At 46.9% G+C, this 1,153,433-nt stretch overlaps 1 protein-coding gene and 1 long non-coding RNA gene across 4 annotated transcripts; both read right to left on the minus strand.

Annotated features, from left to right (window-relative positions):
- Positions 1–39,912: 39,912 nt before the first annotated feature.
- LOC138473658 (uncharacterized) lies at positions 39,913–41,140 on the minus strand. Its single transcript, XR_011268833.1, has 4 exons — positions 41,077–41,140; positions 40,527–40,642; positions 40,366–40,442; positions 39,913–40,282 (listed from the first exon to the last, which is right to left on the minus strand). It is a non-coding gene; the product is annotated as an uncharacterized lncRNA (long non-coding RNA).
- A 159,917-nt stretch (positions 41,141–201,057) lies between these two features.
- On the minus strand, positions 201,058–921,210 carry P4HA1 (prolyl 4-hydroxylase subunit alpha 1). 3 transcript variants are annotated; one of them, XM_069610530.1, is made up of 15 exons: positions 921,018–921,210; positions 862,403–862,502; positions 861,595–861,691; positions 816,043–816,194; positions 775,644–775,781; positions 663,461–663,700; positions 610,518–610,720; positions 551,174–551,350; positions 547,451–547,521; positions 432,581–432,680; positions 387,019–387,072; positions 281,688–281,753; positions 273,906–273,974; positions 214,749–214,845; positions 201,058–204,502 (listed from the first exon to the last, which is right to left on the minus strand). In XM_069610530.1, exons 2-15 carry the CDS (start codon positions 862,479–862,481, stop codon positions 204,435–204,437), a joined length of 1,611 nt encoding a protein of 536 aa, XP_069466631.1. In that variant the 5' UTR covers positions 862,482–862,502; positions 921,018–921,210; the 3' UTR covers positions 201,058–204,434. The 3 variants fall into 3 exon arrangements, with proteins under 3 accessions (XP_069466631.1, XP_069466632.1, XP_069466633.1); XM_069610531.1 differs by lacking the exon at positions 387,019–387,072 and adding an exon at positions 386,908–386,961 and having other exon boundaries at positions 203,239–204,502; positions 921,018–921,151; XM_069610532.1 differs by lacking the exons at positions 861,595–861,691; positions 921,018–921,210 and having other exon boundaries at positions 204,296–204,502.
- Between the last annotated feature and the right edge of the window lie 232,223 nt (positions 921,211–1,153,433).

Here is a 1,153,433-nt window from a genome sequence, read left to right on the forward strand (position 1 = left end):
ATAATATTTACAAACACAAGTTGTGTCCAAGTAAGCGCACAATTGCTACCTGCTGTGGACAGTTGGCATAATGGTGGCGTTCCCACTACGAATCATTGAAATGACTTATAAAGACATGGATTGCAGGACGTAGGAGGGCCCATGCCTGTTAAATGCAATGGAGCCATTTGTCAGAATGGTCACGTGTTAGACCAGGTGATGAGTTCAGGATGTGGTGCTCTTTGGTTTAAATAAAGCCAAGAGTGTGAAACTGATCAATTCACATGATACTCACAAATGATCTTGGGACAGGGGCTGTGGTGGTGCACTGGGTTGTGCTAAAATAGGCGGATCACTTAGGAATCGATAGGTTTTTCACAAACCTTAAAAAGTCATGATGGTGCTGGAGCATGCCATCCTTGCAGGGACCTCCACCAAAAACATAAATAAGTACAGCTAATCCAAAATAACGCCCTCAAGGCAGCCTGGAGTTTGAAACGGTCCTACCATATCTCGCTAGTAAGACGCGAACCAAACTGGTTACCAATTAAGGTGCAAATCGAGTTCAAAATTGCTGTCTCCATAATACTGCCCCCTCTCACCTCGCCCACCGAATTGCAAAGAAACACAACCCTTGCTTCCTGCGATCCTCCTCTTCCACCTCCCTGATCAGCCCGAGATATACCAGAAAAAGAGCTGGAGGTACCAGCTTCACCGTCGTCGCCCCACTCTCTGGAATACTCTCCCTCCCTGTACCCAAGACGAACCCTCCTATCTGATCTTCCAGAAAAAAGTAGAAACTGCACTATTCAACAAATATGCCTAACTACTATTACTATGCACTGTTTACAATGAAATGTCGCCTCCATGTCTCCACATCTGTCTCCTCACTGCTACAATGTCTATTCTTAACTGACCTGCTCTGCGACTTAATGTAACCTTGTTTGTTACTAAGCTGTTACAAATACTCTCCTGACCGTGACCGCACTGTAACCCCACTGTCACAATGCATTTTCTGTAATGTTTTCACCATTAGTGCCATGATACCTCTGGGTTTGGGCACTATGAACAAATTAAATAAATAAAAATAAATAACAATGGCTGCAGGCCGTGCTCTGAACAAAGTGGTCTCGGGCCATGTCCACAAGCCAAACCCAGTGGCCACACGGAGTGACTAGTGAGTGCCCAGGCATGGCTTGCAGACGAAATGTGGGCAAAATGTCCACTTTGGTTGATTTGGTGGTGCCAAGACCACAGTTGCAGGCCATGCCATTACCAGAGAATACATAAAAGGGCTTGGAGGTGCCAGGGGTCTAGGTGGTATCTGGGACATAGCTAAAGGGCACGTCCCAGGCAAAACAGCAACTGGTCATGACCATTGGGCACACAGAGCCTAGGAGGTACATTGGGCATGGCTGAAGGCTGTGCCTCAGGCAAAGTGTCCACTGGGTATAGTCGCCGGCAGTGCCCACTCGTTAAACTGGAGATCTGAGTAGAGACTGTGGCATGGTTGAAGTCTGTACCCCGGTCCCAGTGGAAACAATGGATGGTAGGAGGCCATGCCCACCTGGAATATTAGTGATTTTGCAGGAACCCAGAACATGGACAAAGGCCATATCCCTCACAAATTGGCAAGCAATACCTTGTGGGCACATTGGGTGTATAGGAGTCGCATGGTCAAGACTGTAGGCCATTCTCCATACACAGTGTCTACTGGGCACGACCACAAGCCATGCCCAGTGGCCACTTTTGGGCCTTGTGGAAAACCAAAGGCCTGGCTAAAGTTCATGCCAAAGCACCACCGACCATACACACTGGGCACATGAGCTGTCCAGGCATGCCCTACAGCATGGGCAAACGTCATTTCTCCAGCATTGCATGAAAGTGGCAGGGCCATTGTCCATGCCCACTGGACAGAATGGGTAGCTAGGCGCATTGCTTTTGCCGTTGCTGCAGGCAAAGATACAAATGGGCATGGCGAAGGCCATGTTGGGTGACTAGGAGGTGCCTGGGTGAATGTCATGCACCAATCAAAATGGCCCTTGAGCATATAATCGCCCAAGGAAAAGTGCCCACTTGGCACCATGATAGCTAACATAATTAAAAAAAATAAATTAAGTGATACAAACTTTGGTTAAAGGAAAGTTAAGGTTGCACTGCAAAACAAAACAATCCTCAAATGTGTTCCACTTATGGGTCCTAAAGTACCATAAATGGGTCGCTGCTCATGATGCCACACATTACGACAGCCAAAATGGCAGCGGGAACTCTAGGAAACCTAGACTGATTATGCTCGCTGTGAATTGAGTGAGTGCCCAAATGCGCGGCATAGATTATTTTCCCTGTCAGTGAGCGCAACGTGATACGTCATGCGCAGTGCACGGGGAAGGCCGAATAATGCCCACTTGAGGAGCAGAGACTCTAAGTACAATTAACACCATTCAACGTTTCTGAAATATATAAAAACATGATCAAATAAGAGCACCAAGTGCCTCAACCTAACACATAAATGCCTCAATCAGGCCGCCCCACTGTACCTTTCCGAGAGAATTGTCAAAAGATCCTCAACAAGACCTACTAGGACGGCCTCTCTGTCTAGTAGTGCCTAGATACAAACTTAAAAAAAGCAGGGGGGGGGGCAGTTTCCCCATTATGGCGGCACAGTACTGGAATGCCCTCCCTCCCTCCCTGAGATCAGACCAGGCCTTCTCTAACTTTAGACGAAATACTATGGGCCTCATTACGACCCTGGCGGTAAGGGGTTTACGCCAGCGTTAGCTGCGCCGACCCCTTACCGCCAATTACGAGGTCCCTTAGCGCCATGGCGCTTTTAACACCTGCTTTTAGCAGGTGTTAAAATCCATGGCGCTAAGGGACCATGGAGTTAATTACGCCACCGTAATTTACGGTGGCGTAATTAACGCCTTCCCCACTCCCATTATGCCCTATGGGGCAAAAATGGGAATGGGGAAGGGTAAATGGGACATGGGGATTTACCGCCCCGCCAAGGTCGGAATGGGGCGGTAAATCCCCATTCCGCCATGGCGTAAACATAGTTTACGCCATGGCGGTAAAGTCACAACCCAGGCGGTAACTTACCGCCTGGGTCGTAATGAGGCCCTATAAGTTGCCTTTAAAAGAAGGACCAATGAGATGCTCAGGATAGACTGACTCGTAGTCCTATGTCTTTATCCTCGGCTCCTGGGCCCCTTATCTATTGCAAATGGCTGTCAAATATGTTCATTCTGTATTTTAGTGTTTTATCATCCGCCTTATTCTGTATATATTGTCTGTAAATATTGTAACTCGTGCGAATGTATATTTGTAACACGCCCAGATACCTTCGGGTTTGGTACGCTATATAAATCAATACACAAACTAAGTGAAAGAGAAGGAAGTACATATGTGCACTACTGCATGTGTAGGCATGCATGACCTTAGTTTCAACTCTCTGAAGCACGTTCCCCCATGGGCCTTCCAGAAAATTCTTAATTTCCGGTCAATCCATCCAGTTTCCATCCCAACATATTCGACAAGAGAAGGCACTGCTTTAAGACAAATGACCAAGAAAACGTGTGCATATCTTCGGAGGATGAGATTTTCCGGACGGAGCCTGCAATCCTCAACAGTTTTCATTGCGATAAATGGTCTTATCACTCTGCAGGTTGGTGCAACAGATACCGAGTTCAACAGTCACGTCTTCCCGGTTTTATCTGCAGGAAGCAAACCACCTGTCAGCGTATAGTTCTTCGGAGCAAAGTACTGGTGGCACAGCACAATACCGCTGTATCTGTTCATTGGTGACGTGACAACCAACCTGAAAGGGGGAGGGCACTGGTATCCCCCTTTTTTCTTTTTCTACTACTTCTTTGTATTAATGTCTGTTATTAAAAGAGGGTACATGAAAAACGTTACCTTTACACTACTGTAAAGACATGCTATGAGGTGTCACTATACTCCTGACAGAGGAACAACTCTGTTGACGTGTTATCAGTGTGTTAAGGCGTGACAATGCCTATTCCCTTTATAAAGCTGCTGATCCTAAACAAAGGTGTTTGGATTGGGGGCCTGCTCACATGTAAATAGTGGCATAGCACCACCGTGGTGTGTCCCGACTGTGGTGAATGTGCTGTACGGGCTGAACCCCTATTCTGAATGTTCAGTTGGTCGGTGGTCACTGGCTCTAGTGTGGGGCTCACCGTCATCATTTCATGTGTTGCTGATGCATTTACATATATGAGTTGTGGTTGCTTCTGAAAATGTGCCAGGCATGGTGTAACTACTATGCCAGGATAGGACCTTTCTGCCAATGCATATGTGGCAGCACTGGTGTGTATGAGGGATTTATGATGCCAAGGTCACAAGGCTGGTGGATTTGTCATGAGCATCATCACTCCTCTCTCACGCGAAGATGTTTGTTAAGAGCAAGGGATTCTCCCCTGGCTTACACCCACACCAATTGTACTCTTGGGGCATGTTCAAAGACAGCTCCCAGTCAAATGCTGGGTGGACTAGGGGGGAGGGGGGGTCAAACAATGAAGGTCACACCTTCTCAGCTATTCGTCTGCAGCAACTCCTGGATCCCATATGTGTCAAAGACCACAACTCTCAGCAACCAGGGTAACAATGCAAGATTAGTCGGCAGCCATCTTAATTTAATTGAGCTGTTATTTAAATCTTTCCGAACATTACAGCACACTCGTTAATCCTAGCGATTCATCAGAGAGGTCACCTCATTGTCCAGGCTCTTCAATCTGGAGTTCAAGTAAGGCACAGTGTAGTGCCACCTGAGGGTAACCTCTGATTCAGTGGGGCTTTACACTTAACAATTGTTTAGTGCAGTACATTCCAAAGGGTTTCTTATGTGGGCATGCTGGCCTATCTGGGCATGCTGGCCTACATTAGTGCCATCAATACCATTATTACGCATTTCTTCTAGGCGGGGGGAGGAAACCCCCCCCCCCCCCCGAAACCCCCATTTGCTGGTTAGAATTATTTCAATAGCCTCAGTGGCTCGTGCATATTCATGACAAATGTTAACCCCTCCCACCCTCACAATTAAGAAAATTCACCAGCCACCACTGGGAAAGGCATGGTTAACTGCTGCCGCAGGTGGTTCATGGGGGCATTGGTCGTCATAGCTGCTCAGGTTTGGAAATCCTGCCAGATGTAGCATACATACCACCTACAGCCAGACAACACACACCTGCCACCTGGCATGGCAACCAGGGTCCCCAACCCAGGTCACTGTACCCATAAGGTGAGGCAGGGTTCACTCTTCCTCCTAAATGCGAAGCCGCAAAATAAGAGAATTTACTGACTGCCTGTGTAGGAATGGCGGAAAAGCCATGAAGAACCTCCTAATTTGCAAATGTATTCGGATTCCCAAAAGTGACAGCCCAGGAAATAAGCTCACATTGAATGACATCGCCATCTTGGATACTCAGAGGCATCATGGAAGGTGACATTACAAGAAGTTAAATCACCACAAGGGACAGCAGTAAAAGGGGTGAAAATGTCTTACAAGCTAACATTTCAAGTTAAATATGTTTTCAGTGCGTAAACATGATCCACAAAAATCACATTTATTATCAAGAACAGGTGCGGATAAAGGTGGCCGCCTGTTGTGGGCTGCCTCCGGTCTCCGGGGCAGCCCACAGATGTTGTCGGGATCACCCGACAAGATAGGCGCACCAGGGAACAGCCGGCGAACCTGGAGTAGGGGAGCACCCTATGGCGCCCGGTGTCACCGGGCGCAAGCCTCACAGTGTGGGGGTGTCACCCCCAGTCTCCCACCGCCGCGGCTCTGAGGGCACTCGGGCCGCGCTGCACAAGAGGCCACGACCACGTGGCAGGCCCACAACCCACAAATGCACAGACACGAGTTTCCACTTCCTGGGGCTCTGCCCTTGCGGTGCCAGCAGAGCCCCTTATTATTATTATTACAGCGTCATGACGCAGTCATGAAACGCACGCAGTGGGGACCACTAGACCAACACACACACAACGCCGCCTAAGTACGACGCTCCCGGCTCGTGTGGTTATACGGAGCTCCGCTGTTGTCGCAATAACCTGGGCATTTGTTTATCCTTGTGTCTATCCATGTGCCAACATACTTGCTCATTCTTTTTAGCCCCTTTTGCTAGCCCTCACCCAGAAAGGTGTAGAATGAGACATGTCATCTTTGTTGGCGGGCATTTTCCTGACTGTTGGGCCTTCCTGCCCCTCAGCCTTCTTACCTGCCCTACACAGGGGGCAGAGAGAAGAGGACCATGCCCACGTTATCAGGGCACCTCCTCCATTCTTACGTCGACACCTCCAGGACTACGGATGACCCGTTTTCGGGGGTGGAATACCCCTGAAGTACGTGGGCACCAGCTGGGTGAGCCCACTTATCCGCTATGTCTCAGTGACAATAAGGCCAGGCGTGGACTCGTCGGGACGCTGCAGGATATCAGGGTGAGGCAGGCCAGTGAAGCAGGCATTTTCGCTGTAAGCCCCAAACCCACAGCGGTTTTAAGATCTGGGCACTGCTGGTTAGAGTGGCCGTGAAGTAGACGTGAGGCTGCGAAGTGAATTCGGTGGAGACAGACGAACTGATGACCGGAACTCAGCTCAGGTGTGAAACGCGCATACCTGCTCCCGGTGGGCTGTGCAGCCTCTATAAGGGTGAGGCCTAGGGAGATTAGGGACACCAGGGAATTCTGTGCCTCCTCTACAGCATGAGGGTGCCGGTGCTGGCGTGGAGGTGAAATGTACGTAGTGGCTGGCCTTAAAGACTGGCCTATGCCCAGAACATGGCATGCTCGCTCCCTGGGAAAACTTGGCCTGCCTAACCCTGACCCTCACGATTCTGGCCACATTCTGGATGTCCACTCAGACCTGGTATTATGGTGAGGTGTGATTTGACTGCTGGAGGGGCACAAGGGATGGCTAGGGCATGGGTTGGTGTAGAAGGCATGGAAGAAAGCAGATGATTGGCTGGCTGTTTATTGTACTAGTTGCAGACGCCTTGGCATTCCCTTATTGAGGTTGGTGGAGGAGACGGCTCGCCAGGAAAATCTCAGCTAACGGGAGGAACGGCCCACCCTTACCTGCCAGGGGAGGTTGAGCAGTGGTTTGTAGCAGGGCCTGCCGGACTTCTGTCTGCCTTCTGAGGTTCACAGGTGGTGTCCCAGGTTAGATGACATGACACAGACGCAGTCCCGCCAAATGGGGGAAGAGTTGGCAGGTCTCCAGATGGACACTCACAGTGTATTATCGGAAATAAAGGCCTTCAGAACGGAGGAGCACAATACCATCTCTGTGAGTAAGGAGATAGTGGAGAAGGTGGAGGACAGGGTGGACACTTTAAAACATAAACAGCTTTCGTCAGAGGTCCTGGAAGTAAAGATAGAGACAAGGTTGAAGGAACTCAAAAGCAGGGAGAAGCAAGCTGGTTGATGCGGAGAATAGAGAATGGAGGAATAACATATTCTTATGGGACCTCCCTCTGAAAGACGAGGAAATAACCTCTGATCTCGAGAGACGGGGTAAAGGATTTGATAAAAAGCTTGTTAGGTTTAGAAGATTCCAGGACTGATGTTCAACAGGATTCATAGAGATGCAGGATCAGGGCCCAGATCGGTTGTGGCCAAATGCCACTACTTCAGGATAAAGAAGCCATTCTCAGGAAGGTGTGGCCCCTAGGAACGTTTGAGTGGGGCGGTGTCTCGATCAAGTTGTTTCAAGATCTGTCAGCATACCCTGGGTCAAAGGTGACAATGTAGGCCATTAACATCTTGGCTACAAACAGAGAGGGTTAGGCACAGATGGAAATACCTCTTTGCGCTATCCTTTGAGTTCAGTGAAGAAAATTACAAAATGAAGTGAAGAGGAAGTGTCGAGTATCGCCCCCACTCCAGTTACCCCCCTCCCATTGCCTATTGAGTTCACACCAAAGTATGTGACGTATGAAGAACAGTTAAATCAGCAGAGAGCAGCACATGGGCTCTGCCTAGTACCTATCAGTGTAACAGCACCTATTAATATACAGACACCTACGAAAACCTGGACAGTAAGGTATCCATTGAAAAAGCCATATCTACATCCTAGACAATATGATGGTTGTTTGAATGAAATACCCGAAGAAGCAAAGAAGATAATGAAGGAAGATGAATGGTGATCTCATAAGAAATCTGACTAACGCACATACAGAAGATATAATGACCTAAGAATACTGAAAAGAGACATAATGTAAAGGAGATACCACGGATAAGTGACAGCTTGGCTCAAGATGAAGAAACCTATGCCACATACATGATGAAGATATTTAGATAGTTTAAACATGTACAGATGCAAGTAACTGCAAAGGCAAACAAATCGTGAAGCTAGCTTATGCTTAATAGTCAAATTGCGGCAAGCACCACCAAGTTTATAACTCAAGAAGCACTTTATGTATGAATGCAAGTCCACTACCCATATGAGCAGAATTGAACAAAGGTTACGAAAGGCTTCAAATGGAGTGTGTCAATGCAATAAAAATCGAGAATCGAGACAGAGCAAAACTCAGCTAAGGATGATCATGCCAAGAAGCCATGGTCTTATCTGGCTGGAATGGGCTGACATTGGATACAATTAAGGAGAAAAGAGAACAGAGGATCCTGTTCAGAAAGGTCACGATAAGCCACAGACGTCAGAGAACTGGTAGAATGAAATCAAATATACGAAAAGACACAGAGAAAATCGATTTCACAGTGTCCAGTCACGTGACAAAGACAGGCTAGAAGAGTGAGACTTTCACACCTATGCATGGATCTCTGCCATGCCCATACTCCTTAAAAGTTCTCAGAGCACAGAGCAGACTCAAGGCCAAACTACAATGAAGTAATTGACACATGACTACTGAGGTGATGATTGTAGCATAATTGGTGGGAAGCTGGGGTGCAGACGAGCTTCTCTGAACCTGGATGTTCTTTCTGCATGCTGCTAGATGTAGTTGGAAAAGTATGAGTGGGGTTGATGGCAACCCATTCATAGTGTACCATGTAATCTAGGGTCCTATAGTGAGTAGAGCCATTGGGATGTCGTACTTTTACTGACGTTCATAGTGGCATTTTGAAGGGAGGGCTTAGTTGCCCCACCTGAATTTGATTATCCAATCCCCTCTTCCCGTTACCATATATAGATATAGTACCTATATTAAGTTACCTTCCTATAACCAATCACATTGCATCTTAGGTTTTTAAGGTTGCCTCGTAGAATGATGTTAGTACGTGCGCCGGTTGTACGTCAGCAATGACGAGTTTCTGCTATAAATATTGTGCTTTTTCTGAAAGTAAAGAGAGCGAGAAGATCGAGAGTTTGCTGATGTTTGTTGTACTCCCCGTTTTATGAACTTGTCATTAAACAGACTCAATTTGCCAAACTATTGAGTTGTCTTGATTATTTGATGCATGAGTATGAATCTGCATCCCCATCTATCTCGGGGGTACTGCTACCCATCTTAAAGGGCTGTTTGGAGATCATCCATTTTACTTGGTAGCAGAGTTAGATGGTTAGATTAGATAAAGATACCCATCGACCGTTGACGTAAGTAACTTCGGGTCCTCTGCAATATTACACTTCCTTTGCCGATCCGGCTGATAGAACGCGAAGCTCCCTGTAGATAGTGGATAGATTAATTGAAAAAACCTGCAGGTTAGGTGCGACGGGCGCCTTGCTTTCTCCCAAAATCCCCTCCCACATCTATGAGTAGTGGATCGGAAGAGCGGCACAGAGGCGGTAATGAAGCCGGTGATCCAGAGCTCCGTAGATGAAAAACATGCGAACAGTGAGTAAAAAAGCCTGAATGTTTTGGCAAAGCATGCATGCTTAAAAAACAAGTAAGGGAAGGTAAACGAGGAAGGTGGGATAAAATATAACATCAGAAAAAGAGTGTCATGAATATATATGGGGAAAGATATTGACTCGACTGTGGCTGAGCAATATAAAGAGTTATCGTGAGTGTGGCCACGATAAGAGAATACGCCCAGTTCCAAGTTTTTAAAGAATGCTAGCAGAAGCCCTTATCTAAAGTCCTGTAAATAGGATGACGTTTGAGACCAGATTGATTAAAGACAATCCGAAAGAGATGGGCTTAAGTTCCATGTCAGAACAGACATTAGGGGTAAGATGCGTCAGAGAGCAGACGGCATAAGATTTATGTGGCTGGCCAGAGTTCGTCTGTTTGTTTTATATGTTTGAGTAAAATTGTGACATCTTAGTCGAAAACAGTCTTTATGTGAAAAAAGGTATGAAAATTGCACGATTGTGGAAGGAAATTATAGCATGACATGGATTGATGGTTGTTTTTTTAGCAAGATTAAAGTACAAAATATTGTTGAAAAAATGGGATTGGAGCTTGCGACGATTGGTACTCACTCATATTGTTAATTTTTGAGACGCAATTTTAATAAAGTGTGAAGTGAAAAAATAAGCAAGTGTTATATGAATAGGGGGTAAACGAGTCAAGCATGGAAGACGTCACTCTGTTAATACACCTGTGCAAACAGTTGCCGAAACATGCACCTAAGCTTAAACAGGACAGTGCGGAATAGGTTAGAGGGGCCACGGAAAAAATGTTTATGCCGTGGCCCCAAGGCGGATCGCTATCCAAAACGGTCCTGCCACACATGACGACATATTTACATACCACATACAATGGCAAAAAGTTAGACAAGCGCCTGGCTAGTTTAGAACTTTGAAAGATGTACCAGGAAGAAAGGGGGGAGGAGGAGGAGCTGTCGTTAGATTGAATACTTAATATATACAAAGAGGGGGGCGAAGAGCCTTCTGCCCCACCCGCCCCATCTGAAATAAAAAACGAAGCTAGTGAAGACGAAGTATTGTACCGACTGAGGAAACTTTAAGCAACAATGGGATTAGCAACCTGTCATATGAGTCACCTACGCAAAGTAGTGACGAGAGCCCAGAGAAGGACAGTGAAATAAATATTACCTCCAAAGTCCTGAGGGCCAAAGAGAGACACAAAAAGGAAAAAGGTGATCAAGCACAAGCAAGTACATCTCTAGGTACAGGAAGAGAGGTAAAGAGATGGAAAGGAGATGAGGATAGAACTGATGAGATGGCACTCACACAGAACGAATGGATGGGAGGTCAGTTTTATTGAAACTCGGTGGTAAAGGCATTGAGGACATGAGACAAAGAGGAGAACGAGACGAATCAGAAAGAAGAGATAAGGAAAAAAAAAGGACGATTAAGAGAGGAAGGGGTAAGAAAAAAGGATAGGCAGAAACTAGAGCAGTGATATAATGATTAACAGGTCAGAAAACAGGAAAAGGCAGAAGAACAAAGAAAATGCGACAATAAGCAGAGAACCGCTGATGATCAGGAAAGAATAAAACATAGGAGAAAAGAAGAAGAAGAGCAAAAGATACAAGAGAAGAGAATAAAAAGACGGAGAGATGAGGAAATACGAAGGGCAAATGAACGAAGAGATACGAGGAAAAAAGAGGAATACAGGGTTAGAGAGGAAGCGAGGAAGCGTAGAGAATTTGATAACGACATAGAACGCAAGCAAAGACAAGGAACGGGTGATCTCGAGTATCTAGAAAGGGAGGTTAGAAAACCCGATCCAGTGGTTGAATGGGAACATGTAGAAGGATTCTTTCCCGAGTACGATTCAGTACCAGGCACGTCTAGAGTAAATCTAGAAAATGACTTTGACACCAGAAGTATCGGAGAGGCAATCGATAGAATATATTATGAGATGGGACTAGAAAAGGTACCCCAAGGAAAGGGAAAGGATGAGCGCCTTGAAAGCACTCAGTTATACGATACTGAGGACGTTTGACGCAGCAGCAGACAAGGAGCTGTCGTTAGACACTGAATAATAATGATGATGATGAGAGTAGCTGCATGAGTTGGGCACAAGCAATATCAGACGAAGAAACTGAAGCCTGTGAAATAGAAGAAAGAGAAGAAAGACACCGAGCGAGGTTGCGAGAGACGTCTCTCTATGGGTAAGGGAATAAGATGGTTGAATTGACCGTGTCTGCATCTAAAGTACCAGAATCAGTGACACAGTCAGATAGGCATGAAGGACTGCCACACGGTTAGAGGGGGATGTCTCCCACGCCATATGTAAGCAGGTTAAGGACATTGCCAGGCAGACAGCGATGTGGGAATATTACCCATGCGGTAGACAGACAAATGATGAAAGAAGAAAAGGAGTTTAGTGTGTCACAGCTTCCCTTATTAGAAAAGGGAGGGACAAGGCCACAGTATATACCATGGCCAGAGATGGATAAAGAGAATCTAAAAGACAAGCTCCCAATGTTGACATTTGGAGCTGGGAAATGGATACACGAGTTAGAAAAAATGACGGGAGGTAATACGTTGGCTATAGGGGATATCAAGGGTCTTTTGATCGCCATACTTGGTGATAGCGCCGACCATGTTTGGACACGTGCAGGTTACCCTGGTGTGACTACAGTTAACACTGCGCATGACGGAGCGCCATTTAACAATTGCAGAACTGCGGTATGGAAAGCGCTTCGAGTGCTATACCCGGACACTTCTGACATGGGAGCTATAATGACGTGTAAGATGGAAGAGGGAGATGATCCATTGCTTTACATTCAGACGTTTCAAGACGCATGGGTTGGAAACTCGTGAATCTTGGGGGAAATCTATACCCGTGTTTTACCATATATTATGTCAAGGGCTGCCAGAACAGGTGCAAAAGCAGCTCAAGAAGTTGGTAGGAATCATAGCTAAGCCATGGTCAGAAGTACAACTGACCATTGCGCATTAGTGCAGGCTGCTGCAAGAGACAAATCGCAAGAAGAATGAGCAAGGAAAGACGAAGAGGCCAAATTAGTGCAGAAAAAATTGTCAAAATATATCATTGAAGGGGCAATGTTAACTAGCACAGATAGATCCAATGCGCAGCAGGTCAATAACTAAAGGCAGTTCGATCAAAGTAATAATGGTTTAGCCCAAGAGGAAGAGGCTCCAGAGGAAGGGGATGGCAAAATAATCAGGGAGGCTTTCAGAATATGCAAGGCGGAAATCAGAATATGCAAAATGGGCAAATGATCAGACTTCTGCCAACGTGTTGGACGTGTGGGATGACAGGGCATCTAACGCGTATGTGCAGGAGTCAAGGGATGGTGCAAAATTACCAATTTACAAAAGAGGGATGATGAATCTACCTGTGTTTTCGCAGCAGGGTGGAGATGGATTTGTGCAGAATCAAACTGTACAGCATCAAGCACCGAGAGTGCAGCAAAGCTTACAGCCACAGCAAACTGTGACCAATTTCCTGCAAGGGCAGTCTCAACAGTCCCCGATGCAACTTCAACGGACTACAGGCACAGGACAGGTATTGAACTCTAGAGCAGGAAATGCTACTAGTGATGGAGGGAATCCATTCACTAACTATGGGACACGATTATAAACGGACTAGGACAGTTCACTGGGAGACCTGATGTGTTCCATTCTATCAGTGACACCAAACACTCATGAGGAACCAAGGGTAGATGTTACTATAGGGCAGTGGTCTTCAAACTTTTTTGGCCGGGCCCCCCTGAACAAAATTTGGGCAGGTCGGGACCCCCCAGAAATGCCAAATGGACAGTATATATTGCGCTACGTCACCTGCTCCCATCACAGTCCCTGGGCTCCCTCATCCCACTCCTACCCAGTCCCTGGTCTCTCCACACCCCATCACACACCCTGGGCTCTCCCCACTCTGCTCCCACCACTATCCCATGGTTCCCGCCCATTGTGCTCCCACCATAGTACCTGGGTTCCCCCATCCCGTTTCCAACATAGTCTGAGTGCCAGTGGCGGCTGGTGATTTTTTTAAGTGGAGGGGCATAACTATTTCCCCCAAAAATGCCATAGTGAGGGAGCCAGAACCAATAAAATGGGGTTTGGGGGGGGTTTCCCCCGTGAATGTTTTTTAAATAATGGGTTAAAATGTTGCATTGTAGAGCATACTTTTAACAATAAAATGAGTAAATAGCCAAACAGTTTGCAATTGGTACTCGGGGCCCAGGGGGCAGGCATGACATTTTTTACTGGACATCTATAATAGATGTCCAGTAAAAAGATACCATCCCTATCCCCTGGGCCCCACTGGGCCTAACACAATCAACATGATTATGTGTGTACGCAAGGCGCTGCACATTTATACAGCAATCACTCTATCATTCACACGAGCATCCATCACCATACATTCACTCATAACATAAGCATACACACATCCATACACATGTTTAAATAAAAACAATTAACATAAATGTACCTTCTGCATTGGCTTGCATGTGGGTGCTGAAATGCCCTGCTCCAGGCTGCTCTGTCCGTATGTACGAGGAGGCACAGGAGCTCCTTCGTGGACATACAGACGTGCAGTGCCCCAGCTAGCATTTTCAATGAGCTATGCAATTCTGGTGAATCAAAACGCCTCAGCACTTGTATGGCTCAGCGAGCATTTACTTACATTTTAACACAAAGCACCCCCTTGGGTAATATTGAAACAGTGGGCCTCATTACAACCCTGGTGGTAGTTGTGCCGGTAAAACCGGCACGGCTGCCGCCGGAGTTGCATCCGGGTCTGGCACCTGCGAATGGGCAATTACCGGGTCATGCCGAGTTAGGCGGACCTGATAATTGCCCCTTTCGCGGGTGCCGGTACCAGTAGATCCCCATTCGAGCCCCATAGGGCTCAATGGGAATGGGGAGCTCGGTGCCAGTGCATCTGACGAGCTGTGCACAACTTTTACTATGGCGGTACAGTAGCAACGGTGTCGGTAGTCTACCGGCACCGTTGTTACCGTACTGCCATAGTTGTAATGAGGCCCAGTCTGTGACTAAAGGAATGAATATCCATTTACAACTGCGGGCCACTTTTTCATTGTTGCCTGAGTCAGTTTCATGCTTCAGCCCGACCATGTGAGCCACTCTGCCCACCCATTGCTTCCAATCTAAAAAAAAAAAAATATATGTATATATATATATATACATATATATATATTTTTTTTTTTTAGATTTTATGGTGAGCTCTCAGGGCCCCCCAGTGATGCACCCACGAACCCATGGGGGGTCGCGCCCCACAGTTTGAATACCACTGCTATAGAGGGGTAAGGAACATTCATTTTTAGTTGACACAGGTGCGACACGTTTGTGTTTACCTGAAGGCAAGTTCTCTTTGTCTGGCGATGCCATGAATACTCAAGGTTTTACAGAAGCTACAAGTTGTGTTCCTTTTACAAAAGAACTTCCAGTTTCTATAGGAGAATGTGACATGAAGGTGCCACTGCTGTATTCGAGACAGATGCCTGTCAATATATTGGGATGCAATTTGATGACAAAGTTAAATATGACAATCTCGTTCACTGAGGAAGGAATAGTGTGTTCAACTCCAGGAATGCACTAGTTAAACATATGCAAAATGATCAGAGCATACGCAGGACGAACGGCTATGAGAGCTATTCCATTAGAACCTGAGATATTTGCATATGGAGTGCGCATATTAATGTCGTGGCTACCAAGCCTGGCAGACAGAACAATGAGAACCCCAGATGAGTTTCTGTTCAGACCAAGAATACCTATGCATGAGGAAAAGGGACAAGTGTTTCCCTTAGCAATACAAGCAGCCATAGTGTGAGGAGAGATGGCTTTGCTTGATGGTTGTGATGATGAAGGCAGACAATGATGCGCAATAATCGCCATTGGGGAAGGTTACAGATTGACTGACGTCACTGATGACGATCTGTTTAAAGAACGACTAGGTGAGGATGAGATGACATTTGAGGTAAACCTCATTTGTTGGGTAAAAATGATTAAAAGAGAGATGCCCCAGAAAATGATGCTGGCACAAAAACGTCCTGAATATTTTGATGACAACATGGTAAAGGTGCCTGTGTCAGCATGGTCTACAGGCCCTTATGACGTAGGCTTACTGAAAGGAGTCGGAGAAGTGAAGATTAAATTGAAACCAGAGGCAATTTTACCGAGAGCATGACAATATCCCATGTCTAAGGAGGCAGATGAAGGGATTTTTAAGACAATTTCTGCCATGATGGATCAGGGCATCTTAGCGACATCAGTGTCCCCATGTAGCATTGTACCCCGTGAAAAAAGGTAAGGGGGGTCTTGGAGGCTAATACAAGATTTGAGGGTGATCAACCAGATAGTAGAGGCTGAGTTCCCTCTAGTCCCTGGCCCGTCTACAATTCTGTGTAACATACCAGTTGAGGCACGTTATTTCACAGTGATTGGTTTGAAAAATTAATTTTTCTCAATCCCATTGCACAAAGATTTGCAGGATTTGACATCTTTTACGTTCAGACAAGTTCGTCTGAAAAGCACAAGGCTGCCTCAAGGGTATTGTGAGTCCCCTATGATTCTCAATAGAGTCCTGCAGATGGACTTGAGTAGCGTTGCATTAGAGAGTGTTGTTTTGCAATATGTGGATGACATTCTAGTTTGCAGCACAACAGAGGAAGAGTGCTGACGCGATTCCATTGAGTTATTGACTATACTTGCTGAGAAAGGATATAAAGTTGACAAGGAGAAGTTATAGTATTGTCAACAAGAGGTGTTGTACATAGGCCAACTAATTTCACATGAAGGAAAGAAGGTTACCCCTGAGAGAGCTGAAGCTATTTTGAAAACAGCTAAACTTCACACGATAAAACAGATGCAGAGGTTTCTAGGATTATGCAATTATGTCAGGGCAGGGGTCTTTGACTACAGCTCTTATTCCAGGCCCTTATTACAAGCCTTAAAGAAAGCACAGGCAACGAAAGAAAAAATCGTGTGGACTAAGGCCATGGAGAAAGGGTTTGATGAACTAAAAAATGCCATTTGCACGGCACCAGTTTTAGGGATTCCCAATTATGCAGAGGAATTCTATCTGTTTTCACACACAGATGGTACTGTTATGACAGCAGTTCTTACACAGAAAACCACATTGGGGTACAAGCCCCTGGCATACTACCGTGGGATTTTAGACCCAGTGATGAGAGGCCATTTCCTGTGCAAACAAAGTTTGGCTACCGCTGTGTTCGCCAAAGGGAAAGCTACAACCATTGTAATGGGGTGCCCAATTACGTTATTCGTTGAGCACGCATTATTTGCTATTTTAGAGAAACCGAAAGGTACATTGACATCACAAAGAGCTTCTGCTTATGAAGTGGTCATATCAAATACAGCAATTAAAATAGTTCAATGCAGAATAGGGAACCCAGCTATGTTCATAGCAGAGCCAGTTACTGAAGGAGAGCCAATACATAATTCTGCGAACTATGAAGAATTCTGTGATGAGATCCCCAAAGTAAAAGAAAATGCATTGGCAGAAGGAGAAATCGTCGTCTTCATTGACGGTTCTTCTAGGATCGATCAAAATGATGGACAGAGATATGCAGGTGCCGCTGTGGTGAAGTACACGGCAAATGAAGAATTTTGAGTACTTATTAGTGCACGTTTACCCTCTGATTATGCAGCACAGCCTGCAGAACTATTGGCGTTGATACTCGCGCTTGAGAATCACGCAGACCAGGAAGTAACGGTGTACAGTGACACTGCCTATGTGACGTCGACAGTGCATGCAAGCTTAGCATGCTGAAAAAGGAGGGGCTACCTCTGAGTGGACGACACACAAGTACAGTACACTGCCTTATTAGACAGGCTCATTAAGGCACAATTCCCAGTGGGCATAGCAGTCGTGAAGTGTGCAGCCCACACGAAAGGGACAGATTTTATCTTGCATGGAAATCAAGCAGCAGACGCTGAAGCCATGCGTGTGGCAACTGAAGATGAAATAATGATGGATGAGGAAATATCTGATGTGCATGAGAAAATGATTATTGTGAGGAATGAGCTAGAAGGCTACAGTAATATGTCAAATACCCAGTTAATGGAGCTCCAAGGGGAGGCAACGGAGGAAGAAAAGAACCTTTGGAAGCAAAGAGGGTGTTCTTTAATCCTCTCTGAGGCTTTGCGGTGACAAGACAGCAATGTAAGTGCACGCTCTAAGTAGCGCTGTTTGCTGAAACTCCACTCTGTCCTGGACTTTATTGGTGGCACCGCCCCCCTCCACCCGGAAGTCCTCTTAATCGCTGTGCCATGCGCTTTTGCGCGCACGCATTAGGTACGCGCTCTAAGTAGCACTGTTTGTTGGAACTCCACTCTGCCCTGCAAGCTGTCACTGGATTTCATTGGATACCTATTGGACTCTTGGACTTTATTGGTGGCCCTGCCCCCTCCACCCGGAAGTCCTCTTAATCCCTGTGGTGCACGCATTTGCGCACGCGCATTAAGTACACGCTCTGAGTAGCGCTGTTTGCTGTTCGCTGGCTCGCTGAGAGAGCGGCATTCTACATTCTTTCCCCGTCCCTTATCCTTGTATTTCCAATCTAAACTACGCCTCCAAACTGAACATACCCGTATACTGCCTTATATTGAAAGTAAGCATCAATGTTTTCTCTTTACTGCTTACCCAGCAGCTTACTTAGCATTTTCCAACAGACTTCTGACGCCGCTCTAGTCCTTGGCTAACCATAAGTAGAGATAGCGGAGGCTAATTCATTTACTTTATACCACTCAATAATAATTTCAAATGGAGCAAACCTGTGTGCTGCCTCACAGTGAAAGTAAGCACTAAGGTCTGCTTCACTGTTTATTTAAGACTCCAAATTGCTTTCTGACGCCGTGCGAACTCTTCATTATCAACAAGCACAGGCATTGGAGGTTAACTGAGTTACTTTATACCATTCAATAATTGAAAGTAAGCACTAAGGTCTGTTGTACTGTGCATATTCCTAATTGCTTTCTGACGCCGTACAAACTCTGCATTATCAACAAGCACAGGCATCGGAGGTTAACTGTGTTACTTTAAACCATTCAATAATTGAAAGTAAGCACTAAGGTCTGTTGTACTGTTTGTTTAATACTATTAATTGCTTTCTGACGCCGTGCAAACTCTTCATTATCAACAAGCACAGGCATCGGAGATTAACTGAGTTACTTTACACCATTCAATAACGATTTCAAACCGAGCACACCTAAGTGCTGCTTCACATTTAAAGTAAGCACTAAGGTCTGCCTTACTGTTTGTCTAACACTCCTCATTACGTTCGGACACTGTGAGAACTTTTTATTAATAACAAGCACAGTCATTGGAAGTTAACTAATTTACTTCATACCGTTCAATAACGATTTCAAAACTGAGCACATCCGTGTGCTGCTTCACTCTGAAAGTGAACAGTAGTGTTTCTCGTAGTATTTGTTCAGCATTACTTAATTGTTTTCTGACAGCGTGCTGACTCTCTAGTAATCATAAGCACAGACCTCAGAGGCTAACACATTTTTTCAATACAACCCCTCAGAGATTACATTTGATTTCACAACTGTATGGCGACTGGGCTGCGCAGTCGTAAGATGGACATAACAGCTCCACCAATTACAAGCTTGAGTATTGATTCAATGCTTTGTGCAGGAAAATCCTGCTTCGTCGAGCCGGTTCAACCTGCACCTCCTCTATTAGATTTAGTGACCCCTTCTAGTCACCTACCCTCTAGGCATACTGCTCAAATACACACAGAACCCGCTCTAAAAACTAATGTTGAAATTGAGGGAAAAAACAAAGCGCGAATTAGAGACTCATTTAAAGATAGAGCAAGTAAAATGGCAATTCTCATGCAAAGGTGAGAAAATCAATTGGGATGTTTACCCCTTTAGTACCACTCTCCCCGGAACAGAGACAGTACCCTAGTAAGCAACTATTTAAGCAACTATGTAAGCAACTATTTAAGACTCCAGTTGAGTCTAGTCATACATACGAGGATACTGATATAAATAAGGAATCACTTCCCATAGATGCTGAGCTCTCCAATGAGTCCAGTCACCCCCAAAAGATCCACTTTGACTCCGAAAACTCCATGCACTCTTCTCAACAGGACATTATCGAGGGGAGAGCACCACACACATTTCCAGTTATAATCAAAATACTTGATCTCTTGGACAAGGGACATGATCTCTCTCATTTAGAACTACGCAAAATAAAATCTACGATGAGACAGATGTGTTCTAAAATGGATCTGATTGAAGGTTTCATACTGGGCTGGGAAATAATGATGATGAAAAGCAAATGCACACTAATAATCGATCCAGTGAGCATAAGGCATCACAATGTAATTTCCTAAGAGGGGAAACTGGTACAATTATGCCATTCGCAGCTCCAACTACTTTAATCCCACCTTCTAAGAAATCGAACTCTTGTGAGTGTCCGGTCATGGTGGAGTTGGAAAATCTGAGAATGGCCATAGATGAGTTAAAAGTGGTCTTCAATGCAACCACCTTGTCTTCCCAAAACGATGCTGACCCTCCAAACAGTCCCTCAATTCTATTAAAAGCTATGGAAAATCAAAAAAATGAGGAGCAGACTCTTTGTGAACCTGAAGAAAAGAATGGGCTTCTCTCGAGACGTGCCAAAAAAACTAATCTACGTGCTGTAAAACGCTACGCAAAAAGGCGAAAGGTGGCCCTTCAGAATAAAAATACAGCTCACTCTGAAAATAAAATACCAAGTGATGCCAAAACTACTCCTTCAGGGGTTCCTGTTAATGACACTGAAGTCATAACGATTGAGGACGACCTTATTGATGTTGAACAGCTCTGTAAAGAGAATCAGGACATGTTACTCCCAGCAAAATGCACTCCTATCGTATAGCCCTCTATAAATAACTCAATCTCCTTTAAAAAACATTCAAGTATAGGAACAATTTCATTAGAACAACCTAGCTCTATACAAACCCACAAATCGTTTTCTAGAATCAAACAACCCAAAACTGACTTGTGTGAATTACCGCTAAAAGCAATAAAATCGAACTTAAGTGCCTACTTCCCAGTAAGTGGAAGAAGCTGCACTTCACATGACTCAACGAAATGATTTGAGTTTGAAACTTCCACCACCTATAGTGCCTGTGGCAACATCAGCTCAAAGTCCGCAAGCCAAGAAAACATATAGTGCAGCTTGCACTACCAACCTAAAGAAGAGTATAATACCTCCTCTAACTGCAAAGCCTGCTTCAATGGACATTAATGGAAGTAAAGTCCAATGTTTACCAGATGAAGTGCTGAGGTTGAAAACGGTGGTGGAAAAAGCAAACTCTAATATCTCAACCTTATGTCCAACTACTGTGAATACACCTTCCTTGCTTTCGCATGGGACTAGTTTTTCAAGGTCACTTACACTGATGGAAACAACATGTCCAAAGAATTATGTTGGCGAATCAATTCTAGTATCCCTGAGAAAAGCAAATGAAAATGAGGAAATCACTTCTGAGGTGATTGCAAAGCTCATACCATCTAAAAATCCTTTGCAACCTTCAGCAGTTATTTCCCCACCCACCTCTTCATATTCTGAGTCACAAATAAATAATACTTCGACCTTGAGAGAGGAACTCTTGATGGCACTGAGTAAAGTTATTCAAGATGGAGAAACGGCTACTGGCACAACTAGTCAGCCTCTTTCTTTGAAAATTTCTCCACAGCCGATCCCCGTAGCTGGCTCTTCCATGACTCCGAAAAATAACACCCGACCCCATGATGCTTCTTATAGGAAAGGAGAACTTTCTCAATCCCCACATCAAGTGGCCCAATCTCGCGAGGATATGTATCATATTATCGGCTTTGAGCCATTTATTAATGACCCACGATCACCCCCTTTAAATCGTTGTAATTTGCTGGGACTATTCGCTCATATTCTCCAACTAAGAAACTTGAAATCTGATGATATTCTCAGGGTCTCGTTGGCAAAGGCAAATAACAATCGTTCAATCTGTTACTTGTCTTCCGAACACATACTCAAATTTATTTGGTAATGCAGAGCAGAAATCAGAGATCACGGCCTTATCCTTTCTACCTTCCCGAACGAACTTAGTGCCCAAGACTACCTCGCCTATATTCCCCCAGATAACAGGAAAGACGCAGAATCCAATTATGCAGTGAATGTAGCTCATGTTGCTAAACAATTTCTCACTGATGACTTCTTGACCCTTTTAGGCAAAAATAAACATATTGCATGGCTGGAACCCATGCTAAAGTCACTCTTAACTACACAACTAAACACCAACCAACAATAGCCACCGAAAACAGGTAACCTAAAAATACTATCCTGGAATTCATGTGGCTTTCACAATTTTTTCACTTGGTTTAGCACTTTGCCTCCTGCAGAGTATCCTACTATAATTATTCTCCAAGAAACAATGAAAGTAGAGCCTTTTTTTTATAGAGGCCTTCACTACATATTGCTCCCTACCAAAACGTTCAACATTGGTACTTCCAATTGGAGGTTTAGCAATCATAATAAACAATGCATATGGAATTGACTCGAAATTATTATGGGAAACATCGAATATCTTAGCGATTGCTCTGACATTTTCTAAAAAGAAATTCAAATCGATCTTAGCTATAAACATATACTGGAACCCTGCAAATACTCTGCAGGAAACCATGTTTAATGAGTTAGATCAATGTTTCGAGACTACCATGATAAAATTAGGTGATTGTGATATTCTATTAGCTTTAATTCAGACTGTCGCATTGGTCTGAAAGAAAAATTCAAAAAAGGTAAAGATTTTATGAGAAAGAGCGGTTCCCTTTGGAACTTATATTTTGAAGGTTGGGACATTGATGTGATGCAAGGCGCTGATAGTGGTGACCGCCCAACCTGGAGTAGAGGAGACATCTCCTCAATGATTGATTATATATTCCTTTCCCATTCCACTATGCAGCTAGAATCACCGTTGGACACTAGCCCAATCATCTATGGCGATCATGCTCAGTTATCGCTCTCACTCAAGCTGGATTGCACCCTTTTACCGTTAGACTTATCTATAGTTCACTTAGAGATGGACCGCCCTTTGATATCCCTCAGATGGAATGCAAATTTATGCCACCAATTTTCTGCATGTGTATCGACGCACATAGAAGATATCACAAAAGATCAGATCATATTGCCTGTTAATATAGAGACAATCTGCTCTGAGATAGTCTATTCTACATTACAACACTTTCATACCAAGAGCAAGGCCAAATCCCATACCCATCGTTCTGATCCGATTATTAAATCTTTAAAACGTGATAAAAACAAAGAATTGAGAATTCTAAGGAAAGGGGGCCTCAGCTCAATTAACTATCAGAAATTGCACAAACAAATAATATCAAAATATAAAAATAATCTTAGACATCTGAGAATTCTAAGCTACAATAGAGTGAATTGTAACCTAATAAAAGCCATATGCAGACATGACATGAGACAAATCTGGCAAACTATAAAAAGCAAAGACAATGCTGTGATATCTCCTATGATCAATTGTATCTCTGAAGACACTTGGTGTAACTATATCACACGCAAATTTGAATTGCCAGAAACATTTAGGAATTTTCCTAATACATTGTTCTGTTATAAAGTCCTTACTCAATATCAATGGTAAAACGCTGATATATCATGGGCAATAACCAAACTATCCTATACAAAATCTGCTGGACCAGATGGATTACCACCATGTGTCTATAAGACTGACGTAAACTTATGGACCTTAATTTTAAAAAATAAGTTCAAGAACATCACTAATACTGGACAGATTCCGCAATCATGGACCACCTCTATTATTATTCCAATATTCAAAAAGGGCGACCCCTCACTTCCAGAAAACTATCGTCCCATCTCGCTCATCAACACAGAAGCCAATATCTTTGCAAAATTACTCCTGTTTGAACTAGAAAAAGAAATGAAGAATTTGGATCTGTATTCTAAATTTCAAACAGGTTTTCGCAAAGAAACGAGCACCATTCTAAATGCCACAATAATGGCCCATATAAAAGCAGGTACAAAACTTAAGAACTCTTATCCGGTTTATATGGCCATGATCGATATGTCCGCAGCCTTTGATAGTGTAGTATGTAACCTGCTGTGGTCGAAAATGTTAAAAATAGGTATCTCTCCTGGCCTAATATACTGGTTTATAAAACTCCATACAGACACATCATATAGGATACGTATATCAGCAGAAAGGAGAACAACTGCTCCGATAAAAACCTCACTAGGCTTGAAACAAGGCTGTAATTTAGCTGCCTGTTTTTTCAATCTATGTATTGCAGATATGGATGAATCTTGGTATCAAAGAAGTCTCTTCTCAGTAAAATTAGGCACATTACGTCTGCAATGGCTCGCCTTTGCAGATGATATAATCATTTTTGATCCAACTCCAAGTGGTTTACAAAGCAAACTTCATCTTTTTGGGAATTTTGCACGAGAGCACAATCTATCCACCAACCCAGCAAAAACAGCTATCATGAAATTTGGAACAAAACATAAAATCAAAAATCAAACATTTCAGATGGTATTTACAGCAAACTACTCTACCACTACTGGAGGATACTACATATCTGGGTTATAATATAAATGAGGCGAACTCAATGGAATATTGGTCAGCTTTATTAAAACTTAAAAGCTGCCATTGCTCTCGCAGATGATGTTAATCTATGCAAAGTACTGTAAATATTCATTAATTCCGATAATAGACTTCTGGACCTTGAAAATTGAAAGTGTTCTTCTGTATACATTGGATAATTGTCTGATGTTGATGGATTAGTGCCTAGACAGCCTTCAAGGGTCTTTGCTAAAATCTGCACTGAACCTTCCACTAAGTCTTCCTAATTGCGTTATAAGACATGAATGAGGTCTTATAGCACTGTCATCAAGAAGGAAATGGCGTCAACTATGTAACTACTCCAAAATGTGCTTCTCTCAACCTAACTCTTTATACTATGATTTTAAAATTAATATTCAACTATTGAACACGCCTTCGATCAATACCTTTCATCGTCAAATGCAACATTGTCTCAATGAACTCAATATAACAATTGAAGATCTATCCCTTAGGCCAGCCTACGTTAAGAAGACACTGTTTGAAATTGACTGGTGTAAAACTATCAGTGCAATGAGAAAGCACAAAATGTACTTGGAGTACTGTAAATATACTAGGAAACGGGACCCTAGACAATCTTATATTGAGACTTTCTCTTATCAACACTACAGAAAGAAGTATATACGGTTTAAATTAAATGTGCTTCATACAAGAGAAAGGAGAAAACACTGGAATAAGGAAAGCGAGCATGAAGGGATTGAAGAATGTTGTTTTTTCCCATGTTTAGAACAATCAAACGTTGAAACATCTGCTTTTATACTGTCCCTATCTTACTAATATGAGATCTAATTTATTATCAAAATTTTGTAATATAAATTTTGAGCATTGTGAAGAAACACTTAGGGCAAGAATGATGACTGGGGAACACAAACCACTAATATATGCCCTTGTCCAACTATGTGATTATATTGAAAGTGAAATAAGCAGACATGAGACCAAATGATACCTCCTTTATTTTTATAAATGGGATTTTAGGATTTTAATTTGATGTTTTAACCACAAACAGTATGATGTGCCTGAGTTAGAATCAGGTTCAAGCATGCCTGTCAGTATTTTAAAACTCCCAAAAGAACAAAAATGGCAAATTTATTTAGACGAACACATGAACTAATTGAATGAAATGTTTTTATTGTTTTATCTATGTGTTGTGTATGTGTAACAATTGTAACAATTGTCTTTTTCCTTTTTTTTTGGAAAGGTCCAAGTTTTCTTGAACCAAACACAAATAAATATATATTTTTTTAAAATGCCTTTAGCCCTATTGAAAATAGCACTGGAGCAGTTACACTATCCAGTGCATGTAACAAGAGAAATTCTAGGAGCAACCATTGCCGAAGACTGGTTTGTACCAAACCTAGCAGAGCATGTTGCATTTTTTTATGATAAATTGCATAGTCTGTCAGAAATGTATGGGTGGGCATACACTACGTGTGATCAGAGGAATCATCTCAAGGCCTAATGGTCCTTTTCAGCACTTACATATCGACTATGTCGATATGATTCAAGTATGTAAAGGGTACAGGTATCTAATTGTTGTGGTGTGTCCATTCTCTAGATGGACATAGGCAGGTCCATGTACACACCCATACTCTACATGTGTGGTCAAATTCTTGGTGAGGGAAGTGTTTCCCAGATGGGGAGTTTGTGAAGTGATGGTCAGATAACGGTCCTCATTTTGTTAATGCAGTATATTGAACAGATCAGCTTGTTGCTTGGTATAAAGCACAGGTTTTTGTCAGCGTATCATCCGCAAGGAAATGGCATATGTGAGAATCTCAATGGCTTGTTAAAAGGGAAGGATAGCCAAATTGAAGCTTACTCTGAAGAAAGGATGGTTGCACTGCCTTTCACTGGCATTGTATGCACTCAGAAACCAGTCTGGTTCTGACCATCATCTTACGCCACACGAAACTGTGACTGGCAGAAGAATGTGGTTGCCTTTAATGCCTCAAACCAGAGTTAGACGTGAAGCTCAGCCAACAGGATTAGTGTTAGGATTGGAAACGCAAAACTACTTAAACTGCATGACATCTAGTTTTTCTGTAATTTCAGGACAGCTGCAGCCACGAGGAGGGTGTAGGGCAGTACAGAACACAGAAGGAGATACTACAACAGACAAGGTTCCGGAGTTACGTGTACCTCAACTATACCCTGGAGGTACCATCTTAGTTCGGAATCACACAAGGAAAAGGTGGGACAAGCCAAGGTTCCATGGCCCTTTTATTGCGGAAGACATAACGCCATCTGCAGTTAGGTTACAAGGAAAAAGAGCTTGGATCTTCCTTAGTGATATCAAGCCATATACCGGAGAGACCCCTCTGCACACACCCCAACCCGAAGAGACTACAGACAACGGGGAAGAACCACAGCACGTGCAGACAAGATCTATGACGAGGAAGAAGGACACATGACTAGTCAAGTGAAAAAGCAAGGAACTTTTGTGTTAGGTTGTGGCTCAGTTTTAGACATTCCCCTTGAGCAAAATAAGGGAAGAAAGGACAAAAATACTCTATGCATCCTAGTTGCACAGTAAAAGAATAGAAGTGCATTCATTGGGCCACAAGCAGCTTGTTGACTTTGGACTGAGGCACGCTAAAGCCTTGATAATAAAAGCTATGCCGAATTTTGATTGAGGATATATAAACTGGAAGAGAATACAGTATCACGGAGTCATTCAATACAGAGTCTTTGTTTGGATTTACTTACGGTGTCACACAGAACATTTGAGCGTGATCCTGAACAGCATCATTATTCAGGTTACACTTCAAGCTCACCAAAATCACAGAAACGTGTAGAGACTCTCATTCGAGGGACAGAGTGTGGAAGTGTGGACAAGAAATACACTTTTATATGCTGACAGGGAAGCAACATGTCATCTGGAGTGAAGCAGATCTGCGGTATAGACTGGGATCTAGTCTATATGGAACACGTATTATAGACTCACCAAGGTCATTGTTCATTGTTGGAACATTACATTGCAAAACAGAACTGTTTCCAGAGACAGTCCATTATCCAGACTCAGAGGACAACTGGTCCAGAACTATTGATCCGTGAAGCAGAGACAACAGAACCCAGAAGGAAGTGATAATAATGAAAACGTATTAAAGAAACAGTTTTTGCTTCCTTAGATGATCAAGATGGGCAGTTAAAGCAGTAGCATTGTTCTCCCTCAGGAGGAGAGACAGCCATATTGGCCAAGAAACAAATGCTGTAAAATGACATAGATGTATTATCTATGCATGCATTATATTCATAATCATAATGCTGTCATTGACGATTAGAACCACATTTTTTATAGGTGCACTAAGTGTTATTCCCGTGCACCCACCTGAGGATGTACGCCTGATACCTACATTAGCGCCCAGACCTTATATAGTCATTCCTGTTCCGAGAAAGAATGATAGAGTGACAGAGCTTGACATGGACGTGGTAAGCAATGGCACACACACAACACTTGTTTTAGCAAATGAGTTGAAACGCCAGAGACAGGGTCAGCAAAGCAAACCCGATAAGGGATTGATGAAAGTTACATATACACAGATAATGAGTACAAACATACCTGGTCTAGTATCAATGATTTCAGAATCACATTCCAGAGAATGGGGGGAGTTTGGACAAATAATAATGAGAAGTTTTGTGCCAAAAGAAGTTGAGAGACAAATGGAGAAAGTTGAACTGTTAACGAAACAAAAGACTTTAGAGAATAAACAAACAGCGACAACACCTGCAAGCACACCTGATGCTGTGAGACATGATATGAAGGCAGTGCCTGGAAGGAAAACACGGACAGACATTTTGAGAGACATTTTGATGCCTAGTTGGTATGTTGAAACAATGAAGCTTACTGCACTTTCTCGAACTCGAAAAGTACAAATGGAAACGCCCGGATCATCGATGGAGATGCCTGAGAATCCTCCAGCAAGAAGGAGCCATACAGAAGTACTGTGTGACATGCTTGTGGAAGCTCATATCAAAAGAATAAGAGCCAGAAGAAGCACACAAGAAGACAATAACAAATTCCATGATTATCTGGATAGCACAACACATTTGGGAAACAATATATGGTACCAACATATGAAGGAAGTTGGAAGGCAAACTTCGGATGAGGAATGCTTTGTATGTGCACTTCTGCCCTACAGCATGGGGAAGTCAATAATCTTTGTAGCTATCGGGATATATGTTCAGACAACACACTGTCACACATAACAATGTGTAAGACCAGAGGTCAGTTCATGGGAAGTGATACTTCTCTCAAATGGCCAAATGAAAAAACAGATCCAAATGAAGATGACTATGTTCAAGACATAAAGACAAGAAACAATGCCAAAACAAAGAATATTGTGATCATATACGAGAAACCTGGAGTAAAAGGAGCAGAGATCAGAAGAGAAGTGAACAAGAAATTGGAGACTGCAGGAAAAACTTCAGAAGAATCTCACAGATGGAAGAACAGAGGTCAAATGCAAATCTGGGGAACAGTGCTTTCACCAGACGGATGGGAGAAACGAGTAGTTATCAGCAGAGCATGGATAATCATTGGTCGTTACCAGGCTACCATTGACATAGTGCAGAATGGATGCAAGCCATTATGGTCGAAGCTTGCTAAACCACTGACATGGATTGAGGACACAGGAGGACCCTTGCAGATAGAACCATTGGAGAGCCCTAAATTCTGTTTCAGAAATAATGGCACAAGAAAAACAGGAGAGAATCACGATTGTGGCCGAGTGTTTGATGCTCCAGGAATGATGCATGGTACTGCAGTAATCATGTATCACTATTAGGCGTGTGGATACCAGGCTTACATGAGATTGCCGGGAAATTGGGGAGGAATATGAACATTGGTGCATGTTCATGTTCCAGCGTTGGTGATTCCAAAAAGTGATGTGAACATTGACAGTTTCCCGAAAGTAAATGCTCACCTGAAGAAAAAGAGATCTTTGGAGCTTATGAAGAGAACAAGGAGGGAACATTATTTCTCTGCAAAATCCATAGAAGCTTTCGATGCTATCCCATATGAACACAGACTGTTCAGTCAGACCTCTTCAGTATTCACCTTGATCCTAATGCCAAGAATTCAGGTTGGAATGGTTTATAGTCCTCCCATCGACAGCCAAACCATCTAATGCCATACCATCTAAAATAAAAGCATCTAAAAAAAGCATCTAATGCATTATTTCTTTTTTTTTAATGGGGGTCCCCCTTCATCCCTTCATCCCCTTCATTTTTAGTCAACTAAACCCTTTACCATCTAAAAGAAATGCATTAGATGCTTTTTTTTTAGATGGGTTGGCTGTCGATGCTTTGGTTTTCAATGCAATGACCGGCTACCGTTGGATCAAATACTAAATGGTTGCAGATAACCAGATGGGAGTTACTGCAGACCATCAATACAACCACAAAAGGATTCAATGCAATCAGAGAAGAGTTGAGAGCAAACAGACTGATGACACTCCAGAACAGATATGTTTTGGACATGATCACAGCTATGGATGGAGGTGTTTGTGCAAAAATCGGAGAATCATGTTGCACATTTATACCTTCACATGACAACGAGAATGGGACCTTAACAGAGGCCATAGATATGCTGAAAAAACGACAGAATCAGATGATTGATGAAGTTGACGAAGTTGATGATGACAGTTGGTTTGGAGCACTGTTTTCATGGGTTCCGCAATGGATGGCAAATGCATTCAAGTTCTTAGGAGCCCTTTTGGTGATGATATTACTTAGATTCTGTGTGATCAAATTAATAATCAGAAGACTGCTAAGAAAGCAATAGGGATGAAGATCATGATTGATGTCGAGTCAGGATGGAAGACCTGACTGATGAAGAAATAAGAGACTTTGTGAAGGCCAGCATTTATGCACCAGAGGGAAATATGTGGGAAGATGGATCTATTGCAGTCCAAGTGGAGAATGCCAACTGATGACATGGAACAAGGATGAGCACAGGAGAACAGCCGGATGCTTGAAGGGAGTCATAAAGATATGCACCCCAAGGAAGGATTTCTTCAGACCAGAATCTCTGGATCCAGAGGACGAAATAAAAGTGAAGGATGAAGAAAAAGTGCATGCAAAGAAAGAAGTACGAATGGTTGATGACTCGCCCTGAGGGGGGAGTGAAGAGGAAGTGGTGAGTATCGCCCCACTCCAGTTACTCCCTCCCAATGCCTATTGAGTTAACACCAAAGTATGTGACGTATGAAGAACAGTTAAATCAGCAGAGAGCAGCACATGGGCTCTGCCCAGTACCTATCAGTGTAACAGCACCTATTAATATACCGACACCTAAGAAAACCTGGACAGTAAGGTATCCGTTGAGAAAGCCAGATGTACATCCTAGACAATATGGTGGTTGTTTGAATGAAATACCCAAAGAAGCAAAGAAGATAATGAAGGAAGATGAATGGTGACATCATAAGAAATCGGACTGACGCACATATAGAAGAAATAATGACCTAAGAATACTGAAAAGAAACAAAATGTAAAGGAGATACCATGGATAAGTGACAGCTTGGGCCCAAGATGAAGAAACCTCTGCCACATACATGATGACGATATTTAGATAGTTTAAACGAGTACAGATGCAAGTAACTGCAACAGGCAAAGAAATCGTGAAGCTAGCTTATGCTTAATAGTCAATAAATTGCGGCAAGCGCCAACGTTTACAAGTATATACCTCAAGAAGCACTTTATGTATGAATGCAAGTCCACTACACATATGAGAAGAATTGGACAAAGGTTACAAAAGGTCTCAAACGGAGTGTGTCGCAGCAAGAATCGAGACAGAGCAAAACTCAGCTAAGGGTGACCATGCCAAGAAGCCAAGGTCTTATCTGGCTGGAGAATGGGCTGACATTGGATACAATTAAGGAGAAAAGCAAACAGAGGATTCTGTTCAGAAAGGTCAAGATAAGCCACATACGTCAGAGAACTGGCAGAATTAAATCAAATATACGAAAAGACTCAGAGAAAAGCCAATTTCACATTGTCCAGTCACGTGACAAAGACAGGCTGGAAGAGTGAGACTTTCACACCTACGCATGGATCCCTGCCATGCCCATACTCCTTAAAAGTTCTCAGAGCACAGAACAGACTCAAGGCCAAACTACAAAGAAGTAATTGACACATGACTACTGAGGTGATGATTGATTGTAGCATAATTGGTGGGAAGCTGGGGTGCAGACGAGCTTCTCTGCACCTGGATGTTCTTTCTGCGTGCTGCTAGACGTAGGTGGAAATGTATGAGTGGGGTTGATGCCAACCCAATCATAGCGGACCATGTAACCTAGGATCCTATAGTGAGTACAGCCAATGGGACGTTGTACCTTTAGTGACGCTCATAGTGGCCATTTCGAAGGGGGGGGGGGCTTAGTTACCACACCTGACATTGATTATCCAATCCCCTCTCCCCGTTACCGTATATAGATATAGTAACTATATTAAGTTACCTTCCTATAACCAATCACGTTGCATGTTAGGTTTTTAAGGTTGCCACGTAGAATGACGTTGCTACGTGTGCAGGTTGTACGTCAGCAATCATGAGTTTGCTATAAATATTGTGTTTTTTCTGAAAGTAAAGAGAGAGAGAGAGACGATCGAGCGATTGCTGATGTTCATTGTACTCCCCGTTTTATGAACTTGTCATGAAACGGACTCACCAAACTATTGAGTTGTCTTGATTATTTGATGCATGAGTATGAATCTGCATCGCCATCTATCACGAGGGTACAGCCACTCATATTAAAGAGCTGTTTGGAGATCATCCAGTTCAGAAGGAACAGAATATGGCTGAACAACATCTGCATGAACTATTGAACTACATGGTGCCAGGAATCACTCTGGGCAGGAAGGGAAATTACAGATGAGGGAGAGATTTGTGAACGCCTTTGCACAACCTGGAGTGAGAAAAAAAGTGACTGCTACAAGAAAGTTCAGAAAGATGAATCTCTCCACCTTCCCAAAAACTGCATCATAGATTTGTCTATTATAATAGGAAATGTTGGTTACATTTAACTCAGTATTTATGAGGATGGTCATCAGACATCGGGGAGGAGGGAATGCTGATGAAAAGGGATGCGGCAGAGTGACAGGCACATGTTGGGGGAAGTGTGATGTGGGTGGCGAGCTGCACTCCTAGTGGCCCAGGGTTATCTGGGCATCTCTGGGGTCAAGTTACTGTTTGATTTTGACATGTGGTTTATACATTTGTTTTGGTTCTTGCATTTGGGATATGGAGGGGGGGATCTGGGTGGAGGGGGGAACCTGGGGAAGAGATTGTTCTTTCTAGGTACAGTGGTGGAACCCAATTCTTGGGGTGGTTGTGAGGTTGGTAAAAATTGACAAATTGTTCAGGCGATATGGGTAATACCAAGGTCACAACATTGAGTGTGAAGAGGCTCAACTTGCCATCATAATCGCTCCCTCCTGCCGAGGGAGTTTAGACAGCTCTGCTTGGGGTTTCTGTTTATTCAGGAGACATACTTTAGAAGTGGATATGAGTCCCACCTAAGAGCCACGACAGTAGGATAGTCATTTTGGGTTTCGGAAGGGGAAAGGAAAAAGGTGGAGTGAGCATTATTCTGGCAAAATCCCTGATACTGAAAGACGCCCATGTGAAGAGGGGGTTTGATGGGAGGTTACTCATGGTTATGGTGTTCTTGGGAGAGAAGAGGATTTCGTGGAACTCGCTTTATGCAACCAATGTAGGTCAGTTACCTTTTATTAGAATGGCCTTCGCTGCCAAGCAACAATGGTCGGAGGGATTGACAATAGTGGTTGGAGATTTCAATACGATCTAGGACCGCAAGTTGTACTGGAAATCAGGGAGGCCTGGTGCTCATAGAGAGTTTAGCAGGGAGAATGGGGAGTACACAAGCCTTATTGGGGGACACTTTCTACAAGACATTTGGAGATCTCGGAACGGCCTGCTGGCGGGGGGTACACCTTCAATTCTCATGAGTGTATTATGTTGTGGAAAGAAGATGTTCTTCTCTTATCAAGGGAACACAGATGATCCATTAAAAAAGCTGAGGTTGAGACTATAGCTTGGTCTGACCATGACATGGCAGTGCTCACACTATCCTTGGAGGTCAGGGCCACAGGGGGCGTTGTAAGAAAGGATAGCTCTGGGGCAATGCGTTTGTTTTGGAAGCACAGGTTCGAATCCCGATCCCACGCTTAGAAACCTTGTTGGTATTAAGCGCTTTATAAGTGAACAATTATAATGAATTAATCATAATAATTATGACTCACTCCTCCGAGACACAGTCTTTAGAGAATTCATGGAGAGGGACATTTTTAAGAATTTCAAACAAACGACACGGGAGAGATCTCGCGGCAACATATTTGGGTGGCAGTGAAGGCTACTTTCAGGAGTCTCCTTATTGCTGAAGGGGCAAGGAAAAAAAGAGAACGAGGCTTGGTTGAGAGGTGGTTAAGCAAAGACATTGTCCAAATGAGGGTCAATCTAAGGGGGGGATCAGGGAGTGGTTGAGGCAGGGTTGCAATCAGGGAGAAGAGGCAGGAGTTGCATTCCTTGCTTTTTGGAGAGGTCAGCAGAACTATGAATTTAACGAAACAAAGGTACTATGAGAAAATAAGAATCGGTGGGGTCCATTTTTGCCCATAGGCTTTGAGCTTCCAGGGACAAGAGAGGGCTAGAGCTGATACAGGATGAGGCAGGAAACTATGCTCGGGATCCTCGGGGGATTCTCAGTAGATTAGCTGAATTGCGGAAGCCCTGTACAGTAGTGAAGAGACCTGCCTCAGAATCCAGTTCAGACCCTATTGTTTGTGATCAATGAAGATGGTTGTAGATATTTAGGACTTCAGATACCCATGAGTTGTTCGATGAGAATAATTTACTCCAATGGGCCAGAAGTAGACAGGATCTGGGAAGGTGTGGTAAAATGCAATTATCTTGGATGCTAAGCTCATCATTCCTAGGGAGAAAGGTGGGGTGGGATACCCCTACATATCATGGTACTACAGGGTGGCGTAGCTTCGAGTGATGGTGGACCATCTCAACCTGCTCACGCTTAAGCAATGGGTTGCCCAAAAAATGCTGTTCTAGCCCCAGTTTCCTTACAATAGAATGGTCAAGAATGTTCTGGAACATCCGGTACTTAAAGTACTTGTATGGAAGGAGGAGAGACATGCATGTTGGCTCACATCATCGCCCTCCCCATTGAGCTGCATATGAACCCATTCACTGCGAGATCCGATCAATGAACGGCTGGGGTTCCAAAGGTGGTTTGAGGCTGGGTTGGAGAAAGCGGGATAGTTGTGGGATGGAGGACAGTTTCTTTCTATCAGACTCTTGAAGGAATACCTACTGACTGGTGATCTTTTGATATTTCAGTACATAAAATCGAAGGGTGCGCTCCATGACCCGAGGTGGGAAGATAAACTTTGTAGTGAGGTGACCTGCATTTAAAAAATCCTTCTGCGAAGGGGGGAAACAAAGGTCCTGGTGTCCGGTATTTAAAGAGAGTTGCTCTTGGCTGAGATGTAGGATGATGCAAAGACTAGGGTAGGGTATGCGGGACAGACCTGGGTAGGGACATTTCAGATCCGCTATAGGCAAACATGCGCTGGAAGGTTTGCCAGGACACTGTTTCCATGCAGCATAGATGGAAGGCGACTAAACGTTTACATAGGTGGCATTTCCTTCCTAATAAGTTAGCAGAGATGTACCACAGAGTAAACCTAATTGTTGGAAGTGTCATTATAAAGGGACAGACGTTTGGCACATGTGCTGGGAGCGTGAGAAGATGCAGGAGGTCTGGGTGAAGGTTATGCTATCGGTGAGAGAATTGGATGGAATTCAGAGGACTTTCTCCCCCTTGCTGATATTGCTTGGGGTGGGTAAGTACGGGGAGGAGGAAGTAAATTGGAATCATAGGTCTCATACCCTGTTAATATCTGCCAGGAGTTGCCTTGCGCAGCAATGGAAAAGGGCTGTGATCCCCACGAAGAGAGGGTGGCTTCGGAAGACAAGGGATATATGTTCCATGGGGTAGCCCATGTACTTATTTCATGAACCCAGGTGGAATATAGGGGAGAGGTGAATTCCTGTCTTTAACACATACGGGAAGACTTCCGGATAAAGGACACTGTTCAGCCTTTTGTTAAGACACTGGGCCTCATTACGACCCAGGCAGTAGAGGGTTAACGGCGCCGGTAGAGCTGCCGGCACTGTTAACCCTCTACCGCCTCATTACGAGGTCTGCTCGTGGGTCCCGCTAAGGACGTCTGGCAAAATCAGGCGTCCATATCGGGACCCCGCTAGCAGACCAGGATGCTATTAACGGGCCCATTGTTAGCATCCTCCCCATTCCCATTGAGCCCAATGGGGGCTCAAATGGGAATGGGGACGTACCTGTCCGGGTCCCGGGAAAGGGAATTACTGGGCCCTCCAAGGTCAGAATGGCCTGGTAATTTCTTATTCCAGGAACCCGGACCCAGTACCCGGTATGGGGGTAGCCATGCCGCTAAAAGCGGCATGGCTACCTCCATACTCGTAATGATGCCCACTGTAACTAGATGGGGGAGGAGGGGAAGGAAGACAGAGGGAGAGGTTGGGTGTGTCCGAGGGAAAGAGGTGGGATTACTGAGAAGTTGTTAACAGTGTATTATTGTATTATCTGTGAATCGCCCGTTTCTTTTCACCCCCCCAAAAAATGAATAAAGATGTAATTTTGAAAAGAAATCAAAAATATCTCAAACAATAAATAGAAAACATCTCTAACTTATACAAACAAATACAATTATTTAAAACCCTGCAATTACACAATAATTACCAACACAGTTATTGTTGTGGTTATGTAGTACATTCGTGTCACAAGACAAAGTGCTAGTGCTTACACATCACAGGAAAGACCACACATATAATCAAGATCAGGTGTCGTTTCTGGATATTTTAATAAAAACGTCTGAAGGACCTTTAGCAGTGACATTATGTCAGAAACCCACAGATGGAAATACATTCACGTTTCGAGTCAACGTTCTGCTAGTCTACATAAAACTGTTACATTTAATCAATTTGTCCAAACTAGAAGAAACTGCACTGTACTGTCTGATTTTCTTTTATTCAAGCAGAGATTATTAAACTCAGCAGAGCAGACTAGGAAACGTTTAAAACTGTCCCTCAAAAGGGGATGATTTTATGACAGAGAAAGTCTGTGGTTATGAAGTGCATTCAAGAGTATTTAATCCTACAATCAGAAGGGCCATAGGTATGCACCAGGTACCATCACATCCTGAGTTCCTTTCATTAAAGGGCTTTTTTAAATTCCCAAATAAGCCTGATAACGGATACATGGAATTAGACAAAGGAAAGGTCTACGGGATTCTTATGTGGTTGCTGTATTTTAGTTAAGTTGTAAAATGTTATTGGGCATCTAGAATTTTAGAATTTGTTTTATTCCACTTATTAATACAAAATGCATTCTTATGCTGACCCAATGGCTTTGGACACCAACAGCTTTGTTAGCCGAGGGACTCTGCCACAGAGAGGTGGTGATAGTTGCTCCAAGTTTCGATCCGCCTAGATGACTAAAAGCTGAGGGCTTTTAGGAGATATATATATATATATATATAGATATATACACATGTACACTAACCATCTGTTTACAAACAATAGCACATATTTTAATCAATCCATGTGTTTCAATTTTAAGTCATAAAAGTGTACATACAAATATGTACCAACCGTGAGGTTTCATCACAGCTCCTATGACTACTCCCTTTTTCAAATTGCCTATTCAAACCTATATACTACTGATGATGTGGCTATGTATTTCATACAAGTATATATATAAGTTAGCGCACAGGATGGTACTGTACTACGTATCTGGCGCTATCCACTTACTGCATGAGGTTGCCCGACAATTGGAGGATGAAGAAGCAGCGATGGGAGCTGATTAGAAGCCACATGCTGATCCTTAGCAGGTGGTGTCTGGCAGTGATTCCAGCATGGAGCCTGCTCTTGGTCTAGATTGTGATGGGAATAACCGTTTACAGTCTGCTGGTCAACCTGACACTCTCTTCATGATTCAATGTTCATGGGAACCATATATTATATACGGTGCTCTGCTCGCTATACCTTGCCTTAGAAAAGGAACGTATATGGTGAGACTTTAGGGGCCGCTGGGATCCTCTGCAGTGTGAAGATGGGCACAGAGGCACTGCACCGGGGATCTCCAAGCCTACCACTCACCTATGTTATTATAGAGAGCAACCCTTACTTATTTTCCTACCAGTAAGGCCCACTTCCCTGGAGCAGGATATCGCTGGTAGGGACTATATAATTATATTCGAGACCAAGAAAGGGACTATTTGTTGTTAACCGTGGCAGATGAAAATCACAGAATGATCTTCCACGTAGGAACTGTCCTCAGAAGATGCCTCAGGGAGCTGCAGAGAACAAGGAAATGTGCAAGTGAGTCCCCTGATGGAGCACAGCAAACATCTGGAACCACATCTGTGAGTGTGAGCTTACCTCACCCTCAGACTTTCACATACAAGACAGCAGACGCACCAGAACTAGTTACATGGAGTTGTAGAACCTGTCTGCGCGCCATTGCAGCAACAAAAGAGATCCAAGATGATGGACGGGGCGGATATCCTCTCTGTCTGTGGTTCCACACAAAGCTGAAGACAACTGTTGGTACTATTCATGAGAGTCGACGCCAAATCAGAATACCAATCCTGCACTCAGCTAATAATGAGGCCTAGCTAAGCGTGCTTATTTGGAGCAGGGTCCCAGGCAGTGCCAACCTACTACAGGAAGCGTCTGTCAAATTGGGAGTCAGGAGTTGGTGAGTAGTGTGTGGGGCATGTGGTAGAGTGGTGAGGAGGCCAGTGGAAGGAGTGGAGAAACGTTTGAGGATAAGGAGTGGAGAGGAGCTAGTGGAGGTAGGGAGGAGTGAAGAAGAGCTGGTGGAGGAGGAAAGCAGTGGAGTAGAACTGCTGGAGGAGGGAAGAAGTGGAGAAGAGCTGTGGAGGAGAAACGGATGACAGAGGAGCTGTGGAAGGAGAGTAAAGAGAAAAAAGTAGGAGAGATGTTGGAGGAGGGAATCTGTCAAGACTAAACTTGGTACTGGTCCACTAACCAGTGGTGAAACCAACGTAAAGCAAAGAACTGGTGTGAAACATGTATCCTATGTAAAGCAGAAACCCACTGGACAAACACGTTTTAGCAGATGTCACATCTGCTTCCATTGTAGGTGCTGCAATAAGCTGGGGAGGCTGAACTACATTACAAATCAGGTTAAAAGGTTGGGCACAAACTCCTGCAACAGGCTGGGACACACCCAAGACACACCAGATCCATCACGCATCCGCACGCAACTGTGAGAAGCTCTTGCTCACGCTACTGACTGACCGCCTAAACAGATGCCCCTCTGGAGAGATCCCGGCAAGCAAGCCGATCGCTGGGCCAAGCCCACGCCTGAGAACACTAGTTCCTGTGCATCGCACAGGTAAGTAACGCAGTCCTGCCGCTTCATGATTCTTTATGCTTACGACTTCAAGCGTCATTTTTATACTCAGCGTTCAGACCTGTCGCATAATTAACTTGGAAGACTTCTTCTCAACAGTGCTCGCAAGATCATAGCGAAACCCACTGCATAATACCTCAGATCATTAACTTGGTGGCATAGGCAGAAGCCAATGTTGATCAGAGCTTTTGTTTTCATAGTTTTTGGCCGTGCAGCAGAAGCTGCACACTGAACATGGCTTGTTCAATGCTCAGCAGCGGCACACAGAAGATGGTGGCACCAGCACAGAGTGGACAACTCTGATCTTCTACGAGCCAGAGCTAAGTAGCATTGTCTCTCACTGTTGATATATGCATGTAAACTCACCAGCACATCGAAGTGCCTTGCATGAAGAAATGCAAGGTTCAGTCCATGATTCGCTTTGATAGGTTCTACTGAAACTGTGAATGCTCATAGCTCTGTACCTTGCATAGGGTAGTGCAAGGATAACTCGGTGTATGAGCATGAGTAAGCTAGGACCTGCTGTTGTTTAACACCAAAGTATATTGCATGAGGTAACGCAATCCTGGCAAATTTCCCAATGCTCAATGTAATTGTGTGAGGTAATGCAAGGTTCTCAACGGACAATGTATCTTGCATGAGGCAATGCAAATTTCTCTCTGACACTCAATGTATCTTGCATGAGTCAATGCACATTTCTCTCTGACACTCAATGTATATTGCATGAAGTAATGCAAGAAGAACAAGAAAAAATGGGGCAAGGTGAAGCCTTCTTTTTTGTTGGAGGGGAGCTTGACTCAAGAAGGCACTATTAAGTGGTAAGGAAGAGAAGAGTCAACATCTACCCCTTTCACAACCGTGCAGTAGTGGTAGGCTAGAAGGAGGCAGATAGCTAGTTTACACAAATACTAGCTGATGTAGGTCACGCATTGATTACGAGATGATTTTATGGTGATTCAATTTAATCATAGATTGAGACACATATATAAAAACTGTAGGTTCGTACAGAAAGAAAAACAATAGTTGAACCTTTTTAAAAAATTCACATTTAAGTCTAGATTAGGCTCACAGAAGAAATTGCAAACTGTTATAACATCACAGTTCCGTGAGTGAGGGTTAGTAGTACAAATATATGGTGCAAAAATCAATACTACTTGTGAAATAGTAGTATATTAATCTTGTCGACACATGATTATGTTTCTGGTTCGGTTTCTGGTCCGGAAAGAAGTCAGCCTTCACTTGTGTAGACCTGTTCGCAGGTCAAGGGTCCGAACTGTCATCAGGACGTGGTTCAAAGAAGGGGGTGAGCGCCTAAAGGGATAGATGACACGTGAGTGGGGGTGACCAAACAGACAGATACAGATCTGTGCATGGACTGCATGCTAGAAGCCTACCTTGGTAGTGTCAGCGGTTGGACTTGAAATTATTCGGTGCCTGCGCTGGTTTCTGGCAGGTCGTCAGTAGCTACAGTCTACAAAAAGGGGTAACAGTAAGTTACCTGGGTAATATGGTAAATCATAAGAACTCAGAGTAGAATCAGAAAACAGAGGCATACCTTGCGGGGACGGTAAGTCAGCTTCAAGTGTAGATGCCGAAGGGTTCACGGGTGCACAGGTTGAATGCCGCGGTGACAGGAACCAGAATCAGTTGGTAGGTGACTATTTGCGGTCACTGAAAAGCGCGAGATAAATTGCAAGTGAGTATTTAATAATATTGGCAGAAGGCCAAAGAACCAAAGAAAAGTAGTGAATGCACTTGGGTTGTGGTTGGAAATGCTGGTCTGGCTTATAGAGGCGGAAGGTGCATTTTAGCATGAGGTGCCTGGAGTCATTAAGGCAAGGAGATGCCATTTGTCTTGTGATTATCCTAGAACACTAGGGAGACAGGAAATGCAACTAAACGTGGAGGTGCCTTGGGTGATTGAGGCAGGGAAATTCAAAAACCCACTAATGGGAGCCATTGTTTAAAGTGAAAAAATTATTGAATATTAAATAACTAACGTGCATCTAGGAGGACGTTTTCGCTTAGTAGATATAAAGGAATAACGGTATGCAACCGGTGGTGGTATAAATTATGAAAAGCCACGAACGTGCTGAGTTTCTTACCTTATTCGCGTAGTGATTTGGAACGAGCTGTGCGATCGGGGAAAGAGCTGTGGCTACAATGGGTAATGTAGCAGAGTCATGAAGTACGCGCATGCCTCGATCGGAAAAAGTTGGATACCACACATGCGTAGTGCGATGTGAACGGAGACACTATTCAGAAGAAAAGCATGCATGCGTGGCTAGGCAGCCTTGATGGCTAATGCGGGCACTCAATGGGAATTATCATAAGTTCAGAGGCATCAGAAATGTTAGTTTACAGACAGAGAAAGCACACTAAACTAAATTGCCAGAGATTGGCCTGAAGTGCATGTATTGTTTTGCGTTCTGTAAAGAGATTATTTTAACAGAATTTAAAGTAGCATTTATTAAGTGTGAGGTGAAATTGAGGCATCAGGGTGGTATAAATGGTAGATTTTGTCTTAGGATGCAAAAGGGGGGGGGGGGCGTCAGACGGAGCAACCACAATGGTGCATTACCAAAGATACGTTCTGTTTGATGTAAACAGAAGTACAAAATTATATAAGGCAGCATATATTTCATATTAGGGTAAAGAGATGGAAGGTATTGTCTCAAATGCATAAAGGGAGCGGGTTCCATGTAATGTGGCTTCGGAGGAAGACGGGTGACTTACAGATATCGTTTATCATTGTGGGTGAATAGAGATGCGTTTACACTTCCGCGTATTGGTTGGTTTAGAACAACACTTTAGTAAAACAGAACTAGTTTTTGGCAGAGTAATGCATCGAATAGACATGCCTGAGGCAAAACAAATCCTTAAGGAAAAACATAGCTTGTGGAAAAAAACTGTGAAACAGAGGCACTTGTTGCAAATTTGTTTTGCAGAATCGTGACTTTAGAGGAAACAGGGAAGTAATCAGTCGGCAGTGTGGTGCTTATCATAATGTACTTAGAGAAAGACTAGAGCACTCTAGGGACTATTGGTTATCAGCTGTAAATGACAAATTAGATGATTACTAGTAGATGGGCTTAGAGGGGAGGCAGAATGTACTTTTTTAAGGAAGGGTTCTTATTTAAAAAAGAGATTCCATTCAATTGCCACATTTAGACCTTGTTTTACTGAGTTAAGGCGGTAGATCCATCGTTGCTCCAGTTTGCGAGTAGTAGTGGTAGGCTAGGAGGCAGATAGCTAGTTTACACAAATACTAGCTGATGTAGGTCACGCATTGATTACGAGATGATTTTATGGTGTAAGAAAGCTTGATGTGCCACGCATGGCAAGAAGGTTGGATTGACGACGATGAGAAACTGTTTTTGATAAACCGCAACCCTATCCTACCAGCCTTCTACCTTTTACCTAAAACTCATAAAAAAGCCACTAACTCGCCCGGCTGACTCATAGTGGCGGGCATAGGTTCAGTCCTCAAACCACTAACCATCTTTTAGTTACCCTCGACGTGGAATCCTTATACACCATCATCCCCCAACGCGAATGCATCAATGTCCTAGCCACATACCTTGACCAAAGAACCAATCTAGAACCACCTACTGCCTTTCTCCTTGAATGCATTCGGATTGCCCTTACGGAAAATTATTTTATTTTCGAAAAAAATCTTTTTATCAACAATGTCACGGCACCTCCATGGGAGCTACATTTGCTCCAGCTATAGCAAATCTCTATATGGACTCTTTTTAAGCCAGATCCATCTATGATACCAACAACCCTTTAAAAAAAACAGATAGACTTCTGGATCCGTTACATCGACGATGTACTCATGACATGGAAAGGCAACCAAATGGAACTACAAGAATTCTTCAAATGGCTCAACAATAAAAATACCTGCATTAAGTTCACCATACAGTCAGACAAATTCTCAATCCCATTTCTAGATCTAACCATCTACAAAACACCTGCCAATACTTTGGCCACCACTCTACATCGCAAACCTACAGCCAAAAACACCCTCCTGGAGTTTCCACCCGGCAGCCCTCAAAGAAAATCTACCCTTTGGCCAATTTTTACGCCTCAGGCATAACTGTACCGCACGTGAAGACTACGACACAACCAGTAAAGACCTCTCAACAAGACTCAAAGAAAGAGGATATCCTAATCATATCATCCGCCGTGCTAGAAAAAGAGCCAAAAAACAGGAGTAGAGAATCATGCCTCTCACCAACACCACAGGAAGTCTGCAAAGATTAATTTACCTGTGTGACCACTTTCTCTCCCTTGAGCAACCAAATCAAGAAAAGCGTCCTACGTCACTGGAACATTCTCCACACGGAAACATTAAAACCAACCAAACCACAGTTTGCCTTTTAAACGCAGCAGGAATCTGAAAGATCGTCTAGTCAACACCTACACCGAACCTGCCAAACCTTCTTAACGACAGAATACCTTGTGGAATCTTCCACCCTTTAAAGGCCACCACAAATGTGGGTCCTGCTCAGTGTGTTGTCTAGCCAAACATATGCAATCCATTGAGTTGAGTGGCAAGACCTGGAATTTCAACACATTCCCCAATTTCCAAAGCAAATGGACAGTATATGCAATTCAATGCTCGTGCAAGCTATTGTACATCGGAAAAAGCAAGAGAGAAATACGACAACGCATCGTTCATGCATAAAAAAGGCATCCCAGACAAGCCAATGGTGGCACATTTCAAAGAGAAAAAATACACCCATAATGACATCTTTTGGTTCATTCTGCAAACATCTAGAAATCCATTCAGAGGGGGAGATATAGACCTATCACTTTGCAAACTGGAGCAACGATGGATCTACCACCTTAACTCAGTAAAACAAGGTCTAAATGTGGCAATTGAATGGAATCTCTTTTTAAATAAGAACCCTTCCTTAAAAAAGTACATTCTGCCTCCCCTCTAAGCCCATCTACTAGTAATCATCTAATTTGTCATTTACAGCTGATAACCAATAGTCCCTAGAGTGCTCTAGTCTTTCTCTAAGTATATTATGATAAGCACCACACTGCCGACCGATTACTTCCCTGTTTCCTCTAAAGTCACGATTCTGCAAAACATATTTGCAACAAGTGCCTCTGTTTCAAAGTTTTTTCCACAAACCATGTTTTTCCTTAACCCATGTTTTGTCTCAGGCATGTCTGTTCAATGTATTACTCTGCCAAAAACTAGTTCTGTTTTACTGAATTATTGTTCTAAACCGACCAATACGCGGAAGTGCAACCGCATTTGTATTCACCCACAATGATACACGATATCTATAAGTCACCCTTCTTCCTCCGAAGCCACATTACATGGAACCTCCCTTTATGCATTTGAGACAATACCTTCCATCTCTTTACCCTAATATGCAATATATGCTGCCTTATTTAATTTTGTACTTCAGTTTACATCAAACAGACCGTATCTTTGATAATGCACCCTGTGGTTTCTCCGTCTGACGCCCCCCTCTTTTGCATCCTAAGACAAAATCTACCATTTATACCACCCTCATGCCTCATTTTCACCTCACACGTAATAAATGCTACTTTAAATTCTGTTAACATAATCTCTTTACAGAACGCAAAACAATACATGCACTTCCGGCCAATCTCTGCCAATTTTGTTTAGTGTGCTTTCTCTGTCTGTAAACTAACATTCCTGATGCCTCCAAACTTAGGATAATTCCCATTGAGTGCCCGCATTAGCTATCAAGGCTGCCAAGCCACGCATGCGTGCTTTTCTTCTAAATAGTGTCTCCGTTCACATCTGTAAAGGACCGGAGGGGGTGTCTGTACTTCTGCTCTCTATATAGTAGAGGAGAGGCACAGAGGACCCCAGTCAAGATTCTCTATTACGGTAGCAATGGACGAGCAATCAAGGCCTAGCTTCTCAGGAGGTGATGCAGGCTGGTTCTTAAGTACAGTGTAGTCCCCAAGCCCCCACAAAGGAATGTCCACACACTGTATTACTGAAAACACAGTCTTTATATAATTAATATTCAAAGGTATGTACACTATCACAATAATGCACTTTGTACTCAGAAATCAAAAATGGTAAAGATATACAATTCTAAAGTGGCACCACCAATATTATCAGATCTCATTAAAGTGCAGCAACTATACTGTTAGAATGTCACACAGATAGATCAATAACAAGGAGACCAGCAATAGAGATAGGAAGGAAAGCAAGATGGTTGACACAATTGGCAGAATACTGGCCCTGTTACCTAGACACAGTTCTGTGTGGAGTTCCTCCCCATCTGGGCAACCTGTAAAATAAAGATATAGCACAAGCCCAGTCCATATATTGCGCAATATTCTTGTCTCTCCTATAATGTTTTTACCCCCCCAATGTACCTGGTGGAGTAGAGTTCTTCGAAGAAGCGTCGACGGATCCTTCTTGAGTGACTCCCTTTAAAGCAGGAGCCACGGATCGTCGAGAGGTGTCGAATAAGTTGAACTTGGCGTCGATGACGTTGATGAGAAGTTCGAGGGTGCCGAGACCAAGACGTCGATCCAGGCGGTGCTCGTCGGCGACGTCCTGCGAGGATGAGGTGTGCGGGGCACCTCGGCGATTTATTGTTCAGAACCGCAAAGAGTTTCTGAAGAACTGTGGCACAGCAAGGGCGTCGAGTCGTCGAAGTCTTTGTGGCCTTCAGGTGGTGGGAAACCCCCCGGCGGATTCTCCTCTGTGCGTCGGCGGCCTTGACTTTCTCCGGCAGGACAAAGCGGTCGACGTTGCGGACAAGGGAGCCCTTCGATTCAAATGTTCTTAGGCAAAGGAGCGGGCGGCTCCAGTCGGCGGCGGCACAGCATCAAGCTGTCCCCTCTTCTGGGGCAACACAACTTCGACGGGCCTCCAGCAGTTACATAAACCTGCGAACCCTGGTCGACAGCAATGGACTTCGACAGCGGCGAAGTCCGGGTGCTTCACTTCGTTCTCCTCAGCGGTCCCAGTCTCCGGTCGACAGCCTTTCGAGGGTCTGACTTCCAGGGAGCTTCGTTGAAGGTTAGCGGTGCTCGATGGTCCCTCGGAGCACGGGAAGAGGGCGCCTTACCAGGTCCTCTCTCGGATCAGTCTTCGACAAATTCGGCAGCTTTCGGATCAGGTCGAAGCAAATGCAACATCAAGTCTTCTTCTTCCAGCTGGGCATCGTGAATCAGCAGTTCCAGTTACTCTTCAAGTGTAGACACAGCATCTGAACAATTTCCAGTGGTGAGAGGTCCCCAGATATACTATCCCGTCTCTCATCCACACTGCTGGGTCACACTCAGCAGCCAACCATACAGAAGAGCATTCATGCAGTCAGCCAATCAGGCATACAGTGCATTCAGGCCATCCTCCTCCCTCTCAGACACTCACAACAAGGAATGTGGATTGGGACAAGTACCCAGCCATTCAACACTACACACTGCATTCAGGCCAGTTTCGGGCAGGGCTGTCTCAGTCTTTGTCTCTCATACCAGAAACCAGACAGCCACAACAAGAAGTGAATATTGGTCACACACTCCATTCACCCAGGTCCCACCCACAGGGTGTACCCACAACATACAGTCACTGAGAAGGCTCCAGCCAGTCTGGACTGGACTTCACAACAACACCATATAGGGAACTTCCACCCTACAGTCAGTCAGGGGGAAGGGACAGAGTCAGGGCTTCCCAGGACTTTGGGAAAACAAGGTAACAGGCAATAGAAAGCAAGAGGCCACAGGGGCCATCTTGTTTTCTATCAGGAATCAACTTATTCCAATGGCAGGCCCTGGGTATCCCAAAATGGAGGATACTCGGAGCACCCGTGAATTCAGCATGGAGCAGCCACCAGCCCATACCCTGCTCTGCAGGCCACCCACAGGTGCCCAAAAACATACACTAGGGGCACAGGGTTGTACCCCCACCCATGGGTGCCATAAGGGTATCCCATGGGTCTGTACACCAAACCAAAAACAGGAAGAGCTGCACTTCCAGGAGTCCCACATGAACTCCTGCACGGAAAACACAACAGAACACACGATAAAAAGGCAGTAAAGGACAAGGATATGGAGGCCCTGTCTCTCCAATGCATTTCCAGCATCACAACATCGCACTACGCCTGCGCGGTATCCAACTTTTTCCGATCCAGGCATTCACGTACTTCATGACTCTGTTACATTACCCAGTGTAGCCACAGCTCTTTCCCCATTCGCACAGCTCGTTCCGGATCACTATGTGAATAAGGTAAGAAACTCAGCACGTTCGTGACTTTTCGTAATTTATACCACCACCGGTTGCATACCGTTATTCCTTTATATCCACTAAGCGAAAACGTCTTCCTAGATGCACGTTAGTTATTTGTTTTTCAATCATTTTTCACTTTAAATAAATTCTTGCTGGCTCCCATTAGTGGGTTTTTGAATTTACCTGCCTCAATCACCCAAGGCACCTCCACGTTTAGTTGCATTTCCTGTCTCCCTAGTTTTCTAGGATAATCACAAGACAAATGGCATCTCCTTGCCTTAATGACTCCAGGCACCTCATGCTAAAATGCACCCTCTGCCTCTATAAGCCAGACCAGCGTTTACAGCCACAACCCTAGTGCATTCACCACTTTTATTTGGTTCTTTGGCCTTCTGCCAATATTATTAAATACTCACCTGCAATTTATCGCGCGCTTTCCAGTGACCGCAAATAGTCACCTACCATGGTCCTTGTCACCACGGCATTCAACCCGTGCACCCATGAACCCTTCGGCATCTACACTTGAACCTGACATACCGTCCCCGCAAGGTATGCCTCTGTTTTCAGATTCTACTCTGAGTTCATATGAATTACCATATTACCCAGGTAACTTACTGTTACCCCTTTTTGTAGACTGTAGCTACTGACGACCTGCCAGAAACCAGCGCAGGCAGCAAATAATTTCAAGTCCAACCGCTGACACTACCAAGGTAGGCTTCTAGCCCGCAGTCCATGCACAGATCTGTATCTGTCCGTTAGGTCACCCCCACTCACGTGTTATCTATCCCTTTAGGCGCTCACCCCCTTCTTTGAACCACGTCCTGATGACAGTTCGGACCCTTCACCTGCGAACAGGTCTACACAAGTGAAGGCTGACTCCTTCCGGAGCCAGAAACATAATCATGTGTCGACAAGATTAATATACTACTATTTCACAAGTAGTATTGATTTTTGCACAATATATTTGTACTACTAACCCTCACTCACGGAACTGTGATGTTATAACAGTTTGCAATTTCTTCTGTGAGCCTGATCTAGACTTAAATGTGAGTTTTTTTAAAAGGTTCAACTATTGTTTTTCTTTCTTTACGAACCTACAGTTTTTATATATGTGTCTCAATCTATGATTAAATTGAATCACCATAAAATCATCTCGTAATCAATGCGTGACCTACATCAGCTAGTATTTGTGTAAACTAGCTATCTGCCTCCTTCTAGCCTACCACGACTGCACGGTTGTGAAAGGGGTAGATGCTGACTCTTCTCTTCCTTACCATGAAGTGATGCAAGACCTTGTTCTCACAATTGTATGGGTTATGAATGGCACTTAGTGCAGCAACTGAGTGAATGTGATGTGCCCAGTTCATACCCTCACCGGCACAGAGGCTCATCAACAATCATTGGAGAAGTGGAAGGAGCCAAGAATAATTTTCCCCCATTTCTCTCTTCCCATCCACAACCTCTCCCTAACCCTCTTTCTGGTCACCCTACTCCCCCGTACCTATGTAATCCAGTGGACCCTAACCCTCTTCCCCCAATAGGTTGTGGTGGCCTGTGTACTTCAATAGTGCAGGTGCCAAGACCCTACAGGGAGGGAGGAGTTTGTGCTGCCCCAGCGCCAAAACCAGAGGAGCTCTGGCAGAATGGGAGAGAAGGAGTGGCAAGGCACAGAGAGGAAAGGAGAAGAGGGCAATTGGAGGTGTGAGAGGAGTCACACGTGGACTTCACCAGGCAGAAGATGATGGCAAATGAATCAAGTTAAATTATACATAAGTGTCTGTGTCATATAAAGCGACTTTTTACAGGTCACGCACGTAATCCTGGAACTGAATCTCACCAGCTTTGCTCCAGAGGCGAAGAGAGTCTAGTGGCTTGGCCACCTCCAGAGCAGGTGGCTGAATGGTGACACTATAATACCAGAACACGGCCGATGGCATGACTTCAACTTTATTTATTAATAATTCACTGCTAGGACCTCGCTTAGTTGTTACGCTGCCAGCCAATGAGTGAAGTCATCTTATCACTGCACAACATGAAGTAAGCATGTTGAGCCCTGCCAGTGATGGGTCAGGTGCCCACCCAAGAACAAAGTGCTGCAGGCCCCTTTTCCCCTTCACCTCAGCGTTCCCAGTATGAAATTTACACAAGTGTGGGGGCCCTTCTACCGAGGACGTACATGGTTCAAGGAACCTGTTCCATGGCGTTTAACCCACTCAGGAGGGTTTACAAACAGTTTAGCTCTCAATATGCCCTTTTTCCTTCCCTTCATCTCTTGTCTTTACCTTTATCTTAAATTGCTTAAAGGGCAGTCCAGCACCGAAATGCTATACAATTCTCCTCTGAACAAAAGTACCATCAGCAACCCCAGACTGTGTTTCGGCCTTGTTGGGCCTCCTCAGTGAGGTGAAACTGAGCCTCTCTAAGGCACAGTGACCAAAGGCTCCACGTTTGGATTACCCCTGGTGACCTAGGGTAAAACCCCAAGTTGTACAACATTTACACAAGTGTGGGGGCGCATCTACCACGGACGAACATGGCTCAAATAATCTGTTCCATGGGGTTTAACCCACTCAGGAGGGTCTACAAACACGGGTCAGCTCTCAGTATGCCCTTTTACTTCCCTTCATTCTCTTGTCTTTACCTTCATCTTAAATTTCTTAAAGAAAGATTTCATAGACAGTAAACAAAAAACGTGTATTGTATGTCACATGTAAATACAACACATTCCAGCATGTGAATTGCGTATTTTGCTTTGCTACGGTAAGGCATTGCTAAGCATGGAACACAACCCAAGGGTGTGGTTTTAATTAGGGTGGATTTGTGTTGTACACCTGTATTACAAGAAAAACGCAATGCAGCTTTAAATTGTGTGTATACTGTATTCCAAGATGGCAGCCGGCGCAGGTGGACGTGCCTGAGTGTCTCTCCCCACCGGGCCGTGTAATATAAGCTCATCAGAAATGCGTTTCGGGCAAGTCAGGGCCCATAAAACTGGATATTGATCAGCGTGACTACAACAACGACATTGGGGAGCACGAGAACCATCTTAACAACGGAGCACAGCTCTGGATGGAAAAGCTGCAGTGAGCGAACGAGTGGCGCAGCAACATAGCAACATAGCCCATGGCGTGGGCCGACAGCACCAGCAGAGCAGGAGGTGGGGGAGCCAACACCGCAGTTAGGACCGCCGGAATAAAGAAGCGCCTAACATGAGGGCATGAAGAGATGCCAACGGAGGTATCCGACCCGGAGGCTGCTGTGTCCATCAAGCGAGCCCCTGACCTCGGCATTGAGAACACCAGGGGAGGCTGGCAGAGTATGCGGCGGGTGCCCGTAGCTACCCTAGCCCTGCAACAGACCTCAGTGGGGCGGCGGAGCACCCCCAGCCCGACCACCCACCCACGCCAGGATAGAGAACACAGCAGCCCGGCGAGGGCCAGAGTAAGCGCCGGCAGTGCCCCGACATTTCCGAAGACACTGACTCAAGCGTACGCCAGGGCTGGGGGCACAGCGGCCCAGCGAGGGGCGGAGAACACAAGAGCAAACCGGTTCTGCGAGGGCCAAAGCAGGCGGCAACAGCCCACCACCAATACCGTAGACGCTCATAACCCCACGCCGGGGGAGAGAAAACAAACCGGCCCGGCAGGGGCCGAAGAAAGAGGCAACAGCACCCCAGCGACACAGAGGTAGCACCTAGTCGGCCTCACGCTGTGGACGGACGGCCCTAACCCCCTTGGCCACCCGCCATCCACAGCAAAGGGCTCCAGAGAACGCCGGAACTAAAGAAATCTCTACGAAAAGGTGCACACCTTCCAGAGCCGCCCCTGAAACAGAATGGCAGCAGAGGCTGCTAAAGTTGGCAGCGCCCGGCCCAGTGTACAATCCTGAGGTGAGAACAATTAACAGCATAAATCATCCGTAGGCCACAAGGTGGGGGGAGAACTTCATAGCCAGCATACAACCAGCCGTCACAAGACAGTGTAAAAGCCATGTCAAGGTACCTGGAGACCCATTCTCCACTACATGTTTCAGCCACAGCAGGCGTACATGCACAGCGGGTACCACATCCAGGAGCAAATCAGATAACCCTCCGAGAAGGTCTACAGTCTACACATGGAACTATCTACACAGAATAGAAACGCCATAGTGAAAGCGCTCCTATAAATAAACCACCAAAAACCACCAAAAAGGCGGGTTCATAGGGAATCCTCCACAACAAAGGGATGCACCGGCCCCCGCATACCCCTCTACCCAGCTGTCAGGCTCCGCGCTATGCATTAATGTCCAAATCAAGAGCGAAGACTCCCGCACAGCCCCCCTTCACTCCCCCCCCCCCCCCCAAGAAAACAAAATAGAAATCTTAGGCAACTCAGGGGTGCACAAGAAAATTCCAGCTCCAAGGCAGAGGAGTTCCCCCGATCAGCCACAGCCCATCCCAGAACCTCATGGACGAGGGCATGATGAGTAAGGAGGACATGCAGATTTGTTTCAAGGAGCTACAGACCCAGCTAATCAGCTCAATGCAGGAACTATCAAAATCCTCAGGGAAGAAATGAAACAGTCCATCCAGGAAATCAAACAGGATGTGGCCATACTAGAGGAAAGGACTGATACCACAGAGCGAAAGCTCCAACAGGTGGAGGAGGACTCCCAGAAATCGGATGAAACACTGGACCGGATTGCCCAAACAACCATGTACCTGGAGCAGCAGTGCGAGGATTTAGAAAATAGGTCAAAAAGATCTAATATTAGGATTAAGAATCTTCCTGAATCCATAGAGGACACAGACCTAATGATGACAGTGACGCAGCTATTCGCAGAAATATTGGCTGGCGACGCAGAATCACGGGTGGCAATCGACAGACTCCACAGGGTGGGCTCCAAAAGGGCTGCGGACCAGGAGTGAGACCCCGATATGTCCTCGTCGCAGTAACCTCCTATGCACAAAAAGAACAGATACCCCGGAAGGCCAGATATGCGACCCCTACGCGAGTAAATGGCCAAGAGGTACACCTGTATCAAGACTTAGCCCAGTACACCCTTCTCAAGAGGCGAAAGATGGGCCCATTGGTCTGCCATCTGGCATCAAACCAGGTGAAGTATAAGTGGACGTTTCCGTTTGGCCACCTGTTCACCTGGGAAGGGGTGCAACATAGGATTACGACCTGTGAAGAAGGTGCATAGATCCTGGGGCTACCAAGCGGAGCGGAGACCATGCAACCCATGCCTCAAAGGAGAATTCGGGGCCCGAATCGACAGGACAGCTGGACCACAGTGCAAAAGAAAGGCAGAGAGAGGAGGAACAAATAAAACCCATGGCAACTCGAGACTCCCCCGAAATAGGATCATGTAAAACATGCATGCATCAAAGAAGGAATGATAAGAAGAAGGGCGATAGACCCGCCAGAATGGCCAATAGCAGGCAGGGGAGAAATGATAGGGACACAAATGGAATCTACAGTGGGGTTTAGGACTCCCCACAATGGGTTTATGAGGAGAAGAAGGGACCGGGAGCACTGGACAATTCGTACCAGGGCAGGTAGCAACCCGGCTACACCCTCAAGGGGTCAAGTGGGAGGGAAATGGGAGGGAGTAGGGGGAAGGAACTGTAAGACGGCATATATGCAGAATCATGAAAATAACTAAAGGAAGCGAGGACGACATAGGGCAGCCAGAAAATAGATTGAAAGTGGATATGTTGAATATGGCACTAGTGACGGTGCTATCGCAGAACGTCAGAGGTATGAACACCCTGACGAAGAGGGCCAAACTGGAGAGACGAGCCTGGAAATTGAGTGAGAAGTCCCAGATCAAATTAAAAGAGCTCAAGAACATCTTTCAATCAAACGCAGAGGGAAAGAGGGCGGGGGTCCTTATTGCTGTGAGAGACACGTTGAATATACAGATCCAGGAAGACAAAGCCGACAAGGAACGGAGATACGTATTCTTGAACGCTACGCTAGAAGGGAGACGTGTAACCCTAGCATCCGTACACACTCGGAATGTGGGAGAAGAATCCTTCATACTTAGCATGCTGAGAGTGCTAGAGGAGTTCACAACAGGAGACATTATATTAGGAGGAGATCTGAATATATCAAGTGTGCATTAGGACCCGAGCCGGCACACAGAGCTGGGGGTTGCCCAACAGCACTTTAAGATGAGGCAGCACCCATGTGATGGATGGGGATGCAGATTAATACTCTCGCATCAAATCAATAATGACAACTCAATAGTTTGGCAAAGGGAGTCCGTTTAATGACGAGTACAAAAAACGGGGAGTTCATGAATATCAGCATTCGCTCGATCTTCCTTCTCACTTCAACTCCAATTAATTTCAGAAAAAACACATCATTTATATCAAAAACTCGTCATCACTTACGTGTAATGCTTAAAATTCGGTATGTAATTCTGTTGGTTCTAGGAAGGTAACTTTCATATAGTTACTATATCTGTATATGGTGTCGGAGTGAGGGGATTGGACAAACACTGTCAAGTGGGGCATCTAAGCCCCACCTTCAAAAATGGCTACTGTACACGTCACTAAAAGTACAACGTCTCATTGGTTTTACTAACTATAGGACCCTAGATTACTTGGTCCACTATGATTGGGTTGGCAACAGCCCCACTCATACGTTTCCACTTGCCTGGTAGCGTGCAGAATAGCCGGTCAGGTGCAGGGAGCTCGTCTGCACCCCCAGCTTCCCTCCAATTATTGCTACAATCAATCATCACCTTAGTGGTCATGTGTCAATTATTTCTTTGTGGTTGGCCTCGAGACTGCTTCTTGGTCTGGAAAAATTAAGAATCTGTGCATGGCACAAGGCTTTGCGTAGGTGTGAAAGTTTCATCCCTTCTCGCTTGGCTGGGCACGTGATTCAGACACCGTGAAATCGTCTTATTCTTCATGTAATTTGTGTATTTGATTTAATTCTGCCAGCCATCTGCCTTCTGTGGTTTACCTTGACCTTTCTGAACAGGATACTCTGTTCTTCTTTCATAAGTTGTATCCATTGTTGGTCTATTTCAGCCGATATGACCTTGGCTTCCTGGCATGATTTGCATGCGTCTGAGTTTCTCTCTCTTTCATTTTCGATTTGTTTGCTGCAAAGCTCTCCTCTTGAGACCTTTAGTAACCTTTGGTTGATTCTGCTCTTGTGCATAGTAGAAGTATACTTATATAAAGTGCTCCTTTTTGAGGTAGGTATGTATAGGTGGTGCTTGCTGCAATCTATTTTACTACTAAGCATAAGCAAGCCTCACAAATTCTTGCTTCTTGCGGTTCCTTGCATATGTACACGTGTAAACTAACTGAATATCTTCATTGCGCACGTGGCATAATTCCTGACATCTTTGACATTGACTATTTCACTTTAGGTTCAGGATGTCACTTATCCACTGTGTTTCGTCTCTTTTCATCATTCTCAGGTCATTATATCTTCTATATGTGAGTCATTCCAGGTTTGTGTGATGTCACCATTCATCTTCCTTCAGTATGTTTTTAGCTTCTTCAGGGACTGCATTCTGACAATCTTCATTCTGTCTCATTTGTCAATATGGTTTTCTCAATGGGTACCTTACTGTCCAGGTTTTCTTAGGTGTTGGTACCTCAACAGGTCCTGTTCTTCTGATAGGTACTGGACAGAGCCCAACTGCAGCTCTCTGCTGGTTTATTTGCTCATCATATGTCACATATTTCTGCTTGAACGTTCCTGCTACTTCATAATGGACGGTTGGAGTGTGAATCATGCTTGGGACCTCTTCTACAAGCACCAAAACTAGCAGTGACTCAAAACCCCCCTGCGGGGCTCTGAGGAAGGCTTTCAAGACCCTCTCCCTCTACGACACATAGTGGGTGAAGAACAGGAAGAGGCAGGGCTTCACGCACTACTCCCACATATATAATACGCTCTCAAGAATAGACTATATATGGGCATGCACAGATCTGATCGGAAGAATCCAAGAGGTGGACGTAGGCCCAATTTCCATCTCGCATCATGCCCCAATTGTACCCATAGCCCTCAGGAACCGGGGAGGACGAATGTGGTCCTGGAGATTTCCGACTGACCTACTGAATGACAAAACAATGATCAAGGAAATTCAGGGCAAAATAGATACCTACTTTACCGAGAACGACACAGGAGAGACCCCACACGGGATGGTGTGGGATGCCTTCAAGGCGGTCCTGAGAGGGGAACTGATAGCACTGAAAGCAAGGAGGGACAAAAGAAATGCACAATGGGAACAGGACTGGAGCATGAATTGCGAGAAGCACGGAAAGAGGCGGTTAACAAACCGAGTAGAACCATGAAGCGGGCCCTACAGCACGTCCAGGGTCAACTGGAACTCCTCCAGACGAGAAAAGCAGAAACGGCACTGCTGAGGACAAAGCAAAGGTATTACATACTAGCCACCAAGGTGGACAAGTTGCTTGCTCACCAACTTCGAGAGAAAGGACACAAGAGGACAATTCTAGCACTAAAGGACTCCAACGGTAATCTCAAAACTATGAATGAAGAAATGGGGGAGATAATGAGAAACTTATCAAGACTTATACTGCACAGGAAACCCAAATGAGGGAGATCAGAAGACATATCTTCAGAATTTAACACTACCCCAACTGTCGGGGGAAGCCCGTGAGACCCTAGATCAAGACATACAACCGGAGGAAGTATTGAAGGCCATCAAGCAACTTCTGAAGAACAAGGCGACGAGACCGGACAGCTACACTGAGGCATTCTGTAAAAAATGTCAAACCTTGCTAATCCCAACACTCACAACGCTATTCAATGGCTTTAATTTACAGGGAAACATCACGCCCTCCGTGAATGAGACAACGTTAGTAATATTCCCCAAGCCAGGAAAAGACCCAGCCCCTCCGGGATCGTACCGACCAATCGCCCTAATAAATCTGGATGCAAAACTCTTCACTAAGATTCTTGCTAACAGACTGTCCGTGCACCTAACGACCCTAGTTGATGCAGACCAGACAGGTTTCATCCCAACAAGACAAACAGCGAATAACACAAGGAGAGTAAGCCACCTAATAGAAAAGGCAGAACGCTCAAACATCAAAGCAATATTAGTTGCACTAGACGCCGAAAAACCGTTCGACAGAGTCGAATGGACAGAGCTCTTCCATACGATGGAGCACATGAGATTTGGGAGGTCTTTCATCCAGATGATTAAGGCCAACTACAATAACCCTACTATGAGAATCTCAATAAACTGCCTCTTATCACGAACTGTTACCCAGACGAGGGGATGCCCACTATCCCCCCCTTCTTTATGCCCTATTCCTGGAACCCCTTCGAGCGAGAATACGATTACAACACCAGATCAAGGGAATCCCGATGGGGTGGAGCATAAAAGAGTATTATCAGAGAGTATGGTACACCCTCTTCTACAACACTAACTATACATGCATCCACCCATATAAACACATATATGCAGTCTAGCCTCACCAAATGCATGTGGAGTGATTTTTTCATAATTAATAAAATAAGGGCAAACAAAAGAAAGACCTGCTCCAAGGGTCTTTCCAAATCTAACTGTTATCCCTTGCAACGCACACAAGTGTGCGCAGGGGTTGACTGGCGTGGCCGGGGTTAGAAGAAGGGAGACGCAGCGGTCTGAGGTAAATGTTTTGGTGTGTGAGAGTGTGACTGCGTGTCTTTGTGTGTCTGTGAGGGAAGCAGGGGGAATGTTTGTGGCATGTGGAAGGGAGAGGGAGCGGGTAAAAGCGAGTGTTGTGGGATGCGTTCAACAGGGCCCACATGTCAACATCATGACAGAGATGCAGATCACTGTGGCCTCGGCTCCACCGCCGTACTGCCACACGTGCCGGCGCAACTCCCTTTTATTTGGACATCATCATGATGTTATCGTGACAACGATTCTTAAAGGGGACATTAACACACTCCTCATTTTTCATAACTATGAACAAACAGGAAATGTAAAGTTAATAAACATGGGTAGTAACAAAACAGCAGGTGCATTCAAGTCCTTACCTGCTTACACTTAACCATCTAACACATAGGGCTTCATTACAAATCTGCAACAAAATTTAATGGCAGACTCGCCTTAGTGGCATCTGATATCTTGGTGTTACCGGAATATTCCAGGTGCTGGCAATGGCAGTAAGTTTCCATTCCATGGAGTGCCGTAGGACTCCATGGGATGGGAACTACTGAAGCACCGGCACTGTTGATAACGGTGCCGGTGCTTCAGTGATTACTCTGCCGGTAGGGGCCTGTACTCCTGGCAGGTCAGTCCTGCCGGGAGTTCACTGCCCCTACCGGCAGACTCGGAGTATGCCGGTCTGGGCAAAATGCTGGAGCTGGTAGTACTGGCCGTTTTACTGAATTTGTCCCAGACCGGTTTACGCCTAATTACCCTCATTAGTCCTGCAAGTACTCTGGACGTCCTTGTGATTCTCTGGTGGGATACTTTTGTTGTATCAAAATGTCATTGCACCACCTATTTCCTCAGGATGAGTCGAGACCAGCTCTCCCTCTGCAGCCTCAGAGCTGTCATTCAGTTCTTACTTAGTTTCTTCTCTCTCCTCGCCTCATAGGGCTCATATTGGTGAGCTCTCCAATTGTCCCTCTTCTAAGGCACAATACCTTTTGAAGAAACATGAGTTCCTTGTCACAGTGCTGCGCCCATCGGATGCTGTCACCATCGACTCCTTCAGATCTACCACGTGTAGTGGATCAGGCTTATAGGTTAGCGCCAACTTCCCTACAGCGTTGCTTGACTTCACCAGTACTGCATCTCCAATTACCAGCTGGTATTCATGCAGTTTTCTCCTCACATTGTCGCCTTCATTGGCCCTCAGTCGCTCATGGTCAACTTTGCCATTGTCATTCATGTTAGGGTTCTGGTCCCTTCCGTTTGGGATCAGGCTTCAAGGGCACCTTTGGAATAATGCCAATGCGGGTTGCACTCCATTTCAGCAATGCAGATGTGGTGCGGTATTCCATGAGGAACTGGTATAAGGCCCGCTTGAGACATGTCCATTGGTCGTGAGCTATTCAAGACACTTTATTTAGTGTTTTCATAAGCGTTGCTGTTAGATCATGGCCACACTGGTGTGATCTTCCTGTGGCAGATCCCAAAATCCTGCATAAGTGCTGCGAAGCCTTCGCTCTGAAACAGAGTCCCGGTATCTGAGCAAATCACCTCTGGCAGACCATGGTTGGCCAATATCTTTTCTACTACCAGGATAACATCTGATAGAACCATTGAGGGTACAAACTCCACTTCCGTAAACTGGGACCACTGGTCGACCATGACAAGGAAGCTGTCGTCCCAGCTCGTGGAGCCGAAATCAATATGAACGACTTGCCAAGGTGTGCTTCCTTGGCATGGATTCAATGATGGGCTCTCTCTGTGCTGGGGCTGTCGCCTGACACTATACCCATCCTGGGATTAATTAGTCCACTTTGTCCTCCAACCCAGGGAACCACACTTTTTATACGTAGGTGAGCTTTTGTCTTCACTAAATCTTGGTGTCCCTGGTGAGCCAGTGCTATGAGGACAAGCTTAATGGGGATAACAATCTGGGACCCTCTTAATAGTAACCCTTCATCCATGATGTCAGCTCACTTTGGACACACAGCAGCTGTTCCAGTGATTTCTTGGCGCTTTCTGTGCGCCTGCCTAGCTTCTTCAGCGTACACTTCGATTCTTCTCCGGTGATTGCTTCACGCATCATCTGAAAACCTTCATCCTCGGATGAAGCAAGTTATATTTCATCAATGGACGTGGAGTTGAGGACATTACTTTCAGACACCATGCTGATGAAATCCTCCATAAATCCTTCCTCACATTTGGCTTGATTGTCCATAGGGACAGGGTGCCGGGATAGGTAGTCAGCAGCATTGTCTGACCCAGGCCGATATATTAGGCTGATGTTGTATTCCCGCAATGCTAACATCCATCCCTCAATGAAGGCTGGCAGTTTGGCCGAAGATCCTGCTCGGATCGGGATTCATGGTTTGTGGTCCATAACAACTGTCACCGACTTCCCGAAAATGTACAGGTGGAAGTGCCTGCAACTCCATAGAACAGCCAATGCCTGATGCTCTATCTAGGAATGGCACTGTTCAGTTTCTGAGAGCGCCCTGCTGGCATAGGCGATTGGTCTCACTTCACCTTGGATGTTATGCTGGGTGAGCACCCAGACCAAACTAACTCGCATCCACGACGAGCTCAGACAACACTCCAGGGTCAAAAAACACCATTGCGGTGTCTGCTGTCAATGCATCCTTCATTTTGTCAAAAGCGGCCTGTCCCAGGGGTGTCCATTGCGATGTTGTATCTTTTTTTGTAAGATTCCGGAGGGGTCCCAACAGGGAGGCCAGGCCTCTGATGAACCTTCTGCAGTATGTGATCATACCTAAAAAGCTGTAAACTTCATATATTTATTCTAGCAGTCTAACAACCTTTATATCCCGGACCTTGGCAGGATCTGCCGATACGCCACTCGCATGGAAGATAAAGCTGAAAAACTCAACCTTCTGTTGCAGAAAACGGCACTTTTCTGAGAAGTGCGAGACCCAGTTGTTGTATTTTGGGCAGGACCTTCTCCAGGCAGTCCAAGTGCTCAGCTTCTGACCGTGCGAAGACTAGTATGTCGAGGCAGATGTTGAGCACCCATTGTAAATCGGCCATTATACCCCGAACCACGTTCTGAAAATACTTCAGTGGCAGAGGAAATGCCAAAGTTGAACCACTTATAGCGGTATAGACCCTTGAGTGTTGTAAAGGTGATTATATAGCGGTAGTCTGGATGCAATACCAACTTGTGGTACCCAGCCCTCAGGTCTAGGTTTGAAAGAATACTGCACCCTGCAAGTTCACCACAATGTCATCAATTGTCAGCGTTAGGTGGTGCGCCCGTCGTGTGGCCGTCTTGGGCAGGCGCATATCCAGGCAGATGCACACAGCATCAGGTTGCTTTGGTTTCCTCGCTATTACAATAGGAGAGACCCATGGGGTGTGTCCCTACACAGGTTCGATAATATCTAGTTGGGCAAGTTTCTCTAGGTCCCACTCTACTTGATCCCTGACATGAAATGGGATGTGTCGATGTTTCAGTGGAATGGGCTGGATAGTCCTGTCAATGTGGAGGCGTACTGGGTAACCTTTCATCTGTCCAATACCCTTCAATATGTCATGGAAAGTCTCGATGAGTGACTACATGCCCTCTGTATAGACCCAAAATGCAAAGTTCACTATGTGCAGGGCTTCTGCTGCGGCACATTCAAGAACCGCTATTTCACTCATTTTGGTCACGAAAAAACACGCTTTAATTCTTTCCTATTCATGATGTATGTCAGTCACAAACACACCTTCCAGAGGTAGAGGAGTCCTTCTGCCAAATGTGAAGCTGCGCACAGTCGTCTTCCACAGAGCATGAGGGTCGTTCAGCTCCTCGTAGTGGGCGAATGCCATAACATCTACAGAAGCCCCAGGGTCATTGAGGATGGGGATATCTTTTCCGGCCACTTGTACAATGCATTTTGGCTGACGCTTGCGTTTACTTCCCACCTCCAGCACAGTGGATATGAAGACAGCGACTTCTTTGTCCACTTCAACAACATTGTTTTCCACTCTCAGTAGGTGCTATTTGGACGACTGTCTGTTTTGATAGTCGATTGTCGACCGTCTCCTTCGCATGGCCCCTGGATGGAGTAGCCAGCACAGGGGCTCTGCATATTCTTGTGACGTGATTAAGTACTCTGCATCTGCCGCATGTGTGACCATTGGTGGGACAGTCATTGACATGAGGTAAATGGTAACCGCATCATGGGCAATGTGGTTAGCGCTCAGTTCGATTGTCCTTCAGCCATGGACCTTTGCAGACAAACCTATTTGGTTGTTTCCCAACTGCACATACTTCCTTGAGTTTCACTGTCCTCACGGTGGTGTCCACAGCAGATGCTCTCACATTGGCGAGTGCGTGGGGTCGGCCAAGTTCCAGGATTCTGGCCAATGTAATTCCTGGTTCCCTTGGTATCTGTCTCCTCATTTCTGCTGATTGGCACCCTTGGATGATCTGCTGCCTGACCTCTTCATTTCCCAGGGCACATGACATCGCTAGGTGTTTTAACCTCCCATGGAAGGCATCTAGTGACTCGTCCTTTTTTTGCTTCGCCAACCTCATAACAAACCGTTCGTAGTCAATGTTTACCATAAGCATTAAATATTGTCGTGACACAGCAGTGGCTGCACTGTATGAATTGTCTACCGGGCAAAGGGTCTTGAACACTCCGTGGACAGCAGTCCCTGAAGAGTATAACAACGTGGATCTTTTCGCGTGTTCTTCCATTTCACCCACTGCATTGAAATACATCTCCAGACGCTCTATCCATAATGTCCATCAAGATCCCAGACTTGACACGGAGCCAGAGATGTCAAATTCCAATAGTGGCGCCAGTGCACCCTGCTGAGGAGGTATTCTGGGAACAGCTGGGACTTCATCATCATCATCATTTGCCATGATTATATCATGGAAAGGTCCTGGGGTAACTGTAGACCTTGTGGTGGGCACCCAGGGGAAATGTGGGCTTCAAATAGTGCTGATGCACTGTGAAAGCAGTCAAAACTCCTGGCTCTCCCCCACACCACGTGATACACTTGGTGTTGGGTAGTTACAATCACCACACTGTGGCCCTAGCATGTGGGCCCCAGAGGAGCACATTCCTCAGGGCGCACAAGCGCTTCTTATCGGAGCCACAGCTCCTGTAGGGACCTCTAGGGGTACCTGATGTGGTGGCCGATGCCAGAGGCGATCAAGGGAGCTGGCATCTGCTTACCATGCTGCTCCAAATGTAATTGCCGACTGTAGTGCACCGCAGTGCGAAAAGCAGTCAGAAGGGTGCCACCAAACAGGAAGGTGGGAGACAACGCTGACGGGCCCGCATGCTGGGGAGCCCGCTAACTGTGCTCGACCCGAGCTGCAACAGGCAGTGGATGCTCCGCACCCTCTGATTGGTGGATGAATTGGCAAGCCAGGATCGAGTAGCACGGGCTACTGGAACCACTTTGTCGCCACTGTTGTGTGTGTTGTGAAATGTGCTCACACAGGATCCACACGTACCATTCATGACACAGATCACTGTGGTCTCGGGTCCATCGCCGTACTGCCACACATGCCAGCGGGACTCCCTTTTATTGGGACACAGTCATGCGTCATGACAGTGATTCTTAAAGGGGACATCACCACAAGTGTCTGTGTGTGGGTCTGTTTGAGGGGAAGGGGGGGGGGACTGCTTCCAGATGGTTTGGGATGAATACCCCTCCACCCCGTAGTGTGCTATTTCCACTTTTAAAGGCCGCCTTACACAAAACGACCGAGATAAATTGCCCTTTTTGATGTGCAGCCTTTATAAAGCAGAAATATCACATAGAACCACTAAATGATATTCGTTGGATCGCCCTCAGTGGATGATGGGTTGTTCCTGATGGGGAGATTCTAACCTGTGACTTGCAGGTTGAAAACAGGTTTTAGGAGAGTTCTCAACTCACGGTTTATTTCAACCTGCATTAAAACACTATTCACTTGCTCTCAAAACCCAACAAAGTCACTAACTTTAATTCTTTTGTGCATGTGCACTCGCAACAAACCGAACTCCAACTGTTCTTCAGTTTTGTAATAATGAATGGGGTGAGGAGGTTGGGGGGGGGGGGGGTAGGTCATTTCTGATTGGCTATTGCTGCACGCCTGACACAAAACTGCCCTTCTGCTTGTTTACTTTTGATTTCAGAATATAAATATTTGGAGAAAGGCACTTCATTGCTTCAGCCCGGGAAACTGCTGCCAGTTGCCAAATACACAATCTGATATGAGCTGACAGAACCTTGCAACTTTCCCAGATTTTAACATGAAACAGTGTTTTGAGGGGCTACTGTCAGCAGTTTTGCTATAAGGCGCAGCCACATACTGTAGAGCACGACCAAAGCATTTCTCTCCCGTCTTCTGCAAGCAGTATTCATTCTTTAAGTACTTAGTAAACTGCTAAGTAAATGTTCACAAAATGCTTAGTGTGCTAATTTACATCTCACGAGCCCTTTACATGCTTGCGTAGGACTTGGTAAAAGCTTTATTAATGCGTTTTCAAAGAATTTTGCTGGCTTAGTCAATGCTGAAGTAATGCCTTTCATTTTGATTAGGGTAATTACCAGACAAGGAGTCATAGAAATATCACTTTACACGCGGCTGCAGAATTCTATGCATCTCCCCTGATTTGGACCGAAAACGTTTATCGCTTGACTTAATTATTTTCAGTATTCTTCAGTTGATCCCAGAAATATTGTTCCGTAATCGCAGTTCCAAAGTTGTTAGCAAAAATAAGCTTCCACCTGTGTGTGACTAGCACTGAAATGCTGCCAGTCCTGCCTCCAGTTGCCTTAATTCCGGTCTAGGGTATTGTAAATGTGGCTTAAAAATACGTTTTCAGTGGACCAAAAATGTGTCCTCTATTTTGTAAGTCTGGTCAGAAAAAGCATACATCCGAATTGAAAAAGCTGAAATGTATCAAGCATAAAATAAATGTATAACACCCCCAAAATTATTTCACAAAGATTGCTGGAGAAACGCTGAGTACAACACGTAGGCAAATGCATACACACTGTGGTGAAGAGGGAAGTGTAAGGGGGTGTCATGACATGTCATGACACAGCGATAGGAATAAAAGGCCAAGGATAAGGCCCTGTTTTGCCCCTGTTGTGCGCCTGGGTGCGCAATACTGCGATCTATAACCTTCCTCCATCCCGCAGCTCATAAGTCCCTGATCTGCAAAGGGCAGGAGCCCCCCCTCTTCTGGCCGATGTTCTGCCCAGAGGAGTCTCTGAATCGACACCAACACGATGGCCGTACATTTAGAAGCACCCGCTTGTGTCTCCTTGTTACCGCATCCAAGTAAGCAAAGCCTAATTTAAAAGGCATCCGCATCCGACGCCATTGAAAATAACTCTGCCATTTCTATGCCAAAATGGCCACCGTGTCTGCCCGAGCCCACTAATAGCCCTGCCTGATCCCAGCCGTAAGCTGATTGGATTGCTGTAGTATAATTGTTGTAAGGATGACAGGAGGCGTCTTGGTAATAGTGATGTCCTTTATTCAGCATACGACATCATTCAGCATATATTGATAAGCAGGTGGAAAATCCACTTGGGCAACTTGCCTCTAATGTAAGGGGTTGCAGGTGGGAGGCTGTAATGTCTTCTACTAGGCCAGGGGCCTAATTCTCGGAGGAGCTGGGAGAGGACGTCTTCCCGCGTCCTCTACTGCTCCCGTAATGCGCGCCGAGCGCGCGGGGGCGGCCCTAGTGGCCGCGGCCGAGATCTCGCGAGAGTTGCGGCTCTCGCGATATCTCTACACACCTCCCCCTGATAATGCAAAGGCAGTTCATTGCAATACATAGTCATTGTATCTCACCAGTCTTCTGTGTTCTCTTCTTGGCCGGTCACCTTTCTCGCTGTGGGCATCCTGGTGTTCCAGTTCTCGTTCTGCTGTGGGTGCATCCGGTTCCATCTCTGTTTCCTCCCTTTCTCCGTCATCATTCTCTGGCTCACATTCTTCTTCTCTCTCGCAGTCCATTCCTCCTTCTGCTTCTGATCTCTCCGGGGTCCTTGCTCTCTCTTGTCTCTTCTGGAAAAGGGCCACTCTTTCCAGGTTCCAAGTGCGCCCGTCTTCGGTGCGGACGTGGTTGGTTCCTCTGTGGATAACTTTTATTGGTCTGCTGTATCGAGAGCCCGTGATTTGATCCTTTGTCGGTAGTCGTATTTTGATCCAATCTCCCTCTGTAATGTCGGACACTTGTTTGGTCCTTCTTCTTCTGTCACTCCACGTTTTCATGCGTGTTTTACTGTTTTCAATTCTCCACACCACCTCTGACATGTCTACTTCTTCATCTTCTCTTACTTTGGTCAGCCATGGTGGTATAAGCGTCGAAGCTGCTCTTCTTCCTCTTAACATTCGAAACTGAGATATTTGAGTGATCCCGTTGGGAGTAAGTCTGTGGGCCGCTATGGCCTCTTTGGTTGTTTTGAGCGGGTCCATACCGGACGCGGTTGCTAGCTGGATAGCACCTTTTATAAACCTGTTGGCTCTCTCTACCAGTCCATTGGCTTGAGGATGATACAACGCTGCTTTCTTCTGGTGTATGTGGTGCTTCCTCAGGAATTGTTCCATGTCCCTTGAGACTAGTTGTACCCCATTGTCCGTTACCACTTCGTTGGGGAGTCCTTCCCTTTGAAAAATTTCGGTGAGGACTTCAATTACTGTTGCTGTGGTGATGTTTGGGACAAACTCAGCCTCAACCCACTTTGATAAGTAGTCCACTAGTACTATGTCATAGCGATGTTCGGGCGGCATCTCCTCCAAGGGTCCTATAAAGTCTATACCTACTTTTGACCACACCGCTTCTGGTACTTCTGTGGGAATCAGCGGCGCCTGTCTGACCTTTAAGCGCTTGTCGCTGTTGAGCCATTCATGATATCTCTCTATCATGGTGCGAATCTCTTGATCCATGGACGGCCACCAATAGACCTCTCTCACTCTGCGACGGGTCATTGTGTTTCCTAGGTGGCCCGCATGGGCTCTGCAGAGAATGGTCCTTCTCATGCCTACGGGTGGGATTATCTGGTTCGTTGTCAATATTATTCCATCTGTTTCTGATATCTCATCTGCCACCTTCCAATAGGGCCTCATGCCTTCTGGCATCGCTTTTTCATTCGGCCACCCTTCCCTGATCCACTCTCGTATTCTCGCCATGGTTGGGTCCTTTCCGTCTTCTTCCAACCAATGCTTCTCACTGAGTTCCAAGTAGTCCGGTGCTTTGAGATCTGTGATGGATGCCACGATGCATTCCTCTTGCAAAAACGTGGTGGCCTTGTCTTTACCCTCAGGTAATCTTGACATGCAGTCTGCCTGCGAATTCTTCCATCCTGAGATCTGCTGTACTTCAAATGTGTACTCCTGCAGTTTGGCTGCTATGCGTGCCAACCGGGGTGTTGACGCTTTGGTGCCTCCTGGGCTGAGCATGTGGATGAGGGGTTTATGGTCGGTTACCAACCTAAATTTTGTGCCCCAAACGTATGTTCTGAAATGTTCTACCGCCCATGCACACGCTAACATTTCCTTTTCTATGGTGGAGTAATTCTGTTTGGCCGAGGATAAGGCTTTCGAGGCAAAGGCTACTACATGTTCCGTGTCACCTTTCTTCTGCGTTAGGACAGCTCCTAATCCGTACGCACTGGCGTCTGTGGTGATGAATGTACCCCACTCGGGGTTAAATGGTTGAAGACACGGCGCTTCCATTATGTGGCGTTTTATGCTTTCTACAGCTTTCTTTTGGGGTTCTTGCCACGAGTACTCCGACCCTTTTTTGAGGAGTTCGCGGAGGGGTGCTGAGGTTTCCGAGAACTTAGGGATAAACTTTGCGTAGTACTCCGCCAGTCCGAGGAATGACCTTACTTCTTCTTTGCTGGTGGGTTCCGGTGCTTTAATTATGGCCTGCATTAAATTTTGTTTGGGGCTTGCTCGGATATTTTGTACCCTAAGTACTCAACTTCTTTCGCCTTGAATACGCATTTCTCATAGCGTAACCTCACCCCCGCTTCTTGCAGCTTGGTTAGGACTGTTCTCAATGTGGCATTGTGTGTCTGTTCGTCCCTTGCATAGACAAGGATGTCATCCTGAAAATATGCCACATTTTTGACTTTCCGTAGTAGGACATCCATCATTCGTTGAAAAGCTGATGCAGCCGAAGATAAGCCGAATGGCATCTTGGTGAATTGATAGGTCCCAAACGGAGTGATGAATGCTGTGAGGGGCTTGGATTCCTTGTGTAATTGTATTTGGTGGTATGCGTTTCTCATATCCAGTTTTGAGAATATTTTGGCTTCTTTCATCATAAGAATCAGTTCATTTATGCTCGGTAGTGGGTAACTGTTCGTAATGACTTCCAAGTTTACGCTGCGAAGGTCGATGCAAACCCTTAGCTCTTGTGAGTTGGGTTTCTTTATGAGCACGACTGGGCTCAGCCACTCTGAAGCTTCAATTTCTTCAATGACGCCATCCATCCTCATTTTGTCCAATTGACTCCTGAGTGTCTCTCTCGTGGTTGCTGGTACTGGCCTCACGCGATGTTTGACTGGGACCGCATTCCTTTTAAGCATTATTTTGTGGACAAAGCCTTTGATATGCCCCGGCTCCTCCGAGAAGAGTTTGGGATAATCACTTTTGACTATTGGTACGCTCCTCCCGCAGACAGAGAGTACTTGATCTTCCTTGCTGGGATCCAGTTTGATTTTCAATTTATCTTGGTCGTCCCATCCTAATACTGCTGGGCCCTCTTGGCTGAAATATACTCTGGTGGTGGTTTCCCTTCCTTTAAACTCCACCTTCCCATTGATGTAGCCCAGTAGGTCAACCGACGCACCTCCAAAAACCGTGGGTTTGTGCCGTGTGGTGAGCACTCGAACCTTTTCCATCCCCAACATTTCTTTGTATGTGCGTAGGGGGATTATGGTGAGGTCAGAACCTGAGTCCGCCATGACTTTTGTTTCCATCCCGTCGATTTTGATTATGCAATGGGGTTTTTCTCTCCTGGCCCGTGTGCTGTTCACCATGATGACGGTGGATCTTCCTTCATCTTCCGAGGACGACTCTCTTTCCGTGTTGCGACTCATGTTGACGTTTGTGACTTTCTTGTTTCTCCACGGACACACAATCGAGAAATGGCCAATACGTTTGCAGATAGAGCACTCCTTATCTCTGGCTGGGCACTCCCTGTCAAACGCCAAATGTTTCGTGCTGGTACACCTGTGACATTTCAGTGGTTCTCTCGTGCTCCCTTTTTCTTCTTTCGTGTTCGATACTTGTCTCCCTTTCTTCGGGCGAAACGCCACTGCTTGTATTTCAGTGGAGCTATGGCTTCCCGTGAGTTCTTTTCGTCTCCCAGCTGTTTCTTCGACTGGTCTGGCTATCTCCATTGCTTTCTCTAGCAGCAGTTCCTTCTCCATAATGAATTTATCTTGCACTTTCCTGCTGTTGGTGTGAACTACCAGCATGTCGCAGATGAGGCTCTCTGCATTGTTGCCAAAGTTGCACAGCGCCGCCAATTCCCGTAGCTTTGTGACGTAGTCGTCAACGGGTTCTGAGGCTTCTTGTCTGCGGCTATAGAAATGTATTCTGTGCAGCACCGTGTTCTCTTTACTGGCAAATCTTTTTACGATTCTTCTTACCGCTTCCTTGAATACGTCATCGTTGTCACCAACCACCTGGCCCGGGGTGAGACTTTCAAACACCCTCTGTCCTTCTACCCCTAGGGCGTTAAGTAACATTGCCCTGCGCCGCGCTGCCGAGAATCCTGCGCCGCCCACTGCCTCCACGTATGTCGTAAATAAAGGTTGCCATTGCAGCCACGGGATGGCAGGTTTACCTGGAGTTTGTAGGAAGGGCGGAGGTGGTGTCGTGCCTTGCATGGTTCACGTGGGTTGTAGTGGTGATCCTCGTCGCCAATTTATGTAGTATAATTGTTGTAAGGATGACAGGAGGCGTCTTGGTAATAGTTATGTCCTTTATTCAGCATAAACATCATTCAGCATATATTGATAAGCAGGTGGAAAATCCACTTGGGCAACTTGCCTCTAATGTAAGAGGTTGCAGCTGGGAGGCTGTAATGTCTTCTACTAGGCCAGGGGCCTAATTCTCAGAGGAGCTGGGAGAGGACGTCTTCCCGCGTCCTCTGCTGCTCCCGTAATGCGCGCCGAGCGCGCGGGGGCGGCCCTAGTGGCCGCGGCCGAGATCTCGCGAGAGTTGCGGCTCTCGCGATATCTCTACAACTGCACTTTTCCATTCACCCGCAACTGCGACCGGAGGGAGGCCCGCCCGATCCAAAGGGCACCGTCACAAGGGCCTGTCTGCAGCTGTCCGCAGCAGAACGCATGCACCCTAAACAAATCTCCCTTCTTTCATCAGTGACCTACGACGTCAGCACCTAAGAGTAAGTCGTCAGCCCGACGCCGCTTCCTGAACTGCCATATTGCTTGCCATAACATTGCCCATCCTCGAGAGTAATGCCAACTCACACCCCCCCAAACCAAGCCCAAACTGTTCTTTAGCATGCAAACTAATAGCCTTGTAACTTTATTTGCTAAAATGGCTCATGTTATTGACAACAAAGTAGATTGCCTGAAATCTGCTTGAGTTCCAACTGCATATACATGCATTCTATTGCAAAATTGCCGCATTTCAATTCAGATGATTTCCCTTGCATCCCTGCTAAATTGCACTATTCCGAAACCTAGGTGTCTACCTATGCATTTTTGCTAAATTGCTCTGTTCTGAATCTAGGTGTCTACCTATGCATTTTTGCTAAATTGCTCTGTTCTGAATCTAGGTGTCTACCTATGCATTTTTGCTGAATTGCTTTGTTATGAATCTAGGTGTCTACTTATGCATTTTTGCTAAATTGCTCTATTCTGAATCTAGGTGTCTACCTATGCATTTCTGCTAAATTGCTCTGTTCTGAATCTAGGTGTATACCTATGCATTTTGCTAAATTACTATGCTCTGAGTCTAGGTGTCTACCTATGCATTTTTGCTAAATTGCCCTATTCTGAATCTAGGTGCTTACCAATGCATTCTGACCAAATTGCATCATTCTGAAATTAGGTGTTTACCCACGTAGTCAGACTACCTACCACTCTTCAAAGCCACCACCTAGCATGTGTCCTTTTACCTCTAACCTACTAGCCTATATATTGATTAGCGTTACTACTACATCACTGGCCAAGATGGCTCCACAATTACCCAATATGCCAGACCTATCTAGACCCAACAACCAAGCACCATACTTAGTAATAAACGACCTTTATGCATTGCCACCTCCCAGTCATCCTGGCATCACCACAGAAAGAAACCTAGGGCTCAGAGCCAGACTAGCCAAAATCCATGAACCCCTGGCCCGCTCATTGCCTCTCACACAAAACTCTAGAACGTGGCCATTCCAGCCTAACCCATCCACACAAACCTGTAATTCACCACAAAAACTCAACTCCACACCCCTCTATGACTCAGGGCACTCCTGAACCCACACAGGACAAGCGCCATACTACCTCCTCTAAACAGTCAACCATTCCTCCTAAAAACATAGCTAGTCCTATAATCAAGGGAGCCCTGATCAACGCTAGATCACTGGTAGACCATGCTATAGAAATTGCAGACTTAATCCTCACAGAAGACCTAGACCTCCTCGCCATCACAGAGATTTGGTTACACCCAGCAGCAGGCCCTATGCTCATGCTGGCAGTCCCTAAAAACTACTCCATCTTGAGACATGACCGCCCCAACTCAAGAGGTGGCTGTGTTGCCATTATCCACAAGTGCAGTCTCACCATGAGACTAGTCACCTCCATAGACGCCCTCCCGTGCGAACTTCTAGCAGTCAAAATACCCCTCACCAACACCCAAACTCTCAACATCTATTTGATCTACCGCCCGCCAGGTCCCATTGGCACTTTCGATGAAGACCTTAATTCTATCCTATCTAGCAACCTTAAAAGTTCCACACAAGTACTCACTTTAGGAGACTTCAACCTGGGCTATAACGACCCGGAAGACCACCCTGCTAGCACTACAGCCAACACTCTCACTGAACTAGGTTTCGCGCAAAGATGCACGTCACCAACACACTCGAAAGGCAGAACACTTGATTGGGTGGCTGACTACAATTGCCTAGCAAATATCACTAATATCTCAACCCTAGCCTGGACGGACCACCACTTGGTATCATTCACGCTATCCACCGACAGACCTCCACCTCCGGCCTACCATTAAGGCCCCACCCACTCTCACCAGAAATAAGAAAAATATGACAGCAGAAAGACTTATCCCAAATTTACTCCCCACCCTCAATAAACTGCCTGACAACCTGGACCCGGAGTCCCTGGTTGAAGAATACAACAAGATTATGGCCACATCGTTGGACCGCATCGCCCCCCTCAAACTTAGATCCAGCAAACCGAAAATGCACCTCAACAAATGGTACACACCATTCCTCAAAAATCTAAGGCAACAAAAAAGAAACTGCGAGGCCACGTGGAAAAAATCCCTGTCAGACTCAAACAAACTCAAACTTTCCAAACTAGCTGCACTCTACAAAAAAGAAATCTACCTGGCCAAACAAACCTCATTTGACTCTCGCATATCCCAAGCTAAATCCAACATAAAATAACTTTTCTTATTCCTCAAAGAAATAGAAACCCCCATAGCACCCCTTGACATGTGCACTAAAGATAAAAACTGGTGCTCAGAAATTCAAACTGCTCTGGCAAATAAGATTGTAACTCTTCAAAGTAAAATCTCCAGCAAAACAGCTTCCTTGAATAACACCCTTAACTCACAAACTCCAGACAACCTCCTGCCCACTGCTCTAGCCCGGTTCCAATTCTCCAAAGTCAACACATTGGAAGTTGAAAAAATCATCTTATCTCTGAAACCGTCCAATTGTCAAGGAGATCTGTGCCCCGCACTGCTCATTAAGGACGCTGCCCGCGACCTCTCCCCTTTCATCACAAAATTGATCAATGCCTCCTTCGCTACTGGATCTATCCCTGCTAACCTAAAACAATCCTGGGTACTCCCATTACTGAAAAAAACACACTCTCAACCCAGCCATACCCACTAATTACCGACCTATAACAACGGTTCCCTTTCTTCTAAAAGCCTCCTAGCGGGCACCACAGCTCTCAACATCCAACTACGCAGATGATACCCAGATCCTCCTTCCGCTTTCTGGAGATTATGGAAAAGATTTGGGCTTGTTAAATAGGGTGTACATCATCATCCAGGCATGTATGGCCACTCACGGACTATAATGATAAAACAGAACTTATCATCCTAGTTACTACACACAGCATAAAGAAACTCGTCCCGGCCTATACTTCCTTCAGGATTGACGGAAATAACATCAAAGTTGGACAGGAGGTCAAAACATTGGGATTCTATCTGGACTCTAATTTCTCCTTCAAAGGACAAGTGAGCTCCCTTGCATCCTCCACGGCTTATACGTGCAAACTAATCCGCGCAGCTAAACCCTTCCTGTCGGACTCTAGCTGCCTAACACTCGCCAGAGCTCTTATTTTGTCTCGTCTCGACTACTGCAATGCCCTTTACATGGGATCCACTAAGGCTACCACCAGCAAAATTGCAAACCCTTCAGAACAATGCTCTCAGAGCAGCCCTGGGCATTTCCAGGAGAGAACACATTACATGTCTCAGCCAACAGAACAACCGGCTCTCCACTAGAGACAAAATTCTATTAAAAACGGCATCACTTACACACAAGTCCCTTAACAAGGCCGCCCCAACTTACCCGATCAACAGATTTCACCGACAGCCGTCACTAAGACCCACCAGATCTGCATACCAAAACTGTCTATCTGTTCCTAACTACAAACGGGCTACCATTGGGGGCAATAGTTTCCAGGTAAAAGCTGCCAAGTTGTGGAATTCCATGCCTCCAAACCTTAGAGTAGACATGCCCTAATGGAACTTCCGTTCCCTGGTAGTCTCATGGCTGAAATTGGAGACCTGCTAAGTCCATGAAGTGCCTAGCGATACCTGCACAAATTGTAATTTGTGTGCTTCCTGCTTACCTGTATATAATGGCCTATTGGCCTACCTCTGATTTGTATATAACACTGCTGTACTTTTATTATTGTATTATGTATATTCTTGTAACCAAGCTTCGAATATTCCTGTAAAGGCTGCGCCCTGATGCCCCCGGGTACCCTTGCGCATTATAAATAAACTGAAATTCTCATTGTGGCATCTAAAAACACTAGGGTGAAACTAGATCCCGATTATGCTAGCTTCCATATTGCTGATAACACCATTCTCGTTCAGAAGAAGGTTAAGACATTGGGAGTTGTTCTTGACGAAGATCTCTCAATGAAATTTCACGTCTCCAGCATCAACTCAAGCTGTGGTCTCATAAATAAGAGAATTGGGTACATTCGCCCATTCATATCACAAGAGAACTGTGCTCTTATTTCCACCGCACTAATTAATTCCAGATTGGATTACTGTAACAGCCTCCTAGCGGGCACCACAGCTCTCAACATCCAATCGTTACAAGTGGCTCAGAATAATGCTGTGCGCAATATCTTCATTCATTCCCGTCGCACACACATTTCCACCTTCAGGAAAAAACTTCATTGGCTTCCCATTAAACATAGGATAACCCATAAAATGCTAACCATGACTCATAAATGCCTCTGTCTCAGCAGTCCCACCTTCCTGTCAGACCGTATAAGCACTAAGCCAAACATTAGGAACCTTCGGTCATCCTTGGCCATCATTCTCAAACAGCCCAAAATTAGGACAGCTAAATTTGGAGGCACAACTCTTGATGCACAGGGACCCCTACTCTGGAACAAACTTCCAGCCCAGATGCGGCAGACTCCGTATTCAAATGCACCGTAAAAACCCATTTTTTCAACATGGAATAACTCCTTGACCTTGCTCCTTCTCTGCTGTATACAAGCTACTCTATATGTTTGTCTGTCCTGATAAGTTTCTATGTGCGCCCTGAGGCCTATGGGCATGTTGGCGCTTTATAAGAATAAATAAAAAATAAAAAAAATAAAAATAATAATAATAATAAAACAAACAAACAAAAGAGGCACGGCTCGCCAAAATGGAACCTGTGCCAGTAACACAGTTGAGGAGCATGCATGTCTTCATTCGGTGGTGCGGCCGGCCATGCTTAGGCCCGGAACACTGCCACATCACACTGGCGACAAGGCGGTCGCGCAACCCACGCCTTCCAAAAACACACACAGCCAACAGCTGCCATGTGTAACAGATCAGTGGGACCTCTGGCCCTAGCGGTGAGAGAGACAGCGACGCACCAGCTGCCCTCGCAACGGCGTTCGCTGCTGCACAGGGCATGCTGGCAAAATAACACCTGGGGAAGTCATGCACTTCATCCAGAAGACAAAAAGAAAATATATACAACATCCAGAACACCGCCGTATGGCACAAACCACCCACCCAGTGCAGAGTAGGTGAGTCTGCACATGGCTCCTCCCACACCACATCAATTGTTGCTGGGCGCTGCGCCCAATCGCAGGAACAGGGGAGAGCAAATTAACGGTGGACATGCCCTTTTCCTCAGCGCAGTAGTGCCAGAAAATAAAACCAGCATACACAACCATCGTCCTGCACATTTGTTTATTTGAATTCTTATTACGCGCCACATGCCCGTAGGCCTCAGGGTGCACAAAAAACAAAGACAAGACACACAACATGACCAGTAGAAAGGGATTGAGGCCGTGGAGGGTTACTCCAGATTGAAAAGGTGAATCTTTATGCCTTGCTTAAACACAGAATAGTTTTGGATCGGTTGTATCCCAGCTGGTAGGTCATTCCAGAGAAGGGGGCCCTGGACGCCAAGAGAGGTGCCCCCAAATTTAGCTGTCTTAAATCCGGGGTGATGAAGGACAGTAGCAGTGGAAGAACGAAGGTTTCTTCCATTGGACTTGATGCTAATACGTTCAGACAGATAGGTGGGATTGCTGGGACAAGCACTTGTGTGTTGTCGTTAGCACTTTGTGGGTTATGCAATGTTTCACAGGAAGCCGGTGTAGCTTCTTCCTGAAGGTGGAGATATGAGTGCGACAAGATTGATTGAAGATGGTGCGCACGGCGTTGTTCTGAGACACCTGTAGAGACTGAATGTTGGCGACAGTAGTGCCAGACAAAAAGACTGTTACAATAGTTAAGTCTGGAGTTTATCAATGCTGTGGACAAGAGAGCACAGTTTTCCGCTGTAATGAAAGGGCGACTATAGCTGATTCATTCGTTAATCAATCCGCAACTCAACCTGATGTTGGAGACATGAGACTTCATAGATAGCTCCTCATCCAGAACAACTCCCAAGGTCTTAACTATCCTTTGGACAGTGATGGTATTGTCTGCAATAAGGAATTTGGCACAGTCAGAATCAAGTTTGTTCCGGGTGTTCTTAGAGGACACTATCATGAGCTCAGTTTTTTTGTTGTTCAGAGCTAGGGAGTTGCAGGCCATCCAGTCCTGTATGGCTTTGTAGATGCTGTTGATAGTTTCAACATTGTTCTTATACAAGCCACTTGGTTGTATGATGAACTGAGTGTCGTCTGCGTAGTTTGTATATTGAACTCCAAGCTTACTAAGAACATCAAGGAGGGGACGGATATACAAATTAAAAAGCAGTGGCGACAGACAATAACGCTGTGGGACTCCACAAGTTTGAGAGATGGGAGTGGATTGATTGCTTCCCATGCATACACTTACCATTCGAGGGCCCAAGAAGGAGGCTATCCATCTTGATGCTAGCATGGAGCAATTTGCGACCTCTCCAAGCCTTGTCACTAGTAAACTGTGATCAACCAGATCGAAGGCTACAGAGAGGTCAAGTAGCATCAGCAACGCAGCTTGATTTTTGTCCGCTATGCCCACAAGTGTGGGCTTTAAGTCGAGCATGGCCGTCTCGGTCCCGTGACGAGCCCTGTAGCCTGACTGTCGAGTGCCAAGGATGTTGTGTTCTTCGACATGAGCCTGCAATTGCATATAAGCTAGTTTATCCAATATCTTCAGAATGAAGGGCACATTGGTTATTGGCCTGTAGTTATCTTTATTAGTGGGATCCAATTTTTCTTTTTTTATCAAAGGGGTTATCCAGGCAGATTTGAGCGCATTAGGTACCACACCTTCATCAAAAGATAGGTTTATCAGCTTGGTGATCCAAGGGACCAGTACGTCAGTAGATTCCTTGAAGATGATTGTGGGAGACTCGTCTGCTGGGCAGGATGTAGCCTTAAGATCTTGTATTACTTTAAGTACCTCCTTTTCAGAGTAATGAGTGAAGGATAATTGAGGAATTCTACTATCGGAGTTGTTGAGAGGGGTTGTTCTTTTTGTAGGTGACCTAGGTGCCACGTTTCTAAGGGCAACTTTGATTTTTTCCTTGTGGGAATCAATTTTAGATAAAAATGCATCGTGGATGTCTTGGCACCATTTGGAAACATTGGTCATATCATTGGATGGTGGTGGCTGATCCTGAAATTCAGCTAGAATTTTAAACAGCTCAGCAACATTAGATTGGGCGTTTATGATCCTTTTGTTGCAGTGTGTGGCTTTGGCATTAATGTTAAGTTTCTTGTATGCCAATGAGGATTTTTTATAGGCAGCTATAGTATCATCATTGTGGTCCCTTCTCCAGGATCTTTCTAGAGCTCTTTTGTTTTGTCTGGCCGTGACAATATCTTCTGAGAAGCATGTGTTCTTTGTGGCTTCAGACTTGATTACCTTCAATTTCAAAGGAGCAAGGGCTTCTTTGATGATGAGAGTCAAGTGGTTAACTAAGGCAGAAGAGTCAGCAAAGTTGGATAAGGGTTATAGCTTAGATGATAGCAACGAAGATAGTTTGGGGGCTATTATGTTTTTCAAATTATGAGTGATCTTTCGTAGACGTGGGTGGGTGTTAAATTTGGGCAGAGAATTAGGTAAGGCAATCTTGGCCTGGGAAAGGGAATGGTCAGACCATATACATGGTATGACCGTAATGTCTGAGATGTTAGTATTTTGCGATATGAGCCAATTGAGAGTGTGCCCACTTTTTTGTGTGGGAGATTTGATCCATTGTGTGAATCTGACTGAAGTAATGGAATCCATAAGGTTAAGGCCCACTTTGTCAAGTTGGTCGTTGGCCCAGTGATTAAGATCACCCATGATGACCAAAGGGCTTTTAGTAGTGCAGACTTGAGCCAAAAGATCAATAAACTGCTCTTCAAAAAGGGGCATGTCCTTGGGTGGTCGGTAGATAGTAAGTACGTTAAGAGTTGTGTGTGGGGAGGTTTTAATTTTCATCCAAAGTGATTCACAGCCATCAGGTGAAATATGTGATACCGCTTGACTGTTGCGGCTGGACTTGCACATAAGTGCAACTCCGCCACCTTTGCCTTGAGAACGGTCAGCTCTGAATAGAGTATATTCATCAGGGGTGGAGACTGTGGCTTGGGTGGGCAGATTGGAATTAAGCCATGTTTCGGTGATCCCAGAGAAATCTGGCTTGCCGTCATTAACAAGGCCGGCAATTTCGACACCATGTTTGTATAGTGAGCATGTGTTGAGTAAGGAGAGCGATAGGACTAACAGCAGTGCAATGTTAGAACCTATTTCATTGTTCCCCCGCATTGTTTTGTCCAAACACATGATATCTACTTAGTTGTATAATGAGTTGCTATCTTACTTGAGAGTATATCCAGGAAGCAGACACTGAACAGTCTGGAGAGCACTGGTGAGCAGAAGCCTAATGGGAGACAGGAGCCAGTGAGCCGGTGAGCTGCGGTGATGACCGGTACGTCCCAGAAGCGCCGGCGCTGAGGTGCCTGGACTACCAAGATAAACCTGGTGGTGATGGGAAATGTAGTCTGGGAGGACCAAGTACAAACACACAGGCACACATGTAGTCACAAAAAGAATAGCAGCCGTACGTAAGAGTTCTTTGCTCTCTGACAAGCACACCAAGTGATTTGCAAAATAAACAACACTAGCAGAGTTATAGTGCATTAACAACACGACACGGAGCATGCCATCATGTGCGTACCAATCTCATCCACAGCACTCCGGGGTGCAGGGAGAAGCATGGAGACATCCCCGTGGCAGGAGGCAGTAGGGAAACCCCTACGGCCGTGACAGAAGATCATGTGACCATCACGGTGGATGTGCCCTCCCCCCCGCTTCAAACACCAAACCTGAGGCTGCCCCGATCTGGGCACAAAGATTAATAAGCCTGTGGCTAGTCCCCACCAACGCCCACGCAGTTCTGACCCCACAAGTCAGCAAGGGCGGTAAAGGGGAAGACAACGCAGGATGCACTTACCACTAGCAACCCCCATCAAAGGCGCAGACTGGAGCACCAGTGACCCACATCCAAAAGGGTACAAAAGGTGCATCATGGCTGCAGGCAGCATGTCGGACGAGCAACAGGCAAGACTTGTCAGAAGGCTTGGTGGTGAAGCCCTTTGACACATACACAGAGTGAGCCACTCTACAATGGGAGCTGTGGTTGCATCAGTCAGAGTTACACCTCAAGCCAAAGAAAATTGTGGCAGCAGAAAATAAAACGCCCATTTGTCATGCTGTACCTGGGAACACTAGCCCTGCAGCTATTTAATGTCCTGCCCAACAGGGTGCCCGGAAGATGACTTCCAAGCGGCCAAACTGCTCAACAAATAATTCAGGCCCCAACTGAAACCAGAGTACAAGAGAGACAGCGGCCCTAGGAGAAAATAAACGATTTTTACACAAGAGGGCAGTCATTGGGATGCACATTCCCTGGAGAGGAGTTCTCTGTGTGCAACAAATCATCCATGGTATCTCTTCCAAAAGAAATCAGGAGCGCTTTCCTATCGGAGAAAAATCTTTCCCTTGAACGAATTCTGGAGATCGGACAGCAGAGAGAAAGGACAGATCAGGTAGCGGCCATGGAGGCAGCCATGAGTTCATTGCCAATTGATACAGACAAGCCCTCCACGAACATTGCCGCAATTGACTCGAGGGGAAATGACAGAGGAAGAGCCCTGATTTTACCAAAGCACCATCCACGGACACAGCAGTCGTGCAAATGGTGAAGAAGTGCCTGGCACAAAGAAGAGCCATGCACAGCCATTGGAGCAAGAAGCGCAAATATGTTAAAATAGATAATTTTGCCTCAGTCTGCTGCAGCGCCAAGTTCCAGCGAGAGCCTCGCATGTCACACTCGGGAGACACCCAGATGTCGAAAGCAGGCTACCAAAAGAATTGGTAAGGGAAAGCAAGAATGGTGCGGCGAGACCAAAGTCTCAGCGACAGAGACAGCAAAGGCAGCAAACGATCAGAGAGGTAATCGTCTCCAGAGTGACGCACAACCCACCGGAAGAGATGGAGTGAGAGGGTGCACATTATATTGGCAGTGGAACCAGAAGAACAAAATGTAGGTCCCAGATGACATGCACAGTACTCATAAACAGCATGCCAGCAAGAATGGTCATTGACACCGGGGCTACATTGAATGTTATGCCTCTAAACAAGTTCAAGACATTACCAGAAAGCCCCCAACTAAACCACAAAATGGTCCAGCTCTACACATATTGCAGCAAAACGCCTCTCCCAGTGAAAGAATTTTTCAATGCTGAAGGGGTCTACAACAGAGAAGCGTGTCGAAGCCAGGATATATGTTTTTGACGCAGGCAGAGAGACACTGCTTAACTGCAGAACAGCAGAAAAACTTAAGCTCATTCACTCCACTTTTCATCTGCAAAAGCCTGTAATCAACAGATTAGAAAAACATGCAAAACTGCTTAAAACGATCGGCTGTCTGAAAAACCAGACCATCCCGCTCCACATAGATCCCAATGTAGAGCCAAAAGCAGTTTGACACAGGGGAGTTCCTTTACATATGCGGGCGGCCGTGGAGGCAGAGCTAAAGAAGTTGAAAGACGAACATTATTAAGAAGTAGTCAGGGCCTACCTCGTGGGTGTCCCCGATGGTAGTCACCAAGAAACAACATGAGGCTCCCCAAACTCGCAATTGGACATGAACGACACACCACTCCCACAGTAAATTAACTGATTGTCGACTTAACTGTAGCCACAGTCTTCATTCAGATAACTGGATCTCCGGTCTGGCTACCATGAAATCAAGTTGGCCAGGGAGTCGAGGTACATCGCGACCGTCTCCTCGCATCTGGTGCTCTGAAGCTATTGTTGAATCAACTCTGGCATTTCATCAGCCACCAAGGTCTTCCAAAACGAGATCTGCAAGGTGTGGCAGGACCTGCCTGGGGCCACGAATGTCAGTGATGACATCTTAGTGTATGGTACCTAGGAGGAAGAGCATAACACGTTGTTAGCAGCTGTATTGCAATGGCTAGAAGAGTCGGAATTGTCCTTACAGGCTGAAAAATGAGAATTTTGAAAAAGGGAGCTGGAATTTTTTGGATGTGTTTTTAACACAAATGGTGTATCCCCTCACCTGACCAAGGTAGTGAACGTCAAGAGTGCAAAGCAGTCGATCACCGCAACAGTCTGTAGCTTTATGGGTATATCATACCGGACCCAGCGATGGTTGCGGCACCTCTACAAGATCTCACCAGGAAAGTTGCACCGTGGACATGGGGAAAGGAGCATGTCACTGCATTTCAGCAAATAAAAGACCCACTAACGACCAATACCACAATGGCATTCTTTAATATGTCCTGGAAAACAGACCTACTGACAAAGAATGAACGAAACTATGCACACATCGAGCAAGAGGCACTCGCCATCCTGTGGGGGTGCCGGCATTTTCAAGTGCATCTCCTGGGACATCATGTCAAAATCTATATGGACCAAAAGCTGCTCATGCCTATCTTCAAGTGGACAGCCCCACACCGGCCGGCCGGCGAGTCTTGAACGCTGTATGGTCCAGCTACAACCATTCGATATTGATGTAATATACCGATCCGGTGGAGACAACCTGGCTGACTGCTTTGTCGGCATCCACCGGCAGCAACACCGGCGGAACAAGAAGCGACACAGGAGACGGATGAGCATGTCCAACATGTGGTGGTGTCCACCTGACCCAAGCAAATGCAACCAAAGGAGATCATCAGCGAAACTGCACGAGACACTTGCCTTCAGCTCGTAAAATAATCCATCGTGTTGGGTGGCTGGAGAAACTTTCTGGCAGCAACAATGCATCGCACTCCGGGAGCCCAAGGATTGCTGGAAGGCCCTCTTTGGAGTGTGCCATGAACTCTCGCCGTCTGGCACACACTGCGACATGATTTCAGAGACGATAAGCAGGCTTTGTTACTTTAGTCACACATCTCCAGGATAACACAAGGGGCCCATGCAGGGAGACAAGCATAGTCTGGGGCTGCAGGCGATCCCAAACGCTGACAGATGGAAACTGTAGATAAGACTCTGGGAGCATGTCTGTGTTGTCTTCTTTTTTCTTACAAGTAAAGCCAGCCCGAAGTAAATATTCGGTGGGCTGCTTCCAGGATATGACTACATTAATTACTCCTTCTCTTAACTGTCTTTCCTCTCCGCTCCTCGCATTTTTCTCTTTCATTGCACTTTCGCTATTGTCACCCTTTCTTGCTTTTCTACCCATCTGTGCTCGCTTTTTTCTCTCCTACATCCCTACCTCTGATCCCTTTAACTTCCCCTTCTTTCATCTGTTCCTATCTCACACTTTGTTTCCTCTACATCTATTCCCTGCCCACCTTTCCTGAGCTCTTCATGCTGTTCAGGCAGTGGTCTTGGAAGTGATAGGCTCTTATGTGTGCATGTAAAATGCTATTGTCTGCATGCATGTGAAAGGCTGTGGAAAGCAGTGGTTTGCATGCATGTGAAAAGCTATAAGTGTACATATGGGTGTGTGTGTGTGTATGTGAGGTATGTGAGGTATGTGTGAGAGAGAGAGAGAGAGAGAGAGAGAGAGAGAGAGAGAGAGAGAGAGAAGCTGAGGAACTTGTTTGTGTGAAAGTCTGCATTGCTCCCGGTATGTGATACTGCAATGGTTGTACATGCCAAGGCAATGAAGACAGCAACATCGAAGATTGTGGTTAACCCTGCTATTGCCAGATGTTAGTCAGGACCATACGTGCAGCGCATACAGTAGTCTTCTTTTAATGTATGTTAATGCGTATTGGGGAAACTCAATAGGCAATTAGCATGTAGACCTCGGAACTTAAGTTCAAAACTGAAATTTGATTTCGGTTGAAAGCAGGGGCAGGTTTTTGGTGTGCATAGCGCCGTGTGACAAAGTACATACAGGCTCCTCCGATTGCCTAAGTATCGACATCACTGGAAGTGACAAGGAAAATGACATGATGGGTAGTATTTCACACTTAAAGAGGATCATGGTAATTTACATTACATATAGCAAATGTCACTGCCGTTATTACCAATGAAGCAGTAACTTGTGGTTAGGCCTTTTTGTATAGTGTACAAATGTCATCTGAAGGTCTTGTGTTGTGGGGACTTTGAATTTAGGCACATAACACAAAGCGAAATAAAACAATTTGCCCAGGATCACACACTTCAGTAATTTGGGAAGCTGGGATTGGATACCAATCTGCAACCTAAGCATAACCACACATCATCCCACCCTTGAGAGGAATACGTGTTTGGTTTTCTGGGCTAATCTGTTTTGGAGTAATGACTTGAAAATTACAAAAAAAATCATAAACAAACCTGACAAATATGCAAATGCACATAGAAAAAAGTTAAAGACAAAGTGTTGTATCTTTCCTTTCCCATTTTCCGAATGGAAAACTACAGGTTCCAGAATGCAAATAAATATCATCTGAGTTTTGTAAATGTTCATTAAAGACTTACAACACAACAAAATGTGCTGCACGATAGGTCACCTATTTCTAATCAATGTTTGACACTGTTATTACATATTATGTGAAGGAGATGTGAAGAGAACACTTATCAGAAAAAATGGTTTCCCCAATGGGCTATCCCTAACAAGGAGTATTCATTTGAAATGCTCTACCGATAGCTTGATAGCTTAGAGGGTGTTAAGTATTTCCAAGGCCCGAGTGGGAAGCCCTGAATTTGCCAGGGTAGCAGTGTTCAGTTGCATGCCACACTAAGGCGTCCTCTCATCACAGCTCCAGCTCTAGTATTGAGGCAAGGCTACATGGGTCCTAGACCATGTACTGTCGCAAGGGGACACATGTATTGTACTGGTTTGAAAGAAAGTAATGACAGACATTTGCTACTCATATCTGTTGGATTGCTAATCAAAGCAAAATTATTTAGCAATTTTGACTAATCAATTTTGAAACACTAATGTATGCCTTGCTGCATGAAACTGATCAGCGAACTGTGAGCTGAATGTTTGTCTTATTATCCAAGTTGGGGCGGGTGCGGTCTACAGGAAAGTGTAAGGAGGCGTCATGACGTGATACGTCATGATGCGGTGATAGAAATAAAAGAGGCACAGCCCACCAAACCGGGACCAGTGCCAGTAACAAAGTTGAGGAGCGTGTGTGTCTTATTTTGTGGTGTAGCCAGCACTGCTCAGGCCAGGGCAAAGTATCGCAATGACATAGCCTTTGAAAGGTCCAGAGGCATTATTGTTTGAGGGAACAAGCAACGCCATGTTTACTTCAGTGGAAGCAATGTTTTTTTTCTCCCAGAGCCAGCATGCTAAAATCCCACCGCAAACATCTTGTGTATGGCACAGCCACACGTGTCCCTTTCCCACGCAATGTAACCAACTTACACTATGCATCTTCTGGTGTAAGTCGTGAATCTTCTTTGCCTCATGCAATACTTTTGTGAGTAGTGTGACGAAGGATCAACAGAGCACTCAGACTTTGATAGTGAAGTTATTCTGTTTTATAGTGTTAAGCTATTGACACGGATCTGCCGGAGACCTGGAAGAGGTCTCAAGGGCAATATTTGCCCAGTTTGCACCCCCACACCCTGTTGAGGTATTCGGGGCCATTAGCATCCAGGGCTCCCACTAGGGTGCTAAAATTATATACATATTTTTTAATAGCCATTCAGATCCGCACCTACAGACCTAGCTTGATATCCTTTAAAAGAGAACTATGAAACAAAAAGGCAGACCCATAAAATAAAAAAAGAGCATTAAAATACCACGAATTTGGTCTCCTGGGCTCCCTATATGGGACCAGCTAACAAATATGAATACTAGCGACATGCACTTAGCACAAGATCATTTTTTTTTCTATCTTCAGTTTCTAGAACAATCCATTTGACATATCAGTCTTGAGCACCCTATACGTGTTTCGACACATCTTTATCAAGGCTGCCAGTTAGTGCAACTGTTGGCACAATCCAAATAAATAATATAATCATGAATTGGTCCTTGAATAATGAGAAAATCCAATTACACAAATTTGGTTACATTTAGAAATATATACATAAACATTTCATCCGGTAGAAACATCAATAGCACATATCAGAGAAAAGATGGGTATGCAGGAAGTTAACAGACGGAACATGGAGAAATAAAATTAATTGTTATGGTAAATCATATCCTGATTCCGGTTAAACATTATACAAATGATACAATCCTTATAGTTAAACTAGTGCGTTCCTTGTACTGCATTTTGTGTAACGTGCTCATATGTGCACTGTTGCTAGAGTGCACATATGAAATACCCAAATGCCAGTACATGCGAGGATTTCAATTGACCGTTGTGAATGTTGTTGCCTTTAGTGATACATCGACCACCTCCAGGAAAATGTTGTTGGGGAAATTCCCAAACTAATGAAATGCGTGCAAAGAGGAGGAGCTAATTTGGTCCAAGTACCAGAAAAACTCACCAGAAGGCGAAACCATATTAACCTGTAGTACACGTTGAATCGATTCAAGATTATATTAATGACATGCCATTCTAAGTGATCAGAGTATCCTGTGAGAGCCGAGGACTTCAATATTGTTTTAGATTGTCTTACCCCATAGTGTGGGTTAGTCCGGCATGCCACACACTGATTTGAAATTAGATTGCTGTTGGGACAATTAATATTCATGTATAATTTAATACTATTGTTTACCCACCTTTGTAGTTCCCTATATGTGACCGTCATGGCGGGCACATCAGTTAAGTTTGTCACTTCACCAGCCTGGAGACACCCATCTGACCTCCGCGCCCGCCCGCATGATGTCTTTCAACTATGATGCTGACCACTTTCGTGGCTTCTGTGCAAGGGTAGTTTGAGATGTCGATTGTCCAAACAAAGGGAAACGCTGCATTTTCTGAAGGCACTCAAACAGATTTCTCCATCACTGCGCAGTGCGCCACTGCCATGTTCTTAAAGCTCAACCACTGTTGCTGGTGGTGATAGAAAGTGTCATTTCGGGTGAGTAAGGTATTGCGACAACAGTGCCCATCAGTCTTGCTTCCATAGCCCTCAGGTCTGTTCTGTTATGCTATGGTGGGGTGTAGTATCACTGGGGGCATGCAGCTCACTGGCACACTTTATTTGGGTAACATGCACGTTTGGATTTTGCTTTCCAAGGAATATTTCATTATAAATTGTTGGGTTTAAAAAGTTATTGGCAATTCTCTCTCTGGTTATTTTTCCGGAGTTGATGAATTCTTTTAAAGGCCGATGCACATTTGGCTTTTGCAGTTTCTTCTAAGGGGAAACGTCAATTGAACTAAATTTGTATATTTCATTTTTAAGATATGTTCACTTATTGTTCATTTATTTATAGGTGCCAGGTTTTGATTTTTGCTAAGGGAGCAGAGATTCCCACACTGAGTGTACCCATTCCCAGGTCAAAACAACACATTTTACAGCACATTTTGCAGTAGGAATAGGAAAAAAAACCATGTGATTTACAGGAAGATCTAAACATATAACATCTCAGCAAAAAACACCTAACCTTCTGAGTTGTCTTTGCAGCATTCCTCTATAGGGGCCCCCTGCTACTCCTGCACCCACAAAACAGATTTGGCATGCCGACCGCCTCCAATCAAGGGTCAAGTGGTCATTAAAAAGCCTCTCTTGCCATTTTGAAGTGAGCAGAAATAGGTACAGTATAGCCTCATATGTCTATTTGCTGGTGTCACATGCCAAGCATGGCCTCAAATGCCCAAGAAATGCCCGTTTATCAGGGAGCACTGGAGGAAGAGGCAGGCAAGAGGGGCGAGGAAGACAAAAAAGGCAAGAATGATGAGACATGGACTGATGTAGGGGGGAGAGTAAAGGTGTGACAAAGAAAGAGAAAGACATCAATGGGGAGACAGATGGGAGGGACATAAGCAAAAGTGCAGAGAAAGAAAACAGCTAAAGAAGCAGGTGAGAGGAGCTGAGCTCTAGAGACAACTAAGGGTTAAGTAGAATAATAGGGGCAAAAGAAAACAGTGGGTAAGGAAGTGTCCTCATTCCTTCCAAGGTATCTCTCTCAAGTAAGTTACAATTCCCTCTTTAGCTCAATCCCATGACTTGCTCAACAAACAAGCACAAACCTCAAACCTCGCAGAGACATTTTGATTCAACCCACTGTCCTTCCATGAGACCGGGTTTCTCCCTTCCCACCACACTGACATATGTGAGGGTCAGAAATGCAAGATGGACACAAAGGTATAGTTTTCTCAATGTTTGCAATTTATTAAATGAAAAGGGGTGAGATAAACGCCTATCTTTCTCTATCCTAACAAGGATGTCCCTACCTAGCAAACTAAAACTAAAGAAAGATGACCTAGTGTCCAAAAAGTCTCTGACCCTTACGCTAATACGTACTACAAATTTATACAAGGAATATATGTCCATCTTCATTTCAACAAAACAATATAACAGTTAAAACATATAGGTTTTAGAAAGTATATTTTTATTTTTTTACTTTTGTAAAGTGTACTAAACCCGTAGGCATCTAGGCGCTGGTTCCATTGAGAAGGTGATACATCAAAACGTAAAGAACATAGCTTGTAAATTAGTGGTTACATAGTTAGGCCAGGAGGCTGACCTAGATTACATTATGACCGGGAAGAATACTTACGGTTCAGCAGAGACATGGGTAAGAGTTCGGCAGAAGGTTGAGGAGAAAGTTGCTTCAAGGTTACAAGTCCTGATTGAAAAGCCATATGTTTAGATGCTTGCGGAAAGCCCAGTAAGAGTTCTCCACACTCAGTGCTGGAGGGAGGGTCGTTCCAGTTCTGTGCCGCTATAACCGGGTAGCTGAGACCTCCAGATCTTTGTAGTTTAAATCTCGGGGTGGTAAGGCAGTGTATATAGGTGGAGCGGGTAGGTCTGGTAGATTGAACTTTGTTGATTTTACAAGATAAATATCTTGGGGAAGTTTCTGAAAGACACTTATGCGTGATGACAAGAGTTTTAAATAGAATACACTCGCGAATAGGCAACCAGTGCGCTTTTTTCCTTGCTGCAGTGATGTGGTCTTTTTTTGGGATATTTCAGAAATACCCTTGGTAAAGTTCTGATTCAACAAAGCTCTGTTCAGTCTAACACAAAGGTTGTTTACATCCACTGCGTCCTTACACGTGATAAAGTAAATGTCTCTTTCTCAAACACTTGTTCAAAAATCAAAACAATTATTTCCCACAATATCCTTTGTGGTAAGGCAAATGTCTCTCTCTCAAAACACTATTTCATAAACCAAGGCGTTCTCCTCAAGATGTAAAGCAATTATTAGCATATCACACTTATTCTTCCAATGGAATACTTTTGTCAGGATAGCACAGCAACTACCTTTGGTAATGCAACAGTTTGTCAAAATGATAATAGAGTTAACAAGTTCTTTCCACCACACCTTTTTTTACCACAAACACACTTCTTCAAATCGTCTTCTTCAGGTATACTTGCCTGCTAGGACTAACTACTATGATCCCAGTCCTGTTGTACTCACCTGCCAGGAAGAAAACTCCTACAACTACAATAGATCTTAGTGGCAATATTTGTTCCAAGAATCTCTACACAATATCCCTTGTGAGGAGGGCTGAACAATGGCTTCCTCTGTTTGTAGTCTCTTGATTCTTGGCAATGTGGATTCTAGGCTTTCCCCAACTGAAAACTCAAGAAAAGAGAATTGTGCCCTTGTTGCCTCTCTACTGCTTCTTTACGGCCTGTTGGCTGTTGACAACATGGGTTCCCCCAATTGGTATCCCATCAAAGGGGAGTTGCGCCCTTCTCACTTCTGTACTGTTTCCTTACAGCCTCTTGGCTGTGGGTAATGCGGGTTACAGGGTTCCCCTACTTGGTATCCCATAAAAGAGGAATTGTGTCCTTGTTGCCTCTGCACTTTATTTGTTCGGTATTCAAAATTATTTTTTACCTTCAATTGTCCTGTTCGAGAGTGCCCTAGGGGGGCCTTTTGTCTGCTGCTGCGGCGGACCTCCTGCATCCTGCCCGCTCTGTTACCAGCTCCCGCGTTACTTTGGCGGACTGCCTAGCTCTTCCCTGGAGCTCTGACAGCTCTGCTGATCCTTCGTGACATCTTGCACACCTAGGTGCCACTCACTGGGTTGGGAACATGTCTCGCCCTCGGCTGGGCTTCTCTTCCAGATGCTGCTTCCTGCTGCGTGCACTCTGCAATGTTGCACGTCTTCCCTTTTCGTGGCGGCATCAGCTGGCATTCTTCCTTCTGCAGCAATCACAGCACTCCGGACTGCCTCTGCTAGTCCTCCTGCATCTCTCCTTTCCAGTTGCAACTCATTCCTAGGTTTAAATGTCCCACTCAGGTTGCTTGCTCTGCAATGACTAGATCGCACATTCTGTTCAATAGCACCTTTAATCCTTATTAACTCTGGGCCCTTCTTCCTTGTCCCAGTACCACAGGCATTATGGGTCTTGAAGTCCATAGTGTTTTTGGTCCTTTGACATTTAGTTCATTTTAATTTCTTTGTGAACTGAGAGTTGTTAGAGTTAGGGGACTTTATGAGAAAGGTTTGTGATTTAACATTGGGGTTAGGAACACTACCTACAACAGAATCATAACAATTAAAGGATGTCACATCCAATTCCTGAACTCCAAAGGTGCCAACCTTATTCTGTTTAGATGGCTTTTCATAGCCTTTTCTTTGGAGAGTGTCATGTAAGGGACTTGTGCAATGACAGCATGCCATTAGATATTCGGGAAATATAGGACTCTCATCCTCACAAGAGGATGAATACTGCGTCCCTCCCAAAGAGTCACCACTCCCCCCTGACAGTCATCTCCTCCCATGTGATCCTCCCTCATGTTACCACCCCCCGTTTTAAGATCACTTAGAGGGTGCCTTCCCCTGGCCACATGGCTGGGGTTTAGTGTTGACTCCATAGTTTCATCACACATATTAAATGTGAAGCCCTTCCCTACACCCTCTACATTATTTTCTGCCATGGGTGTGCATGGGGAGAATCCCAGACATAGTGGCCTCCCTCAGACGAGTGGCGAAGATAGCTTATGGAGCAATTTATCATGGGGAGGCTCGATCTCATACAACACTGGCAAAGTGCATTCATTAAGACCTACTTCTGAATGTATACGTGATTTAGCGTGCACGTTACAGGGAGTGCTTGTTGTCCCCATCATCCTGGTGCCTAGTCCTTGACCATTAACATCTCTTCTCACCCTCCTGCAGCAATAAGGCAGGTTGCAGGCTTTCTTGGCTATACTCTGCACGCAGAGATCACCTCCCTGCCACCTGGACTCACTGCAGCTTCCTTTAACAACCTGGGCGACATGCTTCCTGCATGATCTCTGGCCTTATTCCTCGGTATGCCCCAAACCCCCCCTCCACCCACGCCCCAACTGCCTTATCCAGTTTTTAGGAGGAAGCGTGCCCAGCATAACTATTTTGCAGGTATATCTCATGTTGTTCATTGCCACCAGATGGGCTGGGTGGGAGAAGTGGACAGTGGTGTGACCAGGAGTTATATTTGGGAGGCGACTTACAGTTGCTGATGGATAGATATATAGACACACACACTCCACTTCAGACAGGCCAGTACAAAATAAGATTCACACATCTCAAGAAAACAAACACATTCTTTTCAAAGCGACACTAATTTAAGACTGTTTATTCTGTGCCTATGCTTGTATGTATTGATGCTAACATTTAGGCTTTTAAAGTAATCAATTACTTATATAGCGCTTTGCCCAAAGCACTTTACATAAAACACACTTATATAAAGAAATATATATTATTACCCGGCTGAAATTAATACTCATTTTTTCGACCCCAGAAAGATAAAAGGTTGAGTAGAGTTGGCTAGGATTCAAATCTGTGACCGGCAGTTCATACAAATCCCAGCAGTGATCACCTAACCCTCTGAGCTATCTTGCCAGCCATTTCTGCTTATTAGAACCCTGGAAGGGTGAATAACCCGTCCCCATTGTTCAATTTGCAGGCTATATGAGCCGGTATATGCTCTGAGTATTCTTATAGCCAAGAGTTTTTCTTTTAGCCTGCAAATTTGGCCTTTGCTTTTTTGTAGGTTGGAAAGTCGAGCACTAACAGTGCTTCACCCCCCTCTAGTGGCCTTCTTTAAAATACCATTTGCCTACAAATGCTTTTTCGTGTTTGTCTGATGGCTGGAGGCCGCAGTGAAGTCCGAGAGGGACCCCTTTACCTGTCCCTCACCTCCTCCCCATTCCGTGAGCCAAGCACTCACCTCAGGCTGTGCTTCTACACTTACCTTCCCTGTGACCCCTCCCTCCTCACTGTGCACTCACTCACCCCCTCAACTATTCTTTCTCTGCTATCCCTCACTCTTCTGTGGTCCTCGCTTGCCTTCCCTGTACTCCGTTCACCCCCTCTCTTTGCTCTGTCGCACACTCACACCTGCTAACTCCTCCCTCTGAAAGCATGTTTCTAACCCCTCCTACTGAGCACCTTCACTGACCCTATGTGTTCCCACTCACTACTCACTGAGTATTACTCTATCACCTGATTCGCTTCTTCGGTAACTCACTCCTCTCTGTGCCCACCCACTCCTCACTCTGTATCCCCACTCCCAACACCTCACTCACCTCTTTCTGTGGCCTCTTAATCCCCACTTAATCCCCACTGTCCCCCCTCACTCCCTCTCTCTTTCGCCCTCCCACCTCTCGTGAGCTCCAGGATGAATGAAACAAATAATTTACTATGAATACAAATTGAAGTCCCCAAAAAACAATATAATCGTAAAAAAACTTTTTTTTTAAATTAACTTTTCTCTTTAGCCTTTTGTCATGTTGTTTTTCATGGGTTTTATAAACTTAAATATTCAACGTGGAATATTTAAGCTCCCCCCAAAAAAGAAATGTAAAAAATATATATATTTTTACATAAACATTTTGTGTGTTTGCCCATGGGTTCTAATAGAGAGCTCGCCCTCGGGCCATACCTTCGTTATGGGCCCTCATACCTCGTTAAAGGCCCTCGCTTCACTCGGGCCATTAACTCAATCTTCAGGGCCCATAACGCCCGGTACTGCCCTCGATGCAGGTCTATAAAGCTATAATACGACACTTATGATTACAGTGCTTAGAAGCAAGAACAATCAAGCTGCTTGTCTGGAGGAACTGCAGAGGGCGTTGATGGATTGGCGGATCTCTTGCTAGCGGCCACAGCTAGAACTGAGTAAGGGCCAGGCTGTGCGCGCAGACATTTTGGGGCATTATCCAGTGCCCTGTATTTTCTATTTATACAGTCCTTTTTTAGTGGGCAATGATGAGACTTTTCATGGCTTTTAGCCCATTTTCCCAAATCTCACTTAAGAATGAAATGGACATCATTGTCCTTCGCAGCAGTTCTCTCTATTGGTAAAGGAAGGTAGAATAGAAAGCTCAGATTGCATCTGGAAGTAGCTCTCTTGGCAGAAGTGTATCAAGCTCTACATCAGCAAGCACCAGATTATCAATCTCGTCAGTGCACGCTGAGTGGAAGCCGATTGCCAGGATGATCTGGATCTGGGGAAGAGTCTGAAGAGACTTCTATGGGTTGGTGCACAGTTGGTGGTTACTCTGGTGGAGGCGGTTGTGGAATGTGGTGGGGTCGAGCCCAAGGCTGGGGAAGCATTGCAGGTGTTGGGTACTATCTTGGCTGAACCCTTGTCTGCAAGATGCTCAAAATGTCTGCAGCTGAGGTGGGCGATGTTGCGCTTGATGGAGACGGTCGCCTGAGCGCGCAGCTCAGACCGGGAGAAGATTCTGATAAATATTCTACCTGACTGGTGCTACGATCAACCTTCAGACTTTGCGTATTGACCTGGCCGGCGAGCTAAATCTGAACCAGCACAGTTGCTGAGTTAACGGCTGCAGGCCGAGGACCCGCTAAATCTTCTGTGCTTCCTGTGTCGCGCTTCCATAGTGCCCGGCCCCCTGGGAACGCAAGAGTCGGGGGAGGGGCGCTCAGACCTCTCAACTATGCGCCCTTGGGAGCTCGGAGCAGCGCTGCGGAGGGAGACGCTGCTGAACCCCTGATCTCCCCTCCTGTTTGGTACTTTGCATCCTGCAGACGATTGCCGCCGCCGAACAAATCCCCGCCGGATATACCCAGGTGGGTATACCGGTTCCGACGGTAGACTCCTCTACGCACCTCCTGAGACCACCAGCCCTTTCACACAGGCAGGGGTCCTCTGCAATTATTCCCTGCCCATTGTCTTGGACACAGAGGGGAACTCCTGGTAGGAGACCGCCCAGGCGAAGTGGGGGTGCCTGATCCCGCCTCGTCCTTACCTGCGGGGCATAGAACCTCGGCGCATCACAACTAGGGGCCTGGACACGGATCCACAGCAGACCCATTGGACTCACAGAACGAAATACTGGGGGATTTCCCCGCAGTGAACAATCGCTCTTGTGGCCTATCTAGGCATCCAGATATCAACCCGCCACCTAAGTGCTGCCATACCAAGACGGGCAAACACCCACTGGCCACCGTTCGCCCACATCGACCTGCAGAAACTCCCACCTCAGGGCAACTGCTGGCCCCCCACACGACCCGTATGGGCTCAGAGACAAACCTTTAACCAATCTCCCACACTAACCAGCGCCACTCCGTCTATCGTGCCGATCCGACTCCTTTACTCGGATCCAGACAGACAGGGGTCAACGCCTTGGGATGGCGCGATCTGTGCTGCATCATTGATTGGCCCCACAAACTATGCTGCGGAGACTCCGGAAAGACAGTGGGGGCTGCCCTGCAGCCCCCTCCATGACATGGTAGGTGGGCAGACCAACACAGACGCCCTCATAGCATATTTTGTACCTCCTCTGGGTGCTGCGTATATAAATAGATCACCAGTGCCGCAGGGCCGCTGAATGCATCTGCCCCTCTGCTTGAGGCGTTGCACAACTCCCTTGATGATGGAGCCTTCACTAAAAGCCTGCACAGTCATCACAGTTGCTGCAACCAAGAGGGACCCTGCTAGGAGGGCGACATCCTGTTGATCTACACACACTGTATGAACCCCTAAAACTCTCCCAGACCACAAGTTGACCATCGCACATCCTCCCCTCCCCTCTCATACGTTGGAGGCCACAGTCCACTGGGAAACGGCAGAGTGCTCTTCTGTTCGCGGCACCCACTTTTCACGGTCTTGCTGAGATCCGCACTACTCTGGTCTGGTGGGGTCTGAGGAACATCGCCTTTCCCCTCTGCCACTGTGGCGCCCATTGCGGGTGTCGGTTCACCCTCTCCGTCCTGAGGCCCCAAACACATTTCCTGCTGATCCTCTGGCTCAAATTCCTGCGACGGCCGTGTCCATACTAGATCGGCTCAGCTCGATGACACTCTGAGAATTACACCCCCCTGGAATTAGGTGGCCTGGTGCAGACAAGATTAGATACCAACACCCGGCTACGTCTTACACGTAAACTCCCTCTCACCTGGTACAGGGGACGTGGTACGTCTCTACCTCTACCTCTCGAGTGGCCCAAGATACCATGACCAAAGGTACTGGCAAGAAGCAGAGTTCAATCAATATTTATACTAAAACACAGAAGGTGAACGATCCTCAACCAGAACTAGGCACGTCTTTGGCGTCGACCCTGGAACCCTCAGAGTCACAGTCAGTTATGTAATACATGCAGGAAGGGTTCACCGCCCTTCATTCCAAGCTGGACTATATGAGTGGGGCCATATGCTCGATTAAGGCCCACATAGAAAGAACAGAGGTGGAGACCAGAGTTGGGACAGCCGAGGATGACATCGTGGCTCTTCGAGCTAAAGTGAACACCCTGTCTGGACGGGTCCGAGAGATCAGCAAATAGGCGCAATAACATACGCATTATTGGGGTCCCGGAGGACGGCATAGAGGGTGCCATGGAGGACTATGTAGAGCACATGCTGCTCTCTCCATCAGACTATTCAAAACTTTCCCCACAGCTTGCCATTGAGAGAGCACACCGATCGCTGCTGTCGAAGCCAAAGCCTGGGGCCCCTCTCCTTACCCTATTATAGCTAGAGTCTTGAATTATCGCGACAGGGATGCTCTGCTCCGGGCGGCAAGAGCCAAGGGCGACCCTCTGCTGGGTTCCTCCAGCATCCATCTCTACCCGGACTTCTCCACGGCCATCCAGCAGGAACGGTAGACCTTCCTAGCCGTCAAGAAAAGAACAAGTTACTTCTTACCTTGTAACGTTCTTTCGACGGGATGTTCCTCCGACGTATTCCTCATCTTAGATATATCCTTCCAGCTCTGCTGGCCTCGGAAAATTTTTTCTCTAGAGGGCGCTGCGCGTCGACGTCCCTCGAGTCGATGTCCTTCGACAGCCGCCGTATCGACGCTCGACGTCATCCTGCCTATAAAGGCCGCGCGCAGCGTCCGTTGCTCAGTTCCGTTTTGTAGCCCACAGTATTCCTGTCTGGACTAGACTAATCACCCTGAAGGAGCGTAAGCTGCAACAACAAGGGAAGTAGAACTGCGGGGATGGATGGGAGGGTCGATGAGGAATACGTCGGAGGAACAGCCCGTCGAAAGAACGTTACAAGGTAAGAAGTAACTTGTTCTTCGAAGGGATTGTGTCCTCCGACGTATTCCTCATCTTAGAGAGGCTCCCATAGCAGTATTCTATATTCGGAGGAGGGAGTACTGACTTCACGCTGTCTTCTATTGATGAATAGAATGCAGTACAGCCCTTCCAAACCTAGTCTCTTGACTAGAGGAGGAATCCAGATTGTAAAAACGTGTAAAGGTATGGACAGACGACCATGTAGCGGCCGCACATATGTCTTTAACCGGCACGCCTCTTTTGAGGGCCGATGAAGCTGCAATACCTCTGGTCGAATGAGCCCTAAGGTTTTGAGGGGGCTCTTTCCCTGCCAGTTTATAACATTCCAGAATGGCTAGAATGATCCATCTGGAAATGGTCTGCTTAGTTATTGGTAACCCCAGCTTGTGACCTGCGTAACCTACAAACAGCTGGTCTGCCTGTCTTATCCTGGCTAGTCTACTAATGTAAAAACTTAAAACCCTCCTAGGGTCTAGTCTGTGTAACCTCTCTTCCTCTTTCCCCGGGTGAGGAGGAGGATAGAAAGATGGTAGGGTAATCTTCTGAGAGATATGGAATTCAGAAACTACCTTTGGGAGGAAATTAGGCTTCACTTGCAGGACAACTTTGTCTTTGTGAAAGATTGTATGAGGGGGTTTACAAGAAAGAGCTTGTAATTCGCTCACCCTTCTAGCAGATGTAAGTGCTATTAATAAAACAGTTTTAAGGGTAAGGAATCTTAACGAACAAGAATGGAGAGGTTTGAAAGGTGTACCCATCAGGAAAGTTAGTACTAAGTTTAAATCCCATAGGGGAACTTGGAATGGTCTTGGGGGATAAACATTGGTTAACCCCTTTAGAAACTGTATTACCAAGGGTAATTTGAAATAGGATGGTTCTTCCGCAGTACGCTTAAAGATAGATAGCGCTGCGAGATAGCCCTTAATGGTGCCAACTTGAAGGCCTGAATTTGCCAAATATAGTAGGAAGGACAAAACCATTGGTGTACCACATGAAAATGGGTCGATATTCTGTTCTCTACACCAGCTGCAAAATCTGTTCCAACGGCAGCGGTATAAAGACTTTGTTGCTGGCCTCCTTGCCGAAAGCAACACCTCCATATCATCATCAGGGAGGTCACAATCCTTGTACCTCAGCCGTTCAGAAGCCAAGCGTGAAGGTTGAGGGTTTTGATGTCTGGATGGAGAACCTGACCTCCCTTCTGTGAGAGTAGATTCTCTCTGAGAGGAAGTCGAATTGGAGGGCAGATGGACAAGTCTAGAAGGTCCGGGTACCACGCTCTCCTGGCCCAATCCGGGGCAATTAGGATCATGGTTCGCCGGAATCTTCTCAACCTCCTGATCATTTGAGGAATGACGGGGACCGGTGGGAACGCGTACAGAAGCGGAAACTCCCAGTCCACTATGAATGCGTCTCCCAGAGCTCCTCTCGGAGGAAATTCCCTTGAGCAGAACAGGTCGCATTTCCTGTTTAGGCTGGTGGCGAACAGATCTACCTGAGGGGTCCCCCAAAGGGCGAAGATCTCTTGAAGGACTTCCTGAGCTAGCTCCCACTCGTGGGAGACTGTGTTCTGCCTGCTCAGAGCGTCCGCTGTCAAGTTCTTCTCTCCGGCTAGGTGAACTGCCGAAAGAGAGATTCCTTCTTGGATTGCCCAAAACCAGAGCTGCATCGCCTCTCTGCACATGGGTAGTGATCCTACGCCTCCTCTTTTGTTGAGGTAATGCATGGCCACCGTGTTGTCCGTCATTATCAGGACGTTCTTCCCTTGTACAGCTGGCAGGAAAGCCTTCAACGCAAGTCTGATGGCTCTCAGCTCTAACAGGTTGATGTGTAGTCTGGACTCCGATGGAGACCAACGACCGCTGATGGTCAAGTCGTTGGCGTGGGCTCCCCACCCCGTGAGTGAGGCATCCGTGACTACTGTTATCTCCGGCCAGGGTTGTCAAAACTGTTCTCCTTTCAGAATGTTCTCCTGACAGGCCCACCACTGAAGGTCTCGAGCCACCCTGCAGGGAACCTGAAGAAGATCTGTCATTCTCCCTGAGAATTGTGACCACTGAGTCCTCAGTGCCCACTGGAGGGATCTCATTCTCAGGGGAGCCTCTGGCACAAGGAAAATGCAGGATGCCATGAGGCCTAGCAACCTCAAAAAGTCGAAGGCTGGGAGACGTTGGGCATGTTGGAACTTGATAACCATCTGTAGAATATCTTGAGCCCTCACCTCTGGTGGCGAGGCTTTTCCCAGGGAAGTATCCAGGATCGCTCCTATGAACTGGAGTCTCTGCGATGGTATCATTTGAGACTTCTTTAAATTGAGGGAGAAGCCCAGTTTGTGAAGGGAGTAGCACACGTGATTTAGCTGGATCTGAGCTTGCTCCGGAGAAACAGCCCTGATTAGCCAATCGTCCAGGTAGGGGTAGACGTGAATCCCTTCCCTCCTTAGACTTGCAGCCACTACCGACATTAACTTGGTGAAGACCCTCGGGGCGGAGGTCAGCCCAAATGGCAGTACTCGAAATTGATAGTGAGAGTTGCCAATTGCGAACCTCAGGTATTTCCTGTGTTTGAGATGGATAGGCACATGGAAATAAGCGTCCTGAAGGTCCAGAGATACCAACCAGTCCTGAAACTGAAGGGCCTGGAGGATCTGAGAAAGAGTGACCATCTTGAATTTGTCTTTCCTGAGGAATTTGTTCAATTCTCGCAAGTCCAAGATGGGTCTCAGTCCTCCGTCTTTCTTCGGAATGAGAAAGTAAGGGGAGTACCAGCCCTTGTTCCTCTCCGCTACAGGTACCGGTTCTATGGCACCTTTCTCTAGCAGGTCCAAAATTTCCTGCAAGAGGAGCGGATCTGGAGCTTTCTGAGAGCTGATCCCCGGTGGATGACTCTGAGGTATACGTAGGAAAGGCAGGCAGTAACCTTGGGCGACTGTTTCCAATGCCCAAGCATCTGACGTGATAGCCTGCCTTACCGTCAGATGTTGAGTCAACCTGCCTCCTACAGGTGTCCTGTGAGGGGAGTCCTCAGAGTGGTTTTGGGGCGGCTGATGCAGATGCCGATGGTAAAGAGGCACCTGCTGTTGCTGCGGCTTTAGAATATCTACCCCGTCCACCTCGGGTAGTTCTTCTTTGACCCCTTTGAGCCGGTCGTCCTCTACCTCTTCCGAATGCGGAGTAGAAGCGAAAGGACTTGCCCCTCGCAGAGGTTCCTGTGGGACGAAAAGGAGTCTGACGGATTGCAGCTCCTAGGGATTTTGCTGCAGCTTTTGAAGTTTGCAGTTTCTCTAAACTGTCATCCGCCTTTTTCCCGAACAAAGAAGAGCCATCGAATGGCATGTTCAAGAGCCTGGCTTGCACATCTGGGGCAAAACCCGACTTTCTCAACCAAGCGAATCTCCTGGTTGATGTACTTGCCGCCATTGCTCTGCTGATACTGTCAGCCGAATCAATGCCCGTCTGGAGGGATTCGCACATAGCGTCTTTACCGTCCTGTATAATATTCAGGAACGCATCCCTTTCTTCTCCCTCCGGGATGCAGTCAGCCGCTGTAGAAGCACACTCCCAAAGTGTATGGCTGAACCTAGCAAGGGTGCACGTAGCATTAACCGACTTTAGCGCCATGCTACATGCTGAAAAGACTTTCTTTGCCATAGCATCATATTTTTTACCGTCCCTGTCCTGTGGGACTGTAGGATAAGCCGTCTTGACATCGGTAGAGGATGCTGCTTGTACCACCAGACTTTCTGGGGATGGATGTTTAGACAAAAACTCTGGGTCTGTGGAAGATACCCTGTACTTTGCAGACAGTTTTTTATTTACTGCTGGTATTACATCTGGGGTTTCCCAGTTTGTCATGATCTTTCTCTGAAGAGCTTTATGAAAGGGCACCACCGGATCCTCTTGTGGGCCTTTGTCAAGAATATCCGTGAGGTCATCTTGCTGGAAAGATTGTGAAGGTGCAGACCACCCCATGAACTCTGTAATCCTAGCCATTAAGGCTCTGTAGGGGGTTTCAGCATGCTCCCCTGGTTCTGGCTTAGCAAAATCCACCTCAGGGGAAGTGTCTAATCCACTTGCCTCATGTAAAGAATCATGAAGATCCTTTAATCTGCGCTCTTCAGAGGAAAATTCCTCTCTAACTGGGGTTACAGGTCCCTGTAACTCAAATGTGTCTTGTTCAGACAAATCACCCTCTTCTAAAATTGAGGATATAGTTCTCAATTGTTCTGAACTCATAAAGGGAGTAAATCCCATTTCCAAGGCAGAGGGTGCCGAACTTGTCATTATTGGCCTCAAAAACGTCGATGTCGTCGACGCCGACGTCGAAGGCTTCGAGCGTGGCGTCGAAAACAGAGGTGGAGGCCTCGAGGACCTCGACAGAATTGGAATTCTACTCGACAATATCGACGCCATCGACGTCGAGGGCCTGGGGATAGTCACTGGATGTGTGGTCACCGTGACTTTTCTTGGCGTCGACGCCGGTGTCGAGGCCGGCGTCGAGTCGACAGACCCGTGTGTCGAAGGTCCCTTCGACAACGGCGTCGAAGACATCGACCTCGACGGAACCTTCGTCGACGGCGTCGACGGAACCTTCGAGGAAGGTTTGGAGGTCATAGTCCTGCTCGAGGGTTCGAGACGCGCTCGAGAGGTTTCTTTCGCCGGGTACTGCGACTCGCGGCGTTTTTTACCTTCAGGTCTTTCGACCAGAGCATCGCTCTCGGCAGTCTTCGAGGGGGTCGAGGCCGCTTTCTCGAAGACGCTCATCATATTTTTTCGGAATTCCTCCCATTCAGCCCGGGAACTATGTTTCGTGGGGCAAGGGATTCTTTTTGGCGAAACAGAGGAAGAGGAAGACGGAGAAGGGGATCTTCGACGTCTCCTCTTCGAGTGCTTCGATCTCGAGGAGTGATGAGACCCACTCCGAGACCTGGAGCGCGAATGGTGACGAGGAGACGAATGTCTCGACTTCGTCGACGAAGAAGAAGCTTTAAAAGTCTTACCTTTCTCCAGCTTCCCCCTACGCTCCTTCAGGGCCTTAGCTGTCATGGACATACAGTCCTCGCATTCCGAACAATGGTGTTCAGCTCCCAAGCACCACAGACAATTTCTGTGAGGATCGGTCAACGACATCTTTTTCCCACAATCTCGACATTTTTTGAAGCCAGATCGAGGAGTTGTCGGTTCCGACGAGGAAGCCATCGAGTACGGATCGAATAACCCGAGGTAAATAGGATTAATCTGACTAAGAACTGAGCAACGGTATTCCGAGGCACTGAGTAAGCGCGGAAAAACGGAACTGAGCAACGGACGCTGCGCGCGGCCTTTATAGGCAGGATGACGTCGAGCGTCGATACGGCGGCTGTCGAAGGACATCGACTCGAGGGACGTCGACGCGCAGCGCCCTCTAGAGAAAAAAATGTCCGAGGCCAGCAGAGCTGGAAGGATATATCTAAGATGAGGAATACGTCAGAGGACACAATCCCTTTGAAAAACTGTGAGACCTAGGTGTCAAATACTGTATGTTATATCCCGCCAAACTTAGTATCGAACACTCAAACCAAACTTATTTCTTCACCATCCCAGAAGAAGCCTCTAAGTTCATTGAAGATCATTTTGCTGGTTGAGCGATGCATCTGACTCCCGCCATAAACAGCTGGATTCTCGATCATTGTTAAATGCTAGAAACTGCTAATGCCGGGAGAGTTCGGACAATTGATTGCCCAGTCGACCGATGCGTTCATTGGACCACCCGGACCTGGCTCACAAGTCCAATATCATTTTCACTGTTCTGTATTGTCAGTATACTAGGCACCACACTATACCTAGTCAACATTCCCCCCTCAGTTGTTTTGCCGTTCATGTCCGGCACAATGCCCCCTGGGCAATGTTGCACCGGTTGTGAATGGGGTTCTCTTGGTTGGGGTTATCACCTCTCTGATTAGGGGAGGGGTGGGTAATGGAGGTGAGGGAGTTATTGTTATTGGTAAAAGAATGCTTGACATGCAACCGGTGACCCGAGCCTCTGTATCCACTCTGATGGAACTTACTAGACTGCAGCCTCATCACCCACGGCTGAGACGGAGTGCCACAGCACATGGTCGGAATAACATCGGTACATGGTCAGATGTCCAACACAATGGCAGAGGATGATATTATATGCATGAGTTGGAACGTTAGGGGTCTGGGCAACCACACCAAAATGCGGAAAATGCAACTATACGTTGAACGCCATAAGGTCAAAATACTTTTTTTCCAAGAAACTCATGCTAAACATGGGGGCTGCAAGGGGTTTGTGAGATCCTGGGGTCCCCAACGCTACACCACCTACTCCACCCAAAACCGTGGGGTCATGACCCTCATCCACAAAAGCCTCCATTTCCATCAGAAGGCGACCCACATAGAACCACTGGGACGTTGTGTTACTGGATGTGTTACTGAAAGGTAAAGACGTTATTTTGTTGTACATATATGGTCCCAATATCAATGATCCTGAGTTTTACACGCACCTGTCTTCCCTACTTTCAGCCTTCCCTCTCATCCCCATTCTATGGGGCGGAGATTTTAACACCATCCTAGATGTTAACTACAATAGATCTGGCTCTAGGCCTCATCAGCTTGCCAGAGCTGCCAGAACCATCATTGACTTGCAGGCCCACCTTGACATTGTCGATGTATGGCAACTACTTAACCCCAATTCCCGAATGGTCTCCTTCTACTCCATTGTACATGACTCCCATTCACGCATAGATAGATGGCTGATCTCGGACAAACTAATCGGAATCATTACCCTTGTATCTATCCTACCTAGGACATTCTCCGATCATTCCCCCTTGTTGATTTCCCTGAGATGGAATAATGAAGACCCCAAGACTCGTTCTTGGAGATTGATGCCTCACTCCCTGTGAGAGATCGCCTTCAAAACTGAAATGGGAACCAGCATCTATGGGAGGCATTTAAGGCTTATATCAGGGGCAGTGGTCGAAGTGAGCGGGAGCGGTCGGGAGCGGTGCTCCTATACTTTTTTTAAATTGCCTTGTAAAGCTCCTATACTTTTATTTTAAAAAGAAACCGTTCCGGAATGGTTTTGTTTTAAAATAAAAGTGTGGGAAGAAGTTGAAACCTTCACTTTCAGTGCACTGCACTGAACTTTCCCTTAAACAGCAGGTGCAAGTGATTGGGGGGGGGGGGTGTACTGTGTGTGGGAGGGGATGTGGCAATGGGGTTTGTGGGGAGCAGGGGCAGGCCAGCAGGGAACATAGTTCCACTACTTCTTTTCGTACACTTCGAACACTGATCAGGGGCATACTATTTCCAAAGAGGCTGGGTTCCTCAAGGTGATACGGAGGGACATTGCTCCGAGTGAATCTAAACTCTCCTCCCTGGAGACTCAGTATGCTTCATCGCAGCGGACCGACACTCTTGCCGAAATAGGCACCGAAATAGATAAGTTCCGAAGCCCATGCTCAGCGGGAATGGAAATTCCTCGATGAACGCTGGGTGGCGCAGAGATATGGCGAGCGGGAGCCCCGGGTCAGGCTCTACTTGAAAGCGGGACATCGCACACTCAGCTCATAGAGAGGTCCGATGGCTCGTTGGCACCATCCTCACACGATGTCAGGTCCAAATTCTGCCTTTTTTTACAAATCCCTTTACTCCAACAAAGACAGGCACACCATAGCCGACAGACATTCCTGGACAGTCTTCTGCTCTCTGTCCTCTCCACAGAGACTAGGGAGGCTTTAGACACCCCAATCACCCCTGAAGAGATTTCCAATGCGATAGATTCATTATCCTCTGGTAAAGCCCCTGGCTCCGACGGCCTACCAATTGAATTTTATAAACACTACAAGTCCTACCTTGTTCCACAATTATCGGCCCTATAGAGCGAGGCCTGCAACATCGGTATCCTTCCCCCATCTCTCTGTGAAGCAATAATAACGGTATTACTTAAACCAGGCAAACCCCCCCTTACAATCATACCTATTCTGAAGAAACCTTCTGCTGATCCCATTCTTACCTCTAACTTCTGTCCAATCTCTCTTCTCCCATTCCTCTCTAAACTATTTGAACGCCTCGCCTATTCCCAGCTCTCCACCTTTGTAACCAATCTTTCTCTCCTGCCCCTCTCTCAATCTGGCTTCTGACCTAAACACTCTCCTAAAACTGCCCTCACTTATATCCTTAACTCCCTCCTCTCCGCTCGATACTATAAGCAATCCTCTGTCCTTATTCTCCTTGACCTTTCTGCTGCTTTCGACACTGTTGATCACCCCCTACTTCTCAACACTCTTTCTTCCTTTGGTTTCAAAGGCTCTGTTCTTAACTGGCTCTCTTACCTCTCCTCCGTTCATTCGCTGTCTCCTGGGGGCGGACGTTCCTCGCGTACCCTCCCTTTGGAGTACGGCGTACCCCAAGGTTTGGTTCTTGGCTCTTTCCTATTCTCTCTCTACACCTCTCTCCTTGCCCCGTTATCTCTTCATTCGGTATTTCTCACCATTTCTATGCTGATGACACCCAACTCTTCCTTTCTTTCTCTTTCTTCTCCTCCGACCTCCACCTTAAACTCTCTTCCTGTCTTACTGCCATTAAAAACTGGATGTCATCCCACTTTCTTTCCCTCAATACTGATAAGACTGAAGTCTTATTTTTCCCCTCCAACTCTCTTCCCCCTCCGTCTCCTCCACCTTTCATTCACTTTCCCCCGTCTAATCTTCCTATCTCTGCCCACGCTCGCAATCTAGGCATTCACTTTGACTCCTCCCTCTCCTTTTCCCACCATATTTCTCTTACCTCTCGCGCCTGTCGCTACCACCTCTTCAATATTCGCAAAGTCTGCTCCTCTCTCACCTTCCATGCTACTTAACTTGTACTCTTTGCCCTTATCTTTCTTTGCCTCTTCTACTGCTCCTCTTTACTCTTTGGACTACCTGCTTCTCATCTTGCCCCCCTCAAATCTATCTACCACCCAGCCGTCTGTACCCTCTGTCTCCTTGCCTCCCAAGACACCATTTCTTCCTCGCTTTGTTTCCTTGGCTGGATTCCCTTTCACTCCCAACTTAAATTTAATTTCCTCTGTCTAGTCTTTAAATCTTTAAATCTCTACATGTTCTTGCTCCCCCTTATCTTTCCTCTCTTTCTACACTCCTTCCCACTCCCTTCGTTCAGCTGACCACTTCCTTCTCACTGCCCCTCCTTCCCCGTGTGCCTCCTCCCATTTCCGCTCCTTTCAGCTCCTAGCCCCCCTGCACTGGAACTCCTTAGCTCTCTCAATCCGCTCTATACCTACCTTTTCCTCCTTCCGCACTTCCCTGAAATCTCTCCTTCTCCATTCCCCGCCATGAAACCTTCCCTCCTCTCATTCTCTTTCCCTCGAATCTTCCCTATGATCCTCTACCCTCCCCCTACCCTCCCTCATTCTCACCCTTATACCCCTTCTGTTTCCCTCCCTCACCCCTTCCCTCTTCCCTCACAGTTTAATTGCTCTACTTACTGTTTTGTTGGTTTGATTCATGATTGTAAATTGCTTCTACTTTTATAATGTTCTATGTATTCTGTTGTTATAATGTAAAGCGCTTTGGATTAAAGCGCTATATAAACACAATAAATATAAATACAAATACAATGTGGCTCCTACTGCCCCCTTTCACTTATTAACTGCAATGTCAAAATTTATGCTAAAATATTGGCCTGAAAGATTGGCCCGTTGTATGCAATACATCATACATCCGGACCAGTCTGGCTTTATCCCGGGTCGATCTACTTCCCTCAATCTACGGCGATTCTTCAACATCCTTGCTCGTATCGACCCGAGCACACAGGCCGTAGCGGCAACTCTGGACATGCAGAAGGCCTTTGACTCTGTTTCATGGAGATTCCTATGGCAGGTACTTGAGAAATGCAATTTCGGCCCTAACTTTAGATTCTGGGTAAGACTCCTACATTCCTCTCCTGTTGCCAGGGTTCGCACCAACGGCTTGTCCTCGCCTCAGTTCTTGATAGCCAGAGGTACGAGGCAAGGCTACCCCTTCTCACCCTTAATCTTTGCACTAGCTATTGAACCATTGGTGGACAGGATACGTCAGCTGCACGCACATAGAGGCATACGGTTGGTTGGGACCCCCAAGGTTAGCTCCCTATACGTGGATGACGCTGTCCTTTACATCCGATCTCCTGAACATAACCTGGCTCCAGTTCTAGATGACATCATACACTTTGGCGTGTTATCGGGTCTCCAACTAAATTGCTCCAAATCTGTACTATTCTTACTGACTGAGATCACCCCACCCCTCGAACCTGCTGGGCTTCGAATGGGCACAATCCGAGATCACGTACCTGGGCTTGATAATCTCGAGACATCAAAACACCCTATATGAGGCAAACCTTGGAAAGTACTTGGTCGTCCTCGCCAAGAAATGCATGGGTTGGGCCAGATTACTGATCTCCCTGGCTGGTACGGATTGTCATCCTTAAAATCTCCCTGGCTGGTACGGATTGTCATCCTTAAAATGGTAGTACTACCCCAACTTCTTTACAAATTTCTAACTGTCCCTATATGGCCAGGCCGAGAATTTTTTGCCACACTGTCTCGAACTGTCAATACTTTCCTATGGCATTCCGGAGCGGTCTGACTGAAATTGGCAACACTCACTACTCCAGCGTCGAGGTGCGGGTTCGGCGCCCCTAACTTCGAAAGGTACTGGATGACCGCCCAAGCCCACTTTGCATCATTCTGGTTTAATACCTCCAACACCCCCCTTCATGTTAAACTCGAGCGCCTCGCTACGGATGGCCTCGACAAACGCTTGATGGGCCTCCCCTCCTGTCAACCGAAACCTGAACTACTTGACCCGGTTAGAGCTACAGTCCCTGGGTAAAATGTGGAAACTGACTGGTACCCTCGCACCTCTTCCATGAGGACCTTCTCCTCTGGAATTTCTTTACGGATTCTCCCCGAGTTGATACCGCAACAACACATCATTGGGCGGTGGACGGACTGCTTTCTGTCCGAGACGCGTTTGAACAGGGCATTTTCACTGAATGGTCGGACCTTCCGGAGTCCCTACGGAATAGACCCCCTCACTGGCTGCATTATGCGGGCCTGTGCCGATCTCTTAAGAACAGACTCTCGAACTTACCCTCCATTTCCCCAGACAACCCACTACTGGCTGAAATCCTAAATACTGCGACTTTCAAGTGAAAGGTCTCCAGACTATACACTACCCTCCGGAACACAATCGTCACCCCATTTACCAAGCTTAGAGACTCCTGAAGCAAAGATCTGGACGTCGAAATGACAGACCAGCATTGGGACCGCATGTGCGCCCGCATCCACAAGATTTCATTTAACTCCCAGTTCAAACTGATCCAGTTTAAGATACTACACAGGTTCCATCATACCCCAATCAGATTGCACCATATGTCACAGGGCCACCCACCCACATGCCTGAGATGTAACTCTGACAATGCAAACTATATACACATGGTATGTTCGTGCCCACGATTGACCCTGTTTTGGGAAGTGGTGTGTGCATCCTTATCGGATATCACGTACTGCATCATTACCTCGTCCCCATTGACATGTCTTTTTCATGAGCTCCCCCGGATGAGCTGGGATTCTAGGAAACTGGAGGGCCTGTGTCTACTTCTTGCAATCCACTGTGTTCTATTGCTCTGGCTACATCCTAGACGCACAGTGGCTCTGGGCGGTCACCTGGGCCTCAGACACCAAAGAACACTGGATACATCTACAACCCATAGTATCTAGACCAAGAAACATCTGGGCGCCCTTCCGTTTATACATATCCTCCTTATCCACAGACACCGAAGATGAGACTGATGACTGATGAGGAGGCAAGGAAGGTTTCATAGTCCTTGACAAAGTGGTTGACTATGTTTTTGACAGCTTGTGCTTCATGGACCAAAGGGTTTTGATCATAGATTGAGTCACTGATGATAGAGTAGTGGTGTGGTTCGAGACAGAACCAGCATCCAGGATTACATAGATGGAGTCAGGTTTTTAAAATGTCCACTTGGATGGACTTTGTTGGATGGTTTGTGTGATGAGGAAGATGACACTTCAGGTATGGAAGGTCTATCTTCGTTCTGATTCAAATTCCATTCTTCATGCTAGTCATTGTAAATTCTCTATTCTTGTTCTGCTGGACCTTAGTGCAGCCTTTGACATGGTGGATCACTATTATCCTCTCTACACTTTAATCGCTAGGAATTTCTGAGACTGCTCTTTAGTGGCTTCTTTCATATCTTTCCAACCGCTCAGTCACAGTTTCTTAGGAGGAATCTACATCCAAGTCGTATTCTTTTTCCTGCAGTGTCCCTCAGGGTTCAGTTCTAGATCCTCTTCTAGTTTCTCGATATACAATTCCTTTGTCTACTCTGAATCTTGATTTTTGGCCTCCATCTACATATATATGCTGACGCACATTCCTTTTCTTCATTCGATGACTATCCATCACCGTCTTTCTTCCACTCTCTTCACTGTTGAATCAGAGATGTCCTCTCAGTTTGTCGATCAATCCCAAAAGAAAAAAGGCATGTTCTTTCCAGCTACTTCTTCTATTCATCCTCCTTTGACCATTTATTTTCCCCCATCCAGCTTCCTGTTGGTCATTAAGCTCATAATCCTAGATTTATTTTTGGTCCTTCATTTTCCCTGCAAGCGCAAATTGGTTGTTGTATAATTGTGTTGGTTTCATCTTTTAAATATACTGCTCCAAACAATCATCTTATTTTTCCTTTGTTATTGCTGTTCTCTTTAATTTCTCTTTGAAGTTGGTCTTCCTAACTATGCTATTCTTCCTTTGCATTCAATTCTACATTCTGCAGTACGAACATTGTTTTCGGTACCCTGGTCAGCTAGTATTTCTTACTATTTACTCATCTTCATTGGCTTCCAATTAAATAATGGTTTGAGTTCTGTTGTGATCTCATGTCTGCAAGGGGTGAGTAGAGTGGAATCTCAATATGGTTGCATTCTGGAATTAGGGAGTAGAAAGAGAGAAAAGTTGGTTGAGGAAAGAGGAGGAGGCTATAGCTGTCATCTGTATGCAACCTGAATCGATAAACCTACAAGTTGACAAACACAGAAGACTCAAGGAGAATTATTAAGGAAAGACGTACTTCCAATATGTGGTGACAAGCTCGACCCTCCTGACAGCTATGGCCTGATCTGCAGATCCAATGGCATCCTTTCACTCATTAGGACAGTCGTGCTCCAGGAATTCTATGCATGCTGCTACAGGCAAGTCTTATATGTTGTTACCCACTTAATTCGGCTGCTGCAAAATAGGTCTTTGGAATACGATACAGTGGCATTTGTTTACTTACAAAGGCATTAACATTTGTCGCACACAAAGTTAATGCACATAATAAATAAAGGCACCCTCCAACATGATATGACATACATTGCCATACCGCGGCCATTCCACACGAAAATACTAAAAAGAAAAGGAGTGTGCAGGATGGATCCCAGCCGGCCCATAGGACTGGGGGTTTCCAAACATCACTTTAAAATGAGTAGCAGCACCCTTGAGATGGATGGGTATGCAGATTTGTACTCTTGCACCAAATCAATAATGACACCTCAATAGTTTGGCAAAGGGAGTCCGTTTAATGACGAGTACAAAAAAGGGGGAGTTCAATGGAAATCAGCAATCGCTCGATCTTCCTTCTCGCTTCAACTCCAATTAATTTCAGAAAAAACATAACATTTATACCAAAAACTCGTCATCACTGACGTGTAACTCTTAAAACTTAGCATGCAACTTGATTGGTTGTAGGAAGGTAACCTTAATATAGGTACGATATCTGTATATGGTAATGGGGAGAGGGGATTGGATAAACAATGTCAGGTGGGACAAATAAACCCTTCCTTCAAAATGACTACTGTAAACGTCACTAAATGTACGTCGTCTCATTGGTTATACTAACTATAGGACCCTCGATTACACGGTCCACAATGATTGGGTTGGCATCAACCCCATTCACACTTTTCCACTTACGCTTAGCAGTGTGCAGAATAGCCGGCCAGGTGCAGGGAGTTCATCTGCACCCCAGCTTACCTCCAATTATTGTTACAATCAATCAACAACTCAGTGGTCATGTGTCAATTATTTCTTTGTGGTTGGCCTCAAGTCTGCTTCTTGGTCTGGCAAAGTTAAGGTGTCTGGGCATGGCACACTTGTGTATAGGCGCGTTATAAATGCCATATCATATATCATGCATAGGTGTGAAAATTTCATCCCTTCCTGCTTGTCTGGTCACGTAATTCCAACAACTTGAATCGGCCTTTCCTTCATGCAATTTCATGTATTTGCTTAAATTCTAACATTTGTCTGCCATCTGTGGCTTATCTTGACCTTCCCTGAACAGGATACTCTGTGCTTCTATTTAATTGTATCCACTGTTGGCCTATTCCAGCTGATATGACCATGGCATCTTGGCATGGTTCCCTTCGTCTGAGCGTTTCTCCATCTTTAATTCTCGATTTGTTTGCTGCAAAACTCTCCTTTTGAGACCTTTAGTAACCTTTGGTTGATTCTGCTTTTGTGCATAGAGGAAGTATATTTATATAAAGTGCTTTTTGAGGTAGATATATGTACAAGTGGTGCTTGCCGCAATCTATCTTACTACTAAGCATAAGCAAGCCTCATGATTTCTTGGCTTCTTGCGGTTTCTTGCATATGTACACGTTTAAACTAATTGAATATCTTCATCGTGCATATGGCATAAGTTTCTTACATCTTGACATCAATTGTTTCACTTTTGGCTCAGGATTTCACATGAGAGTCAGTCCGGGTTCTCATGACATAATTTGTTTACCTTCAATAACTTCTTAGCTTCTTCAGGTATTACATTCTGACATTCATCATTCTGTCTCACTTGTTGATATGGGTTTCTCAATGGGTATGTTACTGTCCAGGTTTTCTTAGGTGTTGGTACTTGAATAGGTTCTGTTATTCTGATAGGTACTGGACAGAGCCCAATTGCGGATCTCTGCTGGTTTATTTGCTCATCATACGTCAAATATTTCGGTGTGAACTTTCCTGGTACTTCAAAAGGGGTGGCTGGTGTGCAAATCGTGCTTGACATTTCCTCTTCATTCCCCCCTCTGGCCGATTCATCAACCACTCTCACTTCTTCCTTTTAATCTACCTTTATTTCATCCTCTGGATCCAAACATAGAGGTCTGAAGAAATATCTCTTTGGGGTCCATATCTTTATGACTCCCTTCAAGCTTCCTGCTATTGTTACGTGCTCATCTTTGTTCCATGTCATTAATTGACATTCTCCACTTGGATTGCAATAGATCCATCTTCTCACATAATGTCTGTGTTTCCTTGGATACCGGAACTTTGTTCCTTCTGGTGCATAAATGCTGGCTTTCACAAAGTCTCTTATTTCTTCATCAGTCAGGTCCTTGGACTTCCATTCTGACTCGACATCAATCATGATCTTCATCCCTATGGACCTTTTTTGCAGTTTTATGTCACTGGGATATTATTCTCAATTGGCTATTCAGGGAGATCCTTGCTAGAAGGCAATTGTCCCCCTCCTGGGGCTCTGCCACCATAATTCCTTTGTTCAAGGGGGAAGATAGGATGGTGTTAGAAAACTACTATCCTATTGCCCTCTTGGGCATAGATAGTAAGATATTCATGAACATTCTGTTGGGAGAGTTGGAGACCTGGGAAGGAAAGAGAAGTAAAGATCCTATCAAGATGCCAGACGGGCTTTAGGAGGGGGCCTTTCGACCACACTAAATGGCATAGTGTTAAATTTACTAAGTAAGAAAACTCAAAAGAGTGGTGAAGAACAAGTGTATGGGGCGTGGGTGGACTTCTCTAAAATCTTCGATCAAGTGGATAGGGGAAGGCTCTGGCAGAAATTGAGGGCAAAAGCAATTCAAGACGGAATGTTGAATATGTTGATGGAATTACATAGAGAGAATGACATCAGAGTCCGGCTGGACGAGGAGGGCCATTTGTCAGAACCAGTGAGGGTGAACTGGGGGGTGAGAGAGGGTTGCTTGCGGGCACCATTCTTCTTCAATCTTTATACAGCTGACATGGTGGATTTCTTGGAGTCCTACGCATTGGCAAGTCCAGTATTGAATAGGGTAAAACTCCACTGGCTTGCCTACGCAGACGACGTGGTAGTTTTAGATAGAACAGCAATGGGATTATGATGACTTCTAAATGGACTCCATCAATATGCAAGTAAAAATGGGCTTTCATTAAATCCTACCAAATCAAAAATACTAGTCTTCAGGCAGAAAAACACACATCACATCAATGGTCAATGGGGGGAGAAAAAATAATAAGAGTAGAAGAACTAGTTTATCTCGGTTTCAAAATATATGCTAATCCAGCAGTATATAAAATGGAGCTAGTCATTTCTATCAAATTAAAACCCTTGGCGGCACAAATGAAATATACTCGGGAGGTATGGAAAATGTTCCATTATCCCAGCAATAAGATGTTATCAAGCAAAAGTAGTGCCCATCTTACTTTATGGGTTGAAGGCAAAACCTCAGCTGTGGAACACACAATGGCAAAAATGGGAAGGCCTTCTCTGGAAACGTGCACTAGGGTTGCCACTGAGTTTATCAATGGACAACCTTAGGTTTGAATTGGGCCTTAGGTCCCTCAAGTCTCAGGCAGGGTGGAAATCGATATCACTCCGGCAAAAGATCATCACTGCACAGGAAGACTCATTATACTTAGTCATTAAAGCTCATATGGAATTAGGCAAATCGACTTTATTGAATAATTTAAATCTTCTTGTGGAAAAATTACTGTTGAATGCCAACATAGAAAATAAATTACTAATAGAAGATCCGACGTAAGCCAAAACGAAATGGGATGAAATAGATTGGATCCATACAATTGAGAAAATAAGATCAGGAGCCAACCCAAATCCCTTTCAGGTTGTAGATCGGAAATTGGGCTTTCTGAGTAAATATTTGGTAAAGTTTCCTGATTGGAGAATCAGGAACACATTTTTAAGGTGAAGGTTGAATGTCACCAAAACAGGAGAGGTCTTGACAAAAAGAGGGATGGGTGATCTGGCACTAAAGTTGTGCCAGATCTGTGAAAATCCAGAACAGCAATCTATCAAACATTTATTGTTAGCCTGTAATGGCACAATGGAGGCCAGGCAGAACTTGTTCAGCAAATTCACACATCCTGAATTATATGATACACAAGAATATTTGCTGGAAAGGTTGACTGGTGGGCAATCACAAGAAAGGACAATAGCATTGATACAAATGTTAGAGTGTTGTAAAATCGAGCTCTAGATGTGATTTAGGATGATTTACCCATTCCCACTCTAGATAGGTGGAGTTGCTATCGAGAAATGGAGAGTTTATCTCATCAACACTGTGGTTGTCAGGTTCTGCCCACACTGTAAAGAGGCTGTGTGTTTTTGTTAAGGTTTTGATTTCTCTTGTTTTGGGATGGAACAGATATTTTATTTGAAGCTTAATTTTATGTATGATTTTATTAGGTTTAAAATGATAGATGTTAGTTTTATTTATAAAAGTTTGAAATTATTGTGAATTTGTAAAAGGTTAATGGTAACCATATACAATAAAAAAATTAAAAAAATGTTTTACAAAAAATATAACACAGAATTCAAGCAATATCATCACTAGCAGGGCTCCTAGGAATTTGAATGCATCTGCCATCGATTGTGGAACCCATGAGAACAGTGATCCAAACAAACTGTCGTCCTCAACTTCGTCTATCATCTGATTCTGTAGGTTTGGCAGCATACCTATGGCTTCTGTTGAAGTCCCATTTTCGTCATCGTGCGAAGGTATGAAAGTGCAACATGATTCTCCAATTTCTGCACAAACCCCCCCATCTATAGCTGTGATCAAGTCAAGGACATATCTGTTCTGCAGAGTCATTAACCGAATCGCCCTTGACTTTTCCTTGATTGCATTGAATCCTTTTATGGTCGTGTTGATGGCCTGCAGTAACTCCCATCTGGTTATCTGCAACCATTTAGTTTTTGCTCCAATTTGAATCGTTGGCATCCGAATTGTTGTGAACACTGATGAGGTTAGGCTGAACAACCTGTGTTCATATGGGATCACATGAAAGGCGTCTTCTGATTTGGCAGAAAAGTAATTCTCTCTCTTCATTCGGCTCATCAGTTCCACAGATCTCTTCTTTCTCAGGTGAGCATCTACTTTCGGGAAACTGTCAATATTCAGATCACTTTTTGGAATCACCAACGCTGGAACATGGACATTTACTAATGTGCATATACCTCCTCAATTCTTTAGTAGTCTGATATATGCTTTGGATCCACATGCCCAATAATGATCCATAATATTGTCAGCGCTAGTAGGATTTGACCCTCCTTCCTGATCCAGCCCTTCCACCCACTCCTCACCTGGTATCACAGTGTCCGTGGGTTGTTGGAGTCTTTTCTTCCATAGGGCCTTTTTCTTCTGAGGTGGATAGTGTCTGCCTCGGTAGGAAGCCACCCTGACCTAAATTAAAGAGGTCAAGGGGGGCCCCTCTACCGGAACAAACTATCGGGGGAAAAAGCCTTACGGCATAAAAAACCCCCTCAGTGTGAAGTGCGTGGGAGCCTTGGTAATGCAGCCTGGAGGTGAGCCTGGAGATGCAGCCTGGAGGTGAGCCTGGAGCTGCCGCCTGGGGGAGAGCCTTGAGAAGCCGTCTGGAGGTGAGCCTAGCGACGTAGTAGCACAGAGGGGAAGCCACGAACACAGGTAAGAAGCCCAGGGAAAGAGCCGGAAAGCAGACAACCCGAGTGGGAGAAGGGCGTACGAGACAGGTAAGCAGAATAATGGCCGGCAGGGCCAGGGGAGAAAGAAGAAAGCACGAGGGAAAAAACAGAACGGAGGAAAACTGCGGAGCGTCTCACCCGAAAGCCTAGCGTGAAGGGTTGCAACGCGCAGGCTTTCGGGTGGAAGCGAAGGAAATAGGCGATTGGAGGCAGGGCCGCCAAGACTAGAGCGCTGCATAGCAGTGAGAGGAGAAACGTGGCGGGGCGATTCAATGGCCGCTTAAGCACCATTGAACCCACTTAGCCACGGACTACGGAGTGTGACAGTATGCCCCCCTCTATACCTCACACCTCCCGGCTTGCCCGGATGGGTACGGTGGAACCTTCTAGTGATTACTGGGGCGTGGATGTAGGAATCAGGTTCCCATGAGTCCTCCGATTGGGGATAACCCTTCCAGGATACCAGGTATTCAAGACGTCCTCTTCTATATCTGGAATCTCGGATGTGTGAAACCTCATATTCAGCAGAACTGGGTTCGGAACAGGCAGGTAAGATGGGTTTCTTATTACCAGTAATACTTGGATCTACAGAGCGTAGCAAAGAAGCATGGAAAACCGGGTGTATGCGACTCATCTTCTTGGGAAGCTCGAGTCTAAATGCTACTGGGTTTATCTTATGGGTGATCTTAAAAGGCCCCACGTAGCGAAAGGACAACTTAGTTGGACGTAACCAACGGGGAAGGAACTTGGTGGAAAGCCCAACCCTGTCACCCTTCTTCCACTGGGGGCAAGGTAGGCGATGGGAATCGGCCTGGGCCTTGTACCTTGTCTTGGCTGCAGACAAACTAAGTTGAGCTGTTCTATGTGCGGTTTTAATTTCGCTCAAAGTGGACTCGATGGTAGGCACATTAGAGGGGGAATGGAGAATTGGTAATACCCCACGTGGGTAAATCCCATAAGTACAATAAAAAGGGCTAAGTTTGGTAGCAGAGTGAACAGTGTTATTATATGCAAACTCGGCGGTGGAAATAAGAGACACCCAATTGTCTTGGTGACGGTTTATGTAGCATCGGAGGTACTGCTCCAGAGTGGCGTTAAGGCGCTCTGTCTGGCCATTAGTCTGGGGATGAAACCCTGAAGATAGTGCTCTGTCAATGCCAAGACGTTTACACAGGGCTCCCCAGAACCGTGATGTGAATTGACTCCCTCGATCAGAGATGATCTTATCGGGTAGTCCATGTAAACGAAAAATGTCCTTGAGGAATACCTCAGCCATCTTGGAAAATGATGGGACACCTGCTAGCGGGGAGAAGTGTGCCAATTTGGTGAAGGAATCCACCGTACCAGGAGGCAGGTAGAGCCTTGGGAGGCCGGTAGATCCACAATAAAATCCATAGAAATTTGGGACCAAGGTCTAGAAGGTATCTCCAGTTGTTCCAATAGCCCCAAGGGTTTACTAGTGGGAGTCTTACTCTGAGCACAGATGGAACAGGCCTTGCAGTAATCCTTAACATCCTTGTTAGTGTAGCCCAAAAAAAAGGAACGAGTGATCAATTCCATTGTGCCTCTTTGACCTTGATGTCCCGCTGTGGCATGATCATGACACCATTCCAGTATTTTCAACTGTAAGGCTCTAGTGGGTACAAAAAGTCTTCGGTTCACTAGCAGCAAGCCTTCTGCCCATTGCACACCCCGTAAATCCCTCTGAGGGATTGCCTCCGCTAGATCTGGCGTAGAGGCAGACCTTATGTCTTGAAGGAAGGTTGAGATGGCACCAACAATCCTATTGCGTGGAAACAAATACTCGGAAGGAGGGGTGACATGTGTAGCAGATGTATCTCTTCGGGACAGAGCATCAGCTAGACCATTCTGAGTCCCTGGTATGTATGTAATGGTGAAGTCATATTGACTGAAAAAATAAGCCCAGCGTGCTTGCCTGGAGTTAACGCATTACATCCCACGAAGGATCTTCAGGTTCTTATGATCAGTGCACAGAACAAATGGATTTACGGACCCTTGTAATAGGTGTCTCCATTCCTCGCAGGCCGACTTGAGGGCGAGTAGTTCCTTTTCAATCACTGAATAATTCCTTTGACTAGCGGACAGGGTTTTAGACAGATAGGCTATTGGGTGTTCCACACCCCTACATTCCTGAAGCACCACAGCCCCCAATGCCTCGGCAGAGGCGTCTGCCTCAACCACAAAAGGTTTACCTTGATCCGGTTGGCACAAAATAGGTGCAGAGCAAAACAACTTCTTCAACTGGACAAAAGTGGTGTTGGCCTGTTCAGTCCAAAGAAAAGGTTTAGCCTCCTTCTTGAGCAGAGCGGTACTGGGCAAGACAGCTTGCGAAAAATGGTCTATACATTTTCGATAGAAGTTGGCTAAGCCTAAAATGTGTTGGACTTCCTTCAGAGTAGTGGGTATAGGCCACTCTAAAATGGCGGCGACCTTCCTTGGTTCCATCGTTACTCCTTCTTTAGAAAGGATATATCGTAAATATGGAACGGAATCAGCCATGAAGACACATTTTTCGGGCTTCACCAACAGACCATTGGACTGAAGACGTTGTAATACCGTTCTGAGATGTAAAAGATGTTCTTGGGGGGGAGCGAGAATATACCAAAATGTCATCCAAATAGACTATGGTATTGATGAATAAGACATCAGAGAAAAGGCGATCCATGAAGCGTTGGAATATTGCTGGTGCATTAACAAGTCCAAAGGGCATTACCCTATATTCGTAAAGACCAAAAGGGGTCCGGAAAGCCGTCTTCCATTCATCTCCCTTGAGGATTCGGAGGAGGTGGTAAGCACTCCGTAAATCCAACTTCGAAAAAATAGAGGAGCCTTGTACTGCTTCTAAGATGTCATTAATGAGGGGCATGGGATATCGGTCCCGAACCGTGACCTTATTGAGGCCACGATAATCTATACAAGGCCTTAATTCTGATGAATCACGTTTGGGAATGAAGAACAATGATGCGCCCGCCAGGGATTTTGACGGTTCTATCAAACCATTGGCTAGATGGGAATCCAAATATGACCGTAAGGCCTTCTTTTCAATGAGTGATAAAGGAAACATCCTCCCAAACGGTACCAAAGCTTCAGGTACCAGGTCGATGGCGCAATCTTCGGGTCTATGCGGGGGCAACTCAAGGACAGCTCTGTCTCTAAAGACCTCTCGGAATTCAGACAGTTCAGATGGAACACAACATATTTCGCTTGTAGTAGCTACTCCTGAAGGAATTATCTGGAAATGTTCGGGAGATTGAAGAGGTAAACAGTGCTCCTGGCAAAACTCTGAATCAAATGTCATCAAATTTCTGGCCCAGTCAGTGTGTGGATTATGTTTCCTCAACCAAGGAATACCCAGAATCACAGGGAAATGGGCGGCTCGAATGAGGTCGAACATTAAGAGTTCCGAGTGCTGCTGTATAATGATCGTCATCTGTTCGGTGGTGTGAATTATGGGTCCGGAAGATAATGGGGATCCATCCACGCCCTCTACCTTCTGAGCTTCCTTTCGCGGCACCAAAGGGAGTCCCTTCTGACCTGCCCATTCGGTATCCATGAAGACCCCAGCAGCTCCACAATCAATTAGGGCCAAAGTGGAAAGTTGACTTTGTGGAGTTTGCAGCTGAATGGATACCACCATGAGACGAGAATCCAAAGGTATTAGGAGGGGGTGCTACTGTCAGAGTAACATAGGGACTAGAGCTACAACCTCGGAACCCTGTCCCTTCTAGTTCCGAGGTTTGTCGTTTCCCGACCGCCGAGGAGGGACTTCCGGACAGTTACAAAGGAGATGAGAATTCGAACCGCAATACATGAATAGGCCTGCATCCAGACGTCTCTTTCGCTCTTCTGGAGTCAAAGGAGCTCGGGCGGATCCGATCTGCATGGGTTCTTCCTTGCTCCGGCCCAGTGGCTGTGATGAAACAAGAGGAGTAGTGGAGGCTGGAAGGACTGGATTGTGATGTTTCCTCCTTTCAAGCCGTCGTTCGCTCAGGCGATACTCTATCTGGAGTGTGATGGATATCAGGTCTGAAAGGGTGGTGGGTCGAGCTATATAGAGCCAATTCATCCTTCAGCTCTTCCTTTAATCCTCGGCGAAAGAGAGTGTACTGGACGTGTTCTGGCCATCCGGCATCAGCAGCCAGGCGTTTGAACGAAGAGATATAGGTGTGTAAGTCATTGTTCCCTTGTTGAACATCGAGCAGTTCTTCGGCGGCTGCATGGGTAATCTCTTCTTGTTCAAAAGTCTGCCTTAATAAGGTCAAAAAGGCTCTGTGGTCTTGCACCACTGGATTATTCTCTATTACCAGTGGGGATGCCCAAGCCAGGGCATTACCGGTCATATAAGATATCATAAATCCCACCTTGGAATGACCACTGGCGAAAGAGTGGGGGCGAAAGGCAAAATAAATGGCACAAGATTCCAAAAACTCCTTGAGTCGTTTTGGTGTACCATCAAATTTTCCGGAAGACAAGGTCATAGGAGGGAGATCCAACTCCCTGGGTTCCCGTGCGGAAACCAGCTGCCTTAGAGCTGTATTTTCCACCTTAATGTTCTGCAATTCGACACTCATCCTTTGAACCGCCGTAACAAGCTCCTGAAATTGTTCAGGGGAAGCCATGATCCTTTCTGGGCATTGCAAACTGTCAGCGCTAGTAGGATTCGACCCTCCTTCCTGATCCAGCCCTTCCACCCACTCCTCACCTGGTATCACAGTGTCCGTGGGTTGTTGGAGTCTTTTCTTCCATAGGGCCTTTTTCTTCTGAGGCGGATAGGGTCTTCCTCGGTAGGAAGCCACCCTGACCTAAATTAAAGAGGTCAAGGGGGGCCCCTCTACCGGAACAAACTATCGGGGGAAAAAGCCTTACGGCATTAAAAAAACCCTCAGAGTGAAGTGCGTGGGAGCCTTGGTAATGCAGCTTGGAGGTGAGCCTGGAGATGCAGCCTGGAGGTGAGCCTGGAGATGCAATACTCCAATGGAGCTATGTTGCCACGAAATGTGTACGGGATTGGATGATCCTTATTATTGACAGGGCCAATGAAATGTCTGAGAAGATTCTGATAGAATTAACAGCACTAGAGGAAGAAATAAAGAAAGCTATTCCTCTGGATCTGTATAAAAAACAAGCCAACACCCTCATTGCAGAGATGTCCGCTTTTAAGGACAATACTCTAAAGGACCGAGTCAGAAGATTGAATAAGGACATCCATAACTTTACCCACGAAAAAGCGTTCCGTTATACTGGAGACGATTACAAACCCAACGATCCATCCAATTTGGGTGTCTCCAGTAGTAAGAAACGAGTGACTTTCCGTGACACTTCTTTTAGCTCGAGTGATGGGAGTAACTATGGAGATACCAGCAACAACCGCGGTGGCCTGAAACGTGGCCAAGGTAATAGACGGAATAACCACCGTGGAAGAAATGCTGGTAATCGAGGCACACGTGGGAATAGAGGCGCAATGGCACAACAACCTATTTTTTTAGACCAGGACCAAATAGAATGGGAACCCGAGGCTCGAATAACAAGTAGCATGCAAGCCTTGTGGTGAACCTGTCTTCCCATATTCTAACTCAAGACGAGACCAAGGTTCTTGAGAAGGGGATGGGCTTTGTCTCTACTAATCTAAATAACAACTTCTTGTTTCGACAAGAATTCCATGCTTTTATGAGGAAGGTGCACCTTAAACAGTTCTTTCAAGATAAGGAGTTGGGAGTGGATGAAGCTGATACGGGGCTACACAATAAATCAACTTTTTGCGTACCAGCTAGCGAAAGAACAGCAGAGGCATTAGTATTCGAGAGAAGAGTACTGTCTGATCTTAAGAAATTGGAAGCACATAGTACTAATGAGTCTGTCTTTCATAACACTAGTAAGTGTGAAAAGGCAGCAATTAAGGGCCTCCTTGATAACAAGTCTATTGTTATTCGCAAAGCCGATAAGGGTGGCGCGATTGTAATCCAAGATCGTGAGGCCTATGTTCTCGAATGCAATAGACAACTTTTAGATCTTAGTTGCTATATACCCCTTGTGGCAGATCCCACTTTATCTTTACAACAACGGATTACTACCAAAGTAACCAAAGCGAAAGAACGCGGCTGGATTTCTGCTAAAGAAGCCGATTTTCTATGTGCCCAAAAACCTCAGATTCCCCAGTTCTATACTCTACCTAAAATCCACAAGGATATGGCACATCCACCAGGCAGACCCATTGTGTCTGGTGTAAATTCGGTGCTGGAACCACTGTCTCGATTTACAGATTTTTTCCTTCAACCTCTGGTGCATAAAATGGAATCATATGTACAAGATACCATCCAGATGATTAATCAAGTTGAAGGTTTGATTTTTGATCCTAATACCGAACTGCTGGTGGGATTAGATGTTGTTGCCCTATATACTAGTATACCTCAAAAAGCCTCCCTCAAAATGCTTGAAGAGCGTCTTCTTTCTGAACATCCAAACTCTTCGACCCCCATGTCTTTTGTACTCTGGTGTGCCGAAATGGCACTCACAGAGAGTTACTTCCATTTTAATGGTGAGTATTATAGACAAATACAGGGTACCGCAATGGGTGCTACTTTAGCACCCAGCGTAGCTAACCTATACATGGAGTATTTTGAAGTTAATAAGATCTTATCAGTAAACAATCCATTTAAGTCAAACATCCGCACATGGAAACGGTATATTGATGATATATTGGTTATATGGTCAGGCAACTTACGAGAACTAAAACAATTTTTTGACTGGTTGAATTTACAAGATCGGTTCCTGAAATTCACTCTTACCCAGAGTAACCGCGAACTGAATTTTCTAGACATTACGATCATGTCTAATCCCACTGACAACAAGCTTAGCGTGAGGCCATTTCATAAAAACACAGATAGGAATTCCCTATTACATTACGAGAGTTTTCATCCTCGTCACGTTCGGGACAATCTTCCTCTGGGACAGTTTTTACGCCTGAAACACAATAGCACGACAACACAGGACTTTAAGAAGGAAGCCGAGACCTTGAGTACCAGACTGCTCGAGAGGGGGTATCCTAAAAAATTAATTCTCTCCGCGAAGAAACGCGCCCAGAATAACAATAGACAGGCTCTCCTAGAATACTCAACCGACTCTAAGAAGGATGAAGATGACAACCTTGTATTCGTCAACACCTTTAGTCATTTGTCTAATAAAATCAAAACCATGATGCTCAAAAATTGAAACATCTTACAACAAGGCCCCAAACCACTTACCAAACCGATTGTTGCCTTTAAAAGGAGCCACAATTTGAAAGAACTGATCTCACGAAATGACGCGAGTCTAAGACCTAACAGACAGACCACGTTGCCCGAAAAATGGGGTATCCCTAAACTGACTGGTCATTCTGCGTGTGGACATTGTTCTTGCTGTAACTCCATTTTTAGGAGTACTGAATTGGATTTGGGCCTCCCGACATCATGGCGCCAACATCAGTTTAGTAATTGTAATTCCAACATGCTTATCTACGTGATTTGGTGCCCGTGCAATCGCATGTATGTTGGTAAAACCGAACGTAAGATCAAGACAAGGATTGGGGAACATAAGAGTTGTATTCGTAATAGGACTCTTAATGCCCCCCTAGTTGAGTATTGGATTGAATACATTCAAAAAGTGGAAGACCTGCAATGGAACGTGATTTTGAGAATTAACTCCACTGGTGATAGCAATCGAGATAAAATCAAGCTACTCCAGAAAGAACAACATTTGATATTCCTGACCCGCAGTGCTGAGATCGGGCTTAATGAAAAAATCGAGTGGGGAGTGTGAACATGTGTTGGCCCCCCCCCCACTTCGAGATGGTGTTGTGCCGCTTGGTGTTCGGGAGGTGGGGGTTTCCTCGAGCTGATAGCCGGGTCGATTAGCGTGTTTTTCAAGGGAGGAAAGAAAACGTTTGTTTTATTTTTTTGAAAATACACGCGATGTGCGTTGTTGCGCATCTTTTTATGGGTCTTTACCCAATGGGGTTTAGAGACCTTTTGGAATTGTTTTTTGATGCGACTCTTTTTCCCGTGTCAGTCTACGGCCACCAGCTCGCTAGTAGAGCTGGTGAGCCAGGGACTCCATCTACCAGCAGGACCAGCGACAAACCACGCACCTGCAAAGTATCAACTTGCCCCTGATGTTGACAGGCGAGCGTGGACGTAGCCGTGCTGCCGATTGGCTAGTACCCATTTAAAAACACCTTTCCCGGGTAGCATTCTTGAGGATATCCTGCTTTTCTCAGGACTTGAGCGCCGACATGAACCGAGAACCTTAATACAACGAGGAGAGCGCAGCTACTTCGCCCTGAGGACTTTTTCAACTCCCAACAATAGGTAATTGTTGGACCGAATTGTTGCTTGAGGATAGTTGTTAGTTTTCACCTTTTTCTTAAAGCAGCATTGTGATTTATTTACTAACACTTTATTTCATCCAGCGTCTTGCTGGGTTGATTGAGTATGAGACACCTGTCTAGACCTTTTGTCTTTCTATTCTATACAGGTTTTGCTGTTCAAACATTACCCAGATTTGCCCTCGGTGCTATTTACCGCCATTGAACGACGGTTGGACGTTTAAGTGTTTTGACCTAACCCAGTTAAATTCAGGGTGCATCTTTTTTCAACTGACCGACCAAATATCGTACAGGTACGATTTTAAAATGATTTTTCGTACACTGTACTAATATGGAGTGGGGGGTGAGTTAGATTGAGAAAGTGATGATGTTTTAATAAATGACCAACCTAACTCCAATGATGTGGAACAGTGTCTTTCTCTTTTCTTCCCCCCTCCCCATTTGCTTCTACGGTGGGTTTTTTCTGTTTTGTTGTGCTTTTTCACGACTATGGGTAGAAGACTTCTAAATTTTTAATCCAGCTATGATAATGGCACCAGATTCACAATGTGTTATAGGGATTGGAGCTCTTTTATTGATGTTAAGTTTACTCCACAGAATTGTAGTTGTCAAACATTCTGGTGGGACTAGAGTCCATTTGTTGAGACCCTTATTTACCCACACCCAATTATTTGATTGTTTACAGGTGGCAAGCATCTTCCTTTGGCCGGTTCAGTAATCGAGGAGATGGTGATAAGAGCAATTAAACTGTATCTACCATCCCAGTTCACCCCTGAACCGTGGAAGCACAACAACAGTGCACATTGGCAGCTAGCCCTGGACGATGCCAGGAGGTTCTGCCTAGCCAACTTTCATAAACATAATGGCCTTTGAGCCGTCTTGCTTTAGCTTCTAAAGTTATACAAATTACTGTTTTTTTGTGAATGGTGTCTGTCCTTGAATATGAGCCCGTGATGAATTTCCCTCGACTCTGGTTGATGAATGTGTATGAGGAATGAAACATGTTGGGTTGTTTGGGTATGATGCAGTGCGAGTACCTTTGTGCAATTTAGTGTGGAGCACAGTGTGGGAGAATTAGTTGACCCTAGGTTGCTCCGTTTTATATAACTAAATATTTCTCTGTGACGTTAGATTTCTTTCTGTACGCTGTAGGGTGGAACCCGATTATTGTCGGTTCCCTTTTATGCCACTGCAATTCATATAGTATTTGTTTGAGGTTGTCTGGTGCACTGTTTACATCTTTTTATTGTACTGTGTTTATGAAATACGAACTGCTTCTCTGAAGAATTCTCTGCTTTTAATTATTGTTAATTGATTGAATAAAACATTTTTATACTGTGATAAGATTTTCTTTTTGAAAGTTCAATGAGTAGCACTAACCAGCTCATGTGTTTCTATACTCCGCTGTGGAGAATATTATGCCATTGATGTGTAGTGTAGGAGACCTGATCTGGCCTTAGATAGATGCATCACCTAAACAACACACTGTTCACCGAACCTTTTGTATTTTTTAAAGGGTTGTTTCCCTAGTTTGGAGGGGTGTTTGGTGTAGCAGTATAAATACCCTCCTACCTCCCCTTGTGTCAGTTGAGCCTGGAGATGCCGCCTGGGGGAGAGCCTTGAGAAGCCGTCTGGAGGTGAGCCTAGCGACGTAGTAGCACAGAGTGGAAGCCACGAACACAGGTAAGAAGCCCAGGGAAAGAGCCGGAAAGAAGACAAGCCAAGTGGGAGAAGGGCGTACGGGTAAGCAGAATAATGGCCGGCAGGGCCAGGGGAGAAAGAAGAAGAAAGCACGAGGGAAAAAACAGAACGGAGGAAAACTGCAGAGCGTCTCACCCGAAAGCCTAGCGCGAAGGGTTGCAAAGCGCAGGCTTTCGGGTGGAAGCGAAGGAAATAGGCGATTGGAGGCGGGGCCGCCAAGACTAGAGCACTGCATAGCAGTGAGAGGAGAAACGTGGCGGGGCGATTCAATGGCCGCTTAAGCGCCATTGAACCCACTTACGCCACGGACTACGGAGTGTGACAAATATGCAGTTACATGTACCATTCCTGGAGCATCAAAGATGCGTCCACAGTTCTGATAATCTCCCATTTTTCGTGTACCATTGTTTCTGAAGCACAATTTGGAATTCTCCAATGGCACTATCGGTAAGGGTCCTCCTCTTTCTTTGACCCATGTTAGCAGTCTTGCAAGTCTCGGCCATAATGGCTTGCATATCCTCTGTACATTTTCAATTGCTTCTTTGTAGGGTCCAAAGACCATCCATGCTCTGTAGATCACTACTCCTTTCTTCCATCCGTCTGGTGAAAGCACTGTTCCCCAGATATGCATTTGACCTCTGTTCTACCAACTCCAAGCTTCTTCTGGAGTTTTTCCTTGAACGTTCAGTCTTTGGTTTGTCTGTCTTCTGATTTCTGCTTCTTTAACTCCAGGCTTCTCATATCTGATCACAATGTTGTTTGTTTTTCCATTGTTTCTGTCTTTATGTCCTGGATATAATCGTCTTAATTTGGATCAGTTTCTTCAGTGGCCCATTTGAGTGAAGCATCACTTCCCATGAACTGGCCTCTGGTCTTGCACATTGCTATGTGTGATACAGTGCGCTGACTTCCCCATGCTGTATGGTAAGAGTGCACAAACAAAGCATTCTTCCTCTGAAGTTCGTCTTCCAACTTCTTTCATATGTTGGTACCATATGTTATTTCCCAAGTGTGCTGTGCTGTCCAGGTAGTCATTTAGTTTGTTACTGTCTTCATTGGGTGATTCAACTGATTCTTATGGCTTTTCTGTAGTTTGCTATATGCACATCTTTAAACGCATCATTACAGCTTTTTCTTACTGGAGGAGTCTCCGGTATCTCCATCCATGATCCAGGCATTTTCATCTATACCATTTGAGTAGGAGAAAGTCTGGTAATTCTTTCCTTGTCCTCGTGTATCTTTTTTGCTCTGGTTATGAATGTCCATATTGACTCTGCTATTGTTACAGCATGTGGCTGTATTGTAGGACTCGTACTTGCCCCTTTCATTGCTGGATTAGGGGTGCTTATCAATGCTGTCTCTGTTCCTTTATTCTCTAACTCCCTTTATTTCTTTAAAAGTTCAGCATTCTCCATTTGTCTTTTGGCTTCACTTGGCGTGGAACTTCTCATCGTAGGTTGTCCAAACTTCTCCCATTCTTTGGAATGTGGTTCTGCAGTTGTTGACACTAGACCAGGTGTATCTGCACTCATCATTTGCGTGTGTGTGTCTTTCATTAACTCCTTCTCATGTTTGCTTTGCCGACCCTGTCTCCGGCGGTTCAATTTATTTGTTACCACAAGTGTGTGTGTGTGTTATTGCTAATCACATCCATCTCAAGTTCACTCATTCCTCTATCAGACCTTCTAGGGACTGGAATGACTATGTAAGGTCTGGGCACCTTTGTGGGTTTCATGCGTACATCATTAGGTGGGTGCACTGGAATCTGAACGCTTTGTGCACCAATAAAAAATGCAGTTTGAATCGTCAGTGACAATAATACAATAATGAACACTATGCATAGGTAAATGATTCATCTGTAGGTCAATTTACAACACTTATTTCTGGGCCAATACGAGCGTCTCTCCTCCTGAGGGAGGACAAGATTACTACTTTGGTTGGCCATCTCGATCATCTAAGGAAATAAGACTAACTCTTTAATACATTCTAAGAAACGTTGTTATATCCGGGTTCTGCTGTTTCTGCTTGTAGGTTGCAGATACTGGACCAATTATTCTCTTTGCCTGAATAATAGATTGTCTCTGGAAACAGTTTTCTTTTTCCTATACAAAAATGTCAAATAAAGCAATAAGTTCAGCAAGTCTTTAATTTGCGTGTTGAAAATAAACAAGCTCCCAGTCGATGCCTCTTATTTGTTTCAATCCAGACGACATGTCGTTTCCTTGTCAGCATAAGCAGGAGTGAAGTGTTCTGGCAACACTTTCATGATCTGTCCCTGGACGGAAAGTTTTACAATCTTCTCCGGAAATTCTGATGATTAGAAAGTTCAACCTGCATCACAATTCCATGCAGGAGCATGCTCATCTGTGTAGAGTTCACTGTGTCTCTGATGAAAGTGAGGACATCGACACTGGCAGGTCTCCCCACAAACTCTGGAAAATCCTCGATTAGGTGAAAAAACACATTGCTTGCTTGTCCATCTTCTGGTAACAGGGACATTTGCCTCATCTTCCCTGTACTCTGGAAGCAAAAGGAAATGCTCAGCAATCACGATGAGCAACCTCCTTATTGTCTTTTGGTTTTCAGGATCTTGAAGAAATTTGGTGATGTTAGTGAGCCTTCCCACTAACGACGTGCATGACCTCAATACTAACTCAAAATAGATCAACAGGTCCTTAGTGATGTCACTACTGCGTGATACCATAAGTAAGTCCCAATAAGGCTTCTGTGTTAAAAGAGTCAGGATACTGTATTTTCTTCCAATGTATGTGTCCTTGATCGTAATTTGGCATATCTTTTCTTATCAAGGCTTCAGTGTGCCTCAATCCAAAGTTCAAAGTCAACAGAATATGTTGTGGCTTATACGTGCAATTTTCCTCTTCGTCCTGCCACTAGGATGCACAGAGTGTCAGTGTTTGTCCTTATCCCCTTATTTTGCTCAGAGGAAATGTTCAAAATGAAGCCACAACTTTTGCACAAAAGTTCTTTACCTTTGCTTTACTGGTCATGCGTCCTTCCGCATCATGGATCTCGTCTCCACGTGCTGTGGTTCTTCCCCTTTGTCTGTAGTCTCGACGCATTGGGGTGAGGGCAGAGGGTCTTCTCCGTAGTATAGCTTGATGTTATCCAAAAAGATCCAAGCTCCTCTTCCCTGTAACTTCACTGCAGAGGAAGTGACATCCTCCACTCTGAAGGGACCGTTGAACCTTGGCTCGTCCCACTTTTTTCTCATATGGTTTCTCACCAGGACTGTGTCCCCAGGGAACAATTGTGGTACACATAAACCCTGAACTTGGTTTGTTGCAATATCTCCTTCTGTGTTCTTTGCTGCCCTGCACCCTTCTTGTCGTCGCTGCAGCTGTCCTGAAATTACAGTAAGACAAGATGTCATGCAATTCAAGTAATTTTGCATTTCGGACCCTAACACTTCCCCTGTCGGCTGAGCATCACATCTAGCTCTATCTCAGGATGTTAGTGGCGTGTGCATCCTTCTGCCTGTCACGATTTTATGCGCGTGAGATGGTGGTCAGAACCAGGCTGGTTTCTGAGCACATACAGTGCCAGTGGAAGGCAGTGTAGCCATCCCTTCTTTAGAGTAAGCTTCAACTTGGCTAACCTTTCCTTTAACAAGCTGTTGAGCTTCTCGCATATACCATTTCCTTGAGGATGATACACCGAAGAAAACGTGTGCTTTATACCAAGCAACAACTGATCTGTTCAAATACTGCATTAACAAAATGAGGTCCATTGTCTGACCTCATGACCTCACATACTCCCCATCTAGGAAATACCTTTCTCACCAGAAATTTGTTCGCACAGGTAGAGGTTGGGTGTGTACATGGACCTGCTTCTATCCACCTAGAGAATGACACACCACAACAATTAGGAACCTGTACCCGTTACATACTTGAATCATATTGACATAATCGACATGCAAGTGCTGAAAAGGACCATTGGGCCTTGGGATGACTCCTCTAATTACACGTAGTGTATGCCCAGCTGCAAACTGTTGGCAGATTATACAGTTCACTATAAAAAAAATACAATGTGCTCTACCAAGTTCGGTATAAACCAGTCTTCGGCAATGGTCGCTGCTGGATACTCTTGTCATCTGTGCTGGATAGTGTAACCGTTCCAGTGCCTTTTTCAATAGGGCTATAGGCATCACCGGTGTACCAGTGCTGTCTTGTCGCCACAAGCTCTCGGAGGGGTTTAAAGAACACCATTGTCGCTTCCAGAGGCTTTTCTCGTCCTGTGGTATCTCCCCTTGGAGCTCCATTAACTGGGTTTTCTCCTTATTGCTGTAAGCGTCAGCTCATCAGTTATTGCCACATTCATTATTATTTCGTCTTTGGTCACCACATGTTTGGCTTCCGTGTCTGATGCTCGATTTCCACGTGAGATAAAATCTGTCCCTTCCGTGTGGGTGGCGCATTTCACGGCCGCTATGCCCACTGTGAGTTCTAGTGCCTTAATGAGTGTGTCTAATAAGGCTGCATGCTGCACTGGCGTGCCATCCACTCTGAGGTAGCTCCTCCTTTTCCAGCGTGCTAGGCCTGCATGCACTGTTGATGTCACATAAGCGTTGTCACTGTACACTGCCACTTCCTGGTCTGCGTGATTCTCGAGTGCGAGTATCAACGCCAATAATTCTGCAGCTTGTGCTGAATAATGAGATGGTAATTGTGCACTAAGGAGTACTCGAAATTCTCCATTTGCTGTGTGTTTCATCACAGCGTTGCCTGTATACCTCTGCCCAGCATCGCACTATGGCTGCGTGTATTGCCAAGGGAAACACTCATCCCTTTTCCTTATGCATAGGTATTCTTGGCCTAAATAGAAACTCATCTGGGGTTCTCATTGGTTTGTCTGTAAGGCCTGGTAGCCATGACATTAATATGCGCAATCCATATGTGAATATTTCTGGCTCAAATGGAACAGCTCTCATAGCCATTTGTCCTGCGTATGCTCTAATCATTTCGCATACGTTCAAATAATGCATTCCTGGAGTTCAACATACTATGCCCTTCTCCGTGAACGAGACTGTCACGTTTAACTGTCATGATGCCTACCCCCGGGGACCCAGACCAAGTCCAGCAACCCCGGAAGCATGCACCAAGTTATCCCAAGCAAGCCCAACAACCCCTGCTAGGGGCTATTTGGGTCCAGTCCTGGCGCCATAGCCACCAGGATCTTAGATTAAAACTTACCTGATGCAGACCATGCTGCAAACTTACCTGATGCAGACTATGCTGCAAGAGTTCCAAGCCAAAAGAGGCTTGGAAGGGACTACTTTACTTAGGGACTATTTTTTTACTCGGGCGGGGCTGGGGAGGAATACTTACCTGGGACTACTTTGGAGGCTATTTAAACCACGCCCGAAGAGCAGCACACACTTGGCGTTATTCTGCATCCAGCAGCGTAACGCTCACTGTGCCTGCAAGTCTGCATCCAGCCTTCTGCCACGCTCGCCTCGAGTTTGGAGCTCCTAGAAAAAGGGAGAAAGAAGGAGAAAAGGTTAGAACAAGAGCAATACCTTTGATCCTTACCTGAATTCCCGATCCATCGCGCCTTCGAGCTGGAAGAAAGAAGCTATTTATGCGCATCGCCTCACCTGCTGCAGCGCCACGCTGAACTCACCGGCCTTCGCAGCATCTTCACATTCCACCCCATCCTCCTGCATGTTCCCGCCGCACTCCGGCACCTAAGGAGAAAACAAGAACAGCAAGGTGAGCCAAGGGAATACACAGAGGAATATTAGTTTACCCCCCCCCCCCATAGACCTAACTGATTTTACCCCCAGGGGTACTATTCCTCTTCTCGGGTCGGCGCACCTTCCATTGCATCTTCGCCGAACCCCGGCCCCTAAGGGGAAACAAAAGGACAGTAAGGGGAAACAAAAGGACAGCAAGGTGAAACAAAGGGACTAACAAGGGGAACCCTCCTCACCACAATAGACTTACCTGATTTTACCGCCGGAGGCATTATTCCCAGAGACTTCATACTTTCTCTCAGCGCCTGAATAAGGGAGAAAGCAACAGGTTACATATGGACATTATTTTATCGAACTGTGTTGGATAATACAAATCCTTACCAGAGTTTTACCGGTTGCCACGAGGAACTCTTCACTAGGGTCAAGCTGCAACCTGCAAGGAATCGGACAAGAGTGAAAGTCAGGCATTTGTACTCTTACGAACTACATTCTTACGGCGTCTTGCTGGGAATCTCGGAGTCAATATTGTTCTGGAACTCACCAATTCCTTCGAGCCAGTGAAGCAACTGGTTATCTACGCGCCCCTGCGCTCAATGCAGGATGGAGAGCTCATCTTTTCAAACCATCAGGTGAGACTACAAGAGGGGACATCAAAGGTGATCAGTGGGGAGAACAGCGGGGGTGGGGGAATTTACGCTCAACTCCATGGGTGGTTAATTCCCTTTCTCCATTTGCAGAAGAATATTCCTACGGGCCAAGCAAACGAAGTTAGGTGGGCCAGTCCAGTCCGTCATCTCGGCCCTACGTGTCACATTGGTGGAGACCGCAGCTGTCCAGTTTAGATCGACGCCTCTGTGGGAGCCAGGTGAGCGTAACAGAACGCGAAGCCTACCTACAAATACCCACCCGGGCGTTATGGATACCTCAGAAACTGACCAATTGGCCCAATTACTAGGGGAACTGAGGGCTGAAGTGCATTCCGCCCGCCAAGAAACCAATGCTCTTAGGAGAGAACTGATTTTGTCAAAGGAGTGAACTGATGAGCTTGCTAGGCAACTATTGCAAAGCCAGGCTGCACAAGCACCCCTACCTGGTTCCGGGGGAAATCCAGCTCCTGTGTTATCAAGTAACTCTGCAAATAAACCTACCAGGAAATATTCCATTAGCTCCACCCGAACGCTTTGCCGGAGATCCCAAAATGTTCGCAGTGTTTATGAACCAATGCCGCTTGCACTTTTTTATGCAGACCTGGAGCCTTCCCAAACTATCAAGCCAAGGTAGCCTTTGTATTGTCATATCTCAGCGGCAGTGCAGCTGATTGGTCAAGTCCACTAGTTACTCAGGATGACCCAATTCTTCAAGATTTTCAGGGCTTTCAAATGAGCATGGAAAGACTATTTCCCCGGCACTCCCAAGGATAACAAACTTTTGTCCCTACGAAAGGGTAACCAGGACCTCCTATCCTACATTGCGACCTTCAGTAGGTTGATAGTGGAAACCGGATGGCCTGAGGTAAAACAGATCACGTTATTTCATCGAGGGCTTCGAGGAGAACTCAAGGATGTCTTGGTTCAAGTCGTGAACCCACCTCAAGACTGCGCTGAATATATAGACTTAGTGGTCCAGTTAGATCACAGACTTCAGAACAAAAAGGCTGATCAAGCCAAGTTTGAGAATCGGGTTTTGGTCAAAACCCACGCTAACCCCAAAGGAGCAGATGCTTCAGAACCCATGCAAATTGGAGGGGTTAAAGGACCCTTAACCCAGAAGGAAAGAGCAAGGAGACGGCAAATGCAATTGTGTCTATATTGTGGAACTTCGGGACATTTTCTACGGGATTGCCCTCTAAAACCACCCAAGAAGGTGGTAGGAGCTGCTGATAAAAGCCATATGGAGTCAGACTCGGGAAACGACCACGCCTGACAAGCGTAGAGGTCCGCTTGCCGAGCTTGAAGGAGGATACTTAGACCTCGCATTTCATCATACCAATGGTCCTCATAGATCCAGGGCAGCCATTGCGTATTCACGCAGTAAGGGCATACATTGATAGCGGGGCCATAGGAAACTATGCGGACTACGAATTGGCTTCCAGGATGAATCTACCTCTCTGCCGAAAAACAACCTCAGATGTCATCACCACAGTCGATGGAACTGAAATTGCCTCTGGGCATGTAACTCATTCCACCACAGAGATGACACTATTGGGTCAGGATGGGCATCGAGAGACTATTTTATTTGATCTAATCAAAGCCCCACAGTTCCAAATAATACTGGGGATACCTTTGTTGGAAACACCTAATCCTTGTATTGATTGGCGAGAGAAGAGAATAACTTTCCAGGATTGTGCACAAACCTGTTACCCAAAGAAAAATCTGAACGCAGGCCTGGACACAGTAACCACAGCAGTCATGCAACTACCTCCTGAATACCAAGAATTCCAGGATGTCTTCCAAAAAGAACAGGCAAACACCTTACCTCCTCACAGATCGTACGATTGTCAGATTGATCTCATACCCGGTGCACAACCCCCTTGTAGCAGGATCTATGCCCTTACGGAACCAGAGAACCTTCACCTACGACAATACTTAGACCAGTACCTTGCCAATGGCTTTATTCGCCCATCCAAGTCCCCTGCATCTTCAGCTTTGTTCTTCGTGCCCAAAAAGGAAGGTGACCTCAGAACGTGCATAGACTACCGTGCATTGAACCAGATAACTTAAGAACCGATACCCATTGCCTCTGATCCCTGAATTACTAGACCAAGTGAAGGACGCTTGCATATACACTAAATTAGATCTCCGGGGGGCATACCATCTGGTACGTGTAAAAGAGGGCGACGAATGGAAGACTGCTTTCCGCACTAAGTATGGGTTATTCGAATACCAGGTGATGCCTTTCGGGTTATGCAATGCACCAGCATCCTTCCAATACTTCATGAACGATGTCCTTCGTGAACTCATTGACGTTTGTGTTGTCATATATGATAATATTCTAGTATACTCCTCTTCAGAATCTGACCATGTGAAGCACGTCCGAGCAGTCCTTGAGAAATTGCACCAGCACAAACTATATGAAAAGCTGGAAAAATGCGTTTTTCATGCCACAGAAGTCGAATTCCTTGGGTTTATCCTGACCCCAAAGGGAGTCCGAATGGAGTTACGAAAGGTGGACGCAATCCTTAAGTGGCCATCACCAAGTTCAGTTAGAGTACAAAGCATGCTCGGCTTTGCCAATTTCTACCGCAGGTTCATCCCGGATTTTTCACATGTTGTACATCCCATCACAGCACTCTTGCGAAAAAATAAACGCTTTATGTGGAGTGAAGAAGCTGAAAAAGCCTTTTAAGAACTGAAAGCGAAATTCACGTCTGCACCTGTATTAAAGCACCCGCGCCATGAACTTCCATACATAGTGGAAACTGATGCATCCAGTCTACCCATGGGAGCTGTCCTGTCTCAAAAGGACCCTGAAACTGGCCAGCTTCACCCAGTAGCATTTTTGTCCCGAAAGTTCTCGGCACCCGAGTTAAACTATGCAGTTACCGAGTTATTAGCCATTAAATCCGCCTTAAAGGCATGGTGGCACTATCTTCTCGGTGCCAGGCATACCATTACTGTGATCACTGGACCTTACAGTATTTAAAGACAGCCAAGGCCCAATCGTCACGTCAAATCCGATGGGCATTGTTCTTTGCCGAGTTCGATTTCGTGATAACCTATCGACCAGGTTGTAAGAATGGTAAGGCAGACGCCTTGTCCCGCATAGGGATGGGAGAGGCAGAAGTGAACCCAGAACCAGTAGCTATAATTTCCAAACAAAGGATTCTTGGCATGAGTACTCTACAGATACTAGAGGACATTCAAGTAAAGATCCAGCAACTCTTTGATCCTACAGCCCTGCAGGACTGGGTAAAGAAAGGCCCGGAGTACTCTGTCATCAATGATCTGCCTTATTACCAAGGGCGGCTATTTCTGCCACACAAGGAACTACAAGAGCTAGTCATTTCCCGTTATCATGATACCCTAATGGAGGGGCACCCAGGTATTGCAAAAACCGAAGCTAAGATTAAAAGAATTCTGGTGGCCCACCTGGCGAAAGGATATTAAATCATTTGTGATGTCTTGTGGCATTTGCGCCCAAAACAAAAGTCAAAAGAAAAAACCAGCTGGACTCTTACAACCTTTAGACATTCCGCCTACACCATGGCACACCTTATCGTTAGACTATTACTGATCTACCCCCATGCAATGGATTTAACACCATTCTAGTTATTGTGGATATTTTTTCCAAGATGGCCCACTTTATTCCTTTAAAGGGATTACCTTCAGCTTCAATCCTGGCCAAGGAGTTCCTCGAAAACATTGTTCGCATACACAGATTTCCGTCCGTATTGGTCTCTGGCGCAAATCGATGTGAGGTTATCGACCAGTCACCACCCCCAGACCGATGGTCAAACGGAGAGGACCAACCAGACTCTCGAACAATACCTGCGTTGTATGTTACATCAGACAGAGTAATTGGAAAGACATTCTTTGGATCGCTGAATATGCATACAATAATTCAGTACACTCTGGAACTGGACAAAGCCCCTTTTATACCTTATAGAGGCACCATCCTAGAACCTCAGACCTTGACTCACCCAAACACTTAGAAATGCCCACAGTGGACCATCTGCATGCTACGATTACACAAGCCTTTAAGGAAGCAACTACACATTTAAAACAGGCGAAAAAAAATTACAAGAAAGATGCTGATCGGCATAGAAGTGATGCTCCACAATACCAGATAGGGGACCAAGTATGGTTAGCCACAAAACATATACCTCTAAAGGTAACACAAACCTTTAACCCCAGATATTTGGGACCTTACTCTATTAAGACCATTATCAACCCGGTGGCTGTCAAGTTGGACTTACCTGTTAATATGTGAATTCACCCCATCTTTCATGTGTCACTTTTGAAGCCAGTGCAACCAGGGACAAGAATAACCAAGCCACCAGACCCCATCCTTGTAGACGGAGAACCCAAATCTGAAGTTAAGAACATCCCGGACCTCCAAGCTGATAAAGTCAAAACGTTTTTATTTAATCGACTGGAAAGGTTACGGACCACAGGAAAGGTCATGGGAACCTAGTGACCATGTTCATGCACCCAGATTGGTGAAAAAATTCCACCAAAATTTCCCAGACAAACCGAAACCACAGGGAAGAATGACTTTAGGAGGGGCCTTGGGGGGGAGTGCTGTCATGATGCCTACCCCCGGGGACCCAGACCAAGACCAGCAACCCCAGAAGCAGGCATCAAGTTATCCCAAGCAAGCCCAACAACCCCTGCTAGGGGCTATTTGGGTCCAGTCCTGGCACCTATGGCGCCAGGCTCATATGGAGAGTCAGTCCTGGTGCCATAGGCGCCAGGCTCATAGATTAAAACTTACCTGATGCAGACCATGCTGCAAACTTACCTGATGCAGACCATGCTGCAAGAGCTCCAAGCCAAAAGAGGCTTGGAAGGGACTACTTTACTTAGGGACTATTTTTTTTACTCGGGTGGGGCTGGGGAGGAATACTTACCTGGGACTACTTTGGAGGCTATTTAAACCACACCCGAAGAGCAGCACACGCTTCGCGTTATTCTGCATCCAGCAGCGTAACGCTCACCGTGCCTGCAAGTCTGCATCCAGCCTTCTGCCACGCCCGCCACGAGTTTGGAGCTCCTAGAAAAAGGGAGAAAGAAGGAGAAAAGGTTATAACAAGAGCAATACCTTTGATCCTTACCTGAATTCCCGATCCATCGCGCCTTCGAGCTGGAAGAACAAAGCTATTTATGAGCGTCGCCTCGCCTGCTGCAGCGCCGTGCTGAACTCACCGGCCTTCGCAGCATCTTCATATTCCACCCCATCCTCCTTCATGTTCCTGCCGTACTCCGGCACCTAAGGAGAAGACAAGAACAGCAAGGTGAGCCAAGGGAATACACAGAGGAATATTAGTTACCCCCCCATAGACTTACATGATTTTACCACCGGGGGTACTACTCCTCTTCTCGGGTCGGCGCAGCTTCCACTGCATCTTCGCTGAACCCCGGCCCCTAAGGGGAAACAAAAGGACAGCAAGGTGAAACAAAGGGACTAACAAGGGGAACCCTCCTCACCACAATAGACTTATCTGATTTTACCGCCGGAGGCATTATTCCCCGAGACTTTATACTTTCTCTCAGCGCCTGAATAAGGGAGAAAGCAACAGGTTACATATTGACATTTTATCGAACTGTATTGGATAATACAAATCCTTAACAGAGTTTTACCGGTTGCCACGAGGAACTCTTCACTAGGGTCAAGCTGCAACCTGCAAGGAATCGGACAAGAGTGAAAGTCAGGCATTTGTACTCTTACAAACTATATTCCTACGGCATCTTGCTGGGAATCTCGGAGTCAATATTGTTCTGGAACTCACCAATTCCTTCCAGCCAGTGAAGCAACTGGTTATCTACGCGCCCCTGCGCTCAATGCAGGATGGAGAGCTCATCTTTTCAAACCATCAGGTGAGACTATAAGAGGGGACATCAAAGGTGATCAGTGGGGAGAACAGCGGGTGTGGGGGGATTTACGCTCAACTCCACGGGTGGTTAATTCCCTTTCTCCATTTGCAGAAGAATATTCCTACGGGCGAAGCAAATGAAGTTAGGTGGGCCAGTCCAGTCCGTCATCTCGGCCCTACGCGTCACATTGGTGGAGACCGCAGCTGTCCAGTTCAGATCGACGCCTCTGTGGGAGCCAGGTGAGCGTAACATTAACTTTGTCATTAGGTCTCGTCCTAATATATGTTCTGGGGTTTGCCTTGAATACACCAGTGGCACATTCATTTTTTTTTTTTTTTTTTTTTTTTTTTTAACTTCTTTTTATTGGTTTTACAACATAAAAGGGATGGGAGAGAACAAACAAAAAACAGAAACGAAAGTCCCTCTCCCATTGTCTTTCCCCCCTCCCTCCCCCCTCCCTCTCCCTAAAGGCAGCCGCATTATGTTCTTGGTCCTTTGCCGCCTCGGGGCCGGCGCCGGTCGTTGTCAAGTTCGTGGCTGAGGGGCCAGTCTCCCAGTGGCCTTTCTCCTTTCCTCGGAAATTTCCCTTGGCCTTGTCTTTGCGTGTGTTTGCTGGTCTTTCCCAGTTGGAGTTGCACTGTTCAGAGTCCGCACAGGTCACAACCTCTTCTTTTCCTTCCCCTTAGTTCTCTCCATTGTGAGTCATGTAGTGCCTCCCGACGTGGGCGGTTCAATTTCGTCGTTTTCTGTGTCCCCTGGATCGCTACTGTCAGTCGTATCGTCATCGCCTCCACTGCCAAGCAGGTCTTGCACCAGGGAGTTCCATGCTTGTAATCTGGCTCCGCTGTTGCTCTCTCCCTTTTGTGTAGCTCTCGCCCAGACTGCCGTCTCCGCTATTGCCCATTTTTGTAGGTCGGCCCACCATCCTTCCTTCGAAGGGCCTTCTCTCTTGTTCCATGCCATCGCTATGCGGCGTTTCGCTAGTATCGTCATTAAATCTTTCATTTTTGCCACATGCGTCATCTGCCGGTGCCCTCTTGGGAACAGGCCCAATAGGTATGCTGCTGGCGTTCTTGCTGGCATCTGTATGTCTGCTGTCAACGCTTTTTCTCTCACCGTGTTCCAGAAGTCTGCTATTTGCGGGCACGACCAGAACATGTGCACCATGTCGGCCTGTTCGTCTCCGCACCGCGGACAGCTCCGGGATTGTCCTTCTCCTATCTTTGACATTCTCTTGGGGGTTAGATATGCTCTATGTACTATGTATATCTGCAGTTGTCTGAACCTGGCGTTTCTGGACACCTTTTTTGTGTACATGAGGACTTTGTTCCATTCCTCGTCTTCGAAGGGTTGTTGCAGTTCCTCTTCCCATCTCATCCGTGCTGTTAGTGTCTTTTTGTTGGTGTGTCCCAGTATTTGCTCGTAGAGTCTGGACACCGTGTGACCTCCTTCGGATATATCGTACCATGCCTCTAATTCTCCTTCGGTGTCCTCGGGTTCTGGCATAGCGCTCCACCTCTTTTTTATTGTCTGGACTAGGCTATTGTGTAGGATGAATTGGCCCCTGTGTACATCCTGTTCATCCATCAGGGTCTGGAAGTCCACCCACTGTCCGTCACGCCACAGGTCCCCAATTTGGGCCACGCCTTTGTCTTCCCATTGTGCCCTGTACGTGGTCAGGCTGGCCACTCGGGTGTCCACCAGCCCCGCCAGTGGGATGTGTCTTGAGCAGGGGTCTCGTATGCCCTGTGTCTTCCAGGCTCTTTTCCATAGTATTCGGCCTAGTTGGGCTATTTTGGGCAGTTCTTTGGCTTGGGCGGCGTTGACCCATAATAGCTCTCTCAGGTGATACTTCCGGAGTGCTGGCCCCATAATTATTGCGTCTATTGAGGTCTCTTCGCCCAGCCATCGCACCACAAATTGGAGTTGTGCTGCCAAATAGTAATACTCGAAATCTGGGAGTTTGATGCCCCCCCACTCATAGCTTCTTTGTAGTGTGCTTAGTGCTACCCTGTTCCGTCCCCCTCCCCATAGGAAGGTTCTCGCTATGGTGTGTAGGCGCTTGAAAAAGGGCTTTGGTATGTTGTATGGGATGTTCGTGAAGTAATATAGGAGTCGGGGTAGGACTGTCATTTTTAGTAGTGCCGCCCGGCCTATCATGCCTAACGGCAGCGTCTGCCAGAATTTCATAGCCTTTTCAATTTTGTCTAAAGCTTTTTGTGTGTTACCTGCGTGTGTTTCCATGGTGTCATGATAGATCTCCACTCCCAGGTATTTGAAGGTGTTCGGGGCCCACGTGATGCCCAGAGGTGGTAATTGATCTGTCGGCACTGCGCGTAGGTCTGCCAGGGGAAACAGCACTGATTTTTCCCTGTTGACCACTATTCCAGATAACCTCCCGAATGCGCGCAGCGCCTCCAGCAGGTCCTGCAGGTGGGTGCGTGGGTTCTGTATGTAAAGGAGTATGTCGTCTGCGTATATGGATATCTGGTGTGTTTCCCCGTCTATCTCTATGCCTGTGTCTTTATAATCCGTTCTTAGGAATACTGCGAATGGCTCCAGGGCTAGGATATATAACATTGGGGACAGGGGGCATCCCTGCTTTGTGCCTCGCTCTATGCTCCATTCTCTAGAGATTTGTCTACCCGTCTTGACTCTCGCTCTCGGGTCTCTGTAAAGTAGTTCTATCCATCTTGTGAACCCTTGGCCAATCCCATAGTGGGTGAGCGTCCCCAGGAGCCAGTCCCATCCCACCGAATCGAATGCTTTAATTGCATCCAGTGAAGCTACAGCACACTCCCCACCTTCTTGGTTTGTCTTTTCTATAACGTAATGGAGTCTACGCAGGTTCCAGGACGTGTTTCTTTCTGGCACGTACCCTGTCTGGTCCGTGTGGATCAGGGTGGGTAGCACTCTTTTCAGGCGGTTGGCTAGTGCCGCCGTCAGGATCTTGGAGTCCTGGTTTATTAGGGAAATCGGTCTGTAGGAACCGCATTCGAGGGGGGGCTTGCCCGGTTTAAGGATCGGGACTATTATGGATTCTGACATACTGCTCGGGAGTCTTCCCATCTCGTATGCTTCTTCTAATGTTTCTAGTAGTCTTGGGGCTATATCATTTTTGTATTGTTTGTAAAATTCCCCCGGGAGCCCATCTGGCCCCGGAGATTTCCCTGTCGGGAGCTGGGCGATAACCTCCGTTAGTTCCTCCACAGTGAGAGGGGCATCTAATGTTTGGGCCTGCTCCTCCGTCAATTGTGGGAGTTTGATTTCCGCGAGGGCTTCCCTCAGGTCCCCCTCCTCTGCCTCCTGGACCCTGGAGTATAAGTCCTCGTAGAACTGCGAGAACACCTCGTTTATTCCCTCTTGGGACCTTATCACCTCTCCTTCCCTGTTCTGAATTTCGTTAATTGGCTCCCGCTTAGTCTCCTGCTTAGTTAGCCAGGCTAGGAGTCTGCTAGGCTTATCCCCCTCAGCATGTAGTTTTTGTATATATTTCCCGTAGTCTAGGCGTCCCAATCTTTCCCAGGTCTCCACGCACTGTTGTCGCAGGGTGGTGAGGTTCTCTTGTTCCGCCCCCTTTTCCCCCGCTTGTCTCTCCGCTTTCTCAATTTTCCTTTCTATCTCATCTAGTTGTGCTAGGGTTTCTCGTCGGAGACCTCCCATTTTCCCCATCGCCTCTCCTCTGACTACCACTTTGAAGGCTTCCCATACCGTTCCTGTGCTCTCCACACTACCCTCATTATGTTCAAAATAGTCTTCTATCACGCTTTGGATGTGTTCCTGGAAGCCCGTGTCCAGTAAAGCCTCTGCCCTCAATCTCCATGTTGGTATTGGGGCTCTCCTGTGTGTGTGCGCCCATGTGATCGTCTGGGGGGCGTGGTCAGATAGGGTTCGCGCGTGTATGTATGCCTCAGTGAATTCTCCCAGTGTCTCCCTGCCCGTGAACAGGTAGTCAATCCGTGTGAATGTTCTATGTGGGGCACTGTAATGTGTGTATCCCCTCTCTTCCCCATGTACCTTCCTCCAGACGTCCTCGAGTCCGAGCTGGTCTAGTATCTGTTGTAGTGCTCTCGCTGGCGGTGCCGCTCTCTTGTACTTATCGTCCGACCTGTCCAGCCGGGGATCCAGTGTGCAATTATGGTCACCTGCCCAAATCATCGTTGCATTCCTGTACGGGGCCAGCCGGGGCGGGAGCGTTCTGAAGAAGGCTGTAGCGTCGTGATTAGGGGCATAGGTATTTACGAGGCATATCTCCCGGTTTTCTAGCATCCCATGGACTACCAGGATTCTCCCTTCTGTGTCTTTCTCTTGGTTGATGAGCTGGAATGGGACGCCCGGGGCGACCCAGGTTATGACTCCTCTGGCATAGTTGGAATACGTTGCACTATACATCTGGCCTCCCCATTTTTTCTTTATTTTGGCCTGTTTTTCCGCCGTCAGGTGCGTCTCCTGCAGCAGTGCAATGTGAGTCCTTGTTTTGTTTAGCCAGGTAAAGATCCTTAGCCTCTTGACGTATGCGTTCATCCCCCTGACATTCCACGTGACAATTCTTAAGGCATCCTGGTCTTTGTGGGGACTGGCGCCTGCGGCCTGCTCTTTCCCATGGGCTCGCTCGGTGTCTCATTCTCACGGTGCGTTCCTGCCGGGGATCTGTGTCCCTTCTTCTGGCAGTTGAGTTTTTTGTCTCGTGCCTCCCGCCATCTTTTTGTTTGCGGGTACTGTCCCCTGAATTTGTTTTCCTTGCTGATTCTTTGTGTGTGACAACTATTATTTCTTGTTCTGCTCTCCTCCTCTCTTTGTGGGCTTTGCCTTAACTTCCCAACTGTTATAACTGTTAACCTAAATGACGTCAACAAACGCCCAGCCTCCTCTCCTCTGCTCGGGCTCCGTCGCTTTCCAGGTGCCGTTTTCTCCTCCTCGGCCTTGCCTGTCGCGGCGTAGTGTCTTGAAACTGACACTATGAACATTGTTTCTGCTGGGGCCTCTCTGTGGGTCTTGGCGGTTCCCCTTCTCCAAGTCTCGTGCTCCCGTTGTGAGTCTCTTTGCTATGGGCTTTTCAACTTGGTGGCTGTCGGTTGCTTTTTTCATAACTTCCCGGTAGGGCATCTCTACCGTCTCGTTCTTGCTCCCGTAGCGTTAGGTATGTTTGTTGTGCTCGATTCTAATCTCTGTTTTGCTGGGGGTGGTTTCTGTTTCGCTCGTTCCTCTCTGCCGGCTGTGGAATCCCACACTGATCCATCCACTCCTGGGCATCGGTCGCTGTCTCGAAGATCTGTGTTTTCCCGTCATGCAGTATTTTTAGTTTGGCTGGATACAGCAGCATGAATTTCACCCCTGCCGCCCGGAGGCGCTCTTTAGTCTGCCAGAACTGGGCCCTCTGCTTTTGCACCAGTACCGTATAGTCTGGATATATTGTTATCCTGGCCCCGTTCCTTGTGATGTTCCCTCCTTCTCTCGAGAAAGTCAGGATTTTCTCCCTATCTTTAAAGTTCATAATTTTTGCTATCATTGGTCTTGGTGGTGCTCCTGGGCGCGGTCTTCTAGTCAGCGCTCGGTGTGCCCTTTCTACTACGAAGCCCTGGGACAGGGTCCCTGCCCCTACTTCTTGGATCAGGAGGTTCTCTATGTAGTCCGTGGGGTCCCTTCCTTCCTCTCCCTCCGGCAGCCCCACTATTCGTACGTTGTTGCGTCGGGCCCTGCCTTCTGCGTCTTCCACTCTGCGTTCTAGTATATTAATTCTTTCCAGTGCTTCCGACATTTGTGTTCGCGAGGCGGACACTTCCACTGAGTTACTCTGTGCTTGTTGTTCTACTGTTGTCATCCTTTCCGCCAGATTTCTCGTGTCTTGTCTAAGAAGTCCCACATCTACCATCACTGCATCTAGCTTTCCTTCTATCGACGTCTTTAACGCCCCTATGGCTTCCAGTATACTGCTTTCCACTTGCCTGATCTCTCCTTGCGTGGCATATGACTCCGGCATGTCTTTCTCCTCAGCCCCCGGCTGCTGGCCGTCGTTCTTCCGGGTGTATGTCTCCATGACTGTTTGTTTCCCTCTGCCGCTTTTAGGCTTGTCTGGCATGTTAATGCCCACTGCTCTTGGCCTGTAGTTGGGTCCTGTTCAGTTTGGCTCCGTTTGCGCTGCAGTGGGTCCCTTTTCAGTTCCCCCACTCGTTTCTGCTCTTCCTGTGTGTGTTACCTTGTTATTAAGCGATATCTCCCTGTGACTTTACCCCTTCTGTCCGTTTGCCGTGTCTCTTTCCGGTGTTCTCTTCCCCCTCTCTTTGGGTATTTAGAGTTGGGTCTCGGCTTCCCTGACCCGCTCTGCGGTATGTTTCTTGTTCCCTGGGCCTGGTTCCTGTGTCTCTTCGCTGCCTCTCCTCTCAGGATCAGCTAGTCACCTCTGCGACAGGGAAGGGCTCTTCTTCGGTCCGATCTGTGGGCTGCTTCCTGACCGTAGGTCTCGACGCCTTCCCCCTTCCTCGTTCGATGTCGCGCCGTTTCCGTGGTGCTGTCTCGGGCTTTCCCTCCCGTTGCTGCCGTCAGTGCCTCCTCTCGCTGTCGGTCGGGTGACGCCTCGATCCTGCTTATGCCGGGCGTTGATCTGCTGTCCCCCTCGGTTCCGCTCCGGACTGGCAGGTAAGGGCTCCTCTTCGGCACTCCAATCTGTCGTTGCTGCTCTCTTACGCGTCGGTCGGGGGAAGCTCTTCTATGGTCTGGCCGTTGTGGGTTCCCTCGTTGCTCCGCTGTCCCGCTGTCGCTGTCGCTCACCTCCGTTTCAACGCGAGGGAATCTGCCTCGGTTCGGTCTGTGGGCCGCTTTCCATCCGTTCTGCCTCGCTTTCCGATTCTCCGATTGTTCAGCTGGGCCTCCGCCGCTTCTGCATCAAGGGGGGGCTCTCTCGGTCCGGTCTTCGGGTCGATTCCCGGTCTTCACCACCTCGTCTCTCGGGGTCCCACGTCGCCCTGTTGACTCTCCGCCGTTATCTCTCACCTTCGCTCTTCTGGGGTTCGATCTGTGGGTCGCCCCTCGCCTCGCCTTCGCTTCTTCTCCGCTCAGGTTCTTCGTAGTACCGCCGGGATCCTGCTGCCGCTGCCGCTGCTGCTCGTCTCCGCTTCGGCTGGGAAAAGCTGTTCTCCAGCTCCGGTCCGCGGGCCTCTCCCCGTTCTCGAGCCGTGCCGTCTTCACCTCCTCCGGGTCGGTATTACGCGGCAATCCCTGCAGTCGGCGTCTCGGGTTTCTGCCACTCCGGTGGTGTTTCGGTCTTGCCTGCGCTGGACTTCGATCAGTTGTCTCGTCCGGTTCTGCTCTTGCTCTTCGGCCCTCTTCGTGCTTCGGGACGAGGTTCTCTTTTCAACGCTGCGCGTCCGCCATTTTGTTGGTGGTGCCGCGCGCTTCTCTCCCTTCTCGTTCTCACCCTTCTGGTCTCCGTTTTTCCTCGGGTCTTCTCCCGTGTGTGCCTTGGATCTTCCGACGCCTTTTCCTCGCGTTTGTTGTCTTTTTATTTACTGAAATACGCCTTTCTCAGGATCTCTGGTCGGATCTGGTGGGAGCTCCTCGGAGTCTGCTCACTCTCGCATGGCCGCCAAGCCACGCCCCACCAGTGGCACATTCATGTTGCACTCTCCTATGGAAACTGAAAGTTCTTTTGTAAAAGGAACACAACTTGTTGCTCCTGTGAAGCCCTGAGTATTTATGGCATCTCCGGACAAAGGAAACTTGCCTTCATGTATACACAAGCATGTTGCACCTGTGTCAACTAAGAAAGAATACTCTTTATCCCCTATAAGGACATCTACCCTTGGTTCCTCGTGAGGGTTTGATGTCACTGATAGGATAGAACACATCAGGTTTCCCAGTGAGCTATCCTAGTCCATATATAGTCCATAACTTTGACCCATGTGGAGTGAATGGACTTCCTACATCACCAGTGTTATTTCTTATTCCAGAATTCGGTACCTGCCCTGTACTTGTTGGTTGCATCAGTGACTGTTGAGACTGTCCTTGCAGAAAATGTGTCATATTCTGAGGTTGCAAATTTGGCTGTGCTCCCGGCACTTGCTGCTGCACTACGTGATTTTGTGCAACTCCATTTCCACCTTGCTGTAAAAACACAGGTGGATTCACCATCCCTACTCTGAAACACTTGTGTACGAGCGTGATAGAAATAAAATATCAATCAATACTCTTGTACCTTGGTCATTTTGCACCATGCCTCGACTTCTGCATGTGCATTCTAGATACCCTGTTATCCCACACATCCAACATATTGGCAGTGGTCTGATTATTTGCCTGTTTGACAGATCCTGATTGCCGTTTTGCATGTTTTGGAAACCTTCTTGATTACCTTGGAAACCTCCCTGATTACTCTGCCATCCTCTTCCTCGAAAGCCTCTCCCTCTTAGGTAAAACCCGTTATTGCCTTGATCAACCTGCCTTTGATTATTGACCAGCTGCATGTTCGATCCGTCTGTGTTAGTGATCATTGCCCCTTGAATGGCATATTTTGACAATTTTTTCTGCACTAATTTTGCTTCTTCACCTTTTTGTGCAGCCTCTTTTTTGAGATATTTCTCTTGCAGCAGCCTGCAATAGTGTGCTATGGTCAACTGTATTTCAGACCACGGCTTGGCCTCTATTCCTACCAATTTCTTGAGCTGCCTCTGTACTTCATCTGGCAGCCCTTATTAATATATGGTAAAACACGGGTATGGATTTCCCCCAAGATTCACGAGTTTCCAGCACCCATGCATCTTGGAAATTCTGGATGTAAAGCAAAGGATCCTCTGACTCCTTCATTTTATGTGTCAATATAGCTCCCATGTCTGAAGTATCCGGGTATAACTATTGTAATGCTTTCCATACCGTGGTTCTGCAATTGTTAAATGGCGCTCCATCGTGCGCAATATTAACTGTAGTCACACCAGGGTAACCTGCATGTGTCCACACATTGTCAGCTCTATCACCAAGTATGGTGATTAAAAGACCCTTAATATCCCTGATAGCTAACGTGTTCTCTCCCGCCATCTTTTCTAACTCATGTGTCCATTTTCTGGGTCCCGATGTCAACATTGGAAGCTTATTTTTCAGGTTTTCTCGATCCATGTGTGACCATGGAATATATTGTGGTCTCGTTCCTCCTTTTAGTAACGGGAATTGTGACACATGGCACTCCTTTTCCTCTCTCATCATTTTTCTATCTACTGCAGGGGTAATATTCCCGCACCGCCATCTACCTGGCAATGTCCTTAGTCTGCTCACATAGGGTGGTGAAGACACCCCCTCTGACCGCAAGATACTCCTTTGGGTCTATCTGATTGTGTGGCTGACTCTGATGTCTATGGTGCAGATCCACTAGAATCTCACCTTCTTATTCCCTTTCCTCTAGAGAAGCATTTTTCATGTCTTCTCTCATCTTCTCTTTCCTCACATTCCTCTCTTTCGGCGTCCAATATGGTCTGTGCCCAACTCGTGCAACTTCTCTCATCCTCATCGTTTCTGGTTAGCGTCAACCTAGCTAGGGCCAGCTCTCTATTTCTACTACTTCGGGAGGCATCCTCAGTGTCGTACAACTGAGTGCTCTTCAGACGCTCGTCCTCTCCTTTCCCTTGGGGTACCTGTTCTAACCCCATTTCCTCATATATTCTATCGATCGTCTCTCTGATGCTTCTGGTATCGAAGTCATCTTCCATATTTGCCCTAGATGTGCCTGGTACTAAATCGTACTCAGGAAAGAAATCTATGTCTTCCCACTCTACTACTGGATCTGGTTTTCTAACCTCTCTTTCCAGATATTCAAGATCCTGTGCTCTCTGTCTTCGCTTACGTTCTACGTCATCATCTAATTCTCTGCACTTCCTCGCTTCCTCTCTGACCCTACCTTCTTCTTGGTTCCTCACATCTCTTCTTTCATTTGTCCTTTGTATTTCCTCATCCCTTCGTCTTTTTATTCTTTTCTCCCTTATCTTTTGTTCTTCTTCTATTCTCATTTGTTCCTGTCTGTCCTGATCATCAGCTGTTCTTTGCTTATGATCACGTTTTCTTTCTTGCTCCTCACGATATAAATGCTCTCGTTTCTGTCTATCTTTGTTCTTAGTTCCTTCGTCTCGCAATCGTTTTTCCTTTTCCTTTGTGAATCGTCTGGCTCTCCCTTTTGTCTCATGTCCTCTATGCCTTTACCATCGAGTTTCAATAAAATCTGACATCCCATCCATTCGTTCTGTGTGAATGCCATCTCATCAGTTCTGCCCTCATTTCCTTTCCATCTCTTTCCTTCTCTACTCGTATCTAGAGATGTACTTGTTTGTGCTTGATCTCCTTTTTCTTTTTCGCATCTCTCCCTGTCCCTCAGGACTTTGGAGGCAATATCTCTTTCTCTGCTTTTCTCTGGGCTTTCGTCGCTACTTTGCGTAGGTGACTCATATGATGGGTTGCTATATCCTGGCTGCTTTAAGTTCCCTCAACGGGTATAATCCTTCGTCTTTACTGGCTTCGCTTTTTGGTTCAGACGGGGCGGTTGGCGCAGAAGGTGTTTCACCCCCCTCTGTGCATATGTTGAGTATCCAGTCTACCGGCGGCTCCTCCTTTTCCTATTGTTACATCTTCCAAAGCTCTAAACTAGCCAGGCGTTTGTCTAACTTTTTGCCAGTATACGTGGCTTGCAAATATGCCGTCATGTGTTGCAGGACCATTTTAGATAGCGATCTGCCTTGGGGCCACGGCAACTTTTGTTTGCGGTTCCTTTAATCCATTCTGCACTGTACTGCTTCAACTTAGGTGCATGTTTTGGCAACTGTTTGCACAAGTGTAATAATGGGGTAATGTCTTTCATGCTTAACCCTGTGTATCCTCTCCTTATCTAACACTTTGTTATGCTTTACGTTTCACAAGCAAGCTGTCTATTCAATCGCATAATTTTCATGCTCTTTCCACAAAAATGTTCTTACCTCGTGAGGTCAGAAAAAAAACCACAAAACTAATAAGACAGACTAGACAGACTCCGGCCGGCTACGTAAATCTCATGCCATCCGTTTCTGAGATGCATTTCTGCCCCTATAGTTATTCCGACATGGAATGTAAGCCCATTTCTTTCATATCGCCTTTAATCGATTCTGGTCGCCTATATCGTCCTATTAATTCAAAAGCTTAAATGAAGGCTTCTTATAGCGCTATATTAAAACCTAGGTATCTGGGCGTATACTCCTCTTCTACCTTGGTTACTCCCGGTATCTCTCTCTTTTGCTCAGCCACCCTCGAGTCAATATTTTCCCCTTTTTTTTGCATTATACTCTTACCCTGACTTCATTTTAATCCCTTCTCCCTCGGTTACCTTCCTTTTACTTGTTCTAAGGCATGCAACTTTTTTGTCAAAGCATTCAGTCTTTTTCACTCACCGTTTGCATTTTTTTTTCTCTCTGGCCACTCGGGATCACCGCCTTCGTTACCCCATCTCCGTGCCGTTCATTTGATCAGTTGCTCGTAGAAGTGGGAAGGGGTTTATGGGAGAAAGCAAAGGTTCCTTCAGACCTAACTTGCAGGGTTTTTACTTGGACAAACCACTATCTATGGGGAGCTTCTCGTTCTACTAAGCTGGATGGCAAAGGACTTGTGATATTGCCAAGGACCCAGAGTTACTTATGTCGACGGCCAATGGGTGTCTTATCTAATCGATTCTAATCGAAACCATCATTCTCTGCTACCAAGTGTGTAGGATGGACCCCAGCCGGCCCCTAGGACTGGGGGTTTCCAAACAGCACTTTAAGATGAGTAGCAGCATCCTTGAGATGGATGGGGATGCAGATTCGTACTCTTGCACCAAATCAATAATGACAACTCAATAGTTTGGCAAAGGGAGTCCGTTTAATGACAAATACCAAAAAAACGGGGAGTTCAATGGATATCAGCAATCGCTCGATCTTCCTTCTCGCTTCAATTCCAATTAATTTCAGAAAAAACATAACATTTATACCAAAAACTCGTCATCACTGACGTGTAATTCTTAAAGTTTAGCATACAACTTGATTGGTTATAGGAAGGTAACTTTAGTATAGGTACTATATCTGTATATGGTGACAGGGAAAGGGGATTGGATAAACAATGTCAGGTGGGGCAACTAAGCCCTTCCTTCAAAATGACTACTGTAAACATCATTAAAAGTATGAGGTCTCATTGGTTCTACTATAGGACCCTCGATTACATGGTGCACTGATTGGGTTGGCATTCATACCTTTCCACTTGCGCTTAGCAGCATGCAGAATAGCCGGCCAGGTGCAGGGAGTTCGTCTGCACCCCAGCTTCCCTCCAATTATTGCTACAATCAATCATCACCTCAGTGGTCAAGTGTCAATTATTTATTTGTGGTTGGCCTCGAGTCTGCATCGTCTGGTAAAGTTAAGGTGTCTGGGCATGGCAAAGGTCCATGCATATGTGTGATCACTGGTCACGTGATTCCGACACCTTGCAATCGACCTTTCCTTCATGCAATTTCATGTATTTGATTTAATTCTGCCAGTCGTCTGCAATCTGTGGCTTATCTTGACCTTCCCTGAACAGGATACTCTGTTCTTCTATTTAATTGTATCCACTGTTTGCCTATTCCAGCTGATACGACCTTGGCTTCTTGGCATGGTTACCTTCGTCCGAGTTTCTCTCCGTCTTTAATTCTCAATTTGTTTGCTGCGAAACTCTCGAGACCTTTAGTAACCTTTGGTTGATTCTGCTCTTGTGCGTAGTGGAAGTATACTTATATAAAGTGCTTTTTGAGGTAGATATATGTACAAGTGGAACCTGCCGCAATCCATCTTACTACTAAGCATAAGCAAGTCTCACGATTTCTTGCATATGTAAACGTTTAAACTAACCGAATATCTTCATCTTGCATATGGTATAAGTTTCTTACATCTGGACATCAATTGTTTCACTTTTAGCTCAGGATGTCACTTATCCATGGTGTTTCGTATCTTTTGTCATCATTCTCAGGTCGTTAGATCTTCTATATGTGAGTCAGTCTGGGTTCCCATGACGTCATCATTCGTCTTCCTTCACCATCTTCTTAGCTTCTTCAGGTATTACATTCTGACAATCATCTGTCTGTCTCACTTGTCGATATGGTTTTCTCAATGGGTACCTTACTGTGCAGGTATTCTTAGGTGTCGGTACTTCAATAGTTGCTGTTATTCTGATAGATACTGGACAGAGCCCAACTGCGGCTCTCTGCTGGTTTATTTGCTCATCATATGTCACATATTTCGGTGTGAACTTTCCTGGTACTTTAAAAGGGGTGGCTGGAGTGTGAATCGTGCTTGACGCTTCCTCTTCAAGAGGATTACATAAAGTAATAAGTTATAAAGGACACAATACAGAACAGTACAAAGAAATTACAAGGAATCACACTACATATTTCCACTAGGGCTAAACCAATAAAGCAAAATGTACACACAGACTGGGACACAGAACATGTTATTATGCAACACCTTGACCCGCAACCCACATTTCTTCAAAATTCTGGTCGGTCCCCGATTCCATGGCACAGATGAAAGGCAGAATTTGACACATATTTAGAGTCCATAGATGGGAACAGACTTTCCGCCGCTAGAAAATATGCAATCTTCATGCACAACTTGGGGTCAGCAGGACAAGAGATGTGTAGAACCCTACCGTCAAATTGTAAAGGCCATGACGGAGATGGTTTGAATGTCTATGATGAAGTGGTCACCAGGATGGAAGAGCAATACAAGAAGCAGGACAATGTTATCCTAAAGAGATACACATTCAACACGAGGGGTCACCTGAGGCATTGCAGATCGATGCAATTTTGGAAATTTCTCAACAAATGTTTGAGGGATCAACAAATGGTACATACCACCAATGATCAGATCAGAGAAAGGATATGAGAAGAGCCATAACCATCCATGAAGTCATTCAGATAGTAAAGCGCATAGAGGGATCCTGTGAAGCGTGTATAAAATAAATAAGATTGCTTAAGAAAAACCTTCCAGATCATGGTCAGATATATGTTGTTGATGCTAGGCAGGATAAAAAAAAAAACAATATGAAGTACCAAGATACACTGCCACTGAAGTGTCTAGCAAGCATAGCAACATCAGATGTTACAGATGGGGAGCTACGGATCACAATTACCTCGAAGTCATGACAAGCAATAAATAAAATATGCAATGTGTGGGGAAGAATAGGACACATAGCCAATGCATGTAGAAATAGAAATCCAAGATGTTTCTCCACAAGAGATCACAAGGAGTTTGCAAGACATTTCCCAGTCAATTGGGTAGACTACAGTTGAAGGGAGATTTGAATCTTTTCACTGGAAGAACGTACTAATGGTGTGGGATCCAGATGACGATTCCACAGAATTTACAAACATCACGAGACCAACCTCTATGATCGAGATTGCAGGACTGGAAATTGATCCGATGGCAGACTCAGAATCATTACATACAATAATACTTCAAAAGATTGTAATTGTGTATTTATAATGCACCTAATACCCAGAGGTTTCTAAGCACGGACCCAGCGTTCGAACCTTTGTTGCTCCAAGTCGTCTGGCTTCCAAGGCAAGTGTTTTGCCCCTGAGCTATCCCCCCGGCCAGGTCTTCACGTCTTCCTGTCTGCATTGGTGGACTAGTGGTCTGACGCAGCTACCAAGGCCTGACATCATCCCATCCACCCGGAAATGCGGAAACTAGGACAGTGCGTAGAGCACTTGGTGCTCACTTTCACCATTGCCACAAGGACCATTGACCCAGGTGAGACTTGACAAAAACATGTCCTACCCACTCTGAACCCTCTGCATCCTCAATTATGTTTTGCTTAACCATGTTGTGTAACAGCACTTGAAAAGGCCCCATCAGCATTCTAGGTACCTTCCTGGCCCTCCCTTTGAATGTCTTAGCACCTTCTATTAACCTGATGCAGTGCTGATAGCCCGTTAGAATTCCGATATCCTTCACGTCTTCCTGTCTGCATTGGCGGTCAAGGGGGCTGCCTCAGCTACCGAGGCCTGATGTCCTCGCATCCACCCGAAAATGCTGGAGCTGTCAAAGGAAATCAAGAAGTCCCGGACATATTGCTACTCTCGTGAGTATATTCTCCTGTGTTCTGTAAGGGAGGCATGGTATCACAAGTTTGGCACTAACACAAGAGTGTCATACACGTCAGGTTTTGCAGCGACCTTCTGGTTGTCACTGAATCCAAGATCCATTTCCTGCTGACCTGTATCTTCTGAAGAGGTCGCGTGTGGTTTCCCTTTCCTTCTTCGACTTCAATGTTTTTTTGTGAAGAGGTAGGGCCGCCCTCAGGTAGAAGCCACTCTGCCGCAGTTTCCAAATTGGCAGGCTGAGGACCCCTTCCCGAGAGCGCCAGCAAGAGGATAAAGCCTGGGGCAGAAAAAACATCTCAAATAGACGGTTTGGCACGGCAGGAAGGTAGTAGAATGATGTTGAAGTGTCCACTAGGAGGTACCAATGTGGGAAGCCGAATGACTGGTAAGTAGGCAGAAAAGAAATGTCCAGGTCTGCGCGTCACCAAAGGAAAGGTGAACCTTAAGGATACTGGAGGTATCGGCGTCTGGGAAAGCAGTGAAATGCTGGTAATCCACCACTGGAGGACAGGAAGGATCAGGCGGTCAGGAGAGAGCACAGGACCGGGACCGAAAAGGAAAAGACAGATACAACGAAAATCAGCAAAGGGGCGTGGCAGCAGGAAAGCGACAGAACGCGAGGACAAGAAAGCGGATGGTAGAAAAAAGGTAAGACTGGGAAGGATCCCAGCGGATAGGAAAGATGGGGAAAACAGTAATAGACAAAGCGGGACGAAACCCGGAAGTGGAGAGGAGGGAACCGTGACCGGAGGCAAACGAAAACTCTAAGCCACGAGTCACGGGAAAACAAAAAGGCACAGAAGGTGGTTGGTAGAAGAGAGCCCAAAGAGTAGATAACCGAGGTAGCAAATAGTTCAGAACCGAGGGTAAATTCAGTAGAAAGCACAAGCAAAAGTACAGTGCGTAAACCCAGAAACAAAGCAAAGTGTTGCAATGCACCGCGGAAAACACGGGCATGGTTATAAAGGAAAACGAAACACCAGAGGGAGAAAAGGTTAGACCCACAACCCGGAAACGTGCTAGAAAAAGCGGCACATTCTAATGTCGTTGCAGCCTCCATGCGTTCCACAAGCGCGACGGAGGAAGCGTGACAAAGAGTTACATGTTTCAAAACCTTTATTCATTTCCCAGTGTTTGGAAAATCTCCTACTTTACAATATAGCTATAATAGGAGTAGTCTCTACCATCAAATAATAAATAAAACACTGTCCAAGTCAGTCTATGTCAAATCAAAATGGCCCATACTAACACAACCTAATGCCTGCCCTATCTCGAATACAAAAAGTGTGTAAATGGGAATGTGTATGCAAGGGAAAGTCAGTGTTCTAACATAAAACACCAAAGCAGGGCTGAGACAGCTCTCCTCCCCACGTTGGACAGCACGGAGAAAGGCAGGCCTGTAGACAGGATGACACACTCTGGCTCAGCTTCTCAAAACAAAGGCAGTTCAAAATGTGGGCCGAGGCCCACTTGGCCTTCTACGTTAAAAGTCACTTATTCCAGTTCTCCAAAAGTTGATTCACAATTCAACAAATGTTCACATAGGTGTCCATCGGTCGAGCTCTGACCTTTTAACACAAAAATTACCTGATTCAACATCACGAAGGTCTCCTTTAGTCGGGTTTGGACCTCGCAATCACAGCACTTGCAGGGGTTCCTTACCCAATCTTTATTCACATTTGTTAGGGGTTCCCTTCCTCTAACTTATTTCATAGTCCAGGTCTCCCTCAGTCGGGCTCAGACCTTTCACTGATGTCGATGACTTTCGAATGTGCAAGGCTTATTCGATAGACCTCTGCAGGACCACTTTGACTTTCACTTTATCTTTTCCTTCTGTAATTTGCCCCAGTGTCTCTTGGTCTCGGTTGTTCAATAACAAGATCATCAAAGTTCAAAGAGATGTTTTCTCCTAAAGCAATCGCCCTTTTAACTTTCCCTTTTGACAGGCTTAATCTTGACCATTGCGCACTTCGTTTTTTCACTTTATCGCTTTTCAACAAGATATCACACATTTCTCAGAGACTTTCGAGTGAGCTACTCAAGGTTGATACCACAGGCTTGCCCTCGCCTCCCCACCTCTGCCGCTCACCCAAGAGGGTCGCTGGTGTCCTTGAAACACAAAGCAGGCTTCTGCTCATCTGGGATTTGGCCTTCTCCGTTTGTCATTCACGGTTTCCCGGAGGCAACAATCTCATGCAAGGATCTTCAGGGTCTCTCTATCCCTCACTCTCGTCCCACGATCGGTCGTCCTGCTCCAGTGGGTTCGCTTTCACTGCAGAAGACCTGCTCCTTCTTGTGTCTCACCTTGGCCAGAGAGTGTCTCTATGTTCTGCCTTTTATCTGTGAGGGGGAGCTAATGGGTATCAGATGTATGGGATGAAGGCCAAGTGCCTGACTTTGCCTGACCTGATTAACGGGACATGTCCAATGAGATATGTAAGGGTTAGCCTCTTTACTCTCAGTCATCCTCCTCCTCGGCCCAGTGTTTGTGTAGAAAGGGGGGGGTTGGGACATCAGAGAATCCTAAAAAAGGATGGGGTATGGGGACTGATAAGGGGGGGGGAATAGCCCATCTCACCATCGGTTGTATCACCCCCACTCCTCGAAGACCACTCACCCAGGTGATCCTCCTGCACTGGTCCAACCCCAGGGTCTGGATCCAAATGTGATGGCATGCCCTAGCCACCTGAGAGAGATCACTGGGGACTAGCAAGTGAGACACCCTTTGGTTTCTCACAGTTCCCTGTCATAGACTTTCTATCATTCCCCTCCCTCACTCTAATTTCTGTGTTCTCTGTATTTCTGTGGTGAGGCAGTTATTGACTAGCGAGCATGTTCACGCTCTGCCCCCCTTCCTTCCTAAGAAAAAAAAGAAGTTACAAGGTAAGAAAGAACACATTTTTTAAATTTGTTTATAGTTTTTAAAACCTTTACATTTTTTTCATATAAATGTCTTTTCATAGCCACATAATATACAAATCAAAACAAACAAGTACATAATTCTTTAAAAAGAGAAATAGCTACTAATTCATAAAACCAAATGTTCGACCAAATTCTAATAAAATATCAGATATTTACCCAATTGTTAAAAAGGAAACAACAATTTTTAGAAAAGGAAACAATCAGTTAAAAAGTCAAGATATACAATAGATAAAAATAAAAGGCTAAAACTAGAAGGCTAGATAATCCAGAAACATATTCCATCGATAGCTAACCACAACCAAAAACCTTTAAAATAATACGTTTCAAATTAGCTTTTCCATTTAGTGCAAAAGGTCATAACTTCCAGTTGGCATGTCAATGTGCTCATATATACAATTGAAAATAAATCATTGTTTATAGAGATCCAATTGCAGTTCCAAATTACTAAGGAAATTGGCTAAGGCAAAGATTAGAGGTTTGTGAGTGCCTGTCATCATTCTAATCCATAGATGTTCCAAACAATCTTCGAAAAAATGATTAACAAACTTCTTAAATAATTCAGTACGAAGTCCTTTAAAATGGATACATTCTAAGACTAAATATTTAAGCGATTCCTTTTTCTCATAGCACTTTGGAAATCTGCAATGAATCAGAGATCTGACTTCTATCACATTCGTCCAGTTCGAAACCCGTTCACGGGTAGGCAATTGGTTCAATTTGAATCTTAAGTAAGATCCCTGCACAACCTTGCTCAGAAACGAGATAATGTATGAAAGATGTAAAGACCGGTTCCTTAGGTATTTTGCGAAATCCGTGTAGGATTTATAATGCGGGAGTGATTCTATAGTAGAGATCCAATCTTTATCATATAATCTCATTTTTACATATGCAGGGCGAAGTACTAAGTCTACTTGCGAAACTCCTAAATCCATCAGTATGGCATTTATCTGATTAGAATAAGAGCTAAGAGATTTGCAGGAATTGTTAGGTACCATAGACTTTAGATCCATATATGAAGAATGTTTTGCCGGTTCAAGGATTTTCGCATAGGAGCATAGAGATCTCCATTTGTACCGACTAGCTAAGGAAATGAACTCAAATTCATGTCGAATAACCATATTGGGTATTGACAATGCCAAGCGCAGAGCTGTTTTCAACAGCCTTCCTTGTATCATGTTCAGGCATGCATGTATATCACATAGGCACATGTCTGTACAATACAAAATAACTGGTTTGACTTTTTTGTGAGAACTTCTAATAAAGGCAATAAAGAATATTTACAGAATTTTTTTTAAATATCACCTTCATTTGCGAAAGTAGCAGGCAAGCCTTTTCGTTGAGAATGTCTGACCAGTGTTTTAAAGAAGAGTAATTACTCAGGGTCTACCCAAGGTAAATCAAAGTCGATAACTGTTTAATTGGTACTTCATTTATCTCCCATTTAAACGGTTTCAATTTCTTTTCAGCGGTAAAAATAAACATCACAGATTTTTCTACATTTGGACTAAGATTATGTGCTTCCGCAAAAATGTGCAAAGTTATGCAATTTATTTTGTACACCATGTGGCGTAGCATCGAAAAGGATGATATCATTGGCGAATGCGAGCCAATGTAACCGCATAGTCCCCAGGCGAGCCGCATAAGAATCTGAGGCAGCCCATAGCATATCCAAATCACCCAGAGGTTAAAAAGGGTCGCTGCTAATGTACACCCCTGTTTCAAACCAACAAACATGGGGATTTTAGCAGTAGTTGCCCCTTCTTTGGTTATCCTTACCTGACCAAATAAGATGTACGTGTATGAAGTTTTAAGATCCATAGGATGAGTTCTCTAGGAAAATCAAGACCGTCAATTTTCCTCCATAGGGCATTTCTGATCACAGTGTCAAATGCTGCTGTCAAATCTATGGAGGCCATATAGACCGAAGACGAGCCTGCATTTGTAGTGTTTGCTAAGAGATGTGAATTGACGGTTGCATTGGGAGAAGTGCCCATTCTTTTTTCGAAATCCGACCTGAGATCTAGAAAAAACATAATTTCCAAAGATATGTTTTTCCAGTTGAAATAGTAATAAAATCGAAAATACCTTAGCAGCTGTGTCAGTTAACACTATGGGGCGGTAGATCTCAGGTCGCATGGGATCGCCCTTTTTATGAATAGGTACGATGATTGCGTTCGTCCAAGACTCCGAGATGGTAAGAGTTGAAAAGATAAGATTGTATTTTATTTTTTAATATAATATCCCAAAGAGCAGGGTTGGATTTGAAAACACAAGGGGGAATACCATCTGGGCTGGCAGCTCTAGATAGATTAAGTTTTCCTATGGCCCATACTATATCTGGAATTAGAAACTGCAATGATGGTAAGTGGGCAGCACCTGGAATGAAGTAACTTAAATCCTTAAATGTTGTTGGTAAACTAAACTGATTTTTTATATGTTCCACCCAGACTTGCGCAGAAATACAAGATTCTCCCATAATCTTTTGTGGCTGAGTTTGTTTCAGGAGCTTCCAGATATCTCTAGCATTTTGGGCACATATAATTCTAAGCATTTTAATGTTACCTTGGTTGTGGGCATCAATCCGGAGCCATTTAAGATTATTCTTATAGACTTGAAGTATTGCCTTTTTATTGTTCAAATAAACAAAGGGCAAGTTAGACTGCTTTTTTAATTTTCTCATTTCCCTATTTTTTGAGCATTTCAAAGTTTTGATCTCCATATCAAATGACTGATGATGTGATACTTCATTTTTTCTTTATATCATGTGTAACCCCTTAATTAAATCATCAAAAAGTCATGTAGTCACAGCTTCATAACAGATCATGCAGGTTAGATCTTGATTAATAAAATGCTCAAGCTTGAGATGTTGGGAAAACATTTTTTAAATTTTACTACACAGAGATCGATTCCAGCGCAGCAACAGATTTGCTTTGTCCGTCCTCAAAAGTCATATTTGGGAATTAGATGGTTTCAAGGGAACAGAATGTGTCAAATTAAGTTGAATAATTGCATGGTCACTGCTATCCATAGTGTGGATCATGATGTTAGATGCCAGATGCTGAAAAGATTTTGAGACCCAGAAAAAAAATCTATCATTGAGCTTGAGCCACCTCGTTTCCATGTATATAAAGGACCATCATTTTCAAAAGGCACCAGCACTAAGTCCCAATTACAAAAGAAGGTAACCCATCGAGATCCACTGTAACATGATGTCTAATTGTGTATAGAGTGCACAACCCTGGTCCAGAAGTGGTATTAGAATTACAACAGGAATTGAAATCTCCTCCAATTACAATATCACATTCAGAATGGTAAACAGTGGCATTTTCCAGTATTGAATCCAAGTCATTAAATATTGTATCTTGTAAGACTTTGTCGGGATTCCAATAGATGTTCATCAAAAGAACAGGCCAAGGGCGAATATTGTGAAACTTCAATGAAATTATCATTATAAGAGGCTCCACCCAGGACCAGTCTTTAATAGAGCCTGCCATAGACAAAAAATTTGCAATGTTCGCAGAAACTGCACTTTGAACTCGCCTGGAAATGCAGCTGTCATAAAAAGTAGTTAGTTGGTGCTACACAAGTAGAGATCAGATAAGGCATTAGCTTGCACAATTTGTGTGTTTTAAAATATAATAGATTAGGTGACAGGAAGGCATATACAAATGATAGGGTGTTACTACACAAGTAGGGCAGACAATTGTAGGTAGATAAGGTTGCTGCATACACACGGGGAGGGAAATAATGGGACAGACATGCACGTGGAATCGGTAGATAGCAAAGCAAATGTGTACTGCAGAGAATGAAATGTGACAGCAGTTGCCATTTTAAAACTGCAGAAGCACAGCAGAGAATAAAGTTATGTAGCTTTAACAGACCCTCACAGCAACGCACACTATTGAAATAAATAGTTAATTCAGAAAAATGTGCACTGGCTGGGCATAGCTGCCTCAAAGCAATGTCCAAAGCCGAGGACACTGGAGGAAAGGTTTACATAATGGAATAAGATATCAGTGTCTAGGCAGCACGCGTTCAACCATTAAGGTAAATCAGTTTCGACAACACAGCAGACTAATTGAAGTCCATGGGATGAACAGAGCTTCTCAGGAAATCTCCTAGTAGCTGACAGATTAAAGTTTCACCAGTCAGCTAGGTGTGACAGAGAAGCACAAATGCAGCTAAAAAGACACATAATTGCGACAACAAAAATATCAAACATGGTGGAAGAAGCATGACTCATGACAATAGTTATTCATAATGTGTCGAGGCAGGATGGGGCATCCATTGAGGTGAGGTCAAACTCTTTGAAACTCGGAAGCATCATGGCAGAGATAACATGGGATGTTTTATTTAAGAACGGAAAGCGACACGCTTGGTCTACTCCCCCATCTGCATCCATAATTCTTTATACCTCCGGCAGTTCAATGACATTGTCACTGCATGTTAACTGATGAGCATATGTCCTTTTCACCGCAGAAGTAATTTAGAGTTTACCAATAATATTCAAGCATGAGGGGGCGTACATTTTATGGGATGTGTTATGGGTGGGACCTTAGATAGAGAGTTACCCAATCAGTAGGGTGGGACATATATATACTATATGTAGCTTAGTAATTAGGACCAATGAGCAATAGAGATACATTTTGAAAACTCAGTGATCTTGATGACATCAGAATGACTCATTTGTATTATATAAACTGCTGTTAACTGTTCAAATGTTGGAGAATTTGAGAGAGAGAGCTTGGCTGTTAATTTCGTTTTTCCCCCAAGCTTTGCATATTTTCAATAAAGCTAGGTTACCTTGCATTTGCATACTACATCACCTCTGTGTTGTCTCTTATTAGAAAATACCAGATAGAGGGCTGTACTGTTTTTGGGCCCCTGCTTCATCTGGTAGCAGAGAACGGTTTGTTTTTAGGATTTTGTGGACTGTTGAGTGAGCCATGCGCTGCCCCTCCTTTTTGGACAGTGGATCGGTTTGGAGAGCGGAATGTTTTGTGCACAACTTAACAGTGAAATCCTGCTCGGCCTTCCACTGCCCGCTGGAAGCAGAGGAGGAGCTGGCAGGTTGAGGGGACGCCAATGCACAGAATCTTCAGAAATCCACAGATGTGAGTATGCTATGTGCAGGGTAACTTTTGGGGTGGGGAAATATATTGTATGGTATTTATGAAACAAAGAAGTTGATAAAGGCTATCCCTTGACAAGGTCTTGGAAGGCTGCGTAATAGGGCCCCTGAGGACCAGCCCTTCTTTTGAGGGTACAGTAAAAGAGATAGAGAGAAGAATACCTGGGGCAAAAAAACGGACGACCACTATATTTTGTTGTGTTGTATTGTGTTTAAATTGATTAAATTGTTGATTGCCGGCATTGTGTTGTATTATGAAATAGGTCCTGTAGAGGTGTTTTTCCTTTTGTGTTGTGAGAGTAGCAGATAGTATTGTTTGATAGAAGTTGATGGGGTAAGTATAAGCCTTTAGATTGTGAGCAGATTTTCTTGTTGTGCCCCAAAGATAGGATTTGGACATTGGGGCATGGCCCCAGACAATGAAAATTGTTTTAATGGTGGTGTATTTTTGAAGTGGGGAGGAGGTGTGAGTAAGGGAAAAGTCTGAGAGAATTGTGAAGAATATTTTTGTTCTGATTATTGGTAAGCTCAACAGTATGTGTATTGTTTATTCTGTGTAAGTGCCAAGCTGTGTGCTGCTTGAAAGTTGTCACAATGTCAGATACCCCAATAATACACCTATGTCATGGCCACAAAAAGGCCCTCACTCAAAAGATGTACTTCTACATATGTGCACATACTTACTTACATACCATACACAAGGGCAAAAAGCTTAAGAACAGGCTAGGTATATTAGAGTTCTGGAAGGCCTTTGAGGAAGAGACAGAAGGGCCTAAGAAAGAATGGATGCTTAATGTGTGAGAGGGGGAGAGCGAGCAGCCCACAGCGCCGCCACCACCTCCCTCTGAGGGGAGCGCTGGCACAGAGCCACTGCCCAGCCATCACCAGCTGAGGCAGGTGTCTACACAGTCCTCAGTACTTCCTCAGTATGAGGAGAGCGCACCAGCCCCAACCATCCCAGGAATATACCCACTACAAGCAGCAGCTGTGGGGTATAGTAATCCCAGATATGAATCCCCTGATGAGGAAAGTGATGATCGTAGGAGGAGAGCGAAATTTGTAAAAGGAAAGGCGCCATCAGTGCCAATGGATAATGAAGCACGGCACAGCTCAGAGACACAGTTAAGGGATGGGGAAGAGTATAGAGGGCTACATAGCTTAGAAAAGCAGCTAAGAGCAGCTAAGGAAGAGCTCCAGGGAGTGAGAGGCATGCAGATAGATGTCCAAGGGGTGAGAAGCAGCATACCCATAGGTGATGGAGATAGTGGACAGACAATGATGGAACCAGAGTAATGGGTAGGAGAAAACATATTGTTGAAACTCGATGGGAAAGGCACAGAAAATAATTATGTGAAGGAAGTGGAGTATGAAGAAATGAAGTAAGCAGCCAGGGAGGTATTCAGGAGGGAGACACAGGAAAGGATAGATCAAAATGCACAGTGGGAGAAAGAAAGGGAAAGGAGAGAGAAGAACAGGAAAGGCAAAGAAGGAAAAGGGAGGTAAGAGAAAGGGATGAGCATGTAAAGAGGCTAAATGAGAAGAACAGGAGAATGGCAAGAGAAAAGGAAGACATTGAAAAAATGAGGAAGAAGATGACCCAAAAGGTGAGCAGAAATATGATGGTATAGATGTGGGGAGAAGGGAGTGGGACAATAACACCAGAAACGAGGGGCAGAGATGGGTTGCCAGAGATAATGAGTGGAGCATATGTAAGTGAACCTGTTAAGGGAGTGAGTTTTGATCTCATATTTGAGGATGACAAGAGTGGAGGAAGTGACAGAGAGACAAATTGGGTAGACATTGAAGATAAAGAGAGGTAGGAGGCCCCACAAATGGATACCACAGGACCAGCCATAGGAGAGATAGCAGATTTGCTGTGGCCACACTTAAGCCTATATCCACCCCTCACATCACTACTCCCCATAAATGAAGACCAAAGATCACCATATTTCCTATGAAACGTGCCAGAACGACAGCGACACCGTGTAGCTGAGACAGTGAAAAGGAGAAATCGCGTAGCATCACCTTCGTGCAAGGTGACATGAAAAGCCTATTTACATCCATATCGGGTGACCAGGCATAGGACGTGTGGAACCGAGCAGGCTATTTTGCAGTGACAGAACATAAGACCACCAAATATGATGGGTCAGCATTTTATAATTGTAGAGCTAATGTATGGAAGGCACTGAGGGTGCTTTTTCTGACATGAGCGCCATCATGACTAGGAAGATGGGGATTACTGAGTAGTCTGCTGCCTTTGTTCAAGAAACTAAAGAACGTTGGCGTTTGGAAACTAAAGACCATTGGGATAAAAATATACCAGTTTTTAATCATTTTTTATGTCAGGGACTACCTGAAGAAGTACATAGACAGTTAAAAAAAGATTGCAGGGATTGAAATAAAACCATGGGTGCGTGGCTGAATGCAGATGCAAGCGGCAGCCTGACCTGTACCCTCCCGCTTTGGTAATATCTTTATATCATTTATGAATATAATTAAATTTTTATCTATGCACAACTAACCTTTAATAAGGTTCCGCAATCAATATATACATCCCTGCTGGTCCGTGGCGTCTCTACGAGGTGCTTGGTCAACTCGCCCCTCACTTCCGAAGACTTCCGTTCCTTGGGCAAGGCCTATGACGGCAGAGTCCTGTGATTAATGTAGCCGATGTCTTCTGACAGCTGGTCAGCTGAGGTACTGCGATGGAGACGCTGACTTGATGGTAACACGTTTTTTGCATAACACATGTCTTTTTTTCATAGGAAATGCATTTCAAACATACGTGCATGGAACTTTCACATCTTATATTAACCTAAAAGCTTATTTTTTGAAGCTTTTAGCGCTGTAGCTCAAATATACTCAATTTTGCACCTCATTTACCAGAAGACTTTCATTTACACAATCTTCACAGAAATTGAGGAACTTTGTATAAATATATCTTATAATAAATTATCCAATTTCCATATTATTGTGAGACATTTTGTTACATATTGTGTGCTTGGGGCAAAGAGGAATTGCCTAACTTCAGTACCACATATTACTTTTGTGGCCTGTATACTTCACTCTGTCAGTGCTAATTATCCTACGTACCTAAATACAATGCCATCTAATAAGGGCACACAGAAAGAGGTACCAGCATCCTGTTTTAATAATCTTAAGAGGCAGAAGAGTGAGTCAGAACGGCCCAAAGAAGAATCCATGGACCTGGTAATGCAAACCATTCTCAGTGAAATCAGGGCATTGAAACCCTTTATGGAGGATACAAATATTATATTGCAGCAGCTCAATAAGTGGCCCGCCTTTGACTCAAGAATCACAGAGGTTGAGAGACGGGTTGGTAATGCGGAAGATGTCACCGCCAAAGTGCAAATGTTAGAAAGCTCTGTTAACTTCTTGCAAAAACAGCCAGAAAATCTCAAAAACCGCAATAGGAGAAACAATCTTCGTATTATCGGCCTTTTGGAAGGCACTGAAGGAGATAACACAAGCGCAGTCCTAAATACGATGCTTATTACACTTCTCGATCTGCCAATATCGACAACTCAATATTCAAAGAGCTCATCAGATTGGTCCTATCAATAACATCCAGCCCTCCAACAATCCCCCCAGAAGTCTGATTTTTGCATTGCTAGACTACATACATGTAACACTTATAATGGAGAAAGTTAAGCTACTAAAGCAGCTCTTCTGGAATGGCAGGAAAATATTCATCTCTCAAGATGTGTCAAATGCTACAGCCGCAAGGAGGAAACAACTGCTTACTTTTAGACCAGCATTAAAACTTAATGCCAGATATGGCATCCTACATCCAGCTACTCTTAAGGTCACCCTCAATGGTCATCCGTCCAACGTTCAGGATCCAGCTGACTTAAGGCACTTTGTTCAAAACTATAAAAAGGATAAAATAGACACTTCAAGAGCACCTACTTGACTATTTCAACTGATAAGATTACTACGATGGCAACATGTAACTTCTTCACTTCACCAGAGTGGGTTGCGAGGGATGTTGTCTATGGCCCTCTAACCCCCCATCTTTTATCCATTTTTCTTCAACATGGTGTGCTGTGGCTGTTTTTGGTTTGCCACATATTTTTTCAAGGTTTGTTATATTTTATATATATCCATGTTGATTTTGTTCATCTCCCCACACACCTCTTATATCTTCTCCTTCATGTTCTTACCCTATGCGTAGTTCTATCAATTTCCATTTATGGATGGTTCACTGATAATTATTCCAGTTGTTGCTGCACTGACGGTTCTTACCAAATTGATAATTTGTACTATGCTATACTATTACTATACGTATATCATTTTGCTCTGAATCATGACTCTTGATATAACATCTTGGAATGTCAAAGGATTACATAATCCTGTTAAGAGACAGAAAATTCTGTCACACCTCAATAGAAATAAACCGTTAATAGCCTGTATCCAAGAGACTCATTTATCACAAACAGAAGCTGCCAAACTCAAACGGTATTGGGTTGGGCAAGTTTTCTCCAGTGCAGTCGATGGTAAGAAAAAATGGGTTGGCGATACTTGTGAATAAGAGATTTAAGTGTAGGGTTGTTGCTAATGAATCTGATGATCTTAAAGATGGGTGCTTGTTAAATTGCTTATTGAATCTGTTGAACATACTATTTTAAATGTATCCAGTCCTACATTACCAAATCCCCAATTTTGGACATACCTTAGAAATCCTTCTGCAATCTAACCCAAACAACTTAATTATTTATGGAGACTAACGAAATTGTCGACCCATTTCTTGATAGAAAATCCAATGTTACTTTTATCTCTAACCCTCACAAAACTTTCTCTAGACTTGATTATATATGTATATCAAAATCCATGACTAGTTCCCTACTGCAACCCAATATTGAGTGCATTATGTTTTCTGATTCTGCTCCGGTTAACATCCAACACACTTCACCGCAGACTCAATGTAAATCCATTAGATGGAGGTTCAATTCATCTTTTAATGGATGATTCGTTCACACCCTATATAACCCAACAACATAATCAATTCTTTGCAGAAAATATAACCCAAGATACTTCCGTAACCAACAATTGGGATTGCAATAAAGCTTTTCTTCGTGGCTCCATTATATCATTTGCTGCACGAAAGAAAAGATTACTTAAACAAGAATTGGACAATATCCTTAAACAACTCAAAAATCATATGCACGTACCAACTCAGAAGCTATTCTAAACAATATTATCAAACTCGGAATACAATACAATAAACTTGCCACAGAATATTCTTGTGCAAATCTCCTAAAATACAAAGCGAAAATATATCAATTTTCAAATAGATCTAGTAAGTCTCTCACATCATACTTCAAATTTAAAAGGGAAAAGGCTAGAATTGCGGTAGTTAAAGATCCAGCTGGCAATAGGGTCTTCTCAGACAAGGATATCAAAATATTTACTGAATTCTCTCAAAAGTTATATACATCAAAAGCAGCTCCCAATAACGCTCATATAGAAGAATTTCTTCAGCGCATACCTCACCCTACCTATCCAAAAACAGACAAGCAGATGCTTAGTAATCCTATATCCCTTGAGATGATTAATAAGGCCATAAATGATCTCAAAAATTGACAAGCACCTGGGCCGAATGGCTTTTCTATCAACTTTTTTGCAAACTTTAAACAACTTTTGGTGCCCAAACTCAATGAGCTTTTTTCTCATTTCATTCTAAATAATGAAGCAAAAGGCTCCTTTTTGTCAACTATGCTTATTGCCTTCCCAAAACCTAATGAAGATCCGTAGCTACCTCAAAGTTACAGGCCTATATCTCTCGTCAATACAGATTGCAAGATCTTTGCTAACATTTTAGCGAATAGACTTCTTCCCCTATTACCTAAACTAGTTAAACATGATCAAGTGGGTTATATTAAGGGTAGGCTCCCTTCCTCAAATATTAGCCTTTTCCTGAACATACTAGATCATATACATACATCCAATGACCCATTTGCTGCAATCTCTTGATGCAGAAAAGCATTTGATCTAGTGGAGTGGAGTTACATGTTTGAAGCCCTTAAGCAGCATGGTTTTGATTCTAGTTTTATTTCCCTTATAGGAATACTCTATTCCAAACCCAGACCCACCATTTTCATTAATGGACAATTGTCCCCTCACTTTCCTCTCTTCAGAGGTACGCGTCAGGGCTGTCCACTTGCCCCACTTTTATTCATTTTAGCTCTAGAACCATTTCTAGAAAGTATTAGGCAAGATGAAAACAAAGGTGTCGATTCATGGAATTAAAGTGCGCCGAAAATTCCCGCGCAGAGGTGCCAAAACGTGCGATTCGCAGTAAAAGTGCGAAAATCGCAGTGCAAGTGCGAAAATCGCAGGGAAACCAGCGCACACCGATTCATGGAAGTCCGTGCGCGAGAAAAACATTGAATGTGCGCTGAAAAAGTGCGCAGCGCATGCCAGCGCACAGGTCATCCAACAGCGTGCGCCACGGCCACTGCGAAATCGCACATAGCGCGGCGCACATCACAAAAGTAGGCGGAACACGGGCGTAACACTCGGAATGGGGAACAACGCGTGACAATATAGGCGTCACGGGGGAAGTACAGGAGGCAAGTGCGCGGAACGCCCACACGCTCGCTTACAACCCGTATTCATGGAATCGAATAGGGCAAACCAGCGCACGGTGAAAGACGCGCACAGGGCCAAACAAGTACGCCACAAGAAAGCAGGCGGTAGCGTCCCTGCGCCTGAAATAAATGTGCGCCAAAATGTGCGCTAACAAAAAGCACCCATATACAGCCATGATGAATGGTCCATACAGTGGCCCTCTAGGACAAATGAGGTGCAAAGGGGTACCGACAAACACGGACACCCGCTGTGTGAAAAATAGCATGTACGTGTGTTTCTGGGTGCGCGGGAAGTTCCACACGCGATTGGCCTGGGTACGTGTACTTTGGGGTGCGCGGGAAGTTCCACACACGATTGGCCTGGGTACGTGTACTTTGGGGTGCGCGGGAAGTTCCACATGCGATTGGCCTGGGTACGTGTACTTCGGGTGCGCAGGAAGTTCCACACGCGATTGGCCTGGGTACGTGTACTTCGGGGTGCTCGGGAAGTCCCACACGCGATTTCAGCAGGGTACGTGTATTCCGAGGTGCGTGGGAAGATTCACACGTGATTTCAGCAGGGTACGTGTATTTCGGTGGTGCCGGGGAATGCTACATGTGATTTGGCTGTGTGGGTCCACCCAGGTGTTCCCTCTACACCCTCCACGGCCCCTGCAGGCAGCCTACACCACAGGGGACTACCCTGCACCCCTGCTCATGTCCCACAGGCAACCCATCCACCATGGCCATGCCCCCCCAGCCAACCCACATGTCACCTTGCACTACTGATCACCAACACATGTCTCCCAGCACCCCCAGCACTGTGGGGCATCCTCCACCAGGCCCCCACTCATGTCTCCCTGCACCCCCACCAGTCAGGGGCACCCTCCACCAGGCCCCCACTCATGTCTCCCAGCACCCCCACCCCCCAGCACTGTGGGGCATCCTCTACCAGGCCCCCACTCATGTCTCCCTGCACCCCCACCCCCCACCAGTCAGGGGCACCCTCCACCAGGCCCCCACTCATGTCCTCCTGCACCCCCACCCCCCAGCATCCAGGGGTACCCCTCCACCAGGCCCCCACTCATGTCCCCCTGCACCTCCACCCCCCAGCACTGTGGGGCACCCTCCACCAGGTCCCCACTCATGTCTCCCAGCACCCCCAGCACTGTGGGGCACCCTCCACAAGGCCCCCACTCATGTCTCCCTGCACCCCCACCCCCCACCAGTCAGGGGCACCCTCCACCAGGCTCCCACTCATGTCCCCCTGCACCCCCACCCCCAGCATCCAGGGGCACCCTCCACCAGGCCCCCACTCATGTCTCCCATCACCCCCACACCCCAGCAGTGCAGGACACCCTCAACCAGGCCCCCACTCATGTCCAACTCATGTCTCCCATCACCCCCACACCCCAGCAGTGCAGGACACCCTCAACCAGGCCCCCACTCATGTCTCCCAGCACCCCCACCCCCAGCAGTGCAGGGCACCCTCCACCAGGCCCCCACTCCTGTCTCCCAGCACCCACACCCCCCAGCCGTTCAATTTGCCTGGGTATGTGTATTCCTGGGGTGCGCGGGTAGTCTCACATGCGATACCATCAGGGTACGTGTATTATGGGTCCGCGTGAACTTCCACACGCGATACCAGCACGCTACGTGTATTACGGGGTTCGCGGGAAGTTCCACACGCGATTTTGCAGGGTATGTGTATTTCGGTGTGCGCGTGAAGATTCACACGCGATTTCAGCAGGGTACGTGTATTTCGGTGGTGCTGGGGAATGCTACACGTGATTTAGCCGTGTGGGTCCACCCAGGTGTTCCCTCTACACCCTCCACGGCCCCTGCAGGCAGCCCACACCACAGGGGACTACCCTGCACCCCTGCTAATGTCCCACAGGCAACCCATCCACCATGGCCATGCTCCCCAGCCAACCCACATGTCACCTTGCACTACTGATCACCAACACATGTCTCCCAGCACCCACACCCCCCAGCACTGTGGGGCACCCTCCACCAGGCCCCCACTCATGTCTCCCTGCACCCCCAGCCCCCACCAGTCAGGGGCACCCTCCTCCAGCCCCCCACTCATGTCTCCCAGCACCCCCACCAGTCAGGGGCACCCTCCACCAGGCCCCCACTCATGTCTCCTAGCACCCCCACCCCCCAGCACTGTGGGGCACCCTCCACCAGGCCCCCACTCATGTCTCCCTGCACCCCCACCAGTCAGGGGCACCCTCCACCAGGCCCCCACTCATGTCTCCTAGCACCCCCACCCCCCAGCACTGTGGGGCACCCTCCACCAGGCCCCCACTCATGTCTCCTAGCACCCCCACCCCCCAGCACTGTGGGGCACCCTCCACCAGGCCCCCACTCATGTCTCCCTGCACCCCCACCAGTCAGGGGCACCCTCCACCAGGCCCCCACTCATGTCCTCCTGTACCCCCACCCCCCCCAGCATCCAGGGGCACCCTCCACCAGGTCCACACACATGTCCCCCTGCACCCCCATCCCCCAGCACTGTGGGGCACCCTCCACCAGGCCCCCACTCATGTCCCCCTGCACTCCCACCCACCAGCATCCAGGGGCACCCTCCACCAGGCCCCAACTCATGTCCCCCTGCACCCCCACCCCCCAGCATCCAGGGGCACCCTCCACCAGGCCCCCACTCATGTCCAACTCATGTCTCCCATCACACCCACTCCCCAGCAGTGCAGGGCACCCTCCACCAGGCCCCCACTCATGTCTCTCAGCACCCTCACACCCCAGCAGTGCAGAGCACCCTCCACCAGGCCCCCACTCCTGTCTCCCAGCACCCCCACCCCACAGCCGTGCGATTTGCCTGGGTACGTGTATTCCTGGGGTGCGCGGGTAGTCTCACATGCGATACCATCAGGGTAAGTGTATTATGGGTCCGCGTGAACTTCCACACGCGATACCAGCAGGCTACGTGTATTACGGGGTTCACGGGAAGTTCCACACGCGATTGCCCTGGGTATGTGTATTTCGGGGTGCGTGTGAAGTTTCACACGCGATTTTGCAGGGTACGTGTATTTCGGTGTGCGCGTGAAGTTCCACACGCGACTGGGCCTGTGAGAGTGGGGTACGTGTATTCCAGGGGTGGGCGGGAATATTTACTCGCGACTGGGCCTGGGAGAGCGTGTTACGTGTATTCCTGGGGTGGGCGGGAAGATTCACACGGTCGCCTACAACACGCCAAAAAATAAATGGTCCAATCCTGAAACATGTACGCCAGCATGAAGCAGGCGTACGTCGACCCGCGGAGCATAAAAGTGCGCGCAAGCAACAAACAAGCTCAGACGCCAGGATGAATATACCGTTCCTAGCAGCAGTGGCCATGGGTTACCAAAGGAGGAGGAGGAGGATAGTGAGGGCCCGAATTTTCACTCCCAGAACCAGCCTTTTTAGGATGCCTGATGACCAGGTGTATGGGAGGTACAGGTTTCCACCACACATAATACTGGACCTGGTCAGTGAGTGGAAGGATGACCTCACATCAGCCACCCTGTGCTCCCAAGCACTCAGCCCCCTGGAGAAGGTCCTTAATGTACCGCACTTCTTGGCCACTGGATCATTTCAGTGGACAAGTGCCATAGTGGGTGGTGTGTCACAGGCCACGCAGTCACGCTGCCTACACCAGGTCTTGAATATCATCACTGCACGCCCATCAGTCCGCAGGCACATATACCTGCCCAGGACACCTGCAGAAAGGCAGGCTGCCGCCCTGGATTTCTACGGTGTGGCACAATTCCCCAAAGTGCTAGGGGCCATTGACTGCACCCATGTGGTACTACGTCCCCCCCAGGGCATCTGAGCACATCTATAGGAACCGCAAGCACTGGCATTCCATCAACGTGCAGGTAGTATGTAATGCCAAGGGAATCATCACCTCAGTATATGCCAACTATCCAGGGTCCACCCACGACAGCTTCATTTACCGAATGTCTACCCTAAGCCGGGACCTAGAAGCTGGGCAGCATGGCGATACATGGCTGCTTGGTGAGTATGAATGCCACTGCACATGCATGCATGTCAGATGCAGAGTTATGTCACTACCCCACTAATGATACCCATCACCTCCCCACCAGGGGACAGTGCCTACACTCTGAGCACCCACATGATGACGCCAATTCGGAACCCCATCACGCCTCCCGAGGTAAGATACAACACAGCCCATATTGCAACCCGGGGCATAGCGGAGCGCACATTCGGAGTGCTCAAGTCACGCTTTCGCTCCCTTGACCGTTCTGGCGGGCAGCTGTTATATGCGCCCCCAGTAGTGTGCAGGATCATAGTGGCAGCATGTGTCCTGCACAATGTTGCAACACGCCGGGGCCTGGCTGTGGACATGGTGGTGGCCCCACATCCCCAACCACATGCACGCCCGCTGCGCATGGGAGGGGAAAGGGCATGAGGTGAGGCAGCCCGTACGCAGCTGGTGGCTAATTACTTCACATAGAAATCACACCCCTGTGGAGTGCACACAGCCCTGGCACATACCATCTGATAAGCAATGATGACTCGACCTGACAATTATGACGAACAAAGGGACAGTCAACTGTCAGAACCATAGCAGCCTGAGATTGTTCATGTGGAAGTGTCAGAATGTGTGCATCCCTACCTACACAAACACCACCAATGCAGTGTCATCAAAAGACACTTCCATGCTGCAGAAATGAATACCCACTTTCAAAATACTACATGATTACAGTGCCATGTCACCCACCCGCTCCCTGGCACGGCCACACAACACACCATGGCATGTCATGCAATGTGAGAGCAAACAAATTAATCCCCACAACATGCCCCAAGTGTCACCAACTACAGTGTCCCTAATGGAAACTGGCCACACATGAAATGCTCACAGTAATGCAGGACCTACAACACACATTACCAAATACTTACCAAGAATACCAATCACCTACACAACCTCCAACCTACCTTAAACATGACATTACAGACTTAAAAAATTGGTAGCCTCACTACCTGATAATGCCAGCACTTCGAACACTTCCAAGTATACAGTGTTAGCGCCACACAAGAGTGTAGGTGCACTGCTTACAACATGGACTCCAGTTCCAAGGTAGACCGCCTTGTGAAGATATGAGAAATGGACCTGCAAATTAGGAGGATGAGATGGATGCAGAGGCACATATCAATACACCATGCAGTGTACAATACAACAACAATATGCACTATGAATGTATACACAGTATTGACTACAGATTGCCCACACATCAAATGGGAGTCCAACGTCACCATGTACGTCAATGTCACTTGGGCACACCCTTTGCGAGCCCATGGAAACGGGAAGCAGGAGGGGTGTGTGTCACACAAACCCAAGCATCTGACCCAAATTCATGACAAGCCTGCATGTGCCCAGCCACAATACAGCGTATGCCCACGGGAGCCACACAAGGCAACACACTGTCCAAAATAAATAAATAAATTAAAAAACTATATATCAAAAATGCCCATTAATAGGCCCGGAGGGAGGGGGGGTGGGGGAGGCCACCCAGGAGGTCCGAGGACAGGGTGCACACCAAAATCCACCTGTGTGGATCTTGCGAAAAAAAACACCTCCATGGGCTCATGGCCTGCATGGCTACCCTATTGTGAGAGAATCACTGCTGTCGCTCTCCTCACCCTCTGCAGCTGCATCAGGAGGTGGTGGCACTATGGGAGGCAGCCCACGCAAAGCCCTAGTCTGGTCCTCCATGGCAGCAAGCATGCGGGTGTGGAAGGTCTCGTTCTGGAGGATAATTGTGCGTAGGTCCCCATGCAACAACTCACGGGATGCCCGGACCGCCGCCCTAGTTGCCTGCATCTCAGCTGAGAGCGTACGTGTGAGACGCTCCAGCTGCTGTTCTGTCCTTCTGTTTGTTGAAGCCTCAAGCTCAACAAGAGTCGTCCTGAGGTGAAGGAGTTCCACCCTCAGGGCTTCCCTGTGGCCCTGGGACTCTATGGAAATGGCTTCCCGCAGAGTCGCCAGTGCCGCCCGCCTGTCCCTGTCAGACACCAACATGTCCTCCCTGTGCGACTGGCAGATTGGGTCTGTTGCCTGCTGTAGTCGCTCCATCAGCCTTTCGGGGGGGACAATGGAAGTAGCCACCCTATCCATGGCCTGAGCCATCATCTCTGATGATGCTGCCTGTTGGGTTGCCATACCGTATATGGATTGCTCCCATGCGGTATTGCCAGGTGGCGTACGGCCACCACGTCGGCGGGCACCACACCTGTCTGGGGCAAGGCGAACTGCGCCTTGCTGTGCCGGCACTGCCTGAGGCTGCAGGACTGCATTCCCCCTCTGATCTGCTGGCCCAGGAACAGGATCAGATGTTGCAGAGTGTGACCCTGCATCCGTAACCACCAAAGGCAAATCTGCCAACACAGACATCCCCATTGAGGGTTCTAACCCTGGTGCAGGTGGGTCGGACAGAACAGAATCCCTCCCAGGAACACTCACCTGCGACGGCACATAGGTCTCATCATCCGAATCGACACCTGAATACAGCTTGGGGGAGGTGCAGCCAGAGACACCCCTTGAGAACACGACCTGCAGCAGTTGTGGGTTCTCACCCACCACCACACCACGTCCCTCACTGGTGGTTGATCGGGCCTGAGAACCCTCCTGGGTCTGCACCATCTCCACAACCCCAGCAGTATCAAGTGCGTCATCCCCTGCAAAGACATAAAAGAAAACAAATGGAAACAGGCATTAGCACTATGGCACACAATTAGGGCTGAGAAGCTACAGAAACAGTACTTGATTGACACATGTCCCACATGACTAAAACCCTCTCATGCATGCACCGTCACTGCATGTGAAGGGGAGGCAGATGGCACACATTGATGACACCAAGATGGAAGATGAACACATTTGCTGCATGCTGCCTAGCAGTGGCATCACACATTGGGCTGTGATTGGCAGGTCAAATACACATGCCATCACACAGATGGCATGTACCCTAGCCATAAAGTGAAGAGGGAGAGGAGGGCACCAATTGTTCATTCAGTCTAGTTTGCTCATGAAATTGATTTTTTCATTGAAATGGTTCAAATGTTTAACCTGGAGCTGCCAGTCCAAAATGGTCCTATAGCACAGGGACATGTCTAAACAAACCATATCCAGGAAACAAAGCCAGTCCACTGTACCATAGCCATGTCAGACATGTGACAATAGGACAGAGAAATGCCTAGTAAAAGTGGTGGTATGCAAACAATCTGCCTGAATAAACAGAGGAAAATAAGCAACAATGTTGTGGCAAGATGACACTTCAAGGGCAACTGGCGTGGTGTTGGGCTAGATGTCTAATGTTGGCAGAAGGGATACTGCTATACCCAAATGCTGGTGTGCAGAATGTATTGGATGAGGCACATGGGTGACCCAAACCACTCAGGCGCACACACCCTCACCTGCCACCCAAACAGAAGCCCTCACACACACACCATGCACATGGATGACACACACATGCATGTGCACTCACCGGACAATGCCTCGTAATCTGCCAGTTCTCCCACGCCTTGGATCTGTTCCTCCTCGACGTAGGTCCCAGCAACATGCTCATGTGGAGTGAGTTCTATGTCCTCTGCTGGAGACCCACCTCCAGTCACTAGAGTAGCGGCATGACTTGAGGCCAGCTTATTCTTTGCCCTGCGCTTCAGGTCATTCCAGCACTTGTAGCATTCATTAGCTGTGCGCCTCACGATTCCAAGGGCACTTATAAGGTCCGCGATGGTCTGCCAGTGTGCCAGACATTGTGCAGGTGTGGTCTTGGATCCTGCAACAATCACCATTTCGCGGTCATGTGCGGACACATACTCTACAAGTGCATTCAGTTCGGCCTCATTGAAGCTGGGCTTCCTTGACAGGCCGGACTGTGTAGCCGTGTCTGGGGCATCAGCCTCTACTGGACGAGCACTCTTCCTCTTCCGCTTGGAAGGTGGTGGGGATCCTGAGTGTCCTACACCGCTCTGGACACTAGGGGCAGGAGCCCCGGTGGACTCTGTACTAGGAGTGTGGGATTGCACACTCAGCATGGGAGTTGGTGCAGGCATTAGCTCAATTGTGATGGTGTCAGGGGTAATGTCAGCAGGATGGACTTGGACCGACACTGTCCTGGCTGGGTGTGTGAGAGGTGGGGTGGATGGAGCCGCAGCTGCCCCTGCAGCCTCCCCAGCCTGCCTACACGGGGCAGCAGATGACCTAGCTGCCCCTGATCCACGTGGCCTGATAACACCAACGTGCACTGGCGCACGTGGCCTAGACCTGCTGACCTGGAAGTCAGCCATGGAGTCACCCTGTGCCAGGTCTGGTTCCACAGTGGGCTGGTCCAACAAGGGCTGAGCATGGATGGTGTCAGCCACGTTACCCTCAACCAGGGGGGGGGCATGGGTGTCCCTGACTGCTCCTCCACACATGGGGGGCTAGGGGCACCCTGCAGGTCACGGCCACGTCCCCTACCGGATCCACCACGGCCACCACTTGGGGCTCAGCCACCTTTGCCACCCTTACGGCTTGTTCGCCTCCCAGCCATGGCACTGATGTCATTGTGCGTATGGGAGCGCTGTGAACTATTGTCCTGGGCAATTGGGGGTCAAAGGGGTTGGGTACCAGATGGTAATCGTACCCTAGTGCTCTAGCAAGGCTGTATGTCACCCCTGGGGAAAGATGACGGGTCACGCAATGCACAGGCACCCCAAAAAAGGGAAGTAAGGTGCACGCAACCCCTCCTAGATCACGTGTGTGGAAAAATAAACCTGCACTACGCTGTAGCACCCAGAAACACAATAATGAACCTATGCGTGTCACACGCAGCCTAGAATGACCTCTGAAGGGGTATGCGACACACGGGGCAAGCACAGATGTTAAATACGTGCGCGACTCACCGTCTGCCAGGAACAAAAGCGTGAAAAAAATGCGCGTGTGCGCGTTGGCAACACCCCCGCCAAAAGAAGAATTGTACGCTGTCTGAGGAGACAGGACAACAGTAGAAGGGAACGCTTTTTGAGGAAACAGGCCCAGGAAAAAGAGGAAAAGAGAAAAAGCTGTCAGAGGTAACAGGGAGTACGAACTTGAAACACCGTGAAGTAAATCGCGTGTGAACCGACAAGAAGTACAGATTTCACCCATTCCCTCTCCACGAAAAGCACGTACAAGGAAATGGCGTTCTACACGTACCTTTTATATCCACGTCACAGACGCGCATACGCGATGAGGCCATTTCCACCAATTACACGCTTTGACACTTGGACGTGTATCTTTTTTTTTTTTTTTACACACGCCATTCTCTACGGACATGCGCGTGAAGTCATAGATGCGCATGGGGGCCTTTGGGCCAATGAATTAACGTACGTGGGCTGACGCGCTTACGCGCTAAGGGCCTTTCCTTGAATTACACGCAGACGTGCAGGATTTTCACATGCCAAATAACTCCGTATCAAGCTGGCCACGCGTAAGCACACGGAAGACCACGCTCCTGCCCAGAAAGCCGATTTACTGCCCCCCAGAGCCCCGAGCATGCTCCCACCTGCCATCTGCTGCTGCCTGACTGCCTGCTGCCCACGTGCCCTGCCATTTGCTGCCTGCACATCAGCCAGGGGTGCTGTTGCTGTGACCACCCCTGCTGGAACCGAAGACTCCCGACTGGGATTCCATCGCTCCACAGCCCAGCCCCAGGACCCAGTTGCCCACCCACTCCTGCCTCTGGGGTTGTCATGTCGGGCACTGCAACATCTGGCACCACTGACAACCCCCGGCCAGAGAGGCAAAGGGGCACCAGCTTCACTGCCACCGAAGTTGGTGTCCTGGTGGAGCAAGTCCTGGGGCAGTATGATGCCCTCTTCGGAAGTGTGCGCGCCGACAAGGAAGGACGGACTCGGATCTGGACGGACATCGTGACTGCCATCAACGAGGAGGGGGTGGCAGTCCGCGACTTCCAACATGTCAAGAAGCGCTGGGAGGACTTCAGGTCCAGGACCCTCAACAAGGCCCGGCGCCTCTTGAAGGCAGCGGATGCTAAGGGGCGCCGGGGCCACTTGTCGGAAGATCAGATGAGGGTCCTGGAACGCATATCCACAGCGCTCCACGTCCAGGTCCTTGAGAGGCAGACCCGTCTTGATTCGAGCGGTAAGTGTACATGCATCATGATTGTAAGCTGTGCGTGTGGTGATGTGCCAGTAGTGTGCAGGTTGCACATCTGTTTGTATGGGGCCAAGTATGGGTGGGGGTGTACAGGGCCATGAGGGTAACACATGCGAGGGCTGTCATGTGTGAGACATGGATGGTGCTTGTGTGTGTAGGCTTGCATGCCAAATGCAGTTGTGTGAGCACACATGTTTGGATGAATGTGTATGTAAGTAGGCATGTTCGTGATGTCACGCATGTATGTTGTTTTCAGCTGCATGTATCAGCACTATGTGCATGTGTGTGTATTTGACAAGGGTGCAACAGTGATGCAACATGGATGCATGTGATAGCGGGATGTGGAAGTCTGATTGGCAGATGTGACATGGATGCCCATCTGAACACTGCGACAGTTGGCTGAGGTGTACACATGCATGCAAGTGTGGTGGTGTGCGTGCATGTGTAGTGCACTCCCTGTGTTGCATGTGATGTCTGGCTCACCTTTGCCTGCTCATGCTGTTGTATGTGTATGGATGGTGCTGGCAGTTACGATATGGCTGTGGTATGGCTCATGTGTGCAAGTTGAAATGACATGTGTGTTGCCGATTGTGATGCCATGTCTGAGTTTTGCCAATGCCACTCATGTACAACTGTCATGTGTGTATGTGTCCATTGTACAGTGCCCTGATGCCTGTGTTTTATTTCTCCCTGTTTTCAGCGTCAACTGATGAAGTGGGCGGAGAAGGTGCTGTGGAGCACAGCGGCGGGGATCGCACCGCCAGTCGGAGACGCAAGGCCCGGCTCCCCTCCCAGGTTGTGATCTCGTCGGGGAGTGAGGAGTCCGGTGCCGCGTCCCAGGCCGCAGCTGCCGGGGGGAAGTACAAGAGGGGGAGGTCGGAGTTGGACTCCTCGGCAGCAGAAGGGGCAGCTGGGACCCCGCAGGGCCCAACGGGGGAAGATGGCACCGAGTCATCCAGGTTGGTGGGGGGTTTGGGGGAGGAGGAGGAGGCAGTGCAAGCAACAGAGACGGCGTCTGGAGGTGGGGATTCCACTGGTGCTAGTGGTGCAGTGCAGGACCAGGGGCAGGAGGCAGCACAGGTCGCCGCGGAGGTGCCTGTGTGCACTCCTGTCCCTGATCCTGTCACTGCATCAACTTGCACCAGCAGGGATGCCTACGTCCAGACCCGTTTTCAGGCAGGGGATGAGCTCACGACAACTGGCCTTCCTGTGCCTGCGGACGTGGCTATCCGGGTCCGGGTTGAGCCTGTCCTGACTGGTGTGGCGTTGCGTCAACGGGCCATGCGAGGTGACCTGCAGTCTTTTCATGAGGAGACTGCACGTCATCTCGAATGGCTCGTTGACCGCGTCGGCCTACTGGGACAGGTCACCCAGGCCGGATTCCTCTGTTTGATGGGGCTTGCTCCGACCCCCTCCTCAACTGAACCCCCTATGCGCCAGTCGTCCTCCGTGCCATCTTCCCACCCATTAGTCACCTGGGTGCCCTGTGGAGCTGCCTCCGACGGTGCGGCCAGGCTGGTGGAGGAGGCATCCCTGCCACAGTCGGGAGTCGGACGTCCAGCAGGGGTGGCCACATCAACGACTGCACTCCAGCCAGCGGAGGATGTGCAGGCAGCAGAAGGCAGTGCACGGGCAGAGGCACAGCAGCAGCAGCAACGTGGTGGGAGCTATGATGGCTCGGGGCCTTCGACATCGGAGGGGCAGGCATCGGCCGGAGGGCAGGAGGACCCAGGACGGGAAGTGTCTTCCATGTGGGAGCGGTTGGGCCATGCCATAGATGCGGAGCGGCAGCGGGCGGAAGAGGCACGGCTCACGATGGTCAGGGTGGAGAACTCCATGCGGAGGGCCCTGAGTCGGGCCGAGTGCCTCGAGGCAATCCGCAGGAAGTTGGGGGTGAACATGTCGACGGCCCTGCGGACCCTCCGGGCCATGGAGGAGGACCGCCTCCGGGACATTGAGCAGGAGTTCGATGATGCCCTGGCCCGGAACATCCCGAAGTGAGCCGTCGGGCTAGCCCGCTGCCCTTGTAAATAGTTCTGTAGTTAGTGTTAGGTTTCCTTTGGTTTTGCATTTTTTTGGGACCTTTTGGACAATGGGCCACATTTTTGTATATAGTTTTTTTTTTTAGGTAGTGTTATTAGATAGGTTTCATTTCTTCTGTTGGGATTATGGACCCTGGATTGTTTATCTGTATATAGTTGACTGTTGGATTTTCATTTTTTTTTATGATTTATCCATGGAGCAATGGTTTTCGATTTTAATTTTCCATTGGATTTACTTTTGTGGACTGTGACTTTGGACACCTTTCCTTTGGATTATGATTTGTGGTTTTGCATTATTTCACTGACATGCTGGTTTTTTTTTTTAATTTCCATTATTGTTTGTTTATTTTTGATTCAATTTATGTTGCTTTTAATACATATTTTTTCTTCAAACTTCAATGTGTAGTATCATCTCATTGGTTTCATGCATATCATGATATGGGTTTTGACATTCACTGACACCCATTGGGTGTATGTGAGGGACATGTGTTCATTTCCAAACTTGCAATTGGGGTTCTATCATGTTATTGCCATTTCTAAGTGGGTGGATGCAATACTCGGGTGGGTGTTTGGCATTTGGAGGCTGACCATAAGGGCCATGGATCTAGATTGTGATGACATGTTGGCTGGGGGACATGAGTGGGGGCCTGGTGGAGGGTGCCCTGCACTGCTGGGGGGTGGGGGTGCTGGGAGACATGAGTTGGACATGAGTGGGGGCCTGGTGGAGGGTGCCCCTGGATGCTGGGGGGTGGGGGTGATGGGAGACATGAGTGGGGGCCTGGTGGAGGGTGCCCTGCACTGCTGGGGGGTGGGGGTGGTGGGAGACATGAGTGGGAGCCTGGTGGAGGGTGCCCCTGGATGCTGGGGGGTGGGGGTGATGGGAGACATAAGTGGGGGGCTGGTGGAGGGTGCCCTTGTATGCTGGGGGGTGGAGGTGATGGGAGACATGAGTGGGGGTCTGGTGGCGGGTGCCCTGCACTGCTGGGGGTGCTGGAAGACATGTGTGGGGGCTTGGTGGAGTGTGCCCTGCACTGCTGGGGGGTGGGGGTGCTGGGAGACATGAGTTGGACATGAGTGGGGGCCTGGTGGAGGGTGCCCTGCATTGCTGGGGGTGGGGGTTCTGGGAGACATGTGTTGGACATGAGTGGGGGCCTGGTGGAGGTTGCCCCTGACTGCTGGGGGGTGGGGGTGATGGGAGACATGAGTGGGGGCCTGGTGGAGGGTCCCCCTAGATGCTGGGGGTGCAGGGGGACATGCGTTGGTGGGCAGTAGTGCAAGGTGACATGTGGGTTGGCTGGGGGGCATGGGCATGGTGGATGGGCTGCCTGCGGGACATGTGCAGGGTAGGCCCCTGTGGTGTGGGCCGTCTGCAGGGGCCGTGGAGGGTGAAGAGGGTACACCTGGGAGGACCCAAACGTGCAATTCACATGTGGTGCTCCCTGCGCACCCCTGGAATACACGTACCCTGATGGAATCCCGTGTGATACTTCCTGCGCACCCCTGAAATACACGTACCCTGCTGCTTTTGCGTGTGATACTTCCCGCGCACCCCTGGAATACACGTACCCTGCTGCTTTTGCGTGTGATACTTCCCACGCACCCCTGGAATACATGTACCCTGATGGAATCGCGTGTGATACTTCCCACGCACCCCTGATGTACACGTACCCAGGACAATCGCGTGTGAAACTTCCCGAGAACCACTGAAATACACGTTCCCCGCTTGGCAGCCCTTTGAACTGGTCCTGGGTTAGCGCAGCCCTTTACGATGATTTGGGAATTTTGAAGGCTTTTCCTTGCGTGAGGGCGTTCTTGGGGGCGTAACTAGCACTGCTGCAGGTTCGCTGCGCCACGGCTGGTTTCGGAGGCTAAAATCCATGAATACGCTGTGCGATGAAAAGGATTTTTTCGCACGCAGCTGACGCAGTGTATCGCACGGGGACACTGTGCGCCAGACGCGTGTGCCACTTTTGTGCGAATTTCTATGAATTACCCTGATAATGGCAATACAATGTGGTAACATACAAATTATTATTAAAAATCCCTTATCTCTCCATACCTTATCTTTTGAACAACATCTCAGTATTCTCCCTAGTATCAGGATATACATTGAATGCAGACAAATCAGAAATGCTACTCCTAAATGTACACTGTACTAAGCATCATACCCTTGCATCAGGAATGAAATAGACCCCAAATGGTTTAAAATATCTAGCAATCCACATTTATAATTCTATCAAGGAGATCATAAAACGCAATACCACATCTATATTGTCAAACATTAAAGAGCTCACAAACTCCTGGTTGCCCCTATTTCTGTCTTGGTGGAGTAGATTGGAATCTATTGAAATGATGGTAACTCCTATTATTATGTATCTACTGTACATGCTACCACTACCCCTTCCATCCTCATTTTTCAAATCCATAGACTCATGTCTGACAAAGTTTCTCTGGGGTGCTAAAAAACATAGAATTTCTATATGTAAGCTTTAGTATCCACGAACATGGCGGAGTCAAGTTTCCAGATTTTAGGAAATACCACATGGTGGAGTCAAGTTTCCAGATTTTAGGAAATACCATATGGCCTTTATCCTGAAGCAAATTCAACTGTGGTTTACACATGTGGTTTACACATGACCAATCTATTGGCGTACCTCATTGGCTATGTCTGGAGAGAGCACTGGCACCTCCTCTTTCTTTGGTAGATTGCTATCTTATTAAAAAAGAACACAATTATTAAATGTACAAGTACTATTTTGTCATCTCGTTACCTTCGAATGTATTTGTACCATCATACTCCAAATCCTGCCAAATTTATTTCATCATATCTTTGATTAATTTGTGGATTCAAATAAAAAGAATGTTCCCTCTTTTGGGGGCAATGGCTCTTTAAGCATCAAATATCTTAATCACATTTTTGCATATGTGCTCCAGTTACTTTTAAAGAACTTGTCATGAAATGGCATATCCCGACCTTATTTATTCGACAATACCTACTAATAATTGATGCAATTAAGGATAACTATGAATCTCTCACGTGTAATAATATAGCTGCAGATGCCGATAGACTAAAATCAGTCCATAGTTCACTCGTGACTGCCTCACTTTTGTCAAATTCTTTTAGGAACCCCTTCAATTGTCACTATGCAAAACTGTTTTCAAGCTTGGCAACAAGACTGCTATTCCAGATGATGAACTACAATGGCCTCCAATATGGAAACATATTGAGAGTTACTTCCTCAGCAAGCCTATTACAAACCTCATTCTTCCTTCATCATAGATCTTTAATCACTCTGTTGTTACTCGTCAAGTGTGGTGTCTCACTGGATGACAACTGTTGGAGTTGCCTTCAACCTTCAGGAACCTTTAAGCATATGATATCTGAATGCAAATATGTTAAACCTTTCTGGCTCAATGTGTGGAATGTACTCAAGAAAATATTTAATTTGCAATCTAATTTTTGTCCCCAAGTTCTCTTTATTGGTAATTCTTACTCTGCACTTACACACACTTTGCACAAAGGTAATGTGAACAAACCTATTCATGTTGATAGCCATCAAAATAATAACATCCAACTGGAAGAATTTAGACAAACTCCATCTCAAGATATGGTGGAATAAAATATGTAATGTACACAGATTAGAAAAATGTAATGCTTATACCCCCTCATTACTACTAAAATATGAATTAAAATGGATACCCTTTATAGAATTTTTAGCCATTGCCACCTCTGATTAACAAACATCCATTTAGTCCAATCTTTACACATTATTCGTATACATCCTTTCCTTTCTTTCCCCACCCATCTTTATTGCATCTGTTTGTTATGTCCTGTCTTGTTTGTGATGTATGTCTTAATTCCATCCTCCCCACATATCAAAATGCTTTGGGTTTATTAACCCCTTTAGTCCTATATCTATACAGATTTTCTACTTATCTTAACTGGTCATTTTACATTTTTTCATTGTTAACTCATATGTTCTAATCAGTTGATGCACTCTATCATTATTCTGTTTTATGCGTTGTATGGTCTTTGTTAATAAAAACCTTTTAAACAAAAACAAAAAAAGAAATGAGATCATGGCCAGAGATACAATTGACTATTGTCCATCACTACAGGTTAAAGCAGGAGAAGGATCAAAAGAAAATAGAGGAAAGGCAAAAGGAACAAGCAAAATTGGTGCCGAAGAAATTATCCAAAATGGCAGTAGGAGTAGTGGTATTGACAAATACAGGAGATAGGATTAATGGACAGGGGGCGGTCATGCCACAGCAGGGCATGGGTTGTTATTTTGCAGGAAGAGGGCAGAGTAGTTCTTACCCCAGAGGAGGAAGAGGATTTGGAGCGCCACAAGGAGGGTTTGGTGGGGTCAGCCCCACTTCGGGGGACATGGGGGCACTGGAGCAGTATGTTGGACATGTGGGAAAGTAGGACACATTTCACGAGTGTGTAGAAGTAGAGGAGCAATGCAGCAAGGTTCAAGAGGGGGTATGGCCTATCCAGCACCATAGGGTGCACCACGCAAGACTATGGTCATTATGACTACATACAATATTCACCAGATCAGACACAAGCACAGCAGGTGCAGCAACCACAATGGCCACAGATAAAGACACAGATAGCACCACAACAACCACAGCAGACGTTGACACAACAGCAACCACAGAATGCAGCGCAATCACAAGCAGTGACACAGTGGGATACAAACATTTTGCCACAGATACCCCAGATAGGAGGAGTGACAGCGGTCGGTGGAACCCTTTTACAGGGACAGGACTGAGCATGTATCCTCAATAGGATAGCCCACAGAATATCTTGATGTACACCATCCTTTAACTAACCTCAGACCCTGAACAGGAACCAAGGGTGGAGGTATCTATAGGCGACCAGACTCTTTCCTTCTTAGTTGACACTGCAGCAACAAAATCCTGTGTCAGAGAGGGCTGATTTCCAATGTCAGGAATGTTCAGGGACACCCAAAGCTTTTCTAGGGCTACAAATATGGTTCCTTTCACTGACAACTTGCCTGTGACAGTAGGAGAGCAGACGGTAGCGATCCCATTCCTGTATTCCAGGTAGACAACTTTTAACATATTGGGAAGAGATCTTATGGCCAAACTCAATATGTCAATATCATTCACAGAGGACAACATAATATGCTCTACACCAGGCATACATTTCCAGACAGCAAAGGAATACATACAAGCCTTTCATGGGAAGAAAGTACAGAGTGGAGTACCAGTGGATCCTGAAGTATTTTTCTATGGAGTGCAAGTGATGTTACCATGGCTTCCCCACATTACAGAACAGCTATTTAGACTACCAACATAATTTTTATTCAGAACACAGATACCAACAGATGTAACTGAAGGGAAACTGATTACAATTGAGCTAGAGATGACTGTAGTGAGGGAGGACAGAGTGATTTTACACAGCACTGTTGCGGAAGGGGTGAGTTGGCACACATTAATAGCATTTGAAGGATCACACAGACTGACCCAGCTGACAGATGAGTTGTTTGACTAAAGTGACTCTGATGATGAGGTATTGTTTGAGATAAGTATACCATGTCAATTGAGAATAGAGTGTACAGAAGTGCCACAACAAATAATGCTAGCTAAAAAAAGTACCATCATTTATGGAAAAAGATTTGGCAAAGGTACCCGGCACACTTTGGACGGCCCATGTAGGGTTGTTTAAAGGGATTGGACCATTAAAAATAAAATTGAAGACTGGGGCAATTTTACCTCGAGTGAAACAGTTTCCATTGTCTAAAGAAGTAGATGAGGGAACTTATGAAACAATAAATGCGCTCATGAAGCAGGGAGTGATAGTGCCATCAGAATCTCCCTGCAACACTGCTATATACATAGTGAAAGTATCTCAGGGAGGGCAGTGGATATTTATTCATTTATTTTACATTTACAAAGCACACAAATCTTTTGAGCATCATGGGTTTACACGGTAAGCAAGATTGCGTGACACGCTGTATAAGGACTTCCTTATGGCTCTTTTTGCCCTGCGTAATCAGCAAGGCTCAGACGACCACATGACTCGTCATGAGTTGGTGACGGGTCGCAGGATGCATGTGCCCGTTACCCCACCCATGCGTGCGTAGACAGATGCCTAAAGCACTCCGACTGTGTTAGGAAATGAGTTACATGACTATTTGATGGCCATGGCTAAATACCGCTCTTTCATTTGTTGACAGGAAAGGGAAAGGCAGGGAGGTACCGCAAAAGGCACAGAAAAAGACGAAATAGAATTGAATACTACTGCAGTTGTCAACTTTTTCCTGTTGGTCACCATAGCCAACATACGATGATACAAGAGCGCCACCTGCCTGCCCAGCTACCAGGATTGTGAGGGAGAATGGAACGAAAACAGACCCAGGACAAGAGCCCAAGTGCGTGCTGAGAAAGAAGATACAAAGAATAAGGAACTTGTGAATAAAGGAGTTATGAATTACCTTGCACTACCTGAGGAACACTGATGCTGAACTACCACTGGAACAGTAAGAAAGGAGTTGATGCCGAGGACCTTTTGAATACATCAACAGCACAGTATTAAGGAATATTTTTCACATATCATACATATATAAAGGACAATTTTTATACTTTTCTATATTTACATTTTTATTGGGACTATTTGTTATCTTCCAAATTTTTATATTTTTATGTTTTTTTTTATCAGCACGGTTTTTTACATTTTTACATTCTTTATCAATGAACCACATAACAGTGGAAGTGGTTTGAAAAACAAATCAATGAACTCTTATTATTGCCATTATCATTGATTGCAAGTGCTTTGAAAAAGGTATATACAGCTTGCCTCACTCACCATTGCAAAATAATAACTTACTATTGCCCAGTACTAAGTAAACTGTACGAATGTTCTCATATCTTTATGTTCCTGATTTCTTCATAATACCCCGATCAATATGCCGTAGGACACATCTTCAAATGACTGACATTATGGCTATTGCAGTCCTTCTGTTTTCCTTTCTCTTTTGTTGTTTTTATTTCTTATTTTAGCTCACAATACATTTGACTGATTATCATAAGATAAAGGTGTCCCTAGGGCATAACTTTAGTGAACAAGTTAAAAAACAGATTTCCAGTTAGATCAGGAAATTCAGTTCTGCCCAATTGAGGACACAGTAAGGGCTAAGAGAAGTATTGCAGAGGACGAATCTTACATGAAAACGTATTTTGACAATTCCATAAATATTGAACGAAACACATGGTATAGGTCAATGGAGAAGGTGGGAAGAGAGAGAGATCAAGGGGAAGCTGCTTTGTTTGCTCACTTATCCCCTATGCCATGACAGCCTCTCGAGTATTTATACCTCAAGAAGAACTTGCGTCCAGAGTACAATGCTTGGTACATCTCGCAGTATGCCAAACCAGAGGACAATCGCCATGATAAAGTATTTCACAGGATCAGAAATCCCATACGTAGATGACTATGTGAAAGAGGCATGATGGCGAGTATGAGAATGAAAAGTAAGGTGCTCAAGTACACACTATCAGATCCAAATAGAAGAGATGTCAAAGTAGTGGATCACCAGATATTAAGGTGTACAGATGCCCAGTTTAATTTGATACCTTAATGTGCCGACAGACCACAATTGCAAATAAAATTAAAAGTATATTCCTCGGGAGGATGGATTGATGGAATAATGGGATATAAAGCAGAAGTAGTGCAGACTGTGCCAATACAAGTGATAAAAAACGCAGACAGAGTTTGCCGTGAGGAATGGCAACAAACTGTAAAATGTTTCACATGGGATTAAGATGAAGTAGGACCACTACCCATAACCAAATTACAAGCACCAACGTTATGCTTTAGAAATAATGGTTCAGTAAAGCTTAGTAACAATGAAGGGTGCAAAAGCATTATGGATTTACCAGGTACAAAAGTTGGTACCGCTGTACTCATGGACCATTACTGGGCCTGCGGTGTAAGAGATTATATGCAGCTTCCACCCAACTGGGGTGGCATATGTACAATAGTAGTACTGCATGCACCAGCATTGGTAATACCACAAAGTGAAGTTGACATTGGGACTTTTCCAGGCACTGTGTGACGAAACTGAAAAAGGTTGGACATGGCTGAAAGGTTTCCTCCATACTCAGGGGGTAGAAACAAAGTGAAGTACTGAGATTGCATGTTGGAACACCAGGGGCCATGTGCATCTACTGGGGAAGTCAGGTTCTCTCAATATTCCCATAAAACATGACACCTTTATTTGAGACTCGGCTGACTTCTTCAGTAGCTGCTGACACATTCCAACTATACAAAGTACTGGCAAAAAAAAGATGTTTACAAATTCGTACCATGGGATTTTGTTGTACAAGGCTAGACTAAAAGTCCTCCTCATCCATAAAGGCCTTTTCCAATAAATGGTTGAGTTTAGGGCTAGCAGAAGATGTCGGCTGTTTATGTGGTTCTTATGAGACCCCACCTTGTATAAATCTTCCCACTCTATGTAGATCGCAGAAACCGCTACGTGACTTTCTCGGGGAAAGCAGAATAAGACAGTTTACACCCACCTGTCTATTGCTTTTGTGTTTATCTGATGTAAAGTCTGCTTTCAAGCCTGCATGTTAACTGCAATTTTCTTGGAAATGCAGACTCTTACTCCTCACATTGGTCTCATAACATTCTATAGATTGTGTCTACCATTTTTAGCAATTGCTTGCTGGTCAGACATTACTATATGGGTATTAACATGCATTGATATGTTTTTTACTGTTTTATTTTATTCTGTGGGAGCTATATTGTGTATCTAGGATTTCTGTATTATTTATGTAGTGTTACTGTATTTTCTATGCAATGTGTTTTATGGATTATGTAAATCCTAAATAAACAATTTTGATGATGATGAACTGTAGTTGAGTTTATTCTACATGGGTCGGTACTAGCATCTGATCGATATGTATGGTGCTCAGCTTGAAGTAAGTTACCATCTGCAATCACTGAGAAAACAAGCCCTCAATTAGACTCCAATGTTGTTCTGTGGTGACCAACCTGGGAATTAATCTTTGCTACTCTGTAGCATCTATTACAAAGTAACATGAATAGATTGATGACTGCAAGCCTGGCATTGTTCGGGTAAGGCTCCTTCCTGTCTGAATGGAAACAGTATAGGGCCAAATTGTCAACAATAGACCTGAAATGGTTATTCGTGACTAGTTTTATTTTAGGGATCCATGCACATCTAGAAAGCAAGAGCAAACTCTTTCGGAATATCAGTTTCTACTGAGTAGTGCAGTGGTACTACACGGTATGCACTTCCTTTCAGATAGAAAGTAGTCATCATTTATTGGTAAGTAGTGAACCTCCAGAAAGCAATGCAGTTAGCACTCCATGTGTCTCAATACGAAATAGAAACCTTGGTTGATCTTACTCCAGATGAATTTGAGGATCGGTTGAAGTGGTTAGCAGACGTAGTGGAGCCGTTAAGGGTAACCATATTGCAGTCTCAGAGAAAAGGAACTTGAACACTTTTGATGTCTTGATTTGAGGTGTAAAACGAAAGTTACGAAGGACATTAAGAAGTATTAGGCAGTCTAAGCAAACTGTGCAGGAGAAATTAGTTAGGGTAAGAAAGGGAAAAAACAGCTACCGAAATTGGCTCAGACACTGGAGATTCTCTATTAACAATGCCCAATAGCAGCTAATGTTGGGGATGCTTAGATCCAGGAACGCCCGCACCATATGGCAAATCTTATCCCAAGCCAAGGGGGAAAAGGGTTAAGACTATTGTAAATCCAATAAAAGGAGAAGGTTGGGAGGGGCACTTAAAATCAGTGTAAGAACCACAAGGCTCCTCATGTATATTAGCAGATCCAAATCCCAAACAACTGTGGCCTGTGAAATTCATATATGGCCTTATGGTTGGGGCTATTGAGAAATGTAAAAGCTCAAGAGCCCCTGGTCCAAGTGGGCTGGCTAATTTGGTGTTAAGATAACTCCCCTCTCCCCCCCAAAGCCTGGGAAAACAAATCCTTTTAATATTGTTTAGAAAAATCTGTGTTGAGCATTATTCAACATCCTCATGGCAGCAATCTGTGTTGGTCCCAATTTGTAAGAAAGGTGACAGACGTGCTGGACAACTACAGACTGCTGTCCATGTTGGATGTAATAGAAAATGTGTTTGGAACCTTCCTATTAAAGGAACTGCAAAGCTGCGTAGAGATATCACAAGTTCTTTATAAATATCAAACTGGTATTCGACATGGCACAGCCACAACCCATAATATAAGGATGTTGGACGGGCGTTTGAGGGAGACAGTTGGCAAAGATAGGCCATCTTTATATGTGACTTATGTCGATTTCAAAGCTGCTTTTGATCGGGTGGACCGTGCGATGTTGTGGCAAAAATTACCGAAGATGTGATGCCCTGATTGGTTGGTGTATGCTGTACAGCTTCTGCATAAGAACACTCAGGCTAGAGTGCAATTGGACAACGAAGGTGGGATGTCAGAGCTGATAAGTATCATTAGGGGAGTAAAGCAAGGATGCTGGCTCCACTGCTGTTTAACCTTTACCTGACAGGCCTACGTTTGCTAGCAAAGTCCAACTGCCCACTTAAATTGGGTAACAAACACATTGGAAACATGCTATATGCAGATGACTTAATGTTTGATCATAAATATAGAGGTATGAGAAATATGTTAAACGAGTTCTGTGATTATGCATACGAAAATAAACATCACTAAAACAAAAAGCATGCTGCTAATGGGAAAAAAGGTTCATAAGTTGGATATGATTACCAAACTGGGCAGTATCGACTACTTTGAAAGCTACACCTACATGGAAATTTACAATGACTACAATTACTCATGTATAAGAGAGGCTCAAATAAGGAAGGCACAGCAACTTGCGATTCTCCATCAAGGGTTTGCAATGAGGACAGCGGGATATATGATTGAGGGCATATACAGGCTTGAGGCATTATCTATGAAGGATCTGGGTTGGTTGAATCGCCCAGATGGCATATTTTGGCACAGGGATTTAAATGTGCTGACCACAACTCCCATGGAGTATTTAAGACTTAAGTTGGGGATTGTCTCATTAAATACCCAATTACTTAAGAAGAGGGGGGCCCTTTACATGAAATCTAGACTAACCCCGGTGTGCCCACTATTGAAAGAGCTGGGGAAAAACTCTGAATCTGAAGTGAGGCGCAGTGGAAAAATTGCGAAGACCTAAACTAGATTTCTTCAGAACCATTAATTGGACACTGACCTGAATCTTGGGTCAATATCAATCTAATGAAGGCCTCCCTCTAAATTAAAGCAAACCTCTGGGATTGGACTAAAAACTACACCCATTTGTCCAATGTATGTAATTACAATGCTGTGGCACTGGTGGCACACCGACATATGAAAACACAGGTATACCTGCTCCAAAGTCTGAGCTCTGCTGTACTAAACTTTATGCTGATACTTAGAACTAACCAGCTTTCACTATTAACACTTAGAGGGTCGCAGTTTGGAATTCCGCATGAGAGGAGGGTCTGTCAATTATGTAAATGACCTAATTATTTGGAATCTGCAAAGCATGTTTTGACTGAGTGTAAGGAACTGGGCCTGATATATATGAGCTTTTTTAGGAGAGGGAGTGTACAGCTACGACACAATCAAATCCGAGTCCTTTCGGTTGTATTTTTGGTTGGTATTTCGTAGTATAGTGGTAAGCCTAACTTTAGAGTACCGTCTGATAATTGTTCTTATACCGGGATCACTAATGGTAAGTAAATACTGGACTTAGTACACTCTAAACAATGAATTTATCCCCTTGCTGTATTTTATTTACAATAGGCCCTTTTGGCTTGCATCTCAGAATACATTTACAATGTAAATCAAATATAAACATTCACACACACATAGCCCTTCTGAAACCCAGTGGAAATATTACCAGTTTTGCTGTCATGTCACATGTGGCAAAGTGAAATGACCACAGGCGTTAAATCACTATTAATTATTCCCAGTGCCCCGTGTTAAAATCAGAAATCATACATGTAATACATATTCTGAGATGATTCAACTTTTGAATTGTTATTCTTTATCAGAGGTTAGAAATAGGCACGATAATGTTACGCTGACCTGGTATCCACGGGGACGCCACCCAGCCAGTTGGTTGCTGGTATCCTTCTCGGTGCTTCTCTGGTGTGGTTCTCGGTGGAAGTTCCGCCTGGAAATACAAGAGGACTGTGTTTAGGACTGGCCGACCAAGGCAAGTTTCCCCCACCTCCCGTATGACTTCAGCCCCTCTGGGCCCTCTTCTCACCTTGTTTTAGAGGTTGGCAAGCTCTCCGTCCTGCTCTCTGGGCAGGGGCGTGTTGTCTTTCGTGGGCGTGCGTGGTCCAGTTACTTCACTGACAGCGGCCCAAGTAATGTCTTTCAGGTAGGTCTTATTGCTGTTTATGTGTTATTTTTGCATGCCTTTTCTCTGTTTGTTAATGTCTCTTTGTCTTCCTTAGATGTGCGGAGCGTCCGCGTGGTGAGCTGGCTAAGGTGGCCTGACCGGTAAATGATGGCACCCCATAAGCGATATGATGCGGTAAGTAAGCGCTTTTTGTGCAACGCTGTGATGTCTCATCTTCGCTGATCTGTGTTTTCTCCCTTTTTCGTAGGTCGCGGTGTGTTCCCAGATCGTGTGGATTTCCGGAGCGAAGCCGGCCGAGAGGCGATCAGCCAGGTAAGTCTTTTAGCTATTCGTGGTTGAAATGTCTCCAATACCGCCTCTGATGTCTTGTCTTCCTTTTCAGGTCCTCGGGTCCGGGCGGCGCGCAGATCCAACGGAGCTTCCCAGGAGCTGCGAGCAGTGAAGGATGGAGATTGCAGGTAAGATGCTGCTGCTAACTATGTCTTTTTGTCTTTCTGCAGGTCCTGATTTCCCAGGCTTGTGAATAAGCTGGACACAGTGAGCGTCACGTTGCTAGCTGCAGAGTAACGTGAAGCGTATTATCTTGTTCGGGTGTGGTTTAAATAGCCTCTACAAAGTAGTCCAGGTAAAGTAGACCCTAAGCCACCACACCCAAAACACTATACCGCATAGCTTGGTTCTTAAGAATCAAGCTATGTGGATGCCTCCATGTTAGCTGAAAGCCTGAATAAAGTAGTTCCCTGAGCTGATGTCTTTCACAGTGCATGAGCCTGGCACCAAAGGAGAGAGGTGGATGCCAGGCCTTATTTGAGACCCGAGTCCTGATTCCACCTGGCCAACGGGTCGTGACAGATAAAGACTTAACATACAATCCAAAATAAAAATTTCTAAGTGCAATTCACTTGTGGTTATTTTTCTAGGCGATGAAAGGGCCTTGCTATGCCAGATATCAAAGTGTTCTTTTTTGTTATGAATTAGCCTTCTGGACAGTGTGTTTTGGCAACTAGCCAGCGCTCTAAGCACTGAAACCTGTCCATGTATCTGAATTCTTCTCTTTGTGGTCTGGGTAGGTAATGATAAAATTTGCTGCGATTAGCCCTGTTATTGTATCTTTTAGGAGATTGAATTCTCTTTGTATTATCCCTGAATTCATGCGACAGGAGGTGGGGAACGTGGAATCACCATCCTTTGACCAGGGTCAACCTGTGGTGGGGACTGATTATATTGGCGAGGTACATTATTCATATTTTGTCTTTCATTTGGTGGGAACTGTTTCCTATGCTGATTTCCACTTTCAATGAATGTATCCATATATATAGGTCTTTCTTGGTGGCCATTCACCATTGTGTCTAGGTCAAATCTACTGTGTGCCCCTAATGTCTGGTATGGGCCATTGTACATTTGATTTTGATTGTTATTTAGGCCGGCATATCATGGCGAAACCCCACTCTCGGTGAATCAAAAAGGTATCTAGGACTAATGTAAGAAGTTCTGTCACTGGGAACAATGGATTGGAACATAGGAGTCTGAGGTGAGGTCTTCTGTGAAGCCACACCCCTTTGATTAGATGTCATATTGTTCTTTGCCTGAGTTTGGGCTGATTCTAGTGGCATCTTTACAGATTTTACCCCCAAAATCGCTAATGTGAATTCCTTAGCCATTGGTTTTGCCTCTTTATTCCTAGGCCCCTCCTCTTTCTGACCAAATATGACCTCATACAGTTTGGCTGCCTATTCAATTATCCATTCTAATGGTTTTTCCCTGTAGAAATTCATTGATTAATTGGTATACAATTTCTTCTTCAGACCATAAAAATGCACAGCTTTAAATTCTACTGGTTTTAAGGTTAAAAGTCACATCAGAGCATGAGAATGCTATTTTTAGGTTTTGAAAGAACTGGCGAGGGAATTCATTTTGTTGTGCCGCTATGCTATAAGCAGCTTTCTTGGCTTGCTGTATAGATTGATAGGGCGAGAATTGCCATCTAATCTCTTTCTCAAAGTCTGCCCATGATCAATGTTCATGTTCATTGAGACCCTGGATGATACTAGCAGAAACTGTATCTAGAGTGAGGTGAAAATACCATCCATATTGTTCCCTAGGAATCTGAAGGGTCTTGAATATATCATGGACCACCTCCAAATGATCTTCTATACAACAATCTCCTCCCTTTTTGAATGGTCTAATCAAGGTCATGATAGATTTCACAATTTTTAATGGACCTTTGCTTTGTTAAACAGCATACAGTTGATATTTAGGTCACATGTCACTATTACATGTACAAAAGATGGTTCACTACTAATCAGATCTAACATTTGTATAACTCTCAATAAAAACAAATGATCTGCTATGCCAGCATGGTTCCAATAGAGGTTAAGAAGTGTCATGTCTACATGAGGAGTTTTCAACTTAACAAGGTGAGTGAATACATTGGGGGATGCCCATGGCTCCTATGTAAATGGCAAACTAGATTTCACAGCTACCACAAGGCCAGCTGCGGGATGGCACACGGCCCGTTCGATTGCAGGTAATAAAGTTAAAAAATGACCTTCCGACACTGGGGGCGGGGGGGTTCTAGGAGCCTGGTTTCCTGAAGCATGGCATGGGAATATCACAGATTTTAAAAGTATCACATTTATTAAATAAGAGATGTTTAAATCCTCGTGTTCCTCCAACAAGCTGTAGACCCTGGGCATATTTTCATTGGATTATCTTTCACCAACATCTGGACCAATACCAGAATCCCTTTTAAGGTTCACGTTTATCCATGGGTGCGCAGTCATCAATTTCACCTGTCTAACTTGTTCAAATGCCCCTTGTGTACAAGGGACTTTTAGCAATGGATTACGATTACTTTCTTTTGCAACAGAATAGTTGGCATTTTGTATATCCTCACATTGCTAGTTAGGGTCAATTTCTCCTCTCACACTTATTTGGTTCTGGCTGTAGTCTTCGGTTAAGGTAAAGCCCAATTGATATAACTTTTCTATTTTGCCAAATTATATTTCAGATTACTCCAGATTGAATCCATAATCTCACTAATCCAGGAATGTCTTCTACAAACTCAACCTGTGATAAGTCACTAGATTTTATATCTTCTAAAATATGAACATCACCAAACACATTAAGAATACTTGACCCATTTAGTACATATTGCAGGCATGGAGCAGGTCTGCATTGTAAAATTAAGGTATGGCAATTTTTTAAAGGTGATTTCTGCAGTCGGCATTCTTATAAGATTTGCAGTTACTCTGTTCACCTGCTGAATAAGGTTTCTTTTTATTATTACCACTGTTTAAGCTAGATGTGTCAATATGAGTTTATCTGTGCAGCATTTAGAAAATTCTATCTGGAGGTTCTGTGCAGGTTTAATATAGGTTTTCCCCAGCTCTCTCCTTCTCTGTTCGTGTTAAAAAGTTTGCTTTATTATGCCACAATTTAAGAGTATTCGTCACGGTATCATTATTAAGTCAATGTTTAATACTGAGTTGAGTGGTGTCAGCGGCTTGAATTTGCAGAGATTCCGAGTTCACAGCAATCGACTGATTGAATCAGATCATCCAGAGGCTTAAAAATCTCGGTTTCACCATCCGGAAGTAATCGCTCCAAAGCAGAGTTTTCTTAACGCTTCTCTGCAATCTCACTATTTAAATTATTTTTTTTATTGTTCTTGCATTAGACTGGAATCTGTTTATCGGGAGTTAAAATTCATATACATTTTCTTAAAGAAACAACTTGGAACCCCTTAGGTAAAGCTTTTTGATTCTTAGACTTTTTTTCATGTATGGGTTTTACGTTCTTTTTTTGCCCTTTGAAAATTTCAAAGGTAGGTTTTACTAAATGCAACATTGGTTCAGGAGGTACCTCATCAATTAAGATACATGACTATTACTTTAGAAAGTTCAGTTACAGGAAATCAACAGGGCCGAACATGAGGTAATTCGTATTTTCTCATTACACAATTAGTTTCCAATTCGTTGCACAGCTATAACCTTACGAGAATCTTTAACAAATGCTCATGAAGTCCATTTATCAATTCTGTTTGAACAGTGAATTTGTCAAGCGTCTCATAATTTAGCTATTGACATTAAAGCAGTGTTCATAGGTCCCAGTGTAACTTCTACCAAGGAAACCGTCTCCTTCTTACATTTCCCCCGGCCTCCGAGGAGTTGGATTAACATAAGAGGATGACGAACATGTCGAGGAGTCTAAGGATTCCTACACAATATAAGGGATTGAGATACAATAAGACGATTAAATGAGGAAACAGGTCCCCGTAAATCTGACAATTGCTTATCTGGAACTAGGATTGCTTCTGTATCGGGCCACTCGGGCGGAACATTATTAACAACTGTTTCCTCTTCATGCCCTAATATAATTGTTTTATTTGGTGTTTCAGGTGACACAGGAGCAGGATTAAGGTTGATCCTGAGGACGTCCGCACTAACACTCACATCGTCTGGGCTACAATTCCTGGGTGTTTGATCACTTATGTGAATTTGGGCTCTAGTAATATTCGGGATGGGGGTACTCAAAGGCGTTCCTAAGTGAACATCAGTCACGCTCACTTTTGCTGACGGCGGCTTAATGGATTCACTTTGTAATGTTAAGGCAGTGGGTTCTTGTTCCAAGGATCACAAGGCATTCGTCAACAGGGTGTCAGATATCTCACTAAAATCTATTAGTAATGTCTTACTTTCCATACCACCCAGCACCAGCGGTCCCACATGCAAGGCGTTTCTGGCCATACTCACCTTTTCAGCACCTTTAGCACTACAAAAATTCCTAATATCCGATGTAAAGGATTTTGCTTGTTTCTGCTTTTCAATCGTGGGGTGCAAAATATCATCTTTCTTGCTCCCACTTGGCGCATTAGCTGGTGCAGCCGCTGATCTAACAAACTTCAATTTACTTGGCATTGCTGTTTTTAGAGTGTAGGCATAGCTCATAATGGCAAATTAAAAAAAGACAAACGCTAGTAGCACGCTCCCAGCCCAACTGCGTAACTGCACTAGCCAAGCCACTAAGTTCGCGCGCGAGGAGTTGCACGCAGCCGGCTGCCTTTGTAGTCAGCTTCAGTGGGCGGAGCAATGTAGTTAAATAACCAAAAACATTGTTACAGTGTCCAGAGGTATAATACTTTTTGACTTGAGTGTGAAAAGAGAACAAAGTGTATTAGGATAATGGTAGGTGCATCCACTATTGAGAAGCAGGGACGTCCACCACAGTCTTGCCTCGTAACTGCACTCACCAAAAGGCACTCCTCAATGTGCTTCTTTATCCGATGCAAGTTCTGGGCCAATACTCGCCAGTACAGGTAATTTATTTTCTACAGCAGTAAAAATCTGAACAACGGAGGCGATGAACATAACTTAGGATATCTCTAGGTGTTGTTACATTTATTAACTAAATGTATAGCTTCAGGATAGCTCTTCAGTGTTGCCAGATGAGTATAATGTAATGTCCAATCCCATCTCTCTAATTTGGCAACACAGTTATTTTGCAGTATTTGGAAGTCCCCAATCAGGACTCCAATCTATAGCTCCAAAAGTCATGTTGACCAATTTGGCATATTTTCTGGTCCAGTCTACACTGGCTTCATCTACCAACAATTCTAATAATGGGCACCTTGCCGTAGATTTTATATATAACAAGCACCTTCTTTTGAATGCCTTGGCTGGAAGAGATATTAAGCCTATTTCCAGTCTTAGGAGTTCAATTGGTACACTCGGGACAAGTCCCAAGATCTTCTTTCAAAACTTTCCTTCTATTACTTTCAACTAAGTTATGTCACAAATACACAGAGCCTCTAAGTCATGTAACATGGAGGCGCAAAAGCACAATTTGTACAGCAATAATATGCCAGTATCTCCGGCAAAGTTTGCGATCATTGCTGTTATCACTACAGCTTTTCTTTCTTCCTCTGCTATAATCTCTAAATAAATCACCTTTAGTAGTTCGCTTTATACCCAAGTATTTATATCTCTTCACAGTCTCAATGTGATTTCCCACTATCCTAACATTGGGTATACTTGGTTCCCTATGTGCATCACCTGTTTTTTCATAATTTATTCTCAGACCGTTTATATTCACATACCTATGTAATTTCAACAATGATCTTTTAAGGGCCGAGAATTAGCAATTGCATAGTAGCAAATCATTGGTGCATGATATGCATATCACCTTTTCACTATCAATCTTAAGAGGGCAATTGTTCATTGTCCCCAACACAACCGGGAGATCTGCAGTGTATAGGTTTAGCAGCAGGGCCGCCAGCACACATCCCTGCTTTACCCCTATACGGGTTATCCAGTGCGTGATGGCGCTGCTGCTGTCCAGCCTTACCTGCACCAATGTGTTCTCACAGAAGCCACGCACTGCTCATAATATGCCATCCGAACAACCATAGGATCCCAATTTCAGCCACAGCTTGTCTCATGCCACAGTGTCAATGGCTGCTCGAAAGTCAATCATGGACACATTGTAATAGGGATTACTTTCAGTCAGACTGCATTACAAGATTTATCCACCGAGTCATCCCACTATCCTTTCTGCTTCTATATAGAGTACCAATCCTCCTTGTATCCCTGCTCCTTCATCCTCGTTTGAAACAATGATTTTTCATTATCTCCTCCACATCTCCAAAACATTTCGCCCTACTTCTGTGTCTTTCCCGCTCCTGTGCTCTACTTTTCTCCTTCCCCTGATGTATGCACTCCTTAACTAGCCATTCAACCACCTTTTCCCTACTTCACTGTATTCGTTCGTCTTTCTCGATTTCCCTCATTCTCTACTTTGCTTCCTTCCATCCTGCCCTTTCCTCCTTTTGCTTCTTCAACCTTTCCCAGTCTTCTCTCTCCTTTTTCCTTTCTGCCTCTTCCCTTCTCCTTTCTCTCCTGCTACTCTACTTCCTTCAGTAACTATTCCCATTCTCTCTACTTCTGCCTTCCTTCTTCGCCTCAGTTTCCTCCCTTTCCGGTCTCCCTCTAGTCACCTCTTCGGTGTCCTTGGAATCATCTACAGTCCTTCCATCTAACTTAAGCAATATCTGTCCTCTCACCCACTCATTTGGTGTAATGACACTCTACCGGTAATCCTGCCTAGTTTTCTGCTTGTGTCCCTTCCTCATTGTGTTAACTTTGACTGCAGCACTCCTTGTATTCATCACGCACAGACTGACTTCTTGGCTCCATTTATTGTGTCTTTACTACTATACACTGGGGCGCGTATATGGGTTGGCATATCCTGTCGCTATTGGTTTTAATTATTTCAAGTGGTAAAATCCCTGTCTCTCAGTTAGTGGAGTGTTATGGGGAGGCACAGTCATAGGGGCTTCGCCCCACTTCATGCTCATTAAGCATTCACTCCCTCACAAATGGGTCTTCTACCTCGTTGCCAAACATCTTCCATAGCTCTAGGATTGCTAAGCTATTGCGTAACTTTATTCCCTTGTATGCAGCATGTAAATACGTGGTCATGTGTTGCAGCACAGATTTCAAAAGACTGCACTCCTGGAGTGAATCTTTAACCCTTTTCCCTACTGTTTTGTGAGCCCATTCTGCTTTATACTTGCATATGTCAGACTTATACCGTAGAAGGGACTTGCGCACAAGTGCATAAGGGGGGTGTCTCCCATGATTGCAAGTCACACTTCCGATACTTACCCGACTGTAACAAGTTATCCACACTCAATATTTTTCACTCCATCTTCAGAATATTCTCATCTGCAATATGCCCTTCAGTTTTCACCACTTTTGAAATCTTCTATCAAGTCTTTCTGGCTTCAACACCACAAATTTGGGCGCGCACTGAAAACATCCTCCATACCAAAAGTCTGCCTATTGGGCCCAAACCAAAAACTTCCCATGCTGCTAATACACAGACCATATTAACAAAACCCCATGCTCACAGTTGCAAACTAACTTCTCACCTTTCCACCGTCAACCCACAGTGCCAATAACCATAGGTTCTACTATCAATGCGCCACAATTTCCCCTCACCGCCTCCTACTGGCGCCAGTAATTTCTACACAAATAGACACCAGGGTGCACCCTCAAGACAATAGGACCAAACAAAACCCCACTGCCGTCATCCTGCTTTGACGACGACAAGGTATTATTATTAAATCTTCCTGTCCTGACTGACATGGTCATCTCCACAAATACTTTCCCTGTCCTGACTGTGACAAGGTAATATTCATAAATAAATAATAGGGTTGTCTCAGTGAATAGAGTCTCTTGCACCTGCGGTATGGGGCAGGGAATAGTCAGATGCTATAAGTGATGTGCATCTTCTGTATCTGTAGCAACGAGACTGGGGAGGAGCAGACATAATGAATGATATTCATTTGCCCATTTTCAGTGTTATGTCACAGTGTAGAACACAAGGGTGGGTGAAAGGTTGCAGTGAAAAGGGAATTGGGGCACCCCTTCAAGATGCTGAGGATGGATTGTCAGAGTAGGCAAAACAAGTAATAGTCCAGGCTGTGATACAGGTGGAAAGACTGCATAACCTTAATAACATCCACAAAGGACCTCATGGCGGGGTTCTCAGCTCGGGTCTTAACTTCTGAGAGAGTCTTCTTACTGAGGAAAGTGTCCTCCCTATTGAGAGCGCATGGTCTTTGGAAATAAGTACACAGAACAAGCCAAAGAGACCCTGCGGTCTGGTGATCTATGCCAAACGGAAGGGTGTACTGAAGCTTTCCTTTCCCAAATGAATGAGGCACAGACCAGTCATTACATGGGAAATCTAGTGTTGTGGGAAGGCATTGAAGGAACAAGCGGAAGAGCCGTAGTCTACTTTGAGCTAGAAGGCGCTGCTACTGATGCAGGTATGGGGATTACCAATGGAACCAATGAGCCCCGATGAGGTCTTGAGGTGGGAGGGCTGTGACATAAAACACCAGGTAACTTAGGATACATGAGGCTTCGTATGGTGTGGTCTCTCCTGTTGGTCTGTGCCAATCTCTATGTATAGGTCCAGAGACCCTCAGGGGTCTGCAACCTTTGGCTCCCAGATGTGTTTGGACTACCATTCCCATCCGGCCTGTACAGCATAGTCAATGTCAGGAGATCATGGGAGTTGTAGTCCGAAACATCTGGAGAGCCACAGGTTGCAGACCCCTGCAGGAGTCCAGGTGAACCGGGTCTGAAGCATGTGGTAGAGGACAGGACCCAGACTGTCTATCCCCGATCTAGGAGTTATGTCACCAAGGCAGGATTTGTATGCAAAATCTGAATTTCTAAAGGCAGAGACTGATAAAGACCCCACCCATTATCGTGGGCCTTGATAAATTCACCCAACATGCAAATCCAGCACAGTGCAAAAGGCAGTCAAAAATGATCAGGCCCAATACACTCCAGGCAAAAAAAGGCGGTGCAGGCTGTTCTCGGGGACAGGCATCCGACACTGCACACACCTTCAGAAAGCTTTGCAATGAAGCATAAATCTAAAGACAAACTGAAGTGCTAAAGAAGCAAAGTGACACATTGGAAAAAAGTGCAGCTGCATGTGGCGGTCCTGGTCCCTGCGATGCAACGAAAATGACTGCCGGATGGGGCAAACTTGTGCACGGGGAGTAGCACATGCTCACCAGTGCATTACCGGTTTTCTTCTTGCAAAATGCTGCTCTGCAGCCTCTTCTGGTTCCTTCAGTTGAAATATTAACCCCATAAATATAGAGGAAAGGGGACAAGACGTAGGAATAAGTCTCACATTTTTCGTATTCTGTTAGAATTATTTTTATACAACTAAAAACTGGTTTTAATATTAATCAATATAATGTGCTTTGGTCTATAATGACCGGGAGAAAATATTCACAGTTAGGAATATGGGGAGCATCAATTGCAGGATATATACAAAAATAATTTGGCAATGCTGTATGTAGTATACTGTAAAATACATTACAAACTGTTGAACGCCAATAACTTGCAAAAACGTGTTTTATACATCTTTTCAAATAGAACAGAGCTTCAGTTGAAAACCTGCGCTTAAAAGCTTATTACAAATGAAAGTTAGAGCTCAAAACTTTTCTCATGAGTACATAGGATTTGGAAGTACTTTGCTTGAGGACAAATCTAGTTGTGATAGTGACTAATAAGTACAGGCTTTGTGTTTTAAGGGTAGCTAGGCCATGGTCTTGCACAGCACTAGTTACCTTTTAGCCTTTGGCAGTCTGCGTGCGCTGAGGTTTCATAATTTGTAAAGTGCACACTGCAAACTCTGCCTATGTTGGCGTAGGATGTTTTAAAAACACCTTCAGTTAGCCTTTTGTTACTCCTGCAGAATTTTGCGATACAAGTGAAGCGCAAATGAGTTTAAGCAAGATACAGGGCTGCGTTTTTGGGTTTAAAACAGTTCTTGCGTTGGTGACTTAACAGTGGTGTGGATGGGGATGCATTAAGAACTCCATGGGACGAGTAGGTGGTCCTGCCGATCGCAGAGGAGCACAAGTGTGTTGTAAGTGCAATTCGGAATTAAGTGCAGGTGAGTCGACAGTCACCTGCATTTTAAGTTTGAGACTACTAGCAGATGTGTACTGATCGATCTTGGGAATTAGGTGGTAGCTGGACATTTTATGGGTATTTAGGGCCATCCCATTTAGGTTTTTGACCAGCAGAGCATGTTGATGTGATACCAGGAGATACTGTGAAGGTAGAAGTAGGACTCTTAGCTGGACTGGCAGTACAGCTAGAGGTCTCCTGAGGTAGACAGCCAGCCAGAGGCACTGTGCACCTTCTGGGGCCTCTGAGGTTTTGCCTAGAAAAACACTAAGTTCTAAAACTATCAAAGTACTGACACAAACGGAAGAAAGATAGTAACCAGTTTCACACCCAAATCATGACACGCACAAAATGATTCATCAGGAAGGATTTCACTACAAAAAGCAGTGTTTTAATGTTAAGCCTGATTGCACATTAAGAAAGTTTTTTTATTACAAAGTGTTTTGAAAAAATACAGTAAAAGGTAATTCTGACAATCACTTTATGAGCCAAAAGGTTTTGGCATTTAGATTTCACATAATAAAAGTGCCACATTTACACAGGAGCTGATGTTTCATTTGAAATGGGTTTTAACAAGACCAGTGATAAGAGCATCAAGCTTTACATAGATTGTCTCATATTATACATTAAAAATCTTCATCTTGCAGGTTACTGGCCAAAATGCCAGTAGGTTTTGTAATATCACTTATGAGATACTGCTAGAAAAAGAAGTGTATTCTTTGGAAGAAAGGGTTTAAAATAGCAATTTACTGCATACACGACCCTCGTCATTCGGCAAAAATAAAATCACCATCTCCAAGTTTGTGTGTGTTTGACAATACATCAAGGATGCTCAGCTCAAGTGAATCAAAACATCTGCATTTAAATGGCCATTAACGTCAAACCCTTTGGATTTCCTATTATCATAAACAACTTTAAAACGAGCAGCAGAACCTAAAGTGTACAATAAACAAATAAAATGGATATTTATATTTTACCTGCATGGATTCTCATTAGTCTTGTAGAAATGGAGAAAAACCATTACAGCTATAAAGGGTGCTAAATGTTTACAATCCAGATGAGGATCTCAAGAAAAGAGAAGGTTGTCTCTAGTTTGACATGATTTACTCTGGCTGATGGTCCACTGAACAAAAAGTGGGTATAATCTTGGAAGTTTGATAATGCTGCCTACATCCACCAGATCTATAATGAAATATCTACAGAAAACGCTACGGAACATTGAACAGCGAAAAGACCATGGTTATCCTTGATAGGAACCTTTGAAGCAGCACAGAGAAGTAACTAATCTGTGTGGTAGATTACATTGTATAATCAAATCCTGAATATCTAACAGTCAGAAAAATGTTGCTTTATTTAAACCCACTTTGTGCGTGCCTCTCGTACACAGCTGTCTGGGTCAGTCTAATGGGCGAGAAGGTTGATCAGGGGAGCGTGGGTCTTAATTTATTTTATTGGTGGCCTTTAACTGCAAATATCCTTATTTACGTAGGATCAAAACTTGTTAAGTAAGGAGGCTCTCCCAATTAGTTAGGTGCCATGTAGATGCCAACACACAATATCTCTACTGTGCTAAATTCATTTTAGACTACCTAGTTTGTTTCATTTGTAACCCTAAAGCTAAAATACTAAAAAGCGAGGCTGAGGGGCCAAGGCTATCCTAGGTCTGAAACTGAAACGCATATTTTTCAGTCAAAGGGTTTTGTTGTCAAATTAGCATGACATTTTCTTTAGTTGGTGGCAAAAGATTATATCTTCGTGAACACCTTATTTCTGGGTTTCTTCTTTGGAAGTCTCGGCAGAAAAAAATCTATTGAAGAAACAGCTATTTTGAAGACCAAACGTTAATATTCTAGAAACGAAAAGGCCGATGCATCCCACCTCAAAGTGTGCGTTCAAAGGAAACACAAACCATTGTGTTTAGTGTGTCACAATTACCGAACGTGGTGTTGCTCTTTGAGCAAACGGCAGTCTGGTTCCATATAATTAGCATGCTCAATGATCAGGGATCTTTTAGCAAAGGGTATCTATGGAAATGATGTTTTTGCTGAGTAATTACTAAAGAAAATAGTAAAAAATGTGTGGGCATGCACAGCATTATTTCTTGATGTTTTGAAAGGAAAAACAAAAGCTTGCATTTAGAAAAATACAAAAAAACAGAAAAATATTACTTCCTGTGTAAAAGCAGCACCAATTTGGTTGAAGCTCTTCACTCCTTAGGAGTGTACTCAAAATGTGACAAACCTCCCCATTTGCAACACTTAACACTTATACAAAAATGTAAAAAGCACTTCAAATATAAACAATGACGTGATTATAAATAGTTTTTTTCGCCACAAAATACATTTTGAAATCAACAGGAAAAAAGTTTCGGTTTTTATCAAAGCCTCTGAGAAGTTTGAGAACTCTCGCCTTTCAAGCCAGGCTTTGCATTTGGCTTTTCAATAACCCAAGGCACCATGGTTCATTCAAATCTTAAATTGTCAACATATCCACATCAATTACTGCTATTTTGAATACTATTAATACTACAAACGAATCATTTTTTGAATTTTATTTAAAAGGGCATTAATGAATTAAAATACTGCATAGGTGTATGACAGCACTGTAGTAACACTGCTGTTTTCGGTGCCAAGGAATGAGGGGAGCATCTGGCAAAAAACATCAGCCAAGTTAAGATGCCATTTCTCAATCGCATTCTGTCTGCAGGCATACAAAGGAAGACAGATTACAAGTCAGGCTTTGCCTTTTCTTTCATTTGCACTATGAAAAGGAGGTTAAATCCATAAACGCTGCTGTACAAACCACAATAGCATTTTGGGGTTAAGTAGACCCCTGAAAGTTTGAGAAACCGTCACTCAACAAAGCAAGAATAGGATTATTGTGAGACTAGCTGCTGGTCTGTGCAAATGTCCACTTCAGCAGCATATTCAAGTCTAAGTTTTGCTGAACGGCAAACCTAATGTTGAACATATTTATGGAAAGGTCAGGTAGAAACTTAAAAATGTGTCAATCTGCTTTTGTGTACCCAGCATTTTGTTCTTTCTCCACTTCATGACGAGAATTCAAAGGACGAAAAAAAGGACGTGCAAGTGGCCGGCCTGTACTTAACCAGCATAAACGGTTATGTGAAAGGCTGACTTTACTACTAAGTATTTTGCTATAAAAATGACAGCATCCCAAAAGCAGACATTAGAATTTAGTAACCTTTGAGATGAATGCCAAATTGACAACTGTACAAGTCCTCACCCTGTTCAAGTGATAACCAAAATGCACAAACATAAGTGCAAATACGCACAAAATGATCACTATATTTTTGTTTTTTCGTACAGTTTGTTTTTAAATTGACCATGTCCAACATAGGATGAAAGGTTAAAGGCTTTTGATGCATAATTATTTGTCAGATGTTCATTTATGCATACTTTGCAAGCAAGTGGCTAGCAACAATTCACAACAGGTAGCATGTTCAAATGTTGTCTGATCACATACCTACAATTCCTTCATTGGACCTGTACTATGTCTTCATATTTGTAAAACCTATTCCTTGTACATTTAAAAGTGAGCTCAGAGGTGTAAAATGGCGTTTTCTCTTCCACAGGGTCACCTGGTTGAAGATTACAACAGAACTGGAGTGTGTTTACATCAGTCTATTACACATTATATACCACTACAATTGAAGTTTTCAGTTGAGCTTTGGAGAGGTTGACAAAAGAGGGCAGTTGTAAAGTGGATCTGCTACAATTCTGACAAGTTGCACGGTCGTCTAAATTCCTGCCCGCGTTCATGAATCCATTTATTGGAGACTGGAAGAAGAAAACAGGCAAAACATTACAATAAATAGCAAATCATGTGTTAGAGATTAAGGGTCGTCATACAAGAAAATGAAGCAAAGATCAACAATTCATTAAAGTAATCGGAAAAACATGATTTTAAAACTAGCCCAGAATGGACCACAAGTCGAAATTTCAAATTCCGATCTCAAAAAGGGAGCAGATTTTTGCAAAACTATATTCCTCCACCTGTATGTACACCCAGCCATTGTAAATATTTCCGGTTGGGGCAAATCTACATTTTAAAGTATACCACAATGATACAGAATCTCAATTTCTAGGGTTGGCTGAAAACAGTTTAACTCAATTTACAAACTTTTTGATTGTAGTTGCATTCAGCAGTCCAACCCTAATTAACATAAGGATTAGTTTTCATGGGCACACCAGAGGAAGTTCGCGGGGAGGGGGCTTCACCACACAGTAACTGCCCAAGGAAGTTAACAAGGTCTCTGGAACAGTTAGTTACCGGGCGGTGAAGAAAGCTTCCAACAGAGAATAATAGATCTCTTACCGCCCAGACATGTTGTCAAGTATGCAATAGCTTTTAAGCTCTGAAACAAAGCAGCTATTTCACAAGTTAAAATAATTACACAACACAATGGTTGCAAGGAATAAGGAGACAGGAATAACTCAGTCCCTTCTCCCTTTTCCAGGGTGGCCTGAGGGGTTGGAGGAGTCGACGGAGATGTTGCAAAGTGAGTGGGGTGAGTGTGGTGGCAAAGAAGTAGTCGGGTTGAGCTGGGTGGTGGGTGAGGAAAAGTGCAGCAGCAGGAGCAGGGCAAAGGGAGGCAGGAGAACGTGAACTGAGATGGCAGTGTCGCATTCCTCAATGAACTTTAATTACAAGCCCATGCCATGAGTTAAGGCCAGCACGCCGTACTCCAAGATTGTCGGTGTTCGATCCATGTAATCTCCAAGTGCCTATTCAGTAAATATGGTCTTTGGAATATTATGTCGGTTAAATGTTTTTGCTGAAAAAAAATCCATAGGGCAGATCTAGTGGTGGCATCAGTACACTATAATGCAGCCGCAATTGATTAGAGGTAGCAAGTCATACAAATCAAAGTTGCGGGCAAAGTAGGGAGATATTAAGGGTTGGATTTCTTCTTATACAGCTAGTGATAAGGTTTCAGTCATAGAAACCATCACTAGAGTTGAGATTGAGGAGTCTGGGCATTGGTTGATGCAGACAGTTAGTGCCCATCAATATATGTGAATGGTATAGTTGAGAGAGATTGCTTCAAAATCAACTCTACATACCTCCATTTTGTATTCAAGAATAGTTTACTTTTTTGTGATACAAGGTTTATAAGTGAGTGACTATTTTATCTTAGAACCGTTGGTAATTAGCAGCCTAAACTTCTGCATTGAATTTGTGTGTAATGCAAATGGAGAAAGGGCACCATAAAATGGAATGATATCACTACCACATATCTAATAACCATTATTGGCACAGTGGGTGCTTTGAGAACCTAAAAGGACAGAAATGAGATTTGCACTGTAAGAATCCAGAATTATTAAATAAAATGGAGGTGCATTGTGAACACCAAAATAGAAACTAGGGAATAGTGTGGTTAAACAAATAGGAGGGCAGGATTCAAAATTTAGGGGAGCTGGGAGGCATTTATCTCCTGCTTACAGCCTACAAGAGCCGGATTAGCTTGAAACCAACAGAAACGAAGAACTTCTTTTTGTTCCCCAGGCCAACTGATGCAACAACAAAAAAATAACCAAAAACAAAAAAACAAAAAAAAAACAGACCCATGTGAATTTTACTCGGGGTGTTGGGACAATCTATAAATAAAATTGAGGACACAGTTATACGACATCTAAAGCTTAAAGGGTAATGAACAGTGGACAAAATGATATATTTGTATCTTATGTTAAAGTTAGATTTGTGGGGTGCCATGTACCAGCTCTTGGTTAATAGTTAAAGCGGGATACCCAGCACCTTTTCTTTAATTTCGAAACCCTGGTAGGGTAACAACAAAAGTCCACAAAAGCACCTTAAAAATGTCATTTGTATATTAATACTTGTCGGAAACAAAAACAAGGAAGACTATTCCCCACACAATTGTGTGGAACCATGTTGAAATTCTGACATGCAGATGTTTTAGTTACTTACCTGTAACTGTATTTCTCCAGCATTGGTATCTTTCATATAAATTCAGATGCTTGAATATTCCCTGTCGTCAGACTGGGAATCCTCCGATTTAAATTATTAAAAAATTAAATATATATACATTATTTCCATAGAAATACAATGTAGATTGCCCATTATGGCCTATGAGCCAGTCACTTGTATAGTCCCTCCACCTCACTTTGGTCCTTTATGGCCCTAACCAATGAAGGTGGCAGGGTTTAAGCTCCGCCCCAGGCAGCCATCTTCAGATTTTGAACCGTAGAAGACTACATGAATTGATGGCTGCTGGGAGAGGGAGCAGCCTCTCGGGGGAGACAGGCAGGCGCATGTGAATCTATGAAAGATACCAATGCTGGAGAAATACAGTTATAGGTAAGTAACTAAAAGTTCTCCAGGATTGGAGCTTTCATAGATTCAGATGGTTGAATAGAATACCAAGCAGTTAGGCCATGCCCATACCTCATGTACATTCTGCAGATCCTTCTGCTCGCCTTACTATACAGCAAGTAACTGTTTACATTACCAGGGATGGTGGGAAAAGAAGGCTGCTCCTACCTTACGCAAAGAGATGGAGGAGAACCACTTGACCCACTACTGCCTCTTTGCTGGTATCTTCTGCCAGGCAGTAATGTTTGGCGAAAGTATGCAGGGTGCTCCAGGTTGCGGCTCTGCAGAGGGTCTTTCAATGGTACTCCAGCGTGAAATGCGGCCGAATTTGCCCTCCCTCTGTTGGAGTGGGCTGAAGGAGGACTGGCGAGTGGATCGCCTTTAGACTGGTAACAGTGACTGATACCCTTGCAACATCGAGCGAGTGCAAGGATCTTTCTGCATCAGATGAGTGATTCATGAAGAAGGTTGGAGTACGATGCGCTCGGTGAGCATTTCTGACAGCACCTTGGGTAAGAATTTCAGATGAGTCCTTAGTATGATGCGGTCTCTACCGTGATGGCTACTAAGAAAACTGCTTACCAGGATAAAAATGTTATGTCACACCTGTGAATTGGCTCATATAGTGGCTTCATGAGCGCTTCTAGGACCGTGATCAGGCTCCCTGCAGGAACTGGTGTAGAAGTTGGTGGGAAAGTACGCATGAACCCTTTTAAGAATATTTTGATAGTCGGTGTGGTGAGCAAGGATTGCTGACCTGGGTTAGTCATGTATGCTGATATGGCGGACAAATGCACCTTGATGGATGAAAGGGAGAGTCCTGGCTTCGCTAGGTGCAACAGGTACTGTAGTGTTGGTTCGATGGAAGCAGAGAGGAGATTCACTGAAGATGTTTCGCACCACTTGGTAAAGCGAGTCCATTTCCGAATGCAAGTTGTTCATGTAGAAAGGGCCTTCGAGGCCTTGAATATGTCCAAGCATTCTGCAGGAAGATTCAGGTTAATTAACTTTCGCTGCTCAGGAACCAAGCATGCAGTGACAGGCTCGCTGGATCGTGGTGGAGCACCTTCCGACCCTTTGCATTAAGAGGCTCTGATGAACTTTGAGGCGAATCGGAGGCCATAGAGACGGGTGATGCATGGTTGGGTACCAAACCTGGAGAGCCCAATCCGGCACTATGAGGATCATCGAGCAGGTCCGTTCTTTCAGTCTGCGTAATACTGTCACTATGAGTGGGATCGGAGGCAAGGCATAAAGGAGCTTGCCTGTCCAGTCCACTGAGAAGGCGTTGAAGTGTTCCGGATACCTGGAGGCGAACCTGTGACATTTTTTGTTGGCAAAAACGTTGATCTGTGGATGTCCCCACCTGTAAAAAATCTGCTGGGCTTCTGCCTCGTCTGCTCTCATTCTTGGGATGCTGAATAATCTCTGCTTAACTTGTCTGCCAGGACATTGTCCCGGGGTAGGTGTTCTGCCTTGATGTGGACCTTGTGATGTAAAGCCCAGGTCCATAGCTTCTGGGCTTCTTGAGACAACAACTCCGACCTTGTTCCCCCTTGCTTGTTCGTGTAGTTCATCAAGGCTGTGTTGTCCGTTTGGACACTCAAAGCCAGCCCTGCCAGTAATGGTAAGACAGCCTTCAGCGCCCACCAAATTGTCCTGAGCTCTAGCACATTTATGTGCAATTGAGATTCTTGGGTGGACCGAGTGCCCTATGTAGATCTGCCAAGTGTGCTCCGCAGCCCAACGGTGAAGCATCCGTCCTGAGAAGGGTTGAAGTTGGAGCTTGGAAAGGCATTCCTTGTAGCAGGTTTTGAGATATGCCCCACCATCGGAGGGGCTTCTGAAAAGTTGCTGATAGTTGTATGGTATCCTCCCATTACCAGAGTGCCTGATTCCATTGGCGGTCCAGGGTCTCTTGGATTGGCCTCATGTGAAGAGGACTATGCATGAAGACATCATGCCCAAAAGAGATTTGAGGGAGTGGACCGTGGTCGTCCCGTTGCTTTGCAACTATGAAGTCAGATGAGTTGGTGTAGATTCTGTCTGCTGACGGTCTTACTCTGGGGTATGTGGGTGTTGAGTTCTGCTCCCAGAAAAAGCACAGTCTTGCTGGGAACGGGGCAGGATGTCTCCTAGTTTAACAAGAAACCTAACTCTTTCAAGAGTTTTACTGTTCTCCCCACTGCGATGCTCGCCAGTTTGAATGAGCTTGCCCTTATGAGCCAATCATCTAAATACGGGAAGACTTCAGTTCTCAATATTCTGAGGTATGCTTCCACCGGTGCCAGGCACTTGGTAAATACTCTTGGTGCTGATTTGGACACGAAATTGAAATGTGACTCCCCCCTGGCGAACCTAAGGAATTGTCTGTGGGCAGGAGGAATGGGAATGTGGAAATAAGCATCCTCCAAGTCGAGGGTGGCTAGGAAGTCGTGTTGGTTGAGCCATGGGAGACCGTTCTGAAGGGATGTCATTTTGAATTTGATGAGCTTGATAAACTTGTTGAGAGCTCTCAAATCCAGAATAGGTCGCCACTGACCGTTTTCTTCGTTACAAAAAAAAAACGAAAAACGGGAGTAGAAGCCTCTTCCCATTTGCTGGTATGGTACCGGCTCTGTAGCTGCCTTTAGGAGTAGCTTGTGAACCTCCAGCATGACCGGTTTCAAATGATGCACCTTGCGTGGAACGGGGGCAAGAAATGGAGGTTGGCCCAGGAATTCGATGGTATGACCTTCGCACACCACCTGTAGCACCCACTTGTCTGATGTTATTCTAACCAAAGTTGGTAAAACCGGCTTATTCTCCCTCCCACCGGGGTGCGTAGTGAGAGAGGAGGAGGATTGTCAAATTTGCTTGCTCTGGGTCTTGGCGTGGTTAGAGCCACTTTTACCCCTATGGGTGTACCTGCTTGTTGACTGATGGTATCTGTCTTGAAAGGTACTACTCAGCGTTTTTTGATTGTAGGAGGGGTGGTTGAAACCCCTGTATTTTAAAGACACTCCTCGAAAGGATCTACGATCTTTGTCTTTGCCCTTAAGGGAACTGATGGCTCGCGCCGTATCAGTGTCAGCCTTTATACCCTTGAGATGGTCGTCAATCTTTTTTCCAAAGAGGTCTTGCCCATCGAAGGGCATATCTAATATCTGAGCCTGAACCTCTGGCCTTAATTTCGTAGCCTTCATCCAGGCTTGCCTCCTCAAGACTATACCATGGGCCATGTGTCTGAAGCCTGACTCCGCTATGTCAACAGCCATGTCCATCATATGGTCGGAGGTTGCTTCACCATACAATGTGATTGCGTTGGTCTCCTCTTGCAGATCAGACATACAGAGCCACAGCTCACAGTCCAGCCGTGCCGTCATGGCAAGAGCGTTTCCAGCCCTAATGGTGAGAGAGGCCGACGTTGATACCTTCAGTTAGGGAGAAATCTCCAGAATGGTTAATTTCCCTTACCTGTTGAGTCCCCCAGCAGCTTTGCTGGATTTCTAGAGTTAAATTTTTTTCACCTGGTAAGAGTGTGAGCCTTTTTTTCCCCACTCTTACATGTGTTGTACATTATTTGTGCTCATGGATTATGGAGTCTCACCCACTCCATAGGCATCATCTTTTTACTGTGCCACAGGGTTGTCTTTTTAGACTTCCCACTTTAAACTCCATTTTCTGGGACTGACTACTGTCTCCCAGAACATGTAAAGTTGCCATTGACTTTACTAGTCTTTTTAATTTACAGACCCAGTACAACCTATCTTCCAATAGAGTACTGGAAGGGTTAATAGTTATCCCTTTTTGTCTGATTCTCATGGAATATTATTTTGTTCCCCTTTCTCTAAGATTTGGCTGGTGGCAGTGGTATGTACCCTTTTTATTTTACCGCGGGCTATGAACATAGCCTCGGTAACGTTAGAGGCTATGGTGGTAGTCTCAAACGCTAAGCCGCTGGACCACTTATTTTTATTCAGTTCTGGTTGGGTTTATTCGCCATTTCTTTTTGTAAAGGTCTTTCTCGTGTTTTACTCTGCGCGCCAAACCAGGTTTGGTTCCTCTGTTCGCCATCCTCTGGAAGGGCTTCTGCACAGAAGCCCTCCTTAGGCGCCTGAGTGTCTGGGTGGGCAGGATGTGAGGGATGGGTCTGGAGACCCAAGTCGCACTCTAGTTTGATTGGCTAGGTGACTGTCCTGCTAGGACAGCCACCCTGCTGTGTGATTGACAGTCAGGCTGAGTGAATGGGGGAAACTGCTTAAAAGCAGGTCTCTGGGACTTGGAAGGCAGACTGGATCGAGAGAGCCAACGAGAAGCTGAAGGAAGACAACTTCTGCAACTACTGGACACCCAGTGAAGCCCTGCTGCAGGTCCGAATCGCCTGAAACTTTGACGACAGAGGAGATCCGCAAGGAGTCTTCTCCCCTTGAGCCTGGTGGGACCAACCAGCTCACAAAGCCCCTGGACCTCCTCTTCAGCCTGGTCGAATTTGCTGTGCTACAGGAAACCGGAAAGTGAGAGTCCATTTGTGCTTTTAAGGAGTGCACCTTTTATTCAACGCTTTGCTCTGCTGCTGGCTTCTTTCCTGGGCAGTGCAGGACCCTCCAATCTTCTTCCTTGTCACCACAAAAGTCGCTTCAGGAATCGTGAGCCTGCAGGAACTGCCAGGGACAACCGCCTTAGCTACAGCATTCTTGTTCATTTAAGGTATTGTGCAAATCCGGTCGTTCATTCCGTCCGACCACAGTGAAAGTGTTTCAAATCTTTCGGCTCTCTGAAGGCTTGTCCTTCTCTTCTAAATAACTTTTCCTCCGACCAACTTCGGTTTGAACTCTTGGCAAAGACTTAACCGCAAACTACTCAGAACTGTGTGATCCTCTACAAAGACTCTGAACCATTAACATCGGCCCAGGCCTATTGATTTGAATCCTAGTTGTAGTAAGCCTTTTGTAGATTGCCCTGCCCATCACTTGTTGGTATTGTTGATTGCGGATAACCTTGTCTTTTCCTCCCTTTTAAATTGCTGGAGTGCCATTTTGCTCACACTTCATTTTTTAGTTTAACTTGTCCAGAATTGATTGGGGGGGGGGGGGTCATTGTAGTGTGTTAGGATTGTGATTTTCTGCTGGTTTATAATAGTGAACTGTTTTATAACTGATGGTGTAAATAAATGTATATTCTTTTACTCAGAAACCTTGAATCAGTGTTTGCTTGAATCATAGTAATTGTTGTCCTTTGTGTAACTTCTAATACTGCTCACTTTATTCTTGAGATAAGTCTGGCTGCTCAGCCATTGCTACCACTTTACTGTGTAGCACAGGCTTGTACCAAAGGTGAAATTGTACTTTCACTTGTAGTCTTAATTGTATGTGGTGTTCCCAAAGGGTACTGCATATGATTCTGCCTAGCATCTTCCGGCCCATTGCTTCCAATTTACGCCCTTCTTTATCAGGTGGAGCTGAAAGAGGCGATGATGTATTAGCCAACCTTTTCGAGTCCGGTTTGGTATGCCCATTGGTAATTGCATGTATGCGCTAAATTGTTTTATAAAATTGACAAATCAATTATTGAACTAAAAGAGGAAAATGAGGAAACGTGGTTGTGAACTCTATTTCAGTCTATATCTAATAGACACTATACCTTAGATATGAGCCAAAAACTGAAAAGGTACAGAGCTACGTACTTAAGTTTGATACAAGCTAGGTATATCTTATGTATTCATTGTAATAATTGTGGTTTTCACTGAACTTAAATGTTTAAGAATTCCAAAAAGTAGAAAGCATTGTTTAAGGGAATGTTTGCATGTTTTTACATTGTTTTAATAATTCTAATAAAATGTGACTAAATATTCACGTTTTTTTTAAGTGGCTTTCAAAATTAAAGTATTCAAAATCAGAAGATTAACATTTTCTTAAATTGTTTCCTACATTGACTAGCAGCAGGAGAAGGGATTGTTTTATCTGCAGTGATAAATGTACATTTTAATAAGGCACTTTAAGGTGAGACAGGGTCAAGGACCTGACCCTTTGAAGACAGGATGCGGACTCCGCTCTGGGACCCACCACAGGGTTTCCTCAGAGCCAGTCCTCTGAGCCCCATTCTGTCCCTTTTACCTGTGCGTGTCTAAGTGACCCAAGCACCACCTTTTCTTGCCCCATACCTTTTATGCATAATACTGGACAGTTTTTCTGCTCATCACATAGGAATACACTGCCAAGAAGCCATGTGGTGGAGGAAGGAGCAACCCATCAACTGAAGGGAGAAAGCAAGGAACTGACAGACGATGGAGCAATCTGCACATCAAACTGTAAATCGAGACACGGACATGGACATTGAACATGCCTTGAGCAGGACTGCGGAATGGACCACATATCAAATTGGCAAAACAGACGCGTCATGTATTCTTGATACAAACTCTGGGACTGACTACATCTTAAGCGAGCTGCTTTTGTTGAGCGGAAACAAACCTACGAACTCTGAAATTGACTATGCTTTTGAGCGTGCTGCCATTTCCAAACACTAGCAGACCCACATACAAAAAGGGATTAAGCCTAAAGCCCATTATATCTGCTTGTACACTTTGAACCCAGTCCCGGAGGAAGCCAGTGCTTGGCCCGGGGAACCTACTGAGGGAAGAGAACCAATGGAAGGGGAGGAAGAGGGCATTAAAGGGGATTTGGAAGCCCTGGCAGTGTGGGGTGTTTGGGTGAGGTCAAGGTAGGAGGAAGAGGAGAAGGAGGACCAAAAGACCAAGCAGAGGAAGGATGGTGTAGAGGAATGTGAAGGAGGATTACTTAAAGTGTGTGCAATGCGAGGTACTGAAAGGTGGGAGAAAGTGTGTGCAAGGTGAGCGATTGAAACGAACAGACAAAAGAGCAGGTGAATGAGAAAGAATGGGATAGTGACTAGGAGAGTGAAAGGAGACTGTGGGGAGAGTTTAGTAGTAGACAGCGGAACAGTAGTACCATCAGAGGGACAAAAAATAGTGAGGGGAGGAAAGGAGTGCGAGGAAGAGCAAGGAGTAGCGTGTAAGGACAAAGGAGCAGAAGGGTAAAACATCATTGTGAGGAGTACAAGCGAATGCAAGGAAGACCGAGTGAGACCTGTGTGACTGGGAGGCACCCATTCTTAAAACGTTCACATTTTGGGGAAACCCGGTTAGGCGCCACCTGGACGTCCCAGTGGGAAAGGAACCAAGCATTTGACTTTAGGCCATCACAACCAGCCAGTCACTTATTGTCTCTAGTGACCAACTTGGGATTTAGGGGGACCTCATCTCCCCTGGAACCACCCAGGGGAGATGAGACGGCCCATAGTGAGCCCCTATTCAATCATTTCAAACAAAAACTGTCTATACAGGACACAATTTGCTTAGTCATAGATGGCCTCACAAACACACAATCACTGAAAAACGGTCTTCAGAGATTGTGTGTTTGTGAGGCCATCTATGACAAAGCAAATTGTGTCCTGTATAGGAACACCAAAGACTCCTACTTCAGAAAGGACACTGGTTTTCTGGGTTAGAATGGTCCAAATATTTTCGAGCATGTCCCTCCACACATTTTAGCAAAGTCAAATTGAGGGCAGCACAATCATTACCATACCCCTAGCCACTGTACCATGCCATGCCAGGTGATTAAACATATTTGAACTGGAAGTTTATTATAGAAAATATTTGAAAAACTGCTGCGAGCCAACAATACTTACCCCATTTGTTCCCAACTAACACCGGGCATGCAGCGTGTCGTGTACTGTAATCACCTTCACCGCTTGCAAAGAGATTATACCAAAAGACAGCTGTGCCCTGTTTAAAGAAAATAAAAAAATGACATAAGAGGACGCACCAAAATAGGAAATGGGTCAGATAAAAGCCAATGATGCATTTATATACCACTTGCTATCCGTTGATAGCATGCATAGGGTTCACAGATTTACTATACTCTTCACTGAACAAAAGAAACGTCCTTTTGAAGCGGTCCAAATATAAAAACATTCCTAAGCACCAGAAAGCTTTTTCCCCAGTATTTGTGGCTGCAGCTCTTAAGTCACGTTTTCATTTTTGATAAGCACACACAAGGCTCTAAAAAGTAAACAAATCTTTTAAGACCGTATAGGGTTAAGACGTTTAGGAGATGAATGCTGGGTTGACATAGGGTAGAGGCTACAACTATTACACTATAGACATCCGGAATTTAGTACTCAACATATAACATGTCTGTCATTCTGGCTAATACTTTGGGCTCGAGGCAGATCAATTCTAAGATTGAAAGCAATACGATTGCAGTAGAAGTGATCTTTCACAATAAGAGTTCCAAGGGATCATTTCTACTTGTGAGCCTGTATAATCCACCTGGGGTGCGGTGCAAAGCGAGCAATTGCAAGATTCTCTCCATGACCTATTGGCAAATGGGTTGATCATATCTGGTAACAGGGATAATAGTTGTTGGTGACTTTAACGGCCATATTACTGGGCATGGGGGTAAATCTCAGAATCCTAAATTAAAAGAGAAGGGAGCCATTGATCACACTGAAAAAGACCTCGAGGGTGGAGCACAGGAATATCTATTTGAGTCCTGTGATATGGAAATGCTAAACGGGAGAACTAGTGATCATCCTGGTCATCATACATGGTCAAATGGTAGCTCTTATAGTACGTTGGATTATATATTTGTGTGCCCTAAGATCCAACTACAGGTGGAGGACATGACAGTCATCCCTAATGAATGGAGTGACCATGCTGCCCTGAAATGTGAGATCAACATTCCTAGAGATGAGCCCCTGTCCAGCAATACGTATAATATGAAAATTAATAAAGCTGGTACCAGGATTTCCTGGTCGGATAACATTATAACATGCCATTGAAGCCCTGGGGGTGGTAGGATCAAATCAGCTCCCTAATTTTAACGAGATGACAATCGACTCTATAGAGGACTGGATCTATGCCTTTGCAAAGCATGCGGCTGAACCTATGGGGGTTATGATAGGACACGAGGGGAAAAAACTGCCCTATGATAAGACGATAAGAGATGAGAAAAGGAATCTCAGAGCTGAGCTTCGCAATGCCAAGAAATCAATGGCCCCCCGGGAGGTATATTATGCAAATGTTAGGGGGATCAAAAACCGATATAGATCTGCCATTTAGGCGAAAAGAAGGGCTGATAAGATTCTTTCCTGGCAAAGATTGGTGAAGACCATATGGGAAGGAAAGACTCGTAACATTTGTTCCCTTTTGGGCGATGCTCGAGGTGTCAAGAAAGGGGCACTAGCAAATCCCATTGAAGCTAGAGTGTGGACAAAATTCCTGGAAAATCGTAACACTAAACGCTTCCACTTGTGCTTGTAGCAAGCAAGCGTAGAGGCGTCCTGGCCTTTACTAGAATGCTCCTGCATTTCAAAGGCAGTGAGTAGTGTCCACATTCTAAGGCTGCAGGAGCCAGTTCGTGAGGCTCAGATGCTGGGTCGTGGCGCAGGATTGACCCTCCTTCTCAGAAGAGCAGGTCTGAATGTGGAGGCAGTTTGATGGCTGGAACCACTCGTAGACGGAGAGAGTCTGAGTAGCAGATCTGCCTTGGCCACGCTGGTTCAATGATCATCTTGCAGTGGCAATGTCCGAGCGTGTTGATCACTCGTAGCAACAAAGGAACCGGCAGGAATGCATACAGGAAGATGCCTTCCCACGGGTATGAGTCGTCGTCCTCCTGACCCCTAGACTGAGGTTATCAGCTGGCAAACTTCCCACACTTGTAACTGTCGCAAAGAGGTCGATTTGAGGGAAACCCCACTCGTTGAAGATGAGATGCTTACGCTTGCTGAAGCCCCCATTCACGGCCGGACTGCAACTCGCTGCACAGAGAGTCCGCAATGGTATTCTGAACGCCTGCCAGGTGAAATGGGGCGAGAAAAATCATTTGAGCAATGGCCCAGTGCCACAGATTATGCACCTTTCCGGATGTAAAACATGGTGGTGGTGTTGTCCGTGAAGAGCCGCACCACCTTCCCCTGGAGCCGAGGCTGAAAAGAAAATCGCCCTCAGTTCCGGGACGTTGATGTGCAACTCCTTCTCTTCTGGGAACCAGAGCCCTATGATGCAAGAACGTCCTATGCGGGATCCTCAACCCTCTGAGGAGGAGTCAGTTGTGACTACCGCCTGATACGCTGGGATCTGAAAGGGAGCACCCTACATGAGATGCAGGCGAATTGACCACTATTGCAGTCCCTTACAGAATGTTCGCTTGAGGACGATCTTGTTGTTTGCTGCGCCAGTGACTTGCTGCCATCTGACATCCAGAAACTCGTGAAGGGGTCTCATCTGTAGTCTACAAAAGGGGACTGGATGGAGGCAGTAGGATATCATCCCCAGCAAGGACTTGGATTGAACTGTTTCAACGGAAGCCGTCAATAGCCATTGGACCTTTCCCAGGATGGCCTTCACTCTTGAGAATGTGTTGAGGCGGGAAACCCAGGAATAGTGCGTTCTGAGATGGTTCTCCGCAGGAGTTTTGATAATTTACAAAGAATCCCAGAGAAGTTAGGGTCAGGATGGTCCACACGGTGTGTCGTATTGCCATCGCGTGCAAGCGGGATTGGATTAGCCAATCATCTAGGTAAGGATAGACGTGGATTCCCTTGCGATGTGGGTGCGCTGCCAGTGGAGTCAAGCACTTGTTGAACAACCACAGGCAGATTTCAGGCCGAATGGCAGGGTTTTGAATGGGTAAGGTCTTCCCTGAATGACAAAACGCAGGAACTTCAGATGTTTGCTATGAATGGGGATGTGGAAGTAAGTATCCTCCAAGTCTAGCACGTTCTGCAACATGACCATCCTGAATTATTATGATTTGAGGAATTTGTAGGGGAGTAGCAAGTCTAGAATGGGTCTCCCCTTCCTGACTTCTTTTTTTTACCAGAAAGTATCTGTAGTACACCCCAGAGGCGCTGAGGGTCTGGCTCTATCACCCCTTTGTTTAGCATGGCTTGAACCTACTTCAGTAGATGTGCTACATGTTCTTGTCTTGGGACCGAAAGAATGGAAGGGTATTTGTCCTGAAATTCTAGAGAGTGACCCTCTTTGAAGGATATCGAGCACCCAATTGTCTGGAGATCTTGCGCCACTGGTCGACAAATTGTGACAACGGCCGCCTACTGGGGGAGTTAAGGCCTGCTTTGGACGCCACGTCCTGGGCGGAGGGCAACAACGACGGTGGTTACCACTTCCGTAGGCCTGGGAACATCCCCTATTGGCTGCCTTGGTGGTTGAATGGGAAGGCTGGCAATGGGGTGAAGTGAATCCTTTGGAGGACCAAGACTTTACCTTTAGAGGAGTGAAAAGATGGCTTCCTCTGCTCGAGTGCCCAAAGAACGCGCTGTCAATTTTTATGGCTTGCAGGGTGTCAACTGACTTCCCAAATAGGTTGTCATCATCAAATGGCATGTATACCACCTTTGTTTGCACAGCTGTGTAGAAGTTAGTGGCTTTGATCCAACCTTGGCGGCAGATGGCTACTCCATTGTCCATCTGCCAAAAACCTGAGTCAGCGACATCCAAGGCGACGGTAATGGCATGGTCAGAGGCTACTACTCCTTTATGGAAGAAAGCCAGTGCTTCAGCCTTTGTGCCTTCCGGAGGAAGTCAAGGATGGGCCCAAACTTAACCTAAAGTTCTCTGTCATACCTTGAGAGAATGAATGGCTAAGGCGTTGGCGGCCTCGATTGTAAACACTGCTGTTGTGATGATACGCTTCCCAGTTGCATCCAACAGCTTACCTTCCTGATCTGAAGGAACCATAGAAAAGGAAGAGGGATTAGAACACCTCTTCCTAGCCGCAGTCGAAAAAACCACAGAGTCTGGTAACGTTTGAGATCTGAGACACTGTGGGTACGGGCCTGGGGCCCGGTATCTTTTCTCCAAACTACCCCTTTCGGAGTCAAGACTCCTATCCAGCTGTGAGACCTTCAAAGAAAACGCAGACTCCACGGAAGGAGGCCTGGCTAGCAACTTCTGCTGCTGTCCTGGAGGAGCCCTGTCTTGCTGCCAATGTTTAGCAGTCCTGCGAAGGAGCTGCGATCCTGGGAGTGGAGGGTACATCCATTCCTGACATCCACTCAGTACCCTGCAAAGAAGAGCCTTCAGAAGTGCCCCAGGACCGTCCTGTGGCTGACCAGCTTAAAGTGCTGCCAACGTTCCGAGTTTCGACCTGGAACTTTGGGGCTCCTCAGCTGGCCCCACAAGACTCACCTTTGTGAAATGTCGGCATCCTAGCATCAAGAGGCTCGCGAGGATAGCTCAGTGCCAACGTGCTCGCCTTGGAAGCAAGACGGCACGGAGCAACACAGGTTCGATCCCCGGGTCCGTGCTTAGAAACCTCTGGTTATTAAGCGCGTTATAAATAACCTATCATATCATATTAAGAGGACCTGAGATAGGAGGAAAGTGACTGCACCAGTTGAGTCCCTTTGCGTCCCTGTGCTGCTGTGACCACAGTCCGAAATGGCTTTGTCAAAATGGCGCAGTCTTCATTTTTCACCATTTTCTGTTTGTGTGAGTCTTTCTTAGGTTTTACTCTGTGCACCAAGCAAGGTTTGAGCCCTTTGTTCATTTTGCCTTTGGCGGGCTACAGTCCTGAAACCCACCTCTGGCTCCAGTGTGTCTGGCAGGGCAGGAAGCGAGGGAGATGCCGAAACTCCCTGTCCTTAGTCTCGTTGGTTACCCGAATGCTCCCCGTTAGGCAGAAACCTGTGCAGTTCCCTTGGGGACCACTGCAAAAGGTTTAGGACTACAGGTGTTGGCAGTAAACCCACTTGGTAGCCGTCTGTACCACCCAGATTTACCTGGTAGCTGTGGCTGAGCAGGCCGACTTCCCTCAAGAAGAGTTAGGCAGTATATAAAGTATACACAATAGGCACTCAGACACAATGGCACAAGCAAACACTGACCAGAGCTTTGGTATTAAGGTATATAATTATTTATTTAAAAACACTTATTGAAACACTCCAGCACTATAATTGTAAATCACTCCAAACACAGTTACTATCATTATATATACATCCCTTATTCCTTATCAGACAAGTCTTAGTTAACACCACTTATTTCCAGACAGAGGTGAGTGCTTAACTATAGATGGCACTCCAATAAGTTAACGAAAAAGGGAGGGAAAAAGGCAGAATGTAGGAAAATACACCACAGTAATACTTAGGAACTCTAAAGCAAGGCAGGAAAGTCAAAAGTTACTTTTGAGCCAAAGTCCATAGGCCGGGCCCACTCTTGGAGAGCAGGGCACAAATGCATCCAAGATCACACAATGACAACAGGCTTAAAAAGTCTTGCACGGCGTTCAGAAAGGTTTTAGTTAGGCTCAGAAAAGTTTAGCCAGGGTGTCCCAGGCTAACCCAGGGTCGAAAGCCGGGGGCTAAATATACCCCGTACAGTCGGTTGCAAGGGAAGTCAGGCGGAACACGGTACCTTAGGTGGAAAGGATCCTCCAGCGGGGGCAGTTCTTCCTGGCAGCGGGTGCAAGTCGCGGCTTCGTCCAGAGGAAGAGAAGATCTCGACGTGGAGGAAAGATGAAGGTCGTTGCACTGCCAGGGAAGAAACCAGCCGCGGAGTTTTCCGGTTAAAGGTACTACCCTTTGATTTGCGGTAGTGGTAAACCGTGGTATCCCGGTTGCCGGGGTGCTTGGCACAGGCAAGGCGGCCACGAGATGCTCCAGGAAGCGAAAAAGGAAGCAGACTGGTTATCCCCACCAGTCGAAGGAAGAAGACTCTCCGGGCTGGAGATCTCCTCTGTCGTTGGGAAAAGTGGTGCGACGATTCAGCAGGGCTCCACCGGTGGTGTCGTCGTAGCAGGTCGGCTCAGCTTCTCCCTCGTCGTATTCTTAGGTCCTGTGGTGACTTCTAAAGTTCCAGTCCCCAAAGCCCTGCTTTTATGCAGAAAACCCCCATTCACTCAGCCTAGCTGTCACTCAAACATGCTAAGTGGTGAGCCACTTGGGCTAATCAGGACGGAGTGCGACTTGAGTTGCCTAGTCAACTCAGTCCAGGGTGCCTAAATCCCCCTCCACCCCTTTTAAATACCCCAGACAGAGTGGCACCACTTTGGAGGGCTTCTGTGGAGAAGCCCGCCAAAAAAGTGGAACAAAGGGCTCACCTGGGGTTGGAGTCACAGAAGCGAACACAAACGCCAATTTAGAACCGAGTTCTGGCAAAAAATACCAACCGGAGAATTAATATTAAATAAATAAACCAGCGGTATGTTCGAGGCTATAGGAATTAAATAATTAAAGTTGGTAGCCTCGAACAATGGGAAATCCCATAAAGATATATTTGCGGTCGAATATAAAAAGTAGTATCCACTGCCACCAGCCAAAACTCGATCAGGGGGGACGGAGACGTGCCCCCTCGACTAACAGACCCCGGGGCAATCGAATTGCCCCGGCCAGTACGTCCACAATATGATGGTTTGTACTGGTTCTGTTCAGAATTTGAGACTAGTAAAGTCAATGATGACTTTACATGCCCTGGGAGACAGTAGTCAGTCCCAGGGTATGGAGTCTACCTTGGGGGGTCACTATGACACCCCTGTGTTACTGCACTGAGGGTGCTGTGTAACACACATCACAAAAACACATGAAGCCCTATGGAGTAAAAGACCCCATAGCCCATTAAACACATCTAGAGTCAAAGAAACACACTCAAATCATGGCCAAGAGTGAGGGTAAAAGTCTCACTCTTGGCAGGAGAAAAAAATAAACCCCAAAAATCCAGCAACGCTGCCGGGGGACTCACTAGGTTAGGAAATACAGCCTAAACAGAGAATTCTCCCTTACACTCCCACTCGTGATTGGCTGGCTGTCCTTTCAGGACATCCACCCTGCTGTGTGACAGCTAGGCTGTGCATGAATCGGAGAAATCTACATAAAAGGCAAGGTCTCTTGAACAGAAGGCAGAGTCGACCACTGGAAGAAACCTCAGACAAAAGAAACGGGAAGAGAAGCTTTCTGTACCCTCCTGGACCGTTGTACTTGCCGGTGAAGCCCTACTGCAGTGCTGAAGCTCCAATTCCATATCGACCAGAGAAGCCCAGAACGGATGACTTCTTCCCTTGGGTTAGTGGGACCAACTGACCCCAAGACGAACTTTGCTGGAGCCCCTCTCCCTGCTGGCTGTACTTCCTTGCTGCTGCTGGAACAGAGTGCCAGGGGTCAGAAAACCCAGAAACGAGTGCAACGTCATGATCTTCCTGGAGCTCGGGTCCGGCTTCAAGTGGATCCTCCCGAAGCAGGACAACCCAAGCCTGAGCCACCTCAAAACAGTGCTGGACCCCAGAAGTAAGGGGAGACCATCAAGTGAACATTACAAATATCCGGGCAGGGAGTATAGCAACGTCACTGTACTCTAGCAGCCCTGCCACTCTACTTGCCCTCATAACATATCAGGCCAGGATGTTACCACTAAGCAGCTTAGACAGGACTGTGAATGCCAGCCAGTGCCTCACTTCTAGTTACCCCCCTCTGATTATATCTCACACCAATAGTGTGGACACAGGCCGCAGGCACGGCCAAGCATCCATGCACGATAGAATACGGCTATGCACATCCAGTCTAGCATCACACGTAGCCGTCCAGACAAACGCCTGACGTACCTCTGCCACTAGCACACAGTGACTACCACCTGAAAGAAACCCGGTATAGCTGGCCTCACAGACTCAACAATAGCAATCTATCTCAAATCCTCAACAGCACCCACCCATGGGTCTGACCTCTCCTGGGGCTGCTTAGTTGAGCCTTGCCAGCCACCAAAGTCCTAGAACGGCAATATCCACACATGTATCTCCTATGCTAAATGCCATAGAATTGCCCACCACATTGACTATGGTCACCAAGGGCGTTCCAACCAAGAAAAAAAGCGCATTGAGGCCACACAAGTGGGGAAAGAGCACCATATTAATAACCAAATATAATACCTGACCAGAGTCCAGTCCTGAGAAGGGTCCTGCATCAAGTTTTGCTGCTTTTTTCATTCGAGAGTCCTCGCACCAGTGAAATACACCAACCAGAGATCAGGCCAATAAATAATAATTGTATTTTTATACATCTGTGTAAGTGGAATCTGATTCCCATGGTGTGAACTCATTATGAACCCTTTACAAGCTCACCACCTCTGAACAACATAGCCTAGACTGCCTGTTACTTTAACTGTTTTGGCTACAGCTCCCCAGAGTTGTCCCAGTCACAATATAGGTTGGCCTTCTGTACATTTGTCCTCCAGGCCAGAGTATAGAAAATCAGTCCAAACAAATAGGTATACAGCTGTGGGATGACCCTCTCCACATAACATCTGGGCGTTTTGTGAAAAGGATCTGTATTGGGTACCACAGTGTAGAGGACTGGTGGTGTGTTCGCAGAATACTTAAACAGAACACTATAATTTTTGATTGCCTTGTAGTAACAGTCAACTACTGTAATAGATAACATGGAAGCAATCACTTTCACCACTTTAAGTTCCTCCAAAGTGGATCAATTGAAAATGTTGTGTTGATAGGGGCTTGACAGTCTCTGGCACTAAAGCAGAGTTAATTGTAAAACTTCTTGATTTTGAAAAGAATAAGGTTGTGCCTATACTAACAAATGGTCCAGATATTGGAGCTCGGGCTGGACCCAGCACCAGTAATGGAATTGCTGCCACTGCAGTGGCTAATGTTAAAGGAGGAGGCGGAAGAAAGTGCATCCTTTGGAGTTCTGTCTGTAACCACCTCAAGAGGCGGAGGCATTTTTTGATTTGAAAAAGGAAAAAAACTCAGGCTTGAACAAAAAAAGAGCTTGAGTTCAATGTGGCCAAAATATAATTTGACAGGGACCAGCAGCTGGAGATTGCCAAAATGCAGGCTTCACAAGGTTCTTCCAGAGTATCGGAAATTGTTCTGGGTTCTCTTCACATCCTAGATTTCCAAAAGATCGTCCAAGTATGTATGGCTATAAGAATGATATAATCGATTGGCTTGTGATTTTTGAGTATGCATATGAGGTGCAAGGAGTGAGTGATGCTGATAGAATTGCATGGTTGATCAGCAGACTGCCCGATTCTGGCTGCAGTGCCATTATGGAAATGTCTAACTTAAGCAAACTCTATCCTCAAGTTTGGAAAGACTCCTGCCCAATACGAGGAGGTTTAAAGAGTATATAAGAAAAGAATGTATGACATATGTGAATTTTGTTGCAGATTCCTTCAGAAATGTGTGTGGCTGGGTAGAGGGCCATCAAGTAACCACCTTTGAGGGTATGATCAATTTGGTCATGCTTGAGCATATTTTTGCCTCCTGTTCCCCAGTGCTCAAGCAACATATGGCTGACTCAAGGAGTTAAATCCAAAGAGGCTAGCCATTGCTGCCGACTAGTGGGTGTCACAGAGTGTCCCATAAGGACAAGCCTTCTTCAGGTAAGCAGGAGGAGGGAAATCGGCAGAAAGAGGGTGGGGATACAGATAAACTTATGTCTAAGAAGGCCAACAAAAGGTTAATGAAGGGGAAATCAGAGTGAGGTCACGGTAGAGGAACTAACCATCCAAAGCATACAAGTGGTTTCTCTAAACCTCCCTGTGTGCCAAGTTCCAGTGTGGCCTGTTACACTTGTGGAGGAAGTGACCACAGGAAGGGGGGACCCCGCCAAATGTAAGGGTAAGACCTTGGGCGTCCACTCTGCCAGTCTGGCCTTCTCTCAGTATGAGGAAGAAGAGGTGGCAGGGGTGTCCTTCCCTTTAGATTGCTTCCCCACAGAGGTAAATAGTGCTGGAGCATTAGCTCCCATCCCAGTCCTGTTGCATAATGTTAAAGGATATTTGTACCGTGCACTATCACCAACGGAGTGGTCCCCTGGCGCTCTGGCGGCTCTGGAAAAAAAAGGGAAGAGGGGTGGGGTGAGTTAGCGGGGATAAGCTGGAAAAGTTGGCTAGTAGGCCATCTTGCCATGTTCCAGTAGCACCTGCCATTCAAGCTGTGAATAGAGAAATGGTCAGGGAATCTGTCAATTGAGGGGAGTGGTTCCTAGAAGAGTTCTGGGTGAGCAGAGTCTTCAAGACACTAGGTCTCAGAATCAGGCTGTTTTAGCCAAGCTTAAGAGAAAGCCTAGGCCTAAGAGAAACCCATGGCTAAAGGGGTCAGAGGCAGAGGGAAGGAGAATCTCCCTCTCTCTCACATAGAACATCTGTTGAGGTAGTTGAAGAGTCCCTATTCCACTTTTGGAAGGACCCCCAGAAAACCTTGAACCTTATGGGCCTCCTCAGCTGCCTAGTATACAGGTAGGGGAGAGTCCCAGGAGAGAGGAGTAAGGTCCAACAGAAAGGAAAAACATCATGGTTAGGCCTATGGAGAAAGGCCTGCTTCCAATGGGAGGGCTTCCCACCAGAGAAGCAAAGGACTCAAAAGGAAGGTGGGTTACTGCAATATAAGCCCACAGAACCCACCAGAGAAAACCTTGCAAGGTTGGAGGTTACTCAGGTTGTGAGGCCCTTCCTCCTACAGTTGGTGTGTGACATTCCCCTGGTGATGCATCCTAGTGTCAGGGTAGCATGAGTGTGGTCTAACACATTTTTGCTCGTCCAGGATGGGGGTCCCAGAAGTAAACCACTGTAGAAGTCTCACCGTCACAGGTTGACAGGGGTGAGACAGGAATTCAATTACTCCCGAGTTCACTTTTAGGAGTAAACTCATTGCTACCAGAGACAAGGTCTAATTTGATTAGCCCTTTGGCTCTGGAGACCTCATGCAATAGGTTGCAATTGGTGATTGCTGATCACAATCCCATATGCCCTTGTGCCACCCCACACGGTCATTCACAAGTCAGTCATTGACACCCTTCTGGTAGCGCCTCTGCTGTGCCTAGTATGGTCAGACCCAGTGGAGGGATGGTGAAGTGACCTGTCAAGTGTCACTGAGCTGTCATCCACAGGAGGATGGTCAGAGAGAGAGCTGTCCGTTCTCTCCTAAGTTTCATTGGAGCCTTAAATGTGTTCCAGAGAAAGAGGTGGGACCTTCTCCTGTCAGACAATCTGTAAATCTCAGAACAGTCGGCAGTGGACTGGGCCTTGCCAGGTTCCACAACTTGGCCAAGGTACACTATTCTCAAGGCTTTGATGGACCTGGACAGGTTGCCATACAGTTTCCTAGGAATGGTGTGGAGGATTTTATCTTGCTTATGGCTATAGAATGGGAGACTGAGAAATCTGTGCGTCTCCCTGCCCTGTGCCAAAGCTTCAGTGAGGGTGACTTAGTGTCTCGTCACATGCCCCCCCAGCCCACATCAGCAGGGTAAGCTGGAGATTTTGCTGAGGCAGTCACCCTCCCTTGTCACCAACACCACTTATCACAAATTAGTGTAAACCAGACTGTATTCTGGGAGTGATTGAATCCACCAAGTTTGGGTATTGTGGTGACTCAGAACAAAGAAGAAGTTCAGACGGTTGTGAGATTCCTCCTGTGCTGGATCATGGAGTGCTTGAGCTCTCTAGATGTCAGGAGTCCAGTTCTGATGATCTGGGAAGACATACAGGTAAAGCCAGTTTGTGATTCTGTATGGGCACTAGAGCTCAGTATTCTGTCCCCAAGACAGATACACACGCTCCATCAGGAGGTGACAACTTGGTGGCTCAACTCTGTAGTGAGAAGAACAGTAGCAGCTTTGATCTCTCTGCAGGGTATGGAAACATATCCCTGTCAGTATATGCTAAGAAGGAGACAGAAGTTTTGGCCTTTTCAGATCCTTATTTAAATGTATGGGCTTCTGAATTGGCAGCTGCAACTGACACCTGTCAAATAAGTTTAGGTCCTGTTCTGAATGGGGAAAAAGGATCTCAGCAATACATGTCTGGACGACATGCCAGATTCAATCCCCGCTTGGAAGGAACTGGGAATGACTCAACAGACTGGGTGTTAGGATATTCATCAGGCTAACTTGTTCTGAGAGGCAACCAAGTGTCAAACTGAACAAGAATAATTGACCTGGGGTGCGTGGCTTGCAGCCGATGCAGGAGGTCAGCTTCTGTAAAGGTACCCGCTTGATCCTGGAACATCCATCGCATAAACAAGTGGCAAGCAGGAATTATAGCGCACAAATGTAGGATTCCGTGAGTTAACATGCCAGGCTCACCCGACTGAAAAGTTGAGGGTGGAGACTAGCGGCATGCAGAGATACGGGATCCGAAACACAGGCTGTCAAAGGCACCCAGATCCAAAATGGTGCCTGTATAACGCTATGGACAAAGGAATCTAGCAGAGAGCCCGAAGGACCTGTTCAGCTGGTGGAGCCTGGGCGGGGAAGTGACTAGCAGACGAGAGTTGAGAGAGAGTGGCAGTGTGTGCCAGGATCGAACGAGAAGGGAGAAAGCAACCAAAACCCAGGTGCGCCCAGAGCAGACAGAGATCGAAATGAGGGACAACGGCGCGTTCCATACCAAGCTGGTATGGCGGGGTGAGGAGGCAGGTGTTGCACGTGCCCCCGCAAAAGCGCATTCCCCCCACACCACCAAACCGAGATAACAGCAAGCCATACTGCAGTGCACACCCGGCAGGCACAAAGCATAATAGCCCACTGCAATGACACTTCCGTATTATGCAGTGCAGTTGAAAGAGCTGGTAAATACACTGCCTTATCCTGCAGAGGCTCTGGTCAGGTAAGGGATGAGGAGCAGGCAGAGTAAATAGACAGAGGAACCCAGGCTGGACGGTTGTAGTGAGTAATGATAATGAGTTATTTATATAGCGCCAGAATCCAAAGCGCTTTACAGAGCACATATTTACATACAATATCACCCAACCAAAATTGGTACTCATTTATCGACCTCGGAAGGATGAACGGCTGAGATGGCCTTGCCGGGATACGAACCTGCGACTTACAGATCACGCTCAGATCGCAGCAGCGAGCGCTCAACCTGCTGAGCTATCTTGCCGGACCAGTAGCTGGCCCATTTCAAGGAATCAGTGCCGGTTGCACAATAAGGCAGTAAGCTACCTATACATAAACACTCCGAAGAGGGTGGTCACAAGAACCTGGGCTGCAAGGTGAAACCACGTAGGGGGCCCATACTAGCCTAAAACATGAGGCGTCCTAGCATCAAGGGGACCCGAGATAGGAAGGAAAGTCTGACCACATCAGTGGAGTCCCTTTGTGTTACTGTGCTGCAGTGACCACCATCCGAAATTGTGTATCTGACCCAAGTCCAGTCCTGAGACTGGTCCTGCATCGGGTTTTGCTGCATTCTTCATTCGAGAGTCCTTGCATCAATGAAAGACACCAACCGGAGATCAGGTAGAACCTGAAACCCCTGTGAATTGAGGACTGCGGCTAACTGCGGGAAAAGCAACCTCAGACCTTCTTCTAACGACTTGCCAAGTCTTCAGACGAATCGGAGGACGGGGGGTAAGTTACAGTGGTTCTTACCTACCCCTAGGCTCCCATTATAAGTCTATGGGCTTATAATAAACTTTATTCTAACACTATTGGCTTTGCCATTGCTTGCACAAGACCTTTGAAAGTTGGGGCTACTTCGGTTAGCTAGTTTAACATGTACTCCGACTATCAGAACCCTTCACTGGACCCCAGAGACCCTACCTGCATTTTTCCTGCCTCAAAGAATCTGTGAAAGTTTACCTGAACTATTGGTGAAAAGGCCCCAGACAACTTAGGGCTGGACATTTTTAAGTTAGGGGTCATTCTCTGTGGACCCAAAGTACATAATATAACCCTACCTTTCCTCTGCAGGAGTTTGTGGAGTATATTATGCACTCTAAGTGAATGTATATATGTAATCAATTTTGCTAGTGTTGTGTGATAACTGTCTGCCAGTTTGTGTGTTTGGCCAATAAATAATTGTATTCTTATACATCCTGTCTAAGTATAATCTGCAATTCCCATTGTGTGAACTCTGTGTGGACCCTTTACAAGCTCACCACCTCTGGAGAACTTCGCCTAGACTGCCTGTCACTGCTACCTGAACTGGTTTGGCTACTGCTCCCCAGAGTTGTCCCGTCACAATATAGGTTGGCCTTCTATACATCTGTCCACCAGGCCAAAGCATAGAAAATCATTCTTAATATTTACGAAGAAGCCGGGGCATGAGAGGACTTAGCCATATTAGGCATCTTCCCCCCAGGAAGTGTCCTCAAAGGATCTCAACCTCTTTGTCAGAGGGAGCATGCTCTTTGGGCCAGCCAACCCCGACAGAGGCATGAATGTGCACAGAGACCTTCCTTAAGCCATGCCACCAGCCTCATATGGTAGTCCTGAGTTTTGGAGAAGGACTGGCATATGGAACATCCGTCAGCATCGTGGCCAAGGTGTAGAAAGTAGATGGACTTGAAGTGCCGATCTTTGAGGATGTTTTTTTCAGGCCACAATGGTCGCAGTCCTTGAAGTAGCTCTTCCTCGTGGCGTCCGCCATGTTGAGAAGGCCCAAGCCTGGGCCTGCAGCTGCACACCGTCAACAATGGGTCCCCGCCGCCGGAAGCAACGTGACCGAAGAAGATGGAGACTGTAGCCCGCAAAAAAAAATTCATATTTTGAGGAGCGCACACGAGATGCAGTGAAATCCTAAGATGGCCACCAAAGGTGGAGCTTAGGTGCACAAATGTCATTGGCTGGGGCACTATGACCCAACGTGACAGCAATAGGCTATAGAAGAGACAAGCAGTTTTAGCTTTAAAGCAAAACTGCTTTAATATTACTGCAAATTCCCAGTCTGACCTGGAATATTCATGAGCATGTGAATCCATGTAAGACCTCATGCTGAAGAAACATGATCATCCTTTAGAAGAAATGTTACAGGGGATCTCAAAACCAGCCCTTTGAGAGGGTTCAGAGAGCCAAACAAAGGAGATAAACAAGGGTTTTTCACACTTGGTCTTACAAAACTCTCGCGGGCAGCGTAGGCTGAATAATAAGGCAGACTTAAGAGATCAGAGGTTTGGATGCAACTATAGTTTCCAACTCTTTGACAGTCAAATAATAAGAGTGTTTACACAAATGTTTAAAAATATATCAGGCTCAAACACAAAGGCAAGGATAATGTAAACTACAGCACACAATTATATACATGTTATGTTGATTTATACTGTGCACTGCTGCCATTTGCATGGTCTCCAGGCACTCAGGTGGCTCTGTAAGAAAGTGGGTTGGTTATTGAGGGATTAGAGCGATAAAAAGAGGTTGTGCTCTTCTGTTGATGCTCGAAGAGACTGGGTCTGTGTGTGATTTATGGTGTGCACTGGGTTGTGTCCGGAGGGGTAAATGTCATGTGTCTGGGTTTCTTATTCTTTGTGGTTGTATGTTCTTGTGGTGGGAGTGTGGCTTGTGTGTTACAGTGTAGTATGGCTGGCCCTTTTTAGCATTTGTAGTAAGTAGGAAGTATGCAGGAGAGGAAGAAAGCGGGTGCGGTGGTTAGTCGGTTTGGCTCACGGTGTGTGATCATTTTATTGTCGATTCCATGATCCGTGCTCTCCGATGTCTGCCTTGGCTCCAGGGTATGATTTGTGGGGATGGCAGTTTTTATGCTCGTCTCAATGAATTGAATAGCCAGGTTTTTAGTTGTTTCTGAAGTTGGGGGATTTTCCATAGTTCTCAGTTCCTTCGGTTTGAAGTTCCATTGTTTGGCTATCAAACAGGAGATTGTGGTTCCTCCAAATTTCCTTTTCTCTTAGTGTTTCATTTTGGATGTTGTTGGTCGATATTAGGTTTCTTCCTGGTTGGTAGTGGTTGATTTTGTATTGGAGAAATGTGGCTCCTTGACCGTGTAGTGTTTTGTGGGCATTGCATAAGGCTTTAAAGTTAATGCTTTTTTATTGGAAGCCAGGTTAGGCTTTCCGGGCTGCTGTCATGTGGTCTCTTCGGTTTAGTCTCAGGAGTAGTTTTGCTGCAGTATTTTGGCTGCGTCAGAGTTTTTTGGAAGGTGTTCTGGAATTCCATGGTGGAGGATATTTGCGTAGGCACTGATTCACATCAGGCAAGGTGAGTGGCATTCTCCACAGCCGTTAAAATGAAGAAAACGTCAGAATGCACAAGATGTTCGTTTGCAGGGAAAAAAAAAAGTTTTTCTTTATTGCAAATTACAACTCAGCAAACAAAATTTACAAGCCATCAAAATATGGCACTCCCATGGAGCCGAAAAGATTTGCGTTTGGGGTGTTAACGTGTTTCGCAGCAAAACTCGCCGCTTGTTCACAAATACAAGCCCCTAACAACCAGTGGATATTTAAACAGATGTACAACGCGGGAGAGCAGCAGGCGAGTATTTTGGCCACAATAAAGAAAGGACTGCCCAAGTTAATCCATACCCTTGATAGCAAAAGCACGGTGGTCATCTTTTAGTATGAAAAAGGTAATGCTGCTGAACCTTGAATGCAAGTATCTCTTGTGCGGCCAGAACTATTATGTCATTTTGGACCCCAATGTTATAGTGGCTCCGTGTATTTCTATACCACAATGTGTACTGTTGCATTGTCTCGTAATGCATGTGTGCCCAAATTGCAGCAGAAGTGTATTGCCTTCCAATACAAAGTGCATAATACAAATCACAGGCACAGTGTTTTTGTCTAAGAGTGCTTAGTACAGATATCCACCATATTCATCAGCAGCAAATCATCTCCCCCATCTTGACCATTTGTTGGCAATACCGTTTTTCTATACCAGAAGTGATCAATTCATCAATAAGCCTGGGCATCAGTTTAACAACAAATCTGGGCATCACATTACGGTTGATAATTGTAAACACGGTATTCTACCCAAAAAGTGCATAGTGCACTAGCAATATTATAGGTGGTCAATCCGTGGTGCACAAATAACTACCAATGATTTCCACTCATCAACATGGTATTGCCATCTCAAATGCTCTGAATTTTGTAAAGCGCATGGTGCAGTAGCAGCAATATCAGTCAGCAGTACAATATGTCCCAGCCTAAACATTCCATTTGCAGCACAGTTTTCCTTGTGCAGAGTACATTGAAATTCTAGGGTGCATAGGTATTAATGCAATGCATAATGCAATAGCAGCAAATCTGATAATGTTGCTCTCTCGAATGCTCTCAATTCCATAAAGTGCATAATGCAGAAGCAACAATCTCCGTCAGCAGCACAATCTGTCCCAGCCCAGAACTTTCAGTTAGCAGCATGATATTTCTTGTGCAAAGTACATTGGAAACCTAAAGTGCATAAGTGTCGATGAAATGCATAGTTTGATAGCAGCAATTCTAATGGTGTTCCTATCTCAAATGCTATGAATTCCATAAAGCGCATAGAGCAGTAGCAGCAATATCGGTCATCATCACAATGTGTCACAGCTAAAGCTTACAGTTAGCAGCATAATTGGTCTTGTACATTAGAATCAAAAAGTGCATAGGTATCAATAAAGTGCATCGTGCAATAGCAGCAATTCTAATAAGATGCATACTGGTTCCATGTATACATTTTTGAATTTCAGCTGCATTGTGCGTTTCGCGAATGCATCCAATATGCCTACCAAGCCAAAACCCTATTCATGCGATTCTTTACTAGGTTACACCTTTAGCAATTTCATCCACTAGATTCCTTTTGGGTCCTAAAACTCCCCCAGCCCCCAAGCTGTCCACACCACATGTTAATCAACCATCCCACGTGTATATAAAACCAGAGAAACAATCACCAAAAATTCAGAAAAAAAAATAAATCTGAAAAAATGTTAAAATATTGATATCCAAATACGACTCATACAAAATAAGCACATTACAATTTGACATATTCTGGCAGAAAGTGAAACAATCTATCTTCTTTCCTGTGTTTGTTAAAACCAAGGAGAGGGAGAAAGAGACAAGAGGTACAGATTTCATGGTCCTAAAAATGTATAAAGTTCCTCGCCGATATTGTGTCCATTCGGAAATTTACTCTCAAAGTCCAGAATGCAATGAGTCTTTTTGTCATAGAAGTTTTTCTTTGTTGTCTCCTCTGGGTCCTGTTTCGATTTTATGAATCCCAAAGAAACCAAAACGTCCCATATTTTTTTTGTGGCAGTCTGCAAAGTGCTTGGCCATCGGGTAATTTACATCACGATCGATGATGGCCCGTACGTGTTGTTGAATGCGTGTTTTTAATTTACATTTCGTACTGTCTAGGTACCATTTTTCACAGGCACATGTGAGAACATAAACAACATTCAGTTTCACATGTGATTTTATCCGATATCAGAATTGTTTGGCTTGTGATAGGATGTTTAAAAGAGCCACAGGTTTTAGCATACTTGCAGATACTGCATCGGCTACATTTAGATAACCCTTCTTTGCATTTGATAACCAACTTGTCTTGTTGCGGTCTTCTTTGGTCATGTAGCTTTGAACCAGAGTATCTTTAATGGATCGATTCCTTCTGAAAGTTATTTGAGGGCTGGTTTTGAGATTTGTGTGAAGATCTTGGACCACCATCAGGATGTGCAAATGTTTATTTAAAATTCGCCTAAATCGAAGGTGCCTCAGTGTTGAAGGTTAAAATCAGGCAAGTACTGTCTTTTTCTGTTTTCATAGTGTCCTTCTTATCAGATCCTGCTATAAGGCTTAATTGCTCTTTAGATCTGGCTTTAAGATACGCTCTCTCGATCACTCTCTTGGGATACACATTTGTCTTGCAAAGCCATGAGCCGTAATTTTTCTCTGTCATAAGATTCCAGTGTGCTGTTTCTTCTCAACCGTATGAATTCTCCGTAAGGGACACTCCAAATTAGGTTCTTAGGGTGTCCGCCATTTGTATGCAGTGGTGTGTTCGACCCTGTGATTTTTCTATGCATCTCACAAGTTATCTTCTCATTCACAATTCTTATGTTGACATCCAGAAAGGCGATTAGTGTGCGGCTGAGTTTCCATGAATCGGAGATTGTTTTTGTTGAGGTTCAAACGGATGACAAAATCCACCCAACCCTGCTCTGTTACCTTCCAGATAATGAAGAGATCATCAATATATCTTAGCCATAAAATTACATTGTCCGTGAATTCGCGATTATCGTCTGTCCAGACAGAGTTCCTCCCATGCGCCCATCATTAGGTTTGCGTACGATGGCGCAAAGGAGGTGCCCATAGCAGTTCCCTGCAACTGTTTGAAGTACTCATTATTGAAAAGGAAAACATTATTTGTGGGGCATAGTTTAATCATTGAGAGTACCATTTTGGTGTGTTCCAAATAGTTCAGGGATCTGGTATGCAGATAATGTTGGCACGCCTGTTTGCCATTCTCGTGGCCAATAGATGTGTAAAGCGAGACCACATCTATACTGGCCAACAGATATTCTTTTGTCCCATGGTATGTCCTCAATTCTTGATAGGAAATCCGTCATGTCTCTCAAGTAAGATGGAAGCGCAGAGACAAAAAGGAATGAACGTCATCTATATACATATTTTCCAGAGCCGAACCTATCAAACAAACAATAGGTCTTCCTGGTGGTTTTCTCATATTCTTATGTACCTTGGGAAGAAAATAAATTGTCGGTGTAATTGAATTTGTAGTCGATAAGAACTTGCAACTCTCTTCGGTCAATAAGCCATTATCTTCCCATTCTGCAAGGAACATCTTTCTTTCCAGTTCTTCAATGGGATTGGTTTTGATCCTCATGTAGCATTTGTTGTCATTGAGCCGCTTGTATGCTTCTCTTATATAGTCCGTTCTATTCTGTATGACTGTATTGCGCCCTTTGTCGGATGGTTTAATGATGCAGTTTTTTTAGTTCACATAGCTCTTCTAATGCTTGTCTGTCTTGGGCCGACATTGTACTTCAAGATTTTCTTCTGTTCTTTCCTTCGTAGTTTTTTTAGGTCTTCAACTACTAGGCTCTGAAATGCCTCAATATTGTTCCCAAGGTTTGCCATCGGATTGAACCTTGATTTCAGTTTGTTCGCTTTTAACTGTCCAGTCCGTTCTGAAGTTGAGTTCATCAAAACCTATGGGTTCGCCTTCTTCCCGCCTCATTTTTCTTAAAGAGCCTTTTCTCCTCCACCCATATATATATATATATATACATATATATATATATATATATATTTAAAGTGCATTTGGTTAAGAGAATAGACTTTTGCACTATACAAAAAAACATTCAAAAGTACACATGCATGTATACCATAAAAGCAAATATCAACATAAAATACAGAAGGCATATACAACAAGATGTACATTGCTTGAGATGTATATACTATAACTGCCCAACTAATTAACCAATCCACTTAAACATCCATTTCAACATCGAAATGTGCCAAGTTCCACTTTGAGTACTAACGGATCCCTCCATACAAATTAAGCTGCAGCCACAACCACCAAGGGGTCTGCGCCAAATATGGTGCTCCAGAATTGATCAGACTCAATGCCTTCCTCACTAGTTACAAATTGCATGTAACCTTTCAGATATTTAGGACGCAACACTGGTCACTGTGTCAAGAAATGACTATATATTTCAGTGTCCTGTTGACATAATATGCATGTTTTTTCTTTAGATGCAATACCACTTCAAGCCCCTAGATATTCATAGGTGGGAAGAATATTAAAACAGATAGGTAAAAAATCTCCCTAAATTGTGGTGGGGGCATATTTTCATTAAGTTGGAGAAAGGGATGCTTCCCTTGAAGCTCTGATTTCGGTATTCTACATACCGTTTTTAACTTTGGAGGGCATCCAGACTTGAACAATCCCAAACCTTAGTTTTGTTTATCAAAGTGGCATATATATTGGGAAGGCTTAGTGCACTGCCCAAGGTTAGGGCTATCATGGTTAGGTGGTCAAGTGCTACATTTTGCAGTTAGCAAACAAACCGATTTGGTGTGCCCACAACAAGGTGCAGCGTCATCGGGCACAGCAGGAAATCTCCCGCGTTACCAGACCAGAGAAGTTTAACATAACATTTTGTACGCTGGCAAAGCCATAGGGATATGAGATATTATAGCTCCAGCTCTAGTCCCAATGCTGCCACAGGGACAGCATTAGAGACCCCCAATGTAGAGTGGAACAGTTTGCCGTCTACAGCTTCCAATCAGGTCGAATGAGTGAAGGATATTGCCTCAAGGCCGGGTATTATGCTTTTACTGTAGATGGTAATAAGCCCTTCAATATTGAAACGTCCCTTGCTGGCAATATCATTTTTTGATGACATTCCACTTCCTTGTGGCACGTGGCATAATGTACTTGCCATAATATTGGCAAGACGTATAAGATTTTATTGGATAGCCAAGGTAGATATAGCAATCTACAACTTCCAGTGTCCACTTTGCCAATTGCCAAGAGAAAGAGGGCGTACTCCTTGACCCTGCCCCCAATATCCAGATCTTTGACGAGCCGCGTTGACTTTCATATTATTAGCAATAGTGAATTAATTAAGGGCATTGTTATGTTATGTTATTTTGCATTTATATAGCGCCTTATATACCATTGGTATGGTCTGAAGGCGCTGGTAGGTTGAACGCCCTCGGGAACCGAAGTTCGGGTCAGTAGAGAGAGAGGAGAGAGTCAAAAGTGCGTGTGTGCACCAGGTATGTGTGCAGCTGATGCTGAATTCAGGTGGTAGCTGCTTCTTAGCGGTAGGTGTGGTGGTTGAGAGATCAGGAGTATGTGTTCGCTCTGGCTGGCTTTATCCAGGACGAATGTGGCTGCGTTAGGCCTGAGGAGAACGCCTGGCTGGGGGGGTGTGAAACCAGCAGTGTTTACTTAGAGTGTTGTGGAGTGAGCGGGAGATGTAGATATGAGAACAGTTATACCGAATGGTGTCATAGTATCTCTGTGTTCTAGTTGAGTGGTGATGTAAGGGAGAGTAGGCGTGAGGTGTGTTATGATAAGTACTCTTTCAAATGTTCACTGCATTCCAAAACATATTATGTATGTCACGCAGTTCCGAGCGGGCAGGTCCGTTCTATTCATTTTGTTCATTTCAGGCGTTCGGGATTGTACTACACATTCATGCTTGCTTGACCTATTCTTCTCCAGTGTGCCTCACGCATGCTCTCATGTGTTCCATAAGTGTGCACTCCTGTCTTTCTTGTGCATGCATTCCAGTCTGCCCAGCGCATGAACTCCTGTCTGCCTACGCACTCATCCGCTTTGTATACTCAAACGCTTTCTATACACTCATCCGCACCCCACACTCATCCGCCCTCCACATTTCTCCGCTCCCCAACACTCATCCGCTCCCCAACACTCATCCGCTCTCCACATTCAGTCGCTCTCCACCCTCATCCCCTCTCCACCCTCATCCCCTCTCCACCCTCATCCCCTCTCCACCCTCATCCCCTCTCCACCCTCATCCCCTCTCCACCCTCATCCCCTCTCCACCCTCATCCCCTCTCCACACTCATCCCCTCTCCACACTCATCCCCTCTCCACACTCATCCCCTCTCATCCCCTCTCCACACTCATCCCCTCTCATCCCCTCTCCACACTCATCCCCTCTCCACACTCATCCCCTCTCCACGCTTATCTGCTTTCCACGTTTCCCACCCATCCGTTCTCCATACTCAATCGATTTCCACGCTCGTCCACTCTCCATGCTCATCCGTTCTCGGCGTTCATCCGCCCTCCTCGCTCGTCTTTTCAACATGCTCGTTCACTCTTACACTTTCGTCTGGTTAAACGTCGTCCGCTCCGCACATTCGTCCGGTCCGCACATTCGTCCCGTCTACATACTCGTCCTGTCTATACATTTCTCCCGTTTACATAGTCATCCCGTGCACACACTCGTCCCGTCTAGACACTCGTACAGTCTTGATACTCGATTACCCGGACCACCCACACATCGGCAAAACATACTACTCGTTGGCCTGATAATATTACTTGTCTGTTCTGCGTGACTATCCGTTCCAGACACTCATCCGCACTGTGTATTTGTTCGCTCTACACATTCATATGTTTCACAACTTTCATCCGCGCCAAACATTCATCCACTTCACACACTCGTCCGCTCCACACATTCGTCCGTTCAGCACACTCGTCCGCTCCACACTATTCGTCCGCACCAAAACGCTCATCCATTCCACACACAACATCCATTTCACACACTCACCCGACACCACACATTCATCTTTTCGCTCATTCGTCCGCTCTATCAGCTCATCTGCGCCGCTCGTACGTCTGCTCCACGTATTCGTTTGTTTCGGGACACTCATCCTCTCTCCAAACTCATCTGCTCTCTACACTCATCCGCTCTCACACTCATCCGCTCTCCACCGCCATCCGCTCTCCACCGCCATCCGCTCTCCACCGCCATCCGCTCTCCACCGCCATCCGCTCTCCACCGCCATCCGCTCTCCAGGCTCAACTGCATCCTACGCTTCTGCGCTCTTCACTCAGTCGTTCTCCACACTCGCTCTGTGCTTTCTTCACTCAGTCGTTCTCCACACTCGCTCTGTGCTTTCTACATTCAGTCGCTCTCCACGCTACTGCGCTTCTCACACTCATCCGCTCTCCTCACTCATCCGCTCTCCTCACTCATCCGCTCTCCTCACTCATCCGCTCTCCTCACTCATCCGCTCTCCACACTCATCCGCTCTCCACACTCATCCGCTCTCCACACTCATCCGCTCTCCACACTCATCCGCTCTCCACACTCATCCGCTCTCCACACTCATCCGCTCTCCACACTCATCCGCTCTCCACACTCATCCGCTCTCCACACTCATCCGCTCTCCACACTCATCCGCTCTCCACACTCATCCGCTCTCGCGGCTCAACTGTATCTTACGCTTCTGCGCTCTCCGCTCAGTCGTTTTCCACATTCGCTCTGTGCTTTTCGACATTCAGTCGTTATCCACGCTCCTCCACTCTTCATGCTCCTCCGTTCTTCAATATTCATCCGCTCTCCACACTCATCCGCTCTCCACACTCATCCGCTCTCCACACTCATCCGCTCTCCACACTCATCCGTTCTCCACGCTCGTCCGTTCTCCATGTTCGTCCGTTCTTGACGTTCATCCGCCCTCTTCGCTCGTCACTTCTAGATTCTCATTCACTCTAACACTTTCGTCTGGTCAAGCATCCATCTAGATCTCCTAGTTTTCTGATGATTTATTCATATTATCCACTTCACTGTTTTGATCTACATTATTCGTTTGGTATTGTTTGTCTTATGGTTTACATTCGATTTTATTTATTTATTTATTCATATTTTTTTTTTTTTTTTTTTTTTTTTTTTTTTAGTTGTACATTTCTTGCTTCCGGTCAAATTGCTGGTTAGTTTTAGGGGAAGAGCCAGGTTTTCAGTAGTTTGCGGAAGGCCGTTAAGTCTTCAGTTAGGCGGATGTGGGGTGGGAGCGAGTTCCATAGGGTTGGGGCTAGCGTTGAGAATGATGATCCGCCTAACCTGGTTGAGTTTGTTTTAGGGATTACTAGGAGGCCGGCTGAGCTTGATCTTAGGGTGCGAGTGGGGTGATAAGGTATTAGCTTGTCTTGAAGATATTGCGGTCCGGTTTTATGTAGTGCTCGATGGGAGAGGCATAAGGTTTTGAAAGCTACCCTACGGGCTACTGGAAGCCAGTGCAGTGTCTTAAGGGCTGGGGATACGTGGTCTCTTGGACCGAGCGCGAGTAGCATTTTGGCTGCCGCGTTTTGTGCTCTTTGGAGTTTGTTTAGTTGGTAGGCATGAATTCCGAGGTATAGGGAGTTTCCGTAGTCCAGTCTTGATATGACAATTGATTGGACCGCGGAGACTCTGTTGGGAAATTAGAGATATGGAAGGATGCGCCTAAGATTTTTGAGGTGGTAGTGGCAGGATTTTGAGACATTGTTGACTTGGCGCGAGAGTGTTAGGTCGGAGTCTAAGGTGCATCCAAGATTTTTCACTGTGTTGGAGGGTGTCAGTGAGTTGCCCATGGCGGGTGGCCAGGGTAGTGGGTGCGGAAGAAGATCGAGCTTGCCGCAAATCATGATTTCTGTTTTGGAGGGGTTTAACAGGAGGTGGCTTTGGGTCATCCAGAGTTCTATGTTAAGGAGGCAGGATGCCAGGTAGGGTCGGGATTCGGGTTTCGAGTTCAGGATTTTTAGAATTAGTTGAGTGTCGCCGGCGTAGTTGTAACACAGGATGTTGTGTGAACGAATTATTGGTGGGAGGGTGATCAGGTAAAGATTGAACAGGAGGGCGGATAGACATGCTCCCTGAGGGACTCCGGTGTCGACAGGTCAGGGTTGTGAGGTAAAGCTGGAGAGTGTCGTTATTTGGTGCCGGTCTTTGAGGAATGAAGCTATCCATTTAAGGGCGGTTCCGCGGATTCCTATGGAGTGGAGTCGGTCTAGGAGGATTGAGTGATTGATCCTGTCAAAGGCGGCCGATAGGTCGAGGAGGATTAGTGCGGCGCATCCGGCGGAGTCTGCTGTCATTTTAAGGTCATCCCAGATCGAGGTTAGGGTGGTTTCAGTTCCGTGGCGTGATCTGAAGCCTGATTGGGCTGGGTCTAGGAGGTTGTTGGTTTCGACAAAGGAGTTTAGTTGGGAGTAGGCGGTTCGGTCAATGAGTTTGGCAAGGAACCTAGTGTTTGAGATTGGCCGGTAGTTTTTGGGCTCGAGTGGGTCGAGCAATGGTTTTTTAATTAGAGGTTTGACGTGCACCGTTTTGAATGCGTCGGGAAAGATACCGGAGGAGAGGGAGGAATTTATGATAGATCTTGCGTATTCTCCTGCGCAGGTTGAGGCAAAAATTTCTTTAAGGGTTGTGGCTGGGCAGGGGTCCAGTGGTGAACCAGAAGGTTTGCGGGCAGATAGCAGTTTGAGAAACTGTTCTGGCGATATTGGACTAAAGGATTCAAACGTTGGTTGCGGGGAGGGAGGTTACGGTTGCAGGGCTGGGCGGTATGGGCGGAGGATTGCTCGGTGGCTGAAGTTGAGCCATCTTAGTGTTTAGAGTTTTTGTTCTTTCGATAGCCGTGTTGTGAAAGTGGAGGGAGAGTGAGTCGCACAGTGATTGTGTGGCGGTCGGGCTGGTTGTATTGCAAGCAGGATTGGTGAATTCTGAGATGATTTTGTGGAGTTCTTTGCTTGGGTTTTTGCAGTTTAGGATTCGGGTGTTGTAGTGGGCTTTTTTTGCTTTCCGGATTTCGGACTTATATTGATAGAGGTGACGGGCCAAGGTGGTCCTGTTTTCGTGGGTTTTCTCTTTCTGCCATTTGCGTTCTAGGTATTTGTAAAGTCGTTTAGTGGTCTTCAACTCAGGAGTGAACCATCTGGGGAAAGGGGCGCAGCGGGTTGATGGTTTGCATGGCGGGGTGAGTCGTAAAAGAGGTGCGTTGAGCCATGAGTCAAAGGCCTCAGGGGTTAATTTGTTGTCGGGAGGGCAGGTGGGTGGTGGAGATTGGAGGAGTGCCTCGGCTAGGTCCGGGGTGATCGTTAATTTTTTCCAGCATTTGCGTAAAATCGGAGGTTCGGATGCAAGTACGGGAAGGGGGTCAGGTGAGTGGATGGCGAACGAGAGAATGAAGTGATCTGACCAGATGATTGGGGTGGGGGGCTTTAAATGAATCAGGGTGTTGGAGCTAAAGATGGCATCGAGAGTGTGTCCTTTGTAATGAGTCGGGCCGTTTATGTGGGGTTGGAGATTAATTGCATCTAAACCATCAACCAGGGAGTGTGTCATAGGGTTGGTGGGGATGTCGAGCCATATGTTGAAGTCACCAAGGAGGGTGAGGTTGGAATGGTTTAGTTGCATGGTGGCGATTGAGTCGCAAAGGTTGTTTGCGAATTGTCTATCGTAACCAGGGGGCCTGTAGATTATTAAGAAACTGAGAGAGCGATGGGGAGAGGGAAAGTTTAACGAGGAGAGATTCGCAGGAAGGGATGGAGGGTTGGTTGTCGATGATCGAGGCGCGGAAGAGAGATTTGAAGACGAATGCTACCCCACCTCCTCTGGATGGACGGTTCAGTGGGATGAGGGAGTAGTCGGGGGGAAAGGCTTCACTAGCGATTGGGTTGAAGTCATTGGAGAACCAGGTTTCGGTGATGAAAACTAGGTCTGGTTTGACAGAGTTGAGGAGGTCATAGATGCAATGTCTGTTTTTTGCTACGGAACGGGCGTTAAATAGGATACAGTTCATATCGGCAGGCAAGTTAGGTGTAGGTGCTGGACCGGGGTGTGGCGGTGGCGGAGAGAGCTGAGGAGGGGGGTTAAGGTCGGTGATGCTAGAAGGGAATAGTGGGCGGGCTGAAAATTTGGCAGGTTCCTGGCGGGGCTGGGTGGCTTGGTGTGATAGGATGATTGGATTTAGGTTGGATGATTTGAGGGAGGGGTGTGGGCGGGGGGGAGTTTCAGTTGCAGTTGATGAGAAGTCGAGGGAGAGGGGTTTCAGGAAGGGGGAGGCCACGGGCGAAGGCGGAGAATGCGGGAGAGAGGGGGTGGGTCGGGACAGGGGAGGCGAGGAGTGCTGAGAGATTGAGGGGGACCAGGCGCGTTTCCTCTTTAGTTTCTTTGCTGCGACTGGTGTGTGGGAGAGGTTAAGGGGTTCAGAGGGGGAGAGGGAGGCAGCTTCGGTTCGTGCTAGGGCTCGGCGCGCAGTTTTTAGGGAGGGGAAAGAGTGCGGTCGGGGGGGGGAAGGTGGCAGGGGTATGAGGGCAGGGTGGTGGGTGGGTGATTTCCGGGTGTGGTGTGCTAGGTCTGATGGAGGGGAGCGGGTGTGGGCAATGCTGGCGGGTCGGAGGTGGAGTTCAGGGGATGAGTGGTTTTAGGGTGAGTGCTTCGCCATCGTGCTCCTCTGGCTTGGTGTTTGGAGAGGGGAGTGGCTGCTTGTGTGGAGGGGGGTGGGGTGATATGGGAGGGAGGGGTCGGGAGGGAAGGTAGATCGGAGAGTGGGGGTGGTCCCCTGCGGTCGTTTCTGGCAGGCTCAGGTGGAGTGGGTGCGCTCATGATTGGTGCTGGCGTTCGGTTGATTTAGGAGGGTTTCTGATTGTAGTTCTAGGATCTGGGGTGTCACGCCTTTAGGCGCACTTCTGGGTTTGATGATATTAGACTATTTGGTGCTCTCTAGGTACAATAGTCGGCCTAGGATCGGGGGTGTCACGCCTTTAGGCGCACTTCTAGGTTTGACAATATTAGACTATTTGGTGCTCTCTAGGTATAATAGTCGGCAGATGATTATTAGTTTATTAGGTACGTTTCTGAGTTCTCCTGTACACAGGAGAAGGTGTTCGGTCAGTCACTAGATTCAATTTACTTGGAGGGGGTGTTAGATTATTTGTCACTGCTATTGGAAATGCTTTCCAAGTTCACCAAGAGATATATGGGACATTTTAGTGGAGCTTTGGACGGGTTATTTGGGCGTGTCACTAAATTCAACTTTCCAGACAGGCTATTGGTAGCATTTTAATTGGTCGACTTGCAATTGGGAACACTTCTAGAGAGGCTATTGGGCGAAAATTCTAAGTCCAGTTGGGAACATTTCTATAATCAACTTTTCTCAGCGAGGCTATTGGGTGTAACTTCAAATGCAATTGGGAACACTTCTAAAATCAACTTTCTCAGAGAGGCTATTGGGTGCAACTTCAAATGCAATTGAGAACACTTCTAAAATCAAACTTTCCTCAGAGAGGCTATTGGGTGCAACTTCAAATGCAATTGGGAACACTTCTAAAATCGACTTTCTCAGAGAGGTTATTGGGTGCAACTTCAAATGCAATTGAGAACACTTCTAAAATCAACTTTCCTCAGGGAGGCTATTGGGTGCAACTTCAAATGCAATTGGGAACACTTCTAAAATCAACTTTCCTCAGAGAGGCTATTGGGCGCAACTTCAAATGCAATTGGGAACACTTCTAGAATCAACTTTTCTCAGGGAGGCTATTGGGCGCAACTTCAAATGCAATTGGGAACACTTCTAGAATCAACTTTTCTCAGGGAGGCTATTGGGCGCAACTTCTAAATGCAATTGGGAACACTTCTTAAATCAACTTTCTCAGAGAGGCTATTGGGTGCAACTTCAAATGTAATTGGGAACACTTCTAAAATCAACTTTGTCAGAGAGGGTGCAACTTTTCTTAGAGATGCTATTGGGCGCAACTTCAAAATGCAGTTTGGAACACTTCTGGAATTAACTTTTCATAGAGCGGCTATTGGGTTCAATTTCAAATGCAATTGGGAACACTTCTAGAATCAACTTTGTCAGAGAGGCTATTGGGTGCAACTTCAAATGTAATTGGGAACACTTCTAAAATCAACTTTGTCAGAGAGGGTGCAACTTTTCTTAGAGATGCTATTGGGCGCAACTTCCAAATGCAGTTTGGAAGACTTCTCGAATTAACTTTTCATGGAGCGGCTATTGGGTTCAACTTGAAATGTAAATGGGAAATACTTCTAGGATCAACTTTTCTCAGGGAGGCTATTGGGCGCAACTTCTTAATGTAGTTGGGAACACTTCAAGGTGCAATTGGGAACACTTCTAAAATCAGCTTTTCTCAGAGAGGCTGTTGGGCGCAGCTTCTAAATGCAATTGGGAACACTTCTAAGATCAACTTTTCTTAGAGCGGCTATTGGGTTCAACTTCAAATGCAATTGGGAATACTTCTAAAATCAACTTTGTCAGAGAGGGCGCAACTTTTCTTAGAGATGCTATTGGGCGCAACTTCAAATGTAATTGGGAACACTTCTAGGTGCAATTGGGGACACTTCTAAAATCAACTTTGTCGGAGAGGCTATTGGGCGCAACTTCAAATGCAATTGGGAACACTTCTAAAATCAACTTTTCTCAGAGAGGCTATTGGGCGCAACTTCTAAATGCAATTGGGAACACTTCTAAAATCAACTTTGTCGGAGATGCTATTGGGCGCAACTTCAAATGTAATTGGGAACGCTTCTAGGTGCAATTGGGGACACTTCTAAAATCAACTTTGTCGGAGAGGCTATTGGGTGCAACTTCAAATGCAATTGGGAACACTTCTAAAATCAACTTTTCTCAGGGAGGCTATTGGGCGCAACTTCTAAGTGCAGTTGGGGACACTTCTAAAATCAACTTTCCTCAGAGAGGCTATTGGGTGCAACTTCAAATGCAATTGGGAACACTTCTAAAATCAACTTTCCTCAGAGAGGCTATTGGGCGCAACTTCAAATGCAATTGGGAACACTTCTAAAATCAACTTTCCTCAGAGAGGCTATTGGGCGCAACTTCAAATGCAATTGGGAACACTTCTAAAATCAACTTTCCTCAGAGAGGCTATTGGGTGCAACTTCAAATGCAATTGGGAACACTTCTAGAATCAACTTTTCTCAGGAAGGCTATTGGGCGCAACTTCTAAATGCAATTGGGAACACTTCTTAAATCAACTTTCTCAGAGAGGCTATTGGGCGCAACTTCTAAATGCAACTTTCAATGAGCGGCTATTGGGGACACACCCGAAAAGTTGAAAGATTGAGTGGTAGGGTAGTATGGCGAGAAGTAGTTGTTTCTGTCTCCGCCCTTGCCACCCTTACTTGTCGGTGTCTTCTTGCTTCTCCTGCGGATACCTGCAGATACGCCTTGGAGCCGTCACTGTAGGAGCCCTTTGCCTTGGGTCCTTAGCCGAGGGGCTGCCGGGCAGAGGGCTGCCCAGGAGGGACTGTGAATGAATGCTCGATCTTCAGACAGGACCAACCAGGGCGCAGGGGAGGGTCGGGAGGCGGGATTGGGAGGCTCCAGGAAGCGGGAGGAAGCGAGGGTTGCGGGGGGGGGGGGGGGAATTCGGGGCCTGGGGCTGGAAAGATGGCGTTTTCAGTGCGGATGCACTTGAATTTACAAATGCTCAGGCACAAATGGGGGCAAACTCACCTACAGGCCGCAGCAGCACTTTCATAAATTGTTGATGGCAATAAGGGCAAGGAGCATTGTATCATCTGCATATGCCAACCATGCAGGGCTCTGTGGCAAGCTTAGGAGGAATATTGAGGCATCTCGAATGCCTTGCCCATAGATGTGAAATAGCAAGGGTGCCAATACACACCCCTGCTTCAGACCTTGATTTGTCTGGATAGGGCAGACAATATCGCCAGCCTTACACATCCCAACTGTGACTGTTGTCAAGAGTGGAGCAGCTTGAGAAGGTGTAACATTCATGGGTCCAGGCTCCATCCTTCCAACTTGCTCCACTAGATAGAGCGGGAAATGCAGTCAAAAGCTTTAGAATAGTCAATGAAACATGGGCATAATTTAGGAAACAAAGGTATAATTTTAGTGTCAGGCCGATCGGTTTCCTTCGCAATGCACTGTAAGTCACATAGTTTATGAGCTGTGCTATGGCCACATATGAATCCCGACTCATATTTCTTAAAGAGCCTTTTCTCCCCCACCCATCTTTTCAATTTCCTTAATAGGGGAGAGGAAAACATTTTGGCACTAGAGCCCAACATTGCCAACAGGCAATAATTGGAGGGGCCCATCTTGTCTCCCTTCTTTTTTTTTAAACTTTATTTTTAAACTGGCATTATACAAATAAGAAATTAAAAAAGAGCATCTTGCTTTCAGCATTGGATGTTTGTGACAAGAATAATTCAAATCAGGCTTGCACAGACATCATTAAAAAAAACTTAAGCATTACAGGAGAGGAGGGGGGAGAGAAAAAGGGATAGGTGTATATAACACTTCAGATTCAATTCTAAACAGTTTATTCGTCGTGTGCTTCTTCTACGCATTGTAGGTATTACCTGAGAGGGGCCTAAATGTCTTTCGGTCTGGAGTTGGATCTGTCTCCCTTCTTAAGAACCAGGACATGGATGGATCCCCTCCAGCTGTTAGGGATAACTCCCAATAAGATAATGTTGTCAAACATCAACAGGGCTGCCCAATATAAAGAGTTTGCTTTGATCACATCATTTGAATCCTGTCAGGGCCCGGGGCACGTGAGGCCTTTCATTTGGCAATAACCTCCAAAATATCTTCTACCTCGAATCCATCAATATTTATACCAGATATTTGTAAATTAGAGGTACAGGACCCTTTAATGGCTTGATCAAAATAAAGCTCCAAAATGTGTGCAAGCCAAACTGGTACAGGGATGGGGTTACATTCAAGAGACCTGCCTATAGCCCGCCCAGAATCTTTTACTGTCGTTCCCCCGAAGAAGGGAGAACATAAGCTTCCTTAGCGTTGATTAGTTTGCTCTTGTGTTGCCTAATCCAGTTTTTATACCAGATTGACAGCAATGCCTGTTTGGCCTTCCTACCCTCACAGGTCAGTGGGTGGCAGGTTTTAATATCAGCAACAGCCTTGTGGTAGGCCTTCTTTCTCAGATGTATAGCCAAGACAAATACCTCCATGCATATATGTAATCTATTTTGCTAGTGTTGTGACTTGGGATGGCAAATACGAGATTGATAAAGGTTTAGCTTGTTTGCAAATTGAGCATGATTGAATGTAAATTCCACTGGTGCAAAGCCAACAGGTGAGTCGGATCAAGGTCCCTCTCAGATGTATGTACGGTGATCGTTTTGATGTTTCGGGCACACCAAATAATCCAATTACCCTGGGCTTTCACATATGGATTAATGCATGAACTAGAACTCCCACAAGGTTCTGGCAGGAGCTGGGACCAGATTAGCGGAGCATGGTAACTGACTGCTGTAAAAGCAATGTGTAAGGGACTCTACTATTCCCAATGTGTGGCATTGATTGACAGTCTATACAGTTAGCATTCTTTCCATTTGTCCATGTCTCAGCCAGATCAGTGGCGTCATGCCCCTTCTCATTGAGACATTTAAGATTGTACACTTCCAGTAACGAAGACCACCCGTGATCTCCCCTATTACTCAGTGGTTCTCTGCTATGACGGGTAGCATAGAATGGGCGGTCATGTTTAACATTACCAGGGAGGGAATGACAGTTAGTGTTAAAAGTCGCCAGCGATTATCACCTTTTTTCACGGCCATAGGTGTAACCACTGCTGCAATAACTTTTCGATCCTGTGTTATGACTGACCACAGACTTTCCCTTCCGTGGGAGGGGGGCATTCAGGAGGAGGGGGTTGTACAAGTTGATAATCAGACACTTGTTTCCAGGGAAAGAGGGGTCATCAAGTACAGCAGACAGAACCTGAGGGGAAGTGGGTCCACTGTGTATTCCTTTAAAGAAAATTCTGATCCAGCACGTTACCCCCCCCTCACCCCCCCCCCCATCGGACGACCCCTCTCCTTAGAGGATGCACCTCAGCACAGTACACAATATCCATCAATCATAAAGCTCCAAGTCACCCACGTTTCCTGTACCAAAAAAAAATGTCGCTTGATGATAAATAGAACACCCCATTGGTTTTAACAAAAAGGAGCTATATCCTCAGGTGTTCCAGGAAAGGCTGTGGATTTTTTTTTACCCAGGTCTCCAAGCTTCAGTGATGGGTGATCCCCGGGTGTTCCGGGATCCAACAATCAATTACATGTTGCCTAAGGCCAGGTTTCTCCACAATTTAGGGTGGAAAACAGTATTTCAGTACAGTGTGCTTTTCAGGGCAAACATCCCTCCAATTTAGCAGGAGGTATCCGATGCGTAACAGATTAACTTTCCACAGGCTGTTTGCGGCATATAGTTAGTTGGAAACATAGCGACATCAAGTCTGTGTGGCTAGATTGCAAGAGAGCAAACACAATGGGCGAAACAGATTTAATGACCACCCTGTTTTGCTCGCTTTCAGCCTCTAGGAGCTCGATATACAAAGTGTAATCCGAAGTGATGGCTCCAAGGACGAGGTATTTTCTGGAATAATTCCAGGAGAGGACTACAATTTAAGAAAGGGCTGGTTGCCAACAGACATTTCTTCGATTCTGGTCCATTTACCACCATTGAGGGCAGATTTAATTCAGCAACAGCCTGCGTCTTCTGGGGAGGTCGGAGTGGGGCCAATGCGTCAGTAGAAGGACAATATGATTGGCTAGAACAGGGACCTTATTTCTTTGCTTGTTGGAAAAGCTAACAAGAACCTTGGGCCCATGGGTTTGCAGGCAAATGATCAGTCATTGGGCCATAATAATGCCAGAGAGCAGAGCTCAGCAAAAGAAGGGACCAAAGATGGCAAAACAAATGGGAAGCTGCATCACTGGGTTCTTCATTTGTACTGCCTACTATCAACAAGTGGATTCATAGCCGTCATAACAGTAGGTTGCCCACCACTGGGGCTAGGCCCATTTCCCAAACTTTGATACTGTGTGTTTTCCATTATGATGCTAGGTATCAGAGCAGGTGTAGAAATTGGGGCTTCCCGGCCAGTGACCACTTTATCCATAGGGCCACGCATTGACACCTGCCGCATAGTGCCACCAGAGAGTCAGTAATAATGGAATTTCTCGGAGTTAAAGATTTGTTTTTCGTGGCACACTGGTACTTTCCTGTTCCAGCACCAAGCAGGAAAGGAATAAGTTAATTGCCTGTAACCCCAGTACTGGTATCTTTCATAGATTAACATGCGTTGACTATTTCCAGTCAGGCTGGGAATCCTCGGTAACGTAGAGCAGTTTATATTTAAACTGAAAAACTTCAGTGCTCTACTATAGTACAGTCATTTTGGGTCTTACTGCCCAAAGCCAATAGCATTGCCGGAGCACAGGATCCCCCATACTGTCGTTAAAGTGTAAGATTTATTGCAAAAACTGAAGAAAACTTCGACATTCTTAGGGCAGATAATACCGAGGACCAATGTTCCCTGTAAGGTGCGCGCCTTTGCGGGGAGCTGTGCATACTGCTTATTTTACAGCGCACTTGCTCCCATTATCATTTTGTTGCAAATCTTTTTTTTATTCTTTTTTTTTTATGAACCACATTTATTTTTTGGGGACCCGTTGGCTGGGCTGGTAATGTGCCGAACTAGGGTCTGACTAGGGACCGACTAGGAGGAGGACGGCCCTGTCAGCACTCGGCATGAGTCTGCTTTGGTTTCTAGGGCTTCAGGAGGTGGAGTTTGCCTGGGCCCAGCGTGGACTGGGCTGCTTCACCATGCTTGGAGGAGGTGGAGTTTTCAGCTTGGAGGAGGTGGAGTTTGCCCGGGCCTGCCAGACTGGAACATTCCAGAATCGATTGTTCCCAAAGCACGTGTAACCTCACTGTCACCGACAGTTGAGCAGCACTCCATTCGCACACCATATAAAACCCTGTTGCCAGTGCCACGGATTTTAAAGGTGAGTGAGCAGCCCACACACAGGACCGCTATACTGTTTTTCTTCTTCCCTTCCCTCCCGTTCCTTCTTTCCCTCTGTCCGACTCTGTTCTGTCCCGCTTCCCCCTTCGGGTACTTACTCTGCTCTGGTGTGGCGAGCATTGCAGATAGTAAAACCCTGACCCCAGAAAGCGTTGTGGACTATGCAGAGTTTCCACTCTTCTCTTGTGTTTTCCACCTCTTCCTTGAACCCTTTGTAGCCACTGGCGGACCATCACATCCCCTCTTTTCTCTTCTTGCTAGTAGAAAATAGATCAGAACAATTGTGATTTGTATCTAGGTACCAGACGAGGGAGGGTGCAGGTCCGACGCCCGATTCCTGCATTGGTGGTCCTGTTTTCTTATTGGGATACTTCGATCAGAAATCCAATGTTCATTTTCCGTATTGTTCCATTCTGTTTTGTTACAGCTTGTTGAATGTGTTATACATAGCGTAGTATATATCGCGAACAGGACGGTACTACATATCTTAGAGCAGACAATGAGGACCATATGATTGCATGTCTTGCGGGCCATGGCAGGCACCCATTCGGGAGGTGGCATGGTTTGGGGCACATCTTGCCTACAATAATTAAATTGACAAGGACATGAGCCAACCTTAAACAAGGTTTCTTGCTGTGATCTTGAGTTTGGACATCTGGCGTAAGATCAACACTAGGTCGGTGTTCAGCCCAGATGTTCATTTTCTCGAGGAAGAGGGCACATTACGAGATGTAAATGCTTAATTGGGCGAGGTTGGCAATGCCAGACACGAAGGACATATTTGATTAAAAGCGCTGCACAACCATTGAGCACGGAGCCTTGTCTCTCCTTGTGCCGAGCCTTCAGAATATTGCGGCATCGATTTCCAAATTTTGCAGCCAAAAATTGAAATATTGTGGCACAAACATTTACATATTGCAGCATTTATGCTCAATTAAAATCGTCGTCGGTACTAGATTCCAAGTCCCAATGTTCTATTTAGCTTCCAAATTGGAAGCAATCTCTCACAGAGAGGTTTTAAGGGCACTGTTTCTCATGCAAAAATATAGAAGGCACGACAAGGCCTTTGTAAGTGTGTCCTAGTGATTATCTTGTCTGGTACCTGCACTAACACCTGTGCACCTTTTTGTCTGCAGCTAAAGAACTAAAACTTGTTATTTAGCCCGAAAAATTGCAGTTTCATATTATCTAAATATACGATATCCCTTGATAGAAATCTTGTGTTTTCGGCCCCATCTAAAGCCACTGGTAATTGTTATGTTGCATTTTGTTTCACAGGATATTTTTAAAGTGCACCATTTCCATGACATTGTGACTTTAAGGACTGCTTTGCTTGATTTCATTTGAATTGGGCAGTGTTAGAATTGCTATGGTTTGGGTTTTGATGGGAGTGAGTGGTCTTGGTGGGAGTGAGTAGTCCTGGTGGGAGTGGTCCTGGTGAGCGGAGCAAGGTTGACTGGGTGGATATGCATCTTTGGTGTTTGAGAAGTGAGTAACCGTGGCAGGGAAGTCTGTTTCCCTGTGCATCACTTACCTGGTGTGTTTATTGCAGTGATAAATAACCCTGCAAATCCTGAATGGTGCTGTCTGAAGTGAATGATGATGCACTGGCTTGCACACAGCATTTTATGGTATAAGATTGTGGAGTAGGGTCTGTGTGCTATCTTGCCTGCCTGTCTCTGGTGTATTCAGGTGCGGTATGAATGCCTGTGCAATACCCGACTATCATACTGCGATTGTTGGTGATGGGTTCTCAGGAGAAACCCATTGAGTAAGGAAGGGGTGGGATTTGACGAGGAGCAAGGTGATAATACGGTATCACAATCTAATTGATATGGTGTCAGCAACAGTTATCACCTTAAATATACAGGGGCTGGGAAAGCCGATTAAAATGTGCAATTATTGGACAGTATGAGGGATCTCCAGATGATTGATGTTAGAGCTCGGTGATTGGAAGGATGGTAAATTTGTCAAGGGAATAAACAGAACAGGAGGCCGAGTGAGGCGGATGAAGACATTGCTAACATTCCCTTCATCTTTCATTTGGAAAATGCTCATCAAGTCGCGTTTTCAGTTTTGGTTATTAGGCAGCACTTTAGCGACACTGTTGGAAAGCCCCTAGACCTTCACACCAGAAAAAATACAACCCCAGATTGGGGCTAAACACGTTTTGTGCCTTTGTCTAGTAGGCAAGCAGCAGATTGATTCTAACTTTGCACTGTCCGAAATCTAAGCATGCTGGTTTACTGAACTGTACCCTGGCCCTCTTCAGGGCATATAGCGATCTACAAGGAGGCAGGTGTGCACCTAAGTCAAAATGTTGGTGGGAGGAGGTCTAACCCTTTAAATATAGGAGAGGTGCCTACTTCATAGATTGTGGGGTCAGAGCAAACTTACTTGTGTGGGGTCCTCCAACTTCACACATTCTAATGAGACTATTCTAGTGCAACTTCAATGTTACTAGCAGTTAACTCTCTCCTTCACATCTGAAACCACACAGTAAAGGAGTGCTGTGAGAATGAGCCGTCTCCTGCCCCTTATTACCCTTGTAATCACTCTTAGTCCCTGCCCTGACATGCAAGTACTAACCCCATCAATTGCCTAAAAACGTATGCATATGAATGGGGTTGCTAACAATGAAACCCTTTACATTAGTAATTGCAGAGCCTTTGTTAACTGTGCAGCTGCGGCGAGCATGGTTTTTTGTCTGTGCCCTGCCTGCTAAAGGGTCTGTAGTGTACGTCAGGCAGGTAATGTCAACAGATGCAACATAACCCAACATAGACAACAGAGCACCCAAATGTCCCTTGAAGTAGAGCTTGTTGTGCCACAAATTCGTATTCCTTGCTTCGCTTGCACACTGGAATCGGATCACTAAACCTTGTTCACTGGTGGGGCGCTGGGCCAGCGCTGCCGCACCAACTAACCCCGGTCTGGCATCACTCAGTTGCGCACATAAATGAAAAACAGCCGGCACACAGTTATTCTTTGGCGCACACAGCCCAAAGAAATTAGAGGGAACATTGCTGAGGACTACCAACACGAAATGTGTGGAAATAAATTTGAAGATCGTCTCCAGGGGTGGATTTAAGGGACCCCCCTGCTATCGTCTCCGTGCAGTATGATCCAAAACGACTGTACTAGAGCACTAAAGTGACTGAAGTTTTTCAATTTAAAATTAAACTGCTCTACAGTACTGTTAGGGAGAATTCTCATTTCTATGCTAATTCCCTCCTACCTTAAAGACCCCAAGCTCTTTTGATGGACTTTAGGACTTTACATTTTTATCCTGGAGTGAGCAAGACCCTTATTCTCACTTTCATATTTTTTCTGATTTGGACTGTTTCTTTTGGTTTTGGAGTCTGACAAACTACATAGGTATCATCTTTTTGTATTTTGACTTGCAGCATCTTCAGTGCAGTGGCACTGAAAAGTCCTTTGGATTTTGCATAAGGTTTAAATAGCTTCTCTTGGATAAACAACTGCAGTAAGTGAAATTTACTTTCCTTTCATTTTTCTTTTTGTAGACCCAGCATACATCGTCTTATGTGGAGTGGTGGGGGGATACTTAGTATCCCATTTGTCTACTTTCTCATAACATTTTTATGTTACCCTCACAACAATTAATGGCTGGTGGCAGTGGTTTAATTTTCATACCATTGAGCGTTTTTACCGCAGGCTGAATCCTCAGCTGCAGTATTGCACCCATGGGTGCCCATTTTTTCAAAATGGCCCTGTCTTTTTTCACCATTTCTTGTTTGTGGGGTTCTTCTTGGGTTTTCCCCGCGTGTCAAACCAGGTTTGGTCCATTTGTTCTTTTGGCTGGATTCATAGGTAAAGCCCGCCTCCAGCTCCAGCGTGTCTGGCAGGGCAGGAAGCAAGGCAGGTTCCCAAAACTCCCTGTGCTTAGTCTCCTTGGTTGCAGGAATGCACACAAAGGTGATTGGCTGGCTGGCTGTCCTTCGATGACAATCACTCTGCTGTCTGAGTGACAGCTAGGCTGTGAATGGGAGAAACTTGCATAAAAAGGCAAGGTATTTTACAAGGAAGGCAGAGTCGACCACCGGGTGAAGGAACCGAAGAAGTAATTTAGAGAAGCTTGCGGCACCCTCCTGGACCGTTGGTTTGCCCGGTGAAGCCCTGCTGCAGTGCTGAAGCTCCAATTTTCACATTGTCTAGAGAAGCCTGGAACGGAAGCCTTCTTCCCTTGGGTTGGTGGGACAAACTGACCCCAAGACGAACTTGACTGGAACCCCCCTCGCCCTGCTGGCTGAACTACTTCACTGCGGTTGGCACAGAGTGCCAGGGGACAGGAAAACCAGGAACGAGTGCATCTTTAAGCTGGACCCGAGCTCCAGGAAGATCCCGAGGACCGTCCCGAAGCAGGGTGACCCACGCCTGAGCCACCTCAACAGAGTGTTGGACCCCAGAAGCAAGGGGAGCCCACAAGGTGTCCAGGAACCGCAGTGGTGCTATTTGACGGTAGCTGAAACCGCACCGAGGCCCAGGAACAGAGGATCTGCATGACTGCAACATGAACAGAAGCCAGCTGGACCCCTTTCTTCAGTGCTTGCAGTTTGCTTTTCACAAGGCTCCCTGCTTGTGGCCCAACAGTGATTCTTTTTTTACAAAACTCTCTTTCACAATGTGCAAGACGTTTGTGCTATCCTCAAGAAGTGCCTCAGTTCCCCTGGACTTTGTTCAATTGACATTGGCTGTCGGGGAGGGGGGAGGGGTGTCGGTCTGTGTCTCTGTGTGTGTCCGTCTGTGTGTGTCTGTGTCCGCCTGTGTGTGTCCGTCCGTGTGTGTGTGTGCGTCCGTCCGTGTGTGTGTGTGTGTGTCCGTCCGTGTGTGTGTGTGTGTGTGTGTGTGTGTCCGTCTATGTGTCTGTGTGTCCCCGTCTGTCTGTGTGTCCGTTTGTGTGTGTGTGTGTGTGTGTGTGTGTGTGTGTCCGTCCGTGCGTGTGTGTGTGTGTGTCCGTCCGTGTGTATCTCCGTCTGTGTGTCCGTCTGTGTGTGTGTGTGTATGCGTGTCCGTGTGTGTGTGTGTGTGTGTGTGTGTGTGTGTGTGCGTGTCCGTCCATCTGTGCGCGTGTCCGTCCGTGTGTGTGTCATCCCAAAAGGGCATCTACTAAACTGAAGGAGTATTTTATTGTTGCAACTGCCCATTCTGAAGAAGGCTTATCCTAAACTGGACTGTTTAACAAATAATTATTTTAACAAGAAACCTTGAGTATAAGTGTTATTTGAATACATGCCACTGTCAAACTCTATGTTGCACCTCCACAGCTCACATTGACCCATCCTGAGATAAATCTGGCTGCTCAGTTACTCTACCAACTTGTGTAGTACAGACCTACACCAAAGGTTGGGTTCCCTATTGCCAAGAGGACAAGACTGGTGTAGTCTCCCACAGGGTTACTACATACAATCTTGCCTAACAAATACAGAGGATTCCCAGCCTGATGACGGGGGAACATTCACAGCATGTGAATCTATGAGAGACCCCAATGCTGGATAATGTACACCACCTGCAGGCATAAACTGACTGTTGCAGGTCTCCAATCTCACAGGAGTACATCAAGGACATCATTCGACAAGTCCCACTCCCTGTATTTCAGCCTCTTAGTAGCAAAGCAAAACAGGTTCAGGATGCTGAGGTTTCGGTGGAGGACCTGCGCCTCAGATTGGGAGAGCAAGTCCACTCTCTTCAGAAGACACCATGGAGGGTAGATGGACATGTTCAGCAACTCCGGGTGACGTTCTCCGGGCCCAGACCGTAGCTATCAGAATCAATGTGGAGCTGAACAGGAGCAATCTCCTGGGAAGCAGCAGAATGACTGGGATCGACGGGAATGCATAAAGGAGGTTGAATGTTAATTTGCCCGTCGGTGCGTTCCACCAGAGCTCCCCAATGAGGAAATTTCCTGGAGCAGAACAACTTGCACTTCCTGTGCACACCAAGATCAATTTGAGGAGTAACACTAAGGTCTCTTCCAGATCTTCCTGGCATAGCTCCCACTTGTGGGAGGCAGAAATGTTTCTGTGCAAGGCATCCGCAGTGACATTCTTTGTTCCGGCAAGATGGGCAGCAAATGGAGACCCTGTTCTCCAGAGCCAAGAACCACAACCAATGTTGCATTACTTCTCAGCATAGCAGCAGGGACCCCACACCACAGCTTGTGGAAGTAGTGCATGGCTACTGTGTTATCTGTCAAGATAGGCGCAGTGTAGAAGGGAAAAAGGGAACCAGGGCTAGCCTGATTGCTCTGAACTCCAGTAAGTTGATATGTTCCCAAGACTCAGATGGAGACCACAGTCTGCTCACTGTCAGTTCTGGCAGGTGAGCGCCCCAACCTTTCAGCGATGCATCAGTCACCACCATCACTTGGGACCAGGGTTGACAAAACGCGCAACAGTGAATCTACTGAAGCAATCTCATGCCTAGCTGAGCCTCCAGAACCACTAGAATGCAGGAAGCCATAATGCCTAGTAGGCAAAGAAAGGCTGACACAGGGACCCGTCTTTGTGACTGGAAGACATTGACTATCCGAGATGTTTGCCACCGTGTCCTCGGGCGGGAATGCCCTGTCCAGGCGAATGTCCAAGACCGCCCCAATAAATCGGAGGGACTGGGATGGCAAAACCGGATACTTTTTGAAGTTCAGGGAAAAGCCCAAGCTGTGCAACACTGCATGGACAGAGCAGGTGTTCCAACGCTAGGTCCGGGGAGCGAGCTCAGACACGCCAGTCATCCATGTAGGGAAAGACATGAATGGGGAAGAGAAGGAAAGGTGGATGATTTCAGGTTTACAGTTGCGGCCTACACTCTTAAGCTTTCAGGAAAGGCTTGAGTGGATAAAGACGGGATGCAAGCGGGCAGGACGGTGCTTCCCAGCCAGCTACCTGTCCACTGCAGGCACAAAGGCTGGCTTTTCCTACAGCAGGATTTTTCGTTTGGGGTCTTCATCTAGGATGTCAACTTTAAATGCATTTTGGGCCTAGATGGAGCAGACAGCCCTAGAGTAACAGCCACCTTAGTGATCCAGATAAGATGTTTAAGTGGGAGTATTTTACTTCCTATATTTTAAAGTTGGGAGCAAAAAAATGTTTTAGGGAGTTAAAAGCAAGTTCCATTGCCAGTCAGAGTAAAAATGTTTAATCCGTAAAACAAATGTTTTGTAAGGAATATTTTTCTGCACCAAGTTATACATGCACATTAAAAATGTTCACTTTTTCCTCTTCAGACCAGGCAGTAATAATAGTAGAAGTTATTTCTGTGGCCTTAGGTTTACTGCTGGTCCAAACATACTGAAGGAGCTGTGTGGATGAAAGAAGGAGGGCATGCTCGATGCGTCTGTTTCCCATTATTGTTGAGAGTATTTGTACTCCCCATTTGTATTTTAGGGGAGTATTTGCCTATTTTAGGGAGTAAAAGTGGCTGATACAGCCCTTATGTGTGGGCTGGCCACCTTATCCATCACGCTCTGAAAAGATACCAGAAGCTTACCAGGGGTGGGGTCTGAAAAAATGTCCAGCTCATGGCAGGTGTCCAGCCCACCGGCCTACTGAAGATCTGAGGCCAGCCTTTCACTATTCTCACCCTCAAAACTCTACTAGGAAGTACCTCTCTTCTCTGGAGACCATTGGTTCCAACACAAAGGGCACCTGGTCACCCTCTTCATTGTAGAGGTCATACTTTGCAGAGGATCCCCGGCGCCCACAACGCTGATCGTAGCAGACCATATTGAGGACGAAGTCGGAGCTGAGATATCAGTGCCTGCAGGTGAGCTGGATGATGCTGGGAGACTTAGTTCTTCTTTGGAGTCAGACCAGAGCACACAGTCATGCGGAAGTGATCCCCTGCCAGTCCCAAAAGATGTGGTGGATCTCCTCTGCAACGTTGCCTGAGCCATCAGTGAAAAAAGCTGCAGGATCTTGGCGAAGAGGGCAAGCACCTCGAGGCAAAATTGTTCCCATTCCCTCCAGGGTGGAGAATTGGGTCGGACAAGGTACCAGAGCCACCTTCTCTGGGAATTCCCTGGAGTGGTGGAGATTCTTAGAAGGTTGGTGCAAAGAGCCACTCTGAGAACAGTACCTCTTGCAGTGCTTCTCATCCTTTTCCTTGCGTGGGTGCAACCTCTCCTCGGATTGACGTTCCATGTTGCCTTATCTCAAATGGGATTGCGCAACCTCACCTTGCAGACATAGGTAAGTATCTTTGCCGCCTATTCCCAGTGGGCCTTCGGGTGCATGGACTGGCACAACCCGCAATCCTGGCTCTGATGTCTTCACCCAGGCATTAAAGGCAAATCCTATGCAGATCCAATAAAAACATCGGTCGGCCGCAATCTGTTCAAGGTTCGGAACCCAAAGCCATTGCAGGATTGGGCATGACAAAATCATTTTAAAAAGGCTTAATGAGCGTGTTCCTGATGCGAACAGAAAAAAGGAACTAAGGTCTTAGACCCTCAATATATATTGGCCTGAGTTAATTTTCAGCGTGAGGCACGTCAGTCGCTGCAGAGCTGAGCAGCATCACCTAGTGGCGGAACAGTTTCTGAAGAACAGCTGCAGTGTGGATAGGATATCATAGAAGAGGAGTCTGTGGGAAGAAGGAATCCATTGGAAACAGACATACACTATGCCTTTTAACCTAACCAGTATAGTATTTCCCAAACAGTACAAAGAGTTCAAGTCACAGATAAGCAAGTACCCCTGCAAAAGCTTTGGCCCCGCCAACAGGTAGGTAGAATGCAATTTAAAAGCACACTTAAGAATTAATTAAAAAAGTTGGTATAGGGCAGAAGAAAGGTACACTCCTAATTCCATGGAAGGAAGGAAGGGAGGGCCTAGTGCTCAGGAGTGTACTTTATGCCCATGCAATCCTTCTTGAAGGGGAAGGGGGCGTGGGAGGCAACATGCATGGTATGTAAACACACCCTGAACTTAGATTTCCAAAGTAATACCCCCAGGGGTCTTTGGAATTGCTGGAGTCACTTTTAGTGTTGGTCCCATTTCAGGAAGTCATGGGTGCAGTGACTAAAGTAGGTGGTTCAAGCTGTTGTCTAACCGGACCTAAAGCCATCTCAAGTGCAGATGCTGTTCCAGAAAACTTGCAGCAGAAAACCTGCGGCCGTGACCGACTCCCACGATGAGGCTGGACCTTCCCCCGCCCCTGGGATACAGCAGACAAAGGACCGATCAAGAAAACCTGCTATGGGGTTGGATCAAGGCTGCTACAAAAAAAGGCTCCTCTTCTAGATGGAGAGCAGCTGATCCAAGTCATAATGTTTCAGGGCCACATGTGGAAGAACTGACGAGTCCCAAGCTCCAATACAGGAAGGTGTCCAGCAGGAGACAGGCCTGGTCTGTGAAAGGTCAGCCCACATTAATGTCCGACGCTCCCGAACTCAATTGACGATATGAAAATGATGCAGGACTCGGGAATAGTTGATCTCATCATTCCAGGGGAGAAAGGCAAAGATGAAGCTCTTCCCTGATTCCAGCAGAGGAAGCAGAGGTTCGTCAGTGATTGACTTTGCCAATTCTGGATGCTTCTGCTGCAGTCTTCTGGGCCTTTGGTGCTGGGCTTCTACACTTTGGATTGATGGCACCAGTCTGCAACCTCTGAATAGCTCCAGGCACGCTCATCTTACCCGAAATCCAGGCTGGAGCATGCCACAGTTCCCCAATGGCAAGAATCTGCATCATTCAAACAGTAAGGGCTTACCCAATCATGGACTCACAACTACCCCCACATCTCCTCAACAACAGACATGCCATAGGAGGAATATGAATTGTATTAAAACGGACCCAATCCCAGTTTCAACCATTTCCAGTCGCATAAAGTAAATGCCAGCGAGTCCCGATCATGACCATTCAAAAGTGCATGCCCTTATTTGAAGGTTTCCAGCATGAAAGGACAAGAACATGGCAAAAAAGCAAGATGACCAAAGGATAGATCTTAAAACATATGGGTATTGATTGTTGCAGAAAAAAAGAAGATGGTGCACAGCAGTGCACCAGACAAAGTTGTAAAACACAGCTCACTGCCACAAGCCGCTCCTAAGCCCATCGCAAAATGTTGCCAGAAAAACTCCACTTGTAAGACTCCACTTAAGGTTGTATGCGCTACAAAATGAAAATACAGTAAAACCTGAATGGGACAAACAGTTTTCCCAAACGTATTCCCAAACCTACAGATATGCTGGGGGCCCCATTGAAATCAATGGAGAGAAAAATGCAGAAAGAACAAATCGCCTTACACAAACCAATGTCCATTTTTCTGTGCCATTTCTGATGGTTCAGGAAGTGTATCCTTCCCTGCTTGTTGATGTAAAACATTGTGGAGGTTGTCCGTCTTGACTAAAAAGGATTTCCCCTTAAGTGCATGCTGGATTGCCAGCCTCTCTAAAATAGTGATGTATAGCGTTAGTTTCTCCTGCCTGTATATACCCTAAACGTTATGGGATTGAAGAGTTACCGTTCCTGGTCAGTGGCTTATCAATGGTTAAATTCACTTACAGATTGGGCCCAGCAAAAGTGGTCCTATTAATGTTGACCTTATCGCAACATTTCAGCGATTGTAGGACCTTGCCTGTTACAACCTTGAGAACTTTCCAGTCCGCTTATGAGGATTATGCACATTTCTGCACGCGTCTTGCATGTAATCGTGGCTTTGACACTACATTAATATTTGAAGTCTTCATATCCGGAGGCTTCATGTCTGTTCTGTCTGACACAGACGTCTGGTATAGGGGCACCTACTACCATAATGGCTTATCCCCCATCTTGTGAGGGAAATGCAACGTCCGCTTTGAACTTAGCAGTGCTCCCAGATATGCCACCTACTTTGTGCGTACCATGCCAGATTCCTCCCACAGGCAGTGAACCCTAAATGGTAAATTGATTGCAATGTGGTGTTGGTACGTTGCATTGCATGGCATGGAATGTTCCCCATTATGAGCCGTCTAGGTATGGGTATACATGCAATGCTAGTCAGCGTAGATGTGCTTCCACTACCAAAAGCACCTTTGTGAATACCATTGGGTGCTGATGTTATTCCAAAATATAAAACCTTGAACTGACCCATTTATTGCAGTTACTTTCTTGGTTTATGATGGAGCTGAGGTTTCTCTGTGTGCCCAGAGGAGCGCATGCACGTTAGTGCTCCTTCCTCTGAACCAGTGCTGATCTACCTCTGTCTGTTAGGTAAGATTTTCACGGAACTGGTAAATCTTCCTGACCTGGGTCAACCCCAGAACCTTTTGCTTTACTAGTGGGATATTTTAATTAATACCTTAGTGAGTGGAAACCTTTTTCCACACTGACAGAATCTTTTACTCTTGTTATGGGTGTATTTTTTTTTTAACTCTCTATAAGTGCCTTTTGTTGCCGGGTTGCCCTAGCGGCTCCCCTTTTAACTTTCTTTTGATAAACCTTGAGAACTACAGTTCCAAAGGGTAGAAAGGATCTTTAGAGCCCTTTTACATTTTATTTTGTGAAACCAGCACACCCCACCTTATGTGGAGTGCTGGGGAGAAACAATGTATCCCCTTTCACACTAAAACTAACAATTCTGTTACAGCGAAAAGCTTACCTTCAATGGCTGGTGGCAGTGATACCTTGTATTAATTTGGTGCACCTTTACTGCGGGCTGTGTTTACAGCTGCAGTAAAGGCACCTAAGGGTGCTCATTCTACCAAAATGTCCCCCCTCCCTGTCTCCTTTTTTTGCTATTTTAGTGTTTCTTGTCCCTTCTCCTGACATCCAAGGCTGCAAATTCCTTTGTGCGATTTTTTTTTTATCTTCGGCTGGAGTCCCCTGGACTCTCTGCCCAGGCTCCAGTCTGTGAGGGCAGTAAGCGAGGGCGGAGTCCAAAAGTCCACAGCCCTTTGTCTTCCTCCTTGCCTGAATGGGGACAAATCCCTGCGGTGGGGGGGGGGCGGCTTTGGGTGCTTTGGCTGTCCTGATTGGATAACCAGACCGTCCCTTCTTGTAAAATGCAGGGAGAGAATGCAGAAGTCGTGCTGTAGTTCCTGTTTAATACTGCAAACCTGGAAGCTTAAGACAAGTCGACCACCGAAACGGATGAAGGAAAAGCGGCAGAAACGATTTCCAGCGATCGGAGAGCATGTGAGTAACCAAAGCCTGCGGGTAGCCCTTCCTTCCAATCGACCTGGAGACTCTGAAAAAGACGACCCTGACCCAGAGCCTGGTGAGACCCACTAGACTCAAGACCTGCATTTTAAGCCATCCCTCGCATTGCTGCGACTTTGCGTTGCTGCTAACTTGCTAAAACTTCGTGGGCATCCCGTTGGATCTCTAGAGACACGAAACAAGTCCGAAAAGTCCCCTTCAACAGAGTGCTGGACCTTTGTAACGACGCAAATTCAACCGCGATTTTGACGTTTTCTGTGCTCCTTGATAAGACGCCAGATCTGCAGAACCGCGTTCAGCTGCAAGGAAAACCTTGCCTAGAGCCTTCATCATCGATGCCTGCTGCAAAGTTCCTTCGAAAATCTTCTTCAATGCTGAGGTTCTTTGTTGACTTGGGTATGTAATTACCTTAAGTATGTTAGGATTTCTGTGTAGCTGTGGGGTGTTTTCAGAGATGGTGAGGCCTCTCATCCAGTGCACGCAGTCCTACTGCTAGAATCCTGGTAGGGCGTCTTCTGTAAAGCCCCTGGACCCTCTTCTTACTCTAGAAGTAAAATACTCACCTGTTTGCCCATTCTTCCTAAGGAACACTGACCTTTTCTACTTGAGAACCTATCCTGACACTGCCTGGTGGACACTAGATCCTAGTGACCCCTCTATGGCCACTGAGAACACTCATGCTCCAAGAATAAGGGAAGGACTTAAGGGATTGGACCTTTTGCCTAGAAAAAATGTGTTTAAAAGTTACTTACTTGTGAAAGAGTTGGTTGGTAACTAACTCTGAGTGAACAGTTACAAAAGTTTCCTTGGATGTGTGATGTACTATTCTTAAAAGTATGGTGAACATCTTTTCTTTCCTTAGAAACTGTTGGCCATTCTAACAGAAAGTAGATGTGAATGTATATTACTCTCCTGTGATTATCGTGTGCCTCTTCCCAAAAGTAATGTGTTGGTTTCACCAGATTAGTCCCGTTAGGATAATTGTATGAGTGCCCCCAACTGGGTCTTGCTTACCCCTACTTGCTGTTAGCCTGTCCAGAATAAGTCCGCATTAGGTTGTTGGCTACATAGAATAACCAAGTCATTCGGTTATTCTATGTAGCCTCAGGACCTCCCCCCCTCCCGCCTCTGAAGCACTCCCTTGTGCATCCTCTTCTCAAGAAACCCACAGCTGATCCTTCCTGTCCGGCAAACTATCGCCCAATTTCAATTACCCCCTTTCTGGGCAAACTCCCGGAAAAGCTGGCCATCTCTCAGCTTAACCTTCATTCAGATTCTGTTGGTTGTCTCCATGACCACCAGTCTGGCTTCAGAGCGGCCAGAAGCACGGAAACTGCTCTCCTCAATATCCGTGAAGATCTGCTCTCCAACCTTGATTCTAACATTCCCTCTGTCCTCGTCCTTCTTGATCTCTCTTCTGCCTTCGACACAGTAACCCACACCATCCTGCTCAACCGTCTCCTTGATAATCTGGGTATCACTGACCAGGATCTGGCCTGGCTGACCTCTTTCCTCTCTGATCGACCCTCCCAGGTCCAACTGTGGTCTTTCCCATCATCTATCTTCCTCTGCACCTGTGGGGTTCCCCAGGGGTCTAACCTCTCACCCTGGCTTTTCAACCAATACCTGGCAACTCTCGCTCACTGCATTGCCATTTTCTGCTCAAATTTCCAGTGCTACGCTGATGACAACTCATTTTCCGGCTGCCCTCGGCCACCTCCTCTCCCTCTCTCATCTCCGACTGCCTAACTGCCATTCAAAATTGGTGTGCCGCCAATGATCTTTGTCTGAATGCCAGCAAGACGGAGATCCTCCTCATCGGCACACCATCTCCATCCTTTTCCCCTCACTCTCTGGCCGACCTCCCTTGGCCCTCCTCCTACCCCTACCTGCGAGGCTAAGAACCTTGGCGTCATCTTTGACTCCACACTTTCCTTCTTGGCCCATATCTCCGATGTCTCTAAAAAGTCAAATTTCCGACTGCACTTCCTCAGAGGTATTCTGCCTTTCCTCCCCTTCCCCCAGAAGCTCATGGTATCCCAAGCTCTGGTTCTCTCTAGCTTGGACTATTGTAACAGCCTCTTTCTAAATCTACCTACACCTACTCTCCGCCCTCTACAACTTATCCAGAACAGGACTGCAATACTTGTCCTTGGCCTCAATCCCTGGGATCGTATCTCTCCAACTTTGAAACCTCTCCATTGGCTCCCAGTGGATGCAAGGATTAACTTCAAAACCCTCTGCATTGCCCACAAGGCTTTCTGGGGCCTGGGTCCAAAATACCTTCAGCTATCCCTCTGCAAATACCTCCCCTCTCGAGCTTTTTGCTCCTCTACCTCTAACTCCCTCAGGGTCAGTCGTTTTTCAAAGAAACAAGCTGGGGGTAGATCTCTATCTTCGGCTGGGGCCTCCCTCTGGAACAGCCTCCCTGCCACTCTAAAACTTGGAGAACCATCTCCGCTTCCGGAAGCACCTCAAAACCTTCCCCTTTGCTTCTGCATTCGCTCCCCTTCTCCCCTGCTGATGTGCTCTCTTGGCACTGTGCACCTGGCCACCCTCTGTCCCCTGGGCCCAGGTACCTGCTCACCCTGCCACCTTCCTTCACTGCCTCCTGGCCACCCCTTGCACTGGGGTCTGTATCTGTACCCATACAGCCCCACCCCCCATTTTTCTTCTTTTTCTGCACTTATTCAGACTTACCCAGTCTGCTGCCTTAAACACAGCACTTGTCGCTTGCTGGCTGCACTACCACAGTTTGCCTCAATTTTCTATTTATTCTTTTTATCTGCGCTCCTCGGCTTCTGCACTTTCCACTCTCCCCCTTCCATGCACTTTTTTCCCTTTTCCCTTTCCCATGCACTTGCGCGTTCTCAATGTCACTGGGCCTAGTAAGATCGTTTTTATGTTGTGCTGTGTTCTCCCTTGTTCCCCTCCCTTGCCTAGTCACGCTCTGAAACACTTCTGTACGAGCACGATACAAATAAAATACCATATCATTCAGCAAAGTGTAACATTAGGGTTTACTTTCAATGTGCTATCTAACCCAGAGTCTGTGGTTCTAACCGTCCCTTATAAGTCCCACATCAGTCACTTGTGTAGTTGGGAAAGATCTAACCTGGACTCCTTGTGAGATTAAAACAGTATACGGGTTTTACTTACCTTGAGTTAGCTGTGTGAGATCCAAAAATAAGTGGGAGTTACTGCTTATCTCAATCTGTGTTCCACTGATCTCAAAAGCACCTATAATTTAATATTACATCCTTAGGTTTTACTCATCTAGTATAAAATCAATTATGGGATTTGTATGGAGATTCACTGTGCAACTGGTAGGGTCTACTGCCCTTGCATTGCTGAATGTAATTTTGAAAGCAACCATTGGTTTTTACTCCCCAAGAATAGGTGTGACCTATACTGAATGTGTATGTAAGGTTTTGACTTCCCTAAAACTACAGTTAGGTGTTCCAAATAAGGTTTATACTTTGGTCTGTTTACTTCAAGCATAGTATTGTTTTGATAATTGTGATTACATATAATGTATGATATTACTTATTTACCCTAAGATTTATCTGGGCCCACCTGTATTTAAATAAATCCTTTATTTTCACATACAGACATAGTGTTTCTTGGGACCATTTGTATTACAATTTCGTGTGTACCGATTCTACAGCCCTACCCCCCTCCTAAGATAAGCCTGGCTGCTCTGTCTGCGCTACCCTGAACTCAGGTGGTACAGCCTTATACTAAGAGTGAAGTCTTGTACTGCCTCAGTTGAATGGTTTTACTAAGCACTTAGATGAACTTCAGAAAAACTGTCCTAACACCATCCTAGCCAGATCTCTTTCTATTGTTTCATAAAATACAATGACCAGCATGCACCTGATCCATCACAAACCTGCCATGGAACCCAACAGCACCATTTTGAGGAAAACTGGTCTGCAAGTACTACAATGGGCCTGGGCCCAACAGACACGACCAGGCCTGGAGCAGGAGAAACAGACTATCTAAATGGGAATATACTCAGGTTTAATGTTTAGAAACAGAATGGAGACCAAACACCCACTCGACAACCGGCAGACTGTCTACAGATTAGCAGCAGCAGAAAAACTGGAACTGGCTAACGACTACTTCAGAATAGGGGAGATCCAGGAACACTCTCCAAACGCTGATTCACAAATGACCACAGAGGAACAGAGAACAAATGACCCCTCTGACCACACGGCTGATTGGAGAAAAATGGAAACTGAAAGGGGGGTGGGCCAATCCACTTTGCAGCTAAGTGTTCGTAACTATGATTATTGTCTGTATACTTTGCAATTACTTTTCCCAATGATTATTGTCTGTAACCTTTGCAATGTCTTTCTCTCCCCCAATAGGTGTAAATTTGGCCACGCAGTGTTGCAGTGTTGGAAGCGGGTCCAAACGGTGCTAAAGGGGAATTGAGCGGGCCACACTCGAAGGTAAGTAGGGTTTTATAGTTCACGCAAGGCTTATGTGTTGCACGGACAAGCGTAAAATGTTCATGCAGATGGAGAGCGGCGATCAGAGGACCTGTTTGCGGGTGCCAGATGGATGGATCAGAGAGGATGCTGGAACAGGGGAGGATGCTGCCAGACTCCGATGGTTCCGGGAATCGGGTAAGAAGCTACATGCTGCAGGCGATGGGTTTGCAGAGTTCGGTAAGATGCAGAGTTGTTCTCAGGTAAGCTGCGTTCGAGCGATGGTATAGCCGGAGTCAGGTAAGATGTGCACTGAAGATACAGAGTTGGAATCAGGTAAGCTGTGCTCGAGTAATGGTATGGCTGGAGTCAGGTAAAATGCGCGCTGAAGATAATGTTCCAGAAACTGATCAGGAGCATTCTGAGCTGGAAACAGGTAAGAGCTTCAGACGGCGGTAAGCGTTACGCTGCACACAGCAGACTATCGCGAAGCACCTGCATGTGGGTTGGGCTGGCTTAAATAGCCTGGCACCAGCCACTCCACTTTAGCCCCGCCTTGTGGCTCCACCTCGTCACTCCCACAGACTTCTGCACGTGTCTACCAATGCTTTCCAATGGCCACACCCGGCCTGGAAGCACGTGCCTTGCCAATAAAGTATGCAGAGCACACTTTATGAGCCTGGCGCCAAAGGCGCCAGGAATGGGTTTATTTGGCCCCTTTTGAGTATATTGGTAGTGGCCCTTGACCAGTGGCCATGACAATATCCTAGTCTTTAAGCTCACAGCTCAGATAGAAAATGGCCTAGGGAAGCAGCTGACTAGGATTTCTTAGGCAGGAAGGGGTGGGCCATAAAAAGCCACCAGATACAGTTACAAGTGAAAGTGATGTTGGAAGAAGAGGAGGTGGACGAAGAACTAACACGACAGAACCAATGTGGGTGTATGTGAGTGAGTAACTGGAGGGAAAGAAGGGACGGAGTAGTGTTGGGAGCAGGGTGTTTTGGAGAAGGGAAAATCAGTTGAAGGGTAGAGACAGGGGAGGGGAGAGATCAGTTGAAGGAAGAGGACGAGGAGAGAAAGAGGAAGAGAAAGGAGGAGAGAAAAAAAGACATGAAAGTGAGGGTAAGGTTCAGAGATGACCACTGGGGGAAGGGCAACATGGTAACTGGAGTACCCAGCTAGGGCTGCAGAAGTCCCTGAGGGAGTCGAATGAAACCATGGCCTTTAGCCTCCACAGGGCAAAGAGTGAATTGGACCTTGGCTTTAGTGAACCTATCTTGGAACAAGCTGTGGTGGAATAGGGAGCCTGGGCTGAGGGGTGGGTGAAAGCGCTGCAAGGTTGTGACAGAGTACAGGGACCCCCGCCCTAGACTGGAAACCACAATTGCTTTGTACATCTATTTAAGAATACAAGATTAAAGTTGTTGTCTTGTGACTCATTGACCACTTTCCCACATTATCTATGATTGGAAAACCTCCAAGTTCGATTGGTGTAGACTCCTATATATGGACTGGAATCACCCCATGCCCACATTTTGTATACCTTGTGGAGTCAATTCCTCAGTTGACCACACTAGTATTCCAATCTGAAGCATCAAGAGAATCCTGAAGGATGCCAGGGCTAGTGCTAAAACAGACCTAAGGCAAAGCTATAGTTATTTCAACCGGAGAAGTCTACCACAGATGTCTCCTTCAGTTGCGCCAGCAGGAACAACTGGCTCTTAGTATTGCTTTTGGTTTGGTGCAATACTGTCTTGTATAACCCGCAGATCAGCTCTAGTCCAGGAGGAGAACACATTGCGAGAGGAGACCCTGTGGGCAATCATTTTGTGGCTCTGCTGGTATTTCGTGGCCTCCAGTTTGTATGCCCATTGGAGTGATGCCCTTTGTTCACTCCTTGTCAGGAAGGTACCTGCTCACTGCCAGTTGCATGGTTTGCTCATATCCATCTCGAGGTACATCTGCAATGGCTTTCTCCCCGCAGACAAAGCTACACCTATGATCGCAAACCCTAAAACAAGAGTGGAAAGGCTGCTTGCCAGACCCATTGCAGCACCAAATACTCACCTCTGCAATCTCAATACCCCTGGGCCTTCCATACAGCAAGCAATGGTGTGACTAGTCTTCTGCAGATCTTTTGAATTACCTGGAGTTGCTGGTCGACCTCGTGGTATGTCTCCTTCCAGCTCGTACAAGCGTTTAATATCCTGACATCAGTGCGGTCAGCCTCCACAGAATAGGCCAAAGTTTCTCTTTTCTAGTCCCTTGTCTTAAACATTTTAAAGGACTGGCATCAACATACGTTATGTTCCCTAAGCAAAGACCTAATACAGACCTTTTTTGACGTCACATGGAAACCAAGGATTGCACTTTGGGCAACATTTAAAAGGGAGTCCTTTTCATAAGCCTCAACAACTGACATTTGTGAATCCCCAAAATGTAGTCAATGTACCCGCCATTCTCATATGACCTATCCCATGAGCAGTCGCTAATAGACCCCATCTCGATCATAGCCTCCAAAGACCAGATTATTTCACTGCTTTTTCTGCTCACTTCACAACCAAACAGCTTGTGGACGAAAATCAATCTGCAGGGTATCAACTGGTAGAATCATTGTCGAAGGCACTAACACATTAGTTGGCATTCCCCATTTCCGCCTAATCTTTCAGTTAATAAACAAGCAGCTTTCCAAATATGTTCACATTGATTTCCCATATTCAAATTTTGATCTCACCTACAGAGCTGACCAGCGGGATTGACTCTAGCAAAACCTTCCAGAGCAGCACACATTTGGCACAAATACATCCAGGTGTTCAACCCAAGTGGATGAAACCAATTAGCTATACCCAGATTTGCATGGAACATTCCCCAGAAATACGTGCTGCAAGGTGGCCAACTGACTTGCTATCTTGGATCCACAGAACAATCTCTAGAGGGTTAAAACCAAGGCCCCACAGACCTAGCAGGATCAACTAGATTAGCATTCTGGCCGGTTGCCCCCATTTATTTGGGGTTAAGGGGCCATTGTGGCCTACACATTTTTAGCAGGGTCCACCTGGACGCCACATTGCAAAAGAATTTGAAAAGAAGGTCTGTTGTAGCTCTCTTGGGATTCCCCAACAAGTTAGGGTGATGAGAAACCTAGATGAATAGAATACTTCAAAATTCACACACATTCAGCCAAAGGGTACTGTACAGATCCACATTGCTCTGAACAGGTCAGTGGGCCACATCTGCATCGCAACCCAAGGATTCAACTCCTGGACAAGAGGGGTGGCCCGCAGGCCCCCCAACACAGTCAATGAGGCCCAGTTGCCACTTTGATTTAATGTATTGCTGAGGCATGGCTTTTGAGGGCCATTTGGGATTCATTCTGGTGGCTTGGAGGGTCAGGCGTGCGGTCAAAACAATTATCCCATCCAAACAGCCCAATGGGTATGTCCGCAGACCTTGTTTGCGGAGGGCTTGGGGATGCCCTGGGCAAAGTGCCCACTGCGCATGGTGGAAGGCCATATCCAATGGGCTTTCTTCAGTAGGATACTGTGCATTATTAAAAACCAACACAATTCTCTGAAACAACTTCATACAGGACTTAATGAACAAAAACACCCCAAAAACAAATAACCCAAAAATGGTTCCTATAGGATTGGATGTGAGGGACAACACCAAAACATTTTTAAAAGGTAGCAACTTTAAAAAAGTTTGAAGATCCGATTTCTAATGTAAATTAGCATGGATAAGTCATGGGCACTGCATAGTAGTAACAGTTGTCTTACAATGACAGTGGTGTAGGTATGGTTGCTTTAGAAACCTTAACTGGCAAAATATGGGGATGGTTTTGTTTTATGCTGCAACCATTCCTGGCCCCCTTACTCTTTTCTTCGTATACGTTCCTGCATTTCTATTATAAAGTAGTTTGTTTTTTATTGTTTGTGCTACTCCGACTGATTTCATTCTCTTTCTCAGATGCATGCTATTTTTCCCTTTCTGACTGTTGGCTGTCAAGGTTTGAATGTTCTCTAATTCAGTTCACCTGCAATCCCCAACTCATCTCTGGCCCCTTTTCATAATTGTTCTGATCCCATTTCTTTTTACTCAGATTCTTTCCCTTATATGCTCGCAACCTAGGAGTCCTCTCTGACCCATCTCTTTACTTTCCTCATAACATTTCTTCTCCACCGGTTCCCTTTGCTACAAGATTCTCAGGATTTCAACTTTTCTAGCCTTTTTGGCTGCAAAAAGGTTTATTCTCATCTTGGTATTGTTGCATCTTAAATACTGCTCCTCTTATTGTTGGTGGTCTACTTGAATATGCTCTTCTCCTCTCCAGTCCTTTTATGTCTGCTGTTCACCTACTCTGCTTGCTTCCAATCATGTTCTCATATCTCTGTCCCTGGCTTTACTTCACCTGCTTCCTTTTGTCACCAGCATCCAATTTCGTGTTTGTGTATCCTTTTAAAGTGCATCCACTCTTGCAGAACCCACCCCACTCCTCTTTGGTATCTGTCAATGGACCTACACCTACACTTCTACCCTCTGTTCACTGCCCCTTGTAGTATGTATGGCCAAGTGATGATTCAAGTGAGTAATGGAAATTACTTTTATTAGGTATACCAAGGTTGGAGAAACACCAGTAGTTTTTATTGAATGAACTACTAACAGGGATTCTCCAAACTCAAGACAGTGCAGAGGATGTCTAAACATAAAGGGGGATGTTCCTAGTGGCATCTAATACCTTCAATATTCCGGACACAAAGTTCCCGAACTATTGAGAGCTCTTCTCACCTTCAGACACCATTTCCTATAAAGTCACAAAAGGATGAATTGTTCAAACATCTATTCTTTTCAAGTACTTAGAGTAGCCGCTATGCTAAGTTAATAACTCAAATGTTCCAAAATATGCCCGCCTGCAGGGATCCTCAATTTTATTACAGTTTGCAACAGGTCTTTTACAGACTTTGGTTTGCCATGGACCCTGCATTCTTCAGACTGCACAACTGGTCCCTCTTGGACCTTGGGTTTTTCCTGTTTCACATGTCTCTCGCTGCTCACAGGTACTCCTCTGTCATTAAGTGGTACTTTATGATTTTAGCTTTTTCAGGTTCAATAATGGTCGCTCTGGAACCTTAGAGACTTTGCTGTCTGACAAGGACCCCAATGATACAGTTGGTAAACCCAGCCAACTACAATCCCCTCCTGCCATGGGTCAGGCTTGGCTTTCAATTAACATGGAATGCTAATGCATAGGATCCGGCTTCGACCTTCCAAATCCCTCAAGGCAACAGAATAATCCTTCAAGTACCCTGGTACATAGCGAGTTCCATGGTGTCAAGACAGCCCAATCCCTGGTGGCTCGCTTCTTCCAACTACAAAGATGGTGTTCAGAAAACATACCACACCTCCTTGTGCCCAATCTTGTGCCAATGGCTCCTTCCCAGTACACCTCAAGAAATTCCTTGTGCACCGTGTCCTCAAAAAGCCTTCTGCAGACTCCTTCTGCCCGGCTAACTAACGCCCTATCCCCAGTTGACCACCTTCCTCTGGCCGACCCTCCATGGACCCCCTCACCTTGTAAGTCTCTCAGTGTCCATCTCACAGTGTCCGTCTCACAGTGTCCGACTCTCTCGAAGGCCCAATTCCAGCTGCACCGCCTCAGACACATTCTCCCTTTCCTGACCTCCCCCCCCCACCCGAAACTGGACTACTGCAACAGCCTCTTCTTCAATCTGCCTAAATCCTCCCTTAACCCCTTCAACTAATCCAGAATAGTACTGCGTGACTTAACTGTGGCATCAAGCCCAGGACCGAATCTCTCCAGTGGCTCCTGCTTGTTGCGAGGATCAAGTTTAACACCCGCTGCATCACCCACAAGGCTTTCTGGGGCCTGGGAACCCTCTACATCGAAATATGTCCCTAAATACCTCACCGCTAGAGCATTTTGGTCTTCTAGCTCCAACTCTCTGCAGAGCAGATGCTTTTCCAAGCAGGGCGTGGGGGGAGATCTCGCTTACAAAGAAGCCCCCCTCTGGAATGCCTCCCTGCCCCTCTGAGGCTTGAACCGGATCTCCTTAAATTCTGGAAGCTTCTCAAGACCCTCCCTTTTCTCTTCTTTCTTCCATCTCCCCTGCTAATGTCCACCTCTGCTGCATTTTGACTGGCTGCCTGGTTCCTTCTGAGGCCCCCCCTTGCCCAGTCTACCCCAACACCTCCGTCTCCCTCCCCCTGTACTAGTCTGGTGGGGCCTTCACTCATACTGATCCCGGTTCTTGCACTTAGCATGTGGACCTTCATTCTCTGCACTCCATGCATTCCCCTGGCACTTGTTCACCTGGCCTCCCCTTAGCACTCGCCTAGTCCAGGAAACCTCTTAACCACACCATTCTGCCCCCCTTCCCCTCCTACACCCACCCTGCCCCCAAGCACTGGCACCTTCTCCACTCCGACTTGCACTTCCCTTCCCACCTTACATTATCGCATTCCACTCAGACCGGCACCACCCCATTCCCCTGCACTTGTTATTGCACTTGCACGAACTGAATGACAAAAAGCCTGGTAGGACAGTTTTTGTTATTCTTCATTCCTGTTTCCCCTCCTCTTTTTTGTCTTGTGGCACCTTAAAACACCATTTGCTGTATAGACGCATTATAAACACCCAATAAATAAAATATCTTTTTTGGAGGGTTTGTGGCGCAAACTATTTTGAATTCCCTTCCCTTACCTGTACATTCTGCACTTATTCCCGCTTTTCCATAATGCTCTTGAAGCTCATCCTCTTCTAGATTAACACGATGTGCACTTCATGTTGGTCATTTTGTAATTAATTCAATTTAACTGTTTACAGAGCTTTGGTGAAAACACTTTATAAAGCTAAACCATATCATTTCTTGAAGAACATTTTCCTTGTTAACTTATGTTTGTGATATTTTGGCATACGCAAAACTACTTGCACTTTAAGCAGAATTTAAATTTGATCTGTACCTAGTTTTCAATTAATGTGAATATTAATCTGAACATAAAAAGGTAGCCATTGGGCACTCCTGCTTCAACACCAAACCATATCTTAGTAGTTTGAAGAGACTTCTTTATTCTAGTTTGATGCTGGCACCTGCATTCAATTTACCAGTCAATAGCATTAATAAAAAGTATTGTTAATGGAAATTAAAATGCAAAGTATTTACCTTTTTAGGCCAAACAGCTGCACCTACTTCAGGGAAGACAGTAGCACCCCCTGCAGCTACGTCGCTCATCTGAAAAGTGATCATGTGAAACATCAGAAACTGATGTAGGTAAGTAAAATAAATTGTTATTTGTGTATAGTGCAGAAGGAATTACTTATTGTACACCACCTTTTAATCTGTGCAACTATGATTTGATTTTTGCAAGACAAAGAAAATGAATATGGACAACATACTTAATGGCGAAGTGGCAACCACAATTTACAATGCTAAGCCGAATTATAGTGGCAGTAATATTGACAGGCATTGGCTACTTGCATTTAACAAAGAAGAATCTTTTAGACAGCCTGAAAATACATTTTAAAGGATTTGAAAAATCTGATTATCTCTAGATTCACTCTCTCAACCAGCCCTTGTTAAATCAATGTAGCAAATTGCAACAACTTGTTTATGAGAAACTAAATCAGCCAGGGCTTTCTAACACTTCCACTGGGCCCCGGGTGGGGTCACCGCTTTCCCAATCTCCCAACCCTCTCTCTTTGAAAGCATGCACTACTATTGAAAGCCCAAGGGACGGGAACCCACACCAAACTCCACTTCCGCCTTCCAGGAATGTGTAAGATAGCACAGGGAGTTGAAGCATTCCACTGCATTAATCTTTGTGTGCAGACTTTCGAACAAAGATTAAAATCATGTTAGTTCTTACTCGGCTTTTCATCCTTCCAAAAGAAGAGCAATTCAGTGGTCTATCAGTAACATCACTTTACAACACTATAAAACTAGTAGCAAGTTCTAAAACACAGACCTCAAGCTAAAGTAAATAGATCACAAAGCAGTGGAAATTGATGGATGAACTTAGCTAAAAAGGGGAAAAACATGGAATGGCCAGTTCAAATTTGATACCTGCCCTCAAACTGCAATGCAGATTTGCAAAGATTAAGATGGAACATTCTTCGGAAAACTTTTGTAATCGGTTATGTCCGGCTCGTTCTACTTCTAGTGCCATTTTAGCCACATGGAATCAGGTAACAAAGGGAGATGGTATGTTATGCAAGGCAAGGTGGCACAATGCCCTTTGTATAGGCATCAAAAGTAATAACGTTTGGTCTTGAACAGTCTTGATTGAGAATATGAGAACCTCCATTCTCATATTGTTTCCATTCAAACTGTAAGTACTGGACCCTTCATATAATAAAGAAGATAATTAAAGAGCTGCACCAATGTGTAAAAAGACCTGCGCAGCGTCCCCAAAAAAAATGATGTGGTGCATCTGTGATCCATGGGCAAGCTTGTTGCCTTAACCCTTTTAGTTAGTGGTAGAAGGCCTGATCTTGCATGGACTGTTGAGAGATGCAAACTTATCTTTGTGCAAACCTTTTACATGGAGATAAACAATTTTTACCATGTTTTTACTAAATTATGTTTATGGGGCTGTTCACAGACAGACATGGGAACATCGAAGTACGTGAATTCATTAAACTGGAGAAGAAAATGAGCTAAAAATGGGATTAAAGAGTTTCTTTGCAAGAGAGGAAAATGCTGTCCTTCAGCCTGCAAGGCACAGGGTTCCTTGCTGACATCTTCTGAGACCCAGACATCCCATTGCCATCGCATGGGAAGAAGGGGTTAAAGGTCTTATTTTAATCTATACTTTGACAGTCAAAATCCTTCAAAAATCTTGTTTCCCCTTCGGGAATTTAGTTTAGAAAAGGTGTTTAGTGCTTGGTTGGCTGAAATAGAACAGAGGTGTAAATTGATGTAAACACTTATGGTGCTTTGTTAAGGCAGCTTTTTCTTGGACATGAACGCACAGTGACTAATGAGAAACTGGTTTGAGGTAATGTACGGATCCAGTAACCAGTCACGGTCCCAATAAAGATGGATAAAAAATGTAAATAGGCAACTCTGGTAAACCACAAGCCTGAGGAGCTCTGTGGACTCAACCATCCCCCAGACTCATAAACGAACTACCAACGCACTAGGTCGGAGCATTACTATAGGTTTGTAAGCAAACAGGGATTCTGGCTCTCATTGAAACATTTTCCAATTTGAATTGCATGACCCAGCCACCTTGTGATTCAAATAGATTCCAAAGACAAATGCCAATGAAATGTCTAGAATCCCCTGAATGGGATTTATAATCTATGCAATCTAAGGAGATGAGAAATCGTCCACCGTTCTGCTCTACATGACATGTTTCTTGTTCAGGGCCTTTAAAGTGCCCCAAAATCATCGAAAACCAGATACTGACACGCAACTGGCAGTTTTGGTTCGGTCCTTCATTTGTGTTTCTTTAGATTCTAGAGGTATTCTGATTTCTTTGCCTCACAGTGAATTCTCTCAAGGAACCCCATCTCCAGCAGCAAATAACCAATAATGTGCTTGTTATAACCTCAATCACAAATGTGCCAAGATATTCTTCTAGTTAGTTTTATTTATAACAACAAAATACAGGATTTACCTATATGAAGTCTTAGTGGGCTTCCCTTTCAATGAGGCACCTTTAATGTATTGTAACAGGGTCTGTATCAATCACCCGTTGGGACAAACATTTATCTTCTTCAGTCTCAGAAATGCTTAGTCGGACATCTCTTGTCCAAATACTCTCAACAAGGTTACAAGTTTACACTCACCATTTAGGAGCCGGTAAAACAAAAGAATTACGTTGTATCCACTCATGCATGTTCTATCCCAGAATCACCTATTAGGAGTCTTACAAAAATGTGCTTGACTTGTCGGTAGAGTGCTAGTGTCTAATTAACACTTAAAGATGCTTGTTGGGTTATCCACCTCAGCTGTGGGTCTGAATGTCCTAAAATGACTCCCACTTCTTTCACTAGGTACATATTCGTCTTGATATTGGACCACAGAGGTTGCCTGTAGTGATATTTAAAAATAAAGCGGATAGCGTGAAACACCGTTTGGCATCACTTCACATGATCTAGTTAGCCAATAAAGACTACTACATTGGCAGTTTCTGAATCCTTACTTGTGCCTGACGTTAATTCGCTGCAGTGTGCTTCTGGATGCATAAAGTTGTGCAAGCTCAAACTGTTTCTCCCGTAGGAGTTCAATGAATTACGGCTAAACATGAGCGCAGGCTCTCGGCCTTATGTTAAGGAAATGTGTGTTCTACCAGAGGTGCCATTTCTGAACTGATTTTGATTCATCACACAAAGTATGGGTTGGTCTCTGAAACGGACCTTGTGGAGTGTTCTGCCATGCTATAGAATGTCTGATAGTTACAAACTAAGAAGTTGTCACAGCCACTAATACGCTCATAAAAAAGCAAACTTTGAGAAATTAGTCTGGTTAATGCATAAACTCCTATAGTTTCAGCAAACATTTCCTAGGAATTAATCAACAGAGACATAGCTCACTTCTTATATCAGTTTATACCATCCAATGGCCTCTATAAGACCCGCTCTGTGACTAAGTGGCAAATATGAGTTATTGCTCTCCTGTGTAATTTCTTGTCCCTTAAATATTTTATGTGGCCAGTTACTTGGTGCACCACTGTCCACAGGGAATTATCCCAATGGTGTCCTTACTCTACAAAGGACTTGACCAAAGGCACTTTTTCAATTTTATTTTGAGACAACCTCGATGTCCAAAGATTCTCCTTTTTACAGTCTTAACCAAGTATTGCAGACCACAGACAGGTGATCATGTGTACGACAGATTCAGAATTGCAATTAGCAAATCTACGCTTATTCTAGGGTTTGTCCAATTCTGTGTCGATCTCTTCTATTTTAGAAGTCATTTTACAACACCACACATCCCACAGGGGTGATGCCCTGTAATCATGCTCATCACCCATGTCTCTACGAGTGTTGGTTGCCTCTCTGTTGCTTGACAGTATTTTTACTGACAATATTTCCAATCGTAGTTGTCTTTTTAAATGCAAACACTGGTCTGGTGACTATCTGTTCTAGGGAACGTTTTCCAATGTTTTGAGATTATACTTTTGATTTGTAAAATCAAATTCGTAAACGTCATGACACATACCTTTTGAATGTCATCATTTAGTCTATTGTTCCACCAAGAGAGCATCTCTATTGTTATTAAAGGCTCTTTTTGCTGTCTTCTTGACTAGTCTTTTGGGATATCCTCTGTTAATGAGCTTGTCTGTTTGCATGTGTGCTTCTTTCTAAACATTTCTTTTTTAGTGCTGCTTCTTTTCAGCCTCAAAAACTGGCCTAACAGGATAGCTGGTGTAATGTAAAATTTTATTTTTATCAGTTGGTTTATGAAAGTGTTTGACGAGTCTGCCATCATTGTGGTAAATAGTAATATCAAGAACATTTATTTCCATGTTGTTCACGGAATAAGTGAATTTGAGGTGCAGATACTAGGTGTTAAGCAATTCACAAAAGTTAATTGCTAACTCTTTCGGCCCTTCCTATATCATTAGAACATGTAACAGGACCAAGATTGTATACAAGTTCTGAATGGATTACCCTCCGAGTAAACCATTGCATTTTCAAAACTCACAACATAAAGATTAGCCAGGCTAGAGGCCATGGCCGTTTCCAATTCAGTTCCCTCTTTCCGGTGGTAACATTTTCTGAAAAATTCAAAATAATTCTGTGCGAGTGCCAGTTCTACGCACCACATTAGGAAAGAATTGGTAACAGGAACTTCATCCTTTCACCTCAAAAGTGTTTCCTTTTTTCTCCATAGTGGCTTGTTTGTATAAAGGGACACTATGTCTAATCCAATTAGTAGATGTGTTGTTGGATTAAACTCAGGTTTTCAAAATGATTAATGGCTGCTCGTGTCCTTCGGGTAAGATTGCATATTAATCATAACACCTTTTAGGTAATGATCAAAAAATTGAGATAAAGGCTCTAAGACAGAGTCAATACAAGATACAATTGGACTGCCTGGGGGCTTTAATATGTTTTTATAACTTTTTGGTAAACAGTAAAACTTGGGCCCTCTTGGTTCCTCACTAATCAACAAGTCTAATTCTGGTTATCCACTTCCTTCTGCCTTCCTAACTTTATTTATTATGAAACTCGTAGTGGAGACACAGTTTGAGCTTGCACAACTTTATGGGTCAGTAAGAATTCAGAAACTGCCCTTGTAGCAGTCTTTATGGGCTAACTAGATCTGGTGCAGTGATGTCAAACAGAGTTTCAACCGAGTCGCTTTCTTTTTGAAAATCACTACAGGCAACCTCTGGAGGTACAATATCAAGACAAATACATACCTAGTGGAAGAAGTACAAGCTATTTTAGAACATACAGACCCACAGGTGAGATGTTAAACCCCACAAGCATCTTTGCGTTAATTAGACACCACCACTCAACAGACATGACAAGGAAATTTGTACACAACTCCAAATAGGTGCTTCCGGGATAGTAAATGCATGAGTGATATCCCAAAGTGGATACAATGGAATTCTTTCATTTTACCAGCTCCTAAATGGTGAGTGTAAACAGGTGACCTTGTTCAGAGTATTTGGAGAAAGACATGTCCAACTAACAATTTCTGAAACTGAAGGGGATAAATGTTTGTGTCCCAACAGGTGATCAATCCAGACACTGTTACAATACATTAGAGGAGCTTCATTGAAAATAAGCCCACTAATACTTTATACAGGCAAATCCTGTATTTGATGTTGTTCTAAATAAAGCTAACCAGAAGAATTTCTTGGCACATTTGTGATTGAGGTTACAACAAGTACATTATTGGTTCTTTGCAGGGCAGGGGGTTCCTTGAGAGAATTTACAGTGAGGCAAATAAACCAGAATATCTCTAGGATCTAGAGAAACACAAATGAAGGCTAGAAGCAAAACTGCCAATTGCATGATAGTATCTGGCTGTTGATGATTTTGGGCCACTTTAAAGGGCCTGAACAAGAAACATGCATTGTAGAGCAGAAAAGCGGACGATTTCTCACTGCCTTAGATTGTGTAGCTTTTTAAAAAATATATCCCATTCTGAAGATTCTAGACATTTAGGGGCTGATTAATGGAATTATTTGCGCTGAAAACCGGGGATTTGCGGGCAGAATTGCGCACACATCCCCGTTTTTCGGTGCAAATAATTCCATGAATCAGCCCCTAAATTGGCATTTGTCTTTGGAATCTATTATACAAGTTTGAATCACAAAGTGGCTGGGTCACACACTTAGAGGGCCGGTGAAGTAATGTTTCTAATTGTCTTACATCTCAGTATTTTTTCATACTCGTGTCTTTTTGAAAAAAATGTATACATTACAATATTAAGACATTTTTCAATGAGAGTGATTCCCTCTTTGCTTATGAACCAATAGTAACTCTCAGACCAAGTGCGTTGGCATTCCCCACTTATTTATGGCCTTACACAAACTTTCTATGCATGGATTTCCTAAAAATAAAACACCACATAAAAACAAGATATTGGAAATTAACTTGAACAGCAGAATAAACACTGCCTTAACTGTATCTGCACTTCTGCAGAGCAAGAACACTATTTAGGAGTCCAAAACATCGACAAAGGCCACTAAATTGTGTGCATTCAGAAAATGCTACAAACGGAACTCATGCGTTGGTTTATTTAAATCTTGAAATCAACAGTCAAAGATTTTAGTTTTGTAAATTAAATCCAGGTCTCACAAATATTTGCCTTTCAATTTCAACACATTGCTTCTTACACAGATCAGATTTTGTCGGTTGTCATGCAATATAATTGCCAACAACAAATCCTTTACCATTTTTTAGAATGTTATTTAACAAAGAAACATCAATGGAGGGAGTGGCAGCAAAACGTCAATTAAAGGAGAAACATTTCTATTTTTTATCTGTGTACAACATTTTTTCAAATGGATAGTTTGATCTAATATGTAAAAAAAAAGAAATCTTGCTAGCTTGCATGATTCAGAGGCTTACTTTAAAACATGTTTGAACGTGCTATCAAGCCGACCTTCATGTGTATGGTGAAGGAGGGTAACACATTTGCACTTGGGGAAGTGTGCTCAGCAAATCGGGGCTGGAAACAAGGGCGAGAACTGTCAGTGTACCGACCGTGTTATTCAAACCACCAGATTCTTTTACCCTGGTGGTGTCATTTCTTTTTCATGCCTCAGCACTTTGGCCACCAGCCCATTTTCAGTCCTCTCTCCCCCCATCTGAGCGGCACATCATCCCCCGATCCCACCCCCCACACTCCACTTAACCGCTGAGGCTCTCGTCTTTCTCCTCCCGCTGACATAGAAAAGGGACTGAGTGCATTTTATCTTTTCTTTGGCAGTGGGCATCTTTTTTTTCCACTAGAGATTGGGCTCGTACAATATGCGCAGAGCCTGTGCCAAGTACAAAAACAAATGACGCATCCCAGGGTGCGAATAGCCATCATCGTTGCACTGAGGCTCGGACTGGCAGGCCATTGCCCGCTAGGTATGTCCCCCGAGGCAGGGGTGATTGCTACAATAAAAACAATCTTCACATTGTTCAAAGTTTACCGGTTTCACAGTAGCAGATACTGAAAATGTAGCTATACATCAAAAGAGAAACATGCAAGCAAAAATGTAATTGAAAAGGCTCAGACTAGCACTGCTGACTTAGTTACTGCAAGGACATGGAGTGCAGTCCTTAGCAATCCACAGAAAATGTTGCGAAAGTAGGCATTCCGGCTCATCGCAAAAACAAGGTTAAACTAGACCAGACAAGGATACAACCAAGAGAGAACTATGTTGGAATACCTAGACACCACACAATTGCTCTATATATAGCTTTACCCCATCAATCTTAAATATCCCCCAAATATCCTGCAGCTACATCCCAAAGAAATACTTACATAAAACAGCCATGTAGCAATTCGGTTGCCAGTGCCCAACTCCTTAAATGCATCTGGTTCATCTTTCTGTGAAAGAGCAAAAACACATTTTTTCAGCCAACAAAAGTAAATCATAGAAAAGATGTGATCACCAATGCACAAAACAAATACTGAAATCTTACTTAAATTGCCTCTCTAATATACTTCTTTAAAGCTATGCTTCAACATAATCTTTTCAGTTATGCCTTTCAACCTTCCCTCCCACCCCAATGCACTCCCACACACTCAGTCTGAGATCATTTGCCCAGTCCATATTTTTAATAACCGATTTATTTTATGTTTTATAGTCACGTTTAAATCAGTAGTTCAAGTCAGTAAAATGGAAAGTATACTGTGGATTCTCTAGGAAATCCTATTTGTACCCTCCATTCAAAGAGGTTTGGCTAACATTACTGTGGGTGAGCAGCATCCATCCCTAGAGCTCTTAACAGTTAAATATTACAAACAAAATATTTTATTGTCAACTTTATGATTTAATAAAAATAGCAAGAAATTAGGAACACAATTTATCCTAAACAAAATAGGCTGGAATGGCGGGTTTAAAAGCATGCTCTTTTTTTGTTTTATGGAACACCACATAATAAACACTGAGCTCAGCATCTTTTGATCTGTTCATTCCAGGCTGACACAGATTGGCTCAGGTGTAAGATTGTGAAGAATACACTTGTTGTGAACAACTAGGTTATTTGCATATGTGATTGCAAATAAACCAAGATGTGTAAGATTAACTTAAAACATCTTTAATGTAAAGATCTGGATTCCAGTGTGAGAATGTGTTCATCCAAGACAAAATAAGCCTAAATTAATATACATTTCTTTTTTTACTTGATTTAATTGTTTTTAAAACGAAACAATTTTTACATGAATGTTCCCGAGTGTGATAAAATAAAGTAAAGGTCCGAATCTTGCCAGCCTCTGCTGTTTTTGAGAAGGGAAGTTAAATGGAAAGGATTGAGTGGAGATGCAGCTTTTATTTCTTCGCAGCGTCAACTCCTCTAGTTGTGTTGCTTACTTTGTCCTGGCAATTCAAAAGGCCAAGACTTTGTAAAACCCCACCACTGCGATTGTCCATTTGGTGTTCTCACCACTCCGGTTATTCCATCTCCCCTCGTCATCCACAAAGTCAAATTTGCCAAATAAGTGCCCCAGATGACGAGAACGAGTTTCGTCTACCCCTCTACATGTTAGGAGTAGGTGCTTCAAGGTTTCAATTGAATCTGGTTCGCAGCAAAATCGGCAGAGGCTGGAGTTGGCTTGTTTTCGCCTCTCTAGTATCTCATTTGTATATGCGATGTTAAGGCGGTTCCACATAAAATTATCACACAGCTTCTTAGAAGGGCACTTCAATAGATAAGTTCTCGTTTGGTTAATTTTCACTGGATTGTTTGGGCTGTTTTTCATTGATTTTACTAACTGGACTTCATCTATGGTTTGTATCCAGTCTCTCCATCACTCTTTTTTTTTACTTTTCCCGGGATATGGATAAGGTCCTCTAAAGAGCAGCCTGCCCAATCAAGACGGGAGATGATTTTCTCCTCCCATTGTCGAAGAGTCTTATACTTCCCAGCTCTCATTTCTTGTTCAACTGCTTTAAGTATCACCGAGGAGTTGGGTAAGAGCATTTTGCGGTATAGCATCAGTTTCCTTCCGTGCTATGATGGAGTTTAGTGACTGTAAAGAAAGTTTGTTCCCGATTACTCCCACAGGTGTTGATTGTGGTAAGTTGAGGACCTTGCGCCAGTAACATCCTTCTACTTTCTGCCAGAAATTTGATGTAATGTAAGGCATAGCTTCCACCCCATACGTTAAGGTGGGGATGACTTTCATCCTGTAGAATGTCAGCACTGGGGCGAGTGAAAAACGGCTGTACTTTCTGGAGAGCATTTTAGTCTGTGTTATTAGCAGACAGAGCTTTTTCAGAATGGTCTCACACATCAGATTTTCTTTGATGCTTTTATTGAGTGTTATGCCGAGGTATTTGAAGTCCTCAACCGTTTCCAGTGTTTCTTCCCGTACTTTCCATGTGAATTTCTTATTTTTGCTCATGCATTTTCTCAGAATCATGATTTTAGTTTTTTCTTGATTCATTTGGAGCTGGTTTGCCTGCAGATAACAGTACAAGTTCGTCAGTTGCCTTTGGAGGCCTATAGGCGTTTGGTCCAACAGAATGATGTCATCTGCGTACAGCATTCTCGATATTTGCTCTACGTCTATTCTTGGGGGGAAGGATCGTGCCTTTGCCTCTTGGTCTTTGTAGGTGTATGCGTTGTAAAGGGCTGGAGCTAATGGACAGCCCTGCTTTACTCCTCGTTCGATTTTTATCCAGGGTGACAGTAGGCCTTGTTGATTTAGGCGTACGCACATCGACGTGTTGGTGTACAACTCCTTGATGGGTTCAAAATTTCGGATGGACAATTGCTGTTTTCAAGTTTGTCCTAGAGCAAGGATCTATCGACGCAGTCAAATGCCTTTGTTAGATCGATAAAGGCCATGTACATTTTGGGGTGTCCTTCCATTACTTTGGCCTTCAAGGTACTTAGGCCTAAGATGTTGTCTGTCGTTCCTGAATTTTTTACAAAGCCTGTTTGTAGCAGGTCCGTCAAGTTTCTGAGAGCTACCCAACTTTTGAAGCTTTCTAAAATAAATGCCGCAAAAAGTTTGCCTATCGAATCTAGTAGTGATATAGGCCGGTAGTTACTCGGGTTGCATCTTGCACCTTTCTTGAAGATGGGCACCACGATCGCCTTTTTCCAAGATGGAGGAATAGTTGAGGCTGTGTTGCAGTTTCTGAAAATTTCTCCCATGAACTTGGACCAGCTTTTAGCCTTTTGTTTAAGGTCGAAGTTGGTGATGCCGTCTGGTCCTGCTGCACGTGAGCCATTAAGTTTTTTGATTTTATTGAAAATTGACTCTTGGTCTGTTGGAACTTTCCATTTTACTTAGTCCTCAGTGGGTGTGCGTGTTGGGAGTTTCTTGGGTGCTTTATAGAGTTGTTCAAAGGGTGTCACCCAGCTCAATTCGCCCACTGCGTTGGTTAACGGCTGGATTTCTCCCTTTATTTTTCCGTTGATCAGAGACCAGAGGTCCTTTGTTTTTTTGGTGCAGGTGGTTGTCTGCCTCAGTTCTGCATCCTCTTGGTTTCTCTGATATCTATTGGCTCTGAGCCACTGTTGGTAGTTTTTGGTAGCTTTATCTGAATCTTTTATGTCAAGGTCTGAGCCTGATTTATTTGTTCGTCTTTTTAGTTTTCTGACCCGCTTCCTCCTTTCCACCAGTTGTTGGCTGAAGGCGTGGGTTATCGTTACTGGCCATTTGAAGTCTTTTTTTGTGGACTATCAGAGCAGAAGAGTAGTCCGTTATGTTTTCTACCGGGTGGTCGCCATAGTTGGAGCGCTCAGAATAGTCTCTCGTCAGGGCGCTGATTGCGTTATCGGATAAACGAATGCGAATTCCCTGCGAGTCCGCTTCCAAAGGCAACGTCGTTTTTCGTTCTTTTCTTTAACTTGTCTGCCACTGATGAAGTAGCAAATTATGGTTGCTGTTGTCAGTTCTTCTGACCTCGAAGGACGCAAAGTATTTTAGAAGACTTCTGGACACGTGAATGTAGTCAATGACCGCCTCTTTTACCTCTCTCTCCCATGTTGAAGTGAGGGTTTCTTCTGTGCTGTTTAACAGGTGGAGCTTGTGCAGGTCTCTGGATTTCATAAGACTTGACCACAGAGCAGCTCTTCCACATGGATTTTTCTTGTTGGCTAGTAAATTGATGTTCAGGTCTCCGGCAATTATTATATGTTTGACGTCATCTTCTATTAGGGCTGAGTCAATTGTCCATTCCACTTGCATCATAAGTTGTTCGTTTGAGATTCTCAGAGGGTTCCAGGAGATAATAAGGACCAGGATCTTCTCTAGCATCTGAGTTTTGATTGGGCTTTTGATCGCGTTTGACCATGAGATTATTGATGCCAAGATGAATTCCGATTTCTTCAAGACCTTGGTCAAAGATAAAGAACTTCCTGACTTGACCGCTGTTATTAGACCCGATAGTGGTCTGCCTTTTTTGTCTTTTTGTGCCTGGGAGTGGGCTAGCTCAAACCCGTCTAAGCTGGGTTTCTTGATAAGCCAAGTCTCCTGAAGGCAGAGCACATCGAAATCAGACAGTTGCACATCTGATCTCACAGTCAAATGGGCGAAACCCCTGGTATTCCAAGATGTCAATGATAGTATAGATGTGTTGTTTGATCCTTGGTGAGGCCAAGATGAATTGCAGGTGGCTTTGTGTAGTGGCTACTTTGTCCTTAGCCGATTTACTTGCTTCGCAAACCAATCTCTGTTTTCGTCGGTGTTGAGGGGAGCTTTCTCTCCAAGGTTCCACTCTTGTTTGGTGTCAGTACGTGAAGCTATTTTTTTCTTTGGTGGACATTCTTTGGGAATGCGCTGTGTCGTTGCTCCTCTTTCCCCTGCTGTCTTTCTGATAGACTAGGTGAGTTGTCTTGTCTGTTTTCGCAACTGTGTGAGATCGTAGCTCCTCTGCAAGGCTCTAGTTGTTTTTTCCCCTCTCAACTCTCTAACGTTAGTTACTCTCTCTGGGGCGGCCTGTGATTGTCTAATGTAGGGGAGTCTCCTACTAGGCGAATTATGATTTCGTGTAGTTCTTACAAGTCTTTCTTTAGACTGACCTCTAGGGTTTTTTGTCGATTTCTCTTCCATCGTTCTGTCTGCTTGGTTCAGTGTCGCATTCATTGCTAGAGTAAGCTCTAGCCCCAAATGTTTTAATTCGTCCTTGACACCTAGCCTAAATTAATTAGCAACTACTAATGGCAGTATGTTATACTGCCAAAAGTCTCTAGTCTTGGCCTTTGAGGAATGATAAGTACCAGATGCTCCACAGATAGGAAAAAGTCGAGTCTGGGAAGCCTGTAACCTTACATGCTCCGGTATGCTCCAGATACAACCCCCCCCACCCCCTGCACCGAAAATATAAATTATAAATAATCTAAAAAAGAAGCTAGCCCCACCAGAGTTAATGAAAGGTTCTCAGTGGTAGTGGAAGTGCTGCAAAGCAATATCTATTTCACTGTCCAGCCAGTAGTGATGGCGCTACCACTGGCTATCCTATTGAGTTAATCACTAAAGGGGCAGACAGAGTAGAAGAGTAAAGTGAACTTGTGTTTGCCAACCCGGAAAATGTCTAATTATCCAGAAGACTAAACCTTCAGATTTGATCTATGGCGTTGTGATGGGAAACTCACAAGACTGCAAAGAGAATGGGAAAACTGGAAACTATGAACAATTGTAAAGAAATAACCAAGGAATTAAGTGCATGCAAAAGCATTGGGCCATTAAGAAATGGCTTATGGAATAAACAGCTGGGAAGAGTACCATTTCTGAGTATTAAAAGCACCGACCAATACAGATCAATCTGACCACCTCGAGTGACAGTAGGAGGCCACTGTGATATAAGCAAGAAAACCGCATTCTGACAAACCGTACGTTTTTCTGAAGAGGCCAAACAGGGAAATACCTAAAAGCTTTCAAGTACTTTAACAATGGTGTAATACCCGTGAAAGGGAGTAAAGAGATGAGGGCTACTAAAATGGAGAGTATGAAACCAAAGATCCATGGAGGCAAACTAACAAAAGACTGATTGACAAAAAGAGAAATATGATTATCAGAAATATTAAAGTTACTCACCGTAGTGACTACTTTAATCCTAGTCCTCCATAGTCCCCCTTCCTCCATATTTTTGGCACATTCCGTCCTGTGTGACGGGACCGGAGCACTTTGTAAAAAAAAGCATAAAACTGAAAAATGTGTCCTTCTCATTTTACGCAGGGCACCGCACGCAGCCGTAACCTCGCCCTCCTTAGCTCTGCCCAGCGCATCGCCCTTCAGTCCTTTTGTATCGCCAGGTCTGAGACCATTTAAGCAATAATAGAGGATACTTATTAGAGCGGACGGCGGGCGGGCGTATGGAGGAAAGGGGACTATGGACTAGGAGTAAGGTAGTTACTGCAGTAAGTAACATTATTATACTCCTATGTCCCGTCCCCTTTCCTCCATACTTTTGGGAGATTACCAAGTACTCCTTACAGGATAACTGGTGGATAGAACTCCTTTACTGAAAAAAGTTTTTAAGAACAGCTTGTCCGAAATGAGCATCAGCCCTGGAGCTCAGGTCTAAGCAGTAATGTTTCACAAAAGCTTACGGGGAAGCCTACTTGGCTGCCTTGGCAATGGTTTCCCAGGGAACATATTTTTGGAAGGCAATGGCAGCTGCCTTGCCCGCACAAGATGGCCATGAATTCCCTTTGGAGGTTTAAGGCCCTGAATGGAATACGCTTCAGAGATACAGGAAGCAATCCATTGGAATATAGTCGCTTTCAAAGCTGGCTTTCCTTTTGGGTCCCCGAAGGTCACCAAGAGCTAGGAAGAGCTCAGAAGATTAGATGTTCTGTCCAAACATAATTTAAGAGCTTGCCTTACATCCAAATTATGCAGAGCCCTCTCAGCATCTGAAGCCAGTTCTGGGAAGGAAACTGGTAAGGAAATAAGACTGGTTCAGATGAAAATCAGATACCACCTTTGGAAGGAAAGAAGGATTGGTCCGGAGGACAACCTTATACTTGTGAAAGGTGAGGAATGGATGTTGTACCGACAAGGCCTGAAGCTCGCTTACACGCCTTGCCGAAGTTACAACAATCAGAAAGGCCATTTTCCATTAAAGGAATTTCAAGTCTGCCGTAGCCCTGGGGTCTAAGGGTTTATGATATAAAGCAGTGAGGACCACAATTCAGATCCCACTTACGATGTGGGCTGAGCACAGGTGGATACAGATGCAATAGACCTGCAAAGTGCCTTTTAATGACAGGGTTTGTCAAAGAAAAAGAGCAAGAGTCCGTGGACAGGTAGGCAGCAATAGCCGACAAATAGGTCCTACAAGACAAAACATGCATGTCTGAAGCTGCCAGATGAGAAATGAAAGACAGCAACACGTCAATAGCAGCTTCTCCAGGGTCCAGCTTTTTTGCTAAACACCAGTGACAGAAACTGAGCCATTTGCTCCTATACAGAGACCTGGTCGAAGGTTTTCTAGCCGCTTGGATAATACGCATATTATCCGCAGACAAATTGAAACTCTTTGGTTTTGAACTCCGGCACCAGGCTGCCAAGCTGAATGATTTTGGGAGGGGTGCCACATCTGCTGATTGTTCTGGTGAAGCAGGTCGGGAATCAGTGAAAGTCTGATCGGTGAGTAGACCGACAGATGCTGAAGCTCCGAAAACCAGAATCTGGCTGGCCACCACGGTGCTATGAACAAGAGAGTGCAATTCGACGTGTTCCTGAGCTTGCATAGCGCCCGGTGAATCAGAGGAAGAGGTGGGAAGGCGTAGGCCCTCATGTTGTGCCACGGAATCTCGAGAGCATCCCCCAGGGTAGAAGCTCCTAGCCCGTTCCTGGAAGCATAATGAGGAAGTTTCCTGTTCAATGACATCGCAAAGAGGTCCACTTCTGGAGTGCCCCAATGGCGAAAAAGTTCGGAGGATCTCTGTGTTCAGCTCCCACTCATAGCTGACGACCGCTTGACGGCTGAGAGAGTCTGCCGTTACATTCAGCTGGCCCAGAATGTGTACCGCCAACAGCCAAACACTGTGCTGAATGGCCCATTCCCAAATCTGAAAAGCTAGATCTACAAGGGGAGGTGACCCGGTACCCCCCTGCTTGTTGACGTAAAACATGGATATCGCATTGTCCGTGCGGATGCGGACCACCTTGTTCACAATCCCGGGTCTGAAAGTTTTGAGCGCCAAGAAAAATCGCCAGAAGCTCCAGATAAATCTATGTGAAATTGTCTATCCTGCGGCAACCACAGGTCGAAAACCTGAAGATGATCCATCGTCACGCCCCACCCGATAAGGGAGGAGTCCGTCGTAATGGTCACCTGAGGGGAAGGCTCCTGAAAGGGCGCACCCACCGACAGATCTCTGGAAGAAGACCACCCAAGGAGATCTGTCATCATATAGGGTGGAACTGGGAGCATTATGGTGTCCGGTCCACCGCCTGGAGCCAGAAGCTCCGAAGAGCCAACCGCGTAAGTCGCATCGTGAGACGCACCAGGGGAACGAGCAAGCATGCACGAGGCCATGAGGCCCAGAAGCCTCTGGAACTACCAGGCAGACATGCTCTCCGACTGAATGAAGACTTGACACATTAACAGATCCGCCATCCTGTCCACCGTCAAGTACACCATGAAGTTGATTGTGTTCCAACAGAAACCCAGGAATATCAGGTCCTGAGAGATCGTCAAGGAGGATTTCTGACAGTTCACCGACAGCCCAAGACTGAACAGGAGCTAAAGGAGAGACTGAAGATTGTTCGAGGCTTTCACCAGACAGGCACTGCGAAGAAGCCAGTTGTCCGAATATGGATACACATGAATACCCTGTAGCCTTGAAAAAGATGCAATGACTGACATCTTTGTGTGAAGACGCGCGGCGCAGAGCTGAGACCAAAAGGGACCACTCGAAACGGATAGTGCTCCTCTCCCACGGAGAACCTCGGATATTTCCGATGCGGGCTCCAGATCAGGATATGCCTATAAGCACCCTGAAGGTCCACAACGATGAGCCAGTCGCCCTTTTGAAGAGAAGACTTTGTTTGGCAGGGCGTAATCATCTTGAATTTCTCTTGGGGAAGAGAAAGGTTGAACTGGGAAAGGTCTACAATGGTGCGCAGGCCAGTCTGTTTGGGTTTTGGCACCATAAAGAGACTAGAGTAGAAGCCCTCCCCTTTTTCCACTAGGGGAACGGGTTCTATAGCCCTGAGATCTAGAAGCTTCTGGACCTCTGCTCTGAGCGAGGGTGTTCCTGAGGGCTGAAAGGGAGGATTGAAGGGTAGGGTATGGGGGAGGGGCAAGCGGAAGCCTGCCCGATGGACAAAACCCACCGGTCGTCGGTGACGCTTTGCCACGCCTCCAGATGAGACGAGATTCGTCCTCCCACTGGAGTCTCGCGTGAGTGCCAAAAAATATTATTTTGCAATTTTTCGGCAGAGAGACTACCTGCCCCTGAAGAAGAGGTTGACGACCGAGAGTAGAAACGGCCACGTGGCTGCCTCCGGCGGGAGTTACCCAGCAGAGGATCAGTCCTGCATGACCTGCAATCTTGGAACCCTCTAAAGCCTGAAGAGGATCGAGATAGGGACCCCGATCTCTGACCTTTGACTGGGGCCTTCAGGAGCAGCGACAGACTTGGCAGTTTGCGTGCTCGCCTTAGTCTTGGTGAGCTCGTCATCCGTTGAAGAATAAAAAAACTCTTTGCCATCAAAAGGCAGGTCCAGAACTTTATCTTGGACCTCCTTCAAAAACTGTTGCATGAAGGCAAGCCTGACGAGGGGTGTCCACCCCCAGAATTAGGCCACGAGCCGAGGTGTCAACATAATGCGCAGTAGCCTCCAGCATATCCTGCGCCAACACTCTAGCATCTAACAAGCCGGCTTTAAAGTCTAACCTGTCGACAGGAATGAACTCCTGGAAGTCAGCCAAATCTCTCCACAGTTTTATATTCGGCACCGCCAGGATGAGCTCTGTGTTGGTCTGATGCAATTGCAGCACCGAATTGGCAAAAATCTTCTTGCACAAGGAACCGAGCAATGTGTCCTCCTTGGCCAAAACTTAAGCCGCAGCTGCAGAAGTCGCAGAGGCTGGCTTAAATTGAAGAGTGGCGGACGCTACCACAGTCGAGGACGGGAGCGGGCATGATGCAAAGGCTACTTCCTCGGAGGTGTGAAGCCTATAACGGATTTATGTTATGCCCAGTGTGGGGTTTATCCAAGACCTTGCAGGCCTCGGCCAAAGGACGTCCCTCTGAAGGAACAGGCCAGTGCGCTCCTGTGGAGACAGGGTTAGCGCCCCCGAAAACATCCCTTCCTGCAGAGCCGGTGCCTCAGGCACTGTTATGTCAAGGAGTGACATGCCGGTGCCTCAGGCACTGGTATGTCAAGGAGTGACATGTCCAGTACCCGGTCGTGAAATGCTTGTACAGAGCGGGGGCTGTCCTCACTGTCCTGATCTGCCAAAGAGTCGTCCAGAGCATCCGGATCCACCGATTGCGACAGGCGTCAGATTGACATCACGATCTGCTAAAGACTTGTCCACCGGTGACAAGGGAGGCAAAGGCGGAAGAGCCGGATGAGGGCTGGGCGGCAGAGGAGGTGCTACCGCCGGGCGACAGGCGCCATGACAGGAATTATCGAGGCAGGCAACCAGTCTGAGGGCAGATTTCCCTAAAGAGGCTGTTATGGTACCTCATATGTTGATTAAGTCATTTGAATGCATTTTAAGAACCAATTGTGAATGTATGGCATACATCATTTACTGTAATTGTATTTCTGATGCTTGTATCCACTTAAATTCACATGCTGTGCATAGGGCGACATCTAGTAGTAGGTGCAAGTATTTCATTATTTTTTTTTCAGGTTTTGAAAAGGAACGTCACCTGGGCGTGCTTGTAATACTATCCCTAGTGTGACGTGTATTGTACCTATGATCCTTCAAGCGCTGAGGTCCCTCCGATAGTTTTGTTTATGACAAGTGGGAGCATGAAGTGGTGCGGGAGTACAGAAAATAAAGGTGTAAGACGTCTATGTACCTGCAACTGCAAGAGGGGAGGTAGGGCAGGCACATGTTAATCTAAGCAGATACAAGCATCAGAAATATGATTACGGTAAAGAACGCATGCCTTCTGAAGCTTTTGGATCGGCTTAGAATCCCATGCTGTGCAAAGACTAGTGAGCAGTACCAGGAGATGGTGGTGTGAGGTTAGAAGGTACAGCTGCAAAGAGATGTCTTAACACTGCCTGACCCACCTGTGAATCAATCTTAGAATGTGAATCTAAGCTGTAATGCTGTGTAAAGGTGTGAATAGAAACTCCAGGTAGCTGCTTTGCAAATGGCATCTAAGGGTACAATTGCAATGAAAGCTAAAAAGTAGCCCCTGTGCCTAGAGTAGTGCACGCTCTGGGCGTAAAAAATGTAAAGTTCTCTTTGCAAGAGAATCACACATATGGATGCATGTCACAATCCATTTTGAAATAGCCGACTTTTAGACAGGATCCCCATCTCCTATGGTAACAAAGAACTGATCTGTTTTGCGTAGTGATTTTAGTTTTATTGAGGTAGTACATTACAGCTCTTCTGACATGTATTGAGGCTTCTCTCTGCTGAATTTGTAGGGTTTTGGAAGAAAGACGGAAGTTATGTAGACTGATTGACGTGGAACTTGGAGATTAATTTAGGAGAGACGCCTGAATGTGTGCGTAAATCCGCTTAGTCGATATTAACAGTAACAGCAGTGCCCAGTATTAGGTTTGCGTGCCTTTTTAAGAATATCCATACATCTTTGAGGCAGATTTAAATGCCCAAATTATGAATTCAGGAGCCAAACTGCTAAATTTAGTGTTTGAGGACATGGATGCAGTGTTGATCCCTGATCTTGGGACATCATGTTGAACGGGAATGGAAGTTTGACTGGATGACAAAGACATCTTCATTAGGTCTGAGACCCATGTCAGCAGGGATCTTGTGGACTAGCCTGTTGTGGAGAGGAGTTACGGGGGAGTACACCTGGAGGCGAAGTCTGAACATAGCACGTTCTCCAGTGTTTTGTGAAGAGGTTGATATTTGGATGACCCTATTCTGTGAAGACGTGTAAAACGGTATTAGCGTTCGGTTAAATAGGAAAAGGTTAATTATTTTCGGTCAAACAGACCTAAACCATGTAAAATGTCAGCCTTCAACTGCCATTCGTGCTCTACGGGAAGTTGAACATTTCTGAGGACATCTGCTAGAAGATTGTATTCCTTTGGAACATATTTGGACAGAAGGAACATGTACTCTGTGCCCAACTCTATATGTTCTGGGCAAGTTTGGACAGACCTGGAGAGTGTGTCCCGTCCGGATTGTTTACATAAAACATGGCTGTAGTGCCGTCTGTTAGGACTACAAATGTCTTCTATTGTAACCGGTCTAGAATGGCTTTGAGAGCTTTGAACACTGCTAGATGCTCCAACAAGTTGATGTGCTTTTTTGCTAGTATGAGTCCACGCGCCGTGCATTGTATGATGTAGATTTTCTGCGCCCCATCCAGATAGTGTAGCGTCTGTGTTAAGAGTGGCCTCTATTGCTGGTGTGGTGAATGATTTCCCCTTCGGAAGGTTTTCCCTTGACCACCACTGCAGAGACAGAAGTAGAGATTGAGACAACAATTAGATCATTCCACTGACCGCTTGCCTAAGACCATTGTCTTGCATACCACTCTGTCATCTGACACAGTCGGGAATGAGGCACTAGGTAAATGCAGGAAGCCATCATTCCAAGCCAGTGCATGGTCTTGCGCAGCTTATCCTACGACCACTAAATTGTGGAATAGCACGTTTAGGAACCTCTCGTTGGAGGGGAAGACCAGACATGTTTTCTGCCCGAATCAAAGCTCCCACAAATTGTTTCACTTGACTGGGCACAAGACTATTTTTTTCTTGTTCATTGAGAACCCTAGCTGGAACAGTAGGTTGACAGTATCTTGGGTGTTTTTGAGAAAAGCTTGAGGTGTGCCTCCTGTAATTAGCCACTTGTCTAGATAAGGATAGACTGGAATGGATGTTCTGCAAAGGTGGGCCGCAACCAAAGCTAGAAGCTTGGTGAACACCCTTGTCGCCGAGGCTATGGCGAATGGTAGTACTTTGAACTGATAATCAGTGTTCCCCACTTTGAACCTTAGGAACTTTGTGCGCTGGCAACATTGAAATACAAAAGTATGCATCTTTCATGTCCAAAGTTGCCATGTAGTTCCCCTGTTTGGGAAAGAGGGATTACCTCCTGCAGTGCAGCCATCCTGAACTTTTGTGGCTTGACATAACTTGTTGGCAGGATGGAGATATAATACAGGATGCATGGTCAAGTCCTTTATTGGGTATAAGGAAGTGCACTGAATAAATACCCTGGTTTACCTCTAGAAAGGGGACAAGTTCTATGGCTCCTTTCTAAAGTAACGTCTCCACTTCCGCTTGCAGGCGGAGCGGATGTTCTTGCGACAGCCTTCTGTTCTTTTTTAGTAGAAATTCAACAGAGAATCAGTCTGCAACGTTAGTCAACACACACTTATCTGAGGTTATCTCCTCCCAATCGAGGGTATTTAAAATATTATGGGTAACCTGCCTACCCTCTTTAATGAGGTTTAGTAGTTGTGATTTGGTTGGCTCACAGACGACCGTTAAGTTATTTTGGAGCAACCCCCACTGGACATCGCTGTAGCTTGCCAACAGCGTACTATTACTGGCAATTCGCGCCGAGTAGGCGGCTGGAGCAGTTTTGCCTAAAGCAGAGAGCTTTTTACATTCTTTGTCTGGAGGTATGCCTCAGAATTGGATAGTGGCACTCCAGCACACTTCCTAGTGGTAGTGACTACCAGCGAGTCACGTGTTACATGACCCTCAACATATAAAGGGCCAGTTGGTGCCAAGCTTGAACATTTTCTCCACTTGTGGGTTTACTGCCTGTGTGACACTGAGAAAGGAAGGCGCAATTCTCTTTTTAATAGGATAGACTGGCTAATAGCCTTTTTCTCCTTTAAGATGTCTTCCACAAAGTCAGGATCAGAAATAGTTTCCCAGAGTCTGGATTTGAAAATGCTCTGCTCTTTTAAGCAGATGATTCAAAATGAGTTGATCGTCAATGGCAGACGAGTCTCTAGGCTGCTCTAGAGGATCAATATCACGGCCAAAAACAACATCTGGCTCATCTAGGGTATCATGAGTGGGAGTTGCAGGCCAAGTACCTTGATCAGCATCCCTTTGCCAAAGATTTCGATCTTAATCCCCTTGTTCGTGGATAAAATATAAATCATCTGATCGTCTTCAACGTCTTGGAAAATGTTAGAAGTGTCTTCAGGAGGCATGTGGTGGAGAGTGATTGAGTCTGGGAGACTTGAGGGGTGGCTCACCCTCATGGAACAGGGTTTTCTGCTAAATGGGGCATTTTTCCATAAAGGTTTACAAATTCAGAGACCTTGTCCATGGTAATGAATGAAAAGATTGAATCTCAAATGCTGAATGCACGTTTAGTAGGTTAGATCTTGTGCACATAGTACCGAATAGAGCAGCGGGGGTCCCTCAGACCCCCAGTTAGGCATTATGGGCTGAAGTAGGGTCCCCTGTATACACAAAAGGCAGTGTGGGAGCTCAAATTACAAAATACAGGCAAGTGGGCTCCGTGATTTTGTAATTCGATCTTTGGGTTAGGTTTTTAACACACATCCCTTGTCCATAGTCTTTTCAAATTTTTCTTTTGTACATGTACCCGTGCTTGGAACTTCAGGAAGGTGAAACAACTTCCTCTGGATCTACAGATTATTTACCTTGCAGGGACTTGGACAAAGTGTCAGAAGCTGTATTATAAGCAGAGGAGGTTACTGATGTAGCAGTAGGGGACCTAGACGGCTGTGTAGGTGCCTGTGGTGTTGGTTTGGCGTGTTTTTCCAGTGGCTTCTGTCATCATCTGTGCCATCCTTTACTAAGGTATATCACATAGCCAGTGATGGTCAATGGCTTAGAAGGTGGAGAAGCATCCAGGCCTTCTTTAATCGGGGACAAGGGGCCTCTGACCTGATAACCAAAGAGAAGCTCAAATGAGCTAAAGTCCACTGTAGCTTGAGGTACTTCTTTATACGCAAAGAGTGCCTGGTGTTAGGGAGATTTATAATTTTTATGCTACATCCCCTCTCCCAGTGAGACCACCAGCACTTTTTGCTGGACTTCTGGACCCTTTTCATTAATCCTGAATGAGTGGAGCCTTTGTCCACTCATTCATTCTTATGGGCTCTGTCTTTTGGAACTCTGATCTCTGTGTTTTACCCGTATTTGTATTTTGTTTATTTGTAAAGCGCACCAAGCCCTTAGGCATCTGGGCACATTTCTTGAGTTAACAGAGTTACATATTTACATTACAAAATAATTACAAGTTTCACTGATTTTTCAATGGTTAACACGTTACATACTACAATGCAGAATTTTATATATACTTTACATATTAATTTACAAAATACAACAGATTTTCAATGGGCAGTTGAGCGGGTTCCGAAATCTGGTACAGGTGGTTTGATATTAACCTGAGTTCTGGTTCAAACATGGATTTTGTGTATGCTAGGCAAAAGCGTCTAGGGTGGGTGTGCTAATGTTGAGTGAGTAGCCAGATTTTGACTTTGCTTCTGAAGGAGTGATAGGACCGTTCAGATCACAGTAAGAATGGTAATTTATTCCACAATTTAGCGGCGAGCACTCGGAAACTATTACCGCCCGCCTTCTGGAGCTTGAACCTCAGGATCTTGAGGCAGTGAGCTTGTGCCGCCCTAATGTGCCAGTCAGATTTTGCGAGAGAATAGCTTGCATAGGTAGGTCGTTGCACGGTTCACGAGGCAGTTGTGCGTGAGGGACAATGGGCCTCATAACGACCCTGCCGGTCTAGAAAGAACGGTGGTGGTAAAACCGCTGCCACCGTTCATTCTGGACAGCTGATTAAGAGTCCTGCAGGCGGGAGGTGTAACTCCTGCCAGGTCTGATCTGGCGGGTTTAACACCACCCGCCTGCAGGCGGACATGGAAACACTGGCTCTGTCATAGACAGAACCAGTGTTTCCATTGTCCCCATCCCCATGGAGTCCTATGGGGCTCCATGGGAATGGGGACTTGCACAATTCCGCCTCCGGAATTCCCAGGTCACCAGGGTCATAATGCCCCGGTGATTCCGGGAATCACGGAGGCGGAATGGTAATACGGGTCCGGTGGTAACCTGCCGGTTTTTCTGGCTCGGTTACCGCTGGACTTGTAATGAGGCCCAGTGATTTAAAGGCAATTCTTTGAATGACCGATAGCCAGTTGAGTTTGTGTCTGTTTCTCAAATATATGATGGGTTTTGGGAATATTCATGGCAGCCCTGATGGCATTGTTTTGTAGTACTTGTAACTTGTTATTATTTCGACAGCCGGTTCCTAAATAGAACACATCGCAATAGTCGAGTTTTGACAGTACTAAAGCTCTAGCTATGGTGGTGCAATTTTTTGTATTGAGAAATGGTCTGCATGCAGTGATTAATTTGCACGTGTAGGCTGTTGAAGATGTAAATGCATTTGTCTGCCTAAGGATAGATTAGAATCCAAATAGATGCCGAGAGTTTTTACATCTTTGGAGACCTTGATGGAGTCGGAGCTGGAATCTAACTTACTGAGTCTGTGTTGTGATCCGAGGAGGAGTAGCTCTGTCTTATCGTTAAGACAGAGCCCATGTTGCGCCATCCATGCTCGAATGACAATGTAAATAGTCAAGGTCATCGAAAAGGAGCTTTGTAAACCCATAGAGGGTGGGGGACACACATGAGCCTTGGGGGACTCTGCATGTGACAGGAGCCGGTTCAGCTGAAGCAGATGGCGAGAAGACCCTCATTGATCTATTCTCTAGAAATGAATGTATCCAGGTGTTAGCTTTGGCTGAGAATGTGCTGCCGAGATAAGATGGTTGCAAAGGACTTGGTGATTGACCAAATCGAATGCAGTCGACAAATCAAGCAGTAGGAGGAGGGCGAGTTTTCCAGTTCAATTTGGGTTTTCAGATCAGAGCTGTCTCAGTCCCGTACCTTGGTCTAAAGCCTGATTGTCTAAGGCTGAGGAGGCGATTTGTTTTTAGGTGCTCCTGCATGTGCAGGTAGGCTGCTCTAGCCAGGATTTTCAGGAGAAAAAAGGGACAGTGGTAATGGGTCTATAATTGGTGGGGATACTGGGACCTAATGATGGTTTCGAAAGTAGAGGGAGAACCCAGGCATCTTTTAAGTTGTTGGGGACTGTGCTTGTATTAAATGAGGCATTGATAATAGACATAATGAATGAAGGGAGCCAGTTCTTTTGTCGCCTCCTTGATAATGGGGGCTGGGCAGGTATCTCCCTGGCAGTTGGAGAGTTTCAGTTTGAGTATTAGGTTATCTACATCTTGAACTGAGAGTGGGCAGAAGTTAAATAACTTTCTGGTATTCTGGGATGTAGCTTGTAGGGTGATAGGTGGTGAGGCGAGTGAGCGGCTCGTTTTTTTAGACACCCTTTTTTTCTTGGAGCATAGTGATTTTCCCTAAGAGTCCTTTTTGAATGTTGGAGCACCATGTGATGTGTTTGGCGCAGGTGTCAGGGGGAGCTGATGGGTATTCCAATTCTTTGAGTATATTGAAGAGTTCTTTAGTACTTGACTTGGCTAGGGTGATCCGGTTATTGTATGCATCTTTTTTGGCCTGTATGATTGCCTCTTTGGAATCGGGGGAAGCGATCAGAAGTCTGTCCTTGTTAGTTGCTAGGAGGAGGCTCGCCCAAAGGGCCTCTGCATTTCTTTTTTTCTTACGTAAGGCTCTGATGTGTAGCGTAAACCAAGAGTTAACATGCGTGCAGGGTTTTGGCTTGCGCAATTTAAGAGGGGCAATAGTATTGATGGCCTTGGGGGGAGAGGGGTGGGAGGTGGTGGGGGTAGGCTTGGTTAGGTCTGTGTGTGATTCGGTGGCGTTGTTGAAGATGGGTAGAATGAGTGGAAGCAGTTTCTCTAGTGTTTTGTCCTTGTTCCTTGTGCGTGTGGGTGGAGAGAGGTTTTGCTTGGGGCGCTAGTTGTCATGTTTGATAGTGAACAAGATTAGATGGTGGTCTGACAAGGCATAAGGCGTATTAGTTAGGACGTTGCTGTTGCAATTTAGGTCTGCCAACCAATCAATAGTTCTGCCTTTGATGTGGGTGGGTTCAAGTATGCGATGAGTGAAACCCAGTGCTGTATCGTGTTGCCGATGTCTAGTGCTTTAGCATCCTTAGTGTCTTGGAAGCCGAAGTGGAGGTCGCCCAATAAAATGATCTGAGAGCTTAACTTGGTTTTTGCGGAGAGAAGAGTGGTAATGTCTTCTTCAAAATTGGATAATGGCACAGGTGGCCTGTAAATGAGTTGCATAGTGATAGATTGCGTGACTCAGACCGTTCTATTCTTTGCTCCATATCTCTTTAAAGCATCTGTATTTTACTATTACAGCACAGAGCTCCTTATGGGCAGTGTTGCTGGGAACCCTTTGGGTTCTCCTTTGAGATTATTTTCTTTATCCTAGAGTAACTACAGTTCTTAAGGATAGAGGGATACTTTGGATCTCTCCTAGAACTTTATATTCTGAGAGATTGGCACACCTTATGTGGAGTGCCAAGGGGATACCTAGTATACCCCTTCTCTGTGCTCCTGTGACTGTCACAGACAACCTTCTAGTTTTGGCTTGTGGCAGTAGACGTGTTCTACCAACTATTGTGTAATTTTCTAATGCAGCCCCGGTTATGTACAAAAGGGTCACTTAAGTACTAACTCGGTGGCTCCTTTATTTGCCGTTTCAAGCCGGTTTGTTCTTTGTGTGCGTCTCTGTGCGTCTGTTGCCTTTGCTGGGAACCCTTGGGTGCCCCCGCATAGGCTCCAGTGTGTCTGGGCAGGCAGGACGTTTTTTCACTGCCCTGCGCTTTGTCTGCCTGAGCGCCAGAATGGAACCAGCTCCACTGGGGGTCTGGCTTTCCCGATTGGACAGCTGCCCGGCCTCTTTCTGTAAGCTGCTGAGAGAGTTTGCAGAGGAGTGTGCTGAAACTGAATAAAAGGTGAGGTTCATGAAGTGAAACGCAAGTCGACAACTGGAAGCTGAAGTAACTGAAGAAGACTACCAGAGACGCCTGCAGACCCTTTGCAACACTGAAGCAAACACTGCTGTCCTGACTGTTTTCCATGCGACAGAGGAACTCCGAAGAGGACTCCTTCCATTTGACTGGTGTGACCAACCAGTCCCAAGACTATGTTTAATCAAAGCCATCTCCCGAGGTCCTGTGACTTTCCAGAGCTGCGGAACCCCAATACCAGGAGACCTCCGACCCAATTGAAGTGCACCGTCCTGGTAAGGCCTAATCCGTCCAAGCTTTGTCTCTGGAGGTTCACCTGGAGCTCAGCACAATCCGACCATCCAAGTGCCCTCAGCAGAGTGCAGGACTTTAGGGACCGAAGAAGATTGACTGGGTGCATCAAGTCGTTGGTTGGTGCTGCAGAAAAGGCAGCAAAACTGCACAGTGACCAGAGAAGTTGCTGAAATCTGTGCCACAGGTCCTCCCTAGAGACTGCTGCTGAGAGATCCCCATCCATTATTCTGCCTTTTCGTCACCAGACCAAGGAATTGGGAGGTCAGGTCCAGCGCTGCCACCAAGGAGAATCCAGCCACTAACCTTTCTTCAAACCAAAGGTACTGAGGGTAAAAAGGTATTGCTTACCTTAATCTGAAAAGTCGATCCAGAGCACTGGAGTGCACGTAGAGGTGTCCAGGGTAACCCCCTCTTACCCGACCCAAGCTGTTGCTTGGGTCCCATTAGCGAGACCTTTAATAGGGTCTCAAACATTGGCTGTATCCTCTTACATCTTGAAGACTAGAAAATATCCAAAGGAGTGTGTTCTGCAGCTTGTCAAGCTCTCCGAATTGTCTTTAGCTAGGTTTGCGTTTTGGACCTTGAAAGCCAGCTGTGCAAAGAAACTGCCTGTATATCCTTAAGCCCTGCCAGTGTTACACTAACCAACTGTTTTCCGTCCTAAAAGTCATTATCTTATGTGGTTTTGCAGACTAAATGTACTTAGTGCATTTCTCCTAAGTTTTGCGAGTGCGTGTTACAACCGATAAAATAGAAGGCCCATCATTACTGTCAAAAGCTGTAACAATTGTAACCGGAAGCAACTACAAACTAAGCAGTGGCCTTTGAAAAGTATTCCTAAGTGTTTTGTTTAATTGTACGAAGTAGCTTAAAGCATATCTTGTGTGAATATAATAAATATATATTCTAACATAAGTGCATGCGTAAGTGTTTCTTTGATGTACATTATTAACTAGGTTCAGTGTACTTATTTACAGCTCACATCTTCCTCTTAGGATAAGCCTGACTGCTCTGACACTCTACCAAGGTTCCATGAGTAGTACAGACAGATACTAAGAGTTGGGGGAATCTACAAACAATTGGGATAGTTTTATGAAGTCTACCTAAAAAGTGGACTTTAGGAAAACTCCCCCAACACATGGCAGTAGAAGTTCCCACTTTCAGGAGGTGAGGCTTTGCCAATTTGTGCACCCACTTCAATTATTTCTACTTTTGCCAGCCTTACGCTGTGCTTTATCAGTGCACTTTGCACTTCATGTATCCCCCCACCCTCTGTACATCTTGTTACAGCACTTGCACACTCCAAATAGCTCAAGGACTAGTAGGACCGTTTTTGTTAGTCCCCCCACCCCCACCTTTGTGTCTTGATGATCCTTGAAACACCATTTGCTGTATACATGCATTATAAATACCCAATAAATAAAAATAAATAAAAGGTTAGCAAAAGTGACCACCAGATCGTCCCACAGGCCGCTTGCCTGAGACCATTGTTTCGCTAACCACTCTTGCACTGGGCGCATGCACAGCCGCACGTGTGGAACCAGATAAATGCATGAGGCCATCATCCCAAGCAGACGCATTGCCTTGCGCACAGTTATCTGGCAACCGGCTATATATTGAGGTACTTGAAACAGCATGTTTGGTACTCACTCGTTTGAGGTGAAGACTAGCTCGTCTTGAGTCTTTATAATTGCCCCCATGAATTGTTTTACTTGACTGGGGACGAGACTATTTTTTCTCGTTGATGGGAAAACCCCAATTGTAACAGATTGAGTGTTCTTTGTGTGTTGAGTTTGCATATTTGGTGTTTCCCCGGTTATTAGCCTGTGATTGGTTCTCAGCATATGTGCGCCATCACTACCGCTAGTACTTTTGTGAACACCATTGGAGCTGATCTGCCGAAGGGGAGTACCTTAAATTGGTAATGTTTGCCTGCTATTTTGAAGCGAAGATATTTTCTGTGCGCTGGGAACATTGAAATATGAAAGTATGCATCTTTCATATTCAATGTTGCCAAGCAATCCCCCCTTTTCAACAGAGTTATTACCTGTTGTAGCGTTGTCATGCAAAACCTTAGTGGTTTGACATATGCGTTTGCTGGCGCAAGTCGAGTACAGGACGCATAGTTAAGTCTTTCTTTGGTGCAAGTAAGTACATTGATTAGATACCTTTGTTTTATCTTGTTTGCTGGGGCTCTCTCTTTTGGGTATTTTTCCAATATGGACTTTACTTCTTGCAGTGTCATTTTCTGATGTTTTGGCAGTTGATTCAGTGGTTTCGGCAGAAGCTCGATGCAGTATCCCCCTGCCACGGTGGACAACACCAAGTTTTCGGGCGGTATTGCATGGGTGAATTGAGAAAGGAGACCTCCGACTGGAGTGTATGCCAGGAAACCAGAATCGGGGTGTCATTGCTTAAAGGCAGAGGAGCCTCTAGTGGTAGAGGCTCTACATCTACTTCTTGACCTCCTTTTGAACCATCTTTGAAAATTCCCAGATGACCGACGCCATTTGTTACCACAGGATGGGGATTGGCTTCCTTGGTTATAATCCGTGGAACGTTGTGAACCTTGTCAATGAAAAAACACACCTGGTTTTAAACGCCCCTCCCTGGACAAACGACTTATTATTTGGCCTAGTGATTTTAGAGTTTCATGCTCTTCTTGTGTACTCTTTAGTAGTGCATCCTTCACTGCTTTGCCAAATAATGCATTTGGTTCAATTGGCATATTTAGAAGTGTGGCTTGCGTCTCAAGTTTGAAGCCTAACTGTCTTAATCAGGCATGCAGTTTAAGGTGCCCTTCACTATAATGCTTCCAGCTGATAATGGCAGATTATTTTGATAAGAAGTTTGCAACCGGTTTACCTTCGGTGATGGTTTTAGCGAGCTGGGACTTAAGGGGCACAGCGACCGTATTGATTTTCTATTGTAGTGAATCCCACACATAGCAGCTATAACTGGCTACTAGTGTGGTGTCATTAGCAATTCTTGTTTAATAAGCAGCAGAGGATGCAACTTTTTAGATGACCTCTACTGTAAAGCGGGTCTGTTGGTGCTGGCTTGAAAATGTTTTTGATGCAGGGGTTAACTGCCCGTGAGGTGAGGCATCAGAGAGGGCTGGATGAGTCTCTGCACCGACAGGAGAATAGGGATAAATTGGGTTACTGATATTTTGTCCCTCAGCTTGTCGTCCATAAAGTTGTCTATTTAAAATGTTGTGCAGCTTTCAGTAGTAGCTCATTGTAGTAGACTTGAGCCGGATTTTCTTAAGTTTTAGAAGCTCAAGACCTTCCTTTGCTCTTCTTCATCCCCCCTTCCATGCTATAGTCCCCCTTCTGCCTGAGACTGGCGGCCTGGTTCACTCAGTCCTACAGGGCACCAGGTCCCCCCTTGCCCATTCTACCTCTGCACTTACCTACCCCCTCCCAATTTGCAGCCTGCACTTGCCTGGCTGCCACCCCTTGTTTCCATCCAGGCTCCTTAGCCTGCACTTATTTGTGGGCCCCCTTCACCTGTTGTCTCCCCTGGCCCTGCCCAGCCAGCCTCCCCCGGCACTTCCCTCTCTTGTGCCCTTCCACTCAGCTCCTGCACTTCCTCACCTCCCCTCCCACTTTCAGTTCTCTTTACTGCACTTAAACAATCCGAAGGTTGCATGGCCTATTAGGATCACTACCGGCCACTGTCCCTCAACCCTGCACCCCCCCCCCCATGCCGTGCTGCACACTGAAACACTTGTGCATAGGCACATTACAAATTACCAGTAAATAAATAAATATATTGGAGCTGGTTGTCTGTGGGACAGTCAGCCACAGACTGATCTTGGCCGTCTGGGGACGGCATGATAGGGTGGTCATCATAATATTAATCTTGACCTTCATTGTACTGGTCATCCTGTGATCCTGGATCTTGTAAGTTTTAAGGATCAAAAATGTATAGATCCTAAGAGGGGTTTCGACTATGTGTAGCGAAGACTGTTTGGGTGTAAGTGCTGGGTTGAGAGCGGTCTAAGCCTAACACCTTTGAAGGTGTTCCCCACTAGTTCCACCTTCATCCTGTGCAATACCTTGAGGCTGTCTAAACTCCTCCGGATGGCGATCCATGAAATCTACAAAGCAAGACATTCTTCTCATTAGCCTGTTGAAACTTTCAGGTGTCCATTCCGTGGACTTTGGGAAAGGAGATCGGGTAGTGGGAGAGGGTTCCTGAAAGGGAGTCTGCCTTTTAGGTTGTAGACCCCACTGACAGTGTATCTTCAGAGGGTGTATAGCCAGTCTCCTGTGTTGAGTGACTTTGGTGGTGTGTGTGTGTGCGCATCGAAAGAATAGTGGATTTCAATGCTTTGGCTTTAAGCAGCATTTTTAGGATATTTTTAATTAGTTGCTGCCTTTTCGACGTGCTTGAAGAGTGCAAACAATTTTCTTTTGATACGAGTTCCTCAGCGTGCGAAAGGAGGGCCTTTTTGGGCACTGTACCAGAAACGGGCCTACTCTGCGCCCGTCTACGAGATCCATCGTGAGGAGAAGGCTTTCTCCTTGGACACACCGTGCCCGTGAACAGTTGGTGATGTGGTCGGCGTTCGGCCAGGCGTTGGGAGTTTCGTTTTTTTTTTTTAAATGTGTGTGCTTTTGCTGCCGGGTTTCTTCTCAGTGGCAGGGCCACTGGCCTGCTTATTAGAGTCGAGGGCTCGCACCTGTGGTTCTATTGTACATCGATAGTCTTTGGTGGATTCACCCGCCACGTCTATGGCCGCCCAACCTTTAGTACAATGATTTTTTAGGGTCTTGGGTCTGAAAAGCATGCAGGACTTGCATGCTTTTCAATGTGATCCTGTGGAAGACAAAGGTTGCACACACGGTGCGAGTCCTTCCAGGGATATTTTCGCAAGAAGGACAACATTTAAAAGGTGTATTTTCCATAGTGGAGGATAAAAGGCAGCACTATATGGCCTCACCCCGCTCTCCCTACTGTACACGGCCGAGTATAGCGAGGCCGGTGTAGGCCACAGTCACTGTGTCGAACAAGGGCTTTGTCCGTCGAGCGCCTTCGAAGAACTTCTTAGAGGCGGAAGACGAAGGGCGATGAAAATGAAATATATTAAACCTATAGTAATTAAGGTGTTTAGCCAAGAGATCTCTGGCACGCGCTACTGTTAAGATGGATTTCTGAACTGGGACCTGGAGGGGCAGGGGTTCAGAAGGCCAGCCTAGTTTCTTGGAACAGGGTAACCTCTGGACAAGCCAGACCAATCAGGGTAGCGATGGCGGCGGTCAAGACTAAGTCTCAAGAGGGGTGAGGGTGACTGAAAGACCACCTCAATGAGCACACAAAGCAAGGACACTTACAAATTACTCCAGACAGGTGTTATATTAAAAATATAGACACATTTATTACAAGGCCTTTGTAACATCGACCATAGCAAAGAATCACAAGAATACTATAGTAAACCAACACATCACAATCAATACAATATATATATATATATACAAGACCGAGGGGTCTAAGGAGTTATGAGCACGTAATATGTAGACCACCTAGAGGGGGAGGAAAACAGGCAGTGCAAGTAATCATTAGACCCAGTTCGACATCAGGAATACACCTAACTAGGAGGAAGTCTGAGCCCTACGAAGAGAGGAGCCTTATGCTCAAAAGTACCTGCACACGCTGGTTTCAATGGATAAAATAGGGTCTCTTCAAGGGTCTCAGGCAGTTCAGGAAGGTGAATGAAGCGATGAAGAACAAGTCCCCACTACTCAAGCAAGGCCTCCACTTGTGGACAGAGGCAGGGTGAGTGCGGGATAGAGCCGCTATTTCGCAACAGCGGTAGAAAAGAAACTGGCTCCTGCGCGAGGGGCCACTGGTTGGGGTATGGACTACTCACCGGTCCCCGACGCAGGCAGACCCAGACTTCTCCAGTTCAGTTCACGTTGCTGGCAGGTTCAGATGCGATAATCAGGACTACTCGACACCTTGTAGATTCCGTGTAGCAGGATGCAGGGTCGAGGGTGTCCCAAATGCAGAGAACGTGCACAGGGTGTTACCACAGCAGGGCAACAAGGCAACCGCGTTTACTCTGGTCCGGGCGCACTCGTCTCACTTCAGACCTGGGAATGCCAAGTGTATGAAATTCAGTGTGAGGGTGCCGTGGACGCAGAGCAAGCAGTAGACCAAGTTTCGAGGGCTTCCCCGAAACGGTGGCGGTGACAGAGCAAAACATCCTGCGCAAGCTGGTCAGCCCACTGGTTGGCCCAGGGACACTTCCGAAGAGGCTTACTTGCAGGGTTTGATGAAGGTGCCAGGAATAGTTGAATAGGAATAGTTGATCCCACTATTCCAATGGGTCGAAGTGCCTTTGCAGACCTTCTAGGACGATCATCTGGAGAGGACCCAATGGAAGATCTGCTCACAAACACTCACACCATACGTGGACCTATCACGGACCACGGTGATCCCAGGCATTCAGGACACTCCAGACTCTCTGGCACCCAGGATGTGTATTGGGAACACATCCTGGAGGCACACACAAAGCAAGCAGAAGCCCGCGATAGCGTTGGGTTTTGCAGGAAAGTGCATGACCAAATAAGGACAGACCCGGGTCGGCTCGACCTGGGGCTCGACCTGGGGAAGGTGAAGGGGCAAGACGGTCAGAGGACAGGACAAAGAACCTCGTGGCATGGCCATTTTGGGGCCAGGCCGCTCATTTGTGCCAAACGCGGTAAGCGCGGATAACATGGCGAAAAAGGGTTCAAACCACAAGAGAAACGATAGCTGCCACGAGTCCTGTCCGTGACGCACTTGCACAGTTCATAATAAGTCCAGCGAGAGTTTCTAGGGCCTTTCGAATGACTAGACACCCAACAGCGCGGTAAAGTAAGTTACAATGCACTCTTGCTTCATGTTGCACAAAAGCTGCAACATGAGGAAATGACTAAGGGAAACGAAATCTCTGACTGTCTTAAGGGCATGTCACTTTCCGCATAAGAATTGAGCGAAAGCCCAGGAGTGTGGCAGAAGGCTGCGCTTCTCTGGCAAAGTCTAGATCAGGGTGTAAAACAGCAGCAAAAAGTTTGGGGGTTGACACATGGTGGAAAAATTACATACAATATGAAATCTTTCCTAACACTCACCCCTCCCAGACTGAGGACAGGGGGAACTAATCCACCCCTGGATGAGTTTCTTGTTCAGGTTGGTTAAACATTCTGGACAACCCATCAGCATTGCTATGTTGGACACCTGGCCTATGCTCGATAGTGAAGTCAAAGCCTTGTAGACTTATGGACCACCTAAACAACTTTGGATTCTCTCCCTTCATGTTCATGTCCACTTTAAGGGCTTATGGTCAATTTGCACAGTGAAGTGGGTCCCATAGAGGTAGGGCCTCAGCTTCCGTAGGGCCCACACAACAGAGAAACATTCTTGCTCTACTGTGGACCATCTGAGCTCTGTCCTTAAGCTGGCGACTAATGAAACCAATAGGGTGTTCTTTACCCTTCTCATCTACTTGTGATAGTACAGCTCCCATCCCAGTGTCAGAGGCATCTGTCTGCACAATAAAATGTCTTTGGTAATCAGGGGCCCTGAGACCAGGGGCCTGGCACAAGGAGTCTTAAGCTATTAAAGGCCTTTTCACACTCGTCGGTCCAAGTTACCTTCTTGGGTTTCTTTGGGGTGGGCAAGAGCAGAGGGGCAGCTATGGTACCATAGTCTGCCATGAAGGTTCGGTAATACCCAGTGAGTCCTAAGAAGGCTCTCACTTGGGTCTGTGTAGTGGGGGTAGGCCAGTCTTGTACTGCTTGTACTTTACTGGGTAGAGGCTGTATCTTCCCTCCACCTACTTCATGTCCAAGGTAAACCACTGAGCCTTGTCCAATCTGGCATTTACTGGCCTTTATGGTCAAGTGGGCTTTCTGAAGAGCCCGTAACACAATCCCAAGGTGTTTCACATGGTCTTCCCAGGTGGCACTGAAAACTGCTATATCATCCAGATATGCAAGACAGAATTCATCCAATCCATTCAACACATGATTCACAAGCCTCTGGAAAGTGGCAGGTGCATTCTTTAACCCAAAAGGCATTACCCTGAACTGGTAAAGACCTTCCGGAGTTGAGAATGCTGTCTTCTCCTTGGCATGTTCTGCAAGGGCTATTTGCCAATAGCCTGCAGTGAGGTCAAACGTGCTGAGGTACTTGGAGGCACCCAAGGTATCCACCAGCTCATCTGTTCGAGGCAAGGGGTGTGCATCTGTCGTGGTGACAGCATTCAGATCCCTGTAATCCACGCAGAACCTCAATTCAGAAGTACCTGCTTTTGGAACCAAAACCACAGGGCTGGACCAAGGACTACTAGAGGGTTCAATCACCGCAAGATCTAACATTTTGTTGATCTCCGTCTTAATGCAAGACAGTACTTTGTCTGACATCCTCTAACCCCTACTTTTGGTAGGTACACTGTCTGCTGTGTCTATGCTATGTTTGCACCAAAGTGTCAACCAGGGGACTGTGAAAACAGGGGGGAAAACTGCCTAAGCAAACTCTTCACCTCAGCCTGCTGATCAGAAGTCAGGTGAGGGGCTACTCGGACACCCTCAAAGGAGATATCTGAAGGACTGCTTTGAAACAGGTAAGGGAGAGGTTCAGATTCCTCTTCCTCAACATCTGAAGCCAATAGCAGTGCTGCGATTTCAACTCTTGGATGAAAGCCTTCAGCCTATTTACATGGAACACTTTTGGAGCCTGTCCAGGCCTTCCAAGGTCCACTAAATAGTTGACCTCACCCAGGGGCTCCACCACTGTGTAAGGGCCTGACCACTTATCCTGTAAAGTTCTAGGCCTTATGGGATTCATGATCAGGACTTGCTGACCAGTGTGAAGTTGATGAGGGAAGCTTTCTGGTCATTCCAATGTTTCACCAGGGCTTGTCCTGCCTTCAATTTATCACTAGCCCGACCCATCAGGAGAACCATCCTTTGGTAGTAATAGGAGGAGTGGGCATCTCCCATCCCTCCTTGACTATGGCTAAGGGTCCCCGCACAGGGTGACCAAACAGGACATGTGAAGGATCATTGGTCCAGTACACTTCACACTAGGGATAGTGTAACTAACACGCCCAGTCGGCATCCCTTACAGTTACGAAAATAAATCATGCAATACTCTACGACTACCACGAGATGTCAGCCTATGCATAGCATGTGATCTAAGCAGATCCAATAGCCTCAGAAACATATATAGAGTAAGGCTTTCACAGGCGTAACTCAATTTAGTGGTAAACCTTAAGCTGGAATGCAGGTAAGTGAAAGTTTCTTCTGGTTACCAAAAGTACTATCAACCAGCAATCATAACTGATAAAACTTGTAAGTAAATTAACTTGTTACATACTTGTGAGTAAGTTGGCAGCAATTCAAGGTAAGTAAAGCACTTGCCAAATAATACTTCACTGTTTCAATGAAGAACACAATGAATCAAAGTCAACACCTAGCAGGTAAGACTTGCATTTAAGTTTCACAGAGGCCTTAGAAGATGTTCCCTATCCAAGTATGAGTATCAGAGTCAGATTGGAGGGCAAATTAGATGAGGCACAAGCTGTAGACTGTCAAGAGTTCCAGGAGAAGACTTGTAGCAAGCAAGTACAGTTCTTTGTTGGGGAAAAGGGTTAGGGGATTTTGTAGAAGGCTCCCTGTAGGCACACAAGCATTGGGTCTGGGCGAACGTCTATGGGTAAACTATCAAACATACACATCGGTACAGGCGCAACACAGGAAACCTAGGTAAGTTCTACCAAGAGTCTCACAGTACCTTAAGCAAGAAGAGCTTGCAGCACAAAGCTTCCACGATGTAGCAGCAGTAGACCCAGTGACCAGATTCCTGGTCAGGCAGACTGAAGAAGGGACTCTGGATGGATCTTTGCAGCAGCAGTCCAGTGGAGAGGTTTCAGACAAAAGATTCTTTGCGGTTATATGCTTTTGGCACCGTTTTCATAGTACCAGTGAAGAACAGTTAGAGCCTGGTCGACTCAGCTTGCTCTTTTGGCCCAGCCTTCGGATTACAGGACTTCAAGGAGCGGCCTCTTGCCTCAGGAGGTCCGGAAGGAGTCCACCAAAGTTTTGGTGGCATTCGTTCTTCAGAAGCTGATCCACTGCACACAAGTCCCAGGGTATTGGCGGTTTGCAGCCCGTGAAGGTCACAGCTCGTCATGGGATGGCTTGAAATGCAGGTCGTCTTCAGACTGGTTGGTCCCACCAGTACAAGGGCGGAAGTCGCCGGATTGGGGCTTCCCTGTCACCAGGGAAAGAGGGCTGGAGCAGCAGCGGTCACTCAGATGGCTAACGGTTTCTGCAGACGTCCTCTTCGGAATGGTTCTTGGAGTGGTCGACCCTCGCCTTTTATGCAGGAACCCAGTCATTTAACATATAGGATGTCATTCAAACTTGGGGTGGGGGCAGGACAGACATCCTCCCAGTGAGAACTGGCTCTAAACATGCATACTGGAGGACAAAGACCTGTGGAGTTGGAGTCCTCACGGCTGCCTGTCCTCCCAGATACACTGGCGCCTTCAGGCGGGCTTCACAAAGGGATCCCGGCAAAGACAAAAGAAACAAAAGGACCTCCACCACCCAGCAATGCAGAAGGACCAAGAAATAAACCATTGTGAGCTGGCGAAAAAATACCGGAACCATTTTGGATCAATGGTGTCCCATGCAAGTCTTACCACAGCTGTGAATGCAGCCCGCATTTTAAGTTTGACAAAATTGTTAGAAAAAGTATCCACTGCCACCAGCCACTCAGATGGAATTGTTACTGTAACAAAAAGGTACAGGAAAAAGGGAAAAAGTGACACAATGTGTTCCCTCAGCACTCCACAAAAGGTGGTGGGTACTGGGCTTACAAGAAAAGTATCAGTAGGATACAAAGTACCCTCTAATCCTTGCAAGGAATACAAATAAACCAAAGAGAGAAGCTCAAGGAACTCCCAGTAACACTGCACATAGGGTGCAAGGTGCTACAATATGGTGCAATGTGCTACAATAGGGAATTACTGATGCCACTGAAAAAGTTGAAGGAAGGCGACCATCAAAATAAACCCAAAAAGGGGTGGCCAGTGTACAAAAACAAGAATGGATTACTGAGGAAAGGATTCTCACTCATGAGTGTCAGAAAAACCCAATAGTCGAGTAAAAAGTGCTGGAGGACTCACCAGGTAAGGAGAATATCACACAAGATGGACATTCTACCCATTTATTTATTATGCGCCGTAGCCCGCAGGCATCAGGGCACACAAAAAAAAAAAATAAATAATAAAACTACACCACACTGGGAAAAAAAGGTGTCCAATATTTCAGTTAAACAATCTAGTACTTGCAAAAGGTTAACAAGCTCTCTTCCCGCCTCAAGTCCACTCGCAGCTTATTCCAGGGCAGAGCTGCTGGAACCAGGAACAAGCAACCGTTTCCACTCACACGCTTGGTTCTTGGGCAACTTCGGTGCATGATATTGCTTGACCGAGTAACTTGTGCCGGTTGGTATTGCACAAGTCTCTCACATAGGTAAAACGGGCCAACCCAGGAAGGAATTTGTGAGTGAATAGGTCAACATTAAAGAAAATCCTATCTGCACCCAGCAGCCAGTGAAGGTCCCACCTATGTGTATAGATATGTTCTCTTCTAGGTAAATTTTTAATGATACGAACAGCATCGTTATGCAATGTTTGTAATTATTGGATCCAATTTTTACTGGCACCGCTCAAAAGAGCGCTGCAGTAATCAATCGGAGGCATTATTGTAGCTATTACCAGAGTTTTGCAATTTTTAGTGAAGACATGGCTTGACCAACTGTAATAACCATAAATTATAGAGATTTTTTTTTTAACCAGGTTGTCCACCAAGCAAGGGTTCAAAAAGGACTCCATGGGTTTTGACCTTGTCAGACACGTTAATATGATGGTCATCAGTGGTAAACCAAGAGTACTGAGTCTTCAACTTGGCTCTTGCCTGAGAAGATCCAATTATAAGAAACTCAGTCTTTGTGCAGTTAAGGCAAAGCCAGTCGGTTGAAATGCAGGCTTGAATTGCCTCAGATGCGGGAGATCTTTTCAGAATCCCTAGCATAGTGCCCACTGAGCTCAATTATGAGCCGAGTGTCGTTGGCACAGTTGGTAAATTAGGTTCCCATGTTCTCAAGTAGGTCACAGAGGGAGCGAATGTAAACATTTATTCTACCTATTTATTATGCGCCGTAGCCCGCAGGCATCAGGGCACAAAAAGAAAAAGACAATGCACCATACTGGGAAAAAAAGTTGTCCAATATTTCAGTTAAACAATCTAGTACTTGCAAAAGGTTAACAAGCTCTCTTCCCGCCTCAAGTCCACTCGCAGCTTATTCCAGGGCAGAGCTGCTGGAACCAGGAACAAGCAACCGTTTCCACTCACACGCTTGGTTCTTGGGCAACTTCGGTGCATGATATTGCTTGACCGAGTAACTTGTGCCGGTTGGTATTGCACAAGTCTCTCACATAGGTAAAACGGGCCAACCCAGGAAGGAATTTGTGAGTGAATAGGTCAACATTAAAGAAAATCCTATCTGCACCCAGCAGCCAGTGAAGGTCCCACCTATGTGTATAGATATGTTCTCTTCTAGGTAAATTTTTAATGATACGAACAGCATCGTTATGCAATGTTTGTAATTATTGGATCCAATTTTTACTGGCACCGCTCAAAAGAGCGCTGCAGTAATCAATCGGAGGCATTATTGTAGCTATTACCAGAGTTTTGCAATTTTTAGTGAAGACATGGCTTGACCAACTGTAATAACCATAAATTATAGAGATTTTTTTTTTAACCAGGTTGTCCACCAAGCAAGGGTTCAAAAAGGACTCCATGGGTTTTGACCTTGTCAGACACGTTAATATGATGGTCATCAGTGGTAAACCAAGAGTACTGAGTCTTCAACTTGGCTCTTGCCTGAGAAGATCCAATTATAAGAAACTCAGTCTTTGTGCAGTTAAGGCAAAGCCAGTCGGTTGAAATGCAGGCTTGAATTGCCTCAGATGCGGGAGATCTTTTCAGAATCCCTAGCATAGTGCCCACTGAGCTCAATTATGAGCCGAGTGTCGTTGGCACAGTTGGTAAATTAGGTTCCCATGTTCTCAAGTAGGTCACAGAGGGAGCGAATGTAAACATTTATTCTACCTATTTATTATGCGCCGTAGCCCGCAGGCATCAGGGCACAAAAAGAAAAAGACAATGCACCATACTGGGAAAAAAAGTTGTCCAATATTTCAGTTAAACAATATAGTACTTGCAAAAGGTTAACAAGCTCTCTTCCCGCCTCAAGTCCACCCACAGCTTATTCTAGGCCAGAGCTGCCGGCCCCAGGAACGAGCAACCGTTTCCACTCACACGCTTAGTTCTTGGGCAACTTAGGTGCATGATATTGCTTGACCGAGTAACTCGTGCCGGTTGGTATTGCATAAATCTCACATAGGTAAAAAGGGCCAACCCAGGAAGGCATTTTTGAGTTAATATATCAACATTAAAGAAAATCCTATCTGCAAATGGCAGCCAGTGAAGGTCCCTCTATGTGTAGAGATATGTTCTCTTCTAGGTAGATTTAAAAAGTGCCAGCGAGAGGCACGCGCCCTGGGGGACAACACATGTAATCAATAGTGGTTCTGAAGCAGCATCCTCCAGCAGATTTTAGACTTCTATTCACAAGGAATGACCTAATCCATTCAATGGCTTCTCCCGAGCAGCATGCAGTGTCAGAGAAGTGAGCTTATGGTCCACTAGGTCGAAGGCTGCTGATAAATCCAATATCAGCAACCCCGACTTGCTCTTATCCACAATATTCAACATATGGGTTAGTAGGTCCTCCATTTCCCATGTGGGGAGGAAGGATGGGCACATGCAAGCCTAAATAGAAACAAGCCATATAAATACTATTCACAGGATAACGTATGCCGTCTGGAGTTTGCATGGACTAGCAAACAGTTGAGGAGATGAAGATGGAGGTGGGTGAGCTGGATGAACAGGTGCAAATGTTTCAATATAGCCTTGTCCACCTGTGAATATGCCCATGTTTGTGCATCTACACAAAAGTGCCATCTGAAAGTGTGTACTGAGCTTCATAGGCGGGGGATTAGAAGAGGAGGGATATCCAAATTGCATCTAAAGCGGTGTTTGCAATGAAAACAAATGCTGCCCCAGTACCCCTTGTGGAATGAGCTTTTGGTGTGAATGGTAGAGTTTGTGTGCTAGTTTATAGTAATCTTGAATTCAGCATACAATCAACTGTGCAATGGTAGATTTAGTGACGGGTTACCCTTTCTGCTCGGTTATAAAAGACACAAAGAACAGCCCTGTCTTGCACCGTGACTTTGTTCTGTTCAAACAGACCAGGACTGCTCTTGGCACATCACGTGTATGTAGTGCTCTCCCAGCTAGAGCATCAGGATCTTCAAGAAGTTTGATAACTTTGATGGACTGGAAACATTTGGAAATCTATTTTGGTGAAAAAAGTGGGTGTGTTCTGAATACCATTTTATTTTATGTTTGGCCTATTAGGCGGCGTTTGCAACACCTACAAGCCTAAACTATGCAATAGAGTACAAATAGGGAGGAATAGCATATAAGGAGTGACACACTGGAATGATGTATGAGGAGAGACACACAATATATAGGTGTTTGGTTATGAGCCCACCCTTCGACTACCCATGGCATGCTAATCCCTATGGCCATTCGCACCCATTCCTGCCTCTACCCGCCAAAAATCCTCCTCATGGGAAATCTTTCAGCTCGGTTTCATCAAGCCTTACCATCAGAAATTGCATTCCAAGTGCCTGCCAGGGTTTTTCAAAGCAGCCTTCTGAGAGCTAATGACTTAATTGGAGTTGTAAACATGCTGCTGGTGTAATAAAAATATATTATTTTTATTGTTTGCTTGTTTCTCATTAGGCCTGTCTTCAGCCACTCTATTTGTAAGCCCTCTGTGTCCTTCACTGAAGTCCTGTTAAAAAGCCCAAACTAACCAGGGCTGGACAAGCATCTGGCTGTATGGAATGGAAGTTCCACAGGGAAGTTCAGCCTCCAATATCCCCACCACCATTTTTCGGGCCATTCTTAGGCGTTGTGCATGGGGTAGGGGGTATCCGAAAACGATGGCTGGGGACCCCTTACCTACACAGCTGTGAAAACCTGCATGTATATGTTCATAATAAAAAGTCATTGAACTGGTCTAGATTTAAAATGAGAAAGGGCCGTTGAAAAATGGTAAAAACTTTTTTGGAGCACAAGCAGTTTCAATTGATATTTTCTTTTAAAAATACAATCCCAGGAGCACATATCTGATCACAAAATCCATGTATCGTAAGGAATGGGAAGATAATTCAGTGCAACCTAGGTAAAGGACTTTTGTTAGGGGAGGCAACTATGGGGTGCATAGATCATAATAGGAGAATGAGTTAACTATTGCAAATTGAATGAGTGATTTCCTTGGATTTAGCTTAGGTTAGATAGCTTGAGGAGTTCCACTGTTGAGCTTTATTAATTTCCCAGCATGGATACCCCACTCCAAAGACCTAGAAGGGTGAAACATGTCCGATTAGTGAACAGTTTTTGAAAAGGTCGGTCTTTGGTCAACAGTGCACAATTAAAGTGCACCAGCCTTAAATTTGTGAGGACTCATTTATTGAGGGCATATGTGCATACCTTCTGCTCCACCCCTAGAACTTCCCCCTTTGGCAAATTCTAGATGTAGCAATAGAGAGAAGGGTACAACTACAGATGATCACATGACATGTATAATGGCCTCTGCATAGCAAAACAAAGCAAGGCAGCCAGCAGGGAAGTGTTAACCCCCAAATGATGGCTTAAGAAAATCTATTAAGCTTTCTTGCCAAATTTGAAAGGGGGGGCCACGAACAGCAAAGTACCATTCTAACTAAGTCGCTTGAAAGGCCCTTGACACCTGGCCTGATTCTGAATCGCCTTATCCCATTTTGTAATCTTCAGACTCAGATTTCCAGAGTCCAACAATTCATGAGGCACGGACCCAGAATGGGTCAGAGTCATGCCTCATTATCACCATGCAAGTAACATCACCAGGCTGGTTGCTTGGTGACTGAGCAAAACTGGTTTCTAGAATTAATTTCTTTGGAGTACAGTTGTGGCTGTTGCTGGTGCAGTGGTGCCCCTGGGAAGAGATTCTGTCAGGTGAAATGTGTGCACACTGCATTTAATGCAGGCGGCAGATTGACAGTCGCACCACAATTCCCCATTCCAGGAACCTTCATTTCACAGACGTTTTGGCTTCCTTTCAGTGGCTTGTGTGCTTTTTTTCCACAAGGGTACAGGTAGAGTAGAGTTTGTCTATTTAGGGCAGGCAGAATGGATGCTCCATTTCAAGAGCTTCTTAAGTGGAACCAGCTTCACTGTTTTATCTTTCTATGGCCTATCATTTTGAGCATGCTAAAATATTCCTTTTTGAGGCTTCTTTGGTCTAGAGTTTCCCTAATGCTACGAGAATATTATATTGTGCATGTATAGCGCTTCATGCTTGAACCCTACCACTTCTAAGTGCTGTAATGTCGTGGTTTATTACACAATCACACCCAACTCAGTGAGTTCCTTTCCCCACAATGAATGTGGCGCACAAAAAAGCACTTTTAGTTTTGGTTAACTTTCATTATGGGGAAAGGAACTCCATGAGTTGGGTGCGACCGCGTAATAAACCGCGACAAAACTGAGGGCTCGTACCGTGATTGGTAGAGAGTTGCCACTTGTGACGGCGCAGTAGCAGCAGACTATTCATTAAGGTGCAATTGCATTTCAGTGGATGTAAAGTTGTGTTGCATTGTGAAGGCGCCATTCAGACCTGTACCCGGGGTTTCAGGGAAATGTGTAGGTAAGTCATTTGATTGTCATAAAGTACAAACTAAGCAGGAACTTAGTTTTAACTTAGCAGTTGAGACTTTGCCCTTGCATGGAGAGCATATTCGGTGCAAAACACATTTTATATTGGGTACTGTCGAAATCAATATGGCCAGGAAGCACTTTCTATCCAAATTGTTTATTAAGGGTGAATTGGTAGAACATGAGCATGAAATGTGGCAATCTAGAATGATGCAGGAGGTTACCTCTGTAAATGTGGATATGTGGCAGGATAATTGGCTGTTACATCAGGCCCTGACAGACTTTCATATGGCACAGACCACCAGAGATGAGCAAATTAAAATGGCTCAGCTCACAGCATATATGTACTTCCATATGATGATCATGGAAGAAAGATACCAGGTTACTATAGCCTCTATGCAAAACCAATCTCAGCGTTTGGAGAAAGCATAGAGAGAATTGACACAATTAGAGGCAAGCGCAATAGAGCCAAGATTCAGCTAAAAGGAGTTTGTGAGACAGCAGCGAGCGTGAGGCCCAATTTTCTGCACTGAGAGAGAAGGATCAAGAAGGTGTGGAAAATCAGGAGTCAACAAAAATTAAGCGAGCAAGTTGTGCACAATAGAGCCTGTTTAGAGGACATATTTGCATTTCAAACGCAGATTAACAAACTGAAAGATGAGAAAAGTCAGTTGATCATTAGGGAGGTCAATTCACAGGCGGAATTCGATCAGGAACGTCAAAATCTGAATGCTCTGAAACGACAGAGAACACCTCAGGGAAGAGAATAGCAAATTGTGTCAGGAGAAAAGTGCCCTGTGTCAGGAAGTGTGTCAGTTAAAGACAGACATGGAGAACAAGTTACTTACCAACGGGTAATGTTCTTTTAACTGGATGTTCCACCAACGCATGCCTCATCTTTGATATTTAATGTCCAGCTTTGGAAAAAAAAAAAAAAAATAATATATATATTGGCAGAGGGCGCCCTACATCGATGGCGTTGAGTCAATGTCCCTCGAAGGCCTCCGTCGAGGGCGACATCATCCGATGTTAAGTAGCGTGCACAGCACCTGTTGGCCTCATTTCTGTTTTTCCCCTCTCTTCGAGCACCAGAAGTGCCCATAAGCACGGGCAGGATGGTACTCGGCCTTGTTGGAACGAAAGCTGTAATAGCATAGGAAATTCAAAAGAGGGGTAGGCTGGGAGGGCGATGAGAAATAAGTTGTAGGAACATCCAGTCCAAAGAAAGTTACCAGTTGGTAAGTAACTTGTCCTTTGAATGGATTGTTTCCTCCAACATATTCCTCATCTTTAACAGACTCCCAAAGCAGTATCCTTAGTAGGAGGAGGGTGCAGAATTGAAACATGTAGAATTTTCAAAGGGCAGAATAAAGGACTGCCTTGCCAAAAGAGATATCCTGAGCGTGGGAAGTATCCAGAGAGTAATGCCTGGTAAACGTGGTTACGGATTACCACGTTGCATCACAGATGTTCTTAATAGGGACACCTCTCCGCAGGGCGTCAAAGTCGCCATGCCTCTGGTGGAATGAGCATGTAAACCCTCGAGAGAGTCCTTTCCTGCCAGTCTATAGCATTCTGAAATAGCTAGGATGATCCACCTAGAGAAGGTCTGTTTGGAAACAGCTTGGCCTAGCCTGTGTCCTGTATACCCCAAAAAGAGTTGGTTGTCCAATCTCAATTTGGAGATCCTGGAAATACAGAAGCTTAATGCTCTCCTAGGATCCAACCGATGTAGCCTTTCCTCATCCTTACCAGAATACGAAAGAGGATAGAACGCCCGAGGCACAATTTTCTGCCATAGGCAAAAAGGAGGGCTTTACCCTCAACACAATCCTGTCCTTGTGGAAGATAGTAAAGGGTGGATTGGAAGATAGCGCTTGGAATTCGCTCACTCTTCTCGCAGATGTAAGAGCAACCAACAGGATTGTCTTCAAGGTTAACAACCTCAAAGGACATGAGTGCAATGATTCAAAAGTAGTACCCATTAGAGAAGTGGGAGGACAAGTGGTCCTTGGTGGTTCCCTCGAGTCCTTTTTCTGTGCGAGTGGAATTTTGGAGGCGGAGCCCAGCAGTAGCAGTCAGCAGCAACAACGCTACTTAAACCCATTCCCAGCGCGGAGCGCGTGCGGAGAAGTGGGAGGACAAGTGGTCCTTGGTGGTTCCCTCGAGTCCTTTTTCTGTGCGAGTGGAATTTTGGAGGCGGAGCCCAGCAGTAGCAGTCAGCAGCAACAACGCTACTTAAACCCATTCCCAGCGCGGAGCGCGCGCGGAGAAGTGGGAGGACAAGTGGTCCTTGGTGGTTCCCTCGAGTCCTTTTTCTGTGCGAGTGGAATTTTGGAGGCGGAGCCCAGCAGTAGCAGTCAGCAGCAACAACGCTACTTAAACCCATTCCCAGCGCGGAGCGCGCGCGGAGAAGTGGGAGGACAAGTGGTCCTTGGTGGTCACTGGTGGCTCGCGGTGGAAGTGGCCGAGAAAATTAACCTTCCGTGGATCACCATATAACGCTGAACGAGCGGTAAGGATTATATCTACTGTGTAAGTGTGCTGAACAAACCGGAAGTCTGTGGAGGGTTTTCCATCCTTGATCCCTCATTGATACTGATATTACGGTGTGTTGTGTGTCGCACACTGGGCATACGTATATAATACCTCGATCTTTGAAGCAGCCTCTTGTGGTGGGTGTGCGAGCAGGGATTTACAGCAATGACTAAACCTAAAGGAGCGAACGCCCGGTACAACCTACGCAAAGGAAACCAGGACAAACCGGCTAAGGGTGTCAAAAAGACACCGAGTAAAGAGGTGCAGGAATTACCCATAAAGGGCACTATCCCTGCAATGTTTGGAAATAACATCTCTACAAGGAACAAGGGTTTGGATAATGCAGAGTCAGGAAAGGAGAACTGTCCATCCCCACAAAATATCAACGATGTTATGGACTCTACTAACTACACTGATATTGATAATAATTCATTACTGGACCTCTGTCTATCCATCCAAAAGTCAATGGCTACCTTAAATGGACCCGCCCCTCCTGTTGTAAAAAGCCCAATGGTGGTAGAAGTACAGGTGTTGAATCCGGCTCAGAGTGAACAGCTGGGTGATAGCATGATCCCTAGCTCTAGACATACTGTAGGATCGATCTCCGACTTATCGGGCATACTTTCCATTCAACCCACTCCTAGCGCCACAGCAATGCCTACACTGGGGCGTTTATCAGCATCTCCTAGTCTTTTCAATGAGCAGGAAGAACTGGAGCATAGAGAGGTGGGGAATAGCGGAATAAACGAAGATACCTACGGGCCTGCTATAGTGGAGCTGCAGGCCTCTATGGCTTCTGTTCAGTTTGCAATGAAAATCCTATTAAAACTGTGCGGAAGAATCCACACCAACACCATCATTCAGATGGGCTTACCGCCTCCGAAAGGTGCCATGACACCTTTACCATCTTTACCAGTGACGGAAGAGGCCTTGATAAACCCTATGGTGCCATCGGATGAGGCCAATCCTGGAAAAAGGGTGGTGCCGGAGATGGCAGTGCCACTAACAAAAAAAAAAAACAGGTTGAGGTCCCATACCGGAACCTGAAATGTAGAAGGTGGGAACCCATTTGTGAGTCCCTTAGGAAATTGAGTGAGCAGAGGTATCTTAAAATAGGAACACTCCTCGGCAGCAACCTGTAGACCATTATGAGCCAAAGAAAGCAGAAAGGATAGAACATTCAGTGTTGTACACTGAAAAGGATCAACATTCCGATCTCTGCACCAGCCACAAAACATATTCCAATGGCAACGGTACAGAGACTTTGTTGCTGGCCGTTTAGCCGAAAGCAACACCAATTACGCCATCCGGAAGGTCCCAATGCTTGTACCTCAACCTTTCAGAAACCAAGCGTGAAGGTTGAGCGTACCGACCTCTGGATGGAGAACCTGACCCTCCTCTCGTGAGAGAAGATCCTCCCTTAGCAGAAGACGTATCTGAGGACAGATGGACAAATCTAGAAGGTTCTAGAAACAATAGCCCATGGCTACTGCCTTCCCTTTTTCAAGAAGCCTTGGGTGAATCCACCAGGGAATCACAGCCTGCCCCACCACTGGTCACTGAAGCCTTCAGAGCAGTTTTGAAGCGGCTGTTGCAGAGGCCGATGGTACAGAAGCTGCTTCTGGAGCCTACTTGGCACCTCTACCTCGTCCACCACGAGGGAACTTAGGTTGGCCCCTTTGACTGACCATTCCTCTCGCCTTTCTAAATGAGGAGTAATAACGAAACGATATACCCCTCCATGGGTGTCCACTAGCACGAAAAAGCTGAGGCTGCCCAACGGCAGCAACTAAAGATTTTGTGGCCACCTTAGATGTCTGCAGCTTCTCAAGGCTCTAGTCAGCCTTGCTGCCAAAAAGGTGAGACCCATCAAATGGCATGTTGAGAAGACAAGCCTGCACATTGGGTGCAAAACCAAACCTCTGCAACCACGCAAATCTGCGTATCACTGTGCTTGTGGCCATGGATCAGCTGATACCATCCGCAGAATCCAATCCAGACAGGAGGGACTCACACATGGCCTCCTTGCAGTCCTTAACAATAGCCAGGAAGCTGTCTCTCATCCCCTTCTGGAATATGCACCGCCGCCATGGAGATGCACTCCCACACAGTGTACAAAAATTTAGCAAGCGCACAGGTGGAGTTGGCCGATTTTAACACCATACTCACCGCCGAAAATAACTTCTGCACCCATCCATCTACGCGCTTATCGTTCCCATCAGGAGGGATGGTATGTATGCGGCCTGCTTAGAGGTAGCCATAGCTGCCTGGACCACCAGACTCTCAGGAGTGGGGTGTTGTGACAGATAGCCGGGGGTCGCTACTGGAGGGGCTGTATTTTCTTATCAAAGATTTGTCCACTGCCGGACTAGTCTCCGGGCGTCTCCCAATTTCTGTCCACCTTTTTCTGAAGAGCCACATGGAACGGTAACACAGGATCCGTAGGCGGACCCCAGTCCAAAATATCAGTAAGATCATCCTGATCATAAGGGGCAGACGGTCTGAACCAGCCCAATTACTCCACCACCTTTGACATGGCGCCGATACGAAGAGTCAGCATGATTCCCAGGTTCAGGCCTGCCACACTCCACTCAGGAGATGCATTGATCGCACTTGCGTTATGCAAGGTGTCGCACAGGTCTTGCATCCTCCTCTCCTCCGAAATGAGGCACTCCAGCACATTAGGTGTCCCATACTGGAGCCCAAAGGGGACCTCTTCCTCCTCTGAATGTTCCTCCTCCTCAAAAATAGAAGTGAGGTTCCTAAAAAAAAGATCCTTTCTAGGAAGATGGACAAAGGCTCTCTCAGGCAAAGAGCCCGGAGGCTTCGAAAGAGTCGAAGGTGTCAACTTGGATTTAGCCAAAACCTTTCTAGGCGGGTCAACAGGGTCCGGTAAAGCAGGCACCACTGGCGCCGACTGCTTTGGCGTGGACAATGGCGCTGACAGTACGGACAGGTGTCGAAGATGCAACCGGCACCAACAACAGCGTCGGGGGCTTCAAAGTCTTCCAAGGCCTCGACGAAGTCTGAGATCGTGACCTTTCTCTCCGCTTCGAGTGCTCCTTCGATCCCTTGTCCCAAGGCCTTGAGGGCTCTTGATGGGGATCACGCCGAGTACCCGGGCTCGTGGGCGCGCGAATATCGGGACAAAACCACTCCTTGCCGGCTTCCTCAGAAGGGGCATGGAGCCTTGCCCTGTCTCTCAAAGTTCTTAAGCTTCTCCATCCAGAAAGCTTCCCACTCTGTCGGAGTCGATGACTTGAACGGGCATGTCACTCTCTCAGGGGTACCGCCTGATGAAGACGACCGGTGGTGCCTCTGCTTCGACGAGGAGTGGCAGGAACCACTAAGAGACCGTGAGCGCTTGGACTTCTTCCGATGAGGAAAGTCGCAGGTCCAAGCCCCCGGCTGGTTGGGATTTACAAGGCATTGCCGACCTGCAATTTCCCCTTTCGTTCCCACAAGGCCTTCCCTGTCACAGCATGACATTTTGAACAAGTATCCGTCTCGTGGCCCTCGCACAGGCACCACAGACAGACGCGATGCAGATCTGTGATCCACATCTTGGAGCTGCACTCCTTACATTTCTTTAACCCAGAAACAAGAAATCGTCGGGTGGAAGACGAAGACATTGTCGAAGAAATTCGAAATAACAGTACTTCAGAAGTACGAGGTGTGCTGAGTTGCACGAAGAAAAAACATTTGCGGAAAAACAGAACTGAGGCCAACGGATGCCGTGTGTGCTACTATAATCGGACGTCACCCTTGGAGGCCTTCGAGGGATACTGACTCAACACCATCGACGCAGGGTGCCCTAAGCCGAATTCTTTTTCCGAACCAGGACATTACATGTCAAAGACGAGGAATACGTTGGAGGACACAATCCATTCAAAAAGTGAGTTATGTTCTCAGGACCTGACTGACATGAGGATAGAAAATGAAAAATGAGGCAAGCAGAAGTTGACAGAGCAGGCAACACAGGCCAAAAGTGCACAGATGGAGGAGATTAGTCTTGTGCAAAAGAAGGTCTGAATATTCCCAGACAATACAAGCCTCACACAAGGAAAAGCCCTTTGTGAGGAGAACAAGGTACTCAGTAACCAAGTAGTGGCACAAAACTAAGTATGTGAAGCTCCTCAAGCCCTGATATCAGAGCTGAAAACTCAGGCCTCTATATATCACCAAGAGATGGTGTTGAGAAAAACAAATGAGAGATTGGAAAAGGAGATGGCCAAATACAAGCAGGCTTTGAGGCACCCTGGACAGTTAAGAGTATGGAAAGGCACCCTCCGATGACTGAGTGATGACCGCTTTACCAGGGACCTCAAGCCAACTCACTACATTATATGCACAGGGTGCAGCTAACTTCATGCCTGCCAGTTTGCAAGAACAGGGAAACCTGAGGCAGCTGGAACCAGGCCTAGTCCAACTAAGCCCAAAGGCCAGTCCTTAGCAGACATTGACGGGTATGCATATCTACCCAGATTTAAAAATACCTTAGATACTTCTGACCAGGAGGGCTCCTATGATGAGAAGATCGGGTAGTTAGACTGGCAGGAACAAAAATTACAAAGGGGCCACCTGGTTGGCTTTGCAGATAAAGACCAGAGTCCAGGCCTCAAAAAACCTTCACACATCAAGGGAGGTGGGGGAATTCTCCACCATACCAGGAAAAAGATATGCGAAAAGGGGAGGGACCCAGAGAGCCCACAGCACCACAAGGGAGAAGAGACCAGACCCTGTCATTCTGGGAGGAATTACCAGTTTCAGAGGTAGGGAGCACCTAGAGGACAGGGAGTGGACCACCAATAGTAGCAGCTATGAGTCAGAGGGTGAGTGGACTCAGGTGCAGCGGAAAAGGAAGGCTGCCAACCAGAAGAGGGGTCTTGTGAAAGATCCAATTCGGCAAATAAAGGCCATAAAGAGCTTTATGACCTCCTATTCTAAGAATGTCAAATACTCTGTATGGGAGCATCTAGAACTGTATTACCAAATGATGACGTCATTTGGCATCAAAAATGATCAAAATTCCATGGAGTTAGTCAAATGGACATTCTCCCCTGAATACTCCAGTTTCTTTGCAGGGCTGGAGGATCAAGATCACCAACGATGGTCCACCTATAAGGCCGCTATCTTAAAGCATTTCTCTGTTCACAGGAAACCTGAGGAGGCCCGCAAGGCAGCCTACAACCTGCAGTGTGGAGAAGACCAAGCACCTAGAGAGTTTGTGCAAGAGCTGAAGCGGGCATTTGCCCAGACCTCCCGACAGGTGCGCACAAATAGCTGGGAGTTCATTAATACTTATTTACATGCACTCCAAAATGCATAATGACCCAACTGGTAAGGGACTTCCATGAGCGTAGGACTCTGGATTTGGGTGATAGAACAGGCCACCCGGATTAATGAAATACAAAAGCCATCTGAGAACAAAAATAAACCCAAAAATCAGAAACCGTCCAACACACCCACTGCTGCAAAGTTGGTGGAGGTGAAAAATACCCCCATTTTGTACTTGGAAATGGGGGTGGCTAAAAATACTCCTACTAATAAGCAGAATGAGGCGCAGAGGAGGCCTGATCCAACACAATCAGGTGGTAGTCAGGCATGGTTTCCAACCAACTTTCCCCCTCCCCTGCCACCTATATCAGCCCGAGATACAAGAGTAATAGACCCATTTTGGGGTATGTACGACTCCCCCGGCACAAGGAGGGGTCTAATCAGGTAATTACCGCCCCAGGAAACCTCCCTCAGAACTAAGAAATATTCCACCCCCAAGCCTAAGTTTTTCCCTGATACCCTTCATACCCCAATTTCCAGAACAGTCCTCTCTCCCCCCGCTTTCAGGACAATAGATTCCAATTCAGGGAGAAGGGAGACCAAGGATGGAGGGTTATCAGGGAAACTCTTAATACCCAAGCTACTCGGAGAATGGAGAGCTACCCTTTCCGGGTGCAGCAAAGGTATGAATCCAGACAGACCCCCATACCAACCAGAAAGGATGTCTCAACTGGAGCGCTAGGTCCAACAACAGCAGAGCCCTCAAATGGAAATTGCTGCCCAGAACAACTCAACACCCGGGTCTGGTGCCCCAGAGCAATGACAGGAAGAAAAGCCTGACAACCCACAGGTTCCAGAGGAGGTGGTCTGGGGGTAAGGAGGATGCAAAGCCCTTGAGGAAGCTTCCTTTCCCACCAGAGCAAAACCCCTAGAAACCTCTGAACCTGAAGACCAATCTCATACCCCTGAAAAGCTGGAACCTAGAGAACAGAGGGTAAGTAGGAGAAATCAAGAGCGAACGAAAACCCACTTTGTGGAAGAAGTCTGTATCATCCCATTGAAGGGGAAGAATCCCTGCAGGATTCGGGGAAAAAAATAATTTATTTCAGGGATGGACGGATCCCTCACAAGGAACAATGGGTTACGAGAGACCCCGAATTACACTGTGCAAGACATTCTCAAACCCCAACAAGTCACCCAGAGGACCCTGAAAGCAATGAGGGATCCTCCCCACCAACAGGTTCGGGCAACCGTCTCCAGAAAAAGGGGGACAGCAAAGAATCTGTGGGAAAAAGGTGACTTCCCCAGCCCGTTTCTTGCTGGGTGCTAAATTTTCTTTACAGATTCCTGGACTCCGATAAAGAAAACTGTCCAAGATCACAGTGTCGGAGCTCAACTGCCAAGTTGGCACAAAATGCACATTCTTTGGCCCCTTGAAGGGAGATTGTATGCCTCTGTTAAGGTACAGGGTCAATGTGCATCATCAGCGCTGGTGGATACAGGATCCCAAGCCACCCTCCTGTCTAAAAAGGCTTTTGACCAAATTAACTCAGTAAGGGGTTTCGGGGGGAGGGAGGGCAGGGGGGGGTTGAGAGCCACCAAACTCTTACACCTCTTCCTGGACGACTCAAAACTTGGGAAATAAATTATATTTCTGTCGAAGGGGTTGCGGATCTGGAGATCAAAATTGGGTGACCTATGGTGAAAAACCCGGTGATAGTCACTCCAGAGGGCACACCTTGTCTACTGCCAAGTACAAGCTGTACAAGAATGGGCCACCTGTACTATTCCCCAAGAAGGTTGGGTGGAATGATGAGTGCACTAAGGCTTTTGAAGGACTAAAATCTCTTTGTGAAGCTCCAGTCCCGAGAGCTCCTGACTCCAACAAATCCTTCATTGTACAGACAGATGCTTCTAATAGGGATAGGTGCAGTTTTGAGTCAACTGGATGAGAAACCCTATCTGCTTCATCAGTAGGAAACTGAAGGACTGTGAGACAAGGTGGACAACTATTGAACTTCAGTGTTTTGCCATTGCGTGGTCTCTGAAGAAGTTTAGACCATACTTGTATGGATCTACTTTTGACAGACCAGAAGGGGGAGAATCCTAAATGGTTAAAATGGTCAATCAGCCTCCAAGGGTTTGATTTCACCATAGAACATAGGTCAGGGTGTAATCACCAAAATGCTGATGTCTCTCCAGAAAGTATGACCGACTGGATTAGGAGATTCATCAAGGAGTGGATTAAATCCTCCTGTCCCTTAGTCTGGGGGTACAAGTGCTAGGGAGAATTCTCATTTCTGTGCTAATTCCCTTCAACCTTAGAGACTTGCAGCTCTTTTGCTGGACGTTAGGACTTTTAATTTTGAGCCTGGAGTGAGTGAGACCTTTTTCTCTCTCGCTCATGTATTTTTTATCTGATTTGGACTCTGTTTCTTTGGTTTTGTGAGTCTGAAACTCCATAGGCACAAAGCACCTTCAGTAATACACACGAGTGAGAAAAAGGTCTCACTCACTCCAGGATAAAGAATAAAAGTCCTAAAGTCCAGCAGAAGAGATGGGGGGTCTCTAAGGTTGAAGGGAATTAGCAGAGAAGAACAAGTTACTTACCAACTGTAACGTTCTTTCGATTGGATGTTCCTCCCACGTATTCCTCATCTTAGATATATCCTTACCTTTAGGTTTCGTCTTGGAAAATTTTTCCTCTCTCCAGCAGAGGTCGCTCCACTCGAGGCGGTGACGTTGATGTCCCTCGGTGGCCTCCGTCGAGTGACGTCATCAGTAGTATAATTGCCTCGAGCGCGCCCGTTGGCTTCAGTTCTGTTTTTTCGTGTATCAGAGCCCATGTATTATAAACAAAGGCGTGCCTCCTATTGACCCAAGCCCTAAAAGAATTTAGAGTGTAAACCACGTAAACTGTACTGTGGGGTAGGATGGGAGGGTCGATGAGGAATACGTGAGAGGAACATCCAATCGAAAGAACATTACAGTTGGTAAGTAACTTGTTCTTCGAATGGATTGTGTCCTCCCACGTATTCCTTATCTTAGATAGACTCCCAAAGCAGTTTTCTATTGGAGGCGGGAGTACAGGTGTCTTTTTAGTCATGTACCGAATGTAGTACAGATTTGGCAAATAGACCTCCCTGAGAGGTAGTTGAGTCCAAAGCATAATGTTTGAGGAAAGTATGCATGGATGACCATGTGACTGCTGCACACATTTCTTGTACAGGGACACCCCTTTTAAGTGCTGTTGAAGTTGCTATGCCCCTAGTTGAATGAGCTCTTAAACCCTCAGGGGGATCTTTTCCAGCTAGCCTATAACACTCTGGTATGCCTAAGATTATCCATCTTGATAATGTTTGTTTGGTTACAGCAGGTCCTAATTTACAACCAGTGTATCCCACAAATAGTTTTTCACACTGACATATTTTTGACAATCTTGAGATGTAAAAGATAAGAGCCCTTCTGGGATCTAGCCTATGCAGTCTTTCCTCTTCCTTACTTGTGTGAGGAGGAGGGTAGAACACAAGTAGAATTAGTTTCTGTGACAGATGAAAGTCTGAAACTATTTTTGGCAGAAAAGAGGGTTTGACTCGAAGGACAACTTTGTCTTTATGAAAGATGGTGTGAGGAGGACCACTCGAAAGTGCCTGCAACTCACTTACTCTGCGGACTGATGTCAATGCAATTATAAGTATAGTTTTTAACGTAAGAAGCCTTAACGGGCAAGAATGTAAAGGCTCAAATGGTGCGCATGTCAGAATTTTAAGTAGCAAATTTAAATCCCACACAGGAACTGGAAAAGGTATTGGTGGAAAAACGTATTTAAACCTTTTAGAAATTGTATTATTAAAAGGTATCTTAAAATAAGATTTTTCTTCTGAAGAGCGCTTGAAGATAGATAGCGCTGCTACGTATCCTTTTATGGTCTTAACCTGGAGCCCCAGATTAGCTAAATGTAACAGGAAAGATAATACCATTGGAATATCACATTCAAAAGGGATCAACATTCTTATCCCTGGACCAGATACTGAACTTGTTCCAATGACACCGGTACAAAGATTTTGTTGCTGGCCTTCTGGCCGAAAGCAAAATCTCCATATCATCCGGAAGGTCCCAATCCTTGTATCTCAACCTCTCAGAAGTCATGCATGAAGGTTGAGTGTGTTGACCTCTGGATGGAGAACGTGACCTCCCTCTTGCGAGAGAAGATCCTCTTTTTGGAAGACGTATTGGAGGGCAGATGGACATGTCGAGAAGGTCCGGGTACCACGTTCTCCTGGCCCAATCCGGGGCAATTAGGATCATGGTTTTCCTGAACTTTCTCAACCTCCTGATTACCTGAGGGATCACAGGGACTGGAGGGAACGCATATAGAAGAGGAAACACCCACTCCACTACAAATGCATCTCCTAGAGCTCCTCTCGGGGGAAATTCCCTTGAGCAGTACAGTTCACACTTCCTGTTGGCAATGGTCGCGAACAGATCCACTTGAGGGGTTCCCCAAAGGGTGAAGATCTCTTGAAGGACTTCCTGAGCTAGTTCCCACTCGTGTGAGACTGAGCTCTGCCTGCTCAGAGCGTCTGCCGGTGTGTTTTGCTCTCCTGCTAGGTGAATGGCAGATAGAGATCCCTTCTTGTATTGCCCAGAACCAGAGCTGCATTGCCTCTCTGCACAGTGGCAATGACCCTACTCCTCTCTTGTTGAGGTTGTACATGGCCACTGCGTTGTCAGTCATTATCAGGACATTCTTTCCCCGTACAGAGGGCAGGAAGGCCTTCAGAGCTAGTCTGATCGCCCTCAGCTCTAACAGGTTGATGTGTAGTCTCGACTCCGATGGAGACCAACGACCGCTGATTGTCAACTCGCTGGTGTGAGCTCCCCACCCTGTGAGTGAGGCATCCGTTACTACTGTGATCTCCGGCCATGGTTGCCAAAAAGATTCTCCCTTGAGGATATGTTTCTTGTAAGCCCACCATTGTAGATCCTGCGCTACCCTGGTTGGAACTTGTAAAAGATCTGTCATTTCCCCTGAAAATTGGGACCATTGAGTCCTGAGGGCCCATTGAAGGGATCTCATCCTCAATCTGGCTTCTGGCACCAGAGAAATGCAGGATGCCATGAGGCCGAGAAACCTGAGAAAATCGAAGGCCGGTAGATACTGGGCATTCTGGAATTTTGTCACCATCTGCAGATTGTGGCAAGCTCTCTCTTTGGGAGGCGAGGCTTTGCCCGAACAAGTATCCAAGACTGCTCCTGTAAACTGAAGCTTCTGTGATGGTATCATGTTTGACTTTTTTAAATTCAGAGAAAACCCTAGTTTGTTAAGGAAGTGGCAAGTCTTGGATAGATGATCCTGGGCTTGTTCTGGAGAACGTGCCCTGATCATCCAATCGTCCAAATATGGGTAGACGTGAATCCCCCCTCTTCTGAGACTCGCTGCTACTACCGCCATCAACTTGGTGAAAACTCTTGGGGCGGAGGTCAACCCCGAATGGCAGAACTCAAAACTGATAGTGAGAGTTGCCAATCGAGAACCTCAGGTACTTTCGGTGCTTGAGATGGATTGGCACATGAAAGTAAGCATCCTAAAAGGTCCAATGATACCAACCAGTCTTGAAGTTGGAGAGCTTGAAGGATCTGAGAAAGAGTGACCATCTTGGACTTGTCCTTCCTGAGGAACTTGTTCAAGTTTCTCAAGTCCAAGATGGGTCTCAGTCCTCCGTCCTTCTTTGGAATGAGGAAGTACGGAGAATACCAACCCTTGTTCCTTTCCGCTACAGGTACATGTTCTACTGCACCTTTTTGTAGCAGGGTCAAAACTTCCTGCAACTGGAACGGATCTGGGTTTTTGGTAGGGTTGTATTCCGGTGGGTGATTCTGAGGTTTCTTTAGAAAGGGAAGGCAGTAACCTTGGGATACTGTTTCCAGTGCCAGCATCTGAAGTAATGCCTCGCCATTCTTTTAAATGTGGTGAGATCCTGCCTCCCACTGCGGTCTTGTGAGTCAAAACCTCAGTGGTTTTGCGGCAGCTCCAGCAGCGGGTAAAGGGACAGATTCCGCTACCGGGCGGATCTAGCACCTCCTCCTCGTCCCCGAGGAAATTTCCTTTGCCCTCTTTGACTGGCCTGTCCCCTTCCTTTTCCAATTGAGGAATAATAACGAAAAGGACGACCCCTCCAGGAAGATGAGCCTGTGTAGGGGCGTTGCTGAGGTTGTTTTATAGCGGCACTGAGTGACTTTGCCGCTGCCTTGGAGGTCTGCAGCTTCTCCAAACTTTCATCCGCTTTGCTGCGAAACAACCTCGAGCCGTCAGATGGCTTATTAAGAAGTCTAGATTGAACATCTGGTGGAAAACCTGACTTCCTTAGCCACGCAAATCTACGTAGCACTGCGCTAGGCGCCATGGACCTGCCGATACTGTCAGCAGTGTCCAAACCTGCTTGAAGGCATTCTCCCGAAGCCTCCTTACCATCCTTAATTATGGACAGAAAACCATCACGTTCCTCTCCTTCCGGGATGTGTTAAGCTGCTGCTGACATGCAGTCCCACAGAGTATAATTAAATCTAGCCAGCGTACAAGATACATTGGTGGACTTTAGAGCCATGCTCCCTGATGTAAAGACCTTTTTCGACCATGTATCTATCTTCTTGTCAACCCTATCAGGGGGAATTGTAGGGTATGCAGCTTTTTTGGTTGATGTGGCTGCCTGCACTACCAGACTCTCAGGAGAAGGATGCTTACTCAAATACTCGATCAGAGTTACAAGGTCTGTATTTTGCAACATATTTTTTATTCACTGCTGGAATAGATTCCGGTCTTTCCCAAGCAGCATTTACTCTCCTTTGCAGGGCAATTTGAAAGGGAAGTATGGGATCTGGTTGAGGACATCCTGACAAAATATCTGTCATATCATCATCCTGATATACAGGTGAATTCCTACCCCATCCCATAAACTCTTACTTTATTCATAAGTTTTCTGTAACCCAAATCGCATGTTCTGCTGGATCTGGTCTTTCAAATTCGTTTTCAGGGGACGTATCTAGCCCACTTGCAGACTGTAAACATTCATACAAGTCCTGCATTTTTGATTGATGATTGATTAATTCCTCAGGAACTTCTCTTGTACCATATTTTACTCCTGCTGATGAAACTTCAGGTTCATGATCTTCATCCTCCTCATTTTCTGAGGACATTTCTCCATATACAGCTGACATAGTTTGGAAAAAATCATGTCTGCTTTATGGGTGAAATAATTTCTCAGGAATAGGTTTCAACTCTGTAATTGGTGTCGACGTCGACAGAAGCGACGATGGCGTCGAAGTCGTGGCCGTTACCTTCGATGTTATCCAGGTATTCTTCGATGTTTTCGAAGGCACTACGAACGTTGTCGAAGGAGCCTTCGAAACACTCAACGCCGTCGAAGTCTTCGAGGTCATCGATAAAGCACTCAACATGACTTTTCTGCTGGGTCGTCGACCCTTTATACTCGACAGCCTTCGACAGAGGCTTCGAAGATGTTTTCGTCGAGGTCTTTAAAGACGTATCAACATCTAGAGTCTTTTACTTAAGGTCTGTCTTTTTAGGTGTCTGGGAAGAGTCCCTAGAAGACACCCTTGACAATTTGTCAGATTTTCTAATTTTAGACCTTCTTCTGTCACTTCTTTTGTGAATAGAGACATGACCTTCAACAGACATTTTAGAGGGGGTCTGGGCAGCGTTCTCAAAATTTTTTATCATCGACTCTCTAAATGCTTCCCATTTTCTAGGGGAGTCATGTTTAGTTGGACAAGAAATAACTTCCTCCGAAGTCGAGGTAGATCGGTGTCGTCTCTTCTTCACCTTTTTTGGACGAAGAAGAGGACTTCCTTGATCAACTCCTCGATCTGGATTTTTTATGGCATTTTGCCGAAGACTCATCCGAGTCTTTCTTCCCTCTCGAAGAAAACTTCGAGGATTCCTCCCCCACAGCCAGTTTACCTCGTCTTTCTTTCAAGGCCTTATGGGTCATAGATTGGCACGAACCGCAGTCGTCGATCTGATGTTCGGACCCGAGGCACCAGAGACAGTTACGTTGAGGGTCGGTCAGCGACATTTTTCTTCCGCACCTAAGACATTTCTTAAACCCGTTTCCAGAGTAGACGGGTTCGAAGAAGACGACATAATTCGCCGTGACGGAAGCGCCATTTTATTTCGATCCGAAGGGAAGCTAACGGAAAAACAGAACTGAAGCCAACGGGCGCGCTCGAGGCAATTATACTACAGATGACGCCGTCACTCGACGGAGGCCGCCAAGGGACATCGACGTCACTGCCTCGAGTGGAGCGCCTTCTGCTGGAGAGAGGAAACATTTTCTGAGGAGAAACCTAAACATAAGGATATATCTAAGATGAGGAATACATGGGAGGACACAATCCATTCGAAATGGGAATTCTCCCCAACATTCTGGAGTCAGACCAACGTTTAAATGACACATGCCACGTAATTGGACAACGGTCTGACCAAATAGAATTTCACTTTAGGAACAATCAAGTCCCAGATATCACTGTCATCTCTGTAGGAGAACAAACTGATGATGGGAACCCTTCTCCCTTTTTGAAAATGAACCTTCCTCCCAGTTTTAAGTGGCATTCCACACGGGATGGAAATACTCTGAAATTTCATACCGATCCACAATCAGAAGAATACCCAAATCCATGACAAAAGGTGATGTAAAACCAGCTCAAATTTTGACCGGCATCCAGAAAAAGGGTGAACAGCTGTTTTTCCCCATTCAGGTAAATGAGGGGGAGCCTGTACTCGCCAGAGTATGCCTGAATAACAGAAGAAGCTTCATCAGCAGAGCATTATTCAGGAAACTCCCTGAAGATCAAACCATTCCCACGTTTAAATTGATTGATAAGGGAGAAATAGGCCTGGAAACGCAAATTCCAAACATCTCCTGCCTAGCAGGTGCATGCTAAAAATGTCCATTGACGACAAAAGCATAGAACATAATTGTTGGGTTGTGAGAGATGTCCCCTCCGCCTTTTACTTAGGCAGTGACATTCTCAATCGATTCGCAATTATTTTGGACCCAATTAATTACAAAGCCTGGTCCCGACTGTGGGGTAGCCCTATGGGCTTTGACAACACTGAGAAAACATTTGGGCCAGCTCAATTGCTGCCATATCCGGTTGAAGTTCAAACGGGAGAAGAGGTTACCATCCCAGGACAGGTACGAAAATTCACAATTCCCCTAAAAAGTAAGCGAGGACAGAACCTCAAAAACAAGGACGCCTATTTAATTTGAATTATAACCTCCAACAGCAAGGTCTGTTTCTACATCCGACACCACTAGTTGACCTTCAACAGGACACCATTCCAATATTGGTGGATATCAGCAACCCTAGAATATCACTCTGGGCGCAGACACCTTTATTGGAATGGCAGTTGATGCCTAACATTATTCTTTGGAATTAGGTAATGAGATCAGACCAATTCCCAGTGACTGTTATAGCGATATCCCTCCGGAAAAGATTTTTTACCCAGCAAGGGGGGACATTATTGGTGTATTCCTCCTGCCCTTATGGTGGGGAAGCAACATCAGGAAGGATGAGGCAGTATTTCAAGTCAACAGCAACTACCTCCATCCTTGAAACCTCATGTCCAGGCCAACACCATAACAAGAGATCGCTCCACCCAACTGGAGGATACTGCCAAAATTGCAAAACCCAAGGTAATTCCAGGATTTAAGCAGATGGTTGAAGAACAAATGAATCTCGCTGATGCCTGTGAGAAAGGAGCAAAAGCAGAAGCGGAAACTGGTGTTTTTGGATTTTCAGGATATCTTTGCTGTGGATTTGTACGACTGGGCGCACAGAGATACATTCATCTTCCATACCAACGGACCCCGAGATGGCTCCCGTTTTTGTGAAGCAATACTGGTTGCTTCTCGCTTCTATAGAGAGTCAGGGTTCCGTTCAGTTCTTCCTCATCATGTCTTGAACCAGGTACACACAAGAGGAAACACTCCCCTGCCTCCAGCAAATCTGCCTGTATTCCTAAGAATTTGGGACTCAAACTAAGCCCTCAGAAAACTCGTTCACCCAGAAGCACGCGTTCCTTTAGAGAACGCTATGGGCTGCCATGGAAAAGTTTGCTTCCATTGCATACGCGTATGCCTTCGAGATTAAGGCGGCGCGTTGTGCGTGCAGTCAGCTGTTCGTAATATAAACCCTGCCCAATCTGCATGGCACTGCTTCTGAATTTGTTCTGAAAGCTCTACGTCTAGTCACTCATGGAGATTATTAAAAACGTAGAATCCCGTGGGATAATATGTCCAGTCCACAGTACTTTTAATAACCTGGTACTGGGGATGCTCAAACCCAATGGCCAATGGAGACTGTGCGCAAACCTTTGGGAATTTAATTAAACTGGTCAAGATGGCCCCTTCCCTACATCGATGGACTGGCCCAGATCCAGGGGTCAAAAGTGTATACCACCAATGACCTGACCAATGGTTCCTGGACCGTACCCGTGAGTAGGGAACACCAATACAAGCTTGCCTTTACCTTCGTGGGGCAGCAGTACACGTGGACCCCAACCCCTGTTTAGGCAAAGTTTGTATGTAGTACCCTTTGGGACCACTACACACAAGTAGGACTACAGGTGTAAGCAAAGCCAACCTTTGGTATAAATCTGTACTACACAGTTTTTGGTAGCGGAGCTGAGCAGCCAGGCTTATTTCAAGAGGGGAAATGTGAGCAGTAATGATGTTACACAGAGGTCTACAATCACAATTGTGTCATGATCCTGCCCCTCATGTCCCCAGCCCTCCAAGATGTCAGGCTGGAGCCAGGCCACAATCACCTACATGGCCCTCAAGGGCCACTCCATCCCTCCAAAGACCCACTTGGAGTCAGACTTGGCGCTTGTGGCACCAGACTCACTCACTCCCATAGGATAACATTGGGGATTGGACTTGTAGTGCATTGATGGAGACAAGATGGATGCCCCCACATATTTCGGTTCTCAGAATTCCATGTGCAGTCTAGTCTTTTGGGTGTGGTTCAGCCCAGAGACACCTGTGATACCCAGAGACTATTTAAGCCACGCCCAGACTGAGAAACCTGCTTTGTGTTTTCTGCCCCTGCAGCGTGACACTCACCGTGTTCGGATCGGTCTCCAGTAGGCCTGCATCTTTCTTCTGCGCTCAGCTCCTGCAAGAACAAGAACACCGTTAGGAACAGCCTTACCTTGCGGCGCTTCTGCCCATCATTCATCGCTCCTTCTGTTCTGCGGGCATCTTCGGCGGTGTCATTCCCATCCCGGCACGCCGCTTCCTAAGGAAAAGGGAAAAGAACAGAAAAAAGGTATTAGTAAGCATGCAGCAAATCTTTCCTTATTTTTAAAGTCTGTACGAGCTTCAAACGCTTACCTGAATCCCAGCCGCTCTGGGGGAACTCTGTCTCCGGAACTTCTCATCCATCTGCAAGATGGAAAAGACACTCCAGGTTAGAGTGGAAACATCTAGAGGCGCCGCATACCGCGCTTACTCACCCCATTTCTTCTTCATAACCGGCATACATGCTGAAAACGTTGTGGCACCTAAAAGACACAGAAAAAGAACTTGGTTCAATACAAATACGAAAGAGTCACATCGCACATCGCGCTCACTCACCTTCAGCGCTACTCATCTCAGCAGCACGTCACCATCCCCGGACGCCGGCCATCATCTAAGGAAGGAAAGGAACGAAGTTAGAGAACTGTTCAAAAGACTCATACTTACCTGTCGGACTCTTGCCAGTGAAGTAGCTAGGCAGCAACGAGCCCGCATCAATCAACGCACCCCTGTGCTGAAAGCAGGACGGAGAGCACACTTTCCAAGAAAACAAGGTGAGCTGTGGATCGAAGGGAATGGTTGGACCTCGGGGAAGAAGGGGTACAAGCACACAGAGACAATAGGGAGTTAAACTCTACCAATCCTGCGTTTCAGGCCCAGTCTCCAGTTGAGTAGACTCCAGGGAAGGGTTCAAGGTCGTAAGAGGTCAGAACAGGCCGAGTGACGTCCCCGTGGATACCAGGTGAGCGTTACAAAGTGTTCAAGTAAACTTACACTCAAGGTTTCTTTGTTAAATGCATATTAATTTATTTAACTGTCAGTTATAAAATATTCACTAGAAGGAGGCAGTTAAATATACACACATATACTTCAGTACTATACACTTAAGTTTCTGAGGCATTCAGAATACTTTGGAGGAGCAAAAAGGCATAGGTTATCAGAACATAAAAAGACTACAATTATTTCTTAGACAGTGCAAATATTTTGAGTTCACCAGAAGAGTCAATTCAATTCAATAGGCTAGGCTAAAGTCAATGGGCTAAAGTCTTGGATAGGATAATGCAGTTCTGATAAGTAAACAGAAAGAAAATCTCTGCCAAAGCTCTCAGAAGTAGTTTGTAAAAAGAAGAATCATATGTTGGGTCACAAGCTGATTAGGCCTGCGAGTAGTAAAAGTTACAAGCACTTTCACTGTGAGAGGTAAGTACCGTCAGTCTAATTTCACAGTACCTTACAAATGAAGAAAAAGATGCAGCTGAAGACTTCTGTTCCTCGCAGTTCCTGCAGATCTTGCTGTTCTTGGACTTCAGTCGTGGGGACAAGAGGGAGGATGTCGGGGGACTCCTGCACTGAGACACTCAAAGGCTGGCACTTGGCAAACATCTATTTCGGTTCCTGTGAGGAAAGCACAGAAACTGGTGTCCCTCTCCCTGGTTATACGGTTTCCTGCAGCACTCTGAAGAAATTCACCCAGCTCCGAGATAAGGTGTCCAGGTGGCTTATTGTTGAGTTGATTGGTCCCACCAACTCAAAAGGGAGAAGTCGTCCTTGAAGGGGCTTCTCTGTCGAGGTGAACTTGGCGATTCGGACCTGCAGCAGGGCTTCACCGGGCAAACCAATGGTCCAGGAGTTGCAGCAGCCGTCCTCTTCAAGCTCATTTCCGGTTCTTTCGTTCCAGTGGTCGACTCTGCCTTCCAAGCCAAGAGACTCGCCTTTTATTGTGTTCTCTTCCCATTCATTCCAGCCTAGCTGTCACTCACCCAGCAGGGTGGCTGTCCTTGCCGCACAGTCAGCCAGCCAATCACCACAGAGTGCATTTGTGCCTCCTAGGAGACTAAGCACAGGGAGTTTTGGGCACCTCCCTCACTGCCTGCCCAACCCAGACAGACACTCAGGCGCCAGATGCGGATAAACAAAGGAACCAAACCTGGTTTGGCGTGCAGAGCAAAACTCTAGAAGGACCTTGCCACAAAGACATGGCAAAAAAAGAAGACCAGGACCTGTTTTTACAGATGGGGCTCAGACGATTTAACGCTACCAGTGTTCGCGGTCAGGAAAAATCATGGTAGTTTGTTGTAAAACCACTGCCACCAGTCATTTCGAGAGGAAAGTGTAGCATTGCACTGCTACATGAGTATCTAGACACAGGGGATACTAATTAGGGGGTCTAGGAATTTAAAAAAACTAGTAAAGTCAATTTCACTTTACTTACTCTGGGAAACAGTAGTTTATCCCAGAGAAGATATTTAAACCTTGGGAAAGCCTGGAAAGGTTTCCCTGTGCCACTGCACTGAGGGTGCTGTGTGACACAAATGAAAAAGATGATGCCTATGGAATTGGTTAGACTCCATAACCAGAAGAAAAACACAGAAAACAATTAGAATTAAAAGTACAAAGTCCCAAAGTTCAGCAAAAGAGCTGGGGGTCTCTAAGGTAGAGAGGAATTAGCACATTTATGAGAATTCTTCCTAACACCCCCTTTGGTACATAAACTCTGGCAACAAATTTAACATCTTCCTACATAAGGCCATGCCCGACTTGGGCGAAAGGGGAAACCTAGCCTATGTAGGTGGTGTCTTAATCAAGAGCTCAACTGTGGAGGAACACATAGCTGAAATATGCTATGTTCTGACCCAGTTGCAGAAAGCCAGAGCAAAACTGTCCTTGCAGAAGGCACAGTGGTGTAGGACCTGTGTGAACTTCTTAGGGCATGAAATCACCCGAGGGTCTCAGTCCCCAGGTGAAAAAGGTGGAAGCATTATTGAAATTGAAAGACCCTACTACACTGCAAGAACTAAGAAGCCTTCTTGGACTCACTATTTAAAGTAGGAAGTTCATAGAAGACTACAAAGAGGTCACACGACCCTTGGTCCATTTATTAAACATCGTGGTTAGTGTGAGTGGGGTCCAGAGCAAGCAGAGGCAGTAAAACTAAAGAGAAGCCTTTACCAAGCACCTTGTTTGGTTTACAACATAAAGAAAAAGGAATTGTTCTCGGAGACAGGATTCTCAATACTGGTTTAACAGCAGTATTATACCAAAATCACAACGAGGTCAACAAAGTAATCTCGTACACAACAAAGACTTTGTCCTCTATGGAGGAAAAATTCAACGATTGCAAAAAGGCACTCCTGTCAATGGTGTGGGCTTTGAAGAATTACCACCCCTTCATCCAGCGGGAGCACATTGTCGAGCCTCCTCACCTGCCCTTGCAATATCCCCAAAGTGACAGAATCTGAACAGGTAATGCAAGTAATTCCAGAATTACTTCCTGGATTCTGTCCATGCAAGGCTTTCCTGTGGAGGTCAGATATGGCCAAAACAAAAAGAGTCCCATAGTGCAAGGTTTGGCCGTCTAGCATGACTGCTCAAGAAAACTGTCTCGAGGACGAAAGTCTAAAGACACAAAGTCTATGAGGAAGACACGTGCCAGGGGATACCCACAGTTTATGGATGGGTGCTCCTACCATGTTGATAATCACTGGGAAAAGGAACTAGTTGCTGGCATTGGGAACGCCTCGGTGAATGATGCCCCAGAGCCCTCTGCTGGGTACAAAATAGTTCTCCGAAGTAGTTAGGTGGCAGAGTTGATGGCGGTACATCAAGCCATCCTCACTGCCGTGCAACACCAAATCAAACAACTGGTCATAATCACGGATTCAGATTAGGTCAGGAATAGGTTCGTGGAGCACCTGATAAATTGGGAAAAATCGAGGCATGCTGTTTGCAAATAAACCGCTGAAGCATGGGAAATTAATCCAATCCTTTGATCTGGTCACCTCTAAAGAGATGACCATCTAGTGGAAAAAGATCAAAGGTCACTCCAGAATAGAGGGACCAGACAAAACTGGAAATTACTTGGCTGACCAGTTGGCAGAAACCGGAGCCATCCACAGGGATCTCACAAAAACAGACTCCCTGTTGTGGGAAATCCAGGTCACTGCGGTCACCAGGTCCCAAACACATGCCCAAGATGAACTCTCAACTATCCAGTGGAAATTTTATAAACATATTGGAAGACCCCGTGATTTTTCCTCTCACCGAATCTGAATATATCGGAAAAGAGGATCTCCGGGTGTTGATTAAGTTTTCCAAAAGGTTTAGAATCCAAGATGATTTGTTGGTGCGGAGATCTATATCTGGATGTGACCAGTGGGTGGTACCTACCTCTTTCCGTAACCTGATGTTAAGTCATGCCCATGAGGCGGGCGACTGCCGGTCATAGAGGGCTTCATACAACTCAAACTTTTGCGAGAGGTTGCATACTGGCCTCACATGGGTCAGGACCTCGACCTATACTTGAAGGGGTGTCTTGTGTGTGCTCAGTTTCAGCCAAGTTCTCTCGCGCACAGAGATCCCCTACAGAAAAGGGGAATGACACTGCCTTGGTCGGACTTGCAAGTCTATCTAATCGGGCCCGTGATTCGCTCCTCTAGGGGAAACAAGTACATGTTGACCGTGACATGCCTTTTTAACAAGTGGGTGGAATGTCTTCCAGCACCAAATGGCAAGGCAGAAACAGCTGCCGCCCTAATAATCAATCACATCTTCTCGTGTTTCGCCTTTACCAAAGGATTGAGTCGGACCAAGGAAGTCATTTTACCAGTGAGGTGATAAAGATGTGGGAGCTACTCGCGGTAAAGAGAAAACTCCACATTGCCTACCACCCAGCCTCTAGCGGGGGGGGGAGTTGAGAGATACGAAAATGATTGTGGGCATCTTGAAGTGTGTGGGGGATTCTGGACCCAGCTCGGACATTCGATTACTGCTTGTCCTGATGACCATCAGGTCTACACAGTCTTCTGCGACAAAAAGGTCACCATTCGAGCTCATGACTGGATGAAAAATGGTGCAACCTCAGCATCTGCTCTACAGAACTCAAGAGCAGACCCTGATCAACGTGTCCACGACCCATGAGTACATTGAGAATTTACGAAAACACCTTCAGCATGTGTTTGCTTGCGCTCAGCGAAATTTGGAAAAGTCAGAGGGGATGAAAACCCACTACGACTTAAAGACCACCAAGACAGATATGAAGTAGGAGATAGGTTCTAACTGTACAATTTTCAAAGAAACAAGACCAAAGAATGGAAGTTCCTCCCCTCCTGGAGCGGTGCTTTTGTAATTGTAGATAAAATCTCACCTCTTGCCTATAAGTTCTGCAGACGGAAGAGAAATAGGTTCATATCAATCAGTTGAAAAGCTGTTATCCCAGGCAGCACTTGCAACTGATTAAAGAACCCAGTAAGGGTAGTGCCCAGGAGCCATCTGAAGAATAAAGGTCAAGAATGGCACTTACAGGGAGTATAACAACTTATACTTATTCTGCAGTTTTTAAGAATAATTGTCATGTTCAAAATTGTGATGCAATGGAATGTGATATGCAACTCATTTGTTGTCAATTCACACATTCACATCATACCGGGAAATTAGTACTGTATGAAATACCAAACTCCTCTTATTCTCGGCAGATTAAATAACTCTTTGCCTCTACAGGCTGGAGGTGGAGCTACCGGAAAGGGAGGAGTCCAGGACCAAAACCGAAAACCAGAAAAGAGTAGAGTGCAGACCAGAGTGCCACACTCTCAGGACCAGGAACAGAGCAGACGCGCTCCCACAGAAATACCTGGAATGAACTCAGGCCACAAGGAAACGGACACCCCACGCTCTCCTTGCTCTTCTTTGTCTCATTGGAATCAAAGAGCCAGGATGGGGGGTAGGGGGGCAAATCTGTGGGTTGAAATATAGCCTCTGAAGGACAGAAATAAAGAGGCCAGAGTCATTTGTAAATGCTCACCGAAAGATAAGGCCTGCACAGAAACTAAGTGTCAGACATAAGGCCTACTGAACCTCAATTAAAAGTGCGAAGATGTGCGCAATCCATTTCAGGAAGGACAGGAAGGAAAGGGAAGACATGTGGCTGACAATCCATGGAGAGCTGCATTGACAAAGAAACAGCAGTGCACAGTATCTTCAAATGGGACACCAGATTGTGCTCCAAGCAGCTAAAGTGAAACAGAGCATTGCATGTAAAATAAATAAAAATCATTTTCATGTTTCCCTCATCCAAATTGACAGTATGCTCAGAGAAATGCTCAGACTTTCAAAGTGTGAACAAGGTGTTGTCATACAACTGCCTTATAAATATGTACAATTTAGAAGTGACACTCATGTATGTTGAAACTGTGAAAGCCTTATAAAATGCTGTCTAAAATTGCAATTATGTGCGAGTTTAAAGGCTATTTGCTGGAGGGTCCATGGACGGTCATTTCTCCCTGTATGAAACTAAGCTCCAGGTCCTCCCCTCTGCTGCCCTGAAGACACAGGCCTGCTCATCATCAATCAAAGCCGTTACATAAAAATACAAGAAAGAAAAAGAATTTACTTACCGCTAGTAACATTCTTTCGACTGGGTATTCCTCCCACGTATTCCCGATCTTTGGCAATTGTTATCCAGCTTCAGCTGCTTTGGAAAAACATTTTTGGCAGAGGGCGCTGTGTGTCGAGTCGATTTCCCTCGAAGGCATCCATCGAGGATGATGTCATTTAAGGCATATATAGCATGTGTAGTGCCCGTTGGCCTCAGTTTTTCCTCCTCTTGCAGCAGAGATACCCGTAAACACAGGGGTGACCGTGCTCAGCGTTGATGAAATGGAAGCTGTAATAGCACAGGAAATTGTACCGAGGGGTAGGATGGGAGGGCGATGAGGAATATGTGGGAGGAACATCCAGTCGAAAGAAGGTTACCAGGAGTAAGCAACTTGTTCTTTGAATGGATTGTGTCCTCCCACGTATTCCTCATCTTTGAAAGACTCCCAAAGCAGTATTAGGTTTGGAGGATTGAGTAGAATTGGAATTTATAAATTATCATGGACAGAGTGAAGGAATGCCTTGCCAAAAGAACCATCTTGACCGAGGGAAGAAACCAGGGAATAATGCTTAGTGAACGTGTGGATGGAAGATCACATTGCCTCTTCACAAATGTTTCTAATTGGTATGCCCCTTTGAAGGGCTGTAGATGTAGCCATGCCCCTAGTGGAATGAGCTTTTAAACCTTCAGGAGGGTCTTTTCCTGCCAGCCTTTAACATTCTGATATTGCCAGAATTATCCCTCTAGACAAAGTCTGCTTGGTAACAGCCTGACCTAGCTTGTGTCCTGTATATTCGATGAGTTGGTCATCAATTCGCAACCTAGACATTCTTGAATTGTAAAAGCTTAACGCTCTCAGAGGGTCTAACCTATGTAGTCTTTTCACCTCCTTAATCGGATGAGGTGGGGGATAGAAAGAAGGTATAACAATGTTCTGACCTATAGGAAAAATCAGATAAGATTTTGGGCAAAAAAAGAAGGTTTGACCCTTAAAACAAACCTAACCTTGTGAAAGATGGTAAAGGGTGGCTATGGATGATGCCTGCAACTCGCTCACTCTACAGGCTGATGTCAGAGCTACCAATAGGATGGTTTTGAAGGTTAATAACCTTAAAGGACACGAGTGCAGAGGTTCAAATGGTGCCCACATTAGGAATTTTAAAACCAGATTAAGGTCCCAAACCGGAACATGGAAAGGAGATGGAGGGAACACATTAATGAGCCCCTTTAGAAATTGAGTCACCAGTGGAATTTTGAAATAGGAACATTCCTCTGATGAGCTCTTAAAAATGGACAGCGCGGCCAAGTAGCCTTTAATGGTACCAATTTGGAGACCCAGATTATCTAAGGATAGAAGAAAGGATAACACATCCAGTGTTTTACATAGAAAAGGATCTACATTCTTTTCCTTGCACCAGCTGCAAAATGTATGCCAGCGACAGCGTTACAAAGACTTTGTTGATGGACTTTCAGCCGAAAGCAACACCTCTGTTACATCATCTGGGAGGTCCCAATCCTTATATCTCAGCCTTTCAGAAACAAAGCGCGAAGGTTGAGAGTCTTGACGTCTGGATCGAGAACCAGACCCTCCTCTTGCGAGAGAATGTCCTCTCTTTGTGGAAGACGCATCGGAGGACAGATGGACATGTCCAGGTACCATGCCCTCCTGGCCCAATCCGGGGCAATTACGATCATGTTTCCCGAACCATCTCAACCTCCGGATTACATGAGGAATGACGGTGACCGGAGGAAACTCGTACAGGAGTGGAAACTCCCAGTCCACCATGAACGTGTCTCCTAGAGCTCACCTTGGTGGAAATTCACTTGAGCAATATCTTTCACACTTCTGGCTGACCTCAGTAACGAACAGATCTACTTGAGGGGTTCCCCAAAGGGTGAAGATCTCTTGAAGGACTTCCTGAGCTAGTTCCTATTCGTGAGAGACTGCTCTGCATGCTCCGAGCATCTGCCACGGTGTTCTCCTCTCCAGCTAGGTGAACTGCTGACAGGGAGATACCTTCTTGAATTGCCCAGTACCATAGCTGCATTGCCTTTCTGCACAGTGGTAGTGACCCTATGCCTCCTCTTGTTGAGGTAGTACATGGCCACTGTATTGTCGATCATTATCAGGACATTCTTTCCCCGTACGGAGGGCAGAAATGCCTTCAGTGCTAGTGTGACTGCCCTCAGCTCCAAAAGATTGATATGTAGTTTGGACTCCGATGGAGACCAATGACCGCCGACTGTCAGATCGTTGGCATGCGCTCTCCACCCCGTGAGTGAGACGTCCGTCACTACTGTAATCTCTGTCCATGGTTGCCAAAAGGGTTTTCTCTTCAGAATAATTGTCCATGCAGGCCCACCACAGAAGATCCTGTGAGACCCTGGTTGGAATTTGTCCAACATCTTTCCTGAGAACTGGGAGCATTGCATCTTAGAGCCCATTGATGGGATCTCATTCTCAAGCGAGCCTCTGGCACCAGAAAAATGCTGGATGCCTTGGATGCCTTGACGAGCAACCTCATAAAATCGAAGGCCTGTAGACTGGGCATTCTGGAGCTTGGTCACCATCTGAAGAAGGTCTTGAGCCCTCACCTCGGGTGGCAAGCTCTTTCCCAAGGATGTATTTAGCACCGCTCCGATGTACTGGAGCTTTTGGAAAGGTGTCAGATGGGACTTATTGTAATTGAGGGAGAAGCCCAGTCTGTGAAGAGCATGGCAGGTGATGTTGAGATGATCCAGAACTTGTGCAGGAGAACGTGCCCTGATCAGCCAATCGTCCAGGTATGGGGACGTGAATCTCACCCTCTCCTGAGACTCGCTGCCATCACCGCCATCAGTTTGGTGAAAACCCCAGGGGCGGAGGTCAGCCCAAATGGCAGAACTCGAAACCAATAATGAGAAATGCCAATTGGGAACCTCAGGTATTTTCTGTGCTCGAGATAGATTGGCACATGAAAATAAGCATCCTGAAGGTCCAATAACACCAACCAATCCTGGAGTTGGAGGGCCTGAAGGATCTGAGAGAGTGTGACCATCTTGAACTTGTCCTTCCTGAGGAACTTGTTCAAGTATCTCAAGTCCAAGATGGGTCTCAGTCCTCCGTCCTTCTTGGGTATCAAGAAATATGGGGAGTACCATCCATTGTTCCACTCTGCTAGAGGCACAGGTTCTATAGTACCTTTCTCTAGCTGGGTTAAAATTTCCTGCACAAGGGGTGGCTCTGGAATCCTCAAAGAGCGATTCCCCGGTGGATTGTTCTGAGGTCTCTTTATAAACCGAAGGCAGTAACCGTGGGTTTCAGTTTCCAGAGCCAAAGCATCCGAAGTAATGTCTCGCCATTCCTCCAGATGCTGAGATGGTCTGCCCCCCACTGGTGAGCTGTGACTGAAGACCTCCGAGGTTTTGTGGCGGTTGATGCAGAGGCCGAGGGTAAGGAGGCTGCTGCTTGAGCTGGCTTAGCACCACTATCTCGTCCACCACAAGGACATTTTCTCTTGCCTCTTTGACTGGCCATTCCCATCGCCCTTCCAGTAGTAGCAAAAAGATCTACCCCTCCAAGGTTGTCCACTAGGACAAAAAGCCTGAGGTTGCCTAAAGGCGGAGCCTAAAGATTTGGCTGCCGACTCAGATGTCTAACTTATCAAGGCTCTCGTCAGCCTTGTTGCCAAAAAGATGAGACCCGTCAAAAGGCATGTTGAGAAGTCTAGATTGCACATCAGGTGCCAAACCAGATTTCCTCAACCACGTAAATCTGAGCTGAACAGTGCTGGTATCCATGGATCTGCTGATGCTATCGGCAAAATCCAAACCTGATTGAAGAGACTCGCACATGGCCTCCTTTGCCGTCTCTAACAATAGCTAAGACGCCGTCTCTTCCATCCCCTTCGGGAATGTGCTCTGCCACCATAGAAATCCAATACCATAGAGTATACAAAAACATTGCGAGGGCACAAATGGAGTTGGCAGATTTAAGTACCATGCTCCCTGCAGAAAATCCCTTCCTCGCCCATCCATCTAAGCGTTTGTCATCCCTATCAGGAAGGATGGTAGGGTATGCTGCTTGCTTGGAAGTAGCTGCCTGCCCCACCAGACTCTCTGGAGTGGGGTTTTTGACAGGTTGTAGGGGTCATTACTGGAAGGGCAGTATTTTTTGTCAAGTTCTTGTCAACTGCTGGATTGGACTCCGGCGTCTCCCAGTTCCTAGCCACCCTTTTCTGCAATGCCATATGAAAAGGCAAAATAGGATCAGATTGTGAACCCTTGTCCAGAACGTCAGTGAAGTTGTCTTGCTCATAAGGCAATGGAGGCCTACTCCATGTATTTCACCACTTTTGACATGAGCTGCCTTTAGGATGCATCCGCATGCTCCCCCAGCTTCTGGTTTTCCAAATTAAAGTTTGGTCGAGGCATCTACCCCACTTGCTTTTTCAAAGTTGCCATACAGGTCCTTCATTCTGGACTCTACAGAGATAAAACTCTCTGGTACATTGGGAGTACCGTACTGTAAGCCAAATGGGGCTTTGTCATCCCCAGAATGCTCCTCTTCTTCAACTGAAGAGATTTAAAGAACTCTTTTAGGAAGTGGAGCATAAATCTTGTCTGACATTGACAACTTCGACGTCGAAGCCTACTATTACAATGTTTTCTTTATCGGTGCCGACTTGGGAGGGGCACTCGGCACCTACGACACAGCTGGCAAGTGTGGTGCGGCTGGCATCGAAGGATTCAGCGTCAATGTCAAGGGCCTGGCGGGCTTTGAAGGCACCGCCGGTGTCGATGGCGTTGATGATCGCGACTTTTCCTTCTGTCTTGTATGATCCTTTGATGGTATATCTGATTGAGGCCTTTAAGGCTCAAGATGAGGACCAGGCCTTTTTCTCGAGCTCGACGGCGCGTGGGATTTCTGATGAGACATTTCCTTTCCGGCTTCTTTCGAAGGCTCGGTAGGTGCATGGCTTTTTTGGTTTAAAAAAAATCTTTAACAACTCAACCTCTGAAGGCTTCCTACTCGACCGGAGTTGATTTCTTAGTAGGGCAAGCAACACTATTTGGGGAAACGTCCGACAAAGACAACCTACAGTGCTTTCTCGATTTCTTAGACGAAGAAGAGTGGTGTGAGCCACTCCTCTACCTCGATCGCTTGGCAATCTTCCTCTGAGGAGAGTCACCTCTCGACTCGTCGGTCAAAGGTTTCACAGATCAGGTAGAAGATTCTTTTAGGGATTTTTTTCTACCTTTAGTTTCCCCTTCTATTCCCTCAAGGCTTTTCCTGTCATGAACTGGCATTTTGAACAGTCAGAGGTGTCGTGATCCGCTCCGAGGCACCACAAACAGATATGGTGCGGGTCAGTGATTGACATTTTTGACCCACAATACCAGCACTTCTTGAAACCAGACTTAAGAGTCGTTGTGTCGATGAAGACATTATCGAGAGGAGATTTGTAACCAAGACGTCACAAGATGATGCATGCTGAATTTCACTTGAAGCCATCGCTGTAGCGGAAAAACTGAACTGAGGCCAACGGGCGCTGCGCGTGCTATATATGCCTTTGATGATATCCTCGACAGAGGCCTTCGAAGGACATTGACTCAACCCCATCGAAGCACAGTGCCCAATGCGGAAAAAATAAAATACGAAGTAGCTGAAGAGGGACAACAAGTGTCAAAGATAAGGAATACATAGTAGGACATAATCCATTCGAAATACACATTTTAGTTCGAAAACACAGTGAAGACCAGATAAACCATGTCTTTTCTTGCAGCAGGAGTGACTTTGATGTCACAAGTCCCATAAAGTGTCCATTAGGAGCGGTTATCAGGCCCTCACATGCCTTGAAGGGGTAACCTAACAAACCTGAGCCAGGCGCTGCCTAGTCACATACCTAAAAGAGAAATGACAAGGTGGGGACAGGAGTGAAAGAGGCCTGAGGTACTGCAGTATGTTTAATGGAAATAATTAAATATTGCATTCAAAGGGCTGCGTGCATGTCACAACGGTCATTCCAGACTTTTATTAAAGGTACCAGTCACCCCCTTTTAACCATGTTAAAAAGATTTTGGGGTGATAAACATAACTAAAGTTATTATTGAAAATTAGATTTGGGTCTTCTCTTGAATCTGAGAGATGTGAAAGTTGGTATGAGCGTGAGGGAGATAAGTAACATTAAAACTGTAAAATGGAATATTTTTCACTGATATGGCTGAGTAAATGAAGAAAACTATCTCTGCATAGGAGGTGCATGCCGATTTCAGACTAGACTTATCTGATTTGCCAAATTCATGATACTTGCCATGTTGATTTTGAGTTTGAGTTTAAAACATGACCGAGCCCATCTGTCAAAGTGAGATGAAGGATTCTCCTCCCACAGCTGTCCCAAATCACTCCCCCATCCCTTTGTCTTATTAGCACACAGGTGAGAGGTGGGTAGCGATAATCAACCAATCCTTTTAGCGAGAATCATGACAAGTTTGTGATGGCATTTGCCCCATAATTAGATTAGTTTGCATTATAACTGACATTTCCACTTATTCCTGCTGCTAAAATCTGGCGAGAAACATCCCAGCAGAGACGCCTAACCTTGCATTGGAGACAGGAACCAGGAGACATAGAAGCTGATTGGGATCCCTTGAGGAATCAGAGGAGATCCTTGACTGACCCCTCTTGATGTCCCAGCGGTGCCCTGATGTTCCCTGATGTCATGTAAGGCCTCTCCTTTAAGTAAGACCACCCCAAAGCCATAGATTGTGTAGGCCCTGCATTTTTCCAGCACTGTTTTAGTTAGGTCCCCATAGAAACATATCCTGTTTTTCTGTGTAGATCCCTAGCATATTTAAAGTAAATTCATTCCCCGATAGAAATCACGGGTGGCTTTTGTTGGCATTCGAAAGTAACAAACTCTTCCCAGTGTGTTGTGAGCCAGTATAGACAAAGATTTGCCAAAAGAATTAACCCCAAAGCCCGGCTTCCACGTGTGCGCGCAGGGTGTAAAAATGACATGCCCCATTGATCCCCTTCATTTTAAATCAGAAGTGGGAAGCCTGGTAGTGCCTTTGTATATACAAGGTGCAAAACGAAATTGCCCCTATTATCCATTTTGCTCTGACCAAAACCCCAAAGCCCTGCCTGTTCTTTTTAGGTGTGGCAAAACGAATTTCCCCCTTTGCTTTTCTTTCTCACATTGCATCTGCGCTAAAAATCCCCAAACCGATTTTCCCACTTGCTCCGACCAAAACCCCAAAGCCCTGCCGGTTCTTGTTAGGTGTAGCAAAATGAATTTCCCATTGCTTTTCTGTCTCCCATATTGTTTGTGACTGAATGTCCCAAACCAATTTTCCCAAAGGTATCATAACATTGTGTTTGTTTTACATCAGAAATCATTGTGTCTTGAATTGTTCTTCTGTATTGCTGGGTGATTTAAAAGGAAACAATTGTGACTGTGTATCTTTGTGTTGGTGCCCGTACGGAAGTCATTTGTTCTTGTGTTGCCACAGTATTGGTGGCTGATGTTAATCTATTTGTGAAATTTGATTGAAATAAAGTAATAAACATATATTTGGAATACACACCGGCCTGGTTCCTAGTCCACTGTGGCACCAGGTACTTGTTGGGGTTGGGTCCGAGACAGGTTGGAGGCCTTACCCACAGAGAACCTTTACAAAAACTGAAAAGGCTTTATTGTGCGCCACACTCATTGTAGGAGAAAGGAACTGCCCGAGTTGGGTGTGACCGTGTATTAAACCTCGACAGCAACAATGGTGGAATTACTACCAAATGTAATGGTACCCAATGTATCTACCTCAGAAGGTAGACGGGATGATCGGCACTGCCAAGATTTTTACTTGGAAAGCGCAGACAAGAACATGTCACAGTCGAGCATTTAACTTGCAGAGCTTAGTGCAGATAACAAACATTTATCATATTTGCCGCAAACCCTCTCCCCTCATGTCCCTTTTCAATACAAAATAGAACATTAATATTGCATTCATAGTAAGTGTGAAATTACATTTGTACTGCTTCGAACCACTAATAAAAAGTGAAATAGGCGTTACTTTAATAAGAAATATTATCCCCCACACTCAAAGCATTACCACATGTTGTGGGTATACATGTCAGGAGAAATGCCTAAATGTTAGCATCAATAATTCCATACAAGGGCTCAGAATGAGGTCAGTCTTAAATCAGTGTTGTCAGTTTTTATATAAGTGTGACTGCTGTGATTCTTACTACACTTCAAATATGCCCCAAAAAAAAAAAAGCATATCCCAAGCAGTTTATGCTTCCATGAGATATCTACTTATCTAATTAGTTAAGCTATTAGGTGGCCCTTGTGCTACCTATAAACTGAAACTATTGCATTCGAGTACAGATACAGAGAATTGCATACAAGGATGTCGCACAGCTTGAAGGTGTGGTTATATGCCCACCCATTAAGTGCCCATTGGCCATGCTAATCCCTATGGCCATTCCCATGCAGTTCCTGCTCCTCACAGGGACTCTGTGCTCGCTTTAATCAAGCCTTACCATTAAACTATGCACTTAAAGTACCGGCCAGAGTTTTTCCAAAGAAATCTTCTGAGAGTTAATGACGTAACTGGGGCTGTAAATACGCTATTGGTGTAATAGAAATGTCATAACCAGGTCTGCCTTCAGCCATTCAATTTATAAGCACTATGCGTGCCCTTCACTGAATTCCTGTTAAAAACCAGCATTGGCAAAGGCAACAATTGTTGGCCTGTGTATAAGTAATAGGCATATGCCAGGCACAGCTATTAAATGTCCAGGTACTTGGAACATTTTGCAACTGCTCCAATCAATGGCCAGTTAATACAACTATGGCAGTGCCATTCCAATGCCTACACAAAAGCCCAGACTGTTGGTATTGCCAATGCTTGTTCTGCATTGCAATAAAGGTTTTATCTAATGAAAGGGCTTGAAGATCACACTTATACTAGACATAAGAACCATTAGAAAAACCACTTTGTGAGTTGGGGTTTTAAAGAATGCCTTTGGTATGCACTCAAAAGCGGGGGGGGGGGGGTGCATGCGCCTATACACTGTGTTGAGTGTATCAGTTTGGAGCCAAATGCACCAAAGGTAGATGCAAGCATTTTGTAAGCATTTTGCCACCATCCACCGCATGAAGGTTTTAACCATAGATACCTTCCACCTGGACACTATGTCGAGAGGTGGTGTAACAATATAGTAAAGAGTATATCGTTTTCGGTAGATCAGTGCAATGTCCCCATTTGTTTCATCTATTGCGACGAAATGTACCCGTCCAACAACATTCACCTCTAGTGAAGCCAACGTGCCTGGTCATTCACAAACACCTTTTGTTCTAGCTTTTCATAGTAACCCGGTCTTGCCCCCAAGATGGATGGTTTCACATCTTTCCAGAACGCTGTTGAAAAATAAACAGAGGGTAAACCACCACACGTATTTCCTTCTGATAGGGTGATGGGCTTCAATTGTCTGAAGAAAGCTGCTCTACCTTTCCTCGGGAGTTGAGGTCCGATTCTTATAGGTTTAGCTTGGTGTCTTCCACTAGTGCTTCAATTTTCTCTAGGCTAGTGTTTTTCAGCTTCTCCTGGCAATGGCAGCTGGCTGTTTGCTAAACAGGAGCCTGCAAGTTCGCACATTGATGACCCAAAGATATCATCAGGTGCTCATTTGCCAGAACATAGGTAGGGGCTGTAGAAAAGACTTTGGTATGTTCCGGCACCAAGTATGCCCAGCAGAATGTGTTGCTCCCCTTACCATTTGTTTAAGTTGCATGTTGGCAATGTAGGACCTTCGATTTGGCAGAGGCTTTGTTTTCCTCAAATCAAATACTGTATCGGAGAGAATCTGCAAAGGTGGGACTGTAGGAAGGCAGTCAGTAAATGAGCTGGAAGAAAATGTTAGTTTGATGGTAGAGGTTAATGTGCAGTACATATGTAATGTACAAAGGTGGCACTGGTGAGATTCTGAGGTGTTCCGTTTTGCTCCTTTTACCAACCAAGTTTTTCTGAAGGAGTTTGCAAACTTTCAGGAGAGTTGTGAGCAGTCACCTTAGAGTAGTCAGATAAGCATGTTCCTGTGATTAAAATGTAGGTGCTTCCTTCGCTGAGGAGCATGCTGATTTATGTACTTGGACAGAGGATGCACTGATCAGATTATAATTTGTGTGTTGCTCCTGGGCCCCATTTTGATGTCTGGGCCCCTGTTTTGGTCCTGCGTTCAGTTATCGTTTTATCCTCCGTGATGCGAGATGCCAATATTCTGCTCCAAGGTGTTTTGATTCTCTGTCCAGGAGTACCGGTGTAACGACAAGATGGCTGGAGTCTGCTGTAGTAGCCTATACCACCATTTTCTGGCGAGTCAAGTGTGAGGGCAAACAAAGGCTCCTAAATAATCTATGCAATGTTTCTGGGCAATGCCTTTAATGGATGGCAAGGAAGCCGGTATACACCATAAGGTAATCACTGGTTCTTGTAATCACCTCACTGAACAGAATCAGGGTCACTTCAGATACTTTGGACTGCAAGATGGTCAAACCCACATACACATTCGCCACAGAGTGGACCAGCAAGCCAAGCATGCGGACTACACTGGCAATAAAGTTCCTAAAGGCCCCAAAGGTCAGGCACGAACCGACATCAGGGTTGTGTTGATCTCATTTAAGCGTCATGTGAAGCCCACTGGCATCACCTCAGACCCTCTGCAAGGTCCACTAGGACTGCGTCAAATAACTCGCCAACAAGTTACACTGGCATGGAAAAAATTGCTAGTCTGCCAGATAGTTGATGGTCAAATGGAATCAGATAATCTTCCTCCACCTCTTCTCCAAAAATGTCCTGCTAGCTCAAGATAAAAGTGTAGAGAAAATGAAAAGCTCCTTCGCTTTAGGCACCCACCTCAGGACCGAGCTCTTAGGATATTGTGGTTACCTTTGGAATTGCTTGAGGAGCAGCTGAGAGTGCTGCAGGATCCGAGAAGAGGGAGCCTGATCGAACATTTTCAACATGGCAACCCTCAATGCCTCCCACTTCTCTTGGGGAAGAAGCTAATGTATGGAAGGTCTGTAGTTTCGTAAATGTGGATGAGTAGGAGAGTGTGAATGACCAAACATAGCATTCTAGGCCCTAAACAATCAGGTTTTCGGAGCGTGCACAGAGTCCACACTGTTGGATTGGAAACCCAACATCTTATAGTCTTTGGACAAGGTGTTAGGCAGAAACCTGTGCAGTTCCCTTAGGGACCACTGCAAAAAGCTTAAGACTACAGGTGTTAGCAGTAAACCCAATTGGTAGCAGTCTGTTCCACCCAGATTTACCTGGTAGCTGAGCAGTCAGACTTCTCTCAAGAAGAGTTGGGCAGTATATAGAGTATACACATTAGGTACAAAATACAGTAGCACAAGCAAACACTGACCAGAGCTTTGGTATAAAAGTATATAATTATTTATTTAAAAACACACTTGTAAAAATACACTGGCACTAATATGTCAAGCAAGTTCAAACAGTCACTAGAAATATATACACCTCCCTGATTAATTATTCGACAAGTCTTAGGAAAAGAACACCACTTATTATCAACACAGAGGTGAGCGCTTAACCAAGATGGCACTCCAATAATTATTTAAAAAGAAAGAAGGCAGAAATCGTAAAGCACACAATACCAACACTTTTAACAGAACCACAGCAAGTCAAGAAAGGCAGGGTCTACTCTAGAGCAAAAAGTTCATAGACCAGGCCCACTCTTGGAGAGCAAGGCGGAATGTGCCCAAGATCACACAGTTGAAGTACTCTTTAAAAGTCTTTGCAGATAGTTGAAAAAGGAGTTAGATCAGTTCAGAAAAGTTAGTTAACAGGTCCCAGGTCACCCCAGGATAGAGAGTCAAGGATTTACGGGACACCTTGAACAGTCTGTTGCAAGGGAGACCAGGCGGGAGACAGTACCTGAAATGGTGAGAAAGCTCCAGCGGGGGCAGTTGTTCCTGGCAGCGGGTGCAAGTCGGTGCTTCGTCCAGGGGAAGAGAAGATCTCGACGTGGAGGAAAGCTGGAGGTCATTGCACTGCCAGGGAAGAAACCAGCCGCGAAGTTTCCCGGTTAAAAGGTACTACACTTTTATTCGCGGTAGTGGTGAAGCGTGGCTATCTGGCTGCCGGGGTGCTTGGCACGGGCGATTCGACCATGAGACGATCCAGGAAGGCGAAAAGAGGGCGAACTGGTTAACCCCACCAGCTCAAAGGAAGAAGACTCTCCTGGAAGAAGATCTTCTCTGTCGTTGGGAAGTGGCGAGTCAGATCAGCAGGGCTCCACCGGTGGTGTCGTCGTTGCAGGTCGGCTCACGTTCTCCCTCTTAGGATTCTTTAGGTCCTGTGGCGACTTCTCAAGTTCCAGTCCCCAAAACTCTGCTTTTATGCAGAAAACCCCCATTCACCAGTCCTAGCTGTCACTCAAACATGCTAAGTGGTGAGCCGGGCGGCTCACCACTGGGCCCATCACACAAGAGTGAGACTTGAGTTGCCGAGGCAACTCAGTCCAGGGTGCCTATCCCCCCCCCCCCCACACATCCTGTAGACCCAGACAGAGTGGCACCACTTTTGGAGGCTTCTGTGCAGAAGCCCGTCAAAAGTGGAACAAAGGGCTCGATTTGGGTTGGAGTTACAGAGGCGTACGCAAACGCCATTTTAAAACCGGGTCCTGGCAAAAAGACTCAACCGGGGAATAAATCTTAAATAACCCGGCGGTATCTTTAACATTGCACCAAAAAAGTGGTGCGTTTAAAATGAATAGGAAAATCCCATAGGAAATATTCTGGTGGAATATTTAGCGTGGTAACCACTGCCACCAGCCAGAAACTCGACAAGGGGGGACTGCACAGTGCCCCCTCGGAAAACAGATCCAGGGGCAATCTAATTACCCCTACCAGTACCTTCCACAATATGGTGGTTTGTACTGGTTCTGTTCACAATTTAAGACTAGTAAAGTCAATGGTGACTTTACATGCCCTGGGATGGTATGGAGTCTATGTTTGGGTGTCACTATGACACCCCTGTGTTACTGCACTGAAGGTGCTGTGTAACACTTATTAAAAACACATGAAGCCCTATGTAGTAAAAGACCCCATAGCCCATAAAACACATTACAACGTCAAAGGACATTCTCAAATCATGCCTAAGAGTGGGAGAAAAAGAGTCTCACTCTTAGCAGGAGAAAGAAATAAACCCCAAAAATCCAGCAAAACTGCTGGGGGACTCCCTAGGTTTGGGAAATTAGCCTTTACAGAGAATTCTCCCTAACACAAGGGTAAAACATTGTTGATGCTTCTAGATCTAATGGCTGCATTTGACTTGGTTTATCAATCCATCTGAGCCAGCAGACTGTGTGAAAGGGCCTCCTTCTCAAAGGAAGCAGTAAGCGGGGTGCTTTCATCTGTCACAACGGACGGCCAAGGTATTCGATTGAGACTCTACGTCAGAGGGTCTTACGTTACAATGCGCTGTACCTCAGGGTTCATGTTTCTCCTACCTGGTTTAATTTATTTAGGCTTACTGTTTGATCAACTGGATGCTGATGGCACCTGCTAAGCCAACTACGCTGATACTCAATGTCTTTTCCCGCTCTCAGGCGACTACACTAAACACACTGAGATTATCAAGGCTGCCTATAACCAAATTCACAGTAGGATGGCATACAATGGACTGGCTTTGAAGAACTCCAAAACTGAGATTATAATCTGGGGCACTAGCCCTAAATTGCGCCTTCTAGATCAGGGCTACTCATACACCCAAACTACAGACTGCCTCCACCCCACCCTGAAAAAAGTAAAGACCTTAGGAGTCAAAAGTGACCAAGCGCTCTCAATGAAGCCCCACATCAGCTTTCTGGTGTCAAGTGCTATTTACTACATCAAACTTCTGGCACAAGTCACGCCATACCTTGATGTATCCAGCTGTGCCACCTTAGCCACGGCTATCATTGGTAGCCGACTGAATTACTGTGCCAGCAGTCTGTTAGGTGTGGATAAAGGAGAACTCAATCGCCTGAAAGTTTTACAGAACAAAGCAATGAGGGCTGTAATGGGTCTCCATAAAACGGATCATGTGTCAACTGCTCGGAGAGTGTTGCACTGGCTTCCCATAGCAAAGAGAATCTTGTTTCGTACTCTTTGTATTGCACACTCTTGCATGTATGGCAAGAGTCCGTCCTACCTGGCCGCACAGCTGAAATGGCTTCCGTACCGACACAGCCTGAGATCTAACACTGGTCTACTTTGGGGGCCAAAGTCCAAACTGGTGGTGGTACAGAAGGGTTGCTTCCCAATCTCAACTCCTCAACTCGTTTGTGGAGCGCCCTCCTGCTTGATCTGAGGCTCTGCCCCAGGCTTCCTTTTTTCAAACCAAACCTGAAAACCTTTCTTTTTGAATAAAATATCTTCTTCAGCGAGTCCTTTCCCTGGTTCTCTTTCCAGTCCCTCTCGGATTTACTTGTTCTTTGTTATGTATTTTGTTAGCGCTCTTAGGCCTCTGGGCTTGTCTCAGCGCTCTAGAAATAAAAAAGTTTGCGCTATAGAGTGCATAATTATTACAGTAGGATTCCATTTTGGGGGTTCTGGTAGTCCATTTTAATGGGACCCCTATACCTTACCCAGCCTTCACCCAAGCACCACCATCATGTTTTGCTTTCATTTTATAGTGACTTTTACGGTAAACCTTTTTACCCGGCTGTTTTACGATAGCCCATATGGTTTCCAGGACAGGGGCATTACTTTGGCCTTATGGTGATTATATCAACCTACACTACTGCTGTGGAGTATGCGTGTGGGACCTGTATTTTAGTTTTAGCATCACAAGAATGGCAGTTTATTTTACCACATTAATAGACAAATGTATGAATGAGAATGCCATTGGGGACCAATGCACATTTTTAAGTGCTTCTCGCGACAATTTTGTTTTGGGGCATCCCTTATTTTGGGGAGCTGACCGACAGCCTGTGCACAGCTTTTACGACCTAAGGTCCCTTCCTCTAACCAGAAACCCTTTGTTTCGGAAACCCTTGGATTGTGACACGCTTGTTTGGTCTTCCTTCTCCAGGCTGAGCACCTCTCCCCTATGTGTACCGGTGGAAGTTGGATGGTCTTCCTGAGACACCTCGCCTGCTACGGTGAGAATGGATTGAGTGAGGGGTAAAGGGAGTCTCTCTTGAAGTTCGAGAGGCGGGACATTTTCTAGGCAAACATGAGTCATATAGGCTGAAACATCTCAGGCTTGGCCGTGAACAGAACTGAGTCCCTTTCAGAGTCGTAGGCAGTGCTGCAGGATTACTGCCTTGTTAGTCGAACAGCCTGTTTTTTTAGGTGCTTGTCTGAAGACAATTGGGGGTTTCAGGCTCTTTTGGTTGGATTTATTGAGGGAGCAGAATAGCCAGGTAGCAGTGAGGATTGCCCATGTGTTGTAGGCACCCCTTCTACCTGCTTAATATGTTCACCACTAGAGCTCAAGTTAAGAAAATGCCTATACCCATGATAACTGCACCTTTAGGTAGATCTCCTCTGCCGGATAACCACTGCTTAGTGGAAGTACTAGTTTTAAGTGCCTGGAGGAATCGGCATGTACAAAACAGAGGATCTTGTGCTCTGGACAATGAGGACGACTTGGGCTATTTTGCCAATCACATCACCTACAATCGAGCAATCATTGGTTCTGAATGTTCCTAATGCGCCGGTTATCAACAATGGAATAATCTGTTGGTTAACAACACTGGATAAAGTTCAGTTAGCTTTTACAGAACCTCCCCGGCAGCCCCTTTTGGGATTACCAGAACAGAAAGACATTCATTTGGCTCATGTTAGCCCAGTGCAATGGCTACAGATGAAAGAAAGAATAATTGGACAATTGAATTTATGCCAACACCTCTGACTTTACCTGGTTAGATAGGATAGATAATATTGGTGGGCAATTTGGTCCAGATAAAAAATGAATAGTGACTCACCGTAGTGACTAACATACTCTTAGTCCATAGTCCCCTTTCCTCCATACTGTATGGTCGTCCCTCGCTAGGAATGGAAGACGGAACCTTTCTCACCAGAAAAAAAACAATTCCCCCTTAAATTTAGATGCGTGCGCCCCTGGGAGCATGCCCTACCCAGACTCTACCTACTGGCACCACACCTCAGTCGCCATTGTTGCGTCGACAATATCATTGCCTAATGACACCAACATTGTTAGGGGGGGAAGGGAGTATGATGGTGGGACATATGAAGGAAAGGGGACTATGGACTAAGAGTACGTTAGTCACTATGGTGAATAACTTAATTACTCTTACGTCCCGTCCCCTTTCCTCCATACTGTATGGGTAATTACAACTTAATATAGAACCAGGGTGGAGAGGTGACCCTGTAAGAAAATAAGTTCCTTAGAACCACCTGTCCGAAAGCCGCGTCTGACCGAGAGCCGGCATCCAAACAGTAGTGCTTACAGAAAGCTGAAGGGGTGGCCCAGGTAGCCACCATGCTGATGACCTGCCACAGAACCAGTCTCTGCCATGAGATGGCCATGGCCTTGGCTCTGACAGCATGGGCAAGCATGTTCGCTGGAAGTGGTTTGTTCTGCCCCTCATAGGCCTCCTTGATGGCCGAAACCATCCACCTTGCTATAGAGGCCTTGGATGCCTGATACCCGGGCCTTTACCCCCCCCCCCCAATAACCCCGAAGGTGACAAAAAGAGCGTCCAACTTGCAGAATTTCTTTGTCATGCCCAGATAGAATTTCAGAGTGTGTCTGACATCGACAGTGCAAGACCCTTTGAGCCTTGTCCTTAGGATTGGCAAAAAACATAGGTAACACCATCTCCTCATTTAGATGGAAGGCAGAGACTACTTTAGGTAGGAACGCAGGGTGTGTTCTCAGGACCACCTTATCCTTGTGAAAAAAGTAGTACGAGTTCTGAAGCCACCAGTGCCTGAATCTCGCTGACTCTATGAGCCGAGGTGAGACTCACCAACAAAGCTGTTTTAATGGTAACCAGTCTGATGTCCGCGGACGGCACTGGTTCGAAATGCTTGTGCGCCAGAGCGCCTAACACTATATTGAGATCCCACACAAGTTGTTTCTTGATGGGTGGGTAGAGCCTGGTGAGGCCCGCCAGATGTCGTTTAACCACCGGGTTGGCAGAGAAGATCTCCTCCGAATTCCTGTAGGCCGCTATGGCTGCCAAATAGGTGCGGCATGTGTCCACTTGCACTCGAGTGAGCGAGGTGTGCAGAGAAGGAGCGCACATTGTCAAATGTGCATGTAACGGCTCAATCTCCTAGAGTCCGCCCACTGACAGAACCTAGTCCATTTACTCTTGTACTGGCTCCTGGTAGCCTTGCTCCTAGCGCCCTGAATGATGTCTAGGTCAGCCTGTGACAGGCTGAGATGCTTCAATGTGACCTGCTCAGGAAACGCTCTGCAAGGGCTAATTTCAGCGGGGTGGGCTGAGTTGAAGGACCCTGACCCCATGCCGTGCAAGATGATGAGCTGGGCCCAGCAACAGGTGAATGGGTGGCCTGTCCGAGAGGCTGAGGGCTCAGAGAACCATGGTCTCGCCGGTCACCAAGGAGCTATCAGAATGATGTGAATGTGACAAGATTCTCTTATCTTGCAGATCACCCTGTGGACCAGGGGTGTGGGAGGGAAGGCATACCCGGTCATGCCGTCCCACTGTATCTGGAATGCGTCGCCCAGGGAGCCAGGGCCCTGCCAGGACGCAAACTGCTGGTGCTCCTTGTTGGCCCAGGGGGCAAAAATATCCACCTGCGGGTTCTCCCATCTCCTGAAGATCCCGAGAAGGACTTGATCGTTCAATTGACATTCATAATTGTCCGCTCCCAGTCTGCTGAGCCTGTCCGCTTCCAGGTTGGACTCCCCCGGGAGGTGGATGGCCATCAGGTAAATGTTGTTCTCCAGGGCCCATTCCCACATGCTGATTGCTGGGGGAACTGGAATCGCCCTGCTTTTTGACATAGTACATGCTGGTGGAGTTGTCCATCTAGATGAGGACGACCTTGCCCCCAATGAGCAGAAGGAAAGCTTTGAGAGCTAGCCAGATGGCCTTCAGCTCCAGCCAGTTGATATGAGACTCCTGCTCCTGAAGGGTCCAGACTCCATGGACACTGGTTGTCCAGAGTGGCCCCTCAGCCTTTCAGGGAGGAATCCATGGTGAAGGCGACCTGCAGGGCCTGCTGCTGGAAGGGCTTGCCCGTCCGCAGGTTGCAGTCCCTGGTCCACCATGTGAGGTCTGGGTGGAGGGGTGAAGTGAAGGAGTAATACTGCAGATTCCTTGAGTCTCTTGTGAGGTACGGCCAGTAGGACCGCTGCCATGATACCGAAGTAGTGATTTTCTTGATGGCCACAATCTTGTCCTCCGAGGGGAAAACTCTCCCAGAGCATGTGTCCCAGATGAGACCCAGACAGTGCAGCCTCTGCGTAGGCTGTAGCTGAGACTTCTTGAGGTTGATTGAAAAGCCCAGCTCGTGGAGTGTGAGCATAAGGGCGGATGAAGTGTGCTGAACCTCCTCTGCAGATATCACCCTGACAAGCCAGTCATCCAGGTACAAGTAGAGGTGGTGGCCCGAGGAGGGCTGCCACTGCATTCATCAGTCTGGTAAATACCCTGGGGGCTGAGTTGAGGCTGAAGGTTAGCACCTTGTATTGGAAATGGCAGCCCATGATCCTGAACCGCAGGAAGGAGGGCTGAGGCTGCCAAATGGGGACTTGTAGATCAGCGTCCATCAGATCCAGGAAGCACATCCAGTCTCCCCTGCATAGTGTCTCTGCAATGAGTGCTGGCGTAACCATCTTGACTTTTTGAAGAGGAAGGGAGAGGTTGAGGGTGGAGAGGACCAACACAACTCTCAGGCCAGCATGGTTGCTCTTTTGTATGGTGAAAATCCTGGATTAGAAGCCCAAGCCTCGGTGGGAGGCTGGGACCTTTCACTGCCTGGTTCGCAACGAGCGTCCACAATTCCTCCAACACAGTTGCTGTCCCAATCTGTGGGAGAGGAGGGGAGGAGGAAGGAGAGAGAGGAATAGGTAGGCGGTAGCCCGTGGATACTACGGATAGAATCCAGGGGTCGATGAACCTCTGATGGCAAAACTGTGCGTGAAGAGCAAGCCTGCCCCCCCACCGGAGACACGTGGACCCGAAGGGGCGCGTAATGCTTTTTCACCCTCTGAGGCTTTTGCGGAGGAGGGTGGACTGGAAAAAAGCCCCCCCCCCTTGTGTTGTTTGCGCCGGTGCAGACTCTGAAAATGGTCAGGCTTTCTGGACCTCCATTCTTGGAAGCCCCGGAAACCGCCGAACGCCTGCCCCTTGTCGAAGCGTTGATGCGACTGGGTGTACGCCTTGTGCGTGGCCTTCGTAAGGATAAAGACTTCGTAGTTTGTGAACTGTTTTACTTTATCTAGCTCCTCATTGGTGGAGTGAAAGAGGTCACCACCCTCGAATGAAAGGTCCAATGTGTTCCTGGACGTCTGCGTTGAATTTAGTAGCCTGAAGCCAGGCAGTCCTCATGTCTGTGGTGATGCAAATGGCCCGGCCAGAGGAATCTATGTGGGCCACGGTGCGCTCCATCATGTCCTGCTCCACTAATTTAGCCTCCGGCTGTCCCGCCTTGAAACGTACCTGGCTCTGTAGTGAAAATTATGGGAGGAAGTTGGCTATTTCCCACCAAAGCCTCTGGTTAACAGCTGCCAGCATGGCATCCGCATTGGATCGATGAAGATGCAGCGAAGCGTTGAAATAAAGCTTCTTCCCAGTACGTCACCAAGATCTTCTCCTTGCCTAGCAGCGTCGAGGACGAGGTGGCAGAGGACAACTGAGGCTTTGAGTAGAGTGACGCTGCAGCGATCACCTAAGATTGCGGTTGAGGGTGTGCCGACAGCAACAGTGGATCACCCTCCATTTGCCTATACTTGGCGCTGAGGCACCAATCGACAGGCTGGGTTGTGTTGGGGTTTGAGCCACTCCTTTTTGGTCAGGGGACAACGTGCTTCTGCATCGGGATCCCCCTTCTAGCCATGGGGCGTAGAGTGAGGACCTCAGCAAAGACCCCAGCCTCTGGTTGTTTGACCGCGGGTTGAGCAAGGCCCAAGTACTCTGCCAGACTTGCGAGCCGTTCATGGAAGGCCTTGGCTGATGGTCTGTCCGGATCTTCATCCTCATCTTTGTTCACCAGGGTGTCCAGCCGGTCCGGAGCGGGTGGAGGAGTGCTCTGTGCCGAGGGCTGCGGTGTGGAGCCCGGAGGCTGGTGTGGTACCGCCTGAACTGTGGGAGGCAGGGGAGCTGGAATCGAAGGAGCCGGGGAAGGCAGCAGGGGCTTCGCCGGGGCCTGCAGCGCTGGAGCGATAGGATGAATGACAGGCGTAGGGACGGAGGGAGCATGTCCCTGATCATATCCCAGAGGATGGCCCCCATCTGAGGAGATCTCATAAGAGTGAGGAACTTTTCAAAGAACCCGTCCTCACAGGCCGGTGGGGTGGCAGGTGATGTTGACAGGGTAGCGGGCGGCTGCTGGGGCTGGTGCGTTCTGTCTAACTGGATTTGTGGTGCTTGGCTCGCTGAGTCCGGCCTCCTACAGGACTCTTGGTGATGGAGCAGGAGATCTACACTGCACCTCGGGATGGGGCCTGGTAGGCGTGTTGCCCTCAGCAGTATTGCCGGTAATGCTGCATGCAGGCGCCCCCTCGGACATCTGGCTGGTACTACGGTGCAGCCCCTTGGACGTATACCCGGTCAAAGAACCTTGTGGTCCCTCAGCACCGTCTCCGGAAGTATCTAATGACCACCTCAGCCTGGCGGCCGGTAACTGAACTAGCCCCGGTACTGGTGGGAGAACCTGAAAGGTTTCTCCCGCTCTGGCGTTTCCTTGGGAAAGAGTTGCCCTTGTGGGGTGCGATGGAAAAAAGTGGGCTTACCTTGGACCTGGACTCATGTCTGACGAAGTCCAAGTCCTCTGGAGGCGACATCTCAAAGAGCGCTCACCACGAGCTAGCCGGTTTGTTCTTCATGCATGCGGTGTAAGCACGTCGCACACGGTACAACCCTCCCAGCTGTGGTTAGGGCCAAGGCAGCAGAAGCAAAGAGCGTGGGAATCTGACATAGGGAAGAGCCCCTCGCAAGCTGACACCTGCTGGAGCCCACTGAAGTCGACATGTGCCGGGGAGGAGCATGGCGCCAGAGGACAGAGTACCTGATTGATAAAAGACGACAAAAAGACAGAAGAAAGTATCCAGGGAAGAGCGCGTGGTATTACATAGCCTAAGCCAAACCCAGGAGCGCTGGTGAAACCGGGCCGTTCCCGTTGACATGGAAAAGGGGATGGAGGTGTAGCACCGGTGGGCGGAGTCAGGGGAGCACATGCTCCCAGGGCCACGCCCGCCTCTAAATTTAAAGGGGAAGAATGATTTTTCTTGTGAAAAAGGTTCTGTCTCCCGTCCCTAGCGAGAGACGCCCATGCTGTATGGAGGAAATGGGACAGGACGTAAGAGTATGGACAAATTCTGTCAATGTAAACAGTCCACTGATGCAAAAAAATCTGAGCTCCCGAAGTGTAAACCTTCAGAGATCCCAAACAACTCAATGTGATTTGAGCGGCACCTCCCATTTGGTATTCAAGCAACTACCTCTGGAAAAGAAGAGCATAACATCAGGAGACATCAGGGCGACTGCCTGCCGGATGGTCTCTGGGTTACGCACTACATCACAGCCCCTAATGGACGTATTTTTGAAACTTCAAAAATTGTCATTCAACGTGCAAGTCATTTCAACTACTCACTGTACTCCCTCCAGCATCGATGAATCCGCAAGCACATTTGCCTACATCTATGTCCCCCGTCATTTCAGGAGAGTCAACTCAGGTATTGGCATACACCCTTTAAGAGGGATAGTCTAATTCTACCCCTGCTCTCCCTCCCACAAGACACGGGCCGGATGAAGAACTGAAGGCACTATGATCGCTCGTACCATTTCGGACCGATTCCTAGTGCTCCTATAATAGACGAGAATGTCCAAAGGTACCCACTAAGCTAACCCTGCAGGCCAGGAGCAGTGCCAGGGTGGATGAGGAGCCCCAGGATGCAACTAAGGACACTTCCGTTGACCGTCTCGACTAAAGCGCCAAGAAACCATGCATGACGTCATTCGAGACACCACAACTAACCAGGTTACTCACCGTAGTGACCACCTTACTCCTAGTCCATAGTCCCCTTTCCTCCATACTTATGGACATCTCTCCATCCGGACGGGCCCGGAGAACTTTGTAAAAAGCATCCAAAAAAGGTTTTCAAAAGTGGGTCCTTCCTCTCTTTCTTGTGTGGGGCCCGGCACGCGGCCGTAACCCCGCCCACCTTGGCTCCGCCCCGCGCATCGCCCATCAGTCCTTTTCTATCGCCAGGTCAGAGACCTATTAGCAATAACAGAGGAACCTTATCAGAGGGGACTGCAGGCGGCGTATGGAGGAAAGGGGACTATGAACTAGGAGTAAGGTGGTCACTACGGTGAGTAACCTGGTTATACTCCTACGTCCCGTCCCCTTTCCTCCATACTTATGGGAGATTCCCAAGCACTCCTAACAGGAACTACGGGTGGAAGGAAATACCCCTTACTGAAAAAGGTTCTTCAGCACGGCCTGGCCAAACTGAGCATCAGCTCTTGAGCTCATGGCAAGACAATAATGCTTACAAAAAGCAGATGGGGAGGCCCAAGTAGCTGCCCTAGCGATGGACTCCCAGGGGACATATTTCTGAAAAACAACCGCAGCTGCCTTGCCCTGCACCATGTTTGCATGAATACCCTTAGCATGCTTCAGCTCTTGGACGGTGAAAGACTCCGTAATGCAGGCGGCGATCCACCGAGAAATAGTCGCCTTAGATGCCTGCTTACCCTGAGGTCACAAACAGTTGAGAACTCCTAAGCTCTGAAGTTCTGTCCAGATAGAAGTTAAGAGCCCTTCTGACATCAAGACAATGCAGAACCCTTTCTGCCTCTGAGGTAGGGTTCGGAAAAAAGACTGTCAGGGAGATCGACTGATTCAGATGGAATTCAGTTACCACCTTCGGCAGGAAAGCAGAATTCGTCCTTAGGACTACCTTATCCTTGTGAAAGACCAAAAAGGGATGCTCCACTGACAAGGCTTGGAGCTCACCCGCCTTGCTGACGTAACGGCGACCAAAAAGGACACTTTCCAGGATAGGTACTTGAGGTCTACCGTGGCCATTGGCTTGAAAGGTTATGACAACGCCTCAGGACTACATTTAGATCCCCCAACGGGTGCGATCTACGAATTGGAGGATAGAGGCGTGTCAAGCCTGCAAAATGCCTCTTAACCACTCGGTTACTCAGAGAAAGGTAAGTTCTGCACGACAGAACATGGACACCGGACTCTGCTAAGAAGGATACAAAGGACAAAACCGTGTCAACTGTAGCCCCCCTTGGGTCCAACTGCCTGTTTAAACACCAATGACAGAACCTGAGCCATTTGCTTCTGTACTGGCACCTAGTCGAGGATTTTCTGGCTGCCTGGATAATACGCATGTTATCCGCAGACAAGTTAAGATGTTCTAAAGACTTGAACTCAGGCACCATGCCGCCAAGCTGAGCGATTGTGGGGAGGGGTGCCACATCTGCTGTTCCCCCGGATGAAGAAGATCGGGGGGTCACTGGTAACCTGATCGGCGGATACACCGACAGGTGTTGAAGATCTGAGAACCAAAACCTGGCCAGCCACCACGGGGCTATGAGTAGAAGTGAACAGTTCACAGAGTTCTTCAGCTTCCAAATTGCTGGATGGACTAGAGGCAGAGGCGGGAATGCGAAAGCTCTCATGTTGTGCCATGGAATCTCGAGAGCATCCCCCAGAGAGGAGGCTCCCAGCCCCTCTCTGGAGGCATACTGAGGAAGCTTTTTGTTTACCGCCGTAGCGAAGAGGTCCACCTCCGGTGTGCCCCAATGCAAGAAAATCCATGAGAGGACCTCCGCCTTCAACTCCCACTCGTAGCTGACCACTTTCCGCCGGCTGAGGGCATCCGCTGTGACATTCAGCTGGCCCGGGATGTGCACTGCAAGCAGCCAAACACCATGAAGCACAGCCCACTCCCAAATTTGGATGGACAGGTCCACGAGAGGGGGAGACTTGGTTCCCCCTTGCTTGTTGATGTAATACATCGACACCGCATTGTCCGTGCGTATGCGGGCCACCTTGTTGGCTATGATCGGTCTGAACGCCCTGAGCGCTAGGAAGATCGCCAGAAGCTCTAAATGATTTATGTGGAGGAGCTTGTCCTGAGGTGACCAGAGATCTGAGACCTGAAGACGACCTAACGTCGCACCCCACCCCTGGAGGGACGATTCCGTCGTGATCGTCACCGTAGGGGCTGGGTCCTGAAACCCCACACCCACCGACAGGTTGCTGAGAGATGACCACCATTCCAGGTCCTCTCATGGAAGCCGGAATCATTATCAGCTTGGAATACGGGTCCACGGCCTGACGCCAAGAACTCCAAAGAGCCATCCGAGTCCACCTCATCTTGAGACGAGCAAGATGAAGAGCCAACACGCACGAGGCCATGAGGCCCAGAAGCATCTGGAACCAAAAGGCTGACATGCTCTCCGACTGCGCAAACATCCGACGCGTGGCTAACAGATCCGCCATTCTGTCTCCGGTCAGGAACACTCTGCAGTCGATCGTGTTCCAGCAAAAACCCATGAAAATCAAGTCCTGCAAGACTGTCATGGAAGATTTCCGCCAGTTCACCGACAGCCCAAGATGGAACAGGAGCTGAAGGAGAGACTGAAGATTGCCCGCTGCTTTCAGCGGGCAAGGACTGCGTAAGAGCCAGTCGTCCAAATACGGATACACATGGATACCCTGCAGACGAAGCTAGGCCGCAATCACTGACATCTTCGTGAAGGCACGCGGCGCAGAGCTGAGGGTGAAAGGAAGCACTCGAAACTGGAAGTGCTCCTCTCCCAAAGAGAAACAGAGGTATCTCCTGTGTGGATTCCAAATCAGAATATGCAATTACGCATCTTGAAGATCCACCACGATGAACCAATCGCCCGTCCGCAAGGAGGACCGTATCTGGCCGGGCGTGATCATCTTGAATTTCTCTTGGGGTAGGAAAAGATTGAACTGGGAAAGGTCTAGGATGGTGCGCAGGCCAGCCTGGTTGTGTCTGGGCAACTTAAACACCCAGGAGTAGAAGCGCTCCCCTCGCTCCCCAAGGGAAACGGGTTCTATAGCTCTGAGGTCCAGAGTTTCTGAACCTCGGCTTTGAGGGAGGGCGAGCCCGACAGCTGAAAAGGAGAGTTGAAAGGTGGGGTAGGGGTAAGCGGAAGCCCGCCCGAGCGACTGACAAGACCCATCTGTCTTCGGTGATGGTCTGCCACGCCGCCCAATGAGATGCAATGCGTCCTCCCACCGGGGTCTCGTGCGAGCGCGGAGAACCCTCATTTTGTAGGTTTCTCGGTGGTGTTGCCACCTGAACTTGAGGAGGAGGCTGAGGAGCTGGAGAAAAACCGAGTCCATTGTTGCCTCCGGCAGTTATTCCCCGAAGAGGTATACACTCTGCAAGATTTCCGGTCTAGGAAGCCCCTAAAGCCAGAGGAGGGTCGGCTTTGCGACAACAGTCTCTGGGTTTTGAAAGGGGCTTTAACAAGGACCGACAAGGACTTAGCTGTCTGAATGCTATCCTTCGTCTTGGTCAGCTCTACATCTGTTGCAGAATGAAAGAGTTCCTTACCATCAAACGGAAGCTCTAACACCTTGTCCTGCACTTCTTTTGAGAATTTGGTAACATGCAGCCACGCCTGCCGCGAGTTACCAACCCCCAGCATAAGGCCCCGAGCCGAGTTGAGCCACAGCCTCCAGGAGATCCTGGGCCAAGACCCTGGCGTCAAATAATCTCGCTTTGAAGTCTTCCAGCTTCTCGACCAGAACGAAGTCTGCAAACTCCGACAGACCTTTCCACATCCGCATATTAGCCCCCGCTAACACCAGTTCAGCATTGGCCTGCCTGAGCTGCAAGACCGAGTTGGCGAAATCTTTCTCCCAAGGGAGTCAAGGAGCTTATCCTCCTTTCCCAGAACCTGAATAGCCATTGTGGAAGAGGATGCTGCAGACCTGGATTGCAAAGTGGCCGCAGCCACCACTGTGGAGGAGGGGGGCGGACAAGACGACACGGCCACCTCTTCCGAAGAATGCAGCCTGTATCGTGCGTCAATTTTCTTATTGACAAAAAGTCCAGAGTGTGGCTTTTCCCAGACCCTGCGGACCTCGGCTAGAACGTCCTTCTGCAAAACAGGCAGTTACGCTCCAAAAGAAACAGGGTGAATGCCCCAGAAAGCACGCCCTCCTGCGGAGTGGGTGCCTCGGGCACCGGAATATCCAAGCACATCATGTCCAGTATCCAGTCATGAAAAGCTCTGATAGAGCAGGGCAGGTCCTCGTTGTCCTGATCGCCTTGCGTGTCATCCAACAGGTCAGGATCCTGCTGAACCGTGACGGGCGCTGCCTTGTCCACGGGGGAAAAAAGGGGCAAAGGCGGAAGAGTCGGGGAAGGCACCGTAGGCAAGGGAGGCGCCGGCGGAACCACCGGAGGTACGGGTGGCGCCGGAGGCACAGGCGGACATATCTTCCTAAATATTCCCTCATGGGGTCGGTACGCATGAGCGTTTGAAATTTGGTGAAAAAGGTGTCCTCAGGGACTGTTTTGGAACCAGAGGAGGCCTCTCATGAGGGGAATAATTCCAGGGACGTAACGGAGAAGGGTGCCACACCGGCCCCTCCACCGACGTATCCAGATAAATCAAGGGTGCCGACCCAGCAGGCAAAGAAACATTGTGCGGAGCGGGCATCTGGGCATTCCAATCAAACTGGCCGATAAGGATGCGCACAAGGAACTCTATTTGCACCCAGAGAACCAAGCCCTACACCTGAGGCTGATGGCGTAGTTGTAGGGGTAGCACTCAAAATGGCCGCCGCGGTCGTGGCGGGAACCATTTTGTCATTGCCCGAGGGGAACTGCGGCACGTGAGGAAGTGAGGCAGGGGTCCCCGTGGATGGATCAGGGGTCTTAACTTTAGCCTTGACACAAGGAACCTCGGCAGAGCCAGTACTATGAGGCCTGGAATGTTTCTGCGACATACCAACCGCCAAAATAGCCTTCCCAGGAAGGACCTCGGCACTGCCGTTAAAAGAATAATTTTCCTTCTTTGCCCCCTCAACAGATCTGTTATCGCTGCAAGAGCGGGAACGGTGAGAAAAAACCTTCACCAATAAGGCCTTGTCAGGCCTCTCAGAAATGTTGGTAGCTTTAGCCTCTGTGCGAGGGACCTCGGACCCAGGTCCGGTAACAGCCTTATTCGAGCGGGCCTCGAACATCCGTTCGGTGACAACAAGCCCCACCAAGGCCTCGGGGTGCACCCCAGTCTTATTTTTGAGGGAAGCCAATAGAGAGGCCTCAGAGCTAGCTCCAGTACCCCACGACTCAGTAGAACTGGGCCTACATGAAGCGCCCACAGGAGGGGCATAGGAGCGTGCTCCGGTATCCACAGGCCCCTTACGGAGACCCTCAGAGAAAACTCTGGTACAATTATTAGGCCCAACAGGCACCTCACGGCAATCCCCGGTGACAGAGCGATCAACGCCCCTCCCGGCCCGGGAGGAACCCAGAAAGGTATACCCCGGCCAGGGTGCTCTGAAAAGTAAAGAACTTACCGGGCGTTTCTTCTTTTCGTCAATGAACGCCTGAAAATGCGAAGGAGGAGTTTGTCAAAACATCTCCTCCCACCGCTCCAACCGACGTTGAAGAGCCCGGACCGAAAGGGAATTGCAGTAAAAACAGTAGTCCCAACGGTGATCCGGACCCAAACACTCCAAACAAAGAGGATGGGCATCCACCCTTGCGAAGTGTCGGTGACACGATGAACAATCTGTAAAGTCTAGTTCGAACGACAGACTAGTACACGATCGCTAGCGAGAGCCACAGAGGAAAAAAGGGAAGAAAATCTCCTGCGGATGCAAGTGTGTCCAGTCCCGAATGAGCGGAGAAAAGGACTGATGGGCGATGCGGAGCCAAGGTGGGCAGGGTTACGGCCGCATTCCGGGCCCCGTGCAAGAAAGAGAGGAAGGACACATTTTTGAGAAACAAATGTGGATGCTTTTTACAAAGTGCTCCGGTCCCGTCCCACAGGATGGAGAGATGTCCATAAGTATGGAGGAAAGGGGACGGGATGTAGGAGTAATAGCAACATTAGACATGAAGCACACGTGCCATCCATATATCGGGACACAATAACACACCCGAATACATGAAGAACACATGCGTTCAATTCTATAAGCTAGAGGACAGATACACCGATATACTGTGTTTGCCTTTATTTTGCCATTAGCGTGACCACAGTGACGCAGAAACTGCAAGATGCAAGAGATCCTTAACAAGCTTGCAGATGCTTGTATGCAATTAACCTTATGAAACTGCAGGAGCACTTATGTGACCTGACACAGCCATACATGACTAACATATGGAGGATACAGAATAGCACAATGTAGAAGCCATGTTATGACTTTGGGAAATCACAACAGGCCACAGAACCTTGGCAGGAACTGAGCCGAGTGAATTCAGGTTACACAGAGAAATGAACGTGAGAGACGGGGCCTGATGCCAAAGACACTGAGATACAAGTGACATTCCATTCCATGAACTACAGTAACACCAGCTGCTGTAAATGCAAATAATTCGACTTAATTGAGAGCTGCAGCACTCGAAAACACGGTCTCTGAACACATAATTCAGGCCAACTCGAGCGATGAATCAAAACCGGTGTTGGGAACAAGAGGCAATCGCACACCGCCGGACCGAAGCTTGCAACAAAGTTGTTACAGGAGAAGCCAAGTGTTGCATGATATGGACAGGCACTCTCAGACTTTAATGGTGCACACATGTTACAAAGGAGACACATAGTTGTTTTTATTACCCTGAGGAGGTACACCTAGAGCTGAGAACCGATTCTAGTCCCAGGCCTGGGGACCCCAGCTCTAGCCAATCACAGTTCAGGACCCTAGGGGTGGGTACCAATGGGCAGGAACCAATGATCAGACTCTCACACCGACCCACACAGACCATCACACTGCAACATTGTTTAGATGTAGTAATATTGGGATGGGGCATGCCTGACATCTGACATGAGAGAACCAGTGAACTAACTTGTATATGAGAGATCAGAGATCACCGAGATGTTCCAGGAGCTTTACCTTATACAGATCCCACAGTTTTTTTTTCACCAGAATAAATCTTCTCCTTTAAATTTAGAGGCGTGCAGGGGTGCGGCCCTGGGAGCATGAGCTCCCCTGACTCCGCCCACCAGCGCCACTCCTCAGTCCCCTTTGACGCGTCAACAATATTACCATTACCTACTGACACCATTTTTATTAAGGGGGAGGATGATGGGACGTACGGAGGAAACGGGACTATAGGCTAGGAGTACTTTGGTCACTATGGTGAGTAACTTACAATTACTCCTACGTCCCGTCCCCTTTCCTCCATACTGTATGGGCGATTACAACTGAATGCAGCCCCAGGGTGGAGAGGTGAGCCTCCCAAGAAAACAAGTTCCTTAAAACTGCCTGACCAAATGCTTCATCCGACCTGGAGCTGGCATCCAAGCAATAGTGCTAGCAGAAGGCCGAAGGCGTAGCCCAAGTAGCCGCATTACTGATGACCTGCTGAGGAACATGCCTCTGGAAAGCCACAGCCTTAGCCTCGGCCCAGATAGCGTGGGCGTGCAAATTTGACAGAAGTGGTTTATGCTGCCCCTCATAAGCCTCCTTGATGGCCGCAACCATACATCTTGCTATGGAGGCCTTGGAAGCTTCATAGCCTGGCCTTGACACCCGAAGGTGACAGAGAGCCTCCAACTTGCGGAAGCTCTTGGTTCTGTCCAGCTAGAATTTTAGCGTACGCCTTACATCCTGACAATGCTGGACCCTCTGTGCATCGTCTTTGGGGTCAGCAAAGAAAGTAGATAGCACTATCTCCTCATTGAGGTGAAACGAGGAGACTACCTTTGGTAGGAATGCTGTGTGTGTTCCAAGGACCTGGATTTCACTGATCCTGGGTGCTGGCGTGAGTCCCCACCAAGAGGGCTGTCTTAATGGTGACCACGGACGCCATTGGCTCAAATAATGTATGCGCCAAGACGCCCAAAACTACACTGAGTTACCGCTTGATAAGTGGGTAGAGCCTGGTGAGGCCCACCAAATGCATCTTGACCATCATGTTGGAGGTGGAAAAGACCTCCTCCTCAGAGATCCAATAGACTCTGATGGCCGCTACATAGGTTTGATTATGCTTTTTTTTATTGATTGTTTATTTGTATAGTGCCTATACACAACATGTTTCAAAGTGCTTCAAGGAGGGAGGGAACATGGGAGAATGCAGTTACATTCTTACAGGTGCTTGAAGCAATTAAGAATGTGAAGAAAAAAAAACAATCAGCCTGCCGACATTTCAAATAGTGCAAGGAACAATTAAGGAGAAGAGGGGAAACGTGAGACAAAACAAGCAGTAACATTACTAAGCCTGATGTAGTGCATGAGTATACAAGAGGGGTGCGGGGGAGGAGAGAGGGAGAAGGAGATGAACAAAACAAGCTAATATTATAAATGGTCAATGACAATTCAGAATAGTGCGAGGAGGGTAAGTGGGGGGAGAGGACAAAGAGGGAAGGGGGGAGACAGACAAGCTACTATCAAGGTCACAGGACAAATGATAGAGAAAGTGCTAATGGACATAAAACAAGGCAGTGGTGGGCTGGAGGTTGCGGAAGACTCGTGGCTACAATTACTATGCCTGACGGCAATTGAGGTAGTGCCAGCCTTTAGCAGGACAGAGGAAGGGGAAAAGGGAGGAGAGGGCAAGTGGATGTGACAGACAGGCGGCTTCTATTACTATGCCTAAAGGCAATTGGGGTAGTGCCAGACTAACAAGAAAAGGGGAAAAGAGGTGAGGGAGGAGAGGGCAGGAGCCTATCAAAGACAGGTGACTATGATTACTATGCCCAATGGCAAGTGAGGTAGTGCCAGAGATTAAACAGGAGGAGGGAAGGGGTGAAGAGGAGGGGAGGGGGGAGCAGAGTAGGAAAGGAGGGAAAGGGAGGCCGAAGGGGACAAGGAGGAGGGGGCACAGGGCATGAAGGTGGGTAGGGGGCACAAAGGATGGTCAAGGGGGGAGGAGGACAAGAGTCAGGAAGAGGGTGAGAGGGGGAAATTAAACAAGGGGAGTTTGGGGGTCAGAGGGGGGCACAGCAGTAACTGAGCTGCGCCATGTGTCTACTTGTACCCCTGAGTGTGCAAGGTGTGCTGAGGAGGATAGCACGCCGTCCAGCATGCAAGTCAAAGGATCCATTTCCTTCGATTCTGTCCAGTGACAAAACCTAGACCACTTGCTCTTGTACTGGCTCATAACAGCGTCGCTTCTAGCACCCTGTATGATGTCTAGGCCAGGCTGTGACAGATGCAGATGCTTTAGTGTAACCTGTTCAGGAACCACGCTGCAAGGGCAAACCTCTGGGGGGTGGGGTGGATGAGCGTGCCACCCTGCTGTGAGCGTAGGTGAGCTGGACTCAGTGGAAGGTGTACTGGGGCCTGTTCTGACAGGGAGAGCAGTTCCAAGAACCATGGCCCCGCAGGCCACCACAGAGCTATCAGGATGACAGAGGCACCGGGTCTACCTGATCTTGCAGACTACCCTGTGGACCAGTGGAGTGGGAGGGAAGGCATGCCTGTTCATGTTGACCCACTGCATCTACATTGCGTCTCCCATAGAGCCCCAGTCCTGTTCCTGCCAGGACGCGAACAGGGGCACCTCTTGTTGGCCCAGGTGGCAAAGAGGTCTACCTGCGAGTGGCCCCATCTGTTGAAGGTCCGGTGAAGGACTTGCTCATTCTTAGTTGTCTGCTCACAGGCTGCTGAGCCTGTCCGCCTCCAGGTTGGACTCCCCCAGGAGGTGGACTGCCCTCAAGTGCATGTTGTTTTGCAGGGCCCAGTCCCACATGCTGACTGCCAAGGCGCATAGGGAAGGCGACCTGGTGCCACCCTGCTTGTTGAATACATGCTGGTGGAATTGTTCATCTGGATAAGGATCGTCCTGCCAATGATCATTGGAAGGAAGGCTTTGAGGGCCAGCCAGATAGCCTTGAGATCTAGCCAATTGATATGGGCCCCCTGTTCCTTCAGAATCCAAACTCCATGGACGTTGTGGCTGTCCAGGGTGGCTCCACCACCCCGCCAAGGAAGAGTCTGTGGTGATGGTAACCTGCGGTGCTGGTTGCCTGAAGGGTCTGCCTATCCTCAAGTTGCAGCCCGTGTTCCACAAGACATGGTCCTGGTGGAGAAAAGGAGGAATGCTTATGAGTTGCATGTGGGAACCCCGCTCCCGACTCCATGCTGCTGAAAAGTGCAGCTGCAAACGTCTCATTTTGAGCCTTAAGTATGGCACTGCCAGGAGATATGCAGCCATGATACCCAAGAGGTGCTGGTACCACCATGCGGAGGTCGCTGCTCTGCTGAGAAAATTACCTGTGGACCTCTTGATGGCCGTGATCTTGTCCTCAGTGGGAAAAAAGTTCTCGGAGCTTGTGTCCCAGATAAGGCCCAGGAACGTTAGATTCTTTGTAGGCTCCAGCTGTCACTTGAGATTGATGGTAAATCCCAACTTGTGACAAGTACTCATGAGGACAGAGGAGGTGTGAAGGACCGCCTCTGGGGATCTAGGTATGGCTAGACATGTTGCCCCTGGGACCTGAGAAGGGCTTCCAATGCATTCATAAGTCTGGTAAAGACCGTGGGGGCTGAGTTGAGGCCAAAGGGTAGAACCTTGTACTGGAAATGAAAGCCCATGATCCTGAACCAGAGGAAGGACCGATGAGGCTGCCAAATCGGGACGTGTAGGTATGCGTCTCCAGATCCAGGGAGCACATCCAGTCTCCCTTGCATAGTGTCTCCACAAAAAGCACTGGGGTAACCATCTTGAACTTTTGAAGAGGGAGGGAAAGGTTAAAAGGTGGAAAGGTCCAACACAATTCTCAGGCCAGCCTGGTGGTTCTTGCGTATTGCGAAAATCCTGGAGAATACCCCTCTGGGAGGATGCAACTTCTTCCACTGCCTGACTCTCTACGAGAGATCGAATTTCCGTCAACAGAGTTGTTGTCCCTATCTGTGGGACCGGAGCAGAGGAGGGAGGGAGGGACCACACGGTGGTATCCCGTGAAGACCACAGAGCATCCAAGGGGCGGCGATCCTTGGACGCCAATAATGCGCATGAAGGGCAAGCCTGCCCCGCCACCCCCCCACTGTAGACACGTGGACCCGGACAGCCATCTCATGCTTCCTTTCCCTCTGAGGCTGGGGCGGACTGAAAGAAGCCCTTGCTCCCCGCCTTGTGCCATTTACGCCGGTGCTGACTTGGAGACCGGTCCGGCTGTCTTGGCCTCCATTCCTGGAAACCCCAGAACCCCCCTGAAGGCCTGCCCCTTGTCGGAAGGCTGATGCGTCTGGCTATATTTCTTGGGCGTGTACTTCGCGAGGATAGATAAGGACTTTGCAGTCTGGGAACTGTTTTTCTTCTTATCTAGCTCCTCATCGGTGTTGGAATGAAAGAAGGTGCCACTCTCGAATGGAAGGTCCAATATGCATTCCTGGACATCTGGGTTGAATTTGGAAGCCCGTAGGCCAGGCAGTAGTCCTCATGTCCGTGGCGATGCAGATGGCACGGCCTGAGGTGTCTGTGCACAACAGTGGAATCCATGATGTCCTGAGCCACCATTTTAGCTTCTGACAGCCCTGCCTTGAAACATGCCTGACTGTGCACCGGGAATTCCGTAAGGAAGTCAGATATTTCCCGCCAAAGCATCTGATTAACGGCTGAGAGCATGGTGTCTGCATTTGACAGACGAAGGTGCAGTGAGGCATTGGAATAGACCTTTCCATATGCCTCCAAGATCTGCTCCTACTTGCCTAGAAGCATGATGACTGAGGCTTGGAGTAGAGTGATGCCGCAGCAATCACTGAAGAGTGCGGCTGAGGGTGTGCAGACAGCAAGCATGGATCCCCCTCCAATTGCCTGTACTTGGTGTTGAGGCGCCGTTGGTAGGCTGTGCCGAATGGGGTTTAAGCTAGCCCTTTTTGGCCAAGGCAACAACGTCCTTCTACATCGGGATCCCTGTTCTAGCTGCAGGGTGTAGAGTGAGGACCCCGGCCAGGACCCACGCCTCCGGTTGTTTCACCTCGGGTTGTGGAAGACCCAGGTACTCGGCCAAACCTGAGAGTGGTTCATGGAAGGCCTTGGCATACGATGACGTGTCAGGGTCCTCCTCATCGGTGTCCACTAGGGTGTTTGGCTGTTCCGGAACAGGTGGAGGAGTGCTGGGCGCGGAGGTGTGGGGACCGGAGCCAAAGGATACTGTGGAGGCTTGTGTGGAACCGCCTGAACTGTAGGAGGCAGGGAAGGTGGAATCGAAGGGCCCGGCGTGGGCAGCTGGGGCTTCACAGGGGCCTGAGGCACTAGAGCCACAGGAGGAATTTCTATAGGTGCAGGAGGTGGAACTGGTGGCAGCATGTCCCTGATCAAATCCCGAAGGATGGCACTCATCTGAGGGGACCTCATCAGAGTGAGGAACTTCTCAAAAAACCTGACCTTGCATGCTGGTGGGGTGGTAGGTGATATTGACAGAGTAGCATGCGGCTGCCGGGGCCTGGCATACTCTGCCTTGCTGGTTGTGGGGTGTATCTGCCCTGCAATGGTAAAAGATAAGCTGTAGGCAACGTGCCCAGCAAAGACAGGTCCCACCTGGACACCCGATCTACCTGCTCCCCGAACGGGGATGGTGTCAGACGAGCGCCCATTTTGTAGGGCTGCATGCCGTGTGCCTGTGTCGTGGTGCTCCACTCGCTGAGCCGGGCCTCCCCCAGAACTCTTGGCGGTGGAGCTTGAGGCCTAACCTGCACCTCAGGACGAGGACGGTTGGGCGTAGTGCCCTCAGCTGTGTTGCCGGTAGTGCTGCTTACAGGCGCCCCTCAGACATTCGTCTGGTAGAGGGCGTAGCCCCTCGGGTGGACACCCGGTAAAATAACCTTGCGGTCACTCGGCAGTCTCCGGAAGGATCTATGACCCCCTCGGCCTGGCGGCCTGTAGCTGAATCAGCCTCGGTACCTGTGCCGGTGTGAGAACCTGAACGGTCACTCCTGCTCAGGCGTTTCCTTGGGAAGGAATCACCCTTGCGTGGTGGTATGGAAAAAAGCGGCCCTACCTTGTGGCTTGACTTGTGTCTGACGAAGTTCTTCAAGTCCTCCAGAGAAGACTTCTGGAAGAGCTCCCTCCACCGGGCTAATCTGTTCTTCAGAACGTGCGGTGTGAGCACGTCACACGCGGTACAACCCTTTCAGTCATGATCGGGGCCAAGGCAGCAGAGGCAAAGAGCATGGGGGTCAGAAGTAGGAAAGAGCCCCTCGCAGGCTGAACACCTGATGAAGCCCGCTGAGATCGACATGCGCCAGGGAGGAGCGTGGCACCAGAGGACCGAGTACCCGATTAAGACCAAAAAACAGAAGACAAGACAGTATGCGGGGAAGAGGGCATGGAATTACAAGGCCAAAGCCAAACCCAGAAGTACAGGTGAAAGCGGTCCGTTCCCTTTGACACGGAAAAGGGGACTGGGGAGTGGCGCCAGTGGGCCGAGTCAGGGGAGCGCATGCTCCCAGGGCCGCGCCCCCACACGCCTCTAAATTTAAAGGGGAGGAAGATTTTCTTGAGTGAAAAAGGTTCTGTCTCCCATCCCTAGCGAGGGACGCCCATACAGTATGGAGGAAAGGGGACGGGACGTAGGGGTAAGAGCATAATGGACCCCAGAAATATGGTGATTACCAATGTGAAGCCTCCAGCCTGCTATGAACTCCTGGATGCCATGAGGAACAAGGTATTGGCTTGGCTTCACCAGTAAACTGGACCTAGTGTGGTCTGAATGTGTGACCATAAGTTTATCAGAAGGATTAAGATCGAACAGTGATGTGTCTGGCAGGGACTGAATTTTGGTTGCGTGTGGTTAAAGTAATCTCTCGTCCTTCCTTTCCCTTAGTAATGTTTCTTGTAGTGCTACCTCGGACATGAACTTCGTTGTTGATCCTGTTCCTTCACAAAAACATTGATTCGGGCGTGGATGACTATTGTTTTTGCCTTCTTTACTGTCAAGCACATCACGTTGTTGGTGCGATAGCTTCTGAAATCATGTTTCATACTTGATATCAGCCCAAATCGAATAACAGCTTGTCCTTGTTTTTTTGTCTATAAGATGTATAGAACATATGTATAGGTTTATATGGTTTTAGGTTTTCGTTCTTGTAGGGCCCTTATGCGTGCAGGCTCTGGCGCAATCTAAACAAATAAACTGTGCGCCAGGCCCTGCACCCTCTGTAGTTTGGGGTGGTTCATACTGGCCCTTTGTCCTAGATAGCCCGAATACACAAGCTTTATGAGTGCTGGTGTAGGCCAGGCAATGAGTAAATGTGAATCAAGGGGAGATTCTGGGCATTCTAAAAGGTATGTTGGGATTCCGCTGGTTTACTTACCTGCATTGCTGGAGAATGTTCCCATGAAACCTCATTGTTGGGGAGATTTATCAGTTTTATGCTCAATCCCCTCTATTGAAACCCCCAGCTGTTTTTGCTTGACATCTGGACCTTTCCATTTCCCTCCTGAATGAAGTGAGCACTTTTCCCCTCATTCATTGTTATTTGCTCTGACTTTTGGCAACACTGTTCTTTTGTTTTACCTTATGGAGTCTTGCTTTCCTCCAGATCTCTTAAACAAATCTGTGTTGCACGTTTGCAGCACACAGCACTCTGTGCAGTGTTGCTGGGGACCCTTTGGGATCTCCTTTATATATTCTTTCATTTTCCCCAAGAACTACTGTTCTTACAGAACGAGGAATACTTTTTATCCTTCCTAAAACTTAACTTGAGAGATTAGCACACACCACCTTATGTGGAGTGCTAAGGGGATACCTAGTAGCCCCCATCTAGCTGCTCCTGTGACATTTGGGTTAATGTTGATGCCGCTGCACGCCCGCTCCCTGTGCCATTTTCCAGCTTCGCATCAGGTGAGCGGGCGCACTCTTGACCCCCAGGCCTCCCTCAGATCCATCATGGCGGTGGCAGGCCCTGTGGAGCCCCTGCGGGCTTCCGGGCCGCACTGGAGCCTTCTCTCCCCTCATCCCGCCTCTCTGTGCCTCCCCCTGCCCTGATTGGCCAGCTGCCATCCATTGGGTTACTGAGGATGCCGCTGCACGCCCACTCCCTGTGCCATTTTCCAGCTTGGCATCAGGTGAGCGGGCGCACTCTTGACCCTCAGGCCTCCCTCGGAACCATCATGGCGGTGGCAGGCCCTGTGGAGCCCTCGCAGGCTTCTGGACCGCACTGGAGCCTTCTCCCCCCTAATCCCTCCTCTCTGTGCCTCCCCCCCTGCCCTGATTAGCCAGCTCCTCCCTTTTCTGAGCCAAACCTGGGCAGCCCTCTGCCCGCCAGCCCCTGTGGCTAAGGGCCCCAAGGCAAAGGACAGCCAACAGAGGCGGCCCCAAGATGTGTCTGCAGGTGTCCGCAAAGGAAGCCAGCAGCCAACAGACACCAACAAAGCTGTAAGTGTGGCATGGGGGGGGGTAGAGCAATCACTCTACTCCAGAAAGCCCCCACCACTCTTCCTTGCCTCTCCATGATGTTGACTGCCATAGAATTACAACATGCATACTAAAGTGATTAGTGACCACCAACTGAAATACATTCTTGGCTGGACTATAAATGTTGCACTGCACTACGCATTGACATACTGTTATGTTATGCTACTTGCCATTTGTGTAGCACATTATATATCATTGGTAGGTCCGCAAAGCCAATGTTAACTAGTGCCATTGTTAACATATAGAAAGAACGATCAAGATTAGCCTATGTCACCTTAGACAGGTGTAATAATCATTGGCATGCATAATATCTAGATCGAATTGTGAATGTTAGCATATGCCGCACTTAGATGGACTCCTCAACCTAGCCTGCGTCGCATCTAGACAGTCATAAATCAATGATTGTTATACGACTCTCCTGCAAAGCCTGGACCAAGCATGCAATCATGAATCAATAACTAACCCACTAACAATTTCAATCCTCTGAATACACCTCAAACCAAACAACCACATGCCTTAAACGCAGCAAGCCGCACAAACTTCACTACACTGCAACAAAACAAACCCCACATAGACAAAACAACAGCACATAACGTCTACCGACTGTTAATCACCCCAAGCTCTGCCGAGGGACCCACCGGGCTGAAGCTGCCAACAGCACATCTCTGCTATCTTGCACTTTTCCAGCTCATTCCCACTAACTCACCCCCCCCCTCACTTTTTTTTCAGAGCCGGCAGAGCGCCAGGGGACCACTCCGGTGGTGATAGTGGGCGGTACAAATATCCTTTAACATTTACACTTGTGTATGAGCGCGATATAAATAAAATATCAATCTTCAAAACCCTATAGTTATGGCCGGTGGCAGTGGACGAGTTCTACCAACTTTTATGCTATTTTCTATTGCAGACTATATTCACAGTCTCGGTTATGCACAAAAGCATCACCAATGTTCCAACATGGTGGCTCCTTTCATTTTTTGCCATTTCTTGCGTGTTTGTCCTTTTGTGAGCCCTTCTGCCATTCTGGGAATGAGAGGTCTGTATGCAAGTTTTGCCTTTGGCAGGAACCCTTGGGTGTCCCCGTCTAGGCTCCAGTGTGTCTGTAAAGGGAGGAAGCAGGGGAGGAGTTTCACACACCCCTGTCCTTTGTCTGCCAGAGTGCCTGAATGGAACCAGTTGCCACTGGGGGGCTGGCTGTCCTGATTGGACAGCCACCCACCCCTTTCTGGAAGCTACTGGGAGAGTTTGCAGAGAAGTGAATGAGCATCCGAATAAAGGTGAGGTTCCTGAGGCAGAGTCGACCACTGGAACAGAAGATCTGAAGCTGAAGACTACCAGAGATGCCTGCTGACCCTTCCAGTAATGGTGAAGAGACCACTGCTGTCCTAACCCGGTTTTCTTACTGACAGAGGAGCTATGAAGAGGACAACTCCTTCCCTTTGGCTGCTGAGACCAACCAGCTCCAAGACTAACTGCAGATCGCGCCATCCCTGTGGGGCTGTGACATTCTTGTTTTGCAGCTTTGGAAGACCAAAGGACCTCCAACCCATTTGCAGTGCAATATCTTCGTGCAGACGAATTCGCCCATTACTTTGGTGAGCTCAAGAGGCAGAATCCCACTCAACCAAGTCCCCTCACCAGAGTGCAGGACTTAAGAACAAAGGAAGATCGACCGACCGATAACCGTCCTTTGTTTCAGCGGATGAAAATGCGTAAAAACTGCAGACCTACGTGGGAGAACGAAGAAATCCTTGCTGGGGGTCGTTTGGAGCGACTGCTGCTGTGACACTACATTCAAAATCCTTACTTTCGTCACCGGACCAACAAATCATGAGACCGGGTCTGTCGCTGCTGCACAGGAACAAATCCAGCTGCATTTGCTTCTTCTAACCCAAGGAACTGAGGGGCTCAAGGTAGATCTATCCTCAAGTCGAATAGACGCTCTAGTGTGACTGGAGTGCATTGCAAGGTGTTTGGGTGTCCGCCCATACCTCTGGCTCAGGCTTCCCAGCTTGTGTACTATTAGGGTGTCCTTTGCAGGCTCCCTATACCTGGTGTTATCTTGCTAAAGTATTTTATTTAAGTAACTAAAGTATCCAGAGGATCCTTACCTTTTCTACTGCTACATAAAACTTTGGTTCCACTCTCACACTGACTTTAACGAACTCTTGAATAGTTAGGGAATGGACTTGCAAAGCATTGTATCTTACTGCTAATAGTATTAAAGAACCCTTCATTTCCATCGTACAGACTGTGTGACTTTATAAATGAAAACCTAGCATTTCTCTGTAACAAATGCAGATGCACGGCACTACAAGGACTAAGGTAGAACTGGGATTAGTGTAATTTTCGGTAACAATTGAAAGCGCGAGCAACTACTATTGAAGCAGTCACCATTGAAAAGTATTGTTGATATTTCCTATTAGAATTGGTTAGTCTAAAAGAGCATTTACTTACCTGTAATGTGTATATAAAATAAATGTATATTTTATTACAGTTTTCAGTGTGCAAGAGTTTCTTCGGGCCATTGTATTGACTGGGTTCAGTGTACTTTTCGGTAGTTCACATCCTCCTCAGAAGATGAGCCCGGCTGCTCTGCCATTCTAGCAGATCCTTAGAGTAGTACAGACTTCTACTAAGAGTTGGGGACCTGTACACCAAGGGATAGTTTTATAGAGTCTTACCTCCAAGTGGACTTCAGGAAAACTCCACTTACACTCAATGACCTGGCATATACTAGTTGGGCCCCAGAGTCCTTGGTCTCTTGCTCCGGTGTTCTTTTTGGCTGCTGGACAGCCTTACTGGGCTGTTTTTAGTTCTCATGGACCTCCTAACTGGATAGGCTGGACGTCCTATGCTGGGTAGTTTTTCTGCTGTCTTCCCATTCTATCTTCCTGATCTTAGCGCCTCAAGGCAGGACATCATCCTACAGAAGTGAGGTGGAACACCACTATCCCACCTCTGCTCTTCATCTGGGGTGATTAGGGTCACCTCAGCTGTTGCCCCCATTGCGGAATTACTTTTTTGCTCATTGGCTACTCAGTGTTGAAGTTTGAGATGTCTGGGTCCACTTAGTTGGATTCCTTCTCCTGCCTGATGCCTGCAGCATGGATCCTGGCTGGTGGGTCACCCTCCAGTCAAGGCAAATTATTTTGGGTAATCTTAGTATTCACTGATCAAGCATGCAAGTCCCTGTGTAATGAACCCTGTAACTAGATCTGTGGAAGAAGCTTTTGTACATACCAGGTCTTTTCCCATTCCTGAGCCGGTTCTCTGAATCTGGAACCATGGCTTCTTACACCTGGGGTCCAGGGCTATTGGGTTATTCGTCAGATTCCCCGCTGCTTCGGTTCCTCCTGCTTCAGGAACGTTTCAAGAGGGTCTTCTCTGGCATCCCCAAATGTTGATTGCAGCCTTTTCTGCACCAATGTGGTGGAGCAAAGACATACGTCCGTTTCCCCCATAACAGCAGCTTTGCATATTGAATTTGACCCGTAATTTCATACATGGAACCAATTTGTAAAACTCCACTAAAATGACTCGACTAGTGTGCTTAGCTGAAAACTCATTTTTACTCGGTCCACACTTGGGTCCCTGGAGTTTTCTGCAAGAGACTGGGATTTTAGGCTATGCCACTGATTTAATCACTGCATTACATTCCTACTTACTGAAATGTACCAAAGTCACACTCTCACTTCCGCTTACTTTTGCATATAATTTCTAGGAGTGTGACGAAACTACATTGATCTGGTACTGGGAGCCTTACTGTATCCTAGCCTTGTATGGCCCCCAGGCATAGTTGGCAAAGTGATAGCACCTAGTTGGAGAAAAGAGGGTTATGTTCTATCTGGTGTACACTTCTATCCTTAGTTCTGCAATGTACTAAAGGTGTTGGCATTCTGGGTCCTAATCTGGACCCTGTAAGTGTTTACTGCCCATTTAGGGCCCCCTTTTCATTGCTAACCCTTGCCCTTACATGTACTGTGCTTACCACCAAGTAGCGGACATACATTTAGCTTAGGAGTAACAGGGTCTCATATGGCCTTTACTCTTTATAGATGGGCTTTGTTTCTATGCGTCATGTTTAACACAAAGTATCTATTTGATCTTATAGCTACACCTTATGTAATTTAATGAAGTGTAAAACTGAGTATACAAGCTCATAATGCACTGGTAAATACACTGTCGTTTGAGATAATGAAACTGTTTTGGTCTGGTAGAGTATCGGCCTACCCAGCAACAGCTAATGTTGCCCTAGGTGAACATGTCGGGGTCCCTTGTACCTCTTCTGGAGGGGACAACTAAATTAAGGTTATTAGGTGTAAAGAGCCTGTTTCCATAGGGTCTGTTCAGATCTTTAAGAAAAAAACTAGATGCTGAAACAGTCCACTTGTTCAGGATTGTGGTCATGTGGAGGTCAGATGTGTCTGATGTGTGTAGGAACTAACACATCCAATGGTGCTTTCACACATTATTGGCCAAATGCAGAAGGCAATAAAAATAAAAAACCACCCCAGTAGATTAGGCAAGCAGTAGATGTGGCTATAATTTCCCTACTTAGTGCCTTCATTAAAAAAAAGGTACCCATTGCCAATTACGATCTGTCTCAGGCAGTGTAAAATAAAGTATGCTGAAAAGGCAGAGAATGAGGCCAGAAAAACATGGACAGAGCATGCACCTGTGGCCATCTTAAAATTCAAGCAGTTTCTGTACCATCATTAGATGGATGAGTTTCTATACATAAGCAATGAAGAGACTGACGAATACCAATATTGGCACAGATGTCAACCTAAAACACCAACAAACGTGGGTAGGCTGAATTCCTCTTTAAAATTAACAAATGTGGAGGAAGAAATCTTTATCTGAGGGGAAACACATTCTAAATAGGCAAACCACATGCCAACTCTGAAACGCTTACCATTGCCCATAATTGGAATGAAGCAGATAACCCCCTTAATGCACACATGGTGGGCGAGAATATGGTACATATGTGCAATGTAAACAATTACCATCACTCAGATACTCTAATCATATATATATTCTGCACAATCACATTCTGAATGCTCACAAGGCAGAGTAGGATTGCCTCTCTTTCTTCATTCTTACTATAATTTGACTTTCATTCCCTGTTGCCCTGTGAGCGCTTAGGAACACAATACACTTTATGTATAAGCACCTTATAAATGCACAATAAATAAAATACATTGATTTGGGATCCATTCATAACATATCAACTTCAACTTTTATTGTTCTAGGATAATTTGGTTTTGGTAATACATTGTTTAACCATTTGACTCGCCTTAATTGTTCCCTTGTTATAGATTATGTTATGATGAAACTACCTGAGGTTCTTGTAACTCTAACTATCTTTAAAGAAATCATTAAAAAAATAAATGAAACGTTTAACTGTTCCATGTAATGTCCATAAGTTCCAGTCTGCATACAAATGTGATACTGCAAAGAAGATAACTGATCATTTACAATTTAATTTATTCTATATTTGTTGGCTATATTGGCAGTAAATGAGGAAAAAAAAAATGACCAAAGGTTGATTCAGGCTATTCAATAAAGACAATGTTAAAAACAAGACAATCATCTTGCACCATTTAAAAACACAAAATGGCCAGTAAAACACCAGCTCTGATTAATTCAAGGCCCAACGAAATATAAATGTATATTTGGACCAGAATTTATAACAATTGAGAAAGTGGTCAAAGGTTTAGAAATTAAGCGATTCATTCTAGTGTCCAAAGGAGTCCATCAAATTTGGCCACAGACAAAATGATTTTCGATGCTCTCACGCCATTATGGGCAATATGGCAAGCAGTTACTGAAGTTGGCTTATAAACTGTCTAGCTCCAATATTTAACCCATACATTTTTAGCTGGTGTTTTATTGGACAAAATCCATAGTCTAATTAGAACATACATACAAGAGACTTTGGATTTTCCAAGACAAGCAAGACAGAATAAAAGCCTAAACCGAGAGGTTATTTTTCCTCTCAAATACTTTACTTGCCCGTGCAAAGTCATAGTGAGGCTCATACTGTCCTCCCATACCATAATTTGCCACCTGCAATGAGAAAAAAACAATGCATGGGAATAGAAAAAATTAAGCAGTTGGACTTACCCTTCCGAAATCAAAATGAGGCTCATATTGGCCTCCGACACCATAATTGGCGACCTACAGTGACACGAAAAGCAAAACATACAGTGAAGTGCAATATGCAAGAAACTCTGGGTACACAATTTCTCTATGTCACACAGACCATCAGAGGTATAATCTAGTCATAAGTATAGATTTTGTAGCTACACATAGTATTAAAACTCTACTTTAAAATCAGATAGGCATGACAGTAATGAAGAGTTTTTTTGCATCCAAACCTGTTTGACTCAAAGTCACTAAATGCATTTTTCATCTGTCACCGAAGCAGAGAAACTGTAAAATAAAAAAGGTTTTGCAGCTACCTGAACAGCCAATTTAGGGGTTTTATTTACTATAGATTTTTCCCTGGACACAAATGGCACAAACCACGTTTTCAATAAAGCAGTAGGTGCCTCTCACAAATTGGTTACTGGAGAAGAAAATCCAAAGACATTTTAAAAGTATGGAACTTAAGCAGAGGACCCAAATCCAACTCTTGCAATTCTTTGTTAAAACAAGACGAAAGACGCACCATGAAACGTTCATCCATGCAAATGGGTAGCAACACTCGCGACAGAAACAAGTCCTTTTCCCACTTCAAACGCTTGGACAACACACCAAACTTCGCTGATTCGGGATACTAGCAAACACAGAACTCAAACGAAACTCAGTGCGTCTTCCTATCTTGGAACACAAGAGGTTTTAATCATCTTTTTAATAATGCTTGGGTAGAAACAGACACGCCCTTCGTCATCAGTCTACAGGAGACTTGGTTGAGTGAAGTACCCTCATGTGATGGATATGTAACGCTTTTGAATCCAGCCATAAAGAATCCCACAGGCAGACCATCCTCTGGCCTACTAATGTTGATAAAAATTACTCCATGGTGGTCCATAACTGAGTCCTTCTGCCCGAACCCCTTCGTCCAAGGTGTTATTCTACAGACCGCAGATATCAACATTCAGACGAGGAAACATCTTCTCATTTTAAACGGATATTGGAATCCGACACAAATCAGCAGCAAGAAATTTGTAAACTCTGTCATTACTCAAATCGACAATGCTCAACAAATATATACAAATCTCTCCATCATATTCAGTGGAGACCTGAACTGCTCTTGGTTCAAGCTAGAACAACCTTCAAAGACATTTACACCTATATCCAACGACGATGAACCAGTGAGAAGTCATATGTGGAGAAGTGCCTTGAATATTCGTGGCTGCCAAATGGTAAATGGAAGGGTGAAAGGTGATCAACCGCCCCGTCATACCTGGGCCAACAACAAATCACGATCAATCATCGACTACTATTGGGTTTCCCAAAACTTGTTTGAAAATGATCCTTCCTTAGAAATTTGTGAAATGAAATACAGCGACCACGATCTTCTCCGATTCTCATGTAGGTGTGAATGGTCAAAACAAACAAATAACTACTCAATTCCATTGACAGTAAATACAGGAGGAAACCGAATACGAATAAATGGCTCCCAAGTCAATTCTTTGACTAAACAACTAGAAAACTCAAGCAAGTCTTTGACGGTCGATTATGTGCCATTGTTATCAAATTTTCGATCATCTAAATTTAGTCATAAAGCTGCAAATAATTCTCACAAACATTACACCACCATGCTCATTACAGATGCAAAGAAACAGATGCACAGAGATATTAGAGCTTTGAAAAGGTCCCCTCTCCCGATCTGTGGTGGAAAGCCCCTAAAAGTGGCAATCCGTTTGAGAAGGCAAACATATCGTAATTGGCTTCGATCTCAGAAAACAATAATTGATCAAGACAGAGCGGAATCACTCATGAAACATCTAATTACACTAAACACCTATGAGACTTGGAAAATACTAAATTCAGGAAACCAGCAATGCCATTCTTTAATAACACATGAAATCGACGCTGCAACGTGGGAAGCACATTTTTCAAACATGTCCTGTAAACTAACAATGGAACCAATACCAATTCCACATGGTTCTGTGCCAAACTGGGACCTACAAATCACGTCAACTGATATAGAAGAAGCTATACATGGACTAAAAAATTCTAATGCAATGGGTCCTGACATGATTTCAAACGTGATGCTAAAAAGAAACGCTCCTGAATGGGCAGTCTTCATCGAGACGCTCTTTCTGCAATTGTCCAACAAAATGGTGATTCCGAAATCTTGGCAAAACGCTATTGTAGTGCCGATACACAAAAAAGGCAGTAGGGCGGACCCAGACAACTATCGTCCAATTGCTCTTTTGGACACGATTGGTAAAATTTTTGCTTCTTTCCTACGTCTAAAATTGTCAAACTGGGCTACGAGAAACCAAATCATCGACATTCGTCAAACAGGATTTACAAAAGGAGTCGGAGTCGAGGTAAACCTCATGATATTAAACATCCTAAAACTAGAAACCTTAAAAGCAAAGAAAAAAATCCATATTGCCTTTATTGACTTACGAGGAGCGTTTGACAATGTAAATCGTGACCTGTTATGGAAGAAGTTGTTTGCCTGGAACTGTCCTCAAGAGCTGACCGCTCCAATAATTGCGTTACATTCTGATACCTCAATTAGAGTGCGGCTGAACACCCAGGGCGAATTGTCAAAACCTGTATGCACCAATAAAGGTGTAAAACAGGGGTGTCCATTAGCAGCGGAACTTTTCAAACTGTTTATTTCCGATCTCCCCAAACACTTATCGTCAGCACGTTCCTTCGCTCCGAAAATTAATGACACACAAATTCAATGCGTTGTGTATGCAGACGATGTTGTTTTGATAGATTCAACTGAGATCGGGTTGCAAAGACTCTTAAACAAGTTACAAGAGTACTTGGATTTGAACGATCTACATCTGAACTCTGGAAAAACCAAAATAATGACCATCGGAGCGGCTGGCTCTAAAAAGCAAAAGCAATTCAAGTGGTACATAAATGGGATCACCTTGAACACCACAAACTCCATAAAATATTTAGGAATTATGTTTAATTCTTCAATAAACGAACAGCATTGGAAATCGGATCTTCTTAACAAGATGACCCAACTGAGTATTCAAGCAAGCAAAATCTATAACTCATTTGGTAAATTTAGCCTAAAACCAATTCTAATGTTCTACCTCCAAAAAGTGGTTCCAGTAATCACTTTTGGTTCTGAGGCTGGGTGGAACCTTGACGCGAAGATTTGGCAGAAGCTAGAGGGCTTATTTTGGTGTCGTGTGCTGAAACTTCCATCTTACATTTCAATGATCCAACTAAATTACGAGCTGTCACTAATCCCCTTGTACACACATGTCATGTGGAAGTCACTAATGACCTTGCGTAAAATGAACCTGACCCCAAGGGCCCCTGCGTACAATCTTTTCGAAGTAAGCCCTGACCAATCACAATCTGGACTTCTACAAGAATGGAGACAATTGTTGGCCAAACTACTGACTCGAGCAAGCATCTCGCAAGAAGATCTGATTCTACGTCCTCAATGGGCCAAAAAGAAATTTGAGCAATGGAGTTGGATCGAGAATTATGATCAACGTGCGTTAATGCCAACCACGCTGAAATCTGATCTAGTAGTTCATAAATTAAATGTTCCTAGTCGATACTTGACCAAATGTCCATCTAGACATCATCGTGCTCAGTTCTTGCGACTTCGGTTGAACGCCCTTCCGACTAAAGCAATGCAAGCATGTCGTCACATGAGAGAAATGACCGACAACCTCTGTCGATTCTGCAAGCTTGAGATCGAAACTACAGAACATCTACTGTCGGGGTGTACGGCGTTGGTTGAACGGAGGACACAACATTTAAGTGGTTTTACCCCCGAGACCTCAAACAACCACCATTGGTGGCAATATGCAGCATCTGGACATAACGTCAAACTGACATATGGGGTAGTGAACTTTCTAGATTCCTTGAAACTACATGAAAACTAAAGGATTACCTTAAGTTTAGTCTTAACTACTAGGAAGAGTGACTGACTGGTATAGTGCCTTTCCTACTCCAACAGATGAAATGTAATAAAAGCACGGAGACTGTCTGTTTACACACAGGTTTATCGAGCTGAAATTATAAAAAAAAAAAAAAAAAGTATGGATCTTTGGTGTAGAGGAAAAACTACTTTTCTAAACCTAGTTTTAAATCACAGCTCAATTGCAGTATCTTATCTTTTTAAGGAGAGGATTGATTTGCAAAGTGCTCATCTGTTTGTAGTGGCAGGCTATGGAGTTGGGGCTGTTTCAGAGTGCACAGGCCTGGGTCTGCCAGACAGTGGAAAGTTAATGTATAACCAATGACATTTTGAATTGTAGATGGCTGCAGTTACACAGTCATCAACATAACAGTATAATCAATTGCATAACATAGCAGTGGCATGGAAATCTAATCGACCAGCAAGTAATTTTGCAGACTCAAATGTGCATTGCTGCTGGGTGGCAATGTGGTTGGCTATATCAATTGATGCTTTAGTATGTGCAGTCAGAGTTATTAGGAAAACTTTCTTTCTGCAGCTTTCCCTCTATAATTTTCTATGGATCCTCATTCTTTTTGCCGTTTTTAATCCTGTCCTTACTTTTTTGATCACTTGTTATGGAGAAAAAGACTAGTCCTTCAGACAATCAGTACTGAGAAACTTTGTTTTCCTTTTGAGTTCTTGTATTTTTACATTTCACAGCACCTTACAGTACAGTGCAGTGCGGTTACATTTGTATCCCCCTATCTTTTTACACATGGGATTTTTGGTTACTTTTATATGTCCCTAAAGGCACGCTGGTGGCAGCAGTTACATTATTTCTGTTTACGCATTATTTTATGGCTACTAAACACGGCTAGTGTCCTAAAAGGGCCATGTCACACGATATTTTCTAGTTCTTTGACCATATTGTAGTTTGGTCTTCTTCCTGCCGTCTCAGGTCAGGAAAGTCCTTATAAGGTCATGCACTTGCCCAGGAAAGCTGCTTCTTTCACAGGCTAGTGAATCTGTGTGTATGTGACTAGTAGGGGGCTAGGACGGCCAGTCCCTGTCCACATCACTGGTGCCAGAAAGTCTGCTACTGGGGCGGATGTGAAACAAGTAGTTAGCCTTGACTGGTCAACTACTGTCTGTTTGGATGGTGCAGATTCTTACCATTGGTGGGCTTGCGCTTGCCTTCAGCTCGGAATTTCGATAAGAGGAGGTCTCCCGCAGCCGTTCTTCAGATCAAGGTTAGAGCCAACAATCCTTCAGAGAAGAGCTGCCCATTGAGGACCCGTGGACTACTTCTGGAGTGACCCAGCATCCCCTCCAGAAACTGGCCTGGTGAAGCCCTGCTCCTCTGCCTGATCTCAAAAGAACCGTGTAAGCGCTTTAGTCATTGGACTAGTGGGATCAACTAGTCTAGACACATTCCCGAAGATGCAGCCCTTAAGAGCATTCAGAAGTATACCTGGACTGCCCAGCTCCCTTGTGGGCTACCTCACCTCAAGAGTCGCCATTCACGTTCAAGCCTGGAACCTTTGCCAGCTGGCCCATCATGATCACTGGGGAAAGTGAGAGTCTGGGAGGAGAGGTTGGGGGCATGGGGGTGGGGATGAGTAAGCATACCTGTGCCTCCCCCATTCCCAGATTGTCCTCCATTGGATAACATTGGGAACAAAGACCTTTGTCTCCCATCTCCCTCTTACTTAACTTTGGTTGTTGGACCTAGGTCATGTCTCTTGCCACTGGGTTAGCCTTGGTCTAGAAGACAGGGGAGGGCTTACCTGTCTTCTGATAAATTGTTGCTGAACTTCTAAATAGTTTGAAACTATTCTGAATCACTACCACAAGTTCATTTCATCCCTTTAGAGAACACATACCTGTGACTTTTGGGCACCAGGACCCACACATCTCAGTGTTGAACTTCTAAAGAATAAATAATTGAACTTGTGACTGGCTATCATTTGAACTGCTCCTGTATTACCCGTTTTACAAAGGGAGTCTTTTGATGATGTATTGTGAATGAACATACTGGTGATTGTATAGATTTGTGCTAAATTACTACCTGCTAGGTTTTTTCAGTGTGTTCTAAAGGCCTAAATAAATAACCATTTTGATAACTAACTGTATACGCTGAATTGTGTGCTATTCTGTTTGCACTCATTGTGGGCCCCCAATCCACACTCAAGACTAATCCTGGACTGCTCTCCATTGCTACCTTGATTGGGTTTTGGCTAAATTTTCAGAGCTCCCCGTTCACCATATCCACCAGGGCGATTTTAGAAAGCCATCTAAACAGTGAAACAGTGGAAAACTACAGGACTCTGTGGTTCAAGTGGGTAAATTGCTGTGTGTGGTGGTAAGGATGCCCTTGTATAATGGAGTAGAACTATGGCACATGTATTTGTAGGTTTGTCTATGTTAATTTGGCAGTACAGCCAGGATACTATAGGCCTAAGTGGGATAGCAGCTGTGATACATGCATAGGTGGACTTGAGGACATGTCAATTAGAAGGATAGAATAAGAGTGCATGAGGTAACAATGGTATATACAATGTTGGAGGTATAGCTCCCCCCATGACATGTGGACATGCGAGGGAGATTAAACAGCAGAGGTAGATTCTAGTCATTGGGAAGGCATATGACATTAAACCACAAGGAGTAACTATCCTGAGCAGAAGCCAATACTCTCATATTAAGTGCAGTAGTAGGTGGGGCAGAGGGATTCCAGAGTTAACTGGTCTTGGGGGGGACCAATGATGCCTTAGGTGCCAGGACCAAAGAGGTTGCATTAAGAGGGAAGCCCCTAAACCTTTAATAGGGTGGTGTGGCATGTGTTTTTCGTCATTCTGTTACTGGAGGTAGAGCAGGAACGTTGACTGAAAATCCAGTGGCAGTGCTACATACTTACCCGCGTGTGCAAGTATAGGAGCGTGAGGCAAGACAGCTAGCTTATCTTTAGGACGGTCTTATGGTAAGCGTATGATTAGATTGAGCGACCAGATGAGGGCGAGTTGGGAGGCCATGTTTCAGAAAACGTACAGGACAAAGAGGGCCTTGTGCACCGGTTGGGCAAGATTGTTTCAGTACCCTTTCGGCATACTACAATAACCTTGACCTCCTGGCAATAGGGACCCAACCTTTGGTATAAGTCTGAACTACACAGGTTGGTAGTGTGGCTGAGCAGCCAGGCTTATCTCAAGAGGGGTCAATGTGAGCAGTAATGTTGCGACAGTTTCACAGCAGCAGTTATTCAAATAAACACTTACACTCAAGGTTTCTTGATAAAACAATTATTAATTTATTTCACAGTCAGTTGAATAAGCCTTCTTTAGAAGGGAGCAATATATGCAACAATTAAAATACACTTCAAAACACAATTAGTTTCTCCAAATCAGATGATACCCATTGGGGATGGCACACAGACACTTCCTACACCCTCAGGTGACTTAAATAGCTAGGACACCGTGTACATTGTTTAATCACTGGTACATCTAGAGCAATACGGATTCTGGTGTAAAAGATAGAATAGAGGAATAAGGCAATGGTTAACAAATAATTCATAAACAGGTTATTACTTTTGAAACCTTCCAATGTTCAGTAAATTAACCCTTTCCTGGGGAAAAGATAAACCACAGAGTCAGAGGTAAGAAGAGTCACTCAGGGAGCCAAGCCAGCCAATGTTAATTGCACAATGTCTAGGGGAGCTGAAGATCTTCTTTGCAGGTAGGTAAAAAGTCTTGCACAATGTTTTTGAAAATGCTTGTAGAAAATAGATCACTTGAAGGGCCACAAGCTCAAAGAGCTTTAGCAGCTCTGCAAGGTAAAAAAGACAGTTCTCAAATCACAGCAAGTAAGGCTACACAACAAGTGGTAAATTCTTACACTTTACAGTACCTCTGGTTAGAAGAAATGGTTCCAGCTGGCTTCTGTTCCTGTACAGCTCTGCAGATCCTGTTGTTCCTGAGCCTCAGTCGAGGGGACGAGAGGGAGGGAGTCTGGAGACTCCTGCTCTGCAATGGGAAGGTCAGTGACAGCAATGGGCAAACTTCGATTCAGCGGTTCTTCAGTGTTTCAGCTCCCTGCGTTCGACAGAAAATAGCAACACTGCAGTTCTCGGATAACACTCTCGACTTTCCTCGCATCTGGGGTCCAGCACTCTGTTGAGGGGGCTCAGGCTTGGTCAGTCCTGCACCAGGGCAGTCCGGCAGATCTTCCTATCGCTCAGAGCCGACTTAAAAGCAACACACAATTCTGGTGTTCCTCTCTGGCACTTTGGTTCCAGCAGCAGTGAAAATACAGCCAGCTCCGAGAGGATGTCCAGACGGGCTTACTTTTGAGTTGATTGGTCCCACCAACTCAAAAGGGAGAAGTCGTCCTTGCAGGGCTTCTCTAGTCGAGGCGAATTCGGAGCTTCAGCACAGCAGCAGGGCTTCACCGGGCAAACCAATGGTCCAGGAGTTGCAGCAGACGTCTCTTCCAAGTTCTTCTTCGTAATTCCTTCAACAAGTGGTCGACTCTGCCTTCCAAGCCAAAAAGCTTTGCCTTTTATGCTGGTTTCTCCCATTCATTCCAGCCTAGCTGTCAATCACACAGCAGGGTGGCTGTCCTTTCCGGTCAGCCAGCCGGCCAATCACCTTTGGCCACCTCCCTCACTTCCTGCCCCAGCCAGACATATTGGAGCAATGCGCAGGCTTCACTTGTGAATCCCGCCAAAGACAAAACGAACAAAGGGACCAACCCTGGTTTGGCCCTCAGAGTAAATTTCAAGAGGGACCTTTCCAACAAGAAATGTCGAAAAAAAGAAGACCAGGGCCATTTTGACGAAATGGGCATCCATGGGTGCTTTACTGCAGCTGCAAACACAGCCCGCAGTAAAGACACAATGGTAGTACAAAGTAAACCAGTGCCACCAGCCATTAATTGTAGAAAGGGTAACAAAAATGCTACATGAGAAACTAGACAAAGGGGATACTAAGTAACCCCTCCAGCACCCTATGGTAAGATACTGTGTGCTGGGTCTAGAAAGTTACAAAATATAAGTAAAGTCAATTTCACTGCTCTTAGAAACAGTAGTTTCACCAAGAGAAGGTATTTAAACCTTTGGGAAATATAAGAGACTTCCCTGTGCCACTGCACTGAAGGTGCTGTGTGACAATGTGAAGATGATGCCTGTGGAGTTTTTCAGACTCCAAAGTCAAAAGGAAACACAGAAAAAAAGTCACATTAAAATTACATGAGATAAAAAGTCCTAAAGTCCAGCAAAAAGAGCTGGCTGTCTAAGGTAGAAGGGAATTAACACATTTTTGAGGAATCTCCCCAACAGCACCACATACTGTACATGAGACAGAATCCAAAGATTAAGTACTGGACAGGACAAATACACAAACAATCACAGATTGCCTACACATACTCCATTTAAAATGATGCACGACAGACTATATAATTCCATATTTCACCCGTAAATATAGATTTTCCACACCAACGTGAAGGAAAGTCAGGATTCTATTAAAGACAGAGGCAAAGGATTATGCTCAACTCTATTTCTCTAGCAGCACATAAAAACAACTTCAAGTGACAGCACAAGAAAAAAATGACACTCCCAGTAAAAACAGTATTTTTCGTAGCCTGAACTTGAATTGCTGTAAGCTTTCCGATGTGATTCTTCCTCCACCAATCCCAGTCCTGATCAATCTTTAACCTCATGTCCCTCTCCATTTCATTTTCTTTAGCTGCTTTAATGTTACATTCAAACACTGTGTCCCCAACCTGTAAACGCCCCAATCCAATCTCCAACAGGACCTGACTCATGAACCTGCCAGTTTGGTCTCAGTGTCTGCAGAGGAGACACAAGATAGCTTGAATCATAAAAGTTCCTGGGTAGGCAATCGTAATTAACTAGCTGCCGTACTCCCAATCAGTCGCTGCTCAAGCATCCATCTTATGCGCTCACCTCTCTCTGTAGTGATTGCGTGGTGGGATGACTCTTTGCCTTCAAGTCTATTAATCATGACTTTCCTTCATGTTAGTTCTTTATTCGAAGTCCAGACCGCAGGCTCGGATTATCCTTGTTTGAAGCTTACTCAACACTAACGAGGAAACTTGGCCGATTGGCTAAAAGTAAAAAAAAAAAAAAAAAAAAGGACTTGTTCGACCAATCTGCAGGTTTAAAAATATCCTCTCGGCACACTCTGACACTAAAGACTTTAGATGCCATTGTGCCTCTCGCTGAAGGCGCTCCGAATGCACAGATATTCATTCTCGCTTGCTGCATACTCCTTGAATCCCATCCGTTCTAGCGGGATTAAGGCCTGCGCCATGCACCAGCTCTGCCATTTGGACCAAGCTGCTCTGTAAGATCTTTTTCCAGACACCTAAGACTCTGCGATGAAGCGTTCAGCCTCTCTTGAAAGGAATGGCTTGCACCAGGTACCCATAAAATTGACCATACCATGAGGCTCAGACTCCCTAGCAGGACCATGGTATGTGCCTCGCCTGCTGGGCCTTGGAGAATCGACTGGTGTTGAAGGAGCAGTATGTGGCTCTTGAGGACATCTTCCAGTAGACCTGGTAACCATGCGTGTCCTCTCCAAGCCGGTGTCAGGACTAGATTTGGACACTACTTCCTGGATTGTGCTAATATTGTCGTTATCGGAAATGCATATTCTGCTGCAGGCCCACATACCTGCAGAAAGGCATCTGTCGCCACTGCCTCTGGGTTCAGCCTCCAACTGTAAAACCAAAGTTGCCTGTTCAGCCTGGATGTGAAGAAGTCAGCCCAGCAAGGGCCTAGTCTACTCATCATCTCATGGAACACTGCTGTGTCCAGTTGCCAATTGCTGGAGTCTAGGAGATCACTCTATTCCAGTCAGCCACCTGGCTGTCTAGGCCTGGAAGGTATTCCACTGTCAGGCTGATGTTTCTCTGTAAACAGAAATGCCAAAAATCCTTTGCTTGCTCCAACATTCTGGATCTCGTGACGCCTAGTCGGTTGATGCACCAGACTGCCGAGATGTTGTCCATCTTGAGAAGGAAGCAGTACTTTGCTTTCTCTTGCATCCAACATCTCACAGCGAAAATGCACACTAGCAACTCCAGGCAGTTGATGTGCAGGATGCGCTCCGTCAGACCATCTCTCTCCGGTCGTCATCTCCATGCGTCTGATTCAATCACTGTTAGAACAGTTTTTCTGAAGTCCAACTAAGGGCTTAGTAAAACCATTCAGCTGAGACAGTACAAGACTCCACTCTTAGTATAAGGCTGTACCACCCGAGAATATGGTAGCCAGGCTTATCTTATGAGGGAGAGAAGGCTGTAGAATCAGAACAAAGAAATTGTAGTACGCATTTGGTCCAAAGAAACACAAATCCTATGTAAAGTACAAATATTTTGTTTATTTAAATACAAGTAGGCCCAGATACATCTTAATACTGCTTTAAAGTACACCGACCAAAGCATATACCTTATTTAAAAAACGAACAGTATTTCTAGGTAAGTCAGACCTTAACACATTTAGTATAGGGCACACCTATTCATGGGGAGTAAAACCATTACTTTAAGATTACTTTACAATAATTCAAGGGTACGAGACCCTGTTGGTTATGCAGCGACACTCAGTTAAGGAATCACATAACCAATCCTGTTACCAGGATACGTTTCTGAATAGTGGAACACTCATTCAAGGTACAGTGTATACCTATAACTACATTTATGATAACACACAGTTATACTAGGCAAGACCTTTTGTGTAATCTACAATTACAGTTGCTTTTTGGCTCAGTGGAACACAGTCTAAGATGAGCAAGAACTCTTTATACTAATTTAGGCTGCATAAGGCAGACCAAGTTCAGCTACATCTAAAGAACACTTTTCAAGAATGGCACACAGCTATTCTAGGCAGGTAAAACCTAAAGTTGTAATATACTATTAGAGTTGCTTTTCAGATCAGTGTAACACAGACTGAGGTATGCAATAACTGACTTATTTTGGGTTGGAACACAGCTAACTCAAGGTAAGTAAAACCTATATACTTTTAAAAGGAAGCTATCAGCAACTTGAAGATATGTATAGACCTAAGACTGTTTCAGCATCTGTATAAAACAGACCAGGGAAAGCAAACCCCAATGTTACACTTTAAGAATTTGTCAATGTTATTCCAGGTTGGTAAAACCTAAGGCAGACTTATTCTAAACAAGCTATACAGCAAGTTAGGGGAAGAAAGACCCAGTTGGGGAACTTCTACACCTATTCTCTGAAAGAAATAGTTAGTGAAGCCAACAGCATTACTTTTGGGAAAAGAGGCACAGACAATTCACAGGTGAGTAAACTAACCTTATATGTACACTTTTCAGAATGGCACAACACATTCAAGCGAAGACCATTTTAACTATCCACTCTCAGAGTTGCTGTTACCAACTAAATCTTCTTAAAGGATAGTTCCGGGACTTTTTTTTTTATTGTCCCTACGGTTCGGCCATGTGTTTTTAAGCATAAATCGGTAGATCGTAGAAAACTTTCCTATGGACCTTACCCGACTTTTCGTCCATTAACGCACTCGAAATCAGCCGCCATTTTCTGATAATCCTATCATTTCCCCCCATCGACCTGGCTCACCTGCGTTTGCGGCACTAAATCAAATTCCCCGCCCCTGAGCCTGACATCAGCAGACGCGTCCCGCCCATTTCCCAACGCCAAAGCACGTTTCGTGTCAACAATCGCTGCGCCTCAGCTAATGAAGTGTCGCCATGGAAATGGCAGGACGCCTCTTTCCTCAATAAGTATAAACACACAGTTTCACAACACACAGCAGCAGATTTTCAATTCCATTACTCTCTCTGTGTTACTTTGAGTATTCTGTGACTCGTTTCTGTGCTCTGGTCAGCTACCTTCGCCGCTTCTAGGCCTTGTGAACACCTGTACCATCTCTGTAACTTATTTTACTTTCTTTACCACACAATGGCTACAATAATGCCGTATATGTATGAGCCCGAGTACACCGAGGAGGAACTACTGGAAAGGCAAGCACGCGAAAACGATGGGGATTCGGACGGCAGTTGGGAGGACCAGTCAACGGATGAAGAGCTTGGACCATGTCGCATGGACGGCGTCTCCACCTGGTGCACGTGCAATCGGTGCGAGCTAATGCCAACTGAGGAGGAGAACTGCTGCTGCCGTGAAAATTCCGGGTGCTTGGCCTACATTTCGGAAGGCGAACGAAGTCCGCAATGCATCACCGAGCTGCCAGAGTTCAGGGAAGCCTGCCTCTCACGGACCGTGTTGAGGATGATGATGGTGCTTATGCACGTACTTCGCGGCACTGTTCGTCCGCGTAATCCGAGTAACGAGTAAGTATACTCTGGTTGTGATGTCAGTGATGCCACTACTATTTCATGGTCGTCTCCCACATATAAAATTACATCTACATATCATGTAAATTGGTTCCATATTGTGCATTTTCTAGATAGAATTTTTTTCAAAGCAGAATGACATTTTTTACCTGAATCGACAGTGATAAGAAAGTTTTGTCATTTTAATACAGTTTGCATCTTTCATTTTCACAGGTGGTACAGGCTGGTGGCCTATCGTTGCTTCACTTGGTGGCTTCACGGGAGGCTCGGACACCGCGTTCGGAGAGTAATACCTGCCTGTGCGGTACTTGCCATTAGACAACATTTCCCCAGCGACAGTGGACAATACCGCGGATTTTCCCTGGATGTGCTGCAACCGGAACTTTACAATGTGTAATGTTTATTATTTATGTTCAATTGAAATCAAGATCTAAAATAAAACCCAACATATATTTTAACAATTGTTGTTTTGATTTTTTAAATGAATCTAGTGTGTCTCCATTGAATAGTCTTCCTGTGCCTTGTCTTGTCACACCACATGTCTCCGGCCAGCATCCTCCCTCACGCTGGCCGCCCACCTTCAATCCACATAACCGTTGAACCCATATGCAGCAGACATACATATGTTATTTTGCGGGTTGGCATCAAGCCTCCCGGCCTTGCCTCCTCCCCCAAAAATACTTACCACACCACTTTGTTCAAGCGTTGGCAATAAAAGGCCGTTGGATTTTATTGATACAAAACATGGTTATAGGTAAATAATCAATATGGTTGATCATAATAAATCATCCTTTTGGGCACCGGGTACAGAGATGACCCCCTCTGGCCTGTGCCGCCTTGCCACCACAGGCCAGCCTGCTGCTGACTAACTGCCTAGGCATCCAGGGTCTCCAGGGTGAACTGCACCCATATATTCTCCTGGGAGGGTGAGGTATTTATAAACTCACCCCCCTGCCTTCCATGTACTAGATCCTGCAGCCTGCCTCTTACATGCAGTTAGATGGCCTCTCCTTGGTGAGGCCCTGCGGCAAACGAGTCTCGTCTGCACGACCACCGCCCCAATCCACCCCCCACCCTATCAAAGGCAGTTCGCACCGGGGCACTTGCGCTGGCAAGTGGAGCTGTCAGGGAGCGATAAAGGCCAATAGGTGCCAAAGACCATGTACACTTCAAAGTGGTCTATAGAGCATGGGTTGTTGTTCCCATGTCTACCTCCAGACCCCGTGTCTCCTGCCAAGCATCCCCCCTCACGCTGGACGCCCCCCTGCAAACCGCATAATGCCACGACATATACACGTCATTCATTCACAAACACACCCCTGTTTCGAATTCTTTATAACCCACTTCATATTTCTAATGAGAACTTCTTTGCGCTTTGCTAGTCATCCCGTGAAGGTGCTGGTTATCTGCTCTTCGTCTCTGTGAACTTCCGTGACCACTTCGAGCAAACTCGTCAGTTTGCAACCTGTGAACTGCTCCCTGTTCTACGACAAGAAACTACTCTGATCCCTGCATCTCAAGGTAAGGTATGTACCATAATCATTTTGCGTCCAATTTCTTTTCGTTCAAGACAGTACATGCAAGGAACTAGTCACATGTTCTGAGTTTAGTCAAATTATTTTTCTATTTTTTAAAGTTATTCAAATACTTATCCGCATGTGAATAACGTGTATAGTTCCAAGAACCAAAACGAACCTTGCATTGAACCTTTTATGTGTCATTTAATTTTTTAACACATTGGTATTCATAGAAAATTGTTGATCTTTACTTTTCAGAACTTTCCACAATGCCTGCCTGTTCCATTGGCGGTTGCGCTTCGAAGACCCATAAAAAATCTGAAGGTACTATAATGCATGTTTTCCCTAAGACAATAGATCAGATAAGAGAATGGGTCCGATATTGCGGATATCCACCGTCTGAGCTTGAAAGTAGAGTCCTAGAAGTCTTTGCGGACAAGAGGGGTGATCGATACCGCATCTGCAGCAGGCACTTTAGCTCAGACATGTACTCCACATCATTGCTAATAAAGAAGAACACACCGCGAGCGAAGCGAAAATTGCTCTCAACCGCTATTCCCACTCTATTCGTCCACATCCCTCCACTGGTGAGTCAAGTTTACGTATTTAGCTCTCGGCCTTGCGGTAGTGTGTAGCATTAGCTAACAATTTCCCCATTTATGTATCCACTCAATATGAAGGCGGAAGATTCTCCATCCGTGTCGTTATTGCAGTCATCAGCCACTTCAAGCGCCTATCGGGTAATCTTACTTAGCTATTCTGCCACTGACTTGTTTTAGGCATGTAAATCAATAGTTTTAATTTATCGTGTAATTATTTTACCTAATGGTACACCCTTGTACTCGTCCTCTAGTCTTTGTTTTCAGTTATAATTATTGTTATCCAAAATAATGCAAGTACTGTCTTTCAGGGAGATGCTCAGGAGTCCAACGCATTGACGACAACCGTTGATGTCACTCAGATGCTCGAGGTACGTTTCCGGACAGTTCCATCGATGGAGATCATCAGATCTTGCATTCTTGTAGCGTGATTGTTACACACAATGTTTCTTTCTTTTTTAGCCATTGATATGTCCTTCTGTCGTCGCCCTCCTATGTGTCTTCTTTTTTCAATATCTTGTTCATTACTAATGAAAGTCCTATGTTTCAGGGAGTCGATGGAGCATTAGTCCAAGAAGAAGGGGGAGCATGCAGTTACCGGTCGGCGCAACAGCTTGCAGAAGTGTGCACCGCAGTTACAGCGTCCCTTGATGTTCTTATGCATTTCGAGGTATGGATACTGACAGTTCGATCAAGCGAAATCATATGACGTGATTACATCCGCTATACTTCCTTCTTTATTAACGCAAGTACTATGTTTCAGGGAGATGACGGAGCTTCTTCTACAAGAACATCACCCCTAGTAGTTGATGCAGATCTCTGGGTGGTGACACTTCCAACGATCGAGCAAATCGAATCATATTTAGATATCCAATATTTATTTTAGACAACTGATCATTTGTGCAGGTCTATTTAGATGAGCCGTTGACGCCTGCACAAAGTTTATGTTCTTTTTAAAAAAATAGAAAACCATACTAATGCAATTACTGTGTTTCAGGGAGTTGCTGAAGCGTCATCTTCAATAATATCATCAATGGAAGTCTATGAGGAGCCCGAGGTATGGATCTTGACAGTTCCATCTAACTAGATCAACAATGCATGAATAATTGTCGTTTGAATGTTCTACACAAAGCGTTCATTCGTGTTTTGCTATTGAGATGTACGTGGGTATTGGTCCCCAAGTACATTTTGTGTTTTCAATATTATTATACATACTAATGAAAGTTCTATGTTTCAGGGAGTCGATGGAGCGTCAGTGCGTGATGGATGTGCTTATCATGAAAATATAGTCGTTGCAGCGCAAGAGGAAGTGGAGACATGCACACACGAGTCGGAGCAACAGCGTCCTGATGTTGAAGTTCGAGGCAAGAAAGTTTCAAAGAAAAGAAAGCAAAAGAAGGTTAGTGTCCTGGTCACTATATTATGTTGTTTTTCACTGTTAATAGTTCAATACTGTAAGTTGTGTTTAAACTGAACATCCCTTTTCCAATCTGTCCTCTAGTTGCAAGTGGGTGTACGAACTAGATCTACACAGACAGTGAAGCGAACGAGAGATGTTGCTTGTCAAACCTTTTTGCAGGGACTTGAGACTGGAGATGCATCGTGCCAATGGGAAGAATATGAAGTGATTGACAACGGAGCTATACCACCACCAGCCATTGATAGTGAATGTCCTCCTGGTAGTTCGTATGCAGTGGAGATCAATTCACAGAATCCACACCCGCAAAAACTAAGACCGCGAGAAAGTTGAAGAAATTGTTTTATTCACCCATCGCCGGAGAAGGAACAGATGTTGCAATGGAAGAGAATGAAGTGGACGACAATGAAACACCATCAATATCACTGAACATAGCGGAAGACGATATCAGAGATTCTACCTTTCATGTGAGTGACATGTCCTCAACGTTACAGGCCGAACCAGCTGGGATGCAGAGTGACAGTATAAGGAAAGAGGCCAAATTCATTGTATTCGATAGTTGTTTGATTGATATTATTATTAGGATGAAATGTGGGCATTCGGTTGGTGGGGAAGTATGTGGGGAGCCATTGATTAATGTGACTCGTGCAATTCGAGGCACTAACCTTAAAATACATGCCACCTGTACAAAATATCATCCTTTCTCATGGTCTGCACAACCCATGCTGGGGCAACTGCCAGCAGGCAATCTACTTTGTGCAGCGGCCGCACTTTTTAGTGGTTCAAGTTTTAAAAAGTTAGAGTCTTTCTTTCAGTTTGTGGGAATCCATTTCATTGCGAAAACTCAGTTCTACAAATACCAAACCGATTATCTATTTCCAGCCATTAGCGAAGCTTGGAGAATGGAAAAAATGTCTATTGATAGTACATTCGCGGGCAAACCGTTCAGGCTAGCCGGTGATGGACAGTGCGACAGCCCAGGATTTTCAGCCAAGTACTGCACCTACCACTTTCAGGACATGGAAAGTAAGAAAATTGTGAGTTCGGTGGTCGTGCAGGTGTCACAAAGTACATCCTCAGTGGCCATGGAGAAAGTTGGCTTTGTAGCATCATTGCAAGAACTACAATCGCGGGGAATGGTGATCGACCTGATAGCCACGGACAGACACGTTTCATTTGCCAAGACAATGAGAGAAGAGTACAAAAATATAAATCACCAATTTGACGTATGGCATCTTGCAAAAACAATCAATAAAAAAATGTCGGCTGCAGGTAAAAAAAAAGATATGCAAGGTATTTCACAGTGGTCCAAGTCAATCAGCAACCATCTTTGGTGGAGCTCAAAAACATGTGGAGGGTCGTTGGAAATTCTACTGGAAAAATGGCGGTCAGTAATGCTACACTGTAGCAATGTTCACCGCTGGACCACAAACCAACATTTCCACAATTGTGAACATGGCCATTTGTCCACAGAGGAGGCACGGAAGAAGAAGTGGTTGATTCCTTCGTCACCCACTCACAAAGCCATTGAAAAGATTGTATTTGATAAAACTATAACAAGAGATTTGAGGGGACTCACGGAATTCTGCCACACAGGAGATTTGGAGGTGTTCCACAATATGTGCCTAAAGTACAGGCCAAAGCGATTGCATTTTGGCATGGAGGGCATGATAAATCGGACTCTTCTAGCGGTCTTGGCACATAACCATAATGTTGGCCGTCAACAAAGTAGGACGACCGGAACTTTAGGGACGCTTCGCTACAATAAGGCCTTCACTAAAAGAAGTAAACAATGGGTGATCAAACCAGTGTTTGAGGATATGCAATATGAGTTTATTGAGAGACTTATTGTTGATGTCCTAGATAGGCACATACATGGAGTTGTGAACGAACCTGTGCAGGGGACAACTGCATTGCCACCCAACATTGCCTCTGTTCCATGTCCACCTAAAGCAGAGCTGTTTGAGAAATACACATCACGGTTTAAATGATTGTAATTTGATTGTCTGTTCTCTCGAGTCTCCTCATGTCGCAGGCCCATTGAATATGTGTAGCTATGTATTGTGTAAATAAAAGTGATTGCTCAGTGTACATGCAATGTGTCTCTCCACCCTTGTTCATTTGCGCATTAAATCAAACCAAACAGTAATATAAATCATTTTTCAAAAAATATAGAATGTCTCCGTATTTATGGTTCGCTGGGACTGCAAATGCACGCAGACAAAATGCAAAGATGGAGTGTAAATTTCAAGTCCTGTGAGATGGCCTTACACTGAATGTAGCTAACTAGGAATGTGTGCTCGTTCAAAGTGAAGGTCAGCTGCTTTGATTTTTTGCTCGGGTGCCGGAATGGCCCACGACTCAGTATAAGGTTCTATTGTTATTTGACCTTGACAGGCCGGGACCATCCCGAAAGACTTCTTTTTGGGGGTGTGGTGCAATAACGTAAGAAACGATAATGAATATAATTTCAGAAACGAAAGCCATTTAATGTTTGTTCATTAGAAGAAATAACGTCGGCATAGAAGGAGTGGTATTTCGGGGCTGCCCTACGCACAGACACAATGGAAAATGCAAATATAATGTAAGTAACTCTTTAGATGAGTTTATACTGCAATTTAATTACTATACAGTAGCTTTAAAGACGGGTTAAGTTGTACTTGTTCGTTCTATGTGGCATATTGTTTTGTACCGCGCACTATCTTGAGGAGAACCATCTCCTTTTACGGAAGCACCTCAAAACCTTCCTCTTTGCTTCTGCTTTCTCTCTCCCTTGCTACAACTCGTCCACTATCTGCGACCTCGGTCCTGGGCCCTTCCACTCTCCACCTGCACTGCCTCCCTGTCAACCCCTGCACTGGGGGACTGTCTCAGTATCCTACAGCCCCCCCTTGACGTATAATACCCAGTTGCACTGTCCTAGCTATGAAATAATTTCCCGACCTAATTTATAAAATGAATAATGTTAATAAAGATCTGATGGTGAGACTAATTTCATTTTTTATGTTTTTAAAACAGGTACATCCTTCATTATTGTATGTGTCACGAGTACCAGACACCGGCGGATGGCTTTTACAACCGCCAGTTGCTTCTCCGCGTGAACAACGTTACCACCCTGACCGTTTTATGGGACGATCGCCAAGTACAAGTATGCCCTTACGCGGTACTAACGGCTAGATGCAACATACAGACCGTTGTGGTGGCCTAATGCCTCGTTGTTGGAACAGCCATGCGATTATCAGTGCGACCGAAGAGCTTATTTTATCGTAAACCAACACCCTGTGTACTTTGGATCGAGAGCAAAGAAAAATGCAAATCGCTGAATATTCTCTAAACATTTGATGTCAAATAAATGTACTTTACCAAATTTACAATCTTGCGGTTTGATTTAAAAGTACAGTTTCATATTCCGAATTGTGGCGCGCTGTGTTGTGAGCTGATCTGTGTTGGTTTCCGGGTTCTGTGTGGAGTCGCGTAGAAGACGCCTGGGCGCGTTTGCCTACGCAGCACAGTCACGTCACGGATAGAGACGGGGAATATGAATGTTTTGATAAAGTCTGTTTCAGGGGCGGGCGATATGATTTAGTGCCGCAAACGCAGGTGAGCCAGGTCGATTGGGGGGAAATGATAGGATTATCAGAAAATGGCGGCTGATTTAGAGTGTGTTAATGGACGAAAAGTCGGGTAAGGTCCATAGGAAAGTTTTCTACGATCTACCGATTTATGCTTAAAAACACATGGCCGAACCGTAGGGACAATAAAAAAAAGTCCCGGAACTATCCTTTAAGTACTTTTAAACACTAATTATTCTTTTCAAGACAGAATCCTTTACTTACGCAGTCCTTCCCTAGTCAATTGCATGGGTTCACTCAGGCAGAAGAGGCACCCTAGTGGTCTAGGTGCCAGCGGTAGGCAGGGCGAGATAGGCTTCTGTTGCAAGCAAAAGGCAGAGTTCCAGCGGAAGACTGTTCAAACAAGTAAGTAGTTCACTTTAAAGTTCGTTAGGGTCCAGGGACTTCAGAGAAGCCACCCTAGGAGGATTCCAAGGGTGGGTAGGGGTGAACTGAATGAGAGGACTCACATAGAACACCCCCAAAGCTTTACAGAAATGACACATGTAAGTAATACCCTAGCCAACAGTACCTCATTACAGAAGAAGAGTTGCAGCAGGAAGACTTCAGGCAGCCAAAAACCTGGTTGATGGATTCCTTTGTCATGAAGACGGAAGACAGGACTTTGCAGCAGGGATCAATGGAGAAGGCTCCAGGCAAGTGTGTCTTCATGACTGGAATGCGGCTCTGTGGTTTTGGGGCCTTTTACAGGAGCCAGAAGAAAACTGAATATCGCTTGTTGGATTCTCGTTGTTTGCAAGGTGCTGAACTCTGAGGGGACTTTTAGGACTCTGTTCCAGAAGGATGCCAAAGTTTCAGTTCGATTTGAAATTCGGAAGACTGTGCACCGCACAATGGCCCGAGGTCACAGGCTTTTGCAGCGCCGCAAGGTCGCAGCACGACGCGTGATGGCTCAAAATTCAGGTCTTCAAGTCTAGTGAATCTCACCAGGCTCTGGGTTATGCGCTTCGGGATCCCAGGTCGATTAGACGGAAGAGTTAAAGCAGGCTCTGTTTACACAGCAGGCTCTCTGTCACTGGAAATCGCTACAGCCTTCATTTCTACATCTTCCTCTTTGGTTTCAGCTCCAGTGGTCGACCTGTCAGCAGCTTCCAGATTCTGAATTCTTATCAGGAACTACATACAGCGCAACCTCTGCATTCTCTCCCCGCATTTTAGAGCACGGGCCAGTTTGGCTGTCCAATCAGGACAGCTGGCCCCCCTCTGGGAGTTGTTCCCTTTCAGACAAGGTGGAAGACAAAGGGCTGCATAGTTTGGAATCCTCCCTCGCTTCCTGCCTTTCCAGACACACTGGAGCTTGGCGGGAATGCACAAAAAAGGGTGAAAAAAGAAGTAGCTCCATAATTTTAGCAAAATGGCGGCCCTTCTGTGCATTACCAAGGCTGAATTAACAGCCTGTGAGTAATAAAGACTAAAAGTCAAAGGTAAAACCACTGCCAACAGCCATTCATGTAAAACTTGCAATTGTAAAATGTTACTAGGTAAGAAAAAACAGGACACATTGTATCCCCCCCCCCCAACCCCTCCAGCACTCCACATAAGGTGGGGTGTGCTGGCTCACTATATCAAATGTAAAGGGGGATGAAAATCCCTTTTTACTACTTGGGAACTGTAGTTCACTCAAGTACATGAAAGAGAAATTAAGAGGAGAGTCCAAAGGGGCAACCCGGCCTAAACCCAAAAGTTGTAGGAAATTATAACCAACGATACACAATGGAGAGAAATAAAATGGTCACCCATAAATAGAGTAAAATACTAGGTGAAAAGAATAAAGATTCCCCTTCACCTCGGGACAATGTAAAATAATGACCTAGTCAAAGCAAAAAGTTCTGGGGGTGACACAGGTCAGAAAAATGTATCATTGATAGGAAAATCTTACCTAACAATCACCAGTTCTGGGGAGGACCTGAAGATCGCTCCCCCATTTTTGCATCCATGTGCTAGAACCACCAAGACAATTCGGTCTTTGCTTCCAGGGCAGGAGGTAGCCTCTGTTCGTACGAGATGTTGAATCTTGAGGCGCTGAAGCACATGATAGTGCAGTAGTCCTGGGAAAATTGCTTGGATCGATTAAGCAAGCCGACCTACCAGTCTTGCTAGTTTCCTAGCAATATTAACTCTGTTGCCATGACCGTCCTGATCGGGTTCACTTTTGCCAGAGGAAGACTGAGCATTCATTGGGCTGCACGACAGATCCCAGGACCTCCAGCGACTGGGATGAGAGGTGTAGGATTTCTCCCAATTGACTAGAAATCCCAGCTTGGTAAGGAGCATGATCATTTGATCGACCTGATTCTGCAACTAATGCCTGTCTTGGCACATAATGCAGATGTCTACTCGACTATAAACCTGACCCTTGAGTGTGCAGTTTGTTAGTTAAGATTATCATAGTAATGATAAATCTTCCAGACCTGTGTCAACACCAGTACATTTTGCTTTTAATGGTGGATTCTTTTTCCTTATACCTTTTCCCACACTCAGAGAATCTTTAACTCTTTTTATGGGTGTCATTTTTAAGACTCTCCATAATGTCTTTTAAAAGTTATCCTCTTTGACAACTTTTTGGCAATAAGTGCCTGTTGGTACTGGGTTGCCCTAGAGGTTCCTCTTTTAACTCTCTCTAGCTAACCTTATGAGAACTACAGTTCCCAACGGTAGAAAGGAACTTTGGATCCCTTTTACATGTTTCAGGAGAGACCAGCACCTCCCCTCCCCCCCTTATGTCGAGTGCTGGGGAGATCATGAGTATCCCCTTTCTCATTTTAAATGTAATGTGTATGTTACAAGGACAAACTTATCTTTAATTGCTGGTGGCAGAGAACCTTTTTATTAATTTGGTGCACCTTTACCGGGGCTGTGCAAAAAGCTAGCGGTAAAGGCATCCGTGGGTGCTCATTTTACCAAATGGCCCGTCTTGTATTTTCCCCATTTTAGTGTTCCTGGTCCTTTCATGTTCCTTCCCCTAACATCCAGAGTGGGAAATTCCTTTGTGTGATTTTTTTTTTAATCTTCGCTTGGAGTCCTGGCCCCCAGAGTGTCTGAAGGCAGGAAGCAAGGGAGAAGTCCAAAACTCTGCAGACCTTTGTCTTCCAGCCGGAGTGCAAGATTCCAATTAAAACTGGGAGGCTGGCTGTCCAGAAAGGATTGCCAACACCACCCCACCCCAAGTTTGAATGTGGCAAGGCTGTTTGGCTGAGTTCCTGCATAAAAGTCAGGACCTGGAAGTTGAAGAGGGAGTCGACCACTGGAACCAAAACCGAAGCGGAGGATAAAGAATTTGTGGCTGAAAAAATTTCCAGCAAACGCAGAGACTGCTGTGTAGCTGGAGCCTGCTGTAGTCCTTCCTTTGAACCAATCTGGGGACTCGAAAAACGATGACCCAGAGCCTGGTGAGACCCACTAGACTCAAGACCTGCATTTTGAGCCATCACACGTCGTGCTGCCACCTTGCAGGGCTGCAATACCCCAATATCCTGGGACTCCGAGTCAATGTGCGGTGCACAGTCTTCCGAATTACGAATCTCGCTGAATCTTCGTGGGCATCCTGCTGGATCACCAGAGGCACGATTACAGCCCGAAAAGTCCCCACACCAGAGTGCTGGACCTAGCAAACGACATGAATCCGACCAGCAATATTCTGTCTTCTTGGATGCTCCTGAAACGGCACCAAATCCACAGAGCTGTATCCTGCCGTGAGGAAAACCTTGTCTAGAGCATTCCCTGTGATCCTTGCTGCAAAAGTCCTTCTAGTTTTCCGTCTTCTGGGTAAAGGAACTCAATGACCAGGTTTTTGGCTGCAGATTCTGAAGCCCTCCTGCTGCAAAATTGTCTGATGAGGTACTGTGCTGGCTTGGGTATTTACTTACCTTAAGTGTCTTGTTATTCCGGTGTAGTTTTGGGGTGCTTTCTGCGGTTGGGAGTCCTCCCGTCCAGTGCACACGGGCCCTTGCTGGAATCCTCCTAGTGTGTTTTCTGTGAAGTCCCTGGACCCTCAACTAACTCTTAAGGAAAGTACTTAATTGTTCTAACAGTCTTCCTTAGGAACTCTGACATTTGCTGCTAAAGAACCTATCCTGACCTGCCTGTTGGACACTAGACCCTAGAGACCCCACCTTCTACCACTGATAACACTCATGCTTCATGTATAAGGGAAAGACTAAGGATTGGGCCTTTTTCATAGAAAAGAGAATGATATGCATTACTTACCGTAAAAGCATTTCTGATGGTTGTATCTGCTTATATTCACATGCTGTGCATAGTCCGACATCCAGTGGTCACCGCGGAGTATTGCACCTTGTTTTTCGAAAGTCGAAAAGGGAATTCGACATAAGCATGTCTGTAACACTATCCCTATAGTGACGTGTAGTGTACCCACAATCCCTCACGCGCCAAGGTCCCTCCAATTGTATTTTTTCTGCCATGAGGGAGCCTTATGACTAACGTGAGCAAGTACAGAAAAGAGAGAAAGTAATAAGATGTCTATGTTCCTTCCATCCGAGCGGGGAGGAAGGGTGGGCGCATGCGAATCTAAGCAGATACACCATCAGAAATGCTTTTACGGTAAGTAATGCATATCTTCTGATGTTTGTTAATCTGCTTAGAATCACATGCTGTGCATAGACTAGCGAGCAGTACCCGGAGTTGGAGATGGGTTGTGAGAAGGAACAGTAGAGAAAATATGTCTTAGTACTGCTTGTCCCACCTGGGAATCAGATCTAGAATGAGCAGCTAGACAATAGTGTTTTGTAAAGGTGTGTACAGAACTCCAGGTTTCCGCTTTGCAAATGGACTCAAGGGGGACATTTGCTATGGATGCCCCAGTGCCTATGGTAGAGTGCGCTCTAGGCTTGAAGGGCAGTTCTCTCTAAGCAAGAGTGTAACAGAGAGTTATGTTAAGTTAAAGGTACTTATATAGCGCACCGTCACCAACGGAATTGGTCCCCAGGCGCTCTGGCGGATCTGTTAACACGGAGGGCGGGTAGGGTTAGTCAGGAGGAGGGGAGTAGGATGCACTGGACAAGCCATCTAGATATAGTGGATTTGGAATTGCATCTCCTTCTCTTCCTGCCGCCACTGAGACAAAGAACTGATAAGTCTTTCTTAGTGGACAAGTTCTTTCCATATTAAACATGACCGCCCTGCGCACATCAAGTGTGTGCAGGCTCTTCTCCCCCGAGTTTGAGGGGTTTTGAAAGAACGTTGGTAGTTCTATAGATTGGTTGACATGAAACTTTGAAATGAATTTCGGTGCAAACCTCGGGTGTGTGCGTAGAACCACCTTATCCTTGTGAACTGTTACAAAGGGGTCTAAGATACAGAGCGTTTGTTGTTCACTCACTCTCCTGATGGAGGTGACAGCCATTAAGAAAGCAGTATTAAGAGTGAGATCTTTAAGGCTTGCTCTATGAATGGGCTCGAAGGGGGGGCCCATAAGCCTGGTTAACAGGACGTTCAGGTCCCACCCAGGAGCTGGGTTTGAAATAGGAGGGCGAATCCTCTTGACTCCCTCCATAAAATCTTTAATAACTGGAACTTTCCACCATGACACCTTATGTTGTGACATAGTTTAGGCGGAGAGTGGAACTTTAATGGAATTAAAGACTAGACCTGAGTCCAGTAAATGAGTCAGGTATAGGACAATATGAGTGGGAGAGCAGTCAACAGGGTTGATGCTCTTTGAGTTATACCAGATGAAAAACCGCTTCCACTTACTGGAGTAGCAGTAACTAGTGTTAGGTTTTCGCGCCTCTCTGAGAATGTCCATGCATCTCTGAGGGAGCTGTAAATGTCCAAATTCTATGATCTCAGGAGCCAGGCTGCCAAATTCAGGGTCTGCCGGCATGGGTGCAATGTCAGGCCCTTGTCTTGTGACAACATGTATGGGCATGGTAGTTTCACCGGAGGAGATACTGACATTTCCATCAGGTGAGCGAACCAGGGTTGGCAGGCCCACATGGGCGCTACCAGTATCCTTGTGACTGGTTCCTGGTGCATCTTGTGCACTATCTTGTTCAGAAGGGGAGTCGGGGGTGGGCGGGTGGTGGTTTGGTGGAGCGTAAACAAATTTCCCTGACCATGTTATTCAGAGATCGTTTCCCTTGGAGCGGTTCTGGGGGTACCTGGAGGGCGTAATCTTGGCATTGGGTGTTTTCCTTAGTTGCAAACAAGTCGATCTCTGGCAAACCCCATTCTGCGAACACGTTGGAGACGATGTCTCTGTGTAAGTGCCATTCGTACTCTGCGGGTAGAGGGAAGTCTCTGCTGAGTTCGTCTGCCAGAAGATTGAGTTCCCCTGGCACATGTTGTGCTAACAGGAACATGTGTTTGAGAGCCCACTTCCAGATGCTCTGGGACAGATTGGACAGTCCTGGAAAAGGAGTGCCCCCCTGCTTGTTCAGGTAGTACATGGCCGTGGTGCTGTCCGTGAGGATCAGTACTGTCTACCCTTGCAGGTGTGTCTGGAAGGCTTTTAGTGCTTTGAAGACTGCCAACAATTCCAGCAAATTTAAATGGTTGGACGCCACACTTGACGACAAAACTCTGTGTGCAGTCCAATGGGATAGGTGAGCCCCCCATCCTGTGAGGGATGAGTCTGTGGTTAGGGTGGCTTCCACTGCAGGGGTGGTGAAGGACTTCCCCTTCACAAGGTTCTCCCTTGACCACCACCGCAGTGAGAGAATCAGGGCTTGCGAGACAACCACTAAATCATCCCATTGTCCGCTGGCCTGACACCACTGGCTGTTGAGCCACTCTTGCATTGGGCGCATGCGGAACCAAGTAAATACATGACACCATCATTCCTAGCAACCACATGGCTTTGCGTACTATCACCTCTCAACCGACCACATATTGAGGGATCTGAAACAGCATGTTTTGGACCCTCTCGTTGGAGGTGAAGACGAGGCTGTCTTTTGTTCGAATTAGACCCCCTAGGAACTGTTCGATTTAGCTGGAGTCTAGACTGGACTTCTCGTTGATGGAGAAGCCCAGGTGGAACAGGAGGTCTATAGTCTTTTGGGTATTTAAGAGGCATGTTTCGTAAGAATCCCCTGTTATGAGCCAGTCATCGAGGATAAACTGGAATGGATAACCTGTGCAGATGTGCTGCTGCCACTGCCAGTACCTTCGTGAAAACCCTTGGTGCTGAAGCTATACCGAAAGGTAGCACTTTGAACCGATTGTGTTTGCCTTCTATCATGAACCTGAGGTATTTTCTGTGCGCTGGCAACATTGAAATATGAAAGTATGCATCTTTCATGTCCAGTGTTGCCATGAAATCCTCCTGGGTTAGCAGGGGCATTACCTCCTGCAAAGTCAACATACAAAATTTTTGAGGTTTTACACATTTGTTTGCTGGGCGCAGATCTAATACAGGGCGCATGGTTAGATCCTTTTATGGCTCCTTTTTGCAGCAGCGATTCCACTTCATGAAGAAGGATGAGAAGGTGTTCTGGTGTGAGACGTCTTCCCTTTGGAGGTATGAATTCGGGGACCGGCTGAATTCGATGCAGTAACCGTGGGCTATTGCTGACAGTACCAAACGGTCTGTGGTAATCCCCTCCCATGCCTGGAGAAAAGATGTCAACTGGCCCTCAACCGGGGATGCATGGGAGGGGACCAGAATTTTCGGGTCATTTAGTGGCGGTGGCCGGGGAGCCTCTAGGAGTAGGGCCCCGACCCCTTCCTTTGCCACAACATTGGCCTCTTTGAGCATTCTGTGTGTTGTAACCACTGGTTCCCTGAGGTGAGGACCAGTTGCTGAGTTTCTAAGCCATGCATGTCTTAAGGAGTACTCCCTGGAATAAAGAATGGCTAGCGGTTTCCGCAGCATCTAAAGTATTCTTGATGCTGCTTTGGTTCACTTGAATGCTTTCTGTAACGGTGGCCAATAAGCAAAGAGGCTCAGGGACTTCTTGTAGACCTTCAGGCCCCATTGGGCATCAGCGTAACTAGCCAACAGAGTTGTATTGTTGGCAATACGCATGGCGAATGCAGCCGAGGATGTAATCCTTTTCCCTAGAGCAGAGAGCTTTTTTCCCTCCTCTTTATCGGGAGGTGCTTCACTGGTGGACAGCGCAACCCCAACCCTTTTTCTCGTGGTGGTCACCACCAGAGAATCTGGTATTGAATGACCCCTAATATATAAGGGATCTGAGGGTGAGGGGCTAAAAAGCTTTTCAATCCGTGGATTAACACCCCTAACTAATGCTGGTGTAGATAAAGAGGGAATGAGGCGTCTCTTGATGGAGGCGAAGAGCGGTATGGCCTGGCTAGCAGGTGGCTTTTCTTTATTCTTTCAACAAAATCGACTTCTGGGGTAGTCGCCCCTGTATCGATTTGAAAGTGTGCCGCCGCCTTGCTTAGCATGGCATTAAATGTGGGTTGATTGTCCACAGGTGTCATGATTCCTGCCCCTCATGTCCCCAGCCCTCCAAGATGTCATTCTGGAGCCAGGCCACAATCACCTACATGGCCCTCAAGGGCCTCTCCATCCCTCCAAAGACCCACTTGGAGTCAGACTTGGCGCTTGTGGCACCAGACTCACTCACTCCCATAGGATAACATTGGGGATTGGACTTGTAGTGCATTGATGGGGACAAGATGGATGCCCCCACATATTTCGGTTCCCAGAACTGCATGTGCGGTCTAGTCTTTTGGGTGTGGTTCAGCCCAGAGACACCTAGGATACCCAGAGACTATTTAAGCCACACCCAGGCTGAGAAACATGCTTTGTGTTTTCTGCACCTGCAGCGTGACACTCACCGTGTTCGGATCGGTCTCCAGTAGGCCTGCATCTTTCTTCTGCGCTCAGCTCCTGCAAGAACACCACCACCGTTAGGAACAGCCTTACCTTGCTGCGCTTCTGCCCATCATTCATCGCTCCTTCTGTTCTGCGGGCATCTTCGGCGGTGTCATTCCCATCCCAGCACGCCGCTTCCTAAGGAAAAGGGAAAAGAACAGAAAAAAGGCATTAGTAAGCATTCTGCAAATCTTCGCTTATTTTTAAATGCTGTACGAGCTTCAAACGCTTACCTGAATCCCAGCCGCTCTGGGGGAACTCTGTCTCCGGAACTTCTCATCCATCTCCAAGAGGGAAAAGACACTCCAGGTTAGCGTGGAAACATCTAGAGGCGCCGTATACCGCGTTTACCCACCGCATTTGATCTTCATAACCGGCATCCACACTGAAAACGTCGCGGCACCTAAAAGACACAGAAAAAGAACTCCGTTCAATGCAAATACGAAAGGGATGCATTGCGCTGTCACTCACCTTCAGCGCTACTCATCTCAGCAGCACGCCGGCCATCATCTAAGGAAGGAAAGGAACGAAGTTAGAGAACTGTTCAAAAGACTCATACTTACCTGTCGGACTCTTGCCAGTGAAGTAACTAGGCAGCAACGAGCCCGCATCAATCAACGCGCCCCTGCGCTGAAAGCAGGACGGAGAGCACACTTCCCAAGAAAACAAGGTGAGCTGTGGATCAAAGGGATCAAAGGGAAGGGTTGGACCCCGGGGAAGAAGGGGTTCAAGCACACAGACAATAGGGAGTTTAACTCTACCAATCCTGTGTTTCAGGCCCAGTCTACAGTTTAATAGCCTCCAGGGAAGTGTTCGAGGTCAGAACAGGCTGAGCGACGTCCCCATGGATACCAGGTGAGCGTTACAACAGGTGGAGGATCTCTGACAGGTGTAGTCTGTGGAGAGGCCAAGTTCAAAGCATCAGGGTCCGTTGACGCCCCTGGGGACTGCCAAGGCTGTGGCTCACACGTGTCGAGGTCTTCTTCAAAGTCCCCTACAGGGTCTTTGACAATCCTCAGTATTTATGAATTCATCCTCTTACTCAAAGTGGGGATCCCTTTCAGTGAGGTCATATGTGTCTAGTTCTTCCTCATGGGGGTCGAAACGTCTTGGGACTTTGGCTATAGGGGCTTGAGGGAATACCTCCCTTGGTCTTTTAGGTGTAGTGTGCTCAGAAGTGGACACAAACCTATCCAGCCTGTTCATACAGGACTTAAATCTCTCCCTAGTCCAGTGGGACGACCCAGAACGTCTAGTGGAGGAAAGGCTTGCTCCTCCGCCTCTAGGCGTCGAGATCTTTCCCATAAAGTGGAGGAAATAAACCCCCCCCCCCCGTCGCCCTCTGAGAAACCTTATTGTGGGCCCGATGGTGGAGAAGTACCTCTGGGTTTCTCCTTCGACCTAGGGGGAGGTTCCGGTGTTTTCGACGCACCTTCACTAGGTCTCGGCATCTCCTGGACCTTCTGAGCAGGCTTCAGTGATTCCTTCACCAGCCGTTTCTGAGAGTCTTGGGAGACTATCCGTGCTATGCTTTCCACGACCATCCTCTTAGCCGGGGGCTGGTCGTGAGTAGTTTTCAGCAGAGCCGGAACCTTGCCCTCGACAGACACCTTCTTCCGAGGCGTTTTGACGGATGATGTTTTAGTGGTAGCGCCCTTTGTATTAGACCGCCCAGCCGCTAGGTGCGCATTCGGCTGCAGGGAGGGCTGCCGACTCTTACCGTTGGTGGAGGCAGCTGGCTGTGTCGGCGTCTCCATTGGCGCAGAGGCCTTCTTGGATTTTCTTGACGAATGGCCGTGGGTTGTGTGCTTAGTGACTTGTTTGTGTCCGTCAGTGTCGCCGGGGTGTACATCCCCAAAAGCAGGGCCGGAGCCGTGCCTGTCGGGGCCAGGGACAAACGCCACAGAGCGAGAGAGCTCCGATGGGGGGTCAACAACCTCTGTTACGGAGATAGAGTTATCACTATCTCCCTCGTCACACTAGGAGGCGGCAGCAGCGGGCGAGGAATCAGCCTTAGACATCCCCTTGGCTGGCCACCTTTTAACCCTACGTTCCGTCAGTTTTTGGTCGAAGGAGCTTGCAGGCCGCGCAACCGGCCTCGTTGTGTTCGAGGGGTAAGAGGCGGTTGCACCGCTTGTGCTCGTCCTTCCACAGAAATTTGCCTTTACAAACTGGGCAAAATCTAAAAGGAGTCCTTTGCATAGCTGAGGACGTAATAAGTGATAACGACCCAAAAGGAAAGGGGGGAGGAAAGGAAAGGCATTCTAGAAGAAGCAGAAATGTCAGCCTTGACCCCCCCACTCTCCCTACTGTGTAGGCCGGCGAGGCCGGGCCATGTGGGCGGCAGCGCCGATAGGATCACCGTCTGTCGAAAACCACCGTCCGTCGAAGATCTGGTCTCGGCGGTGTGGAAGGCTGTCGACGAGGCTGGGGGTGATGATAGTTAACGATATTAACAAAAAAACAACAAAAGGTCGAATAATGGCAATGTCTCTTATGAGCTCCGCTTAAGGCGACCAGATACTGGGCAGAAAAAAATAATCTGAGGGACCTTGATGCGTGAGGGATTGTGGGTACACTAATGTCACTATAGGGATAGTGTTAAACAAGATGCAATACTCAAGATGTCGGACTATGCACAGCATGTGATTCTAAGCCGATTAACAAACATGAGAAAAGTGTTTACAAGTTACTTGCAAAATAAGTTGGTTGGTAACTAACTCAGAGTGAACAGTTACAAACAGTATTAATTAACTTAGAAATGTTTTTCCATTCTGAAAAGTATATGTAACATCTTTCTTTCCTTAGAAACTGTTTCACAATTCTAACAGAAAGTAGATGTAAGGTTATATTACTCACCTGTGATTTGGTTGTGCCTCTTCTCAAAATGAATGCTTTTGGTTTCACTTCACTACTCCTCTTAGGATACATTTACAAGTGTCCCCCAACTGAATCTTGCTTCCCCCGACTTGCTGTTAGCCTGTCCAGAATAAATCTGTTTTAGGTTTTACCTACCTAGAATAGTCATTCATAAAGTAACACTGGGTTTTGCTTTCCCTGGTCTGCTTTAGACACAAAAACAGTCTTAGGGTCATACCTGCCTTTAAGTTGATGTTAGCTCCTGTAAAAAGTGTATAGGTTTTACTTACCTTGAGTATAAATTATCCTAAAATAGAGTTATTGCTTCCCCTAGTTTGAACTTAAAAGCAACTGTAATTGAATATTACACACTAAGGTCCAACTCCCCTAGAGTAACAGTTATCCTGAATCAGAGTTTTAGGTTTATACTGTTCGTAGAATTTGTGTTTCACTAGATCAGAAAAGTATATTGTCCAGTTGACTTACTAGGTGATTTATTGCTGAGCGTCACCGTACCACTAACAGGGTCTATTACCCTGGAATTAATGTAAAGTAATCTGAAAGTAACTTATGGTTTTACTCCCCAAGAATAGGTGTGACCTTTACTGAATGTGCTGGATAAGGTCTGACTTATCTAGAAATACTGTTCATGTTCTAAATAAGTTTTATGCTTTGGTCTGTGTACTTTAAAGCATAGTGCTGTGTTTTTATAATTGTGGGCATATTTATTTTGAATTATTTGCATTTGTAAAGCGCCCGAGGGCATCAGGGCGCTGTTTCAGACCCGTTACATTAATCTTGGCAGCAAAGGACAAACCATTAGGGGAGGGGGGCCTAACAGGTTAAGGGATGAGGGCCTGGCGGCTTAGCGAGATAGGGTGAGGGGGAGGACTATGGGAGGTTTAGGAGTGAGGCTCGACAGATCATGGTTCCAGGAGGTGTGAGCCAATTGGCTTTTTATCTCACGGCTGAGAGGTAATCTCTTTTAGAGATGTTCAAGGCTGCTCGTACCCATTTGCCCCAAGATTGATCCGGTCCTACTTGTATTTAAATAAACCATTTATTTTTTACAATACATAGTGTTTCTTCGGACCACCTGCATTACAATTTCTTTGTACTGATTGTGCAGCCCTCTCTCCCTCGTAAAATAGGCCTGGCTGCTCTGTGTTAGGCAAGATCATATGTAGTAACCCTGTGGGAGACTACACCAGCCTTGTCCTCTTGGCAATAGGTAACCCAACCTTTGGTATAGGCCTGTCCTACACAAGTTGGTAGAGTGACTGAGCAGCCAGGCTCATCTCAAGAGGGGTCAATGTGAGCTGCAGGGTTGTAACAGATTCACAGTGACATGTAGTCAAATAACATACTCAAGGTTTATTGATTAAATAATCATTTATTCATTTAACAGTCAGTTTTAAAGAACAAGTTACTAACCAACTGGTAATGTTCTTTTCACTGGATGTTCTTGCCCGTAAATCCAACATTCAGTAATGGTGAGGATAATCCACCTCGACAAGGTAGGTTTGTTAACAGCCTGGCCCAATCGTTGTCCAGCATACCCCACAAAGTTGATCGTCCACTCTGACCCTGGACATCCTAGAAATATGAAAGCTCAGAGCTCTCCTAGGGTTCAACCTAGGGTTCAACCTCTTCTTTACCAGGATGAGGAGGAGGATAGAAAGAATGAAGTACCACTTTCTGGCTTAAATTAAACTCAGACACTACCTTAGGTAGAAAGCAAGGACGTACCCCCCAGTACAACCCTATCCTTGTGGAACACAGTAAAGGGCGGCTTAGATGAAAGTGCCTGCAATTCATTCACTTTGCGAGCTGATGTAACCGCAACCAAGAGCACAGTCTTGAAAGACAACAGTCTCAAAGGACAAGAGTGCAAAGGTTCAAATGGAGCACCCATTAGGCATTTCAAGACCAAATTCAGATCCCAAACCGGCACCTGAAACGGAGACGGCAGGAACACATTAGTGAGCCCTTTAAGAAATTGGGAAATCAAAGGAATCTTAAAATAAGAACATTCTTTGGACGAGCGCTTGAAGATAGAAAGCGCAGCCAGGTAATCTTTAATAGTACCGACTTGAAGGCCCCTGTGGGCCAAAGAAAGCAAGAAAGATAGAAGCATGGGAACGGAACACTGAAAAGGATCGACATTGTGTCCTCTGCACCAGTTGCAAAACTTACACTGATATAGAGATAACTTACACGTACAGAGATTTGGTTGACCAATCCACGACAAATGCGTCTAAGGCTCCTCTGAGGAAATTCCCTGGAGCAGAATCTCTCGCATCTTCCGGTTGGCACTGGTCACAAAGAGATCCACTTGTGGGGTTCCCCAAAGGGCAAAGATCTCCAGAAGGACATTGTGAGCCAACTCCCACTATTGAGAGACAGTGCTCTACCTGCTCAGAGCGCTGGCCGCCGCATTCTCCTCTCAGGCCAGATGAACTGCCATGAGTGATATTCCCTGCTGGATTGCCCAAAACTAGAGCTGCATTGCCTCTCTGCACAACGGGAGTGACCCTACCCCCCCCCCCTTTTTTTGTTAAGGTAATGCATGGCCACTGTGTTGTCTGCCATGATCAGGTCACTCTTCCCCCGCACAGACAGCACACAAGCCTTCAGGGCCAGCCTGATGGCCCTCAGCTCTAACAGGTTGACATGGAGTTTGGACGCCGACGGAGACCAACGACCGCTGGCGGTCAAATCGTCACCATGAGCTCCCCATCCTGTGAGGGAAGTGTTCGCAACTACAGTCACCTCCAGCCACGGTTGCCAAAACGGCTCGCCCATCATCAGGATCCCGTCGCTGGCCCACCATGGAAGATCCTGTGAGACCGAGAGTAGAATCAGAATTGGATCCGACATCTTGCCTGAGCATTGTGACCACTGCATCTTGAGGACCCGTTGCAGGGATCTCATCCTCAGCCTGGCCTCTGGCACCAGAAAAATGAGGGATGCCATGGGGCTGAGCAACCTTAAGAATTTGAAAGCCGGGAGACGCTGGGCATGTTGAAACTTGTCCACCATCTGCACAATGTGACGAGCCCTCACCTTGGGAGGCGAGCACTTCCCCAAGGGCGTGTCCTCCAACACAGCCCCAATGTACTGGAGCTGGTGGGGTGTCAGATGAGACTTCTTGAAATTGAGGGAGAAGCCCAGCTTTGGAGGGAGCGACAGTTGAGACCGAGATGATCCGTCGCTTGCTCGGGAGAACGCGCACCGATTATCCAGTCTTCCAGATAGGGGTAGACGTGAACCCCCCCCACCCTCACCTGAGATACGCTGCCACCACCACCATTAGCTTGGAGAAGACCCACGGGGCAGAGGTCAATCCAAACAGCAGGACCCAAAACTGAAAGTGCAAGCTGCCAGTCGCAAACCTCAGGTACTTTCTGTGCTTTGAGAGACACCAACCAATCCGGACGTCGAAGGGCCTGGAGGACCTGAGAAAGTGTGACCATTTTGAACTTGTCCTTCCTGAGAAGTTTGTTCAACCAACGCAAGTCCAAGATGGGTCTCAATCCGAGTCTTTCTTTGGAATAAAAAAATATGGGGAATACCAACCCTTGTTCCTCTCCGCTACAGGCACCAGTTCTATAGTGCCTTTCTCCAGCAGGGTCAAGATTTCCTGCACAAGGAGCGGATCTGGAAGCTTCAAAGAGAGTCCACGGTGGATTGTCGTGAGGTCGCTTTAGGAAGGGGAGGCAGTAGCTGTGGGCGATTGCATCCAGAACCCACGCTTCCGAAGTAATAGCTCGCCATTCTTCGAGATGCTGAGACAGTCTGCCCATAACCAGCGAACAATGGAACATGGCCTCATGACTGTCTTGGAGCGGCTGCGGCAGCGCCTTAAGACAAAGAGGCAGTTGCCTGAGCGGCTTTAGCACCCCTATTTCCCCGACCACCATGGATACTTTTTCGCTGGCCCCTTTGACGGGCAACTCCTCTCGTCCTAACAAAAAAGTAGCAGTAAATAAAAGGAACATTCTCACTACTGCTGTCCCCTAGGACGAAAAGGCAGAGGTTGATGCACAGCTGTGCTCAAAGATTTAACCGCGGCTTTTGAGGCCTGCAACCTCTCAAGGCTCTCGTCAGCCTTGCTGCCAAACAAATGCGTGCCATCAAAGGGCATGGTCAAAAGACGGGCTTGCACATTCGGAGCAAAACCTGACTTCCGCAACCACGCAAATCTGCGTGTATCGGTGCTCGCAACCATGGACCGGCTAACACTGTCGGCCGTTTCCAATCCCGACTGAAGAGAGTCATACATGGCATCCTTGCCATCTTGCACGAGAGCAAGGAACACCTCCCTGTCTTCCCCTTCGGGAAAATGCTCAGCCGCTAGAAAAACAATCCCACAGAGTGTGTGAAAATCTTGCTAAGGCACAAGTTGATTTGGCCGACTTCAGCACCATACTCCCCGCAGAAAACACCTTGCGTGCCGATCCATCGAAGCGTTTGTCATCCCTATCAGGAGAGATGGTAGGGTACGCCGCCTGCCTCGAGGTGGCTGTAGCCGCCTGAACCACCAAATTCTCGGGAGTGAGGTGAGATGAAAGGTAGCTGGGGACGCTAGTGGAGGGGCGGTATTTTTTAGTTAACGGTTTGTTAACCACCGGAAAAGATTCCGGTGACTGCCAAGCCGCCGCCACCCTTTTCTGCAATGTCAAATGGAAAGGTAACACCGGGTCAGAGGACGGACCTTGATCCAAAATATCAGTTAAGTCATCCTGAACAAAAGCGTCCAGAGGACTAGACGAATCAAGATACTCAGTGACCCTAGCCATCAGTCTCCTGTAGGATGACTCTGCATGAGCCTCAGGCTCAAGTCTGCCAAACTCAACCTCAGGAGAAGTGTCCAAGCCACTGGCATCATGAAGAGATTGACGTAACTCTTCAAACTGACTGTCCCCGGAAAAGACAGGAGCCACATCAGGCTCAACAGGGTCAAATTCCAAATCTGACCTCTCCTCAGCCTCGTAGATATCATCCAGAGGGAGAAAAAACTCCTGCCTCAGGACAGAAGAGAGTCTTTGAATCCTTAACAGGCCTCACAGACTTGGAAGTAGCCTTCCTTGGAGGATCCACAGTACCAGGGACCTCCATCTGCAAATTCCAGCCAAAAGGCCCGACTGCGCCCAGCGCTGGTGTGAAGGCAAAGCTTCGACATCCGTATCCGATAGACACGGCGCCAGAGTCGACGCCGACCTCGAGCCTTTGCCAGATTTCTGCGGTCTCGCCGGGGACGAAGACCGAGATCTTGAAGCAAGTCTCTGGCGATCAACCTCAACCTTGTACAAACAGGACCTCGAAGGTTCCCGATGAGAATTGCGCCGAGGACCCGAGCCCGAAGGCACACGAGCCACGGACTGAGACAGTTCCCTGCCTGCTTCTTCCGAAGGCACGGACAGAACTGTGCCCTGGGATTGAAGAAATCGCCAGCATCTGCTCCCTGAAAACTGCCCATTCCTCCGGAGTCGAGGACTTCGTAGGACAAGCCACTTTCCTTGCAGTGCCATCCTCCGAGGACGACGGGGAAGGCGACCAGTGACGGCGCTTCTGGGAATGCAGAGGCGAGGACGACCAATGGTGGGAACCACTCCGGGACCGAGATCCCCAGGACTCCTTCCGACGAGGAGAGTTGCCCCTCGAATCGTCGGTGGACATCCCCTTAGCAGCTTTATGAGACTTACTGGGTTTGGAACCCCTACCTACCTGTAACTTCCCCTTCCACAAGGCCTTAGCAGTCAGCGACTGGCATTTGGAACAGTCGTCAGTGTCACGACTCTCGCCCAGACACCACAAACAAATGCGAGGCGGGTCCGTAATCGACATCTTAGACTTGCAGTCCCGGTAAGTCTTAAAGCCAGAGGGGTCGAAGAAGAGATATTGATGAGGAATACACAAGGCGCGCCGAGTCTCCGAAGCAAACACATTTGAGGAAGAAACAAAACTGAGGCAACGGGCGCCGTGCGTCCTATTTATAACATCCGGTGAGATCGCCCTCGACAGAGGCCTTCGAGGGACATCGACTCGACGCCATCTACGCAGGACGTTCTCCTCTGAAAAAAATTCCGAAGTACACAGCTGTGGACATTACATGCCAAAGATGTGGAATACGTTGGAGTACACAATCCATTTGAAATAAGCCTTCTTTAGAAGGGAGCAATATGCAACATTTAAAATATACTTCAACAATACACTCCTTCAGTTAAGTAAGTAGATACCCTTTTGGGATGACACAGACTTCCTACACCCTCAGGTGACTTCAATAGCTAGGAGACTGGACATTAATATATTACTTTTCACACTTAAATGGTAATACTGAATTTGGGACAAAAAGGAAAAGGTTAGGGAAGGAAACAATGGTTAACAGTTTCTGAAACAGGTAAGCACTTTAGAATTCCCCAATGCAATATGGATTAACCATTTCCCAGCTATACAGGTAAGGTATGTATGACTTGCATGGATAGTTAAACAAAGTCAGATGGTAAGATGAGTCATCGGGGAGCCAGGACAGGCAATGTCAATTGAGCAAAGTCCAAAGGAGCTGAAGCACTTCGTGAAAATAGGAAAAGTCTTGCACAATGTTAAAGAGAGTTTTGTTGTAAAAAGAAATCACTGTTGGGCCACAAGCTGGGAGGCTTGTGAGGAAAGCTGCAAGCAACTCTGCAAAATGCAGCAAATGCAAGTCTCAAGTGAGAGCAAGCAAGCTACAGATAAGAGTTAAGTACCCCTAGTTACACAGTACCTCGAGCCTGAAGAAAAGGTTTCAGCTGGCTTCTGTTCCTGTTGTAGTCCTGCAGATCCTGTTGTTCCTGTTGTTCCTGGGCCTCAGTCGTGAGGACAAGAGGGAGGACTTCTGGGAACTCATGCACTATGGTTTGAAGGTCGGCAGCAGCAATGGACACTATATAGACCAGCGGCACTTTGCGGTTTCAGCTACTTGCAAATAGCACCACCGCGGTTCTTGGACACCTTGTGGACTCTTTGCTTCTGGGGTCCAGTACTCTGTTGAGGTGGCTCAGGCTTGGTTAGTCCTGCTTTGAGGGAGTCTTGAAGATCTGCCTGGAGCTTGTGTCCTGCTTAAAAACAATGCACTCTATTCTGGTGTTCTTGTCACTTGGCACTCGGTTCCTGCAGCAGCAATGGAAATACAGCCAGCAGAGGTGTTCCAGTCGAGTTAGTCTTTGGGTCGATTGGTCCCACCAACCCAAGGGAAGAAGTAGTCTTTCCAGGCTTCTCTAGTTGATGTCAAAAATGGAGCTTCAGCACTGCAGCAGGGCTTTACCGGGAAAATCAACGGTCCATTAGGTGCAACAAGCTTCTCTTTCAGTTTCTTTCTTCAGTTCCTTCGTCCAGTGGTCGACTCTGCCTTCCTTGCAAAAGACTGCGCCTTTTATGCAATTCTCTCACATTCATTCACAACCTAGCTCTCAGTCACACAGCAGGGTGGCTGTCCTCCAAGGACAGCCAGCCGGCCAATCACCTTTGGGTGCATACCTGTAACCAAGGAGACTAAGCACAGGGAGTTTCAGGAACCTTCCTTGCTTTCGGCCCTGGAAAACACACTGGAGCCAGAGGCGGGCTTCACCAGTGAATCCCGCCAAAGACAAAAGGAACAAAGAGACCAAACCTGGTTTGGCATGCAGAGCAAATTTCGAAGGACCTTTCAAACAAGAAATGGCGAAAAAAGAAGACCGGGCCCATTTTGACAAAGTGGGCACCTATGGGTGCAATACCGCAGCTGAGGATTCAGCCTGCGGTAAAAACGCACAATGGTAGGAAAAGGTAAACCACTGCCACCGGCAATTAATTTTTAGAAAGGGTAACAACATTTTTTTTACACGAGAAAGTAAACAGAAGGGGATACCAAGTAACCCCCATCACTATCCAAGAAAGTGTGTGCTGGATCTAAGAGAAAAGGGGAAGTAAAGTCAATTTCACGTTACTACTCGTGGAGACAGTACTTTATCCAAGAGAAGGTATTTAAACCTTAGATGAATCGAAAGGACTTCTCTGTGACACTGTACTGAGAGCGCTGTGTGTCACAATACAAAAGGAGGAAGACTATGGAGTTTGTCAGACTCCAAAACCAAAAACAGTTCAAATGAAACAAAAACGCGTGAGTGGGGGGAAAAAGGTCTCCCTCTCTCTCTACAGGATAAAAACTTAAAGTCCTAAAGTCTAGCAAAAGAGCTGGGGGTATCTAACGTAGAAGGGAATTAGCACATTTCTGAGAATTCTCCCCAACACTGTCTACACTACCATGAACACAGATGGTACAGCCTTATACTAAGAGTGGACTCTTCTCTTGTACTGTCTCAGTTGAATGGTTTTACTTAGCCCTTAGTTGGACTTCAGAAAAACTGTCCCAGCACAGTTTGTTCACCACTGGCTTACGTAACTTGCGTAAGCACCATGGTGCCAACGCTAGGCCAAATGACAGGCAGAAACATTTCCATTGCTGTCCCTGCCAAAGGAACTGCACAAAACAATATCGTCGCAAGATCGCAACTGCCAGATAAGCATCCCTGTGTTCGATTCGAGCAAGACAATCTCCCTTCGGCAAGAATCCTGCAGCAGGAGAATGCCCTCCATTTTGAAGTGACGTACACTAAGAACGTGTTCAATGCTCAGATTGATGACTGGCCTCAATTTCAGCTTTCTTTTGACCAGAAATATGTTGCTTACAAAACTCTTGGGAGTGCGGGGGGTTGGTCTGCTTTCGCTGGCACAATCGCGCCTTCACTGAAGTTTGGCAAACCTTCTCCCAACAAGCGCTCGTCCACCCGAGAAAAAAGTATCAGGCCAGGGACCTTGAATGGGATTCTGTTAAAACTAAACAAAAGCCTTTAATTGTCTTCAGGACCCAAGCGTCTCTGGTGATTTCTTGCCACCTCCCGGCATACTGTGCAAGTCTTCCCCCTCGTTTGCATGCAGAGCGGTGCTGCTGTGCTCTCTCCCGAGGTATAACTTTGCTGCGTGTTACCAGACTGCCAGCCTCTGGGTAAGCCTTCTCTCCCCCGTGAAGGAAAGAAGGGATTCGGCTTGCGGTCGTCTTGCTCCCACAGACGGCTCGGTTATTGGTGGACCTATCCAACAAAGAACAAACCATTCCTCTGCTAGCCATTCCAAAAAGCATTGTCCCAAAGACGCTTGACACATGCTTGTGCTTTGTCCAAATCCGAATAGGTGCTGGCGAACTTGGCTATATCTTAAATAAAGGAGATACCGAATAGCTTCCCTTTGGCGGTGGCTGCTGCTTCTGATTGGGACCAGTGCTTCTAATTTTGGGTCAATCTTAACCAGAGCACTTTTGCTATGGCGCAGTTAGCACCCCCCCAGCAGATGGATCGCCTCTTCAGCCATCTAAATAAACGTTGCCAGTGGCTCCACATCTAGCATCTTGTCCTGGCAGGACTTCCACGTTCTAACTATGCCTTTTTTAATGTCTCTGCCGTACCGCCCCTGGTCATCTTTCTCGGGTGTCCCCGCCACCTTATCCTGAACTCTAGGACACTCCGCTCTTGTTTACTTCTGACCTTGTCAAGCAGAGGGCAAGGTGCGTCTTGAGATTTGACGCAACTTTGGCTGGCGGCTTCTTGGATGAATTATGGCTTCTGGGTCGAATTTGTCCCCCGCTTTAGCCATTCCCTACACCTCTTCCTACTTTTCTTTGCAGCTTTCGACACCCTGCTCGCACTTGAAGAGGTGTCTTCACTTTTTTTGTCTCCACTGTATTCGGAGGACTCAGAACAGGTTACATCCTCCTGTTCTAATAACCTCTGTATAACAAAAGCACTCCATTTTTCAAAAACCTTATTTTTTAAGTAATTTTTAAAGAAATGTTAAAGAGCTTCATCGTTTCTCAAAGTCAGGGACAATTCACACTGTTAATACATTGAGTACTTCTTTATTTTGTTTTCCTGTTGCGGTCAATGATTTTTCACATGATTCTGCTTTTGCAGTTTTTTTAATGTTCATTTTATGACATTCTAAATAGCAACCAGGGCATGCACATGTTTCAATCATCCTCGATCGTCTTCAGGTGGCTTAAAGAAATCAAAACAGATCTCAACTGATTACATGCAAAATGAAGCTCAAATGCTAGTCCTAAAATTAACATGAACATTAAGAAAAGCTGCAAAAGCAGAATATTCTGACACATCAATGACCAAAATAAAGAAGCAGAAAATGCATTAAAGCAGTGTGAATCGAGTCTCACATTAGGGTGTCGGAACTGAAGTAAAATTGTCTCATCGATCAGCAGATCAATTCCGCTGTCACTTTAATGCATTTTTCCCACTCCTCAGAGCTCAGGGAAACGTAGTTGCTGTTCCCCTGGCTTGTGGATGGCGCTGGGTCCACCTTATCCCAGGTCCTCGCTCATTTAGCGCTCCTGTGCACCATTTGCGGCGAGCCCGTGGGGCACAGGTGGCAGGTTATAGGCGCTGTGCGTCTTTTGGCTTCCTTCTATCCCTGTAATCTGATGGAACTGGAGGCTTCTGGTTCTCCTGGATCACTCCCTTTTAGTTCCCTCAGGTGTTGTGAGAAGGCTATGCAATCTTCGAACACGCTCAATTGTTTGCTGAACAGCCCCATATCTGTACACACCACCTTCTGGACAATGTGTCTGATGCTGGACCTCTTGTGGCTCATCAGAATCCCCTATGGAATCCCTGGCCTCCCTCCTACTCATGGTTCCATAGATTAGCGTAGGGACTGTGCATAGAGCTGGAGGTTAACTCTGGCCAATCAGGGGCTGTGGAAGGCAGGCAGGATAACTTAGGGCGTGCATCCGTCAAAGTTGGGCTGTGAGCGGGGCAGTGGCCTGCTACCTTGTATGGCAGAACAAGTTGACTCGAGACTATGCCCGTTGAGCCCTAAGCAGGGTCTGCTATTTGTATGTGTTTCTGCACTTGGGCTACAGGTGGCGTGGTCTATGAGAGGTCGGTGCACTGGAGCTAGCGTGTTAAGCATCCTGCTGTCTGTGTGAGAATCAAAGTCAGGGCCCTCAGATTATGTGCCCGACGCATTGCCTACGGTCTTAGTGAGGTTCTTGACCACAATAGCGCACGCCGAGGGGGCACCGGAACTCTGGGAGTACTGTCATGCCCCACTGGTCACTTCCTGTCAGGATTCCATGGTTTAGTTTTAGAATTTCAAAAGCACATACTTACAAAAGCACCCCATGGTACATTTCTAGAATTCTAAAAGCACTTACTTAAAGAAAGCACTCACTAAAAAGGAACATGTAAAAATTCACTTTTAGATTGATCATTTAAACATTTTTAATGAAAACGTTTGCAAAGTGATGTTTGGGGTTATGTTTTGGATAAGATATAGACTATGTAAATGTTCCTTAATGAAACTAGCAGGAGGCCTTTGTTTCCCCAGAGCAAGATGGTGTTTCCATTCAGCAACAATGATTGGAGGAGATGAATGGTGAGGTAGTTTGGAATTCTGACTAGAGTTCTAAACTGCCTTTCAATCGAGTTTCACTAAAGACAGGTCGCAGTTTCTGTAGCTCTGAATATTTGTTAATTAAAGTAACCCAGTAAGTTAAGAACCAGAGACAAACCTTATGAGGAGACAATCTCAAAAGATTAAATGACACTTAGGTCATATTGTGAAGCTGAATAAGAATTACAGATGAAGCAACCCAAGTTGCTAAGTTTCTTTTAACTGAACTTAAAAATACTAGTTCTAAGTAGTTTTAAAAAAGTTCTGAACGTTTAGAAAGAAAATTCTTGAAGGAAAAGACTAAGTGCAAGATTCCTTTATTGAAAAGTACTGTGTGAGCAATTTTGAAAGCTGCAAGCGTAAGCACGCATTTTTGGAACTGAAATCGTAATGCTGAGAGCGCGTGTAAATGATTTAACAATTGCACAAGTAAACATCTAAGCAGAAGCGCGTGCCTCAGCCCATATGCACTACCACAATAGAGGGAAAATAAATGTACGGAGAGGGACATGAGAGGTTAAAGTGTGATCAGGACCGGGATTGGTGGAGGAAGGATCACATGGGAAAGCGTACAGCCTTTCAAGTTCAGACTATGAAAGACTGTTTGTACTGGGAGGAGTTGTTTATCACTTGTGCTTTCACTTGAAGTTATGTTTTTGTTATGTGCTGCTCGAGAAGTAAAGGGTAGAGTAATCCGGTCTGGACATAGAATCAAATATTGCACAGGACACACACCATACATGACATGTTCTGTTTGTCAGCATTTGTATTACGCAACAGTCAGCAATTGCATGGCCTCTTAGCACGGTTGGCTCCTTTGTGGGGAACAAGTCTGACTAGAGCAGGACACTCAGCTAACATCCCAAGAAGAGTGGGCATGGTGATGGCAGGGATGGTCTGGCTTTGAGGCCTTTTTTGACACCCGAGTGTTTTTTTTCATTTGTTTTAAATTATTATCAGTGTGGTAGGTGAGTAGACTGTTCAATCAGGGTAGTCGGGTTCTGTGGCCTTCTTCTGCCCTTGGGTGCAAGTGGCCACTAGTTCTCAGTAGACCCATAACAAGGTTTTGGTTAGCATAATTAAAAAGATAAACACAACAAGCCTAAGAATTTAAAAGATTTCTCAAACATGCCTCTGAGCATCAATGCATAGACTCTTATTGGCTTTGAAAATATATTACCCAAGCTGGACAGCCTTGACGACCCTAAATTCAATAGATTATATCCCAATTCAAAGCCTTGTTGTTTGACTTAAGTGATGGGTTCTCCGGTCAGTGGGAATGTGGCAAGTGTACAGGAAGCACAATTAATTACCAGAGTTTATAGACACCTCAATTGGATAAACGTTGGGTCTGGACTGATTTTCTGGCGAGATACTGTGTTATGGGAGCGACAATTGAGCCAAAATAGTGCAGCATTTTCGTTCATGTCCTTAAATATGCATCAGCAAAGCAATACAATATTTTTTAATGCATCCTATGCTGCACTTATTTGGCAATTTACAACCTGTTATTTAAAACAAAAACAAAGTCTTGGGGAAACTTTGGTTCAAAATTAAATGGAGTACAAACAAGATTGTTACTTTATAAACATATGCACGAAAAAGAGTAAAAGCAATACTACATTGTACAGTGCATAATCAGACCTTTAATTGCCTGCAGGACCTCTAGTTCCACCCAGTTCATTTTAAGGAACAGACAGATGTGGTAAAAAGGTACCTTGAGTTTTAGTGTAAATTAGGTTTCTGAAAAGTGCGCGTAAGCAGGCGAGGTAAAAGCTAGTAAGTGCTTTCTCTTCATCCCCCACGAGTGTTCCCAGTTAATTGCTAAATGTTCCTCAATGATATCAATCAAGTAATATCAAAAAGGAAACTAAAGCATTAGTTTCCAGTTTAGTACGATTTATATGAAGGTTTCAAAATTTATGGTTTCAAAACCATTTCACAAAAGGCCATTGTTAATGTACCTGAAGCTCTTCTGCTGTAGACACATCAAGCCCTGTGATATCTTGTATTCTCTTATTTATGTGTTCCACCACAGGGTCTTCATATCCGGAGAGCCAAGCACTGTGAAATGAGGATAAAACTTAGTTCCTGTTGCAGAGAATTGTTTTCTAACAGATTATACCATTTCACTGAAAACCATCGGCTAACAATTGAATACTTCATTTCAATTAATCCAATCATATGGTTGCATGGCTCTTGCTACATATGTTACAATATGTAAGCATAGTACTGACTGCTTTACAGGGTTAAAGTTAGCACCACTGGAAACATTAAAAATTAAAATCGAACACAATTTTATAATTTTTGTCCAACATGTCATGTCTTTGCGGTAGACTCATTTGCTAAAATGCTTGCAGATGCTAAAAGTATGCTAGAAAAATTGCAATTACAGGCAAGAGAACCTGCGCAACAAGATAAGGGGTTGTGTAAAAATCAGAAACATGCCCATGTATTGGGGGCGCAGATTATATTTGAGAGGGGAGGCAAGGGGTCTAATTTTTAAGAACCTACACAAAATATTGTATTTATTTAGCAACAGACTGACATAAAATATTAAAATCCTGAAGCACAAGTTTCGAGAGAAGGAAAAAGACCTTCCAAGAAGAATATATTTAACTGCATACAGGACTCTATGTAAGATATTGAATTGAGTGTATTTCACCCAATGGGGGTCTTTTTTTTTTTAGGCGATTAAAAATATATACTTACTCTAGAAAAGATTACCTTTTTGTAATCCGTACTTAATTGCATTTAGTTATCCAAGATTGAAAAGATGTATTTTTACCATACACTTCTCTTCAGATCAGGCAATAATAGAACTTTGTGGCACTGCTCTGTTGGTACCACTGACCTGAACGTATTCGTGGAGCTCTGCAGGAGGGGAGCAAGTTCGCACGCATCAGTTACTTTTAGTTGGGAGTATTTTCCCACCATTAAATTGGGAATAAATGCCTTTTCTAGAGAGTAAAAAGTGGAAAGTAAACTGCTCATCTATAGAACCGACAACAAAGATCAAGCACAGAAAACAGACGGCAATTTATGAGACTAACATACTAAAGCACGGAGTTCCAGCCAGGGCATCCAAGGCTCTTGATCTTTTTCCCCTCCAAATATTCTACAATCCTGTATTTTTAGCAGCTGCCATAATTTTGTCCAATTTGTTTTGATCTCGTTTTTTCTTTGCTGCAAGTTGTTTAAAACGTTCCGAGATATTGAGAGCACAACTCCTTGCTGATACTACCTGGCTGCAAGCTTGGTTTTCTGCTGACGTCATAGAATTGACAAAAACTCAAACCACCACTCCACCCCCAGGCTCACCTCGCCAACTATTTTAGCTAGGTCAATGTTAAACTTGCTCAGATCATCACTTTACAAACCATCAAATATAAAAGAAAAAGGAAATCCTGAAGATATAATTCTCTAAGCATTGAGGAGTAGGCATGCCCTTTCCTGTCATACGCACACAAATACTTTCACCACTTGGCTTCCATCTGCAGTTCCTTACATTCTAAAATTCTGCAAGACTGCCAAACTTGGCCCCATCCACATTGTTTCCGGAAACTAACAGCAACGTGGTACTGATGTTTGTCATTTTACCCCATCAAAGTCATGAGGCTGTCTGAGTGATTACATAGGATGAGATCTGAAAAATGAAATTGGCACCAGACCTAGTGTGCAATATGAACTTATTGATTCAAGCATACAGCTCTGAGATATTTTTCAAAATGTAAAAATCTATGGTCATTCTTATGTTGCCATTCTTTAATTTTAAGTAAAGCATCCAATAACGGCTGGGGTGGCTCTGGCAAACATAAATCATATCACAACGCTCGCCCACAGAGAGATGGGATGAGAGGGGGTAGCAGGAGAGAGAAAAGGAGTGGGAGGAAAACCGGGAAAAGGAGGGGGAGTGGTACATAAAATACATGAGGTACAGCTGCAAGAAAAGTCTTCATGAGATCAAACAATCCTTTCTCGAAAAACAATCTATAATTTGTCACCGAGTGAACTAGTTGCCTCCTTGTTACACAGGACACACCCATTATGTTGATTGATCTCCACAAGCAAAGGGTTCAATTATTTATGAAATAAAATATCCCTGGAATAATCCCTACACCAAAACGTTGGTGTTTGCAACTTTCTTTTATGGAGGCGGGCAAGTCAAGGAAAAGGGGCCAAATGGCAGCATGCAAAAGACACAAGAGTACTTGTAAACAAACTACAGTCATTAAATGTCCTAGAACGGCTTTAAGTCATCCTTTACATTTAGACATCACCTCTAAGAAGAATATTACCCTTGCATCAATAAAATGTCCTTACCTTGTACTTCCTCTAGCCAGCCTACATTATTTTCCAGTTAAGCTTCCATCCCACCACCTTCTCCCAACACTTGGCATTGCAGGGACTGAGTAGGTGTGCAATCCCCCTTCACTGATCTATGATTCTCATGCCTCCCACTCACCCCCCACCACCACTGGCAGTTCTGGTCATCGCAGAGACTTGGATTACACCTCTTTACTCCATTACTCATGCTGCTGTTCGTTAAGTAAGATTTTCATAGACATTTAAAATCTTCCTGACCTGGGTCAACCCCAGAACGTTTTGCTTTTATACCTCTGAGTGGGAACCTTTTTCCACACCCAGAGAATCTTTTTTTATGGGTGACAATTTTTGGACTCTCTATAGTGTCTATTTAAAGTTATCCTCTTTTACAACTTTTTGGCAATAAGTGCCCGTTTGTGCTGGGTTGCCCTAGGGGCTCCCCTTGTAAATTTTCTCGTGCTAACCTTGAGAGAACTACAGTTCCCAAGGGTAGAAAGGATGAAATGCATTACTTGCCGTAATAGCATTTTCTGATGATTGTATCCGTTTAGATTCACAGGCTCTGCATATAGTTCGACATCCAGTGGTAACAGTGGAGTATTGCATGTTGTCTTTCGAGGATTGAAAGGGAACGTCGACATGGGTGCGCAAGTAACACTATCCCCAACGTGACGTGTAGTGTACCCAAAATCCCTCACGTGTCGAGATCCCTCCGATTGTATTTTTTCCGCCTTGAGGGAGCCTTATGACTAGTGTGAGTGAGTACAGAAAGAGAGAGAGAGTAAAATGTCTATGTTCCTTCCATCCGAGCATGGAGGAAGCAGATACAATCATCAGAAATGCTATTACAGCAAGTAATGCAGGTCTTCTGATGCTTGTGAATTTGCTTAGAATCACATGCTGTACATAGACTAGCGAGCAGTACCCGGAGTTGGTGGTGGGATGTGAGAAGGAAACGTAGTGAAAAGGTGTCTTAGTACTGCTTGTCCTACCTGAGAATCGAACCTAGAGTGAGCGTCTAGGCAATAGTGTTTTGTAAAGGTGTGTACAAAACTCCAGGTTGCCACTTTGCAAATGGACTCGAGAGGAACATTTGCAATGAATGCTATGGATGGCCCAGTTCCCCCAGTAGAGTGTGCTGTAGGCTTGAAGGGCAGATCTCTTGGCAAGAGTGTAGCAGAGTGTGATGCAATTGACAATCCACCTTGAGATGGCTGATTTAGAGACAGGGTCTCCTGCTCTACCAGCCGCCACTGAAACGAAAAACTGGTTTGTTTTTCTAAGTGGTTTAGTTCTTTCCAGATAGTACATGACTGCCCTGGGCACATTAAGTGTGTGTAAGGCTTATTTCTGCCATGTTAGTGGGGTCCTGAACGAATGTGGGTAGTTCTATTGATTGGTTCACATGGAACTTTGAAATTAATTTGGGCGCAAACAATGGGTGAGTGCGCAGAAAAACCTTATCTCTGAATTGTGACAGAAGAGCCTAGAATAGAAAGGGTCTGTAGTTCAACGACACTTCTTATAGAAGTGACTGGCACTAGGAAAGCGGTTTTGTAGGTGAGAGCCTTGAGGCTTGCCTTGTGCATAGGTTCAAAAGGAGACCCCATAAGTCTGGTTAATACCACATTTAGGTCCCATCCGGGTGCCGTGTTAGAAATAGGGGGATGAATTCTTTTAACCCGTCCTTGAAAGCTTTAGTTACTGGGATCTTCCACCACGACACCTTCTGCTGGCACGTGGCATAGGCTAAAGGTGAAGCTAAGTGGACCTTCAGGGAATTAAAAACTAGACCCGAGTCTAGTAGGCAAGTCGGGTATAATAGTACAATATGAGTGGAAGAGCAGCAGATGGGATTGATGCGCTTAGAATTGCACCAGATGACGAAGCGTTCCACTTATTGGAGTACCAATGTCTGGTGTTAGGTTGTCTTGCTTCTCAAATTATATCCATGCATCTCCGAGGAAGTTGGAGACGCCCGAACTCTATGAGCTCAGGAGCCAGGCCGCTAAGTTGAGAGACTGCGGGCATGGATGAAGTGTTTCCCCCCCCCTTGTCCTGAGATAGCATGTTGTATGGGCAAGGCAGTTTCATCGGAGGAGACATCTCCATCAGATTGGAGAACCAGGGTCGACCGGAGCACCCGCCGGCAAAGTCTGCTCTTTCGCCATCTTCGGCGGTAGTTGAGAAGTAATCGAAGTGGGGGCGAATAATGTATAAACGAGCGGAAGTCGGGAAAGAATGTAATTTTGCAATTTGTAAGAGCTCTGCATAAGGCGACCAGCTAGCTGGGTGGAAAAAAACAATCTGAGGGACCTCGACGCGTGAGGGATTTTGGGTACACTACACGTCACGTTAGGGATAGTGTTACAGGCACACCCACACCCATGTCGACATCCATTTTCGATCCTCGAAAGACAAGATGCAATACTCAGCGGTTACCACTAGATGTCTGACTATATGCACAGCATGTGATTCCAAGCAGATTCACAAGCATCATAACTTTGGATCCCTTTTACATTTTGTTAGGTTGTTCGGTGAAACCAGCATACTCCACTTTATGTGGAGTGCTGGGGAGATCCAATGTATCCCATCACCCTAAAACTAACAATTTGGTTACAGGGACAAGCTTTCCTTCAATGACTGGTGGCAGTGATACCTTGAATCAATTTGGTGCACCTTTACCGCGTGCTGTGTTCACAGCTGCAGTAAAGGCACCTATGGGTGCTCATTTTAGTGATTCCTGTCCTTTTTTGTTTCTTCCTCCGACATCCAGGGCGGGAAATTTGTTTGTGTGATTTTTATCTTCGGCGGGAGTCCCCTCGACTCCCAGCCAGGGCTCCAGTCTGTCTGTGGAGGCAGGAAGTGAGAGAGGAGTCCAAAACTCCACAGCCCGTTGGCTTCCTCCTTGCCTGGCGGTCGCGATTCCTGCCCCTCATGTCCCCAGCCCTCCAAGATGTCAGGCTGGAGCCAGGCCACAATCACCTACATGGCCCTCAAGGGCCTCTCCATCCCTCCAAAGACCCACTTGGAGTCAGACTTGGAGCTTGTGGCACCAGACTCACTCACTCACTCCCATAGGATAACATTGGGGATTGGACTTGTAGTGCATTGATGGGGACAAGATGGATGCTCCCGCATATTTCGGTTCCCAGAACTGCATGTGCAGTCTAGTCTTTTGGGTGTGGTTCAGCCCAGACACACCTGAGATACGCAGAGACTATTTAAGCCACGCCCAGGCTGAGAAACATGCTTTGTATTTTCTGCACCTGCAGCGTGACACTCAACGTGTTCGGATCGGTCTCCAGTAGGCCTGCATCTTTCTTCTGCGCTCAGCTCCTGCAAGAACAAGAACACCGTTAGGAACAGCCTTACCTTGCGGCACTTCTGCCCATCATTCATCGCTTCTTCTGTTCTGCGGGCATCTTCGGTGGTGTCATTCCCATCCCGGCACGCTGCTTCCTAAGGAAAAGGGAAAAGAACAGAAAAAAGGCATTAGTAAGCATTCAGCAAATCTTCGCTTATTTTTAAAGACTGTACGAGCTTCAACCGCTTACCTGAATCCCAGCCGCTCTGAGGGAACTCTGTCTCCGGAACTTCTCATCCATCTGCAAGAGGGAAAAGACACTCCAGGTTAGCGTGGAAACATCTAGAGGTGCCGCATACCGCGCTTACTCACCGCATTTCTTCGTCATAACCGGCATCCACTCTGAAAACATCGCGACACCTAAAAGACACAGAAAAAGAACTCAGTTCAATACAAATACGAAAGGGTCGCATTGCGCTCTCACTCACCTTCAGCGCTACTCATCTCAGCGGCACGTCGCCATCCCCGGACGCCGGCCATCATCTAAGGAAGGAAAGGAACGAAGTTAGAGAACTGTTCAAAAGACTCATACTTACCTGTCGGACTCTTGCCAGTGAAGTAACTAGGCAGCAACGAGCCTGCATCAATCAACGCGCCCCTGCGCTGAAAGCAAGACGGAGAGCACACTTTCCAAGAAAACAAGGTGAGCTGTGGATCAAAGGGATCAAAGGGAAGGGTTGGACCCCGGGGAAGAAGGGGTTCAAGCACACAGACAATAGGGAGTTAAACTCTATCAATCCTGTGTTTCAGGCCTCAGTCGAGTAGACTCCAGGGAAGGGTTTGAGGTCGTAAGAGGTCAGAACAGGCTGAGTGACGTCCCCGTGGATACCAGGTGAGCGTTACACTGAATGGGGACAAATCCCAGTGGGGTGTGTTCTGGCTGTCCTGATTGGACAACAAGACCGCCCCTTGTAAAATGCAGGGAGAGAATGCAGAAGTCATGCTGCAGTTCCTGTTAAATACTGGGAAGCTGAAGACAAGTTGACCACTGGAACCGAAACTAAAGAGGATGAAGGAAAAGCAGCTAAAAGATTTTCAGCGACCGGAGAGCTTGCTGTGTAACCAGAGCCTGCTGTAGCCCTTCCTTCCAATCGACCTGGGGACTCTAATAATGAGGACCCTGACCCAGACCCTGGTGAGACCAACTAGACTCAAGAAGACCTGCATTTTGAGCCATCCCACGGGTTGCTGCAACCTTGCGGGCTGCAATATCCCAATACCCTGGGTCTTCGAGCCATTGGTTGGTGCATGGTCTTCTGAATCTCGCTGAAACTTAGTGGCATACTGGTGGCTCTCCAGACACGAATTGAGTCTGAAAAGTCCCAACCGAGTGCTGGACATTTCTAACAACGAGAATTCAACCACGATTTTCTGTCTTCTGTGCTCCTGTAAAAGGCGCCAAATCCGCAGAACTGCATTCAGCCGCAAGGAAAACCTAGCCTTTTTCATTGATCCGTGCTGCAAAGTTCCTTCTGAAATGTTGTTTTCAGTCACCACAACAAGTAATCCACTGACCAGATATTTGGCAGCAGATCCTGAAGTCCTCCTGCTGCAAAATCTTCAATGCGGAGGTATGTCTCTTAGGATTTCTGTGTAGCTGTGGTGGTGTTTTCTGTGATGGGGAGGCCTCTCAACCAGTGTACCCAGTTCCACTGCTAGACTCCTGCTAGGGTGTCTTCTGTGAAGCCCCACCCTCTTCTAACACTAGAAGTAAAGCACTCACCCATTTGTCCAGTCTTCCTAAGGAACTCTGACTTTAGCTACTTAAGAACATATTCTGACACTATCTGTTGGTCACTAGTCCCTAGAAACCCTCTTTCCGCCACTGAGAACACTCATGCTTCAAGAACCAGGCAAAGACTTTAAGGATTGGGCCTTTTGCCTAAATAAAATAAGTGTTTAAAAGTTATTTACTTATAAAGAGTTAGTTGGTAACTAACTCTAAGAGTGAACAGTTACAAAAGTTCTTACCTTGGATCTGCGTGATGCACTAAAGTAAGTAATTCTCAAAAGTATGGTTAACATCTTTCAGTCCTTATAAACCATTTTGCCATTCTAATAGAAAGTAGATGTGAAGGTATATTACTCTCCTGTGATTTGGTTGTACCTCTTCCCAAAAGTATTGTGATGGTTTCATCAGATTATTCCTGCCGGATAATTGTATTAGTGCCCTCCAACTGGGTCTTGCTTACCCAGACTTGCTGTTAGCCTGTCCAGAATAAGTCTGCATTAGGTTGTTGCCTACCTAGAATAACTGGGTCATTCAGTAAAGTGTAACATTGGGTTTTGCTTTCCCTGTGCTGTTTGCCATCCAACAATGAGTTACCAGAGTTACTGCATACCTCAATCTGTGTTCCACTGATCTCAAAAGCACCAGCAATTGAATATTACATCCTTAGGTTTTACTCGCCTAGTATAACTGTTAGTACAAAAGTAGTTATAGGTTTTTACTCCCCAAGAATAGGTGTGACCTATACTGAATGTGTATGAAACGTTTTTACTTCCCTAGAACTACTGTTAGGTGTTCCAAATAAGGTTTATACTTTGGTCTGTGTACCTTAAAGTATAGTGTTGTGATTTTAAAATTGTGATTACGTATAATGTTTGATAGTACTTATTTAACCCTAGAATTATCTGGGTCTACCTCTATTTAAATAAATCATTAACATACATTGTGTTTCTTGGGGCCATTTGTATTACAATTTCATTTATACCGATTCTACAACCCTCTCCCCTCCCAAGATAAACCTGGCTGCTCTGTCTACGCTACCATGAATCCATGTGGTACAGAGTCTTGCACTGCCTCAGTTGAATGGTTTTTACTAAGCCCTTAGTTAGACTTCAGAAAAACTGTTGCAAAACTGATCACGCAGACTGCCAACGTTTCTCACTAATACCACTCTTCCAAGGGGAGGTAGTGGGGATAGCCTGGTGTTATGTTGTGTTTATTTTGTAGAGCTTGCATCATCCATGGGTGGCACCTTGGTGCCAAAAGCCCATTAAGGAAGAGTTTTTCTTTAGATTTTTCTTAAAATACTGAAGCTATGGAGCATTGGGGGTTGCATTCCATAGTCTGTGCTAGAAAGTGGTAAGCAATGTTCGAGACTGGCAGCAGTGATGGGTCTTTAAACGAAGCGCTGAGGAGGAACCAAGAGCCCTTTAAGGGATTTCATGTTTTAAAAAGATACCTAATAAAAGGTAGGTCCCCGACGGTCAAAGATTCATGTCAAACCTAATGCCAACACCACACCCCAAAGCCTATAACCCACCCCTCACCATCATCATGAATTACTGTGCCCCTGATACTCTCAACCCCCTTGTTTGATCAATACCTCCTCCTTCCCTCCATTCTCACGAATGTTCCTCCCAACCCCCTCCCAACCCATCATACTCACAGGCGGTTTCAACTAGCCCAAAATCTTTACCAACCGGCACTCGATTTCGTTCTCAGACCAGTCATCTCACTTCAATCTACCCACTCACTCTCGGAATTTCTTGACTTGGTCTCTCAAGCTGACCTAACCTCACTATTGATCCGTCCACTCTACTTCAATATGGCTGTCCGGCCCCACCATATTGTCACTGCTTCTTCTATGCAATCGCTAGATGAAAATTCAAAGATGACTCAGCTAGCCAAAGAAGGGTCCTCAACCAACCCTCTTGGCTGCTCTCCTGGCCTCCTATTAAGAAGGTTCATCTATGGCCTCCTTCCTTCAAGTCCCGGATTGGCGCTCGGATCTGCTTCTTTAAAGCAAACATGCAGCCCCACCACCTTCAGAAAAGGTGTACATTCTGGACCCTCGCTCCTCCCAAAACATCCTCCACTTCACCAAGGCGCTGGAGTCTGCCAAATCAAACTACTCAAATATGTTTACAGACGCCCTCCCACCCCCCTCTCAGTCTCATGGCCGTAAACTGCTTCACACTACAAGCTATATGCTTTGGCCCGCCTTTGTACCATCTCTTCTTCCCAATCAGCCAACAAACTGCTCACTACTTCTCAAAAACATGCAACTCGTCACCATCCTATCCCATTCTCCCAGTCCCCCTATAGACACTACTTCCTCTGGGCTTCTTAGTTCCTCTGTCCTGGATGGGTGCTAATTCCCATGAATTAAAGGCAAACCCTACTGCACCCCTACTGACTAGTTTGGACCCCTCCAACGCATTAGTTAAGGTGCGCCCACAAATTAACTACCTGATCTCCCCCCTCTTCAAACTCTTTCCTCTAGAGTCTTTCCAGCCTGTTGAATAATGCAGCAACAGTCCTACCAACCCTCAAGAAGTAACCTGCTGACCCCAAAACTACTGCGAAATATTATCCCGATTCACTCCTATCCCCATTAAAAAAATCCTCAAAGCACCTCTTCAATATGATTTCCTGCTACCTGCACTCAACTACATCCACAATGCTCTCAAATCACAATTTTGATGCTAGCATTCTACCTATTCTGCCCTTAACCACGTCTCGGATTTTTCTTTACAATCAATTTCTTTACAGCCTATGATTATAGCAGGTGACTCTTCTGACCCTCACAGACATCAAAATCCAATACATTGAATTTGCATCAGTAGTCCCTGGCCTTCATCATTGGTCTTTTTCCATCTCTTATAGCATTGCCATCTCGGATTCAACCCCTCTCTATGTTGGCTTACACCAAAGGATCAGTTTTTAGGCCCCAGTTTTCCACTTCAAATCTCCTCCCTTGGCAAATAGATGTCCTCTTTTGTGATCTCATCTCACTTCTTGGAAAATGGCATCTTATCCTTACCTACTTTTACTCCTGCCCACTTATTTGGCTGTTTCTCTGCTATAAGCCACTGAAATGGCACATAGTAGCCCTATGCCCAACTTCGCAAAAACTGGAGTAAATCCACCTTCCTGCCTCCACTGCCCCCCCCCCTTCTTCCTTCTCATGTTGCCTCCTGTCAAAAGATCCACAAGGTTGCAGCAAGAGAACTTAAACTTCAGTACTAGATTGCCTTAACCTCGACTGTGGCAAGGATTAACCTGCTAATCAGTGAATTCTGCCCAGTCTTCACTTATAACTACACTAGCAGCATTGAGTACTCGGTCGGCTTAACTACTGAGCTAGCCTCAAAGGCATACTCATCCGTTCCTACTCCCCTTTAGGCAAAGTAGTATCCTTTGCTACTCGTACCCTATACAATGTTCCCAGTTCAACAACTCCATACACTGCCCCCATGGCAGATGGCTTTCCACGAAATGTCATGAGCTTCAATCCAAAGGGTCCCCGGAAGGGCTCACAAATGGGACAGACTGCAGATTTGGTGTGGACTTGGGGGAGCTAAAAGACATACAAGCTACCCCATTTACCCTCTGTGCCAGCACCAGGAGCAGCCAGTGACACGAAACCCAGAGACGTTGGGCCACTACAGTTCCCAAGGAGGTAGCGCAGCACTACAACAGGGGCAGAGGGATCTGCCCGATGAATACATGCATGGGCGTACCTAACGCAGGCACGTTGCTTGCCCGTGAGACACTGTCCGGAGCAGCGCCCCTCCTGAAAACCCTCCTGAGCTGTGCTCAACCAAAGATAAGTACTGCTGCTTGAGAGTCACTTGCCAACCTGTCTGATCTCAAAATGCCAGATGCGGCACAAAAAACTAGGCTCTTTTCGCTCCGTTGCCTAGCAACTGAAGACTACAACAGCCAGTTACTTCCGCCGGCAGGCGGAAGCGCCGGACAATGCAGAAACCAGTAAAAGGCCCCGTTAGCCCTGCATCACACAGAAGCGGGACCTCGAGGTGGAGAGGACAGGAGCCCCCACCATCACCCGTAGCCATGGCCTACTTTGCTGTGTGATCGCTGCTGCCTGCAGCCCCTCCCGCACCAGACACTGCTTGCCGTGCTGACCTTAATAAGGGTGAGGCTTTTGAGAACTTTGTGGCCCCCTGTATGCTTACAGAGGCTTGCTTGCCTCTTCTCATCCATTTCCAGCTCCCAGCATGCAGAGTTGTGCCTGCAATTTAATTTTTGCCAAACTGCCCGATCTCAAAATGCCGGGCGCGACAGCACCAAAACGGGGCTGTTTTTCGCTCCGTCGCCTAGCTACTGAAGCCAACAATAGCCAGTTAGTTCTGCCGGCAGGCAGAAGCGCAGGCCAACGTAGAAGGCCAGTAAAAGGTCCCGTTTGCCCCTGTTCGCCTCGGAACGGAGAGGCTATTAAAGAACACATCCCTGGTCCACCGTAGCACCTGCTACACACACCGTGCACATAAGGTACTTACCGCCGCCACATCACTTGCCATAACTTGACTGCATCTTCCCCATACGCGGCCAATCCCATTCTGGTGCAATGTGACTTTTTTGGTTTGCCTCGCTCATTTTGTCAAGACCTCGCGAAGCCCTTGGTTCTGCTCCCAACACCTTAGCCCTACAGGACCCACAATATTGTTATGAGTCACCCCATATGCAGAATGCTGCCTATTGGGGGACACTATTATTTTTGAACCAGCCTAGCCAGACGGTAATCACTGCACTGTATCAAACCTGCCTAATTTGTAGCGATCGGTCCATTTCCTAAACTGTACTGCACTGTTTTTGCCCATCTTGATGTAACCTATTAACACTTGGGGTCATTACGAGGTTGGCGGTAATGGAAAAACGATGCCTGTAAAGGATTACCGGCATCGCATACCGCTCCGGGCTATTCTGACCTAAGAACCCGGTATTAGAGGCACCGCTAATAACAGTGCCTCTAGTAGCGGCAAGGGCGCGGGCACGCAAGCATTCAGGCCGGCAATACCGGGATGCCGCTAACAAGAGGACATCACAATTCGGGCAGACATGCAAATACCGGCATCATGAAGGCGCTAATAGGGGATGCCGGCAATACCGGCATCGCGAAGCACCTGTAAACTGCTATGTGCAGTGTTCCCAACTGCCACAGGTGCACACAATCAGCACAGGTGGAGGCAATGGAGTCTGGGCCAGCACAAACAGGAGCACACCCACACACCACACCCCTTCCCACCCCAAAATGATTCCACTAGTAGTAGCAATATTGGGGATGGAGGACATGCTTGCATTGCTACACCAGCAACAACAACAGCAACAACAACAGCAACAGGCACCACAGAGGAGACGCAGGAGGAGAAGGAATGTGAGACAGGCCCAGCATGCCCCACCAGTGCAGCCAGTGGTACCACGCAGGCAGCCCCCAATCCCTTGCATCAGAGCCTGTCCATTCAACCTAACCCCTGAGCAGATCCACACCCTGTACCGTCTGGACCGGGACACCATCACCACCATCGAGGACATGATACACAACGACATGGTCAGCCTCATAGAAATACGCACCGCCATCCCCCCTCTACTGTAGGTAGTGTTGGTGCTCCACTAAGTTGCCACAGGCACCTACCAGCACACAGTGGAGCACATGCATGGCATATCACAACCCTTATTTTCTCGCATGCTGAACCAAGTGCCGGATGCCCTCCTGAAGCACACAAGGGCCCACATATCCCTACCACGGACTCCCCAGGAGATTTTTGACACAAAAGTTGGCTTCCATGCACTGGCAGGCATGCCTAATTGTATAGGTACCCTCGACTGCACACATGTGGAGTTGGTGGTCCCGCATGCCATGGAGGTGGCGTACCGTAACCGCAAGCAATACCACTCCATCAATGTGCAGATGGTATGTGACGCCAGCAAGATCACACATTGCTGTGCCCGATATCCACGATCAACACATGATTCAATGGTCCAGCGGAACTCTACGCTACCAGGCTACATGGAGCGACATGCAGCACAACGTGCCTGGCTGCTTAGTAAATTGCATGACAGGCACATGGCAGTGAAATGGGGGGATAGATGCACACACCACCATGGGGTCATTGTTGATGTGACAGCACGATGTGCACATCACAAAATACTGTGCCTCAAAGCATCCATAACTGAACATGACAAAATCCCATAGCAATGAAGTAAGCTGGACACCTATCACAACATGCCAAACTTAAAACACCCCACATCCCACAACACATCCACCACCCATCATCGTATCTCATCCTCTAACACAATCCTGGAACATGCTGTGAATATTCACTGTGTAAATGACTGCAGCAAATCACTACACAGGACAAGCATCCATGGGAGTTCACTGAACAAAATCACCAAGGGAATCCACTGCTTGATACAGGGCCGCCACCACCACAGAAGTGCAGCATGTCACTATCGTAATAATCAGCGCTGAATGCCTAATATTGCAGAGCCTACTGCCAACGCTGCCAGTTAGAAAATCAGACAGAACACTACACATCACAAATTTGACACAAACACTGCGGTATGCGTCCACAATGCATGAGCAACATTAAGGCAGTGTACACCGTGTATCAACTTGGAGATGCAACCCACACCATAAGTCCATGGCACAGAACACATTGAGGGCATGAAAATTGTGTGCATACAACCAGGGACATGTGCATGTGACCAACGATAATCTGTAGGCATGTGTGACTACTACAGCTGTCCATCATGAATCAACTGACGTATACCTTTTATTGCCTCTCATGCAGGTGATGGTGGCTATCCCTTGAAGCCGTGGCTCATCACCCCTGTCTGAAACCCACAGAACAGGCACGAGGAGGACTACAATAGTTCCCATACCCATGTGGTCATCGAGCAGACCTTTGGCCTGTTGAAGGCATGGTTTTGCTGCCTTATCCGGTCCGATGGGGCACTCCTCTACAGGCATGAGAAAGTGGCCAAGATCATCATGGTATGTGTCATGCTGCACAACATGTGTATCCGACGGAATGTGCCCCTGCCCCCCAACATTGAACTGCAACCACCTGGTGATGATGAAGATGTGGCTGCACATCATCGCGGTGCCAATGCACAGCAGGGACGTGCTGTGCGTCAGTCAATGATTGCACAATATTTCTAACACATGGGTGCAGAGGCGGACATGAAAGTTGGACAAAGGGCACTGGGTGTGGGAGTACATGTACACTACACTGTATGTAAATAAATAACATATGCAATGAGGAATGTCTACTCAAGATATTTTTTTCACACAACGGGTGTATTTAACTGTCCAATAAAGATTAAAGTGCTCTAACCCTCCACCACACACACCCTCTCCCCCTCAACTCCCCCACACCCTCGACACCCCCCCCCCCCCAACTCCCCCACACACCCTCACTCCCCTCCCTCTCCCCCCCACATCCTCACCCCCCTCATCCTTCCCCCACGACTCACCCACACAGGGTGTCCAAGCAATTGTCTATTGCCTTCATCAGGCTGCCCCATCTACATCCTGCCACTCCCTGCACCAGGTGGCAGCATGTCCGAGCAGCGCAGGGTGCGCGCCGACCTGCGTAGGGGGTGGTTTGCATGGAGGTTGAGGAAGATTGGGTGGCCGCCTGCTCCATTCTGGGGGCTTGACGCTCAGCCTCCATTGAATCAGCAATGCGCCTGAAGTCCTGCCTCAGGGCAGTCACCTCCTCACACAATTTATTTGCGCCTTCCACGATGATCTGCCTCAGGGAGGCGGTGTTGTTGCGCCCCTCCTGCCTTGCTTGGGCACTGTCCGACTAATCATCTCACGAGGGTAGTGAGTTCCTCCTGCCTGTCCTGCCTGCTGCACCCCTGCCGGTTCACCAGTGGAGGTGGAGGGTGCATGTGTTACATAGGCAACTGCATTTGGGTCCTCTACGGGACTCATGCTCCCTTGTATGGACTGCCCCCCCCCCCAGACTGCTACAGGGTGCTGTCGTGGTATGAGTCGACAGGTGTGAGCTGGGGGGATAGGGCTGGACTTGGTGTAGCAGGTAGGTCGGAGTCATCGTCCTTGACAGGCACACACACCTGTCCCTGCACGTCATCTGTGAGGGGTGCTGTAGCTCTGCAGATTGTGGCCCTTCGACTGTCTCCTCTGCAGGTGCCACAGGTGTTGTGGGTACTGTCGTGATGGGCCTTGGCGGCACCAGTGCCGTGGCATCCAAGGCTGGTTTGGTCTTTGGTGCCTGCCGTGGCTTGTGTGGGGCTTTGGAAGTGGAAGGCCTGTTGCCTTCATCCCTGGCCCTTTTCTGGGGTGTATTCGCCTGTGGCGGTGAGTTCCGGGCCTCGCTGTCAGGATCTGAGCCTGTGGGGGACGAAGAGAGGGACGGCATGAGTGATGGCTTGACAAGCATCCTGCTAACGTGTATTATTGCTCATCTACACATTAGAGGGGAATAGGCAGTGGAGTTTTGATGTTCAAGTTGCTTGCTATATGGGTGGATCATGCAGGCATCCGTCGGGGTCACTCATGTTGGGTCGGACGTATGCTATGTGACATGCATTTCTGTTGTGGCCTGCGTGCAGTGTGACTTATGCCATTTTCATATTTGTGTGGTGTGTGTCAGGTATGGTATTGCCATGCTGCAGGCATGTGCCTGTGTCTGTGCTGCAGACGACAACTAGGCTGGGAATGTGTATGTATTGAGCCATGCCTTGCCTCTTTAGACAGACAAATTGGTGGAATGTCATCAGATTTTGCATTACGGTGTTTTCTTAGGCAACTCACCTCCTTCCGCCGAGGACGTGGCGCCACGCTCCAAATCGCCCATGCCTTAGATGGCCTCTATGCCAATCGTGCTGGCACAGATCTCCTCCCACCGGCTCAGCTTTATTTGTGAGCGTGGTCCTCCACCAGTAGCCATGGCCTGGCTCCTGTCTGCGGACAGGATGTTCCTGACTCGCAGGCGCAGGTCATCCCATCTCTTATGGACATCCTTTGTGGTGCAGGGGTGGGGGTGGGGGGGGGTTGCCTACCGCGCTGACCCTTTGGGCGACTAGTTCCCAGATTTCCTTTTTCTTGAGGACTGCCTCCCTCTTAGGCTGTTTGCAAATACGACATCGGCATTGTCAGCCAGGGTCTCAGCCAACATGGTGAGCTCATCCTCGTTAAAGCGCTCCTTGCGCTGGTGGGAGGTGCCTTTTTTTAACTGCCTTGAGCATTATATAGTTGTCGGAGGTTGATCTATGTACTCAGCAATATGCCCCAGGTCCTGGGTGCTGAGGATGGAAATGGATTGTGTTTTTAAAGATGGCCGCCGTGCTCTTTCCCATTCCTGTGCGATGACGCTACTTCTGGTTCCGCTTATTTATGGTGACCGCTAATAACGGTGACCTGCATGGCGCAAAGCTTGTGCACGTGTACTCTTAATGGCCCTCTATTAGCGGGCTCTTTACTGCACGGACACAGTATTTGCTCCATGCCAGTAAGGACAGTTACTTACCTCCAAACTCGTAATGAGGCCCACTTTATTGTATTGATTGCTCCCATTTTGTTGATATCTACCCATCACCAAACGGTACAGCATCGATTTTGTATATCTTGGTGTTATTTTGTTGACTAAAATATCGCTGTGCACCGTCGCTAGCCGCCCATTACTAAACTGCATAGTTTTGAATGTGCTACATGCGCAGTATAACACTGTACGGCTTTGATTGTGCCCACTTCAATGATTTCTGCCCACTGGTAAACTGTATTACTTAGATTTTTCATTGCCTTCTTTCTGCACCTAATGCACGTAACCTGTACTCGGTTACCCTGCGTTTACCCGGCTGAAATCTTAGTACTTGGTCACCCAGTGTTTACTTGCGACTGTCTATGCCTCCATCAGAAATGTAGTTCTGATTAGCCTTCTCACCCTTGGCGCTATCATAAGTGTTAGCATCATCCCACCCAAAACCCATTCCACTAGTGTCCACACGCATACCCTTACGCCCAGGAGCCACATCACCATGGCCAAGCAACCTAATTCTGATTGCTACATTAAACCTACCAATTTCCTTCCACCTTCGGGTCTTCCAGCAATGTTTAAACCTACTCCATTCCTTCCCCCCTTTGAAGCCTACGCACACCTCGCTACTTTCTAGAGCCTCCACACTGTCCACAGTAATCTCCCGCAGTAACCAACTTCCCACATGACAAACCACAAGCAATCAAGACCAGCAGTCCTGACACCACTCTCGAACCCCTGGCTATTCCCACCTTACTGCTCACTAATCATCCATGCCACATAACTAGCAGAAATGCCATGCTTGACACCAGACTCGGCAAATCACACAAGATATCGCCTGACCGATTGCCCTCCATTACCAGTCCTCCACACACCTCCCCAAAAAAAAACCTAAAAATGTAAAGACCAGATTGGTCTGCCACTCCCGAACTCTCTGCCCACAGCAACAGTTCTACTGTTACCATGGGACATTGATCAATGCCAGGCCCCTGGTCGCCGATACAGCATCGCAGATCTAATTTTAGTAAAAAATCTAGACTTCCTTGCAATTACCGAGACCTTGTTGCATGCAGCTGCAGGACCCTCCCTCCTTTTAGCAACCCCTGACAACTACATGGTCCTCAGATCGGATAGATAATCCTCTAGAGGAAGCCGAGTGGCTTTCATAGCCAAAACTACATTGGGACTCAATAGTCTCACACACTCCTACCAAATCCTGTGAATTTATGACTGTGAAACTTCCCCCCTCACGAATTCACGCACTATAACAATGCATCTCATGTATAGACCACCTGGACCTTTGGGTTCCTTCGAAGAAGAAATCAATACACTTCTATCCACCAACACGAAACCTTCACAAATCCTCACACTAGTCGATTTTAACATAGCTTTCAATTACCCCACAGACCAATTTGCAGTGTCCTTAGTCAATTCCCTGGCTGAACTTGGCCTCACTCAAAGAGTCTTACTCCCTACGCATGACAAGGGAAGAATCCTTGACTGGGTAGCGGACCTTAACTCCAACACAACTATCACCTCAATTGAGCCACAACTTTGGACTGACCACTCCCTACTGTCATTTAATCTTCAAGACTGTACACTTCCTAATAAAGAATCTTATTGATCCACCCATTCCAACCAGGAACAAAAATAATATTACAGTTGCCTTTTCTCCAACCCTTACTTAGACCTTCCCTAGCCTCTTCCGACTCAGCATAACTGGTGGACCTTTATAACAAAACCTTGAGCACAGCTCTAGATAGCATTGCCCCTTTATAAATGCGTAAAAGCAACCCTAAAGCACACCTGAACACGTGGTTCACTCCCAAACTTAAAGCCATAAGAAATTAAACAAGAAAATGTGAGACAATTTGGAAAAATAACCCCTCCACAGTCAACAAAGACATCCTGCTCAGAATTTCAGCTAGCTACAAAGAAGAAATTCTGCTAGTAGGGATACCTACAATAACATGATTGAGAAAGAGTTAAAGTTCCTGAAAACTATTCACTATTCTAAGAACTTGAATCCCCCATCCCCACAGCAGACAACTGCATCAAGGACAAAATCTGGTGCACCGAAATTCAAGAAGCTCTAACCAACAAAATCACGCTGCTCCCAAAGAAAATAGCTGCCAAAAAACAGAAACTGCTATCTCAGCCTAATACACCCAAACACGTCCCTACTCCCCTGAAACCACCTCAGCGCTTCAAATTCACCTCAGTATCCACCCAAGAAATAATGAACATTATAGCTTCACTCAAACCCTCCAATTGCCAAGGTGATCACTGCCTAGCATTTGTCAATAAAGATGCTGCCAAAGAACTTGCCCCCTTTATCACCACAATTATCAATGCCTCCTTTCGCACATGCACCGTTCCAACCAACCTGAAGAATTCATGGGTACTCCCACTTCTAAAAAAAACCCTCTTTAGACCCTCGCATCCCCACCAACTTCAGACCCATTAATACTGTCCCTTTTCCTCTTAAAATCATTGACAAGGCTGCATACAACCAGATTCAAACGTACCTGGAGTCGAACGAGCTACTTGGACTCCGCCAATCTAGCTTCAGACCCCAACACTGGACAGAAACTGCCCTAATTGACTTGAAGATCCCGATTGATGACTTGAAGGACAAAGGGAAACCAGCTCTCTAGCTCCTGTTGGATTTGCCAGCTGCCTTTGATCTACAGGGTGCTATGCAGACAACTATCCACTGCGGCCCACTTTTCAACAGAAGCAACGGCTAGGATCCAAATCTTCTTAAATAATAGATTCATGAGAGTCTTTTCAGCCTCTGCAACGGCTGATCCCATTTCCTGTGGTGTCCCACAAGGTTCATGCGTATCACCTACCATGTACAAGATGTTCACCAAACCCTTGTTTGATGATCTGGACCAACTGGGTGTCACCTACACTAACTATGCACATGACACCCAGATCCTCTTACCCCTGACAGACGCCTGACAAGGATCTTGCTCTAAACAATGAAATCTACCTCCTCATTCAGGCCTTGATGGCCACTCACGGCCTGTGCCCAAATGATGAGAAGACAGAGTTGCTACTTCTGGCCTCTCCTGCCCACATGAAAAAACTGAGCAACCGATACCTATCCTTCAACATTGATGAAAATGACAAAGGTGGCTAATGAAGTAAAAACTCTGGGTTTTTACCTAGACTCTTCCTTGAGTCTGCACAAACAGGTCAGTGCAACAGCCTCGGCGACAGCAAGCTTATTCATTCCTGCAAACCCCTTCCCTCCTCGAAAAGCTGCATCACCCTCGCTCGAGCACTAGCATTATCTAAAATCGACTACTGCAATGCACTATACCTAGGTGCCAGTAAACACATCACCAACAAACTTCAGATCCTGCAGAACAATGCCCTCAGAACTTCCCTGGGCATTTCCAGACGGCAACACATTTCAGCAACTAGGCGCAACAACTGGATCTCTATCCAAGAGAGAATTCAGCTCAAAACAGCCTCCCTGACTCAAATGCCTCAATGACGCAGCCCTCAATACCTTGCAGAAAAATTCACCAAAAACAACCCCATTGGACCCACCAGAATGTCCGATTCTGGCTGCCTAAGAGTGCCTAGGTACAAACTAAAAAACGTAGGGGGAGCAGGTTCCCAGTTATGGCTGCCCAATTATGGAACTCCCTACCACCGACACTACGAACGGACCAATCCTTCTACAAATTCAGAAAAGACAACAAACTTCGGATTATTACCAAAGACGCAAAGCAGCAGACCCCCAACTCTAACCATGTATAGTCACACTATACCTGGCAACACCCACCTCCCCGTCTGCACGGAATGACTGCATTGACCCTTTGCTACGTATTGTATATATTCCTTACTGAGTAATCCCCTTATCTCCCACTTCCCTAATCCCTTTCTGTATTCCCCTATGTGCACCTACATGTATCACTCTCTCTCCAGATAATGTGCACCTAAATGTATATACAATGCCTTTTCTGTAATTACTGTGTATATTGCCCTTTCTGTAACCATGAACATGCATATTCTTGTAATGTGCCCAGATACCTCTGGGTTTGGTGCGCACTATAAATAATAAACATAAAAATAAGCTATGTGAAACGGTTCGGACCAAGTCTGTAAGGAGATGCTGCGTAAAGGTAGTGTATTAGGATTCTGGGGAAGAGCAGCCTTTAATATACCAGACTCTTTACTTTTCTATTCATAGACTACCCACCTCCACAACATTTCAATCAGGAGCACCGACCAGAGCATCTGAGCTGTTCTGCACGGACCACCGAGAGCAAGCTAAGTAGCTGTGATTCAGTGCTTGTCATTATTTGTCTTAACCGCATAAAGTTAATGCATGTCTGTTACTATTGCAGCACATGAAGTTATACATGCACTTTGAAACTATTACTATGCATGAACCTAATGCGTGGCATCTTATTTTCATAACGCATGCAGTAAATGCATTATCATATCCCTAATATGCATGAGTTTCGGTGCTACAGTGTCTTATAATTACCACAGGGCACCAATTTAAGTTTGTATGTGTAGTCTGATCTACAAACCTATGCTGGTGTGAGGTGCAAGCAAGATGGGTGCAGTGCATGCCAAAAAAAACATTTGCAAAGGAGCCTAGGAGCATCCTCCCTAAAATTCCCCTGCCCATCCATCACCTCTACTAATCTTGAAGCCCTGAACCCATCCAATCAACGTTACCCAACCCTCTTTTTCCAGAGGGGCATGGAGGGACCAGGGGTGGGTGGCGAGGGGGGTGGGGGTTCGAGACTGGTGGCTCCCTGTGTACATATATGAGCACAGGTGCCGAAACCTTTAAGGGGAGGAAGGAGTTCATGCAACCTCAGCGCTAAACAGCAGCAGCAGCTTCCAAACCAGGTCAGTTACAAATCCCACCATGGGACTTCACCAACCTACTAGCTAACATGATCTCCCATCTATCTTCACATCTCTAAATTCACTTCCTAATCTCTGCCCACCTTATACCTCCACTCCCTTCTTGCACTGCATCACTGGAACACTCACCCATGCCATGTGGGAAATACTACTACTATTCACACCTTCAAAGATGTGCTAAAACTCCACCACCTCACGCTCTACATACTTCCACAATGCTCCACTTCGACTAAATTGAACCTACCTCCATGGAGCTGTGTAACCCATATATAGCCATGCTTCTCTGACTAATCAGTAATGTCTTTTCTGTCTCTGATATAAGAGACACTTATTCCCCCATCAGCCTCCACTCAGTCACCGTGCTTATGTACGGTCTCTGGCTGAAGACTGCCCTGTTAGATGCATCTAGGGAAACCAGTGCTTCACCGAGAAACACTTACAAAGCAAATCCAAATATTGAAATATCCATACAATCCAAAGGAATGTCTTTCAGATTCACCATGTAATTCTGAAACATTTATCCATAAACAAGAACTTGGCAAACAAATCATGGTAACACATCCAGAAAGCACCCTATACTGCCACAAAAGCCCAATTAAAACACATGTAATCAGTCAAAAATAACCTTTAAACATCTGAAGATGTTTGAAATGCACAATCTGAGGATCCTGCCTACAACACCCAGGAGTCTGTGCAAGTGTGAAAGCCATCTGGACACAGGGACATATGACACTGCCTCCTTATTCAGTGCTCCTTGGGCATACATCCCAAGCATCTGCAGCAAAGAACAGCTCCCAGTTGTATCCAGAAAGCACCTAGGGCAAGAACCCTTTACCAAACTTCTGCTACCATGCATAAGGATCCTTCCAGCCATTGACTATCCATTCCACGCAGAGCTTCCGTTTTCTCACTGGACCAGGGGCATTTCTGTTTTGGGTCTGCTAATTGTTGGTATTCTCACTCTGGCATTCTCACTCTCTCCCTCATTCTCTCTCCCCGTCAGCCCCTTCCCCCCGTTTCCACCACTCATTCTCCATCTCCCCCTCCCCTCCCCTCATTGTCCCTCTCCCCCTCCCCTCGTTCTCCCTCTCCCTCTCCCCTCCTTGTCCCTCTCCTCCTCCCCTCGTTGTCCCTCTCCCCCTCCCCTAGTTCTCCCTCTCCCCCTCCCCTCGTTCTCCCTCTCCCCCTTGACTGATCAACCCTCAACCTATACTTGCAACTCACAGAAACCTGGACCTTCTGCAGGATTGCCGGGCCCAGGCTTCCCAGGTGAGTTTGCGCACCCTTAGGACCCTCTCTTAGGCTGCGTTCATATGGCAAAAGAACAAGTTACTTCCCAAATGTAACGCTCTTTCCATTGGATGTTCCTCCCACGTATTCCTCATCTTAGATATATCCTTACCTTCAGCATGCTGCTTCGGAAAAAATGTTCTCCTTTCCACCAGAGGGCGCTCCTCTCGAGGCCACGGCGTCGATGTCGCTCGGCGGCACCCGTCGAACACCAACGTCATCGCCTGTATAAGAGCCTCGAGCGTGCCCGCTGGCTTCAGTTATGTTTTTTCGTATATTGTAGTCCATTGATTTTGATTAATGACATGCCTCTTTTGACCAAAGCCTTAAAAGAACTTAAGAGTGTAATACACGTAAACTGTACTGTGGGGTTGGTTGGGAGGGTCAATGAGGAATACATGGGCGGAACATCCAATCGAAAGAACGTTACAGTTGGTAAGTAACTTGTTCTTCGAATGGATTGTGTCCTCCCACGTATTCCTCATCTTAGATAGAGTCCCAAAGCAGTTTTGTCTCGGAGGTGGGAGTACAGAATTGTTCTAATCGTGTACAGAATGGAGTACAGATTTAGCAAACAGACTTCCTTGAGAAGAAGTAGAGTCCAGAGCATAATGTTTTACAAAGGTATGCATGGATGACCATGTGGCTGCTGCACAAATGTCTTGTACAGGGACACCCCTTTTTAGTGCTGTCGAAGTTGCCATGCCCCTCGTTGAATGAGCTCTCAACCCATCAGGTGGTTCTTTCCCAGCCAATTTAGAACATTCTGTTATAGCCAAAATTATCCATCTAGGTTCTAACAACAAAATAACTTTTGCGTTAATATCATTCCTGAAAGAAATGGATAAAAAACTTGTATAACAGGAAAGATGAAGATAACTGCTAGAAATTACTCTGATCTGAGCAAGAAGACAAGGATGGAAATATGAACCCTTGCTTGGAAAATTGTTTCTCTGTTTTTAAAAGTTTTGCAAGAAACTAAATACAATAACAAATAAATAATAAATACATAAATTCAGAGAAAACCCTAGTTTGTGAAGGAAGTGACAAGTCTTGGACAGATGATCCTGGGCTTGCTCCGGGGAACGTTCTGATGTTAGGGAGAATTCTCTTATAAGGCTAATTTCCCAAACCTAGTGAGTCCCCCAGCAGCTTTGCTGGATTTTTGGGGTTTGTTTTTTTCTCCTGCTAAGAGTGAGACTCTTTTACTCCCACTCTTAGACATGATTTGAGGTATGTCTTTGACTTGTTATGTGCTTATGGGCTAAGGGTTTCTTTTTACTCCACAGGGTATCATCTGTTTTTCTGTATGTGTGGTGGTACACAGCACCCTCAGTGCAGTACCACAGGGGTGTCACAGTGACCCCCAAACATAGACTCCATACCCTGGGTCTGACTACTGTCTCCCAGGGCATGTAAAGTCACCATTGGCTTTACTAGTCCAAAATTGTGAACAGAACCAGTACAAACCATCATACTGTGGAAGTACTGGTAAGGGGTAATTCGATTACCCCTGGGTCTGTTTTCAAGGGGGCACTGTCCCGTCCCCCCCTTGTCGAGTTTCTGGCTGGTGGCAGTGGTTACCACACAACATATTCCACGGGAATATTCTCTATGGGATTTTCCCATTGATTTTAAACGCACCACTTTTTGGTGCAATGTTAAAGATATCGCTGGTTTATTTATTTAATATTAAATCATCGGTTGGGTCTTTTTGCCAGAACTCGATTCTAAAATGGCGTTTGTGTCCGTCTCTGTAACTCTGACCAAGGTCGAGCCCTTTGTTCCATTATTTTGGCGGGCTTCTCCACAGAAGCCATCCAAATGGTGCCACTCTGTCTGGGTTCCATAGGAAGGGTGGAGGGGGGAATTGGCACCCTGTACTGCGTTGCCTTAGCAACCCAAGTCGCACTCTACTCTTATTGGCCCAGTGGTGAGCCGCCCGGCTCACCACTTAGCATGTGTGATTGACAGCTAGGCTGATGAATGGGGGTTTTTCTGCATAAAAGCAAGGCCTTTGGGACTGGAACTTCAGAAGTCGCCACAGGACCCAAGAATCTGAAGAGGGAACAAGCTGAGCCATCTGCAACGATGCCACCGGTGAAGCCCTGCTGCAACTACCTCACCACTTTCCCGACGACAAGAGAAGATCTTCTGCTGGACGGGTCTTCTTCCACTGAGCTGGTGGGATCAACCAGTTCTCTCTTTTCGCCTTCCAAAGACGTCTCTTGGTCGAATCGCCCGTGCCAAGCACCCCGGCGGCCGGATAGCCAAGCTCGCCACTTTTGACGGCGAATAAAAGGACCGCACCTTTTAATCGCTAACTCCCCGGCTGGTTTCATCCCTGTGCAGTGCAACGACTCCACGGTCCCTCCTCGACGAGATCTTCTCTTCCCTGGTCGGAACTACGAACGTCAACCACTGCCAGGAACAACTGCCCCCGCTGAAGCTTCCTTTCTCTTTAAGGTACTGTGTCCTGCCTGGCCTCCCTTTCTACAGATTGCTAAAGGCGACCCTTAAATCCTTGGCTTCTAAACTGGGTTGGCTCCTGGCCTTCTAACTATATCTTTTGAATCACCCCAACCAATGTTCCCTCTAATTATTTTTCTCTATGTGCGGAACTGGTTTGCTGTTGTGCACACATTATTTTCCATGTGCGCAACTGACTAATGAGGTAAGCCACTTAGTGAGCATGTGTATTTAGTGAACTACTGTCGCAGAAGAGAGTTTGGAAAGGAATTTACTCTTCCCAGCCACGGCAATTCTTGACACAACTTGCAACACTTTTTCCAAACACATAGGCTAAAATAGAATATGTCATATGTGATTAAACAGAAAACTCATCAACCAGTCCAAGACTTCAGCATCTGCCAGAGTACCTTGAAAACGTTTTATGCCACTGGAAAATTACTCATGTGTAATACACAACACAAATATTACTTGTCATAAACTGATGTGGTTGTCAAAAAATTCAGACAGAATACAACATTTGCCGATGGATTAAAAAGTAATGTGTCAAAAAACATGCGGATAGGCGTTCAAGTGCCACATTAATGAAGTAATTCAAGGGCCAGGAGAACATGCTTCTAATAATTTTTGTAGGGATGATAATTGCATCAGAATAACTGCACCTCAGAATGTGATAATCAAATATTCATGTGCCTCTGCTTACTATCCACGTTACATTGTACTTTGGGTAGTGATAACACCATACTTACAGCTAAGAGACATATGCACCATCCATTTTTACTCTCTAAAAAAATGAAAATGTGCCCAACAAAATGAAAAACAGCTCCACTGATATTTCTTTGAATTGGTGACCAGTGGAGCAGTGGCATAGGAAGGAACTCTAATAATACTAATGTCTGATCTCAAAAGGAATTTTTAGGGGAAGAACATCTTTTAATAAGCAGAAGGTATACCTATTGGTAAAGCTAATTACTTTTTTACTCCCTGAAAAATCATTTGACTCCAAGTAGGGAGCAAAATCTGATTAGCACAATGCTTATACCCCTGACATAGGAAGTTAAATGACAGGGCACATAATAAAGTCTATAGTTTTGCCCACTCGTCCGCACCACAGCCTAGATAAAATTAACTAAGAGCTTTACTGAGGTTTGTTATGGAGCCCTGCTGAAGAAAATAACATATATATGCCTTTTAAGTTAATATCATCAATTCATCAGAGATAAAACTGATTGAGTGCCTTCCTCTGTAACTATGAATTCCTCTTCTGTAATTCTTTGTTATCAATTCAATAAGATGCAGGGGGATGCTATAGATGAAACGCACAGAACACATGGTTATATTGAAAAGCCCTCAGCAGCTGCGCATAGAAAGAAAAAGAAGGTGCTGTTGTCTAGACGGGTACTACAATTTCCTATCCTTTAGCAGACAAGCAACACATTTCCTTCAGTGTACTGCTGAAACGTCTGACTTGGTTTTTGAAATGATCTGCTTTGTTCATCACCCGCAAGGAGTGATGACCTGTGCACTTTCGCCCATACCCTTCCTCAGCCACTGTGCTAGCCTCCAATACTAGTAGATAGAGCACTGTAAAAAAGTGAGGGATTGTAGCAGTAAACACTCACTGGGATATTTGCAGATCCACAATACTTTGCGAGCAAGGCATATTTAATGCCTCAACATATGTGCATTTTAAGAATGTCATGACTCTGCATGTAAGCAATTCTTTTGCAGCGCATACAAGATTGTTTGCAACATACCCCACTCTTATATCATTGTGTAAGATTACACAGTGCTCAGTTAAACCGTTTTTGCATTGCAGCGAGTTAACATATAATGTGTGATGGTCTATGCCCAAAGGAACTCTGATCACTTGGAAACAAGGCAGATTGTGTGAAAAGCATTCTCCGGTCTTAATATCCGGTGCCCTGATACTATGGACGAGTAATCCCAGACATAGACCATACCCATTATCCCTTGTATTCAAAGTAAATAATATTGCAGTGTTGGTCTCCACTTATAGGGTAATGTTAGTAATGCTAAAGTAGGAGATACTGAGCATCACATTTGTCTTAAAAACCTTACAAGGCAAATTAATATTTGAGTTTTATAATGCGTTAACTTGCAATGGGGCCGCTTCAAAGCACTTGCGTGACATATGCACAAAGAAGAGGAATTATGGGATAAGGTTACACATCCATGTAGGCAACTTACTTACAGTCAGTATCCAATATTTTAGCTGGTAGTTCGATAGTATCGTGTGAGTGACGCTTTCGGTAAGGCACAATGAGTAACAAAAATTCTGGTACGTGAATGCTATTCATATTATTCATATAACAACAAACATATAACAAGTGGATGTAGGCACACATCTGCTAACCTTTCGCAGAGCCAAGAGAGGAAGAGTCATCGTTGTCCGGTGCTACCTTAGTGTGTTCTGGGGCAGAAGTTAGTCATGAGGTAAAAGTGTGGTAGAATCAAGCTTAGGAGTCATGGGTGGGGAGGGAACATTATTTGGTTAATGTGTGCAAGCATATCTTTGTTAGATTCTTCTGTTCATGGAGCCCGTTTTTCATATTAGTTTTTAACCTCTTATGTTTGTATTTTGCTGTTAGGAGTTTTAGGTGTTTACGGTCACCCTTGCATAGTAGTTTAATGCAAATTAGCAGAATATCAAGACTAGTTGCTTATTTTAAGAGAAAGCAAATTTCAATTAATTCCTGTGACTTGTGCCTTATTAAATATTTTTTAATAGTTGAGAATTGGCTGTGTGCGCTGCTACAAATCTTCTGAGCGGCACCCAGAAGGATGCTGGGCAAGCGCACATGCGCACAGCTTAGAGGGAACACTGACCCCAACCTCTTTTGAACACTCTGCAAAGACTTTCAGTGCACTTTAAACCGTGTGATCCTGGGCACATTTCACTTTGCTCCATTGAAAGTGGGCCTGGCTTATGAACTTTGGCTGTACAGTATAACCTGCCTTTCTCCCCTTGCTCTGAAGTGTTGGGAACAGTTTTATTCTTATGCTCTGCCCGTTTCTCTCCCTTTAACTACATTATCAGAGTGCCATCTTGGTTAAGCGCTCACATCTGTTCTAACAAATAGTAGTGTTTTAACCCTGACTTGTCTGATAACTATTGAGGGAGGTGTGTATACTTGACCTGACTGTGTTTTAACTTACTTTTGATTGAGAGTGCTAGTGTATGCCATAAAGTGTGTTTTAAATAAATCATTATATACTTTTTATACAAAGCTCTGGTCAGTGTTTGTTTGCTCTACTCTGTTTTGGCCCTATTGTGTATACTCTGCATACTGCCCTACTCTTCTTGAGAGAAGTCTGACTGCTCAGCAACAGCTACCAGGTAAATCTGGGTGGTGCAGACTGCTACCAATTGGGTTTACCGCTTACTCCTCTAGTCTTAATCTTTTTGCAGTGTTCCCCAAGGGAACTGCACAGGATTTTGTCTAACATCTGATCAACCAATCGTCCAGATAGGGGTAGACATGAATCCCCCCTCTCCTGAGACTCGCTGCCACTACCGCCATCAACTTGGTGAAAACTCTTGGGGAGGAGGTTAACCTGAATGGCAGAACTCGAAACTGATAGTGAGACTTGCCAATCGCAAACCTTAGGTACTTTCTTTGCTTGAGATGGATTGGCACATGAAAGTAAGCATCCTGAAGGTCCAATGATACCAACTAATCCTGGAGTTGGAGAGCCTGAAGGATCTGAGAAAGTGTGACCATCTTGAATTGTCCTTCCTTAGGAACTTGTTCAAGTTTCTCAAGTCCATGATGGGTGTCAGTCCTCCGTCCTTCTTTGGGATGAGGAAATATGGGGAATACCAACCAGTGTTCCTCTCCGCTACAGGTACATGTTCTATTGCACCTTTCTGTAGCAGGGTTAGAACTTCCTGCAACAGGAGCGGATCTGGATGTTTGATAGTTGTATCCCGGGGGTGATTCTGAGGTTTCTTTGGAAAAGGAAGGCAGTAACCTTGGGATACTGTTTCCAGTGCCCAAGCATCTGAAGTAATGCCCTGCCATTCTTCTAGATGGTGTGAGATTCTGCCTCCCACCGGGGTCTTGTGGGTCAAAACCTCAGAGTGGTTTTACGGCAGCTGCAGCAGCGGCTGAAGGGACAGATGTCACTGCTGGGCTGGTCTAGCACCTTTTCTTCGCCCTCCGAGGACATTTTCTTTGACCTCTATGAATGGCCTGTTCTCTTCCTTTTCCAATTGAGGAATAATAACGAAAAGGACGACCCCTCCAGGAAGATGAGCCTGTGTAGGGGCGTTGCTGAGGTTGTCTTATAGCGGCACAGAGATTTAGCTGCTGCTTTGGAGGTCTGCAGCTTCTCCAAACTGTCATCCGCCTTGCTGCCAAACAACCTTGAGCCGTCAAAAGGCATATTAAGAAGTCTGGATTGCACATCCGGTGCAAAACCAGACTTTCTTAGCCACGCAAATCTACGTAGCACCGTGCTAGTTTCCATGGACCTACTGATACTGTCATCTGTGTCCAAACCTGATTGAAGACATTCTCCCGAAGCCTCCTTTCCATCCCTTATTATGGCTAGAAAGCCATCACGCTCTTCACCTTCTGCGATGTGTTCAGCTGCGCCGCCATGCAGTCCCACAGGGGTGAACCTTGCCAAGGTACAGGTTACATTAGTAGACTTCAAAGCCATACTCGCTGATGTAAAAATCTTCCTAGACCATGCATCCACCTTTTTATCGTCCCTATCTGGAGAGATTGTAGGGTATGTAGCATTTCTTGTGGAAGTGGCTGCTTGTACTACCAGACTTTCTGGAGTTGGATGTTTACTCAGGTATTCTGGATCAGAATGGCAAGGTCTATATTTAGACACACATTTTTTATTAACTGCCGGGATGCCTTCAGGGTGTTCCCATGCAGAACTAACCCTCCTCTGCAAGGCAATGTGAAAAGGGAGAATGGGGTCTTGTTGAGGAGTACCTGATAGTATATCAGTCATGTCATCATTTTGACATATTGGTGAACTTCTACCTCACCCCATAAATTCTGTAACTTTATTCATGAGTTTTCTGTAACCCGCATCAGCCTGCTCTGATGGGTCTGGCCTGTCAAATTCGTACTCTGGAGAAGTGTCCAGACCACTTAGTCTGTAAACATTCTTGTAGATCTTCAATTTTTAATTGAGGATTAATTAATTCCTCTGGAACAGATCTTGTGCCAAATTTAACACCAGCAGAGGTGACTTCTTCCTCTTCGGATTCTCCCAAAGATACATGACATGGTCCTGAAAAAGTCATGTTTATTCTCAGGTTGAAATACCTTTTTCTGGTAATGTGGGTTTTTCCCTTATAAAAGGCTTGGGCGTGGAAGGAAACGTCAATGGCGCCAATGTCATAACCACATCCTTCGTCGTCGTCGAGGGAACCTTCGATGACCTCGATGTAATCGTCAAGGGGGTTGCGGAAACTGTCGAAGGAGCTTTCGAAGTTATCGAATGTGGACTCGACGTAATTTCCTTCGAAGGAATTTTCGACTCGAGGCCCTTCGAAGCCTTCGATGGCGTATGATGTTTCGACGCCATTTTGTTTGCCTGTACCTTCGATTTATGCACCGAAGGGTCTTTTTCATGAGGTGATCGAGAAGAGTCCCTCAATGACACCCTCAACGACTTTTTATCAGCTTTTCTTGTTTTGGACCTCCCTCTGTCACGTTTTTCGTGAGTAAGGGCATGGTTTTCTTTAGCTTTTTTTGAGGGGGTCTCGGCCGTTTAGCATGGAAACTCGAAAGGCTTCCCATTTACTCGGGGATTCATGCTTTGATGGGCATGCTATCACCTCCTCCGAAGACATCGAGGAGGATGAGGGAGATTGATGCCGTCTTTTCTTTGTCTTTTTTGGATGACGAAGATGACTTTCTCGATCTACTCCTCGACCTATGCTTTTTATGATACTTTTTCGAAGACTCGGCCGAGTCTTTCCCTTTCGAAGTAGACTTCGATGAACCCTCCCCCATCGCCAGTTTACCTCTGCTTTCTTTCAAGGCTTTATGGGTCATCGACTGGCACGAAACAGTCTTCAATTCGGTGGTCGGAACCGATGCTCCAAAGACAATTTTTGTGTGGATCAGTCAGAGACATTTTCTTTCCACACTTCAGACATTTTTTAAATCCGATCTTCGGCGTGGAAGGGTTCGAAGAAGACGACAGCTTTTTCTTCACAAAAGATTGAAGCGCTGTTTGTAACGATCCGAAGCGAACGGAAAAACGGAACTGAAGCCAGTAGGCGCGCTCGAGGCTCTTATACAGGCGATGACGTCGGTGTTCGAAGGGTGCCGCCGAGGGACAGACGCCGCAGCCTTGAGGGGAGCGCCCTCTGCTGGAAAGGAGAAAACATTTTCCGAAGCAGCAAGCTGAAGGTAAGGATATATCTAAGATGAGGAACACGTGAGAGGACACAATCCATTCAAAATATAAATATTTGAGCCCCCACCTAGCCGTGTGTAGCACGCACCTTGCATGCCCTCTCCGTTGCTCCATTGTCCCTCCTACCTCCCCTGATTGGTCAATACCCTACTAATAATTGACCCTCCCAGGGCAGCCCTCTGCCTGTGCAGCTCCAGCAGCTAAGAGCCCAAGGCAGAGGGTGGCTCTAACAGAATCAGCTCCAAACTGTCTGCAGGTGTCAGCGGGCGAAGCCAGTGGCCAGCCGTCAACCAGCAACAACTCCCAAAGTAAGTGTGGCATGGGTGGGGAGTAGAGCAATCACTGTACTCCAGAAAGCCCTGCCACTGAACATTACCTTACCTCAGAACACAGCTTACTAGGCGAACTGTGAACTTTAGCCTGCGTCACATCCAGATAGGATTGTGAATGTTAGCAATGTGCCACATTTAGAGAGAATTGTGAACATTAGCCTATGCCAGACCCATATGGAATGGTGAATGTTAGCACTGCCACACTTAGCTAGAGTTGTGAACATTAGCCTGCATCACATCTAAACCTGATAGTAAAATGTCGGCAAGTGCCACACTTAGAAGAACTAATATTATCAGTAACTTCAACCTAGAAATTGCTCCTGCTGCATTGGCTCATAATCCCACGCAAACACTCCAATCCCATATCATTACGCTTACTCTACTCTACACCATCACATTTAGAATGCAGCTATACCCCTGATCAATTCGGCCTAGCTGGTCACATGCGAAAATTACCCAATGAACACCTCATCACTCTAATAAAACGCAGCTATCCCGTGACATTCCGGCCAAGCTGCTCACATAAGCGTCCTACATGCCTAACGCACCCAGAACCCAGTCTGAGTGTCCACCCACCAGACTGCATACATTCAACGGATATCTTCTCCACCCAACGCTAGGATGCAGCTACCATATGGCAATTACATCAGCTGCACACATAACTGGTGCACCCACGCACCCTTCAACACTTTCTCTCCCTCTCTACTGACCTGGACTCCGTCCCTGAGGGCGTTCAACCTACCAGCGCTTTGAGGTCCTACCAATGATATATAGAGCGCTATATAGATGTCAAACATAACTAGCAGCTCTCCACACTGGCTCTGCTACCTTCTCCCAATCTCACCAACCTGTTGGAAAGAGTGGTGTGGGGTTCCATATCAATAAAGCCCCCCCCCGCAGTGTCCTACATATGCACCCGAAATCAACCCATCCTCTCTTGAATATGCCACTATTCAACTCCTCCCTCATACTCTTCTCACTGTACCCCTGATAAACCCCATATCTGGCCCTTCTCCTCAAGCCACTCCCCAAACTTTAACCTTCCAATGCTCTCTGCAGCCACCTGCTTTAACTTAAATTTCTCCTATCTGACAACTCCCTCCACAATCAGCCTAACTACCCTGGGAGGAACACTTGGACCGGTCTCCCTCTCCAATTCACTCTCCTCCGACCTCTCCATTGACCCCACATCCTCGGATCACTCAATTTTTCACATCCCAGTCCCTCCACCTTCTACTCCTCATATGCCCCTCTTCAATGACAGGACTTTCGTCCCTTACCTCAATGATATGCGGACCTCTTCTACTGTCTCTTTTCCCTATCCATGCCTCTTTCATCAACTACTTTCTCCAACTTCAATATGCACTTAAGACTCCTTTTTGCTAACACTATCCTGCTCACACATTCACACCTTCCAGTCGCCATTAGAACACCTCTGAAATTCAGACCCTGAAAACAAACCTGCTCTGTGACCTACGACTCTGCCGCAAATTAGACACCTTGACTGCTCTGAACCTACAATTACCTTGCTGCCCTAACCTTTGCACTGGACTGCCTAAATCCTCCCACTTTACAAACCTAATCTCCTCCCTTCGCAATCAGCCCTGCAAACTTTCATTTACCCTCCAATCTTTGCTCTCACCTCCCAAGCCAATATCAATCGCCCCCTCCCTTTCTGCTAATGAAGAATCAATCTCTCCCTCTCCCTCTCCCCCTCTAACACAATACTCAAGTTAGCTACCCACACCCTCTACAACAGACTAATTTTGACCTACCAACATCATGCTCATAGGATCTCCTTGCAAAACCATCTTTTCAAGTTCCTTCTCCTAGTCTAAAAAGCTATTCTTTGCCTTGCTCTTCAGTACCTGTCTGACAGTATCTTGGTTTACTAACCATCACTTTCCCTCCAATCTTCTTCTGCACTCAACCTCACTGTCCCATACATTCCCTGTCCTCTTGCTTTTGCTGTCTCCCTACTCTCCCTCTCCAAAGGGACTCACTGCCCATATCAACGCCAGCCCAACTGTGGATCTCTTCAAAGATGCATTTGAACGTCACTTACTGGCAAAAGAGGGAGCCCCCCCCCCCTCTGTTTCGTCCCCCAACCCCCATCGTACCCACCACTGCCTCCAGTGAAGTTTAATAATCTAATTCTGTATATTTAATTAGTGCTCCCATTTAGTTTAAAGCGCATACACACTTGGGTTAAAGTTACCTTTGCAAGTAACCTGCTTTCTTATGGTATCTGGTCTTTCCATCTAATACCTATTCATCAAAATGTATTAATTGAATTGCTTTTCCATCGAAAAGCATATTCGTTAGAGTAGCATTGAAATGCTATCTTTTACATTTAAAAGTACAAACCCATTCATTGGAAAAGTTTCGATGGATATGTACTTTTAATGTAAAATAGACTTTTGATGCATTTATTTCCATAGTGACAAATCCAGGGAATTTGTCCCCTCCCCCAGAGTAGGAGCTACCCCTTTGTGACTAAGGAAGGGAGCTTGCTAAGCTTAGCACCCCCTAGGGGACAGGGCAAGGGGGGATCACTACTGGACGTGACTCCCCTTGGTTGACAAGAATCTCCAGAAAGGGATTTTATTTATCTCCCCCATGTGAAACGTCCTTTGTGTTTATTGGCTATATGGGGCTTAACCACTGTAATTGTATGCATGACCCTTTAGAAATAGCTGGTGTGGTTTCTGCCCCTTTCGGAAGACCCTCATTTTGAGAAGCACACAATCAACTGATTGTCCAATCTCATTTCAGCCTGAAAGATAAAGATGCTGTACGAGCGACACCAAGAGGTAAGGCAAAAGGAAGTCCTGCTGACTGAGCTGCAATAGGAGAGGTCCTCCTTGGAGGCAAAAGCAGCTTGACGCAGAAACATGTTGAGGAGGAGCAGAGGAGCCTGTTGAACACTGTTCTCTAATAGACAATTTCTGGAACCTGCCATGTTCGACCGAACTAGCAGAGAAGTCTTGGCCATGCCAAAAGAGGCTGACCTGCAGCCACAGTCCACATTGTTGACAAACCAGCAAGCATTGCGCGACAGCCAAGGAGACTGCCTCCTCAAAAGATGCCCCCATTATAGACAAGGTACTCGGTTGTACCATGGAGCAAGGAAGAGGGCAGAGAGACCCGGCCAGACGCCAAGACTGGATGAGAGACCCGATACCCCTAGCTGGGGTGAAAGTCAAAGAACCCCAGCTTGGGGTAAGATATCAGGAACCATCCAGTGGGGTGAGAGACCAGAGTCCTTGGCAGGGTGAGAGCCAACTGACCCCAAGGCAGGGAGATACAATAGCCCACGATGGGGCAAGAGTGTCCAGACCCAAATACGGAGTGGGAGAAACAAAATCCCCAAGGTGAGAGAAGCAGTACCCCAAGGTGGAGAGAGTCCGATACACGACCCAAAGGTTGCTTGACAAACTATATTCCAGAGCTGAGTGACGGATACACAACCTCAAGCTGGGGTGAGAAACTATAATCCAGGGCGGAGTGATGCCTGCTCAACTGTAAGAGTCAAAGACTGCCATACAAGAAGACTAGTAGGAATAAAGACTTTAGACTTGAATTATACAACCAGGCATGGGACCTGGAAACAGAATTGTCTGGGAGTCAGCAGCTACGCACCATTTTAGAGGTTAAGAACCAGCACCTTCAGAGACCAGTTCTGACCGAATTAATGTTAATCCTTTTTATTAATTAGTGGTTTGGTCAGAGCTTAGGATAGATTAGGCTTTGGAACAGAGGACTGTTTGGTTTGTAAGATTTACTGATGAGCAGCCTTTATTCTTTTCTTTTAGATAGAGTCAAGATCCACGTTTGACGTAGGGAGAGAATGGGCCTTCTCTTTGTTTTAATAAAACTCAAAATGTGCCGTGTCCTCAGTACTACAGATAAGATTTTGAAGTGGGAATCTGACTCCCCATTTTCGAAAGTTGGGAGTAAAATCATGAGCCCTGTTCCCAATGGGAGTATCTTTTTACCAAGTAAAAAATATGCTCATCTGTAAAACAGAAATGTTTTTGCAAGAAATACTCCTTTGCACCAAGGTATTCATGCATATTAAAAGACAAATTTGACCTCTTCCATAATTAAAGTAATTTCTTCCTATGTACTACATGAACTACTGGTCCAAACACATCCATGGGACTGTTTCAATGAAAGCAGCACACAAGCTCCTATGCCTCTATTTCCCATTTTTATTGGGAGTATTTTTACTCCCCAATTTAATTTTTTGGGAGTATTTGCACCAATACACCCTTCATCTGTAGGGCTGGGTGTCCTCTTCTCCACCTCCAGAGTCTGACCTACCACACCATTTTGGTTGTTCTGTCCCTGGCTAGCTACTGGTTCTCATCTTTATGCTATTGTACAGGCACCCTTTGTGGGAATGCTTCAAATCCTCCAAGGATAATAAACATGTTTCCAAAAGCATGTTTGCACCATTTAAAAATGAAATGTTTGGGTTTTACATGTACACACTTCTACTGTGTCTACGGCTGAACTTTTCTAGATAAATTTCAACATGCATAAATCAATGTAGTGAACACATTTGATGTAAAAACTTCAACAGCAAAAAAAGGTCTGGAAGCTGCTCTACCGAGAACGAGTATGGCCAAATAACCTGTTCTCTGGGAAAGTGCCCACTCCGGAGGGTCTACAACCACGTTTTAGCTCTGTGCCTTTCAAAGAGGATACACATCCATTTGCACATCTGTCTGGTGATGATTAGACCAGGAGTGTCAGTATCGAGGAAATCGACAGGGTCCACTGGGCTTATTATTAGCCTATTGAGGTCTGCGTGACAACAGCGGAAGTCTCGCTACGGTCACGGCATCTCTTCATTCCTGAACAGAATAATATATTAGAATAATATATTATCGAGAGGATATATTATCCAACCAAGTATATGTACAACTTTGGGAGGGGGCAGAGACCCTGTATGAAAAGATGTCCTGGCAGGAGAGTATGTCAGCCAACTACAAGTGTGTAGATACAAAAAGTCCTGAGAAGAAATATCAGGACTGTGTTGATCAGAGAAGGAGCAAAGAAGTATACCAGGAATCAAAAGAGACAGAATTACAAAGCCAAACAGTTATGTGTCAGCTCGTAAAGAATGAACACCACCAAAAGGGAAAGTCTAACTGTTTGGCCAGCACATCAGGAGTCAATCCTGATTCCATCCAGGAGTGCTTCTGGACCATAGACGCCATCATAATGGCCTGGCCAACGCAGTCTGCTGTGTGCAGACCAGTCTTTTCCCCCCTTTTCTAGAAGATGGGTTCCTGCCTCATATCACTTTCAGAGGGCATGGGAATTCTTAGGTAAGGCACAGGATGCAGTGATGGCTGGGCTCCACCGTCTGCTCCAAAGATATTCCCACAGCCCCCCAAAGGCGTCAAGCTTCTTACACTCAGACCAGGCAAGCAAGGGTAAAGTAAATGACAAAGGGGGTCATCATAAATCTAGAACAGGATCGACCTACTGCCAAATGAAATGACAAACCAGTTTCCTTTTTTGGGCCCCGAGTCAAGGATGTCTGTTAGGACGTACGGTTGGGTGGGCCTGGACTGTGATCCCAGTCCTAGCACACCAACAACTTTCAATATTGTTTGTCGGAAGGCCACAATTGGGTGATCGCATGGAGGAATCTCAATGTGTCGAAGTCGGGTAAACAATCAAGGCCACTAGTGTCCGAAGTCAGTACCTACCTCTGAAAGGTCCGTTTTAGCAGTATTAACCACTTTGGGCACCTGATCAACTCATCTGCAGCGGCTCGAAAGTAAAGGGTAGAAGATCTGCAGCATCATGAACCACCTACATTATCTGGAAGACACGCCCCTTTGAGGCAGGAATATAACATTAAATGCCCTTCGACAAGGAAATCCGCTGTGCATTGCATCTAGGGAGGACTTCCAAGCCTTGCAGTGTAGGGGTGCCTTTTTTTCCAGGATGCTGGCAGCGTCAAGCTGTTTTGGAAAATAGGTTTAGCATTTTGTCTCAACTCCTCCAATTCTTTGGCCAAAGAGGCAATGGGGTAATTTTACATTTTTCCACAAGGATAACAAGTTTTCCTCACTCTCATAAGAGTGGAGTTCAGGGCTTCCTTTTTTCTAATGCCCTGAAGAGGACAAGGAGGAACAAGAGCCATTACTCAAGTCGGACCTCTTTCACTGGTTTTTGTGAGTTCTTTTTTGGCTCTCCCATGTCTTTCAGGTGTGGGATGATCGGCCACCCTTGTGCTCCTCCAAAGACTAACTTTGCATGATTTCGCCAGGGTGAGGCGGACTAGTGGCTGGGCAGCCTGACCAACACCACCTTTGCCACTAACAACTCATTTCTAATTCATAGCTTAGCAGAACCCACATTCAAGACTTGGTGGCTGACCCTCAAAGACAAACATTATTGGCATCCATTAGACATCTTATATGCACAGTAACCACACCACTTTAATCCATAGGTCTTCAAAGAACATGGCATAGTAGAAACTAGAAAGGACACAGAAAACTGTGGTTAGGAGTGTGTTCCCGCGATAGGGAGTGCAGGGCATGGTGCTGCCCATATACAAGGCTGGACGCTCACTTCCAGAGCCAACAAGTGGCCCAAAGAGGATTGGCATTGAGGGACACCTCATCCCCCGATGGTTTACCAGCAGTAGCTGCCTACGATATATTTAAGATGAGGAAGACGAGGGGTGACAATCCATTAGAAATATTCTTTGATTTTGTAAAGGGTTTGCAGTTAAAGCGATGTCTCCAGCATAAGATGCCGGATACTGCATAGAAGGGGAAGGGCCCTAGGTGCATGTACAGTATCAAAATCCATCTGAATACAGCACCACATGCACGTCTAAGGCAAGACATAGCGCTCCATCACTTGAGCGTAGCTGCAACTGTGGTACTGTGGTGCCTTCCAGTGAAAGCATTACAGTTGGCAGAATCCCCAGTTTGCTTAGACACTTGCAGTGGTCTTCAAACTGGGCTGGTGACATATCAGGGGATGAATCCCACAGCATTAATGGCTCTCTACAGCTGCTACAGTTCACCAATGCATGCTACGTGTGATGGGGTCCCCTGGATTAGCATTTTACAACAAAAAAAAACCAAAGACGCAAGGCATGCTTCTACATTTGAAATATGCCTCCAATTGAGGCAAGGGAAACCAGTCAGTTACAGTACTCCCCTCTTCTTGTGGAGAAGTAATTTCAGTCTGCAGGATGGGTAATTGTTAAGATGGATTTCTGAACTCTGACCTGGAGGGGCAGAGGTTCAGAAGGCCAGCCTAGTTTCTTGCAACAGGGTAACCTCTGGACAAGCCAGACCAATCAGGGTAGCTATGGCAGGCGGTCAAGACTAAGTCTCAGGTGGGGTGAGGGTGACGCAAGGACCTCAATGAGCACACAGAGCATGGACACTTACAAATTACTCCAGACAGGTGTTATATCAAAAATATAGACATTTATTACAAGGCCTTTGCAACAGACCATAGCAGAAGAATCACAGTAACACTAAGTAAACCAACACAACTATCAATAAAATGTATATACAAGACCATTGGGGTCTAAAGGGTTAAATGTACGAAATATGTCGACAACCTAGTAGGGAAGGAAACAGGCAGTGTAGATAGTCTTTAGGCCCAGTTCGGCATCAATAAAACACCCAAGAGGCAGTTCAAGCCTTAAGAAGAGAGGATCCTTGTGCTCAATAGTACATACAATGCCAGCGCACGCGGTTGTTCCAATGGGCAAAATGGGGTCTCTTCACGGGTCTCTAGCATCTCGGGAAGGTGGATGAGGCGATGCAGAACAAGTTCCCACTATTCAAGAAGGACCTCCACTTGAAGGCAGAGGTAGTTCGAGAGTTAAGGATGGAGTCGCTATTTCACAATAGCAGTGGAAAGGAGCGGGGCCCCCAGGGGCTCCTCGTGCGTAAAAATTGGCCCTTGCGCTAGGGGCCACTGGTTTGGGTATGAGTACTCACCAGTCCCCGACGCAAGCAGACCCAAACTTCGCCAGGTCAGTCCACTTCGCTTGCAGGTTCGAATGCGGCGAAAAGGACATCTCGGCACCCTTCAGTTCCCGTGTTACAGCGATGATTCCCAAACAGGACAGTGGTGATTTCTCCGCTCCGGGTGGATGAATCGACCCAGTTTCACTGCGGCAGGCTTGAGCGGCAAGAGGGTCGCAAATGCAGCTGACTTGCAAAAGACATTGCCGCAGCAGGGCAACACAGTAACCGTGTTCATTCCGGTGCTGGCGCACTCGTCTTATTTCAGACCTGGGAATGCCAAGTGTACGTAATTTGGTGTGAGGGTGCCGAGGGCACAGAGCTAGCAGTAGGACATGCATTACTTACCGTAAGAGCATTTCTGATGGTTGTATCTGCTTAGATTCACATGCTGTGCATAGTCCGACATCCAGTGGTAACTGCGGAGTATTGCATCTTGTCTTTCGAGAATCGAAAGGGGACATCGACATGGGCGTGCATGTAACACTATCCCTATGTGATGTGTAGTGTACCCAAGATGCCTCACGCGTCGAGGTCCCTCCAATTGTATTTTTTCTACTGAGAGGGAGCCTTATGACTATAGTGAGCGAGTACAGAAAAGAGAGAAAGTAGTAAGACGTCTATGTTCCTTCCATCCGAGCGGGGAGGAAGGGTGGGTACATGTGAATCTAAGCAGATACAACCATCAGAAATGCTTTTACGGCAAGTAATGCATGTCTTCTGATGTTTGTCAATCTGCTTAGAATCACATGCTGTGCATAGACTAGCAAGCAGTACCCGGAGTTGGAGGGGGGTCGTGAGAAGGAACAGTAGTGAAAAGATGTCTTGGTACTGCCTGTCCAACCTGAGAATCAGACCTAGAATGAGTGTCTAGGCAATAGTGTTTTGTAAAGGTGTACACAGAACTCCAGGTTGCCGCTTTGCAAATGGATTCAAGGGGAACATTTGCAATGAATGCTATGGATGCCCCAGTGCCTCGAGTGGAATGTGCTCTATGCTTGAAGGGCAGTTCTCTCTTCGCAAGATGGTAGCAGAGTGTAATGCAATTGACAATCCATTTAGAAATAGTGGACTTGGAGACTGCATCTCCTTTTCCTGTGGCGACTGACACGAATAAATGATTAGTCTTCCTTAGTGGACAAGTTCTTTCCATATAGAACATGACAGCTCTGCGTACATCCAGTGTGTGCAGGGTTCTTTCTCCCAGGCTTGAGGGATTTTGAAAGAACGTTGGTAGTTCTATTGACTGGTTCACATGGAACGTGGCAATTAATTCAGGCGCAAATCTAGGGTGAGTGCGCAAAACCACCTTGTCTTTGTGAACTGTTACGAATGGATCTAGATTAGAGAGTGCCTGCAGTTCACTTACCCTCCTAATGGAGGTGATTGCTATTAATAAAAGCAGTTTTGAGGGTGAGATTCTTAAGACTTGCTTTGTGCATGGGCTCGAAAGGAGCTCCCATAAGCCTAGTTAATACCACATTTAGGTCCCATCCGGGAGCCAGGTTAGAAATGGGAGGGTGAATTATTTTTACTCCTTCCATGAAAGCCTTAATCACTGGTATCTTCCACCATGACACTTTCTGTTGTGATGTTGTATATACTGAAAGTGCCGCTAGCTGTACCTTTATTGAGTTGAAGACTAGGCCTAAGTCAAGTAAGTGAGTTAGGTATAGGACAATGTGAGTGGGAGAGAAGTCGATAGGGTTGATGCTCTTTTGAGTTACGCACTATAACAAACCGTTTCCATTTACTAGAATAGCAATATCTAGTGTTAGGTTTCCTTGCCTCCCTGAGGATGTCCATACATCTTTGAGGGAGCTGCAGGTGTCCAAATTCTATGACCTCAGGAGCCAGGCTGCTAAGTTCAATGTCTGCGGGCATGGGTGAAGAGTCTCCCCTTTGTCTTGCGACAACATGTTGTACGGGCAAGGCAGTTTGACTGGAGGAGATAAGGACATCTCCATCAGGTGAGCGAACCAGAGTTGGCGGGCCTACATGGGGGCCACCAATATCATTGTGACTGGTTCCTGGTCCTTTTTGTGCACGATCTTGTTGAGAATGGGAGTTGGGAGGGAAAAGCATAGACACATTTCCCTGACCATGTTATCCAGAGTCTGTTCCCCTTGGATCAGTTCTGGGGGTACCTGGAGGCGTAATCTTGGCATTGGGCGTTTTCTAGGGTCGAACAGATCGATCTCTGGAAAATCCCATTGTGCGAAAACATTGGGGACAATGTCTCCCTGTAATCGCCATTCGTACTCCCTGGGCAACGGAAAGTCTCTGCTGAGTACGTCTGCCACAAGATTGAGTTCCCCTGGAACATGTTTGTTTTATTATTTATAATGCGTGTCAGACCCAGGGGTATCAGGGCGCAGCAGTACATAAATATGTGAAGCTTGGTTCCAGGAATTCGGCAAGGTAAAAAGGTAACTTTGTACAAAGTAATATTTGCAGACATGGTAATATACATATAATTACAGATAAAGCAGGAAGGTACAAATATTTACAGATATTACCTACGATGTTTGAGAGAATAGTGGTTAGCATCATAGAGGTACCCAACAGTGAGCTATGAGGCGAGGTGAGAATCCTTTAGGCAAAGTGTTGTTTTTACCATTGTCAGGGAGACATTGATGGTTGTAGTACAGGATTCTTGAGGTACATTTAGTGGTTGTTGGATTTCAGCCACGCAGTAATATTAGTTCTAAAGTGTTTATATGGTTGGTCAATTCTCAGTGTGGAGGGCAGGGAGTTCCATAATTTGGCTACCTTCACAGGGAAGCTATTACCTCCAATTGTGGATAGTTTGAATCTAGGGATGGACAGTCGATCCCCATTTGCAGATCTGGTTGGTCTGGAGGATGTCCGTTTGTGGAATCTGTCAGCTAGATAGATGGGGCCGATTTATTAAGGGATTTGTGAGTGAGCAACAAGGTTTTCAGGAGGATTTTGTCATTAGTCTGGAGCCAGTTGTTCTGGCGCCTACTCTCAGAGATGTGTTCTCTTCTGGAGATGCCCAACGCTGCTCAAAGGGCATTTTTTTGTAGAGTTTGGATTCTTCTGATGGTTGACTTGGGAGAACCTAGGTAGAGGACATTGCAGTAGTCCAGACGGGACAGGATTAGGGCTCAAGCCAGAATAATGCAACTGCTGTTGGAGAGGAATGGCTTAACCGTTCTGATAAATTTGCACGTGCAGGCCGTGGTAGATGCTAGTGAATAAACCCGTTTGGTAAAGGAGAGAGTCTAGTCAAGATAGACGCCTAGTGTTTTTACCTCCTTTCCTACCTGGATACAGTTGCAGTCGATTATGAATGAAGAGCAGTCGGCTCCTAATTATTTTAGATTAGTGGGGGTGCCCAGGATGACGAGTTCTGTTTTATCATCATTCATGCATAGACTGTGCAAGGCCATCCATGCCGGGATGATGTACACTCTGTTCACCAAGGCCAAATCCGTGTCATAATCCCCTGAAAGCGGGTGGAGGATCTGGGTATCATCTGCATAGTTAGTGTAGGCGATACCGAGATGATCCAGATCATAGAAAAGGCTCTTGGTAAAAATATTGTATAGAGTGGGCGAGACACGAGCCCTGGCACACTCCGCAGGTGAAGGGTATGGGGTCTGCTGCTGCTGTGGGCGAGAAGACCTTCATTGGTCTGCCACTTAGGAATGATTTAATCCAGGTTATGTCATCCTTGGAGAAGTGATCTGCTGTGTCAAGGTGGTTGCAAGAATTGTATGATCAACCAGGTCAAACGAAGCTGAGAGGTCTAACATCAGGAGCAGGGCTGATTTGCCATTGTCTCGAAGCCCGTGGATTTGAGTCTTAAGATCTAGGAGGGCCGTCTCCGTTCCATGTTGTGGGCAGAAGCCTGACTGTCTAGCTCCTAGTAATTCCAAATATTTTTGTATTTGCATATAGGCCACCTTTGTCCAGAATTTTCAGCTTGAAATGGCACTGTTGTAATCGGCCTATAGTTGGTGGGTGTCGCTGGGTCTAGGGTGGGTTTTTTAAAAGTGGGAGTACCCAGGATTAAGGTTGGCAGGGATGATGCCTGTGGCAAAGGATGCATTAATAAGTTTGGTAATGAAGGGTGAGAGGTCTCGAGCCGCATCCTTCATAAGCTGTGCAGGGCAGAGATCTCCCCGACAGTTGGAGGGTTTGAGGGAGAGAATGATTCTTTCCACTTCGAGAATGGATACTTTGGAGAAGTTGAATCAGCTAGGTTGGATTTCAATGGTGTTCTCAGCTATTACCGGAGGTGGTGGGTCCTTTAGAGAGGCTTTTTTGTTAGCTATTTTATTTTGAAGAGTGGAGATTTTTTTTGTTGGCTAGTGCAAATTGGATGTCTGAGCACCATTTTTTATCTTTAGACCAGGTATCTGGTATTTCTATTGGGGTCTCCATTTCTTTAAGGATGGTGAATAGTTCCTTCATATTGGACTTGGCTTGGGATATGCGAGTATCGTAAGATATTCGTTTAGCTAAACATATTTCTTTCTTATATAGGGATTATAGTTTGGACAACTTGAGTTTGTTGGCTTTGGATGGTAGTCTCCACGCAGCCTCGCTGTTTCTTTTTTGTTGTCTTAGGTTTTTTAGTAAAGGTGTGAACCATTTGTTCAGGTGTGTTTTTGGGTCAATCTGGTCCAAGGAGGAGACCATAATTGTATTATATTCATTGACCAGGTTCTCAGGGTCAGTGCTGTCGGGCAATGAGTTAAGGGTGGGAAGTATGGCAGGGATAAGCCGGTCAACTGTAATACACTTTGTTTCTAGTTAGTGTGGGTGGAGCCCTGGGGGTGGGTGGAGGAGAGGGCCGGTTGGTAGAGAGCAAGAAAGAGTAAGTAGTGGTCAGTCCAAGCTAACGGTAGAATGGAGAGCATGTTGCCGTGACAGTTGTAGTCAGCCACCCAGTCTAGTATTCTACCCTTATTATGGGTAGCTGTTTGGCTTCTCTGGGTGAAACCAAGTTCTAATAGGATATTCACATTTCTAGGGCAGGCTGGTCCGCAAGGTCATTGAAGTTCAAGTTGAAGTCTCCAAGTAGAAGTACTTGCGTGGAGCTTTTAAGATTACTAGATAGAATAGAGTTGATATCATCCTCAAATGTCCCTCTTGGGCCTGTGGGGCGATATATTAGATGGATATTGAGAGTTTGGGCATTAGTCAGGGGTACATTTACCGATAATACTTCACACGAATGAGTGACAATCGGGGTGGCTAATCTCATGGCGAGGCTGTATTTGCTGATGATGGCGATCCCACCATCTCTGGACCCTCGTCTGTCTTGTCTCAGGATGGTTTAACCGTCAGGGACTGCTAGCATGAGCATAGGACCTGCTGCAGTATGTAACCAAGTCTGTGATAGCAAGGAAGTCTAGGTTATCCCTTTGGATCAGGTCGGCAATTTCCATGGCATGTGCTACTAAGGATCTGGCGTTTAGTAAGGCTCCTTTAAGAGGATGACTGCTGGTATTAAATCGTGTTCGGGTGGGGAGCTTGGTTGGCTTTAGGTTTACAGTTCAGGACTGTACGTTTTTTTTTGTCCTAGAGGGGCAGCTGTAAGCCGAGTTAGTACTTGCAGGTGTGAGGCTAGGCAAGGTTTTAGGAGTCTTGTTTATTGTCAAGGTGGAGAGTGAGCTGATAGGCTGCTCGAATATTTTAGCCAATCTAGCTCTGAGATGGGTATTCCTGGCCTGAGTAGTGCAGGGGTTACTCAGAATTGGATATTGACAGTCATTAGTATCTGTGGGAAGTTTAGAAGTATGATTGCTGGTCAAGTCAGAGGGCGTCATGGTTGGTATATTACCAAAGGGTGGTATAGCAGGTGTCATGAGGAAGAGCATGATAAACTGCATGAGGAAAGCGATGCCGACAGTCAAGCTGGAGGCAGAGCTGGGCATGCTAGTAATAGGTGGGAATGGCTTTCTAAAAGAGCTGGAGCCGGTGGACCCAGGAGAGCTAACATATGTGGTATAGTTAGTGGTGTGAGGCAGCTCTTGGGTGAGGGTGGCCGTACTTCAGCATAGTACGGTATTTAACTGGAGGCAACATTAGCATACGTCGCGGCACCAATGTAATGTGGCAATTAGCGCTAGTCAGCAGCGCAATCTATGATAGCATTCAATCTGGCACACTGAAGTGATGTAACAGTTCAGCAGCCTTGGCTCAGTATAGCAAATCAAATAGGCAGCAATGCAGGGTAGGACTACAGTTTAGGGTATCAATGCAGTAGTTCAGCCGCCGTGGCTCAGTATAGAAAATCAAAAAGGCAGCAATGCAGGGTAGGACTATAGTTCAAAATATCAATAATGTGCGGTAACAGATCAGAGAGGGGTGGCAAAGGGAGAAGGGCAGTAGTTCAACACAGTGTATCAACACAGTGAGACAGCCGCTCAGAATGGGGAAATAGTTCGGCGTGGTGCAGCAGCAAAGTAGCTTAATGGGAGCAGCTGTATCGCAACAGTTTAGAGTAGGGCGGTGCAGCAAGTGGAGGTGCTGGCCTCAGCACTAGTGGGGAGTCGCTACAGGGCTGCAGCGGTGGTTGGAGGCAGATAATTCAGGAGCTAGAACTTACATGACGGTTAAAGTTTAAGCGGTGCTGGTGCCTATAGTACGAAGCAACGAGCGGTCGGACATCAAGCGTGAGGCTTGGATCTGTAGTGAGGCTGCAGCTATGCGCCGGCAAGAGGATCAACAGATTTGGATGGCGTCTGTAGATGCAGGGATTAGATCTAGTACTGGAGACGTAGGGGGTATTGGGAGTTAGGCGGCTAGATGTTAGCTCACCTTGAAGAAGCGGGTTGACCTTCTGTAGAGGAGGGAGATACAGACGTTGGAGCTCTGCAGAGCTCGGTCAGGCTCAGTCAGGTAGAGAGCCTTTCTAGGTTGCCTTCGTTGGGGCTGGCTTTCGCCTGCCGGTGCCCCACGATTGGCTAACTAGGCTAACTAGCAGGGTGGCCCAATCACAGTGCGTGTGATGCAAAGGATTTTGAAATGAACCCAGACTACGGCGATAAATCGTTATCTCCAGCTTCGCTGCTTCGGAAAAAAAAAATTCTCGGCTGTGCTCGAGGTCGTGGTGTCGATTGTCCTTCGGCGTACTCCGTACTCTGTCGACGTCACCAATGGTATAAGTAGCTCGAGCCGCGCCCGTTGCTTCAGTTCTGTTTTTTCGATGAAATATATATAGGAGGAACACCCAGGCGTGTCCCATGACCGATACCTTCTTCGTGAGAGGAAAGTGTAAGAAAACAAACTGTACTGTGGGGTAGGATGGGAGGGTCGATGAGGAATACGTGGGAGGAACATCCAGTCGAAAGAACGTTACAGTTGGTAAGTAACTTGTTCTTCGAATGGATTGTGTCCTCCCACGTATTCCTCATCTTGCGATAGGCTCCCATAGCAGTATCAATTTTTGGAAGTGGGAGTACCATTTCAGTTTTCGTGGACAGAATGCAGAACTGCCTTTGCAAATAAACCCTCGTTAGAGGAGGCAGTGTCCAAACAATAATGTTTAACAAAGGTATGTATTGTTTTCCAGGTTGCAGCTGCACAAATGTCTGCTGCCGGGACTCCCCTCTTTAGAGCCGCAGAAGTAGCCATTCCCCTTGTAGAATGGGCACGAAGCCCATCTGGTGGTTCTTTTCCCGCTAATCTGTAGCATTCAACAATGGCTAATATGATCCAGCGGGAAATGGTCTGTTTTGTAACAGAGAAGCCTAATTTTTGACCAGTGTAACCCACAAACAGTTGGTCATCTTCTCTCAATTTAGCCATCCTAGAGATGTAAAAACTAAGAGCCCTCTTGGGATCTAATCTATGTAATCTCTCCTCTTCTTTGCCCAGGTGAGGAGGATAAAACGTTGGAAGTACTATTTTTTTTGACAAATGGAAGTCCGAGACTACTTTTGGCAAAAATGTGAAGGTTTAACCTTAAGGACTACCTTATCTTTATAAAAAATAGTATATGGTGGTTTGCATGAGAGAGCCTGAAGTTCGCTAACCCTGCGGGCTGATGATAGGGCCACAAGGAGGACAGTTTTTAGAGTTAAAAGCCTCAATGGACATGAGTGCAGAGGCTCAAAAGGTATGCAAGTCAAGAATTTTAATACTAAATTTAAGTCCCAGATTGGTACATGAAAAGGTACTGGAGGGTATACATTAGTGAGCCCCTTTAAGAATTGAATTATTAACGGTATTTTGAAGTATGAAACCTCTTCCGAGGAGCGCTTGAAAATGGACAGCGCAGCAAGGTATCCTTTTATTGTTCTTATCTGGAGCCCCAGATTAGCTAGATGTAGCAGAAAAGAAAGCACAATTGGGGTGCCACACTGAAAAAGGTCCACATCCTTGTCTTTGCACCAGTTAAACCTATTCCAGCGACATCGGTACAAAGACTTTGTTGCTGGTCTTCTGGCCGAAAGCAAGATTTCCATTACGTCATCCGGAAGATCCCAATCCATGTATCTCAACCTCTCAGAAACCATGCATGAAGGTTGAGTGTCTTGACCTCTGGATGGAGAGCCCGACCTTCCTCTTGCGAGAGAAGATCCTCTATTTGCAGAAGACGTATTGGAGGGCAGATGGACATGTCTAGAAGGTCCGGGTACCACGTCTTCCTGGCCCAATCCGGGGCAATTAGGATCATGGTTTTCCTGAACTTTCTAAACCTCCTGATTACTTGACGAATCACGGGGACTGGGGGAAACGCGTACAGCAGTGGAAACTTCCACTGCACTACGAATGCGTCTCCCAGAGCTCCTCTTTGAGGAAATTCCCTTGAGCAGTACTGATCGCAATTCCGGTTGATCGCAGTGGCAAACTGATCCACTTGAGGGGTTCCCCAAAGGGCGAAGATCTCCAGAAGGACTTCCTGAGCCAGCTCCCACTCGTGAGAGACCGTGCTCTGCCTGCTCAGAGCGTCTGCCGCCGTGGTGTTCTCTCCGGCTAGGTGAATTGCCGACAGATTCCTTCTCGTATTGCCCAGAACCAGAGCTGCATTGCCTCCCTGCACAGTGGCAGTGACCCTACACCTCCTCTCTTGTTGAGATAGTACATGGCCACTGTGTTGTCCGTCATTATCAGAACATTCTTTCCCTGTACAGAGGGCAGAAAGGCCTTCAGAGCTAGTCTGATTGCCCTCAGCTCTAATAGGTTGATGTGTAGTTTGTACTCCGATGGAGACCAACGACTGCTGATTGTCAGATCGTTGGTGTGTGCTCCCCACCCAATGAGTGAGGCGTCCGTCACTACCGTTATCTCCGGCCATGGTTGCCAAAAAGACTCTCCCTTGAGAATGTTGTCGTTGCAAGCCCACCATAGAAGATCCTGAGCAACTGCGCTCGGGACTTGCAGAAGATCCGACATATTCCCTGAGAAATGGGACCACTGAGTTCTGAGTGCCCATTGAAGGGATCTCATTCTCAACCTGGCCTCTGGTACTAGAAAAATGCAGGATGCCATGAGGCCGAGCAACCTGAGAAAATCGAAGGCCGGTAGACGTTGGGCATTCTGGAATTTTGTTACCATCTGCTGGATGTGGAGAGCTCTCACTTCATCGGGAAAAGCCTCGCCTCCCGAAGTGTCCAAGACTGCTCCGATTAACTGGAGTTTCTGGGCTGGTATCATGTGGGACTTCTTGAAATTGAGGGAGAAGCCCAGTTTGTGGAGGAAGTGGCAGGTGATCGAAAGATGTTCCTGAGCTTGTTCTGGAGAACTTGCTCTGATCAACCAGTCGTCCAGGCAGGGATATATGTGAATACCTCCTTTTCTGAGACTTGCTGCCACAACCGCCAACAGTTTGGTGATAACCCTCGGGGCGGAGGTCAACCCAAATGGCAGAACTCGAAACTGATCATGAGAATTGCCAATCGCGAACCTCAGGTACTATGTGTGCTTTGGATGGATTGGCACATGAAAGTAAGCATCCTGAAGGTCCAATGATACCAACCAATCTTGGAGTTGGAGAGCCTGAAGGATCTGAGAAAGTCAACATCTTGAACTTGTCCTTCCTGAGGAACTTGTTCAAGTTTCTCAAGTCCAAGATGGATCTCAGTCCTCTGTCCTTTTTTGGAATGAGAAAATATGAGGAGTACCAACCCCTGTTCCTCTCCGCTACAGGTACCAGTTCTATGGCACCTTTCTCTAGCAGGGTTAAAATTTCCTGCAACAGGAGCGGATACGGAATTTTGACGGAGTTGGCTCCCGGTGGATGATTCTGAGGCCTTTTTAGAAAGGGGAGACAGTAACCTTGGGCTACTGTTTCCAGTGCCCAAGCATCTGAGGTAATGCCCCGCCATTCCTTCAGATGTTGAGATCCTGCCTCCCACTGGTGTTTTGTGTAACAAGGTCTCAGAGGGATTTGGAGGCGGCTGCAGGAGTGGCTGAGGGTACAGATGCCGCTCCTGAGGCTGATTTTGCACCTCTTCCCTGTGTTCCACGAGGGAAGTTCCTTTTGCCCCTTTGAGAGGCCTGTCCTCTTCCTCTACCAAAAGAGTAGTATCGAAAAGAACGACCCCTCCAGGAAGATGAGCCGGAATAAGGTTTTAGAGGCTGGCGCAAAGAGGCGCTAAGTGATTTAGCTGCCGCTTTCGAGGTCTGAAGTTTTTCAAGGCTTTCATCAGCCTTTCTGCCAAAGAGCCTCGAGCCATCAAAGGGCATGTTGAGGAGTCTAGCTTGCATGTCCGGTGCAAATCCAGACTTCCTCAACCACGCAAATCGGCGTAGCACAACGCTTGCAGCCATGGATCTGCTGATACTATCAGCAGTATCCAGTCCAGACTGGAGGCATTCCCCCATTGCCTCCTTCCCGTCTTTGACTATATTCAGGAAGCCTTCCCTTTCCTCGCCTTCCGGAATATGATCAGCCGCCGCCGAAATACAGTCCCACAGGGTATGGGTAAACCTGGTAGGGTACAGGTGACATTTGCCGACTTAAGTGCCATACTGCCTGACGTGAAAACTTTATGTGCCCAGGCGTCAATCTTTTTATCCTCTCTATCTGGAGGGATAGTTGGATAAGCAGTTTCTTTTGAAGTGGATGCTGCTTGAATGACTAAACTCTCTGGAGTCGGATGTTTATTCAAATATTCAGGATCCGATCCAACCGGTCTATATTTTCTTGGAAAAGTGCTGTCTGCAGCAGCAATGGTTTCTGGTTTCTCCCAGTTTTTCTCCACAGTCCTTTGAAGGGCCCTGTGAAAAGGGAGAACAGGATCCTTGCGAGGTCCCTTGACGATAATATCCGTCATGTCATCTTGTTCAAAAATGGGTGAAGTATTACCCCAACCCATGTATTCAACTACCCTGGTCATAAGACCCCTGTACCCAGCATCTGCATGCTCTGCAGGATCAGGTTTGGCGAACTCTAATTCTGGGGATGTGTCAACTCCACTGGCAGAATGTAGAGTATCACTCAGGTCTCTCATTCTAGATTCCTGGTCAATAAGTTCTTCAGGAACTTGTCTTGTACCATAAGTAACTCCCAAAGAAGTAACTTGGTCTTCTTCTGAAGCAGACTCTTCATAGATTGCAGACATAGATTTGAAAAAGTCTGATCAGGGCAAAGGAGTGAACCTCCTTTCTTCCTCTTCCAACTGCTTCGAAGGAAATGGCAAATCCCTCGAAGTTTGAGGGTGTCTTCGAAGTTTTCGAAGATGACTTCGATAATGGCGTCGATGACGCATTTGGCTTTGGTGTCGAAATTATCAACGTCGAGGGCGTTGACGAAGTTGTCGAAGTCTTCGACGATTTGTGTTTCTTGGCCGGCACTGGAGAGGTGCTCGACTCGAAGTTTCTTCGACGGTTTTACGTCGACTTGAGGTTTTTTGTATTCCTCGACGCTACTGGTCTTAGCCATAGTAGCCTTGGACTTCCCTTTGTCGTCCAATGGAGCGACCTTAGGGGTATGGCTTTTTCGAGGTTCTTTCGAGGGCGTCGAGGCCGCATTCTCGAAAACCTCCATCATCTTTTTGCGGAATTCGTCCCACTTACTGGGAGAATCTAATTTAGTCGGACAACAAATTTCTTCAGTCGACTCTGAAGAAGAAGATGAGGGAGATTTATGTCTCCTCTTCATTTTTTTCGATGACGAAGAATGTCTCGATCTACTTCTAGATCGAGATCTCTTCGACTGCCTATAGCGATCCGATCCCTTAGAATCAGTCGCTTTATGTTTTTTTGACGAAACCTTTTTTGAGGCCTCCCTCCCCACCGACAGTTTACCTCTCCTCTCACGAAGAGCTTTTTCGGTCATCGATTGGCAGGAGCCGCCGTCGTCGGTTCGGTGACTGGAACGAGACACCAGAGACAAATCCGGTGGGGATCGGTAATCGACATCTTAGACCCACAATCTGCACACTTTTTAAACCCAGTTCTGGGTGTCGAAGGTGTCGAAGATGATGACATTTTCTTCACAGAAAATAGAAGCGCGCCGTTCTCGATAGCGAAGCGATCCGAAAAACGGAACTGAAGCAACGGGGTGGCTCGAGCTACTTATACCATCGGTGACGTCGACAGAGTACGGAGTACGGCGAGGGACAATCGACGACATGACCTCGAGCACAGCGCCCTCTGCCGAGAATTTTTTTTTCCGAAGCAACGAAGCTGGAGATAACGATTTATCACAAGATGAGGAATACGTGGGAGGACACAATCCATTCGAAGAACAAGTTACTTTCTTACCTGGTAACATTCTTTCGATGGGATGTTCCTCCGATGTATTCCACATCTTTGACAGTTAATTACCACAGCTGTGCTGCTTCGGAAACTTTTTCTGCGTACACGTCCTGCATCGACGACGTCGATACACTCCCTCGAGGACCTCTTCTGACGGTCGACGTCACCGGATGTTATAAGTAGGACGCACGACGTCCTTAGCCTCAGTTGTAGTCTTTCCCCCCAGAACGTGTGGCACCAATCTTCGGCCAGTATGACTACAGAAAGCCTTGCAATCGCATAAGAAATTCTGTAGCGGGGCAGGTAGGGAGGGTACGATGTGGAATACGTCAGAGGAACATCCCATCGAAAGAACCTTACCAGGTAAGAAAGTAACTTGTTCTTCGAGGGGATTGTGTCCTACGATGTATTCCACATCTTTGACAGACTCCGAAAGCAGTACCAACGTAAGGAGGTGGGAAAAGGATTTAGAGAATTTAGAATGCCCGATCAAATTGCACAATTGAGGACACAGCCTTGCCAAAGGCCAAATCTTGCCCATGGATAGAGTCCAGGGAATAATGTCTTACAAAAGTATGGACAGAGGCCCAAGTGGCTGCTTCGCAAATATTACGAATCGGAACACACCTCTGTAGTGCAGTGGAGGCAGCCATACCCCTAATAGAATGGAGACATAAACCTACAGGAGGGTCCTTCCTCGCCTAACGATAACATTCAGAGATCTTCAAAATGATGCATCTACACAAGGTCTGCTTAGAAACAGCCTGACCTAAACGCCTTCCAGCGTAACCAATAAAAGAGCTGATCGTCCACCCTGACCCGGGACATCCGTGAGAGATAGAAACTCAAAGTTCTCCTAGGATCCAACCTATGGAGCCTCTCCTCTTCCTTACCAGGATGCGGAGGAGGATAGAATGCCGGAAGAATTACCTTCTGGCTCAGATGGAATTCCGACACAACCTTTGGAAGAACGGAAGGCCGTACCCTCAGGACAACCCTGTCCTTATGGAACACAGTGAAGGGTGGTTTGGTGGAAAGAGCCTGCAACTCACTCACTTTGCGTGCGGAAGTAACCGCAACTAAAAATACAGTCTTAAAGGACAACAGTCTCAACGGACAAGAATCAGGAACTTTAGAACCACATTCAAATCCCAGCCTGGCACCTGGAAAGGCGACGGTGGAAATACATGAGTTAGCCCTTTTAGAAACTGAAAAATCAAAAAGGGATTTTAAAATAATAACATTCCTCAGATCAGCGCTTAAATAAGGAGAGCACTACCAGGTAACCCTTAATGGTACCAATGTGCAGGCCCTTGTGGGCCAAAGAAAGCAAAAAAGACAAAACCAAAGGAATGGAACATTGGAAAGGATCCACATTCTGTACCCTGCACCAGTCGCAGAACTTCTTCCAACGGCAACGGTACAGGGCTTTTGTTGCAGGCCTTCGGGCCGAAAGCAACACCTCCATCACGTCCTCAGGGAGGTCCCAATCCTTATGTATCAGCCTTTCAGATACCAAGCATGAAGGCTGAGAGACTTGACCTGTGGATGGAGAACTTGACCCCCTTCCCGTGAGAGCAGATCGTCTCGGTAGGGAAGATGACGTGGAGGGCAGATGGATATGTCTAGAAGATCCACTTGCATGGAGGGATAAGCGACCCGCCGACGGGCGGAGTCCTCGGAAGAGGACGGGGAAGGCGACCTATGCCGGCGCTTCCGGGAATGCCTCGAAGAGGCGGAGGAGTGGCGAGACCGACTCCTGGAAGGAGACCCACTGGACTTCCGACGACGCGGAGTCGCCCCTCGATTCATCCGTCGAAAGCCCCGCAGACCTCGACTTCCGGGCTTAGACACCCGGCCTAGCAACAGCAGCTTCTTGCGTTCCCGCAAGGCCTTTGCCGTGAGCGACTGGCAGTCGACACAGTCGTCCGTATCGTGGGCCTCCCCGAGGCACCAGAGGCAGGCGTCGTGCGAGTCCGTGACCGACATCTTGGACCCACAGTCCCCGCATTTCTTGAAGCCCAGACGCGGGGTTGAAGACGAAGAAGACATCGCCACAAACAGGTCTTCACAACAAACCGAACAGGTTCAACGAACCGAGAATTGAAAACAGCGAACTCCAACGAGTCGAGGCGTACCGAGATTCACGAAGCGGACACGTTCGCGGAAAAAACGGAACTGAGGCTATGGGCGTCGTGCGTCCTACTTATCACAACGGGTGACGTCGGCCGTCGGAGGAGGTCCTCGGGGACGGCGCATCGACGTCATCGACGCAGGACGCAGACGCCAAAGATTTTCCGAATCAGCACAGCTGTGGACATTACCTGTCATAGATATGGAATACGTCGGAGGACCCAATCCCCTCGAAAGATGGTTTACATGAAAGATCCCCATGATCACTGTATATACTGTCTATATCCTCAGGACTTCCAGAAATGTCACATTTGCAAGTCTTTTTCAACTAAGACCCTACAAGACGGACTTCTTCTGCATTTGGAAGCCAAGGGACTTTCTTCTGACGAGGAATCTGCAAAGTGTTCACTCCAGCAAATCATCTGAGAGGCAAACTTCTAAAAGAAGGTCTTCAGTGGAAAGGAGTTCCTCTCCCACTCCCAAAACTAAAAGGAAGCTGGAAATTATACCTTTGCTACTTCCCCTGGATTCTCCAAGTCATAAGATGAAGCATTCTACAGCAAAAACTACCTCCAAAGGTAAGGAGGAGTTTGCAAAAAACCAGGGGAGGGGGGTATGGGGGGGGGGGGCAGTCGTCCACGGAGAAGGGAATATGAAAGATCCAATGCTGGAGAAATCCAGGTAAGGCCATTTCTTTCCACAGGGTCAAGAAGAAAGCAATCGACCCCAGGGACAACAGTGGAGACCCAGAAGAATCGATCCAGTGGAGGGTTCGAGACCCAGCATGCCCAGGAGCAGAAAATCACAGCAGGATTCAACCCCCAAGGTTATTCAATGGCAAAAAACAATAGAAGTAGGCCTGCAGAACCAGAACCCAACAACCACAGACCATGGCGACCCCCAGAGAGAGTATCTGGAATAACCCACCAACCCAGGGTCCAGAAGTACTTACAGTGGTTGCCTCCAGAAATTCTGTTCCCAGAAGGCGAAAATACATTTTTTTTTTTTAAGGGCAAAACAAAGGATCTGGTCACCCAGGGATGGGTGACCCAAGTCAATGAGGACCCCAATGGGCCAAAAGAAGAACAATCGTCCTTCAGAGTAGGACCCATATTCCAGAAGTGGAATCTACAACTGAGATGGCTCTAGGAAGATGGCTGAACCTACACACGGCAGACCCCGGTGACTTAGGAGGGAAACGCGTTCAAGACACCAACAAAAACAGCCCCAGCACCAGGAGAACGGTGATGGCGATCAGAGACGAGACAGGCAAGCGGATTTGGTGAGTTTGTTGAGTCCCAACGCCATTCCAGGTGGCAGCAGCTTCCAAAATCAATGCGGTATGCCTTGACCAGAATCAGCAGAAAAATGCTTACAAACAGCCTGGAAAACAACCCTAGAAACGATTGCCTGGGCACACCAGATTAGCAGGATGAGGAAGTCTAAGGCAGTGCACCCAACTGCAGAGGATCCAAAAAGGAGCTATGTCTAGGTCACAGCATCCAGCAAGTATGGCCAAAAGAGGGACTAAAAATGCAACATTGTCAGGAAACAGCCGAAAATCCTCAAGCAGGTAAGCAGACCTGCTCATCCTATACATATGACAATGCATTACTTACTGTAAAAGCATTTCTGATGGTTGTGTCTGCTTAGATTCACATGCTGTGCATAGTCCGACATCCAGTGGTCACTGCGGAGTATTGCATTTGGTTTTTCGTAGTCGAAAAGGGGACGTTGCCAAGGCGTGTCTGTAACACTATCTCTATAGTGACGTGCAGTGTACCCACAATCCCTCACGCGTCGAGGTCCCTCGGTTTGTATTTTTTCTGCACTGAGGGAGCCTTCTAGACGTGAGTGAGTACAGAAAAGAGATATAAAAAGATGTCTATGTTCCTTCCATCCGAGCGGGGAGGAAGGGTGGGCGCAAGTGAATCTAAGCAGATACAACCATCAGAAATGCATTTACGTTAAGTAATGCATTGCCTTCTGATGTTTGTTAATCTGCTTAGAATCACATGCTGTGCATAGACTAGCGAGCAGTACCCGGAGTTGGGAGGTGGATTGTGAGAAGGAACAGTAGAGAAAAGATGTCTTATTACTGCCTGTCCCACCTGGAAATCAGATCTAGAGTGGGCATCTAGACAGTAGTGTTTTGTAAAGGTGTCTACAGAACTCCAGGTTGCCGCTTTGCAAATGGACTCAAGGGGAACATTTGCAATGAATGCTATGGATGCCCCAGTGCCTCGAGTAGAGTGTGCTCTTGGCTTGAAGGGTAGTTCTCTCTTAGCAAGAGTGTAACAGAGAGTGATGCATTGAACAATCCATCTAGATATAGTGGACTTTGAGACTGCACCTCTGCCTCTTCCTGCTGCCACCGAGACAAAGAACTGATTAGTCTTTCTCAGTGGTCTAGTTCTTTCCATATAAAACATGACAGCTTTGCGCACATCAAGTGTATGCAGGCTTTTTTCTCCCAAATTTGAAGGGTTTTGAAAGAACGTTGGTAGCTCTATTGACTGGTTAACATGGAATTTCGAGATGACTTTCGGTGCAAACCTCGGGTGTGTGCGTAGAACCACCTTATCTTTGTGAACCGTTACAAAGGGGTCTAGAACAGAAAGAGCCAGTAGTTCACTTACTCTCCTAATGGAGGCGATAGCTATTAGGAAGACAGTTTTAAGAGTGAGGGCTTCAAGAGTTGCCTTGTGCATGGGTTCAAAGGGTGAGCCCATGAGCATGGTAAGTACCACATTTAGGTCCCAGCCGGGAGCTGGGTTTGCTATCAGAGGGTGTATTCTCTTTACCCCCTCCATAAAGGCTTTAATAACTGGGAGTTTCCACCATGACACTTTAAGTTGGGAAGTGGTGTATGCAGAAAGTGCCGCTAGGTGGACTTTAATAGAATTGAATACTAGACCTGAGTCCAGTAAATGGGTCAGTTATAGAACAATTTGTGTGGGAGAGCAGTCAACAGGGTTGATGTTTCTTCCTCTACACCAGATGACAAATCCCTTCCATTTGCTAGAATAACGGTAGCGAGTGTTAGGCTTTCTAGCCTCCCCGAGGATGTCCATGCATCTCTGCGGGTGTTGTAAATGTCCAAATTCTATGATCTCAGGAGCCAGGCTGCTAAGTTCATGGTCTGGGTGCATGGATGCAGTGTCCTGCCCTTGTCCTGTGACAGCATGTTGTACGGGCAGGGGATTTTTCACTGGAGGAGATAGAGAGATCTCCATCAGGTGAGCGAACCATGGCTGCCGGGCCCACATAGGGGCCACTAGTATCATGGTAACTTGTTCCTGGTGCATCTTGTGCACAATCTTGTTGAGAAGGGGAGTCGGGGGAAAAGCGTAAACACATTTCCCTGACCATGGAATCGATAGACCGTTCCCCTTGGATTGGTTCTGGGGGTACCTGGAGGCGTAATCTTGGCATTGTGAGTTCTCCAGAGTTGCGAACAGGTCTATTTCTGGGAATCCCCATTGTGTGAAAACGTCGAAGACGATGTCTTCGTGTAAACGCCATTCGTACTCTGAGGGCAGAGGGAAGTTTCTGCTGAGTTCGTCTGCTAGCAGATTGAGTTCCCCTGGTACATGTTGTGACAGTAGGAACATGTGTCTGAGAGCCCACTTCAGATGTTCTGGGACAGCTTGGACAGTCCTGGAGAGTGAGTGCCCCTTTATTTGTTGAGGTAGTACATGGCTGTAGTGCTGTCCGTGAGGACCATCACGGTCTTCCCTTGTAGGTGTGCCTGGAAGGCTTTTAGTGCCTTGAACACAGCCAGTAGCTCCAGTAAGTTTATGTGCTTGGATGCTACGCTCGGAGTCCAAACTACGTGAGCAGTCTGATGGGATAGGTGAGCCCCCCCATCCTGTGAGGGATGCGTCTGTGGTTAGAGTGGCTTCCACTGCAGGGGTGGCGAATGGTTTTCCTATTACCAGGTTTTCCTTCAACCACCACCGTAGCGAGAGAACCAAGGCCTGCGAGACCACCACTAGATCGTCCCATTGTCCGCTGGCCTGACACCACTGGCTGTTGAGCCACTTTTGCATTGGGCGCATGGGCAGGCGCGCGTGGGGTACCAAATAAATACATGACACCATCATTCCTAGCAAGCGCATTGCTTTGCGTGCCGTCACCTCTCGACCTGCCACATATTGAGGGATCTGAAACAGCATGTTTTGGACTCTCTCGTTGGAGGGGAAGACGAGGCTGTCCTTTGTTCGAATTAGAGCCCCTAGGAATTGTTTGACTTGGCTGGGGTCTAGGCTGGACTTCCTCGTTGATGGAGAAGCCCAGTTGGAACAAAAGGTCTACAGTCTTTTGGGTATTTGAGAAGCATGTTTCGTAAGAATCCCCCGTTATGAGCCAATCGTCGAGGTAAGAGTATACTGGGATGGACAACCTGCGCAGGTGGGCCGCCGCCACTGCCAGTACTTTCGTGAATACCCTCGGTGCTGATGCTATCCCGAAGGGTAGCACTCTGAACTGGTAGTGTTTGCCCTCTATCATGAACCTGAGGTATTTTCTGTGCGCTGGCAACATTAAAATATGAAAGTATGCATCTTTCATGTCCAGTGTTGTCATGCAATCTCCTTGTGATAGCAGGGGGATCACTTCCTGTAAGGTCACCATACGAAACTTGAGGTTTGACAAATTTGTTCGCTGGGCGCAGATCTAATACATGGTGCATGGTTAAGTCCTTTTTGGGTACAAGGAAGTACACTGAATAAATACCTTCTGTTACCCTGAGATAGAGGCACGACCTCTATAGCTCCTTTTTCCAGTAGCCGGTCCACTTCTTGCAGAAGGATGGCGAGGTGTTCTGGTGTCATGCGTCGTCCCCTTGGGGGTCTGTACGTTGGGGAACTGTTGAATTCTATACAGTAGCGGCGGGCTATGGTTGATAGTACCCAGCGGTCTGATGTTATTCCCTCCCATGCTGGAAGAAAGGATGTTAACCGGCCCCCGACCGGCGATGCATGGCAGGGGACCCGAATCTTCGAGCCATTTGGTGTTGGTGGCTTGGGAACCTCTAGGGGGTGGAACCCCAACCTCTCCCTTTGCCACGGCGTTGTCCTCTCTGGTTGTATTGCCCACTGGTGCCTTGGTTAGAGGACCAGTTGTTTGCAGAGTATTGCTGCTGCTGATTTTGCTGCTGGCCTTGGCCTCGAAAAAAACGCCTATTGCCATAGCCATGTTTGTTAGGCGGCCTAGAAATCTGGTCTAGGGTTTTGATGGTGTCAAACTCTTTCTTTGCCGTTTCTAGTGCCTCATCAACCACCTTTCCAAAGAGGTTGGCATCTTCTATAGTCTTGTTGATTAGAGATGCTTGTGTTTCAGGTTTAAACCCCGAATTACGCAGCCAGACATGGCGTTTGAGGAGTATTCCTTGGACTAGGGAACGGCCAGCCGTTTCTGCAGCATCCAGAGTGTTTTCCATGATGCTTTGGTTGACTAGGGTCCCTTCAGTAATCGTGGCCAGAAGCCGTGTACATAGGGGTTCTGGTACCTCCTTGGCGTCCTTATGTAGCTTGCTCCATTGTGCATCTGCGTAACTTGCTAGCAAGGAGGAGTTGTTTGCAATCCTTGTGGAAAAAGCAGCGGAGGCTGTGATCCTCTTCCCTAGGGCATACAATTTTTTACCCTCTTTATCTGGTGGTGCTTCGCTGGTAGACAGCGGGACCCCTGCTCTTTTCCTTGTATTTGTCACCACTAGGGAGTCTGGTACAGAGTGGCCCCTGACGTGCAACGGGTCTGAAGGAGAGGGACTGAATAGTTTTTCTATCCTTGGGTTGACCCCACCCTGACCAACGCGGGTGTAGATAGTGAAGGGATAATTTGTCTCCTGACTGAGGCGAGGAGGGGAATGGTTTGGCTGACAGGGTTTCTCCTTGATTAACTTTTCCACAAAGTCAATGTCAGGAGAAATCGCCCCAGTGTCTATTTCGAAATGCGCTGCTGCCTTGCGTAGTAGTGCATTAAATGTAGGATGATCGTCTATAGGTGACGTGTTCCTATTAGGTGAGTCCTCGGGAGGGGACAGGTTTAGTGCCTCAGGGTCTGAAAATGCTGATGGGGACTGCCAGGGCTGTGAAGCACCTTCCTCTGGGTCTTCTCCGAAGCCCCCCCCACCTATATCTGGATTATCTTCGAAACCCTCCACCTCTAGGTTTTGTTCCTCTTCGTTGCCTAAAAATTCGTCGTCCTCCTGAAAGTGGAGGTCCTCTTCAGTGGTCATATAAATCTACATCCACTTGGGAGGGATTAAACAGCCTAGGGAATTTAGCCCTGGGGTCCACCTGAGGTCCCTCTCTTGCCCTTTTGGGTGGTGGTAGGTTTTGAGTCTCCATAAACCTCTCCAACTTCTCCATACAGAACTGGAGTCTCTCCAGGGTCTCAAGAGGTACCCCTGAGCGGTCTGGTGGGGAAAAAAATATGGTTTTCGGCCTGAAAACGCTTTGACCTCTCCCATAACATTGAAGAAAGGTTTCCGTCGCCGTCTGAAAAGCCTTCTGGCAGGCTAGGAGTCCCTTTAGATGAAGGGGGCAGTTCCTGCCTTCCTTCCGGCCTTTTCAGCATTTCTCTAGACTTCTGAGCGGTATTCAACGTATCTTTCGCCGTTCGCCTCCGGCTATTGGCGGAAACAATCCTTGCCAGGCTCTCGACGACTAATCTGTCTGTGGAGGGCTCTGGTATTGACGTTACGGGCGTCGCGTGTTCTACGGCGACGGGCGCTCTCTGACGGAGCGCTTCGTCTGGCGGTTTGGGGGTAGCGCCCTTATCTGGGGGAAGCCCAGTCGCTGGTCGCGTCTGCGGTTGCGAGGGGGGCTTAAGACTCTTACGGTCTGAGGAAGACGCCGGTGGAACCTGCGTCTCCATTGGCGCTGATGGTTTGTCTTCGACGAAGAAGAGCCGTGGGTTATGTGTTTATGGGGGTGTTTTTTGTGTGTGTCAGTGTTGCCGGGGTGTTCATCCCCATAAGCAGGGCGTGAGCCGAGCTTGTCGGGGCCGGGGACAGACGACGAGGAACGCGAGCGCTCCTTAGAGCGGTCTACGACTTCCGAAACGGATGTCGGGTTATCACATTCCTCGTCACTTTCTGCGGCGGCGGCGGGTGAGGAATCGGACCTCGACATGGCGTAGGCCGCCCACCTTTTGACCCTGCGGTCCTTTAAAGTCTTATGCTTAAGAAGCTGACAAGCTGCGCAGCCGTCTTCCTTGTGGTCGAGGGGCAAGCAACAGTTACACCCTTTATGCTGGTCTTTCCAGGTGAACTTGCCCTTGCAACGCGGGCAAAACCTAAAGGGTGTCCTCTCCATAGCTGAGGAAATATTTCACTGTGATAACAACCCCGAGGGAAAGGGGGGGTAAAAGGAAAGGCATTCTCAGAGAGAAACAAGAAATGTCCCACCGCCCCACTCTCCCTACTGTCTTTTGGCTGGCGAGGCCAGGCCACGTGTTCGGCAGCGCCGAAGGATCTCCTCCGTCTCGTCCCCGCCGTCGAAGTTCTTACTCGGCGGAGAAACAGCTACGCAGCTACGTCGAGGGAGGGATCTATGTAATAGAGATTAATAAGTAACGACCAAAGGTAGAGTAAATGAATTTGCAATGTCTCTCGAGGAGCTCCGCGTAAAGGCAGACAATATCTGGGCGGAAAAAAACAATCTGAGGGACCTCGACGCGTGAGGGATTGTGGGTACACCGCACGTCACTATAGGGATAGTGTGACAGACATGCCTTGTCGTCGTCCCCTTTTCGACTACGAAAAACAAAATGCAATACTCTGCAGTGACCACTGGATGTCGGACTATGCACAGCATGTGATTCTAAGCAGATTAACAAACATCAGAAATATATATATATATATACACACACACATACATTTTCCCTATACATTCCTTCGCACAAATGGGCAAACTTCTTTCTACCAGCCCTCCAATCCCCTTAGGGGATGTAAAAACAAAGGTTTTGGGCTGCCAGCCAATCAGGTTGGCTTCACAAACCACCAAACACTCTGACCCACCCCCACAGTAAGTGTAGTGGCCTGCCCAGGACAAGGAACAGGTCCAAACCATCATGGAGGCTGCTACCTTGGGCTCACAAAGAGGGTGCGTGGCCAGTCATTTTAAGGCCTGCCTCGTGGCTTCCCCAAACAAAGGAAGCCGCCTCAACAAAATTGTTGACAGTAGGACTTTAAAAGAGCCATTATTACCCCAATGACTACCATAAAGGCACTTTGGGCTACTAATGCAGTAAATCTGCATGCACCTCTGGTGAAGCCAAAACTAAATATTAACCGCCACCAGTCTACACCCTGAAACCAATGTAGGGTGATAAAATCAAACTAGGGCAGAAATGGGAAGCCTGAAGGGCAGCTAAGGGCCTTTAAGGACGACCCAATACCACATACCTTAAATATATGCATAGTGAGTGGCAAGGGGACTTCAGAACAAGCTCCTCAGATCACCAAAGTAAATTAAAAACCTGAATAAATAAAGCAGGAAAAAGCATAAAGAGTAGTGTCCCGTAAAAGGGCACTGCAGAACCAAAAAAATGGAAATCTGCCCCAACAAGGGATAATGAAAAAAACATACAGATGGCAAAGTTTTGGCAAGCCTACCATTTGGCTGTCTACAAATTAAAATATTGGTGCGCTCCAACTTCTGGATATACACCACCTGGCTGGTGACATTTAAAAAGCATACATATGTACCTAAAACTACTACAAGAAGAATCACAGTTATTCCTGTGTTTGGCAACTATGATTTTCATGCAGTCCAGGACAGGGGGGTAATGCTATGAGCATGGCTTGAGACGGTGCACAATTATAACTAGAGGCACTAACCTGAGGACTACACACAATACACTGCACTATTGGGAACCCTGTTGCACCATCTTGCTGGGCAACTGAGGGCCAACTCGGGCAACAAGTTGGAACCGGGCCAATCAGCCTTCGCCTTGTAGGACACTTCCCAATTCACCCCCAAACCCTCTTGGGTCTCATTGTAGTATGGTTATTTCTTGATGCAGCAGCATTTGAAGTGACAAGGGCACTGGCATTAGACCAGTCTTATGTTAGGAAAGATTTCTCTTTACAGCACCTTGCCCTCCATTTTTATGGACCCCCCAGCCCCTCCAAAACCTTTTGCTTTAATTTTCTTTATCTGCCATGAATGTTTTTTTTCCCCAAATCACTGTTTAATTAGCATTTTCAACACTTCAACAAATGTATGTTTCTTCCATTGTTTGGCCTGTTGCCTGTTGCCCCTCTCCCCGTTTGGTGTATGAATATATTTCCCCCACTATACGTAATATCTTGCTGCAGTACACATTTGTTGGTCTATCCTCCTTTGGTTTCCATAGTACCTCCTCTAAGTTCTCCCCTACTACCGCTTCATCCATTGCCCTCCATACCTTATCCCGATCATTCCTCAGCCAATCTCTAATCACTCTCGTTTGAGCCGCTAAGAAGCTCCCCCATTCCACCACTGTTCCTTGGCATCCTCATTACCCTCTTCGCTATCCTCAGTCTTTTATAATTCCAAATTAATCTCCTTGTGTTTTTGGAGAAGGAGTTAGGAACTTTTATTGGTAGGGTTGTGAAATAGTACAGTAGTTTGGGAAGGATAACCATCTTCAAGACAGCGAGTCTGCCTATCCACATTATCATTAACAGACCACAGTTTATCCTTTTGTTCTTTATGGCCTCTTGCAGAGGCGGGTAGTTTGCCAGAAAAAGCTCCTCCATAATTTCCGTTAGCTTCACTCCTAGGTATGTTATGGCCTTCTCAACCCATCTATACAGGAGTGTTTTTTTTAATTCCACTTTCTATTTCTCATGGTGTATTGAGGGTCAGGATTTCTGGCTTATGGTTGTTTATTTGTAGCACTGCTACTGCAAATTCATGCATTTCTTTCTCCCTGGCTTGAAGGGAAACTTCAGGCTCTGTTCCAGTTACTAGCATGTCATCTGTCAAGTCAGTGATTTTGTGATCTCTTCCCCCCCAAATGGTATCCCCACTATTACCCAGTTTCTCCTTCACCGGGCCACTAGGGGCTCGAGGTGAATTGCATAAAGTAATGGCGAGAGGGGGCATCCCTGTTTTGTACTCCTCTGCACTCTGATTGCATCCGATAGTTGGCCATTGCATGCTAATCGTAATGATGGATGTTGGTAGTTGGCTCTTATCAAGAATCCCCCCCCCACCAATATTCATGGTGAGGAGCAAAAATTTCCACTCTACCCTGCCGAAAGGCTTTTTGGCATCTAGAGCCGAGGGTAGGAATATTCTTATTATCTTTCTATAAGATGCGCTATCCTTCGTGTATTGTCACTCGTCTGCATACCCCTAATGAAACCCGATTGATATGTGCTAATGATACTTGGTAGGAGTCTATCTAAACTGTTTGCTAGGACCGTCGTATATATCTTGGCGTCAACGTTATTTAGGGCAATCCGCCTATACAAGCCGCACATGGTTAGGTCTTTGCCCCCTTTCGGGAGGGCTACTTTTGCCTCTTCCATGGATGGAGTGATTTACCCACGCTCTCCCAAATTTGTTGAAGAGTGGTACCGGGTATGGTATTAAGATTTCCCTGAAGGATCTATAAAACTCTGAAGTAAAATCATCTGGACCTGAAGACTTAAGGGGTAGTGATATTATGGCCACACGCACCTCTTCCGACGTGATGTCTTGTTCTAGGGCCTTGGTCTCTGCTTGGTTAATCCTTTTAATGCACAGTTGTCTCTGTATTCCTCACATCTTTGCTCAGATAGATTTTCAGAGCTATATAGGTCAGTGCAATATCTAGCAAATGCTTGACAAATGTCAGCTGCCTCCGTACTCATATCCCCCCCCTCCCGACCCCTTCCAGTTTTATTTTTAATATAGTTTTGGCCTTCTTTCCTTCTCAACATCCTAGGTAGAAGCCAGTCTGACTTTTTGGCTTTAATATAGTATTTTTGTTTGAGGAATAGTAGGGACCTTTCTGCCGCCCAAGCCTGTATTATTTCCAATTGACCCTTATGGTCCTATATTCCTTTCTTATACAAATGCTTGCTCCCACTCCCATCCTGGCCATTAACTTCAATTTATCCTCCAGATCTCCTTATAGATCACCCTCCTGAGGCTTGCACTCTGTTTAGCCCCTTTTCCCTCTTAGTTCTTTTCAGCAGATTGTGCTCTTTGCCTGTAGGTTCCCGCTCTTCTTCTGTTTTCAAAGTGCCAGACCTTTCAGTTGAGGCTGGTATCCTCCCTGCTTACTTCTTTTAGGTTTCGCAGTTGACCACTCCCACGTCTTGACTTTGTTCAGATCTTTCGATAGGACATCCCTTAGGCCCTGCTCCTCATCTTCAATTCCCAGAATGTGTGCGCCCTCTTCATAGGACCCAATATGCTGGTTCCTACCTTGCCACTCAAAGACCAACCCAAATAGAAAAGTCCAGCGGTATAGATGGTCCTGGATTTAAAGCACCACCAGGACTGGGGCCATTTTCCTGCTTTTAGAGAGTTATCTGGGACAGGTCCTGAAAGAGCAGTATGTCTGTTCCATTGTAGGTTATCCGTTTTGCCTTCCTCAAAGAGAATAGAATCTTTTCCTTCGTAGTGTAGTCATGCAGGGCTGCTAAGTCATCCCTTGGCCTTGCCCCCACTCTATGGACTTTCAATTCTTAGATCTGATTGATCTCCTGCTTCCAAGAGATCCATAAAAATGCTTTTAACTGCTGCCTCCAGATATTTATCTAGTACCTCCTCGGGGAGGCACTTTATTCTAATGTTCGATCTTCGAGATCTGTTTTCTAGGTCTTCTGCCTGCAAGTTGTAGGTTGCGTTTGCCAGTTGTTCCATAACGTTATGTCTTCCTTGAATATTCCGTCAGTTCTTGAATTGCTCATTAATATCCAGCCTTTCTTCCATTTTGTTCATATCCCACTTTATGTCCTGCAAGGTCTCTGCCAAATCTCCCCTCATTTTGTCCATTCGTCTTTGGACTGTGTCTGCGATTTTGTCAAAGCAACTGAAGTACTGCTTCAGTAGCGACTCACTGTTTGGTCTTTATTTTCTTGAGATTTGGGTCCCCCATTGTCAGATTTTTCCTGGGTCTGTTGCGTCACTTGGGGGGGTGGAGTAGGCGTCTTTAGCCCACATCTTCTGCAAGTTACTCTCCTGGGGTTTCCTGGCCCCCTTAGAGGTGACTGGAGGTTCCTTTCACTTAGTTTTGGACATTTATTTCCCTCCTGCTCTCGTTGCGAGTGCCTTCCCTCACCGGTAACCCACTCCTTGGTGATGGACTCCTCTTCTCACCCTTTCCTTCTGCTGTGCACGGTATTCTTTTCAGTTCTCCTTATGTTGCGGGATTGGTGGGCACGTTCCTGCTCTGCAGTGGCCTGATTGACTTTTCAACTGTTACTTTCCTTGTTGATATTCCTGTCTCTGGACGTCCTCCGGAATGAGGCCCACTTCACTTGTTGGGGCCAACTATTATATTTCCTCTCCCCTCGGGCAGCTGTGGGCCAGTGTATGTCGCTCCGTTTGGCTGTGTGCGGAATGGGAGAGGCCGATCCCGCTGCAGCCCTCAACTTCCTACAAATGCTGCAGGCGCCCTTCTACACCTTTTGTATGATCTCCATTCCCCTTGTCGCACCCTCCACTAATGGGCCGGGTCGCTTGTTTCCCAGGGATGCACCTTGCTCTGCTTCTGGTTCTTGGGACTGGGGCTAGGGCTAGGGCACTTGTCTTCCTCCTTCCTCCCCTTGGTCGCTCAGTTAAGTCCAGCGCTTCTCCCACCTCCTCTGCTGCTGGGGGAAGGGGAGGGGGGAGCCACTGGAGCCATAGTTCTCCCTTTGTACTTCACAGGCACCGGAGTCGCGACTGACCTCTCCATCCTTCCTCTGCCGCTGCTTCTTCTGGTCTCACTGGACCGCCATGTGTGTCTGCTCCGCAGGGACCCCGCTCCAATTCGCTTCGCACCGCCACTCACAAAGACTTGTCTGTTGGAGAACTGTGTGAGTTCTGGCGTGTCCTACGTTGGTATAGTCTTCGATGGGAGAGAATGCAAGTCTCCACCTATTCTTCCCTTAATTCTGCTACTTAAAATGCCTGGGGAGGGTGTTTACTGTGCTCTCCTTCGAGCATCCATCTTAGAATCCTGGCCTGAACTTCTTACAGTGCAGTGAAGCCTTAAGCTTCACTACACTGGCTTTTGCTCATTTGTCATGGGAAAATGGACATGTCCTTAAGGCTGTCAGTACTGGGAAATAGTGTTTACCTTAGTCTTGTTACTTTGTTGCCACTTTGAGTAACTTTTTATCATTGTACAATTCATTTTATAATGGGGTACACTTTGTTGTGCCCTATATTAAAACTCTGAATTTTTGATTACTTTAGGTTTGCCTAAGGGACAAGCTGGTGGCGGCAGTTACTTTTTGCACATTTTCTGGTGTATTTTACTTTAGCTTTACCGTGTTTGGCTACCTACTGTGGGCATTGTCCAAACATGGCCGTGCCACAAGGTTTTTCAGTTTGTCCCCTCGCCATGTTTTCTCTAACCCTTCATTCTGACCGGTGAGGACAGGAAAATCCTTATATGATTTCCAGTGCCCGGGAAAGCTGAGGCTTTTCGCAGGCTACTGCCGGGTCATGTGTGTTAGCTGCCAGGAAGCGGGTTGGGACGGTCTGGTCCCAATCCACAAACTGGTTTCAATGTGTGTGAGTGGTATGCATGAGCTGTGCGGGGGGGCGGGAGGGCTGCGCAGATCTTTGGCTGGTAACCAGGGGATTCAGATCTTACCTGCTTTTGAGAGATCCTGGAAGAAACACGAAGGAGCCAAGTATCCTGTCCCACTTCAAGACTTGTAACGAGACAGTGGACCTGTTGGAAGGCCTGGCAACCAACTTCTGCCGCTGTCTTGGAAGAGCCCTGTCTTGTAGGCGATCTCCAGAAGACCTGCAAAGGAGCTTCAACCCTTGGAGTGGAGGGAACATTCATGCTCGACGTCAGATCGGAGTCCTGCGAAGAAGAGCCTTCGGAAGTGCCCCTGGATCACCCAGTAGCTGCCCAGCTCAGAGTTTGGGCTCCTTTCTGCCAAATGTAGTGGTGTCAGCATTAAGGGGATACGAGATGGGGGCAAAGTCTGAACGTGACAAGTGTGCCCCCCCCCCCCAGCGTCGCTGTACAATGGTGACCGGCGTCCAAAACAGCTTTCCTACATCTAGGCCTGTGCTGAGAGTGGCCCTGCATAGAGTTTATCTGCATTCCCCCTCCTCAAGACCTTGCACCAGCATTTGTCGCCGACCGGAAAAGTTCTTACCTGCAAGCCCTCGGCATCAAGGCCTGGCGGTGAAGGCAGTAAAAAGCGACCTTAGACCCTCTTCAGAAGACCTGCCAAGTCCCAAGAAGAATCGCAGTACAGGGGGTGAGTTGTAACAGTACTTACCTGAACCCCAACTCCCTTTTAAAGGTTTGATAACTTTTAGAAACTTTTATAACAGTTTGGCTTTGCCATTGCTTGCTTGTGCAAGCATTCCAAAAGTGGGGGACACTTACTAGCTAGGATAATTTGTCCTCTCTACCCTTTGGAACTCTTAATTGGACCCCAGAAGCCCTACACTAACTTTTACCCGTCTCACAAAACTGTGGAACTTTGGTTAACCTTTGGGCACAAGGCCCCATACATCTTAGGGATGTACTTTTGAAGTTAGTACTGTATCTCTGTGGAACTGTAGTGCTGCATACTAATACTCACCTTCCTTTGTTGGGGTTTATGTATTTGCCCTACTCCAGGGTTGTATATATGTAGCTCTTATTTAGTCTTGCTTGATGATTTTACGATAGTCATTTTTATAGTTTTCTATGACCATAAATAAATATTTGTATAACTGTCTAAGTGTGTTCCTTGACTTTTCACTGTGTGTACGCATTGAGGACACCTTACCAGGCTCCCCCCTCCTGAGACTTGGCCTTGACCACTTACATTGCTACCTTCAACTGGTTTGGCAACAGCTCCCAGAGTTGTCCCCATCACTAAACAAGGATGGCCTTCTGTACATCTGTCCTCCAGGCCAGAGTATAGAAAAATCAGTCCTAACATAAATCAATTTGAGGTAGCTGTAATGTTTAACTTATTTTATAAATTGTGTTTGAATAACCTGATAAAGGTTTATGAATCCAAAAAAGTCCCAATTTCAGCTTTCTGGTCACATTGCCAACCTTGACAATACCAAAAGGAAGGCCCCAACCCACTGGCACACGAAAAGAAAAAAGGATAATCCATAGGCCAAGTGTTAGGAGGGATGTTCAGAACCAACACTAGGGGAGCACAAGGACGTTTCACACTTGGTCTTACTAAAGTCTCGGCTTATGGAGTAACACGTGCCTAGATGGAGCTCCCGTCTAGATTCTGACAGTGATCCTTGAAACTCAAGGCAATGGTGGAGTACAACCATAAAACTCACATCCACTTGCAGAAGAGGCGCTCCTGCTGATATCCGCACGAATCCTAATGAAAATCAGTGTTTTCTGACTGAATCCCGAGGTTTTAAATAGGTACCCCCCCTTACCGGCAAGATGGCGGACGGAGCCGTGACCCAGTGGTGTAGTGGGGGGCGGGGGAGAGGTGGCTTCTCGCACTGCGCCTCAACACACTTACGGAGTAACAAAGCTCATGATCGCACTGGCCCGCTGGTAACACAGGACCAGTAGTCTGTGTAAAGCCCGGGGCCGGTACCTGCCTGCCAGCGAAGCGGCTTGGTGGTGCTGCAACGAAGAAACTGCGGCTACATCTGCAGACAGAGATCCTGGTCGGCTCTTGAACGAGCTCGGGGCGGGCGGCCCTTGCAGAGGAAGCAGCAGCGCTGAGGTGCAAGGGGTGAGGACTGTGGGGAAATGAGGCTGCCTCATGGACAAATGACACTGGGAAACAGATCTTTGAGGTGTGTAGGAGACAGCACAACCAAAGCTAGAACACTCTCGGCTATCCCACAGAGGGCTCTGCAGCGGGCCCAAAACTCGGAAAGTAAACGCATCGGAACAGATGGTGAAAGGAGCAGAGTGCCCCAGAGGCAGAGCCCTACACACCATGCGACGGAGACCCTGATGATCCCTAGCCCAAACATAGCCTGGCAGCATCAAATAGCACAGATTGGGGATCCACCCGAGACAGCAGAAGCAGACAACACACTGAAGAGTCAACGGGACCCCCGAAGTACAGAGAGTGAGGTGCTGGACAATACACCTCTACAGCATATCCAAGGGCACTTGCAGGCCTGACAGGAGGCTGAGGAGATGTGATCCTCTTCGGGCCGTAGCACTGAAGAGCTTGAGCTGATCCATGAGAAACAAGACTACAAGGGGTGAAGTGCCGCACCGTAGTGCCTATGGGCGAAGTGAATAGCGCTGGGGCAACGGTCGGACTCTGAGTGCCCCCCCCCCCACCCCCGGTCCGCAAGCACTTACACTACCGAGTTAAATAGGCGTGGATCGAAGCGTGGGGCTAGCCGCTGGGGGCTGAGTGAGGATCTGACAAAAGGAGCCTGTGCTGGCCGGCGAAGCCATTGAGGTGGCAGGTGCTGCCCCCTCTCCTCTAACCCATAACGTAGTCTAATAGAGGGCAGGGACACACTATGGAGCTCAGCGGAGAGCCGGTGGGCATGAGGCGTGCTGCCATCCAGCGCTCCTGAGCATCGGGTGTGGACAGGTAGGTGGCGCACTTCTAGCCACGGGTCCACCCCACCAAAGGACACTGTCCATTTGACTGGCTATTTATTGTGCCACACCGAGGCGCTGTGAGGCGGATGTGAGGAGCTATTGGCCTGACAACTACTGGATCCTAGCTGAAAGAAAAGACCAAAGCGCAAAAAAGGGCACAAAAAAACAAGCCACAAGCCTCAAGCTAGGGACACACGCCGACACTGAACAAATATACTTCAATAAGCATACAAAGGAAAGGTGAGGGCCAAAACCTGAGAGAATACTCCAGCTGGGAAAAAACCAGTACAGCTAGGAGAGACTGCGCCACAACGCAGCATTGCCGAGCGGGCCTTGAACGATTGGCTTCTTGCGAGTGGTCTTGTCCCCAACCAAGGGGAAACCCAAATCCACAATAATGGAATCCTTCACGACTGCCAAACCGAGAGAACAGAGGCAGAGTAACAATGGTGCCAGCGAGGAAAAGGCGTCCACTGCTGAACCTAATAAGGACACACAAGTGCTGGGGGCCATTGCAGGACTGCGGTCCTTTAACACCAAAATCAAGGAGATTAAAACAGACATGCAATTGATGCGCCAAGACATGCGCAATTTGGTGGAGCGCGTAACGGTCACGGAAACAGGACTCAAGGACACAGTAGAGATGCTGAAAGATATCCAGTCCAGGGTGCAAGACTTGGAGAGGAGAAACAAAGTTCTGCAAGAAAGGGCTAAGTATGCAGAAGGGCGGTCCCGACGCAACGTGCCCCTACTAGGGATCCCAGAGGGAATGGAGGGATACAACCCCACGAACTTTGTGGAAACCCTGCTACAATAGGAGATAGGGGCTGGCCGACTCTCGCAAGGGTTCGCAGTTGAACGGGCCCACAGAACCAAGCAGAAAAAGCCACTGCCTGGATCGCACCCTCGCCCAGTAATAGCAAGGATCATAAGTGTCCAGGACAGAGCGATCATATTGCGCTACTCGAGAGAAGGGGGAGAAATAAGAGACCATGCTAAAATCGCCATCTACACAGACAACACCCCAGCGGTACAGAGCCAGAATTCCTTTGTTCCGGTCAAGGCTAGGCTACGGCAGCTGAATCCTTAGTACATGCTGATGTACCCGTCACGATTCAACAAGGGCCGAGCTATCTTTCTGGAGACCCCGGCGGCGGCCAACGTGTGGCGGGAACACAACAACATGGCTGAGGGGGAAGAAACCGGGATGCAGTCTGAACCACTGTAGATGGGGGGTGGTGTGGGGGAGGGGGGGCACTTGCTGTTTGCAATGCTTAGATGAATGCTTTATGAAGAACGCCTCACTGGAAACTCATACCCATCGAAGCAAGGAACCCGATCCTGATGGACAGGGGAGCGGTTGGGCTAACTGAGCTGAGCCAGCAGGTGCAACCCCGCGAAGGGACTGGAACCTGCCTGTTGCTGACCCCACGTGACCTGCACACGAAGATCCAGATGGGCCAAGACAGTGCGGGAGCACCCGAGCGTTGTCTGACCAGTACAACTGCTAGGTGCAGTTGGTTGAAATGTTATAACGTCTTCAGAATGATTATCATTATGAACGGATGGGTGCTTAGTTGGGAGTTAATGCAAAACGAGGACGAGCGGGGTGCGGGGGGCTTGAGGCAACAAGGAGGTGAAGGGGCACAGAAAGGGACCAGCTCACAATGCAATGGCGGCTGAGATAAGAATTTTGACATGGAACGTCAGGGGCATGGGCATGCGAAGGAACCGCATTAAGTCTTTGAGGAGGAAAAGGGTTTCGAGCACACTACTGCGGGAGACTCACCTCACTGCTGAAAGCAGCAGCAAGATATTTGTGTATAGGGGTAGACAAGGTTTTGGCGCACAGTACTCCAAGTATGCGAGGGGAGTGTACACGTGGATGAATGCAAATGTACCCTTCCACCTCCTGTCGAAGGAAGCAGATGCTGAGGGGAGATACCGGATACTCAAGGGCAGCATTGAGCAGGTAGAGATTTGCATATTTAACTCCTACCTCCCGAACTGTGGAACCCAGACATACCAGAGTACGCTGAGCAGGAAACTAGCCCCTTACTGCGACTGCTTTTTCATTTGGGGGCGGGGGGAAACTTTGATTGTGTTCGGGGCCTCAACCTAGACAGATCCAACCCGCTGAAAGAGGTGGGGAGGAAGCGGCCAACTCAGTCAACATTAAATAAAGTACTAGCAGATCTAGACCTAGCTGATGTGTGGAGGGACCCACACCCAGAGAGCAGGGAATTTTCCTACCACTCGGTGCCCCATGTGCTATACACTAGAATTGACGATCTACCGATAGACAAAATACACCTGCCCCAAGTTGAGTCAGCAAACTACCTGGGAACATCAATATCAGACCACTCGCCACTGATGGTGGAATGGAAACGACGAGGCCCTAGACCACCAAAACCGATGTGGCGCATGCCAGTGGACGCGCTGACAGACTGTGCCTTCAGGGAGGGGCTCCGAGATAGGCTAGTGGAGTACACTAAACAGAACGTGGGCAGTGTAGAGAACTGGAGCACAATTTGGAAGGCACTGAAAGTGGTGGTGGGGGGGATCATTGCCAGTGCTGGGGGCATCAGAAGGTCGCTGGGGAAGGAATTAGAGGTGGGAGAGGAGGAGATTAGACAAGTGGAAGCCAGTGCGCAATAAACCAAAGAAGTGGAGCAAGAACTATCCGCAGCCAGGGCCTTCTGTAGGGATGACTGGGCCAGAATAAGTTTGATTACATTGCCAAGTCCACCAGAACACATTCATAGGGCGACAAGCCAAGTAGGTTGCTTTCATGGCTGTGCAAACGGGAAAGTCTGAAACACTCAATTACCGGAATAAAGGACGATATAGGTATGGCTCAGACTTCGCAACTGTCAATCAATGACACCTTTAGGAAATTCTACACACAGCTGTACAGCCACGACACACCATTACCACCGGAAAACATATCTGATACATTAGAAGAAATTGGCCTCCCCACACTAGATAGAACACAGCAAGATATGCTGGACAGGGAGCTAACGGCAGAGGACATAGGTGAGGCGATCATGTCACTATCTACTAGCGGGTCCCCCGTGGGGGTGCGTTACCCCTGAATTCTACAAAGAATATAGCTCAGAACTAGTCCCAATCCTACACAAGGTATTTACAGAGGCATACACTAGGAAGGTACTACCTGCGAGCATGAGGGAAACGCTAGTGATCCCGATATCCAAACCCACTACAGAGTGTGGCTCATAGACCACTGGCAATGATGAACTACAACGTAAGAATACTGACTACCATACTAGCCAAACGGCTATCGAAGGTCAAAGGGACACTAGTACACAGACCAAAATGGCTTCATACCAGGCCGCAGTACGGCTATAAATCTGAGGCAAGTACAGCACATCATGGCCCGATCTACAGGGCTGCAGGCACAATATGCTATTGTATTGCTGGACGCTATAAAAGCGCTCAACTATATACTAGGAATGGTTGATGGCTGTCCTGAGAGCGTTTGGGCTCGGTGAGCAATTTATTGGTTGGATCAAGCTACTCTACAAAGCGCCAGTGGCTAGGGTGAAGACAGGAGAGACGCGTCAGCGACCTGGGATAGGGGCACCAGGCAAGGCTGCCCACTATCGCCAATGCTTTACATGCTGGGACTAGAACCGATTGCGATATACCTAAGGAAGCAATTCTTTGATGCAGGAATCAGAATCGGCGGAGCATATCACATTGTCTCATATGCCGACGATGTACTGCTGTACTTCAGGGACCCGCACCTCAATGTGCCGGTAATCTTAGACATACTGGAGCGCTTTGCACAGGTGTCGGGGATCTCATTTAGCAAAGAGAAATCTTGTATATTCCCACTGGCGGGCCTGGCTGGGGAAAATAGAAGAGGACCTCCCGAGCATGGCATCAGATGGCAGCTGATCTTGTTAAGGTACCTAGGGGTCAATGTATGGCACACTCCGGAATTAATGCATGCGGGAGACACTTGGTAGCAGTGCAGGGAATATGGAGGTCAATGTTTTGGTCCAAACTACCGCTGTCGATGATGGGGAGGGTTGCCATAACCAAAATGATAGTACTGCCTAGGTCTTTATATTTCTTCCACAATGTTCACCGTTACAATCCGGCCACTTTCTTTCACTTACTGGAAAACCTGCTAAGGGAGCTACTATGGGGTCCCACCAGATACAGACTATCATTAGGCTTGCTTATGCTGCCATATAAGGCTGGGGGGGTCCAGCTGCCAAATCTTGAGAAATACCATCTGGTGGCACAACTCAAGCTTCGTGGCCAAATGGCTAGCGAATGAGGTCAGATCGGAAAAAAAGCTGATTGAACAACTGGTGGCGCCCTCGCGGCTAAAGGAGATACTGTGGATCCCACTGGCTTGCCTGGGGAACACCCCGATGATTGTGATATTAGGCAGAAAAATCTGGAGCAGTGCCCAGAAAAGGAGCGGTCGGGAACACTCCTACTCCCCCGAGACAGAGATTGCAGTTGGCTTTTGCACTACCAGGGCAGACCTGGCAGTCCTGAGAAAATGGGAAAGATACGGCATATACAAATGGTGAGACATGTATGAGGAAGGGCTATTCAGGGAATTTGAATCAATGGGAGAGAGAGAAGGTCTGCCCAACGGCCAGTTCCTATGGTACCAAAAGATTGGAGAAGTAGCAAAGAAACAGTGAAAAGAATGGCCTGAGGAACCAGAAGCTGACCCAGTCTCAACTCTGCTGCACAATATGGGAGACGGATGGAAGCCAGTGTCTAGAATTTACAGTCAGTTATCGGACAAGCCTAACCCCAAAAGTGACAGACTAAAACAAGGGTGGGAATCAGAACTGGGAACTGAAATCTCAGGAAGAGAATGAGAACGGATCCTAATGTACCCCCGGGAGGTGTCCAGGAACGCCCGATTCAGAATGATCCAACTAAATGTGTTGTATGGGACCTACATGACAACAAATAGAATAGAAACATTTTGTAAGGGCACACGCCCGTTGTGCCCTTGGTGTGGGTCAGAGGAACCAGCTATGGCACACATGTTCTGGAGGTGCCCGTAGGTACAGCGTTTCTGGACAATGGTTGAAAAGACTTGCAGAACAGCGGGGTTGCAGCGGTATGAATGGATGCCGAAAGAATGCCTCCTGGGAGCCTACACGAGAATAGGTAAGGTCAGACATGTGGTCAAATTAATGGACATGGCATGTGTACTAGCCAAAAGGTCCATTGTAATGGCGTGGAAGAAAGCAAGCGGCCCACAATACACTAGATGCTATAGCGAACTGGAACATTGGTCTGAGGCAGAAACTAAGGTGACTGTCTTTCTAAAGCAGGGGGGTGAACCCAGCCCTGCATACGAGGCCTGGAAAGCACTGATCTGGGAAGTGATTCATCCATCAGATGATAATCCCCCGTGAAGGTTTGAATCTAGCAATTGAGTTGCTTGTGACGCATGTTGAATCAGCCCTACACCATAAACGTGGAACAAGTTACTTACCTGTAACTGTTGTTCTCCAGCATGGGTCTGGCATGGATTCACATGCTCATGAATATTCCCCGTCAGGCTGGGAATCCTCGGTAAAGAAAAAATCAGTATCAGTTTCGTTTCTGATCTGTCTTTCTTAGTAGTAACCAATCATTGGTCTCTGGGTCATAGTGCCCCCAGCCAATGACTGCCCTCTCCCTAAGCCCCTCCCCTGGCAGCCATCCTCAGATTTGGTAGCACGTAAAGTGGCAGTATGACCAAGTGAGGAGCCGCAGAGGGGAAGGAGGGAGGGTTCGCATGTGAATCCATGCCAGACCCATGCAGGAGAACAACAGTTACAGGTAAGTAACTTGTTCCTTCTCCAGCATGGGGTCTGGCATGGATTCACATGCTCATGAATATAAGAATGCATAGCAGTACACACATGCACAACCAACGGGAGGTGGCAAAAGGCTCAACATTAAGCATTACATAAACTCAACATTAAGCAACTCTTACCTCCTCACGAGGCCCACCTTCAGGCGAACAGGTTGCGCAGCACTGCCTGGCCGACTGTGGACCCCTCCTTGGAATCCCGGTCGACAAAGTAGAATCTGGTGAAGGTGTGCGTCGACCTCCACGTAGCAACCCTGCAGATGTCCAGCAGGGGCACACCAGACAAGAACGCCATAGTAGCAGCGATCGCTCTGGTCGAATGGGCTCTCTGACGACCGGGCAACGGTCGGTTGGCCAACCAATGACAGTGCATGATGCAGCCGGAGAGCCATTTGGAAATGGAAGCCTTCGAGAGAGCCTTCCCTTGGTTCACAGGTCCAACGTTCACAGACAACTGTGATGTCTTCCGAAAAATCTTTGTTCAGTCCACGTAGAACTTAAGTGCTCTAGCTACATCCAGCGTGTGCAAAGACCTCTCGGCCGGCGACATAGGCGACGGAAAGAAAACTGGCAACACCAAGGGCTCTTTAAGATGGAAGTCCGACGGCACCTTGGGCATGAAAGAGGTTGCGCCCTCAGCACCACCCTCGTATTGTGAAAAGTCAAGTATGGAGGCTTGCAGGATAGGGCCTGAATCTCTCCCACGCATCGCACGGAGGTGATGGCCACAAGGAACGCTGTCTTCCACGACAGGAACTTCAACGGAGCCGAATGCAAGGGCTCGAATAGCAGCCCCATGAGCCTGGTCAGCACCACGTTGAGCTCCCACGCCGGGGCTGGAGCCTTCACCGGCAGGAACGATCAGAAAAGTCCCTTCATAAATTCCTTCAACAGTTGATGAGACCACAAGGACGGCCGTCCTGCAGTTCTGGTGCATCGGGAGATCGCTACCAGATGTATCTTGATGGAAGCGTGAGCTAGTCCAGCTTTGGCCAGCGACAGTAGGTATGGTAGCACTTGAGGTGCCGTAATCCGTAGAGGGTTGATCTTCTGTGCACGGCACCAGACAGAGAACCTCTTCCACTTATGTCCGTAGCACTTGAGAGTTGAGGACGCCCTGGCCTTTGCAAGAACCTCTCTGCAGTCAGCCGGTATATCATACCCTCCAAACCCTAGTGCTGCAGGAGCCAGGCCTGCAAGTTCAGCGACTCCGGGTCGTGATGAAGAATGGCACCTCCCTCTCTGGAGAGAAGATATGCGTCCGTCGACAGCTTGACTGGTGGGGACGCTAAGAGGTCCAGAAGGTCCGGGAACCAGATCTGTCTCGGCCACGCTGGTGCAACGAGGATCATCCTGCACTGGGACCTCTTGAGCTGGCTGATGAGTCGAAGCAGCAGCGGCAGCAACGGAGGAAACGCATACAGGAACAGGCCGTCCCAGGGGAACGAGAAAGCATCGCCCATGCTCCTCGGCTGGGGAAACCTGCTGGCGAACCTCTGGCACTTGCAGTTCATCGCTGTCGCGAACAGGTCGATCTGGGGTTTGCCCCATCGTTGGAAGAGCCGATCCACTTGATCCTGGCGTAGTTCCCACTCGTGGCACGAGCGCAGCTCCCTGCTGAGTGAGTCAACAATGGTGTTTTTTATTCCTGCCAGATGGAAGGGAACCAGAAACATCCCCTGGGCGACGGCCCAGTGCCACAGATCCTGGGCCTCCTTGGATAGGGCTGGGGATCTGGTGCCTCGTTGCTTCCGGATGTAGAACATCGTGGTGGTGTTGTCGGTGAAGATCCTCATGACCTTGCCCTTGAGGGATGGGAGGAACGACTTTAGCGCCAGAACACGGCGTGGAGCTCCAAGATGTTGATGTGGAGAGACCTCTCCTACGGGAGCCAAGGGCCTCTTGCGTGGAGATCTCCGGTATGCGCACCCCATCCCTCCAGGGAGGCGTCCGTCGTCACCGTCTCCTGATGTGCCGGGGTATGGAAGTCCGTGCCCGCCATGAGGTGTGCACGGGTGCCCCACCACTGAATCGCTCCACGGAAAACCTTGTTGAGCGGGATCTTGTCTTCGAAGCTGCCCGCCGCTTGCATCCAGCGGGCGTCGAGGAACTCCTGTACAGGACGCATCCGTAGCCTGCATAGGCGCACTAAATAGATGCATGAGGACATCATTCCGAGGAGGGACTTGATGGATCTCACCCTAGCCACGTCCGTGGCTAGCAGGCGCTGCACCTTGCCAAAGATGGCCTTCGTCCTTTCCTCCGACGGAGACGCCAATCGTTCCACTGTATCGAGCTTCGCTCCCAGAAACAATGCCACCTGCGACGGAACCAAATGGGATTTCGGGTGGTTGATGGAGAAACCCAGCTCTGAGAGTAAGCGGACGGTCTTCGCTGTGTGCTCGACGGAGAGTTCTCGTCCTTGCACGGATGAGCCAGTCGTCCAGGTAGGGGTAGACGTGGATCCCCTGCAGGCGCAGCTGCGCCGCCACTGGTGCTAGGCACTTGGTGAACACCCTGGGTGCCGACTTCAATCCGAATGGCAGAGCTCTGAATTGGTAGTGGCGTCCTTGGACTACGAATCTGAGGAACTTTCGGTGTCCTTTTAGGATGGGGATGTGGAAGTAAGCATCCTCCAAGTCCAACGACGATAGGAAGTCGCCCTCCTTCAGCTGTCCCAGCACGTGCTGGAGAGTGACCATCCTTAACTTCTGTGCCTTGATGTATTTGTTCAACCGACGTAGGTCCAGGATGGGGCGCCAACGGCCCATCTTCTTTCTGACGAGGAAGTATCTTGAGTATACTCCGGAGCCCCAGAGCCTCCTGGGGACGAGCTCGATGGCCCCTTTCTTGAGCATCGCCTTTACCTCCAACAGCAGTTGAGGGATGTGATTTTCCTTCCAGGCCACGGGAGGAATGCGGGGACACTTCTTTTGGAATTCGAGAGTGTGCCAGTGGGCAAGGGCATCCAGCACCCAACGGTCGGTGGAGATGGACTCCCGCACGCTGACGAACTTCGCCAGCCGGCCTCCCACCGGGGTGCTTCGGTGGGGGCCCGACGCTACGGCCGGTTCAATCTTGCTTGGAGGCGGCCTTGCCGCCTTGGCGACGATGCCGAGATCCTCCTTGCTTGCTGCAACCTCTATAAGCCTCCTGGGACGAGGAGCGGGCCGCCTGGCGGTAGGTAGAGGAGCCACCGCCTGATCCCTTGGAGGCCCCCTGTCTGCCTCCGGCGCTCCTAAAGGGCCGTCGTTGCAGAAGGACTCCCAGGGCTCGGGCCGTCTCAGTGTCGGCCTTGATGGCCTACAGCGACTCATCCACCGTTTTCCCAAACAGGTTGTTGCTGTTGGAACGGCATGTCCAAAACCCTGGTCTGCACGTCCTGACGGAAGTCTGTCGCCTTGAGCCAGCCACGTCGTCGCAGGCAAACACTGTTGCCTAACTGGCGAAACATGGTGTCAGCAATGTCTGTTGCCACCGTTATGGCGTGGTCCGACGACACCTCACCTTCCTGCAGAATCTCCAAGGCCTCCGCCCTCTTGTCGTCTGGTAGGAAGTCCAGTAGGGGAGCTATCTTCGACCATAGCTCCCTGTCGTAATGGGCCACAATCGCTAAGGCGTTGGCCGCCTTAATTGTCGCCGCCGACGAGATGACCCGTCGCCCCATGGCGTTCAATTTCTTACCCTCGCTGTCAGGTGGGGAAGTAGAGGTTGAGGCTGTCCCCCCCGCCGCCTTCTTCCTGGCCGCCGCTGAGACGACCGAATCCGGCGTAGGTTGAGCCCTGAGGCACAAGGGGGCGGCGTCAGGGACCCTGTACTTCTCGTACCTGTCCCTCTTGGCAGGCGTCGTGGACGGGTTCTTCAGTCCCTCGACCCAGATATCATCGAGTAACGGTACCACGAGGACCGTCTTTCTCTTGGCCTCTCGCCATTGATAGAGGAAACCCTCCTCCTTCTGTTCCTCGGGGCAGAGCTGGAAGAGCTCGGATGCCCTGGCGATCATGGCGTGAAAGGAGCCAATTTCGTCGGGCGGGGAGGCCCGAGGGAGTGGTGATGGAAGGTCTGTCCCGTCGTCACCACCGTCGTCATCCGTCCCAGTCGTCGTATCCATCGCTGTGTCATCCCTGGGGTCCGGTGAGGGGGATGAGGGCTCAACGGTCATGAGGGGCAGGGGGGATGAACTCTCCTCCGCTTGTTCAGAGGGCTTACCAATGGGACCGGTTCTGATTCGTCCGCCGGGGTTCGTGGTAATCTCGTCCTTATCTCCGTGCATAAGGTTTGGATTGCCATCAAAATGGCCGCCGAGTTGTCCTGAGGCTCGGCCAATGGCTGCGACGGGAGGGATGACTGCTCCTCCACTGGGGCCTCGTCTGCGCCACCATCGCTTTCTTCGACCACCTCTTCGGGATCCCTCCCGTGGGATCGTACCTTCTCGAACCTCTCGTTGAGGTTCTTCAGTTTCCACCAGCTCCTCCTCAGAGGCTGAATCCGTGCCTGTAATGGCCACCGCCCCCCCTCTTTTTCCACCGGGATCTTCACGGGGGTCTTGTCGATGGGCTGTAAAGAGGATTCCCTCCGCGGTGGCAGGGAAACTCTGGGCCCTGAGATCGCCTCCACTGGTGCAGCCTCCCCAGGCTTCGCCAGGGCCGCCGCGACTCCCTCGATAGAGGCCTTAGCCGGGTGAATCAAGGCCTTCGCTACCTTGGGCGTGCTTAAGGCCTTCACCTTGGGGGGAGGGTCACTGCCTCGCTCCCCCTCGGCCGAATCCTTCCAGGTCGACCGGGGCCTCTCCAGAAGCTTCCCCGGGTTCTCTGATTTCCTCTTCCCTGAACCAGAGCGGTGGCTCATGGTGGATTGTGTCGGGGAAGGCGCGCCCTGCCTGGCATCCGAAGAGCCCGACAGTTTGGCGCTCCCGGTGCCCGCAGACTCGCAGTGCTTAGCCTTCTGTTGGGCCCCTGTCGCCGGGGCGCCCTCACAGGACTTAGAAGACCGCTCAGACCTTTTCTTCTTCTACTCACCTGCTGGGCCCTTCTCCAGCCAGCTGGCGAGGCAGGAACAACGATCCCTCATGGTCCGTTCCGATAGGTTCTTGCAGAACGCACAGTCCTTCTCCACGTGCGTCTTGTCCTCATGAAGGCAGTAGAGACATCTCGAATGCTCGTCCTCCTTGAAAACATTCTGTAACCCGCATCCAGGGCAGTTCCTGAACAGCTTGGATCCGGGCGTCGAGCTTCCCTTGTCCTGGGCCATGTCCATGGTAGGCCTCAGATCTTCTGGAATCCTCCAAGAAGCGTAACTCGACGAAAACTTCACCCTTGAAGGGCGTAGAAAATTCTGAAACGGGTTCCTGTTGATCGGAAGTAGAACGGTGGAGCTTGAGGCTCGATTTAACCGAAAAATGAGAAAATCTCTTTGAAAAAAGCGTGAAAACGCAGTAAAAGCTCGAGAGCTAGAGCACGAGGACTCCCAACACTTGAACGTGCGGTAGAAATCTGAGGATGGCTGCCAGGGGAGGGGCATAGGGAGAGGGCAGTCATTGGCTGGGGGCAGAATGACCCAGAGACCAGCGATAGGTTACTACTAAGAAAGACAGATCAGAAACGAAACTGATACTGATTTTTTCTTTACCAAGGATTCCCAGCCTGACGGGGAATATTCATGAGCATGTGAATCCATGCCAGACCCCATGCTGGAGAACCACATTTTTTTTGCTGCATGACTTTACATGGATATGCCTGCTCTCAGAAAACTGGCGAGTACGCAAAGTAAACAGCTGAAGCGCCCTCATGTATAGTTATAACAGCGAAGACTGTTAGTGTTCTAAGTTTTCTGTTCTACAGTCCGAGCATCCGAACTGTCTCTCTACTGCTCTGTGCAAATGATGGTGCTTCTCACACGGGCGCAGAATTCCCTGCAAACTATAGCTTATGGTAATTTTAGGACCTTGAGGAAAGGTTAGCGAATTGTGATTGAATCACAGGTTATGCAAACTGGGGAAAATGCCCAAAGATGTTAGAAGTAATACTTTAAGGGTGGTAGTTTCCAGAGTTACTGAATTTGAGTTAGGTTTTTGCAAGCTGACATTGCATCTCTTAAAAAGAAATTATATAACTAACCAATACTGCTCATGTGCGGAATCTTGATATTTTCCTAAGGGTCCAGGAGGAGTTGTAGAATCTGTTTTCAATGTTTATATTGCGAAATTGGTGTTGCCTCCATTTATATTTTTAAAATTAGGGGCACTGTTGGTAGTCATCTATTGCAAAAACATAAGATTACTTAAAATAATATTGGGTCTACCATCGTCCATGGCACCGGAGTGAGTCTAAACAGAGTTGGGTGCTTGCCATCTGAAAGATGAAATTATATTAACTCCGGACAACTTGTCGAGGCTATTTAATCTAATCAGGCCACCCATTTTACTCACAACAGATGACTCGCTCCTTGGTCATATTATCAGGCTGTCAAATATTTGACAAAGTTGTTAAAGATGAGCTGCCTAAGACTTGCTGTGGCCTTCTTTTTAAGACAGGAAGGAATAAGACTGGGTGTCTGGTTTTTATTGTATATGGATAAACAAAATGTTTTACCTTTTACAATACATAAACCAATATAAATTCATTCATTTGCACTACTTAATAAAATATTCATAAACACATTATACACTTCTAATAAAATTCAACCAATCAGACACATTTAAAACCAAGAAGGTACAAAGTATACAAGCAGAGGACTAAGTTCATTCCCACTACACCCATTGAATCAGTCAAATTCAATCTTTTTAAGAGACCCAAAACTGCACAGGACACAAAAGTCGGGTAGCCACTTTATAAACGCTGCCAGAGATTCTCAGAATCATTAAAATCAATATTATACAAAGGGTCCTTAAGTGCAAGCAAGGCGGGACAGGATATCTACAAATGCCTCAAGCTTTCAATTTCATTATCACTACTAATACAAAATAACAGTTCAGGAGGTAACACTTGCATATCATTAAAATGTCTCTTGTAGAAAGCAGATGTAGCCTGAGTCTGAAAAACTAATTACGTGCCTGGCTATTAGTCAAGTGCAGTGCTACAGACTCCAATTGCTTGGTTCATATTTCAAATGAGCAAGAGACCCATTCATATGTACAGTATCCATCATAGTGCACCACTCTGAATAGTATAACATCTGTTTAATTTTACCGGGATTCTGCCCTAGTTCAATTGGGTGCACTAGAATTTCATCCAGCATCTTATTTATTAGATTTTAAAATAGATTCAAATCCATGTACAGCAAATCTTTAGATGACTCTAATAATAATAAATATCTGCAACGCTAATGGATTTTAGCCACCGTTCATAGGGAATAATTGCAGCAACTACTGCACACTGTGGAAGCCGTAACACCCCGTGCCAGATCAATCCCTCCAAGGAGGAGTTTGTGCAAAGCTCAGAGTTGCAAAATCTCAATCCCATAAATTTAGGGATGACCCTGACTTCATATAATTTAAGCAACGGAACCACTTCGACTTGCGAGCATTATGTCTCAGAAATTCAGTCAATTTCCCAGGTTTATTTAAAATTGGCAAACCAAGGTAGAATATATTGTCAACACTATCAAGCTTAATGGTGCCATGTAATAATGTCCCCGCAAAAAGTCACTTTTTTTGCGGAGACATTACATTGAACATGCAGGGGACACAGCCGTAAACTCCAAATTATGTATGGGTACCTTATTACCAGATACCATCTTAATGTCATCAATGGCCCACAACATTTTGACAGACTTTTCCTAGATGTTAAATGCATGATTTTGATTCTCTCTGGATTAATCTTCAGAGAATTACAATAGAATAAGTTAGAAAAGCTTTGACCAGTCTTTGACGGTTGATAGGGGTGCAATCAAACATTAAAATGTAAACCCATCAATTTTCAGAGAAACAAAGGAAACCTTATTCAAGTACTCGACATCTGAAACAAAGATTAAACAAGCAGGGATCAAGAATGCATTCCTGCCTCAGCCCAGTTCTTGTGGAAATTTTCTTTGACAAAGTACTGTACTCTCAGTCTAGTCCGACCTGTATTTTACAATTTTCATGTAAGGCCATGACTAAATTCAACAGAAATTTCCGATTTGTACAGTTTCATCCATAAGTGACTTATTTATTTGTTTATATGGCGCTTACACAACAAGACAGCGTTTCAAAGTGCCACAAGGCAAAAGGAAGGGAGCAAGGGAACAAAAAGTGGAAGAGACAATGAATAAATAATAAGAAACAGCTGTCCTACTAGGCATTGTGACATTTGGAGAGTGCAAGGGCAGAGAAAGAAGGGGTGGGGGCAGGGGTATACGTGTTAAAAGGGTCCCCCAGTGAGGGTGGAGTGCCAGATGCAACAGGTAAGTGCATGTGCCGTATTAGGGCGAATTTTCATTTCTGTGCCAATTCCCTTCAACCTTAGAGACCCCCAGCTCTTTTGCTGGACTTGGGACTTAAATTTGCACCCTGGAGTGAGTGAGACTTTCTCACTCGCTCACATACTCACTCTCTCATGTGGTTTTACCTGATTTGGATTGTGTGTTTTCACTGTTTTTGGAGTCTGCCAAACTCCATAGGTATCTGCTTTTTGTATGGTGAGACACAGCACTTTCAGTGCAGTGTCACAGAGAAATCCTTTATATTTCTCATAAGGTTTAAATACCTTTTCTTGTGTGTACTACAGTTCCCAAGAATAGTAAAGTGCAATTAAATGTCCTTACCTTTTCTTTTTGTAGGTCCAGCAAACCATCTTATGTGGAGTGCTGGTGGGTTACTTAGTAGCTCCTACATTCTCATGTAACATATTTATGTTACCCCGCCTTACTTTAAATGGCTAGTGGCAGTGGTTTACTTTATCCTACCATGGTGCTTTTCCACCGCAGGCTGAAGCCTCAGCTGCAGTACAGCACCCATGGTGACCATTTTGCAAAAATAGCCCCAGTCCTTTTTTTTTCAATTTTCAGTTTGTGAGGTCCTTCTTGGGTTTTACTCTGTGCATCGAGACAGGTTTGAGCCCTTCGTTTGTCTTGCCTTGCTTGGCGGGCTTAAGCCCTGAAGCCCGCCTCTGGGTCCAGTGTGTCTGGAAGGACAGTATGTGAGGGAGGGTCCCAAAACTCCCCTCCTTTGTCTCTATGAATACCAGAATGCAACTAGTCGTGATTGGCTGGTTGGCTGTCCGTTCGTTCGTTCCGGACAGCCACCCTGATGTGCGATGGACAGCCTAGGCTGTGCATGAACGGGAGAAACCTGCTTAAAAGGCGAGAGTTTTGGGACTACAGGCAGAGTCTACCACTGAGAGAAACACACAGAGAAACCGTGAACAGAGCTTGCTGCAACCTCCTGGACCTTTGAATTGCCTGGTGAAGCCCTACTGCTGTGCGGACCTCCTTTTTCACCTCGACAGAGAAGCTGCGGACAGAACTTCTCCCCTTGGGATAGTGGGACCAACTAACCCCAAGACTAACTCCACTGGACCACCATTCCAGACTTGCTGTGCTCCTCCATTGCTGGGAGAGCCCAATACCAGGGGTCGAGTGTCCATAGTAGAGTGCAACGTCTGCCGTGGAACAAATCCGGCCAGAGCTCCAGGAGACTTCTAAGGACTATCCTGAAGCAGGACCTCCAGATCCAGAGTCCCCACACCACAGTGCAGGACCGAGGAAGTAAAGAGAGTCCAACCGGTGTCCAAGATCTGCATCGGTGCCAAGCACTGAAATTGCGAACTGCTGCTGAATCAAAAAGGGCCCGTAGCTGCCAACGACCTTCCAAGTAACGACCTCCCTCTTGTACCCACGACTGAGGCTCAGGAACCAGGGTCTGCACTGCTGTAGCAAGACTGAATCCAGCTGGACCACTCTTCTTCCAACCAGAGGTGTTGTTTAGGCTTGGGGTACTAACCTTAACGCCTTTAGCTGCGCTCTTCTAACTTGGGAATTGCATTGGCTTACCTTTGAGTTGATTTTAACTCCCTTCTCCCAAGTTTAACGGCTTGTGGCCCTACAAGTGATTTTACTGACCTCAAGAAGTGCATCAGATCCATAGACTGTTCCAAATGACTTTGGCTGTCCTAGCTCCCTAAAAGTACTCTTCTAAATCCATTGACTTTCATATTGTTTGTCTCTCATAGGTGGTAGCGTCTTGTGTGTACTGGTACTGCTGGGAAAAGCTCGTCTAGACTTCATTGGAGGATCTAGTTGTCCTCACATTTACTGAGAAACTGTTCTAACATTCTTACTTTCCTAACCCTTTCCTATCTGCAAAGCAGAATAGGGTGGTATATAAATGCCATTACTATCCTTGTGACTGAAGTCACCTCAGGGTGTAGGAATTGTGTATGAAGCATATCCATAAATTATCAACTAACTTGTTCTGATTCCGAAAGGTAATTTTATAGTATTTTTGAATTGTTACAGCATATTGCCTTATTAAAGAATGCTTATTTAAAACTGACATTAAATAAATATCTATTTATAACTGAAACATTGAGTGTAAGAGTTACTTGCCTACTTGTTATTTACGGATTGTATTTGTACAGCTTTACAGCTCACATTTACTCCTCTTGAGATAGGCCTGGCTGCTGTCAAACTACCAACTTGTGTAGTACAGACCTATTCCAAAAGGTGGGTTACCTAATAACAAGCAGATAAGTGCTGTGTAGTCTCACACAGTGTGACTGCACCAATTCATACACAACACTGGTGGCAGGTGGTGCAATTGGCATAGAGTGGCTACATTGCCCAACTAAACCAGGCACAAGGCTAAGCTCCACCAATAAGATCAACAATCTGTAACATGCCAAATATGGATAACTTTAATGAATCAGCCCTCAATAGCCTGACTCTATATCAACTGAAAGATCTGTGTAAAGCTAGGGGTCCGACTCTGAAAGGAAAAAAATGGGAATTAATTTAAAGTTTGTTAAATCACCAAAGCATGGGTAGTAGGCCTGTAACACCTACTAACCAAAATGATGCGGAAGATGAGGATGCTTGTTTAGAGCTAAGCTTCAATCAGTGAGAAGAGTCAGAATAGGGATACAAGTCTCCAGAAGGGAGCCACCCTATTGCACAGCCTGCCCATGTACCCTAGTCACTTCCTATCATGACCCCCACAAGGTCCAAATCTAAGACCAGAATATATTTAATTTGAGACTAAGATTGGAATTTAAAAAAAACTGGATGTACAATTGAACATAATCAAGAGGGAAACAGAGAGAGAAATGCAGCATGAAATTGAAAGGAGACTGTCCCTTGATTCCGCTTCCCTTTCAGGGTCTTCTAGGTCTACTAGTACCAAGAGGCCTTGCCTGCCTAGAGAGGCAGCGAGTATGTATGAACCTAAACGTCATGTGTTGGATTGGTCAAGTACGTTTGAATATACTTGTAGTCTACAAGGAATTAGTGGGAATGATTTGATTCCATGGCTCATGTCTAGGCTCCCCCAGAATGGTTGTGATGCTGTTATGGAGTTCTTGTGCCAGTGAAAGAAAAGATTATGAGTCAGTTAAGCTGGCATTAATAGCCATATTTGGGAAGACTCTTTCCCAGTACCTTAAGAGGTTTAGGTTCCTCAAAAAGACTGATGGTATCCCTTGGGCTATCTGGGTATGTGAATGTTTGAAGAACTTAGATGGTTGGGTTAAGGGGTACAGAGTAAACTCCTTTGAAGGAATGAAACATCCTTTTTGCTTGAATCCATTTTTGATGCCTGCTCTCCTGAGCTGAGACAGCACTTGGCTGACTAAGGAAACAGATCCAAAAAAGCGAGCACAAGCTGCTGATTTATGGGTAGCCAACAGGGGCACTCAGAAGGATTCTGGAGCTACTCACAAGAAGGAAGAAGGGAAGCTGCACAAGAAAGAGGGTAAAGAGAATTTGTATTTCAACAATCCAAAAGAGAACCACAAACATAACATTGGGTAAATCTCCTGGTGCCAAACCAGAAGGAGGTGAACAGAACCCCCCCATTCCTGAGAACATTTGGAAAATGCTTTGTATGTGGGTCTGTAGACCATGTGAAAGGGGATCCCAGATGTAAGGGTAAACCTTCAGGGGTCGACATTGCCTCAGCCTTCATCCCCAGGGTAGAAGCACAAATGGCAAATGCACACTTTCAACTACTGGCTGAAGACCCCATTGGAGTTCAAGCCAGTGTATCTTTAGTGTCACTGGGTCTGTGGGAACAACAGAATGTGGATGTTTGTAACACCATTCCAGATAACACCAAAGATTAATATAAGGACAGTGTTCTTGTAAATGGTCAGGAGACACCAGCCATAAGAGACACTGCGGCAAGCATAACAGTGGTCTATGAGTTTTTTCAAACCTGAGGATTTAGCTAATGCGCCAAAAGGTCCCACTAAACTTGAAGGAGGCCCTAGCCAAATGGTTCATATTCTGCAAGCTCTCATCCAGTGCAATACCATGACTTTTAGGATCCCTGTTAGTGTACAGAATAAAGCGTGAGAGAATCTTGTTGGGGAATGACTTGAAGGCTCTTGGAGTAGCGTCTATTACCCCCAGGCCTCCCAGCAAAAAGAAGCAGTAGCAAACAAGATTGGCCAGAGAGGCAAGCTTGAGAGACTCGTAGTTTGAGGTTAATGAGATTTCCAATACCTCCAGCCCACAGGAAGGCTGCCCTTCAACTTCCAGGAAAAGAGACTAAGGAGAAATCCAGGGTCTCTGGAAATAAGAAAGGTCTGAAACCTAAACCTGTGCACAAAATAATGACATCCCAGAGAAAACTGTCCCAGGGCACCCCAATGATCCCTTCCCCAGCTGATGCCGAGTGAGAGGGCCAACCAAATTCTGTGGAAACAGCTACTGGTGACAGAGCTGGATGAAAACCTTCCCTGCATTGGAGATCTGGATCATCCTGAACTGCAGACTTTACTTGCAGAAGGTGGACCCTCTAGGGCAAACTTCAGAAAAGGACAAAGTGTCCCTCTCTAGAAGGTCTGCGTCAGACAACTTCCCAGCTGGAAGGGCAAGAGCCGGGGAAGCATAGGTTTTACTGTAGGGTGGCCTCCTCTGCAGTGAACCTACCGCAGGGGACTGCACAAGACTGGTAGTGCCGCAGGAGGGGAGATAAAAGTTCCTAAAGTTGGCACATGAGATCCCTCCGACTGGTCACTTGAGTTTCAAGAGGACCAAAGAGGCTATCTCTGTACTTCTACTGGCCCAAGATGGGTGCAGATGTAAATAATTTCTGCAGGAGCTGTCAAACTTGTCAGACCTCTGGCAAAAGTGGACCCAAGAATGTGGCACCTTTAGTGCCCCTCGCTGTGGTGGGAGCACCTTTTGAGAAGGTGGGAATTGACATTGTTGGTCCCCTAGACCTTCCAACCTACTCAGGCAACCAATTTACATTGGTTGTGGTAGACCATGCTACCAGATACCCTGAGGCAATACCTATGAGAGTGGTTACTGCTCAGGCAGTGGCTAAGGCCCTACTTGGTATTTTTACCAGGGTACATTTTCCGAAGGATGTCGTCTCCGACAGGGGATCAAACTTTATGTCCCACTACAAGCCGACTATGTGGAAAAACTGTGGAGTGACTTACAAGTTCTCAACTGCCTACCATCACCAAACCAATGGGTTGGTGGAGAGGTTTAACAATACTACGAAGAGCATGATAGGTGCTTTAGACTAACCCCCTAGGAGAAAGTGGTACCTACTACTGCCATGTCTTCTCTTTGCTTATAGAAGTCCCTCACGCAGGGGTGGGTTTCAGCCCCTTTGAACTTCTTCATGGTCATCCAGTCAGAGGCCTTTGACCCTGATCAAGGAATGGTTGCAGAGTGCCCCTTCCCTACAGCCAGTGAGTCACTGACTATGTGCTAGGCCTCAGGAAGAGGATGGCACTTATGATGACAGAAGCTTCTGAAAACCTGAAAGCTGGTCAGGCTCTGGTCAAGCATTGGCACAACCAGAAGGCCAACATGGTGGAGTTCACTCTAGACCAGTTAGTATTGGCTATGGTGCCTACAAGGAAGAGGGCCTTATAGGACAAGTGGATTGGACCCATCAAGGTGGTAGGCAAGTTTGCAGCGGTCCATTATTTAGTGGACTTGAGCAACCCAAAGGAGGCCGCTAGGGTCTATCACACTAACAATCTGAAAGCTTATGTTTCCAGACCAGAACTAGGAGCTATGCTCTTAGCCTCTGATCAATAGGAGGAGGAGAGTGAGTCTCTCCCTGATCTCCTCAGGGGTCAACCTTCAGGTGAGACAATTGAAGGAGTGAAACTCTTCAGATTTGACTCTGCAGCAACAGGAGGAATGCAAGGCTCTGTTAAATCATTTTGCCTCCCTGTTTTCTCTGACACCAGGCTGGACTCCTTGGAGCCAGCATGATATTCTCACTGGTGACAGTCTCCCTGTCAAAGGCAGGGGCTACAGAATGTCAGAACACACAAAGGAAGCAGTCAAGAAGATGCTCGACCTTGGGGTTTTGAGCCATCTACCAGTCCATGGGCTAGTACAGTTGTACTAGTACAAAACGCAGGAACCGAGGAGTTACGATCCTGCATGGACTATAGGGCTCTTAATGCAGTCACCATTACTGATGCCCAACAGGCAAAATTGCATGCAGTACCCTCTGGGAGCACCACATACAATTAGGACTACACGTGCAAGTCAAACCAACCTTTGGTATAAGTCTGTACCAGACAGTTTTTGGTAGCGAGCCGAGCAGACAGGCTTATCTCAAGAGTGAATGTGAGTAGTACAAGAGGTTAAACCGAGGTCTTTCAATCACAGTAGTTCAAGTAGACACTTCTATACTCAAGGTTTCTTGGTAAAACACTTATTAATGTATTACACAATCATTTAGAAAACACTTCACTAGAAGGAGGCAACTAAATATTATATACCAATACGCTTCAATACAAAACTAATATTTTGACACAGTTTGTGAAGTACGAGCAAAATAGCAGTTCAGTTACTTAGAAGTTGGCAAAAGGGACAAGGTAAGTAGAATAGATCACATATACTTGTTAGACAGTGCAAATAGTTTCAGTTGACCAGAAGAGTAGTTCAATTCAAGTCAATAGGCCTAGGCCAAAGTCAATGGGCTAGTGTTCTGGATAGGAAAGAGCAGTTCTGGCATCAAACAGTAAAGTCTTTGCAAAAGTTCTCAGAAGTAGTTTAAGCGAAAGAATCATATGTTGGGTCACAAGCTGATCAGGCCTGCAAGTTGGGAAAGTTTCACAAACTTTTACCACGAGAGTGGCATTCTCTCAATCGGGTTGGCACAGTACCTTAGTATGAAGAAACAAATGCAGCTGAAGTTATTGGTTCCTGTAGATCTCACTGTTCCTGAGCCTCAGTCGTGGGGACAAGAGACAGGATGTCGGGGTACTCCTGCACTGGATCGTCGAAAAAGCAAGCAATATGGAGTCACTTCAGTTCCAGTAGCTGTAGATTCAAGCAGACAAGCTGGTGTCCCTCTCCCTGGTTAATCCTAACCAGCCTTGAGAATGGTATCCAGGTGGCTTAAGAGTTGATTGATCCCACCAACTCAAAGGAAGAAGTCATCCTTGAAGGGGCTTCTCTGTCGAGATGAACTTGGCAATTTGGACCTGCAGCAGGGCTTCACCAGACAAACCAACGGTCCAGGAGTTGCAGCAGGCGTCCTCTTTCAGCTTTTTGGTTCTTTCGTTCCAGTGTTCGTCTCTGCTTTCGCCTTTTAAACAGTTCTCTCCCTTTCATTCCAGCCTAGCTCTCAATCACCCAGCAGGTTGGCTGTCCTTGCCAGACAGTCAGCCAGCCAGCCAGCCAGCCAGCCAGCCAATCATGCAAGAGTGCATTTGGGTCTCCTAGGAGACTAAGCACAGGGAGTTTCGGGCACATCCCTCACTTCCTGTCCACCCCAGACACTCAGCCCCCAGAGGCGGTCTTCACTCCTGAAGCCCGCCAAAAGGCACACGAAAAAAAGGGACCAAACTTGGTTTGGCACGCAGAGACAAACACTAGAAGGACCTTTCCAAAAAGAAACTGCGAAAAAAAGACCAGGACCTGTTTAAACAAAGGGGCTTAAGGTGCCATCTTGAAAAACATGGCTCCCGTGATTTTTAGCTACCAGTGTTCGCGGTCGGGAAAAATCATGGTAGTTCATTGTAAAACCACTGCCACCAGCCTTTTCAATAGGAAAGAGTAGCATTTGACTGCTACATGAGTATTTAGACACAGGGGATACTAGATAACCCCTCCAGCACCCCATTGTAAGATGGTGTGTACTGGGTCTATGAATTTGGAAAGAATAGTAAAGTCAATTTCACTTTACATTCTCTGGGAAACAGTAGTTTATCCCAGAGAAGGTATTTTAACCTTTGGGAAGTCTAAAAGACATCACTGTGTCACTGCACTGAAGGTGCTGTGTAACACACATGAAAAGATGATGCCTATTGAGTTACCTAAAACCCCATATTCAAAAAACAAGTGTAAAACACACATCAAAACACACGAAAGAGTGGGAAAAAAGGCTCACACTCTTTCCAGGTAAAAAAATCAAGTCCTCAAAATCAAGCAAAGTTGCTGGGGGTCTCTAAGGGGAATGGAATAAGCACATTAATGAGAATTCTCCCTAACAATGCCTATCCTTTACCCAGGACAGATGAACTGGTGGACAAACTTGGTTCAGCCAAGTTCTTCAGTACATTTGACCCAACCTCAGGCTATTGGCAAATCGCTCTGAAGGACCATGCAAAGGAGAAAACTGCATTCTCCACCCCAGGAGGCGTATACCATTGTAAAGTTATGCCTTTTGGACTTAACAAATGCACCTGCTACATTTCAGAGGATGGTGAATCAAATTCTGCATGGGTTAGAGAATTTCTGCATGGCATACTTGCATGACATTGCAGTGTTCAGCCCCACTTGGGAAGAGCATCTTCACCACCTAGAATATATTTTGCAGGCCCTGGAACAGGCCCATCTGACCATAAAGGCTAGTAAATGTCGAATTGGTCAGAGTAAAGTGGGCTACCTTGGGCATGATGTAGGAGGAGGTGAAATTAGGCCATTGCTTAGCAAAGTACAATCTGTACAAGACTGGGCCACCCCTACTACTCAAACCCAAGTGAGAGCCTTCCTAGGTCTCACTGGGTACTACAGGAATTTCATAATGAACTATGCGACCCTAGCGTCTCACTTAAATGTAATCTCAGCCAAATTCCCCAAGGAGGTCAGGTGGAATGAGGAATACAATAAGGCCTTTGAAGAGCTGAAGAAAGCCCTTTGTCCAGCGCCAATCTTGAGAGCTCATGGTTATAACCAATCCTTCACTGTACAGACAGATGCTTCTAATACAGGGATAGGTGCAGTTTTGAGCCAAATGGATGAGAAAGGTAGGGAACACCCTATCTGCTTCATCAGCAGAACGCTGAAGGACCGTGAAACAAGGTGGGGAACTATAGAACGTGAATGTTTTGCCATTGTGTGGTGTCTGAAGAAGTTTAGGCCATACTTTGATGGTTCTACTTTCATTATTCAGACTGACCACCAACCCTTGAGATGGTTAATGCAGATAAAGGGGGAGAAACCAAAATTGTTGAGGACAATCAGCCTCCAAGGGTTTGATTTTTACTATAGAGCATATGTCATGGTTGAATCACCAAAATGCTGATGGTCTCTCCAGTAAGTATGACTGACTGGAATAAGATTCATCCAGGAGTGGATTAAATCATCCTGTCCCTTAGTCTGGGTGAGGGGAGAAGGGGAAGGTGAAGGAGGGGGGAGGAGGAAGAAGCGGAGGGGAAGAGTGTTAAGGGATAATGTTAATTTCTGTGCTAACTCCCTTCAACCTTAGAGACCCCCAGCTCTTTTTCTGCATTTAGGACTTTTAATTTTGAACCCCAGACTGAGTGAGACTTTCTCACTCTCTCGTATGTTTTTACCTGATTTGGATTGTGTGTTTTCACTGTTTTTGGAGACTGGCAAACTCCATAGGCATTCGCTTTGTGTATAGTGACAGCGCCTTCAGTGCAGTGTCATTGAGAAATCCTTTGGATTTCTCATAAGGTTTAAATAGCTTTTCTTGTGTGAACTACAGTTCCCAAGAATAGTAAAGTGAAATTGACTTTACTTAACTTTCCCTTTGTTGGTCAAGCACACAACATTTTATGTGGCTTGCTGCGGTTACTTAGTAGCTCCTTATCCTACATGCTCATGTAACATTTTTATGTTGCCCTCCCTACTTTAAATGGCTGGTGGCAGTGGTTTACTTTTTCCTACCATTGTGCTTTTCTACCGCAGGCTGAACCCTCAAGCTTCAGTACAGCACCCATGGGTGACCATTTCGTCAAAATGGCCCCAGTCTTCTTTTTTAGCCATTTTCTGTTTGTGAGGACTTTCTTGGGTTTTACTCGGTGCGTTCACAGGTTTGGGCCCTGAAGCCCACCCGTGGCTCTGGTGTGTCCAGAAGGATAGGATGTGAGGGAGGGTCCTGAAACTCCCGTCCTTAGTCTCTAGGAATGCCAAAAGGCAACTAGTCCTGATTGGCTGGTTGGCTGGGCTTTTAGGAAAACCACCCTGCTATGTGATTGACAGCCTAGGCTGACCATGAACGGGAGAAAGCTGCTTTAAAGGCGAGTGTTTTGAGGCTACAAGCAGAGTCGACCACTGGGAGTAACACCCAATGAAGAAACCGTGAACGAAGTTTGACGCAACTGTGCTGACCTCCTTTTTCACCTCGACAGAGAAGCTCCGGAGGGAACACGTTCTCCCCTTGGGTTAGCGAGACCAACTCCACTGGACCACCATCCCTGACTTGCTGTGCTTCTCCGTAACTGTGAGAGTCCAATACCAGGTGTCGAGTGTCCGTAGTCTAGTGCAACATCTGCAGTGGAATGAATCCGGCCAGAAGCTCCAGGCGACTCCGAAGGATCATCCAGAAGCAGGGCCTCCAGATCCAGAGTCCCCTCACCACAGTGCAGCACCGAGGGAGCAAAGGGAGTCCAACTGGTGTCCGAGATCCGCATCAGTGCTTTTTGTTAAGCGCTGACACCACAAAGTGCCGCTGAATCGAAAAGAGCCCGTAGCTGCCGATGTCCTCCCAAGTATCGCCGCAGGAGCCCTCCAGACGTCCTCCCTCTTGTCCCCACGACAGACTCCGGAACCAGGGTCTGCACCGCTGTAGCAAGACAGAATCCAGCTGGACCACTCTTCTAACCAGAGATACTGTTTAGGCTTGGGGTACTTCCCTTATCGCCTTTAGCCACGCTCTTCTAACTTGGGAATTGCATTGGCTTACCTTTGAGTTGATTTCAACTCCCTTCTCACAAGTTTAACGGCTTGTGGCCCTACAAGTGATTTTACTGAACTCTCCAACTTTGTGCAAGACATTGATCCAAGAAGTGCATCAGATCCATAGACTGTGTTCCAAATGACTTTGGCTGTCCTGGCTTGAAGGCACTCTAAATCCATTGACTTTGATGTAGTCTGTCCCTCATAGGTGGTAGCTTGTGGTGTTCTGGTACTGATGGGAAAGGCTCATCTAGACTTCATTGGAAGATTTAGTTGTCCTCACATTTGCTGAGAAACTGATCTAACCTTTTTACTTCCCTAACCTTTTTCTTTCTGCAACCTCAGAATCTGCAAAGTATACTAGTGTGATATATACATGCCATTACTGTCCTTGTGACTGAAGTCACCTCAGAGTGTAGGAATTGTGTATGAAGCATATCCAAAGATTATCCACCAGCTGGTTTTGATTCTGAAAAGTAATTTTAAAGTATATTTGAATTCTTACAACAAATTGCCTTTTTAAAAGGCAGACCTTAAATAAATAACTATTTATAACTGAAACATTGAGTGTAAGGGTTACTTGGCTACTTGTATTTACGGATTTTATTTGTACAGCTCTACAGCTCACATTTACCCCTCTTGAGATAGGCCTGGCTGCTCAGTCACACTACAAACTTGTGTAGTACAGGCCTTTACCAAAAGGTGAGTTCCTTAATAACAAGCAGATAAGTGTTGTATAGTCTCACACAGTGTGACTGCACCAATTCTTACCAGTGGCCGAAGTGGGCGGGAGCGGCGCTCCTCTACTTTTTTAAATTAAGTCTTACTGTTCCTATGCTTTTATTTTTAAAAGAAACTGTTCCGGAATGGTTTCATTTTAAAATAAAAGTGTAGGAAGAAGTTGAAACTTGCACTTCAGTGCACTGCACTGAACATTCCCTTAAACAGCAGGTGCATTTGTTTAGGTGTTTGTATGGCGCGTGGGAGGCGGCGTGCAATTTTCTTTGTGGGGAGCGAGTACAGTCCAGTAGGCAACAGTTCCCCTACTTCTTTTCGTACACTTCGACCACTGATTCTTACCCAACAGGCCGAGACATCACAAGCCAGAGAGGGAGGTATAAAGACCATCAATTAAGTACAGGGCTGAGTCAAACCACCCAACTGGTAGGTGGGGCCCAGAGGGCAGTGCAAGGGGGTTGGATGCTGGTAACGAATGGGCAGATGGCCAGGACCCTCATGGACTTGAGGGACCAGGCCGCCAATCTCAGCAGCTGTGGGGATGGTTAGTATGGGAGGGAGAGCGGGGAGAAGGAGAGGAGGAGAAAGGTCTTCAGTTGTAAACGGAAATTGGTGGTCCGGTTCAAGACAGAGGGAGAGAGGGAGGGAGACTGTTCCAGAGGGAGCCAGCAGAGGAGATCGATCTGCCCCCAGCTCTTTGCTTGGAGAAGCGTTTGACCAGCAGAGATTTGGAGCAAGAAGATCAAAAGGGATCTGGAGGGAGAGTATTTAGTGAGAGAGAGTTGCAATGATGGATGATGCAAAGGGTCTTGAATTTGATATTTGAAGCGACAGCGAGCAAGCAGAGAGATTTTAGGGCTGGAGAGATATGGCCCCTGAGCTTGTGGCCAATGGTAAGTCTGGCAGCCCTATTCTGGATTAGTTGAAGAGGGTGGAGGAAAGAAAGAGGTAGGTTGAGAAAGGACAAGAGCTCTAAATACATTGCCTTTCCTCCCCTTCCCCCAAAAGCTCAGAGTGCTTCGAAGGAGGTGAAGTTGAAAGTGGGCCTTCTTGGCAAGGTCCAAGATGTGAGGAATGAAAGAGGGGTAAAAGATGACCCCAACGTTTCTGGCTTCAGGGAAAAGAGGAAAGCCCATAGATGGGGGCCAGAGTGCAGAAGGGAAACAGGGAACCAGTGTCCCGATAGGAAGAATCTCAGTCTTATTGGCATGAACACAGATCGTTGCAGGTGCACTAGGACTAGCTAGCAGAGAGGCAGTCCGGGATGATCGAGGGGGGAGGATGAGGAGGAGGAGGAGGGGGAGGGGGAGCTTGAAGAGTTGTGTCGTCTGCATAGCACTGGAAATGAAGCGAGAAGGCGGAGATCAGGTGAGCAAGTGCTGAAAGGTAGTTATTGAAAAGCCAGGGGGAGAGGATAGAGCTCTGGGGAACACTGTGTATAGAGAGAGGTGGTGGAGGAGGAGGTGAAGGATACCAGTAGCACCTAGGAGGGGTGGTCAGAGAGGAAGGTCAAACAATCTAGTGACCGGTCTGAGATACCAAGGGTATCCTGAGGCTGCTTTATGGGAATAGAGTGGCTGACCGTGTCAAAGGCGGAAGAGAGGTCAAGGAGAATGAGAACAGCAGGACTTCTTGGCAATGTCTTGAGTGTGAAGGAGGAAGGAAAGAGGAGTCTAAGATGACTCCAATGTTTCTGGCTTCAGTTGAAGGCGCCAGGGGGAGCCCAAGGAAGAAGGCCAGAGTGAAGGGAAGGAGGATGGAGCAGTGGCCCAATGGGAAGGATCTCAGTTTTACAGGCGTTGAGGCAGAGATCATCTGAGGCGCACCAGGACTGGATGGCAGTCAGGGATGATGGAAGGTGCATCATCAGGGAGTCTGAAGAGCTGTGCGTCGTCTGCGTTACACTAGAAGTTGGAGGAGAAAGAGGAGATAAGGCATGCAAGGAGTACAAGGTAGATGTTAAAGAGCCAGGAGGAGAGTATAGAGCCCTGAGGGACACCACAAGTAGAGATGGAAGTACGAGAGGCGAAGGGGACCAGGATGACTTGGGAGGAGCGGTTAGAGGAAAGAGGACAGACAATCCAGTGCCTGTTCCGAGATACCAAGTGTATCATGGAGGCTTTGTATGAGGATGGAATGGTTAACTCTGTCAAAAGCAGAGGAGAGGTCGACAAGGATAAGGACAGCTGGGGAGTTGGAGTCCAGAGATGTGACTTCAGGGGTGTTCGAAAGAGCAGTTTCCGTGCCTCTGGATGCTCGGAATCCAGATCGATGGTCTTCGAGGCCTCCAAAAAGTTCAGTGCGAGTTAAGCTGGGGCAAGGCCAGCTTCTCAAGTAGCTTTACCAAGAAGGGGTGATGGAAATAGGGCGATAGCTGGCAGGGCAGTTAGGGTCAAAGGATGTTTTTTTCAGGAGTGGGCGCACAGCTGAGTGCTTGAGGGGGGAGGGGAAGATCCAATGATAAAGGAGTGATTGCAGAAATCAGCGAGAGCAGGGGCAAGAGAGCCAATGTTATCCTTGATGGTCCTGGATGAGCAAGGGGAGACCTGTTTAGAAGACTTTCATGGAGCGGACACTTCTGGTAACTTCTTCAGGTGACCTGGGGAGTTGAGAGGATTGTAAAAAATGCAGCAAACAAACATTATTACGCAACAAAAAACTAAAAAAACAAGCAGCTTTGCCAATCAGCTCTAACCGGAGTATGAATCACGAACCAAGACAGTCCGTGAATTGATTATTTGGGAAAGGATACAAGTACCTTCTTTGAGCAAACCTCTTTAAGAAAGTGAATTTCTATAGAAAGCCGTTTAAGACATATGTAAAAAAAAAATAATAAACATATATAGATATTTTCATTCGCAACGCCCTTTTTTTCAAACATATTTCTACAGTGTAACATAACAGGGACGTGGTATTGGCTGGCTCCTATCAACTGCGGGAGATCAACCAAAGCAGGTTTGCAGCACTGGCAAAAAGGACTGTCATCTCTAGAGAATGTGCAATGGCTAGGACTTTCAGATATTAGGTGTGGCATACCCAAGTGTCTGTTTTGCACAGCATTCAATGGGAACATGACACTAAAGCGACTGGTTCCGACACAAACTGGACTACATAAAGTTGGTCTATAAAGATCTGGTGTTGAAAGTTGATAACCTGGGCTTATTCACAGACTACTATTGAGTCATGTGTTTTCATATTGTATTTGTTCAACCATAAAAAGGCACATGTTCTGGGTCATGAATTTATGGTTAAAAGCAGCTGGTGATTTGATAATTATCACAATAGCTAAATTGATAAACCAGATCCAACAGATTAAACAAACTATCACCTAAAGAACTTTCGGCCATTACATACCATTGCCTGTTTGTGCAGAGTTGCTCATCAATAGCAACTTGTATGCTTAGTCATTTATTATGGAGGGATGGATGTAAAACGGACTCCAAACACTTTGATTTACTAATACCTGTGATTGCACCTTCTTTAGCAACCGTTGGACTTTATAGTTCAGATGAATCTAAACCTAAAAAGGACAACTTCTCTTGTTTGCGGATAACCCATTTTAATCTAAACTAGTCAGTGACCCTTACCTTTTAGAGACTCTGTACTGTGCAGTAGTCAACTTTCCAGTCACTGGGTCATGAACTGTAGCACGTCTCAGCTACAAAAAGAAAAAAGGACTATGGTTTTAAAGTAGCATTTGTTTCTTTTCCAAGCCAAAGAGATCAGAAGGTTTCTGATTGGTCTGGATGAAATGCGAAAATTTTCCATCAGTGGTAAGATTAAAAGGGTGCAAGTTGAAGCTGCTGCACACCGGTTTCACTTTTTTAATTTACTACCGAGTTTCACATGAGTTTCCAATGTCTTCAAAAGAAAACTGCTTGCATCCCACCAAGTTAAAAAAAAAATAATAAATAAATGCCGACCGATATTGTAATGCCTTGTTTGAGCAACTGAAAATAAAAAGATTACAACGAAGAAAAAATAACTTTCTTCACATTTTGAAAAAAGGCAAAAAAAATCCAAGCACAGCCTAGCGCATAAACATACTTTGTAAATAATACAATTATTTCCTTCTGCAAAAAATCTCACCGTTTCCAACCAGTAGTTATTTTTCTGATTAAAACAATAAATGGCACAGTCCACCTAATTATTTGGATAAGGAAAGAGACCCATCTATGATTTCCAATAAAGGAAGGACTAGTTATTAATTCTTGTGGTCAGTTCTTGCTTTTTCTCTGAGACGACTTCTGAAAGTTACTCATTGTATCGACTAATGCTCTTATCTGCTCCTTCTGTATTTGCAGAACCTAGTACCCACAGAGCCAAAACTAAAGCACTTTTCCACAGAATGTTTTTACCATGCACCTAGGTTTCCCAGATCTATAGCCTAGTTTGGCATGTTTGGCCATATCTAGGTAAGCTCATATGGAAGAATAAGTACAGTAGTGGGTAACACGAGTAAAGTCCTTATACTTCTACAACCAATATTTTCCCCTCCATAATTTCCAGCAGATTGATCCAACAATCTTTTCCATAAAGGGTCCTTGGAACTTGCCTAACCAAACTGGCTCCTGGTTCATGTGACAAGCATGCAAATATCAAAAGGCAAGCACCTCCCGAGATGAGCTACAGTTTGCTTTGTCCTCCCACTTTGTAAGCATTAATGCCTTCAAGCACTGAAAGACACCAACATAAAATACATGCTAATGTGCTACTCTGTTTCAAGAGTTAGTACTGGGCCCATCACCAACATAGTTATTCATATAACAGCATAGACACTTATTAGGAGAGAAGCGCACAGTGGCTCTGCCAGGCTTATACAGACCTTGTCAGTGAGACTAGAAAAGGGCAAATGGGGAGCATGATTAAATACATATGGGCGATTTGTAGAAAGGCAATAAGGGGTTGCAAAGTTGTTTGTTATGGTTTACATGTCTGTATATAATGATTAAAGGGTAGCACAGATCAGAAAAGGGAACGCATTAGTGCAAAGCGAACATACACCCATGTGGGCACTTTCTAGTACTTCAAGCAAAAATGTTATAATTGAGTGTTTGCAGGATGTGCCTGCATTGACAAGCTCCTTCCAATGGGGGCCTCCCTAGTGTCCCTGCAGAAAAGCCTACTAGGTGGCAAAAAGCAAGACTGAGTAGGGACTCTTCCAACCTGCCCAGATTGCTTCAGATGATGGATTTTAGGCAAAAAGGTCAGACATTTTTCTTGATAAACGGGAAAGTCGGACAACACATTATGGTGCATCTCTAGCACTTCTTTGAGGGTTCAACTGGGCTGTGAGCAACACAGGGCTCGTCACAACAGCACCAGAGCTACCCATACCATCTGCCAGAGGCTGCTTGCAGAGGCAGCCCGAGTCCCCCACCGGTCTCTGATATTAATCCTAGAGCGAAAACCTCCATCCAGCCCACTCTCCTCAGCCACTTGCACCACGATCAAGCGATTAACAGGGTGGTTGGGACAAGACTCATCTCCAGGCCTGCCCTGTAGCCGCAGGCTGGTGGTCCCGCCTCTCCATCCCACCATTGGATGCCCCTCACCACTTTACTTGCCTCCTTGCTTTGGGCAAACTCTGCGGTTTGCCCTTTGTTGGGTCACCTGGAGCCAAGACATCCTCTAGCCTATTCACCTTTGAGCTATTGCTTTGTGTTCAGCTACTTGCTTGCGAGTAACAAATATGTATTTTCTCAGCCCTGCCCTCACCATAAGCTCTTCTCATTAGTTCTTCCTTTCTCTTCTACTTTCCTTATTCTCCTTTGCTCAAAACCATTTTAACTCTTCCTATCCCCGATATCTCTTTTCTTCTGCACCCCTCTTCTCGCTCAACTACCTGTCAATTACAAAACCTCCAATCCCAACTTTCCTCACACTTCTTGAATGTATCCCCAAGCACCTCTCTACTTCGCAAACATAATATGCTTCTACATCTCATATCACTTTTCATATTATTCTTTAGAATGCACAATCTGTCTTTAACGAGACTTCCTTTACCTCACACTACCTTCTTTCCCATTCTTCCTCTCTGGACCCCATTACCCTTACAGAAACATGGATTTCTCTTTGACTCTGACAAACTACAGTAAATAGTAAACCCACCAAGACTGAAGTGCTCTACTTCCGATCCAAACAGTCCATCTCTTCCTCTCCCCCTCTCCTCTTCTCCGACTGTTCCCTGCTGTGCTTCTGGCAACAACCTTGGCATCTTCAACCCATCTCACAACTTCGCGCTCTTCACCTCCAAATCTGCCGCTGCAGCCAGACTATCTCATCAACATAAGAAAAATAAGACATTTTCCCCTCAACACTGCCAAACACATCAGCTCCTCTTTAGTGCTCTCTCGATGTGACTGCTGTGCCAGTCTATACTATGGCCTTCCAATGCAATAGGTTAGGTCAAAGTCAATGGGCTAAAGTCTTGCATACGATAAAACGGTTCTGTTAAACGGAAAAGTCTTGGCCAAAGTATTCAGAAGTAGTTTGTAAAAGAAAGATTCAGATGTTGGGCCACAAGCTGACAAGGCATGCAAGTTGCCAAAGTTTCAAGCACTTTCGCAGTTAGAGGTAAGTTCTCTCGTTCAGGTTTTCACAGTACCTTAATATGAAGAAAAAGATGCAGCTGAAGACCTCTGCAGGAACTGCCAGGAACAGATCTCACTGTTCCGGAGCATCAGTCGTGGGGACAAGAGGGAGGACGTCGGGGGACTCTTGCACTGCACAAGGACTGGTAAAAAAAACTGGCAAATGGCACCCTAGCAATCCAGCGGATTATAGGCCTATTACAACGGTGCCCTTTCTTTTTAAAATTCTTGACCGTGCAGCTTATCTTCAAATTCAGGACTTCCTAGAATCGGCCTTAGGCAATCAGGCTTCTGACCCAGGCACGGCAATGAAACTGCATAGATTGACCTAATAACACAAATCCAAGACATAAAAGACAAGGGCAAATTAGCCCTCTTACTTCTGCTTGATCCATCAGCGGCTTTTGACTTGGTCAACCACCAAACGCTCTGCCACCACCTAAAAATAGCTGCTCACTTTTCAGATGAAGCTACATCTTGGATCAAATCATTCCTGGCAAACAGAACTAGGAGGGTTTTCTCACCCTCTGCTTCTGCTGAACCTTCACCTGTCCTCTGCGGGGTCCCGCAAGGGTCGTGTGTCTCCCCCATGCTATATAATGTATTTTTATGAAGCCGCTCTTCGACATTCTCGACTATCTGGGTGTCACGTATACATACTATGCGGACGACACCCAGATACTCATTCCTATCACTGGCGACTATGCAACGAACACAAAAGCCCTGAATGAAATCTACTCTGTCATTCAAGCCTGGATGGCGCATCATGGGCTTTGTCTAAATGACGATAAAACAGAGTTATCCGTGGCTCACACAGATTCAACAAATTGGACTCTACCTTCAAATCCGTCATTATCGATGGCAACACTATCAAGGTATCCAACACTAAAACATTGGGTATCTACCTTGATGACACTGTCGTTCACTCGACAAACTAATGCTGTGGTAGCAGCTTCAACTCACACATGCAAACTAATTACTGCATGTAGCCCCTTCCTTACTGTACCTAACTGTATCACCCTTGCTAGAACCCTCGTCAAAATCAAAAATCGATTATTGCAATGCCCTTTATCTAGGGACTAGCCAAAGAAATATTAACAAATTACAAGTAACACAGAACAATGCCATCAGAGCCGCCCTTAATATCTCAAGGAAACTCCACATATCTGACACAAGACACAACCTTCATTGGCTGTCTGTAGATCACAGAATCTCCCTTAAAACCCTTCCATTGACACACAAAGCCCAGGCAAACCTTGCCACGGGGATACCTCACCAACCGGTTCTCTGCACACACATCCACGCGACAATTAAGATCTGCACAAGCTCAGTCCCTATCCATCCCTAGATTTAAGCTCCAAAAAGCTGGTGGTTCCAGCTTTCCGGTTATGGAAGCCAAACCCTGGAACACTACCTTCCTCTCAGATCTGAACCTTCTTACCACCTATTTAAGAGTAAAACCAAATGTTGGCTTCACGAGCTTCACCGCGACAGCCCACATACATAAGGTACTACCACTCTGACCTGTGATCTGGAGGCCCACCACGTCACCACCTTACTGCATCTACCTCTCCCGTCAATTTATCTTATGTACCTGCTCAACATGCCACACCTGTATAGATTTGCTTTTACCTCGTCCCTGTTGAACTACACTATGTATCTGTTGAATAATCCTTAGGTATGTATACTTGTTCAACCTAGCATCCGTTCAATACTTTGTATTGACCTGCTATCACTATGTAACTTATGAATAATCCTTTGCATCCTCATGTAACCTTATGCACTCCGTCTAAGTCATGCGCCCAGATGCCCCAGGGCAAGGTGTGCTATACAAATAAAATACAAATCTTCAATTCCGGTAGCTGTAGTCAAGCACACAAACTGGTGTCCTTCTCCCTGGTTATTCGGTTTCCTACAGCAGTCTGAGGAAAATTCAACCAGTTCCGAAAATGGTGTCCAGGTGGCTTACGAGTTGATTGGTCCCACCAACTCAAAAGGGAGAAGTCGTCCTTGTGGGGGCTTGTCTATCATGGTGAACTTGCTGATTCAGACCTGTAGCAGGGCTTCACCGGGCAAAACAGTCCAGGAGTTGCAGCAGCTGTCCTCTTCATGCTCGTCTTCGGTTTGTTACAGTGGTCGACTGCCTTCCAAGCCAAGAGGCCCGCCTTTTATCCAGTTTCCTCCCATTAATTCCAGCCTAGCTGCCACTCACCCAGCAGGGTGGCTGTTCTTGCCGGACAGTCAGCCAGCCAATCACTCCAGAGTGCATTTGGGTCTCTGAGGAGACTAAGCACAGCGAGTTTCTGGCACCTCCCTCACTTCCTGCCCACCCCAGACACTCGGGTGCCAGAAGCGGTCTTCAGTCCTGAAGCCCGCCAAAAGCCCAGGAACAAAGGGACCAAACCTTGTTTGGTGCACAGAGACAAACTCTAGAAGGGCCTTTCCACAAAGAAACGGCAAAAAAAGAAGACCGGGACATGTTTTTACAGAGAGGGCTCAGACGCCATCTTGAAAAACATGGCTCCTGCGATTTAACGCACCCCTTGTTCGCGGTTGAGAAAAATCATGTTAGTTCATTGTAAAACCACTGCCACCAGCCATTTCGATAGGAAAGGGTAGCATTTGACTGCAACACGAGTTTCTAGACATAGGGGATACTAGGTAACCCCTCCAGCACTCTATTGTAAGATAGGGTGTGCTGGGCAATGTTCCCGCTAATTATTTTTCCCTAAATGCATAAATGGTTAGCTTTCAGGCGCACATTATTTTTCATGTGCGCAACAGAATAATGAGGTAAGCCACTTTGTTGGCATGTGTATTTCGTGAGCTACGATCTCCGAAGAGTTTGGAAGAGAATTTCCCTTCCTAACCAATGCAATTCTTTACAAATCTTTGTAAAAAAGGTACATCATGCAACACTTTTTCCAAACACAGAGGCTAAAAGAAAATATTTTATATGCAATTTATCCAAGACTATTTTATATGTGAAGTCCAAAACTTCAATAAATGCCATACTTACCTTAGCAGAGAAAAACAAGCTTTGTATGCTCAGGTTAAACAATAGGTTTATTTGTGGCTATTCATTTGTTGACACTGCTCAGAGACCATGCAGAAAATGCCATTGGAAAAAAACACGTCTGTTTATTACAACATACAAATATCGCTTATCATTGATGTGGCCGTTCGAAAATTCAGACAGGATTACATTTTTCCAAATAGAATAATGGCAACTAAAATGGGCGTGCCAGAAAACTTTCCAATAGGTACCAGTCTTCTGAAATTCAATGCTATCAGTTACACAAGATGCATGGGGATGCTAGAGGTAATAAACGCAAATACATGATTATATTGCAAATTCCTCAGCAGCTGAGCATAGAAAGAAACAGAAGGTTCACTTTCCTAGACTGTTACTAGAGTTTCCTATCATTTAGCCCAAAAAAAATAAAAAACACATTTCTCTCACTGTACTATCAAAACGTCTGATTTGATTTTTGAAAGTTGATGATTTGTTCTTCAACCCAAAGGAGTCTTCTCCTATGCCCTTTCACCCGTACCCCTCACCAACTCCTGTGTTAACCTCCAATACCAGTTGACAGGGCTCTATAAAAAGTGAGGGATTGTAGCAATAAAACACTCACTTGGATATTTGCAGACCCACAATACTTTGCAAGCAAACAATATTTAAAGCCTCACCATGATATGTGCAGTTTAAGAAAATGTCATGAATTTGCACGTGCACAATTATTATGAAGTGAATACAAGATTGTTTGCAACATACTCCACCTTTAAGTTGCTGGGTAGGATTATGTCATTATGTCAGTGCTCAGTGAACCCGTTTTTGTATAGCAACGAGTTACCGTAAAATTTGTCAAGGTCACTGAAAACTCTGAATGGTTGCAGATTGTGTATAAAGCATTCTAGTTATCTGAGTATCCGTTGAGCCAATACTATACAAGTAATGCCAGGCACAGCCCATGCCCATTATCCCGTGCAGGCCAACTTAATGATATTGCAATGCTGCTTTCCACCTATAGGGTAATGTTAGCTATGCTAAAGTAGAAGATGCTAAGCATGACCTTTGCCTGCTCAAAAACCAAATTACGGAAATATTTGAGTTTTATAATGTGTTAACTTTCAAGGGGCCACTACAAAGTGCATGTGTGACATATGTACAAAGAATAGGACGCAGGGGATACGCATACACAATCAAGTAGCCTTCTTACTTGCAGTCAGTATCAGATATTTGAGCAGACAGTTGGGTTACATAGTCTGGGTGATGCTTTTGCAAAGGCACCATGAGTAACAGAAATTCTTGTGCTTCAACGTCATTCATATTATAACATAAATAAAGGAAGTGGGTGTAGGTACAAGTCTGGTAACCTTTCGCAGAATCAAGGTTGCCTGGTAATATCTGAATGGGACCTGGGGTGGAAGTTTGAGTCATAAGGTATAAGTGTGGTAGAGTCCAGTATAGGAGTCATGGGTTGGAAGATAATTTGGTTAATGTGTGCAGGCATATCTTCTGTTCATGGAGCCACTTTTTCATATTAGTTTGTAACCTCGTATGGGTGTAATCTATTTTTAGGTTTTTCGTTTAGCCATTTTTCGTTTGTTGGTTTAGCCATTATTTGATATAGATCTTTAGGCACAAGAATACAAATCAACTCAATTATACATCATGAATTGTAAAATGAAATAGAATATAAAACCTTGACACGCCTAAAAAAACCATTCAGTTGAAAACATACATATCTTAGCAATTCCTTAGGACAACTGATTTGTACAAAATTTTCAAAATTTGTTGCAGATTGCCTGCCAAAGTTTAAGGAAAATTCCCATTTTTAGCAATAACCTTTTTGGGCTCAACCATGCCAGATGGATACATTTTGCCACTCAATATACCATTTCTAATTTGGTAGATTTACAAAAATGGTTGGCCTCCCAAGATGGTACAAATGTGACAAACATGCGTCCTAAATACATTCTTCTCCGGTCTCCCAGTTGTCGCACAGCAAGAGGCAATGAGAAACAGATTCTTCTAAATTGCTGGAGAAAGGGTATATTCCTGTGTGGGCCTCATCCCAAGACTTCACAAAGGATGCAACCTTCAGAATAGCCAGTCTGTACTTTAGATATAAAGTTTTTGCAAATGGAAGTATTGTACATACCCAAAGTCTGGTTTGTTCTCTAAATGGCCCATTCCCAAGAGTAACCTTGAGAATGAGTTCACGAGCTTCCTTCTAGACACCAACAGTGCAAACCGTTTTATTAGTACTGGAGAGGCTCTGTTAATAGTTCATGGACTCCCACAAACTGATTAAATTTAGATCTTTTAAACTGCTCTTCACATGGACCACCCACGGAAGACCTTTACCACTTCAAGTGATAAAACATGCTCCAAAGCATCTCTGTATTTTGCGAGAGCGGGTATTGCCCACCGCCTAGCCCAATAGATGACAGATCTTAACTTAACCTCGTCCCCCATTGGGCGAATGTCAACCTCCGTATGAAGCAAGGTATTGGGAGACCCCATGTGTAGAGACAATACATTTTTCTAAAATGTAGTTTCTGCAATTTGAAAGGCCTGGGGATTAGTAGATCCCCAGATATCCGCCCGTAAAGGACCAAGGCTTTTGGCTGTGCCTTGTAAAGTACCAAAGCAGGGGAGATTGCACCCTTCCCATGCTTTACAAAAAATGTTCTAATGCCACCACTATGTTTCTCTTGGTTGGACTTTGATTTTTCAATCTGGAATGATCATAGACCAGTGTCAGAAAACCGAAAACCCAGATATTCGAAGACCTTCACTTGTTCCAGTTTAGGTTTTTAAGGTCAAGCTGGCATAGTATGGCAATGTAAATAGGCTAGACCAAAATCTCAAGACTAGTTAGTATAATTTAGATTCATTTTTAGAGAAAGCAAATATGTGGTACCTGCTATGGCCTGTTCCTTGTTATATCCTTTTGAATAGGTGGGAATTGTCTTTGCGCACTGCTAAAATTCTTCTGAGCGGCACCCAGAAGGAAGTTGGGCAAGCGCACATGCGCACAGCTTACAGGGAACATTGGTGCTCGGTCTAGGAATTTTGAAAAGACTAGTAAAGTCAATTTCACTTTACTTTCTCTGGGAAACAGTAGTTTATCCCAGAGAAGGTAGTCAACCTAAAAGGCTTCCCTGTGTCACTGCACTAGGGTGCTTTGTGACAAATGAAAAGATGATGCCTAGGGAGTTGTCTAAAACTCCATAATCAAAGAACACAAGAGTAAAACACACATCAAAATGGGTGGGAAAAAAGACTCACTCCAGGTAAAAAAAAATTAAGTCCTCAAAATCCAACAAAGTTGCTGGGTGTCGCCAAGGTGAAGGGAATTAGCATATTTATGAGAATTCTCCCCAACAGCGACGTGTCAATGCCACTGGCAGTGTGAAGGGTGTCGCACAGGTCTCTCATTCTTGACTCAGGGGCAATCAATTCCTTTGGCACATTTCTAGAGCCAACTTTTACTCCAAATGGAGACATTTCTTCCTCTAAGGCACTTTCTTCCTCATAAATAGAGGACATGGACTTTAAAAAGTCTGATTTTGGGTAAAGGTGTATACATTTCTTTCTGTTCCGGAATTTGCCTCGAGGGAATCGAAGGATTCTTTGAAATCGTTGATGACAACTTCGATAAAGGACCCAATATCTCCATCGGCTTCGAGGTAGTCGGCGCCGATTAACTCGTTGAGTGCTTCGACTATTTATGCTTTCTAGACGATACTGGGGAAATCACTCGAATCTCAAGGAACCTTCAATGTTTTAACATTGGGTCGAGATAGTCGAGTTTCCTCCTTACTACTGGACTTGGCTTTAGTAGTTTCTGATTTTCCTGCATCGTCCAAGGGAGGTACTGGGATCTGGCTCTTATGAGGTTTCTTTGAGGGGGTCGGGCCGCATTCTCAAAGACCTTCATCATTTGTTTTCTAAACTCTTTCCATTTCCTAGGGGAATCCGACTTAGTCGGACATCTTACCATCTCAGGAGATGTGTCCGACGAAGAGGAAGGAGATCTAGGTCTCCTCTTCGTCTTCTTAGAAGACGAACGTCTCGATCTACTCCTAGATCGAGATCTCTGAGTGTTTATGCCTATCGGAGTCTCGACGCACTGAACTTTCTATGCTTCTTAGAAGTGGTCTTCGAAGAGGCCCTCCAACCTTCCCGCCCCACCGCTAGTTTACCTTTTAGTTTGCGAAGAGCTTTCTCGTCATCGATTGACAGGAGCCAAAGTTGCCAGTCTGAACCCAAGCACCAAAGGCAGACATGGTGAGGGTCATTGATCGACATTTTGGAACCAGTCAACACTTTTTAAACCCCGTTTTAGGAGTGAAAGTGGTCGAAGAAGCCGACATTTTCTCTGAGGAAAATACGAAGCTATCGGAAAAAAATCAAACTGAAGCCAAAGGACGCGGCACAAGCTATTAATACGACTGGTGACATCGATGCCACGACCTCGTGCACAGCCCCCTCTGCCGAATATTTTTTTCCAAAACAGCAAAGCACAGCGAAGGTGGTGAGATCCGAATATCATAGATGAGGAATACATAGTAGCACACAATCCATTAGAAAGTCCCTTACTGCAGTTGAGACAGGACCTGTTGCAATGTAGCCATATGAAATGTTTTACTTTGAGGAACTTGTGGCATACCCTTTGATGTAAGATGATCCTCCAACCCCGAGACTTCTTGCGCAATGCATTTTTAAATGACCAGGAAATAACATGACTAGACTCTGGACGTTAGGTCTGGCTTTGGCACCTCCCCCCCCCCCCCATTTCCCCCCTGGCCACCAACAGTCGCACCTCTTGTAGTAGCAGATGGTGGCGCTTTTCCGGTTTGCTTATGGGTGAAAAGTCTGGCGGCATGCTTATGAACTCCAGCAAGTGGCACTGCTGGAGAAGGGAGAGCACCCAATCGTCGGATGTGATAGGCTTCCGAGTTCAAACACTTTTATTTAATCAAAGTTGTCCTTTTTGTGGGCGCTGAAGAATGGTGTGCCACGGTCACAAGGCCATCCTACCAGATATCTTTAAGGAGGGGGATGGACATCATGGACTTCCTCTGATGTTCTCTTTTGAAATAGGAGGCTGTCCCCTCTAGAGCGAAGCAAACATCTTGGCCACTCTAACCATGAGCACGTGGAATTAATCATCCTCGATTCAGGGTAAGAGTCTTTAGCTGGGACTTAATCTGGTGGGCCATCTGCTGAGATGAACTCATCAAATTCATCGTTGACAGATGTATGAGTGGAAGCTACATCGTCCTGTTGGTAAGGATCAGTGTCAGACAATTGTAGATGCCTTGTTATCCGCCATTCCTCCCTGGAGGGGCGGGTAGGACCAGGAATGCCTCAAGAGCATTGAAGGCACGGGTCTGAGGCTGGTGAAGGATCTGGCAGTCTTTATTGAAGTGTGGACACAAGTGTAGGTGGAGTGGTAAGGTCGATCGAAATATCCCTTGCAGGGGTTGGTACAACTGGCGGTAGTGCGGGTGCCTTAAAGAGCTTGACCTCCTACGTGGTGGGTCGCGTCTTGATGGTGGTCGACTGGGCTCTTGAACAGGAGAACTGAGAGGAGACATGATACCCTCCCTCAGCTCCTTCCTCTGAAGAAGGAAGGAGTGGATCCACCACTATCGTTGGCTGTACTGGCACCCAAATCTCTGGTAGAGAGTATCATGGGCGAGGGTGTGCTAAAAGCGTAGACAACGTAATAGTCGTCGATGAGGTAGTACGAGCTCCTGATAGATTTTATCGTTGACATTAGTCGCCGGTTTTGTTACCGAAAAAGTAGTTGTTGACCTTTGTATTGATCGCGTTGTTGACTGTCGTCATTGATGGAGTTGTCGACGGTGTCTTAATAGATTTAGTGGTCGCTAACAATTTAGTCGATGGAGTAGAAGGTAGGTAAGAAGTCGACGAGGTAGACAATTTAGCAGTGGATGGTGGAGCCACCTTGGTAAACTGTTGTCGGTGGTAGTAAACATGTTGGTGTGGGATCTGCTGATGTCAGCCAAGGGGACGACCGGCTGGCATCCCCTTATCATTGCTGCGGATAAAAGCACTGACCTTAGGTGAAGATCCTTCTGCCAAATTCCGAGACTTCTCGGCCTGTCTCTGGATGCCTTTGAGAGCTTTTACCTGCTGCTGCAAGGCTCCTCGTGTGACCTTGACCTCGTACTAAAGGTGGTTCGCTGGGCTAGCCTACCCTGCTGAAGTGAGGCATGACTCGTACTGAATCAGAGTCAGACGCCCCACCAGTGTCATTGAGCCACACAACCAGTCTGTCGGTTGCAACGTGTCTTATTTGAGAAAGACTGACAAATGTTGCATTCTTCAATGACATGAAGCAGATACAGACAGTACAAGCAGTCATCATGAAGGTCATCGAAATAGACGTTCTTTAGGCTGCAGTTCGCGCAAGCCTTGAAAAGGCTCTCCCTCCCAGCCATGGGGTGGGCCCCCAAAATCGAAGATGACCTTTGTTGAAAGATGGTTTTGTAGGAAAAGCAGATATATTTTAAGACATTCTTAAATAGTAGAGGGAAGATTTTGGAGGACTCCCAACACGAACATGCAGTAATAAATCTAAAGATACCCGACAGGGGAGGGGCTAAGGGAGCTGTTCCTATTTGCCGTGGGCAATGACCCAAAAGGGACTATAGTAGAGTACAAAAGTGACAGACGTATTCGGTTTTCTGAGCATTTCCAGCCGGATGTTGGGGAATATTCACAGTATGTGAATCTATGACCGATCCAATGCTGGAGAAACAAAGCATTACTCAAAGTGCAAATCGGAGATTACTCACATCCATGAACCTTAAGTGCTAGATTTCAACATCTAAATGGCAACATTCGTGTATTGTATTTGTATTGTTCTCCCCACTCGCCTGTTACCACCTCTGACTTTCCCCGTTTCTCTCCCTATCCTTATGTTACTTGCAGTTTGGCAGGGTATTTAAGCATCCCTGGAGAAACTGCATGGTGATGAATGTACAATATATGTGGGACCCAAAAGGGGAATTCTACCACTAGATCCACTGACAATGCAATGTGGTACATTGAGGTAAAGTATGATTTGTGTGTGCAGAAAGTCAATTACCTGCAATATTAGCAATAGAGAAAAATATTTCTGCATGATCTGGATGGGATATTCAAGGGGTGTGGCGGTCTATAGAAATACAATAAAAACTTTCACCTATTTGCATAACACACCTTCCATCAGAATAAATGCATCATGTACATACAATATTAAAGCAGAATTTCAGTTACAAAGGAAATCTGTGAAACCCGGCAGCAACAGCTACATCACTTACTGATAAACAAAGACAAGAAACTTAACTTTATTACCCTTCTGAGCATGCAGACTGTCAGAAGAAACACCCAAGCAAAGGGATGCAACTGCAGAAGTTGATGTTTTCCCTTACCTTTTGCTAATTCTGTAGTGTGCCGTCTCCAAAACGCCCGTTATGGGATTTGAAATGGTGGCTCGCCTCAGCTGTAAAGCCAACCAATCAGAACAATTGTATTACATAAAAAATAAACTTTGCATTCAATTCATCCGACCAATCAGAACCCTCCAAAGAGGGGGATGGGAGTCTGGGAGAGGCATGCACCATACATTGTGTAACATAATTGGTTGCAAATTTAACAAAACATTTCAAAGATTTGATGGAGAAAAATGGAAGGCCCAACCTCCCTTCCCTCATGTACAACCTACCTGTTAACTTTATATGGCAGCCCAAGGAAAGAGTACTTCAACTCAAAGTTGGCAAAGTGTGTCTCCATGCCAATTTATTGGCTGTGCATCAGACCCTCCTCTAGTCTGACTGATGTGTACTAGACTAGAGCATCCGCCTTGTGAAGTATGAGACCGGTGAGCCTGGGCAAGGGAGAGCACCATTTTACACAGTATGCTGTACTACCCTTCCCACCAGTGACATTGGGTTTGTGACACTCAACTCACCTTTGCTCAGGACAGAGGAAAATTACTTCAGCTTCATGCTGCAATGAACCAACATTATAGGTGGTTAGCCATTATATAAGGGGCCTGGCAAGAAATACTCTTCTGGAGCTGAAGACCACCAAAGGGCTCTGAGCTCATGTTTAAATTGCAGACAAACTCTTCTTTTACTTTTGTTTCTCAATGTAGGGCCCTCTTTTGTGGCTTGCTTATTTACTTCGCATCAGGAGAACTGTCCAACATTTATTTATTTTTAGAATGCTATAATGAGTGAGTTAAGCGACAGTGGCAAGGTTCCCTGTGAAAGGTAGAGCAGCATGTGTGACTAGAAAGGATAAACTCCCTGGGGAACCAGTATTCAAGTCTGAAGCACACTATAATCTGCACATCAACACATCTTTGAAAAGAGTATCAATAAGTGACAGTCATTAGTCTCGCTTAACAAGATGCAATGGTGAAACTCTGAAGGAGTAGTCAAATGTATATTGAGAAACTTTCATTAGTATAAAAAGGCCAAAGGAATAAGATTGTGTAGGATGAATAAACTATTTTTTTGGCAACACGCGCAAGGTGTTCCAGTTGGAACGATTCCTGGGATTGGCTCAAGGAAGTCTTACTGCATGACAGACATTCCTTTTTACCAGTTCAACAAAATCACACTAAGGAAAGGAAGTAACATTGAGCTCCAGGGGTTAGACAGACAGGTCCTTCAGATGTACTTTCAGCTTTCGCATCTCAATAGAATCTGCACAGGGCTATCCTAAAATCATATGGAGTACAACAGGAGCAGGCTATAGGTAAAGTACAGACTAAGTTGAAGATGCACTTGGGCCAAATACAATAGATAGAATGTAAATGATGCATATTTCCCTAAACAATATCTGGAGGGAAGGTCTGGCAAAGGCCATTCCCCTAGATGCATAATGATGCATCCCAGCTAGTTCAGATTAGGACCAACTAATCAGACGTGGGGAAATGTCCCCTTTTTACAACTCTTGCCACACTTTGCGAGGTACAGAATCTTGTGCTGACCGCTGCAATGCCTGCGATTTCGTTTTATGAAAATTAGGTTCTTCTAACCCTCACTTATTGTTATAGGGAGGTTTTCCCCTAGGCCATTAGTTAGGTGGTCCTGACTGAAGGGTATCCGCAATTCCTTCAAGCTCCTCAGGCTCTCTAGTAGTGTAGTAGAGCAGCCCAAGCCCAACTCAAGAGGTGGAGTGGACTGGTTAACAGATACAGAACACACTTTCCACAAATACCAAAATGAGGGAATGTCCCCACATCATTTTCTTAAAATGTTATTGTCAAATACAGGTAAGAATAATTTCATAAAACAAATGTGCAACACTAGCAGATAAGTATAAACATTTACTCTTTATTGAACCCTTTGGAATGCATTTAAAGTAAAACACTACGCAAGAACGTTTTGAGAAGAGACAAAGGGAGACTTGCAGTGCAGATTTGGGCTGGCCTTTGCCAAAAGGTTACACGCCACCTTTTGTTCCAGTGCATCTCTGAGTGGAGCAATCTCAAATAATAAGTAGGTGCCTGCAAAAACCTAGGAAAATCAAAGCGGCCAATTGTGAGGTACTTGGGCCAAAAAATAAAATAATCCCATGGAAAACCCCATGTTAAAAGCTGTTCAAAACGAGATCAAAGGAAACATTTTTTAACCATGAAGCCGTTAACATAGAAATCTGAAATTTGGCATGCATAGGCGGCTGCCTCGAAAAAGTACTCGAATATTTTCTGATTTTTTAATTCAAGCATTCGAAAGTGAAGAAATATAATTTTCTGAAACACCACAGAGACATGTGAACCTTAACTATGACTTGTGCTAGTGCGAAGGGATAATATATACACGCATACACCATATTGCAGTGAACTCCAGAGTAAAGCTGGAGACAGCTGTGTGAAAATTATTCTTTTAAATAAACTTTCATTTTTGAATACCTCACTGTTCTTTGCCCGAATTGGTGTGATTGTATAAGCGGGAACATTACATTGGCAGGTGATATCTGTGCGACCCAATATTAAAACATACAAAAACACCAAACACTGTATTTGAAATGTAACATCCTCCACAGGGTTAGAGGCAAGCAGGATCTTAACGGGGGAGACTCCCCCTGTGGGCACAAGGACTCCCGGTCCTGTGAGGAAGTTACTTAAGAACAGCCCAACATTACCTCTTTAGGTATACCCGGCAAAGACTTCTATGAAGAAATAATAAATATGTGCTGTTGTGTAAGAAACTGAGTATCCCTTTAAATGGAAAACTACAATTAACAGATGAGGAGTATGGGCCAACAAGAAGAGTGTTGCAGCAGGCAAAGAAGGAGAGACACTGAGGTATGCCAGGGAAGGCCCAGAGCTACATAATCTCCGAGTGGGGAGGAGACTGAATTCGAAAAAGCACACGAGTTGTCAAAACTGCTCGCTGACCGAAACCCAACAGATGGGGTCCTGTAGGATGGAGAGAGGAATGAAGAGAGGTAGTGTGACCACGAAGATCTAGTGACGGACCAGCGGTCCCAGAAACTATGCCGAAACCACTACGCGGTTGGAATCGTGCAACGTCAGTATCTAAAAATACTGGATGGTCATCCTAAAGGGAAGATTCGGAGTAAACAGCATTGATGGGATAAAGGAAGCTAAACAGGTGGCGAAGACCAATCCCGAATGGAGAGAAACTCCAGTGAAGTTACCCCTGAAAGTATCAGGTAATGGGCAAAACGGGAGACCCGGGAGGGGGACAGAATCATTAGGGGGCTACTCATACTCATCCCAGTCAAATCCAAGAAAGCATAACCAAGAAGGAAAGCAAAAATATAAGAAGGGCCTGAAGAGAATAAACTGATATAAAAAAATATAAAAAACCTGAATTATTCACTTAGGATTTTTAACTTTCTTAGCAATAAAGCAATGCTAAAATTCATCTTCAAATTATTTTTGAAAGTTCTCTAATGGTCATACAAATATCACAGAAGCTCAATATTTTATTTGACTTTACTTTGAAAGTTAAAAAGAACTGAGTTTAATATTTTCAAAGTTACATAAAGCATATCGTAAAAAGTAGAAAATGGGCAATTTCATGAGAGCAATTTCATGCGACCAATTTCAATTTTGCACAGGACTAATAGGTCCTTTGTTTCTGAGAGAAAACCGGCACTAAACCACCACTCACCCTTGGCATTGCCAGCGCCTTAACTTTTTCAATTTCTTCATCAGAGATAATATTGTGGAAGCGAACAATGCGAGGTCTGTCCCACTCATCCTCTTGCTTAGTTGGAGCAAGGATGTATTTTGGATTTCCATTTGCATTATAGTATCGGCAAAAAAGCTTCTTCTGTCGACGAGGAGTCTAGCAAACAAGCAGAGGCATACTTTTAGAGAGGTACAAGATCAGGTATGCAAGCAGTCCGATAGTTCTACATAAAGTCACGATATAGATATTTCAACTTATAATACACAATTAAAAACAAAGGGCAGACAGCACAATTAAAAAGCATCAAATGAGCGTGCCCTTAAATTTGGATGTCTTTAGTTATGGCACTTGGACTGTATCTTATGCAAGCTTCTTACGGCACACTTGCAAAAAGCCAAAAGGCTATCACTACTAGAATATTGAAGACAGACTAATTAGTCGCATTTAACAGATTTCTCCATGCTAAAAATGTATTCAGGATTAAAGTGGTTATATTGTTGACTGAACTATTAGTCACATATCTACAAAATACTCCACATGAAGACCATTGCACACAGGAATGTCTTCTTGTTATTCAATAATATGGAATCATGGCTCAAAACTAGTAACCATAGAAGGACCATGGCTTTACAAAATTGAGGTGAAGACCACAGTCCTCTTCAGAGCATGCACCTAGAAAAAGCATCATATTATGGATAATGCTCTTCTTTCTGCTGGCGAGGACACGATCAGAAATCGAAGAATGGTCTTTGATATGCTTTTTTGTCATAACAATTGGTCTCTAAGCACTTGTTTTATGATACAGAACCAATACAAACCAATTAATTCTTCCAGACTTGAGGTACTCAAATGCCTGCCAACAATCACACTCTTCCACAACAGGATCACTAAGTGCCTTAAGGATAATGGCCTTTGAGATCTACTTCAATCCGGCTACAGTAGTAAACATTCCACTGAGACTGCACTCATGAATGTCTCCAACTTTCTCTAAAGCTCACCACGCCAAAGAATAAGTTACTTTCTTACCTGGTAACGTTCTTTCGATGGGATGGTCCGACGACGTATTCCATATCTATGACATGTAATCGGAAACTTTTTTCGGCGTCTGCGTCCTGCGTCGATGACGTTGATGTGCCGTCGTCGAGGACCTCCTCCGACGTCCGACGTCATCCGATGTGATAAGTAGGACGCACGACGCCCGTAGCCTCAGTTGTAGTTTTTTCACCCAGAACGTGTGACATTAGTCAACTGCCAGTCAGACACAAAGCCTTGCGGAACGTAAGCTGCAATCGCAAAAGAAATTCTGCAGCGGGGAAGGCAGGGAGGGAGCGATATGGAATACGTCGGACCATCCCATCGAAAGAACGTTACCAGGTAAGAAAGTAACTTGTTCTTCGAGGGGATTGGGTCCTCCAACGTATTCCATATCTATGACAGACTCCCAAAGCGGTACCAGAGCAAGGAGGAGGGAAAGAATTTAGAATCAAAATTTAGAATTGCCAATCAAATAGAGTAAAGGACCGCCTTGCCAAAGGCCAGATCCTGTCCTCGGATGGAATCGAGGGAATAGTGACGTACAAATGTATGTACTGAAGCCCAGGTGGCTGCATCACAGATGTTGCGAATAGGAACACCCCTCTGCAGGGTAATAGATGCAGCCATACCCCTGGTAGAATGGGCCCGCAAGCCAACCGGTGGGTCCTTACCCGCCAAGCGGTAACACTCGGAGATGGCCAAAATAATCCAGCGAGACAAAGTCTGTTTCGTCACAGCTTGCCCCAAACGCTTTCCAGCGTAACCAATGAAGAGTTGATCGTCCACTCTGACCCGGGACATGCGTGAAACATAAAAGCTTAAAGCTCTCCTAGGATCAAGCCTATGGAGCCTCTCCTCTCCCTTACCAGGATGCGGAGGAGGATAGAATGCCGGAAGAACAACCTTCTGGGCCAAATGAAATTCCGTCGCTACCTTCGGGAGAAAAGAAGGACGAACTCTAAGGACAACCCTGTCCTTGTGAAATACAGTGAAGGGTGGCTTTACTGAAAGTGCCTGTAACTCACTCACTCTTCGAGCGGCTTCGAGCGGAAGTAACCGCAACTAAAAACACAGTTTTCAGAGTTAACAGCCTGAAAGGGCAAGAATGTAAAGGCTCAAACGGAGCACACATAAGAAGGGAATAGTTTCTTACCTGTAACTCCATTTCTCCAGCATTGGTATCTTTCATGGATTCACATGCTTAGAATATTCCCCATCGTCAGACTGGGACCCCTCGGTACACATATATAGCCTTTTCCAATAGGAAATCTTCCGACACTTTTGTGTCCTATCTACGTCCTTTTAGGACCCGCCTACGCATGCTCCGTAGGATGTCCCCGTATAAGAGGCCCACCCCCGCGGTTCCCCTTCAGATTTCGGCCCCTCCAAAGTAGGAAGGGTTAAATTTATCAATTAAATACATTACATTCCGGGGAGGTGGGCGGGCGCATGTGAATCCATGAAAGATACCAATGCTGGAGAAATGGAGTTACAGGTAAGAAACTATTCCCTTCTCCAGCATTGGATCTTTCATGGATTCACATTCTTAGAATAGATTGTATAGCAGTAACACTTGAGACGGCGGTGAGAATGTAATGTAATATACCCTCAACATACTACACAATGCCAATGTACAGTAGGAATAAGTTACCTCATATAACCTTACCCACATAAAATAAACTGTCATTAAAAAGGTAGACAACAGATTCTCCACAGCGTGGAGCTTACCTTACTGAAACAGATGGCGCAGGACAGCTCTTCCCATCTGCACCTCGTCCGCATGCTGCCTGGCAAGGCAGTAGTGGCGGGTAAACGTGTGGGGCACTGACCATGCCGCAGCTTGGCATATGTCCGTCAGCGGAATTCCTGCCCATAAAGCTGTTGAGGACATCGATCTTGTAGAATGGGCTCTAGGATGTCCTTGCAGTGGCCTTCCGGCCTTAGAGTGACAAAACGCAATCGATGAGACCCATCGAGCCAATCCTTGTTTAGAGATTGCTTTTCCTCTCGTCGACGGACCATATGCGACGAACAGTTGTCTAGTAGACCTGAGTTCCTGTGTACGATGTAGGTAAAATTTCAGAGCCCTCTTAACATCCAGGGTATGAAGAGCTTTTTCTGCTGCCGATGATGGTGTGGCGAAGAAAGTAGGGAGAACAATGGACGAGTGTTTGTGATACACTGTCGGAACTTTTGGGACGAACATAGGATTAGTTGCCAGGACTACTTTGTCCTTAAAGAATCTTAGGTATGGCGGGTTTACGACCAGCGCTTGCAGTTCCGAGATTCTTCTAGCTGATGTGATAGCAATCAAGAATGCCAACTTCCACGAAATGAATTTTATGGCGGACGTGGCCATAGGCTCAAAAGGCGGTTTCATTAAGCCTGCCAACACTGTATTGAGACTCCAAGTCGGGGGGAAACTTTTTTCCGGAGGAAAAGCTCGAAATAAACCCCTCATGAAGTGTTTTACAAGTCTGTTGCTAAATAGAGGAGATGACTGCCTTTTCCTCGTGAACCTCGAGATGGCGGCCAGGTGCACCTTTATCGATGTGAAGGATAATCCCCTCTCCGCCAAGAGGAGCAGGTAAGGTAGAACTTGTTCCGGCGTCACCGACAACGGTTGTAGGCCCTGTTGTCCCCTACACCATTCACAGAACCTCCGGCACTTATAGGAGTAGGATTTGTTTGTAGAAGGGGCTCTAGCCGCCTGCAGAATTTTTTGACAATCCTCCGAAATGTCTAAAGCACCGAACTCCGAAAAGTCAGGAGCCAGGCTGTAAGGTTGAGACTGTCCGGGTCGTGATGCCACACCGTGCCTTCGTCCCGGGATAGTAGGTTCGGGGCTTTCGGAAACCCTATGGGATGTTCCAGCGACAGGTGAAGCAGGTCGGAGAACCACGGTTGCCTTGGCCAGTATGGTGTCACTAGAATTACCCGGCAATTGTATCTGCGTATCCACTGTATTGCCCTCCGTATGAGGGGGAACGGGGGAAAAGCATAGAGGAACATGTCCGTCCATGGGAAAGAGAATGCCTCCCCCCTGGAGCCCTCTTGAGGCCATCTGCTTGCGAATTGCTCGCATTTCTTGTTGTCTTTGGTCGCGAAGGCGTCGAGAGGGGGGTGACCCCATTTCTCGAACACTTTCATCAGGTGAACTGTGTCCATTTCCCACTCGTGTATCTGGGCCATGCTTCTGCTGAGGGAGTCTGCTTGGGAGTTCCTCACTCCTGGAAAGTGATGAGCCACGATGGAAATTTCGCGCTTTAATGCCCAATGCCATGTTTTCTGGGCTTCTATGGAAAGAGTTCTTGATCGCGTCCCTCCTTGTTTCCTCAGATAAAACATGGCCGTTGTATTGTCGGTCAGTATTCGTACTCTTGCGAGCCCTTGGTGTGTGGTAGGAATGCCTTCAAGGCCCATCGTACTGCTCTGAGCTCTAAAACGTTTATGTGTAGGAGTGACTCCATTGGAGACCAGCGACCTTGCGTTTGGAGAGCACCCATGTGAGCTCCCCATCAGGTTAGGGACGCATCCGTGACTATGGTTCGCTGAAACTCCGGCTCCTGTAGGGGTACGCCGTTGTTCAGATTGTGGAAACTCTGCCACCACTGAAGGGTCCGAAGCAGCTTGCCGTCGTCGATGGTTATCTTGTCTGACCACGATCCTTGAGCCTGCGTCCATCGGTCCGCGAGGAATTCCTGGACTGGCCTCATGAATAGGCGACAGCTTTCCACCAGATCGATGCAGGATGCCATGGCCCCTAGGACCGAAACGTATTTTCTCACTGAGATCTTGGTGTTTCGCCGTAGTCGGCATGCTTGTTGATTGAGTCTTGAGGTTCTGTCGAGAGAAGGTTTCACTGGCCCTAACTGGGTCTCGAACTGTGCCCCCAGGAATACCAGCGATCTCGATGGCTGCAGAGAGGATTTTTCGAAGTTTATGGCGAATCCCAGCTGTTGTAGAAGCTGCATGGTGGCTTGTAAACTTGTGTTGGTCGACGCTGGGGAGGATCCCCTTACCAGCCAGTCGTCGAGGTATGGGTATACATGGTGGCCTTGCTTCCTTAGCCAGGCCGCTACTGGAGCCAGGCATTTCGTGAACGTTCTGGGGGAGGTCTTGAGCCCAAAAGGAAGAACCGTGAATTGGTAGTGAGTCCGCCCTATTACAAATCTTAGGAATTTCCTGTGTTTCCGACACATTGGAATATGGAAATACGCGTCCTGTAAATCCAGGGACGCTAGAAAATCCCCCTCTTGAACGGCGCGGATCACTTCCTGCAGAGTGAGCATCTTGAATTTTAGGCTCTTTAAAGACTTGTTGAGATCGGGTAAGTCTAAAATGGGACGCCATTTGCCGTTCGGCTTTTTTACGACGAAATATCTTGAGCAGACTCCTTGACCTCTCTGTGATGTTGGAACTAATTCTATCGCGCCCTTTGCTAACATGAGTGTTACCTCTTGTTGCAGTATCTTCAGATGGGAATGAGTGGTGAACGCAGGTGGAATTTGCGGAGGGCTGTGTTTGAATTGTAGAGAGTGTCCGTTTCTTATAGTATCCAGCACCCATTGATCCGTCGTTATTCGTTCCCATTCGTCGACATATGCTGAAACTCTTCCCCCCAGAACGTTGTATGATCTTTATTTTGCTTGTCTCTCGACGACGACGGATATGATGGTCTCTTCCTGGAAGTCTGGAAGTTCCGGCGACGGTTTGCCGTTTGGGAGGCACGTCTGTATCCCTGGGAGGGGTAAGCTGATCTGCCAAAGGATCTGTCTCCAGATGCAGAGAATCTTGAATTACCTGAAGCCCCTCTAAAGGGACGAAAAGACTTGTAGTTTCTGCCACTCTGGAGGGCACCCAATGAACGTGCAGTGTCCGAGTCCTCTTTCATTCCCTTTAGGGCTTCGTCCACCTTCTCACCGAAAAGAAGGTCTCCCTCAAAGGGCATATCTAAAACTTTGTATTGTACTTCTGGCCTGAAGTAGGTACACTTAAGCCATGACTGTCGACGTAATACGACCCCATTATTGACTTGCTTGAAGCCTGACTCAGCGAGGTCCACCGCGATGTTTATTGCGTGATTTGATGCTTCCTCACCTTCTCGGACGAGTAACATCGCTGCCTTCCTATGCTCTTCCGGAAGATGATCAAGCAACGGAGCTAGCCTGTGCCACATCTCCCTATCGTATCTGGCAACAATTGCCAGAGAATTTGCGGCCTTTACTGTGGTCGCTCCCACGGATAGCACTTTTTTGCCAAAGGCATCTTGGCGTCTCGCTTCGTTCTCAGGGGGAGTCGTGCACTTGTGCTGGGCCTTCGCCTTCCTCGCCGCTGCCGCCGACACCACCGAGTCTGGCGTTGGTTGGGAGGATAAACACTTGGGGGTAGACTCTGGAGCCTTAAACTTTTTTTCCAGGCGTCCTTTCACTGCCGGCTCTGAAAACGGGTGACGCATTGTCTGCAACCCCTCCTTCCATACATGGTCTAGTATTGGTATCGAGAACACCGACCTCCTTCTCTTACCCATGTGGTCGAACAAAAAACAGTCCTTTTTCTGTTCTTCCTGGGACAAACCAAATTCTTTGCATGCCTTCTCCATTATAGAATGGAATGACGCAATGTCGTCCGGAGGGGACGGGTGAGCTGGGCTTCTAGGGGTTTCCAACTCCACCTCTGACTCCCAGGTTGGATCCCTGGAGGGGGATGATGAGATATCCGACATGGCTCCCCTGTCAGACTCCGAATCTGGCAGCTCACCTTCCTCTTGTGCCAGTGCTGAGATTGGCGTGCGTAGGTCGACGGGACGGGCCCGGCTCGTCGACGGGTGACTGTGGCAGGTTTGCCTGAGGTAGTCTCTGGTCCAACGACTAACAACGATTGAAGCGTGGACAGAATTTCCAACGACAAAACAGATTGAGGATTGAGAAGAGGGGCAGATACCGGTATAACGGATCCCCTCGTCGACGACTTGTCAGCCACTCGTAGCCCTAGGTCTGCTGGGCCAGCTATTCTCTCATTCTCATCCTCCGAGGACAGCAACAGCCTGTTCTTGTAGTAAAGTATCCGGGGGGGATCGGATCAAAAACTTCAGGCCTCCAGGCCGCCTGTAGAACCCCCGTTGACGAGGCCATCGTCGACGTCGTTGTCAGTGGGACGGTGGATGCCACCTGCGTAAGTGGCAGGGTGGAGGCCGATGACTGGGCCGCCGTCGACGACGGTGACTTAGCAGGTGGTTTTGGCGGTCCCGCCTTTTCCACACTTGGCTTGCTTTTACTCGACTCTCGACTCGTGGTCGATCTATGATGATCGCCCGAGGAGGATTTCCTTTCCTTTTCATGCTTTTTTGAAGATGATTTCTTTGACGAGGAGTCTCTAGTTGAGTGACTTCCAGACGACTCTTTTTCCGTCGGTCGAGATTTCTTCGCCGGTGGTTCCGACGAGGTAGCGCGGCGTGATGTTTTCGCCGATTGTGTGGAGCCCACCTCCGAAGGGGGGTGTGCCCCCGCTCCATCATTCAGCCATGCCACCAGTCGTCGACTGCGGTCTTTGAGGGTTTTTTGAGAAAACCCTTTGCATATGTCGCAGTTATCCGCCGAATGATGAGGGTGGAGGCAATATATACAATCCATATGTCCGTCCCCCTCGTAAACTTTTTGAAGCCGCACGTCGCGCATGGGCGGAACAGCGCTTTTCCTGACACGGAGGACATTTTCTGTACTCAAATTCCAGTAATGCAACCTTGTACAAAATAGTAAGACAACGCGAGGAGATCCCACTACTTTGGAGACGGTTGAAATCTGAAGGGGAACCGCGGGGGCGGGCCTCTTATACGGGGACGTCCTACGGAGCATGCGTAGGCGGGTCCTAAAAGGACGTAGATAGGACACAAAAGTGTCGGAAGTTTTCCTATTTCAAAAGGCTATATATGTGTACCGAGGGGTCCCAGTCTGACGACGGGGAATATTCTAAGCATGTGAATCCGTGAAAGATCCAATGCTGGAGAAACTTAAGAACAAGGTTTAAATCCCAACCGGGCACCAGGAAAGTTGACGGAGGGAACACATTAGTGAGCCCTTTCAGAAACTGTGAAATTAAAGGGATTTTAAAGTAAGAACACTCTTCAGATGAGCGCTTAAAGATGGACAGCGCCGCCAGGTAACCTTTAATGGTACCCACTTGCAAGCCCCTGTGGGCCAAAGAAAGTAAAAATGACAGAACCATGGGGATGTCACATGCAAAAGGATCCACATTCTGAACTCGGCACCAGTCGCAGAACTTACGCCAATGGTACAGAGACTTTGTTGCTGGCCTTCGGGCCGAGAGCAACACCTCCATTACGTCTTCAGGGAGGTCCCAATCCTTATAACTCAACCTTTCAGAAGCCAAGCGTGAAGGTTGAGGGATCTGACCTCTGGATGGAGAACCTGACCCCCCTCCCGTGAGAGCAGATCGTCTCGGTAGGGAAGACGACGTGGAGGGCAGATGGACAAGTCGAGAAGGTCCGGGTACCACATCCTCCGAGCCCACGCCGTAGCATGGAGGACCATCCGGGAACCGAACTTCCGTAACCTCCGCAGCACTTGCGGGATGACGGGGACTGGAGGAAACGCGTACAGCAGCGGGAATGACCACTCCACCACGAACGCGTCTCCTAAGGCTCCTTTTGGAGGAAATTCCCGAGAGCAAAACCTTTCGCACTTCCGGTTGACACTGGAGGCGAAGAGATCCACTTGAGGGGTCCCCCAAAGGGCAAAGATCTCCAGGAGAATCTCCTGAGCCAACTCCCACTCGTGAGAGATCGTGCTCTGCCTGCTCAGAGCGTCCGCCGTCCCGTTTTCGTCTCCGGCCAGATGAACTGCCGAGATCGAAACTTCCTGCTGGATGGCCCAGAACTCGAGCTGCATCGCCTCCCTGCACAGAGGAAGTGACCCTGCGCCCCCCCTTTTTGTTGAGGTAGTGCATGGCCACTGTGTTGTCCGTCAGGATCAGGACATTCTTTCCTCGCACAGTCGGCAGAAAAGCCTTCAGGGCTAGCCTGACGGCCCTCAGCTCCAACAGATTGATATGGAGTCTGGACTCCGACGATGACCAACAACCGCTGACTGTCAGCCCGTTGGCATGAGCTCCCCATCACGTGAGGGATGCATCCGTCACGATCGTCACCTCCGGCCAGGGAAGCCAAAATGGAGCCCCCTTCATCAAGTTGCCTTCGACGGCCCACCACAGAAGGTCCCGGGCGACCGAGGGCGGCACCTGAACCGGGTCTGACATCCTGCCGGAGGACTGCGACCATTGCATCTTGAGTGCCCACTGCAAAGATCTCATCTGCAGGCGAGCCTCTGGCACCAGAAGAATGCAGGATGCCATGAGGCCGAGCAACCTCAAGAGCTCGAACGCTGGGAGCGTCTGGGCATGCTGAAACTTGTGCACCATCTGCTGAATGTGAAGAGCCCTCACCTGGGGAGGAAAACACTGCCCCAGGGAAGTGTCGAGCACTGCTCCGATGCACTGGAGCCGCTGTGTTGGCGTCAAATGGGACTTCTTTAAATTGAGGGAGAAGCCCAGCCTGTGAAGGGAGTGGCAGGTGACGGACAGATGATCCAGGACTTGCTCGGGAGAGCTCCCCCTGATCAACCAATCAGGTAGGGGTAGACGTGAATCCCCCCCTTGCCTGAGATGTGCTGCCACCACCACCATGAGCTTGGTGAAAACCCTCGGGGCGGAGGTCAATCCGAACGGCAGGACCCGAAACAAAGTGCGAGTCTCCAACCGCGAACCTCAGGTACTTATTGTGCTTGGGATGGATCGGCACATGGAAGTAAGCATCCTTGAGGTCGAGGCACACCAACCAGTCCTGAAGCTGAAGGGCCTGGAGGACTTGAGAGAGAGTAACCATCTTGAACTTGTCCTTCCTGAGGAGTTTGTTCAAACCGCGCAAGTCCATGATGGGTCTCAATCCCCCGTCTTTCTTCAAAATCAAAAAATAAGGGGAATACCATCCCTTGTTCCTCTCCGCTACAGGCACCAGTTCTATGGCGCCTTTCTCCAGCAGGGCTTGAATTTCCTGCGCCAGGAGCGGATCCGGACTCTGCAACGAGAGGTTCCCCGGTGGATTGTCGCGAGGCCTGTGCCGAAAGGGAAGACAGTAGCCGTGGGTTATGATCTCCAGAACCCACACATCTGAAGTAATGGGTTGCCACTCTACAAGATGCTGCGCCAGCCTTCCCCCAACCGGCGAACCATAGGACATGGCCTCATGACTGAGTGGTAGCGGCTGCAGCGTTACCTGAGGGCAAAGAGGCAACTGCCCGAGTGGCCTTGGCACCACGGGTACCCTGTCGTCCACCTCTGGTACCCCTGCGTTGGCCTCTTTGACTGCCAGCTCCTCTCGCTTTACTGAAGGACGAGTAATAGCGAAAGGAACCACCCCTCGATTGCTGTCCCCTAGGACGAAAAGGCGGAGGTTGGCGAACTGCAGCGCCCAACGACTTCGCTGCAGCCTTTGAGGACTGCAACCTCTCAAGGCTCTCGTCAGCCTTGCTGCCAAAAAGGTGTTCACCGTCAAAGGGCATGTTGAGGAGCCGGGACTGCACATCAGGAGCAAACCCAGACTTCCGCAACCACGCAAACCTGCGTATCACGGTGCTCGCCGCCTTGGACCTGCTGACGCATTCAGCCAAGTCCAAACCCGACTGAACGGATTCACATATGGCATCCTTACCATCCTGGACCATAGCAAGGAAACCATCCCGTTCGTCCCCTTCGGGAATATGTTCAGCCGCTAACGCAACACAGTTCCACAGAGTGTGTGTGAAACGAGACAAGGCACAAATGGAGTTGGCCGTCTGAAGCGCCATACCACCAGAAGAAAACACTTTCTTCGCCCAGCCATCAAAACGTTTGTCGTCCCTATCAGGAGGGATGGTAGGGTACGACGCCTGCTTTGCCTGGGCCGTGGCCGCCTGCACCACCAAACTCTCCGGAGTGGGGTGCCTGGTCAAGTAGCAGGGGTCGCTACTGGCTGGACGGTATTTTCGCGACAAGGACCTGCCCACCGCCGGGAGACTCTCCGGAGCAGTCCAAGCCGCCGCCACCCTTCTCTGTAAAGCCATATGGAACGGCAGTACCGGGTCAGTTGGGGGACCAACATCAAGGATGTCCGTGAGATCATCCTGCACAAACTCCCCTGGGGGAGCAGACCATCCCAAGTACTCAGAAACCCTAGTCATAAGGCGTTGGTACGAGGAATTGGCATGAGAGCCAGGCTCAGGCCTACAAAACTCCACCTCCGGAGAGGTGTCCAGTCCACTGGCATCATGCAGTGACTGCCTCAAATCGTCAAACTGACTATGGCCCGAGACAATTTAATCTGGAACCTGACTAGGAACCAGGCCATCAGAATCCTCATCCGCCTCTGAAATATATTCCAGGTGGCGAAAAGAAGGCACCCGAGAGTGCTTGCTCTTAACCAGAGCCTTCCTAGGGGGTTCCCCCGTGCCACGGGGTACCTCCAACACCCCGGCCTCGAAAGGCGTCGAGTGAATCGGCGCCGGCGTCGAGAGTACAGGCATCGGCGCCGAGAGGATCGGCGTCGAGTAAATCAGCGTCGACGTCAGATGCAGCGCCGCCAGCATCGGCGGCGTCGACACAGTCCTCGAAGCCGGAGCTCCGAGCGTGTCCTTCGACGACCTGAGCGTCGACGGCTTTGACGACTTCCTCGGTGCCTCGAGAAATCCTGTCGACGCCCTCGACGCCTCAGACGTTGATGTCTTCCTCGAAGACATCACAGGTGCACACGGTCTCGAACGCGTCGAGGACCGGGACCTGGAACGGGTACGTCGAGAACGAGTCCCCTTGTCCGAACGGGACCTTTCCCGGGACTCGTGCCGACCACTCTTGCGAGCGGTGTCTCGACCTCTCACGACCGACCCCACTCGGGGGCGCGGACGGCTTAGTACCCTGCGACTCGAGAATCGCCAGCATTTTCTTCCCGAAGGAAGCCCATTCCTCCGGCGTCGCATGGCTGGTGGGGTAAGAGACGTGCCGGGCAGAGTCCTCCGAAGAGGACCTGGAAGACGACCGGTGTCGACGCTTCCGAGAATGCCTCGAAGAGGCTGAGGAGTGGCGAGACCGACTCCTAGAAGGAGACCCACGAGACTTCCGACGATGACGCGGAGCGTCTCCTCTCGAATCATCCGTCGAAATCCCCGCAGACTTCGACTTCCGGGGCTTGGACACCCGACCTACCGACAACTTCTTCTTACGTTCACGTAAGGCTTTGGACATGAGCGACTGGCAGTCGATACAGTCATCCGTGTTGTGGGCCTCCCCGAGCCACCAGAGGCAGGCGTCGTGCGAGTCCGTCACCGACATCTTGGACCCACACTCCCCGCACTTCTTGAAGCCCGGACGCGGGGTCGAAGATGAAGTAGAAGACATCTTCACAGGAAGGATTTTCACAAAAACGAACCGGTTCGAAGAACCTAGAAGAACAGAACTCCAAAGAGTCGAGGCGTTAACCGAAATTCACGAAACACGTTCACGGAAAAAAACCGAACTGAGGCTACGGGCGTCCTACTTATCACATCGGATGATGTCGGAGGAGGTCCTCGACGACGGCGCATCGACGCAGGACGCAGAAAAAAGTTTCAGAAGCAGCACAGCTGTGGTGATTACATGTCATAGATATGGAATACGTCAGAGGACCCAATCCCCTCGAACTCTTATATACTTATCCTTTCAGACCAGTCTGCTGCTGTCGACACTGGACAACTACTCTCTTCTCACTCCAAGACCTTGGATTTCGCAAATCTGCTCTTGCCAGGATCGCTTCCTACCTGAAAGGTCGGGCTGCTAAAATCTATTGGAATTTGCACACCTCTGACCCCACTGACCCCTCCCCCCCACCATCTGTGTACCCAAAGGATCAGTCCTTGGACCTCTGATATTAACCCTCTATACCTCTGCTCTAGGAAGAAGTCTCATCCTTTGACTTTCAGCATCACCTTTTGCGGATGACAGTCCAATATTTTTCACCTTTCCTTCCTTTACCCCAGCCATCTTGAAACAGATTACGAACTGTCCCACTGCAATGTGTTCCAGGTTGGCTTTTCACTGCCTCATGCAGAACTCTACATAAATGGAAGTCATCTTTCACCCGCTTCCAATATCATCCCTCCCTCCCTCCCTCCCTCCCTCCCTTCTGCCATCTCCTTCCTGTCTGATCTTGCTCCCTCACCCAAGGCTCGCAATCTTGGGGTCCTCTGATAGCGGCCTACGACTGCAACAATTCATCACTCCCTCTGCTGCTCATTAACATTGTAAACATTCATAAAATGTGCCCTTCTCTTGCTAACCACTGCAAGATAACTTGGATCTCAATTCTTGTGGTCAGCCAACTGGACTATTGCTCAAGCCCACTTCTTGCCCTTCCACTCTACTCCTCCTTCCCTCTAAAGTCCTCAACTTTGCTACCCCTCAGCATTCTCTACAATCAGATCCTACCCCACTTCAAGCTACCTCTGCATGCAGAATCACTCTAGTTCCTTCTCCTAGTCTACAAAGCTATCAATGCTCTTGCACCTCAGTACCTGTCTGATTTGATCAGGCCTGTCAGATATCACTTAAAAACCCTTAAACTGTCTTTGTTGGTGTGTTCATTAGATACATCAATAAGAACCATCACTCTCCCTAGTCAAGAGCCAGTTCCCTCCATATCCAAAGCATCCCTCAACCACAAGCACTACGGTCTAAAATTCGGTCTACCTGGTAGTGACGGCCTAAGGACTAACACCCTTTCTAACCATCTCCGACGAGAGTGTCCGAAACACATTCTCCAATTCAAGGATAGGTGCCTTTCAGACACTTGGCACCACTTTGCCCTTCGGTTTCATACCCTTTTACTCTTCGTCCTGAGGTTCGATCTACCCTTTACCTTGCTTCTACTCTTCCCCCTTCTTCCTCCCACTCTTTGCCTCTCTCTCCCCATCACTCTTCCCGTCTCTGCCTTTGATGTTCTCCATCTACTCCCTGCATCTCTGCTACCAACCCTCTCCACACTACTCCCACTGCTCTTCCCCTCTCCACGCACCCACAGCTCAGCTTGTCGTCACCCTCTCAATGCACCCACTGCTCTTACCTCCCCTCCACACCTCCCCCTGCTCTTAACCCTCTCCACTGGCCCACTGCTCTTACCCCCCCTCTCCACTGGCCCACTGCTCTTACCCCCCCTCTCCACACCTCCCGCTGTTCTACCCCTCTCCATGGGCCCACTGCTCTCCCCCTCCTCGCCACACCTCCCACTGCTGCTCCCCCTCCTCGCCACACCTCCCACTGCTTCTCCCCCATCCTCGCCACACCTCCCACTGCTCTCCCCCTCCTCGCCACACCTCCCACTGCTTCTCCCCCATTCTCGCCACACCTCCAACTGCTCTTCCCTCCTCGTCACACCTCCCACTGCTCTTCCCTCCTCGCCACACCTCCCACTGCTCTTCCCTCCTCGCCACACCTCCCACTGCTCTTCCCTCCTCGCCACACCTCCCACTGCTCTTCCCTCCTCGCCACACCTCCCACTGCTCTTCCCTCCTCGCCACACCTCCCACTGCTCTTCCCTCCTCGCCACACCTCCCACTGCTCTTCCCTCCTCGCCACACCTCCCACTGCTCTTCCCTCCTCGCCACACCTCCCACTGCTCTTCCCTCCACCCATACCTTCTCCCACAGCCACTCTCCTTTCACCTTCTCATTCACTCCGTACTGTACTAGTCTCACCTTTACTCCTTGCATGCCGTTACATCAAAGTATCACTGTCTCGTACCAACCAATACCTCACCTTGCACACTCCTTCAGCAATACTTCGTAACCATCCTCTCCACCCTCCTTCCTCTACAGTCTGTTGGTTCCTCCTTTGACCTCCGCATATAACCCCATTCTGGTTTGTTGTGCCCCTTTTTAATCTTCTGGTTACCACTACATTGACATGCTCCCTCCCCTGGCCACCCTGGCCAACCGCTGTCTTTCCTTTCCCCCCAATGGGAGGCGTTACAAGGAAGCATGCACAAAGTGGGTGTTTAAGCCCCACCCCCGTCTTGTACACCCATCCGCCTGCATTTGGAAATGGCAGCCCACTATCATCACTTTCAATGTTCGTTTGTGTTAGAGCTGTATGTGAGCAGGTCACACATCTAGGAGGCACCTTCAAAGAGGCTCTGTTGGGTGAGCACAGCCCTTCCGTTTCAGGAACCAGAGCAATCCGCTACCTCTTTTTGTTTTGCTTCAAGGGGGGCAGGTGTTCTGCTCCAGGCCATCCTATGGGTGAAAGACTATGTGGAGCGTGTGACGCCGAACCAGGGGTCTGCAGCCTTTGACTCTACAGAGGGTTTGGGCTGCAACTCCCATCATCCCTAACCAGCATAAAAAATAGCTAGATATCATGGGAGTTCTAGTCCGAATAGTCTGGGGAGGCAGGGATGGTGACCCCCCCCCCCCCATCCCCCTGGATAACAAAAATAGTATTCTGAAGCTTGTAAGTAAAATTTGTCATATTGGGCATTTAAAACCCTCTAGACATTGTGGCAGGTCAGAATAAGGATACAATATTTTATTACCTAAAATAGGAGCAACTCAACTTTCCCTAGTTTAAAGGACTTCCCTACCCAATGAAACTAACTAGGGTGCTCTTCAGTGAGAGTCCAAATAAAGTTCAGTCCACTGTCCAAAAACTAACCTACTCTGACCCCAACACCATTTAGAATAACTAAAGAACAGGATAATGACTCCCTTCTCCAGTTATATGGATCTTCCACCAAACAGTTCAATCAGATATTTTCCAACAGTTCTTGGCAATTCTTTTCATCAAATTGCACGTTTCAAGGACTCAACCTTCTCAGTAGTTTTTTATTCCTCCTTTCACTTTTGTTTTCCGCTTGTTAAATTCTACACTGGGGCGCTGTTGTGCGCCGACTAAGATGGCCGCCAAGGTCCTGAGCAGCACTGCAATCATAATCCTAGAGATAAAATCCTGCGGATCAGCGCTTTCCATGTGGTCTGAGCAAGCAGAACCTTGAATCGGAACATTGGCGTAGTTGATGGTGCTTTTCCCCCTGAGTGAAAACCCTGCACGGATCACGGAGGAAGGCAAACCGGAACATTGCGTGCCTTCGAGGCATTAACGGCCCATAATACGAACACCAACAACCCTCGTAGCCTGCCCATCCTCAGCTGTGACACAACCTGGCATGTGCTCTGGCCAGACAGAGCAGAAAGGTGTGGACCCCCATGCAGCGCAGGACTGCCAGACACTGCGCCGTGCAAGGAAGCCACTGAGCAGACGCCGGTACGGAAGCGGCAGCAACGGTCCTCAGCACAAGTCAGCACAAGAGATAGGTGCTGGGCACAACACACTGGGACTCGCAGCCAGCTCTTGAGCAGACATCCACATGCCTGCAGCGTCTTTTGTGGGCTGGGGAACAAGCTGCACACAACAAACTAGGTACGGAGCGGTGGGGGGGTGGGGAGGAAGGGAGAGGCAGCATGTAGCCCTGTGAACCCTCCGCAGACCTCCGGCAAAGTGTGGGTCAAATATACAGCCGCACGAGCAGCAAGATATTAGAAGAACCTGCATCGCAAAAAACATTTGCCTCCTCCCCCCACTTGCGCCTAAAGGACAGACAGCACCGGCACCAGCACAAAATCCGGATAGTTGCTAGGAAACTCCTGGGTGCGCACAACCCTCCTCATACTTGGGTTAAAACCACCACGTCCACAGGACTAAGAGGGGAGCGGCGCCCACCACTAAATTGGAGCCGAACTGGGGCTTTCCTCCCCCCCTCCACTGTTACAGGACAGCACCTGGGCTCACATATAAGATCCAGTGGACACCAGAACATTCTCCTATAACGTGCCTAGACATGAATCACAAACAAGCCCAGAATCCTTGGGTCAATAATAAATCATTAGTCGGGCCATCACCAGGACAGTAGACGGTGCCACCACTGGATACGGCAGACAGGGAGGGGGGGGGTGGTTACCAAAATATCAAAGGTCCATACAACAAAACCCCACATCTACCGGAATACAAGGGACCAATCACTCTGGGATCAACTACCTCAACAGGACTGCAACAAATTGCAGACAGAAAACGCCAGGCTGCTGCACTTACAGCCAAAGTCACCTGGTGCAGACATGATGCTGGGTGCCAAAAGGGTCAGGAAGGGCCCCATGGATACCTACACAAGCGCGAACCTAGGGGAGGAGGCAACGAGATCACCACAATCATGCCCGTCACCCAAACAAACTCAAGCAGAGGACCAACCAGACCCATATATGACGGCGCTGCAGGTCGGTTTTGCGGCAGTAAACAGCAGACTGGACGAAATAGGAAACAACATCTCCATTAGAGCAGACCTACAAAAGGTGAACACTAGAATCACTGATGCGGAGACAAGAGTGAGCACTCTAGAGGACAACACCATAACCCATGGCAAAGACATTAAGAGTGTCAAGACAAGAAAAGCCTGAAAGTGATACAGTCCGATTGCGAGTACTTGGAATCCTGGTCCCGCCGCAACAACATCCGGTCGGTGAGCCTGGAAGAGAAACCCCTGAACACAACAATGGATGTTTTTCTGGAGGAGGCAATCCGCTCAATGCTACCGATAGCCCAGTTTTCACAGCAATTCTAAATAGAAAGAGCCCATAGATCTCTGACACCAGCACCCAAACATGGCGCCCCGCCACGCACAATTAGAGCCCGCCTGCTGAACTATAGAGACCGAGACCAGATCCTCTGCCTCTCCCGAGAGAAGGGCACATTAACTTACGACTATGAGGATCCACATTTACCAAGACTTTTCAAACGGGGTGCAGGCGACTAGACGCACCTTCGACCATGTTAAGAAGGCACTCGTAACAAGATCCAACCCATACGCCATGCTGTTCCCGGGAAAGCTACGCCTGCAACATGCCGGAAGAGCCCACTTCTTCGAGACTCCTGAAGAGGCCATGGCATACATCTAGCAAAATATCCCAGCACCATAGAGCCAAAACGGTCCCACGCCCCGAGACGAAATATGACCACAACCGGAGGGCAACAATTCTACAGGGAAAACTTTCAAAAATTGCAGCGACTCTCGAAGCGCAACCCGTAACATAACAGAGTTCTGGCCACACAGTGCCACCCACAGTTGCAAGTTGAGCACACAAGTTATGGGAATACACTGTCCTGTTGTGGGGGGTGGTGAGGGTGGGGAGACCCTGGAGGGGGAGGCCTGTTGCCTAAAAGAGTAAGCAGAGAGTTTAAGGGGGTTGTTTGGTTACCAAGTAAAACAGTTGGTTACATAAGGCTCAAGTTATGCGGACAGGAACACAGAACGTAAAAGAAAAAGGACACGGACACACCATGTCTACACAACAGCTGAGTCTGGGGATTGGACTCCCGACATGGAATATCAGGGGGCTGGCAAATCCTAAAAAAGCTAGGAAACTTCTGGCCTACGCCAAAAGACATAGTATCGACATCCTCCTATTGGAGGAGACACATGCTGTAAAAGAAAAGTTAGAGTCATTTGCCCGGGACTGGGGCCCGATTTGAATTGGAACCAACTACTCATAGCAAGCTAGAGGAGTCCTATCCATTGTACACCAACGCACTGGGTTCCAGATCAGTAAATCAATGGTGGATGCAGAAGGCAGATATGTAATCATAGGGGGGACAATGTATAACCAAGAACTGATACTGGTATGATCTATGGCATTTATAACGCGCCTATACACAAGTGTTTCAAGGCGCAATGAGGCAAGGCAGGGGGAACAGAGGGAAGACAGACAACGATCCTAGTAAGCCCGATGTCAATCAGATTGCGCAAGTGCATGGGAAGGGGAAAGTGCAGTACATGGGATAAAGAAATAAATAACAATAAGTAAAGTACGGCCAGCAGGTGGCAAGTGCAAGGGCAAGTGCAGACATCAGGTGTCAAGTGCTTGTAGTGGGGCTGTAGGGATACAGAAACAGTCCAAGTGCGGGCGTTGCCAGGAAGGCAATGCAGGTGTGCAACTGGCCGGGGAGGGGACCTGTGCCCGAGAACAGAAGGTGGCCAGGTAACCAGTGCAGTATCAGATTCAGTCAGGAAGTCAGCAGGGGAGAGGAGGAGAAAAAGCAGAAGCAATGAGAAAGGTTGTGAGGCGCCGCCAGAACCGGAGATGATTCTCCTCAAGTTTCAGGCAGGGAGGCTGTTCCCGAGGGAGGCCCCAGCCGAAGAAAGATCTACCACCAAATCATTGCTTGGAGAAGCGACTGACCCTGAGGGAGTTGAAGGCGGATGAACGAAGAGCTCAAGAAGGAATATATTTTAGAAGAGCGAGTTGAAGGTATTGAGCCCCCAGGCCTCAGAAGGCCTTGTAGACAATGCAGAGGCTTTTGAACTTAATGCTCGCAGCCACTGGGAGCCAGTGCAGAGATTTCAGTCCTGGAGAGATCCGATCCCTGGGCTTGAGGCCAAGGACAAGTCTCGCAGTCCTCTCCTGGATGAGTTGCAGAGGGCAGAGAGAAGAAGCAGGCAGATTTAGAAAGAGGCTGTTGCAGTTGTTGCAGTAATCCAGCCTAGAGAGAACCAGAGCTCTGGAGACAGTCAGCTTCAGGGGGAAGGAGCGGAAAGGAAGAATGCCTCAGAGGAGGTGCAGCTGGTAGTGTGACTTCTTGGAGACGTCAGATGTGAGGAGAGAAGGAGAGTGTGGAGTTGAAGATGACCCCGAGGTTTTTAGCCTCACATGTGGGAGCAGGAAGAGCGCCAAGAGAGGCTGGCCCAGGAGTGACAGGAAAGGAGGGAGAGGGTGTGCCGATGAGGAGAAGCTCGGTTTTACTGGCATTAAGGCAGAGATCATTGGCGGCACACCACTACTGGTCAACACCTACGGCCCAAACTTGGACTCCCCAGAGTTCTACCTACAGATTGGCTCACTGATCTCGCCACGAGGGGAAGCCAAGATAATATGGAGGGGTTTTGGGGGTGTGGGAGAGGGGGACCTGAACACAATACTGGACCCATCAAAGGACAGAACATCCAGGAATCACAGGTCACACACCAAGGCAGCACTGATCATACAACAGGCCTGTCCACAATACCCCTTGCAGATGCATGGAGAGTAACGCACCCCGTTCAAGAGGAATGCATGTTTCATTCACACGTGCATGGCTCTAGCTCCCGAATAGATTACTGGCTGTGTTCCCCCGATTTATGTTTATGTTTATTGTGTTTATATAGCGCGTTACGCCAAAGCGCTGTACATTATAACAAGAATACAATAACAGTAGAAGCAATTACAAAATATGAGTCAAACCAGCAATACAGCAACTAGAACAATTTTCCAGTGGAGATAAATGAGGGAAGAAGGGGTGGAGAGGGAAAGGGAGTGGGGAACAGGAAGTGAGATAAGTTGAAGGGGAGAGGAGGAGAGGGGACATAAGATGAGACAAGGCAAGGGGAGAGAGGTAAGGTGAGGAGGATAAAAGAGGGGGGAGAGGGGACGGCGGAGGAGGATATGAGTATCAGGGAGGGGAGTGGAGAAGAAGATATTTTAAGGAGACACGAAAGAAGGAATAAGTGGGGATGGAATTTAGAGAGGAATGGAAGAGAGGGTAAGGGAGTTCCAGTGGAGGGGGGCAAGGAGCTGAAAGGAGCGAAAACGAGAGGAGGCACATGGGGACCGGGGAACAAAGAGAAGGAAATGATCTGCAGATCTGAGGGAACGGGAGGGAGTGTAGAATGAGATGAGAGAGGAGATATATGGGGGAGCAGGATCATGAAGCGATTTAAAGAAAACAGAGGAAGTGGAATTTGAGTTGGGAATAAAAGGAAAGCCAGCCAAGCTGTGAGAGCGAGGAGGAGATGGAGTTGTGAGGAGAGAGAAGACAGATGGTGCAAATGGCAGAGTTGTAGAGGGATTTGAGGGTGGCAAGATGGGAAGCATGGAGTCCGAAGAGGAGAGAACAGAAGAAAAGACGAGAGAAGAAAAGGGAGGAGATTAAATGTTTAGGGGCGTGGAAGGTTAGAGAGGAGCGTACTTTGCGATTATTGAAAAGATGGTAGCGACATGCGCGGGAAGGGAGAGAAAAATGGTGGGTGAAGGAAAGGGAGGAGTCAAAGTAAATGCCTAGATTACGAGCATGGGCAGAAAGAGGAAGATTAACGGGAGGAAATTGAATAGAAGGGAGGGGGAGAAGGAGGAGGAATAGTGTTGGAGGGAAAGAATAAGACTTCAGTCTTGTCTGTATTGAGAGAGAGAAAGTCGGATGACATCCAGTTTTTAATTGCAGTAAGACAAGAAGAGAGCTTAAGATGGAGGTCAGGAGTGACGGAAGAGAATGAGAGGAAAAGCTGGGTGTCATCAGCGTAGAAGTGGTGAGAAATACCAAAGGAAGAGATGATCAGGGCGAGAAGGGAGGTATAAAGAGAGAAAAGAAAAGGGCCAAGGACAGAGCCTTGGGGTACACCATAGTCCAAGGGGAGCATAGAAGAGGTACGACCACCCCAGGAGGCGGTGGGAGGGTTAAGAAGAGAGCCGGTTGAGGACGGAGCCTTTGAAACCTAAAGAGGAAAGTGTGTTGAGCAGTAAGGGGTGATCACTGTGTCAAAGGCTGCAGAGAGATCAAGGAGGATAAGGACAGAGGATTGCTTAGAGTAGCGAGCAGTGAGGTGGGAGTTGAGGACCTGGGTGAGGGCAGTCTCAGGGGAGTGTTTAGGGGGAAAGCCAGATTGAAAGGGGGAAGGAGAGAAAAGCTGGTGAAAAACGCAGAGAGTAGACAGAGCGGAGAGTAGAAAATGTGTTCAAGTAATTTAGAGAGGAATGGAAGAAGAGAGATTGGACGGAAGTTGGATACAAGATGAGGATTAGCAGAAGGTTTCTTCAGAATAGGGATGATAGTAGCATTCTTGAAGGCAGAGGGGAAGGTAGCAGAAGAGAGACAAATATTGAAGAAGGAGGTTAGGTAAGGAATGAGGAGAGGGTAGATCTTGGGAATAAGGAGGGTAGGGAGTGGATCAGAAGGGGCAGCAGTGGGATGAGATTTGGACAGGAGAATGGAAACTTCAGACGGAGTGACAGGAGAGAAGTCAGTCATACAGGTAGGGGGGAACTGGGGGAAAATGGGGGGATCGTTGCAGAAAGAGAAGGAAGTGATGTTTTGGCAAAGAGAGAATCTTGGAGGAGAAGAAGTCAGAGAAGTCAGAAGGGGATAAGGGAGAGGAGGTTGAGGGGTCATGAGTAGGTGGGGAGAGGAGGCGAGAGAGGGTTTGAAAGATACGACAAGGATGAGAGGCTTGAGAGTGTAGAAGGTTAGAGTAGTAAGAGTCTTTAGCAGATCTGAGGCTGGAGTCATATAGAGAGTGGTAAGAGAAGTAGGAAGTCTGGTTAGATAGAGGGGAATTTGAGCCAGCGACGCTCGAGGCGGCGTAGGAGACTACGCATAGACAAGAGGTGGGAGGAAAGCCAAGGTTGAGAAGGCTTACAAGTAAGGCGGAAGGATGAGAGAGGATAGAGTTGATCAAGACTGGAAGAGATTGATGAAGACAGAGGATAGGGCTTAATTTCATCCCATTGGTGAAAGAATGCGCCATACTTCCAGGCACAATGTCAGACCACTCGCCAGTCCCATTAGAACTAAAGTCAGACTCAGACCAAAATATGCAGTGCTGGCGCATGCCACTGGCACAACTAAAGGATGACGTAGTGATAAAACCTTTGCGGATAGAAATAATTGACTTCTTCGACCGAAACGTGAGCTCAGTGGGTTTGATGTCCTCGGTCTGGGAAACCTTTAAGATATGGCCGAGAGGACATCTAATGTCACTTACGCTAGGCTCATTACAAGAAATAAGGAGAGATCTAAACCAAGCAGTAAGCACGCAGAAGGTCCTAGAGAATGCATACTTCCCTGGAACCTGGGTTAGATGCACTTAAGCCATTACAAGCAGAACTCACAAAATTTAGAACCCTAGCAGACCGGGAGGTACTATACATTAGACAGCCAATAAAGGCCAGGAAATACAGGTAGGTGAATAAAGCGAGTAGATCACATGCCAATCTTATCAAATCAGAACAAGGGGCAGGACCTATCACAGAGATCATGGATACGGACAACAGTACACGCAGAAGCCAAAAGGGTCAATGAAGTGTTCAAAGTTTTACTTAAGAGTTATATGCAAACACATACATTGCGAATTGGAACAGTACTTGGCCTCCTTCCGACTACCCCAACTAGAAATAGACGAGAGACACATTAGATCTCCCTCTTACTTTGGAGGCAATCGGCCAGACAATCAAGGATTTGGCTCCCGGCAAAGTGCCAGGCCCACACGGAATCCCGGTATGGTAAGGATTAGCTGGCCCAAACTATGCGAACAGTATGACACATGCTATACTACCATGCCGCTCAGGCCCCCTTTGTAAAATATTGGTCCCAAGACACGGAGCAATACGCCCATATACAGGCAGAGAAGTTCGCATCAGCCCCCACGAACCTACAATCCATGATTTTTGCAAATGCAAGCAAAAACATGGACGAGATAGACCCCTAACCTGCACAACACGAACCTGGGCAACACTCTTCTGTAGGGTGGGATGCTCAGAACCATATTGGCCACACTCTCCCCTTTGGCACTATCCATTCATGCCGCCCACTTTTGACACGACACTGCAGAAAAGCTGGGACTCGGGTCAAGAAATGCTCCCAATAGATCTCTTCCTCGAAGAGGGGTTTGTCCTACTAGAAGTACAGGGGAAGGTCGAGACTGGACTAAACAAGGCGCTGCAGTATAACCGCCTGAGGGCAACATGCCGAAACAAGTGGTCGTCATTCCGTGCAGCTCCAACCCCACACCCATTCTTGATCAGTACCCTCTTGCAAGGTGTTGGGGAGAATTCTCTGTTTAGGCTGAATTTCCTAACCTAGTGAGTCCCCCAGCAGCTTTGCTGGATTTCTGGAGTTTGTTTTTTTCTCCTGCCAAGAGTGAGTCTCTTTTCCTCACACTCTTGGACATGATTTGAGGGGTTCCTTTGACTGTTAATGTGTTTTATGGGCTATGGGGTCTTTTACTCCATAGGGTCTCATGTGTTTTTACTATGTGTGTTACACAGCACCCTCAGTGCAGTGACACAGGGGTGTCATAGTGACACCCCACCATAGACTCCATACCCTGGGACTGACTACTGTCTCCCAGGGCATGTAAAGTCACCATTGGCTTTACTAGTCCCAAATTATGAACAGAAACAAGTACAAACCATCATATTGTGGACGTACTGGTCGGGGTAATTCGATTCCCCTGGGGTCCGTTATTCGAGGGGGCACGTCTCCGTCCCCCCTGATCGAGTTTTGGCTGGTGGCAATGGATACTACTTTTTATATTCGACCGCAAATATATCTCTATGGGATTTTCCCATTGTTCGAGGCTACCAACTTTAATTATTTAATTCTCATAGCCTCGAACATACCGCCGGTTTATTTATTTAATATTAATTCGCCGGTTGGTACTTTTTGCCAGAACTCGATTCGAGAATGGCGTTTGTGTTCTCTTCTGTGACTCCAACCCAAGTCGAGCCCTTTGTTCCACTTTTTGGCGGGCTTCCCCACAGAAGCCTCCAAAAGTGGTGCCCCTCTGTCTGGGTACCACAGGGGGTGTGGGAGGGGGTTTAGGCACCCTGGACTAGTTACCTTGGTAACTCAAGTCGCACACTTGCGTGATTGGCCCAAGTGGTGAGCCGGCCGGCTCACCACTTAGCATGTTTGACAGCTAGGCTGAGTGAATGCGGGGTGTGCTGCATAAAAGCAGGGCTTTTGGGACTGGAACTTTAGAAGTCGCCACAGGACCTGAAAATCCGACGAGGGAGAAGCTGAGCCGATCTGCTACGACGACACCACCGGTGGAGCCCTGTGGAACCGACTCACCACTTCCCGACGACAGAGAAGATCTCCCGGCTGGAGAGTCTTCTTCCCCTGACTGGTGGGCACAACCAGTTTACCTTCTTTTTCTCGCATCCCAGGACGTCTTGTGGTCGAATTGCCCGTGCCAAGCACCCCGGCAACCGGATACACTTACCACTGGACCGCGAATAAAAGGACCGCTCCTTTTAACTGAGAACTCTGCGGCTGGTTTCTTCCCTGGCAGTGCAACGACTCCTGTCTTCCTACCCGACGAGATCCTCTTCCTCCGGACGAAGCACCGACTTGCATCCGCTGCCAGGAACAACTGCCCCCACTGGAGTATTCTCACCACTTTAAGGTACCGTGTCCGCCAGGCCTCCCTTTCTAAAGATTGCTACAAGGTAATAATCCCTTAACCTTCTGGACTGGGCTGGCCGCCTTGACCATCTAATTGGTCCCTTTCTTTTGGTCCAACTCTTTGTGAACTGATTGCGAGACTTTTGGGCACTTTGAACCGTTTGACCTTGGACACATTTTGACCGGAGCCTCTTAAAGTGGGTCCGGCCTTGTTAACTTTGACTTTACGGTTTTAACCTGCCTTCTTCTCCAACTGTGTTCTTCAGAAAGTGTTGGGATCTGTTTCTATTTTTGCTCTGCCTTTCTATCCCTTTTAAACCGATTGATTAGAGTGCCATCTTCGTTAAGCGCTCACCGCTGTCTGAAAATAAATGTTGCTTTACTTAAGACGTGTCTAACTAATCGTTGAAGGGAGTGTATATCTTTTAGTGACCGTGTTTTTGAACTGCTTGATATTAGTGCCAGTGTGTTTTATTAGATGTGGTTTTAAATAAATAATTATATCTCTTTTACACCAAGCTCTGGTCAGAGTTTGCTTGTTCTACTGTGTTCTTTTGACCTATCGTGAATACTCTGATTACTGCCTAACTCTTCTTGAGGGAAGTCTGACTGCTCAGCCACAGCTACCAAGTGAATCTGTGTGGTACAGACTGCTACCAAGTGGGTTTACTGCCAAACACCTGTAGTCTTAAATCTTTTGCAGTGGTCCCAGAGGGAACTGCACAGGTTTCTGCCTAACACAAGGCAGGTTCAAAGGCAGCATCTCCACGCTATACAAGGCGGTTCAGACACACCCTCAAAGAACAAAATTAAGTCAAAGTGGGAGACGGACCAAAATATAACCATAGAAGACACAGTGGGCAAAATACTGTCACTACACTAAGTCCATTTCCTCCTGCACCAACTTTAGACTGATACAATTCAAAATACTGAACCACTTGCACATAACCCCCAGCAAGATAAGTAAATTTGACCGATCCATACAGACACGATGTCCTAAATGCAACTCTCCTGATGCTAATTCGTTGCATATGTACTGGGAATGTCCCCCGGTCAGACAGTTCTGGGAGGAAGTGGCCATCATACTCCGTGACATTCTGGACATACAGATCCTGGCCACCCCACTGAAATACGTACCGGGTGATATAGGTAAGGTGTCAGTAAAAACATGCAGACTTCGCAGTGGCAGGGGCTGTGGCTAAACGGAATCCTGAAGAACTGCAAGGCAAAGGTGGCACAAACAACTCAGACATGGCTTAAGGACCTGATAACTGTACACAAGTGCGAAGAGACCTATGTCAAAAGGATAGATTCCACATGCAGACCCAAAGACATCTGGGCTCTGCTTTGCCGATACCTAGCCGACACTCAAAACGACATAGCAAGTGTGGCGGAAACACTAAGTCCCGTGTGACATGTACCAAATGCCCGTAATATAATGTTACTGTCAAATGTGATCAGAAAATGCATATTGGTGATATATATAACGGAAATGTAATGTAACCATGAGTTTGTTTAAAATGAAAAATCAAGGTATAAAACAAAAAAATAAAACGAAATCTACACAAATTGGTCCTTGTCTCATTCAATGCATTTTCCTCTCTTTTCTTAAACTTAAGGTTTCCTCTTTACTTACTGTCCACTCTTTAGCTTGACTAGAACAAATCTGGGAGTTCCAGTATTAACTTAGTATTTTCATATTCTCTTGACACTATCGTCACTAGGAAAAGTAGAGACGTTCCAGTAACGATTTCCACCCATTTGGTATTTTGAATACTTTAACCTGGCTGTGAGCGTTCCAATAAAGATTCTCACTTTCTTTATGTACTCGCAATACTTTATCTGCACTGAGATGAGTAGGAGTCTAGGTCCAACCTCCAGGTGTTCAGTCTCCCCCGCCCGCACCCTTCCTGTTACCTCGATTCTTCTGGGATAACATCACTGTAGCTTGCATGGAACTGGGACCACTTCCCCTCAGGCTGGCTTTCAGTTTCTCTCAGTATTTCAAAAGGTCTCTCAGTTCCCTTGTCTGATTGGATGCGAGCCGCTTCGCTGGCAATGGTATTGGTGTGGGCCACTGCATTGCATTAGCAGTCACTCCACCACTCCCTTTTGGCTCGGGACACCCCGTTCTGCTCGGTCTGTCGCTTCCCTTGTCTTCCATTACGCCAAGCGTTGGGCTCCGTACCCAAGCACTGCTCCAGCATCGGATGCTGTGAATCCAGTCTCTCCTCTGCAACTCTTGAGCAGCTGATTTGAATTGCCCGGTTCATCTCCATGTCTCAGACTCTTGGTTTTATGACGCTGCCATGGGGCTTCCCCGGCACACTGTCAAAGTCCTTCTCTGTTTGTCTCAGACTCTGTATTGCTCCCTGGGTTTTCTTCCTCCTCATAATATACAAGTCTTCCTTTGCAGATATCATTAATGGACTCCAATGACAATAGTAGACTGAGCAAGTCTCCAGCATGTTCTTCAGAAGATGTCAGCAAGGGAGGGGCAATGATGTATGTTATAGGGAGTTCTTTACTAGAACAGGAGACCTTGTCCACAGAGGGGGGGATTTGGAGTGGGGGGTAGTCTCTCTCTGGGAGGTCCTGATTGCCTCTAGGAAGGGCATTGTGTAGTGGATTAACCTCCCTAGCCTCACAGGGAAAGGCCACCCACTGGGGAGAAGTGACAGGATCCCACCTTCGCCACAAAAGGCAAAATCTAAGGTAATGATCCCTAAAACAATGGTATGTTTATGTATCAATTTATCTGGCAGTTCATAGGAGGGGTGCACTCTTGTTCTCCTTTGTCTTGCCTTAGATTTTGTGGGAGGCATCCCCATTTGTGGCACTTATCAGTCAAGGACAGACTAGAGTCAATGTGTAGCTCAATTCCCCTCTCCAAAAGTCTAAATCGACGGCGGGCAGTCAGCAGGTACATCCTGTAGCTCTAGTCTCAGAGTGATCTTTGGAATATCTAGCATGCTGATGAGGGAGCTGTTGCAGTGCTGCGCCATTCGTGTGGGAACAGTAAGGGAGGCAGGACCCAGAACTATCCCTTCTGGACACCGGTGTCCGCACAATAAGGTCTAATTGCTAAATTTGTATCCCTATGGTGCCAACTTTGGTTAATACAGGAAAGGTCCTAACACTGCGGGTGTGACCTCACCTGTTCTCTCAATTCACTCTGTGAGCAGTAACTGAAAGGATTTTTAGGCCGCAAACAGACTCAATTTGTTTCGAGGCCAGTCTGTGTAGCTGTTGAGATGGGTTTTAAGAATCAGCCCCAAGGGAGGGTTCCGAAAGGCCACCCTAAGCCTAGCCAAACCTAAAGGTTGGTTGTTGAGCAGTATGGCTTAGACTTGGAGATATGGGGGTGGTGTAACTGTACAATGAGACACTGTGCACTCAGATCTAATTAGACATGAAATACAACAATACCCAATTTATTAGGCCTGCACATGCCCCAAGCAACGAAATAACTATCCATTCATGCTAAGCTTCTACTACAAGCAAGTAGAAACAAGCAAGGAATGCAAAATCAACTGAAATTCAAAATATGTAATCTGTAAAGTCTGATTGTTATAAGCAGTTTGCTTGTCTGCTCTCCACTCAGGAGACTGTGCACCCAAAATGATCCTCAAGTATGCACTGCATTGTCACACACTAATATTCAGATTGAAAGGAATCTAAAGAAACTTCAGGTTTCCTTTCACATCAGACTTTGCGATTCACTGAATTCACTAGGACTGTCCTTCAGGCCCTCCTCTTCCAGAAGCAAAACTCCCATCAATCTGTCACCCAACATCGATCACCGGCAGAAATGTAGTTGACTTGGTGCATTTATATTGCCATTTGTGATTTGTTTGAGCACACCCGAGGATCTACCCGATGGATGAACATGCATTACAATATGGCACAAACACGACTGCCAAGTTTACAAGTTGATTGCATTTGGTCTCTGTTGCAGCTGCCTGAGGTTCGGCTTGTGGTGTTGCAAGTAATATTGCAGGATCCAAAGGAGACAAAAATACTTTGCTGAAATTCCCACTTTCCAAGGATCAGGGACTCAGAACTCTTCCAGGTAGGGAAATGGGACATTCAGGGGACTGAGGTGGGTGGGCCAACAGGGTGGGGGAGAGGGCAGCAGGGGGGGTGGGGGGAGCTGATGGAGGGTAGCAAGAGTTTTTTTACCTAGAGGGCCAGGTGTCCTGGAGACTGGCGATGGCATTGACAAATAGGTTGGTATTTTTCCCAAAACGGACTATGTATTATGTTTGCATCCACTATAATACACACTTTACTGCAATGATGAGATGGTACAGACAAGATGACATTTGCTTATTGTATCGGTCTTATCTGACAAATGTGCATGCAATTGGCATGTGACTACATGTTAGTCATTGCACATGTGTTCCACATGTAAAGACTAGCAGCACCTTCAAATGTAGACAGTTTCCCTATGGATCAATAGACTGTTTAGAAAACCCATGCCCCCTCTTGCTCTGCAACCCACAGACTTCAGCGGATCCCCAGAAAACATTCTGTCCAACTGTCACATAGTTGGACTTAACAGTCTTTCCTGAGCCTGTGCAATATGTGCGGCACAATTTAAAAATGTTTTAACTTGGTAATCTCTGTTAATCACTGAATTCCAATTACTGTTGGCATGAATTGTATTGCTCCTTTTATATACATGCTTGCACAGACAACATAACAATAGCAGTAGGTGCTATACAAATAACCTTTCATCCCCGTATGCCACACATCCTGCAGGTCTGGGTGTTGCTCTGGCTGGGACCAGGGCTGTCGTGGTCAAGAGTAACATTCTCAGAATAACTCTTGGATGCATGCAACCTCTGAATCAGGGTTTGGATGATCCTACAATACCACATGTCCAGGATGGCCTCAAGAACACCACCCTCAAAGACAGTTCAAGAGATTTTAGAAGTGAAATTGAAAAAGGGGGCTTGAAAAAGGCTGTCCCTCACTCCCTCATCTAAATTGGGAAGTGTATCCCCTAGCCCAGGTGCCCCTTAACCCTAGGATGGCCTATAGCAATCAGTAACCCCTACTTTGAAATTCTGCCTACTGGTGATGGCCTAAGACAATACGCCATTTCCAACCATCTCCCTCTGGGAACAATCCAAGTGGTCCTGAACCTAGATTCCCCAATGCAAACCCATCTAAGGAAAGGTGCCTTTTTCCCCTCCAGAGACTCAGGTCTCACTTGGTCCTGCCCTTTCACACCCTTTTACTCCTGCTCTGATGTTCTAGTCTTCCTTCTACTCACCTCCCACGCCTTTGCTCTTCCAGTCTCTCTCTCTCTGTGTTTTTGAGCACTCTCCCCACTACCATCAACCTCCCCACTACTACCACTCGACCTTCACCTTCTCTCAGTCACTGTGACCATCTCATTTACTCCCCTACTCTACTAGCCTCAGTCCTAGTCCTGCCATACATATACAACCCCCCCACCCAAGAACCACTTTAAATCAATACCTCACCTGGCACACATCTTCCGCAATCTTCTTCACACTCCTCTGCAGTGTCCTTCCTCTGCCTGGCCTGATGGTGGTCCTTCCTTGACTTCACCTGAATAACCCACACCTTCCAGTTTCCTGTGCCCCATTTTATCCTCCCTCCTCCCCCTTCCATTGTCTCGCTTCCTCACCTGGTTCCCCGAACACTACAGCTCCTAGTTTTCCCTTCCCCCACGGGAGGCGTTCGATGTAAGCAAACAGAGTTTAAGCGATGCCCCCTTCTCATTTGCAGGCCTACGAGCATTTGAAAATGGTGGCTACCTATCATCAGAGTCAATGCCCAGTTTGTGTTCGGGCTTGCAGTAGAATTTGGAATGCCTTTTTGACCTGGGGACCGCTCTGTGGCACTTTTGCAAGTAAGGGAGCTGGGTTTTTAGTTATTAAATCGAAATGTCGAAAGTCAAAAAATAGAAAAAATAATGTCGAAAAAAAAAGTCACATTTCTTTTTTATTACGTTTTTTTATTCGAAATGTGGGGATCCCCCCCGAACCCCCTTTTTTGTAATTTTTTATTTTACCCCTTTTTTTTACTTACTAAACCAAAAAAATACATATAAATAAAAAAATAAAACATTCGACTTTGTTTCGACTTTTTGACTGCACACCAGGGAGTTGTATATGTGGGTATTGCATAGAGCACTAGGATTGCTGGTTTTCTCGCTCAGACCACTCTTCATGCTCAGCTGTGAAGTTGCTTTCCTCACATGTTGCAGTGTTTGGCCTGCTGGTCTTCCGTGCAGATTGTTCCTTGACACAGCATTTCTATGCAGTCTCTCACCCGCTCATGCTGCTCGCTCGTTCTGCTGCCACTAGGCATGTTGACATTCCACAGGCCAAGAAAGACGGGCCAGCATTGTGCAGTACAGCCAGGGAGCAAGAAAATGTGGTACTCATTTTAAACATGCAGGCCCAAGTGAAAGAAACAGGGACTGTGGCACTAACATACCCCACCTTTGGGGCAAGACTGGTTATGTTGAAAAACCTGGTAGGCCTCCCACCCCAGGTAAAGAGGGGACCTCATCCCAGTTTGTCCGGATCAGGTCCATGACCCTTTTACACATCACATTGGTGTAACTTTGTAGGAAATGTCAAATTCTAGCAAAGCAAGGTGACCTATAGTCTATGGCTATTAAGGGAAAGTTGTGGGGGAAGAGAGGGAGATGTAGAGGGATTAGGATAAGAAATGGAAAGGTAATGCAGATCTGTAACCCTATCTGGGACTAAGTAAGCAAATGTGCTTCATTTCAGATATACTGAAAGATAAAAGCCAAGTTCAGGATGGCATACATTACTTACCGTAATCGTATTTCTGATGCTTGTATCTGCTTATATTCACATGCTGTGCACAGGCCGACATCTATTTAGTTGTTGAAGTATGGCTTCTTTTCGAAATTAAAAAAAGGGGCGTTGACTGGGAAAGTTTGTAATATCTCGTGTGGCATGTAGTGTACCCATGGCCTTTCATGCGTCGAGGTTTCTCACATTGTTTTGTTTTTTGGGCAGGACGGAGCATGAAGTGTTTGCACGAGTACAGTAAACTCAAGGTAGAAAAAAAATAAAAGTGAAAGACATCTATGCATCTTCAACTCCAAGAGGGGAGGAAGGGTGGGCGCATGTGACTAAGCAGATACAAGCTTCAGAAATACGATCACTGTAAGTATTGTGTGCCTTTGGAGGCTTGTGGATCTGCTTAGAATCACATAATACGAGTAATTTATAACGCACCTGTACACAAGTATTTCTAGGCCGACAAGGAGGGGGAGAAGAAGGCGAACAAAACAATCTGACTAGGCCTTGTGTCATTCAGATTGCACAAGTGCACGGAAGAGGGAGGGGAGAAGTGCCAGTGTGTTTGCAGGTACTCAATAAGTGCTGCCGGAGGGTGGCTCTTAAGTACAGAAACAAAATGGACTGTAGGGTTGCAGATACAGACCCTAAGTGCTGGGGGAGCCCGGAGGCAGGGTGAGGGTAACTGGACATGGAGCAGCCTGGTTCCGAGTTCAGTGGGTGGCCAGGTAACCAGTGAGCAGAGCAGTCAGGGACATCAGCAGGGGAAGAGGAAGAGAGAAAGCGGGAGCGAAAAGGAATGTCTTGCGTTGCTTCCGGAACCTGGGGTAGGTCTCCTCAAGTTTGAGAGAGGCAGGGAGGCTGTTCCAGAGGGAGGCCCCAGCCGAGGAAAGAGAGCTGCTCCCCCCCCAATCCCCAATCTCTGCTTGGAGAAGCATCTGACCCTCAGAGTTGGAGGTGAATAAGCGGAGAGCTCAAGAAGGAAGATGTTCAAGAAGAGAAAGTTGGAGGTAGTGCAGTCCCAGGCCCCAGGCCCCAGAAAGCCTTGTGGAGGATCCAAAGGGTCTTGAATTTGATCCCTTCAGCCACAGGGAGCCAGTAAAGAGATTTATGAGCAGGAAAGATATGATCCCTCGGCCTGAGGCCAAGGACAAGTCTTGCAGTCCTGTTCTGGATAAGTTGTAAAGGTCGAAGAGTAAAGACAGGCAGTTTTAGGAAGAGGCTGTTGCAATAGTCGAGCCTGGAGACAGAAAGCTTCTAGGGAAAGTGAGAAAAGGCAGAATACCTCTGAGGAGGTGCAACTAATAGTGCGACTTCTTAGAGATGTCACAGATGTGATGAGAGAAAGAGAGGGTGGAGTTGAAGATGACACCAAGGTTCTTAACCTCGCAGGAAGGAGCAGGAAAAGGGCCCAGGGTGGGCGGCCAGAGAGGAAAAGAGGGAGCAGATGTCCCGATGAGGAGGATCTCAGTCTTGCTGACATTAAGGCATAGATCACTAGCTGCACAACATTCCTGAATTGCGGGCAGACAGCTGGGTGTGAGAGAAGGAGCAGAGGTGGCCGAGGGGAGCCTGAAGGAGAGCTGGTCGTCATGCACATTACACTGCAAGTTAGAGCAGAATGTAGCTATGCAGTGGACAAGAGGTGCCTGATAGTGGTTGAAAAGCCAGGGAGAAAAGGTATAACCCTGGGGAATGACACAAGTAGAGAGCTAGAAGAGAGGAAAGACCCTAACTGGACCTGGGAAGATCCGAAGTGGACCTGGGAGGGTCAGTCAGTGAGAAAGGAGGTCAACTAGGCCAGGGCCCGGCCAGTGATACCCAGGTTGTCACTGAGGTGATTGAGCAGGATGGCATGGTTCACTGTGTCAAAAGCAGAGGATAGATGGAGAAGAATGAGGAAAAAAGATAGTAGAAGTGGGTGCACAAGGGAGTGCTTAAGGGAGGAGGGGAAGGTTCCAGTGGCAAAAAAGCAATTGCAGAATTTGGCCAAGGTTGGAGCAAGGGTGTTATGTGGTCCTTGGTGATTCTGGATGAGCAGGGGAGAACCTGCTTTGACAAGACTTTCACAGATCAGACTAGTCTAGAAACATCGTCATGGGTGAACAGGCGAAAGGAGGAAAAGAAACGGGTTAAGGTTGGGTTGGTAGAGGAGGAGGAAGAACGTCCTGAGTTTTATTGGTGAAATGAGAAAACAGGGCCGTGCAGAGAGCCCGGAGGGAACAGGAGAGGTCAAGACTGCAACAGGAGTGGCCAGCTTCCTGAAGGTTTTTAAAAGTTCATCCGAGTTGTTAGATGCCATAGAGACTGTGGGTTTGGTTGCAGACTCTCTTCTTAGAGAGGACAGTCTCTGCTGCCTTTGGAGCAGGCCAGTTTGCCGGGGGTGCGCCCGATGTCCTTCCTATCGGCCACAATCGAGTTGCATTTAAGGCTGGCAAGGTATGAATCGTATCATGGGTTGCACTTGGATGTGGGCTTCAAAACGGATCCTCATGATGGGGCAAGGATGTCAAGAGTGTTAGAGACGGAGAGATGATGGTTAGAGAGGGATGTGTCGGAGTGTGAGTCAACCAAAGGTGTAGGAGAAGATAAAGTAGCAGCAAAAGTCTCAAATGACATGCTTCATGGGCCGGATGACCGAGAAGGTAGCTGGCAGTGCTGGGGTCGGTTTGACATGAGGGGTGGAGAGATAGGTAGGAGGATAGGAGAAACTAGTCGCTCCAAGAGAGGCGCTGAGAGGGTTGGAGGGGAGGTCTGAGGGATCAGAACATCCAGGGTGTGCCCTGCTGAGGGAGTAGGGCCACAGGGAAGAATAGAGAGTCTCAGAGGTTGCAAAAGAGCCCCAAAGACATGCTGTGCATAGATTAGTGAGCACTACCTGCAGAATGAGGTGGGATGTTTGAAGGTACAGTACAAATGGATGTCTTAATACCGCTTGACCCAGAGTTTACAAGTTTAAGATTGATAAGTGACTTGCACCAATTGACAAATCAGTTCGATTTGTAAATATAACTGTCTTGTGTTGGGTTTGTGTGCCTCTTTTAGGATGTCCATGCACAATGTCTATCCAAACTAGGACTTCAGGAGCCAGGCTGCCAAGTTCACAGTTTGAGGATATGGATAGAATGCCGTCCCCTTGTGTTGTGACAGCATGTTGAGGATATGGATAGAATGCTTTCCCCTTGTGCTGTGATAGCATGTTGTATGAGCACAGAAGTTTGATAGGTTTGCATACAAACCGTTGGAGTAGGTGTGGAAAGCCTGCTCCTCCCCGCCTGCCTTAAATGGAGAGGAAGAGCACCGGCAGGCGAAGGCCAGGAGAAAAGGCCAATCTGCCTCTCTGCAGCTCTGCTGCGAGAGCTACATCAGCTGACTCCCAGAACAGCTGAGCCGATGGGGAAACAAGCAGCTGAGCCTTCCCGAGACCTCTCTGCTTTCTGCACCCCACACGGTTCACACAGCACCCAAAATGGCCATCTCGGTTGCCACAACAACCGTAAACACCGATTGCCCAAGAAGCAGAACCGCTGGAGGCCCGAGTCTGGATTGGCTCACCCTCCATGCCTGCTCCTCCGCTTCTGCCTTAAATGGAGGGGAAGAGCACCGGCAGGCGAAGTCGAGGGGCGAATGCCAGGAGAAAAGGCCAATCTGCCTCTCTGCAGTTCAACTGCTCGCGGCTGCTGTATGCAGCTAATCAACTCCTCAGCCCGTCCACACAAGGTAAGGGTCATACAGCATCAAAAATGAACGCCCCCAAGTACCCCAGGGCTGCTACTAAAGTATGATGAAGGTAATGTAGTGAGGTGTCTGTTTTGAGTGGCCTGCACTGGAGGGTTGCAAAAGTGTTTCCATTTCAACATTGCCTCTGGACCACCAGTGTAGCGCCTGTACAAAGGGCTGCGAAACGACCATTAGATTGTCCTACCGACAGCTTGCTTGAGGCCATTGTTTCGCTAGCCACTCTTGCACAGGACGCACGTGCAGCCGCGTGTGCGCGACCAGGTATATGCAAGAAGCCATCTTTCAGAGAAGGCGCATTGCCTTGCACACAGTTATCAGACGACCCGAGAGATTTGAAACAGCATATTTTGGACTCTCGTTTGATCGAAAGACTAAGCCTTCTTGAGTCTTTATCAATGCTCCCAGGAATTGCTTTACTTGACTAGGGACGAGACTTTACTTTTCACGTTGATAGAGAACACCAATTGGAACAATAGATTAGTTGTTGCTGGAGTGTTTCGACACATTTGTGGCGTGTCTACTGTTATGAGCCAGTCATCCAGGTAAGGGTACACTTGGATGGATAGCCTTCGCAAGTGCGCTGCTAGAACTTTGGTGAACACCCTTGGCACTGATGAAATGCTAAATGGGAGCACTTTGAGCTGATAGTGGGTATGTCCTATTTGGAAGAGCAGGTATTTTCTGTGAGCTGGCAAAATTGAAATTTCAAAGTAAGCATCTTTCATATCCAATGTTGCCATGTAATCCCCTTGTTTTCAGAGGGGAATTATTTCTTGAAGTGTCATACGGAACGTTTGCAGTTTCACATATGTGTTGACTGGATGCAGGCTCAACACAGGTCGCATAGTTAAATCCTTTTTTGGCACTAGAAAGTACACTGAATACATACCCTTATTTACCTCGTGAGATGGAACCAACTCTATCGCGCCTTTTTGTAGGGGAGACTATTTATTCAGCAGGGTTTCTTAATGTTGTGGAGACGTCATCCTGTGTCACAGTGGATGATGTTGGGTGTTCTCTAGACACTCAATGGAGTAGCCCTTTGCCACTGTTGATAGAACCCACTGATCTGATGCGATTCCTCTCATTCGTGGGCGAATAGGCAAATACACCCTCCCACTGGGGAAACAAGGGAGCGAAACTGGACAGGAATGTTATTGCTTAGAGGCTGCAGTGCCTCTAGCATTGGCAGCTCTACCTCTAGTTCTTCTGTAGCCCCTTTGTAAACTAGACTGATAAGGGGTGGATCGACTGAGCGGTAAACCAAGAAGAGGAATGTCCCCAATTGTATCCTGCCTAGCATGGGAATCCCTGCCCGCACGAGGAATGGTGTGTGTTAAATACCCCCCGTTGTATATATGTTTCGATGATATCTGCCCTAACCTCATTAGGGTCCCGTGCTCCTCGTTAGCACGGTCTACAGCTTTGCCGAAGAGAATATTGGGTTCAATGGGCACGTTTAATAAAGCAGCACAGGTTTTAATGTTTTTTCAATTCTTGGGTTTTAAAGCTCTGGTTAAGGAGAGAGTTAGCAAAGAGGGGTGAATGGGCCTTTGAACCGATTGTAGCAATGTTATAAACCGGGTTATTGATCTTATGTCTCCCAAAATATCAACAAAGTCTTTAAAAAGCTCTGCTGCTTTATAGAGGTAGTGTTATATTGCAGCTAGTCATGCATAGGAAAATCAGCAATGGGTTGATCCTGATCTTCAAGCAACAGTAAAACAAATCTCTGATCATCGTCATAGTATTGATCCAGAGTACACTATCGTCCTGAGGTTACTGATCACTATGCTGGTGTTGGTCATCAACAATGTAGAGATCCCCGATTAGCTTTGATCATCAGGATGGGCAGTTTGTGCAGAAGAAGTGTCATAGGGGTGTACGGAAAGCAACCTTAGGGCCTTAGCAGGAGGTCCTTCCTCTCCCCTCCTTGTGGGTCACAACCCTTGTGCCTCTATAAACTGGTCAGGATGTCAGTCCATAAAATCAACAAAACATGAAATGCTTTCCGCGTCAGTAGTTACCTTGCTCTGCGCTTGCTTTTGGTGTTTGTCATGCAGCGATTGAGTAGGCGAGGGCCAAGAGGACAAAGGACACTTAGAGCCTGAAAGGGTTTTACCACTTTGCGACACCGCGTGGCAGTGTTTGTCCGATTGTTTAGTCGACGTACGGCTTGAGGTTGTGTACTTAGTGCAGTGCAAATGTGTATCTTTGGCACTGAGTGTGTGGCTCCCTCTTATGAAAACCCTCTGCTGACCCTTCCTGCCCAGCTAACTATGGTCCAATCACCATCACTCCTTTCCAGGGCAAACTCCTGGAAAAGCTGGCCATCGCCCAGCTGAATCTTCACACTGAATCTGTTGGTTGTCTCCATGAGCATCAGTCTCACTTCAGAGCTGCCAGAAGCATGGAAACTGCTCTCCTGAACATTTGTGAAGACCTGCTCTCCAACCTTGATTCCAACACCCCCTGTGTCCTCATCTTACTCTATCTTTCTTCTGCCTTTGACACAGTCAACCATGCTATCCTGCTTAACCGTCTGATGACCTGGGTATCACCGATCAGGCCCTGGCTTGGCTGACCTCCTTCCTCTCCAATTGACCGCTCCCAGGTCCAACTTGGGTCCTTCCTCTCCTCCATCTCTACCTGTGGTGTTCCCCAGGGGTCTAACCTCTCTCCCTGGCTGTTCAACCAATACCTGGCTCTTCTTGCCCACCGCATTGTCGCTCTCTGCCCCCACCTTTCAGTGCTATGCGGATGACAACTCATTTTCAGGCTCCCTTCCGTCACCTCTTCTCTGATCTGACTGTCCGCCATCCACGAGTGGTGTTCCGCCAATTATCTCTGCTTTAATGCCAGTAAGACCAAGATTCTTCTCATCGGCACATCTGCTCCCTCCTTTCCGGTCGCTCTCTGGCAAGCCTCTCTTGGCCCTCTTCCTTCACCCACCTGTGAGGCAAAAAACCTTCGGGTCATCTTCGACTCCACACATCTCCGACGTCTCTAATAAGTCACACTACCAGCTGCGCCTCCTCATTCCCCCAGAAGCTCACTGTCTCCAGAGCTCTGGATTTCTCTCCAGGCTGGACTACTGCAACAGCCTCTTTCTAAATCTGCCTGCCTCTACTCTGACCTCTGCAACTCATCGAAAACAGGACTCGGGATCGTATCTCTCCAGGACTGAAATCTATGCACTGGCTCCCAGTGGCGGCAAGGGGAGGATTAAGTTCAAAACCCTCTGCATTGTCCACAAGGCCTTCTGGGGCCTCAATACCTTCAACTCTCTCTTCCTAAATATCTTCCTTCTCGATCTCTTCGCTCATCCACCTCCAACGGTATTACCCAAATTGTTCACAATTGTTCGAATTAACAATTCACCGATTTTAAAGGGTCACAATTGAGATATGACAATGCATTACTTACCGTAAAAGCATTTCTGATGATTGTATCTGCTTAGATTCACATGCTGTGCATAGGTCCGACATCCAGTGGTCACTGCAGAGTATTGCATTTTGTTTTTCGTAGTCGAAAAGGGACGTCGACAAGGCGTGTCTGAAATACTATCCCTATAGTGACGTGTGTTGTACCCACAATCCCACACGCGTCGAGGTCCCTCCGTTTGTATTTTTCTGCCCTGAGGGAGCCTTCTCGACGTGAGCGAGTACAGAAAAGAGAGATATAAAAGGAAGTCTATGTTCCTTCCATCCGAGCGGGAGGAAGGGTGGGCGCATGTGAATCTAAGCAGATACAATCATCAGAAATGCTTTTACGGTAAGTAATGCATTGTCTTCTGATGCTTGTTAATCTGCTTAGAATCACATGCTGTGCATAGACTAGCGAGCAGTACCCGGAGTTAGCGGTGGGTTATGAGAAGGAACAGTAGAGAAAAGATGTCTTAATACTACCTGACCCACCTGGGAGTCATATATCGAGTGTGCATCTAGACAGTAGTGTTTTGTAAAGGTGTGCACAGAACTCCAGGTAGCCGCTTTGCAGATGGACTCAAGGGGAACATTTGCAATGAATGCTATGGACGCCCCGTGCCTCGAGTAGAGTGTGCTCTAGGCTTAAAGGGCAGTTCTCTCTTAGCAAGAGTATAGCAGAGAGTGATGCATTGAACAATCCATCTAGAAATAGTGGACTTTGAAACTGCATCCCCTTCTCTTCCTGCTGCCACCGAGACGAAGAACTGATTAGTCTTCCTCAGTGGTCTGGTTCTTTCCATGTAGAACATGACCGCTCTGCGCACATCTAGAGTGTGCAGAGTTTTTTCTCCCAAGTTGGAAGGATTTTGAAAGAACGTTGGCAGTTCTATAGAGTGGTTTACGTGGAATTTCGATATGAACTTCGGAGCAAACCTTGGGTGCGTGTGTAGAACCACCTTATCTTTGTGAACTGTAACAAAGGGGTCTAGAACAGAAAGAGCCTGTAGTTCACTTACCCTCCTGATGGAGGTGATGGCTATTAAAAAAGCAGTCTTAAGAGTGAGGTCTTTAAGAGATGCTTTGTGCATGGTTCGAAAGGTGAGCCCATGAGTCTGGTAAGTACCACGTTAAGGTCCCATCCGGGAGCTGGGTCAGCTATCGGGGGGTGTATTCTCTTTATTCCCTCCATGAAGGCCTTTTTAACAGGGATCTTCCACCACGACACCTTGAGTTGGGAAGTGGTGTATGCAGAAAGTGCCGCTAGGTGGACTTTAATGGAATTGAACACTAGACCTGAATCCAATAACTGGGTCAGGTATAGAACAATATGTGTGGGAGAGCAGTCAATTGGGTTGATGCCTTTCCCTCTGCACCAGATGACAAATCTCTTCCACTTGCTAGAGTAGCAGTGGCGAGTGTTAGGTTTTCTGGCTTCCCTGAGAATGTCCATACATCTCTGCGGAAGCAGTAGATGTCCGAATTCTATGATCTCAGGAGCCAAGCTGCTAAGTTCATGTTCTGGGGGCATGGATGCAGAGTCCTGCCCTTGTCTTGTGACAGCATGTTGTACGGGCAGGGGAGTTTCACTGGGGGAAATAGAGACATCTCCATCAAGTGAGCGAACCATGGCTGTCGGGCCCACATTGGGGCCACCAGTATCATGGTTACTTGTTCCTGGTGCATCTTGTGCACCACCTTGTTGAGAAGAGGAGTCGGGGGGGGTGGGGGGGGGAGCGTAAACAAATTTCCCTGACCATTGCATCGACAGACCGTTCCCCTTGGATTGGTTCTGGGGGTACCTGGAGGCTTAACTTAGGCATTGTGAGTTCTCCAGGGTTGCGAATAGGTCTATTTCTGGGAATCCCCATTGTGTGAAGACGTCGAAGACGATGTCTTCGTGCAGTCGCCATTCGTACTCTTCGGGCAGGGGGAAATCTCTGCTGAGTTTGTCTGCCAGCAGATTGAGTTCCCCTGGTACATGTTCTGACAGAAGGAACATGTTCTGTTTGAGAGCCCACTTCCATATATTTTGGGCCAGTTTGGACAGTCCTGGAGAGTGGGTGCCCCCCTGCTTGTTGATGTAGTACATGGCTGTGGTGCTGTCTGTAAGGACCAACACAGTTTTGCCTTGTAGGTGTTCCTGGAAGGCTTTTAGCGCCTTGAACACAGCTAGTAGCTCTAGTAGATTTATGTGTTTGGATGCTACGTTCGGAGTCCACACTCCGTGAGCAGTCTGATGGGATAGGTGAGCCCCCCATCCTGTTAGGGATGCGTCTGTGGTTAGAGTGGCTTCCGCCGCGGGTGTGGCAAAGGGTTTCCCTTTTTCCAGGTTTTCCTTTGTCCACCATCGTAGCGAGAGAACCAAGGCCTGCGAGACCACCACTGGATCGTCCCATAATCCGCTGGCCTGACACCACTGGCTGTTGAGCCACTCTTGCATAGGGCGCATGCGCAGGAGCGCGTGAGGTACCAAATAAATACACGACGCCATCATGCCTAGCAAGCGCATTGCTTTGCGTACCGTCACCTCTCGACCGGTCACATATTGAGGGATCTGAAACAGCATGTTTTGGACCCTCTCGTTGGAGGGGAAGACGAGGCCGTCCTTTGTTTGAATTAGAGCCCCTAGGAATTGTTTGATTTGGCTGGGGTCTAGGCTGGACTTCTTTTCGTTGATGGAGAAGCCCAACTGGAACAAAAGGTCTACAGTCTTTTGGGTATTGGAGAAGCATGTTTCGTAAGAATCCCCTGTTATGAGCCAGTCGTCGAGGTAAGGGTAAACTGGGATGGACAACCTGCGCAGGTCGGCCGCTGCCACTGCCAGTACCTTCGTGAATACCCTTGGTGCTGATGCTATGCCGAAGGGTAGGACTCTGAACTGGTAGTGTTTGCCCTCTATCATGAACCTGAGGTATCTTCTGTGCGCTGGCAACATTAAAATATGAAAGTATGCATCTTTCATGTCCAATGTTGTCATGTAATCTCCCTGTGATAGCAGTGGGATCACTTCCTGTAAGGTCACCATACGAAACTTCTGGGGTTTGATAAACTTGTTTGCTGGGCGCAGATCTAATACAGGGCGCATGGTTAGATCTTTTTTGGGTACAAGGAAGTACACTGAATAAATACCTTCCGTTACCTGAGATAGAGGCACAACCTCTATGGCTCCTTTTTCCAGCAGTTGCTGTACTTCTTGGAGAAGGATGGCAAGGTGTTCCGGTGTCATGCGTCGTCCCCTCGGGGGTCTGTATGTTGGGGAACTGTTGAATTCGATGCAGTATCCGTGGGCTACGGTGGAAAGTACCCAGCGGTCTGACGTTATTCCCTCCCATGCTGGAAGAAAGGATGTTATCCGGCCCCCGACCGGTGTTGCATGGGAGGGGACACGAATCTTCGCGTCACTTGGTGTTGTTGGGAGCCTCTGGGGGTGGACCCCGACCTCTCCCTTTGCCCCTGCGCTGGCCTCTTTGGCTGTACTGCCCACTATTGGTCTGGTAACTGGTGGCAGGGTACTGTTGCAGCTGATTCTGCTGTTGGCGTTGGCCACGAAAAAAGCGTTTGTTGCCATAGCCGCGTCTGGTAGTGGGCTTAGAGATCTGGTCAAGAGTTTTGATAGTATCGTACTCTTTTTTTAGCCATTTCCAGAGCCTCATCCACCGCTTTCCCGAAGAGGTTTGAGTCTTCAACAGGTTTATTTATTAAAGACGCCTGTGTCTCCGGTTTGAACCCTGAGTTGCGCAGCCATACATGGCGTTTTAGGAGTATTCCCTGAACCAGGGAACGTCCCGCTGTCTCAGCAGCATCCAGAGAATTCTTTACAATACTCTGGTTGACCTGGGTTCCTTCGCCAATAGTTGATAGCAGGCGTGTACGTAGTGGTTCCGCCGCTTCTTCGGCGTCCTTGCGCAGTTTGGCCCACTGCGCGTCCGCGTAGCTAGCTAGCAAAGAATTGTTGTTCGCAATTCTTGCCGAAAAGGCAGCCGAGGATGTGACTCTTTTAGCAAGGGCATATAACCTCTTGCCCTCCTTGTCAGGTGGACAGCGGCACCCCTGCCCTCTTCCTTGTATTAGTTACTACAAGGGAATCTGGAATGGAATGTCCCCTGATGTACAGCGGGTCTGAGGGTGAAGGAGTGAAAAGTTTTTCAATCCTTGGATTAACTCCTCTGATTAGTGCGGGTGTGGATAGCGAAGGGATGATTCTTCTCTTCACTGAAGCGAGGAGGGGAATGGTCTGGCTGACTGGGGGTTTCTCCTTAATTACTCTTTCCACAAAGTCTATTTCCGGAGAGATCTCCCCAGTGTCCAGTTCGAAATGTGCTGCTGCTCTGCGCAACAGGGCATTGAATGTGGGCTGATCGTCAATGGGAGACGTGTTTCTAACAGGTGAATTGTCAGGAGGATTTAGGTTCAGGACATCAGTGTCCGAATATACTGATGGGGATTGCCAGGGATGAGAAGGTCCTTCTTCTGGATTTTCTCCGAAGCCTTCTCCTACCATGTCTGGGCTGTCTTCCAGACCTTCCTCTTGGTTCTGTCCCTCTTCATTGTCCAGAAAATCATCCTCCTCTTCCAAGTATTGTTCCTCACCAGTGAGGTCATACACGTTATGGAAGTCTAGGGCTGTGTCCTGCCTTGGGTATTTGGCCCTGGGGTCCTCCTGAGGCCCTTCTCTTGTTCTCTTGGGAGTGGGAGGGTTCTGGGTGTTCATAAACCTCTCCATTCTCTCCATGCAGAGATGGAGCCTTTCATGGGGTACCCCTGAGCGGTCTAGCGGGGGGAAATTAGTTTCATCTTGCTGAAAACGGCTCGACCTCTCCCACAACGTCGCGGAAAGTGTCCCGTCGCCTTCCGAAAAGCCTTCCGGTGTGCTGGGGGTCCCCCTCGACTGAAGGGGGTAGACCCTGTCTTTCTTCGGGCTTTTTCGGCGTGTCTTTCGACCTTTGCGTAGCGCTCGACGTGTCTTTCGGCGTACGCTTCTGGGCGTCGGCTACAACGATCCTCGCCAAGCTCTCTGTGACTCGTTTGTCAGCGGAGGGCTGTGGTTTCGACGTTACGGGTGTCGAGCGTTGTACGGCGGCGTGCGCTTCTCTGCTGGTGCGCGTCGGCCGATGGTTTGGGGGCGGCATAGCGGAGGTCGTGTTATCACGTTCCTCGTCACTGTCGGTGGTAGCAGCGGCGGGTGAAGACCCGGCCTTCGACATCGCGTAGGCCGCCCACCTCTTGACCCTACGGTCTTTTAGAGTCTTTGGCTTTAGAAGCCGACAAGCCGAGCAACCGTCCTCTTTGTGATCGAGGGGCAAGCAGCGGTTACACCGTGAATGCTTGTCCTTCCAAGTAAACTTCCCCTGCAAAGTGGGCAAAACCTAAAGGGTGTCCTCTCCATAGCCGAGGCAATAAACTGTGATAACTACCCCAAGGGAAAGGAAGGGGAAAAGGAAAGGCATTCTCAGAAAAAGAATCAGAGATGTCCCACGACCCCACTCTCCCTACTGTATTAGGCCTGCGAGGCCAGGCCACGTGTTCGGCAACGCCGAAGGATCTCCTCCGCTCGTCCCCTCCGTCGAAGATCTTGCTCGGCGGAGATAGCTTCACAACTGCGTTGAGGGAGGGATCGATATATTAAATCTTTAAACAGGAAAAAACGACCAAAGGTCGAGGAGATGGAATCTGCAATGTCTCTCGAGGAGCTCCGCGTAAAGGCGACCAGTAGCTGGGCGGAAAAAAACAATCTGAGGGACCTCGACGCGTGAGGGATTGTGGGTACAACACACGTCACTATAGGGATAGTATTTCAGACACGCCTTGTCGACGTCCCTTTTTGTCTACGAAAAACAAAATGCAATACTCCGCAGTGACCACTGGATGTCGGACCTATGCACAGCATGTGATTCTAAGCAGATTAACAAGCATCAGAAATATATATATAGTTTTGGGGGGGTTGGGGGGGGTGTTGCGGGGGGTTCCCCCCCGCATATATGTTACAATTGACTTTCACAATTCGGTCAATTGTGAAAAGGCCAATTGTAATTCGAGCAATTGTAAAACAAACAATTTGTATACAACCCCTCCAACTCCCTCAGGGTCAGTCGCTTCTCCAAGCAGCTAGTTGGTGGTTGATCTCTTTCTTCTGCTGGAGCCTCCCTGCCTCTCTGAAACTTGAGGGGAAACATCTCTGGTCCCGGAAGCACCTCAAGACCTTCCTCTTCACTTCCGCTTTCTCTCCTCCTCTCCCCTGCTGATCCCCTGGCTGAATCTAATACTGCACTGGTTCCTGGCTACCCTTAGTTCTTGGGCCCAGGCCCCCCCCCCCCCGCCAGTTCCACACCTGGACTGCCTCCCTGGCAACCCTGCATTCGGGGACTGTTTCTGTATCCCTACAGCCCCTACTAGCACTTGACGCCTGAAGTCTGCACTTACCCTTGCAATTGCCACCAGCTGGCTGCTTATTTATTGTCTTTATTTATTTTACTGTCATCCTATGTACTGCACTGCCCCCGCCCCTTCCCTTACTTTGCCCCTACACTCCCCCCCCCCCGCCCCGCTACACTGCACTTGCGCAATCTCAATGTCACCTGGCCTAGTAGGATCGTGTTCTCGGTCTTCCTCTGTTTCCCCTCCCTTGCCTCGTCGCGCCTTGAAACACTTGTTTATAGGCGCATTATAAGTGCCTTATAGCATATCTCCATCACAGGACCGCCGGCCTGCTCATCTGAGGCAGGGACTGGCACTAGCGATTCTGAAGAACCCATAACGTCTTTGGTGTCACTCTGTGTGCCGTAGCTGTCTTGTTCCTAATCAGACTCTAAGGCGCACGTTGAGATATCAATAAAAGTCTCGCCCTGCATTGAGTGGGCTGTCTGACGCTTTGTACGCCAGTCCTTTAATGTCTTGGGTTTAAACAATTTACAGGATATACAATGTTTTTCTGAATGATCCCTGGGGAGGCAACAATTACACACCTGGTATGTGACCTTGCAGGTGTATTTACGAATTCAGGACGGGCAAAATTAAAAAGGCGTATTTTCCATTATCTGTGTAAAAGGCAGTGTAGCAAGTGTAAAGGGGAGAGGCAACAGAAGACCTTCTCTGTGCAAATCAGTATGTGAAAACCCCCACTATACCCACTGTAAAAGGCAGAGGCGAGGAGCGGTCACTGAATGCTTCGGGTGTGTAGATGTTGGTCGAAAGTCACCGAATGATGGTTGCTGAAACGATAAAAACACTTGAAGCAAACTAAATATAAGTATAACTATTAGCCAAGGAATTCTGAAAATATCCACAGACTACGGTGGTGGTAAAAAAACAATCTGAGGGACCTCAACACATGACAGACCATGAGTTCATTACATGTCACTAAAGGGATAGTATTACAAATACGCCCAGTCAACGTCCCTTTTCAAATATCGAAAACAAGTCCTGCAATACTCTGCAACTACCCCTATGTCGGCCTACGCATAGCATGTGATTATACGCAGCTCCATAAGCCTAAACAAATATTACAAATTGCACCATCACAATTCCTCATGATCAACAGTGCCCCAAAATCTTCCTTTCCGTGGTCAGGGGTGCATCCCAGGAAATGAAGAAAGCAAGGGAACAAAGCCTCTGTAGTTGAGGGAAACTGGGTGCACAGAGAAAATATCAGCCTCCAATCACAGATGAGCATTTATTCAAACTATTGACAGCCACTCAATCACTTGGGGCTGCCATTATCAAACATGGCAAGTCTGTTCACAGGCTTTAGGCTGGGCTGTGTTCCAGCCTGAGCCCCAAACATGCACAAATTCCAGCAATAGCGAGTCCGATCCAGCACACTCCCTGCATATTGGCACAGACAGAAAAGAACAATGTAAGTTTCACATTCATTTCATGCAAGCAGGGCTGTCTCCTTGGCTACGTGTCAACAGGTGAGGCCAGGAAGATCAGCTTCTGCCATCTGTCATGTTTTCAATTACGCAGGCATTTTCCTTCTCAGTCTACAAAGACAAATTGTCTTACCCCCCCTCCACCCCGAGAACCTGGCTGACTATCCACTTAGTCACCCATCTTCTTCTGCACTTAATCTCACAGTACACCCCCTCCTGCGCATCGTCTTTCTCTCTACTTGCCCTGTTGTATTGGAACCCATTGCCCATCACAAGCAAAGATAGCCTGACCGTGGATCTCTTCAAAGCTGGACTTAAACTTCACCTATTACAGGGTTCGAAATTAGCTTCTGCTTCTAGACTAGAAGAGCCCGGTTAGCGTACAGCCAACAGCTACCAGGAGCTACTTTTGGCTCCCCAGGCTGGTTGGTGTCTTACAAACATGCATATGTGACATTATATGCATTGTCAAATACTCCAAATTAAAGAATTAGGACACATCTAAAACGCATCTAACCATAATGAATCATACAAAAAGGGACACAAAGTTAAAGTGTGCATCTCATGTGGAAGTGAGATTTGTGGTGCGCTGGGTACTTGCTCCTGGTTCCCCACCAGTAGCTCCTGCCTACTGGGTGATGCGCGACACCAAGCAGCTGGTTTTATCTCCTGCTCATAGAATCTTAATTTCCAACCGTGCTACTGCCAAAGAGGCACCCCCCTCCCAATCCTTACCGGACCAACCCATTCTCTCCAGTGCTGCATAATATACTTTTATACTGTACAGTACTCCGCTTTAGTTTGAAGTACTTGCAACATTGGTAAGTCACATTGTTCATGAACTATATCCCACTTGGTTTATACCCTCAAACTGGCCCATCACTAATCATCTTGATGCTATTGTACAGGCACATTTGTTGGGAATGCCTCAGCCCTCTATAAATGCACCACTGTAAATTATTTCGGATCAAAAGGGACATTTCTGTTCTAACAAACACAAACATGTCAGACACAGGACCGGTGCAAGTACACTACACTGGATATTAGCGGGATGCTCTGTTGAGCCATTCCTAGAGGGCAGTCCATACTTCAAACTTCTCAAGTCTGGTAACCTCCAGCAGCCAGTTAGGTACTTAGCATGCAGTAGTGACAGCAGTCACATTGGGCAAAACCCAGAGTACATGTGTACCTTTGTCCAGACCCACCTGGCCTCTCAGCAGAATTATTGGCAAATCACCATCATTGGGCAGCCCTCAGATTACATCTCACAAAAGAAAAGTAGAGTTTGTCATGCAGAGGCAAAGAAAAAATGACCAAGTCGCCTCCTCAAATGCAGTAGGAACGTTTGCCCTTACAAGAGGAGGATGGGCAGGGTTAATAGAAATGTTACTAGAGACCGGTATGATGACGCAGGATCTAAGGTGTACAAACGAGGTAAGCTTTACTGTCTGGTGGCATGGCAGACACACTGAAGGCAAGTTGTAAGTTAAGTATCTTAAGGACAACCAGTAGCCCAACTACACAGCCAGCATTCAGATCAACAGTTGCCAACAGAATATTCACTCAACTTACTCAGAGGCATTCCAAGACAACACTCCAGTACAGGCCTTGTATGCATCAGCCCAGCAGAAGTACGTTTCAACAGCATCACTCCCCAATTATACAACCAGCGATCATGAAGGCCCCACAGGAGGAACTACTACAGCCAACACCGGATAACCAGGAAGCTTTCAACATAGCCAACTATGGGAGACAAGAGGCATGGCCTGAGCTCATGCGGTGAGGACATTACTTGCCCAAGCTCCCACTTCGATCCTATATGATCCTGTAACCGGCACAAAATAAACAATTGAGAAGTTCTGCTGGTATGCCCTGTGAGCAGACTGCTGGGTCCGTGATTGGGCTTTAATCTGAAGGAAATCAGTGCTTGTGTAGCCGTAACGGGGGTGCTGGTAAAAAACAGAGTGTGGCGCTCTAGGTAGCAGTGGACATGGTCTCGTAATATTGCAGGGCCCACCTACCGCACAGTAGCAGCATCTACATACTGACCCGGCTCCTCTGACAACGCTGCGGGAGGGCTCGGCAAGGCACACAGGAGTGCTTCCGGGCTTGTAAAAGTCTGCCGGTCGAACCGGTCCCCTCGCTTGATGCACAGCTTCTGACGCGGGAGGAGGGGGAAGCAGAGGCAGACTGGCGCGGCTCCCCATTGGAACAGGGTGGAGAGAGGTGCCCCCTGGGTGGAGGAGGCACGGGTGCCCTCGATGGCAACAAACACAAACACACAGCTGGGTTGCAGCCTGCAGCAGCAGGGGCACACCCATCCCGCTGCTCCAGCACGTTGCTGGTGAGACTCCCCCCTTCCGCCTCCTGCCCATTAGAAGATGCAAATAGCCCTGCAGACAAGATGTACTGAGCTTTCACGCCTGCCACTCCACGGCTGGCACCGCGTAGGGACATGCTCGCCCTATACAAACTATTGCAGTTTACAGACCCCACAGATCATAAGCCTGGGAGGTGGCCACCGGGGGAAACTATATTTGTCTGGAGGCTGTGGGAGAGAGGTCAGTATAACCACTTGAGGACTGTGCGCTGCAGGTGGTGAGTCCTCAGATGCTGCCAGAGTTGTCCTTTGCTAGAGGGGAGGAGGGACCAGGCCAGACACCTGCATAAAGACACTCGAGGTGGAGTAAGTGCTTATGTTGGTACAAGCCTGGGTGCCCTTGGACGAGCACATCGCTAGCCCGGAAGGCACCGGACCTGAGCCACGAAGGAGCGGGGACTGCTGCAGGTCTGGTGGGTAAGCCAGGATTCCGCCTGTCTGGCACGCTAAACACTATGCTGGGATCCTGGTCCAGTGAACTGCGAGCAGGATTGAGGCGCATGGCCTAAAGCTGAGCAATATTAAAAGGTGCAGCCGACGGCAGGGAGGTCAGAGGGAAGCTCAGGTAAGACATGGGGTTGCCCCAATATACAACTGGAGGACTGCAGTAGCGCCTGAAATGTTGGTACTTTTTAAGCACTGCTGGGACGAAAGGGCTGAAGCTGGGCCCTGACATGCTGCGAGGGTAAAGCAAAGGGGCGGTTGGCTGAACCTGGTAAAATGAGGTTGAGGTAAGGCGTGCCTGGCCCCGGAAGGAGGTGATACGTGTGGAGGAAAACCACACAGAGCGACAGGCCTGACCGACAGCTGAACAGGACTGGGTGGCCTCTTGGGAGACACCGCAAGGCGGGGAACAGACTACTGGACCGCTGCTCAATACGCAAGCCTGATACAGGCCCTGCTCCAGATGCCAGATAAGTGTCACAAAAGGAAGACTAGGCAGACCGATATGGAGGCCTTTGCGCAGAAGGAAGAGGCCCTTTCGCTGCTGAGTGAGCAGTCGGTGGCGGATGTGGCCATGCAAGACGGAGGACTGATACTGGCGGCCATAGCAGAGTGGAAAACAGCACTAGAATATAAAAGCGACGCAGTTATTGTGGACGTAGGTTTGCTCTGCCAAGACGTGCGTTCAACGGCAGACCGACTGGGTATGGCAGAACAGTAAGTGTGAGACAACACAGAAAACATTGCTAGTGCATGGACTCAAGTGGCTGACCTGCTGGATAGAGTGAAGATCCGAGAACACGAGCGGAAGATGCAGAGGGGAAAGCCCGTAGGAACAACGTCAGGCTTCTGGGACTTCCTGAAAGCGTAGAGGAAAGGGACCCTACGGTTTACGTTGAAAACGTGCTGCTGCAGGTGGTGAGCTTTGGCACGCTGAATCAGAGATTCACTGTCGAGAGAGCGCACAGGTCGCTGATGAAGAAATCACTGCCAGGCGCCCCACTGAGGGCACCGATAGCAAACATTCTAAATTATAAAGGACAGAGAACGGATCCTGAGCTTCTCTAGAGAAGTGGCAACCATCACGAAAGGATTCTTGAAATTGACAATGTATCCCGACATGATAATCTGGTCTAACAGTGAAGGGCACCGTTTGGACCAACTAATGAACGACTACGAAGAGTGAATTTACGCTATATGTTGATGTAGCTAAGGTGAAGATTCTACATAGCGGGAGGTCACACTTCTTTGAAAACACAGCAGAAGCACAATCCTGGATGGATGCAGAAGGAATACTGCAGCTCCCAGGCAGGAACAATGACGGTCCCTAACATGATGGCATTGGCATAGACCACTAATTTTACAGGGCTTATACCCGTACAGGCGCCAGGAACATTCATTGGACATAAGCGGGAGCCCATGGGAGCAGGGCGCAGTCGTAGGAGAGGCCTTTGAGTGGCAGCTGCAATGGACAATGGTTGTAACTCCAGATGCCAGTTTTAAGGCATCAAGCTGCTGCACATTACCCGGGAGTGGGAAAGGCAGGTGTGAGAGAAGCAGCTGGGCCAGAGAGGAGGACTTGCCGCTGGGCCACTGTTTAGTTGTGTGGAATAGTATACAGTTGCGATTTTGGTTGTTTGGAGAGGGAAGGTGGGAAGGACGGTCAAGCAAGGGTTTAGGTGGGGGGGGTCATGTTGGTTGACAGGTCAAACTATGACAAATGGAAAGAGGGTGAGCATCACACGAAAACAGGTAGGCGTAGAATTTTGAGTGTGCAGGGAGGGAGGGCACGCAAACATGGGCAGGCCTGAAACGGCGGCTGGGAAACAGTGGCCTCAGCAGCCGCTGGGGAACTGGCAGAGGATTGAGACACTGGGCAACTTGAAGGCAGTGGGAGCCAACGGCCTGACTTTATTTCTATGTGAAGGCGTGAGGAAGAAAAGGACTGTGCACATAAATCAGCTCAGTTGAGCTGCTACAAGGAAAACTAGCAAAAGACTACATTTACCATGAAGCCTGTGGCAGTTGGAGCAGGTTTGGCAATTATGAGGGTTCTTAAGACCCTGCCCGGCCTGCTTGTTGGTGTTTGCGGTATGTAGGCACGGGTCGGAGGAGGAAGGCTTTTTTGATGTTGCTGGAAACTGGAGGAACCTGGGCCCAGCGTTGACTTAGCAGCTCTCTATCCCTTGTGAGGGATTGGGGCAGCTTACACTTCTGTGCAGGCGGAACAGGCGGTGAAGACGCTTCCAGAGCGCTCTGCCCTCCCAGGGCAACGGCACACATGCAGCAGCGAGGCCGCCAACGCTGGATACTACATTGCCTGGGGAGGTGCTGGCAAGCCCCCCCAGGCATCAGTTAAGTGTGCCTATGCTTTAACAAGTTTCGAGTGGATAGGTTAATTATTGTTTGGGTGCGGATGCACCGTTTCTTCATTTTGCATAAACACTCCCTCACGTTCCGAAGGAAGGTTGCGGAGAGACGCACGTGTATGTTCTGGATCAGGGGTTTATGAAAACACACTGGTGCAGAGAGACGCACGTGCATTTTCTGGATTATGGTGGGTTTTTGAACACACATGGCATGCCACGACTCACAGAGCGAGCGCGCTCGAACTGTGAATGCAAAAAGACAGTTAGGCAACGCATGGACTTGCTGGGTTTGTGGCTGCTTGCTTCTTGCCACAATGGCTCAGGAGTAATATTGTTGTTTGTGCTTCATGTTGCATCGTGTGTTGTTGCTGCACATTATTTATGTTCCATGTGCTTATGTTTGTTACTAATTCAAGGGGTAATTAGGCATACATGAGTCAGATCAGATCCTAATTAAGAAGGGTCCTCATGAGGTTTAGTTCTGAGAGGTACAGGTTGGTTCAGGCTATAGGTACATGTAATGTCTCCCCCCCCCCCACCCCATGTTCCCTTTACCCATCCTCATGCAATATTCCTAATCATTCTGGTGCCCCAACACCCCCTACCCATCCACAACCTTTCCCTAACCCTCTTGCCCCCTTTGGCTGCCTTGTGGTGCCTGTGTATATCACGATCAGGACCCCTGTGCCAACCAAGATGGGAGGGGTCAACTGCATTTGGCTTCCGTGGCTAGGGAGGAGTTGTGTGATACTTCAGGGGTGTGACAGAAGGAATAGGGGTTTGAGTATCACCTGGAAAGTGCGGGGTCTCAATAACTATGAAAAGGCTGCGAATACATACTTGGTCAGGAAGGGTGTACAGGTGGCAATGCTACAAGAGACGCATCTAACAGCTGACCGACAAGCTACCGTACCCAAGAAATGGGGAGGGACCTTGCCTGCCCAAGATGCGCACAGGGAGGAGCAGACATGATGCACATGTTTTGGGCATGTCTAGTCATCGGGAAGTTCTGGTGGAAAGTGGCAGAGACGGTGGCAAGAGGGGGTATTCAGATGCAGGCTTGACTCTCGGAGTTCTACTTACTGGGGCTGTTCCGGATGGGGGAGGAGGTGAGCTGCACACCTCTCTAAAATGAAGGATCTGATCTCTATACTGGCGAAATGCAGAATAGCGATGGCATGGAAAAGGCCCAATGGTTCCAATCTCGAGGAATGCATGAAATAATAAAACATTAAACCAAATAAAAATATAGGAGACAAAGGGGCACCCTGAAAAATCAGACCCAACAGCCACACATACATGCTTCCATGCACACCCAATTATCAGGAGAACCACACCAACAATCAAGAAAACACTTACAGAACAAAGACCATCATGCTGCCTTCTTACCGAACCAAAACCAGACATCAGATTTTCACAGAACCGGTAAAACTTCCTGACCTGGTTCAACCCCAGAACCTTTTACTTTACTAGTGGGATATTTTTCCTTAATACCCGAGTGCGAACCTTTTTCCACTCACAGAATCTTTTACTCTTTTTATGGGTGTCATTTTTAAGACTCTCCATCGTGGCTTTTTAAAGTTATCCTCTTATTGGCAATAAGAGTATGTTGTTGCTGGGTTGCCCTAGCGGCTCCCCTTTTAACTTTCTTTTGTTAAACCTTGAGAGAACTACAGTTCCCAAGGGTAGAAAGGATCTTTTGGATCCTTTTACATTTTATTCTGTGAAGCCAGCACACCCCACCTTATGTGGAGTGCTGTGGAGATACAATGTATCCCCTTTCACACTGAAACTAACAATTCTGCTGCAGGGTAAGCTTACCTTCAATGGCTGGTGGCAGTGATACCTTGTATTCATTTGGTGCGCCTTTACCGCGGGATGTGTGCACAGCTGCAGTAAAGGCAACGAAGGGTGCTCATTTTACCAAAATGGCACCAGTCTTTTTTCGCCATTTTAGCGTTCCTTGTTCCTTCCCCTGAAAACTAGGGCAGGAAATTCCATTTTATCTTCGGCGGCAGTCCCCAGGCTCCAGTCTGTGAGCAGGAAGCGAGGGATGAGTCCAAACTCCACAGCCCTTTGTCTTCCTCCTTGCCTGAATGGGGACAAATCCCAGTGGGGGGGCTGGCTGTCCTGATTGGACAACCAGACTGCCTTTTCTTGTAAAATGCAGGGAGAGAATGCATAGGTTGTGCTGTAGTTCTGGGTAAATACAGCGAACCTGGAAGCTAAAGAGAAGTCAACCACTAGAACCAAAATTGAAGCGGATGATTAAGGAAAAACGACAAACGATTTCCAGCGTTCGGAGAGCATGCTGTGTAACCTGAGCCTGCTGTAACCCTTCCATCCAATCGACCTGGGGAATCCGAAAACGACGACCCCGACCCGGAGCCTGGCGAGACCCACTAGACTCAAGAAGACCTGCATTTTGAGACATCCCACACGTTGCTGCAAACATGAGTTGCTGCACTTCCCCAATACCCTGGGAGCTCAAGCCACTGTGCTGTGCACAGTCTTCCGAATCTCGCGGACATTTCGTGGGCATCCTGGTGATCTCCATAGACACTAATCGAGTCTGAAAAGTCCCAATAGAGTGCTGGACCTTTGAAACGACGCGAATTCAACCACGATTTTCTGTCTTCTTATGTGCTCCTTGAAAAGGCGCCAAATCCGCAGAACCACATTCAGCTGCAAGGAACACTTTGCCTAGAGCCTTCTTCATCAATCCCTGCTGCAAAGTTCCTTCTGAGGTCTTGTTTTCTGTCACCACGAGAAGGAATCCACTTACTGGGTATTTGGCTGCAGATCCTGAAGTGCTCCTGCTGCAGAATCTTCTTCAATGCTGAGGTACTGTGTCGGCTTGGGTATGTACTTACCTTAAGTCCGTTAGGATTTCTGTTTAGCTGTGGGGCGTTTTCTATGATGCGGAGGCCTAGGTTTTACTCACCTAGTATAACTGTATGTTACCACAAAAGTAGTTCTAGGTTTTTACTGTACCTAGAATAAGTGTTCTATTAATTACAAAAAGTATATTGTCCAGTTGACTGATTATGTGATTTGTACTGAGAGGCACTGTATAACTGGTAGGGTCTACTGCCCTTGCATTACTGAATGTAATTGTGAAAGTAACCATTGTGTATGGAAAGGTTTTGACTTCCCTAGAACTACTGTTAGGTGTTCCAAATAAGGTTTATACTAGGATCTGTGTACCTTAAAGTATAGTGTTGTGTTTTTATAATTGTGATTTCATATAATGTGTTCGTATTTATTTCCCCTAGATTTATCTGGGCCTACTTGCATTTAAATAAATAATTTATTTTTACATACATAGTGTTTGAGTTTCTTTGGACCATTTACATTACAATTTCATTTGTACCGATTCTACAGCCCCCTCTCCTAAGGTAAGCCTTGCTGCTGTCTCTATGCTACCATGTACTCAGGTAGTACAGCCTTATACTAAGAGTGGAGTCTTGTACTGCCTCAGTTGAATGGTTTTGATGAAGTCAGTAGCACTTCAGAAAAACTGTCCTAATAATTACCAAACCTCAGAAGTGGCAAAAACGAAAGTTTAGAGGACCATAACCACACTAGGGGAAAAAAAAATAATGGCACCCCAAACTATTTGGGGTCACATTCAACCCTCACACACCAGCAAAAGAGCAAATCATTAACCTGTTGCCACGTAATAAGGGAAACAAACCAACCAGAAGCAAAATAAAAACGTGCAGTGTGATGTAAACAACCAGATGATATGCCGCATTCACACCAACCACAATCATCAATGCTTATATAGGCCACATCCACAACACCTTTCAGCACACCACAACAGACGGGTCCAAGGAGCCAACAGCCTCAACCAAAACCCTGCTGCACACCGCTGCTGGTGATCCATGGAGCAAAACTGGAACAACCAACTCTTGCAGCACATAACTGCATATGTATTTCAGGCAAGTAGGCACATCCAGCCATGTAAGACACCACCCCACCCAGTAGAAAGGAAAAACATTTCTGAGATCCAACTAGCCATTCAGAGGATGACTGCACTTCAGCACATGAAATGCCCCTCAACCCCCCCGCCCCAAATCAAAGAATTGCCTTTTGAAGAAAATGTACTTTTTCCTGCTGGGATCAACCAGCCAAACAGAGCGAGTGGCATTACTAAAACCAGATACCCTTCCACTCTCTATCCAGCAGAACATTGAAGGCACTCCAGTCCTGGAACCCGGCACTCCTCATAGTACATCTGAAGATCAGGACACATTTCACCATCATGACATTACACTACAAGTCCCAAAATGTCCAAAAATGCACCCAACCGTTTCCCAGGACAGACCACACCAGACAAAACATAACAAAATGCATTCCAGCTTTAACCCAAAGTCTCAATTAACAAGGTCTCTACAACAATAGGCCCAAATGGACAACCCTGCACCCACAAGTCCGGGATTAACATCATTCACCACCATAGAATAGGGACAACTGACCCAAGAGACGAAAAGGGAACCTAAGCCTGTACACAAGTCAACCACAAAAGTCCTCAATTTGTATTGCGCAGGCCACCCAGAACTAAATATTAACCCTTTCTGCCCATCTAAAGTGACAGGGAATTCTTACCCAGACTTCACGAGGCCACCGCACAAAAACAACTTTCTCGCCACAGCCGAAGAAAACCTAATCACTAGTTAGGAAACCAGGGTCTGTTCTGACACGATCCAGGTGCATCATATAAGGAAAGAACTGTCCACCAGACACATTAAAGGTAATTACATGGGTTAAGTATATGCAGGACAACCACTGGTCCATCCACATCCAACTGTCACTAACAGAACAATCACTCCACACACTCAGGAATTCTGAGACAACATTCCACTATGATCAAATGATAAACGAAGACTTGCCAAACAGGACCGGTGCAAGTACACTACACTGGATCTCACAGGCCCAGCATGCAAGGCAGCAGCAGTACATCTTTGAAGTTCCTCAGTTCTGCTATGATGTCCAACCTAATCTACAACTTTTGCTTTGTCCAATCACCTGGCACTGTGCTTTCAGAGCTGTATCTGAAACTGGCACAGCAACCAAAAGAAAATTGTGTGTTTGAACACTCCTCTGCATCCATGGTTTCTATATTTCAGATGCCTTCCAGCACCCTTGGCCACTTCCTGGGGGTTTCGGGACATCTATTCTGTCTTCCGTGGCCGAGAGTGGTAACTGCAGACCATATTCCCAGACCCCTTGACCACAAAATCCACTGCATCTGGAACGTATGTCCAATACTGCAATCTTCCTTCCAATGGCCTTTGAAAGGTACTTTGTTCTAGATATCCTCTAGAGTGGACAACAATGCCACTAGAAAACTGATTTCTCTGCACTCTAATAATACATTCCCTGAGTTTCCCTACAAGCAGGAACAGACCAACTTTGCCCGGTTAAAGTCTTTCAAAAAACTTGTAATATACACAAGCACAGAAAGTAATCTCCAAACAGTACAGGTTGTACTTTACTATCACCCCTGCCCCAAAGGGAGAACATTAACAGCACTGCCACAGATTAATAACTTAAGGGGAACTAAAGGTCGATCATCCTAAGGCTGAACCAGAGGACATTAGGAAAATCTTCCAGTTTGGTTTTGTAAATTAACTAGAATGAAATTCATATGAAGTAATTGGAGAATAGGGAGGCAGGAACAGTGGTACAGAAGGACAAAGGTAAGAGAATGCTCTGAGGTAGATGGTTGTACAGAAGGGAGAAATAAATTAGTGTGTCATATTGCAGATAAAGTATTAAAAAAAAGCAAGAGTAGTAGGAGAGATAGTTGTAAAGAGAAGGTTAAGCAATGTAAATGAGATTGTGGAGGTATGACCAGGACTGTAATAAACCCTACCACAATGCATTAATTCCATTGAGGAATAAAACATGATTACGAGGCGCTGATCCAAAGCTGAGCAAGTGTAAAGGGCATCCATCAGGTCTGAGCACAGAGCTGGAGCAGATCTGCAATCCAGAGCCGTCCCCAAAGAGTTGGTCTCAAACGTGCCCAAGAGTTATGGCAGAAAAGATATCAGAGAGGCCAACCCATGAGTACAAAGATTTGGAGAAGTGAGAGGGTCATATGAGAAAATACAGGTGAGAAAGGCGGCTCAAGGGCAAGCGCGATTTGGAGCTGCAGTAGCCTACTGCATCCTCATCCTTTAGAAGAGCTGCAGGAAACTTCCTTATGAAGCACACCTGTGCAGATGGCATGGCATGGAAGGGGATGTCCACTAAAGGAAACCGGGGTGCTCTGGATAACGAGCAGGAGCAGTAGCTGCGGGGCTAGTATGATGGCAAGGTGTAGACAAAGTCCACTGAAAGGCTCAGTGAGGCCTCAACCCCTCAAGCATGTGGTAAGCAGATGGATAGATGTTGGCGATGTGAGGGGCAATTAAGGTGCTTCAGAGCAATAGTGGTAGTAGCAGGTGAGGAGTGCTCATTAGGTACAATGCAGAAAGCATATTACAAAATTGCTGTAGTGCATAATACGCTGGCGAGATCGTTTGGGCCAGTAGTAGGGATTCTACAAAGACGAAAATGTACATGTCGTACTAGCATACACATTGCACTTCCCCTTCCCTCTCCCTGGCACTTCTCCCCTACCACCTGCACTTTTTAGCCGTCACACTTGCACGATCAAAATGACACAAGGCCTAGTAAAATCATGTGTCTGGTCCTCCCTCTGTCCCGTACCCTGTCTTGTCTAGAAACACTTGTGTACAGGCGCGTTATAAATGACATCATTATCATGCATACATTGGCATTTCAGAACACCACTGACAAAATCAGTTGTTTTTAAGTTTTAATGCACTTACCAAGCAATTTTCTAATTGCTTGCAAGTCAACCAGCAATAATGCATTTTTAAATTAACATTTTGTACTTGGTCACCAAGTAAAACACCTGATTATGGAAGCTACGAATATATTCTACTAGTACCATTTTTATTCCTTCACCACGGCACAGCATCTCATACTTCTTTCTTTCTGGTAAGTAGTCATCTGGGCGGCCCTTCTTCTTAGTCTTGTTACTTTGCTCAGTCTCATTGTCGGACGTGCTCGTCGATATATTACTATCTTTCTCTTTCGTCATGATGTACTCAAAATATTTTAAGTTTCCATTTGCTCTCTGATGTTCAGGATCTTAAACATAGAAGAAGAAAAAATAGTTACCATCTCCATACTTTCCTACTAGAAATCAAACTGTTTACAACCTTGAGAGTAATAGGCCAATAAACCATAACCCCAGAGTAATGCTAGAAGCAGTGTATGTAGTAGAACTCCAAATCTTCCATTATCCAACGGTGGCCTCCTCGTGTGATGAGTGCCTCTAGAGGCACAGACTTCGATCTCCTGCTGCCTTCTTTACCCATTTCAGTGGATTAAGTCTTGGGATCTCTGCCAGGTGCGGCATGTCCTGGTTTCCCTTCTCTTGCACAGCAAGCCCTTCTTCCTGCTCTCCTTCTCTCCCTCCCTCCCTACAGCTCGCAAAGATCTGTGATTGGTTCCCTCCTCCCTCTTAAGTCATTTCCCTAGGGCAACCCCACTGGCTAAGGACCCTGAAGCGAAGGACAGCACCCACAGTTGCGGCTCCAGAGGGTGTTTGCCGTGGGAGCACACAGCAGTCAACCAGCAATGACTGTCAAGCTAACAAATGTGCGCAGGGGGAACAGCAATTACTGCTCCCCATCTAACTGTTCCTCCTCTCTTATTACTTCTAGGTAATTTGTGCAGCCTGCTGCTCATCACAGTGCTGTTATATATATCTGCATTAGGTGAACGGTCCTAATTAACCCGGTGCCCTTTCCCCCCTTTCGAGGAAAGTTGAATCTGGGTGTTTTTACATTGCTGCTGTGTTTTAAAACAAGGCCCTTTTCACCCCTCTTTCTAGGAAAGTTGAATCTGGTTATTTTGCAAAGCGCATATTTCAAAAACACCTGTTTTTAACTTGCTCCGTCTCTGCACACCCTACTGCTGACTATGGTTGGCTACTGTTAGGTTTATTGGTTACTGCTGTGGCCACTGGCACTCCCTCCCCCCTTACCCACTCTTGGCCGTTGATCACTGTTGCTGCCCCCCACCCAGTCTTCCATCCACACTGTTTCCTGTGTTCCCCTTGTGGTGTGTTACTTGCTTGTGCTTCCTGTGAGCCTCCTACTGTGTGAACCCTCCCTCCGGTGCATCATGCGTTGCAGGCTCTGGGCTGTGCTTTTTCCTCCCCCTTTCCTACTCACACCACTATGGCGCACTGAATTTCTCCCATCTTCTCAAACTACTACTCTATCTCCTATCCTATCCCTCTCACAAAGTCTGGTAGGAAAAAGTTCAAGGATATTCTGCTCTCCAACCCAGGCCTGCCCATCGCCGCTACCTACATCAGCGCTTCCTCTAGACAGACTTCCAGTAACATCCTCGTCATTCTGTGCAGACTTATGGAACCCTCAAATAGCATGTTCTCTTTCTCCTCCTTTCCCATTAATGGTGGCACCTGATTGGAAGTCCTCTTGGCCTCCTTCCACTCCACCATAGCCATCATTAATGTCTATCAAAATGGTACCATCATGGTGCAGGGCTCTCGGCACAATCTCCTCCTGGATATGAGTCTTCTCAACTTCCTCCTTCTCCTGCCACTTCTACCTCCTCTCCAGCCACTATGCCACCTTTGGCTACTGCCTCCGACATTCTGCCGGACGCACCTTGGATGTTCTCATCTCCTCTGACATGCCCCTCCCAGTACTCTTCTCTTAGAGTGACCACCTTATACTCTCCTCCCACCTGAAGCTTCCTGCCCCCCAGGCAAAGCTCACCCCAGCACTGCCACCTTCCTTCTTGGTCATTCGGCCCATGAAGCGAGTGACAGTTGCTGCCTTTGCCTCCACTTTTTCTGCTCCTCCTGCGGCTGACTCCCACTCTGACACAGCCCTCGCCAACCCGCATCTTTCCATCTCAAACACTCTGGACATCCTTGCCTCCGTCATGAGGAAGAGGAGGGCATTGGGGGGCTTCCTCTGGAAAACTGGCCTGCCACCTGCTGCAAAAGGCAATAAAGACACTCCGTCCTCCCCAAGATCAGGGTCCACATTCAAGCCCACTTCCCTGCGGCCTCTAACACCACAGTGGAACTCTTTCTAATCTGTAAGGAGTTGGCCAATTCTACTGCAGTCTCCACCTCTCCTATTCCCTCCTGGCTCTGGCTTCTCATTTCTGCATTAAAACTCAGGACATCCTGTCCTCACGCTCCTCTGTCCCTCCCTCCCTCCCGCCCTCCCTCCCTTCCTCCCTTCCTCCCTCCATCCATCCATCCATCTCTAGAGCCCTTCACTCAGCTACCTCAACATGAGGGTAAGGCATTTCTCCAAGCTGAGTGTGGGGGGTAGATCACTCCTCTGCAGGTACCTCCCTCTGAAACAGCTTCCTTGCCACTCTGAAACTTCACCCGGACCACATGAAGTTCCGAAAGCTGCTCAAGACCTTCCTTTTCTCCTATGCCTTCTCTCTCTCTTTGCTAGCCCGCTATCCTGTCTGCCTACCCTGACTGGTTGCTGGGTAACCTCAGAGTCTCACAAGATACCAGGCCCCTCCATGACCAGTCTTCCTGCACTGCCCCTGGGCCTACTGCGCACTTAGGGGCCGTAACCTACTCCTACTATCCCCTGGCTTCCATGCACTTACCCAGAGCTGCACTGCCCTGGCTGCACTTACTCAGAGCCTTGAAGTCATGACTGCACCGTCCCCTTCCCTCTCCCCTGCACTTCCCACTCTCCCTTTCCCCCTGCACTTTTCTTGTCACACTTGCACGATCCGAATGACACAAGGCCTAGTAGGATAGTTTGTCCTATCTTCACTCTCCCCCCGCACCTTCCTCGTCTTGTGGCGCCAGAAACACTTGTGTACAGGCGTGTCATTAATACCAAATCATATATCATAATACCTGCAAAGCTTCAACAGTTACTTCACTAATGGTGAATTTGAAATAACTGTACGTTTTATTTCCCCCAGATTAACATTCTATTTTGTAAAATCTTGTTTAGCATACATCAACTAGGAAATTGCAACCACTGGATTTGAGAACTCCAACAGACAAATGATTAACCTTTAAGACGTTCTAAACAAACTTCTTTTCAAAATGAATGCACAAGTAATAAAATCTCTAGTCCCTAAAAAGAAGAAAGTGGGAGATACATTGTCACAAAAATCATGCGATCAGGTGTACCCTTTTTCTTCCCACAGTTCCTGCCAGGCACATAATACACTGTCTGGACATACTTCACTGCAAATGCTGCTAACCTATACTAATGGTATAAGGTCTGTACCCACACCCAGCAATCTCAATGGTTTTTGGCTCAGTTAACCCCCAGCTAATTTTTTTTTTACATCAAGTTAATATATAGTTGATCATTGTAGTGCTCCTACCTAGGCTTTGTTTGAAGGCTGAAAAGCTTAGGGTAAAAAACAATGTTTGCACAAACAAGACATCTACAGGGGTAATAAGCACGGTTCGTTTACCATTTTATTTAATGTATTTTAGAATTACAACTTAAATGTATTCATCTAGGACCAACAATGGCAAAGTTTTTAAAGAAATTTGCACCCAATTTATGCACACAGTACTCTTGCACCCAGATGGATTAAGCAAAAATAGAATTTAAAAAAAGGTTCTGTGGCAGAAACACTGTACAGCCTAAACAGATTTTCCCACAGAACAATCCTGGAAGGGTGGTGATCATGTCTAGCACACTGTGCTCTCCTTAACCAAGTCTGTGTACTCTGGGTGTCAGCATTCCAGATCAAACAAAGAAGACTGCTTTTTTTAATCATTGTTTTATGGAATCATTTTATTCCAAATAAACTAATGGATATATAGATATATGTGTGTTATTTTTGTACTTACAATTCATCTTTGTTCACAGTTGAAGTACAAATATTCTGTTATTAGAATTAATACAATGCTAAAAATCTTCAGTTCCATGATTATTATTAGGAATAGAACACAATACCCAAAGTCCGACCAGCCTGTTTTATACAGGCGAGCAATGGCTATGGTATTAAAAGAGTTTCAGCACCGGGGAAGGTACAGAACTAAATTGTGCAAAACCTTTAGCTCTTAAAACATGTATTAAGATCCTAAGTTCTAAGATCTGAATATACAGAGCTAAAAAAAATAATGAAATTCGATAGGTCTTCTTTTCCAGCATTGCACATTATACATTTCTGGAGTTGCATATTGTCTGATCTTTTGGCCAGAACTGAACCCAGCTGTAAGCAATTGAAGCGGCCCCTTGCAATTGGTACTCTTTGCACAGAACTCTTTCTACAAAGGAGGTAATCTTGCATTTTATTAGTTGAAATAATCATGTGTTTTCTATTGGAGGGTATATTCAGTTCCAATGATTCTCTATTGCCATGACCCGTAAATTTGAGCTGTACAATTAAATTGTTGCGTACCATTGGTGTTAAATGCGTCAAATTAGTGTAATGATAGTCAGCGTTGATTTCATGCATTGATGATTTCACTTGTTCAAACCTTTATTCCCCCATCACCCCGCCTGCTCTTATTAATCATTGCAGATTAAATGTTGTGCGAGGAATCTATGTGATGTTTTGGAAAAATGTTATACCGAAAACATTAACAAAACCTAAACATTGATTGTTTTTTTTATTGCGCCCCCATCCAATCCCCCTGTGTCCCCTATGTCAATATCCCCACCCCAAACCCTTCCATACCCTTTTTACTCCATTACCCCACCCCATATATATTTTTCTTTTACAAAATTCAGTGTTTTTTCAGTATTTTTTTTATTTACTTGTGTGTAATCAAAGAAAAATAATGATTTTTACAAGAAGGAAGTCATGAAATGTACAAGTCTTTGTTTCCAGAGTTTCAAGTTTGCAGGATTACACCTTGCAGTAAACGATTAGTGAATTGAGGCAAATCAGTGGCACGACACGTGGGAGTCTTTGATGGATTTCCATGCCAGTCGTCAGTCGTCGCCTATTAGGGGGGTGTCTGCAAACGACTGCACCCATGAGATGAACAAGGCCACCCAGACAGGGTTTGGCCCTGTCAATATGGGGTACGATTAAATTGAAGATTCAGTGACGGTGGGTTGATGCCCGTTGGCATTGATTTTGGTAAAGGCTGCTTCCATTCATTTAGACGTGGCTTCAGCCCAGCAAGATTTTTTTCCCCCGAAATAAGGCGACACCACCATGTGTCTTCTTCTACCAACACGGAATCAACCCATAGAGGTGCCAGAAAAGCTGTGCGTTCTTGGTTTAGTGAAGGACAGTTTAACAAGAGGTGACGAACTGCCTGAATTGAATCTGGGATTTTGTACAGTCGGCAAGTTTTTGTAGTGAATTGACTTCTTATCTCCAGGATTTCTCTGGTGTGGAGCAGATTGAATCGTGCTCTTAAGAATATGCTGTGTAACCTTTTATCCGGAAATGTTGTGCAGTACGCCAAAGGAGTTTTTAGCTTATTGTACGTGGGTGGCAAGTGTTTCAAAAACTTGATCGCTGCTGTTTGTTCGGTAGTGGTTATCCAGTCTTCACTTTTCAATTTTTCAGTTACTCTTTGTGGGTTGGTAATTAGGTCATCCGTTAAACATACTAGGTCTTGCAGTTTGTTTTTTTGATGGTGTATCCAGTTCTGAAGTACCTTGCAATTAGTTGAAGCCAGCTCCTGACCGATGTTAAAAATTGGGAGGCCGTCTTGCATGAGAGTCTACCAGAAGAGGGCCAATGAGGACGCGCCGACGGTGGAGTTCAGTGACAGAAGCCCCAGCATTCTTCTGACAGCCGCAATGGGGATGGAGTTCGAAAGGCCTAGGACTGTTTTCCAAATGTATCCCTCCAATTTCTGCCAAAACAAGTTTGGCATGGTGATGGTGGCATCCATGCATAAGTTAAAGCAGGTACCATTTTGCTCTTGTAGAAATTGACAGCTGGAATCAGCAAATAATTTCCAAACTTACGATCAATCGTTCTCAGCTAAATTGTTGCATTTTAGACTCTTGAGGCATCCCGTCGATGATAACTCTGAGGTATTTGAAGTGAGAAACAACTTCAATTCCGGAGAGCTGGTGTTTTTCAGGGACAGTCAGTTTTTGGAGAAGAGCATGATTTTGGTTTTGGTCTTATTTATGCGTAGGTTATTGGTATCCATATACTCTGCCAAATTGTCCAGCTGACATAAGCCAATGGGCGCCGGTCAAGAAGGATCATATCGTCGGCATAAAGAATGCGGGACAGCTCAGTATTTCCAAACTTCAGGGGAAAGCATCAAACGGTGGCTTCCGAGTTTTTAAAGTCCCCCAGAAAGGCAACAAAGAGTGCGGGGGCCAGCGGACAGCCTTGCTTGACTCCTCTATCTGCTTGGATTTCCTTGGAAAGAGTCCCTTGCCTGTTAAACCGGACACTGAGCGTGGTGTTGGTGTGTAGTGCAAGTATGGGATTTAGAATAGCATCCGGGCAACTCCAGTGTTTCAGCTTTCCCCATAAAAGCATTCTGTCAACTTTGTCGAACGCCTGCGAGAGGTCAACAAACGCTGCGCAGACTGTCGGAGCGCCCCGTTTTATTTTTGCCTTTAAGATACTGAGTATGAAAATGTTCACCATATTGCTACCATTCTTCTTGAAGGCCAGCTGGAAGGGGTCACTGCAGGGGGCCAATTTCACCCAACGTTGAAAGTGATACAGGAGGAGGGTTGCGAACAGTTTGCCCATAATGTCCAGAAGAGCTATTGGGCGATAATTGCCCAAGTCTTCTCTGTTTCCTTTCTTGAAGATTGGAATAACAGTAGCTTTAGACTATGATGATGATGGGATCTGTCTGGTAGCTCTACAGTGTTCGAACAAGAGGCTGATAAAGGCTGTCGTTGATATGTTTTTTTAGATCGATATTGGTAAAGCCATCAGGGCCCGGAGGTCTTGATGGTTTTAGCTTCCGAATGGCTGAACTTCTTATCAACCCAGGGCGCTTGCGTAATCTCCAGACGAAAGTTCGTGGATGCTCTCAGACTGGCGAAGAGGTCTGAAATATTTCGACCCAGACTGATTCCGTAACTGAATTAATCATGTTTGTACCTGTGTTGCCTTGGGAGTTGTTTATCAAGGACCAGAAGTCGGCTGTTTTTTTTTAGTCGTGAGGGCTCTCAACATAGTTTCGGCATCGTTTTGGTATAAAGCCGCCCTTCGCGATCCAATCAATGATTTATAGTTTATTTTCTTTTTTTCCACAGTTCCCACGCCACTTGGGTATTTTCAGCTTTTGTACTGCGTTTTTGTTTTCTTGGCGCCTTTTTTTTTAATCTGCTATCAATTTGTCATAATTGTGGTTGTAAGTAGTAGGAATAACCTTTCCAGTTGTCTGATGTTTCTTGTATTTGATCAACAGAGGCATGTAGTTCGGTCTCGATGCCGTGTCAGAAGTCGGCAGAACATCAGCTTCTGCAGCGTACTGCTGGGTCATTGTTCTAACACTGGCTGCTGTCAGACGGAGCCAAGTTTGTTGGGGATTGGTCTCGACCAAGGGGGAGTAGCTATTGGTCTCCTGGGCAGTAGAGGACCATGCTAGTGTTAGAATGTTGTGGTCACTCGCTGTTGTTTTGACCACCAGGTAATGTTCAATTTATGAGCACATAGCGTGTGAAGCGAAGATGTAATCAAGGGTGGCAGCTGACTGACCTCTTTCCCAGGTCGGAATGTGTGGTTGCCCATCCAAAATCCATGCAGCATTGTGTAGCTTTCTTGTTGACATTAGATTCATCCAGGCTTGTCCTCTAAGTTCAGATTGCATGGACAGGATCTTTCGGATGAATACACTTTGCGTTGAGGTCTCCGCAAATTATTACAAACGGGGTGTTCCATTTGATAAGGATGGCGTCAATGGTTTCGGCCATAGTTTGGCAGAAGTCTGTTGTCGTCGTTCTTTGAGGGTTCCAGTATGTGGTGATCAGCGCGAGAGGAGGCGTTGAACGTGGCTTTGTGCGTGACTTTGTATTTTCAACAGAACGGTTCCACTCAATGAGAACAGCTAGCACCCCATAGGATCTAGCCGTTGTCTTGATTTTTAGGTTCTGACCTGACCGCACAGCGATGAGAAGGCCTGCAGAGGGTCGGCCTAGCAGACCTTTGGCGGCTGGAGAGATCACAATTTCAAAGCCGTCCATAGACGGTTTCTCCTGAAGCCAAGTCTCTTGAAGACAGAAAATGTCAAACCGACCCAGATCCACACTGTTGGGGTAGGCTAGGTGGGCGTGTCCTCTAGTGTTCCATGAGGCCAACGTCAGAGTCTTTTGATAATAGGGTTCGTTGGCTTCTGTTGGTGATTGCTACCTGGTTCGGTTTGAGCTTAGGGCTCCTTTTATCCAGTGCCACGGTCCACCCGAGGACATAGCTTTTTTTAGAGCAGCCGCTGTATCCGAGGGTTTCGTAATAGGCGAGTCCTGGCCGGTAGGCTCTGTAGTTGTGTGGTCTTCTCTGAGGGGAGTGGTCTCTCAGACTGTCTTCTTTTGTATGGAGGATGCCTGTCCGTAGTTTGCTTAGCCGGACTGTACCCGCTTGTCTCTGGTCGGCCTCGAGTGGGGAGTGCGTCCGATGAGTCGGCTGCATTGGTGCAATCGTATTTGTCTGTAGGACGTCCCGAGTCAAGGTCGCAAACTGCGGTTCGAGTGGGGTACTGGTCTGATCCACGACATTCCTTGTTCTTCTATAATGGGTCTGTAAAGTGGGCCTTCAGCTCTTATCTTCGAGCAGTGTGTCGGTGTGGGGGACCACGACCATGGTTTCTTCCATTTGTGGGGTGTTCTTCCCAAATGTGACTTGTGTACTTTACTTTTTATTTCAGACAGAAGAAGACCTGATAGTTTTAATTCTTCTCCAGCTTCTCGGCACAGATCTTGTATTTCGGTTGCGTAGATGTGCAGGTAGGCTTTAGCCTTACTGTCACTGTGATATGGCTCGATCCGCTTGAAATTATCAGATTTCAAGTTCTTTAGGTCAGTTATAGAGCATGTTATTTTCAACACTGTTCTTCGGTTCCAGATCATATGTTTGTCTTTGCTGGAGATCTGCTCAATTTTAAAAAGGCGGGTGGATTTGTCCATGTTAAAATCTGCCTTTCTATTTTCAGTTGATTTATACGGAGTGTGGCGCCGAGTAGGAGGAGATCCGTTTGAATAGGTTCTAGCAAGAGGTTTGCGCCGTGGGTCTGGCGATGATCTTAAAGGTGTTGTCGGAAGTTCGTCCAGCCGAGGTCTTTGACGTGTTGGTCCAGCCGTTGGATGGGCTGAAATGTGAGGTATGGCTACTGGCTTATTGGAACAGTTGGGAGTTTTCTGCGTTTCGTTAGAATTACTACCTTTAGCAGGTGACTCTCGATCAATGTGGAGAGATATGGTAGATAGAAGGCTCGAGTCCATAAATTCGGCCGTTGATTTGGGTGACTGAGTTAAGTCAGTCATGGAGACCGCTGGGTTGATCACTGAGTCTGAGTTAATAGTGGGTTTGTGCGACTGAGATGCCAGCGTGGTCAAATCGGGTTCACGGTGTGGAATGATGGGTAGGGAGCTCCGGTTGGTCCTTCATGGCCAGTTTTAATACCTTTTTTTCCTCTGTCTCAGGTGTTGATTCTGTCCGGCACTATTTGAAAGTACTGGGTTAGTGTTCAATTTTGTCATGCTTACAGTTATTGCTGATTTGGATTTGTTAAGGAATAATGAAGCAATTTCGTTGATCTGTTTGGTCAGAGGAGTCTGTGTTGATTTGTGCTCCGCTGTCTCGGGTGGCATGTCTTTGCGACAAGTGCAAGCCGAAGGATTTTCCACAATTGGTTCCGACGGGTCCCTTTTTCTTTGTGGGATATCGTATTTCAGATCTATGGCGGTTATATAGCCTTCCAAAAAGGTTAACTTGGACTGGATGATTGCTAAAGTTGCTGTGTTGTCTCTGGAGGCGTCATCTAGTGTTTCATAGAGTTTGCAGAAGGGAGCCATTGCAATGGTTATAGCTGACATGATCGTGGTCATGTCTTTCCCGTTTGGTGACTCTTTATGGACAGGTGAAGGAAAGTCATTGGGTCTTCCGTTCTTCAGGGGTGTAGCCCCGTACTCTGAATGTGGGGTTTGCGACTGAGTGCCGGCGCCTGGCGCTAATTCCGCCCACCTCCAGTGTGTTAAATGGCCTTGGGGAGGAGATGCGTGAACCTGTGTCGGAGCCTCCTAAAAGGAGCGGGTGTATTGAAGACTCTTGCGATATGGAGGCGGGTTTCGAAGTAGTTAAGTGGACCTGGTTGGGTGCTCATTCCTCTTTGGGCCGGATAAGCTTTTGGCTGCAATAGATCCAGAATGTCCAAGACTCCATGATGGTTCATCCGGGCATCAATAGTTGGGGATTGCATTAAGCTGGCCACCGACCTCGGGTCTGGCGATCACACTTTCCCCGCATGCAGGTCTGTTGGATGTCTTAGATTAGTGTTGTCTGAGCACTGAGGTTCCAATTGGGGAGAGACCACTGTGTCTATGGAAATTCCATGACGGGGCAGCACTTGAATGGCGTCTCTCCCAACTACAAGTGGTTGAGCCTCTTGGGCAGCGATAGTTTTTCTGCTTTTGGATACAGGTGGAGTCTCTTCCAGAGCTTCTAAAATTTCTGCGTCAGAAAGTTCGGAGTCGTTCGATAATTTCCTTTTTCCTTGGGTCTTGAAAAAAATTCAGTAAAGCGTTTGAAAGGAGCAGGGTTGGTAAAGAGGTTTCCCCTGGGCCCCGTTTTTTGAATACTGATTGAATGCCAGTGTTTTTGGACTGTGTGATGTCTTTTTCATTAAGTTCCTCTTTATTTTGTTGTTTTTTTTTTGTAGTGGAAAGTCTGCTGTTTGGACCTTGGGTCGAGGGGATGTTGGGTTTGGGCTTGCCTTTTTTTGTACAATGTTCTTTTCTTGATTGTGTGGAGATTTGATTTTTGGTTGCAGTTGTCCGAGGTTATGGAATGGTGATCGAAATCTGACTCAGAGTCTGACTCTGAGGTGGGTTTTGAAGGTACACTTTGGTTTTGAAGTAACAGGTGAGGGTCAGAGCCCAGATTCTCCTCTGGGGCTAAATCCGAGTGTGGAGTCGGCGTTGTAGAAACGACAACATGGTGTGGTGTTGTCCATGACGAGAGCTCACTAGGTGTAGGAGCTGCTGCGGGTGAGACTAGTTAGTTGTCTGAGAATATGATTTTGTCTGCGTCGATGTGCTTTGCGGTTGTGTCCTCCGGAACGCATCGCATCATAGCCATGATGGTCCGTTGAGCGGGTCTCTCCTGAGGGTCTAGGTGCGATTCTCTGCCGTTGGACTGATTGATGCGCTGACCTTGGGACAGAACCTCCAGATGGGGGTGTGCCACTGAAGTCGTCGCCAATGAGTTTGAAAGGGCAGGTGGAGTCCGGATATCTCGAATGTCATGCGTGGGAACAGAGATGATGGCTGTTGAGACGGCGGGACGACTCTGGTCGCCTGCGCCTCCACCCTCAGACCCCCCTGTCGGGGACCCTCCGATCCCCGCGCAGGACGGGCCACTCGCCGAAGCGGTGACGGGGCGGTTGGCGTTGGCTAGCGGGTCCGATCGCAATCCAGCAGCAGATCCAGAGACTCCACCTCCCAAGCCCGATGGGTCAGCCAGCGGTTTGCAGGACGGGGCCGTTGGCAGCGATGGAAGTGGCTCCTTGGTACCGCCTGAAGCCAGTGAGTGATTTAAGTTCTTTTGTGCAGTTACGGCAGGCAGGGAGGGGAGCGGAGTTGTGTCCCTTGCTGGCGATTTTCTGCGGGTCCACTGGAACACCTCGGGAGGGGGCAGGATCAAGCAAAACCAGTGGACTTCTCATCGTGGCTGTGGGGGAAGAGGTGTTTGGGCTGAGGAGTGAGTTTGAAGGCAGAAAGTTGTTTTTTCACGTGGCTTCTTAAAAGACGTTGGTCAGAGTCTTCCTCCATGAGACACGGGGGACGGGACACGGGAAGTATGCGGGGGGGAGGAAGGGATTCTGTGACGGAGGTCAGTGTGGCTCGTATTGATCGTGTTGCTCAAGTTGGTCAAGTGTACGGGCCAAATGTTCGACAAAGTTCACAAAGTTCGAGCCCCAGGTAGCAATAAGAGCTTGCCGCCTACCTAAGTATCGGGAGACGACTGAGCAAACCTCCGGACGAAAGCCTCCGCTCCCCACCTCCTGCCGCGGACTGGTGCAGACTGGTACTCTGCTCGGTACTCTGCGCACGCTCTGCGCTGAAGGAGTTTTTAAAGGTAGTGGGTCTTGTACTTCTTAAAGCTGCACACCACTCAGTATTTTTGTTTAGTTGAAAATGGATTTTTGATATTTTCTATTCGAAAATATCACTGGATACAGTGTTAGGGTGTCATGGGCCCTCCCCATACATTCAGCCAAAGCAGACCAGGTCACAAAAAAAAAAAAACGTAATCCGATATACATGTATATTTGGTGGCAATTTTGGTAAACCCAGAAACAGGAAATGGTTTTCCGCTATTTGCAAATCTTGCTCATTTGTAAATCCCCATAGGGGAGCAGCATGTTTTACAGGAGCTCTAGATTTTAGCGTGTCTATCAGGCTTACTATAGTCATGGGTCTGATATTAGCTTTTTTTTAAAATAAATTTGAATATCACCCCCGTTTGTCTCATCCTAACATTTATTTTTCCCAGTGAGGCTTCAGATATCAAGAACTGGAAAACCGAATTCCCAAGTAGTCCAACTTCAATACTTTTGGAATAGGGCTAACATTGCTGTCATAACTTGAAGTTTTTGATTTTTTTTTTTTTTTTAAACGTCCTTCCTTTTGAACACACCAATATTGCAGATTTGGCCATGTTCACTTTCATGTCCATTAAATTCACACATGTGGTGTACCTATTTATTAATTGATGAGATCTACAGTATAGATATGATTAAAAGTGCATCATCCACTTATGCAAACGGTGGTATGAGCATGTCACAAGTCTTTGGGAGTCTACATTGAAATCTAATACTTCATTGATGTAAATTGAAAATAGCAGGGGAGCCAACACACACCAGCCTCACACCAGATTGTATTGGGATCGATGGGGTGCAATTGCCATCCTGCTCTGCTTCTAACATACACGTCACTATTTTCATGAAGTGCCACAAGAATATCCATCACTGATCGGGGGCAACTCATTGACCCGAGCACTTTTCAGAGTTTGTCTTGGATTACATTGTCAAAGGCCGTGTTCAGGTCCATGAAGGCTAAATAAATGTGTTCCTTTTTAATGTGCAGCGAATGAGTAACTACTAGATCTAAATTTAACAACTTGTTTAAGTGTCCCTAAAGTGGGACGAAATCCCAAATGTGTTAGCTTTCATCAAGGAGGTAGAGGTCTATAAATTGTCTGAGCACTTTGGTTTCCTTTTTTGAAGATGGGCATCAGGGTAGCCATTCTCCATGAAACAGGAACTGCTAGGGTGTGTAAAATCATGTTGAACTAAGATAGTTAGTACCAGGGCCCAGACATCCATTAGATCTTGGTAAAGATAAGCCGGAATTCAGTCCGTCCCACTGACCAGTTGTGTGCCTGTAACTAAATTGTTTGCGTTACCTCCTTAATGGAAAAACTCAGCTGCTAGTATAAAGCAAGGTCATCTGGACTTTCAGCATTTGGGGCTCTGTTTGGAGGTGTCCATGGCACACTCTTGGTCAACGAGAGGTGGATTATAGAAGGATTTGAAATGATCCAGACACATTTTATTTGGGATCATTACTTCTAGACCTGTGAGCTTTTGTACACAGAGGCCCAAGCTAAGCTCTCAAAGAATATTTGGGAATTACACTCCATAGATGCTGCTTCTAGTTGGAGCCATCTTTGGGTGTCTAGTTCTGCTTTTATTTTTGAAATTACATTCTTGTATTCGTTCCTGGTGACTTGTACCAGATGTTTACACGGTTCCAAGAATTTTAGGGATTGCAGGTTTTTCTTGGCCTTTCTGCAGTTATCATTGAACCAGCCCTTGTTTAGATATGTTCTGTCGGTTGTGTTTGTAGTTAGACCAAAACATTTGTCATTTTTGGAATTAAAACAGAAAAGTGGATAGGATGGAAGATGAATCAGTATTATCCTCAGGCAATGCCATAAATAAACAGAGATTAGGACCTTATACTTGTTGATTTATTGTAGAGGCCCATTTAAGCCATTTGATAGAGTTTCTAGTTATTTCCAAGTCCATCAAAAGGAGGAAACCTACTCTTACTGTCATCCCTTACTTGTCCAAGTACCATCTTAAAAGCAAGGTGGTCGCTAAATGCATCAGGTAATACCCAGAACTGATCTTGTCTAGGCCAGTGATGCATGGATATGATGCTTTGAAATACCCACCCAATTCAGACTCCACAGGACCATGCAATTGGGTCCCTGCCCATTCATTTCAAGCATACATTTCTAAGGACAGCCTGTGTCTAGACATCCCATTAATTTACTTTGCAAGGTACAAGGAATCAAATTCTCTTTTGATAAATTTTTCAAGGGGCCTTTCACTTTATTTTAATTTCCAACTATGGTCAGTCACCGCTAACCAGTGTCCGGTTGTTGGAGTTTCCAAAGACTAATCTCCTCCTAACCCAATCAGAACACAAATTCAAGACTGTATTGAGTCTGACCTTTCAGACCACTCATGCTCCATCTTCGTGAAACATGAACACCTCAGATCCCACCCTTTTACCAGTGGGAACTGTCCTACAACTTTATCTTCTACATCTCTTGTGAAGCTCTTTGCCTCCATTGGGTTTTCAAACCCTCACCCCACCATCCCCCATAAGCTGTAAATAACCATACATCTCCTTTCCTACCTTTAGGCTATATTCTGCTCAACTCCTTTCAGAGAAAATTCATCTACCTCCTTGTTCATGGTTAGCCCTGCAATCCTTTCAACAGATATTTTCACACTCGCACCCTTTACCTTGCCCAAGGAATAGTCTGACAGATTCCTAAAATTCCTTCAATGTATCACTGCCAATGCAAGTCTGAACCTGCTAAACACCAAGTTAAGGGTATGCAGTGATTTGATCTAAGAAAAACATGCAAATTAAATAATACCTAATAAACTATGAAAAATAAATGTATAGGGGTGGGGTTAAAAGCGTAGGGAAACATGGTGTTTGGGGTGGCCTGCCCGGCCACCCCCCCCCCCCATTTTTTCAGCATTTCATTTTTATGATTCGTTAAAATCACATGTAACAAGGTAAAGCTCTCATTCACATCTACCGTTCCATGCTTGTACAGAGTTGTGTCAACTACTGCTCTAGCCTTCTTGTGGGCCTCCAGCTCTACTCCTGTGCCCCCTTAAAATTCTTGTCTTTGGATTCCAAGATGGAACCCGCTGGAGTGAGGCCTTGAAGATCGAGCTCCATCCTCAAGGCCTCCCATAATGTTCGGACCGACCCATCAGGAAACAGTCTCGCCAATGAATGAGTGGCAATAGGTTCTGGATGTAAACCAGTCCTGCAATCACAGGCAATTGAGAAGCTGCTGAATACCACTGTGAGAGCAGTTGGGGATCCGGACGAAGTGCGTACATCTCTGTGCGCGTTGAAAGGCTGTGGACCGTCTGAGACTCGGCGGGCCGAATAGGAAGAAAAAGACTGAAGCATAGCAGGCAGAGACAGTGGGGGCCGTCCAGACTCCCAGGGATGTGATCCAGCCTAGCGGGTAAAGTCTGTGCTCCTCTAGTAAGTGTAACTGCCAATGGAGGGACCGTGATGTGAGGGGAAGACTAGGGGACCTTGAGAGGCCGCTGAATGCAGCAGATGGGCCACTGACTATCTACAAGAATGGCAAAGAAGAAATGCGCTGAAGTGTAGGTGAACCGGGAAGCATGCCTCAGTGAAGTCAGATCTCTATATAAAACTCTGCTAATGGGGCCAATGGTGCACTACACAGTATGGGCTACTACTGAACCCGATACAAGAGGCCAACTGTGAGCAGAGAGGGGTGGGGGGTGTCTACCCTCCAGGCCACTGCCAAGATGACAACAGCAGTAACGGAAACTGTAAAGAAATGAACCACCCTCTCCCCAATGGAGAAATGCCAGGGCGAAATGGAAAGACACCCGGTGTGTCCTAAGCCACAGCGCATCCCAGCAGACAGGGGACCTAAAACACTGCTGGCGACAGGGGACCCCACCCCCCATAGTGGACAATCTGGGGGAGAAACCGAAGGACGGGCATACACTACAAATGGTGGTAAATAAAAAACTGATCCAATGCCTCCAGGACTTCCAGGAAAAGATCACAGCATCATTTCAGAAATGGTTCACCTCGAAGGAAGAACTGACAATCCATAAAAGGAAGAAATCAAACTAGAAGAGCGAATAGACATGAATGAACGTGCCTTGTCAGAAGTGGCAGAAGACACTAAAAATTATGAGCTACTGGAACAAATGTGAAAGAAAAAGGAATCCTAATTCAGGAAACCTGCGTCCCCTGCACACTATTAACTGGCCAAAGCCTGAAGTAATTTTTATCGGGTACAGTCTACTAACAAGAGTCCCCATCGGAGACAGGAAAAATTGAATAGGCTGACCTGTACTTAAAGAGCAATAAAGGGTTTTCATCCACTCTGAATTATAGAAAACATGATCAATCTTTATTTGTTGTGGTAGTCATATTTTAGCACTAAAATGACTATTTGCAAAATGTGTTTTGAATACAGTCAATATCTAATGGACATATACAATGTTTTTTCTCATAGAAAATTGAATGGAAATGAAAAATATTTTTTTGTGCCCCCCCCCCCCCCATGAAGTGATTTTTACTCGAAACGCGTTGGGCCAACCACAACAAATAAAGATTGATTTTGATTTCTATAATTCAGAGTGGTCAAATGATATATTGCTTATATTCAAAATGTATGTTATAAGGTGACAACAAACCAGTGGATGAAAACGCTTTATTGCTCTATAAGTACAGGACAGCCTATTCAGTTTTTCCCTTATCCGATGGGGACTGTTAGTAGACTGTACCCGATTAAAATTACTCTAGGCTTTGGCCAGTTAAGTGTGCAGGGGACGCAGGTTTCCTAAATTAGGATTCCTTTTTCTTTCAGATTTCTCTCCAGCCTACATACCAAGGCTGAGCACTTCTCCCCTGCACCTTAAAATATCTTGAGTCTTCTAATTAAACCATTTAGTACCATAATTGTCATCTACTACACTCCTAAAGAGGTGTGCTTGGTGTTCTCCCTTCTCTTTCTACTGGAGCAAATGTCAAGACTCTCCCAAAATCTAGTGCTTCAGTGCAAGGACCTAGAAAACAGGTCGAGAAGGTGCAACATTTGCCTCAAAGGATTACAGGAAAATGTTAGTGCTAAAGACCTGAAGGACATGATACAGCATTTTTTCTCATAGGAGGCATACCCCCATCAGACATAGATAGCATTCATCGTGTTGGCCCCAAAAGAATAGAACAGGACACAAGGCCGCAAGATGTTTTAGTGGCAATGGCCTCATATGGTCAAAAAGAAACTATCCTAAGGGCAGCACGCTCAGGCAGAAAAATAACGATCAACGGGGCAGAAGTACAGGTATATCGTGCCTCGCACAATCATCCCAACAAAAGTGGAGGGCCATGGGCCTTGTGGTGAAGGTCTTAAATCAGAAGCAAATTAAGTGCAAATGGACGTTCCCTTTTGGTGTGATCTTTACGTGGGAAGGCAAGCAACAGCGCATTACTACATAAAAAGAAGGCCTGAGCATTGTACAGATCAGGGAAGGAGATGTGGGGTGCAGCCTATCCAGCAACATGGCCCGACCGGAAAACGATCATGAGATTTGACATCAGTGTCACAGAAGGGTATAAGTAGTGGAGACCACCCAGGAGGACTCAGTGATGACCAATCCTAAAGAAAGAGGTTGCGTGGCCCGCACAGGAGCAGAAAGATATGAAGAGGCTACATAAGATCTGGCAGAAGGAGAAGCATTTCATTTGGCATCAAGGAAGGGAGGTCTGGAAAGAGACTCCAGTGACACTGACATACATGGGAATCAAGAGGGTGGTTCTAGAATACCCCCAAAGGTTTCACTCAGGCTTTGATTTTGCATCATTGCCAGAGGCTCTTCACCTTGGAAGTAATTAGGAACTTTGGCCCAACCAAGGGAGTAGTTCTGTTAGTTTGGGATTTGGGTGGGGCAGGGGGGGAAAATCGAGGGGGACAGAGGGGAGAGGTGCAAGGGGAGGCGGGGGAATCCAGAGAAACACGTTGGAAGGAGAATATATTGAAAGCACGGAAGGGAATTCAGAAACCAGGGTCTTTTATAGGATATACATTAAAAGTAGCGACATAATATCAAGGGCCTGAATTCCCCTGTAAAGAGGAAGAAAGTCGCAACATATCTCAGGACGGAGAAACCCTGACATAGTAGCAATGCCGGAGACCCAGGTTAGGAAGATTAATTAAAAGTTAAGTTACACACGGATTCTCAGATTTACCAAGCCATACGTTTTACTCTCACCTTCACCAATCTCTTTCCGGTACAGATTATATCGGAGTCTCAGCATGATTGATTGGTAGGGTAGTAGACAATGATGTAGGTTCCATTGCTTTGTCGGATCATGCTCCCATTTGACGAAGATAGATATCCCAAGGAATGGTAGTGGTGTATGGAAACGGGTGTTCCAAGATGCAATAATGAAAAAAAGGTCCTGTTAGAATCGATGGTGGGGGTGGGGGAGGGGGGCCTTGGGGTTTACTTTCCACCCAGGGGTCACCTTGGACCCATTGTGGGATGCATTTAAGGTGATGATTAGGGGAGAGCCAATTGCAATGAAAGCGCAGAGAGAAACTAGGACAATTGTAAAGGGGCCTAGAGGACTAATTGAAGGATAGAATGCAGGTCATGAGAATACAACCTACAAAGACAGTTCTAAAGTCTTCTAGAAGTATCAGAGGACAACTTGAACTATCACGCACCAGGAGAGCTGAAAAGGCTGTACCAAATGTGAAACAGATATATGAAAGCTAATAATGCGGACCACTTCTCACATGACAACTTGGGGGAACAGTCAGCAGCTCGAACAAGTCTAAAAATGTATGCATTTTCACAGAGCGCTCCACAAACCAAATGGCCTTATATTTAAAAAAAAATGGGACAGGGTATTGGGCTATACCATACCACAGGAATGGTGGTATCACATATGGAGAAAGATACCGAAATTAACAAGAGCCATACAACTCTGGGAAATGTGGTATAAGGTAATGATGCAGTGGCATCCCACCCCAGATACATTACACAAAATGTACCCCAAAACATCACAGCTTTGCTGGAGGGGCTACACAGTGAAAGGAGATTGGGTCCATGTCTGGTGGGATTGACCGATGATTACTCCCTCCCAGTGGGGCCAAATCACTAAATTGGAGGAGCAGTTCGCCATAAAACAAAAGATGGGCATGAACGAATGCCTATGCTGGTTGTGACACCCAGAGCAGGGGCTATCCTCAAACGCTCAAAGGAAGGCACATATGGTTCCTATCACAGCATGATTAGGATTGGTGCAAACAAAAGCAAGTTCAAGGAAAAACAGGTGTATAGTAACAAGGGCCATTCGTAGACAGCTGAAAAGCATCTGAAGTTGGTAATGCCAGGATTTAAATCCCACTTGATCGCCTGCACATGCAAGGAGCAATGGATAATTGAGTCCTGTTCTGTTTGGTCTGTCAGCGATGCGCCATGGAAGCCGCCAGGAATGAAGAGTCTTCTTGGTATGCCGCAGGAGCAAGTTCAGTTTAGTGTGCGTGACACTACTCTTCCTCCTTCTCCCATGTCTTCTCCCATGCCTCCTTGTCCTACTCCTCCACCTCCTGCCTCCTCCCACTCTACTCTTATCCTCCTTCCTTCTTCCCTCCCAACACCCCTCCCTCCCTCCTCTTCCTGCCTCTCCCCATCTTCGCCCTCCCCTGTCCACTTCGCCCCCCCTCTCCAGTCCGTTACTTGGATGTTAGTCCATCTAGCGTCTACTCCTACCTTCAACTCTCCCCTCTAAACTATGCACCAACCCTCCTCCTCTCACACTCACTTCTGCCAGTCACCATTTACTCTGTCTCAATCACTCGCACTGCCTGGTCTCGTCACCCTACTTGCCCCTTGACCACAACCGCACCCACACGCCCGATTCTGCTAGTTTCTTTTTATCCTCTCCTACTACATCCCTTGGTTCTCATGCTCACTTGGTTCCCCATGCCAACCTCTGCCTTGCTCTACCCCAGCCGCAGGGTTACACGGGGTGAAGCCATAAAGGGTCCTTTAAGCCCTCCTTTTCAGATGCAGTCTGCCATTCTGTGATGGAGGGCCAGTACACAGCTGCCAATTCCAAAGTTTGCGGTATGGTGTAATTGATGGTCCAAATTAACGGTCTATAGAAAGTATTATGCTGTAGTCTCTCGGATCGCTGCTGCATCGCTCACCAGATAGCTGAATGTTTCTCCTTTCGCCGCATGAAACTATGGGTTTGGCGGTTCTGAAATGTAACACCGGCAGGCATGGGATAATTCTTCATCGGGTTGTTCTTCCCAGTGGCCGACTGTCTTCAGTCCAAGAAGCCTCGCCTTTTATGCAGGTTTCTCCCATTCATGCAGAGCCTAGCTGTCACTCCCAGCGGGGTGGCTGTCCTTGCAGGACAGCCAGCCTATCGGGACTGGGTGCATTCAGGTTCCCCTAGAGACAAAAGGCAGGGGAGTTTCGGGCACCTCCCTGCCCTTCCAGACACAATTAAGCCAGAGGTGGGTTTCAGTACTGAAGCCCGCCAAAGGCAAAACGAACATAGGGTTCAAACCTGCTTTGGCAAGCAGAGTAAAACACAAGGAAGACCTTACAAAAAAAAAAGAAATGGCAAAAAAGACAACCAGGGCCATTTTGACAAAATGGGCACCCATGGGTGCTATACTGCAGCTGCGGATATAGCCTGCGATAGAAACGCACAATGGTAGGAACATTAAACCACTGCCACCAGCCATTTAAAGTAGTGAGGGTAACAAAAAATGTTACATGAGTAAGTAGGAAAAAGGGGCTAAGTAACCCCCCCAGCACTCCACATAAAATGAGGTGTGCTGGATCTACAAAGAGAAAAGGTAAGTAAAGTCAATTTCACTTTACTATTCTTGGGAACTGTAGTTCACCCAAGAAAAGGTATTTAAACATTCAGAAAAATCTAAGGGATTTCTCTGCGACACTGCACTGAAGGTGCTGTGTGTTACCATACAAAAAGTAGATGCCTATGGAGTTTGTCAGACTCCAAAAACAAAGGAAACACATAATCCAAATCAGGTCAAGACACATGAGTGTGAGAAAGGGCTCACTCGATTCAGGGTTAACATTAAAAAGTCCTAAAGTCCAGCAACAGAGGTGGGCGTCTCTAAAGTTGAAGGGAATTGGCACAGAAGAACAAGTTACTTCTTACCTCGTAACGTTCTTTCGACGGGATGTTCCTCCGACGTATTCCCTATCTTTGATAATACGTTTCCAGCTTGCTGGACTCGGAAGTTTTTTCTGTAGAGGGCGCTGCGCGTCGACGTCCGCCGAGTCGATGTCCTTCGACGGCCACCGTATCGGCGCCGACGTCACCATGCCCATAAATAGCCACGCGCTGCGTCCGTTGCTCAGTTCCGTTTTGTAGCATAAGAAAAGTCATGCCTAAATTGGTTATTGACCTTGAAGGAGCGTAAGCTGCAACCACAAGGGAAGTTATCACTGTGGGGATGGTTGGGAGGGGCGATAAGGAATACGTCGGAGGAACATCCCGTTGAAAGAACGTTACCAGGTAAGAAGTAACTTGTTCTTCGAAGGGATTGTGTCCTCCGACGTATTCCTTACCTTTGATAGACTCCCATAGCAGTGGCATGTAATTGGAGGTGGGAGTGAGAGTGTTATGTATCCCTTTAGGGATGGACCGAATGTAATACAGCCTTGCCAAATCTGGTCTCTGGAGCAGTGGAGGAATCCAGATTGTAAAATTTTGTGAATGTATGTGCGGACGACCATATGGCAGCCGCACATATGTCCCGGACCGGTACCCCTCTTTGGAGAGCCGAAGAGGCTGTGATACCCCTGGTTGAATGAGCCCTGAGATTTTGGGGTGGCTCTTTCCCTGCTAGTCTATAACATTCCAGGATGGCCAAAATAATCCACCTGGAGATGGTTTGTTTTATTATATGTAGTCCCAACTTGTGACCTGAGTATCCTACAAACAGTTGGTCTGCTTGCCTGATCCTAGCTATTCTGCTGATGTAAAAGCTGAGAGCTCGCCTAGGGTCCAGCCTATTTAGCCTTTCCTCCTCTTTCCCCGGATGGGGAGGAGGGTAGAACGAAGGTAAGGTAATTTTTTGAGTAATATGAAATTCAGAAACCACCTTTGGGAGGAAATTAGGCTTCATCTGTAGGACAACTTTGTCCTTGTAGAAGATTGTATGTGGGGGTTTACAGGAGAGAGCTTGTAGCTCGCTCACCCTCCTAGCAGATGTTAGTGCTACCAATAGGACAGTTTTAAGCGTGAGAAATCTCAGCGCGCAAGAATAAAGTGGTTCGAATGGAGTGCCCATTAAGAGGTTTAAGACTAAATTTAAGTCCCATAAGGGAACCTGGAATGGTTTTGGAGGGTAAACAGTTAGTCCCTTGAGAAATTGTACCACTAGAGGAAGTTTGAAATACCATGGTTCCTCCGCAGTGCGCTTGAAGATAGAAAGCGCTGAGAGATAGCCTTTTACAGTGCCCACTTGAAAGCCTGAGTTTGCCAAGTAAAGTAGAAGCGATAACACTGTTGGTGTACCACATGAAAAAGGGTCGATATTCTCTTCCCTACACCAGCTGCAAAATGTGTTCTAACGGCAGCGGTATAAAGACTTTGTTGCCGGTCTTCTGGCCGAAAGCAACACCTCCATGACGTCATCAGGGAGATCCCAATCCTTGTACCTCAACCTTTCAGAAGCCAAGCGTGAAGGTTAAGGGTTCTGGTGTCTGGATGGAGAACCTGACCTCCCTTCTGCGAGAGAAGATTCTCTTTGAGTGGAAGACGGATTGGAGGACAGATGGACATATCTAGAAGGTCCGGGTACCACGTTCTCCTGGCCCAATGCGGGGCAATTAGGATCATGGTCTTCCGGAATCTTCTCAACCTCCTGATCATTTCAGGAATAACAGTGACTGGAGGGAACGTGTAAAGGAGTGGAAACTCCCAGTCCACTACGAACGCATCTCCTAGAGCTCCTCTCGGGGGAAATTCCCTTGAACAGAACAGATCGCACTTCTTGTTGGTGCTTGTGGCGAACAGATGCACCTGAGGGGTTCCCCAAAGGGTGAAGATCTCTTGAAGGACTTCCTGAGCTAGCTCCCACTCGTCGGAGACTGTGCTCTGCCTGCTCAGAGCGTCCGCTGTCAAGTTCTTCTCTCCGGCTAGGTGGACAGCCGATAGAGAGATTCCTTCTTGGATTGCCCAAAACCAGAGCTGCATCGCCTCTCTGCACAGTGGCAGTGATCCTACGCCTCCTCTTTTGTTGAGGTAGTGCATGGCCACCGTGTTGTCCGTCATTATCAGGACATTTCTCCCCTGTACTGATGGCAGGAAAGCTTTCAGCGCTAGTCTGATTGCTCTCAGCTCTAATAGGTTGAAGGGTAGTCTGGACTCCGATGGAGACCAACGACCGCTGATGGTCAAGTCGTTGGCATGGGCTCCCCACCCCGTGAGTGAGGCGTCTGACTACCGTTATCTCCGGCCATGGTTGCCAAAACAGTTCTCCTTTCAAGATGTTCTCTGGATAGGCCCACCATTGAAGGTCGTGGGCTACCTTGTCTGGAATCCGGAGGAGATCTGTCATTCTCCCTGAGAATTGCGACCACTGACTTCTCAGTGCTCACTGAAGAGATCTCATTCTCAGGCGAGCCTCTGGCACAAGGAAGATGCAGGACGCCATGAGGCCTAGCAACCTCAAAAAGTCGAAGGCTGGGAGACATTGGGCATTTTAAAACTTGGTGACCATCTGTAGAATGTCTTGAGCCCTCACCTCTGGTGGCGAGGCTTTTCCCAGGGAAGTGTCCAGGACCGCTCCAATGAACTGGAGTCTCTGTGATGGTATCGTCTGTGACTTCTTTAAATTGAGGGAGAAGCCCAGTCTGTGAAGGAAGTGGCAGGCATAATCTAGCTGGGTCTGGGCCTGTTCCGAAGATACAGCCCTTATCAGCCAGTCGTCCAGGTAGGGGTAGACGTGGATCCCTTCCCTCCTTAGACTCGCCGCCACTACCGACATCAGCTTGGTGAAGACCCTCGGGGCAGAGGTCAGCCCAAATGGCAGAACTCGAAATTGATAATGAGAGTCGCCAATTGCGAACCTCAGGTCTTTCCTGTGTTTGAGATGGATTGGCACATGAAAATAAGCATCCTGAAGGTCCAGAGATACCAGCCTGTCCTGGAGCTGGAGGGCCTGAAGGATATGAGAGCGAGTTACCATCTTGAACTTGTACTTCCTGAGGAACTTGTTCAATTCTCCTAAGTCCAGGATGGGTCTCAGTCCTCCGTCCTTCTTTGGTATGAGAAAGTAGGGGGGAGTACCAACCCTTGTTCCTGTCCGCTACAGGTACCGGTTCTATGGCACCTTTCTCTAGCAGGTCTATAATTTCCTGCAAGAGGAGCAGATCTGGAACTTTTAGAGAGCTGTTCCCCGTTGGATGACTCTGAGGAATGTGTAGAAAGGGTAGGCAGTAACCTTGGGCAACTGTTTCCAATGCCCAAGCATCTGACGTTATAGCCTGCCATTCCGTCAGATGGTGAGAAAACCTGCCCCCTACAGGTGTATTGTGTGGAAAGGCCTCAGAGTGGTTTGGGGGTGTCTGATTCAGATGCCGAGGGTAAAGAGGCACCTGCTGCTGCTGCGGCCTTAGTACTTTTGACCCGTCCACCTCGGGTGGATCTCCTTTGGCCTCTTTGAGCCGGCTGGCCTCTGCCTTTCCCGAATGCGGAATAGCGAAAGGACTTTCCTCTTCCAGAGGTTCCTGAGGGGCGAAAAGAAGGTTGGCGGATAGCGGCTCCTAAAGATTTTGCTGCTGCTTTAGAAGTCTCTAACTTTTCCAGACTGTCATCAGCATTTTTCCCGAATAATGAAGGCCGTCAAAGGGCATATTCAAAAGTCTGGCCTGTACATCTGGAGCAAAGCCAGACTTTCGCAACCACGCATGCCTGCGGATTGTTGTACTTGCCGCCATGGCCCTGCTGATATTGTCAGCGGAATCGATGCCAGTTTGAAGTGATTCCCACATGTTATCCTTGCCATCTTTAATAATGTTAAGGAAGGCTTCCTTTTCCTCTCCTTCGGGTATGCAGTCAGCCGCTGATGAAGCACACTCCCATAGTGTGCGACTGAACCTGGCGAGCGTACAGGTGGCGTTGATTGACTTCAACGCCATACTACAGGCAGAGAAAACTTTCTTCGCCATAGAGTCGTACCTTTTGTCATCTCTATCCTGTGGGACAGTAGGGTAAGCGGTCCTACTGCTAGATGAAGTTGCCGCTTGAACCACCAGGCTCTCTGGAGTCGGGTGTTTTGATAAGTATTCAGGGTCAGCAGCCGCTACCCTATACTTGGTTGACAATCTTTTACTGACTGCAGGGATAACCTCGGGAGTTTCCCAATTAGATGCAATTTTCCTTTGTAAGGCTGCATGGAAGGGGACCACCGGGTCCTCCTCTGGGCCTTTGTCTAATATATCTGTTAGGTCACCCTGTTGAAAAACAGGTGACGGCGCAGACCAACCCATAAATTCAATAATTCTTGCCTCAGGGTTCTATAGGGTGTTTCGGCATGTTCCCCTGGGTCTGGCTTAACAAATTCCACTTCTGGGGAAGTGTCCAGCCCACTTGCCTCATGTAGTGACTCCTGTAGGTCCTTCAGTCTTCTTTGTTCAGAGGTGAAATCCTCTGAAATAGGCAGTGTGGTCCTCTGTAACCGAAATGTTTCCTGGTCAGAATCTTCCCCCTCTTCATAAATTGAAGAAAGTCCAGGGTACTCTGACCTCTGAAATGGAGTAAAACCCATCTCTAAGACAGAAGGAGCCAAACTCGTCGTTATTGGACGAGAAAACGTCGATGTCGTCGACGCCGATATAACAGGCTTCGAAGGCCTCGAAAACGGCATCGAAAAAACTGGAAGGGGTCTCGAAGAACTCGAGAGGATCAGATCCTACTCAAGGGCATCGACGACTGTCTCAGCGTCGTGCCGGAGGCCCTTGAAATCACCGTTGGCTGTGGAGTGGCCTTGGTCCTCTCTTTCATCGGTGTTGACGTCGACGATGGCGTCGAGTCGATCGACCGATGCGTCGAGGAACCCTTCGACAACGGCGTCGACGGTGCCGATCCGTGCGTTACCGGTTCTACAATTAATGACTGGTGGCAGTGGTTTACATTTTACTACCATTGTGTATTTTTACCGTGGGCTGCGTTCACAGTCACAGTAAGGCACCTATGGGTGGCCATTTTGTCAAAATGACCCTGGTCGTCCTTTTGCCATCGATTGTCAGAAAGGTCCTTCTTGAGATTTACCAGGTTTGGCCCCTTTGTTCGTTTTGCCTTTGGCGGAATGCATGAGTGAAGCCCACCTGCGGCTCCAGTATGTCTGGCAAGGGAAGTGAGGGAGGTGCCCAAAACTCCCTGTGCTTAATCCCCTTGGTTACAGGAATGCACCCAAAGGTGACTGGCCGGCTGGCTGTCAGGCAATGACAGCCTCCCTGCTGTGTGATTGACAGCTAGGCTGGAATGAATGGGAGAAACCTGCTTAAAAGGCAAGGCTTTTGGCTTGGAAGGCAGAGTCGACCACTGGACGAAGGAATCCAAAGAAGAACTTGAAAATGACGCCTGCTGCAACTCCTGAACCATTGGTTTGCCTGGTGAAGCCATGCTGCTGTGCTGAAGTTCCGAATTCGTTTTGACTAGAAGCCCTGCAAGGACGACTCCTCGTCTTGAGTTGGTGGGACCAATCAACTCCAAAGTGAGCTCATTTGGACATCCTCTCAGAGCTGGCTGTACTTCCACTGCTGCTGGAACCAAAGTACCAGGGAGAGGAACACCAAATCGATTGGATTGCTTTTAAGTCGGACCCGAGCGCCAGGAAGATCCTCCGGACTTTCCTGAAGCAGGACGGACCAAGCCTGAGCCACCTCAGAGTGCTGGCCCCACAAGCAGGGAAAGTCTGAAGTGGTATCCGAGAACCGCAGTGTTGCTATTTGCTGTCGGATGCGAGGAGCTGAAACCGCAAAGTGCCGCTGAATTGAAGTGTGCCCATTGCTGCCGCTGACCTTCCCCGTTGCAGTGCAGGAGTCCCCAGGCATCCTCCCTCTTGTCCCCAATACCGAGGCCCAGGAACACAAGGATCTGCAGAACTGTACAGGAACAGAAGCCAGCTGGAACCATTTCTTCTAACCAAATGTACTGTAAACCTAAGAGGACTTACCTCTTGGTGTGTAGCCTTACTTGTTCTCAGTTGAGACTGCTCTTGGTTGCCCTGGCAGAGTTGCCCAAGTTGTTCAAGTGACTCTTACTTCTACAAACATTTAGTGTGCAAGACTTACTTACCTGCAAAGAATATCTTCAGCCCCCCCTAGACTTTGCTCAACTAACATTGGCTGTCCTGGCTCCCTGAAAGACACTTCTTACTCTATGCCTTTACCTTCCCCCAGGAAAGGGCTGACTTGACGTTGGAAGGTTTAAAAAGTACTTACCCGTTTATGAATTATTTGTTAACCTTTGTTTTATTCCTATATATAACCTTTGAACCAAACTCAGTATTGCTCTAAATGTACCAATGATAAAATCAATGTCCACAGTGTCCTAGCTATTTAAGTCACCTGAGGGTGTAGGGAGTGTCTGTGTGCCATCCCCAATTGGTATCATCTGATTTAGAGAAACTAAGTGTTTTGAAGTGCATTATAATTGTTACATGTTTTGCTCCCTTCTGAAGAAGGCATATATAAAACTGACTGTTAAATTAATTGTTTAATCAGGAAACCTTGTGTGTTTATTTGAATAACTGTCACTGTGAAAGTGTTACAACCCTACTGCTCACATTGACCCCTCTTGAGATAAGCCTGGCTGCTCAGCCACACTACCAACCTGTGTAGTACAGACCTATACCAAAGGTTGGGTTCCTATTGCCAGGAGGTCAAGTTTGTTGTAGTCTTCCAGAGGATACTGCACAAAATCGTGCCCAACACGCCCCCATCCTCCATAGTGTTACATAGACATAGGTTCTGTCCCTAAGCTCTTTCCTGACCTAGATCAGCAGAGGTCTGGACAAGGAACCCCTCCTGAACCTACTCTAGTGTAGTAGGATCGAGTTACTGACCTGAACTTACCCTAACTTTTTGGAACTCTGTCACAGCCACTAGCATTGTCCAATCACATAGTAAACCCATCAAAAACAAGCAAGTAGTTTCTTACCTGCAACTCCATTTCTCCAGCGCTGGTATCTCATGGATTTACATGCTGTGAATATTCCCCATCATCAGGCTGGGAAACCCTGGTTACTTTAACTTATTAGTTTCCCTATAGAAAACCTTTGACAGCTTGAGTGACCCATCAACATCGTTGTCTGTGCTTTTGGCAGCGCCAATGGGACGTTGCGTGTATAGCTCCGCCCCAGCAGCTTCCTCTCAGATTTTAACCTCTCCAGATGGAGGCTGTCCTATACGTGACGTTTGCCTGAGGGGGGAGGCTGGAGGCTGAGCACCAACGGTGGAGAAATGGAGTTACAGGTAAGAAACTACTCCCTTCTCCAGCATTGGATCTTTCATGGATTCACATGCTGTGAATACATTTTGTAGCAGTATACATGCTTGGAGGTGTAAACCAAGCAAGCACAAGATAGACCTTAAGCAGCCATGTACATTAAAGCAAAAGCATAGATCTGTGAGGTAGAAAACAGGAACAACCCCAGAAGCTGTGGGGCTTACCTTACTGGAACAGTCGTTGAAGGACTGCCCGTTCCCTTTGCACATCTTCGCCATGTTGCTGGTGTAGGCAGTAGTGCCTGGAGAAAGTGTGGGGCACTGCCAGTGTTGACGCTTGGCAAATGTCTCTGATGGCTACATCCGACCAGAAAGCCGCTGAGGCGCTGCTTGAATGTGCTCTGGGGGTTGATTGGAACGGCCTGTTGGCCTTTGCGTGGCAGAAAGATATTGTAGATGCCACTCATCTTGAGATGCCCCATTTCGAAATCGGTCTCCCTTTGTTGGATGGGCCAAAGGCTACGAAGAGTTGTTAGAGAATCTAAACGATCTTGTGCGATCCAAGTAATATTTCAATGCCCTTTTGACATCTAGTGAGTGCAGTGTCTTTTCTGCTGGTGAAGAGGCATTTGGAAAAAAAATTGGTAGAATTATTGTTGCATTTTCATGAAATACAGATGATACCTTAGGAATGAAATGCTGGTTCCTGGAGAGCACCACCTTGTCTCTCATGAACCAAAGACAGAGAGGATCAATAACTAAGGCTTGGAGCTCTTAAACCCATCCATAAGATGCAATTGCCACCAACAAAGCCACCTTCCAAGTGAGAAACTTTATGTGGGTTGTTGACATGGATTCAAATGGGGGTTTCAGAAGGCCTGCCAGAACCAGGTTGAGGCTCCATACAGGTGGAATCCTTTTCTTTGGAGGAAAGGTTTGAAAGAGGCCCTTCAAGAAATGTTTAATTAGCCTGTCACTGTAGAGCAGAGATGATCTTTTACATGTAAATCTGGAGATCGCTGACAAGTGCACCTTGATGGAAGAGATAGCTAGACCTTCTGTAGCAAATAACAATAGATAAGGAGCCGATGAGGTGTTATAGCTAGCGGCTGCAGATTAGGTTGTTCACACCTTGCACAAAATCTTTTCCACTTTCGGCCATATGAGATGCTGGTGGATGGGGCTCTTGCTGCTGCCAGGAAGTGACAGCAGTCCTGGGGAATATTCAGATTTCTGAATTCGGAGTGGTCAGGAGCCATGCCGTCAATTTGAGGGAGCCTGAATTGTGATGAGATCATCCCGTTGTTCTGGCCTGGAATCCTAAATGAATCGCATCGTCGACTGCCAGCTGAAGCAGGTCTGAGAACCAGGTCTACCTGGGCCAGAACGGGCCCACCAGGATTATCCTGCAAGGAGCCTTACAAATCATTTGTATGGTCTTCCTTATGAGAGGAAAGGGGGGAACGTGTAGGCGAACACCCCGTTCCAAGGGAAGGAGAATGCATCCCCTCGGGAGTCCGGATGTGGAATCCTGCTGGAGAACTGTTGGCATTGCTTGTTGTCAGGCGGTCGAAGAGACCCGGAGGGGGAAGGTCCCATTTGAGAATATTCTGGCTATCTGGATGCTGTGCAGTTGCCACTCGTACGTCTGAGGAGTCCCTGCTGAGGGTATCTGCTCGCTTGTTCTACATCCCTGGTCGGTGGTAGGTATGGATCTGAAGGTTGTGCCGGGTGGTCCAGTGCCAGATGGTTTGTGCTTCCTGGGATAAGGAGTCTGAACGCGTCCCACCTTGCTTCCGTAGATAAAACATTGGGGTTGTGTTGTCGGTGAGGACACGTACCACAGAGTTCTCGATAAGGGGGAGAAGGATTTGAGAGCCCAGTGAACTCTAGAACATTGATATGCATTAAGGTTTCTACGGGTGACCAGAGGCCTTTAAACTGGTGGTGGTCTAAATGAGCATCCCATTCCACTTGGGAGGCATCAGTCACAATGGCGTGCTGGAAGTTTGGCTCCAACAGTGGCATTCCTTTTGTGCTGTTGAAGGGGTGTGAGCACCATTAAGATAAATGATATTTTATTTATATCGCGCTCATACACAGGCGTTTCAGTCCTCTCATTTCAGAGTGTCTGACAGCAACCGGGAGATGATTTACCTGTCTGACCAGGAACCCTGGATTTGGGACCATCTGGTTGCGAGGAATTTATGCACTGGTCGCATGTGAAGGAGACAGGGGGAAGTGGAATGCAAGAGGACATGGTTCCCAGAAGAGTCATGTATGAGCGGACTGTAACTAGCTTGTTTGGTGTAAATGAGCCTGCTAGAGGAAGTAATCTTTTCACTCTTTCTGCAGAGGGTTTTACCAGATTGTGATTAGTAAGGAATTGTGCTCCATGTAAATACAAGTTCTTTGAGGGAATTGTGCAGGATTTCTTGTAGTTGATGGTAAAGACGCAATTGTTGGAGCAGTATCTTGTTTTGATGAGACGATGAGGCCTGTTGGTACGGCGATCCCCCAAATTAACCAATCGTCCAAGTACAGGTAAACGTTATGGCCCTTCCTTCCAGAGGAAGGCTGCTACTGGCGCCAAAAACTTGGTGAATGTCCTGGGTGCCGATTTTAGGCAGAATGGTAGAACCCGAAATTGGTAATGACTTTTGCCCACTACGAACCTGAGGTATTTCTAGTGTATTGGTACATGAAAGTATGCGCCACATGCCATCTGGTTTGACCACAAAGTACCTTGAGTACACACCCTTTCCTCTTGCTGAGAGAGGCACCTTCTTGATGGCTCTTTTTCTTAGCATGTGACGTATCTCACGCCGTAAGACGTGAAGGTGCAAGTGAGACACCTTTATTGGGGGGGATTGGGAACTGTTGAGGCTTGAACTCCAACAAGTGGCTGTACCGGATTGCATCTAGCACCCATCTGTCCGTAGTTCTAGATTTGCACTCTATGTGGAACGCCACATTTCCTCCCGCAGTCATTGCTGTGTTTTACTCTGCTGACCTCTCTGGGAGGAGGAAGATACACGCTTCCTTTGTCCCTGGTAATCTCTTTTGCGCTCGGTAGATTGGAATTTGCGCTTGTAGCCCTGTGAATATTATGCAGATCCACTGTAGCCCTTGTTGTTCCTAGAGCCTAAGAATTTTCAGTTACCCGAGACTCCTCGAAAGGGGCGAAAAGACCTGCTGTTTTGCAGAGGTGCCTGTTCACCAGGCATTGTTGCTCCAATGGTAAGCACTTACCAAAGGCATCCAATTTTCGATTGTCATTGTCAGGGGGAGTGGCACACTTATGTTGTGTGTGGGCTTTTCAGCTAGCTGCAGCCAAGACGACTGACTCTGGCATTGGTTGTGAAGTAAGGCATTTTGGAGTGGAATCAGGAGCCTTACATTTCTTTTCCAACTGCCCTTTCACCGCTGGCTCCGTAAAAGGGATGCTTCATAGTACGGAGGCCTTCTTGCCACACATGATCGTGAATGGAAAAACCTGATTTCCTTCTTTTACCCATATGATCAAAGAGGAATCAATCCTTTTTTTCTTCCTCCTGAATAAGGCCAAACTCTTAGCAGGCTTTCGCCATCATGAGTGAAATGCTCCGGTGTCGTCCGGGGGAGAAGGTTGATCAGTGTCCCATGTGTCAGCTCTCCTTGGAGAGGAGGAGGCGGCGGCAGCGGCGTAAATCGTGTCTTGCAGATCAGTGTCTGGGTCAGTGTCGACCAATTCACCTGCTTCTTGTTCTCTCCGTCGTGGACTAAAGAGAAGGTGGAGGAGGTTTAGGAAGAGACTGCCTTCAAGGGTGTGAGCCCTGGTCTTGAAAAAGGGTAAGAGGCCTCCTTTTGTAGAGGTATAACCTGTGGGTCTCCATAAGAATGAAGTGTTGTAGCCTGGGGCAGAGGAAGTCTGGCGTCCAGCTGACCCAGCAGAGATTGAAGTGTGGATAGGACCTGCATGGATAGCAAGGATGGAGGGTTTATGAGAGAGCATATCTCCTATGTCTGCAGATGTAGACCGTAGAGAAGGTGTTTGAAATCTTTGCAGTAGGTCCAACCCGGTGGACGGATCTTGAACTGGAATCTGCGACCCTCCTTCCTCAGGATCTGATTCAAACACTGTTTGGCATTCATATGGAGGGGCCTCAAAATCTGACATGATCTTGTGCTGACAGTTGCAGACATTTCCAAGGGAGGCTGGTCGTGTACCGTGGGCCCAGATGTGGATTTTAATATAGCTCTCGGTAACAATACATCAGTTTCCATTCCTGAAAACTCCGGCACGGTAGACGATTTACACATTGGCTTCTTTTTTTCTTTGTGGTTGACGGGCTGGTAGTCGTCAAGGTGGTGGTCAATGAATAGTCATCATTGAGGAAGTCTTCGCCGGGAGTCGAGACGTAGACCGTGACAAAATTGTCATCGATTCCATCGTAGGTGAAGTTGACGGCTGTTTGGACGACGATTTGGTCATCGAGTGATGTCTTGAGGAGGACTTGTGTCCGGAGGAAGATCTGTGTGATCCCGATGACGAGTGATGTTTCTTGCTGCTCGAAGATTATCTTTTTCGCTGACGAGGTTGAGGAGGATGTCATAGTCGGCCTAGATTTATGCTAGTCAGTCGATGACTGAGATTTCCAGGACGAGTCGGTGAATTTTGAAGATGGGTGCAAGCCGTTCTCTTTTGGTTTGTCTGACGGCAACTTTAACGCAGTACTCTTAGAAGAGTGCTTGGAGACTACGTGGGACTTTTCACCACTAGGTAGTGCTTTAAGAGGCCATGAGTGCTTGGCCTTGTCATGGCCATAAGAGGACTTCGCCTCACCTGTCCTCTGCTTTTTCGCAGCTGGCATCTTGGACTTGGATCTCTGACGTGAAGGCAACCTCTTGTCAGAGGGAGTGGTTGTTCTCCCACTTCGTGACAAGCCGACCGACGCCGCTTGGGCCCCTTCACTGAGCCAACAGATGAGGCGTCTATTTCTGTCTCTCGGTTGGATCCGTCAGGCCGAATGGTTTGGGTAAAGACACTCCGAATGCCCGTCTCCCTCATACACGTTCTTCAGGCCACAGGTCTCACATGGCCTGAACAAAGATTTTTCGATCCTGAAGCTTCCATAATGGAGCTGGAAACTGAAGCTTTTTCAGCATCGAAAAACCGAAATCCGAATATTGAGGAAAAAAGTTGTCTTGAAGAAATGTAAATATTCTTAGGAGAGAAACGTTAAGAATCCAAACAGCTTGGAAGACGGTTGAAATCTGAGGGGGAAGCTGCTGGGGTATAATCTCAACATCCCATTGGTGCTGCCAAAAGCACCCTCAACGACATCGATGGGACACTCAGGGCGTCAACGTTTTTCCATAGGAAAATTATTAAGTTAACGGGGAACTGACTGGGAATATTCACAGCATGTGAATCCATGAAAGATCCAGTGCTGGAGAACTGGACTTACTAAGTGCTAGGGAACCAGTCTAGTGTTGCTCTAAAGGGTTTCTACTTTATGCAGCCGAGTACTTACCTGTATTGCACTGCATATGCTTTACTATATTCTACAGTAAGTGTGTGGCAATATGGTTTCATTGCTTAGTGTGCATTTTGAAAGCCTAATAAATTATTGCATATTTTTGTACTTCCAGGTTTAACTGGAATTATCGTCTCGCTCTGTCACTGACTCATCATAGCCCTAGACCACTCTAACCACCAATCCCCCCCCTAACCCCTGTGCCTCCCCTAGCCTGCGTCTAAGCCTTACCGCTGCTACCTACACTGATTGGATTAGACAAAACTTCAGTGTCTTTCCTGTCACCATAATAGAGATTGGCCTCTATAGATCTATTCTCTGGGTTGATATCGGAAATCCATCTCAACAGTACACTAAGGTTATGATCTCTCGTGTGTGGTTTTAGCACTGCATGCCACTTTTCTCCGTTAGGAGCTAGTCATCTACACTGGGGTAGTTGTATGCCTTTCCAGAGCACATGCTCAGCAACCACATAGAGTGCCTTAGTCAATATACATAGTTCCCACACTATCCCAAAAGTTAGCACCTTAAGCTGATAATGGTATTCCCCCATCTTGAACCTTAGATATTTGTGGTGCTTGCAGAAGAGTGTATGGAGAAAAGGCAAGTCACTCTTCTATGACCACAGCTGTCAAGGGGGAAGTCAGCCTGGATATAGTCCCAGCATGGAAGGACTGTCCAAGTCAGGGAGCCAGTAGGAAGATGGAGGTTCTCTCGGGATGATGTCCAGCAGCTGGAAAGTGATGAGATGAGCCCAGGGTTCAGGCAGTAGGCAGTATTGAGAGATTGGATCCTAAAAATACAGCAACGTCTCAAAGAGTGTTAAGGCTCCAGCAGGCAAGTAACTACCAACTGTGTCTCCTGTGAAAATACAAACATAATTCAGTGTAGACAGACACCCCTAGGCCAGGTCAGTAATCGAACTAGAGGGCTAAAAGCAAAGGGTTAAGCAGCCAGTCAATCCAGTTGGCCCTTAATTCTACCAACCACAAAAAGAGGTCCTGCTCAGGGCCAGGATCTGGTGTAGAGCAGTTCAAACGACTATAGAGTGTGCACCGCTGGTCTCACGAAATGTTCACACCAGTCATTCTAGGCATACCTTAGGGTTTCCCTGAATAAAGGAAGCCTGAATCCAAAATAGACTAGGACAGAACATTAAAACACTAATACACAGATTTCCAATGACTACCACAAAGAAATATTGGGCTACCAATGCAGTACATTTGCTTGCACCCCTAGTGACACCAAAACTAAAATTACAGCTGCCACCAGTCTATTCACAATGTAGGGTGCCATCACCCCTCAAAAGCATGGTAAAGAAGCAACCCAGAATAATTTACACTAAGTGAGTCAAAAGGGCTTGCAATGTCAGGGGTGTTCAGTAGAAGTCCCTCTGGCCACCCAAAGTAGCCAGTAGCACAACATAAGAGAAAGGTGAAAAAAGCAGTTACATGAGTTTCCCTCAATGATGAAATACTGGAGGCATGTTGCTATGACCGAACCCTATGGATGCCAGAGCTAGGCTTTGAGGCGGAGACCTATTTCCAGAGGGTTTGTGCTTCGGTGTGTAGGATACAAGATCTGCCCCCCCCCCCCCTTGGCTCTGACGTAAAACACTGGTAGTGTTGTCTGTCTGTACACTTGCACTACCTTTTCCCTGAATCTCAGGCAGGAAGGACTTGTGGGCCCAGAACACTGCTCCGAGTTCCAGCACATTGCCATGTAAAGTCTTTTCTGTGGGCCTGAAGGCGCTGGCATGGACATCTGCAGTTTGGGCTCCCCAGCCCTCCGTGGCGTCAGTCACCTGGTGACATGGGGCTTTGAAGGGTTCTCCACTGGTGTGGTTATTGCAATCTTTCCGCCAAAGAAGAGCTATGGTAAGTGCTTGTCAGCCTCACCTCGTCCTCTTAGTGGGGTGAACTTGGTTCTAATGGGCATCCAGAAACTCCTTCAAGGGGCACATGTGAAGCCTGCAGTTGTGGATCAGTGGCTTACACAATGACATGTCAAAGAGAAAACTGGTACTCTGTACTTAAGGTACCAGGGACAATGTTTGCATCTTGGACAAGATTGTACGCACTCTCTCAAATTGACAGGGTCACATTGAGGTATTCAGTGCTGCTCCCAGGAACACCATATGTTGTAATGAGTCCGGAATGACTATGGTAATTTATGGAGAAGCAAAATGTAATTTAATCAGTCTTTTGTGGCCTTTGTGTGTAGTAGGCCTTGATCAATGATGGGTGCTTGGACTAACCAATCATCCAGATAACGATAGACATGGGTACCTTATTTTCTGAGATGTGCTGCTGTCAATGCAAGTATTTTCATAAAGACTGTTGGGGCAGACTGCCTACCTTTTGGCCGGACCCTGAATTGGACGGGACTGCCTGCTACCATGAAGCCAAAGGATTTGTGGTCACTGCAGTGATTGGGGACGTGGAAATCGGGTTCTTTTTTTTTATTTTTTTTTTTATTTTGTTTTTGATGCTCACGCATCATTACAAATTTAGATCACATTCAAAAATACAGTAAAACTTTTTACAGTGAATTTACTTCAATTTTAAAATAAATAAATAACACATGGTTACTAGACAGCAAAACGTTAAAGACATAACGAATAGATGCGCGTTCACTTATATCGACTATTCACAATACACAAACGACTTTCACAATTTAGGCAGACTACAAAGTTCATAACCAAGTGCAAACAAAATCGTACGATTAGGCGAGCAGTTATTCATGAATAAGCCTTTCCACAATCTGAAGGATATATACGTTAGCAAAGCACAAATTCAATGCAATACATCAATTTTTTTCTGGGTTTGAAGTCTCAGGCTGTCGAGAAATTGCTGCATCTAAGATTTTAATCAAACGTACCGTTGCCAAAATTATTGCCTTTGAAGCACCCCACATACAGCACGACCAAATTAGCTCTCTTCCAAGTTGGGTATTACTGGAACTAAAAGCAGAAAGAATTTTTTGTCTATCTGCTTCAAAAACTGGACAAATCAAAAAAAGATGTTTTAAGGTTTCGCTATATTCTGCCAGTTTGCAAAATCTGCAAGTAGTGTCAGCAGAGATATGTTCATTGTAGGACCAAAATTGAGTTCTTGATTTAGTATGAATAAGGTCAAATCGAAATTGCATGTAGATTTCCCGGGTCTCAGCACTAGGACACAGCATAAGATAAGATAGGCGAGGAACCTGTGCGTGTCTATAAGATGCATATTCCGCAAATGATACATATTGAGATATCTGTAGGCAAGTTGCCGCCCAGTCGTTGTTGAAAAGCCGTTTATAGGCAATATTTAATTTGAACTCTAAATCTTCCGCAGGAAGATTGATCCCAGCTAGAATGTTAAGCATTTGCTGACGAAAGAGTGTAATCGACCTAGGCTGCGATTCTCTCAACATGATATGGAAATCTTCATAAAGCGAATTTTCCAGGGGGAAATTCATTTTGAGGTAAAGTTTCAAAAGCCGCCACTGATGTCGAGATGCCAAAGAATTTAGGCCTAATTCATGGCGTACAAGTGCATTTGGCAAAGAGGTAGGGAGGCAAAGAGTCACTTTCCACAATTTTGCTTGTATTTTGTTTAAGAAGATCGACAAATCTACCAGGCATGTATCCAGACCATATAGTATAATAGCCTCCACCTTTTTGGAATAGAACTCAAACAAGGGCGCTAAAGTAAATTTACAGTATTTACGATAAATTATGCGCATTTGATTTTGTAGCGGTAAGATTTTTTCAACTATTGCTCTTTTCCAAAAATTGGTGGAAGCATTATTTGCCAGGTTGTAACCAAGATAAGTCACTTGATTAACGATTTGAAGGTATCTGGAATCGATTTGCCACTTAAATTTGCGAATTTTATTTTTAGAGCATAATATGAGAATGTTTGATTTAGCAGCATTAATGGAGAGATTGTTTTCTCTACAAAAAGAGGAAAAGGTATCTAGTTTGCTCTGAAGCCCAGAATGTGTGCTATCAAATAGAAGTACATCATCAGCATAGGCAAGCCAAGATAGGTGAAGCTTGCCAAGACGGACCGAATTAGATTTAGAGCAATCCCAGATACCCTCAATGTCCGACAGGTATAAATTGAATAGGACTGCTGCAAGATTGCAGCCCTGCTTCACACCAGTAGCTATGGGAATAGAATGATTCAAAAGGCCATTGTTTGCAATCCGTACCCGGAATGAAGTATTATGATGTAAAAGAGCAATAAGTGCTACTAAGTCAGGGGGGAAGTCAAGAAGCAACATTTTAGCCCACAGTCTGCTGCGAATTACAGAGTCAAAAGCAGATAAGTCCAGGGAAGCAATAAAAATTGGTCCGTTTGCAGGTTCATGGGATTTAGCAATCAAATGTGCAAGAATAGTGGCGTTTAATTGGGTCCCCATATATTTTCTGAAGCCAGTCTGTACTTTATTAAGGATCTTCCTTTCTAAGGTATATTTTTCAATATCTTTTAGAAGCAATAAGGCGAAAATTTTTGCGGCCACATCAATAAGCGCAATTGGCCTAAAATTAAGTGAATTATTTAAGGGGCCTGATTTGTGCAAAGGAATAATAATAGAACAGGTCCAGGACGAGGGAATGCTTTTTGATTTAAATACTGATTGAAATGTCTTCAAGAGCACATTGGTCCAGAATAAAGGATCATCTTTTATCACATAGGGCGGCAGACCATCAGGGCCTGCACACCTTGAGGATTTTAGCTTTGCAATTGCTAGAAGAATATCATCTATATCCCATGGACAAGTCTCTGGTATATGTTTAGTTAAATCTGATAAATTTACTTTATGAAAACGCGTAGGCAATGAATATTTGTGTTCGAAGAAATTAAACCAAGAGACTCCGTCGATTGCTGATTCCATATGAGGATGGTCCAATTTGGACGAGGCTCTAAGAATTTTCCAAATGTCCCTGATGTTTTTTTTGCAGATTAGGCGAATCATATTTTGATTGCCAATTAGATGAAAATTGGCACGGGCAGATTTAATTTGCATTTTAAAATTTCTTTGAAGAGTATTTTTAGCTTTTATATAGCAAGAAGAACTCATATTCCACAGATTTTTCCCAAGAAGACGAAGTGCAAAGTTTTTTTCCTTTTTTATATTAGCAAGACTAGCAGCTAAATTTGGCGTTAGATTAGAAGTATTAGATTGCTTAGGAGAAGATTCCGCTATGTCTCTAAGATGGTTCTGTATCATCTGAGTATTCCAGGATAATAACGCTTGAGGGGAACTGTCATCAATAAGCGGATCCGGCAACCAATCACGATTGACTAAAAAAGTCAGTCGTCGACATGTGGAGTGATTCCAGCATATTGAAAGAAAGGGCCTATCATTTTGAACTAAAGCCAGCACAGGTGACTTAATAAATAAGTCAGTTTGGGCCGAAAAAGTGCTCACTAAGATAGCATGATCACCATACTGTGTAAAGAAGGGAATGATTGGCGAAAGTAGGCCTGACAAGAACTTCGAAGTGATTATGTAGTCAATAATAGAATTAGCCTTCCCCCTATGCCAGGTACATGGGGAGCTTGAACAGTGTGTTTTAATTACACAGAGGTCCCAGCCCGCAAGAAAGTTGGTCCATTTAACACCATTTTCATAGGAGTTTTTGGCATGTTGTGAAGCAGCATGAAAAGGAATATCAGAAAAGGCTGCATATAAGTGTGCATTGAAATCACCACCAATTAAAATCTCTGCAGGAGGATGACAATGATGGATATCCATGAATGCATCGTTAAGCAAGGCAAGCGCATCAACAATGGGGAGAGTGGAGGGATTCCAATACAGTGATATAAGCACCACTCTCTTTATCCCATGAATATTAATATTAACATCGATCAAGAACAATTGAGTAACGACTTGGTTATTAATTGTGAATCGTAACTCATTATTGAGTAGTATGGAAATGCCTCCCACTGGGCGCCCTATTGATGGTTGAGTAGCTACATGATGGAATGCTGTAAAGCCATCCAAAGAAAAATTGTTGGAACACATAGTTTCCTGCAGAAACATAATAGTGGGGAGTGAGCTTGCAGCCTTATTTTGAAACCAATTTAAAAGGTTCTTAAAGCCACAACAATTCCAGGATTGGAGAATGAAGTTTTTACATTATGAGTTTATAACTGCAGAAGAAATAGATGGTGCCGGTATATTAAGGAGGAAGTAAAGTAGTTAAGGTCCCCAAAAAAACATTTAGAGCTGAGGTCAAGGAAGCCAATTGTGTTAAAATTTTAGCATTTTCTGATGTGTCAGACAAAGAATCTTTCAAAATATTAGAATTTTTTGCCAGCTGGGGAGGAATGAATTCTAGAAATTGCGTCGCCTTTTCCAGAGCAGAGAAAGCCTGCAAATCCAGTCCCAAAAATAGCAAGTCGTTTTTGTGTTCCCAAATAAGTTTTGCAACAATCGGAGAAAAGACTTTGCAGAGCATCCGATTGTTGTTAGTCAAAGGCAGCTTTATCCAATCAACATCTTGTGAAATAAGGTTGCGTAATGAGGGAATTTTATACAACGTGTTCATCAAGAAGGAACGGTTAATAGGTGCCATGCCATTAATCAGGGGATTGCTAGACCAGCCAATCAGTGTTTGAGTTTCCTCAGGAATATCATTGAAGGCAACTAGGCTACTGTTGAATATTGTAGGTGTTGGAGTAGAGGGACCGACTGGCAAGGCTAAAGCCGACCCCTCGTGTCTCTCAACACAGGTGGAAGCTGGCAGCGTAGAACCAGAACATGTGGAAGTTACAATGGGCACAGCTTGTGCAATGGTAGATTTTGACTCAGCTGACAACAGAGTAGAACTTTGTGCAGGCACATCAGAAGATAAAAGTTGAAGAGTACTATTCTGTAAAGAGGAGGTTGTGGGTTCTATCTGCGAGACTCAGAGAGGGTAGATGGGTTATCACTGGAGCAGAGGGCAGATTATCCACAACATCAAACTTAGAGTTAGCCACACTAATTGAGCATGAATTTTTTTTATTCTCCCTAGTAGGAAAAAACATGCCCAAATTAGCTTGACAGGGGGCAACAGGCGGCACATTGCCTCCACCACATACAGCACCTACTACTGCCTTTTGGTCCTCAAGAAAATTTCCAACAATAGGTTGGAGATATGTAGACAGTATAAGTTTCTTTTTACCTTTTTGTGTTTTTTTAACCGATTTCAGTTGTAAGGCAATTTGACTTTCTTCATTTAATTGACTCGAATTTAGTTGTAAATCTTCAGATTCCAACTGCGAGATGTTCATTGAAGCATCAAATGTTTCGCAAGTAGCAGCAGAGCCTTGTCGAAAGGGAGCTGCGAAATCAGTAGAAGATGAAGAGTTTTTGTTTGCCTTTGATTTATTTCTACGTTTCAACGCTCTCTGGTATGCCTTTTTCATTCTGCGTGACGGATGGTATAGATTTGCTGGTCTGTCGGAGGCGTACAATGACTCACCGGAGTCATCACCATCTAAAAGGTTTGTAAGAGCAGATGGACTATCTGGAGAAGGAAGGGTTTTATCATGAGGAGCAATCAGAGGCGGAGGTACCGCAGTTCCAATAGCTTCCAAATCAAACAGTTTTGAATTGATCATAATTTGTTCTATTTGGAAAATTCTATCGTGTTGGAGTTTAGCTATTTCGGCTAATTCAGTGGAAGAAAAGATGGAATTTGTGCAATCCACTGATGCCGATTGTGCTACTGCATTTGCAAAAGAAGTAGGCATACCATTGAGCAGAAGGGGAGCATCTAATGTTTGAGTGCTCTGAGAAATGCAAACTTGCATAGCAGGGATAACCGGCGCACTCTGTCCCACTGAGTCAGCCAGACGTTGAGGGCAAGCTGCATGACAGTTATAACGAGCTTCTTGATTCAAGATAAAGCCCTCGAGTTTAGCAAGTTGCAACGAGTTAGATGAAATAGAATTTCTTAAGTCCTTTAAAAGTTCATGAGTAAATTCATGACCTTTGTCAAGTAAATTAAGAATACGAGACAGGACTGGGAAAGAGTGTAACTCTTGTTCAATCAGATGGGAAGAATTCACATCGGTCGGTATGGGAGACATTAGGTATGGAGTATACCTGAGCAGTGGTAAAGTCTTGAGATAAGTGTTTAAGAGTAGAGTCATGGCTGAGAGGATCTTCAAAAAGCAAATTTCTATTTGAAGGAAAAGTGCTACGAGGCGAACTTCCCAATGTTTTCGGGTCAAGGCACTCTTGCGCAATTTTGTTGGATCGAGGTGAGTCTGGGAGTAAAATAGGATGGAAGTGTACTTGCTCACGTAAACCACAAGAGGCTGCAGCTGGCGTAGAGGGTCCCAAAGAGAGGCTAATACGGCGCTCTAGGGCAGATATCACCCCAGGCGCCAGCATCGAGGTATCAGAGATGGCAAGGGGTGATTTACCAAGTTCCCCCGAAAAAACATCGGACATGGTGTCCACATCATTTGCTGTTTTTAATGAAAAGGGAGTATTTAGTTTGTCAATAAACAAAGTATCAGGCAACTGAGGAGCGTCTAACAAGGAGACAGGAAGTCGAAATGGAGACATTGTTTCTATGTCATGTGAGTTGACAGTTTGAAAGGCACTAAAAGAAGGCGATTGTTTCGAGACTTCCCTCAATTGATCAACCTCCGCATTTGATTTACGGGGCTTGAATGACTGTGGGATTTTTGCCACTTCTTTTAGGCATTTGCCATTCCTAAGGGTCGCAAGTGAGGAGTCCATGGAAATAGTTATCTACAACTGAGCAAAGAAAGAAAATACAGTGCACACCAAATTATAAATCACCAGACCAAACTATGTGAAATATAGAATAAATATGTCTGATAACAAGAGGCAAAGTAGATATAAATCCCGACTGACACGCAATGCCTACCACAAAAACCGGGGCAATCCACGCCACGCGCCGCGCACCGCGAACAGCCAACAGTCCTTCGCGGTGCGCGGCGCGGGTGCGCCGGAGAGCCGAGGATAAGGGGAGGCGTAAGGGGCGTCGCCAGGCGCGAGCCAATCACAGCGTACCTTTAAAGTAAAATGAAAAAAAAAACAAAATTAGTGGGATGCTAAACATATATTTTTTAAGATAGCACCTCCCACAGTCCAAGAACACACAGTTCTTTCTCCCTTCTCCAATGCCGTGAGGAAGTGCAAAGAGAAAAAGAGCTCAATCACCTGGAACTGACGAAAGTCAGGCACTGCAAGGAGTTACAAAGAAAGTCGTCCTCCTTGTAAAACGGCAGCGCAAGTGTGAACACTGTGGCAGATTCACAGACAAGTTTTTCTCCAGGCGGCACACAAGCAGCCAGCAGCTCAGTCCAGGACAGCCAACAGTCCTTTGCGGTACTTCGCGGGTTCTTTCAAAAGAAAGACAGGATATCTCCCTTGTGAAGTTGACTGTGGACTTTGTAGGATATTCATCTGGAACAATTGGAAGCAGAGGAATTATTGGGGTATCGAAGGTAGAGGATGGATTGTGTCCTCCAACGTATTCCTCATCTTAGATATAGACTCCCAAAGCAGTGTAGAAAGCTCTCTGGAGGAGGGAGTAGATTTTTAATATTATATAGCCGAATATAACACTGCTTTACCAAAAGCAAGCTCTTTAGAGTAGGAAGCATCCAGACTATAGAATTTAGAAAAAGTGTGCAGCAATGACCAAGTTGCTGCTTCACAAATAGATTTTATGGGAACACCTCTTTGAAGGGCTGTCTAAGAGGCTATGCCTCTGCTAGAATGGGCCCTCAAGCCTTCTGGTGGATCTTTTCCTGCCAATCTGTAGCATTCTGAAATGAAAAGGACAATCCAAAGTGATGGGGTTTGTTTTCACACCGACTGACCCAATTTCCTTCTGGTGTAGCCAATGAAAAGTTGATTATCCACTCTAAGCTTGGGGAGCCTAGAAATATAAAAGCTTAGAGGTCTTCTCGGTTCCAGCCTGTGCAATCTTTCTTCCTGCTTACTGGGATGAGGTGGAGGATAGTTTGCGGGCAGAATAATTCTGATTTCAATGGAAATTAGACACAACTTTAGGTAAGAATGAGGGTTTAACCCTCAATACAACTTTGTCCCTGTGGAACACAGTATAGGGTGGCCTAGAAGACAGTGCCTGCAATTCGCTCACTCTACATGCAGATCTTAAAGCAACCAAGAAAATGTTTTTCAACTTTAGTAATCTCTATTGACAAGTGTGCAAAGGTTCAAAAGGGGCACACATAAAAAACTTTAGAACCAGATTAAGGTCCCAAACTGTGACTTGGTAAGAAGGAGGGAACACATTGGTGAGTCCCTTTAAGAATTGTATTATCAAAGGAATTCTAAAGTAGGAACATTCTTCTGAAGAGCGCTTGAAAATGGAAAGCACTGCAAGATAACCTTTAATGGTCCCAACATTGAGGCCTCTATGTGCCAGAGACGAGAGTAAAGACAACACTTCTGGGATAAAACGCAGAAAAGGATCAACATTCTTTTCCCTGTACCAATTGCAAAACTTCTTCCAGCGGCAACAGTACAGAGATTTTGTTGCTGGCCTTCTTGCCGAAAGCAACACCTCCATGACGTCATGTGGACGGTCCCAATCCTTGTATCTCAGCCTTTCAGATACCAACCATGAAGGTTAAGAGTCCTGACCTCTGGATGGCGAACCAGGCCCTCCATTTGTGAGAGAAGGTCCTCTCTGAAGACGGCGTAACGGAGGGCAGATGGACATGTCTAGAAGGTCCGGGTACCACGTTCTCCTGGCCCAATCCGGGGCAATTAGGATCATGCGCTTTCCAAACCGTCTCAATCTCCTGATTGTTTGAGGATTGACGGGAATCAGAGGGAACGCGTATAGTAGTGGAAAGTTCCACTCCACCACAAACGCGTCCCCTAGGGCTCCTCTCGGGGGAAATTCTGTTAAGCAATACTTTTCGCACTTCCGGTTGATTCCAGTCGCAAACAAGTCTACTTGAGGGGTTCCCCAAAGGGTGCAGATCTCCTGAAGGACTTCCTGAGCCAGTTCCCACTCATGGAACACTGTACTCTGCCTGCTCAGAGCGGCCGCCATCATATTCTCCTCCCCGGCTAGATGAATGGGCGTTAAGGATTTTTTTTTTTGGAAGGGACCCTACTACACCTTTTTAGATAATGACGGACAACACAGTGGCCATGCATTATCAGGTCATTTTTTCCCCTTACAGATGGCAGAAAAGCCTTCAGCGCTAGTCTGATTGCTCTCAGCTCTAAAAGGTTGATGTGTAGTTTGAGCTCCTCACCCCATTAGTGAGGCGTCCATCACTACTGTAATCTCCGGCCATGGTTGCCAAAAATGTTCTCCTTTTAGGATGTTCTCTGTGCAAGTCCACCACAGAAGATCCTGCCGAACCTTGTTTTGAATCTGAAGGAGATCCGTCATTTGACCTGAGAACTGGGACCATTGAGTCTTTAGAGCCCATTGAAGGTATCTCATCCTCAGGCGTGCTTCTGGCACTAGGAAAATGCAGCATGCCATGAGGCCAAGCAACCTCAAGAAGTCGTAGGCGTGGAGATTGAGCATTTTGGAATTTGGAATTCATCTGAAGAATGTCTTGAGCTCTCGACTTGGGAGGCAAGCTCTTTCCCAAGGATGTGTCTAATGCAGCCCCTATGTACTGGAGCTGTTGGGAAGGTGTTATTTGTGACTTCTTGAAATTGAGAGAGAAGCCCAGTCTGTGGAGGAAGTGGCAGGCGACTTTCAGATGATCCAGGGCTTGTTCGGCAGAACGTGCCCTGATGAACCAATCATCTAGGTAGGGGTAGATGTGAATCTCACCCCCCCTCTTCTGAGGTGCGCTGCCACCACTACCATTAACTTGGTGAAGACCCTCAGAGAGGAGGTCAACCGGAATGGCAGAACTCGAAACTGATAGTGCGAGTCGCCAACTACAAACCTCAGGTATTTTCTGTGCTTTAGATGGATTGGCACATGAAAATAGGCATCCTGGAGATCCATTGACACCAACCAATCCTAAAGTTGAAGGGCCTGAAGGATCTGAGAAAGAGTGACCATCTTGAACTTGTCCTTCCTGAGGAGCTTGTTCCAGCCTCTTAAGTCCAAGATGGGTCTCCGTTCTCCATCCTTTTTGGGAATCCAAAAATATAGGGAGTACCATCCCTTGTTCCTCTCCGCTACAGGTACTGGTTCTATAGCACCTTTCTCCAGCAGGGTTAAGATTTCATGCTGTAGGAGCGGGTCTGAAAACTTCAAAGAGTCTCCCTGGTGGACTGCTTTGAGGTTGCGTTAGAAAAGGGAGGCAGTAACCTTGGGCTATTATTTCTAGAGCCCAAACATCTGAAGTGATGGCTCGCCATTCTTGCAGATGCTGCGACAGCCTGCCTCCCACAGATGTCTTGTGATGCAAGTCCTCAAAGTGGTTTTGTGGCGGTTGCTGCGGCCGCTAATGCTAAAGAGGCTGCAGCTGGGGCTGGCTTTGCACGTTTTCCTCAACCACCACGAGTGGCTTTTTTCTGGCCTCTTTGACTGGCCATTCATCTCGCCTTTCCACATGAGGAGGAGTAACGATTGGATCGTCCCCTCCAAGATTGTCCTGATGCACGAAAAGGCAGAGGTTGCCGAATAGCAGCTCCTAAAGATTTGGCAGCCACTTTTGAGGTCTGCAACCTCTCAAGGCTCTCGTCAGCCTTGTTGCCAAAAAGGTGAGACCCGTCAGGGCATGTTCAAAAGACTTTTGCACGTCTGGTGCGAAACCAGACTTTTGTAACCACGCAAATCTGTGCATTACCGTGGTAGTGGCCACAGACCTGCTCACACTGTCGGCAGTGTCCAATCCAGACTGAAGGGATTCCTGCATGGCCTCCTTTCCATCTCCAACAATGGCTAGGAATCCTTTCCTTTCTTCCCCTTCTGGTATGTGCTCTGCCGCCATTGCAATGCACTCCCACAGAGTGTATGAAAATTTTGATAAGGCACATGTGGAGTTGCCCGATTTTAACGCCATACTCCCAGCTGAAAATACCTTACGTGCCCAACCATCCACACGCTTGTCGTCCCTATCCAGAGGAATGGAAGGGTACGCCACCTTATTTGAAGCTGTGGCTGCCTGGACCACCAGACTCTCAGGAGTAGGGTGTTTAGACAGATAGCCAGGGTCGCTACTAGAAGGGCGGTATTTTGAATTGAGGGACTTATTCACAGGAGGAATGGAGTCCGGGGTCTCACCATTTTTGGCCACCCTATTTTGTAACGCTACATGCAAGGGTAAAAATCGGATCTTCGGTGGGGCCATGATCCAATATATCAGTCAGATCATCCTGGATGAACTGAGTTGGTGGGCTAGCACTTCCTAAATAATCGACCACCTTTGTCATCAGCTGCCTGTATGCGGGACTGGCATGTTCCCCTGGTTCTGGCCTGCCAAAATCTGTCTTGTGTCAATTCCACTTGCATTATGCAAGGTTTCCACCAGATCTGTCATTCAGCTTTCCTCAGAAATCAGGCATTCTGAGACGTTCGGGGTGCCATAATCTAGGCCAAAAGGAACATTCCCCCCCCCCCCTCCTCCTCCGACCACTCTTGTTCTTCAAAAATTGAAGTTAAGGACTTAAAATATTCTTTCCTTAGTAGAGGTTTATACATTTTTTCTGGAGGATGTGTTGGTCGAGACTGAAGGCTTTACAGTCTTTGCAGCTTTTTCTTTTGCTGCTATTTTGACAGTTTCTGGCTGAATTGGAGCATTTGAAACATTCGGCGCTTAGGGCTTTGGGGTCGACGTAGACAAGGGCATTGATGGCGCCAACGAAATAGTAGTCGACGGAGCTGGCTTCGAGGGCGTCGATGCGCTCTTCAAAAGCTCGCCCTTCGAGGTGTGTCGGGTTCTGGCCAGCGGTGGTTACCTCGAGCGGTCGACTTGACTGATCTTTTTCGCTCGGGTTCCTGATCTTTTCTGCTTCGATCACCCGGGCTCGAGGGCGCACGCGAGTGTCGGAACGGTAACGCGCCTGGCTGGCTTCCGAGGAAGGTGTGGACCGAGGCTTAGCCTTTTCAAAAACCTCCATCATTTTAATTCTCAATGCTTCCCATTCTTCGGAGGAAGAATGTTTTGTGGGGCATTTCATTCTCTTGGGGGTTTCGTCCGAGGACGAGGTGGAAGGGGACTGGGGGCATCTTTTTTTTTTTTACTTTTCCGTTGAAGACTAAGGGCCTCATTACACGGTAGGCGGTAAGGGTTTACCGGTACTGGTATTTTACCGATAAACCCTTACCGCCTTACTACGAGGTCCCTTTGCGGGTTGGAGAATTTAACGCCTGCATTTTGCAGGCGTTAAAAACCAACCCGCAAAGGGACCAGGGAGCTAATTACGGTACCGCAATTTGCGGTGCCGTAATTAGCACCTTCCCCATTCCTATTATGCCCTATGGGGCAAAAATGGGAATGGGGAAGGGCAATGGGGGAAGGGGGAATTACCGCCCCACCAACCTTGGAATAGGGTGGTAATTCCCCTTTCCACCAAGGCGGTGCCGGTATTTTACCGGCATGGACCAAGGTGCCAACAGCACCTTGGTCCACCGCCGTCCGTGTAATGAGGCCCTAAGAGTGGTGTGAACCACTTCGGGACCTAGACCGATGTTTTTGCCTTTCGCGTCGAGGAGATTTCTCCTCATGGGACAGCGACTCGACGCTTGAGGCTTTTCGGTCTGGTTTTCGACCTACCAGTAGTTTTCCCTTCCTCTCTCGCAAAGGCCTTCCCCGTCATTGCCCCACACTTCGTACAGGCCTCCATGTCGTGGCCTTCACCGAGACACCACAGACGTTCTCGGTGCAGATCCGTGATGGTACAGCATGTGGACTACATTTGCTTGGACATCTTGCCTAAAGTTTGTGGTCTTCAGTCAGCCTTGGTGTCAAAGAACTGCCCCGTTGCCAATTCGGCAGAAATGTGCATCAGTGATAGACCGTCACAGAGATAGCGCAGTCCGAATAGGACTCCGTTCACAAAGCAGTGCAAGGCCGGTTGTCCGGAAGGAAATCTAAAATGGGGCCAATCTTAAGCCAGAGCTCCCAATCATATCTCGCCAGGGTGGCCAAAGAGTTTGCAGCTTTAAATGATGGCCTGTCATGATTTCCCAACGAGTTCCCTGATTTAACCCATTTTTCTGTAGGTTATTATTATTATTACTCTGTCATTTGAGAGAAGGTATTGTTTCCATTCAGATCCATATAGTAAGTCATGGGAAATTGGGATTCCAAGATGGCCACCTAGTGGTGTACCCAGGAACTAATCTGTAGGCCTAGTCTTTTGCGACCTCTGTTATAAGTACTCAATTTCTGAGGAGACTCGCGCTTAGCGTTGCTGACTGCCTTGCAGTACGGACGCTCACCGCGGTCTCCGTCGAATTCCAGTCAGAGTTTCCCCGCTCTTCATATTTCCAGTCAGAATTTCCTCGTCCTGTCCCATAGTCTCCTTCACTGCCCACAGTCAGTAGTTTCTTCCTTATTTGATGTCCCCTTGTTACCGCGCTCTCAGTTCCAGTCCGAAGTTTCTCCTGTCAGAGTTTACGCAAGTACCAGTGCCTAGTTGTTTCTCTGTTACGAGTGTTTTTAGCAACGGATTAGTCATAGTGCATTTTCACATTTTTGGTTTATACTATACATAGTTGTTCCTTGTGCCAGTGTTTGAATCTCATTTGCTGTGTCAGGGTGTTGTCACACTGCCCAATATGTGCCAAGTTGGGTAGCTGTTGTAGCTAGTAGAACATCCTTTTGCATATCATTCTGCATTACACTTTGCTGATAGTTATTTAGTCAGTTCCCGATAGGACGGCGCTATACCTCTCATGTCATCTATATTTTCCACTATTGCCCTCCAGTTTAGATTGTACTAAGGTCTTCTCACAGCTACATTCATATATGACTATTACTAAATAGGCATTATTTTCCCCTTGTCACGAGTCTCCTTTATTCCTTATATAAGAATTCTATTGGCATCTATACATACACTGTTTTCTTCAGGACATGCGCCCCTGTATGAATGCAGGATGGAGGGCTCACAAAAAAAGCACTTAGGGTGAGTTTTCCTGATGTTGGTTATCATTCAATTTTCAGTACTGGAGAGTTTTCTCAGAACAGGGTAGGAACATTATTAAGGAGGGTTGTTATCTTGTCATCCTTTCTACAGTGATTACTGAAGTTCCAGGGAGTTCTTCTGGCGTTCCCGCAGATTGACAGGTGAGTGTTACATGGCCAATGCTGTGGAGCTCCCTAGTTTACCAAAAACATCCAGCGGGCTGCCTTACTGGTCTGGAAAAACATTGCAGAATGACAAACGATTAGCAGACCTCTTTGCAGTCACTGAAATCGGAGTCAGGGTTTGTTTGAGTTTGCATTAATTTCAGGGGGTATTGTCGGGTGCTCTGTTTAAAAAAAAAAAAAATCCATCATTTGCTGGTTCAGTGAAAGGATTCTTCATAGCTACCAGACCATGTCCAAAATTTGAATGGACCAGATAGGTTTTTATGACCTCTCTCACCAGCGGTAAAGAAACGTTCTTTGCTCTAGTCCTTCTGAACATCAAACATTTTTGCAGCCTAGGTTTGATCTCATCTGGAGGAGAAACTCTTTTGGGAAAGTTCTTCTGACTCTCAATCGGCAGGCACCAGGTCATCAAAATTAGTCAGCGAATGTGGGGTGTATGGAGGCTGTATCCTGAAATAAGTCAGCCTGAGAATCAGAGGATGCATTCATAGGTTTATGTAGACTGGGTTGCTCCTGCGTTGGCGGCAGACTTGCATGCCAGCAGGACCGAGCCCCTGGTTGGGGATGGGATGGGATGGGATGGCGCTTTAGTTACAGGATCAGGTCTTGGGCGAATTGTTGAAACCCTGGTTTGAAGTTCAAACACCAATGTGTGCAAGGTGCTTCAAGTGTCCATAGACCGATAATGCCCTTACGGCTCTGGTGCAGGCCTTTAGGGACCAGGCTGCTCAATTGGTTGCAGTGGGGTCTTTGAGAGTGTTAGAGTAGGAAGGGCTTATGACTGATGGTCATCGACAGACAGGACTGCAAAGGTTTTGATACCGTAGTGGTCAACGACATGATTGACTTATGGATGTTCTGTTTTGTGGAAAAAGGAGTCAATGGCTTGCTAGTCGGCATGCCAACAGACATGTGAGAAGCCGTTTGGCTTGAGGACTGAGCGGCTGTTGATTATTTTATGGTCTAATCCTTTGATGAAGCGGATAGCTTGTGTGGCTTAACCTTGAGGAGGAAGAGGAAGGCTCTCTGGGCATTGAGGGCTTATCAGAACACTTATCAGCCAGGATGGAATCATCGATCTGCAGCCTTTCCTCTGGTAACTTGGTGGGATATCGTTTGCTTAGAACAGATGCTTGTCTCGGGCCCTGCTAAGATACAGTGAGGCACAACTTCTCGCTGAAGCAGAATCTGAGGCCACAGTGCCTTCAGCAAACCAGGCAATCAGCCTTCAGTGACTATCCTTCAAAGTCCTATTGGAAAATTGCTGACAAATGGAGCAAGAATCCAGTTCATAGTAAAGGCAGTAAAGACTCCTCATGCCATTCATCAACATATATATTTTCTAATATACAAGCAGAGCACATTTGAAAAAATTACTCTTTCTGGGTTTAGTATCAGTCATGTTGGAGAGAGCGAACTAACAGAGTAAACGTGTGCTCCCCTTATGAATCTAGTGATTGCAGTGACTCCCAAACACCACAAACTGGAAAATACTTCTATCTTTTCAAAGCTACAGATAAGATTTGAAAATGTAGATTGAAGATTCTTATGAAAGAACATTGAATAATGTGAGCACTTTCGAGAGGATTCCCAACTCTGAACAAGCAATAGAGAATCTGAGGATAGCCTCCAATGGTGGAGCCAAGTGAGGCACTACCTATTGGCTATAGGGTAAATTACCCAAAAGCTACTCCAGTAGAATACAATAGTGATTGCAGTCTTGTATTCCTTTCAAAATGCCTGATTGTTATCAAGGATTCCCAGCCTGAAAAGAGGGAATATTAAACATCAGGTGAATCTATGAAAGCTCCAATGCTGGAGAATTGTGTAATCTCCGTAGCCACCATGTCGACATCAGACATGGCTTCTATTTAGATATTAATCTGCCACCAGGATGCTCAGGTACAAGTTCAACATATTTTTAACAAGGAGGTGCATACACTTAAAGCCACCTTCGTCTGTTGCAACTATATTTTCAAGCAGCTGGGTTTAAGAATGCATGGGACCTATGAACATGCCTTGGTGCGGCTGCATGGCAGCTGCTGAGAATGTCATACAGTGACAGGATAGTACATGTGCGCATTATGCCTTGGAGCATTATGAAAGTGTGGTCTGATTAACAAACATCACTTTCGGAAACACCATTTGTTTTAAAAAAAATTAAAAATGTCAGGCTACTTCACCCTCGCAGATGCCATTCCAAAACAGTAACCAATGAGCCCCACCTCTAAGCACATGCCTTAAAAGAAAGACCAATACAATAACATTATCATTGAACCAGACAAGGAAAGATCACAAATGTTCATCAAACCCTTCTTTTGCTCATTGAATTGTAGATGGCCTTTGCTCTACAGAAATTGCCACTTACCTATTTTAAGGAGTCGTTTGGTGAGCATGAGTGCTGTGTCCAAGTCTCCTTGCTGATAGACTGCATAGCTAAGATAGTCCAAGATTGAGACGGCATCAACAGTAGACAATTCTCCGTCATCCAACTGACGAAGAGCCTGCGTCATCCAAAGCTCTGTGTGATAATAATCGGCCTCGGAATAGGCAATTTTACCAAGCTCAAAGCAATCTTCAACTGTCAAAAACGATTTGTGCTTTACACCTATGAAGAGTGAGAAAAATGTTTAAATGTCAGAGCTTTCACTCTCTGGATAAGTGTAAATTGAATATTTCAGCCTACAGACAGTGCTTTAAGTGAGATAGGAAATAGCGGGCAGTTCTCGAAGAGTCACCCAAAAATATTGTGCAGAGAATTGGTAGTGTCTGATGCAGTCTAATAACCATAAGTAGCTGAGGAAACTAAGGTCAACTGAACTGAAGGGGTGCTCCAACAGTCAGGTTTTAACACCTTGCATGAAAGGAAGCAAAACATATTGATAGTAGTGATCTTCAGAACTACCACTGATGGGGGTTTTGGAAGGGCCAACCTAATCGATAATCATGGTTAAAAAACATTTTTTTTTTAAAGTTAAAAACTTCCTTTTTTTTAGACAAACAGTAACAAAAACACTGTACATATTATCCCAACAAACCCCCCCTCCCTATCCCTCCCTCCCGGCTCATTACAGTTCCAGTGTTGTAGTTGTCCATTTTGTACCAATTCCACTATACCTTGTGAATTTCAGCTTGTGCACAATTTATTGCGTCCCTCCTTGGCAGTGATCTTAGGCAGTGTTTTCCTGGGACCATTCTCCCACTATATCTAACAATAGTCAGAGTTCATTTTCACAGGGCGCACCTAGCAAACACCCGTGCTTCATCTACCACCTGTATCGCTCAATTGGCATTGGTAAGGGGTTCCCCCGTGTTAGGGTATCAATGTTTGACCTTTATGGGGTGGTTTCCGGTAAAAGTGCACTCTGATGTAACTCGGTGTAGTATTGACGGAATGGGAGCCAGTAATCGAATGGTGTATTGTTTGTTGGAAGTGTGGAGGCATATCTGGTTTTCCACTCCTGGCAGGTGTGCATGGTTTCCACCATCTCATAAAGGAAGGGGGTGTTTGTTCCCCTGTACCTTGCCACGGATGTGGCCATACCCAATAGTTTTTCTGTGCGAGACCCGTCTGTAATCAATGCTAGGAGCCACAGTTCTGGTGTTTAGTGCCTTGTTGTGGACAGCATCTCAGTCATTGCTCCCTCTATCTTCCCCGAATAGGGTCCGATAAGCGGGCAGGACCAAGCTACATGGTAGAAGTCTGCAGGCTCTAGGGCGCATCTTTTACATGAGGGTGTTCTTTCGGGAGTATCTTATTCAGTTTGAGGGGGGGAGAGTAGTATACTTGGTGTAGGAACTTTTAGCTTACAAGTCTATATCGATCATTCAGAGTTAGGGTACGAGTTTGTGTACAATTTTCGACTGTTCCTCGCTCATTGTTGTTCCCAGTGCATCTTCCCAGTTCTTTTTATAGGGCCGTACTCTCACCAGCTTCCCTCCCCGATCAGTTTATAGATAGTATAGACTAGTTTTTTTGCAGATAATGGGTTTAGTGTATAGATAGTTGTGCAGGGTGTGGTGTAGGAGCCAGAGGGAAGTCGGGTCATTTAGTTTTCAGCAGTTCCCAGAAACGATAGTATAAGAGTAAGGTCACTGCATTGTGTTCCCCCTTCTGTTTTAGTTCATCCCACTTGATGAATTGGCCTCTTACTACCATGTCTCCTAGGGTCTTGACTCCCAGCGCCTGAAAGTGTGTCTGAAAGGACCTCTCATGTGTAAGGGGTAACCCCACGATTCTATATACCGGGAGGTCGGGAAGATAACGGGAGTCTAGCCCCAGGAGCTGACCCATTCGTTCCAGGCTTTGGAAGTATTTCGTGCTGGAGGGTGGGCCGCTTCTCTGTTCCCCCAGGTCATCCCCACCAAGTCATCCGGTTTGCTGATCGCGCTAGCCAGAAGGGACCCTGCTATATGTTGGACTTGCGCCTCAAGGTAATATTAGGTACATATCGGCATACTCCAGTCCGCCTTGTTTATATGTCCGAGTAAGGGTGTCGTAGACTATTATGGCCTGTCTGCCCGCCCATACCAGCCGCCTCATAAGACTTTTGCACGGGTCCAATAGTGCGCGATTGGTCATATGGGTATGTTATTCAAAATATATAGTCGTTTGGGGAGGATGACCATCTTGGCCACGGCAATACGGGCGGCTTGAGTTATTGGTAACAGGATCCAGGATTCCACTTTGTGTTCTAGTGTGTCCAGTGCCTTCAAGTAGTTGTCCTTGTACAAGTCATTCACATTTGGGACCCCGCTGAAATTCGGTACCCACATCAGACTGTTGAACCTCCGATGTTCGGGGAAGTACCTCGGATTTGGACCAATACATTTTTAATCCTGAGAATTCTCCAAATCTGACCATTTCTTGGGTTGGGGGGGGAAGATTCTGCCTAGGGTATTTAACAGAGCAGAATATCGTCTGCATACAACGACACGATAAAGATGCAAATTTACCCGAATTCCTCGGTGTGCATGCAATTCACGGATATGGCATGCCAGGGGTTCCACTGCGAGGGCGAATAGAATTGGTGAAAAAGGGGATCCCTGGTGCGTGCCTTCGGGAGGGGTAAATATACTCTGATACCACCCCATTTGTGCAAAATGCCACTCTGGGGGCCGTATATAATAGTCTCACACACTTGATATATGTGTAGCTGAATCCTGAAAGCTGCAGGACCTCGAAGAGGAAAGGCCCTTCGACAGAGTCAAAGGCCTTCTGTGTGTCAAGGGCCGCGACTGCCATCGGTATGTCTCGGTTCACGTTGTAACGCTCACCTGGTTCCCCCGGAGGCGCAGGTCTTGATCTGGCGAGGATACTGTCTTCAGTGTTAGGCGCAGGGTTCGTTTTGCTCCCGGACTGGGCCCCCTTCCCACCGACAGTTTAAGCTGAAGAGTGAGATGTCTGCAAGGGTAAACCAAGGTATTAGTGTTTGGAAGGTTCGGAAAGTTCCTAGCCCCTCTCTCCCTTTCTTTCCCTGTGGAACTGGGTTGATATTGCGCTTACCTTATGTAGGTAAATGCCAGGCTCTCCATCCTGCGTCTTGTGCAGGGGCGCTGGGTCCAGTTGCTTCACTGGATGCGAGCTCTGCCTCTTGATAGCAGAGGATTTGCTGAGAGCGAAGACGCCGTTAATGCACGAGCATGCCTTGTAAGTATTAAAGTTCCTTTTGCATTGTTCTCTTCTCTTTCAAAAGTCTTAAGTCTGTAAAGTCTATGGGCCTCATTACACGGTAGGCGCTAAAAAACGGGATTTACCGGCATGGCGCTATTAGCGTGTCCGCCCTCACAGGAGACCGCCAAAAGCGCACCATTACGAGTAAGCGGACACGCGCATAGCGCCATGCCGGAAAATGACCCTACCGCCATGGCGCAAAAGCACCTTACCGTGCCCGCCCAAAGTGCTGATAGCACCTCCGCCCTCACTGTACATGCTATTTGCGGTCACCGCTATTAGCGATGACCGCTATTAGCATCGACCGTTAAATAGCGGAAGCGGAAATAGCGTCATCGCACCGGAACGGGAAAGAGCACGGCGGCCATCTTTAAAAACACAATCCATTGCCATCCTCTGCCCCCTGGACCATATTGGAGTAGTGAGCTGTGTGAAATCGACCGTGACACCTGCATCATGCCCAAGGCCCTGAAGAAAACATGTGACAGGCAGCGGAAGGAAAGTACACCAACGAGGAACTGGTCATGTTGACGCAGACCCTTGCAGAGCATGCAGAGGTCGTCTTTGCAAATGATATGCGCCGTGCCACCTTGCTCAAGAAGAAAGCCATCTGGGAGGAGGTGGCGGTCAAAGTCAGTGCCATGGGCACCAGCACGCGCACTGTGCGTGAATGCAGGAAGAGGTGGGACGACCTCAGGCTGCGGGTGAGGGGCATCCTGGCGGAGAACCACCGCATTGCCACTGCTGGCGGAGATGGCTCCCCAATACACCTGAAGGAATGGGAGGAGACATGCGCCAACATGATAGCCACCGAGAGCATTGAGGGAGTGGGCAGCATGGAGGTCGGCGTGGCTACCACTTCTGATGCAGGTGAGTGTACACATGACAGGATGCGGTGTGAAAGCACAGTCACCCCCATATGTGAGCCCAGACCCCACTCATGCATGGACACACATCCACACATGCACCCATCCATCACCATGTCAGTGTCAGACCCAAAAACACACACATATGCACACATCACCAGAGACAAGTCCCAAACTCAAACATGCATGGATGAGGCACTGAACTGGCACATCACCTGCATCCATAACTGCTAAGTCCCAATGTCCACAACTGCATGAACCCTGTGATTTACATTGAGTATATTGAAACGCAACCAATGCCATCCCCCTTCTCGTCCCTGACAGGCTCACATACAGATGGGGAGGATGCTGCTGATGCATCAAAGGCACCACCTACATCAAAGAGGCCAAGGGCACAGGAGCCGGAGGAAACCCTTGCAACATCCAGGGGCAAGGGTGGAAGGCCACACCTGAAGAGTGGCAGCCAACGTCACAGTGCCACTGCCAGGGCAGCAGTAGCTGCACCACCAACTGTGGGCCCACCACCGGAGGCAATCACACTGGCAACAATGCCAGACACCCAGGGCCCACCATCAGCTGCGGCAAGCTCTGCTGGTGAGGCAGCCGCCACTGGCCCCCAGTCCGATCCAGAGGACACCCTACTCCAGCAAATGGAGATGCACACCCCAAGCCCCCCAGGAAGCCCAGAGCCCATGGCATCCCAGACCCCTGGTTCTGATGGGACTTACGAGGACACCAACCCTGCAATAATGTCACCCATGCTACCATCACCAGTTGCATTGGAGCCATCTGTGGGCACGGCATCCAATGCACGGTCACCCGGCACTGATCAGCAATTCACCGCCATCCTGCAGCGCCAACAGGAGCTGACCGTGCTGGTTGGGCAGCATGTCGCTGAGGCAGCAAATCTCACCGAGAAGATAGTCCAGACGGCGAGGCACTCCACTGAGCGCATGGACGCCAACACGGACAGGATCTGCAATGAAATTGCAAGTCTTAGGGAGGTGCTTGTCCGCATGGCAGACACAATGGACCGCCACTTTCACCCACAAGGCCAGTCTGCCCCATCCTCGACTTCCGGGTCGACTCAAACAAGCCCCCTCAGGCGCTCGATGAGAACCACCAGGCGCACGTCTGGCAACCCTCAAGACCCTTCCAAGGACAATTGCAATTAGGGGGCTAATGGGGATACCCCGGTGTGCATTGGCCATGGCAGAAATGGCAGAGACATGAGGGACTGTTGTGGGGGGGGGTGGGAAGGGTGTTATGGGTCTGTTGGGGGGGGGAGGGTGTTATGGGTCTGTTGGGAGGGAAGGGTGTTGGGATCTTGTGGGGGGGGGTGGGAAGGGTGTTATGGGTCTGTTGGGGGGAAGGGTGTTGGGATGTTGTGGGGGGGGTGGGAAGGGTGTTATGGGTCTTTTGGGGGGGGAAGGGTGGTGGGATGTTTTTGGGCTTGCACTACTACACCTTCATGTCACTCAATACACTGGTTTCTGAACAAAACACAGGCTTGGACATCTTCATTGTGTGTGTGTACTTTATTGGCAACAGGGTCCATTGCGTGCTTCAAAACATACACCAGTGCATTACCCCCCCCATATCCATGTGACAGTACGGAAACATGTTTCTCAGAATATTTGGTGGATCAGATGCCGTCTCACAGCACGTCCCTCCTGGCCATCCCCTCTTGCAACACCTGCATCCCCTTCACCTCCGTCCTCATCACCATCATCATCCTCATCAGGTACTTCTATTTCTACGTCAGGGGGCAGTGGCACATTCCGTCTGATACACATATTGTGCAGCATGACACATGCCATGGTGATCTTGGACACCTTCTCATGTCCATACAGGAGAGCACCACCAGACCTGCTAATGCACCTGAAACGTGACTTCAATAGTCCAAAAGTCTGCTCGATCACGATGCGGGTACGGGTATGTGCACGATTGTATTCCTCCTCGTGCCTGTTCTGTGGGTTCCGTACAGGTGTGAGGAGCCAGGGCTTCAGGGGATAGCCCGCATCACCTGTATGGGGGAATGAACGGGGTCCTGTTACTGTTCACCTCAAAATCGGCCTGTTCACATCACACAAATTGACATTGCATTGTGATTCAGGTACTAAATTGACAGCATTCATGCAGATGGTCTGTGTGACAGCAACGTGCAAGGGGGAGGTCGACCCTGCAAGTAGAAATGCCACATTCATGCCTCCAACAGTAATTGACATGTCATGGGTGAGGCCAGGTCTTAGGTGTCCCTGGCCCATACAAATTAGGTAACACACTGCTAGTGTACTGACATCCTGACACCGATGTTGCCATGCTGTGAAGCATCACTTCAGTGGTGCCATAGGTGTGTGGTTCAGTGCTATGTCTAGGGGTGATCCCTTTGCATGCATTCAAGGGCGCGTTGCTGGATTGATGTTGTGCTGCACTGATTCTGTATTACGGTCTTGACACCATGTTGCAGGTTTGTGTAATATGTGGCGTGGCATGATGTGCAATGTGGATGGATGTGTGATATTTTGCAACCTGCATTGTTCTCAATGTTCTGCACCTTCGAATTGCATGTGGGTTCCTCTCAAGTACATCGTGGCCTTCCCTGAAGGACATTGGCGTACATCTGTATGTCCATTTCCCCTACGGACGCCAGTCAACACCCAGTTGGAGTATGTATCTCTCCCCCCCCATTCCCCCATTAACACCCAGTTGGAGTATGTATCCCCCCCCCCCCAAATCACGCAGCCATGTGCTTGCCCTGCTACTCACCAAGTAGCCACGAACGTTGTCCGGTGTGTCGCTCCATGTAGCGTGGGATAGTTGAGTTCCGCAGAACCATGGAATCATGTGTTGATCCTGGGAATCTGGCACAGCAATTTGTGATTATCTTGTTGGCGTCACATACCATTTGGACATTGATAGAGTGGAATTGCTTCCTGTTTCGGTACACTACTTCATTGTGATGTGGGACCACCAATTCCACATGGGTAAAGTCGATGGCCCCGATGCAACTTGGAATGCCTGCCAGTGAATAGAAGCCAACTTTTGTGTTTGCAATCTCCTGGGCAGTCTGTGGCATGGATATGTGTTCAGGTGCATGCTTCAGGAGTGCATCGAGTACCTGGTTCAGCGTGCGTGAGAATACTGGTTGTGAGATGCCATGCATCTGTCCCACTGTATGCTGATAGGTGCCTGTGGCCAGGAAGTGGAGCACACTCACCACCTTCAGTAGCGGGGGGATGGCAGTTCTGATGTCTATGAGGCTCACAATGTCGTCGTGGATCATGTCCACGATGCTGGTGATGGTAGCCCTGTCCAGACGGTACAGGGTGTGTATCTGCTCAGGGGTCAGGTTGAATGGACTGGCTCTGATCCTGGGTATTGGTGGGTGTCTCTGTGGTATGATTAGGTGGCGTTGTGGTGCCTGCTGTGCCTGTTTTGCCCTCCTCCTCCTCCTCCTGCGTCTCCTTTGTGCTGCCTGTTGTTGTAGCAGCTGCGCTGCAATGAGGTCCTCCAGGCCATGTAATGCTGCCAGTATTGGAACCATCTTGGTGTGGGGAGGGGTGTGGGAAGGGGTGTGGTGTGCTCCTTTTGAGCTGCCACAGTCTCCATTGCCTTTACCTGTGCTGATTTGGTGCACCTGTGGTAGGTGGGAACACTGCTCATTTCCCTTAACGGGTGGTCCGCGATGCCGGTATTTGCACCATGGCGGTAAGGGGTTTGGGGGGATTTACCATGCCGCTATTAGCATGTGCACTGGCCTTGTGATGCTGTGCTAATAGCGGCATGGCGTAATTAACGGGATGGAGGGTCGCGCGCACGCGGACTGCCCGCTATTAGTGGCACCGTAATTAGCGGTGCCGCTAATAGCGGTGTGCCAGGTCGTGATCCACATGGGGATTTAACGGTACCGGTAATACATTACCGGTAACGTTAAATTCCTACCGCCATCCGTGTAATGAGGCCCCTATGTCTTTCCCTTTTCAGATGCTGTGACGATGAAGATTATCCTAATGGCACGTGAGTAGAAAGACTGCACTAGCGCTGGAGAATGCTCCATAATGTCTCTTTTGTCTTTGCAGGTACTGAGGTGCAGCGCGAACAGTTTGAAAGCGAACGTAACACAGGTAAGCAGTCTTGTAACTAAGCGTTACTAACCGATGTATCTTGCCTTGCAGGTGCCGGAATGCAGCGCGAGCTGAGTTGGAACAGGCGTAACACAGGTAAGCAGAACTTGTAGTTGAATATTACTGATCGATGTTCTCTCTCTTTGCAGATGTCGGATGCCGGAAGAGAAAGGCAGAAAAAGGCGCCTTGGATGCTGCCGTTGGATTAGGTAAGTAGATTCACTGCCTTTACTTTGCCTAACCTGTGCCTTTGTTTTGCAGGAGCTGCAGAAGACTGAAGAAGACTGAAGATTGGATTCCAGCAGGTTATTTCGTGTTCACAGGATCTGGAGCTGGAGGTTTCCTGGAGCTGACACGGTGAGCGTCCTGCTGCAGATGCAGAATAACGCGAAGCACGTGAAACCAATCGGGTGTGGTTTAAATAGCCTTCTGTAGTGCTTAGGCGTCTCCTTCCACGGCCTCACCCAGGTAAGAAAAGAGTTCCAGATTTCTAGAAGAGTTCCTGTGTTCTGCTTCCAGGGAGTGGCTCCTGCTCCACCCAGACAGAAAAAGTAGTTCCAGGCAGAGAAGGATCAGGAGACCAGTTAGCTGGTAAGTAAGCAGCATGGTCTGCTACAGGTAGGTCCACCAAGCACTCTTATCTAATATGAGCCCGGCGCTTCCTGTGCCGGGACCAGTCATCATCATGAGCCTGGCGCCACTGGCGCCAGGACAAGGTCCAGAGGGTCCCTATAGGGACTGGCTGGTTCCTGGGATCAGAGTCATGGGCCTGCTTCCAAGGTCGTGGGGCAAGTCCTGACCCCTTGGAAGCAGGGATCATGACAGCACCCCCCCTCAAGGCCCCTCCCAAGGTTGACTTCTCCGGAGGTCTTGGTTTGTTAGGAAATGTCCGATGAAATTTCTTGATTAGTCGGGGTGCGTGTACATGTTCTGCAGGTTCCCAAGATCTTTCTTGGGGGCCGTAGCCTTTCCAGTCAATCAGGTAGTGTAGTTTTGATTTGGAGATCTTGGAATCCAGGATATTTTTGATTTCAAACTCAAGTTCTCCGTCAACTAGGATAGGTTCAGGAGATTTAGTCAATCGGGTTTCTAGTTGAACAGGTTTTAGTAGTGAGACATGGAAGACTGGGTGCATTTTCATGCGAGGGGGTAACTCCAACTTGACCGCTACTGGATTTATTATGGCAGTAACAGAGTAGGGTCCCAGGTATCTTGGGTTAAAGGTGCGTGGTCCCTTTAGGGGTAAATATTTGGTGGATAACCAGACTTGATCTCCTATTTGGTATTGAGGGGCTTCCTTTCGATGTTGATCTGCTCCTTTCTTGTATTGTTCCTTGGCCCTTTGAAGGTGGGTAGTAGCTTCCTTGAAGGCTTGGGTGATGGTTGAATGTAGGTGGTCAACTGCTGGTGTTCCAAGATCCTGAGGTGGATCTAGGTTAGAGGTTCGAGGATGATTACCATACAAAAGAAAAAACGGGGTCTTTCCGGTTCCAGAGTGGACTGAGTTATTGTAAGCGTACTCTGCTATCCAAAGGATGTCCTTCCAAGTTCCTCCTGTCTGTTGCAGCATGCAGCGTAGGTACTGTTCCAAAGTCTGATTGGTCCTTTCGGTCTGACCATCTGTTTGTGGGTGGTGACTGGTGGAAAGCCTCACATCAATTTGAGCTAACCGACAGCAACTCCGCCAGAAGTGGGAGATGAATTGACTTCCTCTGTCTGAGATTAAAACTGAAGGAAAGCCGTGCAACCGAACGATGTTTTCAAGAAATTCTCGAGCCAGGATTGCTGCTGACGGTAACCCCTTTAGTGGGATGAAATGTGCCATTTTTGAAAATAAGTCTACGATTACCAGGATTGTATTGTATCCGGAACAGGGAGGTAAGTCAGTGATAAAGTCCATGGAAATGGTATGTCAGGGATGAGGTGGGATTTCAAGTGGTTGTAAGAGGCCTGCTGGTTTTTCCTTAGGACTCTTGTTCTGGGCGCACACTCCACAGGACATGACAAAGTTCCTGATGTCTTTTCTCCAAGATGGCCACCAAAAGTGACGCTTGACCTTTTCCGAGGTCTTGGCCATACCCGGGTGTCCTTCCATTAAGGAGTCGTGATAACAAGAGATGACTTGATTTTGTAAGCTGGTACAGGGTAGATAAAGTCGTTCCTTGAAGTATAATAAGTCGTTCTTTACTGTGAAGTCTTCCCCCTGAAGCTGCCATTTTTGTATGTCCGTTGGAGTTACAAGTTGTTTAACCTGGGTTTCAATTTCTTCAATGGATTGCATGCTGATCAAACCCAGGATTCTTTGTTCAGGAATAATAGGTACGAGCTCAGGGTTAACCATGTGTTCCTCTACTCTGATTCGAGAGAGGGCATCCGCTTTACCATTCTTATTGCCTGGTCGGTAGGTGATTATAAAATCAAATTCGGCAAAAAATAATGCCCAGCGAAGTTGTCTGGAGGATTGAGCTTTGGCTGATTTAAGATACTGTAGATTACGATGGTCAGTAATGACAGTGACTGTGTGTCGGGCTCCTAAGAGATAATGCCGCCAGGCCTTAAAGGCGGACTTAATAGCCAACAGTTCCTTATCGGTAATGGTGTAATTGATTTCTGGGGCTGATAATTTGCGAGACCAAAACGCCACGGGGTGCAACTGGTTGGTTTCTGGATCTCTTTGTGAAATCACTGCTCCCATAGCAAGGCTGGAGGCATCGGTCTCGATGATGTAAGGTAGTTCCGGGCGGGGATGTTTTAAAATCGGGGCGGAGGTAAATTTAGTCTTTAGCTCCTGAAAGGCTTGTTCTGCCTCGGTAGACCATTCAAAACGTTTGTTTTTTCTGAGGAGAGCTGTAATGGGTTGGACTACCCGAGAAAAGTCTGGAATAAACCTGCGATAGAAGTTGGCGAAGCCCAACATACTTTGAACCGCTTTTACAGGTGATGGTGAGGGCCACTTGATTAGTGCATCTACTTTCCTCGAGTCCATGTGAACTCCGTTAGGTGACAAAATAAATCCCAGAAATTCGACCTCAGTAACATGAAAGACGCACTTCTCTAATTTTGCAAAAAGTTTGTGTTTGCGGAGCCTCTCCAGTACTGCGGTTACATGTTTTCGGTGTTCTGCCTCAGAGGACGAATAAACCAGAATGTCGTCAATGTATACAACTACACACACATCAATAAGTTCACGGAGCACGTCATTCATAAAGAACTGGAATGCGGCCGGTGCGTTACACAACCCGAAGGGCATCACTTGATACTCGAACAGTCCATACTTGGTACGAAAGGCCGTCTTCCATTCATCGCCCTCCTTTATTCGCACCAAATGGTAGGCTCCTCTGAGGTCTAACTTAGTATATATGCAGGCGTTTTTGACTTGGTCAAGTAGTTCTGGGATCAATGGCAATGGATACCTGTTCTTAATTGTAATCTGGTTCAGGGCACGGTAGTCTATACACGTTCTTAAGTCTCCCTCCTTTTTTGGCACGAAGAACAGAGCTGAGGAGGCCGGGGACTTCGAAGGACGGATGAATCCGTTAGCCAGGAACTGGTCCAAATATTGCCTTAGGTGGAGATTTTCAGGTTCAGTAAGGGCATAAATCCGACTGCACGGAGGAGTGGATCCGGGAATCAGGTCTATCTGACAGTCTATGATCTGTGGGGAGGCAAAGAATTAGCTTGGTCTTTCCGAAAGACATCTTGGAATTCCTGGTATTCAGGAGGCAGTTGCGGACTCTCAGAAACAGTTGCAGCTAGTTTGGTGGAGAGCTGAGGGTAGCAGGTAGAAGCGCATTCTGGAAACCGGATTGTCTTTGCTCGCCAATCAATTTGAGGATTGTGTTTCTCCAACCAAGGAACTCCCAAGATGACTTGAAACTGAGGGGCCTTGATCACATCAAACACGATCTTCTCTTGATGCCCATCTTGGCTTACTAACGTTACTTCCATGGTGGTGTGAGTTACGGGTCTGGAAGCTATTTCCGTCCCATCCACGGTGGTAATGACGTCTTTCACCGTCTTTGGACAAAGAGATAGATTCATCCTGGCGGCCAGCTCACAGTCCAAGTAATTCCCGATTGCGCCACTATCAATGTATGCTTTAATGGCATGCATACGATTAGGTTGTTCAGGACACACGAGGACCATGGGCATGATGAAATGCGAGGTCAAAGAACTGGTTTTAACGCTCGGCAAGCGGACCTCTACACTTGCCGGGCGAGGTGGTTTCCCGGCTCAGAATTCTCGGTACCTTTATCAGACGCCCCTACTATCTTCTTCTTGGGCTTCACTGGACAATCTCGAAGAAAGTGCCCTGAGTTTCCGCAATAGAGGCATAATTGCAGTTGTCTCCTTTCCCTCTCCTTTTGGGTTAAAGGTCCTTTTACACCCCCTATTTGCATGGGTTCCACGGAATCAGTTCCTTTCGTAGAACTTTGTGGCCTTGAAAAAAGTCGGGTTTCAAATCTGGATCGATCGGCTTTCCGATTCTGTAGTCGATGATCCAATTGCACTACCAGATCGATATATTCGGAACAGTCTTGTGGAGGATTTACCACTTGAGCCAGAACGTCTTTTAATTCCCCACGCAGACCTCTGTAAAACATTGTGATCCTCTTATCCTCCGGCCATCCGGTTTCCACCACTAGTCTGTTAAATGATGCAATATAAGTCAGAAGATCTTGATTGCCCTGTCGTAGTGAAAGAAGTTCATTGTCCAAGGCCTGTCCCTGATAGTGCCTTGCGAACAGTTTCTCCATACTGGCTTGGAAGTCCTGGAAGTTATGGAGAATGGGGTCATCTTGAGACACTAAAGGAACAGACCAATCTGCGGCACTGCCACTGAGATAAGAGAGCACGAAGGCCACTTTGGCCTGGTCCGTTGGAAAAGCGGCGGGTCTGCACAAAAAGTGCAAGCGACATTGATTGAAGAACACAGCAAACCTTTTTGGATCACCTGAAAAGCGTTCGGGCGGAGCCAAAGGTATATTTCCTGGTAGATTGATTTGTACCGGATTCGAGGAAGCTGGAGGAGCGTGGCCCCCACTTGGGGTTGGTAGAGGAGTTTGTCCAGCTTGGGCTTGCAGCAATTGTCTAGCCAAATCGTCTGTTCGCTCTTTGGAGACCACTAACTCCCTCCTTAGGGAATTTGTTTCCTGACGTGCAGCGTGTACTTCCGCCCTCAACTCCCCGAGTAATTGGGCCAACTGGTCTGTGTCTGAGGTTTCCATTGCGCCTGGGCGGGAATTTTGTGGTAAGGCTTCGCGTTCTGTAACGCTCACTTGGTTCCCCCGGAGGCGCAGGTCTTGATCTGGCGAGGATACGGTCTTCAGTGTTAGGCGCAGGGTTCGTTTTGCTCCCGGACTGGGCCCCCTTCCCACCGACAGTTTAAGCTGAAGAGTGAGATGTCTGCAAGGGTAAACCAAGGTATTAGTGTTTGGAAGGTTCGGAAAGTTCCTAGCCCCTCCCTCCCTTTCTTTCCCCGTGGAACTGGGTTGATATTGCGCTTACCTTATGTAGGTAAATGCCGGGCTCTCCATCCTGCGTCTTGTGCAGGGGCGCTGGGTCCAGTTGCTTCACTGGATGCGAGCTCTGCCTCTTGATAGCAGAGGATTTGCTGAGAGCGAAGACGCCGTTAATGCACGAGCGTGCCTTGTAAGTATTAAAGTTCCTTTTGCATTGTTCTCTTCTCTTTCAAAAGTCTTAAGTCTGTAAAGTCTATGTCTTTCCCTTTTCAGATGCTGTGACGATGAAGATTATCCTTCTAATGGCACGTGAGTAGAAAGACTGCACTAGCGCTGGAGAATGCTCCGTAAGATCTCTTTTGTCTTTGCAGGTACTGAGGTGCAGCGCGAACAGATTGAAAGCGAACGTAACACAGGTAAGCAGTCTTGTAACTAAGCGTTACTAACCGATGTATCTTGCCTTGCAGGTGCCGGAATGCAGCGCGAGCTGAGTTGGAACGGGCGTAACACAGGTAAGCAGAACTTGTAGTTGAATATTACTGACCGATGTTCTCTCTCTTTGCAGATGTCGGATGCCGGAAGAGAAAGGCAGAAAAAGGCGCCTTGGATGCTGCCGTTGGATTAGGTAAGTAGATTCACTGCCTTTACTTTGCCTAACCTGTGCCTTTGTTTTGCAGGAGCTGCAGAAGACTGAAGAAGACTGAAGATTGATTCCAGCAGGTTATTTTGTGTTCACAGGATCTGGAGCTGGAGGTTTCCTGGAGCTGACACGGTGAGCGTCCTGCTGCAGATGCAGAATAACGCGAAGCACGTGAAACCAATCGGGTGTGGTTTAAATAGCCTTCTGTAGTGCTTAGGCGTCTCCTTCCACGGCCTCACCCAGGTAAGAAAGAGTTCCAGATTTCTAGAAGAGTTCCTGTGTTCTGCTTCCAGGGAGTGGCTCCTGCTCCACCCAGACAGAAAAAGTAGTTCCAGGCAGAGAAGGATCAGGAGACCAGTTAGCTGGTAAGTAAGCAGCATGGTCTGCTACAGGTAGGTCCACCAAGCACTCTTATCTAATATGAGCCCGGCGCTTCCTGTGCCGGGACCAGTCATCATCATGAGCCTGGCGCCACTGGCGCCAGGACAAGGTCCAGAGGGTCCCTATAGGGACTGGCTGGTTCCTGGGATCAGAGTCATGGGCCTGCTTCCAAGGTCGTGGGGCAAGTCCTGACCCCTTGGAAGCAGGGATCATGACACACGTTGTGCATTAGGGTAAATAAACGTCCCCGGTTATTTTGGGTTGAATGGCCTGGAATAAACCCAGCTTGTTCAGGGAGAACCAATACTGGCATGTGCAGGAGTATGCAGTCCTCAAGTATCTTGGCCAATATTTTATTGTCCATGTTAATTAACAACATTGGTCTGTAAGTGGATCGCTGTCGGGGGTTCTTTTCCTGTTTTAAAAGTACGGTCACTAACGCTGTTCTAGTAGATTCCGTGAGGGAGCCAGATGACAGTGCGCTTTCGTACATTCTCAGGAGATTGGAGGTTAGTAGGTCTACATAGGTTTTGTAGATTTCAGCGGTTATACCGTCCAAACCGGGGGCCTTACCACTGGGGAGAGACAGCATCACTTTACGGATCTCTTCTTCGGTTATTGGAACATTTAATTCTCCCCCCTGTTCTTGGTCTAGCCAGCCCAGTGCAATCTCATTCAGGTATCACACAAGCGAATCATGACCTGAACAGGACCGTGATGCGTACAGTAGCCCATAGTAGTCTAGCAAAGCGCTATTAATCCCATCTAGGTCTTTAATGGAGTTCCTGTTCTGGTTTTCCACCTCTGTTATGGAGTGGTTTGATGTTCTCGCCTAATGGCCCATGCTTTACTTGGGCAATCTCCCTCCCCGTATCTTGCAGCAACTATTGGTCTCCCAGGAACCTCTCCTCTGCTAGCAAGTTGTAGGAGTTCTGCTCTGGGGGCCTTCATGGCGCTACGCAGCTCGGGTGTATCCCGGGCCCCCTGGTCATTCTCAAGTGTCCGAATGGATACCTCCAGTGACCTCATGGATCCTCTTGGAGCCTTCAGCACCCCCACCTTCTTTGGAGATGCAACAGCCACCAACATAGACCTTAAATGCCTCTCATTCTGTGCCGGGATCTGGATCCGATCATATATTTGCCTCAAAGTAGATCTGTATGTCCTGCTCCATTTCTGTGCGAAAGGCCACGTCTTCTAGAGCTGTGGCCCTAAACCACCAGCGTAATTGGCTAGGGGATGCATAAGGTTAGTAATGCAGACCAGTACAACCAGTACAGTGGTTGGATAATGTCCTGGGAAGTATTGTGGCTTCCGAAACCTTCCTAGTAAATCGCTGGTATGGCCATAATATAATCTATCCTGGATGAGCTGTTGTGAACCCCAGAGAAAAGGGTATATTCTCACCTTTGAGTGTGGGTTCCACCCCATATGTCGTTTAACTGATGGTAGTCAGCGATGGCCACCCAAGCTTTGACTGCTTGGGGGAGAGAATGTTGCGAGGTAATGGACCTATCCAACTCCAGTGTGAGGGCCATTTTGAAGTCCCCAGCCCATATGATTTCGTAGCCTAGAAATTTGTGGATATGCTTAGCGCACTGGTGAAAGAAGTCCGGGGAATACGTGTTGAGTGCATAGATGTTTACAAGTAGGAATGTTGTACCGTGTACCTCCCCTGCCAGCATGATGTACCGCCCCTCTTCATCCTTAATCTGTTTGTGCAATTTGTACTGTACAGAGCAGGGACTATAAATTGTTACCCCGCGTGAGTGCATGGTGAAGGAGTCGTATCTATGGATGCCCCATCCCGCCAGTTTGCGGGGGGGGGGCGGCGTCCTAACTAGCTGAGTCTCCTGTAGGCATAGTATATTAACCCTGTGATTTCGACTTTAGTATGCTATTAGACGGGATTTTTTATGATCAATAAAGCCTTGTATGTTCCAGGAGAGGATTGACAGTGCCCCATCCGATTTCCCCCTTATGATAGCTGTACCCATTTTGTGCACTTTGTGTTTGACTTCATGCCATTATTAGGGACGACCGATCGTGGTTGGTAGATGGGCAATTGCAGTGTGCAATAAGTATCTGAGTGGATGAGTTGTATACTGCGTGTGAGCCCCCCCCCCCCCATGTCCCTTTGAAATGCCCCTGAAACTGGTGACGTTGGTGTGACCCACCTGCATCGTGCACCCAAACCCACCCTCATCCTCCCATGCCAGAGACAAAAGCCTACCAGCTCCCCTTCGCTCCCTTTATTCCAAAGTCTAAACATTAACTATACTTAATACTGCAGTGGCTGCGGGCAGTGGAGCGTTAAGGGCATCCACATCGCTCCATTTAGCCGCAGCAGAGTTGTATCGCACCGCGGCTCGGCTCATCACCTCTGGAACCATTGCCGAGTTGGTCTTGTGACCCTTATCTCTGTCTTGTGACACCAGCTCAGGGCCGGCGTGGAGAATGACTCGGTGATCCCGCCTCCACCCACCCTCCCATGGGTCAGGAAGGAACCTTGCAAAGCGTTCTGCCAACTCCGGTGAGGTGAAAAAAGCAGTTGTACCATTGTGCTCCACTCAAGAGTTTGGCCGGATAGATCATTGCCTACTGCATTTCATTTCTGCACAACATTTTCTGGGTGGCTTGAAAGGTCTTTCGTTGCTCCCGCACCGTTGGGCTGAAGTCTGGGAATAATCAGAGTTTTGAGGATCCCCATCGCAAATTAGCTGCTCATAACAGGATATCCCAGGCACTATAGCTGAATATTTTAGCTATAATCGGAGGCTCTGGGGGCCCCGGTAGGTAGCGATTGGTGAACTCGTTCTACCATAAACATAGGTGTGGTCGGGGAGGTTGTGGGGGCGGGGAGGTTTGTCCAGTACTTTTAACAGTAGAGTTTCAACAACTTTCTCCATATTGTCGATCGGAGTTGATTCTGGAACACCCAGTATTCGAATATTGTTCTGTCTCGATCGCCCTTTTAGGTCTTCATTCTTGGCAATCACTTTTTGGACTGAATGGTGCAGCTCTGTCACCTCCCGCTGCAGGGTGGCCACCGAGTCCTCTCCTTCTCCTATTCGTTGTTCGACTGGTCATTCGTCCGCACAACTTATCTATTTGTATAGCTGATATTTATTTTATTTTTATTTTTTTGCATTTTTAAAGCGCTCACACAGCCCGCCGGCACCGAGGAGCTGTTCCAGGAATTGTTCGTTTTTTAGTTGCACAATTTTTTTTTTTTTATAACACGCTTAAATACCCAGAGGTTTCTAAGTTCGGACCCAGGGAACGAACCTGTGTTGCTTCGTGTCCTCTTGCTTCCAAGGCGAACACGTCGCCGCTGAGCTATCCTCCCGGGCTATGTCCACCTTACACGTCAGGGCATCGATCTTGGCCCCCCAAATTGTTGGAACGGCTCTTCAGGACTATAAGTGTCTTATTCAGCATAGTAAAGTCTATTTGAGGGGATGTTTGGGCCTGTTCCAAAGGTGTGGTCAGCTGCAGCTGTTCCGAACGAGTGAACTGATCAAATTTACCTTGTTTTTTTCCAGGTTTACCATGGTAGTGCTGACTTTTGGATGGCCTCTTCCAACGAGTCTTTGTTGCTGGTTATGTGTATCCAATATCGTGGATGTTCAGGAAATCTTAGCCTGCTGTGTGGCTTGCGTAGTAGTGTCAACCGTATGATGATCGTGGAAGGGCCGGGGCACAGACACCTTATTGCTTTTATTTTGTTTTCGGGCTGGTTCGATACAGTGAGTACCTCTTCCCAAATATATTGGGCCTCTTCCCCTGTATATAGGATCGTAGCAACAAAGTTGCCTGCAGTTGTGGGGTGTGCCCGTTGGTCTGGTTTTGGTATCCGATATTGCAGTGTCCAGTTCCTGATGTGGTAGCGTCTGCCCGTGTAGTCACAGTTCTCCTCACACCGCGACAAGGGGCACGACGCAACCTGCTGGCCATGTAGGAGAGGCCCGCAGGTGATGCAAGAGGGCACGACTTCCCATTTCATTCCTGTTTGTTCCCGGGTCTCCCAGCAGCATTGCTTATGTCAGTTGGTCAGTCCACAATTATCTCAGGGAGGGGAGGGGGCCCGCTTCAGCTGTGTTGGAGGCCTGCTGGGTGAGTGCTCAAAGATGTGTGGCAGCTGCTGTTTTATACTGCGCCACTTTTGTTAGGTCAGGTCAGGGGGCCACACTCCCAGACTATTCAAGGGGTGCAGGGTGAGGGGTGTCTGGAATATTAGTGTCAGCTGAGGGTGGGGCAGGTATGCGACCCATGGAGTCCTCCCCTCTTGTAGATATCTTTTCAATGTTTCAAAAGGCTATGTTTCCGAGCCGTTACAGTCTTGGCTCCGATAGCTGTGTTGTGTTGCACCACTATTCCATCCCACATGGAGTCTTGTTTTATGTGGCGCTCGTCCGTGGACTGCTTTTCATCAGCTCTTTCCAGGTATTTGTTGTGGGGATTCACTTTACTTGGAGAGCGAAGTTCCGTTCCTCCCTCAGGCGCACGTGCGTACATTCTCAGTATGTTCTGAAGGGGCCTGTGTCGAATGTTCGTTTCCGGGGTCTGCAAGCCGTCTGCAGTTCCGGACCCCCCACCTGCCATAGTGTGTATTAATGTATATTTATGCCACCCGTGTCCCCCTTGGGTAGAGGCTTCATGACAAGGGGCGTTTTCAGCAACTGGGGCCGAGGGAACCGTATCGCCCGCAGCTCACGAGCCCCGTAGTGGGACAGCAATGTTAGTCGCGGGGATCGTGGCTGGCAGGGGTGAAGCGCCTGAGATTACCTTCAGGGTGCATGGACACTCCTGGTCACAGGTCTTGCCTTGGTCTTCAGGGGGTGCATGTTCGAATTTCAATACCAGTGTTCTGTACCCTCCAGATAAAGACCCTCTTGCAGCATCAGTAATGTTGCAAGTATTGTTGGTGCCAAGGTTGCTTTTAATCCATCTGAGGGAACGCCTCAGAATTCAGCCCCTGTCCGGTGGTATTACGGATGTCGCGCAGCCGAGGGCTAGCCTCGTCCCCCATCCTTCAGGTCCCCTGTCAGGGCGTGAGCAGTTGAGGCGCGCATAATTAAGGCCGCTCGCCTACCGAGGATCTCGGGCGGGGAGACAGTCTCACTCTCCAAGAGCACCGGTGCAGGGGCAGTGCATCCGCAGGATTCTCCGTCTGTACGCCACTGGACGCAGGCTGCTCCTCCCCCATCCGGTCCACAGGCACTTGTCCAGGCCACAGCAGCGAAGCGTTACATACCAGACTTGTGTTTGTCAGCCCTGGCAATTGTTTGGTTCACGGGGGGCACAGCAAGTTCATGCACACATGGTGAGGTTCCAGGGGGGGTGAACGAGGCCTTGGAGCTCAGGATATTGCGAAGGATAACAATGCTGTTGCCGGAGCTTTTCAGGCAGCGGCCACACTGTCGCGCAACAGCGCCCCCACATCAATAATACTGGCTTAAAAAAAAATAATGTAACATTTGGTCCAACCAAACTCTGGTCAACGTTGGCGGAGGAATAAGGTTTTGACTTCAGTGATCAAGGGTTTGCAATGTAGGTACAAATGTCAAAACAGGCATTTAGAGGTCCTCACAGTTATATCTAAAAGCAATGCAACGAGTAGACCAAAATGCATGCTTGTAAATCTCCCTTTCCACAGAAAGGAATTCCTGACCAGATGCCCACGGTGAGGTATGGGTAGTGTTGTAGGTTGGACTCTGCCAACTGAATCCCTATCGGACCGAATGGAGCAACAAAAGTGGTAAGTACACTTGACCCCAGCAATTCACAATTACCTGGGTAAGGTAGTTTTGTAAAGCAGAGTTCTGGGGTGAACTATTTACCTTTGGTTTGCTTGCCTGTAATCCAGGGATCGCAGGTGCAGCGGTCAGTGTTGGGGTTGGGTCCAACGAGAGGTAGTTCTGGTATCTTGAAGCAGATCTCATCCCAGAAGTTTACCAGCTCAATTGGACAGACTACCTTGAAGGACCACCAATTCCCACAACAAATGACGATTTCCTGCCCAACCCCAAGACACTGCAGGCAGGCGTTGGTCTTGACAGTGCTGAAACACAGGCAGGCCCCTCTTTTAAAGTGAATGCATCTGCTGCAGATCAGGTTCCTTGGCTACAAATCGAGGATCTACAAACTGTCTGGCTTCTACAAGAGACCGTTTGGTGCAGTGTTGATGTCCCATCAGTGGATAGTCAGCCCCCAGGGGCACTTCCAAAGTATACTGTCAGCAGAATAGCTGCAGGACAAAATACTAGTAAGACCCCACCAGTCTAAGATCACTGGTGACTGACATTCCCAATGCCTGGTCCATCAGCATAATTTCTTCAGTTTATCCCTGGGTCTTCAGAATCTTGTTTCAAGTGGACGACTTCTAGAAAGGCTTTAGACACGCTTCATTTATTCAAAATCCAGGCAAGGGGCTGCACCAGCCCACTATTGGTAAGGATCTGCACTATTCAAACCAAAAGTGGCTGCCCAATCATAGGCAACCAGCTGCTTCACATCTGCCCAGCAACAGTCATCCCATTGGTCAATTTCCAATTGGGACCAGAAAGTTCCAATCCCAGTTTCAGTCAGTTCCATTTCACAAAGTACTGACCGGGACTCCAAAGCCAGATCCTGCAAAGCATTATTATCCTACGTGGTAGTTTTCAATATCAGAATGCAGCAAGATTGACAAAAAGCAGGCTGGCACAAAAAAACTGCACTGTACCTTGAGGAGGAGGCATTTTTGAGTAACAATCAGTGAAAACGACCTTTGTTGGGGTGTGGTCATGAAGGTTCCCCCATCATTACGAAGGGTTCATGCTGCATGCTCCATATTGATGACTGGGGGTGGGGTGAACTTAGCCCAATGCTGCAATTTCATATGTATAGAGTGTACAAAATTGCGGATGGGATCGGTTAGTTTTAGTGTTACTTTTTGTTCAGAAACGATAAACATTAGATTGCAGGCGTGCAGAAAAACACATTATTAAACCCACCAAATGTAAAAACATACATACACATATATACGTGGGGAATTCATGAATCTCAATATAAATGACCTTTTCACAATGAATCATAACACGCTGGTTAGGGCTTTCTTTCAAAATGCACTTTGACTTCTACACAGGTTTTCAGATGACAGAAAAGCAGGTGAATGAGTGACTTCAGGGTCAGCAGCTGCAGAAATAGCCTTTGGTTTCTATGGTCCGATAAGTCTTGTAAATCGATGTAATCTCCTGTTTGTAAGCGGGACCAAGGGAGTTTGGTTATTTATTTTGGCCAGTAGTAAAATAAGGGGTAAACTGTTGCCTAAAGCCATTTAGGGGTTTCAATTGAACAGCGACCTGGGAAATGAGATAGCATCACGAACTAAGACAAATTCACCCAGCCTCCTCATATAGTGGAAAATATCCATATGAGCTATGTGCAAATCAAGAGTTAGGGTTTAAACAGCTTAGGCCAATTATTGCTAGATATGAATTATGTTTGATACCAATGTCGTCATCACCTACTATGGACAAATCAGAAGAACAAGTTACTTACCAACTGTAACTTTCTTTCGATTGGATGTTCCTCCCACGTATTCCTCATCTTATGATAATCGTATCCCAGCTTCAGCTGCTTCAGAAATCTTTTTCTCCAGGGGGCTCTGTGTTTGAGATCGCAGAGTCGATGTCCCTCGAGGGCTGCCGTCGGGAGTCGACGTCATCCGCTGTATAAAGGGCTCGAGCAGCACCCCTTACCTCAGTTCTGTTTTTACGGTGCTCATGGTCGCATCAAATGATCAGGCTTAAAGTCTTTAGGCTCTTAAGGAAGTTAGAGTGCAATTGGCGTAAACTGTACAGAGGGGTAGGATGGGAGGGTCGATGAGGAATACTTGGGAGGAACATCCAATCGAAAGAACGTTACAGTTGGTAAGTAACTTGTTCTTCGAATAGATTGTATCCTCCCACGTATTCCTCATCTTATGATAGACCCCCATAGCAGTAGTAATTTTGGAGGAGGGAGTACCAGAACATTTTTAATTATAGACCGAATGAAGGACAGCTTTTGCGAATAGTCCTCCTTGGTAGGAAGTAGAGTCCAAGCAGTAGTGCTTTACAAAGATGTGCATTGATGACCAGGTGGCCGCAGCACAAATATTCTGCACAGGGACACCCCTCTGAAGGGCTGTGGAAGTTGCCATGCCTCTGGTTAAATGAGCTCTTGATCCATCCGGAGGCTCTTTTCCAGCCAATGTATAGCACTCCGAGATGGCTAAAATTATCCATCTGGATAGACTGTGTTTAGTTACTGCAAGGCCCATTTTGTGCCCAGTGTATCCAACGAATAGTTGGTCACATTGTCAGAGATTTGTCAATCTGGAAATATAGAAGCTGAGAGCCCTTTTTGGGCCCAGTCTATGTAATCTTTCCTCTTCCTTACTAGCGTGAGGAGGAGGATAAAAGGAAGGGAGAACAATCTTTTGTGACAGATGAAAATCAGACACTATCTTAGGTAAGAAGGGCGGTTCGACTTTTAAAATGACCTTGTCCCTATGGAAAATGGTGCGAGGAGGCTTATAAGATAGTGCCTGCAACTCACTTACCCTGCGGGCGGATGTTATAGGCACTAACAGAATCGTTTTAAGAGTGAGCTGTCTTAATGGGCAAGAGTGTAAGGGCTCGAAAGGAGCACACATGAGAAATTCTAAGACTAGATTTAAGTCCCAGATGGGCACCTGAAAAGGTGTTGGAGGGTATACATTTGTCAACCCTTTCAAGAATTGAAAGACTAATGGCATTTTAAAATCGGGCACCTCTTCCGAGGATCGCTTAAAGATCGATAGCGCTGCCAAATAACCTTTTATCGTACCAACTTGGAGCCCCAAATTGGCTAAGTGCAAGAGAAAAGAAATTACTGTTGGAGTATTACAAAGAAATGGATCCACATTCTTGTTCCTGCACCAGTCACTGAATTTATTCCAACGACACCAGTACAGCAATTTTGTTGCTGGCCTTCTGGCTGAAAGCAAACTCTCCATTACATCATCTGGGAGGTCCCAATCCTTATATCTCAGCCTCTCAGAAACCATGCGTGAAGGCGGAGTGTCTTGACCTCTGGATCGAGAACTCGACCTTTCTCTTGCGAAAGAAGATCCTCTCTTTGTGGAAGACGTATTGAAGGGCAGATGGACATGTCCAGAAGGTCCGGGTACCACGTCCTCCTGGCCCAATCCAGGGCAATTAGGATCATGGTTTTCCTGAACTTTCTCAACCTCCCGATTACATGAGGAAACACGTAAAGGAGTGGAAATACCCAGTCCACTACGAATGCATCCCCTAGAGCTCCGCTCGGGGGAAATTCCCTTGAGCAATACAGTTCGCACTTTAGGTTTGTCCCGGTCGCGAACAGATCTACTTGAGGGTTTTCCCAAAGGGCGAAGATCTCTTGAAGGACTTCCTGACCTAGCTCCCATTCATGGGAGACTGTGCTCTGCCTGCTCAGAGTGTCTGCCGCCGTGTTTAACTCTCCGGCTAGGTGAACTGCTGATAGAGAGATTCCGTCTTGCATTGCCCAGAACCAGAGCTGCATTGCCTCTCTGCACAGTGGAAGTGATCCTACGCCTCCTCTTTTGTTGAGGTGGTACATGGCCACTGTGTTGTCCGTCATTATCAGGAAATTCTTTCCTTGTACAGAGGGCAGTAAAGCATTCAGCGCTAGTCTGATTGCTCTCAGCTCCAAAAGGTTAATGTGTAGTTTGGACTCCGATGGAGTGCAACGACCGCCGATTGTCAGATCGTTAGTGTGGGCTCCCCACCGCGTGAGTGAGGCGTCCATCACTACCGTTATTTCTGGCCATGGTTGCCAAAAAGGTTCCCCCTGGAGGATATTCTCCTTGCAAGCCCACCATAGAATATCTTGAGCCACTTTGGTTGTGACTTGTAGAAGATGACATCTCCCCCGAAAACTATGACCATTGAGTCCTGAGGGCCCACTGAAGGGATCTCATCCCCAGTCGAGCCTCTGGCACCAGAAAAATGCAGGATGCCATGAGGCTTAGCAACCTTAGGAAGCCGAACGCCGGTAGATTTTGGGCATTCTGAAAATTTGTTACCATCTGCAGAATGTGGCGAGCTCTTTCCTCGGAAGGCGAGGCTTTCCCTGAGGTGGTGTCCAGGACCGCTCAGACGAATTGGAGTGTTTGGCCCGGAATCATTTGTGACTTCTTGTAATTGAGGGAGGAGCCAAATTTGTGTAGGAAGTGACAGGTCATGGCCAGATGTCTCTGGGCCAGTTCGGGTGAACTTGCCCTGATTACCGCCATTAGTTTGGTGAAGATCCTAGGGCGGAAGTCAGCCCAAATGGTAGAACTCGAAACTGATAATGAGAACCACCAATTACAAACCTCAGGTATTTTCCATGCTTGAGATGGATTGGCACATGAAAATAAGCATCCTGAAGGTCCAATGAAACCAGCCAGTGCTGAAGTTGAAGAGCCTGAAGGATTTGAGAAAGGGTCACCATCTTGAACTTGTCCTTCCTGAGGAACTTGTTCAAGCTTCTCAAGTCCAAGATGGATCTCAATCCTCCGTCTTTTTTGGGGATGAGAAAACAGGGGGGGCGTACCAACCCTTGTTCCTCTCCGCTACAGGAACATGCTCTATTGCACCTTTCTCTAGCAGGGTTAAAATTTCCTGCACAAGGAGCGTGTCTGGAATTTTTACAGAGTTGGCTCCCGGTGGATGATCTTGAGGTCTTTGATGAAAAGGAAGACAGTAACCATGGGTCACTATCTCTAGTGCCCAAGCATCTGACATAATACCCCGCCATTCGTCCAGATAATGAGCGATTCTGCCTCCCACCAGGGTTTTGTGGGTTAAGACCTCAAAGTGGCTTTGCAGCGGCTGCAGCAGTGGCTGAGGAGGTAGTAGCCGCTGCTGTGGCTGATCTAGCACCTCGCCCTTTTCCACCACGAAAGGGTTTTTTCTGTTGGGCTCTGTGACTGGCCTGCCCTCTCCCTTTCCCAAAAGAGGAATAGAAGCGAAAAGGGCGACTCTTCCAGGAAGATGACCCTGCGTAATAGTGCTGTTGAGGTTGCCTTATAGCAGCGCTGAGTGATTTTGCTGCCGCTTTCGAGGTCTGCAGCTTCTCCAAGCTCTCGTCCGGCTTGCTGCCTAACAACCTCAAGCCGTCAAAGGGCATATTAGTCTAGACTGTACATCAGGTGCAAATCCAGATTTTCTTAGCCATGCGAATCTGCGCAAGACTGTGCTAGAAGCCATGGACCTGCTTATACTATCCATAGTGTCCAATCCTGACTGAAGGCATTCCTCCATAGCCTCCTTACCATCCTTCACTATAGCCAGGAAACCATCCTGTTCCTCACCTTCCGGGATGCGTTCAGCCGCTGAGGACATACAGTCCCACAGGGTAAAAGTAAATCTTGCTAATGTGCAAGTTACATTAGTTGATTTCAGGGCTATGCTGGCCCAAGTAAAAGCTTTTTGGGCCCAAGCCTCAACTTTTTTATCGTCCCTATCTGGTGGTATTGAAGGGTTAGCTGATTGCCTAGTGGCAGTTGCAGCTTGAACTACAAGGCTTTCGGGAGAGGGATGCTTGGACAAATACTCTGGGTCTGATAAGGCTGGTCTATATTTTGGCACCAGTTTTTTTTTGTTTATTTACTGCTAGAATCGAATCTGGGTTATTCCAGTTTGCCATTACCCTTTTTTGTAAAGCCTTATGGAATGATAAAACAGGATCTTTTAAGGGACCCTCACTCAGTATTTAAGTCATGTCATCCTGGTCAAAATCTGGGGAAGCTGCTTTCCATCCCATAAAATCTATAACCCTTCCCATAAGATTTCTATAGCTGGGATCAGCATGGTCGGTAGGGTCTGGCCTCTCAAAATCCACTTCAGGGGAAGTGTGCAAGCCCCTTGCATTTTGTAGGCAATCATACAAGTCTGTTATTCTTGACTGTGGGTCCACTAGTTCTTCAGGGACCTCTCTGGTCCCAAGTCGAACTCCAGCTGGAGTGACAACCTCTTCAGAGGAATGCTCCTCATATATAGAATACATGAAGTAAATAATTCTTGTCTAGATTGAGGGTGAAAAGCCTTTTCAGGCAAAGAAGGTGGAACTTGTCTAGTCATAGAAAATGGTGGCAACTTGGGCCTTGGAATTAGCGATGGCCTCAATAAAGGCGTAGAAGGCATCGATAAGTTAAGACGTTGGCTTTGATGCCGTCGAAGAGGGCTTCGATGCTGTCAAAGACAACTTCGATGCTATCGAAGCTACAGGCGTCACGCCATTTTTGTAATCTATTTTCGACGCTATGGTCTTCGATAATGTCGAGTCAGATTTAGTCTTCGACGCCGATGCAGATTCCTTTTGCCTCGATTTGTGCACCGTAGGCTTAGATTTAGAGTGAGGCGTTGGGGAACTTTCCTGTGAAGACGCTCTTGACTTCTTTTCAACCCTTGCATGTTTGGACCTTGATTTTCCTCTGTCACTTTTAGAGTGAGTAGAGGCATGATCACCACGCCGCAACTTCGAGGGGGTCTGGGCCGCTTTCTCGATTATATTTTCATCGAAGCCCTGAAGGCCTCCCATTTTTCTGGGGAATCGTGTTTTGAAAGGTAGGTTACTCTCCTCTCTGAAGAGAACGAGGAGGAAGAAGACCTACGGCGTCACTTTCTCGACTTTTTCATCGAAGACGAGGAAGACTTACCTGAGGCTTTCCGATCTTGACCTCGACTCCTGACAAGATTTTCTAATGGATCATCTGAATACTTTTGTCTTTTCGAAGACTTGTACTTTTCCTCCTCCACCGCCAGCTTACCTCTGTGTTCCCTAAGAGCCTTATTTGACATGACCTGACAGGACCCGCACTCATCAACCGATGGTCTGGGCTGAGGCACCAGAGGCAATTCCGATGGGGGTCGGTAATAGACATCTTCCTGCCACACTTTAGACATTTTTTGAATCCTGTCTTGGGTGTGGAGGGAGTTGAAGACATCGAAGATATTTTAGATGCGCCATTCGTGACACGAACCAGTTGCGTCGGAAAAACGGAACTGAGGTAACTGGCGCTGCTCGAGCCATTTATGCAGCGGATGATGTCGATGCCTGACAGCAGCCCTCGAAGGACATCGACTCTGCGGTCTCAAACACAGCGCCTCCTGGTGAAAAAACGTTCCGAAGCAGCTGAAGCTGGGATACGATTATCATAAAATGAGGAATACGTGGGAGGTCACAATCCATTCGAAGAGGTGTATTATGAATATAATCTTTAGATAATTGAGACACACCTGGTCAATGAAAATGTTGGAATTGGGAAAAGTTGGATTTCTTTGAAAAGGGTTGTGTTCAATAATGTCAGGGGGTTAAAGTATTTTGGGAGGGTTTTAACTGTTGCAAAAATGTATATAAAATAAGTTAACTTATGTGGTACTGTTGAGACTTGGGTTAGTTTGGTCTTGCAAAACCATCTAAACATTTCCCGTAACATTGTACAATGAACTTGCTTTATGTACAAACATGTACTCACTTAAGTGGTGGGCCTGTTTGGGTTATGGTGATTGAATGCCCACCTGCACATCTGGCAAGCCAGGGTAGCAGCCCAGGCATTACAAGACGTAGGGGGTCTTCTGTCCAAACCTCTCAGCTGAGGCACCTCACAACGGGGACCAGTCTTCCATGCATGGTGAAATGAGGTCTGCGGGCGCCATTGTGTTTAAAGGTCCGTCTGCTTCCCAGGGAAATGGTGCTGTGGCCTAGCTGTGTAGGACGACGGATGAAGCACCACATCGGAGCGCCCGAGGTTGGTTACAAACATGTACACGTTTGTGGGTGTAAAGCAAGGGGCAGCAGGGCAAAAAAAAGGGGTGGTTTCTTTGATTTAAGGTGTTTTTGGTAAGGTTAGATTTGGAGTGTGGGCGTGAAACTAGTTGAGGTTGTGGGGATTGGGAAAGTGGTTATTTTTGATAGAGTGGTTGAACTGTTCTGTGTTGCAAGTCCCCTATATACATTTCTCTCCTAGTTTGCTATTGTAGAAGTTGGAAGGGGGTGCCTTACACCAAACGCCCAGTGTGAGGGCTGCCTAGATACCTTTTAGTTTGGTTGAGCCCTCACCTGAAGGTGGGTGGTAATTTTGATAGGATATGCGATTTATAATGCGCTTAATACCCAGAGGTTTCTTAGCGTGGACCCAGGGATCGAACCTGCGTTGCTCTGTGTCATCTTGCTTCCAAGGCGAGCATGTTGCCCCTGAGCTATCCTCCCGAGACAAGGGTAAGCTCAATCATAGATACCTTTCTGAAGTAGGGCTCCACATTCCTTTGTTTTTGCCGTGCAGGCAGAGCCCCTCACCTTGATTTTCTTGGTTAGTTGAAGTAGTGAAGGGAAACTTCCTATAGTCATGGAATAACAGTTTTGTAGCAGAGAAAATCATACTCGTGATCGAGCGAGAGCAGCAGTGCTGTAGTGAAATGCACTGCACCCCCTCCTTTGCTTGAGTGGTGTGGATATCTCAGATATTGGCCGGCGCCATGTTTCTTTTAAGAAGATGCTATCTTCCGAGTAAGAGTGAGAAGTAGAATTGAAATAAATAGTGAAGTGAATCAATTGTTGTATAAACGTGTACAGTGAATGAGTGTGAAGGAATTGGGTATGGGTAAAAAGGGAGTTATTGGGTGAAAGTCTTGTTGTGCCGTATCAGATTTTTTGTGAAACTATTTTTTTTATAACTTGGGTTGGAGTATGATGACTGTTTAATTATTTGTGTAATGTGTTGCCCAGCTATAACGCAAACATTTTAAAATAACAGAATGGTTGTGGGAGAGCAAGGGGAAAAATTATACATTCTTGGCCTATTGAGGGATCCTATGATACAGGGATATTGGAGAAGGAACACGTTACTTACCTGTAAATTGTGTTCTCCAGAATGGGTCTGGCATGGATTCACATGCTCATGAATATTCCCTGTGGTCAGGCCTGGAATTCTCAATAAAAAAGAAAACAGTTTCACTTTTACTTACAAACTATTTCTCCTTTAAACCAATCACTGTCCTCTGGGTAATACTGCCCACCATCCAATGACGGTCCTCTTCCCTAAGCCCCTCCTCTGGCAGCCATCTTCAGATTTGGTAAGCATGTAAAGTGGCAATTTGACCAAGAGCCGCAGAGTGGTCAGAGGGAGGGTTTGCACGTGAATCTATGCCAGACCCATCCTGGAGAACAATAGTTCTAGGTAAATAACTTGTTCCTTCGCCAGCATGAGGTCTGGCAAGGATTCACATGCTTGTGAATAACGAATACACAGCAGTACAACATTACACAATCACGAGAGGTGGCAAGGCTCAACAGAAGCAATTAACTCTTACCTCTGGAACACACTCACCTCAAGCAAACGGGTTAAGTAGCACTGCTTGGCCGACTCTGGAATCCTCCCTGGAATCCCTGTCGATGCAGTAGAACTTTGTGAAAGTGTGCGTGGACCGCCAAGTAGCAGCCCTGCAGATGTCCAGCAGGTGCACACCAGACAGGAACACAGTCATCACAGCGATCGCTATGGTAGAGTGGGCTCTTGGACGGACTGAAAGAGGTCGATTTGCCAACCGATGATAGTGCATGATGCAGCCGGAAAGCCAACTTGAGATGTAAGCTTTTGACGAGGAACTTCCCATGGTTCACAGGACCCAAGTTCACAAACAGTTGGGAAGTCTTCCGAAAATAATTCTTGCGCGTCACGTAGAACTTCAGAGCACGAGCAACGTCCAGTGAGTGCAAGGCCCTTTCAGCCGGTGACTAAGGCTTCGGGAAAACAACAAGTAACACCAAAGGCTCTTCGAGGTGGGATTCCGACAGAACCTTCGGCATGAAATAGGTGTGTGTCCGCAACACCACCCTCGATTCGTGGAAATTCATATATGGCTGCTTGCAGGATAGGGCCTGGATGTCACCCACTCTCGTGGCAGAGGTCAGGGCCACAAGAAAAGCAGTTTTCCACGAGAGAAACAAGAGGTGTCTGATGCAAAGGCTCGAAGCAAGCCCCCCCCCCTTCGTCAGCACCACATTGAGATCCCACGCCGGGGCAGGAGCCCTCACCTGCGGGAAAGAACCAGTTCTTTGGTGTCATCGACTCGTCAAAGAGTTCTTCAAAGTAAAGATCTTCCTGGAGATCAAGTTTAGCGTGAGTCAGGAGACGTGTGCCAGTACGGCCTTGGTCGAGTATAACGAGAATGGAAGAGTCTGCGGGGTCGTCAACCACAGGAGTAATCTGCCGAGACCAGCACCACGTCGCAAAACACTTCCATTTATGGCCGCAGCATGTCAACAATGGCCTGGCCTTGGCAAGGACCTCCCTAAAGTCAGCCGGCAGCTCATAACCTCCAAGCTCTTAGGCTGCAGGAGCCAAGCCCTCAGGTTCAGTGATCCTGGGTCGTGCTGAAGGATTGCACCTTCTTCTCTGGTGAAAAGATCCAGAACCACTGGCAGCTTGACCGGAGGCGACGCCGACAGGCTGCGATGGTCTGGGTACCAAATCTGCCTAGCCCACACCAGGGCGATGAGTATCATCCTGCATCGGCACAAGTGCATTGATAACTCGTAGCAGGAGAGGCAACGCGTACAGAAACAGGCCTTCCCACATGAATGAGAATGTGTCCCCCAGGCTCCACGGTTGGTGGAATCTGATGGCAAACTTCTGGCATTAGGAGTTAGCCGCTGTCGCAAACTGGGGCCTGCTCCATGTGAAGATGCGGTCCACCTGGTCCTGCTGCAGTTCCCACTCGTGGCAGGAGCACAATTTGCAGGAGTCTGCAATGGTGTTCTTGACTCCCGCCAGGTGAAGAGGCACATCGTCTGACAGCCCAGTGCCTTAAATCCTGCGCCTCTTTGGAGAGCGCTGGGGATTGAATGCCCCCCCCTGCTTCCTGATGTAGAACATTGTGGTAGTGTTGTCCGTGAAGATAGTCACCACTTTGCCCTTCAGAGATGGAAGGAACGATTTAAGGGCCCAGAACACTGCTTGTAGCTTTTGGTTATTTTTATGTAGATCCTACTCCTCCGGCAACCACCGTCCTCTAGCATGCAGACGTCTGGCGTGGGCTCCTCAGCCTTCCAGGGAAGCATCCATGGTGACCGTCTCCTGTTGTGGGAGATTTTGAAACCCTGTGCCTCTGGCGATGTTGGAGTAAACGCCCCCACTACAATATCGCTTGATGGAACTATCTTCTCTGTGAAGCTTCCGGACACCTGTATCACGAACTCCTGAAGAGGTTGCATCTGCAACCTGCAAAGCTGGATAAGGTAGATACAAGACTACATGTCAGGCAGCGACTTGATGGTCCGCACCGTGGTGGTCTTGGACAACAGTCATTGCACTTTCCCCTGAATGGCCGCTACTCTCGCCCCAGAGGGCGACGCCATCAGGAGACTGTTGAGTCTGGCTCCTAGGAACAGCGCAATCTGCGATGGTGTCAAGCAGAACTTTGGATCATTGACAGAATCCCAGATCCATCAGCAGCTGGACAGTCGTCTCCGTGTGTCCGACGGCTAAATCTCGCGAGTGGGCCCGGATGAGCCAGTCTAGGTACGGGTACACGTGTATCCGCTGTAGACACAGATGGGCCGCCACCATTGCCAGGTACTTTGTGAATACCCTGGGAGTCGTAAGGAAGGGCCTTGAGCTGGTAGTGCTGTCCCTGCACTATGAAGCGTGGAAACATTCAAGGTTTCTTGCGAATGAGGATGTGGAAGTAGGTGTCCACCAGGTCCAGCCACATCAAGTAGTCTCCTTTTTCTAGTTTGCCGAGTATGCGCTGCAACGCGACCATCCTCAACTTCTGGGACTGCAGGTACTTGTTCAGACGCTGCAGGCCTAGAATGGGCCTCCAGCCCCCAGTCTTATTAAAACGTATCTGGAATAGACTCCTCCCCCAATGCCTCCTGACATCCTGGCCGGTTCAGGCCTGTTTCAGCACCCTGCCTTGCGGGCAACAGCAGCACTGGCCTCCACCATAGGCCTGGGAACTGCCTCTGTAGGCTTCCCGAGTCGTGGACCTGGAAGGCTGACTGTACGAGGAAAAACCTTTTGACGACATGCTCGACTTCCCTCCGGAGGAGTGAAAGGAAGAGCAGTGCTGCTGGAGTATACACCCAGGGAACAGGCAGTCTCCGTATCTGCCTTGATTGCCTGTAGGGACTCGTCGACTACTTTCCCAAAAAGGTTATCTCCGTCTACAGACATATCCAGTACCCTCGCCTGGACCTCCTGGCAGAAATTCGTGGCCTTTCACCAGCCTTGACGACTAAGGCAGACACTGTCCCCCATCTGCTGGAACTCAACCTTGGCAATGTCCAATGACAGTGATGGCATCATCGGACGCTACATCTCCCTTCTGGATGAGTGCGATCGCCTCCATCCTCTTGTCGTTGGGGAGGAACTCCAGAATCCGGCCCAGCTTGTACCACATCTCCCTGTCATACCTGGCTAGGATCGCCAGTGCGTTGGCCGGCCTTGATGGTGGACGCTGCGGTGTAAATGACCGTCCTTCCCATGGTGGCCATTTTCCCCTCGCTGTCTGGAGAGACCAAAGACTACGGGTTAGCAGACAGTTTCCTCGCGACCACCGAAACCACCGAAACCACCGAATTCGGCGATGGTTGCGAACTGGGGCACCTGGGTACAGATTCCGGCACCCAGTACTTCTCCAGCCTATCCTGTTTGGCCGGAGCCGTGCAAGGGTTCTTCAAGAGGGCCAGGCCCTCACACACGTCGTCCAGAAAGGGCAGCACCATAAAAGTCTTCCTCTTGGCCTTTCGCCTCTGGTACAGGAAACTCTCCTTCTTGGTTTCCTCGGCACAAGATGGAAAAGCTGGGAGGCTCTGGTGACCATGGAATGGAGCAAACCCACCTCGTCGGTGGGGATGCCCTCGGCTGCGGAGACATGCAGCGACAACCCGCTGTGATGATATTGCCGTCTTCTGTTGTTGCCGTGGCCGTATCCGTCCCAGTGTCCGGGTCCAATGGAGGAAAAGGGCACCCAACGCAGACGTGGAGGCTGAAACGGGGGCGTCAGATGACGCTTCCTCTTTGCCGGAGGCTGATCAGGGTCCTCGGGGGCTGTAGGAACCGGGCTCTGCGGCATCCGCTTCTGGCTCTCCGATACCAAAGTGTGTTGGGTCGACAGGATGTCCAGAGATACATCCCTCGGCTGAGCTGCCGTTAACGGAACACTAGGCCATGCACAGCCGGTGTCACCCTCCTCCACATCCTGGTGGACCATGTGTAAGGACTCCAGGTCCTCGCCGTTCATGGACAAAGCTTCCATGGCCTGGGGCTGGGCCAGGGCCTCCTTGCCGCCCCCTGCCCCCTTTTTTCCACGCTTAGGGGTCGGAGCCAGGCTCCGATGGCATCCTCTTCTCTGGCGTGCCAGCAGACTTTGCCAAAGTCACTGCAGCAGTTGCTCGCCTCGGAGGCAGGGACACCTTCTGCACTGTGGGGGCTACCCTTACAGGGTCAGCCCCTTTTGCCTTCGTGAGAGCAGCCACCACCAGCTCTATCATCGACGAAGACTCCTCCTGAGCCGATTGGGATTTCTTGGGCAGTTCAGCAGTCTTCTCCTCCGTCCTTGGCTTCTCCCGCAGCTTAGCCAGGTTTTACGATTTTCTCTTTGAGGGGGAGCTTGATTGCTGACTCACAGTTAAGGCGGATGGAGAGGTCGATCGCGCCCTGTCCATCGCGGTACCCACTTGCTCGGTGGCCCTGGACTTGCGGTGCTTGGTCTCGTCTTGGTCCACAGAGGAGGCATCCTCAAAAGACTTAGAAGCCCGCTCCTCTGACCAGCCAGTCCTGAGTGAGGCATGACCCTGCTCGGAGCACGGGGCAGAGTCCTTGGCGTTCAGCCACGCCGCCAGTCTACCGTGTTTACCCTTCGTCGTCTTCTTGGAGAAGCTGAAGAAGATCTCGCACTCTCATTCCTTGTGGTCTGGATGAAGACCGAGGCATTGCAAGTGTTTGCCCTCCACAAACACGTTCCGTAGCCCGCACTTGGTGCAGGGCTTGAAGAGAGATCTTCCTTCCTTCTCCTGCGTCATGGTCGGACGGCGCAAAGTAGGCCTGATGAAACTTTGACGATCTTCATCCTTGAGCGGTGCTGAAATTCACCAACAACATATCCCCGCTGTCGGCATATGGAGAAAAGAGTACACAGGCTCTTTCAGAACAAAAATAGACATTTTTTTCCACGAAAAACCCGGAAAAACATAAATGTAGCTTGAGGGAAACACTGAAGCGTGCAGTAAAAATCTGAAGATGGCTGCCAGAGGAGGGGCTTAGGGAGAAGACGGTCATTGGATGGGGGCAATATTACCCAGAGGACAGTGATTGGTTTAAAGGAGAAATAGTTTGTAAGTGAAAGTGAAACCGTTTTTTCTTTTACTGAGGATTCCCGGCCTGACGACGGGGAATATTCATGAGCATGATTTTCATGTCATGCATCAATTAAGGTTCTGCATTATTGCTCCCAAACTTCTGCGAGAATCAGTCTGTTAGGGAGAATTCTCAGAAATGTTCCAATTCCCTTCTACCTTAGAGACCCCCAGCTCTTTTGATGGACTTCAGGACTTAATTTTTTATCCTGGAGAGAGAGACCTTTTTCCCACTCATGCATTTTTCTGAGATTTGAACACTGTTTCTTTTGGTTTTGGAGTCTGACAATCTCCATAGGCATCATCTTTTTACATTGTGACACACATCACCTTCAGTGCAGTGACACTTAGAAATCCGTTGGATTTCTGCTAAGGTTTAAACACCTTCTCTTGAATAACTGTTTAAAGTGAAATTGACTTTACTTATTTTTAACTCTTTGTAACCCCCTCCAGCACCCTTTTGTAAGATAGTTTGTGCTTGGTCTACATAGTATCCCATTTGTCCATCTTCTCATGTAACATTTTTATGATACCCTTTCTACAATTAATGGCTGGTGGCAGTGGTTTACTTTTTACTACGATCGATTATTTCTACCGCGGACCGCAATTGAAACTGCAGTAAAGCACCGATGGGAGCCCATTTTGTCAAAATGGCCCGTTCTTTTTCCCCCATTTCTTGTTGGAAAGGTCCTGCTTGAGATTTACTCTACCCGCCAAACCAGGTTTGGTCCCTTTGTTTTGTCTTTGGTGGGATTCACAGGTGAAGCCCGCTCTGGCTCCAGCGTGTCTGGTAGGGCAGGAAGCGAGGGAGGTGCCCGAAACTCACTGTGCTTAGTCTCCTTGGTTACAGGAATGCACCTAAAGGTGATTGGCTGGCTGTCCTTGCAGGACAGCCACCCTACTGTACAATTGACAGGTGGCTGCAAATGAATGGGAGAAACCTGCATAAAAAGGTGAGGTATTTTGCTTGGAATGTAGAGTCGACCACTGGATGAAGGAATCCGAAGAAGAACTTGGAAGAGATGCTTGCTGCAACTACTGGACCGTTGGTTTGCCCAGTGAAGACCTGCCGCAGTGATGAAGCTCCGAATTCGTCTCAACTAGAGAAGCCCTGCAAAGGACAACTTCTCCCCTTGGGTTGGTGGGACCAATCGACCCCAAGACCAACTCATCTGGAAATCCTCTTGGAGCTGGCCGTTTTCCCGTTGCTGCTGCAGAAACCGATTGCCAGGGAGAGGAACACCAGAATACAGTGTCATATCTTTAACTCAGACCCAAGCTCCGGGAAGATCCTCCGAACTCCCATGAAGCAGGACTGACCAAGCCTGAGCCACCTCAACAGTGTGCTGGACCCCAAATGTGAGAAAAGTCCATAAGCTATCCGAGGAACCGCAGTGGTGCTATTTGCGAGAAGCTGAAACCGTGAAGTGCCGCTGACCTGAAATTTGCCCATTGCTGCCACCAACCATCAATTCATAGTGCAGGAGGCCCCAGACGTCCTCCCTCTTGTCGCCACAACTGAGATCCAGGAACAAAAAGATCTGCAGCCCTACAACAGGAACAGAAGCCAGCTGGAACCAATTTCGTCAGATCTAAGGTACTGTAAAACTAAGGCGTACTTACCTCTTGGTATGCAACCATGCTAGCTCTGGGTTGAGGCTTGTCTTGGTTGCTTTTGCAGAGTAGCTTGCAGCTTTGCCCATCACAAGCCTTCCAGCTTATGGCTCAACAGTGATATAATTTTCTACAAAGATTTCTAAAACATTGTGCAAGACTTTTTACTTACTTTCAAGAAGTGCTTCAGCTCACCTAGACTTTTTACTCAATTGACAATGGGTGTCTTGACACCCTGAAAGACTCTTCTAATCTCTGACTTTGTGCATTAACTATCCCTCAACAAAAGTCACATTCTATAACTTGTGTAGCTGGGAAATGATTAATTTACTTTGCGCTGGGGGTTTAAAAAAGGAACTCATCTGCTTAAGAATATTTGTTAACCATTGTTTTATTACCTAACTTTTTCCTTTTGACACCAAATTCAGTATTGCTCTAAATGTATGTCCACAGTGTCCTAGTTATTTAAGTCACCTCCGGGTGTACGAAGTGTCTGTGTACCATTCCAAATGGGCATCTACCGATTTATCGAAACTGAGAGTGTGTATTTCTGAAGTATATTTTAAGTGTTATATAATTGCTCTCTTCTAAGGAAGGCTTATTCAACTGACTGTTAAATTAATAAATAAGTGTTTAATCAAAAAACCTTGAGTGCAAGTGTTCATTTGGCTACTGTCACTGAAACTATATTAAAACCCTACAGCTCACATTGACCCCTCTTGAGATAAGCCTGCCTGTGCAGTCACTCTACCAACTTGTGTAGTACATGCTTATACCAAAGGTTAGGTTAACTATTAACAAGAGGACAAGGCTGGTGCAGTCGCCCACAGGGTACTGCATACAATCTTGCCTAACAGTCAAAGATCCATGCAAATGCTTTCGTCATAGAAATCCAAGACCATGAATAGCGAATCAACCTTGTAAACCAACACAACAGAACCCCATTGTGTTGGAACATTACTATGGCGTTAATCTCCTGTTCCAATGGCAGCTCAGGTTATCTCTGTAGTTGGACCGCCCCAAACCTTCACACCACCATGCCACCATCAGGCCATCTTCCAAGCTTGGGCTAATGTCATGCGGGCAGCAGCCAATAAGTGTGTGAGTAGTGTCGCGTTGGCTCCACTAGCAACATAAAAGTCCTCTGCAATAACATCAAACTAAATCACTACCGGGGAAGCAGATGTCACCCCCGTAATGTCTTTGAAACGCCCCAATATTTAGTTCAAAAGAACTTGGCTTTGGGAAAGTCCACCACATGTGGCCAAGGTCGTCCGTGGTGGCACACTTTCCCTAAATGGATTTTTTTAAATCAAAACTTCAAAAACGAGCATATACAAAGGGTAGTTTACCAATCTGTTTTGCCTGCACAAACGCTTTTGACGGTCAATAGATACCTATTGTGGAAAAAATTACAATCTTGGGAGTTGGCAATAGGCCTATTTTTGCATTGTTACATAATGAAAATAATATATACAAGTCAAGTTAAATATCAATGGTCTATTTTCAAACAAAGTTAGAATTTACCTGGGCTAAGACAAGGGTGTGTACTTGCCCCAACCCTATTTAATCTCTACATCTCCGATTTGGGTGACTACCTTAGGCCAGCACATTTTCGTTCCACTGATTGGTCATCAACAGCTGCTTTGGTTAAGTTGTGCAGATTGTAATCTGATCAGGGTGGAGTCAAAAGTGATTAAGAGATCACTGAATAAACTAATTTTCTGTCATGCCATGATGTGTTGTCAAATGCTACAAAAAACACAATGTCCTTTACTTTGATAAAAAAAAAAAAGGTCAAATTGTATCTGGTACCTGGACGGTGTACCATTAGAAACAAATGACCATCTCATTTATCTAGGGATTCCTCTTTACAAATGACCAGATTTAACAGCTGTGAAAGAGCATTTAAGACCAAAGGCCCCAAACTTTATCTCACAAATGATGAAAATACATAATAGATATCGGATATTTTACGTACATAAGAAGGTGATTCTAGGCATATTATATGGCCTGGAATCCATTCTGCATATAGATGGGACATTTCTAAATCCAATAGAGGGAATGATATGGAGGAGAGTTTGGTTTCTTCCATTACAGGTCCTGGTATCAATCATTACATACAAACTTGGTTTAGTATCACTGCCAACGTATTTAAGTTGCCAATCATTGATGTTCTACTCAAAAATATTAGTACAAGAAAAGCTAGCAGGTGCCCCTCACTAGATAGAACATTGCATGATAACCTGTTCTGTGGTTATTTTCCCCCACCGCGAGAATCTGCAGCCATTGCTTTTTGCTCACTGAACTTTTCACAAAAGAGTCATACCCATTTGCATATCAGTCTTTGTCTACCCAAAAGGGCAGTCCAGCACCGAAATGCCAGGCATACCCTCCTTTGAACAGGAGTACCAACAGCACAAACATATTAGTGACAGCTAAAAAAATACCTTGTAGTGGAATTAGTGCCCTCAGTGCAGCCCTCGAGGCAAGCTTGCTGAAGTGTTAGGACAGTCTTTCTGAAGTCCAACTAAGGACTTAGTAACACCATTCAAATGAGACAGTACACGACTGCACTCTTAGCATAAGGCTGTAAGACCAGAGTTCATGGTAGGTGGTTTTAGGAGGGAGAGAGGGCTGTAGAATCAGTAATGAAATTGTAATATAAATGGTCAAAGAAACACTATGTATTGTAAAAATACATGGTTTATTTAAATACGTGTAGGCCCAAATAATTCTTGGGGGAAATAAGTACCATCACAGATCAGATAAACACAAAAAAACACTAGACTATACTTGCAGGTACACAGACCAAAGCATATAACTTTATTTGGAACACCTACAGTAGTTCTAGGGAAGTCAAAACCAATACAGTAATCCAAGATAGTAGACCCTAGCAGTTGTACCGTGATGCTCAGCAAGAAACCACATAGTAACTCAACTAACATACGTTTTAGAATAGTGGAAAACCCATTGCAGGAACAGTACAAACCTATAACTCTGATTTAGGATAACAGTTATTCTACGGTAGTTGGACCTATAATCTAAGGCAGACTTATTCTGGACAGCCTAACAGCAATTCGGGGGAGGCAAGACCCAATTGGGGAGACTTATACAATTATCCTAACAGCAATAATAAAGTAAAACCAACAGAATTACTTTTGGGAAGAGGAGAACCCAATTCACAGGTAAGTTAACCCATCTACTTTCTATTACAATGGAGAGACAGTTGCAAAGGAAAGTAAGACTGAGAATATAGATTTAAGAAGGGACATAATTTACTCAAGGTAAGTAAACCCTAAATATACTTTTCAAAATGACAGAACATATCTAATTTAAGTATTAACTCTTTGAATGGATTGTGTCCTCCAACGTATTCCTAATCGTATGATATTATCCTCCAGCTTTAGCTGCTTCTGAATTTTTTTGGACAGAGGGTGCTGTGTGCAGTGTCGTCGAGTCGATGTCCATCGAGGGCCTCCGTTCGACGGTCAACATCATCATCATCATCAGTATAAGTAGCGCGCACACAGTGCCCGTTGGCTTCAGTTCCATTTTCCGAGCTAGCGCTTCAAGTGAATTACGGCGCACGTCAGTGAAATAGGGATTTTTGTTGGCAAAAGTCTTCGCCGACTCCAGCGAGGCCCAAGTGAGGCTTTAAAACGTGCCAGGACTGCGGGTGGAAAATGTCGATCACTGATCCCCACAGCGTATATGTCTGTGGTGTCTGGGCTCCAGGCACTGTACCGCTGACTGTGGCTCTTGTCAGGCGATGACTGAGCAGGCTCTCAGGGAGCATAAAGGTAAACTGGCGGTGGGGAGTTATCGTCGAAGTCACCTTAGAAGAGGGCAAAAAAGACTGACGAGTCGAGGGATTCTATCTGATGCAAAAATCAAAAAAGGTCTTGATCGAGAAGTAGACCGTGCCATTCTTCAAAGAAGGCCAAGAAGAGGCATCAAAGGTCACATTCGACCTCCAGGGATTCCTCGATGGAGGTAATCAGGTGTCCTACGAAATCCAATTCCCCTTCTAAATGAGACACATTTCGAAGTGAAATGCTGCAAATCTTCGAGAATGCGGCCTCAACCCCCTCAAACGACAAGCAGAAAAGCCATGCCCCAGTCGCTCTGCATAAGGACAAGGGGAAGTCGAAGACATCCTTCGAAACCGAGCTTAAAGCCAGTTTTACATCGAGAAAGTTCTCGATCCCACGAATAATCATTCAGGGCTTTACAAGTCGGGAACCTAGCCCATCTGGGGTTCCATCGAAGAAGCACAAGACTTCGAAAACTTTGACGCTTTCGTGGACCCAGTCGGCATCGTCGCCACCGAAACCGAAGTAGATGCCCACTAAACTGGCACAGATTTCGAAACCATCGTCGACTAGGACTTTGTCGAAGCCATTAGTAGTCCAAGACAAGGTTTGCAAGCCTTTACCTGAAGAAAAAAGAAAGAAAAAAAAAAAGTCCCGTCAGCCATATATGAGGCAGAACCTCCTGATGACAATACACCACCTTTTGGTCTACAGTTTGGCACCCCCAATGTGCCAGAAGAACGAATATCTGAGGAGTTCAGGCTAAGAGGTTTATATGATAATCTCCAGTCAGCCAGTGGGTTGGATACCTCGCCAGAGTTAGAGTTTGGCAGGCCAGACCTCACTGAGCGTGCTGACTCAGACAGGAAACGTATGTGAAAGGTTATTGAATTTATAGGATGGAGCATGCCTACTCCATCTTTTGAGCAAGATGATATGATGGACATGACCAGGGTCCTCAGAAAGACCCAATTTTACCTTTTCACATGGCGTTACAGAAAAAGGTCTCCACAAATTGGGAGACCCCAGAAACTGCAACTGCAGTAAATAAAAACATTGCAAAGAAGTACAGGCCATCCAGCAGTGACCCGGAGTATCTCACCAAGCATCCCACACCAGAAAGTTTAGTGGTTCAGGCGGCTACTTCTACCAGGCAGTCAGTTTACCCATTCATCCCTCCTGACAGGGATGATAAAAGTGGATCCCTGGGCGTGAAAAGTTTTAACTGCAGGTAGTATGGCTTTGAAAGAGACTAATGTGACTTGCACATTATCTAGATTTACGTTTACCCTGTGGGACTGTGTTGCTATGGCGGCTGACCACATTCCGGAAGGAGAAGAAAGACGGCTTCCTGGCAATCATTAAGGTTGGTAAGGAGGCAATGGGTGAATGTCTCCAGTCAGGTTTGGATACTGCAGATGGCATAAGCAGATCCATGGCGGCTAGCACAGTGTTACACAGATTTGCATGGTTGAGTAAGTCCGGCTTTTCACCAGCTGTGCAAGCCAGACTACTCAACATGCCCTTTGATGGCTCGAGGCTGTTTGGCACCAAGGCGGAAGAGAGTTAGGAAAAGCTGCAGACCTCAAAAGGCAGCTAAATCCCCTAGCACCGCCATTAGAGAGCCTCAACAACCTGATTCAGGCTCATCTTCCTGGAGGGATAAGTCCTTTCTTTTCTACTCTTCAATTGGAAGAGGAAAAGGACAAGCAGGTCAGATAAGATTCCCTTGTGTTGAAAGTGGGAGAGGTGCCAAGTCAGCACAAGCAGCTGCAACCTTACCTTCAGCTGCTGCTTCAGCCGCCTCTAAACCACTCTGAGGCCTTGACTCACAAGACCTCAGTGGGAGGCAGACTTTCAGAGTGTCTGAACGAATAGCGGGGCATTAATTCAGATGCTTGGGCATTGGAAACTGTGGCCCAAGGTAACCGCCTTCCTTCTCAAAAAAGACCTCAGGATCATCCACCGGTGAACAACTCTCAAAATTCAAGATCCGCTCCTTGTGCAGGAAATGTTCACCCTGCTAGAGAAAGGTGCAATAGAACATGTACCTGTAGCAGAAAGGAATAAGGGTTGGTATTCCCCATACTTCCTGATCCCAAAAAAGGAAATAGGATGGAGACCCATCTTGGACTTACGGAACTTGAACAAGTTCCTCAGGAAGGACAAGTTCAACATGGTTAACCTTTCTCAGATATTTCAGGCTCTTCAACTCCAAGACTGGTTGGTATCACTGGACCTTAAGGTTGCTTACTTTCATGTGCCAATCCATCTCAAGCACAGAAAATACCTGAGGTTCCAGTTGGCAGTTCACACGATCAATTTAGAGTTCTGCCATTCGGGCTGACCTCCGCCCTGACGGTTTTCACCAAGTTGATGGCCGTGGTGGCAGCAAGTCTCATGAAGGAGGGGCCCTGGGGGGATGGCAGGGGAATTCACATCTACCCCTACCTGGACGATTGGCTGATCAGGTCTCGCTCACCCGAGCTGGCCCGGGAACATCTCAGTGCAACCTGCCACTCGCTCCACAGACTAGGCTTCTCCCTCAAAAACAATAAGTCGCACATGATACCATCCCAAAGACTCAGTTTATTGGAGCAGTCCCGGATACTTCCTTGGGAAAAACCTTGCCACCCAAGGTGAGAGCTCAACACATTCTGCAGATAGTTAAATTCCAGAGTGCCCAGCATCTTCCGGCCTTAGATTTTCTGAGGTTGCACAGTCTCATGGTATCCTGCATTTATCTGGTGCCAGAGGCTCGCCCGAGATTGAGATGCTTTCAATGGGGTCTCAGGACTCAGTGGTCCCAGTTTTCAGGCATAATGTCATACCACCTGCAAGTTCCGATCAGAGTTGCTCAGGACCTTCTGTGGTGGACTTGCAAAGACAACATTCACATGGGAGAATCTTTTGTGCAGCCATGGCTGGAGAGAACGGTAGTGACAAACGCCTCAATCATGAGGTGGGGAGCCCACACCAAAGATCTGACAATCAGCGGTCGTTGGTCTCCATCGGAGTCCAAACTACAGATCAACCTTTTGGAGCTGAGGGCAATCAGACTGGCGCTGAAGGCCTTCCTGCCATCTGTACGGGGAAAGAATGTCCTGATAATGACGGACAACACAGTGGCCATGTACTACCTCAACAAGAGAAGAGGGGTATGGTCACTACCACTGTACAGAGAGGCAATGCAGCTCTGGTTCTGGGCAACACAAGAAGGAATCTCTGTCGGCAGTTCACCTAGCCGGAGAGCAGAGCCTGGCGGCGGACGCCCTGAGCAGGCAGAGCAGACTCACGAGTGGGAACTAGCTCAGGAAGTCTTTCAAGAGATCTTCACCCTTTCGGGAACCCCTCACGTGCATCTGTTCGTGACCAGTGTCAACCGAAAGAGCGAGCTGTACTGCTGTAGGGAGAATTTCCCCCAAGAGGAGCTCTATGATAGGATATTTTATTTGTATCGCGCTCGTACACAAGGGTTTCAGAGCGCGACAAGGCAAGGGGGGGTAGGGGAGGGGAACAGGGTAGAACTAAACAACGATCTTACTAGGCCGAGTGACATTGAGAATGTGCAAGTGCGTGGGAAAGAGAAAGGGGAAAAGTGCATAGAATGGGGAGAGTGGGAAGAGTGAACCAAAGGAGAACAGATAAATAATAAATACAAATCAATAGATAATGGAGCAGTAGTGCAATCAGCAATGATCTTGGTCTGAATGCCAGCAAGACGGAGATCCTCCTCATCGGCACACCTTCACCATCCTTTCCCCTCACTCTCTGGCCGGCCTCCCTTGGCCCTCCTCCTACCCCCACCTGCGAGGCTAAGAACCTCAGGGTCATCTTTGACTCTACCCTTTCCTTCTCCGCCCACATCTGAGGTCTCTAAAAAGTCAAATTTCCGCCTGCAACTCCTCAGAGGTACTTGGCCTTTCCTCCCCTTCCCCCAGAAACTCATGGTATCCCAAGCTCTGGTTCTCTCTAGCTTGGACTATTCTAACAGCCTCTTTCTAAATCTACCTGCCTCTACTCTCCGCCCTCTGCAACTAATCCAGAACAGGACTGCGAGACTTGTCCTTGGCTTCAAGCCCTGGGATCGTATCTCTCCAACTTTGAAATCTCTTCACTGGCTCCCAGTGGATGCAAGGATTAAATTTAAAACCCTCTGCATTGTCCACAAGGCTTTCTGGGGACTGGGTCCAAAGTATATTCAGCTATCCCTCCACAAACACCTCCCCTCTCAAGCTCTTCGCTCCTCTACCTCCAACTCACTCAGGGTCAGTCGTTTTTCTAAGAAACGAGCTGGGGGTAGATCTCTGTCTTTGGCTGCGGCCTCCCTCTGGAACAGCCTCCCTTCCACTCTAAAACTTGAGAACCATCTCCGGTTCCGGAAGCACCTCAAGACCTTCCTCTTTTCTTCTGCCTTCGCTCCCCCTCTCCCCTGCTGATCTGTTCTCTCTTGGCATCGTGCACCTGGCCACCCTCTGTCTTTTGGGCCCAGGTACCTGCTCATCCCGTCCTGCCTCCGGGCCACCCCTTGCACTGGGGTCTGTATCTGTACCCATACAGCCCCCCCTTTTTCTTCCTGCACTTATCGGACCTACCCTGTCTGCTGCCTTAAACCTAGCGCTTGCAAATTGCTGGCTGCATTACCACTGTTTGTTGCCTTTATTATTTATTGTTATTTATCTGTTTCTCCTCTGCTTCGCACTTTCCACCTCTCCCCCCTTCCATGCACTTTTCCCCTCCCCCATGTACTTGCGCGTTCTCAATGTCACTGGGCCTAGTAAGATCGATGTTTTGTTCTCCCCTGTTCCCCTCCCTTGCCTTGTCGCACTCTGAAACACTTGTGTACGAGCACGATAGAAATACAATATCAATAAAAAAGCAAGTGGCAAGTGCTGTGTTTACGGCAGTAGAACTGGGTAAAGTCTGATAAGTGCACAAAAAGAAGAAAATGGGGCGTGTAGGGGACTGTATGGGTACAGATGCAGTCCCTAGTGCAAGGGGTGGCAGGGAGGCAGTGCAGAAAGGTGGGAGAGTGAGCAGGTACCTGGGCCCAGGGGACAGAGGGTGGCCATGTGCACAGTGCCAAGAGAGCAGATCAGCAGGGGACAAGGGGAGCAAAGGCAGATGCAAAGAAGTAGGTCTTGAGGTGCTTCCGGAACCGGAGATAGTTCTCCTCAAGTTTTAGAGTGGCAGGGAGGCTGTTCCAGAGGGAGGCCCCAGCCGAAGACAGACGCGTTCATAGTGGACGGCAAGTTTCCACTCCTTTAGGTGTTTCCTCAAGTCCCCGTCGTTCCACATGTGATCAGAAGGTTGAAATAGTTTGGGAAATCCATGATCCCAATTGCTCCGGATTGGGCAAGGAGGACGTGGTACCCAGACTTTCTGGACATGTCCATCTGCCCTCCAATACTTCTTCCAGAAAGCAGATCTTCTCTCGCAAGAGGATGATCGGGTTCGCCATCCAGAGGTCAAGACACTCGGCCTTCACATGTGGTTTCTGAGAGGCTACGATACAAGGATTGGGACCTCAGAGATGACGCAATGGAGATTTTGCTTTCGGCCAGCAACTAAATCTTTGCACTGTTGCAACAACCAAGAACAAGCTGGTGCCCGGGAACATGCCCACAAAAATCACTGTTGCAGACCCGGCTGCTGTTAGGCTTCCTCAGCCTGCCTGCTCCTCCCCTCCTGCCTTAAAGCGAGAGGGATGAGGCCAGGGGAAAAGGCCATTCTCCCTCTCTGCTGCTCGACGCTGTGGAACACTGAAGCCCGTTCCCCTGGACACGGTAAGGATCATGTTGCTAATATAGGCATCATCTGATCCTAAAACCAGGGAGCCGTCCTCATCTCCGCCCCCTGCGATGCCGTAAACCCAAGCATCTCCTTGCCGGCCCCACTTGCCATGAGAAATAAGTGCCTCAGTGTGCACAAACTGTGCCCCCCCTCCTCCACCCTACTCCCCGCCCCCTTACCCATTCTCCCTCTCCCCACCAAAGATTCATCCATCTTGGGGCCAGGATCACAGCTTTGCCAAAGCTGCATGACGTTGCTTTAAACGCGAGGCCGGCCACGAAAAAAAATGCCTCACCGCCGAAATGTCAACTGCATTTATGTCATGATACATTGCCACCCGTTCCCCACATATATCCAGAAGCTTTGTCTACTCTAAATAATAGTAGCAAATCTTATGAGATCTGCTCCCCCATATCTTGCCTTAACATGCCTGTCCATGCGCCATTCACCACATTAAGGAGATCACCAGCTAAAATATCCCCAAGATTGACCATAGTAGGATACACCCGACTGCCAACTGACACTGCCATAGGAGCACATTGGCCCGTAACTCCCTGGACTGCCCCATTGTACTCTGCAGTGGCACCAGTGACTAACATGACTGCATATAGTAAGCTAAATGTGAACCTCATTGCACAGAGTAGTCCTACTTACCCTGCCGACATGTGCTAATGTGTATGATTTCCATCCTGCTAACTCTGCTATGGAGGGCATGCCTACTCCATTATCCATTAACTGATCTGCATTTACCAAGCACTGTTGCTACTGACCCCACTATGCCCAGTACTGTTGCTACTGAACCCACTATGCGAACCCCACCTACATGTGATTTGTATTCACCTAGTACTGTTGCTGCTGATCCCACTATGCCAATGCCATCTAAGTATGATTTGCATTTGACTAGTACTGAAGTTGCCGATTCACCTATGCCAGTGCCTAAAACTGGTGACCTGCCTAATATTATTACGTATAGACCTTAAACACCAAGGGTGGTCCACCTGCTAGACCATATCAATGCCACACCAACTGACCCCATAACCTTTAAATGTGCCTTAATCAATGCCCGTTCCCTCCCAGCCCATGCCCTGGACGTTCACAACTTCATTATTAATAGTAACATTGACCTACTGATATTGAGTGAAACCTGGCTGAGTGACACATCGGGCCCTGTCCTTGCTCTACCCATCCCAGTAGGCTACATCATCTTTAGGTAAGACCGCACCCTCGAGAAAGGAGGAGGGGTGGCCTCATTGCTAAAGAGGCAATTTCAATCAGAAGGCTTGAAGGTGAATTGAGTTGTAATTGTGGCTACCCTTTTCTCAAAGTGAACCCTTCCCCAAACTGAACTGTCACTCTCCATGTAGTCCATCATCCACCAGGGTCAGCCCTGGACTTCCAAGAAGCAATGATTCATACTCTTCAGATAATCTGAAACCAGTCACCAGATCCATGCTATTGAGTGATCTCAATCTAGGCCTGCATGACCCTAATGACCCTCAAGCAACAGCCCTTAAAGCCCTTTCAACGCTAGGGTTCACTCAGTCCATCTCTGAGCCAACCCACATTAAAGGTTGCACCCATGACTGGGTGGCCCATCATAACTGCTCTGTCCTGGTAACAGATATATCTCCTATTCCATGGTCAGACCATCACTCCATTCGATTTGACCTGAACATCACTAACAGCCCGCCGAAACACGTGATCCCGTTCCCATCGGTACTCTCCAGAAGCTCTCGTCAGCTTACAAAAGAGAAGCTGACTCCATACCGGCCTGCCCTTCAGCCTCCCTTTTCCAAGGACCCTGACGTTCTTGCTAGTACATTCAAATCTGTCATCACTCAAGCGGTTGATGCCATTGTTCCCCTCACGCTCAGAAAAGCTAAGCGGTCTAAGCACTCCAATGCAATGTACTGCCAGGAGCTCCTTGAGCTTCGGGCCAAGAAGAGGTCAGCACTGTCCACCTGGAAAGCTAAACCGACTGTTGCCTCCAAGTTGGCTTTTAAAAATATCTATGGAATATAAAGCAGCCATCATTAAAGCCAAAGCCACCTCATTTAATACAAGGATTGCAAATGCTAAATCGGGGACTAAAGAAATCTTTGCCATCTTTAGGGAGTTGGAATCCCCCACCAACCCCCCAGAGGACTCTCCTTAAAGATGTAAATTGGTGCAATGTTATTGAAGCTCCCTTGCTTGATAAACTTGACACCTTAAAAAGTAAAATTCTCGCACATCAACAGGCTCTCAGCCACCAAATTGCTAATCTACATAGCAGCAAGTCTGTTGAACTTGGATCTGAGGGACCCCCGTCATTCGACTTCAAGGAAATTAGTGAACCTGAAGTCCTGGCCCGCAAATCCATTAAGACTTCTTACTGCAAATGAGATGCCTGCCCTGCGCAGCTCAAAGATTGTGCCCCCACCCTGGCCCCTTTTATCACAGCTGAAGTGTGGACAATGATTACAGTAGATGAGGTAAACTTTGGGTGAAGTATTTATTAGTAGAAGTATAACTTGTAGAGTCATTAAAATGGGAAAAGGAGATGTTATGCTGAGCCCCACCAACTGGCAGCTGTTATTTGAATGGCTCGCATTCCCCAGTCGCGAGCACGTCTCCTGCATTCCAGAGCTGGCTCTCGTGCAGCCTCATCTCGTGACTGGCTTGTTGGCAGCACAGCGAAGTATTCACATTTTGTGCATACTACACATCTCCCCTCCTTAAACTCCTTCGAACAGTAAGTAATCTACATTGCAGTCTTTCTGCATGTTCCACGTTCCCACACAAAGTCCTTCATGAGGTGAGGATTGTAAATGATTCTTCCTCTCTTTGATATGCGCGAAGAATCTGATTTGGGTTTTGGCAAGGAAATCTTTGACAAGCTTTTCCCATGCTTCACATCTCTGCCACGCTCTTCACCATCTCCAACACCCTCACCGCTACCCATCTCTTTGGGATCTCCATGACCATGATGTTTTAACATACTCACTCCAAGTGGTTTCACCACACATACTCTCTCCATATTCCAGATTCTTCCATCCTCAACCCTCACTGCATGTCTAAAGACTTCAACCACGCCAACAGGTTTGGACCATTTGCACGGACCATCCCTCAAAACAGTTGGAAGTTTGATCCTCACAAATCCTCCAACTGTTGGTTGTACTCCCTGAACGTTACCATTTGTAGATTTGTCGTAAGCTCTTTTGTTCTTTAACTGCATTGCCCTAATGTTCTCACAAGCATCCCCAAAATCTTTCTTTACAACAGTCATTCTCTTCATCCACGAAGGAGTTAACTTGGTGTTAGCCTTGCGACCTCTGCTCATTTCAAAAGGGGATAACCCTGTTGTGCAATGTGTTGTGAAACGGTGAGCATTTATTTTCTGCTTGACTGCTTCTTCCCATTTCAACCCATTTGCCCATGCCCATCTTATGGCATCTTTCAGTACTCTGTTGAAACGCTCAACTACCCCATTGGTCTGTGGGTGATATATGGCACTTTTCTTATTTATAATGGAATTCTCTGCGCAGAATTTCTGCATTTCCTTTGAACGGAATTGAACCCCATTATCCGTCAATATACTCTTCGGTAAACCTTCCCTTCCACAAATTTCAGATAGAAATTCAACAACCATTTTAGCAGTCATACATGGTTTAATCATAACCTCCACCCACCTTGTTAAAAGATCAATAATTACTAAGCAATAGTGTTGCTTACCATCACTGTAAATCGGACCCAATATATCCATACCAAGATCATCCCATATATTTCCTGGAATATCTGTGACCACCAAAGGATATTTCACATTCACACAACCTCTATCACTCTCCTTGCAAAGGATACAATCTCGTACAACTCTCTCGATCTGCAGATCACATCCTGGCCACCAGAATTCGTCACGTATCCTTTGCTTCGTCTTCACTATTCCTTGGTGGCCCTCATGGCCCAACTCGATGATTCTTTGGCGCAGACTTGCAGGTGGAATAATTCTGTCGCTCCTCATAACTCTATTGTTTTCTGCTTTGAGTTCACTAGCAACCTTCCAATATTCTGTAAGTTCATTCTCCTCATATTTGATCTTCATTAGGGAACTTCCATTCAGAATGATCTGTTTCAAAGGTGTTAAAATGCTGTCTGACTCTTCTGCTTCCTCCCATTCTTTCTCCGATATGGAAAAGGCATCAATATTCAGCACAACTTCAGACTCTATATCATCATCATCTATCTCGGAGACATTGGTAAGTCGTGAAAGACAGACAGCAGCTCGATTCCTTGTACCTGGCACATATCTCACTACACAGTTATATTCTTGCAGGAGCATGACCCATCTTTTTATACGATTTGAGACATTATCTAGACCTTTGTTCATAATGACATGGACCAACGGTTTGTGGTCTGTACGAAATTCTACTTCCGCACCCCAGGTAAAGTTTCGGAACTTCTGTGCGTCCCACTTGATGGCCAATGTCTCTTTTTCGATGGCATCATATGATTTTTCTGCCCCTTTCAAAAGTCTAGATGCAAAGGCGATCAGCCTCTCGTTGCCATCAATCTCCTGCGTGACTACTGCTCCAAGACCCACATTACTGGCATCTGTCGTGACCACGGTTTTCTCGCCACTCTTGAAATTTCTCAAAGATGGTGCCTTATTCAATTCACGCTTTATCCACATAAATTCTTCTTCACATTCCATGTCCCATGCAAATGTTTTCCTTTTTAACAGTTCCCGTAGGGGAATAGTGTGCGTGGCAAAGTCTCGCATGAATTTTGAGTAATATTCAGCCATGCCAATGAAGGTACGCACTTCTTCTTTAGATTTAGGTCTTGGCATATTCTCTATAGTATCCAGTAGTTGTTTCTTTGGCCGTACACCTTCAGCTGATATTGTATGTCCCAGGTACTCAATTTCACGACAATCAATTTTGCATTTCTCTCTACTTAAAGTCATGCCTGCCTCATATAATTTGCCGCACACATATTGCAGTCTTTCATCATGTGTTCTCTGATCAACGGCATGCACCAAGATGTCATCTTGGAAACAGATGATGCCCTGGTCTTCTTCAAACAATGTATGCATAATCTTCTGAAAGACGGAGGCGGCAGATATAAGTCCAAAAGGTAATCTTTTATATTGGTACAGCCCATCTGGCGTAATGAACGCCGTCATAATCCTAGATTCCTTATGTAACTTCACTTGGTGGTACGCTGAGGTTAAATCGAGGGTGGAGAAATGTTTAGAAGGACCAATAGTAGACACTATCTCCTGGATATTAGGGAGCGGGTGTCTGTCTGGGATCACACACTTATTGAGCTCCCGCATGTCAACACATTCTTAATTTCCCAGATTTCTTCCTTAGGACAACTAGAGGAGATACCCATTCACTGGCGTCAATACTCTCTATGACACCCTGTTCTTCTAAATTCTTTATCTCCTTTTTTACTTCCTCCCTCATAGAGAGGGGAATATTTCGCAATTTCTGTGCCACTTGAACATATCCCGGTTTCATTTTGATTTTATGTACAAAACCACGCAGACACCCAATTTCATCCTTGAAAACGCCTTTCATTATTTCCTCGATTTTCTCTGCGCCCTTTTTTTTCATCTGGGGTCTTGTGTTATTACTTTCAATATTCATTACTGACTCATCGGCACTGGCATCCAATTTTACTTTAAGCTTACTTTGATGCGTCCAACTCAACAGAGGCATCCTTCCAGCTCTCGTGATGTATATTTTGCCATTTGCTCTCCTATCTTTGAATTTTAGAGTGCCCCAAAACCAGCCGATGACATCTATTTTAACTCCACCATAGGCCCTGGGCCTTATGTCGGGTTCATGTAGGTACTCATGTTTTCTTTTGTCCCACATATTTTGCGGTACAAGAGTGTATTTGGCACCTGAGTCAATCATCATGCGTATATTGACTCCATCTACACATACTGTAGCTTTCGGACTCTCCATTTCTTCTTCATGTTCCTCATCAGATATTACAAATACACATTCGTCCTCATCACCATTACTGTGGTTGTCATCGCCAATCCAATTCGCAGAGGTAGTCTGCACTCTACAACATCTGGCGTAGTGTCCCTTGCCCTTGCATTTGCCACATATAATTTTCAAAGCCGGACATTCAGGATTATCCGCCCAATGGTCTGTGCCGTCACATCTAAAGCATCTGCCAGTGTTCCTCCTTCTTGGACTGTTTCTTTGCTTGCGCGGGCTCCTCTTCCTTACGTATGTCCTGGATAATCCTCTGCCTCTCCTGTCTTCAATCCATGTCGATCTGCGAGTTTTCTCCAACTTGTTCTTGCCGCCCGTCATATCTGTCACTTGGGCTATTGATTCATTACTCTTGTTTGCATTCATTATGGCGTTGCTTTTCGGCACTTCATGCTTAATTTCAACAGATTTCACTCTGTTCTCCAATTCTTGGACGCATTTTTCAGTGTGTTCGACCTCTTTGGCTATCCGCAAGACTGTGTCAAGGGGCGGATCATCCTCGGTCCACAATTTCTCTCTCACCTTGCTGCTCCTGCATTCTAACATGAATTGGTCGCGCAGTCTCTCATCCAACTGTGCATTAAAATTACAGGTTCTGGCCAATTTCCTCAAACCAGTTATGTACACTGTTCTACACTCTCGCCTTCTTCCTGAACTCTTTTCCCAAATTTATAACGTTCAAGGATAGTGCTTAGCTTCTTCTCGTAATGTTTGCTCATCTTCTTTACTGAGCATTCATATTCATTCAAGTCTGCACTCTCCTCAGGAGATAATTCAGGTAAATCTTCAAATTTCTCTTGCCCGGCTGGGCCAAGACAGTGCAACAAAAGTGATTTTCTCTTTTCCACACTACAATTTTGACCACATACCACTCCTGAATAATGTTCAAAGGCTTTAATCCACTTCTTCCACGGGATAGCTGGCTCCCCCACATCTGACAGGAAAAACATGGGAGGCGGAACGCCACTAAAAGACATGATGGATATGTCGTTGTTGATTTTTTTTCAACGTACCAAAACACTTATGCAGATTGATTTACAATGTGAAGTTATCTGATTCCGCTGGTCACACCCTCATGCATGTGTGTGCATTGAAAAGTATTGGTAATGGCATTGGAGATGATGATACGGCACAACAGTCATTAATGTGTGTTAGATTGCTGTGTTTGATTGGCCTGCTGTACTTCCCAGCGTTATTTTCGCTCATACGTTATTATATAGTCCTTGTTAGTGTAATAACATTGCAGTATATTACTCTTTAAAGTGCATAAGTCCTTTCACATTTTAATATATAATTATAATTGCCTCCTCTAAACTGCACGTTCCTGTTGCTGCACATATAATATTATAACATTTTTTTTTTCCACTGCTGGAAAGCCTTTCTCCCTTTCCACTGACATACGGTAGACTGTGTGCATCTATACCATATTATACGGTACTCAGGAAGACTAATTTGCTGGGGCCACGGCAAGACTGAAAGCCGGAAAACAGAGTCAACATTAATCAATACGGCTCTGACTTACTTTACTTTGCGTCCGTTGCGGCCACTGCTACGTTCGCATGAACAGAGCCGCCAGGTGCTCCCAAACCATTGAGGGAACAGCTCAGAGCAGAGGAGCAGCGTAAGGTCGGCTTGCCGGAGTCACGATGAAAGGAGCAGGAGGAGGATAAGGAGGTGGTGGGGCCCGAAACCTTCCTCGTCGCCACTTGAAGTGTGGGCAATGATTACAGTAGATGAGGTAAACTTTGGGTGAAGTATTTATTAGTAGAAGTATAACTTGTAGAGTCATTAAAATGGGAAAAGGAGATGTTATGCTGAGCCCTACCAACTGGCAGCTGTTGTTATTTGAATGGCTCGCATTCCCCAGTCACGAGCACGTCTCCTGCATTCCAGAGCTGGCTCTCGTGCAGCCTCATCTCGTGACTGGCTTGTTGGCAGCACAGCGAAGTATTCACATTTTGTGCATACTACAACAGCCTTCATTAATGCATCCTTCCCAACTGGCCTTAAAGAAGCCTGGGTACGCCCTCTCCTCAAGAAACCCTTGCTTGACCTCGAGGTCCCAGGGAACTATAAACCTATTACTACAGTTCCATTCCTTTTAAAAATCCTGGATAAGGCAGCCTATCTGCAAATCCAAAAATTCCTTGAAGCCAACCATCTTCTTGGCCTTCGGCAGTCTGGTTTCCGACCAGAACACGGAACCGAAACCGCACTCAAGACCTAAAAAATCAAATGGATGACTTCCGTGATGCAGCCAAACATGCGCTCCTGTTGCTCCTTGATTTATCTGCAGCATTTGACTTGGTGGATCATAATACACTCTGCCACCATCTCTCCTCTGTGGCACACTTCTCCCCCAAGGCTTGTGCTTGCATCACCTTGTTTCCTATGAACACCAAGAATCCTGCATCTCGCCTACCTTATGCCACTGTTCAGCATTCTGGACGCCCAGGCATCTCATGCACTAATCATGCGGATGATACTCAGGTGCTTATCCCCCTTACTCGTGATTACAAGTCTGACATGAACACCCTCAACTCCTTTTACTCAACTATTCAAACTTGGATGCCAGAAAACTGGCTCTGCCTCAATACTGAGAAAACCGAACTTCTGCTTTTTGGATCCCTTGCCACTATCGGAAGACTGGGCAAAACAATATAGTTCCCTTCTGATTGATAACACACCAATCAAGGTTTTCCTGGTTGTCAAAACCATGGGTGTATTTCTGCACTCCTTCCTTACTATGGACAGACAGGTAATGGCCATTGCTTGTACCTCAGCATTGCATTCCAAATTGCTTAATGCAGCGGGACCCTTCCTCTCAAAACAGAACTGTCTCACCATTGCAAGAGCAATAATAGGATCCTGATTGGACTATCGTAATGCCCTCTTTACAGGGACCTCTAAAAAATATGTAAGCTCAAAATAGTACAAAACAATGCTCTTGGGGCCCCAACAGGTATCTCCAAAAGGGAGCATATCTCTGAGACCAGGAAACAGGTCCACAGGCTTCCCGTCAAAGAAAGAATCATCTCTAAAACTCTTGCCCTTACTCAGCAAGCGTCCATAATCTAGCTCCTCTCTACCTGGCACAAAGAATTGCTAAGCCACGCTCAGCCAGACTCATCAGAGCGACCTACACACACAGAATTGCCATTCCCAAGACTCAGTTAGAGCTGGAGGCACAAGCTTCCCTACCATGGCCGCAACCCACTGGAATATCCTTCCACATCACATGAGAAAGATTGACTCACACTCAGCCTTTCGTAAAGCGATTAAAATGATGTAATTTGTATAACTTAGCAACCCTTCTTTGGCCTATTCCAAGGTTGGATCTAATATCTAATGCATTTGTTCCTTGACTAAACCCCTCAGAGGAAATGTGATGTAACAACTATTTTATGCTCTATGTAACCTTTGAGCAACTACCATGAACCAAGTATTCTTTAGTAATAAAGACAATATCATGCAATAGCGCCTCGATGCCTTTGAGCTGTAGTGCGCTATACAAATAAAAAAAAATAAAAAAATAACAAGGTCTGCAAATGGTACAAGGATAAGAATGTGGATTCATTTCTAAGTGACACTGTTAGTCAAGATTGTATGCGGCACCCTTTGGATGCACTACAATAACCTTGACCTCCTGGCAATAGGGACCAAACCTTGGTACAAGTCTGAACTACAGAGGTTGGTAGTGTGGCTGAGCAGCCAGGCTCATCTCAAGAGGGGTCAATGTGAGCAGTAATGTTGCGACAGTTTCACAGTAGCAGTTACTCAAATAAACACTTATACTGAAGGTTTCTTGATAATAACAAATTTTAAGTCCGTTGTATAAGCCTTCTTCAGAAAGGATCAATATATATAACAATTATGATACACTGCAAAACACACTCTGTTTCCCTAAATCAGATGATACCCATTGGGGATGGCACACAGACAATTCCTTCACTCTCAGGTGACTTAAAATAGCTAAGACACTGTGGACATTGATTTATCTCTCGTACATTTAGAGCAATACTGAGTTTAGTGTAAAAGATAGAACAGAGGAATAAAACAAAGTTTAAAAAATAATTCATGAACAGGCAAGTACTTTTGATACTTTCCAATGCAGAGTAAAACTAGCCCTTTCCTGTGGGGTGGGGGTGGGGGAGTCCAAAGCACAATGTCAGAGGTAAAGAGGAGTCTTTCAGGGAGCCAGGACAGCCAATGTTAATTGGGGAGCTGAGGATCTTCTTTGCAGGTAGGTACAAAGTCTTGCAAAGTATTTAGAAATGTTTGCTGAAAATGGAACACTTTAAGGGCCACAATCTGGGAGGCTTGTGAGAGGCAAAGCTTTAGCAACTCTGCAAAGTAACCAAGACAGGTCTCAACTGAGAGCAAGTAAGGCTACACAACAAGAGGCAAGTTCTTAGACTTTACAGTAGCTCTAGTTAGAAGAATTGGTTTCAGCTGGCTTCTGTTCCTCTACAGCTCTGCAGATCCTGTTGTTCCTGGGGCCTCAGTCGTGGGTATAAGAGGGAGGACGTCTGGGGACTATAGTTCTGCAATGGGAAGGTCAGTGGCAGCAATGGGAAAACTTCAATTCAGCGGTTCTTCAGTTTTTCAGCTCCTCGCGTCTGACAGCAAATAGCAACACTGAGGTTCTCGGATACCACTTCAGACTTTCCTCGCATATAGGGTCCAGCACTCTGTTGAGGTGGATCAGGCATGGTCAGTCCTGCATCAGGGAAGTCCAGAGGATCTTCCTAGCACTCTGGTCCAACTTAACAGCAACGCACGCAATCTGGTGTTCCTCTCCCTGGCACTTAGGTTCCACCAGCAGAAGTACAGCCAGCACCAAGAGGATGTCCAGACGGGCTTAGTTTGGAGTTGTTTGGTCCCACTAACCCAAAGGACGAAGTCATCCTTGCAGGGCTTCTCTAGTCGAGGCAAATTCTGAGCTTCAGCACAGCAGCAGGGCTTCGCCGGGAAAGCCAACGGTCCATGAGTTGCAGCAGGCGTCCCTTCCAAGTTCTTCGGATTCCTTCGTCCAGCAGTCGCCTCTGCCTTCCAAGACAAAAAGCCTCGCCTTTTATGCAGGTTTCTCCCATTCATTCCAGCCTAGATGTCAGTCACCATGCAGGGTGGCTGTCCTTGCCTGACAGCCAGCCGGCCACTCTCCTTTGGGTACATTCCTGTTACCAAAGGGGATTAAGCACAGGGAGTGTTAGGCACCGCCCTCACTTCCTGCCCCTGCCAGACATACTGGAGCCAGAGGCGGGCTTCACTCGTGAACCCCGCCAAAGACAAAACTAACAAAGGGACCAAACGTGGTTTGGTGCGCAGAGTGAATCAAGAAGGACCTTTCCGGACGTGGCTAACAGCGCGATGAGACGGACACAAGCTCTCTGCTCCCGGGGCCGCAGCTAGTGTCCTGTGTTTATCGCCTGTCTACCTAATCCTGCAGATATCCTGAACACCTCTAATGAAAACAGACACCATGGGGCACAAACAGACCGAGTAGCAGAGAAAATCGCCCATGCTAGGTGGAGCTGAGGCGTGTGAAAACCAGCGAGGAATGGACATCTGCGCGCCCAAGATGGCTGCGAGCTCTGCCTGACGAAAAGCGGCATACACATTGCGATCAGAGTCTGGCGACGGGGAGGGCCACTATCCAGAATACCAGTAGGGCATACCCCGGCCCCTGCAGCAGTGCCCCAATAAGACACCAGCATCAACGGAGACCCAGAGGGACGCCTAACTTGAACTCGGCAGCACCCCTGGCAGGAGGCATGGCCTGTGGGGCTCGGAGCGAGTGCCTCAGCAGCGATCAGGATCCGAGCGGCGCCACAGCAGGGCTCACGGAGGGCCGGTGTTCGGACCGGGACCCCACCCGGCAGTGCTTTGCCCCACGCCCTCCTAATCGCGGAGCGTTGGGAGGTGGCCCCGGAGACGAGGAGCCAGCAAAATAACGTGAAGTGGAGGAGGCAACATACGGCTGCCCAACCGGCCCTAACGGTGAGTGCATTCCCGGGCCCCAGCAACGCAGACCCCCGGCCTGGATATCACAGGATCGCAGAAGCCCCTAGCCACACACCGGCCTAACCTACGGGCAAAACACAGCTATACACCCATCCCCGAATTGGAAGTACTGTTATTACGAAAAGGGTAAAAGAACCCCAGCTGGCAAGTCGCGGTGGTCAAGACCAACACCCCCGCAAAGCACTGTGGTACCAGCACCTGCGACACACACGTAAAGGGGTACGAACCAAAGGCCAGTGCTATCCACAAGACAGAACTTTTCCACTCAGCCAATAAACAAAGCAGCGTGTCAAGCAAGGGCACAGACCTGGGGACATGAATTGGCATCTGGCGCTGGCCATAGTTAGCGACAACTCGGACCACAGCGCTAGGCGCAGCTGAGTGTGCCCAATGGATCATATCTGGGAACAACCTGGAGCTGATCACCAGTATGCAACTACTTTCGCTGTGCAAGGCCATGGAAAAAACGGTTAAACAGATCCAATATATAAAGAACAAACTTTAAAACACAGCCCAGACCTACCGGGGAACCGCAACAGCCCCAATGGACAATAGGAAAACCTCAAGGTGGGAACAACTGTACAGCATTAGCTCTGTAAACACTGAGTCACACGCTGATACAAGGCGGACCGCCTCCCATACGCACTATTGAACAGAACTCTCACTGCCAAGCACAACGGGATTACCTCACGAGGTTCTGCAGGCCATAGGAAAGACAACGCCATACACGAGACGGGGAACAACATACGAGTGCTGCGCTTGAGCAAGTGCAACAACCAGGTAGCAAGTATGGGAAAGGACAAACTAAAGAAACAATCTACACAAAACAGAATTGATCAGTACACAACGCCCTCCATGCAAGCTCACAATCCCCAGGCCTTGCCTTCCGTGGCAACGGAGCCAGAGCACACGCTATCCCTAAAAGACGTCATGGCTGCAATAGCGGACTCCCGCTCATCAATGGAGCAAAAGATGGATGGGATAAGCATGGATGTCTCCCTCCTCAGAAATGACCTGCAGAAACTAACCGTGCGCATGGGAGCGGCAGAACAACGCATCTCTGACGCAGACGGACTGCACAACATACAACAACAACTGCATGGCGTCTCAACCAAACTTAACACTGGAGGAAAGAATTGAAGGAGAAGGGAGATCAAGATGCAACAATGTATGTATATTCGGCATACCCAAAAAAGCAGAGGGCCCCAGAGTGGAACTCTTTCTCGAACAATGGCTCACAGACCTGTTCAAACCGGACACCTTCTCCAAGTTCTCCATTGAAAGAGCACACTGCATGCCGACAGGAAGACCAGTGCCCGGCGCTCCACTGCGCACCATAATAGCGAAGCTCTGGATTTATAGGGACCGTGACACGCTGTTGCCAAGGGCACGATTAACTTGAATGTCTCCAAGAGTGCCTTCTTCCCCGATTATAAGAGGGAGGTACAGAAAGCCAGGCAATCGTTCGACTCGCTGAAAAGGCATCTCCACACGCTGGGTGTCAAATATGGGCTGCTCTTCCCCACCCAGCTCAAAACATACCATAAAGGATGAACGGTCCATTTCAACGACCCCAAGGAGGCATGGCGCTGGGCAAATTGATGGAGACTGGTTGAAACATCGAAGCAACAGGAACAGAAACCCTACGGCGCCTGCCGACCAGCAGCCAATACCACCACAGTCGCAGAGACAGGACCCACCGGAAGACGTCAGGGGCTGAGCACCAACATAAACCCCGGCAGGACCCTTCACACACGGCAGTAAGTGATGAACTGTAAACTCCATTTCTCCCTGCAGACCCGACATCCCACTTTGGGTGAATCATGCTACCACATTGAGGCCATGGGAGAGAGAGATTCCCCCTCCCCTCTCCATTGGAGAAAGACAGCACCCCCAAACCAGTTACGCTAGGGGGAGTCAGATTAGATTAAGTTATAGTTTACTGCATGTGAGTTGTCCAGTTGACAACTAAGACGTTTGTATGTTCGGGCGACTGATGCTAGCGGTTGGGAGGAGTATAGGGTGGGGGGTTGAGGGTTTGTTTAGTTAGTAAACAGATCCATCAAGCACAGCACGCACCCAAGTAGGTCAAGAAGACAGCAACATACAAACGTAGCCCAAGTAGGACCCTCCTGGCACGTACCACGGCATACATTATCCCTGCCACCAGTGGTCATGGCAACACGTACCACCTCCAGGACCATCCAAATCATGACTTGGAATGTCAGTGGCCTCGGTAATGGGATCAAACGATGACGAGTCGTCAAATTCCTAAATAGACACCAGACAGTGTTCCTGACAAACTCATTTAGCAGGCACAAACTGCACCCTATTCAAAACGCATATATTACAGACTAGCGATACATGCAGGCTTTACTATGGGCTCTCGCGGCGTATTGATACTAAGACATAAGAGACTCCCCTTTCACTTGAACACTGTCACCCAGGACACAGGTACACGTACGTAACAGGGTCGCTCTGGGAACAATCTATTGCATAGATAGCGGTCTACGCACCACCTACTCTACTGTCATCGCTGCTTACCGATATCTCCCCCTTAATCACAGAGGACACATCTGATGTCATGATTGTGGGTGGCGACTTTAAAGAGGTCATGGACGTGGGACTAGACCATACACATCTACGTAATAGGGATCCCACCGCGAAAACCAAACTGGCAACATTTGCGAATGCCCTGGGTATGCCGGATGCATGGCAAGACCTACCACTCTGGGGCACATGCCTCGCTTTCAAGATTAGATTACTTTTTGCTCCCATCAACAGACATACATGAAGCACACAAGACATATCTACTCCCCAGAGGAGTCTCTGATCACTCTCCACTAGTACTAGAACTCAATACCTCCAGACCGATCGCCACCCCCTCCCGCCCCCAGCTGGCACTTAAACTACTACCTGGGCTTTCAAAAGCTAATAGACAAAATCCAAGACACAACTAAATCTTACTTCGAATTAAACACAGGGACCGCTGCTAACCCCAGGATACTATGGGAGGCTTATAAAGCAGTTCTGGGAGGCTAAATCATCTCCTGGACCACCACACTTAAAAATAAATACCTTTCTAAGATACACTAGGCGGAACAGGTAAAACACGCGGAAGAAACCCACTTAGCCCAGGATACACCAGATATGCCCACTGTGTAACTATTAGCACAAAAACGCATGCAGAATGTGGCTCTGGACAATTTGAGGCAAGCACACAGGGCGATGCGAGCTAGGGTGTACGAAACAGGGGACAAAGCCAGTAAGATGTTGGCATGGTTGGAACGCAGGGAGGAGTGACACAGCCAAGTCCTGCAGCTAAATACAGGAGACTCGAACCCACTAGTAACAGACCAAGACATAGCAGGGGGATTTGCAGCCTATTATGCTAACTTGTATAGGACATCTATCACCCCCATTGATGACAAGATCATAAAAGAATTCACCCTCCCCACCCTTAGCACGATACAACAACCTACTGGAGAAGGAAATAACAGAGGAAGAGGTGCTGGCAGCCATGTCCGAACTCCAATCCAGGAAATCTCCAGGCCCGAACGGCTTCCCAGTGGAGCTATGGCAGAAAGAGGGAGCAAATGTAATCGCTCCACACCTGCTACGCATGTACCAGAATGCACAAGATCAGGGCTCCCTATCCCTGGACTTAAGGGAGGCTACAATAATAGTACTACCTAAGGCGGATAAGTCCCCTGAGCTCTGTATCTCGTACAGACCTATTTCCCTCAAATAGTGAAACAAAGATCTTAGCCAAGGTATTAGCGGACCGACTACAACAGGTCATCCCATCGCTGATTCACCCAGACCAATGCGGGTTTATGCCCCAGAGATCAACCCACATGAACCTCTATAGACTGCACTCAGCTTTGGAAAGAGCTGATGGTCTTCAAAGTCCGTTGGCACTACTTGCAATCGACTTTGAGAAAGCCTTCAATTCGGTGCATTGGGAGGCCATCTGGGAAATAATGCGCTGCATGAGTTTCAGACAGCAATTTACGAGCTGAGTGAGACTCCTACATAGTTGCCCAAGTGCTAAGATTAAAGTCAATGGCTAGCAATCGGACCCTTTTGTCTTGGGAAGAGGCACGTGGCAAGGTTGCCCCCTGTCTGCCATGATCTTCGCAATTGCCATAGTACCCCTTGCTATACTTCTGAGGGATACAGCACTCTGGGAAGGTTTCTGATGGTCAGATACGAGGGAAGACAATCTCACTGTATGCAGACGATCTGCTGATTTACTTAAAGACCCGACTAACTCCTGCCAAATAGTCACGCACATGCTAGAGAGATACAGGGCCTTCAGTGGGTTACGTGTCAACTGGTCTAAATCTACACTATTCCAGATAGGAGAGGCAAATGTCACAATACCAATAAACTGCCCTTACCGTATCGAAAAGGAACAATTTAAGTACCTACGGGTACAAATCACGAAAAACCTTAAAGACTACATACGCAGGAATCTACACCCAATCGTAGCAAGATTCGCAGAGACACCCACCACTGGGTCTCCCTACCATTAACGCTGTTGGGTAGAGCAGCCCTCTTTAAAATTATTGCCCTCCCTCGTTTCTTATACAATCTGCAAAATGCCCCACTACAGATCCCAGAGCATGATTTTTTAAAAATTGACCGGTTCCTCCAGAAACTATTGTGGAGCGGAGGACATCCATGTATAGTGCTTTCTACGCTTCAAAGGTCCATCTGGGAGGGGTGGAGGGTAGGGGTACGGGGGGAGAGGGGGAAATCGGACTGCCCAGAATACAAACATATTACTGGGCCAGTCAGACAGCAGTAGTGAATGACATGCTACACGGGGGATGTGACTTTGCCACACATTAGAGGAATAAACTCTAATAGCACAACACCGCCCCTGGCGCTCTTGAGCCGCGATTTGGGCAAGACAACACCCCCCCTCCATGACATCACAGATAACACAAACCAGGGCAGAAATGCATAAATACATGGGATGGGACATCAAATTGACACCCATACAACCGTTGTGGAGCAATAGCTACCTCCCAGAAATAAGTAAGCTTCCCAGATGGCCGGCCTGGAAAGTACAAGGAATAAAGATCGGAGATGTTGTGCAGGAGGGCAAGATGGTCCCATTTGAAACACTGCAGTCTACCTTCTCCCTCCCACTGACAGAACAATTTCACTATACTCAAATGAAACACGCACTGCAACCCAAACTTCAGAACATGAGTGATATGCCCGAATGTACCCCGGTGGAACGTAACATAGTTCTGGAACAAATTAAACAGTCACTTCAACCATGTACAATGCGATCACATCCTTTGCCACACCGAAACTAGTCAGCCTAATGGGAGCGGGACGTGGGACCACTACAACCAGAGGACTGGATAGCCGCATTGATGTACCCCCGCAAGGTAACCATATCGTCCAAGCTCAGACTAGTCCAGCTCAAGATCCTACACCGCACTCATTATCTGAGGGTGGCACTCTTTAGATGGGGTAGAGTTTCAGACCCACAATGCTTGCGTTGCAAACGTGAAGGTACCTCCTTCCATATATTATGGGAGTGTGTCAACATACAACAGTACTGGCAGAGGTGCTGCGATGAGTTGTCAAAAGTCATGGGCAAACCACTCTCGAGGGAACCAAAACAACTGTTACTAGGGTGGACGTTGAAAGCGACCTGTCATGATACAAGAAGTAATTCTTGTCAACTGCCACAGCGATAATTAGGAGGAACATTGCACAGTTATGGGGATCGGAGACAATACCCAGCTACGAACAATGGGCTACGGATGTGGACATATGCGCTAAAATGGAACACAGTATATATTGCAAAAGGGCGCCCTGAGAAGGCGCCCAAAATTTAGCGAAAATGGGAGGACGCCCATTGACTGATTTAAAGCCCCCCTTTCATACTATACCCCCAAGAGAAATTGGAAATCACACATATGTCAGATGTTCAAACCAATGTTGCTAGTAGTTTTGTTTTTTATCAACTCCTTTCAGTGCTTGATGTTCCAAGAGGCTGCGGTCCACCTTTCTTTTCTTTTGTTTAGTAGCAAATGTGTTGTGCGTTCTTATATAAAACTCGTTTGATTTAATCAAAAAATAAAAATAAAAAAAAGGACCTTTCCAGCAAGAAATGGCGAAAAAAGAACATGCTCCACTGTAGCTGTGAACGCAGCCCGTGGTAAAAACTCACAATAGTAGTAAAAAGTAAACCACTGCCACAAACCATTAATTGTAGAAAGGTTAACAAATATGTTACATGAGAAACTAGACAAAGGTGATACTAAGTAACCCCTCCAGCACCCTTTGGTAAGATAGTGTGTGCTGTGTCTAGAAAGTTACAAAATGCAAGTAAAGTCAATTTCACTTTACTGCTCTCGGAAACAATAATTTCACCAAGAGAAAGTATTTAAACCTTTGGGAAATCTAAGAGACTTCCCTGTGCCACTGCAGTGAAGGTGCTGTGTGCCACAATGTAAAAGATGATGCCTATGGCATTTGTCAGACTCCAAGGTTAAAAGAAACAGCCTAAATCACAATAAAAAAAATACACGAGAGTGAGAAAAAGGGCTCACTCTCTCAAGGTTAGAAATTAAAAGTCCTCAAGTCCGCAAAAGAGCTGGGGGTCTCTAAGGTAGAAGGGAATTAGCACATTTTTGAGAATTCTCCCTAACAGACACCTACGGTGCTTTCTTTTGTTACATTTAGCAAATCTGGGGCTCCAGATTGGAACAATTAAGGGTTACCTAGCAGCGCTTTCCATTTGCAAGCGCTCTTCAGAGGAGGATTCATATTTTAAGATCCCTCAGATTGTCCAATTCTTGAAAGGCCTTACGAATGTATATCCACCCGTCCCATTAAATAGCCCTGTATGGGACCTCAATCTAAAGTTTTTAACATACATTCCCTTTGAACCTTTACACGCATGCCCTTTAAGGCTCTTGACATTACAAACCGTTTTGCTTATTGCAAGAACGTCAGCCCAAAGGTTAAGCGAGTTACAGGCCCTTTCTTGCAGACCTCCCCATATGGTTTTTCCATAAGGAAAAGGTCATTCTCAAGGTAAAGCCTTTTTTACCGAAGGTAGTCTCTGACTTCCACTTGTCACAAATAATTACCTTACCAACCTTCTATCCAGCTCCACATCCAGGAAAGGAGGAGAGGCTGCATAGACTGGACCTAAAAAGGGTCCTCAGTTTTTATATATCCAGAATGGCCAAATTTTGCCAAGATGACAATTATCCATTGGCTATACTGGTCCCAAATTGGGTCTTACGGTTACTAAACAAACCATATCTAGAGTTTATTGGCGAATGCTACAGATTAGCGGGCAAGGACCCGCTGGATGGTCTAAGGGCACATTGTTAGGGAGAATTCTCATTTCTACCCCAACTCTTTTACTGGACTTTAGCACTTTTTACCCTGGAGTCAGCCCTTTTTCTCACCCACTCATGAGTTTTGACACTATTTGGATTATGTGTTTGCTTTGATTTTGGAGTCTGACAAACTCTATAGGCATCTACTTTTTGTATGGTGAGACAGCACTTTCAGTGCAGTGTCACAAATAAATCCTTTAGATTTCACATAAGGTTTAAATTCCTTTTCTTGGGTGAACTACTGTTCCCAAGAATAGTAAAGTGAAATTGACTTTACTTACCTTTTCTCTTTATAGGTCCAGCACACACCATCTTATGTGGAGTGCTGGGGGGTTACTTAGTAGCCCCTTTTTCCAACCTACTCAAGTCAAATGTGTTATGTTACCCTCACTACTTTAAATGGCTGGTCTCAGTGGTTTACTTTTCCTACCATTGTGCTTTTATACAGCAGGCTGAATCCTCAGCTGCAGTATAGCACCCATGGGTGACCATTTTGTCAAAATGGCCCCAGTCTTTTTGCCATTTTCTGTTTGTGAGGTCTCTCTTGAGTTTTACTCTGCGCGGCAAGCCAGTTTTGAGCCCTTGGTAAGTTTTGCCTTTTGCGGGCTTCAGTACTCTGGCTCCAGTGTGTCTGGAAAGGCAGGAAGTGAGGGAGGTTCCTGAAACTCCCCTGTCCTTTGTCCTTCATCTTTAGAAATGCCTGAATGCACCCAGTCCTGACTGGATGGCTGGTTGTCCTTACAGGACACCCACCCTGATGTTTGAGGGACAGCTGGACTGTGCATGAATGGGAGACACCTGCATAAAAGCCGAGGGTTTTGGGACTGGAGGCAGAGTTGACCACTGGGAAGAACACCCGACAAAGAAACAGTGAACGAAGCTTGCTGCATCCTTCTGGACCTTTGAATTGCCCGGTGAAGCCCTGCTGCTGCGCTGAAACTCTTTCTGATCGACAAAAGAAGCTCTGGAAGGGACGACCTCTTCCCTTGGGTTAGTGGGACCAACTAACCTTGTGCCTAACTCCACTGGACCATCTTCCCCGACTGGCTGTACTACTTTGCTGCTGCAGGAACAGAGTGCCAGGGGTTAAGAAATCCATAGTCTAGTGCAACGTCTGCAATCTGACCAGAAGCTCCAGGAGTCTAAGGACCCTCCAGAAGCAGAACGACCAGAGCTCGAGTCCCCTCACCAGAGTGCAGGACTCAAGGAGTGAAGGAAGACCAACCAGTGTCTAAGATCTGCAGTGGTGCTTCCGAGCGGTGAAATCACAAAGTGCTGCTGATCTGAAAAGTGCCCGCAGCTGCTGCCGACCTCCAAATTGCTGCCGCAGGAGTCCTCCAGACGTCCTCCCTCTTGTCCCCACGACTGTCGCACAGGAACCCAGGATCTGCATCGCTGCAACCAGACAGAAGATGGCTGGACCATTCTTCTAACCAAAGGTACTGTTCCGATGTGGGGTACTTACCTCAGCGTCTTTAGCTTTGCTCTTCTTGGTTGAGACTTGCAGTAGCTACTTTGCTATAGTTGTTTCTGTTCTACCCTTCACAAGTAGAACACCTTGTGACACTACAGTGATTTTTCTTTAACAAACTCTTTGTGCAAGACTTTATTATCTAGGAAGTGCCTCAGCTCCATAGAATGTGCTCCAATTGACTGGCTGTCCTGGCTCCCTGCAGACTCTTCTAGTCCACTTGACTTTTATATTTACTGTCCCTCAGAGGTGAAAACTTGGTTTTAAACTATTATTGCTAGGAAAGGTTTTTGTCTAGACTTCATTGGAAGATTTAAGTGCTCACATGCAACGGTTTAACTGTTTTCCTTCCCTTAACATTTCCTTTCTACAAACCTCAGAATCTACAAAGTGTCTAGTGATATATAAATGCCATTACTGTCCTAATTAGTTAAGTCACCTCAGGCTGTAGGAAGTGTGTTAAAAACATCTCTATAGAGTATCTACTAGCTTTGTGTTGATTCTGGAAAGGTATTTTGAAGTATATTTGATGGTTACATATATTGCCCCTTTTAAAGAATGCTGGTTTAAAAAAATGTTAAATAACTATTTATAACTAAAACCGTGAGTGTAAGTATTACTTGGTTACTTGTATTTGTGAATTTCATTGCTACAGCTCCAATTACCCCTCTTGAGATGGATCTGCGTGGTATTTCTGCGGTGGAAAAATTTGCGACTGAAATGTTTGCATGGGAAATGTACACACTACAAATGTCCAATACAAAATCATACATACATGCATGCATATACCCCCACCCACACCACATCCCCAACATACACCCATCACCCTACTTACCTTTCCTTCCTTCGTGCTGTGTCCCTGCAGCGCTGGTTCCCTTTCACTTCCGTGATTGGGAACTGGCCCCACAGGGTCCTTTTATTTTTTGGGCAGCTGCAGGGGTGTCCCCCGCAACCACCGCTCACTATACTGTACAGTCTAGTAAGCGGGTGTTGCGGGGGACACACCCGCAGCCTTTAAAACTTTTTTTTTTTAAATTGATTTTTTTTAAACAACCTCACCAAAAGACCTCAACACACCACGAAAAGTTCGAACTTTTGGTAGTTCAAACTTTTCGTGGTGTTTGTTTTAGGTCTTTTGATGAGGTCAGACATTTTGTCCTATTCCCTTGAGATAAGCCTGGCTGCTCAGTCACACTACCAACTTGTGTAGTACAGGCCAATACCAAAAGGTGGGTTACCTAATACCAAGAGGACAAGGGTCTACTGCTATGGGAGTCTATCATAAAATGAGGAATACGTGGGAGGATACAATCTATTCAAAGAACAAGTAATATACCAACTGTTACGTTCTTTCGATTTGATGTTCCTCCCACGTATTCCTCATCGCCCCTCCCAGCTTACACCACTGTACAATTTACGTGTTATTACACTTTATCCTTTCTGTGGTACGCCTGATGATTCCTCTTCAGGAGGGGCGAAAAACAGAACTGAAGCCTATGGGTACTACTGCGTGTGCTACTTATACGTATGACCTTGACCGTCGAACGGAGGCCCTCAAGGGACATCGACCTGTCGAAAATTATTTCCGAAGCAAAGCAGCGGAAGCTGGAGGAGAATATTACAAGATGAGGAATACGTGGGGGGAACATCCAATCGAAAGAACGTTACCAGGGGTAAGTACCTTATTCTTTGTAACTATTCACTCAGAGTGTAAACTAATTTATAAGTAAAGTAAGTAAACTTCAACACTTGTTTTACTTTTCAAGGCAGACCCCCCCCCCTTAAAGTATCCAGCACTTCCCAATACATGAGCTCCCTCAGAGGCAGAAGAGGGACCCCAGTGGTCTAGAAGTCAACTGTAGGCAGGGTGAGACAGGTCTCAATTGCAGGCAAAATCAGAGTTCCTGAGGAAGCCTGTTAAAAGTATTTTACTTTAGAGTTAGTTGAGGGTCCAGGGACATCTAAGAATACAAACTAGAAAGATTCCAACAGTGGGCCTAGGTTAACTGGATGAGAGACCTCCCAATCACAGAAAACACCCCAACACTACACAACAATCACAAGAGACATACGGTAAGTAAATACCCAAGTCAGCACAGAGGAGTTCACAGCAGGACGACTTGAGGATCTGCAGCCAAAAACACAGGCACTGCATTCCTTATTATGAAGACAGGACCCTGGATTGGCTTTTACAGCAGAGATCCACACAGGAGACTTCAGGTAAGGGTTTCTTCACAGCTGGATGCAACTCTTTGGATTTGGTGGCTTTTCAGGAGCACATAAAACAGAATATCACTGGTCGAATTCTAGTTTACAAGGTCCAGCACTCTGGTGAGAGGACTTTCTGGACTCTATTCACGTCTCTGGAGATCCAGCAGGATGCCCACAAAGTTTTTGCAAGATTAGGAAGACTGCACCACACAATGGCTCAAGGTACCAGGGTAAGAGGGTATTGCAGCCCCGCAAAGTGGCAGCCCAACCTGGGATGGCTCAAAATGGTGGTGGTCCTGAGTCTAGTGGGTCCCACCAGGCTCTGGATGGAGTCGTCCGTTTCAGGATCCCCAGGTCGATTAGAAGGAAGGTTAACAGCAGGCTGTGGTTACACAGCAGGCTCTCCGGTCACTGGAAATCGCTACAGACCGTTTCTTCACCCTCCTCTTCCATTTCAGCTCCAGTGGTCGACTACCTCTTCAGCTTCCAGGATCGCACTTCTATGCAGGAATCCAGCCAATCAAACAGCCATGAAACATTCAAACGTGTGGGAGTTGGCAGGTGTTATGCCCCGCTTCCCCACTTCCTGGCTCATCCGTGTAGATTCATCCTGTGTGGCTGCGATGTCATAGAATGCACAGCACATGCTGATGCAGCAGCCTGGAATGTTATGCCTTGAGCTTGGTTCCGCTCAGAGTTAGAGAAGACATGAAGCCTGGGTGGGGTGAACCAGTAAGCTCTCTGTAATACTTAAGACCCTGCTACCATCTCCGGTGCCTGATGTCATACCTGTATCTTATGTGCATGCAACTTAATAAAATAACCGAAGGACTTACCATGCTGCCACCTGAATATACAATATTTAATACTGGTGACGAGGATGGGATGGTGGTACCTGTTGCCGGGCTGACCAAGCACAAAAACAAAGGGATGCAACGAGCAGAGCCGTTGATCAGCACAAAATACTGAGAAAATCAATGCATGAGGGAGATGGGGGCAGGGGATGGTAAACTACATTGCTATCCATGACCGTGTACCGAACGTCCGATCCCCAACAGCTCACAGGTGCCAGCAAATGCTTCCCTTACCATTGAAAACGACAGTGAACCAGCGAACTGCTCAATTCCCATGCGAGATGACCGTGGACTACACGTATGAGAACTCAACTCAACGCAGAGAAGTGAAGCCTGCATTTTGCTGACGTGTTGGATGGTACACCTGAATAATGAGTACATGCATTGATGCTCTTGCATTTGGTTGTGGAAGGAAACAATGCTTACCTTTAAAGTTATAAAATCAAAGGAATGCTAATTTGATATATGCATTTAGTTATAACAAGCTTAACACACTTTTATGTTATGTTGCATGGAAGCAACCAGGACTAGTAGGTTTGAACATTTAGTAATTTCAAGGCATTGATGAAATCCAGGGCCTCAACATATTGTTAAGTTGCAAGGTAGGCTCTGACCTCAAGTACACAAACCAGATGTGGAGCCACGTAATTTAGTCCAGGAAGCTTTATTGTACATATGTACATTTGTATAGGTTCCAGTTACTTGCCGTGTGTACATCACAGGTTCAGGTAGACAGAAGTCGACATTATGGGAACAGACCCACCGGCCATCCTTTCACTCCCAGCTCAGCCCCGCATCTGACATCCATAGAACACTCGCACACACATTTCACTCAACATTCTCCTGAGCTGTCTATCATACATACATCAACATTCCATCAGCATGTACTTCTGGCCAGTGATACAATACAAGACTGACTTACATTACAACATCTCCCTTACATAACCAGTCATACCACAACACATTGAGGAATTTTCAGTGTTAGGCTGCACACCTATCCCTTTAGGTTGTCTAACGGAAGGATGTGTGTTATATCCTGCTTCCCCACCACCAGGCTCATCTGTGTGGATTCATCCTGTGTAGTTATGTCATAGAATGCACAGCACATCCTGATGCAGCAGCCTGCAATGTTATGCCTTGAGCTTGGTTCCGCCCAGAGAGAGTTTGAGAGCCATGAAGCCTGGGTTGTGGGAGCCAGTGAGCTCTCCCTGTAATTCTTAAGATCCTACTACCATCTCCTGTACCGGATGTCATACCTGTATCTTCTGTGCGTGCCACTTAATAAAGTAACCCAAAGACTTGCCATGCTGCCTCCTGAACATACAATATAATACCAGTCCTTTCAGGACAGCCAGCCTCCCGGTTTGAGCTGGATTTCCGCAGTCAGGCTGAAAGACAAAAGGGCTGCAGAGTTTTAGGTCTCCCGCCGAACATAGTTAACACAAAAGATTTTGCCACCCTGGATGTCAGGGGAAGGAACAAGAAAGGACAAGGAATGCTGAAATGGTGAAAGAGAAGATGGGGGCCATTCCTTTACCAGGGCTTTGGAAACAGCTGTGGTAAAGGTGCACCGAATTAATAAAAAGGTTCACTGCCCCAGCCATTAAAGATAAGTTTGTCCCTGTAACATAAATGAGAAAAAGATTATGCCCAGTAAACCCTCCCCCCAGCACTCCACATAAGGTGGGGTGTGCTGATTTCACCTAATAAAATGTAAAAGGGATCCAAATATTTGTTCTACCCTTTGCGAACTGTAGTCCTCACGAGGTTAGCCAGAGAAAGTTAAAAGGGGAGCCCCAAGGGCAACCCAGCAACAATAGGCAGTATGTGCCAAAAGTTGTCAAAGAGGATCAAATTAAAAAGACTATGGAGAGTCTTAAAAAGGACACCCATAAAAAGGGTAAAAGCCAGTGCGGAAAAAGGTTCCCACTCACTCCGGTAGAGGGAAAAACAATCCACCAGTAGAGCAAAAGGTTCTAGGGTTGACACATGTCAGGAAAATGCATCATTGCTATGAAAATCTTACCTAGCACTAGGGTTAAGTGCCCCCTGGCTCCAGTGAACCCCATTCTCCCAATGCATTTTTTACTTTTTATTTTGTAAAAATGAAGCGCTCCAATGTGCTCTAGTCCCACTCCCTGCTCCCTTGGAGTGCATGTCCCCCTTCTCCCTTCCCGCCCACCACCCTCTGATAGGTCAGAGGCCATTTTTAAGACACCTACTCTGGGCAGCCTCTCGGCTAAGGGCCACAAGGCAAAGGGCATCTCCCAAAGAAGCTGCTCTAGTCCGTGTTTGCACATGTTCGCCTGGGAACCCTGCCAGTCAATGAGCAGCAACTGATAAGGCAAGTGTGGTCTGGGTGAGGAGTAAGACATTACTGTACTCAGGTAAAGCCCAACCACTCTTAAAGGCATGGTCTAGTAAAAATTGTTATTGTCCCTACGGGTCGGCCATGTTTTTTTAAGCCTAAATGGCTCGATTTTAGAAAACTTTCCTATGGACCTTACCCGAGTTTTCGTCCATTAAATGCATGCGAAAACAGGCACCAGGGAGCCGCCATTTTGTGAAAATACTATCACTTGCCGCATCGCCCTGGCTGACCTGCTTCTGCGGCACTAAATCAATTCCCCCGCCCCTGAGCCTGTCATCAGCAGACTCGTACCGCCCATTTCCCAACGCCAAAGCACGTCTTGTGTCAACATTTGCTGCGCTTCAGCTAATGACGTGTCGCCATGGAAATGGCAGGACGCCTCTTTCCTCAATAAGTATAAACAGACCGTTTCACAACACACAGCAGCAGATTTGATTCCATTCCTCTCTCTGTGTTACTTAGAGTATTTTGTGACTCGTTTCTGTGCTCTGGTCAGCTACCTTCGCCGCTTGTAGCCCGTGTGAAACCTGTACCATCTCATGTCCTACATGTACGAGCCCGAGTATACCGAGGAGGAACTACTGGAAAGGGAAGCACGCGAAAACGATGGGGATTCGGACGGCAGTTGGCAGGACGAATCAACAGATGAAAAGCCTGGGCCTAGTCGCATGGACGGCGTCTCCTCCTGGTGCAGATGCAATCGGTGCGAGCTAATGCCAACCGAGGAGGAGAACTGCTGCTGCCGAGAAAACTCGGGATGCCTGGCCTACATTTCGGAAGGCGAGCCACGACCGCAATGCATCACCGAGCTGCCAGACTTCAGGGCAGCCTGCCTCACACAGGCCGTGTTGAGAATAATGATGGTGCTTATGCACGAACTTCGCGCAACTGTTCGTCTTCGTAATCCAAGTAACGAGTAAGTATACTCTGCTTGTCATGCCACTCCTATTTCATGTTCTTCTACTATATCCAAAATTACATCTACATATCATTGTAACGCATGTAAGTCGTTCAATAGTGTGCATTGTCTAGATAGCATTTGTCCGTGCAGAATGCCATTAGTTACAAGAATTGTCATTGACAACAAATGTTTATTAAACTTATCTTGGTCATTTAAAACAGTTTGTTTCATTCCTTTTCACAGGTGGTACAGGCTGGTGGCGTTTCGTTCCTTTACATGGTGGCTCCACGGGAGGCTTGGACACCGCGTTGGAAGAGTGATACCCGCCGGTGCCGTTCGTGCCATAAGAGAAACGTTCCCGAGTGACAGCGGTCAGTACAGGGGATTTTCGCTTGCTGTGCTGTAACCAGACATGTATAATCTTTAAAGTCTTGTATTTTTGTGTCATGAAAATAAGATACAAAATAAAACACCACATATTTTAACAACGGTTGTTTCGATTTTTTTAAATGAATCAAGTGTGTCTCCATTCAAGGATGGACGTCAGACATCTGTCCTCCGAATGGATGAAGGTCTGGTCGCTGTGAAGCAGGGTGGTCACTATCTATCTAAGCTTACATAACATTCTCGATAATGCATGCACTAAATAACACTTGTTCAAAGTCTTTCAGTAGGTTATGTCTCTATAGAAGTCACAGATATATCTATACTAACAATTACCATTGGATTATACAGGCCTTAGGGTCTTGACCACTATAATACACCGGTTGAAGTGTGGGTCTGTGCTCACAAGAATCTCCGGTATGTGGCATTTGTTCTTGATAAGCAACAATATACTATCAAAGGCGGTTCGCGCCAGTGGATGAGCGCTGGCATGGGGGGCTGTCAGGGGCGCGAAAGGCCAAGGTGCCAAACTGCATGTACACTTCAAAAGGTATCCCACGCCAAGGGGCCATCGGTCACATGGTCTCCTCAGACCCCGTGTCTCCAGCCAGGCCTCCCCTTGAAGCAGGCCGCCCCCCTAATACCACGACATACATACGTCATTCATTCACAAACACACCCCTGTTTCTAATACTTTATAAACCACTTGATGTGTCATGGGAACATCTTTGTGCTTTGCAAGTCAACTCCTGAACGTGCTACCTGGCAACCACTGAGATCTACGCTAATCTGCTCGTCGATGTGCTATCCGTGAACTTCTGTGACCGCTTAGAGCAAACCCATCAGTGTGCTACCTGTGGCCACCCACCTATTCTCCTGCAACATACTGCTCTGCTTGCTGAATCCAACTGTTTGTTGGTCAAGGTAAGGCCATGTATCCTAGTCATATTTCGCAGATTTTTAAATTTCTATCTATTTGCGAGTAGAGTACACAATAGTGCTATGTTCATTGGTCTCATTGCTATTGACTTGAGTTTCCATTGCTATGCTATCAATAGATGTATTTATTTTCATCTGTGTCTATTGTCATCGAATTGCATCCTTCAGGGGTCCAGTCTATAATGTAAGCATGTTTCCTTCACATGCAAGACAGAACATCCAAGGGACGAGTCACATGTTCAGATTTTAGTCACATCATTTATACATTTCTGCAACTTGTGCAAATACTAAGCCGCACATAATGAACTGGTATAGTTCCTGCGACCAAAACAAACCTTGCATTGATCATTGTATGATTCATTTACTTTTGTATCAAATCTTTATTCTTGAAGATTGTATAATAATGTCGATATTTACTTTTCAGATTTATCAACAATGCCTGCCTGTTCGATTAGCGTTTGCCCTTCGAAGACCCATGCGAAATCTGAAGGCACTACAATGCATGTATTCCCGAAAACTGTTGATCGAATAAGAGAATGGGTCAGACATTGCGGATATCCACTGGATGAGCTGGAAAGTAGAGTCCAACAAGTCTTACAGGACAAGAGGGGTGATCGATACTGCATCTGCAGCCGGCACTTTTCCTTGGACATGTACACAACATCTTGGGTAACAAAGAATAAACGGCGAACGACACGGAAATTGCTCGAAAACGCTATTCCCACTCTATTCGTCCACATTCCGCCACCGGTGAGTCAAGTGTCCGGATTTAGCTTTAGGCCTTGCGGTAGTGTGTAGGTAGCCGAATGGATTAATTCATATTGTAGGTCCCTTGTAATAATTTCGATATTGATATGAGTATAGTTTTTTGAATAATGACATTTATCAATATATTCTTTTTCGATTTCATAACCCACAAACGCAATGTATATATATGGGAACAGGGAACTGTGCTGTATTGAGCATTTTTCAAGTATTCTGTCGCCTTACAAGGCTATTTTTAATATTGGCATTTCACTATCAATCATTAATTTACCTTTACAACTTCTTGACTATCCCTTGAATCTGAAGCAAGAACATTCTACATCCTTGACGTGGTCGCAGTTATCAACCACTTCTAGCGCGTATCAGGTAATCTTACTAGGCTAATCCGCTACAGACTTGTTTTATGCATGGCAAGTAATAGTTTTATTCTATCGTGTAATTATTTTACTGAATGTTTGGTTAGTGCTTTCCAATTGATATACACCTTAGTTATCGTCCACTGGTGTTTGTTTTCAGTTATAATTAGTGTTATCCATACTAATGCAAGTACTGTCTTTCAGGGAAATGCTGAAGCGTCCGCCGCATCTACAACATTTCTAGATGTTCTTCACCAGCAGGAGGTATGGATACTGACAGCTCCATTGAGCGTCATCATCAGAGCTGGAATTCTTGTCGTTTGATTGTTCTACACAATGTTTCATTTGTGGTTAGCCGTTGATATGTACCTGTGCTGTCGACCCGAGGTGTGTGTTATGTTTTCCCTATTGTAATCCTCACTAATGCAAGTACTATGTTTCAGGCAGTTGATGGAGCGTCAACCCCTGCACTTGATGCGGAGCCTGACATTCAAGTAATTTCAGGGGAAGTGGAAGCGGGACCATGCGTATACGAATCGGCGCAACAGCTTTCGGAAGTGCACGCTACATTTACAACATCCATAGATATTCTTCAGCAGCACGAGGTATGGATACTTACAGCTCCATCATGCGTGATCATATAACGTGATTCCATTTGCTATACTTTCTTCCCTATTAACGCAAGTGCTGTGTTTCAGGGAGACGACGGAGCTTCCACTACAATCACAACATCCCATTTAGATGATGCAGATGTAAATAAATCAGAGAAAAAAGTCGATGAAATGTGATCATATTTAGATTTTCCTTGATTATTTTAGACAATGCATCATTTGTGGTTATCTCTTTATATGTACCTGTGCCGTCGACCCCAAGTGTGTGTTATGTTTCCAATATTGAAAACCATACTAATGCAAGTACTGTGTTCCAGGGAGATGCTGATGCCGTCTCTCCAATACAACCATTCATGGCAGTCCATGCAGAGCCAGAGGTATCGATACTGACAGCTCCATCGAAATAGATCATCACTGGTCGAATACTTGTCGTTGGATTGTTGCACACAATGTTTAAATCGTGTTTGGCTATTGAGATGTACCTGTGTGTTCGTCCTCACGTGTGTTTTATGCTAACAATATTTTGATACATAGTAATGAAAGTACTATGTTTCAGGGAGACGATGGAGCCTCATTCCGTACTGTCTATGCGGATACAGAAAATATAGTCGTTGCAGCGCAAGAGGAAGGGAGGACATGCGGAAACGAATCGGAGCTACAGCGTGCAGATGTTGAAGGTCGAGTCAAAAAAGTTGCAAAGAAAAAAAACCAAAAAACGGTTAGTTATAAACAGTTCATAACTTTAAAAAAATGTTTGTGCTGGGGACTATTATGTTTTTTTCCAGTCAATTGGGCTACACTTTATCTTGTGTTTAAACTGAACATCCCTTTTCCAATCTCTCCTCCAGTTACCCGTGGGTGTCAGAACTATACATACACAGACAGTGAAGCGAATGAGAGATGTTGCTTGCTAGACCATGTACACTATGGAGGAACTATTAATTGAGGCGAGGCGTGTTCAGGCTCGAGATGCTCATGTCCAATGGCCAGAACATTATTTAACTGTTTGGAGAATACCGCAAAGTTGCATTGGTCCATTGCTAAAGTGCGACCGCACCACCACAAGAAGATATTGAATGTATTGAAGATAGCTCTGAAGTAGTTGCAGATCAATTCACACAATCTACACCCGCCAAAAATTTGCCACCCAAAAACATGTCGACATTGTTGTGTTCTCCCATCAATGTTGAAGTAATAGATGTTGAAATGACAGAATGAACCAGCCGCAGCATCCATAGACGCATCAGAACTTGATATCAGCGATATTACTTTCCAATGTGTTGAAATTTCCACAACGTCACAGGCCGAAACAACGTTGACGCAGGATGACAGTCTAATGAAAGAGAGCAAATACATTGTATTCGACAGTTGTTTGATGGAAATTTTAAGTATGCTGAAATGTGTGCATTCCGTTAGAGGGAAAGTATGTGGGAAGCCATTGATTAATGTGACTCGTCAAATAAAAGGCAGTAACGTCAAAATAAATGCCGCCTTTAGATTAAATCATAGGTTCTCATGGTCTGCACAAACGATGCTGGGGAAAATGCCAGCAGGCAATCTACTGTTTGCAGCTGCATCACTTTTTAGTGGCTCCAGTTCTAAATCGCTGTACTACATATACCAACGTGATTATCTGTTTCCGGCCATTAGTGATGCTTGGAAAATTGAACAATTGTCTCTAGTAAGTACATTCGAAGGGAAACGTTTCAGGCTAGCCGGCGATGGACAGTGTGTCACGATGCCCGCTCCCGGGGAGCCAGCTCAGGCCCTGCGTCCCCGAAAGCGGACATCAAGTCCCCGGGGAAGGTCCCAGCAACCCCTCATAGGGGCCCTTTGGACAGCGTCCTGGCGCCTATGGCGCCAGCCTCATAGAAAATGTCAGTCCTGGCGCCATAGGCGCCAGGCTCATTATGAAAGTGTTTGGGTGCACTTACCTGATGCAGACCATGCTGCAGAACCCCGGCCTCCTTGAGGCCTGAAAGGAACTACTTTACCTGTGGGACTCATTTACCACCCGGGCGTGGTCGGGGAAGGATACGTACCTGATTGGAGGAAGGACACATTCTAGGAACTTCTTCCAAGGCTATTTAAACCTCACCCGATCAGCCACACGTGCTTCGCGTTGTTCTGCATCTAGCAGCTGGACGCTCACCGTGTCTGCTCCTTTTCATTTCGGGTCCGCGCCGCATCCAGGCATTTTCGGACCCCGGCCCCTAAGGGGAAAAAGACATCAGCGTTAATGAGTGAATGAAAAGACATTACCAAAACACTCATTAAAGACTTCCCTGATTTCCACAAGAATTTCACCGCTCACCTCGGGTCGGTGCCTGTTCCCCGGCATTCCGTACCCCGGCCCCTATGGGGAAAAAGACACTAGCATTAGAACATTAATGTATGGACACAAGGGGAACCACTTATAGAAAAACTTACCTGGAAGCCAAGCAAGTTTGGTTCTCACCCATCCGAAAATCCAATGACGTAACTGGATACCAACGCGCCCCTGCATCAGAAGCAGGATGGAGAGCTCGTCCTTCCAGACCCTAAGGTGAGACGCTACGGGGAAGCACAGAAGGGTTTTGAGGAGGGTGAGAGGGGTAAGTGGGAGGCCGATTGCATTACCCCGCAGACAGTTAACCCCCTATTCTCACCTACAGAAGGATACTTCTGCGAGTCAGACAAGCCAGATCTGGGGCCCGGTCCAGTCCGTCTTCCGAACCCTGCGCATCACCTTAGACGAGGTCACAGCAGCGCGAACCAGGCCAGCGCCCCCGTGGGAGTCAGGTGAGCGTTACACAGTGCGACAGCCCTGGATTTTCTGCCAAGTACTGCACCTACCACTTCCAGGACACGGATAGTAAGAAAATTGTGAGTTCGAGTTCGGTGGTCGTGCACGTAACACAATGTACATCTTCAGTGGCCATGGAGAAACTAGGATTTATAAAATCAGTGGAATATCTACAATCAAGGGGAATGCACATCGACCTCATAGCCATGGACAGACACGTTTCAATTGCCAAGACAATGAGAGAGCAGTTCCCACATATTAATCATCAATTTGACGTATGGCATCTTGCTAAATCAATCAGTAAGAAAATTTCGGCTGCAGGAAAAAAAAAGGTTTTGAAAGTATTTTGCAGTGGTCCCATTCTATCACCAACCATCTTTGGTGGAGCTCAAAAACTTGTGAAGGGTCAGTGGAAATACTACTTGAAAAATGGCGGTCACTGATGCACCACTGTACCAACGTTCACCGCTGGACAGAAAATCAACATTTCCACCAATGTGAACATGGCCCTTTGTCCCCAGAGGAGGCACGGAAGAAGAAGAAGTGGTCGATTCCATCTTCACTGACACACAAAGCCATTGAGAAGATTGTTTGACAAAACTATCAAGAGATTTGAGAGGACTGACAGAATTCTGTCACACAGGAGATTTGGAGGTGTTCCACAATATGTGCCTAAAGTACAGGCCAAAGCGCTTGCATTTTAGCTTTCGGGGCATGAAACATCGCACTCTACTAGCGGTCTTGGCACATAACAGCAATGTCGGACGTGAACAATCTAGGACTAGGGGTAAAGTAAGGATGCCTCGCTACACTAAGGTGTTTTCAAAATGAAGTAAGAAATGGGTGATCAAACCAGTCTATGATGAAATGCAGTTCGACTTTGTGAAAGGCCTTATTGTTGCTGTGTTAGAGAAGCACAGATATGGAATTTTGGACGTTCCTGTGCAGAGCAGTGATCCATTGCCACCGAACATTGCAACTGTGCCATGTCCACCAGAAGCACAGCTGGTTGTGAAGTACAAATCCCGGTTTAAATAATTGCAATACAAATGTCTTTTTGTAAATAAATGTTATTGTACAGTGTACCTGTAACCCTAACCCCTATCTTCACCATCATGGGTGGCGAACAAGCTGGGTGTCATCTTTGAATTCTCTCTATTCACCTCATATATGTGTATGTATATATTTTTCTCATGTCTCATCTCATGTAAATGTAAATGCTGCGCACTGTTAGCGGAGGGGAGGCTTGCGTATTGCAAATAATAAAAACAAACAAACAATAAATCTCACTTTTAACTCAACTCCTGTGGTACTTTATACTTTCCCTGACCTTCTGCCAAAAATTGAATGTCTCCATAGTAATGATTTTTGGGGCTGCAAAGCTCGCAGACAACGGGGACAAAATTGGGGGCCTTAGAACACGCCAAGCGGGCCGTGGCATTTGGGAGAGAAGCCAGTTTGCATTTGCACATTGAGGCGCACTACATAGAGGGATTCTAAACTTCAAGTTCCCACAGATGCCTTTACTACGTGATGTTCAAATAAAGAATGCGAAGGACAGCTGCTTTGATTTTCAGCTCGCGCCCAGAAGAGGCCCACAAGTGGCACTGTAAGTATAAGGGTCTATTGTTTTTTTACCTTGAGACAGGGACCATGCCGAAAGAACTACATTTGAAGGGGGTGCGCAATAACGTAAGGGACGATAAGGCAGAAAATTCAGAAACTAGACCGAGTTTCATTTTAGTTCAGTATACAAAAAATCATTGTCAAGAGCACGGTCCGTTTTACAGACTGCATTACGAAGAGACACAATGGAAATTTCAAATATAATGTGAGTAAATCTTTAGACGCTTTTATACCGGAATGAAAAATTAATGAATGGATGCATGAAGAAAGAGCTAGGAAAAGCAAGGAAAACATGTTCGTAGTGGGCACATGGGCATGCAGGTCCACTGGTCTCACCGATCTCGGTCCTTGGCCCAGCCACTTTTCCCTGCACTGCACTACGGGACTGTCTCTGTATCCTTCAGCCCCTTCTCCCGGCATTTACCTTGCACTTGCCACCAGCTGGCCCTATTATTTATCTTGTATTCGACTAACCATGTACAGCACTTTTAACCCCCTCCCCCCTTCCCCATGCGCGACCTGAAAGACACCTGGCCTAGTAGGATCGTTGTCTGTCTGCCCTTGTTCCCCCCCCCTGCCTCGTCGCGCCTTGAAACACTTGTGTATAGGCGCGTTACAAATGCCATATCATATATCATATCATTCCACACGCATGTAGACTAACTGTCGTTTATCATTGTGTGTTGGCCTCGATTTATTTCGTTACTTTTCGCATTGATTTTAGAGCCGAAGATACTCCATTGAACTATCCTTGCAAGCAAATAGTTTCGGATCGGCTGTAATAAATAAAATGAGTAATATTAATGAAGATCGGCTGGCGAGACTAATTATAATTTTTTTTGTTTTCATAACAGGTATTTGTTCCCCTTCTGCTACTGTCATCGGTTTCAGACACCGGCAGACGGATTCTTCGTGAGACACCTGCAGCTTCGTGTGAACAACTGGAGCACACTGACAATTTTGTGGGACGATCACCAAGGGCCCACATGCCCTTACGCTGTACTAGTGGCTAGAAGCAACATATCAACCCTTACGATGGACTAGTGCCTAGTTGATGGAACAGCCTTGCGGTTCACCGTGCTTCCAAAGTGCTTCTTTTAACGAAAAGCAACACCCTGTGTACCATTGCGGATACAGATAAAAGAAAATAAATGGCTTTTGGAGTTCATATGGCAATTGCTGAATATTCTCTAAACATTTAATGTCAAATAAATGTACTTTACCAAATGTACCGTGTTGCGGTTTGATTTTAAAGTACAGTTTCATATTCCGAATTGTGGCGCGCTGTGTTGTGAGATGGTCTGTGGTGGTTTCCGGGTTCTGTGTGGATTCGCGTAGAAGACGACTGGGCGCGTTTGCCTACGCAGCACAGTAACGTCACGGAGAGAGGCGGGGAATATGAATGTTTTGATAATGTCAGGCTCAGGGGCGGGGAAATTGATTTAGTGCCGCAGAAGCAGTTCAGCCAGGGCGATGCGGCAAGTGATAGGATTATCACAAAATGGCGGCTCCCTGGTGCCCGTTTTCGCGTGCGTTTAATGGAAGAAAACTCGGGTAAGGTCCATAGGAAAGTTTTCTAAAATCGAGCCACTTAGGCTTAAAAAAACATGGCCGAACCGTAGGGACAATAAAATGTTTTACTAGACCATGCCTTTAATACCTACTAGAACATAAATCATTGCGGTCAGTTGGTCATTAAAGCATTTAGCCCATCTGTGTTGGTGAGCCGCATCTAGCCTATCTGTGTTGGTGAGCCATATCCTGCATCTAGCCCATCTGTGTTGGTGAGCCATATCCTGCATCTAGCCCACCTGTGTCGGTGAGCCATATCCTGCATCTAGCCCACCTGTGTCGGTGAGCCATATCCTGCATCTAGCCCAATTCTCACACAGACGGACCACAGGGAACACATCACCCCGGGAAGAATATATAAGTGTGATAATGGCTGCACACCGGAATGTACAACAGGGGAAGGGATATGGGCTGCAGTTAGAACAGCGGGGATAGGAAAGGTACTGCCACCAATCCTCCTAAAAAAACTCACCCGTCTGCATACACCTTCTCAAACTCTAAACACAATCATACCTCTACAGCACAACAAACCACAAGCAACGACGACGAAACAAACCACACATGGCGGCTACCAACCGAAAAGCACGGCTCCGCTCAGTGAACGGCGTCACCGAACTGAAGCTGCCAACAGCACATCACAGCTCTCTTGCTCTTTTTTTCCCCGCTCAGTCCTACTAACTTACCTGCCTCCCCCCTTGCTTTAAAGATCAGCCAGAGTGCCAAGAGACCACACAGGTGGCAACAGTGCACGGTATAAGAACCTTTAACATTATTGAAGAGTTTGAACACAAATCTAAAGGTATTCTGAAAGATGGGTGCGGATGAAAATGATCTGGGAAACCTGCAGGAAACAAAAAGTCTTATGGAACTGGGACCAGATAACCACATATGTACTAGCCCAATTACCAAGTACAAGTCATTCCAAAGAATTGCGAAATAAAAGGAAAAGTTAGGATCTTTGCCAAGTATATGATAAAGTTACCATGACACAAATGTAAAGCTACATACATGATAATAGATTCAAATTCTGCCCAACGCTAAACATAGTGGGACAAAGAAATTGTTGCAGCCGCAATATTTGTATTTGTAGAATGCCTGGAATAGTTGAGATGCTAGACCATCTTTTATGCTAGGTGAATGCACCATTTTAGCCATTTTGAATGCTGACCAGTTTCCAGAGACTTTCTTGGACAGAATCTTGTTCGGTAATGAAATCGCTATGACCAGCTGTCGTAAGATTTGTACATGAAATATTGCCAACGGTAAACAATTTGAACAGGGGCTAAGACAATGAATTCATTAATAATCAATTTAAATTTATTTTAGACATTTTATATTTGACAAATGCTCGTTATTTTCAATTGTTATATGCAAGCGATTGTGAAAGTTTGATTTGTAACCAAAACACAATAAACAAACAATATAATCTAGTTTGTTTCTTTTGTTTGCTGGCCAGGATGCCAAGATAACTTCACTAATAAAAGGATTCTTAAACTCAGGCATGTCGCTGCGTCTGAACTATTACAATGCCTTAATCGGTCTGGTGGCACGTTGTAAAATTCAAGCCATGCCGGTGGTGGTATGGGGACTACTAATATCACAAAATATACAACCATAGCAATTTGACTTACAACTAGCGTCAGTTCTGAACAGGACCCAGTTATACCAGAACTGATGTTTTAGTCGTCAGGCCCGACTGTCTCCACAGCCGCTATGTGGAATAGCCAGGATGCTGCATCGGATTCTGCTGCACGAAATGCCTTCCCATTGGGAATAAGAACTTACCCCAAAAGGTCTCCTGGGAACCAGTGCTTCAAAAAAGAAATCAAGACTCGCGCCAGGATGCGGAGTACAGAGTCCATTATGAAGTCAGCAGGCATGAGAAAAGGGCAGAGTTTGGTAAGTGAGAAAGGAGAGGTAAGCCAGGAGACGGGTCCCAACATCTTGGTTTCTGTTAGGGCGCTCTTCTTTTTCCTATCCCACTCCATTTCCTGCAGGCATTTTACTGTGGGTGGTATGTCATAAGGCAGCAGGCTTGCAATCACTTGTGGTATTTTGCCTTTAAAAAGGAGAACCTCATTCTTGGATTCATCTCTAAACCATCAAAAGAAAGAGCATACGCTTTTGGACTCCTGTTGGAGTGCAATCCATTCCAAAGTTATCTGCCATACACGTGAAGACCAAAGGCATCCCAGGCAGAGTAGAGCTCTATCTCCTAATCCTCCCCAAAGACAAGTGGGGGTGATTGCTGTTGGACAAAGGCCCTACTGCTGGCTATAATGGAAGCATGATTCTGTCACTGGAGATGAAGGATCATCTGTAGGTGCCAGCCAGGCTTACCAGAAGGGGAGTGCAACAGAAAGACTCAACTTGTCCTAAAGTCCCTGGTTGGGGGCTCCCAGCAACCACAGAACCAAGATGTGGCTCCCATGCATTTGTTTGGGTACCTTCAACACTGTTTCAGCTTCTGCAAGGGAATAGCTGGAGTCGTCATTGACGGCGCTTAACTGACTCTGCATTTCAGATCTCACTTGGCGTGGGTTTGAGTTGTTGTAAAGGAAGTGATTGCAGCAGAAAGTACTGTACATGATTTTACCGAACATACGTTTTGTTCATTAATATACTTAAAATATAATTACTAATGGGATCATCATCGGCCTTGATATGCAGATTAAATGATCGCTCAGATACCTGAGGGTTCGTAGCACTATATAAATGCCAAATTATGTGCAAGAGAATAAGTAAAACCTACTTACTTCATATGGAAGTAAAGGATCAGCGGGAAGAGGAATATACGGCCGAAATCTCGCGAGAGTTGCATATCGGAAAGTGACATGTTGGCTAGCTTACAGAAAAAATGGTTGCTCACAACCGAAAGAAAAATATGAAAGAGACACCACGTACACGTTATGCAGGGAAAACTTGCAAAAGTGGTAATTAGAACGTGATGAAAGAAGGAATGCAATTTCGAATGTAAAGATAAAGGTTTGCAGCATACGACAGGTGGCCAGGAATGAGAGTGGATGATGTATTAGTAAGAAAAGTGTACAACAAGTGGCAAACAAGCAGGAAAGAAAGATGGATTAGAATATAAAGAAAAGGGTCAACGGCATGCGGCAAAAGGGCAAGAATGCAGCAAACGGGCAGGAAAGTAAGAAGGTATAGTAAAATAGAAAGGAAAAATAGGGCAAGTGGTGTAGAAATAGGAAAGAAAGTGGCAAGAATAATAGAGCAACACAATTATAAATAAATGAACGGTAAAATAAGGTTTCTATTTTTTTGAAAGTACGAGATTTTTGGCCATACGGTATACTAATACAGCCAAAAATCGGTCTAATGTATGATTTAAAAAAAAAAGATTGATCATTTTGGATATTTCACTTGGCGACAAAGTGACCAAGGGGTCCACGTCTAGATTCCCCTGGTAATTCTGGGTGAGCCCCAAAGTTACTTAATATACAAAATAGGGTGGGTGTTCTGGGAGTCTCTCTACCGGCACGAACACCGACCATTGACCTGTTCTTGGGTGGATGGCCCCCGGGAGAGGCTCAACCAAGTCTTTAGCTCACTGTCCCTTTCACAGGAGAAGCAATATCCCTGCATGTCAGTCTTTGTCCTGCCCAGGGCCAGTCCAGCAGTGAAATGCTAGGCAATTCTCCTCTGATTAAGCGTACCAACAGCAACCACAGACACGTTCGGCCTCGTCGGGCATCAGTGAGGTGGTGCTGCAGCTCTCTTAAGAACAGTGGGCGAAGGGTCCACGTCAAGATTCCTCTGTGAAAGAACATTGAACTAAAGACTCTCTCACAGGGTCTACAGGTCAATGGGCCATGTTCGTGCCGGTAGAGGGACTCCCAGAATCCCGTTGTTTTTCATTGTATTGTTTGATTAAAAAGTCTACCAAATTATTATTTTTTTTATTTTTGTATTGTTTATGGTGAAGTAACCTTTTTATTTAAATTGTTTTGGTTGCTACAGTTATCAGCTCACAATCCTCCTAAAAGAAAAAAATAGCCTAAATGCCAAATGAGGCATATCTGTTGGGCTGTGCCCATTCCACCTTTATGAATGTGCCCACAGATGGTTTAGTAGTGTGGGGTCGAGTAGCCACTACTCACTTCTTTACTCCTGCACAGTAGAAATAATTTTGTCAATGCCATCTTCACAAATTATACACAAGCTCCTTTGCAGCCTTTGTTGGGAGTTGAACATTCTCCTCCAGCAGAATGGCACCCAGGGGCTGGCAGAGCAGTGGGTTGGGAGCTTGTCTGGGGGATGGTGGAGAAGGGGAGTGTTAGGGAGAATTCTCTGTTTAGGCTGAATTTCCTAACCTAGTGAGTCCCCCAGCAGCTTTGCTGGATTTTTTGGGGTTTATTTTTTTTCTCCTGCCAAGAGTGAGACTTTTACCCTCACTCTTGGACATGATTTGAATGTGTTCCTTTGACTCTAGATGTGCTTAATGGGCTATGGGGCCTTTTACTCCATAGGGCTTCATGCGTTTTTGTGATGTGTGTTACACAGCACCCTCCGTGCAGTAACACAGGGGTGTCATAGTGACTCCCCAGTATAGACTCCATACCCTGGGACTGACTACTGTCTCCCAGGGCATGTAAAGTCACCATTGACTTTACTAGTCTTAAATTCTGAACAGAACCAGTACAAACCATCATATTGTGGACGTACTGACTGGGGCAATTCAATTGCCCCGGGGTCTGTTACTCGAGGGGGCATGTCTCCGTCTCCCCTGATCGAGTTTTGGCTGGTGACAGTGGATACTACTTTTTATATTCAACCGCAAATATTTCTCTATGGGATTTTCCCATTGTTCGAGGCTACTATCTTTATTTAATTACGATAGCCTCGAACATACCGCCGGTTTATTTAATTATTATTAATTCTCCGGTTGGTATTTTTTGCCAAAACTCGGTTCTAAAATGGCGTTGGTGTTCTCTTCTGTGACTCCAACCCAAATCGAGCCCTTTGTTCCACTTTTTGGCGGGCTTCTCCACAGAAGCCCTCCAAAGTGGTGCCACTCTGTCTGGGGTACTTAGGAGGGGTGAAGGGGGATTTAGCCACCCTGGACTGAGTTGCCTAGGCAACTCAAGTCGCACTCCGTCCTGATTGGCCCAAGTGGTGAGCCGGCCGGCTCACCACTTAGCATGTTTGAGTGACAGCTAGGCTGAGTGAATGGGGGTTTTCTGCATAAAAGCAGCGCTTTGGGGACTGGAACTTCAGAAGTCGCCACAGGACCCAAGAATCCGACGAGGGAGAAGCTGAGCCGACCTGCCACGACGACACCACCGGTGGAGCCCTGCTGGACCGTCTCACCACTTTTCCCCAAAGACAGAGGAGATCTCCCGCCGGAGAGTCTTCTTCCTTTGACTGGTGGGGATAACCAGTTTCACCATCTTTTCGCCTTCCCGACGTATCTCGTGGCCGCCTTGCCTGTGCCAAGCACCCCGGCAACCGGGATACCACGTTTTACCACTACCGCGAAATAAAGGGTAATACCTTAACCGGAAAACTCTGCGGCTGGTTTCTTCCCTGGCAGTGCAACGACCTTCAGCTTTCCTCCAAGTCGAGATCTTCTCTTCCCCTGGACGACGCCGAGACTTGCACCCGCTGCCAGGAACAACTGCCACCACTGGAGGATCCTTCCCACTTAAGGTACTGTGTTCCGCCTGGCTTCCCTTGCCACCGACTGTACGGGGTAGATTTAGCCCCCGGCTTTCGAACCTGGGTTAGCCTGGGACACCCTGGCTAAACTTTTTTGAGCCTCTCTAAAGACTTTTTGAACTCTCTGCAAGACTTTCTAAGCCTAGTGTAACTGTGTGATCCTGGGCGCATTTGTGCTCTGCTCTCTCTAAGAGTGGGCCCAGCCTATGGACTTTGGCTCACAAGTGACTTTTGCTCTTCTGCCTTGCTAATAGTTTTCCTAAATCTTAGAGTGGTGTATCTTTCCATATTCTGTCTTTTTCCCTCCCTTCTTCATGAACTTATTGGAGTGCCATCTATAGTTAAGCGCTCACCTCTGTCTGGAAATAAGTGGTGTTAACTAAGACTTATCTGATAAAGAATAAGGGTTGTATATATTATAATAGTAACTGTGTTTAGAGTGTTTTACAATAAGAGTGCTGGAGTGTTTCAAACAGTGTGTTTTTAAATAAATAATTATATACTTTGATGCCAAAGCTCTGGTCAGTGTTTGCTTGTATTATTGAATCCGAGTGCCTATTGTGTATACTTTGCATACTGCCTAACTCTTCTTGAGGGAAGTCTGACTGTTCAGCCACAGCTACCAGGTAAATCTGGGTGGTAAAGACTGCTACCAAGTGGGTTTACTGCCAAACATCTGTAGTCTTAAATCTTTTGCAGTGGTCCCAGAGGGAACTGCACAGGTTTCTGCCTAACAGCTGGGGAAACCTGCTGGCGAACCTCTGGCACTTGGAGTTTGTTGCCGTCGCGAACAGGTGGATCTGGGGTTTGCCCCATCGTTGAAAGAGCCGATCCACTTGATCCTGGCGTAGTTCCCACTCGTGGCACAAGCGCAGTTCCCTGCTGAGTGAGTCGGCAATGGTGTTTTTTATTCCTGCCAGATGGAAGGGAACCAGAAACATCCCCTAGGCGACGGCCCAGTGCCACAGATCCTGGGCCTCCTTGGATAGGGCTGGGGATCTGGTGCCTCCCTGCTTCTGGATGTAGAACATCGTGGTGGTGTTGTCGGTGAAGATCCTCACGACCTTGCCCTTGAGGGACGGGAGGAATGACTTGAGCGCCCAGTACACGGCGGGGAGCTCCAAGATGTTGATGTGGAGAGACCTCTCCTCCGGGAGCCAAAGGCCTCTTGCGTGGAGATCTCCGGTGTGCGCACCCCATCCCTCCAGGGAGGCGTCCGTCATCACCGTCTCCTGATGTGCCGGGGTCTGGAAGTCCGTGCCCGCCGTGCGGTGTGCACGGGTGCCCCACCACTGAATCGCCCGACGGAAAACCTTGTTGAACGGGATCTTGTCTTCGAAGCTGCCCGCCGCTTGCATCCAGCGGGCGTCGAGGAACTCCTGTAGAGGACACATCCGTAGCCTGCACAGGCGCACTAGATAGATGTATGAGGACATCATTCCGAGGAGGGACTTGATGGATCTCGCCCTGGCCACGTCCGTGGCTAGCAGACGCTGCACCTTGCCTAAGATGGCCTTCGTCCTTTCCTCCGACGGAGACGCCAATCGTTCCACTGTATCGAGCTTCGCTCCCAGAAACAGTGCCACCTGTAACGGAACCAAATGGGATTTCGGGTAGTTGATGAGGAACCCAGCTCCGTGAGTAAGCGGACGGTCTTCGCCGTGTGCTCGACGGCGAGTTCTCTTGTCCTTGCACGAATGAGCCAGTCGTCCAGGTAGGGATAGATGTGGATCCCCTGCAGACGCAGCCACTGGTGCTAGGCACTTGGTGAACACCCTGGGTGCCGACTTCAATCCGAATGGCAGAGCTCTGAATTGGTAGTGGCGTCCTTGGACTACCAATCTGAGGAACTTTCGGTGTCCTTTTAGGATGGGGATGTGAAAGTAAGCATCCTCCAAGTCCAATGACAATAGGAAGTCGCCCTCCTCCAGCTGTCCCAGCAAGTGCTGGAGAGGGACCATCCTGAACTTCTGTGCCTTATGTATTTGTTCAACCGACGTAGGTCCAGGATGGGGCGCCAACCGCCTGTCTTCTTTCTGACGAGGAAGTATCTTGAGTGTACTCCGGAGCCTCTTGGGGACGAGCTCGATGGCCCCTTTCTTGAGCATCGCCTTTACCTCCAACAGCAGTTGAGGGACGTGATTTTCCTTCCTGGCCACGGGAGGAATGCGGAGACACTTCTTTTGGAATTCGAGAGTGTGCCTGTGGGCCAGGGCATCCAGCACCCAACGGTCGGTGGAGATGGACTCCCACACGCTGATGATCTTCGCCAGCCAGCCTCCCACCGGGTGCTTTCGTGGCGGCCCGATGCTATGGCCGGTTCAATCTTGCTTGGAGGCAGCCTTGCCGCCTTGGTGACGACGCCGAGATCCTCCTTGCTTCCCGCGACCTCTGTAAGCCTCCTGGGACGAGGAGCGGGCCGCCTGGCGGTACGTAGAGGAGCCACCGCCTGATCCTTTGGAGGCCCCATCTGCCTCTGGCGCTCCGAAAGGGCCGTCGCTGCTGAAGGACTCCCAGGGCTCGGGCCGTCTCAGTGTCTGCTTTGATGGCCTGCAGTGACTCATCCACCGTTTTCCCAAACAGGTTGTTGCCGTCAAACGGCATGTCCAAAACCCTGGTCTGTACGTCCTGACGGAAGTCTGTCTCCTTGAGCAGCCACGTCGTCGAAGGCAAACACCGTTGCCTAACTGGCGAAACCCGGTGTTGGCAATGTCCGTTGCCACCGTTATGCTGTGGTCCAACACCACCTCACCTTCCTGCAGAATCTCCAGGGCCTCCGCCCTCTTGTCGTCTGGTAGTAAGTCCAGTAGGGGAGCTATCTTGTACCATAGCTCCCTGTCGTAATGGGCCTCAATTGCTAAGGCGTTGGCCGCCTTAATTGTCGTCGCCGCCGACATGACCCGTCACCCCATGGCATCCAATTTCTTACCCTCGCCGTCAGGTGGGGAAGTAGAGGTTGAGGCTGTCGCCCCCGCCGCCTTCTTGGCCGCTGCTGAGATGACCGAATCCGGCGTAGGTTGAGCCCTGAGGCACAAGAGGGCGGCGTCGGGGACCCGGTACTTCTCGTACCTGTCCCTCTTGGCAGGCGTCGTGGACGGGTTGGTCAGGATCGCAAGTCCCTCGTCCCAGATATGATATGGTATTTAGAACGCGCCTATACACATAGTGTGATATCGTTGAGTAACGGTACCGCAAGGACCGTCTTTCTCTTGGCCTCTCGCCACTGATAGAGGAAACCCTCCTGTTCCTCGGGGCAGAGCTGGAAGAGCTCGGATGCCCTGGCGATCATGGCATGAAAGGCGCGCACACGGGCAAAGTACCGGCTAAAGTACTGCTTTCCAGCTTGTACTCGTGCAACGTTAAGCTGTTGGATTGTGCTTCACTAATCATCAAGGAAAGTTTTAATTTCAGCGTTTTTAACGTTGCATTTAAAGTGTTTGACACTTCTTCCTCAGTAATCCCGCCTCACTTTTGCAGGGATTGGCTGCCATTGCTAGCATATCGTAGCTTGTAGCTACATATTGCTTGCACACAGCGCGCGCGCACACGGGCAACGTACCGGCTTAAGTACTGCTTTCCCGCTTGTACTCCTGCAACGTTAAGCTGTTGGATTGTGCTTCACTAATCATCAAGGAAAGGTGAACTCTTGTGACTTCGACCATCTTGTACTTGGCACAGTTCCAGTGAATGTTACTGACACTGCCTTTCCTTCTTATTTCAGCGTTCATTTCAGCGTTTTCAGTGTTGCATTTAAAGTGATTGACATTTCTTCCTCAGTAATCCCGCCTCACTTTTGCAGGGATTGGCTGCCGTTGCTAGCCTATCGTAGCTACATATTGCTTGCGCACAGCGCGCGCACACACGGGCGCACACACGGGCAAAGTACCGGCTAAAGTACCGCTTTCCCGCGGTCTGCGTTTGCAGATCTGATTGAAATTATTTACTCGGTATTTACTGTTTTCCTTTTATGTAACTTTCTGGTTTATATATTTATATTATTTGCATTTCTGCTCTCTGACTCTCTCTCTCTGTTTTAGCCTTCCTCCTCCTGTTTTCGCTTTATTGGGTCTTTGGCATAATTTACATTACTCTCTTTCTGTTTTTCCATCTCTTTCTGCTTTCTTTTTTACTTTTGTCATTTGTCTAACGAGGAAAAAAGAGGAAACAATTTTATTGTTGCTTTTAGTCTTTATTGTTATTTTTATCGTTCTTTTTAATTTTATCATTCTTTTTTAATACTACAAATTGGTTTTGTGCATGATAAATCATTGAATGGTGTTTAATTTTTACAAACTTACGACAAACATGCCTAACAATGCTTGCGCTCTCCTCAATCTTACCATTGTCATCAAGTGCTAGTTCAATCCCCTAGATTTTTCTCAGCCATCGCGCCGACTCCCTTCTTAGCTCCTCGCAGCACTGGCCCAATATTGCCTGCAAAGTTTCCCTTTCCGCCAGCCCCCAGCGAAACACCTCAAACGCCACACTTGAGACACGCTCTAAACTCAATGAACCCCATACCCAATGCCCTTTCTTCTACTGTCAACAATTCTCCAGTTGCTCATCAATCTCCCCTGGCGCGTACGAATACTCATCCATTGTCTGACATTACTATGCTTAGCTCAGTTAACCCTCACTCCCACCCCCCATCCAAGGGCACGGCTCTCTCTCCCATCAAGTTCCCATCCTTGCAGCCTGATGCTTCAGATATTTCTATTCATGCTTCTTCAAGTCCGACATCTATTTCATCAAATATCAAAGCTCCTCATGAAGAAATCTCTGCTGAGATTACCATCCACTCCTCAGTCACCCGTTAATCTGCGCCCATTGACTCTTTTGCCATGCCTACTCCCAGAGTCCCACAAACACCCTCTTCTACTGCTTTGCCTCAACAACTTGCATTTATTCATGCTGCCCTCACCTCTATTAATCTTGCTATCTCCACTATGAGTAACCTCTATGACAACATAGACCATAAACTCTCCAATCAATCTGCCTTGTTCGAAGAGCTAGCGAAATGGCTGCAGGCTCACGGTTCTCTTCCTCCTACTAATCCTCCTCTCAACCACTTGCCAACACATTCCATTTACCAATCTAATCCTATTGTTGAGAATGTGCAGGAACCCAACCCACCACCTTCAGATTGTTTCATCGTTCCTGTTACAAGTCATCGTCCTCCCATTCCGGGGATAATCAGACCTATTACTGTTCTTGTTTGTTTGTTTTATTTGTAATGCGCGCCAGACCCAAGGGTAACCGGGCGCAGCACAGAGAATATGCAAAGCTTACAAAGTTACAGGGAATTACAGTGTTACATAATTTAAAATGATAGGAGTTAAAGGATGGTACATACTTAACAATAATGCAGATAGTTTATGGCACTAGTATCAGATGAGGTAGTGAATCATATACAGTGTTAATATGGTCATTTACATTTATGATATAAATCTAATGATACATATATACAATCCAGATAAACTAGCATACCTGAGGTATCTAGCGGTGCCTTACCCATTATTGGCATTGATGTGTTTATTAAGATTCTTCCTGAAGTATGAAAAGGGTTGGTCTGACCTCAGGTTGTGTGGCAAGGCATTCCACCATTTAGCAGCTAGCACTGGGAAACTAGTACCGCCAATTTTGGCAAGTTTAAATCTGGGTACTAACAGGCAGTTGGAGTTGAAGGTTCTTGTCGGTCTACTAGAGGTTTTTCTTTTTATTTTATCCATCAAGTAGCTGGGAGCAGCATTATTGAGAGCTTTGTGTGTCAGGGAGATCATTTTTAAGTGGATTTTATTGTCAGTAGAGAGCCATTTATATTGATGTCTAATGGCGGAGATATGTTCCCTTTTATTTATGCCAAGAGCAGCTCTTAGGGCATTATTTTGTAAGATTTGTAACCTTTTGGTGATAGCTTTGTTGGCACCACTGTAAAGGGCGTTGCAGTAGTCCAGTCGGGATAATATTAGGGCTCTTGCCAGGATCATACAGCTATCATTGTATAGTAAGGGCTTGCCTGCTCTTATTAATTGACAGGTGTATGCCGTGGTGGAGGCTAGAGAGTTAACCTGTTTGGTGAAAGACATGGTAGAATCAAGATAAAACCCTAGTATTTTTACTTCCCTGGAGACCTTGATACTATTACCGTCTATGTTGAACATGGAATAGTTTGTGCCTAACTTGTTGATATTGGCCTGCGAACCCAGGATAATCAACTCTGTCTTATCATTCAGGCAGAGGCCATGGGATGCCATCCATGCCTGAATAATGAGATACACCCTATTCACCAACTCCCTGTCCTCGCTGTGATCCCCAGAAAGTGGGAGGAGAATCTGTGCATCATCTGCATAATTAATGTAGGCGATACCTAGAAGGTCCAGATCATCGAAGAGTGGTTTGGTGAATACGTTGTACAAAGTTGGTGAGACGCAAGAGCCTTGAGGGACTCCACATGTAATTGGCGTGGGGTCCGCTGCTGCTGAAGGGGAGAAAACTCTCATTGTTCTCTCACTCAAGAATGATTCAATCCATTTGATGGCATGGGTGGAAAAGTGGGCTGCAGAGTCCAAATGTCTACAGAGGACCTTGTGGTCCACGAGATCGAAGGCAGCTGAGGGATCAAGTAGAAGGAGGAGTGCTGTCTTAACTTGATCTCTCAATTTGTCTATTTGGGTCTTAAGATCAATGAGGGCAGTTTCAGTTCCAAGTGGGCGGAAGCCAGATTGTCTAGCTCCCAGTAGTTTGTGTAATTAAAGGTGTCTTTGAATTTGTGTATAAGCAACTTTGTCTAGTATCTTCAGTAAGAAAGGTACCGTAGTAATGGGCCGGTAGTTGGTGGGGATGAGGGGGTCTAAGGTCTGCTTCTTGAGAAGTGGGAGCACCCATGTTTGTTTTAGATTAGCCGGGATGTTACCTGTAGTGAAGGAGGCATTAATAAGTTTGGAGATGAAGGGTGATAAGTCTCTGGCTGCGTCTTATTATTTGAGCTGGGCAGATAGCACCTTTGCAATTAGAAGGTTTGAGAGCGAGGATAATTTTCTCTACCTCTATAGTAGTGGTTTTTGTAAAGCAGAATTTATTGGTGGGTTCGTTGATGGTGTCATTAAGCAGCGGCTTATTTGGGAGGTTTAAAGATTCTTTTTTTAGTTGGATTTTGTTTTGCAGCATGGTAATTTTATTTGCTAAGGCATTTTGGATATATGCGCACCAGGTCTGATCCTTAATACAGGTATCTGGTGTGGCAATGGGAGACTCAAGTTCTTTCAGAATAGTGAAGAGTTCCTTCATACTTGAATTAGAGTTGGCGATACGATCATTGTAGGAATTACGCTTTTCCAGGCAGATTTCGTTTTTAATAGTGCCGAGAAATATTGGTTAGATTAGCCTTGTTCTCCTCGATTGGACATCATTTCCAATCCAATTCGCATTTTCTTTTTGTTAGGCGTAAGGCTTTGAGTTCTGGCGTGAACCATTTGTTTAAATGTGCCTTGGGTTTACTTGTTCGCATTTTGAGTGGGGCGACTTTGTCCATAGTGGCACGCATGATACTGTTGTATTCATGAACTAGTGCACTAGGGTCAAGGTTGTCTGGCAGTGTATTTAAGGTTGGAAGGATGGCAGGAATGATATTATCCACTGTCATATTCTTTTTATTTCTGGTTGGGCAGGATGGAGCCGTATGTAGGGCTGGCGCGAATGGTCTGGTGGTTAGTAAGTTAAAGGACACCAGTGAATGGTCAGTCCAAGATAGAGGCGTAATAGAGGAGACTGTGCAGTTAGAGTCAGAAATCCAGTCAAGTATTCTACCCTTCACATGGGTAGGGGTATTAACTTTTTGGGATAGTCCTAAAGTGTTAAGGGTGTTGGCAATAGTTGATGCACGAGCATCTACTTGGTCATTGAAGCCAAGATAGTACCAGCAGTTGTGATGTGGTTTTGACATTGTTGGTCAGTAGTTTGTGCAGATCCTCCTCTAAGGTTCCAAGTGGACCCGGAGGTCTGTAGATTAGGTGAATGGTTAAAGATTGAGTATTGTTTATGAGGATTTTCGCAATGAGGGCTTAACAGGATTGCATATTTGTGACAGGGCAAGTCTTAGCGATAGGTTAGTTTTGGATATAATAGCGATCCCTCCTCCACGGGCGCCTGCTCGGTCTTGCCTAGATATGGTATAACCGTTGGGGATGGCCAACATAAGTGATGGTCCTGCCGCATTGTGTAACCAAGTCTCGGTATTGCAATGAAATCTAAAATTAGCTTCTGTGATTAAGTCAGCTAGATCGGTGGGATGTGCCACTAAAGATCTTACATTAAGGAGCGCTCCCTTACAGGAATGTCCTCCAGAATCCATTTTAATTTGGATGGTTTTTGATGATGTGTTGACAATTGTCTTAGAGTTGCAAGTTTGGGAGTTTATAATGGTTGGTAGGACATGAGGGGAATTGGGCACCTTATATATCCTGGTATGATGGCCTTTCGTTGTGCGCTTTATTGCGGAAAGGAGTCTTCTAGGCGGCTCATATAGTTTATTGAGTCTGGCTCGTAGTTTAAGGTTTCTGTCGTGAGTTGTGTTAGGCCGAGAGGCGTAGCCTGGTAGGTCAGGTATGAGCATAGGGCTAATGTGTCCAGAGTAGTTAAGTACCATTGGTGAGATGGGTGTGAGAAGGGGAGCAAGAGCTAGTTTGCACGGGGGGACTTCAAAGTGGCAATTCTGAGTACTGGAGACATAGAATGTGGACATCACTATTGTAAAATAGATACTAAGTAGTCTTGACATAGTGCAAGGCTAGCACTAGCGACTAATACAAGCGACTAACAGTACCACTTAGGGATGTGATAGGCTGAGATTTCAGGCAATCTAGATGCAGTTTACTAGTAATAGTCCTAATGTGGTGAGGGCTTGGTCAATCTAGATGTGGTTGTGGTGTAGAAGTGGTAAAAGTGTGCAGGAAACTGGATGCAGTATGCTAGATAGCTAAAGTAGTCCTGGTAGACAGATTGTTTAGTCATTCATTCTAAATACGAATTGGCTGATATTGCAGAGATAGTTGGGTTCACCACAATTGAAATGTAATTTGCCTATATAGTCTAGCAAATTTGGTAAGGTACCTAGCAGTCTGAGAACACTGTACTACCTTAGTCCATGTGCTCTAAGCGTAAGAGAACTATGTGGTAAAAGCGAGCAAGTTAAACAAGCATGAAAAATAGTCTACGTACATTTTAGCAGCAAGTGTGTTGTATGCTAATCAGTCCAGATACCGTTTACTCAGCACCAGTGTCTAATTCTCAGGATGCACCCAGCGAGCCAATCCAACCCATTGTTGCTCCCGAGTCCTTCCTTCCTGCTTTGTCCTCACTTCCTCACACCTGTACCTACACCTGCCCTTGTCTTGCCTCCTGAACCAGTCCTCATTCCCTCACTAAACCCAACCTCACATACTCTCTCAACCGCCCTCTTGGTCTTCCAACTCCAAACAATTTGTCTGTTTCTTCTCCTGCATCCACTATGGGTACAAATGTTAATCCCATTGTTAAGCCTCTCAACCGAAGACTTCGTTTGGCTGCAAAAAACAAAACAAAAATCTGCCTGCCTCAAAGCACTCCAAACAGACCCTTACGGCTTTTTTTTTTTTAAAGCCGTAGGGCAGTCTCCTCAGTAACCACTGTATCTCCCATCAACCCTTCTGTGGTTCCTCACCTGCATTCTTCTTTTGCGCCTCCTACTGCAAGTTCAGTTGCGGCGATTTCAGTATCTCATCCAGATTCCCTTTCCCCACTTAGTGAGCTAGTTCAATCAATTGAACATCATGAGCCACCTCACCAGTCGGCTGTTTTGCCCCCACCGTCACAATCTCAAATCTGCCTATCCCAGTCCTTTTCCAACCCACCAATTGATCCTACTCCCATCTTCCATGGAAACTCGCTTTGATTATAAAGCAAGCATTGACGCTTATTTGGCCTCACGATTGTGTAATCTGGGGTTGCCTTCAGATCCTTTACCTCTAGAATCCTCCAGGATGCTTGGCTCAACTCCAATTATGCAATCTCAAATGATAAGCGTACAGACTGCTCCTCTGATCAGTAAGCATGTCACTTTTCAAAAACCTTCTGTCTCAATTGTATCACCACACTTCTATTCCTTCTGCTTCTGCATTATCTAACCTAAAAGCCAGTGTTGATGCATATCAAGCTTCGCGATTAAACATCTCGCAACCGGGGCATGAATCCTCTGAGCTGCCCACAAAATGCCCGACCGTACTCACCATGCAAGAGGAAGAAAGCATCTTACGCTCATGTCTCAGACCAGTTCCAGTGGCTCCATCGCCAAAATGGCCTACTCAAAGCTCGACAATCAAGTCCTTCTCTAAATCATTACCTTTACGACCCCCTTTTCACTCTTTCATTCTCAAATGTCGAGATGGCAACTTTCCCACATACGATCTAAACCGTGCAAGTGTCCTGAACATATTTGGAGACATCGAGGACCTGAATGCCATTACCACCCACGATATAGATCAGATAGAATTTGTTTCTGACACTTGCTTTTCTGTGGTCAGGCTTCACATTCCTTCGGCTGTTGTGTGGAACACAATCTGGCGCTGCAAAATGCAACTGTTAGAGTTGGGTTTTCTTTTAGCGCTGGATCCTGAATCATCTTCGCATTCCACTTTACCATCAAAGCCGAAAGTGAACATCTATCAAGGGCTGGGGAACAAATTCCCTAACTGTTCGACATCTTCCTTGATCTGTGCGTCCTAACCACCAACTACTGTATCCTCCTCTTCCTTGAATCTTGCCAGTTGGAATACTCGAGGCCATGCTCATTTACACACTTCCATGTCCACCCTTTCTCTTACTCATCACATCATAGCTTTGCAGGAAACCTGGCTGTTAATTCCCCTGTTTGGGATGATTTGACCTTACTCTACTCCCGGCTCTTCCAACCAAAAGCCAACCTTCTTCCGGCCTGCTAGTTGCAGTCAAATCACAGCTGGGCCTATGTTCTCCCTTAGGCATCAGTGCAAGCCCACATCCAATTAGTGAAGATTGTACATCGCACCTTCACTATTGCGCTTGTCAATATCTAGCGTAATCCTCTTGCACAAACCGATGAAGCGTTTTATGATGGTCTGGCTTCCATCCTCGATATGGTCTCACAAACTCCTCACATTTTACATACAATCATTCTCGGTGACATCAAACTTGATTGTTGGAACCAAGCCCGTTCAAATCAAGCGACATCCATGTGGTCCTCGTTTATGATGCATTGCAATTTCCACATGGTAAATGGGGCTGTTCCGGGCGATCTCCCGCCTCAAAGCACATGGAATCACGGAACTAATTCAAGTATCATTGATTACATCTACGTGAATGCCAAACTGTTTCAACACAGACAGCCTCTTCATCACTACTCTCCCAAATAGTGATCACAATTTACTCTCTCTGAAGATTTTGACCTGCCCTTGCGGAAGTAACACACCAGCTCTCCATTGAACTATTTAATTGAGTTGGATCTCGAGTGCGCTGGAACCTTTCATCTTTGCTATCATTTGGTAATAGTGTGGACTATTATGCTCAGTTGCCCCACCACTCACATTATTCTGACTTATTGTGCCCATTTGCCAATACCTTGACCACTTCGAAAAGGTTAACTAGTCGCCATACACATGCTTTTGATCCGGACATTCAAACTGCCACTGCAGACTAGCGAAGAGCTCGAAGAGCTATTCTACGATCAAATTCTCTCTCAGCTCAGATCTATATATGCTTAAATGCAGATATAAGAATTGGATCAGAAGCAAAGAAGCTCTACTATACCAACAAGACAGTGAAATGATGTTTAGGGCCATGAAGAACAAAAATTCTAGCACTATGTGGCAGCTACTCCATAACTTGACTTCCAATTCGCAAGGTGCCCTCCAGATCAATGGGGTATCAGACCTAGCTTGGATAACTCATTTTTCATCCTTGTACGCTGACCCAGAATTCTCCAATAATAGCCTTCCATTCCTTACCTCTGGCCCTTGGAGAGTCGAGTTTACCATCTCTGACATCCGAGAACAAATTATGAAAGCAAGCTCATCTCGAGCTGCGGGCCCCGATGGCCTAACATGATTCTCAAGGCCTTTCGTCTGAATGGGCCAATATATTACACACCATTTTCCTTAATATTCTAAGGCACAAATCCATTCCTCCTTCTTGAAAGACCTCACTAATCATTCCAATTTTCAAAAAGGGCGATCACAGCTTACCATCCAATTACCGCCCCATCGCCCTCCTGGATGCCCCGGGTAAATTATTCTGTAAATTCATTCTACGGGACTTCAACCATTGGACCAAAAATTCTTATCTGCGTGACCCTCAGCAATCAGGTTTTGTTACAGGCTTAGGCACCTCGTTCAATTTAATTTGTCTAAATGCCCTTAAAGCACAGTGCCAAACAGCACATTTTTTTTGCTTTTGTAGACCTGCATGCCATGTTCGATTCTGTCAGCAGACCGCTTCTTTTTGCCAAATGACTCCATGATCATTGTCCACCAACTCTGACATAATCTCATCTTTACATACCAATACTTAACCATCCCTCCAGCTCGCGGTCTAAAACAAGGCTGCCTCTTAGCCTCAGCGGTTTTTAATTACTTTATTCAAGACGTGAGACGTGCCTTCGAAAATGTCATCTCAGATTCACCCAAATTCAATAATCACCAACTCAAAGCATTAATGTATGCTGATGATTTGTTGCTTATTTCCAAAACACATTCTGGTTTACAGAATCTCTTAGATGCCTTTCACAATTACATTCATTGCAATGAATTACGAGTTAATACCAACAAAACTCAAATTGTCTCATTCTGTCCACAAAACCACAGGCCATTATTCCATCTCTGGCACATCAATCAGATCCCTCTCTCTGTGGTCTCTCAATATACTTATCTTGGGATGATTTCCGAGTGCAAGGCTCACGCCCCCAATCACATTGTTCATGTAGGTAACAAATTGAAGACTGCTATTTCAAAGACCTCTCTTATAATGTTTAAGTATGGAAAATTCTCGATCACTCCGGCTCTCCAATTTTGGAACTTGAAAGTCACTCGAACTTTACTTTATGGCCTGGGGGCGTGGCTACGAGAGCCATGTAGGAGGACGCGTTCTGGAGGAGCTCCCGAGATCCTACAACGATCCCGGCAAATATGTGCGGTACGACGGATCACTGACCACCGACGATACACATGCTGGTGTGTGAAGGTGTTGGCCACGCACTGTGAACCTCTGGAGAGTACAGGATTAACGGCGACGGAGATCGGGGACTACGAGTTAAAAGACGCCGCGAACAAAGGGCGACTCAAAATGGCCGACCAGGGCCCGGGACCGGAATAGAAGCGAGCTGCACGGTGGCCCGGCTGTGAAGGTGCACTGTATTCCCTGAGCCATGTCGAGCAGGCCGGTGTGACCGAAGGTGAAACAGCCTACCCTAGACGACTTCACTAGAACGTCCCCGAGCCAGGACACTACTAAAAGTAAGGATGCGCTGGCTGTGAGTGGCGCAACGTCTTCGTGCACCAACCAAGAAATCCTGGCGGCGATTGTGGAACTGAGGGCGGCCTGGGAATCAAAGCTGGAACTGGCCGTCACTGAACTAAAGACTGCGCTGGACCGCAAGGTTGGAGAGGTCCAAGAGGACATTAATCTGCTACGACAGGATGTCAGGGCCCTGGCGGAGCGCACGGAGTCCCTCGAAAAAGAAGTTGGCCCGAATACAGCAGATGCGCCACTCATAAGGCCGAATTGCATGCCCTGACACAAAGGGTGGGCAACCTGGAGAGCAGAGCGGAGGAGGCAGAGGGACGAGCCCGTCGCAACAACATCCGTATCGTGGGCCTACCGGAGGGGATGGAGGGCCGTGACCCTACGGATTTCATCGAATCCATGTTCTTACAAGAGATACCTGGAGGGGCCCTATCTCAAGGATTTGCAGTAGAAAGAGCACACAGAGCCCTAACGAGGAGGCCGCCTCCGGGGAACCCGCCTAGGCCTATGATCGCCAAAATCCTCAACTACCGCGACCGGGAGAGGATACTGGAATACTTCCGTAAAGGAGGGACGATCACTAGAGGAGCGGCAAACATCACGGCTTATCCAGATTATACTTTGACTGTACAGCGTAGTCGCATGAATTTTGGGTCTGTAAAGCGGAGGCTGAGAGAAGCGGGCCACAAATATATGTTACTTTATCCTGCAAAATTGAAGGTCATTCATGCACATAAAACCTTGTTTTTTGAAACCCCGGAGGATGCTATGGGATGGCTCGATGCGCAAGGATGCCCCCAGGAATCAGAAGTTCAGCCCAGAAAGGGCTCGGAAGAGATACGGGAAGCGTAAAATGGCGTCGCAAGATGGCGTGGTTCGTGGGACTTGAATATAGTCGGTGTGACACCTTCGGTAAAGAAGGTCAGATGATTGCACTATTTGTCAAGACACTGTGAATGTTTATTTGATCGGGAGCCTTACAGGGCGATACTCTTTACCCCACAATAGTTTTAGTTGGGTGGCCATTAGGGTGACCTCACCCTACTGGGCTCCGTGCACCGACCGGTGCTTGCGGAGCTAGATGTGGGGGTGCCTGAGCTCTGAAGCTGAAGCTGGGCAGCAGTTGGGGTGTGTGATGTTGGGGAAGGTACGGGTGGGGGGAGGGGAGGGAAGTTGGGGTTTTGTTGTGTATATAGTTAAAGGGAGTTTGAGCTTATATGAGGAGTTACTGGACCGAAACGCTATCTGTGTCATGTGGGCGGTTGGGAATCGCTACATGGGAGGCAGGGAGAAACGCACTTGCCATGGGAGACCTTAAGATTGTCACCTGGAATGTCAGGGGACCTAATAGTTATTTAAAGAGGAACAAAGTCATGTTGTACCTCAAAAGATAGAGGATTGACATTGCACTATTGCAAGAAACACACCTGACCCGGCACAAGTTGGAACTGGTTGGGAAAAAGTGGAGTGGCACGGTGGTGGGCTCCCCGTACTCTGCCTATGCCAGGGGAGTGCTAATCTGGGTAGCACCGCACGTTCCGCTCAGAGTCACGTGGCAGGAGGTGGACACGGAGGGCAGGCTGGTCATGCTCAGAGCCCTGGTAGAGGATAGAGAGGTTTGCATTATTAACACATACGCTCCCAACCAGAATGCTGCTACATACTTCAGGACCCTATGCACCCGTTTGGGCACATGTGTGGGGGGAGCGATCATTTGGGGAGGGGACTTTAACTGTGTCCTCGACCCAAGGGCGGATAGGTCCGATGATAGGATTGATCGGCCCACCCCGGCGGCCAGAGTATTACAGACATTGCTGGGCGACTTTGGGCTGGCGGATGTTTGGAGACTGAAATACCCTGATACCTCGCAGTATTCTCACTACTCTGCCCCACAGCACCTACACACGAGATTGGATTACTTCTTTGCCACGTCAGAGGTGGTGATGGCGACCACTCAAATAGAATATAAAGCGAGGGTCCTGTCGGACCACTCGCCCTTGGTGTTGACCTGGCAGTATGGCCGCCCTCGTGCGCGGATACCTACATGGCGCCTCCATGCGGAGGCGCTTAGGGACACGGTCTTTAGGGAGGACATCAGGGAAGCGATCCAGCGGTACTTTGAGGTTAACACGGGCAGTGTAGATTCGGCTGGTACACTTTGGGAGGCATTCAAGGTTGTGTTACGAGGGGACGCCATTTCCAAGTCAAGGGGCCTGCAGGGTGGGGTTCTGATAGAGCTAGAGAAGGCGGAGAGACAACTGGAGTGCGAATGCAGCAAGGCAGGAGGGGACGCAGATTTAGTACTTGAGCTGCAGCAACGTTGTTCGGAGCTTTGGGAGAGGCTCTGTAACCTTAACTATAGGAAATATGTTGAGAGGCAGCATGCGGGTGGAGACAAAAGTGGCCGCCTACTGGCATGGCTATATAAGAGAGAAACCCCTAGGCCCCCGATCAGGATGATAGTTAGAGAGGACGGGGAGGAGGTAGACACCCAAGAAGGAATTAATGCAGCCTTCCTTGATTATTATAGAGCACTGTATGAGGACAAATGGGGAGAAAATCAGGCAGAGATCAGAAACACATTGGAAGACCTAGAGCTGCCCAGGATTAGTGATGAAGAAAGGGAGGAGCTGGACGCACCTATTACACTGGAGGATCTAGAGGAGGTAGTGAAAAGATTGCCCACTTGTAAGACCCCGGGCACAGACGGACTCCCGAGTGAGTTTTATAAAGTGTATGGGGCAGAGATACTCCCCCGGATGCTAGAGATGTTCAATGAATCTTTTGAGAAGGGTCGGTTACCGGAAACGCTCAGAGAAGCGCCGATAGTCCCGCTCCCCAAGCCTAATAAACCCAGACAAAGCTGTGGATCGTATAGGCCGCTGTCGATGTTGAACCAGGACAGCAAGATCCTGACGGCGGTCCTGGCCAATAGGCTACGAAGGGTCATCAGTAAACTGATACACCCGGATCAGACAGGCTATGTCCCCAATAGAAACATAACTCATAATCATAGGCGACTCCACCGGGTGATTGAAGAGGGGAACAGAAGTGATGAAGAGATGGTGGTAGTGTCCCTAGATGCAGTTAAGGCATTTGATTCAGTGAGGTGGCCGTGGTTGCTGGCGGCCTTGGAGAGGTACGGGTTTGGGCCTAGCTACGTGAGGTGGGCGAAACTGCTGTACAGCGAGCCACTGGCCAGGGTGCGCACGGGATCTGTGATATCCAAAAGGTGGCGACTTAGTAGAGGCACCAGACAGGGATGCCCCTGGTCTCCGATGTTGTACATATTGGCCCTGGAGCCCCTGGCGGTGTACCTTAGACAACAGTATGACTTGGTTGGCATCGAGGTGGGAGGAGAGAACCATTTGATATCCCTATATGCTGATGATCTGTTATTGTACCTGAAGTATACGGAGGAAAACCTCCAGTACATTTTAGAGGTCATGGAAAAGTATGCGGAGTTGTCCGGCATAGCGGTTAATCCCGGTAAATCGAGCATGTTCCCGTTGGGGAGCTTCATTGGAGTCCCTCTGGAACGGTTGCCGGTGTTGCCCGTGCCCTGGGCAACTGAGTCTTTCCGCTACCTCGGAATTGATGTATATCATACTGTGAAGGAAGAACACTTGCACAATACCGAGGCGGCGGTGAAGAAAATCCGCGAGAGCATGCGGTTTTGGGAGAAGCTGCCGCTGGCAATGGTGGGCCGGGGGGCGATGCTTAAAATGGTGGTCCTGCCCAGGCTTTTGCACTTTTTCAGTAACATACCATACTTGATACCCAGGAAGTTCTTTGTCAAACTTGATAGTGTATGCAGGGACTTCCTGTGGCACGGTATTCGCAACAGGGTGGCCCTGTGGAAACTGCAAAATTTCCACGATAGAGGAGGCATCAAGCTGCCGAACTTTGAGGCCTATTATGTGGCCAGCCAGCTGCAATACGTGACTAAATGGCTCTCTGATGAGGAAACTCCTGAGTCTAGGCTGGTTGGGAGGGACTGCACCCCGTTTTATCTAAAGGAGGTCGTCTGGGTCCCTAGGTCGGACTTGCATGGACGCCCAAGTATGTTGCTGCTGGGGTGGAGAATTTGGCGCAGAGCGTGCCAGTTGATTGAGAGCCCGTGCCCGTGTTCCCCACATGTGCCACTGGTCGCCCTAACTATGGGGGACAGCCAACTCAGGAAAATTATCAGGACATACTGGGAATCGGTTGGGCTGGCCACATTGGGAGACATATGGCAGGATGGGGCCATTAGGGAATTTGTAGACCTGGGAGAAGAAACAGGGCTGCACGGGGGCCAATATGTTACGTATCTAAGGCTGGTACAGATCATCCGTAAGACTTGGCCGGAGACGGTGCTAGCGGAAGATTCGGACGCATTGATCGGAACGATATATGATATATCAGAGGGCGGGCATGAGATCTCTAGATTATATGAGGTGGTGATGACCCGGGTGGGGAAGGATTTGATGGATTTGAGGCTGGATTGGGAAGCGGAAGTGGGGGCACAGATGACTGATGGGATGTGGGAACGGGCCATGGGATACCATAAGAAAGTGTCCAGGAATGCTAGATTGCAGCAAATACAGCTATACATCACGCACAGAGCATATATGACCCCAAAGAAAATAGCCAAGTTTGCGACCGCAGGTAGGCAAGCATGCCCGAAATGCGATGAAGACGACGCAGACATGACACATATGTTCTAGTCCTGCCCAGTGATTGAAAGCTTTTGGGGGGAAGTCGCACAGAAATTAGCAGATAAGGGGGTCCTGCTACGCATTGACACGGCCTGGGCCTGCCTCCTGGGAGGGTTCCCCAGACCATGGAACACCAAACATCTCGGGAAACTGAGAGACCTGGCGTATGTACTTGCTAAGAGAATGATAGCCATGAGTTGGAAGCAACGCCATGGGCCAAGAATAGAGATATGGTGGCGGGACCTGCAGAAGTGGGCAGAGGCTGAAACAGTGGTATGGCAGGAAGCATGTGGCAATTGTGGGGAGGAAGATGTGGGCAACCTAGCGGCTTGGAGGATGTTAATCACGGGACTGTTTGGCACGGAAATGGACCCTGCTGCTTCTGAGAGGGGCGACGCCCGGCCACACCAAGTGCACACAGAACAGTAAGGTTGATAAGCTCTTGGGGGCGGGGGGGGTTTGAAGTGCAGTAACATGGCATTAATTGATGTTTACAGTTGTAATGTATAATGCTGCAAGTTTGGTTTGTATTGTTTTATTTTGAAAATAAAAAATATTTAAAAAAAAAAAAAAAAAACACTTTACTTTATGGCCTGGAAACCCTTCATGATGATCGATCACCGCTGTTTACACTCTGGGAGGCCAGATTTTGGAGAAAAGTGTTACACTTACCACAATGCACTCCTTGCCCATGGATCAGATTTGAGTTGGGCCTTGTTTCTTTACAAGCTCTCCATAATTGCCGTATTTGCGCACTACTCAGAAATGTTTGCTTTCTACTCCTCACACCTCTTTACTGAAATTGCTGTCTGATTAGATTTCCTCTGTTAACCATGTATGTATGAAAACATGTGAAACAAAAGCTTACCATATTCTTATATTTGCAGAGGTCTCAATTGATACTTTATTAACAAACCCTGACAGAGCCAAATTCAAAATCTATCAATCTGATTGGCTTCTGACCAGGGATTTATGCCTGCAGTATAAAGATGGGGATGGCCTAAGTTTCCCTCATAAAAGAATTTGCACAGTTGCACCATATTTGTTATCGCCTTCCCCGAAATACCACCTTGGCATTCTACGCTTAAGATTTAACCTATGCCTCACAAGAGACATACAAGTCAGATGCAAACTTCTGCCTCCATCAAGCAATATTTGCCGATTTTGTAGGACACCAGATACTCATGAAACTCTCATTCATTTGATTACTGAATGTGTGCCTCTCTGTGGTAAAAGAGACACACTTTTCAAAATACTGCCATTACCTAGATCTTCTAGACCCGCAAGACTGTTGGGCTGTAATCTTAAACTATTCGTGCACAGCAATACAAATCGCTACTGTTAATTTCTTGAATTGTTTGTTGCTAGATTCTGTGCACTGTTAGCCCTTTGTTATCTGTTTATTTGTTCATTTGTTTATTTATTTTATATTTGCATTCGTTGTGAATTGTATTTTTGTGACCTTTTGTTTTTTACTCCTTTCAAACTTGTTGTTGCTTAAATTTTTATTCATGAATGTTTTATATTTGAAAGGTTGATTAATTTCAACCAACCAAATAAAATAAAAAAAAGAAAGGAGCCAATTTCATCGGGTGGGGAGGCCCTAGAGAGTGGTGATGGAAAGTCCGTCCTGTCGTCGTCATCCGTCCCCGTCGTCGTATCAGTCGCCACGTCATCCCTGGGGTCCGGTGAGGGGGATGAGGGCTCCACGGATCCTGAGGGCATGAAGGGCGGGTGGGGATGAACTCTCCTCCGCTTGTTCGGAGGGCTACCTGACGGGCCTGGTTCTGGATCGTCCGCCAGGGTTCGTGGTAATCTCATCCTTATCACTGTGCATAAGGTTTGGATTGCCATCAAAATGGCCACCGAGTTGTCCTGAGGCTCGGCCATTGGCTGCAACGGGAGGGATGGCTGCTCCTCCACTAGCGCCTTGTCGGCGCCGTCGCTTTCTTCGACCACCTCTTCTGGATCCCTCCCGTGGGATCGTACCTTCTCGAACCTCTCGTTGAGGTTCGTCACGGTTCCCACCAGCTCTTCGTCAGAGGCTGAATCCGTGTCCGTAATGGCCACCGCCCCCCCCCCTCTTTTTCCACCGGGGTCTTCACGGGGATCTTGTCGATGGGCTTGAAAGAGGATTCCCTCCGTGGTGGCAGGGAAACTCTGGGCCCCGAGATCACCGCCACAGGTGCAGCCTCCCCAGGCTTCGCCAGGGCTGCCGCGAATCCCCCGATAGAGGCCTTAGCTTGGTGAATCAAGGCCTTCGCCACCTTGGGCGCGCTTGAGGCCTTCACCTTGGGGAGGGGGGGGGTCACCTTTGAGATCGACCGGGGCCTCTCCGGAAGCTTACCCGTGTTCTCGGATTTCCTCTTCCCCGAACCAGAGTGTTGGCTCGTGGTTGATGGTGCCGGGGAAGGCGCGCCCTGCCCGGCAGCCGAATAGCCAGACCGTTCGGCGCTCCCGGGGCCTGCGGATGGCGCTCCCAGTGCCCGCTGATTCGCAGTGCTTAGCCTTCTGTTGGGCCCCCGTCGCCGGGGCGCCCTCACAGGACTTAGAAGACCGCTCTGACCTTTTCTTCTGCTCACCTGCTGGGCCCTTCTCCAGCCAGCTGGCGAGGCGGGAACGACGATCCCTCATGGTCCGTTCCGATAGGTTCTTGCAGAACGCACAGTCCTTCTCCACATGCGTCTTGTCCTCATGAAGGCAGTAGACACATCTCGAATGCTCCTCCTCCTTGAAAACATTCTGTAACCCGCATCCAGGGCAGTTTCTGAACAGCTTGGATCCGGGCGTCGAGCTTCCCTTGTCCTGGGCCATGTCCATGGAAGGCCTCAGATCTTATGGAATCCTCCAAGAAGCGTAACTCGACGAAAACTTCACCCTTGAGGGGCGTAGAAAATTCCGAAACGGGTCCCCATTGATCGGAAATAGAACGGTGGAGCTTGAGGCTCGATTTAACCGAAAAATGAGAAAATCTCTTTGAAAAAAGCGCGAAAATGCAGTAAAAGCTCGAGAGCTATAGCACGAGGACTCCCAACACTTGAACGTGCGGTAAAAATCTGAGGATGGCTGCCAGGGGAGGGGCTTAGGGAGAGGGCAGTCATTGGCTGGGGGCAGTATGACCCAGAGACCAGTGATTGGTTGCTACTAAGAAAAACAGATCAGAAACGAAACTGATACTGATTTTTTCTTTACCGAGTATTCCCAGCCTGACGACGGGAAATATTCATGAGCATGCGAATCCATGCCAGACCCCATGCTGGAGAATGTAGCCAACATGGGCCCTACAGTAGAAGTCTAGACATCCAAATTCCCAGGCAACAGATGCCCAATAATCCGTGTAAAAGAAAAAAAAAAGCAAACTGGTTTCTCATGTCCAACGGGTTGAATGGAAGGAGATACTGGGTAGGACCCTGCTCCAAAAACATCCATAAGGTTGCTTTGCCTTGACTACACAGGTAGCAGGGATCTGTAGGCAATCTACACCCTTGGCAATCATGCATTAGAAAAGCATACTGACCTGGGCTGAGTCATAGGTTCCAGTTTATTAGAGATGTTGAGGGCAAAAAGGTCAGACACCAAGGCAGTCTGGCCCCAATCCTGCTCAAGGAACTCCACGGGGAAGACTCAAAGTTGACCCTTGTGAAACGACTAGGCCAAAAAGAGTGAGTTGGGATCAGATCCTCCTCAACAATCTGGCCAAACATACCCAGGCACTGGTCCTGGAGGTTCTCGAGCGCCTCCGGAGGTCTGCAATGCCAGAACAGGAATGTCCTGCATGGAGGGGTGAGGGCAATCACCTCCATTTTAGAGAACAGGGCCGAGCCACTAGGTGTGTAGTTACAGGCAAAGGAGGTCCTCAAAGGGCCTTTTGAGTTACAGGTGGCATGTTTTCCAACACAGTTGCCAAGGACTAAGCCACCATCATCCTAGTGAAGATGTCTACCATTCTTTGACAGAACACCTCCCACTGTTTCAGTACAGCAGCTTGGTGGGGAATGTTGTCTGTACCAACACAGATGGGGATTATGAGGCAGGAGTTCTGGCATAATTTGAGGAAGATTAATTCTGGGAATAAGACCTCTGGTGCATCTGTGTCCTTCATCTCCACTTCCTTCCGCGGCTGGGTGTTCAAGCTCCTTTAAAGTGGACCAAGGCTGCTCTTTCCTTAGAAGCTGTGGCTCCAATAGAGCCAGGGACTTGATGTTCCCACTCTTGCTTTTTGCAGCTTTTATTGGATTTTAAATGGACCCCTAGCATTAACTTCCTAGATGTAATTCTGGCTCACTTTTGAGGCAAGTAAAGCCTTTTTATCCTCACTGCTCTATACAATGCCTTTATGTTGGGGCACTGATCATTCCCACAATGCTACCAGTGCAGGGAGACCATTTTTCCCCCATTTAGGTTTCTTAAGTTTGTTTAGTAAAACAGACCACCTTACGTGGAGTGTTACAGGAGTAATGTCCATGCCTTTTTTCCTTTTTTGTCAAAATGGTTTCAAGGTTATGGACTGAACCACTCCCTTACTTAACCTGCCTCTGCCCCGACCCCCACCCATCCCTGTACCTCCCCTGCCATTCACTCAACTCCCAAGGACACACACTGTGGTAGCCATTATACGAAACCAGATTTACCAGTTTGCATTATTCTTGGTACCTGTAGAAACAATCGACAACCCCAAATGGCCAAAAGAAGAACCATCATCCTTCAGTGGAATGGCACCCCATCACCCAGAGGTTTCGTAGGCTGGCAGCCCTGTGGCATAGTCTATGACCGCGGTGTTTTTTTTTTCTCAAAGTTTTGGATTATCACTCCAGATATCAGTTAAGTTCAAGGACCCCTCTGGTGGGATCCCACTCCATCCACACCCAGGATGGCATATTGGGTAGCAGCAGGAACCACCCAGTCCCTTGAAAAGGTACACCCTCATACATGAGTTCTACCCACTAACCAGTAAACCGAGAATGTCATTTATAAGAAAGTATCAGTGACATTTCAGAATTCTAATGTTTGTAATGGAATTCTAATATAATGAAAAACAGAACAGAACAGAACAGGAGACTAAATAGGCAACACTGTTGCAACAAGCTGACAAATGAACAAACTCTAGGTATAGCAATGCATCACCAAGTATAGAACATATTTCTCAGACTTGCTTGCTGCCTTCCACCGCCGCATGGTTTACTAGATTCTTTCACAGAGATGCTCTTGGCTTCCTAAAAATGCTTCACTTACACAGCTTACTTTTACACGGAGCATTGTATAGACAGGATACTGAAAAGCAAGTGCTTAGGGGAGTATAGCATTGTTCATTATTTCCATCATCAGACAGCAAGAAACTTCTACAGCCAGGCGCAAGAAGGAGCTGACTTATAACATTTGCTGACCCGACTGAATCTTGTTGCACTCAAATGTTACCTAAAGTACTGCAAAGCATGCTAAGGTCTGCTGACTGGTATTTGCATCTTAAAAACTAAGTGGCAGCAAGTATCACTGAATAGGTTTAGCAAGGATCACATTTCGAAACTAATCAAATATCTATTAAAATTTGATTTTTTATAGTCTATTGTATTTTTAATATGAGCACCCAAAGGGCTGTGGCACACAAACCTGGAAGGTTTCCCCTGGATATGGTGTCTGTGTCCAAGTTGTAGGTGTCCTGGAGACGAAGAAGAGCTTTTGCAGCTCCGGTCTGATCTTCATCGTTCGGGAAATGCTGACGTTGAACAGTCAAGTTGGAAATAAATCCTAAAATTAGAGATATGAAACTAGTCAAACATCATTGAAATGAGTTTTAACATTCACCAATTTGTGTTGACCGTTAGGATGATCACTTTCTGATTTGGGGTTTAAAGTCAGCGTGCAATGAAAGTGCTGCCTAGAGTGCAACAATGCAAATACTGCAACACTATACTTTTGCCGGACTTGGATAAGATCCAAGCTTGTGGCACCCTCCCATCATACGACACCCTCTCCAGTGCCAAGGAGGAGGTCTCATTCAAACCCCTGGGCCCTGCACTAGTAACAGGATTTCCATGAAGAACATTCCATCCACACCTACAGTACAGTTTTCAGTTCACTTCAGCAAGGTAACCAGTGCTGCTGGCCACCGCTGGGGATTGGGGAGGGTATTCTAGCATGCATCCCTTTCTATACAGTCCTCCAGCACAGGAAAGAGCAAATTAGTAACCTACACTATTCTCTGGGAACATTGCCAACCGGGAGGTGGATAAGGTTTGCAGAAAGGACATGGACCAATCATCATCAAGATTCATCTTATTAAGTTATGTGTGTTTAATTGGGGTTAGTTACAACAAAAGGGGGTCAAAGTAAAACGAATTGAAGATTAGGGTGAAGAATGTAAATGAAAAGAATAGAGACTATAAACATAAAATAGTCAGTAGAACCATCAATCCTTTTCCTTAGGGCTTCTACCACAAAACTCAATTTTCCCATTTACTCAAGCGCGTCCCCTTAGTTTCCATAACAGAAGAAAGGTCTTAAGGTTGTTCGGTATATTTTCCATAGTTTTCCAGTGAGGGATGTGAAACATCCATCCTAAAGTAAAACACTGACCCAACCAAAAGATAAACCATCTACATATAGTAGTAGCTGTGGCAGAGCAGTTGGGCTTCGCTCTGGGGAGGAAGGAAGGCTAATAGTGAAGTACAGTTAATCCCCAGCTACCCTCAAAGAATATACCACACACTGGTATATGAAATAAAAACAATACAAAATTATAGATAGAATCTTACGTACTTTGGAGTAAACATAACACAGTAACGACAGTATGTTAAACAGAAATGGCCAACTAAGGGCCAGCTCACACTAAAACTACATGTGGTATCCTCTGGTGATGGGGACAATACAAGGATAATATGTGGGAAGTAAAGGGAACCCTCGTGATAGAAAACATACATTAATATACCCATGATCAGGAACCAATGTAAATACAGAACATAGAGACCATAATTTCTAACCCTCTAGCACATAGTGATATATGTACTGTCTGGTGTGCCTGTCTCTTCATGTATAACATCTAGGAGGGGGGAATAAAAAGGGTTAAGTACTTTAGAAAACAGGCTAAGGTCATCAAGAGTCAGGAAAATAGTAGACTAATAGTACCAGACCGATAAGGTTACATCACACTCCTTGAAAAGCAAAGATATAGTAGCAAGGCATTCCCATAGGCAGGAGTGTATGTAATGCAAGACCAACAAAATTGAAAATAATCTTAAAAATGAGCAGTACATGCTAAAATTCTCATCTTGTGCCTAAAGCTCCCTGGAAACAAGGGGGAATACAGGAAAAATGTCAAGGTACAGGTAAGTATGAGTTTAGTCATGAGAGTTTCAGGTAAGTTCAAAAGGTCCCTATAGGAATAAACAGGAGTCCGTAGATACAGCTGAAGTTGTGGAAAAGGGAGCCAAGTATTTTCAGTTGTGCATTTTTTAACTGAATCAGAAATGACAGAGGGAGAAAAAAAAAACCAATAGTCATTTGAATGAAAATGCCTTTCAGTTTTCTCTCCCGCCGACATTTTTGGTAATCCGCACCCTCCACCCCCTTACTTACCTTATGGCGGCACACTTTGCTGTGTGCTGCTGACTCCTTTATCCCTCTGAAATGCCGGTTCCCTTCACTTATGTGCATGGGAACCGGTGCTGCAGGGTCTTTTTTTTAAACCTTTGTTTAGGTCGGGGGGACACTCTCCCAACCCCTGTTACAATTATAGTGAACAAGGGTGCAGGGACACCCCCGCAACCCCTGCTCCCCCTTTTCACTACAATCGAACCGAATGTGATATTTAAGCGACATTTACGGCTGTTCGTATTTTTTTTATTCAGCAGAAATTCAAATGAATATCCCATTCAGTTTTATTTTTTTTCAGTAATTTCTACTGATTCCAGTATCCAGTATTGCCCCCACACGTGCAGATAAGATTCCAGGGGATGTCAGAGGAGACCAGAGTTAAAGTCTCAGGTTGGAGGCCCAGGAGAGAAGTAAGCACAGAAGGTTTCGACCCAATGCAAGTTCGCAAAATGTGGTTCAAGTGCCTTGTGGAAACATTAGATTACTGGGACCCATGAGGATAAATATCTTGAATAATCCACCAACCGAGGGTGCAGAGGTTAGTACTTGCTGTGCAGTTCTCAAAACTACATCTCTGGAATGATGAAACGGCCCAGTGAGTGCAAGATCTTTTCTAGGGCAGTTTACAGGACCATAGGACTTCCAGACCAACGATAACCAGATGACCAGAAATAAGACTACGCCTTCTTTGGAGCAGAAACCACCAGCCAAGAATAGCAACACATCGTCTCATGAAGGTGGAGAATGAGCAAGCAGATTTCAAGATGGCTTGAGGGGGAGCAAGCCAGCAAAAAGAAAAAAACAATCCCACAAATAAACACAATGGTGCAGGCAGCCCAGACAAGCAGAAGAGGTGGGGCAGGATTGTCCATAACCCTCCTGTATGACTGTCACTTTCTACCACTAGGGTCACGATCAAGGGTTAATTCGGGAAGACTGTAGTAAAACCACCTAGTAATTATTCGACACCTACAACCTAGCCCATCCAGTGTAGAGGATGAGCAAATGGGAAAGGCACAAGACCAAGCCTGTATGGCCAGTGCCGTTCACAAAATTGCTGAAGCAGCTTTGTGGCAAAATCCTTCAGCAGGTTAAATAAACGTGCGTAATTCCAAGAAAAAGTCAGCAGATTGGAGACTGGGTTAGGATCTCTCCAAGATATACCCATACACTCATGGGCAGGCTTAAGGCAGTCCTCCAATCGCACACAGGGGCACTCATATTTTCGCTGCAAGCCAATCCGGCTGGCTACCCCACCTTCCCCCCAGCCCCAAGAAAAGACACCAAAAACCAACCAAAAAAATTGACCAAAGTCCACCCACACATTAGGGGTTTATTGGCCTGTATAAGGCTAGCGACTGGTCTAAAAGTGCAGAGCTGTGCTCAGAGTGAGCCCACATTTGCACAACAGCTATTTTAGGCCTGCCTTGTGGGTTCACATGCAAATAAGAGGCACAAAGGCAAAATGGGTGCAAGCAAGATTTAAATAAATGAATAAGTACCCCAATAGCTACCAACAAATGTACATGTACTAATGAAGTACATAGGCTTGCACCCCAGGTGAAGCCAAAACTAAATTACTGATGCCACCAGCATACCCTCTAAAAACATAGGATAGGATCATCATAGAGCCAAAATAGGGTGTTTCAAAAGCAGCCCTCTCCTATGGTCCACATGGGCTACCAATGGACCATGTACGCGCACACACACAAAAAATAAATAAATAACTGGCCATGGTGGTTTGAGGTGGCAGGAGGATTTTAATGGAAGTCTCTAGCCACAAATCAGTTGTCAGAAATCCTGAAACCCAAAGAGAAAAAACAAAGTTTAGAGAGAAGACCCCTCCCTCCCTCAACAACGGACCAATCCAGAAAACCAAAAAAAAAAATAAAAATAAAAAGTTTTCCAGAGTTTCAATATTCTCAAAATCCAGGCTCCACCAGTCCTCCGGGAAGGATGGGGGAGTTTCAGTCTGGGTCTTCAAGTATCCCCTGCACTTTTCAACATTACCCAGCAGTTGCCTTCACCCTCGACAGGATCAGATTCCACGGCCTGCACAATGTTGCTGTCCAAATTTGAACTACCACTTGAACGAGGAAGGGGCGGGTGTTGGCAAGCTTAAGGCCCAAGGACTTCTGCTCGTCTGAGTCTAGCTGGGCTTGAGCGAGGGCCTTGCAGCCTAGGGGTTAAGCCCAACTCACAAGGTACGCTCTCCATCATGGCCAAACAGTGTTCCTTAGCGACCATCCCTGGTTCGGTTATCTTCTCTACTACTGTACTTTTCCTCAAACTGAACTCCTGTAATTGCCTACTAACCTTGCTTTTACCTCCACAATAGTCCACCGGACTGGTATTGTGTCTGGGATATACACCTCTGGCTCTTCCGTCACCTAGTCCTGTTCCAGATTATGTTTTGCTCCTTTCTCTCACCACCCTTCTGAGTGCCTCACTATGCTTACCTTCTGGTCTTCCACTACCTCCCCTGATCGTTATCTACCTCTAGATGTCACCTCATTCCCCATTCTCATCAACCACTTCTGATTCTTTTGGATGTCTCTCGTCCCGAGGACTTCCCTCCAGTTTCACTTTTTCTCCCGCCTTTGCTGCCACCTCCTTGTCAACCTGCCGTTTCCCCGATCACCTGCTATCTGCTCTCCAGATCGCCTCTTGTCCTCCAACCTCTTCCAAACCAGTTTCTTCCTCTGTTCCGCACACCTCTGCTCTCTCATGGCTCCCACCTCTCGTTGCCAAACCCACACTCCTTCATGGGGCCCAAGGCCCCTCCCCAGGACATCCCTCATCAAGATCCATTGTGTGCTGGATAATAGTTTGTTAAATGGAATTTGTATTTGCAAGTGGCACTATTGTGTTACACATGCACTGTCTGCTCCATGGAATAATAGGTTTGACTTGGAGAGCGCCAGTTCTCGCAACTAGATTTTACTGCACACAGAGTTCCCGAACTTTGATTTGGTGAGCATTCGGTTGCATGGTTTCTCCCTGTGGTGTGTTCAAAAGTAGCAGTTCAGTGTTCTCCCAGCAGCCCAAGACGGATTACATCTTCAAAGGGCTCTTAAAGGAGTCCACACATGTTGGTGCAAGGTGGTAAGTCCCTACTACGCTGCAGTAACCGCTTCCGTTACCACTAGCCTGATGGAATGTCCAAAACATATCAGAAATGTCATTTTCTGTTGCAGAGATGCTCGAGTCCATTGCGTGGAAGAGCCCCTCATCAACAAATCTTAGAAATAGGGAAAGATGCGTCCTTGCCTCTGAAGACGTGCTGCTAATGGTGCAAGGCACTTCATAAATACATTGAGAGCAGATTTAAGGCCAAAGAGCAGCAACTGGATTTGAAAATGTACATAGGAGGGATTGTCTGCGTTTTGGGTGAATTGGCGTCCAAATCTATGTATGCTAGGGTATGTTTTTTCAACAGCGGAATGATGCTCTGCATAGTTTCCAGCTTTTTGTTTTATTGGTCACTTATATTGTGATTAATACTTGCCTCATCCAGCTTTTCAGCATGCAACTCGCTACCTTTATGCTATTATTTTAAATCAGACTTGACAGTAGTGAAGTCTTTTTGCTTTATGCACTTTGCTGATCTCAGTTTGTAGGCACCGATCAGTATTGAAATCATACTGCACAGCATGTCCAACAATAGGTAAACGGTCTTTAGGTCCACTTGTGAACATGAAATTGCATGGTTTTTACTGTTGCGCTGGGGGCACTCTTGAAAGCCCACTTTTGGTGAGAAGGCAGCACATCTCCACCTTCAACTCTGACAGGATTGTGGGCAGGGTTGACATGGCATGTTGGGGGCTTCCCTGTGAACTCTAAACAATGCCCTTAAGTGGAGCTCAAACCCATTTGACTGTTGTGCATACTCAGTGTTCCTGAACATTGGAGAGTCTCCTCTACTGTGGTGATAAACCCGACCCAATCATTCAGCTTACCACCTCAATGCCCTTCACTGTCACTTGGCCTGTATAATAGGCTTAAGCCTTCTAGGTGATCAGAGAGTTTCCCCTCGGGGTATCTTGGATATTCCTGGTTAGATGCCAGATTCCAGTTCATGATGGATCTTTGTAGAGTACCCGAGAAGCATGCAATCTCAATATTTATCTTGAAAGCTTGGTGGGCATCACCACATTTGTCAGCAATGCTTCTCTTGCCATCTGCTTAAAATCAGTGCAATCAGTGTATGTAGCATCAATGGCTAGATGGATTGCTGCTTCCCGTCAGAGGTAAAGTTCCTTCTTTCGCAAGGACCGGGGGAACCATCAGATTCCACATCGCACAGTTAGCTTCCAAGAAAAGCCGACTAATCAGCAACATTAAGAGTTGCAGCCATGTGGTGAACACTTCTTTTACTTTCTAAATGCATAGTCCCAGGTTCCCAGGCTGGGGGACTAGAGCATTAAGCAGGTGGAATTCCAGAATGGCTGCTAGCAGCAGCCGAGAGAACCAATTCCAGATTTGATTGACCGAAAGGAGGCATTAAATTGCATCCTCAGGAGGCCTACACTTCATTCCAGTCCACTTTTAGGAGCAGTGGTAGAGAAGGGTTTCTTCATGGTCAACACGCCTTCTTTCCCAATATTTTGTAGGCTCTGAATGGAATGTGGCTACTATAACTAATCAGAGGATATTGACCCCCGCCGGAGGGGGGGCCTTCCCCATGGGGGCAGGAGGGTGCGTCCACTGAATAGTCCCCATGGGGGTGGTGCACTGAGGGAGGATCACATAGGGAAGGAAGACCCCTATGGGATTGGGAACGACTATTATGTGGTATGCTCCCGCTTAACTATATCCATACCCTTCTCAAATGCTAAATCCTCCGACCCCCAGTCAGTCAACCCAACATACTTGGCAAAACTAAAATATCAAAGAATACAATAAATACTCTGAAGAGGAAGATGACGAGCATCACTCTGCAGAACCAGAGTGAGCGGGCTAGGCTGACGGGATGTGGTTAACCCAAACGAATACAGCAATCCAGTACAGAAGTTCAAAAGGAGATCAGCTCTGAAGCTAGAGGAGAACGGTCCACCGAGGAGGAACTGCAGGAGCCATGCACCTGGTGAGGGTATCCAGTCATTTATTCGAAAACATAGTTTCGAATGACAAAGGTTTCGAAAGAAAAGCAACAAAAAAATGAATTTTTTTGTAGGTAAAGTTTTTTTTTTAACTAAAATGGGTGTTAAGGGGTAAAAACAAGTGTTGGGGGGCTTCCCCCCCAACCATTAATAAAAAAAATTAAAATGCATTTTTTCAATGCATTTTAATTCGGAACTTTGCCATCCAAAGCTATGGCATTCAAAAATATCACTATAAACCCCTGGTGAGCAGATGAGAGCCGTAAGGGAAGCCTTGAACGGAGAACCCGAAAGTGGTCCAGGACGGAAGGGCTACTCTGGCTGCTGCCAAGATGAACCTCTGGACACCCCAGCCCCCGGCAAAGTGCCCGAGGGAGAAAACACGCAGCTGGGCAGAGTCAGACGCCTGCAGACCCCGCTGGTCTCCCGAACACTACCGGAGCCTCGAGAAGCAATGCAGCTGCTCAGGAAACGCTGGTACCTGCAAGTAAGAAACCAACAGGTACGCAGGTTATCCAAGAGGCGTTAGAGGCCTGGGAACGAAGGGGGCGAAGGCAGAAGCTGGCACAACAGGGTCTGGGACCCTGATTGTAAAATAAGCAAATAAGGAAGAGCTGTATGCTTGGAAGTGAAATAAACCAAGCAGAGGATACTTTACATTGCAAGCTTGGGACCCGCACCCATGTGAAAGGCAAAAGCCTAAAGTAACGAGGAATAAGGTGGTCTGGGACCCTGTGAGGTCCATTAGAGGACAATTGCTTGTCAGAGACTAAATTGAGCCGTGCAGAATATTAAGAGTCTGGGACCTGCACCCACAGGCGAGGTTGAGAATAAGAGGGTCAAGAACCCTGGAAATGAAAAGAACCAATGAGAAGGAATGCTACACTTGTTAGGGAAATGTGACACGTTGGTGGGATGAATAACTGTGAACCTGAGTAGTATATCCTTGTGAATTGACAGTGCCATTAACCTAAAAGGATACAAGGCTCAGAGGCCCAAAAGGAAGGAAAGTAGAATAAGTGGAAGTCTAGAGAAAAGGAGCACAACCCTAACCTCCTATTTGTGAACATTTGTTAATTGCATCAGTTCTTGATTACCCAGGAGACTGGGAACTTTTCTGTTGGTTGAACTACCATGAACAAGTCCTCTCTATGAGCATCTCCGCCAAACAGGTGCTCACCTGCTACTCCAGAACTATCAAGGACAACATTGCCTCCCTTGCTCCAAGCCTTGGCCGATTTGTGTAATTGCTGGTTTGCCACAGGCGCCTTCCCATCACCCCCCACCCCTCGCACCCCAAAGCAAAGGTAACAAAGGCTGAGCAGCCAGGCTAAGTCTACGAGGGAGTAGGGCTGTAGGAAGGTACACAGGACTCACAGCATTCAAGATGGTTCAAAGAAACACAGACCCACTAATAGTTGATATAATAACATAATATATACACACTATGGTTTAAGGCTGTTGAGCAATGAAAGTACTTTCTACAGTAAGATCCCAGTAGAACAAAAGGTTGTATACTTAAATCAAAACGTAATAAAAGCAATGTTGAAACTCTAATAACAAGGAAGCAAACAAATTATCCCCCGCTTAACTAGGCTTCAGAAGTCCTTGTGCACCTTCTCCTCAAAAAAGCCTTGTGCCGACTCCTGCTGCTTAACTACCGCCCTAGCTCCATTGACCCCTTCCTGAGCAAACCCTTGGAGAAGCTGGTCATCTCCCAGCTGATCCACCACATGATTTTGTTGGCTGTTTCCACAACCACCAGTGTGGCTTCAGAGCAGCCAGAGGCACGCAAAAACTGCACTCCTGATTACCCATGAAGACTTGCTCTCAAATCTCGATTCCAACTCTCCACCCGTTCCCATACTTCTGGATCATTCCTCCACCTTCGAGATGGTCTATCATGCTACCCTTATAAATCCTGCGACACCCTTGGCATCATGGTACTGGCAGTGTACTGGTTGACCTCGTTCCACTCTAATCGACCTTCCCAGGTTCAGCTGGGCCCTTTACTCTCCTCTATCACACTCTCCACCTGCGGCATCCCTCAAAGCTCTATCAGTGGATCTTCAACATCTACCACGCTCTTCTGGAACACCTGATCTCTGCCTGCTCTCCTCACTTGCAGTGTTATGCAGATGACACGCTGCTCTCTTCAAACTTCCCTCCACTGACTCCTCTGCCTCCTCTCTCATCCCAGACTGTCTGACTGCTATTCAGGCATGGTGTGCTGCCAGTGATCTCTGCTTTAATGCCAGTAAGACTGATCTTTCTCATTGGGACCCTGAGCTCCCCCATTCCCTCCTGCCCTCCATGGTCACCTTCCCTCACATACTTGAGGCAAAAACCCTTGGTGTCACCTCCTCAGAGGCATTATCTCCCTTTCCGCACCTTCACACAGAAACTTAATGTCTCCAGAGCTCTGGTCCTCTCTAGGCTAGACTACTGCAACAGCATCTTCTTCAATCTGCCTTTATCCCCCCCTTTGCCCACTTCAACTAATCCAGAATAGGACTGCAAAACTTCTCATTGGCCTCAAGCCCAGGTATCTCTCCAGACCTAACATCTCTCCACTGGTTCCCGGGTTCTGCAAGGATCAAGTTCAAGACTCTCTGCATCATCCACAAGGCTTTCTGGTGCCTGGGACCCCCTGCTACATCAAACTCTCTCTCCCTAATCACCCTGCTAGAACCCTTTAGTCTTCAAGCTCCAACTCTCTGCAGATCAGATGCTTTTCCAAACAAAGTAGGGTCGGGGTGGGAATCTCGCTCCTGAGAAAGCCTCCCTCTTGAATGGGCTCCCTGACCCTCACAGGCTTGAGCCGGATCTCAGTTCAAGAAGCTCCTCAAGGCCCTCCATCTCTCTCTTCTTCCTTCCCTCTCCCCTGCTAAATGCCCCCTGTCTGCCGCACTGACTGGCTCCCTCAGTCCTACAGGCACAAGGCCCTCCCTGCCCAGTCCACCCCTGTCCTCGCACTTAGCATGTGGAGCTTTACTACCTGCACTCCATGCATTCCCTAGCACCTGTCCATCGGCCTCCCCTTAGCACTCGCCAACCCCTTGGGCCCTCTTACCACATCACTTTTCACTTGCTCCTCTCGCCCTGCACTTCTCTTCCCTTCCCTTCCCTTCCCACCGACCGGCACTCCCCCCTCCCCCTTGCACTTCTCGTTACTGCACTTGCACAATCAAAATGACCAGGCCTAGTAGGGCTGTTACTGTTATTTTCTCCCATGTCCCCCCCCACCCTTATTTGTCTTGTGGCGCCTTGAAACACCATTATTGTATAGGCGCTTTATAAATACCCAATACATAAAATAAAACGCTTTACTTTGGGAAGAGATCCTCCTTGCACAGTTAGTTTATGTTATTACTGTTCGGGATAGAGGTAGGCCTTTCAGACACAGCAGTGACAGATTTAGTTTTGGACATTCTGACAATTTCACTAGTTTTCTTTGAGGCAGAGAATCCCCTCTTAGCTTTAGGGATAGAGAGGCATTATTCCAACCCCTTATTCATCAATAAAGGTTTATAGGCAAAAATATGCCCAAAAATATGCAACCATTCTGTCTGAGTCTTATTTCTGCACCCTAACAGTTAACTCCAAAGGGTACATCAATTAAATAAAAAGGGAACAGTCCTCCTCCCCTCTAGTGACATATGCAATCACCATGGTTATGCCATGCTAGCCAGACAGACACCCAACGTGACTGTACAAAATTCAAAAATACTTAACTATCCTTACAATGCAGTTAAACTGGGAATATTAGGCGCACAACTATTTAGCCCAAACTGACAGTGAGTGACCCCCAACCCCACTTGTCACTTTAGCAGGAGATGTGAAAGTGGAGCCCATGTTGACTGACGATGGAGAAGTGGAACAGCTGAGAATCTAACTTTCCTGGCCCACTGCAGATGCACTGTGACAGAGGGACGGGGCTCACCTATGGTGACTGGTCGATCATTTTGTGCTGCCCTGCTGCTGGGTCTGGCACCATTCTGCATGTGAGGCGGGCACTGCAAGGCTTCAGGGGAGTTTGGCCATGACAGAGGAGACAATGGTGAGGTTGGAGGTGGGTGGAGTGTCAGATCATCACTGCTGCCTAGTTAGCTCAATTCCTGTGCCAGAGGGCCTTCCCAACAGGATCACCACCTGCTGCAGATCTGAAAAATAACAGCAAGGAAGGGGGCGGCAATCCTCTTCATGAGGTCCTGGTGAGTCGCTAAGGGAGGACAGCACTCACCAAGCGCCTTACTGGCAAACCTTCATGTGGTTGCCAGACACCTGGGTAAACGTCCTCTTCCAGTGAACACCTGTGACCACACTGGATACTACCCGCCCACCCCCAAAACAGATGCTGAAATCATTGAGGAAAATATATGATATAGTGAGAGGGAGAGCATAAGGTGGCATAGTACTGCAGCCTCCACTTGCAGACATCCCTGCTGGCTGGCACACATACACATGAACTAGAGAAGACTCAAATATGTACAAGTAAAGAGGACGACAAACAGATGCACACAAGTCTCAATCGTAAGACTTTAAAGAGGCATCTTTATATTTTGATCAATGAATTTGAATTTAATTGTTTTTGTTACAAATCCCTCCTGATGAGCCAATGGATTTGGTGAAACACGTGTTGAGGGCACTAAGAGGGCACTATAACATATCAATAACGTTTGGAGGATCACTTTGAATTAAAAAAAAAACACCTCATGTTAAAATAAAAATGACTTTTGGAATATCTTTCAATCTGTAGCCACTTTCAACTGCAGGTGCACTATAAGGTGACCAGAAACTTCCATTTTAAATTATTGTATCACACTCAGCAGTCTGAGTGTTACTGGTCACCACCAAGCAGCACCCCAATATCTTTATCAAAACTAAACAAGTTCAACTAAAGACCAATTCGCTATCAACTGTTTTTGGAGACTGCAAAGGTACCATTATCTCAAATATGTACAGGTTTCCCATTCTTAGATTTGGCCTGAACTACCAAAAAGGTTTGGTAGCAAAGGCTGAGCAGCCAGGCTTAATCTAGGAAGGAAGAGGGCTGTATATGATATGCCATTTTACTTGTATGGCACTCGTACACAAGTGTTTCAGGAAGGTACACAGGGCTCGGCGCATACAAGATGATTCAAAGAAACATGGACGCACTAATAGTTTATATGATAACATATACACACTAGGGTTTAAGGCTGTTGCACAATAAAAGTACAATCACAGTAAAATAAAAGGTTTTATCCTTAAATCAAAATGTAATAAAAGCAATGTTAAAACTCTAGTACTAGGTAAGCAAACAAATAATTCTATTAACTTAAATTAACCCCTGCTTAACTAGGCTTCAGAAGTCCAAACCTATACTAGATACTGTACAGAGTCAAGGAGGCACTGGAGGTCCTGTGACCAAGTTTGAGGAGGAAGGAAGCAGGTGGGTAGTAGGTAGAGCAGAGATTCTATAAAATAGTGTTCTTATTTGCAGGTAAGAAGAACAGTTTTAGTAAACTAGGCCCGATGGGTTGTTTACACCAAGGGGGATCTAGGGTTCCCTTGCGAGAGGTTCATGTAACAGCTTAACTGCCGCCCTCTCGGTGCACTAAATTACACAGCAAGACCAAGGTAAGTACCAACTGGAGAATGTGCTGCAACAGATTGGGCCACCAGATGTCCCAGTTTCAGGTTTCATGGCCTGGAAGGCTGAAGGTCTTTTGGAGGGAGCAGCTGGATGCACTCTAGCAGTGGGACACCGAGCAGTGGATTTCTGAGGCAGTGGTGTGTTGGAAGTGTTCACAGGCTCTGGATGCTAATTGGTTATCGTGCGTAGGAGTTTGTGCCCTTTCTCGGTCCTCATCTTGGTTGAGGGGACTTTCAGGAGCGGGATGCAGTCACTGGCGGTCCAGAAGGATGCCTACCAAGCTACAGATGAAACAGACCTTTGGCAAACGTTGCACCGGTAAAATGGAACAGGACACTAGGTATTCGTGAATTGCAGGCCATGGATTTCACAGCTCGTCCAGGGATGGCTCCAATTGAAGGTTGCCTTGGGGCTGGTTGATCCCCACCAGTCCAGAGGAGTAAATAGTCCTTTTCAGGTCTTCCTGTTAACAGTTACACAGCTGGCACTGGGGTCGCTGGAAGTAGCTGCAGGCATCGTCCTGCTTCGGAACTTCAATCCAGTGGTCGACTCTGGGGTTTAGTTCCAAGGCCCTTGCCTTATGTTGAAGAACTGGCTAAGCCCACCAATCATACCACAAGCCTTTCGTGCAAATCTGAGAGGTGGGCTGTCCAGGAGGACAGCCAGCCTCGCAGTCAGACTGCTTCCAAACAGGCACACTGTAGAACAAAGACCAGGAGAGTTTTGGTCTCCTCCCCCCACTTCCTGTCGTTTCAGGCACTCCGAGCCTTGTCAGGCTTTCCCAGGGAAACTTGCCAAAGACAAAATACTCCTCAATACCACCCCCACCCAGCTAGGTAGAAGGCAGCCTCACAAAGGACAGGCCCCAATACCTTCAACTCTCTTCCTAAATATCTTCCTTCTCGTGCTCTTCGCTCTTCCGCCTCCAACTACCTCAGGGTCAGTCACTTCTCCAAGCAACGAGTTGGGGGTAGATCTTTCTTCAGCTGGGGCCTCCCTCTGGAACAGCCTCCCTGAAACTTGAGGAGAATCATCTTCGGTTCCAGAAGCACCTCAAAACCTTGCTCTTTGCTTCTGCTTTTTCTCCTTCTCTCCCCTGCTGACTTCCTGGCTGAAACTGCAATGGTTACCTGGCCACCCTCTGATCTCGGGCCCAGGTCCCCTCCCTGCCAGTCGCTCACCTGCACTGCCTTCCTGGCAACCCCCGCACTTGGGGACTGTTTTCTATATCCCTACAGCCCCACTACCAGCGCTTGACACCTGATGTCTGCACTTGCCACCTGCTGGCCTTACTTTTTACTTATTATTTATTCTATTATCCCATGTACTGCACTGTCCCCGAATACACCCCCCGCACTTTACCCCTTCGCCCTTCCAATGCACTTGCGCGATCTGAATGACACCTGGCCTAGTGGGATAGTTGTCCGTCTTCCCTCTGTTTCCCCATCCCTTGACTCATCGCGCCTTGAAACACTTGTGTATAGGCGCGCTATAAATGCCATATCATATCTTAAAGAAATAGCAAGAAAAAATTACAGCCACCGTTTTTAAAGGGAATGGTGTACCCAGTGTTCCCTGTTGCAGCTGTGAAGACAGCCTACAACACCAGTTCACAAAAGATGGTAGAAAAATATCCACTGCCACCAGCCACTCCAATAACTTGCCACTGTAACTAGAAAGTTAGAAAGTGAAAAGGGGATCCATTGTGGCCTCTCAGTACTACACATGAGGTGGGGTGTGCCGATTCCAGTAAATGGAGTTCTGGGTGGATGAAAAGGATCTCATTCCCTGATAAAAAAGAATGTTAGCAGAGAAGTAAAAAGGAAAGCTCAAGGGTGCCATGAAGTTGGCGGAAAGCGCAACTCCAAAATAGAGTATCCAAAAGAGATACAAAAGGTTCCCAAATACAGAGTAAAAGCCTGTGTGGAAAAAGGAGTACCACACACAAGAGTTAGAATAAATCATTTATTTTTTTAGAAAAAAAACAACAAAAAAAAAAAACAGTCCAGCAAAAAGAGCTGTGGGACTCGCAGGGGAGGAGAATTTCACATAAAAAGGATTTCTACTCTACCAGGGGGGTGAGGGAGGGTGGTGGAAGAAGGGCAGGCACCCAGCACACATGTGCTCCAACCACAGAATTGAACCATATCTACCAATTTGGGAGGTCCCACCCCCAAAACCCCACTCAGTGGGACTGGGGGCTTGCAGACAGAGTGCCATCCAGTACCGGAGAAGGAACAAATGCTCAACTTTGGGCCCAGGGCCCTTATTAAGGGTGCAGCACTTTCCAAAGCATCATGTAAGTTAACAGCTGTGAGGAGTTGCCATTTGGCAAGGGTGTAAAAGACCTGGCTTTTTTTATTATAAATTTTTAAAATGATGCAGGTAATTCCATTTCAAGAAGGGAAATCTGCTGATCAGATTTCCACTTCATTAAGCTCTATGCCAAAACCATTGTGCACACTTGTGCTGCATCAGTAGCCTGGTCTGCAGCTCCTGATCTCCAGGGGCACAGAGCAGGTCCGGAGGTCACAGGTGTAAAAGTGCATTTCTAAACTCTGGCCTGGTGGACAGATGTTTATGAGGCCAACCCAGTTCTAGCTTAGGAAAACCAATCAAGGTAGCATGGAGAGTGGTCAATGCCAAGTTGCAGGGAAGGAGAGTGTGGTAAGGGGTCCACAATGAGCAATGAAGGATTACACTTGAACAGGCAAGTACCTAAACTCTATTACAGGCCAGAAACACACTATGAAAAAGGAATAACAATATCACACAATACTAAATATAATTCATATATACTAATCACAGGAGCCAGTGCCAAATAATCAATTCACCCATTCCTGAAAGAGAAGGCAGGAAATTAGTATTTGCACCGAGTCCACAGGACTAACAATGCTCACTTACGATGTCCAACCCTACCTAAGTTGTATGGGCCCTGTGCCCAAAAGTTCAAGTTTTCCAAAAGTTTTAGGAGCTGGGTAAAAATGAGGGAGAGGGTCCTGTGGATGTGAACAAGGGTCTAAAAATCAAGACTGCGTATACTGGTGAGTAAGACTGTTCCTAGCTTTTGGAGGGCTATTGCCAAAGCCAAACAGTTGTAAAACTATTTAAAAGTTAGCTAACTTTTAAAGTGTGGAGATAGGGGAGCAGCCCCCACCCTACCAGTAATCAGAATTTTCTCCAGACTTGGAGGGTCGCCCGAGGTAGGTTTTCCCGCCGTTGGTTCTTGTTGAAGCCCGGGAACTGCAGGTGTAATAAGAGTTCCAGTCCTGCCCAGGAGGTGTATGCAACCTCTTGTGGACAATGCAGCAGGCACTGGTGCAGGACTCTTTAGGATCTTCGACTAGATGTGGGAAAGCCTACGGTCACCGACACATGGCGACAGCCAGGGGGCACAGATTTTGTGGTCGAAGTCGGTCCTCTATCTCTGGCCCCATCCATGCTAGGACGCCGAAATATTGCAGGAAGGACTCTTGGAGGACAAGCCGACAACCCCTTGAGTGCTGAGCCGAAACACAGAATGACGCCTCTCCTACCACAGTAGCCCAAATTGGAGTTGGTCAGTCCACTGGATGGCCCAGGAACGCTTCCGAAGACTCCAAGTAGACAGGCACCAAGAAGTCAAGAATGATTGCTCCCACCACGGCTACAACTCGAAGCACCAATGAAGATCTTCCAAGATCACTAGCCAGATAGGGCGCCACTAGGACTGAAGCAAAAAGGTTGATCACCAGGCCTTCTCAGGACCAGTCCACGGGTCTTCCGAAGTCTTCACAGCTATGTGGGATACTTGGCTCCTCACAGGATCCGAGGAAGGCTGCAGGACTCCCGTTAGGGAGAATTCTCAAAAATGTGCCAATTCCCCCTTTTACCTTAGAGACCCCCAGCTCTTGATGGACTTTTATCCACTCTCTAATGCATTTTTACTCCGATTTGAACCCTGTGCTTCTTTTGGTTTTGGAGTCTGACAAACTCCATAGGCATCTTTTTGTACTGCGACAGCACCCTCAGTGCACCCTGCAGTGTCACAAAAAGTCATTTGGATATCTCCAAGGTTTAAATGCCTTCTCTTGGACAAACTACTGTTTGCAAGAGTAGTAAAGTGAAAAGGACTTTGCTTACCTTTTCTCTTTGTAGACCCAGCACACACTATCTTACATAAGAGTGCTGGGGGGATACTTCGTATCCCCTTCTGTCTACTTTCTCATGTAACATTTTTATGTTACCCTTTCTACAATTAATGGCTGGTGGCAGTGGTTTACTTTTTCCTACCATTGTGTGTTTTTATCGCAGGCCGAGTCCTCAGCTGCAATATTGCACCCATGGGTGCCCATTTTGACAAAATGGCCCTGGTCTTTTTTCACCATCTCTTGTTGGAAAGTTCCTTCTTGAGACATACTCTGCGTGCCAACCCAGGTTTGGTCCCTTTGTACGATTTGTCTTTGGCTCCAGCGTGTCTCGCAAGGCAGGAAGCAAGGGAGGTTCCCGAAACTCCCTGTGCTTAGTCTCCTTGGTTGCAGGAATGTCCTTGGAGGAAAGCCACCCTGCTGTGTGAGTTACATTACTGTACTATACTGACCCTGTCAGGATATGCGCCCGGTTGCCCTTGGGCCTGGCTGTGCTATATAAATAAAATACAAATAGAGCTAGGCTGCAAATGAATAGGAGAGAATTACAAAAAAGGTGAGGTCTTTTTCAAGGAAGTTAGAGTCGACCACTGGATGAAGGAACCGAAGAAAGAAACAGGAAGAGAAGCTTGATGCACCTCCTGGACCGTTGGTTTTCCCGGTGAAGCCCTGCTGCAGTGCTGAAGCTCCAATTTCAACATTGACTAGAGAAGCCCAGAAAAGACAACTTCTCCCCCCCTCCCCCCCTTGGATTGGTGGGACCAATCGACCCCAAGACGAACGCAACTGGAACCCCTCTCTCTACTGGCTGTACTTCATTTGCTGCTGCAGGAACCGAGTACCAGTGGATGGTACACCAGAATCGAGTGCATCGTTTTTAAACCGGACCAGAGCTCCAGGAAGATCTTCAAGACTCCCTCGAAGCAGGACTAACCAAGCCTGAGCCACCACAGCGTGCTGGACCCCAGAAGCAAGGAAGGTCCACATAGTGTCCAAGAACCGCGGTGGTGCAATTTGTGAGTAGTTGAAACCGCAAAGTGCTGCTGATCCGGAGTGTGCTCATTGCTGCCGCTGACCTTCAAACCATAGTGCAGGAGTCCCCAGACGTCCTCCCTCTTGTCCCCACAACTGAGGCCCAGGAACAACAGGATCTGCAGGACTACAACAGTAATAGAAGCCAGCTGGAACCTTTTCTTCAGACCTCTGCCTTTTGCAGAGTTACTTGCAGCTTTTCCCTTCACATGCCTCCCAGCTTGTGGCCCAACAGTGATTTCTTTTTACAACAAAGCATTTTGGAAGACCTTTGCCTATCTTCAAGAAGTGCCTCAGCTTCCCTAAACTTTGCTCAATTGGCATTCATTAGCTGTCCTGGCTCCCTGAAGACTCTTCTTACCCTCCGACGTGTTTAACTATCCTTCCAAAAGTCATACATACCTTACTTGTATAGCTGGGGAAGGGGTTCTAAAGTGCTTACCTGTAAGAGAAACTTGTTAACCATTGTTTCCTTCCCTAACCTTTTCCTTTTTGCCACAAATTCAGGATGACCATTTAAGTGTGAAAATTGTTATATTAATGTCCACAGTGTCCTGGCAATTGAAGTCACCTGAGGGTGTAGGAAGTGTGTGCACCCATAAACGGTATCCACTTAGCTGAAGGTGTGCATTGTTGAAGTATATTTTAAATGTTGCATATTGCTCCCTTCTAAAGAAGGCTTATTTTAAAACTGTTAAATTATTTAATTAAGAAACCTTGAGTAGGAGTGTTATTTGAATACATGTCGCTGTGAACCTCTAGGTTACAACCTTACAGCTCACATCGACCCTTCTTGAGATAAGCCTGGCTATTTAGTCACTCTACTAACTTGTGTAGTACATGCCTATACCAAAGGGTACCTAAGAGGACAAAGCTGGTGTAGTCTCCCACAGGGTTACTACATACAATCTTGCCTAACAACTTTTCTTATGGAAAGAAATCTCAGATGAGCACAGAAAGTGAGGCCAACCAATGAAGACTACACCCACACAAGACCACACACACACACAACCACAAAAGTCCATCAGAGGGACCACTGTTGGTAAAACGCATGCATACACTGTATACATACAGAAAACAGTTTGTGTATTGGGTCCAGCCAGTCCCAACCCACTTCCTTGCTTCCAAACACATATGACATGCACTAGCCTGCGAAAAGTAAGGCTTTCCCAGGCAGATACATGACCATACAAGGGTTTTCCTGACCTGAGAAGGTAGGAAAAGGGCAAAAAGACAAAAGGGCCAACGAACAAGCAGAAGAGCTTGTGGCACAGGGTTTACCCAAACAGACAAAGTCAAAAGCCTAAGAAACAGTTTCCCAGTACTGACAGTATGAACGACTAATCAGTTTCCCCATAAAATATGAGCAAAAAGGCCAGAGGGTTGAAGCTGAAGGCTTCACTTCGAAAGGTTAGGACAAAGTACAAAAAGTAAAAGGTTTGTGGGTCCATAGAATATGGAGGAAAGGTTGCTCAAGATAAAACTTTCTCAACAAGTGACCATTTGACAGCTTCAGCGTGCCTAGCTTCTGCAGGGCAGGGGCTACATTTAAGATGAGCAACTCTCCTCCAAACACAACAATACAGATTTCCGACAGCACACACAACACTAAAAACTAAGCCATACCTGAGTTGAGGGTATCGGGCCCAGCATCTCTCAGTTATTCAAGCCACATGACCTTGATAACCCACTCTTTTACTCAGTGAGCACAGTTCAGGTATGGAAGGGTTTTGTGCATTTTCCGTCAGATAGACCATCTCCGATGTTGCTAGCAAGAGTGTAGCCTTGGAGGTTGCCTCTTATGTGAGGGCAGGTAACACTGTTCTGGGAGCAGGAATTACAGGGCACATCCATCCTCAAAAAAGAGAAGCCTCACACCCAGATGCTGCATATCAAAAGGCCCTTGATTCTATTGAGAAGGGATGGGGCTATTATTTATTCATTTAGATTTATAACATGCCAACAACCCGTAGACAAAGTGGTGCACAAAAAAAGATAAGGCCACTCAAAGCCAAGGTTCAACATCACATTGTGAATCCCGCCAGATAAAGAGCCACGGTCGGTAAGAAAATGAGTCTTGAGGGCCCTTTTGAAAAGCAACGGGCTTATAGAGTTCTCTTTACAGCTGGAGGACGCTTCCAACATTTTTTTCTCTCTGCTTCCTTCCTTCCTCTCAAGCACTTGGCTGTGATATCAGAAGCAGGGAATCGGACCCCTAAAGCAGGCCACCCTTAGTCAAATCAGCTGAGGGCTTTTGCTTTTAAAAGAAGCGGACTCCCACCACTTCTTTAAATCATCTGTGGACTTCCAACATTTAAGAAGATTTAATTGGACCCTGTTGGGAGAGTTTTCCAAAGTCCTCCAGTTATGAGGTGAAGGCAGGTGTTTCAAGGCAGAGGCAAGCTCGATCCCCCCCCCAAACCATTCCCAGTGACCATTGTGGGTGAAGTGCTGCTGGCCAGAATGCTTCATGCGACCTCATATTGAAAGACCCCTGGAAGGTGTGTGCCACCATCCAGAGGATTTGAGAGCCAGAGGAAAGGATTAATCTAGTAGCAGAGACCCTGAAGCGAGACATGCCACTCCAGAGAGCCAGGACAGACATGATTCCTACCATTTCACCATCCAACCACTGCGAGCCATGATTAAAAGGAGTGATCGATACAGCTCAAACTACCAGGACCCCCGGAGCCGCCTTTGGAACTCACTGCACTCATAACTGTTGTTCCACATGTAGACGCATTTGATGCTGCACCGCACATTTGAAAGCACATGTTGCCTCAGATTTAATTAAGTACTGCTGCATATGTACTGCTCGAACCGCTGTTCAGACCTTCAGCTTCTTCCTCGCTGAACAAGTCACCAATTGCACAGATCCTGGTGTTCTTCATGAACCCCGCACCGAACTGCCGGCACATTGTCAGTCGAATCTAAACTGCTGAACGGGACCTCCACGAGCCGCATTGCTTGATTTAACGTTTCCAACCAAAGCCTTCTTCAGTTTGAACCCGCTTCAACATCTGCTTTCCATTGGATCTCTGCAACTTCTGCATTTGACCAGCACCCAGAATCCTGGTTTTCGTTGTCGAACCACCAAGACACCGCAAGGTATTATTGGCATACATCTGCCTCCCTGTTCTGTTCGGGGCCGTAGAGACTGGCTAGGTCAAATGAATCCTTTTTGCAACTCAAGAACATATCCTTTATTTGCCCCCTCCCCCGTAAATCACTACCCCCTCTTCACCCCACCCACCAGTGCTACACTTCCTATTCCCGCCGCTCCCGATCATGTTGTATACTCTTTATTCAACAGGGGTGGGTTTTCCAGAAGGCCAGTTTCTGATTTGGTTTAATGTGAGCGTTTCATGACGCAGATTTTCTTTTTACATTCCTTTATTTTGGACTGCTTTTTGGGTTGCTACTGACCCGCATATGCACACCCCTCCAGAGTATAGCCTCCCCTCGGCCCATATTACCACAAAAGGCAACGGATGTACATCTCTTAACTGTGCAAGTTTTACATTCATGATTATGTTGGTTCTTAGTTTGTAGATGTGTGAGGGCTGAGTAGGCACTTTAGCTTCGGATCATCCTTGTACTCCTGCAGGGCAGAATTTCGTCACAACTGCTGCTAATCCAACCCTCTGGCACAAATTGTTTGACTGGGCAGAGCAATGCAAGTTGAGGTACCGGTTAGGTAGAATTTCAATTTCATGCAATATTCTTCCCACTTGTGGTTCCCCGAGCACTTTTTGCTGGACTCTTGGATTTTTTGATAGTTCTTTTGTCTTGCCGGGCTTCATTGTGAAAGCCTGCCAAGGTTCTCTGAATGCCTGAAAGGACAGGACGTGGGGGAGGTGACCAAAACTCCCCTGGTCTTTGTCATGCAGTGTGGCTGCGTGGATCCAGTTCAAACTGGGAGGCTGGCTATCCTTTTGGACAAGCTAGCCCCCAAATTTGCATGTATGGCTTGAATGGTGATTAGATGTCCCAGCCGTTTTTCCTGCATACAAGCCTAGGGCCCTGGAGCAGTAAAGGTGAGTCACCCCATGGAAGAAAGAATCCGAGGAAGGACATCTGCAGTCGCCGCCAGTGATTGCCAAGCACTACTGAGTGACTGCAACAGCACCAGCCTCCTCTTCTGATCGACAGGGAAACTCCAGACGACTTCCTCACCTGAACTGGTGGGACCAACCAGTCTCGAGACAACCTGCATTTTGAGCCGTCCCTCGAAGAGCTGAGACCGTCCTGGGCTGCAATACCCTGGGACCTACACCAATTTGCTGTGCATAGTCTCCTGCAGCGCGCTTTTGGCTGGAACTTCACGGGCCTCTTGTTGGACCTCCAGTGACAATTTCTCGCTGAGAGAAGTCTCTCCTCTCCAGAAAAGATACTGTCCTGCTCCCAAGTACTTGCCTGGGTGCTTGCTGTGTTGAATCCAACTCCTCCTGAGCTTTCTGAGACACATTGTGGTGGTCAACACAACTGTTCTCCCAGACCTAAGGACATTGGTCTACAATCCCGGGGGGGGGGGGGGATCTACCTGACCACCCTGAACCACCTTTTGACTAAACATTTACATAACTGCAACACAGAGGAAACCTATTTTGACAACTTTGACGGGGTCGGCTTTCCCGTGTTTTACCATCTAGGAGCCTTGGTCCCCAAGTGCCTCTTCTGACGCAGACTCTTAACCCCAGATAGGGTAGGACTTTTTAAAGAGAAGACTGCCTTAAAGTACTTACCAGCATCTCTTTTGGGTTACTTAATGTTGGTTACAAGAATTGTTAACTGACTGCTACTCTGAGTACTGTTAGTATATTGCCTTGAGTAAAGCTTACACATCTTACTGTATAAACGTCAATAGGTTTACTTACTTGTGATTCCAATATTGTGTTAGTTCCCTTGGTATTTATAATAGAGTTATTTTTATAAATGTACTGTGTTTAAGTGTATTCTTGACTATTGGTGTGCCCAGAGTGCTTTGTACTAACCTACAGCCCATCTCCCTCCTAGACTAAGCCTGGATGCTCGTCCATTGCTACCAAACCTTTTGGTTAGTTCAGGCCAAACATAACAATTGGAGACCTGTACACCCGAGTGTGAGTCTTCTCTAGTCCTACCATAGGTGGACCTAGTAAAACTCCCTAACATTACTTAGTCCACATGAGAAAGTGCACACTTTGTACTATAAAGTATCAATTTACAAATTTGAATAGTTATGCAGTCATCTGAAAAAGGCCAAAAAGTGCACTGGTGACACCAAAGTTGGGGTTTGAAATCTTGAGGGTGAGATGGTAGTCATCCAGAAAGAACTGTCCCACTTAAAGGTTGTGATGAATTCACAGTGCCTACATTGTTTCCAGCCTCTGGTCCGCCCAAGGACTGACAGGACAAGCCTTGAATTATAATCTCCCCTTGTTCCTCCCTGAGAGCTGTGGTTAGGAATGGCCAGACCCCAAAGAAACAGGATATTCGGGACTGCATATCCCAGGATACATCAGGTTTAGAAATCCTAACCCTGGAGCAGACTCAAGTAGGTCTTTCAGCGATTCAGAAAAGGATATGCTATGGGAAATACTAGCACATCCAGAGACACCCCTTTGTTAACGGGTGCGGATGCTCGAAGGAAAAACATATTTATCCCAACACTTATTCCTATCCCTTCAAATGGCCTTTCAACACCACAAACCCACAAAAAAACTCCTGTGAAGGGGTACAGCCAGGAGGCGAGGCAGGAGCCAATTAACCAATCAATTAGAAAGTTTGCCTCAGGTAATGGGAGGCCGGTGAAGGTTTATAAACTGAGACAAAGAAGGACAGTGTCTCTGCACTAGGAGCAGAGGAGAGTAGTTTATTTTGCATTTATAGGCACCTATACAATAGAATGTTGTTTCGAGGCGCCACAAGGCAAAGTGGGGAGGGAACAGGGTAGTAAATAACAGTGGCAAAAAACAGAAAAATACAATCATGATCCTATTAAGTGAAAGAGAAAAACCAGGATGAGACTGCGCCCAGTTTTTCTAAACGTGGTTTAATATGTAAATTTTCCACAAAGTGCCATTTCAGATCACACGTGTTTCGGTCCCCTTTGAGACCTTCTTCAAATCAGGGCTATTTGATTATATCACCAAAGAAATATATTTCCAGACATATTCCATCAACAAAAAAATGGTGTGTTAAGTCACATATTTTCACCCATTGTACAAATTGATTTGAAAATAAACAATAAAAAATAAAAAGCCAGACAAAAATAGGGTTGGAGATTGGGAGGGATTAGGAGGGTCAAGAGATAGACAAAGATACCCTATTTAGTAAGTGCTTAATATAGGGTCACATTATCATTTAAAAAATGTAGTAAATGTTTATGTTTTACCTTGTATTTCTCTAGAGCCCCTATTAGGTTTATCAGAAAGTATCCATTCTGCAAATATCGGGTTAGATCCCTTAAAAAACATAAGTGGATCATAATGTCACCTTTAGCATTGGTACGGAATCACGTATGATTCTAGTATTCGTTTTAATAAAAACGTTCCATCCTCAGCCAAGAATTGTATTTGTTAAATTACAGAGGTAATGTTGTCTGATGCGCGTTAAACTTGCATCATAGACCCTGGTATTCATTTTATTTAATTTAAAGCATTCTATCCTCAGCAAAGATTGCATTTGATCATTACAATACTGTTTTTGAGGTGCATTGTAAACTTGTATGAATGGTCCAAAGTACGGGTGCTCTTTCCCCATCTTTGAAAATATAGACAAATCGTCTATTTCAAAGCGAAAGGATTGCGTGCGATTAAAATTCCCATGTTCCAAGATGAACCGTCGGGTAAGTAATGTTCTGAAAAGAAACATTGTGCGTGCAAATAAAAGCCGCCTTGAGCATAAGCAGAGTATTGTGTGAGCTATTCTCTTGTGCGCACACGGATGTGCGGCATTACATTATTAAAAGAAAAAGTGTTACGCACTTCTTAGACGGTCTCTTACCTAGAATCAGTGGTCTTGCGTTCTATCGCGTGCTTCCTAATGTCCGAAGGGGGCATCAGTAGGCGTCCTCTCTCTTGTTATTCTGTTCCTCAGTCACCATGACAACGGACCCATGAAGAAGTCCGTTTTCCATCGCAAATATAACTATTCTACTGTGTATTGTGGCAGCCATTTTAAGGTGGTGACACTAACCATTCTATGCACTGCACTGTCCTATGTAATTGTCTAATTTATCTTCATTGCCAGGTATTGCAGATCAACGATTATAGTTACTGACCGTCTGCAAGAAGATGCAGATACGGAGGAGATTCATTTGCATATTTGAGCAACCTAAGAATAAATGTTGTCAGTACCCTTCTGGTGGATGCCAGATGGCATCCTCTGTGTGCATTAACAAAAGCAGTTGTCCGAGGCCACAATGGGTCCTTGATGTCAACTAATGTGCCCAAATGAGGTCGGTCATCATTGTAATATGGTGATATGCACATTCCGCCGTGCTGTCAGCGCGCCATTCAGATGGCCCCGAGTAATATACTGTCAGATGCAGGGGATGCGTTCTATCCCAAATAAAGATGCAGCGTTGCTATATTATTAATCACAGATTTCAAAAAGCAGATGATTTTGTCAGAATACCATGATAATTGGAAAGTGAAAGGTTGATGAGTACCCAAAACATTACAAATAAAATTTAATTGTTACCAATAGCTTATTAAGGTATAAAACGTCCTGTGACCTATACAGAGTATACATTGTGCGTTTTATTAAGAGAAACATCTTGTAGTGTTAGTTCGGTTGCCTGACTATTTACACAGACCCGTTCCCTGGTTATGAGACAGGCTACACTAATCCAAAACATGCAAGATCCCTTTAAAGAAAAAAAAACACCATTTCATCGTCTGTGTTCAAGCCGAGGACTGTAGAGTTGAGTTTGCAGATTATTCTCACCTCAGCTTGTCTCAATTTCTATTCTTTGTTCCCCCCTCGTCTGCCTAGTGTGACTCTCTGGAGGCCAATGAATTTTATGTCCACCTTATTGTCCATTTGATGTTTCTCTTGCCAATGGCATGCAAGTGGTAGTCTTGGGTCTTGACTCCCGATTTTGGCTAAGTGTTCTCTGACACAAATCCTTAATTATCCAATCGTGCTGCCAATATAGACCAGGTTGCAAACACATAATTCCATAGACTCCATGCTTTGACCTGCAGTTGATTGCTTGTAAAATTTTTAGAGTTTCATTATTGGCGCCGGAAAATGAGTCCGTTTTGTTATGCGCATATTTGCACATTGTGCACGACCCACATTTTCTGAATCCATTTGTTGTTGCTTTTAACCAATTTGATGGCTCCTCCATTATTGGTCTTGTAGGTTAGAAGGACTTAGTTTATTCTTCAACGTTTGTGACTTTCTGTAGATGATCCTTGGTTTGTCGTCCATATTGTTCGCAATGTTCTCATCCAGTTTAAGAAAGTACCAATGTTTGGATAAGATTTTGTGCAGGGTTCTATAGTCACTACTGTATTTAGTGATAAAACCAATCGTGGGTTGTCCGTCATTTTATTCTTGGGTATTACAATTTGTTCTTGTGTTATTGCTAAGCTTTTGTCCAAGGCTCTTGACACATTGCTCTGTGTAGCCTCTTGCCAGAAATCTTGATGTTAATAGCGTGCATTCTTTCTCAAAGTGGTCCATTGACTGACAGTTTCTCCTAGCTCTAAGGAACTCCGCTAAAGGTATATTGAGAAGGGTGGGTCGGTCCTACTAAGGCTTGTGGCATTTGGACGTGCAATTTCAGTGAAGAGAAGTGCGGGGAATAGGGAAGGGGTGGGGGAGGAAGCAGGGTATGGACAAGTGCTGGAGGAAGCCCAGGAGGGCAATGCCAAGGGGAGCCAAGGGTGGAGGACATTGGCTAAATGCTAGACCAGAGGAATCCCATGGGTGGGATGAACAGCTGCCAGGCACGGGGCCCACAGTGTCAGTGCTGAAAGGGGTTGGGGTCCTGGTGTTGACAGGGTAGAGGGCCTGGTAACCTGTGAGATTCATTAAAGACCAGGCCGTCAGTCTCAGCAGCAGTAGGTGGATGATTAGCAGGGAAAGGTCAGAAGGAAATAGGTGGAGAAAAGCAGTTTTGAAAAGTTTCCGGAACTTAAGGAAGTCCGGCTGAAGTCTGAGAAGCGCAGGGAGGCTGTTCCAAAGAGGCACCAGCCAAAGTGAAACCTGCACCCCACTCTCTGCTTGGAGAAGCGTTTGACAAGCAAAGAGCTGGAGTTAGATGAGCAACAGGTTCTAGCAGGGAAGTATTTATGGAGGGAAATGAGGACAAAGCATGGTCTCAGGCCCCAGAAAGCCTTGTGGATGATGCAGAGGGTCTTGAATGTGATCATTGTGGCCACTGGGAGCCAGTGGAGAGAGTTTAAGGCTGGAGAGAAACAGTCCCTGGGCTTGAGGCCAAGGATAAATCTTGCAGCCCTATTCTGGATTAGCTGTAGGGGCGTAAGGAGGAAAGGGGGAGATTGAGGAAGAGGCTGTTGTAGTAGTCCCACCTAGACAGGATCAGAGCTCTGGAGACATTGAGCTTCTGGGGAAAGATGAGGAAAGGGAGAATGCTTCCAAGGAAGTGAAGCTGCAATTGGGCCTTCTTGGCAAGGTCCAAGATGTGAGGGGTGAAGGAGAGAGTGGAATCAAAGAGGACTCCAAGGTTTTTGGCCTCACAGGATGGTGATGGTAGAGGGCACAAGGAGGGCTGCCAGAGGGTATGAGGGGAAACTGGGTGCAGCTAACCCAATGATAAGGATCTCCGTCTCGCTGGCATTAATAGAGAGATTAGCCGCACACCATTTCTGGATGGCAGTCAATCGGGATGGAGCAAGGAGGAGGAAGTAGTAGAGTGAAGTTTGATGGGAAGCGGTGTGTCATCAGCATAACACTGAAAATGAGGAGGAGATTAGGAGAGCAAGAGGTGAGATAGATATTGAAGAGCCACGGCGATCGGATAGAACCCTGTGGATGCGGCAGATAGAGAGTGAGGTGGAGGTGAAAGGGCCCAATTGCAGGTTGGGAATGCGGATTAGTGAGGAAAGAAGTCAGCTAGTACAGTGCCCGATCTGTGATGCAGAGGCTATCGCAGAGCTGTTTTATGAGAATAGAATGGTTGACCAGGTCAAAAGGCAGAAGAGAGATCGAGGAGAATGAGAAAAGCAGGAGAGTTGGGAGGTCAAGATTTGTGAGCAGGTCTTCACGGGTGTTCAGGAGAGCAGTCTCCGTGCCTCTGGATGCCCAAAATCTAGATTGATGTCATGGAGGCAGCCAACAAGTTCAGTATGAAGGTTAAGTTGGGGAGGACCAATTTCTCCAGGAGTTTACCCAGGAAGGGGTTAGTGGAGAGGGGTCAGCAGACAGCTTTTTAAGGAGATGCTGCACAAGGGAGTGCTTGAGGGAAAGAACCAGTGGCGAGGAAGCAATTACAAAAATCGGTAAGGGCCAGGGCGAGAGAGGAGATGTTCTTAGAGTGGACAACTTTAGAGACCTAATCACCGGAGGAAGGAATTTGCAGGTGGTGTGGGTGGGTCAGGGGGGAGCCAAGGGAGGCTGGTGAGGTGGGGGTGGTGGAGAGTGAGGAGAGGATGTCCTGAATTTGAGATGAGAAGGTGGAGGCCAGGGCAGTGCATAGAGTCTGGGAAGGAAGGAAGAGGCCGAGACTGGATGGATTTGCGAGTTTGTAAATGTCAGCCGTGTTGTTAGTGGCTCCAGAGATGCAGGCCCTCTTCTTGGAGCGGATGGAAGAACGATAGAGCAGGCAACAGGGCAGTTTGTCAGAGGATGAACCCGAGGTCTGCCACTTCTGTTCAGCAACTCTACCCTTACGTTTCAGGGATGCTAGATCAGAGTCATACCAGCTGTTGCACTTGGATGCAGGCTTCAGGCATATCCTCATGACAGGGGCAAAGATGTGATGGAGAGGTGAAGGTTAGCAAGGACAGTCTCAGAGGGCCAGTCAGAAGCAGGGGAGGAGGGGGGGGACATAAAAGCAAAGGCAGCGACTGACACGTCCTCATCGGTCGAATGACGGCGAAGAAGGCTGGCAGTGCAGGGGGAGGTTCAGACAGTAGGCCAAGGGGCTCCAAACAGGAGAGGAGAGAGTGGTTCGTGCCAGGAGGGCTGAGTGGGACGGACAGGAAGGAAGAATAGTGATAGGTCACAGAACTGTGAGGTGGCTGATTCAGGGGGAGTTGAGGTGGATACTGAAGTCCAGGAAGAGGAGTTTGGAAGAAGGTCAAGAGAGGAGTTGTGGTCAGCCAATTCAGATAGGAAGAGATGGGGCTGTGCTGCCTGTAGATGGTAGCGAAGGTGAGAGTAGGAGAGACCCAGAGCCTGCAGATCAGGCATTCAAAGGAAGAGCAAGAGTGAGTAGGTATATAGAGGCAGCAACCAGATCAGGGCCACTCCACCTCTGGACCAGTAGGGCCTGGGTTTGGAGAGGATTTTGAAGCCCTCAGGAAGAGGAGTGCCAGGAGCAGTGACAGAGCTGGCATTGAACCACGTCTCAGTAAGGGCACGGATGCAGAGATCAAAGTCTTCAAGAAGGAGACCATGTCAGAGGAGTGTTTGACAGCAGAACGAGCGATCAGGGTAGCCAAGTGAAGCAGATTTCCACCTTTGAAAGTTTTCAGAGGAGGGGTAATGTGGCATGGTACTCCAGTCGGTGGTGGTGTAGAAATGAGAGGAAAGAGGTGTAGAAGGATAAGGGAGGAAATTAATGAGAGAGGGCAGGCAATCTAGGAGAAGAGTAGGTTGAGAGCCTTAAACAATGATTGTGCCATTGTGATAGACATTCATGATGCACCTAGATGATGAGAAGTATGCCAAGTGAACTTCCCATCTAGTACCCCCATTAATGGGTGAGGAGGGGATAGGGTGGAGACCAAATGGGGAGTCCTTAGGTCGGGGGGGGACGGGACAGAAAAGAGGATGTCAGTAATAGTATGCCTGGAATTAGCATCAACGTAGGTGTCAGCAATAGGTAGGCCTGGGTTGGAGGCCAGTATGGCTTTAAGCTTTTTTTCTTCTAGACTTCATGAGGGAGTTAGGATAGGTGATAGAGTAGCAGTTAGAGGAGATAGAGTGCCGTGGGATTAGCAGAGGAGAGAAAGACAGGGGAGATGTGCAGTCCACAAATAACTCACTAGGTGGCCTATCAGCCAGCTATGCAAAGATGAGTGAGGTGCTTGAAGCATAAAGAGAACAGGGTAGTCACATTGGGCAAATGGGCACTAAAATGCAGCGGAAAACGATCAATGAACAAGTTTACAAGCACACCAAAGTCTGACTTTTAAGCAAAGCTCTAAATTGTTGAGAAAGCTAGGGAGCACCAGAGAAGGGGGAACCCCTTGAGCCCAGAAGAGAGGTGTGCTCTAAGGAGGGGGAGAGGAGCCCCCTAAACCCAGAAGAGGGGTGTGCTCCCTGCAAGGAGGGGCAGGAGAGCTTATGCAACCCCAGACGAGGGGTGTGCTCCTGTGGGAAAGCAGCCAGCCCTTGGAACCCCAGAAGAGGGGTGTGCTCCAGAGAGGAGATCCCATTGAGCTCTGAAAAGGGGGGGGGGGTGCTCCAGTTAGGGAGGGGGGGAGGGGAAGTAGAGACCCTTGAGTTCAGAAGAGACCCCTGACCCAAGAGAAGGGGGTGTGAAGTAGTGAGCGGCTTTGGGCTGAAGAAGAGCAAATGTGTAACACAAGGAGAGCCCCTTGGACCTCAGTGGAGGGATCAGCTCTAGTGAAGGGAGGTGGCCCCGTATCCGCACAGAAAAGGGTTGGGCTCCAATAAAGAGAGTGACTGATCTGCAGGAGGGGAGAGCCATTTGACTTCAGAAGAGGGTAGTGTGTAACAAAAAGAAATTCCCAATAACAGGAGGGAATTCGGTACACTTAAAAAAAGGAGGAAGCCCTAAAATCCCAAGAGAGACAGAGACCTTGTGGATACAGATGAAAGGATAGGAACCAAGCTCTCGAAATCTCCAAGCAAGAGACTTCCAGTCTGAAACTTTCAGTATGTTTTTTTTCCTCCATCCTTCATATGTAATCCTGCTTTCATGGACTAGGTTTCTCCCAAGAGCCTTTATGTCACAGCCATCCTGAAACAATATTCATGCAAATGTACTGTTTTACTTTTGCTTAATAAAACCCTCATTTTATCCAATGTCATTAGTTGCGCAGTTCCATCAACCATGTGACAAGGTGAGCAATGCAAACCTAACATAGCATTGTGCGCATAATGTAAAAGTCGATAGATGGAACAATTGCACTGTTACGATTCTGGGTCCTCTGGGTTCCCACTCCCGTTTGCATCCCTCATTGTCAGTCACTCATTTTTAAAACAATTTTCATTTTTTATTTTTTTTACAACACGCCAAACTTAACCAACACATCGGACATTTCCGTTTGCTAGCGTCTTAGTTTACATTTACATGTTACACATTGCAGTCCTCCCCTCTCTTCCCCATTAACTCGAGCATCTACTTCAATGCCTCAAATTTCGTTTCTCCTTCACTATTCCCAGACGTTTCATCTTCACTGGGTTCGACATGGGAGAGTCCCGACATCGTGGCCATCATTTGTCTCCATGCTATCAGGGGTCCCGCTTCCTCCTCCCCTCCCCTACCAACTGCTTCGTACCATGCCGCCTGCCCACTTCAAGAGATCATTCCACCACACCTCTGATCTGGGTCTTTGAGCTGCTTTCCAGCCCATAGCAATTCTCCGTTTGGCCAAGATGTAGGGCAGATCTTTGTTTACTAATGTTCTTTAGGTTGCGTGGTCTGGTAAATCCCCCCCAACGTGCATGCCCATATTGATTCCACCTCTTAACTTGATCCCTTTTGGGACAGGCGTGGTTTAACTTCCACCCAAAATCTTCTCACCTCCGGGCACGCCCAGAAAATGTGTATCATCCGAGCGCCCTCCTCCTCGCACTTGGGGCATTTCTGTGTCACTGTACTTCCAAACCTAGCGACTTTACTGGGGGTCATATATGTCCTCTGGGTAACAACTGGATTTGCTGCAGCCTCGCATTACGGGACATCTTCTCATGATATCTCTGGTCTCTTTCCCAGTGCCCATCCTGCATAGGTTCTCCTGCCTCCTCCTCCCAATCCCGCCTCAGTTGGAGCAACTCCCTACCCACTCTAGACATCGATAGTTCGTAAATTCAGAATATTTCAAGCCCGCCCTCCGAGATATCGTACATCGTTTCAATGACAGTATTGGGTTGTTCTGCTTTTACTGCCTCGGGCCATTTTTCTCCCACTCGTTTAATGATTCTAGTATATGTAATGTATTGTCCCTTGTGTACTCCGGTTTCCTTCATTATCTTTTGGAAGTCTAGTGCCTCCCCTCTTGCCATATATCTCCTAGGGTCGCGAGGCCCACCGGTTCCCAGAATTTAGAGATCCCCTTCATCATTTGCTCGTCCTCTCCGCATAGCGCCACGAGTGGCACCTGCGGGGAGCATGGGGTTGGGTTCCCAACTACTTGGCATGCTTTGCGCCATGTTATCCAGCCTAGTTCCAGTAATCTCGCTAGCCCTTACATATCTAGTTTAGGTAGCCATATCAGTTATTTTAAGAAGAATGGGTCACAGTCATTCCTTAGTAATCTGGCTTCTGCCGTCTCGTCTTCGGACAACCATCTGACTACGTATTGAAGCTGCCCCGCCAGGTGGTATATCTTGAAATTCGGCAGGTGTATGCCCCCTCTATCATACGGATTCTGCAATTTCCATAGGGCCACCCCGTTTCTAGTGTTATGCCATATAAAGCCCCTGCATAAGCTATGGAGTTTCGTGAAGAAACATTTGGGAAGCATGTATGGGATATTCGTGAAGAGGTGTAGCAGCCTGGGCAGGACCACCATCTTGAGCAAGGCCGCCCTACGCACCATGGCAAGGGGGAGTTTCGCCCAGAACCCCATGCTGTTCTTGATGCCTTCCACCGCCCTTTCCGTGTTATATTTGTATTAGTCTACAATCGAATGGTATACATTGATCCCCAGATATCTAATTGTACTGGTCTGCCAGGGTATCTGGAGGATAGGTAGGTTCCCCTGTGGGACTCACCGATATCTCCCCAGGGGGAACATGCATGACTTTTTGGGGTTTACTGCGATGCCCGAAAGGGTCGCATGGCGCTCCATCATTCCAGGACATACTGCAAGTTTTCCTCTGGGAAGTGCAGGTATAGCAGCATATCATCCGTGTATAATGATATCAAGTGTGGTCCTCCCTTTGTATGGACCCCCATCTCTCTGTACTGCTGTCTGAGACAGATCGCTAATGGTTGTAATGCAAGGATATATAGCATGGGGGACCAGGGGCAGCCCTTTTTTTTTTGCCCCTGCTAAGTTGCCATTTGTCTGAAATTATCGCTCCCGTTTTGACCCTAGCTGTTGGGGAGCTATATACCATCTTCACCCAAGTCAAATACCCTGGTCCCATCCCGTATTCTTTCAAAGCCGCCATCATCCAAGGCCATCTCAGAGTCAAAGGCTTTTATTGTATCCAGCGAGACCATTGCCATTTCGCTAAGGTCGTCCTCGGTCTGTTCTATGATATGGTGGAGTCTCCTGTGATTGTCGGATATATTCCTGCATGGGACATAACCAGTTTGATCAGGGTGTAGGAGTATCTTTATTACCCTTTTAAGTCGGTTCGCCAACACTGCCGTGAGAATTTTGCTATCTTGGTTTAACATGGATAGGGGTCTGTACGACCCGCATTCCGTGCTTGGTTTACCGGGTTTGAGAAGCGGAATAATCACTGCCTCCCTCAGGGATTCCAGCAATCTTCCCCTCTCGAACGCCTCATTTAGCATAGCCAGCAGCAGGGGGAGCACTTCTTGTCTGCATGTTTTATAAATTTCGCTAGGGAGCCCATCTGACCCCGGGGCTTTGCTCATGGGTAGGTGCAGTACCCCTGTCTCTAGTTCCTCTATTGTAATTGGGGCCTCCAGGTTCTCCCTCCTTTAGTTTAGGTAATCCTGCGTCTTGCAGTGTCTCTAGAGTCTCCCGTTCTGCAATCTCCCCTGTGTCTTCATAGAGGCGTTTGTAGAATCTCAGGAACCCTTCATTCAGCCCCTCCTGGGTGTTCCAGATCTGGCCTTCTCCCATTATCTCCCCGACTACTGGTCTTGGGGTCTTGTTTTTATATAGCCAAGCTAGCAGCCTCCCTGGTTTATCCCCCCTGCATGTTGCCTTTCAATATATTTTTTATAGTTCAGATTGCATTGCCTTTCCCAAAGCCCCTCGCTTGCTTGTTGTAGTTGGCTCACTTGTTCGGCGGCATCCTGTAAGGTACCTTCCCTGTTCATTATTTCTTCTAGTTTCTTCTCTGTCTCTTGTAGCTCGCGCTCTATGCCCCCTTGGAGCCCTTTGGATATGGCCGCTCCTCTCACTACCACCTTAAACGCCTCCCATAAGGTTCCTTCTGACTCCACGCTTCCTGTGTTAGCATTGAAATACCCAATGATCTCCTCCCTTAGGTCCTCTCGGAATGCAGAGTCCTGCAGGGCCTCAGCTCTAAGCCTCCATGTCGGAATTCTTGCTCTGGGGGCTGATGTCTCCACTCCAGGCCCAGAGGGGAGTGGTCCGATAGTATTCTTGCTTTATGTTCTGAGCCCATCATTTCCCCTACAAGTTCCGAGGCGACAAACATAGTCCAGTCTAGTATAAAGGTTATGCGGGGCAGCGTAGTGTGAGTAGTGCCCATCACTCGGGTGTTGCTGCCTCCAGATACCCTCTAGTCCGAAGTCTCTCAACAGGGCCTGCTGTGCTTTCGCGCAGGGGAGGGTTTATCTAGTTTCATATCTGACCTATCCATTGTAGGGTGTAACGTGCAGTCTAAGCCCCCTCCTCATATAATCGTGCCTCCCATATGGGGGCTGATTTTGCTATATAGTGTCCTGAAGTAGGCCACCGTATCTTGGTTGGGGGCGTGGGTATTTATGACACTCAATTCTCTATTCTCCAACAACCCCCGCATCACTATCATCCTCCCATCTGGCTCCACTGTGACCTGGAGCATCTGGAATGGCACATGTGGTGCCACCCAGGTAACCACCCCCCCATGCGTAAGCAGAGTATGTTGCTCCCATGGTGATCCCTTTCCACTTTTTCCTGACCACCTCTAGTTTCTCTTTGGTAAGGTGGGTTTCTGGCAGTAATGCTATGTCCACTTTTTGCCTTCTCAAATACATCAATACTTTGTTCCTCTTCAGGTAACTGTTAAGGCCGCTCACATTCCAAGTTACAATTCTAAGACCTCCCATTGTCATCCATATGTTATTCCCCCCCCCCCCACCCTTCCCCTCCCTCTTTGTTACTCTCCCCGACTTTGTTTGGCATGAATGTGGGCTCGTTCCCTGTCTATTTTTAACATGAACTCCCCATCTAACCCCCCATAACTATGTTCACTACACACGTTCCCTCACCTCCCTCCTCCCTACCTGTCCCCAACTGTTGCCCAGCTCCATCCCTGGATCTCAGACTCCCCCGCATTTGGTCCCATCTCGGTGTGCCGAAATCAGGAACCCAGCAGGGTGTTACCGATCTATCGTTAACCTAACTAGTCTATTCTCGGGGGTGTGAGAGCGAATCCCATGAGACTCCTGCAGTTTTGCGCTACATCGTTGTGTTTGAGCATTCGTTATCCAACCCGTGTTGCGCATATCCCAACTGTCTTTACCCCGTTTTATATTCTAGTCCCAGTGTCTGATTCTGCAGCACCATGGGTACCGCAGTCTCCATTTTACTTATCTGCACCGTCTTATTTTCGGTTACCAGTTTCCAATGGGCAGTCTGCGTGTCTAGCCACTCTGACGCATCCTCTGGGGTGTTGAAGAACAGTGCTCTATTTTTGTCATACACCTTCAGTTTGGCCGGGTATATTAAAATGCATTTGTAGCCGGTTTCCCGCAATCTTCTTTTCACTGCCCCATAGTTCGTATAACATCTCTGCACAAACAGTGTGTAGTCCAGGTATGCCGTGATTTTCGCCGATGCCCTTTGTATCGTGCCTGCCTTCCAGAAGTGTTCTACGATTTTTTCCCTGTCTCAATAGTTCAAGATTTTAGCAATTATTTTGGGGCCACTTCCTTTTCCAGTTCACCTGTATGTTCCGCTAGTGTTCTAACATCTTGCCTGAGGAGATTCACCTCCTCCTGTACTGCGCCAACTTTAAGTTCCAGTGCCGCCTTCAGTTCAACCATTGCCGATTCCAGTTTAGTTTCCCACGCTAGTTTCAGGTCCGCAATTGCTTCCAGGATGGATCTGCTGGTCTTTGCTCACCATGGCGGGATCCGTGGCGGGGGGTCTTCTACTTGCTCCTAGCCCCTTCGGCCATTTGCGGTTTTCTTGCAAATTCTTCCAGAGTGGGTTGTTTGCCCTTTGCCTTGGTCTGTTTTTTCGCCATCTCAGTGTTGCCGTATGCTTCACTTTGGGCTCTTGGGAGTGTGGTCTCCAGCGCCTCGGGGCTAGTCCGTACCAAACTATGATGCTTGAGGGAAGCTGTGGTGGACGTCCTCGTATTCAGTTCACGTTGTTTCACGAGTGGGTTGTGACCTCCCACGTCCCTGGCCGCTGATCGCAGTCTTCCACTTTGCGCGGTGTCCCAGACCTCATTAATTCTGGGTGGCTACCCCGCGTGTCACCTAGGATCCCTTTTCGCTGAATTGCCCAGCTTCGTGTAGTTTGCGGTGCGGTTTCCTCCTGGCCCCCCCCCCCCACTGCTCAGTTCGGATTGCTCACCTGTGGTCAGAAGTTTGTGTTAGCTCATATAGGTATCAAGTAAGTCATGCGTTCCCTTTGCTTACATCATCATTGCTGGTGAGCTCTCAGCTTGCAGCCACCCCTCGAGCCCAAAGCTCGCACCTGAATGTGCGGCCCAACAATGTGTCTTCAGCCACTCTCTGGGGTGAGGGCTCCGATTACCGCATGTGCATTCTCCTGCTTGCGCTGTCAGGCATGTGTGCTACGCTGTCCGGCGTGACTCCCCCCCGGTGCGTGCTTACACTCTGGATCTGTTTGTCAGCGGGGGCATGCTCTACTCCAATTTTCTTCTAGTCCCCCTCACTTTCAGGCAATTTCTGTCGGTGTGACATCACTCAGCAGCTGGAGCTCCCTATATGTAGGGTCTGCGGTGGTGCTTTTCACAGGGAGTGCCTCGCGCATCTTCCTTTCGCCTCACCATGGACTTGTGGGTGCATCCCTTGTGGTGCTCCTTTTTACTCTCCTCCCCCCCCCCCCCACCTTGTCCGCCATTTTAGATCCGGCTTCACTGAGTCCCCAGATCTCAAACATGCCCAGGGCTATGATTCCAGCGTTTCTCGTGGGCTCGGGACAGTCTTAAGAGGCTGCTGGCATTCTTATGCTCTAGACCGCCGAGTCTCAGTTAGATCCACTAACCTTGTGAGGGGCAGCCACTGCTGCGTGTGTTACGGTCAAACTTCTAGCCACCAATCTACTTTGTGCTTTTATGTAGCCAGCAGCGCTTCTGAGAATTGCCTGCAGCACACGGCGTCTCCAGTGCCTTCTGAGCCCCTTCTGCTGCAGCACTTTTCGTGTGCGCTCACCTCGAGTCGCCGCCCCGCGTCCAGCCCTCGCGTCAGGATATGCGGCGCAACAATGCATCTTCAGCCGCTCCTCGGGTAGTGGCTGTGATTGTCGCGCTTTTGTTTTTCTGCCTGCGCTGTCAGGCAATTTTGCTGTTCTGTCCTTGAGGCATTCCCCAGTGCATGCATATAGTTCGGCCCCATCTGTCAGCTGGGGCATGCACCGCTCCGGTCCATTTCTGGTCTGCCTCGCTTTCGAGCGATCGCCATCTATTTAATATCACTCGGCAGCGGGTGCTCACTGCCTGTGGGGTTCGCAGTGGCGCTTCCCGCCAGGTGTGCTTCGCACAACTTTGTTTCGGCGCATCATGGGCTTCCAGCTGGTCCCTCCGTAGGGCTCCTTTGTTCTCCTTACATGTCTGCCATTTTGGTTGCGGGCATCCCCGAGTCCCGCAATCTCCATTATGCCCGGGGCAGTGTCGCCAGCGCTTCTCATGGGCTCCGGATAGTCTTTGAAGAGGCTCCATATATTCATATGCGTGTACCTTTATTTTCTCACGCAGCAAGCATCTGTGTATGCACTTTTATAACGGATTAATGCAGGCTCGCCCGGAGCTCCTCTGAAGACACGTCTCTCTACATGGCCCTGCAGCCACGCCCCCCCCATTGTCAGGCACTCCTAATTTACGATGTCACCTGGCTGCCCCATTCTTGCAGCGGTGGCTATTACCATGGAAACGAACCACGGTGTCCGTCCGTAAACGAAAAGCCATTCCTTTGGTTTCCACTCAGACGGCATGTCATGCGACCACGGCTGCTACTCGCCCTCGCAGGCTCCGCCCCAGTAAACATACATAAATGCTGCGTCTTCCAAACATGCACTGCTTCCGCTTGTAGCGTTACCTCACAAATTGATTTTGAATATTTACTTCCTGTTACGACCCTTGCTTTGTTTTTGGACTCTACTCGCCTGACGTCTGGTACCTGCTGACTCACTGTTACCGAACCCAGTCTGCCTACCGATCTGCCTTGCCCGACGTCCAGTGCCTTTCCGACCTGCTGTTATCGAGCCCGGTCTGCTCTACGGATTCCCTTGACCAACGTTCGGTTTCCTCTGGTCTTCGCCGTTGCCAACTTCGGAATGCCTTCCGGATTCCATGTGCTCTCCCAGGTACACGTTTAGACCTCTGTACCGATTTAGTCCTCTCACTGACTTAATGATTCCGGTTTTGTAGTGGGGTTCACAAACCTCACATCGTTGCACATCTGAATACAGAGCTCCCTACAATATTACTTACCTTTCACCTACCTTTGAACACCTTCCATTCCTGAATCAAGTGCATACCTTCAACTGAACTCCCCTTTGGACTCCACAAAGAGACTCTGGACTGCCTGTCAGGAGTAAGTGCACTGAGAGACGCTCTGCAGTTACTGCGTACTGACCCGGCTCAAGTGCGACCCTCATGCTGCCCGGGTACTTACCTTACTAACTTCCCTCTGTTATTTTCTCCTGTCGTCACCTGAACTCATACACCCTACAGTTACTCGTTCGTTTCTGAAGTGGCAAGATTGTCTTTTTTCTGTTGAACCAAACCCCTCTTCCTAGTGCAAGGGATTAATTCTGGTTATCAATTGTCCCTTTAGGAGATCCGAACTCCTCCAAGCCCCGCCTTATTGAATCCAGTGGGAATAAGGTACCAACGGGGTAAATAGTAAAAGGAAGTAGACGGCAACTGCCCATTGTTGGACCGGCTTGTTTTCATTCATTACAGCTTGGTCTCTGCCGGTGCGCGCGTTCCCCGCTCTTTTATTTGATTTACTCCTCTGTCTGTTTTTACTACCACAGCAGAAGGGCGTATCATAGAAAAGAGTTCCCTCAAGTTGAGGAGGCCTTAGTTTAGGAAAACCTCTGCTCACTGACCCGATACCAAGGAACGTCGGTTTTCATCACTCCATCCTTTCGGGCTAGTGAGTAACATGCACAAAAAGATGCTCCTGATGGGTGACTATTGTTACACCAATTCCTGGTGGAAAGATCCACCTCTCACCAAGCCATAAGCTTGCGCCAACTAGGTTGGTCTCTCACAACCCTCCACCTAGGACTGGTTATGAAAATCCTGCCAATCGCTCATCAACAAATCTGGTTACACTCCTAGCCAACCTTCTTCCAATTATTACTTTCCCAAATATTCTTGTTTGTCAGACCCCAGGCTGTGCGAGGATTCTGAAAAGCCAACTTAGTTGATCAGCGACAGCTTTCCACACTGCCTTACCAAACTTTATTCTAGATTAAACTTTCACAGGTTCCCTACAAGGGCCAGAAGACCATCAAAAGGTTATAAAAGAAAATGCATTCTGATCATTGAAAACTGGAAAGACATTTTCACAAAAAGTGTAAAATCAAATTAAAGTAAATCATAAATTGATAACCCCATTCCGCACGGGGTGCAGTTAAAATCGTAAAATGAGTTGCATAGCATATAAGTGATGGATTTTTAGGGTTAACTGCTAGTAAATAATGACATAGGATCCTCCAGTCTAGAAGAGAAAATTCCAAAGCTGGAAAAAAAATACAAATACTATTTTTGGGTATAGACTAGGTCTAAAGCATATCCCAACAGCATAAGACCAGCCCCACCCACCGTCCAAACTTTTCACATTTCTTTTTTTTTAACGTAACATTTGTGTATTTTAAGTACTAAACAAACAAGTGCTTAGTTTATAAATTATATATGTCCAAGTGTGGGGGGCCTATTTGGCTTTCACACTCTTGAATCGCAGGTTCAAATCATGTAGACCTTAAGCAATCACTGAAAGCGGGCATATTTTTGAAATAATTCTGTAACACTGAACGAAGTAACAGAGAAAGTCATGAAACAGATTTATTTTTACGTTAATGGCTGGCACAAATGCAAGCTGAAAAAGCAGACATACAAAAACGTACCATCCGACATGTCCTTCAAAACCAAGCTTTCAAGCTGACCCCACTCTGTGTTAAGCCGCTTCATCAATTTGTAAGCATTGACAGGGTGCCCCAAAAATTCCTCTGGGTCCTTTACAGCTGTGTTTGTAAGATGTTCTAGTTTCTCTGCCCATCTGCAGATATAACATTAAAACAAGAAAATTACAAAAAACATACTATACGCATTCAAAGAAAAATAATGTGCTTTAAACCAAGGGTCAGGATGTATTGTAAAGGATTACACCAATGCAGTGTTTTTAATTAAATATGTAGAGCGGATCCAGTTGGGAATGGTTCCAGAGAGGCCAACCCATAGTTCAGGCCTTACAAATACTAAAAATCCAACTAGACCTGCAGGGCGAGTACTTCAGTTTGAAAATTTGACCTAAAAGAAAGTTCTACGATCCATGGTGACGGGTGAACAAATTATTACCAGTGCTTTCTGTAAAATGGTGCATGTCTACATAAGTACACTTCATATTTCGTGCGATGCCGTCACCCAATGGCCAACCATAAACAGGTCAACGTATTTGCCACTGCAAACTGCAAATTCCGTAAGAACCAAGCATGTGGCACTTGTGGCCACTCAAGTGACATACATGGAAAAATACAGAATACTCACAGCAAACTCAAGTGACATGTCCAACACAAGTGAAGGCTGCCATGGGTCCATACGTTGAGACTGACATTTTCACAAGCAGGAAACGACAATAAATAAATAAAACCTGTTGAAGAGCTAACAAACTCAAACCGAGAAGGTCTAGCCATACATCTGTACATCAGAATCTCACTGGGACCACGTGAGTGAACAACAGTGACTTGTACAAACGCTGGGGGCAAGAGGGTTGGATAAGAAGGATAAGGTTCTGAAAGTTCAATATGTTTTATAGTTGGCTTTCATGAACAGACTTCGTCTTTGGTCAGACTACGATCTGGAGGATGGTACTCTAGTATCCCTAACCCGATGGGAGTGATGAGGGGATGTGCGGGGGGTGGAGGGGGCAGAAGGTGAAAAGGGAAAGGCAAGAGGGCAATTGCACCAGGTCTGACAAGATTAATGGAAAGGGGACAGGTCTCTTATTTTGGGTATGTGCAAAGGTTTGAAAAGAAGACTGGTTTGGATCAGGAGAGGGGAAAGTGCCTGTCCCAGGAGGATGGCTAGAATCACGAGTAATGGCTATATGTAAAGAGATTACAGTAAAGGTAGGAATGATAAGGGATGATCCTGGTAGAATAGGCTCATGCAATGTAAAAGAAATTAACTCCCTGCACAAGAAAGCCATGGTATCTAGCATTCAAACAATGAAACCTAGATGTCTTTGTTGCAAGATACGATATACAGGTTATGAGAGGAATACCAATTAAGGAGACCTCATTTAGGAGGGCCTCAATTAAAAGCCAGTAAGGCAGAGTTCGTATAATCACCCAGAAATCTCTAGGTCTAGCAGTAGTTAGACATCAAAATCACCATGCAAGGTCGATTCGTAGCAATAAAAAGGGAGAATATGGGACATAGGAGTGACGCAATGCAGCTTGTATGCCCAGAATCAAAACCTATTGTGTCATGGCTTTTGATCCGCTAACGTAATATGAGTGCTCCCAGATATGCGGAGGGGACTTTAACATGGTTGCTGACTCTAGGAGAGACTTGTTCTCTGCAAAAGGCAGCAGCGAGGGATAGGGATAAGGAGGAGGACAGGCTTGCTCAGTACCTGAGAAATCATCATTCACGACACCTGCAGGGAGAGTCATCCAAAACCTTAGACAATACACCTTCTACACACCCACACAGAACATGCACACGCATAAACGTGTTGATAGAAGGGGGCAGGGAGCACAGCGCTAAAGAGGCCACAATACAGATAGTGGGTGGTCGGATCACGATATGCCCAGAACAGTGCTTGAACTTGGATCCCATTCCAGCAGAGAAGTACGTTCGACCTGCCATAATAGCCTCTTCAAAGACCCACCGTTTAGGGATAAAATGTGGTATGAAATTAGATTTTTTTTTTTTAAACCAACGATACAAGAGAAGCATCACTGTCTGAGATGAAGGCTGAAAAGGCTACATTTAGGGGCGTCAACAGATTACAGACTGAATGGCTAAAAGGGAAGGAATGATGCTTGAAACTAGATTAAAAGGAAACCAAAGCTAAAGGAGAGATGTCGAGAAGGGGCTGCGTGGACAAAGCTGCCATCCGCCAAGATATTAGAAGGCAAGAACTCAAGGACCTGGGTATGGAGAAGGCATTGAACCAATTGAGATTATTGAAGCAAAAATACTACGAGAAAGGGGTCCAGGCTCACACCCTCCTGGCAATAACAAGCAGGGAATGGCACTGAAGCAACCAGAGGAAATAGCCCAAGAGTATCCCAAGAGTGGCGTCGGGGGTGGTGGAAGATAGTGTATTTCTTTCACTCATCTTCCTAGCTTTTTCTTCTGAAGACACGAAGGGGGAGCTAGGTCCTTCCCCCGATGACCACTCAAAAGTTAGGTAATAGAAACTGAAGTTGGGAGACATATTGGAATATCTGCCCATGCTTGTTCCTGTAATGAATACATTCTTTTTCCTTCTCCAGTCTGCAGCCCTATCTTCAGTCTATTGCATTCCATGTGGAAAAGTTTCAATAAAGTTTCATTGGGGATAAAAAGCCAGAACAATTAGATTACAATTTAATTCAGACATTGGAAACACAAAAACCAAGCACCCTCCATGTAACATACAACATTTAAGACTAACTTCTGAATTTACTGATCTCAAATAACCTAAAACCAATCCAGGTATTCTGATTTGCTCCCTCTAAAAGGTGGTGCAAAATCCACTTTGCTCTGCATTTTCTATATAGATAGTGCTGAGGAGCACAAAATGTGTAATGGATTCAGGGACAATTCTCCAAATTGGGCAGTTCTTTTCGCAACATTGATAACATTTTGCAGTTAAGGTAACTAATGGGAGCATATTCAGCCCAGATGTTATAAATAATGTTATCTTCTGTGGCTCTATTGCCCATTTCAATTAATCCTTCTACTGGAACAGAATCGCCAACGCCCCCAACACCAGCAGGGAACACCATAAGATCATTCTTGAGAGGAAATTGAGGACTTCCTGTTCATCCTCTGACAAACTGGCCTGTCGCCTGCTACAAAGGCAATACCGACTCTCTGTCCTCACCAAGAAGAGAGTCCACATTCAAGCTCGTGTCTCTGCGGCATCTAACAACTCAGCCGAACTTTTTAAAATCTGCAAGGAGTTGGCCAACCCTGCTGCAGTCTCTACCCCGCCTGTTGCCTCCCAGGCTCTTTCCAATGCCCTTGCCTCTCACTTCATTTCAAAAACCCAGGACATCCTGTCCACCCTCTTCACCCACACACCCCCCTTCTCTCCTCCCCATCTGTGCTTGCTGACCCTCCTTTAGCCATCCTTCCACCATCCTTCTCGAACTTTCCTCTTTTTCTCCCCAGACGAGGTAGCTAGACAAGTCCGATCTATGAAAGCCTCGTCAAAACACATTCCTCCATGTTCCTCTAAAACAATCAAGGACCATATTGACACCCTCGCTCTGGCCCTTGCTGATTTTTGCAACCACTCCTTTGCCTCGGGATCCTTCCCCTCCCCTCTGAAGCACTCTTTTGTGCATCCTCTTCAAGAAACCCACAGCTGATCCTTCTTGTCCAGCTAACTATCGCCCAATTCCATTACTCCCTTTCTTGGCAAACTCCTGGAAAAGTGGCCCATCTCTAAGCTTAACCTTCATTCTAATTCTTTTGGCTTTCTCCATGACCACCAGTCTGGCTTCAGAGCTCAGAGCAGCTGCCAGAAGCACGGAAACTGCTCCCCTGAACATCCGTGAAGATCTGCTCTCCAACCTTGACTCCAACATTCCCTCTGTCCTCATCCTCCTCGATCTCTCTTCTGCCTTCGACACGGTCAACCATAACATCCTGCTCAACCGTCTCTGTGAAAACCTGGGTGTCACTGATCAGGCTCTGGCCTGGCCGACATCTTTCCTCTCAGATCGACCCTCCCAGGTCCAACTTGGGTCCTTCCTATCATCTATCTTCCTCTCTACCTGTGGTGTTCCCCAGGGGTTTAACCTCTCGTCCTGGCTTTTCAACCAATACCTGGCAACTCTCGCCCGCTGCATTGCCACTTTTTGTTCAAATTTCCAGTGCTACGCTGACGACAATCGACTCATGCCATCTCCTCTCCCTCTCTCATCTCCGATTGCCTAACTGCCATTCCAGATTGGTGTGCCGCCAATCTTTGTCTGAATGCCAGCAAGATGGAGATCCTCCTCATCGGCACACCTTCAACATCCTTTCCCCTCACTCTCTGGCCGGCCTCCCTTGGCCCTCCTCCTACCACCACCTGCGAGGCTAAGAACCTCTGGGCCATCTTTGACTCCACCCTTTCCTTCTCCGCCCACATCTGCGAGGTCTCTAAAAAGTCACATTTCCGACTGCACCTCCTCTGAGGTACTCTGCCTTTCCTCTCCTTCCCCCAGAAACTCATGGTATCCCAAGCTCTGGTTCTCTCTAGCTTGGACTATTCGAACAGCCTCTTTCTAAATCTACCTGCCTCTACTCTCCGCCCTCTGCAACTAATCCAGAACAGGACTGCGAGACTTGTCCTTGGCCTCAAGCCCTGGGATCTTATCTCTCCAGCTCTGAAATCTCTCCATTGGCTCCCAGTGGATGCAAGGATTAAATTCAAAACCCTCTGCATTGTCCACAAGGCTTTCTGGGGCCTGGGTCCAAAATACCTTCAGCTATCCCTCCGCAAATACCTCCCCTCTCGAGCTCTTCCCTCCTCTACTTCCAACTCCCTCAGGGTCAGTCGTTTTTCAAAGAAACGAGCTGGGGGTAGTTCTGTCTTCGGCTGGGGCCTCCCTCTGGACCAGCCTCCCTGCCACTCTAAAACTTGAGGAGAACCATCTCCGGTTCTGGAAGCACCTCAAGACCTTCCTCTTTTCTTCTGCCTTCGCTCCCCTTCTCCCTTGCTGATCTGTTCTCTCTTGGCATTGTGCACCTGGCCACCCTCTGTCCTCCGGGCCCAGGTACCTGCTCACCCTGCCACCCTCCCGCACTGCCTCCGGGCCACCCCTTGGACTGGGGCCTGTATCTGTACCCATACAGCCCCCCCTTTTTCTTCCTGCACTCATCAGACCTACCTCGTCTGCTGCCTTAAACCTAGCACTTGCAAATTGCTGGCTGCACTAAAACGGTTTGTTGCCTTTATTATTTATTGTTATTTGTCTGTTTCTCCTCTGCTTCGCACTTTCCACTTCTCCCCCCTTCCATGCACTTTTCCCCTCCCCCATGCACTTGCGCATTCTCAAGGTCACTGGACCTAGTAAGATCGCCGTTTTGTTCTCCCCCGTTCCCCTCCCTTGTCGCATTCTGAAACACTTGTGTACGAGCACGATAGAAATAAAATATATCATTCAACATTCAAGGCCCCTCTTTGCATATCTTCCCCCCCATACCACACCAAAGCACCCGGACGCCATCTAACAACTTCTATGACATTGCCATGGATAGAAACAGAACCATTGGCTCTAAATTAGCAGTGCTGCCACTCCACCCCCTTGCATGCTCGTCCGGGCTCACAGAGCCGAAGCCCACCCCCCCAGACTTGCTCTTCTCCACCTTCTCTCCCATCCTGACTTCCTTAAGCTTCTAGCAAACAGCTGTCTGTCAGGACCTCCTGAGGTCCCTGCCCTCCTCTCCGAAAAGATAGCCTTTCATCAACCTGTAGCAGCAGCTTTATCATGAACAGTTACCTCACGTCAAGTACATTTCCAGCAAATTTAAAGTCATCCCACATCAAACCCCTACTCAAAAAGTCCCTCCTATAGCCCCTTATACCGTCCAACTAGAGACCCATCTCGAACGATTCATAGCCAAACTAAATCGACCGATCAGTCTACTCCAAGCTATGCCCATTAAATGAATCAAACCTGCTCCTCGACTCCGCCCAGTCTGGCTTCAGACTCCTACAAGGAACTGAATGTTCCCTAGACTCCCATCTGGGATGAGACACCAGAAGAACCTCAGACCTGGAAGACTGTCGCACTTATGCTTCCCTACCTCTCAGCGGCCTTTGACACCATTGACCACCACACCCTCACAGAGACTCCACTCTCTAGCAGGCCTCGACTAGCCCACCAGGACACTGGGAGTTTCCCAGTAAGCCACACGTTCAGGGTCTCTTGTCTAGGGGGAATGACACATGGATGGGATGAATGGGTGCATTTCTTTTTGTGCTTTAGCTTCTGATTAGCAAAGGCTGCAGGCACATGCTCCTTCCACCTCAGCACAGTTTGTGCGCAGAAGACTCCCTCACCCGCAGACAGTCAGCCATCACCTCCTCAGCAGGTCACCATGAACAGCAGCACCTGCCTGGCTCTCCTCACGCTGCTCTCAACGGCCACATTCCCCTCCCGAGGTAAGAACGGAAACTATAGACTTGGCCCTAGCGTTACCACAGTCTTTAGTTTAGAACAAACAGCACTGTAGCTTGGGATGTGCCCACCCATTGCCCTGTTTGCAGCAGCCCCTAACCTAACAAAATCTTGAACGCGCTTGTGTGGCAATGTGCAAAGACTAACCCAGTCACCAGCAAAAAAAATTAAATAAAAAAAAATAGTAAAAAAGAAAATGACACCCCTCTTGCAGACTGGGATTCCGGAAAGAATCCTTTCAATTGCTTATTAGTCCAGAGGATGCCACGTGCTATATAAATATGTTGCAAGTGTGCTTAACCTCTTGAGGATAGCCCGTCCTTTTTGGCGTTTAGTTTTGGTCGATCCCTGCATTGCAGGGATCGCACAAAACTGAAATCCAACCCCTGGGCTACGTGAGGAGAAGGTTCCTTTCTTAATGCACGCCGACATGAAACTGACAGTAATTTTCACTGCAGCAGTCATTGTCAGCTGCCGCTGTGAAAATGAAAGGCGATTCTCCACCTTTCTCCCCCTCAATCTGCAACACTATTGTGCCGTTCAGAACGAGGGAGGCGTCATTGGAAAGGGGAGACTCTCCCCTTTCAAACACCTTTTTTGAAGCATTGCTGGGCATGGATCAGGCACAGAGCGCTCAAGCCGAGTCCAGCAATGCCACTAGACAACCAGGGATCTGTTTGTGACATGGGGGGGTGGTGGAGGGGGAGAGAAGGGACTTCTTACAATGTGAGCAGCCCTCTCCCTCCGGCCCCACTAGATCACCAGGCCACATGGGTGACAGGTGCCCAAGTCCTGGGACGTCACCCTGACCATCCTTAAGCTCTGGCTGGGTTGCGTTACACCTTCCTCTGGGAAAGGACGAGGAGCCCACCAAGGCTCCCTGAAAACGCCGCTGGACCTGTGGACAGTCAACCCACATGAGGGACAACCACTCAAGGCCAGGGACATCACCCCCGACCATCCTGGAGCTCTGGCTAGGCAGCATTACAGAATTTCCCTAGAGGAAAGGTTGGGGACCCTGCCGGTGCTCCCTGGGACTGCAGTAGAACTTGTGGACGGCCAACACTTTTTTTCCACCCAGGTAGGTGCACCCATACATGTGAGGTACCATTTTCCTCGGGACACCTGTGGGAACGTGGGACAGTAGGACATGTGTTGTTGGCAGTGTGTTTCGGTGGGTGGGCAGAGTGCAATGTCCGAAAATGGATTTTTTTCCACCAGATTTCAGACTTTGCCTGGGATTGTGGGTAATAAATTCTGGGGCGATTCACGCAAGTCAGACCTCTGGATTCCCACGGGTGGCTTCTCATCAGAAATGCGTGGGGTTCCCCATTTTCCTTAGTGACTTCGAACCCTAGGCCCAAATCTGTAGGTTGTCCACATGAGCAAAATCCTGCAAAAACTGCTCTGCCGAAAGACTTGGGGTTACCAATGGTTTAGCCTTTTCCCTTTGCGCCCAGGTAGGTGCACCCACACATGTGAGGTACCGTTTTGTCGGGACACCTGTGGGAACACAGGATGGTACGACATTTGTGTTTGCGTGGTTTTCATAACGTTGTCACATTTGCTGCTGCACTTTGTCACACAACCCTTTAATTTCCCAAATGAAACCTACATTTAGTCGCTGCTTTAGGCACTATACCCTTTTGTAACCTGCACAAGTCACCTACCCTTCAAAATGTCTGCCCGTGCTCTTTCGAAAAATGTATTCGTGCCCTTCCTCACCACATTTGTTTTCTTTACTTACATGTGCTAAATACATCTGTTTAGGCCATAAGCATAGAAAATCTGTGTACCATGGCTCAGTTTTTGGCTTGCAGTATTGCTTGCTTTGTGAAACATTACAACAAAATGTGTGATTTCCTAACTGGAAGAGTCGGAGGAATGCAGCAGAGTATTGCTTTTCTCAGAAGACATTGCCTTACCAGGCCAAACATGTCCACGACATACTTTTTTTTTTTGTCATTTTCCCCAAATCCCCCCCCCCCCCAAACTATGGAATTTTTCCCTACATAGTTGTTGCCCGACATGCGCAAATCACCCCTTCCTAAACTTGGAATTTTGCCTACTTTTCAGAAGCGTATGCCTTTCTGTCCTCCCATTCAGCTTTCCTACCCTTCTCTTCCATTTCATCCACGCTATTGGAAAAAAAGGCCAAAATCGCCTACCTCAAAAATGGCTGGTAACAATAGCAAAATATGTTTTTTTGGTTTCCACTCAACCTGTTCTTGAAAGCCTGGAAAATGGCGAATTTAGCACAGCAGACCATTTGTTCCTAGCTCTTACAAGAAAAAAAATAAAAAATAAATAAAAAAAAACCACAGGCTTCTTTGTACATCATTTTATTGGCATTTCTGAAAAAACAGAAAGGTTCTCCCTTTTTGCTTCTCCAACCCTCCTCCCCCCCACAGCGAACTAGGATTCATTGGTGGCGTTACGACCGCCTATATGTGGGCAAATTTGGCCGAGATATCATGTAACAAAAAATGTTACAATGGATTGAATGGCGACATACCGAAATCACCAAAAAAGGCCTTGGCACAGTGGTCAGAGGGGGGGGGGGGGGGGGGGGCGCACGGGGGGCCTTGGCAGTTAAGGGGTTAAAGAGTAAGCACTAGAGTGATGGTTGGAGAGTGCCCGTTTTTTTCCCCAAATCTAATATGTAAAGTGTTTGTAACTTGTGGTGCTTCACTTTACACTTCTGCACTTCGTATTTCGGTGATCGGTTTCGCACTGTGGTAACTTTACAGATATAGGTTTATTTTAGCTCTGGGAGCAGATAAAAAAAAATGCACAATAATTTTGACACTACGTTTTTTTGTATCGCTACATTCTATACCCCCCACTCCCTACTCCCCTCCTGCTTATAGGCGCTGGTACAACTGGTCTTATTTTCAGATCTAATTGTACACTGATTTTGGAGCCCACAGTGCTACGAAACATATCAAATAAAGATTCATCAGTCTGACTGGTAAATAATTGACTATTATTAAACGGTCTGGGATTGGTTATCTAAACAACTTGTCTCAAGTGAAACATCTGCACCAGAGCAATTGTATGAATTAATATGCACTGTCGTGCACTGTCCTGGACAACCCATTTGCATTTTGGATTTTTGCACGGGTGCAGTGCAATTTTGAACCATGTGCATTGTCCATACATAATGTCCTCACGCAGTAGAATGCAATAGTGCCACGATTAGGACCAGTCTTCAATAGTGATACAAGAGCTCAGAGAGGCATAAGCACACCGCAATGCACAAAGGGGTGACTGGGGAGCTCAACCGCTCCTACTGCGCTCATTTCTGTCAAAGATCACCACGCCTGCTCATGAAAGGAATGACAATGCATTACTTACCGTAAAAGCATTTCTGATGGTTGTATCTGCTTAGATTCACATGCTGTGCATAGGTCCGACATCCAGTGGTCACTGCGGAGTATTGCATTTTGTTTTTCGTAGTCGAAAAGGGACGTCGACAAGGCGTGTCTGAAACACTATCCCTATAGTGACGTGCGTTGTACCCACAATCCCTCACGCGTCGAGGTCCCTCTGTTTGTATTTTTCTGCCCTGAGGGAGCATTCTAGACGTGAGCGAGTACAGAAAAGAGAGATATAAAAGGAAGTCTATGTTCCTTCCATCCGAGCGGGGAGGAAGGGTGGGCGCATGTGAATCTAAGCAGATACAACCATCAGAAATGCTTTTACGGTAAGTAATGCATTGTCTTCTGATGTTTGTTAATCTGCTTAGAATCACATGCTGTGCATAGACTAGCGAGCAGTACCCGGAGTTGGCGGTGGGTTATGAGAAGGAACAGTAGAGAAAAGATGTCTTATTACTGCCTGTCCCACCTGGGAGTCAGATCTAGAGTGTGCATCTAGACAGTAGTGTTTTGTAAAGGTGTGCACAGAACTCCAGGTAGCCGCTTTGCAGATGGACTCAAGGGGAACATTTGCAATGAATGCTATGGACGCCCCCGTGCCTCGAGTGGAATGTGCTCTTGGCCTAAAGGGCAGTTCTCTCTTAGCAAGAGTATAGCAGAGAGTGATGCATTGAACAATCCATCTAGAAATAGTGGAGTTTGAAACTGCATCCCCTTCTCTTCCTGCTGCCACCGAGACGAAGAACTGATTAGTCTTCCTCAGTGGTCTGGTTCTTTCCATGTAGAACATGACCGCTCTGCGGACATCTAGTGTGTGCAGAGTCCTTTCTCCCAAGTTGGAAGGATTTTGAAAGAACGCTGGTAGTTCTATAGACTGGTTTACGTGGAATTTTGAGATGAATTTCGGAGCAAACCTTGGGTGAGTGCGTAGAACCATCTTATCTCTGTGAACTGTAACAAAGGGGTCTAGAACAGAAAGAGCCTGTAGTTCACTTACTCTCCTGATGGAGGTGATAGCTATTAGAAAAGCAGTCTTAAGAGTGAGGTCTTTAAGAGATGCTTTGTGCATGGGTTCAAATGGTGAGCCCATGAGTCTGGTAAGTACCACGTTAAGGTCCCATCCGGGAGCTGGGTCAGCTATCGGGGGGTGTATTCTTTTTACTCCCTCCATTAAGGCCTTTATAACAGGGATCTTCCACCACGACACTTTGAGTTGGGAAGTGGTGTATGCAGAAAGTGCCGCTAGGTGGACTTTAATGGAATTGAACACTAGACCTGAATCCAATAAATGGGTCAGGTATAGAACAATATGTGTGGGAGAGCAGTCAATCGGGTTGATGCTCTTTCCTCTGCACCAGATGACAAATCTCTTCCATTTGCTAGAATAGCAGTGGCGAGTGTTAGGTTTTCTGGCTTCCCTGAGGATGTCCATGCATCTCTGCGGGAGCTGTAGATGTCCAAATTCTATGATCTCAGGAGCCAGGCTGCTAAATTCATGTTCTGGGGGCATGGATGCAGAGTCCTGCCCTTGTCTTGTGACAGCATGTTGTACGGGCAGGGGAGTTTCACTGGGGGAGATAGAGACATCTCCATCAAGTGAGTGACCCATGGCTGTCAGGCCCACATTGGGGCCACCAGTATCATGGTCACTTGTTCCTGGTGCATCTTGTGCACCACCTTGTTGAGAAGGGGAGTCGGGGGAAAATCGTAAACAAATTTCCCTGACCATTGAATCGACAGACCGTTCCCCTTGGATTGGTTCTGGGGGTACCTGGAGGCGTAACTTAGGCATTGTGAGTTTTCCAGGGTTGCGAACAGGTCTATTTCTGGGAATCCCCATTGCGTGAAGACGTCGAAGACGATGTCTTCGTGCAGTCGCCATTCATACTCTTCGGGCAGGGGGAAATCTCTGCTGAGTTTGTCTGCCAGCAGATTGAGTTCCCCTGGTACATGTTGTGACAGTAGGAACATCTTTTGTTTGAGAGCCCACTTCCATATATTTTGGGCCAGTTTGGACAGTCCTGGAGAGTGGGTTCCCCCCTGCTTGTTGATGTAATACATGGCTGTGGTGCTGTCTGTAAGGACCATCACTGTCCTGCCTTGTAGGTGTTCCTGGAAGGCTTTTAGCGCCTTGAACACCGCTAGTAGCTCCAGAAGATTGATGTGCTTGGATGCTACGTTCGGAGTCCACACTCCGTGAGCAGTCTGATGGGATAGGTGAGCCCCCCCATCCTGTGAGGGATGCGTCTGGTTAGAGTGGCTTCCGCCGCGGGTGTGGCAAAGGGTTTCCCTTTTCCCAGGTTTTCCTTTGTCCACCACCGTAGCGAGAGAACTGAGGCCTGCGAGACCACCACTAGATCGTCCCATAGTCCGCTGGCCTGACACCACTGGCTGTTGAGCCACTCTTGCATTGGGCGCATGCGCAGGCGCGCGTGAGGTACCAAATAAATACACGACGCCATCATGCCTAGCAAGCGCATTGCTTTGCGTACCGTCACCTCTCGACTGGTCACATATTGAGGGATCTGAAACAGCATGTTTTGGACCCTCTCTTTGGAGGGGAAGACGAGGCCGTCCTTTGTTTGAATTAGAGCCCCTAGGAATTGTTTGATTTGGCTGGGGTCTAGGCTGGACTTCTTTTCGTTGATGGAGAAGCCCAACTGGAACAAAAGGTCTACAGTCTTTTGGGTATTGGAGAAGCATGTTTCGTAAGAATCCCCTGTTATGAGCCAGTCGTCGAGGTAAGGGTAAACTGGGATGGACAACCTGCGCAGGTCGGCCGCTGCCACTGCCAGCACCTTTGTGAATACCCTTGGTGCTGATGCTATGCCGAAGGGTAGCACTCTGAACTGGTAGTGTTTGCCCTCTATCATGAACCGGAGGTATTTTCTGTGCGCTGGCAACATTAAAATATGAAAGTATGCATCTTTCATGTCCAATGTTGTCATGTAATCTCCCTGTGATAGCAGTGGGATCACTTCTTGTAAGGTCACCATACGAAACTTTTGGGGTTTGATAAACTTGTTCGCTGGGCGCAGATCTAATACAGGGCGCATGGTTAGATCCTTTTTGGGTACAAGGAAGTACACTGAATAAATACCTTCCGTTACCTGAGATAGAGGTACGACCTCTATGGCTCCTTTTTCCAGCAGTTGTTGTACTTCTTGGAGAAGGATGGCAAGATGTTCTGGTGTCATGCGACGTCCCCTCGGGGGTTTGTATGTTGGGGAACTGTTGAATTCGATGCAGTATCCGTGGGCTACGGTGGAAAGTACCCAGCGGTCTGACGTTATACCTTCCCATGCTGGAAGAAAGGATGTTATCCGGCCCCCGACCGGTGTTGCATGGGAGGGGACGCGAATCTTCGCGTCACTTGGTGTTGTTGGGGGCTTGGGAGCCTCTGGGGGTGGACCCCCGGCCTCTTCCTTTGCCCCGGCGCTGGCCTCTTTGGCTGTACTGGCCACTATTGGTCTGGAAAATGGTGGCAGGGTACTGTTGCTGCTGGTTTTGTTGTTGGCGTTGGCCACGAAAAAAGCGTTTGTTGCCATAGCCGCGCCTGGTAGAGGGCTTAGAGATTTGGTCAAGAGTTTTGATAGTATCGAACTCTTTTTTAGCCATCTCCAGAGCCTCATCCACCGCTTTCCCGAAGAGATTTGAGTCTTCAACAGGTTTATTTATTAAAGACGCCTGTGTCTCCGGTTTGAACCCTGAGTTGCACAGCCATACGTGGCGTTTTAGGATTATTCCCTGAACCAGGGAACGTCCCGCTGTTTCTGGAGCATCCAGAGAGTTCTTTACAATACTCTGGTTGACCTGGGTTCCTTCGCCAATAGTTGTAAGCAGGCGTGTACGTAATGGTTCCGGCGCTTCTTCGGCGTCTGCGCAGTTTGGCCCACTGCGCGTCCGCATAGCTAGCGAGCAAAGAATTGTTGTTTGCAATTCTTGCCGAAAAGGCAGCCGAGGATGTAACTCTTTTTGCAAGGGCATATAACCGCTTGCCCTCCTTGTCAGGTGGTGCCTCACTGGTGGAAAGTGGTACCCCTGCCCTCTTTCTTGTGTTGGTTACTACCAGGGAATCCGGAATGGAATGTCCCCTGATGTACAGCGGGTCTGAGGGTGAAGGAGTGAAAAGTTTTTCAATTCTAGGATTGACCCCTCTGATTAGTGCGGGTGTGGACAGCGAAGGGATGATTCTTCTCTTCACCGAAGCGAGGAGGGGAATGGTCTGACTGACCGGGGGTTTCTCCTTAATTACTCTTTCCACAAAGTCTAATTCAGGAGAGAGTTCCCCAGTGTCCAGTTCGAAATGTGCTGCTGCTCTGCGCAACAGGGCATTAAATGTGGGCTGATCGTCAATGGGAGACGTGTTTCTAATAGGTGAATTGTCCGCAGGATTTAGGTTCAGGACATCAGTGTCGGAATATATTGATGGGGATTGCCAGGGGTGAGAAGGTCCTTCTTCTGGATTTTCTCCGAAGCCTTCTCCTACCAAGTCTGGGCTGTCTTCCAGACCTTCCTCCTGGTTCCGTCCCTCTTCCTCGTCCATAAAATCATCCTCTTCCTCAAAATAATGTTCTTCCCCAGTGAGGTCATACACACTCTGGAAGTATGAGGCTGTGTCCTGGTGGGGATTGACTAGTCTCGGAATTTTGGCCCTGGGGTCCTCCTGAGGCCCTTCTCTTATTCTCTTGGGAGTGGGAGGGTTCTTGGTATTCATAAACCTCTCCATTCTTTCCATGCAGAGATGGAGCCTTTCCATGGTTTCATGGGGTACCCCTGAGCGGTCTAGCGGGGGAAAAATAGTGTCTTGTAGCTGAAAACGGCTCGACCTCTCCCACAACGTCGAGGAAAGTGTCCCGTCGCCCTCCGAAAAGCCTTCAGGTGTGTTGGGAATCCCCTCGACCAAAGGAGATAGTCCCTGCCTTTCTTCGGGCTTTTTCGGCGTGTCTTTCGACCTCTGCGTAGCGCTCGACGTGTCTTTCGGCGACGCTTGTGGGCGTCGGCTACCACGATCCTCGCCAAGCTCTCAGCGACTCGTTTGTCAGCAGAGGGCTATGGTTTCGACGTTATGGGTGTCGATCGCTCTACGGCGGCATGCGCTTTCTGCTGATGCGCGCCGGCCGATGATTTGGGGGCGGCGCCCTTATTTGCCGAAAGCCCAGTCGCTGGTCGCGGCTGCGGTTGCGAGAGGGGCTTCGAACCCGAACGGTCCGAGGAGGCCGCCGGTGGAACCTGCGTCTCCTTGGGCGCTGATGCTCTCTTCGCCTTCGACGAAGAAGAGCCATGGGTTGTGTGCTTATGTGTGGTCTTGTGTGCGTCAATGTCGCCGGGGTGTTCATCCCCATAAGCAGGGCGTGAGCCGAGCCCGTAGGGGCCGGGGACAGACGACGAAGCGCGTGTGCGCTCTTTAGGGGGGTTTTCGACTTCCGTAGCGGAGGTCGTGGTATCACGTTCCTCGTCACTGTCGGTGGTAGCAACGGTGGGTGAAGCGTCGGCCTTCGAGATGTCCCACGACCCCACTCTCCCTACTGTATATGGCCTGCGAGGCCAGGCCACGTGTTCGGCAACGCCAAAGGATCTCCTCCGCTCGTCCCCTCCGTCGAAGATCTTGCTCGGCGGAGACAGCTTCACAACAGCGTCGAGGGGGGGGATCGATATGTTCTATATTAATATAGGAAAACGACCAAAGGTCGAGGAGATGAAATCTGCAATGTCTCTCGAGGAGCTCCGCGTAAAGGCGACCAGTAGCTGGGCGTAAAAAAACAATCTGAGGGACCTCGACGCGTGAGGGATTGTGGGTACAACGCACGTCACTATAGGGATAGTGTTTCAGACACGCCTTGTCGACGTCCCTTTTCGACTACGAAAAACAAAATGCAATACTCCGCAGTGACCACTGGATGTCGGACCTATGCACAGCATGTGATTCTAAGCAGATTAACAAACATCAGAAATTTTTATTTCAATAATTATATATAGTAAATGATTGAAGTTCTCTTCACACTTAATGGAGCCATGTTATTGAACATACCAAGGGGATTTTTCATAACCTAAAAAAAAAAAAGGAATTTTTTTTGCGATTGCATGGTTCTGCAGCATATTGGAATTCGGGTTCGTTAGAATTTTGACAATTACGTACATTTTCAGTCACTTTCATGGTGAAACCCAATGCTACCATGTCTGCACAGTACACAACACTACCTCACGGAAGCGCATGCGGCCTGATCCCTGCATTGAGCAGAAAGGCGTACTTCAAACTGCATTAGTGCTGTCATGATTTAAGTTCAATGCCAATGTGGAGGCCGCCTTTCAGTGTGAAGATGTACTTGTAGAGGTCTCAATAAGCTTTTGCATGGTGGGCTACTTTGTCCTCGAAGGCTTGTGGGGACAACATTTCTGAAAATATCAATAAAGTGGTCTACCAGGGTCTCTCCCATTGATGCCTATATGCACAGGGCAGACTGCAGCTTGAGCTTCTTGTGTGGTAACGCATTTTATTTTCAATGTTTTCATAGAAAAAAGGGTTGGGCATGCTGAAACTAATGTGGGGCCACTTTCAAAATTATTTCCAGGGCCTCTTAGTTCCCAGTCCACCCCTGCTCTGGGATGCAGCATTGAAGTGGCTATCCTCCTTTCTCTCCAACAGATCCCAAATGTCACACATTCCTCCCTTCTCCTTGACCGATCACCAACGATTACCACAGGGCTCCTCTCTATCACCCCTGCTCTTTAACCTCTGCCTGAGCCGCCTCCCTGCTCTCATCCGTTCGCACGACCGGTCTTGCTACAACTACGCAGTTGACACCCAAGTCATTTTCAAGATCCCAAATGACACTTCCAACCACTTCCCCGACCTCGCTTCATGCGTCGCAGAAATCAATCACTGGATTGGAGCCAACCACCTTCTTCTCAACCCCGGAAAACTGAAATCATGATCTGCAGGAAGACAGAGGCCCCCCCGCCCATCTCAACACAGTTAAGAACCTCGGAGTGTACATTATCATATCAACTGTCAAAATCATGTTATATACACCTACGTATTCTTGGATGCATCTTCCCCACCTAATCTACCCCCCCCACAGAGTGACCGCTATCACGATCATCGTCCTCTCGCCTTGTCTACGCCAACTCCCTATACCTGGGCACACCATCATCTCAGCTTCGAAAACTCCAACAAGTCCAAAACATTGCAACAAGGGTCCTCTTAGCCCTCGAGAGCACAGCACACTTACCGTCCGTGTCTGGCATCGACTCCTTGTCAGTCGTCGCTCCACCTTCAAAGCGAAGGCATCCTCATGGTCTGGCTTGCCAAATTGCATCTCAAGTGAAGTGTCGACCCCGCTAGCCAACTGCAAATTTGCCTATACATCCTTTAGCCTGGTTTCTTCTGAAACAAGGCTTTCTGGGGTGTTGGATGTGCAGAATCCCAATCCAAATGGTGAGTTTCATGGTCTGGTTTGTAATCCTCAAAGATTTAAAGAAATCCTTCCTTGGTAAAGGCTTGTAAGATTTGAGTTTTTTTTGGGTTTAGAAGGTAAAGGTGTCGATTGTCGCCAAAGGAGTCGATTGACACCATCAGAGTCGACAACTTGGTCAAAGGCATCGACGTCCTTGATGACTTTTCTATCAATCCTGTCTTCGATGGAGCCCTTGAAGGGCTTGACCAACTCAAAAGAGTGACGATTTCTCAAAGGATCTCAAGGGGTCTTCGACTAGAGGGCACATAGGAGGTAGCATTAGGCCTTTCCTTGTCTGCCTTAGGCAGATGGACAGGAGCATGACTTTTTACCTTCTGCTTCGAGGGGATCAGAGCCTCTAAGATGTTCAACATTTCCTGTGAAATTTTCCCCCCAGCTGGAGTAGAGGATTTAGTAGAACAGGTTATACTTCGCTACAGAGAGAAATCAGATGAACTCGAAGAGGACGACTTATACTGCCTTTTCTTCGACATCCTCAAAGATGACTAGGAATGGTGGGATCCGATCCTGGAGTGTGAGCGTTTTTTTACATTTTCCTTCGACTTGTGGTATGATCGCTTCTGAAAGGGGTATTTAGTAGGGGGCCTACCCGCCGCTAGATTCCATTTATGCTCTTAGCATCAGACTGACAGGATTCACAGTCGGCCGTCCTATGTTCGACACCAAGGCACCACAGACACACCCGATGGGGGTCCATGAGGGACATCTTGGCACCACAGCTGTAGCACTTTTTGAGCCGGTCTTCAGGTGCTGAAGACGAGGCCATTGTACACGAACAAAGTTTTCACAACGAAGCACACCGTCATTCTCCGAAGCGTAGCTATCACAGAAAAACGGAACTGAAGCCAACGGGCACTGCGCACGCTTTATATACAGACAATGACGTCAACCCAAGATGGAGGCCCTCGAGGGTCATCAAGTCGACCGCACCAACGCACAGCAACCTCTGCCAAATGTTTTTTCCAAAGCAGCTTAAGCTGGAAGGGGAATATATACTAACATGAGGAATACATAGGAGGACACAATCCATTTGAAAATTAATGTGCTTTAGAAAATTAATATGGATTTTGTAACGAAAGATTGTTTTGCAACATTACCACCATCGATTTCTATGGGAGACCTTTTTGATTTTCTTGTTTTGAAACTGCAGCATTTTGGATGCAAGCCTACTGCTCTACTTCCCTTGCCTGTTTTGCTCATTCTTATGGGGAAACTGACTAGAACCTAAAACAGTCTGTCTCAGTGTGAATTCTTGCATTGTTACAATTGCGCACGTCATCTTCCAGTGATCCTTTATATACTTTTTGGTTAACTTTATAATGTGGCCAAGACAAGATGATGGCAGCTGCGATATTTTTACAGTTTGTGATTTTTACTTGTGCACATTTACCGCAAATGGCTACTAAAACAAAGGACTACTAAAAAGGTTGTTCAAAAGATGGCTAGCAACCCAAGATGGCCGTGCCACAAGGTTTTTTGCTTGCTCTTTGGCCTTCTTAGGTTGTCGGGAAATGCCTTACACTAGGAAAGCTGTGGCTTTTGCAGTGTGTATGTATGTCAGAGAAGAGGGCTGGGACTGTATAGTCCCAATTCACTTCTCTGGTGCCTGCTGCGCAGATGTGGCTATCCATGATTGGACAGCCACTGGCTGATTGAATGGTACAGATCAATACTGATAGGCTGGGGCTTGCTCCCAGCCTGAATATTGGATAAAAAGCAGGCGCCTGCAATGGTTCATCAGATCACTGTTGGAGCAAAGACTTCTACGAAGAAGAGTAGCCTGTAGACAACACCTGCAGCTGACCAGCATCAACTAGTGTTGTCATAGTGAAGCCCTGGTCTGTCCATATCTCACGATCTTCGTTGGCACTTTGACCCCCTGGGCCTGTGGGTGCAACCAGTCTAGACCCCCGCTCGAGTCATGCGACACCTTTAAGCCTTTGGAAGTGTTCATGAACAAACCTAGGGACTGACCAGTTCACCTCACTGCTGCCGTTGCCATTCCAAGCAGAGCCTTGCAAATTTTCAGCTTGCTCATGCATTTACAGCCATCTCATTCCAATGGAAGCTGTGTTGGGTCTGTGTTCGCCGCTGTACGGTCACCTGCCGGCCCTTCAACGTAGTGACCTTCAATGAATTTGGTCATCTTCCTGTTACCGAGGTGTCCAGTGGCCATCTGTCCCACAGCGAAGTGGCCAAATTATGGGAGGAGGTCGTAGCTACTCTTTCAGAGATGTTAAGGGTGGAGGTTGGCCACAATATCAAACGTGTTTATTGGGATGTGTTATAGCAGTGCCCAGGAAATACCAAAGACTAGCATGTGTAGCTCTAATTTTGGCGAAGCATCAAGTGCCCGTTAACTGGTGGTCGTCCAACTCACCAAAAACACAAATAGTTCCAAATAAAAATGCCATAGTGCAACAATCGAAGTCTAAAGGGAGTGTGCCTCCAGGCATAGTCAACCTAAATACTACTGTGGTGCCTTTTGATCATACCTACAGATTGTCACGTCAGACAAACAAGGCACCACTTATGCGGCCTCCTGAGAGGTCACTACCTGGCTGAATTGTGTTGCATTATACAAGGGAGCTCTGCAGAACTTCGTAGTGGCAATTCCGTACCAGTCTTATCCCAGGATTCAGCTTGGGGTGCCTCTCTTGGGTGCAGCACACTTTCTAAACAGATGTACTGTGCAATAGGGGCAGGCTGTTCAATACTGGGATGTATGTGCCATTAGAACCACTGGTTGTACATGGTTTATATATGATCCTAGAAATAATTTAAGGGTTTTAAAAAAAAAATAATCAGAACAGGTTAAAATCCTCCCCCGCCTCCTCTATGTGGTAAGCTCATTGCCAGTGCCAATACCACCAGCCAAGATCCGAGAACTGCGATATTCAAATTTATATGGCATAATAAGAAACCTAGAATTCAGAAACGAATCCTAATGCGCTCCCCTCATCTGGGCGGTCTGGTAGTTCCAGAAATGGACAGATACATTATGGCGGCACAACTAGCACCAATGCTGCGATGGGCGACACCAGAGGATCATAAAGGTTGGTGCAGAATCGAACAATCAGTCTCATTCGTCCCCCTAATAGCCCTCTTGAGCCTGAGCAAAGAAAACCGAAACAGAGAAGCTCTACTAGAAATGACGAAATGGTCTTTACTAAGCTGGGACAAAGCCCGGAAAAAGAAGCGCATTCCTGGTGGAATGAGTCCATATACGCCACTGATGGGCAATCCAGACTTCACACCGGGTCTCCGGCGGGGATACTGGGTGGGCTGGTCAGGGGCAGAAACAATGCAACTGAAAGACATGTACAAAGACGGCGTTCCACTGCTCTTCACAGATTGCCAGTTAAAATACAACATAGGGGAAAACGAACGCTATAGATATGCGCAAATCAGGCACTGGATTACACACCCAACGGTGAAGAAAGCGGGCACAAGGACGCCATCAGGCCTAGAACTGTCGCTTCAAGAAGGCAATACTGCGAAAGGGGTCTCTAGACTCTACAAACTCCTCTCCAATGACCTGCCAACTGATCATCTCGCATACAAAACAAATTGGGAGAGAGATATGCAAGAGTCACTAACGGAGGAGGAATGGTACCAAATATGGGCACGTGCAAACAGCACTTCCAGATTCACCACAATAAAGGAATCTGCTTACAAACTGTGCCTCAGATGGTATATGTCCCCAAACCGCATCCAGAAAATTGCAGTCTTACTCACCAAACTGTTGGCGTAACTGCGGTGAGAAGGGAGACCTGTTCCACATGTGGTGGACGTGCCCTAAAGCAGTTGCCTACTGGAAGGAAATACTAAGCTACATAAAAGACATCTCAGGGGTGGATCTACCGAGATCTCCGAAGACAATCCTCTTAGGAGTCCCTATAGAAGGGAAATACGCGATGTCAGGAGCAACAGCTAAACTCATCACCCATCTACTATCAGGAGCTAGAATGACTCTTGCACAAAATTGGAAAAACAAAGAAGGTCCAATCTCAGCATGCTGGTGGGTTAAGATCTGGGGGGTGATGGCTATGGAGAAGATATGCGCCATCAGCACCGGCAAATACCTAAGATTCCTAACTATATGGAATCCATTTCATGAACGCGTACGGGACAGAGAAGCCCATTTCTTTAAACCCCGCCTGTTCCGAAACACACATGTAACCTGAACTCTCAAAAATAAAGATAGAGACGCTTTGGTTAAGAAAACGGTAAAAGCCTGGAATCTGAAATATAAAATACTTGTAGGGGGGGGGTTGAGGATTGTATAGAGGTGGGGGAATAAAAATAAATGGGGGGGTAAGAGAGGAGGGATGAGGGAGGGAAGGAGAGAATTGGGGAATCTCAGGAGGTAATGTGAACTATAACGTTCCGTAAGACAAGAACATGAGTAAAATGTAGAACATAAGAGTTCAAGGTGCTCAAAAGCTATGCTGTAACAGCTTATATCCCCTGGAACCAAAAATAGACATGGAAGCTAGACCGAAATGGTAATGTCGGACTGAAAAACAGCCTTAGAATGGACTGTCACTAAGACACAACTCAATCCTATATAACGTATGCAAGTGAAATTGATTTTGTACATATAAAGCTGGTTAAAAGCACAATTTCTTTTCGAAACAATACCAAAAGAGCATGGCCTAAGCACTGGTGGTAATTAATTGAGTTTAACAGAGTTGTCATTTACAATGCCTTCAGAGGTAGTCCAAATGTATTAACGCTCCAGTAAAACATTGACGGGGAGACGAAGCAGGGAAAGCAATGTATTGCAAAGTTTCACAACAGGAACCTTAAGTTAGAATCCATTGTTACGGGCAAAATACTTCCCAAATGTACCCCTATATGTTGCATATTCGATCTGAAGCCAAATCGGACTATGTAATAAGGTTGCTAAGTGTAGTGGGGAGGATAATCGATTTTTGTTTATTAACTGTTCAATGGCTTTAAGAGATGACCTACTGTTGCGCTTATTCTTGTTGAATATACTTAGGAAGAACGCTATCAAACTGTTTTATCATCACTACTCTGTTATAAATTGAAAATATAATAAAATATTTGTTTAAAAAAAAAAAAGCAATATGATTGGGGTCAATAGAAACTATGGAAGGAAAGTTGGCAAAAGAGTATCTTTGCTAACATGTTAGCTACAAAGCATCCCTTTCAGTGCTCGCAGATAACCGTATAAAAACACACACTAGAATATATAAACATTAAAATGTATTTGAAGACTCATCTGTAGATGGTGGACCCACATTAAAGTAGTGAGAAGGTGTAGGAGGTGGGTACCAGGCGTTCTCCTTGTGCCTGCACAAAATAGAATGCATTGTCCAAAAACAACCCACTCTTATTTTAGAATTCCACTACCTGGCAGTAGACGCATAGCAACGGGAAGGGAACAAGACATTTTAAAAAATATCATCAGTCATACAGCCCACTAATGGAATACCAACAACAGACATTTTCTGGAAGTCTGGCACATAGTATTTGTAAAATCCAAATGCACACATCAGTTAAAAGCAGCGCTAGAGGGTTGAAAGGAATTCTGAAATGCAGCCAACAAAAATCCTGGCACATTTTAGACTATTGTCATTGCCACTCACTTCTGGGAGAAAATAGTAACCAAAATGAGATACTGGCCCTCATTACGACCCTGGCGGAATTCGGAAAACGATGGCGGAAATGCAATACCGCCATCGAATAGCGCTCGGTGCGACTATGACCCGTCACCGCAAAGTACGAAGCCATTAGCGACACCGTAGTGAACGTCAACGCTAACTGCACCAAGCACGCGCGCGCGCCATGCCAAACCGTAAACACCACCATGGCGCAAGGGTACGCTAATTCCGACCCTAGCGGACATGTACCTAACGCCATCAAGCATGGCGGAATGAACCATTCCGCCATGGTGAGAAGTACGGCATCGCGAATCAACCGTAAACGGCCCCACTGAGTGCCTGTACACCGCTCCCTGCCCACAAAGTACAACTCCCCGTAGGTGCAATGAAGTCACAATGCAACCATTGAAATGTACAAGTCACCCATGCATGCCAACGAACAAATGAAACACAAGAGGGGCCAATGGGAGCTGCAGGGCACAGATGGCACGAATACAGAAGCCATCCCAATGGACATGACCACAGTCCCCCACCAAGAAACGCACGCAAACACAGGCACCTGTGACCAGCAATATTCCGAAAATCACATCATTCCACCAGTCCACCTGGCTGACCGGCATCTGTTACACAAAACCCAATCCCCCGCCCCTGAGCATGACAACATTCAAACAGTCATATTGGCAGCCCCCATCCCTGACCTCACGGGCTTCGTAGGCAAACGCGTCCAGTACAGTACCACGCAACTAAACTCCGAAGCTGGAACCCAATGCAGATCTCCTCACAATACATCGCTCCCCAAATAGGAATATGCCACATCACTTGCAAAGAAGAACGCTACACGGGCCAAATCAGAATAGAAATTTAATGCACAACAAAATCACCAAGCCCATACAGCCATCAGGCCATGAACTCCAAAACACATTTCACCATTGTGGGCTGCATCCGCAAGAAATGACCAGCCACTACTTGTGTGACGCCCTGTTCCATCATGGTACACAGAGCCACATTCACGTACGAAAAGGCAACATGGAAGCGCACACAACCGCAGGGCCGTCCCAATGGGGAGGCACTAGTCCAGCTGAAAGGCCAAAATGTTGCTCCGAGCCACCAGTACTGCGTAAGGGCATGTGGCCCATTGGCGATCGTCCCATAAGATCGTAATGCTGCTCCACTGATTAACACGAAGCAGCAGGTGTCGGGAGTAAAACCCATCTGCAGGAGTGGCATACAGATGGCAGTGGCAAAAGGGGAGGAGATACCTGTCAACCAAAAGAAAAGAAAAAGAACAGAATGGCCATCAGAACTACATTCGAACAACTCACTTCAATGATCACACTAAATCCACAGCCATATGCATGCTAGCCCACTCCAAAGGTTCATCACCACCCAAAAACCACTTGCGACTCATAACTATCTATATCGAGGTGTAAACACCATCACAAACGAGTGTACCTGTGCATGCGTCTGTCAAAACAGAATCCATCAGATGGGATTGGTAACGTGCATGGACACAAGTGTCTGAGGGCGCGTCGAGACAGGGAGGGCTCAACAAGGCCAGATAGACGATGGTCCCACTATGGCAGCCCTGCATCACATAGCGTAGGGGAGGCGGATAGATTCCAAGAAGCCCTGTACATGGCAAACTCTGTATCAAATCACCTGCCCATGCATCCATTCATCATTCCCTCATCCCGGGATTAAAACGCCTGAATATTTACTCACATAACATTAGAAATATCCATTGAGTCTGTGCGTTATGCAGCCTGCAAAATCCACAGTGCCCCAGCCCGTAATTCCAGTGTTGTGAAGTAACATGTATTTGGGAACGTCCGGCCTCATCGCCCACGTCGCTATTGCGCATCCCAAACCATTCATATCAATCATTGCATCCTCGCCATGGCCCCTGTCCCAAGGACATTGAACAATAGTACGTTATATTTGCAGTCAGACCTGTGGGCATTTCCTCGCCGCTAGCTGAAAACCGAAAGCGCCGCCCTTCGAATTCCTCATTTGCAACATCACGTCGAAGAGGCATCTGTGGCCGTTTGAAATCACTAATTAATCCATCTAGTGCGGCTGTGTGTGAAAATGGCAACTGCCTTCACCCACAAATGGGACGCCCCCCCCATCGTTGCAACTCGGTACAGTGATGCATGAGGGCCCACCGTTACTCGAGTACTACGTACCACTGACCCTTCACAAGTCTGTTCGCGACTGCACAGATAGTATGTGAAACAATGGGACCACAGCAGAATGAACATATCAACCAATGTTACACGGCCATCGGGTACAAATACATGATTGCAATAGCAAGATGCCATTCCCCGAATTGCAGCGTTGTGTGCGGGACGTGCTCGGCCAAAGGGGAGAGCAGTTTGCACAGGTGGAATGAATCACCACAGGTGGAGGCCATACAGCCTGAAAACACATAAATTGCACAGCCAGTCTCCTCCCACAACCACACCGAAATGCTACCGGCAGGACTCGCGATGTTGGCCCTGGGGGACCTGATAGAACTGCAAGTACTCCAACTCCAGGAAGAAGACGAACACCAACTACAACCGGCCGCACGGAGGAGACGCAGGAGGAGGAGGAGGGCAAGGCAGGGCCAGCAAGGGCCGCCAGCACAGCCACTACCACCACGCAGGCAGCCCGCAATCCCACGCCTCCGAGCACATCCGTTCAACCTCACTGATGAGCAGATCCACACCCTCTACCGTCTGGACCGGGACACCATAGCCGCCATTGTGGACATGACACAGGCTGACCTTGTCAGCATGATAGATAGCCCAACCGCCATCCCACCCCTACTGAAGGTGGTGTCTGTACTCCACTTCCTGGCCACAGGCACCTACCAGCACACAGTCGGACAGTTGCATGGCATTTCTCAGCCACTGTTCTCACGGACACTATTGCAAGTGCTCGATGCCCTCCTGCAGCACGCAGACGACTACATCTCCCTACCACGCTCGGAGCAGGAAATTACCAACACAAAAGTGGGATTCCATGCACTTGCCGGCATACCGGGTTGCATTGGTGCCATCGACTGCACCCATGTGGAATTGGTCGTCCCACATGCCATGGAGGCCCAGTACCGCAACCGAAAACAATTTCATTCTCTGAATGTACAAATGGTGTGTGACTCCAACAGGATCATTACACATTGTTGTGCCAGATTCCCTGGATCAACCCATGATTCTATGGTCTTGAGGAACTCTACAATACCACGCTACATGGAGCGACACGCAGGGAACAGATCCTGGCTACTCAGTGAGTCTCATTACATGCATGATAATGTGGGGTATGTGATTCGGCAATGACCTGGCAGGAAGGGGGGGGGGGGGTGTGCGTACATAGCAATGGCATTCCACATCATACGTTTCTCGTCCACATACAGGTGATGCTGGATATCCACTGAAGAGATGGCTCCTCACACCAGTCCGGAACCCACGGGACCAGCATGAGGAGGACTACAACCATGCCCACTCACGTACCCGTGTAGTCATTGAACAGGCATTCGGCCTACTGAAGGGTCGTTTCCGCTGCCTCAGCAGGTCTGGCGGGGCACTCCTGTACCGCCATGTGAAGGTTGCAAAGATGGTGATGGCATGTGTCATGCTCCACAACATGTGCGTACGTAGAAATGTGCCCATGCCCCCTGACGCAGAACTGCAAGCACCTGATGATGGTCATGATGAGGGTGGGGATGTGGCAGCACCTCAAGGAGTCTGCGAGGCACCGGAGGGCCGTGACATTCGTCAGCATCTCATTGATGTATGCTTCTAGCACTCACGCCTGGTGGCTGATACATGGACACGGGACTCGTGCGTCTGTGTCTGGGACATGCACAATATGGACTGTACGCCTATGATGGCCTAGTACACAAAGATCAATGTCCACACATCTCATTGGTTGATCGTGCACTGTTTATGGCATATGTGATATCATGTTGTACACCCTATCGACCCGCCACCCAAGTGAGCCCAACACACCCCCTCCACCCTCCTACCTCCCCCCCGAACACCAGTGTCCACAGATGCTCGTTGTCAGTGGGCAGTCGCTATTGCAAGCCCCCTCTGCGGGTATCAGGGGCACCCCTGCCTGTGGAGCGCAGGTTCCTCCCAGATCTACGTTGGGGGCTGCCCTGGACGGAACTTGCAACGGATGATGTCTCTGCCTGCTCACGTCCATGCATGTCCCTAAGGGTTTGCGAGAGCTCAGTGAGCACACGCCGCACTGCGGCAAGTTCGGCACATACGTCCTTGGACGTCGCATGCAGTTCCCCCCTCAGGCTCTCGGTGCTTCTCTCCATTTGGACTCCCAGGCTCTCGGTGCTTCTCTCCATGTGTGCCCTTAGTGTCTCTGTACCTCTCTCCATTTCTGCCCTGAGTGTCTCAGTTGATGTTTCTATGTCTGCCTTAGTGCCCCCACATTCATCGGCATGGTCCTTGAGGAGCGTGGCCAGTTGCTGCTGTTGCACGATTAACTGGTCGAGGGACTGTTGCCTCTGCTGGGCCATGGCCATTTGCGGGGGTGTCAGAGGGGCTGTTGACCTCATGTTGCCTTGCCACAGGGCTTGTGGGGGATGGCCAGTCGTCGTCTTGTGGGTGCCCCTGCGTGGTATCCTCATGTTGTACGGGATGGGACAGACAGGGGGATTGGGACAGGTCATGGATGGATCTGTCTTCGACATCCCCGTCTTCTGTGTCGGAGCATGCTGCCATCAATGGGGTGTCACCTATGGTGCTGCTGCCACCAGAGGCAGTGCCTTCTGTGGCATCCGTTGGGGGGACCTGTGGTGGTGGTGGTGTGGGCATGCTGGCTGCTGGGGTGCCTGTTGATGTTCCCTCCTCTGTGCTGCCACCTGATTTGTGCTGCTGCCGTGTCTTGATGCGTGCAGCTGAGGTGGAGGGTCTTTGGCCGTTGGTCTTGGCCCTCTTTGCAGGTGTGCTGGTAGGGGTGTCCTGAAGCTCGTCGTTTGGATCGGACCCTGTGGTGGAGTAAAGGAGGGCAAGGGTTATTGATGGGTCTGTGGGAATTGGAATGGCATTGTATCACATGCATTGGGGTGGTACCTGAGGGTGATTTGGGTCGGGGCCTTGGAGGTGCTTTCATTTGTGTGTGGAGTGAGGGTGCAGTTGTTTGGCAGCCTGCAGTTAGGGTGTACCTGCTGCACGTGTAGTGCGTGTTTTAGGGGTTTTTAATTATTTCTGTATTTATTGTGGGTTTTAACGTGCGCTATCAGGCCGATGTGTGTGGACGTTCTCCTGGACATGTGTTTCTGTTGCACTATGTGGACACATGGTACTTCACATGATTGGACTTTGTGGATTTGGCATTGTTTTATCTGGCCCACCTACCTGAATCTTCGGATGTCTGCACTCCTTTCTCCATCCCTCCGACTCCCTCTATGCTCTCCATTCCGATGGTGGAGGCACAGATTTCTTCCCAGGGGGTCAACTTGATGGGTGATTCAGGACCTCCCCCGGTGGCTGTGGCAATGTTGCGGTTGGCAGAGAGTATGCTGCGGACGCGTATCCGCAGGTCGTCCCATCGCTTTCGGCATTGCTGTGGGGTGCGGGGTGCGGTCCCCACCGCACTTACCCGCTGTGCCACCAGAGCCCATATGGCCTTCTTGTTTGCAAGTGCCGTCCTGGTCATTTGTGTGCAGAAGACGACGGCAGCATTCTCCTGGAGGGTCTCTGTTAGCACGGTGAGTTCCTCACGGGAGAAGTGGACCTGCCGCTTGCGGTCGCACGCTTTCTTCGCTACTTTTCCCATTTTTCTTGGTTTCGCTAGGGTGGATGACGGGTTGGGGTGTGTCTCAGGGTAGTGTTTTTAGTGGTTGTGTGGTTTTATAGGTGTACGGCGGGATGTTTCCCGTTCCGGGCCCATGTTTTTACTTCCGTTTCCGTATATTTCCGGTCACCGTACTTTCCGGTAGGCGCACACTGCGGTGTCCGCTGTGATGGGTGGCGGTATTGCACCTAGGGCGCCGTACTGCGGCGGTGTGGGCCGTTTTGGGGTCATTTCCGCCATCGCGGACTTTGCACTTCCGCCATGCCGTGGTGCTCGTGCCCGATGGGTCGGAATGGGCCGCACTTTGCTCCTTCGTGCAATGGCGGAAACGCTATTTACGCTGTGGCGGTCCGGTCAGTCACTTTCCGCCAGGGTCGTAATGAGGGCCACTGTGTACATCTACATTCTCAGTAAAAGAAGTGGAGAGCAGGACCTTAAAAAATACATATCAAATCACAGGTAAGCGCTTACAATCTAGTTCTTGGTCTAGAACGCCCCGAATCCCAAGAGCTCAGAACAATGTATCCAAAAGGCAGGTAAATACCCACCACTCCTACAAAGTCAATTGAAAGTATTCCAAGGCAAGTAGAAACTTGCATTATAGTTAAATGGGACAGTCAGTAGGCCAGCCGATTAGTTTCTTTCACCTCACAGGTGCAGATTCGGCAGGAAAGTACCACAGGGTGGACTAAAGGAGATCCCAATAAAGTGATCCTGTGGTCAGTTCAAGAACAAGATACCGTAGGAGAGGATGCAGCAAAGCAGGAACACCCTCAATGTTATTAAATGGAAAATGTGGTAAAGGCCCAATTCCAAAAAGCATTTACCCATGACAAGAGGGACATCTGAGGGAGAGCGTCTTAAATAAGTGTCCACTCCAGGACCCACAGGCTAGTGCTCACTGAGGTAGTTTCAAAGAAAACCGTTCCAGCAGCACGACAAGCTGATCAGTACAAGGCTTCTTCCTAGGTGCAAATTACAATCAGCTGATGCCCAGGTGCTTGAATCCTGAGCCAATGAAGACCGGACAATCAGTAAGAAGAATAAACAGTCTTCCCACAGTGGTGCCCCTCATGCCAGCAGCAAAAATGCCAGTAAGAGAAGGAAACCCTGGTCAAAAGGAGGATGGCCTTGCAATGGAAGATGGTACCATGGCAGAAACAGATCATGTGGGATGGTGGTGTCCCACCTCCCTTCCAGGCAACAGCAACGACCAAAGCAGAAGAAACTGCCTGGAAACGGTCCCTGCATGGAAAGCCCGACGCACTACCTAAGTGGAGTCAGCAGAACTACGCAGGAACCCCAGCACGGAATTCTAGCAGCAGAAATCCCCAATCAGGATGTCCCCAAGTACTGCATCCAGCCAGTACAGCCAGAGAAGGACCTACACAATCCAGCAATGGCTGGAAAACTGCAGGAAATCTACCAGCAGTTAAATAAACATGCTTCTTCCAAAAACAGCAATGTCAGAGAGAGCAGGGTCTAGGTTTCCCCTTCAGTAGCACTACGGATTGGTGTGCTGGCTTTGGTCAGGCCTTAAGAAATGAGGGGATCAGGGGCCTATGGACAAAGTGGTCAGGAGGCTTACCAATCTGGTTTGTCCTGAGCACTGCCACTGAGCCTAGGTCACCCCCACAAGAGGAGAGGCAGAACTCAGGACCTACTGTTCTAATCCAGTAAATAACAAATATGGGGGCTGCCATGTGGACTCACAAAGGACCTATGTGTGCAAAAGAGACATTTAAAATACGGCCACATGGTTTTCCATAACAAATGAAGCCCAAAACTACAAAATGTCAGAGCAGGATTAAAATAAAAAAATTAAAAAGTGTACCCCAATTGCTACCAAAAAAAAGGTACATCGGAATTCCAATGTGGTAAAATGGCTTGCACCCCTTGTGAAGCAAGTATAGCTGCCACCACTCTACTCCCTTAAACCGGTATCCCTAAAAAATATCCCCAGCAAAAATATCACTGTTTGTTTCGCCATAAGTGATCATTTGTGGGAGCAGGGGTTGCGGAGGTGTCCCCCGCACATTTTAAAATAACGCAGGGGTTGCAGGGGTGTTCACCGCAAGGTCCATGGGTCAATATCGCCGCAAAACTATGGCAATATTTTTGTATTGCGCTATTTTTGCGGGGATATTAACACATGGAACCCTTAAACCAATGTAGGGCGATCGAATCATAGGGCGCAAATTGGGTGCATAGTGAGCACCCCCAAGACTGGAAGCCTTATGGGCGATCTAGGACAATATACTCTAAAATAGTGACAAAGGGTTGCAATAGCAGGGCGACTTCAGTAGACATCCCTCTGGCTATCAATAGGTTAGCAATCCAAAATCGTAAATGAGAAAATCAAAAAGGATTGGGACCCTAAAAATGTGCCCTAGTATCACCAAAATAGGAATAAAGTCATCTTAACACATGGGAGGGTGCAGTAATTCCTAACACTGTGTGCATGATGCAAAGGTTTTAGTTTATAGTACAACTCCTGAAAAACAAATTTCTATCACCTTAGCAGAAAGCAAGAGCACTGATGTACAAGTGGTATCACCACTTCTTTCCCAGGGATGACCTCCATGTGGCCAGGGGATGGCAGCCTCTACCTGATCCTGACCCTGACCCTGACCCTGTGGCGGTTATATGAGGATCACACTGGGGAGGTAGCCTCCGGGAGAGGGTTGTTTTATCATCGGGTGAGATATGCTATGCCCCTTTCCTTCCTGAAGATAGATCCCCGATTCCACATGTCCTAACAGCTTATTGTACACATTCCCTCTTCCACCCGTGGAGAGTAGTAAGAATCTTGTTACACCCCAAAGGACAACTCTCAAAATCTAATTGCCTTCTAAAATTATGAAAGACTTTTTTCCAATTCCATATACTCTTCTTTGAAACCTAGTTTACCTTGCATAATCCCCCACCACACTGGGATGAGGAAGAGGGGCAGATGAATGCAGAGCGCAGGAATGCCCAAGCGGCACTCTAGTGGCAGCTAGCGCACCCCTGTGAAGGGGACAGTTAAATCACAGAAACCGGGAACATGAGGAAGCTGCTGGCAGGAGCGTGTTGCTCCTTTCCGTGCAAAGGAGCATCTGGGAGGAAGTCGGTGGAGCCAACCTGGCTCGGGAACCTGAAGGGGAGAAGGCTGCCGACACACGGCGAGAACACCGGGAACGGTAGTCGAGGGATCCCGGGAGTTCGCCAGGGTCCGAGAACAAACCTTTGCTCACTGGAGTCCCATGTGAAGCAGACAAGCATAGGAGAATTCTCACGAAGCAGGTAAACTGGAGAAACGGTTGCAAAGCAGTCACCGGCGGGCTGCAGAGGAAAGGAGTAATGCCATCAAGAACCGGAAGGTCCATGGAGGGACCAGATGAAACACCGGGGCGTATTGACAGCCACACCAAACTGAAATAATTACACATAGTGAAACCAAGAGAGAGAAAAGGAATGGTTTAATAAACTGGAGAAAAATTGCAGAGGAGAGACTCCATTCTGTCAATGAATGTTGCAACCATACAAGAGAGACTAAATAGACCATATATATGAAACCAAGTATATTGGGCAGTGGGGCTAAAAAGACGAACATCAAAAGGTGGAACAGTGAGCAGGAGCTCACATATGAAAGAAGTCCTGGCGGCAAGAGTGCAGCAGAAAACTATAAGTGTGTACATTTGAAAGAAGTCTGGCAGGAGAGTAACCAGGTAGTTGCAGATGGGTAAATAAAAACAAATTTACATTTTTTTTTAAAAAAAAAAGGAAATCCTGTTATGGAAATACACCAGGCAAGTTGTAAGTAAATGCAACACAAGAACTAGCCAGCAGGCTGTGTTGGTTTAAGAGACATGTGAACAAAAACCCTGCCAGGAGAGTATACCAGGTATCTGACTGCACATAAAAAGAAAGACCATCAGTTTGAAGATTCCGTTTGTTGTTGACCCAAGATCACGTCAATAACTTTCATTTGTAATCCAAGAAATCAACAAAGAATCGAGGGGAAGGGAATGACTCTCTGAAGCAAAGATAGCCATCCTTGGTAGATTTCGTTTTGACATTTTTCCTTTATTTCGTACATTTACAAAGCAATCAAGGCCAAGGCATTATCCTTTTCACAACAGAAGTAATTTGTTTAGAGTGAGCGTCCGACTAGTAACTGGACACAGCGCGGTTTCTTTTTGGACATTGAAACTGCCAGATCTTAGTTTTGAGTTTAGGTAGAGGAAACTCTGCTAGTGCAAGGACAGCGTGGCCTTTTCCCAACCCCTTTTATGGTCCATTGAAAGTATTTTGCCAACCCCATGTCCAACTTGTGTCGAGCATCATCCCGACTCCTCACGCTGCTTTTGGGGACACTAAAGCTTCAGACGGTGAATGGGCGCTTCGACTTATTAGGCTTCAACATGGAGTCCTTGGAAGTCATTCCAATCTCTCTTCGGGAATGAATAAACACACACACACACACACACACACACACACACACACACACACAGTGTGTTTTACATATGGTCCCACTGCGTTTATATGGAGATGTTTTTTTCCACACAGGTTTCAAGGACTGCGCTGTAACAGTTCATGTTTTTGGTTTCGACATCTTATATATTGTGTTAGCCTGCAACATAATGGGCTTAAAAATGAATATATAGGGGGCGTGGCTGGCTGGTGTGCTCCAGGTGAGCTCCGTACTTCGATACCCGCTGGCCCCCTCCAACATATCGGATATATGTGAATTGGGCTCCCTGTGGGGAAAAGTGTTTCCGAAGGTGGGGGGCCGCCATAGGGGAAATGGCAGCCACGGCAGATGCGTGCTGACCAGGATGGACCAGTCCGGGCTGCAGGCCGCGTGGTGGTGGAGGCGGACGCCGCAACGTGGCGCCGGAAAATGGTAACCCCATGGTGGAGGGTGCAACAGCCAACTGAAGCGAGCCAGCACCAACAGAGGGTCACGAAGGATCGAAGCGGATGTCAGCTTGAGCTCCACAGCACTTGTTGCCTTGGATTGGTGTATCTGGCGCAACATACGGCTGCTGGCAGCTTCCCTGATCTACCCCGGCACACATCCCTAACAACCACCCCCCCCCCCCCAATCCGCCCGGTGCAGACAACCCGGTTGGTGGATGGTGCATATCTTGGGACTGCAGGAGCTCGCAGGAACACAGTGACACTGCAGCGGCAACGACCGGCATGAGGAGCAGGGCTGAAGACAGTGGCTGCACTTTCCGACTCCGAGTGGGTGCCGATGGAAGAGGAGGATTGAGCCCCCACCCAGCAGGGGCAGATATATTTAGCAGGAAAATGGTGGGGCAGGGGAAGGGAACCCCCTCTTCCAGTAAAGCATCACACCTGATCACAGCCTACCCCAAGAGGGACAGATAAGGACGGAACAAGTTACTTACCTGTAACTGTTGTTCTCCAGCATGGGTCTGGCATGGATTCACATGCTCATGAATATTCCCCGTCAGGCCGGGAATCCTCGATATAGAAAAAAAAAAATCAGTATCAGTTTTGTTTCTGATCTGTCTTTCTTAGTAGTAACCATTCACTGGTCTCTGGGTCATACTGCCCCAAGCCAATGACTGCCCTCTCCCTAAGCCCCGCCTCTGGCAGCCATCCTCAGATTTGGTAGCACGTAAAGTGGCAGTATGACCAAGTGAAGAGCCCCAGAGGGGTAGGCGGGATGGTTCGCATGTGAATCCATGCCAGACCCATGCTGGAGAACAACAGTTACAGGTAAGTAACTTGTTCCTTCTCCAGCATGGGATCTGGCATGGATTCACATGCTCATGAATAAGAGAATACATAGCAGTACACACATGCACAACCACGGGAGGTGGCAACAGGCTCAACATTAAGCAATTCAACAACTCAACATTAAACATCTTACCTCCTCACCAGGCTCACCTTAAGCGAACAGGTTGCGCAGCACTGCTTGGCCGACCCTGGACTCCTCCCTGGAGTCCCGATCGACACAGTAGAATCTTGTGAAGGTGTGCGTCGACCTCCAGGTCGCAGCCCTGCAGATGTCCAGCAGGGGCACACCAGACAGGAACGCCGTGGTAGCAGCGACCGCTCTGGTCGAATGGGCTCTCGGACGGCCGGGCAGCGGTCGGTTTGCCAACCGGTGACAGTGCATGATGCAGCCGGAGAGCCATCTGGAAATTGAAGTCTTCGAGAGAGCCTTCCCTTGATTCACAGTCCCAAAGTTCACAAACAGCTGTGATGTCTTCCAAAAACTCTTTGTGCGGTCCACGTAGAACTTCAGCGCTCTAGCTACATCCAGCGAGTGCAGAGTCCTTTCAGCCGGCCACGAAGGAGACGGGAAGAAAACTGGCAACACCAAGGGTTTGTTGAGGTGGAAGTCCAATGGCACCTTGGGCATGAAGGAGGGGTGCGTCCTCAGCACCACCCTCGTGTCGTGAAACGTCAAGTATGGCGGCTTGCAAGATGGGGCCTGGATCTCTCCCACTCGTCGTGCGGAGGTGATGGCCACGAGAAACACTGTCTTCCACGACAGAAACTTAAACGGTGCCGAATGCATAGGCTCAAATGGGGGCCCCATGAGCCTGGTCAGCACCACGTTGAGCTCCCACGCCGGGGTAGGGGCTTTCACCGGCGGGAATGATCGGAACAATCCTTTCATAAATTCCTTCACCAGTCGATGAGACCACAAGGACGCCCGTCCCGTAATTCTGGTGTATCGTGAGATGGCGGCCAGATGTATCTTGATGGAAGCGTGAGCTAGTCCAGCCTTGGCCAATGACAATAGGTACGGCAATACTTGGGGGGCCGTAATCCGCAGAGGGTTAATCATCTGTGCACGGCACCAGATAGAGAACCTCTTTCATTTATGTCCGTAGCACTTGGAAGTGGAGGACGCCCTGGCCTTTGCAAGAACCTCTCTGCAGTCGGCCGGGATGTCGTACCCTCCAAACTCTAGTGCTGCAGGAGCCAGGCCTGCAAGTTTAGCGACTCCGGGTTGTGGTGAAGAATGGCACCTCCTTCTCTGGAGAGAAGGTCTGCGTCCGTCGGAAGCTTGACTGGTGTGGACGTTGACAAGTCCAGAAGGTCCGGGAACCAGATCTGTCTCGGCCACGCCGGTGCGACGAGGATCATCCTGCACCGGGACCTCTTGAGCTGGTTGATGAGCCGGAGCAGCAACGGCAGCGGAGGGAACGCATAAAGAAATAGGCCGTCCCAGGGGAACGAGAAAGCATCGCCCATGCTCCTCGGCTGGGGGAACCTGCTGGCGAACCTCCGGCACTTGGAATTCGTCACGAAGAGATCGATTTGGGGTTTGCCCCATCATCGGAAGAGTCGATCCACTTGATCCTGGTGTAGTTCCCACTCGTGGCACGAGCGCAGCTCTCTGCTGAGTGAGTCGGCGATCGTGTTTTTTTATTCCTGCCAGATGAAGAGGCACCAGAAACATCCCTTGGGCGATGGCCCAATGCCACAGATCCTAGGCTTCCTTGGATAGGGCTGGGGATCTGGTTCCGCCCTGCTTCCGGATGTAGAACATTGTGGTGGTGTTGTCGGTGAAGATCCTCACCACCTTGCCCTTGAGGGACGGAAGAAAGGACCCGAGGGCCCAGAACAATGCGCGGAGCTCCAAGATGTTGATGTGGAGTGACTTCTCCTCTGGGAGCCAAAGGCCTCTTGCGTGAAGATCTCCGGAGTGCGCTCCCCAACCTTCCAGGGAGGCGTCCGTCGTCACCGTCACCTGGTGAGCTAGGGTCTGAAAGTCCGTGCCCGCCGACAGATGAGAGCGGGTACCCCACCACCGGATCGCCTGACGGAACGTCTCGTTGAGAGGGATCGCGTCCTCGAAGCTGACCGTCGACTGGACCCAGCGGGCGTCGAGGAACTCTTGTAAGGAGCGCATCCGAAGCCTGCAAAGGCGCACAAGATAAATGCAGGAGGACATCATCCCGAGGAGGGACTTGATAGATCGTACCCTGGCCATGTCCGTGGCCAGCAGATGCTGCACCTTGCCCAGAATGGTTCTGGTCCTTTCCTCCGATGGCGAGGCCAGCCGCGCCACTGTGTCGAGCTTGGCTCCCAGAAACAGGGCGACTTGCGACGGAACCAGGTGGGATTTTGGAAAATTGATGGAGAATCCCAGGTCCGTGAGCAGCTGGACGGTCTTCGCAGTGTGCTCCACGGCGAGCTCCCTTGTCCTTGCCCGGATGAGCCAGTCGTCCAGGTAGGGGTAGACGTGGATCCCCTGTAGGCGCAGCCACGCCGCCACCGGTGCGAGCACTTGGTGAACACCCTGGGTGCCGACTTCAATCCGAACGGGAGGGCCTTGAACTGGTAGTGCCGCCCTTGGACCACGAACCTGAGGAACTTTTGGTGTCTTTTTAGAATGGGGATGTGGAAGTACGCATCCTCCAAGTCCAACGACGTCAGGAAGTCGCCCTCCTCCAGCTGTCCCAGCACGTGCTGGAGGGTGACCATCCGGAACTTCTGTGCCTTGATGTACTTTTTCAGTCGTCGCAGGTCCAGGATGGGGCGCCATCCTCCTGTCTTCTTTTTTACGAGGAAGTACCTTGAGTAAACTCGAGCCCTGAAGCCTCTGCTCGATGGCACCCTTCTTGAGCATCGCCCTTACTTCCAACAGTAGTGTAGGGATGTGATTTTCCTTCCTGGCCACGGGTGGAACCCGAGGGCACTTCTTCTGAAACTCGAGGGCGTGCCCTTGGGCCAGGGCGTCCAGCACCCAACCGTCGGTGGAGGTGGACTCCCACACGCTGACGAACCTCGCCAGCCAGCCTCCCACCGGGGTGCTTCGGCGGGGGCCCGACCCCACAGTCCAACAACTGGCTACGAGGCGGTTTCCCATGGCCCGGAGCCTGCTCCACGTCGGCAGTGATCCCACAAACCGACCGCTGACTCCAGCGTCCTCCTGCGGTGCGCCTCCATCGAGCGCTCCTTTACAGACAGGGATCCCGCTGTGTTCCTGCTCCCGGCCTCGCTTCCTGAAGAGGGAGCATTCCAGATGCTCCATGCGGGGTGCCTGTCGGGGTAGACAGTTGCCGCGCGGCAGTCCGCCAGTGGCCAATTCCAGCATCGCTCCACGTGCAGGAGCACTGGAACTCACAGACCCAGCAGGTAGGTGCCTCCTCCTCACTACCAGCGCCTGTGGCGCTGCGTTGCACGGCCTCCTCCAGGCAAGCCGTGTTTAGGCTGAATTTCCTAACCTAGTGAGTCCCCCAGCAGCTCTGCTGGATTTCTGGAGTTTGTTTTTTTCTCCTGCCAAGAGTGAGACTCTTTCTCCCACTCTTGGACATGATTTGTGGTATTCCTTCAAATGTTCTGTGTTTTATGGGCTACGGGGTCTTTTACTCTATAAGGTCTCATGTGTTTTTTCCCCTCGTGCAGTAACACCGGGGTGTCCTAGGTGACCCCCACCATAGACTCCATACCCTGGGACTGACTACTGTCTCCCAGGGCATGTAAAGTCACCATTGGCTTTACTAATCCCAAATTTACTAACAGAACCAGCGCCAACCATCATATTGTGAACATACTGGTAGGGGCAATTCGATTGCCCCTGGGTCTGTTGTTCGAAGGGGGCACTATCCCGTCCCCCCTCGTCGAGTTTTGGCTGGTGGCAGTGGATACTACTTGTTATATTCGACCGCGAATATTTCTCTATGGGATTTTTCCCAGTGTTCGAGGCTAATACTTTTTCACATTAGTCTCTAACCTACCGCCGGTTTATTTATTTAATGATAATTCACCGGTTGGTATTTGCTGCCAAAACTTAGTTTTAAAATGGCGTTTGTGTTTGCCTCTGTAACTCTAACCCAAAGGTCGAGCCCTTTGTTCCACTTTTTGGCGGGCATCTCCACAGAAGCCTCCAAAAGTGGTGCCACTCTGTCTGGGTACCACAGGGGGTGTGGGAGGGGGTTTAGGCACCCTGGACCGAGTTACCTTAGTAACTCAGGTCGCACTCTTGTGTGATTGGCCCAAGGGGTGAGCCGGCCGGCTCACCACTTAGCATGTTTGAGTGACAGTTAGGCTGAGTGAATGGGGGTTTTCTGCATAAAAGCAGGGCTTTGGGGACTGGAACTTCAGAAGTCCCCACAGGACCTGAAAATCCGAAGAGGGAGAAGTTGAGCCGACCCGCTACGATGACACCACCGGTGGAGCCCTGCTGAATCGACTCACCTCTTCCCAACGACAGAGGAGATCTCCCGGCTGGAGAGTCTTCTTCCCTTGACTGGTGGGCACAACCAGTTTACTTTTCTCCTTCACATCCCCGGATGACTCGTGGTCGAATTGCCCGTGCTCTGCACCCCGGCAGCCGGATAGCCACTTGCACCCGGACCGCGAATAAGAAGGACTGCTCCTTGTAAGTGAGGACTCCGCGGCTGGTCTCTTCCCTGGTAGTACGACGGACTCCTGTTTCCCCCTACGTCGAGATCCCCTCTTCCTCTGGACGAAGCACCGCCTCGCATCCACTACCAGGAACAACTGCCCCCGCTGGAGCATTCTCGCCATTTCAAGGTACCGTGTCCGCCAGGCCTCCCTTTCTAAAGATTGCTACAATGTAATAATCCCTTAACCTTCTGGACTGGGCTGGCCGCCTTGACCATCTAACTGGTCCCTTTCTTTGGTCCAACTCCTTTTGTTTGAACCTGTTACGAGACTTTTGTGCATTGTGAACCATGCGACTTGGACACATTTCGACCGGAGCCTCTTAAAGCGGGTCCGGCCCCTTTTAAACTTTGACGTTACGGTTTTAACCTGCCTTTTTTTCCCTTACTGTGTTCTGTCAAAAGTGTTGGGATCTGTTCTATCTTTGCCGTGCCTTTTCTCTCCCTTTTTAACCTGTTTGAGTAGAGTGTCATCTTAGTTAAGCGCTCAGCGCTGTCTGGAAATAAGTGTTGCCTTTTCTAAGAGTTGTTCATCACCCATTGAAGGGAGTGTATATCTTTTAGCGATCGTGTTTCTGAACTGCTTAAACAAGAGTGCCAGTGTGTTTATCTAGATGTGCTTAAATAAATAATAATATCTCTTTTTACACCAAGCTCTGGTCCGTGTTTGCTTGTTCAACTGTGTTCTTTTGACCTATTGTGAATACTCTGTATACTGCCTAACTCTTCTTGAGAGAAGTCTGACTGCTCAGCCACAGCTACCAGGTAAATCTGGGTGGTGCAGGCTGCTACCAATTGGGTTTACTGCTAACTCCTGTAGACTTAAACTTTTTGCAGTGGTCCCAGAGGGAACTGCACAGGTTTCTGCCTAACACCTCCCCCATAAATATTACAGCACAAAAAAAACTGCTGTCAAACACATGGCTCCTCCCCACAGCAAAGCCTTGCTTCCTATTCACATACAAAAATCTCCGAGGCTAATGTATATAGAGTGTTTCCCTGACCTTAAAGTACAGGAAATATATATGCGTTTCCGATTGAATCAATTAAACTCTAAAGAACGCATAGGTCAATGGATGAAGTTTGAAACAGACACCTGCCGCTTTTGTGAGATAGATCCACAAAAGGAAACCATAAAACATCTGGTTATATATTGCAGTTATTTTGAAAATGATAGAATCCTGTATTTGGGTGATAAAAATGTTGTGAATTCTGTTTCTTACCGTGAAATGTTATGGCAAAAATGTATGAGTAATCCTCAATGCTTTTATGTGTGCATAGGCCAGATTTTTAGTCAAAATTGAAGAACTTCAAAAAATGAAGGATTATGTTAATAATGATAATTGAATATTTAGAATCAACATAAGACAAGTCTGATACCGTAATATAAGAAATAGAGAATTTTGTATGTATTTATTGTATGCGCTCATGTAACTTGATATTATGGTATTTGTTTTTTAGTTTATATGTATTGGTGCTTATGTATTTGTAGTATAAGCAGTATAGATATATCTATAGATATATCTTGTACATGTCCTACTTGTATTTAGAATTTTAATTGTAAGTGTGAAAAGTTACTATTTTCTTTTTTGTAACTGTAACACACTATATATTAAAAAAGAAAAAAAAAGAAAGATCTTCCGCCAACTCATTGCTTGGAGAAGCGACTGACCCTCAAGAAGTTGGAGGAGCCAAGAGCTTGAGTAGGAAGATATTTCCATAGAGAAAGTTGGAGGTATTGCAGTCCCAGGCTCCAGAAAGTCTTGTGGACAATGCAGAGGGTCTTGAACTTGATCCTTACCGCCACTGGGAGCCAATGGAGATTTCTCAGCACTGGAGAGATACGATCCCTGGGCTTGAGGCCAAGGACAAGTCTCGCAGCCCTTCTGGATGAGTTGAAGAGGACGGAGAGTAGAAGCATGTAGATTTAGAAAGAGGCTGTTGCAGTAATCCTGCCTAGAGAGAACTGGGGCTCTGGAGACCGTGAGCTTCTGGCGGAAAGTGGGGAAAGGAAGAATACATCTGAGGAGGTGCAGCTGGTAGTCTGACTTAGAGACATCAGAGATGTGAGGAGAGAAGGAATGTGGAGTCGAAGATGGCCCAGAGGTTCTTAGCCTAACAGGTGGGAGCAGGAAGAGGGCCCGAGTGGGCGGCCAGAGAGTTATAGTAAAGGAAGGTGCCAGTGAGCCTATGAGGAGGATCTCTGTCTTACTGGTATTAAGGCAGAGATCATTGGCGGCGCACCACTCCTGGATTGCGGACAGACAATCCGGGATGAAGAGGCGGCTGAGGGGAGCCTGAAAGCAAGCAAAGTGTCATCCGCATATCACTGAAAGTTGGAGCAGAGAGCAGCTATACGGAGGTGGAGGAGGGGAGGGGGGACAAAAGAGGTACGACGTATTGGTTTAAAAGCCAGCAAGAAGAATTAGACCCTTGGGGAACACCACAAGAGAGATAGAGGAGAGGAAGGACCCAAGTTGGGCCTGGGAGGGTCAGTCGGAGAGAAAGGAGGTCAGCCAGGCCAGGGCCTGATCAGCGATACCCAGGTTATCACGGAGCCGGTTGAGCAGGATGGCATGGTTGACAGGATCAAAAGCAGAAGAGAGATTGAGTAGGATGAGGACAGAAGGGTGGTTAGTATCAAGGTTGGAGAGCTGGTCTTCACAGATGTTCAGGAGAGCAGTTTCTGTGCTTCTGGCCGCTCTGAAGCCAGACTAATGGTCATGGAGACAGCCAACAGATTCAGTGTGAAGGTTTAACTGGGAGAAGGCCAGCTTTTCCAAGAGGTTGCAGAGAAAAGGAGTAATGGAGATAGGGTGACTGAAGAGGGTGACTGAAGAGGGTGCACCAGAGTGCTTCGGGGGGAGAGAGGAAAGGTTCCAGTGGTCAAAGAGTGGTTGCAGAAGTCAGCCAAGACTGGAGCGAGGGTTTCTATGTGGTCCTTGATGGTTTTGGATGAACAGGTAAGAACTCGTTTTGACGAGACTTTCATAGATGGGACTTGTCTAGAAACCTTGTCAGGGGTGAACAAAGGAAAGGAAGAGGAGGAGGATAGGCAATAGGCAGCCACAAGAGGGCCAGGAGGTAGAGGAAAAGTAGAGGAAGAGACGGTGGACAGGATGTCCTGGGTTTTACAGATAAAATGTGAAGCCAAGGCTGTGCAGAGGGCCTCGGAGGGGACAGGAGAAGTAGAGACTGCAGCAGGATTGGCCAGCTCCTTGCAGATTTTAAAAGAGATCCGCTGAGTTGTTAGATGCAGCAGAGACGCGGGCTTGGATGAGAGTTCTCTTCCTAGTGTGTTAACCAGGTCTCGGTAAGACCGAGAACCTCAAGGTCGAGTTCTTCCAGGAGACGGCAGATGTCAGAGGAGTGTTTGACCGCTGAGCGAGAGAGGAGAGTGGCAATGTGCAGAAGGTTGCCACCCTTGAAAGACTTCTGTGGAGGGGTACAGGTCAGGAGGTACGCCTGATGGCAGAAGATTAAGTAGGAGAAGGCAGGGTAGCCAAGGAGGAGGAGGAAGGCACCAGAGAGGTGCCAGAGGAGGAAGGCAACAGGGCAGCCGAAGAAGAAGTAGGGGAAGTCAGAGAGGTGGCAGAGGGTTGAGGCAAGGGAGCCGGAGAAGGGAATGAAGGGACAGCAGGAGAAAAAAGTAAGTTGATGAGGCGCAGGAAGCATCTATCAAAGAGGAGGAGGTTGGCCTGAGGGCCTTGGACCAAGATGGTGCCATTTAGGGAAACAATGATGGTCTTCGAGGAGTGAAAGGAGGCCAGGGGGGCTTCCCACCGGGTGCCACCATTAATGGGAGAGGAGGAAAAGGGGAAAGCACAGAGATCATATGTGGAGTCCATAGGTCTGGCGAAGGAACGACAAAGATGTCGGTGAGGGTCTGTATGAAATGAAATATTTTATTTATATTGCGCTCGTACACAAGTGTTTCAGAGTGAGACAAGACAAAGGGAAGGGAACAAGGGAGAACAAAAACAACGGTCTTACTAGGCCCAGTGACATTGAAAACATGCAAGTGCATGGGAAAGGGGAAAAAGGGGAGAGGGGGGATTGCATGGAAGGGGGGCGAGGTGGAAAGCGCGGAACAGAAAGAACAGCATAAAAGTGGTAGCGCAGCCAGCAAGTGGCAAGTGCTAGGTTAAACAGATAGTGTATATCTGATAAGTGCAGAAGAGAAGTGGGGGGGGGCTGTAAGGGTACAGATACAGTCCCCAGTGCAAGGGGTGGCCCAGAGGCAGTGCAGGAGGGTGGCAGTATGAAGCAGGTACCTGGGCCCGAAGGACAGGGGGTGGCCAGATGCACGGTGCCGAGAGAGCGAAAACAGATCCGCAGGGGAGAAGAGGGGCAAAGGCAGAAGCGAAGAGGATGGTCTTGAGGTACTTCCGGAACCGGAGATGGTTCACCTCAAGTTTCAAGGTGGCAGGGAGGCTGTTCCAAAGGGAGGACACAGCTGAAGACAGATCTACCCCCAGCTCGTTTCTCTGAAAAACGACAGACCCTGACGGAGTTAGAAGTAGAGGAGAGAAGGGCTCGAGAGGGGAGGTATTTACGGAGGGATAGTTGAAGGTTTTTTGGACCCAGGCCCCAGAAAGCCTTGTGGACAATGCAGAGGGTTTTAAATGTGATCCTTCCATCCACTGGGAGCCAATGAAGGGATTTCAGAGCTGGAGAGATACGATCCCAGGGCTTGAGACTAAGGACAAGTCCCGCAGTCCTGTTCTGGATTAGTTGTAAAGGGCGGAGAATGGAGGCAGGTAGATTTAGGAAGAGGCTGTTAGAGTAGTCCAACCTAGAGAGACCGATAGCTTGGGAGACGGGAGACAGTAAGCTTCTGAGGGAGGGGGGGGAGAGGAGAGGAAAGGCAGAGTACCTCGGAGGCGGTGCAGTAAGAAGTTTGACTTTTTAGGGAGGTCAGAGATGTGTGCGGAGAAGGAAGGTGCTTGGCCTCGCAGATAGGGTTAGGAGGAGAGCCAAGGGAGGCCGGTAAGAGAGTGAGGGAAAATGGTGGTGCAGGTGTACCAATGAGGAGGATCTCAGTCTTGTTGGCATTTAGACAAAGATCGTTGGCGGCACACTAATTTTGAATGGCGATTAATCAGAGATGAGGGAAGGAGAGAAGGTGGCTGAAGGAAGCCTGAAAATTAGTTTATCAGCATAGCACTGGAAATTAGAGCAGAAAATGGAAATGCAGTAGGCGAGAGTTGCCAAGTATTGGTTGAAAAGCCAGGGCAAGAGGAAAGGGGGGGTAGCTAAAGGCGGGTCAGCAGGCAGAGAAGGAGGGGGGGAAGCAGAGGAGAGGGTGGACAAGATGTCCTGGAATTTGTAGATAAAGTGAGAGGCAAGGGTGTTGCAAAGAGCCTGGCAGGCGAGAGGAGGGGAAGAGACTGCAGCGGGGTTGGCCAGCTCCTACAGATTTTAAAGAGTTCGGCATAGTATGTATGGAGGAATCGCTGGTGAAGGCGTCAGCGATAGGGAGGCCTGTGTCGGAGACCAGGATATTCCTTTTTAACGTCTTCCTACCAGACTTACTAAGAAGTGCAGGATAGTCAATAGAGAAGAGGGACAGAGAACCATAGAAGATGCAAGGGCTGGGGTGTGGGGGTGTCAGAAGGGAGGCGGAGGGGAGATGGGAACAAAGGTGGGGGAAGACGCTAGGGGTGGGCACAAGAGGCGTGCAAGCAGACGAGACAAGAAAAAGTTACTTACAATACACGATGAGACAAAAGAGAAGAGCAGTCAAGTAGATGTGAAAAGCAAACCAGTTAACAGAGTAAGAACGAGGCAAACCTGAAAGAAAAAGGACCCTAATAGGGGACAACCAGGCAGAGCGAGGGCAAGTAACAGAACATTGATCAAGGGAACCTAAGGAGAATAGTGAGAAACATACAGAAGTAGGCAGTACAAGTATACAGCAGTCAAAGATAACAAATACAGGAACAGTGCATTCAAGCAAAAGAGCACACACAATCAAGGATTGCAAGGGAACCGCGTGAGCAGAGGATGCGCAGGCGTGAGCATAGCCTAGGATGTTGGGGGCTCAGAGTACACACAATCAAGGATTGCGAGGGAACCCCATGGGCAGAGGGCGTGTTGTAGTTTAGTCTTATCCCTCAGCGCCAACGTCCGCCCTCTCCACCCCACCCCTTTCTTTCAGTTGTCATGATGTCTCGCCTAACATTTTCAGCAAAGTTACTCCACTGCTCATACGCCTGCCTAACATGGAACAGGAAAGAGGGTGGGGAGAGAGGAAATCTAAAGTTAAAGGAAAAAGTTTTTTCCAATCAAAGCAAAGTATTCTTTGCAGCAAAATTCGGGAAGACAATATTTTATTAAAGACAATCGGGAACAGCAACAGTAATCGCCACAGCTTGCTGATTCTCAAACTTACTCTTTGACCTGATCTAATTTAGTCTCCTCGGCTCGGATATAATCTTTCAGTGAAGTCACTAGGTCCTTCTCTGTGATAAGCAAGTCTGTCATGTGACCTAAAAATTGAACATAAAATATAAAAATGACATAAGGAAAGGTTATAATAATTGGCACACAAAAAAAAAATACTAATTGAACACACGTACACTACATTTTTGGGCACTGCTTCTTGCAGCCTTCTCCATGGCCTGTGATTCAGAATGTAAGGATTAATGGACAATGTGGGAGATTTGGCACCAAGCTGCAATGTTTCCTAGCCAACGGATTATACATTGGTCGCATGATAAACTTATTGTAAGCAATTGTGGCTACTCACACCATACATCTTCTCATTTAACCCAACACTTAAGATCAAAGCACGCCCTGAAGTGGCTTGTAACGAAAATATGAAGGAGGTTCTAGAGAAAATAATCCCGTAACAAATTAATGTTACAGGTGGTTTTGCACGGTCGAACAATTAACAATGCAACTTTATAATCCTGAACCATTACCCCACGATTAAGCAACGTACAACATGGACATCATACATAAAGAACGCCGCAAAATGCACAATCCTCTTTAGTTCAGCTCATTTGAACAGGAAAAGCTGTAGTTTTTCCATCAATGTAGACAAGTTCCCGTGTGTGCGCTGAAACATCAGTTTTTCACGTAAAGTAATATGAAGTGGCACGCAAAATGATTAAATCTGAAAGAAATATTGCTCACAGAAGGATAACATTAACCTGAAATGAGGTTCCGATAGATGTAATGGCAGACCAATATCTTACCAATTGAGGTAAAAAAGTCGGTGTGAGCACAGGAATAGGATAGCAGCCCCACCAACAGAAAACAGCTGGGGATCTCCATAACTCAGTCACTGATCTGCACCTGTAAGATAATGTCAAATCAAAGTGTTGTCCTACAGTACATACTAAAAACGGAGCAACAAAAACAAGCATACCAAATTAAGTTTCACATCGCATAAATAAAGAAAAGAAAAAGAATTTCAATATGTGAAGTTTCTAATGAGACCAAGAGCAATGTAAATTATGGAGAGCCTGCATTGACCGTGGATCTAGGAGGATGGACATGTTTAACAGTTTTAGAAGGTGAAGTGCTGCAGATATCTTGGTGAATTAGCAGCCACTTGAATCAAATTAATTCATTCACTCATCTTGTACAATAAGCTACATCTTTTGTAAAGCAAGAACCACTCCCTAATTGCCAGTGAACTCGGAACATTACAAAAAGCACTAGCAAATCCAACAGCTAGAGAAAGAGGTGTTCACCGATGCAGATAGTATTGCTCTATTTACATATTATGGTTGTATACACATGATCCTATAAAAAAAAATTACTAACAAGTTATAAACGGCATTTGTCTTTTCTTTACAAAATAGTCATGTACTTTAATTCAAGGCGGTGTACTTTCGACTTCATTGCTTAAATTAAGGAAACGGAAGGCACACTTGCTTACAATGTTAAAAACAGAAGCTGTTTGAGACCTGCAATTAACACATCCGTTCCTACAGATGCTTTTCCGGACAGAATCCCTCGTTGCCTTAATGTAACGAGATTTCTTAACAATGTGCTACGGACATCCAATGATCTCGACATAAATGACAGTAAATAAGGTGCCAAGCCCACACATACTTCAATACCGATAGTATTCTCATACTCGTGGCCATCACAAGCTCTAAACAAACAAGCATAGGCAACGACTGGGCTTGTGCAGGAATGGGAAAGATACTTGACAAGCCCTGCCATAGTGGTATTAAGAGGCCATTGATGGCAGCAGGTGAGAACATGGTGAGAGTACCTGGGCAAATTACTAACACAAACCTAACCTATTGGCTTTTCCAATGCTTGTTTCCAACAGGACTGCAGTGAAGGACATGCAAGTGCTATAAATCAAACGGCTGAAAGCAGTCCTTGTTAAGAGATTTTTATTACACCAGTAGCGGGTTTAAAGCTCCAATTAAGTGATTAACTCCTAGACGACTGCATTCAAAGGGCCTGCCAGTGTTTTTTCAAAGCAAAGTATGATGGTAAAGCTTGATTAAAGGGAGTTCAAAGAGTTTTGCACCGGGAGAGGTAGAAACTGGGTTGGAAGGGCCATGGGGATTAGCATGTCCACGGGCCAACCAAACACCTACATGCTGTGTGTCCATCCTCATATGCCAGATTTTGCCCTACCTGTACTCTATAGTTCAGGCTTTTAGGTGCACAAGCACCACCTAATAGCCCAAACTAAAATAGGGAGTGGTTTTGGGTAGCAACGAGGCAGATCTTCTTACATTGGCAGATGCAGCTCCACTTGGCATAGTACGAGAGGATGCAAATCAGGAATTCTGGCAGTATACCCATCTCCTCCCCATAAGCGAGATGGCACAGGAAGACTAGACTCGTATGTAGGCCCAAAAAGCTGCATCTAGCATAGGACTGTACCCATTAAGGGCCATACCTGGCAGTTCCCGGGAATGATAATGCAAACAAAACGTGGCACGGCTGCATCTAGCAAAGAGGACAGTCACGATGGCAGTGCTGCTTGTATATGCAGTGTGCCAGATTTCGTGGCTTATTGCTTCACCGCTGCAACATCATGGCTGCACTCTGTATGGTTGTTAAAGTAGAATTTCAGCAAATTTAGCAACGTTCTGCCATTTTTGTCGAGCAAGGAAGTTTGTGTCCATGGAATGAGCCCTAACAAATCTGCCTTGACAGTACACCTACCAGGCAATGCACTAGAGGGCAACCGACCACTAAAGTTGAGCGAGCAACGGACACCTAGGATCCTCTTAAGCTGTAAAAATAAAAACCAGTAGAATCTAAGGACACCCAATAAACTAAAACCCAGGTTTTTCCTACTACACCCAGGGATAAAAGAGGTTACCGTCACATTCCTCCATGATTGCAGTCTTTTCTGTGGCCACGGTGGAGGTGCCTTCAGCACACTGGGAACCTCGAGCAGCAGTCCAGCGGTTTTTAACCAGAGTGCTCATGTGTCCCGCAACGTGACCAGGATAGTCTTTCAGATCCAAAGCGCCATAACGCTCTAGGTTGGCTGCCTGCGTTGCAACATTGTCCCGTTTCCCTGTGCCCTTCCGCCCTGTAATCCTACTTCGTCTTTTCCCGTTTCCTTGCTTCTTTTCCCAGCTTCTAGGGTCCTTGGCTCCTCACCCCACGTTCCCATTCTGCCTCTGTCCAGATCCTTCCGTGCCTGCTTTCTGTGCTTCCAGGCGATCTGCTGTTCAACATGTGGCCTGCTGTTATCTTGGCAACCACACAACAGTAGGGAGGGCGTTTACCTCCATTCCAGTCCTCCCTTAACAGTCAGATTGCCCGTTTTACCATGCTCACAGAGAACAGGCTGGCACTCTATGGGGATCAACCTTATCTGTGCAATACACGCAGTCGGCAGAAGAAGTTGATAAATCCAATTACTGACAGTTACCTTATTAGCATGAGAGCGGTTTCCCCTGAAGGGAAGACAAAAATAAGTGGGACACAAGTGGGAGGAGGGAGACGAGTCCAAAATCCCTGCGGCCAGGAAACACCAGATGGAACAAGGGTGCAACTAATGTAGAAATCCAGAGGAGAATCAGAGGATATCTGGTGGAGACCCAGTACAATGGTAGCAGGAACACCCAGGACAGAATGAGACAGACTCCTCTTGCAACAACGTTCAACATTCCAAAGCAGAGGGCAATCAAAAAACAGCCTCAGGTGCAGGTAAAGTTCGAGTAAACAGAGCACGAGCTATAGAGGGGGCCAGTCAGTACCAATCCAGTACACAGTTCTAATGTAGCAACAAAGAGCAGACAAAAGCAAATGAGACTGCATTACAACCATGGCACTTTTCCTCAGCCCAGTAGTCTGTGAGGACAACCATCTCCGTTCAGGAACCTCCTTCTGTCCCGCATTCTCTTTGAGGGTACAAAACCACTCCAGTCCTGCCCTGCATGCCGCAGTACATTTTTCCTGCCTCAAGCATGAACCAGAGGGCTGGACTGTTTTCTGCATCCTATCGTGGGTTCTGAGGTACTTACCGCAGCAGACTGCCCCTCCTGGGCAAGAGGGAAGGCAGTTTAACAAAAAGAAAGCGCTGCACCGCGGCTGAGCTACTGACAAGGTCTGTCAAGACTATGTGTTCCGCGTAGTGTACAGAGTGGAGCACTAGTCTGCTTCCACCTGGCCCCAGACGTTGGAACTGACTTGGGTATTACTAACAAAATGGGGTGGGAATATGGCTCCTACCTGGGTCTAGCTTGGGAGCTGCCATAGCAGTAGTAGAGCTATTATGGGAAATGTATGCTGTGCCGCATCATTTCCGAAAGCGTGCAAACACCCCGTATTTTTAAATGGAAAAATGGGTTCAAGGGTTTGCGTTTGTCAGAACATGTGATTGGGTTAGAATGCAAGATGGGTAAATACTCTGAAGAGCGGTTCACCTGGAGGCAGAGGACTCCCAACAACTCGCAGTCCCCAGATAGGCCCAAAAAGATAAAAATGAGGTGTTCTGGGCTCTCTGAGAAAAGGCATCTTGAGTTCTTCGGAATGGCCATTAAGGTAGGTCGGGTGTGGGGCTTGAGGGGGGTTGCAAAAAGGAGGAAGCAAAGGAAAACACTCCTTCAGAGTCAATTTTCATGGTCCCGGCATCCTCCAATTTCATACCCTTCCTAGAGGAAGAGCAGAAGGGGAAACACTTGGACAAAGATGCAGTTGCTTTAGTATTAAGTGGCACATACATATTCTCAGAGTTAGACCCTCCTTCCTAATCAAGAATTTCACCAGGGTACATGGGAGGAAGACATGGGTTGCCCGATACCGAGTGCAGAATGGGTGACGGTGTGGGGGCTGGTCCGGCAGACATCAAGGAACGCCCGTTTTCAACTGGTTCAATTAATTATTTTACATAGGACATATGTGACCCCGGGCAATGAACAGGAATCTATTGGATGAATGTCCAAGATGCGGGGCGCAGGCAGGTTTCTGGCATATGGCATGGGATTGTAGGGTAATAGTGGCATATTGGGGTGAGGTTCTAAAAGGAGTGAATGGTTTGTTGGGAACTACACTGGAACGTTGTCCAGAAACGTGTCTATGGGGCAAGCTCCCAGGGGGGGGGGGGGGGGACGGGGGGAGAGGCATAAAGTGCGGAACAGAATGGGCCGGTTTCTGCTTATACTGGCTAAGCGCCGAATGGCGATAGCGTGGAAGTGCCCTCAGGGCCCGGCGGTCAACCTCTGGTGGAAAGATGTGCGGAGGTGGGGTTTGGCGGAATTGACGGTTCTGCAGAAGGTGGACTCAGAAACGGAAGGGGAAGATGTTACGGTCCAATGGGCCCCATCTGCTAAATGACCTGTCAAAGGACAACGATTTACGACCGCTGTGAAGATATACAGATAGGGGAGGTAGGCACTACTGAACTGGCAAGGACAAGTCGGACCCTTAGGGAAACCATGGGTGTTGTAGATCTGTATGCTGTGATCATCGATGGAAGGACTGGAGGCCCGAAAGGCTAATCTGGACATTGGAAAGGGTGCGGGGGGGGCAGGGAGTTATTAATGTTGTTTACTTAAAGTCATTCAATGTGTATAGGGGAAGGGTTTGGGGGTAGCAGGGACGGGGGTGGTGGGCTGGTTACTTAGGTTATTATGAAATGCCAATAACCACACTTGGATTTAAACTCAGCTTCATTCTTCCATCCCAAGTCCTCTTATTCTGCCAAGAGAAAATGGAATGTCTTCAGCAGGTAAGTCCCCCAATTCAGGACAACTACTTCCTGGCATCCCAAGACCTGCAGGACACCTACATTTGCATACCAATTCAAAAGAAACAGCAGATCTTGAAATTTGCTGCATGCAGGAATTATTCGTTCAAAAATCTTACATCTGAGCTGAAGGCAGCTCCCTGGGTATTTACAAAATGTCCTAGGGTCGATAATAGCCTGGTTCCATCTGAAGTGGATTTGGGTCTCCTCCCCATCACAAATTCAATTTGCAATGGGGGTTGCAGTTGCACAATCGCTTGAAGGGGTTTTCTCCAAGTCAGCCCCTAATGAAAATTCTTACTACCAACTCCAGCAAAAGGGGTTTGGGTCTAGTGGTGAAAACAAAAAAGAAACAAAAACAGACAGCAGGAGGAATGGACAATTCAGGAGGCGTCCCAGTCTTCCAATTGGAGGGAGTTGGTGAAGGCTCTGGAGCGCTACATTTTCTCTCCATGCTACTTCAAGGGAAAGCAGTGTTGCTTCAGACAAACACTAGAGCTGTGCCCTACACAACAGGTGGGGGGGGGGTGAGCGGAGGGCGGAGTCGCGTCAATGCCCTGCAACTTCTGTGAAAGATCTGGGGCAATGGGTGAAGAACATCTTGCCCATCAGAGGCACAGACAATACTGAAGGATACAAACTGAGCAGAGCATTGCCTTCTGCTGAGTGGGAATTCCAAGGTGAAGTTTTTCCTCAGCTTTTGTAAGAGATTTTGAATTCCAAGTTGGGTCCTCTCAGATTCCCCATGAAATGCAAATACACGTCAGTTTGGTCATCGTTCCCTTACTGAAAAGCCTGTGTGGCAAATGAGATGGCCACACATTCGTCAACGGGCCTGTTGTATACCTTTGCTCCCACTGATCTCCAAAGTAGTTCGGAAGATATGGCAGTCATTCAGGTGGCTCCATTCTGCATTCCCCTTCCCCTGGAGCTTGCAATTGCTCCAGATGTTCTCTCGAAACATCCATGTCCCATAAAATATATTCTAGTAAGGGAAGTACCAAAATATCCAATCTGGAGGGGCTGGAGTTGAGCGGTAAGGGTTACAACGCCAGAGTTTGTCTCTTGAGGTAGCCCAGGTGCTCCAAAACTATAAAAGACCCTCGACCTTGCAAGCCTATGATAGACACTGAGGCAATTACCTGGGCAGGTGTGAGAAGAAACAGCAGCCTAGGGCCTTGTTCCCGTTATCCTTCAGTTCCTCCAAGAGGGGTTTAAAATGGGTCTATCAGTCTCCACCCGTATGGCCCCCATGGGCAGCATTCAGGGGTACTAGGGAATAGTGTGTGTTAGGGGCAAATTCAGGGGATTTGGCATTAGCGAATCGGCTGTTTGTAGGAGTAGGTCCCTAACCAGTTCAGTATCAGAGTCTGGGTTAGCGTCTCTGGGACACCACTCATTTTAAAAAAGTCACAGGAAGTGGTCGTCCCTTAGTTCTTTCCAAACCCATCTTCCCAGATGAGCTTGAATGTAATGGTTTAGATTGGGGGCCTTGCAGCTAGTCTGCGACTTTGAAAAGCACAACTAGAAGTAAGGAAGATTGTCATGAAGTAAATCGACGCAGTTCACAGGAGAAACAGTTACACACATGGTACACCAATATTCAAAGTCTCAGAAAGAGCAGTCACACAGAGGACAGTTTACTACCGCTGCACATTGTGTACATGAGGGTGCTTGGGAAGTTTAATCCAGTCGCAAGGCTCGCAGGCGAGATGCCACTGGTACTGGCAACCTCACCCCTCGCAGTGTATACTCCTCTTCCGACAGTCATATACACGTCACTTTTTTACAATTGCGGGATCACTCGGGACGAAGGTCACACGATATCACAACTCTGGACTATATTCGTTTTCAGGAGGGTCTGATCAATTGCAAAATAACTTTTATAACGAATAAAAGGGAACAAACTTTCTTTGTTTAAAGTATATATGGGGGTGGGGTAAGGGATTAAAACGTGTGGGGAGGGTGTTGGGGCGGGGTAATAAAGATGGGGAAATTATGAGTTTTGGGGGGAGGGGGGAACCCAAATTGAAAACGACGTTTTTTCATTCGTTATTTTAACATCTTTATAAAAGTGTATTAGTTGATTTGTTATCACACGGAACCGTCCCTCTTGCCCTAAAGCATAGAAGGCTACCATTTAAAAAAAAAAAAAAAAAAAAAAAAAAAAAAAAAAAAAAAAAAAAAAAAATTGTACCAGGCGCCCCTCTCTAGATAGAACATGGCATAATGCCAGGTTAGCATGGTTTCTCATCCAGTATAATACGAGCTAAAATAGCCATGGTGAGGACCTAAAGGCAGATTGCCTTGTCTGTCTAGACTCCCTCAGGGACTTCCCAACTCTATCCACTGGTTAGTCGTCTATCGCGATAGGGTAATTGTGCCTTGCAGACACCATGGTCGAGTTGGGCTCCCTCTAACACCCTCACTTTCCTGTCCCTCCCCTTAGCTCTCCCTCCTCTAACTCCACCAAACACTAGTCGCATCAACATCCTCATCCGCCCAGCCAATGTCTCACATACCTTCCAAGTCCTGCCTACACCATTCAAGGCTTAATCCTCACCAACTCCCTTTCCTCCTCCACACTATAACTATGTCCTAATACAACGCCCACATCCACAATACAATTACTTCCACACAGCCCATCTCCTACTCAGGTCACACTCCTTTCACTCAGATAAATGTACTTCTCTGGCATTCCTCACACTCACCTGTCCCACTCGCAACACTATCACACAGCAGTTCCATTTGCGGACACAATCCAATATCTCACCTCATCCAGCAATCGCCACCATACTCCGCCACTCGGTTTCCTCCGGTTAGTCTCTTGGACCACCACACCTACATTTTTAATGTACCTCCTGTTAGGCAGAATCCTTTGTAGTTCCCTTAGGGAGCACTACAGAAGATTAAGACTACAGGTATGAGCAATAAATCCCCTTTGGTATCAGTCTGTACCACAAAGATTTAGTTGGTAGCTGTGGCTAAGCAGTCGGACTTATCTCAAGAGGGAGATGAGCAGTATTCAGGGTTTACACAATACGGCTATAATACCATGGCACAAGGAAACACTGACCAAATCTTTGTAGTAAAAAGAATATATATATTTATTTTACACACTTCTAAAGTTAACACATTAATCACAGTTATAAAAGCAAGTTAAAATCAGTCAAGAAAATTATACACAACTCCCTAGTTAAATTGTGGACAAGTTTGAGCAAGAGTGAAAACTGAGCAAAATGGCACAGTGAAAACCAAACACAAATGGCACTCTAGCAATTCCTCGCAAGGGAGGGAAAGCACAAGGTATACAGTAATATATTCTTAAACACCCTAGCCACACTTCCCATAAGTTTGTGAACAAGTTTGGGCAAGGCAGTACTTTAGCATGTATAATACTTAACTGAAAACCGAGCAAAATGGCACTGCACAAGTTTATAAAATGGGAAGGAAAAGGCGGTTATAAGAATTAGGTGCATCAACACAGTTCTAGTTGAGAAGCAATCTAGAGAAGGCAGTTCTAACAAATTCAGCCAGAGTCAATAGGCCTGTGCCAGAGTCAGTGGTACAGGGCAAAGTTAACAGGACCAAAATGTTCTTGTAGCTGCAGTCAAGTCTTTGTTAAACGATTCGAAAAGGTGGATGTAGAAGGTGAAAGACAATGTTAGAAGATAAGGGTGGCCAACCCATCAGGTAGGTAAAGGATTTAAAACACCTTTAGTGCTACCAACGAAAAAGGGCGGCCTGGCGGAACAAAGTACCTTAAAATGAAGAAGAGGCTCCTGCGGTGGCGGTTGTTCCTGCAGTTCGGGAGATCCAGCAGAGGAAGAGAGGCTCTCATCGTGGAGGAAGGTTCGAGTCACTGCACTAGCCAGGGATGAAACCAGCCGCGGTGTTACCAAACTAAATAAAAAGGTACACTTTTAAATCGCGGTCCGGGAGGACGGGTGCCTGGCTATCCGGTCTCCGAGTAAAGGGTGCTGGCGATTCCACCAAGGCAGGTCCAGGAAAGCGATTGGCAAACTGGTTGGCCCCACCAGCTCAAGGGAAGAAGGCTCTTGCAGATGAAGATCTTCTCTCGTTGTGTGGAGAAAAGTGGCGAGACACTGCAGCAGGGCTTCACCGGTGGTTCAGTTGTTGCAGATGTCTTTGGCTCCTCTCCTCTTCGGCGTCATAGTTCCAGTGGTGACGTCTTGCTCTTCCAGTCCTCAGGACTCGGCTTTTATGCAAAAAGATCCCCATTCATACAGCCTAGCTGTCACTCACACAGTGGAGTGGTCATCCTGGCGGGAGACCCTCAAGCCTATCCGGGCAGAGTGCGACATGGGTTGCTGAGGCAACCCTGTCCCGGGGTCCTACTCCCCCTCCCACACAATGGAACCTCCGCCCCCCCCCGGATTCCGTGGCGCCGAAAGGAGGGCTTCTTGGCAGAAGCCCGCCAAAGGACAAACAAAGGATCCCCGACATGGGTTAGGAGTTTAGAGAAAGACACGAGAAAGAATTTATATAAAAGTTCTGGCAATTAAAACCTACAGGAGTAACGTTAATATAAAACAAAAAAAACTGGGAAAATCCCATAGGGAAATATTTGCGGTCAAATATTTTTGGTAGTAACCACTGCCACCAGCCAGAAACTTTTGAGAGAGGGACTGTACGGTACCCTCTCGAAAATGAACATAAGGGAAAAACTATTAACCCTTTACAGTACCTCCATAGTAAGATGGGTTGTACTGGTTTTGTTCATAAAGATTGACTAGTAAAGTCAATGGGGACTTTACATGCCCTGGGAGACAGTAGTCAGTCCCAGGGTATGGAGTCTATATTTGGGGGTCGCTACGACACCCCTGTGTCACTGCATGGAGGGTGCTGTGTAACACATGTGGATAAAGGTGGTTCCTATAGGGGTAAGATAAACCCCATAGACATTAAACACAAAAAATAGCCTAGAACATACATAGCAAATATGCCTAAGAGTGGGAAGAAAGAGCAGGAGAAGAAAACAAACCCTTCAAATCCAGCAAAGCTGCTGGGGGGACTCTATAGGTAAGGGACATTAGCCATAGAATGAGAATCCTCCCTAACACCTCCTCCCACTGGGTCGCTTTGCCTAGCTAATCTGTGCCGGTCTTCCTCCTCCCAGGCAGTGTTGGAGACATCAAAAGCTTCAAATAACAGGCTAACGCCACCCCCGTTGTCTGCCTGGGTTTGCCAAGCTCTGGCAATAGTGGCAGCATCCCATTCCAATTTGGGTCAGGGGGCTCAGGCAGTTGCCCCCCGCTCCCCTCAAGTTGGTAAGTCTTTGTGCTAGGCCCTTGTTCCGGATTTTTGGTTTCTTTTCCGGGTAGGCCGCAGGCAAAGCGCTACTCGCTCAGCTGTCTAGAAAGCTCTGCAACCAGTGTGTCCATCAGTGTGGCTGCATTAGGAAGGCTCTGCTTGCACATTGCGCTGGTAATCTGCTGCCGTTCTTCAGGTGCTCAGCATGGCCCTTCTCCCTCATGGTGTATATGGAAACAAAACTGACTACCATTTTGCATAAGAGGCATGGTGCGAACAAAACTGAACATCTATGAAACAAACTGGCACAAGGGGGGGGAACAGGAATTGGGGGCACTCCCCAACTGCCACTGTCCACCTCAATGGTACGATTGGCTCTGGATTTCTCCCCAGTAGACTTCACACCCCTGGCTGAGTGGGGTTCCCACATTTGCTCTTCACAAGGCCAGGGTACTGGTCTCGTCACACAGGGGAAGGCTTGTACTACTTGAACGATGGTTACAACGGGGGCAGTTATTTTGAAATGGGTCTTGCTCTTCAAAAGACATTTTAATTTTATTATATTGCGACTGAACACAAACATCAGGGTAGATTGTGTCGAATTGCACACCAACCGCTAAAAACAATGTGTCTGCCAATTTGATTCCAAAAATGTTTGCATACTCAGGCCGAGGTGTTCAGATCAGTGGCATAAGCAATAGGGGCGCAACTAGACTGACTTCGGGGGCAGGAGTGGGACAACTAGGGCTTCAAATGGTGGAGGGACTTTCTTCTGAGAGAGGTTTGGTCAGGGCAAAGTTATTTGTGGTGCCCTTCTCATTCCTGAAGGAAAGTCTGTGGGAACAAGTGTAATTAGCAGCAAAATGTGCAATTCAAAAACACATTGTGCCAGTGACTTTAAAACATGACAGGATTTAAAGACAAAAATGCACATGTTTAATGGTACCTGCCACATGGAAACGTTGATATTGTTGGCTCTGCAAGTTGCTAATTCATGATAAATTAGCAACTGCATTGCACCATAAACCCACCTTAAACTAAGTGGCACTACAGTTGAAGTGTCGGTAAACAGTGAAATTGGAAGTCCTATCCAACGGACTAGAAACAGTGGGCCTGAATTCGTGCCATGGCATAGTGTCACCTGGCATAGCATCACTTAGCCTAACATCACAATGGCATAAGGTATAAAAGTCGGAGAAATGTTTTAAATGGAGATGAACACAAAATGCCACCAAGTGCGACGTTTCCAAGGTGAAAAGGGTAGCCCAGTTACTGACTGGTCTATTAGACAAGGATTGGCAACAAAACAAAGAACATATTCCGCGCATTGGAGCACGAGTGGTTTTCAGTGCGGGCAGAGAACTTCCCCCTCCTCTCCTCCCATCTCTGTTCAGAGGCGGACCTTGCTGCTGGGAGGTGCAAAGCTTTCCCACAAATCATTAATTGTAGAGCAGAGTGGAGTGTGACTGAGTGGTTTGCAGTGGATGGCGGTGGCCGCATGAATAAACTGTGGTTGGTGGTAGTTCCAGCGTGACTGAAGCGGCCTGCGGTTAGCGAGTTAACTCGAGCATTTGAATACTTGCACACGCGTGGCGCCTCCTATTGTTTTGTTACTGTGCTATCGTGCTGCTGGTTCTTCCAGCAGTATGGTCTAATTTCATTGCACAGCAGTAAACCCTCCGCCCTCCCCCGAATGTACCTGAATCTACCACAGGCATCGGCTCGCCATCCACATCTAAAATTCCTTTCGTACCCGCCGCAAACTCAAAATGATTTTTTACAAAATTCAAACCTGCCTACGTCACACAAAGGAAAGTTCTACACTCATGGTTGAATTGGGGAACAAAGCCATTTTAACAGTTTCCAGGCCTCTCCAGGAGGTGAGCGAGTGCTCGATACAAAGCACACAGCAGGGAGGTGAGGTGGAGGGAGTCAAGGTGACCAGTGACTTTTTGACTACAGATAGCACTGGCGGAATGTGGGGTAATTAACTCTCCCCTAATGGATGTCGACACATAGGTTACTGAAGGGGTAGACCGTGCAAATCGAACATATTGAATATGACCCACAGAATGTCTTAGCGTGAATCGACCCAGACCCTTTGGGAATACATTGAAGGGAAACCCGGAAGATCTCCATTGGTATATCCATATGCAAATCACATGTTGCTGCCAGCCCTAATGCATGGCTCGAGGCAACGGCAACAAATGAGGAGACAAATTAAGCCTGTACCCCTTTGAGGGTTTTGGAACACAGAGGGGTTGTGGTACCTCAGGTGTTTTCTTTTTCCTCCAAGACTGGCACTGAAGAACCAACCAAGTGCGAAAACCGCTGCGAGTACCCGTGGGAAGAAAAAAGGATGGAATTCTTAGTCATATCCTGACCAACAAGGGAAGGACGGTGTTATTACAGACTGCCGCAATTACAAATTCTTTGTTCGCCTCTCAAAGAACTAAAAACCTGTGCAAAACCTTGCCTAAAAGACGGTTCTTCTACAATAACATACGATCGATTATATTCTCACTGGTGATCAGTGCTGGGATTCATCCAGCGAAGACTGCCCAACCTAGGATCAAGGCTGGGCTAGCCTAGAGAGGGGCACAAGAAATCTCAGATTTCATCCAACCTGGAAATGATTGCCTCTCAGAAGTCCCAAGTGAACAATAAAATTCTACCTCTTCTTTCATTCATGGGACCTACCAATGGTTAACTGTGGCATAGCGAATTTGGAGGGGGCGGTTTCTGCTCCATGGGTCATGTTGGGGGAACTGGACCAGAAAAATGTAGACCTACCGCTCATGACTTGATCTTAGCTGCCTCATTAAAGAACAATATAGCTCGGATGGCTGAAAAAAAAAAGAAAATGTTTAAGAGTGCGGAGAATAAAAAAGTGTCCTCAGACTTGCATCAGTCCCTTCAGGACCGGAATAGGATATCAATGACATTCCCATTGGCGAATTGTAAAAAACTGTATCCGCTGTGAGAAACCTGAAGGAGTCGCACCCACTGGCTCCCGGGGATCAGTCATGATTAACAACCTGATAAGGTAAAAACTGTTTGGCTTCTAAGTTAGTAAAAGTTGATTGAGGATGCAGCACTCCTCTGGCCTTTAGGGTTTGATTTGATTACCAACTGAACCTAGAGATTCCTTTGGATGGCTCGGCAGGGAGACTGCAGGCTGCTGTGGGACCATCAGCAATCATAAAAACAGGTAGGGTTTCTTTGCCTTGTGACAACCAGGGGGTGGGCTGTTGGACCAGAAAACCTCCAAACACTACCTTTCGTGGGATGAGAGACCAGCATTTAAAGTTACTATCGGGGGTCTGTAGGGTGGTGGTGACAAGGGTAGAACGGTGGAACCCATCACTAGCGAGTCCTGCAGGGTGTTGGGAGGGGAATCTTGGGATTAGTAAACAAAGGATCTAGTCACAGACAAAAAGAAATGCAAACTAGAAGTTGAGGTCAGGAGCTGTTGGACCCTGTGCTCTTGGAACACGCAGGGTTTTGCACACCTATTTGGGAAGGGGGATTGCGTTTTGATTCATTTGAAATTCTGTGTTTTCAGGAAACCAGACTCTTAAAAAAACCTTGTTTGGACAGTTACTCCTTCAAACCATGCAAAAAAGGGTTGAAGGGAAGGCCAGTTTCTGGTCTGCTAACCGCAGTAGGAACTGGCCTGGGCTTGAGAGTGGTGACTGTTTAATCCAAATACATTTATACAGGCTTTATTGATTAGGCCACCGGACATCCCAAATAGTAGTCAAATTGATCTGATATTCTCTAACTTTTACTGGCAATCGGAAGCAATTTCCTCTCAAATATTCTTAAACTACCACCAACGCACACTGGATGAGTGTACTGAGTTGGCTTTAAAACATGCTCTCATCGCATGTGGGGATTTTAATATGCAATGCCTGGGATATTGTAAAGGCTTGGGTAGAAACAGGAGCACCGGGTGGTGGGTGAAAGAACATTTATGGCTGCAGGAAGTGAGTCTAAATGAGTGGCACATCATGAATGGGCAGGTTCGGGGTGATATTTCCAAGCAAAGTACCTCTTTTATTGACCATATTTATGTCTCGAGTAACCTTGTCCAGCAGGTGTACACTTTCGAGGTCGTTGACACCGTCAATAGCGATCATAGGATTTTGTGAATGGCTTGGCGTCATGGCATACCAATAAATACGGTGTGGGGTCCAGACGAACTTCAGGTTTTGCAAGGTCATAATAGACTTAGAATGAACCCCGTTAAAATTGTGAATCTCAAAGCATTTTGAGGTGGACAAGGAAGCCATTAAAAGGTGGTGAGGAGCCTCCTTTTATAGAATATTCAGTGCTTCCGGGAGAATTTGTAGAAAAGGGAGTGAACAAGCGTAAGAATTTCTCGAGTAAACATGTATAAGATAGAGAAATGGTTCTGGCCAAACGTTCGAGGAGCAATATTAAGAGAATAAAGATCCTATTGTTATCAGGCGAGGAGATGGTGAGGCTTTCAAAGGCTCAGCGTCAAATCAACAGGAAATGAACTAAGTCCAGGAGGGCCAAGTTACTGCAGACCGACACAAGAGTCAATGTTGTGGAAAATGACTATTAGAAATACAGCCGAAATTTGGAAATTGATTAACTCAATTGGTTCTCCCCAGTAGCCTGTTTAATTGAACACAGTTTCGGTCGATGCCTGGGCGAGACATTGAGTTATTATTTAACATACCCTGTCCTCAACTAAGAAATTAAAACATTGTGACAAGAGGCGGTTGGTCTATCAAATTTGATAAAAACAGAGATCCTATTGTGCATACAAAATAAAAAGCCTAGCAACTCCAGGGCACCAGGGACGGATGGGATCACCAACGTTATGCTTAAAAAAGTATTGTATATTGTGGTCAGATTTATAGCGGTTCTAGTCACACAAATTTTGGCAGCGGGGTTGGTCCCGAGTCAGTGACGTCATTTTGGGGTCTCCCTTGCTACCTCAAAAAAACCTCCAAAAAAACAAAAAACAAAATTCAAATCAATAATATATATATTTTTAAGAAAAGACGTTTTTAAATGCATGCTCCTGGCATGTGGTCAGCGCCACGTGGCTCTTCTTCTGGAGTGGCTGGCTTTCTGGTTCAGGCCTCTTAGAGACAAAAAAGAACAGAGGTTCCACAAGTTTGACACTTTCAGCAGTGACCCTAAATAAGATAAATAAGAAAGAATAGGAATACCAAATAATCTGTCTTTCTGAAATTCTATACAATTGCTAGACTCATTAAAGGTTTATTTCAGGCACACTTCAGGGGGTGAGTCACTGATTTAGTCTGTTCTTAAACATCTCAACTCAGCCTTTCATCCTTCAGAGGTCGATAAATGAGTACCAACACAGGGTGGGTGATATTGTATGTATTCCATATAAGGCGCTTAAGCGCAAGTGATATTATCATTTGGCCATGGACGTCTGCTTGCATTCAGTCATTTGGTAATATGGGCCTATTCACAACGAGATATATGGCGAGCCATTCTTGTGTGAAATGTATATTTAATTTGAAATGTATTAGCCGGTCCAATAGCACAGCGAGTAGAGCACTCGCTTTGACATCTGCGCAGAGCCTGCTGATGCAGGTTCGAATCACGGCAGGCCCAAACTCAGCCTTTCATCCCTCCAAGGTCAATAAATGTGCACCACACACCATGGGTAATAATAAGCAGCACTAAGATGCCTGAGGGTTCGTCGCGCTATATAAAAACTATATTATTATATCACATTGTGATATCGTAACCATATTTTTCATAATGTACTTAGGAACAATGCTATGTGATACCACTTCCTGGTTTGTAAAGGGGTGAAAGGTCGTGTTCCATCCCTTTGCTGTGATACATCACTTCAGCGTGGGGTCAAGTGACATCACTTCCTGTGATGTCATCAGAGGTCAAGGTTTGCATTATGTCACTTCCACTAACCCTGGCATTTTGGTGAAATGACATCCCTGTCCTGAGCTCCTGGAAACGATCACAGTGTCAATTATTATAGACCAATTGCTCTCCTGGATGTGATCTGGAAGCTTTTTGCAGGTATATTACTGAAGAGACTAGACGAATGGGCCTAAATAAAAAATGTTTTTTAAAATTAAAATAAGGGGCGTTCGATACATTTTAATCTGGTTTTGGGCGAGGAATGGGGACTGGCTATAACATTCTGTTGCTAAATCTCTTGAAGGCCCAAGCTCTGACTTCGAGTAGTAAAATCTGGCTTTTATAGATTCGGCACAGGCCTTTGACTCAGTGAATCAACACGCTATATGTGAGAAATTGACCCAGTGGGACTGGCCATCAGATCTGGGCCCTTCAACCAAACCCTTAGTGAGGATCCCAAGTGAACAGGGTGGGATTATTTTCTAGATCGATAAGAACATCAAGCGGCCTGAAACAGGGGTGTCGCTTGGTGCTTCCCTGTTCAACCTCTATATTTCTGATATTGGAGAAACATTGAAAACAGTGAGATGCTTCCCACAAAGAATAAACCGGGCAACCGATTGATTGGTCACATCTTAAATGCAGATGAATTGGTCCTTCTGGACCAATCCCACTGGGTTTGCAAAGAAAATTGGACGCTTTGAACTTGTATCTGGCAGACAGCGGGTTGAAAACAAATGAGTCTAAATCAAGGGTCCTAATAATGCACACACTTCAAGGCAAAAGGGGGAATCCGGTAACTGGTTCTTGGATGTGAACATCTTCTGAAAGGGAGACATTGAAATACTTGGGAATGCTGTTAAATTCCAGCACAAATGATGCACCAAGGGAGCAGTCACTACGGGCGAAAGTGCATTTTGCAGGTATCACATAGCATTGTTCTGTGCTTTTATAAAATTTACTTTGGACCCGCTAATAACTTTCTACTGTCAAAAGGTAGTACCTATAGTGATATAGGTGTGGATTGTTCCCAGGCAACTTCACACAAAATTTGGCCAAACCTCAAAGCCCTCCTTTGGAGAAAAATTGTGCAGGGCAGGAGACGTCGCGGGCGGGAGTCCAGTCCAGGTAATTTAATGTGAACAAGCTTTAATCTCCCTAGAGGGCATGGTAACCTAGAAAATACTCTCCCTCTTTTAGAAATGTATACTTGGTGACGCAGTGAGAGGCTTTGAAACTTTGAGGGAAGCCATTGTAAAAAGGAACAAACGAATCCTGGTAGAATGGAAAGCAGCGTGTTTAACAGTCTTAACTAAACTTGACGTTAACAAGGAGACGCTGGTCCAGAACCCTTTGTTAATTAAAAAAAACTGGAGGAGAGACTGGTGCCCAACGTGTGATCAAAGAGCGGGCTTTCACCATTTCATCTCACTCCATGGCAAATATGCGAAAGGGCTGTCCACCCAAAATATTCGAGGAGATTCCTGTGTAGTCACTATCGTGTGGAATTCCTGCATATTTGATTAAATCTGTACCCCACAAAGGAAATTGTTGGCAAGGAGACAGTGGAGTAATAGCGAGCCAAACCCGTGGTTATGAAATGTCCATGCGTGAATGAATTAATGAATCGCTACCAGAGTACATTTTATTGGGGAATTTTCAACACTTCTTGCCAGGAGGTATGCACAATGATTAGGGCAGGGGAGCGGATTTCTTTGACCATCGGGGTGGTTAGATTCTTGGAAGACGTGTTTGTATCCACATGAGAACAAATTAACTAAAAAGCTATGTGTTTTAGATTATATTTTATGATTGATGATTTGATTCTAGCTAAACTGAGTTTTAGTTAGGTGTGACTTTTAATGTATTGGAATTTACTTCGGATGAAGTATATCTACGGTGTATTAACCTTTTTTTAATTTTAATTTTTGTGTTCGAGTTAGGTGGAAGGTTAGCATGTTGCAGGCCAACCACCTTCAAATCAATAGAAATTAAAAAAAAATGCTTACACAAAAACCACCACAAAAAAAAAAATAAACCTGCACCAAGTTCCCCCTCAAGATCACACTAAGCCACCACCAAGACAACACCACTCACCACACTCCTTTACCACTATGACAAACACAATTTGCATTAGCTACACATCATACCAACCACTGCTCCAGAGAACTCAAAATATTTAAAAACATACACACTGAGCCCTATATTTTCTGATCTGCTCACAGCATTAATACAACCAATTCATCTTGCACTGCTCCTACGTTAGTCTCACATCGCATCTTTCAGATTGAGAAGGTCCAAGAAATTGAGAACGTTATGCTACACGAGACTCAATATCTCCAGTGGGACAGAGCTCTGGTTAGCCAGTGTTAACGAGTGACTGACTGCAGCAGAACCAACATTAGTTTGTCCCCCATTTTGCAACCAATCAGTTCAACTAGAATATCTTGTGCACTAACTCGCTGTGGAGATCTACCTGTCAAATCAAGTGCGATCTCAGAGTGAGGGTCATTGTAACAATAACATAGTTCAGGTGACTGTCTTGGAGACAGAAGCAAGAGGGGACACCATGTTGTCCCCAAAATCATGCAATCAGCCCAATTTTAAGGGAGTCTTTTACAGTATGAAAGTAAATCAAAGCTAAAGGACACATTTTTGCAGTGAAGAGAAGATTATCTGCCCCGAATCACACAATTTAGGCAAAGCAGTAGAGACAAGATTTGAAACCCACTCAGCAATTTATGCACATACCAAAATTCCCAAACTTTACTTGGTATAACTATTTACATGTTGACTTTCAAAGGACTACAACAATACCTTCTTCTAGAGTTTACTTGCAAAACGCACAAATCACAGACTAAATCACCCTGGCAGAGTGTGAATCGTTCTAGAAACATGTTAAGCCAATAATCTATCATTGTAGCATTATTGTACACATCCTGTCTAGGAAAATATAAGTTTCATAATCGCACAAAATGTAAGCAAAATAAATCCCGTTTTACACCACTGTATTTTCAGCACTTCAGACACCAAAATAAATTGTTTAATATGGTAACATGGGCATGGGGATGGTTTGTCAGAAAGTCCAGCTCATTTTATGCATTATTTTAAAAACATACTAAAAAGGAGTACAGTATTGAATACTATTAAACTAGTAGTGATCCCAATCATAAGGGTAGACATCCTAATGGGTATGGCTCCATCGCCTTTTGCAGTAATGCAGGTTCGCGGCAGGCTATCCTCTAGGAGGGTTATGAAGTGATAAGTAACAACCCAAACAACTGGAGTACAATTCTCCAAGATAAAAATATTAAACGGGAAGTTCGCCCCTAAACTGACATCACTAGAAGCTTACGCCCCTTTCTGCAACACCAATGAACGTCTCAAGTCAACGTCCTCCGTGACATGTCTCAGTGGAAATGCCAACACGCTTCTTTCCTCAAGTATAAACAAACCCTTTCTGATACACATTGGAGTGGTTTTCCTTTGTGTCAGTGTATTTAATTTGAAGCCTCCGGACTTCTCTGTTCAGCTATCTTCCAGGTGCGACACACTGAGAACACTACCTAAAATCAATTAACTCAGTAATCGCTTTTTATGTAGACCTTTCCTAGATTATGTTCAAATGTCTTTGCCAAACCATATTTAAATTCTACTCTAGCATGGCTTGTTTTTTACGTGTGTCCTTGCGAAATTTCAAAGTTTGTGCCTATTCTTGTCTTTTTTGTAACATGGCTCTTTCTTCTCTTGTCTTTCTTTAACATAGAATTTTAAGGTAAAACCTCACTCCGTTACTGTATACAAACATTTTTATTTTTCTCAGTTGATTTTGTACTTCAATATTCAGGAACTATGGCAACAACTGCTGTTACAGAGAAAATGGTCAGCTTGGCCTACATTAAAAAAAAGACACCGCTATGCATTACCGAGCTGCATGACTTCAGGGCAACCTGCCTTGCAAGATTTGCATTGCGAATGATGGCCCTTATGCACGAAATTTGAGCTACAGTTCCCCTCATAATCCAAGTAATGAGCAAGTTTACTCTTACGCTGTATGTTTGACAATCGAGACAGCTAACATTTTGTGTGTGATCATCCTATATCATAACTAAGGTTTTCAGTTGGTTGGAGTTGTCTGGGTCGGGACTCCCTATCCGCTGCGCACCTTCTATTGGACAATTCCAAGTCAGCCTGCAGCCTGGTTTATCTGGGGACCAACTCCAGGGTTCCCAATTGGCTGAATGTTTAAATGGGATGACAAACCTCTCTCCGCCGACTCCGGCACTAGACCAGGCTATCCAGCCCAAGTGGCACCGAGACCTGGGAGGACCAGATATCAGCTCGAACCAGAGCCCACCACCATACTCAATTAGCCCTGAAAAAGATTTAGGTCGAAACGCACGTCGGCTGTTTGCACTCACCAATGTTGACCAACTGGCAGCATCTGCCACTTTGATGTTTGTTTTTTGCTCTGGTGAATTGACAAAAACAATAATAAATTAAAAATCAAAAGCATCAAAACGACTCCTTTGACTTGACCATAAATCCAAACCAAAACAAATCTGCTATTTCTTGGACTATTGAACCATCCCCCCCCCCCCATTGCCCATAATCATCCACAGGTTTGTCATCCCATTTATACATTGCAACTAACTTTGATACATCAGTGACGAAAGATTTTTTTTCTCTAAATTGAATACATTTCTCGTTCTAATCTCAAACCAAAGTTTCATCATTAGATTTAACGTCCAAACTATGTTTTTCAAAAACAATTTCCCTATGTCCCAAACTGTTTTTGCTGGAATGGGCGTTCAAATTTCTAATTAATCCCTACTTGAAAACAAAAGTACCGTCAGTCCTTTTCTCGAAAAGGTACTTTAAGCCTACCAATGTCTTAGATTTTAAAGGCATTGTGAAGAAAATAAATGCATTATTGAATTCATTCAAGTTAACTATTTCTGTAGGTCTTACACGGGTGGTACATGCTTGTGGCCTATTGAAGGTTTCCATGGGGAATTCATGGAAGACTGAGATTCCACGTTTGACTAGTAATACCTGCCTGTGTGGATCGAGCCATTTCTGAGAAATTCCCCAGTGACTACGGACAACACAAGGGATTTATACAGACAGTACCACACCCGCAGTAGTACAATTTGTAGTTGGTCATTGGTCACCATCATCCACCTTACCAAACTAAGTAAAAAAAGAAAATAAAAAAAAATAAAAAATAATGTCAATATGAAAAAGTGATTTTTCGAAAGTCACCAACACGTCCAAATATCTAATATTTCTAAGTGTCTGCTATGCAAAGAGAATTATGAAAGATCTGTGTCCCTTAATAAGTTTACTGGCATATTCCGCTTGCCTCATCCATATCCATTACCCTCCGGACACTTCCCACGTGGCTGTGCATTTCGCAGGGGGGACTGGGCTGGTGGTAAACAAGGTGCTGAACACCATGTAGACCACAATGGGCTCTTTCACACTGGGACAATTGGTGGCATGGCCAACCCAGACCCTGTGTCTCCAGAATCCCCTTTGAAGACCCCATCCCTGCAATCAACATATCTGTCCTTTGGCTATGTCCTGGGTCTATTACGCTCCCTCGTGCACATCCATGCCCCCCCCGCCCCTCCGGGATCAAATGGCAGTTTGCACCTGTGACCATGAGCTTGCAAGGGGACTGGGTAGGTTGGGAACTAACAAGGTGCCAAATACCATGTACATCTCAAAGGGCCCTTTCGCACGGGGACCATTGGCCACATGGCCACTCCCTGCAGACAGCCCTTTGAAGACCCTGTTCCTACAATCAACATATGTATGTGCCCTTTGACTAGGTTCCGGACTATTACGCTCCCCTCATGCACATCCACCCCCTACCAGGATCAACAGCAATTTGTACCTATAGCAGTGTGCTCGCAAGGGGGCTGTGCTGGCGGGAAGCAGGATGTCAAACATTCACAGAGGCTGGGTCGGTGTGAACGAACACGTCAGACATTCAAATACACCCACCTTTCTAAGCCTTCATAAACACCTTGAACATTACCAAGAAAACCTCCCTGCAATCTACAACAGATATCGTCATCTATCCACTTTTTACCTTCCTTGCTGAATTGGCTCATCTGGTCGTCCAACTAACGGTTAGTCAACTATTGGTTTCTGGAGTGTCATTGTTTTCAGCTCCACAACTTTCCATTGCATTACACTCCATGTACACTGTATTCCCTTTAATTTATCTCAAAGGCTTCACCATTATCAACCGTTCTATGTATTTGTATCTCTGGAATTAGCACATAACATTACAGACTATGATATGATATGGCATTTGTAACGTGCCTATACACAAGTGTTTCAAGGCGCGACAAGGCAAAGGAGGGGAGGGGAACAAGGGGAAGACAGACAACGATCCTACTAGGCCAGGTATCATTCAGACCGCGCAAGTGCAGGGGTAGGGGAAGGGAAAAGTGCAAGGGGAGGGGGGGAATTGCAGTACAAGTAAGTAGAATAAAAATAAATAAATAGGGCCAGCTGGTGGCAAGTGCAAGGTAAGTGCAGACAAGTGCTGGGAAGGGGGGGGCTGTAGGGATACAGAGACAGTCCCGCAGTCCAGGGGATGCCAGGGAGGCAGTGCAAGGCCCAGGACCGAGGTCGGTGAGAGTGGCCCAGTTGCAGATTCAGTGCAATTTCAGTGTAGAATTTAGCAGGGGAGAGGGACACAGAAAGCAGAAGCAAAGAGGAAGGTTTTGAGGTGCTTCCGGAACCGGAGATGGTTCTCCTCAAGTTTCAGGGAGGCAGGAAGGCTGTTCCAGAGGGAGGCCCCTGCCGCGGAGAGAGATCTACCCCCAGCTCGGTTTCCTGGTTTTATGGTTTCCTCATAATTCATGTTTTAAATGCAGGTTTTCTTTATGCGGCTCAAAGCTTGTGCAATGTATGAGTAATACTTTGCTACTTATGGTAGACCAATGATTTTTGACTCATTTGATTGCTGCGATGGTTGGACCCGGTTACAGGGCATTTGTTTTTAAATCTAAAAAAAAAAAAGTTACTTTCAAAGCTATGTAATGGATGCTCACTGATATACTTAATTAACAGATGTTAAGGACAAACAACAAATGTCATGTATCATTTCTGGTTGCCCTAATATCAGCCATGTCAAAACTCATGGTACAGTGATGCATGCATTTTCAAAGGATTCTTATGTAATAAGAAAATGGCTGTTGAAATGCGGATTCTCAGTGTCCGATATTGAAAGCAGAGCCAAGGATGTCTTGGATGGCATGAGAAGCATCGATTCCGTTTTTGCAGCATGCACTTCTCAGAAGATACGTACGAACCAACTAAGTAAACTAAAATACGTCAACCCAGACTGCTTCACAAATTACTTCCCAGTGCAGTACCAAATTAATGTCAGCACACGCGGACTCCGGCGAGTAGTGGACGATTAAATATTATCCGTGTTCCCGTGTACTCAATTGGTATATAGATATATAGATTAGTTTTTTAAAATAATCACTCAATCTATCTATTGAAATAGTGTGTGAAAAGGTCACATGATGAAAGGGTCTGAGTGTTTGGTGAATATGTCCATCGATATTTCATTACACAAGTTTCCATCATCTGTCTTTACGTAGACCACACTGATGGAAGTACAAACCATTACCATGTGGGTGAGGCTAAGCGACATGCACGTAAACGTATTTTACAGTGTTTGATGTGGTGTAAATAGTAATACTAATGTACATTTTATATTGAACACTTATGAATATATACAATGAAAAAAGGACCGAGTTTAAACATCGACCACTATTGTAGTCAAAAGCAACCTCACTCACTGTTCAAGTAATTTCTTACACTAATACTTCAGATGCGACTTCACAATACATTTATATGGTCAAGTTCCACATTAAACATATTGATCATTATGTATTATTATTAGCTATTGATACAAACCGGCACGTAGGATTTTAGCTCATTATCAACCATCTTTTGCATTACATTTGTTTTTATATTTTGCTTTTACATCATAACAATTATTTTGATATGGGGGATGCTGGAAACCTACTATTCTACTATTGCAACCGGTCTAGAGGATGAGGTCTGAGGAGTGGAAATGTATTTAAATATTAATTGATGCTTAATATTTTGTTTAAACTTTGTTTTTTTTAAATTTAGAATACTGTCAACTAATTGCAAAGCATCCGAACAACCTTGTGTTCATCGCCCACACACATGCAACAATGAAAGTAAACCATCACAAAAATGTACTTTGTAAATTAATTACATGGAACCTTTGACTCTGAATGGTTTATGTGCTCGTTAATACATTTTAGCTGCCTACCCAAAGCTCAATAGGTGCATAAAAGACATTACAACGTGGCATATTCAGGCCGCGACAATTTACTCCCTATGTTTTTTGCTGGATAATCTCACACCACTCCCTGTGACATCCCTGAAGCCATCATCAGGTACAATTTCTAATAGGTCTTTAAAACGTATGTACACAGTGTTCGACTTTAATAAGAATGTGAAAATGTATTCCAACGATTAACCATATCGGTTTTCAACATTTAACTGATGTAAGGTCCACAATCATTACAACATTCTCAAGATGTACTTTGTGAGATCAAAGAGAACAATACATTGATTGCCAATTGAACTGTGTGTAATTTGTTATGTACAAGGAATGTAATACTGAAGCAGACGAAATTTAAGAGACAGCTGGACCAAAGGTATACATAGGATAGTGTTCAGCTATCCCTTTTTCGTCATTTTTAATATGTTTTACATCCACAAATTAGGTTCTATTTGTAAATATGTATATATGTTTCTTGAAATAGAAGATTTCTTGGGTTATACATTTTCAAAATGCTCTTTCAGCTTGCTGTTGTGTTCAGCAAATCAACATTGATTGCATCAAGGCAAAGAAGGGAAACAAGGGTAAATAACTTGTTTTTCCAAGAAGTTGTTTAGAAGTGATTTAATAGAAATGACATTGAGGTTGTAATTCATATACTCTATGTGTGCTATAAATTAAGAATTTATTTTATTTATTTTTAAAATCGATTAGGGGCCTAGGAAGAAGAGGAGCAGAGAGACTCGGACAAGAACACAAACTAAAGATGACTCTTGCCAAACCAATGTCACTTGGGAGCAACTATAGTTTGAGGGCTCAGCATGGTCCTCTCAAGATTGAGTTGTGATGCAGATGTCCATTGGTTGTAATTTGAAGGGAATGTCACCAGCGACCCATGTAAAGTAACCATGAATCATTGTTGCAGCACACAACGTCAACCAGAAGAGACAGACAACACAGAAGACATTTTACTCCTTGGGAGTCTGAGGAACACTGCCATTACAGCCATCATATTCGTAAACGACTAACAGCGCCAAACTCAACCCAAAGGCTCAGCCCCTACCACCCAAAAAAATAAATAAATAAAATAAAAAAAACACACGACCGTAAAGTCCGACCACGGCTACTGAGTCCTGTTGCATCGCGTCCAAAATCTGCTTATCTTACCAGAGTCCAGTCCCGAGAGGGGTGCTGCATTAAGTATTTGTGCATTCTTCGACAGAGCCCTTGCACCAGCAAAGACACCAATCGGAGTGGAGCTCAAATTTGCAACCCCTGGAAATCGAGGATCACAGATTTCGGTGGGAAAAGCAACATAGGACACCCTTCCTTTGTTCCACCAAGTCTGGGGAAGATTTGGAATAAGGGGGGGGGTAGGTTACTGAGCTTTTAACCTACCCCTATACTGCCATCATAAGTCAATGGGCTTATAATAAACCTATTGCTAACATTGTGGCTTTGCCATTGCTTGCCTATGCAAGACTTCTGACTGTTGTAGACTAATGCCCAAAATTAGCCCCATTGAACCCTAACTAAGAACCCTTCACTGGACCCTAAAGACCCTACCTGCATTATTTCCTGCATCCCAAGTTCTGTGGCACTGTATCCTGAATAATAGGGCTCAAGGCCCCAGGCAATTTAGGGCTGGATAATTTTAGCTAGGGACCATCTCTGTGGACCTTTTTCTGTATTATACTTGTCCTACCATTCCTTTGTAGGAGTATCTGATGTGTATTATTATGCACTTGAACCTAGTGAATGTATATATGTATTTAATTTTTAATAGTGCTGTGTTTTAAGTGTCCCTGCTTGTAGTCATTTTTCTATAGTGTGTTTTGGCTATAATTAAATAATTATTTTTATACATCCTGTCCAAGTGCAATTTGTGCTGCCCATTGTGTGCGGACCCTTTACAAGCTCACCACCTCTGAAAGAACTTAGCCTAGATTGCTCGTCACCGCTACCTAAACTGGTTTGGCTACAGCTTCCCAGAGCTGTTCCTGTCAAAATATAGGTTGGCCTTCTGTACATCTGTCCACCAGGCCAGAGTAGATAAAAATCAGTCCTAACAAGCACAGACAAACATTTAGCCGTTAAAGTACTAGCCTTTGTCTTTACCAGCTAATCGTTGATGGAACTATGGAAGAGCTCCTTGCACTCAAAGGGGTTGCCCCAGACCTTCTCCTAAACCTCCTTTGAAAATTGGTTGTGTGAAGCTATGCCTAGCGGGTGATCTCAACATCGATTGCAAGGCCACGCGCAGCTGCATTGTTACATCAAGTAAATCCCAAGACTCTGGGCCTCATTACAAGTTTGCCGGTCTGGTAACAACGGTGCCGGTAAGCTACCGGCACTGTTACCAGACCAGCAAACTACGAGGTCTGCAAGCGGGTGCCTTTGCGCCCACCAGGTCTGACCTGGCGGTCAGAAAGTCACCTGCTCGCAGACCTTGACGGATGCACCGGCACCATTGTTACCAGACCGGCCTCCCCATTCCCATAGAGTGCAATGGGACTTGAATGGGAAGTAATTTTTTCCGGCGCCCGGCAATAGGGAATTACTGGGACCGCCAGGGCTGTAATGCCCCGGTAGGTCCCCATTGCTGGGCGCCGGGAAACAAAAAATTATACCGGCACGGCTACCACCGGTCTCATAACGAGGCCCTCTGGCATTGGACAAGTCATTTCAGAAACTGTCAAGAAGATCCAGAGGAATTAATTGTTCAAACTCTGACAACTCTCTCCATGACATGAGGCTAGTCATCGCCAGGACTGCCTCTGTATTTGCCCGACACAGCTGAAGGCCTGCATTTGCTAAAAAAAAAAAATCTTCCCCGTCACTTCTAGAACCATGTCCTCCTTAGAGGTCCATAAAAGCCACAAAGTCGAGCAATCTATCATGAAATGCCCCAATATAAGGAGGGGGGGCAGGGAGGGCGGAGGAGTCACTTCCACTAGCTTCAAGGGAGGCATCGCCCTGGGGTCCGGGGGCTTGAGGATAATTTCTTAGAAGAGGTTCCTAAAATACACCTTCATGGGATCAGAATACATCAGGTTTTGGAAGCGATTGAAGAACGCATCTTCTGAAGACGGCCCATGCTTTGGCTTAGGATTTGGGCGGTCTAGAGGACTAGATCTCCACAAGTCAGTCAAAACTGGCTGCTACGACGGCCCCCTCGGCCTACCCCATTCACAGATTAGCCCCCTTAGATGGATCCTTGACAAAGCTGGTACTCTTTGGCGTGTGTCTGACTTTCTCTCCCTCAGCTAGGCTGGCCCCATGTTTAGCCAGGGCAAACCCTGGTAAGGCTAGAGCCAGTGCGACTCCTCCCAACACCAGATGACCCCGGGAAGGAGTCACCTGGGCGGGGTGCCCTAAAAAGAAGTACTTACTGTAAGTTTCTTCTTTGCTTCAATGAAACTCTGAAGATGTACCAGAGGCAAGCAACGGCAGCCGACGCGGAACCGGAGCAGGAAGACCAATTGAAGGACAATTTGGAGAAAAAAAAAAAGATGTAAGTGCGTCCAACTCCGACGCATAGGGAAAAGGAGTGAAGGGCCATGCGCTGGGTGGGACTCATGAAGGTGGGGCTAATGCCACACGTGCTGGCCCAGTGTACAAAAAAACAAAAATGTTTTTTTTAAATGACGGACAATATATGATTTGATGCTTCAAAACGTGCTCTGGTCCCGTCCCATCGGACGGAATGTCCCACAGGTATGGAGGAAAGGGTACAGAATATAGGCAGGGTGAAAAATGTCATGCTGTAGGCCACTAGCCACACACGAAAAAGTAACTCGCTTCATTTGTGAAAGGGCAGTGGATGAAATCCGTGCACACATAAAAACACGGACATGTAGCCGTAGCACTAACTATGCCAAACACCAAGAGGATTGCATAATCCACACAAGCGTATTTCTACATCTCCTTCATACCGAGGAATTAAATAGTCATGGTACCAGTTTTGTATGTACCATGCAGCACTGCTTTAGTCGCACAGGACATGCGCACTGACGGACATAGTAAAGGTTTTGTATATAATGAGCCATAAGAAAGTACTGTAGCACAGTTTAAACAGATGGCGTGGGATTATAATGCCTCCTTTCCTATGACATGCAACCTCCTAGCACGTCAAATGTTTAAGCTTGCTGTAGCATATTTGTGATTAATTTGGTAAATATTCAGTATCCCAGACTCCCCTGATTTTCCATTGAAATGCATTGGAGTGGTCATGAATTATTGATGTTTACATGACATCCACCACAGCTTTTACTTTGCTCTCTGTTGTGCTTAAGCTTGCCACCCACCCTGATTATATCCAGAAAATTGTACTGCTACTGCTACTCGGTTGTTCAGTTTTTAGCTCTTCAATTGGTTTTGTATTACCTAGGGCCTGAGGAAACAAATCTAGCTTCAAGCCGTAAATAAAATTCACAATCCGACAGGTGAATAGAGATGAATGAAGATAAGAGAGGGAAGGAGAGTTAGGCGACAGGAAGTGCCAGGTGGATACAAGGATGAAAAAAGACAGACATGGATCAGAGACCATGAGTTACAAGGAGGTGAAGTGGGAAAAGAAATATGGAGAATAGATAGAAAAGAGGGGAGAATAGAGAAAATGAAGGAAACCTGCTTAAAAGTGGGATACAACGTGCTCATGAGTGAGGGCGGGGGGGGCTAGAGAAGCCAGGAGACAGAAGATGATGTGCAGTGGACACAAAAAATACATTCAGTACATTGTGAAAAAACAGGATGTGCAATGGACAGAGAAAAGAGTACGTGCAAAAGGACAGAAAATAGAATAGATGAGGATGAGAAAGTGCAAACGAGGAGCGACAAAAGATGGGCAAGTGAGAGCAAGGAAGACAAGAGAGATGGGATAAGGAAAGGAAGAGCAGGCATGGGATAAAGTGCCAGCGTCGAGATGGCAAGGAGAGGGGGCAAAGTGAAAGAAAAGTAGTGAGTCGAGACAATAGAGGGCAAGGGGGATTAAAGAGACACTCGGAGAGAAAGAGCGAGAGCTTGAGCAACGTTTGTAGAGGTATTTGAAGTGACTGATAATTCATCTTTTATGAAAAAGTTGCCGCAATAACTTAAATTCTCATCTTGCTGCGTCTTATCTTCGCTCACCCTTGCACACAAACAGTGTCCCCTCCACTCGTCCATTGGCGGAGTCCACTGGTGGGCACTAGATATGCAGCCCTGCATGTAGGGATTCGGCCATCGCTCATGTGTTTGCAAATGAAACTAGTTACTCACGTGTATGATATTTCTCGAGTTAACATCTCGCAATCCTGTGGTCGAGAAATAGACTAGTTCTGCGGTATCTGTATAAAAGCAGTGAAAATTAATACATTCTGAATTTTATCTCTCTTTTTTTTTTAAGCATCCCAAATGTTAAAAAAAATTTTGTTACTTCTTTAATTTGGAGACTATGGGCCTGACTCATCGAATTGTTAATGATCTGTGAATTAGGCTCCAAGAGCGGGTGGCCAATCTACTTCAGAGAACCGTGGGAGGAGCAATTATGCCCAGTAAAACATGGAGTTAATACAGCCACAGACAGGGGAACTTTAAAAGGCAATTTAAAACATTAACAAGGGAAGAAAAGGATAAAGATAAATGTGCGGAAGAGACCTATTGGCAGCGTGGTTTGGGGGTACGTACAACATGAATCCCCAATTTTTTCACAAAACCTGCCTTCCATTGCTGTATGCAAGTCAAGCACATAGCGATTCTGCATCATCATCAACCGATCACTCACATTTTCATCTTTATGGCATAGAGTCCTTGTTCAGTGTCATTTGCCAACTGCATCACCTCCCAATGACTATTTTAAGTCACTTGGCATTGGTAGCTGCTTGTACTTCTGGCAGTAACAGTGTTGCGAAGAAAGTCTCTTTGCTATACAGTCTATATTGGTCTGGTAGTTCTTTGAACAACTGTGATGAGTCTTGAGACAAATAGTTGGATCTCCTCTTTCTCAGCAATTTTTCTCTTTTCCTTCCCCCGGGAGGATACAGAATATTGGTCACTGAGGCGGAATTGTGGTAGGGACATCTGAAACTGGGGCTGTTTTGGGGGCAGACAACCCTCTTGGTCCCACTATCAAGTGCTCCTCAGGGACCACAAGGAGAGCGGCATGCAATGAGGCCAGCAAGCAGGTGTCCCTCCATAGTGGCGGAAGGTGCGGAAACGCCTGCTCGCTGCAGATCCAGTAATAGTCCATCACTGCAGCTGTCCCTTTTGGGTCGGGGATGTATTATGTCTTGTTGCATTTGTTGTTGGCCCCTACAAAGAAGCTTTCTTCATTGTAAGAACACAGTTCATATTCTCCTTGCTTCGGCACTTTAATCGCCTCGATCCATGGGAGTTTTGCCACATGCTCATTCCAATAGTGTCTGCATACAGCATTCACTCTTTGAATTACTTCTCTGAATTCTACCAGGCTTCCCACCATGCAGCTCATTGTAGTCTCTTGCTATCAGTTTCCCACAGATTTCTCACCTTCCAGCTACATGTACGGCCTTTGTAAACACTGGGCTTTTGGGATTCTGGGCACATTGTTCATCACGATTCATCAGGGCGAGTTGAATGCTATGTGCATGGAAAGTATTTTGCAGTCTGCAGAATGTAAGATGGACCAAACATTGGGCCTCGAAGAGTGGGACCTCCTGCGGCATGAATACCTTGCCCCCCCCAACCCCGAGGCGTGTGGTATCAAGGAGCAAATGTAAAGCTCCCATTAACCCTCTTCCCCTCCTACCCAAACTCCCATCTGCGTACCAGCTATTACTCAATTCTGGGTGGTGCACATCCTCGATTACATCCAAACCTAATCCCCTGTACTCGTCATACTTATTTCTCTTCGCTGCCCTTCTAAAACGTTTAAATGTACTTGAATTTGCAAGCATTTCACAAAATATATCAGGGGAATAATGGCATGGCAAGTTTAGTAAAAAAAAGCATCATCTCTTTTTTGAGCAGCATTCAAATTAATAACAGTCATGTTACTTTTTCCCCAACCCCCATTCAATGATGGCATATTGACATTCAGTGATGAATTATTAGCATTCAGTGATGCAGAAATATTGGCATTGAGACGAAATATTGGAATTTCCCTGCCCCACCCCCACCCAGTTATATGCCCACCCCATTTAAAACTACACCCCAAATATATTCCCAATGCAAAAATAGACAAGCTAAACAGTCCAACTAAACAATGCATCACACAACTATAAAAAGGAAGAAAACGCAATTGTAACATAGCGCTCATGAGAAAGAGGCTGTGAGCGTGCATCAGTAGGGATCCGTTTCTTCATCATAATAAGAGGGAGGAAAAAGATAGGAGGGGAGGGAAGCAGGTGGAGGAAGATGAAGGAGGGAAAAAGTACAGGGCAAGAAAAATGCAAATCATGTATAGGAGCGTTGAGATAGTGACACCAACAATAACACAGTCAAAACGTGTTATAAGTAGTACTGTAATATGACTGTTCTACCACTGGTTATAGACATATGCACACCTATATCTCTAGAATTGACATGTCCGCTTTTATCACAGTTGTCACACCTCTACTTGTACAGGGTGTATGGGGGGCCTTCTGGACGTCTGAAAGTTGTATCCAATACTGCAGCTCCTTAACCGCAAGAGGAGTGACATCGACAACAGTGAAAGGACAGTTGTATCTAGGCTCACTCCATCTGCAGACAAAAATGTTAAAAACGTGGTCTGCTGGGAACAGCTGTAGTAGTGGTGACATCAGAGGTAGATGCAGCGCTGGGTTGTGTCTTCAATTCGCAGTGGCGCCCTCTGTTAAGAGATCCATTTTATGGCTTTTCTTTTTGTTAAGCAGAAAGATAATCTCTGAATTCATCCCCTAGAACAAAGGCAGCATTGGGAGCATCCAAGGCTTTTTGGATAGGAGATAAGGGCGTGTGCATTCACCATCCTGTTACCACCTGATGAGGTGAAAAATGGTGATCCTTGCAAGGCTGCGTGTGCATACTGGACAATGCCAGGGGTAAACAATGCACCTAATTTTTCAGTGTTGTGCACAAGGTCTGAGTGCTTGCTCTTCACAGTCCATTGATCTGTTCTACAAACCCGTTGGCCTGGGGTGGTAAATTGTGCACATCTGATACTTATGGCCCAATAACATAGTCACTTCCTTAAAGAGCTCAAAAGAAATGGGTGCCATTATCTGACCGCAGGACATCCCAAACACCCCAACGGGGGGGAACACCCCACTAAAAATGTGATGGCACTTTTAGCATCGGGATCTGCAAAAGGACCAGCCTCGACCCATCATAAAAAGGGACATACCACACCAATTAAATACCTTGACCCATTACACCGCCCTCCCATATCTGCGTAGTCGATGTGGAGTTCTCTGAATAGCCCAATAAGGTGGGTCAAGGTACCTTGTATTGTTCTTAGAGTGTGACCAGTACTGTGCGTCTTGCAGGTGATGCAATGTATCACCATATTAAAAAGAACCACCTAGAGATAAACCAGGCCTCCTGTGTGTCTGCAGCAATGTGTTGTTTCAACAAATGTACTGGGTGGTGCAACTGGTCGAAAGCAATCAGCAGCAGTCTGTGTGGCATGACAGCTTTGCCTGTGCTATCTTGCCACCATAACAAATATGTAGAGGATCATGTACACCCCCTCTTCCTCCACAACTCTTTCTCCTCTCGTGGTGCCTGCATTTGTAATTTAATTATCTGAGCTATTGGGAGGTGCACAGGGCCAGCAACATCTCCCGTCTGTGCGTTACCGGATACTCTGAAATCACAAGCATGGGAAGATATGCAGCTAGTTTGGCTGCTGCATCCACGGCAGTGTTGCCAAGGGAAACTGCATCCGTCATTGGTATGGGCAGTGCATTTAACCACCTCCGTCACAGAGGGCTGGGAAAGCGCTTCAATCAATTTATCCAATAATGCTGCATTTTGGACTGAGGATCCGTTAGCTCTTCTGAACCCTCTCCTTTTCCATTGGGCTAACCTTGAATGCACCGCTGTGATAACTTAGGCAGAGTCAGAATAGATAGTCACTCGGCACCCGTGGGATGCGAGAAGCGCTTAAATACGTGCTACAACCTCTGTTGCATGAGCAGAATGGGCATTGGTAACTTTTTTTTATGCACCACCACCTCATACTCTTCCCGCCACTAGGCAGACCATTGCAGCACCAGTATGTCTCAAGCCTGTCTCCTGGTCAATAGTTGCTGACCCATCAATGAAAAACCTTCCTCCCCCCACGCCGCTTCTACCCCCTTCAAGCAGGCTCTCTTTGGCTTTCGGTATGTCCTCCTCTCACTTAAATATTAGTCATGCCTTGCAAGGTCTTCTTCAGTACACTGTTCTGTTAAGGTAGCAGGGTTTACCGCCTGGCACCTAACTACATGGATGTTTGGGCTGGACAAAACAACCTCCTGCCTGCTGGGTTGTCGATTTAGACCACTCCAAAATGGTTAACACTGCATGCTCCACATACAATATTGGGGAGCACACCGTGGTAATATTGGAGCTTTTCTCAATCGCGAATGCAGCAGCGGCAAGCGCCTGCTCGCAAGGGAATTGCCCCTGCACTACTGAATCCAACACTCTGCTGCAATAGGCCAATGGCTTGTGGTCTATTGTGCTTTTCTGGGCGACTACTGCTGTCATCATCTGGCCATTGGTATGGGAAAACAAGTAGAACTTGTGTGTAATCCAAGGGCTTGCCAACACTGGGGCAGTAGAATTTACCTTTTTCAATTCATTAAAGCTAGTGAGCAGGTCTTCTGTCCACACAATCTTGTTATCAGTCTTGTGTGCCTCTTTAAGACCTTGCAACAACAACCTGGTGTATGCTGCGTAATCTAGAATCCATGCCCTACAGTAATTGCACAACCTGAGGAACTTCTGCATTTCCTCTATAGTTTTGTGCTGGGGAGCACTGTGCACAGATGCAGCATGTTCAGGTATTACTTGCTTTCCATGGACAGATATCAATTGGCCCAAGTAAATGACTTCTTGAAGACAATATTGTAACTTTGCATATACAGGGTACAAGGTAGACAAAGCAAACAGCTGCAAGAGTGACACATCGGCACTGCTGTTCACCGTCACTGCACACTAGCAGATCTTCCACTAGCAGATGCTCCACATATTGGAAAGATAGCACTGGGCACTTCAGTGATCCCTAAATCAGCATGTAGTATTCTATTAAAAATACTAGGGGATTTGCAGTACCCTTGTGGTAATCGTGTGCTTGAACCGCATTCCGCCAAGCGTAAATGCAGTGAGGTATTGGGAGTCTGGATGCAAGGGTATGGAAAAGAAGTCATTCTTAAAATCCACCATAGTGAAATGGGTTGCTTGTTTTGGGATGCTGCCAAAAATGGTTGCGGGGTTACGATCTACAGGAAATTCTGCCTGGACAATGTAATTGAAGGGACAAAGATCCTGAATCATTCTTCAACTTGCCCCATTTGCCTTTTTTTAAATCGGGTATATAGCCGTAGTGATCGGGAAATCGGAGGGCACAATAGTCACCTGATTTAGGATTGCAGTATCTTGTATTCCCTCCTCTGCTTCTTTGTGTAGTGAATATTGTTTTACTCTGGTTAACACAGCGCCTGGTCTGAGTGTTATTCTTACATGTGCCACTCCCTGCAAAAGCCCTACATCATGGGCACTGGCATCATGGGCACTGGTTGTCAATAACCTATGGAGGGACCTGCTCTAGATCAGTGAAGGGCCATCCGAGAACAATGCACCTTGCAATATTGCACATAAACTCACAGGGAATGCAAATAACCAACACCAATTCTCCATCGGTTACTTCTTTTAGGGGTACTGTCGGCACAATACAGTGTGCCGCTCACACCCATCTGAATCTGTTCCCACTACAACAATCCTTTTTGCAGGCACCACCAACCCCTGCAGATCCAATGGGAGCATCGTCCCTGCCACAAGCTCTAGGGTCACAACAGGCCTAAAGATGAATCAGATGGTGTCCGCCAACATACCGTACCAATATGGGGCTCGGCATCAAGTAAAACTGCAATCCCATACACAAACATGCAAGGGTCAACAGGAATGCCATGAACCACGACCTCCCCTCTTACCTGCATCATAACCATTGCCATCATAGCACACATTCCTGTGGTGGCACATTTTACTCCTCGATCTGTGAATGAGATTCTCGTGTTCAATTTACTCAGCAGGTCACACCCCAACACATTTCTGTGGAGGATTCTGAATATACATGCACGCACCACTTTTCCCTCCTATTTTAATAGCTACTTCTTGTGTACAGAACCATGGGGACAGCCCCAAAGAAGCCTTGAGCGTCAAGTGTTTCACCTGATAGTGGTAGGTATCCCTCTTTGATTCATGATTTAGTGGCACCTGCGTCAACCATAAAAATGAATTGCTTATTTCCTATCTCAGCGCCCACCAAGGGTTCCTCGTCAAGGTGGTAGTCACAGACAGGGGTGGGCATGCAAGAGCTTTGAGGAATGTCCTAGTCAGGATATGCATTGGTTCTGGGAACGTGAAAGGGTTACCTCCCAGGACACTTACCCCTCAACAAGGTGACTGTCCCATTCGGGACGGCATTACTTCCAGGCATTGGACCACTGTATGATTGGTTTGGCTGCGCTGCTTACGCTGGGGCGCTGGACAGGCTGGGTAGATGTGCCTGTGGGTGCCGGGCTGGTAGCAGTGTTATGCTGGGTGTATTTTGTATGGGATGATCGGGGGCGCAGGAAGTGTTGCTGTTGTACTGGGCCTGCAGGTGTGTCTGGATTGTATCCCATTCCAATTCTGCTTCTACATTCCGTCGCAAAAATACCCAATTTCCAGCATCCCCATCACAACTGGTCCTGTGCCCACTCTGGGCCCCATCGCTCCAAATTCAAAACTGCTGATCTTCTTGGTACCGCTCTGAATACTGAGGCTGGGGTCCACCGCTCCTTGCCCTGGTCCTCTGCCTGGCCAGAACGCTGATATTCTTGCGTCCGTTTGCTGCTGCCTGAACTGCGGAATCCATTTGTGTCACTTCTGCTACAACCCATTCTACTGCTATCTTTGGCAATTTTTTCTGCACCAGTTTCACTTCCTCAGCCTGCTTACTTGTGCAATTTCCTTTACTCTCCCTTTATACCTTTACAATGATGTATAGTCTTTATTTCAGCCCATCATTTCGTCTCCACGCCTACGATCTTAATAGAGAACATTCTGCACTTCCTTGGGTAATCCCCTTTAGATAGCAAAATAAAAAAGCAAAATGTATCGCTCCCCCATCTCAGCCCTCCACATCTCCAGTACCTTCAAAATATACAGAGCTGGGCCTTCATCATGCTCAAATCATATATTGCATTATGGACTGCAAGTTCGGCCTATCGGGATACGCCCTCCGCAGTGCGTCTCACACCTAGGGATGTAACGGTATGCCGTTAAAGATACCGTGAACCACTCAATTGAACAATAATAACCGTCACATTGTTTATACCGGTATGCCGTTTATACCGTTAAGTGTGCTTCTCAATCTGATTTGGAAAGGCTGCAGTAAGCAAGTGCTGCGCAGTCTTGGTCTTGCACTGTTGGATGTGCCATCTGCCAAGTAGTTCCAGTTGGAGCAGTTTTTAATGCCATTCCATCAACCACACGTGCCTGACACAAAATCAATATGTTAGCAAAAGGAAGAATAAATACAGTGCCAAGAAGGAAAAGGGTTTACTTTGGGTTGGCGGCTTTGGGGTCTATATATTTATAATGGATAATGTTTCCTAAACATATGACAAGGGGGGATTTCCCTGGTTCTAGCATTGAATTTGCATATAATAAGTCACACTACGAAATTCACTTAGCTCTGTGGGTATTCCCTGCTGCCATACCAAAGGGTAACATGTCCGTGATTACTGAACACCTTTTGGGCCAGAAGTAAACTAAAGGCTGTAACGTAAAGAGAACGTGCGTGTGTGTATGCGCACAAGCGTATACTACCATCAGCCTCCATTGATCTGTGACATGCAGGTTATAAAGATGGCAATATGTTCATCTTCACCAGTAGCCAGTGAGGGAGCTAAAAGCCTAAACGACCACTTAAGAAAAGATTTTCAGTTTGCTTTGCCACTTTGCCACTCTCAGCAGGGCTACCCCCCCCCCCCCCCATCTCCTCTCCACAGTTTGTGTATGGTGGAAACAAGGGGTGGCATTTCAGTGGAAAGTATGTTGAAAAGCCCAATTCTGGCCCTGGGTACCTGGTTTTGTTTGTGATGATAAATCTGACAATTTATGACCTTTTAGAAAATATTTGTTAAGATTGGTTAGCTCCACCTGCTATACTGCGATAACCATGATATACCGTCATTTGGCAAGAAGGTTATCGTACCGTCATAAAACTAATACCGTGACACCCCTACTCACACCTGCACTCCAATATTATAAAAGGACACCCCATCATGTGCGTTTCGCACCCCGATATCCAGCCTTAACCCAAACATCTGCCTGATCTCCTACAATTACTACAAGCTACTTGTTAGGTCTCCTACCGCTATAGCTATTCCCACTGTTTGTTTTTCAAAAGCTTATATCCACTTCCCAGCCTCCACAGTGAGCGGCGGGAGCGCTTTAATCAGGCTGTTCTTATCCATCTAAGCTACTGCGACCTGCCTGTGCCTTTTTGTAGTAACGGCAACTGCATGCCCATTCCACTTCTTGCTGTCACTTTCCTTTTCCTAGCCACTGCTGTTCGCCCAAACTTGTCCCTGAACTGCGGACCCCACAAGCTCTCTACCAGTGGGGTAACTATCCTCCAATTCATCCATTGTGTACCCTTCCTCCTCCCGCAACTCTGTATCCCCGTCTGACCTCACTGTACCATAACCTACGTTCCCTGCTGGTCACTTCTCAATATGTACATCCTTGATTGCCGTGCTATCTAGTCTGAACAAAATATCTACAGCCCTCCACTCATCTAGTCACACCCCGGTTTACTCCATTCTTCCCGGAGTGCTCTCAACCACGCCAATTCCGCTTGCACGGCCTGTAAAGCTTTTTCCAATTCCTTCTGGGGTTCCCTAACCAGTGGCACTGCAGTGTTAATTTGTTATGTGGGTGGCAATATTGATGGGGCAGAGCTGCGGCGCACAAAGATACATTTTGGGTTCGTAGATCCTGTGGCGGGAAGAGTGGGTTGGTAGATCCTGTGGCGGGAAGAGTTGGATAAAGTCCTATTTGGAGTGGGGTAACCGTGCTCCCTTGGGTGCTGCTGGTTTAACTACACTTGAAAGGGTCTGCTATCACACTGGGACTTGCACTCATATGTCCTCTGTCATTTCCCACAAATCTAGGATCTCTTTTCTCCTTTGAAGTTTCTTGCTTTTGTATCTAGAAGCAAAAAACATATATATGTGTTGCAATATCCCGCTTGAGGGATATATTTACCCACTCAGCAGTACTCCCATCCATAACCAAGCTGCACTTCAGCAGAAACAGCAAAATGGCTGTGCTGGCTCCTTTGTCACACCAAAACTGCGTTTTGCCGCAACAAAAAGATGGCTGCACCATCTTGCCTAGCACATATTGGGCAGGATGGAACAAGGGGGCACACTGAAAAAGCCTGCCAGTGTGTTCTTACATGTATAAAAGAAGGAGAGTGAAAAAGCAGCGCTGCTTTGCTGCAAGCCCAAAGTTCCCATTTAAAAAGGGAAATATTTACATTTTAAAATGATGTCGCTCTGATGCTCTTTTCCTCCAATTCCTCATCACAATACTTTATTAATGAGACCCTGCCATGCCCATTCACATTCACATTGTGCTCCAGCAGACAAGAGCAGTATCCCTGAATGACAGGCTGTTCTGTAGGAAAAGGAGCTTTACTTCAGCTACACGTGACACGCTTTACTTTTGAGTTACAAAGTGTCAAAGATCAATAATTCAAAGAAACTCCCGCTCTAGGCCCATGTCAATTTCAGTGCATCTGTGTTTCAAACAAATTGCTGCCTACATGGGTACAGAACAATGTGGGAAATTCAGATGGAACCTTTCTAAAGGGAAAATGCCAACATGTTTAAATGTACTTTTGCAAATAATGGAAAAATCCTGTTTTAAAAGTGTATGTTGGATAAGGCCCTGCCCTCGTCTAGCAATGTAAAGGAGATTTGTGCAGTGAAACATTTGGGATGTTTCATTCAACAGGCTTATTTTGATTCAGGACAAAATTAAAGAAAATAAAAGGAATTAAACTGCATTTTGCAAGCTCCAGAACAGGTTTTTCCTCCTGGCCAAGCTAAGGCTTCCCCCAAAAGGAAACACCATAAACTTCCAGGACACTTGGCTGATAATTACTAGGTTGGAAACCTTTGACTGACCAAGAGAAAGAAAGTTCACATACTCAGACGTTCGTCTGGGCAGAGGCCTCTTACAATAGAAATTCTGGGACACGAAGACGTGAAAAAGGAAATCACACCTCCCCGTGACTTCAAGAAGCTTCAAAGAATAACTCCAGGACAACCATGGGCTTAGGGGTGGGGGTAGCCTGGAAAGGCATGCCATATTTGGAGGACAATGCTGACCATTTGGTTTAAACAGCTATTTCATTAAGAAACTTTTCAGACTTATCTTTGCAACCGGACTTGCAGGAATGTAAAACGTTAACAGCTTTAATGTAATTTTGTGGGTTTTAATTTAAGATATTGCAGCCTTCACTGCCATATTAGGAACAGAAATGGCAGAGAATTGGGTATTCTAAGGAAGGTATACCTGATGCCATTGCGAATTTCAATGCTGACATGCCTAATGATAATCCACACATACATGTATAAAGTTATAGAATTTTAGGCCGAATATTTCACACTAAAAATGACCAAATATTATTAGAAGGGCAAAACAATGTCTTACAGACTGCAGAGTTGGCTGCATAAAATATGTAACCTGCTTATGTAATTTGTTACGATGCCACAATTGTACAAAAGTGCCATTTATGTCAAAAATGGATTTTAGCTAAAGTAACTGTGGGATGTTTTGGACATTGTAAAACTCACATCATAAATCTGCCCTGCTACATGAAACATCTTCTCCCTGAATCCGAGTCCCGGGGGGCACGAGGGTGGGGCTGCATAAATCTGAAATCATGCCTTTGAAACCCAACCAGCTGAGAGCAAGGTGTCAACCATTACCCCTGACCAATCCAGTTGTTTAGAGGCGTGCTCAGCTAAGCCTGCCCCACCATATAGTTCTATGATGTCACCATGCTTTATATAAAGCGTGGCTGACAAAACTCTAGACAGACTCTTTCCTGAGCCTGCGTTTCTGATCTTCTATATTCATCCTGCCCGATTCCAGATCCCAGTGCAAAGCCAAAGCAAAGCTGAATCCAGATCCCACTGCAAGGCCAAAGCATTGCTGATCCTATCCCCAGCAATGCCTCAATCAAGAGACTCCCACTAAAAATCCCATTACCCAAAGCCAAAAGCTGTGATATTATTTTTTTGGAAGCAGCCTGAGACCAGTGTGGCTTTTTGCCCACTAACTGCAGGCCCGCTGAAACCCTGCCATCCAGTGTCCAGACCTTTGCCCAGCTGTCTTTTGCCAGCAGAGTCCGCTATCCGGTGACCAGAATCTTTTGTGACCAGAACCCTGACTGTTGCAAAATCCCAAAACTCAAGCGTGGACCGAGAATTTCCCCATGCCAGAGAAACGCATTGTCTCCCCATCTGACCCTTTTGTCTTGATTCCACTCTCTAAGCAATCCTACCCATATCCTGGTAACTTGTTAAAACGGTTAGAATTCTCCATACACCCTGTCCTTGACTTTAAGTGCTAGCGCCATCTCTCTATTAATTCTGTCTTGTGTAGACCATAAGCCCTTAGTCATATTTTGAGTAATCAAACTCATTTCCACATTAATGCTGGGGTGAATGGTTGACGTCGCAAATCAACCATGGATCTTACTGTGTCCCTCTTTAACAATAAAGTCTTCATAATCTAGTTTAAGTGAAACCTGTCCTGTTTCTAAGCCGATTTTCTCTCTTCCACAGCTTTATTTTACCAAAAGAAAACCTTCCATCTTGCAAATCGCATCCATTTCTGTAGCTAGAAACCTCTTTTCACCTCTATATTGTCCCTGTGATATACATCTACTCCCCACCCCAAAAACCACATTCCAAGTCAGTGTTGGTCACCCTTTGAAAAAGAAAATGAAAACATTTTTTGCATTTAAAACTGCAAACAGAAGAAAAATAAAATCAATCCGGCTGCAATTGGTTTACAATTTCAATCCGTTTTGTGAACTGTATGCTTTTGTGAGCTACCTTATGGTTGCTAGTGATATAACATCCCTAATACTGCGATAAAACATCTGCATCTCATTATTTAAAACACACATAATTATTTATCAAAATCCGAGTGTCATTCCAGGCCTTTGCTGATTCTGTTTGCTGCCTCTTATTCCCGACCACCTGCTGCTTCTTTCTATCCACTCAGAATTCGTGGGTTGAGGGAATATTGCAGGGGGAAACCTTAACTTCGGTGCCATCTATCCTAATTCAAAAAGTGCTCCTATTCATTTGTGCTACGGATATGTCCTTGTAGAAGGTTAACCAAGCACAGTTCAGTAGTTTTTATTGTAATTATCACCCCATTGGGCATTGCTGCCCAATATTAAAATGTGTGCGATGTTTAGTGAATTTTAAAATAAATATTGTATTTTCATCCAACCGGCCTGGTTCATGGTCCATTGAGACTCGGGGTAATTGAAGGGGGTGTGAGACGGGTCGGGTATCGGCTCAATTTTAAATAATTGAAATTAAAGAAAAAGCATTCTTATTGTGCGCCACATCCCAGGATAAGACAAAGTGTCCTGGTCCGGTGTGTGACACCCGATTAGAATCCTTAACACCCTGTTTTTCATACCCTGCTCTGGCCATGGGCAGAACAATCCCCTTGTGTTTCTGCCACTCATTGCTTGTGGTATTTCTCAATCTTATCTTTATACCGCGGCAGTGCACTGCACATAAGACTCCAACTGAGTCATTCCCCCATATTGACAGCCTTTAAATTAAACAAAATTTCCAAAACGATATGAAATACAATTGGTCATCAATGTTCCTACCAGTCCTTCGCTCCCGTTCCCCTGTTGCCCGGTACCCACATGCATGCCCTCACTCCTCACCGCCAATATGCACACTACTACTGGCCCCCACTTCTACACAATATAATCCTAAAACAAGAACTAAAATAACCACTTCTTCGTCTTATTCCCCAACCCAGGATACAGTGGGCACAGGAATCTGAGCTCTATAATTATACAGAGCCCCTACTTCTTTATTCTCTTATCACAATTCAAAATACAGCGCCATCTTCTTCCCTAGCTTGGGAAAGGATCCCTCTTCTCCCGTACTTCTAAATATAATAAAAAATTGCTGCGTGGCCTTCACACACTATCCAACTCCAATATGCACCAATCTACCACACACTCTCTCCCCCCCTTCTTCACACGCACAAACCCACACACAGTTATCCCTGTTCCCCCACTCAGCTTTAACCCCCCTGTTGTCCGCAAGAGGTGTACTTACATCTGCGTGTTCACACGAGCTCCTCCATCACGGGATCCCAATAACAGCCTGTACCTTCCTAGGAGCTGCCCCCCACTACAAAGAGCAGACAGGAATTATGTGAAAACAGCTACTGTACACCACTATAGGTTGCGTGCTTCGAATTGGTCACTGCAGGATGTGCAGTCTGGAAGCCTCTCTCTTAATCCGAGATCACTTTGGGATGAATTAAAATGTAGAGAAGCCCCTCAAAACTCACAGCAGAAAAAAACAATAGGGGAAAAGGCCTAGCACACCTTTTGCAGGGAGAACAAGGTTTATTCTCATTTTTTAAAAAAAACAAGTACACTGTAGCAAAGAGCTCTGTTGCCATGGAACGCTCTGGCAAAAATCAACATGAGCAATAGTTTTAAAGATTCACAACTGACATACATCACAAAGGTTACAAATCCATGTAGCTTGGTTGGTGCAAACCTATAAATAGGTGGCCTACTCCATAGGGGATTTGATTTTTGTATTAAAAGCGTGCATAAACGTGAAGGAACCAAGCAAAAAAGATGCATCTGGGTGCAGGTGATAATACAGAGCCGAGGAGCCGGATCCATCATGCTCAGTTATTACTTTTTCTAAACTCAGTGTTTCAATTTCCAGAAGTTCATGTGGCAGGGAATTCCAGGCATGAGGTCCTGCACATGAAAAGCGTCCATCGCCCCACGACACATGCCTGCACGATGGAACCACCCACAAATGTTGCCCTGAAGACCGTAAGCAACGGTCTGGATGGTAAGCAGCGATCTCTGATGAAAGGTATGAAAGGGCAGTTCCTCGTAGACACTTAAAGATCAGACAGAGAACATTAAACGGAACTCTCCCCTGTGCCAGTAACCAGTGAAGATTTCTCCAAAACTGAGAAATCTGTGCACGTCTGGGTAAAGTAATCAGCCTAACGGCTGCATTTTGAGCGACGCTGAATTTGGCCTTTTGGAATTCCCATTAGCGGGGCATTGCAATAGTCTAGACTTTACTGGGGTGCCAACAATCAACGGGCGATCTTTCTCTGAGACAAGAGGCAGCAAGGGTTTCAGCAATCTGAGGTGATAATAAACAGATGTTACCTTTTCATTTACCTGCAGATTACTACCCAGACTCGACTGCCAGATGTACCCATAGTTCTTTACCCAAGATGCAAAGGTTGATGGAACCCCAAAAAGTGCAGGGCAGGACATATGCCGAGAGAGAAGTTTCGATTTAGACCCAAATATTATAATCTCTGTTTTAGCTGGGTTAAGTTGTTCAGTCCACATCCATTTTTTTATTTTACTGGCACAAGCTACCACTCTGTCCATGGCTTCCACTGGTTCTCTTAATAGGACATTAAATCTTTGCATCATCGGCATAAGAATGAAAGTGCAGATTAAAATCTGAGAAGATGTCCAATAGAAGACATATCTAGATATTAAATAACAGTGGAGAGAGAGAGGAACCCTGAGGCACTCCACATTTCACTGCCAGCGGGTCAGTGCTGAATGGCCCCAATTTAACTAGTTGAGTTACATTAGTTAAAATCTATGTGAACCATTTCAATGATTCATCAGACATGAGTAACTGTAGAAAATCTAGAGATTACAATCTCAAAGTCCACAGTATCGAAAGCAGCCCATTAGGTCCAGCATGACTAACATGCTGGTATCACCCTCATCGGCCACCTTCAATATGTCGTCCCAAACCGACACAAGAGCTCTTTCAGTCCCGGACTGCCTTGACTTTGCCACCTCCAGAACTATGGGTTAGTTCCCTCCTTATGGACTCACTTCTACTGCCTTTGACTATCACTGTTCTTTCTGCTTGTTGCTCCCATGTTGTCATCCTGCTGCGCAATGCTTCCTAAAACCCTTTGCCAACATCCGATTCCAAGATTGAAAAAAAGTAAAATCTTGCTGTTTTTGCTTTGTGCTAAAGTCACATCTTGCTGACCATTGCGAAATTCTCTGTATTTTGCTTGTATACTGTTTCTTCTCTGTAACTTGCCAGCCCAGTGACCTCACCGCTCTCTTGTGTCTCACACCTACCTGCCTTAGCCCCCCCCAGTATCTCCATCCTCTCCTTACTTCCACCCCAATGGCGCTTTCCGTTTCTCCTATCTTCTCCAACTGCTTCTCCATTGACTATCCTTCCCTTCTCACTAAGTCTGGTAGGAAGAAGTTCAAAAAAGGATATCTTGGCCTCCAATTCCTGGTCTTCCTATCGCCGACACCTACTCCAATGCTTCCGCCAGACAGACCCTTACCGACATCCTCTTTGTCGTTCCTTCGCCAGATCTATGGACTCCTCATATGGTCTCTGTGCTCTGCCCCATCTCCTCCTCTCCCATTAATGGTGGCACTCGCTGGGAAGTTCTCATGGCTTCCTGCGACTCCTCTAAAGTCATCATTAAAAGTGGCACTGTCATGGTCCAAGGCCCTCAGGCCAATCTCCTCCTCTTTGATAGGCGCTTCCCTCGCCTCATCAATTTCCTCTCATCTCCTGCTGTCCCCTCTCCCCCCTTGGCTACCTTGCCCTCTCTCTCTCCTCCTTGTCCACTGCCCCTCCTAGGGCTCTTTCTCTTCCGCAGGGCGTACCTCTGATCTGTACCCCTCCCCGGAAGGTCTTTAAGGATGGCAACCTTCTTCATATTGCCACTCTCAAATCTCGCTCTGCCGTCAAACACTCCTTTGCATCTGCTACCTCTTTGAAGAACTAGACCTTGATGTCCTTGGTCTTAGTGAGACATGGTTCACGGCCAGCTCTGTTACAAGCTTTGAAACTCTCCTCCCTGATGGCTACAAGATCCTCTCAGCACCAAGATCCTCCCGATCCGGTGGGGGGGGGGGTAGCCCTGATTTTTTTTCCTGAGTGGATTCCTGCCTCTATCATTCCCACTTAGACCTACTTCTCTTTTGAATGCCTTGTCTGTAGGCTTTCTCTTTCGCCTACCCATTCTTTTACTGTGGTTACCATCTACCGGCCTCCTGGTCAAATCACCTCATTTCTCTCTGAGTGGGCAGACCTCTCCTCCTCCCTCCTGGCCTCTACCACTCAACTCCTCGGTAACCTAAATATACATTTAGACTCTCCTTGCTCCTCCTCTGTACTCTTCCATGACCTCTGCGACTCCCTCTCCCTGTCCATCCTCCCCTCTGGTCCGACTCACTCTGCAGGGCACACACTCTGTTTTGATCTCCTCTGACCTCCCCATCTCCATCCCTCTGCCCACTCCTCTCTCCTGGAGCGATCACTCCCTCCTCTCATCTCTCCCTCTCCCTCTCTTCCCTCCAAGCCAAGCCTACCTCAACACTGCCACCTACCTTCTCGGACATCCGGCCCATGAATCGTGTGTCAGTTGAGGCTTTTGCCGCCACTCTCTCTCCCCCACCCCCCACCTTTGGCTGTCTCTCATCCTGATACAGCCCTGTCTCTGCTCTACTCTTCAATTTCTGATACGCTTGATGCTCTTGCCCCTGTCATGAGGATCCATTTGAAGTCCAAAGCCAAGTGCAATTCCTGGTATGACTCTGACCTAGCTACACTTAAACCGAAGTGTAGGGCAGCTGAGAGGAAATGGAGGACTTCCTGTTCATCCTCTGACAAAATGGCCTGTCGCCTGCTACAAAGGAAATGTCGACTCTGTCCTCACCAAGAAGAGAGTCCACATTCAAGCTCGTGTCTCTGCGGCATCTAACAACTCGGCTGAACTCTTTAAAATCTGCAAGGAGCTGGCCAACCCTGCTGCAGTCTCTACCCCTCCTGTTGCCTCCCAGGCTCTTTGCAATGCCCTTGCCTCTCACTTCATTTCAAAAACCCAGGACATCCTGTCCTCCCTCTCCACCCACACTCCTCCTCTTCCCTCTCCATCTGTGCTTGCTGACCCTCCTTTAGCCACCCTCCCACCTTCCTTCTCGTCCTTTCCTCTTTTCACCCCTGACGAGGTTGCTAGACAAGTCTGATCTATGAAAGCCTCTTCAAAACAGGTTCATCCCTGTTCCTCTAAAACCATCAAGGACCACATTGACACCCTCGCTCCGGCCCTTGCTGATTTTTACAACCACTCTTTGCCTCTGGATCCTTCCCCCTCCCCTCCAACGCACTCCTTTGTGCATCCTCGTCTCAAGAAACCCACAGCTGATCCTTCTTGTCAAGCTAACTGTCGCCCAATTTCCATTACTCCCTTTCTTGGCAAACTCCTGGAAAAGTTGGCCATCTCTCAGCTTAACCTTGATTCCAATTCTGTTGGCTGTCTCCATGACCACCAGTCTGGCTTCAGAGCTGCCAGAAGCACGGAAACTGTTTCCTAAACATCCGTGAATATCTGCTCACCAACCTTGACTCTAAAATTCCCTCTGTCCTCATCCTCCTCGATCTCTCTTCTGCCTTCGACACGGTCAACCATACCATCCTGCTCAACCGTCTCCGTGAAAACCTGGGTATCACTGATCAGGCTCTGGCCTGGCTGACCTCTTTCCTCTCAGATCGACCCTCCCAGGTCCAACTTGGGTCCTTCCTTTCATCTATCTTCCTCTCAACCTGTGGTGTTCCCCCCAGTGGTCTAACCTTTCGTCCTGGCTTTTCAACCAATACCTGGCAACTCTCGCCCGCCGCATTGCCATTTTCTGCTCATATTTTCAGTGCTACGCTGACGACACTCAACTCATTTTCAGGCTGCCCTCTGCCACCTCCTCTCCCATCTCTAATTGCCTAACTGCCATTCAAGATTGGTGTGCCGCCAATGATCTTTGTCTGAATGCCAGCAAGACAGAGATCCTCCTCATCGGCACACATTCACCATCCTTTCCCCTCACTCTCTGGCCGGCCTCCCTCGGCCCTCCTCCTACCCCCACCTGCGAGGCCAAGAACCTCATGGTCATCCTTGACTCCACCCTTTCCTTCTCCGCCCACATCTCTGAAGTCTCTAAAAAGTCAAATTTCCGACTGCGCCTCCTCAGAGGTACTCTGCCTTTCCTCTCCTTCCCCCAGAAGCTCATGGTATCTCAAGCTCTGGTTCTCTCTAGCTTGGACTATTGTAACAGCCTCTATCTAAATCTACCTGCCTCTACTCTCCGCCCTCTGCAACTAATCCAGAACAAGACTGCAAGACTTGTCCTTGGCCTCAAGCCCTGGGATCATATTTCTCCAGCTCTGAAATCTCTCCACTGGCTCCCAGTGGATGCAAGGATTAAATTCAAAACCCTCTGCATTGTCCACAAGGCTTTCTGGGGCCTGGGTCCAAAATACCTTCAGCTATCCCTCCGCAAATACCTCCCCTCTCGAGCTCTTCGTTCCTCTACCTCCAACTCACTCAGGGTCAGTCGTTTTTCTAAGAAACGAGCTGGGGGTAGATCTCTGTCTTCGGCTGGGGCCTCCCTCTGGAACAGCCTCCCTGCCACTCTAAAACTTGAGGAGAACCATCTCCGGTTCCTTCTTTCCCTGGTACCTTTCTTTTTTGACTGAGAGACAATTCCATTATCTTTGTAGTTTTCTAGCAGGTAGGGCATTAGAAGAACCAATAATGCGAAACAAAATGTTTGCGCCAACTTTTTTTCAATAAAGGAAGACAACCTCAATACTAAAAGTATAAAGAATGTCTGCTTTATGGCTGGCAGCAAAATCTTTGCACGCTAGCTACTTAGAATAAGTTTAGACTATTTCATATGACAACACTTTTTTTGTTTTTGACGTCATTTAGTTATGATGCCCCCACTATCATTCTCACACATGCATCAGAAAACATGTAATGGGACGTGTGTGCTATGTAAATGGTCACTATTACATCACCTTGTGATTAAGAGGTTTTTCATAGGTCTGTTTGCACAGCCAAGCATGCTGACGGCAGAGAGGCTTTAAAAGAAATGCCCTGATAAGCTGGTTATACAGTAGTCAAAGCAACACAAACACTTAAGGGCTCAAAATGTACACTCTCCACTAGACCACGGCTAGTAATAATTGGCGCTTGGCGAGAAAAAAAAAAGTTAAAAAAAAAAATGGGGTGATGTGTACATGTAGAGGGTGGCGTACAAGTGGTGGGGATAGAGCCTGTGGCACTTTTAAGAGCCAGTTCAGGACATTTTGTATTAGAAAATCCACTATGGAGAGATAAGATCAAATGCTGGAGACGCTACATTGATGATATTTTTGTGATTTGGCATGGAACTGAAAGTGAACTTCTTAAATTCGCAGAATCTCTCAACAACTACAATGACAGAATCGGTTTCACCATGGAGATAGGAAGACCGGAGGTGAATTTCCTTGATGTCACAATTGAACGCTCAGGTAAAACACTAAAGACAAAGATATATAGAAAACCGACAGATGTCAACAGTTGCCTTCATCATAGCAGCTTCCATCCTAAACATATAAAAGAAAACTTACCTTACAGTCAACTACTAAGACTAAAGAGGATAACATCAGATCAATCTACTCTTCAGAATGAATATGATATCATGAAACAGAGATTCCTTGAAAGAGGGTACCCAACAGAGACGGTGGAAAAAGCCATAGTCAGAACCAACTTACAAGAAAGACAAGACCTCCTCCAAGGGAATACAAAGAAGGAAAGCAAAAGTCTAGTACATATGTTAAAGTACTGAAGCCAAAGTTTCCAAGTCAAAAGGATTATCTACAAAAATTGGGATATCATACAAACAGATAATACTTTAAAATAACTCTTTCCAGATCGGCTTATGATGGCATACAAACGGGGTAGAAACATCAGAGACCAACTGATTAAAGCAGAAAAACCAAAAAGAACAACACAGACTACTCATATGAAGCAGAAAAAAGGTACATTTGCCTGTTTACACTGCCAACATTGCAATAATATCATAAAAGGAGATGAAGTGAGACACCCCAACACAGGCAAAAAAATTAATTTGAGAGACTATGCAACATGTGATACCAAAAATGTGATTTTTGCAATTCGTTGTCCCTGTGGAAAATATTATGTTGGAAAAACTAATCGGAAAGTAAAAGAACGGTGGACAGAACACAAATCCTATATAAGAACAAAGAATGTGAAGTCACCGGTCTACAGACATTATCGAGATGAAAAACATACCATTTCACAAATGAGAATGCTCGTTCTTGAAGTTGTCCACCCACTCTCAAGAGGAGGTGATCTCCAAAAAATCTTAGCCCAAAGAGAGTTGTATTGGATACAAAAACTAGATGCCATGTACCCCTTAGAGTTAAATGAGGAATACTATTTGGGTCCATTCTTGTGAGCTTGTATACTTATCTGGAAACACAGCCATGGTACCTCTTCTCTTATTTGTTGATTTCTTTGACCACCCCTGATTTTTAATACCATACAGTTTTTTTTAATATAATTGATTTTTAGTAAGTTCCCTAGTTTGTAACATGTCCAACTACACTTCGTTACCTAAAAGGATGAAAACCCTTCAAATTCTGGGTTTAAATGGAACATAATAGACATATAAAATTATTACAAGTGTATACTTTGATTTTTAGAATGTACACCCATTCATGGGTCGGATTCATCTAGATGCACAGTCTGATTTGTGTACTGATACCATTATTTGAAAAATGCATGGGAGTCTCTTTTGTATTTAAGACGATTTGTTTTGTTTTATTATATACTCTCTCACTTTTTCTGGTGTTTTTTTTATTACTTGCTCACCAAATTATCATTATTTCGTTAGATATTTATTCTATCCCACTAACAACACTTACTTAGGTTGTGGACATACATTGCCCACTCTCCCACCACTAGTCCCCATGATCTCCAGGAGGGCTTGTGTAATGGTCACAGTGACATTCATTATGTGCAATAACACTTTTTTTCAACTATTTCAAGTCTTGAGTAATATACAGATACACTCATACACGATCGGTTGAATTATCATTTAGTGTATCTAGGGAGCGTCTATACGCATACAGATTAATCTACACACAAACGAGGCGGACTACCACCTATTGCCTCCCAGTAGGAGAGCACATTCTGCGTTCTAGCAGATGCTGCCGTATTCATTTTTTACATACGGCACGATGGGAAAACAAACTTCAATTCCCATGATTCACTCTACACGATTATTTCTTGTGAGGTTGGTCGCGTTTATCATCACGTGCTACGCGCGGGTGACGTCATTCGCGACTATAAATAAACATACCACTCTCATCCGGCATTCGTGTGCGGATGGAGAATGCCCATACTCTACCTCTTACCAGCAGTCACCTTCTTGTACTGTAAGTATCCTTTAAGGCAACCTTTTCTTAGGCGGCTTGACCTTTTCTTTTATAATATAGCCATGCTATTTCTCTCTTTTTTTAGAATACTACAACCAGTTCGCACTGATGCCTTTAAAGGCTACTGGTGGTGTCCTACATGACATCGTTAAGTGAGTCTAGGTATTATTCTACACTTCATATATCACCACGGGTGCTTGGCATTTGTCACCATTATAGTTCTTACATGTCTAAATAGCACAGGAACAGGCTCTTGTTACACCATTCCCCACTTTTTTTCTTAATAGGTTACTAATCACACTGCCAATCTATTGATGGTTTTGTCTACAAACTCAATAGGCTCCCAAGCATTTGGTGAAAAAGTTCATCCTTTTTTACAAGACTAATCTCTTTAGCTAATGTAATTGGTTGAAAACATGCGATGATGCCATTTTTTTGTGCTCCTATCTAACTAATGAAGTACCTTGTTGTGGTTCAAAAGTATAAACATGAATACATATTATTAGATAATTAATTTAATTACAATTACTTTTTTCTACAGAAATTGTATTTAATGTTAAGAATACATTGCCCCTGATGAAGAGTGAAAATTGATACTCGAAACGCGTTGGGCCACATTAAAAATTGTGATTTATGATTTGTTGTTATAAAATGAATAAACTACTGTTTGTTGGATAAACAGAAAAGTTGTCAAGAAATAATTGGATATTTTAAGAATAGCTTTGTGAGCTAAACAAAGCAATGAAATTTATTTAAAAACTACTAGGTTACTGACTGTACCTATTAAAACTCTTATACAGGCTTTTTAGCCTTTTGTTGATAGTGTGCAGGGGACGCGGGTTTCCTTAAATAGGAAACTATTGTTCCAGTTCACGACATTGTCAGTGGGACACCTGTCCCGTCAGCACCTCAAAGAGGGTGCCCAACAGAAAGGTGACCCACTGGCGGTACAAGGTGTGCTGAGGAATTCCTGCTGACACCTTACCCTTTCTCAATGGGAGAGGTGTCCCGCTGCCTGGACAATGTCGCAAGGAGCTCCGGGCAGCAGAAGGGCTCTCGCGTTGCTCTGTGTCAGAGCATTATGATATGAGCCATTAGGCACCGATAGGAGGAAAGGAGGGAAGGGATGGAGCAGAGGGACGATTGGCAGGGACTTTTGTCCCGTTGGAAATGTGACTAGAGGGAGGGATCAGAAGTGAGAAGGGTGCAGAATATTGCATGCTTTATGAAATAAAGCATATGGCTATAAAACACAAGGGGATTTGTTAGGCTCACATGAATTAGCTTGATGCTATTGTGACTGCATGTAGGATGGGGAAAATAAAACTAAAGCCATACTCTCATTGCTCAACATATTTCTATGACAATAGTTTACTATGTAATGTAGTTTGCTTCCAAGGCATTGCTATAAATATAGTAGTATTTAAGCACAAGAAATGCAAAGCAAAACCTTAAACATCTTTATCAACTAAACCTGGAAGATGTGCTCAGTTGCTTAAATTGTCCACATCCCGGTTTCACCATTTAACCAAAGTGTATTTTTCCTGGGCAAATCATTACTCGTACTGATCTGCATCTCCAAGTGATTCTAATTCACTTCATAGCTTATGTTAATATATCATGTTATTTGTAAAGAAATGTAAAAAGCCTAATGCCTATATAGTTGTACCATACATAATAATAGTGCAATTTAGGCATGCCACTTAGCTTACTTATGGCAACGTATTCTAAAGTCACTTGCATGGTGCCTCCAGGTATCAAACACTGTTGATGCGTCTTGCAATGTCCTTTTCTGGGAAGTCACTTCTGTTGGTGCAATCCATATGCAAATTGGGAGATTTGCATGGACAGAGCTCTAACAGATGAGTTGCCTGCATCTGTAATGATCCTGCAGTTTCATTTTTATTGTGTGTTCAAATTCCATCCGCAACTAAGGCTATCAAAAACGTAGATTGGGGTAGGGGTGGGTGCAAATAAGATCATACAGAATGGCACGCATTGCATTTGGGGGGGGGGGGGGGGGAGTAGCAGGACTACTTTTGTGGCTCCCCTGGGCACCCCCCACGCTTGCAATGCTGGAAACTCCCTTGAATGTAGAGCATTGAGGGGGCGAGTAACTTTATGCCTGGCTAGTAACCTGCAATTTTAACTTGTATGCCCTAGCTAAGGGTGTTTTCCCAAACTTCCAGTAGTGGAATTTGTAAAGTTTGTTTCCATAGTCTGGTTGGTATTTATGCTGGTTTAGCAGAAGACATACAGTACGACAAAAAATACAAAGAACACGTCCAGCCACAGAGGCTGAATTATAAATAATAGCAAACAGTTTCATTACAGTGTGAACCATAACATTATTAGGCTTCCTTTAGACATTTTATTTCCAGCCATCATCTTATTCCAGGTTGGAAGTGTGTGAATAGTTTCCCAACTGTAACTTTAAATCATACTTTTTAGAGCCAGAAAGTAAGGTTGGTCTTCCTTTTCAGAAACAAGGTTGGCATATTTCAATTTTATTAGCTTTTCAGACACATCTACCACCAGATAACTGCACTGAAGGCAAGTGGAAGAAATCTGAACGTGGTGGAGTCATTATCATTTCATAATAGGAAACAGTGATAGAACGAAATGGAAATTAGAAAGAAAGACTTTTCGATACCTTGCAACCAGTGCTCCAGATAAGATTTTGAAGTGGGAGTATTTCACTCCCTATTTTTTTTAAGTTGGGAGTAAAATTATTTTTCAGGGAGTAAAATTCCCAGTGGGAGCATTTTATAAGCACGTAAAAATAGGTTTTAACTGTAAAATGCAAGTGTTTTTGTAATAGTTATTCATACACATCAAAAGATACAGGTTTACTTCTTCCAATCAGGCCTTAATAGTTTCTTCCTGAGGTACAGTGCACTACTGGTCAAAATATATTCATGGAGCTGTGAGGGTGAAATAAAATGCACAAGGTCCTGCATGTTTGTTATTTTTTGCTGGGAGTATTTTTACTCATTTTTAGAGAGTATTTGCCTATTTTTAGGGAGTAAAAGTGGCTGATACACCCCTCATATGTAGGGCTGCTTGCAACATATACGGCCTCTGTTTGTGGAAAGTGTCAAGTAGACTTTGTAACAGGAGTCCTCATCTGAAAAAGTGGGAAGATAGCTGCCTCAGAGGAGCCAACTGAAGGGTTCATTCGGGGTCAATTTAACATTGTGCTACAAGTCTTTTAGAGTGCCTTTAGGTGCCACTGGTCATTCAACGTTTTAAAATAAATGAACTGACTGAAAGTGCTGCTTTAAGTAAAACGCTGCAATATTTGTCAAAGTGTTGACAAAATCCAGGTAGCATGATACACTCCAACTCAAGAGAACTATAAATAAACTACATCACTTGTTTTCCTCTACCTGTAATTGTCATAAAGGCCATGAGGTAATGCGATCAGAAGATTAAAATATTAAATCAAGTTAAAAGCAAGGATTAACTTTACCAGAAAATGAATCTTTAGGATAAATCTTCTGGATTCTAACAGCAAATACATCACAAAAAAGGAGAAACATTAAAATGAAGGCTTTTCGCACTCCTTTGCTTCACATAATATTCCTAGATTTATGTATAAACATAAAATTGAGTAAACATGAAAACTGTCCCTCAATCGTGTAATGACTTATTTTACATGGAGCTCAGAAGAGGGCCCTCCATTATAATTAACTATCTACATCCCAAGAATTCCAATAATCAAGCAGGCCTTACGGTGGGGGATTTGATAGTACCACCCCCATTGCTTTTACACCACACATTAAAACCTATGTTCAAATTCAGAAACAACGAACTGCTTCATACATTGATAATTAGGGAAGTAACGAACAGCATAATGTAGGATTTGCCCCCCCACACCAAAAAAAAAAAAAAAAGACAGGCCGAGTTTAGTGATCCAAAGTCGAATAGCGTCTTTATACAGTAGACAATACTACAAAAACGTGCGCCTGTGTTTCTGTACTTGCACCCACGTTCATATAAAGGGAGAAAGTAAGCAACAGTCCAATTTCTGCATACACTATTAACCGACTGAACGCTTTTCAAAATATGGCAGGGAAAAAAAAAAATCTCAAGATTAACCATATCTGGGCAATTTACTAAAATAATCAACCCGCAACCCGGATCATTTGCGTGCATATCCTCTCTGATACGAAGATTCATTTAGTGGCAACTCTACCCTCAGACAAAAAGCAGTTCAATGGAAGGCATCCCAGCACCGTGAACGTGCAAAAGGAAGAGGCGGAAACAGAGGCTCTGCAGAAGTTTTAGGAGAGGGGGGCGGTGGAGTAGAATGTGCTGCCACGTATGTGCCCCTCCCCCAGCTCGCTACACATCCCACCGCTGTGCAGGTCATCGTTAACTGCGATGGGCATGTGTTTTTTTAAAGACCATGTCTGAATGTGTACAGATATGCATGCAAGTCTGCTTTTCTAAGCTGGTGTATACATACGTGCGCATAATGTATACACTTGTGTATATGCGTGTTATAAATGCCACATCATAAACATACAGCAATGAGGGGGTGGCGGACGTGTTCACGAAAAATCCGATGTCATTAGAGCACTAATAAACAAATTTTAAAAAAAGACAATGCATTGGACCCTCACAACATGCAAAGGGACATAACAGCACAGAGCGTTGGCACTGCTGACACTTTATTAGAGGAATTCTGAATAAGACGTAGTGGGAACATTTCTGCCAACTCACAGATCCCAAGGGAACATCATCGATGGCTACAGGAGTCTTCTAAACCGTGCAGTGACAAGAATAGGGGGACCAAACTACGGCGCACACGTTTCAGAAGTCCGGTGTTAAAATAGCGTCCATAACAGATCATACAAGTCGAAAGCGCACAACGTACTTTCACGGTCGCGTGCTGACTTGGTGATAAGTGTACATACCAATTTACACACGGTTCGCGTCGATTAAAACTACAGTTGCAGACATGCGACGCTCCATTTTAAGGAACGACCGTCACCTCGCGCATCAATAGGAGGAATCTTAAATGAAGATTTCACAATAGCCAAGCTTTCTTACCCAATTAAATGCTTGCTTTATTATTTCTAATAACTCAACCCTTCTGCGCACTACCGAAAACACTGTTCTGACCAAAGGCATGGTGCAAAAGTCGGTAGGGCTGGCCTTCAGATTATACGTTCTGCACAGTTTGCCATTAAACCACAGAAAATAGATCCATACCACCAGTTGTGAACACGCAAAATATGTTCATTCTGCAGAGAATCTTTCACTCCAGAGCAAACGCAACACGGGCCTCAGGGTAGGTCCTGCATATGTGGGTTGATGGGTGCAAGCACTCTGAAGATGTGTGGGCGCCATTCCAAGAAAATGGTTGCCCGCTGACCCCTTACAGTCGAAAGCATTCTGAGGCACCTGTGGGGGGCATAAAGGTAAGGTTAATAGCCGCCAATTATCACAAGACGGTGAGCCAGCAAGGAGCTGAAACACTGAACAGCTATGAAACCCTTCTTTCTAAGCAAGTGGCTGACGTGGAGGAACCAGTGTTGATAGGCAACAAGGTGATCCAAATGTGACAGCCACGGGCTTCAGCAAACTACCTTCTAATGCATTCTGGATTGTCTCAAAGGTAGGATCAGGCTCGCGTTTGCCTAAAGAGCAATACCCGAACAAAAAACGCAAAATGCCAGTAGTGAAGGCCAGTTTTTTGGCCAATAGGGGCAAGTTTGATGAGTTACTTCACTGGGCGGCTAGAAGCTTTGACCATGGTTGCTAAGAAATATTATTTAAATTGCTCAATTCGCATTACGTTTCATCAAAAAAACTCCCCATTGAGTACTATTCAAACGGTCTGTCACAAAAGGAATGCATTGCCCTTTCCAAAGTAGGGCCACTTTTTCATTGGTGCCCGAGACAATGTTATGCCCCAGTCCGACCATGCTAGGATGGACCACACAGCTGACATGTAGGGGACAGGTCATAGGCCACCTAATATCCTTGGTTTGTACATAAGTACTGAGGGCCACTTGGCTCACTCAGTGTGGCATCAGATGATCCGGGCCCATCAACCGAAATCCCAAGCCACTCTCTGTGTGCAAATGTATGAGCATCTGGAACAAAGATGTAAACGGGTTACAAAGAAAGTTATAGACTGGAGTAACACAGGGGGAGGGGCATGCAAGAGGTTTGAGCAAGGATGTATGTACGATGTTAAAGTACACCAAGGTGAAGCCCTAAATATTGAAGGAATAGATGGTGTTCGTCACTGCTTTTCAGACTATTATCTCTCACCCTGTTCCAAGTTAAATGGGCAAATTAAACCTTGGTTCCAACGCTACAGCCAGTAGAACCGCGTTTCCACTCCTAGAAAAAACAAAAACTTCCTAAGGTAAACAAGAAATGTGTGTGTGTGGTACTGAATAGCTTTGTATGCTACTCTTGTGTGTGTGGTACTGAATAGCTTTGTATGCTACTCTTCTTCCTTTCCACGTCGATTTTGGGCACTAGATTTACAGGTCACCTGGACCCAGACCTTTGCAAGGGCAAGGCGTGATGATCCGGGCGTACTTGATCCGGCAAAGTTGTTACTTTATCTGCTATAGCTTAGTGGCAACGCTCTCATCTTGGAAGCAAGAGTCGCAGAGCAACACAGGGCTCTTGCGCTACACGTACACTGTATTAAGTCCATATTGGCTGGAATTGGAAAAGTATTACCAAACGTCTTTCGTGAATCAATATTTTTCATCCAAACAAGTAGATTTCAATAAAGAGCCTGGAATGCACCGAGCAGGAGGGGTCCAAAAACTTACAGCACAGGTCAAGCCACACACACTGACAGTTCCTGCCAATGGGGTCTCAAAACGCCAGCTTGGAACATGGTCAGAAAATGACAAAAGTCAAAAACTTAGGAGCAACATAGAGCACTGCACGGTCGAAAATGATGGCCGTTAAGTAACATCTACTGGATTGCGCGAAATATATCCGATGTTCACTTGAGAAAAAAAGCATTAAAAGTACTTCTTCGGAGATCTTGGGCACACCAGGGAACTTGTTGCTCAGAATCAAATTGTCACTTAAGCTAGCTTTCATGCAGAAAAATGAGTATGTCAAACTCATGCAGTCGAAATGTGCAACTAGGTACCGAAAATCACACGGCACCAGTTTGACATGCCCGCTTGTGGGATGATGCACAAGAGACTACTAGCAACCTACACGTCAAGAAGCAGTTTCTGGAGTCACAATTAGGGGAAGGTTTTAGACAGTTATTAGGACTGAATAAAAAATTAGAAAAACGGGCAGGCTTCAAAAAGGCAATGCTACCTCACCTCTGTCCCAATCGTGCTGGTCTTCTCGCGTTTGCAGTATCTTCTTACACTATACCCCTCCCTCAGTCCGCACTATATAGTTCACCAGAATCTGGCTTGGCTCCTCCCCGTTCTCTTGCGCAGCTAAGCTAGGGGAAAACTGGACAGCAGCCGCTCTGTACGTGAGACTCCTCACACAAACCCAAACATTTCTGCGCAGTCTCACCGCTAACCACCCGAATGAGGTGTCAAAGAGAACCAAAAAAGCAGCCTGAAAATGGAAGATAAAAAAAGCGAATAGAGCGGCCATTTTAGAATGTAGACTGATTGAAAGGTTTTCATTCCCTTAAAAGGCTTGTGAACTGATTATATTCGTTGTAAATCATGTTTAAATAAACTATAATTACACTGTGCAGTTGACATTAGTCTGGCTATTTTAGTATAAAATATAATGATTTTATGTTACCGTTTGTATCAATCATAACGTAATACACTGTTAAATGCTTAGGTAGTTATTGACGAGAGTTTGTATTTGAATATATATTTGTGTACAGTTAAAATATGCTTGTTCAGCTTCCGATGGGCAGTTTCGGAATCGCTACTATTCGAACGTGACTACTACATTTTAATATTTGGGAAGCCCAACTACCTAACTAGTTTTGACTTATAGTCCCTCTTCTGTCTCGATTTATGGCCACGCATTCAAGTCGCATGAACGTCTGAGAGTGCGAGGCTTTGATTTCTTACTATGCTACAGGTTTTGGGGAAGATGCGTTGCAAGTGCTGAAGTTTTGCGGTCGAAAGATGGGTTTTCTGCACTGTGCAAAAGAAACATGATTTTAATATTAATGTCGTTTTCAAGAGTCGCTTGTTTAAAGCATATTTAAATAAGTAGCTAATTGATTGTATGCGACCGAAATTCTAATAACTATTTAAACAACTCTGGTTCTTTTTCCCAGCAGTTACCAATACAAACATTCAACTATAAATCAAGAACATAACTTATAGTCCACCAATACTTCCATTCTAACATTCACGAAAGTCATGATTCTATAAAGACTGGACACAGAGACAAAGTATTATGCTTTCCTCTCTTTAATTCTCACAGACCAGCATCATTAAAAAAGTGACTAAAACTCAACAAGACTACATTTCCCACAGACCTGTGTGGTGGCTTGGACAAATGACAAGACACAACAGCATTTCCTTTTCCACACTGGAGTCGTTTATCTCCAATGCGGATAGTGCTTTGGAGGCAAAGGCCACAATATTTTCTGTATCTCCCTTTTTCTGGGTAAGTGTGGCGCCTAACCCATAGGCACTGGCGTCTGTCATGATGCATGACTCCCATTCAGGATTGAAATGTTTGAGACAGGCTGCATGCAGGATCCTCTTCTTGTCCTCTGCGAAGGCTTCATCTTGTTGGCGTCCCCATGTGTAGGCTGCGCCCTTTTTAAGGAGCTCCCTCAGGGGCGATGTAGTTTCGGAGAACCTGGGGACGAACTTCGCATAGTATTCTGCAAGGCCCCGGAAAGACCGCAGTTCCTCCTTAGACATCGGGGCTGGGGCGTTGGTTATGGCTTTGAGTAGGTTTTTCTTGGGGCTCACCCCTTCCCTCGAGATGCGGTAGCCCAGGTTCTCAACGTCTCCAGCGCCGAATATGCATTTTTCGTGGCGCAGGTAGATTCCAGTTTCCTGTAGCTTGCACAGTACTTCGTTAAGTGCTTTGTCCTGAGTTTCTCTGTCCTTGGCGTACACCTAGATGTCATCCTGGAAGTACGAAACGTTTGCGATACCATGCAACAAGGAGTTCATCATTCTCCGAAATGCCGAGGCTGCTGAAGGTAGGCCGAACGGCATGTGTGTATATTGGTACGTTTCAAGCGGGGCGATGAATGCAGTGAGCGGCGTGAGGTCTTGTGCAGGCTTATTTAATGGTATGCATCCCGCATATCAAGCCTTGAAAATATGGTTGCTTCTTTCATCATGAGCACTATTTCATTGATGCTGGGAAGTGGGAAGCTGTCTCTAACCACTTCTTAGTTCAGACTGCGTAGGTCAATGCAGACTCTCAGCTCGTTGGAGGACTTTTTCTTGATGAGTACCACCGGGCTCAGCCAATCAGAGGACTCCACTGTCTCTATGGTGCCTTCTTTGACCATCTTCTGGAGTTGAGCTTCGAGTGCTGTCCTTGCTGTGGCCGGAACCGGTCTGACTTTGTGCTTTACGGGAAATGCATTAGGTTTGAGGCGAATCTTGTGCATATAGTCTTTTATTTTACCGGGCTTTTCGGAGAAGAAGCCGGGAAATGCTTCTCTTAGGCCCGGCGCTCCTCCTGATGAGACCAGCAGAACTTGATCGGGGGTGCTGGGGTCTAGCCATATGCTTAGCTTATGTTGGTTGTCCCATCCCAACACGACTGGGCTCTGGGACGAGAAGTATACTTTCGTGGTGTTGGACCTATCCTTTAATTCAATTTTTGCCTTTATATATCCTAGAAGATCCACAGTGGCCCCTCCAAAGACTGTCGGTTTCTGGCTGGTGCTCCTGATTTCGACTTCGTCCCGTCCCATCATTTCTGTGTACGTCTGGAAGGGGAGGATGGTGAGGTCCGACCCTGAATCTGCCATGACCGCATCTCCATGCCATCCACTTTCACGACACAGTGGGGTTTCTCTCTCCTAGCTAGGGGTGCCTTGACCATGATTACCATGTGCTTGTCATGCCGGTCGTCTTCGGTAGAGTCCCTGTCGCCGTGGACATGGGTGATTAATCGCCTTTCCACGCCACGTGCAGGCCAGCCATGTGGCTGAAACGTCTGCATTTGGAGCATTCTTTATTCCCGGCTGGACAGTCCGGATCGTTCGCCATGTGCTTTCTGCTGGCACATCTATAGTACTTTGGTGCTTCTCTCTGTTTGGGGGCCTTATCTCTGGCGGCATCGAAGGGCTGTCTGTCCCTGCGCCCTCTCCACTGTAGAGCGGTCAGTTCGGGCACTGGTGATGGCCATCTGACTTCTTTGCGCATGCTGGAGGTTTCCTCTTCAGCACTGGCGATCTGTACTGCTTTATCCAGGTCAATCTCTTTCTCCTGAATAAACTTGTCCTGGACCTTTCTGGAATTTGTGTGAATTACCAGCATGTCGCAGATGACTTGCTCGACGTTGTTGCCAAACCCACACAATGCTGCTAGTTCCCTCATTCTGGCAATGTAGTCGTCTGCAGGCTCATTGCTTTCTTGCTTCCTGGTATAAAATTTGAGCCTGTGAAGCACTACATTTTCTTTGTTTGTGAACCTCTTTACGATGCGGCAGACCGCCGCTATATAGATATCGTCATTATCGTCCGTCACAGGCATGGCTTTGAGCCCTGCAAAGATGTGCTGCCCTTCAACCCCCATGGCGTTGAGCAGCATGGCCTTCTTCCTGGCAGGTGCGTATTCAGTGCCACCTAGTACCTCCAGGTATGTGGAAAACAGAGGCTCCCATCGCTCCCACAGAATGGTGGGAGAGCCTGGACAGGGGAGGAAAGCGGGGGGCGGCGTGGCGCCCTGCATGGTCTCCGGGTGGATCTTAGTCCTTGTCGCCAATTATGTGGTGGCCTGGACAAATGACAAGACACGGTTTGTGCTCAGTGGGGTGTTTATTGAGACACCTCCTGTAACATTGGAACTAAGGTATTAAGAGTTCAGGGCAGGGCTGGTGTAGGTACTCACTGTGGAGCTGTCCAGTTCATGTTGTTGACTTCACTGCATATAAGTGTGTTAGTATTCACACACACACGACAGCCTGAGCATAGAGGAGGCTGCCCCCAGCCTTGGTGTTATGCTCTGGCTGATTAGGGCCTCTGTAGGCAGGCCCTGCAACAACTGTGGACATCAGGCACTAGGAGTGCCGGGACTGACTGACTCCTTCAGCCTCCCAGCGAGTTCTGCAACCTTCCTGTTATTTGCCTGCTACGCGCTCATGAAAGCTTGCGAGATCGTGCCCACGAAATCCCCACAACCTGTTAGTAGGCTTGGTCCTTTTAAGAGGGAGACAGAGCCCCCGTGGGTGATGATTCGTGAGCGGTGATAAAGGGAAAGTGAAAGTCAGTACATGTTAAGTTATGAATAAAGAAGGTTGTTGATTCTAGTTCCCATGTTGCATCCTTATTGTTCGGGGGCCATTCCGGCCCAACAACTGGCTACGAGGCGGTTTCCCATGGCCCGGAGCCTCCTCCACGTCGGCAGTGATCCCACCAACCGACCGCTGACTCCAGCGTCCTCCTGCGGTGCGCCTCCATCGAGCGCTCCTTTACAGACAGAGATCCCGCTGTGTTCCTGCTACCGGCCTCGCTTCCTGAAGAGGGAGCATTCCAGATGCTCCATGCGGGGTGCCTGTCGCGGTAGACAGTTGCCCCAGCCACGCGGCAGTCCGCCAGTGGCCAATTCCAGCATCACTCCACGTGCAGGGGCACTGGAACTCACAGACCCAGCAGTTGGGAGCCTCCTCCTCACTACCAGCGCCTCGGGCGCTGCGTTGCACGGCCTCCTCCAGGCACGCAAATGGGCTGCCCTCCCCCATAAATATTACAGCACAAAAAAACTGCTGTCAAACACATGGCTCCTCCCCACAGCAAAGCCTCAGTCTGCAATCAAGAAGGACTATATCCGGACAGCAACACATGCGCCTGTGTATGTTGGCGCACTCAGTCCCAAGAGCGCAAGAGGTCCATTAGTGGCCCAGGACCAGCAAAGAAAGTTGGCACGACCTGCTTCGCACCACAAGGCGGAGGCTACCCACAGGCCCATAGCCAGACCCGCAGCCACTCGTACAAACCTGCAGCCACCCTCAGTGCGGGGACAGGCATTGCCCGCAGCCAAACACCCTGCGCACCATCCAAGGGGAGATACACACAAGTGACCGTGCACAGTAACCTCTACTGCTACACTTGCCACCATGAGTGCACTGGCTTTGCAACCACCTGCTATGCCAGAACCACCCCAACAAAGTCCACGGCTACCGCATGGTGCATGCCACCGCCTTTCACCATGACCCCGCAGGCAGACGAAGGCCCGAGGTGGGTGGAATGGTTAGACTTCAACAACTTCATTAAAGGGGCTGGTGAAGAGAACTCGCCTCGCTTCAAGAATATGACTTTGAGATCATCCACAGGCCTGGGGGTGAAAATAACCCAGCTGACTACTTGTCGAGACATCCTGAGGGTAAGCCTGTCCCCAGAGCCAGAGATAGAATAATAATAATAACAATAATTTGCCACTTATATAGTGCTACGAACCCTCAGGTATCTGAGCGCTGCTTATTATTACCCACAGTGCTCATACATCGACCTTGGAAGGATGAAAGGCTGAGTTTGGCCCCGCCGGGATTCGAACCTGCGTTAGCAGACTCTGCACAGATGTCAAAGTGAGCGCTCTACTCGCTGTGCCACTTGACCGGCAAGAACACATAAACTACATAGCCTCAAATGCACTCCAACTTCTTATCTCACTGCACGCTGTCGCGACAGCCTCCGCCGCAGACCTCTCCATGGCGCTGGTGATCAGCCTCACAGAGAACAACAAGTGGAATGACTACCGCCGAGCTGTGCTAACCCACCCAGAGGTGTGCAGTGACGAGTTGGAAATGCTAGCTATGTGCATACAGAACTGGCGGTGATGGAAATGCAATACTACTGCGAGGGTGCCACTTTTTAATTTCTGCCACCCTCACAGCAGAAGTAATCAAGACGGCACGAGGGACACAGAGGTGCCGACAATACAAAAAAGCAGCTCTGGTGCCATGTGTGGTTCCTGTCACGCTCACCTGGTCTCCACGGGGGCGTAGCACGTGGCTGCACGAATGATGTCTGCACTGGCGTGGCACTCCGCAGATGATGATGCTTACCGTGACTTCTCCCTTGTTATCACCCCAAGAGGCGTTTGTCTTAGAATTTAAGGAGATAGGCTCTCCGTCCTGCGGTCTCTAGCAGGGGAGCAATAAGCACAGTCTTTACAGATCTAGTTACTTCACTAATCCTGTGGGCGATTGCCGAGTCTTGGAGAGCTGGTCCAAACAAGTAAGTCTCTATGCCAATGGTTGCTTGGTATAGGTGCTTGAAGTATTTATCCCCAAGTTTTTGACCTGTATTTGTCTTTTCTTTCAGGCGTGGTCTCAAGCAGATTTTTGAATGGAGGATCGACTCTTCCTAAAATGCTGAGCAGATTTCCTTCAGGTGAGTAGTAGCGCGAGAGAGAGGCGCCGAATGTCTGAATAACTGTTTTCCCTTCCGTGCGTGCCTAACCTGCTGTTTTCTTTTCCTTATGTGCAGATGCGGCGAGGCTCCGGAATGGTGAATGGAAGAACCGCTCCGACGTGTTCCGGAAGAATGCTGACCCCGGGTGAGTATTGGATGCCTGAGTGGGTACCTTTTCTTCTACAGGTGAGGTGGTCCAGAGAACGGCTGAAGGCGCAATCGATGAGATGGAATGCTGCAGGTAAGGCCTTTGCTGCTGTACTGACTCCTGTTCTCTTCTTTTTCTTCTCTCAGGTATCGATGGATGGATTTTCTGGATGGGCGTGACTGTAGCAGTTCAAGGACAGGACAGACACAGTGAGCGTTACGCTGCAGGAGTGCAGAATAACGCGAAGTGTGTTCTGCCTGCAGGGTGTGGCTTAAATAGCCTTGTAAGTAGTTCCAGGTAAAGTAGTTCCTAAACCACACCCTGCCTTTCGGGTAAAGTAGTCCCTCAGCCACACCCTGGATATACAGAAAGGCTTAGCCTAACTAGGCTGAGTAAATAGTTCCATGCAATTCAAAACTTATTATGAGCCTGGCACCAACGGTGCCAGGACTGAGTCCAGGGGGTCCTCGGGCACTTCTTAGGGGCTTGATAAGACCTTCTAGGTGCTTGTGACTGGGGTGGGCCCATCAGTTCCGGGGGTTTTGGAGCATGCATCATGACAGCACTCCCCCACAAGGCCCCCCTAATGGTGGGTTCTCTCATTGGTCCCGGTTTGTTCGGGTGATTACGATGGAACCTTTTTAATAGCCGAGGAGCATGAATGTGTTCACTAGGTTCCCACCTTCTCTCATGCGGTCCAAATCCTTTCCAGTATATAAGATAAAATAGTTTTGATATGATGACCTTTGAATCCAGGATATCCTTAACTTCGAATTTGGGTTCCCCGTCGACCGCGATCGGTTTTGGTGTTGGTTGACTCGGGTCCCTGGTTGTACTGGTTTTAAAAATGAGACACGAAACACAGGATGAATCCTCATGTGTGGGGGCAAGTCCAGTTTCACAGCTACCGGATTGATGATGGCCTTAATGGTGTATGGACCTACATATTTGGGATTGAAGGTACAAGTTCCTTTCATGGGTATGTGCTTTGACGCCAACCAGACTTTATCCCCAACTTGATACCTTGGAGCTTCACTTCTATGCTTGTCTGCCAATTTCTTGTATCTTTCTTTAGCTAGTTTCAAATGGTCTATTGCTTGTTTAAAGGCTTGAGTAATAGTATTGTGCAAACTTCGTACTGCTGGCATTTCCAGAAGTTGAGGCGGGTCAAGATTAGTGTCATGAACCATCGAACTCGCCCTTTCTGGGCCTCCTGGTCCCTGACACGTCAGGGATTACACTCCATAATACTACCAACATGGCTGCAAGCTCAGAACGCTGCTCACCAGTCTTTACGTTCTACGCAGCGTACTCTATAAAGAGGCCACGGCCCCGCGCATCTCAACGCTGCTGTTAGCTGTGACCGGACGTGTGCTCCGTACTCTCCCTCGTATTATTCTGTTGCTTCCTTGTTCCTGGAACCCCTTCTTCCAATCTACCTTCCCTCCTTCTTATTCAGCCCTTCCCGGAATCCCTGTCGCGCCTCCGCATGCTCCATATCCTTTTTCTGAATTTCCTGGAGTTTTCCCTTGATCCTAGACATCGAAGCTGAACGAACACTGGTGTCACGCCGCGCGCTCGCTCGTGGGCGTCACTTACCTGTCCTGGGGTCCCTGGTCCACGGCCGCAGCGGTCTCCTCCTTCATGGAGGCTGTACCCGCGGTGGCGTCTCTCCTCACGCCGACCCGCAGTTCAGATGGGCACCGTGGACGCCGCCATCTTGCGAGGATCTGCGCATGCGTGGATCGTCAGTATTCGACGTCCCGCGCATGCGCAGTGTCGGAACATGCGTTCCAAGCCTCGCTTTGACCCCGGGCCATAAAAGGGCACCGCATACACAGGGACAACGCGTCTCAACGCGGTTGTTACTGTGTATGCGCTGCTGGAGTCCTGGCGCTCGTTTTCCAGCCCTCCAGTTCCCTGTTCTACCTTTTTCTGCCTAGTCCTGCCTCATTTCCTTATTTCCTTCTTGCTTCCTGGTCCTCCTACCCTCTCTTCCCTGTATTGCTGGTCCCTTGCATGTCCCTGGTTTAGGGTAGGGGAGGTCCTGTCTGGGTTCCTAGTTGAAGTAGGGATTCCCCTGTCTGTACTGCTTTTCCTTGCAGTCTGTTCTCCTTTGCCTGTCTTGTGCCCTGCCGGTACCTGTGCCTTACTGCCTTCTTGGAAGTTCCAGTGTTCAGCCCTGTTATCATCGGTGTCTTCATCAAGCCTTCTCAGCCAGTGGAAACACTGTCCCGACGTCACGCAAATTCTGAGAAGTGCCACCCGTGGCGTTGGGAGTTGGTTCAGTGCCATCCTGTCTTATATCGTCAGGAGGGGATTGGGCTAATTTCTCGCGCTACCCATTCATCGGCCATCGATACATCGACATACTGGCAACCTCAACTCCACGGTCTACACGAAGAAGAGGTAACCCACAATCTCGTGAAGATTCGTTTAACAGATTGAGACGCCTCACCCCCAGTCTCGACATGGACGACATGCAGGAACTACGTGAAGAAATGCGTGCCATGCGTCTTGAAATGACCACTCTCCGCCAGGAGAACAACACCCTCAGACAAGCGTTGGATCGGTGTTTGGCTAATCCCGCACAACCTGCCACACCGCCTGAGAACTCCATGGCTTATACTACTCCGATGAAGTATGATGGTGATCCGCGTCGAGTGGCAGAGTTCTGTACCCACTGTCGAATCCATTTCCAATTCAGGTCTACTCATTTTGCTCAAGACAAGGCTAAGATCGGGTATATCCTTGGAAATCTAACCGGCAATGCACTCGCTTGGGCCGCACCTTTGGTCTCTACCAACAGTCCTCTGTTGGGTGATTTCGCTGCCTTCGAGAAAGCCTTTTTGGACGTCTTTAAACCACCCAATTTGGCAGCCATGGCCCAAAATCAATTAATGGAGATCAAGCAAGGGTCAGGTGACATAATCCACTACATCAGTCGGTTTCGACAATTAGCAACCGATTCACAATGGCCCGAAATCACTCAAAAAACCTTGTTTCGTCGGGGACTACGAGAAGAGTACAAAGACGAACTGCTGCACATTCCGGAGCCAGAAACGTTGCCTGCATTGGTGGAACAAGTCTTACGCATTGACCACAGGTTAACCGAACGACGGAGTGAACGTCGCAGATTTGACAGGTATCAACCAATTCTTCCAGCACAGAATCCCGGACCGGCTGTTTCTACCGATGTGGGTCCAGAACCCATGCAGTTGGGTGCCATCCGAGATCCGTTGTCCGAGACCGAAAAGAAAAGAAGACGACAGAAAAACTTGTGCATGTATTGCGCTGGTTCTGGCCATTTTCTAGGCACCTGTCCGCTACGTCCTCTGAAGAAACAGGAAAACTAACAGGCCCGTTGTTTGAGGCGAAGGCAGCAGCGGGCCGCCTTTCTGAATCTGACCTTCCTCCCATGAACTCAGTACCCTTGTTGATCCTGAAAGTCGGTGTTGCCTGGCTAGGGAAGTGTGTGAAAACCTGGGCCCTTCTGGATTGCGGCGCATCCGGCAACTACATCGATGCCTCGTTCGCGATTGCCAATGGGATCCGTTTACATAACAAGGAACGACCAACAGTGGTCGAGGTGATCGATGGTTCTACTTTGTCTTCTGGTCCGGTTTGCCAACAGTCCGATCCCTTGTGGCTCTCTGTGGAAGGACATCTCGAACGAATCTCATTGGACGTCATCAAGTCTCCCTCATTTCCGGTGGTGCTGGGTTTACCATGGCTGTTGTATCACAATCCCCAGGTCGACTGGACCGCTCGTTCCCTGGTGTTCTCTTCGACACGTTGTCCTCGCGACTGTGTACTTCACGAAACCTTTCCTGCAATTTTGGAGTCCCTCAATCCTGCTGACGTATCTGCTCGTTTATGTGCCACTCAATCGGTTCCTCAAGAATATGCTGGATACCACAAGGCATTCTCCAAGCCTGAGGACATACCATTACCACCCCATCGGCACTTTGATTGTTCCATTGACGTCCTGCCTGGTGCGATCATTCCCCACGGCAAGATCTATTCGTTGACTCAACTCGAGAAAGGCGTCCTACAGGAGTACATTACGGATTGCCTCAACAAGGGCTACATAGTGCCATCCAAATCCCCTGCAGGATTCCCGTTATTCTTCGTCAAGAAGAAAGAGGGCACTTTTGCGCCCTTGTATCGACTACCGTCAACTAAACGAGATCACGAGAAAAGACAGGTACCCGCTACCACTCATCCGGGACATCATCGAATCCCTGAAATCCGCACAAATCTTCACCAAGCTGGATCTAAGGGGGGCCTATCACCTGGTGCGGATTAAGAAGGGAGATGAGTGGAAGACGGCCTTCAAAACACCTATTGGTCACTTCGAGTACAGGGTGATGCCGTTTGGACTCTGCAACGCCCCGGCCGTCTTCCAGCGGTTCATGGACGATGTCTTTTCGGACCTTATTGGAATATCTGTATGGGTATACCTTGATGACATTCTAGTTTTTTCTGACACTCGTACTGCACACGTGGCGCATGTTCAGGAAGTCCTCCGTAGACTAATAGACAACGGCCTGTATGCCAAAATTGAAAAATGCCAATTTCATAGGGAAAGCATGGAATTTCTGGGTTATGTGATCAGCAACACAGGAGTACAGATGGATCCCGCAAAACTGCAAGCTATACGAGAATGGAAACCGCCACATGGCGTGAAGTCGCTTCAAAGGTTCTTGGGCTTCGCCAACTTTTATCGACGCTTCATTCCACGCTTTTCTCAACTGGCCAACAGTCTAACCCGCCTGACCAGTACCAAGGTGCCGTTTCTCTGGGACACCCAGGCCGAGGAGGCATTCCTGGGATTGAAAAGATCTTTCATGTCGGCTCCTATTCTTAGACATCCAGATGATGAAAAGCCATTTGTGGTTGAAACAGACGCTTCGAACTACGCAATTGGTGCGGTCTTACTACAGCAAGATGCAATCACGGGAACAGAGCACCCGGTGGCTTACTACTCAAGGAAATTGTCAGTGAGCGAGAGAAACTATGCGGTGATAGAAAAGGAATTACTAGCGATAAAAGCTGCTTTCGAGGAGTGGCGACATCACTTGCTGGGTGGGAGGTACCCGGTGGTGGTTCGCACGGATCACCGTAATCTACAGTTCCTGCGCTCTTTGCAATGCAGAACCTCCCGTCATGCTCGTTGGGCCTTTTTCTTTTCGCAGTTTGATTTCACCGTCACGTACATTCCTTGTTCCCAGAATACGAAGGCTGATGCCCTGTTTTGGTCTCTGGAAAACAACGTTGAAAGTGCCAAGGAACCGGAACCTCTGATAGCGTCAAAGCATTTTCTATCGATGGTGACTCCCCAGCTCCAACAGTTGATAGAGGCCACACGAACGGATCCCTCAAGATCACAGATACTACAACGCGCTGACATCAGAGAATGTGACGGCTTGTTGTTCTTCAAGGATCGTCTGTACGTTCCCACCTTGGAACTCCAGAAAATCGTTCTACAGAATTGCCATGATTCCGTCGTTTGCGGTCACCGTGGAGTTCGCACAACACAAGAACTGGTTGCACGGCAGTACTGGTGGCCTGGATGGGCCACACTGGTAAAGCACTACGTGGACTCCTGCCCTGTATGTGCCCAGACCAAGATTCCTCGCAAAAGGCCCATTGGTCTTCTGAAACCCACGCCTACGCCTCCGTACCCTTGGCATACCATCGCCACGGATTTCATCGTTGACCTGCCCCTGTCTGGTGGTTTCACGTGTATAATGGTGGTGGTGGACTGTTTCACCAAGACTGCTCATTTCTTGCCCTTTCCTAAGATGCCCACTGCATCCCAGATGGCACGATGTTTTCTACACGAGGTGTATCGTCTTCATGGTCTTCCGGAGAAGATTCTGTCAGACCGGGGGTCTCAATACATCTCTTCCTTTTGGGGCCAACTGTGTCGGCATTTGGACATTCAGCGAGCCCTGAGTTCGGGCTATCATCCGCAGACTAATGGACAGACGGAACGCACCAATCAGACCCTTGAGCAATACCTACGTTGTTATGCCAATGCTACCCAAGACAACTGGTCGGAATGGTTGGACACCGCGGAAGCAGCTTACAACAACGCTGTCCATTCCGCTACCGCACTCAGCCCTTTTTTTTGCTCCACTGGTATTCATCCCAGACTGCTGCCTGTTCATCCTACATCTTCCAGTGCCGTACCATCTGCAGATGCCCTGGTGTCCCTGATCCGCGATCAACATCGTCTGGCGGCCGGTACCTTGGCAGTGGCACAAGCACATATGAAGGAGCGGGCTGACAAGAGACGGAGCCCTGAGCCTGTCCTTCATGTTGGGGACATGGTTTGGCTGTCCTCCAAGAATCTACTGGTACGCAACTTACCTGTGAAACTAGCCCCCCGCTTTTTTGGTCCCTTTCGCATCATAGAGCGTATTTCGTCTGTTGCCTTTCGTTTGTCTTTGCCTCGTTCTTGGAGGGTCCATCCTGTCTTTCATGTTTCCCTTTTGAAGCCCTATGTGCCTGATGTTATGGGTCGTACCTGTTCCCGTCCTGCCCCGGTTTTGGTTCGGGGGGTCCCTGAATTTGAGGTGCAGGAGATATGTGATTCACGGATTTGGCGGGGTGCTCTGCAGCTCCTGGTCAGCTGGAAGGGTTATCCTGCTTGTGACTGCACTTGGGAACCGCGCTCCTTCGTGCATGCACCGCGCCTGGTTCGGGACTTCTATCTCCGCTATCCTTGGAAACCCGGTGCTCCGGGGTTGTCCGGGAGGGGGTATGGTGTCACGCCGCGCGCTCGCTCGCGGGCGTCACTTACCTGTCCTGGGGTCCCTGGTCCATGGCCGCAGCGGTCTTCTCCTTCATGGAGGCTGTACCCGCAGTGGCGTCTCTCCTCACGCCGACCCGCGGTTCGGATGGGCGCCGTGGACGCCGCCATCTTGCGAGGATCTGCGCATGCGCGGATCGTCAGTATTCGACGTCCCGCGCATGCGCAGTGTCGGAACATGCGTTCCAAGCCTCGCTTTGACCCCGGGCCATAAAAGGGCACCGCATACACAGGGACAACGCGTCTCAACGCGGTTGTTACTGTGTATGCGCTGCTGGAGTCCTGGCGCTCGTTTTCCAGCCCTCCAGTTCCCTGTTCTACCTTTTTCTGCCTAGTCCTGCCTCATTTCCTTATTTCCTTCTTGCTTCCTGGTCCTCCTACCCTCTCTTCCCTGTATTGCTGGTCCCTTGCATGTCCCTGGTTTAGGGTAGGGGAGGTCCTGTCTGGGTTCCTAGTTGAAGTAGGGATTCCCCTGTCTGTACTGCTTTTCCTTGCAGTCTGTTCTCCTTTGCCTGTCTTGTGCCCTGCCGGTACCTGTGCCTTACTGCCTTCTTGGAAGTTCCAGTGTTCAGCCCTGTTATCATCGGTGTCTTCATCAAGCCTTCTCAGCCAGTGGAAACACTGTCCCGACGTCACGCAAATTCTGAGAAGTGCCACCCGTGGCGTTGGGAGTTGGTTCAGTGCCGTCCTGTCTTATATCGTCAGGAGGGGATTGGGCTAATTTCTCGCGCTACCCATTCATCGGCCATCGATACATCGACATACTGGCAACCTCAACTCCACGGTCTACAGGAAGAAGAGGTAACCCACGATCTCGTGAAGATTCGTTTAACAACTGGAAGCCGAGGACGGCCGAGCAGGCTTGTATAACACCCGAACCATACGAAAGAAGACTCCTCCTAAAGAAGTCATTAGACAACGAAAACAGGTGTGAAAGGTTGAAACCTGTGATAGATTGAGACGCCACCTGACCAAAGTCGATACAGACATGGAGGCGGCCATCCAGGATCTTATGCGCGGCATGCAGGAACTAACGACCGAAGTGCAGAACCTGAAAGCTGAGAACGCCGCGTTAAAGCAATTGGTGCTATCCTGCGACTCTGCCACAAAAGACAGTGTGCTATTGGGCGGCATTGTTGAGAAATATGATGGCTCTGCAAAAACCCTCTGTGGATTCCTGGATTCTTGTTTGGTCCACTTTATCTTTAAACCTTATTATTTCTCCACCCCCAGGGCTAAAGTGGGCTTTATTATTTCACACCTTTCCGGGAATGCATTAGCCTGTGCCACACCATTAGTTAATTTCGGAGATGCCCTCTTGGATGATTATGACGGATTCATTCAAGCACTTAAAACCATGTTTGACCGCCCAGAACAGGTCTTTAGTGCTCAAGAACGTTTACTTGATTTCCAGCAAGGCTCTCAGGACATGCTCACTTATGTGACTCGATTCAAGCAACTGGCTAAAGAAGCGGGTTGGCCTCCTGAAGCTTGCTTCACTCTCTTTCGAAGAGGGCTAAATGAAGATATGAAGGATGAATTAGCCAGGGTGGCACGTCCAAGTTCTTACCAGACACTTATGGATCTTGCTCTACAGATTGATTTTCGCATCCAGGAAACGAAGGCAGAGAAAAGGAAGACCAAGTCACCCCTCCAGAAGAACCCCTTAGAGACCTCCTCGAAATCCGAAGATACTTCTGTTCCTACAAACAACCTGAACCCATGCAACTAGGGGCCTTCCGTGGACCCATATCCCCCCAAGAAAGGTTGCGAAGGATCCATACTGGCTTATGCATGTACTATGCCTCGGACAAGCATTTAGTCAGAGAATGTCCAATAGCCCCTGCGTGGCGTTCGGGAAACGCCAGCTCCCGATCCTAGATGGAGCTCAGTTTCGGGAGAGAGATGTAGGCTCCACATCTATGCCATCCTTGAACTCTCCTGGACAAAACTCTGTGGTAATTTTGCAGGCCTTTCTATCACCATCCAAGAAGGAAACCTACCCCATTCTGGCATTAGTGGACTGTGGGGCCATGGGAATATTCATAGATCAAGAATGGGTCCTTAATCATCATATTCCCTACGAATCCCGGAACACCTTGCAACCCATAGAAGCAATTGATGGGAGACCCCTCTCTTCTGGACCTATAACCCTTCAGACCAAGGAAATCGAGCTTGCAATAAACCATCATCGAGAGAAGATACAGTTTGACATCATAAAATCTGTCCATTACCCAATGGTATTGGGAATGCCCTGGCTACAAAAACACAATCCATACATCAATTGGACAGCAGGTTCCCTGTTCCTAGGTTCTGAATTTTGCATGTCTCATTGTCTACTCCTGGATCTTTCTCCGACACCATCGAAAGAACGTTCAACAACCCAGCAAGGTCCTCTTACGGTCTCCAACATCGTCCAGGTTCGTAAAGCCTACCAGGAATACGTTGATGTGTTCTCTTCTGCTATTGTCCAAGCCTTACAACCCCATAGGCTGGAAAACTGTGCTATTGAAACCGAACCTTCAGCTGTGATTCCCTTTGGAAGGATGTTTATTCTGTCTGAACCCGAGAAAAAGGCCCTTCGTGAATACCTAGATACTAACCTAGAAAACGGCACCATACCCCCATCCAAGTCTCTAGCCGGAGCTTCACTATTTTTTGTTCCTAAGAAAGACACCAAGGAGCTCAGACCTTGTCTTGATTATCGAGGTCTAAATCAGTGCACCCTTAAAGATCGTTATCCATTACCCTTGATCTCAGATATCCTGGAAGCTGTAAGAGGAGCCGTAATATTCACCAAATTGGACCTTAGGGGTGCCTACCATCTGATCCGTATTAGGGAAGGAGACGAATGGAAGACAGCCTTCAGAACTCCCTTTGGTCATTATGAATACTTGGTCATGCCCTTTGGACTCACTAATGCTGCGGCGATCTCCCAACGCTTTATGGATCCGTTTTTTTCGGATTTGCTGTTTCTTTTCGTCATCGTCTACCTGGACGATATTTTGATATTCTCTAAGGATCCTCTCAAGCATGAAGGACATGTTAAGGCAGTATTACAACGGCTTCGTGAACACAAGCTCCTAGCAAAACCTGAGAAGTGCCTTTTTCATGTTTCCACTGTTCACTATCTAGGATTTGTCCTTAGTCCAGACGGCATAGGAATGGATGAATCCAAGGTTAAGGCCATACTATCCTGGCCAACTCCGACCACCGTAAAACAGATCCAGTCTTTCCTGGGCCTAGCTAATTTCTATCAGAAGTTCATACCATCCTTCTCTGAGATTGTTCAACCGATTATTGCCTTGCTGAAGAAAGATACTCCCTTTCATTGGACATCAGTCCAGGAGAAGGCCTTCCAACGCTTGAAAACAGAGTTTACACAAGCCCCATCCTGGCTCAACCTGATATAAATCGGCCCTTCCTAGTGGAAACAGACGCCTCTAACTATGCCATCGCAGCAGTTTTGAAACAGGAACTCGATGACGGACTGGAACATCCTATTGCCTATCTTTCACAGACATTGACCCCCAGTGAAACTCATTACTCGGTTTTAGAAAAGGATCTGCTAGCCATCCTCCAAGCCTTCACCGAGTGGCGTCATTTACTCCTAGGAGCTAAACATCCTGTCCAGGTTCGCATGGACCATCGAAATCTCCAAGTATTACAGGCCCTGGAATACAGGAACAGCCGTCAGGCCCGTTGGGCCTTCTTCTTTTCCCAATACCAGTTCCAGATTCACCATGTTCCTGGAACACAAAATATAATCGCTGACGCCCTGTCTCGGCGTCCTGACTATGAACCCCCTGAAGACCGAACATTTCCTAAGATGTTCCCCATACCATATTTGTAGCTCAGGCAATCAGTCTCCTAGATGAAGTTCGCATGCAAACTCAATCCTCTGAGCTCTGGAAAGACATCTCGAGCAAGAACCAGTGGAATCTGAAGACTAAACATGGATACTTGTTCAAAGATAACGCCTTGGTCATTCCAACACAAAAACTACAACAAAGGATAATAAACCTCTGTCACAATACCCTTCACTCCTGACATCGTGGTATTACCAACACCCTTCGACTAATACAAAGGCAATTTTGGTGGCCCGGAATGAAAGCTGACGTACAACTGTACGTTCAGGCATGCTCTGTCTGTAATCAAAACAAACACGACAACAAAAGACCGGCGTGTCTACTACAGCAACCTCCACTACCAACAAGGCCTTGGGATTTCATAGCTACAGACTTCATTGTGGAATTACCACCTTCCAGGGGATACACAACCATCATGGTCACTCATATGGCTCATTTTACACCTCTGTATAAACTGCCATCCTCGTCAGAACTTGATGGAATTTTCCTGGAACACATATTCCGACTACATGGACTCCCTTCCAAGATCATATCGGACAGAGTGCCTCAATACATTTCTCAGTTCTGGAAACACCTTTGCCGGATACTAGGAATTCAACATGCCCTCTCCTCAGGTTATCATCCCCAAACCAACGGCGCTACAGAGCATGTTAACCAAACCTTGGAACAATATCTCTGTTGCTTCACTACCAAGGTCCAGGACGACTGGTCCCTTTTAATACCAGTGGCTGAATTTGCTTATAATAATTCGGATCACTCGGCCGTTAAGAACAGCACTTTTTTCTGTAGCCAAGGATTCCACCCTTCGGTTCTACCTTCTGTCCTTCCACATCCTACACCAGTTCCCACAGTCGACTCCTGGATTGAAACACTCATTAATGTACAAAGAGAGGCCAAAGAATTATTAGAGAAGGCCAGGACCCAGACCAAGCTGTATGCGGACTCCAAAAGAAGACTGAGCCCTTCCTACACAATAGGGGATAAAGTATGGCTATCCTCGAAGCTACTGCCACGGCATCTATGACCAAATAAATTGGCTCCCCGGTATTATGGGCCTTTCCCTATAAAGGAAATCATCAACCCAGTGGCCTTTCGACTCAAATTACCAGACTCCTGGAAGAAAATCTACCCAGTCTTTCATACATCCTTAATAAAGCCATACGTCCAGATCTCCGGCCTAACCCAGTGCTCGTCAATGACCAACTGGAGTATGAGGTCTCCAGAATTTGTGATTCCAGATATAGACGTGGCCAACTCCAGTACCTGGTGGAATGGAAAGGATATCCCCCCAGTGAACGCACTTGGGAACCTATCTCAAACTTAAATACCCCAGGGTTACTCAGAAGGTTCCATCTCATACACCCGGGCAAACCCGGCGGGACGGGTTTTCGGAGGAGGCATGCTGTCATGAACCATCGAACTCGCCCTTTCTGGGCCTCCTGGTCCCTGACACGTCAGGGATTACACTCCCTAATACTACCAACATGGCTGCAAGCTCAGAACGCTGCTCACCAGTCTTCACATTCTACGCAGCGTACTCTATAAAGAGGCCACCCCCCGCAGCCCCGCGCGTCTCAACGCTGCTGTTAGCTGTGACCGGACGTGTGCTCCGTACTCTCCCTTGTATTATTCTGTTGTTTCCTGGTTCCTGGAACCCCTTCTTTCAATCTACCTTCCCTCCTTCTTATCCAGCCCTTCCCGGAATCCCTGCACCGCCTCCGCGTGCTCCATTTCCTTTTTCTGAATTTCCTGGAGTTTTCCCTTGATCCCGGACATCAAAGCTGAATGAACACTGGAAGCTGAGGACGGCCGAGCGGGCTTGTATAAGACCCGAACCATACGAAAGAAGACTCCTCCTAAAGAAGTCAGCAGACAACGAAAACAGGTGAGAAAGGGGGAAACCTGTGACAGTTCGTTCTTTCTTAGTAAAGAGGTAATGGGATGCACTAGCTGCGAGAAGCCTGGAATGAAGCGACGATAGAAGTTCGCGAATCCGAGCATACTCTGAACTCCTTTAATTGAGGTTGGAGAAGGCCAATTGAGGATGGCATCCACCTTCTGCGAATCCATGCGTACACCTTGAGGGGTTAGGACAAATCCAAGGAACTCGACCTCAGTAACATGGAAGAAGCATTTTTTCCAGTTTTGCAAATAGTCTGTGTTGTCGGAGTTTGTCCAGAACAGCACAGACGTGTTTCACATGTTCTTGTTCAGACAGGGAATATTGTCATGTCTAGGCAGGGATGGCGGGTTTGGAACCGCTGACGCTATGGTCTGCCATAGCGTTTCCCATCACGTTCTTTCCTTTTTGCGGATTTACCGGTCTAGTCATTGCACGCACACGTGACCGGAAGTATTTATTGTACCACTTCCTGGTTACGGACGCGTTGCAATGTTTCCGGGTTTCCTCCTGTGTTGCCGTCGCTCTCGTTTAGTGCTTTGTTTCACTCTCGGACTTTTGTCTGTTCTTCTCAAATTTTCCCTCTGTTGCCCTCTGGTTCCTCTCCTTGCTGCTTCGCCTGCTCACTCCTCCTTCTTTTTTCCTCTCCCTTTGTCCCTCTTCCCCCCTTTCTTTCCCTTTCCTTCTTCCCTTTCTTCCTCGCCATTTTTCCTGTCCTCTGCCTGCATTTCTCATCATCTGTTCCGCTCTTGCTCCATTCTGTCAGCCGTGTACCAGACCTCAGCCTGCCTTACGGATTGCCTTTGCCAAGCCCTTTATACCTTCCTGTCAGCTGTGTATCAGACCTCAGCCTGTTTTACGGATTGCCTTTGCCAAGCCCTTTATATCTTCCTGTCAGCTGTGTACCAGACCTCAGCCTGTCTTACGGATTGCCTTTGCCAAGCCATTTATACTTCCTGTCAGCTGTGTACCTGACCTCTGCCTGTTTATTCGGATTGTCTCCGCGACACTTCTGAAGCTCTACTGCCGCCATTGAATCTCATTTCAGCCTACCTTGCAGAGTTTTCTCACAGTCTTCCATCTGCTCCACGTTCCAGCCCACTCGAGCCTGTTCCACATTCTCTGGGAGGAAGTCTCTCAAGGGGTTTTTTGTGCCTTTGGCTTTTTCCCCTAGTGTGACGTTCACGGAGGGTTTACCCCTGTCACACCTTTTATGGTGGCACGGTGGCATCCTTCCGTGGATGTCCCTACCTCATTAAAAAAAAGGAGAGAACCACAAGCCACGAGAAAAGGAAGAAGAAGGACGAAGGTGAGGAGTTGGGGGAGGGTGGTGAAACAGAGTCCTCTTGTGAAGAAGAGGATATTACCGACCCTAGTGACAAATATGCCAGAATGTCGTCGATGTATACTACGACACACACATCAATCAATTCTCGCAGGACGTCATTCATGAAGTACTGGAACGCCGCTGGGGCGTTACAAAGGCCAAAGGGCATCACCTGGTATTCGAATAGCCCGTATTTGGTGCAGAAGGGTGTCTTCCATTGGTCCCCTTTCTTGATTCGTACCAGGTGGTAGGCTCCACGGAGATCTAACTTGGTATAAATTCGGGCGTCTTTAACTTGATCCAAAAGTTCAGGAATCAGGGGCAAGGGGAAAGGGTTTTTAACAGTGACTTGGTTCAATGCGGGGTAATCGATGCAAGTCCTAAGGTCTCCTTCCTTCTTAGGCACGAAGAATAACGATGAGGCTGCCGGGGACTTGGACGGGTGGATAAAACCGTTAGCCAGATACTGGTCCAGATATTTCTTTAAGTGCAGATTTTCAGGTTCAGTAAGTGCATAGATTCGACCGCATGGAATCTGTGCGCCAGGTATGAGGTCGATCTGACAGTCGTACAATCTATGGGGAGGGAGAGTGTTGGCTTGGTCCTTCTGAAAAACATCCTGATAGTCTTGATATACCGGAGGTAGCGGGTTAGTCAGACTCATGATCGTTGTCACTTCCTTAACCAGAGGTTCTTTTACTCGATAACAGGTATGAGCACATTCGCCTGAGAAGGTCAGCCTCCTAGCACGCCAGTCGATGCAAGGATTGTGTGATTCTAGCCATGGCATTCCCAGAATTATTTGGAATTGTGGAGCCTTGATTATATCGAACACAATGGCTTCCCAATGTCCGTCTTGGTACAAAAGAGTCATCTCTGTCGTTGAGTGCGTTACAGGACCCGAAGCGATCTCAGTCCCGTCGACAGTGGTGGCTAAATCTGTTGTTGCCTTTTCGCAGAGAGGAAGATTCATCCTTGTAGCCAATTCTTGATCCATATAATTTCCAATGGCTCCGCTGTCGATATATGCTCTGACTGCATGTCGGGCGGGGTAGTTTGCAGACTCTGGCTCTGCTTCAACTTTGCCGGCAACCCCAACTGCTTTCTTGGGTGGTTTTACTGGGCAATCTCAGAGGAAATGGCCGGATGACACACAGTACAGACACAACTGTTGTTGTCTACTCTGATCTTATTCAGCCTTGGACAATGGCCCGAGCACCCCTCCAATCTGCATGGGTTCGGCCAAGTCGGTGGTCTTAGATGCATTTTCCTGTGGGCGCACAAATACCTGAGTGTCCATTCTAGCTCGGTCTGCTTTACGGTTCTGTAGTCTATGATCAAGCTAAACCACCAAGTCTATATATTCAGCACAGTCTCTGGGAGTGTTGACCACTTGAGCTAAAACATCCTTTAACTCCCCTCTCAAACCTCGGTAAAACAGCGTTGTTCTTTTGTCGTCTGGCCAGTCGGTTTCCACTAACAGCCTATTAAAGGTTGCGATGTAAGTTAATAGATCTTGATTGCCTTGACGCAGAGACAAGAGCTCATTATCCAAAGCCTGGCCATGGGAGTGGCGGGCAAACAGCTTCTCCATGTTCAATTGGAACCTCTATAAATCCCGCAAAATAGGATCGTCCCGATTGACTAGTGGTACTGACCAGTCCGCCGCACTGCCACTAAGGTACAAAAGCACAAAAGCCACCTTAGATTGGTCGTTTGGAAAAGCTCCTGGTCTACATAGGAAATGTAGTCAGCACTGATTTATAAATACCTTTTTGGGTCTCCTGCAAAGCGTTCTGGAGGTGTCAAAGGGACGGCCCCTGGAAGGACCACCTGAACTGGATTGCTTGGTGTTGTGGGAACCGTTGACCCAATCCTGGTAACAGTGTTTGCCCGGCCTGTGACTGAAGCAGTTGTCTAGCGAGGTCATCAGTACGATCTTTGGCCACAATCAGTTCTCTTCTCAAGGCATTGGTTTCCTGTCAAGCTGAATGTACCTCGGCCCTGAGTTCCCCCAAAAGCTGGGCTAGCTGATCTGTCTCAGAGGTTTCCATGACGCCCAGGTAGAGAATTTATATAAGGCTTCGTGTTCTGTCACGCTCACCTGGTCTCCACGGGGGTATAGCACGTGGCTGCACGAATGATGTCTGCACTGGCATGGCACTCCGCGGATGATGATGCTTGCTGTGACTTCTCCCTTGTTATCACCCTAAGAGGGATTTGTCTTAGAATTTAAGGAGATATGCCCTCCGTCCTGCGGTCTCTTGCAGGGGCAGAATAAGCACAGTCTTTCCGGATCTAGTTACTTCACTGATCCTGTGGGCGATTGCTGAGTCTTGGAGAGCTGGTTCAAACAAGTAAGTCTCTATGCCAATGGTTGCTTGGTATAGGTGCTTGAAGTCTTTATCCCCAAGTTTTTGACCTGTATTTGTCTTTTCTTTCAGGCGCGGTCTCGAGCGGATTTTTGAATGGAGGATCGACTCTTCCTAAGATGCTGAGCAGATTTCCTTCAGGTGAGTAGTAGCGGGAGAGAGAGGCGCTGAATGTCTGAATAACTGTTTTCCCTTCCGTGCGCGACCAACCTGCTGTTTTCTTTTCATTCTGTGCAGATGCGGCGCGGCTCCGGAATGGTGAATGGAAGAACCGCTCCGACGTGTTCTGGAAGAATGCTGACCCCGTGTGAGTATTGGATGCCTGAGTGGGTACCTTTTCTTCTGCAGGTGCGGTGGTCCAGAGAACGGCTGAAGGCGCAATCGATGAGATGGAAAGCCGCAGTTAAGGCCTTCACTGCTGTACTGACTCCTGTTCTCTTCTCTTTCTTCTCTCAGGTATCGATGGATGGATTTTCTGGACGGGCGTGGCTGTAGCAGTTCAAGGACAGGACAGACACGGTGAGCGTTACGCTGCAGGAGTGCACAATAACACGAAGTGTGTTCTGCCTGCAGGTTGTGGCTTAAATAGCCTTGCAAGTAGTTCCAGGTAAAGTAGTCCCTAAACCACACCCTGCCTTTCGGGTAAAGTAGTCCCTCAGCCACACCCTGGATATACAGAAAGGCTTAGCCTAACTAGGCTGAGTAAATAGCTCCATGCAATTCAACACTTATTATGAGCCTGGCGCCAACGCTGCCAGGACTGAGTCCAGGGGGTCCTCGGGCACTTCTTAGGGGCTTGATAAGCCCTTATAGGTGCTTGTGACTGGGGTGGGCCCATCAGTTCCCAGGGTTTTGGAGCATGCATCATGACAGTTCCCTTTCTTGGACTCTATGGTTGATAGGTGGGTGAAAACTGTATAGCGTGCCAATGCACAGCCAGAGCAGAGGGCACCGGCCCCACTCCCAGCAACACACATCCCTTAGTACCCCTGGGAGAGGGTAGCCATTGACTTCTATTGTCCCCTAGAGTCAGGAGAATACCTCCTGCTGTTCATAGATGAACATTCAAGATTTCCCGTCCTGAAGAAGACAGCATCCACAGCGTTCGCTCATGAAGCAGCAATATTTGACGAGGTACTGAGTGAATGGGGAATCCCTGGTACGATCAAGTCCGATAAAGGACCTCCATTTAGTGGATATGAGTTTGTGGCCTTTGCGAAGCACCTAGGGTTCATCCATCAGAAGATCACTCCCTGGCCACAAGCCAATGGAATGACCGAGCGATTCATGGCCTTCATTAAGAAAACGGTGCAGAGGGCCTGCGTTAAAGGCGCTGACCCACATCAAGCGCTGAGTCGGCTAATTCGCAATTATCGCAACACTCCACACGAGGTGACCAACAAGACTCCAGCCGAACTAATGATGCGATATGAAGTTCGCACCCGAATTGTGAGGCACCCCACGGGCCGGCAGGAAACAGACCCGGAGGTCATACGAAGAGACACGGAGCGGAAAGAAAACACTTGCGTGAAACCAGACAGGAGAAGGGGGCAAGCCCAAGCAGTTCCAAGTAGGGGATGAAGTGCTGGTACAGCAAGCCACATCGAAGAAGACTGATGCTCGATTTGCCCCGCCGCCACTGAACGTCACAGCCATCAAGGGAACCATGGTAACGGCTGAGAGCGCAAACAAAGAGGTAACAAGGAACAGTTCTCTCTTTAAGCACTTTGTCAAGTGGGAAAACGAAAGACCTCCGCTGCCAGACCCTGATCCTGAGCCTCGAGAGTCCAGGGATTACCTATGGACTCCCCCTCGAGAAATCCATTGCATTGCAGATGAGTCAGGGGAAGCATCCGGCCCGAACCGTGAGTGGCGATGGAAGAGCCATACCCCAGCAGACCATCAGGAGACCGTTTTGTATAGTGGAAGAGTGTTAGGCGGACGTCAGGGGGTGATGTTAGTATGCTTGGTCCCTTTAAGAGGGAGACAAAGCCCACGTGGGTGATGACGCGGGAGCAGAGAAAAAGGAAAGGGAAAGTCAGTACATGTTAAGTTACAAATAAAGAAGGTTGTTGATTCCAGCTCTGGTGTCGCGTCCTTATTATTCGGGCCATCTGGCCCAACAAGACCTCTGCTGGAATGAGTCGTTTAATCAAACAAAATTAACACATGACTGTCTCCTCCAATCATAGTCCATCTTCCCATATAATGTGCATCCAACCGGAAAGACTACCTCTTTCTTTGAGGCGACTTGCTCTGCACCCTTTCAGCTAATTTCAGAACTTGTCATCAGAACTTGACAAACTCTTGCTTCTCAACGATTGTTGCCGTAACACTGCTCCTGTTCCCCAGTATGAAGCCCTGCTATTTTATCTTTGTCTCCGTTCCTACAATAAAGCCAATAACTTGTAATTAAAATTAGATGGGTTCTTCAATGTCATGTAACTTAACCATTGATGATACTGTTATGGAGCGGGCACGCTCGGATGCACTGCACACACGCTAGCCCCCAGGGTGCTGCATGTGCTTGAATGATGGGAAGCCCACACTGTAGCTACTGGTCTCAGCTCCATCTTTATTATACTTAACTTCCCCTGTCCCCGTCACATCCTCTTCCCTCCCATGTCCCACCCCTACCCTAACCCCGCCTTCCACATAACGATGTGGATGGAGCTTAAAATAAACATGACAGATACGTTTCAGAACTTTCCTTCACATCTTTATGATATCACATTTTCATGACAATGGATCAACATGTACCAATCATGTGCAAAAACAATTTTATACATTCAACATGCATTCAGGGAGGGATAATACTTTGCCTCCATGTCTTTAATAGAATCATGACTTTGCAAAATCTGTATTCCATGTCAAGCACGGAGGCTCGTAATATGCGTGTTCAAAGCTTACTCACTAACAACAAAGCCACTCCTTATATCAGTTTGAAGTAAAACTTTTTAAACACTGACTTTCCTGATCAGTCCACAGTCTTTATAATGTCTTCTAATCTGGCACTCGCTACAAAGGCTTTAGAGGCCATGGCCCCTCTAGTCGAGTGCGCCCGAAACCTTCGGTATCTACGCCTACTTGCTTCATAGCACACTTGACCCAGCTTTCTAGGATTGCACCTGAAACTGCCTTGTGTGGTTTAGTCAGGCTTATTAGCAACTGCGAATCCCAGTTCGGTCTAAGTTTCTGTGTCGCTTCCTATACACTTTGAGGCACCTAACAACAACAGCTTGAGGTGATCTGGAAAAGCTGGATATACGGCGGTTGACACATTCATCTTGGTTTTTGGAGAAAAACTCTTATTTCTTACCTCCAACGCTTTCGCGTCTGAAACTCTCTTACACAAGATCAGACAAAGGAGCGTCATCAACTTCGCTGCCAGGGTTTCCTGGACAGTTCCGCATTGTCTGGCAATTCTGGAATAATCTCAACACTACATTCACATCCCAGAGCCGGAAATACTTTATGGCTGGCGGCTTCACAAGTCGAATGCCCTTCATTACTCTCTTTATGAAGGGATGCTCCCCCACTGGAACCCCTTCAGTCATAGCGTGTCCCCCTGAGACCGCTGGCCTATAGATGTTGACTGTCCTATAAGCCATGCCCCTTGCTGCTAGACTTGGCAGGAAATTCGCTAATGCAGCCACATCTACTGTAATGGGATTCACATTCCTTGCCACGCACCAACTATTCCAATTATGCCAGACTGCTTTATATGACTTAGCTGTCCCTGTAGCCTAGGGGTCCAGAATGAATCTTCTAGACTCTTCCAAATGTCCTCGCTGTCTCCAGGCTTCCCGGTAATCATCCACGCTGTCAGGATCAACGACCCGTCTAGCACCATGGGGTGCAGGTGACCGGTAGGATCTTGCAAGATCTGCTGCATCTGCAGCAGCTGAATTGGTATCTCTGTCGAGAGATCCAGAAGATCAGGGAACCATGGTTGTGTCTGGCACAAGTGGATCACAATCACCACTCTGACTTTGTTCCTGCGTACAAATACAAGGGTACGCGTGATCATGGTGAAAGGAGGGAAGGCATACACTTTTCCTGGTCCCCATGGCTGCATGAAGGCATCTGTCACTGACACCTCTGGGTCTGGTCTCCAACTGAAGAACCTCGCCAGCTAATGGTTGGTCTGTGTGGGAAAATGGGAAAAAGGTCTGTATCGAACAGGCCCCATATCCTCATCAACCTGAGAAAGACTTCTCTGTGCAGTTGCCAATCGTTTGCGTCCATCAGGAACTTCGAGTTCCAATCTGCCACAGTATTGGCTAGCCCTGGCAGGTATTTAGCTGTCACAGAAATGTTCCTTTCTAAGCAGAGGTGCCAAAAATACTTGGTTAGCTCCGCTAGGAGTCCTGACCACCTCCCCTAGGTGATTTATATACCTCACTGCTGAGACACTTAAGGACACAGCACTTCACTGTCTGCGGGGTCAGTTATTTGATCGCAAATGAACCCGCCAGCAGCATCCAGACAATTGATGTGCATCTGGAGTTTGTCAGGGGTCCACTTTCCTCCGTTGGTCACTGAAACTCACTGGGCTCCCCAGCCACACCTGCTGGCATCTGACTCCACCACATCTGGGATGCTTCCGAAGATCACTCTCCCGTTTCAAGCTTCCATGTGGTCTAACCACCAGACCATCTCTGTCCTCGCTTCTTTGGATATTGGCACTAGCTGGTCGTATCCCAGACCCTTGCACAAATGCTTATCTTGAGCCTCTGTAGAGCCCAATAATTCAGCTGACCCGGGAATATGGCCTGGATCAAAGAGGCCATAATCCCACAAGGCGCGCAAGCTGCCAGAGGGAAGTGTCCTCATTCGCTAGCATCACTTTGATCTCCTTGCGGATTGCTTGCATTTTGTGTGCTGGTAAGTTCAGTGAAACTGCTACAGTGTCCACCTAGAACCCCATAAATTCCATTCTGTGAGCAGGTGTCAGCTCTGACTTCTCCCAATTTATCATGAATCCTAGCTCTTGGAGGAGAGACACTGTTCTCTGTACCTGTGTGACCAAAAGCTCCCTGTCTTGAAATATGAAAATCATTTTGTCCAGACAAATGATCATCCTCATTCCTTCTTCGCGGAGGCTGGCTACTACAGGCTTTAGGAGTTTTCGTGAAGCATCACAGCGCTGAGGATAGACCGAAGGTTATGCTGGAAAACTCCAAGATATGTCCTCCCCACCGGAACCGCAGGATCTTCCTGTGCGGTTGAAAGATCGGGACTGCTAAGTACTTCAGATCCAGCCGGGCTAACCAGTCCCCTGTCTGCAGTAGAAACCTGAGGAGGTGAATTCCCTCCATCTTGAAATGCCTGTAGACTAAGTACACATTATGAGACTTCAAGTTTATTACTGGCCTGACCTTCTCCTTCCTCCCTAATAAGAAGACGTTGCCGAATACTTTGACATTCTCATTTGAATACAATGCAACATGAACTTAGAAAGGCAAATATAGACTTCAGTTTGCAAAACTGAATAGAATTAGACCAGACAAATTGCTATCACACAGCTGAAAAATATCGTATATTGTAATCTGCCCTTTAGGGCATGTTTTGTTACAAATTCTTAGACAAAAAAGGTGCTCACCTTTTATACTTAGCCTGCAATAATACAGGAACAGCTTTTCTTTTGGCGAATGTTTATATGCAATGTGCACTTTTTTCAGTTGGAAAAAGCAACTGATACTTTCAGTTCTTGTCATGTCACTTCCCATTGCGTACGTCATAGTCCCCCCTTTGCTTTTTGTAAGGACTTGAGTCCTGAGTTTAACATTTTCTGATATTTTATCCGGAAATCATAAGTTGCATGTTTGTGTGTTGACGAGAAAGAGTGGCTAGGATAAGTGAAAAGTGAGCTCCAGTTGTTTGGGTGGGGTGAATAGTTATGAGATGTAGTTCACGCATTTCAGATTTCTATGTGAGCTGCAAAGAAGTTTCAAAACTCGACCACATCGACTTTGCAACTGGATAGAGAATGCAATGCATCTGATTCACAAAGGCAGTCCTTTTGCATTTGTGAAGCCTCCTACTTTGACTGGCACTGAATATGCAACAATCTTCTGTACATTTGGTCGCTTCATTTTGGTTAAATCTGCTTTATTTCTGGCTTTTATACTTTAAATAAAGATGCTACATTAATTACAATGAAGAGAAATCAAACTATAGAATGCATTTAAAATGGTGCTTTAGTTTTTTTTAAATAATTGTATTTTTTGAAGTTTGGAACATGATTTATTAAATAAAGCAACTATTCGGCTTCATATTCGGCTTCGGCCAAATAGTTGACAAACTATTCGGTATTCGGCCGAATACTAAATATGCTATTCGGACAGCCCTAATGAGGGTGCGCTTGATAAGGTTGTGCTAGAAATTCTAATTGGAACCCTTTCACTACTTGGAGCGCCCACGCATCTGTAGTTAATTCCCGCCACTTTCCTACGCAAAGCGCTAGCTTGCCCCTAACCAGCCCCATGCTCATGCTCGTGCATACTTGTAGTTGCTGGTAGCTGTTTCGCTCCTCTCCCTCTTGCGCCCCTCCCACGGGAAGGGATGAAGGGGTACGCATTCCACTCTGATTCTGTGTGGCCTTCATGACCTCTGTGGGACCGTTGATGGGGAAAGCGGCTGGATGAGTGGCCCCGGCCTCGCCTAGCCCTGTCGAAAATCGTATTGCTAAATACTTTTTTCATGGATTATTGTGCTTTACCCAGAGTGGTGTACGTACTGACAAACCTGCTAATTTCCTTGATGAATGCATCGCCAAATAGTAGTCCCTCTTCTTTCTCCCCTGGCTGCGAAGTAGCCATGTCAGTGAGATTAGAGTCCATTTTTATCAGGTTGCTCTTACGTCTCTCTGCCGAGATGGTGCAATTTGCATTCCCCAGCATGCATATGGCTCTCTGGGCCCATCCCATGAGCACCTCTGGGTCTAGCGGGGTGTTGCGCTCTTTGGCCTCCTGGGCCATGTCCATGATTTTAGCCAGAGACCCCGAAAGGTCCAATAGCTTATCCTGGCACCCCCGCCAAGATCTAGCTAGCCCCTGTTTGGAATCTCTTCTGTATTTTGTCAGGAAAGTCACCATTATGGGGTCCAATATAGGTGTCGCCGGCATTTGTCTCGCCAAATACGGCCTCAGGCACTCCGCCTTCAGTTTGTTTCTCGCTTCTTTCCCTAGCAGCGTTCTCAGTCGCCTACTGAGATATCTTAGCGGTTTTCCACACAGGCTCCCACTCCGCCGATCTAGGGTGGATAAGCGCATTGGGTCAAAGTCTCTGTCCGACGCGTCTGTACCCTGGACCTCATCTTCACTTTCTTCAGAGAGGGGGTTTTGGTATGCTCTGCTGAAGAGCCTTCTGCCTCCTCTCCCTCTGAGGAGGACAAGGAGCTGTCTTCCGCCTTTGCATTGTAGTAGTCATGCTCTCCTCCTAGAAACGCTTTGCGTAATTTCTTAAGATCCTCTTATTCTGAGTCTTTCGGCTCATCAGCCCCTTTTCTTTTATGTGTTATGTCTGCTTTAGCGGATACGTTATTGGCGCATTCCTCGCCACATGCTCCCTTACGTCTCTCATTGCTGCTGCTCCCTGTTGCCGCGGCCAGCCATGCTTCAACCTGCACCAGCTTTTCTTTCATTGACTGCAGCCCTGCTATTATTGCTCTGCGTACCGATTTGTCAATGGAGTGTCCCAGCACTCTTTTGAAGCTCAGCGCCATCTCTGAGTCTTTGGGATTCATCCCCCGGCTGGACGCCTCGGAATCAGACATGACTTACTGGAATGCTATATACATATAAATATGGGGTAGACTGTCACAAGGTCCTTTATTGACACATCAGTTTTGGACAAAGAGGGCAGCAGCAAAAGCACAAGAACAACACGTTTCACCCTAAATAGTCTTTATCTGCTCTGGTATATATATAGTGCGCTAGATGGTCCAACAGGACTTGCACCTGGGCTCCTGGTGACCAGTCTGTTCACAGCCAAGCTGTGGAGAGCTGTAGGGCTTTATCTTAGGTCCCTACTGACCCGTCTTGAGCAGTAGCACTGCTTATTCTGCAGCCTTTGTATAGAGCGCAGCCATGTCTACGGCTCTGTAATATATTTCTTTTCGAAATCAGTGCGTTATCCCAGTAGTGTGGCTCTGTTGAACCGCTGTGTCTTGCACCCACTGGTGTTTGTTTGGGGCACCGCACACAATGCTGTGCTGGTGAAACTCCTAAGTTGCCCTATAGCTAGAATAGGAGTAGTCGAGACCATGAAGTCATAAACAAAACAGTCCTAGTTGTGTCCGTCAAATAAAATGTCCTATACTAACAACAAAAACCTAATGCCTGCCCTACAACTAGAACAAAAAGTGTGAAAAGGAAATTTGTATATAAAAGGAAAATTGGTGTGACAAAGAACAAATGTGGCTGGATTAGCTCTCCTCCCCACATGTGAACAGCATGGAATAAGGCAGTCTCTATAGGCAGAATGACACACTCTGGCTCAGGCTTTAACACTGGAACAGTTTGGAACGTGGATCAAGGCCCGCTATGTTAAAGGGTCTGGTTCCATTCATTTCCCAAATAACAAAACGAAGAGTTCACACAGGTCCCCCTCTGTCGGGCTCAGACCACTTTCAACAAAACAACAGTTCAACGTTGGTCCCCCTCTGCCGGGCTCAGACCTTCACAGTTCAACAATCACTTGCCGGGCCTCCCTTCCCCAAGCCTTTTTACAGTTTGAGTCTCCCTCAATTGGGCTCAGACCACTTTTCAAATGTCAAAGACTTTTGAGTGTGCAGGGTTTCCTCTTCAGACCACCGCAGGACCACTTCAACTCAGAGTTGACCATTCAACTTTTCCTCTGCCCTTTCGCTTTTACAGTTAATTCACTTTTATTGCTTCCTAATGTACCTTTCACAGAGACTTTCAAATGGGCTACTCCTCTTTGCCGGACCACTCCTTTACTTAGTATCTCTGATTCTGCAGCTGTCAATATCTTAAAGTTGATTCACAGTTCTGCTTTTCCTTGCATCTCATCCACACGCATGCAGCGTTCACTTGTGATATATCGTTACAAACTTCAATCTCTCTTAGCACACACTGGGCTCAAAGATCGCTTGCCAACTCACCAGCTGTGTGCGGTTCCTTCTTTTCCAATTTCCAATTTGCAAGGCAAGTTTAGTACCACAGGCTTGGCCTCGCCTTCCTAACTCTGCCATTCCCCTGGAGGGCCGAGGAAGTCCTCGGAACACAATGCAGCCTTATGATGTGTGATCTTGGCCTTGTGGACGCAACAACCTCCTGTAGGGAATTCTTGGGGTATTCGACCCGCTGCTCTCGCCCATGGTCTTTTGCTCTGCTCCAGTAGGTTCGCCATCGCCCACCTTGCTCAGAGTGTATCTCTAGGTTCTGCCTTTTAACCATGTGAGGAGAGCTGATTGGAATCGGGTGTACTTATTTGAAGTCAGGTGCCTGACTTTGCCTGACCCGATTAGCGGGACATGTCCAGTATGACGTGCAAGAGTTAGCTTTGTTGCTCTCAGTCGCCCTTTTCCTCGGCCTAGAGTTTGTGCAGGAAGGGGGGGAGGTGGGTCATCGTATCTGTAGAAATATGAGGGGTTGGATGTACAAAAAAGGGGGGAATACTGCGTCTCACCACCGGCTGTCTCACCCCCACTCCCCAAAGACCCCTCACCCAGGTGATCTTCCCACACTGGTCCACCCCCAGGGTCTGGATCCAAAGGTAATGGCTGTGCCCTGTTCACCTGACAGAGAGATCCCTGAGAACTAGCGGGTGAGACACCTTCTGGTTTCTCACATACCCTTCCCCTATGCGATGTAGCCACATCTTTTTTCACAGGCGAACCGGGAAAGGAAATTGATGTTCCCCCGTTCTTTACCTTTTCGTTGTTCCACAGTGAAACAGTAGGGTTGCAGGTCTAAGAACCATCGCATGATTTGACGGTTAGAGTCCTTTTGTTGACTTATCCATACTAAAGGTGAGTGGTCGGTGACAAGTTTGAACTTCCTTCCTAAAAGGTAATATCATAGATGGACAATGGCTCATTTGATGGCAAGGGCCTGCAATTCCAATACAAGTAGTTCTTGTCACATGGGAAGAGTTTACTACTGGTGAATAGGATGGGGTGTTCTAATCCATTGCACACTTGTGATAAAACTGCTCATAACTTTGAGGGAGGGGCATCAGTTTGTAACACAAACTCTTTGGTCAAACTGACTACTTTTAGGATTGGGTTCTGACACATGGTTTGCTTTAAGTCATTGTAAAAAGCATTGTCCTCATCATTCCGATGAATCTTCTGGGGTTCAGCATTTCTTAGCTTGTCCATTAACCTGGCTGTTCCATCTGAAAATTTCAGGATAAACCTACGGTAATAACTGATTAATCCTAGGAATGCCCTGAGGTCTCTCTTGGTCTTGGATTTCACGGCTGATTGAGCCATCTTAAATTTGGATGGATTAGCAGTCTAGCCGGTCTCTCTGAGGGTTCTCATAATAGTAGACAGATGAAAAAGACGGTCTTCCCAAGTTTCACTATAAATTACTATGTCGTCAATATAGGCCCCACAGAAATCGGAGTAGGGCTGTAATATCCGGTCTATAGGGCATTGGAAAGTGGCTGGGGCCCCATGCAGTCCCAAAGGGAGGACTTTGAATTGAAACTGTCCAATTGGTGTTGAGAAAGCTGTCATTTCCTTATCAGGCCCATATACTGGGACCTGCCAATATACCTTGGTTAAATCTAGGGTTGATAGAAAGGTGGCATTTCCAAGCTTATCTATTAACTCATCGATGCGTTGCATAGGATAGGCATCGAAGGCAGAGATGGCGTTAACCTGCCTGAAATCTATGCAAAACCTCCAACAATGATCAGGCTTTTTTAGCAGTACAATAAGGGAGGACCAGGGACTCGAAGAGTGCTCGATAATATTGACCTTCTGCATTCTTTTAACTTCCTCAATTACTATTTGTTTTCATGCTTCTGGGAGTCTATATGGTTTCAAAAAGACCACTTATCCCTTTGGAGTTCTGACATAATGATAAGTACCATGCACTCTCCCTGGCTTCTCGCAGAATACATCGGGGAATGCCGTAATAACGTTGTTCAAATCTTCATGTTTCTGTTTAGATAGTTCTTGGGGAATAAATTCAGAGTTGTCTATCTCCTTGGGTATGAAACAAAATAACATAGAGGAGGTGGTGGCAGAAGGAGTTTCTCTCCACTCCTTTAAGAGATGTACATGGTAGAGGTGGGTCTTTTGCTTTCTACCAGGTTTGCTCTAGCACCTCATAGGGCCCATGCCACTTTGAGACAAGTTTACTCTCAGAGGTAGGTAAGAGGACGAATACCTTCTGTCCTACTGAAAAAGATCTTAAATGTACCTTCTTGTCATAGGTGGACTTCTGTTGGATTTGAGCTTTCTCCCTGTGAGTGTGGACTAGATTCCGGACAAGATTCATGTGCCCTCGCAATCAGGTACCTGTCTGTGAGAGGGGGGCTCTCCTCTCTCTTCCCAGGTCTCCCAGAGCATGTCCAAGACATCTCTTGGTTCTCTACCGTAGAGGAGCTCAAAAGGGGGGAATCCGGTGGATGCCTGAGCAGTCTTTCCTACTGCAAATAGGGCCCAGGGGATCATGCGATCCCAGTCCTTCCCATCCTCATCTACCAAATTTCTCAAAATCATTTTAAGGGTTTTGTTATATCTCTCTACCAATCCATCCGTTTGGGGGTGGTAAACTGAGGTCCTTAAGATGTGTAGTAATTCAATGACTGCGCCCACAAGCTTACTCCTGAAATTGGATCTCTGATCCGTCAGAATTTCCTTAGGGAAACCAACCCTAGAAAAGAATGATAGTGTTTTAAAATTTTCTGGGTTGTGTTGTTCCGCGTGTGAAAGCCTTCTGGGTACTGGGTAGTGTAATCAGCAATTATGAGAACATATTTATTACCCAGTCTAGAAGTTTCCAATGGTCCAATGATGTCCATCCCAATTCGGGAGAACGGGACTTCTATTATCGGTAACAGGTTTAGAGGAGCAGGTAAGGGAATATGTGAGCTGGTTTTCTGACATATTTCACATGTCTGAATCAAGTTCTTATTGCCAGCGTGGATACCTGGCCAGTAAAACTTCCCATTGATGAGAGCTTGGGTTTTAGACTGTCCTAAATGTCCCCTTATCAAATGAGAGTGTGCAATCTCAAGTGCGATTTTGTTTGCAATGGGTTTTTGGTATAACTGAGTTTTACTTAGGCCTTCTCTGGAAGTTTCTGTGAGAAACCTCAGCGCTTTCTCACTTATGGACTCCGGGGATTCTTTATTCAGGTAGCCAGGCCACGGCCATCGCCTTTGGACCAGACCCTGGGGGTGGACCAGTGTGGGAGGATTACCTGAGCAGGGGGTCCTTGCAGACAGTTGGAGGAATGACCTTGGGAGAGACACAGTATGCCCCCCTTTCTGACAAACCCCTACCCGACACTTCTTCAACCTTTATAGGTTATTATGAATACTATTGCGTTGCCCTCTCCCCAATTCCAACAGGTGCTAACATTAGAAGGAGGCGTAGGAGAAGAAATATATCCCTATCTGACATCCCCACAGTCACTATGGGACATTATCATCTAAAACCCATTCACCTACAACCACACATCTGCCCCCTTCACCCTGACAAACACTTACAGATGTTTCCCTCCATCATTAGAGAAAACTACAACTCTCATACTTCCTCCCCATTGCCTGCTTTCAAAACCAGTGGGACCAAGAAGAAGAGGAACAGAGCATTGATGATTGCCCATAGCAACCAATGTACCATGATTTACTATGGGAAGTCTCCATATTGTCCCATTAACGAGGAAAGGTAGAGTCAGGTCTCCCCTTTCGACCACCCACAGCTGACTCCAATGAACACTCCCTGTCAGTATAAAAGGTGGAGCTGTGAGAAACCCGAAGGTGTCTCACCCGCTGGTCCCCGGAGAACTGTTGTTCAGGTGGACAGGACACACCCATTGCTATTGTATCCGGTTCCTGTGGGTGGACCAGTGGGGGAGGATCACCTGGGCGAGGAGTCTTTGGGGAGCGGAAGTGGGGCACTGAGGGTTGAGACGCGGTATCCCCTTCACTGTAACAACTTTTCCCCATCCTACCCTATAGGATATTTAGAAGCTCTACCACCCCTGCCCCCTTTTCCCACACAAACACTTGCTTACATGGTAACAGACAACGGACTAACACCAGAGCTGTTTACCTGACATGTTCCAACACTCAGGTCAGGCAGAGTCAGGCAATTGACAATAGCCACGCACACCTGACGACCCTTCACCTTCCCCACAGGGATAAAAGGCAGAGCACGAAAGCACACTTCAAGCAAGGCAGAACGCACGAGGAGACAGTTACACCAAACCTGCAGTACAAAGGGAGAAGAAAAGCAGTGAGACCTGGAAGGATGACGAAGTAGGAATTGTCCTTGCCATTTTCAACTTAGACCCGCAAAGCCTCCAGAAGGGAAATCGTAGGACCGGGAGTTACAGCTGGCATGCGAAGCAACAGAGGTCAATGGTACACAGGGGCCTCCCGCATTGATAACGCAGGTGGAGAGGCAAGCTGGCTAGAGTGGTACTATCCTTGCCTTCAGCGAACACAGAAGCCAACGGGTTCAGCACAGCAGGTGAGTCGGAGGAAGCTGATATCAAACTGAACTGTGTTAAGCCCAAGGTTGCGAGTAGCAAAATTTTGAACGCAAGAAGGACTTGTGTGTATGTTTGAACTTTAAAGAAAACCCAGTTGAGGTCCAGGTGCAGAGGGGTCCGGCGCCACTTGGGCGCTCATTTGAAAGGCTCTGACCGGGAGATGTTTTTGAAACTTCAACAACCAGAAAGCCCTAGGAAAGGGTGGCATGAGGCGTCAGAGTTGTCCTACAAGGGTCTGGTCAAATCCCTTGTACAATTGAAAATCTCTGACCCGTTGCTAGAAGAAAGCTATGGGAAAGGAACCCCGATTTCCACTACGATTGTGAACTGGGAGAATCGGCAAATGTGAACCCGACAGAGTGATGCCAAAAGAAAGCTAAAGAGTAAAAAACCCTGCTTTCTGACAAAACTGAGTAATACCTGAATGGTATTGGGAGTACATGAACTGTGTTGAAGAAAGGCCATAGTGAACCCGACAGAGGGAATCCCATTTTGGCAAGAAAGGATCCAAACCCGGCAGAGGGAGATCGCAGGGGCGGAGAGCAATCCCCCAAAGACCTTTTGTTTGTTATTTGTTTGCCATTTTTACAAAAAGGAGTGAAGAATAATACACCCAAGAACAGTGTATCAATGAAAGTGTCACCTTGTTTATTGTCTAAACAGACATTAAGGCTCCTAAAGATTACGAGTAAAATTTGAGAGGCCGTAGTGAACCAGATGGAGGGAGGCTGGTTTTTCAAGGAGGATCCAGGCCCGATGGAGAGAGATCCTAGGTGCGAAGGGTGCGAAATCACTGAGAGAACCTTTTTATGTTTGTCAGTGTGAAATCGGGGCGAATAACTATCGCCTAAGGTGCAATAACACTGAGAGAACTTTTGTTTATTTGTTACTTCTAATCAGCAAACCATCTAATGCTAGAGACTTTTTCAGGAAAGAGACTTAGGGGTTTTTGATATCATTGAACTGAACTGTGAACATCGTGCTGTCAAGGCCCAGGAGTGTGCTATGCTGGAGAGTCCAGCCTTGTCCCGTGCTTCAAACGCGGAGAAGGGAGACCCATCCATACCATTGTGACTTATCATTTTGTGAACTTTCTTTTCTGGTGAACATTATCCCACGCTCTTTTTTGTAACTAGTAGTAAGGATTGGCAATAGGTTTTTTTAGTATAGGCCCTTTTTATTTGACAAGACACAACTAGGACTGCCTTATTATTATTTGATGGTCGTAGCTTGCTCCCATCTTATATTTACGTTTAGGTTAGGCGTTTATCTCACCCATTATAAAGTTCAATAAAGACCCTTGAGTTGTGATCACTTGTGTCTGTCTTTACTGTTGACACCATGAGTTCCTTGCAGATCATTGAGACACACTTAGAGTGAGCGGGGGATGATTCTGTGTGGACCAGAGGAGCTAAAGAGCAGACAAGAGTGCTTAAAGAACCCTCTAGACTTTGGCAGGGAGCTGAGGGCAAAGACACTGATCCTGTGTTATTGAAAGGCTGCAGCGGGGCTGAGGAGCTGTGCCTTGCAAGAGCCAGAGAGGGCAGATCATATTCTGCTGACTCTGTCCACAGAATTACTTGTTTCCCCTGGGCATATGAAGGGAAGCCTAGGTACTTGAGGGGCAGGTGAGAAGACCCTGACCTCGACCCAGAAAGTTCCAGAGAAGTTGCTTGCCAGAGCCCCGTTAACCGGTTGAGTCTCATGGCAAGAGAGAGGAAATCCTGGTGAGTGTGGCTGAAGCGGGAAACAGAACATTGCATTTGTAAAGGGAAGCAGGAAATAAAAAGGCCAATGAAAGGCATTATGGGACTTGAAGTGAAATGGTAATCGGCTCCAATCCGAAATTAGGGAAACCGAAAGTAGAGTGCAAGTGGCACGAGAAAAGAAAAGATAATGAAAGCTGCCAAGGAGAGCCTGTGAAGTGAAAGCAGATAACGTTGATAAGAAAACGTCCGTCTGAGAAGCCTTGAAGAGAGGCCTGCTTTCCTCCCGTTACCAGATGTAAAGAGGCGACAACAACCGGTGAGTGAAAGGCGATGAATGATCAAGGCCTGGTTGTGTTGATGTAAAAAGAAACTGTAACAAGTTGGTTGCGTGAAAGCCGGTAACCGTTGGATCAAAGCGAAATGATTGCCTTAAAGAGACAGTGCGAAACAGTGTATCAGAGTGGTCATACCATTGTAAAATTGGTACATTCGAAAATCTCCCGAGGTAAAGCCTTACCGAACTTACAAGTACATTGAAAGTAACAGAGTTGTCCAGCATAAAATGAAAGTAGGCACGTTCGAAAGACTCTGTGCACTGTGTTTAGTATCGAGCCCGAATGACAGAAGCCTAAACAAATTGAGCTGTGATAACCTTTTTGGAACCAAATGGGTCTGAGCCCTAACGAGGAAGGCCCAGAAATTGTATTTGAAACGGGTCTGAGCCCGAATGAGGGAGACATAGAAATTGTGTTTGAAAGAGGTCTGAGCCCAACTGAAGGGAACCAATGAAAGAAACACTTGGTGAATCTTTTGAAGGAGGTTTGAGTCTGTCAGAGGGGAACCTAAGTTGAACAGTAAATTAAAAGGAATATTTGTTGAACTATAAAAGGGGCCAAGACAACATGGATGAGAGAAGGCTGATAAGTGAACATTGAGTGACAATTTGCTGATCTATGTAAAGGCCCAAGAGTGAACTGTTGGATCATGTTCATCAGCCCGAGTGTGGTCTCAAGCTCAAGTTTGCCACCTTGCCCCTTGCTGAAAATGTGGAGAAGGGAGTCACCTTTGCTCAACTCTGCTATCCCGGTATCTTTTGTTTTTACACGGGGGGCGTGGCTTAAGGGCCATGTAAGAGGACGTGTCCACCGAGGGGCTCCCGTCGATCCTACAATGATCCTTTTTAAAAGTCACGCAAAACCAACTTCTGAAGACAGAAATTGCATGTGTTGACCTGTGAATACTTGAGGCAAGATGCGGAGTGGACCAGCACAGTGACTTGTGTGCTAGCAGCCTGACGAAACTTGCACTGGCGCGGAGACAAAGCAGGCAAGATGGCGGCCCGAGAAGAACAAAGGAGCAGCTCTGACACCTAGAATCCGTTCATGAGACGGGCACTTGCAGGTGAGCTAAGCGAACGAGAATGCCCAGACTCAATGGAAGCGAAGTACAAGGATTCCTCACTGCCACACAACAGGCTTGAAATGCACGCCTGGGGCCACTAACAGACAATCACAGCATTGGCGCACGAGAAAGGGACACGAGCGCCGAGAGACACAGGAGCTGCCTGGTACACTGAGCGGCTGTTCAGAATAAAATAACATTGTGGGCGCCCGCTTCCCTGGCAGAGGCACCGGACTGGGGGACTAAGGATCGGAGGAGGAAAAAAAAAAAAGAACAATCCACTGCTGGGCTCTGTGAAGCTCCAGCAACAATGTTGCAATGCCACAATGGAGGTGAAACACATTGAAGATGCTCGCATTTCAGTTTTCAGCGAGCCTCGGAAAGCCGCCCTGCAAGCTGATTAGCACTTCCAATGCGGAGCTACAAAATATAAACGCGAGGCTGTACTCATCCCCCATATGCTGGCCCAGCCACCCATCACACACAGTGGGGCACGGACAGAGACACAGGGACCAGTGTGAGCCTGGGAGCCACTCGGCAAGCCGATAAGCACTGCCAGTACGGTGCTGCACAAGGTAAATGCGAGGTCGCATTTAACCTCTAGAGTCGACGCTGGCTTAGCCACCCAACACAAATAGTGGAGCACGAGCAGAGATACAGGGACTAGTGGGGGCCCGAAGGAAGCAGGGCGCAACGCACATGAAGTGCCGGATGAAGCTGCGAAGCGCATAGTGGCGTTCAGCTTGCATGTGGGACTGGGCAGGGGGACCACCCCAAAAAATTATAACACAAAGAAAAAAGAAAAACCAAGACTGGTGGCGACATCCCCTCCTAAAATTAAAGTAGCTATGGCACGATACCCGTAGCCCAGAAGAGTGGAAGGCATCCCACGGCGCACCAAAAGGATGGTGCGCACAGCACACCCAGTAGTAGGGACTACTGAGGACCCCACCAACAGTCAGCACCAGTGACTAGACTACGCCAGGGTTTGCTGGAGGGAGAGATGGGCCCGAAACGGACCGGTCCTGGCTGCAAGCTGACACTGGGCTGTAAACTTATACCGACTAGGTCTCCCCACATGGTGCACCACACAAGCCTATCATTCAGCAAGAGGAGAGCGAGAAGAGCAACCAAATACCCCAAGTGACACGTGGGTCGACCACCAGGAACCACAGAGACAGAAACACTGCGCACAGTGGCGTCCCACGCCACTGCTGGTGACTGGAGGGTTATAAAAATAGTAACGAGGGTCCACAAGTCCCTGGATGTGCAAACAGCGAGGGGCCCCACTCATCAACAAGGTGCAAAGACAAGAAACAGCAACGGCCGAGGACGTGGGAGGACACAACCCATTCGCGACACGACATAAAAAGCACAAGAGAACTCTCACCATAGCCCCCTGCAGGCACCAAAGTCGAGCACGGACTAATTCTAAGGCGTGAAAGACCATTCCTCTGAGACCCTGAGGAGCAACATAGGGCAACATTAAGATGGCGAACAAACGGATCAAGAGAAAGTGTAAACAGCCCACGCTGGAAGAATACGCCAGAACACCGCAAATGTCAGAGGGAGCTAGGAGCAAGGAGAAGACTCCTGCCACAGACACTGCCAGGAGGAGCAAAGACCAGCAGATCCTGGAAGCGATTGCGGATTTGAAACTGGCATGGGAAACTAAACTGGAATCGGCCATGGTTGAACTGAAGGTGGCATTGGAACTTAAAGTGGGCGCAGTACAGGAAGAGGTGAACCTCCTTAGGCAGCATGTCAGAACGCTGGCAGAACGCACGGGTGAATTGGAAAAGGAGATGGTCCCGAACACAGCTGCATGTGCGTCTCACAAATCAGAGATTCACATCTTAGAACAACGCATGAGTAATCTGGAAAATAGGGCGGAAGAAGCGGAGGGACGCACCCGGAGAAATAACGTACGCATTGTGGGATTGCCAGAAGGAGCAGAGGGACCGAACCCCACAGACTTTGTTGAAACAATGCTGCTGCAGGAAATAACGGGAGGGTTGCTGACTCAGAGATTTGCGGTGGAACGGGCGCACAGGGCCTTGACGAGGAGGCCGCCACTAGGGGCCCCACCGAGGCCAATAATCGCCAAAATCCTGAACTATCAAGACAGGGAAAGGATCTTAGAATTTTTTCAGAAAGGAGGAACGATACAAAGGGTATCGGCGACCATCACAGCATACCCGGATTATACATTGATGGTACAGAGACGGCGCATGAACTATGGCACAGTGAAGAGACGGTTGCGGGAAGCAGGATATAAGTACATGCTGATATACCCGGCGAAGCTGAAGGTGTACCACAAAAACAGAGCATTGTTCTTCGACACCCCAGATGAGGCGTCGGACTGGCTTGACACGCAGAACTGCCCATCGGAGACTGGTAACCAGAAGGAAGACGGAGCAGATAAGTAACATGGACGCTGCAGTACCTACGGTGCTGCGGACTCAGACACTGGGACTAGATTATAATGCAGGGCGAAGGCAGTTGTGACTCTTGCCATATGGTCCGCATCAATAAGGATGCATAGGCACGGTGATACAGTGCAAACTATGGGAGCCTCGGGGAACCCGCTCTTGAACCCCCGCAAATAGACTAATTAGGGAACCGATAGATCGGTAACATCCTGCTGGGTTCCTGATCTCGGCACCCCGAGATAGGACCAAATGCGGGAGAGCCTGAGATCCAGGGATGGAGTTGGGCACCAGATTGGGATGGGTAGGGAGGGGGGAGGGAGGGGAATGTGTGCAGTGACTATAGTATGGGGAAATGGGATGGGGGATAGTTGGGGAGTTAATGTTGATGGTTGGGGGAAGTTTAAGTTGGGGTACGAGCCTACACCCCGAAAAGATGAGATTTGGACTGTATTTGTGGAGGGAAGAGCGGGAACCCAATATGTTATGGGAGACCTTACAGTAGTTACCTGGAGCGTCAGGGGGCTCAATAGCTATTTAAAAAGAAATAAGGTTATGATGTACCTGCGTAGGCAGAAAATAGACATAGCCTTGCTGCAAGAAACTCATCTAACGCAAGAAAAACTGGAGGTGGTCCAATGGAAGTGGAGGGGGACTGTCGTGGGCGCAGCATATTCAGCATATGCTAGAGGGGTGATTACCTGGTTTGCATCGCATGTCCCGTTTCAGTTACTGCACTCTACGGTCGAGCCAGATGGGAGGATGGTAATAATAAGGGGGTTGGTGGAAAACAAAGAAATAAGTATTATAAATACATATGCCCCAAATCAGGATACGGCGGCATACTTCAGAACTTTATAACTCTATATAGCAAACCCTTTGGGGGGGCGGTGATTTGGGGAGGAGACTTCAATTGTGTACTAGATCCCAAAATAGATAGATCAGATGCCAAAATGGATAGACCCACCCCAGCTGGCAGGGTGTTATAGGGCCTCATTACACGGTAGGCGGAGAACCATGGCGCTATTAGCGCCATGGTTCATGCCGGTAAAATACTGGCACCGCCTTGGTGGAAAGGGGAATTACCGCCCTATTCCAAGGTAGGCGGGGCGGTAATTCCCCCTTCCACCATTGCCCTTCCCCATTCCCATTTTTGCCCCATAGGGCATAATGAGAATGTGGAAGGCGCTAATTATGATACCGCAAATTGCGGTACCGTAATTAGCTCCCTGGGTCCCTTGGCGGGTTGGTTTTTAACGCCTGCAAAAAGCAGGCGTTAAATTCCCCAACCCGCAAAGGGACCTCGTAGCAAGGCGGTAAGGATTTACTGGTACCGGTAAAATACCGGTACCAATAAACCCTTACCGCCTATCGTGTAATGAGGCCCATAGTCTCTGTTAGCGGATTTCTGGTTAGAAGATGCATAGAGGTCACACCATCTACAGGACAGACAATAGTCGAACTATTCAGTCCCCCAGAACATACACACTAGACTGGACTACGTGTTTGTCGCACATGAACTAATGATAGAAATATCACAGGCAGAATACAAAGCGAGGGTCCTTTCAGACCATTCAGCGCTGATGCTAGTATGGCAATACCGACCCCCGAGAGCTAAGATACCGACATGGCGCCTCCGAGCAGAAGCATTGAAAGATAATATTTTTAGGGAGGACTTGAGAGAGGAAATAATAAGTTATTTCGAGATCAATACTGGCAGTGTGGAGACAGCGGGCATGCTCTGGGAAGCTTTTAAACTAGTAGTGAGAGGGATAGCCATAGCCAAGTCCAAGGGACTACAAGGAGGGATTTTGGTTGAACTACAGGAAGCGGAAACAGAGCTAGAAACAGCATTGAAAAGGGGAGGTAACACTAAGGAAAGTAATGAAACAATACTTAGGCTTCAGCAGAATTGCGCGGGATACTGGGAAAGGTTGTGCAACCTCAACTATAAAAAATACATAGAGAGGCAGTATACAAAGGGAGACAAACCAGGGAGAGTCCTGGCATGGTTATACAAAAATGAGACTCCCAGACCCACAATCAGAACGATAGAGAAGGAAGATGGGAGTATAGTAGACACTCAAGAGGGAGTTAATCAGGAATTTGTAGACTATTACCGTATCCTGTACGGAGATGTGGAAGATAGCGACAACAAGGAAATAAAGGAAACACTGGAGGATATTGGATTGCTGCAGATTAGCGCAGAAGAGCGAGAGGAGCTAGATGCACCGATCATTCTAGAAGAATTGGAAGAAGTGGTGAGGCAACTATCCACTATTAAGACTCCGGGGTCTGACGGACTCCCCAGCAAATTTTATAAGATGTACAAAAATGAGGTACTCCCCCGCTTTTAGAGATGCTAAATGAGGCATATGAAGTCGAAAGACTACCAGAGTCCCTAAGAGAGGCGATTATCATACCACTTCCCAAACCCAATAAGCCTGGTTGTGAATGCGGCTCTTACAGACCCCTGTCGATGTTGAACCAAGATAGTAAAATATTGACGGCGGTCCTGGCAAACAGAATGAGAAAAGTGATTAACAAATTAATACACCCCGACCAAACAGGCTATGTCCCCAACAGGAACATATCCAACAATCTTAGGCGACTCCACCGAGTCATATAACATGCAAACAGGGATGCTGGTGAGATGTCAATAGTTTCGTTGGATGCAATAAAGGCCTTTGACTCGGTCAAATGGCCATGGCTGATTGCAGCCTTGTCCAATTATGGGATAGGACCGGGGTATCTCAGATGGGCCAAACTACTTTATAGCGAGCGGCTGGCCAGGGCGAAGACAGGAGCGGTAATTTCAGAGAGGTGGCAGCTCGGCAGGGGCACTAGGCAGGGATGCCCGTGGCCCCCATGTTGACCGTCTTGGCCTTGGAGCACCTGGCAATATACCTGAGGCAGCAGTATGACATAATAGGCATTACCATAAAAGGGGAACTGCACTTAATTTCTTTGTATGCAGATGATATGTTGCTGTATTTACGCTACCCTGAAGAAAACCTGCAGTAAGTCCTGGAAGTGATGGAGCGATTTGCAAGGCTTTCAGGCATAGCTGTGAACCTCAAAAAATCGTGTGTATTTCCACTGGGCAGGTACAAAGGGATTCCGTCAGAGCAGTTACCGATCCTGCAGATACCATGGGAGGTCAGCACGTTCCGATATCTTGGGATAGACATATATCATACGGTGGAAGCAGAGCATCAACGAAATACTGAGAAAGCTACTACGAATATTGAAAATAGTATGAAGTTCTGGGCAAAGCTCCCCATGGCGATGATGGGACGTGGGGCAATGCTGAAAATGGTGGTCCTGCCGAGACTGTTGCACTATTTTGGAAACATCCCATATTTGGTACCCAGGCGATTCTTTGTTGGAATAAACAGCATATGCAGGGAATTTATTTGGCATGGGACAAGGAACAGAGTGGCCCTTTGGAAGCTACAAAACTCAAATGAGAAAGGGGGTATTAAATTACCAAACTATGAAATTTACTATATAGCAAGTCAATTACAATATGTAGCTAAATGGCTCTATGAGGAGCCGACTTCGGAATCCAGGCTGTTCCGCTTGGACTGCGCCCCATTCTTCCTAAAAGAAATAATCTGGTTGCCCAGATCGGATATGGAAGGACGTCCAATGATGATGATACTCGGGTGGGAGATATGGCGTAGAGCTTGTCAGATAATGGAGAACCCATCCCCGTGTTCCCCACAGGTTCCATTGGTCGCTCTGGCGGGGGAACAAAAGCAACTAAGACTAATGATTAGGAAGCACTGGGAACCGGTGGGGATAGCAACAATGGGTGACATATGGCAAGAGGGGAGTATAAAGGATTTTGGGGGGCTGGTTGAGGAAATGGGGTTACATTTGGGGCAGTATATCACATACCATAGGCTGGTGCAGCGAATTAAAGAGACATGGTCCGAGGTAGTACTAGCAGATGAGCCGGACGCCACTACAGACATAATGGCCCTCATTACAACACTGGCGCTAAACCATGGCGCTATTAGCACCATGGTTGGTGCCGGTGTTGTAACGGGTCCGCCATAGTTCAATGGGGAATTACCACCCATTCCAAGGTTGGCGGGGCGGTAATTCCCCATTGAACCATGGCCTTTCCCCATTCCCATTTTCGCCCCATAGGGCTCTATGGGAATGGGGAAGGCGCTAAGTACGGTACCGCAAATTGCGGTACCGTACTTAGCACCAAGGTCCCTTTGCGGGTCCCTACTTTAACTGCTGATGTAGACCAGCCGTTAAGGTCGGGTCCCGCAAAGGGACCTCGTAGTAAGGCGCTAAGTGTTTAACGGCGCCACAGCCTTTTACAGCGCTGTTAAACACTTAGAGCCTGGGTCATAATGAGGCCCAATATATGACATAGCAGAGGGGGGACATGAAATATCTAGAATATATGAGCTGCTGATGACCAAAGTGGGGAAGGAAGTGGTACAGCTTAGACTGGACTGGGAAGAGGAAGTAGGTACCCCAATGAGTGTCGGGATGTGGGAGCGTGCTCAAGGATATCACAAAAAGTGTCAAGAAATGCTAGACTACAACAGATACAATTATATATAACTCACAGAGCATATATGACACCCCTAAGGATAGCCAAATTCAAAAACTCAGGACGACGGTCATGCCCCAAGTGTGACGAAGAAAACGCCGGAATGGTACACATGTTCTGGTCATGCCCAATAATAGAGAGATTCTGTGGAGAAATAGCACATAGGATGGAGGAAAAAGGGATCATAATGGTGGTGGACACAATGTGGGCTTGCCTGATAGGTGCGTTTCCTAGAGCACGTAAACTCAAGCATGTGAGTAAATTGAAAAATCTGGCATATGTATTAGCAAAGAGAAGAATCGCTATGGGGTGGAAGGCATGTCATAGACCAAGAATGGAAGTATGTTAGAAAAATCTACAGAAATGGGCAGAGGCAGAAACTGCAGTATGGCAGGAAACAAGCAATGTCGGGGGGATGAAGAGGCTGGAACCTTGATAGCTTGGAAACAACTAACAGCTGAATTGTTTGGGCACACGCATGACGTGGCAAGTGACAGGGTTCCAACAGAAAACATTGAAAAGGAAACCCTACTGCAAGACGGTGAAACAAAATATGAGGGAGAGTAGGCTTGGGAGGGTGGGAGATAACGGGAGGAACAGTGGACAAGGATAAAGTGATATATATTCCAATGTTATCATGTACACTGTACATTTGGTTTGTGTTGGTTGTTGAAATAAAATTAATAAAAACTGTTTAAAAAAAAATCTTTTGTTTTTACACACTGATTTTTCCTTTGAAGTACATTACCCTGGTTTCACATTAATTGTCATAGAATGAGGGCAGGAAATATGTTTATTAGTGTAATTCTTATTCTTTTTTTTTTAAAACATATTTTTATTGAGAGAGTAGGTCAGCAGCAAGATATAGCACAAACATATCAAAACATAGCTTAATTATTTTACAGCCTTCATGTTAAGGGAGGAGGGGAAGAGGAAGACATCACAGTTTTCGGACATCAGAGCAGCCAGTACAAGAGTAGTAGACATTGCAAATCAAGGCGAGGACCCGGGTGTTGCATAAGGGTCCGAGTCCAGGCCGCACAGTTAAAAGCGTAGCACTGACCAAATATCATTGGGGCGACATGGTGACGGAACCGACAATACAAATAGTTCCTCATTGTCATTTACCATACAAAGGTCTTTTAAGAAAGTGGTTCTGGTTGGGGCGGTGGAGGACTTCCAACATTTAAGAATACAGCGTTTGGCAACAATGCAAGAGATGTTTAATAGTCGCCTTGTGGTTTCCTTTACCTTGCCTATATCGCCCAACAAGTATTTCAGTGGGGAGAGAGTCGCCGGGATGGCCGTGATATCTTCAAGGAGCCTCGCGACTTCCTTCCAGAACTCCACAATCAACGGACATGACCAGTACATATGATAAGGCCCCGCATTGGGGGCGTCACATTTGGGACAGGCACCTGTGCAATTTTCCACAAATTCAGCTAATCTGGCAGGGGAATAATGTAATTGGTTCAAAACTTTGAACTGAATCAACCGGAGCCCAGCATTCATGGACACTGATCGAGTAAGCTGACAATACCGGGCCCAGCGGACCTCATCTATCTGAGTGCCCACCTCTCGCTCCCAGATTTCTCTCATCGTGTTGCGCGATGGGGAATGGGTCTGCACCAATGAATATAGCATAGAGACCCCCTTGCCATGACCGTCCATAGACACTATTGACCTAATGCATGCATGGGACTGGGGTTCCTGCGGAAATGTCGGCCACTTCGCCGAGAAAGCAGCCCTCATCCTGTAGTATTGAAGGCGTTTAAGCTGGCCCCTCCCCACCGCTTCAGTAAAGCCTGTGAGGTCACAGAACTCTCCATCAGGGAACATGTTGCGTAGCGTGAAAAGCTTGTTAGGGTCCCAGGATTGCTGGAGGGCTCGATCAAATGTGGGGGAAATGCTGGAGAAGTCCTACAGGGGGACTTCCGGGTCATAGGGGGATTCCAGTCCTAGCCTCTTGTAAATTCTGGCCCAAGCATGAGTGGTCGTGTATACCGGATCGAACGGGCATATGTCCCCATAGCTTGGGTTAAGAAGTACTGAGCGTATGTTGTTTGGGCGAACAGAGTGCTTTTCAATCAATATGTGGGGGGCAGTGTCCTCTGGGTCGAACCAATGCTTTGCAAATTGAGCTTGCGCGCATAAATAATAAAGCTCGAAGTCTGGTGCCGCAATGCCTCCCTGCACGAAAGGCTCAACTATCTTATCCCAACCCATCCTGGTAGTTTTCCCATTCCAGATAAACGAGGAGGCGAGTGATTTAAGTTTCGAGAAGAAGGGTTTACCAGGCCAAAGTGGGATGTTATTGAAGTAATATAGGAGCTTGGGGGGGACCACCATTTTGAGTAGCGCAACTCTGCCATACAGGGATAGTGGAAGGCTAGCCCACATCTGAAATTTGGTCGCAAGGGCTGACAACAGTTCCCCATGATTGTGCGTATATAGCAGGGTTTTATCTCTGGCGACCATTATCCCTAGGTAGCGTACCTTGGTAGGGGCAGGTCTAAATCCCTCTATTTCAGCTAGGTCTCCCGTGCCGTCAGTAAGGGGAAATATTTCTGACTTCAGTACATTAATTCTATATCCCGAGTATTCTGAGAATTCATGTATGTCAGACATGATGTGTTGCACATTTTCTTTGGGGTCGCGGACATATAGTAAAGTGTCGTCCGCGTAAAGTGATATTATCTGAGGGGGGCCGGTCATCCTGAGACCTCTGTGTGAGTGGTTCTGACGTATGAATTCCGCCATTGGTTCAATGGTCAGAGCGAAAAGTATGGGCGAGAAGGGACATCCCTGCCTGGTCCCCTTGTGTAGGTGGAATGACGGGGAGAGAGTGATGTTAGTCAGGACCTTAGCTGTCGGCTGTGTATATAATAATCGGACACAGTTAACATAGTACTGGCCGAGACCAAACCGCTCCAGCACCAGAAAGAGGTATGCCCAGGAAACGGAGTCAAAAGCCTTCTCGGCATCTAATGCGACCACGGCCGCCTTGGCATCTGGGTCTATCTGTGCCATAACATTAAATAGGCGTCTCAGGTTGAGAGCCGTGATCGGGCTGGTATAAAGCCGGCCTGGTCAGAATGAACCGGGATCGGCATGTATGGCAGGAGTCTGGTGGCCAGCACTTTTGCGAAGATTTTTGCGTCAGTGTTGATTAAAGGCAGGGGTCGATAGGACGTCATGTCTTGTGGCGGTCTGCGGGGTTTCAAAAGGACAGTGATGATTGCTTCTCGCATCGATTCCGGGAGAACCCGCAGGCTCATTGCCTCTTCCCACACTTTCAGCAGTATCAGGGCCAATTCACTAGAGAATTATTTGTATAGTTCCGCTGGAAGGCCATCCGAGCCAGGGGAACGGCCGCTCGACAGAGCTTTTATGGCCTCTGCAATCTCCTCTGATGTGATTGGCCTGTCTAGTATATTACGGGTTTCGGCCGTTAATGTGGGAAGGTTGAGATTATCTAGATATTGAAACGTGTCCTCTTTGTTTTTTTTATCGTGGTTGGAATAGAGGGAGGAGTAGAACTCGGTAAAAGCGGAGTTGATGTCTCAGTCTCTGTTTACCGTCCCTCCCATCGGTGTCTGTATGCTCGGGATCGGGTTATGGTGCCTATCAGTTCTAAGCATGTTGGGCAGGAATCGTCCATCCTTATTGTATTCCCCGTATCGTCGGGCTTTGGCTGGTGCAGCCATATAGAGAACTTCTCTATGGGCCAACTTGTGGAATTCTTTTAGCGTGGTATGTATTTGCGACAGGGTTCCCTTATCCTGTGTAATGCTGTACTCAGTCTGTAACAGGTCAATTTTTGTCTCGGCCACCCCCAATTCCTCACGTATTGACTTCAACATACCAGTCGACTTGCCCAGGATGGCTCCCCGGACCCAGGCCTTGAATGCATCCCATAGTGTGGCATAAGTGGCAACCGAACCCTCGTTTAGTTCTAGGAACTCCGCAATCTCTGTATGTAGCGATTCGCATATGTTGGGGTCTCTTAGGATTGCAGGGGGCATCCTCCATCTTCTCGCCGGGGGGGAGACGTCCCTAAAGTTGATGTCAAGCGACACCAGCGAGTGATCCGAAAGGGTACGGGGATGTATATCGCATTGGCAGATCGCCCCAGATAACTGACTAACGATCCAATAGTCAATGCGCGAATGAGAATCGTGCACCGACGAGTAAAAGGTGTATTTCTTCTCGCTTGGGTGTAATGCGCGCCATGCGTCTACCATACCCATCTGTTCCATTAATTGTGTTACTACCAGTGCGGCCTTGGAGGGGGTTCTGGGGATAGTCAATGAGCGATCCAGGGATTGGTCCATTATCATATTGAAGTCGCCACCCCAGAGTATTTGTGTCTCCCCAGATGATGATAGCATATCCAGTATTGTGCAATAAAACTGTGGGTCATCTAAATTGGGACCATAGGTATTAATCAGAAGCACTTGGTGCCCCGCCAATTCCCCCCACACCAGTACGTATCTACCCTGTGGGTCTATTTTGCTGGACTGATATTTAAAACATAATTTGGGGTCTATGAGAGTCAACACTCCTCTGGATTGTGCTGAATATTCTGTATAGTACCTGTGCGACCCCCACCTTGGTAAAAGTTTAGTATTGACCTGCCCAAGCGCGTGCGTCTCTTGCATAAAAAGAATGTGAGGGTTATGGCGTGTGATGTATGCTGTGATCTTCCTTGCCTTAATCGGGTTATCGGGTTATTCAACCCTCGGATGTTCCAGGAAAGGAGCTTAACATTCAAGCCCTTATTGACCTGTGTCATGGTCGTTCCTGAGATTAGGCATACATCCATACTCCCGCCCCTGTCACAGGGAGAATGGGTATCCCGCTGCAAAACCACTCTCTATTTTAACCGCAATAACAACCCGAAACATGGGTTCCTCCAACAAGCCCGGCATTCCGCACGGCAACACCGTATCCCCATTCCACTCCCAACCCCCTCCCGCATCATCAACCCCAACTGGACGATGTACCCCTAAAACCATAACCTAGGAACACTCCTGGGGGTGTGAGCTTCACTCATATGACCGCCGACCCAGGAAGTCTGCACGGCTCCATTCCAACAACCATTTACATTCAGGGCCACCCTGCGGCCTTCAATTTAACACATTGTAGCAGTGTGGCATCAGAAAAAACACATCACCCCGCGGGGTCGTCGGGCTCCACCACGCCCTGGGGCGGCAGATTCTGGTTCCCCGCCCGCTCCCGGGTCAGTAGAGGGATGGAGGCTTCAACGTAGAGCATGGCTTCGGTTGGATTTTCAAAAAAGTGAGCCCTGCTCCATGTTGGATTCTCATTTTCGCTGGGTAGACAAGGGAGTACGGGACCTGGCGAAGTCTCAGTTGTCTCTTGACGGGCTCATAAGATCTCCTAAGTGATTGCACATTGGTGGAAAAGTCTGGATATATGTGGATTCTGTTGTTTTCATGGAATAGGTTGCCCTTATCCCTGGATATCCGCAGGATAGCGTCCCTGTCCCTATAATTGAGAAGGCGGGCAATTATTGTACGATGTGTAGCTCCAGGCCTGGGCGGAGGCGCTGATGTACGGTGTGCTCGCTCCACAAGGAAATGGTGCGAAAAGGAGTCGGAACCCAGGAGTTCCTTCAGAAGGGCCTTGTTGTGGCCTTAAAGGACGACAGGATGCTGTAAGGGGTTCCAACTGTCTTTATTGTAAGACAAGCGGGTGGACCTTAAACTGCCTTAACTCGGGACAAACATTTACTCACAGTTCGGTTCAGTTCAGCTTCATGGCTTCCCAGTTAATTCACTGTGGGAAGGGTGTGCACAATGATGGCATGCTGCAAGCTTCTAGGGCCCCCATGTAGCCTCCTGTGGCTGTGGATTCATGCCCTAGAAGCTGTGACTGGAGGCTGCTCAAAACCTCCTGTTATTGCCTCCTTATCAGGAGCAGCGCTGTGGCATGACCTGCTTGGTCTGCCGCTGCATCAACACTGGCGGGAACGTTTTCCCGCAGAGCGTGGGCTCGCGAGATCACGTTATGCCGAGATCTCGCGAGAACACGCTCCCGCGATCACGTGATGTCCCCACAGGCCTCTACCTGGCGTTCCATAGACCCCTTGCCAAAGGTTTCAGCCACACCAACCAGACGGATATTGTTCCTCCTGGAACGGGATTCCAAATCCTCCCATTTGTCAAGGGTTTTCCGGTGGTCCCCTTTCAACTGGGCAATATTGCGGCCTTGTTGTAGTATCGAGTCTTCATTGATAGCGATCCTGCCTTCGGCCTCAGTAATCCATGTGCTTTCCTTGTCCACCCTCGCCTTCAAGGAGCTGATTGTTGCCCCTATGTCATCCATTTTAGTGTTCACCGCTAGGAAGCTGTTCTGAACCAGTCCTCCCTCTCCTCCATTGGCAACTCGGGCTGAGTGTCCACTTGCTGCGGCGGGGGCGCCATGGACCCGCTGGGCTGGGAATTGGCAAAGGAGTCCATTGGGCCTGTTTTCTTGGGGTGTGCTCCCTTCTGCTCGTACCGGCCCATGTGTAGATTCAAGTAGACCGCGTCTTCCAGCGCCTCCAGCCCCGTCCGCCCCGACGTATGGTACAGACTCTATACAGGATTGGTAATGAGCTTAGACCCAGTTATCGTGCAGGAGAGGTGTGTAAAGGTTATCGCCCAGGGAGGGCTGTAGTCGGATAAAATGTCCCCTCCTCGGCAGATCCTGTTTGGGGTGTCCGCCCTCCTCATGCGTTGCCCCACCTGTTCTTACTTGTTTTTATGTCCGTCCACTTGTGGAGGGGCACTTCACCAGCGGGAGATATCAGGGGAGCCAAGGGCAGCTCCGCAGGCAGGGGAGTCGGATCAACAGTGGCCCGCGTAGCACGGCGGCTGCACACCATGCGGCCGTTGGCGGGGGAACACCGCGTTCGCCGCGTCCAGTGTGCAGCGCCGATATATACCGACGTGGCACCCTCACATTAGCCGGCAGCGATGGTCCGATCACCTCCAGGAGTTTGGTCGAAGTGCGGCCTCTCCGACTCGATCCGGCCCCTCCCCTCCGGCTCCAGGGGAAGTTTGCCCGGAACTCGCGGGCGGCCAATGTCCCAGCCTCCGTCCGCAGGATCTTCAGGACGGTGTATCTTCAACGCGGTCCAGCGTAGCGGCCCAAAGTTTTCCCAGTATGTGCCCACAGTCTTGCGCCACAGATCGACACGCTTCGTTTGTTCCGCGGGCGGCCCTGAGAGAGGATGCGTATCTTGAAGGATTTATAGAAGCCGTAGCTCTGGAACTAGGCGGCCATCTTATATGTGCGCAACAGCGCCCCTAATTCTTATTCTTTTGAAATGACGACGGTCTAGGACTGTTTTCTTTTTATTTAGATGGTAGAGTGTGCTCCCATCTTTAGTGTTAGGGCAAGACAGTAGTTCTTTCAACCCCCTTTTGAGTAAATAAAACTTGTGATTTGTATGTTTTGTGTCTTCGTTTTCCTTGTGATGCCATGCCTGCCTCACATTTGGTGTCATTCGTGGGATGCGACCCAGTTGAAACAAATTGGGAACCCTGTCAAAATAGAGAAGTAAGCCACCTGACAAACTTGAACTAGATACATGAGCACTTAAGTCATAGGATTGGGGATCACCTTTCATCCCTTGACTCCAAAAGCTATCCTCTTGGATATGAAATGGGTAGAAGGGAACGTTTATCACCTTATATGTCCCCAAGACCACTTAGTACCAGGGAGAGATACAATCTGGATATTGTTGGAACTACAAATCAGTTTCCCCAGCAGTATGATGGTCTACATGATGCCCTCCAGTAAGAAAGATTTGAAAATAGTACCTCTACTTGCTAGTGGAAATGCCTTGTGATTAGTTCTACTTAATATTCCCACTAATCCCATGAAAATCAATAGGGGTGAACTACTGGAAAGCCTCATATATGAGAAACTGGGAGAACTATTGTATGATAAAATGAATGAGAATCCACATCTATTTGACCTCTCCTCGAGCAGCCATCCCGAGTTATTCAAAGGAGAAGGGGAACAGGTAATTTATCCTAAGAAAGATAAAACCCGTGAAATAACATCTTTTCCTGACCATACAATACCATCTAAACATCCACTCATTTCCTTGGAGGACTCGGAACCCAAGAGTGGAGGTTACCCTTCAGTCATTACCCTCTTGAGCTTAGGGAACAGGAATCATTCTCCACAGATACATCTCTCAAATTCACACCCCAAACTTTATACCAGGGTGAGAAAGAGGAGGGAGAAATCCTCTGTCCCGTGGTCTTGGAACCTGCAATCTTTGTTGCAAAAATCCCCATATACAATCCAGGGTTGGAGAGAAAGCAAAAAGGAAGCGAAGACCCTCCTGGTTAAAATGCCTCCCCAGGATTTAGAAACCCCCACTATTCCATCTGATGCGGATGAATATCTTTGTTAGTCCATGCTATCCCCTATGATATGAAACTCGAAGAATCTGAGAGACGAGGTACCAGAACAGACGACCCTGGAAATAATTGGGAAAGAGATTGACAGTCCCTGTGAGAATTTTTTTTACCACCTGGGAAATGAAAGGCGAAACTCATTATCTGTAGCTTCCACCACATCTCTAACTGAATCAGAATCCTCACAAATAAAACAATGCTATTTCTGTGAGGACCTGAGCCTTAACTTAAGAGATTGTCCCATAAATAGGGAGGAAGAACTCATAGAGGAGACAGTTACAAATAGTCCTTGTGCAGAAGGCCAAGCTGTTAGGACAAGGGTATGTGAGAAACCTGAGGGCTTTCTCACTTATGGACGCTGGGGATTCTTTGTTCAGGTGGCCAGGGCACGGTCATCGCCTTTGGAACCAGACCCTGGGGGTGGGCCAGTGTGGGAGGATCACCTGAGCAGGGGATCCTTGGGGACAGTTGGAGTAATGCCCTCGGGAGAGACACGGTATTCTCCCCTTTCTGACAAACCCCTACCCTACACTTCCTCCACGTTTATGTGTTATTATGAATCCTGTCCCGTTCCTTCTCCACAATTCCAACAAGTACTAACATTAAAGGGAGGCATAGGAGAAGAAATATATCCCTATCCGACATCCCCACAGTCACTATGGGACATTATCATCTAAAACGCATTCACCTACAACCACACATCTGCCCCCTTCACCCTGACAAACACTTACATAAGTTTCCCTTTATCATTGGAGAAAACTACAACTCCCATATTTACTCCCCATTGCCTTCTTTCAAAACCACTGGGACGAAGAAGAAGAGGATCAAAGCCATTAAGATTTCCCATAGGAACCAATGTACCATGGAGTCCTATGGGCAATCTCCATCTTGTCCCGTAAACGAGGACAAGCAGAGTCAGGCCTCCCTTTTCAACCACCTACACCTGCCTCCAATTAACACTCCCTGTCAGTATAAAAGGTGGAGCACTGAGACACACTTCGAGCGAGCTGGGGAGGAAGTGTGGACCAGAGGAGCTGAAGAGCAGAGGAAAGTGCTTAAAGAAACCTGGAGCGTCTGGAAGGGAACTGAGGGCCAAGACGTTGATCCTGCATTGTTGAAGGGCTGCAGCAGGGCTGAGGAGCTGTGCCTTCCTAGAATTAGAAAGGGCAGATCATATCATGCTGACTCTGTCCATGGAAGTACTTGTTTCCCCAGGGCATATGAAGGGAAGCCCAGGTACCTGGGGGGTGTTATATCCGCCCTACGTCCAGCAGCGCGGTGACGTAGGGCAGCTTAATAAAAGCCCCGCCCCCTCGAGTGGGAGGCAGTTCCGGGCAAAGCGAAACCAGCGTGTGTGTGTGTTCTTCAGCGCTCCTGCCTAGGCCGCGCTCCAGCCCACGCGGCCTCCTGGACCCCTTCGTGCTGGGCCTCCGGAGAACACAACAATGGCGACGAGGTGAGCGAGCATCCACGCGCTCCACCACGACCTTGCACGCGGAGGCCACACGGACGCTCCGTGTGAATTTTTGGACACCCGGTGGGGGCCCCCACGATCACGTGACCCCCACCCCCAAAAAAAAAAAAAAAAAAAAAAATTTTCTTTTCATTCCCCTCCCACACCTCTTCCTCAGGGGGTGAACATTTTTTTTTTCTGCTCTTCTCGTGTCATCCCGGTCATCACCTGCACAACGTCTCCTGCATGGCACACAGGCCACGAAGCGCCAATCCATCGGAGTACAACACTGCCCCAACACAGGGCGCGCACGAACCCAGAAGACAGAGAATCGGTGATCAAGCGCACACAAAACCATGGCGACTGGGTCATCGACCCCTGGACCCTCCACACCGTCCAGGATGGCGGCAAACCTGTCTATGGCGTCACCACCGCCTCGCACGCAGGGGAGTTCATCGACGTTGATCCAACCATTCGACCCATTCACAGACCCATCGTCCAGTGGGCCCAGATGGCAGCTATGGCTACAGAAGTTTGAGATGGCCATGGAATGTAAGGACGCCACGTCATCCAGAAAAATGAAAGCTCATCTACTCCTCAGTGTGGGCGACGAGGTGCTGCGCATCTTTAACTCCTTGGATGTGGATGATGGCCAAGATGCATACCGGAGTGCGAAGGACGCTCTAACAGCACATTTTCTCCCGCAACTAAATCCAGACTATGAAACCTTTATCTTTTGCACAAGCATCCAGGCCACCGATGAGACTCTCGACGCCTACCACACGAGGCTGAGGAGATCAGGAGGCAAATCATAAATGGAATTCACTCGGAGAAGCTGAGGCGTCTCGTGCTCAGTGAAAAGGGCATCCCTCTATAACGCATCCTGGAACTGGGTCGACAGAGGGAGCTTGCCCACTCCAGGGCCGCCAACATGGAAGTGACCCTACAAAAACTCCAGCCGTCATTTTCCACAGCGATGGTTGCTCAAATCTCGGACAGACAATCAACGAGGAGCGAAAGTGGAAGCGGCTACACCCAGAACAGGTGGCAGCCTTGAGCACCAGGACCAACCGAATGTGGATGGTGTGGCGGTCAAAGGCACGGAAGGCGAAACTGCCCGGCGCAAGGCACCACGTGCGGAGCATGCGGCAGGAAGGATCACTACGCGAAAGTGTGCAGATCAGTGAACACGCCACTACAGCCTCCACAAGGATCCCAGGAAAAAGGGTCATCGAAAAAAAAAGAAACAAGCCAGCGCGAGGAGGGTAGCGGTAGTCAACTCCTCGACAGAAGAAGAAGGGGATGACCTCTCAGCCCTACGACAAACAGCAGGCACGGAGAACGAAGGAAAGGGCCGAAAGGTGTACTTAGTATCGACACTAAACCAAGGGCCAGCACCGTCGAAAAGAACCGCCAGGCGACGAAAATGCATGATCAACGTACAAGGCCAGGACATACAAATGACCATTGACACGGGGGCCTCGGTAAACGTCATGCCAACCACCGTTTTCCAAACCCTCGCACCATGACCCGAGCTAAAATCCACAGACACTCGGCTATTTGCCTACGGCAGTCGGAAACCTCTACCAGTCATCGGGAGGTTCCGCACCACTCTTGAGCATGGCGAACAGAAGTTATGGTCGAAGATCTATGTTGTCAAGGCGGGAATTGAAAGCCTGCTGATCGGAGATGCGGCTGAAGACCTGGGCGTGGTCAAATTCATATGCCACGTTGACGACACATCCGAGGTCGAGAACTTCCTCAGGCAACACCCCAAGCTACAGAGGGGGATAGGCTGTCTCAAAGGAAAGACCATCAAACTACATATTGATCAATCAGTGCAACCACGCGCGGTAAGACACCGAAGGACACCCTTCCACATGAGGGAACAAGTTGAGAAGGAGTTAAGGTCACTCGAAGCCGCTGGTATTATTGAAGAAGTCACGGGACCAACACCGTGGGTTTCCCCGATGGTGGTCACCCGGAAGCCCAAACAGCCAGGAAAAGTTCGGATCTGCATTGACATGCGCCTGCCCAATGCAGCCATCAAAAGAGAGCGACACATAACGCCTACAATTGATGAAATCATCACTGACCTCACTGGATCGTGTGTGTTCTCGAAGGTAGACCTAAAGGCGGGGTACCACCAGCTGAAGCTACACAGAGAGTCGCGCTATATCACCACATTCTCAACCCACCTAGGTCTGAGGAGGTACAAGCGCCTGAGTTTCGGCATATCGTCGGCCGCGGAGGTTTTTCAACAGACCATCCAGGAGGTCATCAGAGGCATACCAGGGGTATTGAACGTGAGCGATGACATCCTAATACATGCACCGGACACCAAGGAACACATCATGAGACTCAAGACACTACTGGGCAGGCTGGAAAGCGCCGGACTCACAATCCATCGAGAGAAGTGCGAATTCCTTAAACCGGAAATAACTTTTTTTGGATACAGGTTCGACCGCACCGGCATATCACCTGATCCCCAGAAAGTGGCGGACATACAAGCTGCCAGCCCGCCCACGACTCCCACCGAGGTGCGCAGTTTCCTGGGAATGGCCACCTACTGTGGCAGATTCATTCGGAACTTAGCAACCCTATCCGAACCGCTGCGGGAACTAACAAAGGCCAGCACCAAGTGGGACTGGGGGCCCGAATGCCAGGAAGCATTTGAGAGCATAAAAGACTCCCTGTCGACTGATACCAAGATGGCCTACTACGACACGGACCTCCCGACTGAACTATTTGTGGATGCCAGCCCAGTCGGACTTGGAGCAATCCTGATGCAGGTCACGAAAGAGGGCACCAAAAGGTCGATTGCATATGCATCCAGGGCGCTCACAGCAACGGAACAAAGGTACTCCCATATAGAAAAGGAGGCAATCGCCGCTCTATGGGGGTGTCGACACTTCCACATGTACCTATATGGGCGTAAGTTCACGGCGATCACCGACCACAAGCCCCTACTACTAATCTTCATTGGGTCATCGGCACACCCACCAGCCAGAATCACCAAGTGGTTACTACACCTTCAGCAATATGATTTCGAACTTGTATACCAACCGGGCAGTGGCAACCCCGCGGACTTCCTGTCGAGACACCCACGACCAGCCACCCAGCAGGAAGTGCTAGTCGCCGAAGAAACGGAGGAGCACATTTGTCAAGTAGTCCACACCATGAGGCCCAAAGCGATAAACATTGAGGACATTGCAACAGAAACCCAGAATGACCCCTGTTGCGATCTGGTAAAAGATGCCATCATGTCAGGCAACTGGAAAGACTTCATGTCGCACACACGCAACAGAACCGAGGGGGCCAAGGAGTTCCTAGCAGGCATGTTCACGGTTCGGCTCCGTAATCAGTGGAGGAGGGTCTCTCGTACCGGGCACATCTGTAGCAATACATGTTGGCTATTGTTCGCAGACTTATCGTTCCCTCTGATGAGGTTCCACTGGCCTTGGTTAGAAAGGGAAGGGTTGACTCTCTCCTTGTCTCCCTCTCAGTATGTGCCATCTTTCTCCTCCTCTTGAACTGCCGTGTTGAGTTAGCTTTTACGTTGTGCGGTCTCCCTTGCTCGTCCTGTGCCCTTGTGCTCCACCTGTTATCCCTGTGGGGAAGGGAAAGGGCCATCAGTTGTGTGATTCTGGTCAATTGCCTAACTTTGTCTAACCGTGGCACTGGGATACGTCAGGTAAACGACTCTGTTGTTAGTCCGTTGTCGTTTGTGTTGTGAGAAAGGATTTGTGTGGAAAAAGGGGGGGGGGGCAGAGTTTTGGAATATCCTATTTGGTAGGATAGGGAGAAGGTGTCAAAAGAAGGGGGATCTTGCGTCTTGCCCATGAGTGTCCCCCTCCCTCTCCCCAAGGACCCCCATCCAGGTTAGCAGAAGTAAAGAAGCAGCAACAGCCGGTGAGTGAAAGGGGATGAATGATGAAGGCCGGGTGTGTTGACGTAAAAGGAAACCATATCAAGTTGGTTGCGTGAAAGCCGACAACCATTGAATCAAAACAAAACGATTGCCTTAAAGAGACAGTGCAAAACAGTGTATGGGAGAGGTCATACCATTGTGAGATTGGTACATTCAAAGTGTCCGAAGGTAGAGCATTACCGAATTACAAGTACATTGAAAGTAACAAAGTGGTCCAGCAGAAAACAAAAGTACGCCCATACGAAAGACTCTGTGGACTGTGTTTAGGCTCGAGCCCGACTTAGGGAAACCTAAAGGAATTGAGCAGTGATAATATTTTGGGAACCAAACAGGTTTGAGCCCGAACATGCGAGACCCACAAATTGTATTTGAAACGGGTCCGAGCCCGAACGAGGGAGACCCAGAAATTATCTTTGAAAGGGTTCTGAGCCAAACTGAAGGGAACCAAGGAAAGAAACGTTTGGTGAATCTTTTGAAAGAGGTTTGAACCCGACAGAACAGAACCTAAGTTCAACAGTAAATTGAAAGAAATACTTGTTGAACTATAAAAAGGCCCAAGAGGACTTGGATGAGAGATGGCTGATAAGTGAACATTGACTGACAATGTGTTGCCTATGTAAAGGCCCAATAGTGAACTGTTGAATCATGTTCATCAGCCCCAGTGTGGGCTCAAGTTCGAGTGTGCCGCATTGCCCCGTGCTGAAAACGTGGTGTAGAGGAGGTCCCAGATATGGCCTGCACTCCAGCTACCCATTTTGAAATACCAGGAACATACTCACCAAGATATGTGACGTATGAGGAGCAAATAAACCAACAGAGAGCAGCACTAGGGCTCTGCCCAGTGCCCATCAGAAGAGCAATACCTGTTGAAGTGCCAATAACCAGACAACCATGGGCAGCATGGTACCCATTGAGACAACCTTACCAGAAGTTGACACGAAATGAAGACTACTTACAAACTTTCCCGAGGAGACCCAAAGGGCCTTAATTGAAGGCGAATGGTGACGACACAAGGGCCAGACAGACGTACAGATGAACGAAACAACAATCAAAAGATGAGATGCAAAGACGAAATGTAAGGTATAATGATGTAATGGACTTAGAAGAAGGAACGATGTTGAAATATAAAGACACGTAACCATGAAGTAGGATGAAAATATGCAACTAGCTAGCGCCTGTAAATAGGCTTGGAACGCAAGAAGCTAAGAAAACAGTGCGGCTTGCTATGCTTAGTAGAAGAATAGAGCGGCAAGCGCCAACTATATAGCTACCTCAATGAAGCACATTATACAAGTGCGACTCCACTTTACAAAAAGCAGAATTAAGCCCAGGATAGTAGCGGTCAAACAGGCCAAGATTCATACTCCAGCAAAGCTAGAAGAAACAGCAGAATCGAAACTTAGCAAGAAGTAGCTCATGCCTGGGAATTCGAGGTCAACCCAAGGAAGGGAGGAGATCAGCAACTTCGAAGAACCAAAACTTAAGAGCATAGCAGCCTGCCCCACGAAGGCCGAGATAAGGAGGCCCAGGCATTTGGCGAGGCCGAAGGGAGAATCAAATACGCAGATAGAGGGAAAATGAAGCAGATTCACAGTGTACTAACACATGACCAGCCAGGCGCGAATAGGTACCAACGTCTGATGTCACCCAAAACCAGAGGATGCCATAACATTTCCTGATAAGAAGCTACAGTTTCGAGGCCAACCTCAGTCAACTAACTGACACATAGCCCTGAACGTACTGATTGATGGAAGGGAGGCAGGGTGAATCGTGGGGCACACCGCATCTGGGTGAACATTCTGCATGCTGCTAATTAAAGTGGAGATTTATGCCTGGGGGTGTAACTGACCCAATCACAATGGACTAAATAATCTAGGGTCCTATAGCTAGTAGAACCAATGAGACGTCGTACTTGTAGTGACATCTAACACGAGTGATGTAGAGGGATGGGCGTAGACGCGCACCCAGTAGGAGTTATCCAATCCTCACACTCTGTTACCATATACAGATATAGTACCTATACTTAAGTTGTCTTTTTAACCAATAGAATTGCATGCTAAACTTTTGTGTGTTACACGTCAATGATGACGAGAATTTGCTATAACTATTGCTGTCTGAATGAAGAATTCGGGAGTTGAAGCGAGACGGGCGACCAAATCACTTTTGCTCTCCTATTGCTTCCCCGTTTTTTGTACTTGTCATTAAACGGACTTCCCTTTGCCAAACCATTGAGTTGTCCTTATTGATTGGTGTTGGAGCAAGAGAATCCCGCACCCCACATCAAGGTGCAGCTATCTCGTCTTAAAGTACTCGAGGGTGAGCTCTGATCCCATGGGCTCGTCAGAGGTCGCGCCGCCCTCATGTACAGTGGGGAAGGGAGTCACCTTTGCTCAATTCTGCTATCGCAATATATTTTGTTTATACACACTGATTTTTCCTTTGAAGTACATTACCTTGGTTTCACATTAATTGTAATGGAGTGACGGCAGGAAATAGGTTTATTAGTGTAATTCTTAATCTTTTGGAGCAACGAAGGACTGGGACTGTTTTCTTTATATTTAGCTGGTAGAGTGTGCTCCCATCTTTAGTGTTAGGGCAAGACAGTAGTTCTTCCAACCCCCCTTTTGAGTAAATAAAACTTGTGATTTGTATCTTTTGTGTCTTCGTCCTACTTGTGATACCATGTCTCACATATGGTGTCATTCGTGGGATGCGACCCAATTGAAACATTTTGGGAACCCTGTCAAAATAGAGAAGTACGCCACCAGACAAACTTGAACCAGACACATGAGCACTTAAGTCATAGGACGGGGGATCACCTTTCATCCCTTGACTCCAAAAGCTATCCTCTCGGAGAGGAAGTGGGTCAAAGGGAATGTTTATTTAGATGGTAGAGTGTGCTCCCATCTTTTTTTTTAACTTTTATTTAATTTACACAGGGTTACAGCATCACACATCCATGTAGCTAGTCAATGCATTGTACAAGACTCAATTCAACAGCCCTTAGTCGGGCAACCAAGTTCACAAATCGTTCACAGTACTACATCATCGTCACCTCCCCCATCTCCTTTGTTGGTCAGGTACTGACGGAATCCTCCCCATATGTCCCTTGGTCAACTTGTTAGGGGCAGCAGGCTAGAGTACAACTGTTCCTTGTCATTTGCCCAGGTCATATCACTCACCCATTCCTCAAATGTGGCGGGTACTTTACTCTTCCACCGCATCAATATAGCACGTTTAGCCAGCACTAGTCCTATATTTATGAGTTTACTCTGCAATGGGTTTTATGCACATTGCCCAATATGCACGATGTGTGTTCCCATCTTACAGGCTGATCTACCATTTCTTCTAGTGCACCACATATCTTACCCCAGTACGTGGTGAGTGCCCTACATGACCACAACATATGCATTTTATCAGCATCCTCATTTCCACATCTCTGGCATCTCCCCTCAGCTGTTATATACATTTTCTTAAGGCGGGTCGGGGTGAGATGTACTCTATTCAGTATTTTGAAGTAGATTAACCTGTACCTGGAGTTGAATGATATCTGTTTCGTCAGTCTACACAATTGTAACCAATGCGCCTTTGTGAAAGTGATACCCAGGTCTTTCTCACACTCTCCTTTGATATCTGGTGTATGCACCCTACTTGTGGACAGTGCCAGTTTGTATAACGCGGAAGCGGTTATCTTCGTCATGCCGGAGGAAATGACATAATTCAGACTTTGATATGAGGGCGGTTCTTGCTGGAAGCCAGCCCACACAGATGCCACTGCTGATCAGAGTGTAAAGTATTACAGTTTCTGTAGTGGGGCGTCCCTTATGCATATCTTAATATCATCCCAGGTCACAAATAGGCTATCTCGGTAGAGGTCCCCGAGTTCCTTATGCCAGCTGCCTGCCAGTGTGCTGCCAATGCTGTGTCTCTTGAGGGGTCCAGATAGGGCGCGTCCCAGACTGGCATACCGGGGCTGTACATTACAGTATTTGTGGGGTTTAGAACTAACCTTGACCATGCCTGCTGTGTGACTAACACTGAGTCCAGTTGGTTGCTGTTCCCTTGCCTTCCCATGGCCACCCCATGCAGCAGAGTAGCCTTACTCTTCCCCTGCCTCTCTAAGTCCAAATATGATGTGTGTGCCGCAGCCTCCATCCAGTGCATTGCGTAGTATGCCTGAGCTGCCAAGTAATAGAATTTGTAGTCTGGAGCTGCCAGCCCCCCTTCACGGACGGCAATGTGAGGTGCTTCCAACTTGTCCTTCCCTGTCCTTTCCACACGAACGTAGAGCATGCTCCAGTTATGTTTGTGAAAAAGGATCTACCGGGACACAATGGTATAGTACTAAAGAGATAAAATAGCTTGGGCAGTATAATCATTTTCACTAGTGCCACCCGCCCCATAAGGGAGATAGAGAGTTGGTTCCATCGTTCAAGTTTAGTGCACACTGCATTGACCAGTTTTTTTGTAGTTAAGGGAGTGTACCAGACTTGCAGAGCGTGCCATCCCTACACCTAGATATTTCACCTTTTGGGGCATCCATCGCAGACCGAACAGGTTACTGGGTTCACCCGTTCTCTCCGTCAGTGGGAATATTTCGGACTTGTTGCTGTTCAAGCGGAGGCCTGAGTATTTCCCGAATTCTTTAACCGCAGCTATTATCCTCTGCCGATATTTCCAGGGATTGCTTGCATGCATCAAGATGTCATCTGCATATAGTGTAATTAATTCTACCCGTCAGGCTATGGCAATACCAGCCTGTGCATGGCGGGCCCTCATAAGGTCTGCCAGGGGTTCTATCACCACTGCGAATAGCAATTGCGAGAGCGGGCATCCCTGTCTGGTACTGCCCGCTAGTTTGAGTATTGAAGATAGCACCCCATTCACCACACCCTAGCATACGGTTGCGTGTATAGTATTTGCACCCAGCGTATACAGTTTGGGCCAAACCCATAATTATGTAGCACTCTAAACAAGAACGGCCAGGATACTGTGTCAAATGCTTTTTGCATGTCCAAGGACACTGCTACCCCCTCGGTGTCCTGTGGTATCCTCGACAGTATAGTATAGAACCTCTTTATATTTGACACTGTCAATCTCCCCTCTACGAATCCCGCCTGATCTTCATGCACAATATAGGGCATTAGTCGGGTTGCCAATATCTTTGTGAATACTGTCTCATCTGTATTGATGAGAGACAGCGGTTGATATGACCCGCAGTCTTCTGGTGGTTTTCTGGGCTTTAAGAACAGAGTGATGACCGCCTCCCTCATTGACTCCGGCAGGATGCCAGATTCTAGTGCCCTGTCCACATTGACAGGAGATGAGGAGCCATTGTGTCTATGAACTCCCAGTAAAACTCTGCACCCAACCCATCTGAGCCCGGGGCCTTCCCTCTCAGTAAACTCTTAATCGCTTCCTTTATCTCGCTCAGCGTTATAGGTATCAGCCTCTTTGCTGTTGGGCTTAACAACGCAGGCAGGGGCATCCTCCAGCCAGTTTCCTGCCTCTCAACGTCGTACTTCTAAGCCACGGCAGGTGTTGACGCAGCTTGCCGCGATGTTCCATTAGTCTCAGGGCAAGACAGCAACCTCCTCTCTCAATCGGGGGTGCCCTCGGCGGCGGCCCTGCCACCGTCCGCCTCATTGTATAATTTTGCTGCTGTTGGGGCTGATCTGTGTCCCCCTTCCGCCTCGCCCCACTACAGCGTTGTGGTGGGCACCTTCACGGTAAGCCGCCGCGGGCTCAAATTCCTGCGTTGACAAGAGCAAGCAGCCAAAAACAACACATAGCGTCCCTCACACTGTGTTCAACATACAAGAACGTTCAAAACTTTAAATCCTGCTTTCCGCAGCTTGCACAGATTAGAGTTCATGAGATAAGGCTGCAGCGTGGCGCACATGGCAGCAAACGAACACAGAGTGCCTCAGCGCTCCGCGGCATGCCCTTAATTAGCAGTAGTGAAAGAACAGCATTGAAACGCTTGCAACATAGGGTAAATGGCAGTCTCCCCCAGAGCTCTTCACCCTCTCCCCAGGTCCCACGCATGCACTTAACTGAGGCCTGAGGGGCCCGACGGCACCTCCCCAGGCAATCCAGATCCCACATTGAGTGGTCACACCGCCATAAGACTGCTTCATTCCTCTGTGAGGGACGGAGGCCCACAGAGAGCCACACAAACTCCTCTGTCGTGTCCTGCACCTTCCCTCACGACCGGGGGCCCGGGTCCATAACTCTGCTACCTGCACTCCTCTGGCCCGTTCCTGTGACACCAACATTCACCGACAAGCAGCACGGGCCCGGGGATGGGTTTAAATACTACGTGCGAGCGTGCGCATTCACCCGTACTCTAGGAACCCATGTCCTCAGGGAAATGTAGTCTTTGCGCTGTCTTAGCCCGCAAACAGCCAGTTTTCCTCACATATCCTCTTTTCCCAGGAGCAATAGTGGCTTTTCGGCTGCTACAACTATCAAAGCCAATGGATTCTTTTGTGGTGGTAGAGGGGTCTAAGGCTCTGTGACTACGTTTCTGGTATTGCAATTGAGTCATATCCCACTGACACCATATGTATGGGAAGCATGGTATCACAAGTATGACACTGCACAAAAGATACTATTTGTAAAACCTTCATTAAAGTTTCAATGGGATTGGAGAAGCTCCTAAATTGCCCTATGGCTAGGGTGGGAGTAGTGTCAACCCTCAAATCATAAACAAAACAGTCCTAGTTGTGCCTGCCAGATAACATGGCCTATACTAACACAAACCTAATGCCTGCCCTACAACTAGTACAAAAAGTGTGAAAAGGGAGATCAGAATGGATTCCAAGATGGCCGCGGAGCATTGAACATCACAGTCCCTGAGCTCCTGACCGGCATTGTTTTCCGGCAGTGAAAATAGCCCTCCCTGGCTACCTCAGGCAGCAGTGATCACCCCAGGAGATCGGGCGGTGAAATCATCGGGAGACAGAGTGCGGGACCCAGCTAGCCCCAATCTGGGGACAGGATCAGCACTACGTGCCAGAGCGGTGCTCTGGAGACAGGGCGGCGCAGGGAGAGGAGAGGCCCTCTGGATCTGGGCAGCCACCAGATCAAGTGGTGGCGGTGAGTCTCGGGGTGAGAGCAGAGGGACCCGCCACTGCCAGCTGAAGAAGAAAAGGAACCGGTCGTGTAGCGGGAGTCCCGCAGGGGAGTTGCAAACTGTGTACTGGCCCAGAGGCCTGCAAGGTGGCCCCCCCCCGCTGACCCGCCACCTCACTTCACCAACGCAGAGAGGACCGGAGCGAGACGGCCCAGCCTCAGACAGACTCGTGGGCCGGACCAAGGGAGCGGGAAAGCTCTGGTGTCTCAGCGGACTTCGGACCCCCAGAAGCATCTCTACCAGTAACCGGTAAGCGCCTGCCCCCACCGCGAATGCCAAGCTAGGTCCGGAGACGAGGACACCTGCCGCCCAGTGGAGCAGAGCGGAGCGGAGCCTGCGGCACCCGCAAGCTGAGGAGGAAGACTCCCGCCTCCAACCCACGGCCTTCCACAGTCTTATGACGCCCGGGGCGTAGGATATGAGGTTTGCGGGTGCAGCCTGAAGAACAGAGTAGGACGCCAGAGCCGGCACGGAGGGTGCCTAACCCCCATCCCACCTGACCAGGGGTCAGAGGAGACATTTTCACAGTAGTTAGGAGAAGCAGACGCCCCGAGAATCGGAGTGTCCACTTCCAAGGACGACCCATATGGATCAAGAGTCCAAAAGGAGAGAGAGCCATCGGGCTGCCTAGAGCTGCAACAACAGAGCGTGCCACTCAGTGCTGTACTCAAGGCAACAGGCAAGGGCTCAACAGCCAGGAAAGGGGGAGAGAACGAGCTCCCCTGAAGGGGTAGCCAAGGAGAGTCATAATTCAGCGCAGGCCTATCCGTGAGATAATCATTGCACTGTGCGCTCATTAACATCGAAACTAGAGACACACTGGGCCTCATTACGAGTATGGAGGTAGCTATGCCCTTAGGCTCATTATGAAAGTGTTTGGGTGCACTTACCTGATGCAGACCATGCTGCAGAACCCCGGCCTCCTTGAGGCCTGAAAGGAACTACTTTACCTGTGGGACTCATTTACCACCCGGGCGTGGTCGGGGAAGGATACATACCTGATTGGAGGAAGGACACATTCTAGGAACTTCTTCCAAGGCTATTTAAACCACACCCGATCAGCCACACGTGCTTCGCGTTGTTCTGCATCTAGCAGCTGGACGCTCACCGTGTCTGCTCCTGCATCTTGACTTATGCCACACCTGCCAGCATCCTGAATCACCTGCAAAGGAAGGGAACAAGAGAACAGAAGAAGGAAAAGGCCTCACCTGCTAAATCTGCATCCCAGAGACATTTCGCCGACAATCCTGAAAAGGAAGACATTTATTTTTAAAAGCACATCGCATCGATCGCTGCAGCGCCGCATTCTACTCACCTACAGGGCGTCTCCATGTTCAGCAGCGACCATCCGGATTCGCAGTCGCGCCCCCGCGCCTAGGGAGAAAAAGACAAGAACAAAGGTGAGAGAAAGAAGGGAAAAGGGAAGCTAAAACTCCATGTCAAGACTTACCTGTTGGGTCATTCCCTTTTCATTTCCGGTCCGCGCCGCATCCAGGCATTTTCGGACCCCGGCCCCTAAGGGGAAAAAGACATCAGCGTTAATGAGTGAATGAAAAGACATTACCAAAACACTCATTAAAGACTTACCTGATTTCCACAAGGATTTCACCGCTCATCTCGGGTCGGTGCCTGTTCCCCGGAATTCCGTACCCCGGCCCCTATGGGGAAAAAGACACTAGCATTAGAACATTAATGCCTGGACACAAGGGGAACCACTTATAGAAAAACTTACCTGGAAGCCAAGCAAGTTTGGTTCTCACCCATCCGAAAATCCAGTGACGTAACTGGATACCAACGCGCCCCTGCATCAGAAGCAGGATGGAGAGCTCGTCCTTCCAGACCCTAAGAAGGATACTTCTGCGAGTCAGACAAGCCAGATCTGGGGCCCGGTCCAGTCCGTCTTCCGAACCCTGCGCATCACCTTAGACGAGGTCACAGCAGCGCGAACCAGGCCAGCGCCCCCGTGGGAGTCAGGTGAGAGTTACACCCGGTAATTCCTCATTCATAAAACCAATCCCCATTCCCATTTGAGCCCCCATAGGGCTCAATGGGAATGGGGATGGATCAAATAATGGGCCCGTTAATAACGGGCCCGTTAATAGCTCCTTGGTACCCTTGCGGGACCCGCTAAGGACGTCTGGTCTGACCAGACGTTCTGTGCGGGTCCCGCAAGGGAACCTCGTAATAGGGCAGAATGGGTTTACCGGCACCATTACCAGTGCCGGTAAACCCATTCCGCCAACCGCGTAATGAGGCCCACTGTCTTTAAACAGGATAAAGGTGGGGCAAAACAGGTTCGGGGGTCCTCAGAAGTGCCGGCCCAGCATCAAGCATCGAGGCACAAATCCCCCTCTTCCCACCCGGCCGGCCATTAAGGTTGGGCGAAAGCCAAGATCAACATTCAAGAAGGCTGATAGAAGGTCGGAGCACAGCAATGTCGAGAAACAGAATGAAAGACCCTTTTGGCGGCCTTGAAAAACACCAAGAAAGGGCTGGAGGGTCGCTTACAAGAATATGGGCCAAGGAGACAGACCCCGAGGGAGACCAGCCCCCGTGTGACGGCTTAATGGAGCATGGATTGGACCCGAACCAAGACGATCAGGATAGGCCAGTGCTGTACTCTACACTCAAGCAATTTATGGGGGAACTGTTGACAAGATCACAGCAGCAGGCCAGAGGCAGATGGACACTCTGAGGGAAGATCTGGCGGAGGGCATAAGATAAATAAAGAGGGACATTAACAAAATCGAAGAAAGGGTGGATGTTAATGAGATGGCCATTCAAGAAGTCACTGAGGATGCAAGGAAGGCTGACACCCTCTGGGAGACCCTGGCGGTAGCCACCCAAAATCTAGAGATACAGGTCGAAGACCTAGAGAACAGGTCTAGGAGGGCGACTATACGTGTCAAATCCCTACCGGAAGAGGTACGAGATTCAGACCTATCTCGTACTCTCAGATCCATATTCACGGACCTCCTGGACTCGGATGCGGGGGCAGATCTGCAGTTTGATAGAATCCAAAGGGTCGGACCATCCCGCCCGACCCAGGGGCGAGACCCAGGGACGTCTTGGTGGCCTTTCACAACTTTGCGATGAAAGAAAAAGTCTTGGAGAGAGTTGGAAGATAGAGCACATTACGTACAACGGGTCTGAGATTTGTTTGTACCAGGATTTGGCACAGATAACATTGATTAGGAGTGGCGAATCGGCCCGGTTTTGGCACATTTGAGAGCCCAACAAGTCACCTATCGATGGACTCATCCATTCGGACTGAGTTTTAACTGGCCGGGGAAACAACATAAAATCACGACTTGTGAGGAAGGGTGTCATGACCACAGGTTAGTTTATTTTCCCATACTTGTCCTAAGAGTTGCAGGTTCATAGGGAATTTATTTGCCCTAGCTAGTTATTGATTCTAACTCCCCATATTAATGGTTTGTTGAGTTTCTTTAATGGCCGCTAGGTGGCTCCTCTGGTCAGTTAGTTAGCGGGTCTAGTTGTTTTCTTGTGCCAGCTATTTAAGCCCCGCCCCTCAGGAGGCTCACGCTTCGCGTTGCTTGTCTGAGTTCAGACTGAACGCTTGCCGCGTACCTCCGTTCCCTGTCACCGCTCAATTTACCTTGTCCACAGAAAATTTCCATTCATTCCTTGAGTAACTTTAATTAGTTATCAGCTCCCTTCCTGTGTTTTCCAGTTGCTGCCGTTCCCGGCTCAGTCACAGTCCATAGTTGAAGTCCTGTCATAGCGTTCTCCTCAGCTCTCAGTTCGTAGCAGTCTTCTCTCACGCAAGTACACCTATTATATGCAAAAGCATTTGCTTCGTTTTTGTTTCCTTGTTGCCTTATCAGATGCATTGAAATTGTGGATGAATGTTATTTGAATTCCTCACGCATCTTCAGGATAGTACGTTGTTTTTGGCGGTTTCGCGCCCTTTTCCTGTGGAGTTTTGTCTGGGAAGCGGATATTCTAGTCAGAAAATTTTGGTCACACTAAGGTTCCTATTACTCTCAGTGATAAGGTGTTTTCCTGTTTCCGTCTCGTAGTGTAGTGAGGTAGTTTTTTCTGTAATTCTACACTTGCATTACACCTCAGCTTATTGCCCCCTTTTAGATTCAATTAGCATAGGGTTTATGTCATTGTTTTAGTGCCATTTAGTCCCTTTCAAAAGAAACTGTTGTCCAGTGTCCCCTCTTCAGAACTTGCGCCCCTGTAGAAAACAGGATGGAGAGCTCAACTAATTAAATACCAAGGTGAGATATTTGCTGGCTCCCATATTACCAGTTTTGACCTTCTGTTTTACATGAGAAAACTAAGGAAGGGAAATTGTTATTTTCTTCACAGAAATTCAGTGTCTAGTTCCCAGGAAGGTAGAAGTCAGTTGGAGTTCCAGAGGGTTCCTGCACAGTTTTCAGGTGAGCGTTACAAAGGGCTAGAACTCTTGCAACTGGAAGTGCAGACGCAGCAGAGCCCAGCAGTAACACCCTTGCGCCGCAATGCCAGAAAACCATGGGAATGGTCCACGGTGGGTTCTAAACGATCAAAGAAAGAGGAATCCCGCCCCATAAATGGAGTCACTCCGAAGAAAGCGGAGACCAAACAACAAAACAAGTTACTGGAGGACCCAACCAAGGCCTGAAGTTTGGAGGCGAAGCTGACTTTGAAATGTGAGTCACTCACGATCTAGGGTTAATAGCACCGCTTCAGGAAATTATGGGCACTAGGGAAGTCATCTGGCATGAGGGGGGCGTTAAGGGGCGAGATCCTGTGTTAGGTACTCCGGGGTATGACATGGAGCTCAGTTCTCGTCACTATAGAACTAGAGGAGCTGAGGGCCAGCTGAGCTGCCAGTGCACACAATAATGGAGGAGAGAAATCGATACTCTCCCCTGAACCACAGAAGCCAAATGAATTCGACCCTCCCACCATGGTTGGCACAGGCACCTGATATTAGTTACACAGGACACCACGTGGCAGCCAATGGGGGGGAAGAGGAGTTAGGGAGAGGTTGTGTATGGGATAGGGAAGTTAGGAACACCCGATAGAGGGTTAGGGAACTCCTAAGTTGGATAGGAAAAGGGAAGCACAGGCACAAACCCTCCCTATCTAAGACCTGCCTAGTGACTCATAAGAAACCTGATGCCAATCCTTCACCTACCAAAAACCTACTCTGGACTAAATTCAGGTAGTACAGAAACACACCTTAATATGTGTGAACATGGAGCATAGACAAACACTTATGATAGAAAACAGTATGAACACAAAACAATGGGATTATTTCCAATATATGAGGCACAAGAACACATGGCCCGTTGGGCAAGCTTGAGTAACACATAAACACATAAACTTATAACCCATGAAATGACAGCACTTGTTATTTTTCATAGCCTTCTCCTCGGGAGTACCATTCAATATAATACCATAATAGCGAGTTGGCAGCACTCGTTATTTTGTCATAGATTCCTGCATTAAACTGTTCAGTTGTTACACACAGCTGATGAATGATTCAAACAATAGCACACAACATTTTCCCATGGTCGCATAGGCGGTTACAGTCTTAACTGCTTTGTGCTTATGACCGCTCTGGGTGAACTCGACCCCCACCCCGCAATGTTGCCGGTACTTATCTGAGCTCCGAGAAGCTCACAAGACTTCTTGGAGGAAGTGTAGAACGCTGTACTCAGACCGCCAGCCTGCCCGCTCTTCCTCTGTGCAAAGCGTGAGCACGAAATTCAAAAGTCAGCCTTCCATGTTCCCAGCAGAAATTCTCCATCCTGCTTCCAACTTCAACCGCACCCAAAGAAAATAAGCCACACCTGCTTACGCGCCGTTGTTTTCCTTTATGCTGCCCTTAATCCAATGCAGCTGGCAATGCGTGCGTGTTTTGAACTACCATTCCTCCCACCGGGTGCTGGGAGTTGTAGTCTCTTCCTACATTCAGTCAGCCTCCAGTTTCACTAGGCAAATCTTGTCACTCGCCTTCGACTCCAGCCCTTATTCCTAACATTACCTTCTCTCCCAGGCCTCTTCCCAAGACCAGGTTTTAGCGGATGTCTCAAATGAAATTGTTTCACTAACCAGGGGGCATGCACCGCCTCTGCCGGCTCCCATGAACAATCCTCCAGTCCATAACCTACCCACTGAATCAAGTACCATAACTGCTGATTCTTCTTCTTGACATTCAAAATGCGTTTCACCTCATATTCCATTTGTCCTTCTTTCACAATAGGCGGGGGCCATTTGGTCTTCATCCCTGGAGCTGCAGGTTTAAGCAAAGATACATGAAATACCGGATGTACAGGTAAAGTCTTTGGCAAACGCAATTTCATTGCGGTATCTGATACACACTTAATGATTTCATAAGGACCAATAAATCTAGGCATAAATATACGTGATTCCCACCAAGGATAAATTTCTGGTTGATAACCAAACCCGATCCCCAATTTGGTACTGAGGACTCTCTTGCTGATGTTTATCGGCTTGTTTCTTATATGCTTCTTTGGCTCTCTCCAAATGTGCGCGTGCCTTCTGCCCGACTTCAAGAAGCAACTGTTTACGCTCTTGTAGCACCGGCATTGTTTCCATATCCGGTAGTTGTTCGGGTATCATGTTTTTTAATGCCCGTACAAACATTCATTAGGTGCCATCCCCAAAGAGCTGTGAAAGGTATTATTGTACATAAACTCCGCCAACCACAGTGCCTGCACCCATGAGTCTCTACCATCTCCCAGATAACCTCTCAAGTATTGCTCAGTCTGGTTCACTCTTTCCGTCTGTCCATCAGTTTGGGGGTGATAACTAGTAGACAGAGCACAGCTGATTCCCAGCATCCGTCAGAAAGCACGCCAAAATCTGGATGTAAATTGCGAGCCTCTATCTGAGACAATGCTCTTCGGTAAACCATGCAATCTAACCACATGTTGTAGGAATAACTCTGCCAACTTACCTGCCCCCGGAATTCCAACACATGGAATAAAATGAGCTTGTTTGGACAAAAAATCCACCACCACCCAAATGGTGTCAAACTGATTATCAGGAGGCAGATCAGTAATGAAATCCATTGAAATGTGAGTCCATACTCTTTCGGGGGTTGGCAATGGCTGTAGTAAACCTCTCTTTTTAACATGATCAATCTTGTTACGCCCACAATTTTCACATTGTAACAAATACCTCTCCACATCCTGTATCAATTTGGGGCACCAAAAATATTTCTCCAACATGATTTGCATCTTTCTAGGACCTGCATGTCCTGCCGGGGGAGATTTATGGCACCAATATAAAGCCCTTTCCTGTAACTCTTTGGTTGGTAAGTACAAATGACCCTGATGGTAGGACAACCCCTCCCGCACTGTTCGTGTTGGATGACTGTCCTTCCACTTCTGAAGTTGACTGAATGATAAGACTTTCTTTATTTGGTCAATTAATTGTTTTGTAACCACACCAATACCCTCTCGGGGGAAATAATTGTCTTGACTTTCCCTACTAAATTGTTTGTATTTAGTTGCCTGGATAATGCATCCGCTTTTCCATTTTTACTTCCGGGCCTGAATGTCACCACAAAATCAAATTCATTAAAGTACTGGGACCATCGAAGCTGTCTCTGACTCAGGGTTTGGGCGGTCTTGAAATATTGCAAGTTCTTGTGATCAGTTACCAACACCACCTGATGCCTTGCCCCCAATAAATAATGTCCCCACTCCAGAAAGGCTGACCGAATGGCCAACAATTCCTTCTCAGTTATGGAATGGTTTTGCTCACAACCAGTTAATTTCCTCGAGAAAAATACCACCGGATGCATACTCCTTCCTCATCTTTCTGTGATAATATGGCTCCTATCGCAACATTACTAGCATCAGTCTCCACCTGAAAAGCTTTCTCAGTGTTTGGATGTCTTAACACTGGTGCTGTGGTAAAGGCTACTTTCAATTCTTAAAAAGATTTTTCTGCCTCTGGACTCCAAGCAAAGCTCCCCGCCTTCCTAAGCAATTGTGTGATGGGAGTGACTATTTTAGAAAAATTATTGATAAAGCACCGATACAAATTGACGAACCCTAGGAAGGATTGGATATTTTTGATGCACTGTGCAGGCGGCCAGTCTGTTACTGCCCGCACTTTCTTGGGATCATAACAATGCCTGTTGGGGTCAGGATAAATCCTAAAAACTCAACCTGCGTCACATGGAACACACATTTCTCCAATTTTACACACAATTGATATTCTTGTAGATGGTGCAACACTGCCCATACATGTCTTACATGCTGTTCTGGAGAATCTGAATATATCTAAATGTTGTCAATGTAGACGATAACAAAAATATCAATAAATTCTCGCAATACTTCTTTCATAAAGAACTGAAAAGCCGCATGGGCATTACATAAATCAAACGGCATCACAAGGTACTCAAACAACCCAAACTTAGTCCGGAAAGCCGTTTTCCACTCATCCCCCTCTTTCACTCTTATCAAATGATAGGCACCTCTCAAATCAAACTTGGTGTAAATCTGGGCGGACCGCACTTGATTTCTTGGGGACAAAAAATAAAGGTGAGGAGACCGGGGAAGTAGAGTGTCTAATAAACCCTTTAGCCAGCATCTCGTCTGGATATTCTCTTAGGTATTTATTTTCAGTTTCTGTGAGAACATATATTCGGCTGCAGGGCAACTTCGCCCCCTCCTCCAATTCGATAACACAATCATAGGGGCGATGAGGGGGTAACCGTTCCGCTCCTCCCTTGTCGAAGACTTTTGCAAACTCAATTTATATTGTGCGGGAATTCCTGATTCCACTGCTCCCACTACTGGGTCTATTAGTCTCCTTTTGGCCAACCATGCTGTGGGTCCCAATTCTGGTAACATGTGCTCCTGACACTTCTGTTCCTCAAACCGCACCATTTGCTTTTCCCAGTGAATCCTAAGATTATGCCTTATCAGCGAGGGCATCCCCAAGTTCAAACCAAACTGAGGTGCTGCTATCAAATCAAATGTAATTTCCTCTCTGTGACCTGATGTGCACACCATCTCCAATTTCTCTGTTTGCTTCCGAATTAGCCCTGGCACTAACGGGGACCCATCCACCGACTGCACTCCTTCCACCCTCTCCTTATCCTGTACTGGTAATCCTAACTGTGCAGCCAAAGCAATATCTACAAAGTTGCCCGTAGCCCCTGTATCAACCATCGCCAATACCTCCTGCTTAGACAAAGCAAACCACAACGTCACCAATATATACAAGTGAGATGTTTTGTTTCCAACCGTGTTTGCTACCCATCTGGTGAACCTTAACTCACTCGGGCCTGTCACCTGTGTTCCCCCTAAGGCCGGCCCATCTCTTTTGCCATTTCTTTTTTGCTCCTTTCACCTCCCACACCTCTCTGAGGAGTATTAGGACAGGTACGTATAAAATGTCCTGCCTGCCCACAGTACAAACACAAGTTGTTAACCTTACAGTGCTCCTTTTCTGCTGCTGATGGGGTAATCTGACGCTACCAATCTGCATAGGTTCCACCTCACTCAACCTTCCTCCTCTACTCCTATCTAATCTCACAAACGGTGCCACTTCAGGCCTTTTTTTGTCACCCTTCCTTTCATCCATTCTGTGATCCAATCTTAATGCTAAATCTATCATGGCAGTACATGTGCTAGGTTGCGGCTCTGCTTGAGCAATGGCATCCTTCAGTTCTTCCCTCAACCCAATAACACAGTTTGCTTAGCCACTGGCCATTCAGTTTCGATCACCAATCTATTAAATTGGGTCACGTAAGTCACTAGATCCCGAGTGTCCTGTTTCAAACCCAACAATTCCTTATCTTGCGCCAAGGACACCTCCCGCCGGTCAAACAGCCTACCAAATTCTGCCAAAAACTCATCCCAATTATATAGCAAAGGGTCATCCTTTTGAACCAGTGGAATCGGCCAAGCCGCAGAGTCCCCCATTAAATATGATATCACAAACGCAGTTCTGGCCTGAATGGTCTCAAAAGCTGTTGGCTTACACAAAAAATGCAATCTACATTGGGTAAGAAACATCATATACTTTCGGGGATCCCCCGAAAAACATTCAGGTGCTGCTAAAGGTACGCTACTGAGAGGTTGAACAATTACTGTAGAATTTTGACTTGTGGATGGTTCCCTTGCCGTAGACACACTAGCCCCCTCCAAGGGGGTTAGCTGAGCCACCAAACCCTGTACTTGTGCTTTCAAATTGTCAGACTCTTGACGAGCATGTGCTAACTCTAACTGAATATCTTCAAGAGCCTTTAGCACATCGGCCAAAGGCGGAGGAGTCGTTTCCATTTGGCTTCGGTGGTTGTAAGTATCCCAATGTGGGGGTGGCTTATTATGCCAGTGCACACAATAATGGAGGAGAGAAATCGACACTCTCCCCCGAACCACAGAAGCCAAATAAATTTGACCCTCCCATCGTGGTTGTCACAGGCGCCTGATATTAGTTACACAGGACACCACGTGTCAGCCAATGGGGGGAAGAGGAGTTAGGGAGAGGCTGTGGATGGGATAGGGAAGTTAGGAACACCGGATAGAGGGCTAAGGAACTCCTACATTAGATAGGAAAAGGGAAGCACAGGGAAAAACCCTCCCTATCTAAGATCTGCCTAGTGACTCATAAGAAACATGATGCCAATCCTTCACCTACCAAAACCCTACTCCGGACTAAATTCAGGTGGTACAGAAACACACCTTAATACGTGTGAACATGGAGCATATACAAACACTTATGATAGCAACCAGTATGAACACAAAACAATGGGAGTCTTTCCAATATATGAGGCACAAGAACACATGGCCTGTTGGGCAAGCTTGAGCAACACATAAACATATAGGGCCTCATTACACGGAAGGCGGTGAGCCATGGCGCTATTAGCGCCATGGCTCATGCCGGTAAAATACCGGCACCGCCTTGGCGGAAAGGGGATTTACCGCCCCATTCCAAGGTTGGTGGGGCGGTAAATCCCCCTTCCGCCATTGCCCTTCCCCATTCCCATTTCTGCCCCATAGGGCTCTATGGGAATGGGGAAGGCGCTAATTACGGCACCGCAATTTTGCGGTGCCGTAATTAGCTCCGAGGTCCCTTAGCGGGTTGGTTTTTAACGCCTGCAAAAAGCAGGCGTTGAAGCACCAACCCGCTAAGGGACCTCGTAGTAAGGCGGTAGGGATTTACCGGTACCGGTATTTTACCGGTACCGGTAAATCCCTACCGCCATCCGTGTAATGAGGCCCATAAACTTATAACCCATGAAATGACAGCGCTTGTTATTTTTCATAGCCTTCTTCTCAGCAGTACTATTCAATATAATACCATAATAGCGAGTTGGCAGCACTCGTTATTTTGTCATAGATTCCTGCATTAAACTGTTCAGTTGTTACACACAGCTGATTAATGATTCGAACGATAACACACAGCATTTTGCCATGGTCGAATAGGCGGTCACATACTTAACTGCTTTGTGCTTATGACTGCTCTGGGTGAACTCGACCCCCACCCCGCAATGTTGCCGGTACTTATCTGAGCACCGAGAAGCCCCACGGGACTTCTCGGAGGAAGTGTAGAACGCCGTACTCAGACCGCCAGCCTGCCCACTCTTCCTCTGTGCAAAGCGTGAGCACGAAATTCAAAAGTCAGCCTTCCATGTTTCCGGCAGCAATTCTCTGTCCTGCTCCCAACTCCAACCGCACCCAAAGAAAATAAGCCGCACCTGCTTACGCGCCGTTGCTTTCCTTTATGCTGCCCTTAATCCAATGCAGCTGGCAACGGGTGCGTGTTTTAAAACTGTTGTAGTCTCTTCCTACATTCAGTCAGCCTCCAGTCTCTGTAGGCAAATCTTGTCACTCCCCTTCGACTCCAACCCTTATTCCTAACATGAGCTCACCCGGGGGGGGGCAAGGGGGTCAGGAGGAGGGAAACACAGCAGGGTTAGGGGAGTTTGTTAAGGGGTTGCAGGAGATCAGGGTAGGCGGAAATCTTTCTGGGGTTAGGAGGGAAGATAACCAAGGGTGCCAAGGAAGGAGAATTTTTATTAAAAGGTAGCTGGAGATGGCTGACAGAGAACGGTTGAAACTACTATCATTGAATGTCAACGGGCTGAACTCACCGATCAAGAGGAAGAAGGTGGAGAGGTTTTCAAGAAGGGAACAGGCGCACATAGTGACACTTCAGGAAACCCACATGCAAACCAGAGACGCCCATAGAATAAAGGTGTGGGGATTTTCTAGAGTCTTTCAGGCCACTCAATCCTGTAAGAAAGGGGGCGTATTGATAGCATTGAAAGATGGGTTAGACGTGACAATCAAAGCAGTGCAGAAGGACGAACAGGGTAGATATCTGGCTGTGATATTAGAAGGGAGGGGGGAAAAATACACTGTGGCGACTATATATGCCCCAAACAATAGCCAAGACACTTTTATACAAAAATCCCTTACCCAGGTGGAAAGATTCGCCAGGGGACATATTATACTAACGGGCGATTTTAATTTGGAATGGGACCCAGCTAGAGATAGGAGTTTGCCTGGATGGAGACCGAAGGTGGGGCCCTCAGGGGACCCTAAGAAGAAAATATATGATATAGGAATGGTAGATGCCTGGAGGGAGACAGAGGGGAGTGTCGAGGGCTATACTTTTTATTCCCACGCACACAGGTCGCACTCCCGAATTGACTACATGTGGGTATCTCAGCCTCTGCTAGGCTGAATCACGGACATGGCATTAGGAGCAATGGCAATCTCGGACCATACCCCAATGACCCTGATCATCCTTCTGGAAGTGGCGGTATCCGACCCCACTATTTAAAGATGCAACACTCGCCTGAGAAATTGAGGGAGAGATTCAGGAGTTCGCGCGGAACAACACCTGGGAAGATACCACCCCTCAGATTTGGTGGGATGCTCTAAAGGCCACGGTAAGAGGGAAGATCATTTCATTAAAGGCTAGAAGGGATAAAGAGCTAAAGAGGGAGGAAGAAATGCTAGAGAGCAGACTCAAAGAGATAATGGCGCAGATGGGCACAAAACTTACTGCAGCCACCAAAAGGGAGTATAGAGCAGTGAGAGGGCAATTAAATCTCATTCAGATTAGGGCGGCTGAACGTTGCTTGTTACGGCTAGGGCAGAGATACTATATCGAAGTTAATAAGTCTGGTCGTCTCTTGGCAAGATTGCTGAGGAAAGCGGAGAGGGATAAACACATTCCGAAAGTCAAAGGGGAAGGGGGCTGTATATATACTAGAAATGAGGACATAGAAAGAGAGTTCTGCTGCTATTATATTGGGTATCCGGTCATTTTTTCAAAAAAATGTATTTTCGAAACACCATTTTTTCAAAAACATTTTGTGTTTAAAAAAAAGGGGTTTGGGGGACCCCCCCATTTTAAAAATAAAATTAAAAAAATAAAAATTCTAAAAAAGAAATTTCGGCAAAATGGTGTCCAGAAAATGGCATATGAACATATGCCATTCGAAAAAGTGACTATAAACCATTATACTGCCCTGTACTCGTCGGCTAAACCAGACCAAGCAGAGCAGGAGGCTACTTGGCCAAGATAGAACTGCCAACACTCACTCAGGAGGAGAGAGACTATCTGGAAGGGGATATCAATAAGGATGAGGTAAGGAGGGCAATATCCAAACTCCGAGCAAATAAGGCTCCGGGACCCGATGGTTTCATTACAGAATTCTATAAGCTACATAAAGAGACGCTAATCCCCTATTTTACAAAGCTGTATAATGATATTGGCTCCACTAAACCCTACCAAAATCATGAGAAGAGGCGAAGGTGGTACTCATACATAAAGAGGGCAAAGATCCAACAGAATGTGGTTCATACCGCCCAATAGCGTTAATAAATGTAGACGCCAAAATTCATACCAAAATCTTAGCATCAAGGTTAGACACAATCATGCCCAGAATAATCAGACCTGACCAAGCGGGTTTCATTAGAGGCAGACAAATGGTGGACAATGTGAGGAGAATAGCCCATCTGCTGGAGAAGACAGAGATAAATGGGATTCCCGCCCTCCTGCTGGCGATCGACGCCGAAAAAGCCTTCGATCGGGTGGAGTGGGGATTCCTCTTTGCAACAATGGTTAAGATGGGTTTTGGGCCCAACTTTCTAGATCGGGTCAGGGCCAAATTACCAAAGTCCACTCCTTCGATTAGCTATCAACGGTCAGATCTCCAGGCCTGTTCCGGTTGAAAGAGGTACGAAACAAGGATGCCCGCTCTCCCCCCTCCTATATGCACTCCATCTAGAGCCAATTTTGGCGGTAATAAGATTGGTGGAAGATATTAAAGGCATTCCGATGGGGGGGCAGGTCCATAAAATACTCGCTTTTGCGGACGACATGTTGCTCACCTTGACCCACCCTGACACCTCTCTTCCGGCAGTAACTAGAGAACAGGTGGCAGGACTCAGAGTCAACCTAAGCAAGTCCGAGATACTTAGTCTCGGCATGCCCCAAAGCTCAGAGAGGTATATCAAGGGGACATATGCATATAAATCGGCAGACAAATCTATTAAATATCTGTGGATACACTTGACTAAAACCATGGGAGAGTTGTACCAGGCGAACTATTCAGCCCTATTGACGAAAATTAGAACAAAACTGTCGAATGGGGCCCGCTGTCTATCACTTGGCTAGGTCGCATTAATGTCCTAAATATGGTGGTATTTCCACAGTTGCTGTATCACTATACGGCCTTACTGATAAACATCCCACCTACCTTCTTTAGAGCGCTCCATAAAGCTACGGTCCGATTAGTTTGAAACCAGAAGTGCCCGAGAGTAGCCACAAAGCTTATGAGGTTGCCAACCTCTAGAGGAGGTATGGGGGAGCCAGATTTTAGGGCATATTATATCGCCGCCCAAATAAGAGTTGTTAGGGACTGGCTAAGGGATGACAGGGGGAAAATAGGGAGGTCAATGGATAGGGCAGTGGCTGGAGGTAGTTTAGAGGAAATGCTGTGGAAGCCGAAGCAGGATAGACCATCTTAAATGTACCGTAGCAAAATTACTTTCACAGTCGGGGATGCATGGGACAATGCAGTGAAAAGATCACATATTACTTCTTTACCCTCCCCTTGTACCCCCCTATTCGATAATCCGCAATTCACCCCGGGGTTTGGGACAGTGGCTTTTGAGAACTGGCACCAAAGGGGCTGTCGCATGGTACGAGATATGTATGAGGGGGATAAAATTAAGGAATTTGAGAAGTATAAAAAGGATTTCAGCATTGGGGAGCGACATAGGTATAGCTACTATCAGCTGCGGCACTGGCTCGCACAGCCACTGATGAAGCAGGCTGGGTCTCGGGTGCTCACCCCCTTCGAAACATACTTAGACACGGATTCGGGAGACAGAGGTGTGGTTTCGGCAATTTAAAAACACATTAAGGAGGGGGAACCCCCACCAAATAGAATCTACATGAAGAAATGGGAAGCAGACACATGGGGCGTCACAGGGGAAGCGGAGTGGAGGAAACTATGGAAGCAGATACCTAAACTGGCCAGGTCACTCCAGATCAGAGAAATGTGGATGAAGTTGATGTTCCAGTGGCATTTAACCCTGGCCAGGGTACATAGAATGTTCCCAAAAACCTCAAGGTATTGCTGGAGGGAATGTGGGGAGATGGGTACTTGGGCCCATATGTGGTGGGAATGCCTGAAGCTAGAGCCTTATTGGGGCATGGTACGATGAGCAATGACCAAGGTCTTGGGAGTCACAGGGGGGACGAACATGGGGCAAGATCTGCTGGGGCTAAATGGGGTCTTGGAGGGCATCACCACAAAATTGGTGCGGAAATTATATGTCGCTATGATGATGGCGGCAACAATGGTGTTGGCGCGCAAGTGGAGATCAAAGGACTCCCCCCAAGAACATGAGTGGACTGCAAAAATATGGTCACTAGTCGCCATGGAATGGCTAACTTATTCAATTCAAGGGGACGGCACAAGGTTTGCCACAGAATGGGCTGCCCCTCTGAGCTACCTAAAGGCTGGAGCACGCAGAGCTTGGTACCCTAGGTCGATGACCCTGCTGGGGATTATAGACCCGCAAGAGGAAAGTGACTTATAAAAGGGGGACACTGAACAACGAAGAGGGTCGGGCCCTCCATGGAAGAAGGGAATACGAACAGCATAGCAGCAACTGAGAATTCGGGAAGAGGAACGAGGTCCAAGGCAACTCCTGGTGTGGGGTGGGAGGGGTGGAATGGGGGGAATGGAACCTGCTGTGCTTCATTGTTTGTTGAAAAAAATGTTAATAAAAACTTATGTGAAAATAAAAGTGTGAAAAGGAAGTATGTATATAAAAGGAAAATCAGTGTTTGACAAAGAATAAATGTGGCTGGATTAGCTCTCCTCCCCACATGTAAACAGCACGGATTAGGCGGGCTCTATAGGCAGGATGATACACTCTGGCTCGGGCTTTATCACTGGAACAGTTTGGAGCGTTGATTGAGGCCTGCCACGTTAAAGGCTCTGGTTCCAGTCTTTTCCCAAATAACAAAACAAAGAGTTCACACAGGCCCCCCTCTGTCAGTCTCAGACCTCTTTCAACAAAACAACAGTTCAACGTCGTTCCCCCTCTGCCGGCTCAGAACTTCACAGTTCAACAATCACTTGCCGAGTGTTGGGAAGTAAGGCAAAATGCATTTGAGGCATTTTGATGAGCCAGTGGGTGGAGGGGACAGTGAAAGGGCCGCCTTCACGTTCAGCAGGACTGTATGCTAATATAATCAGTTGTAGTGTATTCATAGGGTGTGGCCTAAGGCACGGGCGGCATCGCTATTTTCCGTAAATATTAACTATTATAGGTAGAAGCGAAGGCTTGTGCAGTAAAGGTGGCATTGCATGCACTAGACCCAGATCCACGAGGCAACAGAAATCTCCAGTCATGCCCAAGCTCCCACGAGGAGAGGTCGCACCCCCACCTTCCACACTGTTGGTTCATTGTTCTTGAAAGTGTTGCAAAGAGGTGTCTTTCATCCAAAAAGAATGTGCCCGACAAGGCCACGATCGGAGGCCGGCGCCTGGTGTGCATGTTATCTCACTTTGGCCAAAGCATGACCCGGCCCATTCCTGAGTGATCACGAGTTACAGCCCATATAACTGACTGAACCCTAAGATCCCCGAATTCCATGACACCGGGTGCCCTTTGACCATCAACCCCAAAGTAGCAAGTCCTGAAATGTTCAAAGTAGATGGACAGGGTGTGTCATTGAATCGACAATCATGTGATTTGTATTGCAAGGTGCTGGGAGGGATAAATTATAGTTTAAAACGAGGGCCGAGACCTTGGGCCGGATGGCGCAGAGGGAGGGAGTGAGTGAAATGTGTGTATGAAGGTTAGAGTGCCCTGGAACCTCCCTTGTGTCCACCTTGAGGCTTGCCAAGTGTACGGTTTGAGTGGTAAACAAGCTGTATAGTAGGAGTATAATTAATTTGTTGTCTGGTTGTCGGCGAGAGAAGAAGATGAGCCCCGCAGCACCCACATGATGGAAGACGGATGGACTGGGCTGGGACCAATAAACTGTCATCCCATAGGGATAAAGGCAGCACCTGTATAGGATCCATCCAATCAGCCACGTGGATTGTCACTGTATGTATTGTGTCACTTATGATGATGTTTTGCTTTAAATGTTTCTGCTTGTACCTTTCTTGACAGCAGAGTTCTTTGCTGTTGCTCTCATCTGTGCATGAGATTAAACCTGTTATCCTTACAAGATCGACTTGGCCCTTTCTTCCCTAGTGGATTTTATTATCTCTAGTGTAAGGGTTTAGGGGATTTCTTCCACAGGGATTCCTTCCCCAAGCCTTTTTATAGTTCGGGTCTCCTTCAATCAGGCTCAGACTACTTTCCGAATGTCAAAGGCTTTTGAGTGTGCAGGGCTTCCTTTTCAGACCACTGCAGGACCACTTCGACAGAGTTTACTATTCAACTTTTCCTCTCCCCTTCCCTCTGGGTTAACTTGGTTCACTGTCGTTTTTACAGTCCATTCACTTTTCTCGCTTCAAACAATGTACCTTTCACTGAGATTTTCAAATGGGCTATTCCTCTTTGCCGGACCACTCTGTTACTTACTATCGCTGACTCTGCAGCTGTCTTTATATTAAAGTTCATTCACAGGTCTGCTTTTCCTTGCATCTCATCCACACGCATGCAGCCTTCACTTGTGATATATTGTTGCAAACTTCAATCTCTCTTATGTCAGAACCCTGAAGGTGTCTCACCCGCTAGTCGCCAGGGATCTGTCATCCAGGTGGCCAGGACAGAGCCATTGCTATTGGATGCAAGCAGTCGGTCCCACATATGGCATGCCATTGCTAATACATGGCTAGCTTGCGTATTTTAGGGTTTGTCATGACTGTATAGCCAGAGAACCCCTTCCAACGGACATCCCGCTACTGCCCTTTCCACCATTACCCAGGGTTTTGTGGTATTTCCCGTAAACCATTCCCTCCTTACCCATAGCTGTGGTGCTTCACAGTAGTTCACAAAGTTTGGTAAGCCCACCCCCCCTCCTTCTCTAGGTGCCATTAGCATTCGTAATGCAATTCTAGGGATTCTGTTGCACTTGTCCACACGTCCATCCCCATTCACTCCCTAATTCAGGAATCTGCAATTAGGTCCTGGGATGGTACAAAGAGCATTTAGACAATGGCGGACAGTGGGTTGTGTAAAAATGCGACATATGATGCAAGGAGGAAATATTCGTTCATTTGAGGAATGTAAACAGCCGATAGATCTTTCGGAGAAAGATAGGTTGGAATATTATCAGCTAAGACATTGGATAGTGGGTTCCGGGGGTAAAATAGCAGCAGGGAGAGAACGAATAGGGTTTAAAAAATGTATAACCACACATACGGGAAATAGACATATGGGGCCTCATTCCGAGGCTGGAGGTAAGGGTTAACGGTCACCATTAATGGCAACGGTGACCGTTAACACTTACCACCATATTCCGAGTTCCCTTTTGCGGGTTGGCATTTAACGCCTGCTTTTAGCAGGCGTTAAAAATCCAACCCGCAAAGGGACCTTGGAGTAAATTACGGCACCGTAATTTACGGTGCCGTAATTTACTCCTTCCCCATTCCCATTGAGCCCTATGGGGGCAGGAATGGGGATGGGGAACCGGTATGGTGAATGGGGAATTACCGGTCCCTCCAACCTTGGAATGGACCGGTAATTACTCCATTCACCATGCCGGATTTCCATGGAGTAAATAGCTCCATGGTTGCTTACCATGGTGCTCTTTACTCCATGGATAGCGCCAGCCTCGGAATGAGGCCCATGGTGTCTTAGCTACATGGGATTCTGATGGAAGGTGAAAGAGAACAGATCTGGGGATATATGCATAAATGGGAGAAGATTTTAAATGTGGAATTACCCAGAGATCATTGGGAGTATTTTTGGGCAAACATTCCCAAATTGACAAGGTTGATTCAGGTCATGGAAATGTGGTATAAGATCATCGCCCAATGGCATTATACCTCGGAAAAGCTTCATATAATGTTCCCGACAAGAACAGAACAATGTTGGCGGGGTTGTGGTATGAAGGGGGACTGCAGACATATATGGTGGGAATGCCCAAATTTGAGGAATTATTCGGAAGATGTTACAAGTCATATAAAGACTATGATTCCCCCAAACGTGAACCTGACAACTCGGGAATGGGTGTGTGGATTGTTTCATCTGGAGATACACTTATCTACTAAAATACACAGTAAAGCTTTTATGTTAATGTTGATAGCGGCATGGTTGGCGAGTGCGTGTGCGTGGAAACAGAAGAGACCACCAACGGTTAGGGATTGGTTGTTTAAATTGTGGGGGTTTATGGCAATGGAATGGATGACGTATGTTTTGCAGGGACAATATGTACAATTTCAACAGGAATGGGCATTGATCTTGGACTTTTTTCAAGGAGACTTTGTACAACAATGGTGTCCGCACAATCTCAGAATATTGAACATTATGTAAATAAGAACTAAAGGACTTTCATTTTTGTAGGGGAAGAATTATATCACAACTCTGCCTGGGGGAGAGGTGGAGTGAAAACATGGGTAAAGGGGAAGGGGTCATGTTGTTATAATTGAAAATGCTAATAAAAATAATAAAAATAATAAAAGAAAATATCTTGCTTTACATTTAAGAGCACTCACATACATTATTTTTGTACTGCATTTCCACTATGTCAGACAAAATATTGGAAATAAAAGTAGGGTTTTTTACAAGCGGGTCTATAGTTTGTAATACAACTTCACTGCTTCCATGCACGGTTTTGGGCCCACCAGACTTCCTGTATAATATCATACTTTTTCTGACCAGTATTCCTCGATACTGATGAGGTCAAGTGTGCCAATACACACGTATATTATTTTAAACCATTTTCCTAATGTCATCAGGATCTTAAAGGATTATAGAACAAGAAGATTCTAGCAGTTTTTTTTAAGCATTTTATAGTCTGAATGGAACTTTGTTTCTGAAAGGATGTCATTTCGCCCTCTACCTGTTGGTGTGTCTTTTGATTGTGCAAAGCAGATGTAAACATGTATATCCACTATGGATTTCAATGTTTCAGTTTCTCACTACTTGGGCTAGAAGCCTCTCCATTTTAACCCTTAACATCATTTTTAATGTTTGGCAACATCCACATCCTGTGGAACCCATTTTCATTTAGTTCCTACAAATGAAAGAAAGGCACGCGAGTTCATCTCTCAGAATGCATGGCATTCTGTCACAAAGCTATATAACATTTGCCACACTGTCAAAGACCACTGGAAGAAAGGCAGCGGCAAATAATTTAGGATGTGCTGCTTACTACCAAAGCAGAACACATTAAACACCAGGTTGATCGCAGGTAGAGAATAGTCGCATATAAATTGTGAGGATCTGGATTTTGCTCTGAGTAAAGAAAGGAACAGTAAAAAGAGGTGATTATCATAATAATCCAGATAAACAGGTTTGTTGAGATGTAGGGTTGTTGTGCTATATGATAAAGTGATACCAGTGGAAATGGGAAAGCCAATGTGAAGAAAACTAGCAGGTTACTCTTAACAGGCTGAACAGCAGTCATAGCTTGTACATGCTGAAGAGTCTGTTGTATTCAGTGAAAGGTAGGAACGGAGTGACAAGTGCATGGGATTGCATGTGATTCATAAAGCTTCAACAGACTTAATAGAAGCAACAAAGTCTTCTATATCTGATCCGCAGTGGAGACCAACCCGGGAGTCATACAGTTCACAGACATGGAATAAAAGCAACAACGATGGAAGGATTCAGAACAGTCATGGAAACCCAGACTTGAATGAAGACTTGAATGAAGAGCAAATAAGTCCAAGTAATGCTCAAGAGCTGAATCTGAGAAACCTGACACGGGGCAAGTCTGTGACTAACTAGTAGTGCCACACAAAACATGGAAGCTGGGTGTCGAAAACACAACACACACCTGATTTCAGAGTCATTAGAAAGCAATTGGTACATACACTATTGACCTATGAAGGTTTAGAAGGAAAAGGCAAATTGTGCGGTAGCTGTCTGATATGCCCCAGGTTGGACTATTGAAATGTTCATTTTGCTGGCTCCCCCTCACTAAACATCAAGAAACTACAAGTCATCCAAAACAATGCCTTAGAGCATCCCCAAAAGGGTTCACATCTCTACTGCCAGAAAGAAGGCACATTGAATACCCATCAGAGAAAGAACAATCTTCAAAACAATGGCCATTACATAAAATGTCTGTCGAACACAGTCCCGAGTGACCTCTCTCAAAAAATTAAAAAGTCCACACGGCCAAACCTACCCGCTCCATCTATGCCAACAACTTCACAATTCCCAGATTGAGGAGGAAAAGATTGTGTAAAAATAATTTTCTTTTGATTAAATGCAAGTAATAAAATAAATTTAAAAAAAAGATTGGGTGGTCAGAGCTCCGCTATCATTGCGGACAAAAACTGGAACTCCTTATCTCCTGCCTTAAGATCAGACTAATCATAGTGGTCCTTCAGGAAGCAACTGAAAACTTTCATTTTCACACTGAGTGGGGTTTAACCAATGACCACCTTTACAAGACAACAGCTTGATCTCACCTTCAACGATGCAACTCCTTGACATCTAAGTTTCATGCATAAGTTTAATTTCTATGGAAGTGTAACTGTCTCTGTCCTAGTCGCAGAGCCTTGGTGCCCTTGGGGTTTCATCGCTTAGCAAATTAATAAATAAAAAAATAAAACTGTGATTACACATAAGTACAGAAGGACAGTGAGCCACTGAAGAATACACTGCATTCAGGAAGCTCAGTGAATGCATGGAAACTGCGGTCGAGAATGGGAACTCATGAGAGAATTCAACTCTAGGGAAAACAGGGAAATTATCTGCAAGACATCTGGGAAGCCTAGAAAGCAAGAAGGCCTAATGGCCAAGCAGTGCACCGCACAATGAGCAAATAAAGAAAGAACGGGATGTAAAGCCACACAGCAAACACACACACAGCACATTAAACAAGAAGTTGAAAAGGCAGAAGGTAAACATGCAAGAAGATGCAGAGTGAGCACCTTAAACAAGTATGAAGAAATTAGCAAAAGGCTGCAAAGGCAGAACAGAAAACATGTAGTGATTGTGGAGTCTACACAGTAAACAGACATTGATACATGAGTAATTTGGCGCAAGTTTAATGTAATGTGTTCAGGATTTGAGGAGGGCTGGAACACCGCAGAGCTGAGACTTGCTCGTCAAGACAGAAACTGCTTGGAATAGTCCCTTGATTTACACGTGCAGCGGCTGGAGGTAAGCTTACCTTGGCTTTTCCAGTATAGTTATTAGACCACTGCTCATGATACAATATAGATTTTACATACTAACGTTACAGGAAAGTCATGATTCTATTAAAGACACAGAGGCACAGTATTATGCTTTACTCTTTACTTCACAAACTCGAGCAGCAAAACAAACCATAAAGTTTCATGAATCAAAACTACAATTTCCTTGAAAAAGGTAGTCGCATTGTAGTTTGAAACTTGAATGCTCTGAACTAGAGCATCACGTGACTGCCTCAACCAATCATGGGGACTGCAGCTACATAAACCCTCAAGTCTGTCCTAATCCTTCTTCTTTTTTTTGCGCTCCACTGCTATATGCTGTAACGCTGTAACCGAAATGTCCGAACGACGAGTAAACAGGAAAACTCAAACCGATAACAGTGTACCATTTCCTCACTCCTAGCGTACCTGCAGGGAAGACATAAGCACAGAGCATACTTTCATTACTCTCCATATTATGCTTGTTTAAAGCTTACTTTCCACCAACAAGGCTACCTGGTTGATTGCTTTGAAATAAAAAGTCTTGAATACCTTCTCATTCGACCAGTCCGCAACTTTGAGAATGCTTTCCAGGCGGGCTCCTAAGGTGAAGGCTGTCGAGCCCATCGTTCTCCTGACTGAGTGCGCCCTAAAATATTTGGTGTCTATTTTAGTTTGCTGCATGCACCATTTAACCCATCTGGCCAGAGTCTCTACTGCCACTGCCTTGAAAGGCTTGCATTTGTATTCGTATTTTGTTTATTTGTATAGTGCTCCAAGCCCGGAGGCATCTGGGCGCATTTCTTTTGTATACATTTCTTTCATATACACAGTTACATGCTATAAATTTAGATATTTGCAAATCTTACATATTTTGTGCATACAGATCTTGTATATACAGAGGTTACACAGTTACATGCAGTTTCGGTGATATATAGTATGTTTGATCTAACTCTCTTAGGTGAGGAGCCACCTTTTTACATTACTCCTGAATGAATGGTAGGAATGTTCTGTTATTAAAGTTATGGGTAGGGTGTTCCGCAATTTGGCTGCTAGAACGGGGAAGCTACTACCTCCTGCCTTCTGTAGTTTGAACCTAGTGATTTTGAAGCAGTGTGCCTATGCAGATTTGATAGGGTGATCTGAAGTGTTGCATGTGAAGTTATTGGACAGATATCTCAGTGCTAGATTCGCTAGGCACTTATGGGTAAGTGACACAGATTTGAAAGCAATTCTTTGATTGACTGATTATCAGTTCAGGTTACGTCTAGATTCAGAGATATGTTGTGATCTGGGGATGTTCAATGCTGACCTAATGGCGTTATTTTGTATAACTTGCATCTTTTTTAAGTTCTGTTGGTTAGTTCCAAGGTAGAGTGCATTGCAGTAGTCTAGTTTCGATAGTACTAGGGCTCTGACTATGGACATGCAATTGGATGTAGTTAGGAATGGTCAGCATGCAGTAGTAATTAACTTATAGGTGTAAGCCGTAGAGGAGGCTGTCACATTGATTTGTTTTGATAGAGTTAGAGCGGAGTCGATGTAGGTGCCTAGAGTTTTCAAGTCCTTTAAGACCCTAATGGTGTTACCTTCTATAATGAAGGAGCCAAACTGTTTGTCTAATTTGTTGAGTTTAGGTTGGGAACCTATGAGGAGTAGCTCTGTCTTGTCGTCATTAAGACAGAGTCCATGCTTAGCCATTCACGCTTGTATGATAAGGTAGATGTCATTTAGTGTTTTGGTGTCAGTTTCGTAGTTTCCGGTGATGGGGATGAGTATCTGGTTGTCATTCACGCAATTAGTGTAGGTGACACCCAGACAGTCACGGTCATTGAACAGGGGCTTTGTGAACTCATTGTATAAGGTTGGAGACACGCATGATCCTTGGGGGTCTCTGCACGTGACTGGTGCAGGCTCGGCGGAGGCAGAGGGTGCAAAGACTCTCATTGATCTGTTATCAAGGAATGACTGTATCCAGGTAGTGGCTTTATTGGAGAAGTGTGCTGCTGAGGTTAGATGCTTGCAAAGGACATTGTGATTTACTAAGTCGAATGCAGCCGACAAGTCTAATAATAGGAGGAGGGCAAGTTTGCCTTTGTCTTTTAGTTCTTCAATTTGTGTTTTAAAGTCAATCAGGGCCATTTCCTTACTGTGTCTAGGTCTAAAGCCTGATTGTCCGAGGCTGAGAAGGTTATTTATTTCTAAACGCTCTTGAATCTGCAGGTAGGCTGTTCCATCTAGGATTTTCAGTAAAAATGGAACAGTGGTGATTGGTCTGTACTTGGTGGGGTTGCTGGGGTCTAGAGTCAGTTTCTTTAGTAATGGAAGGAACCACACATGTTTTAAGTGGTTGGGGACTATGCTTGTTTCAAATGAAGAGTTGATTATGGACGTGATGAACAGAGCCAGTTCCGTGGCTGCCTCTTTGATGATGGGAGCGGGGCAGATGTCTCCCTGACATCTGGACAGCTTCAGTTTAGAGATGATGTCCTCTACCTCTTTGGTGGAGAAAGGAGAGAAGCTAAATAAGTTGTAGGTATTTGGATATTGCACTGAAGAGGAGGGTTGGGATGTGCCAGCGGGGAGACTAAGTTGTTTGGATTTTATTTTGTCTTGTAGCATGGTAATTTTGTCAGTAAGCACATGGTAGGTAGGCTAGTTTACAGGCAAGGAGCAGTGTGCAGTTGACAGTTGCGGGGTATTGTATTTCTAGTGATAACAACGGATGCGGCATGAGGAGTGCGCATACGTCCAAAATATAAGGTCATTGGTGCAATCTTGCGCGTTGCTTCTGAAAGCATGGGCAAGGTAAGGCTGATGAGTACATTGGGGGCTCAGCGCACCGGGCTCTAGACGAGTTAGGCTAAGTTGCGAAGTGCAATAAAAATCCTACTCTCCCTGGGCGGCCTGAGCTCCTCCGTTTGCGCCTGGTAAGCCTTGAGGGCAAAGCTTTGTTTGCGCCGGGAATGCCAGGTAGGTCCCTGAAGCTTGGGACCGCCCCCTTCTGAAAAACCTACACTCGACCCTACCTCTCCTAATAACTCCTAATAACTACAGGCCCATCACCACCGTCCCCTTCTTACTCAAGATACTGGACAAAGCAGCCTACCGGCAGGTGCAACACTTCATCAAGGAAAACAAGCTACTAGGACATCGCCAATCTGGCTTTCGACCAAGGCATGGGACTGAAACCGCCCTACTGGACTTAAAAAAACAGATGGACGATGCCAGAGACCTTGGAAAACCCACCCTACTCTTACTCCTTGATCTCTCTGCGGCATTTGACCTCATAGATCACAAGGTCCTATGCCACCACCTCTCTTCCACACCTCGATTCTCCCCCAACGCCACGACCTGGATCACTTCCTTCCTACAAGGAAGAACTATGCAAGTATTCTGTGACTTGGCCTCCGCCTCACCCACCATCATGCTATGTGGAGTACCCCAAGGCTCCTGCCTCTCACCCACATTTACAACATCTTTACTCGCCCACTCTTTCTCATCCTTGACGCTGTGGGTATCTCCTATACAAACTACGCGGACGACACACAAATCCTCCTTACCCTCACTGGGAACTACGACAAACTCCACTACTCTCAACAACATCTACAACACCATCCAGACTTGGATGGCAGCCAACGAACTATGTGTTAGGACACGTACCTGGAAGGCTGCGGGTCGCTACGTTCCTTGGCAGCTCTATTCTAGGTATCGGATCAGTGGGAGGGAGACTCTCCGATGCCCCAATCAGCTGTGTGGTCCAGGCTACGGGCGCACGCGTGAGCCGCGGACCAAACGATCGAAGGCTTGCGCTTCAAGCCTCGTTCTCGCCTCGGAAGGACCGCGGCGCATGCGCGGTTCTCTTCGCGCTCCAAGCCTCGGTTTCGCACCGCGGCCATAAATAGCGATCGGGTGCAGGAACGAATCGCGTCTTAACGCGGTTCGTTCCTGACTCACCGTTGTTTCGCCGCCGGCTCCTGTTTGACTCTGCAGCCCTGCTTCCCTTCTCTGCCTGGATCCCTGCCCCTTCTTTGCCTGGTCTTCTTGTTCCACTACCAGACCTTCCAGTTTTGCCCGCCTGGGTCCCTGCTTTCCTGCCAGGCCGTCCAGCCATTCTGCCTGGTTCTCTAGCATTTCCCACCGGACCCACTCCCTTCTGTTGCTTGGTTTCCCTGCCTGGTTCCCTCCTTTTGCCTGGAATCCCCGCTTCCCAGTTTTGCTCCCTATTCCTTGTCTGGCCTCCCTGTTATTCCCTTACTGCCTTCCCCTGGTTAAATCCTTTGAGGTTTCCTGAGGTCTATCTGCCGCCTCCTTGGTGTCCCTATCTTGTTGCCTTGCTGGGGTACCAGTCTACTTGCCTGCTCCAAATTAACCTCAACACCTTCCGGATGTGCCTGGGCCTGGACTCTCTCCGTCAACTTGGCTACCCATCCTTCCACAGCCTGCAAATTGACTGTTGTTTGGAACTCCTTTGAACTGAGTGTTTCTGGCTCTCCTGGCGATCTTCTGAGCTCTCTCCCCTGGGCCATTCTACGGAGCTCTCTCCTCTCTGGACTTCTCGACTTCCTGGTTGCCCGTCTCGCCTGTGCCAGCTACAGCAACCAAGGTCACTACAAGAAGAAGACCTTTGGTGCTGGGGGGTGGTCCCCGTCCAATCCTGTACTATCAGGACGGGGCTGAGGCCGCTTCCTTCTACCATATTCTCTACTGGTTAATCCGAATTTCAGTCTGGCTTCCCCAACGCGGACATCATCCGGAAACAGAGGTACGTCCAAGTTGCGAGACGTACACCTTAACAGATTAAGACGCCTTACCACCAGTTCAGATTCTGAGATGGATGAAAACGAAGAATTAAGAAACATAATCAGAGCCCTACGTGCTGAGATGTCAGCCTTACGTCAAGAGAATCTTACCTTGCAGCAAGTAGTGGCACATGGGGCTAGTTCAGTCATCTCTGCAGAGTCTGTAATGGCTCAGACTAGTCCAGTTAAGTTTGATGGTGATCCTCGCCGAGTGGCCGAATTTTGTAACCATTGCAGGATTCATTTTTTGTGCCGTCCAACGCATTTCAATCAAGACAAGGCCAAGATTGGATATATCTTGGGAAACTTAGTTGGAAATGCATTGGCCTGGGCAACCCCGCTGGTGGTAGCCAAGAGTCCCATTCTCGAAGATTTTGTGGCTTTTGAGAAAGCATTCTTGGAAGTATTTCAATCACCAAACCTTGCGGCTACCCCTCAGAACCAACTTATGGACTTAAAACAGGGGTCAACCGATATTATTTCCTACATCAGTCGTTTCCGGCAATTGGCCACCGATTCTCAATGGCCTGAGGTAACCCAGAAGACACTCTTCCGAAGGGATTTAAGAGAAGAGTACAAGGATGAGCTACTTCATATTCCAGAACCAGATACCTTACAGTATCTCCAAGAACAGGTCTTACGAATCGATCACAGGCTGGCTGAGAGAAGAAATGAGAGAAGGCATTCGGAGAAAACACTTCCTCGATTCCCGAATCTTCCATCCAAGGCATCGGGTTCCACTGAATCGGCGCCAGAACCGATGCAACTCGGAGCAGTCAGAGGCCCCTTATCAGAGGCGGAGAAGAAGAGAAGAAGAGATCTCAGGTTGTGTCTGTATTGTGGGGCCTCAGGACATTACCTCAGTACCTGCCCGCTTCGACCACTCCGAAAGTCGGAAAACTAAATGGCCTGTCGTATGTAGGGAAGGCTACGTCAGGCCCCTCTTCTTTTCCAGACCTTCCAGTGAAGACACAGGAGAGACAGCCCATGCAGCCTGTGGTTCTCATGGCTCTGCCTATTAAAGTTTCTTGGTCAGGTAACAAACCAGTTGAAGTGCTAGGTTTGTTGGATTGCAGAGCTTCTGGTAATTATATTGATGTCGATTTTGTGGCCAGAAATGGAATCACCTTGCTTGAAAAGAAGCGCATCTCAATGGTGGAGGTAATCGATGGGATTCCTCTGTCTTCAGGCCCTGTTCACCAACATACTGAAACCTTGCATCTACAGATTGAAGGGCATAGGGAACAGATTTCACTTGATGTAATTAAGACACCTACGTACCCCATAATTTTGGGGTTACCTTGGTTGTTGCATCACAATCCTAACATTAATTGGGAGACTAGAATGTTGGTGTCTGTTCTAATCGTTGCTCTAAGGAATGCTGTATTTGTGACCCCATTCAAACAACTGCCCCCGCTTCAACACAGACCGATGGGGAGAACAGAATCAATCTATATTCTGTCGTTTCAATTCCATCTGAGTACACCGAATTTCAAGAAGTTTTTTCTGAACCTAGGGATATTCCTCTACCTCCTCACAGACCATTGGACTGCACCATAGACCTGTTACCAGATTCAGAGATTCCGCATGGTAAAGTGTATTCCTTGACGTCCCAAGAGAGGGAGGTACTACGAGAATATCTGCAGGAATGTCTTCAGAAGGGTTATATCGCACCTTCAAATTCTCCCGCCGGGTTTCCATTATTCTTTGTCAAGAAGAAGGAGGGTACTTTACGGCCTTGCGTCGACTATAGACAGCTGAATGAAATCACCCGAAAGGATAGATACCCGCTTCCTTTGATTGGTACTATTATGGAATCCTTGCACAAAGCCTGAGTGTTTACCAAGCTAGATTTACGTGGGGCTTACCATTTGGTGCGCATAAAGCCTGGAGATGAATGGAAGACAGCATTCAAGACACCATTGGGCCATTACGAATATCGGGTGATGCCTTTCAGCCTATGTAATGCCCCCTCTGTCTTCCAGCGTCTGATGGATCATATATTCGCTGATTTAATCAGAGTTTCTGTATGGGTGTACCTGGATGACATTCTGGTTTTCTCTGAAGACTTGAAGGAACACACTACTCAAGTGAGGGAGGTCCTTAAGCGACTACAACAGAACCATCTATATGCGAAACCAGAAAAGTGTCTGTTTCATCAGGATCACATCGAATTTCTTGGATACGTGATCAGTGCCTCCGGGATAAATATGGATCCGGCAAAAGTCCGTGCTATCTTGGAATGGAAGACTCCCAAGGACCGACGTTCTCTCCAACGCTTTCTCGGTTTCGCCAACTTCTATCGCCGTTTTATACCGGCTTTTTCTAAGGTGACTGCTCCACTGTCCAGTTTAACCAGTACCAAGAAGAGTTTTGAGTGGGGATCAGAAGCCTCGACTTCTTTTCAACAGTTAAAGGAGGCCTTCAGCACCTCCCCGATACTCTGTCATCCCCTGGAGGATAGACCGTTCATAGTGGAGACCGATGCCTCCGACTTTGCGATTGGGGCTGTTTTGTTACAACATGATCCCAGATTGAACATGGAATTCCCAGTAGCATATTATTCCAGGAAACTCTCGGCCAGTGAACGGAATTATCCGGTTATTGAAAAGGAACTTCTGGCCATCAAGACCGCTTTTGAAGAATGGCGTCACCACCTTCTAGGGGGTCGGTTTCCGGTGGAGGTACGCACAGACCACCGCAATCTACAATTTCTACGATCTCTTCAATGCAGGACTTCTCGGCAGGCCCGTTGGGCTTTCTTTTTCTCACATTTTGATTTCAACATCACCTATGTACCGAACTCTCGGAATGTGAAAGCAGATGCATTGTCTCGATCCCTTGAGGATGACATCAAACATGAAGGCAGAGATCAGCCAGTGCTGGCCCCGAAACATTTCCTTCTGGCCTTGGTACCATTCTTACAGAGAGTAGCCCAAGAAACGTCAGAGGATTCCAAACGGTCTGCTTTGCTAACATATCCACAAGTGCGTGAGAAAGAAGGCCTGCTGCTCTTCCAAAATAGACTGTACTTACCTACTGAAGCTCTACGTAAAGCAATATTGCATGGTTTACATGATTCCAAGGTTGGGGGACACCGAGGAGTTCGATCTACACAAGAAGTGATAGCACGCCGATTCTGGTGGCCTGGTTGGGCGACTCAGGTCAAGCAGTACGTAGAATCCTGTCCCACCTGTGCCCAAGTCAAGACTCCCCGCAGGAAACCTTTGGGCTTATTACATCCTACTGAAAGGCCGCCTTATCCATGGCATACACTCGCCACAGATTTTATTGTGGACCTACCAAGTTCCGAAGGCAACACATGTATCATGGTGGTGGTGGACTGTTTCACCAAGACGGCCCATTTTATTCCCTTTGAGAAGATACCAACAGCAACTCAGATGGCTAACTCTTTCCTACAAAACATCTTTCGCCTGCATGGGTTACCAGAGAAGATTATTTCGGATCGGGGCTCTCAGTTTATCTCGGCCTTTTGGGGCCAGCTAATCCGACATCTGGGAATTCATCGAGCTCTTATTTCTGGTCATCACCCTCAAACTAATGGGCAGACTGAGAGGACGAATCAGACTTTGGAACAGTATCTGCGATGTTTCACAAACGCATCTCAATCTAATTGGGCCTCTCACCTTGTGTTGGCCGAAGTGGCCTACAACAATTCTGTCCATTCAGCAACCGGATTCAGCCCCTTTTACTGTTCTTCTGGACTTCATCCCAAGCTGCTGCCTCTCTCGGTTGCCAGTCATTTGGTCGAAAACAATTGGTTAACTGGACAACTGGTCGAATCAATTTGGTCGAAAACCAAATGGTCGAATTTTTTATTTATTTTATTTTTACCCCTTTGTTTTTTTTTGGGGGGGGGGTCCCCCAACCCCCCTTTTTTTTTCTTTTTTTTTTTCTACACGAAAACCCACAAAACACATATATAAATAAGAAAAAAAAATTCGACCATTTGGTTTTCGACCAAATGACGTCGACCAAATTGCAGCCGACCAGTTTGTAGTCGACCAAATGACTGGACACCCCTCTCTCTCCTGTTCAACTCAGTCCAGTCCCGTCTGCAGATCAGTTGGTTGCCGAGATTCAGTCCCTCCACCTTCAAGCAGCTGGTACCCTTGCTCAGGCACAAGAATACATGAGCAAGACCGCCGATAAACATCGGAGTCCTGCGCCTCAATTTCAAGTGGGAGATTGGGTGCGGCTATCTTCTAAGTACTTACCGGCCCGTAACTTACCATTGAAATTGGCTCCTAGATTTCTTGGTCCCTTCCAAATAATCAGACGGGTTTCTCCGGTGGCTTTCAAATTGGCCCTTCCCACGTCCTGGCGTGTACATCCAGTATTCCACGTTTCCTTGTTGAAGTCCTATCGCCCTGACCCTTATGGTCGTTCCCCTTCACGTCCAGCACCCATTGAGGTTGAGGGTATGCCAGAATTTGAAGTTCAAGAAATATGTGATTCCCGTTACCTTAGGGGGAGATTGCAATTCTTGGTCGATTGGAAGGGTTACCCTGTCTGTGATCGCACTTGGGAACCTGTGGGTAATGTCCATGCTCCTCGTTTAGTGAGTGAGTTTTATCGCCGTCATCCCTGGAAACCTGGGGCTCCTGGCCTTTCTGGAGGGGGTTATGGTGTTAGGACACGTACCTGGAAGGCTGCGGGTCGCTACGTTCCTTGGCAGCTCTATTCTAGGTATCGGATCAGTGGGAGGGAGACTCTCCGATGCCCCAATCAGCTGTGTGGTCCAAGCTACGGGCGCACGCGTGAGCCGCGGACCAAGACGATCGAAGGCTTGCGCTTCAAGCCTCGTTCTCGCCTCGGAAGGACCGCGGCACATGCGCGGTTCTCTTCGCGCTCCAAGCCTCGGTTTCGCACCGCGGCCGTAAATAGCGATTGGGTGCAGGAACGAATCACGTCTTAACGCGGTTCGTTCCTGACTCACCGTTGTTTCGCCGCCGGCTCCTGTTTGACTCTGCAGCCCTGCTTCCCTTCTCTGCCTGGATCCCTGCCCTTCCTTTGCCTGGTCTTCTTGTTCCACTACCAAACCTTCCAGTTTTGCCAGCCTGGGTCCCTGCTTTCCTGCCAGGCCGTCCAGCCCTTCTGCCTGGTTCTCTAGCATTTCCCACAGGACCCACTCCCTTCTATTGCTTGGTTTCCCTGCCAGGTTCCCTCCTTTTGCCTGGAATCCCCGCTTCCCAGTTTTGCTCCCTATTCCTTGTCTGGCCTCCCTGTTATTCCCTTACTGCCTTCCCCTGGTTAAATCCTTTGAGATTTCCTGAGGTCTATCTGCCGCCTCCTTGGTGTCCCTATCTTGTTGCCTCACTGGGGTACCAGTCTACTTGCCTGCTCCAATTTAACCTCAACACCTTCCGGATGTGCCTGGGCCTGGACTCTCTCCGTCAACTTGGCTACCCATCCTTCCACAGCCTTCAAATTGACTGTTGTTTGGAACTCCTTTGAACTGAGTGTTTCTGGCTCTCCTGGCGATCTTCTGAGCTCTCTCCCCTGGGCCATTCTACGGAGCTCTCTCCTCTCTGGACTTCTCGACTTCCTGGTTGCCCGTCTCGCCTGTGCCAGCTACAGCAACCAAGGTCACTACAAGAAGAAGACCTTTGGTGCTGGGGGGGTGGTCCCTGTCCAATCCTGTACTATCAGGACGGGGCTGAGGCCGCTTCCTTGTACCATATTCTCTACTGGTTAATCCGAATTTCAGACTGGCTTCCCCAACGCGGACATCATCCGGAAACAGAGGTACGTCCAAGTTGCGAGACGTACACCTTAACACTATGCCTTTACTCCGACAAGACCAAACTTCTTCTGGTAGGCTCCCCTGGCACACTCAAGAACCTTGACACACAGTTTAGCCACTTCACCATTGATTCCATTAAAATCCCTCTGTCAGACTCAGTCAAAACCCTCAGAGTCTACCTGGACTCCAACCTGTCCATGAATAGAAAAGTCAGTGCTATCGCTTCTACCATGCCAAACTAATTAACGCAGCCAGGCCATTTCTCTCCAAAGAAAACTGCACTAACATAGCCAGAGCCATTGCCGGCTCTAGGCTAGACTACTGCAATGTACTCTACCTAGGGACGTCCACAAAAAACCTGGATAGACTACAAGTCATCCAGAACAACGCGCACCGCACAGCCCAACACATTTCCAAAAGAGAGCACATTACGGCCGCCAGGAAAGCAGTCCACTGGCTCCCAATAAAAGAGAGGATCATATTCAAAACCCTGACACTGACTCATAAGTGTATCCACCTCTCTGCACCTGACTACCTTTCGCAAAGGATCCACCCTTCCACATCTGCAAGAACTAGAACACCCTACTCCAACATGCTTTGTGTGCCCATGGTAAAGAGATCCAAAGCAGGTGGCACGGGTTTCCCTTACCTCGCACCCTCACACTGGAATGCCCTACCTCCCACCCTCCAAGGCGAGACATCTCTGATGGCTTTCCGCAAAGCCAAGGAAACAGTGCTCTTCACGTGAAGTATACCAGGACCACCAGCTATTCGATAAACCACGTATGTATGTATGCACACCAATGTACAACTGTATGCAAATATATACCCTAATGGATAATTGTATAGCCACTTCTGCTGCTCCCACCCTGTAACTAAGATCTTTAAAAGTAATAGTGCCTCGATGCCCAAGGGCTGCTGTGCGCTATACAAATGTAATAAATAAATAAAATAAATGTCTTGATCCCTGACTTTGCCCTTCTCCTGATGAAGAATGTGACTGCTTCAGGTGACTAAGTCCTGCCGTCTATTTCCAGGGAGCTGACACCCAAGACTCTTTTTGCAAGATAATAAGCATGAGAGGGTCACCACTTTAGCAGCCAGAGCCTTCCTGGACAGACCAGTGTTGTCTGGCACCTCTGGAAAAGCTGTAAAATAGGTGTTCACGTCCCATAGATGTGTGTACTCCGGGATTGGAGGTCGAAGGCATTTAACTCCTTTCAGCAGCCTGCAAACCAAGTGTTCCCCTATGGCGCAGCCTCTGACTAGCTCATCTGAATTCGCTGACCTGAAGGTGTTCACTGTCCTGTATGCCTTGCCCTGAGCTGCCAAGGCAGCCATAAAGATAACCACATGCATCACAAGGTACCTAGCCAAACACCAGCTACGCCATAAGGCCCAAGCTGCTCTGTAAGACTTAGCGGACTTGTGAGTCCATGTCTCCTCGATGAAGTAAGTGCTCAGCATCCCCTGATAATCCTGGCTTTTGCCAGGCACCTCTGAAATCAGCCAAGCCACTAGCCTTAATGCTCCCTGAAGGACCAGTGGACGTGGGAGGCCCTCCAGATCTGCCAAGATGTCCTGACAGTGAGGGAGGAGAAGTGGATCGGTGGGTGCTAATTCCAGGAGATCCGGGAACCAGGCTATTCCCCTTCAGGCTGGAATAACTAACAGTAGCTTTGCCTGTTGCTGATGCGCCTCTGCCAGCGTCCTTCTGAACATGGCACAGGGGGGAAAGGCATACTCTGTCTGCGGACCCCGACTCTGTAGAAATGCGTCGGTCACTGACACCTCCAGGACCGGCCTTTCAAGTCCATCAACCTGCGGAACAGTGACTTGTGTAGCTGCCGGTCATTGGAATCTTTGAGGTACATGGAGTTCCTTTCTGCCATTTGGTTGGTTAGACCCGGTAGGTACTCCACTGTCACGCTTATACTCTGTTCCAAACAGAGTTATCAGAACATCTTGGCTAGTTCAGCTGGTATCTTGGACCTGGTGCCTCTGTGCCAGTTGATATGCCTCACGGGTGAGACATTGTCCATCTTCAGGAGAATGCAGCCTCTGACTCTGTCCCGTGTCAAGCTCTTGTTTGCAAAGAAACCATCGAGTAACTCTAAGCAATTGATGTGGAGATTGGTCTCTTTGGTTGACCTCCTCCCTCTGGTCGAGATCACCCCAGAACAGCCTCCCCAACCGTGCCTGCTGGTGTCCAACTCTATTATTAGAGTCCTTCCTGAGGTGTTGAATTTTGAGGAGGTGTTGCAGGGCTTGATAAGGGAGTGGCCCTGGAAATATGGCCTGAATGAAGGAAGCTAGGAGCTCGACTATTCTCACCAGTTCCTTAGGAATATGATGTCCCTTGCTAGGATCACTTTGATCTCCTTCTTGATGGCATTGATTTTCATCAAGGGGAGACTTAATGTACCCTGGACTGTGTCTCTCACAAACCCCACAAACTCTAACCTCTGTGTGGGGTTTGTCTCCGATTTCTCCCAGTTCACCATAAATCCTAATGTTTCTAGGATATTGGTCTCCTCTTTCACTTGAGAGCGAAGTAGTTGCACATCTTGTGCCATGATGCAGATGTCGTCCAGGTATATTATCAACCTGACTCCCCTCTCATGCAACCTGGTTACTACTGGTTTGGGCAGTTTGGTGAAGCACCAAGGAACTGACGGGAGCGCAAATGGAAGGCAGCTGCACTCCCACCAGTGTCCTTGCCAGAGAAACTATCGGTAGCGCCGGTGTGGCTGAAAAATTAGTACGGCCAAGTAGGCATCTCGCAGGTCTATGCAGGCTAGCCAATCTCCTCTCTGCAGAACATCTCAAAGGAGGTGAATACCCTCCATCTTAAAGTGTCGATATACTAACGAGGCATTGAGAGCTCTGAGATTGATGACAGGCCTTATTTTGAGCTTTCTTTTGACCAGAAAGAGGTTGCCCATGAACCTGCCTGACTCTGGCAATAGCAAGCTTTCTCTGCAAGTCACTGACTTACTTTCTCATCAACTTCTGATCCTTTATGGAGAGGAAAATGGGCACTGAAAGGCGCTCTTGAATGGCTTTGTGATAGAATTCTAGGTTGAACACCTATACAGTCTCCAAGACCCAGGCGTCTTTGGTGAGATTCTGGCAATTCTTTAGGTGTGCTGCTAGTCTGCTGCTGACACATGGATATCTGTCTTTACATGTATGTCACTTGCAGCTGCGCTTACTCTCACCTGGGGTGGTGTCTTGCTGTCTGCTGCTGCCTCTCCATGCTCTGCTTCTGCCCCTGGGAGAAGAAGGAAGAATTTGGCTTCCTGTCGTGGCATCGACATGCTGTCCAATTGCAGGGCCTTTGACATGTTCCACTGCTGGCCAAATGACCCTGCTTCTGCCAGCCCTTCCAAAAACCATAGGGGCAAAGACTTTTTTCAACGAGTCTTGGCTTTGTGTAAGGCTGCATAGGTGTTAGCAAATCTAGCAATGTCTTTGACAAAGGCTTCACCGAAAAGCGGACCTTTCCCTGTCGCTGCAGCTTTTGAGGAGGCTAACTCTCCCAGGTTGGGGTCAATCTTGACTAAGGTGGACCTCCTACACTCTACTTGTTTGGCACAGTTTGTGGTGCTGATCAGGCATACTGCTGTTTGGGCCCATCCTGCGAGAATGTGTGGGTCGACCAGCCTGCTGCTTTCCTTCGCCTGTTTGGCAGAGGTCCTGTTGAGTCCAGCAGTTGTCCTGGTACGCTCTCCAGGATCTGTCTATTCCTTTTTTTGTGTCCCTTCCATATCGCCCCATGAAGGTCAACATGTATAGCACCATGAAGGTCAACATGCTGGAGTTTATCTCTGGTGTTTCTGCCACGTAACCTGCATCAATGGTCTAGTTCATTCAGCCTTCAGTTTTTTTCTGGCTCCTTTGTTCAGAGGCGTGCAAAGCCATTTCATCAGGTAGTTCGCCACTTTGGTGGGCATCTCCCATTTGGAGGACATGGTTTGGACAAACAGGTCTGGGTAAAATTCATCACTCGATGCCTCCTATCACCTATCCGCCTGTCTCCTCTTGCACTTCTCGTCCTTCTTGCGTCTCTGTTCCTCCCTACTGGGGGCTAAACTCGCAGAATCATAAGATGGGTCCAGTTCCTTGGCCCATGAATAGGCCGGAGATATTAAGGACTGCTCTCGGACCTGCCATGGCCATGGTTCTGTACACACTCACATGATGTAGTTGAGCTACCACATTTGGCGTCCCTGCCTGCTCTCGTGGGTTTGGGTGCTCCTTGCTCTGTGGGTTCTAGTTCTTTCCCCTGACTTTTCTTCTTGTGAAAAGGCGATCCTGTCCTCCAAGATGCTAAGCTTTCTGTTTAGGGGACCCAGCCCAGTGAAAACCTCTTTCCTCACAATGTGGTCAGTTGCAGGATCTCGAAGGGAGCTAGAGCTTCCTTGCCTGGGCAACTTGCTGTTGCTTGAGCCTTCCCCTGCTTGATGCATTGCCTGACCTTCCCACTGTTGTGAGGTAAGGCTGAGCAGGGTTTTGTCATCTCAGATTTTTCCTGGTGAGGTGGCTGCTTACGTTACTTGTCCTGACCCCGTCAGTGTCCTCAATGGTGAGAGGATCATACATTATATATCTGTGCTCTCTTTGAAGCTGTTAAGAGCACTGCATACCGTAGTTGCCGCTGTTTTATGCTGGTCTGTGTCATGTGCTCATGACCCGGCCACAATTTGCTCAGTGGGCTGCAATGTCATATATAATGCCCAGTTAGAGGGCCTCGAGCCTGCCTCTGCTCTGAGGTTTGATGCGTCCGTGGACACTGGAGACTGACTTACTGAAACAGAGGCCACTTGCCGGAACTGTTGCCAGGACCGTTGCACTCGGGGCTCCTCACTGCCTCGATCACGGCAGGCAGTCCACAGAGCGGAAGCGCTGCCAGAAAAATAAACGTTACGTCTCCGGGGAGCCGGATTATAAACCCATTTGACAGAAAAAGGTATAAGCAATGACATTCACATACCAATGTCAACTCACCTCACGCTACTAACACGCTACTGCTGGAGCAGCACAGAAAAAGGAAGGATTAGGACCGACTTGAGGGTTTATGTAGCTGCAGTCTCTATGCTGATTGGTTGAGACAGTCACTTTATGCTCTAGTTCAGAGCATTCAAGTTTCAAACTACAAAGGGACTACCTTTTCAGAGGAAATTGTAGTCCTTTCTTAAGTTCTGATTGATGAAACTTTGTGTGTTTTGCTGTTCGAGTTTGTGAAGTAAAGAGTGAAGCATAATTCAGATTTTCAACACATAGAGGTGAAGACATAAAGGTTAAAGACTTTCTCGAGCAGCATAACAATAACAAACCAAATGGACAATAAAGTGAACAAAAAACTACAAATCCCTGCAGTTTGAGTTTTAGTAGTCCATACTGTTATTGGTCCTTAAAATAAACACATGACGTTATTCCACCAATAGTCCATAACCATCTCCACAAACCTTGTCGACCATCTGAGAACTTCCTATTTCTTTTGCTGGTCTTCACAACATTTGCGTCCCAACCGGTAAACGCCTGACCTATATCGAACTCCACACTGTAAATTATGTCCCTATCTGCTTGACCTCCACCATGGAATCTGAAAAAATAAACAACAACCCGTGTATCTGGTCTTTTTGGCTGGGTAATTGTGTTGCATCAGACATTTACATAACATAATTGTATCAAATATTACAACATAACATTTGTCATTGTTCACGATTAACAGGGTAGGATAATCCTTTGCCTCTGTATCTTGAATAGAATTATGACTTTCTATAACGTATGTGTTGAAAATCTGAATTAAATGTCAAGACCCAGAGGCCCGGAATTATACTTATTGAAAGCTTACTCACCACCAATACCTTTTTGACTGGTTTGAAATAAAATGGGGGTCATTACGAGGTTGGAGGTAGCCATGGCGCTATTAGTGCCATGGCTACCCCCTTACTGCATACCGGGTTCGGGTTCCCTGAATGGGGAATTACCGGGCCATTCCAACATTGGAGGACCCGGTATTTCCCCCTCCCATTCAGGGAACCCATCCCCATTCCCATTGGAGCCCCCATAGGGCTCAATGGGAATGGGGACCATGCTAACAACGGGCCCGCTAATAACAGGCCCGTTGTTAGCATGCTGGTCCTTTAGCGGCTCCCACTAAGGGCACCTGGTAAAACCAGCCTTCCTTAGCGGGACCCGCTAAAGGACCTCGTAATGCAGCGGTAAGGGGTTAACGGCACCAGCACCTTTACCCTCGTCGTTAACCCCTTCCCTCCAACCTTGTAATGACCCCCAACGTCTTAAATATCGACTCATGTGACCAATCTGCTGTCTTCATGATGTCCTCCAGTCGAGCACCCATATTAAATGCTTTAGAAGCCATCGTGCCCCTCGCTGAGTTTGTACCATAACAAGTGATATCAATTCTTGCCTGACTCATTATTCATCTCATCCACCTCGCCAGAGTAGCTGAAGGTACTGCCGCAAAGGGTTTTCTCAGTGCAATGGATAGTTGTGATACCCCTGTAGGTCATAAGTCTTTTGTCATGTTTCTATATGCCTGTAAACACCGTACCGGGCATAGTTTCTGTTGACCCGGGAATGAAACATAATCTATTGTTCTCAGATTCGTCTTTGTTCTCCTTGATTTATAAAAAGTTGCCCATGCAGGTGTAAATGATTTCCTATTGACCTCTAATGTCCTCACGTCTGATACTCGTTTGCATGGCAATACACATAATATATCAACTTTGCTGACAACTCCTTCTTGGCTAACTCATTGTTGCCAGGCCATGTTGTAAACATCTTCAAGACTCTGGGCCTCATTACGAGTACGGAGGTAGCCATGCTCTTAATAAGGGCATGGCTGCCTCCATACTGGGTTCCAGCTCTGGGTTCCTTCAATGAGGAATTACCGGGCCATTCCAACCTTGGAGGACCCGGTAATTCCTCACTGAAAAAACCCATCCCCATTCCCATTTGAGCCCCCATAGGGCTCAATGGGAATGGGGAGCGAGCTAATAACGGGCACGTTAATAACGGGCCCGTTATTAGCTCCCTGGTCCCCTTGCGGGACCCGCTAAGGACGTCTGGTCTGACTAGACGTTTTGAGCGGGTCCCGCAAGGGAACCTCGTAATAGGGCATTCCGTAATGAACAGTGCCGGTCCCGTACCGGCACCGTTCATTACGGGACCGCCAGGGTCGTAATGAGGCCCTCTATCTACATCCGACAACTGGTCATATTTCACTTTAGGAGGTCTAATTAGTCCGACCCCCTTCAGCAGTCTGCATATCATTGGGTGTTCCCCTACTGCCAGTCCTTCTTCCCATACGTGTCCCACTGATATCGCTGAGCGGGCTGCATAAATGGTCCTGTAAGCTTTGCCCTGTGCTGCCATCTTCACCAACAAAACAGCTCCATGTACTACATCCGTTCTAGCTGGATGTATGTTTCTCTTCACACACCAGCTATACCAGTTTTCCCATGGTGACCTGTATGCCTTCCTGATTCCCAGAGCCCAGGATTCCTCAATGATGTGTTCAGCCTCGCTTGATAATCCCAGCCTAGCTCAGGATTCCCTGAGATCGCCCATGCAATGAGGCTGAGGGTGCCTGATCTCGCCAGAGGATGACTGTCCCCTGCATGGTCTCGAATGACTGATTCGATCATCAGCAGTGCAATTGGGTTGTCGTATGCCATCTCCAGCAGGTCTGGGAACTACGCTTGCCCCTCCATGCCGGCTTTATCAGGATTATCGACACACTTTGCCTCCTCACTTGAGCTAGTGTTCTCGCTATCATTGAGAATTCTGCAGAAATGCATCCATCGTTTCTGCTTCGGGGTCTGTGCTCCCGCCGAAAAAATTATGTAACTGTCTGCTCAGCCTCGATGCAAATAGGTCCCTCCGAAACAGACCCCTCCTTGACATCAGAATTTGGAACACTCTCTCCACCAACCTCTAATCGCTTGCATTTCTGAGGAACCTGGAGTTTCAGTTTGCTATCTGCCGTCCCAGATATTCTCCTCTGGAGGCATAACTGCCAGAACTCCTTCACCAGTTCTGCCAACCTCCTGGATCTCGTGGCGCCTTATCTGTTTATGTTTCTTACTGCAAACACGTTGTCCTTCTTGAAGAGAATGCAACATTCAACTCTCTCCTGTGTCCAGCATTTCACTGCAAACGTGCTGACCAGAGGCTCTTGGCAGTTACTATGTAGATCCAACTCTTTCTCTCACCATCTACCTCCTGTTGTCAGATCTCCACACAGTGTTCCTCAGCCCCATCTTCTGGCATCGGATTCTATTATCAAGTCCGGGGATGAGCCAAATATTGCACTCCCGTTCCATGCCTCTATATGCTGAAGCCACCGCTTCATCTCCTGTCTGACCTCCTGCGAAAGAGGTACCTTCTGTTTGTAGGATGCATCCCCCCTGAGATATTGAATCTTTAATCTCTGCAGGGCTCTGTAATGTAGCGGTCCTGGGAAGATCGCTTGTATCGAAGACGCCAAGCCTCCCACTAGTCTGGTTATCTCTCGCAGCGATATCATCTGCTTGGTTAGTGTGTTCCTGATCTCACTTCTGATGTCCTTCACCTTGTGCATTGGTAGACTCAGTGTACCTTGAGAGGTGTCCAGTATGAATACCAGGAACTCCATAGACTGCTTGGGTTGCAGGAAGGACTTCTCCCAGTTTACCAGGAAGCCCAACCGCCCTACTAGATCCAATGCAGTGTCTACCTGTTTCTTGATTATTTCCTTGTCTTGACACATTATGCAGATGTCATCTAAATAGATAACCAGGCGTAGCACCTGCTCTCTCAATTACGTGACAACTGGTTTCATCAACTTCGTAAAACACCATGGGACTGACGCTAGCCCAAAGGGCAAACATGTGAATTCCCATATCTACTTCTTCGATCAGAATCTTAGAAATCTCCTCTGTTCCACTGCGATCGGTATAGTCAGTGTTAGGCAGAATTATATCCAGTACCCTTTGGGTAGACTACAGGTGACAGTACAATTTCACCTTTGGTTCAAGCCTGTACTACACAGTTATAGTGGTAGCAGTAGCGGAGCAGCCAGACTTATCTCAAGAGTAAGTGAGCAGTATCAAATAGTTACACAAAGGACAGCAATCACTATGATTCAGGCAAACACTGACTCAAGATTTTCAAGTAAAACAATATACATTTATTTCACTCTTCACTTGTATAACAGTACACTATTATAAGCAGTCTAAAAAATCACACTCTTAATACACCACACCGCTTCCCTTAAATTCCAGACAAGTTAAACTCACAAAATGAAGTGGGAGCAAAATGGCACTCCAGCAATTTAAAAGGGAGGGAAAAACAAGGTTATTAGAAATTAAGTCAAACCAATAGTACTCAGGGCAATTGAACAAGAGGAACTACAGAGATAGAATCAGGTAGAAAAGGCTTAGGGCCAAAGTCAATGGGTCAAAAGTCTTTTGCTCAAGATCACACAGTTCAGGGTAGTTTGCGGTAAAGTTTGTGGCACGGTTTCCGGACGAGGTTGGTTGATACAAAAGTTAGTTCAAAGAGAAGAGAAGGACAAGCCCTCGGATTGGAGAAACATTTCAAACACTTTCACCGCAGTTGAACGAAACGGACAACCGGATTTGCACATTACCTTAAAAGGGAGAGGGAGCTGTAGCTGAGGCGGACGTTCCTGGTAGTTCCTGCAGGCTCACGGTTCCTGAAGCGACTGTCGGACTGACAAGAAGTAGGAAGACTGGAGGGTCCTGCACTACCCAAGGGAGAAAGCAGCAGAGCAAAGCAACAAATAAAAGGGGCGCTCCTTAAAACCCAAGCAGGGTCCGACCTTCCTGGCTATCCGGCCCACTGTAGCTCTGTACAGCGAATTTGACCAGTGGAGGGGTCCTGGCTTGTAGTTTGAGCGAACTGGTTGGTCCCACCAGCTCAAGCGAAGAAGTTTCCTGGAGGATCTACTTTGTCGTCGGATTCTGGAGATTCGGACATGCAGCAGGGTTGTAGTGGAAAAGGAAAACCCGTACCTCCCTGAGACCAGCCCTTAGTGCAATAAAATCACTCCTAATCACCTTCCTACACAAGTAAGTTTATGCAAAAGCACGATGAACTCAGTCTGGAAGAAAGCCAATCACACAGAATATATGATGCTTGCATTTATTTCTACAGTGTCTAATGAGAACTAAGCAGCATTTTACAATAATATGGGAATGAAAGTGCAAGCTGTATAATGGCAATTGTCAGTCACAGATGAATATGCAATTATTTTGTCTTACACTCCTAGATAATGTAGATGAAGGTACGATCGGATCACACCCGGGACCCTTGCCACTCGAAGTGCCCGGCACTCCTCGAGAGAGGACGCGAGGACTGGCCAAGCCCCCCACAGGCCTGCACCGGAGCAGGGATGTGATGCTAGGAGTCTCGGCCCAGATAGTCCACGGCTGGTCGTCCAGGCGCTTTTCCTCTTCATGCGCGCATTTCACCAACAGCCCAGGATGAGTCCCTCCCTCACTGGCCCAGGTATAGTTCTCTTATTAGGGGCCGCACGTCAATCATTATGATGTACCAGCTCTTCGAGAAGCTTCTAGACTCACCCTTCCAGGCAGCAAACATGTTTTCCCCTGGAAAGTTACAACTCAGAAACAGCCAGTCTTGGCTCCCAGGCTCTGTGTACGTTGTTTTGGCAATCCTGTGTTATCAGTGCACCTGACTCGCAGCACGAAGAAGATCAAGGCTGTGCAAAGCTGTGCTTGGCTCCCAAGGGCTGCGTAGAGCCTCTTGCAAAAGCTAGATGTTTATGTCTTCAAGAAGGGCCTTCATAGTTAACCCCTTACAAGCATACAGGCTCACCCAGTTCGAGAGGCCTGGCTGATTTCAGCATTTTCCTCCACGCTTCGAATAAGCTCTAATACACACAATATAGCTCAGTGGGTTAGTGCAAGTGCAGGTTACTGCAAGCGCTTAGAGACCTTTTACGACATTCCACCCCTTTCGAAGTGAGGCCTGAAAATGCTGACTCAGTTCCATGATTTGGAAGCATGTACGGTGTGCTGTAGGCTGATTAAGCGTTTTTCTAGCGCAGTCATTCTAGTATAAAGGAAAGACATTCTGCGTAAGAGCCCAATGAAAACGATAAGAATAAATATTAGGGAAATCAGCAGCCACAGCAATGGATGCAGCATTATATTAAACAGCTTAGTGGAGGAGGGAGACCATCCAGTGAATACATCCCACCAGTGGTGAGTAGTAACCGATTTCAGATGGTCAGCAGTTTTGATTAATTGGTTCCTATCTATCATCAGCTTGCACTATGCAGAGATAACTGAGGTAGCTAGCATCTGGAAATCTTTCCAAGAAGTTTGGGAAAATTGTCTAATAGCTTGAAGCCGGCAGTAATCACCCCATAGGGTAGAGTCCAGTTAAGCAGATGCGTGAGCTCTGCATGCAGAGTAGTGTGAGAGCACTGGGTAATGAATATAAGGTGTGAGTAACAATGTCTAAGGTAGTTACAACCTGATCTACGCAAAATACTTGAGGATTCCCTAATAACCTATAATTGTTAATAAGCAAGGAATGATTCGTAACTACGCAGGCTTTATGCTGATCTATCTGGAAAATGTCAGTCCTATTAATGTGGTATTGCATCCAGGTGCACTCCCCTGCTACGGGATGCATGCATGGGTCCGGAATCCTTCCAGTTTGGGGACACACCCACCCCTGATCCCAGGGCATGCAGGCGTGGCTGTGGATGGTGTAGTTTTGGCTGTCTAACCATTCCCCTCGTATCTGCGCAACCCACCAGGAACCATTGATTTTCATAGGCAATACTATAAAGGACACCATATTTCTAAAGCATAAGCGGTTCTACTAACTTGCATTAAAGCATGGCATGTGTTATTCATGCAATCAAAAGCAAGCGGTTTAATCCATATGTTTGCTGGTAATTGTAGCTCTGTGTGCCAGTGGGTTGAGTATAGTCGCCCCCATTCGGAGCGGAAAGCCAACACCTGCTGATTTAACAAAGTTTGCCATAAAATGCATCGTGTGTCTTTAGCAGTCTTGTTGACCTGCCCTATGGCAGACAAAATGTCTTCATAGCTAAAATTCTGCCATCTCCAGTGGTTGCCAATACTTGTAGCAGTGTTGCGCAGGGTAGGGCTTATCAATGGGCCCCACTGGGCCAGAAGTTTAATAGCGGTGCTGGCATCAGAACCCATAGTGGCTAACTTATTGCGCACAGTTTCTATGTCAAAAGCGTTTAAAGCTCCCGTTCCCACCCCCGCTGCTCCCGCAATCAATGAAGCTAACCCCCTAGCTACGCGCAATTTGGCGATGGGCCATGGAAATTGACTCCATTTGTAGCAGCTTGGTAGTACTAAGGAAACATTGCCTCGTGATAAATCTATGTCTAAGTGTACCTCTGTAATGATAGAGGTGTGCATTATGTGTTTGCAATTTAAATGTTGTCTTACTACTGGAAAATCTAGCATGTTTACAGTTTCTACTTTGTGTGACTTGAAGAATACCATTCTCCAAGTGGGATGCCTGCCATATACAATATCAGTTTTAGATACAAACACCATACTACCATCCGGTAGTGGTTGTTTCAACGTACAATTGTATGAAATGCATTTAGTCAAGTTATAGTCCAAAAAATCTTGGCGAGTACACTCGCTGCAGTTCTTGGGGCAGAAGAAACATGAAACATCAAACAAATTATTGGATCCATTCACTGAAACGTTTGGGCCTAAGATTTCATAAGCACCAGTCATATGAGTTAATGACAAAAGGTGTCCGACAATATGCCAAGCTAGTACTTTTGCAGTTCCATGTGGATACTCATTTGCAGCGCTTTTCTCACAGGTTACGGTGCGGTTGTAGTTATCACGCAGGACTGGAGCATCAAATGTAGTGCATGCGATTCTCAGAGTCCATGTAGCGTCTTGCATCAACCCATTCTTACAGATAAAGCATTTGCCTGGCAGGCCAGAAGCACCCACAGCATGGTAAGTCCCATCCCCTTCGTACTGCTCTACGTTCGTGGTGTAAGCCTAGTAGCGGGAATATAAACAGGCATGTCAGAATGTTGCAAAAGTACAACATAAGTACTTCCAACACATTGACTTAACACTTCCCCAGCCTCAGGCTTTTTGTTTGGATGGTGAACCCACACCTTTTTTCCTGTGCTACCAAAGCCTTCTTCCCCCCTCAGTGTAGTGTCTGGGGATTGCTTACTTTCTATCACTAGCGGAACAACTGCTTGCTCACAAATCAATTGTGCAATTCGGTCATATTTGGTTAATGGTACTGCAGATGCACCAGCGTTGTGTAAGAGTACCGAAACAGTCCCTCTATAATCAGGATCAATCACACTTCCCAAAATGTCAACGCCTTTTTTCGCGAGGCTAGATCGTGCAGCAATGCGTCCATAAGTGCCAGCCGGCAATTTGATGATAATAACCTGCGATATGGATTTGGTTTGCCCCGCTGGTATAACATAATCTTCACAGGTAGATAGATCAAGCCCAATGCTGCCTGCAGTGGCTTGCACAGGCAGCTTTGCTTCTTTGTCGGTTTTCCACACAACAAGAGTCTTTGTGGATTCCACTTTCTCACTTGTCAATCTCACAAAGGGGGTCTGCCGGTTTCCCAACGGACGATTGTTCAGTTCAAACAGCGCTTGTGCCAGGTGTTTGGACCACCCCTTGAGAGTGTGAGTCATAGTCAGTTTCTTTATTTGTTGCTTGAGCAGCCCATTGCTGCACTCCACCAAAGCAGAGGATTCTGGGTATCGACTGATGTGCAGTGTGCATTTGATGCCTTGTTCTAACGCCCAGTCTTGCACATTGTGTCCAGCAAAATGGCTGCCTTGGTCTGATTGGATTTCATCCGGGATGCCATAGTGCCTGATGAGATATTCCATTCCTTGCAAGGTAGCCCGTTGATCTGCATGGGCAACTGGATAAGCTAACAACAGTCCAGAGTATGTGTCTACTATGGTTAACACATAATGCTTTCCATTCTCGGGCGGTTAAGGGCCAATGTAGTCAACTTGCCATACGCTAGCAGCTCTTTCACCTCTTCTCAAAGGGCCTTGAGGTTTCCTCTCCAGGGGGTAGTGCTTCACTTTGCAGCACACGGAACATTGGGAGGCAGCTTGTCTGGCTTGATCCATGGTAATGGGCAATTGTCTCCTTTTAGCCCATTGATAAGTTCCTGTTTGCCCTAGACGCCCTGAGGTTTGGTGTGCCCAGTCCGCCATTCCTTGCAGTACCTCAGCTTCTTCAGGTGTTGTCACTGGGTGAATCTTTGCCATTTGATCCACTTCGTTGTTGAACAGGGCAGCCAGTGAGGTGTCAGGGGGCATGTGTGCATCGACATGCCCAATGCAGATTTTGCACCTCTCACCTTTGCAACACATCTCTTCCCAGATGTCCGTCCCTCCCCAGATCGGAGTGTTCTTGATCTGCCAGCCGTCTCTTCTCCATGCCGGTGCCCAATGCATCAGGCCTTGATACGTGGCCCAACTGTCCGTGTATATGTATGTAGTCTCTGTCTCTTTCACCTGTTCAATCACAGAGGCCACCGCCTGCAGTTCAGCATATTGACTAGATCCTCCCACACCTTCTCTCATTAGCAGTGTTTCTCGGTGGGGCTGGAATGCAACAACTTGCCAGTGTCTTTGCCCTTTATCATACTTTGCGGTGCCGTCCGTGAACCATGCAGACTTTTGTTCTTCCTCTGTCAATGTATCATAGGCGGGTGCGAATTTGAAGGGAGATTCTGGCAGCGCCACAGGGGTGCTCGGTTCAGGCATCACTTCCAAGTTCACTGCCTCCAGCATTTGTTCTTGCAGTCTGGAAACCCCTGTGCGACCAGCTTTCGCACGTTGCTGTAAATACCATTTTCATTTGACATGAGTGGCGTCTTGCGCTCTGCCACTTTTTCCACTTGCAGCAGTGTCGCGCACCCAGCCCATGATCGGAATTTCTGTGCAAATTATCACTGGTTGCTCGCCTGTGATTCTTTCAGTCTCGACTAGAGCCCAGTACACTGCTGCAACTTGTTTCTCAATCGGAGTGTATCTTCTCACAGGATCTGTAAGCTTTCTTGACCAGAACCCTTGCGGCACTCTTTTCTGTCCTTGCTTTTGCCACAAGCTCCACAAAGCAACATCATTGTAGACAAGAATTTCCAGTTCAAAAGGATCAGTTTTTGTCATGGGGCCCAGGGTGATGTAATTCTGCAAAGGGTCTTTAGCCTGCTGAAACACAGACTGTTGCTCTAGGCCCCATGTAAAATCATGTTTCTTTCTGGTGACTTTGTAGATGGGTTTCAGTATCAGGCTTAAATGAGGTATGTGATTTCTCCAAAAACCCATTAACCCAATGAACCTTTGTGCCTCTTTTTTATCTGCTGTTAGAGCCATCTGCTGAACCATGTCCATTACCGGGTCGGGAATTTTCCTAACTGACCCAGACCAGATTGCACCTAAAAATGTCACCTCTTGGGCAGGCCCCTGTACCTTTTTGGGATTTATGGCCCACCCCCGGTTTTGCATATGTGTAATCAATTTTTCAGCAGCTTTTTCTACATGTTCTTTCTCAGCACTGGTCAGCATGATATCATCAATGTAATGAGCAACATACACATCATCCAACTACACCATCTTTAAGTCTCTGGCAATCAATCCATGACACAGAGTGGGACTATGCAAATACCCCTGGAGCAAGTTAGTAAAGGTAAATTGTCTGTCTCCCCAAGTGATAGCAAATTGGTCTTGCGACTCAGTGTCAATATCAATGGAGAAAAATGCATTGGCCAGGTCAAGGACCACATGCCATTCACCCACGTCTTTCGTAAGGTTTTCAATCAGAGTAATGATGTCTGGCACTGCCACAGCTAAGGGCGGCACCTTCTTATTCAAAACGCGGTAATCAATTGTCAGACGCCACGCCCCATCTGGGCGGCGGACAGGCCAGATCGGCGAGTTGAATGGACTGACTGCCGGCCTCATTATGCCAGCTTTCACCAATGATTCAATAGTTTCACCGACCTCTTTGTGCCCTCCTGGCAACCTGTACTGTTTCACGCACACTGGCTCAGCAGGAGGTAAATGCAAGGGGGACCATTTGGCATGCCCAACTATAACAGGGTTAACAACTCTCACATGGACCTTCCGATTGCCAAAAACAAATTCACCTAAATCTGTAGTCACACTTTTGCCCAACAACACACATCCATGCCAAGAATATACTCCGGTATGTCTGCAATCAAGACATTTGCTGTGAAAGGCAATCCCTCGCCAATTGACATTTTTACATTAAAGGACTTTGCAACAGTTTCTGCTCCCCATAACCATTGACTAAAACTCTGGGACCAGATAATTTACTGGGATTGCCATTCAAAATGGTTACCTCAGCTCCCGTGTCCAATGGAGCCAAGACGTGTTTTACTTTCTCATCCAAATACAATGTAAGTGGCACAAAAGGGCGTCTGTCTCTGGGACTGGTTCTCTTTATTAACCGTACCTCAAAGACAGAGCCAGCCCTTCAATCAAAAATGGGGTCTGGGACCTCCCACTTGTCCTTTGCCAAATCAGGGTAACCTTTTGCTCACACTTTGGGCTTCAATACCTCTTCTTCAGAGGGTGCAGAGGGCTTCGTTTTTCCTGATCCCTGTTTTCTCAATTTCTTCCATTTCTCAAGCAGCACAGGTTTGGGTTTACCGTCTATCTCTTCCCTTGGAATTCCCGCTTTTAGCAGGTCCACCCACATTTGTCTGAACGTGACCGAAATGGTGTCAGTTTTCTCTTTAGACATTTTTGCCACGCTTTTTCTCTGAATCATTATTCGCCGCCACCAGGCGCGCCGCTTTGCGCACATCCAGCCCTTCTAATTGCCCTAACAGAAGTGCCACTTCACCAATGGCTTTGCCTTGCGCTGGACCCAGCAATGAAAGCAATGCTCCCTTCATATGACTCGGAGCATTTCTCAACAAGCGCGCACACATTCCAGCTGTAAACAACTCCATGTCAAGCCCTGCAAAATTTGTACTGTACAGTGCGTACTGTAAACCCATCTCTCTAAACTGATCTGTCGCTTCCGTTAGTGACCCCCAAACGCCCCAATTCTCTTCCATATCCATCGGACTTGCATACAGATTCAATAGGGCAGTCTGAAGCCAATTAAACAAGGAATGCGAGCCTTGCTGCCCTAGCGCACCACGCACTATCTGCCCCAGCATTACATTAGTAGTGAGTGAACCCATCTTTAACAATTCTTCTGGGGTTAAGAAGATGCTATCGGCACCCGTATCCCCCAAACGTAGGTACCACTTCAGAAGTGCTTCACCTGCCCTCTGTCTAAATAACTTAGCAATCTCTAAAAGCTCTGTCTGTGTATAATCGCAGACAATCCTAGTATTCTGAATGTTTGCACCGCCAGCTTGGCCTTTTGACTTGTTAGTGATTAACGGCCGCGCTGGATAAACACATTTCTTTGGAGCACATTCCAGCTCCTCTTCGTCAGAGCAGTCTAACTCTGCAAGCCTGACTTCAAAATATTCATTCCAGTCAAATGTTTGTTCAGTTTCGCTGTCACTAACTTCACCTGACCATAAATTTGGGTCCCAGTTATCTTTCCTAATTAGTGCATGAATCCTTATCCTTGACGGATTGCCCCACCGCTGTATGCGCTTGTGCGTGGCTGCACGCACAGCTAAAGAGGGACACCTGTCCTCCATCTGATCGGCCCGCTTAACGGACGACTCAAGGGTTTCTCTCATAATGATTTGTTGCTCCTGGAGCAGGGAAATCTCATTGGTTAATTTGCGAATCTGCGCATCTTTAAGCAATTCATTCTCATGCAACTTCCTGAGCGCCTGCAGGAATAACCAGCCTATGTTTCCTGCTGCTTTTAGCTCCCGTCTGCATTTCCCAAGCGAAAACTCTCCAAGCACTCACTAATTACCGCCGGGGAAACATCATTTTCAAGCGTGTCTCATGCCTTCAGTGCCGAGTACCGATGCAAAATGTCTGCCACACCAGACCAGGCATTTGTTGCCGGCCATCCTGGAATGTGACAGAGTGCACTATCTCCCACATTGCATTCATCCTTTGCTTTTTTCTTCCAGAAGGGCATTGTGCTCGCAAAACCTTGCTCACAGCGCCAAATGTAGTGAAAAGGAGAACCCGTACCTCCCTGAGACCAGCCCTTAGTGCAATAAAATCACTCCTAATCACCTTCCCACACAAGTAAGTTTATGCAAAAGCACGATGAACTCAGTCTGGAAGAAAGCCAATCACACAGAATATATGATGCTTGCATTTATTTCTACAGTGTCTAATGAGAACTAAGCAGCATTTTACAATAATATGATAATATGGGAATGAAAGTGCAAGCTGTAAAATTGGCAATTGTCAGTCACAGATGAATATGCAATTATTTTGTCTTACGCTCCTAGATAATGTAGATGAAGGTACGATCGGGTCACACCCGGGACCCTTGCCACTCGAAGTACCTGGCACTCCGAGAGAGAGGAGGGGATGACTGGCCAAGCCCCCCACAGGCCTGCACCGGAGCAGGGATGTGATGCTAGGAGTCTCGGCCCAGATAGTGCATGGCTGGTCGTCCAGGCGCTGTTCCTCTTCGTGCACGCGTTTCACCAACAGCCCAGGATGAGTCCCTCCCTCACTGGCCCAGGTATAGTTCTCTTATTAGGGGCTGCACATCAATCATTATGACATACCAGCTCTTCGAGAAGCTTCTAGATTCATCCTTCCCGGCAGCAAACATGTTTTCCCCTGGAAAGTTACAACTCAGAAACAGCCAGTCTTGGCTCCCAGGCTCCGTGTACATCGTTTTGGCATTCCTTTGTCCTCAGTGCACCTGACTCCCTGCGCAAAGAAGAGCAAGGCTGTGCAAAGCTGTGCTTGGCTCCCAAGGGCTGCATAGAGCCTCTTGCAAAAGCTAGATGTTTATGTCTTCAAGAAGGGCCTTCGCAGTTAACCCCTTACAAGCATACGGGCTCACCCAGTTCGAGAGGCCTGGCTGATTTCAGCATTTTCCTCCACGCTTCGAATAAGCTCTAATACCCACAAGATAGCTCAGTAGGTTAGTGCAAGTGCAGGTTACTGCAAGCGCTTAGAGACTTTTCACGACAAGGGCTTCACCGGGCGGTTCAGTCATTGTAGGGGTCCTCTTCTGCCAGTTCCTCGTTGGTTCTTTTGTTCCAGTGACGACTCTGCCTTTCCAGTCCCAGAGAACTGATTTTTATGCAGTTTTCCCCCATTCATACAGCCTGGCTGTCAATCACACAGCAGGGTGGCTGTCCTGACAAGGACAGTCCCCTCAGCCAATTAAACAGGAGTGCGACTTGGGTTACTAAGGGAACCCATGGCAGGGGTCCGAAGATCCCTCCCTCACATCCTGCCTACCTAGACTTTCAGGCGCCTTAAGGAGGGCTTCTGTGCAGAAGCCCGCAAAAAGACAGCGAACAAAGGAGTCAATCCCGGTTTGGCATGCAGAGAAAAGCAAGAGAAAACTTTAACAAACAGAAAGAAACCCAGCCGGAGCCAAAATAAAATGTATTTGGTCAAGCGGGTTTATGTTTGAGGCTAATATATTAGCCTAAAACAATACCATGTTTATATAAGATATTCACGGTAGAAAAGTTAGGGTAGATATCACTTCCACCAACCAAGTCTTAATGTAAAGGGAGCAAAACAATGCTCCAAGAGGCACAGCCAAAAACGGATAAGAGTTAACCCTTTCCAATACTCCATGTAAGATGGGGTGTACTGGGTCTGTGGTTTAAAGTGACTAAGGTAAAGTTAATGGCAACTTTACCCTTTTCTGGGGGACAGTAGTCAGCCCCAGAAAATGGAGTTGGTGGAAAGTCTCAAAGACAACCCTGTGTCACTGCACTGAAGGTGTTGTGTAACACACATAAAAATATGAGGCCATGGAGTAGGTGAGGCTCCAGTGCTTAAGATCACACAAAAAGTGAAAACACACACAGCAAAACACATGTAAGAGTGGGAAAAAAGGCTCACACTCTTACCAGGTGAAAAAAATAAATCCTAGAAATCCAGCAAAGCTGCTGAGGGACTCTTTAGGTAAGGGAAATCAGCCATTTATGAGAATTCTCCCTAATACTCACCCCCCAAACTAATGGACAGGAGGAGTTAATCCACTCCTGGATGAATCTCTACCTCTAGTCGGTTATAAACATCCTAGAGAGACCATCAGCATTTTGGCGGTGACATCCTGCTCTGTGCTCAATGGTAAAATCAAACACCTGCAGGCAGATTGACCATCTTAGAAGTTTTGGGTTCTCCCCTTTCATTTGCATTAACCATCTCAAGGGTTTGTGGTCTGTCTGAATCACAAAGGTAGATCCATACAAGTATGGTCTAAACCTCTTCAGAGACCACACAATGGCAAAACATTCACGCTCTATGGTTGCCCACCTTGTTTCTGGTTCCTTCAGTTTCCTACTGATGAAGCGAATGGGGTGCTCCCTACCTTTCGCATCCAGTTGACTAAGGACTGCACCTATACCTATATTGGAGGCATCTGTCTGTACAATGAAGTGTTGGTGATAATCAGGTGCTCTTAGTGCTAGGCCCTGAAGACCCTCGCGCATGGAAACAAGGCACAATCACATTCACAAACTGATACGACAGACACAAGGTTCAATTCCCAAAATCTAGGGTTTATTGCAAAGCAAATATTCTCAGTCGGCCGCCTGGATCTCACGTCTCGCAACGTGTGTCACCCAGATCTTGTGAGACGCAAGAGAGTGAGCATTCTACAACAGTATCATATATAAAAAAAGACAATCGTACAATCTGTTTGTGACACATCAAAAACCACCCATAATGTATCTTCTTGAGCTAGGCTTTGGTGATTGACAATTATGACAAATATGACACAGTATTTCTTAATCTATATCACTTGATTTAGCAACAGTTGCAATTTGCAGTGAGCAGACATGTTTCTTTGTTATGGAGAACATAAAGCACTTGTTTAGCGAGCAAACAGTGTTCGTAGGAGAGACACATTCCAAAGCATGCTATCGTCTAGTTTCTATTCGTGAATTAGGGGTCAGTCTGATCTAAGGCAGACCCAAAAGGGGGCCGCTAGAAAAGTATAATTCATGCCTTTAACTGCCTGTTTCTGCAGTTTCAGCGAGACCGGCTGGCACCTGGCTTGGTGATTAAATGCCTCTCTGCTCGCCTTCAAGGACTTGTGAGGGAGGAAAACAATGTATTTCTGTACTGCTTGGCATCTCTGTCTGGGCTGGTCTCTCAACATGTAGCTTGTGGCCTTGCTTCCAGTTAGAGCAGAACTAAATGAAATACATTTTGCAAAGCGTTTGAACAGAAAGGCAAGGAAAACAAATGGCGGATCTAGAGACAAAATGGACGCTCTATGGTTATACTGACGATTCTGTATTGGCGATGTAGGGCATATGATGCAATTGGTTTTCGGCCAACATAATATACCATCTATGCTTTGGTAGGGTAATGTCTAGACTCAAAAACCCTCCTTTTGGCCGTAAACCAAGAGCATCAACCATATATCGCATCTTCCTCTGACCATGTGTCTAGCTCTGAGCTATCCATACTACTATAATCGTCATCATCAATATTAATCGACATGAACTCTTTCATAGTTTGTGTTTCGTTATTTGCATTGGTATCCACTTTGGGAGTACTTTTCTCTGTTACCATGTGTTACGCATTCATCAGTTATTACAGAGCAAATAATTGGCAGGCAGCGTATGCAACAACAACATGTCATGAAGATTCTGAGTAGCTTTACTAAAATTGCAATTAGTTTCCATCCCCAGGAGCGTAGTAACTCCCAAAACCATGAACTTATATTAATTTCCAAACCACCTGTCAGAGTATGAAGGTCAGAGCTCAGAATGTGTAATTTCTTAATTGCCTCAAAAATCGTAGGGGAGGAGTCACTTACAAATATGCAGCACGCTGACCGCACAATTTTGCAAACACCTCCACGGTCGGCCAAAATTATATCAAGAGCCATTCTATTTTGAAGTGTCATTAATCTAACTGCCTTTTCTTCTAGGGTCATATTATACAATATATCGGTCGTTTTTTTCTTGTTTTTTCTAAAATTCTGGACAATCTTCATATATTCCAGGAGTTTATTGCTTGGCCCCAAAATGGTATAAATGATTTGGCTATATCTTCTGCAATTAATCCTGCTTCATCATCCCACCGGGGCCTCGATTTAGATAATTTTGATATATCTGATGTTCGGGAAAGGAATACCCCGGGAGAAAGGATCCCTAAATAACAGGTCCCACCCCAATTTCTAGGCAACCAGGGATAAGGTCTTTCTCCACATACAAAAATAGCATCATCTACATAAATTGGTTCTTCTTCTCTCGCAAGTACTGCAACATTCATGCATCTATTGAACGTCCCTACTGAATAGGAACCTTTTTTCCGTAGGCAAAATGGGACAGTGCGAGGATTGTAATTTACTGTATACGAGGGGGGCACTACATCCTTGTTCCCTACTGGGTTCATGTGAAACGTAATTACAGATGACTTATAAGGTACATACAGTCTGTCTACTGGCCTTTCCATCACTGGTTTTATCACCCTTGCTTTGTTGAATATGGAACAACCTACAGGTTCTATTACTACCTTCTCAAATTCATCTATGTTTGTTCTGTCTAATTGACCTGTGTCACTCTTATTCCACTTTCCGTAAAACAGTACACTTAATGATGCATAGCATGCTGTATTAACGGGTAATGGCTGTACATACCAACCCATTCCTTTCCCGCCATGCTGGGGTAGATGGAAGCAAACCCAGCAGTTTGTTCTGTTCACTATAGAGTGAGTCATATTCATTATCAAAAGCAACATGTTATTACCATAACCTTCCCTGTGTCTTTCTTCTATTGGAGGGGGGTATAAGAGAGTACATGGACTGGGCTCTCTGTGACAGGTGCTTTGGTGGCAGGCAAAAGAGAACTCAATGGATGCACGCTCTCCAGATACCATAATACTGGGATCAGTGTACACAGAATACACAGAAGTGTTGTAATAACAAGCATTGATTTCTTACATCAAATCCCTCTATATTTGTTTATAGTCTCTATATCTATCACATCATCAGCATTGATGCAGGAGGGAACAGAAGCAAGTATGGGCATTGTGTGCAATTCGTCTTCTCCAACAATGTTCGTTGTGAATAATTTGTCCAGCAGCGCCCGTAGAAACAATAAAAAGTGTTCGAAGAGGTCAACAAAGCTTCTAGGCCAGTTTCTGGTAGCCTGAATTGCTAAAGATATGGCAAGATTATTGTGCATCTGTACAGTGCTCCAAAAACTCCATAGCAGGCATCAATTGTCTTTGTATCATATGCACCCCACTCGTCCCCATGGGGTGATCAACATATGTCATTCAATTTTTTTCAAAGATAGCACCGGGAAGCCGCGTTCCAGAGCTCCAAAATTGATGCAGATTGATACAGCCCCCACGCTCCACTTCCCTAGGCCTCCGATTCCCAATTCATCCATGATGGGAATAGAGGCAAAAACAAAACATGTAGATCAGATCACTTTCGATTTTGAGAACGTAGGTGTACCTTTTCGCTCCAGGTACCTTGTGATCAACAAACAGTGCAGATGCACTTCCAGATGCAGGCTCAGTGTCAGCCTGTGATGCAGTAAGTGTTGAAGCAGGCTTTATGTCAGCCTGTGATGCAGTAAGTGATGAAGCAGGCTTTATGTCAGCCTGTGATGATGCAGGTTCAGCTGGGCAAAGTTGGGGCACATTCAGCCCTTTCTCCTCTTTGGCAATCTTTTCAGGCTGTCTCTCCGGCTCAGGCAGTATTTGTGGCATAGAACTGGCAATGGTGCCTTTTGAATCAAGGGCAGCTGTTTCTTTCTTGTCGTCTGGATCGGGCAGTTCTTTCAACTGAGATGGAATTCTTTTAGTGTGGGTGGCATGGATCCACGTTTTACGACCATCCACACGAACTGCAGTCTGCGTTGCCAGGAGAATTTGATACAGGCCCCTCCACCTGGGTGCGAGTGAAGACTTCCGTTCAAAGTTTTTGATGAGCACCCAGTATCCCGGCTGCAGACAATGCCCCGGGCCTGTGTATCTGACAGGAAGAGCCTCCTGCACCTGCTGATGAATCAAACAGAGTTTCTGCGTTAACAGGTTACAATAAGTGCTGAGCAAAGGGTATTCAACTTCACTCAGGCGCCTAGGCTGTTGTGCGCACCAAACATTTGCAGGTCTCTCCATTACAATTTCATATGGGGAGAGTCTAGTCTTTGCTTGCACAGACGTGCGCATGCACAACAAAGCTAAGGGTAGCGCGTCCGGCCATTTCAATTGACTCCCTGAACAGATCTTACTTATTTTATTTTTTAAGATGCCGTTTTGACGTTCAACAAGACCGGCACTCATAGGGTTTCTGGCAGAATGGAATCGCTTATCAATCTGAAGGCCTGCAGAAATCTGTAATATCACAGCAGCAACAAAATGCGGGCCGTTGTCTGACCATATGACCTGTGGCAGGCCGAATCTAGAGAAATATTCCTTTAGCATCACTTTTGCTGTGCTCATTGCTGTGCAGTCCTTAAGCGGGTATGCTTCCACTCATTTACTGAATGCACAGACTACCACCAAGATGTATTTTAGGTTCTGACATCTTTCCATTTGTATGAAATCAAAATGGATGACTTCAAAGGGCATAGAGGGGGGGGCAAAACTACCTGTGGGAGTAGTTGTTCCTTTTCCAATATTATGTTGCAAACAAGTCAAATTCTGCAATATTATGTTGCAAATTCTGGACTAGCCTTTCAGCTGTTTTTCTAATGTGTGGATTCTGCCATACTGTGGCCAGTTGCTGAATCATTTTTTTTAGCACATATCTGTGTGGAGCTGTGGGACATGATGACCATTGCAGTTACATAGGAGTTGGGCAGCATCCACTTTCTACTCTCTTTGTCCACCCAGCAACCTTCTACGTCTAATTCTGCGGAGCCCTCAACCCATGCTTTTATTTCATCTGCAGTTGCTTCTGTTTGCATCTCCTTGACTGTGGCAATCCCATTTTCTATCATGCAGGGTACTTCTTCTGTCTGTGCTATGACTATTTTTGTACGTGGATCAGTGCCAGTTTGTTTCACAATTTTGTCTGCAAATGTGTTTCCTTTTCCAACGTTACATGTTACTTTCTTATGCGCCTCACATTTCATTATTGCTAGTCACTTTGGACACGTGAGTGCAGACAACAATCGTCAACACGTCCATGTTGAATCTTAGTTCCATGTGATGTTAGAAAACCCCTCTCAGCCCAGAGTCGAGCAAAATTGTGTACCACCCCAAATGCGTACTGACTGTCAGTGTATATGTTTACATTCAAATTTTCAGAAATTTCACATGCTCTTGTCAATGCTATTATTTCTGCAGCCTGTGCTGAATTGTATGGAATTATTTTGCTCTCTACAATACTCTTCAGTGTCGTGATGGCATATGCAGCAGTTGATGTGCCATTGAGCAATTTAAAACAGAAACCGTCCTAAAACAGTTCTCCGTCTGGCTCTTTCTGTGGGGTGTCTGTTAGGTCAATTCTCCCTTTCGTTTCTTGTTCAGTAACCATTATACAATCATGGGGTGGTGATTCATTCTCACCTGTTCGTTCATTGGGAGGGGGCATTAACTCTGCAGGATTCAAAGCGCAACATCTCTGAATTTGAATATGTGGTGCAAATAGGACAATTTCGTATCTAGTCAGTCTAGCAGATGTAAGATGTTGTGTCTGTGTTCGTTTTAAGAGAACGTCTACTGTGTGGGGAACCATCAAAGTTAAGGTGTGACCCAAAACCATTCCCTCGGTTTGTTTTACTGACGCAGCAGCCGCAGCAACAGCTCGCAAACAGCGCGGCAAAGCGCATGCAACAGGATCCAGCACGGAAGAAAAATAACTGCATGGTCTATTTCTTCCTCCTTGTTCCTGAGTCAAAACAGCCAGCGCACAGCCATTATTTTCATGCAGAAATAACTTAAAATCCTTTTCATAATTTGGTGTGCCCAAAACTGGAGCTGAGCACAACGCAACTTTGGGCAGATCAAATGCATTCTGACATTCTTGCCTCCATGGTAAAGGCAAAGTAACATCCTTCTTCGTCAATGCCACCATTGGTTTCACAATCATAGCGAAAATGGCAATCCACTGCCTGCTATATGAAGCCATGCCTATTATGGCTCTGACTTCCTTCTGTGTCTTTGGAATAGGAATACCAGAGATGCTTCCTATTCTTTCTGGTGTTAGTCTCCTTCCCTCTTTCGAAAGGAGGTAGCCCAAATGGACCACTTCCTTTCGACAATACTGGAATTTTTTCAATGACGCCTTATTACCATGTGCAGCCAAATGTGTCAACAATTTAACAGTACTTTCTTTGCAAATGTCTTCTGTGTCTGCAGCAATCAACAGGCCATCGATGTACTGCAATCGTACACAACCCGTTGGTAGTTCTAGCATGTCTCGTTGTTCTTTCAATGCTCTGCTATAAATACTCAGGCTCTCAGTGTAACCTTGTGGAATTCTTGTGAATGTGAAAAAACGTCCTCCTAGTGTGAAAGCAAATACATATCTGCTATCTGGATGTACTGGGATGCAAAAAAATGCATTCTTAAGATCTACGATACTACAATGTGAAGCAGAGGCTGGAATCATTGTCAAAATGGTAGTGACATCTGGGACCAATGGAAATTGGGGATCAACTACTATATTCAATGCACGCAAATCAATTATAAAACAATATGGTATCTCATTCCCTCCTTTTTTATAAACTGGGAGAATCGGACTATTGCAAGTGCTACCTGTAATTTCTTCAATCACATTTCGTTTAACCAAATCAGAAACAATGCATTTCAATGCTCTTTCTCCTTCCACCGAAATGTTATACTGTGGGATATACTTTTCAAACAACCAACATCGTTGTCATTCATCGCCCATATACAAATCGGTACCTTAATTAATTCAGTTGGTAATGGTTTAGACAGAAATTGTGATACTAGCACCTTTTGTGGTGAAATTGTCAAAAACACTCCATCAGGAGAACAATGAATAACCGCACTTAATTTCTTCAACAAATCTAAACCCAATAAATTCTCGCTGCAATTTTGTGTCAAAAGAAACGGGCAAGACTCAGTGAATGGACCTAGTGTTATGGGTACTGATTGTGACACCAGACTAATTACTGGGGTGCCTGTGAACCCTACTGAAACGTTCTTTTGCCCTGACAGTGGTATCTCCGGAACCAAGTGATGGTCTATTGAGCACATCTGTACACCTGTGTCCACTAGAAAAGTGTGCTCCTTATTCCAAATTTTCATTTCTACATAGGGTCCTTTCTGATCAACGGGAATAGACACTGGTTCCAACCCCTGCCTTGGGCTGTCCTAGTTGAACAATACATCATCCGATGTGAAGTCACCAGAATAGTATGTATAGGATTGAGTGTCAAAAGCATTCCCTTCTCGTGCACCATTCTGCTGATGTTGGTTTTGGTTCTGATTCAGGTTGTTATTTCCTTGATTATTTTGGTTTTGTGGCAGTCTAGTGTTTCTATTCTGTCCTTGTGTTCCCGGGCGACCTCTATTCTGCCTTCTCGGGGCATTCCCATTCCTATTCTGTAAATGTGGGCACTGTGATCGCCAATCGCCTTCTTCCTTACAATATGCACATTGATTCAGTCCACTTGGACCTCCATGCATGTTGGAGTGATTCCCCCTCATTTGCGCATTACCTCCGCTACCTGTTGCAGTAACACTCTTGTTTTTAGATTCACTCTATCCCTCACCTCTTTCTCTGTCTCTGTATTTACTCTATTCTCATAGTACTGTGCCATGTGTAACACTTCACTTTGCGATTTCGCTTGCCATGCACTCTCTGACGTCATTATCAAATTTTGAATTTTTGGTAATAACCCTCTCACATATTTATCAACAAATAGTCTCTTCCTGGCTTCAGTGCCTAAATCATGGCCACTAAAATCTGCAAACACTTCTTCGAATCTATTAAAATAGTCAGTGGCCAATTCACCTTTTCCGTGCACGCATGCAGTTAATTTGTCCCAGTAATTCTTCTTTCAGGAACCAAAATCAAAACAATCATTTCTCTAAACACATTTATCTTGCAAATACTCAACCATTACTTGCAATACCTTCCTTTGCATTTCTATTGTGCACTGTTCAAACGTATCATACACCTCCATTATAGAAATGCTAGCATCCATAATCCATCTAAGCACCTCTCGGGTACATATTTTAATTTCTTCACCAACAGGTTTTGATGGCAGAAAGAATCACCACACGACATATGGTGTCACCTCTTGTCTCCCACTTTTTATCTCTTGCTGCCGAAACCCAGGAACAGAAAACATCTCTGCATGCAATTCATCAAGTACATCTTTAAACTCAAATAGCCTGTCTATGTGCTCTTTTATTTCTGCCTCACTTTCCCTCATACGTGAAAAGGCACTCAAATCCTGCAACTTCTGGGGCGCTACCATACCAAGTACTTGCCTCCATCTACCCATAAAATACTCTCTCATGCATTCTAATGGTACCTGTTTTTCACCAAGCTTCTTATAGTCATACATTGAACTCAGCGTGGATCCCTCGTCATTCCCTTCAATATACATTTCTGCCCATTCTTTAAGCTCCTCTCTCCTCTTCCTGCTAACCGTACTACGGGTTACTCTGGTGCTTGCTCTCTGTGCAGGCCCGCCTCTGCAGAGCTGCATTCTCTGATAGCCTCTAATTCATACTCTGTATTTCCCCCTGATATATTCATATCAGGGGGAAATGGGATCACGTGCTCAGGGGGAGATGGTGCGGTTGAAACAACAGGAATGCGGGGTGTCAATTGAGATGGAACAATGGGTAAAGGTGCAATTATGTCAATCTTGCTTTGAGGGCATTCTTGTCTTTTTTCATTCAGAATCTTATGTATTAGTTCATCTGATGCATGCAACTCTTGCTGTGGATATATTTTTTGTATTCCTAATTGGACGCTCCTATCCGCTCTTCTAATATCCTCATCCCATTTTAGCTCTTCTAGTTCCCTTGCTTTCTCTATGCTTGATTTGTGCCTTCGTGCATGTTTCTCTCTACTTTTTAAATGGAGGTTAGCTTCCTTCCTCCAGTCTCTAATGACGTCAAATGTAGCGGGGCGCACTTTCTGGCTCAGCAGACCTGATTCCAAATGCTCTATTCGGGGCATCTCAAAAGTTCCATCTTTCGGCCATTGCAAATCTTCTACATGTCTGGTCTGCCTATGCCAAAGTTCATTAAACATTATTGCTCCTATTCCATATTTCACATACATTTCAAACGCTGGCGACCCTACAGGTGACGCAGCCTGGCCAGTTTCCAAAGATTGTCTACTGCAGTGGAAAAATCCCACTAGACACAAAGACAATTTCCAAGGCATGTTTGATCTTATTCGTACCTTACACTTGGCGTTTGATCTTGCAAGAGTAACTCTCAACCAATATCAGGGCTGTTACGAATTGGGGCATGACTCACCTGATCAATCAGCTCGTCTCTCAAGACCCAATTCGTCTGTATACAGACGCAACCAAGGATCGTCGTGACTGCGTATCTGGCTCAATCTGCCTCGTTTCGGGACCCTCGCCTCCTTCTTCTCTGGCCGCTGCGCGTCGATCAGGGACCGGCTGTGTGCAGATTTGCAAAGGAGTCTCTCATCACTTTCACAGGGGCGCCCGAACACCTTCCCATCCCGGCTCGACGGCCTCGTCCTCGATACGTTTTCGCCTTCTTCAAATTCAACGTACACGATGGAGCAAATGGGGGAGGGTCCCTATTCGGGCGCCATTTTTTTGCTAGGCCCTGAAGACACTTGCGCATGGAAACAAGGCACAATCACCATACACAAACGCCTGATCTAAGAAGGGCCCAAAAGGGGGGCCGCTAGAAAAGTATAATTCATGCCTTTAACGGCCTGTTTCTGCAGTTTCAGCGAGACCGGCTGGCACCTGGCTTGGTGATTAAATGCCTCTCTGCCCGCCTTCAAGGACTTGTAAGGGAGGAAAACAATGTATTTCTGTACTGCTTGGCATCTCTGTCTGGGCTGGTCTCTCAAAATGTAGCTTGTGGCCTTGCTTCCAGTTAGAGCAGAACGAAATTAAATAAATTTTGCAAAGCGTTTGAACAGAAAGGCAAGGAAAGCAAATAGCGGATCTAGATACAAAATGGACGCTCTATGGTTATGCTGACGAGTCTGTATTGGCGATGTAGGGCATATGATGCAATTGGTTTTCGGCCAACATAATATACCATCTATGCTTTGGTAGGGTAATTTCTAGACTCACATTAGGACTGGACTTGACATAGGGCCTTCTTCAGGTTTTTAAAGGCTTGATTGCACTCCTCATTCCATCTAACCTTTTTGGGGAATTTTGGAGAGGAGATCACATTCAAGGGAGAAGCTATGGACCTATAGTTCTCTATGAAATTCCTGTAGTACCCAGTGAGACCTAGGAAAGCTCTCACTTGGGTTTGAGTAGTAGGGGTGGCCCAGTTTTGCACAGCTTGTACCTTGCTGGGCAATGGCCTTATCTCACCTCCTTCTACCTCATGAGCAAGGTAGACAACTTTACTCTGACCAATTTGACATTTGCTTGCCTTTATGGTCAGATGGGCCGGCTCAAGAGCCTGCAAAACATATCCCAGGTGATCAATATGTTATTTCCATGTAGGGCTGAACACTGCAATGTCATCCACGTATGCCATGCAGAAGTCCTCCATCCATTTCAGAACTTGATTAACCATCGTTTGAAATGTAGCAGGTGCATTCTTTAGTCCAAAAGGCATAACCTTAAACTGGTAGAGGCCTGCTGGGGTAGAAAATGCAGTTTTCTCCTTTGCATGGTCTGTCAGTGCTATTTGCCAATAGCCTGAGGTTAGATCAAATGTACTGAGGTACTTGGCTGAACCAAGTCTATCACCAGCTCATCTGTCCTTGGCAAAGGATGGACACCAGTCTTAGTGACTGCATTTAGAGCTCTATAGTCTACACAGAATCTCAACTCCTTGGATCCTGCCTTTGGTAATAGAACAACTGGACTAGACCATGGACTTTTAGATGGCTCTATAACCCCGAGATAAAGCATCTTGTTGACCTCTCCAGTGATGTGGGATCTCACATGCTCTGACATTCTGTAACCTCTGCTTTTCACAGCTAAACAGTCACCAGTGAGAATATCATGCTGGCCCCAAGGGGTCAAGCCTGGTGATAGTGAAAACAGGGAGGCAAACTGATTCAACAGAACTTTGCACTTCTCCTGTTGTTCAGAAGTCAGCTGAGAAGAGAGGTTAACGCCTTCTATTTGTTTATCTAAAGGTTGGCCTCCTAGGAGGTCAGGTAGAGGTTCACTCTTCTCTTCCTCTTGAGCTGAAGCTAGAAGCAAAGCTCCCACTTCTGGTCTCGAGACACAAGCCTTCAAATGGTTGGTGTGAAAGACTCTGGGAGCCTCCCTAGGTCTGCCTAAATCCACCAAATAGTTCACCTCCCCAAGTTTGCCCACAACCTTGAAGGGTCCTATCCTTTTGTCCTGCAAGGCCCTCTGTCTTGTTGGCAACCTAACTAATACAAGCTGGTCTTGAGTAAACTCAACAATACTGGCCTTCTGGTCATGCCAATGTCGCCCAGAGCCTGACCTGCTTTCAAGTTATCACTTGCTTCTGCCATCATGTGTGACATTCTCCTACAGAGACCTATCACATAGTCAGTCACTCTGACTGGCTTGGGGGAAGGAGCACTCTCCAACCCCTCCTTGATCAGGGCCAATGGACCTCTGACTGGATGGCCATAGAGAAGTTCAAAGGGACTGTAACCAACTCCCTCCTGGGGGACTTCTCTATATGCAAAGAGAAGGCATGGCAGTAGAAGGTCCCACTTTTTCTTAAGGGGTTCTTCTAAAGCACCTATCATGCTCTTCATAGTGCAATTAAACCTCTCTACCAGTCCATTTGTCTGTGGATGGTAGGCTGTAGAGAACTTGTAAGTGACACCACAGTTTTTCCACATGGCTTGCAAGTAGTGGGACATACAATTGGATCCCCTGTCGGATATCACTTCCTTAGGAAACCCTACTCTGGTAAAAATACCAGGTAGAGCCTTAGCCACAGCCTGAGCCCTAACAGTTCTCATAGGTATGGCTTCTGGGTATCTTGTAGCATGGTCTACTACAACCAGGAAAAACCTGTTCCCTGAAGATGTGGGAGGATCAAGGGGACCGACAATGTCAATGCCCACCCTCTCAAAAGGAACTCCCACCACTGGGAGAGGCACCAAAGGTGCCACATTCTTGGCTCCACTCTTGCCAGAGGTTTGGCATGTGCGACAGCTCCTACAGAATTTGTCAACTTCTGGACCCATCTTAGGACAGTAGAAGTAGAGAGAGAGCCTTTCCTTGGTTTTCTTGAAACTCAAGTGACCAGCCAAAGGTATCTCGTGGGCTAACTGTAGGAACCGGAGTCTGTTAGCAAGGGGCACTACAATTCTTTTGCAGTCCCCAGGGATTGACTCAGTTGGTTCACTGTAGAAGAGGCCATCTTCCCAGCTTAACCTGTGCTTCCCAACTTCTTGCCCATCAAGTTGATTAGCAGCCTGTTGTCGAAGACCTTCAAGAGTAGGACACTCTCTCTGTCCTTTGCTAAAGTCTGCCCTGTTGGGTCTGCCAGTAAAGACTGTAGCTCAGGATGTTCAACAGGGTCAAGATCTCCAACTAAGACAGTGTCTTCTTCCAGATCTGACTCCTCAGATGCTGGCTCAACCACACAAGTTTGCACCTCACACTCTGCCTCGGCAGGTGGAGAAGTCACAGGTGTGACTTTGGACAATCTTGAAGATGTCCTTGTTGGCAGCACAGGGGTGCTGTCTGCCTTTTTCCTGGAGGTCTTTGGTTTCCCCTTTGCCTCATTCTTCCTAGAAATAGCAGTGAGCAACTCCTGTGGAGCGGGAGTGATAGTTTCCTCTATCAACTCCTCTGGAGAGCCTCTCAAGGTTCTCTCCCTTGCAGACCTAGTGAGCTCCTGTTTCCTTTTACTGGGAGGCCTGGGGGTGCTTGACACAACTCCAAGAGTTTTAAGGTCATTACCCAACAGGACTCTCCCAGACACTTCACTCTGCACACTAACAGGTATTTTGAGAGTCATATCATTACACTGAATGAGAGCTGGTAACTGGGGAAGCATTTGCACAGGGCCTCCAGCTAACTTGGTGAGGCATTTGGGCACCTTAGCAACATCCTCCACCTTGAAAAATGATTCATCCACCACAGTTATGCTGGCTCCAGTGTCTCTGATGGCAGGGGTTTCCTGACCATTCACAAGAACACTATCTCTATAATACTCTTTAGTATTATCTGCGATGGAATTATAGACATCTAAATTCTGTTGTTCCCACAAGCCCAGGGACACTAACGAAACACTAGCTGTGAATCTCATGGGTTCATCAGCCAGTAGGTGAAAGTTTCCACTTGACATAGGTACTTCTTCCTCTGGGGAGAAGGCTAAGGAGACAGTGTGGACCCCTGAAGGTTTACCCTTACATCTGGGATCCCCTTTCACATGATCAGTTGACCCACAAACATAACATTTCCCAAATGTTTTGATGAATGGGGGTTTGTTCTGACCTCCATCTGGTTTGGGTCCAGATGGCGCACTAGCCTGATTTAGTTTCCCTTGTGGTTTCCCCTTATGTTGCTGTTTGGAGCACTCTTTTTGATTGGAGGTATTAGAATTCTCTTTGCTATATTTCTTTGGCGGTTTCCCCTCATCGTGTTTCTGAGTAGCCCCAGAATCCTTGTCAGTAGCCCTGTTGGCAACCCACAAGTCAGCAGCCTTAGCTGGCTTATTTGGATCTATCTCCTTAGAATCAGCCAAGTGCTGTCTGAGCTCAGGAAATAGACTTCAACATAACAAGATTTCTCATTCCTTCAAACGTGTTTACTCTGTAACCCTTAATCCAACCATCTAAGTTTATGAAACATTCACATACCCAGGTAGCCCAAGGGGTACCATCATGCTTTTTGAGGGTCCTAAACCTCTTAAGGTACTGGGAAGGGGTCTTCCAAAATCTAGCAATTAAAGCTAGCTTCACACACTCATAATCCATCCTTTCCACCTCCCCCAACTCCATCCCAACATCAGATGCAACAGTGGGTAGCCTAGAGAAGAGCCAGGGAAGCAATTGATTCCCTGTAAGACCTTGAATACCATGGTTATACTCACAGATTGTCAACCAATCCAGAATATCAAGCTTAACCTCATACATACCCACTATTTCATTAGGCATACAGGGTCTCTTAGGACTGGAAGACCCAGAAGACTCTGGGAGAGAAGCATTTTCAAGAGACCATATTTTCATTTCTAGTTCATGATTCAACTCCATTTCTCTGAGTTTAAGTTCTTGGTGTTTCTGTTCAGTTTGAGCATTTAAACATATGAATTCCAGTTCAAGGCTCATTTTCTGTAGAGCAATGAATTCAGGACTGAGTGTAGGACCTGTGGGGGTCCCAGTGGACAAGGGTTGAGGTTGCTGAACAGGCAAGGGGGAGAGAGGCTTACATTCATAGACACATCTCTGTCTTCCAACTCATCATTGACAGACATATTATCATCCTCAATACTTTCCACATTTGCTAGAGAGGCAGGCATTTCAGACCCACTCCCCAGACTTTGGTTCTTTAACAACTTTTCAACTAATTCAATCTTTTTGCCTTTGGCAGAGAGTTTCCTTTCTTTACACATGTTTCTTTAATAATCAGCAGTGTAACTAACTCAGGAGGGTCTCCTGACTGTGGCTCTCCATATCAGACATGATTAGTTATTGCTTCTTAGTGATGTTAGCCTTGTGGTTAGTTGATCCAAGGTAATAGCAGCACTCTAAGTGTAATTACTAGACTTTTATCCTCACCGCTGTACACCAGTATTAGGCAGAATTGTATGCAGTACCCCTTGGGAACACCACACACAATTAAGACTACAAGTGAGAGTACAATTTCACCTTTGGTACAAGCCTGTACTACACAGTTATAGTGGTAGCAGTAGTGGAGCAGCCAGACTTATCTCAAGAGTAAGTGAGCAGTATCAAATAGTTACACAAAGGACAGCAGTTACTATGATTCAGGCAAACACTGACTCAAGGTTTTCAAGTAAAAGAATATACATTTATTTCACTCTTCAGTTATGATATGACATGGTATGATATGATATGGCATTTGTAACGCGCATATACACAAGTGTTTCAAGGCGCAATGAGGCAGGTAGGGGGGACAAAGGGAAGACAGACAACGATCTTACTAGGCCAGGTGTCATTCAGATCGCGCAAGTGCATGGGAAGAGGGGAAGGGAAAGTGCAAGGGAAAAGGGAGAGGGGAAAGTGCAGTACAGGGGTAGTAGAATAACAAGATAAATAATAAAGGGCCAGCTGGTGGCAAGTGCAAGGTAAGTGCAGACAAGTGCTGGGAGGGAGGCTGTTGGGAAACAGAGACAGTCCCACAGTGCAGGGGTTGTCAGGGAGGCAGTGAAGGGGGCAAGTGGCTGGGCTAGGGGCCGAGATCAGTGGGAGTGGCCCAGTGCAGATTCAGTGCAGTTTCAATCAGGAATTTAGCAGGGGAGAGGGGGAGACAAAGCAGAAGCAAAGAGGAAGGTTTTGAGGTGCTTCCGGAACTGGAGATGGTTCTCCTCAAGTTTCAGGGAGGCAGGAAGGCTGTTCCAGAGTGAGGCCCCTGCCGCGGAGAGAGATCTACCCCCAACTCGTTGCTTGCAGAAGCGGCTGACCCTGAGGGAGTTGGAGGCGGATGAGCGAAGAGCTCGAGAAGGAAGATATTTAGGAAGAGAAAGTTGAAGGTATTTTGGCCTCAGGCCACAGAAGATCTTGTGGACAATGCAGAGGGTTTTGAACTTAATCCTCGCAGCCACTGGGAGCCAGTGCAGAGATTTCAGTTCTGGAGAGATACGGTCCCTGGGCTTGAGGCCAAGGACAAGTATCGCAGTCCTGTTCTGGATGAGTTGCAGAGGGCGGAGAGTAGAGGCAGGCAGATTTATATAGAGGCTGTTACAGTAGTCCAGCTTAGAGAGAACCACGGCTCTGGAGACACTGAGATTCTGGCGGAAGGAGAGGAAAGGAAGAATACCTCTGAGGAGGTGCAGCTGGTAGTGTGACTTCTTTGAGACATTAGAAATGTGAGGAGAGAAGGAGAGTGTGGAGTCGAAGATGACCCCGAGGTTTTTTGCCTTGCAGGTAGGAGCAGGAAGAGGGCCAAGAGAGGCCGGCCAAAGAGCTGCAGGGAAGGAGGGAGTGGGTGTGCTGATGAGTAGAATCTCAGTCTTACTGGCATTAAGGCAGAGGTCATTGGCGGCACACCACTCCTGGATAGCAGACAGACAGTCAGAGATGAGGTAAGGAGAGGAGGAGGCCGAGGGTAGCCTGAAAATGAGCTGGGTATCATCCGCATAGCACTGAAAGTTGGGGCAGAGAGCGGCGATGCGGTGGGAAAGGAGTGCCAGATATTGGCTGAACAGCCAGGGAGAGAGGTTAGATCCCTGGGGGACACCACAGGTAGAGAAAAAGATGTCAGAGAGGAAGGACCCAAGTTGGACCTGGGAGGGTCGATTTGAGAGGAAAGAAGTCAGCCACGCCAGAGCCTGACCAGTGATACCCAGGTTATCACGGAGACGGTGGAGCAGCATGGCATGGTTGACAGTATCAAAGGCAGAAGAGAGATCAAGCAAGATGAGAACACATGGAGTGTTAGAGTCAAGGTTGGAGAGCAGGTCTTCACGGATGTTCAGGAGAGCAGTTTCCGTGTGTTACTGGCCTGGGCAGGCCGTAAATAAAGCACGGACCCAGGGCACGCCTTCTCACAAACTTTATTAAACTCTAACTGATGCCCCCAACTTTCCCGCTTCCCCTCCTCCTCCCACCCCGCCCCTCTCCCCCTTTCCCTTTCAGCTTCCCTTAAAGGGCCCGTGTCCTTTTCCCATTCACAACATCCCCCCTTACTTATCGACTGAGTCCGCATTCACAGTTCTTCGATGAGCCGGGTGGGCCTCCTGACTGACCTGTGAGGCCATCCGGCTGGCTCGTCCCTGTCGTTGTCCTGGCCTGTCGGCAGGGGCTCCTCAGGTGGGTCTGGTGGAGGCTCTGGGTCCATGGGATCTTCTTCCTCTAGAGGCATGTCCTCGGTCTCATCTTCTTGGAACATTCACCTGAAATATGATGCATTTCGGGTCACTTCGCCTTGGTCTCCTAAGGCTGTGACCATAGGCCCTTTTACTTCCGTCACTGTAATGGGCTCAGGACGGTGTCTCAAGTCCGTTTTCCGGCGTTGGGCTTTCCTGACCAGCACGGTTTCCCCTACTGGGATCAGGGGTTCCTTGGCTTTCCGCTTTCTGTCAGTCCATTCTTTGGCCCTTTGTCTTTTTTCGGCTTCACGTTGTCGTATCTCCTCGTCCTCCTCTGGTGTGTAGTCCTCGAGTTGGGGAAGCCGGGACCGCGGTTTATACTTGATCATGAGTTTGACTGGTGTGTGGCCAGTCGCCTCATGTGGTGTGTGCCTATAGCTTCGTAGCATTTGGGAGATGGCCTGTGGCATCGAGGCTTGGTCAGTCGCCGCTTTCTGGCACGTGTGTTTGATGTTCGTCATGAATCGTTTCACCATCCCATTGGCCTGGGGCCAGAGTGGCGTGACCTTTAATGGTGGAATCCAAGGTGTGCCACAAATTTCTTAAATTCTTGTCCTTGAAATGGGGATCCGTTGTCCGTTTTCACTATGTTGGGGATGCCATCTACTGGGGAACAGCTCATCTACTACACCTACCACATGGTGGAAGGCTGTGGACTGTACGTGCTTCACTAGTGGGAACCGGGAGTACTTGTCTATGGCCACTAGCAGGTGGGCCGTAGAAGTCGAGTGCTATGCGCTGCCACGGTCCATCGGGGAGTGGAACTATGCGCAAAGGGCAGGGTGGTGCACCGGCTGCGTTCACTTGGCACGGGTTGCAGTTTCTTAGTATGTCATCCACAGTGGTGTCCATGTGGGGGAACCACACCTGGTTCCGCAGTATCTTTTTTGTGTTGGCCACGCCTCAATGGCCTTCGTGTGCGGTCATGACTAATGGCTTCCTTAGGCTTTTGGGTGCTACCAGGCGGTTCCCTCTGAGTAGCGTGCCTTGGCTTGTCGTGGCCAGTTCATTGTGTATTCTCTCCATTCTGGCTAGGTCTCTTCTGTTAACTTACCCCCCTCCCCCGGCTATAAGTGTTCGTTGGCTGCCTGTCGCCACTTGTTCGTGTTGGTGAGGTGGACAGCTGCCTTGATGGTGGGGTCAGCCCTGCTCTTTTCTGCAAATAGTTGTGCAGTGATGGCTGGGGGAAGGGCATTATGTGACAGGTATGCAACATATCCGTCGGCTTCTCCCTGCATTGTGGTGTCGGACACTCCGTCTGGGTGTCGTGACAGATAGTCCGCTGGGTTCGCATCGCCTCCAGGTTTGTGGATGATGGTATAATCATATTCTTGGAGGCGGATGCCCCATCGTTCAATTCGCGGTGGCATTTTGATCCTTGGGTTGCCAAAGAGGGCCAGCAGGGCCTGGTGGTCTGTTATGAGGGTGAAAGTTTGTCCAATGACGAAATGGTGAAACTTTTCGCACGCCCATATGGCTGCCAGGCTCTCCCGCTCTGCCTGTGAGTATGCTTGTTCAGTGGTGTTGAGCGCACGGCTGGCGTACGCTACAATGTGGGTTTTGGCGTTGACCTGTGGATCCGTTTGAGCCAGAATTGCACCTCGCCCCACTGGACTGGTGTCCACAGTTATTTCGGTTTGCCATTGCGGATTGAAATACGCTAGTTGGCGATTGGCAGCGAGCTCTTGTTTTATGGTGGAGAAAGCCTGTTGGCAGTGGTCCGTCCATAGGAAGTGTTGATCTTTTTTTAGCAGCTGCCGCAGTGGGCACGTGAGTGAGGTATATTGTGGGAGGTAGCAAGCACAGTATCCGGCCAGGCCCAGGAACGAGCAGAGTTCGGAGACGTCCTTTGGACTGGGCAGGTTTGTTATGGCGCGTATCTTTTCTGGATCCGCCCTGATGCCTTGGTCCGAAAAAATGTGGCCAAAAAAACATAGGGTGCGTGTGTTGATTTCGCACTTCTGGCTGTTGAGTGTAAGTCTGGCGCCTTGGAGGATGTGGCAGACCTGGTATAGGGCTGTGTCGTGTTGGTCTTGGGTGACACCAAATATGAGAATGTCATCATTGTAATTGAACGCGTTGGTGACAGGGCTAATTAATCTGTGGATTGTTTCCTGGAAGATTTTTGCAGCGGATGAGATCCCAAAGTTAAGGCGTTTGTATTGAAACAGGCCTTCATGGGTGGTGAATGTGGTGATGGGTCTGGATGTGGGATCGATGATGAGTTGGTGGTATCCCTGGTTGAGATCCAATTTCGAAAATTTGGTGGCTTGGTTGAGTCTGATCAACATTTCCTCAATGTTAGGGCCGCGGTGTCTCTCCCATTGGATGGCTGTATTGGGGATCCTCATGTCCACGCAGAGGCGGAGGCGTCCATCTGCCTTGGGGACAACTACGAGTGGTGACACCCATGGTGTGGGTCCTGTTGCTCTTTCTATGATATTATTGTCCAGTAGTGTCTGCAGTTCGTGGGTTACTTTCGCTTGTAAGTGAAACCCTACTCGCCTGGGGTGCTGTGGTACTGGCCATATCTTTGGGTCTAGGTAGAGCTTGATGACATTGTTCTTTAGCATGCCTACTTCTTCAAATAAGGTTGGATAGGTGGATTTCAGGTCTTCGATGTTTAGGGCTCCGTGGTGGATGGCCTGTATCAGTTGGGAGCCGGGCGGTATACCTTGAATGGCTTCTGATTCGTCATAGTGGATGTCAATGAGGCCTAGGGCGAGAGCGGTTTTGTGGCTCAGGAGGCATCTTCCCATTGCTGGACTGTGGATGACATGTATCATTGTCTGTGTTCTTTTGCCTCTGTGGATGAGGTCACATGCAAATTGTCCCTTTGACATTAGGGGCTGTGCTGCGCCCCACTGGAATATTTGAGCGTGCGACGGTTGCAACGGGATCCTTCTATGACTCTCAGGTTGATGGCTTCGTCATCATTAAAGTTGGCAAAGTCACAATATGTGATTTTTCCTCTGGAGGCGTAGTATGAACTATCCGACTGTTTCTTGGGGCATCTGGGTGCACTGATTTAAGATATAGTGTTCGTAGTCTCTGTTCAGGACTACTACTAGGCAGCTGTTGATGGCTTCAATGAGTTTCGGGTATGTCGTCCTTTCCGCTTGCAGGATGGTCTTGATGACGCTCTTAATGTCTTTCCCGACCAAGTTTGTGAAGATGTCTAGTTTGTTGGGTGTGTCCTGGTTTCCTACTGCTCTCAGGAATTCTTCGAACTCGTCCATCCATTCTTGCCAACTCTGGCCTTGATTGTCCTGTGGTTCTAGTGCGAATGGGTTCGGGCGGCGAAGGAAGAATACATGGTTGGTAGGTGTCATCCCTGGTGTTGCGGGCGCTGTGGTGTCCACTGCTGCGTCTCCAGGCTGTGACATGTCGACTGAATTTGGTTGTGATTGTCGCAAAGACTGGCATGTGCCTTTGTACCCTCGTGGTCAATTGGCTTGTAATAACAACTGGTGTTTGTTTTGTGTCCTCTTTTTCTAGTGGCTTATGATTGTGTCTGATGCTTGCTTGGTGTCTTTCCTTGCTTTCTAGTGGCTTATGACTATGACTGATGCTTGCTTCGTGTCTTGTGATGTTGGTTACAGTATCACTGTTATGCCACCCCTTGACTGAGCCAGGCCCTCTGCTCTCCGTACCTGAGTGCTTGCTGTGGACTTTCTGGCCTGCTCCGCTCCGTTTTATATATTATTTTCATTTGTGCGGGTCCCCAGGGTTTTCCTCGGGCTCAGGCTGTGTCTCTGTGTACCTTCATGGGCGACAAGCGCCTGGAATCCATTCCACGTGTTCATACGTGTCTGGTGTCCTGTTCCGTACGGTTCTGCTGCTCTCTGGCAGTCTCGCTAGGTCGCCACTCCTTGGCCCCTCCCACGCTGTAGGCCTCCTTCCTGTCACGGCTCCGGGTCCCTCACTGACTCGAGCTGTATGCCGCTGCGCTGGGTCCCTCTTTGACTCCGGTTGTATGCTGCGGATGTCCTCCTGCGCCACGGGTCTTCCCACCGCTGGCGCTGAATCCCTCTGCGACTGCTCTTCGTATTTCATGTCCTGCGCCGCACTTCTGCTGGGCTCTTGAGGCGCCGGGTCCCTCCTCGACTCCGGCTGCTGCGTACGTCCCCTCTCGACTAGCTCTCTTCTGGTGGGGGCCGCCGGACCTCTTCACCGGCGTCACCGTTTTTCTCCTGCAGCGTAGATTCCCTCTGCGACTCTGATGCGTACCACGGTTCTTCTCTTTCTCGAGGCGGGTTCCTCCGTGTTCGTCGCCAGTTGTTACTGGCCTGGGCGGGCCGTAAATAAAGCACGGACCCAGGGCACGTCTTCTCACAAACTTTATTAAACTCTAACTGCCGCCCCCAACTTTCCCGCTTCCCCTCCTCCTCCCGCCCCGCCCCTCTCCCCTTTCCCTTTCAGCTTCCCTTAAAGGGCCTGTGTCCTTTTCCGATTCACAACACCCTGCTTCTGGCAGCTCTGAAGCCGGAATGATGGTCATGAAGACAACCCACAGATTCAGCATGGAGATTAAGCTGGGAGATGGCCAGTTTCTCCAGGAGCTTGCTCAGGAAGAAAGTGATGGAGATTGGGCGATAGTTAGCCGGGTAGGAGGGGTCGGAAGAGGGTTTCTTAAGAAGAGGGTGCACAAGGGAGTGCTTAAGTGGGGATGGGAAGACTCCAGTGGCGAAGGAGTGATTGCAGAAGTCAGCTAGGGCAGGAGCCAAGGAGTTGATGTGGTCCTTGATAGTTTTGGAGGAACAGGGGTGAACCTGTTTCGACAAGACTTTCATAGATCGGACTTGTCTGGAAACCTTGTCAGCAGAGAAAAGGGGAAAGGCAGAGAAGGAGGGAGGAGGGGTGGCTGCAGAAGGGCCAGAGGAAGAGCAGGGAATAGAGGGAGGGAGGTGATAGGAGGAGAGTGAGGACAGGATGTCCTGAGTTTTTTAAATGAAGTGAGAAGCCAGTGCCATGCAGAGGGCCTGGGAGGGGAAAGGAGAGGTAGAAACTGCGGCAGGATTGGCAAGTTCCTTGCAGATTTTAAAGAGTTCAGCCAAGTTGTTAGATGCAGCAGAGATGCAGACTTGGATATGGGCTCTCTTCTTGGTGAGAACGGAGAGCCGGTATTGCCTTTGGAGCAGGCGGCAGGCCAGTTTGTCAGAGGATGAACATGAAGCACGCCATTTCCTCTTGGCTACCCTGTACTTGCGTTTTAGGGTGACAAGATCTGAGTCAAACCAGGAGTTACACTTGGCTTTGGCCTTCAGGCGGATTCTCATGACAGGGGCAAGGGGCAAGTTGTATAACAGTACACTATTATAAGCAGTCTAAAAAATTCACACTCTTAATACACCACACCACTTCCCTTAAATTCCAGACAAGTTAAGCTCACAAAATGAAGTGGGAGCAAAATGGCACTCCAGCAATTTAAGAGGGAGGGAAAAACAAAGTTATTAGAAATTAGGTCATATTAACAGGTAAGTACTCAGGGCAATTGAACAAGAGGAACTATAGAGATAGAATCAGGTAGAAAAGGCTTCGGGCCAAAGTCAATACGTCAAAAGTCTTTTGCTCAAGATCACACAGTTCAGGGTAATTCGCGGTAAAGTTCGTGGCACGGTTTCCGGACGAGGTTGGTTGATACAAAAGTTAGTTCAAAGAGAAGAGAAGGACAAGCCCTCGGATTGGAGAAAGATTTCAAACACTTTCACCGCGGTTGAATGAAACGAACAACCGGATTTGCACAGTACCTTAAAACGGAGATGGAGCTGTAGCTGAGGCGGACGTTCCTGGTAGTTCCTGCAGGCTCACGGTTCCTGAAGCGACTGTCGGACTGACAAGAAGTAGGAAGACTGGAGGGTCCTGCACTACCCAGGGGAGAAACCAGCAGCAGAGCAAAGCAATGAATAAAAGGTGCCCTCCTTAAAACCCAAGCAGGGCTCGACCTTCCTAGCTATCCGGCCCACTGTAACTCTGTACAGCAAATTCGACCAGAGGAGGGGTCCTGGCTTGTAGTTTGGGCGAAATGGTTGGTCCCACCAGCTCAAGGGAAGAAGTTTCCTGGAGGATCTTCTCTGTCGTCAGATTCTGGAGATTCGGACCTGCAGCAGGGCTTCACCGGGCAGTTCAGTCATTGTAGGGGTCCTCTTCTGCCATTTCCTCATTGGTTCTTTCATTCCAGTGGCGACTCTGCCTTTCCAGTCCCAGAGACCTGCTTTTTATGCAGTTTTCCCCCATTCATACAGCCTGGCTTTCAATCACACAGCAGGGTGGCTGTCATGGCAAGGACAGTCCCCTCAGCCAGTCAAACAGGAGTGCGACTTGGGTTACCGGGAACCCATGTCAGGGGTCCGAAGATCCCACCCTACCTAGACTTTCAGGCGCCTTAAAGAGGGCTTCGGTGCACAAGCCCGCGAAAAGACAGCGAACAAAGGAGTCATCCCTGGTTTGGCGCACAGAGAAAAACACGAGAAAGACTTTAACCAAAAGAAATGGCGAATAAACCCAGCCAGAGCAAAAATAAAATGTATTTGGTCAAGCGGGTTTATGTTTGAGGCTAATATAATAGCCTAAAACAATACCAGGTTTATATAAGATAATCGCGGTAGAAAAGTTAGGGTAGATACCACTGCCACCAGCCAAGTCTTAATATAAAGGTAGCGAAACAATGCACCAAAAGGGACAGACAAAAGGGGATAAGAGTTAACCCTTTTCAATACTCCATGTAAAATGGGGTGTACTGGGTCTGTGGTTTAAAGTGACTAAGGTAAGGTTCATGGCAACTTTACCCTTTTCTGGGGGACAGTAGTCAGCCCCAGAAAATGGAGTTGGTGGGAAGTCTCAAAGACAACCCTGTGTCACTGCACTGAAGGTGTTGTGTAACACACATAAAAATATGAGGCCATGAAGTAGGTGAGGCTCTAGTGCTCAAGATCACACTAAAAGTGAAAACACACACAGCAAAACACATGTAAGAGTGGGAAAAAAGGCTCACACTCTTAACAGGTGAAAAAAATAAATCCTAGAAATCCAGCAAAGCTGCTGAGGGACTCTTTAGGTAAGGGAAATCAGCCATTTATGAGAATTCTCCCTAAAAGTCAGCTATGCATCTCTGAGATCTATCCTGACTAGCCAGTTGTCTCGCTATAGTATGTCTCTCAGTAGGTGAATACCCTCCATCTTGAAATGCTTGTATAGCACAAAACTGTTCAATTCTCTTAGATTTATAACTGGTCTCAGCTTGTGCTTCCCTCTTCCTAAAACATATTTCTTACGAAGCTCCCGGTCCAATCTGACACTTGCCTTATGGCTGTCCTGCCTCTGCACCAACGCCTTTATCTCTGCGTCTAATAGATCTCTGTCCGCTGCCTTCTGTACCAACTCGTTTGTCATCTTTTGTGAATTGGGTTGGAATGAAAATCTATCTGAAACCCTTGTACTGTTTTTATACTGGTTTTATACCCCAGGCATCTGATGATAAATCGCACCAATGTTCTACGCATTGTGCTAGTCTTCCGCCTACTGCTGGCACTCTCTCTTTCACACAGTGTCTCAGAGTCTCTCCTCTCACCTGAGTTAGGTTGTTGTTGCCGATCTGACTGTCTCAAGCCTTTTCCCCTCCCTCTTCCTCTTGATGGAGAGAAAGGGTTGGGTTTTCGCTCATCCTGCCTCCAATAACTTCTGTCATTGAAGGACCTGTTGTGTGTATAGCGGCTGGCCGAGCAGCCCCTTCCTCTGCCAGCCCGTCCAAAAATGTGTTTCCCAAACACACTTTTCAGAGATGTTTGTGCTTTATCAATGGCTGCATACAAATTTGCAAACTTAGTAAGCTCCTTTATAAAGGAGTCACCAAAGAGTTTTGCTTTCGCCACTGCCGCTGCCTCGGACGTGGCTAACTCACTGAGTTTAGAATCTATCTTAACAAGGACTGACTTGTGTCTCTCTGTCAAGAGCGCACTCTTGGCATTTTCTAGAAGACAGATCGCCCTCTGCGCCCACCCTGTCAGCATTGTAGGGTCTATATTCTTGTTCTTTTCTTTGGCCTCTGCTACCATTTGTAAAATATTGGTGATAGGCCCAACGACATCTAGCATCTTGTCCTAACAGGACCGTCAGGATCTATCTAGCACTTTTTTGATGTCTTTCGCATACTTGCTCATTAATGTCACCATCTTGTCATCTATTTACGGGGGGTCTGCTATTCCCTTCAGCAGGTGGGGCCTCAGACATTCCGCCCTGAGTTTGTTCCTGGCCTCCTTTGTGAATGGCGTCCTCAGACGCATCTTTAAATATGTGGCTATTTTAGCCTTTGGCTCCCACTCCGCAAAATGTGGGTGTATTAGGGCATCCTGGTCAAACTCTTCCCTGTCATCTTCTCCTTAGTTTGTGGCTTTCTTTTTCTTAGAAGCTCTATCCTCACTAAATGATGATACTACTTCCACTTCCTCTTCCGAGGATTGATCTTGCCAATCGTCATCCTCCTTTGAATTCTCTGATGATGTGCCTTACCACCTGTTCTCTTTCCTCTTGGACTTCACTGCTTTTTTCTTATTCTCTCTTCTCTGTGGCATGCCCGGGAGGGCCGTGAGATCTCGTGCCTTGCAGGCTCTTTTTCTTCCCCCTTTCAATCTCTCATGTACCCTTGCCCTCTAAGCTCCTGCATGCATTGTGAGAACGTCAGCCAGTCCTCCATAATGGCCAGTTGATGGGATCCCCACGAACTGGCTCCCAGAGCCTTCTGAATGATATGCCACATACAGGGGTGGCTCCTCTTCTGGCTCACTTGTGCTCTACTTTTCTCACTGGAGCTGGACATTCTTATAAACACCTCTCTGATGTTGCCACAGAATAGGTATACACAGGAATTCCTAGGCCTGTACCTGTCACAATAACCACACTAGCAGTTGTTGTGGGCGAGCCCGTGCCTCGGGCCGCCCTGTGCTACCACACACGCACACGCACTCACACAAGGAGACACAGGACACGCGTGTGTGTCGTCCGGAGTCCCGGCGGCAACTGCCGCACGGACGTTCTTTATTACGAGCGCGCATGCGCGACCCAGAGCGAGGCTCCCGCATGCGTCGTTCGTGGTTGCAACGTCACATCCCTTTTTTTCTTTAATCAACAACAACATAAACATTGATAATGCAAAAACAGTGCAAACTGGGAATACAGAACATGTGACCCAACGTGGGTTGTGGAATGGCTGTAACCTCAGCTCAGTCTCCAGAGTCCAGGACGTAGTCCTTGAAGTGAGCGGGCAGTCTGCGGTCTCGTCACGCGGGATACCGCGGGGTACTCGAGGAAACTACACTGGGACCCTCTGCTAGCGGAACGGCGTCCCGCACTGCGTCCTCCGCGGGATTCTCTTGAATGGTTTCCGAGGACGTGCCTTTGCCAGGATCACTCGCTTCAGTTGAAGTGTCCACCTTCTTAAAGAAGGTCCTGTTGTGAGTGACCGTCCCTCGTGCACATGCCGCCATGACCATCGTTCCCTTCACGTGCGTGACTGTCCACGGCTGAGGTTCATAGGGAAGGGACAGTTTGCCTTCCGGTCGGCGGTTCCGTACTAGCACGGAATCACCCACGGCTACTTCCTTGTCTTGTAGACCCCTCCGTTAGCTCTCCCTCTGGTTGCGTGCTGTTCGCTCTTCTCTTACTTTCTCATTGTCAATGACCCCCGGTCCTCGGCCTACTATTTCAGGTATCATTCCGCGGGGACAGCGCCCGAAGAGCGCTTCAGCGGGGGCGACACCAGTTGACTGATGAGGCGTGGTCCTATACTCTCTCAGGAACTCCACTAGCTTCTTCTGTAGGTCTTCCCCTCCACTTTCAGATATCCTCAGCACCTTGTTCAAAGTGCGCATGAGCCTCTCGGCTTCCCCCTTTGCCCTAGGCCACAGAGGCGACACCCTCCTGTGCTGGATGCCCCTCTCTGTTAGGTACTGAGTGAATTGACTACCCGTAAATGGAGGGCCATTGTCCGAGCACAATAGTTCGGGGAAACCATGTGTTGCGAACATTCTGTCCAGGGCCCTGGTGGTGTACACAGTAGCTGTGCCTTCCACTACCTCCACCTTGGGATATCTTGACCATTGGTCTACCACCGCCAAGAAATACATGCCTCGCCCCGTCGATCCAAAATCCACATGGACAGTTCCCCAGGGTTTTTCGCCCCGTTCCATCGAGCTGATAGGCGGAGCTTTCTCCCCCGGACTCGCTGCTTGGCAAGGTAGACACCTTCTCACGAAGAGCTCAACCATTCCGTCTAGGCCGGGGAACCAAACTTTGGGTCGGAGTCTCGCCTTGGTCTTGGCGACCCCTTGATGCCCTATGTGGGTTAGTTCCATTACACGAGTTCTCAGTACTTGTGGGATCACGATTTACCTCCTTCTCAGCAGTAGTCCGTCGTCTGAAATGGACAGGTCGTCCCTCACCCTCCAAAGTGCCTGAAGATCTCTTTGGGCATCCGCCTACCGGCTCGAGTTGTTCTGAATCACCTCTCTCCCATCACCGCTTCTCACCGCCGTTCTGATAATGTGAAACACTTCATCCTTGGACGATTCTGTTGCTATGGTGAGCCTGGACAGTGCCACCGGCAACGCACCGTCCACCACGTGACACAGCAGCCCTTGACAGTCAGATGCCTCCTTGGTCTGTTCCGCCTTCTCATGGTTTGGGTGGCGAGACAGATGGTCCGCCTGATTATTGGTCCCCGGTCTGTACACGAGCTTGACCCCATATTCCATGAGAGCCAACATCCATTGTTCTATTCTGGGCGGTGGCTTTGATGACACTCCCGCCAGGATGGGCAGCAGGGGCTTGTGATCCGTCACGACCACAACAGGCTTGCCCAAGATGTATAGACGAAAGTGACGACAGCCCCAAAGAATCGCCAAGGCCTCTCTTTCTATTTGCGAATAACGCCTTTCCGTGTTCGTGAGCGCTTTGCTCGCGTAAGCGATGGGTCGCATATCCCCTCTGTTGCCCGCCTGCATCAGGACCGCCCCAACACCCACCGGGCTGGCGTCAACAACAATCTCGGATTCTGTGGTGGGATCAAAGTACGCCATGGTATCCCCATCCGACAGGGCATTTTTGATGGCCTGAAAGGCCTCCTGCCTGTCCCACACCCACGTAGCGTCATTCTTGGTTAGCCCCCTGAGGGGTTCTGACAAGGAAGCCAGGCCACTAATAAAACGCCCTCAGTAGTTGACCATCCCCAAGAAGCTCCTTACCTCCGTGGGGGACTGGGGTGCTGTGGCCTCACGGATGTCCTTGACCTTTGCAGTATCGGGTAAAACGCCGCTGGCATGAAAGATGAAACCGAAGAAGCAAATCTTGTCCTTGAAAAACTCACACTTTTTAAGGTGCAGGGTAAGACCCAACTCCTCCAGTCTCTTCAGGGTGAGTTCCAATCTTCGCATGTGCTCCGCTTCAGATTCGGCAAAGACCAAGATGTCGTCGCTCATATTTAATACACCTTTCAGTCCCGCTAGCGCCCCCTGATTGTATTTTGGAAAACTTCCGCAGCAGATGAAATGCCGAAGCTCAGGCGCTTAAACTGATAGAGGCCATCATGCGTCGTAAACATTGTGATATAATGTGAATCTGGGTGGAGCTCAAGCTGGTGATAGCCCGACCTCAGATCCAACTTCGAGAACACTCTCGCTCCTTGCAGCTCTCCTATAATGTCATCCAGAGTGGGTGTTATATGCCTCTCCCTCTTGATAGCCGCATTCGGGAGGCGCATATCGGAACAAATGCGCACCGCTCCCGGCTGTTTGGGCTTGGGCGCTACCACTATGGGCAAGACCCAGGGCGTCGGACCTTCCACCCTTTCAATGATGTCCATTTGGATCAGTGAACGGAGTTCTTCCTCTACCTGATTCCAGAGATGAAACGGGATCCGTCAATGTTTGAGAGCTGTAGGCCTGATGGTACCGACAATGTGCAGACGTACGGGAGGAGCTTTCAACTTTCCCACTCCCTTGAAAATGCCTGAGAATCTGGCCAACAACTGCTCAATATCTACTTCATAAACTTCAAACGCAAAATGTACAAGGTCCAATGCCTCTGACGCTGCACAACTGAGTAGAGAGTGGGGGCTAACGTCGGTGACGAAAAACTGGGCTTTTATGGTCCTGTTGCCCTTGGACACGGGTGCCACGAACACACCTTGAATGGGGAGTGGTGTGTCACCGCCAAAAGTGAAAATCTTCGCCCTGGAAGTGTCCAATGGAGGTGGCCCTGGGATTGACTGATAGTGATCGGAGGCAATCACGCACACCGATGCTCCCGTGTCAATCAGCACCTGTGTCGGCACCCCCTGAATGTCCACAACACACTTGGGCTGCCTCTTTTTCTTTGTCCCTGTCTCTATGTTCGAAATGAAGAATACTTCATCTTCCTCCTCTTCCTCTTCAGCGATGTTTAGGTCTTGCACATCCTGTTCCAATGTCGCAATGCTCCTTTGTCTCCTTGAATCGGTGCCTATCAACCTGGCTGGTCCCCTATGTATAGCTATTGGTGCCGGAGCACGACACATTCGGGCATAGTGCCCTGGACTGTTGCATCTGCCACAGGATCTCGATTTGGCGGGACAGTCCTCAGAGTGCGGTAAATCATACCCGCAGTATTGACATATGGATGCGGCCCCATGCATTGGACCCACCTCCTGGCGTTTCTGGCTCCGACGACGACTGCTTCCCAATTGCAAATGCCTCTTCTGACCTGCCGGGACGCACAGCCGCGTCCATTTTGGCACCCCTTGATTCAGCCAGTTCGAATGTTCTCCCACTGTCCAGGATCTGTACCAGTGTCCAGCCCGGCTCCCTCAACACCTGTCTGCGAAGCTTGCCTGAGCTGCAACCCTGGATCACTTGATTTCTAATCATGGCCTCATCGTTGTCCCATCTACAGGTTGTGGCCATTTGTCGGAGGCGCGCGCAGAATTGATCAAGAGACTCCTCTTCCCGTTGTTTTTCGCCACAGAAAAGGAACGTCTCATAGTCTACGTTGGACAAAGGAATGAAATGATTCTTTAAGGCAGTTTTGACTGCGTCATAGGTTGCCACTTGCAGGTTGAGAGATTCATAAATTCGTAGAACGTCCATACCTGCAGAGTATAGCAGAGTCGCCCTTTTTGCGTCGTCGTCGGTTTCTCCTGTTGCAGTAAAGTACATGTCCAATTTTTTTATCCACAACAGCCATTTTGGGCCCAACTTCGAGGGGGGGCCCGATTTGTCAAATTCTTGCATGGGTAATAAAGACCCCTGTTGTCTACGCACCACCACCTGCGCTGCCTCTGCTTCTCCTTCACTTCCCGCCATGTTCGCAGGTTGCACAGGCACCTCCTACCGGGGTCAGAGGCCGCATACCTGACTTGGACACACGAATAGACGTACTTTGACCCACTGCGCCATGAGGAGCAACGTAGCCGTCGGACCTTCCGGTTGTTTGGTGTTCCTCTAAAATGTGGGCAGCGTACGAGCACCTTTCCAGACCGCTACTGCCACACACTATTCCTGGAAACACATCCGTTTTGCTCGCTTTGGATTCCGGGAACGCAACGGTATCACAATGCCACGGTTGACACGTAGCGTTGTATGAACGAAACGCTCCGTTCGCGTCCCGCCTCGTCGCCATATGTTGTGGGCGAGCCCATGCTTTGGGCCGCCCTGTGCTACCACACACGCACATGCACTCGCACAAGGAGACACAGGACACGCATGTGTGTTGTCCGGAGTCCCGGCGGCAACTGCCGCACGGACGTTCTTTATTACGATGCGCATGCGTGACCCAGAGCGAGGCTCCCGCATGCGTCGTTCGTGGTTGCGACGTCACAGCAGTGTGTGCAGTGGTCCAAAATATGGTTTATATTGCCTTGCAGGTTTTACTTGGGACTGCGCCCGTCAAACAGTTGCTTTTCTGCAACTTATATCAAGTTACCACAGGTGGCAGTGTTTCACTCTGTCGAGCAATTGAAATTTCTGAAGCTCGTAGCTTCGATCTTTTGTTGTCACTGCGCCTAGCGTTCTACACGCTTCGTTAGCGATCCGTTGTTGATCTGAAACTATGCTTTTAGGAATGAGAGTTCTTACTCTCTCTGTCGACGCAAGCGTATCTGCAGACACAGATTCAATCGAGGTAGGGGCAATGGAAACACGTGTACCTGGTGCGCCCTTGCTCGAGATCCGTGTCTACTCTGCCCTCTGATGTCGGTCCTGTGTCCTGTTTCCGGAGACCCAAGCGAGCGATGAAACAGAATGAACTAGCAATAAAACTGCTTGCAGATATGCTCACCACTCCTAGAGAAAACGGGCTGCGCTTGCGCCGAGATTCCCCAAATGCTTGCGCTGCTGCTCCCACTTAAACACAATCACTAAACATTATTTCTCATACAAGCAAAATTGTAGTTAACTGGCTGCCCGAGCAGGAAAGAAAGAGCAAGTTCTAATATGGTGGACACATTTTATGGAGATGGTTATGGACTATTGGTGGAATAAGGCCATGTGTTTATTTTAAGGACCAATAACAGTAAGAACTACTAAAACTCAGACTACAAGCATTTGTAGTTTTTAGTTCGCTTTATTGTCCATTTGGTTTGTTATTGCTGCCCTCTGCAACTCCTCCACAACTGGACTGCGAGACTTGTCCTTGGCCTCAAGCCTAGCGATCGTATCTCTCCAGCACTGAAATCTCTGCATTGACTCCCAGTGACTGCAAGGATTAAGTTCAAGACCCTCTGCATTGTCCACAAGGGATTCGGGGGCCTGGGTCCTCAATGCCTCTAACTCTCTCTTCGGAAATACCTTCCTACTCAGGCTCTTTGCTCCTCCACCTCCAACTCCTTCAGGGTCAGTGGCTTCTCCAAGCAACGAGTTGGTGGTAGATCTCATTCTTCGGCTGGGGCCTCCCTCTGGAACAGCCTCCCTGCCTCTCTGAAACTTGAGGAGAACCATCTCTGTTTCCAGAAGCAACTCAAGACCTTCCTCGTTGCTTCTGCCGTCTCTCTTCCTCTCTCCTGCTGATTTCTTGTCTGATACTGCACTGGTCACCTGGCTACCCTCTGATTCGGGCCCAGGTCCCTGTCCGCCCAGTTGCACACCTGCACTGCCTCCCGGCAACCCTTGCACTTGGGTCTGTATCTGTAACCCTACAGTCCCCTTACCTGCACTTCTGAACACCTGCTGTCTGCACTTACCCTTGCACCTGCCACCTGCTGACCGCACTTCTGTTTATTGTTTTGATCCCATGTACAGCACTGCCCCTCTCCACTTTCCCCTGGCACTTTTCTCCCCACTCCTTCCCTGCACTTGCGCAATCTCAATGTCACTTTGCCTAGTAAGATCATAGTCTCTGTCCCCCCTCTGTTCCCCCTTCCTTGCCTTGTCACTCCTTGAAACACTTGTGTATTGGCGTGTTACAAATCATATCATATCATATTGTTATGCAGCTAGAGGGGGGACATGGCCTGAGCCTATGGAGTAAGGACGTCGCTGGGCTGAGCTCTTGCCGCAATCCTTATAATTGCTCCTGATACTGCATTCATCTATGAGGAATTGCAGTAAAAACCAGCTACGAGTGTGGGCAAAGGGATTACCCGGAACCCCAGAGGAAATCCGAAGCAAATCGGAGCGGGCAAACTGCTGTTCTGGCCTTCGGAAGATACACCCCCGGGGCGAGCAAGATGGTGACAGCTGCGGTGGTGAGGGGGATGGGCAGGCACTGCTGTGAGCCCAAGTAAGATGAGAACCACTGAGCACCGGGATTGCCCCTTCCTGTGATTAGGGGCGCAGGCCACCACCGCAGAAAGGACTCGCAGAAGGTGCTGCCTGGTTTGTCTACACAGTGTCACAGGGTGCCGGAGCGGTTGGAAGCTGCGCCCGGGCCTGAGCGAACCGCGTAACACCAACGCGGGGACACAGAGCAGAAGGAGGCCCGACACAACACAGAGGCACTCCATGAAACGGAACGCTGGATAGCGAATTGCATCAGGAAGCTGCAAACCGGACCTGGGGTATAGTTTGTGCCGGTCGGGGGGAAGAAAAGAAAAGTAACAGCGGATCACACCACAAAGGAGTTGCACGTATGCTGCGGTTGGGCCGCCCCGCCGCAGCCAGCCTTCTCTCGCTGGCAGGCATTCTAAGGGAGGTGGCAGCGGTCGGGCAGAGTGGCGCTGCCCACTAAAGGGAGCACTGGCACCGTTCAGGGCATGGCGAATACGCAACCAAGGCAAGCGGGGCAAAGAGAAGGTGACTGCAGCTACAGCTCCATGAGGACCCGCTGCGGCTACTGAACCGCGCTGGGCACACAACCGCAGGTACCACTATTATAATGCATACTGCGCGGAGATGAGAGGAGGAAAAGCAGAGCATTAGCAAGGCTGTGAGGACTGCAGCCAAGGCAGGGAACACTAATTGGGAGATACGAGGAGAACAACCTCACTTAGATGGGGGAAACAGCCTGCCAGCATTAAGCACTATACAGCACACCTCTCAGCATAGGGCCACCCTGCGCCCAGGAGAGTTAACAAACGGCACTGCGCCTGACCCAGCAGCCCAGGGGCGGACTTGATCGCGTCCAGATGACCAGGTTGAAGAGAAACTAATGCAGGCAGCGGCGCGAAGCAGTAGAGACAGCAAGACAAGTGAGTGGAACAGAGGCATGGTACAAATGCAGCAGCAGGCACACACTGCAATAGGGGCACTCCCTTGAGGGTGCACTCCAAAGATGGAGAGTGGGACAAACAAAAGGGACACTGCTTTGGTTAGAGAGAGAAAAGAACTGCAACCCACCGTAACGTGACAACTACAATACAACCAAATTACAGAGCTGGGGCAAACACAAATAGCATCATCAGAGGAAGGTGGTGACACCACACAACAGAACCGAACCTCCACAAGCAGCGGTTGTTGCCCGGAACCATAAACATACAAGTGTGCAAATAAGAAGTTGGTTGGCAAGCCGCCAAACTGATCTGAGGGAACCCCCCTACAAGAAGGACTAACGGCACGTAATTAGTAGCACATACGTCAAACGGTCCGTGCACAAAACATAGTCAGGCACTACTGGAGAAATGCCCTCTACCAAGAACAAGAAGGAACCAACTATCATGGACTCCTTCAATGCAGTCAAGCAGAAAGGGCAACCACAGACTGCCACAGAGGCACAACCAGGGCCTCCAGGCAAGGGGATTGCCACTAAAGATGGTGAAGTGCTTGAAGCAATTGCAGCCCTAAGATCCTTTATTGACACAAAAATTGAGGAGGTCAGATGGGTTATGCAATTGATGAGGTAAGACGTCCGCAACCTCACAGAGAGAGTCACGACGGCTGAGACAGTGCTAAAAGAGACGACGAAAACCACCAAAGAACTGGAGAAACAGCTGACGGAGCTAGAGAGGAGAAATGGGATGCTAAAGGCCCGGGCGGAAGACGCAGAAGGACGCGCACGGCACAACAACATATGCCTGCTGGGAGTCCCGGAGGGGATGCAAGGATCCAACCCAACAGACTTTGTTGAACATCTAATATTACAGGAAATTGGAGCAGGTGTTTTGTCGCAGGGGTTTGTAATAGAGAGGGCCCACATATCCCTACAGAAAAAACCACCACCGGGTTCGCACCCTCGCCCCATGATAGCAAAAGTACTGAATTTTCGTGACAGAGAAACAATATAGAAATTCTCAAGAGAAGGTGGGGAGATCCGCCGAGACAACGCTAGCATAGCCATATATCCGACTATACACCGGCAGTACAGAGGGCAAGGAACTAATTTGTACCAATTAAATCAAAGCTCAGGAAATTGAACCACAAATACATGCTGATGTACCCGTCTAGGCTAAAAGTACTCTATAAAGGACGGGCTGTTTTCCTGGAAACGCCAGCGGCAGCTACAATGTGGTTGGAACACAGCAACTTGGATGACGGAAAAGAGGCACTGACATTAGGTACTGCTGACCCAAAAGGAGAAGGGAGAAGGGGGAGGGACAAGACACACCGATGGAATGGATTGCTGCTGAGCGATAAGAAACAGTAATACACTTTGTTTTTTGCAATGCGGCAGGTACGAGGTAAGCACCTTGGACAGAACGAACAGACACGCCCCACGAAATGTTCGGCGTTGGCCGGTTGCCGACACAGCATAGCCTGCACGCAGTGGCCCGTATGGGTCAGGCGGAATTGGGGGCGCTCAAGAGCCACAGGTGGAACGTGGCTGCTGAGCGCAGTTTTCCAGTTTTGGTTTGGTTTAAAGTTAGAAATGTTTTGAATCCTACACTAGATGAGGTGCGCACCAAAATTGTGCACGTGTTATTGTGCGATTGGAGGGGGGCAAGGGCTGCCTGAAGTGTGGAGCACCGGGGTAGGCTTAGACCGGGAAGCTGGGACGGAAGGGTCTACATATTGGTATGGCCAACGAAATTAAGGTGTTGACATGGAATGTTCGGGGTTTGGGAATGTACGTGCAAAGGAATCTGGTCAAATCCTTCCTCAAGAGGAAAAAGTGCCCATCGCCCTGTTACAAGAGACCCACCTGACACGACACACTATGGTCGCGGTCACAGAACACTGGGATGGACAATGTTACGGTGCTCCCTACTCCAAATATGCCCGGGGGGTGCTCACCTGGATAAGCCCAGCGGTTCCCTTCAAACTACTGACCTGAGAGGCAGATCCAGAGGGCCGATACCTGATAGTAAGGGGATGTGTTGAGCAGGTGGAAGTCTATATAATAAACCCGTACTTCCCTAATCACGGGATCCCAAAACACCTGGACCCACTGGGGGCCAAACTAGCACAATGTAGGGAAAGATTTTTGTATATGGGGGGTGACCTCAATTGTGTGAGAGATTGGGAGCAGGACAGGTCCACACCAGCAGCAACCAGAAATGAGGCAGCAACCGGGGCACTAAACGCACTGATAGATGCACTGGACCTGGCAGTTGTGTGGAGGGAGCTACACCCTACTAACAGGGGTTATTCATACTTCTCCTTGCCCCACACCATGCATACTAGAATGTATTACCTGTTTGTAGCCAAAAACCACCAAGTACAAATAGAATCAGCACAGTACTTGGGCAGGTCAGTGTCAGACCACTCGCCACTAGTGATGACCTGGAAAACACGAGGCACCAGACCACTCATACCATTGTGGCGCATGGCACCAGAAGCCCTACCGTACCAAGCTTTCACGGAAGAGTTGCGAGACAAACTGGAGAAATATGTAGAATGAAATGTAGGTAGTGTAGAAAGATGGGGCACTGTCTGGGAAGCACTGAAAGTGGTGGTGAGAGGGGAGGTCATCACAGGAGCCAGGGGCATACGGAAAACACTAAGGTCAGAACTGGAAAAACTAGAAGATGAAATAAGGCTCAAAGAGTCCAACACACAAGGGATGCAGGAGGAGGAGTCAGTGCTGGCAAAACTGCAAGGGAGTTACCAGGAAGCATGGAGGAGGCTCTCCAAGTTTGACTACTCGGCAAAAATAGCCAACGCACACGCAGAGGGCGACAGACCAGGCAAACTACTAGCCTGGCTGTGTAGAAGGGAACACCCACGACACCCGACCACAGAGCTTAAGGATGCAGAATGTACAACACACAAGTCACAACAGGCGATCAATGACACGTTCCGGGATTTTTATTCCCGCCTTTACAGCCACGATCAACAGGTGGCACACACTGACATACTAGATACACTGGATGAAATAGGGCTTCCCAAAATGAGTGCAATACAACAAGAAATACTGGAGGCGGCAATAATAGGGGAGGACATTACTGAGGCTTTAAGATTACTCAGTGGAGTACCTTTGCTGAAAATGTTGGGGGGGGGCATGACATCTGAAGAAAAGGTGCCCCAGCCAAATGAATGGGGACAAAATGGTGTGCCATGAAAGTTGGGGGGACAAACACCCCTGTCCCCCCCTAAAATTACGCCCATGAGATCACTTGCATCAAGCAAAACACTGGGAAGCGACGGGTTCCCTCCAGAGTTCTATAAAACATACGAAGTGGTACTGACTCCGGTGCTGCTAGAGGTGTTTAATGAGGCATACACGAATGGGGTGCTACCTGACTCCATGAGGGAAACCCTAGTCATACCAATACCCAAACCGGGGAAACCCATGGACAAATGCGATTTTTAATGCCCGCTAGCAAAGCTTAATTACGATGTCAAGATCCTGACCACAATATTAGCCAATCGCTTAAGTAGGGTAATAGGGGGCCTAATCCACAGTGACCAAAACGGTTTTATCCCGGGGCGCAGCACTGCAATGACCTGCGCAGGCTGCAACACATCCTCGCGCAAACAACAGGATCCAGAGGTAAATACGCTGTATTTTCCCTGGACGCAACAAAGGCGTTTGACTCAATATATTGGGAGTGGCTGGTTGCAACACTAAAGGAATTTGGATTTGGGGAGGGATTTATCAAGTGGGTACAAATACTGTACACGCGCCCAATAACTAGGGTAAAAAACTGGGAGGTTGGTGTTGACAGCCTGGGACATAAAAAGGGGGACCAGACAGGGCTGTCTCCAATGCTATACGTGCTGAGCCTGGAGCCAATAGCAATATACCTCAGAAAACAGTACCTAGATGCTGGCATATGGGTTGGGGGAGTGGGACACTTAATATCGCTCTACGCGGATGACGTGTTGCTATATGTCAGTGACCCGCACTTAAACGTCCCTGTGATCTTAGACATACTCAATAATTACGCGAAAATTTCAGGAATCCGTTTTAGTAGAACCAAATCTTGTATATTTCTGATAGCGGGGGTGAGAGGGAGAAGAGTCAGTGAACTACCAGCGGTAGGACTCAAGTGGGAGTTGGACACATTTAAGTACTTAGGGGTGAACATAAGACATACACCAGTACAAATGCACGAACACAACACAGCGAAGGTGGTGAGAGGTTTGAAGCAGTCCATGAAGTTTTGGTCTACACTGCCACTATTGCTGTTGGGTAGGGTGTCCATCACCAAAATGATTATTCTGCTGAGATTCCTGTACTGCTTCAACAATGTGCACTACTACATTGGGGCGTCCTTTTTCCAATCATTGGAGGTGCTGCTCCGAGAGTTCTTGTGGGGCACCTCCCGGCATAGGCTCTCGCTAGCAACACTATATTTGCCATATGAAAAAGGAGGGGTGAAACTACCAAACCTTGAAAAATACTACCTGGCGGCCCAACTCAGTCACGTAACTAAATGGCTGGCAGATGAACCCACCTCAGAAACCGAACTGCTACAACACTTGGTGGCTCCCCTCAAACTAAAAGAAATGCTGTGGATGGCACAAGGGGGTCTAGAACAAACACCCTTGGTGGTGGCACTGGTAAGAAAGGTCTGGAAGTAAACGCAAACTCTACTGAAACTGGCGAACCCCTATTCGCCGGAAATACTGATTGCAGTGGACACATACAAAGACAGACCGGAAATGGCGGTGGTGGGAAGTTGGGAGGGATGAGGAATATACCCATGGGGGGATGTGTATGAGGAGGGGTCTTCAGGGAGTTTGACTCAATGCAAGAAACAGAAGGGGTGTCGAGCGGGCAGTTTCTCTGGTACCAGAGAATTTGGAAAGTGACTAAAGAAAAATGGGAGTGTTGGCCGGAGGCACCACCGGCGGACCCACTGCTGACCATGATGGATAACCTGACTGAGGGCTGGCGTCCGGTGTCCAGAATATACAGCATGCTAACAGATGTACCTAACCCTAAATGCATAGCGCTGAAAGAGCAATGGGAGACAGATCTGGGCACGGACATTACAGAGAAAGAATGGGATAAAGTACTGGGCTTACCCAAAGCAGTATCAAGGAATCATCGCTTCAAACTAATTCAGTTAAACGTACTATACCGCACATACATGAATCCACACAGGATAGCCATGTTCAATAAGGAAGCTAGCCTACAATGCCCATGGTGTGAGAATGGGGAAGCTGATCTAATGTGTATGTTTTGGGGGTGCAGGCCTGTGAAAGGATTTTGGGCAAGAATAGAACAAGCCTGCAGGGAGGCTGGTATAACGAGGTACAAAGGGACAATGTAGTGCGATCGCGAGAGTCCCGCTCTCGCGAGACCTCGCGCGTAAACACGGCTCCGCCCCCGCGCGCTACGCGCGCATTACGGGGACAAGCTCAAGACGCGAGAAGAAGCGTCTCCCCGGCTCCTCCGAGCACGGGACCTAAAAGCATCGCATTTATGCAGCCTGAGGAATCCTGAGCCTCAGCACTGTTAGGCCCGTTGGCCATTGTTATTGCAGCTTCAGTTTATCACTGCACTCCATCTTAAATAAACCACGAGTGCAATTAAATTACGGCTCCTGTCTTCACTTAATGAGGCAATACACTACATAAATTGGCGACGAGGATCACCACCAGAACCCGCACAGAAGCATGCAAGGAGCCACGCCACCGCCACCCTTTCTGCAAACGCCAGGTAGGCCTGCTATTCCATGGCCACAATGGCAGCCCCTGTTTATGACATACGTGGAGGCTATGGGCGGAGCAGGGTTTTCGGCGGCAAGACGCAGGGCCATGTTACTCAATGCCCTAGGAGTGGAAGGGCAAAGAATATTCGAGGGCCTTACCCCGATTTCTGTGAACGATGACAATGATGATGTGTTCAAAGAGGCGGTCAGGAGAATCATTAAGAGATTCGCCAGCAAGGAGAACACAGTGCTCCACAGAATACGGTTTTACACTCGGAAACAGGAACAGTCTGAACCCGTCGATGACTATGTCACCAAATTGAGGGAATTAGCAGCCTTATGTAACTTCGGCACCAACGCAGAGAACCGTTTATGCGATATGTTGGTCGTACACACTAACAGTCGTAAGGTCCAAGATAAATTTATCCTCGAAAAGGAGCTACAGTTAGAGAAAGCCGTCGAGATCGCCAGAGCGGTAGAAGAAACGGCGGGAAGAAGAAAGGAATTTGCAGGGGCCCAGGGTCCCGCGGAAATTCAAGCGGTGGGCTTCCACATAAGAAAAGAAAGGTCGACAGCGGACACGAGAGAGGTGAGAGGAAACAAGAAAGAACCACTCAAGTGCCACAGGTGCACCAGCACGAAGCACTTGGCGTTTGACCGAGAGTGCCCAGCCAGAGACAAGGAGTGCTCCATCTGCAAACGCATCGGGCACTTCTCCATAGTGTGTCGTTGGAGAAACAAGAAAGTCACCAGCCTCACCACAGATCGAACGGCGGTAAGAGAATCCTCCTCAGAAGATGAAGGAAGACCCACAGTCATTATGGTGAACAGCACACGGGCCAGGAGAGAGAAGCCCCATTGCCTAATCAAAATCAATGGAAAAGAGACAAGGGTCATGGCGGACTCTGGATCAGATCTCACCATTTTACCCCTGCGCACATACAAAGAAATGGTGGGAAAGGAGAAAGTGCAGGTTCTCACCACGCGACACAAGCCCACTGTGTTTGGAGGGGCGTCAGTTGAACTGTTGGGTTACATCAATGGAAAAGTCGAATTCAAAGGGAGAGAAACCCCCACCCGAGTCTATTTCAGTCACGAAGGTCCAGCGGTCTTGGGCTGGGACGACCAAGACAAGTTAAAAATCAAACTAGACCCAAGTACAGAAGATCAGGTCCTGTCTGTCAGTGCAAGGAACGGGTTAATTGTCAAGAGCGATTATCCAACACTGTTCTCGGAGGAGCCGGGGCACATCAAAAATTTTCTTCACAAAATTGTGCTCAAAAGAAATGCAGTCCCAGTCAAACACCGGGTGAGACCAGTACCAGCCACAGCAAGAGACACCCTAAAACAACAGCTGGACAAAATGAAAATGGAAGGGGTAATAGAAGAAATTGAAGCGTCCGAATGGCTGAGCCCAGTCGTCCTCATTAAGAAACCCCAATCACAAGAATTAAGGGTGTGCATAGACCTGCGCAGTTTAAACCTAGAAGTCATCACGGACAACTACCCGCTCCCGAGCATTAATGAACTCATATTACTAATGAAAGAAGCCAAAATATTCTCTAAAGTGGACATGAGAAATGCATACCACCAAATACAGCTGCACGAAGAATCAAAACCCCTCACGGCATTCATCACTCCTTTTGGTACATACCAATTCACCAAAATGCCTTTCGGGCTGTCGTCAGCTGCATCTGCCTTCCAACGCATGATGGACGTCCTGCTACGGAAAGTTAAAAACGTTGTATATTTCCAGGATGACATCCTGGTATATGCTAGAGATGAACAGACGCACAATGCCACGCTCAAAGTAGTTCTCAACAAGTTACAAGAAGCTGGAGTGCGCCTACGCCACGAAAAATGTTCATTCGGGGTGAAAGAAGTCGAATACTTAGGGTACAAGATATCGGAAAAGGGGATCAGTCCCAAACAGAACCTCCTGCAGGCCATCACCCAAGCTCCGGAACCCAACACCAAAGAAGAGGTGAGGTCATTTTTAGGATTGGCCGAATACTATGCAAAATTCATACCCAGGTTTTCAGAAATCACCACACCTCTCTGAGATCTGCTCAAGAAAGGGTCAGAATTCACGTGGCGAGAGCCCCAGAAGAGGGCGACGGAAACCATAAAACAGCACATTGTGAGAGCCCCATGTCTTCAACCTTTTAACCCAGAGTGGGAAACAGTAATCACAACAGACGCCAGTGCGTACGGACTAGGGGCAGTGCTAACGCAGAAGAGAGGTGACACCGAACATGTAGTGGCCTTTGCCTCAAAGGCACTGTCAGAGGCGGAACAGAACTATTCCACCATTGAAAAAGAAATGCTCGCATGCGCATGGGCAGTAGAACATTTCCGAACATACGTGTGGGGCACAAAGTTTAAGCTGGTGACAGATCACAAGCCGCTCATCCACATGCTCAGTCCAGGAGGCACCAAGGCATCCACGCCCAGACTAGCCCGCATCGCAGCTAAACTACAGGAGTACACATTTGAAATCCAGCACATCTCAGGCTGGAAAAACTCCCAAGCCGACTGCATGTCGAGGCTGCCGGAGGGCAAAGAGGAGGCTACCACGTTTCTACATGGGGAATGCATAGTTGCATCCATCACAGACCTAACAGCACCAGAATACCTGGAATTCAGCGAAAGGCATTGGGAAGAAGAAGATGGGAAAGACTCCACCATGGCAAAGATTCGCGGATGGATCAGGGAAGGGTGGCCCGATGAAAAAACGCTGCCCGAAGGCATGAGACCATATTGGAAAGTGCAAGATGAGTTGTCGGAAACAGAAGGGATAATCTTAAAGACGGACCAAATCATTACCCCTACAGGAATGAGACGCACCATCCTCTGTAGGGCCCATGCGGGACATTTGGGGAACACGATGACACGTCGCAGGGTGAGAGAAGCCTACTGGTGGCCGTCTATGGATCAAGAAATTTGTGCTATGATAGAACGCTGCCACGAATGCCTGAATAGCGACAAAAGACTTAAGGTTCGCCAGGCACCCCTCATACCCACAGAGATACCAGAAGCAGTATGGTCCAAAGTGGGCATCGACTTCATAGGGCCCCTGGAGGCGATGGCGACTGAACACAGATACGGCATAGTACTTGTCGACTATCTATCCAAGTGGGTGGAAGCAGAGTTTGTACCAAACATAACTACTGAGACAGTCATAGAAGTACTCACAGAAATTTTTCAAAGGGAGGGCCTCCCCAAAGAGGTCGTCACAGACAATGGTGTACAACTAGTTTCCAAAGACAAGGAAGAATTTTTAAAAAGGAACCACATCAAACAAAAGAAAGCGGCCCTATATCACCCCCAAGCCAATGGACTCGTCGAGAGGGCAAATAGATTCATAAAGGGCGCCATCCAACTGGCCACGGCTTCCGGCATGGACCCGCTCAAAACCACCAAAGAAGCCATAGCGGCCCACAGGCTCACGCCAAACGGAATTACACAAGTATCCCCGTTCAAAATGTTGAGAGGGAGGAGTGCTGCATCTACGCTCATCCCACCATGGCTGTCGAAAGTAAGGGAAGATGAAGCAGTGAACATGGCTGATGTAGTATGGCGCATTGAGAAAAACAAGTCACGCATGAAATCGTGGAGCGACGAAAGAAGGCGGACGAAGCAAGCGCTCGACATAGGAAAAGGGGACTGGGTGAAAATAAAACTACCAAGAAAAGATCAAACCACAGGATCCCGGTATAGTCAGCCCATAAAAGTAACTCACAAAGGGACCAATCATGTCCGTACAGAAGATGGGCGCGCATGGAACTTTGAAAGAGTAGCATTATACCAGCGGAGGCAAGAAAAGGCGAGAACCCCAGAGACACCACGTGTGGAAACCGAAAGGGACTATGGGGGAAACGACGAACGAGAACCCGAAGGAAACGACGGAGAAAGAGAAGAAACCGAGACAGAACCTGAAGAACTCTATCTAAACCCAGAGCCTGAGCAGCAGGGACCTTGCCCTGGAATCGGTGAGAGACCCAGAAGGGAACACAGAAGACCGGTGAGATACAATGACTATGTATTACAATGAATTCGTTCTACTTTGAAAAAAGGGAGGTGTGTAGTGCGATCGCGAGAGCCCCGCTCTCGCGAGACCTCGCGCATAAACACGGCTCCGCCCCCGCGCGCTACGCGCGCATTACGGGGACAAGCTCAAGACGCGAGAAGAAGCGTCTCCGCGGCTCCTCCGAGCACGGGACCTAAAAGCATCGCATTTATGCAGCCTGAGGAATCCTGAGCCTCAGCACTGTTAGGCCCGTTGGCCATTGTTATTGCAGCCTCAGTTTATCACTGCACTCCATCTTAAATAAACCACGAGTGCAATTAAATTACGGCTCCTTTCTTCACTTAATGAGGCAATATACTACAGACACTGAATGAATGCCTGCTAGGAGCCTATCCCAGAATCAGCAAATACAAACATGTGGTGAAGTTTATGGATATGGCTTGTATACTGGCTAAGAGAACCATTGCAATGTCTTGGAAAAATGCTGGGGGGCCGCAATATGTAAAATGGCGCAGGGAATTTGAAAGGTGGGCAGAGGCAGAGACCAAAGTGTGGATGGAGGGGGCCAATAGATCAGAGCCAGACAACAATGATAAATGTGTGGCATGGAAGGCGCTGGTCTGAGACATGTTTCACCCATCTGACAACAAACGCCCCTGAACACTCCAACCAAGACGGGAGACATGCATTCCTTGGCCAGACACACAACCCAAAGAGCTTAACTGACAATGGCCGTCCTGAAGACACAATTGGAAAGTTACTTCGGGCCCAGAACGCTGAGGCGCTTGCTCTAACCGACGAGAAACACAAATTGCAGAATAAGTGTAGGAAGTTGTTTGTTTGTTGTTAATTTTGGTTATTTATCATGCTGATATAAACATGTGACGCAAATGGAAAGCAAAATTATTAATGCATGGTTGTACACGTATAAATGCCAATAAAAATAAGTTGAAATAAATCATATTGTTATGCATTTCGAGAAAGTAAAGTTAAGAGAAGCATAATCCGAGCCTCTGGGTCTTGACATAGAATACGAGCCTGTGGTTTTGACATAGAATCCAGGACGCAGAACACACTAGGTAGAACCAACTGGTTACAGTATATAAGAACGTCCCTCTCTCTCACCCACATACCAATACGCACCCCTGCAGACACACCAAATGTGATCTCTCATTTTTGTTCCAAAATGTTAAGACATGTTTTTGTTATTTGCTCAACTGGTGGGCTATATCTGTCCAGTGAATGCACGACACATTTTACAAATAATTAAAACTACTGACAGAAACCAATGGAAACAAAAAATGGCAATAAATGGCGTTAGAAACCGGTTCCAAGATGTAATTGAAATGTTCACCATGCACATGTCTCTGAAAGAGGTTCTTCAACTCGCCGAGGCACGCTGGATCTCGTCTCTAGGTATCCAGCCACTCAGGAATTTCTGAAGCGATTTTCAGTGCAGCATATACCTGTAACTTCTGCAAAGCACACTCTCCAAGAACAAAGGGGCACTGTTTGTTATATGCACTCGGATATTATTAACGGGAAACGGAGCTAACCTCTCACTTGCGCTGCCCGAACTGCAGCTGTCTATTGACAGACGTCAGTCCGCCGCTGTTTTTCATTACATTACATGTACGTGTAGATTGACATTCTTAACTTTTTGTGTCCTTAGAACTTGCATATTGCATGTATCTGAGGGCAGGGGAGAGGAGGAGGTGATTGGTGAGATGAGCCTCGCCAACCCCAGACGCCAGCGTGCATAATTAAAAAAGGAAATACACTGCAAGGGTTTGGCATTTTTTTTAAATGCCAGAAAATGCAAAAAAACAAGGTTGTTTTAACTAATCTCGCTAAGCAAATGGCAACTTTAGATTTTAGATTTTAGATATAGAGCGACCAAATGTCCTGTGTTTTGGAGCCCAGTGCTTATTTTTGAGAAAAAACTGTTTTCAGCCTCTCTGACGCATATTACTTACGACTCAAAATATGTCTTATTTTTTCTGCCTAACAAATCATTAAAAAACAGATAAGTAACTGAGGACAAACATCGGACATCAGAGAGTAAAAGGCTGAACCAAACTAACCTAGAATAAATGTGTGTCTTTTATACCAGGTAAACATTATTTTAATAATCATACTTTTGGGAGGGGATGGGATCTAGTAACTAAATCATTTTTTTTCTCGCTTAAGACCTCTACTGTTGTGATAGGTGCAGCATAAAAGCTTTTTAACCTAACATAACAGTAGAAGAATTGGGGCGCACATGAGGTGCAGTCTGTCCATGGCCCGCTCTGTTCATTGCCCTGTGCACGCCCTGTCGCTCAAGGGGTCTCTGCTCAGGCTCATTCAGCACATTTTTTTGAACAAATGCAAGGGCACAACAGAGCTTGAGTCCTAAAAAAATAAGTGGGGGGACACTGAAGCACTAGAGACTATGAAAGATACCTTTTCATTCAATGTATTCAGAAGCCACAAGAGACTGTAGATGAGTACATAACCCGTCTAAGTGTAAAGGGTGCCCACTGCCAGTTTGACGCCTACTCCTTAAATGAAGCCATACGCCTACGCATCATTGAGGGCTGCCTATCACCAACGCTAAAGAAACTACTGAAGAAGCCCCTCACAATCCCTCAAGTTAGCAAACTTGCCCAGATTTTTTAAAGGGTGGACACCCAGGCGGCATCTATGGCAGGCACGACCGCACCAAAGCACGACACCACAGAACTCATAGCGACAGTCCAACCACCTGCCCCACGACAAGGGGACAGAGGCGCCTATCCATACAGGCAACCCAATCAACAAGTGCCTAGGCAACAGAGACAGTGCTACCGTTGAAGCATGGCATTCCCGCCCTCAGGGTCCTGTCCGGCCCTAGCGCAATGATGTGCAAACTGTGGGAGAGAAGGCCACTTTCAATCCGTTTGCAGGGAAGGAAGACCGTTCCCCACCATGAGGCGTCAGGCGCCCAACCGGACACCATACCGTCCTCCACAGCTTCAATACTTTCAACAGAGATTTTCCCAACGAAATCAGCGATGGTATGTCCGAGCCATTGACGAATATCACTATCAAGACTATCCACAAAGCTATGGGTACCATGAACAACAACCTCATCTGATAAACGAGTACGATGAACCCCCGGAGGGGTACGTAGAAGAAGAGAACTACTACAACCCCATGGCTCCAGCAGGTGGCTCATACTGTGACCCAACGACGCAGGATGAATATGTTAACCTTCTCCTGGACAGTGAAGAGGCCAAGGAAGCTCCAAAAATCACGGTCAAGATGGGTAACTGCCTGTTTCACTTCCTGGTAGACTCAGGCGCCACCGTGAATATCATGGGCGAGCAGGAGTACCTGACAATCACTAATCCACTGGCACTTGAGCTGACTCAATCCAGAATCTTCCAGTGGGGTGCAGCCACACCCCTACAGACCATCAGACACTTCAATCGCTGACTCCTCCTCAAAGGTTGGCAAACTGACACTACTTTACACGTCATCAGGTGCCTCACTAAAGGTCGCTGCCTCCTCAGGTACTACACAGCCTCATGTCTAGGACTCATATTGACATCCACGTAGGAGGTGACAACGTGATAACTTCAACTACGATCCACCAAGACCGCGAGGAGACCGTAAGAGCCATCTCCCCGGGTAACGCCCAAAGCCTCATCACCAAACTCGACATCATGCAGATATTTCCTCAACTGTGCACAGGCCTGGGTAAGCTGAAGGGCCCCCAAATCAAGCTACACATTGACCCCTCGGTGAGACCCATTTCACAACACCCAAGGAGAGTCGGATTCCACCTCCAGGAAACGTTCTGCAGAGAACTCGACCAACTGCTCTCTGATGGCATCATCGATCCCGTAACCAGGCCCACCCCCTGGGTCTCACCCCTGGTCATCGTGCCGAAGGAAGGAGGGATACTGTGGCTATGCGTCGACATGAGGATGGCCAACACTGCCATTCAAAGGGAAAGACACCCTGGTCCATGCATTGAGGACACGATAGTGCAGCTGAACAACGCCCTCATGTTCTCCAAACTTGATTTGATACAGGGGTACAATCAACTGGAGTTACACCATGACTCCAGGGTAATAATGACATTTGCCACACACGAGGGGCTGTTCCGATACCGGAGGTTACATTTTAGTATCTCGTCTGCAGCCGAGATCTTTTAGGAAGCCGTGAGACAAATCATCATGCCAATTGCAGGTGCTCTAAACTACAATGATGACATTCTCATTTTTGGGACTTCCAAAGAGGCCCACGATGCTGCTCTCCTTGCCACTTGTGAGGCAGTTCAAGCTGCCGGCCTCACGCTCAACATTGACAAATGTCGATTTAGCAAATCGAAGCTGACATTTTTTGGCCACGTTTTCTCGGGTGAGGGGATGACACCCGACCCAGAAAAAGTAGACACCAAACTTAAGGAGCCACAACAAGTGGCCGACGTCCGGTCTTTCCTTGGAATGGCCGGATACTGCGCCAGATATATCCTCCATTACGCCTCGATCACCGAGCCACTGAGGAAACTTCTGCAAAAGGACGCCATGTTCGAGTGGTCCCCGGCATGCCAACAAGCGTTTGATGCAATCAAGCGAGCCCTGACGGCGGCCCATCGCCTTGCCTACTTCAGCCCCTCGTGGCACACAGAGATAATAGTGGACGCCAGTCCAGTGGGCCTGGGTGCCATTCTGACACAGACGAGCAGCGCTGACATCAACCCCAGACACGTCATGGCATACGCCAGCAGAGCCCTATCCACCCCGGAGTCCGCCTACTCGCAGGCTGAGAAGGAGAGCTGGGCTTCCGTCTGGGCCTACGAACATTTCCACAACGTCATAATTGGCAAAAAGTTCACCCTGATCACCGATCACCAGGCGCTGCTTTCACTGTTTGGTAACCCTTGTACCAAGATACCCCCGAGAATAGAGTGATGGGGCATGTGACTACAGGAATACTACTACAACATCGTACACCGTCCCGGAGGCGACCTGAATCTGGCAGACTATCTGCCTGGTCATTCGGCGGGCCCCCCAGTTACCCGTGGGGGTGAAGTTGCATACATTGACTATGTGGTAGCTAATTCGCTTCCACCGGTCCTGTCTCTGAAGGCAGTTGCGAAAAGCGTCATCAGCAGACCCCACGACCTTGCTCGCCATCAGTTTGACGAACACCAACAAATGGAAGGACTATCGTCGAGCGACTTTGGCTCACCCGGGGGGGGTGCAAAGAGGAAATGGACAGGTTGGCTAGAGTGCAGGCCGAACTCTCTGTAACAGACCACAACATACTCCTGAGGGGGTGCCGGATCGTCATCCCCGCTATCCTGAGAGCTGATGTTGTCCGAACAGCACACGAGGGACAGCGAGAAGTTGAGAATACCAAAAGGCAACTACGATACCATGTCTAGTTCCCATTCTTGGACTCACTGGTAGATGAGTGGATCAAGAACTGCCTCGCCTGCCAGTGCACTGCACCGGCAGAGCCACCAGTGCCCCTCCAACCCACACAAATCCCAGACCGACCATGGGAAAGGATGGCAGTCGATTACTATCGACCAATGGCGTCCGGGGAGTACTTTCTCCTCCTCATTGACGAATACTCCCGATTCTCCATTGTCAAGAGACTTGACACCACAGCTTTCCCCCAGATGGCAGTCACCCTGGATAAAGTACTCAGCGAATGCGGCATTCCCAGAGTGATCAAATCTGACAACGGCCGCCATTCAATGGTCACAAGTTTGCAGCGTTACCGAAACACCTGGGGTTCAAACATCTCAAGATAACGCCTCGCTGGCCACAGGCAAATGGCATGGTGGAACGCTTTATGGCATCAATAAAGAAAACTCTCCAGGCAGCCCACATAGAGGCCACCAATCCCCATCAGGCCCTATGCCGGCTCCTATGGGACTATCAAAATACCCCACATGAGGCTTCAAACAAAACCCTGGCAGAACTGATGGTCCAGTACGATGTACATACACACATTGTAAGAAGTTCCTTGACACCTGGAGGAGCTGACGCCGAGGTGATCCAGTGAGACGCAGAAGTAAAGGAGAGAACGAAACAGGACTCAGACGCGAGGCGCAGGGCAGTGCCTAAGGACTTCCAGGTTGGGGACGAGGTCCTGGTTCAACAGCCCAGGGTAAGGAAAACCGACTCACGGTTCACCTCAAGCCCCATGAGAGTCACAGCTGTGAAAAGGGACAATGGTGACGGCCAGAACAGAGACAAGGCTGTTACGAGGAACAGTTCCCTATTCAACCACTACCTCAAGAGAGAAGAGTGCAAATCTCCTCCATCGGAACCAGACCTGATATCTCGAGAGCCATGGGATGACTTGTGGGTCTCACCGGAGGAGATGTGAGCCAAGCACCAACTCTCGAGAATCCCTCGACTGGGGAAGAAACGGATGTCTGACAAGATAGACCACAACGAGTGACCAGGAGGCCGTTGCAGTGGGTCGAAGAATGTTGACCCGGACGTTTGAACATTTGTCCGGGGGTGGTGTTACCGTTCACTGCACCTTTAAGAAAATGCCCGCCACATAAAGGGGCGGGCCTAATGACGAGGGGTTTGGAGGGAGGTGGTGTGGCGCCTGTTGCGACAGTTCCTGTATGAAGTGAATAAAGAAGGCTATGTTAACTGCATCTCCGGCTACGTGTCCTCCTTCCATCCATCCAGGCCCAGCCCGGGCCACAAGATCCTAAAATTAAATATGCAAATTTCCTTCAACTTTGTTGGCACCTTATTTCATACACGCCATACGTACACAGATTACTCAAGAGCCACTCTGACATTCAACCTTCCCTTTATTCCTCCAGTACAATTCTGCCTGTCTCCCCTTTTGTCCCTCCCCTTTCACCCGCCTCTGTGTTCCCTCTCGTTGCCCTGAGCCTCTCCCTTCTTAAAGGGGGCTTTGCACTTTTTTCACATGCAACACCTCCCTCCCACTTAAAATGAGACTTCCCAGGCTACATTTGCTCGATTAGCCATTGGAGTCTCAGTATGGTTCGGTGAGCCCTGTTCGGTGACTCATGGGTCTCGCCTGCATTTCCTCATTGCAGTGCTTCGTGTGTCCCTCTGCTCTCTGTTTTTTCCATCTCACTTGCTGCCTCTTTCACTGGTTCAGGTTCCTCCAGGTATGACGAGTGGAAGAGGGAGGCCTTTGGTGTCATTCTTCTGTGGTCCTTGATCATGGTTATCACTGGTTCTTTGTCCCCTGTGGCTAGGAGAGGATCTGCACAGTATGTCATTTCTTTGGCTTTCCTTGCTTCTCCCGTATCGTGCTCGGGCATCTGGGTTACTTCAAATGATCTATAGGGGATGTTGATGAGGGTGCGCTGTAGTGCTGTCAGATGGCTGAGACAGCTGTGCGCTATGTTGGGACTCGGTGTCATGTGGATGGCGGCGGGTACTCTGCGGTCTCCCTGGGTTGGGTTGCATCGTGACTGCCCTTTTGGCTGTACCGGCTGTGATGTTCCCCACTAGACTACGTAGGCTTGGGATTTGTCCAGGGGGTGTGCTTCCGCCCTTGTCTGGCCCTTGCCCTGTGCTGACGTTTACTGTGGCCTCCACGTTCCCCCCAGTATGACATCTCGAAGGGTCTTGGGTGTTTGCGTGGCTCACGATCGTCTTGCGGATGGGTGAGGTTTGTGTACCGTGTTCCTGTCCCGTACAGTCTGTGTGGGTTGGTGTCCATGTCCTCGATGTCCTCCCTGATGTCTAGCCGGTGGACTTGGGTATCTTACTTGGGGCGGTGGCACCCAGATCCTCCACTACATTGGCCGGTCGTGGGGGCCTCCCGATTGTCCATGTTGTCTAGTCATGCTTGTTAGTGGTGTAGGTTGGCATGTAGGGTTCGTAAGCAGTCCTACTCTGTACATTGCCTGGAAGAGGTCTGCTTGGTCACAGCGCCGGCATCTCTGTCCTATGGCCGGGCATGGACGTCTGTGTGGGACTTCAAATCCTCACCTGTGGCATTGCGTGTTGGCCAGGGTTTGGTGCCATGGGCTTCTGAGTACCCGTCTTCTCCAAGGTCCCCTCGGCCTAGAGTATCCCGGCTGTCTTGCCGCGAGGGCTGCCATGGAGTCATTATAGTTTTTGTTTTCGATGACGGTTGCTTGTGCGTTTGTCCGCTCGTACATACTCGCGAGGTTGAGTATTTCTTGTAGGGGCAGGGGCATCCTGAAAAGGTGTTTCCTGAGCGTTGATGAGGTGCATCCGTCTGTGATCCTCAGCCGTATTGCCTCCTTGTCATTGAAGTTGGCGAAGTCACAGCACATAATGTTCTTCTGGAGGCGGATGACAAACTCTCCCACGGATTCATGTGAAAACTGCACGTGTTGATTGAATGCGTAGCGTTCATAGCCCTTGTTGGAGCTTACTATCACCCTGGCGTTGACTGCAGTGAGAAGGCGTTGGTACGTGGTCCTGTCTTATGCTGGAATTGTTTTGATAATGCCTTTTATTTATTTTCCTGCCAGGTTGGTGAAGATGTTCATTTTGTTGGGTAAGTCTTGCCCCCCGATTGCTCCTAGAAAGTCCTCGAACTCCTCGTCCCAGTCTTCCCATCTTTGTCCCTGGTCGTGATACGGGTTCAATGCGAATGGGTTGGACCGTTGCATAATGGTGGTGTGTGATGCGGTTCCTAGATTGACTGGGCAGGTGCTCCTCCGTCTGCAGCCACATGCGTTTAGTCGACCATGATGGTGGGGTGTTGTGGCAGGGGTCCTTGCGATAGCGTTGTCTGTCGTCACGGCTTGCTGGCCACCTGTGACGTGGTCGTGGTCCAGCCGTGGGTGGGTTGTAGTGGATGTTCCATTGTGCGTTAGGTCTGCACACGTAATTGCTGTTCGTGCTCTGCGGTGGTCTGTCCGTGCGTAGGCTTGCCTGTGCGGCATGTCTTCTTCTACTTCGGGTATTGGGCACCCCTTCCTTGGGCCTCTGCGTGCACATAGTGTGGTGCCTGAGGCTTCAACATTTGGTGATGGCGATTTGGCAGTATATTTGTTGTCTCTTGTTTGCCTTTCCCTGGTCCGTGTGCTCAGGCTGGTTCTGCTGATGGGCTGGAGCGCGGGTTGTTGGTGGCGCGGCTTGGACCCTGCCGGAGGCTTGCGTGTGCTCACATGTCCTTGCCGAAGGTATGTGGTGTCGGGTGTAGAGCCTCGGGTGCCGTTCTGTATGCGGGTCTTTGGTGTAGGCTTGGACGTGATCTCGTTACTGTTGGGGGATGTTGGCAGTGTTCAATTTGTGGGTCTTGCCATGTTCTTGCGATGGCACATGAAGTGGGTTACTAGGGTGAGTGTGGTTGACATGATTTGTGCCTGGCCCACGTCACACCTTTGTGTGTTTACCGGCAGCGGTCTGCTGCGTATGGGTCCGTTGACCTGTGGCTGGTGGTCTGATGGCTCAACTGGTCTGCCACGTGGAGGGGCCACTGTGTCGCCAATTGCTGGAGTGCACGCCTCGTGAGCTTCGTTTTGTTTGGCAGGCAGGCTTATCTGCCTGCAGATGGTCTGGTGGCTCGTGGCTGATACCGGCGTCACGCCTGGTGCTTGGTAGGTAGCGGTCTGGTTTGTACGCCCTTTGAGGGTAGGGTGGTGGCTGAGGGCTCCTGTGTGGTGCGTTGCTCCATGGCAGTGATCGTGGGCCCTTTGAAGTGGCCAATGTGCGCCGGCGCCCACTTGGGGTGTTATCAGGTGCGCATAGTCTTCAGGGCCTGTATGTTTGGGGTTTGTGCGGCTGCGTGGATGCTATGCAGGGTCTGCTCCCCATGCCGTTGTGCTGTTCGTCGGTCTGCTGGAGTTGCTCTGGTGTGCTCCTTGTCCTGGCCATGACCTTTCTGTGGAGGCGTGCTGGTCTGCTGTGGACGGTGCAGCTCCACCTGGTCAGCGTGTCTCCCTGATGTCCTTCGCTTTGCTGCTCTCCGCCCGTCCTCTTCACATGAGTGCCTTCCTGTACTGCAAACACTTCTCACCACGGCACTGTTCTTCTCCTCTCCCCTCGGCTGGTGCTGGGTGCGGGTGGCCTGTCCCGTTGCTGCAGGGCACAGCGTCCGTCTCCTGCTGCCGGTCACGTAGACCTCCTGCTGCTGGCCACGTAGACCTCCTCGTCGTTACTACACACTTCTGGGCGTACGTCCCGTCTCCACTGCTGGTCCCGTGGACCTCCCTACTACACGCCAGTCTCCACCGTGCTGCGGCACGGGCTGCTCAGCTCTTCTCGGGCTTCTTTGTGCTGCGGCATGGGTTCCTGGGCTCTTCTCGGGCTCCTCCATGTTGTGGCAGGGTCTGCTGGGCACTTCCCTCTTTTATTCTCACTTTCGCCGGCGTGGGCTGCCAGTCGGAACGTCTTCGGTCCTCTTGGCATGCTACGCCTGCAGCTTCCTTCTCGCTTGCGGGGCGCTGGCCTTCCTGCCTCCGGACCGCCAGATACCCGCTGGGCACACACACGGACCTCCGTTCTTCACTGCCCAGTCGCTGGGCCGTCGGGACCCTTCATTCACTGCTGGGCACGTCTGTCCCAGCTCAAAGCACTGTGGGTGCGAACGCCTCATCACCAGTTGTTGGCACCCTATTTCATACATGCCATACGTACACAGATTACTCGAGAGCCACTCTCAAATTCAACCTTCCCTTTATTCCTCCAGTACAATTCTGCCTGTTTCCCCTTTTGTCCCTCCCCTTTCTCCCACCTCCCTGTTCCCTCCCCTTGCCCTGAGCCTCTCCCTTCTTAAATGGGGCTCTGCGTTTTTCTTACATGCAACAAACTTGTTTTCACAATTTAATAAAGCGCACAGACCAAGTAGGCATTTGCCAACAGAAAATATTTTCACATTACATCGCTGGCTAATTATAAAATGTACGCAACTTTTAGATGTAGGAATTTTTACTACACCTCTTTCCTGGTCTGACCATGCTCTCCTGTCCTCTCATCTGGATCTCTTGGGTCCCCCGGCTAAGCCTCTACCCGCACTGTCAGTCTCCTTTTCCGTCATTTGACCAATGAAGCAAGCTTTTGCAGCCGCTTTCATTCCCCCTCCCACTCCAGCCCCGGACTCTCACACTGACACAGCCCTTGCTAACCTTTACCTCTCCATCTCCAACACCCTGGACATCCTTGGCCCTGTCATGAGGATCTGCATGAAGCCTGCTTCCAAGCGCAACACCTGGTATGATTCTGGCCTAGCCTCTGTGAAACAAAAGTGCAGAGTTGCTGAACAGACGTGGCTGGCTTCAAGCACATCCATTCACAGACTGGCCTGCTTCCTACTCCAAAGGCAATTCAGACTCTCCATCCGCTCGAAACGAGGGCCCACATCCAAGTCCGCCTCTCTGGGCCACCAACAGCATGGCTGAACTGTTCAAAATCTACAAGGAACTCGCCAATCCTACTGCAGTATCCACTTCTCCTCTGCTATCCCAGGCCCTCTGCACTGGCCTCCCACTTCACAACCAAAACTCAGAACATCCTGTCCTCACACTCCTCTACTCCCCTCCCACCTTCCTCACCCGCTCTCAGGCCTCCCTTGGACCCCCTCTCCCCTTACCTCCTACTCCTTTCCTTCTTGCCCCTAGCACGGATGAGGTCTCAAAACAAGTCTCCTCCAAACAGGTGCTCCCCTGCTCCTCCAGAGCTATCAAGGACAATCTTGCATCCCTTGCTTCAGCCTTGCCTGATTTCTGCAATCACTCCTTTGCCACTGGCTCCTTCCCACTACCCCTCAAGCACTCCCTTGTACACCCTCTCCTTAAAAAGCCTTCTGCTGACCCTTCCTGCCCAGCTAACTACCGCCCTATCTCCATTACCACCTTCTCCGGCAACTCTTGGAGAAGTTGATCATCTCCCAACTGATCCACAACACTGAATCTGTTGGTTATCTCCAAGACCACCAGTTTGGCTTCAGAGTAGCCAGAGGTATGGTAACTGCTCTCCTCAACACCCGTGAAGACTTGCTCCCAAATATCGATTCCAAATCTCCCTCCGTTCTCATCCTTCTCGATATTTCCTCTGCCTTTGATATAGTCAATCCTGCCACCCTTGTAAATCGGCTCTGTGATTCCCTTGGCATCACGGACCTGGCACTGACTGGTTAACCTCCTTCCTATCCGACTGACCTTCCCAGGTTCAACTGGGCCCTTTCCTCTCCTCCATCACACTCTCTACCTGTGGCATCCCTGAGGGCTATATCCTCTTGCGGTGGCTCTTCAACATCTACCTTGCCCCTCCAGCCCACTTGATCTACACCTTCTCTTTTCACTTCTGGTATTATGCAGATGGCACTGAGGTCTCCTTCAGGCTTCCCTCCACTTCCTCCTCTTCTTCCTCTCTTATTCCCGACTGTCTGACTGCTATTCAAGCATGGTACGCTGCTAATAATATCTGCTTTAATGCCAGTAAGACTGAGATCCTTCTCATTGGGACCCATGCTCCCTCCTACTCTATAGCCACCCTCCATGGGTCCCCTCTCCTCACCCTCTTGTAAGTCAAAAAACCTTGTCATCATCTTTGACTCCTCTCTCTCCTTCTCTCCTCACATCGCAGACCTTGCCAAGAATGCCCACTTTCAGCTGCACCTCCTCAGGCAGTCTCCGTTTCCTCACCTTCCCACAGAAACTCAGTGTCTCCAGAGCTCGGGTCCTCTCTAAACTCAACTACTGCAAAAGCCTCTTCCTCAATCTGCCTTTATCTTCCCTTCGTCCCCTTCACCTAATCCAGAATAGGACTGCTAGACTTATCCTTGGCCTAAAGCTCAAGGACCACATCTCTCCAGCTCTAACATCTCTACACTGGCTCCCGGTGGCTGCGAGGATCAAGTTCAACTCATTCACAAGGCTTTCTGGGGCCTGGGACCCCGCTACATCCAACTCTCTCTCCCTAAATACCTCCCTGCTAGAGCCCTTCAATCTTCTAGCTCCAACTCTCTGCAGATCAGACACTTTTCCAAGCAAAGAGTGAGGGGCAGGTATCTTTCTTCGACAGGGCCTCCCTCTGGAATGGGCTCCCTACCCCTTTCAGGCTTGAGCTGGATCTCCTAAGTTCCGGGAGCTTCTCAAGACCCTTGTTTTCTCTTCTTCCTTCCCTCTCTCCCTCCCCTGCTAATGCCCCCCTCTACCACATTGACTGGCTGCCTGGTCCCTTCTCAGTTACAGGGCACCAGGCCCTGCTCGCACAGTGTCATGATTCCTGCCTCTCATGTCCCCAGTCCTCCAAGATGTCAGGCTGGAGCCAGGCCACGATCACCTACATGGCCCTCAAGGGCCTCTCCATCCCTCCAAAGACCCACTTGGAGTCAGACTTGGCGCTTGTGGCACCAGACTCACTCACTCCCATAGGATAACATTGGGGATTGGACTTGTAGTGCATTGATGGGGACAAGATGGATGCCCCCACATATTTCGGTTCCCAGAACTGCATGTGCAGTCTAGTCTTTTGGGTGTGGTTCAGCCCAGAGACACCTAGGAAACCCAGAGACTATTTAAGCCACGCCCAGGCTGAGAAACATGCTTTGCGTTTTCTGCACCTGCAGCGTGACACTCACCGTGTTCGGATCGGTCTCAAGTAGGCCGACATCTTTCTTCTGCGCTCAGCTCCTGCGAGAACAAGAACACCGTTAGGAACAGCCTTACCTTGCGGCGCTTCTGCCCATTATTCATCGCTCCTTCTGTTCTGTGGGCCTCTTCGGCAGTGTCATTCCCATCCCAGCACGCCGCTTCCTAAGGAAAAGGGAAAAGAACAGAAAAAAGGCATTAGTAAGCATTCTGCAAATCTTTGCTTATTCTCAAAGACTGTACGAGCTTCAAACGCTTACCTGAATTCCAGCCGCTCTGGGGGAACTCTGCCTCCGGAACTTTTTCATCCATCTGCAAGAGGGAAAAGACACTCCAGGTTAGCGTGGAAACATTTAGAGGGGCCGCATACCGCGCTTACTCACCGCATTTGTTCTTCATAACCGGCATCCACGCTGAAAACGTTGCGGCACCTAAAAGACACAGAAAAAGAACTCAGTTCAATACAAATACGAAAGGGGTGCATCGCGCATCAAGCTCTCACTCACCTTCAGCGCTACAGCGCTACTCATCTCAGCAGCACGCCATCCCTGGACGCTGCCATCCTCTAAGGAAGGAAAGGAACAAAGTTAGAGAACTGTTCAAAAGACTCATTATACTTACCTGTCAGACTCTTGCCAGTGAAGTAACTAGGCAGCAACGAGCCCGCATCAATCAACGCGCCCCTGCGCTGAAAGCAGGATGGAGAGCACACTATCCAAGAAAACAAGGCCCAGTCTCCAGTCGAGTAGCCTCCAGGGAAGGGTTTGAGGTCGTAAGAGGTCAGAACAGGCTGAGTGACGTCCCCGTGGATACCCGGTGATCGTTACAGAACGCAAAGCCTCACATCAAAATCCACCTGGGCGTCATGGAAACGTCAGAAACCGACCAGTTAGCCCACATGTTGGGGCAGCTACGTTCCGAAGTACATGGAGCCAGGCAGGAGACCAACACCCTGAGGAGAGAGCTGATAGTAGCCAAAGAACGCACTGATGATTTAAGCCAGCAACTTCTCCAGTAACAAGCAGGGCATGCACCATTGCCGGGAAGAGTGCCCTCGATGCCAGCACCATCAGCCAATCCCATTCAGATAACCCTTCCTGGGGCAGTTCCCTTGGCCCTGCCCGAACAATTTATGGGGGATCCCAAGAGGTTTGCAACGTTCATGAACCAGTGCCGCCTGCACTTCATTTGTAGGCCAGGGGCCTTTCCGAATGACCAATCACGGGTCGCTTTTGTGCTATCCTACCTGAGTGGTAGCGCCGCAGACTGGTCTGTACCCTTTGTGGCCCAAGACGATCCTTTGCTGCATGACTTCAGGGGCTTTCAGCAGGAGATGGAAAAGCTGTTCGCCCGTCGTACTCATGGGCAGGCATTAGACAACAAACTTTTGTCCCTAACCCAAGGGAATCGAGACCTATTAACATACATAGTCACGTTCAATAGACTCGGAGTTGAAGCATAATGGCCAGTGAAGAAGACAACCACGTTATTTCATCAGGGGTTGCAGGGGGAGCTCAAGGATGATCTTGCACAAGTAGTGAACCCCCCGAAAGACTGCTCAGAATTCATTGACCTTGTTGTTCAACTGGATCATAGGTTGCATGACCGAAGAGCAGATCAAACAGACCGGACCCTTGCCCTATGTATGTGCGTTCAAAGAACAATACTGCCCGAACAACGGAAGGTTCAGAAGAACCAATGCAAATCGGGGGGGTCAGATCCCCCTTGACTAAAGCGGAAAGGGATAAAAGGAGACAGCAGCAGTTATATCTGTACTGTGGAAGGTCAGGTCATTTCCTTAAATAGTGCCCTGTGAAGCCACCGAGGAGGACGGTAGGGGCCACAGACAAGGAAGATACCATCAAGGAATCGGAAAACTCCCCAGCCCGGCAAGTGTAGGGGTCCACTTGTTGAGCAAAGAAAGACCAAGGTACTCAATTTGTATCTAACTTCTGGAGAAAATGCTGCTCTATGGCCCAGATCGACATCCAGCTATCCACCAGTCACCATCCCCAAATGGATGGTCAAACAGAGAGGACAAATCAGACGCTCAAGCAGTATCTGCGTTGCATGTTACACCAAGCTGAAGAAAGCTGGTTCGACCTTTTATGGATAGCTGAATATGCTTATAATAATTCCCTACACACCAGCTCTGGGCAGACACCCTTTTATACCATGTATGGCAGGCACCCACGTACTTCTGAGTTGGAACATTCCTACAACCTTGGAAATGCCAGCAGTCAAAACCTTGTACACGACCATTTCTCAAACCTTTAATAGGGCAGCTGAACACCTACTTCAAACTAAGAATCGGCAAAAGAAGTTTGCTGATGAACACCGAGCAAAGGCCCCCACCTACCAAGTGGGAGACAAATTCTGGCTGGCGTCTAAACACGTGTCCATTAAGGGAACCCGAACTTTCCATCCAAGATACCTGGGTCCATTCACCGTCACCTCCGAGATAAATCCTGTGTCGGTCAGCCTAGCTTTGCCGTCAAACATGCAGATTCATCCTGTGTCTCACGTGTCTCTCCTTAAACCTGTTCAACCTGGCACCCGGGTAGCAACGCCACCGCAGCCAGTAATAGTCGCCGGGGAGGCAGAATTCGAAGTCAAGGACATCCTAGATTCAAAGTATGTCAGATCCAAATTATACTACTTAGTAGACTGGAAGGGGTATGGTCCACAAGACAGGACATGGGAGCCTTGTGAGTACATCCATGCACCTCGCTTGCTTAGACGATTTCATCAAAACCATCCAACCAAACCAGGACCAGACAGAAGAGCCACCTTGAGAGGGGCCTTGGGGGGGAGTGCTGTCATGATTCCTGCCCCTCATGTCCCCAGCCCTCCAAGATGTCAGGCTGGAGCCAGGCCACGATCACCTACATGGCCCTCAAGGGCCTCTCCATCCCTCCAAAGACCCACTTGGAGTCAGACTTGGCGCTTGTGGCACCAGACTCACTCACTCCGATAGGATAACATTGGGGATTGGACTTGTTGTGCATTGATGGGGACAAGATGGATACCCCCACATATTTCGGTTCCCAGAACTGCATGTGCAGTCTAGTCTTTTGGGTCTGGTTCAGCCCAGAGACACCTGGGATACCCATAGACTATTTAAGCCACGCCCAGGCTGAGAAACATGCTTTGCGTTTTCTGCACCTGCAGCGTGACACTCACTGTGTTCGGATCGGTCTCCAGAAGCCCTGCATCTTTCTTCTACGCTCAGCTCCTGCAAGAACATGAACACTGTTAGGAAAAGCCTTACCTCGCGGCGCTTCTGCCCATCATTCATCGCTCCTTCTGTACTGCGGGCATCTTCGGCGGTGTCATTCCCATCCCGGCACGCCGCTTCCTAATGAAAAGGGAAAAGAACAGAAAAAAGGCATTAGTAAGAATTCTGCAAATCTTTGCTTATTTTCAAAGACTGTATGAGCTTCAAACGCTTACCTGAATCCCAGCCGCTCTGGGGGAACTCTGTCTCCGGAACTTTTTCATCCATCTGCAAGAGGGAAAAGACACTCCAGGTTAGCGTGGAAACATTTAGAAGCGCTGCATACCGAGCTTACTCACCGCATTTGTTCTTCATAACTGGCATCCACGCTGAAAACGTCTCGGCACCCAAAAGACACTGAAAAAGAACTCAGTTCAATACAAATACGAAATGGGTTCATCGCGCATCACGCTCTCACTCACCTTCAGCGCTACTCATCTCAGCAGCACGCCGCCATCCCCGGACTCCGGCCATCATCTAAGGAAGGAAAGGAACGAAGTTAGAGAACTGTTCAAAAGACTCATTATACTTACCTGTCAGACTCTTGCCAGTGAAGTAACTAGGTAGCAACGAGCCCGCATCAAACAACGCGCCCCTGCGCTGAAAGCAGGACGGAGAGCACACTATTCAAGAAAACAAGGCCCAGTCTCCAGTCGAGTAGCCTCCAGGGAAGGGTTTGAGGTCGTAAGAGGTCAGAACAGGCCGAGTGACATCCCTGTGGATACCAGGTGAGCATTACACACAGTCTACCCCAGTCTCACTGCCCCCTAACATGTACTTGCCCTTCCAGCTCCCTTTGCCCTCTCTAAACTGGCAGGGTGTGCATCCCTACCAAGCCTCGTCCACCACGTCCTCCCACTTACATGTGGTTCTCACTCCCTGCCCTCCCTGAATCCCCTAGCACTTGCCTGTGTGGCCTCCCCTTAGCACTTGCCTAGCCCCAGAGGGCCTCTTCTTCCCCTCCCCCCTGCACTTGTATGCCTCCACTCTGCCCCACGCTTCCCTCCCACCCTAGCACTATCCTTTCCGCCCGACCGGCACTCTCCCCCCACTGCTCTCCACCCTGCACTTCTTGTTACTGCACTTGCACGCCCCGAATGACACAAAGCCTAGTATGACCGTTATTGTTGTTTTTTTCCCTGTACCCCCCTTTTTGTCTTGAAACACCATTTGCTGTATAGGTGCTTTATAAATAACAATAAATACAAATAAATAAACAAAACGTGTCATGTATGGCAAAATGTTAATGGAGCAATTTTTCTGGTCTTGTGGCGGAGTGGCATCCTTCCTTTAAAAAAGTAGGCGGATTCCATCCAACTGCATGTGACGTGGCGCACAGTAATGCCAGAATACACATGGTAATCATGAGTATGAGTTGGCGGGCCTACCTGTGGTAATACAGACAAACAGAATTATTGTTACTGCCTGCAGTAAGCATGCAATAATTTGAAGAGTTTGCATGATTCAGAGACATGCAGACCCTTCAGTTAGTCTCATAGGACTCCATGGGGATTGCATATTACCACATGTAGTAATAACTGCATTCAGAATTTCGAGGAGTTTAACATCAGACTCAACTCGGAATGTGTCAGAGTGGTAAAACGGTTCTATGTGGTTATTTCCCTACAGTATATTTGTAATGCTGTTTTTTAACTACTCCCTGATGTCCTTTGCTCTGCTGCTCTCCGCTTCTCCTCTTCACATGAGCGCCTTCCTGTACGGCGAACACTTCTCACCACGGCACTGTTCTTCTCCCCTCAACTGGTGCTGGGCGCGGGTGGCCTGTCACGTTGCTGCAGGGCACAGCGTCTGTCTCCTGCTGCCGGTTGCATAGACCTCCTGCTGCTGGCCATGTAGACCTCCTCGTCGTGGCTACACACTACTGGGCGTATGTCCGTCTCCACTGCTGGTCACGTGGACCTTCCGGCTGCACACCAGTCTCCACAGTGCTACGGCACAGGCTGCTCAACTCTAATCGGGCTCCTTCGTGCTGCGGCATGGGTTCCTGGGCTCTTCTTGGGCTCCTCCGTGCTGCGGCAGGGTATGCTGCGCACTTCACTCTTTTATTCTCACCTTCGCCGGCGTGGGCTGGCGGTCTGAACGTCTTCGGTCCTCTTGGCATGCTACGCCTGCGGCTTCCTTCTCGCTTGCGGCTGCTGGCCTTCCTGCCTCCGGTCCGCCGGATACCCGCTGGGCACACACACGGCCCTCCGTTCTTCACTGCCCAGCCGCTGGGTTGTCGGGGCACTTCATTCACTGCTGGGCACGTCTGTCCCACCTCAAAGCACCGTGGGTACAAATTCCTCATCTCCAGTTGTTGGCACCCTATTTCATGCACACCATACGTACACAGATTACTCGAGAGCCACTCTGACATTCAACCTTCCCTTTATTCCTCCAGTACAATGTTGGGGGTCTGTCCTTTGCCCCCCCAGGCGTGCCCGTGAGCCCCCAACCCAACAGAGCTCACACCCACACGTCCGTCAGGTTCGGGCTCCCCGGTCGCTCTCCGGCTTCCGGGAACGCCCCGTTTATTTAAGCCGCACGCGGCAACGTGCAACGTCACGCCTCCGCGTGCGCAGCCCTTACGGGGCAACGCCACACTCCTCCTTTTTCAGGAGGACACACAATTACGTTATTAGTTAAACACAACATATCACACAACAAACAACTTGCCCAACCTGGACCCAGGCCCCTTTAATGTCAGCCACCCTCACCCCGGACGACTCTCCAACTGTCCCAACACATACTCACTGAGGTAAGCGGGTTTCCCTCGCCCAGTCCTCTGGGGGTACCTCCCGCTCACCTCCGGCACCGGCAGTCCATCAACAGTAGACTCCCGACACGGAGAGGCCGGGACACCGAGAGGGGGCCCATCTTCCTCAGGGATCTCGGCGACACCAGGGTCCAGAGGGGGTTCAGTTCTCAAGTCCCCCAGCTTCTTGAAGAAGCTGACGTTACGGGTGACAGCCGTTCGCCCATCGGAGGCCGTCACCATTGACCCCTTCACGGCGACCACATCCAGAGGCGCTGGTTCATAAGGTAGGGACAACTTCCCGTGAGGATGGCGGTTCCGGATGAGCACCTCATCCCCGGGTTCCAGCCGCTGGGGCCGCAGGCCCCGGCGCGCGTTCTCTTGGCTGATCCTGGCCAGTCGGTCGGCCTCAACCTGCTGGTCGTTGATAATCCCGGGTTCTCTCTGCTGTACCTCCGGCAGTAGACCCCGGGGGCATCGCCGGAACAGCACTTCCGCCGGGGCGACACCAGTGGAGGCATGTGGGGTGGTGCGATACACTCTCAGGAATTGATACAATGCCCGTTGGAGGGGCTGGCCTTGTCCTTGCGCAATCCGAAATGTCTTGTTTAGTGTTCGCATCAGTCTTTCCGCATCGCCGTTGGCCCGCGGCCACAGAGGGGATATCTTTCGATGTTGAACTCCACAGCTGGCCAGGAACTCTGAGAAACGTTCGCTTTGAAATGGCGACCCATTGTCCGAGCACAGCGTCAGGGGAAATCTGTGGGTTGCAAAGATCTTTTCCACGCCGACTACCACATGCTCGAATGCCACCGATTCCACAAACTCTACTTCGGGGTACCGGGAGTACTCATCGACTATGGCCAGAAAATGGGTGCCCACGGACGTGGACCCAAAGTCCGCATGCACGACCTCCCAGGGCCTGGTCCCTCGAGGCATTGCTTCGATAGCTGGTTCCTTCTGCACCGGGGAGGCTGCCTGGCACCATGCACAGGCTGCCACAAAGTCATCGACCCTTTTCTCCAGCTCCGGGAACCAGACCTTCATCCGCAGCCTTGCCTTCGTCTTGGCAGCACCCTGATGTCCGTGATGGGCCAAAGCGATCACCTCACCCACTTTGGAGTGGGGGACCACTATGTGATCCCCCCGGAGCAGGAGCCCCGACTCCGAGAAAGACAGCTCGTCTTTCACCTTCCACAGCTGCTCAAGGGCGGTCTTCGCCTCATGGGTCCGCCCTGCGAGAGCTTCCAAGACGAGCTTCCAGGAACCGCTCTGCATCGACTGCTTCAGTATCTGGAAGCACCCATCCTCGGCTGCCGCAGCCTCCAGCTCCGACAGGGGCAGTGCATTTGGTGTTGCTCCCTCCACCACCATCCGGACATGGGCGTCTGCTTCTTCTGCGCAGGTGTCTCCCGCCACTCCCCCACGCACTCCGGGATGACGGGAAAGGAAGTCCGCTGCATTGTTGGCACCTGGCCGGTATTCCAGCATGACCCCGTACTCAAGCAATGCGAGCATCCATCTCTCAATTCTGGCCGGGGGCTTAGATGACGAGCCCGCCAGAATCGGGAGCAGGGGTTTATGATCAGTCACCACAGTCACCGGGCGCCCCAGCACATAGAGGCGAAAATGTCGGCATCCCCACAAGACCGCCAGGGCCTCCCTCTCGATCTGGGAGTACCGCTGATCCGTTTCTGAGAGCGCCTTGCTGGCGTATGCTACGGGCCGGAGGTTTCCATCCCGGTCCACCTGGGTCAGGACCGCCCCCAGGCCAAACGGACTGGCGTCGACCACAATCTCCGAGGGTAGCGCCGGGTCGAAAAACGCCATAGTGTCTTCCGTTGTTAGGGCGTTCTTGATGTCCTCGAACACCGACTGTTCCAGTGGACCCCAGTGCCAGGCGGTCTCTTTCTTGGTAAAGCTCTGAGCGGCTCAGACCTCGAGGCCAGGTTTTGGATGAACCGACCACAGTAGGTCACCATGCCCAGAAAACTTCTCACTTCCGACACGGATTCCAGGGGCTGTGCACTCTTTATGTCCTGAACCTTCCGCAGGTCGGGTGACACCCCTCCCTCCTTGAACACGAACCCAAAGAATTCTATTGATGGGCGCAAGAATTCGCACTTGTCCCTATGGAGGGTGAGGCCCAATGACTGTAGTCTCTCGAAGGTCTTGGCCAGGCGCTTCAGGTGGATCACCTCCGTGTTGGCAAACACCAAAATGTCATCACTGATGTTGAGTACCCCTTCAAGATCAGCAAGTGCACCCCGGATAATGTTCTGAAACACTTCAGCAGCCGACGATACCCCAAAGCTCAACCTCTTGTACCTGTAGAGTCCCCGGTGGGTGGTGAATGTAGTAATGTCCCGGGACTCCGGATGGAGGACAACTTGATGGTACCCTGCTCTGAGGTCGAGTTTGGAGAAGAATCTGGCCCCCTGTACCTCAGCAATGATGTCATCGATGGTCGGGGTCAGGTGTCGCTCCCTTTTTATGGCCTTGTTGGGTAGCCTCATATCCACACAGATGCGAACGGAGTCTGGCTGCTTTGGTTTCCTGGCCACGACAATGGGGGACACCCATGGTGTTGGGCCTTCCACTTTCTCGATGATGTCCAAGGCCACCAGGTTGTCCAGTTCTTTGTCGACTTGCTCCCTCAGATGAAAAGGAACTCTCCGGTGTTTCAGGGCAATTGGTTGTACTGAGTCGTCAATGTGTAGCCGGACTGGATCACCGGTCATTCTCCCAATGCCGTTGAACAGGGCTGCGTACTTGTCCAGTAGATCGTTGATATTTTCCAGGTATACTGAGTACGCAAAACTCACTATCCCAAGTGCCTCCGCAGCCGCACAGCTCAGCAGGGTGTTGTTGCTTATGGGGGTCACATAGAACCGGGCTCTGATCTTCGAGCCTTCATGCTCCACCTTCGCCACGAACGCTCCGTCCAGCGGTATGGGCTCGAGTCCACCGAAGGCGAAGATGCGAGCTCTTGGCACAGCCAGGTTCGGTAATGGGTCAAGAGCGTCATAATGTCCCCTCGCCATAACATTGACCGATGCCCCAGTGTCCACCAGCACGGGAACAGGCGAGCGGTTCACCTCCACCACGCACCTTGGCTGTCTCCTGCTTTTGCCTTTCAGGAGCCCCATGCTTGAGACGAAGAAGATGTTTTCCTCCTCCTCTACTTCAGCCTCCTCTGCCTGAGCCTCCTCTTCCGCTTGATCCACCTGGGCCACGTTGAATGGCCGGGTTTGGCGCGGATTCCAGATTCGGGCAGGACCTCTGGGTACCATGACAGGTAGAGCCGATTTACACACTCTCGAGAAGTGATCCGGCAGCCCACATCGGCCACATGTTCTTCCTGCGGCTGGGCACTCTGTGGGGTGGGGAAGGTCATAGCCACATTTCTGACATGACTCCCCCGATCTTCCTGCCCTGTCTCGGCGGGCTCAACCAGGCCTTCTTGTTCCTCTGCCGCCCCGCCACACAGCGCACACCTCTTCGGCCTTGATCGAGCGTGAACCCGCTTCCATCTTGTTTGCCCGTGCCTCAGCCACTTCGTGACATCGACCCAGTTCTAGTATACGGGACAGAGTGATTCCCGGCTCTCTGAGGACCTGTCTCCTCAGTTTGCCGGAGGAGCATGCTTGGATCAGCATTGTCCGTATCATGTCCTCCGCGTCCCCCCACGCGCACTCTTGAGAAAGGCGGCGTAGGCGGCCGTAAAACGTGTCCAGGGTCTCATCATCCTTCTGCTTGGCCGACAGCATCACGAATCTCTCAAAGTCCACGTTGGCAAGTGGAAGGAAGTGTGCGAGGAGAGCCGCTTTCGCCTCACCATAGGTCTGGTCCACCGGAGTCAGCGACTCGAAGATCTCCTGAACCGCAGCTCCCGCCGAGTACAGCATGGTGGCTACCATACTGTCATCGTCATCCACTCGAGCAGCCCTGAAGTACATGTCCAGGCGGGCCACCCACCTCTTTCATCGGGGCCCCAGACTGGACGGGGGGCCCGTAGGATCGAATTCTGGTATCGGTTGCAGGGCCGCCTGGGCTCTAGCTTGAGCCATAATGGGGGGCCCTTGTGGAGCGACAGGCTTTGCCCCTAGTGGTGCCTGTGGTGCCTGTGGTGCAGGCCCCTGATTCCCCGGTGGCAGCGGTTGCAGAGCTGCAGACTGGGCCGCCTGACCTTCGTCCTGAGATTCTTCCCCAAGATCCGCGGTGTCACCGTCCTGGTCGCTGTCGGACATGGGACTGAGCGCACAGGCACCCCACTACCAGACCTGGGGCCGCAACTCAGATTCCCACCATCGCCATGCGGAAGGATGCACCCCCATGCCACACACAGCCTGGTGCAAACACACGAAGAACTTCCAGAATGGCCACCACCTCGTGATGATGAAGAGGATCAAAAAGAGTGTCTTGATGATGAAGGGGGCGAGGAAGTGCCTTGTTGCCACCTTGCAGCAAAGCACTGCCGTATAGAAATCCCAAAAATTGAGCCACGTGGATGGACTGGACTAAGCAGGCCCTACCATATTAGTCCTTATCCTGGCTTACACTCGACGTAACAGTCCCAAAATCTGAAGAAAACACACAAATTGGGTATGGGCGTGCAGGTCATGCACTCAGCAACCACAAAATCCAAAAATTAGACCCGGATCACCTTCTCGGTCCGAACCGGAGCTCCGAGAAGTTCCGCGGCCTCGTATGCAAAATGGCCGCCAGCCGCGTGTGCGGTCCGCAGCCACGGCATGAAACGAAACGTCCGTGAACGTTCCGATCGTTTGAAAAATTCCGGACGCCTTTCACCGCCGGGCCCGGGCATCCGACATCACTCGTCGCCACTGTTGGGGGTCTGTCCTTTGCCCCCCCAGGCGTGCCCGTGAGCCCCCAACCCAACAGAGCTCACACCCACACGTCCGTCAGGTTCGGGCTCCCCGGTCGCTCTCCGGCTTCCGGGAACGCCCCGTTTATTTAAGCCGCACGCGGCGACGTGCAACGTCACGCCGCCGCGTGCGCAGCCCTTACGGGGCAACGCCACATACAATTCTGCCTGTTTCCCCTTTTGTCCCTCCCCTTTCTCCCACCTCCCTGTTCCCTCTCCTTGCCCTGAGCCTCTCCCTTCTTAAAGGGGGCTTTGCACTTTTCTCACACGCAACAAACTTGTTTTCACTATTTAATAAAGCGCACAGACCGAGTAGGCATTTGCCAACAGAAAATATTTTCATATTACATCGCTGGCTAATTATAAAATGTACACAACTTTTAGATGCAGGAATTTTTACTACACCTCTTTCCTGGTCTGAACATGCTCTCCTGTCCTTTCATCTGGATCTCTTTGGTCCCCCGGCCAGAGGCGTTGCTAGGGGGGGGGTCAAGGGGGATACAGCCCCTGCTCTTTTGGTTGTAGCCCCGGATAGAATCTCAGGAGCTACAACCAAAAGGCTAGCTAGCCCCCAGTCCCGACAGTTCTGACATCAGCGTAGCCCCGGGTCTTTTCCAGACCTAGCAACAACCCTGCCCCAGGCTAAGCCTCTGCCCGCACTATCAGTCTCCTTTTCCGTCATTCGACCAATGAAGCAAGCTTTTGCAGCAGCTTTCATTCCCCCTCCCACTCCAGCCTCAGACTCTCACACTGACACAGCCCTTGCTAACCTTCACCTCTCCATCTCCAACACCCTGGGCATCCTTATCCCTGTCATGAGGATCTGCATGAAGCCTGCTTCCAAGCGCAACACCTGGTATGATTCCGGCCTGCATCTGTGAAACGAAAGTGCAGAGTTGCTGAACAGATGTTCACTTGCCTTGTTTAATTTGCCATGAAAAGATGTGGGGAGTCCCACCGTAAACCCTCTTATACCACCCACCTTCACCCCCTACCCATAGCAATGTGCGACACCCAAACAGCCCAGCTTTAATTTTACTGCAAAAATTCAGAAAACAGAGGTAAAAAAATAAAATACAACGGCAACAAATGTTTGTTAAAAAGACTGGATAACTGGTAAAGCATCTGCTTCTCTAAAATACTGGCGGTTTTAACACTGCGGCCAAACTTGTAAGCATGATCGTAGTCCCTCGGACTAGTCAAAGTTCGCACTACATGAAGGTTGACTGCTTCCCAAAAAGACATCCACAAAATAAATGAAGGAATTTCTGATGATCCTTTATGAGCCATGCCTGCCCCTGTTTTCTTCTGTGTTTTCAATCATGACAGCTATGGACTGGACAGTAAGCGGAGGGTGGACCAGAAGAACTGTGATGAGTCGGGAGAATTAAGAGTAATAATGAATACTCTCCGTAATCTGTTGTGTGTGGCCCATTTATACATGGGTGTATTGCTCATTATGACTCGCCCTAATAAAAGGGGTTCTGCTGGCACGTGAGGATCACTGCAGCAGAGCCCCAGGAAGTGTGTGGTCCTTGTCCTTTTGTCTTGCCGTGTGACCACAGTTTGTGTTGCAGCCCCCAGAGTGCCCCCAGAGCCGAGGCTGCTGTCTGCTGGGTGCCGCCAGCTGCTGTCTCTGCGTCCGGTGATCCGGACACTGCAGGGTGCCCCCTGCGGTCTGCCTACTGTGTGCTCACAAGCATACTTGCCAACCCTACAGATTTAGGCAGTTGGCTACTGCTTTTTAAGCAGTCCTACCGCCTAAAGATTTCAGTGACATATCCTACTGCTTTTTACAGTGATAGGTAATGTATGTGACTCCAAGGCAGGCTGCAGGACAAAGCATGCAACACATTAATTAGCCTGTCTGTACAGTGGACTGGTAGGTGAATACATTGATTAGGCTCAGACCAATTTACTGAACTGACAGCTGCGTGACTCTGTCCTGCACTCTGGCCGATACAACCCTTAGGTGAACCACCAGTGAAGGCAAGTGGCAGAGTGTAACACCATCACACAGCATCTGCCTATCAGACTGAGGGGGTTATCAGTCACCATGTCCTTCAGTGTTCAACTTGCAATAAATATGTACTGCCTGGCTACTGCTACAGGCCAGTGGCCAAGGTTGCCTACCAGCTCTGTGCTATTACCTTCTGTGAAGTTAGGTAATTGAATTTGGTGTGAAATTACCATTCAGAATTATACATTTTTAACATTTCAACATCTTTCCATGTTGTGCTGTTTGATGGGTTGTGTATTTTAGAATGGTTAAATGGTGCCAAAAATGTATGTTTTGTATTTTCCTGTGATGTCATCGTTATAGGAATTATTATTTTCGAAACTTGAAAAATCCCACATCTTTTTGGTCACAGAATGTTGGCTAGTATGTCACAGTAGCTTTGGTATACCGGGTGATCCCGGCATCTTGTGCAACCCGCCAGAAGCCAAGGGGCTGGTCGCCACATTGGCGACGAGGTCGCCTGGGCCTGTGCACGTCGATGTGCAGGTTGCTGGAAGCCTGTGTGCCGCCGAAACGGAACAAATGGGCGTGGCCTCACGTAAATGCTGGGCCTACAGCGGTGAAAGAGCGCTGTGGCCCAGCTGGTGAGTCCCGGCGGTCCCAGGAGGGAGGGACAGAGCCGGTGAAGGCACTGTGTGGCCTTGTGTGCCCACTCCAGCAGTCTGAGCATCACGGAGCACGGTGAGGGGGCCGTGTGTGTGCAACGGCCCAGCTGTCATTTCGCGACCATCCCTGGAGTGAGGGACAGAACGACTCGAGGCTGCAAGAGGGGGAGCAACAAGGCGGTGCTTTCTCCCGTCACACCGGGACAGAACAAAGGGCAAACACGGTGCCCGTGCCCATCCCTATTCCACCATTGCGCGGGAGGCCGCAGAGGAGGAGTGTGCGTGGCATAACCGCAGTTGGGCTTGAGGCAGTGAAACAATGGAGCTCTGAGGCCTAGAAAGGAAGCAGTGTCTATGGGGGAGGAGGCGCGGGAGAGTCAACGTGGGCACACACTGTGTCCCCTGCTGAAGGACAGAGGAGAGGGCCTGTATCCCTGGTTTGCTCACGGTGCAGCCAGTGCTACCTGTGTCCTGCTGTGCATACCTCATCTGCCCTGAAAGCCCATCAATAAGGAGCACAGTAACAAGTCTGAATGGCCCATCATCAGATGCACTAGAACAAGCCCCGAGGGCACATCAAACAGGGGCACAAGGATAAGCCCTGAAGGTCCATCAATCACCCCGGCGAGGAGGGGAGAGAAAAAGTGACTCAAAATCCAGCCTCTGCCCCAGGGGTGAAGAGCAGCCTTTCCTGCCCTGACCTCAGAGGGAGGGCTGCAATCCACATTACACAACAAGGTCCACACGAGCTGACGCCACAGGGTACCGGCTCCAAGGGAGTGCATGTGCGCCCTGGTGGGAAGGAACGAGACGTTAAGCACCCATCATGGGGGATGAAGTAAATGAAGGGGCGTATCGACAGAAAGGACAGCTTGCGCCCCTGTATCCCTTCGATGTGGTAGGAGCACCTGCCAGTCTAGGACGCCAGTGGACGGCCTGGGTAGAGAATCTCGAGTTATACTTCGAGGCTGTCAAGATCAAGGACAGAGCGAAATGCCCAACCCTCCTGTATTCAGCCGGCCAGACTGTTCAAGACCTTGCAGCCCAGAAACCAGTCATGTGACACAGCCATTGCAGCACTGAACGAGTACTTTATGCCCATGATCAACAGGGATTATGAACGGTTCAGGATGAGATGCGTGAGACAAGAGGAAGGGGAGAGCCTCGATGCATTTCATGGAAAGCTTTGTGGCATTGCGTTGTCCTGCACTCTGGGGAACTTCAAGGACGATGAAATCAGGGCTCAGATAATTTACGGCTGTAGCTCTGTGAAACTGTGGAAACAAGTCCTCAGGGAGCCAGGGCTGGGCCTCGACCGTATCCTAGAACTGGCCCGCGCCCAGGAACTGGTGGAGGTGCATGCCTCTGCAATGGACCTCAACAGGCAACAGCTCAAGGTAGAACCCCCCCATGCAAAGGGTGAAGCTTTAGGAGGTGTCGGCCGTGGACAAATGGCAAGGAGGGAGGCCAACAAGAAAAGTGGAGTGGCCACAGAGAGAGCCAGGTGCCACGCTATGCCCTCAGTGTGGCTAGGGTCTCCCGCACGTGCATGAGTGCCCAACCAAAGGACACACGTGCGGGAGGTGTGGTAAGGAGGATCATTTTGCATGGGTATGCCCCATCCCAAGACCTGCCATCATGGTCGGGCCAGCAGCAGGGGGTGCGTCAAAGAAGGCTACGGGGCGGAGGCCCCCCAAAACAGCCGCAGTCCAGATGGCAGAGGACCACAGGAGGCCCTATGACTATACAGAGGATGATGAGGACGAGAATGTGTTCTTCCTGTCCTGCAGCAGCACCAGTGGCCACAAGTGTGGTCAGCAGAAGCCCGGGTACCGGGGCGGAACCCCCCAGGGAGGACAGTTTGATTCAGGCATATTTTGATCTTAAAAAGGGTCGCTGACCTTCCAGTGGTGTGCGGACTGGAATGCACCAACCAACCCGTAACACTGTTTCCGGCCCCTGAGATCCCGGTGCCACCGGGACATTACAAATCCTGGCGGACTGGGATATCAGGCGGTTGAAATTGTTAGTCCCCATTCCTGTGGAGTCCCTTGGGACTCCACGAAAATGGGGACTCGTAAACACCAGCACAGTTGCAAACAGTGCCATTGCTTCCGTGACAGTTGTGCCTACCAGGGCCGTTGCGCCCAGCAGGTCAGACATGCTGCATGCAACGGCACCGGCAGGCACAGTTGTAATCTGCCGGTCTGGGAAAGGGTGCCAGTACATTGCTACTGGCACCCTTATAGCCGGACCGGCAGACTTGTAATGAGGCCCATTGTGTCTGTCTTCAAAAAGTTCCTCATCTGTCACTTCCTTTAAGGGGATGGTTGGCGCTATGCACAATACAGTGCGTCACTGATGCCCATCTGAATCCCTCCCAATGACCATAATCCTTTTTTATGACACCAGCAATCCCTCCAAATCCAGTGAGAGCTCTGGGGACACAGCTGGTCTAAAGATGAAATCAGACGGCACCTGCCAACACACCTTTCCAAATTGGGGCACTACATCAAGTAGCACAGTAATTCCATACCCAAACATATCAGGGTCAATGGGAATACCACAGACCACCACCTTCCATCCAATGGCCTGTATTATCATCATTGCCCTCACAGCACACATCCCTGGGGTGGCACACACTATTCCCTGATCTGGAAAGGAGATGGTCATGTTTAATTTACTCAAGAGATCCCGGCCTAACAAATTTACTGGGGAAGTCTCTGAATAGAGCAATGGGGCATGCAATACTCTGCCCCCTATTGTGATGGGTAATTCTTCTGTAGAAGGAGCCATTGCTACAGCCCCAGAGAACCCCAGCGTGTTTCACCCGATAATGGACTTTTGCCTTTACTGATGCATGATTTAGTGGCACCTGTGTCAACCATGAAGATGAATTGTTTGTTCTCTATCTCAGTGCCTACCAAGGGTTCCTCGTCTGGGTGCGTAGCCATGGACAGGACTGGGCAGACAAGAGCTGTTTGTGGGCTTTCCTAATCAGGATAGGTGTTTGTACTTGGAAACATGAAGGGATTTGCCCCTTTGACAGTTGCTCCTCGATAATGTGTCACTGTTCGTTTCAGAACGTTACTGTTGGGCTGACAATGCTGGTTGCAGTGAATGACTGGGCGGGGTGGGCATCTGCGCGTGAGGGGGTTGTGCCATTAGCTGTGTGCAAGCTTGGTGTATTTCATCTGGTATTCATGTGGGCATGGGAGGCATTTGGGGGTGTTGCTGCTGAGGGGCTGGGAACATAGGGGCATACAGGTTATATCCGGCCCAAACCCTACTTCTGCACTCCCTCATGAAAGTAAACAGTTTACCATATCCCCAACATTGAATTGGCCCTGCTCCTCCCCTTGGTCCCAATCCCCCAAAGCCACCTCTACTCCCTCATCCTCCTTGAAACCCCCCTCTTCCTCGTTGTTGACCCCCCTGATACCACTCAGAGTACTGTGTTTGGGACCCACCATTCCATTGTCCTCCATTCTGCCAAACCACTGCTATTCTTGGGTCCGCTCGTGGCACTGCCTGCTCTGCTAAATACATTTGAGCCATTGCCACGACCGCTCCTTCAACTGACATTTTTGCAAATCTTTTACGCACCAGTTACGCTTCCTCGGCCTGCATCCTCTGTATCCTTTCCTTCTCCCGCTCTTTCATTCGTTTACAATGATGTACAATTATGGTCTGTATTTCGGGCCACCCCTTTGCTTCAAAACCTCCTATCTTGTCGAGAGCTTTCTGTACTTCCTTGGGCAATCCCCTCTTGATAACAAAATAGAAAAGCAGAACCGACTAGTTCCACTGTTCACCCGTCTCTGCCCACCACTTCTCTTGCAGAACATACTGGAAAAGAAGTGTTTTAACAGCTTCCCTAAAAGCCAAATGATTGGAAAGTTTTTTTATTGAGGGATGAAGTTTGTTCCACAGTCTAGCACCAGCTATAGAGAAAGCCCTACCTCTGATCCTCATACAATGGTAAGGAGGTACAGTAAGCAGGTTAGCGGAGACAGAACGCAGCTGACGACTCAGAACATAGCGTGAAAATTTGGTCTGTAGGAACTCGGCACCCTGTTCATGTATAGCGCGATGAACTATGCATAGTGCCTTGAAACTAATGCGCTGATTAACAGTGCAGTGAGCATAGAGCCGGGGATATGTGTGCTCCGTATGTGGTGCCAGTCGCTGCCCGAGCTACCATATTCTGGAGGCGTTGTAAACGCTGAATGAGGCCCTTAGGCTGGGCCAGATACAGTGAATTACAGTAGTCCATCTGCGATAATATCAGGGCTGCTACCACTGGTGGGCGAAGAGGAGCGTGAATCAGAGGGAGAACTCTCTTTAGAACTTTCAACTGAAAGTGTCCCGCTTGGCAGACCGTAGCCACTTGATTGGCCATAGACAAGGAAGCCAAAATAATAACACCCATGTTTTTTACCTTACTCACAGGGGAGGGAAGGACATCAAGGGAAGTAGGCCAAAAAGAAGAAACCCAGAGTGAAGGATCAGAGGAACACCCTACCACCAACACCTCCGTCTTATCTCCGTTCAATTTGAGCCAATTGAGTTTCATCCATGCTCCCACGGCAGACAGGCTTCCCCGCAGGCGCAACAACATCTCAGCCTGATCGAGATCTAACCGTGTCAGGATCTGAGTGTGGTCGGAGTAACATCTGACGCCATAGGAGTGGATGAGACATACAAGTGCCCAAATATAGATGTTAAATAGAATCAGAGACAAGGACGATCACTGCGGGACTCCACAGCTAAGATGACAAGGGCCAGATAGAAAGGGTGGCATGGAAAGAGTCTGGGTCCGATCCGCCAGGAACGACGTGAACAAGGCTAGTACCTGGCCAGATATGCCTATCTGGGCCAGTCGAGACAGCAGGATGGGGTGGTCGACCGTGTCTAATGCTGCTGACAGATCTAACAAAATAAGAGCACCCACCCCACATGAGTCCACCAGCCTGGCCATGTCATCCTGAACGCAGACCAGTATACTCTCCGTGCCTCTGCCTGGTCTGAAACCAGACTGTGCAGGGTCAAAGAGGTGTGAGGATTCAAGAAATGATGATAAAAGGGGTGATACCAACGATTCAAGAAGTTTTGTAAGAAAAGGAAGAAGGGAGATCGGGCAAAAGTTAGCCAATACAGTGGGGTCAAGTGACGGATTCTTTAACAGAGGGACAACTCTGGCCGCTTTTAGTTCGGGTGGGACTAGCCCCGACTGAAATTAGTTATTTACTGCCACAGTGAGTAGTGACAGGAGAACAGGAGCAATTTTCTTTAGGAATGGTATCGGAAGAAGAGCATGATTTGATCTTTTGGATCGCCATTGAAACTGTTTCCTCTGAAAACATAGGGAAAGATGACAATTCTTTAGTGCCCGCTAAATGTCTCTAAAAAGTCAAACTTCCTACTGCACCTCCTCAGAGATACTCTGCCGTTCCTCTCTTCCCCCAGAAGCTCATGGTCTCCCAAGCTCTGGTGGTTCTCTCTAGGTTGGACTATTGCAACAGCCTCTTTCTAAATCTACCTGCTTCTACTCTGCGCCCTCACCAAACAATCCAGAACAGGACTGCCAGAACAGGGCTGCCAGACTGACCACAACGGTTAGCACTGCATCGCTTCCACTTAAACCAGCACAACATTTTAGCTTTGCCAAAGTTTCAATTCTCAAGGTCAAAAAAATCATCCTCTCTTTCAAACCGTCTAACTGTCAGGGAGATACATGCCCAGTCCAAATAATCAAAGATGCGGCTAGAGACCAAGCACCCTTCATATTGAAGCTAATCAAAACCTCATTCTCTGCCGGCACCATCCCAAGTAATCTAAAGGAGTCCTGGGTTCTCCCGCTCCTCAAAAAATAGTCATTAGGTCCTACTATACCCACCAACTGTAGGCCTATAACAACAGTGTCATTCTTACTAAGAATTTTAGATAGGGTGGCTTATCTCCAAATAGAGGATTATTTGGAGCATAACCAGCTACTAGGAGCCCGGCAATCAGGATTCAGGGCCCAACATAGTACCGAGACAGCGCTGATTGACCTCAAGGCCCAAATTGATGAGCTAAGAGACAAAGGGAAATCAGCCCTACTACTCCTTCTTGATCTCTCGGCAGCGTTCGACTTGGTCCACCACAAGATCCTATGCAATCACCTTGACTCAGCAGCACACTTCTCCCAGAAGGCCATAGTCTGGATCCAATCCTTTGTAAGCAACCAAACTATGAGAGTCTTCTCGCCTTCAGCAGCAGCAGACCCAATTCCCATCACTTGTGGAGTGCCTCAGGGCTCATGTGTCTCACCCACAATGTACAATATATTTACCAAGCCCCTTTCCGATGATCTGGATCATCTTGGTATCACCTACACTAACCATGCAGATGATACCCAGATTCGCATACCACTTACTGGGGATTATGATAAGGATTTAGCCTTGGTAAACAAAATGCACCTCATTAACCAGGAATGGATGGCTGTCCATGGTCTATGCCTGAATGATGACAAAACTGAACTCATCATTCTGGGAACTAAGCCTAACATTAATAAACTTGGCCACAAATACACCTCCTTTAATATTTAATATTGATGGCAACACTATCAAGGTCACCAAAGAGGTAAAAACCTTGGATTTTTACCTAGATTCTACCCTTACCTTTGCCAAACAGGTTAATTGCATAGCCTCTGCCACAGCATACACATGTAAACTGATTAGAGACGGCAAACCATTTTTATCTAAAAATAGCTGTACTATCTTGGCCAGAGCTCTAATCTTGTCCAGATTGGACTATTGTAACGCCCTTTACCTAGGCGCCAATAAGTATATCGTCAGTAAAATTCAGACTCTACAGAATAATGCTCTTAGAGCAGCACTAGGCATAGCCAGAAAAGAGTATAATAACAACAAGAAGTGTGTCAGCGGAATCAAAACACAAATTATAAAGGGATCCGGCAAAGGATCAGGGAAAGAGGGGCCCAGAAATTTGGGATCACAGATCAAACCACACAAAAAAACTTTATCTAATATCAGCATATTGTCAGTGAAAATAAAGTGCATAGTCTAACAAAGTGCTTATATAAAACCAATGCTATCAATTCAATCAGTGCTAGCATAATTATTCCGGGCTATCCAAGTACCAGCCTGGGTGAAGGGGATCACCCAGGTGGTAGTCGGAGGCTACGGAAGCAAATGCTAGTTCAGGAAAAACCACAACTACATTGACAATACAATAGTGGTTTCCTCTAAAACTAAAAGGGGTGCCATACGTCAACTACTAAACTGGCATGACCTAATGTGTAACTCTAGGTCTGGCATGAATGAAAAGAAGTAGTTTCGATGGTGCGAAGCATCTAAGCTGTTTCACGGTTGATGCCCATCTTCTTCAGGGCGGTGCACTCCCATTGAAATGGTTGCCACTTAGAATTTAGATGTGTTTAAAATATCTAGGACAATGGAACATTCTGCTATAAAGATTATACAGGCTGAATCCACAGTCTCACCATTGTCTCAACCTGAAGCTGGTCACGTTTTCCCGAATAAGAATCCTGGGAAATGAGTGTAGACCAACACGTCAAGTTCTCTACAAAGTAGAACTAAAGTAATGGTCAGCAGAACAAAACTAAGAATCGGCCTCAGTGTTGTATCGCAATCAGCGATAGACGGTGGCACATTTTTCGAGATGCGCCCTACCAGGGCAGTATGGTAATGTCCATGGTTTAATAAGGTCGCAAATGGCTTCAGTTTTTACACAAACAGTCCTTCTCGCAGGTCCTGCAGCAACGCCCAAACCGATCTCCCATAGCCAGAAAAGAGCACATCTCTGAGGCAAGGAGACAGAATAATTGGCTTTCCACTAGCGACAAAATCTTGCTTAAAACTGCCTCACTAACACACAAGTGCCTAAATGGCACTGCACTCCGCTATCTCATAGAGAGAATTATTAGAAAATCCTGTAACCGGCCCACCAGAACTGCTAATACTAATTGCTTGATCGTACCAAGGTTCAAACTGACAAAAGCTGGAGAGAGCAGCTTCCCAATCAAAGCTGCTGCCATGATGCCTACCCCCGGGGACCCAGACCAAGTCCAGCAACCCCGGAAGCAGGCATCAAGTTACCCCAAGAAAGCCCAACAACCCCCGCTAGGGGCTATTTGGGTGTAGTCCTGGCACCTATGGCGCCAGGCTCATATGGAGAGTCAGTCTAGGCGCCATAGGCACCAGGCTCATAGATTAAAACTTACCTGATGCAGACCATGCTGCAAACTTACCTGATGCAGACCATGCTGCAAGAGCTCCAAGCCAAACGAGGCTTGGAAAGGACTATTTTACCTAGGGACTATTTTTTTACTCGGGTGGGGCTGGGGAGGAATACTTACCTGGGACTATTTTGGAGCTATTTAAACCACGCCCGAAGAGCAGCACACGCTTCGCGATATTCTGCATCCAGCAGCGTAACGCTCACCGTGCCTGCAAGTCTGCATCCAGCCTTCTGCCACGCCCGCCTCGAGTTTGGAGCTCCTAGGAAAAGGGAGAAAGAAGGGGAAAAGGTTAGAACAAGAGCAATACCTTTGATCCTTACCTGAATTCCCGATCCATCGCGCCTTCGAGCTGGAAGAAAGAAGTTATTTTATGCGCGTCGCCTCGCCTGCTGCAGCGCCACAGTGAACTCATCGGCCTTCGCCGCATCTTCACATTTCACCGCATCCTCCTCCATGTTCCCTCCGCATTCCGGCACCTAAGGAAAAGACAAGAACAGCAAGGTGAGCCAAGGGAATGCACAGAGGAATACCCCCCATAGACTTACCTGATTTTACCACCGGGGTACTATTCTTCTTCACGGGTCGGCGCAGCTTCCACTGCATCCTACCCGAACCCCGGCCCCTAAGGGGAAACAAAAGGATAGCAAGGTAAAACAAGGGACTAACAAGTGGAACCCTCCTCACCACAATAGACTTACCTGATTTTACCGCCTGAGGCATTATTCCCCGAGACTTCATACTTTCTCTCAGTGCCTGAATAAGGGAGAAAGCAACAGGTTACATATGGACATTATTTTTTTGAACTGTGTTGGATAAAACTAATCCTTACCAGAACATTACCCGTTGCCACGAGGAACTCTTCAGTAGGGTCAAGCTGCAACCTGCAAGGAATCGGACAAGAGTGAAAGTCAGGCATTTGAACTCTTACGAACTACATACTTACGGCGTCTTGCCGGGAATATCGGAGTCAATATTGTCCTGGAACTCACCAATTCCTTCGAGCCAGTGAAGCAACTGGTTATCTACGCGCCCCTGCGCTCAATGCAGGATGGAGAGCTCATCTTTTCAAATCATCAGGTGAGACTATCAGAGGGGACATCCAAGGTGATCAGTGGGGAGAACAGCGGGGTGGGGGGATTTACGCTCAACTCCACAGGTGGTTAATTCCCTTTCTCCATTGCAGAAGAATATTCCTACGGGCCAAGCAAACGAAGCGAGGTGAGCCAGTCCAGTCCGTCATCTCGGCCCTACGCGTCACATTGGTGGAGGCCGCAGCAGTCCAGCCCAGATCGACGCCTCTGTGGGAGCCAGGTGAGCGTAACAGCTGCACAGCTTTGGAACTCCCGCTCCCTGAGGGCGAACCAAACATACCCGAACTTCAGACACAACCTCATCAACTGGTTTAAAGAAAATGACCACTAAATGCACTTCGGCTACTGTCCTACTATTTCCAGTCCTTTGCACTGTAAATAGACACCACCATGCCTATATTATGTTTAACCACTCTCTTTCATGTAATGTATTCCTGATTATGCTTACTGTATGTATATATCTTGCTGTTGTAATTGACCTTCTTGACTGTATTATAACTGTGTAACCATGTAACTATGTGAAAATATTCATGTACCTCTTGCGCCCTGGGTCTGGCGTGCGTTACAAATAATTAAACACACAAACAAACAAACTTGTCCTTGGCCTCAAGCCCTTGGATCGTATCTCTCCAGCTCTGAAATCTCTCCTTTGGCTCCTAGTGGATGCAAGGATTAAATTCAAAACCCTCTGCATTTTCCACAAGGCTTTCTGGGGCCTGGGTCCAAAATGCCTTCAGTTAGCGCTCTGCAAATACCTCCCCTCTCAAACTCTTCGCTCCTCTACCTCTAACTTCCTCAGGGTCAGTTGCTTTTCAAAGAAACAAGCTGGGGGTAGATCTCTGTCTTCAACTGGAGCCTCCCTCTGGAACAGCCTCCATGCCACTCTAAAACTTGAGGAGAACCATCTCCGGTTCCTGAAGCACCTCAAGACCTTCCTCTTTGCTTCTGCCTTCGCTCCCTCTCTCCCCTGCTGATCTGTTTTCCCTTGGCACCGTGCACCTGGCCACCCTCTGTCCTCCAGGCCCAGGTACCTGTACCCATACCGCCCCCCCTTTTCTTCCTGCACTTATCAGACCTACCCTGTCTGCTGCCTTAAACCCTGCACCTGCCACTTGCTGGCTGCACTACTACTGTTTGTTTCCATTATTATTTATTTATTTATGATTATTTATCCGTTTCTCCTTTGCTCCGCACTTTCCACTTCTCCCCCCCTTCCATGCACTTTTCCCCTCCCCCTCTCCCATGCACTTGCGCGTTCTCAATGTCACTGGGCCTAGTATGAGCATTGTTTTGTTCTCCCCTGTTCCCCTCCCTTGCCGCGCTCTGAAACACCTGTGTACGAGCATGATAGAAATAAAATATCAATATCAATATCAATTACTTACTCATCCTATCCTTAGTTTATTTAGGATTGGGAATCCCACCCTTGTATAAGGCAAGATCTTTTGTTTGAACTTTGAATCTGTTGTCTGTGTCTTGCTTCATGATGCCTTCACAGTACTTTTCTGAAAATGACAAGGCAGGGACATCCCCGGGTATCCTGTGGGATGCGATGAAAGCAGTCCTGCGTGGGAAGTTGTTCTCCGCTGCCTACTTTAAATCTAGGAACTTCGCAAGACTGGATCTGGAATCCCAAGTGCGTGACTGTGTGACGGCCCATGTGTGGACGCACTTGATGAAGGCTCCCAGTGAATTACGTTTAGCCAAAGACAATTTGGAGGGACTGATGGCATCTGACTTTGCCAACTCTCTGTTGGGTATGAAGCAGTATAACTATACTTGAGGCAACAAGGCTAATCGGCTGCTGGCCTATAAACTCAGGAAACTGAAAACTCGTAATTTTGTTACTGGCATCAGAAACGAGCACTGTGTTCTCCAGTTTATTGAAGTCTCTAAACCTGAGGTATTTTCTGACTTCTACAGTGATTTTTTTGTCTGCTGAGAGCCCTGAATCAGGGACGAGGGACTCCTATTTGGACCTTCCACACTTCTTTAGTTCTATCGGGAGCTCCTGGACCAGCTTGAGCTTCCGATCACAAGGATGAGACCGAAAGTGCAATTGACTCCCTTCTCAACCAAAAGGCTCAGTGTTCAGATGGTTTTATTACGGCTTTATATTAAACTTTAAAATCTTGTCTTCGGGTCATCCTGACAAGCCTTTTTAATTCTTTCCTTGACTCCGACAGGGTGTCCAGCGCACACGCATTCTGAAGCCTGGGAAGGGTGGTGTTAGGTAAAATTTCACTTACCACTGGTTTACCTCTCTATTTGCGGACCCTTCAACTTTATGTTTTTGTTTTAACCTCCTGTCCTGACTTTCTGCCAGTGAAGCACAGCCTTCAGCTGCGCTCCACTGGGCTTTTGCTCATTGTTCAGGGGAAACTGACTTGTTCTTCTGACAGTCATTACTGGGAAATATTTTTTCCCTTAGTCTTATGACTTTGTTGCCACTTTTGGTGACGGTGTCCTTGCGTTTCCGGGCCCTAGATATCCCTTGAGGATTTTTTGGTAACTGGACAATGTGCCTAGGAGTAGACTGGTGGCAGCAGACGCTTTTGGCTATTTTTATTAACTTTTACTGAGCCATAACATGCTTACTGGGACCAGCTGCATTAGTGCTTTCTTTGTCCTGAATTCATAATGAGAGATCCGGCTCCTGATGTAAATCGGACCCGAATCTGCACCCGCCTGTGCACTTTGAAGCGTACCCAAGGAAGGCATTTCTTAGTCCAGGCAACCTTCTTCAAACCTGCCAAGTTTGAACCTGGAGTGAGCTAAGGGCAGTGAGTAATCATACCACTTACCGGTGGACCCTAGTTCATCCATACTGTTTTTACACACGAAGGATCCCTTGGGGTCCTTGTCTTGACTTGGGTTGATTTTGCTTCCTATAGTCATCTAAAATTTGGGCACAGCTTTGTTCTCCGTAGCAGATCTGCCTCTGACTCTTGGAACCAAATTCCTCCCACTCCAGTGTCCTATTCTAACCTTTCCTTCCCATTGAAGTTTGTCCCTTGTGAGCTTTACGCATCGATGAGCGCTTTTACGCACAAACATAACATTGAGCACAAGGCTCCAATCTTCGTAGGGCTGGACTTCTCAAGTTAGAGATATCCATTTTTGGAGTTGGCCATTGTGTTAAAGTTTGTGTGTTTTCCCTCCTCACAGGTTTTGGGGGGAATCTGCACTTAACTGCATTGACCGAAAAGCGACAGTAGATATACTTTACATTGTGTGTGTTTAAGTAGTAATATTAGTGTTTTCTTCATTATTCACGTGTGTTTGTTTAAGGCCTAATAAACTGTATATTTTGATATATGTAGTGTCTGGTGTGTCATGGGATGGCGTGTGCCACGAGACGCGCGAGGGAACGAGAAGGAGCTCGGGAAGAGAACGGAGCTGACTGACGGTTGGAGAGAAGAAAGGCAGCGCGAAGCATGGACAACATTCATGTCCCCTTTACCTTTACTACTTATTAATATATATGTATAAGTATATTTCCAATTAAAGTGAATCTAAGGTATAAATAAAACCTTTACTTATGTTACCCTGTTTCCGATCCCTGCTTAAGTGGCGATGAGGATTTCAGACATCATACGGCCGTTGAGAGGGATCCCCGGCCGGTAAGCAGGTAGGAGCGGCCGTCACCGGCTTGGCCTGCGCGTATTCAGGAAAAGCAAAGCTGCAACCCCCGTACTACATGCATTGTGAATGTAATATAAAAACGGGACCCACTGTGTCAAAGGGAAAGGGCCGGCGTTGTGCTGGGTGTCCACGAATGTATGATCCAAGTGCAATCTTCACTGCTCTCTGTGCTCGCCCTCGTCTCAGTATATTCATATTAACTGTTTGCAAAGTACTGGTCTTATCCAAACCTTTTGTGCTAAATACTTCCACCAGTGGTTTGTGATCAGTGTGGATTTTAAACCTTACATCCCACACAGAACTCATACATTTCTCAGTTGCCCACTTTATTGCTAATGCCTCTTTCTCTATAGTCGCATAATTCTTCTCTGCACCTTTGAGCAGTTTGAAGCGAATGCTATCACATAATCTCTTCCTTCATGATATTGAGTCAGCGATGCTCCTAGTACTACATCGCTAGCATCCGTTGTGATAATTGTCTTTCTTCCTCGCACATAACTCTGAAGAGCCAGAGCCTCAGCTAGTGCATCTTTGATGAACTGAAATTCATTTTCGCACTCTTCATCCCATGTAAATTTCTTGCTCACTTTCAATAGAGCTCTTAAATTAACTGTGTGATCTGAAAAGTTTTTAATGAATTTGGCGTAGTACTCAGCCATGCCTAAGAAGGTCCTGAGTTGTTCTTTATTTGCTGGTGTAATCATGAGTCTAATCGAGTCTGCCAGTTCCTTTTTTGGTGTAATTCCTTCTCCCGATATCACATGTCCTAAATACTCGATTTCCCTTCTATTGATTTTAGACTTTACTTTGCTGGGTACCATTCCAGCTTGATGTAATTTTTTTCAATACTTTACTCAATCTTTTATTATGTTCTTCTTCATCTTTAGCATAAATTAAAACATCATCCTGGAAAAATACAACTCCTTCTTCTCCTTTCAGGATCCTGTACATGACTTTCTGGAAGACTGATGCTGCAGAAATCAGAACGAATGACATCCTCTGGTACTGATAAAGACCTTCAGGAGTTATAAAGGCTGTTAGGTGCTTGGATCCTTCATGTAATTTCACCTGAATGGTAAGCAGCAGTAAGATCTAGGGTAGAAAATATTCTTGCTGCACCCAGTGTCGATATCAATTCCTGAATATTTGGTAATGGGTGTCTCTCTGGGATTATACATTTATTTAATTCTCTCATATCTATGCACAGTCTCATTTTCCCTGAGCTTTTCCAGACCACAACCATCGGTGACACCCATTCAGCTGCATCTATCCTCTCAATTATTCATTGGTCCTCCAACTTCTTTAATTCTTGTTTGGCTTCATCTCTGAGTGCTAGAGGTATATTATGCAACTTTTGAGCAACAGGTCTGGAACCTGATTTGCGCAAAATTCAATGAGAGAAGCCTTTTAAACATCCTATAGTGTTCTCTTTAAAGATCTCATCTTTAATCCTCTGCATGTGATTAATTTCTGTTCCTTCCACTTGAAATACAGAGTCACTCGCATTGGGATCTAATGGAACCTTCAATATCTTTTGGTGAGTCCAGCTAAGTAGTGAGGTTCCCCCATTCTTTGATACGTAGATACGACCTACTGCTTCTCTATCTTTGAACTTGATGGTAGCCACAAACCAGCCAGTGAGTTCAATCTTAGCTCCTCCATATGACTTTGGTCTAACATCTACCTCACGTAAATACTCTGGTCCACAACTCTTGCAAACTTCTGGCTGGCAAAACAGTAGATTTGGATGATGTGGAGATGAGCATCAAACAAATGCAAATGTCCAATAAGAGACAACATGATAACAGATGTTTCAGAAAAGGGAAAGAACTGTATGTGGGATGCTTTGTTCGAGTTAAGGTTCCTGTTCCTTTAAGAGAGAATGGTTGTCATTGGTCTAAACCTGTGAAAGTAGTAGAAGTGTTCAGTCATGCAGGGAAAATCAATGATGGAAGAGTGTGGAACAATGAGAGAGTGATGGTATTAGGAGAAGATCATGCTGAAAGTGGTGAATGGAATGTGACAAGAAATGCATTGAGGAGAAGCAATGGTAGTGGTGATGGTCTGAGAGAACAAGGTAATGATGATGACAGGCGTAGTGGTGATGGTCTGAGAGAACATGGTAATGATGATGATAGGTCCAGAGTTAGTTTCAGTCATAGTTCTGTGAGATCATATTCCTTGGCAAACAGTACAGATATGCGTTTGGAGACATCCAGAAAAACGTCAAGAGTTGGCAGGAACTACAGGCGACCAGGACGCTTGATGGACTATGTGAATTCGTAATATGAGCATTATCTTCATTAAACAAAGGGGATGTGTAGTGTCTCGTGTGTCATGGGATGGCGTGTGCGACGAGACGCGCAAGGGAACGAGAAGGAGCTCAGGAAGAGAACAGAGCAGACTGACGGTTGGAGAGAAGAAAGGAAGAGCGAAGCACAGACGACATTCATGTCCCATTTACCTTTACTACTTATTAATATAGAAAATTAAGGATTAAGCTTCGGGGGAGTGTCTTGCGATCTAGGTCAGTCCTTTCAATGCGAAGAATATTTCAAACAGACGTGGCATATGTCCAAATCATGTGAGATTTGAATGATGTTTATTTTCCAAAAGAACAACAGCCGACACATGTTTCGACCCCTGGTCGTTGTCAAAGCTGTATACATCATATGTGAAACATAACAACATTAGTGACAATGTACATAACAGTAAAATTACCATTAGATCATAGAATTAAACAAAAAAAACAAAAAAACATAAAAAAAGAGATAAGTCATACCATATTGTATCATGTACCAGGTCAGGATTTGATGGTTGGAGTCAGAGCAGGATGAGAGTTCAATGCCAAATGATAGAAAGAAAATATAAAGTTGCTATAAGCAAATTGGCAATTGTTATCCTCCCATTGTATTCAATACGCACTAATATATGGTCTTAAGAAATTCACCCTTGATGCATGAACACCAAGCTTATGCGGGATTTGTGAGATATTCCATCAGTCAGTGCCCGATATGACCAAAATATAACAGGGATTTAGAAATTTAAATTGTATGTCCTGTGTGTACTGAAATTATTAGAATGAAACCTACTCACCCTGAAGTTAGATGCAATGTCATTAACGACTAGTGGTTGTAATTCTCTCATGAAACCACTTGGACATCAAACGTTTTTCCAGAAGAAATGGTTATTGGTACTTCTGCAGTGAATGAACATATATGTATCAATCTATGATGAGCTGTTTGGTGGCATGGACTGTAATGTGATAATACATACATTATGTTTTTTTTGTTTAATTCTATGATCTAATGGTAATTTCATTGTTATGTACATTGTCACTAATGTTGTTATGTTTCACATATGATGTATACAGCCTTGACAATGACCAGGGGTCGAAACACGTGTCAGCTGTTGTTCTTTTGGAAAATAAACATCATTCAAATCTCACATGATTTGGACATATGCCACGTCTGTTTGAAATATTCTTCGCATTGAAAGGACCAACCTAGAGCGCAAGACACTCCCCCGAAGCTTAATCCTTAATTTTCAATGTCATAAACAAACTTTCTGGGAAGTTTGAGGGGATAGTATTTGTTTTGCTGCCAGGATATCAGAACTAATTTCATAGGCTGGTTTTGGAACTAATCGAGAGTGGTCACTAGCGCACCAACAGGGACTGATCCCACATTTACAATTATTTTACTTATTAATATATATATTTACAATTAAAGTGAATCTAAGGTATTAATAAAACCTTTACTTACGTTACCCTGTTTCCGCCCCAGCTTCAATATACTACTGTCTAAGAGTAATTCTTGTGTCCTACTGTGTGTGCTCGTCCAAGACTTCAGATCACCCCCACTACTCCTGAGACGTAGCCTTGTCTGCCCCACAAGCTACATGGAATTGTCCTGGCTAACATTGCAGAAGTGTTCCTTGTTTCACTAAACAAGGGTGGCCTCCTGAACATCTGTTCACCAGAGCAGAGTCCAGAAATCCATTCTAAGAGATGGCACTCATTGTGGCTCTTAAAGTCTGATCTCCCTTCTGAATAGTAACATGAAGATTTACTCCATAGTCAAGGCCTCCAGATTGATAGAAGCACTCCCCTCTTCGATCCACCCAGACCAGATGGGGTTTATAGATTGCTGTAGAGCGCATGGCAATATTGAATGCGTTATCAGTGTATTGAAGGTTGCTCTGCAGAGTGTGACAACGACATCCTTTCTGGCTCTTGACTCCAATAAGGTGTTTGATAGGGCAGATTGGGGGTTTATTTTCCAGACACTCAAAGCATTCAGATTTGGTCCTAATGTTATGGGGCTGGTTGTGGCCTGCTACAACTCTTTAAAGACCATGATTTATCTTAATGGTTACTATTTACGACCCATACCGATCACTAGGGGCACGCGACAGAGCTGTTCTCTATCTCCTTTGATATTCACCGTGGTCGGGGAGCCCCTGCCGTGCCATGTTCATTCCAGTCCGAATATTGGTGGCATCAGTATAGATGGCACTCAACACAAGTTCGCTCTCTATGGTGATGATGTCTTACTGACTATGTCTAGCTCTCCCTCTCTCTCTCTCTCTCTTTGCTACCAGACCTTATGGCTGAACTGGCTCTGTTGGAACAAGCTTTAGGCTACTTTATTAATTATGATAAATCTCTGGGTCTAAACATCTCAGAATCTGGTGATACTCTGTCTGAGGTCCGGCAGTGATTCCCTTTTCATTGGAAGGATAGTTCTCGGGATTATCTGGGAATCAAGTTGACGTCACGCCATGATGACCTATACTGGGTCAACTTTCCTCCACGTCTCTTTGCTCAGACCTCACAAGTTGGAAGGGCCAGGACATCCCCTGAATTGTCTGCATTATGGTAGTGAAAATGAAGATTCTCCCTAGGCTTTTGTATCACGCCCTTGCTCTCCCGGTGTTGGTTCCATGTTCCTCCCTTCAGTTGTTACAGTTGGACCATTAGGATGTTTATCTGGGCCAGAAGTAGAGCCCGAGTTACTAAACAAGCCTTGCATACTAACAAGCATTGTGGGGCCTGGGTCTCCCAATCCTGCGGAATTAGGTTATTGCGGCTAATATCTCACACTTGATATCTTGGCACACTGGTGCCAGTGGTGCTTTATGGGTGGAAGTTAAACAATCAGTTACTCAGTTCCACTTGTCGGCCTTACCCAATGTATGCAGCATACTGTGATGAATCAGTGACGATTCCCCCAGAAAACCTGGCCTTGAACCCTTCTCATGTGGCCAGGGAAATGCAGACGCTTTCTGATCCTGAACCTGGGGGTGGTGTTCTGCGGGAGGATCACATGAGGGGTGGGAGCAGGTCAGGAGGAATGGTAACCCCCCTTGTTCAACTTCCCCTGAGAACTCAATTGTCTAATGTCTTATAGCAAAACAGAAGAAGTGAGAAAAACAAATTTGTCATTAGGGACTTCAAGTCCCATAATTCGCAAAGTACTGGGACGAAAAAAGAGGGCTAAAGAGGAACAAAACTGCAGAAATGGTCAGCTTATTAATTGGAATGACCCACGCTTGAGCGAGACAAGTAGTCGTAAAAGGCGCCCTCAGGTGCAGGCCATTAGTGAGCAGAGAGAGCAGTGTCAGCAGTGTCAGCAGCAGAAGCAGAGACTGGAGGAAAGAGAAGATACTGGGACCACTTTAGCGCAGAGTACAGTAGCCGGTCTTGAGAGGGTCTTTGCCTCCAGAAGCCTTAATTGCAGAGGTTGCGCAGCAGGAAGCATGAGAGAGGGAAGCTTGCCCTCTGAAGACCTGTTTTGCAGAGGCTGCGCAGCGGGAAGCTTAAGTGTGGAAAGTTTTCTGCCCCACAAGGCTGTTTCCAGTGGCCGGTGAGCACCAGAGATCCACCAGAGCAAAGGGAGCTTGTGTACAAGTGGTGCGGGTGACAGACCAAAATCTGCAGATTGCTGGGTCGCGAGGTGCCACTGAAGGAGAGTACCTGTGAGCAGCGAGGGAATCAGATGCGCATGCCTTACCTGGTGAGTTCACCAGCTGATAGTGATACCGGAGCACTCCAAGACTGCTTGCATGCCCGATACAGGGGTTTCCAGATTACAAAACGTGTGAGTGAAATTAATACCAAAGGCAATTTTGAATACTGAACTATCAGAAAACAGAGATAACATTATTTTGCAAAACCAAATGACTGTGTTTTTAAGCATGCACAGATATTTAGAATCCAGAAACAATATTGGGCAATACTTTTAAAAGCTAATGCAGACAGCCGTTAAACAAGCCAAAAGGAAGCAAAATTATGGCTATTTAAAACCAACAGATAGTGCCAGAGTCAAGAGGGGACTAATGAACGTTCTAAATGTTGTAAAGCTTATTGCTGTTATTTGAAGAGGCATATGAAACAAACTGGTAGAAAACGGCATGGGAAATGCCAGGGAAGAAGCATAATAAAATCATATCCATGTCAGTATTTGGTTGATAAGGCAGTGGGGAAACAAGAGTGGCAAGAAGGCAGCCCTTCTGGAAAAGGTTTTTCAGAAGGAGAGGAGCGTAACTTGCAGAGGTTTTGGGAATTACAAGAGTACTAAAAAGCACAATTTGAATCATCTTGCCTTCCCTGAAGAATTGCTTAAAGTTTGAGGTTGTAAAGTAATAAACACTGCAAAACTTGTGTAAACTGATCTTAACCGGACCCTTGCTTTATACTCCGCTTGTGTAATCTCTGTTATTACCTCTGATGTGGCAAAGACATAGTCCAGCCTCGTGTGTAACTGCTGCGGGCGGAATAATGCGAGTATTGCCTTTCTTGGGGGTGTCTCGTCCTCCACACATCTCCCAGACCAAAGTGATCCAGTAATGTCTGCAACGCTCTAGGAGCTGGGGCAGGTCTATCCATCTTCCCATCTGATCTGTCCACCCCAGGGTTTAATACACAGTTAAAGTCCCCTCCCCAGATCACCACACTCCCCATACACACGCTAAGGTTAGTACACAGTGTTCTGAAATATGCAGCTGCATTTTGATTCGGGGCGTATGTATTTACAATGCATATCTCCCTATTCTCCACCAATCCCCTCATTATGACCATCCTCCCATCCGTCTCCGCTACTTCCTGCAGCAGCTGAAACGGGACATGCGGCGCCACCCAGATAAGCACTCCCCTGGCATAAGTAGAATATGATAAACCCGCCACCACCCCATTTCTTAGCAACCATCTCCGTTTTTTCCCGTGTCAGGTGAGTCTCCTGCAACAGTGCAATGTCTATCTTTTGTCTACGTAGATACAACATGACCTTGTTCCTCTTCAAATAGCTATTAAGCCCCCTGACATTCCACGTAATTATTTTAAGATCCCCCATGGCCCATTAAAGTACCCCTCGTCCCCCACCGGTGCAGTCCAGATCTAAATTCCATCTCAGTCTGTATAGGCTCATTCCCCAATGTAAACTCCCCTTAACTACAAATACCCCAAGCACCCCTTTCCCTTTCCCTCCCACCTCCCTTCCCTTCCCCAACATTGCCCCCCAACTGTTGGCCAGCTCCATCCCTGGATTTCAGGCACCCCTGCATCTAGCTCTTTCTGCCAATAGCCTGTACTCAAAGCTCAGCAGGGTGAGGTCGCCCTAATGGCTATCCTGCTATTAACTACTACTACTCGGGGGTAGGGTGCCTGTATCTTGCCGCTCCTGTCTACTTCAATGCGACCACGCATTGCTATTCGCTTTACTCATGCGTTCAATACTCTATATTCCAGTCTGTCTCGTTTCAACAGAATCAGGGATATCATAGCCTGGTTTCAAGACCCCTCATATATGGCATCAGGAATCGAATTGGAATCAATTGACACAAATTGGAGAACCCTTAAATTTAAGAAACTTAGCAAAAGAGCCTCCACTTACACTGTAGCTACAGAGCAATCAATAGGTTTTGATATATATACTAGTAGAGGGAAGTTAATTCAACCAGGAGAGCAGGGCCTTTATCCCCACAGATTTAATTCTTATTCCTCCAAAGCGTACTTACATCCACCTTGCTTCTAAGTCAGGTCTATCCTGGTGACGCTATAGCCTAGATGTATTAGCAGGAGTGATTGATCCAGACTGTAGAGATGTCAAAGTGTTGATACAAAATCATGGAAAGAAAGCATACCAAATTAAAGCAAGAGAACAGATTGCCCAAGGCATATTGGAAAATGCTATGTTTCCAAAACCAAAAGAGGCTAAGAATAGTGTTCAGACTGGAAGAGGAACTCAAGGTTTTTGGGAAGCAGACCTTGACCCGGTGGCTGAAGTTAATATAGAAAGCGAAGAAGATATTATTCCTGGCTTATCTTGTGCACAACGTAATGATCCATTACTAGCAGAAACCTTTAATCAGGTAACAATAGAAGAAGAAAGGAGGAGAAAGGATGGCCCATTTCTTTCTTCTAAAAAATTGATTATTGTATAGTGGTGATGTAGATTCTTCGGTATTTCCAGGACTCAAATTGTGATTCCTAAAAGTCATACAAATATTGTACCAAAATGGCTCATGCTCATTTAACAGGGGGACATTTAGGAACAGCAAAAACACAAGCTCAAATTGTAAATAGATTCCATTGGCCAGGAATGTATGCAGATATAAAGAATTTTATATACACATGTGCTTTGTGTCACTAATCTAGCCCTCGAATACCCCCCTTTCCTTTACAACCTTTACCTATTATTGATGTTCCCTTTTCTAGAATTGGGATCGACATAGTGGGACCTTTAGAAACATCAACGTTAGGTAATAAATAAATATTAGTAATTTTAGACTATGCAACCCGTTACCCTGAAGCCTTTCCCTCACAGAACAATAATTCACAGCAGATCTTGACACATTTACTTCTGTGTTTTTCCTGAACTGGATTCTCAAAAGAGATCCTGACTAATCAAGTGTCTGCTCTTATGAGTAAACTCATGGGTGAGGTAAAAGATAACCTTCAGATGAAAACTCTGCGAACCTCCATTTACCATCCCCAAACCAATGGATTACTTGAAAGATGTAACCAAACTCTGAGACACATCTTAAAGAAATTCGTAAAGGCAGAATGGAAAAATTGGAATATTATGATAGCAAGGGCCCCTTTTGCTATTCAAAAAACTCCTCAGTCATTGTAAGGAAGGCATGGTATCATGCTAAGACAGACATAAGTGACCACAGTTCAAGTGTGTTTATTGAACTTGACAAAGGTGTGATAAATGCCTATCTAACCCTAAAACTACAGATGGGAGCAAGCTACAACCATCAAATAATAATAATGCAGTTCTTGTGGAGTCTTGTCAAAATAAAAAGGGCCTATACTAAAAAAAACGATTGCCAATACTTACAGGTAATTACTTATTTATTTATTAATGTGTTAACAGCTTAACATAAGCTTTTCACATATAAATCAATAAAACGTTTTATAGAATAAAGTTCTATTTAAATAAAACAAAGATAATATCATTAAACCGTATCTAGTAATAATGTAACTTATATAAAATAGACATTCAAGCTATATTATAGGACTTGCATGTCAATATCTCTTATAAACCCTAACTAATACATACAGCCATATGACTAGTTATATTCACAATAATAAAACTAGGTAAAATATCTCTATATAGCTATTTCTAGTAATTTTTCAATTGTTAGCCATACATTATATACAGCAATATAGAGCTTCATTCCTGAGCCAATCGAGCGCCCTAAGACAAAAATCTTTGCTGCAAATATGGTCTAAATGATGGACAAAGTCCCCATAACAAATTGCATAGGTTTTTTGCATGGCCGAACATCTAGTTAATACATGTTTTCCTGATTCAATCGTCATATTATTCTTACATAACCGGCAGGATCGTTCTATCTTGGTGAGATTACTCATAATCCCGCTGATAGCCAATACCGGCAGTTAGTCCATCCGCAGTAATAAAATAAATCGTCTTAATCGTGGAGAAGGGCACAAAGAAAGATAGGGAACCAGTTTCTTAAAAATGTATCTCATATGTTGGACAAATTTATATCGTTTCAACTCTTCCAAGTGTGCATAGTTTTCAATCCAATCATATAAATCTGATTTTTTAGATAAGGCACACAAGGTAGAAGTTTGAATGCCGTTGTGCCTATTTGACCAACCAATCTTTTCCAGATATTCCTCCATTTGTTTTTCATGAGAGGGAATGAAGACGATTTATTTATTTCATTATGCAATGTGTTCAGGAGAGGATTTTCTATAACTGGTGACATCTTTAAATGTAGTTCAGCTCTTTTTCTTAGAACTTGTGCTTTTAAAGATATCGGGCCCAATTCAAGTCTTAAGATAGCCATTGGTATACAGTTAGGGAGGCCAAGTAATTTCTTCCAGAATTTTCCTTCTAATATCTGGAGCCACCCCAAATCCATGAGCTGCAGGGCTTCTAATCCATAAATAATCATAGGGGTTAGTACCTGTAGATACAGTTGTCGTGCAGCCCAGACTGTGTATCCACAATGAGAAGTGGAAAAACGATATATTAAAGCACTAATTTGTGCCGCTCTCGTAATTCGAACTTGCTTGCACATCGCATATTGACCCTTTGGTTCTATTTCAATTCCCAGGTATCTATAAAAGGGAGTATATTGAATTCTGGACCCTTGTATTTGTAGACTCACTCTGGCAATTTTCTTATTGTTGATGACCATCATCTGGGTTTTGTCTAGGTTGATAGTAAGGCCATTCTTATTGGCGTAGCTCCATAATGCCTCTGCAGAATTTCGAAGACCTTTGATAGTATGGTCCATAATAACTATGTCATCCGCATAGGCTAGAACTGCACAGTGAGCAGGGCCAATCTTAGGTGGGCAGTTATGGACTTCAGATAAGGCTTTTGGGATGTCATGAACAAATAGATTATATAATGTTGGTGCTGTCACACAGCCTTGTTTGACACCTCGCGATTGGTCGATCTTATTGGTCCTGTTACCCTTTGCATCTAATTTTAGAGAGACTGTGGTATCCCAATGTAGCTGTTTGAGGTAGTATAATATTCCCTTCGGGCATCCTAGATTTTCTAATTTGGTCCACAGCAAGTCTCTCGGCAATAGATCAAAGGCAGCCTTAAAATCAATGAATAATATGTATAATGGAGGACTGTCGGGAGATCTGGCCTTGTTACGGAGTATATCCATTGTGATAAGGTTGTGCACCGTAGAATATCCACTCCTAAAACCACATTGGAATTGGTCCAAGATCTTTTCTCTGTCCATCCATATATGGAGCTCTTGTAGTAAATATGTCGAAAATAATTTGCCAGTGGAATCCAACATAGATAATAATCGATAGTTTAAGGGGTCAGTGCGACTTCCCCTCTTATATATGGGGACCAAGGTTACAGTTCGCCAAAAGTCCGGTATAAGGCCGTCTTTCAAAGTTTTTTCAAACAGTATTTTCAGGACCTCTGCCCAATATTCAGGGTTACTTTTTAATATAACATTCGCTAGGCCATTAGGCCCAGGCGCTCTCGATAATTTGAGATTTTTGATCATGATTATCAATTAATCAATCAACACCTTGAAAGGGGGGGCAGGGCTACTCTAGACCTTCGGCACCATAGACAGATCAGATAACTGGTTATTGCGGCTTCTCAAGAATTCCTCCCACTGGCCCTTGTCAATGGGATTGTTAAGACTACTATTCGTTTCGCCTCTGGTCTGACTCAATAAACTCCATATGGAGCGGGAGTTTCTTGTGCATAATATTTGAACTGTCTTTTGCCATTTAGCTAATTTGGACGCATAGCGTTTTTGTCTAAGCCAAGATCTAAAGGCATTCTTGCATTTCTTACTGGAGATCAGGTAACTATCCCAGGTGGTAGAGTTTTTCTGTAGCATCTTAAGTTCTGCTCTTAAGATTCTTTTAGCGTCTCAGATTTCGACATCAAATGTATTAGTTGTTTTAGCATCAGGAGCGATTATGTTAATCTTCACAGCAGCATGCGTGTGAGAGAAGGAAGTTATCCACTTTTCAATATGGTTATCGGACATACTGAGGAGAGCATCATGGCCAATATCTGGCATTTTATTCATAGCTTCAACAGCTTTTATGATGTTTTTATCTGACCAGCGAATATTTGAAGAGGTGTGGTTCATTCTCAAATCGCCAATCGATCGAGGGCAAATGTGTTGAAGAACAAAATTAAATGTTAACAATAAAGAGGAATGGTCGCTCCAATCGTTGTCACTGACTTTCATGTCTGCCGTCAGATTAGCCATTGATGGATTTACAAAGATGTAATTTAGAGTACTGCGGGCTCTGGTATTTCTCCAAGTAGATTGACCTGGATAGTCACTGGGAGTTCTACCATTCAAGATTTCAAAGTCCCAAGCGTTGAAAAAATTGAGCCACAGCAGTCTCTCCGCATTCGCCTCCTTATGCCACATCATGCCTGTATTCTTCAGCAATGGATTATTGGTCTTACTCATAGGACCCACCATATGACAGTTGAAGTCACCTACAATTGTTACTAGATTGTGGTCAGAATCTATCATCCAGTCAATCAGCAACGAATGACAAGCATCCCGAATGAGATCTCTGTGGAGAATCAGGTGGATTGTAGAGATTAATCACTAACATCTTCTCCATTTTATCTTTACCAGTAAGTTCAATCTCAACAGCTAATACAAATTCGTCAAAGTTCGAGTGGATCCTCAAAGATTTTAGTGGATGTATAATTCCAGTTATAAGGCCCCTATACGGTCTTCCCTTGGGACCCTTTTTGGCTAATTCCTGATGAATTGAATAGCCATTGAGAAGTGCCTGAGTAGTGATCCATGTCTCCTGTAGACAAATACATGTTTTCCCTACTAGCAGAGAAGATGAGCCCACTGCCGATAATAAGTGGCTAAATCCCCGGCAATTCCATGTGATTAAGCTTTGATCTCATTGGGTTAAGGAGAGCGACGGTAGGGATTTGGCGAGCCATTTAAGAACATTTTGCACATCCGCTAGTTGTACTGTGTTGCCTTTAGGTAATTTCTGTACTATAGTTTCAACCGCTTTGGTGTTTGGTATATGTATTGGCCATTGTGGATCGATTATATTTGGATCAGCATCTACTTCAATATCCACTTCCCACAAGCTTGCTTTGTAGCTGCGAATCAGATTGGCAGTCGCTAAAAATTTACAGTGTAGTGCCGAGGTATTGGAATTCTTTGCTTTCAAGGGCTCCACATTTTCGAAGTCTTCTGATCTCGGCACCCTAAGCTGTGGTATAGAATACAGTCTAGTTAACAGCGCCGATCTAGAGAGCCAATCATGATCGCTATTTTGGTACAGGTTTTTGATAATACATATCCTTCCACCTTGATATGGTATATTATTGCCTTTGTCGTCATTTTGTAGTTCCCCTAATGGTACAGATACTATATCTGTTCGAGCTGGATTGATTGGTACGGCATTTGTAGTGTCAACTGCGGGGTTGTCCTTCAACTCATCAAGACATGTTGAATGGTCTGGATCTCTCTCATCTGCTTGAGGTACAATAATACTCTTATTAGAGACAATCTCCTCAACAGTATTATTGATGGTGCTCTTCTCAAGAATAAGCCAACTAGTCAGTTTGTTCTCCCTGCTAGCAGTGTCCTTATTCTCTCGAGGTGCCTTGCGTTTGAGTTTTTTCTTGTCTTGTTTAGGGGTGCTGCCTTTGGTAGGAGTAGATATTTCTTCTTCCTGGTCCACTGTGTCCGGTGGTCTTAAGGTTGCCATTTGGCGCTTTTTCCTCGCAAGGGCTCTTTTCACCAGTCGTCGCTGTTTACGTGAGTAGAAGTCATCTACATTCATTGTGGTGTTAGAATCAATGTCTTCGATCTCCGGGCAGTCTGGCTGGATGGTCTTCTCTTCCTTGTGAGGCAGATCACTGTTACCGTTATTTGCTGATGGTAGGGTAAGGGTGACTTCCAATATCCTCCCACACATCTTTAGTAGGATGTTTAGAGCAAATTGCAAAGATGCAACTGAAGATTGCAAGTCACCAAGGGTTATTTGACTTTCTCCTTGACCCCTACCGCAATCAGGTTCTGAGGATTCCAAATGTACATCCAAATTTGGAGAAGCAGATAGACTGTTGTATGTTTCACGCTGTGTGTGAGTAGGCAAGTGTTGGTAGCTATCATTCTGGATAGCCGAATTGCTTCCTGGGTAAGGAGTCATAGATCTCTGCATAGATAAACACAAGTCCAATAATGAATTGTTGTCTATTACACTTTCACCAAGTGCCTCCATAGAGATATTCATACCAGAGCCCCCCGTAGATTTATCCATCAGGGGTGTTGGTATTGTAATATTAGCGGTATCAGGGAGTGAGAAGAAATCAGTGATTGCACCTTTCTCCACAGGTGCTTCTTTGGATCCTTTACTTTTGTTTGTTTTTATTGTCGAGGTTCTGCTCTTCTGATTACGTAGATTATATCTTGTCGCAGAGCATTTCCTAACTGATAGCATGATGGGTCTTTAATAATCTCTGGTAACTCAATGTCTCGTGTGTAGAGACACTGTTTAGAGCAGTGTATTAGCAGTTCCCTGGGCTAGGTATGCCTATAAGCTCAATTGCAAGCACCCGATCACAGTCTATGGGATATAGACTTGTCCAAATGGAGTTCAAGTAGTCACAGGGAGCAGATTATGTGTAAATTATGTGTAAAGTATGAAGCCCGGTTCCAAGGGTGACCTACAGTCTCCTAATAAGGTCAGCGTATGACTAGGCCACCAGACCTAGTGCAAAATGCAGATTAGGTCCTTCCAATATAGGACCTAGGACCTAGCAAAGGCCAAGTCAAACGGCCCAGAAACAAAAAGAAAAAAGTAGCCGGGTTTCCTTAAAATGGATCTTACCAAGTGCCAAGTCCTCGCATGGGCGCTTCTGCTGGTAAGCAGATTTCACTGCTCCGGGCCGCCCTCCGCTTTTCTCCGCTTTCTGCAATTCCGTGAACCGCCCGCGGAGCCCTCTGCAGCCGCTGCTCAGCTGCTCCAGGCGCAGGACCGGCGTAATTCCGGGCCGTGGTATCGCGGTATCACGGCGTATAACAGCCGAGTGCCCACCGCCGATTGCCAGCCCTAGGCAACGTACGGGGCCGATGATGTGGCCACTGATGTGGATACTCAGTATACGGGGGAAGCAGGGGGCTTCGGCAGCGCTTCCCTTCGGCTTCCTTCGGCAACGCTGTACTCTCCCGCAGCCTTTGCGGTTAGAGTAACGGACCTGTTGCCGCGATGATACGCGTCAAGCCGCACCACGTTTCCAGCGCTCGTAACAAAGTAACAGAGTAACAGAGCACAGAACTGGCCGCTTCCAACACTCTGTAATTACAAATAGTGTGATATAATGTTCATGAAAAATAAAGAAGTGTTCACAAAATGATAAGTCAGCATGTTCAGGCCTTTGACCTCCCTTCCCCACATTTTCAGCACGGGACAATGTGATTCACTCGAGCATACCACACTCTCGGGCTTCTCCGGCACAAGGACACAGTTCCATTACCAACATCAGGGCCTTCTGTGCCCAAGTCTCTTACATTATTAAAGTCTCTTGATTCAGAGGGCCAGATGTACCAAAAAAATGAAAAGTTCCTCTAAAAATATTCAAGTCAGGTGAGTCACTCTTCACCCTGGTTCCCCTAGGCCGGGCTCAGATCCTCTTCTTTGCAGATTTCTTCCTACAATGTTGCAGTTCAAAACCTTAGTTCTAACATTGGCGGGTCTGCTCTCAGTCTCCCCGACTTACCGGCTGTGCTGACTTTAGTGGTGCTGCTTTGTTATAGGGGCCAAGGACAGTACCACAGCAGCAATCACTCCTTCCCACCTTGGCTATCGATGCAGGAGGGCCCTGTGTATCTTTAGCACACACTGCACCTTTCTTCAAATGTAATACCCGGTCTTGTGTTTCTTATTCTCGAGGACTCTTGAAAGTAGCGGTTCTTCTTCGAAAAGGTCAAGGGCACTTAACCCCCTTGCAACCCTCTCTGGTCTTGCCATCTTTCTCCTCGTATTAAACTGCCATCTCGGAACTGCTGCTTCCTTGGGTGTTTTGGCTTGCTCAGAGTGTGATTTCGTGCTCTGCCTTTTGTCCGTGTTGGGAAGTGTGATGGAAGTCAGCTGTGCGTAATTATCAGTAATTGCTTGACTCTGCCTGACCCTTGTTAGTGAAGAAGAGCCATGGCAACTCACAAAAGGTAAAGCGTCCATGGTCTGTCCTTCCTTTCCTTACCATAACAGTGGGATTGGATTATTAGAATTGTGGGAGTGGTAGTGTTTTCCTGGATTGTTAGAGAGATTATATAACTTGTTGTTAGGAAAAAAGAAGAATAGGTGTGTTGTTGTAAAAGGGTATTACTAGGGTAGTCATCAGGAAAATAGGGATTCTGGGAGATGTAGTTTCCCAATGCAACTAGGTTTGGGTTTAAGTGGTGTGGATTGTATTCAATACGTGTGGAGAATGACAAAGGCAAATGGGACAGGATCGATAGTGTCCGAAAATCGCAGAGGGGGAGTATGGTGATAGATAACTGGGAAGAGGGGGCAGACGATTGTGTGGAAAATAGCTGATCTCTTTTTCAACACTGGGACAGTCAAATAGCATCTGTGGATTTTGGGAGAGGTAGTTTCCTGTATCAGGGCAAGAATTAAATCTGTAAGAAAGTGGGTTTGAGAAATGATCAAATACTGGTTGACCTCTATTGTGAAGACAGGGATTATGGGAGTTGTAGTTTGATACAGAAGTCACAGGAAAGTCAGGATAAAGGGGATCGTTATGTTGTGGTGAAGGAATGCATCTTAATTCCCCAACTCCCAAGGTAGTCTTTCTTATTTTCATCTGTCTTCTCCTTTTCCTAATAGGTTTAGCATATGTGGAGGGGTTGTTGGGTGGAAGGGAGGGTGATTGGGAATAGCCTATAAAAGCCTCAGGGACTTCATCCGCCTTTCCTTCTTCCCTGGTGTAATACTGCATCTCACCTGGGGAATTCCCGAGCATAACATAGCTATGGGGAGAAATGAAGGTATTCAATAACTGCAGCTAGCAGCCGGAGGGTGACTCATAAGTGCAGAGAGAGAGAGAGAAGGGGCTCTAGGGTTACAGATACAGGCCCTTAAGTGTTGGGGAGCCTGGAGATAGTGCACAGGCAACTGGACATACAGGATGCTGGGTTCGAGTTCAATGGGAGGCCAGATGACCAGTGCACGGAGCAGTCAGGGACATCAGCAAGGGAGAGGAAGAGAGAAAGCGGAAGCAGAAAGGAAGGTCTTGAGTTGCTTCCGGAACTGGAGGTGGTTCTGCTCAAGTTTGAAGAGAAAGATGGAGTTAGTTCGGTCCCAGGCCCCAGAAAGCCTTGCAAACGGTCTTGAACTTGATCTTTGCAGCCACCGGGAGCCAGTGAAGAGATTTCAGAGCTGCAGAGATACGATTCCTGGGCTTGAGGCCAAGGACAAATCTCGCAGTCCAGTTATGGATAAGTTATAAAGGTCGAAGGGTGGAGACAGGCATATTTAGAGAGAGGCTGTTGCATTAGTCCAGCCCATAGAGGACCAGAGGTCTAGAGACAGTGAGCTTCTGGGGGAAAGTGAGAAAAGGCAGAATACCTCTGAGGCGGTGCAGCTGATAGTGTGACTTCTTGGAGATGCCAGAGATGTGAGGAGAGAAGGACGGGGTGGCGTCAAAGATGACACCAAGGTTCTTAGTCTCACAGGAAGGAGTATGAAGAGAGCCCAGGGTGGGCGGCAAGAGGGAGAGAGGAAAGGAAGGAGCAGGTGTCCCGATGAGTAAGATCTCAGTATTACTGGCATTAAGGTAGAGATTGTTGGTGGCACACCATTCCTTAATTGCAGCCAAACAGTCTGGTATGATAGATGATTTGATTGACGGATTGGGAGATGCCGTATATCTTTCAACCATTGACCTAACATTGATTGTTATAGCAATGCCCTCAAATGTTACTGTATCTCTTTTTAATGTAACTGACATGCCATTGCATGCCCCCAGTCCTACCCTTATGCACTTTACAATAACAAAAATCACCTCTACCCCTTCCCTGATCCAAATTAAGGGATGAATGTGTTAACAGCAGTTGAAATTACGACAATTTCAACTACTGAAACATATTATAATAATAGCCCTGTAAATAGTAGCAGCTCCCAAATGACAATATGCAATCATAAAATGTTTAAACTACTAACGCCAGGGTTAAAACAAACCCTATGCAATACTAACGTTACTAGAGGGGCAATACCAGTGGGAAGAAGGCCCACACTGCGCAATCACAGAAAGAAAAGGGAAGCGCACCAACGCAAATATGATACATATCATGGTTTAAAGTTAGATGCGGTGGGACACATTTGTCACTCCGAATACTCGAATAGTTGGTACTCCGACATGAGTGCAATGGGAAGGCGAACGACTAATGGGAGTTGCTACGTCTGCTCTTTAATCCTGCATGCATCTGGGGCACCCAATGTCAAGGTACCCATGATAGAAACACAATGGGCTTCATTAAGGGTCCGGCGCTAACCGTGCCTGTACTACCGGCATGTTGCTGGTAGACCGTAAAAATGTACTGGCGCCTGACTTCCCGGTTACAACGGTGGATTACAACCCCGGTTGTCCGGAAAGTCAGGCGCAGGTAAATTGTAATTCCCCATTCCCATAGAGTTCTTTAGGACTCTATGGGAATGGGGAACACAGAATTTATTCATGGTGCCAGTCCTTCTGTGAAAACTCTTCATGCGGGATCCGTTGCACCCGGCAAGTCTGACCTGCCGGGCAGGACGGCACCCGCCTGCAGAGTCGTAGTGTGCCGGTCTAGAAATAATGGTACCGCACAGTTGTTTCCGGACCGGCACACTTGGAATGAGCTCCAATGTCTGATTCACCTTACACTATGTACAATCAAAGGCACTTTCCAGGCATGCAACGTCCATCTAGAACTTAACAATCCTAAACCAAGAAAATGTAAAACGAGCTCCAGCAATCCTAAATGTCTCAAAGAAGCACATCTAGTGGTCGAGGGAACAAGATATGTCAATAACGAATGGCAAGAAACAACACATGCAGGCAGGGCCGAACGACTCCTGGGGCTGTTTGAGAAAACTGCAATACTCGTGGAGCAGACCTGTGAGCAAACATGGACAGAACATATCACAAAGCTAACTTATATCGCGGCCCTCGAGAAACCAGTGAAGGTGCACCCACAGAAATCATACAAACTTTGTTTTTTCAGCGAAGGGACAGTGACTGTTGCGTCAAACAAACAATGCAATCGAACTGTCATAGTGCCCGACCTCAAGAAAGGCACTGCTGCATTGATGGACTACTACTGGATCTGCGTCCAGCAAGCATACTTGTACCTCCCACCTTCTTGGAGGGGCTACTGTTCGCTAGCAATCCTGCATTCCGCCCTGCTGATCATGCCAGAGTAGCACCTGAAGGGGGACTCCCATTCAAAGCTCCCACTGTGCCCCCTACCCAAGAAGCTCGACGCGCAGAGCCACAATCAAACTTTCACATGTTCCCAGGAAAAGAGCCAGCCGACCAACCACGCAGAAGAAAAAGAGCATCGAATTACATTTCCAACGACTCATCTGTGCTGCTCGCACAAATACCTTAAGAATGTAAGCTTTACAATTCAGCAGAGACATTTTTTGCGTCTCTAGTGCCCAGCATCCAAACACGGGCCAACGCAAAATGACTCCAGGTAGTTCAATGGGAGTTAATCCATACTGAACAGGGGTTCAACGTCATCAGGGTGGAACCAAGGGCCCTAAGACTTATGACGATGCAAAAAGGGTACGTGTTAAACCCCCTGACAGGTATAGAGGGCGATGTTTGCATAAAGATCGGGAGTTCATGTTGCACATTTGTATCTTCTGAAGATGCTGAAAACGGGACATAGTCGCATGTCATCGCTGCTGTACATGAGGTAGGGGTGAAAATGAAGAAAGAAGCTGGGGTCAAGGAAGAGGACTGCTCACCCTGATCTTCAGTTGGGTCCCATCCTGGTTTGGAACATTGGTTAAAATGCTGGTCCTCATCATCGTGGTTATCCTGGTGGTCTGTGCCAATTGGGTCTCCGGTGTTGTGCGAAAGCTGTGCCTAATAGTGCAATGATGATGGTGACTATTGGGAATAATAAGATACCTTGTGATACAAAAGAAGTAGAAATCCAAACTGAGCAAACTAACTGTCCTGTTTACCACATGGTCCCCCTCCCTATTGGCGATGTAGTTGATAACTTGTACCACGCAACCATTGTACCTCACCCGGATCCTGAAAACTATAAGGAAGTGTGGGTGGATTTGGCGGGCGATGGGGGATGTTTATACATGACCTGCACACCTGAACAGTATGCGCAGCATGGAGAGAGTTTGAGGCATGTGTGTAGGGCATGGATGCCTATAAAGGGAACGTTAGCGTGGGACAAAGCAGAACAGGATGCAAATGAGCAGAAATATGCTGGGGGGGAGATTTGTTACTGTAGCAGTAACAAAAGGTGGGAATGTTGGGATGGAAATGAACCTATCCCACCCCCTAGGTGCTTCCAGGTAAAGTGAACACCATTTGAAGTGATATACTGTATAAGGGGGGAGTAATCCACACTATCAGGCAACATGTAGAGGCACCGTAGCACTTAGAGGTAGATACGCGGCACTAGAAAACTCATAGACCATGACTCCATTTTGTATTAGGCCCAGAAGGGATAAACTGCCGGCTTGTGCTGTTCACATTCTTCACTCACAAGGCCTAATTTCTGTAAAACATACTGACTTTGCAAGAGCCCCGTTACCACGGAAGTCCACTTCCCCCTCGTTTCTCTAGTGTTGCAAATATTTAGTATCTTCCAATGGAATGCGCCTGCAAGAGCATAAGACAACACCAGGCTCTGTGCTGTGTCCATTCATCTCCACTAAACTGCCATTAGGCCTCTAACTCCCACCCAACCAGGCCACAGCCAGCCCCACACCAGTGACCCAACCCTCACACCTTTGCATTCCCTAATAAGCAAGTGACCCCCAGGTCCTAACATAAATGAAGTGTCCACAGAGGATCTAAGCATACCCGGCTGTATTTCTTTCCAGAAAACATATCCCTTGTAACACAAGGTACAGGGAGGGATACATTAAACATCAAGACCCAGGGTGGAGACCTTGGGTGCGGGAACTGCGGTATCAATGGAGCCCTGAATGTGTGGGTCAGGTTGACTGTATTTTATCCTCCCTTCCCCGGCACCATTTCCTGTGCCCCCCAGGTGCCTGCCACAATGAATTAATAACCAGGCTTAGCATGTTTAGTTTAGGCAGAAACAATGTATTAATGTGTGCCCAGACCTTCACCGCAAGGATGAGCCCAGCTGACTCACGTGGATCCAGACGACGAAAAAGAGCTAACCAATTACCGCATGTCACCCCCTATGGAGCAGGCCCATGTGTAGGATACCTCCAATCAGTGGTACCCAATTGTACTGTATAGTAGGACGCGTGTGGGGTCTTTAAGCCCCTGATTGGAACTGTACGGGTCAGAGCGCTCTCAAGCAGCAGAGTCATCTGCTGATATTTGTATTCTGTACAATTAAACCTTGTTCATTGCAACACCTATTTCCCTAGTGGGTTTTCTTTATTCTCGAGTGTGCGTAAAAAGGGACTTGCCTTTATTTTCACCAGTTCAAAGCCTAAGTTATAGGGCCGAGATACCCCTGTCCCAAAATCCCAGCATTCCGGTGTACCAGCCAGCTCCAGACCACCGACCATAAAATTGTTAGATCGCCAATCTATCCGGAAGATCACAGCAGAAAGGCAGGTTCACTGCACCCTGCCTCAATGTGATTTGTGCTGTGAGGTGATAGGGGGAAAAAGTAACAAACCTAAAACCAGGGTGGGAGGATTTGGGAAGGCGCTGATGTTTCTGGGATCAGGCTGGGGTTTGTAGGTTATCGTGATCTTGAAAGTATCCTATGCGCCCAGTTCTGCAGTACCAGATGCACATTAGGCCACAGATAGGGAATGCAATGATTTGTGTTAGTAATTGGCAATTAGGAGCTTTCGCGCCTGATGACATACGAAGAAGAACCCCACGTGGAAGAAGATGAACAGGGGAGGCTGGGACCAATAGCCTGGCATCCCTTATGGACCAGGCGATATATGTATATGGTAAATCAACTAGCTACTGGAAATTGTAACCTATGTGATGCACATCATCTGTGACGACATGTCGATTCATAGCCCTGATGTCTGCTGTGAATTCTTCAGTGTGCTCCATGTTAGCAGAGTTGTTTGCTGGCCTGTATTTTTCTTGTATATGATTAAACCTTGTTCTCCTTGCAAAAGGCGTCTTGGGTGCTTTTTCCCTAGCAGGTTGTGTGTGCGTTGGAGGTCTGACAGACACTTCCTCTTTTATACACCTGAAACCCTTTAACAGTGAGAGTCCTTACTTCTCACTGCCTGACCATAGTTAGTGGGTCATGCCTGACCCTCACAACAGTCCTCCGGCCTCCTCCTCGTCTCACTAACAGAGTGGTAAAATAACATGTTAATGTGCACTGATCCTAGTCACCTCTTCCTCATCCCAGTACTATGATGTCTGAATGGGTAACATAATGGGAGATGGTTTACAAGAGCCTATAAAGGCAGGGTGAGGGTGAAGATGGTTCTCATCAGAAAAGGGGGGAGACCATGTCTCGCCTGTTAATATCCTCTTCCGATCCCAAAGGCCACTCCACCCAGGTGATCCCCCCTCGCATCTCCACCCCAGAGTCAGGATCCAGAAGGGATGGCCTTTGCCTGGCTACTTGAGAATAGGATCCAAGGGGAGTAGGTGTGAGGATACCCTCAGGTTTCTCACAGTACTGATCGATAGTTGCAGCAATATCTGCACGGATTACCATATCTTGGAGTAAGGGTTCATAAAGCTTCCATGTGCGGACAGACATCGGCCGCTGTCTATCAACCCTCAATCACACCAAAATCATAGAGTGGTCCAAAAACAGCATTCGGCTGATTTCGGGATCCGAGACATGAGGAAACACAGAAGACAAAAGCAGGAGAAGGTCAATGCAAGAGAAGCCCTTGTGTACATGTGAATAAAAAGAAAATTCCCTATCTTGCCCATGGAGGAGCCTTCAGAGATCCACCAAATCTAGTTCTTGCAATATCCTCAACAAGGCCAAGCTGTTCCTATACTCTACTGCGCAAGGGGGGAAGTGTCTTATCCAGCATGGGATCTGGAATCAGAGTAAGATCCCCACTGATTAACAGTTCCCCCTCATCGAAAGAGGGACGCAAGTGTGGGAAGCAGGGAATGCAAGAACTCCTGCTGATTCTGATTGGTGAGGCACAGAGAACCCATAGTCATGAGGTGGCCGAGTAGGGCACCCTTCAGGAGAAGGAACCGACCATGAGAATCTCACATTTTTTAAATTGTTCAGCCATGCTTAGCCAAACCAGTCAGAGAAGGAAATAAAATGCAAATCCACCCCAGGACGAGCTAACATAAAGTAATTGAGTACGAAACATTCTATCCCCTTGCTTTGAAACCTAGTATCATAAGTTGTCCATGACACAGCACCAAAAAAGCAAACAAGCAAAACCCTATCCCAATCATAACAACCCTCCCCAAATCATAACCCACAACCAGAAAAGCCCAAAGCTCCTCCAACACCAGCTGGGCTTCGGGATAGCCTTGGTCCCGTCACTCCCGAATCAAAAGGGAATCCAATGGCAAGCACAGCACAACAGCACTGAGACACAAGAGGCAACAGATCCCAGGGGCCCAGAAAGGCCTCATCACAGAGATCCTTCAGCAAGGGATGACTATCAATAGGGTCCAAATGTTCCAGCAGTCACAATTAATCATCAGGGAACCGGCGACCCAAGAGCCAGAGAGTGCTCTCTGAAGCTGACGACCTTGGAGCAAGCAGTCGATTTACGCGGCCTTGAACCCTGTTGTTCCTCCACCTGGGATGCTTGAGAGGGCAAAGCTGGACGAGAGGGCAGCTACATAACTGCCTTGGCTTCCTGCATCGTGGAAATCGTCTTACATTTTCCTTCGAGGGTGCAGAGAGCAGCACAAAGGAAACCCCAATGATATCTCAGACCCTTGTTGAGTAGACATACAGTGAAATTCCGAAAGCCACTCTTCTTGGCCAGGGTGGATGGGCCAGAACCTGCAGGAGCAACAACATTGACTTGAGAAAACCAGGACCGGAGCGGCTCTGGAAGCGGACATTAGTTCTTCGTTGATGCGATAGTGGTGCACCCTAGGCAGTACGTCGGGAACCCAACTATTAGGGAGTTGGGTACTAGAGTATACCCAGTGGTTTCGACTGAGTGCCAAATCGCGGTCGCCAGTCCAATGTACAAAAGATTGAAATAGGTTGAGAATGTAGGGCTTCAAGTCAGTGTGCAGAATATGTGTTGAGACCCCCCTCATGTGGGTATTATTACTCCTGGGCCTGTTCTCCAAATCCTTCTGTTTTGACTGCAGTGAGGCATTGTGGGACTCAGGCTCCTTCCCTCTGTTGGTCAACTGGGAGAGTTCATAGACCTACACACAGGCCCCGTCCTACAGAGACTTAGTGGCAGCCACCTTCTTGTCAACTCATGATTAATTCTTGTCAACATCAGATACTTTCTGAATCTTCTCCCCAAATGCTTCCTGAATCTTCCTATTAGCATCCATTTTGATATCCGCCAGCCATGACTGATGATCAGCCCTGGTTACCGCTTCCGCATGCACAAGGGCGATGATAGGAAGGCCTGGTTTCCTGCTCTTGACCTGGCACTGGCTGTGCATCAGGACAAGGACATTGTGCCGCACCCCGCACCTCCTGCCGGATTTTGATGTTTTCATAGACATCCTTTCAAACAGAGGAAGGTACCCCAGCCAGGCTGCATAGAAAAGAGGAAATTAAGTAGGGCTCCATATCGATCACAGGAGAGAGGAACGGCCACGCTCAGGGCACTGCTGAGGGGCCCAGCCGGGCAGAAGAATGGCAGCAAGGAGGCCCCAACTCATACTCATCTGCCCCACGATGGGCGAGCCAGACCCCGGGGCACAGGTATCAGTTGTGATGAATCAGCAATGATTCCTACCAAGGGCCTGACCTGGGACCCTTCTCATGTGTCCAGGAAAGGACCAACGCTTCCTGATCCTGCCCCTTTGGGTGGTGTCCTGCAGGAGGATTCCCATGGGAGGCAAAACAGGACAAAAATACTGGGAAAATCCCTTGTTTAACTTTCCCCACAATCCCACACATCTAATTACTTATTGCCAAGTAAATGAAATAAGAAACCCCAATTTTATGTTAGGAACTCCAAGAAAAATAATTCCCAAAGTGCTGGGATGAGGAAAGGGCTCAAGAGCAATGTTGTCGACTAGTCAGCTTGTTAAGCTTAATGACCCACACCTGAGGGAAGCAGAGAGGCTTAAAAAGCCCCCGCAAATGCAGGTAATTAGATAGAGCCGTGGCTGGAGTAATCGCTGCAGGAGCAGCAGTAGAAGGAGAGCACAGTGTTGGCAATCCAAGCAGAAGTTTGTGGAAAGAAGGGATGCCAGGTATTTGGCCATGCAGATTCCAACTGCGTGTCCTGAGAGGGTCCTGTTCCCCCTAAATCTGAAGTGCAGAGGTGCACAGCGACAAGCGTGAAGGAAGACAGCTTTTCCCCATGTGAACCTGATTGCAGAGATTGCGCAGCAAGAAGCGTGCCAGAGATTGTGGCTTAAAGTTGGTGTACAGCAGAGGGTCCTAGGAGCCGCAGGAGCTCTGTAACTGTGTGGAAGCCATCGTCACCGCAGATGGGGGTGTCTCCAAACAAAGCCAGTAGCAGTTCAAGCCCTGTATCACGTGAACGGAGCAAGACAGAAACTGGTGCATTTTACAGAGCATTCTGATTTCTTGAGCGAACAAAGGCAGACAACTGTATCTAAACAGAATCACTCGAGTTTGAGTATAAGCTGTGTAAACCCGACAATTGTTTGTCAGACATTGGGAAGTTACAAAAATAGCACTCGCGTATGAGTGAACTTTTTGAATAGCACTCACGCTAGAGTAAAACACTCAGAACCAGATTAATTGAATGTTAAAACTTCTGAAAACAGATGAAAGTCTGGTCGTGTGTGCTGAAGAATGATTCTGAGGTAAAGGTTAGCTGAAGAGTCAATTGTGAAGTAGTTGAAGATAATGTCGCAGTGAAATTAAGTGACTGAACATTGATTATTGTGAGTCAGGGGGAACACGCATTTCTTAAGCCAAGAGTGAAACAAGCATTGCCTAAGCCAAGAATAAAAAAAAGCATTGCCTAAGCTAAAAGTGAAATAAGCATTTCCAACAGTCAACAGGGACACCAGTATCACCAAAGCGAAGGATTGTACGAGCATTGTCCTCAGCCAAAAGAGAATAACAGCAGACATACATTTGAACTGCTTTGGTGAACAGAACCGAAAAGGCAAATGCAAGATTGTAAACAGGTGAAGCTAGCTGATTGTAATTGTTCCCTAAAAAGTTGGTATAACTCATATTGCCAAAGCCACAAGGAAGAAAGGTAGAATTATACCCTTAAAGGGTGTTTTGGTTGTTGATGTGGCAGAAAGACACGAGTTGCAAAGACACTGCCTTTTCACACAGTGAATGTTCAAAATAAGAGTGCCTTGATTACTTGGAAGTGCAGGGGGACACTAAAGTGAATCTTGTCTCTTCTGAAAAGTTGTTCAAAGTCACACAGTTACAAACTGTTGAAACTGTGGTAACACCTTTGTTAGTCAGTAGATTTAAAACTTCAGAATCACCGTTGAAGGTGGAGCACATATCAGGCAGGCGAGTAGACCCACACAGTGAACCCTTGCAGAAGTTAACCTGGCATGAGTGTTATTCAGGTATGAGCACAGGTGCTGTGAAGTCATCCTGACAAAAATATAAACTGTGATTTAAGATAATATGAAAGAGAATTAAGACGTACTAACAAGAAGCTGTATTACTTTATTTAAACTTGCCAGAAGTTGTGTTTCTTTGACTCTGACAAGGAGTTGTGTTTCTTCTTTGACATTCATAAGTTGTGCAAAGCATCTCGGCTCAGAACAACATTGATGCTAGTTGAGGAAATGAAAATCATTATTTAAGGAAGAAGAGACATCTTTCTGTGGTTGAACATTGGTTAACAGAGCCTTCTTTTGACAAAGTAAGGGAGCCAATAACTGAGTTGGAGCTGTGTTGCAAACCTGGATTTCCTTGTTTTGATTTGTTGGACATTGGAAATGAATCTTACTTGAAATCTGAGTAAGGGAAGTTGATCCAGGTCATAAACTGAGACTGTGAATATATTAGACATACAATTGTTGATATTGTTGTGAATTACCAGATATCTTTTTTGTATTTTATGTTTAAGTGTGAGGGCCATATGTCCTTTGTCAGAGTGTTTTCTTTAGTTTTTGATAGGCAGGGAAATCCCCATCAGGGTAGGGATAGTGAGATGTTTGTTGAAATGTATAATTTAATAAAATGGCACATTTTGAGAAATCATCCAACAGGTCCACCTCACCTTTCTGACCCATCATATATGGTGTCAGGAGTGGTATTGGAATCAATTGATACAAATTGGGGAACCCCCAGTTTGAGAAACTTAACAAAAGAGCCCCTACCCCTACTATAGCTACTGAACAATCAATTGGTTTTGATATCTATAGCAGTAAGGGACAATTGATTCAACCAGGGGAA

The sequence above is a fragment of the Ambystoma mexicanum genome, chromosome 8 (assembly GCF_040938575.1).
Source record: "Ambystoma mexicanum isolate Mex_15411 chromosome 8, UKY_AmexF1_1, whole genome shotgun sequence".
Taxonomy (NCBI): domain Eukaryota; kingdom Metazoa; phylum Chordata; class Amphibia; order Caudata; family Ambystomatidae; genus Ambystoma; species Ambystoma mexicanum.

Bases quoted from the DNA above. Each gene is read 5' to 3' on its own strand.
- P4HA1 (XM_069610530.1), bottom strand. From the start codon at position 862,481: ATGGAGATCCCCAGCTGTTTTCTGTTGGTGGGGCTGCTATCCTATTCC. The intron at 432,681-547,450 runs GTAAGGGAAAAC...CTCATTTCACAG, and splicing joins CACTACAGAATTAGCAAAAG to TGCTTGGCTCTCCGGATATG. The intron at 273,975-281,687 runs GTAAGTATTTCT...ATCACTTTTCAG, and splicing joins TTGCTACATGGCTGTTTTAT to ATGAGCGACGTAGCTGCAGG.